At 46.9% G+C, this 1,153,433-nt stretch overlaps 3 protein-coding genes and 1 long non-coding RNA gene across 7 annotated transcripts; 2 read left to right on the plus strand and 2 right to left on the minus strand.

Moving 5' to 3' along the window:
* The first annotated feature begins 220,124 nt into the window (after nucleotides 1-220,124).
* On the plus strand, nucleotides 220,125-856,284 carry stard13b (StAR-related lipid transfer (START) domain containing 13b). 4 transcript variants are annotated; one of them, XM_038817804.1, is made up of 17 exons: nucleotides 220,125-220,259; nucleotides 287,258-288,183; nucleotides 393,425-393,595; nucleotides 496,996-497,029; nucleotides 789,838-789,909; nucleotides 794,315-794,396; nucleotides 799,440-799,503; nucleotides 810,553-811,934; nucleotides 819,532-819,711; nucleotides 823,568-823,727; nucleotides 828,493-828,691; nucleotides 830,316-830,526; nucleotides 833,474-833,588; nucleotides 835,588-835,809; nucleotides 840,794-841,011; nucleotides 843,702-843,878; nucleotides 854,704-856,284. In XM_038817804.1, exons 2-17 carry the CDS (start codon nucleotides 287,305-287,307, stop codon nucleotides 854,819-854,821), a joined length of 4,284 nt encoding a protein of 1,427 aa, XP_038673732.1. In that variant the 5' UTR covers nucleotides 220,125-220,259; nucleotides 287,258-287,304; the 3' UTR covers nucleotides 854,822-856,284. The 4 variants fall into 4 exon arrangements, with proteins under 4 accessions (XP_038673732.1, XP_038673734.1, XP_038673733.1 ...); XM_038817806.1 differs by lacking the exons at nucleotides 220,125-220,259; nucleotides 287,258-288,183; nucleotides 393,425-393,595; nucleotides 496,996-497,029 and adding an exon at nucleotides 624,820-625,281; XM_038817805.1 differs by lacking the exons at nucleotides 220,125-220,259; nucleotides 287,258-288,183; nucleotides 393,425-393,595; nucleotides 496,996-497,029 and adding an exon at nucleotides 685,084-685,425.
* On the minus strand, nucleotides 487,197-535,963 carry LOC119977155. Its single transcript, XR_005463127.1, has 3 exons — nucleotides 535,880-535,963; nucleotides 496,833-497,078; nucleotides 487,197-487,355 (listed from the first exon to the last, which is right to left on the minus strand). It is a non-coding gene; the product is annotated as an uncharacterized LOC119977155 (long non-coding RNA).
* A 3,962-nt stretch (nucleotides 856,285-860,246) lies between the features above and the next one.
* kl (klotho) lies at nucleotides 860,247-957,940 on the minus strand. Its single transcript, XM_038818570.1, has 6 exons — nucleotides 957,030-957,940; nucleotides 912,201-912,717; nucleotides 901,985-902,253; nucleotides 882,058-883,198; nucleotides 862,754-863,240; nucleotides 860,247-862,407 (listed from the first exon to the last, which is right to left on the minus strand). Exons 1-5 carry the CDS (start codon nucleotides 957,747-957,749, stop codon nucleotides 862,912-862,914), a joined length of 2,976 nt encoding a protein of 991 aa, XP_038674498.1. The 5' UTR covers nucleotides 957,750-957,940; the 3' UTR covers nucleotides 860,247-862,407; nucleotides 862,754-862,911.
* On the plus strand, nucleotides 869,840-871,471 carry LOC119977758 (hypoxanthine-guanine phosphoribosyltransferase-like). Its single transcript, XM_038818964.1, has 2 exons — nucleotides 869,840-870,174; nucleotides 871,420-871,471. Exons 1-2 carry the CDS (start codon nucleotides 869,840-869,842, stop codon nucleotides 871,469-871,471), a joined length of 387 nt encoding a protein of 128 aa, XP_038674892.1.
* Nucleotides 957,941-1,153,433: the final 195,493 nt, after the last annotated feature.

The following is a 1,153,433-nucleotide window of genomic DNA, read 5'->3' on the forward strand; positions in this document are numbered from 1 at the left end:
GGAAACCGATAGTCAAGGCTGGCAAAGGTACTGCAACAGGCAGGTCCACATTTGTTTCTTGTCATCACTGAGAATGGCTCAGCCTTGTGAAGAAACCGAAGAGCAGTGTTGAAAGTTCAACGTCCCTTTGTTTTGAATCCAACAAAAGAGTTGGTATGTAATCCCAAAACACCTGAAGAGGATACAGACCACCCATCAGAGCCAGTGATCAGAGACACATCAGCAACAATAAATATAGAACAAGCAGGAATACCAATGATAAATGAAGGTGGAACACGATCGCCTAATCAGTCTTTGCTCAGGAGATCAACCAGATTACGTCGTAAAACTGAGAGACTGAACTTGTAGTGAACTGTATACAATACATGTTTAAATTTATAATACATATCATGTTTTGTAAAGCACAGTTACATTTGTAAATGTTACCACCTCCAAAGGAATCGGGATGTGGTGATATGAATGTGCATTTCAATGTATATATCTATCAATGAATATAGTTATCAGTACTACCTCCGACCAGCAGGTAGCGATAGAGATCCACCATGTGACTCGGTGCTGCAACTTGCTCTATTGCCCAGCAGTTGTCAAAGCACATCAAACTCATTCTCCTCATCTGAGGAGGTGGTGCACTTATGTAGTCCTCTGGATTCTGCGCTACCCATCTCTGGAGAAGCAAGTTGTGTGAGTCAGGTGACAATGGTGTGTAATAGTCTTGAGGGAGCATGTTCAAAAGGCCAATGGTCTGCTTGATAGTGGCCTTTGTAGTGACATGTCAGTGTTATGTGTGTTCGCTGTCTCTGTGTTTGAGCTACATACAGGTGTCAACAGACATGTCCTCAGTGCCCTTTGACCCTCAGGATATAGGCAAAGGCCTTTGAGTGGCCTCAGGAACTGAGGCAGTTAGGACTCTCTCAGGATAAGTGCATTTTGGCAGCTTCCTGAAAACCTTACACACCTGTCGGGTCTGTTTACTGTGATCACAGATGACAAGAATGTTCACGATGGGAACACCTTCCTGTTCACAAAGGTGGCTCTGAGGGAACTTTGATTGCTACACGAATGTAGTTAAATACCCTCTGGGCCAATGAGAATGAAGCCAACTGCCCTTTCAGCCTGTCTGGCCTGATTGGTTGTAAACCTGATGGTGCATTGCATGTGGCAATGGGCCATTGACTGAAAAATGCCACATGTTCCTCCAGACAAAGAAATGACAAGCAGAAAGTGTGGTGATATGCATGTGCACAGTAGTGTATACAGTTATCTATTAATGTATATAGTTATCGATTTGACCTCCAACCAGCAGGTGGCAATAGAGATCCACAATGTGTCTCTGAGATCCGGCAGTTGTCAGTAAGTTATACTAGAGGACAGTCGTACTATAAGTAGCTCCAGGAGAATTCACTAAATTCAATTATTTGTTACCATTTGTATTGTAGTTCGTTAGATATCTTTCCACGTGTTCATTTTGTTAATAGACTATCTTCCTTGTGAAAGAGCTAGATGTTCTGTATGCATCTTTGCCACGGTGATAACACAGAGCATAACAGAAAGATTGAGTGTCACCGTCAAATTACTGCAGCAGATAATGGGTGTCCGCCGCTTCTCAATTTCCTCAACTCCTGTTCTATCTAACGTCCGCCACCACCTGTCTGGAGAGAGAGACATTCTTCTGAGACATTGGTCCTCAGCCATGTCCATGAAACTGAGCATCTGATGGCACATTCTTTCTGCTGGATAGTGACATCATTGAGGAACCAGACTGATGTGGCCACATGTCTTTTCACCAGTCCCCTTACCACCCAACCTTGGGGGAAGGAAATTCACGTTAATTTTTGTAAAACCTAGCTGGAGCTTGCATTGTATTGTGCAGAAGGAAATTACCAATTGTTATTTAATGTTTAACTAAGAAGTTAAACATGGTTAAAATATACTGAATATAGTTATAAGATATTTTATAAACATGCATAAAGAACATTTTCTTATTGACCATTATAATAAAAAAAGATAATAATTTTTATTGCCAGAAGTAGGTTACATTAACACTGCAATGAAGTTACTGTGAAAATCCCTTAGCCGCCACAAACCGGCACCTGTCCGGGTATATGGAGGGAGAATTCAGAATGTCCAAATTACCTAACAGCACACCTTTCGGGATGTGTGGGAAGAAACCGGAGCACCCGGAGGAAACCCACGCAGACATGGGAGAGCATGCAGACTCCGCAGGCAGTGACCCTGGTCAGGAATCGAACCTGGGACCCTGGTGCGGTGAAGCAACAGTGCTAACCACTGTGCTACTTGGCCACTCGGCTGTTTGCAATACTTTAAAGTCATTAGTGAATGTTTACTGTATACTTGGTGACTTCTGATCAGCTATTAATTTTCATAGTAATTCCTGAAATTAAGAATTTGGCTTTATATACCCAGCTGTTTCACATAGCGAAAATGCTTGCTGTGAAAGATGAGATCACTGCTCCAATCTGTTTGATAAAACCAGTGCTGCACTTGGGAATTTAGTGAGAGCAATTTTTTTTCTCTTTTTGAAAGGGTTTAAGTCACCGTAAAAGTATTTGTACTCACAGCACAGCTGTGCTTCAGGGAAACTCGTTCACATGGTTGCTTGATTGATAGAGTCTTCAACATCTTGTGAATATAACAATGTACAGGTTCAAACAAAACCCAGCTAGAATGCTGCTGCAACAGTTGCCAATAATCAGTGTACTGAAATTGTTTAACTATTATACAACTGAGCATTCTCATTCGAGAATATTAACTTAGACCAAAAATGCACATTTGATTTTCAATGTGTTAGTCTTTGGAATTCAATAACTTAACTAAGATTATAACAATAACTCTGCCAGGTGTTTTGTTCATTCCACAATGACATCACTTGTCTTTAGGCAGTGTTTTTTTGTCATCAAACAGGCCAGTGGATGTGAAAAGGTCACTTTATCATTGTGGTCATTGGTCATTAACAGACTTACTGCATAGAAATGTCATATGTACAAAGGTATGTAAAATTGCAATCAATATTTAGTTGCCTTCCTGTGGTAGTCACCACTAGCAGTATTATATGTATTACGGTAAGACACGTATAGTAGAGGTACATGGGTAAATCCCTGCCTGCTGGCTCCGCCCAGTAGGCGGCGTATAAATGTGTGTGCTCGCCGGTGCTGCAGCCATTCTGGTAGCAGCTACAGGAGGCACAACATCTTTGCTCAATAAAGCCTCGATTATTCCACTACTCTCGTCTTGTGGTAATTGATAGTGCATTAATTTGTTGAGCAAAGATTTTTAAAACGATGGATCTTCGCATCAAGCCTGATCGTCTGCAGCTGAGCCCTCAAGCAGCCAACGCTACGTCAGCTTTTGACCACTGGCTAGCCTGTTTCGAAAGCTACCGGCGAACATCTGCTGAGGAACCATCGGACGCGCAGAAGCTCCAAGTCCTTTATTCACGGGCGAGCCCTGACATTTTTCCTCTCATCCGGTATGTGCCCATTTACTCTGAAGTGATGGAGCTCCTGAAGGGACATTACGTTCGGCCAGTTAATCAACTATACGCCAGGCACTTCCTGTCCACGAGATAGCAACTCGATTATTCCACTACTCTCGTCTTGTGGTAATTGATAGTGCATCACTCCCTTAAACTGTTAATGTTGCCTCAGTTAAAAAAGTAAATCATAGTTTAATGTCGTTGACGTTAAGGTGTGCCATATCATCCTGATGCAGAGAAACATTGGGCTACGTTTTCCGCCACCTGCCTCCAGTAGTGGAGTTCCCGATGCAGCGGAGAATCAGCGCAGTCCAGAAAACGTGTCCGATGCTCCGGTCCCCCGTTGGCAGTGGCATCAAGGTCCATGCCCTGCACCAGTGGGAGGATGTAAATAGCTCATATTGACCTATTTGTTTCCTATTAACAGGCAGGGCACTGGATTCTCCATGCCTGCGTGAATCTCAGGAAAGGATGGACACCCTCTTCCCCAGGGGAGTCCGCAGAGTCAGGCTTGACCTCCTGAACAGCCCCCAGCGATGGTGGCAGAGGCAGTGGGTGCTGCCAGCCTCACCAGGAGGAGACAGCTTGTGATCCTGAGGGGTGGAAGTCACTGGTATGGCCCAGTTCCTCCTGAGAGGAGCAGAGAACCAGGGAGGTTTCCAAAGGCAAGGGTGCAGGTGTCCTTTGGTTGGGGTGATTTCTGCTAATCCACTATTTTCTCTGCAGTGGGGCAGCGCTTCTGAGGAGTGCCAGCACCTGGTGGACCCCTGATTGAGCTTGATCATGCCCATACCCTTGATGATATAGCTGGTGTATGAGGATTTCCAGACGAGCAGAGGCTCTCTGAACATTCACAGGACATTTCAGAGTTTTTTTAGTCCCCCACCTCCCCTCTACAGCGCCCAGGCCCCGCTTGCACTAATTTTGTGACAATAAGCGATTTTCATTTCATTTCATTCCCACCAGCAAGACTTCCGCCTAGGAGGGGCAGAGCATCATGAGCAGTGGAGCATGAAGTGTCCAAGCCACTAATGATATTAAAATCCGCGGGAGTGTTCGCGGTCTGAGCCAGGGTAGTAGAGGAGGGGGTGGCCCCGGACTCTTTGGTGGCGATATTTGGGGTTTCAGAGAAGCCGGAGCTCATGGAGAGGAGGAAGGCCGATGTCTTGGCCTTCGCCTCTCTGCTTGCACGGCGGCAAATTTTACACAGCCTGCCCAACACATCACATGGAGAGTGAAGAAAGTGATTAGTTGATGGGATGAGCTTACAAAAATGAAAAGTACTCTATTTAACATCATGTAATGAACATTTTTAAAAACCATGACTTGGCAGACATTACTCCATTATTTTTCAAATCTCTTGTTTCAATTATATTTTCAAAATGTCCTTCAACAGGACTTTGTTTTGTTGGTATTTTGATTTACCATTGTTCATATCAAATTCCGCAGTTTGAATAACACAAATACACGAATAAACAATATAGCTCAATAAATAAAAGTCATATTTCAAATCTACTTTTGTTCTTGTTAGTGACCACCAGCCGTATTTCAAATCAGAGTCCTTACAACACAGCCTGGATTAAATCTGGCATTGCACATCACTTAAAACAAAAGCTATCTCTTGCATTTAAAATAAATCTCATACCAGCTCTACCAAGTTTTCTTTTCCACTTCACAAGAGTGAATCATTGGGCTGGATTCTCCACTCTGCAATGCTGGAAGCGAGAATTGCAACTGGGCACAAAATCTTGTGAAATGGGAAAAATCCATTTTGCGCCCGGCGCTGATTCCAACACCATGCTCTAGCCCCTAGCTGGCAAATATATTGAAGATTGTGCCCTGTGTCGGAAGATCTATGCAGAACCATCATTTGCATGGATTTTAATATATTTAAAAAAAAATGTATTTCATTACAAACATGTATCAAAACAGGTTACAGAAAATAAGCACCCGGGAAGCATACTTCCCAGCAATTAACTACACAGTCTGTCCAGATTTTCTCCGTGATTGCCCAGAGGACATTCAACCACATCAAGCAGGGTATACAGACCCTTGCATTAACCGATACACAGGCCAGGTTGGCCACCTATATGGGGGAACCATTGGACATTGCTGGAACTACGATGACCCCTGTTGTTTATGGATGCCAGGAGGGGTGTTTCCCGCTTATCGTGGTGCACGGCCAGGGGCCCAGCCTGTTGGGTCGGGACTGGTTGCGCCATTTGCAGCTGCAGTGGCAGCACATTCTTCAAACAGGTTCTGGAGGGTTGACGGAGGTACTAGGATGGTACCCAGATGTATTCCAGCCCAGTTTGGGGAAGATAAAAGGGGCTTAGCCTGTAACCAGGTTGAACCAGGAGCCACGCCGCGCTATTTCCAGGTGCACCGGTGCCTTATGCCTTGCTCGAGAAGGTAGAAACGGAGCACACTTGTTTGGAGTACTTTGGTATTATCAGGCCCGTCCGTTTCGCTCACTGGGCGGCGCCAATTGTACCGGTATAGTGAATACATCTTCCTGGCTCGACCGATATCCAATGCCTACGCGAATCCAATATCCTATGCGAAGCTTGTAGGTGGACTCTCATTCATGAAATTAGATATGAGTCACGCCTACCTGCAGCTGGAGCTAGACTCTGCCTCCCGGCCATATGTAACTATTAATACACATGGGCCTGTATGAATATAGAGGGTTGCCCTTTGGAGTATCCTCTGCCTGCGCTATTTTTCAATGCGTCATGGAGGGCACATTGAGCAGTTTACCACGTGCCGCTGTTTACTTAGACAATGTTTTGATTACAGGGACGTCGGAGCAGGAACATTTAGAAAATTTGGAGGCTATCCTTAGATGCTTCTCAGAGGCTGGAGTCTGTTTACGTTGTACAAAGTGTATCTTTCAGGAGATCCTATCGGGTGGACCGCGAAAGTTTGCACCCCGTCGCAGAGAAGGTGCGCTCAATTCAACAGGCCCCCGCCCTGACTGACACTCTGCATCTTCATTCTTTTCCTGGCCTCGTAAACTATGATGGGAAGGTCCTCCTCAATCTGGCAACTATGCTGGCCCCATGGCACCTTCTGTTGAAGAAGAATCACACCTGGGTTTGGGGTCAGCCGCAAGAAACCGCTTTCCGGCGAGTGAAACAGCAATTGTCATTGTCTGGGTTACTAACACACGATGATCCTGAAAAGCCTTTGCTCATCACATATGATACATCCCCATATGGTACTGGGCCATCCTGTCCCACAAGGTGGAGAACGGTGCCGAGCGGCCGATAGCTTTCACCTCCCACACATTGACTGCAGCGGAAAAGAAGTATCCGCAGATTGAGAAGGAGGGCCTGGTCTTTGCGGTGAAACACTTCCACCAGTATGTGTATGGCCATCACTTCACTAACGTGACTAATCATAAGCCTCTGTTTGGACTATTCCGAGATATAAGCCAATTCCGCTCATTACTTCCGCACGGATCCAGCTCTGGGCTTTGTTGCTCGCTGCCTGCGAGTATTCTCTGGAGCATAAACCAGGGACTCAGATAGCGATGCCAATGCACTGAGCCGATTACCTTTGTCGACTGGCCCCATGTCGACCCTCACGATCAGTGAGGTGGTTGCAACCCTAAATTTTATGGACTCCTTGCCTGTCACTGCATTGCAGATACTTGAGTGGACCCAAACGGATCCAGTCCTGTCAAAGATTCGGCACATGGTCCTGTATGGTGGGCATCATAGACAGCTCCTAGGCGAGTTGCGGGCATTTTCCTCCAAGCTGTCAGAATTTAGCACGGAAGGCAGTATCCTCTTCTGTGGGACGCGTGTGGTTGTCCCGGGAAAAGGACAGGAGCTGATACTAAAGGACTTGCACAATGGGCATCCAGGTGTGAAATGAAAATATTGGCCCAGAGGTATGTCTGGTGGCCAGGCCTCGACACTGACCTTGAGAAGGTGGTTCAAAACTGCTCCATTTGTCAGGAGCATCTGAGGCTTCCACCGGCCACGCTCCTACATCACTGGGAATGGCCAGGTGCGCTTGCATGCAGATTTTGCCAGTCTTTTTCCAGGATCCATGTTTCTTTTATTAATTGGTGTCCAATCTAAATAGCTAAATGTAGGCATAACGTCCTGTGTAATGATCGAGAATATGCGTTTGTCTTTCAGTACGCATGGCATCCCTGTGGTGCTCGTCACGGACAACGACACTACTTTCACAAGTGAGGAGTTTGCGAGGTTCATGAAGCTGAACGGAATACACCATATCCACACCGCTCCGTACCACCCGGATCCAATAGGTTGGCGGAGCGCACAGTGCAGACGTTCAACCAGGGCCTAAAGAAACAGTCTTCCAGGTCTATGGACACTAGACTGGTTCATTTTTTGTTTTTGTTTTTGTTTTTGTATAGGACCACTCCACATGCGGTGACAGGGGTAGCTCCCGTGGAACTCTTCATGGGCCGGAGACTTCGCACCCGCCTGAGCAAGGTTTCCCCGGACATTAGCGCAAATGTACGCCGCACTCAAGAACGGCAGGGGCATAGCTTTTCTCGGCATCGGCTAATTCGGCAGTTTGCACCTGGTGACCCAGTGTTGGTTCGAAATTTTGCTGGTGGTGCCCAATGGGTCCTGCCATTATCTTTTGACGATTGGGCCTTATCTCTTACGAGGTGCAAGCCCGGGGTCATTTCCAGTGCAAGCATGTAGACCATGTTCAATCCAGAAGGCCGCTTCTTTCAAAGATTCCCGGCAACCGGAGATCACTTCTACAGCCGCAGAGACCAGACACAGTGGAGGATCATCCTCACGATCTTCCTCTGGTGCTGCACTCAAAGCCTGCGCAGGTCATTGCAGAACCGCGTGGAGGCAGGGACACTGAGATGATGGAGGCTTGGGACTCCGACTCCGAGATGGAGACACAGGACGCCTCTGAAGGGAGTCCTCGGATGTACATGGATGTACAACCATTATACCGTTCATCGCGGAAGCGCCGTTCTCCTTCTTGTTACGCCCCGCCCGATCCACTTCTCATGCAAATGGTGTCTGGCCTTTGGCAAAATGTGACCTCCTTTGCCAGGGGTTTTGGTGCATTCCTCGGATTTTGGGGGGAGGGATGTTATAACCTGCCTGATTACTACTGGCTGGGGACTAGTGGCAATCCCACAATCCTTAGTGAGTATGAGCTTCCCCAATGAGGAGGGCAGAGAAATCATTAGCAGAGTCACCTGCATAAATAGAGCTGGTCAGCGTGGAACCAGCTAGAGAGGAGTGAGCAGTGATGGAATATTACTGCTGTTTTGTGTTTGTGTTTGTGTGTGTGTGTATATATATATATATGTAATTGTAAATAAAGATATTTCTTTTGATTCTACAAACTTCTGCTGGATTCTTTGTGGCCCTCGCAAAATTCCCAGAATTCCATGTTTAAATCCCTCCAATCAGGTTTCCCACCCCCACACCCCCATTTGATTCTTATTTATCTAATTGTAACAGAGTAAGGGAGGCAGTGGCAGCGTGGTATTGTCACTGGATTAGTAAACTAGAGACCCAGAGTAATGTTTTGGGGACCCAGGTTCAAATCTCGTCACTGCAGATGGTGAAATGTAAATTCAATAAAAATCTGGAATTAAAAGTCTCATGATGACTATGAAACATTGTTGATTGTCATAAAGTTCCATCTGGTTCATTAATGTCGTTTAGGGAAGGAAACCTGTCGTTCTTACTCTGCCATGTGACTCCAGACCCACAGCAATGTGGTTGACTCTTAACTGCTCCCTCAAGGATGGGCAATAAATGCTGGCACAGCCTACGATACCCACGTACCATGAACAAATAAAAAAAAACTCTTGCAACGGCTTTTCATCCTGCTGCTGCATTGTTACCTCTGATATCCCCCAAGGATTTCTCCCTGGCTCACTCCTATTTCTCATAAAAGTCCAGCATCTGTTATCACACACCAGCTCTACCTCACCACCTCTTCTGTCAATTCCTCCCCTTTTGCTAAATTGTCAGACTGCTTATCTGACATTGAGTACTGGATCAGCAGAAATTTCCTTCAATTAAATATTGGGAAAACTGAAGCCATAATTTTTGGTCCCCATTCCAAACTCCTTACCCTTGCAAACTCCTCCGCCCATCTCCTTCATATGGGCTGAGAGTTAAAGTCTGTTTCCAATCTTGGTGTCATATTTGACAATGCGATGAGCTTCCTACAACATATTTGCTCCATCCCTAAGATTGCCTATTTGCATCTCTGTAACATTGCCCAGCCTTCCATCTGGTCAAGATTGAAACACCTAGGGGCAGAACGGTGGCCTAGTGGTTAGCAAAACCGCCTCACGGCGCTGAGGACCCAGGTTTGATCCCGGCTCTGGGTCACTGTCTGTGTGGAGTTTGCACATTCTCCCCGTGTCTGCGTGGGATTTGCCCCCACAACCCAAAAATGTGCAGAGTAGGTGGATTGGCCATGCTAAATTGCCCCTTAATTGGAAAAAATAATTGGGTAATCTAAATTTATTTAAAAAAAAGATTGAAACACCTCTATCAAATCTCTCCTTCACCTTCTCTAAGCAATCCGTCCCTTAGGATCCTGATTTGCATACCAAAATAGACCTACTGCCTTTAGACACTAACTTGTAGGCCTGTTGTGAAATAGTACCAGCTACAACATGAAGATTAACAATGCACTACAGCTACCATTCTGCTTTCAAACTTCTCCTTTAAGGCTATGCAAGTTGAAATCAATTGGCAAGTATGTATATGTGCATATTGCCAGAAACGTTTTTACTAAAGGTCAGACGTTTCTCCAAAGGGAAGAGAAAGTTGGAAAAAAAATACTCTGAGATCAGGGGGTGAAATCCTATTTCATAATTATGTCTACCTGTTTGATAAAATTTCACTACCTGTCCACAATATCTGCCTCAAGAGCGATAGATGCTCCGCCCAGGACTCCTCCCCCGGGAGCTGCTGTATAAAGATCAGTGCCACAGGGTCAGCCGGCCAGTTCACCGAAAGTTCAACAGCTAACAGGCTGGCTCTGTTGTAAGTATATTAAAACCGCTCTTCTAATCCTACAAGCACGTGTCCGTAGAATTGTTGGTTCCAACAATTTAATATACTTAGGAAACAGTTGAAGAAATCATGGAAGCAGCCCTCAAACCCGGACGCCTAGAACTTGACCCACAGGATGCAGAGGCTAAGGAAATTTTTTCCCACTGGCTGAGATGTCTTAAAGCCTACCTGGCAGAAGCCAGCACCGCCGGAACAACGGAGGAACAAAAACTCAGCCTACTGCACGCGAGGGTAAGCCACAGAATCTCCACACAGCTGAATCCGGCCGGTTCTTACACCGCATCGCTGGCAATATTTGACAAAATGTACGTCAGGCCCATTAACGAGGTTTATGCACGCCACGTGTTTACGACTCGCCGTCAGCGGCCTACAGAAATGCTTGCTGAGTTTGTAAGGGAATTGAACAATCTTTCCAATGACTGTAATTTTCAAGCCGTTACCGCGGCTGAACATAGGGAGCTTGCTGTGCGGGACGTTTTCGTAGCGGGCCTCAGGTCTAACTATGTGCGCCAAAGACTGCTAGAAAAGGGGGCCCAGGACTTAGACACTACTGTGGACGCTGCTACCACTATGGAAGTTTCCTTCTGCAGCCTCACGTCGTTTCCCGCGGACCCCGCGACCTCATCGTGGATCCCCGACCAACAGTCCCCCCAGGCCTGTGCCACACGGCCCCCCCAGCTACCGCGCTGCCAAAGCCAGTTACTCTGCTGCCCCAGCCAGCTACGCAGCTGCTCCAGCCAGCTACTCAGCTGCACCAGCCTGCCATTTCTGTGGCCAAAGCCAGCACCCGCGGCAGCACTGCCCAGCCCGATCCGCGACCTGCAGCAGCTGCGGGAAGAAAGGCCACTATGCCAGAGTGTGCCTCGCGAAAAGGGCCCCAGTTTTTAACTCCCCTGCAGAGAGAACAAATCGCTCCCAACACCAGCGGGCCCGAGGGGCCCGAAACACTGCGGCCTACGCCCCGACTCCGCCCCCTCCCGCCACGTGCGATCCATGGGGGCCGCCATCTTGGCAAACCCCCACCATGCGGCCGGCCACGTGCGACTCATGGGGGCCGCCATCTTCCTCGCCGCTCACCACGTGCGATCCACGGGCCCCATCTGGAAGCTCATCGGAAGAATACGACTTCCCCGGGCACTCACCACGCGGCCCACAACTCAACGCGGTCACCCTGGATCAATCCCGCCCCAAGCACCTACGAAGTTCGATGGCGGAGGTCAAGATCAACGGGTACAGCACGCCATGCCTCTTTGACTCCAGGAGCACCGAGAGCTTTATACATCCAGAGCTGGTAAGACGCTGTTCGCTTTCTATTTTTCCGGTGAGCCAAACTATCGCCCTCGCTTCGGGCTCCCACTCAGTCCAAATCCAAGGACGCACCGTCGCTACGCTCACAATTCGAGGCGCTAGCTATTCTAAATTTAAACTTTATGTCCTGCCCGACCTCTGCGCGCCACTCTTATTAGGCCTGGATTTCCAGTGCAACCTCAAGAGCCTCACCCTCAGCTTCGGCGGGCCCCTGCCCCCACTCACTATCTGCAGCCTAGCCACGCTGCGCATCTCCCCCCCCTCCTCTCTTCGCCAATCTCACTCCAGATTGCAAGCCAGTAGCTACTCGCAGCAGGCGATACAGCCTACAGGATAGGGTCTTTATCCGATCGGAGGTCCGACGGCTGCTCAGTGAGGGGATCATAGAGGCCAGTAATAGTACCTGGAGAGCTCAGGTGGTGGTCGTCAAGACCGGGGAAACATTTTGCATGGTCGTCGACTATAGTCAGACCATAAATCGCTTTACGCTCCTAGATGCGTATCCCCTCCCCAGAATTGTAGACATGGTTAATCAAATCGCCCAATATCGGCTATTTTCCACGATGGATCTGAAGTCTGCATACCACCAGCTCCCAATCCGCCCGGAGGACCGCCACTACACGGCGTTCGAGGCCGATGGCCGCCTCTTCCATTTCCTCCGGGTCCCTTTCGGCATCACTAACGGGGTTTCGGTGTTCCAACGAGCAATGGACCAAATGGTAGACCAGTACGGGCTGCGGGCTACTTTTCCGTATCTGGACAATGTTACCATCTGCGGCTCTGACCAGCAGGACCACGACGCCAACCTCCACCGTTTTCTCCAAACGGCACAGAAATTAAATCTCACTTATAACAAGGAGAAATGCGTTTTCCGCACAAACAGACTGGCCATCCCTCCGTCGTGGAGAACGGAGTCCTGGGCCCAGACCCGGACCGCATGCGCCCCCTCTTAGAACTCCCCCTCCCTCATTGCCCCAAGGCCCTCAAACGGTGCTTGGGGTTCTTTTCATACTACGCCCAGTGGGTCCCTCAATATGCGGACAAAGCCCGCCCACCCTTTAAGGCCACACGATTTCCCCTGTCTGCTGAGGTGCGCCAGGCCTTCAGCTGCATCAAGGAGGACATCGCCAAAGCAGCCATGCGGGCAGTGGATGAATCCACTCCCTTTCCGGTTGAGAGCGACGCCTCAGAGGTAGCTCTAGCAGCCACTTTAAATCAGGCAGGGAGGCCCGTTGCATTTTTCTCCCGTACCCCATCCGCTTCAGAACTCCGACACTCCTCAGTCGAGAAGGAAGCGCAAGCCATCGTGGAGGCTGTTCGTCACTGGAGGCACTACCTCGCAGGTAGGAGGTTCACCCTCATCACCGACCAACGATCGGTTGCCTTTATGTTTGACAACTCGCAAAGGGGCAAAACAAAAATGATAAAATCCTTCGGTGGAGGATCGAACTCTCCCCGTATAGTTACGATATTAAATATCGACCGGGGAAGCTCAACGAGCCCTCGGATGCCCTATCCCGCGGGACATGCGCCAGCGCGCAGACCAGGCATCTGAAAGCCATCCACGTGGACCTCTGCCATCCAGGGGTCACCCGGCTCGCCCACTACATCAGAGCCCGAAACCTGCCTTTCTCCAACGGGGAGGTAAAAGCGGTCACCAGGGACTGCCCGATCTGTGCGGAGTGCAAACCACATTTCTATAGACCAGACAGGGCCCACCTGGTCAAGGCTTCTAGGCCCTTTGAACGCCTTGCGATCGATTTCAAAGGGCCACTCCCCTCCACCAACAAGAACATTTATTTCCTCAACATCATCGACGAGTTCTCCCGATTCCCTTTTGCCATTCCATGCCCTGATATGACCTCCCACACAGTCATTAGGGCCCTGCATAGTGTCTTCACCCTGTTCGGTTTCCCCAGCTACGTGCACAGCGACCGGGGTTCGTCCTTTATGAGTGACGAGCTGCGTCAGTACCTGCTCGACAAGGGCATCGCCTCGAGCAGGACTACTAGCTACAACCCCAGGGGGAACGGACAGGTGGAGAGGGAGAACGCGACGGTCTGGAAGACCATCATGCTGACCCTCCGGTCTAGAAAACTCCAAGTATCCCAATGGCAAGAAATACACCCAGACGCGCTCAACGCTATCAGATCCCTCCTCTGCACAGCTACAAATCAAACCCCTCACGAGCGACTCTTCATTTTTTCTAGGGGCACTACCACGGGAGTCTCACGTCCGGCGTGGCTGAGGACACCAGGCCCAGTCCTCCTGAGGAAGCACGTCAGGGGGCACAAAACTGACCCCCTTGTTGAAAAGGTGCGCCTCCTCCATTCCAACCCCCAGTACACATTCGTGGAGTTCCCGGACGGTCGCCAGGACACAGTATCCCTTTGGGACCTGGCACCCGCTGGATCCAGCCCCCCCTTACCCCCACTGAGGAACCCCTCACCCCGTTCCCTATGCCGCCGCCCCCTCGCACCCCCGATTCCGCAAGCTCACCCCACCGGTTCCACGCGCCAGAACCAGCCCGCCCCCATCGCCCCCAGTCTCCGGTCGAGCCAGAGGTGTATAAAGTTTGGATGAGACCCGCCCCGGAGTCTGCCATCGTACCCCAGCTCTCAACACCCACCCAGCCACCGCAAGAGGCTGCAACCCCGGTGCTCTGCAGATCGAAAAGAACAATTCGTCCACCGGACAGACTAACTCTGTGAGCCACCACCCCCGCTGGACTCGGTTTTTTTCCCAGGGGGTGAATGTTTTGAATGTGATTCACACCGGATTATAATCTGTATATACATGTGTCTATATTGTAAGTGCAGTTGCACTACCTGACCTCCAGGGGGAGTAGCTCTGGGAATGCTCGAGAGTTGGACTGGGCTCCTCCCTTGGCTCCGCCCAGGACTCCTCCCCCGGGAGCTGCTGTATAAAGATCAGTGCCACAGGGTCAGCCGGCCAGTTCACCGAAAGTTCACCGGCTAACTGGCTGGCTCTGTTGTAAGTACAGTAGTCCCCCGTTATACCGCGCTCCGCAATACCGCGGTTCGCGATATACCGCGGGGGGGCTGATGGACCCCAACTGTCAGTTGTGTCAATTTCAGCGGCCGGCTCGCTTTGATCCGGAGAAGGAAGCTGCTCTCACTGAAACAATCAGCCGGCCGCTGAAATTGACACTGCCGGCTGCTCTCTCCCTCCAATCCAACTTTTAAGTTTTAATGTTTCTGATTAGAGGGAGAGAGCAGCCGGCAGTGTCAATTTCAGCGGCCAGCTGATTGTTTCAGTGAGAGAGCAGCTTCCCTCTCTGGATCAAAGTGAGCCGGCCGCTGAAATTGACACTGCCGGCTGCTCTCTCCCTCCAATCAGAAACATTAAAACTTAAAAGTTGGATTGGAGGGAGAGAGCAGCGGGCAGTGTCAATTTCAGCGGCCGGCTCACTTTGATCCAGAGAGGGAAGCTGCTCTCTCATTGAAACAATCAGCTGGCCGCTGAAATTGACACTGCCGAGGGGGGGCGGGTGTTGGGGAGGGGAGAAGAGGGGGGGCGGGTGTTTGAGGGGGGGGCGGGTGTTTGGGGGGGGGGCGGGTGTTTGGGGGGGGGGAGAAGAGGGGGGGGAGAGAAGAGGGGAGGGGAGAAGAGGGGGGAGGAAGGGGGGGGGGAGGAAGAGGGGGGAGGAAGGGGGGGGGGGGAGGAAGGGGGGGGAGGAAGGGGGGGAGGAAGGGGGGGGGAGAAGAGAGGGGGGCGGGTGTTTGGGGGGAGGAGGGGGGGAGAAGAGGGGGGGCGGGTGGTTGGGGGGAGAAGGGGGGGAGAAGAGGGGGGCGGGTGTTGGGAAGAAGAGGGGGGGCGGGTGTTGGGGGGGAGAGGAGGGGGGGCGGGTGTTGGGGGGGAGAAGAGGGGGGGGGGTGTTGGGGGGGAGAAGAGGGGGGCGGGTGTTGGGGGGGAGAGGAGGGGGGGCGGGGTGTTGGGGGGGAGAGGAGGGGGGGCGGGTGTTGGGGGGGAGAGGAGGGGGGGCGGGTGTTGGGGGGAGAGGAGGGGGGGCGGGTGTTGGGGGGGAGAGGAGGGGGGGCGGGTGTTGGGGGGGAGAGGAGGGGGGGCGGGTGTTGGGGGGGAGAGGAGGGGGGGCGGGTGTTGGGGGGGAGAGGAGGGGGGCGGGTGTTGGGGGGGAGAGGAGGGGGGGCGGGTGTTGGGGGGGAGAGGAGGGGGGGCGGGTGTTGGGGGGAGAGGAGGGGGGGCGGGTGTTGGGGGGGAGAGGAGGAAACAGAGCCCAGTGGGTGTTGGGGGAGAGGAGGAGGCAGAGCCCAGTGGGTGTTGGGGGAGAGGAGGAGACAGAGCCCAGTGGGTGTTGGGGGAGAGGAGGAGACAGAGCCCAGTGGGTGTTGGGGGAGAGGGGGCGAGCCGGAGGGTGTGGGGGGGAGAGGGGTCTAATTGGAGGATGTGGGGGGAGAGGGGGCGAACCGGAGGGTGTGGGGGGAGAGGGGGCGAGCCGGAGGGTGTTGGGGTGGAGAGGGGGCGAGTCGGAGGGTGTGCGGGGAGAGGGGTCTAGTTGGAGGATGTGGGGGTAGAGGGGGCAAGCCGGAGGAAAAAAAAAGAAATTGACACTGCCGGCTGCTCTCTCCCTCCAATCAGAAACATTAAAACTTAAAAGTTGGATTGGAGGGAGAGAGCAGCGGGCAGTGTCAATTTCAGCGGCCGGCTGATTTCAGTGAGAGCAGCTTCCCTCTCCGGATCAAAGTGAGCCGGCCGCTGAAATTTTAATTGGATCTACGATGGGGGTTTTAAATTTATTTTTAAATCTATGCTAGCGCTTCCCATTGTGAGTCTACGGGGGTCTGACCTCTCCCCCCGCCCCCCCCCCCCCCCCCCCCCCCCCTAGACTCACAATGGGAAGCGCTAGCATAGATTTTAAAATAAATTTAAAACCCCCACCATGGATATCCGCGGCTCGGTTACAACGCGGGTTGGGGTCTTGGACCCCAACACCCGCGTTATAAAGGGGGACTACTGTATATTAAAACCGCTATTCTAATCCTACAAGCACATGTCCGTAGAATTGTTGGTTCCAACACATAGTCCATTGTAGGATGCACAAAACATTGTTTTGCAAAATGCCCAATATGGCCGCACCTGGAGCAAACTTTTCCAAAGGCTGGATATTTCCGTGGGGCGTGTTGAGTGCCACATTTTTGGTACAAGGTGGCAGCGGTGGCTACTGTTGGGTGCTTGAAATGGTCACCTGCACTGAGACAACGTTTCTTCATGACGTGCATCACAGCACTAATGGCGTTGGCACCTTCTTTTGAGTTGCCGCCAAACTTTTTCGAGCAGTGTGCCAATTCTCGGCGCAGTTATCTCGCTTGCCTGGCAAACCTTCACTGCCTGTTCCAGCACCAAATCTTCTTCCCACAACAACCTCTCCCGGAGCTTACTATTAGCTATACCGAAGACAATTTGGTCATGGATCAGCGATGATTTCAGGCTGCTGAAGTTGCATGACTGGGCCTTTAGTCCAAGTCAGTGACAAAACTGTCAAAATGATTCACCGGATTTTTGGGTACGCATACGGAACATAGAACATACAGTGCAGAAAAAGGTCACTCGGCCCATCGAGTCTGCACCAACCCACTTAAGCCCTCACTTCCACCCTATCCTCGTAACCCAATAACCCCTCCTAACCTTTTGGACAATAAGGGCAATTTAGCATGGCCTCACCTGCACATCTTTGGACTGTATCGCTCAAACGTGTCATTCATTTTAGGGGAGCAATGCCTATCACAGTGCCTCACTACTTCAACATATTTCTTACAATCCTCCTCATTATTGAATGCAAACAAGTTAGATAGTTTAATTGCTTGTGGACCTGCCACCGTTAGCAGCAACACAACTTGCCTTTCATCAGGCTGGGTCTGTACGCCTCGGGCCGAAACATAGAGTTTGAACTGCTGCTTCACTAGCTGCCAGTTTTCATTTACATTGGATTGGATTGGATTTGTTATTGTCATATGTACCGAGGTACAGTGACAAGTATTTTTCTGCGTGCAGCTCAAACAGATTATTACCAGATATCTGAAGTTAGTGGGCGGCTCTCAGTCCTTCCATCTCATGCTCCAGCATCTTCTAGTGCGTTGAGTCACCTCAGGCTGCAGTTCACCAGATCAATCTGTGTGTCGAATTCCTAATTTTGTCACTACCGTCGTTACCTTCAAATCTTCAGCACTCTTGGTACCATGTTGTGTTTGGTCTTCTATGTCTTGCAAAGGAATCCACCAAACACTGCTGGTTAGCCTCCAAATGTCTCATTAATGGGCAATATCACATGAACTAAGCTTCTGCTCTTTAGAAAATCTTGATATTACATTTCCAGATTCACAACTCAGTCTGCTGTTTCAATTCTAGCCTGCAAACCTCAGAGCAGGACTCCAGGCTGACCAACAGACTGTAAAGAAGTCCAAGTCCTTGAAGTCTGTTTTCTCTGGAAGGTTCCTGCCATTGCTTCTCGAGCAGACCAAAGTTTCTGTATACAATATTCATCTCGCTGTTTAAAGGAATTCTTCAGGCTCCTGTTTCAGCTAGCTGAACCACCTAAACTGTAGCTCGTCCATGAAAAAACCCTGACTGGACTCTGACTTTTAGACCCTGGCACTTTTTTCTTTTAAGTTATTCATAGTTGTCAAAATTCCTCTTTCCTATTTTCTTATTCTGCATTTGTGTGTACGAAGTTGCAACCATTTCCCAGGTTTGAATGTGTGAATAAACCATACTCATGATTTAACCCGACATAGAGTTTGCTGTGAATCACTTTAAAAATTGACCTCACAATTAGAGGGTTTGGGGAAACATACGACAGCTTATTTCAAAAATTAAAACACCTCTGCTCATGGACAGACAGTGAGTTTTGCCTCTCTCCTCTGTAACTAATACTAGTTTGAAGTAAGGAAATTGCTATCTGGCAGTCTCCTATTCTATCTTTGGCAGGAGTCTACCATTATGCTCCCAAACTCTGAAAATCCTCCCAAACCAGCACCACATCCTTTATCCTGCCTCTGTCCCAACCAGTGTCATATTCTCAGTTTACAAAGAAATTGCAGCACTTAAATGGCAGCAGCTACTCAAATGAACTAATTCTCTGTTCTCTGGCAGGGGATCAGCTTGGGGAAATCCTGCCCCCATGCAATACTGATACAAATGGTGCATTAAATTGAAGGGTCTTTTGTTTGAAAATTCAACATGCTGTGAGGTTTGCTGAGCATCACTGGCACTGTTTACACAGGTTAAAAAATAAACGTACAAGCCAATTATTGCCATTGACCTGTCATAATAATAGATTTCTTTCACCATTGTTCTGAGACTAGGCAGTAAGCCAGTTAGACTGGTGGTTATATGGATGACTTTATGTTGAACTGGCAAATAGTCAGTTGTTAACAATGGAAGTCATGCTGAAAATAAATAATCATTTGAGAGTATTACAGCTGGAATTTTGGCAATAACGTCTCAAAGAAAAAGAAGGCAAATTCATGAGTTTGCAAAGTTATAGCAGTGAATTAAATTTATCTTACATCACTATTCTTTCTTTGATGTTAACTTTACTTTATCCAGAAACATTGATTTGAAATTTGCAGTTAACTTCAAAGTAATTCTATATTCTCTTTGTAGTCAAAGGGCAGCACAGTAGCATTGTGGTTAGCACAATTGCTTCACAGCTCCAGGGTCCCAGGTTCGAATCCCGGCTCGGGTCACTGTCTGTGCGGAATCTGCACGTTCTCCCCGTGTGTGCGTGGGTTTCCTCCGGGTGCTCCGGTTTCCTCCCACAGTCCAAAGATGTGCAGGTTAGGTGGATTGGCCATGCTAACATTGTCCTTAGTGTCCAAACTTGCCCTCAGTGTTGGGTGGGGTTACTGAGTTATGGGGATAGGGTGGAGGTGTGGACCTTGGGTAGGGTGCTCTTTCCAAGAGCCGGTGCAGACTCAATGCGCCGAATGGCCTCCTTCTGCACTGTAAATTCTATGTAAAAGAAAATAGTTAAAATGGAAAACAGTTAATTTACAGGCCCTTAACTGGTACCTTATAGATGTTTTTAATGACAGTGCATAAAACATTCCATTGATTATGATCAGAAATATGTTAATATTGTAATTCTGTACTTTTTTGAGATTAAGATTACGATTTTAACCATAAAACTATAAATTAACTAATCATCCTCAAGCCACCAATAGCTCATAGCTGATAATTTGAACCTGTTGTGCAGAGCAGGCAAGATCCATTTTTACATATTTATATTGTGTCAGGGCACCCTGACTGCAATTTTAACTCCAGCAGGCTGAGTGGGATGCCACTGTCATGTGAAGACAGTGTAAGAAAATCCATAGGCAGAAGATGCACAAACGAGTATGCTTTTTTTCCCTTCTAGGGCGAAGAGAAGCAGGAGAGCGTCTCCAAATTCTACAAGGAAAAATAGGCCTACATTAATTTGTCACAGACTTGCACCCCCATTCCTAATGTCAAGACCTATGCAGGGTGGCTGATCTCTCAGCCTCCTCCGTCTACAGGTAGAATTTTTAGTTTCTTCCCACAGACATCCCACAAAATTGACAGATTTAAATGAGACCCAAGAGTTAAAATATTCCAAGCCTCACTTAAGAGAAAGTTGAATTTCTAATTCACACAGCTGCCCACCCATCCAAAACACGCCTAAAGTTAGCAGTGAGGAAGTAAAATAAAGGTCAATATTTTACACCACCTGCAGTTCCAGGCCTATTCTGGGGCAGAGGCAGGTGTAAAATACTGATCCACGGAAGGCCCCCAAGTGACAAGGGCTGCCCTCCCTGGAAGCCCCCTGCACGGCCTGCCTGATTGGCCCCAGGAGCCCCAGCCCTACTTATCTGTGTTCAAGGCCTCCTTGATGGTTGCACCTCTGGGACATTCTGCAGGCATCGCAGTGGCCACTGCTGGGACTGAAGGGCTTCTCTTACTCTGATTGGCCAGCAGCTCTTGGAGGTGGGACATCCTGCCTTCCAGGGTGAAAGCAACAACTCCAGGCAATTGATTGCCTGCTCAATGTAATCTTGACTTATGGCTCCGAGGACCGGCAAAGGCAAGCTTGCCCCCCAACTTTCCAACCAGTGGAATAAGCCACCGCATCCATGAAAAATCCTGGCCAATGTCTACTTTCCATAGTGCGAAGCATAGAGATCCTTTGCAGCATTTTCCAAAGGATATGGGGAGTGCTGATGTTATGGAATTTTGATGTTCAAATGTGCATTCACAAATTACCGTACCATTTTGTTGTAACCTACGTGAGGCCTACAGGACCAGGCCGATTAGGCTCCTGTGAGTCTCGTGGAGTATGACTTCCCCGCTAAGACCCAGAGCTCCCTCATCAGGTGGGGAGTAAATCAGGATACAAAAACCCCGGCCCAAGAGTGGGCTGGGTGCAGGTAGTCCCTTCTGGGACCAGTGCACATAGAGTTTTTGTTCTCTTTTAATAGACCTTTTGTTTCCTTCCGCTCCTTCCTATACCGGCCTCCCCGAATAGGCACCGGAATGTGGTGATGAGGGGCTTTTCACAGTAACTTCATCAAAGCCTGCTTGTGACAATAGCGATTATTATTATTATTATTCCTGTTTGACCATTTCCTCGAAGTCAACACTGGCGTTGAGGTCAAATGGAGCTGCAGATGGCGTCATTTTCTCTGTGCTCAGCCACTTCTCCGAAGGTCTCTGGAGGTCTCAGCAATGCCGCATTTGGGGAAACTGTTTGATGCAGGTACTGAAGACTGGTCACAGTATGTAGAGTAAATGCGCTATTTTTTTCGGGCCAACAGCATTATCAGGGATGAACATCAGACCATAATCCTCATAACAGCTTGTAATGCACCCACCTTTAGCGTAATAAAAAACTTGACATACCTTGCCGCCTCAGACTCAAAGTTATTCACGGAACTGGTCGCTCTTGTGGATGAGCTCTTCAACCCAAATCCATTGGTCATAGTCCAGTGCTACCATTTTGGTACGGTTGAATGGATCCCTGGGGAGTCATGAACATTTCTGGTGCACCTCCGGAAACCCGTGGAGTTCTGCAAATATTGTGTTGCCCTCTTCAACATGTTGCTAGACAGATTGGTCTGCGGTGTCCATAACGCGACAACCTAGAGGAAGTTACTTGCTGAAACCCAGCTGGACCTCAAGCAAGCTGTAGAAATTGCCCTGTCGCGGGAATGCATGGAACAGGGCATTAAAGGATTACAGGGCAAGGAGGTCCTCAGTTTAGACCTCACCCCTCTTTGAAGAGCGGCACCCACCTCGACCAAGCAATCCCAGACATCAGCCCTGGACAGGAACCCACCAGGAATCGGGCCAATAGCTGAGGACCCTGGTGACCAGGCGAGGCAGACTCCAGAAACTGTGGGATGTGTGGTTAGCGTGGTCGCCAAGAGCGACATCCACATGATGTTCCATCTGTCCGTCGCCCCGCTAGGCCTGACCGCACCTCCCAGTCCTGCGCTTTTTTCCGTCTCTGCAGTAGGTGTTCCGGATGTGCTCGGGCGGCCTCTAAACGGTGTTGGCAAAGTACCCCGCTGCTTTTGAAACCGAATAGGCACTGTCCGTGGGGTTGTAGCAAAGATCCACATAGACCCTGAAGCACAGCCATGGTATTTCCATGCTTCCTCTGTTTCTTATGCATTGCTGCCCAAAGTAGAAGCTGAACTCGATCGCCTCAAAGGCTAAGGGATTATCCGCCCAGGAGCATTTTCGGATTGGGCAGCACCAGTTGCCCCATTATGAAACCCGACAGTACCATACGCCTTTGTGGCGACTATAAAATGACCATGAATCAGGCCTCCAAACTGGACCATTATCCCTTGCCACGGATCAAGGACCTTTTATGCCAAGTTGAGCAGAGGTCACTCGCTCACCATATTTGACATGAGCCATGCATGCCGGAGTCTTAAAAATATGTGACATGAACACAGCTGGGGTTGTTTTAATCCACCAGGGATGCGTGTGGTGCATCCACAAAAAGTGCAAAGCCCCATCCTGGGTGACCACCACAATAGGCACCCATGGTGTATCAAAAATGAAGACGCTTGCCCGTAGTTACGTGTGATGGCTGGGTTTGGACGCGGAGATAGAGAGACTTGCCCAACACTGCGGGCTATGCCAGGAACAGCAGATACTCCCGCCAGCAGTGCCGTTTCATCCCTGGGAATGGCCAGGTCGCCCATGGGTATGCCTCCACCCTGATTTTTCTGGCTCTTTTCAGGGGTCGATGTTTCTTCTCCTCATCGATGCCCGCTCAAAGTGGCTGGATGTACATTGGATGCCGTTATAGAACATAGAACATAGAACAGTACAGCACAGAACAGGCCCTTCGGCCCTCGATGTTGTGCCGAGCAATGATCACCCTACTCAAACCCACGTATCCACCCTATACCCGTAATCCAACAACCCCCCCCCCCCTTAACCTTACTTTTTAGGACACTACGGGCAATTTAACATGGCCAATCCACCTAACCCGCACATCTTTGGACTGTGGGAGGAAACCGGAGCACCCGGAGGAAACCCACGCACACACGGGGAGGACGTGCAGACTCCACACAGACAGTGACCCAGCCGGGAATCGAACCTGGGACCCTGGAGCTGTGAAGCATTTATGCTAACCACCATGCTACCATGCTGCCCCGTTGATGACTTCTTGGGAGAGGCTTCGGCTATCATTCATTATCCACGGCATTCTTGGTTTCCGATAACAGGATGCCTTATACCAGCTCGGAATTTGGAGTTTTCATGCGGACGAATGGGGTACACCTTATCACCCCTCGTCCAATAGTTTTGTCGAGCAGGTGGTCCAGACATTCAAACACAGGATGAACAAGCAGACCATGGGTCCCTCAACATGCATTTGATGCATTTTCTCTTCTGCTATCGCACCACACCACACATTGCCTTATGGGTTGTCAGCTTCAGACTCACCGCAAACTTGTACAGTCCAATGTAGGCAGGAAGATACACTACAGACAGGAGCAGCTTGAGCATGGTCCTGGCTGGCATGCCCCACCTCAGCAGTTATCACTGGGCGTCACGGTCCACGTGCAAAATTTAAGAAACCAAGTCAGGCAAGTTTGTTCAGCAAACCTGGCTGGGATCATACTAGGAGTATATGCAGGACAGGGAATCAAATAGGCACCTTGACCACCTCTGCAGCAGAAGCTCTATATTGAACAATGGGATTTTGGAGGACACGGTGCGGCCCCTGGACAGCCTGCTGCCGCCACCTTCACCTCTGATGCCGTCCCATGAGAATGTCAATGCTGAGATGCCAATGATTTGGACTCCAAGAAGGAGGTACCTCTGCCGGATGTTGCCGGGGACAAGTTCCAGATGACCAGCCACTGCGGGCAGAACCACCGAGATGCTCAACAAGGAAATGCTGGTACCCTGGCTGTTATACGCCATGTGGCCCTGCCTCGATGATGCCCGAGCGGTGAGCTAAACGGTGCAGGATTCTTCCACCATGTCCTCCTTTGATGGGCACATTTTTAGAGGGGGGGGGCGTGAGTAATTTTGCAACCTACACGAGGCTCATGGGTCCTGTTTTGTTATGCTCTTGACGTAGCATATGCTGCTTCCTTGATGTGCACTCTGACAAAGGAAGGTTCAGACTTGGAGATAACTTTAACACGTTTATTAAACTGTTAACAATTCTCCTACTTGGATTCGATTCTCCTGTTAATCCTGCTATAGCTACTCAGACTGACGAACCAGTCTGCTACAATCCAGGTGGTGGGTGTGATGTGTTTCAAATCAACCCTGTATACTCACTGAGAGTCTCCACTGGTAAGACGAAGATCATGTGTGCTGTGTCCTTTTATATGGGTTGGAGTAATGCCCTCCTGTGGTAGTGTCACCTCTTGTGTGTGTCGTGAATGCCCATTGGTCGTGTCCTATCTTACTGACCTATTGGTTGAATGTCTGTGTGTCATGTCTCTGGTGCTCCCTCTAGTGTCTATCTAGTCTATGTGTATTTACATTAACCCTTTGTGTATTTACAGTGATGCATATCACCACAGGACCCAAGCTGATTAGGCTCCCTGTGAGTCGCGGGCAGTATGAGTGGAGTTCCCTCACGTGGGGAGCAAATCAGGACATAAAAACCCTGGCCAAAGTGTGGGTTGGGTGCAGGTAGTCCCTTCTGGGACCAGTATTTAGAATTTTCGTTCTCTGTTATTAAACCTTTTGTTTCCTTACGCTCCTGTTTGGTCACTTCCTCGAACTCAACAAGTTTCTAATCGCAACAGAGCCTCCAATGGAAGAAGTCATACAGCAGTTTTTTCTCAAGAGTTAACATTACAATTAGGTTATACTCCCATCGTATGATACCTTGTGAGTAAATGTAGAGCTCTGTGATTTTAACCCCATAAAAGATGCTCAGACCATTTATGGGAGTAACTGATACCACTGATTGGAGAAAGTAGATGGGTTACCGTCAGGGGAGGGAGAGGGAACCGGCAGGCAGTGCAGGGATCCCCTGTGGTCGTTCCCCTCTATAACAAGTATACCGTTTTGGATACTGTTGCGGGGGACGACTTACCAGGGGTAAGCAATAGGGCGCAGGTCTCTGGCACAGAGTCTGTCCCTGTTGCTCAGAAGGGAAGGGAGAAGAGGAACAGAGCACTTGTCATTGGGGACTCCATAGTTAGAGGAACAGACAGGAGGTTCTGTGGGAACGAAAAAGACTCACGGTTGGTGTGTTGCCTCCCAGGTGCCAGGGTTCGTGATGTCTCTGATCGTGTTTTTGGGATCCTTAAGGGGAGGGGGAGCAGCCCCAAGTCGTGGTCCACATAGGTACCAACGACATAGGTAGGAAGAGAGATGGGGATTTGAGACAGAAATTCAGGGAGCTAGGGTGGAAGCTGAGAGCTAGAACAAACAGAGTTGTTATCTCTGGGTTGTTACCCGTGCCACGTGCTAGCGAAGTGAGAAATAAGGAGAGAGAGGAGTTGAACACGTGGCTACAGGGATGGTGCAGGAGGGAGGGTTTTGGTTTCCTGGATAATTGGGGCTCATTCTGGGGTAGGTGGGACCTCTACAAACAGGATGGTCTTCACCTGAACCAGAGGGGTACCAATATCCTGGGGGGAAGATTTGCTAGTGCTCTTCGGGGGGGTTTAAACTAATTCAGCAGGGGGATGGGAACCTAAATTGTAGTCCCAGTGTACAGGATGTTGAGAGTAGTGAGGTCAGGGATAGGGTTAAAAGTTCGAAAGAGGGCACCGGCAAGCAGGACGCTGGTTTGAAGTGTGTCTACTTCAACGCCAGGAGCATCCGGAATAAGGTGGGTGAGCTTGCAGCATGGGTTGGTACCTACCTGGGATCTCGATGTTGTGGCGATTTCGGAGACATGGGTAGAGCAGGGACAGGAATGGTTGTTGCAGGTTCCAGGATTTAGATGTTTCTGTAAGAACAGAGAAGATGGTAAAAGAGGGGGGGGGTGTGGCATTGTTAATCAAGGAAAGTATTACGGCGGTAGAAAGGACGCTTGAGGACTCGTCTACTGAGGCAGTATGGGCCGAGGTTAGGAATAGTAGAGGAGAGGTCACCCTGTTGGGAGTTGTCTATAGACCTCCGAATTGTCCCAGAGATGTAGAGGAAAGGATTGGAAAGATGATTCTTGACAGGAGCGAGAGTAACAGGGTAGTTGTTATGGGGGACTTTAACTTTCCAAATATTGACTGGAAATACTATAGTTCGAGTACTATAGATGGGTCAGTTTTTGTGCAGTGTGTGCAGGAGGGTTTTCTGACACAGTATGTAGACAGGCCAACAAGGGGCGAGGCCACATTGGATTTGGTACTGGGTAATGAACCCGGCCAGGTGTTAGATTTAGATGTAGGTGAGCACTTTGGTGATAGTGATCACAACTCGGTTATGTTTACTTTAGCAATGGGCAGGGATAGGTATATACAGCAAGGCAAGAATTATAGCTGGGGGAAAGGCAATTATGATGCTATTCGGCAAGATTTAGGAGGTATAGGATGGGGAAGGAAACTGCAGGGGATGGGTACAATCGAAATGTGGAGCTTTTTCAAGGAACAGCTACTGCGTGTCCTTGATAAGTATGTACCTGTCAGGCAGGGAGGAAGTTGTCGAGCAAGGGAGCCGTGGTTTACTAAGGAAGTTGAAGCACTTGTCAAGAGGAAGAAGAAGGCTTATGTTAGGATGAGACATGAAGGCTCAGTTAGGGCACTTGAGAGTTACAAGTTAGCCAGGAAGGACCTAAAGGGAGAGTTAAGAAGAGCGAGGAGAGGACACGAAAAGTCGTTGGCGGATAGGATCAAGGAAAACCCTAAGGCTTTCTATAGGTATATCAGGAACAAAAGAATGACTCGAGTAAGATTAGGGCCAATCAAGGATAGTAGTGGAAAGTTGTGTGTGGAATCAGAGGAGAAAGGGGAAGCATTAAATGGATATTTTTCGTCAGTGTTTACACTGGAGAAAGACAATGTTGTCGAGGAGAACACTCAGGTTCAGTCGACCAGGCTAGATGGAATTGAGGTTCAAAAGGAGGAGGTGTTAGCAATTTTAGAAAATGTCAAAATAGATAAGTCCCCTGGGCCAGATGGGATTTATCCTAGGATTCTCTGGGAAGCCAGGGAGGAGATTGCAGAGCCTTTGTCCTTGATCTTTATGTCGTCTTTGTCGACAGGAATAGTGCCGGAAGACTGGAGGATAACAAATATTGTCCCCTTGTTCAAGAAGGGGAGTAGAGACAACCCTGGTAATTATAGACCTGTGAGCCTTACTTCGGTTGTGGGTAAAATGTTGGAAAAGGTTATAAGAGATAGGGTTTATAATCATCTTGAAAAGAACAAGTTGATTAGCGATACTCAACACGGTTTTGTGAAGGGTAGGTCATGTCTCACAAACCTTATTGAGTTTTTTGAGAAGGTGACCAAACAGGTGGATCAGGGTAAAGCTGTTGATGTGGTGTAAATGGATTTCAGTAAGGCGTTTGATAAGGTTCCCCACGGTAGGCTATTGCAGAAAATAAGGAAGTATGGAATTGAAGGTGATTTAGCGGTTTGGATCAGTAATTGGCTAGCTGAAAGAAGACAGAGGGTGGTGGTTGATGGCAAATGTTCATCCTGGAGTTCAGTTACTAGTGGTGTACCGCAAGGATCTGTTTTGGGGCCACTGCTGTTTGTCATTTTTATAAATGACCTGGAAGAGGGTGTAGAAGGATGGGTTAGTAAATTTGCAGATGACACGAAGGTCGGTGGAGTTGTGGATAGTGCTGAAGGATGCTATAGGATACAGAGGGACATAGATAAGCTGCAGAGCTGGCTGAGAGGTGGCAGATGGAATTTAATGCGGAAAAGTGTGAGGTGGTTCACTTTGGAAGGAGTAACAGGAATGCAGAGTACTGGGCTAATGGCACGATTCTTGGTAGTGTAGATGAACAGAGAGATCTCGGCATCCAGGTACATAAATCCCTGAAAGTTGCCACCCAGGTTAATAAGGCTGTTAAGAAGGCATATGGTGTGCTAGCCTTTATAAGCAGGGGGATTGAGTTTCTGAACCACAAGGTCATGCTGCAGCTGTACATAACTCTGGTGCGGCCACACCTGGAGTACTGCGTGCAGTTCTGGTCACCACATTATAGGAAGGATGTGGAAGCTTTGGAAAGGGTTCAGAGGAGATTTACTAGGATGTTGCCTGGTATGGAGGGAAGGTCTTACGAGGAAAGGCTCAGGGAATTGAGGTTGTTTTCGTTAGAGAGGAGAAGGCTGAGAGGTGACTTAATAGAGACATATAAGATAGTCAGAGGGTTAGATAGGGTGGACAGTGAGAGTCTTTTTCCTCGGATGGTGATGACCAACACGAGGGGACATAGCTTTAAATTGAGGGGTGAGAGATATAGGACAGATGTCAGAGGCAGTTTCTTTACTCAGAGAGTAGTAGGGGTGTGGAACGCCCTGCCTGCAATAGTAGTAGACTCGCCAACTTTAAGGGCATTTAAGTGGTCACTGGATAGACATGTGGATGAAAATGGAATAGTGTAGGTCAGATAGGCTTCAGATGGTTTCACAGGTCGGCGCAACATCGAGGGCCGAAGGGCCCGTACTGCGCTGTAGTGTTCTATGTTCTATGTTAAAGCATCTGTAATAGCTCTGTGCCCCCCAGCAGTGTTCTAAGTAGCACTGACAGAGGCCCAGATGCCCATGTTCTCAATCAGAGGAATCAAGCAGTGAATCAAAATTGCCCTCGAAATGGATAGAAAATATAAATAACGTAAGCTCCCTTGAGCAGAAAATGTTTGATTGATAAGGTAGACCTGGGGCACTATGTCTCTATGACGACACTGCTGTATTTTTATTTTTTTAAATGTGGGGCATATTCATTTTACCACCTGATGACAAAGGATATTTTATAAGATTATATATGTGTACTGATCTCTGCTAAATGCCTTACGTTGCCAATTGTATTAACTGGTTATTAAATCTAAAGAATAATACCCTACTGTAGAATCACTGAATGAAGGGTTTATGCGAAACATTCATGGACTGCAGTCTGTACTTGCTATTTGCTCTGACTGGAGTTATTTTGTCCCTTCTCTGAAAACAAGTTCTTTGTGAATAACATATGGTCAGTAATGTAGATCTGTTCATCATTCCTGACATAGTTTTTATGCCACAACATTTGCCTGGATCTGTGTTACACATGTTGAAGTATTAAAACACAACGGTTTGCCGCTCAGATTCCTCAACTGCCATCATTATTTATCCTTGAAATATTTCTGAATATTTCAAGGGAGCATAAGAAGATACAGCTGCTAACAATATAGGATTCGGTTGGTTGGTTGAATAAATTACAGCTGTGTAACATTACCAATTCAAATGAATACAAAAGTCTGGCCACTTAATTCAAACTGGATACTAATGGGCAACCTGTGTGTGAGAAATAACTTGGGAATTGTTTTGTCTTTAAGATGGAAAACCTTTTGGCCATTTCCAAAAATGACCACATAACCCTGTTCGTCCTTCAAAGACATTAATACATCACTTCTATAATCACCCTAATTAAATTTGTAACAACTTAGTGAAAATTATGTAACTACAAAAACGATGGAGCATACAATCGTCAGGATATTGTCAACATTAATCAAGACCGGCCAATCAATTCTATGATCCGTAAATTTATGACTGTAAGAAATTAATAGCTTGGGGGCCTTAAACTTTGCAAACACTTTTGCAAACACTGTTTGTTATCGAACTACAGTACAATGTTAATGTTTATTTTGGCTTCAATATGGCAAAATTGTCAACTGTTACAATCCCTGGTAACTTTTAAAAAATAAGTATTAATTCTTCAGTGACCAATGCAGATGAATCGCACAACAAGGCTCCATGTTTTGAGACATTTACTGTAGCAAACAAACTAAAATCAACATCAACCAAACATTAATGAGTAACCTAGATAGCCAAGCTAATGCTCTGGGGACACATGTTCAGATCCCAACATGGTAACTGGTAGAATTTAAATTCAGTTGATAAATCTGGTATTAAAAGCCAGTCGAATGTTCAACATTAAACCGTTACTGATTGTCACACATACCCACCTGGATTACTAATGTTCCTTCGGAAAGAAAATCTCCTTACCTGGTCTGGCCTACTTGAGACTACAGGCCCACAGCAATGAGGTTGACACTGAAATGTCATCAGAAATGGCCTAGAAAGCCACCCAGTTGCATCAGACTGCTACAAACGTATACACCAGACTTATACACCTGGCATAAATGTAGGCACTGGAATGAATATGACACTTTCAGTCCGATTAGCCCTGCAAAATGCTCCCTACTAACATGTGGGCTTGTGCCAAAATTGGGAGAGGTGTTCCACAGACTAGTCACGCAAGAGCCTGACGTAGACATACTCATGGAATTGTACAGACAATGTCAAGGGCGCCATCATCACCAACCCTCGTTATGTTCTGTCCCAAAGGCTGCACAAACCCACCAGACTTGGTGGCACAGTAGGATGGAATTGCCTGAAAGACCTCAGCATTGATCCTGTTGCCCATAAGGTTGAATTGCATCAAATCAAACATGGGCAAAGAAACCTCCTGCTGTTTACCAGCTACCCTCTGCCTTCAATTTCTTACAGTCACAGAGCAGCTGGACATTGAGCGATTAGCAACCTTTCTTATTTTTGTATTGGAGTACCTGTTACCAGAGAACTTTGATAACCACATTAGTGCAGTTGATGACACTGTGGGGCTCTGGAAATCTCAGCAATATGCTCTGGCATCCTGGCTTGTTTGATCTCTGTCAAAGTTGACAAATTGTGGGCCTTGGCTAAAAGGGCATCTGTTTCCACATGTATGCATTTATTTGTGGATACTTGAGAGATACTGCAGAGGTCCCTAATGTAGCCCTGGAACAGGTTCGAGGTTCAGTGTGATCATGACTTACAGAGCCACTGGCAAATGATGCCCGCTGTGTTGCCAATTCCTGAGAATGTGTCAAATGTGTGTCACCTGATCCCTGGATTTGTTGAGGTATCAGTGACTTAGTCTCCCATTCATCTACAGATAAGGCATGCAAATTCTGTGCACCTTCGGTCTTAGGAACAGTCTCCGCTTAACATTTCTGTGAATCTCATTCTCTGAGTCCACAGGGGGCACTGCTGCCACGGTCCATGGTGTTAACCACTATGCCACCATGCTTCCCAAGTGCCACCATGCTGCCCTCTTTGGAATAAACATGAGAAACAATGTTTAGTTAATAAATTAGGTTATTCGCGGGGGTCCTGTGACTTCTCTTCTGTGAGCCTGTCAGCGTCACAATTCTAACATGCATCCAAAGCTGTCCAGTTGGACAGTTCCATTGGAATTCAATATCGTTCTCAGGAACTTCTACGCTGTGAGCAAGAGGTTAATAGAAGGAGATTCATTAGTGCCACTTAGTGCTGTTAGTCTGACATGATTGCGCATTGTTGCTTCACTTTCCTTATTCCCTGAATTGTCACTGAGAGCCTTCTAACCTGTATCAGCGATGCATCTCCCCTCATTGAGGACTGCACAGTTCAGTTGGGTTCCCCTTTAATCATCCCCAATGTATACACCTGTCCTCCAATCTACCCTCAGAACCCTCACCAGTGGAACTTCACTTAATTTTAATTTTGTACTGCGCTATCGCTGCAGATTAGAAGATGGTGGTGCTGAGCTCTCACTGTCAGATCAGTTTGGACCCTCCCTGAGTGAGTATGGAAACCTCCTCCCACCATCCTGGAGAAGCTTAATGTTCTGGTTTCCTTGCCTCCAATACCTCCCTCAATATTCCTTGATCCCATCGTGATTGTGGTGGATATCTGTTTGTTGGTCCCTGAACATTTTGAAGTGGATGTGCCTATGTTCCATTTGCACATCACACATCTCCATCTTGAGGCCACTTGCACAGTCAAAAATATATCCACCCCCCACATCTTCGGATATCCCTTTTACACATCTGTAGGCTGCCTATGCTTCCTCTGATTGAGTGTGCCATCTGCAGCCCAATATGATGCCAGAAACCCCACAGACTGAGGTACTTGATGTTAAGACAACTCCCTGCGCACAACAAGCTGGGCATGACTGAGGCTAGACTGACAAGCCCTCCTCTTGTTCCTGGACAGGGGCAATGGCAGTCTTTGTAAGCTCAACAATGCAAACTGAAGCACCTCTTCACTCATTCTGGCCCCAAGTGGCTTATGTCATTCTACAACATAGGGCGAAATTCCCCCATTCCCCCATTGGTGGGTTCATTACTGACGGGGGGTGGAGAATTCTGCAGGAGTCCAAAAATTGGTTTCACGCTGGCATGAATTTCCCATGGGATCTTCTGGTGCCTGCTTATGGTAAATTGGGAAACCCACTGGAAGCCAACATTAAACTGATTTACGTCCTGCTAATGGGATACAGATGAAGGCGTGACTAAAACCTTCCTACCAATCCCGATGGCCTTGCTAGAAAAGGCAGAACACAAGTTCACCCAAGAATGGAGGGGAGGGTGAGCTATGTCACTTCTCCTCATGCTGAAACATAAAAATCTAATAACAAAAATTGGAAAAACAAGGCTGTGACTCCCTCAATCAGCCTAAGGCTTGATGAGATGCTCAAACAAACAGTTCAAAGAGTTAGAACATAGAACATAGAACACTACAGCGCAGTATGGGCCCTTCGGCCCTCGATGTTGCGCCGACCTGTGAAACCATCTGAAGCCTATCTGACCTACACTATTCCATTTTCATCCATATGTCTATCCAGTGACCACTTAAATGCCCTTAAAGTTGGCGAGTCTACTACTGTTGCAGGCAGGGCGTTCCACACCCCTACTACTCTCTGAGTAAAGAAACTGCCTCTGACATCTGTCCTATATCTATCACCCCTCAATTTAAAGCTATGTCCCCTCGTGTTGGTCATCACCATCCGAGGAAAAAGACTCTCACTGTCCACCCTATCTAACCCTCTGACTATCTTATATGTCTCTATTAAGTCACCTCTCAGCCTTCTCCTCTCTAACGAAAACAACCTCAATTCCCTGAGCCTTTCCTCGTAAGACCTTCCCTCCATACCAGGCAACATCCTAGTAAATCTCCTCTGAACCCTTTCCAAAGCTTCCACATCCTTCCTATAATGTGGTGACCAGAACTGCACGCAGTACTCCAGGTGCGGCCGCACCAGAGTTATGTACAGCTGCAGCATGACCTTGTGGTTCTGAAACTCAATCCCCCTACTGATAAAGGCTAGCACACCATATGCCTTCTTAACAGCCCTATTAACCTGGGTGGCAACTTTCAGGGATTTATGTACCTGGATGCCGAGATCTCTCTGTTCATCTACACTACCAAGAATCTTGCCATTAGCCCAGTACTCTGCATTCCTGTTACTCCTTCCAAAGTGAACCACCTCACACTTTTCCGCATTAAACTCCATCTGCCACCTCTCAGCCCAGCTCTGCAGCTTATCTATGTCCCTCTGTATCCTATAACATCCTTCAGCACTATCCACAACTCCACCGACCTTTGTGTCATCTGCAAATTTACTAACCCATCCTTCTACACCCTCTTCCTGGTCATTTATAAAAATGACAAACAGCAGTGGCCCCAAAACAGATCCTTGCGGTACACCACTAGTAACTGAAATCCAGGATGAACATTTGCCATCAACCACCACCCTCTGTCTTCTTTCAGCTAGCCAATTACTGATCCAAACTGCTAAATCACCTTCAATTCCATACTTCTTTATTTTCTGCAATAGCCTACCGTGGGGAACTTTATCAAACGCCTTACTGAAATCCATATACACCACATCAACAGCTTTACCCTGATCCACCTGTTTGGTCACCTTCTCAAAAAATTCAATAAGGTTTGTGAGGCATGACCTACCCTTCACAAAACCGTGTTGACTATCGCTAATCAACTTGTTCTTTTCAAGATGATTATAAACCCTATCTCTTATAACCTTTTCCAACATTTTACCCACAACCGAAGTAAGGCTCACAGGTCTATAATTACCAGGGTTGTCTCTACTCCTCTATGACAGGAAAAGTAAACATGAGCTTGGGGAAAGAATGAAATGTTTCTTAGCAACCAGGAACCATTTTTAAGGAAAACCCTTTTTGAGTTCAAGTTTTAACTGGAAGCTAGAGTTGAAGGAGCTTAGAAGTGAGGGAAGGAGCATCTCTCACAGCTTTGCTGTGCCAGAAATCTAGTGAGCAGCTTGTTAAGGAAACCAGAGGAATGTAGAGAAATTTCCAGGAAGCATGAAGTTAATGTAACTAGAACAGAGTACTGTTCATTGAAGTCATAGGCAAAGCTAAGAAGGTGTTGGCTAGTGAGAAGCCAGAAAGATAGCTGAAGTGATTCTAAGGTTTGTAACATCTTATTATAGCCTGTGAAGCGATAATTGAAGTAATTGTGGAGCAATTGGTGTGAAAGTATTCAAGTCCGGTATTCAAGTTCGGGGCTGGTTTAGCACACTGGGCTAAATCGCCGGCTTTTAAAGCTGACCAAGGCAGGCCAGCAGCACGGTTCAATTCCCGTACCAGCCTCCCCGAACAGGCGCCGGAATGTGGCGACTAGGGGCTTTTCACAGTAACTTCATTGAAGCCTACTCGTGACAATAAGCGATTTTCATTTTCATTTCAAGTGAAACAAATACTGAAAGGAATGTTTGAAAATCTGGAGGTGGACCCTTGCTAAAACAACTGAGAGAAAGCCTGGTTTGAAAGGAATGTTGGAAAACCTGCAGGTGGATCCTTGATGAAAACAGCTGATGGAAAGCAGTGGTTGAAAGAAGATTTTAAAGTGCGTCTTTTTGAGAGTGCAATTTGGAAACACTCATGTGACAATGAGCTGAGGGGAATTTGAGAAGAAATCTACAGAAGATCTATTGAGTGGCATTTACCATTTAGTTTCAGAGTGGGGTGTTGTCTGACCACAGTCAGCCTATTGGGTTGCAGGGAGTTTGGGTGGGATTCTCTATGTCAGAGACTAAGTGCTGACACAGGGACTGAATCATGGGAACTCTTCGATGACGATGGAGGTGCGTCTACCGGAGCAATTCAGGACATGGAAATTGACCAGCCCATGCGCCACGGTGTCATATTTGCTGTAGTCGGGATTGGTACTGGAGAGCCTAATAAGCTGTAGCTGCACATAAACAAAATAGAGAAATACAAGTAAATTTTGATAGTTAGAACTTTTATTTTTAAAAGCTGCAATTTAACGAAAATTACCAGAATATATTTAGATCATTTTATGAGCAGTTACCTTAAAAAATCTGAATATTATTTACAAGATGAAGCATCATAAAATGACAGACTCAATACATTTATATTTTAATAAAACAATGGCTGGTAGATTTTAGATCAGGAACTTCAGAATCCTGCTTGGACCTCAAAGAAGACATTTTAGTAACTTTTCTTCACAGAGGCAGCACGGTGGCACAGTGGGTTAGCCCTGCTGCCTCACGGCGCCGAGGTCCCAGGTTCGATCCCGGCTCTGGGTCACTGTCCGTGTGGAGTTTGCACATTCTCCCCGTGTTTGCGTGGGTTTCGCCCCCACAACCCGAAAGATGTGCAGGGTAGGTGAATTGGCCACGCTAAATTGCCCCTTAATTGGAAAAATGAATTGGGTACTCTAAATTTAAAAAAAAAAACTTTTCTTCACAGTACAAAACAGCTATTGGAACTCAGTCAGCCTTTTTATCTGAGCTTCTTAAACTGTCTTTGGAGGCGGTTGGTGACTGTGCTTTTTTAATTGCTTCCAGATCGTCATCGCCACACACTCTCACTTCAGCCAAGAAGATGCCACCCCTGGAGAACGGCCCCGAGATTTGCAGATGCACAGCTGGGGACTTTGCTGGTGCTGTGGAGGAGAGGTGGGCACACTGTTCCTTGGGATGGGACAGAGGCTGCCACCCCGATGTTAACCAGGCCTGGGCGCAGGTGGCAGAGCCCGTGAGTGCCGTCAGCCCCACAACCAGGACCAGGCAGCAGTGCCAAAGAAGCTGCATGACAATGTCAGGCCAGCCAGGGTGAGTCACCATCACCTCTGTGCCCCTGACACCACCCCTGTCTCACATGCCGCCACCCTCACCATCCTCCAGAGGGTAACAGCTCCCCACCCACAGCAGCCCCCTCACACCCCACCCTGCACCACATGCCGCCCATACCGTCCGCCATTGCCGGGTTCCCTGCACTCACAGGCTACTTGCCTCAGACCCCCTGTGTTATCTGAGTGTCTCACATTGTGCCTGACCTATCACCGCTCAGCGACCCTCCCTCCCCCCCAAAGTACTGTGGGCCCGTGTGATGGAATGGCTAGCATGCATGCCGGGCGGACAGTGGAATGTGATACCAGGGCAGGAGTCAGACGTGTCAAACATTGCGGAGCACCAGGGCTCATTGCAGAGGTTGTCGTCAACATCCTCCACCCCATGGATCAGACCTGCTGATGCTGCCGACCCAGGGCCACCACCCTGCGGTGCAGCTAATGGGAGGCTCAGAGGGGGTATGGGGGTGCTTAGGGGGAATGGGGTGTAGGGGGAACCAAGAGTGTAGGAGCGGGGTGGAGATGTGGGGGTGAGATGGAATGTTTCAGCTGCCGGTGGCCAAGTCCCCTAGTTGGTGAATCTGGAGCCGACCAAGTTATCCTGTGCACCGTGGCCCCTGCCCCCATGTCGTGCGCCCTCTTGTGCCTGGCGAAGCCCCATGTCCTGGCCATCCTCTGCATCCTCCTCGTTGGACAAGGCATGCCATTCTTCAACCTCCTCCCCCCGCATGTCGTTCCTCCGCAGTATGATGTTGTGGGTGCCATTTTTAAATGGCGCCAAAAATCCTCGATCCCTCAACACGACCCCTCTACCCCCCCCCCCCCCCCCCAACGCCACAACGCACCTGTTGGGGGGGTCCTTGCACCCCACCTCATATGGGTAGAGCACCACAGGCCTGATCCCTGACATGAGCAAAATGCCACCTAGGCACCTTGGCACTGCCAGCCTGGCACCCTGACAGTGCCCCTGTCAGCCTGACAGTACCACCTGGGCACCATGGAAATGCCAGGACAGCACCTGGGTGGCACTGCAAGGGTGACCAGGTGGCACTGTCAGGAAGTCAGGGTGGCAGTGCCACTTTGCCCAGGTGACATAAGCAGTACCAGCATCCCACCCTGCCCAGATGCCAACCACCTGGGGTCTTCCGATTGCCTGGGAGACACCCCCGCAAGTGCGGTTCCGCCTGGTCCCCGTTTTGGGGACCAGTGAGGCTGGGGTCTCCTCGGTGAGGCCAGTAAATCATTGGAGCTGGTTAGCTCTGGCAGAACTGACTTTTAAACTCACTTAACCCTGCAAGTCTGGGTCCCACCCATTGTGGGTAGGATCCATATTGCAATGACTCATGAGATCTTGGTAGAACCCGCGAGCTTAATGACCTTCAGGAATCACGGAAGAGGCCCTCGCAGGATCTATCGGCCACGGCCCTTCCCGATTCCAGTGGGCCGTGGCCGGTAAATCTTGTCCTTTGTGTGTATTCCTGGATACCCCAAGATGTGACAGGTTGCACACACGTGTCCATCATGACTCTATTGGACCAACCAGGTGAATTTGTTAATTGTAAAGATTCCATCAATCTCCAACTTTTATGTGACCATTGTCAAAAGATCATGCAGAGGTGTGCCAACTGTCCCAGGAGTAGTCATCACTTTACATCATTAAGCACCTCCAGGTGCCATGGGTTTTCTGTTCACCAGAACCATTAGATGATAAACGTCTTGAAAACATTGCATACCAATTGAAGACAAGGATCAAGATCCCATTGAAAAATCTGTTGACAGATGCCTTGATGCATTCCAAGGGGAGCAATGCATCTAATAGGGACATCACTGAGTGGACTAGTGGTGTGATTTTGATATTTGGACCATGCATGCGCTCTGCAATATTCTCCAGCTAGCTCCTGTCTCAGTAATTGTCATGGCCTGCGAAGCCGTACACAACCTGATCCTCCAAAGAGGAGCAGTCCTGGCAAAGATGATCAAATGGACTAAACTACTTCCTCTGATGACAAATCCCATGACGAGTCTGAGGAGAAGCAGGAAGTCATTGTCTAACTGTGGAGCTGCCTGTGGTCTGAGCTCCAAAAATCTGACCAGACCAAGAGGTGGTGAGGATTCAAAGCCAAAAGAGCAATCACTCACCTCTGGAATTCAGCATTTTGTCTAAGTATTTGGGCCAAAGCTGAAATGAGGTCTGTAGCTGAGTGATGTGATGCATCTTAAAGCAGTTCAGGCAGCCCCCAATTCTGATGAAACAGGGATTCTCCGGTCGAAGAATCCAGCCCCAAGTGTTTGGTTTTTTTTGTAAAAATGGGAAATACATGCAACCTTCCCAGCTTATGACCTTTGTTATGGGCCAGGGTTTAGAGAACCTCAAAGTGTATCATGGAGTTCACCTGACCCACAACTTTTAATAGATTGTGGTATGGAGAGCACACGGCTCACTCTCCAGGTATGGTACAGCAGAAAATGGACCAGTGGGTTTTTAAAACAAAACAATGTTCATTCTGTGAACTCAAATTAACCTTTTTAAAACAAACAGTGATTATCTTAGCAACCAGTAAATCAAATATACCCCCAAAAAATGCAACACTAAGTAATTTGTATACTGTCCTTTTAACATCCGAAAGACTTAACAAACCTTCAAACAGGAGCACATTAGGGTTTACATTCAAGACGGAAAACATTTATAATCTTCTGAATTCACCAAATGATCCATAGATAGTCTTTGGATGGCAGAGATCACAGCAGTGCAGCTCACTTTTAACTTCAGATTCAGCTCATTCAAAAACACAGACATACCCAAGCTCTTTCTCAAACTGAAACTAAAAAGCAGAAGTGGAATAGAGGAAAAGGTGAATTTCCGGGGTCTCAGGGTGGGTTGCCTTCTATACCCATACGTACTCCTGAGCCTAATATTTCAGGACCCAGGTATCTTAGAAAGCACTGTCCTTCTATCCAGTTACAGAAAAGGTAGGAATAGGCAACAGCAGCAAACACAATCTGAAAATATTTTAGTTTATTGACAATATCAAAATACAAAAGACAATACAATGGGACACCCATTACTCGGCACCCAAAACCCACTCACCCCACCCTCCCCTAATCTACATCAGCGGAAAGGCCCAGCCCACCCAAAAGGCCACTCCAAAATGGGGCACAGCGGAGGAGAGAGAGAAAAAACATTCCACCCCTCCCAAAAGGGGTACAGTTCAGTCAAGAACAGGTACGGTAATTATCGACAAAACCAAATACAGAACAACCACTGAAGGAGAACACAAACCAGGCAAGAAGATAATAAAGACACCAGCCTTATACCAAGGGCAAAAATTAAAGCAAAAAACAGAGGATCAACGGCACCAGCTGCCGAGGCATCGCACCCCTCGCCCCTGCAGCCCCAGCATCAGACCTACATCGGCGGGAGGGTGCTAGGAAGCAACTCGAACCACCGACACGGGCCCAACGGAAGAATGAGAGAAAAGACACCATTCCCTCACCAGCACCGGTGACGTGCACCAAATGAAAACACAAAACAGGCAAAACAGTGACACAGCCTGGGTCACTGTCTGTGCGGAGTCTGCACGTTCTCCCGTGTTTGCGTGGATTTCCTCCGGGAGCTCCGGTTTCCTCCCACAGTCCAAAGATGTACAGGTTAGATGGATTGGCCATGCTAAATTGCCCTTAGTGTCCAAAAATGTTAGGTGGAGTTACTGGGTTACGGGGATAAGGTGAAGGCGTGGGCTTAAGTGGAGTGCTCTTTCCAAGAGCTGGTGTGGACTTGATGGGCCAAATGGCCTCCTTCTGCATTGTAAATTCTATGATTCTATAATTCACAGCACCAGGGACCCGGGTTCAATTCCTGGCTTGGGCGACATGGGGATTTTCACAGTAACTTCATTGCAATGTTAATGTACTCCTACTTGTGACACGAATAATGATTATTATGATTACTAAGTAGGAGAAAGAACACCCCACCCCTCTCCAGCACTAGAAATTGCACCCTTCGGCACCAAAGACAGCCATCACTGCGGTTGCGGGTTTCCTAAGGGAGGGAGTTGATGCCACAGCCTGTCACTGATATTTCCAGGGCATCATCATCCTCTCTGTCCACAATTCCCAACAGGGTTTGTTGTGGGGAGTGCAGCAGACCACCATAATGACCAAGACCCTTGCAGGTAACCACCTGACTGTTCCAGGCACCAGACTCAGCACCATCTAAGACTGTAATGCCCTGTTATGAAACTGGTGTGTTGTCCAATATTGCTGAAAAGGGCATCTATCACCTTGGTGCTGCACCGCTGTGCAACTACCTGTGACATGCCACAAAGTTCTGCGGTTGGTGAGGGCACAAATGTCTGTGATCATCTATGCCTAAAGATGTTGCACAATTCTTTACCACTAGATCTCGGTCATCTACAGATGCTTACACATCCTGTACTCAGGATAGTGCCGTCTTCTCCTTTATGCCCTCCAATCCTTGCCTCCAGCCTCTTGGTGCCCAGAGCTCTTCTCTTCCTGTGCAGCCTATTGCTCCTCATCTCCAATGGCCCCTGGAGAGCTCAGGTGGTGGTTGTAAAGACCGGGGAAAAGAACCGGATGGTTGTAGACCAGTGTTCTTCAAAGTCGGGGGCGCGACCCATGGGTGGGTCATGGGCGGGTGTCGGAAGGGTCACGGAGCAGTTGCCCGCGACGCTTCCGACCGCGCAAATCCTTTAAAATGGCCGCGAATATGTAACAAAAATTCAGCCACATTGTGCATGCACGCATGACCATCGACGCACATGCGCAAAACTATGATTGGGCGCGCATGCGCAGTGCGGCCGCTATTTTTTTAAACGGTCTCAGCTTAATCGCTCACTTGTGCATGCACAATTTATCATTTCACTTCATTGTTCCTTGATTACCTGGAGTAATTTTAAAAGGTGCAAAAAGGTGAAGTAAGTAGTTTATGTGTGTAATGTTCCTGTCTCTATATGAGAGGAAAAGGAATGCAAATCATGATTAGTCACACTCATTCTTGCATTACCTTTTTCACAATGGTATTTCCATGCTCACCTGTGTAATGTTTCTCTGTAACCGTTTTTTATTCATTTATTTTATTCATTTATTGTATATTTAAAACATTTTTCTTTAACAAGTTTTGGGGGGGTTTATTTATTTTATTCATTTATTTTATTCATTTAATTTTTTTTTCATTTAGTTTAGTCATTTTATTATTTTTTTTTACAAGTTCGGGGTGGGGGGGGTGGGTTATTTAATAACATTCTACGGAAGCAATGCAGAACTTTGGACTGATGGAGACTCCATACTTTCCGACACCGGAAGGCTTCACGTTCATCCAACAGGTTCCATTGGAGGAGCGCGTACGAGGGCCAAAGGGACCCAAAACCATTTCCTCCATTTTTATCAGCAGCAAACAAGGTAAGAGAAAATGGCAGGTCGCTCAGGTTGGCCGGCGTGGGTCGCGAAGTTCAGCCGGCGTGGGTCACGAAGGTCGGCTGGTTGGGTCCCAAAGGTCGGCCGGGTTGGGTCCCGAAGGTTGGCCGATTGGTAAAAATGGGTCCCCGGAAAAAAACTTTGAAGAACACTGTTGTAGACCACAGCCAAACCATAAACCGGTAGACGCACCTCAATGCGTACCCCCTTTACCGGATCGCAGACATGGTTAACCAGATCGCACACTAGCGCGTGTTCTCCACGGTGGATCTGAAGTCTGCGTACCACCAGCTCCCAATCCGCCCGGAGGACCGCCCCTACACGGCCTTTGAGGCAGATGGCCGCCTCTTCCACTTCCTCTGGGTCCCCTTCGGCGTCACAAATGGGGTCTCGGTCTTCCAAAGATATAGTATATCGTCCTGGGAAGCTCAACATGCGCCAGCATGCAAAATGACCTACTCCGGGCTATGCATGATGACCTCTGCCACCCGGGTGTCACCTGGCTTCGCCACTACATCAAGGCCCGCAACCTGCCCTACTCCACTGAGGAAGTCAGAGCCATGACCAGGGACTGCCCGATCTGCGCGGAGTGTAAGCCGCACTTCTATCGACCAGATAAGGCCCAACTGGTAAAGGCATCCCAGCCCTTTGAGCGCCTCAGTATTGATTTCAAAGTGCCCCTCCCCTCTCTCAACCACAACATGTGTTTCCTCAATGTTGTTGACAAGTTCTTCCGCTTCCCGTTTGCAATCCTCTGCCCCGACATGACCGCAGCCACCGTCATTAAAGCCCTACATAGTGTCTTCACCCTGTTTGGTGTCCCCGCATATTTCACAGGGACCGGGTCTTGTCGTTCATGAGCGACGAACTGCATCAGTACCTGCGCAGTAAGGGCATCGCCTTGAGCAGGACTACCAGTTATAACCCCCGGGGAAACGAGCATGTTGTGGTGAATGTAATATGATAATTCACACTATGTCTTTGTAAGCGCAGCAGCGTTATCCGACCGCTAGGGGGAGTAGCTCTGGGAATGCTCAGGAGATTGTACAGGGCTCCACCCTTGGCTCCGCCCATGACTCCTCCCCCTGGTGCTGCTGTATAAATACCCTTGTCCAGAGTCAGCCTGCAGTTCACTGAGAGTTCATCAACGGGTAACAGGCTGGCTCTGTAGTAAGTCGATTAAAGCCTATATTCATATCGGAAACACGTGTCTGGTGAATTGATGGTTCCATCACAGGTGGAAAGGGAGAACGCGACGGTCTGGAAGGCTGTACTCCTGGCCCTGCGGTCTAGGAATCTCCCAGTTTCCCACTGGCAGGAGGTCCTCACCAACACACTTCACTTTATTAGGTCCCTCCTTTGCACAGCCACAAACGAGTCCCCTCATGACCACCTGTTTGTTTTCCCCAGGAAATCCACCTCCGGGGTCTCGCTTCCATCCTGGCTGAAGACACCAGGGCCCGTCTTACTCCACAAACACATCAGGAGCCATACGTTCGACACCCTAGTCGAGAGGGCCCAGCTCCTTTGCACCAACCCCCAGTACGCATACATAAAACACCCAGACAGCCGACAGGATACAGTTTCCCTCCGGGACCTGGCACCCGCAGGTTCCACTACCACCGCCACCCCAACTTACCCCACCCAACCTACGCTGACCAGCGCCCCTGCCCCTACATGGCACCCGCGCCCCCTCCCGCCCTCCATTCCCCCTTCACCGACCCACAGGAACAAAGCTCCAGAAGACATGCTCCCGAAGTCTGCGTCTGTGCCCGCTCCAGCGATTTCATGACCCATGCCCGCACGGATGAATTGGACACCCGGGGATACCAGAGCTTCGGCGATCACAGCACACAATCCGGGCGCCGGACAGGCTGAACTTGTAAACCCTTCATCCCCCCCCCCTCCACCCCGCATTTCAATTTTTTTTTAACGGGGTGAATGTGGTGAACATATTGCATTAACCATTCACCATGTATGTCACTGTATCACACTGTTGCCCATGTGGGCTCCACCTATGGACCATTGTAAGATATTACCTGGAATGTATCATGTTGGTGCCTTTGTGGGCTCCGCCCCTGGCTCCTCCCCTTGAGGGGAGGTATAAAGAACAGCAGCCCTGTAGGCTGCTCTCAGTAGCAGAGCAGTCGCAGGCAGGCACTGTTCTAGTCGATTAAAGCCACAGTTTACATGTACTCTCTGTTTCGCGTGAATTGATGGTCGCATCAGAACCAAAAATTTATGGGAGAATTAAAAGTGAAAAATTGAGATACGTTTTAAGGAAGGTTCTAAAAGCTTGTAGTGATTGAAGTAGAGAAGGAATGTTGTTTGGTGAGCAGTACCATACAACTAAATGTTCTACCAATTGATGGTGGAGCAGAGAGAAAATAAAGCTGGATGAGGCAGAGGTTGGTGAAAGTTGTGAAGGATACGCCAATAAGGACACTATAGTATCGGACAGTAATCCAGTATAGATCAGAGGCGGGATTCTCCGATCCCCCACTGGGTCGGAGAATCGCCCGGGGCCAGTGTCAATCCCGCCCCCGCCGTGTCCCGAATTCTCCACCACCCGAGAATCGCCGGGGGCGGGAATCGCGCCGGTCGGCGCCCCCACCCCCCCCCCCCCCCCACCCAATGATTCTCTGGCCCGCGATGGGCCGAAGTCCCGCCGCTGACAAGCTTCTCCCGCCGACGTGGATTAAACCACCTCTCGTACCGGTGGGATTGGTGGCGCGGGTGGGCGTTGGGGTCCTGTGGGGGGGGGGGGGGGCACGGGGCCTGGCCGCGATCGGGGCCCACTGATCGGCGGGCTGGCCTGTGCTGTGGGGCACTCTTTTTCTTCCGCCTTCGCCATGGTGAAGACGTGGAAGAGACCCCATCCCCGGGATGACGTCAGCAGCTGCTGACGCTCCGGCGCATGCGCAGACCTACGCTGGCCGGCGAAGTCCTTTCGGCCCCGGCTGGCGTGGCGCCAAAGGCCATTCACGCCAGCCGGTGGAGCGGAAACCACTCCGGCACGGGCCTTGGCCCTCAATGTGAGGGCTTGGCCCCTAAAGTGCGGAGAATTCCGCACCCTTGGGGAGGCCCGACGCTGGAATGGTTGATGCCACTCCAATACGCCGGGACCCCCCCCGCCCCGCCGAATAGGGGAGAATCCCGGCCCAGAAAAATCATGAATGGTGAGCAAGGTGGACTTTGTTACGAACAAAATTTGGGTTACTAAGCTCTGAGCAAGTTACAATTTATGCTGTAAATAACTTCTCAGATTCAATTAGTTAATTTTCTTCTTCTGTTAAGTAGATCCCACGTCACCCTGTATTCTTTCGTCACTCATCTCATATCATCTGATATGATAGTGTAACGCAGCATATATAAAAATGCATTTTTCTTGGTATTTCATAATGTCTTTCTGCCATGTTTTTCTAATCTTACTCTTTAGAAATGAGGTGATCAAGAAACATTAAGCTGTTTTTTTTCTCAGACAGCAAGAGACAGGACAACAAACATAACAGGCTAACTTGATTCAGTTAATTCACCTTGGGCTGAAATCGCGTTCAGCGACAGGCCATCCCTGATGATGACAAAATCGGGGGCGGTGCCGCTTCATGATGCTCCTCCCCTGAAATGCGGTGTACTCCCACAGTCCCCGACCGGCCGAGTTCCCAATGGCATGGGACCTTCATGGTTTCACCTGTCGGGAAATCAGCGTGGCGGCTGCAGACTAAGGCCAGCGTCACCACAGTCAGGGGAGGGTCAATCTGCGGGCAGGGGGGGGGCTTTACTTGGCGCTGGAGGCACTATTGGTGGGGGGGGGGGGGGGGGGGGGTGGGTGCAGTCCGGGGTGCGCGGGACGGCCGAAGGGGGGACTTTTTTGCGGTCTGGGTCCGCAGGCTGCATCCGCCATGAAGCATGGCGCGGCCGCAGCAGGTTGGGAACTCCATGCTGCCTGGCTGCTAGGCCCCCGGAGCAGGGAATCAGTGTCCATTTTGCGCCAATTTTCCTTCCGTAAAACACTAGCGTTTTCACTCCGGCGTGAGAATCTAGCCTGATGTGTTTACAAAATAATGACATATTACACTTTCTGACATTAGCTGGTTATTTTGCTTGATTTAAACAGAATGAGGGAAAATTTGGAAAAAGCTCGAATATGGGCATAGAAATGTATGACATGTTCTCCCCGTGTGTGCATGGGTTTCCTCTGGGTGCTCCGGTTTCCTCCCACAGTCCCAAGATGTGCAGGTTAGGCTAAATTGCCCTTAGTGTTGGGTGGGGTTACTGGGTTATGGGGATAGGGTGGAGGTGTGGGCTTGGGAAGGGTGCTCTTTCAAAGAGCTGGTGCAGACTCGATGGGCCGAATGGCCTCCTTCTGCACTGTAAATTCTATGAAAATTAACTCATGCCTATTGCTTCCAATGCAGACATCACACAAACCTAGTTTGCCTGTTCATTTAAATAATTGCAGCATGAAGCTAGCACCAAGCATGTCGATGGGTAGCTAGTTGTTCGTCTGAGCAGGGGGCACAAAATCGTGAGAAGTTAGGACATGTTCAGGTAAGTTCTAGAATGGAGCAGGCAGGACAGCAGAAAGCCAACAGTCTCACGACCTAAACAATTGCCCAAACACTCACTCACTCTTCACTACTTTTACTGCTCAATGGCAAACGGAGATCTTCTCAACTGAGATTTGCCAAGTCACATACGCCTGACACATGCTCCTTATGTCTGTGCTAAAACCATTACCGAAATGGCACCCAGCACAGCCTGTACCATGGGCTGAATTTTCAATCTAAAGTCAGGAATCCAATGGCCAGACCATTTCCAGATCTTTGTCCTGTGCTGTATCAGCATTAGTGACATGATATGGTTTTAATATATAAATGCCTTAACTGGGCCAGAAGCACGTTGTAATTCAGTGGTATCAGGTGCTGTCTGGAGGTGGGAACTGGTTCTGGAGAGTGATTTTCAAAGACATACAGCAGCCATGATTGGGCTTCTCATTGCTTTGTGAAATAGAACAGGCAGGAGAGCAGAAGTCCAGCAGCATTATGGTTAAAACAAGTCCCAATCCTCTCACTCATCAGGTACTCTCCTCAACCAATGGCAACTTTCTGTCACTGCATAAGAACCTCACTTTTACTTTCCGTTTTCAAGATTTTAAATCAGGACAATCAATAATGGTTCCGACTGAACTCCGAAGAGCTGTGCACTAATAATACCCCAACTGTTTGCTCTTCCCATTCTTACCCTTGAATATCTGATTTTATTCCTCTCCATCCAGCCTATTAACTCGCTCTTCAATGAATTTAACCAACCATCCGAGAACACTGTTTTCGAAGTGCACCCACACCCAACCTCAATAAAAGGAACAGCGCATTGGGTTTTTCTCTCCAGGTCCTGCTTACTAAGAGGGAGCGTTTGTTTAGTCCATAAAGTAAAAGCACATACACGACCTGAAAGTGCAGAATTTCTTCTACTTCAAGGAGCAATCAAAGTGATGCTGAGTCTAGAGCAGCTTTCACACTTCAAAATGTATTGTGAGGCTGTACAGAACCTTTGCAGGATAATAAAGTAGAGGATATACTTGGCAAACATCAAATAAAATTGTCTTCCAAGCAGTCAAAAAAGAACCTAGACGCCAAGAAAAATAGGTCACGCAGCGGTAATTTGTTACCGCGGAGTCTGCACGTTTTCTCCGTGTCTCCGGTTTCTGCCTTCAAGTCCCGAAAGACGTGCTGTTAGGTCATTTGGACATTCTGAATTCTTCCCGTGTACCTGAACAGGTGCTGGAATGTGGCGACTAGGGGCTTTTCACAGTAACTTCATTGCAGTGTTAATGTAAGCGTACTTGTGACAATAATAAAGATTATTATTGTTAAAAATCTTGGAAACTCAGCAGGATTTCCTTAAGTTTGATTATGATGCGTTGTCATTTTTGTTTGGTATTTTTAGCTATTTATCTATCCACCTTCAATCTCTGTATTGAGCATAATTATGTGCCCAGGAGGGGCAGATATGCAGTGAAGTCACTGTGATAGACTTTGGCAATGCTACATTGTGATCATGTGTAAGAACATTCACAGCAGTGACTGGACAATAACCTCCAATTTTATTTTCTTGGGGAGTAAAATAACAGATGTGAATCCATGTCCTGCCTCATCATAACCCAAGGCAGCTCCAATTTAGTATGATGTGGAGATGCCGACATTGGACTAGGGTGAACACAGTAAGAAGTCTTACGACACCAGGTTAAAGTCCAACAGGTTTGTTTCGAATCACTGGCTTTCGGAGCACTGCTCCTTCCTCAGGTGAATGGCGAATGATGCTTAATGCTGTGTGGAGTTTTACAATCTATTTTATACATGTTTAATCAAAATCTTCAAAACGGAAAGACGTATAGGAATGTTTCATTCACCTGAGGAAGGAGCAGTCCTCCGAAAGCTAGTGATTTGAAACAAACCTGTAGGACTTTAATTTGATGTTGTAAGACTTCTTACTGTGCCAATTTAGTATGACATCTGCTTTATGCTGTTTTCTGTTCATATTTAGAAATGAATTAATCTTGCAGTGTGAATGTTTTGTTTCACTGGGATCCTGGCATATGCATATGCAACTGTACAGTTTCCACTTTTGCAATAATTAATTAGTGTTCCATCTCATTAACTCAAACAATAGTGCTATCAGCACTAATGCACCTTCTCTGGAAGAAAGACTATTTATTCTTCACAATGATTTTGTGATATTTGAAAGGCACTTGGATATACGCTATGATGGCTGAATTGGCAGGTCTTTGACAGCCAGACAAATGTTTTTCTGTGGCTTTGAGAAACACCTACCACACATCCCTGACCCAGTCTCCTAAGTGGTTGTTTCGTAGCCAAAGGTGGTACTTTCAGTATACAGTCAATACATGTGCCTTAATATTCTTGGAATTTTAAATCAAGAGAAGTGGAGAATTACTTTTAGAAAAAGAAGAATTATTCACAATTACCAGTGGGTAAAGTCTTGCTTTGAAAGAAATGTTTAAGTTTGCTTTATAATGTGACAATTGGTGTAAAACACTAACAATACAGGGTATTTTAAACTGAAAGGCATTTGTTGATGCTTAATGCTGTGTGGAGTCTTACAATCTATTTTATACATGTTTCATCAAAATCATCAAAGTAGGAATGTTTCATTTACCTCCAATTAATATTTATTGTGAATCCACAATTAATTGCACATTTTGCGTTCAGTAAATGATCACAAACTATTGTGTTTGACACAGTGAACCAGTCCTGTTGTTAGTTAATTACTGCATGAATCTTTTAGACATCTGCATGGCCAGTCAGGCTAGGTGCCAATCCTCAGGGACACTGAAAGGAGAAGAGCAATCCAGGCTATGTATTGTTTTGTCTGATCTGGCCCTGAACACTTGTGCATGCATGAAGGGATCAGCCAGAACCTGCTGCCAGGACTCCAAACATAGAGAATAAAGAAAGCTGCTAGCATCAATTGGTCATATATGCTTTAAATCTTCTTCATATATTGTTATTAATAATTACTTTGTCATCTTTAAGTTTTACAATTAGTGAATTTCTAGTACAAAAAGCAAGGATTTGTCTCTACTCATACAAAGGCCAATAATTTCATTTCACCATAGAAAAGAGAGCAAGAAATTATTCAAAATTACAAGATAAATTATATTTATTTCCAGAAAAGTTATTTTCTTTTGATTATGAAAGGATGACTACTCATGTAAACCAAGGTTCTTCCAAGTTTTTAATTAATTTTAACACCTTGTTCAATATATATATATATTTTTTCTTTAGTTTATTTTTACACAGAAGCTTGGCAGCTTTGTATGAACTTAAAAAAAATAATGCTTCAAGTTTTGGTGTTATTATGTGGTTGGATATCACATTAAATTACAAACAAGGAAGTAACTGTCTTAACACAATTTGCAAGACAACATTGCTTAAACAGCCTTGCATGTATTCCAGGATTATAGCTATATTCCTTCTCTGCCTCAAATTCACGGCCTGTGGGTGGGATTCTCCATTGGCTGCTGCTGAAATTGTGAAACGTGATTGGGTGGAGAATAGGTGCCAATGCTAAAATCAAGGCGGGCGGCAATTTGTCGCCAAATCACAATTCTCCATCAGCTAGACAGCAGTGTCAATGTGGTCTAGAACGCACATACAGTAAACAACGTTTGCATGTCATTAGCGGGCCCGACCCCCGTATTCTCCGGGGCCTCCTTGATGCTCCGCCTCCGATGGGCCGAGTTCCCGATGGCGCGGTTCACTCGTGCTTTTAAAAATCATGAGACCGGCGTTGTGGCTGCTGAGGGAGAAAAAGGGGGTACGGAAAGTGTTCAAAATCGGCATAGTTTTCTGAAAGTTGTGCTACTGTCCGGGGGCTTCTGCAACGGCCGGGGGTAGTAGTGGAGGGTGACCAGGAGGTGGCCTGTGGGGTTGGAGTGGATGGGCACAGAACACCATTGCTGCAGTTGGCAAGGCAGCCAAATAGATGCACACACCATTAACAGCCACCTGTGAACTTAGGGCCGCGGGGTCGTATAGGTGTCCCCCCAGGCCACCCCTCTTGGTGCCCTCTGGCCCCAGCCGACCCATCAGCTGTATGGACGCTCTCCAGCACAACCAGTGTCATCTTTTTTTCCGAAAAATTTAAAGTACCCAATTATTTTTTTTCCAATTAAGGGGCAATTTAGCGTGGCCAATCCACCTAACCTGTACATTTTGGGTTGTGGGGGAGAAACCCACGCAGACACGGGGAGAATGTGCAAACTCCACATGGACAGTGACCCAGAGCCGGGATCGAACCTGGGCCCTCAGCACCGTAGACAGTAGTGCTAACCACCGTGCCGCGTGCCGCCCACAACTAGTGTCATCACGTTGGCTGGAATGAATGTATGTGGGGATTGTAATGTGTATTTGTGGCTGCAGCTTGTCAGCCTCCCGAGTGCGAATCCTGCACTGTTTTTCATTGGAATCGGTTCTGTTCCACGTGGCGTCGGTGTTTGCCCCCCCCGCCCCCCCACCACAGTTGCTGAATCGATCCTGGCTCGGCGGCAGTTTTGCTGTTGTGAAAGTCCACGAATTCTGCGTCGGTATCAATACTTAGGGCTGGATTCTCCGATTTTGAGAAAAAGTCCTGACGTCGACGTGGGAACTGTGGCGTTTTACAACAGAAAAAAACTGCTCTGATTCAGCTCCTTTAAATGGGCTAGGACCATCGTCACGTGGAATGCAATCAATTCCATGCAAAACGGTGCCGGATTTGCCGAGTCCATGATTGCCGCACATGAGGCTCACATGCTGCAGCTGCACTTAAACGGTCCTTTCCCCTACACACACGTCCCAGTCAACAAGGAAGGGGAGCAGCGGCACGGTTTAGGGATGCTGAGCTGGACACCGTCCTGGACGCCGTGGAAGAGAGAAGAATGACCCTGTACCCCAGCCCAGGAGGGAGGCCACCAGGCGCCGTGCCTGGCCGCAGGTGGCAGAGATGGTCAGCGTCGTGGTTAACGCGTCCGGACTGGCATGCAGTGCTGGAAGAAACTCCAACAACCTCCTAAGGGTTGCCAGGGTGAGTTGGCTGCTCCGTGCCCCTGGCACTAACCCCGCGCCCCACACACCCGTAACCCGGCCCCTCCCCCCCAGGGGATGGCCGAACCCCCACTCTGCCCCACATGCCAGCACCCATGCCAGCCACCATGGCCAGGTGCCCTGGCCACTGAGGCCAACATCTACCCAACCCCTGGGCTGCATGCGTCGAACCGTCTAATGGTGTAATTATGTGTGTTTTCGCCCCACCCTCCAGGAGAAGGCCACACATAACTGGCGGGAGTGGGAGAAGATGAGAGGGGGACCACCAGAACTGCGGCCTTTCACCAGGCCCGAGACTCAGGACACCCTGGAGCTCCGGTCAGAGGATGACACTAACTTTCCATCACAGCTGTCTCCTACACCCTCCACCATCCCAGAGACTATCACCTCGGTTGGGCACATTAGTGAAGAGGCTCCTGGGACACTATCTGGTGCGCACCCCACGTCACATCCGGTACAGCAGGTGGAGGTAGGAGCAGCCGAGGAGCTGGATGGTCGGATGGCAGGCCGGCACCAGGGACCAGCTGCCATCCAGATGGGTCCCGGGCTCCTGGAACATCCAGTCCCAGCCACGATGCAGCCAGCCACCCAGGGACCACAAGAGGGGATGACTGAGGGCATCCAGCACCGGCAGGCGCAGGTGGAGGAGTCCATCCGCGTGCAGGAGCAGTCGGTGGTGCCGGTAACGCGTTCTCTCCCAGGGCGACACCGCACGGATGGTGTTGGTGGAGGAGGCGTTGGGTCGACGGTTTCGGCTATGGATCAGCGTGTCCACAGCCTGGGGCATCCTGTGCAGCCACCTGGACATTGCAGCAGTGCTCCTCAGCATGGCACAGACACAGCAGGTCATGGCTGGGAATATCGGCGGCATTGTCCAGACGCTGGCCGGCGTTGCACAGACACTGTGTGGGGTTGCACAATCCCAGAGGGAGGTTGCCCAGTCCAGAGGGAGGTGGCCCAGACACAGAGGGAGGTCGCCCAGTCACTGGCTGATGTGGCACAGACCCACAGGGTGGTGGCACAGTCGTTGGCTGATGTGGTGCAGTCCCAGAAGGAGATGGTCCATTCCCTGTGTTCCTTGGCCATGAGCGTGCAGACTGTGGTCGAGACCAGAGCGGGCCTCCAGGACTGGCAGTGGATGGGGCGGGGGGGGGGGGGGGGGGCTCAGGAGATGGCTCCACTCACTCCCCACCCAAAGGAGTAGCCTGGGGGCCATCGGGCATCCCGAGGGAGGAGGAGGGCTCATGCCGGTGACGTCCCCAGTCCTGTCCCTGGTGCATCAGTTGGGCAGCAGGCAGAACAGGGTGGCACCACGCTACCTGGGACACCCGAGCAGCGGCCGGGCCATCCAGACAACGGGGACCCTTTTCGCAGGGTGGGAGTCACAGCAAGCCGCTTCCACCCCTGCTGTACCGTCAGGGGAACCACGTAGGCTTGGTTTTAGGGCCTGTAAGGCCAGAAAGTTAGACACCAGTTAAGTTGGCACAGATGCAGGGCACAGACAGTGTATATATTTCCGCACAATAAACACCTGTTAACACTGTTAAAACCTGCCTCGGTGCTCTGTCTGAAGGCTGTGAGGGTTGGCTGGTCCGGACTAGCCCGGGGCGGTGTGAGGCTCGGGACCAGTGCAGGCCCTGAGGGACCGTGCTCCCCACCATGCCCCCCTGCCCCCCCCATTCCCAGCATTCCCACCTGATGGACCCATCAATTCACGAGACACGTGCTTTAAGATATGAACAGTGGTTTTAATCTACTTACTACAGAGCCAGCCTGTTACCCGTTGAACTCTCGATGAACTGCAGGCTGGCTCTGGACACGGTTATTCATACAGCATTCAAGGGGGAGGAGTTGTGGGCGGAGCCAAGGGTGGAGCCCTGTAAAAACTCCTGAGCATTCCCAGAGCTACTCCCCCTAGTGGTCGGATAACGCTACTGCGCTTACAATGGTATTGGTAAATACAGTGTGAATTACTAAGTTATATTCATCCCCTGCAAAAAAATCAAGTCCGGCGGGGGTGGTGGTCTACAAAGTAAGTCTGTCCAGTGGTCGAACTGTCCGCTGTGATCTGCGGAGCACCGGGGTTGCAGCCTCTTGCGGTGGCTGGATGGGTGTTGTGTGCTGGGGTACAATGGCGGAGCTTCATACTCTTCTGGTTTGACCGGGGACTGGGGGCGCTGGGGGCTGGCTGGCGCGGGTGCACGGAACTGGTGGAGCGAGCTCGTGGGCTCGGGAGCGCGAGGGGGTGGCAGCATGGGGTGTAAGGTGAGGGGTCCTTCTGTGGGGGTAGAGGGGGCGCTGGATCCGGTGGGTGCCAGATCCCAGAGGGCTACTGTGTCCTGGCGGCCGTCAGGGAACTTGATGAAGGCGTACTGGGGGTTGGAGTGGAGTAGGCGCACCTTCTCAACAAGGGGGTCGGTTTTGTGTGCCATGACGTGTTTCCTCAGGAGTACCGGGCCCAGTGTCCTCAGCCATGCCGGAAGTGAGACCCCCGTGGTAGTGCCCCTGGAAAAAATGAAGAGCCTCTCGTGAGGGGTCTGATAGGTCGCTGTGCAAAAGAGGGACCTAATAGCGTGGAGCGTGTCTGGGACTTCCTGCCACTGGGAGACTTGGAGCTTTCTAGACCGGAGGGTCAGTAGGACGGTCTTCCAGACCGTCGCGTTCTCCCTCTCCACCTGCCCGTTCCCCCTGGGGTTGTAGCTGGTAGTCCTGCTCGAGGCAATGCCCTTGTCGAGCAGGTACTGACGCAGCTCGTTGCTCATGAAGGACGAACCCCGGTCGCTGTGCACATAGCTGGGGAAACCAAACAGGGTGAAGATGCTATGCAGGGCCCTAATGACTGTGTGGGAGGTCATGTCGGGGCACGGGATAGCAAATGGGAAACGGGAGAACTCATCTACGACGTTTAGAAAATAAACGTTCTTGTTAGTTGAGGGAAGTGGCCCTTTGAAATCAATCGCGAGGCGTTCAAAGGGCCTAGAAGCCTTGACCAGGTGGGCCCTGTCTAGTCTATAGAAGTGCGGTTTGCACTCCGCACAGATTGGGCAGTCCCTGGTGACCGCTTTTACCTCCTCATTGGAGAAAGGCAGGTTTCGGGCTCTGATGTAGTGGGCGAGCCAGGTGACCCCTGGGTGGCAGAGGTCGTTGTGGATGACTTTCAGTCGATCAATCTGCGCGCTGGCGCATGTCCTGCGGGATAGGGCATCCGGAGGCTAATTGAACTTCCCGGGTCGATACTTAATATCGTAGTTATAGGTGGAGAGTTCGATCCTCCACCGAAGAATTTTATCATTTTTTATTTTACCCCTTTGCGAGTTATCAAACATAAAGGCAACCGATCTTTGGTCGGTGATGAGGGTGAACCTCCTACCTGCGAGGTAGTGCCTCCAGTAATGAATAGCCTCCACGATGGCTTGTGCTTCTTTCTCGACTGAGGAGTGTCGGAGTTCTGAAGCGGAGAGGGTACGGGAGAAAAATGCGACTGGTCTCCCTGCCTGATTTAGTGTGGCTGCTAGAGCTACCTCTGAGGCGTTGCTCTCAACCTGGAATGGAGTGGATTCATCCACCGCCCGCATGGCCGCTTTGGCGATGTCCTCCTTGATGCAGTTGAAGGCCTGGCGTGCCTCAGCTGACAGGGGAAATCGTGTGGCCTTAAAGAGTGGGCGGGCTTTGTCCGCATATTGAGGGACCCACTGGGCGTAGTAGGAGAAGCCCAAGCACCGTTTGAGAGACTTGGAGCAATGGGGGAGGGGGAGTTCTAAGAGGGGGCCCATGCGGTCCTGGTCTGGGCCCAGGACTCCGTTTTCCACAACTTAGCCAAGGATGGCCAGTCTGTTTGTGCGGAAAACGCATTTCTGTTTATTGATGTTTAATTTCTGTGCCGTCTGGAGAAAACGGTGGAGGTTGGCGTCGTGGTCCTGCTGGTCATAGCCGCAGATGGTGACATTGTCCAAGTACGGAAACGTGGCCCGCAGCCCGTACTGGTCCACCATTCGGTCCATTGCCCGTTGGAACACCGAGACCCCATTAGCGATGCCGAAGGGAACCCGGAGGAAATGGAAGAGGCGGCCATCGGCCTCGAATGCCATGTAGTGGCGGTCCTCCGGGCAGATTGAGAGCTGGTGGTATGCAGACTTCAGATCCACCGTGGAAAAGAGCCACTACTGGGCGATCTGATTTACCGTGTCTGCAATCCTGGGGAGGGGATACGCATCGAGGAGCGTAAATCTATTTACGGTCTGACTATAGTCGATAACCATGTGGAATTTTTCCCCGGTCTTAACGACCACCACCTGAGCTCTCCAGGGACTATTGCTGGCCTCTATAATCCCCTCACTGAGAAGCCTTCGGACCTATGCTCTGATAAATACCCTATCCTGCAGGCTGTATCACCTGCTACGAGTGGCTACGGGTTAACACTCCTTTGTGAGATTGGCGAAGAGAGGAGGGGGTGGGGGATTCGCAGCGTAGCGAGGCTGCAGATAGTGAGTGGGGGCAGGGGCCCGCCAAAGCTGAGGGTGAGGCTCTTAAGGTTACACTGAAAATCTAGGCCTAATAAGAGTGGCGCGCAGAGGTCGGGCAAAACGTAGAGTTGAAATTTTGAGTAGCTAGCGCCTCGGATTGTGATTGTCGCGGCGATGTGCCCCTGGATCTGGACAGAATGGGAGCCTGAAGCGAGCGAGATAGTTTGCCACATGGGGAAAACAGGGAGCGAACAGCGTCTTACCAGGTCTGAGTGTATGAAGCTCAGTGCTCCCGGAGTCGAAAAGACATGGCGTGTTGTACCCGTTGATTTGGACCTCTGCCATTGAATTTTGCAGATGCTTCGGGTGTGATTGATCCAGGGTGACTGCGCCGAGTTGCGGGCCGCGTGATGAGCGCCCGGGGAGGTCGTACTCTTCCGATGAGTTGTCCAAGCGTGGAGATGCAGGTCGGGTCCGTGGATCGCACGTGGCGGGCGGCAAGGATGATGGCGTCCAAGATGGCGGCCCCCATGAGTCGCACGTGGCCGGCTGCGTGGTGGAGGTTTGCCAAGATGGCGGCTCCCATGGATCGCACGTGGCATGAGGGGGCGGGGTCGGGGCATAGGCCGCAGCGTTTCGGGCCCCGCGGGCCTGCGGGTGTGGGGAGCGATTACTTCGTGCCACTGTGGAGTTGGAAGCTGGGGCCCTTTTTGCGAGGCACACTCTCGCGTAGTTGCCTTTCCGCCCGCAGCTGCTGCAGGTCGTGTTGCGGGCCGGGCAGTGCTGCCGCGGGTGCTGATTCTGGCCGCAGAAATGGCAGGCTGGAGCAGCATAGTGGCTGGCTGGGGCAGCATGGTGGCTCGGTGGGCGGCCGCGTGGCTCAGGCCTGGGGGAGTCGCTGGTCGGGGGCCCATGATTGGGTCGCGGGGTCCACGGGGAACGAGGTGAGGCTGCGGAAGGAGACCTCCATCATGGTAGCAATTTCCCCAGTTGTTTCTAAGTCTTGGGCCCCCTTTTCCAGCAGTCTTTGGCGCACATAATTAGACCTGAGGCCCGCTACAAAAACGAATGGTGGACCAGTATGGGCTGCGGGCCATGTTTCCGTACTTGGACAATGTCACCATCTGCGGCTATGACCAGTAGGACCACGACGCCAACCTCCACCGTTTTCTCCAGACGGCACAGAAATTAAACATTGCGTTCAGCAAGTTCTCTATGTTCAGCCGCGGTAACCGCTTGATAGTTACAGTCATTTGATAGATTATTGAGCTCTCTTAAAAATTCAGCGAGTGATTCTGTAGACCGCTGGCGGCGAGTCGTGAACACATGGTGTGCGTAAACTTCGTTAATGGGCCTTACATACATCTTATCTAGTATCGCTAGCGCTGCAGTATATGAACCGGCCGAGTTTAGTTGCGTAGAGATTCTGTGGCTCACCCTCGCGTACAGTAGACTTAACTTTTGTTCCTCTGTTGTTTCGGCTGTGCTCGCTTCTGCCAGGTAGGCCTTAAAGCACCGCAGCCAGTGGGAGAAGATTTCTTTTGCCTCTGTATCCTGTGTGTCAAGTTCCAGGCATCCAGGCTTGAGGGCTGATTCCATGATCGATCCTGACTGTTCTTAAGTAGATTAAATTGATGGAACCATCAATTCACGAGACACGTGCTTTAAGATATGAACAGTGGTTTTAATCTACTTACTACAGAGCCAGCCTGTTACCCGTTGAACTCTCGATGAACTGCAGGCTGGCTCTGGACACGGTTATTTATACAGCAGTCAAGGGGGAGGAGTTGTGGGCGGAGCCAAGGGTGGAGCCTGAACAAACTCCTGAGCATTCCCAGAGCTACACCCCCTAGTGGTCGGATAATGCTACTGTGCTTACAATGGTATTGGTAAATACAGTGTGAATTACTAAGTTACATTCACCACACCACCACAGGGATTCAATGGGACAGTGTGATGGACTGACCAGCTTGCATGCAGGGATCACGCAGGTGGAAGGTACTACTGTGGGCATGAATCAAACGTTGCCATACGATGTGGAGCACCAGAGCTCATTGCAGAGCGGGTTGTCATCCTCCTCCATCCCATGACCAGACCCGCTGTCATTACCAACCCAGGGCCCCCAACTCATAGCGCCACAAGTATGTATAATGGAAAGATGTACACCGGTTTGGCGGTGTGGAAAGTGAGGGGGTGTGGGTCCGGAATGCAGTATCCGTGCATCTGGCCAGCAACCCCCTCCACCCCCACCTAGTCGGTGAACCTGGAGGCGATTAGAGCATCCCATGCGCATTGACCCTGGTGATGACGTTGTGCGGACTCCCCTGCCTGCCGTGGCCCCATGTCCTACTCATTGTCCTCCCCCACATCCTCCTCATCGGAAGAGGGATGCCATCCCTCCTCATCCTCCCCCTCCAGCACATCGCCCCTCTGCTCCGCGATGTTGTGGAGGATGCAGCAGGCTGCCACAATGTGGATGACACTCTCAGCATCATACTGGAGGGGCCCAGAGTGGTCCAGGCACCTGAATGGCATCATCAGGATGCCGAAGCACCACTCGATCACACTCCTGGTCGCTGTATGGACATCATTGTTGCAGGTCTCCGCGTCGATCTGTGGCCTCCAGATAGGTGTCATCAGCCACAGTCGCAGCGGGTAGCACCGTTACCCAGAGCCAACCCCTCAGCCAGGACGGGTGCCCCTCGAACACGCCAGGAATCATCGGGTGTGCCAGGATGAAGGAGTCATGCACACTGCTTGGGTATCGGGGCAGAGCTGTATGATGTGCAGCTGATGGTCACCGACAATGACTGGAACCCGTTTCGGTTAGTGTAGAGCAGCCAGTTATCTGCAGGTGCCCATAGGATGACATGCATCCTATCTATTGCTCCCTGGACCCGGTGCAGCCCAACAATGGCAGCAAACCCCACTGCCTGGACATCCTGGTGGGCTCAGTCCACATTGAAATGGATGTAATGATCCGCCTGGCCATACAGAGCCTCCGTGACGGTGTGGATGCACCTGTGTGACGATGTCTGTGAGATCCTGTGCAGATCCCCACGTGGTGACTAGAAGGACCCCGTCGCGTAGAAGTTCACGGTGACCGTCAGCTTGACTCCCTGCTCAGCGGGAGTCTCCACCGGCATGCCCGGTATGGCAGGTCCTCGAATGATAAGCAGTGCTGGTACACACGTGGCCTCATACGGTGCCTCCTTGGCACCTCCTCCTGCTTGGGCTGTTGGGTGGCCGGCCCTCCAGCCTGTTCAGCTGCCACCTGCCCCTCTGCAGCCAGTTCCTCTGCAGCCCAGTCCTCTGCTACTCGCTCTGCTGTTGCTCGCGCTGCTACTGCCCACTCCGCTGCTGTTGTTTCCTTCCCCTCTCTGAGCAGCTCCCGCTCACGCAGTTGAAGGCCATCTTGCAGAACTGCGACCATCACCATGGTGGCTGCCATTGCTGGTTGAACTCCAAACGCCATTCTCTGCAAGGACAACATGTTAGCCTGGTGCAAACTCCAGTGCCCAACTAGGTTCGATAATCTACACGGTGGACCCAGATGGCACTGCTAGCTCCATCCACACATGTCCCTCCGCCACCCCTGCCCCATTGGTATCCGGCACCGTCGGTGCCCCCAGTCCTGGCATCCATCCCTGCTGCCTTCACTAGGGGCTGCCTTAGGTGTGGTCCTGGGGGGTCCCCTGGTGGGTGGCGGCCGGTTGGGCGGGGTGTTTGGGGCGGGGAGTGGGCACGTGGTGGTGGGGGCAGGGGCTGGGTTGCGGAGGTGGGCGCACCCATACAGCCGGTGTCACTGTGTAGAAACAAGGGGCCGAAGTGGGTAGTCAGTGGGTGCAGCAAGATGGCCACCGAAATAGCAGTTGGTGCCTGGGCACCGCCCCAGTCCTGTGGGAGGGCACCCTGGCTGTTCGGCCTGTCCCCCCCTCCCCCGACCATGGCAGTGAACCTCCCATTCCAGCCAGCACGGCCAATGTCTGGGCCGGCAGTCTACAGCCGCTCTACTCCGTGTCCTACCTCCTCTCTCACTCAGCAGCCACAATGCCAGGTTCACGAGATTTGAAACCACAAGTGAAGCACGTCGTCGGGAACTTGGTCCATCGGAGGCGGTGAATCTCGGAAGCCCCGGAGAATAGGGTGTCAGGCCCGCTAATGGTATGCCTACTGTCCTTCAACGGCACGCAGTAAGCAACATATTTATGGCATTTTCGGGGATGCTCCCGATTTGACGCCAAACTGACGACTGTCGCGATTTTGGTGTCGGAGGCGATTCTCCGCCCAATTGTGTTTTGCGATTTTGCCGTTGGCTAACAGAGAATCCCACCCCAGAACTGATTGTGAAACTGAAAGTTGAAACTTCACTGGAGAATAAAGAAAAGACAGAGACATTAAACAATCACTACGGACGGGATTCTCTGTTGGCCGATGCTGAATTGAGAACGCGATCTGGCGGAGAATCGCGCATCAGCCGTAAATTGTGGCCAGTGTCAGGTGCCAAATGGCAAGCCATGCTCCGGTCCCTCAGCAGCAGTGTGAATGTGTGGGCATGCAAATAGTACAGTGAACTCCGTTGGCATATCATTAGCGGGCCCCCCCCTCCCCAGCATTTTCCGGGCCTCCTGCGATGCTCCGCCCCCGCCAGAAGAAATTACTGACTGTGAGATTCACTTATGGTATTGATAATTGGGAAATAAGCACTGTGGTTGCTGAGGGGAGAGAGAGGGTACAAAGAGTGCCCAACATCGCTATAGTGTGCTGCCCACTTGCCAGGGTCAGGGAAAGTAGTGGGGGGGCTGCCAGGAGGTGGGCCGTGGGGTCAGGGTGGCCGGGCACGTACCACTATTGCCCCCCTTAAGGGTGCAATAAGGGTATTAAGGGTGCCCCCCCCCCCCCCCCCAGGAGGTACCCTCCGGTCCCAGCCATCCCATTAATGGGATGGGCATGCTCCAGTGCAACCAATGCTATCTTCTTAGCTGGGATGAGGGTTCGCATGAATTGGAATTGCACGAGTTCCATGTGGCACCGGTGCTGGCTCAGTAACGAATGCTAAATTGCTCCAGGACTGGTGCCGCTTTTGGGTTCGTAGAACACCACTGATTCAGTCCCAACGTCAGCACTTAGTCTCTGAAATGGAAAATCCTGCTGTTTGTACTTCACATCACAATAATAATAACCTTTTATTGTCACAAGTATGAAGTTACTGTGAAAAGCCCGTAGTCACCATATTCCAGCGCCTGTTCGGATAAGCTAGTACAGGAATTAAACCCGTGCTGCTGGCCTTGTTCTGCATCACAAACCAGCTGTCTAGCCCACTGAGCTAAACCAGCCCATATTAGAACACACAAGAAAACATTCTGGAAACAAGGGTCTGGCGAGAATGAGGAACTCAAGTGAATAGTGCTGGAGTAATTAATGGCACTATGTGTTGACAAATCCCATGGCCCTGACAACCTGCAGTCCAGGGTTTTAAAGAAGGTGGCTGCAGACAGAATAGATGCATTGGTTTTGATATTTCGGAATTCCTTAGATTCTAGAATACTTCCCAAGGATTGTAAAGGAGTAAACGTGACCATGCTATTTAAGAAAGGAGGAAGGTAGAAAACAGTGATCCATAGGCAAGTTAGGCTAATATCAAAAGTAGGCAAAATGCTAGAATCTATTATTAGGGATATGGACACTTGGAAAAGGGACAAGACAGTTAGAAACGCAGAATGTGACAAAGCAGGGTGAACATGGATATGTGAAAGGAAAATTATAGCCTGAATTTTTAGGATGATGGGTGCTTGGGGAGCTCACCACCACCAAATCCAGCTGCCACACACCAGTTTACGAAGATATCAGCACTGACTGGCAGCAGGCAGGAATTCCGCCCGTCACAATCTGATGGGCCGGCAGCTCTCCAATTGCTTCAACAACAGCGCTGCAGTGGCCAGAAGAGGAACTACATCTAGGTGCTTCCCCAGGATGCACATCTGAGGTGGAGGCAGGCAGCTGCCTACCTCCCCCCATGGCTTTCTATGCCCCTGGTGGGCGTCCTCTGGGGCCTATGAGGCCAAAGGGCCCGGCTCACTTGTTGGCGGTACATGCACAGCCGTGCCAACCTGTCTCGTGTGCTGACTTGGAGATGCGGACTCATCAGAGGGGTGGAACTAGGAGGAGCTCGTGGCCACTGTCGCCACTCCATGGCCCAGGTCTGGGTTGGCACCCAGCACCCCCTCTTCCTGCTTGGTACCCATAGGGCCCTGGGGTTCACCTTGGGATAGAGGGGCAACTAGTGCAAGCCCCAGCTTACCCCTGCACCATCTGGCTCTGCCAACCTTGGCAGTTGCCTATGGTCCGCACCATCATGTTGGTGCCCTCAGCGATGCTCCTCAGTGACTGGGACATGCTCTGCAGCACCTCGGCAATGCCCACTGATGACTGGGATAAGCTCTGCAACGCCTCGGCCATTCCCAACTGAGAGCGGGACATAGAACATAGAACATAGAACAGTACAGCACAGAACAGGCCCTTCGGCCCTCAATGTTGTGCCGAGCCATGATCACCCTACTCAAACCCACATATCCACCCTATACCCGTAACCCAACAACCCCCCCCCCCCCTTAACCTTACTTTTATTAGGACACTACGGGCAATTTAGCATGGCCAATCCACCGAACCCGCACATCTTTGGACTGTGGGAGGAAACCGGAGCACCCGGAGGAAACCCACGCACACAGGGGGAGGACGTGCAGACTCCACACAGACAGTGACCCAGCCGGGAATCGAACCTGGGACCCTGGAGCTGTGAAGTATTTATGCTAACCACCATGCTACCCTGCTGCCCCGAACATGCCCGGCAATACATCATCAAGGTCAGCCTGGTACTGGGTCACATCTCCCAGCGAGTTGCGAGACACTCAGCCATGGCCGTCACCGACTGCGCGATGTCTTGGACACCTTCACTAATTCTGCCGACGTCGTGCTCGTGCACCAGGCCTTCCATTGCAATCGCCACCCTCGCAGTGTTGGCCTTGGTGCCACGCATTGCCGGTAACATCTCCTGCACCCGTAGCCTCTGAGAATCCTCCAAGCAGCTATAGACCTGCTGGAGTGCCACTGGCATCTCTCTCTGAGTATCCTGGCTGCTCCCTATCATCTCCCAACTGGGGTTCCTGCCTCCACTTGATGTACATCAGCAGCAGTGTGGTGCTCCTAAGATTGTTCCCCTGGAGCCTGTTCACTCAAGATGTCCCAAGGAGGTGTGTGTATCTGCGCTGGTGGAGGATCGGGTGACAGCTGTGCCGTGACTATAACGGATACATCCTTGGAGCTCTCCTCCGAGATGTTCTCGTGGGAGGGAAGAGAGGGTGCCATGGATGGGCCGGCACCATCGACTGGAAGACCTGCATGAGAATGGACATGTGGTCAGTGGGAGGGATGGGTCAGTTAATAAGGCAATAACAACTCACGTTTGACAGATACCCCGGGTGAAGCCTGGTGGTTCCTCACCCAACTTTTATAAGGCCTTTCACAGCCCCCCCCCTTCACCACCCCCCATTCATTCCCACCTTACCCCCTTCATGGGCATGCCCCCCTAAGGCCATGGCCCTTGTCAGTGCCAAACTGGCACCAGAACGTTGCGAGCCTGCTAGCCTGGCACCCTGGTAGTGTCCCTGGGCACATTGGCATTGCCGGGTTGGCACTGCAAGAGTTCCTAGTTGGCATGTCAGGGTGCCCAGGTGCCAGAGGGAGTGCTAGGGTACTGCCCTTCTCAGTCCTGAGCACCTGGGTGACTTCGGGAATCCCGAGTGGCCAGCACGACTTGTCTCTGGTGACTCCCGGGCGCTGGGTGAATGTGGCTTCAAGGTGACAGCCCATATTTAAATTAGCCTAGCCTAATGACTCATTTGAATATAATTATTTGGATCACACCCAGCAAGGGAGTGATCCAGATCATGCCAGGTGCTGAGTCGGGTGACTCGCGCGAGGTTTCACGTCCGGAGTGAAACCTGATTTTGGCCTCAACCATGATTCACCCATCATACCATGCGAACAAGGTGGCAGAATGGCCCGTGATGTATTATTCATAAGTCTAATTCTCAATTGGTAACAATATAAGTTAGGAAAATATGTACAATATAACAAAGAATTGAGTTGGCGAAATACTATTCTTATCCATGCAGTTTTCACAAGAATATTTTTGCACAGGCATTTCGTTTTGAGCTGGGATATTCAGGAATGTTAATGCATAAACAGGAGGAGCCTTATCAGGGATTATCCAAACGACGTGATTAGTATTTTGTAAGAACTTTTGCAAATAAAGATAACTGGGAGAATAAGTACAGGTTTTGAAAATGTCTTGCTAAAATTCAAAAATATGTTGACTGAAAAATTACAAAATACATTTTTGAGAATGTTTGAAGAGCTCATTTGACACACAAAAGTTTGGTATGGTTAATTGAATTTTTTAAAAAGTGGATTTGTTTTTGGCCAATCAAATTAAAAAGTGATAAGATAACTATTTGAGTAAATCAATAATGTTCAACACTAAATACAAACTAACAATATAGTATGCTTTGAATTAATGCTATTCATTAAGATTTCCAAACATCTTAAAAGTATAAACTAGCATCCATTTATCAATCCTTCTCAACATTCCTTACATGCAATGCTTCACAATGTAAAGTAATGCACATTGCCAACATTGGAGTTGCATGTCTAATTTCTTTGTTGTTTATTGATTAAAATACTACTTTAATACCACTATTAAAATAAAATAGATGCTGTGTTTGCTTGGGCCGCAATCTTCCCTTCTTGAATCTAGGTTTGATAGCGGGCATGGGAGTTAGAGTAATATCGGATGAGGTGGGATTGCTGAGCATCATAGATCATTGAATTTACAGTGCAGAAAGAAGCCATTTGGCCCATCGAGTCTGCACCAGCCCCGACAAAGAGCACCCTACTCAAGCCCACATATCCACTCTATCCCCGTAACCCAATAACCCCCACTTAACATTTTTGGACACTAAGGGAAATTATGCATGACCAATCCACCTAACCCACACATCTTTGGACTGTGGGAGGAAACCAGAGCTCCCGGAGGAAACCCACGCAGACACAGGGAGAATGTGCAGACTCTGCACGGACAGTGGCCTAGCCAGGAATCGAACCTGGGACCCTGGAGCTGTGAAGCAACTGTGCTAACCACTATGCTGCCATGCATGCACGATCTTGCACTTGTTGAGCTCATTACATATGTATCTACAAGGAGCAAGCTGATTCTCACAGCGGAGGCAGGTAGGAAATCACCGATTCCACAGTTACCTCATGCGGTCGAAGTCTGGGCACCATATTTAAAGTGCATCCAGATAGACATTCACTCACTGCAGGCCAGGAACATCAGTCTGGGTTAAGGGGGAGGTTGTTGGGTTATGGGTATAGGGTGGATACGTGGGTTTGAGTAGGGTGATCATGGCTCGGCACAACATTGAGGGCCGAAGGGCCTGTTCTGTGCTGTACTGTTCTATGTTCTATGTTCTAGCTGTCATTCAGGACTCTATTGAGACCAGAATGTCACACAGAAGCCAACATGTGCCCCCAAACGTGGAGACCTGGATCAATGACATGGCGGGCTTCATTAAGCTTGAGAAGGTCAAATTCGCCCTGAGAGGATCGGTGCAAGGGTTCTTTAAACGGTGGCAACCTTTCCTCGACTTTCTGGCTCAACGATAGGGTACTGGGACAGTAGCAGCAGCAACCCAGGGGGGACGTTGATTATGTTTGCTTATTTTATTTAAATTTGATTTATTTAATTTTAATTTATGGTTAAGTTCTCTTGTTGGAGGGGGGACTGTGATACATGTGATGTTACGGTTTGGGGGGAATTGTGGGTGTTATGGGGCTGTTAGCTGCATATTACTGCTTGTTGCTATACTTGTTATATTTTTATATTTTCTGTAAAACATTCCAATAAAAATTATTTTAAAAAAAAAGAAGCCAACATGTGGACCCATGGTTCAGAGAAGCCGCCCTGCAGACTTGCCAAGAAAGGTGAGCAGTGCTGATTCTTAAAGATGGTAGCAGGACTCTCTCCCAACAGACCTTGAGGGCCTGGATGGAGGTCCTCAGGAGAACTGCCCAGCAGCAAAAGTATGAATGATCTGCTGTGCTCCATCAAGGTAAGTGGCATAGTCTATTCACTGCAAAGTAATACTCATAAGGGCATCTAAATGGCCTACTCTGGCTCCTATATTCCTATCAGGCTATGTAAGTGTGTAAGTGCACAGGGATATACTTCAGGAGTTTGCATTGCAGGGCTCAGAAGCCTGTGCACTGAATGCGTGGCAGCCACTTCATGCTCTTAATGTTTTATCATGCAGGGCATCTTGTTTGTTAATCACTTTTTGCAGAGGGCTCGAGAGCTGGCATAGGCCTGCATGTTCCTAAACTGCTCAGGTAACCAGAGACCAATCAATCTGTCTGTCTTTCTCAAGAAATATAATTCACACAACAGAAGGGAGGGTGCTAAAATCAGAGGCGGCCTGCCTGACAGATGAATAGTTGTGGAACTAGCCGTTGAAGAGCAGGACAGTGCCTGTCCTGAAGGTAAATTAGGACTCCCCAGGAAGCCAGTGAGAATGCCTCCAATCTGTGGTTGTCAGATGCACCTGCAGATGAGATATGGTTTTAATGAGAGAGTCTTCTTAGGCATTCATTAATTCTTTATTTTCTCCATTCCAGGTACAAGCAATAAAAGGGTGAGGCACACAAGGGAGACTAGCCACTGAATGAGGCCCAACCCCACCTTGAGGATGCTGCCTCAGAAATCTTGAGGATGTAGTGTGGCTGAATGTACTTGCACCCTCTACTTTCACAGAAACATTCCCTGAGGCAGATGCGTGAGTAGGTTCAGGGTCAAAATCTGGTGGGTCCATAGCTGGCGAATGAAGTAACAGCCGACGTCTCTTACACTCGGAGGATTTCTGGAGACCAGGCCCCTGCTCAGTCTCACGTAGATGATGAGCCTCTGGACTCGGCCATAAGAGACCTAATGGGAAAGCAGAGATGGACAAGGGAACATCAGGCAGAAATGTCAGAGGCCATGCGCAGACTTGAGCAAAGGTTGGACGATTATACCACGTTCTGTCTGTTGCTGTTGCTCTGAGATGCGAATGCTTAGCTACTTAGCTGACAGTGTGGCGGCCTCTTTGGAGACCCATATCCAGCAGAACACACAGTGGTTTCCAGATATGTGTTCATATCTGCACCCCAGCACTCTAGTTGTGTTTGCAGTGAAGCAGTGGCTAGGGAAGAGGGACTTTAGGCACTTTGACCTCCCTCCAGTTGCCCCTTCTCCTTAAGGAGTCAGGTAGGTGCCATTGGGCACCCACAGGTGCAAGAGCAATAAGAAGGCATTCTGGGGCTTCATCTCAGGGCATTCCAAAGGTGCCCTGCCACTCCACCTCCCCTCTGCCAGTGACCTCATCGCTTCCAGCGCATCAGGTCAAGGAGGATGCACCTGCATCTGTGCAGGAGACCCATAGCAGGCAGGGGCCCTCTAGGCCTCGGGCCACCAGACGATGCTCACCAAAATCATCACAGCCAACAGGCAGTCAGCAGTCTTCCTACACCCAGCTGTGAATAATGGGGCTGCACCTAGACGTAGTCATAGGAAAAGATAAAGAAGTTTTGAAGGCACAAAGGTAGCATGGGTGTAATTTATTAGATTAAGTTACAATTAAAAATATGGTCCCCGGAGCTAAATTTCTACTGTAAAATTAAATGCTAAATGCTAATACTAGAGGAGCAGATAGGTAGAGATATTTTGGATAGGTGCAAAAGTAACAGGGTTGTTGTGGTTGGGGATTTTAACTTTCCCTATATTGACTGGGACTCGCTTAATGCTAGGGGCTTGGATGGAACAGATTTTGTAAGGTGTATCCGGGAAGGCTTCTTGATGCAATATGTAGATAGTCCAACTAGGGAAGGGGCAGTACTGGACCTGGTATTCGGGAATGAGCCTGGGCAGGTGGTTGAGGTTTCAGTAGGGCAACATTTTGGGAGTAGTGGCCACAATCCCGTAGGTTTTAGGATACTTTTGGATAGGAATGAGGGTAAGGTGCTTAACTGGGAAAAGGCAAATTATGATAACTTTTGTGTGGGCCACAAGAATCCAGCACGAGTTTGTAGAATAGAAAGAAATAACATTTATTTACTATTACATATATATACAACAGCAGCAGCAGCAGTATTCTCTTGCAGCTCATTCATCTCTAGCTGGTTCCATACTGGCCAGCTCTGTTTATGCAGGGACCCTGCTAATGATTTCTCCTCCCCCCGCATTGGGGAAGCTCATACTCCCTAAGGATTGTGGGATTGCCATTAGTCCCCAGCCAGTGGTAAGCAGGCAGGTTATAGCAATAACATGATTGGGTGCGGATTGTAGGGTAAATCAACACCGGACATGTGGGAGTCTTTTAAGCAACAGTTCACTAGGTTTCAGGAAAGTCACATTCCTGAGAGAACAAAGGATAAGGATGGGAAGTTTAGGGAGCCTTGGATAATGAGCGATCTTGTGAACTTCATGAAAAAGATAAAGGAGGCTTTTGTATAGAGTAGAAGGGAGGAGGTAGTCAAAACCCTTGAGGAGTATAAAGAAAGTAAAACGGTACTTAAGCGGGAAATTAGGAGGGCGAGGAGAGATTATGAAAATCCTTGGCAAGTAGGATTAAGGTGAATCCCAAAGCTTTTTATTCATACGTAAAAAGCAAGAGAATCTATATGTTGAGCCAGAGGAAATGGGTGAGGTACTAAATGAGTACTTTGCATCAGTGTTTACCAAAGAAAAGGACTTTGTGGAAGATGGTTCTAGGTTAGGGTGTGTGATAGTCTGGGTCATGTTTTAAAAGGCATTAAGGTAGATAAGTCTCCTGGGCCCGATGGGATTTACCCCAGAATACTGAGGGAAGCAAGGGAGGAAATTGCTGGGGCCTTCACTGACATCTTTGTATTCTCATTGGTTACAGGTGAGGTCTCAGAGGACTGGAGAATAGCTAATATGGTACCGCTGTTTAAGAAAGGGTAGCGGTAGAAGGGTGTTTTTCCGAATGGAAGTTTGTGACTAATGGTGTTCCACAGGGATCTTGGGGCTCTGTTGTTGTAGTGTACAAAAACGATTTGGAGGAAAATATAGCTGGGCTGATTAGTAAGCTTGTGGATGACACTAAGGTTGGTGGAGTGGCAAATAGCGTTGAGAATTGTCAGAAGATGCAGCAGGACACAGGTAGGTTGGATACTTGGGCAGCGAAATGGCAAATGGAGTTTAATCCGGACATGGCACCTGAGAGATGGGTCGCATGGAGAGTGGTGGTTTTGGAGGGGAGAGGACATGCAGCAGCAAGATTCATCGGTGCATGGTATTGTCCAGCTCCAGAGGGCTCCAGAGGAAGAAAACACAGCTTGGTATGCAGAACTGTCTCGCAGTCACTGGTCAAAATTTTCCACTTTGCGCCGCCGGTAGCGGAGTTCCCGGTGAGTCGGAAGTTTCCGATGCTCCGGCCCCGCGTCAGTGGGCTGTGCACCAAATGCCCCGGGCCCTAGTGATTCTCCAGTACTCTGGGCAGGGAATCAAGTAGCTGTGAATTACTACTGCAATTGACAGGCATTGCTCTGACGTTGTGGGCCAAGGGGGCAACTCTTTAAGGAAGCTGACCCAAAAGTCTTCTCAAGGGCCACCCACCCCCCCCCACAATGCAAGACTTGCTCACCCTATCCCACCAGACTGCTCCTACCACATTCCCCCCCAAATAGACAGCCCCTAAATAAAGGGACCCCCCACAGAGACCCCCTAAATAAGGAGACCCTCACAGGGGCCCCCTAAATAAAGGAACGCACCAGAGACCCCCAGAATAAAGAGATCCCCAACAGAGAACCCAGAAAAGTGACTCTTGTCAGGAAGCTCCATAGAATAGAGGGCCCTGTCAGGAAGCACCCCCCCATCCCCCCCCCCCCCCCATCCCCCCCCCCCCCCCCCCCCCCCCCCCCGGCCCCAGAGAAGATACCCCTGTCTGGAAGCTAGAGGCAGTGTAAAGAATTGCTGCTTCAAAACTCACCTGGGGAATACACCTGCTGGCTCAGTCACAGGAATCACCATGGGTGGGATTCTCCAATGTGGTTCCGGGTCAGAGAATCGGCAAGGGGGGCGCATGAATCTCACTCCGATGCCAGCCTGCCGATTATCCCCACAGATTCTTGGGCACCCATGGGATTCCCGCCGCACTGGTTGGGGGCCATTGAAAGCGCTCCCCCAAAGTGCCCTCCGGGTTTGGATGAGTGGCTCTGGCGTAGTTCACTTATGGTCCGACCCGGCGGGACCTTGGTGTTCTGCCTGAGGGTACCGTCCTGATGGGGGGGTGGGGGGGATCTGACCCCGGGGGAACCCTCCACGGTGGCCTGGCGCACGATTGGGGCCTACCGATCGGTGGGCGGGCGCGCCGGGACCCTGTAAGGCTCTGCCATATTGCTTGGGGGCCGGTGCGGAGACGGGAACCCATGCGCATGCGCGAACTTGCGCCGGCCGTGGCGCGCATGCCCAAACTTGCGCCGGCCGTGGTGCGCCGGCTTTCAGGCACCAGAGCTGCGGAAACCACTCTGATGCCCTACTAGCCCCCGAGGAAGGGGGGAATAGCTCCAAGTTGAGGCCCGTTGCCGGAGTGGCTCGCGCCACTTTTCACACCGGCGTCAGAACTTGGCCACAGGATTGGAAAATCCCAGCCCATGTGTCAATTCCTGGAAAGAGAAAACCAGTCAGTTGTGTTTAAACTCCATCAGGGCCGGGATTCTCCAGTCCCGCGGCCAAGTTCTCAGGCCACCGTGAAAAGCAGCATGAACCACTCCAGCGTCAACGGTCTTCAATTGTCAGGTATGCTCCCCTTCCTAGGGGGCAAGTTCAGCGCCGGAGTGGTCTCTGCTGCTCCAGCCGGCGTGCCACAGCTGGTGCGTGTTCGCGCATTGGCGCCATGGTCGGCACGGGTTCGCGCATGTGCGCCACGGCCGGTGCAGGTTCACGCATGCGCATGGGTCCTGTGCAGAGGAACATAGGCTCCCATGGAACCAACTCGCCCACCGATTGGTAGACCCGATCACAGGCCAGGCCATCGTGGAGGACCCCCCACACCAGTGTCGATCCCCCCCCGTCCCCCCCCCCCCCCCCCCCCCCCGCCACAAGGCCCCCCACAAACAACTTCCATGTCCCGCCATGTGGGACCATACGTGACCCACGCTGGCGGGACTCGGCCGAACTCGGCGGGCACTCGAGGCCCGGGGAATCGCCGGGCTGGCCACTTTCAGCAGCCCCTGACCGGCGTATCAGCGATCCCACGGGCGCCCAAGAATAGGCGCCCGAGAATCGGCAAGCCGACGTCGGGGCAGCGTGGCCCAATTCTCGTGCTCCCGATCCCCCTGCCCCCCCTCGGGGATTCTCCGACTCGGCACGGGATAATCCTGGCCCAGATCCTTGAGCTGCAAGGCATAAATTAATTTCTCTTTTATATTGATTTTACCGGGCTCTCATTGACAGCATCCACACACACACACACACACACACATAAACAGCTGTCAGCATTACAACATAGAAAATACAGTGCAGAAAGAGGCCATTCGGCCTTTCGCGTCTGCACCGACCCACTGAAGCCCATACTTCCACCCTATCCCCGTAACCCAATAACCCCTCCTAACCTTTTTGGTCAATGGCCAATCCACCTAACTTGTATATCTTTGGACTGTGGGAGGAAACCGGAGCACCCGGAGGAAACCCACGCAGACATGGGGAGAACGTGCAGACTCCACACAGACAGTGACCCAGTGCAGAATCGAATCTGGGGCCCTGGCACTGTGAAGCCACAGTGCTATCCACTTGTGCTACTGTGCTGCCCGAATGAATGCTCCATTCATCTCCTTTCACAGTTGAGTAACTCAAGTGCTCTAACCGCAATACTTATGAACATCAAGCTTTGATTGACAGGTTCTGGAGCACATCGAACAGAGTTAATTGCTGTCAATTTCCAGTTGACCACTTCAAAATCATCATGGGGCAGCACGGTAGCACAGTGGTTAGCACCCTTGCTTCACAGCGCCAGGGTCCCAGGTTCGATTCCTGGCTTGGGTCACTGTCTGTGCGGAATCTGCACGTTCTCCCTATGTGTGCGTGGGTTTCTTCCCATAAGTCCCGAAAGACCTGCTGTTGTGAATTGGACATTCTGAATTCTCCCTCTGTGTACCCGAACAGGTGCCGGAATGTGGCGACTTGGAGCTTTTCACAGTAACTTGCTACTTGTGACAATAAAGATTATTTAATTAATTAATTAATTAAAGCAGGAAGGGAGATTATTGGATATCAACTTAATTCTGTTTGGCGGGCCAGGACCTATCAATAATCTGTCATAGTCATTATTAATAAAATTAATTGTGTTTAAATTTACAAACCTGGTGACTGTAGTTATTGGGCATCTAAGGGCAAAAGACTTTTGGTGTTTTTCGAATAAATATTTATTCATTTCAATTATGCTGTGAATCCGGGTCAGGTGGGGCTGGAATTTACCATGCACTAGCACAGTGGGCCATAACAACAGCAGAAACCACTTGGCTGCTTTTGATGTGGTGAGAAGCTGTCAATCATAGCAAGCGTGTTTATAAACATTGTGGTTAGCATCAAAGCAGGGTAATGGATTCAAGCATGAAGGGAAAGATAAATAAACAATCCACCACTCTGGACCAATAAAATGGTCAATCACTGGCTCATAAAGTTTATTGCTGTGTGAAATTGAATAGAAGATTTGCATTTCAAAGTCTGTATTTGAATGGTAGCCATGATGTGGAGATGCCGGCGTTGGACTGGGGTGAGCACAGTAAGAAGTCTTCCAACACCAGGTTAAAGTCCAACTGGTTTGTTTCAAATCACTAGCTTTCGGAGCACTGCTCCTTCCTCAGGTGAAGGGTATTTGAAGCCCTTTCAAAACTAGGCTTCTAACATCTGCTGCTTCTGAGGCTGCTCCTCAACTTTCAGACGGGGTAACTGATGGGGGGACTGATGGGGGGGCTGATGGGCAGATCTAATGGGGGGCTGAGGGAGTTATGGGGAGGATTGTGTCGCCCTCATGCAGCATGCTATGGGAGGATGACCCGTGATTCCCATGTGTGGGGAGGATGGCCCTCCTTGTCAGCAGGGGGCAGGATTAGTGTTGTGGGGGGAGGGGGCCTTTCACTCGACCTTGGAATCAAGCCGCCCCTCAAAATGGTGGCCCAATACTGGGATTCCAATGGAACCCGGCATGCTCTGCATATATTTGCATGGTTAAGTAGTGAGACTCGCACCTGGGTCTCGATCCCAGAGCCAGGGAGGCAAGTCCCGCTTCTCCACTGGCAGGAGCACATGGGCTCCAGAATAGAGAATCCCGGCCTAAGTGTGGGTTGATTGTGATAACCGCTTTGGTGCACCTGGTGGGATTCTCACTGGTTTTCCCGCTCAAAATGCCACTTCGTCATTTTCTGGGAGAATCACTCCCAATCACTGATGGGAAGAAGGCTAAATCTCAACATAACAGGATTCCAATATACAAATTCACGTCTTCAGTTGACCAAAACATTCACATAACCATCAAATGTAATAGCAAAAGTGCAATTTCTTTACAGTGATAACACACCCATGACCTAAAAGTGACATCAACATTTCTTAACTTTCCTAACCCTTTCACTATGCCTGGGTGCAGCCTGACATCCGCAGAAGAGGTGGAGGCAGCCTGCTGACTACCATGTCTTACAGTCTACAATGACCTTGGCGGGTGACCTCTGGTGGCTTGAGGCCAGAGGGCCCTGGTCTGATAAGGATCTTGCACTCAGGGGTAGAAGTGTCCTCGGTGGCATGAGCAGCTGGAGTGGATGGGTCATAGTCAGAGGGGAATGTGAGTGGTTGCACATCCTTGGCGTGTCCTGAGAGGAGGCCCCTGAGGTGTCCGGTTGACGATCATCTTCCCTGTTAGTGTCTGAGGGTCCCACTGTCATCTGTATGAGATGGTGCACCAAGAGGAAAGACAAGGCTTCCCCATGTCGCCCATATCTTGATGGTGCCCACCAGCTGTTAGAATTCCCATGGGTTGCAGGGCCGAGGGCAAATCCGGCAAGACCTGCTGGATCAAATTCTCCACGACTGTTGCCAAACTTTCCATGGTGACTTTGGGGCACTCGCATGTCGGAGCCACGACATCAGACAGAACATGGACAAACTGCTCTATCGTTCATTCTCGTCTACTCAGCAACTGTTGAATCTCTTTCTGATGTTCTGCCACCTGTCATTGCATCTCCAGCATTGAATTGATGGCCTTTTCCAGAGGCTCATCATCTCACTTGGACTGAGTGGGTGCCTGATCTCGAGCAGCGCTCCGAGTGCCGGAAACCTGAACTGTCTCTGCCTCTGACTGCAGCAGTGGTGTGTCAGTGAAATTTTCTCCAGGAAGTCAGACCAAGCCTATTCCAGCACTGTGCCCAGAAAGGTGTGTGTCTCTGCCTTGGTGGAGGGTGCGGGTGAGCCTTGACCTACTCGTACATGCGCTGGGGACTGCTCGGTTGCCTTGTGTGCCTTAAAGTTCTGGTGCCTAGAAAATAGAGAATAGAGTTTCAGTTGATGAGCATGTGTAACATAATACTGCATTTGACTCACTGTGAGTGTCAGGGTTTGGTGAATTGATGGAGTTATGATCTATACAAGGCTGCTGGGAGAAGCCAATCTTCCCTTTCCGACTGGAATGACCCCAGTCCTCCCTTGCCAATTTGGCTTCAGCCTCCTCAAACCCACTGAGGGGGGTGATTTTGGCTCTCTCTTACCCAGTCTGCAATTTTTTGTGTCTATTCTGTGCCAGCTTGGCCTCTGTGAAGACAAAATAAAGGCATGTGATGTGAAGGGATGGAGCAGAGGTTGTGATAAATGTCCCCTTTTTGTAGTGAGTCCTTCCCTGAAGGACCAGAGGATGGAGTGTGGGCAACATGGTAGATGGGATGGTGATGATGTGAAAGTCTCTGTCAGAGAAAGCGTATTGAAGTGCGTGCCTGACTTATGGTTGTGTAACAAAAGAGAAAATGCTGGAAAATCTCAGCAGGTCTGGCAGCATCTGTAGGGAGAGAAAAAAGCTAACGTTTCGAGTCCGATGACTCTTTGTCAAAGCTTTTGGACTCTTCTGTCAGCAGCAGAACCACAGGTAGTATAATGTAAATGGCTGCCATTTATCTGGTGGCAAGTGGCTGTGAAGACCTGTGGCGATATTTGGATATTGCTACCGATGCATTGGCTTTCAAAGTGTGTCACAGTGAATGTTTTTTTAAAATTAATATACATGATGTGGGGGTCGCTGGTTAGGCCAGCATTTATTGCCCATATCTACTTTCCTTCAGAAGGTAGTGGTGAGCTGCCTTCTTGGACTGCTGCAGTCCCTGGAGTAGGTATACCCATAGTGCTGTTAGGGAGGGTGTTCCAGGATCTTAATCCAGCGACAGTGAAGGAATGGTGATCTATTTCCAACTCAGGGTGGTGAGTGGCTTGGAGGAGACCTCCAGGTAGTGGGATTCCCAGATATCTGCTTCTTTTGTCCTTCTAGATGGTGGTGGTCATGTTAGGGAGGGTGTTCCATGGTGGCCATGCTTTTGAAAGGTGCTGCCTAAGGAACCTGGGCAAGATCCTGCAGTGCATCTTGAGGATGGTACGCCCAGTTGCCACTGTTCGTCAGTGGTGGAGGAATTGAATGTTTGTGGAAGGAGTAGCAATCAGCGGGCTGCTTTACCTGGATAGTGTTGAGCTTCTTGCGAGTTGTTGGTGCTGTGCTCATCCAGGCGAGTGGAGAGTATTCCATTACACTCCTGACTTGTGCCTTGTAGATGGTGGACAGACTTTGGGGGTTCAGGAAGTGAGTTACTTGTTGTAGGATTCCTAGCCTTTGACCTGCTCTGGTAGCCACAGAATTAAATTGGCTAGCACAATTCAGTTTCTGATCAATGGCAACCCCCAGGATATTGATTGTGCAGGATTCAGTGATAGTAATGCCATTGAATGTCAAGGGGCGATTGTTAGATCCTCTCTTGTAAGAGATGCTCATTTCCTGCACTTGTGTGGCATGAAAATAACTTGCCGTTGTCAGCCCCAGCCTGGATATTGTTCAGGTCTCGTTCATTTGGACACGGGCATCATGTTCTAGGATATTAAACTGGAGGTAAAGAACCACCACTTATCTAAAAATGTGAAAAAATAGCTCAACTTTATGCTATTTAAATGCACCAGTGCAGTTAGTTTAAAATCTTATTTTTGTCTTCAAATCCCTACTTGGGGCTGGATTCTCCGCCCCGCCGCGCCACATTTCCGTTTCACCCCTCGTCGGGATGCTCTGTTACGCTGGCTGTTCAATGGGGTTTCCCATTTTCCAGCCCATGGTCTAGCTCCACCTTCACAATTTATTCCTGAAACCTTTGATCCTCCACTTCTGTTCTTTGGTATTTCTTTCTTCCATTTGTCCCACTGTCGTGGCAGACATTTCAATTGTCCTGACTTTATTCTCTGGAACTTCCTCCCTAAACAAGCCACCTTTCCACTACTCCCTCCTGTTTTTAAAATTCTATCTTTTCAACCAAATCTACATTAATCTGCCAATTGCTCACTCGCACTGTAGCTCAGCATCTATTCCACTTTCTGTTTCTGCTTACATTTTAGTTCCTCACTAAAATGCCTCAGAGCATTTGCTGCATTGCAAAGCACTTTTCAGGTTCTTATTGTGCATTAAATGCTCATATGCCATGAAAATTCTATTAATACATTGGTTGCCTTTACTGTCAGTGTCAGGGGTGGCTACAGTAACCAGAGACTGTAGTGCCGGGCTGGATTTTATGGTTACAGCGGGGTGAGAGAAGAAAACCTGAAAGTGCCCATTCCGCCCACTCTACCATTTCTAAACGACAAATAAAGCTTGTTGTGGACGCCTGCAGTAAACTTGCCAATTAGACCTTTAGGGAGGGTTATTGGTGGGAGAGAGGTGAGCTTGTGACCTGGAAAGTTGGCCACAGCCACCCATTTAAAGGCATCTATTCGCAGCTGCATAAGAATTCATCCTTTGAAATAAGAAAATACCAACACATCCATTGACGTATAGGAGCAGCAGCAGGGAAGAGCATCTTTTTCCATTGTGGTCACCCTTGTGCCAGAAGAAAAGGACTCATATTCTACAATTTAACTTTGTTTCTTCACAGAGGAGATAACACAAAACTACAACAATTAATTTGTTCGAAGAAAACCAAACACACTACCCCCCACGCAAGTCCTCTTTTTACGTATCAGTCTCGGTCCATGAGCCTCTGTCGTACCGGCCTTCATTTACAGCCTAACGTCACCGAGAGAGCAAACCTTAGTATCCTCATGTTACATTTGCGTTACAGGGGTGTTCACTCGAGGTCCAGCGTGTTTGACTCGGGGAAACGTGCTAGTCGACATACAGCACTCACCACACTCACAATAAAATCAACAACAATCCGCAAAAGCATTTCTTCAATTTCTTCATCCAGTTGCTCATTTGGATCAATCCATTTCTTTCTCTCCCTCCTGGAGCTCCCAGCAGTAGACCCCCGAGCAATAGAAAATTGCACCAACCCAAAGTATGCCAGAAGAGAGAACAAACATCCCATCTCCATCCCAGGCACCAGGTCAGCTTACCATCCTCCCTTTCCTTACTCCAGGCTACAGAAAAGGAAGTTAAAACTGCAGCAGTCTCCAGGCATTGGCAGCTATAAGCAGCAGCAAGCAGTAAACACAACCTGCTGCCATGAAGGCACTCACAACTAACAAGGCAAATTCCTCATTAGCAATAGTCTTCAGCTGTGACGCTAGAGGCTGCTCACAGTCAAAGAAAGTTAGCGTGAAGTTCAGCATGGAACCAAGAGCAGGGCTCTGTCCTGGAAGTGTTTGATAGGACAGACAGGCTACAGCTGCTGTTGCCCCTGTTATGGGTATCCACAATATTTAAAGATAGCTTGAAGGACTCACAGACCTTCCCCAGCCTACCATGAGCCCCAACCTGAATGCTTCAGGCTCCCAACCAAGCCCAACGCCAGTGAGGGCCGCCCCTTCACGCCCCTCCCCCCCCCAAAAAAACTGCGATGGCTCCCGCTGTAATAGTGCTCGCGCTGAGCCTTGAAAACATTTTAAACAATTGTTCATAGAAAAATCATACCTAACCTACACATCTTTGGACTGTGAGAGGAAACTGGAATACCCGGAGGTAACCCATGTAGACACGGGGAGAAAGTGCAAACTCCACACAGTCACCCTCGACCAGAATTGAACCCAGGTCCCTGGCACCACCGTGCCGTCGTTCAGCCCTTGGATCGCTGGCTACAGACTTCTTCATTTCAGCATTATGAGAAATGGAAACATCAAATCCTGGCCTTTGTTGGTCTTTAAGGTTCTTCAGTCACGATTCTTCTGAATTAAATTTTTTTTTCTTTTTTGGAGAGAACTCGGTTGCTACATGTTCAGGCACCGACTTGAAAATCTGCTTTTCCTGATGACGTTTTTAAACAGCAATTTCTAACCACTGAACTATTTAAAAGTTTGTAAGAAATTGATTTATCCTGGAATTCCAAGCCTTACTAGGTCTGCTGACTCTGCACTCTGGGAATTGCAGTTTGGCTTCCAAGAGATTCCACGAGGTCTTCAGCTGCAATGAGGAACTTCAAATTTCTGCATTCAGCTTCTAAGCCTTCCTTTGGATCCATTGCCTGACAATGTTCCTCTGCTTCTTGTTCACTTCTCAATTTTTCTGTAGCCCTGCAGAGTTTTAGGGATGGATTCTCCACCTCCCTGGCTGCATGTTTCTTGGCGGCCGCCGTCGCTGGCAGTGCGATTTTCCATTCCTCCGCTGGCCAATGGGATTTTCCATTGCAGCCACCCCACGATGCGTGGAAACCTGCCAGCAGAGAATTCACCCCTTAGTTTTTCTCTGCATCTTTTTCAAGGTTTCAGGTTTTTTCATTCACTGCCACCATGCTGTAGAGTATTGGATATCATTTGGTAGGGCTTAACAAAGTTTTCATAGTCTTAAGTAGGTTAATTGTATGTATTTATTAACTACAAGGACTGTATGTTGTGGGTCATGTATTCTCTTACATCACTGTGTGGGCAGTACTGTGCTCAGTCTCACATTAACCCTAAATGTGCCAGATTCTTAGACTACAAAGTTTCTGTTACTTACCCTTGAAACTTCACAAGCATGATTCAACCAAAAAATTTCCAAGTATCATTTTGGGTGGGTTTGGCGGGGTGTTTCGCGCCAGCTTTTTGGGTGAGATCCACACTGCTATTCAACCACACTTAGTCATTTTTTGGGGCTTTGGGGAGTTTCTCCCCAGGCAAGCCGACACTGGGGAGCTGAACTCGATACCGAGACCGGCTTCTTGGCTGCGATTTTAAAAGGGTACCCCAAACTGTATGTGAACTTGTGCGTCTCCTGCACCCCCCCCCCCCCCCCCACCCCCCTCCACCCACAGGTAATGGCAATCCCCTGCACACATGGACATTACACCACAGCCCTTCAAGAGAGGACATTGCACTATGGAGACACTTAGGATCCCTCCTTTTCAGGCCTCCCCAACCTCCCTTTTGGCACCCCCCCTTCAAGACTGCCACCCATCTCCCCCCCCCCCCCAACCTTTATAACGTCCCTTCATACCTGCTCTTCACCCACCTCCCCCCCCCACCGTTCATACCCCCTTCAGCCCCTCTTTCATGGCCATGGCCCCCCTCAGGCCCAGACCCTTGGCACTGCCAAGCTGACACCCAGTCACTGCCGCCAGGCACCCTGACAATGGCCCAGCCAGCCTGGCAATGCCACAGAGGCATCTTGAAGAGCCAGGGTGGCAGTACCAATGTGTAAGCCTGGCAGTGTCAAGGTTTCCGGGTGCTAGAGGGAGTGCCAAGGTGGCCGGGTGCTTGAGGGTGAGCCATGGGGCCACACTACCCTGTTCCCGACCACTCAGGGATCTCCCCCCAAATACCATTACATCTGGCCCATGTTTGTGTGGACCAGTACTAAATGCTGCTTGGTTCTGGACTCGCTGGAGATGCTGTTAGTTCCCAGGTGCCTGGAGAATCCAGTGCAGTCATATTTAAATAAGCCTAATGGCCGATTTAAATATGTATATCTGGATCTCACCCAGTGAGGGCGAGATCCAAATCTCAGCGTCTCACAAGGTTCAAATGAATCTCGCGAGACATCTCAAGCGTCGCGAATCTCGTGAGAGACCTCTCGCATGATTCAACAGCCTTGTCGCATCACCACATCGGCAGCGGTGAGGCTGGTAGATCACGCCCCAAATCTATTTTAGAACATAGAACAGTACAGCACAGAACAGGCCCTTCGGCCCTCGATGTTGTGCCGAGCAATGATCACCCTACTTAAACCCACGTAACCCGTATACCCGTAACCCAACAATCCCCCCATTAACCTTACACTATGGGCAATTTAGCATGGCCAATCCACCTAACCCGCACATCTTTGGACTGTGGGAGGAAACCGGAGCACCCGGAGGAAACCCACGCACACACGGGGAGGACGTGCAGACTCCACACAGACAGTGACCCAGCCGGGAATCGAACCTGGGACCCTGGAGCTGTGAAGCATTGATGCTAACCACCATGCTACCGTGAGGCCCCTTTTGTCAGAGATTTCCAACGTTAATAAACTGGAAATGAGATTCAGTAGAAGTAATTATATTATTTCCACGGTGAGTAATTGGGTTATAATCATTGTCTGAGCAGCATTCCCTCAGTCCTGCACTAGTGTGTGAACCTTGATTTTTGTGCTCAGGTTCTGACTTGGAAATTAAACCACAATTTCCTAACTCAGAGGCAAGTGTCAGTGAACCACAGCTGATACGTAAACACTTGGATGGAGCGTTGGTGATTCTAAGTGATAGCCTAGCTGTTTTTTTGCTGTTTGTAATTGTCAGATATTTTGTATATTATATAGACTTGTTTTCGATTGCACTTTGTCTGATTCCTCCCCTCTGCCCATAACCACCATGGTGATCCTGCCAAGAGTTTAAGACTCCCGATGACATTTCTGTCAGAATCAATGGAACGCTAAAGCCTCTTTACCACTGCTAAGTGGCACTCCATGGATGGGTCGATTTCCTCTATGTAGATGCCTTGTGCGGAATATCTTTTGATGTGGGAATGCTGTTGCACATCAGCTGAAACATGGTCCTTGCCAGAAAATAGGTCTAGTTCCATTGGCAAGGGAACCTTGATAATTAGAGATCACCCTACTGCAGCAGGCTTCGTCCACCATCACAGCCATTGCTATGATGCAAGTATATTCCACCTGATCCACCATTGAGGACTTGTTTTGTCTGGAGAAATTCATCACCATCCTGACTTCTCCATGACAAGATGTCGGCAACAGGCTCCACCAATGGAAATAAGATAGAATCTTTGAGGTCAAGACTGAAGTCAATGGCCTCCTGTCAGTCAGCGGCCCCCCGAGCAAGTGTTCACACTGGCGCCGAATATTACTCCCTTTTGAAAAACGTGAACCTGGTGGAAGGGCTTCTGTGGGGAGCTGAGGAGGTGAGTAGCCATCTTTGCTCACAGGCAAAGAGCTCTGGGGTGCTGGGCTTGCCATCCAAGTGGTGGTGGGTGATGAGGGACCCTCGGCTGGGGATGAGGGACCCGCCACAGGGGTGGGCCATCATAAGAGGGTGGGGAGCGTGGGGTGGGCAACCGGCGGGAAACCACCATGCCAACCCCTGAACTGTGTGAACCCAGGGCAACCCTTATCCCTGCCCCAACGACCACCCATAAACCACCCCCCCCCCCCCCCCCAACCGATTGCTGAGGCCTAAGGCCTTGCGACTGAAGGCTACTGCCGATAGGGGATAGGTAATCGTGATTAAGTGAGCACTTCACACATTCCAAGTAGATCCCATTGGATGGGCGGGCAATTTAGCATGTAGGATTCATTGCCGAGCATCCCAATCACACCTTGATGCCTGGACACTGTGCCTGAACACTGCGGGACGTAAGACCACACATGCAGCAGCCAACTTCCTAACACCCAAGGGATAGGATACAGTTCTGGGGACATGTCCACAACCGGAGGGTGGGTGGGTGCCCATGGGTAAAGGGGGGATGCCTGGAGAGTTGAGCAAAGGATTTCAAGGTCATCCCACATTGCAGAAGAAAGTGGCAGAGGCATCACAATGGTTGTGCAAAAAAGTGTTTAATGTGTTTTACAATCCCCCACTCCCAATTGTGCTACCCCGCACCCCTCAAGCCACCAACCCTTGCCTCCCCCTACCTACTGTCACCGCCCTACACCCTCCTCCCTTTCCGGTGGCCTCAGTGATCCTCAAAGTGCCTTGCCTTTCTAGCTCTACCACTAGGTTTAGGTGTTTCCCGAGGTTGCACATCTGAGGTGGAGGGAGCCAGCTGCTTATCTCGTCCGTGGCCTTTGATGCACCTGGTGGGCGTCCTTTGGGGGCTCTGACGCCAGAGGGCCGCGGAAGACTGGTCAGCGGCACATGTACAGCCTTGCCGCCCTGTCCCATGTGCTAATTTTGAGATGCAGCCTCATCAGAGGGGTGGAACCCAGGGGAGCTGGTGACCACCGTCACCACTCCATGGGATGGGTCCGGGTTGGCACTCAGCATCCCCTCCTCCTGGTTCACCTTGGGATAGAGGGGCGGCTAGTTCAAGCCCTGGCCGCCCTTGCATCATCTGGCTTTGAGCCTCACCCTCGGCGATGCTCCTCAGTGAGTGGGACATGCTCTGCAGTGCCTCGGCAATGCCCACCTGCAACTGGGACAAGCTCCGAAGCGACTTGGCCATTCCCATCTGAGAGGGGGACATGTCCCGCTGAACCTCATCAAGGTCAGCCTGGTACTGGGTGACAACCCCCAGCAATTCGGACATTCTGCCGAGACCCTCAGTCATGGCCGTCACCGACTGCACAACACTTTGAACACCTTCACTTCTGGTGCCGAATTCGTCCACCAGGCCTTCCACCAGGCCATCCTAACAATCTCCTGTGCCCGTAGCCTCTGGAACTCCTCAAAGCGGCTATGAATCTGCTGGAGTGACAATGATATCTCCCCTGAATGTCTCGGCTGCACCCTATCATCTCCATCAGCTCCGAGCACCTCTGTACCACAGGCTCAGCATCAGGCTGTGACCCAGCTGGGTCCTGGGATTCAGCAGACCTCCGACTGCTGTTTTGCCTTGGGGTTCCTGCCTCCACCTGATATGTATCATCAGCAGTGTGGTGCTCACCAGATTGTGCCCTAGAAGCCTGTCCAGTAACATGTCCCACATGGTACATATATCTGCACTGGTGGAGGGTGGGGATGAGAGAATCATAGAATTATGGAATTTACAGTGCAGAAGGAGGCCATTTGGCCCATGGAGTCTGCATCGGACCTTGGAAAGAGCACCCTACTTAAGCCCACGTCTCCACCCTATCCACATAACCCAGTAATCCCACCTAACCTTTTTTGGGCACTAAGGGGCCTATATAGGCATGGCCTATCCACCTAACCTACACATCTTTGGACTGTGAGAGGAAACCGGAACTCCCGGAGGAAACCCACACAGATACGGGGAGAAAGTGCAAACAGCACACAGTCACCCGAGGCCGGAATTGAACCTGGATCCCGAGAGCTGTGAGACAGCAGTGCTAACCACTGTGCCACCATGCCTACCACTGTGCCACGGATGACATCTGTGCCACGACTTGCTCCCCTCTGAGGTGTTCTCCTCAGAGCCAGGAGGGGGTGCCGCCCAGGATTGGCCTCGCCATCGGTTGGAGGGCCTGTCAGAGAATGAACATGTGGTCAGTAGTAAGACAATAATAATTCATGTATGACAAGTCCTCCGGGTGGAGCCTGGTGGTTCCTCACCTCTGCGGCGTCTGCCAACGTCCCTATGGGTGACCGATCTGTCCTCGGCAACCCCACCCACCTCCAGGACATGCTCCTCGAAGGAGGTGAGGATTCTTAAATCCAGCACCCCTCCGCCAGTCTTGGTTCTTTCCCAATGATTATGGGAGAGCTTTTCCTGAGGAGGCACAGAGGGGGCATTGTTAGCCACACGCATGGTTCCCAGTTGTGGGGTGGGGCTGTGAAGGGAGGGTTGGAAGGGAGATGGGGTGGAGGAAGGGTTGTGGGTCGCACGGGGAGTTTGTGGGTGGATGCTCACTTGAGGGGGTAGGGTGGGGGGTGCTGCCCGGTGTAGGTCGTTGACCTTATGGCACTGGAGGCCAGTCCTCCTTATCACACTCCTGAGCAGATAGCTGTTGCCACCTAATCCCAGGCACACTGGCTATCTTGTGGCTAACTCTCCGGGATCTTCGGGGGAACATTACATACATGAAATGAAATGAAAATGAAAATCGCTTATTGTCACGAGTAGGCTTCAATGAAGTTACTGTGAAAAGCCCCTAGTCGCCACATTCCGGCGCCTGTCCGGGGAGGCTGGTACGGGAATCGAACCGTGCTGCTGGCCTGCTTGGTCTGCTTTAAAAGCCAGCGATTTAGCCTTGTGAGCTAAACCAGCCCCTGGCCTCCTGGCCTCCACTGTGTCTAGCATCCTCCCGAATCCTGGGGCTGGTCTCCTGGGCACCATTGTTGCGAGCTGGCTGGGGTTGGCTGAACAAGTGCAGCTTAAGAGCTGGTCGACCTTGTTAGCGGGGGGCTGGCGAGCGCGGTCCCGGCGAATCAGCTGGCAAGCCTTCATTTGCGGCAAGCAGCCCATGAGGCCTCGTTTAGTGGACCACTTAACGTTAAATTCCATTGCCGCTCTCGCTGGGCCGAGCGCTGGGAAGCTGGCGGCAATTCCTGCTTGCTACCACACTTAGAAATGTTTCCGGAGAATCGAACCTCAGGGCCGGGATTCTCCCCTATCAGGCGGGGCGGGGGGTCCCGGTGTGTTGGCGTGGCGTGAACCACTCCGGCGTCAGGTCGCCCCAAAGGTGCGGAAGTCTCCTAGCCCCTCAATGTCTCCGCACCTTTAGGGGCCAAGCCCTCACATTGAGGGGCTAGGCCCGAGCCGGAGTGGTTCCCGCTCTGCCGGCTGGCGTGAACAGCCTTTGACGCCACACCAGCCGGGGCCGAAAGGACTTCGCCGGCCGGCGTAAGTCTGCGCATGCGCCGGAGCGTCAACGGCTGCTGAAGCCATCCCGGCGCATGCGCAGGAGAGGGGGTCTCTTCAGCCTCCGCCATGGCAAAGACCATGGCGAAGGCGGAAGAGAAAGAGTGCCCCCACGGCACAGGCCCGCCCGCCAATCGGTGGGCCCCGATCGCGGGCCAGGTCACCGATGGGGCACTCCCCAGAGTGACTCCCGCCCCCGCCAAATCCTGGGTGGCGGAGAATTCGGGACACGGCGGGGGGGGGGATTGACGCAGGCTCCGGGCGATTCTCCGACCCGGTGGGGGTCGGAGAACCCCGCCCCTACTTGAGCTGTTGCAAGGAAGTGCAAATACTGTGCACATTCGCTGTTTTAATGTGGCAACCGGAGTTGGTGAGCACTAAAGTCATGGCAAGGCCGTGATTCAGTAGCTGTTTGTGGTGTGTTCCTCCGAGATGAAAAATGAATCAGCTGCATTGCGGACGATTCGGTGCAAAAAGCCACCATTGTGGCCAACGGGTGGCACACCGGTTTTCCCGCTCATTAACAGACTTTGTGCATTTCAGTGAAAATCCCAGTCCTCATTTTTGCTCACAAGCAACCTAAAACAGGGAAATAAGTGAGTCAAAGTGAGTATATTCTAACATTTGATGGTACAATGCCTTCAATTCCTGACTTGCCTTCTAAACGTGTCTTTTGCATCACACAAGTACTTTTTTTCCTAAATCTGTTTGACACTCAGTTACATGCAGCACACTTTGAAAGATGAACACAAGGTACCCTTTCAGTGGTTGCTCATTGTGAAATAAAGAACATTCAGAACATAGTGTTCTAAAATGAGTCATTAAATGAAAACCTTGCAAAGGTATTTCCTGAGTAAATAAATATAATTTTCAGTTATAAATCACCTGAAACTTTGGCTGTCAGTTAGCCTTGACATTCTCGTTGAATGATGGCCAAAAACACAGCAATGCTTGTAATTTATCTTAACTGTGCTCTAACGATGTGAAAATACTAACACCAGTTATAAAATGTGCCCTTGTTGCCCACTTTTATTCACTTAATAACACATTTCACATATTATGTAAGCTGCTGTATATTGCCAGCTCATAAAAGCAGTTTACTTCTTAGTCACGAATATGCTCTACTTGTAGCACAATGGGAAACATTAATTGTGGGGTTTTAAATCGGCAAGGGCTGGGGGGCCTGGGAGGGGGGGTTGCCCAGAGATGGCAAGGGGGTGTCCAGAGGGCTCTATCTGGCCGGTCGGGCCCACGCACGGCCGGTGCCATGTTGCACGACGCGACCACTGCATGTCATTGGCGTGCGCATGCACGGCCACGGGCGTGGCAATTCTCCAGGCGTTTACATCGGGAAGGCCGTGCGTTTTACGTGGCGCGGCTGCTCGCCGCCCCCCCCCCCCCCCACCGGTTGGAGGGTCAGTAGTGCTGGGGCCTCTCAGATTTTTCCCACGTAAAGCGCCATGGATCCTCCGGACATAACCGCAAAATCGGACAATCAAGCCCTATATTCTCCCGCTGGAGATGAATCGTCTCTGATTTGCGCTCACTTTGTGAACAGTGCCCAGAGGTGATTCACCATCCCTTGCCATGCAAATTTAAGCGTTTTTTCTCAGCAGAAAACACTTTACTGCTTTTGATGTGGTCAAACGCTGTCAATCATAGCTAGATGATAGAATTCGTACAGTGCAGAAGGAGGCCCATTCGGTCTATTGAGTTTGCACCGACCCTCTGAAAAAGCACTCTACTTAGGCCCACACCCCAGCTCTGTCCCCAGAACTCCATCTAAGCTGCACATCTTTGGACACTAAGGGAAAATTTAGCATGGCCAATCCACCTAACCTGCAAATCTATGGACTGTGGGAGGAAACTCCCGGAGCACACGGATGAAGCATACGCTGACAGGGGAGAAAGTGCAAACTCCACACAGTCAAAGCTTTGACAAAGAGTCATCCGGACTTCAAACGTTAGCTCCCTTCTCTCTTCACAGATATTTTCAGAGCTGTTGAGATTGTCCAATATTTTCTGTTTTTCTTTCAGATTCCAGCATCCGTAGTAATTGCTTTTATATTTGCTTATATGAGGGGGTTTAAACCTTTGCGATGTGGTGTTCGCTTTCTCGGAATTAACAGCTGCAGCTTTCTCTGCCTGAGGCAGGTGTAGGGGACAGGTGAATTTTAAAGCAGTGATTTTATTTCACTGTCCCTATCTGGACTGCTCTCTTGCTTCCAAGCAGGGGTCTCAGTTAGGGAGGGGGCTCTATTATATGTTATGGGGAGCTCTGATGGGGAGCTCTGGTGGGGTGGGCAGTATTTGCATTGTGGGTGAAAGGGCGTCCATCAATGGACTTTGGGGGCACCCACCTAAATACTTACCTCCATGGCCCACCGCGATGTCCACCGTGCTAGGGTCATTCTGACAAATACATGCACCACCCCACACCCACGTGAAACCCAGCCCAGTTGATGGAGAATCATGGAAGTGTGGAGAATCCAGTGTTCAGCCCATCAATAGGATGCAAATGGGTCAATTGAACCTATTGCACCTCCGGCAGGTGTGAAGCACGACGCAGCCACCAGCCAGGGACCGGAGAGGGGATGTCAGTTGACTCAATATTTCAGTACCAATATCTGTGGAGTCAGCATTTTCAGAGCAGGAGGAGAGAATATACAAATGAACATATATATGTATGTGAAAATTAGGAGCAAATTACTCAGCCCCTCGAGAATGGTCTGCCATAACTTCCGGTGGCAGCCATGGAGCGCACATTTGGCAGCTCCCGCTCATGGTGGTCTTTTTGTGGCTTTTATGTCGGATTGTTGCAGGAATTTTGTACTGTCATGTGAGAGTACCTTTAAGAAATGGGTATTTAAGAAATGTACCTTTAAGAAATGGGTGTTTACCAGTGATGTCAGAGTGTGGGTGGAGCTGGGCTGTCTGTCAGCTTTTTACTTTCATTTCAGGCTGTTTGCTGCAGGGTGTGTTTTAGTTTTGTTTTCTGTATTGGAGCTGAAGCCAGACAGAGCAGGTGTACTGTTGATCTCTCTGCCATGAAAAGACTATCTCTTGATAATTTGGTGAATTCAGAATTATAAATGTTCTCAGTAGTGAATGTAAACCTAATGTGCTTCTGTTAAAAGATGTTTTAAGTCTTCTGGATGTTGTTTGAGAAGTTATTAAGGATTACTTAGTGTTGTATTCTTCGGGGGTTGTATTTGAATTGATGGTTGCTAAAATGGTCACTGTATGTTTCAAAAAGGTGAACTTGAGTTCATAGAAGGAACATTGTTTTGCTTTAAAAATTACTTTTCTATTTCTGCTGTACCACACCTGTGGAGCGGGCCACGTGCTCCCCATACCACAATCGATTAAAAGTTTTGGGTTAGGTGAACTCCATGATACACTTTGGGGTTCTCTGAGCCCCGGCCCATAACAGTAAAGTAAAGGTGTAGAAGCAGGAACAGAAGGAGGGGACTCCCAGTTTATGGAGCTGCGGCCCAGAAAAAGGTCAGGAAAAGGAGAAATCAGAATTTGGTGGCGAGTGAGGGCCAGATATTGTGCATTAAATGACAAATGCGCAGGGTCCGGCCCTGCCAGCTCAGCGGTCGGCGGACCAACTGGTGAGCGTCTGAAATGAGAAGTTCACTCAACAATGTAAGAAGTGTGCAGAGGACCTGGCCCGGGCAGTGGACTCGATCAGGACGGTGGTTTACCGTGTGGAGGCGAGACTGATGACCCAGGGACAGGCGATCCAGAGGCTGGAGGAGCTTGTGGGGGAACATGAGGAGCAGTCCATCTCGATGGCAACAGATATTGGGATGCTGCAAGACCAGCAGAACTGACTGCTGGAAAAGTGGAGGACCTGGAGAACTGTCCTCGAAGGCAGAACATTCCGATCGTGGGTCTGCTCGAGGGAAAAGAAGGATCGGATGCTGGTGCGTATGTGGGCAACATGTTGGAGAAGCTGCTGGGAAAAGGTGCATTCAACAAGCCGTTGGAGGTGGACCGGGCCCACAGGGTGCTTATGCCTAAGCCCCAGGGGGGTAGATTCATCATGGTTAGTGGGAAGCTGGAGGGAATGGCTGTGGTATTGGTGAATATATATGCCCCAAACTGGTATGATGTTGAGTTCATTAGGGGGGTGCTAGGGAAGATACCGGACCTGGATTCACATCGACTGATTATGGGGGGAGACTTTAACATGGTCCTGGATCCGAGACTGGACCGGTCAAGTCCCAGGTCCGGAAAAGTATCAGCTATGGCAAAAGAGCTATGGGGGTTTATGGAGCACATGGGAGGGGTAGATCCGTGGAGATTTGGGAGGCCAAGGAGCAAGGACTTTTCATTCTACTCCCATGTGGATGAGGTGTATTCCCGGATAGATTTCTTTGTACTGGACAAAACCCTGCCAGCTGAGGTGGTGGATATTCAGCAATTGTGGTGTCAGACCATGCCCCACACTGGGTAGACATGCGAGTGAGCAAAGGAAATGCCCAGCGGCCGCAATGGAGGTTAGATATAGGGCTGCTAGTGGACGACGAGGTGTGTGAGTGGGTGAGGGAGGCCATTCGGGGATACATAAGAATCAATGATATGGGTGGGATCTCGGCAGGGGTGGTGTGGGAGGCATTGAAGGCGGTTATCAGCGCGGACCTCATTTTGATTCGGGCCCATAAGGAGAAGGCTGAACGGGCGGAATTGGTAGTGTCAAACTTTTACAGGTGGACAGGAGGTATGCGGGGTCTCCGGATGATGGGCTTCTGAAGGTGCGTCAGAAACTGCAAATGGAATTTGGGCTCCTGTCCACAGGTAAGGTGGAGGGGCAGCTGAGGAGGGTAAAGGGGGCGGTGTATGAATACGGGGGAAAAGCCAGCAGGATGTTGGCGCATCAGCTGAGGAAGCAGGAGGTGGCGAGAGAAATTGGGAAAGTAAAGGATATAGGGGGAAGGTGGTTGTGGATCCGGCGAGGGTGAATGATGAATTTTATAGTGGATCCTAGAAATCGGAACCCCCAGCCGGGGAGGAGGGTATGAAGCGATTCTTGGGGGGGGGACTGGAATTCCCGAGGATAGATGAGGAGTTGGTGGAAGGCTGGGAGGCCCAATCGGGCTTGGGGAGATTATAGACGGAGTGGTCGATGGAGCAGCTGGTGGAGTTCTTGAATAACAAGTTCTCGCAGCAGAGGAAAGCCCCCTGAAAGATCCGACCAAGGTGGTGGAGCCGTTGAGAACTGGGATTGAGGGAGTCGAGCAGAGGCTGCAGTCTGGTGATTCAGAAAGTGGAGCAAATGGTGGGGGAGCATGAGAAGCAGATGACTTCGTTGGCGGCGGAATTGGGAATGATGCAGGAAAGCCAGAGAAGGCTAAGGGAGAAGGTGGAAGACCTGGAAAACCGCCCAGGAGGCAAAATGTGAGGATTGTTGAGATGCCTGAATGCATTGAAGGTGTGGAGGCCACTGAGTATATGGTGAATATGCTGGAGAAGTTTTTAAAAATATATATTTTTATTCTCCTTTTATCACATTTTCATCATATTTACAACAACAAACAATTAACAATAACAACAAATACAATGGCAGTCCCCGAGCCAACAATCCCCTCATCCCTCCCACCCTCAAACAGCTCACAACATTTCAAGTACAAAACACCAATGAAAAAGAATCATCATTAATTTATACATTCCAAACCCCCAACATCCCCCAATGTTCAATATCATCCAATTCATGAAAATGCATGATGAACAAGTCCCATGAGTTGTAAAACCCTTCCATCCTCCCCCTCAACTTGAACTTTACTTTCTCGTGCGTTAAGAACTCCAGCAGGTCCCCCTCGCCATGCTGAGACACAGGGCAGAGAAGCCGACCTCCACCCCAACAGAGTCTGCCTTCAGGCAATCAGCGAGGCAAAGACTAAGGCATCTGCCTCTGCATCCACTTCCAACCCCAGCTGATCCGACACCCCAAATTTGGCTTCTAGGGGCTGATTTTGCACAGTGGGCTAAACAGCTGGCTTGTAAAGCAGGACAAGGCCAGCAGCGCGGGTTCAATTCCCGTACCAACCTCCCGAACAGGTGCTGGAATGTGGCGACTAGGGGTTTTTCACAGTAACTTCATTTGATGCCTACTCGTGACAATAAGCGATTTTCGTTTTTCATCGGGGACCCGGTTCGAGTTTCACGTGCACCACCTTTGAGATTACGCTAAAAACCTCCCTCCAATACCCCTCCAGTTTTGGGCAAGACCAAGAAATATAATGTGATTTGTGAGCCCCCACCCCCCCCCCCCCCCCCCCCCCCCCCCGCCCACGAACATCCTCCACCCCCTAATAAACGTCAGCTCATCTCCTTGGGAGGTGCGCCTATACACCAACTTCAACTGTATCAGCCCTAACCTCACACATGAAGTTGACGCATTCACCCTCTGTAGCATCTCACAGCACAACCCCTCCTCCATGCCTCCCCCAACTCTTCCTCCCACTTTACCTTAATCCCACCCAGTGATACCTAGAGCTGGATTCTCCGCCCCGCCGCGCAAATTTCTGTTTCTGGCCTCCCAGAAACAAATCCTTTAATGCCCTAACTCCCCTCTCCACCCATCTCTGAAAATTCCCATCCCACCTCACTGGTTCAAATCTATGATTCCGTCAAATTGGCATTTTCCTTGAGCCCGCCCACAACCCAAAGTGCTGGCGTAACTGCCTTCAGATCTTGATCGTCACAACCACCGGAATCCCTGAGTATTTCCCTGGGGCCATCAAGAGCGGCACATGGTGGAAACAAATCATATTTATGTGGCTCATGAATAAAATAGAAACTTTTCAATCTAGCGTTATGGAACAAACCCGTGTGTGTACCTTGTGCAACTACAAGACTTTACTCGGTCTCTTTTTCTGACTTCCATGTGGTGTAGCTCTTGTGACTCTGGCTGAGTGTCTTCAGATACTTGCTGTAACTGCTGAGATGTTCTAGACCAATGTCCTCTGCATTCTGGATACTAGAAGGGCCCTGCCATAGACTTCTCCACCTGTACCTATTGGCAGTAGGGACATGAGTTAGCTTTGGGATACTGGCTGAGAGGAAGCAACATTGACAAGTGTGAGCGCTTTGACTGAAGTCCCCATTTCATTGTTCCCTTTCATCATTATCCCTCTTTTTGCCCAACATCACTTCTGTGTGAGCAATAACATGAAGAGCACTTTGCTGCCCATCAGTGGGGCAATGATTGGCCAAGGTTAGAGTTTCAGCCACCTTCCCGGACCTGTTTCCGGAGTTATTTTCAGGGCCTTCTGGTGACCAGGTGGCAGGGGCGGAGCAGGCACCTGCACCACCACCTCCCGCTGGCATGGGGCCCAGGAGGAGCCGGAGGAGATCCTGTCTGTCGATGATCCCGGTGGTGGGATCAAGGCAGCCCTTGGGTTGGTTGGTGGGTCAGTGTTACCCGCTGCACTCAGTGTGGTGGAGGATTCAGGCCCAGAGGGTTACTGTCCGAAGGATGTCAGCCGCGCAGTGTCGGGAGTGCAGGGTGCACAAGACGCTCTGTAGCAGGGTGCGGGTCTCACTCGTGCCTGACACTGTGTCGCCCCTCACCTCCTCTGGAGGACTCCTGGAATCTGGCACATCATGATTGAAGGTTCTTTTGTTTTTCTGCCTCTGTAGGCATGTCCCATCCGCCCCCCCCCCCCGCCCCCCTTCACCAACACTCTGACTCCCTCTTTCCCCACCACCCTCCTTTCCCCTCTCTCCCCACCAACCCCCTTCCTTTCCCTTCTGTTGGTACAGAGGTGAGGATATCTGATCTCTCCAGCGCAAAGTTTAGCACTTGTTCCGTTTGATTTTTGTAGAAACGTGTTGTGAACTGTTTTAATAATCACAGTATTGTACATTGGTACTGAGGGGAGGGTACCCTGCTTCTCCAACACAAAATTAGTGTTTGTACCGTTTGGCCTTGTATATATTTTTTACTGTTTTAATAAAAAGATATGGAATTCAGAGTGAATAATCTTTGGTGATGCACCTATTTAATGCTGCTTTTGGTACTTTATGTAGATAGCTGCTCATTTCAAGGACAAATACATCATCACAAACAACTGTGATATTATGCCACTAATGCTTCATGTGAACTCCTCCCATCTCTCTGCAAGACTGTGACAATGCACCCCCACTTGCAGACGTCTTCCTTCGTCACTGGGGTATTTTGCTTTGGGCCCAACAGCTTTCAGCACTGCATCAAGGGAAGCTTTACTAAAGAGAAGCAAAGCATTTGAGCATGTGCACTCCATTCTGTCACTTCCTTGTATTCTGCTCTCAACTCCAGAATCCATCAAATTTCATGTTTGCAATGTCTGTTTAAATACTGGAGTTAAAGTTGTCTTGTGAGTTACTATTATAACCACTCAAATTATTTAGTCGCGAATCCAGAAATAACAGGTTAATGTAGTGGCTGAAGTGAAAAAAACAGTGACAGATGCGTTGCACTTACATCCAAGTTTCCTGGTTTAAAGCCGGACTGCGCACCCCAGCCCCTCGCCCGCACTGATTCCAGTACATTACAAAGTTAAATATCTAGACCTATGTACTAGCGCAATTAACAGAGTAGAGGAAATTATTTTAGCTTTTTTTTTACTCCTAAGCCTTATTATTTAATAAGCTCAACCTTTCCTTGAAATTCAGTGATTACTGAAATGGGCTCAACTTGAAATCCCTTCAGCAATGATTTCTAGTACATTTTTGTCAGTCAAAGCACTTTTACTGGCCTGATTTCATTGATCTAATCTGCCTCGAATTTATGTTTGGAATTTATGTTTGTTGCATGTGCTGTCATGATTGTTTTTATACTTTCAGAAATATGCCCAGCTGAGCTGCAGTATTCCTTTCCCAGCAGTATCGCTTTCCCAGAAAACTAGAGCACTAACCAATTTGGGGATTATTTCACATTTTAAAATCAACAAGTCAGCGATCTCTGTGTATACGGGCTGTAAAAAGGACAAATTTTTTTAAGCCTTGCTCCTGATGCGGAGCTTCAATTGGCAGGATTATATTTGAGAAAATTGAATGCAGTGGTCAGCAAGTTCAACTTGTGCTACACAAGAATATCCTGTGGTTTTCCACTATCATTTATTTTCACAGCCGACTTTATAAGTTTAGTATCAGTGAGAGGCAGTTTTTGTACCGCATTCTGATACTTTCCAGGAACCCATTCCAGAAACATGAGCACAAAATCTATCTGACATTCCAATGCAGCTCTGAGGGAGTGCTGTGTTGTTCGGTGCTTGTTTTCAATAAATCAATGCCCCATCTGCCTTCTCGGGTTGTTGTAACAGATCCCGTGACACTATTTTAAAGAAAAGCAGGGTAGTTATTCCCAGTGTTCTTTTCAATATCTCCCCCTCAATCAATATCACTAAAACCAGATTATATGGTCATTATTACATTGCTATTTGTTGTTTACAATGCAAATATTTGCTGCCATGTTACCTACATGACAACAGTGACTACATTTCAAAAGTACTTAATTGGTTGGAAGACCATAAGACACAGGAGCAGGATCAGGCCATTTGGCCCATCGAGTCTGCTTCGCCATTCAATCATGGCTGATATGTTTCTCATCCACATTCTCCTGCCTTCTCCCCATAATCCCTGATCCCCTTATTAATCAAGAACCTATCTGTCTTAAAGACACTCAATGATTGAAAGTGCTTGAAGCATTATATTAATGCTAGATCTTTTGTTATTCATGGAAACAAAAAGTAGTTGTGGAGTGAAACAAATTGACTATTTAGTTTCAGCTTATTACGCCCCACTAGCGCAGAACAATTCCACCCATGAAATATTTGACAGACGAGTGAAGACGTAGGAGGTTTGAAATAGTCTAATTTATTTCTGTGATTAAAAGTCCTTTGAATTTTCTTTGGCGTAAATGACATTCACTACAGTTTCTATAAGTCAAATACCACCTGTCATCCAAGTGCATTAAAAGGAAGAATATGTAATACTAGAATAAGGTGTGGCACTTTTCCTAATTAACTGTCAGAGTGTCAGAGCATTTGTTATGGGTCAGGGTTTAGAGAATCCCAAAGTGCATCATGGAGTTCACCTGACCCACAACTTTTAATAGATTGTGAAATGGGGAGCACACGGCTCACTCTCCAGGTATGGTACAGCAGACATGGACCAGTATTTTTTTTAAAAAAACAGTGTTTATTTTATGAACTCAAGTTAACCCTTTTTAAAACAAACAGTGAATATCTTAGCAACCATTAATTCAAAGATAACCCCCAAAGAATACAACACTAAGTAATCCTTTAAGCTGTCCTTTTTGCACCCAAAAGACTTACCAAACCTTTCAATAGGAGCACATTAGGTTCACATTCACTACTGTGAACATTTATAATTCTGAATTCACCAAATGATCAAGAGATAGTCTTTGGATGGCAGAGATCAACAGGACTGCTCTTTGTTTAACTTCGGCTGCAGCTCACTGGAAAACCCAGACACACACAAGCTTTTTCGCAAAGTGAAACTAAAAAGCAGAACCAGAGCTCAGCTCCACCCACACTCTGACATCACTGCAGTAACATGAGCAGCTAACCATTTCTTAAAGCGACATTCTCGTGACACATTACAGTGCAGAAGGAGACCACTTGACCTATCGACTCCATGCCAGCTCTCTGTAGAGCAATCCAGTCAGTCCCATTCCCCATTCTATTGTAACCCTGCAATGTTATTTCCCTCGCGCACCCATCCAGCTTCCTTTTGAAATCATTGGTTGCCTCCTCTACCACCATTCTAGTAGGCAACGAGATCCAGGTCCACTCAGAATAAAATGTTCTTCCTCACATCTCCCTGTATCTTTTACCCAAGACTTTCTGTGTCCCCTAGACCTTATACCATTAGCTAATGAGAACAACTGTTCTTTGTCTACCTTATCTAAACCTGTCATAATTTTGCACATCTCCCGTCAACCACAGATCCAAGAAGAACCTTAGCTTCTCCTTGTCGCTAAATTTCTTTGCTCCTGCAACCATTCTGCTAAATATCCTCTGTGTCTTGTTTTTCTTTATTCATTATCGTTGGCTGTGCCAGCATTTGTTGCCCATCCTTAATTGCCCTTAAACTGAGTGGCATACTAGACCATTTCAGTCAGGATTAGAATTCATAGAATCCCTACAGTGCAGAAGGAAGCCATTCAGCCCATTGAGTCTGCACCAATCCTTTGAATTAGCACTCTACCCATGTACACCCCACCCTAACCCCATAACCCCGAAACCTACCCTGCACATCCGTGGACAATTTAGCATGGCCAATCCACCTAACTTGTATATCTTTGGACTGTGGGAGGAAACCGGAGGACTCGGAGGAAACCCATGCAGACATGGGGAGAATGTACAAACTCCACACAGACAGCCGAGGCTGGAATTGAACCCGGGTCCCTGGCATTGTGAGGCAGCAGTGCTAACCAGGTCCCTGTCGTGTGTTAAGAGTCAACCTCATCGCTGTGTGGATTGGAAGTCACATGCATGCCAGACCGGGTAAGTACATTTGATTTCCTTCCATGAAGGACATTAGCGAAGCAGCCGAGTTGTTATGCCAATCAACAATAGATTTTGTCGTCATTGGACTTTTAATTCCAGATTTTTATTGAATTCAAATTTCACCATCTGCCGTGGTGGGATTTGAACCCAGGACCCCAGAGCATTACCCTGGGTCTTTGGGATTATTGGTCCAGTGACAACAACACTATGCGACTGCCTCCTTGAAAGTGAAAACACCACACATTCACCCCAGGCCGGAACTGAACCCTGGTCCTTGGAGCAGTGATGCAGCAATGCTAATCACTGTGCCACTGAGGGTGTTGGTGACAGCAGTGACGAGAAGTCGGTGTCATAAACTCATAGAATCTCTGCAGTGCAGAAGGAGGCCATTTGGCCCATCGAGTATGCGCTGACACTTTGAAATGCCCAATCCCCGCTCTAGTCCTGTATCCCCACTCAACCTTTGGACACTATAGGGAAATTTAGTATGGGCAATCCACCTAACCTGCACATCTTTGGAATGTGGGAGGAAACCAGAGCACCTTGGGGAATCCCACGCAGACATGGGGAGGAAGTGCAAACTTCACACAGACAGTCACAGACAGTCGGAATCAAACCCATGTCCCTGGTGTTGTGAGGCTGAAGGCTATTGCTGATGGGGAATTGGCAATCATGGTTAAGTGAGCACTTCACACATGCCAATTGGATCCCGTGGGTGGGCAAGGCATGTAGCATGTAGGAATCATTGCCTAGCATCCCAATCACACCTTGATGCCTGGACATTGTGCTTGAACACTGCAAGGGGCAACATCAGACACGGAGCTGCCAATATCTGAACACCCAGGGGATCTACGGCAGGAGGATGGGCAAGTACCATGGGGAGGGGGGTGGGGGGAATGCCTGGAGAGATGGGCAAAGGATCCGGATGTCAATAAAAAGGTATTTAATGTGTTGTCCAATCCCCACCCCGATGGTGCAGCCCCCCTCCCCACCCCCTGCCTGCCCTTTCCCCTCCCCAGTGGTGATCGTCAACGTGCTTGGCTCTCCCAGCTCTACCACTATGTCTGGCTGCTGCCCCAGGATGCACATCTGAGTTGGGGGCAGCCAGCTGCCTACCTTATCCAGTGGCCTTCAATGCCCCTAGCGGGCACCCACTGGGGCCAGAGGACCCTGGCTCACTTGTCAGCGGCACATACACAGCTGTGCTGCTCTGTTCCATGTGCTGACATCGAGTCGTGGCCTCATCAGAGGGGTGGAATTCAGGGGAGCTGGTGGCCCCGTTGACACTCCATGGGATGGGTCCAGGCTGGCACTCAGTGTCCCTCCTCCCACTCGATGCCCATAGGGCCCTGGGATTCATCTTGGGATGGTGGGGCAGCTGGTTCGAGCCCCGGCTGCCCCTGCATCATCTGGCTCTGCCAGCCCTGGCGGTTCCCCATAGAGGGCATGATGACACCCTCTGCGATTCTCCTCAGTGACTTGGAGATGCTCTGAAACATCTCGGCAAAGCCCACCTGTGACTGCGACAAGCTCCGCAGCGCCTTGGCCATGCCTATCTGAGAGCGGGTCATGTCCCGCAGAACCTCATCAAGGTTCTGGGTGACATCCCTCAGTGAGTCGGAGATTCTGCCGAGACCCTCAGCCATGGCTATCACCAACTGCATAATGCCTTAGACACCTTCACTCATGGTGCCAATATCGTGCAGCAGGCTTTCCACTGCGGTCGCTATCCTGCCAGTGTTGGCCTCGCTGCCACGCATTGCCAGCACCATCTCCTGCGCCCGTAGCCTCTGGGACTCCTCCAATCTGCTATGGATCTCCTGGAGTGATACTGACATCTCTCCCTGAATGTCCCAGCTGCACTCTATCGTCTCGATCAGCTCTGAGTACCTCTGTACCACAGGCTCAGCAGCAGGCTGGGACCCACCGGATTCCGGAATCCAGCAGCCCTCCAACTGCTGCCTCACCTGGAGGTTCCTGCCTCCACCTGATGTGCATCAGCAGCAGTGTGGTGCTCACCAGATTGTGTCCTAGAAGCCTGTCCACTAACATGTCCCACCGAGGTGTATGTATCTGCGCTGGTAGAAGGTGGGGATGACGGCTGTGCCATGACTATAACGGTGGCATCCTCAGAACTCTCCTCTGAGGTGTTCTCCTCGGAGTCAGGAGAGGGTGCCGTCCGAGATGGGCCCGTGCCATCGGCTGGAGGACCTGTGGGAGTATGGACATGTGGTCAGTGGGAGGGATGGGCCAATCAGTAAGGCAATAAAAGGTCCGCCAGCCTCTGCGTGGGTGACCGATCTGTCCTCGGTCATCCCGTTCACCTCCGGGCATGCTCCTCAAAGGAGGTAAGGATTTTTCAGTCCGGCACCCCTCCGCCAGTCTGGGCCCTATCCCGACGATTATTGGAGAGCTTTTACTGAGGAGACAGAGGGTACATCATTAGCCACACGCGTGGCTCACAATGTTGGGGGTGAAGGGAGGGTTGGGGAGATTGAAGAGGGTGGAGTAAAGGTTGGAGGCTGCATGGGGAGTTGGGGGTGTATGCTCCCTTGTGGGGGGGGGGGGGGGCAGTTGGTGCCTACTCACTCATGCTCGTGCTGTCCGATGTAGGTCGTTGACCTTCTTATGGTACTGTTGGTCAGTCCTCCTGGTCACACTCCCTGAGCTGACAGCTGCCGCCATCTCATATCAGGCTGCACTGGCTGTCTTGTGGCTGACTCTCCAGGACCCTTGGGGGAACAGGACATCCCTCCTCACCACCATGGCATTTAGGAGCCTCCCCAGGTCAGCATCCCTGAATGCTGGGGCCGGATTCCTTGGTGTCATTAATGCAAACTGGCTGGGATTGGGCGAGGAAGTGCAGTTTAAGTGCTGCTCGACCTTGTTAGCAGGGAGCTGGCAAGCACGGTCCTGGCCAATCAGCTGGCGGGCCTTCATTTGCGGCGAGAAGCCCGCGAGGCCTCGTTGTGGACCAATTAACATTGAATAGCGTTGCCGGCCTCGCTGGGCCGAGCACCGGGACACTTGCTGCAGTGATCTGTATATCTGCCGGTATGTAAAGGGTTAACAACTGTATTATAGTGCTAGGCAACCACTAGATGGCAGCACCAGATCCATGTATATAAATTGTACTCACAGGAGATTCCCTTTTCTCTTTGTATCAGGAGTGACTAAAGAGCAGTGTTAGAGATATAGCTTAGTTGGCACATGTAGTTAAACATTATTTATACTTCTTCTTATTTACTTAAATCATGAGTTATAGTTGTAGAAGAGTGAACAAACTCAGATATTTATATTCGTTCTTCAATAAATGTTATTTGCTTAATTTGAAGACTGATAGTTTTACTGAACTACAACCATCAGACCATTCTGGAAGTAAGCAGATAAGTAACAATGTATTACACTCACATAATATAACACCAGCGGCAATTCCCGCTCGCTACCACACTTTGGAATTTTCCCGGCGTTTTGGGCCCAATATCTTACCTTGATGCAACAGCTGGCACCGTCTCCTGCCATTCACGTTTCTTCTGTCTCATGACCTACATATCTTTGCTGCAATCTCTCTCTGTTTCCACCATTCACTGACCTACTCTACTCCAGCTGCTCCACTCCCTCTTCTACAGTACATAATCCATCACATTTCCCCATTTTTCAGCTGTGAAGAAGAGTCATACAGACTCAAAATGTTAACTCTATTTCCCCTCTCCACAGATGCTACTAGACATGCTGAGCATTTCAAGCATTTTCTGTTTGGGTTTCAGATTCCAGCATCCGCAGTATTTTTTTAAAATTGAACAATATTTGACAAACGCTGCCATCAGATCACTTGGAAGCTGTGTTACGAAATTGCTTCTCATCAGCACAGACATTTTTGTTCTTTGCATGTACAGTCAAAACCCCCGTCACCCATATTGAAGTGATTGTGGCATTTATGAATCAAAAACTATGCTCCTGTAATATGATACCTTTGGACCAAACTCTAATCACCCAAATGTCTTGCTAATGTTTATGTGGTTGAAGGAAACAACTACTTGCATTTATAACGCACCTTTGTAACATTGCAAAATGCTTCAAGGCAGTCAGAGGTTAAAAGAAAGATATGAAGTTGCAAAAAGAGAAGAAAGCACTTAGTTGCGGAGAATGAGGAGGGAAGGTGAAAGGGTTGAGGGAAGAAGTTGTAGAGCGAGAAATCAGATGCTGAAGATCCTTTGACTGAAGGTGATGGTGAAGGAGGGGTACACAGAAGAGAGCAGGGTCAGAAGAGTGGAGGGCATAGCTTGAGAGATTGCAGAAATGGGGAGGAACGAAGACACTGAAGGTTTTGTAGAAGATGACAAGATATGGCAGTAAAGTTGCTGAAGGTAACTCGCGCTTTGCATAATAAAGGGTTAGGAACAAGAGAGACAAGAGACACCATGGCAGAGGACAACACATCTTTTTTAGATTCAGCTAACCCATATTGGTGCTCTCACATTTGTGTTTGTTTTCCATCAGTTTTTAGGTTTTTGCATAGGTTAATTGAGCTGCACAGGAAGTTTGGATATTAAGTTCAAGTTGGCAAGAACGCTGTAGAAACAGGTGTTATTTTCGGCATAAATGAGAGTGAGGAAATTCTAGGCCAACTAAACCAAGTAGGGTAGAATCCATGTTGGTCACAGCAGGTTTTAGTGACAGTCAATTGCAGAGGGGATTATGGCACAGAGTCTAACCAAACAGCACTGAAACCTCACACAAATTCCAAGGTGTCCAATATAGAAGGAATGTGAAACAGTAATAAACCTGCTATGTTTAATATTGTTATGTTTAATATTGTTGGCAGACTCACAGCAGTATTTACAGCCTTTATTGAAAGCTTGCATGTGTGAGGAGGGAAAATGCACTTAATGCAATTACTCAATTAGTGCTTGATAATTGTCAATGCTTTCACTCTTATTTCTGAGTCAGAGGTCATAGGTTCAAGTCCTGCTGTTGTTAGAACAGAGAATGCTGGAAATGCAGGCAGTATCTACAGACAGAATGAAACAGATCTTTGGAATTTGTGAATAGTGCCTCTTAAGCCATTTTTAAGCTTCAACTTTGCATCATTCTGATTATTTTCTTCTTTGTCAACCTTCATTAAGCATTCACCACATAAAAGGTGTGTTGCTTTTGTTTTACTCCTTTTTGAATGGATGAACATTTGGAGGAAGAGAAGAAAAAGCAGCAGTAACAACAGCCCGAAAGACCTGGATAAACAGCAACCCGGCCTGTTAGTAGACACATGGGGGACAGGGGTTTGTGCTGCTCCTGGAAGTCCTTGCTCAATTCATTCGGTCTATGGGCCAAGAATCACTTCCATAAATATTTCTGGGGAGTAGTGCAGGAGGAGATATTGGTTCATTAGGCAGTCTGCTGTTGACCTGTAAATCTGTTCCAGAAAGCCTCCTGCTTCTGGAATTGAGTGGGATGGGGCAAGGGGGGTGGGGATAGATTGTTAGTGATTGTGAAAATCACCACTGCCTTCAATTCTTTTTGCAACAGAATTCTTCCAGGCTTCTACAAAATACATCATCCAAATCTCCCAGTCTGCATTCACAGCTGCCCTCAATTGGAGCATTGGCCAAGAGTCAGCATCTTGGATGTTTCTTGGGAGTGGTGGAGGATGTGCTGTTGATTCATCACACAGGCTGTTGTGATCTCTGAAGCTTGGTACAGATAACCTAATGTCTTCTGGACAAGGGGCCACACTTTGCTCATGGTTGTCATGGCACTGCCCTTCACTCCATCACTTCCTGTTCCACAGATTCCTTGCAGGCCACTACAGAGGACACCATTCACATATTCAAGTCTGCAGTGCACAGCTGCATCAAATGCCCTGCTTGTCAGAACAACCAATCACATTATCTTTGTGATGGATGCCGAGAGTCAGACTGAGTGAGCTATGGGATTTCCAGCATAGGCTGGCTTCTCCCAGGTTCATGGCATAATAAACTGCACTCATATGCTTAAGAGGTTAGCAGATGTTGAGTCGGCTATTTTTGTGAACTAATGGGGCTTCCAGTGTGTAAGGCCCATGGGGATACCCTGATTGATCTCTATTTGAGAATATGAGCTTTCCCATGAGTGGGCGGAAGCCCACTCATTTGGGGCTCATAAGAACAGAGCCAGGACAGGGATTGACATGTTGGTTGTCCCAACAGGACTTTACTCTGTATGTATATTTACTGCCATAGGCAGACTTCTTTTGACCATAAATAAACCAGCGTTCACCCTACTGTTTGGCTTTTTGGGTCTTTATACTGGTGACAAGGTAAAATAAACTTTAACTCTTAATTCTAGATGTCCCAGCCGCTCTGGGATATTGTTGTGCAGCAACGTGCCAGGTAGATTCTTGAAAATTGCTGCTTTGTGGGGAAGTTAGAGGCCTTCGATGAAGGGCTGGAAGATTGGGCCCAGTATGCAGACTGAATTAAAACATGCTACTGTGCAGAGGGACCTGGGTGTGCTAGTGCATGAGTCGCAAAAAGTTGGTTTACAGGTGCAACAGGTGATTAAGAAGACAAATGGAGTTTTGTCCTTCATTGCTAGAGGGATGGAGTTTAAGACTAGGGAGGTTATGCTGCAACTGTATAAAGTGTTAGTGAGGCCACACCTGGAGTGTTGTGTTCAGTTTTGGTCTCCTTACCTGAGAAAGGACGTACTGGTGCTGGAGGGTGTGCAGAGGAGATTCACTAAGTAAATCCCAGAGTCGAGGGGGTTGGATTACGAGCAGAGGTTGAGTAGACTGGGACTGTACTCGTTAGAATTTAGAAGGTTGCGGAGGGATCTTATAGAAACATAAAAAAAAGAAAGGGAATAGATAGGATCGATGGGGGGAGGTTCCTGTTTCCACTGGCGAGTGAAAACAGAACTAGGGGGCATAGCCTCAAAATAAGGGGAAGTAGATTTAGGACTGAGCTTAGAAGGAACATCTTCACCCAAAGGGTTGTGAATCTATGGAATTCCCTGCCCAGTGAAACAGTTGAGGCTCCTTCATTAAATGTTTTCAAGATAAAGATAGATAGTTTTTTGAAGAATAAAGGAATAAAAGATTATGGTGTTTGGGCGAGAAAGTGGAGCTGAGTCCACAAAAGATCAGCCATGATCTAATTGAATGGCGCAGCTGACTCGAAGGGCCAGATGGCCTACTCCTGCTCCTAGTTCTTATGTTCTTATGAATGAGGTACTTTTTCTATGCTAACGGCATCAGTGGAGAGGACCGACAGAAGGTAATCCTCCTGATTGCCAGTGCGGCCCCAACCTTTGGCATAATTAATAGCCCTATGTACCCTGCTGCTTCAGATTCAAAATCTTTTTACAAATTGGAGAAGTTGGTGTCTAACCATTATGACCTAAAACAGTCTGTAATGCAACGGTACCGATTCAATACTGCTATGCAGACTCTGGGGGAGTCAGTTATGGATTTCTTGATTTAACTCTGAAGACTGGCTGAGCATTGCGAGTTTGATCTATCCCTTTCAGAGATGTTGTGGGACCAGCTGCTGTGAGGAATTAATAACATGGGCATGCAGAGGAAGCTAATGGCAGAGCCTATGCTTGATTTGAAGAGAGCCATTAAATTAGTCTGTCCTGAGAGAATGCGGAGAAGGGGGTTCAGGAACTCCAAGGTTCCACGGACTGCGGCGTGCACAGTGTTGCTTGGCACCCATACTGGAATCCAACAGCTTCGAGGGCAGTGCTCAAATGGCCAATCACAGCCAAAACTGCAGTTTGTCGCATCCGGATTCAAAGATCAAGGACCACCACAGATCAACGTGGGACACCTTCCCAGAAGACGAGAGGGAGTACCGGCAGCATTTCCAAGACTGCGGGCATAGAACGTATGGCAACTAGACTAGAGAACCGGCAGAGAATTCCCGGCTTGGGTCACTGTCTGTACGGAGTCTGCACTTTCTCCCCATGTCTGCGTGGGTTTCTTCTGGATGCTCTGGTTTCCTCCCACAGTCCAAAGATGTACAGGTTAAGTGGATTGGCCATGCTAAATTATCCTTAGTATTCAAAAATGGTTAGGTGGGGTTACTCGGATAGAGTGGAGGTATGGGCTTAAGTAGGGTGCTCTTTCCAAGGGCCAGTGCAGACTCGATGTGCCAAATGGCCTCCTTCTGCACTATAAATTCTATGATCAATGAACAGGCTGCCATGGACAGACCATGAGGTTGCATCAAGACAGGGCTTTGCACGTGGCCCATTCTGAGGATGAATACATGATGCAGTTGAACTGCATTGCGGCCCCTAAAGCGGTGTTGTTTTGAGTTAAACTGCAGGTAAATTAACAGCCCCTAGTGATAGAGGTACACACAGTTGCCACCGTCTCCATCCTTCTGATGGCTTCACATGTGAATCCTGCCATTAAATCTGCATGATACTAAGGGCAGAATGGCAACATATACTGTGGAACCACTGTGTATTGGAACCAGCGTTATCCCGGTGACCTACTGTCAGGCTGCCTCTAATACTGCTGCATGGTCCAGGACCCAATTTGTTGGGTCATTTTTGGCTGCAAACACTTTGCTTTGATTGGCAGTTTCTCGGATGGGCACCAGAAACCTATACGAGGTCCTCAGGAAGTATCTGGAGGGTCTGGGAAAAAAGAAAATGAGCCAAGGCAGATATTTATGTTGACTTGGAGGCCCAGCTCAGATACTTCACAGCATGACCGAACACCTATGCCTTATTCATGAAGGTAGACACTGAGTTGCAGCATTTGGATAATTTGGGCATGATACGCCCAGTGCGCATTGCGAAGTGGGCAGCACCACGGGTCCCGAGGATGAAGCTGGAAAAGTTATCCCACCTAGACTACGAGTGGAGGATATGTACGTGAAACTGGCTGGTGCAGCCATTCATATCTTAAGTTGTAATTGGACACCGCATCGCGGAAGTATGTGACCATAAATACCCATTGAGGGCGATTTGAATACACTCGCTTTCATTTTGAGGTCTCTTCCACCTGTGTAATTTTCCATTGGTGATGGAAGGCTAACCAAAGTGGTGGTATATCTGGATGATGTAATCATCATGGAAAAAGAATACCTAGACAATCTGGAAGATGTCCTCAGGGGATATCCTCAAGTGGGCTTCTGCCTGAAGAGAGGCAAATGCATGTTTCAAGCAAAGGCTGTGACGTACTTGGGTTACTTCCCCTCTGCGTAAAAAGGTTTCCCCTCATGTCCCCTCTACACCTTCTGCCACTTTCCTTGAATCTATGCCCCTGGTTCTAGAATTCTTCACCAAGGGAAACAATTTTATCCTGTCCACTCTATCTTTTCCCCTCATAATTTCTGTACATCTCAATTAAGTTATCTTTGTTCCAAGGAAAATATCCCATCCTATCCAAATCTCTCCCAGTAGCTACACTTTCCAGCCCTGGCAACATTCTTGTAAACCGCTTCTGCACTCTCGTCAAAGCAATTGCGTCCTTCCTGTAATGTAGTAACTAGTATTGCACACAATACTCCAGTTGTGGCCTCACTAGTGGTTTATGCAATTCCAACATTATATCCTTACTTATATATTCTGCACCTCTGCCAGTGAAGGAGATCATTCCATATGCTTTCTTTACAACCTTGTCTACTTGAACTTCTGTCTTTTGGGACTTGTGTACTTATATGCCAAGATCTTCATCTTCCCGTCTTAGTATATTCCCATTTATTGGGTACTCCTGATAACTGTTTGACCTCCCTAAATGCATGACCTCACACTTCTCGGTGTTAAATCCCATCTGCCATTTTATCGCCCATCCTACCAACCCATCTATATCACTTTGGAGATTATAATAATAATAATCTTTATTAGTATCACAAGTATGCTTACATTAACACTGCAATGAATTGACTGTGAAAATCCCCTTGTCGCCACATTCCGGCGCCTGTTCGGGTACACAGAGGGAGAATTCAGAATGTGCAATTCACTTGACAAACACACCTTTTGGGACATGTGGGAGGAAACCGGAGCACCCGGAGGAAACCCACACAGACACAGGGAGAACGTGCAGACTCTGCACAGACAGTGAGCCAAGCTGGGAATCGAACCCGGGACCCTGATGCTGTGAAGCAACAGTGCTAAACACTGTGCTACTGTGCCAGCTATCCTCTATACTGTCCACCACTCGGCCAATCTTTGTGTCGTCTGCAATTTTCCCAATCATGCCCCCCCCCACATTCACATCCCAATCATTAATATATAATACAAACAGTAAAGGTTCCACCACTGAGCCAGTGGAACACCACTTGAAACATCTTTCCATTTGTAAAGGCAGCCATTGATCATTATACTTTGTTTCCTGTTACTCAGCCAACTTTTTATCCATTTTGCCATATTGCCCAGTATCCCATGGGCTTTTACTTTTTTGACCAATCTGTCATGTTGGACTTTGTCAAACGCCTTGCTAACATGCATGTACAAAACATCCACTGGACCCTTCTTGTCACTTCCTCAAAGACCTTCCTTTAACAAATCCATGCTGACTCTCCCTGACTGGTCCATGCCTTTCTATGTGCCAGTTAGTCCTATCTCTCAGAATTGATTCTACTAATTTGCCCACCACTGATGTTAGACTAACTGACTGATAATTGTTTGGCATTTTCTTTGATCCTTTTTTAAACAATAGAACCACATTTGTGGCACGGTGGCACAGTGGTTAGAATTGCAGCCTCACAGGGGCAGCGCATGGCACAGTGGTTAGAACTGCTGTCTATGGCGCTGAGGATCCGGGTTCGAATCCCGGCCCTCGGTCACTCTTTGTATGGAGTTTGCACATTCTCCTCGTGTCTGTGTGGGTTTCACCCCCACAACCCAAAGCTGTGTAGGTTAGGTGGGTTGGCCATGTTAAATTGGCCCTTAATTGCAAAAAAAATAATTGGGTACTCGAAATTTAGAAAAGACAGCAGCCGCACAGCACCAGGGCCCCGGGTTCAATTCCATCCTTGGGTGACTGTCAATGTGGAGTTTGCACTTTCTCCACGTATCTGCGTGAGTTTCTTCCGGGTGCTCTGGTTTCCTTCCAAAGATGTGCAGTTTTGGTGAATTGGCCATGCTAAATTGCGCTTAGTGTTCAGGGATGTGCGTCTATGATTTGCATTTCTCCAGTCCTCCGGTACCTCCCCTCTATCTAGTGAGGATTGGAAAATTATCCTCACAGCGCCTGCTATCTTCTCCCTGACCTCCTTCTGTAGCCTGGAAAACAATCCATCTGGCCCTGGCAATTGATCAACTTTCAAGTATCCCAGCCCTTTGAGTACTTCCTCTCTCTTTATGATTATCCCATCCAATATCTCAGTGTCCCTCCTGGACTACTGTATCTGCTTCACCCATTTCCTTTGTAAACACTGCGACAAAATATTTATTTAAGATCCTTCCCACAGCCTCTTCATCAACATACCAGTTACCTTCATCTCTGACAGGTTCCACTTTTTCCTTCATTAACATTAATATATTGGTATAACATCTTTGGGCTTTCTTTAACTTTACTTGCTAATCTTTCTTCAAGCCCTCTCTTTGATTTCCTTATTTCCTTTTTTACTTTGTCTCTGCACTTCCAATACCCGCCTGGGCTATTTGCAGTATTTAGTTCTTTGTGCCTATCGTAGGCTTTCTTTTCCTGTTTGATCTTCCCCTGTATTCCTCCGGACAACCGGGGGTTTCTAGATTTGGCAGTACCACTCACGTTTGAAGGGGACATGTCTACTTTATATACTTATTATCTTGTTTTTTACTGCTTCCCACTGGTTTTTCACTGATTTATCCTCCAGCAGTCCTCGTCAGTCCACCTCAGGCAAGCCCCTTCTCATTTCTGCAAAATTTGCCTACCCCAAGTTCAAAATGTTTACTGCTGCTTTATCTCTGTCCCTTTTCCATGGTAATGCTGAATCTAACTGAATTGTGATCACTATCCCCGATAATGAAATGAAATGAAATGATATGGTCGCCAACTGTCACTTCACCCACTTGTCCTTCTTCGTTCCCCAAGACTAGGCCCTGTTAAAAAAGAGCCAGAAGTGGGCTTGGGGAGCTCCACGAGAGGAGGCATTCACAGGGTTGAAGAAACAGCTGCTATCCTCCCAGCTGCTGGCCCACTGTGATCTTTCCCAGCCGCTCATTCTCACATGTGATGCCTCTCCATATGGCATCGGGGCAGTGCTATTCCATTGATGGGATGATGGCACGAAGTGCACCATCGCATGCACTGCCAGGACCCCGGCAGATGCGCAATGTTGCTACGCCCAAATTGAAAAAGAAGGCTTGGCTGTGATGTACACAGTAAAATAATTCCACCAATATGTCGTTGGACAGCATTTTTTCATTATCACAGATCATAAACCGCTATTGTATCTTTTAAGAAGGACAAGAAATTATGAATCCCCATAGCCTCAGCCCAGATTCAGCGTGGGGCTTTATTACTGGTGGTGTACGAATACACCTTTCAACATTGCCCCGGGGTCCAAATAGCACATGATGATGCCCTTAGCTGTCTTCTGCTGTTTGTGAGCCCTCCTCTCCACCAGTGGTGGGTGATGTCACGGCAACTTTAAATTTCATGGATACTCTGCCAGTGATGGTCGCACAGATTCACATTTAGTGGCAGAGAGATCCCGCATTGGCAAAGCTTCGCCTTATTATACTGCATGGCGGATTTCAGGGGAACTCCCAGGCAGCCCTACATTATGAAACAGCAGAAACTGAACATAGAAGATGGAATACTCCTATGGGAAATCTGTGTGGTCATCCTGCAGCTCGGCCAGGAATTGATCCTGCTGGATCTAAATAGTGGTCACCAGTGGCTTCAAAAATGAAGATGTTGGCGAGGAGCTATAGCTGGTGGGCAGGGATCAATGGTAACATCGAGCGAGTAGTAAAAAGATGCCCGGTGTGTCAAGAGCATCAGGAACTCCCTCCTTCAGCCTCTTTTCACCCCTGGGAATGGTCAGGACCGCCCCTGGGTAAAGTTGCATGCTGATTTTGCTGGACCTTTCATAGGGTCTATGGTCCTGATCCTTGTGGACGCCCATTAGTGGCTAGATGTACACATGATGATCTCCACCACCTCGAGAGCCACTGTTGAAAAATTAGTGTGCTCGATTAACACCCACGGGATACCTGAGGTGCTGGTTACTGATAATGGAACCCTTTTTATGAATAAAGAGTTCTCCACATTTGTACCGAGAAACAGGCTAAGACACATCCGGACCTCAAGGGTCATCTGGACTTGACACGTTAGCTCTTTTCTCCCCCTACAGATGCTGCCAGACCTGCTGAGATTTTCCTGCATTTTCTCTTTGGTTTCAGATTCCAGCATCCGCAGTAATTTGTTTTTAACATCAAAAGATAGTTCCATTTGACAAGGGATACCTGCTCTACACGTGATTGATGACACCCCATCACAATCCCACCATACCTGAGCAATGCTGTACAAGAGGAGCCATGGTAATGTCAGGAAGATCACAGAACATGCATCAACATTTTGAAGTAAAAATTGCAGTGCATCAGTTGTTGTGGGCTCCGTATCGTGTGGTACTGACAAAGTGGATAGCATCACCTTGTACAACCTGGCCACTGAATTTCACTAACTGTTGACTCTAAGTCCTCGGGCTAACAGTGCTTGCCTTGGTGAAATCCTCCACCTCTTATAAAGCTCACAATTTCACCTCCTTGGCCACCCAAACCTTGTGGAAAATGAATGTCCCTCTTGAACTACATCTGCTACCTTAAGACACCAACTGATTCTTCATCAAGCTCAACCTGTCTTCAGTTACATGACTGCTTTTTGCAGGCAGCATCCCAAATTGTCATTCCTCTTTTAAGTTGCACACAAGTTCCCTCCCACTATTGGATGTGTGCTCAATCCTAGGAGCTAAGCCTACCTGGCGCTCATCTCATGTTTGTGCTCTGAAACTAGAAAAATGGGTGAGTTCAGATCTTTTCCCATCAGGAATTTTCGAGAAGCTCACTGCCCAACTTGGAGAGGGGAAGGAGGAAGCCTCACTCAGGTTTGGGTGGCACAGAGCATCAGGGACCCGGGTTCAATACCGACCTTGGGTGACTGTGTGGCATTTGCACGTTCTCCCTGTGTCCACGTGGGTTTCATCCTGGTGCTTTGGTTTCCTCGCAAGTCCAAAGATGTACAGGTTGGGTGGGATTGGTGGTGCTAAATTGCCCCTTAGTGTCCCAAGGTTAGGTGAGGTTATGGGATTACGGAGATAAGGCCGAGGTCGGGACTCTTTCAGAGGATTGGTGCAGACTCAAAGGGCCAAATGACACTGCACTGTAGGGATTTTATGATTCTGTGTTTACAGACACTTTCTCTACACATAGCAACAATCTTCCATGACTTTCTAAACCTTTTCTTCTTAAGTGCAAAAATCCTCTGAGCACGAAATAGGTAACTTTCATGACAAAAGCACCCAAATGTCAAAGGTGAAGGATTAGACTATGGTCATCATACGCTTTATTTGGCCAATCTGGCAATAAATTAGTTGTTTTTTCTTGCGAAAAAAATCTATTCGATCTTTAGATTCATTCCCTCTCCTCCGCCAGCCATCAGCAAACTGAGCTGGCATTAAGCAATATAATATGACTAATAGAAATATAATGCAAACTCTTGCCATCAGATCAAAATATAAAAAGAAAACTCCATCAGATTTACTACCAGGTTAACCTGTTACAGTTTAGATGCGTGACATGAAACAGATGCTTTGATTGTAATCTGTGCCAAATTTGGACTTTGATCTTAATATTAGGTCTGTTAAACTCTTTCAGTATTGTAGTTACTTTTGCTACAAGTTAATGTAGTTAAAGGTTTCAGCTCCTGCCCCCTTAGGTGCTAAAGACTTTGAAGATTTCAGTGCCTCTAGCCCAGGATGCCCCATTGAGCAAATTGACCTTTTAATATTCGATGGTTTCAAGAGCAGCTTCAGAAAATTGTCTGTCTCATATTGTTATGCCTCTGAATTATAATTGAACAGAAAGTTACTGACCAATTTCGTCCCATTTACCACATTGTCAGTTCCAGTCCAGGTACCCGCGAATGGAAAATTACACCTCAGACTTTTATCAGTGACTAAAGTAAGACTGAATGGCTGATAATTTTGTCACTTAGCCTTATTGTCTTTTTGAAGTAGCCTGTCATGATTACCACCCAGCAGTCACCAAGGACAAGTTTTCTTTCTGGAGAGTTTTAGAAAACTGGACAGAAACTCTGCTGTTTTGCCCCCAACACTCTTCAGATCAGCAGAAGTGAACAATCAGGTTCTGGTGACTTTCCTACCTTAAGTGTGAGTAACCTGTTTATGCATATTCATTAATACTTCATTAATACTTCTGTATCCACTTTTAGTGGCTTTACAAGCCCAATTTCATTCTCCCTGCAAACACTGCATTAGTGCAGGAAATGGGGATCTCGCCTATTGTCCAGGGAACACGTTGGTCACACATGCCACCTGCTGCAGGATTTGGCGTTATGGGGAATTGGGGGGCATCCACTACCAGTGTGCGTCAAACAAACTTCCGCGCTCAATTATTATGCCAGTGGCTCCTTCCAGGGCTCTACAGGTGACCTCTGTGGGATCTCATACCTCTCCACGCATTCATCGACGGCATGGCTTAATTGGTTAAAGCGCCTGCATAGAAAACTGGAGATCCTGGGCACAATTCTAGCACCACATTGCGCCGAGGCCAAAATCAAGATTCATGCTGGCTGTGAACCATTTTAAAATTCACCCGGCCCACTCTGGATGGAGAGTCCCGGATCGCGCCCAAAAATGATGAGAAAATCATTCCGTCTAATTTGAAATAATTTCGATCTCATTAGCGCAATTAAAGTCAAATTTGGCAACCTCCCGAGGGTCATCCGACTCCCCAGCGAGAAGTCACGTGGGCTTTGTTTAGTACTCCTTTACAAAAATGGGAATCTGATATAATGGCTACCAAGAAGAAGCAAGATAGCGAGGTATCCATTTACCAGCATGCAGCTCAAGAGCCCCAATGCTCAGGGAGGGTGAGGGGCCCTTCAGGATGGTTGGGCTTGTTCAGTAGGCTGGAAGGATCCAGGTTGGGAGTTGCCCCTAGTCTAGGGGTGGGGGTGAAGGGCTTTGCGTCTGTGAGGCCTTCAAGCTATTTTTAAATATTATGTAGATCCATAACAGGTGCAACGACAGCTGCAGCCTGTTTGCCCTACCAAACTCTTCCAGGACAGAACCATGCTGCAGCTTCTCTCATGAGTCAATTTCACTCCTTTTTACTGTGAGCAGCCTCCAATTTCACAGCTGAAGGTTATTTAAAAGGAGGGATTAGCCTTCTACGTTGTGAGAGCATTCATGCTCGGTAGCATTGTGGATAGCGCAATTGCTTCACAGCTCCAGGGTCCCAGGTTCAATTCCGGCTTGGGTCACTGTCTGTGCGGAGCCTGCACATCCTCCCCGTGTGTGCGTGGGTTTCCTCCGGGTGCTCCGGTTTCCCCCCACAGTCTAAAGATGTGCAGGTTAGGTGGATTGGCCATGATAAATTGCCCTTAGTGTCCAAAATTGCCCTTTGTGTTGGGTGGGGTTACTGGCTTATGGGGATAGGGTGGAGGTGTTGACCTTGGGTAGGGTGCTCTTTCCAAGAGCCGGTGCAGACTCGATGGGCCGAATGGCCTCCTTCTGCACTGTAAATTCTATGATAATCTATGAACTCTCAAGTGCCTCCTCGAAGGCACAGTTACCATGTCGCAGAGGATGATTAGTGGACTGCTTGTCCTGTAACATTTGATGCATGAACAGTGTGCCTGTACTCTAGGAGTGTCAGCACCATAGAGGCAGCTGCCAACAATCAAACATGAAAGAGAAAGGCTTCACCATTGCTAACACTCTCGCAGCCAAAGGGCAAGTGTGAATAGCGGAGGATAGTTGAACACTTGCTCCCTAATGTTGCTGGCAGAGATCTGGGGTCTAGGGATTCTTGATCTGGCTAGGAGTGAGTGTGCAGAGCGTTGTTTCCCAGCACAACTGTGTCACTGGATGGCACTCTGAGATAAGGCAGGCCAGTCATGGTAAGGGCAGGAAAGACTTGGGGGATTTGAGGGTCCTGGGATGGAAGCCGTAGCTGATTGTTGGTCTCTCCTCCAATTCCTTCCAGTTGCTAAAATGGTTGCTGGGGTAGATCCACTGAGGCTGCCCTCGCTTTTCTTGTCTCAGCCGAGGTGGGCAGACACTGAAGATGGTAGCAAGGCCATCGCAGGCTGGAGGCAGCACCACACGTGCAGGGATCTGCAGCACACTTTGAAGTCCCGACTGCTCATCAGGCTGAGGAGGGGGCCAGAAGGGGAGGCCAGTGACGCGCACACAAAGATGTCCTTCTATGAGCTGACGCACAGCATTTGCTGCAGAAGACTGTCTCAACAGTGCGGCACCCGTGCCACGTCCTCGCGGACATGGCACCCTGTGGAGGCGGAAAACATCCACTCCCGGTGGCCGTGAAGGTCATTGCAGCACTAAAAGTTTACGCCACAGGGTCATTCGAGGGCTCCAGCGTGGTCCTCTGTGGCATTTGAAATCTTCAGCCCACAGAGGCATTTGGGAGGTGCCGGATTTTCTGTATGTCCGGGCATTCGACAATATCACCCTCAACCTTGGCCAGGCCCACCAAGATGCCCAGGTTGCTCTTTGAGCTGTATGTCAGTAAATGGAACCAGCTACTCACCTCCTCACTTTCCCTCTGTGCCCACTGCACCCGCTTCCCATTTTTGTCGAGGAGTTACTAAACAACGCCTGGGTGACTTCTCGCTGGAGAGTCGGGATGTTATCGCTGGGATGGCCCAGGTCCAGGGGGCCATCGATGCCATGCATGCCGCCCTGCGATGACCAGGGTACCAGGGAAGGAGTTTCACTCCCTGAATGTTTAGATTGTATGCAACCACCGCCTGAGTATCGTGCACGTGGGTGCATGCTATTCAGGGAGCGTGCACGTCAGCTACATCGTGGTGTACGAGGAGATCCTCACTGCCTTCGAGGACCGCCCCAGGATGACAGGTTGGCTCATGGGGGACAAGGACTACTCGTTGAGGTCATGATGGCTATAACACCAATGTGGAGGCCCGGGACCAATGCAGAGACCTGTTACAATGAGGTCCATGCTGCCACCTGTGTTGAGCAGTGCTTCGGGCTGCTCAAAATGCAGGTCCGATGTCTGGACCATTCTGACGGCACTCTACAGTACACCCTTTCGGGCGTCTCCCAACTTGTGATGTCTGTGTCTTCCTCAATCTGCCACAGTATCAGGGCGACATTCTGGAGGAGGAGGAGGGACATTTGGCCTTGTCTGTAGAGGAGGAGGAGGCAGGCCAGGAGGGCTGGAGGATGAGCCCGAGAGGACAGGTGGCAGCAAGGGTCTGACATGCCAGGTGGACCAGGAAGGCTCTCATCATCTCCAGACACTCCTGAGACAAGGCTGTGTCCATCTGCTCAATACTCCTCCTTCCCCTCCAATCACACCGTTCCTGTCCTGAACACTCTGTTCGCCCCTCCAGGGGTCTATGTAACACAATTCCAGGGCGATAGGCCGGTGTTGGCACTGTCTGCAGGTCAACATACAAGGGTGGATAATGACCACTCACGATTAAAAAAGCTCTGGTACTCCTCAGGATCTGATTAATCCTGACTCCTGTCTTGCTGCTGATAGCACGCACACACCCATCCTCATGACGGAGTCTGCATTGGGGGCTTTTGATCTTGGACTACTGTGGGTTTGCTGGGCAGTGGCAGAGGGTGGGATCGGAGAGCCAGGGGAACAGGTGTTGGGGGCGCAGGTAGGCCCGCTGTGAAGAACTAAAGTGTCAGGTGCGTCACATGTGGTGTGAAATGTTTTAATGGTGAACATTTTAATGTGACAGATTTCCATTCCCCATAGCTACGGGGAGTGACCTCACCAATGCCTGCTCAGTGCTCCTCACTCTTCTTGATCCTCTGTGCTTTAGTGCTACATCTAGGCGTATCCCCAGGATTGACATCAGTCGTGGAGGCAGACTGTAACTTTCCGTACCTGTGACCTTTGATGCCCTTGGCTGATGTCCCCTGGAAAGCCTGGAGCCGGGGGACCCAGCCGACTTACTGGTGTCACAGGCATCGCCCTGCCACCCTGTTCTGCCCGCTACCCTGGAGATGTGCCGCTGTCAGGAGGGGGCGGGGATTCAGAAGAGCTGTAGACTGTCTTAGGCTCCTTGGTGGCATGCCCCAGGGTGGGCTACAGTGCTTCCTCCTCCATGATGGTGCCTTTAAGGTTCGTGGTGACTCCATGGGACGTAGGGGCAACTGGAGTGAGCTCCACAAGCCTCTGAATCATCTGGCGCTGCCAGTCCTAGAGGATCCCCGTTGTCTGTACCATGGTATCGATGCCATCAACGATAGTCCTCAGTGACTAGACCATGCTTTGAAGTGCCTCAGCAATGTCCACCAGCATCTGGGACATATGCCGTATCGACTGGGACATGATGTTGAGGCCCGCAGCCATGGTCGTCACAGACTGAGCAATGCCTTGAACACCACCACTCAAGGTACGAACGTCGTGCTCCAGGTTTTCGACTGCAGTCGCCACCCTAGCAGTGTTAGACTCGGTGCCATGCAATGCCGGCCGTATCTCATACGTCTGAAGGTTTTGGGACTCCTCCAATCAGCCTTGCAGTCACTGGAATGTCGCTGACACCCCCTCTTGAATGCCACATCTGTGTCCTATCATTTGCATCAGCTCTCGGAGAAGCTTGTGCAGAGGCTTGACATCTGGCGGGGACCCAGCTGAGTCCTGGAATCCAGCAGACCTTCGACTGCTGTTTCCCTTGCAGATAGGGGGTTAAGGCAATCATGGCAAGCTTCCACTGCATCTGAAATAAAAATGAAAGTCACCATTGTTCCAGAGGACCATGGGCTGCTCTCTCCTTGAGGGAGAGTTGGCTGGTGGTGATTTAACACAAGAGTCACCACACCTCAGACGAAGGGCAAGGTTGTGAAGGTGAAGCCTTCAATGATAACTTCAGCTAGTACAGGAATTAAACCTGCGACGTTGGTGTCACTATGCATCACGAAGCAGCTGTACAGCCAACTGAGCTAACCGATTGTATCTAGTAGGTACTCGAAGGTGGTGTCACTGAATTTAGGGGCAGCATGTTTCTTGGCTTTGGCAGCCATCAGTTCCCAGTGACTTCCTTTTCCTTGAGGAGTGTTGGCTCTGTACAGGGGTGGTCTTTAGATATGGCACCTGGATTACTGAAGGTCAGAGGTCCTGGCGGGGCAGGCTGGACTGTACGCAGAACAATACTTTTCACTGTACATCGGTACAAGTAACAATAAACCAAAATCCAAATCAGATGCCACTCTGCCAGCAATCTGAGGTAAAACCCATGCATGTTCATTTTTTGAACCAAGTGTTGCACAATATGGCAGGAAAACTGCCACATGTGCTGGCAGGCCAAAGGCCGTTTCCCCAACCAAATAGGACATGGCTGATTTCTGGAACAAGTCTGCCCATGGACTGCAGCAGTTCAAGAAAGCAGCTCACCAACACCTTCAAGTTCAGTTAGGGATGGGCAATAAATGCTGGCCTAGCCAGTGATGCCCACACTCTGTGAAAGAATAAAAATAAGTGAAAAATTGGGCTCATAGCATTGCTATTTTCTGTTGTATAAATTGCTTGTAATCCACAGGTGAAAATAGATTGTTCCTGAAAAATTGAGTGCTTCAGTGAATATCAAGACAAATTGAGTAATATTTAGAGAATGGATTATAATTGTTACTGATCATAGATCGTCTAACATTGCAACACTGCTCCAACGTGTGCTGTAGTGTGCAGCTGGTAGATACAGTTGCCATAATTTATGTGTTTAATAATACTTGTAAACATGTAGCTATAAACTTAAAGACCGCTTTATACTGGGACATCTGCTGTGGTGTGTAAATATATCAGACAAAGTGGAATTTTTACAACAGCACATGCTGAGTGCCCCGGTCATTAAAGGAATGCAACTTTTTCATATCATGTGGTGTTCCCACCTATTTGTTTGCAAAGGGTTGGCTAACCAGACCAGAACACAGATGGTGATCTGCTGCTACACGCCTTGGGAATGAATGAGAGATCTTTGAGATTTTCCCTCAGGACAACATTCCTGGGATATGAAACTTGTCACATCCATTTGTGATGATGGAGAATGTAAATACTGAAGCCAAGTACCAGCAAAATATCAGATATCTATTTAGCTATTAGCCTCCTTTTTAACTACCCTGAAGATATCAAACATCCCCACAGATTCATGGGAGTCCCTGGCTTGTGAATGACTAAAATGGAGAAAGTTTATTAGGGAAGGTGCCGAACACAATGAAAGACTTCATCAGGAACAAACATTGGTGTCAGTGGGTAGGATTTTCTTCCCCCTCTGTGGTGTGTTCTGTAGCAGTGGAGGATGGCTCGCCAGTGGCCAGTGGTGGGATCTTCTGGTCCCGCTGCTGTCAACGGGGTTTCTTGTTGAACTCACCCCTCTCTGCCAGGAAACCCGCGGTGGGGGGTGCGCCATCGGTCAGACTGTAAGATCCCACCAGTGTGAGCAGCCAGAAAATCCCACCCTGAGCGTGTGCACAAACCTCCAACCACCTCATCTGCCCAACCTTTCAGGCACCACCTGCCCCACAGGTGTGGTCTGCAGATTGTGCATTGGACTTAATAACCATTTGAGCCAATGAAACTTTTTCCTGTGCTTGCGGTATTGATTGTCATCTGCCTTGAAAGCTGGTTTGCTTGTTTGTTGTGGGGCAGATATGAATTTGCGAGATTCATTGTCATACCATGTTACGTTTGTACCCTTGCCATTGTTTTGAACTGTGCTGTTACATTGTCCTTCATGTGCAGAGTTGCACCATGTCATACAAGTTGTTGTTTCGTTGTTGTTTTTGTTGTTTCTGTCTTTGTTGTTTCCATTGTTGTTCTTGTTGTTTTCATCATGCTTGTTGTTTCTGTTTCTGTTGTTTTCATTGTTGTTCTTGTTATTTTTGTCGTGCTTGTTGTTGCTGTTGTCTTTGTTATACTTCCTGTTGTTGTTCCTGTAGTTTTTGTTGTTGTGCTTATAGTTTTTGTTGTTGTGCTTGTTGTTTTTGTTGTTGCTGTTGTTGTTCTTGTTTCTGTTGTGTTTCTTGTGGGTTTTGTTGTTCTTGTTGCGCTCAGTGACTGTTCCGTGTGGATAATTCGAGTCATTCTCAAAGTTATTTGTGTCAGTGTGCTTTGTGGTATCTGATGTTCCATTGAGCGTTTCTTCTTGAGGATTGTGAAAATATTCTCACATACAGTGGGTAGACATTCATTGTTTTCTCGATGTTCATGTGCTCTGGATAGACTTTCATAGTCTTTTTGTTGTTCACGTAAACTTGGTAGATTTTCATAGTCTGCTTCTGGTTGCTCAGATAAAGTTGATAGATCTTCATGGTCTTGTTCATGCACGGTTGGCGCGCTGGAGTTTTTAATTGCTTCCATTCTGGAGTTTGTCAACGAGTTCTCTGTGGAGGCTTGCGTCGCTCTCTCTTTGGAGTCTTTCATCGCTCTGTGTGGAGTCGTGCAGTGTTCTCTCTTTGGAGTCGATCTGTGCTCTGTGTGGTGTTGTTTTCTTCTTGGCTGATTGACAGGGTTGCTGTCATCCAATGTTTCAACAATCTGCCATTGCATCATGGTATTGGATTCATCTGCTATGAGTAGATTTGTATTGAGCTTTTCAACCGTGTTGCTGATGCTATGATCATTATATCCGAAGAACTCAGCCATGTCTGAGTAATATTCTTCAATAAACAAACCATCTCTTTTTGTTTCGGATTCGTTATTGTGCTCTTCATGTTCAATGAACAAATCTTCTTTGGTTTCGGATTTGTCATTGTGCTCTTCACTTTGGGTGGTGCAAACTGCTTGTTCCAGGGTGCTGCAGAGGTTATTTTCAACTGCTGGTCGAAATTCAGGCATTGAGCTGTCTTTCGAGGTAACAAAATTGGGTTCTGCAGCTTTAAAACTCTTTTTTTCAATTTTCGGCCCTTTAAGTGGCCGTGGTCCAAGTCTTCTGACGTCATGACGCTCGTGATGTTATGCGTAGGAATCGATTGTGCATGCGCAATCGATTTTCCTTTACTGTGCGCTCTTTTTGCAACTGCGCATGGGCGGCTTCTCTTTTATGGAATTGCGCATGTGCGGACTGGTCAGACTACACACGTGCAAGATGGCTGCCGCTCAGAACATCCATCTTCCTCAGTTTCAACACTGCCTCTGCCTCGTGGTGAGTATTCGCACCATTTTTACGGATTTGGTTTTCGAGACAATGATCTTTGTTTGTAAAGACGCAAGGTGTTGATTTTGTTTCTGTTCATGCACTATGCACTGTTTATTCACGATTTCACGAGTTAAACCTTTCTGTTCTGAAAATTATTGTTTGAGTTTCGCATCACTCATTCCTGTGCAATTTGGTCTCCGAGCATTGAAAGTCTGAAAGCACCATTGTTACTGGTGTTACAATGATCTTTAAATTTTTTGAGTATTATTTCGAATTTGGTGTTGTCTTCACCTTCTAAGTAATTAAAGCAATTATAAATTTCTCTAGCTTCATGCTCTCCTGTTGAGAGTAGCAGCGCTATTTTCGTTGCGTCAGAGGCCGTGCTCAAATCATTAGCTGCGATAAATATTTGGAACATCTGTTCAAACATTTTCCAGTTATAACTTAAATTACCGGTTGTTTCCAGCTGCCATGGAGCTCCAACGAGTTCAATTGAATCAGTGAGTCATCGAGAATCCATTGGCTGCAAAATCTTTCACAGTCGAATATCTGGTTAGAATTTGCTCCTCTTTTTTTCTAACCTAATCTAACTACTTCTTTTAAAGCCACCAGTCCTGGTCCCATCTTTTGTTACGCTCCTGTATTATCTTTTATTACACTTCGATGTGTATTTTGATATACTACGGAGTGTAATATGTGTTACTCAAACCTTGGTTACTGATGAGGTCTTCTGAATCTTTATGAAGAAGACTCCAACTCGTCCAGTAGTAACAAAAGGTTTATTGAGTAACTATAACAATAATTGCATGAGTTCTTTACTTTAACATTGATACTAGTGATAAGGTTAACAAGATCTAACTACAGTAACTATGCGTAACTACACTAACCATCTGAGCTAATCTGATACTCCTGTCCTGGTCACAGTACATCCAAAAGAGAGAGAGAGAGAGACCCAGTGTGGTTTCTTTTATACCCCTGTTGGTCCGGCCCTCTAGTGATCATCTGGTGCTACTGATTACACATTAACCCCTTATGTACATGCACATACAGAGATCACTACACTGCTATTCCCTGGTGTTGATGTAAGAAAGGGGTGATGACCGTAAGCCTGATATTGGGTGCGATTCAGGACCACATTGCGCCTGGCACAGATTGGGGTGCATTGGTGAAAAGTGGCAAAGGCACAATTGATCTTTGTGCCGGGTTCGAACCATTTTGCAATTCACCTGGCCCGCTCCTGATGGAGAGTTCCGGAACACGCCCAAAAATATTTCAATCTCATTTGTGAGATTGAAGTCAAATGCAGTAACTCCCAGCAGGTAGTCACACTGACGTAGTTTAGTACTCTTTTGCAAAATTAGGAAGCTGGCGCAATGGTTACTGAAGGGAAGTGAGCAGATGAGTAGCCATTTCCATTTTCCGGCATGCAGATCAAGGGCACCCGAACTGCTGTCCCAATGATCGGAGGGGGGGGGGGGGGGGATGGGGATGGGGAGGTTTGGGGGAATGGAAATTCTTAGGGTGTTTGGACTTGGTCAGGTGCTCCCCTGGCCAAGGGGGTGAAAGACTTTGCATCTGTGAGGCCTTCAAGCCATCTTTAAATAATGTGGAGACCCATAACAGGGGCAACCACAGCTGCAGCCTATCTGTCCTAACTGGCTCTTCCAGGACAGAGCCCTGCTACGGCTTCTATCCTGAAATTCAATTTCACTCCCTTTGACTGCAAGCAGGCTCTAGCTTCACAGCTGAAGTCTACTTCAAAAGAGGAATTAGGCTTGTTAATCATGAAAGCACTTCATGCACCTCAACTTTCAAGTGCATCTTCAAGGGCAATGCCATGCCTCAGAGGATGATTATTGCATTGTATGTCCAATCTTTGATGCCTGAACAGTATGCTCTCAGAGCATCAGCACCATAGAGGCTCGCAGCCAAAGGGCAAGTGTGTGAATGAGCAGGGGACAGCTGAGCATAGTCTCCCTAATGTTGCTGGCAGAGGTCTGGGACTAGCGACTCCTGATCTGGATAAGGGGGAGTGCAGAGAGCAAGGGTTACCAGCATAACTGTCTCATTGGATAGCACTCAGAGAAGGCGGGAGAGTCCTGGTAAGTTTGGGGGAGGCTTGGGGATTTGAGGATCCTGGGAGAGAAGCCCTAACTGATTATAATTCTCTCTCCCCTAATTCCTTTCAGATAAAACTTTGTTTCCTGGAGTTGATCCCGCGGAGGCTGCCCTTGCATTGCTTTTGGCAGCCGAGGCGGGCAGACGCCGTACAAGGCAGCAGTGACAACGCAGGCTGGAGATGGCATACCATGTGTCGGGGGCTGTCGCACACCCTGAAGACTCAGCCGCCCATCAGGCTGAGGGGGGACCCAGAAGGGGAGGCCAGGATGGCCCAAGGTGTACAGGCATCAGTGGAAAAGCATCCCACAAAACACACCCAAATCTGGACTTTGAAATATTTGCATTGAATCGCGTCCAGTGAGTGCATTGGAAAGAAAGAAAGTGAGCATAATTTTCTCTTTTTCAGCCCCTCATGCCTATTCCCTAGGAGGGTGTGGATCAGTAGAGAGACTCCTTGTAAATTGTTGACAGGAATTTCAGGATACTTGCGCTTCATTTAATATAACTTCCTCCCTATTTGGCACTGCAGTGAGTGCTCATAAAATTTTCACTGTTGCAATAATAAGCCTCTAAATACATCATTCTTTCATTCAGCATCTATTTTTTTCTGATTATACTTTGTGAAGTATCTGGGTGTGCTTTTCTCCATTAAAGTTGCTATACTATTGCAAGCCGTTGTTGCAAAAAATCAGAAATAAATAGATCCTGAACAAAAAAAATGAGATATTTGGATGGTGAACAAAAGCTGGTCTATGAACTGGGTTTAAAGAATGGTATTAAAGCATGAGAGAGAGGGGAAGGGCATAGGAAGGGTATTCCAGAGCTGAGGGTCTACATGACTTAGTCACTTCTGTCAATTGCAGGGCACAGGAGCGGTGTAAGTGTATAAAAAGACCGAGTTTGGAAAATTGAGATTTTAGAATGTTGTATGGCTGGAGAATTTCCAAGATAGATTAAAATTAGACCATGAAATGATTTAAGAACAAGGATGGAAATTTGAAATTAAAGGTACAAAAGGAACTGGGGCCATCGCAGGTCAGTGAGCACAGTCGATAATCAATGTCAACCTTAAATGCTTTTGCAACAGTGCAGAATTATGTGCCATTCAAACTGAGCAATGTCAATATTCTATTTGTGCAGCAAATTGTTTTTTCACTAAATTTAGTAAATTAGAGGGTGTGATTTTACCAACCCATTTTACGGCCATCTAATCACAGCATCTTGCATAACTAAAGGCCAAAAAGTCTCTGCAATTATCAGCTTTAAAAAAAAAGAGCCCACCACTCCACAACCATACACCAAAATTGAATCCTAATTATAAAGCTGGTTTGTAAATTATTTTAATTAATTTGCTCATGCATGTGTCATGTTGATTATATCATTAATCTAATTTAGTATTTATCCATAAACATCAGTGTTGGAGCTATTCATCTTGACAGAGTTACTGCATAGTTCATATTTTGAACATTGTTAACAGAAAAATAATTCTGAAATATTTAATCTTTATATTTCCATTAATAATTAAAGCTGGGCTATCCTAATCAGATCATTGTTCTATGTGTCAATGCAAACTCACAAATGGACCAAAGGGGCTGCCAATTTCAAGCCCGGAAAGTGTCCAGTCCACCCCAAAAGATCCTGGAAAGGTAAAAGCAGATTAAACAAACTGTTGCACACCGTCACATTGCAGTGGTTACACAAGTAGTATTTTACACAAACAGGATGCTGTTATCAGTCCAGAAAGACCTTCTGCCTACCACACAATTGAACAACGTTGTGCATGAACCTCAGTGCCGGTGCGATGCCAGGTATGTAGCCCATAAGTACCATTGATTGGCTGATCAAATCAACTTACAAACATATGAATTAGGAGCAGGAATAGGCTACTCTGTCCCTCGAGCCTGCTCTGCCATTCAATAAGATCATGGCTGATTGCTTGTAACTTAAACAAAACATTCCTACCTACCACCTTGTTAATCAATAATCTATCTAGCTCTGCCTTAAAAATATTCAAAAACTCTTTCCACTGCTTTTTGAGGATGTTCCTCTGAGAGAAAAAGTTACTTCTCAACTCTGTCTTAAATGAACACTTGTAGCTAAAGCTATAAACAATTTATTAACATTAACTGTGTGATGGAACCATCAATTCTACGGACACGTGCTTGTAGGATTAGAATAGCAGTTTTAATATACTTACAACAGAGCCAGCCTGTTAGCCGTTGAACTTTCGGTGAACTGGCTGGCTGACTCTGTGGCACGGATCTTTATACAGCAGCTCCAGGGGGAGGAGTTCTGGGCAGAGCCAAGGGGGGGAGCCCAGTACAAACTCTCGAGTACTCCCAGAGCTACTCCCCCTGGTGGTCAGGTAGTGCAACTGCACTTATAATATCGGTACATATTGGAACAGAGTGACATTGGTAACTTATAATACCGTGTGAATCTCATTCACCACACTGTGGGTCAAATATATACAAAACAACAGACGAATAACAGTATGATCATGCACAAGCAACATCTCTCTTCCAGCTCCCTAGTCAGTCTGGGTCACCTGACTCTAACATTCACTTATATACTAATGAGACTCCGAGTAGTCAGTTGGTGAATTACAAAACAACCATGATATCACTACAGTCCGTAAGTATCCCGCCAGCACAAATAGTTTCACTATATCTATCTTGTCTGTTTCATTTAATATCTTGAAAACTCAGATCAAATTGCCTCTTAATTTTCTAGATGAGAAGGAATACAACTCTTGTTTGTAATTTAACGCTTAGAATCCAAATATCATTCTTGTAAACTTGTTCTGCATGCCCTCCAAGGCCAATATAGAGTCATAGTGCAATAGAATCATAAAGCACAGAAAAGGCCCTTTAGACTATCACATCTGTGCTGGTCAAAAACAACTACTGAACCATTCTAATCCCATTTTCCAGCACTTGACCCATAGCCTTGTATGACCTGGGATCTAAATACTTCTTAAATGTTATGAGGCTCTCTGCCTCCACCACCCTTTCAGGCAGGGAATTCCAAACTCCACTACCCTCACATCCCTTCTAACCCTCCTGCCCCTTACCTTAAATTTATGCCCCTGGTTATTGACCCCTCCATTAAGGGGAAGAGCTTGTTCCTGTCTACTCTATCTGTGCCCCTCATACTTTTATACATCATGTCCTCCCTCAGTCTCCTCTACTCAAAGGAAAACAACCAAGTCTATCCAATCTCTCTTCATGACTAAAACACTCCAGCCCAGGCAACATCCTGGTGAATCTCCTCTGCACCCTTTCAAGTGCTATCATATCACTCCTATAATGTGGATTCCAGTACTGCACACTAGCTGTGGCCTGACCAATGTTTTATTCAGTTCCAGCATAACCTCCCTGTTCTTGAACTCTATGCCTTGGCTAATAAAGGCAATTATATCATATGCTTTCTTAACCACTGTGTCCACCTGCTCTGCTAACGTAAGGGAGTGTTACATGCACACCAAGGTTCATCTGATCCTTGGTGCTCTCTGCCTATGTTAATCTCTTTAATTTTATTACAGTCTTTTTCCCTGATTTCTATACCCACACTGTCCCTCTCACCAGTGAACACTGACACAAATTATTTATTTACAACCCTCCCTACATCCTCCAGCTCCAGCCACAAATTACCATTGTGGTCCTTAATGGGCCTACTCTTTCCCTAATTATCCTTTTACTCTTAATGTACTTGGAAATCAATTTAGAAATTTCCTTTATTTTACCTGCCAGTATCCTTTCATTGTTTTGTTATATTCTTGACGTAGCATAAGCTGCTTCCTTGATGTGCACTCTGACAAAGGAAGGTTCAGACTTGGAGATAGCTTTAACACATTTATTAAACAGTTAACAATTCTCCTGCTTGGATTTGACTCTCCTCTTAATCCTGCTATAGCTACTCAGACTATCTAACCAGTCTGCTACAATCCACGTGGTGGGTGTGATGTGTTCAATCAACCCTGTGTACTCACTAAGTGTCTCCACTGGAAAGAGGGAAGAGCATGTGTGCTGTGTCCTTGTATATGGGTTGGTGTAATGCCCTCCTGTGGTAGTGTCACCTCTGTGTGTGTGTCCTGAATGCCCATTGGTCGTGTCCTATCTTACTGGCCTATTGGTTGAATGCCTGTGTGTCATGTCTCTGGTGCTCCCTCTAGTGTCTAGCTAGTCTCCGTGTATTTACATTAACTCCTTGTGTATTTACAGTGATGCATATCACCGCATCCCCCTTTTTTTGTGTTACATATTTTCTGTACAGTGTTAAAGAAAATTGAACAAAAACAGGTAGATAAGTGATGCTATGTACAAGTTATGATGACTGTGATGACTATACAATAGTATACAAGACCAAATAATAGTTGCAATGACTTTGAGGATAAGACAATACAAAATAAAAGTTATGAGTCCAATAGTTCATGAATTTATGTGGTCTGGTATAAAAGTGCCAATGGTGACATTGTCATTCCCTTGTGAACGCCGTCAGTGTCCTGGTGTTTGGTCATCAGGAGGTGTTCAAGTGTTCAAATCACTTCATTGACTGACTTGGAGTCTGTTTCTTTTTTTTTCATGCTTATGGTAGCAATTCTTGATGGCATCTGTCCTGAAAGCCAGGTTGCCTGTTGGTAGTGCAGCAAATGTGAATTGGTAAGATGCATCATCCTGCCATGGTATGTCATCGTACTGAGCTGAGCAGTAACAGTGTCGCGCATTTGCAGAGTTGTACCATGTCGTACCAGTCGTAGTTCCATTGTTGTTGTTTTTGTCATGCTTGTTGTCGACGTTGTTGCCTTTGGTACACTTCCTGTTATTGTCTTTGATGTTGCTGTTGTGTTGGTTGGTTTTGTTGTCGTGTTTGCTGCGCTCAAGGACCACACTCTGTGGATAATACGAGTTCTTCAAACAGTTACTCGTGTCAGCGTCCTTTGTGGCATCTGCTGTTTCCTTGAGCGTGCCGTCACTGAGTTTGTGGCGCTCCCTGCCTGGAGTCATGTCCGGCTTACTTAAATCAGCTTTGGCTTGTGGTTTCTCCCCGTCTGGAGTCTGGTCTGTTTCACCTGAGTTGGTTTTGGTTTGTCGATGCTCCCCCTCTGGAGCCCTTTCTGGTTCGCCTGAATCTTCTGAGGTTTCTTGATGCACCACGTCCGGAGTCAAAACGTTCAGGAATTCATTTGCTTGTGGAGAGGCTCGAGCGGATGAGGATTGAATTAACGTGGTGTTACCGGAGTCACCAGTAGTCTCACTGTGCTTGTCGAGTGCCTCTGTACACACTAGCTGAGGTCTGTCACATTGCACATCTTGTATGGGAAATGGGATGCAGTCGTCACTTGTCGCACATACAATGGGTAGACCCTCAGTGTATTTTTTTCGTTCACTTGAGCTGGGTAGACTGTCAGAGTCTTCTTCTTGTTCACTGGAGCATGGTATGTCATAGTCTTCTTGCTGTGCACATGAGCAGGCAGACTGTCATAGTCTTTCTGTTGTTCACTTGAGCATTGCAGACTTGCATCGTATGCCGCTGGTTGCTCAAAGGAGGTTGCGAGACCCTCATGGTCTTGTTCATGCAAGGACTGCGCTCTGGAGGCTTGCGTTCCTTCCATCATGGAGTCTGCCCACAAGCGCGCTGTGGAGGCTTGTGTCACTCCCTCTGTGGAGTCTTGCAGCATTCCCTGTGTGGAATCGTGCATTGGTTTTTCTGTGGAAGCTGTCATCAGTTCTTGTTCATACAAGGACTGTGCTCTGGAGTCTTACGTTGCTTCTATCGTGGAGGCTGTCCATGAGCTCGCTGTGGAGTTTTTTATCGCTTTCTGTGTGGAGGCTGGGACCCTTCGTGGTGCGTGGGCCACTCCCTGTGTGGAATCGGGGACTCTTCGCGGTACGTGGGCCACTCTCTGTGTGGCAGCAGGCCGTTCTCTGTGGGCTTGTACCGCTCTCTGTCTCTTGGCATCAGGTCGCAGCATAATCCTGCACTCACGAGTCGGGATGTCATATATGCTGGGCTGAGGATTCCCCAATCCGAAGAACTCGTCGTCGGGGTCTTCAATGTACACCTCTAGTTGCAGTTCGGATTTGGTACTTGGGTAGCCATCTCCCAAGATGAAATCTTCATCTGAGTCGTTGTCTTCCAGATCCTGTGGCCTTCAGTCGGGTGATAACACCTGTCCTCCCACACCTGCCTGATCTTCCAATTACAATTAGACCACCATCTGCCACCCTAACCATTATTGGGCATTCCTAAAGCTGTCTGGATCCTTAATCCCTTAATCAGGTCTCCCCTTGTAAACTTCAAAACCTGGGAATAGCTGCAAGAGCAAATGTTACATTTTAAAGATCTACATGGGAGTCAAGGATAATGAGGGGACAGGCAGGAGTGTGGAGTTGAGACCTTGATCAGATCAGCAATAACCTTATGAAATGGTGGAGCAGGTTTGAGGGACCAAATAGACCAATCTTGGGTGGAATTCTCCGACCCCCGCAGGGTCGGAGAATCGCCCTGGGCCGGCGTAAATCCCGCATCCGCTGTGGCCAGAATTCTCTGCCACCCGGGAATTGGCAGGGGCGGGAATCACCCCGCACCGATCGGCGTGCCCCCTGCGGCGATTCTCCGGCCCACGATGGGTTGAAGTCCCGCCGCTGACAGGCCAATCCCGCCGACGTGGTTTCAACCACCTCTGGTGGTGGCGGGATTGGCGGTGCGAGTGGGCACCCGGGGTCCTGGGGGGGGGGGGGGGGGGTTCCCGGGGGGTAACCCCATGGTGGTCTAGCCCACGATTGGAGCCCACCGATCGGCGGGCGGGCCAGTGCTGTGGGGGCACTCTTTTTCTTCTGCCGCCGCCACGGCCTCCACCATGGTGGAGGCAGAAGAGAACCTCCCTACTGCGCATGTGCCAGTGGTGACGTCAGCGGCTGCTGACGCACCAGCGCATGCGGAAACCGGCGAAGGCCTTTCGGCCAGCCATGACGGCGGGCGTCAAAGGCCGTTGGCGCCGGTTTTGGCGCCAGTCGGCGTGGCGCCAACCACTCCGGCGCGGGCCCAGCCCCTAAAGGTGCGGAGAATTCTGCACCTTTGCGGAGGACCGACGCCGGAGTGGTTGGCGCCAGTCCGCTACGCCGGGACCCCCACCCCGCCGTGTAGGGGAGAATCCCGGCCCTTACTTTTCTTTCTTAGGTCCTTATATGCTAAACATGTAAGACTACCCAACAACTGCCATGTATCAGATAGATAACACAGATATGCCTGGATCAAAGTGGTGCCTACCAAACTTTTTTACATTAATTGCAGCCAGAACCAAGCCACTGCTCAAGTTCACAACTGTTTTATGCATATTGTACCTAATTTGTCAGGGCATACATTTAAACTGCTACTCACAATTGAAGTATTTAATATAGTGACCTCTTCAAAAGATTTCATACAGCAAGAATGTACCATACAACCTTACTACAAGATGTGATGGCAAATTATTGACACCCAAAATGAGTTGCTGATTGGCAACATCAAAAGAATACTTCTTTGCTTGAACTGCAAGGTGCCATATAGTAAAAGGTGCAATACCAAACTTGGGGAGGGTTCCCACATCTTCATCTTTTAGAGGCGATCTCCCTGCTCAGCCTTACTGTCATATCTCCCTCGAGGACCACAGGGAACCTATCATTAATCTCCCCATGGGACTTATGGAGTATGAGCTCCCCAGATAGGGGGCGTGAGGCTCATTACGTACTCATATAAAAGTGACGCAAATCAGGGCCTGGAGAGTTTTTAATTCTCCCAGCAAGGACTGTTCTGGGAGTGATGTGCTGCTTTGAGCAGAACTATGTAAATAGTTAATAAATCAATGTTTGTTTATCACTGGAGTCCTCAAGTTATTAAACTGGCGGTGAGGATTAACGGAAACTCCGGACTCGCTCATAGAACTGCTTAAGTTGCTGATTGGGATGAAGCGCTATAACCATTGAAGATGCTGTTCCTTGGAAAGTTGGAAGTCATTGACGGAGGCTGGCAGATTGGAACCGATATGCGTGAGTTATTTCTTTCTGGCAAATGGGATTTTAGGGGAAGACTGACAAAAGGTCCTCTTCCTGACCATTTGTGGGGTCCAGACATTTGGGATCATAAAGAGTCTGACTTATCAGGTGGCATTGGTCTCCAAATCCTTTGATGAGCTAATCGCATTGTTTCGGAACACTGTGACCCAAGTCTGCTGTAATTATGCAGCAGTTATCATTTTTATACAGCTGTGCGTTCTCCAGGTGAACCAATTATAGACTTCGTGAACAGTTCAAGGCATCTGGCTGAACATTGTGAGTTTCAGCCATCCCTCTCTGTGGTGCTGTGATGTGCGGCGTCAGCAACACAATCACAGAGAGGTCGTTATTCGTGGAATCCATCTTGTTTTTGAAACAGGCCATTAAAGTTTCATTGGGCATGCTTGTGCCCAGCGAGGATATGTGTGGGCTGTTTAGATTGCGGGAGAGGCCCAAATCGGGAATTGCGCTTGGTGTCGAGCGGTCTGTGATCTAACCGGCCCACTCCCATTGGCAGAATCTGGATCCTGTCTAGTCACAACGCAAAGTTAATTGAGGTCAATTAAGGACAACTCCATCGCATTGGCGAGATGGAAACCTTATCTAACGGCCTCCCGTGATGTAACCAGATCCCCAGTGGGAGGTCACGCAGGCGCCGATTAGTGCTGGTCCACACAAATGTTGACCAAGCGTCACACCACCTAGGTGGTCTCCCAGGCCCTTGGGTGGTCAGGCATGGGGGTACCCTCGCTCTCTGTCTGGCAATGAGATACCTTGCACAGCCAGGCTGGCACTGCCACTGCCAGGGTTCCTGGGTGGCACTGCCAGGCTGGCAGGGACACTGCCAGGATAGCAGTGCCATGGTGCTCATGTGCCAGCATGGCACTGCCAAGGACTGGGGCCTGACTGAGGCCATGCCAATGAAAGGACGGATGAAGGAGGTATGACGGATGTGGGGTGAAGGGCGAGAATGAAGGGGCCTCTGGAAGATTTGGGGGGGGGTGAAGGGTGGGGTCCTGAATGGGAGGGCGAAAGGGGGCATGGGAGGGCTTGAAAAGGCAGCTCTTAGCAACCCAAAAGTGTGTGAACTTACTTGGGGAAGGTGTGGGGTAATGCCCATGTGTGTGGGAGGGTGGCATTCCCATGGGTGGGGGTGTGGGGACCCTCAAGCTCACTTAGAGATCGGGGCACCCCTTCAAAACGATGGCCCGATCTCTGAGGAGCCGGTCAGGCCAGCGAGTTCAGCTCCCCAGTGATGGAAAGAATTCTAAGCGTGGCCTAGCCCGGAGAGGAACTCCCCAGGGCCCACAAAATTGAATAAGTGTGATCAGATAGTGGTGGGAAACTCTCCAACAGGAAAACTCCCAGACAAACCCACCTGAAATGACATTTGGGGCACGATTGAACGGCCATGCTGCACCCGAAAAGCAGATCGCCACAGTGCAGCGTGGCTGATAGAAATCTGGAGACCCCGCTACCGACCATTGTGGGTGGGATCACTTTTAGGCAAATCTGCAGATTAAAGTGAGACAGCTAATCTCACTTTAATATGCAGTTTCCCAAGATACCCAAGGTGTTGTGATCTACCCCCTTCCCCTTGGAGGTCCCCGCAAACGGAAACCAGGTAAAATGACATTTGTGGGGGTCTCCCAAGAGATTGGAGGCCCCCAGGTACATGCCCAGGCATCCTTGTAGTGCCATCCTGGCATCCTGGCAGTGCTAAGGTGCCCAAGTGGCAGGAGCATGCCAGTGTGCCAGGTTGGCACTGCCAAGGTGCCAAGATTACATATTTTTGCGACGTGGTGATTATGTCGGGGATGCCTGGGGACCCTCCCATTGTACGTTGCGGGTCGCTTTGGGGGCTCCTGAGATCAGGACGACATTTAAAAATGGCGTCCTAATCTTTCGCTACACTGAGGAGTTCTGGCGAGCAGAGCTCTCCATGCACAAAACAGGGCAAAGTGCGTTCCCCGCTGAGGCCCCCAATCTAACCCAGGTGCTATTTTATAGCATTGTGTATCTTGGCACAGGTAGTTAAATCCTGCCCTTAAAAACCTTTCTATTATATTGCAGCCATTATATCGAGACCATGCTGAGAAAGAAGTACAGGAGCTGCAGGGGTCCATGGACTGTAGTGTCCATAGTTTGACTTGCCTTCCTTCCCAACTATCTCAGCATCATGGGATGTTGCTGGTCTAGCCAGACTTTCTCCAAAAGGGCAGGCTCAAAGGCAGTTCTGCAGCAGGGTTAGGATCTCGGATGCTACCGCTGACTGTTGGGATACCAATGGATGACAGGGACAGCCGGCCACATTGCCAATTGTGTGAGGTGAACTCGTAACAGTCAGAGCCGCCAGGTTCAACGCAGAGAATGCCATCCATGACAAATACCTAGATCGCCATGAACCAGGGCTTTGCACGTGGACACCTCAGATGAGGAGGACTGCTTAATGCAATTGAACTGTGTCGCGGCTCAATTGATTTGCATTGCGCTACAGGTTCATGATCATCCGGTAACTATGAAAATGGACACTGGTGTTGCTGTCTCCATTGTGGACCTCCGCACATTTCTGCAGCTTCGTGCAGGGATCGTGCCACCAGCACTTCGCAATACCAAGGCACGATTGACAAGCTACACTGGGGAGCCTTAAAAGATCGTGCGGAACACCATGACTCCAGTGACACATGGGCAGCAGTCGGTTTACCTTCCATTGGTTGTGGTGTAGGGACCTGGGCCAAACTCATTGGATTTTCATCCTTGGATTTGTTTATTGTCACGTGTACCAAGGTACAGAGAAAAGTTTTTTTCCGCGTGCAGCTCAAAAGATCATTTAATACATGAAAAGAAAATACATAATAGGGGAACTCAAGATGCACAGTAGAAATACCTAGACACCAGCATCGGTTGAAGCATACAGGAGCGTGGTATTAATCAGATCAGTCCATAAGACAGTTGTTTAGGAGTCTGGTAAGAACGGGGAAGAAGCTGTTTCTGCATCTGTTAGTGCGTGTTCTCAGACCTTTGTATCTCCTGCCCGATGGAAGAAGTTAGAAGAGTTAGTAAGCCAGGTGGGAGGAGTGTTTGATTATGCTGCCCGCTTTCCCAAGGCAGTGGGAGGTGTAGATAGAGTCACTGGATTGGAGGCAGGTTTGTGTGATGGACTGGGCAGTGTTCATGACTCTGTAGTTTCTTGCGGTCTTGGGCTGCGCAATTGCTATACCAGGCTGTGATGCAGCCAGATAGGATGCTTTCTATATAGTCCCCCGTTTCGACTGGCAACAGGTCTTTTGTATGGGTACAGGAAGTCTGTACGACGTGCTGGGTAAATACCCCGAGGTGTTCCAGGAGGACCTCGGTAGGATATAGGGAACTATATATATATATATATATATAGATCCAGAGGCTCAACCCAGATATTTCAGGGCGAGGCCTGTCCCTTATGTTTTACTGGCGAAAGCCGACGTGGAACTTCGACGCTGCAGGATCTGGGAGTCATACTCCCAGTTCAGTTCACAGAATAGGCCATGCCTGTGGTACCAGTAATGAAACTTGACCAAACTGGTCTGTTTCTGCGGCAATTTTAAACTCACAACAAATAGGGCCTTTCAACTGGACTGGTAGCCGATGCCCCGGGCAGAGGATTTATATGCCAGATTGGCTGGTGGATGCTCCTTCACAAAGCTGGACATGAGCCATGCATATCTGCAGGTGGAGCCGATCTGGAGTTCAAAACGTTTGCCACCATCAAAACCCATCGGGGGTTGTTTGAGTATACCCGCCTCCTGTTCAGGGTTTAATCGGCCCCGGTGGTTTTTCAGTGGGTGGTGGGGAACATCTTGCAGAGCCTACTGAAGGTGGCCGTCTATTTGAACAATGTGCTCATCACGGAATCCACAGAGCAAAAACACATGGATAGCCTACAGGAAGTACTCCGATGATTTTCCCACATAGGTGACCGGCTGAGGAGGAGCAAGTATGTGTTCCGTGCTTGGGCAGTGACGTATCTCGGTTATAGGGTGGACAGTAATGGTCCACACCTACAGGAAGGTAAGTTTTGCACCCAACACCAAAGAATACCACTGAGCTCCAGTCATTTATAGAACTAGTTAACAATTATGGGAAGTTCATTACCAACTTGGTCATCCTGTTGGCTCTGGTACATGTGCTATTGAGGAAGAAGCAGGAGTGGTGCTGGGGCCCTTTGCAGGAGAAAGCATTTGTTTCTGTTAAGGGGTGTCTGTCCTCCATGCAGCATCTTGTGCATTATGGTCTGGTGAGGCACCTAATCCTGACATGCAATGCTTCCCCCTACGGCATCGGGGTGGGGATGGCCCATGACTGGGATGACAGCACGGAAAGTCCCATCGTGTTTACTTCAGGAACTCTGGCGGACGCAGAACAACATTAGGCTCAGATAGAGAAAGAGGGCTGAAAGGTGATCTTTGGGATACAAATGTTCCACCAGTACGTTTATGGGTGACTGTGATGAATGGTATCAGTAGCTGCTGTGACGGTACCTTACCTTTAATGCATTGGCCCTTTAAGACCGGGCTTGGAACCCTGGGGGACTCCGCCTCTGGCTCCGCCCCCAGGAAACGGTATATAAGATGAGGCTCACTCGGCAGCATGTGATGAGCACACTTCTCGGCTGCTGTTCAGTTCTCAGATGATTAAAGCCTTTGAATTACCTATCTTCTCTCCTGTGTCGTAATTGAGGGTATCTCAATTTAATCATCTGACGCATCAAGATGGACAGCGCTCTAAAGCCGGAGAAACTCAACCTGGACGCTCGGTCTCCGGAAGCCCCGGAAACTTTTTAATATTGGCTCCGGTGTTTTGAGGACTATATTGACTCCTCAGCGACTGATGTCAACGGCGCTCGCAAGCTGCGTTTACTACATGCTCGGGTGGGCCACCGACTCTCCTCCGTGATCGAGAACGTGCAAATTACGAGATACTGAAGAAACGCTTTGTGAAGCCGATTAATGAGGTAGACGCCAGACATTTCCTTTCAACCTGCAGCCAGCATTCCGGGGAAACTCTGGACGAGTACGTGGAGAGACTCACTGCGCTCGCGAGGAACTGCAACCATAAAGCAGTGATGGCAGAAGCCCACGTGAACTTACATATTCGTGATGCCTTTGTGTCCGGTATCAGGTCCTCGTACATCCGGCAGCAGCTCCTAGAAGACGGGGCAAAGGATCTTCAAGGCATGGTAACGCTCGCCTCTTCCCTAGAAATGGCCCACCGTAACCTCCGTACATACTCCGTGGACCTTGCAAACCCCTCTCGATCCCCTCCAGACTCGGCCACGCTACAGGCCTGCACCGCGCAGCCTGGAGTCACAAAATGGCCACCACCGTCGGTCGCACGTGTCGGGGTTCGAAGATGGCCGCCGCCAAGATGGCCGCTCCCATGACTTGCACGAGGTTGATGACGCATTAGAGCGATCACGCTCGATCAATCGCAGCCGAAACACCTGCGGAGCTCAATGATGCGGGTGTGAATCAACGGCCACGACACTCCCTGCCTATTCGACTCCGGGAGCACGGAGAGCTTTATCCATCCAGACACGGTAAGGCGCTGCTCTCTGTGCACCCACCCCGTCTCCCAAACTATCTCCCTTGCCTCTGGGTCCCATTCGGTACAAATCACGGGGTATTGTGTCGCTGACCTTGCAATTCAAGGCGCTGAATACACCCGTTTTAAACTTTACATCTTCCCTCAACTCTGCACCCCCCTGCTGCTCGGTCTGGACTTTCAGTGCAGCCACCGGAGCCTGACACTGAAGTTCGGCAGACCCCTGCCCCCACTCACGGTATGCAGCCTGGCGACACTCAAAATTGCGCCACCCCCCCTCTTCGCGAACCTCACTCCTGACTGTAAGCCCGTCGCCACCAGGAGTCGCCGGTACAGTACCCAAGTCATGACTTTTATCAAGTCAGAGGTTCAGCGGCTACTAAAAGAGGGGGTCATAGAGGCCAGCAACAGCCCTTGGAGGGCTCAAGTATCGGTAGTCTGCTTCGAGGAAAAGCAACGAATGGTAGTGGATTATAGCCAGACCATAAACCGCTTTACGCAACTCGATGCTTACCCACTTCCCCACATAGCAGAAATTATGACTTACATCGCCCAGTATCGGGTATACTCCACGGTTGACCGAAAATCGGCCTATCATCAACTCCCTATCCGCTCAGAGGACAGCCCCTACACGGCTTTTGAAGCAGCCGGTCGGCTGTTTCACTTTCTCAGGGTCCCTTTTGATGTCACGAACGGAGTCTCTGTTTTCCAGAGGGCGATGGATCAAATGGTGGACCAGTACGGCTTACGGGCTACCTTCCCGTACTTGGACAACATCTGCGGCCATGACCAGCAGGACCACGACGCAAACCTGAGGAAGTTCCTCCAGACTGCCCGGGCCCTCAACCTCACATATAACAAAGAGAAATGCGTGTTCCACACAACCCGGCTAGCCATCCTCGGTTAGGTCGTGGAAAACGGGGTCCTAGGCCCAGACCCCGACCGCATGCGTCTCCTTAAGGAACTCCCCCTCCCCCGTAGCCTCAAGGCACTCAAACGGTGCTTGGGGCTTTTCTCCTATTACGCCCAGTGGGTCCCCAGATATGCGGACAAAGCCCGACCACTCATTAAGACCACGGTTTTTCCTCTGACGGATGAGGCCGTATCAAGGCCGGCATCATCAAGGCCACCATGCAAGCGGTGGACGAAGCCATTCCCTTCCAAGTAGAAAGCGGCGCATTAGACGTCGCCCTGGCTGCTACCCTCAACCAGACCAGTAGCGTTCTTCTCCCGAACCCTCACCGCCTCGGAAATTCGACACTCTGCAGTCGAGAAGGAGGCACAAGCCATAGTGGAGGCCGTGCCGTGATGGAGGCACTACCTAGCCGGTAGGAGGTTCACTCTCATCACCGACCAACGGTCGGTCGCCATTATGTTTAATAATGCACAACGAGGCAAAATAAAGAATGACAAAATTCTGAGGTGGAGGATAGAGCTCTCCACCTGTATGTACAATATTAAATATCGCCCGGGGAAGCTCAATGAGCCCCCAGATGCCCTGTCCCGCGGCACATGCGCCAATGCGCAAAAAGACCGCCTGAGAGCCATCCACGATGACCTCTGCCACCCGGGGGTCACCCGGCTTGCCCACTTCATCAAGTCCCGCAACCTACCCTACTCCACAGAGGAGGTCAAGGCCATGACTAAGGCATGCCAGATCTGTGCGGAATGCAAACCGCAATTCTATCGACCAGACAGGGCACGCCTGATAAAGGCCTCTGGGCCCTTTGAGCGACTGTGTGGACTTCAAAGGGCCCCTCCCGTCCACCAACTGCAACATCTATTTCCTCACCGTTATCAATGAGTTCTCCCGCTTCCCTTTTGCTGTTCCCTGCCCTGATATGACCTCGGCCTCCGTGATCAAGGCACTGCACAGCATCTTCACACTGTTTGGTTTTCCCGCTTATATCCACAGCGACCGGGGTACATCGTTCATGAGCGATGAGCTGCGTCGATACCTGCTCAGCAAGGGCATCGCCTTGAGCAGAACGACGAGCTATAACCCGCGGGGAAACGGGCAGGTGGAGAGGGAGAACGCGACAGTTTGGAAGGCTGTCCTTCTAGCCCTACGGTCAAGGAGTCTCCCAATCGCCCGCTGGCAGGAGGTCCTACCCGATGCCCTACATTCCATTAGGTCGCTCCTCTGCACGGCCACGAACGAGACCCCTCACAATCATTTGTTTGTCTTCCCCAGGAAGTCCACCTCTGGGGTCTTGCTTCCACATTGGCTAACGACTCCGGGACCAGTCCTACTCCGGAGACACGTGAGGAGCCACAAAACAGATCCATAGTCGAGAGGGTCCAACTGCTACACGTGAACCCTCAATACGCCTACGTCGAGCACCCCGACGGCAGGCAGGATACTGTCTCCCTGCGAGATCTGGCACCCGCTGGCTCGCCCACCGACCCCGACGCTTTCCCCACCGACCCCCCCCCCCCCTACCGAAGCTCCCCTCCCCGCACCGACTGCCGACCCCGACAGCGCCCCCCCCCCCCGCTCCAAGGCGGGCAAAGGCTCAGTCAACCGTGCTCCCGGATATACCACCATCAAAACCGACCGTATCCACGGCACCACCACCGGAGCGGAGAACGTCAGCATGGACGGTCAAACCACCCACAAGACTGAACTTATAACTCCACTTCACCCCTGACGGACTATGTGTTTTTTTTAAACAGGGGGTGAATGTGATGAATGGTATCAGTAGCTGCTGTAATGGTACCTTACCTTTAATACATTGCCCCTTTAAAACCGGGCTTGGAACCCTAGGGGACTCCGCCTCTGGCTCTGCCCCCAGGAAACGGTATATAAGATGAAGCTTACTCGGCAGCATGTGATGAGTACACTTCTCGGCTGCTGTTCAGTTCTCAGATGATTAAAGCCTTTGAATTATCTTCTCTCCTGTGTCGTAATTGAGGGTATCTCAGTGACATTTTGTTTTTGCAGCCAACCACAAGCTACTGCTCAGCTGTTCAGGGAGGATAAGGGAATCCCTCCAATCGCATTGGCTAGGATCCAATGTTGGGCACTCCTGTTCGCTGCATGCCAGTACTCATTCCAGCCCCACCCAGGCACACGATTGCTCAAGCTGATGCCCTCAGCCGTCTGCTGTTGCCTGTGAGCACCCCATTCCCACGTCTGGCAGCCATTGTGTGTGAGCCCTGTTACAGGACCTTCACAGTGGCTAATCCAAAATGAAAATGTTGGCCCGCAGTTATGTCTAGAGGCCTGGTTTCGATGGGGGTATTGAAAGGGTCGTGGGCAGCTGCTCGGCATGACAGGAGCATCAGAACTTTCCACCAGTGGCCTCCCTTAATTCTTGTGAATGGCCGGGGTGCCCATGGGTTCGCCTACTTGTGGATTATGCGGAACCATTTCTGAGCTCCATGTTCCTCATGTAAGAAGTATGTAAGCTGGTGTTCACATGTTCATGATAGAGAAGTCCCGTGGTACATTTTGCACCCGTGAAATCTATGAGGTCCTGATTAATGGGACACCGTTCAGTAGCAAAGAATTCACCATATTTATGAAGAGGAATGGCATTCTGCATATTCAAACCGCTCCTTGTTATCCCTCCTCTATGGTCCAGTAGAAAGGGCGGTCCAGACCTTCAAGTGGGGTTTAAAGAAGCAATCCAAGGGGTTGATAAGCACACGTTGTCAAGATGTTTGACCAGGTAGGCATCACCAAAGTGAAAAGCAGGTCTGTGCACAGCCATGCTTGTGTATTGCCTGGGAGTGAGTGGTGAGGGAGCATTTAAAACCAGCTCCCTCTTGTTAGAGGTAGGAAGTTCAGGTGTGAGTCAGGTGATTCAGATGATGAGCGAGCCAGTAATGTCAAGTATCTTGCGCGGGCTCATTTTTAGCACTAAGTGCCGCTGAATATGTGCCGCGATCTCGCCAGCCCTGCCATCGAGAAACATCTCGCGAAAGGGCAACATGGTAGCACAGTGGTTAGCATTGTTGCTTCATAGCAACAAAAATGACCCTTGAAATTTTTATGTTAAATAGTGCCCTATGTCTTTCAAAAGTTGAGCTTCCATGGGAAATGAAATGCTGGCCATACTGATGAAAGCCTCAATGAATGTCTGATATATATGGGCACAGTCCGTTATATGTTTCAACCGTGTTACTGGATTGAGATGGAGGAAGAAAAACTGAGGGTGGTAATGCTGGCTGCCAATTATACTGTTTTTCTTGTGTTGTTTTGGTTGCTTCTGGCATCCTTGCAGCAGAAGGCTCCCTGCAGATTGTTGCAGCTTATCATCTATTATTAATTAAAATCTGAGCAAGAAATGTTTCCAATCAGGAAGGGTAGAGATAAGGAAGAGCAAGGATGAGAAGATGCTGATGGAATCCCCTAAGACTAGTTTATTTTTTAAACAAGAAATTATTGGAGCTTGTAACAGTTTTGGGGACTTTGTTCACTGCAACCTATATGAAAATGGAACAGACAAAGGTGGTCTGGAAAATGAACCTGTAGAATGCTTTTGTGACAATTTTTCTTGGAGCAACATGTTATAGAACTAAATTAAGATGAAGCTATTTTAGTTCTAATATTGTGCAATGAGGCTTAATTAGCAATGTCATAATATAATAGCCATTGAGAAATAGTGAGCAGAATACAATTGAATTCCACATCAAATTTGAAAATAACATACTCCAAACACCAATAAGAACCTTAAATTTAAGCAATACCAATTAAATAGGAATGAGGGGAGGGCTAGCTCTGGATAATTGGTTAAATAGAGTAAAAAGAATGGCAGTAAAATGAACATTAGAAAACATTTAAAGAAATAATCCAAATTATTCAGCAAAAATATATTCCGTTGAAAACCAAAACCTCCTGATAGGTTGGAGAACAACCTCTCCACCCTGTGCCCTGGCGTGGCGGGGGGACCTGTTGGAATTCTTGACTCTTGAGAAGGTTAAGTTTGAACTGAGGGGAAGGATGGAGAGGTTCTAAAATTCATGGGCATTATTCATTATGCACTTTCAAGAACTGGATAACATTGAACATTAGTGGGGTGGGTGAGTGTGAGGGTTGGGGGAAGCGGGGGTGCTGTGTGTGTTAATAGCGACTGTGGGTGTTCCCTAATTCCTTTTTGTCATTTGTTTGTGTGAACATGCGGGCTAATGTTTGGGGTTTGGTGGGAGGATGGGATCATTGTTATTGATATGGGGATTGACATATTTGTTACTGATTATTGTTTATTGTTGGTGGGTGTAAATTTGGGAGAAAATGTGAAAAAGGAGGAGAATAAAAAATATTTTTTAAAAAATAAAACCAAAACCTCAGTGAGAAAGAGCTACAGTGGCTCAGGATAGTATTAGATGAAAAGAATAGACTATAATGTTGCCGATTGGGTATGTTATAAAGTGCGACCAAAATGTTAAGAAAATGGGAGAACAATAGAATATGGGAGTAAACTAGCCAGGAATATAAAACAAATTGTATACTTTTACAAGGATATAAAAAAGAAGTAAGCACGCAGGTACAGCAGGCAGTAAAGAAGGCAAATGGTATGTTAGCCTTCATAGTGAAAGGATTTGAGTACAGGAATAGGGATGTTTTACTGCAATTCTATAGGGCATTGGTGAGGCCACATCTGGAGTATTGTGTGCAGTTTTGGTGTCCTTATCTGAGGAAGGATGTTCTTGCTGAGGGAGTGCAGGGAAGGTTCACCAGGCTGATTCCTGGGATGGCGAGAATGACATATGGAGGAGAGACTAAGTTGGTTAGGATTATATTCATTGGAATTTAGAAGCGTTAGAGAGAATCTCATCGAAACTTATAAAAGTCGAACAGGATTAGACAAGGTAGATTCAGAAAGAATGTTCCTGATGGTGGAGTAGTCCAGAACTAGGGTTATAGTTTGAGGATAAGAGATAAAACTTTTTAAATTGAGCTGAGGAGAAATTTCTTCACCCAGAGAGTAGTGAATTTGTGGAATTCACTCCCACAAAAAGTAGTTGAGGCAAAAGCATTGTGTGATTTCAAGAAGAAAGTAGATATAGCTCTAGGGGTAAAGAGATCAAGGGGTATGGGGGGGAAGGCAGGATTAGGGTATTGAACTTGATGATGATCATTAATGATCATGATGAATGGCGGAGCATGCTCGAAGTCCAAACGGCCTCCTCCTGCTTCTATTTCCTATGGATGTTTCCTATGTAAGTTATCAAATGTAATACGCTGTTCAAGAAAGGAGGGAGAGAGAAACAGGGAACTACCAGGACTTGATGGTCTGAGCTTTCAGGAGAGGCTGGATAGGCTGGGATACTTTTCCCTAGAACGTAGGAGGCTTAGGGGTGATCTTATAAAGGTCTATAAAATAATAAGGGGCATAGATGAGGTAGATAGTCAATATCTTTTCCCAAAGGTAGAGGAGTCTAGAACTAGAGGGCATAGGTTTAAGGTGAGAGAGGAGAGATACAAAAGAGACCAGAGGGAAAATCTTTTCACACAAAGGGTGGTGAGCATCTGGAACGAACTGCCAGAGACAGCGTTAGAGACGGGTACAATTTTATTCTTTAAAAAACTGTTAGACAGTTACACGGTCTGCCAGGCCAAAACGGTGGCTGCGGTTCTTCTGGACACCATGCAACACTCTCCCCCCCGCCCCCGACCCCGGGCCCCGGCGCCAGACCTGCACAACTCTCCGGGCCCTCCCGGTCCCTTCCTGACCGCCGCGCGAATCCCCCCCCCGCCCCCGGGCCCCGGCGCCCGACCTGCACGCCTCTCCGGACCCTCCCGGTCCCTTCCTGACCGCCGCGCAACACTCCCTCCCCCGCCCCCAGGCCCCCGCGCCTGGCCTGCTTGTTACCCTCTCCCCTCCGGGGCCGCTCCTCCTAGCTCGCCGCCCCATGGCCCCCGCGCCTGGCCTGCGCGCCTCACCGCCCCCGCTCGCAGCCGCTCCACTCAGCTCGCCGGCACCGCTAGCCCCGCCCCCAGCAACCACGAGGGGCCCCACGGGCGCCGCCATCTTGGGGCGCCGACTCCACGTGCGGGTCCTGGGCGCCGCCATCTTGGGGCGCCGACTCCACGTGCGGGTCCTGGGCGCCGCCATCTTGGGACGCCGACTCCACGTGCGGGTCCTGGGTGCCGCCATCTTGGGGCCCCGACTACACATGCGGATCCTGGCCACCGCCTTCCGGGACTGGCACGCAAGATTCTTCCAGCATCTACTCGGACGCCGACGACGAATACGGATTTTCTCCACGGCTCGCGGCCATTCAGCTCGACCAGTCACGTCCACGCACGCTCGCCAAAAAGACAACGCTGGTCCACCTCAACGGCCACGAGACGGGCTGCCTGCTGGACTCCGGGAGCACGGAAAGCTTCATTCCCCCTGCCACGGTAAGACGCTGCGCGCTCCCTGTCCATCCGGTAAAACACAAAATCGGATTAGCCTCAGGTTCGGACTCCGTCCACATCACCGGGTGCTGCATCGCGGACCTCACGGTCCAGGGGAAGGTTTTTAAAAAAGATAAATTCCTTGTCCTCCCTGACCTTTGCGCACCGGCACTCCTAGGACTGGATTTCCAATGCAACCTGCAGAACTTGACCTTTCAATTCGGCGGCCCTATACCCCCCCCTCACTGTCTGCAGCCTCGCGACCCTCAAAGTGGACCCCCCCTCCTTGTTTGCTAATCTCACCCCCGATTGCAAACCCGTCGCGACCCGGAGCAGACGGTACAGCGCCCAGGACCGGTCCTTCATCAGGGCCGAGGTCCAGAGGCTGCTGATGGAAGGGGTCATCGAGGCCAGCAACAGTCCCTGGCGAGCCCAAGTGCTGGTGGTCCGGACTGGGGAGAAAAACCGGATGGTCATCAACTTGCCAGACCATCAACCGGTTTACGCAACTGGACGCGTATCCTCTCCCCCGTATTTCCACCATGGTAAACGATATCGCTAAATACAAGGTCTTCTCCACTGTAGACCTTAAGTCCGCTTATCACCAGCTCCCCATCTGCGCGAGTGACCGCAAATACACCGCGTTTGAGGCAGATGGGCGCCTCTACCACTTCCTTAGGGTTCCATTTGGTGTCACAAATGGGGTCTCGGTCTTCCAATGGGAGATGGACTGAATGGTCGACAAGTACGGATTACAGGCTACCTTCCCGTATCTTGATAATGTCACCATCTGCGGCCACGATCAGCAGGACCATGACGCCAACCTCCAGCAATTCCTCCAAACCGCAAAACTCCTTAACCTCACATACAATAAGGATAAGTGCGTGTTTAGCACCGACTGTCTAGCCATCCTCGGCTACGTAGTGCGTAAAGGAGTGATAGGCCCCGACCCCGAATGCATGCGCCCCCTAATGGAACTCCCTCTCCCCAGTACCCCCAAATCCCTCAAACGCTGCCTGGGGTTCTTCGCATACTACGCCCAATGGGTTCCCAACTACGCTGACAAGGCCCGTCCCCTCATTCAAACCACGACCTTCCCGCCGTCGACAGAGGCCTGCCAGGGCTTTAGCTGCATCAAAGCGGACATCGCAAAGCCACGATGCGCGCCATCGACGAGTCCCTCCCCTTCCAGGTCAAGAGCGACGCATCAGAAGTTGCTCTGGCGGCCACCCTGAACCAAGTGAGCAGACCCGTGGCCTTCTTTTCCAGAACTCTCCAGGCTTCCGAACTCCGCCACCCCTCTGTGGAAAAGGAAGCCCAGGCCATAGTCGAAGCGGTGCGTCATTGGAGGCACTATTTGGCCGGCAGGAGGTTTACCCTCCTCACAGACCAACGGTCAGTAGCCTTCATGTTTGATAATGCACAAAGGGGCAAGATCAAGAATGACAAGATCTTACGGTGGCGGATCGAGTTGTCCACGTACAACTATGAGATCTTGTATCATCCTGGGAAGCTCAATGAGCCTCCTGATGCCCTGTCCCGCGGTACCTGCGCCAGCGCGCAGATAGACCGCCTCCGCTCCCTCCACGCGGACCTCTGCCATCCAGGGGTGACCCGCCTCTACCATTTCATTAAGGCCCGCAACCTGCCTTTCTCCATCGCGGAAGTCAGGTCAGTAACCCGTGACTGCCACATCTGCGCAGAGTGCAAACCGCACTTCTACCGCCCCGAGCGCGCACACCTGATCAAAGCATCCCGCCCCTTCGAACGTCTCAGCATTGACTTCAAGGGGCCCCTTCCCTCTAACAACCGCAGCATTTACTTCCTGGCGGTAATTGACGAATTCTCCCGCTTCCCCATCGCCATTCCCTGCCCCGACATGACCACATCGACCGTCATTAAGGCACTCCTCTCCATCTTCTCCCTGTTCGGCTACCCCGCGTACATACACAGCGATCGGGGGTCCTCCTTTATGAGCGACGAGCTGCGTCAATTCCTGCTAAACAGGGGCATTGCCTCTAGCAGGACGACCAGCTATAACCCCGGGGTAACGGACAGGTCGAGCGGGAGAATGGTACCATCTGGAAGACCATAGTACTGGCCCTCCGGTCCAGAGATCTCCCTATTTCCCGATGGCAAGAGGTGATCCCCGATGCCCTACATTCAATCCGCTCACTCCTCTGTACCGCAACTAATCAGACACCTCATGAACGTCTTCTTGTTTTCCCCAGAAAGTCATCCTCCGGATCCCCTCTCCCGACGTGGCTGGTCACCCCCGGACCCATCTTGCTCCGGAAGCATGTGCGGGTGCACAAGTCCGACCCGTTAGTGGAACAAGTCCAGTTACTCCACGCTAACCCGCAGTATGCGTATGCGGAGTACCCCGACGGTCGACAGAACACGGTCTCCCTCCGGGACCTGGCACCCGCCGGCGTGCGGCCTTCCCCCCCTCCACCACAGATCCACCCCCCTGTTTTTTTCCCCCAGCGCCCCTCTCAGGTTCCCCCTTCCCCATCCATGGCATCTCCACAGCTAGCTCGGGTGACGGAGACTTTTCAAGGACCATCGCTCCCGGACTTCAGCGGAACTACCACCATTGGCCGACCTGACGTCACCTCCTCCACTGCGGCGGTCTGCCAGAACGTCACGGGCCACAAAAGACTGATCGAATCATTCTAAATTTCGACAGCTCCATAGACTTTTGTGTAATATCGCTTATTGTCTGGGCCAGTGGGAAGCCCCCAAATTCGATAAAAGAAAGGAGAGAAAATTTTTGTCCTCCCGGCTGCTACTCATATCACCAGTTCTCTCCCCACCCCCCACCCCCACCCTGGCTCTCGTTCATACCCGCCCCCCCCCCCCGGCTTCTTTCTCCGCATGGGATGAATGTGGTGATATGATTTGCATACCTGTCTGCCATTGGGGCAGAACACCGGCTTACCATTGGCCCTGGTGGGTCATGTGCCTCTCGACCGATTGGTCGAGAGGCTGAGTTAACCACGCCTCCTTGCCGAGGTATAAATAGTCAAACGTCCGGCGGTCGTCCATTTTATTGTAGACGACTGCAGGGCTAAGTTCTAGTTTATTAAAGCCTAACTTTTGTAAAGCAACTCGTCTCTCGTACAATTGATGGCACATCAATTGGGTATAGAGGGATATGGGCCAAATGCGGGAAAGTAGTAATAGCTTAGTGATAGATACTGGGCGACATGGACAAGCTGGGCAAAAGGGCCTGTTTCCAGTCTGTAAACATCTGTGACTTTAACTATTACTCTATAGGCCAGTTAGTTTGCTGTTAGCCATAAGCATGTTAAATAAGCATTGACAATGCACTTAGAAAAGCACAGTATGATTAGAACAAGTCAGCATGGTTTTAAGAAAGGGAAATCCTGTTAGACAAAGTTATTAGAGATTTTTGAGGATGTAGCTAGTAGGTTGGTAGATGAAACAGTAGATGTAGTTTCCTTGAATATCCATAAGACATTCAAGAAGGGACCACGCAGAAGGTTAATATACAAGATAAGGACTCAGAGTTGGGCGAGATATTTTCGCACAGACAAAGGATTGGTTAATGCACAGTAATGAAAGAATAGGGATGAATTTGCTTTTTCAAATTGTCAGGCTGTCACTAGTGGAGTGCAGCAAGGCTGGCTGCTGGGGATTCAGCTTTACAATCTATTTTAATGGCATTGATGAAGAGACGGAGTATAATGCATCTAAATTTGTTGATGGCACAAAGCTAGATGGGAATGCAAGCTATGAGGAGGGCCTAAAGAAACTGGGCAGCACGGTGGCCTAGTGGGTAGCCCAACTGCCTCACGGCGCTGAGGTCCCAGGTTCGATCCCGGCTCTGGGTCACTGTCCGTGTGGAGTTTGCACGTTCTCCCCGTGTCTGCGTGGGTTTCGCCCCCACAACCCAAAAATGTGCAGAGTAGGCGGATTAGCCATGCTAAATTGCCCCTTAATTGGAAAAAATAATTGGCTAATCTAAATTTATAAAAAAAAAGAAACTGCAAATAAATATAGGGTGCAAACTACCAGCCTCGTTGCACTCTCGCTTGAGCATGACACGGCTGTTAGATCGCGGGAAAGGACAAATGCGGGAACCGGGCCAGACGCCAATCGGTTTGCTATCTAACCAGCCTGCTCCTGTTGGCGAAATCAGGATCCCACCATGGCACGGTGAGAAACCAATAATCACCAATTAAAGGCAATCTCCACGCCATTAACAGGAACGATCCCCGATCTTTTTAAAAAAATAATTTAGAGTACCCAATTCATTTTTCCCAATTAAGGGGCAATTTAGCGTGTTCAATCCACCTACCCTGCACATCTTTGGGTTGTCGGGGTGAAACCCACGCAAATATGGGGAGAATGTGCAAACTCCACACAGACAGTGACCCAGAGCCGGGATCGAACCTGGGACCTCAGCGCCGTGAGGCAGCAGTACTGACCCACTGCGCCACCGTGCTGCCCCATGATCCCCTATCTAAAGGCCTCCTGTGATCTAACTGCCTCCCCATCGGTTACGCAAGCATCGATTAGTACACCTTTTTAAAAACATGAAGCTGGTGGAGTAGCTGCTGTAGGGATCGGAGAAGGTGAATAGCCATCTTCAAAGTCAGGCAACTAGCCCGGGGGCACTGGGGTTGCTGGCCCAGTGCTTGGTGGAAGGGGGGGAGTCTCTCCTGGTCTGGTGCCCCAGGGCCCAAGGGTCCACCATGCCACACCCTGGATCATCTGCACCCACAACGGGGGCAGCTCCAGCTGTTGCCTATCTGTCCCACCGATACCCATTACCCCCACTGACCATGGCGGTACTCCAGGTCATGCTCCCCGCGTAGACAGCCATTGCCACTTCCTCCCAGGCGGCACTGGCTGCCCTGTGGCTAACCCACTGAGTCCCTTGGGGGAACAGGGTATCCTGTTGCGACTCCACTGTGTAGAGATGGGCCAGGCCCACATCCCCGAATCCTAGAGCTGGTCTCCTTGGTGGCACGGCTGCATACTGTGTGGGATTACCTCTGCAGGATTGGTTGAAGTGTTGCTTGCCTTCATTTAACGGGGGCTGGCGAGTGTGGTCCCAGCGAATCTGCCGGCAGGACAGTCATTTGCGGCGTGAAGCCCGTGGGGCACGGTTAAGTGGACCAATTAATGTTTGATACTGGTGCCGACCTCATCAGGTTGACCATCGGGAAGCTTGTAACAGTTCCCGCTCGTTACCACACATTTGCGTTAAATCGCACCCACAGACAGGTTAATGGAGTGTGAAACAAGGTGGCAGATGGAGTATTATGTGGGGGAGTGTGAGGTTACTTTGGTCATAAGAATAGAAAAGCAGAATATTTTTCAAAAGGGATGAAACTTGCAAACGTTGATTTTTGAAAAAACTTGGGTCTGTTCATCCAAAGATCACAAATACGTACAATGCAGGCACAACAGGCAATTAGGAAAGCAAATGTCATGCTTTTCTCAATTGCAAGGGGATTAGAGTACGCGAATAATGAAGTTTTGCTACAACTTCGGTGAGACCACACCTGGAATATTGTGTGCAGTTTTGGTCTCGATATTTAAGGAAGGATATACTTGGATTGGAGGCAGTACATCAAAGGTTTGGTTCACTAGATTGGTGCCTGGGATGACAGAATTGTCTTATACTGAGAGGCTGAGTAAGCAGGGTTTATATTCTCTGGAATTTAGAAGAATGAGAAGTTATCTCATTTAAAAATTCAAGATTATGAAGTGGCTTGACAGGGTAGATATTGAGATGTTCTATCCTGTGGCTGAGGAATCTAGAACAAGGGAGCACCGTTTCAGGATAAGGAGCCAATCATTTAGGACTGGGATGAGGAGATATTTTTTCACTCAAAGGGTTGTGAATCTTTGGTAATTCTCTACACCAGTCGGGTGTGAATGCATTATCATTTTTTAAAAATATGTTTTTAATTTTTCTAATTATGGGGTAATTTAGCATAACCAATCCGCATACTCTGAACACCTGTGGGTGTTAGTCCCACACAGACATGGGGAGAATGTGCAGATTCCACACGGACAGTGACCCAGGATCGGAATCGAACCCGGGTCCTCAGTGCCGTGAGACAGCAGTGCTAACTACTGCGCCACCCTGAATGCACCATCATTGAATATATTCAAGGCTTAGATGACTTTTGGTCTCTCAGGGCATCGAAAGATATGGGGACCAAGCAGCAAAGTGGAGTTAAAGCTCAAGAACAGCCATGACCATATTGAATGGTGAAATAGGTTCCAGAGGCCATATTGTCTGCTCCTGCTGCTATTTCTTATGCTGTTTTGTTGAGACAAAAAAATTGCTCAGTTCCATTCCTTGCTCTGTGGGTTAATTAATATTAATCAGTGGTGTGGTATGCGGTTGTGTGTTGACCTCAGTGTCACAGGCAAGAAAGAGTTTTGAGTTTTGCATGCCCTGATGAAAATGAGTGTACCATATGAGCATAGTATCCCTTTGGTTTTGAAGATCAGTATAGATAGATAACTGAGCTGTCACATGGAGATTGACAAGTGGGGTGATTTAAATGGTGAAATTATAGCCGTGAGTCACAACCTTCAGACAAGCAGTAATAAGAGAAGAAAATTAGACAGGAGTGCACAAACACTGCTGACTCAAGCTGTTGGGTTAATTTTCGCAGAATAAATGTTCTTGTATCCATACCTAATATTTATAGTAAGAAGTCTTACAACACCAGGTTAAAGTCCAATCGGTTTGATTTGAATCACTAGCTTTCGGAGCACAGCTCCTTCCTCAGGTGAATGAAACAGGTGGGTTCCAGAAACATATATATAGACAAAGTCAAAGATGCAAGAAGATACTTGAATGCGAGTCTTTGCAGGTAATTATGTCTTTACCGGTCCAGATGGAGCAACTGGAGAGAGGGATAATCACATGTTAAAGAGGTGTGAATTGTCTCAAGCCAGGACAGTTGATAGGATTTTGCAAGCCCAGGCCAGAGTGGGGGGGGCGTAATTCTCCGCAAGGCCCGACGCCGTCGTGAAACCCGGAGAGGTTAACGACGGCGTCGGAGGCCGCTCCTGGCCCCCTATTCTCCCCCCACCGGAGGGGCTAAGAGGGCCGTGCTGTAAATCTCGGCCGCGGGGCCTTGTCGCTGTCGTCAAGGCCCAGCGCGCCGAGAATGACGCGGCCGGCGCGCCTAATGACGTCAGCCGCGCATGCGCAAGTTCGCCGGCTCCAACCCGTGCATGCGCGGCTGACGTCACGACGGCTGACGGCTCAAACCCGCGCATGCGTGGTTGCCGTCTTCCCCTCCGCTGCCCCGCAAGACGTGGCGGCTTGATCTTGCGGGGCGGCGGAGGGGAAAGAGTGCGTCCCTTTGAGACGCCGGGCCGACGATCGGTGGGCACCGATCGCGGGCCAGTCTTCTCCCGAGCACAATCGTGGTGCTCACTCCCCTCTCCGCCCCCCACAAGCCCCATACTCACCTTTGGCGCGCTGTTCACACCGGCAGCGACCAGGTGTGGTTGCCGCTGGCGTGAACCGGTCGGGAACGGCAGGCCGCTCGGCCCATCCGGGTCAGAGAATCGCGGGTCGCCGTGAAAAACGGCAGCCCGCGATTCTCCGAGTGGCGTGTCGCAAAACGCGACACGCCATTTTGGGGGGGTTGGGAGAATTGCAGGGGGTGCCAGAGCGACCCTCCCACCCAGCGTGGGAGCGGAGAATCGCGCCTGGGGTGAATGTATTGCAACATGAATCCAAGGTCCCGGTTGAGACCGTACTCATGTGTGCGGAACGTGGCTATACGTTTCTGCATTGTCGCGCATCCTGAAGGCCTGGGACCCACCTCTTCTTTCACCTGAGGAAGGAGTTGTGCTCCGAAAGCTAGTGTTTGAAACAACCCTGTTGGACTTAAACCTGGTGTTGTAAAACTTCTTGCTGTGCTCACCGCAGGCCAACGCTGGCATCTCCACATCATAATATTTATAGAACTTTGATTGACAATAATGTACGTGATTTCAATGATGGCACGTCTTTTGGTACATGTACTGGTTATTCTTATAACTTTGACTCCAAATTATTATGTGGGAACATGGGTTTGAGCATACAAGAACAAGAGTCCCACCGAATAAAGTTATTGTAACAGGTGGGGACATTTGCTGTTATTTGTTCCTTTAAGTGCAAACATGTTTGGCAACATCATTTATACCTCTATGGATTATCTCCACAAATCAGAGTTGGAGGTAATTAAGACACTGACCTTTTTAGCTTAATTCATACTTAAAGCATGATGCTTTCAATATTTGATGTTTCTTTAATAAAGGCGAAAAGGAGTCAAGACAAGTAACATTAAGAAAATATTTATTTGTAACACGTACTATGTACAAAGGGGCCCGGTCAGACTTTACCGGGTCCTCTCTGTCTGTCGGTTGGTTCCTATCTGACCGACCTTATATGCACATGGTAATAGCCCGTAGTTAGCTCAAACTCCTCAACCCACACGGGGAAAACAGTCAAGCCCGCTGCATGTGCTCTGTGCAGGTTATTACAGTTTCTTTGAGGATATTTGATAGTCTTTATTTACAAAAGTTAAAGTCAGCTGATTAGCGGAAAGTGTAGTTCTCTCAAACACACACAAATATATTCTCATGTGTACCCTGTAATGTTAGAAAATAAGATCTCAATACCTGGATCATCTAAAAATGTACACAATGTACAATAGTGAGGAGATCAAAGAGCTAAACTTGATTTGCCGTCTGAAAGTAGAATTTGTATTTTTATTGGCTTTTTAATTTCAGGTTTGTGGAAAGGAAATGCAAATGGTGATATCAGCAATTCATGCAGTTTAAAGTAAGTTTTTGCAGGGAGAAAACTTAATTTAAACCCATGAATGAACAGAAGTACACGTCACATGAAGCAGAAATCTGATTCCTTGCCATTTGGCAGATCCTATTACAGGCCCTGTGAAAGGTACAGTCCATAATTAAAAGAGGCTTGAATTTACTTGTTTGTGCTGAATACTGCGTATTTTACGAAGTAGAGCTGGAATGAAGGTTGACCACAATTTCTAATTAAAATATTTTTTCTGTTTATTTGGTTGCCAGTTCTATCTGTTATTTACATCCTGAGTGCATTTGAAGTACCTTGCCCTTTTCGCTACATTGACACAGCTATATAAATGCAAGTTCTTGTTCTAGAGGCTGATGGTTGCACAGTTATTTTTACTTAATTACTATTCACAAATAACCTCAGTTGCAGTTAGTAGTTTACAAATCTCCATGTAACCATCCCAGTCTCTCCAATGGGAATTTTCTGTTTTGTTGAAGCTGACTTGAAAAAGCTTGTTGCACTAATATGCACCATGGCCATTTTTTCCCCACAGTTGCAGTTACCAGAAGCATGGGTTATCATCTGAAGTAACCTGATCATCCACTTACTTCTCAGAATAAACATTTGTGACTGTGAAGCATTCAGCTTCTACTTTTCTGAATCTGAAAGCAGAAACTGGGCTATACACTCGATTCTCACTTCCTTTAGGAGCCTGTGGCTCAAACAAAGGAGAGAAATCTAATGAGGTACAATTAAAAACAAAATACATCGTCATAGTGCCGCCATCACCAAGTTAAAAATAGTGACAAATGAGACAAGATAAATCAAGAAGTAATTATCAAGTTAGCTTGGGTTTTAAAAACCTGAAGACTGTAAGGAGTACACACTGAGCTACGTAAGAACTTTTGTGGGTCTTTCAAAAGTGTGAATCACAGAATTCGCAATGAATCCTGATTTCAGCCAAATGATGGCAGAGGGAAATCACACTGCCCAATGTATTTGGGGCTTAGACAGAAATAAGAAGGGTTATGATGGCTAGGTCAATCTACCAGTTAACATATATTCTAATGAGAAACTTGAGAGAGGATTTAGAGATGTTTCCCTCGATACAAAGAAAGTCCCTGCATTTATATAGTGTTATTCACATCCTCAGAATTTTCCAAAACGTCAATGAATATTTTTAAAGTGCTCTGATTGTCACTTGCAGGCAAACACAACAGCCAGTTTGTACACTGGAAAGTGGCAGCAAGATTTTTTACAATGTTGGTTGAAGGCTGAATGTGAACTAGGACACCAGGGCCAGGATTCTCCCGTACCCGGCGGGGCGGGGGGGGTCCCGGCGTACCAGAGTGGCGTGAACCACTCCGGCGTCGGGCCTCCCCTCTAAATGTGTGGAATTCTCCGCACCTTTAGGGGCTAGGCCCGCGCCGGAGTGGTTGGAGCCCCGCCGACCGACTCGAATGGCCTTTGGCGCCCCGCTGACCGGCACCACGGCTGGCCAAAAGGCTTTCGCCGGTCGGCGTGAGTCTGCCCATGCGCCGGAGCATCAGCGGCCGCTGACGTCACCCCAGCGCATGCGGCGTGGAGGGGGTCTCTTCCGCCTCCACCATGGTGGAGGCCGTGGCGGCGGCGGAAGAAAAAGAGTGCCCCCACAGCACAGGCCCGCCCGACGATCGGTGGGCCCCGATCACGGGCCAGGCCACCGTGGGGGCACCCCCCTGGGGCCCCCCCCCCCCAGGACCCCGGGCCCGCTCGCGCCACCTGCTCCTGCCGGCACCACAGCTGGTTCAAACCACTTCGGCGGGAGAGGCCTGACAGCGGCGGGACTTTGGCCCATCGCGGGCCGGAGAATCGCCGTGGGGGGGCTCGCCGACCAGCGCGGGGGGCCCGCCGACCAGCGTGGCGCGACTCCCGCCCCCGCCGATTCCCGGGTGGCGGAGAATTCCGGCCACAGCGGGGGCGAGATTTACGCCGGCCCCGGGTGATTCTCTCCGACCCCCCGGGGGGTCAGAGAGTTCCGCCCCAGGTCAGTACTCCTGCTCTTCTTGGAATGGTGTCAAAGTATTAATGCAAAAATAAAGTAAATTTTACCTTGGTCAGCTAGGTGAGGGACCGCCTTCATCAGGAGCACCTTCTGAGTGTGCCACCCTCCACTTAAAGCCCAGTGACCCCTGGACCTCCATCTCCCTCATCCTGGCCTATCCCCCAAAATCCCAATCGCAGCCCCCTGCCCCTCATGACCACCCAAACATTCCCGACCCTCCCCACCCAGGAACCTCTGCCACTTATCTTTACTTTGGGTCCCAGAACTTGTACCAGGTAGTTCCCTGCAGCTCTGCACTTGATCCAATTGACCAGCAGCTCTTCAAGATGGGACTTCCTCCCGAGTGAGGGGTGGAAGTTCCACCTTATTCCAATCAATGCTCGTTAAGGCACAATATGGCATCGGGGCTGCTAGAGTCGGTGGGGATGAGTTTTGCGCTGACTGTTCGGATGGTGGAGGCCAAGCCTTCACCATCCTGAAGATTTTGGCCATGATCTTTTCAAAGATATTTGGTTTATACACTGTGTAAAACCAGGGCCTGAACTTCAAACACCCCAGCCAGTGGAATTTAGGCAGGGGTAGGAGTGTGAAATAGGATGAATGGACTTCCTGCTGGATTCTTGCCTACCCTGACTTCTCAATGATATTGCGATGGGGCAGAAGAGGCCTCGGATGGGAAGCCCACCCTTGCCCCAGTTTGTCGGCTGATGGGAGGATTTCCCAGGTGTGTGGTGTGATGTTCTCTGTCTTCTTTGTCTGGATATCTTGAATGCATAGTGTTGAACAAAGAACAGCAAGCTAAGTAAATGAACAAAGCTGATTTATTAACGCTACTTATATTAGGTTTGAACGTATTCCCAAGTATAAGGTTGCTAAAATAAACTATGCTATAACTCTAACTACAGAACACTCAAAACACAACTGCTCTTTCTCACATCTAAACATCTTCTCCTCAGATCAAGGGTCATCTCATGATATATATGTGACTGCTCTTGATCATCAACTGGTGAGAAGAAGTATTTACATGCAATTGTTAACCCTTTATCTCCCATACAATATCCATATTATCACATGTGGGAAGCTCAAAAATGATTAGGTTTATACCTCGGCAGAAAGGGTTGGAACCGCTGCCATCAGAAGCCCCTTTCTAACTGCAGGCACCTCCCACTTAAAGTCTGGTGGCTGCTGAACCTGCCTCCCCCCCCCCCCCCCCCCCCCCCCCCCCAATCACCCACAATCCACCTCTCCAGGCCTTCCTTCCCAGCCCTGTCCTGAGACCTTAAAAACTGACCTGTCAGTCCAGTGCCGGGACATAGGCTCCGTCATCTTCATGAATTTCCGCTTCTGTCTCTGGAAGGACTAGATTTGAACAGCAGCTCTCAAAGGTGGGACTTCCTCCACAGTGAGAGGCAGCAATCCTGCCAGCAGCCAATTGATGGTGATTCATGCGTGAAATTTCTGCTGGCAGGTAGAGTGGATAGGATTATGCTCCTCACCAACTCTTCAGAAGGCAGAACAAGAAACCACGTCATCTAAAATATCCTGGCCCAGGAGTTGGGTGTGAAAAAAAGTTTTAAGGGTTAATTTCACTTTGATGTCTAAGCTTTTCTTTAATTCAGCAATTAACTAAAACTACTGTCTACGTTAAGAGTTTATTCTAGACTTAATCACAGATAGCCAATCTTTCTGAGGGCAGCTGTAGCTAGTTAAATAGGGAGCTAGCTTAAACTGGTTTCTGAGCTTCAGTAGAGCTTGAATCATTTGATTTTTCAGAAAGTATAAGTAGAAGGGTTTCTCAACACTGCCTGTCTGCACTGAGTACTGCTTGAGTGCACAGAATTTTGTATTTTGAGGTCCAATCAATTCAATATACTAAAGGAAACAAACTGACGGACAAATTAAAAGAGGTTGCTCCTGGTAGGAGTTCTGCCCAAAGAACAACGGAAACTTGACAACATCAAATCATCATGTGAAAAGAGGGTTTGATAAAGAAATCTAACCCCTGCATGACCCACCCAGCAAGGAATTAGTGCACAGAATGTCAAGCTGGGAGTTTGGTGATGAGGGGAACTATCAATTAATTAAGAAAATAAATGTGATTAACACAATGAAGGTGGCAGGATGGGTGATATGTCACAGCTGCAGCATGTGGGAGTTCCTGGATGCAACTGAAATTCATGGCAGTACATCTCTAGTAAGGGAACTTGTTTGCATGGAGTCAGGAGAGATAGGAAAGGTGTTGAATGAATACTTTTCTTCAGTGGCCCCAAGGATAGGGGCCATGTTTTTGAAGATGAGAGTGTGATACAGGTGGGTAGGCTGGAGGAGGTAGATGTTCTGAGGAAGGATGTATTAGCAATTTTGAAAAACCTTCGGGTCGACAAGTCCCCTGGGCCAGATGGGATATATCCTAGGATTCTTTGGGAGGCAAGGGATGATATTGCAGAGCCTTTGGCTTTGATCTTTGGGTCCTCATTGTCCACGGGGATAGTGCCAGAGGACTGGAGAGTGGTGAATGTTGTTCCTCTGTTCAAGAAAGGGAATAGGAATGATCCTGGTAATTATAGGTCGGTTAGTCTTACTTCGGTGGTCGGTAAATTAATGGGGAAAAGGTCCTGAAGGATAGGATTTATGACGATTTGGAAAGAGGCAGCTTAATCCGGGATGGTCAACATGGAATTCTGAAGGGTAAGTCTTGCCTCACAAATTTGATTGAATTATTTGAGGAGGTAACTAAGTGTGTAGAGCAGTTGATGTCATATACATGGATTTTAGTAAGGCGTTTGATAAGGTTCCCCATGGTCGGCTCATGAAGAAAGTAAGGAGGTGTGGGATAGAGGGAAATTTGGCCAATTGGATAAGTAACTGGCTATCACATAGAAGATGGAAAATGTTCAGACTGGAGACCAGTTACCAGCGGCATACCAAAGGGATCAGTGCTGGGTCCTCTGCTGCTTCTGATTTTTATCAATGATTTGGAGGAGGGGGCTGAAGGGTGGGTCAGTAAATTTGCTGATGACACCAAGATTTGTGGAGCAGTAGATGAGGTGGCAGGCTGTTGTAGGCTGAAAAGAGACATTGATAGGATGCAGAGCTGGGCCGAAAAATGGCAGATGGAGTTTAACCCTGATAAGTGTGAGGTGATTCATTTTGGTAGGAAAAATTTGAATGCGGATTACAGGGTCAACGGCAGGGTTCTGAGGAATATGGAGGGACAGAGAGATCTGGGGTTCGTGTCCACAGATCTCTGAAGGTTGCCACTCAAGTGGATAGAGCCATGAAGAAGGCCTATAGTGTGTTAGCGTTTATTAACAGGGGGCTTGAGTTTAAGAGCCGTGGGGTTATGCTGCAACTGTACATGACCCTGGTGAGACCACATTTGGAGTATTGTGTGCAGTTCTGGTCACCTCATTATAAGAAGGATGTGGAAGCATTGGAAAGGGTGCAAAGGAGATTTACCAGGATGCTGCCTGGTTTGGAGGATAGGTCTTATAAAGAAAGGTTGAGGGAGCTCGGGCTTTTCTCTTTGGAGCGGAGGAGGATGAGAGGCGGCTTAATAGAGGTTTATAAGATGATGAGGGGGATAGATAGAGTGGATGTTCAGAGACTATTTCCTCGGGTGGATGTAGCTGTTACAAGGGGGCATAAGGTTCGGGGTGGGAGATATAGGAGGGATGCCCGAGGTAGGTTCTTTACTCAGAGAGTGGTTAGGGTGTGGAATGGACTGCCTGCTATGATAGTGGAGACAGACACTTCAGGAACTTTCAAGCGGTTATTGAATAGGCACATGGAGAACACCAGAATGCCAGGGAGTGGGATAGCTTGATCTTGGTTTCGGACAAAGCTCGGCACAATATCGAGGGCCGAAGGGCCTGTTCTGTGCTGTATTGTTCTATGTTCTATGTAATTGTCTCGGTGCTGGTTTGGCTCACTTGGCTGCTTGTGCTGTGTGAGGCCAACAGCGAGGGTTCAATTCCCGTACCTACTGAGGTTATTCATAAAGGCCCCGACGTCTCAACCTTGCTCCAAGCCTGAGGTGTGGTGATCCTCGGGTTAAATCAGCACCAGTCAGCTCTCCCGCTTAAAGGAAAAAGCAGCCTATGATCATCTGTGACTTTGGCGACTTTACCTTAAGTGTCTGCAACTTGTTGAGCTATGGCTCAGAGTTAATTAACTCATTCCATTGCGACACATCAGGATGGGTAAAGATTCTTGGACATTTTATTCCAGAACAAGAGTGAAGGTTGCCGTGTAGATGAGCTGCTGACCATGGCATCACATTACAGAAGCCATTCAAGCCAGGGTAGGGAAAATGAATGTAATGGAAGTAGGGGACAGTGTAGTCATGAGCATAGACACTGTTCTCTGCAGCTGAAAGGAAGAATCCAAAAGGCTATGTTGTCTAATCGATACCAGGGTTCGGGATGTCAGCTCAGGGCTGGAATGGAACTCACAATGGGAAGGGAAGGATCCAGTTGTTGTGGCCAATGACAAGGTAGAACTAGGAAAGATGTTCTGCACAGAGAATATGAGAAGCTAGGCACTAAATTAAAAAGCAAAATCTCTAAGTTAATAATCCTGAACCATGTGCAAACTGGCATAGGGTAATTACAATTAGATAGATTAATGCATAGTTCAATAACTGGTATAGAAGAAGTGGGTTTGGTTCATGGGGAACTGGCACCAATTTTGGAGAAAGTAGGGGCACGATCTATTGGCCTCGCCGCGCCCAATTTGGGACACGATGAGGCTGGTACATCTTGAAAGAAGCCTTGTACAATATTTACCTGCCTTGTTACATCTCACGAGATCTCAGGCGGCGCGCGATCTGGATCCCACACATTGAAGTCGGAACGCAGATTTGGATATTCAAATGAGCAGTTAGTCTCACTTGAATATGTCCATACAGGATCTACCCAGCGCCTGGGACTTAACGACCTTGCCTCAGAGACCCCGAGCGGCGACGTTTAGCAATGGTTTCCACAAACGTGGACCAGGCGGACTGGCATTTGGCGAGCGGTCTCCCTGGCAACGGGGGGCCCTTTGTGGTCAAGCTCTAGTGAGGGTGGTACCCTAGCACCTTTGATGCCACCCATGAACAATGGCACTTCCATCTGGGGAGCACCTTGGCAGTGCCAGGGTGCCCAAGTGGCATTGCCAGGCTGACAATGCTATGGTGTCCAGGTGGCATCATGCTCATGCCAGGGATTGGGCCCAGGGGTGCCCTGTCCTTACAAGATGGAATGACCCCTTTATTGGTGAGATTGGGTGTGGGATGGGGGGGGGGGGGGGTAGTGCTGGAGGCCACAGTAGAGGTCTAGAGATTGGGTCGCCATTTAAGAACGGGACTATGTGCGGCCTCGGCAGGGTGTTCCTCACCAAGGTCCCAAAATGAAGCAGAGTTCTGTTCAATAGCGGGGTTGTTCTCAATGCTGCGAATGGCAGGAAACACCCGGATAAACGTGCTCGACACAGGACTCTGTTTTATTTTTGTTAAATCGACCAAGGGTCTGTACTGTTGACATGGACTTCACCTGAACTGTGCTGGGGCCAGTGTTCTACTGAGTTGCATAATTAGGGAAGTAGAGAGGAACTTATGACTACAATTTTTTTTCTAAGTGCTGCATTAAACGACGGAGAAAGCTGTTGTTTCCATGGTGATTTCAATGCATCAATTCCCGCCCATCGTCATACTTTGTCGATGCCAGGAAAATTTTTTTTTTTTTAATTTAGAATATCCAATTATTTTTTTTCTAATTAAGGGGAAATTTAGCATGGCCAACCCACCTAGCCTGCCCAGCTTTGGGTTGTGGGGGTGAGACCCGCGCAGACTGGGGGAGAATGTGCAAAGATGGACAGTGACCCGGGGCCGGGATAGGACCCAGGTCCTCAGCGCCATAAGGCAGCAGTACTAACCACCACGTCGCCTGTCAGTGAAAATTCTGACCACAGTATAAATCAGGAAATTTAAAATATGTTTTGCATTAATCATGGGAGATTTCAAATTTCATGCAAACTGAGCAAACTTAATTTGTTTTGGAGGACACATTCTTGGAATTTATGCAAGATGGTTTTCTATAGCAGTATGTTTAGGAACTAACTAGGGAATGGCCTATTTTAGATCTAGCATTGTGCATTGAAAAAGGGCTAATTAACAATCCCATAATAAAGGAGCCTTTAGGAAATAGTGACCATAATATAATGGAATTTTACATTAAGTGATGTAATTCAATCAGTTATCAAACTGGGGCAAGGTATTACCTCTGTTCTGTTTGATATATATTAATTATCTGGACTTGGACATAACTTCAAAATTTGCAAATGACACAAAACTAAGAAATGCATAGTGGCAAACAATGGGTAGGCACATGATATTTAATGGAGAAAAGTGTGAGTAATACATTTAAATGAGGAGAGCCATTAAACTAAATTCTGCAAGTTTAAAATGAATGCATAAGCAGAGATATCTGGGGCTCTGTATGCTAATATTTGAAGCATGACAAGTTGAAAATACTGCAAACAAGCATATAGAATGATCAATTTCATAAATACAGGGGTAGAGTTCAAAAACAAAACTTTTCCAAAGCACTTGTCAGGCCCCAGCTGGAGCACTGGATTTACTTGAATCATACCAGGGATGTGAAAAGATTGTAGGAACTGGAATCATTCTCCTTAGTGCAGTGAAGAGTTAGAGGAGGTTTGATAGATGTGTTCAAAATCATGAAGGGTTCTGATGGAGTAAATAAAGCTAGCAAAAGGATCAATAACAAGAGAGATTTATTGTAATTGGCAAAAAAAGCAAAGACTAACTGAGATAAAATAAATTAAGCAGCAGGTCGTTATGATCTGAAATGCACTGTCTGCAAGGGTGGTGAAAGCAGATTCAATATCAACCTTCAAAAAGGAATTGGATAAATAGTTGAAAGGGAAACATTTGCAGAGCCACCCAGAAAGTGCAGGGATGTGGAGGTAATTGGATCGCTTTTCCAAAGAGCTGGCACAGTCTGATGAGTTGATTGGCCTTATTCTATACTGTATTACTGTATGATTCTATTACACGAGAGTGACGCTTTTCCATTTCTGACACAAACAATCCTTAAAACTGCCTCGATGGTACCACTAATTAGTTTCAATTCAGGAGTAGTTTTGTTCTTGGGCATTGGAGTGAGATTGCTTAAACCAATTTAATATAGCAGTTTTGTAGACAGCAGCTGAATACACTTTCATACCATTAGGGATTTAAGTCAGGTCTCGAATTTGAAAAGCCAATTTTTACTTGACACCTAAATAGCTTTTGAGAAGATGTGAGAAAAAGTAAGGTGAAAATGTTGATTGCTGAAAAATCACAAATAATTGGGCCTATCATAGCTATTGGGTAGATTTGCAAAGCACATGTAAATGTGTTGACTGCATTTTTGAAGGGCAACGAGCAGAAAATTATAGTAATTTAACCATTATATTGTTAAAGGTGGTAGAATTGAGGACATGCAGTGTGAGGAAAGTTTTGAGTGTTGTGTGTAATTATCAGCAAAAGAATAGATATGCTTGGATGATGAGTGGAAGAAATAGAGCACGAGCTATCAAATACAACATAGATAGCAATTTAAAAGGAAACAATACCACAACAATCGTGGGCGTTCATATGATAACCCTTCAGACGTGCACCAAGTCAGATCTTGTCAAAGCCTTTGAAGATGTTAAGATCGCGATAGATGATTGATTTAATTATTTCCATCTCCAAAGAAAAACACACCATTGGATCTTTCTTTCTCTCTGTTTCATTTACATTCTGTCTTTCTTGTCTCAATCCAAATACTTTAGCTTTTCTCTTCCACATTTCTTACTGCTTTGTTTTTATGTTTCCCTCCTCTTTCACTCAGTTACTTTTGCTTTGTGTCTCAGTGTTCAAATACCTAGGTGACAGGGTTGTGGTGGATAGGAGAAAATAGTGGAAAACCTTTGACAAAGGGAAGGTAGAGACCATGGCGTGTCATGATCCCTGCACCTCTGATGAACCATCAATCGAACGCAAGACGAGTTGCTATACAAAAGTTAGGCTTTAATAAGCTAGAAATTAGCCCTGCGGTCGACTACAGTAAATGGACGACCGCCGGGCATTCTGGGTATTTATACCTCGCTCTGGAGGCGGGGTTAACTCAGCCTCTCGACCAATCGGAGAGCCGTCACATGACTGGTCTCAACCAATCGGTCGAGAGGCACATGACCGACTAGGGTCAATGGTAAACCAGTGTTCTGCACCAATGGCAGACAGCCAAGCAAATCATACAACCACAACCCCACAGTCCACCAAGGAAAAAATGGCTGCCATGCAGTCATTTAACAGTTTCCATTAATATGCTGGAAGTGGGATTTTCACCTCAGAGAGCTGGAGACCTGGCACTCCCAGAGTGCAGTGTTGCAATCAGCTTGCAAGTCTCTAAAAAGTCTCTATACAACAGCAGCTAAACATCTAACAAATGGTAGCAGAGGATGGTTGCTGTGCATACGTGAAGGGTTAAAAGATGCAACTATCATATATCTGGCTGAACCTAGGGTAAAGATGGCCGGATATGACTGCCCCTTCTTATTTTCTGAAAGGGGATCGTACGACCAATGGAGAAGTGCAGTAGTTATGTGGACTAAAGTAACTGCCTTGAGAAAGAGAAAACAAGGTATGGCATTGGCTCTTTCTCTACCTTATGACAGTAAAATCCAAAGCAAAGTGTTTTCTGAGCTGGAATTGGAACAATTAGACTCAGAAGAAAGTCTGGAGACTCTATTACATTATATGGATAAGATTTATAAAAAGGGTGACTTGTTAAGTGCATATGAAGCATGGTCGGATTTTGATAGGTTCCGGAAAATAGAGATTTCTCCATGGAAGACTATATAATGGAATTTGGCAGACTATATAAAAGGCTGCAGAAACACAACCTGGAATTTCCACAGTCTGTGTTGGCCTTTACTGTGCTAGAGTGAGCAACTTGGTAGGCTCCTGGTTTTGACTGAGTTCAGTTTGCAGATAAGGATACCTTATTCGATCAGATGACAGAAGTTTCAAAAAGTTTCTGGGGAAACATTTGATTCCAATGGCTCTGATGATCCAAATAGGTCAGTCTGCAATAAAGCAGAATATGGAAGATACACTACTAACAGGATTGCGAAATTTCACAGCTACAAACAGGTTCCAAGACTATAGAAGGAGATTATGAAGATAGAAACCCAGTTGGAACCTACAATAGGAAAATGAACCCCAGAAATGCCCGGGGTATGATAAATCGATGTTTTTATTGTTACTCTCAATGCCATTATGCTTTCAACTATCCAACACGTTATAATAGCATATTTGAAGTGACACATGACACGGAAGAGTCAGAAGAGGAAAAAGATAGTGACCAGAAAGAAGGCACTGTCCTATTATCAAGCAGTTTTACGCTGGTAATGAGGGTGTTGGTTGCAAAATCCTTCAATTGTGCTGTATTGAACAGTGGCTGCACATCTACTGTGTGTGGGATTGACTGGTTAAAATGTTACCTGGACTCCTTGAATGCTGAAAATCGTAACAAGGTTAAGGAATTTGAAAGTTCCACAAGTTTCAGATTTGGGGATGATAATACTCTGAAGTCACTTAAAAGAGTGGTGATCCCTTGCAATATTGCCGGAGTGAATCATTTCATTAGCACGGATGTTGTATCAAGTGAGATACCTTTGCTTCTGAGCAGACCGTTGATGAAGAAAGCACACATGAAACTGGATAGGGAACAGGATAAGGCAACAGTTTTTGGAAAGACGGTGGACTTACAATTTACACAGTCGGGTCACTATCGTATTCCATTACTGACAAATAACATTTCAAGTACAGTTGTTAAGGATGTGTTCATGGCAGTTGAAAATGGAACTTTAGCTGATAAAAAACTTGTTGTATTAAAGCTGGATAGGCAATTTGTGCATCTGTCTCCTCGGAGGCTGAATTTTTTTTTAAAGGATGCAGGGGTAAGGGATGAAGACTATACTAAACTGATAGAAACTGTGAAGTTTGCAGGAAGTACAGAAGGACACCAGCATGACCGATAGTAACCCTACCTTTGGCCAGAGATTTTAACGACATTGTGACCATGGACCTTAAGATCTGGGATAAAGCCAATAATATATTTATTTTTTTAGATTTAGCAACCAGATTTAGTCAATCAACAATCGTACGAGGTAAAGAAAAGAGAGTAATTCTGGATCAAATCGTGGAAAAATGGATAGGGACAGGAATGGACCCACCGGCAAAATTCCTTGCGGAAAATGGGGGAGATTTTGCTAATGGTGAGTTTAGGGATATGTGTGAAAACGTGGATATCACAGTTATGAATACGGCTGCGGAATGCCCATTTAGTAATGGTGTGTGTGAAAGAAACCATGCGGTAATAGATGACATGCTCTGGAATATTTTGGCAGATAGACCAAACTGCAAGCTAAATTCAGCTTTAGCATGGGTGGTAGAATTCATTGCAGATGGTTGGGGGCTATAATCCCTATCAATTAGTGTTTGGTAGAAATCCTAAAATTCCGTCCATTTTAGATGACCAGTCTCCTGCTTGGTAAGGGACTATAATTAGCTCTGCCTTTGCTGAGCATTTAAATGCATTACATAGCAGTAGAGAAGCTTTTTTGGAAGCAGAAGTTTCTGAAAGAATTCACAGAGTTTTAAGACATAATGTATGGCCATCAAAACCCGTTTTTCAGCAAGGAGACATAGCATACTATAAGGGAGACAATTTTAATGAATGGAAAGGCCCAGGGTAGATCATAGGCATAGATGGCAAAATAATTATTTTGCAACATGGCAATCAAACTGTTAGGGTACATTCATCAAGGATAATGGGTACAGATTACAAATTTTCAAATTTAGTCAGAGCAGACAGACATGACGAGGAACCAGAGTCATCTGGTATGCACGTCTTACAGAACGATGAGGACCAGTTAACTGATATAGACAGGGTTTCTGTAGAGGAACACAACACTTTTGATGAATTAGAACAGGCCAATTTTCCGAAAGGACAACTGCCAAAAGTTGGTACAAAAGTGACATACTTTCCTGAAGGGTCTAGTCAATGGAAGGATGCAACTGTTATTAGTAAATCAGGGAAGGCCACTGGAAATTATAAACATTGATTGAATGTACAGCATTCAGGGGAAGGAGTCAAGACAATGGATTGGGAATACGAAGTTCAAAAATGGAAGGCACATAAATGCAGTGCCAGTTCAGATAGTACATAGATAGTGAACAGGTCCACTGGAAAAGGTTGAGAACTATTGAAAGGACATCCCACAGCAGAAGGGAAAGATCAAGCAGTAGCAGTACAGAATGAGATACCAGGCGGGAGAAGGGACGTAGTTTATCAAGATCTCGGAACATGAGTAAGACTACAAATACTAATAGGAGTAGAAGCCCACATGCACGTGAGATTTTGGTGACTTCCAGTAAATTAGATGAGAAAGTTATCAAAGATGTCAAACAGCAAGAACTGCATAGTTGGAGTGAATTTGGGGTATACACGGAGGTACCAGATAGGGGACAAAGAGCTCTATCCCACAGATGGATTTGCATGGAATAGCTTCTTCCGGATGGAACTTATAAGGCAAAGGCCAGGCTTGTGGCAAGGGGATTTGAAGAAAGCTCAGAAGATCAGGATTTAAGGGTAGATTCACCTCCGGCCACAACGGTTATTTTAAAGATCTTCTTGGCTCTATTAGCCACAAAGGCATGGGAATGCAAATCTATAGATATAAAAGCTGCCTTTTTGCAGAAGCATCAGCTGCAGAGAGACATTTTTCTACATCCTCCTAAAGAAGCAGCTAACACAGAAGGGGTACTCTGGAAGTTGAACAAATGTGTATATGGATTAAATGATGCGTCTAGAGTCCGGTACTTTTTGGTAAGGTCAGTTTTGTTAAAGTTAGGCTGTTGCCAGCTGAAAGCAGATCCGGCAATGTTTTACTGGCACTATAAAGGAATTCTATCTGGCATCTTTATGATGCATGTCGATGATTTTTTGTGGGGTGGGATTAGTGATTTAGATGCTATTGAATTCCCTGGTTTGAGGAAAGAATTCAGGGTTGGAAGTCAGGCTTCCGGTGCATTTAAATATATTGGACTGGAAATCGGACAGACTAAGTTAGGGGCAACTTTACGTCAGCAATCTTATTTGGAAAGCATCAGCCCAATAGCAATTAGTCATGGCCGGGTTTCACAAAAAGATGCAATGATTTCAATGATGGAAAAAGAGCAACTGCGAAGTTTAATTGGACAACTGAATTGGTTAGGTAGACAGACTCGACCGGACGTGAGTTTTGATGTCTTTGAGTTGAGTACAAAAATTAATGATCCCAAAGTGGAAGACGTAATAAGAGCAAATAAAGTGTTGGCCAAACTAAAAATGCAGGAGTGTGTTTTGAGGTTCCTTGTTTTATGTGATCATAGGCACTTGAAACTCATAATTTATAGTGATGCGTCCTATGCAAATTTATGTGATGGGGAACAATCGTAAATGTTGCCCTCTTGTGTGGGAAACAAAGAAAATAAGGAGAGTGGTCAAAAGCACTTTGGCTGCTGAGAAGTTAAGCTTTGTAGAGGCGGTGGATGTGACCTTTTATATATCTCAGATATTGACAGAAATTTTGGGATTAGGGGATTTGGGTAATATACCTATTGAATGCCACATTGACAATAAATCCCTGTGGGAAAATGTGCACTCTACAAAAAAGTGTCAATGAAAAAAGGTTAAGGATAGACATCGCATGTTTGAAGCAAATGTTGGACAGAGGGGAAATAGCAAAAATTAAATGGATCGACAGTAGCTATCAATTGTCAAACCATTTTACAAAAAGAGGGGCTAGCTCACAGAAACTTTTGGATATTGTTAATGAAGGACGCCTGTTTCTGTGACTTTCTTTTCTTCCAAAAAAAAGGAAAAAAAGAAGAAGGGGGTAAATTGCCTGTGTGTTTCTGAGTTTCTTGTAATTTTGTTTTCACCTAATTATCTTTTTTCTCCAAGGAAGGGGAGACTGTTAAGTAATGGGTTAAGAGACTTTCCAATTAGTTGTCTCATTTATGTTAAGTATCCAATAATTGACACTGATTATGTAAAGAGGCTTCAGGTGGCCTTTGTGTCAGGTGATACGAAGATGTAGTTTTGTGCAGAGTCTGTTAAAGTGAAATAAAGTACCCTTGACTCTTTATACAACAGCAGCTAAATGTCTAACACCACTCAGTGTTGCTCTGGCCAGTAGGAGATCAACTGAACACGGCCATTGGAAAACCCTTTGAAATGTAATTTTCCCCTTTGCAGGAATTGGATCAATTACATAGCAGTTTATATAATTCCCTACAGTCACTGGCGGGGCACAAGACAATTAATACCAGTTATGTGCATAAAGTGGTTTGGCTATATTTCCTGATTGGTAATTGCAAATTTATGTTGTTCGACTAATTTTCTATTTTTGTCCCTTAAACACACAACTGTTAGTGCAGTGAGTCCAGTTACTATTAAGTCAAATTACTCGTGTCCATTTCAACCTGAAGCAGATCAAGTGACGGGGCTCTATGTGCAAAGGTCGTGAGTAATCTGGTAACTGATGTGAAACTAATCTTGTGCTACCCTTGTAATATTTGTGATCAGCCACGATTCAGATAATGCCTGCAAACAAAGTTCATGCGGTCTCATTCTATTGACTGGGTTAATGTTGAGTATATTTTGTCAATATGATAGACAAGACATTCTGATAGCAGTAAATTAGGTCTTCCCACACAGGTATTTACAATTCTGAATATTTTAGTTGCCTAAGAGTGTTAATCTGTCATCTGCTGTTTGAACAATAATTCCAGCAGAATGGAATGTGTACGGCATCCAGGCCATGAGCTCAGTGAAACTCAGAGAAAGAGAGAGATACTCTTTGAGAAAATTAGTCCTGCTGAATCCCTGGCATGATTGCACTTGATACTGTTATTTCACCAATATAGGGAAATCTGTTCATTGATTGCTGTAGATACCAGCATGAAAATGTCTTGACTCTGTGGATGTTATTTTCTAGAAATTTAAATGTAAGAACATAAAAACATACAAATCATAATAATAAAGCAAAATAATAATAAATACTATTATTAAGGGTATGAGGAGCAGGAGGTCCCTCAAATCCCATTCAATAAGAGCATGGTTGATTTGATCATGACCATCATAGGATATAAATAGATTGGAGACTTGGGCACAGAAATGGCAGATGGAGTTTACTCCAGACAAATGCAAGGTGATGCATTTTGGAGGATCAAATCTAGCTATGAAATATACTGTAAATGATAGAACCCTTAGGAACATTAACATAGAGGGATCTGGGTGGCAGGTCCACAGTTCCTTAAAAGTGGCAACACAGGTGGCCAAAGTGATTAAGAAGGCATATGGCATGCTTGCCTTCATCAGCTGGGGCACTGAGTACAAGAGTTGGGAAATCATGCTGCAGCTATATAAAACCTTGGTTAGGCCACATTTAGAGTATTGCATGCAGTTTTGGTCACCACATTATCAGAAGGATGAAGAAGCTTTGGAGAGAGTGCAAAGTATGTTGCACCAGGATGTTTCATGGTCTCGAGGGCGTTGGCTATGAGGAGAGGTTGCGTAAACTAGGATTGTTTTCACTGGAACGAGGGAGGCTGAGGGGAGACCTGATAGAGGTCTACAAAATTATCAGAGGCATAGACAGGGTGGAGAGTCAAAAGCATTTTCCAAGCATGGAAGTGTCAATTACAAGGGAACACAGGTTCAACGTGAGAGGGGGAAAGTTTAAGGGAGATGTGTGGGGTACGTTTTTCACACAGAGAGTGGTGGGTGCCTGGATAACTCTGCCAGAGGATGTGAAGGAAGCAGGCACATGAGCAACATTTAAGAGGCATCTGGATGGTTACATGAATAGGGAGGAAGTAAGGACCGAGTAAGGGCAGAAAGTTTTTATTTTAGTTAGGGCATCATGATCGGTACAGGCTTGGGGGGCCAAAAGGCCTGTTCCTGTGCTGTACTTTTCTTTGTTCTTTGACTTCAAATGCACTTTCCTTTCTGCCCTCTAAAATCCATAACTCCCTTGTCAATCAAGCTCAGCCTTGAACGCATTCAATGACCCAGCTTCAACTGAACTCTGGTGAAGCTAATTCTAAAATTTAACAACCTTCTGAGAGAAGAAATTTCTCCTCATCTCCATCTTAAAATGGGAGACAAATATTCTGTAACTATGCCCCGTTCGAGATTTCCCAAAAAGGGAAAACAGTGGGTTGGAGTTTTGTCAAGGAGATAGATATTGGGAGTCAGGAAAGTTCCTGACCCTGAAAATTCATCTCTGTTACAGAGGCCCTTACCCACCCTATTTTCATTCCGAGGTGCTGGGGGTGAGCAGGAGATCAGCCCACCATCCCTAGATGTAAGCCTGAAGTAGCCGAAGATGGCAAGGTCAGAGGCTAGAAGGCCCAGTTGTGATATCACCCCAGTTGTAATTGTGTCTGTCAGGTCCTCAGCCCCTCACCCTTGACCCTCCAACCCACTTCACATGCCCGCTCATATCTCCCGTCCCCTCCCTGCCCCATATGTTCCATGCTTCCTTATCTCCCATGTCTTCAAACTCCTTTGCCTCCATGCCCCGTATCTCCCATGACCCTCCATACTCCCATATCTTCCATGCCCTTCCAAACCCCCATATCTCACTCGACCCTCTCATTATTCCCATGCCATTCCATGCTCCTCATGCACCTTCCATAACCACTTTCCTAATATACACATGTACAGACCCAATGAACCATTGGGATCTCTGACAGGCCTTTGAAATGATACTGAAACGACAACATAAACAGACACTTTGAAGATTTTGAAAAAACTACTCAGCTTGCAACCTCTTAAAAGTGTCAGTCAACGATGGCCATTCACAATGCAATGGTAGAAGCTTTTCCCCACTTCATAGAACATAGAACATAGAACAGTACAGCACAGAACAGGCCCTTCGGCCCTCAATGTTGTGCCGAGCCATGATCACCCTACTCAAACCCACGTATCCACCCTATACCCGTATCCCAACAACCCCCCCCTTAACCTTACTTTTTTATTAGGACACTACGGGCAATTTAGCATAGCCAGTCCACCTAACCCGCACATCTTTGGACTGTGGGAGGAAACCGGAGCACCCGGAGGAAACCCACGCACACAGGGGGAGGACGTGCAGACTCCGTACAGACAGTGACCCAGCCTCTTCACACCTCTTAATTATATATGAATAAATACACAAACAGCAGGTACTGAAAAAATAACTTATGACAAGGTATTAAAGATGTCAAACAAACCAAGCTACCCCATCCCTGCAAGCTGTCTAATAATTGGCTGAATGACAACTGTGTCAAAAGAACCAGTAAAAACAGATGACCTCACAACAAATTTTTGACTGAGCTCCAAGAATTATTACGATCCCAGACCAGGCCCCGACAGTTGCTAGGATACTGCACAGAAACTCCAATATTTTACTTTAATTTTGTAAGACTGTGAGGAAAGGATATCTCATTCCAGGAGTGATTTCATGCAAAATATGGATATGGCATATTAAAAAAAACTTTATTACTAATACAATATGAGAATATCTTTAACTTCACACAAGAAAATAGTTACAATTACCCGTTAAACAATTCTAATCATTACAGTGGCACAATAACCTTTAACTGTTACCTTTATTCCCACTCAAACAACAAAACCATCTCAGCTCTCAATCCACTTATAAATACAGTTAGCAGACCTAGGTATACTTTCTTAACAGGGGGCCAGTTTAGCTCAGTTGACTGAACAGCTGGTTCATGATGCAGAGCAAGGAAAATCTAGTCTAATATCTCTAAAATGCAACATTTCCCCAAAGCCAACAGTGCAGGTTCAATTCCCATACCGTTTGAGGTAATTCATGAAAGTCTTGCCCCTCATCTGAAACTCACCACCAGTAGCTCTATCCCTCAAAGGTGAAAGCAGCCTATAATCAATGGGACGATGACGACTTTTCTTTTTACTTTCTTAAGAGTTGTAATTTGAGACTGTTTTAAGAGATATACTTGAATCCTGTTAGAAAAATGCAGGATTTTGAGCTGAAGTCTTTAGAAACTATCTTCCTCGGGGAAAGCTGCAGCAGAGCGGGCAACAGCAGAGCGGACAGCAGCGGAATGGCTAGCAGAGAATCGGGCTGCAGAGGAGTGGGCTGCAGAGGGGCAGGTGGCGGCCGCACAGGCTAAGGAGGAGCAGGTGCCAAGGAGGCGCCGCATGAGGCCTCGTGTGTACCGGCATCGCCTGCCATTCGAGGATCTGCCGACCAGGCATGCCTGGCACCGCAGGGATAAGGGGGAGGACACCCACTCCTGGTGACCGTCAAGGTGACAGTCGCCCTGGACTTCTACGTGACGGAGACTCTGGCTCAGCAGATGGCACATCTGGCACCTACGGATAACAGGCCGCTCTACACTAACCGAAGGGGGTACCACTCAATGAACAGATGCTGGTCTGTGACCATCAGTTGTACATCGTGCACCCCTGTGCCTGATACACGGGCAGTGTGCACGACTCCTTCACCCTGGCACACTTCGTGATTGCTGATATGCTCGATGGGTGCCCCCCCTGGGCTTCAGGTGCCTGGACCACTCTGGAACAGCCCTCCAGTATGATGCTGTGAGAGTCTCCCGCATCGTGGTGGCCTGCTGCATCCTCCACAACATCATGCAGCAGAGGGGCGATGTGCTGGAGGAGGAGGGTGAGAAGCAACGGCAGGCCTTGTCCGACGAGGAGGATGCGGGGAGGGGGACGATGAGCACCATTGGACCCGGGCAGACAGGGGAGGCCGCACGACGTTGTCACCAGGGCCAATGTGCACGGGACACTCTGATCACCTCCAGGTTCACTGACTAGGAGGGAGAGGGTAGGTAGGGAGGGGGGTGGTGCTGGCCAGGGGCATGGACACCACATCCCAGACCCACACCGCCAAGCTGCCCGCTTGCACACCCCTCCATTATACATACCTGTGGCGCTCGAGCTGGGGGCCCTGGGTTGGCAGTGACAGCGGGTCAGGTCCATGGGATGGAGGATGATGACAACCTGCTCTGCGATTGAGCTTTGGTGCTCCACATCGTATGACAATGTCTGACTCATGCCGACAGCAGCATCTTCTATCTGGGTGATCTCATGCATGCAAGCTGGTCAGTCCATCACACGGTCCCGTCGAATCCCTGGGGTGGGGTTGCTGGGGACAGTCGGGGCACGGGTGTGGGAGTGGGCCGGGGGGGGGAGGGGGGAGGGGGGGGGGAGCACTTCCTCCCGCACGGCCTGCACTGATTCTCCCCCGCCACCCCATCCCCTTTCACAGGTGTTTATTATACAGAAATATATACACAGTCTGTGCCCTAGCTCCTATAACCAAGCTGTGCCCTGCACCCATGCCAACTTAACTGGTAGCCATGATGTGAAGATGCCGACATTGGACTGGGGTGGGCACAGTAAGAACTCTTACAACAGATTTGTTTCGAGTCATAAGCTTTCGGAGCGCAGGATTCACCTTAGGAAGGAGCTTCGCTTCAAAAGCTAGTGATTGCTATAACTTAACTGGTGTCTAACTTTGTGGCCTTACGGGCCCTAACACTACACCTCAGTGAAAATCGCTTGTTGTCAAAAGTAGGCTTCAAATGAAGTTACTGTGAAAAGCCCCTAGTCGACAAATTCCGGTGCCTGGTCGGGGAGGCTTGTACGGGAATTGAACCCGTGCTGCTGGCTTGCCTTGGACCGCTTTAAAAGCCAGCTAAACCAGCCCCAGACAGTCAGCAGGGTTGGAGGCGGTTGGTGCCCGTCTCCTGGGGGGCTGCTCGGGTCTCCTGAGTGTCATGGTGCCGCCCTGTTCTGCCCACCAAATGCACCAGTGACAGGAGGGGGAAGTCCGAGATGCAGCGGTGTTCCGGCACCTCCCCTGTGGAAGACACCGGCATGAGCCCCAACACCTCCTCCTCCCTCAGGGTGTCCAATGGACGCTCAATGCCCAGCGCTACTGCATTGGACACGGGTGGGAGTGGAGCCATTCCCTGAGGCCTCAATGCCACTCTATACCGTCAGTCCTGGAGGCCCGCTCTGGTCTCAACCAGTGTCTGCACGCTCGTGGCCGTGGAACAGAGGAAGTGGACCACTGCCGTCTGGGACTGCACCACATCACGCTACGACTGTGCCACATCAGCTAGTGACTGTGCCACCTCTCTCTGGGACTGAGCCACGCCGCCCTGTGTCTGCCCAACGCCAGCCAGTGCCTGGGCAATGGGTGGCTTGGTATGGCAGTGGTTAGTACTGTTGCTCCAGGGTCCCAAGTTCGATTCCCAGCTTGGGTCACTGTCTGTGCGGAGTCTGGATGTTCTCCCCGTGTGTGCGTGGGTATCCTCAGGGTGCTCCGGTTTCCTCCCACAGACCAAAGATGTACAGGTTAGGTGGGTTGGCCATGATAAATTGCCCTTAGAGTCCAAAAAAAAAGGTATAGCATGGAGTTGCAAGCTTAAGTAGGGTGCTCTTTCCAGGTGCAGACTCGATGGGCCTATTGGCCTCCTTCTGCACTGTAAATTCTATGATTCTATGAATGCCGCCAACGTTCCCAGCCATGGCCTGCTGTGACTGGGCCATGCTAAGGAGCATTGCCACTGTAATGTCCATGTGGCTCTGGCACATGGCTGCCTGTGAGAGGGCAGCCCTGTCCTGGGCCTCGGCCATAGCCTGCACGGAATGCCCCAGGCTTTGGACATGCTGGTCCATAGTCGAGACTGTCGCCCCTAATGCCGCCATCACAGATGCCACCCATACGGTGTCGGTCTGTTTGGCACACATGACCGGTACCAGCCCCTTCAACTGTGCCTGCGGGTGCTGGATGCCCTCCGTCATCCCTCCTTGTCGTCCCTGGGTCTCTGACTGCATCTGCACGGTGGCAGGGACTGGATGTTCCAGAAGCCCGGGACCCATCTGGAAGGCAGCTGGTTCCTGGTGCCGGCCAGCCCTCCGACCATCCGGCCCCTCGTCTGCTCCAACCTCCACCTGCTGTACTGGATCTGATATGCGGTGCGCACCAGACAGTGTTCCAGGAGCCTCTTCACTAATGTGCCCAACCGAGAAGATAGTCTCTGGGATGGTGGAGGGTGCAGGAGACAGGTGTGATGGAAAGTTAGTGTCATCCTCCGACCGGAGCTCCGGGGTGTCCTGTGTCTCGGGCGGAAGTCTGTTTGCCTGCTGCTCTCCCCAACCATGCTTGGCTGTCTGGGGGGCACTGGCTCTGGCACTAGCTGGGGGCAGGAGGCTCTGGATGAACCGGCCCCATCGCCGGTTGAGTAGGGTGAGGGGGATGAGGGGGATATGGGCTGAGGGGGGGGGGGGGGGGGGTGATGTGGGTGTAGGAGGGAAGGTTCCCTGAACCATGGCGCTGCTCTCCTTTTCGCCTCTTGTTGACTCGGACGGTGTGTGTGGGGGTGGGGGGTGGGAAGGACCATTTAAGTGTGGCTGCAGTGTGTGAGCCTCATGTGTATGGAAAACGGACCTGGCGAATCCGGCACCGTTTTGCATGGAATTGATTGCTTCCACATGGCGATGGTGCTAGCCCACTTAAAGTAGCTGAATTGGTGCAGCTGTGGCACCGTTATTTCTGTCGTAAACGCCACGGTTCCCACGCCGGCACTTGGTCTCAAAATCAGAGAATCCGGCCCAGTGACTCACAAACGGTGAATCCCGCACCCCCCCCCCCCCCTTATTTTTCAATTTTTAAGCACCCTTGACTTCATTAATTAGCAATGGATTGTTTATCCTTCTTGTTGAGTTTTTCTTTTCTAATAGAATATGGGTGAGATTTTCCCCTACCCGGCGGGGCGAGGGGTCCCGGCGCCGATGAGTGGCGGAATCCTCCGCACCTTCAGGGGCTAGGTCAGCATGGAGTGGTTTGCGCTGCGCCGGCCGGCGGGGAAGGGGCTTGGCACCACGCCAACCGGTGCCGAAGGGCCTATGCCGGCCGGTGCGAGTTGGCGCATGTGCGGGAGCACCAGCGTGTCCTGGCGTCCAGGGGGGGGGTTCATCTCCGTGTCGGCCATCGCGGAGGAATAGCAGCCAACACGGAGGAATAGAGTGCCCCCACGGCACAGGCCCACCCGCGGATCGGTGGGCCCCGATCACGGGCCAGGCCACCGTGGGAGCACCCCCGAGGCCAGATCACTCCCGCTGCCCCCCGAGGACTCCAGAGGCCCCTCGCGCTGCCAGGTCCCGCCGGTAAGGATCTACTATAATTTACGCCGGCGGGACTGTCAAAAAACGGGCGGCCACTCAGCCCATCGCGGACCCGAGAATTGCCGGGGGGGGGGGGTTGCCGCCCGGCGTGGCGTGATTCCTGCCCCCGCCAAATCTCCGGCGCCAGAGAATTCGGCAGCCAGCATGGATGAGATTCACGCCGTCCCCCGGCGATTCTCCAACCCGGGGGTGTTCGGAGAATCCCGTCCTATATCTTTGTTGAGAGAAATGAAATATCTCCTTAAATGTCTGCCACATAAACAATAAAATTAAAAGATGATGGAAATTCTAGTACTATATTTTTAAAAGGTGCAGAAGAAATACAGCAATGATAGGGTTAACATAATGGCATGTGAGCTTTATCTTATTGGTACTTGTATACCAGTTTTGAACTTCAAATGGAGGTGACCTTCACCTTCTGAGTCTTTGACTATCTACATTTATTAGTGACCAGCTGTTAGTTATTATGCAGTAACCCACTGTAGGTCACCCTTTAAACTAGCAAATGGATTTTGATTCAGGTTTAAATCATGGACTTTAAAAAATGACGTGCAGCGGGGACAGAGTTATAAATTGGTGTTCCTGTTTATGTGAATGCTGAAGCTGCTGTAAGTACTTATTAACGGTCTAGCTGTGCTACTGTGTTGATCTGATATAACCCTTACATTATTTTTCAGTTACATTCAGTGGCTACATTCAAAACTTGAAGTGATTTCCAAGTGGAATTTTGCGTTAAACACAATATTTGTGAGAAAGGATAGAGTACTTGCACCCTTCAAAGAGGCAACCTCGCAGAACATTCAGTGTAGATTTGTTTGCAAATGTTTGTTTCCAACATAGTGAACTACTAGTGAACGTTAATTTTTACTACAGTATTTTACAAGGAGCTTAAAATGAATTTTTGTGTGCAGTATCTGGAATGATCATAGATTTAGAATTTATGCTTTTAAGTCTGAAACCTGCTTTAACTTGGGAATTGTTGAAATAAACAAAGGTAATTGCATATATTTTGGGCTGAAAAATATGGTAGATGTGTAAGTCAGGCGGAAATGTATTTATTTAATAGGTGCACATATCTGAAATTATTCTGTTAATGGGGGGAACCGTTGGCTATGGATAGTAGTGGAATTGTGTGACCTAAGGTATTTAAACGGTGGCTATAAAAAAGGGGGAAGCAGTTTTGTAAATGACTACTGTGAGCATTGATACACAGCTGGTTCATAAAGCCTCCCTCAGGGTTACCTCTTATCATTCCCCCCATAAGTTATCAGGACTAACTGGCTTTACAATGGACCGACATAATTTGGCAGTGCTTGATCTGTGAAGTACTCCAATTGCACAAGCAGCTTGCTGATGGAACGGTACTGAGGCACAACTGTGAGAACTGGGCTGGACTTGGAGGTTTCCATTGAATAGGCAAAGAACTCTCTCTGCTCACCTTTTGTCTGATGCAATTGGTCACGTGAATACCTACCCAAAATTCCGAGACCCAAATGTCTTTAACCAGCCTTTCTATAATATAAAACAGAGTAACTATTGGTAACTATGTACTAAATCCTAAAACAGTTCAAGGGAGTGATTCCCTGAGCCAGTAGTTGTCATAATATACACACAAGTATATGATGGTGCATAGACAGACACTGACTGACACACTGAATGACCAATCAACACACAGAACACAGCAGCCAATCACCAGACAGGACACGGCCACTATAAAACCAGAGGGCACTAGTTCTCCCGCTCTCTCGGGATGCAGCCTCTGAGACAGCCAGAGTCTGTGATCAGCAACACGAACATCTACCATGTGCTAGCAGTATAGTCTGGTCAGGTTAGCCTCAGGTCTCCGGTCAACTTAATGTAGTGTCAGCCCACAGTGAAAGTATGTTTAACAGCTCATAGTTAAATAAAATAAAGTTGGTCTTCTACAAGTGTTGGTAGCCTGTCTCAATCACTGCTATGGTAAATGCAGTCCTCACAGACCCAGCATACCCAACACATCAGTAGTTGCCACTACTCAGACTAACAAGCCAGTGTAGTAATGGTGGCTGGTAGACTGACATGGGCATATGAACATCAGAGTTTTTTGTTACTCCTCAAAGGGATATGGGCTTCACTGGCCAGGCCAGCACTTCTGTACATCCCTAATTGCTCTTCAGAAGGTTGTATGAATTGTCTTCTTGATTTGTTTCAGTCCATGTGGTCCAGATACACCACAGTGCTATTATGAAGGGAATTCCAGGATTTTGACCCAGCGACAGTGAAGAAACGGCAATATATTTCCAAATCAGGATGAAGAGGGGCTCAGATGTGTCTAATTGTGACAGATTAACCTGTACAAGTGAGATGTTCTTGCACAGACTCATCCTCTTCATTGTATGATATTAGGTAGAAAATCTTAATTTGCCTTGGAAGAAGTTGGCAATCACCTGTCAAGCAGTGAAAGAGCATCTGAGAAATGAAGTTCTTTGACCAGCAGTCTCCCAAAGGCTATGTCTGGAGCTCTTCTGTACAATTAATCAAAGACTTCACAGCTTGTCAGTTCCACTGAAGATGCTTTTTCCACTGTGCACTCCCTCAGTGATGCTTACTGACAAGTCAGGAACACTGTTCCCTGGCAGGAAATCCAGGATTCCAGACCAAAGTAGCTCATTATTGGCTTGAGCCAACTACTTCTTAATTAGTTATGTGATAGATACATGGGTGTTCATCAATCTTCTTCAATGCTGCCTGATGAAAGCCAAAGACACTGAGATCATATGTTATCCCGACTCAACATCAATTTCTGGGACTTCCCCATCTCTTTCACCCACCTCTAAACTCGCCTACAAAGGTGCAGGAAACCTCTGCCCTTGGTCTCAACATGAACAGGCTATAAATCCCGAAACCAGTGTTATTGAAATTGCGCGACATTTGCTCAATGATTTCCAAAACCAATTGAGGAGTAGGCCCAGGATTTTCAAATATTCCTGACATCCATAGAGTGATAGCCATTGGCCAGGATTTTATCAGGACACAGTTTTGGAAGCTATGGCGCCAGTAAAATTGCAAGCAGTCATGTTGGACTGGCTCCCTGACGCAATCCTGCAGTCAGGGCATTTTACTAATGGTGGAACCAGCTGCCGGCCCCAATGGGCAGATTTCCATATTTAATGTCAGTTTTGCTGATGGCATGAGGGCAGTTGTGGTGGCTGTTAACTAAGTTGACGTGACCTTCCAGTGACGGCCCAGGACGTTAGGTCTCATGGCCCAACGCAGGACTTTGGGCAGGTGTAAAGTCTTAAGCAAGTGACTACTCAGAAGCGATATCTGTAGCAAACAAATTTGGTTTTATTCAGGTTATTATGCACTCCTCCTACTCCCTGAAGGGACTCCCACCCCCTGCCCTCATCTGGGCCGGAGTATTGATATCCCAGCAGTCCTTTGAACAGAGGGTTAACCCTACCCCTCATCTGGGTATATCATATTCAGATGAGGACGCAGGGACTCTGATGTTGCAGATCCCTGGGCCTCCTGCAGGATTATAACAGCAGGGAAGACATCATTTGTGGATCCGAGGACCTCCCTGGAGGGTTTCCCTTTGATACTCATCACAGAAACATATTTTACTTACCTTTACTTTATTTACCATATTTTACGAGCTGCTGAGGTCCTTTGCATTCACCGCCTCTCCAGTCACACTGTTGAGGTTTCAGAGCTGCCAATCCTGTGATTGGGGCAGGAGTATCAGGAGTTTATCTTTCTGTCATATTTACTTGGATGGTGGGCTGACAGGTGGCCAATTAGGAGGCAACTTGTGGTAAAATTGTCAAGCAGTGCCTCTGCTATCAAGTATGGGCTTGAAATATCCTCACAACAGTGCCCCAGTGCCCCTCATAAAACTCAGACCATTATTTTCTGACACAATAGTCAATTTGAGTGTGCACTAATTCATTTTTGTAGCTGGTAAAAATGTTTGTAGGTTGTCGCTCTATTCTCCTTGACTAGAATTTGCTGCGACCATCAATTCACGCGAAACAGAGAGTAGATGTAAACTGTGTCTTTAATCGACTAGAACAGAGCCTGCCTGTGACTGATCTGCTAGAGAGTGCCGCCTACAGAGCTGCTGCTCTTTATACCTCCCCTCAAGGGGCGGAGCCAGGGGCGGAGCCCACAAGGGCACCAACATGATACATTCTATGTAATATCGTACAATGGTCCACAGGTGGAGCCTACATGGGCAACAGCATGATACAGAGTAATACATGGTGAATGGTTAATACAATACGTTCACCACAGAACTTTGAAACTAGCAATGGTTAATTAATGAAACAAATTCAGTAAATTTCAGTAATTTTGGCACATGGAAGCCAAAAGACACTTTTACGCCGCAGATCAGTGCGTAGAGGGCAGGGTCAGTCCATTTTCCTCCCTATTTATATTTCGAGCCTTGTCATAATGATGGCAGCAAATCTAGAAGTAACTTATATGATCTCCAGAAATTGTAGTTCATCATTTCTACCAGAAAAAGGCATGTTAAGCAGTTTTCTGGGTGAGAAAACAGTATAATAAGTGACTTCTGTTTATAAATGCATAAATGGGAACTTTTTAAAGTGTTTTTACCCTTCCATTGTTAAGAAATCCTACTTTAATCTTCACATAAACTGAAATATTTCAAAATCTTGATCCCATGAGGGGATAAATAGTTACATAAAATCTTTTGAATCACCGATTGTATCATTTGAGAAAGTGATTGTAGAACTTCTGAAATGAGAAAAGTAGAGAGAAACGAGGAATTAAAATCCTACCCCACTCCAAAATATGTCGTCAAGTTCAAAATTCACGAATGTGTTGGCAAATTTGTCTGGTGTTAAATTGTGACCTTTTAAGTAGATCTTCTGTACATGGTAGAGGGAGGACAGAAGGCACTGTCTGTGCATATTCTATTGACTCAAAAAGATGCAATCTTTGAAATCTCAATACAAATAAAAGCAGAACAAAAGATCTTCTCTGATTCAGTGAATTTATGATTAGCCATTTATTTATCTTCTCAGACCTCGAGCCAAATTTTAGATTCCTGTTTAAGGTGGGAAGGCTCAGAAGGCAGGAGAGAGGCATATTCCTGCCTTTGGGCCATTTTTATTCCTGGTCGAGCTGGGGGTGCGACCAGCAGCGAGTAGTGTATTCGATAAAGTAAGCCTATTAAGGACACACAGCAGATGCCAACTGGAATTTCTCAGTCAGCTTGCAGGTCCCAAACTGAAGCTGAAGCACGGTCAAGTAATGGAGCTGTCATCCTAGTGCCAGACCAGTGGCACTCCATCCTGTTAGAGGACCATTCCCTGTCCCCCTCACCGGTCATGGCTACCGAGCCACAGCTGCGACCACTTGCTATCCAGTGGAGGGTTAAATTTAAAACTTTAAAATTCATCGCTCAGAGGGCGTCTCCATCGTGAGGCATCGGGCACGATTCTCTGGCCTTATTTCACTCTCGCTCAAGTGAAACAAGGCCGGTGAGATCTGTGGCAGGTGCCAAACAGTGTGCGATGCAACCGGCCATGGGCGAAATCGGGATCTCGCCGTAGCATGGCGAGAAACCAATCATCACCACTTAAGCCCCATTCCATACAATTAATGAGAGCAACCCCATATCCAATGGCCTCCCGTCATTTAGCCATCTCACAGCAAGTGGTCACACTGGCGCCGATTAGCACTCCTTTGGAAAAACATGAACCTGGCGGAAGGGCTTCTGTGGGGAGCCGAGGAGGGGAGTCGCCATCTTTGCTGACAGGCAATGAGCCCGGGTGTGCTGGGCTTGCCACCCAAGGGCTCAGTGGGGGGTGGGAGCCCTCTGCAGGGGTGGGCTGCCATGGGAGGATGGGGGGGGGGGGGGTGCTCGGGGGGTGGGGGCAACCGGAGGGGTAACCGCTTGCGGCACCACCATGCCAACCCGTGGATTGTGTTTACCAATTCGGGGGGCAACCATGTCCCTGCCTGTCTGTTCCAATGACCACTTATAACCCCCACCGACTGCTGAGACCACTGGCCACGTGGCTGAAGGCTATTGTTTTTTTTTTTTAAATGTTTTTTTATTGAGTTTTCATATTTTATATATGACAAATTACAAGTTATTAGAGAGAGAGAAAAAAAAAAGGAAAACACAAAAATTTAACATGAATATTTACAGGTAAGCATCTTCATAACAATAATTGTGGCCGCCCCCTTTAGCCAGCATACATATTTTACATTCCCCAATATGGCCGAGGCACATGTTTATAGGCATTTATTTATAGTTTGGTTTTGGGCCTTGGCTTGCCATCAAACCCCCATACCGAGCCCGTAGCCCCCCCCCCCCCCCCTCCCTCCCCCCGGCTACCTTCCCCCGATTCCCGTCCATTTTCCCCTGGTTCTTGGCCACCCGACTATTCTTCCTCCTGTACGTTGGCCACAAACAGGTCCCGGAACAGTTGCATGAATGGCTCCCACGTTCTGTGGAAGCCGTCGTCCGACCCTCGGATGGCGAATTTGATTTTCTCCATTTGGAGAGATTCCGAGAGGTCGGACAGCCAGTCTGCAGCTCTGGGTGGTGCTGCTGACCGCCAGCCAAACAGGATTCTACGGCAGGCAATCAGGGAGGCAAAGGCAAGGGCGTCCGCCCTCCTCCCCAGGAATAGATCTGGCTGGTCTGAAACCCCGAAGACCGCCACTATCGGGCATGGCTCCACCCTCACCCCCACCACTTTGGACATAGCCTCGAAGAAGGCTGTCCAGTACTCCACAAGTCTGGGGCAAGACCAGAACATGTGGGCGTGGTTGGCCGGGCCTCTCTGGCACCGCTCACATTTGTCCTCCACCTCCGGGAAGAACCTACTCATACGGTTTCTCGTTAAGTGGGCTCTATGTACCACTTTAGTTGCGTCAGGCTGAGCCTTGCGCACGTGGAGGTGGAGTTGACCCTATGCAGTGCTTCGCTCCAGAGTCCCCACCCTATCTCCATCCCCAGGTCGTCCTCCCATTTCCTTCTTGTTGCGTCCAGTACGGTGTCGTCCCTATCTACCAGTCGGTCATACATGTCACTACAGTTCCCTTTCTGTAGGATACTTGCGTCCAGTAGGTCTTCCAGTAGTGTCTGTCGTGGCGGTTGTGGGTATGTCCTTGTCTCCTTTCGTAGGAAGTTTTTGAGCTGCAGGTACCGTAGCTCGTTCCCCCCAGCTAGCTGAAATTTCTCTGTCAGTTCGTCCAGTGTTGCGATCCTGTCGTCCGTGTATAGGTCCTTGACTGTCAGTGTCCCCCCCGTCCTGCCTCCACCTTTTGAAGGTGGCGTCAGTCAGTGCTGGTGTGAACCTATGGTTGTTGCAGATGGGAGCCTTGTCCGACATTTTGTACAGGCCAAATTGCTGCCGCAGTTGGTTCCAGGATTGGAGGGTGGCCGTCACCACTGGGCTGGTGGAGTGTTTTTTGGGTGGGGATGGGAGTGCTGCCGTGGCGAGGGCCCGGAGGGAGGTTCCCATGCAGGAGGCCTCCTCCGCACGCACCCACTCGGCTTCTGGCTCCTGGATCCATCCCCTTACTCGCTCGGCTGTAGCCGCCCAGTGGTAGAATTGTAGATTCGGGAGGGCTAGCCCCCCCCTGGATTTTGTTTTTTGTATGACCTTCTTTGGGATCCTAGCATTTTTACCCCCCCATACGAACGCCATGATATGTTTGTCCAGCGCTTTGAAAAAGGCCTTGGGGATGTAGATCGGAATGGATCTAAACAGGAAAAGGAACCTGGGCAGTACGTTCATTTTGATCGTCTGGACTCTCCCCGCGAGGGAGAGCGGGAGTGTGTTCCATCTTTGTAGGTCCTTTTTTACTTCCTCCGTCAGGCTGGTGAGGTTCCATTTGTGGATCCCTTTCCAGTCATGGGCTATTTGGATCCCCAGGTAGCGGAATTTATTTCGGGCTTGTTTGAACGGCAGGCCCTTTAGTGCTGCCCCCCCCCCCCCCCCCCCCCCCCCCCCCCCTTGCGGGTGTACTGGGAAGATCTCACTTTTGCTCATGTTGAGTTTGTCACCCGAGAAGGCTCCAAACTCTTTCAGGAGCGCTATGATTCCGTCCATGCTGCTTTGTGGGTCCGAGATATAGAGGAGCAGATCATCCGCATAGAGTGAGACTCTGTGCTCTCTACCTCCCCTTCGGATCCCCCTCCAATTTTTTGCTGCCCTGAGCGCGATTGCTAGCGGTTCGATTGCTAGTGCGAACAGCAGCGGGGACAGTGGGCATCCTTGTCTGGTGCCCCTGTGCAGCTGGAAGTATTGGGAGTTGGTATTGTTGGTCCGTACACTCGCCATGGGGGCGTTGTATAGGAGCTTTACCCAAGCGGTGAACCCTGTTCCAAGCCCGAACCGCTCCAGTACCTCTATGAGGTATTTCCATTCGACTCTGTCGAAGGCCTTTTCTGCATCCAGGGAGACGATCACCTCTTGTGTTCTCTCCCCGGAGGGGGTCATTATCACGTTCAGCAGGCGCCTGATGTTCGCGGTAAGCTGTCTACCTTTGACGAAGCCCGTCTGGTCCTCTGTGACCACCTCAGGTACACAGTCTTCTAGCCTTTTGGCTAGGATTTTGGCCAGTATTTTGGCGTCTGCGTTCAGCAGAGATATGGGTCTGTATGACCCACATTCCATTGGGTCTTTGTCTTTCTTAGGTATCAGCGAGATTGAGGCCTGTGCTAACGTGGGTGGCAGTGTGCCCCTAGCTAGCGAGTCTGTGAACATCTCCCGCAGGTGCGGGGCCAGCGCTGTCGCGAATTTTTTGTAGAAGTCCGCCGGGAATCCGTCCGGTCCCGGCGCCTTCCCCGTCTGCATGGAGCTAATGCTCTCCATGATCTCTCCCAGTGCTAGTGGTGCTTCCAGATCCCGTTTTCTGCCCTCTCCCACGACTGGTATGTCCAGTCCATCAAGAAACCGGTTCATCCCAGCCACCCCCGTTGGGGGCTCCGAGGTGTATAGCTCTTGGTAGAAGGCCTTGAAGGTTTCGTTAATCCTCTCTGGTTCTGTTTCCCACGTGCCTCTGGTATCTCTGATTTGCGCAATTTCCCTGCTGGCTGCCTGCTTTCTCAGCTGGTGTGCCAACAGGCGGCTGGCTTTGTCTCCGTGTTCGTACAGGGCCCCGCGTGCCTGGCGGAGTTGGTGTACTGCTTTCCTGGTGGAGAGCAGGTCAAAGTTCCTTTGTAATTCTTTTCTCTCCGCCAGGAGCTCTACGGTCGGGGCCTCGGAGTATTTACGGTCTACCTCCAGTATGGAGTCGACCAGCTTCTGCCTAGCCACCCTTTCCTCCCTATCTCTTTGCGCTTTGTAGGCAATGATTTCCCCAAGGCTATTGTTAATAGGGAATTGGCAATCGTGGTTAAGTGAGAACGTCGCACAACCCAAGGGGATTCCCGTGGGTGGGCAGGCCATGCAGCATATGGGAGTCATTGCCTAGCATTCCAATCACACCTTGATGCCTGGACACTGTGCCTGAACACTGCGGGAGGCAACACCACACACGCAGCAACTAACATACAAACATCCAGGGGATGAGGCACAGCTCCGGGGACATGCCCATGACCGGAGGGTGGGTGGGTGCCCATGGGGAAGGGGAGATACCTGGAGAGATGGGCCAAGGATTCGGAGGTTGGCCCGCATTGTGGAAGAAAGTGGCACAGGCATACTGGTTGTGCACAAAGTTGTTTATTGTGTTTGACAATTCCCCACCCTCCCAATAACACCCCCACCCTCATCCCCAGCCCTCTCATCCATACCTACCACTCCCTCTTCCTCAGTGGTCCTCAACGTAGTTTGCCGTCCTAGCTTTACCACTACATCTAGGTGTGTCCCCAAGATGCACATCAGAGGTGGAGGCAGCCAGCTGCTTACCTCATCCCATGCCATTCAATGCCCTGGGTGGGTGTCCTCTGGGACTCTGGGATTGGAGAGCCCAGGCTCACTTGTTGGTGGCACATGCATAGCTTTGCTGCCCTGTCCCGTGTTCTGGCTGCAAGACGCGGTCTCATCACAGGTGTGGAACTCAGGGGAGCTGGTGACCACTGTCTCCACTCCATGGGACTGGTCTGGGTTGGCACCTAGCACCCCCCTCCCCTCGGTACCCTTAGGGCCCTGGGATTCACTTTGGGATGGAGGAGGAGCTGGTTCAAACCCCAGCTGCCCCTGCATCATCTGGCTCTGCCAGCCCTGGAAGCTCCCCATGGTCTGCACCATTGTGTCGACACCTCACCGATACTCCTCAGTGACTGGGATATGCTCTGAAGTGCCTCGGTAATGCCCACCTGCGACTCGGACGTGCTCTGCAGTGCCTCACCATGCCCATCTGAGAGCGGGACATGTCCTGCAGAACCTCATCAAGGTCAGCCTGGTACTGGGTGACATCCCCCAGCGAGTTGGACATTCTGCCGAGACCCTCAGCAATGGCCATCATCGACTGCACAACGTCTTGGTCATCTTCACTAATGGTGCTGACGTCATGCACCAAGCTCTCCTTTGCGGTCGCCACCCTAGCAGTGTTGGCCACATATTGTCGACGAAATCTCCTGCACCCATAACCTCCGGGACTCCTCCAAACAGCCAAGGACCTGCTGCAGTGTCGCTAACATCTCCCTCTGAATATCCCGGGTACTCGCTAACGTCTCCATCAACTCCACGTAACTTTGTTCCACAGGTTCAGAATCAGGCTGGGATCCAGCTGAATCCTGGGATCCAGCAGACCTCCGACTGTTGTCTCGCCTGGGGGTTTCTGCCTCTACCTGATGTACATCAGCAGCAATGTGGTGCTCACCATTGTGCCCCAGAAACCTGCCCACCAACATTTCCCCCTGAGGTGTGAGTATCTGTGCTGGTGGAGGGTGGAGTTGACAGTCGTGCCGTGACTATTACGGAGGCATCCTCAGAGTTGTCCTCCGAGGTGGTCTCCAGGAAAGCTGGAGAGCATGCGCTCGGGATGTGCTGGTGCCGTCGGCTGGATGACCTGCGGGAGAATGGACATGTGGTCAGTGGGAGGGATGGGTCAGTCAGTAAGGCTATCACAACTCATGTTTGATTGGTCCTCTGGGTAGAGCCTGGTGCTTCCTCACCTCTACACCTTCCACCAGCCTCTGCGTTGGTGACCACTGTGTCCTCGGGCATACCGGTCACCTTCAAGGCATGCCCTTCGAGGGTGATGAGGAATCATGGGCGCGATTCTCCCAAAGGGAGACAAAGTGCCGACGCCGGAGTGAAAACCGGAGTGTTTCACTCCGGCGTCGGAGGCCGCTCCTCGCCCCCTATTCTCAAGCACTATAACTTTAGTAATAAATGCCTTATATTACTGCTGATTTTCATCCTTTATCAAAGTAAATATTGCAATGTTAATGATTGTTGGAATAAAAGGGCTTTCAGTTTGTAGAGTGTTTTACGTGACTCACAGTATGATCTTTCTCTTTAAGAATGGGATTGTTTAAGATAATTACAATCTTAAGGCTTGTGGCTAAAGCAGCAGCGGGTAAAGCAGACTAACTTCCCTCTATTTTGAGGATGTTCTGGAAAAAGAAATAGCAAGTTAAAAGTGAGAATGCCTTTGCAGTTCACAAAAGAGTAAATAAGGAAGGACTGTTCCTATACCAGAAAGATTAGTAACCAGAAGACACAAGATAAGGCAGAAGAACCGGAGATGGACGAAATTGAAGAAAACATATTTTACACAGTGAGTTGCTTTTATCTCGAATGCACAGCTGAAAAGGGTGGTGTTAGCAGATTCAATAATAACTTTTAAAGAGGAATTGGATAAATGCTTGGAAAGGAAATATCTGTTGAGCTATGGGGAAAGAGCAGTGGAGTATGACTGATTACACAGCACTTTCCAAGAGTCAGCACATGCACAATGGGCCAAATGGGTGGTTGGGGTTGGTTGCTCTTGATGGTATTGACATTATTGACCAGGTAATATTACTTTATGGAACACAAAGTGCTGGATTTGCTCAGCAAGTCTGGCAGTATCTGTGGAGAGAGAAATAAGATTAACATATCAAGTTTAATATGACTACTTCAGAACTGAAAATGAAGTTAGAAAAGGTTTTATGCCACTGAAAGGGGAGGGAGGAAGAGCAAAAAGGAAGGTCTGATATGTGGTAGAGGGTAGGAGAGATTAAAAAACAAAGAGGCCATGGAACAAAAGACAAAGGGTGTGGTAATGGTGGCAGTAAAGAAACAAAGCATTTGTCCCATGTGAATGTAAATTGCAGAATAATGAGCAGCTCTATTCAAAAGCAAAAACATGAAAAATAAAATTCAGACTGGCACATGGGGAAAACAAAACAGAATCAAACTAGGAGACAGAATTCGCAGTCAGAAATTGCTGTAGTCAATGAAGGCTGTAAAGTGCCTATCTGGAAGATGAGGAGCGTGATTCGTTAACGCCGGAGCGTTTAATGATGGCGTCATCTGGCCGCTAGGAACAGTAATCCTACGCCGCACAGGGGGGGAAGCATGGCACTGGAGCGCTTCACGCAGTTCCAGATGTCGATAGGGGTGGCGCGTGTCCATGCATGCGCGCCACGGCCGGTGCGGGTCTACGCATGGGGTTGCCGCGCTGGTCCCGGGCAATGTGGCGGAGCCCTACAGGAGCACGGCGCGGAGGAACATAGGCCCCGCCCCAGATTTAGTCCGCCCGCCGATCGGTAGCCCCCGATCGCGAGGACGGCCCCCTCAGCCAGAACGTGAGGTTCTGCCGGGTAGGACCACACGCGAACGACGCTGGCGGGACTCACCGAACTCGGTGGGCATTTGGCCCATCGAGCGGGGAGAACCACCGGGGGGCGCCATGTCGAGCGGCCCTCGACTGGCGCTGCGGTGACCGGGCCGCACCATTGGCACCGATTCATCGGTCAGAATCGCTGGCCCGGCATTGGAGCGGCGCTACGAGATTTGCTCCCCCCCCCCCCCCCCCCCCCGGCTATTCTCCCACCCAGCGCGGGATCAGAGAATCCCGCCCAAAGTGCTGGTCCTTGAGCTTGCATTGCACTTCACTGGAACACTGCAGCAGGCCGAGTCAGTGCAAGTTGGTGAATTAGAATGGCAAACGTCTAGAAACCTGGAGTCTTCCTTGTCGGCTGAATGGAGTTGTTCTGTTAAGCGGTCAGCCAACCAGTGTTGATCTCCTCAATGTAGACGAGACTGATTTGTGAGCAGTGAATACAGTATACTGAATTGAAAGAAGCAAAGTCTCCTGGAAAAACACTTTAGGACCTTGGACAATGAGGAGGAAGGAGATGAAAGGACAAGCATTGAACATCTGGGCCACCAATTACCTGGGGGACCCCCTCCCCACCTCCCCCAAGTGCTGTTCCACCTGGTTCCCATTTGTGCTATACGGAGCTCAGGTGGGGTCTCCACGGCGAGGCCGGTAGATGCTGGATGGCCGTTTGATGTGGCATAGACATAGTTAATTGGACTTTTAAGATCACCTAACCCTGCAAGTCTGGATCCCGCCTGTTGTGGGACCCAGTTGAGCTTCCTTCGACGGCGGCCATCGCAGGTTATGCTCATGCAAATCAGTCTTCCAGAAGGCAAGAAGGTTGTTACTTATTAATGTGGAGATTGGAGGAGCACTCCCTCTGCAATAGCAATGGCTGTGATTTAGAGGCCCTACTAGCCATGGCCGCAAATCCTGCGATGACCCTTAAATCTCATGACAGGCCATAAATACGATTTGCGTTGGTCAGATTTTGGTTTGGGATTTTCACCTAGAATGGACGTGAGCCTGATTTGCAAACATTATAATATAACTAGCAGGCTTCATGCCATTACATCCGCTCTCAACGTGTCTTACCACACGTCCGGCATGATGTCATGCCAGTGCTAATCACTATTGGTTTACAAGAATGAAAATCAGTTGTGATGACCATGCCACGAGTGGACAGGTAAGTATAGGCCCTGGGTGGTGAAGGAAAAGCCCGGGCACTGCCCTGGTGTTGCCAACCTGCCAGTTCCAGGGTGGCAATGACGGGGCGAGCCTTCGTTCGGCGGAGCTCCATCAAGGGGGCTCCCCTTATTTGTGGTGGGGGGGGGAACACTCCAGTGCTTGTGGTGGGGTGCCCCGATTTCTGTTGGTGTGGGGAGTTTCCCGATGTCTGATGATATGGGGGTGCCCCGATGCCTGTTGGTGTGGAGGTGGCCCGATAACTGTGGTAAGGGGAGTGTCCCAATGCCTGATGATATGGGGGTGGCCTGATGCGTGTTGGGGTGCAGGTGGACCGATGTCTATGTGGCTGGGCCGCCACGATGCTTGTCGGGGGTCCTCCGTGTCTGTGAGCGGGTGGGGGGAGTTTAATTATTGCGCAGTTCAGGGCACCCTGTAAAGATGGCACCCCAATTAGGCCCCGCCCCGTCAGAGTGATAGTGCAAACCGCGCCCCCAGATTTTCTGTGCACAGAGTGCCATCCAGGGCTTTGGATTAAATCATTATTGTTTCACTCAACTTGGTGTGGACTCCCCCTTCTTGCAGATACAAAATGGCGATGAGGAGTAAACTTGTCCACTGTCAAAGCTGAGGCCTTGCAGCTCCGCCATCTCCTGGGGTTCGTGTTGCAAGTATGAGCCAGCATTTCATCGCTATACCACTGTACTGATGTCTGAATGCTTTTGACATGGGAGTCAAGGATTGGGCCCAGTATGCATGGCGCATGCACTATTATTTTCGCGCCAACAATATTCGCAGAAGGTGAGCACCACACAGTGATTTTGCTCACCACTTGTTAGCATTTTAGCCCACCACTGTCCGTGATCTTCCAGCGGTTTCGGTTTAACATGAAAGAGCGAACACTGGGTGAGTTGGTCACTGAGTTTGTGACCTGATTGAGGAAGCTCGCTGAATTGTGTGAATACAGGACTTCCTTATCCAAGATGATGTGCCTGGTGCAGGATCAGGGATTACCTTGACTGCAGCATCGGCGATGCAAAGGTGGCTCTTGGCCATGCCTTCTCTGATCCTGCACCAGGCACTACAGATCACCTTGTCTCGGGAGAGCGTGGAGTGTAGAGTTCAGGAACTCCAGGGCATGGAGGTAAATACCCTGTGTTGAGGACCCTCACATGGTAAACCCCCACCCGGTCGGAATGACAACGGAGACCTGGTCCATTGGCACTGGGGGGACCAATTGCGACGGCAATTTAGCTTTGTGCATGACTTGCGACCACCGGCTCTGGCGCAACCACAGACAACGAGAGTCCCAGCGGTATAGGCATCTTGGCTGGTATAGACGTCGGCCTAGAGATAAGGGGCTTGATTATCTGATCATCAACGCTGAATTTGCATTTGGTGATTGGTCGGAGAATCCCCGTTTACGCCGGAATCGGAGGCGGTGCCGTTTTTGCAATGCTCCGCCTCCTCAAAAACAGCCTTCTTGGGGAGTACGCCGCACACCGTATGGACGGCCTCAGCATATCACCTGAGGCCCTCCCCCGATGATCTGCTCCTGATGGCCATTCCTCTGGCGGGGAGGGCTTCGGCGAGAGCTGGTGGGGGTTGGTCTGGGGGTGTCGAGGCTGTTTACAGGGGGACAGTTTTTTGTCAGGCCGGGTCCGCCGCGGCCAGTGCCATGTTGTGTGGCGTAGCCTCTGCAGGATGCTGCTGTGCACATGCGTGGCCATGAATCTGCTCATTCTGCGGCACATCCACAGGTAAGGCTTTACGCTCCACACTGCAAGCCCCACACCAGACAGATGATCGGTGCGGGGGCCGCACCAACTTTCTGGCCGTAAGACCGGATAGATCCTGCGGACATTGCCGCAGGATTGGCGAATCCAGACCAGGAACTTTCATTTCGATGATTCGGGCAGGGTCTTTCCCTTGGATGAGCTGAACAAAGAGACCTCCATTGAATTGCATTACCTGACGGCTCCCCGCGTATCCCCATTCATGTACCCGTTCAGGTGATTGGCATATGCTACAAATGGAGTTGGACACGATGGCAGCAGTGACCGTCTTGGCCCAGACCACAGACCGCATCCGGTGGGAAGTCCAGACTTTGGTTTTGGTGGACACAACGGCTCATTTAGCTACATATATGGGAGAGCAACTGCACATTATAGGGATGGTGTTGGCTCCCATTGTTTATGGCCGTCAAGTGACCCGACTACCCCTTATTGTGGTTCACTGGGATGGCCCCATCTTACTAGAGCGTGACTGGTTGCGCCGCTTATGACTCGATTGGAAACGCGTTCTGCAAGTCGGGTCCGGTAGTTTGTGCGAAGTGTTCGAGAAGTTTCCAGAGGTTTTCCATTCCTGGTTGGGGACTATCTGAGGGGACGTAGCGATTAATCCGAGTAGACCTGGCGGCTCAGCTGTGCTATTTTGGGGCGTGTCCCGTTCTCTATGCCTTGTCGAACAAAATGGCCACCGCGTTCGACTGATTGGAGAGTCTGGGCATCACTCAACTGGGCAGCACCGGTGGTACCTGTCCTGAAACCGGATGGGGCGGTTCACTTTTGCGATGATTACAAGCTGATGGTCAATACCACATCGCAGCTCGACCGTTATCCCGTGCTTCGTACTGAGGACCTGTTTTCCAAGCTGGACATGAGCAACGCAAACTTACAAACAGAACTCTCGGCAATATGTCATAATAAATATGCAGCAGGACCTCTATGAACATACCTGATTGCCTTTTGGGGTCTGGTTGGCATGTGCCATTTTCAACGCATTACGGAAAATATTTTGCGCGGGTTGCCACGTGTCACGATATACCTCGATGATGTCCTAGTCACAGGAGCTACCAACCAGGAGCGCTTAATGATCCCGGCAGCAGTGCTCCAAATGTTTTTGGTGTTTGGCATCCGCTTACGTTGGTCGAAGTGCCTGTTCCATGCCAAAGAGTTTGTCTACTTAGGGTATTGTGGGGACCGCGACGGATTACATCTAGTTGCCGAGGTGGTACATACTATTCATTTGGCCCCGCTCCATTAATTTCTCAGCTTGGTGAACTATTACGGTAAGTTTGTCCCAAACCTTGCAGATGCACTGGCCCCTCTGCATCTGCTCGTAGAGAAGCACCAGGACTGGGTCTGGCGCATCAAAAGATGTTTGCCATCCTCCGGTGTATTGCCACACTACAACTCAGGCAAGCCTTTGGTCGTCACCTTTGATGCGCCCCCTTGTGGTATTGGGGCCATTAAGCCCGTCGGATGTCAGAAGGTAGAGAACGGCTGATTGCTTTTGTATCCCGCACACTGACCGTGGTCGAGTGTAAATATGCTCAGATCAAGGGTCAGGTGGTGGTGTTTGGGGTATTGGAATTCCACCAGTGCGCCACTTTAACATCATTATGGACCATATGCCTCTACCAGGCCTCTTCCGTGAGGACAGAGGGATCCGGCCCATTGCATTGGCACATATCCAGTGCTGGGCACTACTACTGGCCGTGTATGAGTACAGTTTTGAGCATCAGCCGGGGACCCACGTAGCATATGCACTGAGCTACTTGCCCCTTCTGACTGAGGCCTCGCCTCCCAGTCTGGTGGATGAGTTTGTGGTCATATTGAACTTCAAGGACTCCCTGCCAGTCCGCATCCGCGAATGGACCCAGATCAACCCCATCCTTGTCACGGTATGGCATCTAGTCTTTTAAAAAATTGTATTTATTCCAAACATATTCAAAAGTACAAAGACATAAATCAAAAAACATGATCTACACCACACAGTTCACAGTTTGTGCAAGTTTTTCCCCTTTTCACCCCCCACCCCCCGAGTCATATACACCCTATGCACCACCTTAAATTGAATCAAACTCATCCTCGCACACATGGAAGTCGAATTTACCCTGTGCATCGCCTCACTCCACACTCCCCATCCTATCTCTCCCTCCAGCTCCTCCTATTTTTCCTCACCACCTGCGTTGCCGCCTGCTCCCCAGCCACCCATATATATCCCAATCCTACACTCCCCTTCCACATCCGGGAGCAGCAACCTCTCCAACAAGGTATACTCCAGCACCTTGGGAAACCCTCTCCATTCCTTCTGCGCAAAGTCCCTCACTAGCATATACCTGAACTCGCTTTCCCTTGGCAGCTCCACCCTCTCCAGGTTCTTCCAGACCTGCAAACCTCTCCTCCAGTTATAGACCCCTCGCCCTCACCAGCCCCACCACCCTCTACTTCCTATACATGCCATCCAACTCCCCCGGCTTAAACCCATGATTCCCAAAAACAGTGTCAGCACCGACATTCCCTCCATCCTTAAGCGTTTCCCCAACTGGTTCCACACCCTAATCATGGACTGCACCACTGGGCTCACTGTGTATCTCCCCGGTGCCAGCCGAAGCGATGCTGTCACCATGGTCCTCCGGTTAGACCCTCAAGAGGACTCTTCCATCCTAACCCACTCTAACCCCTCTTCTTTCCACCACTGCCTCACCTTCCCCATATTTCCCACCCAATGGTAATGCAGCAGGTTTGGTAGTGCCAGTCCCCCTTTCTGCCTCTTCCTCTGTAACAGGACCCTCTTTACCCTAGGTCCTTTCCCTGGCCATATTAACTCCAGAATCGCTGAATCCCGTTTCCGGAAAAAGGCCTTTGAGAATATAAACAGAAATCTTGGTAAAATGTTTATTTTAATCATTTGGACCCTCCCCGTCAATGTCAGATGTAGCGTATCCAATCTCCTAAAATCCCCCGAACCTCCTCCATCAACGTTGTCAGGTTCCACTTGTGCATCGTCGACCACTCCCCTGTCACCTAGACCCCCAGATACCTGAACCAGTCCCTGGCTACCCTAAATGGCAAAGCCCCAAGATTGGCTCCCCGACCTGCGCATTCACCAGAAACACCTCACTTTTTTTCCAACATTCAACTTCTAACCCAAGCAGGCCCTGAACCTCTCTAAGATGTCCATAATTCTCTCCACGCTCTCCAATGGGTCTGACACGAACAGCAGTATGTCATCTGTGTATAACTACACCCAGTGTTCCCTACTCCCCTCACAATACCCTGCCACTCTACTGACCCCCTAAGGACCATCGCCAAGGGGTCTATCACAAGCGCGAACAACAACGGTGATAGCGTTCATTCCCCTGTGTAACCCGAAACTCTGTGAACTCAATTCTTTTGTCTGTACGCTCACCACTGGGGCCACATACAACAGACACAGCCATGCCACAAACTTCAGACAATACCCGAACCTTCCCAGAATTCCAAACAGGTACCACCACACCATCCGGTTGAAAGTCTTCTCCGCATCCATAGAGACCACCATCTCTGGTACCCGTCCCTTTGATGGGGTCATGATCATGTTTAATAGCCACCTGATGTTACTGGAAAGCTGCCTGACCTTTACAAAACCTGTTTGGTCTTCTGCGACCACTCCCGGAGCGCATCCTTCCATCCTCTCCGCCACTAACTTAGCCAACTCTGTCACATCCATGCTTAGCAGTGAAATGGGCCAAATGACCAACTCTCCCAAAGGTCGTTTCCCTTCTTCAGGATTAGCGTGATCAATGCCTGGGTCAGTGTCTCTGGTAGCTCCCCCTTCTCTAGCGCCTCACTAACCATCCCCAGCAAATGTGATGCCAACTCTATCGTGAACTCCTTACAGAACTCTGCCAGGTAGCTGTCTGGCACCGGGGCCTTCCCCAACTTCATCCCTTTTATACTATCCACCCCTCTCTCAGCCCTAGAGGTTCCTGCAGCACCTGTCTCCTCTCCTCGCCCAACCTTGGGAATTCCAGCTCATCCAAAAACCGGTCCATATTCCCTTCCTCAACACCCAGCTTGGCCCTATGTAACTTCTCGTAATACTCCCTAAATGCCTCATTAATCTTCCCCAGTTCTGACACGATCTCCCCCTTGCCTGTCCACACCCTCAGAATTTCCATGGACGCGGCCTGCCTCTGTAACTGATGGGCTAGCATAGGGCTCGCATTCTTCTCTCCATATTCATACTGCACTCCCCTCGCCCTCCATAGCTGCCCTATTGCCTTCCCCATCGTCAACCTATCAAACTGCTCCTCTAACTGCTTTCTCTCCACCAACCCTCCTTGGTGGGGACACTCGAATGCTTCCTGTCCACCTCGACTATCTCGTCCATACCCCTCCCTCCTCCTCCTGTCCATGTGCGTCTTGAATGAGATAACCTCCCCTCGAACCACCTCCTTCAACCTTCAACGCCTCCCAAAATGTAAAATGTTGCCGCCGATACCTCCCCATTCTGATTCAACTCCACATAGTCTCTGATCACCAACCGCATCTTCTCACAGAACGCCTTGTCCGCTAAAAGCCCCGAATGCAGCCTCCATCCTGGCCTCTGCTCCTGCCTTGAGCTAAGTCTAACCTCCAACCAGAGCGGCACATGGTCTGAGATCACGATTCCGCATACTCCGTCCCCACCAGCCCCACGAACATCGCTCGGCTCATTACAAAAAAGCATACCTTGTACTCGTGCAAGGAGTACTCCCTCTCCCCAGGTTCCTAAACCTCCACAGAACCACCATTTCCATCCTTTCCATAAACCCTCCCAATTCCTTCACCATTCTCAACCTTCCCATTGACTTAGGGCTCAACCTTGGTTCTAGTACGCAGTTAAAATTGCCCCCCCATAATCAACTGATGAGTGTCTCGGTTTGGAATCGTTCCCAGAAACCGCTTCACAAACCCACGTTGTCCCGATTCAGCACATAAACATTCACCAGCACCACCAGCATCACCTCCAACATCCCGCTTGTTATCACATACCTCCCACCCAGGTCCCGCACTTCCTTTGCCCATACAAACCCTAACCTTTTGCTCAGCAAGGTGGCCACCCCACGTGACTTTGAATCAAATCCGCGTGAAATACCTGACCCACCCATCCCTTTCTTAACCTGACCTGGGGCGGAATTTTCCGAACCCCCGCAGGGTCGGGGAATCGCCCGGGGCCTTCGTAAATCCCGCCCCCGACGTGGCCAGAATTCTCCGTCACCCGGGATTCAGCGGGGGCGGGAATCACGCCGCGCCGGTCGGCGGGTCCCCCACGGCGATTCCCAGGCCCGCGATGGGCCGAAGTCCCGCCGCTGTCAGGCCTCTCCTTCCGATGTGGTTTAAACTACCTCTGGTGCCGGCGGGAGCAGGCGGCGGGAGCGGGCCCCGGGGTCCTGGGGGGGCGCGGGGCGATCTGACCCCGGGGGGTGCCCCCATGGTGGCCTGGCCCGCGATCGGGGCCCACCAATCGGCGGGCGGGCCTGTGCCATGGGGGCACTCTTTTTCTTCCACCACGGCCTCCACCATGGCGGAGGCGGAAGAGACCCCCTCCACCGCGCATGCGCCGGGGTGATGTCAGCGGCCGGTCGGCGGGGTGCCAAAGGCCGTTGGCGCTGGTCGGCGGAGCGGGAGCCACTCCGGCGCGGGCCTAGACCCTAAAGGTGCGGAGAATTCCGCACCTTTGGGGAGGCCCGACGCCGGAGTGGTTCTCGCCACTCCGGTACGCCGACACCCCCGCCCCGCCGGGTAGGGGAGAATCCCGGCCCTGATCCTTCACCCAGAGGTCCTGCAGAAACACCACCCCCGCCTTCAAGCTCCCCACCTTCACCGGCCCGTTCAGTCCCCGTACTTTCAATGTTTGAGCCCTACCTGAGGCTTGCGCCTCCACTCCCCTCTACCGGGGCGGGGGTCGGAAGGCGGGCGGGGGGGGGTGGGGCATGGGGGCGGGGGCGGGCGGGGGGTCGGGGGGGGCGGGGGCGGGTGGGGGGGGGGGTGGGGGGGACAGTTGCGCCCTTACAAACTTATTGCCCCTTAACAAACAATCACAACAACAAAATCACCCCACCCGAAACAACCCCCCTGTGGTGATATGCATCACTGTAAATACACAAGGGGTTAATGTAAATACATGTTGACTAGCTAGACACTAGAGGGTGCACCAGAGAGATGACACACAGACACTCAACCAATAGATCAGTTAGATAGGACATGTCCAATGGGCATTCACGATACACACAGAGGTGACATGACCATAGGAGGGCATTACATCAACCCATATATAAAGGACACCACACACATGATCTGCCTTTTTCCAGTGGAGACAGTCAGTGAGTAGAGACACAGGGTTAATTCAATAACACTCCCACAAAGTGGATTGTAGCAGACTGGTTCGTCAGTCTGAGTAGCTATGGAAGGAAGATCAGTAGTGGCGAACCTGAGTAATAGAAGTGTAAATAGTTTAATAAACGTGTTGAAATTATCTCCACGTCTGAACCTTCCTTTGTCAAGTGCACCACAAGGAAGCCGCTTATGTTACACTTAGAGCATAACGAGACACCCCCCCACCTTTGGCCCCCACAATACCCGCATCTTCCAATCTCTTGTTCCAGCTCCTCTCCCATCAACACTCAGTTCTCCCCCAATTTATGGTCTCTGATTAAGCCAGTGGCTTCTTCTGGGGTTTCAACATAGTATTCCCAGCCTTCAAAAGTCACCCACAGTTTTGCCAGATACAGTACCCCAAACCGGATATTCCCTCGGTATAAAACCCCTTTGGCCTTGTTAAACTTGGTGCTCCTCTTTGCCAGCTTCGCTCCAATAGTTTGATAGATTCAGACCCTGTTCCCCTCCCATTCGCAGTTCCGCATCTCCCTGGCCCAGTGCAGGATCTTTTCCTTCTCCACAAACCTCACAATCAGAGTGGCTCCCCTGCTCTCGGCTTCTGCCTTCAGGACCAGTGCACCCTGTCCACCTCCGGGGTCTTGTCCAGCACATCCTCTGCCACCAGCCCCACCAGCATCCTCAAGATGTATCTCTTTGGAAGGCACTTGTACCTTCCAAACTCTCAGGCAGACCCATGATAAGCAGGTTATGCCTTCTGGATCTGTTTTCCTGCTCTTCTACTTTTGCCCTTAGCAACGTGCAAAGGTCCCCCAGGAGCCCCATCTCTGTCTCCAATGCCACGGTGATCGGATATCACCTTTTCCATCTCCCGAATCTGCTACCCCGTGCCTCCGGACACTTCTCAACTATCTCCATCAATCCTTTCAGGTCCTACCACTCCCTCAATGGCCCTTTGACTGATCCTCATGCATCTTCTTTCCCTGCTGGCAGAACTCTTCTCTAATAAACACCATCAACTGCTCCATCTGGGGTTTTCCAACTTGCAACAACACTTCGCCATCTGCCATCTTCCCAAATGCTTCTGTGCCACAGGTCTCCTCCAATTCTTTGGCCAGGTCTTTAACTTTTTTCTGCCAGATCTGGTAACCAACAGATATGTCACACATGGGGGGATGTTCTCCCTCACACCTTCAGCTATTCTTTCTTGTCAAAATTACCCCCCTTCCAGGTAAAAAGAACTCAAACCAATGCCTTTCAGCTGGAGTTGCCCTGCATCCGACCACTCACTCCATGGCTGCCACTTGAAGTCGGCATATGGCGTCTAGTCTTTATTGGAGGGCAGCTCTCAGGATGTCTGAGCTCAATGTTGAGGATGGTATCCTCCTCTGGGGCACACTGGTTGTGACCCCGGAAAAAGGCTGGTGGCTCATATTGAAGGACCCAGGGGTGTCTAAAATGAAGATATTGGCAAGGAGTTATGTTTGGTGGCTGGGGCTCAATTCTGACCTTGAGCAGGTGGCTAAGCAATGCCCCACCTGCCAGGAACACTAGAAGCTCCCTGCTGCTGTGCCTCTTCATCCCTGGGAATGACTGGGCCACCCCTGGGTCCGTGTTCATGCTGACTTTGTTGGCCCCTTCGTGGGATCCATGTTTCTTCTACTGGTGGGCGCCTATTCAAAATGGTTAGAGATCCACAGGATGATGATGATCATCTTTCGCATTACCATCGACAAACTGCGTCTCCCTTTTCCCACACATGGCATCCCCAAAGACAATGGGGTTTCTTTCACCAGCGAGTAGTTTGCGGCATTCATTAAAGCCAATGGAATTTAGCATGTAAGGATGGCTCCTTACCACCCGGCGTCTAACGGTTTGGCTGAGTGGGCTATCCTGATGTTCAAGCGGGGGCTCCGCAAGCAGACGTCAGGCTCAATGGACACGCGATTGGCTCGGTTTTTGTTTGTCTACCAGACCACGGCGCACGCAGTGATGGGAATGGCCACAGCAGAGTTGCTCATGGGCCAGCTGCTCTGTAGCCGCCTGAATTTATTGTTCCCGGATATCGGGGCAAAAGTACGCCAAACTCAGGAACAGCAGGGACATCTTCCACCCTGACGGTTTTCTCCGGGGGATGCTGTCTTCATCTGGAATTTTGCCATTGACTCCCGGGGACTGTTGTCCACCAGACTGCTCCTGTTTCCTACTGGGTTCTGGTCGGAAGCCAACAACTATGGCGCCATTTGGATCACCTTCGGTCACACAGACCACCCTCCCCCCTGACATGCACCCTGTCAGGTGGATCTGATCCCAGAGTCTGACACCCCCACTGTGGCACCCGTGCCGACTTTGCTATGCATCCGCGGGACCTATCCTTTACTGATTCCGCCATGGACATGCAGCCTTCTGTGGCCTCCAAGATGGACTCTGCTGCTCACCAGCCTCCTGCCACTGCCCAGTAGAAAGCATCATTCTCCGGCATGGTATTTGCCATCGGACCCAATGCCTCAGGCAAATGATGTTCCACTGGAGCCGAAACGAGTCCATCACCCCTCCTCTTCTTCTGTTTATCCTCCTCCCCCTTTGCATCTACGGCCAGTGGAGGGTCCTTCGGACTTTAGGGGTGAGGATGTCATAACCTCTATTCACATTATACTATTGGTGTTGTGGAGCGAGTATTCCCAGAAACCTTGAGGTAATATGTGCTCCCCACTAAAGGGACAGGGCAATTGTCCCCTTACAGGACATACAGGGCATACTTCCGCTATAAAGCTGGTCAGTCAAGGACCGACCGGCATTCACTCAGTTGGGTAGCGCCAAGTGACGTATATCCAGGGCTTTGGAATAAATTGTTACTGTTTCGCTCAACTTGGTGTGGAAACCCCCTTCTTGCAGATGCAAAACTGACAAATTTTGGAATGATTCCGCCCAATGTGCGTGTCTGTTAAATGCCCTCTGAAATTTCTTAGCAAGCCACTCAGTTCAAGGACAATTAGGGATGGGCAATAAATGCTGGCCCAGCTAGCGATGCTCATATCCTATGGATGAATTTTTTAAAAAACCCTCCACCCTCCTCAACTACCTCTCCTCAGTCTCTATTCCTCCCTGCCGGCCTTTACATATCTGAGGGCCATTGTACAATCTTCTCCAGTGGGCTCAACCCACAATAGTGCAATACCGAGCATTCCTGAGGCTTCTCAATTCCTGAGGGCTCCTTTCAAATGTAGCAGTGCCTTTGTAAATATGTTGTGGTGATGAGTAAACAGTCAGTTTTAGCATTATGTATGAGCCAAATGTCTCCTTTTGGTCTCATGTCAGTCGCACCTGAATTTGGTCAATGACTGTGGAACAGATGGTATAGTAGCTGTAAATAATGATTTCCTTCTGGGATACTTAAGAGTTCTCTGACAGTCTGAGGATGAGCATTCATGCTGCATGATGACTAATGTGTGGATGCCTCTGTGTTTCACAGATGTAAAAACTTGGCAAATTATCTATCTAGCCTAGTAACCGGTCACAAATGGTATGATAAATGTAAAAAATAGTGTCGTGAGGCAATCTCTAGGTGAGTTCTACAGATATATTTCTTTTTAAATACCTGAGGAATAGCAAGTAGATTTTAATGAAGATATATTAAAACAAATTGCGAAGAACAAGAAACATTAAACGGGATTTAGGCAGAAACAGATGGCAGATGAAATTCAGTTTGGAGAAATGCGAACTGCTTCAAAAATTCCAGAAAAGACTATTGTGTAAATGTAAAGAAAATAATATGCATGGAGAATGAAAAATATCTGGGGGATCTTGGTTGATTTTAAAAAAATGAAGGAATCACTATTATGCAGGGCCACTGTGAGTAAAACAGATCAGGTGTTGGGATGTATTGAAAGGTAATACTGCTGACAGAAACAAGTATTAAGCCCTTTACATATGTCAATGACTGACCTAATGCCTGTTTTAGGCCCTCTGGCAGAAATTGCTTTAGGATGAGCAGAGCAACATTCTTGAGCCTAAGTGGTGACTGCCAATAAAAGGTAAAGTTAGTCACTCCTGTGGAGTCAGGGCGAGCAAGGAGTCCTCCTCCAACAACACAATATTCTCTCATTGTATCCTGGATTCCTCTATTTGTGAGATAATAGAGTTGTCTTTCAAAGTATGTGCGGAATTTGTAGAGAGCAAACTGGAGCCTTTAGCGTTATCAGTGTCTGTGATTAAACAGAGCTTTGGAAAGAAAAGTGTGTAGGTTGAAGCTTAATTGGCACAAGAGAAAGGATCCTTTTTTAGGGAATGCATTAAAATATGTACGCACCAATGTATTATTGACACAAAGATGTTTGGTCACATTCCCAGAGTCATCACACTAGTCTGGGATACTTCAGTTAGCATCCAGGTTTGGATATTGGGAGCCCTCCCATGTTATGCAAATTGAAAGGTAATAGGCTAATTGTGCTCATTAAAAAGGTAATCGATTGTCAAAATGTGTGCAAAATGGAATAAAATACTTTCAGAGTGTGTTGTTCGAGGGCAGAGTTAAATCTTGGCTATTCAATGTTCTTTGGCTGCTGGCAGTTCTTTGTCAAAGACGGAGATAGGGAGGCGGTGGCATAAGAACTAGGAGCAGGAGTAGGCCATCTGGCCCCTCGAGCCTGCTCTGTCATTCAATGAGATCATGGCTGATCTTTTGTGGACTCAGCTCCACTTTCCTGCCCGAACACCATAACCCTTCATTCTTCAAAAAGCTATCTATCTTTAAACATTCAATGAAGGAGCCTCAACTGCTTCACTGGGCAGGGAATTCCATGCACTCACAACCCTTTGTGTGAAGAAGTTCCTCCTGGATTACTAGTCGCTGGACCCAGGATAATGATCTGGGGATCTGGGTTTGAATCCCACCACGCCAGGTGATGGAATTTAAACTCAAGAAAATATCTGGAATTAAAAAGTCTAATGTTGACTTTGAAACCATTGTCGATTGTCAGAAAAACCCATCTGGTTCATTAATGTCCTTTAGGGAAGGGAATCAAATCTGACATCCTTACCTGGTCCGGCTTACATGTGACTCCAGACCCACAGCAATGCGCTTGACTCTTAACTGCCCCTCAAGGGAAATTAGGGATGGACAATAAATGCTGGCACAGCCCATGAACGAATGAAAAATAAAAACTGACTTAAATTCATGATTTAAGAACCTGACACCTCATTCAGATAGGTCCATTTCTGCCTTACACTGCTGAAGATACCAGAGTGGCCCTTTAAATTATCCAGGTCACAACTAATGAGCTCCAATGTCCAATATTGAACCCTACGGCTCTAATTGGGGGGGGGGGGGGGGGGGATACTCTCAGTCTGCAGCCTGGAACCCACTCAGCTTTCTTAGTTGGCCCAATTGCCACTTTACTTGGCAGGTTTGGACAGTGAACTCGGAATGCTGGCAGTTTTCAGGTACATGCCTTGCATGCCAGACCAATGCATATTACTCAGCTCTATATCTCATTTCAACTTATCTCTGTCCTCCCCACAGCTTATCTTTCCACCTAGCCTGGTATCATCAGAAAATTTTCTCCGCCTCTTCATCTGAATCATGAATATAGGTTGTACTGATTATATTGCCCCAGCATGGATACTTGTGGCATTCTATTACTCACTGCCTGCCAAATTGAAAAAGCCCTGTTTATGCTAATTCTCTGATTTCTATCCATTAACCAACCTGTTTCCATGCTAATATATTACCCCCAAAACCGTGAATCCTTATCGTGCCTATTGACCTTTAATGCGGCACCTTACCAATGCCTTTAGGAAATCCAGGTGTACTCTACGTATTGGTTCCTCTTTATCAACCCTCCGGGTGGGTGGCATGGCAGCACATTGGTTAGCACTATTGCTTCACAGCGCCAGGGTCCCAGGTTTGATTCTCAGCTTGGGTCACTGTCTGTGCGGAGTCTGCACGTTCTCTGTCTGTCTGCGTGGGTTTCCTCCGGGTGCTCCGGTTTCCAACCACAAGTCCCGAAAGACGTCCTGTCAGGTAATTTGGACATTCTGAATTCTCCCTCTGTGTACCCGAACAAGCGCTGGAATGTGGCGACTAGGGGCTTTTCACAGTAACTTTATTGCAGTGTTAATGTAAGCCTATTTGTGATAATAAAGATTATTAAAAAAGAGTTACATCCTCAAAAAGCACGATTTCCCATGTTGACTTGTTCTAATCATACTGTGCTTTTCTAAGTGCAATGTTAAGATTTCCTTAAGATTGGCTGAAGTAGGGTGCTCTTTCCAAGGGCTGAGACAGACTTGACGGGCTGAATGGCCTCCTTTGGCCTCCAATGGCACTGTAGGGATTCTATGATTGATGGATCCCAGCACTTTCCTAGCAGCGGATAGTAGGCTAACTGGCCTGTAGTTCATTGTTTTCTCTCTTCCCCCTTTTTCAAAATTGGTGGATCATTTGCCAACTTCCAATCTAGTGGGATCACTCCCAAATCTTTGGAATTTAAAAAAATAAATCAGTGATAGCACATCCACTATTTGTGCAGCTATTTCTTTTAGAACTGTAGGATGTAGGCCATCAGGACGCAGGGATTTGTTGGATTTTAGTCCCTTAAGATTTTCCAATACTTTATCTCTGCTGAATTAATTTCCCTAATTTCCTTTTAGCCCCTAAGTTATTGTCTATTTCTGGTATGAAACATGTCTTCCACCATGAAGACAAGCATAACATATTTGTTCAATGCCTCTGCCATGTCATCATTCTCCATGATTTCTCCAGCATATGCTTCTAAGGGCCAATGTTTACGTGAGCCACACTCTTCCTTTTAAATCTTTATAAAAGCTCTTACGATCAGTTTTTATAATTCTCGATAATTTACACTCATGTTCTTTTTTTTAACCTTCTTATTTTTCGTGGTTGTCTTCTGGTTTTTAAAATACTCCAAATCCTCAGACTTGCTACCATTTTGGCAACATTTTAAGTTTCTTCTTTTACTCCAATACTATCCCTAACTTCCTGAGTGAACCAAGGGTGGCCCTTCTTGCTGGGTTTTAGCGGTGTTTGGGATGTCGCCCAGGATTGTGGGGTGTGAGGTCAGACCGGACCCTATGGTGATGATCTTTTGAGGTTTCAGAGGAGCCAAAGCTGCTGGAGGGGAAGGGGGGCCAATGTAGTGGTCTTTGCCTCTCTGATTGCCTGGTGAATCGGAGGTCGGATACTCTGCAGGGGGTGACGGCCTGGCTGGGGGACTTGTACGACTTTCTTGACTGGAGAAGATTAAGTTTGAGTTGAGGCAATTGTCCTTGACCCCCTGTCAGTGGCATAACAGGAATTCCGATGTTCAGCATCAGGATCCCCAGTGGAATAAATTAAAATCTGATTATCAGACCTCTATGTCTGATAATCCCCGTTACATTATCCATTACGACGGGTCTCCCACAGTGTGCCCTGCCAAGCAAAACCCGTCAGAAGAGTTCAGGTGAGTGCATAACTCAGGGGGGAGAGGGCCACGCCTAGTCAGTGCCAAGGGTCAGTGCCAGGGTGCAGTGCCAGAGTGCAGTGCTGGAGCATTGTCGGGGAGGGGATGGGTTACATTATGGGTGGAGGGGTGCATTGGGGCGGAGGGTTGTTTCATGAGGCGCTGTTCTATTTTTAATCAATCAGGACCCACCCCGCCAGCATGACGTTGTGGGGCCTACCCTTGCAGTTTTTTTTCCAATTAGCTGAACAATACAGTGGGGAAAGCCACCAGCCAATGCCTCTTTTCCTGCCTGGGAAATGTTGATGTACAAAAGGACCTGGGTGTCCTCGTACACCAATCACTGAAAGCAAGCATGCATGTCCAGCAACCAATTACGAAGGCAAATGGTATGTTGACCTTTCTGAGGACTGGAGTACCGGAGCAAGGATGTCTTGCTGCAGCTGTGCAGGGCATTGGTGAGACCACACCTAGAATATTGTGTGCAGTTTTGATCTCCTTACCAAAGCAAGAATGTTCTTGCCAAAGAGAGAGTGCAGTGAAGGTTTACCAGACTGATTTCTGGGATGGCAGGATTTTCATATGAAGCGAGATGGATCGACTCGGCCTGTATTTAGATCCCAGGGCTGGGATCTAAATATACAAGGATATGTGTCCTATCGAAAGAATGGGCAGATGGGCAAAGGAGGTGGGGTTGCATTGCTAGTAAGGAATGAAGTTAAATAGATAGCAAAGAGCGATATAGAATCAGGAGGCATAGAATATCTGTGGGTAGAGTTGAGGAATCACAAGGGTAAAAAGACCCTGATGGGAGTTATGTACAGGCCCCCGAGCAGTAGTCAGGATGTCGGGCAGAAAATAAATCAGGAGATAGAAAAGGCATGTAAAAAAGGCAATGTACAATAATGATGGGGGACTGGGTAGATTAGGTTGGTAGTGGAACCCAAGAAAAGGAATTTGTGGTCTATCTAAGAGATGTTTTTTTTTGGAGCAGCTTGTGACAGAGCCTACAAGGGAACAGGCAATTCTGGATTTGGTGATGTGTAATGAGGCAGATTTGATTAGCGAATTTAAGGTGAAGAAACCCTTAGGGAGCAGTGACCACAATATGATAGAATTTACCCTGCAGTTTGAGAGGGAGAAGTTGTATCAGATGTAATGGTATTACAATAAAATAAGGGTAACTACAAAGATGAGGGAGGAGCTGGCCAGAGTTGATTGGAAAAGGAGCCTAGCAGGAAAGATAGTGGAACAGCAATGGCGGGAGTTTTTGGGGGTTATTTGGGAGGCACAACAGAAATTCATCCCAAGGAGGATGAAACATGCGAAGTGGCAGACAAGGCATCCATGGCTGACGAGGGAAGTCCAGGACAATATAAAAGCAAAAGAAAAAGCATACAAAGTGGTGAAGATTAGTGGGAAGCCAGAGGATTGGGAAGCCTTTAAAAATGAGTAGAGGACAACTAAAAATGCAACAAGGGGAGAGAAGATGAAAGATGAGTGAAAGCTAGCTAGTAATATAAAACAAGACAGGAAGAGTTTTTTTCAGGTAAGAGAGAGGCAAAAATAGAATGATTACCTTTTTTGGAAAACAGTCCGCAGTTGCTCTTAGCTTCCAAAGGGGTCCCAAATCCTCATTTCACCAAGTAGTAACTTCAAGTGACCGCTCCAGGCAATTTCCTCAGCTTTCAGAGAGATTTTTAAATCCGCCAGCAGCAGTAAAGCCTGTGCTTGGATGATTCTTCTATCCCCAGTCATGCTAGGAAGAATCACCAAGAATCCTTTGATAGCTGCAAGGTACATCTCTTTGGCTAAAGATCATGGCCAGGATTCTCAAAAAAGGGGGCTAAGTGTTGACGCCAGCGTAAGCACCGGAGTGTTTCACGCTGGTTTCAACGGGCCTCTTGGCCCAGCGATTCTATAGCCCACAGGGGGCCAGCATGGTGCCTGAGTTCTCCGCGCTGCTCCAGCTGCCGTACGCGGCCCTGGACTGCTCGCCACGGGTCTGCTGAGGGGAAGATGGCCACCGCGCATGCGCGGGTTTGAGCTGTCAGGCCCGGCGGCCGAGAATAATGGAGCGCCCCAGGTGGGAGTGAATTCGGTGAGAGGAGCGGGTTCCGAGGCCATCGTGAAACTCGGCCGAGTTCACGACGGCCTTCACGATTTTTCCCGGGAGCGGAGAATCGCTCCCATTGGGTGGGATTCTCCAATAATGAGGCTATGTCCCCACGCTGGCGTGAAAAGCGATGGCAACCACTCCAGCGTCAGCGATCCCCGATAATGGGGAATGCTCCCCTTCCCAGGGGGCTAAGTCAGCACCGGAGTGGTCACCGCAGCTCCAGCCGGCGCGGAACAGCCGGCGCAAGTTGCGCATGCGCGGAATGGCTGACGTGATTCTGTGCATGCGCACTACAGCTGTTGTGATTCCACGCATCCGCACGTGGGCCCCCCCGGGGTCAGATTCCCCCCCCCCCGCCTCCCTTCCAGGATGGTCCCCACAGACACACCTTCCAGGTCCTGTCGTGCGGGACCTGAGTAACCCACGCCAGCGGGACGCTGCTGAACTCAGCAGCCACTCGGCCCGTCGAGGCCAGGAGAATTGCCGGGGGTGAACCGCCCCCGATCGCGCAGCGGGAATCCCTCACGTGCCCGAGAATCAGCAGGGGAGAATCGGGAAGTCGGCGGCGGGGTGCGATTCTCGTGTCCCCCCAGGGATTCTCCGACCTGGCGCAGGGTCAGAGAATCCTGGCCATTAACCTTGCATTCAAATAGAAATATCAATTAGCTACCCTTCAACCCAACTCTCAGCTCAGAAGTGAATGGACAATTTACCACACAACTCTTTACAACCTGGTTCCTTCAACATCTTTCAGGATCTTTGGGAGACTTAGAGTAAGTCTAAGACTGCTACCATTGTCTCCAAGTGCAAATGACTTGCACCTTCCTCTCTTCCTCTCAGTAAAACAACCTAAGCCTTTCTTTGATCACTGTAAGTCAAACAACTCAGGCTTACTAGCAGGCAGACTTTAGAATAGGTCACAAGGCCTAAATTACTTTAAATTTAAAGCTAATGGCTGTCATAATATACACCAATTTATCATGGTGCAGACACACACTGATAGACACACACAGGGACCAATCAACATGTACAAACACCGCAGCCAATCACCAGTTAGAATACACACACTATAAAGGCAGAGGGCACCACGGTTCCCGCTCATTCTGGGTGCTGCCTCTGAGTGTAACAGGAACTCACCCAGCCCAGCACAGACTTACAACACGTGCTGAGAGAATCAACTGGTTCAGACAAGGCTTAGGTCTCTAGTTTAAGTTAGCATCATTTAGACCCACAGTCATCGTGTGTTAGTTAGTTAGAAGTAGTTAATAAAATTGAGTTGAACCTTCATCAGTGTTAGAAGTGTCTGTTCATCTCACAAGTCTACACTAGCCAACACTTCAATGGCTGCAAATTTGCACCCACATCTGCTGCAATTGCGAATTGCGATGCAGGTGCAAAATCTCACAAGAATCGTACAATGAGATTCTTGCCAGAGAGACCTTGTTTTCTGATTTTCCTTGCCAGTGATTGAGCAAGGTTCATAATAGCTTAACCTCATTTCAATACATTTTAATGGGATTAGTGGGCTTCTGCGCCATATCGTTTCCCTTACCCTTGCTGTTTAAAAATATGATGCAGTCGAAGGGTATCCACCAGGGACACACAGGTAAGTGTCACCCCTGGGGTAAGGGAGGGGTGGAGTGGGGGGAGAAACTTTAAAAATGGCATCCCGCTATCAGGATTCCTGGCTGCCAGCTTTTCCGCCACTAACCCAGCAATGTAATGGCGTGAAGCGTGCCTGCAGCATTTTTATTTTCAGAGGACACAATCCACGCTGTCCCTGAAAGGCAGCTCACCACGTCAGAGCATAAGACCATAAGACCATAAGACATAGGAGTGGAAGTAAGGCCATTCGGCCCATCGAGTCCACTCCACCATTCAATCATGGTTGATTTCAACTCCATTTACCCGCTCTCTCCCCATAGCCCTTAATTCCTCGAGAAATCAAGAATTTATCAATTTCTGTCTTAAAGACACTCAATGTCCCAGCCTCCACCGCCCTCTGTGGCAATGAATTCCACAGACCTACCACTCTCTGGCTGAAGAAATTTCTCCTCATCTCTGTTCTAAAGTGACTCCCTTTTATTCTAAGGCTGTGCCCCCGCGTCCTAGTCTCCCCTGCTAATGGAAACAACTTCCCTACGTCCATCCTATCCAAGCCATTCATTATCTTGTACGTTTCTATTAGATCTCCCCTCAACCTCCTAAACTCCAATGAATATAATCCCACGATCCTCAGACGTTCATCGTATGTTAGGCCTACCATTCCTGGGATCATCCGTGTGAATCTCCGCTGGACCCGCTCCAGTGCCAGTATGTCCTTCCTGAGGTATGGGGCCCAAAATTGCTCACAGTATTCTAAATGGGGCCTAACTAGTGCTTTATAAAGCCTCAGAAGTACATCCCTGCTTTTATATTCCAAGCCTCTTGAGATAAATGACAACATTACATTTGCTTTCTTAATTACGGACTCAACCTGCAAGTTTACCTTTAGAGAATCCTGGACTAGGACTCCCAAGTCCCTTTGCACTTTAGCATTATGAATTTTGTCACCATTTAGAAAATAGTCCATGCCTCTATTCTTTTTTCCAAAGTGCAAGACCTCGCACTTGCCCACGTTGAATTTCATCAGCCACTTCTTGGACCATTCTCCTAAACTGTCTAAATCTTTCTGCAGCCTCCCCACCTCCTCAATACTACCTGCCCCTCCACCTATCTTTGTATCATCGGCAAACTTGGCCAGAATGCCCCCAGTCCTGTCATCTAGATCGTTAATATATAAAGAGAACAGCTGAGGCCCCAACACTGAACCCTGCGGGACACCACTTGTCACTGGTTGCCATTCCGAAAAAGAACCTTTTATCCCAACTCTCTGCCTTCTGTCTGACAGCCAATCGTCAATCCATGTTAGTACCTTGCCTCGAATACCATGGGCCCTTATGAAAGCATGCCCAATGAAAGCTGGGGGAACCCACTCCTGGTATCTCCCCAGCTCGCCATGCCTCGTGAGATCCAATTTGAGATGTTGCGTTGTAAATCCTGTCCATAATAGGTGCGATCACCTTTTGGCAAATCTGCATATTAAGGCGAGCCAGTTAGCCTCACTCTAATGTGCAGATTCCCGAGATAACTGAGGCTTTGGATTCAACCCCTTCACCTTGGAGACCTCAGGTGAGCGCCGGTCAGCACTGGTCCCCACAAACGGGGACCAGATGAAATAGCACTTGTGGGGGCCTCCCAAGGGATCTAAGGACCCCAGCTGCATGTCCTTTGGGCAGGGTGGTTCCCTGGCACTGTTGGTACCACTTGGGTACCCTGGCGATGCCAGCGCCACCTGGATGCCATCCTGGCACTACCATGGTGCCCAGGTGGCACTGCCCACTGGCATGGGCACTGCCAGAGTGCCAGGTTGGCACTGCCAGGGTGCCAAGCTGGAGTTTTTTTTGCACGATCGGGTCAGGGTTGCCTGACGTGGGTGATGGGGGTTTGTGGGGGACGGGAGGGGAGGGGAACCTTCCCAGAATTGCGGGGAGGTCTGAGATTATTTTGAGGGCCTTTGGGATCCTAGCATCCTGATCTCTCGTTCCAGTGAATGGAACTCCCCACTATACAAAACCGGGCACTGCAAGTGTTGGGAAACACTCGGCTAAAAACGCTCACTGGGGACATTGTTTCCTTTTGGGAGAATCGCACCCAAAGTGTTTTCAAATATAGCAAGTATGATAGCTCTCACAAGGACGATGATGGACCAGTCACTACTCTCCTCGTGAGGTTTTTGGAGTACAGGATCCCATGATAATGGGCAGAGGCTGGGACTTTGAGTCTATTAAATACCATCGCAGACCCGGTCTGGGAGCTCCTGTCAGCACTGGACTGGGACACGAGTGTTGTATGCCGCGGATGCAGCTTTACTTTTGAGTTGCAATAAATTTGGTTTCACCTTTATCTTTGTGTCTCCTGGATTACTACAGCAGGAAAAGCCGCAGTGCAGCTATACAAGGACAGCGGTAGGGGGGAGCTCTCCTGGGTGGTTCATCTCAGTAGACCACAGTGCACACAACCTCCAGATGGAGTGGCTAGAGGTTCAAATGAGACATGGGCACTTTACAGGTGATGGACTTGGGGGGTGGGGGGGAGCATGGTAGGAATGTCCACCATAACAATGGGATGGAGTATTATATGGGGGAGGCTGGAGATCAACAGGAGGAAGCTCTACCTTCATATCGTGAGGATTGAGGTCTGCACATTGAGAGAGGGAGCATCGAATTCCACCTGGAAATAAATGTAGAGAGCTACTATTTTTCTGTACCGGAGTAATGGTGTTGGGTGAAAATGAAAGTAACAGTGAATCTACTCGGGAGGATTCTGAGGCAGTATTGTAGGCGCGTAACACTGGGTTACGGGTATCACTCTCACTTGCTGCTGCAAAAGGGAACAGGATTCAGCTTAGAAAGGAGGAAGATCTCCTTAGGAAAAATGCCAATGCTTTCATTAATGCGTTAAAGGTTGCTGCATCTCAACAGTAATGGCTTCACATTAAGTTGCTGAATCTCAACAGTCATACCTAGGAATACAGACGTTATGAATGTAGGAAATAGCAAAGAAGGCAAAGCTGCATAATATTTGCCATTTCACCAATGAAGGCCAGTCATGTGTTCATCAGAATTGGCATTCATAACTGGCCGAAGGGCTTCTACTAATAGAATCCCTACATTACAGAAAGAGGACATTCAGCCCATCAAGTCTGCACCAACCCCTTGAAAGAACACCCTGCCTCGGCCCAATCCCCTGCCCTGTAACCTCACCCTAAGGGACAATTTATCATAGCCAATCTACCTAATCTGCAGGAGGAAACCGGAGCACCTGAAAGAAACCCACGCATACACGAGGAGAAAATGTAAACTCCACACAGTCACCCGTTGGGAATCGAACCCCGGTCCCGGGCACTGTGAGGCAGCAGTGCTCACCACTGCGCCACCGTGCCACCCACCTATTGGCCTTGAGTAACTGATTGACCATGAGTATGCCACATCAGAGATTGGAGTGCCCAGCTTCTTTGGGCCACTGCACAGCTCTAGCAGGAGGCCCACCTGGGGGATATGGTCAGTGGAGCTCAATCATGAGCAGGGAGACAAGGAGGAGAGACCCAAATAATGGAGGAGACTTGCCATACTTAGGATTTATTGTAGAAGATTCTCCTATTTACAAAATAGTGAGAAGCAGTGCTGGGCACGTCTGCGATTCTCCCGAGGTCTAGTACGTCACGTATGCCACATTCCTTTTGAAGACCTGACGCTACTTGGGATTGGAGGCTTCTCCCTGCCAGTGGCTTTAAGGTGACAGCATTGTTCAATTTCATTATCTCTGAATCTTTCCAGTGAGCAATAGAGGAGCTGTGCAGCATCTCTCAGTCCGCAATGCTTGATGCATAAAGGAGTCTATCGATGCCCTTCACGGGAAGGGACGTCATTATGGTTTGCTCTGGATAAAGATAGGCAGGCTTTGAGATTCACTGATTTCACTGCCATCTCAGGTTTCCCAAGAGTTCAGGGTGCAATAGACTGTACTGTTTTTCTGACTGGAAGTCTGTGTCCAATGGGGTCCCGCAGGGGTCAATGTTGGGGTCCTTGCTGTTTTTGGTTTATATAAATTATTTATACTTGAATGCAGGAGTTTGCAGATGATACAAAAACTGGCAGGGTGGTAAATAGAGAGGAGGATAGCCTTAGGTTACAGGAGGATATAGATGGGCATATAAGTGGCAAATGGAATTCAAGCGGGATAAATGTGAGGTGATGCACTTGGGCAGGACATACAAGGAAAGGGAATACATGGTAAACGGCAGAACCCGCGGAAGCACAGAGGATCAGAGGGACCTTGGTGTGTACACTGGTCCCTTAAGGTAGCAGGGCAGGTAGATAAAGTGGTTAAGAAGGCATATGGTATACTTGCCTTTTAGTTAAGGCATAGAGTTTAAGAGTAGGGAGGTTGTGATGGAACTATATAAAATGTTGGTTAGGCCATAGCGAGAGTATTGTGCGCAGTACTGAAATCCATATTATAGGAGGGATGTGAGAAAGGGTGAAGAGGAGATTTACCAGAATGTTGCCTGGGCTGGAATGTTTTAGTTATGAAGAGAGATTGGATTGGGGTTGTTTTCCTTGGAGCAGAGGAGACTGAGGGTGTTTTGCACTGAGTGCTGAATTTGGGTGCATTTGAGTGCTATAGTGAGAGTTTGGTGACTGAGGGATATTAAGGATTTATTTTTTATTTGTATCTGAAGTCTAGTCTTTCTTTTATTTAGTTAATTAACTTAAAAGTTGCTGTTTGGTTGAGAAGAAGGTGAATTTTCAATCAACTTTAAAGACAGGTTCTACTGGTAACTACTTGCAGCTGGAGCTTGTTAATTAGTTAATTGGATTAGGCCAGTTTTCAGAGGCTGGAGTCACAGTATAAATCTGAGCTAGTTACACTGCAGACTTTGCACTGAGTGCTGAATTTGGGTGCATTTGAGTGCTATAGTGAGAGTTTGGTGACTGAGGGAGTGCTGAATTTGGGTGCATTTGAGTGCTATAGTGAGAGTTTGGTGACTGAGGGAGTGCTGAATTTGGGTGCATTTGAGTGCTATAGTGAGAGTTCGGTGGCTGAGGGAGTTAGGTGAGGAGGGAGTAAGGTGCTCCTTTTCATTTCATTTCCTACATTTCCTCAAAGAGCGTGAAGGGAGCCGGGGGTTTACAGAGAGTACAGCTGACTGGGAGCAGAGTCGGAGGACAGAGTTCCAGTTGGTCCACATGCAGCTGTATTCTGTAAGGTAAGAGGGGATGGAGGCTAGGGCAGTTGCATGCTACTCCTGTAGGATGTGGGTGGTGAGGGATATCACCGGTGTCCCCGCTGACTATACCTGCGGGAAGTGCACCCAACTCCAGCTCCTCAGAGACCGTGTTAGGGAACTGGAGCTGGAGCTGGATGAACTTCAGATCATCCGGGAGGCAGAGGGAGTAATATAGAAGAGTTACAGGGAGGTAGCCACACCCAAGGTACAGGACAAGAGTACCTGGGTTACAGTCAGGGGAAAGAAAACGAATGGGCAGACAGTGCAGGGATCCCTCGTGGCTGTTCCCCTTCAAAAAAAGTATTTGGATGCTGTTGGGGGGATGACCTACTGGGGAAAGGCCCTAGCGGCCAGGTCTCTGGCACTGAGTCTGGCTCTGGGGCTCAGAAGGGAAGGGGGGAGAATAGAAAAGCAATAGTGATAGGAGACTCAATGGTTAGGGGAATAGCTAGGAGATTCTATGGTCACGAGCGAGACCCCGGAAGGTATGTTGCCTCCCGGGTGCCAGGGCCAGGGATGTCTCGGATCGTGTCTTCAGGATCCTTAAGGGGGAGGGTGAGCAGCCAGAAGTCGTGGTGCACATTGGTACCAACGACGTAGGTAGGAAAAGGGGTGTGGATGTAATAAACGAGTTTAGGGAGTTAGGCTGGAAGTTAAAAGCCAGGACAGACAGAGTTGTCATCTCTGGTTTGTTGCCGGTGCCACGTAATAGCGAGGCTAGGAATAGGGAGAGAGTGCAGTTGAACACGTGGCTGCAAGAATGGTGTAGGAGGGAGGGCTTCAGGTATTTGGATAATTGGAGTGAATTCTGGGGAAGGTGGCACCTGTACAAGCAGGACATGTTGCATCCGAACCAGAGGGGCACCAATATCTTGGGAGGGAGGTTGTCTAGTACTCTTTCGAGGGTTTAAACTAATTTGGCAGGGGAATGGAAACCGGACTTGTTGTCCAGCAACTAAGGTGGCCGATGTTCAGGACATCAAAGCGTGTAGTGAGGCAGTGGGGAAGGTAACACTGACAAAGGAGAGTGCTTGCAGGCACAGAGATGGGTTAAAGAGTGTATACTTCAATGCAAGAAACACCAGGAATAAGGTGGGTGAACTTAAGGCGTGGATCAGTACTTGGGACTACGATGTGGTGGCTATCATGGAAACTTGGATAGAAGAGGGTCAGAAATGGTTGTTGGAGGTTCATGGTTATAGATATCAATAAGATTAGGGAGGGTGGTAAAAGAGGTGGGGGTGTTGCATTATTAATTAGAGATAGTGTAACAGCTGCAGAAAGGCAGTTCGAAGAGGATCTGCCTACAGAGGTAGTATGGGTTGAAGTCAGAAATAGGAAAGGAGCAGTCACCTTGTTGGGAGTTTTCTAAAGGCCCCCCAATAGCAGCAGAGATGTGGAGGAACAGATTGGGAAACAGATTTTGGAAAGGTGCAGAAGTCACAGAGTAGTAGTCATGGGTGACTTCAACTTCCCAAATATTGAGTGGAAACACTTTAGATCAAATAGTTTGGATGGGGTGGTGTTTGTGCAGTGTCCAGGAAGCTTTTCTAACACAGTATGTAGATTGTCCGGCCAGAGGGGTGGCCATATTGGATTTGGTACTTGGTTATGAACCAGGGCAGGTGATAGATTTGTTAGCATTTTGGAGATAGTGACCACAATTCTGTGACTTCCACTTTAACAATGGAGAGGGATAGGTGCGTGCAACAGGGCAAGGTTTACAATTGGGGGAAGGGTAAATACGATGCTGTCAGACAAGAACTGAAGTGCATAAGTTGGGAACATAGGATGTCAGGGAAGGACACAATTGAAATGTGGAACTTGTTCAAGGAAGAGATACTACGTGTCCTTGATATGTATGTCCCTGTCAGGGAAGAGATGGTCGAGTGAGGGAACCATGGTTGACAAGAGAGGTTGAATGTCTTGTTAAGAGGAAGAAGGAGACTTGTGTAAGGCTGAAGAAACAAGGTTCAGACAAGGCGCTGGAGGGATACAAGATAGCCAGGAGGGAACTGAAGAAAGGGATTAGGAGAGCTAAGAGAGGGCATGAAACATTTTTGTCGGGTAGAATCAAGGAAAACCCCAAGGGCTTTTACACATATGTGAGAAATATGAGAATGACTAGAGCGAGGGTGGGTCCGATCAAGGACAGTAGCGGGAGATTGTGTATTGAGTCAGAAGAGATAGGAGAGGTATTGAATGAGTACTTTTCTTCAGTATTTATGAATGAGAGGGGCCATATTGTTGGAGAGGACTGTTTGAAACAGACTGGTAAGCTCGAGGAGATACTTGTTAGGAAGGAAGATGTGTTGGGCATTTTGAAAAACTTGAGGCTAGACAAGTCCCCTGGGCCTGACGGGATATATCCAAGGATTCTATGGGAAGCAAAAGATGAAATTGCAGAGCCATTGGCAATGATCTATTCATCTTCACTGTCAACAGGGGTGGTACCAGGGGATTGGAGAGTGGAGAATGTCGTGCCCCTGTTCAAAAAAGGGAAGAGGGATAACCCTGGGAATTACAGGCCAGTTAGTCTTACTTCGGTGGTAGGCAAAGAAATGGAAAGTGTACTGAGGGATAGGATTTCTGAGCATCTGAAAAGACACTGCTTGATTAGGGATAGTCAGCACAGATTTGTGAGGGGTAGGTCTTGCCTCACAAGTCTTATTAAATTCTTTGAGGAGGTGACCAAGCATGTGGATGAAGGTAAAGCAGTGGATGTGGTGTACATGGATTTTAGTAAGGCATTTGATAAGGTTCCCCATGGTAGGCTTATGCAGAAAGTAAGGAGGCATGGGATAGTGGGAAATTTGGCCAGTTGGATAACGAACTGGCTAACCGATAGAACAGTAAGAAGTCTTACAACACCAGGTTAAAGTCCAACATGTTTGTTTCAAACACTACCTTTCAGAGCACTGCTCCTTCCTGAGATACAGTGCTCCGAAAGCCAGTGTTTGAAACAAACATGTTGGACTTTAACCTGGTGTTGTGAGACTTCTTACTGTCCCAGTCCAACGCCGGCATCTCCACATCATGGCTAACCGATAGAAGTCAGAGAGTGGTGGTGGATGGCAAATATTCAGCCTGGAGCCCAGTTACCAGTGGCGTACTGCAGGGATCAGTTCTGGGTCCTCTGCTGTTTCTGATTTTCATTAATGACTTGGATGAGGGAGTTGAAGAGTGGGTCAGTAAATTTGCGGATGATACGAAGATTGGTGGCATTGTAGATAGTGAGGAGGGCTGTTGTCGGATGCAAAGAGACATAGATAGGATGCAGAGCTGGGCTGAGAAGTGGCAGATGGAGTTTAACCCTGACAAGTGTGAGGTTGTCCATTTTGGAAGGACAAATATGAATGTGGAATACAGGGTTAATGGTAGGGTTCTTGGCAATGTGGAGGAGCAGAGAGATCTTGGGGTCTATGTTCATAGATCTTTGAAAGTTGCCACTAAAGTGGTTAGAGCTGTGCTAGCATTCATTAGCAGAGGGATTGAATAACAGCCATGAGGTGATGATGCAGCTGTATGAAACCTTGGTAAGGCCACATTTGGAGTACTCTGTGCAGTTCTGGTCGCCTCATTTTAGGAAGGATGTGGAAGCTTTGGAATAGGTGCAAAGGAGATTTACCAGGATGTTGCCTGGAATGGAGAGTACGTCTTGCGAGGAACGGTTGAGGATGCTACGCCTTTTCTCATTAGAACGGAGAAGGATGAGGGGCGACTTGATAGAGGTTTATAAGATGATCAGGGGAATAGATAGAGTAGACAGTCGGAGACTTTTTCCCCGGGTGGAACAAACCATTACAAGGGGACATAAATTTAAGATGAATGGTGGAAGATATAGGGGGATTTCAGAGGTAGGTTCTTTACCCAGAGAGTAGTGGGGGCATGGAATGCACTGCCTGTGGAAGTAGTTGAGTCAGAAACATTAGGGACCTTCAAGTGGCTATGGATAGGTACATGGATTACGGTAGAATGATGGGGTGTAAATTAATTTGTTCTTAATCTAGGACAAAAGTTCAGCACAACATTGTGGGCCGAAGGGCCTGTTCTGTGCTGTATTTTTATATGTTCTATATCATAGAATCTACAGTGCAGAAGGAGACCATTTGTCCCATCGAGTCTGCACCAGCCCTTGGAAAGAGCACCACTTAAACCCACACTCCATCCTATCCCAGTAACCCTACTTAATATTTTTGGGCACTAAGGGGAATTTATCATGGCCAATCCACCTAACATGCAGATCTTTGGACTGTAGGAGGAAACCGGAGCACCTGAAGGAAACCCACGCAGACACTGGGAGAAGGTGCAGACTCCGCACAGACAGTGACACAAGCCGGGAATCGACCCTGGCGCTGTAAAGCAATTGTGCTAACCACTGTGCTACCGTGCTGCCCAATATGATTGAAATGTATAAAATTATGAGCGGCATAGATAGAGTAGGTAGTACATACCTTCCCCTGGTGAAGAGATCAATGTCCAGGGGGCATAGATTTAAGGTAAGGTACAGGAGGTTTAGAAGGGATGTGAGTGAGAGTTTTTTGACCCAGAGGATGGTGCGAGTCTGGAACTCACTGCCGAGGCATAGACCCTCATAGCATTTAAGTATTTAGATGCAGCGCCGGCCCTAGGGTTGCTGGCGCCCCGGGCAAGCTGAACTTCGGCGCCCTTTGGGGGGGGGCGGCCGAGGGGCGGGGCGGGGCCGAGGGGGGCGGGGCCGAGGGGGGGGGCGGGGGCGGGGGGGGCGGACCCGAGGGGGAGGGCGGCCACCGCGCATGCGCTGGTTGGCACCGGCCCAACTGCGCATGCGCGGGACCCGAGTCTCTGGCGCCCCCTAGCACATGGCGCCCCGGGCGACTGCCCGTGTTGCCGGTGCCTTGAGCCGGCCCTGTTTAGATGTGCACTTGCGATGTCAAGGCATACAAGGCTATGGGCAAGTACTGGAAAATAGGATTAGAATAGTTAGGTGGCTATTTTTGACTGGCGCAGACGTGATGGGCCAAGGGGCCTTTTGTGCGCTGTCAACCTTTTATTACCACAGCTGCACCCATATGGCTGTACAGTCTTCTTGGCAGCATGCCCTAATGTTTATAAACCAGAAAGGCTATTATTGCATAATGCACAACTGGTGTGTAAACATTGAAAGCACATACTGCATGCACAACAGGAGTTGTCATGATTCCTGCATCCTGAGATACTCCTAGATGCCAGAGATTTCTGAGGGGTCACTGAAACAATACGCTTCATTTCCTAACTGAGAGTTGGAAATAAACCACTTTGACTCTCCTTTTCCGGGCCCCTTCTTGACTACAATACTGGTGATGAGGATAAAATGGAAGTACAGTTGATGCTGCTGGCACTTCAGACGGGGACCTCACCAGGGATTAATCACCGACGGTACACCCCAGATGGTCATCACAGAAATGATGTTCCCCGAATTGCTACACGGCCTTGACCGAGCCCCGCAGCTGCCAGCAGTGCAACCATTGGCAAAGAGGAGAAGACAACCTCTTCCAGTCCCTACCTCAGAGGGACCTACGGACTTTGGGGGGGGAGGGATGTTATAACCCGCATAAGACCTACGGTGATGACCCGATTGATCTCCCCGTTGGCTCATGGAGAATGAGCTCCCCCACCAAGGGCTGGAGGCCCATCAGCGGGTTGGTTAATTCCATGAGATAAAAGCCAGCCCAGGTAGGAGCCGGGATCTCAATGGTCCTGGCTGGGACTTGGACTGTTACTTTGTAGGTACCTTTCCTAACAGAGAATTGGAAAAAAACTTTTCCAGGTTCCTCCTTGACTTCAATAAAGGCTGAACTAGTTAGATTCTTAATTAACAAATGGGTGAAAGGTCCTCAGGGTAGATAGGAATGTGGGATTGAAGTTGCAATCAGATCAGCCAAGATCTTATCAAATGGCAGAGCAGGCTCGAGGGGCTGAGTGGCTGACTCCTGCTCCTAATCCATATGTTTGTATGTAAAGTATTAGGTTTACTGGAAAACAATTGTTAAAAAGTATTGACAAACAATTAATGCCGTGCACACATTTTATATCCACTGAAGTTATTTTTATGAAGACATAAGTGTTCAGACTGAACAGTGCATTCACAATAGAAATGTCTTACTTTATGCAATTATTTGATTGCACAGTTTTAAAAAACACATACAAAATACGATACAAAGTCAGTGTGCAGCACCATCATAGGTTTGCACATGACACTTAATACGGTTAAAGTTTATAACCCAAAGGCAATCATTTGTGTAAAGTAATTGCCTCCCTTCAGAAGTTTAGTCGTTTTTTTTTCTTGAAATGAAAAAAGGAGGCGGGAGCACATTAATCAGAAATATGCAAATACAGACAAATATCCTGTTCTCTCACACTCGTAAGCTTTAACTTGTTCTGCATGCTTCTTGCTGCACATCAGATCCAAAAGGAGATATTGTTCACACATAGAAAGGCATAAGATGAAATAAAAGTCACTGGTTGAGTTGATGGACTAACGGGAAGTGTTCTCTTTTAACCGTGAGTGGCTTCTGTTATATTTCCTTTTGTTTCTGCTCTAACTAGTTTCTGCATTTGGAGTCTTTTTTTTTGTTGTCTCTCAAAATGCAGCTGGAATGTAATGTTTTGGCAGGCACAGTCAACCCGTTTTGATTAAATAAATGTGGAGTGCTGTGAAAACATATGTTTTCTTGGCTTTTAGCTCTAACTGTAGTAGCTGTGGCAGAAGAAGGATTATGGTATAGAGCGGCAAAATTAATTGAATACAACAGTGACTCATGTGTTGAAACAGATACAGAGTAACCGATATTTATGTTTGATCGGGATTATCATTTTCAATGAGTTGTATGTAGCATGATTCAGTAAAAAATGTGGTTCTTCCTTTTTGAATTAAAAAAAAAGCCAGTATCTTAAAAGATTGAGTCAGAATGTGCCCTAGAATTTTAATTTGCATTTTTCCCCCTTTTAATGTTTAATGTCATACTCAGCCTCTCATCCACACATATTGGTCATAAATCACAGCGTTGTGTTTGCCTTTGTAATACTATACACACCATTCTTATTTGAATAGGTGGTTTTATAAAATATATTGAGTAAAAGAATGCTCACTGGCATTGGTTGCTAATTTTATATTCTTCAGGGCAGCACGGTAGCATAGTGGTTAGCACTGTGGCTTCACAGCACCAGGGTGTCAGGTTTGATTCCCTGCTGCATCACTATCTGTGCGGAGCCTGTACATTCTCCCCGTGTGTGCGTGGGTTTCCTCCGGGTACTCCGGTTTCCTCCCACAGTCCAAAGACGTGTAGGTGGATTGGCCATGCTAAATTGCCCCTAGTGTCCAAAAAGGTTAGATGGGGCTATTGGGTAACAGGGATAGGGTGGAAGTGAGGGCTTAAGTGGGTCGGTGCGGACTCGATGGGCTCAATGGCCTCCTTCTGCACTGTATGTTCTATGTTCTATAACACATAAAATTACATTGAAATAATAACATAAAAAACAGACCATTTAACTCAAGCAATTTATTCCCCAGAAGGGCAGTCAATTATAAGCTCATATGCTTGCCCTGTACTTATATTCTTTATATCACTATCCTTCAATCACCCATCTCACCTATTCTTAAGGGTGGTCTTTGCTTCAACTGCAATAGTTCAATATTCAAGGAATTATGTTTCTCAGAAGGGGATCCAAACTGCATTCTGTCACACTTGATTCAGAAACGTGCCTTGTAGTTTATGAAGTTTACTCTTTCCTATTTGCATTGGAGTCCAGTGAGTTCAGCAAAGCTTCCAAAGACCAACGTACATACACCCCCCCCCCCCCCCCCCCCCCCACAGACGCACACACCCTCTTCCCCATGCAGCAATTGGTCTGCAATTTTAAGTTGCTTTTTAATTTAACAAGCACAGTTAGGATGTCATGATTCTTCATTTAGAATGAAAGTTGAACTCAAGTTAATAAATATAAACTAATACCATCAATCACCAATCATTTTTCAAAACTTGATCGAAATGTTAATTTTGATTTGGTTAAGCAGGTTATCTGTTTGATATTTCCTAAAATTATAAACTCTGAAATGCTTTTGCAAACAACCATTCATAAGTCCACTTGTAAGAAGGTTGTTTAATAAATAAAAATGTTGTAAATGGTTCCTATTTTCTTATTATTGCAACAGTTACTTGTCCCGGAACCTAACCAAATGTGGAAAGACTCCTATCAAAACCAATCGTGCTATTCAAATAAATGACTTTTAAAAAGATTAAAAATAATGGTGTCTGTAAAGATAGCTATAGATAGATGACCAAACTATCTATGGATTACTGGGATTTCAGCCTAGTTGAGATTATTGAAATACCATCTGGGCAATGTATCTGGTCAGCAATGAATAATATTGATTCTAATGTTGGACTAGTATCTGAAGCCTTTATTTGATTAAGTTTGTGAGTCAGGGAGACATTTTAAAAACTGGTATCTGCTTGTGTGCCTTAATTTCATTTTCATCAGGAATTTCAAGGAATACTTTTCTGAGACTGCTGCTGGTCGGAGCCTTGTTAGAAACCAATTGTCATCCCAAATCTCTGACACACGCTTGATGTTAGTGAGGCTCCTTGCCAACAGGAGAGCCTTTCAAAATTACTCTGTCAGGTAAAGTTAGTGACAACATAAATTGCATATAGGCTATTGGGATTAATGAACTTAATAGGACAATGTCTATTTCCTTTCAATGCTCTCACATATTTTCTCTCTCCCCTCCCTCTCCTCTTTCCCTCCCACTCTTTTCAAATAAGTTCTGCCATGTTTTGTTTGAATTCGTTTTCAGTGTTGTTCAAATTCCTTGAGATCACTTGCTGATTACGAAAGCAATCAACCTGCATTTTTTGAAAAGGTGAAATATATCCCAGGCATTGATAGATGTGAGGTGATGGAAAATATTAAATTATGTCTTGCGCTTACTGGTTTCCTAGGGGAAAAGTAAAGTAAAAGTAAAAGCACAACATAACAATTTTGTTTTGAAGTTTATATTTTATCTGCACTTTTCTGAAAAAAAATCCGTGAGAAGATGTAGATCACTTATGCCTCTTGTAAAGTGACAAAGCTGATGAGCAAGATCTTCCGCAATCATGAAATTAGCAGTGAATTCTATATCGTTCCACAAGCTTTCTTTAATCAATGTACAAAGGCTGTCACCTAGCCTGATGAATCTCTTACATGTGTTCTACTTGGTTAAAAGACAAGCCTAATTAGGTGTGCTGGGAAAACTTGGAGTTCTACAGTAAATGTTCATTTTTTAAAAAATTATTCAAACATTACTGTTTTCTTTTCTACCTCCATTATTTAAATGAGTCAGGCACTTGATTATTTATCTTTTGTGACACCTCAGAAACTCTACTGTGATTAATTAGTGTATTGAAGAAGTTGTTATCACTCAAAGAGTCAGACCGTTACTGTAAAACATGCTCTATCTGAATTACTTCAATAACTACCACAACAAAGAGTACAAGGTAGCTTTTATCATGATGCCAAAATAAACAGATTGCCACAGTGAAGGTGCAGCCATTTACTTGACCATGTCAAAATCCTGGTGAGTGACACAAAGTCTTTGGATGTCTACACTGGTTAAGAAAGGTTGCACGGCCTAAGTCAACATTTTCCATGACATGAGTGTTTTCCTTGCAGTTAACAATTATGCAGAAAAGGAAGGAAAAAGGAAGCTTGTATAATATTCATGAAAACACAAATGCTACAAGTTTTCATTAACAGCACTTAACCTGCCTTTGCCATGTCCAAAATTCATTTATCTTTACTCCTGGCAGTCAGACCATCTGGGTCTCATTTGGTTTGGCTCAGTTCCCAGCATTTTAGCTTAGCTGTTAACTTAACAATCTGAATTTTACTCTGATGAGAGGAAACACGCACTCCTATAACAAACCCTATCAAGTTGCACAGTTAGGATATTTATTAACTTCTAACAAATTTAATGCGGACGTTTCTCACTGATCTGGGATGTATTTCCATCATCGTCAGTTTTAGTGCAAACGTTGAAAATATCTCATGGGACTCCCACACTTTCATACCAGTGCACCTGAGTGAGAGAAAAGATCAAAACTTTTTTTTATTTTGAAAATGCTTATTTCATTCACATATACAGCAACCTCTACCAATAAGTGAAGAGGTGTAGCAGAGCGCAGGTTAATAAATTTTTGAATATATACACCGTAAGCAATAGGAAGGGCTTGAATATCCCAAGGGCAGTGACAATTTTATGTCAGACTCAAACCTTGTTACAATACTTGGAACACAGCCTAGGCTGATATTCAAGGTGGTTCTGAGGTACCATCTTTTTAATGAGATGCTAAATCTAGATCCCAAATGTATAGTCAAGGAAATGTTAAAGATCCAACATATGTTTTCTTGCTACTCTGACCGACAAGCGGTAACGGAAGCACAGTGGTTAGCACCGTTGTTTCACAGCACCAGGGTCCCAGGTTTCATTCCTGCTTGAGTCACTGTCTGTGCTCAATCTGCACGTTTTCCCTGTATCTGCATGATTTGCTCCCACAAGTCCCGAAAGATGGTCTGTTAGGTCATTTGGACATTCTAAATTCTCCCAGTGTACCCGAACTGGCGCTGGAATGTGGCGACTCGGAGCTTTTCACAGTAACTTCATTGCAATGTTAATGTAAGCCTACTTGTGACAATAAAGATTATTATTATTAATATTCATCACTTAACCAACAGATTAATTATACATTTATCTAGGGATTTCATCATGTGCAAACTGCCTGTGCCTTTGCCTACATAACAACGATGTTATTTCAAAATTAATCCATTATTTGGGACATGCTGAAGACTTAGGATAATTGAGAAGTAATAGCATTCTTTTGACTAGGTAATATTGATGGCATTTCACCATGGACTGTCCAACTGCAAAACAACCTCAATATAAGCGAAATGGTTATATATTTTTCAACAATAGACTGATTTCCAAAACAACAGTACCAGCAGCCAACACTGCGGCTGAACATTTTCTGATTGCCCCCCCCCCCCCCCCCCCCCCCCCCGCCCCACCCCCTGTATAATACATATGTTCAGTTAAATAAATGATTCCACCAACTCAGGTTTTTGATGTACATTTCACCACTGGAGCTGCTTACCAGTATGGAAGGAAGAAAGACATTGCTCTAGTTTCATCAACTGTGATTGGAGTACATGACTGGAATGCCAGTGCACCAAGGCCAGAGTCTTCTGACTGCGATTCATGGTGCCCTTTACATTAAAAATAATATATGATGAAGAACCCATGAGTGGGGTGTAGATGATTTAATCGATGCAACTGATCATTTTTGTCAAGTTTAGCACTGGTGCAACTATCTTAATGGGCACAACAATAAATAATTTAGCAAGATAATGGTAATCACCAAGCTGCATTGTCGTTTGGCCACCCCTCAGTTGGTAAGACCTATTTCTGAGTGGTCCTGGTGACAGCTTGAACTTAACAAGGTCCATTTCAGACCCTGACCCTAAGATTCATTTAGATTATTTGAAACATGTGATATTGGATTTGATTGGATTGGATTTGTTTATTGTGACGTGTACCAAGGTACAGTGAAAAGTATTTTTCTGTGAACAGCTCAACAGATCATTAAGCACATGGGAAGAAAAGGGAATAAAAGAAAATACATAATAGGGCAACACAAGGTATACAATGTAACTACATAAGCACCAGCATCGGATGAAGCATACAGGGTATAGTGTGACTGAAGTCAGTCCATAAGAGGGTCATTTAGGAGTCTGGTGACAGCGGGGAAGAAGCTGTTTTTGAGTCTGTTTGTGCGTGTTCTCAGATTTCTGTATCTCCTGCCCGATGGAAGAAGATATGGAAGCTCTTACAAATAATTCTGGGTGTTGAGTGACTTAATGTTAAAGAAACCATTAGGAAGACAACAAAAAGGCCAGAAGACTTTGTTTTTTGTGCCGTTCTGTTCCTCCTAGCTTTGCCAACTGCTGCCTGGCCTGCCTCCCCGTGGCCTCCACTGAAATGCTTTCCTGTTACTAAAACAAAGGTAGTATTAAGGAATATATATTTGTATTGCTAAGCAAAAGGTATAGTTTTAAGTGGGTTTAATTTAATGTTTCTTTGCCTGGAGGGGTAAAACCTATAGTTAGCTTCATGCTGGACAATGGTGTTTGTATGTGTGGGGATTGATTAAGTTCCAAATGTGTTTCTATTGTGCTTGAGAGGCTACAGTATGAAGAATAAATAGGCCTGCAAAGATATGAGGGCATTGCCTATCAACTGGGATATTGTACAGTAGTGAAGCTTTTAAAATTTATTTTAGCTAATTTGATTGCAGTTGGAGATAGGTAGCGAGAGAGAAGGAAGCTCTTGCATCTCTGTAATTGGTTTTAGAAGGCCAAAGCGGAACATCTCTCTCAGCGAGGCGAAACCCACAGACATTCACTTGAGTTCAGAGAGGAAGGTGTCTTACCACAATCATCGTCTGTGCTTAAAAGGGACTTTTTGTGTTAATGAGACCATTGTAGCTTAAGATGTACTTTGCAATCCATGTTAATCTATAAATCTGTGTTTTTTTGTTGATTTAAGGTGGGATAAAGGAGTATTATATTATAATCCAATTTTTCCATGTTTATTATATTTTTTCCCTTGTTGCTAAAACTAGTTAGTGGTCCTGTGATTCTGTTCCTCCACATTTTATTTTAAAAAGTTATGGTCTATTGAGCCAGTGTTTCATTCTCGGATCTTCTTGTTCAGTCATCATATCAACTTGGATTGTAACAATTCCCCCTTCTCAGAGTTACCTGTAGGCCTAGGGCCCAGAGAAAAATGGTGAGCTCCCCAAATGGTGAACTGAGGCGGTGTGGTAGTCGGTATTAGAGGTATTACGGTACCTCTGAATAATGCTGTGAGACCATTGGTGTGGGAGGTACCTGAGACTGTTGTTTCATTGGTTAAGCCTGCCTGCTGGTTCTGCCCAGTAAGGCGGAGTATAAGAGTCCGTGGCACCCCAGCAGCTGCCTTCTGTACCTGCGCTGCTGAGGGAAACATCTAGTGCAATAAAGCCTTCAATTATCTCCAATCTCGCTTCTGGAGTTATTGATCGTGCATCAGGCAGTGTGCCTATAACACAACTAAATTATGATGATGAGGCCTAAGAATATGATTTTTCTGCTTTGTGTCCCTCCATTCTGGTGTGATCATTGTCTGCCATTGGAATTGCGTTTGGGGCTGCCGAATATAGGCCTCAGGCCTCCAGATGATGGGAAGATAGTTCTATAATCCTAACTTGTTTGGAGACTGGTCATTCTCTTCTTGAGCCATGACAAGACTTCCCTGATACCAGCAGAAGAAAGCAGGGAATTCAAACTTGATGCTTTAACCATAGCAGGAACCCTGTGCCTATTCTAACAACATCTTTCTAACAGGAACTAATAGCAACAAAATCCAAATTATTACTGGCTTTCTGGAAGATATTTAGCACAGTATGTATTAAAATACATCCATTCAATGTAGCTTTCCAAATAAAAATAGTATTAATGGAAGTGAGCAATATATGTTATGGAAAATAATATTTAAAAATCAAGGAAAGTACATACATATTCACTCTGGATTGAAATTGATTTTAATAAGACCATCTGCCCTACAATTCCATTTGCCAGTTATTTAAGTCAATGTGTTATAACTCATGATTGTATTTAATGCAGTTGCTGTAACAATATATTGAAACAGATCTAACAAACTAGACCATTTCAGTTGATCGGTCATCAAAAACCTTGCCATGCTAAATGGCATAAAATGTGGAATCTATATTTAGATACATTGATGGCAAATTGCTGAGCGATACTGACAGTCTGAGGAAACATCAGAGCGAAATAGAGAAAATTTTAGAAATCATTTTGAGACTACAACCTTTGATGTAATAAGACGAGTGATTCAGAGATAGAATTTGGAAGAGGTAATGGACTGGATTCTCAGTCTGTTCCCCGTAGTGGGATTATCCAGTCCCACTGTAGTTAAGAGGAGATTTGGCTGAACACCAAATTCTCTGTCCTCGCTAGTGACAGTAGCGGGGCGGACTTGCAACGAGGAATCCCGGTCAATGTTTCATGTGAATGGGCTCGGGTCTGGCAGATGGAATACAATGTTGACAAATGTGAGGTTATCCATTTTGGTAGGAATAACAGCAAACGGGATTATTATTTAAACGATAAAATATTAAAGCATGCCGCTGTTCAGAGAGACTTGGGTGTGCTAGTGCATGAGTCATAGAAGGTTGGTTTACAAGTGCAACAGGTGATTAAGAAGGCAAATGGAATTTTGTCCTTCATTGCTAGAGGGATGGAGTTTAAGACTAGGGAGGCTATGTTGCAATTGTATAAGGTGTTACTGCGGCCACACCTGGAGTATTGTGTTCAGTTTTGGTCTCCTTACTTGAGAAAGGACGTACTGGTGCTGGAGGGTGTGCAGAGGAGATTCACTAGGTTAATCCCAGAGCTGAAGGGGTTGGATTATGAGGAGAGGTTGAGTAGACTGGGACTGTACTCGTTGGAATTTAGAAGGATGAGGGGGGATCTTATAGAAACATTTAAAATTATGAAGGGAATAGATAGGATAGATGCGGGCAGGTTGTTTCCACTGGCGGGTGACAGCAGAACTAGGGGACATAGCCTCAAAATAAGGGGAAGTAGATTTAGAACTGAGTTTAGGAGGAACTTCTTCACCCAAAGGGTTGTGAATCTATGGAATTCCTTGCCCAGTGAAGCAGTAGAGGCTCCTTCATTGAATGTTTTTAAGATAAAGATAGATCATTTTTGAAGAATAAAGGAATTAAGGGTTATGGTGCTTGGGCTGGAAAGTGGAGCTGAGTCCACAAAAGATCAGCCATGATCTAATTGAATGGCGGAGCAGGCTCGAGGGGCCAGATGGCCTACTCCTGCTCCTAGTTCTTATGTTCTTATGTTTCTTGATTCAACAGAGTTGTGTGGTGCGAACGTGTGGAAAGGAAAAATCACATTGGCCAGGATTTCTAAGCCCCGCCGTGGCTGGACCCACCACAGGGGTGCGACAGAACAGCCACAGGTCCATTGCATTTTGGCAGGACTGGGAGATCCTGGTGGCAGGTAGGCCTGGAAAGTCCCAGCCATTGGGCAGTACTCTCCAATGCCCCCATTGTTAGGATAAGTAGTGGGGGGAGAAGGGGGAAGAATTTAGTGGGAGATCCAAACATCAATTTCGCACCAGCTTGAAATGATAGTGGGATCTTCCGATAGTGCCCGTCATGGTGGATCATGATTCCTGCTAGATGCCAGTTTGAAACAATTTGTATCCCACTGATGGGATACAGATGAAGGCCCAATCAGAATCTTTCCCCATGACTCATTCTCCGTAGTGCTAGTGAGAAAACACACCGTCCAGAACACGTCTGGACCAACATGGTGTGCAAAAGTAGCAACTTACCTTATAAGGCTTTGGACAGCTCGTGAAGATCAGAGGAGATGATGGAAGCCTCCAGCAACCGGATCCTGGAACACCATGTACACCATAGCATGGGTGGAGCTTCATCCATGTAGATAGTCTGTGAATCATTAGACTTAACTTAGTTATCTCTATTCGCTACTCGCAGGGAACCAGGGAGAGATGGATAAGGCCATGAAAACATAGTAAAATGGTGCACACCTTCCCACATGAAGATTGCTCGAAATTCAGGATAAGATCTTGACATCATGTTCGGGCATGCACCAAAATAAATCTCCCTTATCTCCAACAACACCAGAGGCACCAATAGCACACTGTAACATCCTCCGCTTGGATATCAGACCCATCTGTACCCTTGCAGGAGCCAATCACGGATTCTTTACGACAAAAATAAAAAGTGCAAAGAAAGGTTGCGACAAAACCAGATCTAAAAGGATATTATACATATAATACAAGATGCACCAAAACCCAATCTCAGGCACAGAATACAATGATCATCATTCCACATATTTATACAGGGAGGACCAATAAATATTCATACTGTATATTCTGATTATAATCAGTGTGGTCAGCCCCTCCCACCAAACTAACCAGGATAAAAAAGGGAAACTACCAGGAGCAGAGCGTCTCAGGATAAAAAGAAGCATGACACAGCCATAAGCCTGTGTTTCTCAGGCCCACGCCCTCCACCATATGACGAGGAAGAGAGAAAGCTTCTGATTCAGATAAAGGAACAACCCAACCATAAGGGGGGGGCAACAGGATATCAATCACAGTACAGGTCCCAGCCTAGGCCCACATCCATGTGCACTTCGGAATCAGTAGACCAAGATTACTCAAACACATTAAGCCTCAGCCTCTCAGCACAACCCTAATAAGTGCCTGCAAGAAGGGACATCCTTAGCATAAGGGGTCAACAGAATACCTTCCAGAGTACTGGACCTGGACTAGTCCAACACATTCTTGCACATAGGGGTCAGTATTCCCAAGATACCCAACACATGCCAAAATGTATTACCCAGCTGTCCCGCTCATTACTAGCCACACCTGGGGCAGTGTACAGGCCCACCGACTCCAGAAAAATCATATCAACCTCAACGAAGGTGACCCCACCACTGAAGAGAAGAAGAACCGTCAAGAGACCCATTATTTGGGTGTCTTTGGGGCAGCACGCTGGTGCAGTGTATTAGCCCTGCAGCCACACGGCACTGAGGACCCAGGTTCGGTCCCGGCTCTGGGTCGCTGTCCGTGTGGAGTTTGCACATGCTCCCCGTGTTTGCATGGGTTTCGCCTCCAGAACCCAAAGATGCAGCATAGGTGGATTGTCCCTGAATTGGAAAAAATGAATTGGGTACTCTAAATTTTTTTTTTTTTAAATTAGGTGTCTCTGGAGGGGGGGCAATTCCCTCTTCCCCGATATGATAAGGGAAACCCCCCTTAATCCAACAGACCAAATCAATATCCGTAACATTGTTCTGCTCGCCCAGATAAAGAGAAGAAATCCCCTTCGAGAAGGAACACCCTAACTAACCAAGGAACATTGGACACAACCCAGTACTGTATGCCATTAAAAAGAGGATACTAGGGGACAGAATAGCACTGCCTTATCAGAGATAAAGATACTGCCTTCCTATGGAATGGCCGCTGCACTGAGGAGAGCACTCAGGAAATCACTATATAAGACCACTTGGAGTAGGGTTGCTAACTCCCCCATCAAGCCTACCTCCAAACCAAAGAAGGGCTCCAACAACACAAAGACGTAGCATACAGACTCTCACTTCAATAACTTAAGTGAAGATTAACCAACCACATCCAGGCGCACGCCATACTCATTACACCTTTCTCCAACAGCTCTGGTCCTCTCCAGGTTACCTGACCTGTCCGGATCTTCAAAAGAAATAAGCATGGATTCTCCGGATTCAAAGTAACAAAAAAGAAGCAACATAAAAACTCAATACAATTAGCTGGAACCAACAGGAGGCTTTCCTCAACCCATGTGTGGACTTATCTAACAGTACCACCCACCACCACACCAAACATTCACCCATCATCCCGCTGTGGCTCCACTCATCGTTTCTATAAACAAGGCAAAGGGCGTCCAAAATACTCTCCCTCCTCATAAATGTAAGGATTACAGCACATTAAAAAAAGAGCAAGACTGTGCTCAAACCACATATCACATTACCGACTCAATATAGTTTTTGTCAAAACAGGGTAATAGGCTACCCTCGTGCTCAAACATTGTACACCCTTGTCAGGGAAAAGACAATAACATGCAATCAGCAGCATAACCTAAATGGGATAAAGTCCAGGATTATTGATGAACCTCAGGATAATAACACCATCCATGAGACATGGAAACGCCAAAGCCATGACAGGATCGTCGAGCAACTCTCAGGATCCCTCCAAAATTCCATCAAGTGAAGTGCATTCACCTCCGCAACGGGGTCACCCCATGGCAGGCAGCAAGGAACCTAGGCCCTGGTCGGGTGTGGGGTGGGGAGAGGGATGACATGATTAGCCGCCTCCAATCCCTCTCTTGGAGTTCAAGGACAGGACAACACAAGACCAGCGGTTGGGGCCATCAAAAAATAGGATTTTCTCCTGCACTTCCATTATTTTCTGAGGATATTTTGCAGTTCACCAAGGTCAGCACCAGAAGCCTGCAGCATGGAGAGGAGATCATTGTCCAAAACATGTTTTGCAATGGCAACCATAATTCCAATGCTGACAGCACCGCTGAGGCATAGGCCCGCTCACCAGCAAAATCACCACTACAAGCTGGGGCCCAGCCCAGCCACCTCCGACCACCGCAATCACATGAAGATTTTCTCTGATTTAACTTGGCTCCTAGTTGCCAAAATCCAGCCAAGATAATCCAGGGACATAGAGCAAGATATACATCCCAAAAGTAAGTAATTATGGGACGTGCATTAGAATAAAATAAAGGATTAAAAGACAAGCAGAGCCACAGTTCATGAAAATACAGACGTTCCTGTGAAAATACAGACTTGGACGGGAACCTCCAAGTGGTGGTGTTCCCATGTATCTGCTGCCCTTGTACTTCTAGGTGGTAGTGGTTATGGGTTTGAAAGGTGCTGCCTAACTAAGGAGCCTTGGTGAGTTCCTACAGTGTATCTTGTAGGTGGTTCACACTGCTACTACTGATCGTCAATGGTGGAGGGAATGAATGTTTGTGGAATGGGTGCCAATCAAGCGGGCTGCTTTATCCTGGTAAGTGTCCATGACCTTACGAGGGGTGCCAGGGTAAGTACCCCGAGGGTTCCCCCAGGCCACACCCCCCATCCCCCCCCCCCCCCCCAACGCCCCCCCATCATGTATTGTGCCCCCCCTCTGCCTACGCAAGGGGGTGGGGGGTTGGGGATACCATGTTGTACCCGACCCACATGGGCAACACACCCCCTGAGAGCTGCAATGGCATGGTGCCAAGGGCCCCCCACCCAGTCATAATGGTGACCACATCTGTGCGACTTGATGGTGACTGCCTAACTCTGATGCTTTCTCCCCCCCGCAGGAGGAGACTGCTTACAACCTCGCCCCAGGAAACGCACGGTACCGTTGCTCCCAAGTCCCCCCTTTCAACCCACCCCGTGACACATATCCCCCTCACCCCCTAACCCCCCGATACTGCACCAACTCACAATGCCCCCACCCCCTGACCCCCCCGACACTGCACCCACTCACAATGCCTCCCACCCTCTAACCCCCCCCCCGACACTGCACCCACTCACAATGTTCCCCCCACACCCTAACCCCCCCGATATTGCACCAACTCACAATGCCCCCACCCCCGACCCCCCCCTGACACTGCACCCACTCACAATGACCCCCCCACCCCAACCCCCCCTGATACTGCACCCACTCACAATGCCCCCACCCCCTGACCCCCCTGACACTGCACCCAGTCACAATGCCTCCCACCCTCTAACCCCCCCCCGACACTGCACCCACTCATAATGTTCCCCCCACACCCTACCCCCCCGATACTGCACCAACTCACAATGCCCCCACTCCCGACCCCCCCTGACACTGCACCCACTCACAATGACCCCCCCCACCCCAACCCCCCCTGATACTGCACCCACTCACAATGCCCCCCCACACCCGACTCCAAGTGTCTCACGATACATGCCTCATTGTACATGCAGGGCCAGGAGCTGACCATCCAGGGACATCGCGGAGAAGCCCCCGCCGTCCAGATGAAAGCAAGCACATCCGCCCCCACGGACGCACAGCAGAGGGGGCAAGGAAGACTGACAGGAGGGCCCTCCCCTGAGGCCCTGGCACTGGAGGGGGACGCACAGAGGATGGACAGACACGACAGGGACAAAGAAACGACAGACATTGAGGATACTAATGGCCATGAGTTGGACGAGGAGAAGGCTGCTTGCCGGGACAGTGACGGAGAGAGGACTAGGACTGTGGACAGTGGCGCACAGAGGACAGCCAGACAGTCGACGCACATATCGGACACGGCACTAATGTGGGCCGCGGACTAGTAGCGCCAGTCCAAAGATCGACCCAGGAGCCCCCAGACCTGGGGACAGATGATGACCTTGAGTTTGCGGCACTGCTGTCACCCACAATGCCCACCATCGCAGATACACTCAGCCTCGGTTGGGCACATAAGTGATGAGGCTTCGGGCTCACTTACTGGTGCGCACCATACAGCCGAACAGGTACAGCAGATGGAGGTAGGAACAGCCGAGGGGTTGGATGGTCGGAGGGCAGGCCGGGCCCAGCACACAGCTGCCGCCCAGAAAGTTCCCGGGTTCCTGGACAAATTAGACCCACCCACAGAGCAGATGCATTTGGAAACCATGGGAGTGGACAACGGGATGACGGCCGTCTTCCAGCAACTGCAGACGCAGTTGGAGGAGTCCATCCATGTCCAGGAGCAGGGACTGGTGCCGGTGGTGGCTGCCACCCAGGCCGACACCGCACGGATGGTGTCTGCAGTGGAGGCAATGGGTGCAACGGTTTTGGCCATGGGTCAGGATCAGCAAGGCGTGGGTCTTGATGTGCACACGTCATCCGTAGCCCAGGACAGGGCTGCCCTCTCACAAGCAGCCATGCACCAGAGCCAACTGGACATTGCTACCGCGCTCTGGGGTCTGGCCCAGTCTCAGCAGGCCATCGCTGAGAGCATCGGCGGCCTTGGCCACGTACTGGGTGGCGTCGCAGAATCCCAGTGGGAGGTTGCGCAATACCTCACAGCGATTGTGCACTCCCTGAGCTCCATCGCTGGGAACGTTCAGACCCTGGTCAATTCCACAGCAGGCCTCCAGGACTGGCAGAGCCAGGTGTCGGTGGTGCCACGGTGTATGTCTCTGTGGGCACCACTGTCCCATAGTGAGGCCCGGGGGTCACCGGGCTCCCCGAGGAAGGAGGAGGTTCTGGTGGCCATCCCGGTTATCCCAGCAAGGAAGGTCCCGGAACACTCGGACTCCCCCCGTTCCATCCCTGGTGCATCTGGTGGGCTGCGGGCAGAGCAGGGTAGCACCACGCTATCCAGCATGCCCGCTGAGCAGCCTGGCCCATCCAAACCGGGTCGCCCCAGGAAACGCACACCAAAGTGGACCAACGTCGCAGTGCAGGAGTCTTAGCAGTCCGCCTCCACTCCTGCTGTACCGTCTGGGGAAACACCAAGACGGGGCTAGGGCACTTGTATGTGACTGTGATGATTAAATTCACTGTAATACCAAACCTAGGTGCCTCTGTGCTCTGTCCGGTGCCTGAGGGGCCATATGTTGGCCGTCTGAACAGACAAGGAAATGGTAGACGAACACCTTTATTTCGCCATGAGATTTGGAACCTTTATCAGAGAACATTAAACGGGGAAGACCGCACAAACAATAATGCGGAGGCAGCCCACCGTCGATTGAAATACGAACTTGGCATGCATCATCCCACCATATGGAAACTAATTGATGGCCTGCGTAAAGTACAGAAAGGTAGAGATGCATATTATGAAAGGTTACTAGCCGGCCATGAACCGCCACAAAAACTAAAAAAGTATAGAGATGCAGATAAAAGAATACATGAAACTGTTCTTAAATTTGAAAACATGGATGCTATCGAGTACTTGAGGATCCTTGCTCATAATTACCAAATGAACTAAACTAAATGAACTAATTTAAGGTTTTTAACTAAATTAACTAATTTAAGGTTTTTAATTTACAATAAAGTTAGTTTAAAAACTTTTTAAAGCTCATCTTTTAATTTACAGTTTTAAGCTTGCTTTTAAGTCCTTCCTTCGAATGATACTGAACCTTGCAACAATTTACTTGCAACAATTTACTAGCCACAAAAACGAAAAAAAATTCTGTCGTCTGCGCCCAAACGGCCGCGCCAAATTGGCTGCGCCCAATTGTCCCATGGCACCCAAATGGCTGCGTCCAAACGGCCGCGCCAAAACGGCCGCGCCCAATTGTCCCATACCGATAAAGAGCAGGATGGAGAGTATGGAGTGTGCATGGGAATATGGAGGGAATGGGGGCACAGTCTATGGAGTGGGTGGGGGTATGAACAGCGCAGGAAAGTGGGTTTCGGTGAGGGAATATTGGGTATCTGAGGGTGAGATGAGAGTGAGGGGTGAGGACAGTGGTGCCCAGCACTCATGTACAAAATTGGGCTGCTTGCAGTGAACAAAGTCAGGCCATCTGACCTGCCTGTCTTGACATCCATTCCTCTCTCAGGCATGCTTTAGGAGAGTGTTCATCAAACTGTTTTTCCGGGAACCCATCTTTACCAACCAGCCAACCTTTGGGACCCAACCCGGATGACCTATGCGGCTCACGCCGGCCGACCTTCGCGTCCCATGCCAGCCGACCTGCGCTATCCACAATTTTCTCTTACCTTGTTTGCTGCTGACAAAAATGGAGGAAATGGTTTTGGGTCCCTTTGGCCCTCGTACCCCCTCCTCCAATGGAACCTGTTGGATGAAGGTGAAGCCTTCCGATGTTGGAAAGTATGGAGTCTCCATCTGTCCAAAGTTCTGCATTTTTTTCCTGTAAAATTTTATCAAATAAAACCTCCCTGAACTTGTATAAAAAAATGAATAAAATAAATGAAAAAAATAAAAATTAAATGAATAAAATGAATGAATAAACCCCCCCCCCCCCCCCCGAACTTGTAAAACAAAAAGCATTTTACTCCATCTGTCAAATTTTTGCCACTCATTCAATCTATTTATATCCATCTGTATATATCTATCTATATAAATTGTATAATGTTCAGGTCCTAGCATAGACCCCCATGGGTGTCCACTCATTATACTCTGCCAATCAGAAGAAGTCCCATTTATGCATACTCTCTGTTTCCTGTCAGCCAACCAATCTTCTATTTGTGCTAATATGTTGTCCCCCGACATCAAGAGATTTTATTCTTCGCAATAACCTTTTATGTGACAACTAATCAAATGTCTTCTGAAAATCCAAATAACATATGTCTATAGGCTCTCCCTTAGTTTGAGTTTTTACCTTGACTTTGTCTAAGAGCCCAGCTATGATCTCCTTAATGATCAATTCTAACATCTTCCCCACAAGTTACATCAAGCTAACTGGCCTATAATTTCCTGTTTCATGCCTCCCTCCCTTCTTGAGCAGATGGGTTATATTTGCTACTTGCCAGTCTGGTGGAACCTTTTGCAGATTCTATTGAATTTTGTGAAATTAACACTAATGCATCAAATACCTCATTTGCTACTTCTTCTAAGATCCTTGTATTACAATCCCAGACCAGACCCCAGCAATGGCTAGGATACTGAACCAAAACCCCAATAATTTAGTTTATTTTGTAAGACTATGCAGGAAGAATAATTTTCTCCAGGAGTGATAGCATGAAAAAATAGGACTTTGGTATTTTACAACAAAACTTTAATGTCAATAAAATATTAAACTCTAACTTTGCAACCTAAAATAACAGCTTTCAATTATCCTTTAAACATTATTACTCAATTAAACAACAAGAAAAAAATACAGCTCTCAATCCAGTTTGAAATCAGGATGGCACAGAGTAATACTTGCTTTACAGAACAGATTTGGACTCCGGTTAGAAACCTTGCAGACTGCTTGGAAGTCTTCAAGAGGCTGTTGCAACTGGCTTGTTTCAGCTTCTTCCTTGGCCGTAGACAAGATTGCTCTACTTTAAAGTATTATTACTTTTTTTTAAACTATCCTCCTGGGAGAGAAAACTGCTTATACTTGTGGTCAAAACAAGAGTTGCCGGATCAGACTTCAACTCTTTTCCAAATATTTCTCAAAATGTCTCTCTGAATCTCTTAGCTCCACGTAGCAAATGACAAAATCTTCCCAAGCTGAAAAACAAATTAACTCTCCAGTGACTTCCCCAGTCAAATCACAGTGCATTAGCCCAGACTGAAAACACATTCTCTTAGTCAATTTTACCTTCTGATTCCTATAAGCTCCCAGGCCTTGCAACACAGAATTGATGTTTTCTTTTAAAAAGCATGACCACTGCAGTGAAACACACTCAAACCCCATGTTTTTAACCCTTATATTTCCCAATACTTAGAATCCTATTTTTCTAAAATCTTCCAGTCGTCACACTTGGATGAAATCAATCTGGAATTGGAGACTTGTCGGCCCGCATCTTCATTAGTTTACTCACTACCTCTTCCCTAGTGATTGTAATTTCATCAAATTCTTCTCTCCTTTTCACCTCCTGATCTACAACTAATACTGGATTTCTTTTGTATATTCTATAGTGAAGATGGAAGCAAAATATTTGTTTATTTCATCCGCCATTTCCTTATTTTCTGCTATTAATTCCCCATGCTCACTGTCTAGCAGACCAGCACTGACTTTAGTTACTCCTTTCCCTTTTAAATATCTGTAGAAAAACTTGCTCTCCATTCTTTCTCCTGATTAACCTTCAAGTTATTCTCTACTGTTCTTTACATTCTGACCAATCTTCTGACCTGCCACTTATATTTGCAGTTATATGCTATTTCCTTCAATTCAATGATTTCCTTAACCTCTTTAGTCAACCCATGGATTGTGGGTCCTCCCTTTAGGTATTTTTACTTTATAATAGAAATATATACTTATTCGGAGTATTATGAAATATCCCCTTAAATGTCTACCACTACTTCTCTATTGATCCATCCACTAGCCTAGTATCCCAGTTCACTTCAACTAGCTCAGCTTTCATGTTATTGCCTTTACATACATTTAAATTACTACTCTTAGACCCACTCTGCTCCCTTTCAAATTGGATGTAAAATTCAATCATGTTGTGGCCGCTGCTATCTGAGGTAATTAATTAATCCTGTCAGAGAAGGCAGAGATGGTAGATGCTCAGAGGCTACTTCCTCTGGCTGCAGCGGCTATAATGAGGGTCCATAGTATTGGGATAAGAGGATGGCCATTTTGGATTTAAGAGAAACGTATACCCAGAGAGTTAAGAAACTTGGAATTCTCTATCCCAGGGGTCTTTGGGTTCTTCGTCATTGAGTATATTCCAGGCTGAGATCAATAGAACTTTGCACTCTAAGGGAGTCATGGGGATGAATGGGAAAGCATTGTTGAGATTAAGAATTAGTTATAATCTTATTAAATGGTGGAGTAGGCTTGATGGACAGAATGGTTTATTGCTACTCCAATTTATTATGTTCTTATGAAGGGGTTGGGATGATGCACTTGTCAATATATTGGTGAATGTGGCATTACTGTCGCCGTTTCTACCCTTCTTACATTATTGAATCACTTCCTGCCATGCTCTTACTTCTGCCTTCTTTTACTACTTTCAATCATCCCTAGAATGTGCACATTAATTCAATCATTGCCACACAATAGTGATAACAACTGAGCTCACTCTTTCTACTGTTTCTCATTACATAGAACGTGAGCTCACATATAAGAATGGCCACATGAATGACGGAATTCAATTTTGTATTAAATATATAAATGATCAGAAACTACTCTGCGTACGTTGGCAGATGTGTATCAGTGTTGAATCAACTTGGAGTATATTAAATGTAAAATGTTGCTTTATGTTTATCAAATTATAGCTGTCCAATGCAGCCAATACAAAATGAGCAAATAAGTTTTCTTTGCAGTTAGGTTTTATCCTCTTTGATATAATTTTATATAAAACTTATTTAACTACTTGCATCACTGTTCTACGCGGCATCATAATAACAAATGCATCTAAATTACCAGGTGTGGCAAACCTCCTGGGGAGGCTGAGTGTTAGATCTTAGTACAGCACAATAAAGGCAGTTATAAGGACAAATGAAGGATTGTACAATTCTTTTCAGGAGTGAAAGATGAGAAAATCTGAAGGATTTTTCTGAAAAGTACTTTGGAATAAAACAAGTCGTGACATTATCATGTTACAGATAGAATAATAGATTCCTGCAAGGAGTTAATAACTATCATCCAACAAAGAATTCAAATGACGTAACAACCCGTGAGAACTTAGCTCAAGTGGTTCATCTACATAAGCTGAACCCCAAGATTGAGTTACAGTCTTCAGGTTGCTTGTGAATATCTGTTATTGTTGTAAAACCCACTTCTTGCATTGTTCAAGAGGGGAAAAACACTATTTTAAAAATATCTTGCATATCCTTAGCTTCACAAGTGGCTGAGACCTACATGAAAAGCATTGTTAGCAGAATTAAAACATTGCATGCCAAGTAGAGGGGCATTATTATTTCAGTAATGTATTGGATTATTTACTTTGAAGTATGCTCTATAGATAATAGGCATCTTGGATGTATTGCAATATATTGACTTTTCAAGAGGTTCAAATGACACAAACCGTGAGAGTGGAGCTTAAGCACCTACTGAATGTATCCAAACTAAAAGACGGGTTACTACCCAGAAAGATGCTGATTTATTTCTTACTCTCCAAGTCTTTTTCAGCTGAGAATCCAAGGTGATTGACCAGGATTGCAAGTATATATGCTGGTTGGGTTGAAAATAATGGGTGTTAAGAGTAGGTAGTTTTAAAAAAACTGGATTTATTTGTGTTTTTAAAATGCTGTGCATTGTGGGAAGAAGTGTTTATTGAGATAGGTGAGGAGTTCTTTCGTTTCATGTGACTGGAAGAATCAGAGATTGCAATTTCGATTGAACATGGTGAAGATGGAATATATGAAGGTTTTAAAACTTAGGAACCTAATAGCAGTAACACAGGAGGGTTCAAAGTCACAGTGACAATATCAGCAATGTCACTAATTAAAGTGAACCAAATAAGGTTGAAATGGAAAGAGGTATCAGAATAGGGTTAAGAGAATTGCCTATCAGGTCTGTTATTGGCCAGGGTTTAGAGAACACCAAAGTATATCATAGAGTTCACCTGATCCACAGCTTTTAATAGATTTTGGTTATGGGGAGCTAAAGGGCCCACTTTAAATGTGTGTTGCAACAGAGATCTAAAGTATATTTAAACAAAAACAATGTTTATTCTATGAATCCAGTTAACATTTTATAAACCCACAGTAAACATCTTGTCAACTACTAACACTGATAACCCGCCAAAAAGATACAATACTCTATAGATAACCCATAGTAACTTTCCTAACATCCCTAAGCCAAAACACTTTTTAACAACAGTAGGTTTGAATTCTCTACAGAGAATAGTTATCACTTTTAAATTATCAAGTGATCTAAACACCTTTTTTAACATATATATATATATATAGAGAGAGAGAGAGAGACCAGTATACATCTGCTTGGTTTGAATGCAGCTCTCCAACTGAAAGCGAAACTAAAACTCAGAGCCAAAACAGCTTCCAGCTCAAAACAAAAGTTTAAAAAAAACAGAGACAGAGCTCAGCTCCACCCACACATTAACATCACTGCAGCCACTTAAGAAGACAAACATTTCTTAAAGTGACATTCACATGACAGATCACAAAGCATTATTAAAAATGCATTGATTAGGATAATTGAAGGAAGAAAGGCTTTAGCAATTGGATTTATCAGGTCCCTCTTACTACCTCAGGATATTCCAAGGTTCTTTACAACCAAAGGATTCAGAGGTGGACTTACACTTTTGAGGGCCCGATGCACTTGATTTTTGCGGGGGCCCCATGTCACGTCCCGCCCCTGGTGATGTGGCAACCCGCCCCCAAAGACGTTGAGCCCTACCCCCAAAGACTTCAATGCCCTCCCTGCCTGCCCACTCTCAGCTCACATAATGCTAGACACTGAAACCCAAAATCACTGCTTGACCAACTGGTGTAGTGCTCTCTAACATATCACAATAAAAAGCCTGTACCAATTGATAAATTATTTGAAATGCACAATCTGCAAGGCACAGTAATCACTGTTTAACAGGCTGCTGTAGTATTCTTTAACTTATGACAACAACACGCCCATAACAATCAATAAATAGAAACCACAAGCCTTCCTATTGTCAGCATGATGATAGAGATGGTCAATATTGCAATCATTGTGTCATGAGGCGAGCAAACATGAATTGACTGACGAACAGTGGGATGGAGAAATCAGTCGATGATATAAGTGCAAGACATAGGCCAGTGCATGAAAAAAATGAGTCAGATAAAGTCTCATGCAGAAGCAAATACTCCAATGAAGTGGAATGTCCAGTCCAAGTGGCTTTTCTGGTAACCATCTAGTAGGATTCTGTTCTTTAATTGTGCAGAAGAGACTTTCTGAAAGCCAGTAAAGAATGAATGGGGGGTGGTGGTTACTCACCGGTTACAACTGTCTGCATGTGACCACCAGCCATTATATCAGGCCAGCATACGTTCCCGCTTGAAGAACAGAATTTAGACTGGAGAACATAGAACATAGAACAAAGAACATAGAAAAATACAGCACAGAACAGGCCCTTCAGCCCACGATGTTGTGCCAAACTTTTGTTCTAGATTAAGAACAAATTAATCTACACCCCATCATTCTACTGTAATCCATGTACCTATCCAATAGCTGCTTGAAGTTCCCTAATGTTTCCGACTCAATTACTTCCACAGAAGGGCAGCACGGTGGCCTAGTGGTTAGCACAACTGCCTCACGGCGCTGAGGTCCCAGGTTCGATCCCGGCTCTGGGTCACTGTCCATGGGGAGTTTGCACATTCTCCCCGTGTCTACGTGGGTTTAGCCCCCACAACCCAAAAATGTTCAGAGTAGGTGGATTGGCCACACTAAATTGCCCCTTAATTGGAAAAAATAATTGGGTAATCTAAATTTATAAACAAAAAATAAAAAAAATTAAAAAAATTACTTCCACAGGCAGTGCATTCCATTCCCCCACTACCCCCTGCGTAAGGAACCTACCTCTGACATCCCCCCTATATCTTCCACCATTCACCTTAAGTTTATGTCCCCTTGTAGTGGTTCGTTCCACCCAGGGAAAAAGTCTCTGACTGTCTACTGTATCCATTCCCCTGATCATCTTATAAACCTCTATCAAGTCTCCCCTCATCCTTCTCCGTTCTAATGAGAAAAGACCTGGCACCCTCAACCTTTCCTCGTAAGACCTACTCTCCATTCCAGGCAACATTCTGGTAAATCTCCTTTGCACCTTTTCCAAAGCTTCCACATCCTTCCTAAAATGAGGCGACCAGAACTGCACACAGTACTCCAAATATGGCCTTACCAAGGTTTTGTACAGCTCCATCATCACCTCACGGCTCTTAAATTCAATCCCTCTGCTAATGAACGCTAGAACACCATAGGCCTTCTTCACAGCTCTATCCACTTGAGTGGCAACTTTCAAAGATAAATGAACATCGACCCCAAGATTTCTCTGCTCCTCCACATTGCCAAGAACCTTACTGTTAACCCTGTATTCTGCATTCATATTTGTCCTTCCAAAATGGACAACCTCACACTTTTCAGGGTTAAACTCCATCTGCCACTTCTCAACCCAGCTCTGCATCCTATCTATGTCTCTTTGCAGCCGACAACAGCGCTCCTCACTATCCACAACTCCACCAATCTTTGTATCGTCTGCAAATTTACCTACCCACCCTTCAACTCCCTCATCCAAGTCATTAATGAAAATCACAAACAGCAGAGGACCCAGAACTGATCCCTGCGGTACACCACTGGTAACTGGGCTCCAGGCTAAATATTTGCCATCCACCGCCACTCTCTGACTTCTATCGGTTAACCAGTTCGTTATCCAACTGGCCAAATTTTCCACTATCCCATGCCTCCTTACTTTCTGCATAAGCCTGCCATCGGGAACTTTATCAAATGCCTTACTAAAATCCATGTACACTACATCCACTGCTTTACTTTCATCCACATGCTTGGTCACCTCCTCAAAGAATTCAATAACTTGTGAGACAAGACCTACCCCTCACAAATCCGTGCTGACTATCCCTAATCAAGCAGTGTCTTTCCAGATGCTCAGAAATCCTATCCCTCAGTCCCCTTTCCATTACTTTGCCTACCACCGAAGTAAGACTAACTGGCCTGTAATTCCCAGGGTTATCCCTATTCCCTTTTTTGAACAGGGGCACGACATTCGGCACTCTCCATTCCCCTGGTACCACCCCTGTTGACAGTGAGGACGAAAAGATCATCGCTAACCGCTCTGCAATTTCATCTCTTGCTTCCCATAGAATCCTAACCCTAATCCTAACCCTAACATGGTAGAGGCACCATTACTATGTCACAAATAACATTGACAATCTCAATGATGACCTTCTCTTTCCCTTTTAAAGTGATTTTATTGTTGTTAGTTTCAGCAAAAAATAACTTCCTGTGTCTTATACACTCCCCATAATCAGAGGGACATGTGTTCTTTGTTAATGTTAGTGCCTTTTCTTCCTCTGAGATAGAGTAATTTTGAACTTCCATGAAAAGAAAATCAAACTGAGGCTCACAATTGTTAACCATTCAATAAAGTTGTATCAACATTTTGCTGCGATTTGATGACATCATTAATTCCTTGAAGTAAATGCTTCCACAAATACTGCAGTTTCATACTTTTCAAACTTCTCTGCTCAGGACTTTGCTTCAGCTTTCACCTGTGGTTTCTCTGAATTTGACGAGGCTATGTCTGATAAACATTTCTTTATATTGACAAATATCAGTCCCAATGTCAGAAAGCATCTGCATGGGCGGACCACCTGGTATCACACATTTTTTTGACCATCAAATGTTTTCTATGTGCCTGCTCCAAGTGTGATTGCAGCATATTCCACCGATGTGTGGAAACCAAAAAGAAGGTATAAGTTTTGAACAAAGCCAAAACAATTTACGGCTGCTTCACATGGTCCAACTGCTGCATTTCAGGTTAAATTCAATGAGTGACCGGAACATGGGATGAATAATGCACAGGGGCTTGCATTATTCAGTCTTGCTTGTTGGCCTAAATACTTTCCTTCCATATTTGTGGCATTATCGAAGATCTGAAAGTTCTGCCCACCACAATGTTTGATGTCTAAACCTACATTTAAATGATATCCAAAACCATTTTCTATAGGCATTCAGAAGTGCAGGATTATAGTTGGACAAAACAGAGTATTAACACTCCACAACTTCACCGTTGCTGGTCACATATCTTAAAATTAGTGTTGATTGGTCCACATGACTAACATTTGGTGTTGAATCAACTATCATGGAATAGTATTTGGCATGTTTGGCATCATTAGTGAGTTGCTTTTTGAGCCGTTCTGCCATTATAGACCAGGGCCAGGATTCTCCCCTACCCGGCGGGGCGGGGGGTGATGGAGTGGCATGAACCACTCCAGCGTCGGGCCGCCCAAAAGGTGGCGAAGTCTCTGCACCTTTAGGGGCCAAGCCCTCACCTTGAGGAGCTAGGCCCACGCCGGAGTGGTTTGCGCTCCACCGGCTGGTGTAGACGGCCGAAGAAACTTCGCCGGCTGGCGTAAGTCCGCTTATGCGCCGGAGCGTCAGCGGCTGCTGACTTCATCCCCGCACATGCGCAGGGGAGGGGGTCACTTCCACCTCCACCATGGTGAAGGCGGAAGGAAAAGACTTCCCCCATGGCACAGGCCCGTCTGCCGATCGGTGGGATCCGATCGCGGGCCAGGCCACCGTGGGGGCACTCCCCGGGGCCAGATCGCCCCGCGCCCCAGGACCCCGGAGCCCGCCCGCTCCGCCTGCTCCCGCCGGTAAGGTAGGTGGTTTGATCCCGCTGGCGGGAGAGGCTTGACAGCAGCAAGTCTTCGGCCCATCACGGGTCGGAGTATCGCCGGGGGGAGGGGGGGGGGGGGCGCCGACCGGCGCGGAGCGATTCCCGCCCCCGCCGAATCTCTGGTGGGGGAGAATTTGGGACATGACAGAGGCGAGATTGACGCCGGCCCACGGTGATTCTCCAACCCGGCGGGGTTTCGGAGAATCCTGCCCCTGAATTTACCATAGCTTCGATGCATTAAAAGGTTGGCTACCTTGAGAAGATCGTAAAATTCAGTGAGATATTCAAGGCAGGCTAAAACACTTCGACTTGACCATGATGACTTATCATGTCCTCTTAGAGATAGTTCCAAGGAAAACAGCAATTTGACTGTGGCAACAACACATCTCAACACTTTCCCCCAGTAAGAACAGTCCATTTCAAACTGAGCTGATAACGTGAAAACAATTCTTCCAAACAATTTACATCTTTGAACGAATACACACATAACCTCAATGTGACATTTGGAAGTTTCATGATTAGCAATATCTCTTCCAACACTTCTTCAATTAGAGTTCCATCAACAAATTATTGTTTCCCTTTATAGGTACAAGGAATAATTTGCAAACATAACAGTAGACTACCTTAAATGTTTCTGAAAAAAATCATCCAATTTTTTCTTTCTAACATGCCAGTTCTCTTCACCCTCAGAAAATGGGCTTCATGAAGACTTCTGAACTGTTTTCTGCCTCCAACCTCAAACTTGTTTCTCAAATTTTCTATGTTACCCATGTTCTTGATTTAGTTGTTGCGGAAATATTCAATCATACCCAGTGGAACAGATTTTGGCAATAAGGTAATGTCTTCAGGGTAGACTTCTTTCCTCACTGCAGCAGCAGAAGAACAATGAGCTTGAGCAGTATCTTGTAGTTTCATTCCCATTTCAGAGTCCACATCTTGTTCAACTTTTTCAAGCAATGTTTTTAAAGTGCCTAAAAGGAAGATGAAGTGTTGTTCCTCCAATTTGCCTGGGCTTCACTGGAACATTGCAGCAGGCCAAGGTTGGAAATGTGGATATGTGAACAAGGTGGTGAATTGATATGGCAAGCAACAGGAAGGTTGCGGCTATGCTTGAGGACTGAACTAAGGTGTTCAGCAAAGCGATCACCCAGTCTGCATTTAGTCTTCTCAATGTAGAGGAGACCACATTGTGTGTTTCAAGTACAATAGACTAAATTGAAGGAGATGAAAGTGAATTGTTGCTTCACCTGAAAGGAGTGTTTGGGGCCTTGGACAATGCATAGGGAGGAGGAAAAAGGGACAGTGTTACACCTTCTGCGATTGCATGTAAAGGTGCTGTGGGAGGGGGATGATGAGTTGGGCCTGATGGAAGAATGGATCAGTGTGTCATGGAGGGAACAGTTCCAACTGGAATGCTGAAAGTGGGATGTGAGGGGAAGTATGTGTTTGGTGGTGGTATTATGTTGGAATTGTCAGAAATAGCAGAGGTTGATCCTTTGAATGTGGAGGCTGGTGGGGTGAAAGGTGAGGACAAGGAAATCACATCATGAGGGTTGAAGGAAGGGGAAGAGGTGAGGGCAGAGATGCGGATAATGCATTGAACATGATTGAGGGCCCGGTCAACCAAAGTACGGGAAGGAAACCTTGGCTGAGGACAAAGGATGACACGTGAGAACTGCCATTTTGGAAGGTAGCATCTTCAAACAGATTCCAGAGGTGGAGGAACTGGGAAAATGGGATAATGTTCCATTATCTTTGAAATGTAGTTACTGTTTTAACATAGCCAATGCAGTGACCATGGGATCTTCCTTTCAACTGAGAGGGCTGACATTTACCATTTCATTGGTTTGACGTTTCTTTTGAAATATTAGGCCAATTGGTGAATGCTCCTTCAACACTGGAGGGGAATGTTGTCTCGATCAGTGCTCTTCAAACATTTTTTCCGGGGATCCATTTTTATCAACTGGCCAACCTTCGGGACCCAACCCGGACGGCCTTCGCGACCCACGCTGGCCGACGTTTGCGACCCATGTCGGCTGACCTGTGCTACCCACCATTCTCTCTTAGCTTGTTTGCTGCTGACAAAAATGGAGGAAATAGTTTTGGGTCCCTTTGCCCTTGTACACGCTTCTCCAATGGAACCTGGTGGATGAAGGTGAAGCCTTCCGGTGGCGGAAAGTATGGAGTCTCTATCTGTCCAAAGTTCTGCATTTTTCCTGTACAATTTTATCAAATAAAACATCCCCGAACTTGTAAAACAAAATGAATAAAATAAATGAAAAAATAAAAATTAAATGAATAAAACCCCACCGAACTTGTAAAACAAAAAACTGCGACCGTTTAATAAAAGGCGGCTGCTCTGCGCATGCGTACCCAATCATTGGCGCGCATGCGCATAGTTTTGCGCATGCGCGTCGATGATCTGGCATGCATGCGCAATGCGGCCACATTTTTTTTACATGTTCGTGGCCATTTTGAAGGCTGACTGCAGCCACCGTTATTAACAACCGGCTGCTTCGGCTGTTGGGGGCAGATTTGCGCGATCGGGAGCGCCGCAACGGATGGCTCCGCATCCCTCCCGACACTCGCCCATGACCCACCCGCGGATCGTGCCCCCAAGTTTGACAATGCCTGATCCAGATTTTGCGTCAAAGTCTCTAAGGAAAATATAAAAGTGAAAGAGGAGGTAAAAACTAAAGAGGGGATAAAAGTTAAATGATAAAGACAAAGCTCTGGAACATGTGACTTAAATTTAATTAATATGCATATTTGCTTGGCTGATACCAGGAAATGCTTGGCAATCTACAATATGTTTTATACAAAGAATACCAGATAATTTTCACTAAACTGTAAAATAATAAACCAAATCAGGTATTCAAATAGTGTCAAAAAAACACGATAACGAAATCCATATGAATTGTTTTTGCAAAAATCAGAATTAATTATATTTAATATTTTAAAATCTGCATTTTGGAATTTCATTGTGTTTATTAACTGCAATAGGTTATTAACTGCCTAAAGAAATAGGTAGCTGTCCTCCTATTTGAAGTCTTGTAGAGTCTTATTTACATCTTAGAAATGTCTAGACAGCTGCTCAAAACCTGAAGGTGTCTGAATGAGCATTATTGTCCAGGAAGCTAAATATAAAGAAAAAGCTATATTATGCACCTGTACTGGAATTAATTTTAAAGAATATAATGAGAAAATCTTGGGAAGTTAACTTGATAAATCCTGTTACAGTTTTCAAATCCCTGATGAAACCTGGAATGACTACAGTAGCTACATTGTCTCATAGCTGCTTGGTGGATCAGAACTTGAGTAGTGCTAAAAAAAAGAGACATGCTGTTGGAGCTTTTCATCTTGTACTCATCATGCAGTCTGACTTGTTGTTCCTTTTGAGATTGGGTATTATTGTGATTCTGTCCTGGTGAGTTATATATTGGGTGCAATTTAATGGGACAACTTCTAAGTGCGGTGGCGGGTGAGGTTTCTCTGAGCTCCTCAACTATCACGTTGGCGAGCTTCTGGCTGTTATCGCACGGCACTTAGTCATTTTTCTGGGTCGTAGCAAGTTCCTCTCTGGGTGAACCCACACTTGAAATTATTTTCAGCATTTGGGAGCAGAGCCTGCTGGCCAGACCGGCTCCTCAGAAATCGGGCAGCCATTTCGGAAGGGTGATCTCTGAGTGAGCTTGAGGGTCTCCCACACTCCCCACCCAAAGGCAGTGCCACCCTCATACATATGGGGATTACCCAACCCCCGCCATGGGGTCACTGAGGGCCCCCATTTTCAGGCCATCCCGCACTCTGTTCGGTCTCCCCCTTTCTGGGGCCCCCACAGCACGGTAGCATTGTGGTTAGCACAATTGCTTCACATCTCCAGGGTCCCAGGTTCGATTCCCGGCTTGGGTCACTGTCTGTGCGGAGTCTGCACATCCTCCCCGTGTGTGCGTGGGTTTCCTCCGGGTGCTCCGGTTTCCTCCCACAGTCCAAGGATATGCAGGTTAGGTGGATTGGCCATGCTAAATTGCCCTTAGTGTCCAAAATTGGCCTTAGTGTTGGGTGGGGTTACTGGGTTATGGGGATAGGGTGGAGGTGTGGACCTTGGGTAGGGTGCTCCTTCAAAGAGCCGGTGCAGACTAGATGGGCTGAACAGCCTCCTTCTGCACTGTAAATTCTATATCTATATCTATACCCTGCAGCCCTGCAAAATTCCAGAGACTTCCCCTGCCCTCCATACTCCCCCTCATCCCTTTTCATCGATCCCCTCAGGCCCGGACCCTTGGCAGTGCCACCCTGGTGCCTGGGCTCCCTGGCACTGACACCCTGGCATCCTGTCAGTGCTCCTTCCAGCCCAGGAGTGCTGCCTTGGCACCTTGGCAGTGCCAAGGTGCCCGGGTGCCAGGGGAGAGCCAGGGTCACTTGTGGCACCTCTTGCTTGCGAGCCGGTTTAATCTCTGGAGGCCATTGGATTGGGTGAGCATCTCATTAATGAGATCGAGTCGGACTTCATTGGTGATTATTGTTTTCTCGCCGCAATTAGGTGAGCTCTTGAATCTGTCAATGGGAGAGAGGCTGGTTCAATCGCAAACTGCTTGGTGTCTGGTGAGATTCCCGATTTAAGCCGCTCCCACAATCAAACCGGCTCACACGGATTCTCACCAGGTACGACAAGGCCGTTAAATCGCGCCCATTACCTTACAGATGTAAGGAAAATGTGTAAAAATGATTCATTCACGGTTGGTGTGGCACGTGTAGACGCAAAGTAGGTATATGCGATTTCTTCTTCACATAATGAGCTCCTAATATGGGATGTTCAGACCACAATTGTGACTGTCAAGTGGCTTTGTTGAAGGCTGGCTAAAGTTCTTCTTATATTTCCAGTAGTTACAGACGTCTATTGGTTGGGAATTGTCATATCCTCTTGGTCAGGAAATGACACATCTGATTCTAAACACAGGCAAAGAAAACTAAAAATAGCGGAAAAATATATTGCAAGGAATTAATTCCAATACGCGGTTTAATAATCAAGGTTACAATGACATTCATGCGTTTATGTATGTGGCTGGCTTACTTGATTAACTTGAGGGCAATTGGCTTGGACTACAAACAGACCTATACAATAATTTGTTCCCACAATGGATTTAATTGGCAACATTCCCAAGTTATTTTGTTCTTTCTTTACTGCATCCCTGCCATATCGTATAGTTAAAGTTAGACAGAGCGTCCATTCTGATCCCAAAGGATACATTGTGTTTGAAGAATGCCACTGTTAAAATCAACAGAACCACTTCAGATACCATGGCAGATTCTCAGATAACCTAAATGACTTAAGAGGAGCAGGGCCGTGAGCCAAAAACAACAGATTTCCAATATCTGGACAATATGCCATTAAAATTATAATTCCACTGCAGATGTCTTTGCCAGGAACTTCCTGAGGACTTTTTCCATTCACTTCTGTAACTTTGGCAGCAGTTCAGTGGATACTCTGTTTACGCGTGCAAATGGGGTTTCCGCTATGGTTATTTCAATGTAGCCGGAAATACAAAGGGATACACTGCACAAAAATACTAGAACTGGAAATCTATGGATGGCTAAATTAGTTTATCTTCTGAGCAGCTGAACAACAAAGGCCCATGAAGGTCTTAGATTTTCTGCTTGATGAATGCTGAGTTAGTTGATTACCAGCTTGTGTTGTCAGTTCATGGATGGGAATGAAGATATTTCATATTCTATATTTGTGCAACTGAATGAATTTAAAACAGTATTATTGGCTTTCCCTCCAACCTATCCTCCTGCGAATTTGAGTACTTAATCCCAGGTGATATTCCAGTGCAACACTGTATAAGTAGTGATGCAATGTCAGAGATACCTGGTGGGATTCTGCGAGCCTCGCCAGAACGGTCGCTGTGATGCCGGTCGGCGGCCATTGAAAGCGCCCCCCCCACCCCGGCGATTCTCTGCGCTCAACGGGCCAAGTGCCCGCCGAGTCCCGCCGGCATCGTTTGCGTATGATCCTACCCAGCGGGACCTCAGCATTCTGGCTACGGGGGACATCCTGGTGGGGGAACCGACTCTGGGGGGGGGGGTCTCCACAATGGCCAGGCCCGCGATCGGGGGAACACATCGGTGGGCGCGCTCATTCCGGGGGCTATGTTCCTCTGCGTCGGGCCACTGTAGAGCTCCGCCATGTTGCTCTACGGGTCGGCGCAGAGATGGTCGTGACGCGCATGCGCGGGCACATGCCAGCCGTGGTGCACATGCGCAGACTCGTGCCAGCCATGTAGGGTCGGCTTTGGGCACCGGAGCAGCGCACAGCTCTCCGCGCATGCTAGCCCCGAGGATGGGGAGAATGACTGGGCCTGGAAGCCCGTTAACGCCGGCGTCGTTCGCTCCAGTTTTGATGCCGGTGTCAACACTTGGCCCGGATTTTGGAGAATCCCGGCCAGCGTCTTTCACGTTAAACCCAGTTCTACCTGCCGTCCTGGGTGGGTATATTCAAAGAACAAAGGGCGAAATTCTCCGCCCCCCACGACGGGTGGGAGAATAGCGGGAGGGCCTTCCCGACATTTTTGCCGCCCTCCCGCTATTCTCCCCCCCCCCCCCGCCGAAGTCCCGACCCGAATCGCTGCCGCCGTTTCTTTACGGCCGGCAGCGATTCTCAGCTGTTAGATGGGCCGAAGTCCCAGCCCTTTCCGCCGTTTTTACGAACAGCAAACACACCTGGTCTTGCCGTTCGTAAAACCGGCGTCACAAACTCGCTATTAATAACCATGGCACCGATTGGCACGGCCGTACCACGGCCGTGCCAAGGGCGCCATGGGCCCGCGATCGGTGGGCACCGATCGCGGGCAGCGGCCTCGATGCCCGCGCACTACTTGTCCTTCCGCCGCCCCGCAGTATCCATTCACGGGGCGGCTGAGGGGCAACCCGGCCCGCACATGCGCGGGTTTCGCGCAAAAACGCGATGACGTCACCCGCGCATGCGCGGGTTGGAGTCTTCCAAACTGCGCATGCGCGGCTGACGTCATATGATGCGTCAGCCGGCGCTAACTCCGGCAAGCGGGCTTAACGATTTTCGTTAAGCCCGTCTGGCCGGAGCCTACGGCGTCGGGCTGCTAGCCCCGACCGGGGACCAGAATCGGTCCCCCGTCGGGAAGGGGCGCGCTGCCGTAAAACCCGCCCGGGTTTTACGGCAGCTTTACGATTTCTCCCGTTTTGGGAGAATCTCGCCCAAAGGGTTTCCCAATATGCTGGCCAATATGTATCCTTCAATCGACTCCATAAAACCAGAACGCAGACGGTAGATCCAACAAAATGAAAATGAAAATGAAAATTGCTTGTTGTCACGAGTAGGCTTCAAATGATGTTACTGTGAAAAGCCCCTCGCCACATTCCGCTGCCTGTTCGGGAAGGCTGTTACGGGAATCGAACCGTGCTGCTGGCCTGGTTGGTCTGCTTTCAAGCCAGCGATTTAGCCCTGTGCTAAACAGGCTTCCAGGATTCCCGACAGTCGTTCCTCCCCGAGATATCTAACGAGATCACACAAGATGTCACGATCTGGATCCTGACCACAATGGGCAGGATCCAGACTTGCATAGTTAAGTGAGCTTAACAGCTCACTTAATTATGCCAATGCCGGGTCTAACCGGCACCCAGGATCTACTGGCTTTGCTGATGAGATCCCAGGCGTGCACCGTTTAATATTGGTCCCCACAAACGGGGACCAGGTGGAACGGCACTTGGTGGGGGGGGTGGGGGGGGGGGTCTCCCAGGCGACCATAGACCCCCGGGTGGTTGGCGTCTGTGCAGGTTGGCACCCTGGCATGGCAGATGCCACCCAGGTGCCTGGCACTGTCAGCCTGGCAACCTGCAGTGCCACCCAGGCACTGCTAGGGTGCCCAGGTGACACTGTCGAGGTGGCAGGGGCATTGCCAGAGTGCAAAGCTGGCAGCGCAATGGTGCCTGTGTAGCATTTTTCCCATGCTGGGAATTGGGCCTGGGGTGCCCTGTCCACATGAGCGGGGGGGGGGCCTGAGGTGTGAGGTCCACCCAAAAGGTGGGTTGGGGCATTGGGGGGATCGGTGGGGGGGTCCAGCCTCACTTCCTGGCACACACTGGGGGTAGCGCCAACCCACGCATGCGCAGTGGCGACGCGCCAACACGCACATACGCGGTGGCTTTACGGAATGCGTTGGCCCCGACGCAACATGGCACAGGGGTTCTGGGGCCGGATGCGCAACAAAGTAGACTCGTGGGGCCGGGGAGAGGCTGGCCTGCTGATTGCGGGCCAGACCCCATCGGAGGCTCCCCGCCAGGGAAAGAGCCCCCTTCTCCCCCCCCCCCCCCCCGCCCACTCCCCCACAGGCTGCTTCCCCGACCCTTTGTGCAGAGTTCCCACCGGCAGCGACCAGGTGTGGACGGCGCCGGCAGGACTCTGCTTTTCCCGGGCGGCTGCTCGGCCCATCCAGGCCGGAGAATCGGCGGTCCGGTCTCGTACAGCGGCCAGCGACCGCTGCCAAGCCAAACGCGCAGGTGCAAATGGCGCTGATTATCCGCACCACAGAGAATCGCGCGCCGGCGTCGGGGCGGCGTGGCGCGGTTGCGGCGATTCTCCGGCCCGACCCGGGGCTGGGAGAATCACGCCCAACAAATCGGTTAAAGCTCATCCGAGGCCTTTCGTAATATCAATGGCACTCGGGACGCCTTGTGATATCTAATGAGATCTTGCGAGACGTTGCAATCTGGATATGATCCCTATTGTGTGGGATCCAGATTTGCATATTTAAGTATGCAGTTAGCTTCACTTAAATATGTCTATACCGGAGTATCCCAAGACCCAGGATCAAACGCCCGTCTGGGAGACCCTACCATGGTGCTGTCTAGCACTGATTTCCACAAATGTAGACCAGGCCTAATGACATCTGCGGGGTGTCCCAGGTGATCTGAGATCTGGGTGGTCAGGATCTGGTCGGGTGATACCCTGGCACCCCTGATTTATCCTGGGCATCTTGGGACTGCCAGCCTGCCACCTTGGCACCAGCACCTGGGCATCCTGGCAGTGCGACATGGGCACTCTGGCACTTCCACCATGGCACCACCTGGGTACCAAGGTGGCATTGCCAGGGTGCCAGACTGGCACTGCCAAGGAGCGCAAGTGCCAGTCTTATCATGCTGGCGATTGGGTTCGGTGGTACCGAGCCCTTATGAGGTGGGGTGCGCAAGTCGAGGAGACACAGCTAGAGTGAGACACATCCAGAGTGGGAATTCAGTGCAGAATGGGAGAAGGTGCTTTTTCCCGACTGTTTTGTTCTCTCTCTTTCTTCTGGCCTGTAACTTTTAATCTGCAGGGAGAGAACCAGAGAGCATCTGAGAACCTGGGATTTTAATTTATTTTTATTACCTTTTCAAATTGTGTGGGGGGGAGGGGTTGAAGTGACATCACAGTAAAACTGTGACCTGATTGGCTGGTTGGGAATCTACACTAAATTTAAAAATTAAGCATTGTTAAACTAATTAAACATAATTACTTATTACTTCATTATAATTTAGAGGGGTATCTAAGCAAGAGATTGGAGAGTACTGTATTCAGCTTTCACATTTATAGTAGTAATCTAGTGCCAGGAAACATATAGACAACAGTAACTTTTTTTTTTACTTTTAAATTTAATTTACTAATTAATTGACGCAATGTCAATTAGAGGAATGCAGTGCTCTGACTGTGAGATGTGGCAGGTCCGGGAGGCTTCCAGCTTTTCCGCGTGATATTCCAGAAGAATATCAAAGCTGTACTACGGGAACACAGTGGGTCTGGTGGCCTGAAGTGAATCAGGATTCACCTGAGGAAGGAGCAGTGCTCCGAAAGTTAGTGATTCGAAACAAACCTGTTGGACTTTAACCTGGTGTTGTAAGACTTCTTCCTGTGCTCACCCCAGTCCAACGCCGGCATCTCCACATCATCTCATTTATGTCGGCAGAGGTCAAAATTAGCCCTTCACAATGGGAAAAGTAATATATTCATGAAAGAGAATCCCAATTTTGTGGGCCTTAAAAGACAAACTTGTATTTATTTAGCACCTACAAAGATGGCAAGATGTCCTGAAGCATATTACTGTGGTCTACGTTCATGTCATACTTGAAGTGTAGCCCTGTTGTAATATTATAAAACCCAAACGTTATCAAGAAGAATGTTCTGGTTGATGGATCTACTTCATTTGTCATAGTTTCCATGTTGCTGCTGGAAGGCTACATTTCAGGGTTATATATGACAACATATGATTTACACTGTAATTCTGAAGGTCACCACCCGAAACATTTCCTCCACAAGTCCTCTAAACCTTCAATATTCTTCCAAGCAAAATGTGTACATTTCTGTTCCATTTACAATCTTAATGGTTTCATTTGGACCTCATGATTAGGGCCGCACAAACATTTGGATTTCCCAACAAAAACACATAGGTAGATACAGATCTGTTTTTTTTTGCTGTGACCTCTTTACATTCAAATTAAAGGAGCATGTTGACAAATTAACGAGTCTAATCCTTGGAACAGCTTGGTCCTGTAAATAACAGCCTGTAGTAAACATTAGATGGAAGACTAATAAAAAAAAATGTAAACAGATTTTGTAATTGTTACTGAAAAGATTAAATTCAATGGGTGGGATTTTCTGGCCGATCATGCTGGTGGGATCTTACGGTGCCACTGACGGCGCACCCCTGCCGTGGGTTTTGTGGCTGCAAAGGGTACGTTGAACAGGAAACCCCATTGGGGGGGGGCAGACGACCCCACCGCGTGCCATTGGTGAGCTGCCCTCTGATCTTGGCAGCTCTCCAGTACAGGGAGCACCTTTGGAGGAGTAGTCACTCTGGTACTGCACTCGGGGCATGAGGTGGTGAGCTGCACTGGATCGGGATTTGGGAAGTGTTTGCGGGTCTTGCTGACAGGCCCCAATGAAAGGTGTGAGGGGCTGAGTTTTGAGAGGTCCTGGGAGGAGGGGGGGCAGTACCTGGACGGGCGGGTACCTGGGAGGGCGGGAGAGGTTTATCTCCCTAGGGAGACCAGTTCAGGAGGAACCCCTGTTTTCCACCAGTCTGCACAGGGAAACCTGCGAGGCTGGTTGCTTGGTGAAGGCCTGCCACCTGTAAATCCCAGAAAGAGTTGCATTTATACAATGCATTTCATGTTCTCAAGAAGGCACAAAACACTTTACAGCCAATTTATGTACTTTTGAAATCACTCTGTTAATGTAAGAAATACAACAGCCAATTTAAACGCAGAAAGCTCTCACAACCACCAATATTAATGACCAGACAATATTTTGTGTTAGTCTAGAAATCCAGAGATCTCGGTGAATCATCCAGAGAATGTGAACTGATATCTCTCATGGCAGTTTGAGAATTTAAATTCTGGTTTAATGATCGAAAAGTACAAAGCTGGTAACAGTAAAGGTGAACACAAAGCTGTTGGATTGTCATAAAAAGCGAACTGGTTCAAACTTACAAAAGGAAAACCTGCCTTCCTGATCCAGTCTGGCCTAAATGTGATGCCAGTGTTCACAAATGTGGTTGACTCTTACTTGCCCTGTGATGTGCCCGAACAATTCAATCAGTTCAAACCAAAGAAATAATTTTATTCGACTGCGGCAGTTCAGTAACAAGGCTCAATACCACCTTCTCGGGACAATTATGGATAGGTAAGTGCAGCACGGTGGGGCAAGTGGTTAGGACGGTTGCCTCACGGCGCCAAGGTCCCAGGTTCGATCCCGGCTGTGGATCACTGTCCGTGTGGAGCTTGCACATTCTACCCCTGTGGGTTTTGCCTCCACAACCCAAAAAGATGTGCAGGGTAGATGGATTGGCCATGCTAAATTGCCCCTTAATTGGAAAAAATGAATTGGATCCTCTAAATTTCTTTTAAAAAGGATAGGTAAGAAAGATCAGCAACGCAATGATGCCCACATCCTCAGAATAAATCATGGAATCTTCCCAGCATGGAAGGAGGTCATTCAGCCCATTGTGCTTTTTCTGGTTGTTTGAAAGAGTTATTTAATTGGTGTGGGGCTGGTTTGTTCAGGCAGTTGGAGTGATGCTTAATAACGCTGATGGTATGGGTTCAATCTCTGTACCAACTGAGTTAGTCCTTGGGTTCTGCCCCTCCTACTTGCTCCATGGTGATATCATAGCATAGTTGATCCAAGATAAGCAAACCGTGAACAACGAGGACACTGCATGAAGAGAGAGAGAGATCTAATTAGTAAACATAGAACACAGAACAGTACAGCACAGAAGAGGCCCTTCGGCCCTCGATGTTGTGCCGAGCTTTGTCCGAAACCAAGATCAAGCTATCCCACTCCCTGCCATTCTGGTGTGCTCCATGTGCCAATCCAATAACCAATTGAAAGTTCCTAAAGTGTCCGACTCCACTATCACAGCAGGCAGTCCATTCCACACCCTAACCACTCTCTGAGTAAAGAACCTACCTCAGACATCCCTCTCTGCTGTTTGTGATTTTTATTAATGACTTAGATGAGGGAGTTGAAGGGTGGGTCAGTAAATTTGCAGATGATAGGAAGATTGGTGGAGTTGTGGATAGTGAGGAGGGCTGTTGTCGGCTGCAAAGAGACATAGATAGGATGCAGAGCTGGGCTGAGAAGTGGCAGATGGAGTTTAACCCTGAAAAGTGTGAGGTTGTCCATTTTGGAAGGAAAAATATGAATGCGGAATACAGGGTTAACGGTAGGGCTCTTGGCAATGTGGAGGAACAGAGAGATCTTGGGGTCTATGTTCGTAGATCTTTGAAAGTTGCCACTCAAATGGATAGAGCTGTGAAGAAGGCCTATGGTGTGCTAGTGTTCATTAGCAGAGCGATTGAATTTAAGAGCCATGAGGTGATGATGCAGCTGTACAAAACCTTGGTAAGGCCACATTTGGAGTACTGTGTGCAGTTCTGGTCACCTCATTTTAGGAAGGATGTGGAAGCTTTGGAAAAGGTGCAAAGGAGATTTACCAGGATGTTGCCTGGAATGGAGAGTAGGTCGTACGGGGAAAGATTGAGGATGCTAGGCCTTTTCTCATTAGAACGGAGAAGGATGAGTGGTGACTTGATAGAGGTTTATAAGATGATCAGGGGAATAGATAGACAGTCAGAGACTTTTTCTCCGGGTGGAACAAACCATTACAAGGGGACATAAATTTAAGGTGAATGGTGGAAGATATAGGGGGGATGTCAGAGGTAGGCTCTTTACCCAGAGAGTAGTGGGGGCATGGAATGCACTGCCTGTGGAAGTAGTTGAGTCGGAAACATTAGGGACCTTCAAGCGGCTATTGGGTAGGTACATGGATTATGGTAGAATAATGGATTGTAGATTAATTTGTTCTTGAGGGCAGCACAGTGGCATTGTGGATAGCACAATTGCTTCACAGCTCCAGGGTCCCAGGTTTGATTCCGGCTTGGGTCACTGTCTGTGAGGAGTCTGCACATCCTCACCTTTTGTGCGTGGGTTTCCTCCGGGTGCTCCTGTTTCCTCCCACAGTCCAAAGATGTGCAGGTTAGGTGGATTGGCCATGATAAATTGCCCTTAGTGTCCAAAATTGCCCTTAGTGTTGGGTGGGGTTGCTGGGTTATGGGGATAGGGTGGAGGTGTTGACCTCTGGTAGGGTGCTCTTTCCAAGAGCCGGTGCAGACTCGATGGGCCGAGTGGTCTCCTTCTGCAATGTAAATTCTATGATAATCTATGATTAATCTAGGACAAAGGTTCGGCACAACATCGTGGGCCGAAGGGCCTGTTCTGTGCTGTATTTTTCTATGTTCCTATATCTCCCACCCCGAACCTTATGCCCCCTTGTAGCAGCTACATCCAACCGAGGAAATGGTCTCTGAACGTCCACTCTACCTATCCCCCTCATCATCTTATAAACCTCTATTAAGCCGTCTCTCATCCTCCTTTGCTCCAATGAGAAAAGCCCTAGCTCCCTCAACCTTTCCTCATAAGATCTACCCTCCAATCCAGGCAGCATCCTGGTAAATCTCCTTTGCTTCCACATCCTTCCTATAATGAGGTGACCAGAACTGCACACAATACTCCAAATGTGGTCTCACCAGGGTCCTGTCCAGTTGTAGCATAACCCCATGGCTCTTAAACTCAAGCCCCCCCTGTTAATAAACGCTAACATACTTCTTCACGGCACTATCCACTTGAGTGGCAACCTTCAGAGATCTGTGGACATGAACCCCAAGATCTCTCTGTTCCTCCACATTCCTGCCGTTGACCCTGTAATCCGCATTCAAATTTGTCCCACCAAAATGAATCACCTCGCACTTATCAGGGTTAAACTCCATCTGCCATTTTTCGGCCCAGCTCTGCATCCTATCAATGTCTCTTTGCAGCCTACAACAGCCCTCCACCTCATCCACTACTCCACCAATCTTGGTGTCATCAGCAAATTTACTGACCCACCCTTCAGTCCCCTCCTCCAAGTCATTTATAAAAATCACAAATAGCAGAGGACCCAGCACTGATCCCTGTGGTATGCCGCTGGTAACTGGTCTCCAGTCTAAAAAATTTCCATCCACCACCACCCTCTGTCTTCTATGTGATAGTAAGAAGTCTTACAACACCAGGTTAAAGTCCAACAGGTTTGTTTCAAACACGAGCTTTCGGAGCACGGCTCCTTCTTCAGGTGAATAACTGGCTATGTGATAGCCAGTTACTTATCTAACTGGCCAAATTTCCCTCTATCCCATACCTCCTTACTTTCTTCATGAGCCGACCATGGGGAACCTTATCAAACGCCTTACTGAAATCCATGTAGACAACATCAACTACTCCACCTTCATCTACACACTTAGTTACCTTCAATCAAATTTGTGAGGCAAGACTTACCCTTCACGAGTCCGCGTTGACTATCCCGGATTAAGCTGTATCTTTCCAAATGGTCATTAATCCTATCCCTCAGGATCCTTTCCATTAACTTACCGACCACTGAAGTAACTCTAACCGACCTATAATTACCAGGGTCATTCCTATTCCCTTTCTTGAACAGAGAAACAACATTCGCCACTTTTCAGTGGACTATTCCTGTGGACAGTGAGGACCCAAAGATCAAAGTCAAAGGCTCTGCAATCTCATCCTTTGCCTCCCAAAGAATCCTAGGATATATCCCATCTGGCCCAGGGGACTTGTCGGCCCTCAGGTTTTTCAAATTTGCTAATACATCTTCCCTCAGAACATCTACCTCCTCCAGCCTACCCGCCTGTATCACACGCTCATTCTCAAAAACATGGCCCCTCTCCTTGGTGAACAGTGAAGAAACAATCATTCAACGCCTCTCCTCTCTCTTCTGACTCCACTACTGTCCTTGACCGACCCAAACCTCAACCTGATCATTCTTTTACTTCTCATATAAGAGTAAAAAGCCTTGGGGGTTTTCCTATATCCGACCCGCCAAGGACTTCTCATCCCCCTCCTAGCCCTCCTAAGCCCTTTTTTTAGCTCGTTCCTTGCTACCTTGTAAGCCTCAAGCGACCCAACTGAACCTTGTTTTCTCATCCTTACATACGCTTCCTTTTTCCTCTGGACAAGACGTTCAACCTCTTTTGTGAACCATGGTTCCCTCACACGGCCATTTCCTCCCTGCCTGACAGGAACATACATATCAAGGACACGCAGTATTTGTTCCTTGAACAAGCTCAACTTTTCATTTGTGCCTTTCCCTGACAGTTTCTGTTCCCATCTTATGCTCCCTAATTCTTGCCTAATCGCATCATAATTACCCCTCCCCCAATTATAAACCTTGCCCTGCCGTATGGCCCTATCCCTCTCCATTGCAATAGTGAAAGACACCGAATTGTGGTCACTATCTCCAAAGTGCTCGCCCACAAACAAATCTAACACTTGGCCTGGTTCATTACCCAGTACCAAATCCAATGTGGCCCCACCTCTTGTCGGCCTATCCACAAATTGTGTCAGGAAACCCTCCTGCACACACTGTACAAAAACTGCCCCATCCAAACTGTTTGACCTATAGAGGTTCCAATCAATATTTGGAAAGTTAAAGTCACCCATGACAACTACCCTGAGACCGCCACACCTATCCATAATCTGCTTTGCAATTTCTTCCTCCAAATCTCTATTACTATTTGGGGACCTAGAGAAAACTCCTAACAATGTGACCGCTCCTTTCCTATTTCTAACTTCGGCCCATATTACCTCAGTAGGCAGATCCCCCTCAAACTGCCTTTCTGCAGCCGTTAAACTATCCTTGATTAAGAAATGGACTCCTCCACCTCTTTTACCACTTTCCCTACTTCCAACGGAAGTACTTTCCCCGGAGCTTCCAACAACCATTCCTGTCCCTGTTCTAACCATGTCACCGTAATGGCCACAACATTGTAGTCCCAGGTAGCAATCCAAGCTCCAAGTTCACCTACCATATTCTGGATGCTCCTTGCATTAAAGTAGACACACTTCAACCCACCTTCCTGCCTGCCGGTACACTCCTGCGACCTTGATACCCTCCTCAGTACCTCACTAATCTCAACACTGGCTTCTGGACTACAGCTCGTTTTCCCAATCCCCTGACAAATTAGTTTAAACCACCCCCCCCCCCCCCCCCCCCCCTTCAATGCTCCAGGTATTTTAAGAAAAGGCACAAGGTTTGAACATATTCCATTTGCTTGCAGAGTACAGGTCACTGTATATGAATAAATTTCACTTCTAACAAGTGTAAATGAGTCATAAGAACATAAGAACGAGGAGCAGGAGTAGGCCATCTAGCCACTCGAGCCTGCTCCGCCATTTAATGAGATCATGGCTGATCTTTTGTGGACTCAGCTCCACTTTCCGGCCCGAACACCATAACCCTTAATCCCTTTATTCTTCAAAAAACTATCTATCTTTACCTTAAAAACATTTAATGAAGGAGCCTCAACTGCTTCACTGGGCAAGGAATTCCATAGATTCATAGACCCCCCGCGGGGTCGGAGAATCGCTCGGGGCCGGCGTCAATCCCGCCCCCACCATGTCCCGAATTCTCCGACCCCCGAGATTCGGCAGGGACGGGAATTACGCCGTTCCGGTCACGGGCCCCCCGCGGTGATTCTCCGGCCCTCTATTGGCCAAAGTCCTACTGCTGACAGGCCTTTCCTGCCGACGTGGTTTAAACCACATCTGGTGCCGGCGGGATTGGCGGTGTGGGCGGGCTCCGGTGTCCTGGGATGATCGCGGGCCGATCTGACCCTGGGGGGTGCCCCCACGGTGGCCTGGCCTGCGATCGGGGCCCACCAATGGGCGGGCGGGCCTGTGCCGTGGGGGGCACTCTTTTTCTTCTACCCCGCCATGGGCTTCACCATGGCGGAGGCGGAAGTGATCCCCTCCCCTGTGCATGCGCCGGTTTGACGTCAGCAGGCGCTGACGCACCGGTGCATGCGTGGACTTCCGCCAGCCGGCGAAGGCCTTTTGGCCCCGGCTGCCACTCCGGCGCGGGCCTAGCCCCTCAATGTGAGGGCTTGGCCCCTAAAGGTGTGGAGAATTCCGCACCTTTGGGGTGGCCCGACGCCTGAGTGGTTCACGCCACTCCGTCCTGCTGGGACATCCCGCCCCGCCGGGTAGGGGAAAATCCCGGCCCATATAATTGATGAAGCAGTTGAAGATTCCTGGACCTAGGACTGAGGAGCTCCTGCAGTGATGTCCTGGAACTGAGATGATTGAGCTCCAATAATCACAAAGATCATCGCTTGTGCTCCTTCCAGCCAAGAGTTTGCTCCCAGATTCCCATTGACTGCAGTTTTGCTAGGGCCCTTTGATGCTTCACTCTGTCAAATGTTGCCTTGATATAAACGGCAGTCATTCTCACCTCACCTCTTGAGTGCAGCTCTTTTGCCCATGTTTGAACCAAGGCTGTAATGAGATCACAAGCTGAGTGACCCTGACACAGCCCAAACTGATTTTCAGTGAGCAGTTATTGCTGAGCAAGTGCTGCTCAATTACACTATTAATGATCCCTTCCATCACTTTGCTGAGAGATCTGTGGACAGAAACAGAGTTAACGTTTCAGGTTGAAACCTTTAATCTGAATGTGGTCAGCGGACCCAACTCCAGTTCTCCCCACCTCCCTATTAAATTGAGGTGGCTCTGACAAGTTAGGAAATCTCCTGAGTCAAGCTACCCACGTCAATTCAAGCTGCCATCTGGTAGCAAAAACCCAACCACAACAGTGTCTGGGATTCTCCGTTCTGGAGACGAAGTGCTCCCGCCAACAGAGAATCGGGACTCATCTCCACTGGCACTGGGAGTGCGTCTCTCTCCTTAACTATGCAAAAATATGCATGGGGGAGAGCTCACCGGATTTCATCGGAATCCCAGTATTGGGCTTTCTGCTGTGAAATAGAGGAAGCAAAACCACTTAGCTGCTTTTGATGTGGTGAGGAGCTGTCAATCCTAACTGATTTGCATCCTCCCGCCAGTGCAGGATGGGTAGTGCGCTCAGGCCACTGGCGGAGATGGAAGCATCGTAACACGGGTGGCAAACCTGTTTTTCGGTGGTCGCTTCATTCCCTGCCCGTTTGGAATACCCGATCACAACAGCGTGAATCATAGAATCCCGGCCACTACATTCCACTGATGATATAGAATCATTGATGAATTATAAAATCCCTACAGTACAGAAGAAAGCCATAAGGCCCATCATGTCTGCACCGACCCTTGGAAAGAGCACCCTAGCCAGCCCGATGCCCCCACCCTATCTCCATAACCCAGTAACCCACTTAACCTATTGGACGCCAAGGGGCAATTTAGCATGGCGATCTTAACCTGCACATCTTTGGACTGTGGGAGGAAACAGGAGCACCTGGAGGAAATTTACGCAGACACTGGGAGAACGTGCAAACTCTACACAGTCGCCCGAGGCCAGAATTGAACCCGGGTCCCGGGCACTGTTTGGCAGCAGTGCTAACCACTGTGCCACCGTGCTACCCTCAGGATATAGTTCGAGTAGGTTTTCAACTTTCCATCCAGATGTAGAAATACTGACATTTTGGATCGTGGCCTGTTTTCGAAGTGATCCGATTTTTATCTCCATCGGTTCCTTACTTGCTGCCAGCTTGGATGCCCACCAGGCATTGGAGTTTCATAGCCAGAAATAAACATCAGGATTGACATCTGTCAAAGGTCAGCAGGTGTGGTAAAATCTGTCCCAAGTGTAAACCAGGTGGTACCCGCCCACCACCCCCTCAATACAGTCAGTCTGGACTATTACAGAATCAATTCAAGTGGCAGTATTTCTACGATTAAAATCTTGTACTGGTTCTAAAATGCAGGACAAAACTTAGTTGTTGCTCATCTTGAACTGAATAAGGGAGCTGAGAGAGGGAACAAATGCTGCAGAGTTTCTAGTTCAAATGTCAGAATAAACAATGTTTGGAATTCATCTTTGTTGAGAAGGTTATGAGACAGTGACCAACATGAAATCTATCCAGGGGAAGCTCCAGGCCAATGAATCCTGAAGTATACTTTGTTTCCCACTGTGTGCCTGTATCAGCAATCTGTGAGCTGCCTGTTATTGACTGCATTTTTGCTACACGGTACATTGTACTCATTTTGAAATATTTTTCCACATCGTGCTCGTATTTATTTACTTTTCTGCAAATACATCCCTGTGTAAGAAATGAGAGCCTGCAGTAATTGTGACAAATGAGTTGGTGTGCTCCACGTCATAAAGTCTAATAACTGTTAGGCAAGAGAACTAATGAAAATCACATGATTACTGTAACTTTACCAAAGTATTTTCTGCGGTCAGGTAAATTCTGTACCCAGTATAAGCATTTCTTGGTCAGTGCAGTGTGCTTTTGCCCAAACATGTTTTAAAAGAACAAAGAAAAGTACAGCACAGGAGCAGGCCCTTCGGCCCTCCAAGCCTGTGCCGACCATGCTGCCCGTCTAAACTAAAATCTTCTGCAGTCCGTATCCCTCTATTCCCATCCTATTCATGTATTTGTCAAGATGCCCCTTAAATGTCACTATCATCCCTGCTTCCACCACCTCCTCCGGCAGCGAGTTCCAGGCACCCACTACCCTCTGTGTAAAAACACAGTAGGACAAGGAGATAAGATTCTTTGCCCACTGAACAGCACTGAGAATCAGTGCCAGAGAGACAGAAAGATTGTGACTTAAAGCTTCATTTCTTTTTTCCACAGTGACCGAATTTTAGAGCAAATCAGTTGGCAAAATTCACCATGGATCCATGTTTTCTTTGTGCTTCTAATTTCTCCTTAGTTACACACCGTCCATGTGATTTCACTCTCTGCTCATAACCCCTGTCCTTTCTTCGTTTTTTCTTAAACTTCCATTATGTCTTGAATTTTACACAGTGGGACTTCTCAGTTCTCGCCATCATATTACAGGATTTGACAACATATTGTAGCAATTGTATGATGCATCTTGCTTTTCTACATATCAAAAGAATTGGTGTCTTTCTAAGAGTTTGTTTTCTAAGATGTTATTTGTAAGTTGATTTGGATGGTGGTTTAGACAGGACAACATGGTCTGACGGTACAATCTTTTCCATTGTTTATTCTATGGATAACAAGTGAATGTTTATCTTTACTCCAATATACAATTTACCACAATTGGCATTCATGGTCATACCAGAGCTACACTAACTTAGAATAACCATGCATAACTGACTCATGGTTCAGGTTTTAAATGATGGTTTCTATAAGTGGCATTGTCATTGACCTACTTGCACAAGAAAGCCTGAACTGTCCCAGATATTTAAGGGAAAGCTGCATTTGCACATGAGGGTTAAAGGAATAGAAGGTTATGCTTAAAGACTTAAGTTAAGAGGGTTGGAGGAGGGTGTGGAGCACAAAAACAAGCATGACCAGTTTGGCTGAATGACCTGCTTCACATTCTATGAATCTTGTATCTAAAATTCCTCAGTGAATTTATAATGAAATCTTTAAAAAGAATACATAAATAAACTTAAAGAAAGTCAAATTAATTTTGTACCTGGGCAACTGATTCCAAGGTCAATTAACTTATAAGTTACCAATCTGTTGTCGGGCTCTGAAGAACATTTAACTCCTATTGAAGTTCTATTTTAAAGTACTGTTGGGTACTTTGCCAAAGTGCATGCTGTACTATGCCTAATGGCTGTTTAATTGGCTGCCACAGTCTCCAGATCTTCCAGTCACAAACATTTAGGATTCTTGGAATAGACAGTAGTAATGATTATTATAAAGGAGCAAAGACCAAGGTTATATTCTTATGTGCTAGTATATCCTGCAGGATCTAAGAAACATTTTTTTTGAATTTGTCTGATTAAGGGGCAGTTTAGCCAATCCACCTATCCTGCACATCTTTTAGGTTGAGGGGGTGAGACCCACACAGACACGGGGAGAATTTGCAAACTCCACACGGACAGTGACCCGGGGCCGGGATTGAACCCAGGTCCTCGCCGCCATGAGGCAGTAGTGCTAACCACTATGCCACCGACCACCTCGGATGTACGAAACTTAACATGAATGCTTCCAAGTGAATTTAATCCTGGGACAAGGAACATGGTGCCATGCAATACCTGAAAAAGCAATGCTTGATTATTGTCCAAAGAAATACCCATGTGCGTTACTGTGATCTAGATATCTACCCCATCATTCACTGAAAAATGCTCTTATCTTTGCTGACCTAATGATGCCATTCGACATCTTTTGACAGGGTTTGGGAATTGTTGTCCATTTCAAAGCCCACAGCCAATTCCACCGCCTAGGGTTGAGTAGTGCAGGGTCCTTCTGCTCCTGGCGGTTCACAAGACACCACTGTGCAATGGTTCTCAGCAGAACTCCACTTTCACAATTCAGCATTTTGACTGGAGGGGAGGGTGGGGATGACAAACACAAAGGAGGCAAAGGGGAAGGAAGGTGATGGAAGGGCCGCAAGGAGGAAAGGGGGCACCATGGAAGGCAGAGGAGCGAGGTGTTGTGGGAGGATGAGGAACATTGGAAGGCAGAGGGTATTCCGAGATATGAGGAAGCTGGAACCCGTCAAGGGTTCATGGAAGGTTGACAAACAATGGGAGGACACCTTTTTTACTGGAAAGGGATGCATGCGGACTCCAGAATGGGAGGGGGGGATGGTACATGAGGAATGGGTTATACGGAAGCTCAGAAAGTGGGGTGGAGGTGGTTTAGGAGGGCTCACTAGTCTCTAGGAGAACTCTGTGAAAGTCCAAGTCCTTGGTCTGCAACTTGCAGTCAGGTGTTATGGAGGGCTGATACTTCTATAGTGATGTTGGAAGGACTCACAGATTATAGCCAGTTGAGAGGTTATGTGGTCCTCATAGTCAAAGATAGGAGACAGTCCAGGGGTGCACAGCATGCAGCAGGAGGAATCATTGGGAGCATGGTGTATTCCAGCAGCAGGAAGGGGCAAGGGCTGTGTGTCCCATAGGTGTTGCATGGCTTTCTCTCTCTCGCCGATGGTAACTGCAGGTATCTGCAGCTTGTAGATTGGAAATATATGATAAAGCTGCCGCAGGGGTTGGGGGAGGCGGGTAGTGGGGTAGGAAGGGAGGGAACTGGGAGCAGGGGAATGTGAAACTCTCCTGGGGAGGGTTCACCTCAGTAGATGATCATCCACTCAGCTTTTAGATGGGTTGGATAGAGTTCCACCTGGAGCATGGGCACTTCACAAGTAATGGGATCGAGCAGCATAACATCAATGGGATCCAATATTATTGGCAGGGGCTGGAGAATAACGGAGAGTAGCTTTACCTTCACACAGTGAGGTTCGAGGTATATACCTGGCACACGGACATGAGAGAGGGAGCGGCGAATTGCGTCTGGAATTAAAAGTGAAACACCACCATCTTACTATACCAGAGTAATGACGCTGCTCAAAATGTGGGAGGAGCACACTGCTGGACTAAGAAACCCCTTATAGAGGTGCCCGCTATCTTCTTGGAGTCAGCTTAGTTAAGATGAAGGAAGACCTCCTTGGGAAGAAAGTCACTGAAAGCTAATGGGTGGGTTTCTCCATAGCCCGACATCGAAATCGTATTCAGCGATCGGGCGGAGTATAAGCTCCAAAATCAAAATTGGGACCGGCGCTGGTTTAATGCTGGTCTGCCATGCTCCACCCCTCCAAAATGGCGTGATTATGACGTGCGCCACGCGCCGCGTGCCACACGCCGTTTCAGCACCGTTGGTGCGTCATTTGCCGGCCCACCTGCGATGCTCTGCCCCCAATGGGCTGAGTTCCTGATGGTGCGTGACTCGTGGTCTGAGCTGGTGAGCCGGCTGCGGACTGTGTCCAGCGGTGCCATACTCAACCGTTTCGCTGGCTGTGGGGGGGGTCGACATCTGCTAGGGCTGGGGGAAAGGTGGGGGGTGGCCGGGGGGTGGGCTGTGGGGTCATGGTTTGTGCATTAGGTTACATGCACAGCCGGCACAATGTTGAATGGCATGACCTGTGCAGGTCACCAGCCGTGCACATGCACAGCTCGGGGACTCGACCATTCTCTGGCTGTTTTCGGCGCAGGAGGCGAGGGTTTCAGTCAGTACTGGTGCTAGCCCCTCAACGGTATCAGTGAAGGGGCGCCGCCAAATTTCCTGTCGTGAAAGTCGACGCATTCTACACTGGCGTCAGCACGGGTTTCTGGTGTGGCACACCGGCGGGATTCTCCGTTTGGTCGGCTGCTCAATGGGGTTTCCCATTGTGGGGCAGCCCCACGCCATTGGGAAATCCCCAGGCTGCCGGCAAAATGGAGAATCCCGATGGCGGACAATTTAGCCCTTAGTCTCCAGAACGGAGAATCCAGCCCAACGCTTTTGTTAAGGCTGTTAAACGGATAATCGAAACTCAGTGGCTTCACATCATAGTTGCTGCATCTCAAGTGTAACACTTAGGAATGTAGACTTTATGAATGCAGGCAATAGTGAAGGAGACACATATATGTCATTTCGTCAATGGAGGCCAGTCACGTGCTCATCAGAATTGGCATTCATAAATGGCCCAAAGGGCATCCACTTATTGACCATGAGTGATTTGTCATTAGTATGCCACATCAAATATTGGAGCACCAATCACTATCTCATTCACACCTATGTGTGCAGGGCTCCAGATATCACATTCCTGGGATGCCACTTTAGTATCTTCATTCTGTGTGTGCTAGCGTCTCAGGGACAAGGCTGTGCAGCCATCCTGCAAGTAGGGCGGGAAAAGTTTTGGATCGTTACATTTCCATGGGTTTCATATTCAGAGGTTCACTTTCTTGATCCTTTAATCATTCTTGTCTTCAGTGTTTCATTTCAGAGACAAGGCAAAAAGACAAATGGATCCAGGGCTCAATGATTTCTTTGTCAGAGTCCTAATGCATTGGAGGAGGTGAAAGAGGGAGGGGTGACACTGAGTGCAGCTCCAGCAGGAGACCTCTCCTAAGGGACATGGCCAAGTGGAGCGAGAGCAGGAGCAGAAAAGACAGGACGAATGACCAGACAATGTAGGTGGCTCATCAGACTGAGGATTTATCATAGAAGAATCTCCGATTTACAAATTGGTGAGAGGCAATACTTGGCACGTCTGCACTTGTCCCTTGAATCACCGGAGAATGGTCGGAAAATCCCCGGGGCAGGGCCGCATGAATCCCATCCCGCCACTCCGACACCGGCTGCCGTATTCTCCGGCACCGGTTTTCGGGCAGCGCCCCCCCCCGGCAATTCTCTGGGCCCGATGGGCCGAGGAGGCGTCAGTTCGTGGCCAGTCCTGCCGGCGTGAAATGGACGTGGTCCCACATGGCGGGACCTGGCTGGTAGGCCGGCTGGTACGGTCCTCGGGGGGAGTGGGGGGATACGGCCCCGGGGATGGGGGCCCCCACGGTAGCTTGGCCCACAGAATCGGGGCCCACCGAACTGCGAGCGGGCCTGTGCCATTGTGGCACTCCTTCCGTCCGCGCCGGCCTCTGCAGGGCTCCGCCATGGCCAGCGCGGAGAAGAACCCCCCCTGCGCATTTGCAGGAACACGCCGGCCGGTCTGCGTATGCACGGAACCACGCAGGCAGTTCTGTGCATGTGCCAACTCGCGCAGACCCCTCGCGCCGGTTGGAACGGCGCTAACCCCTCCGGCGTCAGCCTAGCCCTAGGACGTGCGGAGAATTCAGCAACTTCCGGTTGCCCTGACGTCGGAGATGTTCGTGCCATTCTTGGTGCCGGCGTCGGGCCATCCCGCCAATTGCAGGAGAATCCCGCCCAGGGGGTGGGATTCTCTCAGCTCGGGGCCGGTCCGGAGAATCCCCGCGACCGGTGCGAATCGCGCCACGCTGCCCCGACGCCGGCACACGATTTTCCGCAGAGCGGAGAATCGGGGCCATTGGCATCAGCGTGGTTGGCGCGCCGCCGGTCTGGGCCCGCTCTATGCCCCCCCCCCCCCTCCCCCCCCCACTGATTCTCGGCCTGGGGTGGGCCGAGCAGCTGTTGTGAAAACGCAGAGTCCCGCCGGCGCCATCCATACCTGCTCTCAGCCGACGGGACCTCAGCGTGGAAGGGTCGGGGACGGCTTGTGGGGTGGGGGTGGAGGGGGGTCCAAGCCCGGTGGATGGGGGGGCCTCCGATGTGGCCTGGTCCACGATGGGGCCCACCGATAGGCGGTCCGGCCTCTCTGGCTGGGGGCCTCTTTTCCTACATGCCGGACCCTGTAGTCCTGCGCCATGTTGTGTCAGGGCCGGCGTGTGGAAGGAAGCCACTGGGCATGCACAGATCCCGTGGTGCCCAGTTCATGCCGGGATCAGCAGCTGGAGCGGCATGAACCACTCCAGTGCCATGCTGGCCCCTTGTAGGGGCCAGAATTAGTCGTCAGGTCAGCCCGTTCATGCCGTTGTAAAACGCGATGGCATGGACACTCGGCCGCGGGATTAGAGAATCCCACCCAGGGCTTCTGAAGATGCGCATCAAATGCTTGAATCACGCAGGTGGCTCACCATAATACACTTCTGATAGGGTTACTCACATCATCGCTGTATTTAGCAATTCACAGAGCTGATACTCTGTCAGAAGGTGAAGTGGGGGAGGGTGATTGTCAGAAGGTGAAGGTCCATCCACTCAGGAAGCTGATGAGGGTTAGTATGAACGTGATGAAGTCATGAAGGAAGGAAGATGTGGGAGATATGCTTGTGGTACTTTAATTGTTGACAGGCTCTAGGAAGAGTAAAGTTAAGTAAGGGTATATTGGCACAACTTTAATGCCATTCCCATTTATCTCAGTGAATTTCCAACCACTAACACCGAGAACAAGTCCTGTATTCACACTTGCATATTTTGGCCTCATGAATCGCCAGGTCATTATCTCTGCTTTGGACTATGGTGCCCTGTGTACTGTGCTCACTCTGGCAACTGAAAGTCCACTGAAGAACAAGAGTGATCTAGAGAATACGGGAGGCATTTGCCGTCATCTAAAGATATGAACATTGTGGTGAATGAGAAGAACGGCAGCACGGTGGGACAGTGGTTAGCACTGCTGCCTCACAACTCCAGGGCCCCTGGTTCAATTCCAGCCAAGGGTGACTGTCTGTGTGGAGTTTTCACTTCCTCCCTGTATCTGCGTGGGTTTCCTCCTCGTACTCTGGTTTCCTCCCTCAGTCCAAAGATGTGCAGGTTAGGTGGATTGGCCCCTTAGTGCCAAAATTGCCCCTTAGTGTCAGAAAGATTAGTTGGGGATATTGGGTTGCGGGGAAAAGGTGGAGACATGGGCTTACGCATGGTGCTTTTTCCAAGGGCTGGGGTGGACTCGATGGGCCGAATGGCCTCCTTCTGTGCTGTAAATTCTATGAAGGCATATGCCTCGGGATCTCCTTCTCTCACGCACGCCTTGTTCTCTGTTGCCACCATTGAGGAGACACAATGTCACTAGAATAACAATGCTGATGAGCTGCCCTCGCTCAATGGTGTTCCTTGAGGAAGAAGGGTTAGAAATGATTACATCACACATTCAAATAAAGATTTAAACATATTTCCTGACACCACACAATGGTGCGAAGACTAAACTTTCAAATAACCATCAAATGTGTTCATAGAAATCCAATTTTTTACATTGATAGCAGATCTAGGATCCAAAGGTCACATCAAAATTTCCGAACCCTACTGGTACGTCTGGGCACAACCCTAACATTCACAGCAGATGTGGAGGCAGCCTGCTGACTGCTAGGTTCTGGTACCTGTGATGACATTTGCAGATGTCCACTGATGTCCCGAAGCCTGGAGGGCCCCAGCATGATAAGGGTCTCCTGCTCAGTGGCAGAACTGCCCCTGGTGGTCTGAGTAGCTGGAGTTGTTGGGGTCAGAGGCAGAGGGCCCATGAGCAGCTGCACACCCTTGGAGTGTCCTGAGAGGAGACCCCTGTGTGTTCAGCTGATGCTCCTCCTCCCTGTGAGTGCCTGATTCCTGCACAATGGGGTGCACCTGGAGAGTGGCTAACATGCCTCGACCCCATGTCGCCTACGTCTTGAAAATGTCTACCAGGGCTTCTGGCCATAGAGTACAGGGCCGAGTGCAAATCAGGTAAAATCTGCTGAACCAAAGTCTCCATGATGGTCGCCAACCTTCCCATGGTGACTCCGAAACACTCATTTGTCAGAACCACAATATTAGACAGAACACGCGGGCACTCCTCCATCATTTCTTCTAGTCTGCTAAGTGACTTTTAAATCTCTGCCTGATGTTCCACTCTCTGACGTTGCATCCCCGTTGAGTTGGCAGCTGCTTTCAGAGGTTCATTACCTGACTTGGACTGAGTGGGTGGCTGGTCTCCAGCAGCCCTCCGAGTGCCAGAGATCAGGGCTGTCCCTGCCTCCCACTGCTCTGGGGACATGTCAGTAAGGTGTTCTCCAGAAAGTTAGCCCGTGTCTAATCTAGAATTATGCACGACTGATGTGTGTGCTTGTGCTGATGGAGGATTCAGATGAATGCTGTGAGGGTTCTTCCAGCTCCTCCTCTTCAGGCGTGGCTTGGGGTCTCGGATTGGTGCTCTGCTTTGTCGATTCGCTGGTGCCGAGAAAATAGAGAATAGAGGCCGGAATTCTCATATCATAGCGGTTCACTTTTCCCACTGGCAGTGCAGCCCTGCCAGTGAGTTTCCCAGCGATGTGGGGTGGCTTCAATGGGAAATCCCGTTGACAAGTGGCGGGAATTTAGAATCCCGCTGAAAGCGAATGCTGCATCGCCGAGAAGCGTGTGGCTGGTAGACCAGAGAATCCCCGAGTTTCAGTCAGTCGGCATGAGCTATATATAGAACATAGAACATAGAACGATACAGCGCAGTACAGGCCCTTCGGCCCTCGATGTTGCACCGACATGGAAAAAATCTAAAGGCCATCTAACCTACACTATGCCCTTATCATCCATATGCTTATCCAATAAACTTTTAAATGCCCTCAATGTTGGCGAGTTCACTACTGTTGCAGGTAGGGCATTCCACGGCCTCACCACTCTTTGCGTAAAAAACCCACCTCTGACCTCTGTCCTATATCTATTACCCCTCAATTTAAGGCTATGTCCCCTCGTGCTAGCCACCTCCATCCTCGGGAGAAGGCTCTCGCTGTCCACCCTATCTAACCCTCTGATCATTTTGTATGCCTCTATTAAGTCACCTCTTAACCTTCTTCTCTCTAACGAAAACAACCTCAAGTCCATCAGCCTTTCCTCATAAGATTTTCCCTCCATACCAGGCAACATCCTGGTAAATCTCCTCTGCACCCGTTCCAAAGCTTCCACGTCCTTCCTATAATGAGGCGACCAGAACTGTACGCAATACTCCAAATGCGGCCGTACTAGAGTTTTGTACAACTGCAACATGACCTCATGGCTCCGGAACTCAATCCCTCTACCAATAAAGGCCAACACACCATAGGCCTTCTTCACAACCCTATCAACCTGGGTGGCAACTTTCAGGGATCTATGTACATGGACACTGAGATCCCTCTGCTCATCCGCACTACCAAGAATTTTACCATTAGCCAAATATTCCGCATTTCTGTTATTCTTTCCAAAGTGAATCACCTCACACTTCTCTACTCTATGACTGCATGTAACTCACTATGACTGTCAGGATTTGATGAAACGACGGAGCTGTGATCTGCATGAGGTTGCTAGGAGAGCCTAATCTGCCCTTCCCCACAGGAGCAACCCCTGACTTCCACAGCCAGCTCGGCTGCAGCCTTCATAAATTCAGTGAGGCCAATGAAGACACCACCCACCCAAGGTCTGCACTCTTTTGCTCCTATTGTGTGCCAGCTTAGCCTGTCTGAAGATGAAGGAAAGGCATGTTATCAGATAATCTGACTCTATGTTCCTTGGAGGATGATGCCTGAAACCGTGTTCTTACTGGTCAGGAATCCATTATTCGTATTTCACCAGGCCCTGTAAAGTTTGCAACAATTATAAGGAGGACCCAGCAATGTACCTTTTCACAATATAACTTCAAAGGGTCTTGAGGACAATTAATCATAAACTCGTTATCATAGATCATAGAACATACAGTGCAGAAGGAGGCTATTCGGCCCATCGAGTCTGCACCGACCCACTGAAGCCCTCACTTCCACCCTATCCCCGTAACCCAATAACGCCTCCTAACCTTTTTAGTCACTAAGGGCAATTTAGCATGGCCAATCCACCTATACTGCACGTCTTTGGACTGTGGGAGGAAACCGGAGCACCCGGGGGGGAACCCACGCAGACACGGGGAGAACGTGCAGACTCCGAACAGGCAGTGACCCAGTGGGGAATCGAACCGGGGACCCTGGCGCTGTGAAGCCACAGTGCTATCCACTTGTGCTGCCCACGGTATTATTTGAAAAGTTAAAAGAAAGATCAGAGTAACTTCACTGTAACTTCATTGCAGTGTTAATGTAAACCTACTTGTGACACTAATAATAAAGATTATTAGACTGGGGCTATTGGTTTGAGATTGAAAACAAGAAAATTTACATAATTTGTAAATTATGTAAAAAAGCTGACACCAGGTGCTACAGGTGATGAAGTGAACCACAGTCCCGAGGCCTAGCATAGCATGAGGAATAGCTCACAATGTATTTAAAGAAGAGATTCATGCTCTCTATGCATGACTTGGCGAGTGCTTGCAGAAGGCTGTTTTGCCCCAGGGATTCTTGCACATAGTTTTGATGACAATTTTTTAGGCAGCAAGCTGGAACATTTGGCACTGGGATGTCGGGGGGAGGGAGGATTTTATTCTAGTCTTCAGATATAGCCTCATTGTACTGTCTTGTCAGCTCGAGTTGCGAATGAATATTTTTGACCATGTTCACAATCATTTTGAATTAGGATCAGAAACGGAGCTAAGAGAATGTGGAATAATCTTATTAAACAGGTAATGTGCTTGTCACAGGGGGAGCCATAAACATTGGCTCATTTAAATATCTTCAATGAGTTTCCTTTGCAAAACTGGCTGGGTTACAAATACTATGGGTTCTATGGGAGTTAATAAGAGCATGAGATTTAATGAGGTTTCACTTTCAAGCATTGCATTAGAGATTTACCGCAAGCAAATCCCCAGTCCACATCACTATTGTTATGTTGTCATTGTAAAAAGGTGCTTTCGTGGCAAATGTTCCTAAGGTATGTTTCAGACATCTAAACATTTTGCAAAGGACGTTTCCAGCCATTTAATAATTTTTGCTCTTTAAAAAGAATAGCCTGAAGACAAAGGTTTGAGTGAGCAGGTTAAATTTTAATTATCACAGGTTTAAATGAACATTTTATGGAATAATAGTCTCCAGCTGATCTTAAAACAGTAAAAATGATATTAAAATCCAGAAGTTGTAAATCAATAACAACTTTGTATCTTTTTTTGACCATCTCTATTGTTAAATTTGAAAACAGGTTATAGTCCTAAATGTGGACAATAGAGGCATTTTTTTCAAAATTGTGTTCCATCTAATCATCTGAATGAAGTTTGAATATTATAATGATTGCTGTTTGCAATTATCCCGTATATCAAAGATAGAGAGTTAATTATTCATTGATTTATCGAAAACAAACAGTGAAATTGTTGCTATTTTCCATCTCAACTCTTCAAACTGCTGAAATGAATTGATACTGCAGTGCCCAGTTACTGAGTCCTTGGGCTGCTATCAGCAGCATTTATCTGCAAAATTGCTGCAATGCAAAATCTCTTCTCTTCTTTTTGTATAGTTCACATGAATTAAATTCTGCACGAAGCTTGCTATCCATGCTTTAATTACTCAATATGCCATTTCCTTCCAAATATATTGGATTTTCTTTTAAAGTTTATTGCAACATTCGGTTAAAAAGCTGTCCATGGCCAGAATTTTATCTGCCCTCCCACCTGGCCGGATATTACAGCCTCGCTGAAGTAAACAGCAATTTAAATAGCCCACCACATCCGCCGATGGGAAACACACCATGATAGGGCCGGGAAATCATGGCCCTATTTCTCAGATATGTCTAAATGGAATTTTGCACACTGGCAGCGGACCATTGCATGTTTTGTGTATTATCATAGAATCGTAGAATTTACAGTGCAGAAGGAGGCCATTCGGCCCATCGAGTCTGCACCGGCTCTTGGAAAGAGCACCCTACCCAAGGTCAACACCTCCACCCTATTCCCATAACCCAGTAACCCCACCCAACACTAAGGGCAATTTTGGACACTAAGGGCAATTTATCATGGCCAATCCACCTAACCTGCACATCTTTGGACTGTGGGAGGAAACCGGAGCACCCGGAGGAAACCCACGCACACACGGGGTGGATGTGCAGACTCCGCACAGACAGCGACCCAAGCCGGAATCGAACCTGGGACCCTGGAGCTGTGAAGCATTTGTGCTATCCACAATGCTGCCGTGCTGCCCACATTGCATTGCTCTCTTGCATGAAACCTGAATTTTAAGCATATAATAAGTCTAGTGGTAGCCATGTTGTGGAGATGCCAGCGTTGGACTGGGATGGGCACAGTAAGAAGTCTTACAACAACAGGTTAGAGTCCAACAAGTCCAACAGGTTTGTTTCGAATCACTACCTTTCGGAGCGCATCTCTTTCATCAGGCGACTCACCTGATGAAGGAGTTACGCTCCGAAAGCTAGTGATTCAAAATAAACCTGTTGGACTTTAACCTGGTGTTGTGAGACATCTTCATAAGTTTAGTGATATACTCTGGGTTTTAGTGACTTTTCTACAGTTCGCATTGGCTGAAAATTTTCAGCCCTCCCAATCAGCGGGATTTTCTGCTTCCGCTGATGGCGATTCCCCAAAGCAGGTGGCGGAGGTTGTGGGGCACACAAACTTAGGAACATAGGAACAGGAGAAGGCCTGTCCCGTCATTCACTAAGATCATGGCTGATATGAGGCTTAACTACATCTACTTGTCTTTGCCCATATCCCTTAATTTCTTTGCTTAACAAAAACCTATCTATCTCAGATTTAAAATTAACAACTGATCTCGCTTCAATTACAATTTGTGGGAGACAGTTCAAAACCTCTAACACCCTTTGAGTGAAGAAATTCTTCCGAACACCTCCCCTAATTTCTAGACTATGCCCCCTGGTTTTAGAATCTCCAACCAGTGGAAATAGTTTATCTTTATCTACCCTGTCTTTCCCAGTTAATATCTTGAATATTTCGATCAGATCACCCCTTAACCTTCTAAATTCTAGTGAAAACCTCTCCTCATAGCTCAACCCCTGTAATCCAGGTCTCATTTTTGAAAACCAGCTCACTACTTTCCATTTAGAAAGTCTCTACACAATCCTCTTTTGGTCCAAAATGGATAACCTCACACTTGTTTTCATTAAATTCCATCCCCCACAATTTTGCTCATTCACCTAGTCTGTCAATATCTCCTTGCAATGTTATGCTCTCATCTAGACTGTCTAAAACACCATCTAACTTTGTTTCATTCGTAAATTTGGATATATGACTTTCTACGTCACTATCTAAATCATTAATGAATAATTGAGGCCGCAACACATGTCCCTGTGGTGCACCACTAGTCACCTTCTGCCAATTAGAGTAATTAACCATTATTCCCACTATGTGTTGCCTGCCACTCAACCAATTGCCTAACCATGTCAATAATTTGCCCTCAACTCCATGGGCTTCCACCTTAATTAACAGTTCTTGTGTGTGACTTTATCAAATACCATCTGGGAGTCCATATAAATAACATTCATTGACAGTGCCCTGTCCACCACCTTAGTCACCTCTTCAAAAAATTCAATAAGTTTAGTCAGGCGTGACCTTTCCTTCATGAATCCATGCTGGCTCTCCCGGATTAACCGAAAATTTTCAAGGTTTTCAGTTACGCCATCCCTGAATATAGACTCCAGCAATTCCCCCACCACAGATGTTCGGCTAACTGGTTTGTGATTCCCTGGTTTCCCCCTTTCACCCTTCTTAAAAACTGGAGTGACATGTGCAATTTTCCAATCTAGAGGGTCTACTCCTTAATCTAAAGAATTCTGGAAGATTATAATAAGGACATTTACAGTGTGCTCCCCTACTTCCTTTAACACCCTTGGATGTAAGCTGTCAAGTCCTGGGGATTTGTCACTCTTTAGTTCCAATAATTTCCAAGTTACTGATGCTGCACTTACGATAATTGTATGAAGTCCCTGTCCCCTATCGACTATTAATTTGTTTGGGACTGCCGGAAAGTTATCCTCCCTTCCAACTGTAAATGTGAGGCAAAGTAATTGTTGAACATGTCTGTTATTTCCCCATTATCACTGACAAAATCTCCATTTTCAGCTTTTAGTGGGCCTACATTGCTCTTCACCACTAGCTTTCCCTTTATATAGTTGCTTAATTAGTTATAGTGTAATATAGTTATTTATTTTGATGTCCCTTGCAAGTTGCCTTTCATAATCCCTTTCAAGGGATAATCCCTATGCCAAGCTACCGTAAACCTCGGCAGGACCAGAATTTCCTGTTGCCGGCAAATAACCGGTCTTTGCCGCCAGAAAGTACTCTGTGGATGGATAGGGGGGGGGACCTTTCCCACTGTTTAGTCAATGCTGGGAAGAACCTCTTTTCTTTATTGATTCCATGAGACTGTGGTAATTTATGGGGGTTGGAGTGGAGAGCTTTAAACCAGCAAGAGAGTGGGGAGAGGGTGGATCTACAAGCAAGGTAAGCAACCTAAATGTAGACAGAATGGGGTAGGAGAACCTGAGAAAGAATAAAGTAAGAGAAGACATTGATGGCAAGGAAATGAAGAGTGTTATAGAATAGAACTCTAAAAAGATGGTTAATCATTAAGTAAGAGGAAATTTCATTAAAAAATAGTGAAATGACTGTGCAGCAATTAGCACAATGTCCATAATAAAAGAGGGGAGCTGAAGGCAATCATATGTTAGAAGAAATCAGACAAAGTAGGGATTACTGAGACATGGAGCCTGACTTTTGTCCTGGGCTTGGCAAACACGAGTTGGACTATATCCCAATTTGTGAAACATGAGCCCGTCATCTTTGCTCCTTACCTGCCATGTTTTTGTCTCCCAGCAATCTGAGTGGACAAGTTTCTGCCCCTCCATGTTCTCTCATGTTTCCCATGCCTTTGCATGTTCCAGATGTTCCCTCCATGCATTCCATGAATTCCTCCATTACCACTCACTCAGTATTCACTATGTATTCACAGTCTTCAAGAGCCATGTAATAGTAATGGGAATCCTTTGAAATGGACATTAAAAACGTACATCGCTAAGAATCTCATAGAGCTGGCAGTGAAAAATACAACCATTTAGATTTTTTTTTAAATCTTGACCCAATGAAAAAAATCAAAATCCCCTCGAATTGTCAATCTGTTGAAAAAAAAACCTTCTGTTCAGGTGTCAGTAAACAGAAGAGTTGCAAACAAAAGGAATGAGGATGAAGTATTTTTTATCAGATCTGGCAGATTACGGGGGTGATTGTCCAAAATGGAGATGAAGTGTTCGCGCCGTCGTGAATGCTGTCGTGTTTCACGACGGCGCGAAACGGGCACGGGGATGACCATTTCTGTCCCCCACAGGGGTCCAGCATGGCGCTGGAGTGGTTCACGCCGCTCCAGCCTCCCTTCCTGGCGCCAAATGGGCACTGCGCAAACTCGCACATGAGTAGTGCGGGGGACTTCTTCAGCGCGCTGGCCCCGACTCAACATGGCGTCGGGGTTCAGAGATCGACCGCGCAATAAAGTAGGCCCGGGGGGGGGGGGGGGGTAGAAGCCAGCCCGCCGATCGGTGGGCTCCGATCACGGGCGAGACCCCATCGGAGGCCCCCCTCAGTGAAGGAGTGCTTTTCCCCGCCCCACAGGTCACCCCGCGACCCTTCGCACAGAGTTCCCGCTAGCAGCGGCCAGGGGTGAACGGCGCCGGCGGGACTCTGTCGTATCCGCGCAGCCGCTCGGCCCATCCGGGCCGGAGAATCGGCAGCCCTACCTGTGGCAGGCGCCGATTCTCTGCACCTCGAAGAATTGCGCGCCGGCGTCGGGGCGTCACAGCGCGGTTGTGACGATTCTCTGGCCCAGGGCTCGGAGAATCCCGCCCTACAAGTTTGGAGTAGTGATAAATGAACCCCAGAAATGCTCGGGGAATTATTAACAGGTGCTTCAGATATGACTCAAAATATTATTATGCAATTGATTGCCCAGAGGGGGCGCGAGAATACCCTTGCCCATCATCTTCCCAAACATCGGCGATAGATATGGGTCCCCCACCCTTTCCGGCAATCCTACAACTCTGAGGTTCTGCCTCCCTGACCGATTTTTAGATCATAGACTGAAGCCTTCAATCTATTATTCTCCTCTGCCACCACCGCCATTTCGGCATTCAACGACGCAAGCTGCTCACCTTGCCTAGTCAGCGCTTTCTCCACAGCCTCTAGCACCTTGCCATGCTTCTTTACTGCCTCGGCGGTCTTATCAAGTTTCACCTGGATGGGGCCCAGTGCTTCCTCAATCGATTTTCATAGACTCCCCGACACCAACTTCCATTGCGTGTCAAAGTGTTTGTCAAACTCCTTTGTGAGCACACCAGAGAGCAGGTCCGCTATTATCAGGGTGGCCATCGTCGACAACGCTGCCGCTGCCATTTTCTCTGATGATGAACTGCATGAAACCTCCTAGTCTGCTGAAGAATGATCTTCCGTGGGTCTTTTGTTTCCTTTTCTTTTTGGCATGTGTTCTGTGCAGGAACCCTTTATTGCCAATCCAGAATGCTTTCCTACAAAAATATCCCGACATATCAGGCAAAAATGCCTAAAGAACACGGATCCTGGTTGGAGCTACATAGTGAATGACCACCCCTCACATGCCGCCACTGGAAATCCCGGCAGAAAAGGTACTCAAAAAAGTTTGCGCTTTGAAAGATCTCTGAGGAGCTAATATGTGCCCCAGGAACAACATAATGAGTTAAAAAGAAAATTGAATGCTACTTAAGAAAAGGCTATATTGGAGCTATCAGTAGCACCAAAGCAATGCAATGAAGTACAAAGTGAGAAGGCAAGAGTTGATCACGAAAATGAACAGTTGAAAGAACAGCTAATTGTCCTTCAAGATCAAATTCAAAAACAATGCATAACGCGACAGTAGCTTGAAGAAATGAAGGCTGCTTTGGACAACAGAATGGAAAAACAGCAGAACAAAGTTAAGGACACTCTGATGAAATACAATAAAACTAAAAAAATCAATTGGTCTTCACAAAGGAATGATCTTCACACACTCTGGTCGCAGTTTGCTCCTCTGGAAAATTACGAAGAGAAACAAAATGTTCAATGTCACTCTGAATAAACTGAAGAAACAGTTGACAGTGAAGACGTAGCAACGTTCAATATTCCAGGAGAGTAGAAGAAAGAGAATGCAGAGCTGAAAACAAATGTTTGGATATTTGGAAAGAAACATGAGAAAACATTATAGTCGGGATTCTCTGCTTCCCCAGCCGTGTGTTTCTCAGCGACAATCTGCTCGCTGGCTGCAGATCCTATCTTCCCGCTGCTTGTCAATGAGATTTCCCATTCAAACCACCCCACAATGCCGGGAGATTCATGGGAGGGGCTGCGCTGCTGGCAGGAAAAATGAATCGCAACGACCAGAGAATTCCAGCCTAAATATCCAAAGAAATATAGTAAATGAATGGAAACCAATTTTGTTAATGCTGGATCAGCATGTGGAAAAAGTGATGAAGTAAAACGCAAACGGCAAACTGCTAAATGAAAGACTGCAGAAGGAAAAGGAAAACATGAAGAATTCTTCTGTAAGTAGCAACAAAAAGTAGAAATTTGTGGCTCCAATTCCACAGTGTATGTAGAATACTTCATTGAAAGCGAAGATGAACATGGATATTGTTAGTTAGAAGAACCAGCTGAATGAAAGGAAGGAGGAATCAAAATGAAACGCTGCAGAGCTTTCCAAGCTGCGAGCGGATACTGAAGCTATGAGAAGCATGATGACAGAACTGAAACAAGTTGAGACTTCACCAGAGACAGACCTGTCCTACAATGAAACCAAAGTAAAGGACAAGGATAAAGGATGAACTTCAAGTATCAGAAGTATATGTTAAGCATTGTGAAAAATGCCTGAAACAGGAAAAGGAATTGCTGATGTATTAGAACACTTGGCTGAATGCAGAATTCTGTTGTAACTTTGGTCCGGTCTGAAGAAGTTGAAAAATGAGATGTGCAGCATGGAAGACCAAATCCAGACTTTAAAAGCAGATAAATAAAATTGTAATAATCAGATTCAGTGAATTGAGAGCATCTAAGGAGCAGTTTGTACCCATGGGAGAAAGATTCTGAGAGGAGCTGAATGCCCAGGTGAACTTGTTACATTTGTATAAGGGTTCTGCAGATAACTCTGAAATGAAGACAACTGAACTCACCAGAGTAGTTGCTGAGCTGAATAAAGAGATTAATAGGCTTGGACAATAACTGGAAAATGAAGGAATAGACAAATATTTGGGTAAAATTGTGAAGCAAGTGGTCATGAAGGTTTAATTTTTGAAATGTCAAGTTCCAGGAAGGTCATGGTGGACCCCATGGAAAAAGAAAACTATGGGTGATATGACTGAACATGCCCTCCGGAAGGAACAAGATAAGGCCATGGTATCAGATCAAAGCTGACTGATTGGCAACAAAGAAAACCATAACATAAAGAGTGCAAGACGTGAACCACATATTGAAGCTTGGGTATTTGAAACGCTAAGTACAACAATTTCAACTCAGAAAAATTTGCCTGGAACAACAGAGATTACCACTCCTCCGGATGGTAAGAAAATGATAACTGGAAGGGTCATAGAGCCTCCAGGCCATTCGAATTTGTAAAGTCAGAGACTTCAGGTGAGAAGATGTAGCTAAAAAAATATATATTGCCATTATATTTGGGTAAGGAATTGAGGAGAGATATAGTAGAAGGGTGTTTGGGTTAGTAAGGATGAATGTCGGACTAGGGAAACAGTAGCACCCACATTAGGGTGTCGAGACTCACATGATGGTGGCTCTGTGTAGAGAAAGTCTGAGAGAAGTTGGTATGAAGATAGCAGCTCGTTAAGACTATATGTTGAAGATATATATTTAGTTGCATGCTGACAATGAACAGTTTGAGCGGGATTCTCCCGAATCCCCCGATGGTCCGACGTCGGCGTAAAAAAATGGCGCGAACCACTCCGGCGTCGGGCCAACCAGACATTGCGGAATCCTCTGCACTTCCGGGGACTAGGCCAGCGCCGGAGGGGTTGGTACCATGCCAACCGGCGCTGAAGGGCTGGCAGAGTTAGCGCATGCGCAGAACCACCAGCGTGGTTCCCCGCATGCGCAGACCGGCTGGCGTATTCTTGTGCATGCACAGGGGGGTGTCTTCTCCATGTCGGCCATGGCGGAGCCCTACAAGGGCCGGTGTGGAAGGAAAAAGTGCCACCATGGCACAGGCCCCCCTGCAGACCCGTGGGTCCCAATCGCGGGCCAGGCCACAATGGCCTCCCCCCCTCCCCCGGGGCCGGATCGCCCCGCATCCCCCCAAGAATCACACCAGCCGGCCTACCAGCCAGGTGTGGACCATGCCCATTTCACGCCGGTGGGACTGGCCAGAAACCGACGGCCTCTGCCCATCGGGGCCTGGAAAATTGCCGTGGGTGCCACTGCCAACGGCTCCCGACCAGCGTGGCGTGATCCCGCCCCCGTCTGAAAACTGGTGCCAGAGAATACAGCAGCCGTCGGAGAGGTAGGGTGGGATTCACACCGCCCGCCCCCCCCCCCCCCCCCCCCCCCCCCCCGGGATTCTCTGACCCGGCGGGGTGTCGGATAATCCTGCCCCTGTATGTTCAACCACACAGCCTCCAGTCCTCTTAGAACAATCAGTGGTAAGAATAGTTGCCCCCTATTATCCTTGAGGGTTCACAACTGACACGTCACATAAACTACACAAGACTGATGGGATTCACTTAAAGATTCTGGGCGGGATTCTCAGTCCCTTGGATACCCGAAATGTATTCCCTGATCGGACGGAGAATCAGGTGTCGAGGCAAAATCGGGATCGGTACCAGGCGCCGAAACAAATGGCATGTTCTGACCGCCTGCTAGCAGCGTGAACAAGTTCCACTCCGCACACCAGTGGAAGCATGGAAATAATTGCAAATGGTCGTAATGACCCAAGTGCATTTATTTAGCTGGCCCGACATCCTATGCTCTGCCCTCCTGTGATTCTCCGGTTCCCGTGACCAGGAATCATGTGGCCGAGGTTCTCTTATGGTCTCTACAATTGTGAACCTGACTTGGTGGACCTCGCAGTGGGCCGACAGGGCAAAAGTTTCCTCCTTGGTCCACCACAAGGTCCTCCATGCCAGGGCCATGATGGTAAAGACCATCCAAACCCATCCGCCCCCCACATCACAAATCAGCCCCGAACACCCTCCACCCCCACCCCCCCTCCGCACTGTGCAGCAGCCCCCAACCCTGGATAGCCTGGGTGCCCACCACACACGCAAGTACAGAAGTGACCCAAACCAGCCCCCCCCCACCCCTCTGGGACCCCTGTAATACGGGGAAGCCCAAAGGGACCCCTGTAATAGTGATAGCCCCCTACAGGGACCCCTGTAATAGGGAGACACCCACAGGGACCCCCTGACTAAATTGACTCCCCCCCCCCCCCAGCAACCCCTGACTAAAGGGATCCTCCCAGGATCTGACTAAGGCAATCCCCCCGCAACAGACTCCCCCTCAAGAAAAGAGACCCTTTTTTGGGAGCTATAGAGCAGTCCAGACAGGGTCTGTGGGAAGTATTTTAGCTGTAATACTTGCCTTGCAGTTCCACATGTCCATTCCTTGAAGGAGAGGAGCAGTGCCTACGTCTGGTTCCCACAGACCCACTGTCTGCAATCCATTCATGGCTTTGGAGTAGTGGTTTGTGATTGAAAGCTACTAAAAACCATCTGCAGCTTTGATCCATTCATATCCCTTCACACTTCAGTTGCCTAAATGTGATACCCCAATGTTTGTAAACATTGACCACACTAAAGAGATGAAAGTGGTGAAACCTCAATGTTTGTAAACAGGGGCCACATCAAAGAGATGAAAGTACATTAAGTGCACACCAATTACTCAAGCGTCTGATCTCTCTGCACTTAGCTCTATTTGATGTGGGGTGTGCCCCGATTACAGGGGTCCCTGTGGGGTTCCTCCTATTACAGGGGTCCATGGGGGTGCCCCTATTACAGGGGTCCCAGGGTCACCCTTTTAGAGGGGGTCATTGGGCACTAGGGCAGCTTGGCACTGCCAGTCTGGCACCCTGGCTGTGCCACCTGGACAACCTGCCGGATCAACCATAATTATTGTTCTATTCTTTTTACATGCTCCTATTATTTGTTGATTTATACCCTTTTCTACAATGTGGCTACTGTTTGGGGGTCTATATACAACACCTACCAATGTCTTCTTTCCCTTTCTGTTTTTTTACTTTCACCCAAATGGACTCTACATTATCTGAGTCTAGATCAAAACTGTCATTTAATCTATTATTAACAGTGCTACCCCAACACCTTTTCCTTTCCTCTGATTCTTCCGAAAGGTCAAGTATCCTGAATATTAATTTCCCAGTTTTGATCTCCTTGTAACCATCTATCTGTATAATCCTTTGTAAAGTAATTGCTGACCTGAGAAAACTGCTGATTGGGCAACTGGCTTCTTCCCAAGATAAGCACTCAAGGGTACACCAATTGGAGTTGTTTTAACCTTTTAACATTAAAGCTTAAGAAGATGGTTCTGCCAATGCCATTTATACTAACGGCTGTGAAGCTGAAGCATCAGTGACTACCTTGACTTCATGATGCCACATATAACAAAATGTTTAACTGAAAGCTCTTGATGTCCACACTGGGGATAATTTCCTCTTTGCACATTAGCTTTCCCTGCGTTATAATGCCCGTTTACTTTGTTACTAATAATAACCAGAGGAAAATATACCCACTTCAACCTGCAACAGCTTATCTGCATTTAACTGCAGTGTTCTGTAACATTCACTCTTCTCTGGTCAGCACAGTTTGATTACTCATCTTCTCTCCCTTTACAAAACATAAAATGTGAGTTGGTCCATAATTGCAAGTAATTCTAAAGGAATTATATCAATTTTAAAATGAAGCATTTCATTTTGGCAAGTCACAGTTACATGTTTACTATTTAGTTCTGTTATCTTAATCTAACTGAATTTATTATTTTGTTTACTGAAAGCATTAATATACCCAACACCCATAACAACCCGAAATGACATTGTTAAGTTAAAGAAAATGCCAATTTGATGATATTCTATTGTGGGTAGATGAATGACTTTCCCCGTAAATTAGAAGTAAACCCATTTTAGACAGCCCCCTCTATTAAAAATATTTCAGTGAAATTAATGCTATATTTTTTCATCTTCTTGTGTAGGTGTATGGCTGATGTGTTGACATTTGGGCTAAGACCATTGACTCTTAATGGTTTGTGCATCAACAAGACTCTTAGCAACACGGAAAGGTCAAGCAGAAAGCCCTTGGTTTAATATAAAATGCAATGCTGCTCATGGTTCCTGCACACTTGTGGATGCTTCTAATAAAGAAACTGGAATGGAATCAACATACAGTGCAAATCATCAGAAGTTACCAATTTCTGCAGCAGTCATGTGTTTGGAGGAGTTGACATATGACCCAGAAGATGAGCATTTGATTGGTTGTGAACAAGAATGGCCATACAAGATGAACAAAACTGAAAGTAATGATCCCACAGGAGATGGTGTTAAAAGTTTAGAGAATAAGAGTCCCCTCACTCTGGTCTCTGTCGAGGAACCTTTGGAATTGTGCAGGGTGTCCGAACAGCCCATTAGGAATAGAGAGCTTGATGGAGGTTGTCGATATGGAGTCTTGTTGCACCCAGCAGAATGGAATTTGGAAAGTGATGGTGAGGAGTTAGATTATGCCTCAATTCCTGAGGTAGCATCTTCCAATTCTTCTCCATATAAAAATGCAAACAATGCAGTAAGTTCACCAAGTCAGCTAAAAGTCAAAAAACTCAGATCGATTACTGCATTTCCTGACTATGGGTCTCAAACTGAACATACGCCTAACAAGATCACTGAACTCTATATCTGTGAAGCATCAGATGAGTTATATGGACCTATGCCTTCTGAAGATAATGTCACAGTGTTACCCCACAGCATGGCATATTTGATGAGAAAAAGAAAGCGTGCTGCCTGTGGAAATCAGAATAGCAGCCTTTCTAGTGAGAATACACCCTTCTGCCAACTTGGGAAACATATAGAAAAGCTTGCGATCCCTGAAAAAGACCATCCGCAGAAGCAAGAAGAAACAGAAAAAGAGGTGCGAATTACAATAAGTGCTATTGTACTTTGTTTTAAATTGTGAGCAATATCATTAATGTTGATGAATTAGAGTGTGTTTTAAAAATTATGTAAGTTGAAACGCATTAGCATGTGTCATTCTATAGAAAGGGGTGCATGGGCACAAAGCTATGCCTGAGTGAGGAGTTCAGAATTTGGTTCAGGTGCTAATTCAGGGCAGAGGGGCAGAGAGCTGCTCCTATTTCTACTTTATTTCAGCCTCCAGTGGTTGGTGAATTTCCTTCCTTGTCTTCAAACTAGGTGAGTGCAAATTCCTGTTAATTTATCTGTGTAAATGATGAACTAATTGACTAATTAAATAAATCATGTCGGACAGATATGCAGAGCTGGTGATGTACCGTGACTGCAGCATGTTGGAATCTGTGGCATGCACTGCAATCCGGGACAAATATCTGCAGAAAGTGTCTGCAGCTTATGCAACTTAGGCTCCAAGTCTGAGTTATGGACATTGTGGGTATCAGGGGAGAGTTACCGAGACATCTTTTTTCAGGAGGAGGTCACTCCCCTTAGAGTCCCCTTAGGCAGAACCTTAGAGTTGATCAATGGTCAGGGAGAGGAAGGCATGACTGCAAGTCAGGCAAGTAAGGGGAACCAGCATGGACTGATGGAGGAGCCTCAGCCTCTGCCTTTTTCCAGGAGGTATGAAGTGCTTGCTACCGCTGTCGGTTCCCGACTGCCCTGATCTCACAGTGATTTTAATCTGAGGCAGGCAAGGCATCAGACAGGCCAGCCACCATTGCCCCAATAGTGGCCCGTAATTGACTACTTAATGGGCTGGATTCTCCGGTCCCCTAGCAGTATGTTTCTTGGCGGCGCACCATTCGGGATTCACTAGTCCCGCTACTTGTCAATGGGATTTCCCATTGAAGCCACTTCACATCGCCGGGAGACCTGCGGGCAGTGGGAACAAAGAATCCCAATGACTGGAGAATTCCGGCCAATATGTTGGCCCCAAAACATAGCTGGTCAGAATAGTTGCTATGTAACCTGTGTTTTAGCCAATCAATCATGTTCTTTCCTTATTGGGTCTAGTGATTAGCTGGAGAGTAAAAAGTGAGCCCAAGCAAGAGATGCCGTGATTTGTGGTACGGTTGCCAGGACTTTGAAATTCATGGACTGAGAATAATGTGTGTTACTAGATGTCAGGTGTTGGCCACAGCTGTAGCTAACTGTAAAGCTTGTCCAGCTCTGGGGATTTAATTAGTAGTCAGAATGTGGTTTAATGAATCCCACAGCACAGATCCACAGCATGCTGATGGTACATTGTGCTTGCTCTCTCTTCCAAATTGTGTTGACCCCCAAACCACCAAATGCAATTCTTAGTGTGGAGTGTGAATTTTCACAGGACGCTGTTTCAAAAGGCACCTTCAAATTTATACGGTGGTATTTTAAAAAGTAATAAGGATAAAAGTTGAGCATGTGCTTCGGTGAACCAGTTTTATTCTTATTGCAAAGAATTAAAATGTATCAGCTATGGAATTTGTTCCACATAATCTTAATTAGTTCAATGATTTTATAAGGCTAAGATGCAATGGTTGAAAAATTCTAAGTTATAAATAACTGGGAAAAGGATATGTGACTCTGAGATGGTGTCACTGTGGATGCAATCTCAAGCATTCAGTTAGATTCATTCTCCGGATGGTGTTGTTGGAGTGTTGTCATTTCACATCACTTAAGAAATAACAATCCTCTAATCTGGATCTGTTACACATGCCAGTAATAAAGAAAACTCACAAATACTGAAGGAATTTTGTCCTTCAGATGAAAATAAATTGAAAATCTATTTAAAAGAAGGCAATAGTGATTTTCTTTTGAATGTCCAACCCACTGCAGCAAGACATATGTAAGTTATTTTCACATTGCAGCAAAAACAACTAGATATGCGCCTGCTCATGGAATGTTGTGTGGTCACTCCACCTTATGCCGTTAATTTGATGAATACAGTCAAAGGCAGTTGGATAGAGTTAATGGTCTCGGCTACATTTTTCATGATTCACTATTATAAATAGAGGAGGAAGAACTGATAAACTTATTTGTTTCATAAATGAAATTTTGCCTCAATGCAGATTGAGTCAAATCCTGCCCAAAAGTTTTCATAAAATTTAATTAGGGGCTGCCTTCTCTTAATAGTTTGCGGTTTCATTATGTTGAGGTCTGAAACTATTCGACTGCGTTATCATTATTCAGTCAACCTGAGACTTGACTTCTCCACACACGTTGGCATTCCTCTGACTGCATAACTACTCTATCCTGACCGTCACTGAGACTGTTCAGAGCATGGCTGCGAGGGAATTCTTTCTTCATACTGATGTTTAGTTAAACAAATGTGGCTGGCACAAATTATTATTTTTAGTGCACTGCATTTTCCACAACAGTTGTTTCAGTATCTTCACAGGTTTAAAATAGAAGCAAATTAACGTGCTCCAAATGCTGAGAGAATCAGAATGCTGTGTGTTGTTAGCACAAATTAGTACTTGTTCAGTTGCAGTGCATTCAGCGATGAAACATTTCCAGATCCATTGTTCATAGTGCCGTAATATACCTTCACACTGCTACACTGCTTCAGTGGTGGCTTGTTCGATTCTGTGAGTTCAAAGGAAACTTATTGAACCAAATTTAATTCAAATCACCAGAAATATTTAACAGATTGGGCCAGTAAACATATTTGGTCAGATATTTCCCAATAAATGCTGGCTTCGAAAAGAAGCAAAAGGTGGCTAGTTGTTTGAAAAGGACTGAGTCATGGAACGGTTACAGCACAGAAGAAGACCCGTTGTGTCTGTGTCATTCTCTGCAAGAGCAAATCACCGAACCCACCTTTTCCCAGTAACCCTGCAATCATTCCTTTTTGGGGAATTATCCAATACCCTTTTGAAAGCCACAATTGAATCTGCTCCCACTGCTCACTGGATCACAGTGCGATTCAGATCCTAATCACTCGCTGCATACAAAGGTTTTCCTCATGCTATCTTTGGTTCTTTTGCCATTCGCCTTAAATCAATGCCCCCCAGTTTGCTACCCTTCCACCAATAGGAACAGTTTCTCTCTGCCCACTCTATCCAGGCCCCTCATGATACTGAACACCTCTACCCAATCTCCTCTCAACCGCCTCATTTCTGGGGGAAAAGCCCCAGCTTCCTGAATCTATCCTTACAGCTGAAATCATTCATCCCTGGAACCATTTTTGTAAATCTTTCCATACTTTCTCGAATGCTTTTGCATCATTCATGAAGTCTGATGCCCAGAATTGGACGTAATTCAGATGAAGCTGAATCGGTGTTTTATAAAGGTATATGACTTGGAGGGGAATCTACAGGTGGTTAAATCCCCATATGTCTGCTTCCCTTGTTCTTCTGAGTGGTAGAGGTCATGGGTTTAGAAGAACATACATATATGAACATACAAATTGGGAACAGGAGTAGGTAACTCGACCACTCAAACCTGCTCCTAACCCTATAACCTTTCACCCTCCTGCTTACCAAGAATCTATCTATCTTTGCCTTAAAAATATTTAAAAACTCTGCTTCTACTGTCTTTTGAGGAAGAGAGTTCCAAAGACTCAGGATCCTATGAGAGAAAAAAATCCCCGTCATCTCAGTCAGGGAGAGATAGAAAAGCAGATATGTCGGCAAATCTCAAAGAAGTATAAGAACAATAGGGTAATGATAGTAGGGGATTTCAACTTCCCCAATATTATTGGGGTAGGTAGAGTGTGAAAGGCTTAGAGGGGTGGAATTTCTAAGTGCATCCAGAAGACTTTTAGAGCAGGCATGTAGAAAGTCCTACAAGAGAGACAGTAGTACTTGACCACCCAATTTTAGGGAATGAAGCCAGGAAGGCGGTAGAAGTGTCAGTGGAGGAGCATTTTGATGAAAGTGACAATAACTCAGTAAAATTTATGGTTGTATAGAAAAGGACAAAGGTACTTAATTGGGTAATATAGGGTAAGGCAAGGTCTGACCAAAGTGGACTGGGAGGAAGAAAATCCATGCTAGAGCAGTGGAAATCATTCAAAAAGGAAATAGAGAGAGTACAATGCCAACATGTTCACGTTGAGGGAAAGTGTGGGGCCAGAAGGTCCAGAGAACCTTGATGTCAAGGAAATACAGGATTATGTCATGTGAGAGTATCTTTACGAAATGGGTGTTTATCAAATAGCTGTAGTGTATGTACCTTCAAGAAATGGGTGTTTAGCAAATAGCTGCAGTGATGTTAATGTGTAAGTGGAGCTGAGCTGTGACTCTGATTTTACTTCTGTTTTGAGCAAAAAGCTGGTGTGTGTCTGTGTGTTTTAGTTTCATTTTCAGAGTGGAGAGCTGCAGTGAAAGCAAGCAGATGTGTATTGATATCTCTACAAGCTAAATAATGTTCATTTAATAATAATAATCACTTATTGTCAAACATGGGCTTCAATGAACTTACTGTGAAAAGCCCCTAGTCGCCATATCTTGGTGCCTGTTCGGGGAGGCCATTATGGGAATTGAACCGTGCTGCTGCCTTAGAACATAGAACAGTACAGCACAGAACAGGCCCTTCGGCCCTCAATGTTGTGCTGAGCCATGATCACCCTACTCAAACCCACGTATCCACCCTATACCCACAACCCAACAACCCCCCCCCTTAACCTTACTTTTATTAGGACACTACGGGCAATTTAGCATGGCCAATCCACCTAACCCGCACATCTTTGGACTGTGGGAGGAAACCGGAGCACCCGGAGGAAACTCACGCACACAGGGGGAGGACGTGCAGACTCCACACAGACAGTGACCCAGCCGGGAATCGAACCTGGGACCCTGGAGCTGTGAAGCATTTATGCTAACCACCATGCTACCCTGCTGCCCCTTGTTCTGCAATACAAATCAGCTATTTAGCCCACTGTGCTAAACCGGCCCACTTTGATTTCAAAGTAATACCTGTATCTGTAGATAATTTAAACCTGCTGTCATTCTGTAAAAAGGGTCTTTTGGAGGTATGGATGTTGTTAGGAAAGTTATGAAGGGTTACTTGTAGAATATTGTATCTTTGGGGATTATTGGTGTTGTTAAGATGTTTACTGTGTGTTTATAAAGTGTTAACTGGATTCATAAATAAACATGGTTTGCTTTTAAAGTACTTTAGATCTCTGTTGCATCACACCTGTAAAGTGGGCCCTTGTGCTCTCCATGACCACAATCTATTAAAAGTCGTGGGTCAGGTGAACTCCATGATATACTTTGGAGTTTTCTAAACCCTGGCCCATGACAAATAGATGAAGAAAAAAAGGGAAGCTTATGACAGATACAGGGGGCTGAAAACCTGTGGAGGCCCGAGAGGAATATAGAATGTCCAGGGGGTACTTCAAAAGAAATCAGGAGAGTGAAGGGGGCATTAAAAATTACTAGCAGGCAAAATAAAGGAAAATCGCAGGCGGCACAGTGGTTACCACTGCTGACTACAGCGCTGAGGACCCAGGTTCGATCTCAACCCCGGATCACTGTCTGTGTGGAGTTTTCATATTCTCCCCGTGTCTGCGTGGGTTTCAACCCCACAACCCAACGATGTGCAGGTTAGGTGGATTGGCCATTGTAAATTGCCCCTTAATTGGAAAAGAAATTATTGGGTACTCTAAATTTATTTTTTTTAAAAGCAAAAGAAAGGAAAATCCTAACGTATTTTATAAGTATATTAAGGGCAAGAGAGTAATCAGGGAAAGAGTACGGCCATTTAGGGACCAAAATGACAACTGATGTGTAGAGCTGAAAGATGTGGATTAAGTATTAACATTAATCTTTTACATTTCTGTTCACTACGGAGACGGACAATGCAGGATGGAGGGCTGTGATATAATTGAACAGATTATTATTGAGAGGGTGGAGGTGTTAGCAGTTTTATCAGGCCTACAAGTGGATAAATCCCCAGGCCTAGATGAGAGTTATCTTGCGCTGCTATGTGAGACAAGGGAGTAGATTTCAGGGTTAATTTTCAAATCTTCTCTGATCAGATGCCGGAGGACTGGAGGACAACTAAGATGGTACCATGTTATAGACATAGAAGGGCAATAGGGCAAATCCAGTTAATTCCAGACCACTGATTCGAACATCAGTGGTAGGTAACTTTTGGAAAAGATTCTGAGTGACTGAATTAATCTCCACTTGGAGAGGCAAGGATTAATCAAGAATAGTCAGCATGGCTTTATCAAGGGGAGATAATGTCGAATAAATTTGATTGAATTTTTTGAGAAGGTGTTGAGGTGTGTAGATGAGGGTAGTGCAGTTTATGTAGTCTACATGGACTTCAGTAAAGCTTTTGACAAGGTCCCACGTGGGAGACTGATCAAGAAGATAAAAAGTCCATGGGATCCAGGGCAATTTGGCAGGTTGGATCCAAAATTGGCTCAGTGGCAGGAGGTTCACGGTTGTTTATGTGACTAAACCTGTGTCCAGTGGTGTACTGCAGGGATCAGTGCTGGGTCCCTTGCTGTTTGTAGAGTACATTCTTGATCTAGATGTGAATGTGTGGTGTATCATCAATAAATTTGCAGATTACACAAACATTGGTGATGTGGTATATTGTGAGAAAGAAATCCTTAGATTACAGGGTGATATGTGGATTTAGATTTATTGTCACATGTACCGAGGGACAGTGAAAAGTATTGTTCTGCGGACAGTCCAGGCAAGTTGCTCCATACTGGCCACACATGAAAAACATAGGACAATAGATAAATACACTATGCAAATACATAGGCATCAGCTGAAGCATACGGAATTTAGTGCTGTAGAGAAGATGTGTAAAGATCAGTTCAGTCCATATGAGGGCCATTGAGGAGTCTGGTAACAGTGGGGAAGAAGCTGTTTTTGAATCTGTTGGTGCATCTTCTCAAATTTTTGTATCTTCTGCCCAATGGAAGATGCTGGAAGAGAGAATAATCCAGGTGGGAGGGGTTTTTGGGTGTGTTGCCTGCTTTCCTGAGACAGCGGGAGGTGTAGACAGTGTAGACAGAGTCAATGGATGGGAGATGGGTCCACGTGATGGACTGGTCTGTGTTCACGATTCTCTGCAGTTTCTTACGGTCTTGGGCCAAGCAGTTGCCATGCCAGGCTGTGATGCTGCCAGGTAGGATGCTTTCTATGGTGCATCTATAAAAATTGGTAAGAGTCATTGTGGATATGCCAAATTTCCTTAATTTCCTGAGGAAGTGTAGGCGTTGTTGTGCTTTCCTGGCCGTAGCGTCAATGTGGGTGGAACAGGACAGATGGTTGGTGATGTTTACACCTAGGAATTTGAAGCTGTCAACCATTTCCACCACGGCACCATTGATGCAGACAGTGGTGTGCATGATGGTTTGCTTCCTAAAATTGATGACCAGCTCCTTAGCAATGACAACAATGTCTCCCTCAATGTCAGCAAACCATTAAGAAATGGGTGTTTATCAAATAACTGCAGTGATATCAGTGTGTAAGTGGAGCTGAGCTATGACTCTGCTTTTACTTTCGTTTTGAGCAAAAAGCTGGTGTGTATCTGTGTGTTTTAGTTTTGGTTTCAGAGTGGAGAGCTGCAGTGAAAGCAAGCAGATGTGTATGGATATCTCAACAAGCTAAAGAATGTTCATTTAATAATAATAATCACTTATTGTCAAACGTAGGCTTCAATGAAGTTACTGTGAAAAGCCCCTAGTCGCCACATTCTGGCTCCTGTTCGGGAATTGAACCTGTACTGCTGGCATTGTTCGGCATTACAAGCCAGCTGTTTAGCCCACTGTGCTAATGAGCCATGTCTCTGTGAAACACAACACACAGCGGTCTCTCACTTCCCTCTGAGAGGTAAGTTTAGCGTTAAGCTCATCCAGTTTGTTTTTGATCGCTTGGACATTTTCCAGGAGTTCACTGAGGAGAGGAGACTTGAAACCATGTTGCTGTAGTCTCACCTGAAGATCGCGCATTTCCCTCGCTTCCTAGGTTGGCAGCTACTTATAGGTGGTCCTGGGATCCAATGAGAGAAGTCTAACCTTGTGGAAAGTAAATGGTTGGGTCTGGAGGGGTCTTGGGCTCTGGTTGTGATTTCAGGGTCAATGGGGGCAGGGGAGCGCGGGGGGGGTGGGGGGGTTTCTGTGAGGACGAGCCTCCCTTTTGCCATGTTCGGGTCCTTGCATGGGGTCTCTGCTGTTTTTGGCGTGTTTAAGCCATGTTTGGATCACTGGCAGGGTCTTTCTGGGTTGGGTTGGGCCGGGTCACGTAGTCGGATCGGGCGCCAGTGGTCGGGTCAGGCACTCCTGAAATCGGGCCTCATTCTACGCCTGGTCGGGCCTACTCGTCGATCCTCTTCTTTTCCTCCTTCAGGTGAGTTGGCATTCTGGGTGGGCCTCTCTGGGTTGGGCTGGGCCACATGGCTGACGGCGGGGTCGGGCACTTCGGAAGCCAGGTCAGGCGCTTCGGGAGCAGAGTCAGGAGCTTTGGAAGCCGGGTCGGATGCTATGGATGCTAGGTTGAGTTACAGCCAAGGTCAGGGTCGGCCCTCTTTGTCGGGCCTCTTCCGCTTCCAGGTCGAAGTTGGGGTCGGGTCGCTGGACGAGTCCTGCCAGGTTGGGTCGTGTCGGGAAGTCAGAGGATCTCCAGATCTGTACGTAAACGTAAAACAACATGGCTAGAGATAACGGGCGGGATTCTCCCGAATCCCCCGATGGCCTGACGCCGGCGTAAAGAAATGGCGCGAACCATTCCGGCGTCGTGCTAACCGGAAGTTGTGGAATCCTCCACACTTCCAGGGGCTAGGCCGGCACTGGAGGGGTTGGCTCCGCGCCAACCGGCGCCGAAGGGCTGGTGTGAGCTAGCGCATGCGCAGAACCGCGGGCGTGGTTCCGCGCATGCACAGACCGGCTGGCGTATTCTTGCGCATGAGCAGGTGTGTGTCTTCTCTGCGCCGGCCATGGCGGAGTCCTACAGAGACCGGCACGAAAGGAATGGGTGCCCCCACGGTACAGGCCTGCCTGCAGATCGGTGGACCCCGATCCCAGGCCAGGCCGCCGCAAGGACCCGCGAGGACCGCACCAATCGGCCTACCAGCCAGGTCCTGCCATGTGGGACCATATCCATTTCACGCCGGCGGAACTGGCCACTCGGCGCATCGGGGCTTGGAGAATTGCCGGGGGGGGGGGGGGGGGGGGCGCTACCAACGGCCCCCGACCAGCGTGGCATGATCCACGCCCCCACCTGAAAACCAGCGCCGGAGAATACAGCAGTCGGCGTCGGAGCAGAGGGGCGGGATTCACACCGCCCGCGGGATTCTCCGACCCGGCGGGGGGTCGGAGAATCCCGCTCTATATTTGTGTTTGAAATAAGATTTAAAAGGTTAGAATGGTTCTAAGTGATACAGAAAGAGGGTCTGTGCGGGAGAGTTTGCAGAGTGTTGCCACGCTCTAGTGCATCTTGAAATTTTTGTTAAAATAGTTTGTTAAAACCGGAGAATCGCGGGAGCGGCGTCCATCGGATTCCGGTGGCAATGTCCATTCTCCACCCCCACGCCAATCGCGATTTTGGCGCGGAGGCTCGGAGAATCTCCCCCAGGGTTCCTGCCAGTGGTGGGGTAGGGGGAACCGACAAAGCTGGAACAAAATTCCCCAAACCAAGTGTGAAAGCATTAAAGCTAATGGGCGGGATTCTCCGCCGGCGGGATGCTCCGCTTTGCCGGTGCCTGGGGGTTTCCCGACGGTGTGGGGCGTCCCCACAATGGGGAACTCCATTGACTGGCCGGTGTAACGGAGAATCCCGCTGCCGTGGTGAGGCAGAAATGTGGCGTGCCGGAACAGAGCATCCTACCCCCTGTCTCTGGTTGCCTAACTTCATTTTTGCATCACACTTATCTAAGTTCAGAAATCCGAGGTGGAGGTTCAAGATTCAAGCCTTTGAGAACCCAAATAAGAATTGGAGTACTGTTTCACCACCTAAAAGTATGTACATTATTAGCACAGAGCAATGGCAAACTTCCCATTGCTTGTCATTCAAAATCCATTAAGCTTTGATTTGAAGGGCTCTGGCTTGTAAGGGTATTTGGAGCTGAGTGAGAAGAATGCCTCCCTCCACCCCACCCCAATCCCCCCAATCCATCCCTGCAGTGACAGGTCTACCCTTCCACATACTACTAATGACCTAGGCTGTCTAGATAATCACAGTGGAGTGCTGCAAACCTGTCTTCCTCAATTAGTTTGACCTCTTTCCAATCATGGGATAAATTATTTCAATTAGTTTGCTGAATTACGGTTATGAGCAAATGAATTGTGTTTTTGCTGCAGGGGGGAGATATGAAATTGCATTCAGCAACAGCACAAGAGACAGACACAACATAAAAAGGGGTATGGTACTTGTTCTCAACACTTCCTTCTTCCTATGTATATATTTTAACAAAAATAACTTCAGTGTTTACCTATTTAAATTTTCTTGGCCCTCTTCTAGTTTTATTGGCAGGAGAATTCAAAACAAAATGTGATTTGGAGAAGGTAAAGAACTGTACAGAATTGATGTGCTGCTGATGAGTACTTTCACGTCATCAATTCAATTACAGGAACATTGGCTGCAAAAGCAAAAATGAAGTGATGAAGCTGTGTTAATTGGCAACAGTGTACATGCCTGTTTTGTACAAACAAATATTGCAGGGCTTTGAAGCTTTTATCAAAGCTTTACTAAAGTATTTTGCTGATGAATACATCCAAGAAAAATGTTAATGTTAATGAAACTTTTCATTAGGTGAACATTGATATGAATTTATTTAATCCGACTCTATTATTTTTGACTAGACACTAGACACAAACATATTTAATCACATATTTTGTTCTTTGTTTCTAAGAAGAGTACAGTTGGGGTCCATTTCAAAAATGGCACATATAAAGTTCTGAATTGTGGGCTAAACCTGAATTTAGCTACAATGTTTCCAGGGCTTGAAAAGATTTAATCCCACACACAACGTTCATGTCACAATGCCTTACTGAACTTTATGGGAGTGTACTATTCTGCTAACTGAGCAATATCCTGTCACCATTTAGAATACTGTCATGGTCACGGTACATGTGCAACGTCACACATTGTTATAATATAGGTGCTGTTTGATGCCACCGTATATTGTGTAATGGGTTCTTTAGATGTCTCAATGAGGAGAGCTTGAGATTTGTATGTTTAAACATGAACTGTTTATTGCTCGTAGTCTTTTACCATGTGTCTCTGTACATCATGCCTATTCTCCAGTCCCACGTTAGCCCAGATTCTGATGAACCCCCTGAGGCTGACAGATTTAGATCCAGTGCTCCTCTGATCAAAGATGGAACACCAATGGGAAATCAGTCAATTGGTTTGGCATCAAGATACCTCTGAGGAGGGAACACTGCTGAGTGATTAATGTGTGGGGAGTGGGAATTTTCTTTTAACAAGTCCCCTTGAGGAGAAGCACATGTCGGTAACATATCACTGCAATTTGATTGTCCCAAACGCAAATCCCTTGATTTGAGAAACCTGAATCACATGGTCCGCAGTTTGGATATGGAACTTCAGAGGTGCCAAAGGATCCTTGTGAAGGGAATAACAATGTTCTTGAAATCTATAAATGACGTACTTGGTGAAAATCAACATAATGCTCTGTTCACCAATGTCAACTTTGAGCTGAAATCAGCTCTGAAAAGACCTAATAAGCCTGATCTCAGCAAGAGATACACATACCTGTGGAAAATGTGTGTAAAGGCAACACAGTAGTTGTTCAGAGATGTCCAGCAGGCTGTGAAAGAAAAGGACAGGGGAGACTGTGGAGCAGTGGTAACGTCACTGGATTGATAATCTAGAGGCCAAGATAATGCTCTGGAGACATGTGTTCAAACCCCACCATGGCAGCTGGTGGAATTTAATATTTGGGGTGGCATGGTGGCACAGTGGATAGCACTGCTGCCCTACAGTACCAGGTACCCGGGTTTAATTCCAGCCTTCGGTGACTGTGTAGAGTTTGCAGGTTCTCCCCCGTGTCTGTGTGGATTTCCTCCCATTGTCCAAAGATGTGCAGTTTAGGTGGATTGACCATGCCAAATTGCCCTTCAGTGTCCAGGAATGTACAGTTTAAGTTACGGGTTTACGGGGATAGGCGGGGATGTGGACCTGGGTAGTGGGCTCTTTTAGAGGGTCGGAGCAGAATTGATGGGCTGAATGGCCTTCTTCTGCATTGTAGGGATTCTATGATTCTAAAAGAAAGCAGGTGTGATGAGAAACTGCACTCAGTTTAGAGAAAGCTACAATCAATATGTCCTATGACAGGCAGTGAAAGTAGGCTTTTTCCTCATCAGAAATACCAGGATACTGTCTAGTTGCCATCCAAAGGGAAAGTACCTCAGTCTTTTTTGGGAATCAAGTACCACCTCAACCACCCATAGTACCTGCAGAACAGGCACGGATCGGGACAAGACTCTCAATGCATAAGTAGGGGAAACTGCTCGTCACCCATCAGCTGTCAGACAGATGTCATTGAGCCAGATTAGGAAACATTTCAGCCTCAACACCCTGTACTGATGCATCACAAGTAAGTGAAAGTGTGCAGGCTTTTTTTACTACTGCAACTGAAATTGAGCATATCGGAGGTCAATTGAGCAGCAATAAAGGTGTTAAGGAAGCTTAACATCGGTTCAAACCATCTTGAACATTGTTTCTGGTTAGGGATTGGAATTTGAATTTAATTCCCCAACTAGGCAATTTTTATACCTCAGTCATACTCAATTGAGCAGTGACGAGATTAAAGCCGCTGACGAGTATTTTTCAGACTAAGTGTGATTGAAAAGACAATGCCCAAGCATAGAGACTCTAGTTGAGATTTTCCAGCCGTTCAAGCCGGCGGGATCTTCTGGTGCCTCAGACAGCCACCCACCCCGGTCTCGGGGTTCCCAGTGGCAAAGGGTGCTTTCAACGAGAAACCCCATTGACAATGGCGAGACCAGAAGACTCTGCCGGTGGCCAATGGCTTGGTGAATCCCACCCAATGTCTCAAATATTAACAGAAGTAGGATGATGGCTATCACATGGTTCTAGCTCTAGCAAATCTCAAATGGGCACTTTTGACATTGCTGTACAATCTTCATCAAGTCCTGTATTATGGACTCAATCAACATCAAAGATGCACACTAAATGCTACCAGTTGGCAGACAACATAGCGAAACCTAAAATTCAGGTTTGACAGTGTAGAGCGTTACCAAATGGGTTGAGCTCAGGACTGGGTGTTTTCACAAAATTGTTGAAACCACCATTTGCAACCATAGGACCGATGGTCATATTGTTGTGGTATATATAGATGATACCTCACAAAACAGGGAACAAAATTGAAGCCAGAGAAACTGCCTAAATATATCTGACCAAGGTTTTGTTTCATATGCGCACAAATAGGGGCGGGATTCTCCGCTAGCCGACGCCGAAATCGGGAAATGTGATTGGGCGGAGAATAGCTTCCGGCACTAAAATCGCGGCAGGCGGCGATTTGATGCCAAATCGCGATTCTTCACCATCTCGAAAACGGAGTCAATGTGTTTCATTCCGCACGTACAATAGACAGAGTTTGCACAGAGTATTCTCCAGGGCCTCCATGATTCTCCGCCTCCGATAGGGCCGATTCCCGACAGCGCGGTTCACTTGTGCTTTTAAAAATCGTGAAGCCGGCGTGTCGGCTGCTGAGGGAGAGAGAAGGAGTACGGTAGGTGTCCAACCTCGCCATAGTTTGCTGACAGTTGTACCGCTGGCCAGGGGGCTCCTGCCAGGACTGCGGGGAGTAGAGGGGTGCTGCCAGGAGGTGGGCTGTGGGGTCAGGGTGGATGGGCACAGAGAACCATTGCTACAGCCGGCAAGGCAGCAATGCAGCTGCGCACGACACTAACAGCCCACTTGGAATCTGGTTCCACAGGTCATAAAGGTGACCCCCAGGGCACCCCCCTGGGTGCCCTCTGGCCCCAGACGACCCATCAGTTATATGGGTGCACACCAGCACAATCAGAACCATTTTTTTGGCTGGGCTAAGTGTAATGTGTATGTACGGCTGCAGCTTGTCAACCTCCCGAGTGTCAATAACGGACCCGGCGAATCCCACAGTGTTTTCCATTAGAATTGATTGTGTTCCACGCGGCATTGGTGCTAGCCCCTTAATACTAGCAGAATCGGTGCACGGCGGTGCCGATTTTTATGTTGTGGAAGTCCACAGTTTCTCTATTGGCGTCAACACTTAGAAACGGAGAATCCAGCCCAGGGAATTTAACCCAGTACACAAAATTACCTTTCTGTGATTTATACTGAACTGCTCCACAATGCAAGTCGGTCTCGCTGAAGCAAAATCAATGTAATTATGTTTTCTCTGCACATATTTGTTGGCCTCTTCATCGCCATCAATATGATCTGTTTCCTCTGTGATTGGTAATTTAGTGGCTGCTTTCTCTGTAAAATAAGGGCTATTGCATTACAGCAAGATTGGAAATGAAAAAGCATGGGCTTTGAAAGGAAACAAAAGGCAAATGATTTTTTCACCTGCAACTCACAATGATGTAACTTGGTGGCTTGACAATGTGTCAGCTGCAGTCAGTAACATTGATAAGGGGATACCAACAAGCGATGCCTCAGGCTTACAATGGGCTGCATCCAATGGTACTGCACACATTGCAGGAAAGTGGAATGCTGAAAGCTGCTTTCTTTGCCCTGCAAGCATTTTGTACACTTAACAGCCAAGTATATATTGCTGTATGCAACTAAACAGCGCAACTACAGTGGCATAAATAAACATTATGGGAAGAAGAAAATCATAGGCATGTAATGAACAAGTCAAGACTTTCTGGAAATGGTGTCTGTCTAGAGACATTCAAGTCACCACAAAACATTTGCCTGGTGTCTTGAATCAAATGGCTCATGATAAATCAAGGAAATTCAATGACTAGCTTGAATAGAAGTTAGATGGGAATGTTTTCCAACAGCTGTGTAATTTGTATGGAAAGCCAGATGTGATTTTTTTCATCATGTTTAAATGCACAGGTCGAATGCTATGTTACTTGGTTACCAGAACGTGGTGCCATGGCAACAGATACCTTTACAATCACATGGTAAAGCTATTTTTTCAATGCATTTTCCCCGTTCAGCCTGATAAGTGGATGCTTACAGAAGATTGAAAGGGAGGCAGCTGATGGTTTCATGATTGCACCGAGATAGCCAACACTGCGTAGTTTACAAGGTTGTTAAATTCACCAGGACAAGAACCAATGATACTCCCAACAATGAAGCATTTGATTTCTCAACCTACTTCACCAGTATGCCTTCTGCTTTATGAATTTCTTAACCTTATGCCCCACAAGTTATCAGGAAAACCTACAAGGTGAGCACTTTTCAGCAGAAACTGCCAACATCATCCTATCTGCCTTGAGGCCATTGACGAGGAAGCAGTACAGGACTTATATCAAACAAGAATGTTTTTTTGCAGCAGATGACAAATTAATCCACTGCAAACATCTGTGAAAAATGTTTTGGAATTTTTAACCTCATTATTTCACAAACTGGGCTATAGGGCTATGAACATAACAACATCAGCTTTTTCTGTCTTTGTTGTGTTGCCAGATGGGCACACATTGGGCTCACATCCACGAGCCGTTTATTTTATGCGAGGTGTATAGAATCAGAAAGTTCATGGCCCATTGCGTCTCTGCACTTCAGGTGCATATCAAGACATCTTTTAAATGAATAGAGGGGTTCTGCCTGTACTACCCTTTCAGGCAGTGAGTTTCAGACCCCTACCACCAACTGGGTGAAAATAAATGTCTCCATCTCCCCTCTGATCCTTCATCCAATTACTTTAAATCTATGTCTCCTCATCACTGACCTCTCTGCTCAAGTAAATAGGCCCTTAACGTCCACTCTCGGCAAGCCTCTGACAATTTTGTACATTTCAATCAATTTAACTCTTAGCTCCTCTGTTCCAAAGTAAACATTCCCAGCCTATCTACTCTTTCTTCATAGCTGTAATTTCCCAGTCCTGGCAACATCCTCATAACCTCAAACCACTCGTGCCAAGATTTTGTTTTCCCATTCATTCATGGAATGTGGGTGTCACTGGCTAGGCTAGTATTTATTGCCATTCCAAATTGCCCTTGGGAAGGTGGTGGTGAGCTGCCTTTTTGAACCGCTGCTGTCCATGTGGTGTAGGTACACCCACAGTCCCATGTGTCTGCTGTCCTTGGCCTTCTAGATGATAGTGATCATAGGTTTGGAAGGTACTGCTGTTACTGCTGAAGGAAGCTTTGCGAGTTCCTGCAGTGCATCTTGTAGCTGGTACACATTGCTGCAACTGTATATCAGCGGTGGCATGAGTGAGTGGATGGGGTGCCAATCAAGCGTGTTGTTTTGTGCTGTGTGGTGTTGAGCTTCTCGAGTGTTATATGGCTAGCTCGGTTCAGTTTCTGGCCAATGTTAACCCCCAGGATGCTGGAAGATTCAGCGATGGCAATGCCATTGAATTTGGATTGGATTTGTTTATTGTCATGTGTACCGAGGTACAGTGAAAAGTATTTTTCTGTGAGCAGCTCAACAGATCATTAAGTACATGGGAAGAAAAGGGAATTTAAAAAAATACATAATAGGGCAACACAAGATATTCAATGTAACTACATAAGCACTGGCATCGGATGAAGCATACAGGGGTGTAGTGTTAATGAGGTCAGTCCATAAGAGTGTTATTTAGGAGTCTGGTAGCAGCGGGGAAGAAGCTGTTTTTGAGTCTGTTCGTGCGTGTTCTCAGACTTCTGTATCTCCTGCCCGATGGAAGAATGTCAACGGGCAATGGTTAGATTCTCTCTTGTTGGAGATGGTTATTGCATGGCACCTAGGTTACTTGCCACTTGCCAGCCCAAGCCTGGATATTGTTCAGGTCTTGCTGCATTTGGGCATGGACTGCTTCAGTATCAGAGGAGTTGTGAATGATGCTGAACGGTACAATTATCAGCAAACATCCACTCTTCTGATTTTATGATGGAAGGAAGATCATTGGTGAAGCCGCTTGTAGTAATCCACGGGAGGCAGGAGTTCCGTCACCACACCAATATTTATTTACAATAACGATATTACAGGAGCAGCTACAAACAGTGCTGCTAGCAGTCCAGTCAACTTAAGACTGGCTCACAAAGTCTACACAGGTGCTTATATGGGCCCCCTCAATGAGCTATCATTGCGGGAGCTCATACTCCAATTGGCCAACCAATAAAGCCAATTGGCGTTCATTACACCGCTGAAGATGATTGGACACTACCCTAAGGAACTCCTGCGTGATGTCCTGGAGCTGAGATGATGGAACTCCAACAAACCACAATCATCATCCTTTTCTGCTGGGTATGACTCCAACCAGGGGTGAGTTTCCCCCCTGATTCCCAGTGACTTCAGTTTCACCAGCACTACCTGATGCCATACTCAGTCAAATTCTGCCTTGGTGTTAAGGCAGTGACCCTCACTTCACCTCTGGAGTTTCGCTCATTTATCCGTGTTTGAAGGAAGGCTGTAATGAGGTCAGGAGCTGCATGACCCTGGTGGACACAAACAGAGCACCAGTGAACAGGTTATTGCTAAGAAGTACCGCTTGATTACAGTGTTGATGACCACTTCCATCACTTTATTTATGAACAAGAGTAAACTGATGGGGCAGTAATTTGGCGGTTGGATTTGTCTGGCTTTTTGTGTGCAAAACATTCCTGGAAATTTTCCACATTGCCAGGTAGATGCCAATGTTGTAGCTATACTGGAACAACTTGGCCAGGGGTGAGGCAAGTCCTGGAGCACAAGTCTATTGTCAGGGCCCATAGCCCACAGCAAAGAAAGTATCTAGTGCCTTCAGCGGCATGGTGGCACAATCTTTAGCGCTGCTACCTTACAGCATCAGGAACCTGGGTTCAATTCCAGCCTTGGGTGACTGTCAGTGTGAAGTTTGCACTTTCTCTCTGCGTCTGTGTGTATTGTCTCCAGGTGCTCCGGTTTCCTCCCACAGTCCAAAGATGTGCAGGTTAGATGGATTGGTCATGCTAAATTGCCCCTCAGTATCCAAAGGTTAAGTGGGGTTACGGGGATAAGGCAGGGGAGTGGGCCTGGGCACTGTCAGGGTGCCAGCCTGGCATCGAGATGGCAATGCCAGAAATGCAGCTGGTAGATCAAGCCCAAAGTGAGGGTTGTCGTGTCTGACCTCAAAGATGAAAGCATCTTTCTCAAACCGCTTCTATATGCTCCAAAGCATTTGCAAAGGATGCCACTCTATTTGCAGAGGTATCATTTAGAACTGAACTACAAGTAAGGAAATCAGATACATGGCTGGCATGCTGCTGAGAGCTGCATTCTCTTTGAAGGAAGTTGATGGTGCTTATACCCAGTACAAAATCTTCCAGATTCAATGAGAACAGTGTGATATCCTGTAGAAGCGGTCGCGCCGTACAACATTGCGCCGACCACACACGGACCTTGCCTGCCAGATAGTGCCCCCCTGTAACCTCCCTCTCCACCCCCGGAACACCCCATACCAGTTCCCCCAACCCCACCGAATCCCCCCCCCCCCCCCGCCTTCCCAGCCAGCGCAACGGCTCCCCCCCATGCCCCAACTGTGGCGGTGCTGGACACATTCCGCAGCCGCCATGCAAGGTTGGCGAAAACTCAGAGCACAAGTGATCCATGCCGTCGGGACGTTGGTCCATCGGGGGCGGAGCATCGGGGGAGGACCTTCAGGTGACGTCCTGAGGTCGTCCCAACAGCATGCATCTTAATCAGTAATGACGCCATTTTGGAGGAGGCGGAGCATCTGAAAAACGGCGCCGCCCCTGCTTCCAGTGTCAAATGGGATTCTCCAGCCAATCGCCGAATGCAATTTCGGCGTTGGTAATCAAAGAATCCCGCCCATTGAATCTGACAGACAAGCATCTTGATCAGATCAATCAAACTACATGATGAGATGCAACTCTTCAAATGTTATAGGAAGTTGTGACAAAAGGATGGCCAGAATCCAGCAATGATGTATCTATTGCTATAAAAGAGTATTGGGCAAACAGAGATGAAGTGAGGAAATCTGAGGAAGGCAAGAGAAGTCCTCTAACTGGCCACACAAGACAAATAGGATTAAGGGCCACATGAGCTAGTGCTATGCTTGTAATGAGCATCAAACTAAGCAAGTGGAAGGGCCACTTATGAGTCATGACATGCCAGACAGACCATGGTTGAAGCTTGGTAGTAGACCTCTTCACTCTCACTGGTATTTGCTTCTCACAGTTGACCACTATTCAGACTATATGGAGTTGACGTGAAGTACATTTCAGTCATCTTGGCATTCCCGACACTGTAATGAGCGACAATGGCCCTCAATTGATGAGTGAAAAATTCAGGCACTTCATGAAGGATTTGGAAATTCAACATTACACGTCATTTTCACACTACCCTCAATCAAACAGAAGTACTGAGGCTATGGTGAAAATTGCCAAAGAGATCACCACAAAATCATTAGATCCAGTTCAGTGTGTAGAAGGAAATCTTAGGGTGGAGAAACACACCTACTGAAGGCATAGAAAGTATTGCTAAAAAAAGACATGCTGTTGTAGCTTGTCATTTTACACACATCAGGACAGACACAAGAATGACAAATTTCAAAAGGAACAACAACTTATAGTGCATGAGAAAAGGGTGCTGATTGTTTGGCAAGCCTGCTCTGATTGGTCAAAGTATTGCCTTGACAAATACACAAGGGAGCTATTTCCCCATGCTTTAGTTTAAGTCAAAAGAGAAGCAATGTCTGGTGATACTCCTTTTGCCTGCAGAGAGGTCCCTGCATATGCATTTATGCAGCTATGGCAAGCATAAGTGAGCTACATTGGAAACCCGTTAATTTGATTGTTAGTGTAATTCTTGGAATCACTTGAGATTGTTCAGCAAGTGTTACTTAATCACAGAATCAAATCTTGAGTTTTGCAGTTGAGTCAGTTGAGTACAATCAGAAGCACTGGTTACAGAGTTCTGTAAACTCTCACAGCATGATCAATAGCCAGTCGCCAAGGCCACACAGCAGTGCCTGTTGCAGTGAAACTCACTGCTGCCCCAAGTCAACTTCTTATACTTTGGCTCACATGTACAAACATACGAAATAGGAGCTAAAGTAGGCCATTCAACCCATTAAACCTGCTCCATCATTCAATCATATCATGGCTGATCTATTTCTGTTTCAAATTCAACATTCCATTTTCCCCCAATGACCTTTGATTCCCTTGTCTAATAAAAACCTTTCTACCTCCACCTTAAAAATATGAAATGGTCCGTCTCTACCGCCTTCTGGGTGAGGGAGTTCCAAGTCGCACAACGCTCCGAGAGAAAAAAATGTTCTCGTCTCTGTCCGAAAAGACAACACCTAATTTTAAAGCAATGCCTCCTCATTCTCAAGTCACCTATAAGAGGAAACATCCTTTCCACGTCCACCTTGTCAAGACCATGCAGTATCTTAGATACTTCAATCTTATAAATTCCAGTGGAAACAAGCCCAGTCGGTCTAACCTTTCCTCATAAAACAGTCCACTCATTCACTCCTCATGCACTCTCAGTGCTCATCTTGTCCATAAGACCACCTCCTGCTCCATTCACCCTATTCTGACCAAACTGCTGATCAGCCAACTTTACCATGTTCAGTGATATTGTTAGCAGTTCTCTCTTCAAGTACGTCTATCCCTCAGATCAGCATTCATTATACCCCACTCAAATACTAAACTTTGACCTGATTACCCTTGCAAAATACAGCCCACTCCTTCCTGGTAAAAATCTAATAAACCTCCTAACAGGATAAACCGGGGATATCTGTAACATCAGTTCATCTGAATTACGTGCATGCATTAAACAGGCAACTGATGCATGTTTGCCAGAGAAAGAACTTTTATCACTTACTCTGTGGGTAATTGAAATTTGCAAGATAAGGCTGTGGATTTACACAGATTGCAGTCTGTCAGCCCACTGTACAGTCAGAAGTCCCTGGTATCGTGACACAATTGGAAAATAAATCAGAGTGTAAAATGTTCTGTTGATTCATTGTCACCTTTCTCTTGTGATTTTCTAACAGATATATCATCCCCTGATCTACCCTGCCTCACCCCCCATTGTCACCAAGCTGCTTTTAATGCATAAATATTTGTAGTATACTGAGCATAGGGTTACCAACTCTGGGTCGACATATTGCAGGAGATGTTGGTGGAAGTGACGTCACGGAAAGCTCCCACACGGAAAGCTCTTTAAAGTTCTATCATGCTCCAATGCAGTTTCCTTGAAATTTTTCTGATAATTCAATGCAGCCATTGCTACCTTACCCACCCCCCCCCCCCCCCCCCCCCCCCCCAGCCCCATTTCCACCCACCCAGGATCTGTGTCACATCACTCCAGGTTGCTGGGACTGTGTCGGCACTGTCAGTGGGTCACTGTCGAGGGCAGGGGGGTGATGATAAGTTACAGAGAGTGAGCGCCGATGCTCCTCAATCTATGCCATAGTCTGACACCTGCTTGTCTGCTAAGTGCTCGCTCACACCCATCACCTGCATGCAGTGTGTCTGGGAGGGAGAGATGCTTGCAGAGATGAGCCAAGGATTCGGAGGTCAGGCCATATTGCAGAAGAAAGTGACAGAGGCGTTATACTGCTTGTGGTCAAGGGTTTCTAATATGTTACAAATGTCTAACAATTCCCCACTCTCCTGATGGAGCCGCCCCACTCTACACACCATGCCCTCACCCACCCCTCACCCCCACATCCTCGCGCCCCGTTTCCCAGTGCCCTCAATGATCCTCAGCATGCTTAACCTTCCTTGCTCTACCGCTACGCCTAGGTGTATCCCCAGGATGCACATCTGAGGTGGAGGTATCCAGATGCTTTCACGTCCCGTGGCAGGTGTCCTGTGGGGCTATGGGGCTGGAAAGCCCTGGCGCTCTTGTCGATGGCACATGCACAGCCATGCCAGCCTGTTCCATATGCTGACTTCAAGATGTGGCCTCATCGAGGGGTGGAACCCAGGAGAGCTGGTGGCCACCATCCCCACTCCATGGGACGGGTCCAGGTTGACACCCTGCACCCTCTCCTCTTGCCCGGTGCTTATAGGGCCCAGGGGTTTACCTCGGGACAGAGGGGAAGCTAGTTCAAGCCCTGCTACCCCTGCATCATCTGGGTCTGGCGGCACCCCAATGTCTGCACCATCGTGTCAATGCCCTCGGTGATGCACCTCAATGATTGGGCCATGCTCTGCAGTGTCTCGGTGACTGGGACAAGCCCACAGCATCTCGGCTACTCCCATTTGAGAGCAGGACAAGTCCTGTAGCACCTCATCAAGGTCAGCCTGGTACTGGGCCACGTCACCTAGCGAATCAGACATTCTCCCGAGGCCCTCAACCATGGCCACCATCGACTGTGCCACGCCTTGGAAACCTCCATTAATGGCTCTCCACTGCGGTCGCCATCCTAGCAGAGTTGGACTCAGTGCCACGCATTGCTGGCAACATCTCAAATGCCATAGCCTCTGGGACTCCTCCAATAGGCTATGGACCTGCTGGAGTGTCGCTGACATCTCCCTCTGAATGTCCTGGCAGCTCGCTAATGTCTCCATCTGTTCCGGGTATACCTGTTACATAGGCTCAGCATCAAGCTGGGACCTAGCTGGATCCTGGGATTCAGCAGACCTCTGACTGCTGTCTCACCTGGCCGTTCCTGCCTCAATCTGATGTGCAGCAGGAACTCTGTGGTGCTCACCAGATTGTACCCCAGAAGCCTCTCCACTAACATTTCTCATCGAGTGAATGTATCTGTGCTGGTGGAGAGTGGGGGCGACTGCTGTAACTCACTGACTGTGGCATCCTCCGAGCACTCCTCCGAGGTGATCTCATGGGAGACGGGGAGGGGGCCACCACGGATGGGCCCATGCCGCAGGCTGGAGGTCCTGCGGGAGAATGAACATGTGGTCAGTGGGAGGGATGGGTCAGGATGAATGGCAATAGCAACTCACGTTTGATAAGTGTTCCGCCTGTGGCCCAATGGATCCTCACCTCTGCGACGTGCGTCAATCTACACATTGGAGTCCGCTCTGTCCTCGGCCACCCCAGTCACCTCCAGGGCCCATTTCTAGAAGGTGGTGAGGATTTGTATGCCCGACACCCCTCCATCAGCCTGGGCCCTCCCTCGGCGATTGTGGGAGAGCTTCTCCTGCGGAGACACAGAAGGGGCATTGTTAGCTGCATGCGTGGTTCACAATGGTGGGAGGGGGTTGTGGAGGGAGGGCTGGGAGCCACATTCAGGATTGGGCAGGGGGGGCTCATATGGGGATGGAAAGGACTTGGGTAGGTGGGGTGGTGTTTGTCTGCTCACTCTTGTTGCCCACTGTAGGTCATTGACCTTCTTGCGACACCGTAGACCAGTCCTCCTGGTCCCACTTCCCGAGCTCACGGCTGCAGCCACTTTGTCCCAGGCGGCACTGGCTTCCCTGTGGCTCACCTTCCAGGACTCTCAGGAGAACAGGATATCCCTCCTGGCTTCCACCACATCTATGAGCCTCTCCAGGTCCACGTCTCCAAATCTTGGGGACAGTCCGCTTGGCGCCATGGCTGCGGGCTGAGTGGGGTTGGCTGTGCAGGAGCTGTTTAAATGCTGCTCTACCTTTTTAGTGGGGGGGCTGCCAAGCGCGGTCCCAACAAATTGACTGGCGAGCCTTCATTTTCAGCGAGAAACCTGTGGGGCTTCGTTAAGTGGACCAATTAACGTTGAATAGTGTTCCTGGCCTCATCGGGAAGCTTACGGCAGTTCCCACTTGCTACCACACTTCAATATCTTTCCGGAGAATCGTGCCTGAAGTTTCAACACTGTGGATTGTGTCTGGAAGGTCACATAAGGTGCAATTAAATGAATATGCTCTATACTGGGGGAAAGATATTCCTCTCAAACTTGTGAGTTCCTACCTTACACTCGAGTGTGGAGATCTTCCACACTCTTTTGAACCGGTGTCGTACCCTTAGTTGTAAGCTTTTTTCCCCCTGGCACCATGCAAGTCAAGAAGCACACAGGCCTGCTCATGTGAATATGCAATGTCAGCTACCTGCAGTAAAGATGCACAGACAAAACAAACACAGTAAAGATATGCTCCTGCTTGCTCTACTCCCTGTACCGCTGATGTCGATAGTATCATAGAATCCCCACAATGCAGAAGGACGTCATTCGGCCCATTGAGTCTGCTCCAACCCATTGAAAGGTTACCCATCCAATCCTGCCCATAACCTAGCCTGCACATCCCTGGACACAAAGGAGCAATTTATCACAGCCAATCCACCTAACCCCCACATCTTTGGACAGTGGGATGAAACCGTAGCACACAGAGGGAAACCCACGCAGTCACGGGGAGAAAATGCAAACTCCACACAGACAGTCACCCAAGGTCAGAATTGAACCCAGTCCCTGGTGCTGTGAGGCAGCAGTGCTAACCACCGTGCCACCCATGTTGTGGTGGATGATAACATTGTTCACACGCACAGGCTGGAGACTGGCAGACAAGGAAGCAGGCACATTCCAATCTCCCAGAATGCTTTCTTTGCTTTCGGGAAATTGATGCCGAATCCAGCACTCCCAGCCATTCCAGGAGGGTTAGCAACCCTAACTGAGCAACATAGTTTAATAAGTGTTTGTACATAGATCATCATGTTTTTCTTCAGACAGTTCACAAAAGGTATTCATAAAAATAATAAATTAACCTAATGTGTATAAATGCTGCATTCATACCTTATTGAATTTGTCTAGGCTAGACTCATCTTGTGGCCCTAGAAAATGCCAGGGGCTATGAATGTGTAATGAGGATGGCATTTTCGCTTTACCTCCTGTGTCTTAGCATGGCTTTGTTTAGAAGGGAATCCATAAGAGAAAGTATTAATTGAACCATTGAACGTAGTCAGCAAGACTGCAAAAAACAAAGCATAATTGGAGGTAACAGTCTAGAAATGCAGACTGAAAGTGAAGAGCAAAGCCACAATTGGATTCAGAATCAGACAGACTGAGCTGAACAACAGAAACGTTCAGCTTATTCTCAACTCTTTTCAGAACAAAGAAATAAAAGGCTGCTTGAACGCTTTGCCATACAAATGCAGCTTCCAGAAAGTTGGGTGCGTGGCACAAAGCAAAACTTTGTAAAGCCTGATATTAATATAAGGTTAGGGATTTTAACAAAAGTGTTAAAACCTGACAGGAGGTCAAGGGATCTGCAACCTGAGTATGATCTCCCTAGAGGAGAGGGGAAGAGCCACCCCTTAAGTTAGGAGCCTCTGGGATATAAATACCCCGGCCCAAGTGTGGGTCGGGCGCGGGTGATAGGTACAAGAAATTGGAGTTTTCTTACAATCATCACTTCCAAGTGGTCGCTTACTTGCGACTTTATACCTATATTATACCTTCACTTTATACCTACAGTTGTGGACAGGGCCCTCAACAGTGTGCGGTCCATCTCCCGCGCCACTACCCTCGCCCCCTCCACTCCCTCCCAGAACAAGGATAGAGTCCTCCTCGTTCTCACATTTCATCCCACCAGCCTCCGTATGCAAAGCACAATCCTCTGCCATTTTCGCCAACTCCAGGGCGATGCCACCACCAAACACATCTTCCCTTCACTCCCTCTGTCAGCATTCCGCAGAGACCATTCCCTCCGAGACAATCTAGTCCACTCCTCCACCATACCCAGTACCTCTCCCATCACCCATGGCACCTTCCCATGCAATCGCAGAAGGTGTAACACCTACCCCTTTACCTCCTCCATGCTTAACATTCCAGGCCCAAAACCCTCATTCCAGGTTAAGCAGCGTTTCACTTGCACCTCTTTCAATCTGGTCTATTGCATTCGCTGCTCCCAATGTGGTCTCCTCTAATCGGAGAGACCAAATGCAGACTGGGTGATCACTTTGCTGAGCATCTTCAGTCTGTGCGCATTCAGGATCCTGACCTTCCTGTTGCTTGCCATTTTAACAAAAGACCCTGCTCCCATGCCCACATGTCTGTTCTTGGCCTGCTGCAATGTTCCAGTGAAGCGCAACGCAAACTGGAGGAACAGCATCTCATCTTCCGGTTAGGCACGCTACAGCCTTCCGACCTGAACATCGAATTCAACAACTTCAGATGATCAGCCCTACCTTGACCCATTTGTTTTCATTTCATTTAAACTGTCTTTTACCATTTATTTCTTTCCTGCACCTTTCCTGCACCTTTCTCCTCTTTGCTTCCCCCTTACCCTCCCCCCACACCTACAGTTCATCCTCTGCTGTTAGTTTCCCTGCTGTTTGACCTTTCACATCCTTTGTCCTCTCTGGGGACTGCTATTAGCACTCTTTACCCTTGGTATCTGTGGCCATTAGCACCCGGTTCCCCTGGGTTTCTGTGGCTATGAATCATCTTTCATTCTCACTCCACAGTATAAATATTTCCCACTCTCTCTGTCTGTTAGCTTTGACAAAGAGTCATTGGACTCGAAATGTTAGCTCTTTTCTCTCCCTACAGATGCTGCCAGACTTGCTGATATTTTCCAGCATTTTCCCTTTCGTTTCAGATTCCAGCATCCGCAGTAATTTGCTTTGATGACTTTATACTGGCAATGAGGATGAGATTGGCTGGGCCGACCATAGTCCCACATCTATGTAGATTTTGCGTGGCCTTTTCAAGGAGCAATGTATCCAATTATTGTGGATGTGCATTCAAAATGGATGGACATCCGCCGTATGACCACAATGACATCGTGAGCCACCACTGAGCGGTTCAGACAAACCTTTAGTGTTCACAGACTTCTCGTGGTGTTGGTATCAGACAACGGCACCGCTTTTCTGAGTACAGAATTCGCCGACTTTCTAAAGCAAAATGGGGTTCATCCCGTATGGACTTCACCCTACCACCCATCATCCAGTGGTTTGGCAGAACAGACAGTTCGGCACACGGAAACAGATCTCTGGTTCCCCAGAGACCTACCTCGACAGTTTCCTGTTCTACTACAGGACCACACGCCACCACCGGAGTGGAGCCCTCGGAACTATTAATGGGATATTGGCTGTGCACGCAGTTAAGCCTCGTCTTGCCAGACATCGGGGAAAAGATCCGCAACCAGCAGGAACACTTCAAGACGTGACAAACCAGATCCGTCAGGGAATTTGTAGCGGATGACGCTGTCTACATCCGAATTTCGCTGACAGGGAATTGTGGATCTGGGATAGTGCTAAAGTAATCAGGGCCGGTCTCATCTTCCGTGTAGGTACAAGGTAAAAAAAATCGATCAAGCATGTGGACCAGCTCCACAGCCGAGCCTTATAGGTCCTCGAAGACAGATCAAAGCCCTCACAACCAGTGGTATCCCTTCCTCCTGTGCAGCCACTTGTGATGCCTGGTGAGGCGGATGAGCCCCTCAATTCGGAGATGCAGGTAGTCAACTCATCAAACCCAGAGTCCGGTGTGGAGACTTTGTCGACAGCAGTTGAAATGGGTCCAGTAGTGACCACTGGCCAAGCACAGTGGAACCACCCAGATGTTGAGCCTGCAAACGGTGCTCTCTGCTTTGTTGTACCCCTCTGGACCAAGAACAATGGGCATTCGAGAGAAAGCCTTGAGTGAATCAGGCAAAGGATCTCCCCCCTCCTGCCATCGAGATGGAAGATGTATCAGATTTGGGGGAGGGGTTGGGGGGGGGGGGGGGGCGGTGGTGTTATAACCCGACAGGAGACCAAGATCTGTAACCTCAATGTCTCTGTGGCCTCACCTGAGTACGATCGTCCTAGATGAGGGGGCAGAGCCACCTCCTTATGCCAGGGGCCTCTGGGGCATGAATACCCTGGCCCAAGTGTGGGCTGGCTATGGGAGGCCCTTCGGGGAGTAGGGGTGTGATACAGTAGGTGTAATAAATTGGAGTTTTCTTGCAGCCATTGCTTCCAAGTGGTCGCTTGTCTGGGACTTTAAAAAAAAAGCAAACTCAACCTGTTTTCCTTAATGTTGCAGCAACCTCTGGGGAAGTGATCTTGTTGGAACACCTGCTGCAGCAAAATCTGTTCTCAGAAAGGATGACAGCGACTTTGCGAAGCAATCTGTTCCTGGCCAGTTCATGGCCTGATCCATTACTCAAATTCTCCTAAAATACATCAGAATATCGAATAAACGGGTCTCACTGTAATACATACACAATTTTCAGTTCAAGCAATGAACATGTGGTCTACAAATAACATTAAGCATAGATTTTAAATATGATAAATCTGCTGTTGTGAGCCCATAGCAAGTATATACTTATGAGGGGTGTATATAGAACAAGTCATTTGTTATGATATATTTCGATTATTGAGGGAATCATAGATAACAGATTGTATGTCATAGAGACCGTAATATAATAAACACTATTCCAAAGATGGATGTTTATGTAGGATGTCAGTAAATCACAATAATGGAGTGAAATTGAATTTTCCAGTGAGTGAATTCCTATATATTTGCTCAAACTTAACTGCATCTTTTCTGCTCTTTCAGAAGTGCAATATTAGCAACATGAAATTCCCTTGTCTGTAAAACTATGGTACCAAATTTCTGCAGCTATCTTGGTATTAAATAACATAGAGAATTAATAATAACAATGATCATTATTATTGTCCCAAGTAGGCTTACATTAACACTGAAATGAAGTTACTGTGAAAAGCCCCTAGTTCCCACACTCCAGCGCCTGTTCGGGTACACAGAGGGAGAATTCAGAATGTCCAATTCGGAGGTAGGATTCTCCGATATTGGGGCTATGTCCCCCATGCCGGTGTGGGAACGGTGGGGTTTTACGCCAGAAAAACAGGCACACAACGGCCACCGATTCCCCGTTTTGTTAGGGGCTAGCAGGATGGCAGCATGGAGCACCTGGCTCTAGCTACCGATACGCCCCGGAAAATTGCCAGGTCCGTGGCCACTCATGCGCACGGCGGCGGCCTGCAGCGGCCATACCGTGCTCCATCGCGGACGCAGCCCGCGGACCCGGCCCACAAAATAGTGCCCTCCCTTTGGCCGGCTTGACCCCCCCCCCCACATTGTACCCAGCCCCGAATAATGTCCCTCCTGCCCACGGACCGTCCCTCCCCCGACGCAGCCGCCACGCTGAGTTCCCGACGGATGAGACCATGAGAGAACCACGTCATCAGGAACACGGCCGGCCGGGGGCGGAGCATCGGGGGGCAGGCCTCAGGCAATGTCGATACGTGGCGTGGCGTACTCAGAGAGTATGTCGCTTTGATGGGGGCGGAGCATCGCAAAAGCAACGCTGCCCCCGATTTGGTCGGAAACCTGGACTCTTCGGCCGTTTGACGAACGCGATTTCGGCGTCGGCGACCGGAGAATCCAGCCCACGTCTTTCGGGTCTTGTGGAAGGAAACTGGAGCACCTGGAGGAAATCCATTGTATATGAGTCCATTATTTATAACAAGTTGTTCTTCGGTCATCTGATGGAAATGTGGAATTAAACTCACCTTCTCATGTATCTTCCCATCTCTTCAATGTAATTAATTATTTTGCCACTACTAGCAAAAAAGTTTGCAGGACCAATAACAGCAAGGACTCTAGCATGAAGATAAAAGCAAATGAAATCAACAAGCTGTTGTATAAGATACACTAAGAGATTATAATTAAAAGTAGTTTAAATTGAACATCATAATCCACTGAGCAAAATTCATGTTCATACCATTTCTGATGTCTTGAGGGCCTGATTTAGCTTGCTGAAATTGAAAAAACAGAGGATGCATTTCTGCTTTTCCAACATTAGATGTCAGTGTGATTTGTAAATGTACCAATTAAAAAGCAGCAAGACTTTGGAACAGAAAGGTTAAAATAATGAGAATTTGGGACAGAGAGGTTAAAACAACAAGACTTCACGACAGAGAGGTTAAAATAGCAAGATTCTGGGGCAGAGAGGTTAAAATTGTGAGACTAGGATTGAGGGATTAAAGCTGCAAAAACTTTAGTTAGCGAGGTTAAAACAGCATGACTTCAGGAGAGTAAGGTTAAAGCAGCGAAACCACAGGACAAAGATGTTAAATCAGCAAGACCTTCGGACAGAGAGGTTCAAACAGCGAAACTTTGGGACAGGGGTTAAAACAGCACAATCTTGAGACAGAGGGTTAAAAACCATGAAAAAGCAGGACAGAGGGATCCAGTTAGTGTGTTCCACTTCGGTACCGAAGACATAGATAAGACTAGAAAAGAGGATCTGCCGAGGGAACATGAGAAACTAATGGCTAAATTAAGGTAGAGAACATCAAGGGTAATAATTTCTAGATTTTTACCCCAGCCACAAGCAAATTGGTAGCTCCCCACGACATCAAAGAAGCTGAATGGTTTCTACTGCGAAAAAGAGGAAGTGAAACCACTTAACTGCTTTTAATGTGGTGAGGAGCGGTCAATCAGAGCAAGAGTTTATAAATATTGTGGTTAGCATCAAAGCAGCATAATGGAGATGCATTCAAGTGTCAATGGAAAGATGAATAAACAATCCACCAAACACCTGTGTCTGGACAATAACACTGTCAATCATTGGCTAGTGAAATTTATTGTTATGTGAAATTGAACAGAAGATTTGCATTTCAAAGGCTGTCAGGGATTTGAAGTCTTTTCAAGTGTACTTGGCTTTCAAGAGGAAGCCTCTGACACTTGTAACAGCTGCAGCTTTAAAGACTTTTGTCTGAGGCAACAGATGTCAGAAAAGGTGAAATGTTTCTGCAGTGATTTGTCATTGCACTGCCTGGACTGCTCTTCAGCTTGTAGGGAGGGGTGACTGATGGGGATTTGATGGGAGTCTCTGATGGGGGATCTGATTAAGGTAACTGATGGGGGTCTTTGATGGGGGTGACTGAAATGAAATGAAATGAAAATCGCTTATTGTCACGAGTAGGCTTCGATGAAGTTACTGTGAAAAGCCCCTAGTCGCCACATTCCGGCGCCTGTCCGGGGAGGCTGGTACGGGAATCGAACCGTGCTGTTGGTCTGCTTTATAAGCCAGCGATTTAGCCTTGTGAGCTAAACCAGCCCCTAGAGACTGATCTCTAATGGGGGTCTCTGAAGGGAGGTATGATGGACCCAACACCCCGGACCCTTGGAAGACCCTCCCCGCAGCAGCTGGGCAGTGGTAGATGGGCACTTCATCAGTGCCCTGACCGCCTTGACCCCCCCCCCCCCCCTTGAGCACCACCGCACCAGGCTTGGCCAACATCACATGAAAACCAGCCTGGTGGAGTTCCTGATGAGGGGGTTGAAACATCAAGGGCAGGGGTGGAGACTCAGGCATCAAGGGCAGGGGCGGAGACTCGGGCATCAAGGACAGGGGCGGCGACTCGGGCATCAAGCCCATTAATTGTTGGCATATGCATGCTTTACTTGAATTTACGTATTCACACTGGTGTGGGCAGGTCGTGTTCTGCTGCTGTTGGTGGGGGTTCAGAGCATAGAAACAGGTTTGGTGCCTGTCACCCAATCCCGTTTTTCAGCTGACCCACTATTCCCCATTTGGAATCTCAATACCGGCGTTGGGCAATGGAGAATTCACCCCAATTTCTAAAAAGATAATTAGGAGGCAGAAAGCAAAGTACGGGAGAAAGTTGCTAGTATAATGAAAACAGATAGTAAGTGATTCGACAAGAATTTGAATGGGAAAAGAGTAACTATAAATGTTGGTCCTCTAGAGAATGGGTCCAAGGAATTGAAAATGGAAAATAAAGAAATGGTAGAGGTATTGAACAGGTATTTTGTGTCTGTCTTCATGGCAGAAGATTAAAAAACTTCCCAAAGGTAATTGAAGATCATGAGGTGATAAGGAGGACTGAACTCACGATCGGCAGGGAAAAGGTGCTGGGAAAGCTATTAGATGTAAAAGCTGACAAGTCCCCTGGATCAGATGGGCTGCGTTCTCGGGTCTTAAAGGAAATTATGGAACAGGTGCAGTCCGTTTGGATTTCTGAAAGACATTTGATAAGGTGCCACATTAAAGTTACTACCCAAGATCAGATCACATGATGACAGGAGTAGGGATAAATTGGTCTTTTTCAGGTTGGCAATCTGTACCTAGTGGAGTGCCACAGAGATTGCTGGGTCCTCAATTATTTACAATCCAAATCAATGATTTGGATGAAGGAATCAAGTGTATGGTTGCTAAGTTTGCCAATGACACCAAAATAGGTAGGAAGGAAAGCTGTGAAGAGGAGGTACAGAGTCTGCAAAACAAAATAGATAGGTTAAATGGGTGGGCAGACAGGGTATAACGTGGGTAAATGTGAACTTGTCCATTTTGGCAAGAGGAATAGAAAAGCAGTACAATATTTAAATGAAGGGAGATTACAGAACTCTGAGGTACAGAGTGACCTGGGTGTCACAGTTCATGAAGCACAACAGGTTAGCATGCAGGTACAGCAAATGATTAAGAGAACAAATAGAATGTTGGTGTTTATTGCAAGGGGAATGAAATATAAAAGTAGGGACGTTTTACTACATAGCCTTGGTTAGATCACATCTGGAGTACCGTGTACAGTTTTGATATCCTTATTTGTAAAAGTATATAATTACTTTAGAAGCAATTCAAAGAAGTTTCACTGACTCGCTCCTGTGATGAAGGTCTTATCTTTGAAGAAAGGTTGAACAGGTTGGGCCTATACCCACTCGAGAGTAGAAGAATGAGAGAGAATCTAATTAAAACATACAAGATCTTGAGGGGACTTGATAGGATGAATACTGGGAGGATGTTTCCTCTAACGGGGGAGACCATAGCTAGGGCCACAGTTTAAGAATACGAGATGGAGATTAGGTGAAATGTTTTTCTCTCAGCGGGTTGTTAACCTGCTGAATTATTTTCCCCAGAAAGCAATGGAGGCTGGATCATTTAATTTATTCAAGGTTGAGTTTGATTTTTGTCAGACAAATGAATCAAAGATTATGGGGGCAGACAGGAAAGTGGAGTTGAGACACAACCAGGTCAGCCATTATCTTATTGAATGGTGGAACAGGCTTGAAGTACCGAATTGCCTACTCCAGCTCCTGAGTCCAACGTTCTGATACTCCTATGTTCACTCCCTCCCTCCAGAGCATAGAGGTGCAGCAACTCACCAAATCTCCTTCAACAGCATCTTGCAAACCTGTCACCAATACCACCAGAAAGACAAAACCGCAAACACCTGGAATATCATTACCTGCAGATGATAACTCGAGATAACACACCATTCTGACTGAGAATTATATCATCATTCTTCCATCATTGCCAGATCACAAATCTGGATCTCCTTTCCTAACAGCACTGTGGACACACGTACACCAGATTGTCTGCTGTTCAAGAAGGCGGATCACCACCACATTCTTAGGGAGGAATGGAGAACTTGCCTTGTCACCCACATTCAATTCCCAGGAAAGAATTATAAAAAAAAACAATCCCAGGAAAGAATTATTAAAAAAACATTTTCTTAACCTATTTTAATAACACTCACCTGCTGGTTTAATTATGAGGATCTGATTACTGGAATGATTACATTTCAACCTGGGAATTCTAGAGTACACTGTGGGATTGAGTCGCTGTTTACAGTAATTTTCTGGTATTCTTAGTGACTCAGGAACTAATATTAGTTGTCACCAATGTTCTTTCTGAGCTGCCCAGTATCTATCCAAAAATTCTTGCATAGAACATGTGCACGTTGTCCCCATTAAATTATCATGTATGTGGCTGTGCAAAAAGACTTAAAGGACACTGAAATGAATCGACAGTACAATCCAAAATAAGTAGATTATAATTTGGTTATCACTATCTATTCTTCTATGGGAAACCAAAACAGAGGATAATGTTTTTCAAGGATGCCAATGATCCTATGTATGCCATCTACATCAAAAAGCATCATGCATTCATGCTCTTCCTGCAGATATCAAACTTTATTTCAACTCCTGGAACATAATTTCCTTGCTCATATTTTCATTGTACTATTTCTATCACACCTTAACAATACATACCCACACAACTTGTCTGTTTACTGTCGATTGCATTATCTCAGCCACTGGCTCCAAGAGAAGTAGCCCAATGACATTTCTTTCACGCTTGCGTGACTTTAAAGTAGTCAGCTGTGAAACTAACAGAAAGCACTTAACCCCCCTTGATGTGGTCCAGGAGCTGGCAATCAAAGTTTGATGTTTATACACATTGTGGTTAGATTGTGTGTCACAAATCAGATGCAATTCAGCTCCAGTGGGAGAACATAGTCTCCTAAATGGAGAACCACACCCATCATTTTAACTATGGCTGCCTGAATGGACTGGTTAAGAGTCTAAACCACATTAGTGCATTGTTCTTAGGTCATGAAAGTGCTGGATCACAACTTTTGCTGAGATTTTGTAATCTCAGTCGTGATTAGTTATTAATTAATTATTTTGCCTTTATATTCCTTGGGTGACAAGGCAAGCTAGACCTACTTGTGCTCAAGTGCTGACTTGGCAATTTAGTTTCTTGGACTGCGACTTAAATGGCAATAAGTATTTAGTTTTCCGGACTTGTGTTATTCAGGAATATTACATCTTTAGCTCACCCCTACTCTGTCTTCTGACTCTGCACACTCTTGGAGGGTAATCTTCCAGCCACGTTGCATGTGGCACAAATCCTGCTATGTCGAGAGAATAGCGGCAGAGGCCTGAAACAGGTTCTGTGCCGGATGCTTAACAGTTCATGATGCTCCTGGCTCACTGCAATTGACTCCAATGTAGACAGAGCCAGCCAGTGGAGACTGGGGGTGGTCTTGAACGCAGGCAACATAGGTCTCATCTGCCATGGGAGAGAAGCTCATGAGCATCCTTTGGGAAAGGCCTATCTCTCTCAGCGGGCTTTTCTCAGAACCAAGATACTTTGCTCCCCCCCCCCCCCCCAATCCCAGGGTCTGCTGGCTAATCAGAGGCTGGCTGCTGCCTATTGGATCCCAGATTGGGATCTGTTGTTGAGTGGCAAGGGGTTTGGCAGCAAGGAGGCAGATAGATGGCTTTCAGCAGGCCTCCTGATGCCAAGTCCCTTGATGAGCCACAACATGCCTTTGGTCAAGGGACTACCTCTGGGTGCCTGCAAGCAACCACGGCAAGATTCGCTTTTCAGGCTTTCAGCATGGCAAGCACCCTACCTGCTGCTGGCTGAATACCAGCCGCAGCAGGATGAAGCCCTTAAGGGAGCATTAATTATTAACACAAGGGCCTCAATTGGCGGAAGGGTGAGAAGGCTATGCACAAGTTTTCCTGGCCCAGATTTAACCAGGTTAGAAGAGAGGAAGACACAGGGTCCCAAATGCCACCTTTCTGCCAATTAAATGTCTCCACACTGAGGGCAGGGCATTAAATTCCACTCTGTCGCTCTGGATCCAAATTATATGCTGACACCTAGCAGCTTCATCATATGGGTTGAGCAAGGGCATGAAACTCTCCTACGATCTAAGACTCCCTGCGCATTGGCTGGTATAAACATGTCTATAGCTCATCCCGTGGCTGTCAGTGCTAACTACCCTGAAAAACCTTATACTGCTTCAGGCTATACTCCAAGAAGAGTGTGATGTTGTGAAAAACAAACCAAAAGGTCATAAAAGTTGCAAATATAGCAACAGAACTACCTAAAGCAGTCACACACACTTGGTGGGGACCTGTATTTTTTTAATGCAAACAGTTCTTATGAGTTACTTAAATATTGTCGGTTCACTGCCTATTTTTGAGCAAACTTCGGACAAATCACTTCTTAAATGTTGTGCGATGGAAGGAATTGCATCTTCTTCTTCCCATTTCCCGACAGGAGCACCTTGTCTTCCACGTTCTATGTGCTTCCTCCTACCATCTTCTGTGCTCCAACCCCTACCCTTACATCCTTGCCCCCTGACTTGTTTCACCATTCCTTCCTCTCCATTCATGACAATCACCCCATGTCTTTCCCCATCTGTGAAAACCTCTGTTGCTGCGCTATTCTCAACAGCAGGCTGTGTTCCTTTCACACTAAGATCATTCTTCCAGTAATTCCAAACCCAGGAACCCTCTCACAGTTCAGTACCACTATCCCCAACGTTCCATATCTGAAGACCAACCCACAGCATTACCTAAATATACAACCCTCACAACGCCAAAGTACTGTCAGACACAGTAATGACTATCTGTCTGCTGGAGCGTTTTAAAAAAAGATGAGATAGGATTATTGACATCTTTAGAGCTGTATATAGTAGGAATAAAAATGACATATATGAACATAATAATGGAATTTAATCAAAATACACCATTAAAACTTACAAAATATTGTGTAATAAAAATGCAATCTAAATTTTTCAATTACTATAATCAGTGGCCCTGATAATGTTCTGTACATTGCATGGGATAAAGGTGTCTATTTTTTTGATTCCCTGAGAAAAACACTTTGGAGATACACGTGTACTCTATTAAAAAGAACAGGGACTGGAATTTTCCAGTCGGTGGGATTCTCTTTTTCTGCCGGCAGTGCAGCCCCGCCCACGGGATTCTCAGCGGTGTGGGATGGCTTCAATGGGAAATCCCATTGACAAGCGGCAGGAAGATAGAATTCCGCTGCCAGAGAATGGCGTGCCGCTGGGAAACACGCAGCTGGGAACTGGAGAATCCAGCCCTATATATAAAACAAATGCTGTTATATGTTTTCTATAACAATGCCAATAATGCTTCTCAGCATGACTTGTTTACAGCCTGAGTTCTTGTAATTTAGCCATATATTTTCCAGGGAAATTTCTTGTACCTGCCTGGCTCATTCATCTCATGTCTTTGACTCCTAGACTCAACTGTCATTTTCTTAGCACTTTCTTCAGAACATCCCAGAATAAGCATAACATCAGTTCAATAACAAAAATTAAGGAGCAGTTCAGTTTATTGCAACTTTATTTCTTGTCAGTCCTCAGTGATATAGTTCTACTGTAGAAGAACTTTCACCGGGTCAGTTTCTCTTCATCTTGCTGTTAAAAATATTACTTATGCCGGTTTGACTGATGAATGCTTTTCATTTATAACATTTATCCCAATCTGTACAAACTCCAACTCATCCAAAATTCAATTTTCTTCAACTGATGCCAAAGATTCTTTCCTCATTGACCTTCATTGATTCCCAAACCCTTATCATTAGAACTTCAAAATCACCATCATTGTATGCAGATCCATCAAATTAAAGCCTTTCTCTGATGCCTGTTCAATTCTGCAGAGCACTCTGCTTTCCTGTCCCAGGTTTATTGTTCCATCACAGGTGAAAGAAGGAATTTGCAGTTATGTAAGATCTTATTGCCTCTCTCTTAAACACTCCAAAACATTTCAGCCACTTGTTTTTTTTTCGATTAATGTGGTAGGCATTTTGCACTTTCTGAAGTATAACAAGCAGAACTTCAAATAAATAACCAATTAAGTTGTTGGTGTTTAATCAGATGTTTAAGGGAAAAATATTGGACAGGATATTGGCAGGATTCTCTGCTCTTCTTCAAATAGTGATGTACGATCTTAACATTTCCTTGCACCACTTGGAGAAACATTTACATCTCTTGGTGGTAACTCTGAACTGAACTGCACTGAACTATTGGCCTAGCTTATGTGTTCAAACACTGGAATGGGATTTAAAACCAAAACTTCTGACTTGGAAGCAAGAGTACTACCAGATGAGCCAAGTTGGCAGAGTGGCAGGGCCTTCAACCACTAGAGCCATCGAAAGTTGGTAAAAATTACATAAACATCATTTATATTTTTCTGTTTTTCCAGCTGTTTTTCCACAGTTAGTGAATAATTAGGAGAACCTATACAGAAATTCATCCCCAATGTTCTTCGCTCTTAAATTCCATTCCTTGTCACAACTCTTCCTATTTTCAGAACCTACCTCTTCAAGCAAGTCCACATTCAACTACCTTAACTCTTCCTAACTTACCATTCAGTGTTTGATCTATCATTGGCAGGTTACTGGGTTAAAGGTACTATTTAGCCCAAATTGTTGTTGTGCCATCAGAAGTGCGAAGCAGAACTTGAAAAAAGAAAAAAGTCACACAGGAAAAGATTTTCACCTGTTAGGGTCAAGGGTCATTCAGTTCTACAAACATTAGCATATCTAATTATGCTGTAAACATGAATATTGTGTCAGCTCAGCCAGTTTATGGTCTGGGAGCTACATGAAGAACTCACTGTTGTTATGTTCTGCTGTTTTACACCTGAATGAATAATTGAGATTGCCTATTCATACAGTTCCACATACATAACCAATGTACAATGATGTGATGAAATGCATATGCTCTTTCTCCATTACCATCAAAACGTTCTGCTCGGATAAAAAGAAAGGGAGAAAATAGAAATTAATATTGAAATTCTGGCTATACTTATTCATCCATTTCTATTTATCTGTGTTGAACCCTATCTTTCAAAAGTCTAATATTTCTTGACAATTTGATGGTGTTAAAATAGGTTTGAGACCTTTTTTGTCACATAGCAAATCGCATTGATTGTAAAATATGTGCTTGCTAGTCCTGGCCAGTAATGATGTCTTGAGAATGTTGCCATGATAAACACAACATAACTTTCAACAAATAATATGATATGCACATTATGATGCCCTCAAGAAGAGAACCTTGAAAGGAATTATGACTGTGGTGAGAAAGAAAGGATTATATAAAGGTTATCAGATCTCTCTGATTTATGCTGGTTGTGCAGTAATTCTAGATTTGAAAACTTAGAAGCAGTGCAATAAGTGAACCTTTCTATTGGATACCCCCAAGGTATTATGAAGCAAGAAATTACCTGTGAGAAGACTGTTGTATTGTGAACCGATCTTCCCTTCAAATTAAATACGGCTTCTGTGAAATATTAGCAATCTAGATTTCATTCAGTCACAAATCTCACAGTAGAAAGTAACAGCAGGCAGATATGAACTGAAACAAATTGGGTAAATTGAGTGAAGTGAGCAAAAATAAAATATCAAAACTCCTAACAATGTCATTCTTTAGCTCACACGGATATCAAACAAATGCTTCTATCAATGCCAATGCACTGTGCTGCTAATGATGAGCTATTAACTCGCTCTGTTTAAAATAGAAGTCATATGATGGAATTTTAGAATTGTTTCTACATTGCCCAATGGAAACATTGGCATGATACCAATAATCCTCTTGTAAGTATTGCCAAATATTTGCAAACTTTCAAAAAAATGTTTTCATGGGTTAACAGAGTTCAATTCAAGTAATATTTAATGTCTTCTGACTCCTGAATACCTCCCACTGCTCTTGTGCTCCTCACACATATCAAAGAAGTATTGAAAAAAATTATGAACTCATTTTTAAAATATTTGAACTTGAGCTTTGCACTGGAAACTAATATTATTTATTAAATTAAAAACGATTGGAATGCAGTAGTACTGAAGGGTCCATGCTACCATGTCACCCAAATTACCACCAACAGATTGTTCATTGTCCTTTAAAAAATCGCAGGACTAGAAGACACCCCAAAAACCAGACGGTTGTATTTGAACAAACCCCTGTGGGTTACTGTTGTAAGTCCTCCTCTAACAAGAGCTGTTGGTAGACTTGACTCATGTTGACACGGTAGCACAGTGGTTAGCACTGTTGCTTCACAGGGCCAGGAGCCCGGGTTTGATTCCCGGCTTCCGTCACTGTCTGTGTGGAGTCTGTACGTTCTCCCCATGACTGCGAGGATTTCCTCCGGGTGCTCCAGTTTCTTCCCACAAGTCCCAAAATCGTGCTGTTAGGTGAATTGGACATTCTGAATTCTGCCTCTGTGTACCCGATTAGGCGCCAGAATGTGGCGACTAGGGGATTTTCACAGTAGCCTCATTGCAGTGTTAACGTAAGCCTACTTGTGACAATAATAAAGATTATTATGTCAAAATGAAGAATGTCTTGCCTCCTGCCAGAGTTGAAAACAGATCTTCAACCTCAGTAAAGGGTAGGCGTCCAGCTTGGAACGTGATTAATGTTAAGTTTGTAATCCCCACATATACGCATAGTTCCATCACTTTTAAGAACCGGTACAATTGGAGCTGCCTAATGAGAAAACTAAATAAACTCGATAATTCCCAGCCTTTGCAGCCACTCCAATTCCACCTCCACTTTATCTTTTATGGTGCATGGCACTGTCCTGGGCTTGAAAAAGAGAGGGGTAGCCTGAGGATTAGGATAAGGTGGACCACTAAGACCCCGTCGGTCATTGTCCAAAGATACCGCTTCAATATGGCCAAGAAAAGCCCAGGGCAGTCCGTTACTGAGTTTCATGCACGCTTACACAAACTGGCTGGGCACTGCAATTACAGGCCATCCCTTCTTTTAATTTTGAGGCCCAAGCAGGAGTCCAGGAGTTCCAGGTGGATAGTGCAGGACTCCCCCCCCCCCCCCCCCCCCCCCCCCGCCCCATTCAGGCAAGCGGCACTTCCTAGGAACAAAGCCTCTGAGACCCAGATCTTGCCCAAGCAATGTTGGCGCCAGACCTGTTGGCTGAGGGCCGCTGCAGCCAGGTGAAATGTCCCCCTTGAACCACTGGAGGAGGACTCACCGAGGTGCTGCTCCTGTGGTTGGAGGAACCGCAGGGACCAGGAAGGCCATATTAGCCAACAAGATGTTACTTCGGCTGAGGAATGCACCCGCCTAGAACCAGGGCCTTGCACCTTTTTAAAATAATCTTTATTGTCAAAAGTATGGTTGCAATAACACTGCAATGAAGTTACTGTGAAAAGCCCCGAGTCGCCACATTCCGGCGCCTGTTCGGGTACACAGAGGGAGAATTCAGAATGCCCAAATTACCTAATAGCACATCTTTCGGGACTTGTGGGAGGAAACCGGAGCATCCGGAGGAAACCCATGCAGACACAAGGAGGATGTGCAGTCTCCGCACAGACAGTGACCCAAGCCGGGAATCGAACCTGGGACTCTGGTGCTGTGAAGTAACAGTGCTAACCACTGTGCTACCGTGCGCACCCTGACGAAGACGAGTGTATGCAGTTAAGCTGCATCGCTGCGCCATGGATTGCCCCATCAAAGTCACCATCCAGGTGAATGGTCGCCCACTTGTAATGGAGCTAGACACAGGGGCTACGGTCTCAGGGATATGGCAGCAGACCTACCAGAAGGTCAGGATGGGAATCCAGCACTTGAACTTGAGGAATACTAAGGCATGTTTGGCAACGTACACAGGAGAACTGTTAGCCATCATGGGCGGACAATGACCCCAGTTGCCTACGGACAGCAGTGTGTCCGGTTGCCCTTGATAGTAGCATGGGGACCCCACCCTAGTCTGCTGGGCTGTAATTGACTGAAGAGGCTCCATTTGGACTGGCAGCGGATTTTCAGGATTGGCACTGGGGGATTATGCGAGGTCCTGGAGAATAACCCAGAAGTCTTTCAGGATAGCCTGGGTAAGATCAAAGGTGCCATGGCCAAGATTCACCCTGGTCCACGATGCATTGGCTATCGGCCTTTCTCTTCCTCCTGTCCTCTTTGACCCTGAGGCCCAACTGAGGTACTTTAAGGCCCGCCCAGTTCCCTACACATAGCTGACAAATCTGAAGGAAGAGCTCATCAGTTTGGAAAGCCTGGGAATCATTCGGCCGGTACAATTTGTGGAGTGGACAACACTCAGGTCCCTGTGCTGAAACTGGATAAAATGTCAGCCTGTATGGACATTGTCATAATATACACCAGTATATCATGGTGCAGACACACACACTGATGGACATGCAATAGGACCAATCAACATGCACAAACACCGCAGCCAATCACCAGTTAGCGCACACTCACTATAAAGACAGAGGGCATCACTTTTCCCGCTCATTCGGGATGCAGCCTTTCAGAAGTACAGAGCTTATAGCTTACAGCACAGATTCTAACCATGTGCTGAGTGATCAGACTGGTTAGTACAGGCACAGGTCTTTAGTTAATCTAACATTGTGGTCTTTAGTTAATCTAACATCATGTTAATCCACAGTAAGAGTATGTTCAACAGTTTATAGTTTAATAAAATAGTGTTGTACTATTTTAAGTGTTGGTGGCCTGTATGTGTTTCACGGATCCAGAGCACCCAGCACATCATGGTACCAGTAGTTGAGGGATCTTAGACCTACGTGCAAGTGACCTGCCTCCCACCAGTCTACAGCCATCCTGCAACATGGACAGTGTCCGCCCGCCGCCGCCGCTCCGCATCACCGGCAATCTGGGGTCCAACTGGAAGATCTTCAAACAACGCTTCCAGCTATACCTTGAGGCCACAGACCTGGAAGCTGCTTCCGACGCCAGGAAGATTGCTCTCTTCCTCTCCACAGCTGGGGACCACGACATCCACATCTTCAATTCTCTCACTTTCGCCGATGGTGAAGATAAATCTAAATTCAAGACAGTCCTCCTCAAGTTTGACAGTCACTGCAATGTTGAGGTGAATGAAAGCTTCGAGCTTACAGGGTAAGGACGAACCTTTCCAGTCCTTTATCACCCACCTCCATATCCTTGCGCAGTCCTGCAACTACGGGTCCACCTCCGACTCCATGATACGCGACCAGATCGTTTTTGGTGTTCAGTCGGACCCCCTTCGCCAGCAGCTCCTTAAGGTATAGCAGCTCACCCTAGCAATTGCCATTGAGACCTGCGTGCTCCACGAACACACCACTAGTCGGTATTCCCACATCCAGGCGGCTGAAATGGCGTGGCAAGCTCCCAATGAGGCAGAACGGGTCCAAGTCATCAAACCACTCCAGGGCCTCAGCCTGGATGAGGGCGGCCATTTCGCGTGCTTTTCGCTGACTCCTGCGCTTGGGTGCACCGAACGAGGGGACAGCGACGTCAACAAACGTAATGCGCAGGCGCGCATACGCGGTGGCGCAGTGAAAGCACTGACACAACAGCGTGCGGCCATTGTGGCTCCGCCCATTTAAAGCGGCAGTGTCCTGCCAAATCCCGACGATGCTTGCAATGTGGCAAACTTGGCCACTATGCTGCTTTATGCAGATCAACTCAACCTACTAGCTTTCGTCGCTCCAGCCAGCCTCGCAGGGATGTCCGGGCCATTCAACCCACAGTCACCAAGCCTGATCCAGACCTGCCCCCTGATTTTGACAGCGACAATCCGAAGGCGCCTTTTCAAGTCGGCATCATAACAAAGAACAGGATGTCTCCAAAGCACCGCACCAAGCCCATTCCAATACACAGCATCGATCCGGATGATGAGTGGTGTGCCACTCTTACAGTCAACCGGTCCCAAATATGATTCCGCCTGGACACCGGTGCCTCCACCAATCTCATTGCACGATCTGACCTCCAAAGCCTTTGTGTCAAACCAGCCAAACTGCCACCTGCATGCCAATTACTAGATTACAATGGAAATGCTATTGCTGCCAGCGGCTCATGCCAACTGGAAGTGACGCATCGTTCACACAAAGCCATCTTGCCGTTTGAAATCGTAGGTTCCTCGAAAGCCTCCTTGCTTGGGGCGCAGGCATGCAAGCTGTTCAACCTAGTGCAGAGGGTTCACTCTCTCTCTCCTGTTGATGCATCTGCCTTTCCAGACACCGACTTCAGGGCGCAACTCAACGCCATTGTCAACCAGTACCACGATGTCTTCGAGGGAATGGGCACGCTCCCGTATACCTACAAGATTCTATTAATGCCGAGTGCCACGCCTGTGGTACACGCACCTCGCAGGGTCCCAGCGCTCCTTAAGGACCGCTTCAAGCAACAGCTCCAAGACGTCCAGGACCAAGGAGTGATCTCCAGGGTCACGGAACCAACCGACTGGGTCAGTTCCATGGTATGTGTAAAGAAGCCTTCCGGCGAATTGAGAATTTGTATCGATCCCAAGGATCTTAATCGCAATATCATGAGGGAGAAGAACTCACATGTGAAGTGACTCACGCCAAGCTCTTTACCAAGTTCGATGCCTCAAAAGGATTCTGGCAAATCCAGCTAGATTAATTTAGCAGAAAGCTATGCAGGTTCAATACCCCCTTTGGAAGATATTGCTACAACAGAATGCCGTTTGGGATCATCTCGGCGTCCGAGGTGTTTCATGAGATCATGGAACAAATGATGGAAGAAATTGAAGGTGTTCGCGTCTATGTCGATGACATAATCATCTGGTCCACCACCCCGCAGGAGCACATTAATCGTCTCCAGCGCGTTTTCAGACGTATACACGAACATGGCCTCCGCCTCAACAGAGCCAAATGCTCTTTCGGTCAACCAGAATTCGTCGCCCACCTCAGAGACTGAATTTATGAACTTTACAAATTTATGGACTCTCTGAGTTGTTTCCCTGCCTTGTTTGATCGTTTTCTTGGTTTCTATATAGTATTGTTCTCGTTTATTTTGTTGCATACTAGTTCTCTGCACCAGGCACCTTCCCTTGTATATAGCTTAGTTTTCCTGTACATTGTCCTGTAAATACGTCTTCACACCATACACATAGTTAGGAACATTATCCACACACACACACACTATTTATTGACACATACATACAAATGAATACCCAATGCCATGGATGGAGGAACTCTCTGCAAAGCTGACGGGGGGCACTCTTTTTCTAAACTTGATATGAGTCATGCATACCTCCAATTGGAGCTAGATGCAGCATCTAGAAGATTAGTGATCACTAATACTGACAGGGGTCTCGACGAATACACAAGATTGCCATTCAGGATGTAATTGACGTGTGCTATTTTTCAGCGAGTCATGGAGAGCATCCTCCAAGGACTTCCATGGGTGGAAGATTACTTGATGATTGCCTGATCACCGGAGCCACCGAAAAGGAGCACCTGAGTAATTTAGAGGAAGTCCTTCGTCGGTTTTCTGAGGCAGGCATCTGCCTTAAGAGGGGCAAATATGTTTTTAGCGAAAGAGATCACGTACTTTGGGTATCGGGTCAACAGAGACAGCTTTCACCCGATGGAGAAGAAGGTGCAGGCAATCAAACAAGGCCGCATGCCTGATAACGCGACTGAATTGCGGCCGTTCTTGGGACTCATGAATTATTACAGGAAATTCATCCCTAACTTGGTGACCATCCTTGCACAGCTGCATGCGCTACTGAAAGAGCACCAGGATTGGATGTGGGCAGTGCTGCAAGAATACGTTTTGCCAAGGTGAGGCAGTGACTGCCTTGTTGAATCACTACGACCCCTCAAGTCTTTTTTTATCCACTTGTGATGCCTCCCCATACGTGATTGGGGCAGTGTAATTCTGCCCTATGGACAACGGAACAGAGAGGCCAATAGACTACGCATCGTGGACTTTGGCAAATATGGAGTGCAGTTAAGCTCAGATCGAGAAAGAAGGGCAGGTCGTCGTTCTTGTAGTGAAGAAATTCCATCAATACCTTTATGTCGTTTTACAATTGGAGCAGACCACAAGCCATTGCTCGGGTTGTTTAAAGAACACAAGGCAATTCCACCGAAAGCAGGTGCCCGGATACACAAACCTCCTGTTAGTGGTGTATGAATACATGTTCGAGAATAGCCTGGGCATGCAGATTGCAAACACGGATACTTTGAGCTGACTCCCGTTGCCAACATACCCCCAATCTCTGCCAGTGACAAAAAAGTTTGTGTCAATGGCAGCACGGTGGCGCAAGTGGTTAGCACAGTTGCCTCACGGCACCGAGGTCCCAGGTTTGATCCCGTCTCTGGGTCACTGTCCATGTGGAGTTTACATATTCTCCCCATGTTTGTATGGGTTTCGCCCCCCACAACCCAAAAGATGTGCCGAGTAGGTAGATTGGCTGTGCTAAATTGCCCCTTAATTGGAAAAAATTAATTGGATACACTAAATTTTAAAAAAAGAAAATGTCGTATCAGCCTTAAATTTTATGGACACTTTGCTGGTCACCACTGTACATGTTCGCAGCTGGACGCAGAAGGATCCGGTCTTGGCCAAGTCACGCCATGTCGTCTTGCACGGGATTGGCAAGGGAAACTGCCTGGAAAACTGTGGCTTTTCGAGCCCAAGCAGCAAGAGCTAAGCATGGAAGATGGCATCCACTTGTGGGGAGCCAGTGTCCTGATTCTGAGACAGGACAAGATGTCTATACTTCAAGACCTACATAATGGGCACCTGTGGGTGTTGAAGATGAAAATGCTCGCCAGGAGCCATGTACGGTGGCCAGGTTTGGATGGTGACATCGAGCGGTTGGCCCAGCAGTGCACCACATGCCAGGAACGTCAGAAGCTCCCACCAATCACGCCCCTCCAGCCATAGGAATGGTCATAGGAATGGCCGGGTCGACCTTGGGTCTGCCTGCATGTGGACTTAGCTGGACCCTTTCAAGTCTCAATGTTTTTGCTTCTAGTGGATGCCCATTCCAAACAGTTAGACGTCCATCAAATGCCATCCACCACTCTGAAGGCGGCCACCCAATTTCAGCCAGTCACGCCGGCGCGAAATAGACATGGTCCATCCCGGCGGGACCTTGCTTGGAGGGCGTCTCATGGGGTCCTCAGGGGGGGCACGGGGGGATCCGGCCCCGGCGGGGGCCCCCATGGAGGCCTGGCCCGCGATCGGGGCCCACCAATCTGCGGGCGGGCCTGTGCCGTGGGGGCACTCTTTCCCTCCGCGCCCTGTAAGGCTCTGCCATGGCCGGCATGGAGATGCGCCATGGCCGGCGCCAGAACACGCTGGTCCGCGGCGGCCCTTCGGAATGGAACTACAGGTGGCGCTGCTGGACATCCAGATCGTGGCAGCATCTCACCACAGGGGAGCAAAGTTAGCACTGCTTCAAAAATACCTTTTCGGGACTCCTCACTGATTACCATAAATATTCTGCATCAGGACTACGTGATTAGCAAACTGACCAAGACAGGAAAAATATAGCATTGATCTGGTGCTGCTCTGATTTTTTACTGATTCCTGATGCAGTAAAATAATATGAAAAATCATTTCTCATGGATACAAAATGTTCTGTTGGGTTTGGTGTTGTGATAGCTCCAACTCACCACTGGTATTGTCGAGGCAAGGGTTCTTGCGCACTTCGGACTGTTGGCACAACTTTTAAATGGTAACGATAGGCAGGGGAAGATTAAAATCCATACCCTCTATAAAAAGGCTGAAGAAATCAAGAAAAGGACATCAGAAATAAATTTCTACTCTGAAAAATTTCACTCAAGAAGCAAGAATTTGAGAAAACTCACCTGAAGAGCTCCAAAGACAGAGGCTGCAAAATGGCCGCAGGTCGAGTCTCGGAGCGGGAGGGTAAAATCTCACAGGCTGGGAGGCCGAAAGGTTTGTGAGGCACCCAGGTTTGCATTTCAATGGAGGTTTCTGCATGTTCAATTTTTTTTCTTCTTTTATTTTGTTACGTGGAGAGGCTGCGAGTGAAAGGTTGGGTGAACAATGAACGTGCGAGTGAGTTTCCTGCCTGATGCAATTTTTAAACAAATAGTTCACAGGACTGGCTTCCCTGGAACTTTGTTAAGATTGTATCTCACCTAGTGGCTGTTAGCTCTTCTTTGTTGAAATTGCTTTCACAGGGACTTCCGATGGCGGCCATGGAGGAGTAGGTCGCACATTTGATAGCTCCCGCCTGTGACGGACTTTTGGACCTTTTGCTCCCGGTTTTTCCCAGATTTTATTGGATGAATCGGTGGAGAGTGAGACGGTGAGGAGAAATCCCCCTCCAGCGTATGGAGAATTGGACCAGAAGTGGCCGTGTAAGAAGACAAAGTTCTACAAGAAAGACGCGAGCAGAGCTGGCAACGCGAGAAAGCGTGACGGAGAAGCAGGGCCACGGGGAGATGGCACAGTGGTCGACGGAGCAGCTGGTGAAGATTTTTGAAGATTGCTTCGCCAAGCTTAAAAGGACACGCTGGATCTGGTCAAGGCTTCGATTGACCAGGTTGTGCAGAATCAAGAAATCCACGGACGTGCGATCTAGGAGGTGAAGAAAAAGGTATCCGAGCACGAGGAATACATAACCGTGCTGGAGACCAAGGTGGAGATGATGAATGACCACCAGAAAAGAATGCAGGAGAAGCTGGAGGACCTGGAGAACAGCTCCAGGAGGCAGAAACTGAGAATTGTCGGCCTCCCGAGGGCAGTGAGGGATCGGATGGGAGGGCCTATGTGACGAACATGCTGGAGAAGTTAATGGGGGCTGAGGCATTCCCTCTGCCCCTGGAAGCGGATAGATCGCACAGAGCCCTCGGGAAGAAGCGCTGAGCGTACGAGCTGCCGAGGGCGATGGTGGTACGTTCGCACCAATTCCTGGACAAGGAACACGTTCTGCGGTGGGCTAAGAAAGAGTGGAGCAGCAGGTGGGAGAATTGTGAGCTGCGTATTTATCAAGACCTGGGCGCAGATTTGGCCAAGAGGCGAGCTGGGTTTAATCGGGCAAAATGGGCCCTCTTTAAGAAGGGGGTGAAATTCGGGATGTTGTACCCAGCCCATCTGTGGGTCACATTTGAGGACCGGGAATTTTACTTTGAAACACCAGACAATGCATTGACTTTCATCAGGGAAAAAAATCTGGATGTGAACTAAAAACACTGAATCCCTGGAGAGTACTGTCGTGGCGATATGTTGACAATCACTTTTGTGCTGGTTTGAATAAGTAATGTTATGTGCAATAAGGGGCTCTTTTGATGGCTAAAGTTAATTTTGACTTATTGGGAGGTTGTTTTTTCTGTGGTTGTTTTTTCACTGTTTTTTCTACTGTTTGTTTACTGGGGAATGTGATGCTTTGAATATGTTTGTCCAAGTGGGGGGAGAGGTGAGAGAACAATAGGGAGACAGTCTGTTTGGTGCCATGGGTGAGAGCTAGTGGGTCAGCTAGGTCAGCTGACTCATGGAAACACAGTGGAGGGCGAGCAGGTGATAAGCTTGAGCTTGATATGGGAGGTTGGGTTTCTTGTGCTGTTACTAGGGGGGAGGGAGTAGGGGGAGCTGCTTTACTGACAGGGGAGGAACTGTTACTAGGTGACAAATGGGAGGTCGGGGACGGAGGATGCCCGAGGGGGGGGCTCGAGGAGGCCGGGGACGCGAGCTGGAGGCTGGCCTAAAAAGGGTGATGGCTAGTCGGCAGAGGGGTAGCGGGAAGTCCCCATACCAGGTTGATTACAATGAACGTTAGAGGGCTGAACGGGGCCTGGCAAGAGGGCTTGCGTGTTCGCACATTTGAGGGGGCTGAAGGCGGATATGGCAATGTTACAAGAGACACACCTAAAGGTTACCGACCAGACTAGATTGAGAAAGGGGTTTGTTGGCCAAGTATTCCACTCAGGGCTGGACTCAAAGACCAGGGGTGTAGCGATTTTGATTAATAAACGGGTGGCATTCAAGGCAGGGAGGATCGTGTCAGACACGGGGGGTAGGTACATAATGGTGAGTGGGAAGTTGGAGGGGATGCGGGTGGTACTCGTGAACGTATATGCTCCAAACTGGGATGATGTGGAATTTATGAGGCAGGTGTAGGTAAGATCCCAGAGTCACATAACTTGATCTTGCGGGGAGATTTTAACACAGTCATTGATCCGGAATTGGACCGGTGGAATTACCACCCACCAGGTACGCTGTACTCGTGCGACTCGGCCAACGTTGTCTACCTCATACGCTGCAGGAAAGGATGTCCCGAAGCGTGGTACATTGGCGAGACCATGCAGACGCTGCGATAACGAATGAACGGACATCGTGCGACAATCACCAGGCAGGAATGTTCCCTTCCAGTCGGGGAACACTTCAGCAGTCAAGGGCATTCAGCCGCTGATCTCCGGGTAAGCATTCTCCAAGGCGGCCTTCAGGACGTGCGACAACGCAGAATCGCCAAGCAGAAACTCATAGCCAAGTTCCGCACACATGAGTGCGGCCTCAACCGGGACCTGGGATTCATGTCGCATTACATTCAGCCCCCACCATCTGGCCTGGGCTTGCGAAATCCTACCAACTGTCCTGGCTTGAGACAATTCACACCTCTTTAACCTGGGGTTACCCCTATCTCTGGATCTGTAAAGACTGAATTACCTGCAAATGCTTGCATTCTAAGCATTGTCTGGCATCTTTGAATTTGTCTATATATATGTTTCTGGAACATACCTCTTCATTCACCTGAGGAAGGAGCAGTGCTCCGAAAACCAATTATTTGGGCAGTTAAGGGCCTTGATAGCCCTCAGGGCAGGGGGCCGACTGGGTGCTTTCTCAGCTTCCTGCCCTCCTACCCCCTGACCAAACCCTATCCTTCTTATGGGGAATCTTGGAGTGGGAGGAAAGAAGGTGGGCTGGGCAACCAAAATATTTTATGTGCCACCCACCCCACCGAAAACACACCTTAAAATCCAGCCCACGTCTGCATTTTCTTTTTCTCTGAGATTCCCTTCCCATCCCTGCCTTTGAGTTCCCTTCTGCCCTGTCTGTAACTTCAATAAGGAAGATGTTTCCTGTTTCCTTAAGTCTTCTATCATCTTTGCCACTCGGCATATAAGTGCGGACTAGTCCTACTCTAGATCCTGTGGTGAAAAACACATGCAGGATTCCTAAATTTTATTCCACAGTACTTTGTTCCAATCCACAGCATGATAAGAAGCAATAGTGGAGTAGTCACTTCTGTGGTAGCAGGAAATAAAAGTAAAGAAGGATTGAGAGAAAACTCCCACTGATGTTGGAGTTAAGGGGTGGGAACAATAAGAGAGAGGTTAGGGTCACACATCAAGTGTTTAGGAAAGATCACAATTAAATAGAGAGTGGAGAATTTATATGTAGTTATCATTGTAACTATTTAGGGTGCATTTACAACCGAAAAAGGTCAGCCTGAGAAGGCATTGTATTTATTGTGGGTAATTGTGTCAAAGACACTGCATGAATTATTCCATACACCTTTCTTCCTAGCTGATGGAATGTAAAGAATTTTGCTCTGATATATAATTTTGCCTTGAAATAATAATCAGTAGAAACAGATCATTGTTTTCTTGCTGTTGAATGTATACGGCTTATTGAATAAGTTCTGCAAATTATGAAACCTCTCATTTTCTTCAATATATATTCAATTTATTGATTCTTGTTTTGCAACTTTCAGTTCCAGCCAAATAATAGATGCTCTTAAATTTCCTGTTAATTTACACCATTTTGTTTGAACTAGTCTGATTTGCAAAGGTAGAACAGCATCAACTCCTCTGTACCACATGGTGGAACTATAGCTACACTGTGGCTGGGACAGCATTTGGGTTATTGAGTGCTGAACAGCCAATAGTTTGCTGTTTTTCCATGAGAAAGCTTAGCTAAGTATATAGAATGAGGTCATGTTTATGGACACCCTAAAGCTTCAATATTCTGTTGCAAGGTACTGCAATTCAAGGATGGATTTGATCTTGTTATAAAATCTTAAGAAATAAAGGGGGAAAAGGTATCCTCCTAAAGTCATTTTATACATTATTTGACATTTCCTTTGTCCCAGTTCTTCAGTGTCAGGCAAGAGTGACAAACACAAGATTGAGCATATTTATTATGTCTGTTGTTCAGCTATGTGATATTAGGGTGACAGACTCATACTGAAGATGGACAGGAATATAAAGCATGTTCAGCTTGTCTTAAAAAGCTCCGTCTTGGTAGGCAGTAGGGGCCTGACTTTGCTTGTAATTAATCTTTGAATTTGGCAGAGTATTAGCTGCAGAATCAAAATAATGACCAAAACCTCCAAGCTCTAATTCTACTTTGAACCATTGATAAGACTATATAAAATTCAGAAATCCTTTATACACATATATAGAGGTGAGTTTAAAGAAAGCTATCTGCACATACTGTCAAAAAACAAACTAGTCCTTAACGTGATTAAACCATAGTGCATAATAATAGATTTCAGATGCAGTTCTTAGGAGACAATAGATTGGCAGAAATGAACAACTATTTCTTTAGAACCGTTCCTTTTCTGCTGGAATGAAGCCTAGCTTTAGAGGATAGAACATTCTGTCTTATGGGGATTCTGCCATTACCCATACTCCAGGTATGATGTTGCTTTTCTCAAATGCATCACATAGTTCTCTTAAACAGCATGTGACACACCTGTATATATTTCCACTGAATGGCTCTATGTAAGGGGAGGACATACACGAGGTGGCTCCCGCTAGGGTACTGTACTTTTAGCCATTTTCGCCCAGTTTCTGGGGGTATTTATGTATAAAAACCCACTTGATCAATGGAATAAGGTGCCCACATAGGGGAAATACCCAGAAGGAACTTGAAAGCAGAGGTTTGTCGACAGAATCAAAGGCTTCTCTGGGCTTGGTGGTGGAGAAAATGCAGAGCAGCTTCTGCAACTCCGGTCACTCCACTAACAGCCGGCATGCTCACAGGCATCTTGGTGGCAGCATTTGAGAAGCAATGGACGGGTTGTGTCGGAGCCCTCCACAAGTCGATGGAAGTGGCCCTGGCTCACATTCGGTTGACATTGGAGAAGAGAAACGAGATGATAAAAGTGCATAGCACTGCGATACAAGGTGAGGAGGGGCTCTCTCTCTCTCTCTCTCGAAATAGCAACCAGATTGCCTCTCTAGAGGCAGAGATATTTCTGGTCGATGTGAATAACGCACTGATGGCCAAAGTGGATGATTTGGAATATCGTTCCAAGAGGCAGCATATTCGAGGCCTGGGGTTGCCAGAGGTAATGGAAATCCCAAATCTCACAGTATACTTTTCAAAGTTTTTGAGAGGATGGTGGTGGAGGGTGGATCCACGTTTTCTCCCGAGCTGGATGGAGCCTACCAGGCACTCCGACAGACGCCCTGTCCTAACGAGCCGCAACAAGGAATTATTGTGAAGTTCCATAGCATCCAGGAAAAAGAACGGGCCCAGAGATGGGCAAAGGAGCATCCTGACTATAAGTTGGAAGGCTTTATCAAGACGTTAGTATGGAGCTGACAAAGAAGCGGGCTGTGTTTAACAAGGCCAAAGCCATCTTGTATAAAAGTGGAGTCCTGATTTGGTGGTGTACCTGGTGAGGTTCAGAGTGACGTTTGATGGGAAAGCATATTTTCTCGATGCGTTGGATGAGGCGGATTCGTTTGTAAAACGCATGCGTTGGGTACAGGTTGATAGATGTTTTAGGATGTTGGGGTTGGGCATAGAATTTACAGTGCAGAAGGAGGCCATTCGGCCCATCGAGTCTGCACCAGCTCTTGGAAAGAGCACACTACCCAAGGTCAACACCTCCCCCTATCCCAATAACCCAGTAACCCCACCCAACACTACGGGCAATTTTGGACACTAAGGGCAATTTATCATGGCCAATCCACCTAACCTGCACATCTTTGGACTGTGGGAGGAAACCGGAGCACCCGGAGGAAACCCACGCACACACGGGGAGGATGTGCAGACTCCGCACAGACAGTGACCCAAGCCGGAATCGAACCTGGGACCCTGGAGCTGTGAAGCCATTGTGCTATTCACAATGCTACCGTGCTGCCCTGTGGATATGGGAGTTGTTGATGTACCTTGTTCATGTTTTTCTTTGTTCTTGTGCGGGTTGCGGGTTTCAAAAGTTGGATTTGGGTGGAGGGGGAGTTAAAGGTTATGGGGGTTTTGCTCTAAGTGCTCTAAATATTATGAGAAATATATAGCTCCCTGTTGGAGTTCCAATGCTTTAAGGGTTATTTTACACTTTGTGTCTTTTTTCTGTTAGCATTTATCTTCATTCTGGGCAGAAACTGTCCTGCTAGCTGAAGAGTTAGCTAATGGGAGCAGAGCGGTGAGGGTGACTGTGGCCCATTATATTAGTTTTGCTTTAGATAATGTGCTTAGTGTTTTTGTATTGTTTGCGGTTAGGTTTAGTGAAAGGAGGTTTTACTGTTTTTTGTTCGCCTTACTGTTCTTTACATGTATGTTTGGGAGTGGTATTTTCTGAGGATGGGGACATGGGGGGGGGGGGGGGGAGGTGTAGGGGGTAGGGGTAGTTTGCTGATGGTGACTACAGATTTTTTTCTTTGTCTTGCTAGTGGTGGCCACCTTGGGTGGGCCTGGTGCTTGTACTCTCAAAGTAATTGTTGGTTAACCCCTATTGGTGTAAATGGCTGACTCCGGATTGGGGTGTGAGGCCGCCAGTTCCTTTGGTGACCTAGAATAAAAGGGGATTGCAGTCCTTCCTGAGGCTATCAGCTCCGGTGTTGCAAGACAAGAACACAAGCTGTTATTGGAGGATATGATAGGGGAGGGGAGGGTGTCAGATATTTTTAAGGAATTAATGGAGAGGGAGGGCACCCTGGTGGTGGATACTAACCACAAGTGGGAGGAGGAGCTGGGTGGGGTGATATGGGCTGGGATGTGGGTGAAGGCCTTGTGGAGGGTGAACGCATCCTCGTTGTGTGTGAGGTTGAGCCTCATCCAGTTTAAAGTGGTACATTTGACCCACATGACAGTGGTGAGGATGAGCAGGTTCTTTGCGGGGGTGGAGGATAAGACCAAAAGACCATAAGACCATAAGACATTGGAGCAGAATTAGGCCACTCGACCGATCGAGTCAGACAAGTTCCTCATTCCAGGGATTATTCTTGTGAACCTCCTCTAGACCCTTTCCAAGGCCAGCACATCCTTCCTTAGATACAAGTCGCAAAACTGCTCACAATGCTCCAAATGGTGTCTGACAGCCTTATACAGTCTTATACAGCCTCAGAAGTACGTCCCTGGTCTTGTATTCTAGCCGTCTTGACATGAATGCGAACGTTGCATTTGCCTTCTTAACTACTGACTGAACCTGCACATCAATTATTTGCATTCATCACAATGTGCATTCAGATACCTAGCCTTTATGTTGTCTTTTACATTATTTTGTAACTTCTAGCTTTATCTTCTGGTGGACTCTTAGGTTTGTACACTTTGTTTCCTGTATGAAATTATGCAGCTTGGAAGTGAAAATCCAACTCTACTTCTATTTATAAAGCCCAGGATCCATTATACCTCCTAGATAACTTTCTCAATCTGCCCTATTACTCCCAATGGCATGTGTACATGTACTTGTGGGTCTCTGTTCCTGAACTCCTTTTATAACTGCACCCTTTGTTTTATATTACTTACCCTCATTCTTTCCACCAAAATGTATCACTTCACTCTTCTGTGCATTAAATTTCATCAGTCTCTCCCTTCTACCAGCCTGTTTATGTCCTCTTGAAGTTTATCTTCCTCACAGCTCACAATTCTTCCAAGTTTTGTGTCATCTGCAAATTTTGAAATTGTGCACTATACATCCAAAGTCATTGGGCAGGATTCTCCGACCACCCGCCGCGTCGGAGAAACGACGGGGGGTGGCGGCATTAATCCCGCCCCCCCCCTGCCGAATTCTCCGGCGCCGGAGATTTGGCGGGGTGGGATCACACCGCGCCGGTAGGCGGGCTCCCCCCGGCGATTCTCCGACCCGCGATGGGCCGAAGTCCTGCCCGTTCTATGCAGGTCCCGCTGGCATAAATTGGACTAGGTCCCTTACTGGCGGGACATGGCGGCGCGGGTGGGCTCCGGGGTCCTAGGGGGGTGCGGGCCGATCTCGCCCCGGGGGGTGCCCCCACAGTGGCCTGGCCTGCGATCGGGGCCCACCGCTCCACGGGCGGGTCTGGGCCGTGGGGACACTCTTTTCCTTCCCGCCGGCCATGTAGATCTCCACGATGTACGGCGCAAAGGTGAACCCCACCCCCCGCATGCGCGGGGATGACGTCAGCAGCCACTGACGCTCCCGCGCATGCGCACACCCGCGCCGGCCGGCGGAGTCCCTTCGGCCCCGACTGGTGCTGCGCCAAAGGCCTTCCACACCGGCCGGTGGGGCGCAAACCACTCCGGCGCCAGCCTAGCCCCTGAAGGTGCGGAGGATTCCGCACCCTTGGGGCGGCTCGACGCCAGAGTGGTTCACGCCACTCCATCCCGCCGGGACCCCCTGCCCCGTGGGTACAGGAGAATCCCGCCCATTATTATTGCATTGAGATGAACAAATATTTCATGTAATTAATAACCTGTGAATGGCTATTGATCTAATATGATTATCTGAAATGCATGTGTGTCTATTACCTTCAGCTTCATATAACTTCAATTGCTTGAATCATATTTTTGGGAGAAGTACCTTTTTGTCTGGCTGTTTGTTGCACCTTTCCAGTGAGCTGTGTTTAAGCTTGTGACAACTGACAGAGAAAGCTGAGTTACTGTGAGGCTGTGTCATGTTCTAAAACTACTATTTTATAAATCTAAAAGCATATTTGTTATTTTATGAATTGAGGAATAATGTATGTTTCTCTATTTGGCCTTTATTTGTTAGAGTAACACAGATTGCAGAATGATATGATAGACTTCTTAAAATTCTGAATGGACGGAACAGATAGCTGGAAGTCTACTGTTTTTAATAGTTGAAGGGTCAAGAATAAGAGGCTATAGATACACGAGTAAATTCACGATATTTAGAATGAGGGGTAAGAGAAACTTCTTCACATGAAGAATCTAAGGCTGTGGAATTCCCTTGCAATAGGTGGGTTAGTGGTTGTGGTAAGGACATTTCCTTGGAGTTACTGTTACTCAGGGCTGGAAATGTGGACATGCATCAATGGGTTTACATTGCACTTGGATTGGATTTGTTTTATTGTCACGTGTACGGAGGTACAGTGGAAAGTATTGTTCTGCATTTAGTCCACATAGATCATTCCATACATGAAAAAAAAACATAGGACATGCATAAATACACAATGTAAATACATAGACATGGGCAACTGGTGAGCATACAGAGTGCAGTACTACTCAGTAGAGAAGATGTGTAAAAAGACCAGATCAGTCTATAAGAGAGTCATTCAGGAGCCTGGTAAGAGCGGGGAAGAAGCCGTTTTTGAACCTATTTGTTCTCAGACTTTTGTATCTCCTGCCCGATGGAAGAAGTTTGAAGAGTGAATAGCCCGGATGGGAGGGATCTTTGATTATGCTGCCCACTTTCCCAAGGCAGCGGAAAGTGTAGACAGAATCAATGGATGGGAGATGGGTTTGCGTGATGGACTTGGCTGTATTCACGACTCTCTGCAGTTCCTTGCGGTCCTGGGCTGAGCAGTTGCCATACCAGGCTGTAAAGCAGCCAGATAGGGTGCTTTCTATAGTGCATCTGTAAAACTTGTTAAGAGTTAATGTGGACCTGCCGAGTTCCCTTAGTTTCCTGAGGAAGTATAGACCCTTTTGTGCTTTATTGGTCGTAGTATCGACGTGGGTGGACCAGGAGAGATTGTTGGTATTTGAAGCTGTCAACCATCTCCACCTCAGCACCATTGATGCAGACAGGGGTGTTTACAATACATTGCTTCCTGAAGTCAATGACCAGCTCTTTAATTTTGCTGACATTGAGGGAGATATTGTTGTCGTTACACCACTCCACCAGGTTCTCTATCTCCCTCCTGTACTCTGACTCATCGTTGTTCGAGATCCGACCCACTATGGTCGTGTCATCAGCAAACATGTAGATGGAGTTGGAGCCAGATTTTGAGACACAGTTGTGTCTGTATAGGGAGTATAGTAGGGGGCTAAGTACGCAGCCTTGCAGGGCTCTGGTTTTAAGGACTATTGTGGAGGAGGTGTTGTTGTTTATCCTTACTGATTGTGAAAAAAGCTAAGCAGTGGAGTGCGAAGAACTCCAAGTAAAGCCTGTTTTATAGTTTTAAAATGGATGTAATGTGGCCCAATTTTGGGGACAATGTCTCCTCAGCCATGTCCAACAAACATCCAAACTAAAACTGGATTGGGTCATGTTTCAGGCACCCCTGGTGGCTAGATAAAACTGGCATTAAGTTATTTACAGATGTAAACAAGGGGCCTAAGGCCTGTTGTATCCAAAGCCCCGCCCTCCACAGAATTGGGCAGCTTTGGTTATGCTCAAAACATGTGAATATGGTTCACGGGCCTCCCGTACACTGCCGACACCCATCCATCACCCCCTCAAAAAAACCTGCTCATACTGGACACCATCATGTGCGCCCAATGAACTACCTTAAACTGGATAAGGCTGAGCCTTACACATGATGAGGACACATTTACCCTCCTCAGAGCCTCCTCCCACAACCCGGCTCCATTCACACCCCTGAAGTTCCTCCTGCCATTTCCGTTTGACTTACTCTATCGGGGCTGAGTTTCTTTCAATACATAAGAAACAAACGACAGGCCAAAGTAGACATTGGGCCAATTCAAACTGATTCCGGAAGGCTAGCGATGGGAGACGAGGAAATGGCTGGAGAACTTAATAAGTACTTTGCGTCTGTCTTCACAGTGGAAGACATGAGTAATATCCCAAAAATTATAGAGGGTCAGGGGGCTGAGTTGAGTATGGTTGCCATTACAAAAGAGATGGTGCTAAAAAAGCTAAAAGGTCTTAAAATTGACAAATCTCCTGGCCCCGATGGGCTACACCCTAGAGTTCTGAGGGAGGTGGCTGAAGAAATAGCGGAAGCGTTGGTTGAGATCTTTCAAAAATCACTGGAGTCAGGGAAAGTCCCGAACGATTGGAAGATCGCTGTTGTAACCCCCTTGTTCAAGAAAGGATCAAGACAAAAGATGGAAAATTATAGGCCAATTAGCCTAACCTCGGTTGTTGGTAAAATTCTAGAATCGATCGTTAAGGATGAGATTTCTAAATTTTTGGAAGAGCAGGGTCGGATTAGAACAAGTCAACATGGATTTAGTAAGGGGAGGTCGTGCCTGACGAACCTGTTAGAATTCTTTGAGGAGGTGACAAGTAGGTTAGACCAGGGAAACCCAGTGGATGTGGTCTATCTGGATTTCCAAAAGGCCTTTGATAAGGTGCCACATAGGAGGCTGCTGAGTAAGGTGAGGGCCCATGGTGTTCGAGGTGAGCTACTGGCATGGGTTGAGGATTGGCTGTCTGACAGAAGGCAGAGAGTTGGGATAAAAGGTTCTTTTTCGGAATGGCAGCCGGTGACCAGCGGTGTCCCACAGGGTTCAGTGTTGGGGCCGCAGCTGTTCACCATATATATTAATGATCTGGATGAAGGGACTGGGGGCATTCTAGCGAAGTTTGCCGATGATACAAAGTTAGGTGGTCAGGCAGGTAGTGCTGAGGAAGTGGGGAGGCTGCAGAAGGATCTAGACAGTTTGGGAGAGTGGTGCAGGAAATGGCTGATGCAATTCAACGTGAGAAAATGTGAGGTCTTGCACTTTGGAAAAAAGAATCCAAGCATAGACTACTTTCTAAACGTTTCATAATGCCAAAGTACAAAGGGATCTGGGAGTGCTAGTCGAGGATTCCCTAAAGGTAAACATGCAGGTTGAATCTGTGATTAAGAAAGCGAATGCAATGTTGTCATTTATCTCAAGAGGGTTGGAATATAAAAGAAGCGATGTGCTACTGAGCCTTTATAAGGCTCTGGTTAGGCCCCATTTGGAGTACTGTGTCCAGTTTTGGGCCCCACATCTCAGGAAGGACATACTGGCACTGGAGCGTGTCCAGCGGAGATTCACACGGATGATCCCTGGAATGGCGGGTCTAACATATGATGAACGGCTGAGGATCCTGGGATTGTATTCATTGGAGTTTAGAAGGTTAAGGGGAGATCTAATAGAAACTTACAAGATAATACATGGCTTAGAAAGGGTGGACGCAAAGAAACTGTTTCCGTTAGGCGAGGAGACGAGGACCCGTGGGCACAGCCTTAGAATTAGAGGGGGTAAATTCAGAACAGAAATGCGGAGACATTTCTTCAGCCAGAGAGTGGTGGGCCTGTGGAATTCATTGCCGCGGAGTGCAGTGGAGGCCGGGACGCTAAATGGCTTTAAGGCAGAGATAGATAAATTCTTGATGTCGCGAGGAATTAAGGGCTACGGGGAGAATGCTGGTAGGTGGAGTTGAAATGCCCATCAGCCATGATTGAATGGCGGAGTGGACTCGATGGGCCGAATGGCCTTACTTCCACTCCTATGTCTTATGGTCTTATGGCTCCCTCCCAGTCCATTAGCTCCAGATAAATCTCGGACACCTTGCCCACCCTCATTCCTTCCCTCGATAGCAGTTTATCCTGTAATCCCAAGGGTAGCAAACTGGGATAGGATGACACCTACTGCCCCACAAAATCTCGAACATTTATGTATCTGAACCCATTCCCACTGGGCAGCTCATATTCCTCCTCCAAGTCCTCTAAGCTTGCAGAACTGCCCCCCACAGACAGGTCCCCAAACTGCTTGATCCCTGTCTATCGCCACCCCCTAAACCTTACATCCAACCCCCCCCCCCACCACCCCTGCCCCCTCCCCGGACCCCCCACCCCCGCACCCTCCCCGGTCCAAACCTGTAATTGTCACAAATTGGTGCCCACACAACCTCAAGTGCTATGGCCACTGCCCCCATACCTGCAGGGCCGCCACTACTACTGGGCTTGTGGAGTACTTGGCAGAGATTGTGTTAATCCTTGTGTCTGAATAAAGCTCGTAGTCTTGCAGTTGAAGTAGATTCTTTATTTGTATGAGTTCATTCTCTCTCCAGCACTTATACTATGTTACATCTGAGCTGCCTGTCTGTGTCCTGCTCACCAGCTGCCGTTCCTGTGAAGATCCTCTGACTTCCTGGGCGGTATTCTTCGGAAAACGATGGAGCGGGCAACTCCAGCGTGAAGGAGTGGCGTGAACCACTCCGGCGCCTCCGGAATGCTCCGCACCTTCAGGGGCTAGTCCAGCACCAGACTGGTTTGCGCCGTGCCGGCCGGCTCGGAAGGGCCTCCGCCGGCCGGCGCGAGTTGGCGCATGCGTGGGAGTGCCAGCGTGTACTGGCGCCATCCCAGTGCATGTGCAGGGGGGATTCATCGCCACGCCGGCCATCGCGGACCGTTACACCGAGGAATAGAGTGCTCCCATGGCACAGGCCAGCCCGCAGATCGGTGGGCTCCGATTGTGGGCCAGACCACCATGGGGGCACCCCCCCGAGGACCCCGAGGCCGCCCGCGGGGCCAGGTCCCGTCGGTAAGTACCTGTCGTACTATACGCCGGAGGGACCCGCCTAAAACGGGCGGCCACTCAGCCCATCGCGGGCCGGAGAATTGCCAGGGGGGCACTGCCAATAGCCCCTGACCAGCACGGCGTGATTCCCACCCCCGTCAAATCCCCGGCGCCGGAGAATTTGGCAGCTGGCGGGGGCGGGATTCACGCCGCCCCCCGGCGATTCTCCGACCGGGGGGGGGTCGGAGATTTCTGCCCCCTGTCTGTCTGTATTTATACATCTCCCATGCTCCCTCTAGTGATTGCTTAGTTGTAGTGCATCTACATTGACCCCTTGTATACACAGATATGCAGATCACCACAGAGGTGCTGTCAAGAAAGATTTTGGGACGAAGATCGGGAGGTTCTGAAAGACCAATAAGATCTGAGACAGCACCGTCATTTTCACTGTCTGCACCCGCTCCATCAGCGATATCTCACCTCTTAAAATTCCCCTTCATCTGTGTACCAACCACGCCAGATTCAACTTGTGCAGCTGCTCCCATCCCTGCGTTACCTGGATATCGAAGTATCTAAAGCCCGCCCCCACCATCTTGGACGGGAGCTCTCCCAATCTCCTATTCTGGCCCCCTGGCCTCAATCAGGAACACCTCATTCTTCCCCATGTTTAACTTGTATCCGGAAAACCAGCTAAACTCCTCCAGTTGCTTGACACTCTTAAGTGCCATTGCCAGTGGCTCTATTGCCAAGGCAAAAAGCAACAGAGAGTGGGAAAACCTGCCCTGTCCCATGCTGATGCCCGAAGTATCCCTGGCTCACCCGATTCATCGCTACCGGTGCCTCATACAACAATCAGATCCAGTCCACAAACCCCTGCCCAAACTCAAACACTTCCCACAGAAATGGCAGCCCCCACCTGCTCACACACCTTCTCATTCACTAACAACTCTACGTCCAGCCTCCACTGAGGACACCTCCCTGATCCATTTGCAAGTCCATCCAGTGCGGCAGGTGGTCTGAAACCACGATCGCCGAGTACCCGAGTTGACAAACCCTGCCAGCAGCGACTTGCCCACCACAAGAAAATCAATTCGAGAGTACACTCTGTGCACATGGGAGAAGTACGAAAACTCCTTTGCTCTGGGCCTCTCAAACCTCCATGGGTCCAGCCAGCCATACGCTTGATGAACCCCTTCAGCTCCTTCGCTAACGCTGACACGCACCCCGACCTCATGCTCGACCGGTCCAGGCCTAGTTTAATGACCGTGTTAAAGCATTCACCCCCCCCCCCCCCCCCCCCCCCCCCCATAATCATTAGTGTGTGTCCAGGCCTAGGATCTTACCCAGTACCTGCCTCATAAACTTCATTGTCCCAGTTTGGGGTTTGGGGAATAAACATTAACCCAGACCACAGGCATCCCCTCCAGCTTCCCACTCACCATCATGAATGTCCCTCCCAAATCTGCCACAATGTTCCCCACCACAAATGCCATCCGTTTATTTACCAACACTGCTACCCCCGTCGTCTTCATGTCCAACCGCAAATGAAATACTTGCCCTACCCACCCATTCCTTAACCTTGTTTCATCCCCGATCGTCAAGTGAGTTTCTTACAAAATGGCCACATCCGCCTTCAAGCTCCTCAAGTGCGCGAACACACCCGATCGCTTGTCTGGCCCATTCAGCCCTCTCATATTCCATGTGACCAACCTGGTCGGGGGCACCTGCCCCCCTCCCCTGCTGATCTACCAAATCCTTTCTTGGGCCAACCCCTGGCCCGTGTCATGTGACCCTTCAGGCCCACCTTCGGATGCCTACCGTCATCACTCCTTGTCTTGCAATGCCGCAGCAGCCACACCTTTATCAGCAGCCCCCCTCCCCCCCTCCTCTGAACAAAGCAACAAACCCATCCCCCTCTACCGTACTAACCACCTGGTCACCCCTCACTGTGCTCCTGTTAACGAGCCCGCCCAATTAGCCTGGTAATTAGCCTGGTAATCCCCTCCCAAGGCGCCTGAGCAAAGCTAGGTTTTATTATGAAAAATTTTGCAAAGCTTTTCCACGGATCCAGGAGGGGAAGGAATGTTCCCTGAGTCCACAATCGTTGGGATCTGCAACCTCACCTAACTCTTTTGCGATAAATAAGGCACTGCAATATATTCCAGCTCATGTGGCATGCTTTTCCTATCAGAACTGCATGATACAAAAAGTGGGCGGGATTCTCTGTTCTGCCAGCCACGTGTTTCTTGGTGGTGTGCCATTTGCTGGCAAGGGGATTCTCTATTCCCGCTGCCTGTCAATGAGATGCCCCTTTGAAACCACCCCAAGCCGCCAGGAAACCCTTTAGGCAGGGGTGGACTGTCAATAGGAGAAAAGAATCCCAATGGCTGGAGAATTCCTGCATTTACTTGTAAATTCCTAAGAGGCAACCCTAACAGTGTCCTGACTGGGGGCAATTTTCTGATTGGCTCAGTAAGCTTGATAGCCAATGATATACAGTATAACTACATCTAAAGGAAAAAGGCTGACTTGCATTTATATAGTGCCGTTCATGAAGTTTGGAAATCTCAAAATGCTTTAGTCAATGAAGCTCTTTTTGAAGGGTATTCACAATTGGAGAAAATATGGCAGCCCGCATCAAGCTCCCTCAAACAGAAATCTGATAATCACCAGATGATCTGATTTAATAATGTTGATTGAAGGATAAATATTGGTTATAGCACTGTGTGAATTTCCCCTACTCATCATTGAAATAGCGCAATGGGATTTTTACAGCCACCTTACAGTGTAAACAGGGCCTCGGTTTAACTTTTACTTTTAAGGGAGTGCACTCTGACAGTGCAACACTCTTTCAGTACTTGACTGGAGTGTCAGCCTAGTTTTTTTGTGCTCAAGTCTCTAGACTGGGACTTGAATCCACAAGACTTTACCAACTGAACCACAAAAGACATGCATTCCCATATTTTGATGCACATCCTCATAATAATCTTTATAGTAATCTTGATTGTCACAAGTTGGCCTACATTAACGCTGCAATGAAGTTACTGTGAAAATCTCCCAGTCGCCACACTCCAACACCTGTTCGGGAACACAGAGGGAGAATTCAGAATGTCCAATTCACCTAACAAGCATGTCTATCAGGACTTGTGGGAAGAAACCGGAGCACCCATAGGAAACCCACGCAGACATGGGGAGACCATGCAGACAGTGACCCAAGCGGGAATCGAACTTGGGGACCCTGGCGCTGTGAAGCAACAGTGCTAACCACTGTGCTACCGTGCCATCCATGGAATGATTGTGATAGAACATAGAACATAGAACAGTACAGCACAGAACAGGCCCTTCGGCCCTCGATGTTGTGCCGAACAATGCTCCCCCTACTTAACCCACGTAACCCGTATACCCGTAACCCAACAATCCCCCCCCTTAACCTTACACTACGGACAATTTAGCATGGCCAATCCACCTAACCCGCACATCTTTGGACTGTGGGAGGAAACCGGAGCACCCGGAGGAAACCCACGCACACACGGGGAGGACGTGCAGACTCCACACAGACAGTGACCCAGCCGGGAATCGAACCTGGGACCCTGGAGCTGTGAAGCATTGATGCTAACCACCATGCTACCGTGAGGCCCCAAATGGATGATGGATTGGAATTTAAAAAAAAACAATTTTGAGGTTCTGTTGCTATTCTGTGCAGGGAAAACAAGTTGTGAGTCTTATTCTGTCCTAGATTAATTAGACTAGAGACAGCTTGTCTGTGAGAATTCAGAGATAAAGTACTGGCACCTTTATACATTTGTAATGAGTGATTATGGTGCGTTTGAATTACAAGTAAATAAGTTGAATCTAATATTTGCATTATAAGACAAGTGGAGACTTGGCTTTTCAGCTGTTGAATTTCAAAGGGGAATTCTGAGGTGACGCAGAACATTTACGACATACAAACGTTTGACAAGTAAACAAGGGAAAGTATTTAAATTTTAGTGACCGCAAGCAGAGACAAAATAGGAAAATCTGAAATATTTTTATATTTGGAGAATTGGATTCAAAGAGGTGTTTGAGAACAGTGGAATCTAAGACGAAAGGAAAAAAGGATATTGCAGGGAAAGGTGAGCTGTTTGTGACTGTGGGTGAAATATCCTGAAGACCAGGGGCTGGATTCTCCTATTCTGAGGCTATGTTTCACGCCAAAACAATTGTGTAAAATGGCCTCCGATCCTCCGTTTGGCTGGAGGGCTAGCATGCCGGCAGCGTAGAGCACCTGGCTCTAGCTGCCGATACGGCCCGGAGAATTGTCGGGTCCTTGGCCTCGCATGCACACGGCGGCGTCCTGCAGCGGCTGTTCACGGACCCGGCCTGCAAAATAGTGCCCCCCTTTGGCCGGCTCGCATGCCCTGGACCACCATCCCACAGTGCCCCCAGCCCCTGATTAAGTCCCTCCTGCCCGCGTTCGGCCCTCCCTCGACTGTGGCGGTGCTGGACAGAGTCCACAGCCCCACGCCGAGTTCCCGACGGATAAGACCACATGTGACCGGTGGCGTCGGGAATTCGGTTGGTCAGGGTCGGTGCATTTGGAGGCGGGCCTCAGGCAATGGCCTGAGGCAATCGATACATGACGCAGTGTGCTCTTGGAGGTGGCGAAACATTGCGAAAGCGGCACCGTCCCCGATTCGATCGAGAACTTTGATTCTCCGGCCGATCGCCGAACGCGAGTTTGGCATCGCAACCGGAGAATTCAGCCCCAGATCTACGTGGTGAGAAGGTGTAAAAGTTTTTAATTTGAAGCAGTTACTTAGTTTTAAGCCAGAAAAGTATTTGCATTACAGAAAGCTGTTTGGTTCTGAACCTTCTTTTTGGATTTCCACATCTGAGTGGAAATGTTTGAAGAGTCATGTGATTTATCTTTACTGGGTAATATTACTGCATTATTATGGTTAAAACTCTTTGCATGAACAATCTGCTTAGCTTGAGTCCGACGTCCTCTCCCTCTTCATCTTCTTCAGTGTTCTCAGGGAAGAACCAATTCTAGTATATTCATATTGAAATATGTTGGGCGGGATTCTCTGTCCCACCCCGCCAGATTTCTGGTTCAGCACGCCGTCGGGATTCTCCGTTTTGCCGGCTGGTAAATGGGGTTTCCCATTGTGGGGCAGCCCCACACCATCGGGAAACCTCAGGATAGAACATAGAACATAGAACATTACAGCGCAGTACAGGCCCTTCGGCCCTCGATGTTGCGCCGTCCTGTGAAACCCCTCAAAAGTCCCTCTACGCTATTCCCTTATCGTCCATATGTCTATCCAATGACCATTTGAATGCGTTTAGTGTTGGCGAGTCCACTACTGTTGCAGGCAGGGCATTCCATGCCCTTACTACTCTCTGAGTAAAGAACCTGGCTCTGACATCTGTCCTATATCTATCTCCCCTCAATTTAAAGCTATGTCCCCTCGTGCCGGACATCACCATCCGAGGAAAAAGGCTCTCAATGTCCACCCTATTCAATCCTTTGATCATCTTGTATGCCTCAATTAACTCACCTCTTAACCTTCTTCTCTCTAACAAAAACAGCCTCAAGTCCTTCAGCCTTTCCTCATATGATCTTCCCTCCATACCAGGCAACATCCTTGTAAATATCCTCTGTACCCTTTCCAATGCTTCCACATCCTTCCTATAATGTGGCAACCAGAACTGCACGCAATACTCCAAATGCGGCCGCACCAGAGTTTTGTACAACTGCAACATGACCTCATGGCTCCGAAACTCAATTCCTCTACCAATAAAAGCTAACACACCGTACGCCTTCGTAACAACCCTCTCAACCTGGGTGGCAACTTTCAGGGATCTATGGACATGGACACCGAGATCGCTTGGTCGTCCACACTACTAAGAATCTTACCATTAGCCCAGTACTCTGTCTTCCTGTTATTCCTTCCAAAATGAATCACCTCACATTTTTCTGCATTAAACTCCATTTGCCACCTGTCAGCATAGCTCTGCAGTTTATTTATGTCCCTCTGTAACTTGTAACGTCCTTCTGCACTGTCCACAACTCCACCGACTTTAGTGTCATCTGCACATTTACTCACCCATCCTTCTACGCCCTCCTCCAGGTCATTTATAAAAATGACAAACAGCAGCGGCCCCAAAACAGATCCTTGTGGTACACCACTAGTAACTGGACACCAGTCAGAACATTTCCCATCAACCACCACCCTTTGTCTTCTATCAGCTAGCCAATTTCTGATCCAAACTGCTAAATCATCCTGAATCCCATGCCTCTGTATTTTCTGCAATAGCCTACCATGGGGAACCTTATCAAACGCTTTACTGAAATCCATATACACCACATCAACTGCTTTACCCTCATCCACCTGTTTGGTCACCTTCTCGAAGAACTCAATGAGGTTTGTGAGGCACGACCTACCCTTCACAAAACCATGTTGACTATCTCTAATCAAATTATTCCTTTCCAGATGATTATACATCCTATCTCTTATAAACCTTTCCAAGACTTTTCCCACAACAGAAGTAAGGCTCACTGGTCTATAGTTACTGGGGTTATCTCTACTCCCCTTCTTGAACAAGGGGGACAACATTTGCTATCCTCCAGTCTTCTGGCACTATTCCTGTAGACAAAGATGACTTAAAGATCAAAGCCAAAATCTCCCCGTGTCTGTGTGGGTTTCACCCCCACAACCCAAAGATGTGCAGGGTAGGTGGATTGGCCACACTAAATTGCCCCTTAATTGGAAAAAATAATTGGCAACTCTAAATTTAAAAAAAAAATCAAAGCCAAAGGCTCAGCAATCTCCTCCCTAGTTTCCCAGAGAATCCTAGGATAGATCCCTTCCGGCCCAGGGGATTTATCTATTTTCACACTTTCCAGAAGCGCTAACATCTCCTCCTTATGAACCTCAAGCCCTTCTAGTCTAGTAGCCTGTATCTCAATATTCTCCTCGACAACTTTGTCTTTTTCCTGTGTGAATACAGACAAAAAATACTCATTTAGCACCTCTCCTATCTCCTCGGACTCCACGCACAACTTCCCACTACTGTCCTTGACTGGCCCTACTCTTACCTTAGTCATTCTTTTATTCCTGACATATCTATACAAAGCTTTAGGGTTATCCTTGATCCTACCTGCCAAAGACTTCTCATGTCTTCCCTAGCTAACTTGTAACTCTCAAGCGCCCTAACTGAACCTTCATGTCTCATCTTTACATAAGCCTCCTTCTTCCTCTTGACAAGTGTTTCAACTGCTTTAGTAACCCACGGTTCCCTCGCTCGACCACTTCCTTCCTAACAGGTATATACTTATCAAGGACACGCAGTAGCTGTTCCTTGAACATGCTCCACATTTCCACTGTGCCCATCCCCTGCAGTTTTCCTCTCCAGCCGATGCATACTAAGTCTTGTCTCATCGCATCATAATTGCCTTTCCCCCAGCTATAACTCTTGCCCTGCGGTATATACCTATCCCTTTCCATCGCTAAAGTAAACGTAATCTAATTGTGGTCACTATCACCAAAGTGCTCACCTACCTCCAAATCTAACACCTGTCCTGGTTCATTACCCAGTACCAAATCTAATACGGCCTCGCCTCTCGTTGGCCTATCTACATACTGCATCAGGAAACCCTCCTGCACACATTGGACAAAAACGGACCCATCTAAAGTACTCGAACTATAGCGTTTCCAGTCAATATTTGGAAAGTTAAAGTCCCCCATCACAACTACCCTGTTACGTTCGCTCCTATCCAGAATCATCTTTGCAATCCTTTCCTCTACATCTCTGGAACTTTTCGGAGGTCTATAGAAAACTCCTAACAGGGTGACCTCTCCTTTCCTGTTTCTAATCTCAGCCCATACTACCTCAGTATTCGAGTCCTCCTCAAATGTCCTCACAGCCACCGTAATACTGTCCTTAACTAACAATGCCACCCCTCCCCCTCTCTTACCACCTTCCCTGAACTTACTGAAATATCTAAACCCCGGCACCTGCAACAACCATTCCTCGCCCTGCTCTATCCATGTCTCCGAAATGGCCACAACATCGAAGTCCCAGGTACTAACCCATGCCTCAAGCTCACCCACCTTATTCCGGATGCTCCTGGCATTGACGTAGACGCACTTTAAACCACCTTCCTTCCTGCCGGTACACTCCTGCAACTTTGAAACCTTACTCATGACCTCACTACTCTAAGCTTATTGTGTACTGGAGCTACAATTCAGGTTCCCAATCCCCTGCTGAACTAGTTTAAACCCTCCCGAAGAGCATTAGCAAACCTCCCCCCCAGGATATTAGTACCCTTCTGACCCAGGTGTAGGCCATCCCGTTTGTAGAGGTCCCACCTACCCCAGAATGAGCCCCAATTGTCCAGGAATCTGAAACCTTCCCTCCTGCACCATCCCTGCAGCCACGTGTTCAACTGCTCTCTCTCCCTATTCCTCGACTCGCTAGCACGTGGCACGGGTAACAACCCAGAGATAATAACTCTGTTTCTCCTGGATCTAAGTTTCCACCCTAGCTCCCTGAATTCCTGCCTTACATCCCCATCCCTTTTCCTACCTATGTCGTTGGTACCTATGTGGACCACGACTTGGGGCTGCTCCCCCTCCTCCTTAAGGATCCCGAAAACACGATCTGAGACATCGCGGACCCTGGCACCTGGGAGGCAACACACCAACCGCGTGTTTCTCTCGTTCCCACAGAATCTCCTGTCTATCCCCCTAACTATGGAGTCTCCAATGACTAATGTTCTTCTCCTCTCCCACCTTCCCTTCTGAGCAACAGGGACAGACTCTGTGCCAGAGACCTGTACCCCATGGCTGACCCCTGGTAAGTCCCGTCCCCCCCCCCCCCCCCCCCCCCCCCCCCCCAACAGTATCCAAAGTGGTATACCTGTTACTAAGGGGAATGACCACAGGGGATCCCTGTACTGACTGCTTCCCCCCAGCCCCTCTCACCGTCACCCATCTATCTTTATTCTTTGGCGTATCTACCTCCCTGAAGCTTCTTTCTATGACCACCTCTGCCTCCCGAATGATCCGGGATGCCGGCAAAACGGAGAATCCCGACGGCAGAGAATTCAGCTCGTTATTTCTGTGGAGATGAAATGATTAGTTGAAGAAATAAAAGCAGGCCCTTGAGCTAATACTGGAGAACTGTGTCGTGTACTAAATGGAAATTGTTTGGAATCTTGTATTTCCATTCAAGGTAGGCCCCAGGGCTGCATGTTCCCTGCCATGATAACTACCAGCTCAGCACAAGACATTCAATTGTATCCCTCAAAATACAAACTAATAAATGCTACGTTTGTGGAATTCTGTTGGCTTTCATTCTAATAAGTAGAAAGATTTGATTTCTCTGTCAGGATAATGAATGGTTGATAGCTTATATCCTCACACATTAAAATTTTGAAGACGGATATTGATGATATTGGTGTTTCAGGAACATTTCAAAGAAACTTCTAGACTTCTGAACCCACACAACCCAGCTGTTGGCATTGGTCCTCGAAATGAAAAATGAAGGAATAACCATTTCTTTGTACTTTATTCACTGAGATATTGCAAGCAGCTTCTGGTCTTTTCTTCTGGGAATTTGGCAGAGATTAGAGAACATCCTCCTTTTAACTCTAACAGCGGCAACTTTTTTCATTTTTTTAACCACCATCTGCAAGTTAAGAAACAATATCCCTTTTTGTTTTGGCTCTTCTGAAGAAATAAGAAAATTGTTACCGTTCCCACCATCATAGCTGATCTCAGAGAGGATTCTTCCAGCTTTTTGGTGAATATAAGATAAATAGTAAAAATTTATATCAGTCAGGTTTACTGAAATGCAGTCTGTTAATATCATTACAAAAATTAATTAGAAAAATATGTGAAAAGAGGATTGTTGCTGGATGAACCTATTCGCTCAGTTATTTCTGGCATATATTTCATCACCTGTAAAAAGTGTACATTTTATATCAAATAAGTAGGCCAATTAAGTAGTGTGAATTAATAATCAGGGTGGGGTGGGTTGCTAGGCACAGACAATGAAGGAGACTAGACATAAGTAGATTAATAATTGAAGCTACTTAATGTAGGCTACATGTACATCAAACATTAATAAACAGAGCAACATATGCAGATTAATAATAGAGAAAGATTACTAGGGAATCTAATGAAGCTAAAGACTGACACTTCCCCTGGACCTGACGACCTGCATCCCAGGGTCTTAAAAGAAGTGGCTACAGAGATAATGGACACATTGTGAAAATTTGGGCCTGTTAGTCTCTGTAGTCCCAGAAAGGTGTTGAGAATGTCAGGTTATAAATAGTTGTCCTTTCAACTGTCCATTTAGTTCCAAAATGAAAGAGAGTTAGACTCTCAAGGATAGTTAATTAGCATTTCTACCTTGATACATGTTGCCATGGGGAAGGACGCAGAGGAAACATTGATTTGCTAGAAAATCACTGAATATCACAAACAGATTTTTTAGTGTGCCTGGATCTGGGAGAGAGGGTGCAGCGAGAGGACCAAAAGTCTGGAATGTTTGTCATGCAGAAATGCAGGTGAAAGATTGCACTTGGATTGAAAATACTAAATTTATGCAGGGTTTCAAGAGTTTGGAAGAGTTGCCTAGCTTGGGCTAGAGGCAGAGTCTTGGCAAAAGAAAACTTAACTGTGAAAAACACTTGTCAGATTGCAAATTACCTGGCAATGCCCGCTGCTGGTTAATTGTGGTGGGGGCAGGGCCAGGCAAACAGGTAGCAGGAATGCGGCCTGCTGGATTTAACAAGTCTACCCACCCCCAACTCCCACCTTTAAATTTGTCGGTGGGAGATGTAAAACCAATTCATTAATTCTCACTTTAAACACAAGGGCCGGGATTCTCCCCTACCTGGGGCAGGGCGGTGGGGCCCCGGCGTGTTGGAGTGGCGTGAACCACTCTGGCGTCGGGCCGCCCCAAATGTGTGGAAGTCTCCGCACCTTTAGGGGCCAAGCCCTCACATTGAGGAGCTAGGCCCGCGCCGGAGTGGTTCCCGCTCCATCGGCTGGTGTGAACGGCTTTTGGAGCCACGCCAGCCGGGGCCGAAAGGACTTCACCGGCCGGCGTAAGTCCGCGCATGCGCCGGAGCGTCAGCGGCTGCTGACGTCATACCGGCGCATGCGCAGAGGAGGGGGTCTCCGATCGCGGGCCAGGCCACAGTGGGGGCACCCCCTGGGGTCAGATCGCCCCATGTCCCCCCCAGGACCCCGGCGCCCGCCCGCGCCGCCAATCCCGCCGGTAAGGTAGGTGGTTTAATCCATGCCAGCGGGAGAGGCTTGTCAGCGGCGGGACTTCGGCCCATCGCAGGCCGGAGAATCGCTGCGGGGGGCCCGCCGACTGGCGCAACGCGATTCCTGACCCCACCAAACCTCGGGTGGCAGAGAATTCGGGACACGGCAGAGGTGGGATCGACGCCGGCCCCGGGCAATACCCGACCCGGCGGGGGGTCGGAGAATCCCGCCCATGGTGATGCTGGAATTTTCATAGGGTTTTGCCATTCTTGCAGAACCTGATGTAGGAGGAGAGTGCAACACTGTGGAAAGTCAGCAAGCTGCAAATCTCACAGCTTTTCATACCCAAGAAAATAAAACATCTTAAAACAAATCTTTTCCAGATCATTTGGGGGGATTCTCCATGGTAAAATATTAAAACAACATAATGACAGTAGTTCTTTGAGGTTTTTTCTTGCAAATATGTGCTTTTGCAAATTTTATCACAAGTCAATCAATTGCAGAGGCCCCCAACATGGCATAATATAAATTTTCACACTTACACAGTGCAGGAAAGTAAAGAGCCAAAATGATTGCTCTGTAGGTTGTAAATGATCTGGTTTCTCGGCAATGTTTTTGAATGCCCACCTAAATTTCCACATTACAAAAGGAGTTTCTATAATCATTTCATTGGTACATATTATTGAAGTAAGAAGTCTTACAACACCAGGTTAAAGTCCAACAGGATGTTTTTAATCACTAGCTCTCGGTGCACAGCTCCTTCCTCAGGTGAATGAAGAGGTACTAGGCTTGGCTATAAGTATCTGCTCGGCGATTCTGCATTGTCGCGCATCCTGAAGGCCGCCTTGGGGAACGCTTACCCGAAGATCAGAGGCTGAATGCCCTTGACTGCTGAAGTGTTCCCCGACTGGAAAGGAACATTCCTGCCTGGCGATTGTCGCGCGATGTCCGTTCATCCGTTGTCGCAGCATATTATTAAACACTTTGACCTCTTCTGCCGAATAGGAACTGGAACTCGGTTCTCACCCTGTCCACCTGCACATGCACTGTTTCAACCACCATTGGTGTCACTGTAGTGTGTTCACTGCCGACCATCTACTTTTCGAAACCGCCCATTCCCTTCACCTCTCCCACCTGCTAACCATTTCCTGCTGTCTGTTTTGTTTCTTCCCACTCCTTGCCACTGGTTCCTCGCTGTCTGTTCTGCCAGTTTCCATTCCTTTTTTTAAAAATTTAGAGTACCCAATTATTTTTTCCAATTAAGGGGCAATTTAACGTAGCCAATCCACCTAACCTGCACATCTTTGGGTTGTGGGGGCGAAACCCACACAGACACGGGGAGAATGTGCAAACTCCTCACAGACAGTGACCCAGGGCCGGGATTCGAACCCAGGTCCTCAGCACCGTAGGCAGCAATGCTAACCACTGTGCCACCGTGCTGCCCTCATTCCTTCTGACTTCTCACTTCCTACTCCCCACTGTCTTTTTCATCACTCCCTCCCACTTCCCACTCCCCATGGTCCATTGCATCACTCCCCACTCCCTTCCAATGCATGCTCCCCACTATTCTGCTGTTTCGTGCTCTCTCCCACGCCCCTCCATTTATTCTGCCACATCCCGCTCCATCAATTCACGCTCTCTCCCACCATCCGCTCCTGGGGCGAGATTCTCTCAGCCTTGCGTCGGGCTGTAGAATCCCCGCGAACGGGCTATGCCACCCCAATGCCGGCACACAATTCTCCGCAGTGTGGCGAATCGGCGCCAGTGGCGCCAGCGTGGTTGGTGTGGCGCCGGTCATGGGCTGCTCTACGTGGCTGACCGGCCGATTCTCCAGCCCGGATGGGCCGAGTGGCCGTTGGATAAGAACCGAGTCTGGCCAGTGCCGTTCTAACCTGCTCTGGGCTGGCGGGACCTCGGCTTGTAAGATTCGGGTGGCGGGGGGGGGGGGGGGGGCCTCCGATGTGGCCTGGCCCGCGATCGGGACCCACCGATCAGCGGGCTGGCCTCTGTTGCTGGCGGCCTCCTTTCCTATGCGCCAGCCCCTTTAGTCCTACGCCATGTTGCGCGGGACCAGCACGTTGAAGGAGACCACTGCGCATGTCCTCATTGGCGCTGGCACAACTGTGCATGTGCGGTGTGAACCGCTCCAGCGCCGTGATGGCCCCCTGTGGGAGCCAGAATTAGAAGCGAGAGCGGCCCGTTCACGCCGTCGTAAAACACGGCAGCGTTTACGACGGCGTAGACACTCTACCGCGGGATTGGAGAATCCCGCCCCTGATGTCCATTATGCTGCTCACTCCTTTTTCTTGTTCCCTCCTGCTCCATTTGTTAATCCCTTTAAGCACAGCGGCAAAGGGAATGGCAAAAAAAGGAGTTTGGGAGGCCGATCAACCAGGTGGAAAGAAGCGGTAAAGAGAACGGGGGAAGTCAGGGTTGTGGGAGGGAGGGGGGGGGGGGGAGAGGAAGTGCTGAAGAGAGTAGGGTAAGTGGGTGTTATAACCTGCCTGTTTACCATTGGCTGGGGACTAATGACAATCCCACAATCCTATGGGATATGAGCTTCCCCAATGAGGGGGGCGGAGAAATCATTAGCAGACTCCCTGCATAAAAAGAGCTGGCCAGTTTGGAACCAGCAGAGCGGAGGGAGCAGCCAGGGAAGTTGCTGCTGCTGCTGTATATATATGTTATTGTAAATAAATGTTATTTCTTTGTGTCCTGAAAACTCGTGCTGGATTCTTCGTGACCCTCACAAAACTGGCGACGAGGATGGGATAGTCAGGGCGCATTTGCATGCAGATTTTGCCAGCCCTTTTCAAGGATCCATGTTCCTGCTATTAATCGACGCCCAGTCTAAATGGCTAGAGGTGCATAAGATGGGAGGCACAACGTCCTACGCAACAATCAAGAAGATGCGTTTGTCTTTCAGTACGCATGGCCTCCCCAAGGCGCTGGTCACGGACAACGGCACTCCGTTCACAAGTGAAGAGTTTGCGAGGTACATGAAAATGAACGGCATACGCCATATCCGCACTGCCCTTTACCACCCAGCTTCAAATGGGTTGGCAGAGCGCGCAGTGCAGACATTCAAACGAGGCCTAAAGAAGCAGTCTTCCAGGTCGATGGACACGAGACTGGCTCGGTTTTTGTTTTCATATAGGACCACCCCCCATGCGGTGACTGGGGTAGCTCCCGCAGAACTCCTAATGGGCTGGAGACTTCGCGCCCGCCTTAGCATGGTTTTCCCGGACATTGGCGCAAAAGTACGCTGCACACAAAAACGGCAGGGACATGGTTTTTCTCGGCATCGGCCGATTCGGCAGTTTACGCCCGGTGACCCAGTGTTCGTTCGGAATTTTGCTGGTGGTGCCCAGTGGGTCCCTGGCGTAATCTTTTGCCAAACGGGCCCTATCTCTTACCAGGTGCAAGCCCAGGGTCGTCTCCAGCGCAAACATGTAGACCATGTTCGGTCCAGAAGACTATCCCTTCCAAAGATTTCCCGCCTCAGGAGCACATTTCTATAGCCACAGAGACCAGACAGAATGGAAAGTATTCCTCACAATCTTCCTCTGGTGCCTCACTCAAAGCCTGCGCAGGTCGTGACAGAAAGACGCCGAGATGACGGAGGCAGCAGACTCTGACTCCGAGATGGAGACACAAGACACCTCAGAGGGGGAATCCTCGGGCCCACGGGCCGTGGATGTACACGGCCGTACAACCATTGCGCCGTTCATCACGGAAGCGCGGTCTCCATCTCGTTACACGCCGCCCGATCCAGCGCTTTGTGCAAATGGTGTCCGGCCTGCGGCAAAACGAGTCCGACGCCCTCCTTCGCCAGGGTCTTTGGTGGATTCCTTGGATTTTGGGGGGGAGGGATGTTATAATCTGCCTGTTTACCATTGGCTGGGGACTAATGACAATCCCATAATCCTATGGGAGTATGAGCTTCCCCAATGAGGGGGGGCGGAGAAATCATTAGCAGACTCCCTGCATAAAAAGAGCTGGCCAGTTTGGAACCAGCAGAGAGAGAGGAGTGAGCAGCCAGGGAAGTTGCTGCTGCTGCTGCTGCTGCTGCTGCTGCTGCTGCTGCTGCTGCTGCTGCTGCTGCTGCTGCTGCTGCTGCTGCTGCTGTATATATATATGTTATTGTAAATAAATGTTATTTCTTTGTATCCTGAAAACTCGTGCTGGATTCTTCGTGGCCCTCACAAAAGTGGGGAAAAGAGCAGTGGAAAAAGAGAGGGGGGAAGCAGCAGAAAAACAGGCTAAAGCAACGAAGAGAGTGGAAGGAAGCAGCAGAGGAAAGGCGAAGGGATCAGGGGAAGCGGTAAAGGGAATGCGAGAAACAGCAAGGAATACAGCGGGAAGCAGGAGGCGGTAGGAGTTGGGAGGGAGCAGCAAAGAAAGCAGGTGAAGCAGAAGGGAGAGGGAAACAGGAGAGAGTTAGAACAGGCTGTGTGTTCTTTTCTTTTTTTTTAGGTCTCCGCCAACTTTGAGGCACTGATGCTACATGTGTGGGAACTGCACCCTCTGTACTTGCTGCATCAGCAAATGCAACCATTGTTGAATTTACCAGACTGGCTTCAGGTATTGCAGCTTCTGGCAACATTTCTTGCATTGGTGGAATATTGACTATTTGGGCCCAAACATTAATGTCATGGAATTCCGTGTTGATTATATTTACAAACACTTGACAACCACTTCACCATCTGATGAAAGAATTAAAGGAAGAGCTGTCTAAATGAGAACAAAAAGCACCTGAATGTTTAAAATAGCTGTTAGAGTTTTAACTGTGTACTTAATTTGTATCAAAGAATTAGCTAAAATCTGACCTTTATGTTGACTTTTAAGAGAATCAACCTTACAGTAATTAAAAAACAGTCAGCTAAGGCAGATAACTGTTATGACCTGGAATGCACAGGCTGAGAGAATGGTGGAAACAGATTTGACAGTAACTTTTAAACAGGCATTGGGTAAATACTTGAAATGGGACTAATTGAATAGCACTTTCAAAGAGCTGGCACAGGCACGATGGGCTGAATAGTTTCCTTTGCAGTGAAATTCTTTGAGTGGTATTTGATGGAGATGATGGAGGTCTTGCATCGAGGCTTTCCTCGTTTAGGGAGTGCCACATTAGGCCCTTACTGAATGATGGCAGTCCATCCCCAGATCAAAGACCTCAGTGAAGAAGTCCCGTCCACCGAGCGTTGCCAGCCAATCAGACACTGGCAGCTCTATTGCACGATAGCTCCACTGGGGAAGTAGTGACTGCTGCCGGTGCAACATCCATCTGAGGCCGAGGAACATTGTTGGACCAGGCCGCAAAAGAGGGGCCACAAGATCATGGGGTGGAGGCATCAGCAGCAAGGACAGGATGGTGGATCTCAGTGGACTCCTCCTCCCCTTCCTGATGCTGAGTTCATCAATCAGGCTTTGGTGCCTTTGAACGAGAGACTCCTCCCGGGAGTTCATAAGCAATCACACATGGATTTACTCATACAGCTCTCCACATGGCAAGTCCTTGCCACAAGGTTAATATCAGTTGGGGTGTGATGAGCCCTGACTAAATACCCCTGGACTAAATGTCCCCGCCACTAAACTCGTCATGGGGGAAGGCATTAAATTCAACCCTGTGATTCCATGATTTTACATGCACAAACTGTCCTTGAGTATTTTTCTGCAGAGTGTTTCCAAATTGATAGTGGAGGTGGAGCAGAGAGGCAGGGCAATTTACCCTGAAGTAGGACCTGAATATTAGCATTTTGACAGTATTATACAATAAACATGTTATGATGCAAACACCTAAGTATCTCTTAAGAAGTTGTTTTGTCATTGTTGTAATTCATGTATGATTGGCTTTTATTGAATAACTTTAGGTGGGACAATTCCAACAAAAACCTATGGCAGCACGGTAGCATGGTGGTTAGCATAAATGCTTCACAGCTCCAGGATCCCAGGTTCGATTCCCGGTTGGGTCACTGTCTGTGCGGAGTCTGCACGTCCTCCCCGTGTGTGTGTGGGTTTCCTCCGGGTGCTCCGGTTTCCTCCCACAGTCCAAAGATGTGCGGGTTAGGTGGATTGGCCATGCTAAATTGCCCGTAGTGTCCTAAAAAGTAAGGTTAAGGGGGGAGTTGTTGGGTTACGGGTATAGGGTGGATACGTGGGTTTGAGTAGGGTGATCATGGCTCGGCACAACATCGAGGGCCGAAGGGCCTGTTCTGTGCTGTACTGTTCTATGTTCTATGTTCTATTACATTTCAAATATTTTACAGATATATTGAAAACTACAATAGCATTTTGCTGACCCCCTTCCCTGAAGATATATTCGACCAATTAAGGATATTTTTTGTTTAAAAAATCAACCCTATGTGACGTCACCAATATTTTATTGCATGCAAAATGCAAAATCACACAAAAATGAAATTCCAACAAAGAAAGTCTGATGTTTTTTATATTTTATAAAGATGGTTGAATATAGTTTCCTCCATTTGCTCTTAATCATAGATCATTGCAAGTATAAAACAAGTTTCTATGTTATTTCCTGATTCTGACAGTTTCACTAAGATTAGTGAACGGGAGAAAAACCCGCAGGAATATCTATTTTTGCACAAAATGTAACCTTTCGGGTCATTATGTATTTCATTTTTGTTAATCTTTCTGAACAAGAATGGCCAAAACCTAATGTTTTTTGATTTTTCCCATATGCCTCAAAAATGCGATCACAAATCAGCAGAAGTTCTATATTTGGATCATTTGAGAGCTACCAGGAGCTTCAGCCTTGACCTGAATCATGGATCTCTTCATCTATATCACATTCCAGAATTCTCAGAAAATATTACTGATGACTCCAACACTCCGCATCAAGCCCCACAATAAATGTACAAGTGAATTTAGGGACAAAGAATTATTATTGTAGCTGGCATTTTTCAAAAGGTTTGTTGCAGGGGAAATCAGTTAGAACTTGGATATGAGGTAAATGGCTGTGCCTCCAGACATAAGTGATCATGCAACATATCTGTCTGGGAGTGTATTTACTCAATCTCTTGCTGGAATTGAACACAAGGAAATTCTCTGCTTGTTTTTAGTCTCTTTATTCAAGCTATATTGACAGCTGTGCATTCTCTTTCCAAACCCCATTGCTTGAACCTTTGCTTTAAGCAGTTTTTTTTTCTTGTGTGGCTTCTCAGTCAATACCCTTGGTTTATACAGCTGGAACGCATCTTTGGATTGCTTGTTTAGACTGAATTATGGTACTGTTATCATCAGTAAAATATTCTTATTTATATCTATACTTCAGCTGTCATGAGAAAGATACCAAACTATGGGGTCCATTAGTTTAAGCAAGGCGGAACATTAATCTACAAAGTAGTGTAAAGTTCAAGTTTTGACCGCAACTGTTAATTGAACTCATCTGCTTTTACTCAGTATCAGTGTGTATTTGGTGTGCACATCTGGGCTGCCGTGATGTTTTGTCTCAACTTGGCTGTATTGTGTAGTGTCTTTTATTTCTAAAACTAGAGGATGTTATCATGAGCATGACTACAAATTCTGGCTATGAAAGGATATCGTCTGCTGTTTGGTTGTTGGTTGTTTGGGTAAAGTCTATTCTGTACCAATCACCTTAGGAGAAGATTTTCTCTCTTTGTTAGTTATGGCAAAATTGCAAGTGTCAGCTTATATATTGGTGCCAATTTTAACTCTCATTACCTGCCAGAAACTAGACCCTAGCGGGTAGTTAAATGGGTAAGACCATAAGACATGGCAGCAGAATTAGACCACTCGATGCATTGAGTCTGCTCCTCCATTCAATCATGGCTGATATTTTTCTCATCTTCATTCTCCTAACTTCTCTCCATAACCCCTGATCTCTTATTAATCAAGAACCTATCTATCTCTGTCTTAAAGACATTCAGTGATTTGGCCTCCACAGCCTTCTGCAGCAAAGAGTTCCACAGATTCACCACCCTCCGGCTGAAGAAATTCCTCCTCATCTCAGTTTTTAAAGGATCGTCCCTTTAGTCTGAGATTGTGTCTTCTGGTAGCTAAAATTAAATCAGTCATTTACCCTACTTCTCCCCCATAAATTCTCTACCTTCCTGCCATTGTGTTGTTAACCTGTTCTTTCAGCAGAAGAATGGGACACCCACAGGAAGGCAATGACGTCCTTCTTTAAATATGCATATTGGTTCTGATTATAGTATATCATCGGAATCTCGCCTGAAATTTTAATTGGAGTACTGGGCGTGAAGAGTAATGATGGCTTTTCCATTAGGCAACAACAGCCCAGAGGGGATTGCAATTCAGAGGAGGTACAGCAGGTAAGTTTTAAAAATGTTAATTTTAGAAGACTTGGGGCTGTCTTGCACCAAGCTCCCTCCCCTACCCATTATGGCCTTCAGTGCCCCTGCTCCAGATCACATCTACATTCCCACCATCTAGATGATCTTTAGAGCTCTTCCCACATCAGCTAACAGCAGGGAAAGCAACCAGGTTTTGGTTATGAGGACAGTGATTGTAAGGGTTGTGGGAACTATTGGTGTATCGGGGAGAGGAGAGATAATTCAGCTGAAACACTCTTGATTTTGCTGTTTAAGTGCTCTGGCAGTTGGATGGACCGTGGTTGATGCTGTACTCATTCTCTCTAGCTGCTCACCCTGCTACTCTTCTATGCATTTCTGTCCAGGTGGGTGCCAGGGCTGGTCCTGCTATGTAATAAAATTGAGCATCATACAATAAGAAATGTGGAAGCCTGTTCAGGGCTGTCTGGTAGAACATTCCAGGCAGCAGAAACATTGTTGGAGCACATTGATGGTGTGTTCAATGAGAATTCCTGTGACAGCATAGCTTTCAGTATAGGGACTCTGCATCTATGTGTGGGTACTTAATAGGGGGTCACGAGTTATGTCTGGATCATCACCAAGCAGCCAGCTTTGACCTGATGGTCTGGATAAAAAGGAGGTTGCTCAGAGGACTGGCTGAGGATTTTTGTCTTTATTCTTTCATGGGATTGTGAGCATCACCGGCAAGGCCCACATTTGTTGCCCATCCCTAATTAAGGGCAGCACGGTAGCATGGTGGTTAGCATAAATGCTTCACAGCTCCAGGGTCCCAGGTTCGGTTCCCGGCTGGGTCACTGTCTGTGCGGAGTCTGCACGTCCTCCCCGTGTGTGCGTGGGTTTCCTCCGGGTGCTCCGGTTTCCTCCCACAGTCCAAAGATGTGCGGGTTAGGTGGATTGGCCATGCTAAATTGCCCGTAGTGTCCTAAAAAAGTAAGGTTGGGGGGGGGGGGGGGGGGGGGGGGTTGTTGGGTTACGGGTTTAGGGTGGATACGTGGGTTTGAGTAGGGTGATCATTGCTCGGCACAATCAAGGGCTGAAGGGCCTGTTCTGTGCTGTACTGTTCTATGTTCTATGTTCTACCCTACAGTTAAGTGGTTCGCTGGACCATTTCGGAGGGCAGTTAAGAGTCAACTACATTGTTGTGGATAAGGGGTCACATGTAAGTCAGACTGGGTAAGGGTGGCAGATTTTCTTCTCTAAATGACATTCGTGAACCAAATGGGTTTTTAGAACAATCAATCATAGTTTCATGGTCACCATTTCTGAGACTAGCTTTATACTCCAGACTTATTAATTATAGTTACATTCTCCCAGCTGGTGGTATTTGAACTCATGTTGCCAGACCATTAGACTAGACCTTTGGATTACGTGTCCAGCGAAATTGCTACTACAACAATGTCTTGCTTGGATCAAGGAATCATGGCTGCAACCAGGCTATTGGGCAGGAATGGTATGATGAGATTGAAAACCAGCCGCACACTGAGGGTGTGGTATCCCTTTCTGCTGAGAAGAACGCCAGGTTGGGCAATGTGAATGCAGAATATGATCACTTACCCAGCAGGGAAGCCAGTTTACTGTTCTCTCATCCTAATTTGCTTGATCCATGGAACGGCAGACGTGGGTGTTCCTTCTGAAGTAGAGGCTATAGCTCATGATAGAGACTATAGTTCACACAGAGTAAACAGCAAACAGTCAAATGCCATTGCTGCGTGGAACAATGCAGTGGCATGAAATCTCAGGGCCATGGTGACCTTGGCAGCAATAAGCAATCCAGTCTGTGTCCTGGTTTGGAGCTCCAGCTGCAGCCATGGCAGGTGACCAAGTTCCTCGGTGAAGCACCTGACACATTGTTATTTGGCCAGGTTGAGTTATGAAAATGTTCCATGAAAGCCAGTTCCATGCAGTTCCTTCTTCCGCCCTCTTCGATGGACTGCCACGACTCACTGCTAAATGTTGTCCCTTCTCCAGCCATATTTGTATTGCAGATAGACAGTCCAGCACCAGTGCAAAATTGCTCCCAGAATTCTCAAAGTAATGGAATGGCGAAAAAAAACAAAAAGCTCCAGGACAAACCAACAACAATCTGTAATCAGGAGATTAGACCATTAAATAGTGTTCCTGCAAAAGCTTTGCTGATGGCACCATGGGTTTCTGGGAAGATTTAGCATGTGATAGGTCAGGTGATGGAGCAATCCAATTTCATGAAACAGTTACTGCCTCCATAGAACTTTAAAATAATATAATAATATAATGGTTTTTTTGCATCTTGGCTGTCTGATTCAATATGGCAGACTAGCACTTCTCGTGTGGAAGGAGCACGCATGTGCTGCCGACCATATTGAACCCTATGGTGCCTGTTTCACATCTGAGATTTATTGAGATGGTTAGATAGGTTAATAATGTTGGTCACGCATCAATGAAAATGCTATTTCATTTTGTATATGTCTGCTGGCTTGAGATATGAAAATTTATAGGCAATGTGTGATAAAGTGACTATCCCATATTGTATGAGGAAAGGGTTTTGAAAACAAATCACACCACTATATTACTGATTAAATAATAAAGTAGATGTTATAAGGTTGATATAATATAATCCATATTCCACAACTTGGCTAAGTTGATAACTCAGAAACAACAGGATTACAATTGAATTATGGTCAGTGAAATAACTGAGTAATGGACAATAGATCACTGGCTTGGTGGGCAAGATGAATTGGGGGTGGGGAGCTGCATGATACAACACAGGTGCCTGAATGGTTTCTCTTAATCTTAGTGACAGTTTTTCTTCCGGAGGTGAGGGTGGAAAGTTGAGGAGACAGTTGGTAGAAGAGTAAAGAAGTTGGACTGGTCTTGATAAAGCAAAGTAAGGCCCAGTGGTGTTCAATATGGAACAACTGCTCAGGTGGTTGCTGGCCAAAGAGGTTGAGTGCCAATTCTCCCACGGCTTTGAGAAAGTGAAGATGGAGACCATACCAGGCTTTGAGAAGTGAAGATGGAGACCATACCAGAGCGAATAAACAAGTTGGGAGAAAGTGAGGGTTTTTATTGTGTTGAAGGGCAGGATAGACAAAAGTCAGGTTGTGACTTTCCAGCTGGGCAGGTACAAAAATATGGTGACGAATGGAAGGCCAAAGCAGTTGGGAGGTTGAAAATTCAGCTGAAAGTGACTTGGAGGAGTTTTTGTTTTGAGACCGAATCAGAAAGAAATGAATTTTAAGAGGGAAGGAGGATGTGGGTGGAAAGGGATACAAATGATAAGAGATGGCCAATTGAGACATTGGGCATGGTGAGGGCACCTTAGGTAACAAGACCAAAGAGGTGGTCATGGCTATGGGTAAGTCACTGAAAAGATCCTTGCAAACATGACACCTTGTTGAATGAAGTGCATTTAGATTTTAACAACTGACTGAGAATATACTTGTGTTAAGCATCTTTGCTAGCACTGAAAACATCATTTTATATTTGTGGAATGTCAGATTTCTAATTCTGAAAAAATCCTCTGATTTCTAAAGTCTTTTTTAAGGTTTGTGATATTTTGGCTTCTTTCTAAATCCAATCATAATTTATTTCCCTATCTAAAATTTAAAGTTAAAAGTGAAGGATAATGTAGCAGATTTGCTGCTTGCTGGATGCTTTGAGGTTCCCTTGACTTGGTGCTGGATTCAAACTGCCATCAGGAAAGAGGAAATCCACATCACAGTGATGGCTAGATCTTTGAAGTCAATGCAATTGTCCGCAATAAGGCAGTGGATGGTAAGGGCCTTGTTTGCAAGTGAATGGATCTTCTGGAAGGAAATTAGAATGGGACAGAGGTTGTAAATTTGCTCATAGAATCTAAGGGGGCAGCAATGAATGAAGCTAGTTGGAAGGGAAGAATTTGGCATGATCAGCCTCTAGCATCTGTGCTAGGCGGGATGGTCATCAAGATGATGGATGGTCAGTTGAGATTCCTGAATATAAAGAGGCAAAGATAGGTGGTTCAATAGGCTTTTGTTGAATGTTAAGAGGGACACAAAGGGTAAGCCGTGGGCAAATGCAAGGTATGTTCAAGCCCAGGGCACTGGAAGGAGAGGAGGCGGCAAAGGAAAAATTACGGATAAATGTAAGCATTGTGCAGGGCAAAGTACATGACTGAGCGACAAAGAGGGAAGGAGACATGGAGGAAGGGTTCAAAAGGTGGAAATTGAAGCAAAACAAAAAGGTAAAAATAACCGGTTTGGATCAGAAACAGCAGCCAAAAATTCTGCACACAAATTAACAGGGAGAATTCAGGTTCAACGGCGAAGATTAGAATAAACATATCCTAGTTGTAAACAGAGGATAGGAAGGAGAGAATGTGGAATTGCCCAAAGTTAAAATCAGCGGTCTTATGTGTTATGAGGTTATTTTATAGATGGGAACAAATCAGCTTGAAAAACAAAACGGTGTCCAGGTTCAGAGACGATCGTGGAGGCTGAGTGAGTCTGATGGGTGTTTGAGGTGCAGATTGATAATGGGAACAATGCTGGAGGTTGTCCATTGAAAAATGACAATGTAAAGAGATATGGAGAACTGATTGTGGGCCAGCATTGATCAGTTCAGGGGGTCCAAATGAGGTGAGAAATGGCCTTAGGGATGTTTCAGAGCAGCTTGATGGATTAATACGTAACTTGGCACTTACATCCCATCTGTCAGACTGGAGCTGGCACAGAGTTACTCCCCATCTGTCAGACTGGAGCTGGTACAGAGTTATTCCCCATCTGTCAGACTGGAGCTGGCACAGAGTTACTCCCCATCTGTCAGACTGGAGCTGGCATGGAGTTACTCCCCATCTGTCTGACTGGAGCTGGCACAGAGTTACTCCCCTGCATTTAGGCTGGGTCTGGCATTGCACTATTCTTCAGCTGTCAGACTAGGGGTGGCACTGTACTACTTGCCAGCTGATTGATGAGTCTGAATGAAGTTGATGAATCGCAACCAAAGTGAACTTTGTTTATTATACACTGCGATTTACGCTGTGTGTGATTGTAAATATGTCTCAAAATTATAATATGACGAAATATGGTTTGGGTTAGTATTTCACTGAACTTATTAGCAGCAGAGTCAACACACACACCTTTCATATTTTTGTGGCCCTATTAAAAGCCGAGTTTATATTTTAGCAGTGTTCTTTGGTGACTATGTTGTGGGATACTCAATGGCACAAAACTGATGATCACATTGGAAAGATTGACTGATTAATTTTTGCTTTGCTGGGACAATATTGTGAGAGAATGTACTGTACTCGCTGTGCTCCATCTCAAACTAGAGGTTTCATTGTGAATGATTAGTGCCTGAGATGGTACAAGGAGGGATGGTCACATTAGAAACCACAGCTAATCTAAAAAGAATTGCAAAGTCTTCATGGGCCATCTGTTTTCTCAGGGCGTGTGAAATAATATACATTGTAATGGCAAAATTGAACATGAGAAACAAGAACAAGAGCCTGGTCTGTCTGCACAAACAGTAAAATGACTCATTTCCAGTAAGTCACTGGTGTGAATCCCAGGGCGGCCAATCCATGTGCCCATCTCTACTATTGTGTTAGATCTCACTTGTTTTCTGTACTATTTACCTGACTGATTTATTAATACATTTTTAACTGTGCTGTGATGAATGGATTATTTGCTAAAAGCGAGCATTAAACAGTTTAGAATTATTCAACAGGATTTGATCAAAGTTGACAACATACCAAACTTGATCATTAACTCAACAGCCAAAAACTAATTTGAAAATAAGCTTGCAGGTTGCATGCTATTGTTATGATCCCCTGGGCTAGTGCGCAGTCAATTTCAGTCCCACTTGACCCAGAGTCGCAACATACTTTAAATTAATAAATATTTCTTCGAAAAACACCCAAGGTCTTTGGCCCTGAGCTGTCCAATAACTACAGTCACCAGGTTTGCAAATTTGAATACAATTAAGCTTAATATACAGCAAAAACAACAGGTTAACTATTATTCAATTCCTAGCCCCCCCTCCCCCACCCCCATTTAAACTCATCCCACCTTCTATACACACACACACACACACACACACAAGACAGACAAACACAGAGGGGAGGAGAGGGATGTCAAATTATAAGTAAAAGGGATAAAAGTCTTTGGCCGCGATTCTCTTGTCCGGCACCAGAGTGCCAGCGCCGGCTCTAAAACCGGAGTACTTTACTCCGGCACCGGCGCCGGTTCCGAGACCTGATTCTCGGTTCCTGGGGGAGCCAGCATGTCACTGGAGCGGCCCACATCGCTCCAGCTGCCGGTTCTGGCGTTGACCCGGCGCCGTGGGGTCCGCACATGCGCAGTTGGGCCGGCGCCAACGAGCACATGCGACTGGCCGTCATCCCCGCGCCTGCTCCGACGCCAAATGGTGCATGTATCCAGGAGCTGGCATGGAGGAAAAGAGGTCCGCATGCCAGAGAGGTCGGCCTGCTGATCAGTGGGCCCCAGTTGCGGGCCAGGCCACTACGGAGGGCCTCCCTGGGGTTGGACCCCCCTCTCCCCTACTGGCCCAGGGCATGTTAGAACGGCGCCGGCGGGACTCGGATTTTTTCGGATGGCCGCTCGGTCCATCCGTACCAGAGAATCGCGGCGTTGCCAAAGGATCGCCGCTACGGCCGTTTGCAGCGATTCTCCGCGTGGCCTGGTGCCATGTGCGCCTGCCCGTTTTTTCACGGGCGGGAGAATGGCGTGCCGGCGTCGGGGCGGCGTGGTGCGATTCGCGCGGCCCCCCACCGATTCTGCGGCATGACAGGGTTCGGAGAATCGCGCCCACTGTTCCAGCTGTTTGACTTACAGCACACGTTCCTTCAATTTAGGAATTCAGTTCAAGGTTTTCACTATAGATTCATTCAGATTCTGTGTACAGTTATGCAGCTTTTCTGGGGAAAACATGAGGGAGAGAAAGCAGCTTCTTTTCTCTGCGTGTCCAGGACTCCAACTGTTCTTCCCCGGCTCTCTGAAAATCATCCCACTCAGATAGGACCCAATCATCACCTGTCACTGGGCAAAATACGGATTTTTGGCCAATTCATTGACAACCAGTCAAACAATTGAACCAAGTCCCACTGATCTCTCAAGTGCCATAAAGTCTGAGTTCTGCTGTCCAAAAGCTAGCACGGTGTCCTCTTTTCTAATTTTTGAATTCCTCACTTCCCCTGCGCGACTTAAAGATGTATGTCCATTAAGCACCCATGGATGAAAATGATAATAGCTAAAATAAAGAAAGGAAGAAAAAGGAATCAACAGGAAGGGTCCTTACACTATCGACAATTTCACCTGAGGAAGGAGCAGTGCTCTGAAAGCTAGTGATTTGAAACAAACCTGTTGGACTTTTACCTGGTGTTGTAAGACTTCTTACTGTATCGACAATTGATTCCAAGCTTCTTTCTATTCCCAAGGATTTCTGTAGTTCCTCCAAGGAAATACAGGAGTGAAAAAATAAACACAAAACCCCTACTGAACAGAGAACCTGACTAAAGTCAGAATTCTATTCTGTTCTTTGGTCACCAATAGGCCTATTCATACACAATATTTGCTGGTTTATTAAAAGTGTAAGTGTTCCAAGTCACATGATTGTGAGCACAATCAGTTCATTTGCTTTAAAACCATCTTTTACAAGGTGAAGGCATAGCTAACTAATGCAAGAGATCAAAGTTTCATTTCTTTACCAGTAGTGCCTCTCAAGCTTTATGCCTCTGGTGATAGGCTAGTGATTTGTTCCGGGTAAAAACTTGTTGTGGGAACAGATGAAAGTCTGCTTTATGCACCACTAAGTGTGGGAAGGGAAACAGCATCTCAGGTCTACGGAAAAGAAAAGTAGATCAGTTAAGTCAAACCTGCCTCAAAATTTGTTTCGACCATACTTAGAGCACTGTGTACACTTCTGATTATAAAATCTGGAGAGATTGCAAGAAAGGTTTCTAGCTGATGCCAGAAATACAGGAGAACAGCATGAACAGTCTGGGTCTCTCTTTTCTGGGAAAGAGTTGGTTGAGGGGGTGACCAAATGGAGGTTTTTAAAATTATGAAAGGTTTTGATAGGGTAGACAGAGAGTCTACTTGTAGGGAAAAGAGTAAAACTAGAGGCCATCAATATAAGATAGTCCAAAATAGAAATTCAGCAGAAAATTATATACCCAAGGTGCGACTGGGGAATTTATCACTTCAGGGAGTAGCTGTGGCAAATACTACAAACGCACTTAGGGGGAGCTAGATATGGATATTAGGGTGAAAGGTTAAAAGAAGGCAAATAGGAGGAGGCTCATGTAGAACATCAATACTTTCATATACTAGTTGATCCAGCTGACTTGTTTCTGTGCTGTATATTCTATATAATGTTATAGGGTGAATTTTACCTTGGGAAATCGGGTGTGCAACCCCACTGTAGTACTGTAGTTACAAAACTTCCAGGAAGTCAGACAGGCGCCAAAACTGCAGCCCTCCCGCCCGCTATTTTCTTACAAAATTAATGAATAAGCTATTAAGCAGTAGTTAGCACTGCTGCCTCACGACGCTGAGGACCCGGGTTCTATCTCAGCCCCGGGTCACTGTCCATGTGGTGTTTGCACATTGTCCCCGTGTCTACATGGGTCTCACCCCCACAACCCAAGGATGTGCAGGGTAGGTGGATTGAGCATGCTAAATTGACCCTTAATTGGAAAAAAAATTTTATTAAAAAGAAAATAATCGTTTGCAATTTTGCCTATTGAGTTTTTTGGCGGTCAAATATAATGAGGTTTGGGAATCTTTTATGCCAGCTAAAACGAGGTAGCACAAGGGCAGCGGACAAGGCGTTCCACAAGAACCATGGTTGAATGTACCAGCAGATTCTGCTGGGGAAAGTAGCAGCATCTGTATGTTCTTTAGTTACATTTCTTCAATAATGTTTTTGCATCTTCAAAATGATTAATAAAGACTGATTCTGAGACCAGGATGACTTTCCAATTATAGCCATGACTACGGTATTACTCTTCTGCCATGCCAACCTGCAGCGCTGATTCTCCGAACCAAGATGTTATTTATATTACAATGTGAATATGGTTGCAACAAGAATTTCAACATTTTATTTTATTATATTGACTCAAGTGACAAGAGCTTACTATGTATGGTCTGGTATTTAGAAAAGAACAATCATGAGAAACTGGCTCTGGTAATAACTGCAAAATTGGAAGGGGGAAATGAGAATGGTTTATGGTCAGGGAGCAAGCTTCCAGTACAGATATAATTGCCCAGCTTCCCATCACTGTCAGGAAGCAGAGGTAGTTTTAAGAGATCCATGGTTGTATTGTTGGATATTGGAACTAAGGTATAGAATTAAATGAGTTCAATTTTGTTATTTGGGTAAGAAAGGGTAAACTCATGTTAAACAAAGGTGTTTGAATGTATGGGGATTTTTGGTTTCAAGTTCAAACTGTGTCTGCATTGCGCTTAGAGAGTTTACGATGTGAAAAGTAAACATGAGCTTGGAAAATGAATGAGTTGTTGCTTAGACCAGGGACACCTTTAAGGTAGGAAGGCTTTTTGAGTTTAGTTTTAATTGAATTCATAGAAGTTAGAGATTAGTAGTGAGAGAAATGATAGCTTTCTCAGCCCTGCTAGAAGCAGGAAAACTAAAGGACTGTTAGTAAAGGTAAAGTCAAAACTGAAAAGTGCACACCGAGTGCAGTAGCTAGTGAAATTTCAATGATATCTGAAGCATTCCTCAGGTTGGTGATAGCTTTCTATAATCTGTGAAATAAAAGGTTGAAGGAATTGGTGGCTGGATCCCTTGGAGACTGTGTGAATGTTTGAAAGCTCCTAGCTATTCAAGACAAAGGAATGTTGAAAGGAGTGTTAGACAACCTGGAAGCAGATCCTTGCTGAAAACAGCTGAGGGAAAGCATTATTTGAAAGAAGATTCTAAGGCATGTCTGTTCAAGAGTGGAGGTTGAAAACAGTCAGGTGAAAGCCGGATTCCAGTGAGATAGGTTAGCTCACAGTGTAACAGTCATCTGCGGAGATTTGAGGAGAAATCCAAAGAAGATCAATTGAGTGGCATCTGACACTTGGTTTCAGAGTGATGTGATGTCTGACCACAGCTGACCTGTTGGGTTCCAGTCACTGTGTGTTTATTTAAAACATTATAGCATAAGATATGTTTTAGAACCTGTGTTTTAAGATACTGATGAAATTACTGCCCTGTGGTGACTCTGAGGTGTTTGCCAGCCATTAAGTTTCCAGCTGATAGATGGAGTTTATACATTAGTGCTCCTGATATGGAACCTTCTAGAAGGGAGCATCAAATATGTAGATCGGCATGTCTGATTCATAGTGCTTCTGATTTTTACACTGATTACAGCTAGATCATGAGATAATAAGAAACAGGAGAAGGAGTAGGAGTATGACAGCTGTTTTTCATGCATCGGTGCAGAAAGGCTGAAGGGCCTCTTCTGCACTGTATTATTCTGTGATTCTGACCAGCAAACCGCTCCGCCATTTAATAAGATCATGGCCGATCATTCCCTTTTCCTGCCTGTTGCCCATAACCTCTAACTCTCTTTTCAATCAAAAATCTGTCTAACTCAGCCTTGAATATATTCAGTGAGAGATCCTCAACTCTCTCTGAGGCAGAGAATTCCAAAGATTAATGATTATCTGAGAGATAGAATTCCTTCTCATCTCTGTTAATACTAAACTGTGCCCCTAGTTCGAGACTCCCACATGAGAGGAAACATCCTCTCAGCTCTACCGTGCTAAGGGTCATCAGAATCTTATATGTTTAAACAAGATTACCTCACCCTTCTAAATGCCAATGCGTATACGCCCAACCTGCTCAACCTTTCCTCACGATTCAACCCTCTTCATTCTAGGGAGCAATCTCGGGTCTCTGAAATGCTTTGAATGCTTGTATATTCCTAGTTAAGTAAGGATATCAAAACAGTACACAGTGGCCTCACGACTACCCTGTGCAACTGCAGCAAGACTTCCCTATTTTTGTAGTCTAACCCCTTGCAAGAAAAACAATTCTGTCTTCATACCCTTGTAATTGCCTTTCTTAAGTTTAAGAAGTTTGTTTCAGACCCAAATTTTGCACCCTCAAATGGAATGTGAAATTCTATCATGTTATGATCACTCTTATCAAGAGGATTCTTTACTATGAGGTGATTAATTAATCCTGTCTCATTACATATTACCAGGTCTCAAATGATTGTTCTGAGCAACTGTCCCAAATGTCCACAAACTCATGTTCCAGGCTATTTTTCCCAATTTAACTCTGCCAGTCTCTCTGAAGGTGAAAATCTCTCACAGTTATTGCAGTTGCTTTCATACAAAAAATGACTCATTTTCTTTATCATTTCTTATCTTCACTCAAACTGATTCGACATTTTGATCCTCTGAATGAAGACCTTTTCTCACCACTGTCCTGATTTCAACCTTTATTAATACAGCCACACCATCTTCTTTCCCTTTTTCAAGATCCTTGAATATTCAGGTCCTAGCAACCATGTAAAGGCCTCTGTAAAGGCTATCATATCATACTCATTTATTTCTATTTTCCTTATCAATTCATCCATCTTTTAATGAATGCTGTGTGTATTCAGGTAAAGAGTCTTTAATTGTGTCTTTTTACCATTTGCTCCTACCTTGACCTTATTTGCTGGTGCATTCTTATGTTTGTTCATTGTGTCTCTTCCTGTCATACTCTTCCCATCATTACCCTCAGTTCTACCATGCCTTTTCTCTTTAATTTTCCAAATCTCCCCTCACGTGAACTCTCCTCATACCCCATAATATTTAGTTTAAAGCCTTCTCTCCAGTCCTAATTATGTGATTCACCGAATTCTGGCATGGTGGCACAGTGGTTAGCACTGCTGCCTCACAGTGCTAGGGACCCGGGTTCAATACCGACCTTTGGTGACTTTCTGTGTGGAGTTTGCACCTTCCTCCCAGGTCTGTGTGGGTTTCCTACGGGTGCTCTGATTTCCTCCCACAGTCCAAAGATGTGCAGGTTAGGTGGATTGGCCATGCTAAATTGCCCATGAGTGCCAAAGGTTAGGTGGGGTTACAGTGATAGGGCAGAGGAGTGAGCCTAGGTTAGGGTGTTCTTTCGGCGGGTCGGTGCAGACCCAATGGGTTGAATTGTCTCCTATTGCATTGTAGGCTTTCTATGATTCTATAATTCTAGTCCCGGCGTAGTTCAACCGAAGGCTATCCAAACTATACAACTCAGTAAATATGCCAGCCATAAATCACAACCCATTTCTCCAACACCAATGTGCCAGCCATGAATCACAACCCATTACTCCCACACCAATCTTTAAGACACACATTTTACTCTCTAATATTATTTACCCTACGCTAAGCTGCTCATGGCTCAGATATTGACCCAGAGATGCAGTTATCCAGTTAATCAGCAGAAAACTGGGACCTTTGTAATTTGTTGTGATAATCTTGATTGGATCCTTTGATTCTTACAAGTGATATTTGTCAACAGGATTCAGCGACAGGAAAATGACCCTATCCTGTTGTGATAGTGATGGTGAAGTAGGATTGACAATTCTCCTTGAGTGTAATCCCCGAAGTACCCTGTATGACATGACCTCCCCATGTCAAACCACACCATACCCATTCTCCCATCATTAGGCTCCTTGGCGTACTGTTGTTAAACATCAATTGGAAAGGGATTAGACTCAATTTGGTTATCCTTGACCATTAGTGAAGTAGCCTTTTTCTCCCAATTTACATTCTTTTTATAACTAATAAATGAAAAAGAAAAACATGAGAAAATTCAATTTCATTTAATTCTCGCATGCTTTGCTCCTGGATTGCTTAGAGCTGTGTCTTGGTGGTTTAATCCAGGACAAATCTCGAGGATTGGGGAATTTTAAAAATATTTTCTGAGGTTTTTCATTTTCACTGGGTAGAAACTATAATATTTGCCTTCATTTGTCAGTAAAATTAAACCCAGAGGAATTCCTGGCTGGTAAACACAACACTATATCGTTTCAGAAAATTGGTTGTGTCAACTTGGGTTGCCTTTACACATATCCTAGTGGGCAGGTACAAAACAACACTGAAAACAAAGGGGTAGATGATCTGCCTATCTTCAGAAGCAGGGAATAGCGTGTGATTTGCAGAGATCGAAAAAGGACAAACATATTACATGGTAAAACACATTATTTTAAAGTTCAAATACAGGAACAAAGTGCATTAGAAATACTCTTTATAGATAGCTTTGTTAAATCATAACTTTGTAACTTGTGTTTCAATCATCTCTAATAATTGCTAATTGGTCCATGTAAATCATGAATCAAGGTCAGATGAAGCAGCCTTATTAAAATGTTAATATTTGCCTGGTTTTAAAAATTTCTACTTCTTTTTTTAGTCCTCTATTTAAAAAAAGATTTTTTTTTAGCTTCTTCATCTTTTTTTCTCCCTTGCAACCAGGTCCTGGCCCACAGAGACTTGCTGCTTTCCCCAAACAAAATCTCCCTTTTCCTCTCTTAACACATGCATGCCAAGGTTCTAGCCCACTGTCCAAAGCTTCTCTCAACTTGACTGCATCACTCTGCCCACCCAATGTGAAGCCGTACTGACCACTGAAATAGATAATGCCAACAGAAGTATGATTGCCTGTCCGACTTACTGGTAAGCGAGTGTTAAACCTTCCCAGATTTAGTTTTCTCATAAAATTCTCCCTGCATGATCAAAAAGATATTAACCATTGAAATCAATATTGATGACATCTCTGATATCTATATATATGTCAGCAATTCAAATGTGGGTGGATCGAAGAATATTTTCTGACTGCAACAATTGTGAATGTGTGAAACTGACATAGATTTTCAGTCTCGTGGGGCAGTGCATTTGCACTGCACATTGATATATCTGAACACAGTACATGATGAGCTTTCTGACTGCAATCCTCCAAATTCTGCTCAGTGTTAGCTGTATTAACAGGGAAAAGCAATGACTTTAATGCAGGAAGTGAAGGAAGAAAAGACAACCTGGAAACTAATTCCCCCATTTTAACTCCGCGCCACTTTTTGGCAGTTGGGCACCCAAGTGAGTTAGAAACTTCTGAGCCCCATTTTAAACTTGCAGGCCGACATCCCACTGGAAGCAGTCTGCTGGTTGTTGGTATGTAGTGGGATTGGCTGCCAGCACAGTTCAATAGGGGTTTTGCGATTGCGTTTGGTTATGTCCAAGTTAAGGGCAATCTCAACTTTCCTGTGGGACCTGAAAACAGAACACCCGTTCCTTTTGGTGCCATAAAGAATATTTTTAAAAGTGTGTCAGCTTCTTCTCCCCTTGTCTTCAACTGCTGCTTGTTCAAAAGATCAAGATAAAATTGTAGCTGGGTCTTGGTGGTGTTAGATGCAGATATATCTGGCTTTGGTAGGTGACCTTGTCCCTGCTCTTCCAAGCAGGTTGAAATCAGAAACTATAAGGTTCTGGAAAGTCCAAGTCAGAAACTAAACTGAGTTTTTTAATGAACAAGGTAGGTTGAAATTCATCAATTAAATGGTATTGACAGATCATAGGGCTGGACTTTTGCCTCGATATGGGGAGTGGAATTTCCTGACTCCAGCCACTATGCTACTTTCCCACCATGGATATAAATTTTGGCCATTTTCATGGATGCTGGATGAGGCAAAGAATGATACCTGCCTGCAAGCAATGGCTAACCTGGTAAATCAGTTAAATCAGTTTAATCAGAGGATGACTGGAATTTCCTCTGAGGGGTAGGGAGTATGGATGATGTCAGGAGGTGGCCTGGCGGAGTGAGGGACCTGCACTACAGGATCACTTTATTCTGGAGGGGATTCCCTTACACGAGGGTGTTCCAGCAGCTGTGGCAATGTTCAATTTCAAATATGTTAAAAGTACTGAGAGATATTGGACTCAATTCTCTGGCCTTGTTATGCCCTTGCTCAAGTGAAACGAGGCCGGTGAATAGTGGGAGAGGCCAAAAATGAGAATCGTGCCAGGCGCCAAACAGTTTGCGATGCAACCGGCCCGGTACTGTGGGCAAAATCAGGATCTCGCCATAGCGTGGCAATAAACCAATTATCACCACTTAAGCCCTATTTCCGTACAATTAACGAGAGCCACCCCATATCCAACGGCCTCCCATCGTTCAGCGGCCTCTCTAGCAAGTGGTCACACTGGCGCTGATTAGTACTCCTTTTGAAAAAATGAAGGCTACTACTAATAAGGAATTGGCAATTATGGTTAAGTGGACACTTCACACATCCCAAATGGATTCGCATGGGTGGGCAGGCCATGTAGCATGTGGGAGTCATTGCCTATCATCCCAATCGCACATTGATGCCTGGACACTGTGCCTGAACACTGCGAGAGGCAACACCACACACGCACCATCCAACACAGGGATTGGGATACAACTCCAGGGACATGTTCACAGCACTAGGGTGGCTGTCACGAGGAGGGGGAGATGCCTGGAGAGATGGGCCAAGGGTTTGGAGGTTTGGAGGTCAGCCTGCATTGCGGAAGAAAGTGACAGAGGCATGATACTGGTTGTACACAAAGGTGTTTAATGTGTAATACAAGTCCCCATTCTCCCAATGGTGCACATGCACAGCCCTGTCCCATGTGCTGACTTTGAGACACGGCCTCCAGGAGGGGTGGGACTCAGGAGAGCTGGTGACCTCCGTCCCCACTCCATGGGATGGGTCCAGGATGGTACTCAGCCAAGTTTGCCCCAAGGGTCCGAAGATTCACATTTGGATGGAGAGGCAGCTGGTTCAAGCCCTGGCTGCCCCTGAACCACCTGGTTCTGCCAACCCCGGTGGTTCCCCATGGCCAGCACCATCGTGGCAATGCCCTCAGCAATGCTTCTCAGTGACTGGGCCATGTTCTGCGATGTACCCACCTGCGATAGGGACAAGCTACATAGAGCCTCAGCCATTCTCATCTGAGAGCGGGACATGTCCCACAGAACATCATCAAAGTCAGCCTGGTACTGGGTGACATCCCCCCAGAGAGGCAGACGTTCTGCCGAGACCCTCGGCCATGGCCCTCACTGACTGCGCAGCGCCTTGGACATTTTCATTAATGGTGCCGCGTCGTGCACCAGGCGCTCCACTGCATCACCACCATAGAAGTGATGACCTTGGTGCCATGCATTGCCAGCAACATCATCTGCGCCTGTAGCCTCTGGGACTCCTCCAAGTGGCTATGGATCTGTTGGAGTGACGCTGACATCCCTCTGTGAATGTCCCGGCTGCTCCCGTTTGACAGGTCCCCCAGGTCGAGCTTCGTAGTTCCTCACCTCTGCAGCGTCCGCCAGCTCTGGGTAACTCTCTTCCACAGGCTCAGTGTCAGGCTGGGATCCAGCTCGGTCCTAGGATCCAGCAGAGCTCCGACTGCTGTCTCGCCAGTGGGTCCCTGCCTTCACCTGATGTACATCACCAGCAGTGTCGTGATCACCATATTGTGTCCCTGAAGCCTGACCACTAATATGTCCCACTGAGGTGCGTGTATCTGTGTTGGTGGAGGGTGGGGATAACAGCTGTGACACAACTATAACGGTTGCACCCTCAGAGATCTCCTCCAAGGTGGTCTCCTGGGAGGCAAGAGAGGGTGCCGCCTGGGATAGACTGCCACTGATGGCTGGAGGACCTGCGGGAGAATGGACATGTGGTCAGTGGGAGGGATGGATCAGTCAGTAAGCCAAGAACATCTCATATTTGAAAGGTCCCCCAGGTTGAATCTAGTGGTTCCCCACCTCTGCAGCATCTGCCAGCCTCCGCTTGGGTGACCGACCTATCCTTGGCCAACCCAGTCACTTCCAGGGCACACTCCTCACCTTGAAGGAGGTGAAGATTTGTAGATCCTGCACCCCTCCGCCAATCTGGGCCCTCTCCCGATGAAAATGGGAGCGCTATTCCTGAGGAGGCACAGAGGGGGCACTGATAGCCACACACATGGTTCACAGTGGTGGGAAAGGGAGTGTCAAGGGAGGATTGGGGAGTGTGGTTGAAGGGGAGGTGGGTCGAGGGAGGGTTGGGGGTTGCATGCAGATTTTGTGGGGGGTGAATGCTCCATTGTGGGGGTGGGGGTGGCGGCATTGGTCACTGCTCTGCCGTGCTGCCCGGTGTAGGTCGTTGACCTTTTTTTTCAACACTGGAGGCCAACCCTCCTGGTCACACTCCCCGAACTCACAGCTGATGCCACCTCATCCCAGACAGCAGTGGCTGCCCTATGGTCACCCTCCTGGACCCTCGGGGGAAGAGTTCATCCCTCCTGGCCTCCACTGCATCTAGGAGCCTTCCCAGTACAGCGTCTACCCCCCCCCCCCCCCCCCCTCATCTTGGGCTGCTCTCCTCAGCTCCATATTGCGAGCTGGCTGGGATTGGCTGAGCAAGCGCAGCTTAAGTGCCGCTCAACCTTGTTAGCGGGGGGACTAGCGAGCGTGGTCCCGGCGAATCAGCTGGCGAGCCTGCACTTGCGGTGAGAAGCCCATGAGGCCTCGTTAAGTGGACCAATTAACATTGAATAGAATTGCCGGCTTTGCTAGGCTGAGCGCCGGGAAGCTCGCAGCAATTCCCGCTTGCTACCTCACTTAGAAAGTTTTCAGGAGAATTGCGGCCAACTCTTTTTCCATCAATTGCAATGGCAGACTGTAGCCTGCTGCGCCTGTTGGGCCTCCACCTTCGAAAGTCTTCTCGCTATCCGTAATTGAAGCCTAGAAATGTTATAGCACAGCAGTCAGAGGCAATTCAGCCCATTGCATCTGCGCTAGGCAAAAAAGAGAAAGTAAAGAAACTAGCCTCATTTTAATCCCACTTTCTGTGGTTCCAATGGATGGTGAATGTGTCCTTTGGTCCCTTTCTTGCACCACTTGGTTTCCCTCTTAATATACAGCATTGGGGATTCTTGCTGCCAACTAGTTCTTAGTTCGTTCAGAATGACGTTAAATTTATTATGCTTCACTTTATAATTTTCTAGAGGAACGAATTGTGACCTGAGGGATCCTTGTAGTGTGTGAAAGCCTTTCAATGGATTTTCCTTTTCCTTACGAAGTTCAATTGCTTCATCTTCAGTTTTCTTGTAACCCAACAGTCTCCTCGACTTTGCTCTGGTGTTCTTCTGTTCTGTTGTTCAAGACAGTCTTCATTTCTTCATGTTGCTGAAGGGTGATGCACTTCTTTTGTATTTGATCTTTAAAGATAATCAACTGTTCTTTCAACTATTTATTTTCTTGTCAACCTCTTGCCAACTCACAGTGCAATTCAGTGCATTACTTTGATACCACTGATAATTCCAGCACATCCCACAGTGTTGTGCCTCCTGCTGAGGTGTACAGTTAATCAACAGTAAGTTTAACACTGGATACATGCAATGATTGCTTAAATGTTTTCAAACTGACTCTATCAGAAGCAACAGAAACAGGCTAGTTGCCATCCTGCACTCTTTTTCAGGTCTTATCGAATTTCACTGCCAGGAAATTTACAAAATAGGGAAAGAAAATGAAATGAGTTTTGAATGCTTGCAAATAATGAGTGGAATTAAATGTTCCCAATGTGGATCCTGCCCACTATTTGGAGATGCAATGTGAAACTCACATTGCAGCAGCTGACCTCGAGAACAGCTGCCCTCAAAAGTTTAGTGCCTTTAGATCCGAGTTTGCAAACATTTTCACTCTAAGGCTCATTCTTGCGTTATAAAAATCCTGCAGATCATCATTAATGCAACACAAATATTCCTTTCTGTACAAAAATTAGTTACACAATGAAACATGTATTTATTATTTTTATTTTTTTCTTGATTAATGTTAAACGTGTTGCTGGTGATGTGCGCCTATTCTGTAAAGAGGTGGAGGTATCTTCGAAAGGACATAGGCATGTCATGGTCAATGTTCATACTGGTTCAGTACGTTTTTCTCATTAATGGCATTGCTGAAAATCCAGCTTCGCATAAGTAGGTTGTGCTAAATGGGACAAACCCTTTCACTGCTGTAGAATTCATACCGAAACGTCTTCAGCAATATTTCACTGAATTTGGAGGAAAATGTCAATTACTTCTTTGGATAGCTTTCATGGGGGAAAATGGGCAGCATTTTATCTTCAATATTTTCACCATAACAGCTTATAATGCATGGGTATGTACCAGCTTGTTGTGTCAAAATTGAATTTGTTGCGTAGATAAGGGAAAGGAGGAGCATAGGAGCAGTAATAGGCCATTTGGCCCCTCATCCTTAGTGCAGCTGTGGCTTGACCAAGTCAAAAGTCAATGGGCTGAATTTCTATGGCCCTGTGGAGGTGGATTTAGAGACAGAGAACCTGGAAAAGTAGGGAAACCAGGAAACCCTGTGGTCTGTCATGCCTCCAGGTGGCGTTCCCAGTTCCAGCTGCCATGGGAATAAGCAGGCCACTGCACAGAGAAAGGCAGCTAATAAAATCAATTAAGGCCCTAATCAAGGACAATTTCCCCAAAGCACTGCAACTTTCCTGGCATTACACAAGTCTACTGCTGTGTTGAGAGGCCAGCAAAGCTGTAGAGGCAATCTCTCACCAGATGGTTGGTAGGTTCTGGGTGGCTGAACTAATTGACAGTATCAGGGAGCCACAATGCTAACAGGAGCCCAGGAGTGACTGCGGGCAATCTTCAGGAGGCATCAACCCTCCTTTCTGAGGCCCCTCAAAGTGCTTTTTCACTTTTCCACCACTGAAGAGGGAGACTTTCGTGAACTGCTCCATTTTAAACCACACAAAAAAATCACCCTCTTCCCCAGCAGTACTCACCTGTCCTGGCAGAGTAGACATTGCCGACGGCCCTCCTTTTAAGGCTTATATATTCTTGGTTTGTCTGCTGACCTCAATTGGAAGCTAACATGGAACTGCCAATTAGGAGGCTGACTCACATAAAGTTGCTCAGGTGAGCACAAGCTCAGAATCTTACAGTCATGTTGGAATTATTGGTGCAAGTTTCTTTTGCAGGGACAAACAAATGTTCTGAGTAAACTTACCCAACTTTGCCTCCTTCCCAGTTCAGTGACAATTTCACTAGGTGTCTTTAATTTGAAGAGTAATCTGAATGTTAAGTCTTTCATACTGACATGGGCAATAATCTTTATCTGTGGAACTTTCCTTCTTACATAGATTCCAATATAAATTAGTAACAGTGGGTGGAATTTTCCCACAATTTGGCTAAGTGTCAGTTTTGGCGTGAAAACTGGTGCATACCCCACTGGTCCTGGCAGTGCAATCCAGACATCAATATTTATATCCTCTGGAAAAAAAGGTTTCCCCGCATGAAAGACACCATGCCTGTGATTCGACTGTCCCAGGGGTATTCTGAGCACTTCAGTCAAAGGGGCTCTGCATTTAAATGGCTCCACAGCATATTCTCACAGTCAAGCCAGGAGGATCGCAGCCAAGAAGCCAGTTCCACGATTCACCACGGGGGTCCTCATAAGAATGTTGGTTGCCATAATGGGAAACTATCTACCCTCAAGCTGGCAGGACATCCCACAGCAAGATCACAAATCCCACCTGGGAAACGGTGGCCGCACTGGTGAGTGCCAGCACCCTCCACAGGAGGACAGGGAGGACAGGTGTGCAGTGCCATGAAGAAATGAATGACCTACTCCAGTCTGCCAGGCTAAGTTCTTCTTGTCTCCTCTCATCACTCTCCCTTTCAGTCACTGCTCCCAGAACTACTTGGACCCTACATGCTGCCACCTAGCACAGCCCCTCCACCTGACCTCCCACAAGCTTCCTCATACCCTCTGGTACTCCCTTCCTCTCAGTTCCTCCTGCTTACTCGCTGTGCCCACACATGATCTAAGGAGCCCTGCCTCACCAGAGTTACAGTGTATACCATGCCTACTCACTTTTTTTGGCAAAGAGACTCAAAATTCCATGGGAAATCCCACTGACAGTCGCATCGTTTTTCTCACCGGAACTGACACTTTGCCATTTTTTTGTTAAGGTTCTGCCTGAAATTTCATATCATAATTTTGAGACATCAAAGGAACAGGAGGTAATTTAGGTCAACAAGGATGAGAATAATGGGCGAGAGAAACTATTTCTTCACTTACAGGATGTGGGCATTGCTGGTTAGGCCAGCATTTATTGTCCATCCTAATTGCCCTTCAAAAGGTGGAGGTGAGCTGCTTTCTTGAACTGCTGCAGTCCAGAGGTGTAGTCAGAGTGGCATTTTCCCATCCACCTGCTTGCGGGTTCAATGATGGGTGGGGGTGCGGAAGGGGTGCTTTTTGCAGGAATCCAAAAATCATTTTGATTTGATTTATTGTCGCATGTACTGAAGTACAGTCAAAAGTATTTTTCTGCGGCTGAGGGAATGTACACAGTACGTACGTAGTAGACAAAAAGAATAATCAACAGATTACATTGACAAATGGTACATCGACAAACAGTGATTGGTTACAGTGCGGAACAAGGGTCCAAACAAAGTAAGTACATGAGCAAGAACAGCAAAGGGCACTGTGAATAGTGTTCTTACAGGGAACATATCAGTCCGAGGGGGAGTCGTTGAGGATTCTTGTAGCTGTGGGGAAGAAGCTGTTCCTATGTCTGGATGTGCAAGTCTTCAGACTTCTGTACCTTCTGCCTGATGGAAGGGCCTGGAAGAAGGCAATCCCTGGTTGGAAGGGGTCTCTGATAATGCTGTCTGCCTTCCTGAGGCAGCAGGAGGTGCATACAGAATCAATGCGAGGGTGGCAAGCTTGTGTGACGCGTTGGGCTGAGTTCACCACACTTTGTAGTTTCTTGTGACCTTGGGCTGAGCAGTTTTGATACCAAGCTGTGATGCATCCAGATAGGATGCACTCAACGGCTCATCTGTAGAGGTTTGTGAGAGTCGATGCAGACATGCCAAATTTCTTTAGCTTCCTTAGGGAGTAGAGACGTTGTTGGGCTTTCTTGTCTGTTGCATCAACGTGAGTGGACCAGGACAGACTGTTGGTGATGGTGACCCCCAGGAACTTAAAACTATCGACCACCTGCACTTCAGAGCCATTGATGCAGGCGGGGGCGGGGTGGGGGGGTGCCGTGCTATACTTCCTGAAGTCGATGATCAGTTCCTGGGTCTTTCCGACATTTAGAGAGACGTTGTTTTTGGTACACCATGCATCCAAGTGATTTATTACCCTACTGTAGTCTGATTCGTCGTTATTTGAGATACGACCCACCACAGTTCTCTGTGATGTCACAATGCATCTGGAACACACTGTGGCAGTGCAGAAGTCGGGTTTACCTGAACAATGCCTGGGACTGCCTCCAGAGTTGCTATGGAGGAACTCTTGCTATGATTGACAGCTCCTCACCACATCAAAAGCAGCTACGTGCTTTCACATTTTCGCAGAAGAGAGCACTTAGCTGCTTTTGATGTGGTGAGGGGTTATCATTTATAGCAAGAGTGCTTCAGTCCTGAACTCCAGAGGCAGCCTCAAGTATTGTTCAGGTAAGTCTGACTTCTGAATGCCATGCTGTTCCAGATGTATTTTAAACATTTTGGATACCATGAAACCAAGTGTTATGGGCCAGAGTTTAGAAAACTCCAAAGTATATCATGGAATTCACCTGACAGACAACTGTTTATTGATTTTGGTTACGGTGTGCACAAGAGCCTGCCTTTCAGGTGTTATTCAAAAGAGGTGTTAGGCGCTTTTAATCAAAAAACAAACTTTATTCAACGAATTTAGTTAACATTTTTATAAACACACGCAGTAAGCATTTTTATCAACTACAAACATAAAGACCCCACACAGCTCCTGTAATCTATGAATAACCTTTAATGAATTCCCCCCTTTACTGTTCCAATTTAATAACAAGATCCTAGTAAAAACCAGTACCCCCTTTTCAAAGGTGTGGTCCAGCACACGCCACTCAAGACTTGGTATTGAAACTCGTGTTTCCTTTCCAAACATCAGGTTTAAATTCCTTCCAGAAAGCTATTTTCTCTTTTCCGTTATCAAGCAGTCTGGAAACAGCTTTTAAAATGAAGATAGGGAAACCTTTCTTTTCAACCTATGCAGTACAAACCAATTCAACCTCAAAGCGAAAGTAAAAACTCAGAGCCCAGCCAGCTCCCAACCCAAAACAGAAGTAATAACTCACAGAGCTACAGCCCAGCTCCACCCACACAATGACATCGCTGAAGCCATGTGATAAGACAAAAACATTTCTTAAAGGGACACTCCCATGACACAAGATAATGGAGATGCATTCAAACGTGAAGGGAAAGATAGATCAACAATCCACCAAACAGTTTTCTATGGAGTAACAAAACTGTCAATAACTGGCTAACACTATATTGTTGTGTGAAATCTAATGGAAGATTTGCATTTCAAAGTCTGTCAGGGGATCTCAAGCCCATTGAAGCGTACTTGACATTCAAGGAAGCCTCTGATACTTGTAATAAACATTTTTGGCTGGAGCAGCAGATCTTAGGAAAAGATAAGTGAAAATGTGGTGATTTTTCACCCTATTGCCTTGACCTCTCTTCATCTTTCAGGCAGGGGTCTCTATTAGGGTGTCTCTGATGGGGATCTCTTATGGCTGTCTTTGCTGGTGGTCTGATGTGGGGGGGGGTCTCTGTTGGGGTCTGATGGGGGTCAGACGTGAGTTTTATGGGGGATTCTGATGCGGGGTTCATAGAATTATACAGCACAGAAAAGGCACTTCGGCACATTGTGTTAGATAGGGGTCTATGTTGTTGGTCTGATGGTGGGCTCCCTGGGGATCTGATAGGTGTCTGGTGGGGAGGTCTTTCTAGGGGATCTGATGGTGGGTTCTGTATGGGTCTGATGGGTGTCTGGTGGGGGGGGGTCTTGTAGGGGGTCTGATGGTGGGTCCTCTGGGTGTCTGATGGATGTCTGGTGGGGTGTCTTTGTTGGGGGTCTGATGGTGGGGTCTCTGTTGGGAGTCTGATGAGGGGTCTGATGGGGGTTCTCTGTTGGGCATCTGATGGGGGTTCTGATGGGGGCTCGGGGTCAGTCGGGCAGGGAAGCAGGATTTGCGTTGTGACGTTAAAGGGCCTTCCGATGAACTTTCCGATGCACCTCTGTTATGCACTGACCCACTTGATCCATCTCAGGGTCCACCGTATCAGGCTCACGTTTGTAAATACCTGCACCAATTCATGAACATAGAACATAGAACATTACAGCGCAGTACGGGCCCTTCGGCCCTCGATATTGTGCCAACCTGTGAAACCATCTGAAGCCTATCTGACCTACACTATTCCATGCCCATATGAATCCCAGTTGAGAGGCCTGGAGCATCAGGGGGGACTGGAGAATCAAGCTTCTAGCCTTTAATTGGGTGTAAATGTGTGCAAATGACCCATTTGTATCTCCCCGCTGCTGGGGGACCGGAGCATTGGATTGGGTAGCCAATCCCATTTTCAGGCCACACTCGATTATCCACCGAATCAGGAAACCTGCTACCAGCGGCGGGCAGTGGAGAACCAACACTAACTGTTGACCTTGCCAATGTGGCCCACGTTCCAGAACTGAATTTTCAGAGAACATTTACCATATCTAATATAGTGAAGAAAAAGTAGAACTGGAACAGAGGAGAATTACATTACTGCTGTCAGTAGAAATCATGTATTGAATATTTTTTACTTCAATTGTCTTTCAATACATCTGCTACATATTTCACTACTGTTGCTACAATACCACTAATTTCATGATTCTTCAATTGATGATTCTTACAGAAACTGCAGTATGGAGATGTCTTCCAGTGGACAGACTCCATGACTTCACTGATGAGGAAACTCGACCAGCTGAACTTGGACATTGAGGATGCACTTAGTGCCAGTCCCTCTCCTGCCAGCACCCCTGCCACCAAGAGGCATGAAGGTTCTCAACAACCAGTAAGTGATCCAGTAAGTGAACAGCAGAAAAGGGTAGCATTGGGAAACGTCTGGTCCAATGTGCTTTAAAACAAAAATTAAATGGATGCAAATGTTGGAAATCTTAAATGAAAAGAATTAAATTCTGGGAACAAATGCCAAATCAGATACAGTTCTGATGAAGGGCTATGCCTGCAACATTAACTTGTCCATGGATCTATAGATTTTTTGCTTGACTTTGTTCAGACTATTTATTTGCCATGAATGTTTCACCTTATTTTATTGAGCTACTCCTCGGTGCATTTTATTGCTGTCTTGACTCTATCAATGACAGATGGTAAGTAATCTGCTCAGTGGACTCAGTGTTATACTAAAAATAAAATAATACTTTCTCATTAATTCTCAGCTATTAATATGCACTCAACTATATTGAATCATAAGTGCTTTGGCCCATCTTAACTCCAGGTGGGTTTTGGGAAGTTGGGTCATGAGATGTGGTGTAAAGTGGCATTTGATCAACCCTCTGAATCTCTTCTTTTTTTGGCTCAATATGCATTTTGCTTATGTCTATGTTAACTAAATTTTTTGAAATAAAAGATATTAGGGCTGAATTTTCTGTGCACCCCATGGCGTCTTTCTCAGTGGTGGGACCAGAAGAACGCACTGGCGAGAATGGCTGGAAAATGACCAGGCACACATGCAAAATTCTCATTTTTGTTGCTGACATTGCCTGATGGTGTAGGCTGAAGTGCTGGAATTGACTGGATATTTCAGGATGTTGGATGGAGGCTATTCAGTGGCACACAAATATCGCCTGGTGGTTAATTGAGCTTTCCAAAAGCAATACTCCATCTTAACCACTGGATACTGACACAAAGCTGCCAACTCCGAAGACTGGTTTCAAACAGTGGCACTGGAAAGTCACTGACCTGGTAAATAAATTCATAAACTTTGCCGACAGCGAACACCCGTTACCGGGTTCCTGGCAGCGTGGGGTGCATAGAAAGGAATGACCAATGGCGGCCGCCAATCACGTCGAGTCGCGTGCGGAAAATCCCACCCATAGTCTGTCATGAAGATCTCTGATGAAGTTGTGACATAGGAAAGGGCGTTTGAGGCTGATTAGTGAGCCAATTTAAAATGACTGTAGATTAGAATTATAAGTTCAATAACATTAATGGACTTCATATACAGTGATTTATAAATTAAGGATGAAATAACTCCCAACTCAACTTTTAGCCTTGCCTTTCCAGCCAAGCTGTAAAGGTGCTTGCATTTTGCCAAATAGAAGAGTAGCTGAGTAATTCAACCAAGAGTAAAGGCCAACTTCATCAATCTTGCATCTTAACTTCAATTTAATAACCCAGATTCATTATTCAAGTACATCAAACATTTATGCTTATTTTGAAACATAAATAATACACTCAGTATTTTTGAATGCTGTATACTTCCTCAATGAAATATCACTATTGTTGATAAATTTTGGCACAATTATGTATAAATGATCTGCAACATACTTTAGGTCCAATATTAGGCTAGCTAACTGGCACTTCTATCTGTTCTCTTAGGATATTTTGTTATTTTTTCATTGAACTTGAGCATCACTGCCAATGCTAGCAAATGTTTACACATTCCTAAATGCACTTGAAAAGGTAGTGGTGAACCACTACCGTGATCTGTTGCAGTTTATGTGATGTAGATACACCCATGATAATGTTAGGAAAGGAGTTCCAGAATTTGACTGAACAATAATGAAGGAGCAATGATATAGTTCCCAGACAAGCTAATGTGTGACTTGGAGGACTTGCAGATGATGATGTTCCCATACATCTGCTACCCGTGTTCTGCTGTTGTGGCAGGTAGAGGTTGCTGGTTTGGAAGGTGCTATCGAAGGAAGCTGTGAGTTGGGAAAGAGGAAATGAATGAGAAGATGGGATGTCAATCAAACAGGTTACTTTTCCCCAAATGGCATTCATCAGTCTTACTGATCCAGGCAAGTGGAGAGCATTTCATCACACTCCTGACATGTGTTACGTACATGGGTAGCTTTGGGAAGTCAGGAAGTGATTTATTCGCTTCAGAATTCCTATCTTCTGACCTGCTCTTGTAGTCATGGTATTTATGGGGCTGGTCCAGTTATGTTGCTGGTCAATGGCAACTTCCAGGTTATTGATGGTGGGGGATTCAATGATGGTGATGCCATTGAGCATCAAGGGGAGATGGTGAGAATATCTCTTGATGAGGATGGTCATTACCTGGTGTTTGTGTGCCACTTATCAGCCCAAGTCTAGCTGCATATGAACATGGACTGCTACAGTATCTGATGAGTTGTGAATGGTGCTGAACATTGTGCAATCATCAGCAAACATCTCCACTTCTGACCTTAAGATGGAGAAAGGTCATTGATGAAGCGGCTGAAGATAGTTGGCTCTATGATGGCACCTGAAGAGTTCCTGTAGGTTTGAGCTGGGGCCCACAATACAGCTCAATATTCCTTTTGCTCCCAAAGTGATTTTCTTAATGAGTTAAGCATTTTTAGTGATTTTCCATTTGTTTTCAAAGCGGCTGCCATAATAATTTGCTACTTTTCGCTCAATATTTCTTTTGCTCTCAAATTGATTTTCTCAATGAGTTAAGCATTTTTAGTGATTTACCAGTTGTTTTCAAAGTGGCTGCCATAACAATTTTCTATATTTTGCTCAATAGTGTGTTAGATAGGACTTCCAACAAGTGTAAGGTTTTCTCTTGTTTTGCATTGACTTTAATTATACTTGGGCTCCTTGATGTCACACTAGATCAAATGTGGTCTCAATGTCAAGGACAATCACTCTCTCTTCACCTTCTGAATTCAACTGTTTTGTCCATGTTTGTACCAAGGTTATGTGAGGTCAGGAGCCAAGTGGCCCTGGCTGAACCCGAACTGAGCCTTGGTGAGCAGATCATTGGTGAGTAAGTGCCACCTGATAGCACTTTTGACAACACCTCCTCTCATTTTGTTGGTGATTGAGAGTAAGCTGTTTTGGCAGTATTTGATCTCATTAGATTTGTCCTGCTTTTTTGCATAAGTCATTCCTGAGCAATCTTCCATATTGTTGGTAGATACCAGTGTTATGCAAGTATGGGAACAGTTTGGCTAAGAGCACAGCTCGCTCTGGAATGCAAGTCTTTACTGCTGGGCTGTTGTCTGGGCTGTTGTCTGGACCCATAACCTTTGCTGTATCGAGGGAATTCAACGATTTATTGACATGAAGTGAAGTGAATCGAATGGGCTGAAAACTGGCACCTGTGACACTAACAACCTCAGGAGGAGGCTGAATTTGATTATCCAGTTGGCACCTTTGGCTACAAATGGCTGCAAGTGCTTGAGCATGTCTTACTGATGTGCCGAGCTTCCTCTCATAGAGGATGGGGTTGTTTGTGGAGCCTTCTCCTTTGATTAGTTGTTTAATTGCCCACCAACATTCGCAACGGGATACACAGAGCTTTGATCTAATCCATTGGTCATGGGAGCACTTAGCCCTGTCTATCACAAGCTGTTTCCATTGGTTAGTATAGGTGTGGCTCTGTGTTATAGCTTCGCCATGTTGGCATCTCATTTTTATGTATGCTGGTGCTGCTCCAGGCATGCTGTCTTGTAATACTCATTGAACAAGGGTTAATACACTGGTTTGATAGTAATAGTGAGGAATATACTGGGCCATGAGGTTACAGATTGTGGTTGAATATAATTATGCTGCTGTTGGTGGCCCTCATAATGCCCAGCTTTTAGCAGGTAGATCTATTATGAACCTATCCCATTTAGCACAATAGTAGTGCCACACAACACAGTGGAGATATCCTCAGTGTGAAGCCTGAACCTCAACTCCACAAATACCGTGAGCTTGTCACGCCTACCAATATGTTCCTGGGCATATATATCTGTGACAGATATATTGGTGAGGGCAGGGTTAACTGGACTTTTCCCACTTATTGGTTCTCTCACCACCTGTACATAGGGTGGCATGGTAGCACAGTGGTTAGCACTGTTGCTTCACAGCACCAGGGGCCCGGCTTCGATTCCCGGCTTACGTCCCTATCTGTGTGGAGTCTGCACATTCTCCCTGTGTTTGCGTGGGTTTCCTACGGATGCTCCGATTTCCTCCCATAAGTCCCGAAAGATGTGCTTGTTAGGTGAATTGGACATTCTGAATTCTCCCTCAGTGCACCCAAACAGGTGCCGGAGAATGACAACTAGGGAGTTTTCACAGTAACATCATTACAGCGTTAATGGAAGCCTACTGGTGACACTAATAAGGATTATTATTATACCCAGGTGCTCCTAAGCCATGCCTGGTGATGGACACTGGCGCCTCCCACCTAAAAAAACATCCGTTAATTTGTAGTTGTAGTTTTTCCTTACTGTAACTCACAGTTAAACTGGTGGCAGAGTTTGGATTATTTTTTCAGATTGTTGGTGCAGTGTGTGTGATGAATGTAGAAATTGTCATATATTCTTTTTATATTTTTGGCAGTAATGTTATTAAAAGCCTTGGTTAATGTATCTAGAATGTGTGTGCCTGCCAAAGCTGTAATTAAGAAGTCGTAAAAGATGAGGTCATGATTGTTTCTAACTCGTTAACTGTTTACATATGGAGGACTAATGGGATATTGTTATGATTGCTGGAGATATCCTGAGAGTAGACAATTTATGAGGGGTGTATTTAGTCCTAGCTAAGCCGATCACGTGACATATTAATGGGATATAGATGTTCCAATTAATGGGAGGAGCCAGGTATGCTTTGCAGTTTGCCATATGATTTGAGTCTGACTAGACAGAAGGATTTTAGGTTGAACAGCAGTTTTGCCAAATGCTGCAAGGTTGAACATAAGTGTACTGGTCCTGCTCCTCAAAGGGTCTCTCTCTCCAAAGGTCTCTACATAACTAAACAAGTAATGTGTTAGCTAGTGGCATTTGAATTGTATTATGTTGCATAATTTGGGTTAGTGGCAGGTATAGATAGTAAGTTTAGTTTTTTCCTTGTATTTAAGAACTGTTAAACTGATAATTGTAAATCTATTCTCTTTGATGTTAATGTGGTTAATTTTGTGTTTGCATTAAATTGTGTTTTTAGCATAAAATATACATATTGATCAGAGTCATCACTCATGTGGTGACGTATCCTTCCCTCATAGTTTTACAAATTTAAAAAAGTTGGTTTGGGATTCTTGGTTGGTATCCTAACAAATGTTGGAGTCTGGTCTGGTGTCCTAAATATGGACAGCAACAACACTGCATAATGCAGGACTTTGTTCAGTGAAAATGGAAGACAGTCTCTATCTAGAAAAGCTCACAAGAAAAGATCAATATTGAAAGAAAAACGAAAAACTGATTAAATGAAATGGAGACATTATGAAATTACCTTCATTTACCTTTCAATTATACACCAACCTTTCGAAGGGTTTTTAATTTCATTGACACGTGTCTCAATATTTTAGAGTTGAATCAATGCTGAATAGTTCTCATATGCTGTGACATCACCCCGATGTGCAAGGTTTGTGTAGTCAGCTGTAACATAAGAGTAAAGGTGTGCAGATTTGTAAAGGATGGTATATGGGAAGCCCGTCAAAAGTGATTGAAAACTAAGGGTGCGCTTACCGAGACCAGTAGCTGCAGTTTGGGTTCAAACTAGGCAGAGCCATTTATGTTGCCAAGATTCCTGCCAAGGTAGAACTCTGAGTGCCGTTCCTGGAAACAAATATGGGCAAAGTTCTCTCACGACAGTTAAAAATATAAATGTTTAGAAAGTAGGAAAGAGAAAATCCCATCTTTCTAAATATTTATATTGAGATCAGATAGATATATATAGTGCCCGGTAGATTTATATAGTGCACATTAAGTGCGCATTAAATCCAGCAGTCCTCTTGAATGCTTTTTCTGCTGGGTTTAATACTGCAATAGATTTCCAATCCATGTTGTGTTAACCCAACATCTTAGGCCTACGTTTCCAAGCCGACGTCAGGGGAGCAGAGAAGGGAAAATGCCTGGCTCCGCAAATCTGGGGCAGAATTCTCCGACCCCCCGGGGGGTCGGAGAATCGCCCAGGGCCGGCGTCAATCCTGCCCCAGCCGTGTCCTGAATTCTCCACCCCCCCAGATTCGGCGGGGGCGGGAATTGCGCCGCGCCGGTCGGCGGGCCCCCCCGCAGCAATTCTCCGGCCCACGATGGGCCGAAGTCCCGCCGCTGTCAGGCCTTTCCCGCCAGCATGGTTTAAACCACCTCTGGTACCGGCGGGATTGGCGGCGCGGGTGAGCTCCGGGGTCCTGGGGGGGGCGCGGGGAGATCTGACCCCAGGGAGTGCCTCCACGGTGGCCTGGCCCGCGATAAGGGCCCACCAATCGGCGGGCGGGCCTGTGCCGTGGGGGCACTCTTTTTCTTCCACCCCTGCCATGGTCTTCACCATGGCGGGGGCAGAAGAGACCCCCTCCCCTGCGCATGTGCCGGTATGACATCAGCAGCCGTTGACACTCCGGCGCATGCACGGACTTACGCCAGCTGGCCAAGTCCTTTCCGGCCCTGGCTGGCGTGGCGCCATAGGCCGTTCACGCCATCCGGCGGAGTGGAAACCACTCCGGCGTGGGCCTAGCCCCTAAAGGTGCGGAGAATTCTTGAATGCTTTTTCTGCTCGGTTTAATACTGCACTAGATTTCCAATCCATGTTGTGTTAACCCAACATCTTAGGCCTACATTTCCAAGCCCAGGTCAGGGGAGCAGAGAAGGGAAAATTTGTGGCTCCGCAAATTCCAAAGAATTCCGCACCTTTGGGGCGGCCCAACACCGGAGTGGTTCACGCCACTCCGACACGCCGGAACCTCCCGCCCCGCCAGGGAAGGGAGAATCCTGGCCCTGATCTTTATAAATGGCTGCCTGGATATTGTGTTTTAGGTTGGGGTGGTGGAGGGGATGTTGGTTATAATAGTAGTCAGGTGGTGACATGGTAAGAAATCAGGATACAACTGAGTGTGGAGGTGGTCTGGCCTGCCTAGGGGCTCTGGCTCCTTTTCAAAAAATAAAAAGATAAAGATTAAAACATGAAACATCCTTCCAGGCCTCATGCCTTACTCTACAAGCACCCCATCCATTCCAGCCCAAGTACCTCATGCCCTTAACCCACTCCCATGGCCCTTTATAGCCCCTCCACACCCGACACCCGTGGCCTGTCTTACGCAGCATGCCAACCTATTCCCTTGTATCCATCCTATGTCTCCCATAGCCCCAATGCCAACTTAGTACTAATTCATACCAGCTTATGCCCCCCACCACCATCCTTTGCCTCTACATCTACCATGCCAACTCACCCAGTATCCATTGTGGGCAGATCTCATGTCCCATGCAGAGATCAAATTGAATAAAGTTCTACCAAATAAAGCACCAGGTGTTTATCGCAGTGTTTGCTATATTGGAAAAGAAATCTCATTCATAAAACCCATTTACTACATTTACATTCCTAAAACTTATTAAAGCATCCTAACATGACTGCATCAAAGAGACTTACGTGCTTACCATTCATTTCTCCAGTGACTTTGAAGTAGTCAGTAGTTAATCTGAAAAAAAACATTTAATTCTCTTTGATGTGGTGCAGGAGCTGTCAATCAAAGCTTAATGTGCATAAACATTGTCTTTAGTTTCACAGCTGACTACTTGAAAGTCACTCAAGCATGAAGGGAGATGAATGGAACAATGCTGACAGTTGGATGTGTGTGGAAGTTGTCAATCACATAACAACATAAGTACATAAGAACTAGAAGCAGGCCATTTGGCCCCACCAGCCTGCTCCGCCATTCCTTAAGATCATGGTTGATCTTTTTGTGGACTCAGCTCCACTTACCCTCCCTCCCATTCCACTACTGTTCAAAAATCTATCTACCTATGCCTTAAAAACATTTAATGAGGTATCCTCACCTGCTTCACTGGACAGGGAATTCCACAGATTCAGATCCCTTTGGGTGAAGAAGTTCCTCCTTAATTCAGTCCTAAATCTGCTCCCCATTATTTTGAGGCTATTCCACCTAGTTCTAGTGTCACCCGCCAGTGGAAACAACTTCCCTGCTTCTATTCTATCTATTCCCTTCGTAATTTTATATGTTTCTATAAAATTTCCCCTCATTCTTCTAAATTCCAATGAGTATAGACCCAGTCTACTTAGTCTCTCCTCATAAGATAATCCTCTCAACTCCGGAATCAACCGAGTGAATCTCTTCTGCACACCCTCCAGTGCCATACATGCTTTCTCAAGTAAGGAGGCTAAAACTGTACGTAGTGCTCCAGGTGTGGCCTCACCAGCACCCTATACAGCTGCAACATAACCTCCCTGCTTTTAAACTCCATCCCTCTCGCAAAGAAGGACAAATTTCCATTTGCCTTCTTAATTCCTTGCTGCACCTGCAACCCAACTTTTTGCGAATCATGCACAAGGACACCCAGGTCCCTCTGCACAGCAGCATGCTGCAATTTTTTACCATTTAATGATGGTCCATTTTGCTGTTATTGCTGCCAAGATGTATGACCTCATATTTATCAACATTGAACTCCATATGCCAGACCCTTGCCCATTCACTTCAAATATCTATATCCCTCTGCAGACCTTTCAATGTCCACTTGGTTCTACCACTCATTTTAGTGCAAACTAAAAACTTTGGCACATTACACTTGGTCCCCAACTCTCGATCATCTATGTAAATTGTGAACAATTGCGAACCCAACACTGATCCCTGAGGCACACCACTAGCCACTGATCGCCAACCAGAAAAACACCCATTTATCCCCACTCTTTCTGTCAATTAACCAATCATCTATCCATGCTAATACATTACCCGTAACACCATGCACCTTTATCTTATGCAGCAGCCTTTTGTGCAGCACTTTGTGATGTGCCTTCTGGTAAAGAGAAATTAACTAATGGCTTGCAGATCACAGATCAGAGGGGGTTTACACCCAGCTTACTGTTTTCCTCTTTCCAGAAATTATCAGGTGCTGCTTCCTCTGCCTGAGCCAGTTCTCTAGCTTCCAGACAGGCGTCTCTCTTTTGGGGTGTCTCCTGATGGGGGTCTCTCTTCAGGCGGGGCTTCCAGATAGGGATCTCTCTTCTGGGGTGCCTCCTGATGGGAGTCTCTCTTCTGGGGGGTTTCCAGATGGCTACCTCTCTTCTGGGAGTGTCCCTAAGGGGGTCTCTTTACTTAGGGTTCTCTGGAAGGGTCTCATTAATCAAGGGTCCTCTTTAATTAGGGTATCTTTGAGGGTCGGTCTCTTTAATTAGGGCATCTCTGATGGTCTCTTTAATTAGAGGGTATATGAGGGGCCTCTTTAATTAAGTGGTCTCTGGTGGGCGAGCAGTGACGTGGGTGTCTGGTGTGAATGGGGTGGGCAGGTTTTGCATTGTGGGGGGAAGGTGGCCCTCTGATGGACTTTGGGGACAACTCCTTAAAGAGTTATCCCCTTAACCCACCCGAGGTCAATCGCACCAGGTACAGGCTTGTCAAGACCTGTACCAATTCTCGCCCATATGATTCCCGGCCCAGTGGACCGGAGAATCACGAGAGCCCAGATAAAATGGTGCCCAGTCTGTTAATAGGATGCATAGGAATCTTAATGACCCATTTACATCCTCCCGCTGGCGTAGGGCACGAACCTCGATCTCGATGCCTGCGGGGGACTGGGTCAGAAATGGCTCGACGCCTGTTGTTTCCACAATGCTGGATTCTTCATTGCATCGGGAACTTTGCTACTGGCGGTGGGTGGCAGAGAATCCAGCCCATAGTGTCATTTTAGTAATGGTGCAAAGTTACAGTTGCTCCTAATATCCATAAAATATTCTGAAGTTGCTTTTTGAATATGCTTTCAGCATTTACACAACAAACTGTTGTGATCTGTTACAGAAGGAATAACTTTCAAAGAAGAAGTTGGATTAATGTATTAAAAAGGCTATGGGGTAGGAGCAGGAGAATAGGACTAATTGGATAGCTCTTTCAAAGAGCCAACAAAGGCACAGTGGACCAGGTGGCCACCTCCTGTGCTGTATGGTTCTATGATTCATTAGATGACATTGGACTAATGTGTAACAGCAGTGCATGCATGTATCATTTGTTAATGTTGCGGTATCTTAAAGCTAATATTGGTTTACTTCCTACACGCATTAGCTTTTTAAAAAGAAAATACATTTGCAGTGTGATTAACTTTACAGGTATTGCCTGTGCTCTGCTTTGCAAACTTACATTGTTCACTCTCCAATGGCTCTAGACTTGGCAGTAACCAGAGGAGGGAAGCAATGGAAAATGGTCCACACTATACGTATACACATGCCCCTGCTTCTAACTTTCAACAGTTCTTAAAACAGTTGGCAAATCAAATATCTTGAAAATGAATCACATTTGAAATATGATTGTTTTACAGACAAATTCCTAAGAGAGAAAAGTATCTAATTCTGAAGACCGCAAGTTTGGGTTGTTCATTACCATAGCGAAAAGAAGTAAATCATTATCTGGCTCTGTTCTACACAGAATGAACGAGAAATTATTATTAAGCTTTTTTTTCCCCATTTGTAAATGTACTTATTTCTCCATTGATCTGGGGAAGAAGGGAGCTTAGTAATGACAGAAAGTCGATGAAACTAGGTTGGGTTGCTCCTGACAGGCATTATCAATCTTTCAGAGTAATTTCTTGTTCAGAATGCTCTGCAGAGTCATTTCATCAATTCTTCTGTTGCATTATTAAAGATTAGAATTTTTAATGGAATATTTTCATTACATGCAAATAATAGGTTCTCATCTTAGATAGTAAATACGGAACATATTTAATTGTATTTACACTGTAATTGGCTAGATGGAGCACTTGGTTTAATGTGGTACTGTGTCATTAATCTGAGTGCACTCAAGTGACAATCATGGAAATGCACTTTCTATATGGCAGCAATGAATTAGATAGAAACTTGTGACCATTCTCAAATGGAAAGATGCATATTAGTCTCTTATAATCTGCTAAAGGAATATATTTGAGCAGTAATTTTAATGGATTTATTCATGACGAGCAATAATACATTTACTACAAAATGATAGTTGACATGAATCCAGCCTGAGTTATAAATTCACAGTGAAGCAGAATAAGGAAGAACAATAAGGAATAAGCAAGAAAGAAAAAGGAGTTGAGGTAGCTCTGTCATCCCACCAGATTGTATCCCCTCTCCTGTCCCTGCCACCCACCGCCTTCCAGCCCACTCCCAGGATGGGTGTAAAGTTCCATCCAGACTCACTCTGGTAATGTTGGAAATGTGGCGGCCAGGCTGCGCACAGCAAAGGGATAATGACCGGATAATCTGAGTATCTGAGAATGATTGGTTATTAACTATTCTTCTGTGCAGATAGAGCTGTTGGTACAAAAATAGCCATTGTTTTTACATGTTGAAATGAAAAATGAAAATTGCTTTATTGTCACGAGTAGGCTTCAATGAAGTTACTGTGAAAAGCCCCTAGTCGCCACATTCCAGCGCCTGTCCGGGGAGGCTGGTACGTGTTAAACTTCCTTGCAAATACCTGACAATTACACACTGTTGCACAGCCTTTAAAGCAACACCTTCAAAGCAGATTCATTGAAAGAGAACATTCAGGTTCTGGAACTTTGTGATGGAACCATCTATTCACCAGACATGTGTTTCCGATATGAATCTAGGCTTTAATCGACTTACTTCAGAGCCAGCCTGTTACCCGTCGATGAACTCTTAGTGAACTCAGGCTGACTCTGGACAAGGGTATTTATACAGCTGCACTAGGGAGAGGAGTCGTGGGCGGAGCCAAGGGTGGAGCCCAGTACAAGTTCCTGAGTGCTCCCAGCGCTACTCCCCCTAGTGGTAGGATAGCGCTACTGCGCTTACAAAGACAGTGTGAATTAACATATATACATCTATATTACATTCACCACATTCACCACCTGCAAAAAAATAAAGTCCAGCGGGGGTGGTGGTCTATAAAGTCAGTCTGTCCGGTGGTCGAATTGTCCGCTGTGATCTGCGGAGCACTGGGGTTGCAGCCTCTTGCGGTGGCTGGATGGGTGTTGTGTGCTGGGGTACGATGGTGGACTCCAGGGAGGGTTGTATCCGAGCTTCATACTCTCCTGGTTCGACCGGGGACTGGGGGCGCTGGGGGCCGGCCGGCGTGGGGGCGCGGAACTGTTGGAGCGAGCTCGTGGGCTCGGGAGCGCAAGGGGGCTGCAGCATGGGGTGTAGGGTGAGAGGTCCTTGTGTGGGGGTAGAGGGGGCGCTGGATCCGGCAGGTGCCAGATCCCGGAGGGATACTGTGTCCTGACGGCCGTCAGGGAACTCGACGAATGCGTACTGGGGGTTGGAGTGGAGCAGGCGCACCTTTTCAACAAGTGGGTCGGTTTTGTGCGCCCTGACGTGTTTCCTCAGAAGTACGGGGCCCGGCGTCCTCAGCCATGCCGGAAGTGAGACCCCTGTGGTAGTGCCCCTGGGAAAAATGAAGAGCCTCTCGTGAGGGGTCTGGTTGGTCGCCGTACACAAAAGGGACCTAATAGTGTGGAGCGCATCTGGGAGGACTTCCTGCCACTGGGAAACTTGGAGCTTTCTGGACCGGAGGGTCAGTAGGACGGTCTTCCAGACCGTTGCATTCTCCCTTTCCACCTGCCCGTTCCCCCTGGGGTTGTAGCTGGTAGTCCTGCTCGAGGCAATGCCCTTGTCGAGCAGGTACTGACGCAGCTCGACGCTCATGAAAGACGAACCCCGGTCGCTGTGTACGTAGCTGGGGAAACCAAACAGGGTGAAGATGCTATGCAGGGCCCTAATGACTGTGTGGGAGGTCATGTCGGGGCACGGGATAGCGAATGGGAAACGGGAGAACTCGTCTACGACGTTTAAGAAGTAAACGTTCTTGTTAGTTGAGGGGAGTGGCCCTTTGAAATCAATCGCGAGGCGTTCAAAGGGCCTAGAAGCCTTGACCAGGTGGGCCCTGTCTGGTCTATAGAAGTGCGGTTTGCACTCCGCACAGATTGGGCAGTCCCTGGTGACCACTTTTACCTCCTCGTTGGAGAAAGACAGGTTTCGGGCCCTAATGTAGTGGGCGAGCCGGGTGACCCCCGGGTGGCAGAGGTCATTGTGGATGACTTTTAATCGGTCGATCTGCGCGCTGGTGCATATCCTGCGGGATAGGGCATCTGGAGGCTCGTTGAGCTTCCCGGGTCGATATTTGATATTGTAATTATAGGTGGAGAATTCGATCCTCCACCTCAGAATTGTGTCGTTTTTTATTTTGCCCCTTTGCGAGTTGTCAAACATGAAGGCAACTGATCTTTGGTCGGTGATGAGGGTGAACCTCCTACCTGTGAGGTAGTGCCTCCAGTGACGGATAGCCTCCACAATGGCTTGTGCTTCTTTCTCGACTGAGGAGTGTCGGAGTTCTGAAGCGGAGAGGGTACGGGAGAAAAATGCAACTGGTCTCCCTGCCTGATTTAACGTGGCTGCAAGAGCTACCTCTGAGGCGTCGCTCTCTACCTGAAATGGGGTGGATTCATCCACCGCCCGCATGGCCGCTTTGGCGATGTCCTCCTTGATGCCATCGAAGGCCTGGCGTGCCTCGGCTGACAGGTGGAATTGTGTGGTCCTAAAAAGTGGGCGGGCTTTGTCCACATATTGAGGAACCCACTGGGCGTAGTAGGAAAAAAATCCCAAGCACCGTTTGAGGGCCTTGGGACAATGAGGGGGAGGGAGTTCTAAGAGGGGGCGCATACGGTCCGGGTCGGGGCCCAGGACTCCATTTTCCACGACATAGCCGAGGCTGGCTAGTGGAAAACGCATTTCTCCTTGTTGTATGTGAGGTTCAGTTTCTGTGCCGTCTGGAGGAAACGGTGGAGGTTGGCATCATGGTCCTGCTGGTCATAGCCGCAGATGGTGACATTATCCAAGTACGGAAACGTGGCCCGCAGCCAGTACTGGTCCACCATTCGGTCCATTGCTCGTTGGAACACCGAGACCTCATTAGTAACGCCGAAAGGGACCCGGAGGAAATGGAACAGGCGGCCATCGGCCTCGAATGCCGTGTAGTGGCGGTCCTCCGGGCGGATTGGGAGCTGGTGGTATGCAGACTTTAGATCCACCGTGGAAAAGAGCCAATACTGGGCGATCTGGTTTACCATGTCTGCAATCCTGGGGAGGGGATACGCGTCGAGGAGCGTAAATCTATTTATGGTCTGACTATAGTCGACAACCATGCAGAATTTATCCCCGGTCTTAACGACCACCACCTGAGCTCTCCAGGGACTATTGCTGGCCTCTATAACCCCCTCACTGAGAAGCCTTCGGAACTCTGCTCTGAAAAATACCCTATCCTGCAGGCTATTCTCCCTGCTACGAGTGGCTACGGGTTTACAGTCCTTAGTGAGATTGGCAAAGAGAGGAGGGGGGGATTCGCAGCGTAGCGAGGCTGCAGATCGTGAGTGGGTGCAGGGGCCCTCCAAAGCTGAGGGCGAGGCTCTTGAGGTTGCATTGGAAGTCTAGGCCTAATAAGAGTGGCGCGCAGAGTTTGGGCAAAACGTAGAGTTTAAATTTTGAGTAGCTAGCGCCTCGGATTGTGAGTGTCGCGGCGGTGCGCCCCTGGATATGGACCGAATGGGAGCCTGAAGCGAGCGTGATAGTTTGCTGCACGGGGAAAACGGGGAGCGAACAGTGTCTTACCAGGTCTGGGTATATGAAGCTCTCCGTGTTCCCAGAGTCGAAGAGGAATGCCGTTTTGTACCCGTTGATATGGACCTCTGCCATCGAGTTTCGTAGATTCTTTGGTCGTGACTGGTCCAGGGTGACCGCGCTAAGTTGCGGGTAGTCGGCGGCTCGATCAGCTGTGCTGGAGTGGCCCCGTGATGACTGCCCTCTGAGTTCATAGTCGAATTTGAATTCTTCTGCAGAGTTGTCCGAGCGCGGAGATGCCGACCGGGCCCGTGGATCGCACGTGGCGGGTGACGAGGAAGATGGCGTCCAAGATGGCGGCCCCCATGAGTCGCACGTGGCCGGCCGCGTGGTGGAGGTTTTCCAAGATTGCAGCCCCCATGGCTCGCACATGGCTGGAGGGGGCGGAGTTGGGGCATAGGCCGCAGCGTTTCGGGCCCCGCGGGCCTGCGAGTGAGGGGAGCGATTACTGTGAGTCGCTAGGGAGTTGGAAGCTGGGGCCCTTTTAGCGAGGCACACTCTTGTGTAATTGCCTTTTCGCCCACAGCTGCTGCAGGTCACGTTGCGGGCCGGGCAGTGCTGCCGCGGGTGCTGGTTCTGGCCGCAGAAATGGCAGGCTGGAGTAGCATAGTGGCTGGCTGGAGCAGCATAGTGGCTGGCTGGGGCAGCATGGTGGCTGGGCGGCCGCGTAGCACAGGCCTGGGGGATTTGCTGGTCGGGGGCCCATGATTGGTTCGCGGGGACCGCGGGGAACGAGTTAAGGCTGCGGAAGGAGACCTCCAACGTGGTAGCAGCTTCCACAGTCGTTTCTAAGTCCTGGGCCCCCTTTTCCAGCAGTTGTTGGCGCATATAGTTAGACCTGAGGCCCGCTACAAAAACATCGCGTACCGCCAATTCCCTGTGTTCTGCCGCGGTAACCGCTTGGTAATTACAGTCATTGGACAAATTATTGAGTTCCCTTAGAAATTCAGCGAGTGATTCTGTAGGCCGCTGGCGGCGAGTCGTGAACACATGGCGAGCGTAAACTTCATTAATGGACCTTACATAAATTTTATCGAGAACTTCTAGCACCACAGTATATGAACTGGCCGAGTTTAGTTGCGTAGAGATTCTATGGCTCACCCTTGCGTGCAGTAGACTTAGCTTCTGATCCTCTGTCGTTTCGGCTGTGCTCGCTTCGGCCAGGTAGGCCTTGAAGCACCGGATCCAGTGGGAGAAGATTTCTTTAGCCTCTGCATCCTCCGGGTCGCGTTCCAGGCGTCCAGGCTCGAGGGCCGATTCCATAATCGATCTTTACTGTTCTTAAGTCGATTAAATTGATGGAACCATCAATTCACCAGACACGTGTTTCCGATATGAATCTAGGCTTTAATCGACTTACTTCAGAGCCAGCCTGTTACCCGTCGAGGAACTCTTAGTGAACTCAGGCTGACTCTGGACAAGGGTATTTATACAGCTGCACTAGGGGGAGGAGTCGGGGCGGAGCCAAGGGTGGAGCCCAGTACAAGTTCCTGAGTGCTCCCAGCGCTAATCACCCTCGTGGTAGGATGGCGCTACTGCGCTTACAAAGGCAGTGTGAATTAACATATATACATCTATATATTATATTCACCACACTTTGCATCAGTAATTTTTCTCTCGGACAGGTTTAAGGGAAATCAGCAGTCCTTTGAGAGGTGCTGCTCCCTTACCTTGCCCACTTATTTTTCTACAATTCCAGTATGTTCTATATCAGAATGTCATACAAGCCACATATAGGTGAGCTGATTCATGGTCAACTCACATGTGCAGTGCTCAGTCCTGGTGTTACTGCCCTGAACAGCATAATTATTCATTTCTCATTTGGAAAACCTTCCTTCATAAGGACAAGTAAATGTTGAATTACAAGAATTAATCTGGAACCTAGCCCTCTTGCAGAGTTGAACTAAATACCAGTTGATACCAATTAAGAATATCATTGAGGTCTTTAGAACGTGAAGAAGTTTAGATGATATAGATTTAGTATTTGATTATCAACAGGGAGCCAGACTCCTCCAGTTTAACATTAAAGAATGTTCGGATGGGAAGAAATGAATTATCGGGGGAGTTATTACCAAGGCCTGGATTTTCACTGTTATGATGGATGGCACGAGTCGTGAAATTTCCCGGCTTGCCAAATCCCGCCTCAGGAGAAATTGCCCTGCATAGCGGTATCTTTGCTCTGAGGGGTGCAGGATAGAGTTGGGTCCAACATCCTGAGGTGCAGAGTGGCAGCAGCCACAAGGATGGCCGATTGCCAAGGCGGGCTAGTTAAAAGACCCACCTTGGTTCTCTGGGATTTCGCCCCAGTTATTTCATTGTATTTTAAGCCCTCTAGATCTCATCCACCACACTCCATCATACCCAACCAATCCCCATGCCACATCCACCACACTCCATCATACCCAACCAATCCCCATGCCACATCCACCACACTCCATCATACCCAACCAATCCCCACGCTACATCCACCACACTCCATCATACCCAACCAACCCCCACGCCACATCCACCACACTCCATCATACCCAACCAATCCCCACGCTACATCCACCACACTCCATCATACCCAACCAATCCCCATGCCACATCCACCACACTCCATCATACCCAACCAATCCCCATGCCACATCCACCACACTCCATCATACCCAACCAATCCCCACGCTACATCCACCACACTCCATCATACCCAACCAATCCCCATGCCACATCCACCACACTCCATCATACCCAACCAATCCCCACGCCACATCCACCACACTCCATCATACCCAACCAATCCCCATGCCACATCCACCACACTCCATCATACCCAACCAATCCCCATGCCACATCCACCACACTCCATCATACCCAACCAATCCCCATGCCACATCCACCACACTCCATCATACCCAACCAATCCCCATGCCACATCCACCACACTCCATCATACCCAACCAATCCCCATGCCACATCCACCACACTCCATCATACCCAACCAATCCCCATGCCACATCCACCACACTGCATCATACCCAACCAATCCCCATGCCACATCCACCACACTCCATCATACCCAACCAATTCCCATGCCACATCCACCACACTCCATCATACCCAACCAATCCCCATGCCACATCCACCACACTCCATCATACCCAACCAATCCCCATGCCACATCCACCACACTGCATCATACCCAACCAATCCCCATGCCACATCCACCACACTCCATCATACCCAACCAATCCCCATGCCACATCCACCACACTCCATCATACCCAACCAATTCCCATGTCATATCCACCACACTCCATCATACCCAACCAATCCCCATGCCACATCCACCACACTCCATCATACCCAACCAATCCCCATGCCACATCCATCCCTGTATGCCAAATAATGCTAACTCATTCCAGCCCGTCCCTCATCTTCAGCCCTTAAGCCCTTCATGAAAACTCACCAGGTCACCATGTGCAACCTTACATGTTGAAGTTAAATATGATAAAGGTCTAAATAGTATTACAACGTTCAATTTATTTTAAAAAACAGTTTGATTCATGAAAGTCCATTCAGAATATACAAGTACTTAATCCACTATAAAACAAACAAACTTATTTTTATAGCTCCATATCAAAGAAAGCTAATTCTTTAACCAAGAATTCATAATTATGAAGATAGCTCTTGGGGAAATGTTTAAAACAGCTGTTGTAACTGCTAAAACAGAGTTATCCAATTGCCACTGACAAAAGCAGTGTGTTTTTTTCATTTTTAAAGAGCCGATTTAAATAACTTCACATCTTGACAGTTCTACATATATTATATGCCCTTTGAGAACATTTACGTTGACTCGAAAAGATTGTGGGCTGGATTCTCCATTCTGGAGACCAAGTGCTGCTGACAATGGCGACTCGCTGCTGGTCTCCAGTGGTGCTGGGAGCGACATCCAGGTGCAATGCACATTCCTTCACGCTGCAAATTTATGCATGGAGGAGAGCTTGCTGGATTCAGACAGAATCCTGACATCGGGCCGCCATTTTGAGCGGGTGGTCTGATACTGAACTCCGGCTGTGGCCCCCATCCCCCCTACAATGCAAACTCAGCCCCCTCTCTGTTGGCAAGTAGGGGTATCCTCCTCCCACTACAGGAATAACGGTTCACCTTTCCCCCGACAGCACACAAGCATGAGGGTGACCCAACCCCCAAGGTGACCCAATCCCCAACAGAGACACCCCCAACAGAAACCCCGAACTGAGACCCCCATCAGAGAACCCACATTAGAGACCCCCCCAATCAGATGCCTCATTAGAGATGCCCCATCAGAGACCCCATCACAGGCCCCCCCACTCGAAACTTCCATCAGAACCCCCATCAGAGTCTCGCTATAAATAAAAAAAAATAATAATCACTTACTGTCACAAGTAGGCTTCAATGAAGTTACTGTGAAAAGCCCCCTAGTTGCCACATTCCAGCGCCTGTTTGGGGAGACTGGTATGGGAATTGAACCTGCGCTGCTGGCCTTGTTCTGCATTACAAGCCAGCTGTTTAGTCCACTGTGCTAAACCAGCCCCTGCTACCGAGACCCGATCAGACACCCCCAGATAATTCCGGGCAACAGAGTGAAAAATCATTGCATTTTAACTCACCCTTCCCTGCTGCCTCAAACAAAAGTGTTTAAAGCAGCAGCTTTTACAAATGTCAAAGGCTTCTTCAAAAGCCAAGTACACTTCAAAGGCCTTGAAATCCCATGACAGTCTTTTAATGCAAATCTTCCATTCAATTTCACACAGCAATACATTGCATTAGCTAATGATTGATAGTTTTATTACAGAGACAGGTCCTTGGTGGATTGTTGATCTATCTTTTCCTTCACGCTTGACTGCATCTCAAGTACCCTGCTTTGATGCTAACCACAATGTTTATAACCACTCTTGCTATGATTGACCATACCATATCATAAGCAACTAAATGCTTCCACTTCCTTTTTTCCATATCAGAAAGGACTGAACTGCTTTTGACGTGGTGAGGAACTGTCTATTGTAGCAAAGGATCTGATGGGGTGCGCTGGGGGTGTCTGGTGGGAGGGCAGGATTTGCATTCGTGTGGAGGAGGGGGACAGCTCAGTTATACACTGATTACTTTGACCCATCGCATTAGGGAAAGGAGCAGGGCGGAGACTTTGGCGCTGCGGAAAGTTGGAGGCCTCAGACATGATCAGAGTCTGGTGCACATATGGGGCGGAATTCTCCGACCCCCCGCACGGTCGGAGAATTGCTTGGGACCGGCGTAAATCCCGCCCCCACCGTGGCCGGAATTCTCCGCCACCCGGGAATTGGCGGGAGTGGGAATTGCGCCGCGCCGATCAGCGTTCCCCCCGCAGTGATTCTCCGGCTCACGATGGGCCAAAGTCCTGCCGCTGACAGGCCTCTCCCGCCGACGTGGTTTCAACCACCTCTGGTGGCAGCGGGATTGTCGGCGCGAGTGGGCATCCGAGGTCCTGGGGGGGGGGGGGGGCGGGGTGATCTGACCCCGGGGGGTGTCCCCACGGTGGCCTGGTGCATGATCGGGACTCACCGATTGGCGGGTGGGCCAGTGCCGTGGGGGCACTCTTTTTCTTCCGCCGCCGCCATGGCCTCCACCATGGCAGAGACGGAAGAGACCCCCCTACCGCGCATGCGCCGGTGGTGATGTCAGCGGCTGCTGACGCACCGGGGCATGCGCGAACCGGCGAAGGCCTTTCGGCCAGCCCCGATGCCAGGTGGCGGGCGCCAAAGGCCATTGCCGCTGGTTTTGGCACCAGTCGGCGTGGCGCCAACCACTCCGCCGCGGGCCAAGCCCCTAAAGGTGTGGAGAATTCCGCACCTTTTGGGGAGGCCCGACGCCGGAGTGGTTGGCACCACTCCGCTACGCTGGGACCCCCCGCCCCGCCGGGTAGGGGATAATCCCGGCCATGATCTGAGCCTGAGGGAAAATTGAAGCCCACGGGTGTATTGGGAGGCAGGTCGGGGGTGGAATGTGGCTGAATATCAAAGGCCTCTAGTGGTGTTTAGGGGGGATGTTGGTGACCACATGAGGAAAGTCAGTGTGGGGTGAATGATTGAGGGGATTGCCGAGCCAGGTAGTTTTAAAGGTCTCTCAGATTCAGCAGACTTTGCTCGAATGTAGCTATCGGGTCCCTAGGCTTAGGAAACCTGTGGGCGGCAATGTAGCATAGGGGTTCGCACTGTTGCTTCAAAGTGCCAGGGACCCAGGTTAGATTTATGGCTTGGGTCACTGTCTGTGCTGATTCTCCACTTGTCTGCGTGAGTTTTCTCCGGGCACTCCGGTTTCCTCCAACAACTCCCAAAAGAAGTCTTGTTCGATGAATTGGCCATTCTGAATTCTCCCTCTGTACACGAACAGGCGCCGGAGTGTAGCGACTCAAGGATTTTTACAGTAACTTCATTGCAGTGTTAATGTAAGCCTACTTGTGACAATAATAAAGATTATTATTATCATAATTAATTTTTAAAGCTGAATAACAATGACGCTCAGAGCACAATAACTTTTTTAATGCCCATTCCCCACCTTGTAGTAGGTAGGCCAGTTGTCCACCTTCCTGCTTCAGTTAATGCCAGAAGTGAGTGGATTGGAGATGCATTTTGGGTCAAATTCTGATTTTCAATAACCCAGCCCATCCAACACAAGCAGTGTCTCTCAAGACGAGTCCTATGGACTCGAAACATTAATTCTGGGGTGGATTCTCCGTTGCCTGCCACTGGTCGCAATGTTCCCAATGCGGCAAAAATCAAGCATCAAGCTTAAAACGGGGGATCATGTATAAACATCTAGCTATGATTGACAGGTCCTCACCACACCAAAAGCAATTAAGTGCTTTTTTTTAGGTGGATTGGCCACGCTAAATTGCCCCCTAGTGTTGAGGGATGTGTATGTAAAAGGGTTATTGGGGTAGGATGGGGACGAGGGCTTGGGTGGAGTGCTCTTATCAGAGGGTCGATGGGCCGAATGGCCTCCTTCTGCTCTGTAGGGATTCTGTAATTCTGTGAAGCCCTCTCAGAGCTCAGTTGTCCAAGAGATCCATCTCCCGTGATCCTATTCCGACTAAACTTCCCCTCCTGGCCTCCATGTCACATATTCCCATCTTTCCTGGAACTCCATGCTTGAATCACAAATCACAAACTATATCCCATGTGACTATGACAGAAGTACACTTTCTCACTTCTTGCTTCTCCACCATTTTGTCATATGAGGACTGGTTCAGGATTCTAGGTCTGTACTTGTTGAAGTTTAGAAGGATGAGGGGAATCTTATTGAAATTTACAGGATATTGAGCGCCTAGATAGAATGGAAGTGGAGATGATGTTTCCACTTGTAGAAAAACTAAATCCCGAGGACACAGCCTCAGACTGAAGGGACAATCCTTTAAAACTGGGGTGATGAATCTGTGGAACTCTGCTGCAGGAGGCTGTGGAGGCTAAATCACTGAGTGTCTTTAAGATAGAGATAGATAGGTTCTTGATTAATAAGGCAATCAGTGGTTATGAGGAGAAGGCAGGAGATGAGAAACATATCAGCCATAATTTTTTTTTAAAATTTAGATTACCCAATTATTTTTTCCAATTAAGGGGCAATTTAGCATGGCCAATCCACCTACTCTGCACATTTTTGGTTTGTGGGGGCGAAACCCACACAGACACGGGGAGAATGTGCAAACTCCACACAGACAGTGACCCAGAGCCGGGATCGAACCTGGGACCTCAGCGCCATGAGGCGGTTGTGCTAACCACTTTGCCACCGTGCTGCCCTCATATCAGCCATAATTGAATGGCAGGGCAGACTTAATGAGCCGAAGGACCTAATTCTGCTCGTATGTCTTATGGTCTTATCTGCAGCTTTTGACATGATTGATCACATCATCCACCAGCGGGTGGTACTGATCTCACATAGAACGTAGAACAGAACAGCGCATTACATGCCCTTCGGCCCTCGATGTTGCACTGACCTGTGAAACCAATCTAAAGCCCATCTACACTATTCCATTATCATCCATATGTTTATCCAATGACCATTTAAATGCCCTAATGTTGGTTTCATTCCTCCCTTATGTTGTTGAAAACTCACCACTATTCTTAGAAGTCCCCTATACCAAAAAGGGCCGACATTCTAAATGGTGAACAGGGATTCTCACTCCCCAACTCCGATGCAGGCTTCGGTGGGTGCTATTCAGGTCAAACTATATTTTCAAGTTATCCCCGGTATAACCCATACCTTCCCCGAAGAATTTTACCTACTTACCCCTTAGTAGCATTGATAACCTGGGTCCTGCGTTGCTATGTAAGTAAAGTAGGCTAATAACCACTGTTTCAGATTAAAACATTTAAGTTATTTTATTATTATATATTTTTTCTTTTAAAAGATGCAATCACTGTCTTTACAGAAAAGTAAAAAGATCTTGCTTCTGGATCCTTCTGGTTGGTTGAAGTGACCTTCAGGCCCAACTTGACAATTAATCTTCTTTTTAAAATTTGGTCTTCTTTAGATGTATTCTCTGTTCCGCTTGGTTGCTATGTCTTGTCGATCCCACGTAATGAGCTATGAGAGCTGGCTCTGCTGGCTATGTCTGAGCTGACTCTGAGCTGACTCTGCCTCCTCTTTAAATTCTAGTCTTCCTTAGATGTATTAGCCATTTTAGCTCGGCTGCTATGTCTTATCTTTACTATGACCGAGCTGCCTGTAAGCTGACTCTGCTTGCTTCTCTTGTTCCTTCTCTGCTTCTCTCCTCTCTCTGAGTTCTGGTACTTCCTGCTCTGGTCTCTGGATTTATATTCTCTTTCTAACAGTTATTAAGTTTTTATGACTTTATTGTAAAGTAACTTTTATTTCACTTTGATTGTAAAAAGTATCTTTGATCTAAACATTCTAATACAACTAAGTAATTATTTTCACATGACCACACCTCTCAGGTCTCTGATTACATTGTTTCTTTGTGATGTTCAAAGTTCCTTTGTGATATTCATAAATGCGTTGGTTTCAATAGAGGTATGAATTTTGGTTTGCTTCCTGTCATTTCTATAGTTTTATTTTCCAATTGTTTCCCCAGCTCATAATTTTGACTTTGATTTTAGCTTTAAATTATGTTTCTCGTAGACTGATAGTCTCCAATTTTCTTTAATTTACTTGGTGTTAGCAGAAATTCACACCTAGAATTGTCACAAAATTCAACTGAACCTCATCCTTTCCTTTCCAGCTGCTTACTAAGATAGCTAATTTCAATGAAGGTGTGAAACATTGCTTTTAGCTGTATGCTAAAATCCATTTGGTTCTAACTTGAAAGGTTTACATTTATCACCCAGCTCAACTGAAACCCTCATCCATGCTTTTCCAGATGCTTACTAAGATAGTTACTTTCAATTAAGGTGTGAACCATTGTTTTTAGCTTCATACAAGAATTCTGTGTGTTTGCTAAGCCTGCTTGGCAGAAATAATCTGCATTTTATAATCCTGCTCTTTGAAGCTGCTATTAACCCTTTGTGGGATCTTTCCCTGTATCATCTCATGTTTCTCTCAGACCAGATATTGCCAGACTTCCATGTGTCAAATGACACATCTTTCCACATTTTCAATAACACTTAGCATCATCATCCGAAGGCACAGCATTAGTTTTCACATGAATGCTGCGACATTCACCTCTATTTTACCAGCACATCTCCTAATTCCACCATTGTTGCTAAATTATCAGACTGTTTATCCAACATCCAGTACTGGATAAGCAGGCATTTCCTCCAATTAAATATTGATAAGACTGAAGCCATTTTTTTAAATCCCCATTCCTTAGATACCAACTCCATGCCTGCCTCTGGCAACATTCTGAAATAAAGACTCCAGAGTTAATTCTTCCAACGCCCTTTTGGATGGTCTCCAAAATTCTATCCTCCTTAAACTTGAGGTCATCCAAAATGCTGCTGACCATGCCTTAATTCACATCAAGTGCCATTCCCAAATCACCCCTACGCTCACTGATCTGCATTGGCTTCTTGTCGAGAAACATCCTGACTTTCAAATTTTCAACCTTGTCTTCAAATCCCTCCATGGCCATGCCTCTCCCTATCTCTGTACTCTCCTCCAACCCCATAACCCTCCAAGAAATCTAATTCTGTTCTCTTGAGCATACCCAATTATAATTACTCCACTGTTGGGTGCCATATCTTCAGTACCTAGGGCACCAAGCTCTGGAATTACCTCTCTACAATGCTGTGCCGCTATACCTCATTTTCTTCTTTCAGATCCTCTTCAAAACCTACCTCCTTGAACAAGCCTTTGGTCACTTCACCTAAATAGTGCGATTGAACTGAAAAAAGTCTATGTCCAATTTTGGGCACGTTTAGAGGGGTGTTTCTCAGCAGCCGCAGTGTCCTCTTTACCCGCCAACCACGGAGAGGTTCCCGTGAACAACCCCTCCACCTGATAAGGCCCTCCCCCAGGCCTGATACCCGGCAGTGCTAACCTGGCACCCTGCACCCTGGCAAGGTGGCACTGCCAGGGTGCCAGGCTGGCAGTACGAAGATGCCCAGATGCCAGATGTAGTGCCAGAGCGCTACCCTGCCCTACCCCATACATCATGGGTCTCTAATGGCCTGGGAGACCCCTCCCCCCCCCCCCCCCCCCCCACCAGAGGTGCGATTCAAGTGGGGATCGACAAGGCTGCTGAATCGCACTCAATATCTCCTTATGTAGCTCAGTAACACCCTCTACCTTAAGTATGGCACTGAAAAGAGATAAACACATTTACTGATAAACACCACCCATGACTGGTCTATTATTATTAGCATCGGCATGGTTTCTGGAGTCAAGTAATATTATTAAAATGAAATCAAAACAACCTCTGCTCTAATTCATTGATCTGTAAATGACATTAGCAGCCCAAAACAACTGGTACAAAGAAAACTCAAGTATACCTAGTAAGCAGTATTGTATCTACCCCAAGTTTAATATGCCAGTTTAGCACACAATATTTGGGATCACTTCAACTGTTTGTTATCTGATAATAGAAACATCTGAACAAAGAACAAAGAAAAGTACAGCACAGGAACAGGCCCTACGGCCCTCCAAGCCTGTGCCGACCATGCTGCCCATCTAAACTAAAATCTTCAACAATTCCTGGGTCCGTACCCCTCTATTCCCATCCTATTCATATATTTGTCAAGATGCCCCTTAAATGTCACTATCGTAAAGATAACTTTTGTCTGCTTTAGTTGGAAGTATTGTAATTGTTACCAATGTCAATCTATTATAATTGACAATTTGAAGTGTGTAGAACATAAGTATTAAAGTTAAGAGATAGGACAAAATATGATTAAAATTTAAAATAATGCTCAGGAAACCTTGGGCGGAATTCTCCGCCCCCGGGAAAAATCAGGAGGGCCGTCGTGAACTCAGCAGAGTTTCACGACGGCCTCGGAGGCCGCTCCTCGCCCCCTATTCTCCCCTCCCGGCGGGACTAGGAGCGGCGCTCCGTAAATCTCGGCCGCGGGGGCGTCGCACCGAGAATGACGCGGCCGGCGCGCCTAATGACGCCAGCCGCGCTTGCACAGATTGGCCGGCTCCAACCCGCGCATGCGCGGCTGACGTCATGAAGCTGACGGCATGAACCCGCGCATGCGCGGTGGCCGATTTCCCCTCAGCCACCCCGAAAGACGTGGTGGCTTGATCTTGCGGGGCGGGGGAGGGGAAATAGTGCATCCGATTGAGACGCCGGCCCAACGATTGGTGGGCACCGATCGCGGGCCTGTCCCCTCCCGAGCACAGTCGTGGTGCTCTTTCCTTTCTAGGCCACCTTCAAGCCCCAAACGGGCTTCTCACTCTCGTTTCACGACGGCAGCGACCAGATGTGGTTGCCGCCGTCGTGAAACGGTCGCGAACGGCAGGCCGCTCGGCCCATCCGGGTCGGAGAATCGCCGGTCGCCGTGAAAAACGGTGAGCGGCGATTCTTCCGAGCCGGGGGGGGGGGGGGGAGAGAATCGCAGGGGGCGCGACGGGGGTGTGAATTTTGTCGAGGGGCCCTCCCACGATTCTCCCACGCCGCGTGGGGAGCGGAGAATCGCGCCCCTGATCTCCACTAACAGGGGCGATTCTCCGTGCCCCGCGCCGGGCCGGAGAATCGCCGCAACCGCGCCCCGACACCAACGTGCAATGCTCCGAAGTGCGGAGAATCGGCGCCATTTGAGCTGGTGCAGTTGGCGCGGCACCGGCTGCGGGCCGCTGGAATCGGCAGGGCCGCCGATTCTCCAGCCCGGATGGGCCGAACAGCTGCACGTATACAACAGGGTCCCGCTGGCACCGTTCACCCCTGGTCGCTGCTGGCGGGAACTCTGCGCAAACGGTCGAGGGGCGGCCTGTAGTGGGGGGGGGGGGGGGTGGCTACTTTCCTGCGTGACTGACCCCTGAACACTGACACCGAGTCGGGGCAGGCGTGCTAAAGAAGTCCACCACGCATGCGCAGGTTGTAGGTCGTATCCGGGCCTGGTTCATGCCATCGTGAAACGCGACGGTGTTCAAGGTGGCGTGAACACCTGGGCTCCATTTGGGAGAATCGCCCCCAACATGTATTGACCTTTAATTGCATTTATTTTCTGTATTCATTTATGTTGCTGTGTTAGTACCATTTCTGCACAACAACCTCTTTGAGTGCGATCCAATGGTCACATTGCACTGGAAAGCAAGTCACCGTGGCGCAATGTGGGTGGTAAAATCTGCGATACCCTGCTCCCGGGATCTACCCGGCTTGCAACGTCTCACGAGTTGCAACGCGATCTTGTGAGACGTTGCAATGTAAATCATGCACATTGTGGGCAGGATCGCTTTCTGGCAAATCTGCATATCAGAGCGAGACAGAAGTCTATTATGCAGATTCCTGACCTACCTGAGGCTTTGGGATTCGTCCCCTTCGCCTCAGTGACCTCGGGTGAGCGCCATTCAGCAATGGTCCCCACAAACATGGACCAGACAGAACGACACTTGTGGGGGTTTCCCAGGGGAAAGGAGGCCCCCAGCTGCATGCCCTTTGGGTAGGGTAGTGTCCTGGCACTGCCAAGGTGCCAAGCTGGCATTTTGTGCTTGCAGACCAGGGGTGCCCTGCGTGGGTGTTGGGGGGTGCAGGGGGGGGGGGGGGGCTGAGTGGATGCCAGGGATCCTCCCATAGTCTGCTTAGGCTGGGGGGAGGTTGGAGATTGTTTTGGGGGCCTTGGAGATCGGGATGCCATTTAACAATGGCGTCCCGATGTCTCGCTACACTGAAATGAAAATTGCTTATTGTCACGAGTAGGCTTCAATGAAATTACTGTGAAAAGCCCCCGGGGAGGCTGGTATGTGAATCGAACCATGCTGCTGGCCTGCTTGGTCTGCTTTAAAAGCCAGCGATTTAGCCGAGTGAGCTACTGGGGAGTTTTGGCGAGCAGAGCTCCCACTGCACAAAACTGGGCTATTTGTGGCCTCCGCTGTGCGATCACTGTTGAGGCTGCTTATACAATGTGAGTTGCATTGAATAGCCATGTGTTTCTCGGCACTGCAAGCACCAGGAAACATGCAGCTGAACGCGCTTACTCGGGGGACTTCGTTTCCATTTGGTTGAATCGAACCTTTTATTTCAAGTGGCACGGTGGCACAGTGGTTAGCACTGCTGCCTTACAGCTCCAGGGACCCAGGAGACAGATAGTCACCCAAGGATCTGCATACAAGATCCTTGGGCGACTGTCTGTGTGGAGTTTGTCGGTTCTCTGGGTGTTCAAGTTTCCTCCCACAGTCCAAAGATGTGCAGATTAGGTGGGTTGGCCATGATAAATTGTCTCTTAGTGTCCAAAAGGTTAGTGGGTTACAAGGATAGGGTGGAGGTGTGGATTAAAGAAGAGTGCTCTGTCCAAGGTCCAGTGTAGACTCGATCTGCCGAATGGACTCCTTCTGCACTGTAGGGATTCTATGATTTCAAGAAGACTTTCTCCCAATATTGTTGGTTACTGCTGGAATTAAACAAATTGTTGAGAACAGGATTTCCTTTAAGGGGGCCTCCATTGTATTTTATGGTTCAAAGATCAAAATAAACTATTCAGAGGACACAGAATCCGGAGGTGCTGATACCCGAGGCATTTATAGACCCAATATTCCTAATTGGGCAGGACAGAGGATGTCAGAGTTTAGCAGCTCAATTTCCCTTGAAAGATCATCAAGCTGTATTATCTATCCTTGCTTGATGTGAAAAAAAACCCTTCTGGTTTTCACAATTTTAAATTAATGCACGTTGTGTGGAACTTAATATTCTCGGGAAGAGCAAATGTTAACAGGATTAGGGAGTGATAGAGAAAGAGAACACGGAGGAGGAAAGGAAGGAAACAGAATTGCAGCCAGAAAAATTGGCATGTGGACATTCACTGAAAACTGATTTCAGCAATTTTCAGTTCTAGTTCCATTGTACAACAATTGCAGATGGATAAAACCACATATAGTGTGGCAAAAATTCCTCAAAAGCTGTCATTGAATCCCCCCAACACCCACAAAGTAGTCATGCTGGATCTCCATTATTTCCTGGAGCTTCTAACAACGGAATTAGCATGAATGATTCCATTGTTATCACAGGATTTTGTCCCAAGAAATTTGTGGACCAGTATTACCAGTAAAATGATGCTCTAATTTTTCCTTTTTGTTGCCATCTTATTATCAGTTAATATATTAACATAATCCTTCTCAACATGAGAACAGCACAAAGCGTGTGACATTTACTGATGATATTTAAATAGAGGAATCATTCAATGGTGTGAGAGCGCTGTCGGCAAAAAAGAGATTCACGCCGATGGAGAATCCAGCCCATAATGTTTAACATTAGCTTACTAAAGTTTTAACCATTTCTTGCACAGAAACACAAAATTAAACTTACAGCTACACCTTGTTTCTAATACCCACAAACTGCCTCTGTTTCTTGACATCAGGGCACCACAGAAAGAAGTACCAGGATCAAGGGCCAGGATTCTTCAATCCTGCGGCCAAGTTCTGACGCCGGCGTGAAAAGTGGCGTGAGCCACTCCAGCGTCAACGGGCCTCACCTGGCAGCTATCCACCCCTTTGTAGGGGGCTAGTACGGCGCAGGAGTGGTATCCGCAGCTCCAGCGAGCGAAAGCCGGCACGCCACGGCCGGCGCGAGTTCGTGCATGCGCAGCGCGGCCGGCACATGTTTGCACATGCACGCCATGGCCGGCATGCGAGTTTGCGCGTGCGCATGGGTTCCTGTCTCCGCGCCGGCCCCCAGGCAATATGGTAGAGCCCGACAGAGGCCCACCGCAGAGGAACATAGGCCCCACGGAAATAGCCCGCCCGCCGATTGGTAGGCCCCGATCGCGGGCCAGACCACCTTTGAGGCCCCCCCCTCCCCAGGGTCAGAAACCCCCGTCCCCCCCACCAGGACGGCCCCCGCAGATGGAGGTCCGAGGTCCCGCTGTGTGGGACCATACGTAACCCATGCCGGCGGGAATCGGCAGTACTCGGCGGGCACTCGGCCCGTCGAGGCCCGGAGAATCGGCGGGGGGGGGGGTGGTGCGCTATCAACGGCCCCCGACCGGCGCGGCGGCAATCCCACGGCTGCCTGAAAATCTGCACCAGAGAATAGGCAAGCCGGCGTCAGGGCAGCATGGTGCGATTCTCGCGCCCTCCCGGGGATTCTCTGACCAGGTGCGGGGATCGGAGAATCACGTCCAAGGTATTTTGATATTTAGGAATATACTTACCCACATGAAGGGCCAGTAATGAAGTATGTGCAAAACTATAACCTTTATCAATTTTAATTCAATGTGGCCTTAGTAAATAATGTCAGATTTATTGAAACATATAAAAGCTTCAAAAACAGCATTTCTCCTTTAATTTATGGAATTAATTCAGTACAAAACTACAGACTGTATGGTTTAGCAAATATTTCATGTGGCATGTACACATGAATTAATCAAAATATGAAGATTGTGGCTGTTAATGTCGGCATTGCACTGCATCGAACATTTTGTCCCACCTGTGAATGTTGTTTTATCTGTACAAAGAAATTAGGATATGATGAAAAATATTTTATTTTCCAAGAAGTTAGATTTTTGTAATATAAATAATTTGAAAAAGTTACATTTTATTTCTGCGGTGACACTGCGCTTTGCAATACAAGCTACTTTCTCTTGCATTTGCCAAAGCATATTTCATTTGTACTGCCAAGAAATCAGTTGAGATTGTATAAACGTGGCATTTTGAGGTATTGCCAATAATACTTTTCAGTAGTAGTTTTGTATGCTGTAACTTGAAGCTAAATGTGTCAATTCAATATTATGCTCAAAGACCTCAGACTACATCTCACATAACAAAAACATTTTTTTAATGCAATTGTTAAGTGGTTGTTTGCTTATTTGTTAGAAACATTAGGCAAGGCCCATAATCAGACAAGGGAATGGTGATTACCCTCAACCATTGCTTTCCAATACAACCAGCACTAACAGTGTTCTTGAGTGGCTGCCGTACTTGAATAGAAGCTGAAAACCCATGTGAGCCAACCAGAAATTAAAACAAGCCTGTACTTCTCAAAGCCATCCTTTAGTTTCTAAAGGTGAGGAATATTGCTGTACATCATTCTAAAAGTGATATTGACTTACATAGAACATAGAACAGTACAGCACAGAACAGGCCCTTCGGCCCTCGATGTTGTGCCGAGCAATGATCACCCTACTTAAACCCACGTAACCACCCTATACCCGTAACCCAACAATCCCCCCATTAACCTTACACTATGGGCAATTTAGCATGGCCAATCCACCTAACCCGCACATCTTTGGACTGTGGGAGGAAACCAGAGCACCCGGAGGAAACCCACACACACACGGAGAGGACGTGCAGACTCCGCACAGACAGTGACCCAGCCGGGAATCGAACCTGGGACCCTGGAGCTGCGAAGCATTGATGCTAACCACCATGCTACCGTGAGGCTTAGCAAACACTTAATCATGACAAAAACTGCGAGGCCTGGATAGAGTGGACTTGGAGAGGATGTTTCCACTTGTAGGAAACACTAGAAACAGAGGACACAATTTCAGACGAAAGGACAATCTTTTAAAACAGAGATGAGGAGGAATTTCTTCAGCCAGAGGGTGGTGAATCTGGAATTCTTTGCCGCAGAAGAGTGTGGAGGCCGAATCAGTGAGTGTCTTTAAGACAGAGATAGATAGGTTTTTGATCAATAAAGGGATCAGGGGTTATGGGGAGAAGGTAGGATAATGGGGATGAGAAAAATATCAGCCATGGTTGAATGGCGGAGCAGACTCGATGGGCCAAGTGGCCTAATTATGCTCCTATGTTTTATGGTCTTAAAACAGGTGAGTATGGGCTCCATGATTTTCAGACCCTGCATTTTAGGCCTTGGTGCAGAAGCGGACAGGAGAAATATGTCATTTTTCCACAGATCATAAGGAGGCTTTCTGGAGAAACCTTGCAAAGGCAGTGGGACCACATAACCTTGGCGGACAATGCTGCTGACAACCCTCATCTCTTCCTCATACTCCCGCTTCCAGTAGCTTAACCCTGTTCTGAGTCATCTCTGCTCATTCTCCCAATCATCTTGTAGTCCAATGGGATGCATACTACTGCGCTCATGTTAGGGAGCAAGTGCTTTGTGCAGAATTCTTGCAGTCAGGACTAAGTTCTTCAGCACGTACCACACCATTCTGTGTCAACTTATTAAGAACTATCAAATTGATCGTCAACTAACCTCAATGTAGAGGAAGATACCTTGAAATAGCAGCGTTGTGGGGGATTGGGGGGGTGGGTGGGGGGAGGTCGGTTGATCTTTCCCACTGTTGAACATGTATTCAGCATTGTGTGATTAAGAGAAATCATTAGGTGGAGTTTTGAGCTCTAAAATGGCAGCACTGGCATCAAATCAGTGTTGTATCTTGATGTCATGATCTGCCTGCTGTGTGTCCTAACTCCTTCACCAAAATGGATTCTAGTGCGACTTAACCAGAAGTGTCCATGCACATGTTTTAGATTTCAAAAGCTATGCATAGAGCCCAATAAACTGGCACCATGCATCCAAATTTTGCAATTGTTACCACTATCTCTCTACGACATCATGTTTCTAAGTGAGGTAGCAAGCAAAAATTGCTGATTGCTTCCCGACGGCCGATCCAGTGAGACCACCAATGGTATCTAACGCCAATTAGGGTGAGTAATGATGCCCCACGGGCTTCACATCGGAAATGACCAGCTGATTCACCCTAACAAGGGGGAGCAGCTCTTAAACAAAACCTGCAGAGCAAACCCCAGACAGAATGCAGTCATGCCACCACACAGACCAGCCCCACGTTTCGCAGGTGCCAACCTGGCCAGACTGTTGACCCAGCTGGGTGCTGGGATGCAGCAGAACTCTGACTGCTGCCTCCCTGGATGTTCCTGCCTCCACCTGATTTGTTTCAGCAACTGTGTGGTGCTCACCAGATTGTGTTCCAGAAGCCAGTCCTCTTTCACCCACCGAGGTGTGTGCCTTGCGCTGGAGGAGGGTGGGGTGATAGCTGTGACATCTCGATACCAGCATCCTTGCAGCTCTTCTCTAAGGTGATCTCATTGGTGGCCCCGATAGCCCTATGGGCACCGACTGGGAGGAGGGAGCGCTGGAGGCAGACCCAAAGCCTCCCTACAGTGAGACGATGACAGTCACCAGTTCTCCCAAGTTCCCCCCTCCTGACAACAGCGCGTCTCAGGGTCAGCAGGCGGAACAGGGTGGTACGGTGAGGCATGTGCTACCAGCAAGGTGGCCGGGGTCCTCTGGCCCCTGGCCCTCCAGAGGACACCCACTAGGGGCATCAGGGTCACAGGGCGTGGTAGGGGTTGCACCTTGTATCGGTTGCCGCTGGCCCATGGTGCAATGCCAGCCTGGAAGTGCCAAACTGTGTAGGGACAGTACCTGCAGTAGGTACTCTTGAGGTGCACCATTGTGGGGGATTGCCTTTTATGTGTACTCGGAGAGGCTGGCTGGTGCTTGCTAGGTGGGAGAGTGCCCCGGATAATTCTGTGGTGGTGGGGGGGGGGGGGGGGGGGGGGGTGGAGAAGAAGGTTCCCAATACAGCTGTGATGGTTGAGGGGGCGAGGGGGTGGATGAGGGGGAATGCCACTTCTACAGCCATGACCAGGGGGTTGTGGGGGGGAAGGGGGAGGGGTTGGAGCCCCAATTTCTGCGGACACAATGTGGTGAGATAACCACTGTAGTTATGTGTACTGCAGTAGGGGGATGTATGCCTGTACCTGTAATACAGGTTCCTCCGGTAAGCCCCTGCCGGCTAGCTCCGCCCACAGGGAGCACCAGCCTTGCCGGTTCAATCAGTTCTCGCCCCACCAGGGTGATGGTGCAACTGAGTGTCAGAAAGTCTGGTCTGAAAACTTGGCTGTGTATCCGGAGAGATACAGGCTGGTTTTCAATCACAGCCTAACACTCTGACAAATTTTGGTTAAATTCCACTCTACATGGTTGATTCTCAGTATCCTTTGGGTAACCAGGGATCAGTAGTAAATATTATTTTGCTAGTATTTGCCAAAATTTGAAAACAAATATAAAATAATAATTGGCAGCGGTCCTTTCAGCTGTCTAAAGGCACAATTCTCTTGAATTTCTTTTCTGAACCTCTCCTCAGTTAAGATATTTCTGAAGACAAGGGCCGTGATTCAACGGGAAAAATTCTATGTCTGGTTTTGGGCGCGTTTTCTGCTGAGGAACACCCCGCTCTTCAGTGGCGGCACTTTGCTCGAAGTTCCTCTCAGCCAAGACCGGACGAGTCATTTCCTGTTGGCGAGCCTACAAGAAAGGCTCCTTGCAGATTAGGGCGACATTTTGATTTTGGAAGGCTGCCCCAATATTCCCCCCCCCCCCACTTTCAGCACCTCCCACCCCCAACTTCGGTGAGGTCCCCAGGAACAACCCCTCACCCCCTGAGCACAATCGCTGATAGTGCCAACCTAGCACCCAGGCACCCTGGCACTGCCACCCTGACACTCAGAGTGAATAGGTGGCGGTGCCAGGGTGGCAGTACCAATGTGCCCAGGTGCCAGAGGGAGTGCCAGGGTGCCACTCTACCCCCGACCCCCCTTGACCTGGGAAAGCTCCCCAGGTGCCATTACGACTGGTCCACTTTTGTGGAATCCAGTACTAAACGGCATCCTGGCGATGTCTCACAGGTGCAGCCGTTAGGTCCCGGGTACAGGAAGAATCCCGTGAGCACATACTTAAATGAGCCTAATGGTAAACATGTGGCACAGTGCTTAGCACTGTTGCCTCACAACACCAGGGACCTGGGTTCGATTCTGACTTCGGGTGATTGTCTTCGTGGAGACTACATATTCTTCTGATGTCTGCGTGGGTTTCCTCCAGGTGCTCCGGTTTCCTCTCATAGTCCAAAGATATGCAGGTTCGGTGAATTATGCTAAATTGTCCCTTCAGTATCCAAAGTTTAAGTGGGATTATGGCGATAGGAGAGGGGGATTGGATATTGATAGGATAGTCTTTCAGAGGGTCGATGCAGACTCAATGGGCCGAATGGCGTCCTTATGAACTTTAGGATTCTATGATTCTAAATATGCAAATCTGGATTACGCCCAGTGAGGTCAAGATCCAGATCACGACATCTCGCGAGGTTTCGTTAAATCAGGCACACAAAGCCACTGAATCACGCCGAACGACATCTAACACTTTCCTCTTTAGCTCTGCATCCATTTTTCATGCTGTCAAGTGCCTTTTGACATTTTCCTACATTTTTGGGTTTTTCACTAAATGCAAGTTGTGAGTATTTTGTTGTTATTTTGCTTTGCACTTCAGCAGCTGTTCTTCAAGTTATTATAATTAAACCCTTAAACCTGCAGTATCTGATTTATCTTTTTTGGATTCTCAGATTATCCGATTACTTTTGTCCTTCAGCATTATCCTAAAGTTTAGCTTTCCTCATTCTCTGTTATTATATTTTAGCTAAAATCTGTGTCAGTTGATAAGACCTCCAGCCTCATATTGCAAAGATTTTTTAACGTCTCCCGCACTGATTAGGAGGATGTATATTTTGTGTTAATTCAGCTTCAGTAACATACAGAAAGATATGTTGTTCAATGATGTAAATCTCAGAACAAACGTTGATCAGGGTTGGCAGTGATGTACCATTTGGACTTTGTGTGCCATGACTGGCTGTTAAGTTAGCTATTCAATGGACAGCGCTTGAACTGATTTTAATGATAACTGCAGCAAGTGGCGGTCTTCCTGAGGAAATGATCGGCTTGGCTTCCTTACAAAACATTGTAATACTAACATTGAACACATCTGTCTTGACTTGATAAGGCAACTGAAAGAAATTGTACAGCTGTTAATATGAATCTGCGGGAATTTAGAAAGAGCAAAACATGCCCCAGTCACAGATAAGCTTTGGTGGAGGACAGAAAATGTTGCGGTGGAATTTTCCAGCCCACCCGCTGGTAGAATCTTTTGATGCCGCCAAAGTCAATGGACATTTGGGTGGTTCGCTGCATCTGTCATTATAGGGCCTGCCCGCCACATGAAGGTTGGAAAAACCCAGCCTTGGTGTTTATAATCTGTTCTGTTTTCCTATCTCTTCCTCTGTCCTTCTTCAGATAAGAGAGATGTCTGACAGCATACTATCACAGTTCAATCTGGGCATTTTGGTCAGTAGGATAAGTGGCAGAGAAGTCTTATGATATTTACCCTTCCATTTTCCATTTCACTTCAGTGGGCTGGATTTAATGGGGGGGAGGGGGAAATCAATTGTTCACCCCACCCAACTGTTTGAAAAGTTGATTGGTGCTGCAAGTGGCTTTAACAAATTCAGCAAAGGAATTCCTTCCCTCAATGGGTTGGAAATCCTGCTCGCAAGAGCTGCCAACAGCTCTTGTAGCCCTGGCAGTGCTCAGCATCAGTAGTGGGTACGGCTGGGACTACAACCAGGCTGATGAAGAAGACAGCATTGATTCTGGACTCAGCTAAGCCCAAACTTTTAGCAAGGTACTCTATAGATATGGGGGTTGAGGGGTTGTGTTGATAGCTGGTGGGAGGCACATCTTGTGTGGGGTGACTTTGATGCACACATAACGCACCCAAAAGAGATACTCTCTTTCATCCCTCTTTTTCACCAGTAGTGCAAACTGCATTGTGGCATGAGCAGCATAGTATTTGGGTCAATTGGTTTGTTAACCAGCTCAGTTGTTAGTTAATGAGTTTTTGTAAAACTATAAATTGGCAGCCTGCCTGATTATATTATTATAGGCTGTGATGAGTGTAGGAATTTTTTATATATATATTGTTTTATATATCAGTTACAGTAATATTTCTTAAAATCCTGGTTTAACTTACAGACAGATGTGATGTGACTGCTAGGGCATTAATCAAGAGGTTGGAAAAGGTGAGGTCATGATTGATTCCAACCATTCATTTGTTTACCTGTAGAGGGCCTAATGCAACATGATTCCCAGGAGAATAAATAATGAAGGGGTTGTGTTTAGCCTTAGTTAAGATGACAATGAGACAGTTAGTGGGATAGAGATGATGTCATTAATTGGAGGAGCCATGTCTGCGGCAAACAGTTTGACTGTAGGATTGTTTAGTTTGACAAAGACAGAAGGACTTCCAGATTGTGCCTGAAAAAGTCTCTTTCAATTTCTGAAAGGAAATCTCCACACAATAGTACAGCAAATATCCCTGGGTTTGATAACTTTATTTACCAGTGGCTTTTGACCCCTAATGAACTTTGCTTAATTGGAGATAGAGAAGTTACAAGTTATTACTTAAATGTTTTCTTTTATTTTAAAAATTATAGATTATAGAACAGTACAGCACAGAACAGGCCCTTCGGCCCTCGATGTTGTGCCGAGCAATGATCACCATACTCAAACCCACGATCACCCTATACCCGTAACCCAACAACCCCCCCTTAACCTTACTTTTTAGGACACTACGGGCAATTTAGCATGGCCAATCCACCTAACCCGCACATCTTTGGACTGTGGGAGGAAACCGGAGCACCCGGAGGAAACCCACGCACACACGGGGAGGATGTGCAGACTCAGCACAGACAGTGACCCAGCCGGGAATCGAACCTGGGATCCTGGAGCTGTGAAGCATTTATGCTAACCACCATGCTACTGTGCTGCCCTAAATTGTTCAACTGTTAATTATAAAGCTATTTTCTCTGACGTTAATGTGTTTAATTCAGTATTAATAATAAAGTTTGTTTTAATATAAAAGATCCCCATTTGTCAGTGGCATCACTCCTCAGTTTTACAAATAAAAATTGTTTGGGGTGGGAGTCTTCCAGTACCGACATGTAAGTGGAGGTCGCATGTTGGGTGGCTCCTGCTGGAGCTTTTGTCTTTTGACCTTTCGCACTCAGTTTTTGGGGAGAATTTTGTATGATTATTTGTTGGAAAATCTAAGGCAACCAAAGGATGTCAAAAACCCAAAAAAGAATCCGGGGAAAAGGGGAGCAAGTGAAAGTCTGTTGGTAACTTTGGTGGGAAGTTCAGCGGGAGGAAAGATGATGGGAGCAAGCTTTCCGAGTGGGGCCACGCCTGTTACAATGGATAAGCTGGTCGAGGTGATGATGGGGGTGTTTGAACAACTGCTTTCCGTGCGGCATAGGAAGGAGATTATGGCCTCAATCAAGGAGTGGGTGGATGAGTATCTTGCCCCAATAAAAGAAACTCTGGGAAAGATGGTGGTGTGGGAGCAGGGAAAGGGGTTGGAGGAGACATTGCCGCAGCACACTGACCAGTTCACCTCTATGGGTGAAAAGCTGTGGAGGGTGATGGAGAGTAACAAAGGGTTGAGGGCAAAGTGGAGGATCTTGAGAACAGGTTACAAAGGCAGAATTTAAGGATCTTGGGACTCCCTGAGGGGCTCGAGGACCAAAGTTTGACAGAGTACTTTGCAGAGATGTTCGTGAAGTTGTTGGGGGGAGGGGGAGGACTCCTCCTCCTATGAGCTGGACAGGGTTCACCAGTCGCTCTGCCGAAACCAAAGGCCAATGAGCCACCAAGAGCTGTGATAGTCTGTTTCCATAGCTGTCAGGTGAAGGAAAAGGTGCTGAGATGGGTGAAGCTGAACCGAGAGGTGAGGCGGGAAGGCAACAGTATTTGTATATACCAGGATCTCACGTTGGAGCTGGTGGGAAGGTGAGTAGCCTTTGGTTGGGCGAAGGTGAAGGTGTGAGCTTTGCGGTGGTCTACCCGGTAAAGCTGAGGGTCATACATAACTCTACGTCGGAGGAGGTGGAGGCGATTGTAAAGGCTGAAGGACTGGGACTGAAATGAGTTTGGAATTTGGTTGTGTTAATCCTCTTTTCTTTCTTTTATTCTCTTTTTATTTTCTTTCTTCTGACAGGTTGTGTTTGGGAAGGGATGGTTTTGGGATTTGCAGGGATTTGTTGGTATTTGTTTCATTCTGGTTTGAGGGATTGCTGTGTTAGGAGTTTGGAAAGTCTGAGTGAAGGGGCCCTTTGGGTTAGTTTTCTCTGTGTGGGGGAGGGGGCTCTGGCAGGGGCCACTTCGCGAGCAAAGGTAAATTCCGAACTCCAGAAGCAGCCCCTGGTATTTTTCAAGTGAGTCCCAACATCTGCACACCACTTTGTTCCAGATGTGATTCACACCAGAATGTCTTCCCACAGGCGCCATGAAGTATTGGACATGGGTTGTCGGGCCATCATCGACATCCCATTAGCAGGACACAAATCAGTTTCACACTGGATTCCAGTGGGTTTACTTATCCATCGCGTTGGGCACCAGCAGAGAATCCTGCAGAAAATTCATGCTGGGTAAAACCAATTTCTGTGCCTCCCGTTGAATTCTCCCGCCTGCCATTGAACCTGCCAGCGAGAGCACAGAGAATTCTGCCCTGTTGATTGGTTCTTGCAGCTGTTGAAGGTGTTCATGTTTCTGTCTTCTTTGCTCCTTCAGGCTACAGAGTTCTTACTGCAACAGTACTATCTCGATGTATCTTTCAATTGCAATGTTGAATAGAATACAACAGGCCAATCAGAACTTAGGATAGAATTTCCTCTTCAAAGTCAATCAGATTGGCCGACAGCTCTTTAACCTGGCCAAACAGATTGCTACAGTGGCCAGAAGCGGTACTGCTGGGCTCTGTCTGGAACTAAGTACTGGGGCCTTTGAACAGATTAATCCAGGGGATCCCGAATACATGAAAGTTGGAGTTCTATGACGCATGAAACACAAAATCACAGAAGTCCTGTCCAGTGATAAAATTGTCATTAAAAGCTAACTATAGGGATACTAATCTCAAAGCAGTTAGTTTAGAGAGTCTGTGGGTCATTTAGATTGGCAGAAAAGTTTCTAGGTTCCAGGTCACTCCTTCCTCATTTCATGTCTTACACATCCTTGGCAAGTTCCATCTTCTCATTATAGATACTGATGTACCATCAATTGAACGCGAGACGAGTTGCTGAACAAAAGTATGGCTTTAATCTGCTAGATGTTAGCCCTGTGGTCGATTACAGTAGAAGGACGACTGCCGGGAGTACTGGGTATTTATACCCCGCCCTGGAGGCGGGGTTAGCTCAGCCTCTCGACCAATCAGGGAGCCGTCACATGACTGGTCTCAACCAGCCAGTCGAGAGGCACATGACCGACCAGGGCCAATGGTAAGCTGGTGTTCTGCACCAATGGCAGGCAGCTATGCTAATCATACCACCACAGATACTATTATTGCCAGTTTGATTGCATGGTGGAGGAAGAGGAGCAGCAGCACACTCAACGATCTGTGCCAGCAGAAGCCATGCCCATTAGAGGTCAGCAGGTCAGGGTATTCACAGGATACCATACCCAGTGTACAGTTCGTGCAGAGCACAAGAATCACATTACTGAATCCATCTGAAGAGTGGAGCAATGCATTGGGAAGCAGCCTTTTACAGACCTCTGCAGATCATCTACCAGAATTAATTTCTCTATCTCAGTGATCCCTTCCACTGCTTCAGACTAAGGGCAGCTTTCAGAATAATTCCAGGTTCGATTCCCCGCTGGGTCACTGTCTGTGCGGAGTCTGCACGTTCTCCCCGTGTCTGCGTGGGTTTCCTCTGGGTACTCCGGTTTCCTCCCACAGTCCAAAGAAGTGCGTGTTAGGTGGATTGGCCATGCTAAATTGCCCTTAGTGTCCAAAAAAGGTTAGATGGGGTTATTGGATTACGGGGATAGGGTGGAAGTGAGGGCTTAAATGGGCCAGTGCAGACTCGATGGGCCGAATGGTCTCTTTCTGCACTGTGTGTTCTATGTTCTATAAACAAGCCAAAGATTCTAAGGGCAGAATTTTACGATTCCCCCAAGGCGGATTACAAGCAGAGTAGTAAAGTGTAGAATTGAGTGGAGGGGATTCTTCTTGGAACCTGCCTGCCCAAACCCAGATGCAATTTCACACTTGGGCAGGTAGGACCTTGGGTGGGAAATCCATCCACCTATTAAGGTCCATAAGTGCCCACCAAAGGGCCTTTCCCCACCCGGCCTCATTTTTTCAGGTGGGAGGGTGGGTGGGAAAATGCCATTTGCACTTTTCCCCCTCTCAGGCTGGAAGTTAGGGGTGCTTCACCCTGAAAGCCCCCTCAAAGTTGGGACACCCTCCCCTCTGGGACATTGGAGCCCCCCACCCCAGCCTACCCCCCCATCCCAGACGCCACGATTGCCCCACTCCCACCCCTTAGGCGTCTCCTATCCTCCAAGGCATATTGTGGGAAGGAGTGACCTGGAACCTAGAAAATTTACTGCCAATCCAAATTGCACACCAATCCTCTCATCCAATTGCTTGGAGGTGAGTATCCCTTTCGATAGCTTTTAAGGACAGTTTTATCCCTAGACATGACTTCTGTGATTTTTGTGTTTCAATGTGTCATAGAACCCCAATTTGCATGTATTTGTGAGACCCTCCCCCGTACACCCCACTTGGCTGTAGTGAGCACCTCAACTGGTTTTTAAAGCTGTGAAATTAAAATGCCAGTGAATGGGAACTGAGTGGAAAGTGCTCTTCAACTTCAATCTGTTCCCTGTCGGTAGGCAGGGTTAAAATTAACCCTATAATTTGCCTTGTGACGAGGTAATGTTATATCTAGCTACAAGCTTAAGGACGGAAAGATAGTCAAAAGGACCCATACTCATTCATATTTATTTGCATATAACATTTATAATCTTCAGTGCACCAGTTTATGACCTGTTGAGCCAAATGCAGAAAACACCTCACTATGGCATTACTGTGCAGGAAATGACAAAATACGTATGAGAAATTGTTTTACAACCTATTAAGCTGAATGTGATCTGATTTGCAAAGCTCGTGCTTGACTTGAACATACTTTATAAATATTCAATTGGTATATCAAACACAGAAATAGAGTTGAAAATACTGGGAGTGTAATGGAGTTGAAAATACTGGTGGTGTAAGTAACTGGAAATATCGAACCGGAAGTCCAAATCAATGGTCCAAACTAATTTAGAACATAGAACATAGAACACTACAGCGCAGTACGGGCCCTTCGGCCCTCGATGTTGCGCCGACCTGTGAAACCATCTGAAGCCTATCTGACTTACACTATTCCATTTTCATCCATATGTCTATCCAGTGACCACTTAAATGCCCTTAAAGTTGGCGAGTCTACTACTGTTGCAGGCAGGGCATTCCACACCCCTACTACTCTCTGAGTAAAGAAACTGCCTCTGACATCTGTCCTATATCTATCGCCCCTCAATTTAAAGCTATGTCCCTTCGTGTTGGTCATCACCATCCAAGGAAAAAGACTCTCACTGTCCACCCTATCTAACCCTCTGACTATCTTATATGTCTCTATTAAGTCACCTCTCAGCCTTCTCCTCTCTAACGAAAACAACCTCAATTCCCTGAGCCTTTCCTCGTAAGACCTTCCCTCCATAACAGGCAACATCCTAGTAAATCTCCTCTGAACCCTTTCCAAAGCTTCCACATCCTTCCTATAATGTGGTGACCAGAACTGCACGCAGTACTCCAGCTGCGGCCGCACCAGAGTTATGTACAGCTGCAGCATGACCTTGTGGTTCCGAAACTCAATCCCCCTGCTTATAAAGGCTAGCACACCATATGCCTTCTTAACAGCCCTATTAACCTGGGTGGCAACTTTCAGGGATTTATGTACCTGGATGCCGAGATCTCTCTGTTCATCTACACTACCAAGAATCTTGCCATTAGCCCAGTACTCTGCATTCCTGTTACTCCTTCCAAAGTGAACCACCTCACACTTTTCCGCATTAAACTCCATCTGCCACCTCTCAGTCCAGCTCTGCAGCTTATCTATGTCCCTCTGTATCCTATAACATCCTTCAGCACTATCCACAACTCCACCGACCTTCGTGTCATCTGCAAATTTACTAACCCATCCTTCTACACCCTCTTCCAGGTCATTTATAAAAATGACAAACAGCAGTGGCCCCAAAACAGATCCTTGCGGTACACCACTAGTAACTGAACTCCAGGATGAACATTTCCCATCAACCACCACCCTCTGTCTTCTTTCAGCTAGCCAATTACTGATCCAAACCGCTAAATCACCTTCAATCCCATACTTCCTTATTTTCTGCAATAGCCTACCGTGGGGAACCTTATCAAACGCCTTACTGAAATCCATATACACCACATCAACAGCTTTACCCTGATCCACCTGTTTGGTCACCTTCTCAAAAAACTCAATAAGGTTTGTGAGGCATGACCTACCCTTCACAAAACCGTGTTGACTATCGCTAATCAACTTGTTCTTTTCAAGATGATTATAAACCCTATCTCTTATAACCTTTTCCAACATTTTACCCACAACCGAAGTAAGGCTCACAGGTCTATAATTACCAGGGTTGTCTCTACTCCCCTTCTTGAACAAGGGGACAACATTTGCTATCCTCCAGTCTTCCGGCACTATTCCTGTCGACAAAGACGACATAAAGATCAAGGACAAAGGCTCTGCAATCTCCTCCCTGGCTTCCCAGAGAATCCTAGGATAAATCCCATCTGGCCCAGGGGACTTATCTATTTTGACATTTTCCAAAATTGCTAACACCTCCTCCTTTTGAACCTCAATTCCATCCAACCTGGTCGACTGAACCTGAGTATTTTCCTCGACAACATTGTCTTTCTCCAGTGTAAACACTGACGAAAAATATCCATTTAACGCTTCCCCTATCTCCTCTGATTCCACACACAACTTTCCACTACTATCCTTGATTGGCCCTAATCTTACTCTAGTCATTCTTTTGTTCCTGATATACCTATAGAAAGCGTTAGGGTTTTCCTTGATCCTATCCGCCAACGACTTTTCATGTCCTCTCCTCGCTCTTCTTAACTCTCCCTTTAGGTCCTTCCTGGCTAACTTGTAACTCTCAAGTGCCCTAACTGAGCCTTCATGTCTCATCCTAACATAAGCCTTCTTCTTCCTCTTGACAAGTGCTTCAACTTCCTTAGTAAACCACGGTTCCCTTGCACAACAACTTCCTCCCTGCCTGACAGGTACATACTTATCAAGGACACGCAGTAGCTGTTCCTTGAAAAAGCTCCACATTTCGATTGTACCCATCCCCTGCAGTTTCCTTCCCCATCCTATACATCCTAAATCTTGCCGAATAGCATCATAATTGCCTTTCCCCCAGCTATAATTCTTGCCATGCGGTATATACCTATCCCTGCCCATTGCTAAAGTAAACATAACCGAGTTGTGATCACTATCACCAAAGTGCTCACCTACATCTAAATCTAACACCTGGCCCGGTTCATTACCCAGTACCAAATCCAATGTGGCCTCGCCCCTTGTTGGCCTGTCTACATACTGTGTCAGAAAACCCTCCTGCACACACTGCACAAAAACTGACCCATCTATAGTACTCGAACTATAGTATTTCCAGTCAATATTTGGAAAGTTAAAGTCCCCCATAACAACTACCCTGTTACTCTCGTTCCTGTCGAGAATCATCTTTGCAATCCTTTCCTCTACATCTCTGGAACTATTCGGAGGTCTATAGACAACTCCCAACAGGGTGACCTCTCCTCTACTGTTCCTAACCTCGGCCCATACTACCTCAGTAGACGAGTCCTCAAGCGTCCTTTCTACCGCCGTAATACTTTCCTTGATTAACAATGCCACCCCCCCCCCCCCCCCCCCCCCCCCCCTCTTTTACCATCTTCCCTGTTCTTACAGAAACATCTAAATTCTGGAACCTGCAACAACCATTCCTGTCCCTGCTCTACCCATGTCTCCGAAATCACCGCAACATCGAGATCCCAGGTACCAACCCATGCTGCAAGCTCACCCACCTTATTCCGGATGCTCCTGGCGTTGAAGTAGACACACTTCAAACCAGTGTCTTGCTTGCCGGTGCCCTCTTTCGAACTTTTAACCCTATCCCTGACCTCACTACTCTCAACATCCTGTACACTGGGACTACAATTTAGGTTCCCATCCCCCTGCTGAATCTGGGACCTTTGAGCCCCAAAAGAGTCAATTTTAGTATTCACATGTATTGACATTGTTTATTTCCACATGACACACACTTTTTGGTATTTGTTTAATATACGAAAATTGGATTTGATAAGAGTTCATCAAAATTCAAACTCCGTTTCAGTTACTATCAGCATCCTTCTAGCATTTAGTGAGCAGACTAAGTGAAAATTCTTTGTGAAGAATGACATATAATTAGTTTAAGAAAGATTGTATCTATAGCTTCCCTCCTGATATGCCTTGATTAAGTGGAGGAACTTTACTATATTACATTGAGAACCAAAGACTTTGTTGAATTCTGGATGAGGATCGAGAATGATCACATTTGCTGAATATTTTGTTCTGCTCTGTATTGATAAAAAAAAATCTCCAGGACTTGTTGCAGTAAAATCACATTTATAGAAACACAAGAGAGGAAATTGGAACCAAAAGGTTGGAGAGATTATGAAATCTTTTCATGATACTCAACAACAACTTATATTTACTTGACGTTTTTAACATAATGAAATGTCCCAAGGCACTTCACAGGAATAATGACTGGAATTTTCTAAACCCCACTGCAGGCTTCCCCAGCAGGACCGGCAAAATCTCCGTTCCTATCAGCGGGTCCGGAAGATCTCACTGGCACGACGGTCTGGAAAATTCCGGCCATTTGTCAAATAAAGCATGTTACCAAGTCCTTAAGATCTTTGGTCAGATTACCTAAAGCTTGGGCAAACGAATTAAGGATGGAAAGCAAGATAGAGGGGCAGGGAGATGTAGGGAAGGTATTCCAGAGTTTGGGGCCTAGGCAATTGAAGGCACAGCCACCAATGGTGGAACAATTAGAATTGGAGATGCACAAGGCAGCCAGAATTAAAGAAGCAATGACAGATCAGAGTATGGAGATTACCGGCATAGGATGGGCAAGACGATGGAGGGGTGCTTCACTAGGTACCTTTTATTGAAACATTTAAATCAAACTCCTGACTTATTCTTCACTTTTCTATGTGCAATCTTGTTTACATGAACTTGATGTACAGAAAGTGCAAGTGAAATTTCCTCAATAGTCAAATGGATAATGCATCATTTTGTGTGTTGTACTGTGTCAACCAGACCAAAGGTTTCCAGGTTTCATTCCTACTCTGCTGTATTAGCTGATCCTAATTCAGTAATGGCAGTATTTGAGGTGTTCTTGGAACCAGCCAGGGCCCTGCTTCAGAGTCCAGTGCCACCTAATTAAAAATGCTTGCATGTAAATGTCACTGACAACAGGATGAAGTTTGGTTGAGGTGGAGTTCAATATCCAATAATCAACCAACATAGGTGTGGTGGTATGATTAGCATAGCTGCCTGCCATTGGTGCAGAACACCGGCTTACCATTGGCCCTGGTCGGTCATGTGCCTCCGTCCGCATCACCGGGTGCTGCATCGCAGACCTCACGGTCATGGGGAAGGTTTTAAAAAATTATAAACTCCTTATCCTCCCCGACCTTTGCGCACCGGCACTCCTAGGACTGGACTTCCAGTGCAACCTGCAGAGCTTGACCTTCCAATTCGGCGGCCCTATACCCCCCTCACTGTCTGCAGCCTCGCGTCCCTCAAAGTGGACGCCCCCTCCTTGTTTGCTAATCTCACCCCCAATTGCAAACCCGTCGCGACCCGGAGCAGACGGTACAGTGCCCAGGACCGGACCTTCATCAGGTCCGAGGTCCATAGGTTGCTGAAGGAAGGGGTCATCGAGGCCAGCAACAGTCCCTGGCGAGCCCAAGTGCTGGTGGTCCGGACTGGGGAGAAAAACCAGATGGTCATCGACTACAGCCAGACCATCAACTGGACGCGTATCCTCTCCCCCGTATTTCCGCCATGGTAAACGAGATTGCGAAATACAAAGTCTTCTCCACGGTGGACCTCAAGTCCGCTTATCGCCAGCTCCCCATCCGCGCGAGTGACCACAAGTACACCGCGTTCGAGGCAGATGGACGCCTCTACCACTTCCTCAGGGTTCCATTCCGTGTCACAAATGGGGTCTCGGTCTTCCAACGGGAGATGGACCGAATGGTCGACAAGTACGGATTACGGGCTACCTTCCCGTATCTCGATAATGTCACCATCTGCGGCCACGACCAGCAGGACCATGACACCAACCTCTGAAAATTCCTCCAAACCGCAAAACTCCTTAACCTAACTTACAATAAGGATAAGTGCGTGTTTAGCACCGACCGTCTAGCCATCCTCGGCTACGTAGTGCGTAACGGAGCGATAGGCCCCGACCCCGAACGCATGCGCCCCCTGATGGAACTCCCTCTCCCCAATACCCTCAAATCCAGTAAACGCTGCCTGGGTTTCTTCGCTTACTACCCCCAATGGGTTCCCAATTACGGCGACAAGGCCCATCCCCTCATTCAGTCCACGACCTTCCCGCCGTCGACAGAGGCCTACCAGGCCTTTAGCCGCATCAAAGCGGACATCGCAAAGGCCATGATGCGCGCCATCGACGAGTCCCTCCCCTTCCAGGTCGAGAGCGACGCATCAGAAGTAGCTCTGGCGGCCACCCTGAACCAAGTGGGCAGACGCGTGGCCTTCTTCTCCAGAACCCTCCAGGCTTCCGAACTCCGCCACCCATCTGTGGAAAAGGAAGCCCAGGCCATAGTCGAAGCTGTGCGACACTGGAAGCACTATTTGGCCGGCAGGAAGTTTACCCTCCTCACAGACCAATGCGGTGGCGGATCGAGTTGTCCACGTACAACTACGATATCTTGTATCGTCCTGGGAAGCTCAATGAGCCTCCTGATTCCCTGTCCCGCGGTACCTGCACCAGCGCGCAGATAGACCGCCTCCGCTCCCTCCACGCGGACCTCTGCCATCCAGGGGTGACCCTTTTCTATCATTTCATCAGAGTGCCAAGAAGACAATTCAAAGCAGTCAAATAAGGTTACGTGTCTTTGTAGTGATACGTTTCTATTGGTATGGCTCAATGTTTCTGTCATACTGGTATAACATTGCTTGATATGTGGTAACAGATTGAATGGTACAATAGGTTGATATAAACCTTCCACTTTGGAGGGCATTGTTTGAATTCTGCCAGCCTCCTCTCTTTGAGTTCCATTTGAAGTGACCTTCAGCAGTATGAAGCAAGTCCCAGTGAATATAAACTGCCTCGGCAGGATTCTCCTTTCCTGGGTGTTGATGCCAGGGCAGGATTCGTGGGCTTCTATGACAGCAAGACTGACGCCGCACCTGGATCGATTCAATGACTTTTAGGGGGCTTGCACCACCGCCAGATAGAACACAATCGATTCCAATGAGACGTGGTGCTGAATTCGCCGGATTCATGATTGACACTCGGGAGGCTGACAAGCTGCAACTGCATGTATACACTTCGCCCCCTGCACACACCATCCCAGCTAACAAGATGGCAGCAAGGAGAGCGGCACCGACATTTATGGATGACGATCTTGAGTCCCTTCTGGATGCCGTGAAAGAAAGGCAGGTCACCCTGTACCCGGCCAAGGAAGGAGACTGCCAGCCTCCACCATTCGCCGTGCCTAGGCGCAGGTGGCAGTGGCCGTCAGCGCTACCATCAACATCATCTGGACCAGCCAGCTAACCTGTCAAAAAACTGAAAGACCTCCTCCTCAGGCCAGCCAGGGTGAGTAGGCAGCACTTTGTCCCTAGCACCAATCCCGTCCCACACACACAAAGCCCAGAACTCCCACCAGGAGTGCAGTAGTACCCCCCACCCTCACCCACATACTGGCACCTATACCAGCCCCATGGCCAGGTGCCCTGGTCACTGAAGCCACCAGCTACCCACTCCCTGTGATGCATGCGTCGGCCTGTCTAACACTGTGTTTTGTGATCTCTTCTCCTCCCACCCCCCCCCCTCGACCCCCGCGAGGAGAAGGTTTCTCATAACCGCAAGGAGCGGGCAAATGCTGGAGGGGGGCCGACAGACCTGCGCCACTCACCGTGGCAGAGCCCTGGATATGGTCGGTAGGCCGGAGGAAAAGGCAGTCGGCCTCAGGCATGGAAGTGAGACTCCGCTAGTTGCGGTTCCCGTGACACATGTATCAACCATCCCCCGGCAACACCACCCTCACGCCCACACCATCCTCATCGCCACATCACATTACACTCCCCCCCCCAACCCCCGGCCCGTGGTCTAATCATGCGTCTTGTCTTGTCATGCTGGAGCTGCTGGTAATGGGGCGGTCCATCTTGTGAATCCCACCCCCAGCCAATTTCACTGCCTGAGCCACCCCCACAGTGTGCTGAGCAGCGATGATGACTTCGACACGAGGGATCCATGTGCCTGAGACCTAGGACACCCCAGAGCTCAAATCTGTTGACAGTGATTTTCCATCACAGCTGTCTCCAAAACCCTCTATCATCCCAGAGACACTCACCTCGGTTGGCCATTTTAGTGAAGAGGCTCCTGGGATGGTCTCTGCTGCTTATCAGCCAGATGCTCCGGTACATTAGGGGGAGATAGGAACTCCCGTGGGGGTGGACGACGAACGACTGAAATGCGGGCCGACCGACCCCAGGGACTAGCTGCCGTCCAGACGGGTTTCGAGCTTCTGGAATGGACAGTCCCATTTATAGTGGAGATGCAGTCGGAGAGCCAGAGACTACATGAGGGATTTTCGGCAAGCATCCAGTACTGCAGGCGCAGATAGAGGAGTCCAGCCGCATGCAGGAGCAAGAGGTGGTGCCAATCATGCGTGCCACCCAGGCTAACACCACGTGGGTGGCATCCATGGTGGAGGCCTTGGAGGCGAGGGTTTTAGCTAATGATCAGCATGTTGAAGGCCTGGGCAATCTGTGCAGGAAGTGGCCTAGGCCTAGGGGCGGGGCTGCCCTCTCACAAGCAATCATGTGCCAGATCTACCTCGACATTGCAGCACCGCTCCTGAGCATGGCCCAGTCACAGCGGGCCATGGTTGGCAGTGCTGGTGGCATTGCCCAGGCGCTGGCCGATGTGGCACAGATGCAGAGGGAGATGGCTCAGTCACAGTTGCAATGTGATGTGATGCAGTCCCAGACAGGTGGTTCACTCCCTGTGCTCCATGGCCGCGAGCATGCAGACCCTGGTCGAGACCAGAGCAGGCCTCCAGGACTGGCAGTGGCAGGTGCTAGGGGAGCCTCAGGGGATAGCTCTGCTCATACCCCTGCCCCATGGAGTAGCCAGAGTGGTCTGGGCACCTGAACCACATCTTCAAGATGCCAAAGCACCGCTCCATTACACCCTGGTTGTTGAATGGGTGTCATTGCAGCGGGTCTCACGTCGGTCTGTGGCCTCCAGATAGCCATCATCAGACACAACAACAGTGGTTAACCCCTTGTCACCCAGGAGCCACCCCCCCCCCCCCCCCCCCCCAAAACCGGGGTGTACCGCGAAGAGACCGGGAATCATCGGGTGTGCCAGGATGAAGGTATCGGGCACATTTCCCGGGTATTGGGCGCAGACGTGCATGTTGCACATCGGATGGTCACGTATCAGCTGCGCGTTTGATTAGAACCACTTTCATTTTGCGCAGATAGGCCTGTCATCTGCAGGTGCCTACTGGGGTGATGAGCACACCGTCAATCACCCCCTGGGCCCGGGGCATCGCATCTATTCCAGCGAACGCCACTGCCCGAGCATCCTGGTGGGTTCGGTCCAGATTGAAATGGATACATTGTGCTGATTGGGCATTCTGTGACAGCGCCTCTGCACCTGTACACAGGGGTCTGTGAGATCACAGACAGGTCCCCACTCAGTGCCTGGAAGGACCCTGTGACGTAAAAATTCAGGGCGACCGTCACCTTCATTGCTACTGGGAGGGGGTGTCTTCGGCCATCGCTTAATGGTGACAGGTGCACCATGATGTGGCAGATATGTCGCACTGTCGCCCTGCTGAGCCTCAGTCTTCGACGGCATGCCCGGTCGGGCAGGTCCTTGAATGACAGTTGCCGACAGTACACACGAGGTCTCATGTGGCACCTCGGTTGCTGCTCCTGTTCCTCTGGGGTACACTCCGCTGCTGTAACTTCCTCTTCCTCGTCGAGCAGCTCCAGCTCATACAGAGGCAGGGCATCCCCCAGAGCTCTAACGACCAGGAGGAAGTCCACCATTGCTGGTTGTATTTGAATATCCTTTGTCTGCAGGGGATGAAATGCAAACATGTTAGCATGGTGCGTACCCCCGTGCCCAAGCAGGTCCAATGCCCCCCCCCCCCCCCCCCCCCCGCCACCCCGCCGCTGGATGGCACGGTTTTGCCCCCATGTGTTTTATCCCCCCCCCCCTCTCTGCATTCCGGGCCCCATCAGTGGCCAGAACCGTGGAGGCCTCTGGCCCTGGAGCCCATCCCTGCTCCCAGGGGTAACGTTGACTGGTGTTGCTCTTGCTAGCGGTACGCTCCGTGGCCCCCGTCCAACACCCCTGAAGGGGCTACAATGGGCATTGCCCTGGGTGGGCTGCTGATGCCCCGCTGGTTGGGGAGGGTGGTATGGCAGAGGATGGGGTGCGGGATGAGGGTGGGTGGGGTGTGGGGGTGGTGGATGGATTCCGGTGTTGGCCAACAAAGAATCCCGCCCCCTTCTTTGACATTATTTGACATGGCATGATTGGAAAATTGGAATATTACTTTTGTGCACAAGACAGCTTTAGCTTGCAAATAAACTACTTCATATTATTCCTGACGTGGGAGTGATCAATGCAAACATGTAGTATAAGAAATGGAAAATGCTATTTTTCTGGAGCTGACATCCTTCACATTGATGAGCTGCTCTGAAGTGTTGTTTCCAAAATAACTACATATTTTCTGAACAGCTGCCAGCTCCTTCGAACCCAACAGACCTCATAAAATTAGTACTGTCATGGTCCCCTTGACATATTCATTTCTTTGGAATGCAAATAATTATAAGCAGAAGCTCAAACATAAAAAAATAATTTCTAACAAAACCTAATGCCCTCATTACAGTGCAAGCTACAGGATATTAATCTGTTCTAATAAAATTGTAATATATAGCACTGACATAGCACCAAAATCTAGCATATAATAAGCCACATCAGAGTGAGATTCAAAGTTCAATAATTCATGTCTCCGTTTATTAAGCTACAGCAAATGATTGGTGCAGAATTCTCTTTTATTTCTGTCACTTGGGGGATTTTTATGATTAAAGCTGTACATTTTTCACTGACTTTTTTTTTCTTGGAGTCCCCGAGGTGCATAAAGATTTGACAATTTGGAAACAAATCTCTGAAACTTGAAGTAAAAATTGTTAAGCTATCATGACCTCAAAATGGGTTTGTGTCGATACAAATGAACTCGTGCCGCAAAAAATACAAGCTGGAATCACCCGTTCTGGAGCCTACATTCGGTGGCAGATGTGAAAGTGATTCCCACAGGAGCGGGGGTGGGATGGCTGGTGGAGAATGGTATATGCTGTTCACTCATTATTCATGCATCTGCCACGAGTTCATTGAATCTCATGGTGGGGGCGGCAGGAAGTTACCATCCCTGCTGCTTCCTCACAGGATTAAAGGTCCAGACGCTATATTTATGTGGCGCCTAGTCATTCACTCACTGTAGGCCAAGAGTTCCATTTTCTACATCAATCAGAATGTTACGGAGCGGAAAACAATGCGTTGCCCCACAGTTCAACGGAGGTCCCCTGCAGCTTCTCCTCCAGGACGTCCAGGAAAGGTGAGAGCTCCTATTTTTCCTGAGATGACAGCAGGAGAACAACTCCTGTCTGCCACTGGTGGCCTTGGAGGAGATCACAACTGAGGTTAGCACCAGTGGGGTCCACCAAAGAACCACCCAGCAGTGCAGGAAAAGGATGAATAATCTACTGCATTCTGCCAGGGTAAGTGGCACCATCTACTCATTGCAAACTGACACTCATTAGGACATCAAGTAATCTAGGTGTTCTAGTCAGAGGGGTTTGGGTTGCAGGACTCAGACGATGGGACATGGTCACTATGTTTGATTTGATTTAGATTTATTGTCACGTGTACTGAGGTACACTGAAAAGAATTGTTCTGTGTACAGCACATGCAGATCATTCCACACATGAAAAACATAGGACTTATGATAAATACACACTGTAAATGCATAGACATTGGATGGAGCATACGGAGTGTGGTGCTGTAACAGTAAATAAGATGCGTAGAGAGATCAGTTCAATCCATAGGAGGGCCATTCAGGAGTCTGGTAGCAGCGGGGAAGAAGTTGTTTTGGAATCTGTTTGCGCATGTTCTCAGACTTTTGTATCTTCTACCCTATATGGAAGAGGTTGGAAGAGAGAATAACTAGGGTAGGAGGGGTCTTTGCTTAAGATGCCCGCTTTCCCAAGGCAGCAGGAGGTATAGACAGTCGACAGATGGGAGGCGGGTTCGTGTGATGGCAGTGTTCATGACTCTCTGTAGTTTCTTACGGTCTTGGGCCGAGTAGTTGACGTACCAGGCTGTGAGGCAGCCAGATAGGGTTCTTTCTATAATAATATTCTTTATTATTGTCAGAAGTAGGCTTACATTAACACTGCAATGAAGTTATTGTTAAAATCCCCCAGTCGCCACACACCGGCCCTATTCGGGTACACTGAGGGAGAATTCAGAATGTCCAATTCACCTAAAAGCATGTGTTTGGGACTTGTGTGAGGAAACGGGAGCACCAGAGAAAACCCATGCAGACATGGGGAGAACGTGCGGACTTCGCACAGACAGTGACCCAGGCCGGGAGTCGAACCTGGGACCCTGGCTTTGTCAAATACAAACCTGAAATTAAATGTAGGATCTTCTAATCTACCTGGTTTAATCTACATCAAAAGTGTCTTTTATGTAGTAGACAAGTGGAAAGATATTAAGAGTGATACTCAGCTTGAAATGATTACCTATAGTGGTTTTAGGCATCTGTTCGCTTAATCTCCAACCCAATGCCCTAAATAAACCTTGTTCACTAGTGCTTTCTATGGTGCATCTGTAAAAATGTAAAAATTAAGAGTCAATGTGGGCATGCTGAATTTCCTTAGTTTCCTTAGAAAGTATAGGCGCTGTTGTGCAGTCAGAGCGTTGACGTGGGTGGACACGGACTGATTGTTGGTGATGTGTACACCCAAAAATTTGAAGCTGTTAACCATCCCCACCTCGGCACCAGTAATGCAGCCAGAGGCATGTACATTTTGTTTCCTGAAGTAGGTCACCAACTCCTTAGTTTTGCTGACATTGAGGGAGAGATTGTTGTTGTTGCATCATGCCACAAAGTTCTCTAGCTCACTCTTGTACTCTGACTCATTGTTGTTCGAGATCCGACCCACTACGGTTGTGTCATCAGCAAACGTGTAGATGGAGTTGGAGCCGAATGTTGCCACACAGTTGTGTGTGTTAATGGATATAGTAAGGGGCTAGGTTCACAGCCTTGCCACGCTGCGGTATTGAGGACTGTCATGGAGGAGGATTTGTTGCTTATCAGTCATCTCATACTCTCAATCTTCTATCAGTTGCAGGGGAACCTGCTCCTTAATTAAATTTGGTGGAGGGCTCAGCAGCTGCCATAGTCATGCATGTGCCTGAACTGCTCATGCAACCACTGGGATGACACTCCGTTCTTTCTGACTGCAGAATAAGAACGGCAACAATAAAAGGAAGCATTGCGGTTCCCAATCACGCCAGCTCAAGAAGATCCTCCTTCGGGCTAACAGGGAGGCAAAGGCCACTAAATCAGCCTCTCTCCCCACCTGTATTCCCGGGTTTCCAACACTCCAGATATTGCCACCCATGTGCTCAGTGCTACCCCCATTCCCAGAATCTTTGATAGTATTTCCGCAACGCCTTCCAGATGCTCTCCAACCTCGGACATGCTCAGGACATGTAGGTACGGTTCGCTGGTCCCCGGGTACACCTCCCACATCTATCCTTCACCCCTGGAAAAAACGACTCATCCTGGGCATTGTGATAAGTGCCCTGTGCACTACCTTAAACTGGAACAGGCTTAATCTTGCATCCAAAGTGGATGTATTGATCCTGTGCAGGGCCTCACTCCAAACCCCACCTTGCATCACCCCTCCCTGCTCCTCTTCCCACTTTCACCTAATTTCATCAACTGGGGCTTCCTCACTTTTACTCAGCTGCGCATATGCATCCAAGATCTCGCCCTCCCCAATCTCATTCTCTGATAAAAGCCTGTCCTGCAGCCCCTGAGGCAGCAGGATCGGAAACAAGCCCATTTCATTTCTCAAGAAACCTCTGATCTGTAAGCACCTGAACCCGTTCCCTTTTGGCAGCTGATATGTCTTTTCTAGTTCTGATAAGTTGCCAAATATCCCCTCAACGATCAGGTCTCTAAAACACTTAATCCCTAACCGGGCCCACCTCTGGAACCTCGCATCGAGCCTCACCGCGGCAAATCTGTGGTTGCCACAAATTGGTGACCCTAAAGACATATCTTCCATCCCATCATGCTGCCAGCACTGGTTCCATACCATCAATGCCAAAGTCACAACCTGACTCGAGGAATATCTAGTCGGCGAGAATAGCAAAGGCGTGACACCAATTCACTGGTTCTTTTACAGCAGGCCCATCTCCAGTTCTACCACCCACTTTCGGACCATGGCAATATTTGCCATCCAATAGTAGTTCTACAGGTTTGGTGGTGCTGGGCCCCCTCCCTGTTTATCTCTCTCCAGGAAGACCTTTCTGGTTGGGGGGAGGGGGAGTCCTCCTCACCCAAGCAAAGCTCAGAATCAGCGTGTTCAATTTCCTAAAAAGTGACCTGCGCAAAAATATAGTGAGATTTTGAAACACGAAAGGAACTTTAGCAAGACAGCCATTTCCACTGCCTGAACCCTTCCCGTCAGCGACAATGGCAATACATCCCATCACCTGAAGTCCTCCCTCATTTCTTCCATAAGTCCCATCAAGTTTAACTTGTGCAGCTGAGCCCAGCCTCGCGCTGAGTGTATCCTCAGGTAGTGGAAACCCATCCCTTCTGATTAAAACTACACATCTTTGGTTTGTGGGGATGAGACCTATGCAAACAAGGGATGATAGTGCAAACTCCACACAGACAGTGACCCGGTTGTGGATATTTAATTGATAAAATATTAAAACATGCTGCTGTACAGAGAGACCCGGGTGTGCTAGTGCATGAGTCACAGAAAGTTGGTTTACAGGTGCAACAGGTGATTAAGAAGGCAAATGGAGTTTTGTCCTTCATTGCTAGAGGGATGGAGTTTAAGACTAGGGAGGTTATGCTGCAATTGTATAAGGTGTTAGTGAGGCCACACCTGGAGTATTGTGTACAGTTTTGGTCTCCTTACCTGAGAAAGGACGTACTGGCACTGGAGGGTGTGCAGAGGAGATTCACTAGGTTAATCCCAGACTTGAGGAGGTTTGATTACGAGGAGAGGGTGAGTAAACTGGGACTGTACTCGTTGGAATTTTGAAGGATGCGGGGAGGGATCTTACAGAAATATATAAAATTATGAAGGGAATAGATAGGATAAATGCGGGAAGGTTGTTTCCACTGGCGGGTGAAAGCAGAACCGGGGGCTAGCCTCAAAAGAAGGGGAAGTAGATTTAGGATTGAATTTAGGAGGAACTTTTTCACCTAAAGGGTTGTGAATCTGTGGAATTCCCTGCCCAGTGAAGCAGTTGAGGCTCCTTCATTAAATGTTTTCAAGATAAAGACAGATCGGTTATTTTTGAAGAATAAAGGGATTAAGGGTTATGGTGTTCAGGCGGGAAAGTGGAACTCAGTCCACAAAAGATCAGCCATGATTTAATTGAATGGCGGAGCAGGCTCGAAGGGTCAGATGGCCTACTCCTGCTCCTAGTTCTTATTCTTATAAACACCAGTACAGACAAATTGAGCCATGAGCCAGAGTTTCCACCAATGTAAAATTTGGAAGTGAGAAAAAAGTTACCTTAAGTAGCATGGTAGCATTGTGGATAGCACAATTGCTTCATGGCTCCATGGTCCCAGGTTCGATTCCGACTTGGGTCACTGTCTATGTGGAGTCTGCACATCCTCCCCGTGTGTGCGTGGGAGGATGCCTCCGGGTGCTCAGGTTTCCTCCCACAGTCCAAAGATGTGCAGGTTAGGTGGATCGGCCATGATAAATTGCCCTTAGTGTCCAAAATTGCCCTTAGTGTTGGGTGGGGTTACTGGGTTATGGGGATAGGGTGGAGGGTTGACCTTGGGTAGGGTGCTCTTTCCAAGAGCCGGTGCAGACTTGATGGGCCAAATGGCCTCCTTCTGCACTGTAAATTCTATGATTCTATGATTCTTTATCATGTACTTCTCAGAGGCTTATCATCTAAGCGTAGTCACTATTCATTGTATAGACAAATAATATATCCAATTTCTGGACAGCAAAGTCCAACAACAGCAAATCAAATGAGTGACTAATCTCTTTTGATGGTGCTGCCCAAGGGGAAAGTTGACCAGGATATCCAAAAGCTCCCTTCATTCAGCAGTGACATGGATCTTTTTGTTTCTAACCAACAGTGCAGTGCCTCTTTTCAAAATCTCATTTGAATCATGACATAATTATAATTTTGCATGTGCTCAATGATTCTCTCATGTTGGGTGTTAAAGATCACTCCTGTAAGTGAACCCACGCTCTCTACAAATTGGAGTTTGACTTTATTTCCACAATATCTGACATTATAGAAAGTCCATGTGTTGAATGGAAACCCTGTTACTGTAGTTAGCTTACTGAACATGACACAATCGTCTCATGATTTCCCAGTCTTTTGAAGGATGCGGGGGGGGGGGGGGGGGGGGGGGGGGGGGGGATTCCCAGAGAAGAATAAAACTCTAATAGACAATGACATAAGCTAAAAGCAACAAAACAGGTTTTATTAACAAGAACCAGATAAGCAGTAACCACAGAAAGTGCAGTAAATTACAAATTGTATTTGTGCATCCTCAATTCAGAGGCAACAAATAACCTTTGGATGATTCTTTGAGGAATACTTGACCCAGATCAGAATACAAATTATGTAGTGTTTTGTCAGATCTAGGGATCTTATCTTAATGGCTTCAGAGGAATTCTTGAATTGGAGCAAGACTGTCCAAGATATACTTTCCATCCCATTCCATTCTTTCAAAGGATATGGGCGTCGCTCGCCAGGCCAGTATTTGTTGTCTACCCTTAATTGTCCTTGAGAAAGTGGCAGTGAGCTGCCTTTGTGAACTGTTCTGGTCCTTGTGGTGTCGATACATCCACAGCCCTATTAGGGAGGGAGGGAGAGAATTTTGACAATGAAGCAACAGTGCTATAGTACAAAGTCAGGATGTTGTGTAACCTGATGAGGAACTTGAATGTGGTGGTGTTCCCATGCACCTGCTGCCCTTGTTCCTCAAAGTGATAGTGTTTGTGATTTGGAAAATGCTGTGGAAGGAGCCTTGGTGACAAACCTCCAAAGAGCTTAAGTTATTTATTCCAAGTACACCTTGCCAGAATGATTTGGGCACTTGGAAGGGCCATATCAGACACAGAATTGAACACAATGGAGGAATAGACTTTTGTTGAAGTAATGTTATTTAAAAACCCTGGTTTAAGATATAGGCAGTATGTCTGCTAAAGGTGTGATGAAGAGGCCATAAAAGTGAGACGATCATTGGTTTTAACCATTTACTTGTTTACAAACAGATGGATAATGGAACATTGTTTTGATTTTGGAGGTTCCCTGGAGGGTAGATACTTTATGAGGGATGGTGCTGACCCTAGGATAACCAGGTCATAGAACATCTTAGTGTGAGGAAATTGAAGAATGCCTTATAATGCAATTAATGGTGCAGCCAGGTCTCTCTGTCATTTTGCAGTTTGCCATAGGATTTTAGTCTGACGGGTACTTACGGTGGCGCTCTGTGGGGGGAAGACGTGCACGGGGCAGCTCCCGCTAAAGAACGGAACTATTGGCAGGGTTTTTTCTTGTCTAGTCCCGGGGCTATTCTTTTTCTCTTTAAAAAAAGAGAGAACCCACACATTAAAGCAGTGCTCCCCCGAAGGTACGAGCAGGAAGAAAGAAGCCGTAAGGGATCAGTCCAAGGGTAAGCTGAGGCCCGGGGGAGGGGGGGGGGGGGGGGGGGGGGGAGTGCGCGAGAGGAGCCAGAGAAAATAAAAAAAAGACAAATTGCGGAAGGGGCCGGAGACTCAGAAGCGGCTGAGGAACCAGAGTTCCAAAAGTGCAGGAAAAGCCAGAGTTTTAAAAACGGCTGAGACTTAAAAAGTGCGGGAGGAGTCGGAGATTCAAAAACTGTTGAGGGCCCTGCCGGTGCGACCACGAGGCGAGCGGCCGTACAAAGGAGGACTCCCGGCCCGACCCCCCTGACCCGGAGAAAAGAATATTTGGGTCTTTTCTTTGAGGGGAAAAAAAAAGAAAAACTATTTTAAAAAAATGTTTTAAATATTTTTTTAAAAGAAAGGATTTTTTAAAGGAGAGGAAAGGGACGAAAAAAAAGGAAAGGGGGGAACCAAAGTAGAGGCAGACAGGACACCAGGGGCAGAAGGGGCCAGGGGTGAACCCAGTCAGACGAACCAACTGACCCTCAAGGCGACAGAGCGGAAGTTTCGCCACAACAAAAGAACAGGACAAACAGGAGCAATTCCCCCCTGTGCCGGGGGGAACTGGAAGGCGTCCTTTGTCGAGGCGTTGAGGGAACACCAACAAGAATCAAGGCGGAGGTTAGAGCAGACATAGAGGCCGCGGTGAAGGCATAAGTGGCCAAGGCCCTGACGGAGATGCAGCTCGGCCTGGGCAGAGCAGAGAAGAATCTGGAAGCCCAAGAGGCGACCATTAAGGAGCTGGAAAAGGCTGCGGCCAACAACAGCAACCGGATTACGGCACTGGAGAAGGAGGTGGTGAAGCTGGTCACATCACAGGGAAGCCTGAAGGGCAGGGTGGACAATCAGGAGAACCGCTCGAGAAGGCAAAATGTAAGGATTGTGGGCCTACCGGAGGGGATCGAGGGAAGAGACCCCATGACATACATGGCCAAGATGCTGGGAAACTTAGTGGGGTGGAAAACTTTCCCCAACTCGCCAGAAATGGACAGAGCACACCGGTCTCCGTGCCCGAAGCCCAAGGCCAGGGATCAAATGAGGGCAGTTATAGTTAAACTGCACCAATACCAAGACAGGGAAGCAATTCTGCGCTGTGCCAGACAAAACAGAAACTGCCAATGGGAAGGGCACATCATTAGGGTTTACGAAGACCATGGGCAGACCTAGCCAGGAGACGGGCCCCATTTAATAAAGCGAAAGCAGCCCTTCACAAGAACGACATACGTTTTTCTATGCTGTACCCAGCGAAACTCTGGGTCACATACCAGGACAAAGAACACTTCTTCACAGCCCCCGCCGAAGCAAACAAGTTTGTCACGGAACACGGGCTGGAAAACCGACAGCAAAGGTAGAAATAAGGGGCCCCTGGCAAGGGGCAACGACATGCCGACGAGGGGAAAGGGGTGAGGGGGCAGGTGTTGCCTCACTCCTCCTTAACCGCCCCCCCCCCCCCCCATGGAGAGCGCATACTGAACAAAAAGCAAACCCCTACCCGAGGGACCGCTTCAGGTGGGAGACCATGGCCAGCACGAGGGAACAAGAGTAGCGGAGAAGGGAGAGCAAGCGAGTGGAGCGCAGGGTAGGATGGGTGAAGAGCGGGCAGAAAACCATAGAGATCGGGTGAGGGAGAAGCGAGACAGTAACTCTCGGGAGGGGGGGTCACCGCGCTAGCAGGAAAGCTAGCGCCAGAGGCATGCGACAAAGCAGGGCCACGGGGCGCCCCCAACAGCTGGGACGGTGCCACGCAGGGGAGGGGGAGGAATGCCACTCGACAGAGGCAGGCGAGCAAACAGGGATTGGAACGGGGGAAAGAGGGACAAAAAAGGGGTATACAGGAGAGGGGGGATAAGGGAGGGGATGGGGGGGGGGAATAAGGGGGGAAGGGAGGGATCGGGGGGGAACACAGTGAAGGAGAGACAAACAAGGCAAGAAAGAGAACAGCAATAAGGCTACAAAGTGCCACAACCAAGGGCTAAGAATAAGGAATCACTGCAAGCAACCAGCCAGTACGGTCTCTGGGCAAAGGGAAAGCCCAGAATTCAGGAGACTACCCAAATGGCGGACACACAGTGGGCAGCCATGATGGGTGCCCCCTGGACAAAGGGAGACCTTGGAGCGCAGGGCCGGATCCACGTGGCGGACGCATAGTTGGCGGCCATGTTTGGTGCCCCCTGGGCAGGGGGAAATCCCGGAGCGCAGGGACCCGACCACATGGGGACAGCAGTGACAGTGGCTATCTTGGACGGACCCCTAACAAAGCGAAACCCCCGGAGTACAGGGGCACGTACAAAAGGTAAGTATGGTTAATCCCACAGGAATGGGGGAATGAAGCCCCCCACCAGGATAGTCACCTGAACTTAAGGGGACTCAACGGCCCAGTGAAAAGATCCAGAGTCCCCATCCACCTGAGAAACATAAAAGCCGACATAGTCTTCCTCCAAGAGACACACCTGAGAGAATAGGACCGACAGCGGGTAAGAAAGGGCTGGGTGGGACAGACTTACCATTCTTGCTACGGGACGAGAGCTAGGGGAGGTAGCAATACTGTTCAGCAAGATGACGATGTTTAGGACAACAAAGACGGTGACGGGCCCAGGGGGACGGTACGTCATAGTCAGCGGGGCCCTGGACAGGGCACCAGCAGTACTGGTTAACGTGTACATGCCCAACTAGGATGACACGAACTTCATCAAGAAGTCCGTGACAGAAATCCCCGACATAGCGACGCACCGACTAATCATGGGGCGGGTGGGCGGGGGGGGGGACTTCAACTGTGTACAGGACCCAATGACTGACAGATCAATCCCCAAAACAGGGAAAACCTCAAACATGGCAAAGGAACTCGGTCGCTTTATGGAATAGATGGGAGCGATGGACCCCTGGAGGTTTATCCACCCAGGGGAAAAGGAGTTCTCCTTCTTTTCCCCAGTACACAATGTATACATCAGAATTGACTTCTTTGTGGTGGGGAAAATGGTGCATCCGGGGCTGGTCAAAGCGGAATGCTCCTCAATTGTGACATCTAACCACGCTCCACATTACATGGACGTGAGGTTGGAGATGGGCAGGGCCCAACGTCCCACGTGGAGGTTGGACACTGCCTTACTAGCTGACAAGGCCTTCAACGAAAAGATATCGCAGGCCATAGCAGAGTACACGAAGAACAAACAAAACGGGGAGGTCTCATCCTCCACGCTCTGGGAAGAGCTAAAGGCCGTAATAAGAGGGGAAATTATCGTTTTCAACCGCAAAGAGACAGTGAGGAAAGGGTGGCAAGGCAGCAGCTGGTCGACTCCATACTGGAGGTAGATCGCAAGTACTCCGAGGCCCCGACCGTAGAGCTCCTGGCGGAGAAGAAAGAGCTACAAAGGAACTTCGACCTGCTCTCCACTAGGAAATCAGTTCACCAACTCTGCCAGGCACGGGGGATCCTATATGAACACAGAGACAAAGCCAGCCGCCTGTTGGCACACCAGCTGAGAAGGCAGGCAGCCACCAGAGAAATTGAACAAATCAATTGGCCCCGCATCTGCGGGAGATGTTCACTGGCTAGGGGCACACTGCCATCTACACTAGCATAGCCCTCAATCTCACTGATACCTAAGAAAGATAAAGACCCAACGGAATGTGGATCATACAGACCCATCCCACTGCTAAACGCAGATGCCAAAATACTGGCCACAATCCTAGCCAAAAGGCTAGGTACCAGAGGTGGTTGCAGAGGACCAGACAGGCTTTGTCAAAGGTAGACAGCTAACCTTGAACATCAGGCGCCTGCTGAATGTGATAATGACCCCATCCGGGGAGAGACCAGAGGTGGTCGTCTCCCTAGACACAGAAAAGGCCTTCGACAGGGTCGAATGGAAGTACCTCGTAGAGTTACTGGAGCGGTTTGGGCTTGGAACAGATTTATCTCCTGGGTAAAGCTCCTATACAACGCTCCCATGGCGAGCGTAAGGACCAACAACAGCAACTCCCGATACTTCCAGCTGCACAGGGGCACCAGACAATGATGCCCACTGTCCCCGCTGCTGTTCGTTCTAGCGATCGAACCATTAGCAATCGCTCTCAGAGCAGCAAAAAGCTGGATGGGGAATTCGAAGAGGAGGCAGAGAGCACAAAGTCTCACTCTATGCAGAATTACCTATTCCTCTATATTTCGGACCCACAAAGCAGCATGAACGGGATCATCACACTCCTGAAAGAGTTTGGTGCCTTCTCGGGCTACAAACTCAACATGAGCAAAAGCGAGATCTTCCCGGTGCACCCACAAGGAGTGGGGGCAGCACTGATGGGACTGCCGTTTAAACAAGCCCAACACAAATTCTGCTACCTGAGGATCCAAATAACACATGACTGGAAAGGGATCGACAAATGGAACCTCCCCAATCTGACAAACAAAGTCAAAACGTACCTGCAAAGATGGAACACACTCCCACTCTCCCTTGCGGGGAGAGTCCAGACGATCAAAATGAACATACTGCCCAAGTACCTCTTCCTACTAGATCTATCACGATGGACTTTTTCAAAGCACTGGACAAACTTAATCATGGCATTCGTATGGGAGGCGGGGGGGGGGGAAGAATGCTAGGATTCCAAAGAAGGTCCTACAAAAAACAAAATCCAGGGGGGGACTAGCCCTCCCAAATGTACAATTCTACCACGGCGGCGACAGCCAAGCGAATAAGGGGATAGATCAAGGAGCCAGAAGCCGAGTGGGTGCGTGCAGAGGAGGCCTCCTGCAAGGAGACCTCCCTCCAGGCCCTTGCCAAGGCGGCACTCCCATCCCCACCCAAAAAACATTCCAGCAGCCCAGTGGTGATAGCCACCCTCCAGTCCTGGAACCAACTACGGCAGCAATTTGGCCTGACCAAAATGTCGAATAAAGTTCCCATATGCAACAACCATAGGTTCACCCCAGCGTTGACTGACGTCATCTTTAAAAGGTGGGGACAGGACGGAGGGACACTGAGAGACAGGGACCTAGACACGGACGGCAGGATCACAACACTGGATGAACTGACAGAGAAATTCCAGCTAGCCAGGGGGAACGAGCTACGGTACCTGCAACTCCCAAACTTCCTACGAAAGGAGACAAGGACGTACCCACAATCGCCACAACAGATATTACTGGAAGAGGTACTGAACGCAAGCGTCCTAGATAAAGTGAACTGTAGCGACATGTATGACCGACTGGTAGAAGGGGCCAACACCGAACTGGACGCAACAAGAAAGAAATGGGAGGAAGACCTGGGGATTAAAATAGGTTGGGGACTCTGGAGCGAAGCACTGCATAGGGTCAACTCCACCTCCACATGCCCAAGGTATTATTGTAGTCGAGGGAGTAAGTTGAAGTGGTTTTCCTTTTAGTTGAGAACTGTTTGAATTAGTAACTGTAAAGCAGTGATCTATTTTGTGTTTAAATTAAAATTAGATCTAACATAAAAGATACTTATTGATCACTGCTATCACTTAAATCTACAGAACTGCTGGTGATTTAGCCAGAACTCAGATTTATTAATGTAGACGTGGTAAGGTAACGATCAGATACAAACCAAGTGATCGTTAGACTCTCCTGAAACTACTCTTATGTGCGACTGCTCTTATGCATGCCTTCCAACCTTCTGTCGCGAGCCGGATGTCACCTGGCTTATATCCGATGCCACCTGCTGGTGGGAGGGCACACTACCGATACATGTAATATTATCTACAGGCATATCATCACAATGGTCATTGCCTGACACTTGAGTGGTGCCAATGTTACTTGCCACTTATTAATCCAAGACTGAAGGTTACTCAGATCTTGTTGCATATGAACACAGGCTTCTTCAGTAACTGTGGTGTCATGAATGATACCCAACATTGTGCAATCATCAGCGGACATCTCAACTTCTGACCTTATGTTGGAGAGAAAGTCATTGATGAAGTTGGCCAGGCCTAGCCTACTATCCTGAGAAACTACTGAAGTGATGCCCTGGAACTGAGATGTTTGTTAGGGGAGGGGAGGGATAGTCACTTGACTCGTAATCCACAGGCCCAGGCTAATGTTCTTAAACCAGGAAAACATTTCTTCAGACTATCAAACGTCAGTAGAATAGGAAATGCTTGCCAGAAGATATATAGCCTTTTGATTCTTTGATGGAAATTAATAGAATATAAAAATAAAAGTTGCCTTTCAGAATGGCAACATGTTTATAAGCTTAGCAGGTCGTAGAAAGGCCCCTGGGTGGTCAGGGACAGGGCAGGGTCGCCCCCTGGTCCCCCTCATTGAACACAACCACCATGGCACTGCCAAGGTGCCTGGGTGGGACTGCAAAGCCGACAAGAACGCTGTCAGGGTGTCATGGTGATAGTGCCAGGGTGGCACTGCCAATGAGGGGAGCCCTGGCCATTAAAGTAGGGTGGAGGGGATATGAACGGTGGGGGGTGCAGAGGGGGTATGAAGGGACCTCCAGAAGGTTGAAGAGGGTGAAGCGTGGTGGTCCTGGAAGGGGGTGGGTAGGTCTGAAAAGGGGAACCATCAGCGATCCCATTAGCGGGTGTCATCATTTGGGTGGAGTGTGTGGCCCATGTGTGTAGGGGGTGGCATTGCCCATGGGTGAGGGGACAAGTCCACTTGGAGATCGGGACACCCTTTCAAAATGGTGGCCTGATCTCTGAGGAGCTGGCTTGGCAGTGAGCTCAGCGTCCCAGTGATGGGCATTCCAAGTGTGGGCTAGACCGGGGAGAAATCCCCAGGACATAAACATGTTACTCAGGGTGCGATGCTCCGGAAAGATTTCTACGTGAGGTAGCAAGCAGGAACTGCCGCAAGCTTCCCAGAGCTCAGCCCAGTGAGGCCAGCAATGCCATTCAACATTGATTGGTCCACTTGATGAGGCTCCACGGGCTTCTAGCAGCAAATGAAGGCGCACCAGCTGATTCGCCAGCACTGCACTCGGTAGCCCCCCACTAACAAGGTAGAGCAGCACTCGCTCAGCCAAATCCAATCAGACCACAACAATGGCGCCCAAGAGACTGGCGCCAAGATTCAGGGATGCAGACCTGGGGTGGCTCCTAGATGCTGAGGATGCCAGAAGAGGTCCTCTTTCCCCAAAGGGCCCCTTAGGGTCAGTCAGCCATAGGGCAGCCAGTGCTGCCTGGGATGAGGCGGCAGCGTCTGTGAGCTCCGGGGGTATGACCAAGAGGACTGGACTTCAGTGCCGAAAAAAGGTCAATGGCCTACACTGGGCAGCACGAGTGAGTAGACACCAATGCACACTTCCACACTCCCGAGACCTCTCCGCTCACATGCAACCAACCACCCCCCCAACTATCCGTGTGACCATCAACCCTCCATTGGGCAGCACGGTAACATAGTGGTTAGCACAAATGCTTCACAGCTCCAGGGCCCCGGGTTCGATTCCCAGCTTGGGTCACTGTCTGTGTGAAGTCTGCACGTTCTCCCCGTGTGTGCGTGGGTTTCCTCCGGGTGCTCCGGGTTCCTCCCACAGTCCAAAGATGTGCAGGTTAGGTAAATTGGCCAGGCTAAATTGCCCTCAGGGTCCAAATTGCCCTTAGTGTTAGGTGGGGTTACTGGGTTATGGGGATAGGGTGGAGGTATGGGCTTGGGTAGGGTGCTCTTTCCAAGAGCCGGTGCAGACTCGATGGGCCAAATGGCCTCCTTCTGCTCTGTAAATTCTATGAAAAAAAAAAATTCAACCCCCCTCCCGCCCTCCCACTACTATGAACCACGCATGCAACTAACGATGTGTCTCCTCAGGAAAATCTCTACCACAATTGCCGGGACAGGGCCTAGGCTGGTGGAGGGGTGCCGGACTTAAGATTCCTCACCTCATTCAAGGAGCTAGCCCTGGAGGTGATCGGTGTGTCCGAGGACAGATCTGTCACCCACGCGGAGGTTGGCGGATGCTGCAGAGGTGAGAAACCACCAGGCTCCACCCAGAGGACCTGTCAATGTGAGTTCTTATTGCCTTGTATGGAAATAGGTCTTAAGTGGTGATAATTGGTTTCTCACCACGCTATGGCGAGATCTCAATTCACCTATGGGAGCGAACTTATTGCATGCAAACTGTTTGGCGTTTGGCACGGCTCTCGTTTTCTGCCTCTCCTGCTATTCAACAGCCTCATTTCGCTCTAGCGAGAGCACAACGCGGCCTGAGAATCACGCCATAAGTATGGTTAGATAGCAGTGGAGAACTTGGCAACAGAGCCAGGGAGAAACTCCCACCACAAATGGCACTTAGAAATTTTACCGTTAGATCACGCCCATGATCTTAATTTAGCAGACGTCAGGAATTTCTTTTCTATAGTCCTTTCTATTTGTTTTGTCGTGTAAATGTGTATTGTATCCCTGACCATATTATTCTCAAAGGAAAACAGGCTAAAATTAGCCAAAATTAAATGTGTATCATATCTTGGGGATCATTCTTATAAACACAGCAGGGTTGATTTTTGCGGATACTTTAGGTGAAAAACACTCTCCAAGTTGGCCACGCTGGTGTCTTGGTAAAGGAGATTAAGTTAGTGTTTGGAACAATACCCTACAAGCCAAAGCCAAAGAGAGAAATCACAGAACCTGGGGTGGAATTCTCTCAGCCCACGCCGGGCCGGGCGCGAATCGCGCATCGCCGCCCGACGCAGGTCCGCCGATTCTCCGTAACACAGATAAACTGCTCAAGAATTTTTTCCAATCTGTAAAACTGGAAGTATTTGGCTTGCCTGGATGCGTGAGATTATTCATATAATTATTTCATACAATGGGCCGCCTGGTAGCGTAGTGGTTAGCACTTCTGCCTCACAGCGCTGAGGTCCCAGGTTCGATCCCGGCTCTGGGTCACTGTCCGTGTGGAGTTTGCACATTCTCCCCGTGTTTGCGTGAGTTTCGCCCCCACAACCCAAAGATGTGCAGGGTAGGTGGATTGGCCACGCTAAATTACCCCTTAATTGGAAAAAGTGAATTGGGTACTCTAAATTTGCAAAAAAGAAAACAAAATTAAATTATTATTTTATACAAGGAATGTCATTGGATTCTATTTCATCAATAATCTCATAGGGTAGGAAGAAACAAAACCCCTGCCATCATTCCACCCTTTGTCCACAAGATAGATTATAGCCCAGCTCATTTTATCCATAAATGACACACAAACATACATATTAAGAGCAGAAGTCAGTCACTCGGTCCCTCAGGCCTACCCTGCCATTTGATAACATTGCCTACAATAAACAACTCAAAAGTACTGAATTGGCTGTAAAGCAATTTGGGACAGTGTGAAAGGGACTGTATAAATGTAAATTTTTGTCTTTCTTCATTACATCTGTATACAATAGGCAGAATGACTGTCGCAATTGTGAAATTGGAGGCCTAATGCTGAGGATAAGGATAATAAGAATAAGGAGGCCTAATGCTAAGGATAATTAATCACAGGGCAATTAGCTGATATTAGGAAAGTGGCCACTGTGTTTACAAGACAATGCACCCCTGTAGCCAATATAACCATACCATTCTGATTTATCAAGCACCAACCCACAAGATATCATAATTGGCATCAATCCCCTTTACACTAATGACATTATTCCCAGAATTTTTCAATAAGACATGTAGTGGCAGCTCAGGGAAATGTAGATTGAATTGTTGATCAGAAATTTTCAGAGAAGAATGATACATGGTGCTAAAAATTAGTTTAGCCTTAACTCAAGAGCTAAATTGTTTACCCTTCTCCCAAAATCTGTCATACAAATTGTGTACTAGACTGTGAACCCATGATAGAGTTCATCCACTGATTTTGCAACATTGATAAAACAAGCAATTGTGAGTCCACAAGACCATAAGACATAGGAGCAGAATTAGGCCGCTCGGCCCAACGAGTCTGCTCCGCCATTCAATCATGGCTGATATTTTTCTCATCCTCATTCTCCTCCCTTCTCCCCATAATCCCTGATCCCCTTATTAATCGAGAAGATTAATAAATGGATCAGATTAATAAGGGAACCAAGAAGAGTCAACATCCTGTTTTGCATCACTCTTGATTTTAAGCTTCTTACACTTAGTTTAATGATATTCTCAAGCCTCTGGTACATCAACACAGCATGTCATCAGATAAAAGCAAATTACAAATTCCAGCAGATGCTGGAATCTGAAACAAAAACAGAAAATACTGGATAGTTTCAACGGGTCTGACAGCCTCTGTGGAGAGAGATGTTGGCTCCCTTCTCTCTCCTCAGATGCTGTGAGACCTGCTGAGATTGTCCAGTATTTTCTGATTTTGTTGCAGTATAACATCAGAATTGTGCCGAGCTACTTTAGGCCACAATGACAATTTCGACTGCTATTTATATGCTGATATAAATTTGGAAGAGAATTTTGGGATGGGCACAGTATGTGATTTTGTGGTACTAAACCTTAATAGTGATACTCCCTGATTCCCACCACCCCAAACTTCACCACCACAACCACCTTCCCACCATCACCCCCTTAAATTCCACCAGCCCCCCCACACACCATCACCCGACTTCACCACGTTTCACCCCCTTACCATCCTCTCACCTCACCCCAGCTTCCAATTAGCTTCAGAATAATTCCAGAGATTTCACTTAGCATTTTTCAAGCAGATCATAGAATACCTACAGTGCAGAAGGAGGCCACCCGGCCCATCGAGTCTGGACCAACCCTCTGAAAGAGCACTCCACCCATACCCACTTCACCCCCCCCCCCCCCCCACCCCCCCCACCCCCCCCCCCCCCCCACCACCCACCCCCGTAACTGATACCAAGGGGGAATTTAGCATGGCAACTCCACCCAACAGGCACATCTTTGAATTGTGGGAGGAAACCGGAGCACCTGACAGAAGCCCACGCAGATACGGGAGAATGTGCATTTGCACAGATAGTCACCCAAGGTTGGAATCGAACCCGGGACCCTACCGCTGTGGGACAACAGTGCTAATCTCTGCGCCACCATGCCGCTTTCAAGTGAGAACATTCTCCTGCCAATAGCTGTCAAGAGCTGACCTTCAAGCAGCTTATGGTTTTCTGGCAAGCTTTTCAAAAACAAAATCAGAACCATGAAGTTGCTGAAGGTCAGAAACAGCAGTGCAACAACTCAGTAAAACTGACTTGACAGACCAGCTTTAAAAAAAATTGGAAAGGTCAGAATGGTTCAGGCTGATGGTTCAGAATATTTCAAAAGCTGTTTTTCAGGTCTTTATTTCTGGCTGCAGAGTCTGGACAACGAAGCTCCACTTAAAACGCTGATCTAGGGCTGTCCTAACCCCTAGGCTCGGTGTTTGGCACTTCCTGCATCCCCTTCTCTTGGGCCCTGCTGCAGGCTGATTAAACTGCTGATTGCCACTTAAAATGCATGCTAGTGCTCATTAAAAAGGCCGTACAGTATTTTGGAAGCCAGCATTTGAACTAATACCCTCTCATAACAGTGACAGGATGAACAGGAGTAAACAGGCGTTGATGTTGATTTCCAGTGCTACTTAAAGAGAAATTCACGATTCTATGTTCATTGCTATTGGAACTGTGAAGAGTATCTCTAAAATACGGCAGGAGACTTTCTGGAACAACTTGTCATTACTTCACCAACACTCGAGTAACTATTATATTGGAAACTCTCTGACTACTTTGCCGAAGATAATCCATTTTATTGGACATCTTATTAGAATCAGTAGGAGAAAGGGAGTGAATAGTGGAATATTGCAGGACGGTTTCATGACCAAGGAAATTGATGTAGAGTTTCTCGGATGTGGCATGGGATGGAGATGTTGATGAAGAGCGAGGGATGTAAGGTATCTACAGCAAGTGTGGCAAGAGCGGAAAAGTTGCCATCTCGTCTTCTCGTTCCTACCCCTGCAGCAGCTGATGTCTGTTTCTAGGAATGCCTCTTCCTGGACAAGGAATGGGAGGAGGACTTAAGGTCAAGGAGTGCAATGTAGATTCACCACAATGATACCTGGACCTCATGGGTTTAATGATAAAGAAAAGTTACACAAATGTGGGTTGTATTTCCTAGTATTTAGAACATTAAAGGGTGATTTTAAAAAGTTTTCAAAATTTGAAGGGAAACCGGTAGGGTAGATGGATATAAACTATTTCTGCTGGTTGGGGAGTCTGAGGTTAAGGAATCAGAGCATAAAAATTGGAGCCAGACCTTTACACAAAGTGTAGTACAAATTTGGAATTCTCTGCAACAGCAATTGATGCCAGATCAATTGTAAATTTTAAATCTGAGATTGGTAGATATTAACAAAAGATATTAAGGGATACGGGGCAAAGTTGGGTTCATGGAATTAGGTTGCTGATTGGTCATGATGTCATTGAATGGTAGAACAGACGCAAAAATATAAAGGAGTGGCAACCCTCAAGCTACAAGTTGACAAAAACTGTTTCTCTCTAATGGATAAAGGTCCTTTGGGACTATGGCTAGATGATGATGATGATCCATTATCAAGAGCACTCTCATTCAATTTTGTAACATCACCTGTCCTCACCCTACCCTGTCTACTGCACCTCTTGACTGCACAGGCCGGATTCTCTATCCCGCCAGCCCCGTTTTCTGGGGTGGCACCCCACTGCTGGCAGTGGGACCCTCTGCTCCGGTAGCCGGCCAATGGGTTTCCCATCGTGGCCATCCCACGTCGTCGGGAAACCCGGGTGTGGGGGGGGGTGAAGCAGAGGTCCCGCCAATGGAGAACCTGCAGCTCATTTCAAACACCCTTCTTGTTGTCTCTCACCAAAATTCCTACTCACACAAAATATTCTGAATATGTTTAGTTACACACTATCCCTATCCATGCTGATCGACGGTGATTTCCTTTTCTATCTACAAACTCATGGCTGCATCCTACCCTCCCTTTTTCTCCAGCAATTTCCCATTAATTGTCTGATTCAGGCCTCGTGCATTTATTCTCTCTTTCTGCTGAACCATTGGTGGCAGAGCAACCTGTTATCTGAATCGTACCCGATGAAACTCCCTCTCTAAACCTCTCCATTATACTCAATCTCTTGTCTTTACCAGTCTCATTAAAACTTATCTATTCAAACAAACTTTGTGTTATTTCCCTAAATTCAAAAGAAAGCTCTGCATTTGTGTCCTCCTTGCTCTGTGAGGGGCTTGACACATTTTTCTACTTTAAAAGTGTTACGTGTTTGTGAGTACTTGCTTGCTAATTTTATTCACTAATACGTTCTCTAGCATCAGTATCAAATACTGCTCTGGAGGATTCTTACCTCCTTCCAATGTGATTTCACAAACATCACCAAAAAGCATGTTAAAAAAATCAATTTTTGCATTTATTTTAGTCGTTGTTTTTATGTTGTATTCAGCAGTTGCGTATCAAGTGAAAATGAAGGCTAACCAATAACACTTAGATAGCATGAGCAGCTTCAAACATCTCCTTTGTGTTGTTTCCTGGCACCCCACCAATTTCTCCCCGCTAGAGTAGAGAATATAATTTTTCTCCAGAGTAGCTCTACCACTAATGGTTCAGTAGAGAGAGGATAATGCCCAGAAGGCCAGAATCCAAGAACCTAAATCAATGGAAATTTAAATCAACTATTTCGATAATGAGAGGCTGAAAGGCAACACCAGTTTTAATTCCTGGCAATATCCCAAGAAATTTGTGTATTGACTTACAGTACAGTGGTATACAAATATATAAGATAATATACATTCTCATGTACCATGAGTTTTGTTACAATTAAAATATTTCAATTTCCTCATTTTGTAGCTTTTGTTACTGCTGTTGATATCCCAGTCTCTTCATCTGAGCTCGTGTTAATAAATGTGTTCTGATTTCAAACTACCAATTAATGATGTGGAAGTTTAACTCTACCTGCCAGGTGAAAACCTTCTTATTAAGTGCACGGCAGGAAAGGTTGAGGATGGCTTTGTACTTAAGAGCCTCTCTTTGCCACTGGAATTCAGCCAGCAGCAGGTAGGACCATACCTTGTAGGTACAATGGCAGGCATTCCTGCTGTCTGGAAAGGTGCGATGGGGGAGGGGGGCTCTTTCTCGGGGATCCTGTGTTCAACAGAGGGACCCACCAGTAAAAAGGGAGGGATCCTCACATGCCACTCTCCTGATCTTCATAATGATCCCCATAGCTAATTCTTCACAGGGCCTCCCTGATTTGTCCCAGCAATTCTGCCTGACTAAGTCTTTATCTGCAGACTTCAGCAATGATTTAATCATTATGCCTCTTGCTGTTCCTTGTGGCATTGCCAGTATTGGAGGGCTGCTGGCCTCTGATTGGCTGACAGCTGTCAGAGGTGGGATGTCTGCCCAATGCCAGAACGTCTGCTGGGAAATTGCCCCAGGTTGAGCCAGAAGACTGACAGCAGCCAGCAGGCTGTCTAATTGGGGCTTAATATCAACAGAGCTCCAAAAATGGCCCTGATTGGGTTGCCAACATCTCTCCAGCCGGTGGACAGACTCGCCACTGTGATTATTAAATTCCACCCATTCCTTCTGTTAAAACAATTGCACTCCGTAAAAGAAAAGAAAGAAGTTGCATTGAAATAGTGCCTTTCACAACTTCAAAAAGTCCCATTGCACTTTGCAACCAATAAAATATTCTGTTAAGGTATCGTCACTATTTTAGTGATGTTGGTTGAAGGATATATATCGGTCAGGATACTAGGAAACGTTTCCTGGTTTTCTTCAAGTTAATTTTCTTCATTTCATGTCGTTCTGCGAGGGCAGACAGGCCTTGGTTTAACACCTCGCCCACAAAAATGGCAGCATCTACAGTGCAACTCTCCTTCAATCTTTCACTGAACTGTCGGCTGAGATTTTGAGCTCAAGTCAAAAGTGACTTGCAATGTCTCTTCAGGTAACATTATCTATAATAAAGATATGTTTAGATATTCTTGGGGGATTCTGCATACTCAGATTTTGATTGTGCAGAGTATCTAACGTTAAGGAGTTCAGTAGTCCTTTAATTAATAAAAGATTTGTTTTTTATTTCTGACCTTTTGCCCTGGCCAATTATCCTTCCAAAGAGAATCTTGAAAATGCCATTAGCTACTGGTAGGGTGGACAGCTTCTATTTCTGTGCAATTTCTTCTTGCCTGTTGCCCAACAGGTGGCTTTGTTAACAGAAAACTGGTTTTAAAGAAGAAAGGCTCAACAGGATTAAAACAGATTACAACCTAAAACCAAACTCAAGAAAAAAGAATTTGTTCTGCTTCAGGAGACGTTAATCCATAGTTGTCCATTAAGTGTGACATGTCACTTGCACAACACTCTTAGCTGTGTTTTTGATATTCAAAAGAAGGAGCTCTTCAAAAATGCAATGGTTATCGCTGGCATTGCCTTGGCTCTGCTACAGAACAGCTTGTCAGTACTACAGTTTATAAAGGAAATTATATTTCTCTCATTTCCAAAGGCAGTGACTCACTCTGTGGCATACTTTTAAAGGCACCTGGTGCCTTACTTGAGCAACCATACTTCCTCTGTAAGTCTGGACAGTGCACTATTTCCTTACACACCTTTAGGGCTCCACCCCACGCTCAAATTCATCTTTGAAATCGAGCAGTCAAATTTCCTCAACGTGTTAGTTGACAAATCTTTTAAAAATTAATTTAGGGATGTGGGCGAGACCATCATTTATTACCCATCTGCCAATCTACTACTGTCTACTGTAAGCCAACTTTTACTGGTCAATATCCGCATTCGGATTCCTATAATTCCATGCTGTATAGGATTGACCTTATCGACAACCTTTTAAATATGGCCCGAGCCATGAGCTCACCATGCAGACTTGATGCCAAAATAAGGCGCATAAAAGCTGTCCTGTAGGATAATGGCTATCATAATCACCATTGCTCACTGTACGTCAGGCAAACTCATGAATTGGCCTAGGCAAACGTTCAGACCTGAAAAGTGCCTCGTCTCAAACATGAGCAACAGGTGAAGCTAGCCGTTTCACACTGCTACTATGCATTAGCAACACGACTGACATTCTTCACCAACAGGATGATGTCATCAAGCCTTCCAAACAAATGAGTCATGTGGTATATGCATTTCTGTGCCAGATATGTATGCTGTGTGCAACAACGACTGAGTTATCATATCAAACAGGATATTCCTTTGGCTGTTCACACAAGAAAAGTACTGACCCTACCCAACCAGCCATTTGCAAAACTCAGAACATAGTGCCCAGCATCAGATGTGATTCTGCAATTGGATAACATTTGTTAAATAATCTTAACTGTGCTAAGAATGACACTGACAACAAATTTATCAGTCGGGCTTGCAGCATGGCTCACCTAAGCACGCTAGAAGCTTCATATATTCAAATACAGGACCCTGTTCTTCAAAAACAGAAAGAACATGTCTTTTTCAATTAAACCGCAGTTTAGGGGACAGCCATTCCCTTGTTCATTCCTCTTGGCAGTGCTGTCTGGTTTGAATTTAAACAAAAGCCTGGCATATCATCGGGATCCTCCCATTTCGCCGGCTGGTTAGTGGGGTTTCCCATTGTGGAGCAGCACCACGCCGTCGGGAAACCCCAGGCCACCGGCAAAACGGAGAATCTCAACAGTGGAGAATTCAGCTTTATGCAGCAATAACCTTTCTTCAATATAAACAAACGATAAATAGCCAGGATTGTCCAAGTTACATAGTAAAGAATGACTGATTCCATTTTTGCTTCTGTGTGGCAAATCTGTACAGAAGAATAAAATGGATGGACTGCTGTGGGAGCTGGAAACGAGAGAGTACAATGAGGAGACTCTGTGACACCGCTGTCTGACAGATGACCGATTGACTATGGGCGAAATTCTCCGACCCCCAGCAGGGTTGGAGAATCGCCTGGGGCCGCCTAAAATCCCGCCCCCGCCGTGGCAGAGATTCTCCGCCACCCGGGAAGTGGCGGTGGCGGGAATCTCGCCACCCCGATCAGCGAGGCCCCTGCGGTGATTCTCTGGCCCAGATGAGCCGAAGTCCCGCCGCTGGGAGGCCTCTCCCGCCGGATTGAACCACCTCTGTAACGGCGGAATCAGTGGCGCGAGCGGGCCCCCAGGGTCCTGGGGGGGGGCGATCGGACCCCGGGGGGTGTCCCCACGGTGGCCAGGCCCGCGATCGGGGCCCCCCGCTCAGACTCCGGGACAGTGCCCTGGGTGCACTATGTCTCTTCCACGGCCTCCGCCATGGCAGAAGCGGAAGAGAAACCCACATCGCGCATGCGCCGGTGGTGACGTCAGCGGCAGCTGGCCGCTGACGTCACCGCCGGCGCATGCGCCGACCGGCGAAAGCCTTTTGGCCAGCCCCGCTGCCGGGGGCTCCGGGTTTTGCGCCAGTCTTCTGGTGCAAACTGCTCCGGCGCGGGGCTGGCCCCCAAAGGTGGGGAGAATTCCCCACCTTTGGGGAGGCCTGACCCCTGAGTGGTTGGCGCTACTCACCTACGCCGGCACCCTCCGTCACGCCGGGTAGGGGAGAATCCAGCCCTATATCTCACTCCACTGAGCAATCTTCCCATGTAATTTGTGAAGGAATTCACATTTTTAATTCCTGTCTATTTTTAATCTCCTTCCAGAAAAAAAAAATCTCAATTGATGAATCTATGAAATTAAGGTCATTTCTTTAACAAATGTGAGAAGCAATTAATTACGATTTAATTGCTTTCCTGTCCACTAATTTTGTACAATTGCTGACCTTATTCTTAAGATACACAGTGAAAAAAATCAAGAACACCAACTCAAGTACCTGTCAGTGTCAAGGAAATGCTGATTAATAGACCAATCATATTACACTTTCTGATCAATGTCAGCTTTGTCATTTCACCAATCCACAAAATGCAGCATAAATACAAAAGTAAATATTGTGAGGAGGCTGGAGTCACCTGATGAGAATTGGGTGTGATGGAATTGATCCTATAGAGTTATAGCCCTTTCCTTCAACTGCACTTTCATATAGTGAGGCATCACATGCTGGGGACTCACAAACTTAACTTAATTAACATTTTCTGGTGCAACCAATTTCATATTATTCCTTCAAATTAGTAATTTTCAAGCATTCATTTGGCTGGTTCAAGTTAAAGCTAAACTTTGAGAAGGAAGCTGCTGGAAACTTGTGTTTTTGCACCAGTTGCATTTGGATATGCAAACTTTACCTTTCAATGTTGTACTGCTATGGGGAATTTCACCAGTAATTATGCACATTGGGAAATTGTTCATGTTCTATCCATGATTTTCCTTGCATTTAAATGAATGATGGAAAATTTTGGACAGTACATCTTTTTATGGGTCTATTTCATGGGTTCAACTCCCCATTGATGGTGTGAACCATGGGAATAATAGCCTCAGTAAAGAATAGGACAGAGCAATACATTCAACAGCATTCATAATCAAGCAAATGGAGCAGTGATAATTTGCTTAAGTGTTTAATCACAGAACTCTGATTTCCTCGAGTACAAAGTGATTGAAAAATGTAATATAAATGAATTTTGCCAGTTGCATCAGTGAAACAGCTACTAGATTGAAAAATGTAGCTTAAATGCCTGTTTTTTAAACCAATGTAAAGCTGTATTTCCGAGTAAACATTACCACTAAATAAATTTTATGTCATCGTTGGAAGCTCTTTAGGTTGTAAACCTGTAAATATGTTTATAACACTGTTTTTAATATGTTTTTGAACAAGGTCAATCAAGGCCAATTAGAGATGATCAATAAATGCTGGCCTAACCAGTGATACCCACATCCCGTGTAAGAATAAATCATTTTAAACATTAAGAATCCGAATTTTAAAAATGATAAGTTGAGTACTGCAAGTGTGTTTTTCCTGCACAATGATATTGTTGTTGTTGGATTTAGTCCTGATTGTGGAGAGACTGTGGGTAACAGGATTTTCATTTTTCCCAGTCTCTTTGAGGAGGTTGTGGTGAAGGCAAAGAGGAACTGAGGGTCAGAAATCTGCCTTTGGAATGTTCATTCCAGACATATAAAAAAAACCACTGAGTGGGTGTTTGAAAACAACTGCCAGAACAATTCTCAGGGATAAAATGCAGTCCTACAATACAGCACAATATTAAATGTACAAGGGGCCATGGCAAAATTGTGACTGGTATGTACACAGCATTCCTGAAATCATATAGAGCATCTAGCTGCTATCGGAACAAACCCTGCTTTGTTCAGTTTCTGTTTAGACTTCAGAATAGCAAATATTTTACAAATGGCATCAAGAACCAAAGAAATACCATCTCTTTTATTCCTATCCGATTTAATGTACCATCTAATTAACATCTTATGCAGAAACCTGTGAATCGCCCTCATGCAAGATAAGTTCTACTACATGCATTGGGAAAAATTCTGTGTACAATATTTGGAGGATAGAAGACGATTATGGGGAAAATGCGAGTCAAAATTGAATGGAGAGACATAAATAAGAAAGATTTTAGGTTCTAGGAATTGGAAATGAAGCACAAAATGCTGAAAGTACATGAAGGATTGGCACCTGATTGAGAAAGGAAAATTAATAGTTTGGTTATGGTTTTTCATCAGTTGTAGGATCCCATTTGAAAAATGAATCTGTCTTCTGATTGGACTATTTATTCCTTATATATTACATTTTCCTTGTTTTCAGTTGTCTCTGTTATGTCTCTGTTTTTCCTTTTGGTTCACATGAGTAAATAAAATAAATTGGAAAAACAAATGGTTAGGGTGTTACAGTGAACCAAATGGTGCAGCTCCAAAGCGATCTGCCATTGGGTGACAAGATTTGTGCTCATACCCAGCTTTCAATGCGCAGTAACAACAATATAAACAACTTGGGCAGGATTCTGCATTGGCGATTGGGCAGAAAATCAGCTCCGACACCGAAATCGCAGTGGACGTCGATTTCACGCTAAAGCGCAATTCTGTCACCTCAACTGCGGCGTCAATGGGTTCCAGAACGCACGTACAGTAAACACCCTTGCTATATCATCAGCGGGCTTGACCCAGTATTCTCCAGGGCCTCCTTGATTTTCCACCTCTAATGGGCCGAATTCCCGATGGCCAGATTCACTGGTGCTTTTAAAAATCGTGAAACAGGCGCGTGGCTAATCAGGGAGAGAGAGGGGTATGGAAGGTGTCCAACCTCGCCATAGTTTGCTGACAGTTGTGCCGTTGGCCGGGAGGCTTCTGCCAGGGCCGGGAGGAGTAGCGGGGGGTTGCCAGGCTGTGGGGTGGATGGGCACGGAACACCATTCCTGAAGCTGGCAAGGCAGCCGGGCACACCGCTGACTGCCCTCTGTGAACTTAGGGCCATGGGCCGTATGGGTCCCCCCAGTTCACCCCCCCCCCCCCCCCCCCCCTCGATGACCTCTGACCCCAGCCGATCCATCTGCTGTGAGGGTACGTTCCAGCACAACCAGTGCCATCTTGTTGGCTGGGATGGTGTGTATGGGGAGTGAAGTGTGTATATGCGGCTGAAGCTTGTCAGCCTCCTGAGTGTCAATCGTGAAATTAGCACCATTTCTCATTGGAATCAATTATGTTCCACAGGGCGCCAATGCTCCCCCTCAACGGTCACTGAATTAGTCCAGGTTTGGTACCAGTTTTGGTGTCGTAGAAGTCCACGAATCGTGCCTCGGCATCAACACTTAGTCTCAGGAATGGAGAATCCCACTGCTTATATTTATGGAGCATATATATTTAACTAAATGAAATGTGCCAAGAACCTCACACTGCTTCATCAATGACCTTTCCTCCATCAAAATATCAAAAGTGGGGATGTTAACTGATGATTTCAGATAAAATCATTTCAGCACCATCTGCGACTTTGATACTGAAGCAGTATGCGCCCATATGCAGCACGATCTGGACAACAGCCTGGTTAGGACCAGCAAGTGGCAATCAACATTCGAGTCACATAAGTGCCAGGCAATGACCATCTCCAGCAATTGAAAATCTAACCATCTCCCCTTCACCTTCAATAGTGTCACCATCACTGAATCCCCCACCATCAACATCCGTGGGATTAGCATTGACCAGAAATTGAATTAGACCAGCCATATAAATATTTTGTCGACTGTGAGCACGTCAGAGGTGGAAATTTTGCAGAGAGTAACTCACCTCCTGACTCCCTAAAGCTTGGCCATCGTCTGCAAGGCACAGGTCAGGAGCGTGATGGAATTCTCTCTGCTTACCTGGATGAGTGCAACTCCAACAACACTCAAGAGGCTTGACACCAACCAGAACAAAGCAGCCTGGTTGATCAGCATTTCTTTCACCCCAGCACCTCCCTCTGCCACTGAAACACAGTAGGAGCAGTGTGTACCATCCGTAGGATGCACTCCGGCAACTTGCCAAGCACCCGTGACAGTACCTTCAAAACAGGTGTCCTCTATGATGAGCCATCAATTGCACGAGAGACGAGTTGCTATACAAAAGTTAGGCTTTAATAAGCTAGAACTTAGCCCTGCGGTTGTCTACAATAAAATGGACAACCACCGGGCGCTTCGACTATTTATACTTCGGTAAGGAGGCGTGGTTAACTCAGCCTCTCGACCAATCGGAGAGCAGTCACATGACTGGTCTCAACCAATCGGTCGGGAGGCACATGACCGACCAGGGCCAATGGTAAGCCGGTGTTCTGCACCAATGGCAGACAGCTATGCAAATCATATCACCACTCTACAGCACTGTTCTTCAAACTTTTTTTCCAGGGACCCATTTTTACCAACCAGCCAACCTTCGGGACCCAACCCGGCCGACCTTCGCGACCCACACTGGCCAACCTGAGTAACCCACCATTTTTTCTTACCTTGTTTGCTGCTGATAAAAATGGAGGAAATGGTTTGGGGTCCCTTTGGCCCTCGTACACGATCCTCCAATGGAACCTGTTGGATGAAGGTGAAGCCTTCCTGTGTCGGAAAGTATGGAGTCTCTATCTGTCCAAAGTTTGCATTTTTTTCCTGTAAAATTTTATCAAATAAACAATCCCCCCCCCCACCGAACTTGTAAAAATAAATAAATAAACAAATGAATAAAATAAGTGAAAAAAATAAAAATTAAATGAACAAAATAAATGAATAAAACCCCCCCGAACTTGTAAAAAAAAACATGAATAAAATAAATGAAAAAAATAAAAATTAAATGAATAAAATAAATGAATAAAAACCCCTTGAACTTGAAACAAAAAACTGCAAACGTTTAAAAAAAATAGCTGCAGCACTGCACATGCGCGCCAATGATCGTGCTGCAGCCAAATTTTATTTACATGTTCGCAGCCATTTTAAAGGCCGTTTGCAGCAGGTGTTATTAAAACTGGCTGCTGCGCGGGGATTTGCGCGATTGGGAGCACTGTGAAGGACGGCTCCGTGACCCTCCCGACACCCGTCCGTGACCCACCCGCAGTTCGTACCCCCAAGTTTGAAGAACACTGCTCTACAGGTCAAGGACCTAGACTCTGGGCACAGAGGCATATTTCTTTTAGCTGTTAATATTTCCTAATATTATCCTGATTATGAATTTGACTGCAGAGTAAAATCTTTTGCCCTCTATATTATTGTTTTGATCCTTTGATTTTTCTTCTCCTTTTTGGAACCACAGGAGGAATTATGACCCTGAAATTATACTGTTTAATAGCTGAGTACAAATGTCTGTTATTTGTCAGGGGTGAAAACCTTTTAAATGAGATGTGCATCCACTAAAATAGCAGAAAGATGAATTTTAGATAGTTGTATAATCAAAAATCTGGAATGATGACCATGAAACCATTGTCGATTGTTGCTAAAACCCACCTGGTTCACTAATGTCCTCAGGGAAGGAAATCTGCTGTCCATACATGGTCTGGCCGACATGTGACTCTGGATCCAAAGCAATGGGGTTGACTCTTAACTGACCCCCTGAGCCACAAGGGGTAACTCGGGATGAGCAATAAATACTAGCCCAGCCAGCAATGCCAATCCTGAGCCATTGTAACAGAGGCGTATGCATTAATTACAAATTTAAGCATGCCATTGATAGTTTCTTGTGTTCAGGGGCTATCAGTCAATCCTGCAAGTGCATCTCATGCCTCTTATCTGACAAACTGCTCAATGTACACTTTCAGAGTGTAGTCATGGTACTCTTTTGAGATCTGAACTGGATAATCATGTCCTTCAAATGTATCCTCGTGATTCTATAAAATTTTGAAGATAGAACAAAAATTACATGTAGGGTCAGATAAGAGCCTTTACATTGTTATATTTTGCAACAAATGGACATGCAGAGGAAGAATTATGATTGAACTCACTTAGTAGATGGTGACATGTGGTCCTGGTTGAATTAAGACATAAACGGGGCAGAATTTTATCTGTTTCACACTGTTAATGATGGCAGAGTAAACCAGAGTACTCTGGGTGCCAGGTTCGAATCCCTCCACTGCAGATGGTGAAATTTTAATTCAATAAAAATCTGGAATTAAAGGTCTAATAAAATACCATTGTCGATTGTCGTAAAAACCCATCTGGTTCACTAATGTCCTTTAGGGAAGGACATTAGTGAATGTGACTGCATGTGACTCCAGACCCACAGCAATGTGGTTGACTGTTAATTGCCCCCTCAAGGGCAATTAGGGATGGGCAATAAATGCTGGCACAGCCAGCGATGCTCACATCTCATGAACAAATAAAAAAATAAAATTCCCACTTTTGCAGACTCCATAACATCCCCCCAATTCCACATACAGTGATTAACATGCATAACTTCAACAAAATAATTACAAACTAGTTCCTGCATTCTGCTTCTGATCCTGGCAAAATCTTACCTTGACAGCTTTCTGATTACAAACCTTTGAGTGGGTGATCCTGGCCTGAGAGGAAGGTACACATCCGGCAATGTCTGCTGATCACACATGGACCTCCCAACATAAAATGAATGAAGGGTAGAATTTTCCGGAAAAATGGCAAAGTCAGGTTCTGACTGAGAACTGAAGTGATTATCCCCAGAAACACAGTCAGGTTTTCTGCCCAGATCTTTGTCAGAAACAGATCGGTGGACATGTTTTGCGACATCACTCTGGAAGGATGGCTCAAGTTTTTTTCTATATATAAAAGGTAAGAGAGAGGCAGTAATAGACATTGGATGGCTGGAAAATTAGGCTGGAGAAGTAGTAATACGAAACAAAAAAATGGCAGAGGAACTGAATAGTTTCTTTGCATCAGTCTTCACAGCGGAAGACACCAGTGGGATACCAGAACTGCAGGACAATCAGGGAGCAGAGGTGAGTGCAGTGGCCATAACTAAGGGGAAGGTTCTGGGGAAAGTGAAAGGTCTGAAGGTGGATAAATCACCTGGACCAGATGGACTAGGAGTTTGAGGAGGCATTGGTGGTGATCTTTCAGGAATCACTGGAGGCAGGCAGGGTCTCAGAGGACTGGAAAGTGGCTAATGTAACACCCCTGTTTAAGAAGGGAGGGAGGCAGAAGGCAATAAATTATAGACCAGTTAGCCTAGGTTCGGTCATTGGTCAGATTTTAGAATCCATTAAAGATGAGATTACAGAGTACTTAGAAGAGCATGACAAAATAGGACTGAGTCAGCACAGCGTCATCAAGGGGAGGTCATGCCTGACAAATCTGTTCTTTGAGAAGGTAACCAGGAAGTTAGACAAAGGAGAACCAGTGGACATGATCTATTTAGATTTCCAGAAGGCCGTTGACAAGATGCCATATAGAAGGTTGTTAAATAAGTTAAGACCTCATGGTGTTAAGGGTAAGATACTGGCATGGATAGAGGATTGGCTGACTAGCAGAAGGCAGAGAGTGGGGATAAAGGGTTTTTTTTCAGGATGTGCCTCATGGGTCGGTGTTAGGACCACAGGTTTTCACAATATATATTAACCATCTGGAAGAAGGAACTGAGGGCACTGTTGCTAAGTTTGCAGGTGATACAAAGATATGCAGAAGGACAAGTAGTATTAATGAAGCAGGGGAGCTGCAGAAGGACTTGGACAGGTTAGGAGAGTGGGCAATGAAGTGGCAGATGGAATACAATGTGGAAAAGTGTGAAGTTATGCACTTTGGTAGGAAGAATGGAGGCATAGACTATTTTCTAAATGGGAAAGGGCTGAGGAAATCAGAAGCACAAAGGGACTTGGGAGTCCTAGTTCAAGATTCTCTTAAGGGTAAAGTGCAGGTTCAGTCGGCAGTTAGGAAGACAAATGCAATGCTAGCATTCACGTCGAGAGGGCTAGAATACAAGAGCAGGGATGTACTTCTGAGGCTGTATAAGGCTCTTGTCAGACCCCATTTGGAGTATTGTGAGCAGTTTTGGGCCCCGTATGTAAGGAAGGATTTTCTGGCCTTGGAAAGGATCCAGAAGAGGTTCACAAGAATGATCCCTGGAATGAAGAGCTTCTTGTATGAGGAGTGGTTAAGGACCCTGGGTCTGTACTTGTTGGAGTTTAGAAGGATGAGGGGGGTTCTTACTGAAACTGTACTGAGAGATCAGTCTGCTCAAGATGAGGTTCTGCTGCCTAGACCAATGTGAAGGAGAACTGAAATATCATTCAGAGCATGTCTTGTTTTTTGTTGTGTTGCTGCGTTGTGCGCGACAAAACCCAAACCACTAAAGATAACTTTGAAGGAAAAGAAAGAAAATGCGTTTTTGCTACTAACCTTGCAAGCTAATGGCACCCGATGCTCAATGAGCGGTAAAACTTCAAAGGCTGGGATGGAAGGCATTCAGGCACCTCAACAGTTTTGGATTACCAGTAATGTATACAAGAATTGGAGGGTGTTTAAACAACAGTTTAAACTCTATGTTGCAACCCTTGGTCTGCAGGCACAGCCCGATGAGAGGTCTATCGCGTTGCTGCTCATTGTAGCAGCTCCCCAAGCTATTGAAATTTTCAACACTTTTGATTTGAAATGGAGGTTGACAGCAAAAGCTTCGACAAAGTTCTTAAACAATTCAATCGGCATTGCTCCCCTAAAAAAAATGAAACCTTTGAGCGCTATATATTCCAGACACGCACCCAAAACGCGGGAGACGCATTCAATGACTTGGGATTGAAGGCGCAGTCGTGCAACTTCAGCACACTCCAGTCGTCAATGATACATGATCAAATAGTTTTCGGGATCTCCAATGATAAGTGCGCAAGCAGCTTCTGCGAGATACAGACCTGCAACTCGTAAGTGCAATCCAAAGATGTCAAGCTAGTGAGCTAGCAGCAAAACAGATCAACACATTGAATCTCCGGCATTTTGGCGATAAGACAGAAGAGGCGGCAGATGCCATTAGCGTGGTGACATAAGAAGTCATAGTGTGATGACGAATAAGAAAGGTGCTCCCAGTGCGGGCAGCCATTTGAGAGGCCGGCCTGATCCTGTATCTTATGTCTGTGATGTGGCAAACGGCATTTGCCACGGCAATGCCCTGCTTATGAAAGAACAGAGCAGAAGTCATTTTGCAAGCCATGTTATTCCAGGAGAAGGCCTGAACAAACAAAGAATATCAATGCTATTGATGAAGTGTACCTCTAGGACACATTCTTTGTAGACATAGGGTAGGATTCTCCGTTGCCTGACACCGATATCGTAAACGTCGATGGAGCGGAGAATCCATGTTTATGACCGAAACGGGGACAGCGCCTGTTTCAGATGCTCCGCCCCCTCCAAAACGGCATCATTGAGGAGTATGCTGCACGACGTTGGCACGGCCTCAGGACATTACCTGAAGGCCCTCCCCCGATGCTCCCCCCTCCCTGATGGGCCAGGTTCCCGATGGCGCGGGACATGTGTGCTCTCTGTTTCCGTGAATCCGGCATGGTGACTGGGTACTGTGTCCAGCGCCGCCACAGTCGGGGGTTGCTGGCCAGGGGGGCTTCGGCAAGGGTTGGGCGGACTGATGGGGGGTGGCCCAGGGTTGGTGAGGGGGTGTCCATTGGGGAAGTATCTGGCAGGTCAGGTCTGCGCACGGCTGCGTCATGTTGTACGGTGCAACAGCTGCAGGTCATCGCCGCGTTCATGCACGGCCACGGACTAGGCAATTCTCCAGGTGTTTTTACCGGGAAGGCCATGCGTTTTATGTGGCGCGGCTGCTAGCCCCTCCCCAGTCGGAGGATCGGTGCTGGGGCCTCGCCGATATTTTTCGGCGTAAAACCAGACATTTTCTCCGGAAATAGCCTCAAAATCAGAGAATCCAGCTCATGATCTCCAGCGAAGACAAGGAGACTCAAGTCATACCAATTTGTGCCAATCTTCAGCAATTGTGAACTGAAGGCGATAATCATAAGGATAAATGGACAATGCCATTAAAGATAAATGGCTCATTGATAACAGACACCAGTATAAGTATAACCTCACCAACCTGACCGATGTAAAAAAGCTGTGAATTGAACCAAAAATAGTTAACAGAACGGTATTGTTAAGAGATTACAATGACAACAAAATCTCATCGTTAGGAGCTTATGAGCTTGATGTTGATGTAAAAAACAAAATTCACAAATTGAAATTTTCCGTGGTGGCAGTGGACTGCGAGTCTTTAATTGGAGTTGAGGTGTGTGAGGAGCTGCAGTCCGATGAGTCTGTAGTGTAGACAGTACTGCAACAGGCCTCTCATCCCTCAGGAAGCTCCATACTGAATGATTTCCCTGAAATTTTCTAAGGTTTTGGCACGTTGCCAAACACGTACAAGATTCAATTAAAGGAAGATGTGAAGTCTGTGATTCATATGCCGAGTCGTGTACCAGCATCATTAAGGGATAAACTAAAGGCAGAGCTAGAGAGAATAACTGCCTTGGGTGTCATTAAACATATTGAAGTGCCTACAGACTGGGTTAATTCCATGGTAATATGTAAATAAGCGTAATGAAGAACCTCCACACTGGATGACCTGTATCGATGGTGTCAAACTAAGAGAAGAAAGCAAGAAGGACCCAGTGTTGCAGAAGGTGAGCAGATTTCTTCCCTTTTATGGCTCAAAGAATCCTGCTCCAATTTCTACAATGTGAGAGCAGAGTTGAGTGTTGCAAATGGAGTCTTGCTGCGAAAAACAGCAAATAGTAATTCCATAATCTTTAAGATCGGTGGTTCTGAGCAAACTCCGAGAAGAGCACACTGGAAGGAAAAAATGTAAAAAGAGAGCTGAAGACACGGTCTATTGGCCAGATATCCTCTGGGATATCGATACAATGGTACGGAACTGCACACAGTGCAGGAGAGTGAACGTCTGTACACAGTGCGGGAAGCAAACAAAAGACACACGATGCAATCTGCTACAGTTCCAAGTGTTGGAGAAATCTGCTCATCCAGAAGCAGAGGGGCAATCACTCCATCAAGAAAGGAGGCAAGGGAGAGATTTCAAGCCAAATCCACAAAGACGTTTGATGATGAGTCTCAAACCATTATGATGCAACCACCAGAAGAAGCATGCAATAGTCCTAAAACATCTGAAGAACATACGGAACAAATACAACAAGAGGATGACACAATACATGTAGAACATCAAACACAAACAACAAACACTGAAGAACTTGAAGAACATTTGCAAGTTCAGCAGACACTGAGAATGTCTACAAGGATAAGGTGCAAGCCAGAAAGACTAAACTTGTGACAAACTGTAAAAATTCTAAACATGTAAATAGTTATTCATATCATGGTGAAATGTAAAAATAATCTAATGTATGTAAATAATTTCATTTTCCAAAAGAAAGAGTGCATGATGATATGCATTAGCAATTCTGTACATAATGTTATACACAAGCTCCGACCACTGGGTGGCAGTGTAAACCCATCATGTGACCCTGTGGCTGGGGAGTTGGCAGTTGGTTGTGTTGGAGGATAGACGTATTTTGCAGCAGCTCTACAATAGTTAATTAGTGTTAGTAGTTTATAATTTTATTTATCCTAGTTATCTTTATCACGCAGTTGTTTCATAATAAATTATTTAAACTAGATGTTCTGTAGTTCACCATTCACTTTGGCCAGTCTACAGAACATGACAAGGCATGGCTTGACAGTGAGGGAAAGGGTGACGGCTCCTTATGAACGTTGCTGATGAAGCCATCCTGGGACATATGACAATTAACTAATTCTTAAATAAAGTTTGCAGCCCTTCCATACCAAACACTATGAGAAACATAAAGCACATTCAGGCCATGAAACATAATAACATGGCGGTCATGTTTACACAATTTGAACATTGAACACGTATGAACTGAGGTTATATCACCCATGATATGGGCAGCACGGTAGCATTGTGGATAGCACAATGGCTTCACAGCACCAGGGTCCCAGGTTCGATTCCGGCTTGGGTCACTGTCTGTGCGGAGTCTGCACACCCTCACTGTGTGTGCGTGGGTTTCCTCCGGAAGCTCCGGTTTCCTCCCACAGTCCAAAGATGTGCAGGTTAGGTGGATTGGCCATGATAAATTGCCCTTAGTGTCCAAAATTGCCCTTAGTGTTGGGTGGGGTTACTGGGATAGGAGGAGGTGTTGACCTTGGGTAGGGTGCTCTTTCCAAGAGCCGGTGCAGACTCGATGGGTCGAATGGCCTCCTTCTGCACTGTAAATTCTATGACAGTCTATGACTATGACAACCCCTCTTTGTGTCTTTGTGTTTAGAGTGTTTATAGTGCGAGTGCATGTCTCAGTGCACCAACACCCCCCCCCCCCCCCCCCCGCAACTTGTCAGGAAACTTCCTGCATTCTTATAAATGCCCCTCCAGGTCACCATAGGACTCTGCACCTACCAAGCTCCCATCCCTGCTTGCAGCATTGAGCCAATGCTCGAAGATGTCACATAGGTGAAATTGCGTCTGGGTTACGATCATGCGCAGGAGGGATAACGCATCTGCTACTGCCCCGCCTATCACAGGTGCATGAGGTGTGTAGAATTCAAGCCAATGCCTGAGGTGCCACATCACTATCTTTCAAATGCTTTGGTAATATCGTCCAAACCTTTTCATTTTTATTTCCCAGAAATATGATTTATGGTTTAAAAATTATCGCGTTTAAATTGGACAGCCCCCAAAATGGGCAGAGAGATCACGAGGCACTGTTACCCTGTTCAATGTAATACAGGAAGCACACACCTTTGTGTTGACTGCTTATTAGCATAATTCTTCACAATAGCCAGTAGTGACAGTGTTGTTGATTGCCAGCATGCACCAACAGGGGGTCAAAATTGATGTTTGCGAACACTATCTAAAACTGGCCTGCTTAAAGCTAGCCTGCACCTCTTAAAGGAGACTTGCATTGTGGTTTTGGGAAATGCTGGGACTGTTTTGTGAACGGAATCTAACCTGGGGACGGGAGAAGAATAGCTGAACGTGGGAGAGTGCGGACAGTCAGGCTCTCCAAGATTGCAGGAGGTAATGGTGGGGGAAGTAACCTGCCGGGGATGAGAAATCCTCCAAACACATACAGTAGGACCAGATGGCTGTGGAGGCCAGTGCCAGGAGTGCCCCCCCCCCCCTCCCAGACGCCCCAAGTCTCTTTTTTCAGCATTAAAAATGGCCATTCAATGACCAGAAAGCTGACTGTAATAGAAACATTTACAGAACTTCAGCACCAATAAAAAGAAGTCCTTAAACAAAGTTGAAGTAATTATTGAAGTAATTCTTACAATACAAAACGTTCACATCCGATCAGGAGCTGCCAAGGCATCTTAGTGCAAGCTTCAACATGCCCTGACAAGCCAAATTTAAATGAACAAGGATGGTTGATTTTAATGGATGTAAGTTACTGCCCTGTCCTGAAGTGCAGTTTCATGTGCCAAGGCCATCATGCAGGAGATACTTGCTATAAACCCATTGCCTGGTTGGAGTCAGTCTGAGTCCTGAACCATTTTCATAATTGGCACTTATTTGCGTAATCTTGGTGAATTTCCAGAGATGAATCAGTGTTGGCAGGCAACTTGTGAGAAGAAGATTCAGCAGCTCTTCTGCAATGCTAAGCCTGTGATGGAGCCTTAAAGGAGGTAAAAGCGATCCCAGAAAGTGACACAGAAAGATAGGCATCAGGTCGGAAGAAACAAAGGAAAAACAAATTTAAAAGTCTTCCTTACTGATTTTTTTGAGTGGCCTGCAGCAGTCCCTTTAAGAACCACTGGTTAGGCCACTGTATTCTTAAATTCCAACAAGTGACATGTGAACAGTGTGTGATCATTTCTTTGGTTCCTGATAATTGCATCGCAAATTGTATGTATGCTGTAAAACCCCAATTTCCATACCTTAAGGAATCACACACATGGAACAAGCAGGTGTTCTGGTCATCAGTAAAGGGACCCAATAGAATAGCAGAAGGGGTACTAACATGAGAAAGGGGCAGCAAATAGTATGCTGCAATATTCTCCATGTTACCCTCCCATTCCCGAAAAAGGGATGGAAATCCACCCCGTTCTTTCTAACAAACACCTTTCTTCCACGCTTCCTAGTTTTTTTTCCTGCCACTTTGTTCCTCTTGTACTGGCTTTGGAAAGGTTGAAAAATGAATGCAGCCTTTGGCATAGACCAAATACCTTAGACTCCACAAGCAACCACTTGTCTTCATTGTGATTTAATTGTGGCTCGCAACCTTTAAGTGCTGATGAAACATGCAATGTTCTTTCTCTATCCATGGTGGCAAGCAGCCATAGGCAGACACAATCTAAGAAAGAAGCTCACCATGCCTAAGTAATTAAGGTCAGCTCTGAAATATCCTTCAGTACTGGAAAATATACCCCAGTATCCTCATGCAATGTTCGCTCCACAAGCCCCTTTAACATATTTTCACAAAAGACAAAACCATTTGCCATGGCCATGCCCACATTTTTGAAAATACAAGCACTGTAACTAAAAAAGGCATTTTGGTCACTAATTCTATACCAATATCCTAACAACGAATTTTGATGTAAGGTAAATTCTGCATAAGGAAATGAAATTGAAGCTTTCTGAATGGCTATCATTGTTAAGTAGTAGTCAATAAAATCAGAAAGGCAAATTGTCACCAATGAGGAAATTAGGAGTTATTCAGTTGTTTATTTTCTTAATATCCAACAGCTGTTTGAACTTCTGTTGTATTTTGTCCATGTGTGTTCATTTAGCTCATTGTTTGCAACGGGAAAGCTTTATGTAATTTATTCAAAGTTTTCTACTGCCTATGTCAACTTTGTTATTTGGGCACCATCTAATGGGAAAAGAACGGAGTCCTGATTTTGGCACGTTTAGCTGGGTGTTTCTCGACTCCAGCGCTCATTTATTTGGACCTTGGTGAGGAAAGCCCTGCGAGGCCACACTTGCATTCTTTTCCATGAACAAATTGGGATGCCATTTTTCACTGCTGCCCCAATCTCTCAACCCCCCCCCCCCCTCCCCCCCCCCACCCACTGCAGCTTCCGGAACCCCCCCAATGCCCCAGCTTACCAATTAAGGGGTCCTCGAGCCTCCCTCATCCCACCTCATAAGGGCACCCCCGGGCCTGATCCCTGGCAACCTGCCACGTGGGCACCTTTGTACTGCCAGCCTGGTACTCTAGCAGTGCCCCTGTCAGCCTGGTAGTGCCACTTGTGCAGTATCAGGGTGGCACTGCCAGAGTGCCCAGATGACACTGCCATGGTGTCCGGGTGGCACTGTCAAGGTGTAGTGTTAAGGTGCCCGGGCAGCATCGAGAATACCAGGGTACCACCCTGCCCAGAGTCTGACCACCAAGGGCCTCCGATCTCCTGGGCAATCTCCCGAAGCCCATTTCGGCTGGTCCATGTTTGTGTGGACAAGTACTAAACGGCACTAAGGTGTAGTCCCCCAGGTGCAGCCGTTCAATCCTGGGCCTTGGGAGACTCTGGTGTGAACATATTTAAATGCATCCTTAAATATGCAAATCTGGATACCGCCCATTGAGGGCAACTCTTCAAATATATTTTACTGGGAGATAACAGAAGAGAATGTGACTTGTTTTTGTCCAGTGTTTCAGCTGAAAAAACTGCATGTAACTGAGGCAACAGGCCCAAAGATGCCCCAGATACGATCCCAAGTCAATGTTGAGGCAGCTAATCTCCATCAGGATAGCAACTGGTATCTGTACTGGAGTTTCAAAGCCCCCAGTGTTATCCTGAAGTCTCTGGGAATTGAAGATTAAACTGCTGAGCAGTTCTGTGAGCAACCCACAAGAAAAATAAATGGGGCATTAAAAATAGAGATTTATTTTTAATTTTTTTGAACATTTCCATTGATTAGTTAGAAACATATTGGAGTTGAGAAAAGATTATTTTATCAGGTTGGTGGTTAGAGACCGGAGATATGTGATGAAACCTTCAGCAATACATCCAACCAGAATTAGTAATACTAATCAGCATGCCTCCAAAGCAACAGTTGCTGGAAGCGCATGGCCCAGATTTTCATCACAACAGTAAAAACAGTGGAAGTGCCCAAAAATTGTAAGTCCCATTCCCTGAATGTGGCACTTCCGATTTTCACAGAAATGGGAATGGGGGCAGGGCACGTTTCGCACATGTGAGTTTTACAAAGGCAACTGTCCATTTAAATCATCAGCTGCGTCAGCTCAAATCGGATTTTGGAAGCCTATGGGTGAAAACGAAGCTTGCAAAGTGGTAGGAGTGGTCGGAACTTGTGTATTTGTTTCGACAGCCAGGTTACCCCTTTTAAAGAGGTAGGTTATTGATGTGGAATTACCGATAAACTTTAATTCAGGGATTTTCGAACTCAGGGTCGTGACCTGTGGGTGGGTCATGGACAGGTTTTGGAAGGGTCACGCCGCTTGATCGCGGCGTTCCCAATCGCAGGAGGAACGCCTGATACAGTGACCGGCTTTTAAAAATGCAGGCTGGGACAGACTTTACAGATTGCAGGCCTTCCTGCGCATGCATGCCGGATCATGCAGTGCGCAGACCCAGAGCCCAGCAGGGTGGACCACCTCCTCCTGACGTCAGCGCACTGTCCAATGCCAGCTTTTTTCAGCAAATAAAGGAGCACTCCCACCGGAAACAGTGGCAGAGAGCAGGTCACGCTCCCCGTACATTGACGTCACGTGTCCTGGGCATGAGAGAGATTCCTCCATTTTGCAGCTGACAGCAGTACTGGTGTGAATTCCGGGGCCTCTGGTGAATAAGCCATGAAGAAGAAGCTGAAAACAGCAACTAAAAGCAGCATAAAGATGATTACTTGAGGTACAGGTTTATTAATTGTGCCACTGCAAATCAGGATTCAAAGTTCATGTCTGTTATATGCAGAGAAGCAATGGCAAATGAAAGTTTAAAAGCCTCAATTCTTCAAAGACATTTGAAAACTAAGTGTGGTGAGTTTGAGGACAAATCTCTTTATTTTTCCAATGGTACATTGAGATCTTAAATCATCAGCTGAAGTCATTATCAGAAATGTAATATTGAATGACAAAGCAAGTAAGATCTTGAGGACCAATCAGGCTCACCTGTCACATTAAAGGTAAGTGAAAATGGTAGGTCTCGAAGGTCGGCCGGCGTGGGTCACAAAGGTCAGGTGGTGTGGGTCGCAAAGCTCGGCCAGCATGGGTTGCAAAGGTTGACCGGCGTGGGTTGCGCAGATCGGCCAGGTGGGTCCCAAAGGATGGCCTGTTGATAAAAGTGGGTCCCGAGTAAAAAAGTTTGATAAACACTACTTTAATTCACTGTCTCAGAAGACAACTGTCTTCCCTTAACCAAGGGCATAGGAACGTGGGGCTGGTGGACTCACAGGGCAATTTATTTTTCCCCTACTGACTCGTGCACCAGATGCCAGGAAGACCTCTATGCTAGCGAAGGTTACATAGTGCTTCCTGCAGAGCAAGGCACCTCTGCACATAAGAAGCCATAGAAGCCATCACTATGATCTGCCAGAGGTCAGGAGGAAGAAGCTGCTACACATGCAATTGGAAAGAGGAGGAGTGGTAGAACAATCAGATATTACTCTGTGGAAAGGGTGTACAGATCTTGGATATCATAACTCAATATGACAAGGAACCAATGTTGAAGGCAACTGAGGATCCATCGAGCCCCAAGCCCGATCAGTGGATGTGATGGTAGCCAACACTCTCAACATCTATGCCTCAATTTAACATGCAGACACCTTTGTTAACCAGAAGTCCTTTGACTCAATCAATGCACAGGTGCTTTGAAACGATCACAAGGTCTTCATTCATGAGTGCTCAAGGGTCCCTGACAGCTGCCAAGACTCCTTTGTACCAAGGAGTCCCAACACCACCAGTCTATTTCAGCCACCAACGCAGATCCATGGTTGGCTTCTAGAAAACAAGAGCTATCCTTAAAAAAATGGAATAATGACTCCCTTTAAGATACCACAGATGGAGGCAGAGCACCACTGATGTGTTGGGTGCTCTGGATCCATGAAACACATACAGGCCACCAACACTTAAAATAGTACAACACTATTTTATTAAACTATAAACTGTTGAACATACTCTTACTGTGGGTTAACACGATGTTGGATTAACTAAAGACCTGTGCCTGTCCTAACCAGTCTGATCACTCAGCACATGGTTAGAATCTGTGCTGTAAACTATAAGCTCTTGTACTTCTGAAAGGCTGCATCCCGAATGAGCGGGAAAACTGATGCCCTCTGTCTTTATAGTGAGTGTGCTCTAACTGGTGATTGGCTGCGGTGTTTGTGCATGTTGATTGGTCCTATTGCATGTCCATCAGTGTGTGTGTCTGCACCATGATATACTGGTGTATATTATGACAACCACTACAACAGCAGCACATCGTCAACAGGAGAACCATCGTACAGGCCATTGACATTTTGCTGAGATTAACACAACCTAAGACTTGCGTGTATATAGAACATACAGTGCAGAAGGAGGCCATTCGGTCCATCGAGTCTGCACCAACCCACTTAAGCCCTCGTTTCCACCCTATCCTCGTAACCCAATAACCCCTCTTAACCTTTTTGGTCACTAAGGGCAATTTATCATGGCCAATCCACCTAACCCGCACGCCTTTGGACTGTGGGAGGAAACCGGAGCACCTGGAGGAAACCCACGCAGGCACGGGGAGAACGTGCAGACTCCACACAGACAGTGACCCAGCGGGGAATCGAACCTGGGACCCTGGCACTGTGAAGCCACAGTACTAGCCACTTGTGCTACTGTGCTGCCCATATATGGTTTTATATTTTAGCATTCATGCAGAGAAGACATCTTGCGCATGATAAGCCCATTACTGTCTAACAACAGCTGTTTGAAAGAACTTGTGCACCATTCCTTTAGCCGTTGGTCCTGCATCTGACTTGGACACCTCAAGCAACATTCTTGGCACCCATATACGTCTGCTCACTGCACAAAAAATATCCTATGACACTTGGAATGCAAATGCAGCCAAAGTAGTGAGCACAGTAGATGGCTACTATAACCTGGATTGCACATGGTGCCATACCTAGGGGTGCCATGGACCAATGTGTAGTACGAATGAATGCCTTGCATTCAGCACTCCTGCTTGACATGCACAGCATCTCCTTGAGGACTCTGATTAAGCCCCCACCCAAGTCCCCGGACCAAAAACCATAGTTTATGCAGCCATTATAAAGGCTGCATTTACAGAGCCGGGAATTCTCCCACCTCTGCAGCCGTGACTTACCAGACAAAAATTCAGCACAAGTACTTGGATAGAATGGTGGGGGTGCTCCAGGCTTTCCTGTGATTCCCTATGGGCACGATTCTCCCAAAAGGAAACAAAGTCCCCTTGCGAGAGCGTTGAATAAGGGGTCTGAACGGGGAACTTGCAGCCGAGGCCACACATAGCCCCATTTTGGAAAGTGGGGAGCTCTGCTTGCCAGAACTCCCCATTGTAGCAAAAGATTGGGATGAAATTTTTAAATGACGTCCCGACATCTGAGGCTCCCGGAACAATCACCAATCTGTTCTAACGAGATCCGGTTCTCGGTGAAGCTGGCACCAGTTCTATCAGGCCAGCGTAATACTGGAAACCATGACCCCAGATTTTCAGTGTACAGAGTATCAGAGAATCTGCAGAGAAAACTCGGCTGTGCAACTGGGGGGGCTACATACTGGTTTTCTCGCCTTCAACCACAAAATGTCACCTCTTACCTCCAGTGTTTACCAGCACATTTCTTTTTTTTCCCCCTTTTTTAAAAGAAATTTAGAATACTCAATTAATTTTTTCCAATTAAGGGGCAATTTAGCATGGCCAATCCACCTACCCTGCACATCTTTTGGGTTGTGGGGGTGAAACCCACCCAGACACAGGGAGAATGTGCAAACTCCACACGGACAGTGACCCAGAGCCGGGATCGAACCTGAGACCTTGGCGCCGTGAGGCAGCTGTGCTAACCACAGCGCCGCCGTGCTGCCCTTACCAGTATATTTCTGAATGGCTTCACTAGTGTAGAGAAAAACATATTGGCAGTGATCTCAACAAATAAGCACCGGTCGGATTTGTACAGACTAAACACATTGCAGTCAAACCAACAAAACCAGGTTTTGAACTCTGAAGCTCTTGTGACTCATTTTCCCTGCATGGGTTTGACGCATTTGTTAAGACTGCACATTGGCTAGAATTTGAGCACTGGGGAGACGGGAAATGCTAAATTCAGCAACATTGTAAAATTTAGGAAGGCATTTGGCAAAAGGAAGGGAGGTAGGGGTTAAGAACAATGTATTACAATTGGAACTCATTGAACTCATTTTGAGCTCTTTTTATTTGGATGGTTCTTTATATATATATATATATATATAGTTGAATGAGTATTATTTCAGTTTGTTGATTTTCCTATTTGTGACTGGTGAACTATCTCTACTTGTTTCTATCTTTTTTATTTATGTTTGAAGTTATCCATGCTTTTGTGCTTCAGCTGATTTGGAGTACTAATGGTTCAAAATCAGTTCCATCAGGTAATCTTGCTGTTGTTGAAATGTTCACCTTCAAAATCATAATGCAAAAAATGTCATTGTGTGGATTCCTCAAATGTAGACTAAATCAAACCAGAATATCCTGAGTTTCTACTGGGCGACACCCAACAGGTTTACTTGTGTCCAATGGGGTGGCTGGCTGATCGTAAAGGGTAAATAGGGCTCTTAAGGTGTGGTCCAGGAGAAGATGTTCCAAAGATAAAAACTGTGAGGAATCAATGGAACCGTGAGGAATCAGCTGCTCTAATATGTAGCTGAAGAACTCATATTTGAAACTTGATTGAGAATCTGCTCTGAGGTAGAACACAACAGACAGACTCTGAACTTCATTACGCATAGCTGCTTGCAACATCTTAGATCATTGCTGAAAGTCCAGCATTGGCAATCCTGATATTAGATGCACAAGAAACAGAATCCATATGATAGTCGCTAAGCATAGCAAACACCAAGAGATAAACAAGAAAGTAACAGAGTTACTTTGAAGGAATACTATCAGTGTCTCGTACTAGTCAGAGTAAAAATAGTAGTATATATTGGATGAATACATGGAATGATGGTGCAAGAGGCAGGGTTTCAGGGGCGCAATTCTCCCATCGGGAGACTAAGTCCCGACGCGGAGTGAAAACCGGTGTTTCATTCCGGCGTTGGAGGCCGCTCCCAGCCCCCTATTCTCCCGCCCCCGGGGGGCTAGGAGTGGCGCCGCATCATTTACACGTGCCGGACCTTGACGCCGAGTAAAAGCGGTGCCGCGTAAATGACATCACCCGCGCATGCGCAGGTTGGCCGGTGCCAACCCACGCATGCGCAGTTGCAGTCCTCCCCGCGGCTGCCCTGCAAGAATATGTCGGATGGATCTTGTGGGGAGGCGGAAGAAAGGAGGTCCTCCTTCAGAGAGGCCGGCCCGCCGATCGGTGGGGACCAATCGCGGGCCAGACCCCTTTTGAGGCCCCCCCAGTGCAAGAACCCCCCTCCCCCCCCCCCCCCCCCCCCCCCCCACAGGCCGCCTCCCTCAGCGTTCCCGCGCTGTTCCTACCGGCAGCAACTAGGTGTAGACGGCGCCGGCGGGAACCTGTCGTGTTGGGCAGGCCACTCGGCCCATCAAGACCGGAGAATCACCGCTCGCCTTTCCAAACAGTGAGCGGTGATTCTCCCAGCGGCCAGCCGTGAATCTCGCCGCGCCAGTTTGGGGGGGGGGGAGGGGTGGGAGAATCACGTGCTGGGGCGGCATAGCGGGACTCGCTCGGCGCCCCGGCGATTTTCCCACCCGGCGTGGGGGGGGGGAGAATTCCGCCCCAGATTCCTGGAACATTGCGAGCAGTTCTAGTGGAACTAGCACGAGTAAAAACTAGATGGGTTGCACCTGGGCAGGATCGGGACTAATGTCCTAGGGCGAATATTTGCTAGTGTGATTGGGGAGGGTTTAAATTAGAATGGCAGGGAGATGGGAACCTAAGCAGGGTGACAAGGGAAAGAGAAACAAGGACAGTAATGAAAGAAAGAACAGTAAACACAAAAACGGTAGGCAAGATAATCAAGGGTGAGAGGCAAATATGACCACAGTACAAAGAAAAGTTAAGATGATTAAAAATGGCAAAAAGGCAAGCCTAAAGGGTTTGTATCTTAATGCATGAAGCACTCAGAATAAGATAGATGTACTGACAGCGTAACTTGAGATAAATGTTAATGATCTCATAGCCATTACGGAAACATGGTAACAAGGAGATTGAAACTGGGAACTTAATGTTGAAGGATATCTGACCATCTGGAAGGATAGGCCGGATGTTGATGGGGTGGCATTGTTAAGAGATGAAATGAGGACAGTTGTGAGAGATGATCTAGACTCAGATGACGTAGAGTCCATTTTGGATAAGGTAAAAAAACAACAAAAGAAAGAAGATATTAATAGGCGTAGTGTCCCAACCCCCAAGCAGTAGGCACACTGTAAGAAAGGGTGTAAATCAACAAATAATTGGAGCAGGTAAAAATAATAGAAAAGAATGGGTGAATTTAATCTTCATGTTGATTTGGTTAATCAAGTTTGAAAGGGCAGCTATGATACCAGATTCATAGAGTGCATTAAGGATAGTTTCCTAGAGCAATGTTTCATGGAGCCAACCTGCAAACAGGCTATATTGGATCCAGTAATAGGTAATGAGACAGGTTTCAGAAATTACCTCAGAGTAAAAGATCTAGGAAGTAGAGATCATAAGATGATAGAATTTAAGAAACTTGGGTCAGAAACAACTGTAACTGGGGGGGTAGATTAGCTGGAAAGACAGTTAACCAGCAGTAGTAGACATTTAAGGAGGTAATGCATGATTCCTAGCAAAAATATATCTCAGTAAGGTGGAAAGATTCAAAGAATTGGATAAACCAACCAAAAATAGCCAAGGAAGTTAAGGAGAGTATTAAGTTGAAAGAAAAAGCATGAAAGGAGGCAAAAGTTAATGATAGTCTCGACGATTGGGATAAATTCAGAATCTAGCAAAGGAAGACTAAAAAGATAATAAAGAGAGAGAAAATAAACTATGAGGGCATACTGGCGAGGAACATAAAAAGCTTCTTTAAATACATAAAAAGCAAGAGAGAGGCCAAAGTGAACATAGATCCCTTAGAAAATGAATTTGGGGAGTTAGTTATAGAGAACAAAGAAATAGCAGCGGGGTTAAACAGAATTTTGCATCAGTCTTTATGGTGGAAGATACTTCAAACATCCCATTAATACTAAAGTATAAGGGGGAAGAATTAAATACCACCACCATCACTAGAGAAGTAGTTTTGGACAAAGTAATGAGGCTAAAAACAGATAAGCATTGATTGCTTGCATCCTAAAATCCTAACAGAAGTTGCTACAGAGATAATGGATACATTAGTTATAATTTTCCAAAAAATCTGGATTCTGGAGAAGTGCAAGAGGATTGGAAAACTGCCAATGTAACACCCCTATCCAAAAAGGAAGGGAGGCAAAAAGTGGATGACTATAGGCCGATTAGTCTTTCATCTATTGGTGAATAAAAGTTGGAATCAATTATTAAGGAAGTCATAGCAGTACATTTGGAAAATCATAATCTAATCAAGCAGAGTCAGTGTGGCTTCATCAAAGGGACATCACGTCTGACTAATTTATTAGAGTTTTCCTAGGAAATCTCAGCCAGAGTGGATAGAGGGGAACTAGTACATGTATTTTTTTTTAATTTAGAGTACACAATTACTTTTATTTTTCCACTTAAGGGGCAATTTAGCATGGCCAATCCACCTAACCTGCACATCTTTGAGTTGTGGGGGTGAAACCTGTCATAATATACACACAAGATTATGATGGTGCACAGACAGACATTGATTGACACACAGGATGACCAATGAACACACAGAATACAGCAGCCAATCACCAGACAGGACACGGCCACTATAAAGCCAGAGGGCATTAGTTTTCCCGCTCTCTTGGGATGCAGCCTCTGAGACAGTCAGAGCCTGTGAGCAACAACTAGAACATCCACCATGTGGTAGTAAGATAGTCTGGTCAGGTTAGCCTCAGGTCTCCAGTCAACTCAGCATAGTGTCAACCCACAGTTAAAGTATATTTAATAGTTAAGAGTTCAATAAAATTGAGTTGCATTTCTTCAAGTGTTGGAAGCCTGTCTCTCTCACTGCTACAGTAAACGCAGTCCTTGCAGACCCAGCATACCCAACACATCAAACCCAAGCAGACATGAGGAGAATGTGCAAACTCCACACGGACAGTGACCCAGGGCCGGGATTCGAACCCGGGTCCTCAGTGTCGCAGTCCCAGTGCTATTCACTGCGGCACATGCCTCCCGCAGTATATGTATTATATTTGGACATCAAGAAGATATTGGTCAGGCGGCATTTGGCGCTGTGGTTCTCACTGCGACTGCGGAGCTGAGGACTCGGGTTCGAATCCTGGCCCTGGGTCACTGTCCGTTTGGAGTTTGCATATTCTCCCCATGTCTACATTGGTTTCACCCCCACAACCCAAAGATGTGCTGGTTAGGTGGATTGGCCATGCTAAATTGCCCCTTAATTGGAAAAGAAAAATAATTGGCTACTCTAAATTTAATTTAAAACAAGATGTTGGTCAAGGTACCTCACAAAAGATTAAGCCAGAACACAAGAGCCCATGATGTTGGAGATTGTACATTGGCATGGATAGAGGATTGGTTAAAGGGCAGGAAATAGCAAGTGGGGATAGGAGATGTTTTTTCAGATTGGCAACATGTAATCAGTACAGTCCTACAGGGATCAGTGCTGGGACCGCAACTGTTTACAATATATATTAATAACTTGGAAAAAGGAAGCAAGTGTACTTTAGCCAAATTTGCAGATGACACAAAAATAGGTGGAAACGCAAGTTGCGAGAGGGATACAAACAGTTTACAAAGAGATATTGATAGGTTAAGTAAGTGGGCAAAAAGTTGGTAAATGGAATATAATGTGGGAAAATGTGAAGTTGTTCATTTTGCAGGGGAGAACAGAAGATCACAGCATTATTTAAATGGAGAAAAAATGCAGAAAGCTGCAGTACAACGGGACTTGGGGTATTTGTGCACAAAACTCAGAAAACTAGCACATAGGTGCAGCAGGTCATCAGGGAGGCTAACAAAATGTTGGCCCTTATTTCAGGGGGATTGGAGTATAAGTGAAGTCTTGCTGCAAAATACTGCTGAGACCACATCTGGAGTAATGTGAGCAGTTTTGGTCCCCTTCCTTAAAGAAAGATATTATTTCATTGGAAGCAGTTCAGAGAAGGTTCACCAGAATGATCCCCGTTATGTGGTGATTGTCTTATGAGCAAAGGTTAAACAGGTTAGGACTCTACTCATTAGAATTTAAAAGAATGAGAGGTAATCTCATTGAAACATATTGGGCGCAATTCTCCGCACTCACGAAAATTCGGAGAATAGCGGGCGGCGTAAATTTTTATGGACACGCTGGTCCGACGCCCTCCCGCTATTCTCCCCCCCCCCCCACGCCCGCCTCCTGACACGAATCGCTGCCCGCTGTTTTTATACGGCGAGCAGCTATTCACCCCTGGCCGATGGGCCAATTTCCAAGGTCTTTACGGCCGTTTTTATGAACGTAAAACACACCTGGTCTGACCATTCGTAAAAACGGCCGTAAAGTCCCGATCTGGGGAACCATGGAACCGATTGGCATGGCATTACCACGGCCGTGCCAAGGGTGCTATGGGCCGTGGTAATGCCGGTGGGCACCGATCGCGGGCAGCGGGTACTTACCCCGCGCACCCTTTCTCCCTCCGCCGCCCCGATGGATCCATCCGCGGGGCTTCTGCGGGGCATAACGGCCCGCGCATGCGCGGGTTTCACGCACAAGCGCAATGACATCATCCGCGCATACGCGGGTTGGAGTCATCCAATCCGCGCATGTGCGGCTGACATCATCTGACACGTCAGTCGTCGCTAACTCTGGCTAGCGGGCTTAACGAAAATCGTTAAACCCGCGATGCCGGAGTTCACGGCCGCGCGATGCTAGCCATGACCGGGGAGCTGAATCGGTTCCCTGTCGGGGGGGGGCGGAGGCTGGCGTCAAACGCGCCCGTTTTTGACGCCAGCTTCCCGAGTTTTCGTGACTCGGGAGAATCGCGCCCATTGGATTAGGTTTCTTGAGGGGCTTGACAGGGTAAATGCTGAGAGGATGTTTCTCCTCATGGGAGAGTCTAGGACCAGAGGACATAGTCTCAAAATAAAGAGGTGTCAATTCAAGACTGAGAGGAAGAGGAGTTTCTTCTCACAGCAGTTTGTGAGTCTTTGGAATTCCTTGCCACAGTGAGCTGTGGGGGCAGAGTCCTTGTGTATATTTAAGGCTGAGATAGATAGATTCTTGACCAATAAGGGAATCGAGGGTTACGGGACGAGGGCAGGAAAGTGAACATGAGTAATGTTGAATCAGCCATGAATTTATTGAATGGAGGAGCATGTGGAGGGGTTGAATAGCCTATTCCTGTTCCCATTTCTTTTGGTCTTATGGGGGCAATGGAGTTAAAACATCTGGTAACTGCTTCAGTTTCTTGCCTTGCCAGATATTCTCTCTGATGCCTTTGTCATAGCCCTGAGCTGTCCATATTTAATGATTTGAGCACCTTACATTGATTACTTTGGATTTTGTGTTGGATTTGAACTTGTGTTACCTGGATAATTTCCCTTCTGCCCAATTCCACAGCGTTTAGTGCGTCACGAGCACTGTCACCAACAATTTCAAACATTGTTACCTGGCTGTCTTCTGATGTGTTAGCTTTTAAGCTCAGCTGGACCATGACTAAGTTGAATTGAAAATTACATTTTATTTTTTAGGTGTTGCCACTGAAATTGAGCCAGGAGACAGCTGGTGAGTTTGATTTCTTTATGAATCTTGCCGTCTTCGCTCATTTTCTTACCTGCAAAACATTTAATAGATTATGCATGCGACAAGAAAAGTGCAGCCATTTGCCATGCTGTGTATATATGCTGTGTATTTTTTCCAATCAGCAGTAAATATTCCAACAGCTGAAATGTCCTTTTTCATTTACTTTTTTACAAGTTGTCAAAGATTTCACAACTGGGCGGAAGAATAATGCTTTTCTGGCATAGCTTTGTTGTGTTATTCTTATCGGAATTTGAAATTCAATACATTTTCTACCTTTTCTGAAGGAAATATTAATTACTGCAACACAAACTTAATTTTTGAACATGTTTAGTTATAAGATGGCAAGCATCTTTGTGAAGAAGTATTATCTATTTCAAGTCACAGACAGAACATCATAATTTGGAGAAAAATATAGCTGGAATTCTCCAGCTGTTGTGATTCACTTTTCCCACCGGCAGCCCACTCCCGCCCATGGGTTTCCCGGCGGCATGGGGTGGCTTCAATGGAAATCCCAATGACGAGCGAAAAGAAAACCGAATCCCGTCGCCAGTGAATGCCGTGCTGCCGAGAAACACCCAGCTGGGCGACCGGAATCCGCCTTATGTCTCTGTTTTAAATGATGTCTAACTACTTCTAAATCAAAGTCTACAGTAGTTTACAGCTTAATAGAAATAAGAGTATGACTTATGAAGTGTCATTTTGACAGAATTATCTTGTTCTTTCCTTTTTCCTACTTTTTCATCAGAGCTCAAACTATTTTTTTTTTTGAAATAATTTTTATTGAAAAATTTTGAATTTATACAACAATAACGCACCATAGTAAAATACCAAAAATAACAATAATATTAGCAATCATAAACATTCACCCCACCTCCATGAACAACACAGCATTTATTTGTTTATCTGCACCTTCACAATTAATGCTGTTATAACCTGAAACTGCACCTGCTGAACACATTTCTGAGAACAGCTGCTTGTTTAGATGATGGGTGGAATTTTCTCAGAATTTGTCAGAGTGTCAGGCTCTGACTAAAAACCGGCTTGTATCTCTCCAGATGCACTGCCAAGTTTTCAGACCAGATCTTGAGCAACTCAGACTGATTGCATAAACCACTTCCCCTCTTTCTTTTTGTCAGTCAGGGCAGGGCCTGCTGGAGCTGGGAAGTCCAGCTCCAGAGATCGGGCACCAACTTGAAACTGTGCCTGGATCAGCACTGAGGTTAAACTCCCTCCAGCACCCCCACCTGACCACAGTGGTATTGGGGGCTTTGCCCCCATCACCACATCATTATAGGGGGTTGACCCCAACACCCTCCTCCCCCCCACACAATCACTATAGCAGTACCACCGGCACTCCCCCTCTCACTGCCATGTTCCACCTTACTACCAGCTCCCTCCGTCACTACCAAGTCCCCCCGCTTCAAAGGCCTTGATGCTGCCCCTGCCCACCATGCATAATGGTAACCTGTCTGACCCTAGCACATGTCAGTACAGGCTGACCCTGCTCGGTTAGCACAGGCTAGCACTGCCAGGTTGGCGGCCTAGCTGTACCAACCTGTGCCAGGGACAGTGCCAAGGCATTGCCTGGGCATGTGCCTCCCCCACCGTGGCTTTATTTACCTTGGCGCCCTCAGTGGAATTCCCTTGACTGTTTCCTACCTTTAAAAAGCTGTTGTGAACCTCACGTCAGCAAGTTTGAATGTTCAGTGAGGAGGGAATCACGTGGCTGCTAGGCCCTTAAATAATATGCTAATTCATTGAAATAGATTAAAACAAGATTTTTGTTCCTTCTGGGTGGGAACCTCGTTATGTGGTCAACGAGGGGCAGGGAAACAAGATCTTGCCAGCAGAAATGTTGTTTCCTGACTCAAGCGAGGTTTTGCATCCGTGTTTACGCTCACGGTGAACTTAGGCTTATAATCGCCTCTGTTGTGTTTTGTTGTTACCTAAAAATGTTGTAGAGTGAGTTGCTTAAAGGAGAACAAGGTACAGCCATTGGCTTGACTTGACCTTCATATGCAGCAGCAACATAACAACACCTTTGACTATATTTGATTCTTGGCCGCTTTAAGTTGGTTTGTACCCCATTTATCTTTTAGCTTTACCTTCAGAGGCAATGCTGAAATATACATCAGACTTTACCTGCATAGGCTTTGAACACTACATTGTGAGGTGAATTTTGTTCCCCGCTCCAAGGGGCAATATGCCACTGGTGCCATTTGCTGTCAAAGTCCCCATGTATTTCTGACAATGATTGGATTGAGTTCTCTGTCCAGCAGTAGTGTTCAGCCAAATTGGTTTCACAATGTTGCCGTGAACCTCAAATATGTCTTGACATGACCAGAAGTGCAGAATTACAATATTTGAACAACTGAATTAATTGTTGTGATAACATTGCTGCTTTCAATTCATCTATCCACATAAATGGGAATTTTCAAACATTAACTATGACCTGCTTCAGCGACCCTATTGCCCCCGGCACAGAGCCCCAAATCGGGCTCCATAACGGGAGCCTGGCCGATCTGGAGTCAATGGCCATGCTTGTGAGACCACGCCAGGGCACGGTTTAGTGCTGGCCCACACAAATGCGGACCAGGTGTAATGGCACCTGGGGGTCTTGCAGGCCATTTGAGACCCCTGGGCGGTTGTCGGGGACAGGGTAGGGTGGCACTTCCGCTGGACCTAGGCACCTTGGCCTGGGTGGCACTGCCAGTGCTAAGGTGGCCGAATGGCAAGTTGACACTGCCGGTGGTGGGGTGGTGGGGGGGGGGGGGGGGGGGGGGGGGGGGCCTGGTGGGGGAGGCTTGCCAATTAGAGGCTAGGTGTGTTCCCAGGGGACATGCCAAGGTTGGGGGGGGGGAGGGAGTCGATAAAGCAGAGGGGCTTGAAAGGGGAGTGGGGGTGATCAGAGCAGATGATCAAAATGGCACCACTATGTACAAACAGCTATTCCTTCTGGCGAGATCAGATTGCCAGCAGGAAGTCCTTCTAAATGCGGCGGGAGAAACTCCCCAAGGCGAAGAAAAATGGCAATGTGCTGTCCAGGGTGATTCTTGGTGCTGCAGCTGCTGAGAAACACCCTGTTAAATATGCCTAACAACGGATTTAGTTTTAAGTCCAGTGAATCACGCCCTATGTCACCATATTTCCACTGAGAGCAGTGTACATGTGGTATAAATTTCACTGCCTAGCCCAGTTCCTTTACTATATATCAGGAAATCTGCTCCATCAAGTCCAACTGGCAATAAAATAGATTGTTACAGGCAATCTGATCAGTATTACATGAATGATAAACAGATATGTTCACTTATGCTTCGGAGAGAACTGGATGATACAGCATCTTAGACATTTCTATGTTCAAGGTTTAAATCCAGCACATTAACATGGTTGGATGTCTGCTCTGTCTGCTGACTAAGGATTATAATATGAAAGGAGTTGGGTTAGTGTCAATCCACTCTTCTTAATCCCATTCCTGCTTTACACAGTGGTTTGGGCCTACAGCAGAAAATTAATCAGGTATTTTAGGATTGCCAACCCTCCAGGATTAACCTGGTGGCTACAGAAACTCAAGATCAATCACCAGGACACTGCTATGTGCAACCCTGGAGAAATATGGAGAGACATTAAAAAAGATTGTTTTTCTTTTCAGTTTGTTTGAACATTGCTCTTTACCAGATCTAAAAGTGTTAAAAATGGGGGGAAAAGACGCATTGGTTAACAGTTAGGCATCATCCAATTGGGTGATCATTTATTTTGCTTTCCAATTGGTTTGGGAAGGCACAGGGATGGATGTGTTGACTGGAACATGGCTAAGTATGGGTATCAATATTTCATTAGTTTGTCAATATTTCATGATTCACAATTGCCATCTCTAACATTCAAAGAGGTCAGAGGAATGTTGTAAAAGCTTAAAACAATGTCATAATATTGCATTCGGGATGTCATTCTGAGATTAGTCAGAGTTGAGGGATCTCTGGCTGTACCACAGCATATCTGGGAATGCTTGACACTGACACAGTACATGAAAGGGGAGGAGTTCCATTTACCAGCCCTGATTGAAAGACTGATCCGGTAAAAGTTCAAAGCAAATTAACATTGCTGCCTAACACAATTTAATTTATCCCTCCATTACTACTTTGCTGTCCTGTATTTTACTGTACCCTTTTTGGCCTTTTATAGATATCATTTATCAGCCTGTCTGCTTCTCCGGTCCTACTAAGAATATATATTTATTTTCTTTCTCCAATTTTCTCATCTTATTCTTCAGTTGTAAGATTCGCATTCTGCTTCCTGTTTGTCAGATTGCAGAAAGAATTGAGCAGAAACTAATCTCCTTCTAAGGCATCCCACGCCTTACTGTGTCTTACATGATTTCTACTGGCATTGAAGAAGTTAATGATTGGGAAAGTGTCCTAAGTGATCTCCCATTGTCACACCACAACAATGCTGGATCCAAGCAACCCAAGCATTATAATAACATCCAGGATTGCGACAGTGTGCAAACATAAACATGGCCAGATGGGTCTGGGGGATATCTGACCTCAGTGAGAGACATCACAATGAAGTCAATTTCTCGCCCTAGAGCATTTAAATCAGAGTAAAAACAGGGACCAATACAGCCTGAAGCACCTGCCCTACTAGGTCTAATCCAGCAGAAACAAGCAATTGAACCTGGGAAGTACCTGGGCATGTATGGCTCAGTGCAACATCACACAGTGGATTTGCCCAATGAGCTGTCCCTTATTACCTTTTATAATTCATTTCCTCATCTTTACCTTTCAGTAACTATTGTTGACAAGTGACAGCTTAACTCTAGTCTAGGCAAAGCAACATCCTATTGGCACACTAGCGAGAAATCTTTCACAGTTCCCAGTTGAATGGATTTTAAACTTACATTTAATATTTTGCAACAAAATTCTGGAAATTTATCTTCCCAGCTAGTCAATATTTCACCCTTTGCTTCAGCTTCACCACTACAATGCAAATAAAAGAAAAATTATCAATGAAATTAGATATTAAAAATTAATTCAAACAGAATTCATTTACAATTCTGGATTAATTGATTTGTAACCTAATAAGTCTACAATTTACAGAGTCACACTGTGAAGCACACAGTTACAATTTACCTGGGATATTAATCACTATGACCTCTTGCTGTGTCTCAGACCCATCAGTAAATGCCTGGTGCTACAATCTGCATTTTAATGGAGCAAATGAAGAGTGAGGCAAGTAGCTATAGATTAATGTGGTTCATTCATTCCATTGTGTACACTAAGCATTCATAAAAATGTCAACACTTCAATGCCTCTCATGCCACCTCCGCTTTGAATAGAAGTTTATAGATTTAGTAATCATAATCATTATGTTGTTTAGAAACACATTTGAATGCTGAAGGATGACAACCAGGTAACTCCAGAACTTTTAAGGTTTTGCCTGTACCAAGAGGTGGCACAGTGGTTAACACTGCTGCCTCACAGCACCAGGAGCCTGGTTTGATTCTGACCATGGGTGACTGTCTATGTGGAGTTTGCACATTCTCCCCGTGTCTGCGTGGGTTTCCTCTGAGTGCTCTAGGTTCCTCCCACAGTCCAAAGATGTGCAGGTAAGGTGGATTGGCCTTGCTAAATTGCCCCTTAGAGTCCAAAGGTTAGGTGGGGTTCTGGGGATAGGGCGAGGGAGTGGGCCTAGGTAGAGTGCTCTTTTGGAGGGTTGGTGCAGCATCAGTGGGCCGAATGGCCTCCTTCTGCACTGTAGGGATACTATGGTTCTAAGAAGGCTCTCAATTACAATCCCAGGACTGCCTGATATTCACACTCAGTTTTAAATGAGTTTGAGAATTTTATCAGGATTTGTTTTGATAATTTTTCCACAGGAAGGTTCTAGAGGCGAGTTACATTCAAACATCGAGTTTATAAAGCAAAGAGTACTTCTAAAAGTATTTTAAAAAGCATCGAGATGAAAAGTAGTATGAATGCTAATGCACTGGCATTGTTGTAGTTTTCCCAAAGACCAAAAAGAATAAGCAATGTTCTCGACTGTCTAAGCAATCAATAAGCACTTTGTTCTAATTGTGTTCTGAGGTCCCTGGTCCATGATCATTCAACAGCAGTTATCAGGCTGTTCCCTCAGGTTGGGAATATGGGGAGGGAACAAAGGACAAAAATTGATTGACAGAGAGATTATCAAGTGGAAATCTACAAGGTCAAGGTTTCACTGGTTTTAGAAGAATGTAGCAGGGAGTTAAATGTTACTTTGTTTCAGTCAAGAATGATGACCTACTCATGTGTATTCATTATTTGTATTAAAACTCCAAACAAGTGCAGGTTAAATTAAGTGAGACAATTCCTATTACTATTACTCTAGTTCAACATTCAAAAACCTTGTAGGTGCACATCTTGGGGCACCTTTAAAAGACCTGGCATCCAGTTTGTACTATTACAGTCTTGAGTTTCATTATTGCATTGTTACATGTTAGGCTGTATAAGTATAATGCTTATGGTAATAACTGGCCTGAGGAAATTGCCACAGCAATATGCTAATATATAATAATATAATATTTCACATCCAGGCAGTTCAGAGTCAAGGAAAGGAAGAAAATTATAATGTTTATTGTGGTTCACTTGAATCATGCCTTCTGCTGGTGAAAGATCCTAAACGGGTCATGCTTAATTTGTAATGCACCAACAGTGACTTGAAATATTTGAATCTTGTTCTATGTGATTTGCAATCGAGTGAGGAGCTTGTGAATGGAAGCACCAGTGTTTCTCAGGAGGAAGAAACAGAAACTTCAGAGAGCCTTGAACACCGCCCAGTCCATCACACAAACCCACTGCCCATCCATTGACTCTATCTACACCTCTCGCAGCATAATCAAAGACCCCTCCCACCCAGCTTACTCACATTTCCAACTTCTTCCACCGGCAGGAGATACAAAAGTCTGAGAACACGCACAAACAGATTCAAAAACAGCTTCTTCCCCACTGTTGCCAGACTCCTAAATAACCCTCTTATGGACTGACCTGATTAACACAACACCCCTGTATGCTTCACCCGATGCCTGTGACTATGTATTTACATTGTGTACCTGGGGATGGTTTAGCACACTGGGCTAAATCGCTGGCTTTTAAAGCAGACCAAGGCAGGCCAGCAGCACGGTTCAATTCCCGTACCAGCCTCCCCGAACAGGCGCCGGAATGTGGTGACTAGGGGCTTTTCACAGTAACTTCATTGAAGCCTACTTGTAACAATAAGCGATTTTCGCTTTCACTTTCACCTTGTGTTACCCTATTACGTATTTTCTTTTCATGCATTAAATGATCTGTTTGAGCTGCTCGCAGAAAAATACTTTTCACTGTACCTTGGTACACGTGACAATAAACAAATCCAATCCAATCCAATCCAAAATGACTTTACTTTGCCAATAATGAGAACTTTGATCCAATGTGGAATTGCATAAGATTTGAGTTCTATAAAAGTTGAGCTCTATAAAAGTGCAACATTTGCGAAGTTTGCCTGAACTCTGCTTATGCATTGTATCACAATTTCCAGTCTTGAATTAAGAATGATTTATTATTAAAATTGATTGGGATAGTTTTGACTATGTGTAAAACAGCTGATAGTGAATTAGCAAATTAATTTTCTTTAAAATAGGCTAATGACTTAGTCTCACCTTTATCCACAAAGTCAAAATAATGTACATCAAATTCGTTATTTTTTCTGATAGTCTGGAGATTATTTATCCAATCTATCCATTTCCCAGCACAAATAAAACTGTGATTACCTGAAATAGGTAAAACTGGAAAATATTAATTGCACAATGCTCAGCACCATTTGCCACTCCTCAGATTATTAAGCAGTTTGTGCCCATATGCAGTAAGATCTGGACAAGAAGCCTGGACTGATAAGTGGCAAGTAACATTCATGCCACAAGTGCCTGGAAATGACCATCTCCAAAAGGCGAAAATCTAACCAACTCGCCTCCTAACTCCCCAAAGCCTGCCCGCCAACTACAAGGCACAAGTCGCAAGTGTGCTGGAATACTCTACACTTGCCCAGATGAGTGCATCTCCAACACTCAAGAAAGCTTGACAACATCCAGGACAAAGCAGCCTGCTTGATTGGCTCCCCATCTACTACCTTCTAAGTCCACTCCCTCCACTACCCACACACAGTAGCAACAGTGTGTACCATCTACAAGGTGCACTGCAGCAAGTCACTAAGGTTCCTTTGACCGCACCTTATGCAACCTCTACCATCTGGGTAAGTAATGGCAGCAGATGTATGGGAATATCATCACCTGCAAGTTCACGTCCAAGCCATACACCATCCTGACTTGGAACTATATTGCCATCCCTTCACTATCACTAGGTCAATATACTGGAACTCTTTCTCTAACAGCACCGTATGTGTACCTACATCACGCTTTCCTGGTGATCTGGCATAGTGAACCCATTTTGTGAGAATTCAGGGAGACGTTTCCCTAGTTCAAGCCCTTCAAAGGTATTATCATCATTTCATGTGAAAGCATCAATAACTGCCAGGCAAGGGGCAGAACATTCCATTGGAGAGAGTCTCTACTGCTGGCTCGAGAGTTAGCGAGAGACCCACGCTGCTTTTTTATTGGAAGGCCCACTGGATCTGATACAATCAGGCAGATCTGAGGACACCAGCAAGCCTTCCTCCAGAATGAAGCTCCCAGAGCGTAAGTTCTGCCCACTAAGAGCTGCTGCCCAATCAGAGGCTGGCATCTCTTGTGATTGACCAGTTCCATCAGAGAGTCTATGGCTGCTGTCGGAACAGCAATCCTCCCTCGTCCACAAGGACCCATGAGAAAGGTAAGTAATGGGAGGTTTCTCATGGTGGCAGTCAGGGGAGAGGGGTGCAGGTGGGTCGCAAGCAAGGGCAGGAATCTGGTTCTTAGCGGTGTCCCCCGACCTAATGCCTATGCCTTTGATCAAATACTGAGTGCCTTTGGCAAAGGGAAATAGCAAATGCGCACGTGGTGATTTACCAAAATTCACTGGACTCTGGGGCAGTTCCGGCAGATTGGAAAACAGCAACTGTGATGCGACTGTTAAAAAAAGGAGGTAAACAAAAGGTGGGTAACTGAAGGCCGGTTAACTTAACTTCTGTAGTGGGGAAAATACTTGAATCTATAGCCCAAGAAGAAATAATGGGACATCTGGATAGAAATTGTCCCATTGGGTAGACATAGCATAAGTTCATGAAAGGCTGGTCATGTTTAACTAATTTATTGGAACTCTTTGAGGACATTATGAGTGCAGTGGACAATGGGGAACCAGTGGATGTGGTGTATCTGGATTTCCAGAAGGCATTTGACAATGTGCCGCACAAAAGGCTTTTGCATAAGATAAGGGTACACAGCGTTATGGGCAATGTATTAGCATAGACAGAGGATTGGTTAACGCACAGAAAGGAGAGTATGGATAAATGGGCATTTTTTCTGATAGTAGATCAATGGCTAGTGGTGTGCCTCAGGGATCAGTTTTGGGACCACAATTGTTTACAACTTACATAGATGATTTGGAGTTGGGGACCAAATGTAATATGTCAAAGTTTGCAGATGACACCGAGGTGAGTGGTAAAGTAAAATGTGCAGACGATACTGGAAGTCTGCAGAGGGATATTGCGGTGAATGAAATTCACACGGTATTATAATCTGTATATATATGTATCAATATTGTAAGTGCAGTTGCACTACCTGACCACGGGGGGAGTAGCTCTGGGAGTACTCGAGAGTTTGTATTGGGCTCCTCCCTTGGCTCCGCCCAGGACTCCTCCCCATGGAGCTGCTGTATAAAGATCCGTGCCACAGGGTCAGCCAGCCAGTTCACCAAAAGTTCAATGGCTAACAGGCTGGCTCTGTTGTAAGTATATTAAAACCGCTATTCTAACCCTACAAGCACGTGTCCGTAGAATTGTTGGTTCCAACAGATATAGATAGTTTAAGTGAGTGGGCAAGGGTCTGGCAGATGGAGTACTATGTTGGTAAATGTGAGATCATCCATTTTGGTAAGAATGGACTATTAATTTAAATAATAGTCCAAAATGGACTATTGTTTAAATGGTAAAACATTGCAGAATGCTGCTGCACAGAGGGACCTGGGTGTCCTTTTGCATGAATCGCAAAAAGTTGGTTTAGAGGTACAGCAGGTAATTAAGAAGGCAAATGGAATGTTGTCCTTCTTTACTAGAGGGATGGAGTTTAAAAACAAGGATGTTATGTTGCAACTGTATAGGGTGCTGGTGAGGCCACATCTGGAGTACTGTACAGTTTTGGTCTCCCTACTTGAGAAAGGTTGTACTGACACTGGAGGGGGTGCAGAGGAGATTCACCACGCTGATTCCGGAGTTGAGAGCATTGTCTTATGAGGAGAGACTGAGTAGATTGGGACTATATTCATTGGAATTTAGAAGAATGAGGGGGATTCTGACATGAACATATTAAATTATGAAGGGAACAGTTAAGATAGAAGCAGCGAGGTTGTTTCCACTGGCGGGTGAAACTAGAACTAGTGAGCATAGCCTTAAAATAAGGGGGAGCATGTTTAGGACTGAGTTGAGGGGGAACTTCTTCACCCAAACGGTTGTAAATCTATGGAATTCTCTGCCCAGTGAAGCAGTTGAGGCTACCTTGTTGAATGTTTTTAAGGCAAAGATAGATTTTTGAACAGTAAGGGAATAAAGGGTTATGGTGAGCAGGCGGTAAGTGGAGCTGAGTCCACAAAAAGATCAGCCATGTGATGGCACATCATGTGATGGCAAGCTCATGATTATGTGTGACTGGTTTTACTGTTGGATAATGCAATGTGGACAATGAGGGCGACTCTGACAGTGAGAGACCCACATCACCTGATCCCATGCAGAAGAAGGTGCTATATTTAATTTGCTGAAAGCCCGGTTTAAAAGCTGAAATTCTGCATGCAGTTTTCTTGAGGGAGGAATCATAGAATTATAGAAACCCTACAGTGCAGAAGGAGGCCATTCGGCCCATTGAGTCTGCACTGGCCCTCTGAAAGAGCACCCTACCTAGGCCCAAACCCACACTATCCCCGTATTCCCACCTAGGGCCAATTTAGCATAACCAATCCACCTAACATGCAGACATTTGGATTGCAATTGATTTGGCCAGTATTGTCAAAAGTCTGAATATCGCAACAGAAAGCTTTCGAGGATCCAGATAGAAGAAATCATTATCGTTGTAAAAGTTCACTTGCTGTATAAATGGATTCAGCTGTGTTCAGAGATGTCACAATCCAGCCAATGCATCGCTCAGTGGGTGCCCGCTACGTGACCCCCTTAAGGCCATTCAGAAATAGAGTAAAGTTCTATTTACAGCTGAGGTCACAATAACCATCACAAATAACCAAGGCAGCCTGGAAAGAGATCGCTGTGAAGGTAAGAAATCTTGGACTCCATCCAAGGGTCTAGTGCCGATAAAGGATGAATGACCCCCTCGGCACTACAAAGGTGAGTTTGAGTCTCATGCTGTTAAGAAGTGTATGAAAGGGTCGTGGGAAAAATAAGGGCACTGAATGATGCATGGGTAGGTTAGGGTTGAAGTGGAAAGTGTTCCCTTCACCAACTTTGATTGTTGCAAAGGCTGCATGTGTGTACATCACCATAATCTGCATCCTCCTCTACATCTTACCCAGATTTCATGAGGGCATAAGGATTTGAAGAACAACTGGGCAACTTGACACCTCATGGAACCAGGGGGAATTCCCTGGTATTCTCTTCAGGATCACTGGAACCCTCACATTTTCTCCCGTTATACTTGCAGGACAAATAGGCCCACAACACCAGGGAGAGATCCAAACCCTTCTCAACTTAAATTCACCCCTTGATATGTGGCCTTGACGCAGACAAGAGTGGCACCTGTGAGTGTTGAAGCATATAAGGCATCATGGCTGCTGCCGGGCGAGCAAGCACAAACCTACATGTTTCCTGTGATCACAAATTAACTATGCATTGAGAAAGTAGCATCCTCTTCTAGAAAATCCCCCAGAAGGAAACAAAATGGTAACACATGGGAAATGACTGGTATCGGTCCAAACTGGAGTTCCAGTTCCCTGTGCCAGTCATTTTCCATGTTTTATTGTTTTTCATTACTTAACATGGCTGGATGTTCATTTGGTGCCTTGATGCCAACATGACTTTAGTCTATTACACCTTGAACACATAGAAAGCTGGCAATGACTGTGAATCCCATTGCTCTATCCGCCCGGCTGTCATTGTCTATTCAGAATCTTATTAATTCTCCAGTCCTCTTGTACAGTGCATTTATCACCCTTTCATGCAGCGGTGAGTGGCTTCTTGGGAGATGTCACTGGTGTCTGTGATTGATCCCAGGATGGAATCAGCCACATGGAGGTTAAGAGTGTGGTAGTCACCACTATTGTATTATATTGTATATACTGCACTGCATATGAGGGTATTACGGTAAGACCCCTGTACTACAGGTACGGGGGTACATCCCTGCCTGCTGGCTCCACCCAGTAGGCGGAGTATAAATGTGTGTGCTGTCTGAACTGCAGCCATTTCGGCAGCAGCTATAGGAACCCACACATCTCTGTGTAATAAAGCCTCGATTACATTCTACTTTTGTCTCGTCGTAATTGATAGTGCATCAATTTATTACACAGAGATTTTGCAGAGATGGATCTCCGCATCAAGCTGGATCGCCTGCAGCTGCATCCTCAAGCAGACAATGCTAAAAAGGACTTTGCACATTGGCTAGCTTGCTTTGAAGCATACATCGGGTCTGCGCCAGACCCAATCCCAGAAGCACAGAAGCTCCAGATTCTGTACACGCGGCTGAGCTCCGATGTCTTTCCCGTCATCCAGGATGCGCCTACCTACGCAGAGGCCATGGCGCTACTGAAGGAGAACTACGCTCAGCAGACCAATAAGATCTACGCCAGGGACTTCCTGTCCAAGCGGCATCAACTTCCCGGTGAGTCTGTGGAAGATTTCTGGTGAGCCCTGCTCGCCATGGTGAGAGACTATGATTGCCAGGCCGCTTCGGCCGCTGAACATTCTAACCTGCTAATGAGAGATGTGTTCGCTACTGGCATAGGGTCGACCTACATCCACCTGCGCCTCTTAGAAGGGGATACGCTTGACCTTGCGGCGACCAAGAAACTAGTGCACTCACTCACAGTTGCCTCACGCAACATACAGGCGTATGCCCCCGACCGCACGGCCCACCCCTCCTGGGCATCGTGGACCCCGCCAGCGGCCACCCCATCGTGGACCCCATCAGCGACCGCCCCCAGCCAACCTCACGCCTGCGCCGCGCGGCAGCCAACTAACTCCGGAGGACCCAAGTGCTACTTCTGCGGGCAGACAAAACACCCCCGCCAGTGCTGCCCGGCCCGGAGCGCGCTCTGCAAGGCCTGTGGCAAGAAAGGACATTTCGCTGCAGTGTGCCAGGCCCGCTCAATCGCAGCCATTGTCCCTGCACCCCCAGTGTGTGGTCAGGGGGCGCCGCCATCTTCCTCGCCTCACAACCAATGGCCGCCACCTTGCCTGCCTCAGGACACGTGCGGCCCGTGGGCGCCGCCATCTTCCCTGCCTCAGGACCCCTGCCCGTCAGGCACCTTATCGGGCCACTCATCGCCTGCAACTGCCGCTGACCAGCCACGTCTCGCCTCCGTCACGATCGACCAGTCCCGACTGCACAACCTCATGACCGCGTTGACAAAGGTGAAGGTCGACAGGCATGAGATATCCTGCCTTCTGGACTCCGGGAGCACTGAGAGCTTCATCCACCCCTATATGGTAAGGCCCTGCTCCCTCACAGTACACCCCATTAACCAGAAAATCTCCCTGGCCTCCGGATCCAACTCCATGGCGATCCGGGGGTACTGCATCGCCACCCTCACCATCCAGGGCGTAGAGTTCAGCGGCTTCCGGCTCTACGTCCTCCCCAACCTCTGCGGGGCCTTGCTACTCGGCCTGGACTTCCAGTGCAACCCCCAGAGCCTAACCCTGAAATTTGGCGGGCCCTTACCACCCCTTACTGTATGTGGCCTCGCGACTCTTAAGATCGACCCGCCTTCTCTGTTCGCAAACCTCAGCCCGGATTGCAAACCCATCGCCACCAGGAGCAGACGGTACAGCGCCCAGGACCGGACCTTCATCAGGTCTGAGGTCCAGCGGCTGCTGCGGGAAAGTATCATCGAGGCCAGCAACAGCCCCTGGAGAACCCAAGTGGAGGAGAAAAACAGGATGGTCGATGACTACAGTCAGACCATCAATCGGTACACGCAGCTCGATGCGTACCCCCTCCCTCGAATATCTGATATGGTCAATCAGATTTCACAGTCCCGGGTCTTCTCGACAGTGGACCTGAAATCTGCCTACCACCCAGCTCCTTAGTCCAGATGATGTCCAAATGCAGTCAGTAGTGCAAAGGATGTGGGAGTGGGGTTGTTGGTAAGTTTCAGAAGTGGATGGTGAACAGTGTTGGGGATATGGGAGGGGAATGGGCAGAGTCAGAGAGAGTGCGAAAGGCCTAGAGGGTGAGCAGTGTTGGAGATGCAGGAAATTGAGCAGTGCCTGGGATATAGGGAGTGTGTGGAGGGAGGGAGGTGCGGTTGTGTGAGAATAGACAAATAGAAATTAGAAACAGGAGGAGGCTATTTGGCTCTTCAAGCCTGCTCTGCCATTCATTACGATCATGGCTAATCATCCAACTCAATAGCCTGATCCGCCTTCCCCCCATATTCTTTGATCTCCTTCACCCCAAGTGGTATTTCTAACTGCTTCTTGACAACATGCAGGGCGGGATTCTCCATTGGCCGCCGCCGAAATCGGGAGACGCGATTGGGCGGAGAATAGGTTCCGACACCAAAATTGCTCCGGGCGCCGATTTGACAGCATATCACATTTCTCCGTCACCTCGACAGCAGCGTCAATTCGTTCCGGAACGCACATACAGTAAACACCATTTGCACATCATTAGCAGACCCGACACGGTATTCTCCAAGGCTTCCGCGATTCTCCTCCTCCGATGGGCCAAGTTCCCAATGGTGCGGTTCATTTCTGCTTTTAAAAATCGTGAAACCGGTGTCGTAGCTGATGAGGGAGAGAGAGGGGGTAAGACACAGAGAAGAGCAACTGGGGGCTGCCGGGCCAGACACTGGCTGGGCTGGCTGGGATGGGGAGACCCCTGCCAGAGGAGGGGGGTGATGGGAGAACAGGCCAGGTGGCCGGGGTGACGCCCCCACGGGACACTGCCAGGGGTGCAGGGTTGGGGCGGGACATGTGGGGCCAGAGTCTGCAGTGCCAACTGGGGCCACCATGTAGCCCAGTGAACCTGGTTGAGAATTGGGGGGGCTACGCACACTGCTAACATGTCGGCCTTTTAACCCTTGCAGACAATGGATATTGGAATTCAACCTGCAATGGTGGCCTTCCTCCTAGTAGCTGCAGCCCTGGGGGATGCCCTGTGGCTGTACTAGCTGGAGGTGCTCGAGGAGGAGGAAGCTGCAGCAGCGGAGCATGTCCCTGGGGAACAGGAGGCAGCGTCCCAGGATGGAGAGCCGGCCAGCCAACAGGCCAAGAAGGAGGAGGTGCCAAGGAGGCGCTGCATGAGGCCCTGTGTGTACCGGCACTGCCTGTCCTTTGAAGACCTGTCCGGCCAGGCATGGATCGAAGACTCCAGTTGAGCAAGGAGACAGTGCAACATACCTGCCAGATGATGGCCAGTGCGGGTATGGGGGAGGACACTCGCTCCTGATGGCTGTCAAGGTGAAGGTTGCGCTGAACTTTTACGCCACTGGCTCCTTCCAGGCGCTGAGTGGGGACCTGTCCGAGATTTCGCAGACATCGGTGCACAGATGCATCTGCGCCATCATGGAGGCCTTGTATGCCCAGGTGGCTCAATGCATCCATTTCAATGTGGACCAAGCCCACCAGGATGCCCAGAAGTGGGCCTCGCCACCATCAACGGGATGCTCCGGGTACAGCGTGTGATCAATGGGATTCATGTCCCCCTGTAAGCACCTGCAGATGATAGGCCGCACTACACCAACTGAAAGGGGTACCACTCGATGAATGTGTAGCTGATATGTGACGATCAGCTGAGCATCATTTACCTCTGCGCCCGATATCCGGGCAGTGTGCACGACAACTTCATCCTGGCACACTCGACATTCCTGACATGTTCGGGACACCCCCTGGCTGGGAGGTTGGCTCCTGGGTGACAAGGGTTATCCACTGTGTTCGTGGCTGATGACACCTATCCGGAGGCCACAGACTGACGTGGAGACCCGCTACAATGACACCCATACAGCAACCAAGAGCATGATTGAGAGGTGGGTTGGCCTCCTGAAGCTGCGGTTCAGGTGCCTGGACCTCACTGGTGGGGAGAGGAATATCTGGACCATTTTGTTCAAGACATTATTGCTTGGAACAAAGGCTGAAATAAAAACAAAAAATGCTGGAAATACTTAGCAAGTCGGACAATATCTGTGAAAAGAAATAGAGTTCCGATGAAAGATCATTCCAATCTAAAACTTTGGGTGGAATTCTCTCATCTGGGACTAAGCCCCCTGGCGGGGATGGGATCAGGAACAGGGAGTATTTCCCATTGTGGAGGCCAGCGGGAAACCACACCATGACCTGGTTTCACTGCCGGCGGGATTCTCTGTTTTGCCGGAAGCCCGGGGTTTCCTGGCGGTGTGAGGCTGTCCCACAATGGGAAACTCCATTGACCAGCCGGTGAAACGGAGAATCCCGACAGAGTGCTAGACCAGAAACGTGGCGCAGCGGGACGGAGAATCTAGCACCATATCTTCCGATCCCAACCTAATGAAGTATGCACCCAGGGGTTTAGTGCCATGGTGGGTGAGGCATGATGCCGTGAGTCCCGTCATCATGACGATAGTCATGGCATCATGCCTTGGTGCCATATTGAAAAGGCGCACAACACTATGGATCCACTGATGAAGAAAGAAGATGGACCTCCTGAAAAAGGAGATTTACCTCCTGAACCTAACAGAAAGCACTTAACTCTCTTTGATGTGCTCCATGAGCTGTCAATCTAAGTTTGATGTTAATTAACATTGCAGTTAGCTTCACAGCTGACTCCTTCAAAGTCACTCAGGCGTGTAGGGGGATAAATGAAAGAATGCAGGTTATGTGTGCAAGTTGTTATTCACAGCCTAATAAAATCAATATCAATGAGAAATGAATGAAGGGTTTGCAGATCAAAGATCTGAGGGGATTTAAACCCAGCTGACTGGTTTTGTCACAGTCATAGAATTTACAGTGCAGAAGGAGGCCATTCGGCCCATCGAGTCTGCACCGGCTCTTGGAAAGAGCATCCTACCCAAGGTCCACACCTCAACCCTATCCCCATAACCCAGTAACCCCACCCAACACTAAGGACAATTTTGGACACTAAGGGCAATTTAGCATGGTCAATCCACCTAACCTGCACATCTTTGGACTGTGGGAGGAAACCGGAGCACCCGGAGGAAACCCACGCACACACGGTGAGGATGTGCAGACTCCACACAAACAGTGACTCAAGCCGGAACTGAACCTGGGACCCTGGAGCTGTGAAGCAATTGTGTTATCCACAATTCTACCGTGCTGCCCCGAGTGGGATTCTCTTTCCAGTAACTTACAGGTGCTGCTTCCTGTGCCTGACCAGCAGGTGTATTGCCCAGGTGAGTTTAAAGTAGAGATTTATTTTCACTGCTTCTGTCTGGACTGCTCTCTAGCTTCCAGGTGGAGGACTCTCTTCTGGGAAGTCTCTGGTGGGTGTCTCTTTAATTAGCGGGTCTCTGATGGGGGTCTTTTTAATTAAGGGATCTCTGTTGGGGGTCATTAAGACCCATTTGCATCCACCCACTGGTATGGGATGCGAACCTTATTCCCGATGCCAGCGTGGGACCTGAGCTTCAGAACAGGCGGCGATCTCTTTTTCTGCCCCACGCTGGATTATCCGCTGCTCACCACCGATAGCGCCATTTCCAATGCGGCAGAGTATCCAGCCGCTGATTTCCCATATGCGTAGTATTTTGCTTTTTACTGGAACAGGTTCTTTTGGACTTCCTAACTAAAATATGCATTCCCCTGTATATGGTTGCAGGATTAGATACCTGATAGATACCTGCCAGTCTATCTGTTTGGATTCAGCTGACCTTTCCAACAAAGTCAGTTTCTCACACAAACACCAGGTGGAATTTTGAGTCTGCGTTAGCCGTCAGTGTAAATGGCGACGTGGGCCCAAATTCTCACTAGTCAGGAAATGAGATTGTTGCCGGCGAGGTATCGTTTCCCGATTTTCCAAACCTCTCACCCATGACATAATAAGGATCCTCCCCAGGAAGGTCAGGAACCTCATTTTGATACATTATAATATCATTAGCGAGCTCATTAAATATTTAATCGCCGACGTGGTTTACAACATCTCGATAAAAACATGAACCTGGAGAAACTGAGTGGGACATCAGAGGTAAATTCGCAGGTTGCAATTACGCACCAGAGAGTCCAATGGGGAGGGGGCACCAGGGAGGACGCAAGGGAACCAGCTCAGTCATTCTCGGGGACAGGGGGGGGGGAGGTTGAGTCCCAGCAGTTGTGGCGGGGTGGGGAGGGTTTGATGCTGCCAAGCCTTTGGGGGCCTCTTTTATTGTGGAGCTCTTGGTCTCAAAGGGACCTGGCACTTGATGGTGGTGGTGGTGGGGGAGTGGGGTGGATGGGGGGGGGGGATACCTTAGCGTGGGGTTTACACATGTGAGGTCACTCTTGCTGAGGTTTAAGCGATGATTCCTCGGAGAGATTGCTTTTCTCGAGTGGCAGCTACAAGTGGATGGTAGCAGGAGAAACCACAGGGTCAGCACAGGGGGTAACTGCGAAGTCCCAAAGTGGGGTTTGGTGAAATGCCATGTCGGATGGGAAATACAGGGGACTATGGCAAAGGGTAATGAGTAGCTCCTTGAGGGCAATAGGACACAGAGGGGACAACAATACCAGGCACATTTATCCCCCCCCCTCCTCCTCCTCCTCCTCCTCAGGCAGCAAGGGACAGCTGTGGGGCCTGAGCAGTGTGGATTGGCAATGCCAACGATCCTGGAGCTGGGTTGAAAAGAAAAAAGGCTCGTATGATCCACTATCCATGATGCATTTTGGGGTTAATCAACTATCCACTGGGGAATGCAGGTTAAAATTAAGAATCAAGTTGAGTGTAATTTGGGGTCTTGAAATAAATCAGGTGAGCCTCACCTGCCACAGGAGGAAGCTACTTCCCTAATAACATCCCTGATCCTTCCTTGATGAGTCAATTTTGCCCATTAAATCAGTATTGTAATACATGATTCTGCCACTGAGTGGCACCCACTGGTTAACCCTTAAAGAGCTGAGCTCCCAAGCATTGAACTCCAAGGTTATGACTCACCCCTCTATGAGAGAGAGGTGACACAGGCTAAGCCTGCAATTTAAGGGGCAAAGTTAACAGAGCACAGCAGAAAGCCCGAAAATGACAAAGGTTGTGGCAGCATTTTAGTCCTGCAGGAAGTCAGCACACAGATCAAACAAATGTAGGCATGTGCCCTCAGTACTCCCCCTTGGGAGGATCTGAGGGCCACTAATGCTATCCAAGGTGCCCATCTTTCATTCAGAGTTGGGAGAGGCTCATGTGGGGACAAGGCCATTGTGTGAGAGAGTAAGGGAGTTAAGCTTATTGGAAAGGTGCACACATAGGGGAATTTTCATGGCTGGATGTTCCATGTCTTGATAGGGCTATAGGTCAAGGCATCGACACGACTCCTCATTGCTCACAGATCTGTTTCCTCCCTTCAGTTCATGGAGTGTGAGGATGATGCAGCACTGGAGTTGCCTGTGCTATTGATTGCAGTCGAACAGGAGAGATTAAGTCAATGTGCGGCTGCAAGTCAACAGAACCAGTGCGCTGCAGAGGAGGGGGTGGCAGGGTCCATTGACTGTCTGGGATCAGGGCCACATATTGAGGTGTCTTGGAGGATACTCCACCAGGCATGCTGCAATTAAATAAAAGCAGCAGGGCACTTTAAGACTGCATAACGTGACTTTTAATACATGAAATTATGCTAACATTGGTGATTAATATCCACTTCTGCCTAAACTCACCCATGCCCCCACTGTGACTCCTCACCGTTCCGCTATGTCGAGGTGTCTGCTCAATATCCACAGCTGAGGATGAGGCCTCCTGACGTCCATGTTCTGTTACCTGAGATGACCTGAACGGGCGTCCCCTGGAGGGCCTGGACCTTGATGGACCAGATCTGCTTTTGGGCAGCAGAGGTGTTGTAGTGCTACCCTTCTCAGTGTGCAGGGTTGGAGGCATGTCGGTCACAGGAAAGAGGGAGTCAGATTGGTTAGACACCCCAAGTTCTCCTGGGTGGAAAGCCCTGGGCTGTGCACCAGATGATTCTTTTCCCTGTGGATGCATGGGGGCCCCTGGGCTCCTTTATGGGATGGAGGTCAGCATGATTCAGAACCACACCACTAACACTTATAAACTCCCACAAGTGCCTGCACTATGCAGTTGATGTCCTGCACCATGAAGCTCACACCCTCAGAAATGGAGTGCATGACTTGAACCATATAGTGGACATTCAACCATGGAGTGCACATCCTGCACCCAGGTCTCACAGCAGATGCCACCTTCACAATGTTGGCCTTGTTGCCTCGGATTGACAGCACCATCTCCTTGGATAGAATGCAGTAGGACTTCCCAGTCGACCTTTCAGTCTAAGAAAGGATTCTGACATCCCTTCCTGATATTCCTGATTCTGCCTTTGTAGCTCCAGCAACTGGGGGCAACCAAGCCCAGGGGCATGTCATCTGACCAGTGCTCAGCAGAGTCCTGGGTTCTGACATTCCTCCAAATGCTGAATCTCTAGGAGGTTTCTGCCTCCACTTGCTGTGGATCGTCAACTGTGAGGTGCTCACCAGTGAGTGACCCAGAAGCCTGACTACGAAGGATTCCCAATGAGGTGTGGGTATTTGCGCTGGTGGAGGGTGTGGGTTCACAGCTGTGACACCTCTTCAATGCTATTCTCCAAGATATTTCCCTTGGAGCTGCTAAGATCCGTGGTTTGCAGAGAGTGAGAGGATAGTCCAGGCTGGTCGCCTGATTGACGTACAAGGGAAGCGAGATGGCATTAGTGCGTGATGGGCATAAGGATAGCAGAAACAAACCTCACGAGAGGACGGCTCTATGGCTGGATTCTCTTGGGGTTCTAACCTTTGTCACTTTCTGCCACCTCACCTTCAGCACATGTGCAGTCCTGCACTTCTCTGGCCTGCTCAAGGGTTCTTTCCTCAAATGGAGTAAGGGTCCTTAACTCAGGCATCACTCTGGAAGGCTGTGCCAGCTCAGGTTTGTCCTGCAGTGAGACAGATGAGGAGAGTGCAAGCAGGACCTGTGCCAGGTCAGATGGTAAGGGTGTCTGGCATGCATGGTAGATGAGTTGGGGTAGGGATGTGAGGAGGGGAGGATCCACTGGGGGAATGGGCGGGGGGCAGCAGAACGCGTGTGTTTAGGAGTGAGATCACTGTGGAAGTGTGATGGGTGTGTTAAGGTTTCCGGGTGGACACATGAGAAGGGTAACTTACCCTGGCTGCACCAAGAAGGTAATTCATCTTCTGGATCCCTGTCCTCTTATGAAGCGAGCTGGTGCTCACTATCACTGCCACTGCCTCCCGTGTGGGGTTGGTAACCTTGCTGGCAGGCTGTCTGCCTATAGGAGGGTAGAGGCTGTCATGCCTCTGCTCCACCCCATCCAGCATCTTGTTCAGGGCTCCCTCAGAGAATTGTGGGGCTGTCTTCCTGGCTGCCATTCCCCCAATTGATTGGACTTGGAACAAGTGCTGGGAAACATTTAAAATGTGCGCCTACCTTATTTCTGAGATCAAGTAATGTTGGGGTAAGTGAATCACAGGGCAGCCACCACGAGCACAACGTGAAACTCGTGAAATTCTTTAAAAAGTGCTAAATAGGGCAATTTTGTTTTTTGCCTGCAATGCTGATGGGATTCTCTCCGGTATTCTCGCTGAAAACGACACTTTGGAAAAAGTATCGGAACATTCCACCCATCAGATCAGGTATGTGTAGATTGAGGGGAGATGATTATAAGATTATTTCTAGGTTTACATGGGAAATTAAACAGTCGCTAAACCATTCATCACAAAATATTTGCTCTCAAGCAGAAAAGTAAATCTCTGTCAAAAGTTTCATATTTCAAGGAGGATATTTATATTAATATTTTTTCCTGATCAGTGAAGTTGGAAAGCTGATGAGAAGATCTGTTCTTTGACTGTAGAATTCTGGTGAAGTTGTGAGAGAATTTAAGGTATACCAATTAAAGCTGTCAAGAAAACCCAATTCTGGGGAGTCCAAAGCTTCTTTGGTTCACCCTACTTACATAGTATAGGAACAAAACATGCGTATGTTCCTAAACTGAGCTGTGAATTGCAACATAAGTGTTCCTGATAACACTTTTGCTGGCTGAGAGTAAACATAGGCCTGTATTTTCAGGATAGGAACGCTCGACTCCTGTCATCCTGAGAATTGGTAGGGAATGCATCCCCGTCAATTCCAACAGGTCCTCTGCCACTTCACGCTCAATTGAGCCCTGATGGGCAGCAGGTGGGACCTCTGTCTGCACTTGGATAGAAGTTCTATTATTTAAATTATCCCATTCCATTATCGGGCTTTGGAGGAAGATCGGGGTCGGGATTCCCTAATAATGGGGCTATGTCCCCACGCCGGCGTGAAAAGAGGCACCAACCACTCCAGTGTCAACGGCCCCCGATAATAGGGAATGCTCCCCTTCCCAGGGGGCTAGGTCGGCACCGGAGTGGTCCCCACAGCTCCAGCCGGCGCGGAACGGCCAGCGCGAGTTCACGCATGTGCGAAACGGCTGGCGTGATTCCGTGCATGCGCGCTACGGCCGGCGTGATTCCGTGCATGCGCGCTACGGCTGCCGTGATTCCGTGCATGTGCGCTACGGCCGGCGTGATTCCGTGCATGCGCGCTACGGCTGGCGTGATTCCGTGCATGCGCGCTACGGCTGGCGTGATTCCGTGCATGCGCGCTACGGCCGGCATGATTCCGTGCATGCGCGGGGGTTCCCTTCTCCGCGTCAGCCCCCGGGCAACATGACAGAGCATGACAGGGGCCCAGCGCGGAGGAACATAGGCCCACTTGGAACGAGCCCACCCGCCGATCAGTAGGCCCCGATCGCGGGCCAATCCACGGTGGGGTCCCCCCGGGGTCGGATCCCCCCCCCCCCCCCTCCCCTCCAGGACGGCCCTGCAGACACACCTTCCAGGTCCCGCCGTGTGGGACCTGAGTAACCCGCGTCGGCGGGACTCGGCCGAATCTGACGGCCACTCAACCCGTCGGGGCCAGGAGAATTGCCGGGGGGGAGGGGGGGGGGGGGCGCTTTCAACGGCCCCCGACCGGTGCGGCTGGAATCCCGCGGGCGCCCAAGAATCGACGGGGGGGAATCAGGAAGCAGGCATCGGGGCGACCAGGGATTCTCCGACCCGGCACAGGACCGGAGAAACCCAGCCCTGATCTGGCAAACTCTGGTTGATCAATGGATTTGCAAGATTTTTAGTTTTAAATTTTTTTTGGGCTGGACTGCAAACCCTTTTTTACAGTTGCATTCTCAAAGTGCTTTTAAACAATCTTTTTGTAAGGAACTTCTAGCTTTTCAGATTGTGGAAAAAAAAATCAAAAATACTGCAGTTATAATACTTGCTTCCAACGTCCTCTTGGATGTTGAAAACCCTGGAGACGATATTTTCCAATATTGGAATAATTTACATCAGAATGACAGTTCACAAGTCTTAGATGAATTGGAATGGAACAGTTCTGCTTGAAACTAGTTTCGAGTACAACTTAAAAGTATAGATTTGGACAACTAGAGGAACTAAACTAGCAATGGGAATGGAAAATTGGTTACAAATGAAATTAAAAGGCATGTTGGAATTAAAGGAGAGTGTCACAAACGTGTTATTAAATGGCTGAAAGACTTTAGATAGTCTCAAAGGAAGCCAACTGAGGTATTTGCCAAGGCTGAAGGAGCAGGAGAAATAAAACAATGGAAAGGAAACCGAAGGTGCAAGTTTGAGTCAGCATGTAGCTTGGGACCTGACCCCCATCTGTCTGAATTCTCCCTGAAGTGGAGATATCGATGCAGGATGTGGTGTGCAAAGAGTAAGAATGAACAGGTCTTTTTCCAAATAGCAGGAAGTGAATTGTGGGGTATCACAGGGATCAGTGTTGGGACCCCAGCTATTCACAATATATATCTTAGTGATTTAGATGAAGGAATGAAATGTAATATCTCCAAATTTTCAGATGACACAAAGTTGGGTGGAAAGGTGATCTGTGAAGAGGATGCAGAAATCCTTTAGTGTGGGATGGACAAGTTGAGTAGGTGGGCAAATGAATGGCAGGTGCAGTATAATTTAGATAAATGCGAGGTTATCCAATTTGGTAGCGAAACAGGAAGGCAGACTATTATCTGAATGGCCATAAATGTTCTTTTTAAATTAATTTATGAGATGTGGCAGTCGCTGGTTAGGCCAGCGTTTATTATGAGGAGAGGGGAATGAGAAAAAATACCTGGGTGTCCTCGTACACCTGTCACTGAAGGTAAGCTTGCAGTTACCGCAGGTGGTAAAGAAGGCAAATGGTAAGTTGGCTTTCATAGCGAGAGGGTTTGAGTACAGGAACAGGGATGTCTTGTTGCAATCATGTAGGGTCTTGGTCTTGAGGCTACACCTGGAATATTGTGTGCAGTTTTGGTCTCCTTATTTGAGGAAGGATGGTCTTGCTCTGGATGGAGTGCAGCAAAGATTTACCAGACTGATTCCTGAGATGGCAGAACGCACGTATGTGGAGAGATTGAGACGGGATTGTATTCGCTGGAGTTCAGAATAATGAGGGGAGATGTCCTAAAAACCCATAAAATTCTTACAGGACTAGACGGGGTAGATGCAAGAAGGATGTTCCCAATGTCGGGGGCATCCAGAACCAGGGTCACAGTATAAGGATATGGGGTAGATCATTTAGGACAGAGATGAGGAGAAATCACTTCACCCGGAGAGTGGTGAGTCTGTGGGATTCATTGCGACAGAAAGTAATTGAGGCCAAACCATTGTATGTTTTCAAGTAGCCGTTAGATAAAGCACTTGGGTGAAGGGGATCAAAGGATATGGGCGGATGGCGAGAATAGGCCATTGAGTCCCAAAAGTGTTATTAAATGTCTGAAAGATCAAACATGATCATAATGAATGGTGGAACAGACTCGATGGGCAGAATCATCTGCTCCTGCTCCTATTTACTATGTTTCTATGTGTGGATGCTTCACTCTGTGTCACCCAACAGTACCAATCCCATTGGCTGGTTTTATCTGCAAGTAGGTACAGGCAGCTTTGAGACTGATTGCACCAACCCTATGTTAAATGGAAGCTGTAAACGTTCTTTGATCTGTTTGTATGGATTTCATTTGACCAATCAGTTCTCCATAGTCCTCACTCTGTGATGTTTCAGGTGCGGCAGATGCCTGGATTCAATGATTGTTGATTATGCAGCAATGACAGTGTTGAGGGGATTTTAATGTGGGTGAGTGCATGGGTCTGTGTTTCTCTTTACAGGAAATGCAGTTCTGAATGCTTATGCTCCTACCAATGCAGAAAATAATTATCTTTTTTTGTACCAACAGTAAGAAAAAATGCTATGCATGTTATATAATAAATTTGTTGTCGTGTGCTCAAAATGCAATTTATTTCTGTTTAAAATTATGATATAGCAACTGTGGAAACTGCCCAAGAATTTTGGAAGAATGTGAATACTTTGGGAAGCAAGCTCTAAACTCGGGTTTCCTCCGGGTGCTCCGGTTTCCTCCCACAGTCCAAAGATGTGCAGGTTAGGTGGATTGGCCAAGTTAAATTGCCCTTAGTGTCCAAAAAAGGTTAGGTTGGGTTACTGGCCTATGGGGATAGGGTGCAGGTGTGGGCTTAATTAGGGTACCCTTTTCAAGTGCCGATGCAGACTCGAAAGGCTGAATGGCCTCCTTCTGCATTGTAAATTCTGTGATTGGATTAGATTGGATTGGATTTGTTTATTGTCACGTGTACCGAGGTACAGTGAAAAGTATTTTTCTGCAAGCAGCTCAACAGATCATTCAGTACATGGAAGAAAAGGGAATTAAACAAAATTCAAGAAAATACATGAGAATACATAATAGACAACACAAGATATACAATGTAACTACATAAGCATTGGCATCGGTTGAAGCATACAGGGTGTAGTGTTAATGAGGTCAGTCAATAAGAGGGTCATTTAGGAGTCTGGTGACAGTGGGGAAGAAGCTGCTTTTGAGTCTGTTCGTCGTGTTCTCAGACTTCTGAATCTCCTGCCCGATGGAAGAAGTTGGAAAAGTGAGTAAGCCGGGTGGGAGGGATCCTTGATTATGCTGCCCACTTTCCCCCGGCAGCGGGAGGTGTAGATGGAGTCCATGGATGGGAGGCAGGTTTGTGTGATGGACTGGGCGGTATTCACGACTCTCTGAAGTTCCTTGCGGTCCTGGGCCGAGCAGTTGCCATATCAGGCTGTGATGCAGCCCGATAGGATGCTTTCTATAGTGCATCTGTAAAAGTTGGTAAGGGTTAATGTGGACATGCCGAATTTCCTTAGTTTCCTGAGGAAGTATAGGCGCTGTTGTGCTTTCTTGGTGATAGCGTCGACGTGAGTGGACCAGGACAGATTTTTGCACCCCTAGGAATTTGAAACTGCTATCCATCTCCACCTCGGCCCCGTTGATGCTGACAGGGGTGTGTACAATACTTTGCTTCCTGAAGTCGATAACTAGCTCTTTAGTTTTGCTGGCATTGAGGGAGAGATTGTTGTTGTTACTACTCCACTAGGTTCTCTATCTCCATCCTGTATTCGGACTCATCGTTATTCGAGATCCGGCCCACTATGGTCGTATCGTCAGCAAACTTGTAGATGGAGTTGGAGCCAAGTTTTGCCATGCAGTCGTGTGTGTACAGGGAGTAGAGTAGGGGGCTAAGTATGTAGCCTTACGGGGCACCGGTATTGAGGACTATTGTGGAGGAGGTGTTGGTGTTCATTCTTACTGATTGTGGTCTGTTGGTCAGAAAGTCAAGGATCCAGAGTGGAGAGCCAAGTCCTAGGTTTTGGAGCTTTGATATCAGTTTGGCTGGGATTATGGTGTTGAAGGCGGAGCTGTAGTCAATAAATAGGAGTCTGATGTAGGAGTCCTTGTTTTCGAGATGCTCTAGGATGAGTGTAGGGCCAGGGAAATGGCGTCTGATGTGGACCGGTTGCGACGGTATGCGAATTGAAGTGGGTCAAGGCGTTCCGGGAGTATGGAGGTGATGCGCTTCATGATCAGCCTCTCGAAATGATTGTATGATTCCAAACCATCTGCATTACCTCAGTTTGTTAGGCTGCATGCTCAGGGGAGGCGAGGAGTCATTTTCGGTATGTGTAATTGTGCAATTGAAGCAAAATTGACATGTGTTTTGCAACTTAATTTTGGTTTCACAGGCTTTCCTGGCTTCCTGAAACTCCCTAGTGTTGAAACCCAATCAGGATGCCACCTTAAACAGGATGAATGATACCCATTCAATCTGATGATGGTGGCATTTGTAGAATGCAAGTCATTGAGGGCCTGCAAGCGCTCATTTGATTGCTGTATTTGGTACTTCATGCAGATGCCCACACTTTCCATGGATGAAAACATCATGCCAGTAAAGTTTAAGATAAACTCTTCCAATATTATTGCAAACATGCACCATCCAAATAGAATGTCTGTCATTATATTGCAAATTCTTTATTGCTGCTCTAGAAGTACCATGCTCATTGTGATGGCTTATTGATGAAAGGCAAAGCAAGTTAGATAACAGGCACAACACTCTATACAAGTCTTTATACACTTACACTGCCCAAGGTCCTGCTCCCAGGGCCCCATGCAAACTCTACATTAGACGGGGTTCACGCGATTGGCCTCAGCCAGTCAGGTGGTGAATGGAGTCGCCCTCTTAAAGTGGCACACTATCACAGTCATCAATGCTCCCAAGCAGAGCTTGGACTGCCCAGTGGCCTCTGATAAGGACTCTTGGTTGATAACCCTGTCTTCACCATTTGCTCTTACTCACTTGTGATCTGTGAGTTACCGGTGCAAACCAACTATCTGGCATTCCAGAGGGCTTTAAGAGTTGACCGTGCAATGTGAACGAGAGTCTGCATCACTTGTTCTGTTCATGAAGGATATTAATCAGCAGTTGGATTTTTAGAACAATCTGGTTGTCTTTGTGACCATTTATTTTGTAGTCCCAGCTCAAAAATCACCAGATACATGGCATTCAGTTTTGCAATTTGTCATGCTCAGATTCAAGCTTGAGTTTGGGGGTTTTTTTAATTTAAAAAAAAGTTATTCCATTCTTTAAAATTACATGGCCAATGCGCTGTGTTGACATCTCATCGTTTACTCCAAAAAACAATTCAAATTCACATTGAATCCAATTCATGGTCTCCACAAGAGAGATACACAAGATCCAAGCTGACAACAAAAGGCATTGCACCTCATCTTGGGCCTGATCTGAAGCTTGATTTTGACAGAATTTGAACCCAAATCAAGCCATTGTGCACAAATGAGACATCCCCTATATGCAGCAGTTATCTTCAAAATTGTAAATTACTTTACTGAATGTACTTAAAGGTTCATGAGACAACAATTACTGTATTAGAACCTTTTTCGATAAATCTATATTCTTGTAAAGGAACATTGCAGAGCTATGGATAGAAAAAAAACAAAGGAGTGGGAGTAATTGTACAGACACAATGGACTAAAATACCTGCTTCTGTGGTGCATGATTCTGCAAATCTCTGAATTCTTATTAGTGCATGGTAATACTACCTAATGGTGGTAAGATTGCCTCACTATAAGGCAGCATTCGAGGAACAGAGTTTTGGCACTGAAATCAAGTGGTTAAGTGTCACTGGCTCTTGCCATTTGTATAAATTCTCAACACGGTATGAGAGTTCAGTTGCACAGCACTAATGAACAGCTCAGGTCAACAGGCCAGAAAAACTGAAATTCTGTGACTTTGAAACGAAACTTACTGTCTTGTCAGCAGCCTCGGCCCTGCTGGTGAGCAGGGAACATTTAGCACTGCCATTGGGCCATGATGAAGCAAGAACATGCCAAATTGCAGATAACATTGAAATAAATGATAAAGCATAATATAAAGCTTTGACTGCAAATGCCTTTGTTTCAAGCGTCACAAGAATGGGACAAAAAGCTGTACTTAAAGTACTGTGAACATTAAATATTGTAATAAAATCTCATACTGTACTGCTTTGTTCACATTAATCATTGGAACAGAAATCAGTAGAGGAGCATTGCATCATCACATGGGCAGGACAGAATAATTGCTCCACGTTATCTGTAATTTAGCACATTTGCCATTGTCAGATTTAATGCTGGGAAGAAACCTCTTGATAGTTAAAGAATACAGGGCGAGATTCTCCCAAAACGGGAGAAATCGTAAAGCTGCCGTAAAACCCGGGCGGGTTTTACGGCAGCGCGCCCCTTCCCGACGGGGGACCGATTCTGGTCCCCGGTCGGGGCTAGCAGCCCGACGCCGTAGGCTCCGGCAAGACGGGCTTAACGAAAATCGTTAAGCCCGCTTACCGGAGTTAGCGCCGGCTGACGCGTCATATGACGTCAGCCGCGCATGCGCAGTTTGGAAGACTCCAACCCGCGCATGCGCGGGTGACGTCATCGCGTTTTTGCGCGAAACCCGCGCATGCGCGGGCCGGGTTGCCCCTCAGCCGCCCCGCGAATGGATACTGCGGGGCGGCGGAAGGACAAGTAGTGCGCGGGCATCGGGCCCGCTGCCCGCGATCGGTGCCCACCGATCGCGGGTCCATGGCACCCTTGGCACGGCCGTGGTACTGCCGTGCCAATCGGTGCCATGGTTATAAAAAGCGAGTTGGTGACGCCGTTTTTACGAACGGCAAGACCAGGTGTGTTTGCCGTTCGTGAAAACGGCGGAAAGGGCTGGGACTTCGGCCCATCTAACAGCTGTGAATCGCTGCCGGCCGTAAAAAAACGGCGGCAGCGATTCGGGTCGGGACTTCGGCGGGGGGGTGGGAGAATAGCGGGAGGGCGGGAAAAATGTCGGGAAGGCCCTCCCGCTATTCTCCCACCCGTCGTGGGGGGCGGAGAATTTCGCCCCTGGTGTGTTTGCCGTTCGTGAAAACGGCGGAAAGGGCTGGGACTTCGGCCCATCTAACAGCTGTGAATCGCTGCCGGCCGTAAAAAAACGGCGGCAGCGATTCGGGTCGGGACTTCGGCGGGGGGGTGGGAGAATAGCGGGAGGGCGGGAAAAATGTCGGGAAGGCCCTCCCGCTATTCTCCCACCCGTCGTGGGGGGGCGGAGAATTTCGCCCACAATTCTTCCAAAGTATGAAGGAATTATATTTTGTGTACAAAGTTGTTTGAAATATCATTGCAGGTGACTTCCGGTTGCGGCTATGACCAGCTAAGTCGCACGTTTGGCTGCTCCTGCTACAAAGGTGTTTTCGGGCCGATTGGAGGGCCCCAACGGCGCTGTAAGGACAAATCCCGGTGGGGGAAGGCTCCCTGAAGAGAACCAGACCAACTTTATGGTCGGTACCCGGAGTGGGGTGGTAAAGAAAGCAACAGCAGCTCCCAAAAAAAAGCGGGGGAAGAAGACCAAAATGGCGGCCGGTGGCGCACCCGAGGAATGGAGGAAATGGGCGGAGGAGCAGCAGGCCGCTCTCCTGCGCTTCTTTACGGAGCTGAAAATGGAGCTCTTGGAGTCAATGAATGCGACGACCACCAGGCTGATGGGAGCCCAGGCGACCCAAGAGGCGTCGATTCGGGAGCTGCAACAGGAGATGACTGTGAGGGAGGAGGAGGCCACGGTCCTCGTGGGAAAGGTAGAGGTGCACGAGGCACTCCACCTGAAATGGCAGAGCCGTTTTGAGGAGCTGGATACCCGAATGAGGCGGAAGAACCTGAGGATCTTGGGCCTGGCAGAAGGCCTGGAGGGGTCAGACCTCCCGGGATATGTAGCAGAAATGCTGAGCTCCCTGATGGGGGCAGGGGCCGTCCCTTCGCCCCTGGAGCTGGAAGAGGCCTACAGGGTCATGGCTAGGAGGCCAAGAGCAAATGAGCCCCCGAGGGCGGTGCTGGTGCGGTTCCAGCGACTCAGCGACCGTGAGAGAGTGCTGGAGTGGGCCAAGAGGGAAAGGAGCAGCAAGTGGGAGAATTCGACGGTGAGGGTCTACCAGGACTGGAGTGCGGAGGTGGCAAAGCGGCGGGCCCGGTACAACCGGACGAAGGCGGTGCTACATGCAAAACGGATCAGGTTCGGAATGCTGCAGCCAGCGCGCTTGTGGGTCACCTACAGGAACCAACACCACTATTTTGAGTCCCCAGAGGAGGCGTGGGCCTTTGTACAGGAAGAGAAACTGGACTCGAATTAGACCCAGGGGATACTTGGCGGCCGTAGCCGCTCGGGTACTTTCTGCTGAATTCTTTGTTTGGATTTTGAACTCTTGCTGTGGTTTTTCTTCTGATGTTTTTTCCCCCTTTGCCAACTTCCCTTAGTTATTGTTATTGTGGTTATTCATGGTTATTTATGGTTATTTATGCTGTTTGGTAGAGGGCGACTGTTAAGTACATTGTTATTTGTTATTTATCTGTTATTTATAATGTTAAGTTGGGGAGGTGGGACGGGGGGGAGAGCAGATCGGGGATATGGGTTCCTAGGGGGGGTTCTTTTACAGGCATGGACGGGGACGGGGGTGGAACTGAAGATGGCGGGGTGGGGTGTGGCAGGGCGAAAGCGCGGGCTTTCCTCTGTTTTCCCGCGCGCGGGGCAGAGGAGGGGGGAGGGGAGGGGTGCGGGGCGTGGCTAGCAATGGCGACCTTTCCCGCGCTGGAGCGGGGCCAGGGAGGAGTGGCAAGGGGGGGGAGGCCCCCCCCCCGAGCCGGGGGGAGTCGGAGTGTGGCAGGAGCAGCCGGGTCAGCGTGAACCAGCTGACTTACGGGAGTACGATGGAGGGTACATCGCGGCTAGGAGGGGTCCTAGCCTGGGGGTGGGGGGGGAGGGGGGTTAGGGAGGGATACCGGGTTGCTGCTGAAAAGACCAGAAACGGGAAGTGGAGGGCTGGAGAGGTGGGGGGAGGGGGACATCGCCATGGGGAGCGGGTCAGAAGGGAAGGGTCGACCCGGGGCGAGCAGGGAACAGGACATGGCTAATCGGCAGGGGAAGGGGGCGGGTCGTCCCGCGACCCGGCTGATCACTTGGAACGTGAGGGGGTTGAATGGGCCGGTCAAGAGATCAAGGGTATTCTTACACCTGAAGGGACTGAAGGCTGATGTAGCAATGTTACAGGAGACCCATTTGAAGGTAGTGGACCAGGTTCGCCTGAGAAGGGGGTGGGTGGGACAGGTGTTCCACTCTGGATTGGACGCAAAGAACCGGGGGGTGGCGATTCTGGTGGGAAAGAGGGTGTCGTTCGTGGCGGAGGAGGTGGTGGCGGATAAGGAGGGTAGGTATGTGATGGTGAAGGGTAAGCTGCAGGGGGAGAAAGTGGTGATGGTCAACGTATATGCCCCGAACTGGGATGACGCGGGTTTTATGAGGCGCCTATTGGGCCTCATTCCGGGACTGGAGGCAGGGGGCTTGATCATGGGGGGGGACTTTAACACAGTGCTGGACCCCGGGCTAGACAGATCGAGCTCAAGGACCAATAGGAGGCCGGCAGCGGCAGAAGTGCTGAGGGGGTACATGGAGCAGATGGGAGGAGTAGACCCATGGAGGTTTGGTAGGCCGAGGGCGAGGGGGTATTCCTTTTTCTCCCACGTCCATAGAGTGTACTCCAGAATCGATTTCTTCGTGTTGAGCAGGGGGCTGATCCCGAGGGTACGGGAAGCTGAGTACTCGGCCATTGCGATCTCTGATCATGCACCGCATTGGGTGGATGTGGAAATGGGGGAGGCGCGGGACCAGCGCCCGCTGTGGCGGCTGGATGTGGGGCTGTTAGCGGACGACGAGGTGTGTAAAAGGGTCCGGAAGAGCATTGAAAGCTATCTGGACTTGAATGACACGGGTGAGGTGCAGGTGGGGATGGTCTGGGAGGCCCTGAAGGCAGTGATCAGGGGAGAGCTGATCTCCATAAGGGCGCACAGAGAAAGAAAGGAGAGGCAGGAGAGGGAGAGGCTGGTGGGGGAGCTATTGGAAGTGGATAGGAGATATGCGGAGGCACCAGAGGAGGGGCTGCTGGGAGAACGGCGCAGCCTGCAGGTCAAGTTCGACCTGCTGACCACCAGGAAGGCAGAGACGCAGTGGAGAAGGGCACAGGGCGCGGTCTATGAGTATGGGGAAAAGGCGAGCAGGATGCTGGCACACCAGCTTCGCAAACGAGATGCGGCTAGGGAGATTGGGGGAGTGAAGGAGAGGGGCGGGAAGGTAGTGCAGAAGGGGCAAGAAGTGAACGGGGTCTTCAGGGATTTTTACAAGGAGTTGTATCGGTCTGAGCCGCCGACGAGGAGAGGGGGAATGGAGGACTTCCTAAACAAATTGAGGTTCCCAAGGGTCCAGGAGGGGCTGGTAGAAGGGCTGGGGGCGCCAATAGGGCTAGAGGAGCTAGTCAAGGGAATAGGTCAGATGCAAGCGGGGAAGGCGCCGGGGCCAGATGGGTTCCCGGTGGAATTCTATAAGAAAAATGTGGACTTGGTGGGACCGGTACTGGTACGAGCCTTTAATGAGGCGCGAGAGGGGGGGGTTCTGCCCCCGACAATGTCGCAGGCTCTGATCTCCCTGATATTGAAGCGGGATAAAGACCCCGTGCAGTGCGGGTCCTACAGGCCTATCTCGCTTCTGAACGTGGATGCCAAGTTGCTGGCAAAGATCCTGGCAGCTAGAATAGAGGATTGTGTGCCAGGGGTAATCCATGAGGACCAGACGGGGTTCGTGAAGGGGCGGCAGCTCAACACGAACGTGCGGAGATTGCTGAATGTAATTATGATGCCGGCAGTGGAGGGGGAGGCTGAGATAGTGGTAGCGCTGGACGCGGAGAAGGCATTCGATAGGGTGGAGTGGGAGTACCTGTGGGAGACGTTGGAACGGTTTGGGTTTGGGGAAGGGTTTATTAAGTGGGTGAAGTTGCACTACTCGGCCCCGACAGCGAGTGTAGTGACAAACGGGAGGAGGTCGGAGTATTTCGGGCTCCACCGAGGGACCAGGCAGGGATGTCCCCTATCCCCCCTACTTTTCGCACTGGCGATTGAACCGTTGGCGATGGCACTGAGGGGTTCAGGGGGGTGGAGAGGACTGACTAGGGGGGGGGAGGAACATCGAGTATCGCTGTATGCGGATGATCTACTGCTGTACGTGGCAGACCCAGAAGGGGGAATGCCGGAGATAATGGAACTATTAGCAGAGTTTGGGGACTTCTCGGGGTACAAACTAAATTTGGGCAAAAGCGAGGTTTTCGTGATACACCCGGGGGACCAGGGAGAGGGTATTGGGAGACTCCCCTTCAAGCGAGCAGGAAAGAGCTTTAGGTACTTAGGGGTGCAGGTGGCAAGGAACTGGGGGACCCTCCACAAGTTGAACTTTTCCAGGCTGGTGGAACAGATGGAGGAGGAATTTAAGAGGTGGGACATGGTACCGTTGTCGCTGGCGGGGAGGGTGCAGTCAATCAAAATGACGGTCCTCCCAAGGTTCTTGTTTTTATTTCAGTGCTTGCCCATCTTCCTCCCTAGGGCCTTCTTCAAAAAGGTGACGAGTAGCATCATGAGCTACGTGTGGGCGCATGGCACCCCAAGGGTGAGGAGGGTCTTTTTGGAGCGGAGTAGGGACAGTGGGGGGCTGGCACTGCCCAATCTCTCGGGGTACTACTGGGCGGCAAATGTGTCAATGGTGCGCAAGTGGATGATGGAAGGGGAGGGGGCAGCTTGGAAACGATTGGAGAGGGCGTCCTGTGGCAACACAAGCCTGGGGGCCCTAGTAACGGCACCATGGCCGCTCCCCCCCACGAGGTACACCACGAGCCCGGTGGTGGCGGCCACCCTCAAGATATGGGGGCAGTGGAGGCGACATAGGGGGGAAATGGGAGGTCTGTTGGCGGCGCCAATAAGAGGGAACCATAGATTCATCCCGGGGAACATCGACGGGGGATTTCAGAGCTGGTACAGGGTGGGCATACGGCAGCTGAAGGACCTGTTTATAGAGGGGAGGTTTGCGAGCCTGGGAGGGCTGGAGGAGAAGTTTGAGCTCCCCCCGGGAAACATGTTCAGATATCTACAAGTGAAGGCATTTGCTAGGCGGCAGGTGGAGGGGTTTCCCCTGCTCCCCAGTAAGGGGGCGAGTGATAGGGTGCTCTCGGGGGTCTGGGTCGGAGGGGGGAAGATATCAGACATCTACAAGATAATGCAGGAGGCGGAAGCAGCATCAGGGGAGGAACTGAAAGCCAAGTGGGAAGGGGAGCTGGGAGAGCAGATAGAAGACGGGACGTGGGCGGATGCACTGGAGAAGGTCAACTCTTCCTCCTCGTGTGCGAGACTGAGCCTCATTCAATTTAAGGTGCTGCATAGAGCTCACATGACGGGGACAAGGATGAGCCGGTTCTTTGGGGGTGAGGACAGGTGTGTCAGATGTCTGGGAAGCCCAGCGAACCATGTGCATATGTTCTGGGCATGTCCGGTGCTGGAAGGGTTCTGGAAGGGGGTGGCAAGGACGGTGTCGAAGGTGGTGGGGTCCAGGGTCAAACCAGGATGGGGGCTTGCGATCTTTGGGGTTGGGGTAGAACCGGGGGTACAGGAGGCTAGGGAGGCCGGAATACTGGCCTTTGCGTCCCTAGTGGCTCGACGAAGGATATTAATTCAATGGAAGGACGCGAGGCCTCCAAGCGTTGAAACTTGGATTAATGATATGGCTAGCTATATTCAGCTAGAAAGGATCAAATTTGCCCTGAGAGGGTCGGTACAGGGATTCGCCAGGCGGTGGCAACCTTTCCTTGACTTTTTAGATCAGAGATAGACGTTCGGGGTCGTGGCAGCAGCAACCCGGGGGGGGGGGGGGGGGGAGGAGGGAGGGGGGGGGAGGGGAGGGGGGGGCAGCAAGGGCCGTGGGGGGACATGCACGACTGTAACGCGGGCAAGTCTGCTCGCTGCTCATGTCTGAAACTGTAGGCTGCCTTGTTTGTTAAGGTTGCCTGGGGGGGGGGGGGGGGGGGGGGAGGACTGGTGCGCGCGAGAGGGCGGGCGAGGGAGGGACATTTGCCTAGAGGGATTGTGTTGTAAATAATTTAAAAATTAGTAGGGGTAAATGTTTGTATGGAAAAACTCTTTCAATAAAAATTATTTAAAAAAAAGAAATATCATTGCAGGTCTAACAGTGTAGATGGAAAAATGCAGTAGTAGTCACCACTAAGTAGTATTACATGTATTATGTAGAGTATAGTAGCCTGTATAGTAGAGGTACATGGGTAATTCCCTGCCTGCTGGCTCCGCCCAGTAGACGGCGTATAAATGTGTGTGCTCGCCGGTGCTGCAGCCATTCTGGTTCCAGCTACAGGAGGCACAACATCTTTGCTCAATAAAGCCTCAATTATTCCACTACTCTCGTCTTGTGGTAATTGATAGTGCATCAAATGCTAGGTCTCATGCTATCACTAATCAGTGCAGTCTTTATAACACTGCGAAGACAAGGACCTGGGGGAGCCGGTATAACTCACTTGGCTAGACAGCTAGCTTGTGATGCAAAACAAGACCAGCAACGCGGGATCCCCCAGCTGAGGTTATCCATGAAGACCCCACCTTCTCAACCTTGCCCCTCACCTGAGGTGTGGCGATCCTCAGGTTAAATCACCACCAGTCAGATCGCCCCCTCAAAAGACAAAGCGGCCTGTGGTCATTTGGGAATATTGCAACTTTACCTTTTACCTACCTAAGGCAAGGTGTGCAGGATCTTCAATTAGAGGATACGACTGGGAGGGTTGAACCAGATGGGCGGCACGGTAGCACAGTGGTTAGCACTGTTGCTTCACAGCGCCAGTGTCCAAGGTTTGATTCCCAGCTTGGGTCACTGTCTGTGCGGTGTCTGCATGTTCTCCGTGTGACTGCGTGGGTTCCCTCAAGGTGCTTCGGTGCCCTCCCACAAGTCCAAAAGACGTGCTTGTTAGATGAATTGGACATTCTGAATTCTCCTTCAGTGTACCCAAAAAGGCGCTGCAGTATGGCGACTAGAGGATTTTCATTGTAACTTTGTTGCAGTGTTAATGGAAGCTTACTTGTGACACTAATAAAGATTATTATTATTAGATTCTAAGAACCACGCCCACATGTTCTGGTCTTGCCCCAGACGTGCGGGATACTGGATAGCCTTCTTCGAGGCAATGTCCAAAGTGGTGGGGATGAGGGTGGAGCCATGCCCAAAAGTGACGGTCTTCGGGGTTTCAACCAGCCAGATCAATCCTGGGGAGGAGGGCAGACCCCCTTGCCTTTGCCTCCCTGATCGTCCGCCATAGAATCCTGTTCGGCTGGCGGTCAGCAGCACCACCCAAAGCTGCAGACTGGCTGTCTGACCTCTCGCGGAATCTCTCCAAATGGAGAAAATCAAATTCGCCATCCGCGGGTCAGATGACGGCTTCCACAGAACGTGGGAGCCATTCACCCAATTGTTCCAGGACCTGTTTGTGGCTAACAAACAAGCAGAAGAATAACCAGGTAGCCAAGATCAGGGGAAAGTAGCCAAAGGAGAGGGAGAGATAGACCGGGAGGGAGGGGGGGGGGGGGGGGGGGGGGGGGGGACAGCTAAACCTAAGAGGAAAGAAAGGCGAACCACAGGAGGGGGGGGGAGGCGAACCACAGGAGGGGGTGGGGGGAGGGAAGGGACAAGGAAGAAGAGAGGAGAACCAGGGAGGTGGGGTGAGGCAGGGAAATGACAGTCGGAAGGAGGGCACGGGATACGATAACAAACTTAGCATCTCCAAGAACAGAGAACAAGGAGAATACAGGCGAAAGACGGGAGGAACGGCTGAAGCGGAGGTGAGCGCAAGACGACAGAGAAATCAGTCCGGGAGAAGCAGATGACAACACCAACACCAAACCCATTTGAATGTTGCCCACTGTAATTGTTTCTCCGGCACCCAAATGTATATTTACCTCCCCAGTCTCCACCCCCCTCCATCCCTCCCACAAACAGTCGCCTACTTATACGTCGTAAATAATTTTGCCTGTTGTACAGAGTTGCTGCTGTTGAGCTGGCGCACAATACCCTACCAGTTATTCTATTTTATTTTTTATTATTACTTTTTTTGGTATGTTTGAGTGTGCCCTTCTCTTCTTATTTTTATATATATATTTCTTATTCTGTATACATAATGGTAAATATACTTTGTTCAAAAACCCAATAAAAACATCTATTAAAAAAATTATTAGATGCTAAAATATGGTAATTTCTTCCTTTTCTGGAAATGAAGTGCAGAATGCCTCTGTTGTTACAAATGCAGAACAGAATTAACCTTTTTTGTGCCAACAGTAAAATAAAATGCAAAGCATGTTGTCCAATTAAATTTATGTGGTGTCGCCAAAGTGTAAGTTATTTTTGCTTAAAATTATAATACAGCATTTGTGGAAACTGCACAAAAATTGAGAGATTCTGCAAAAACGTCTCATAACTAAGAATTATAAATAAAAATTACAATTGAAATAAATAGCTTACTGGAAATATATTCAAGCATTTGGTATGTTCACCATTTTTTCGCAGTCTGTACAAAGAGCTGGAAACATCTCCACACTGACTAGAACAGAATACTAATATAAACGTGATGCAGGTTTCTAATGGACGTGAGTTTGGTCAATAAGACTGCAAGCAGCTGCTGAGTGTTGCTGCATTGCAGCAGAGAATAGTAGTCCTTGAACGTCCTTGCTGATCTGTGAATGTAGTGAAAGAGGAACTGTGTGGAATTGAAAATCCACGGTTCTGGAACATAGCATGTCCCTTAATAAGACTTCCTGAAACATAAAAATATTTTATTTACTTCAAAAAACATTGGTAATAAGATAAAAAAATAGAAGAAAGGAATTCTGTCAACAATATGTTTATTTTTCAATAAATATCTATTGACGTAAGGGATTGGGGTGGAAGCTTCCGGTAGCGCCAGCAGCGGGTTTTGTGGCGGGTAGGAACAGAAAATGTGGAGACAGGTCAAAAGTCAGAATCCCGCCGGCAGGAAAACAGGCCAGAATATTCCCCTCTCCACTTGCATGGTGGGTTGAGTGCAGGTTTGATTTCCTGCTGACCCATGATAAGAAGCCCACCTGCATGTATTAGCGTATGTCATAATTACTCAACTCGCCAGAATCACGTTCCCCCTGCTAATTACATACCACGACAGCAGGAAATTAGACGTCACATTCACAACTGGATATACTTGGTGAGCAGCTATCCACCCTCACGTTTCTCACGGCTTCGAGGTGAATGCAACATTTGGAGCCTACCTGCAACAGCGCTGCTCAGGGTCAACAGCAGTGCCAGTGTTAGCACGCACTGGGCACTGGTGTCGTTTTATGTTTGGGCTGCTCACAGTGGGTGCTCACAGTGGGTGTTGAGATGAGCCGCTCATGGTTAGTGCCGTGGGTGTGGAGCTGCGCTGCTCACGGTTAATGCCGTGGGTGCCGAGCTAGGCTGCTCATGGTTAATGCCGTGGGTGCCGAGCTGGGCTGCTCACGGTTAATGCCATGGGTATTGAGCTGGGTTGCTCACGGTTAATGCCGTGGGTGCCGAGCTGGGCTGCTCATGGTTAATGCTGTGGGTATTGAGCTGGGCTGCTCACGGTTAATGCTGTGGGTATTGAGCTGGGCTGCTCACGGTTAATGCTGTGGGTATTGAGCTGGGCTGCTCACGGTTAATGCCGTGGGTGCTGAGCTGGGCTGCTCATGGTTAATGCTGTGGGTATTGAGCTGGGCTGCTCACGGTTAATGCCATGGGTGTGGAGCTGGGCTGCTCATGGTTAATGCCGTGGGTATTGAGCTGGGCTGCTCACGGTTAATGCTGTGGGTATTGAGCTGGGCTGCTCATGGTTAATGCCGTGGGTATTGAGCTGGGCTGCTCACGGTTAATGCCATGGGTATTGAGCTGGGCTGCTCACGGTTAATGCCGTGGGTGTTGAGCTGGGCTGCTCATGGTTAATGCCGTGGGTATTGAGCTGGGCTGCTCACGGTTAATGCCATGGGTATTGAGCTGGGCTGCTCACGGTTAATGCCGTGGGTATTGAGCTGGGCTGCTCACGGTTAATGCCATGGGTATTGAGCTGGGCTGCTCACGGTTAATGCCGTGGGTGTTGAGCTGGGCTGCTCATGGTTAATGCCGTGGGTGTGGAGCTGCGCTGCTCACGGTTAATGCCGTGGGTGTCGAGCTGGGCTGCTCACGGTTAATGCTGTGGGTATTGAGCTGGGCTGCTCACGGTTAATGCCATGGGTGTGGAGCTGGGCTGCTCATGGTTAATGCCGTCGGTGCTGAGCTGGGCTGCTCATGGTTAATGCCGTGGGTGCTGAGATGATCCACTCACAATTAATGCTGTGGGTGTTGAGCTGGGCTGCTCACGGTTATTTCTGCGGGTGCTGAGCTGGGCCACTCATGGTTAGTGTCTCGGGTGTTGAGCGAGGCAAGTCACGGTTATTTCTGCGGGTACTGAGCTGGGCCACTCATGGTTAATGCCGCTGGTGTTGAGCTGGGCCACTCACGGTTAGTGCCGCTGGTGTTGAGCTGGGCCACTCACGGTTAGTGCCGTTGGTGTTGAGATGCTCACGGTTAGTGCCCTGTTCCGTACTAATCTCCCTTCCATTGCAGGGCAACCAGCAGATCAGCTCGGACCACCTTCGCGGCCCTGGAGACCATTGACCCGAGTAGCTCTGAGGGAGACATCTCGAAGACCAGCATTGAAGAGGTGTCACATCTGTCATCCACACCCTCAACCAGCACAGATACTCACATCTCGGGAGGAAGAAGGTGTAGGCAGGCTTCTGGGTCACTCAATAGTGAGCAGGTGGATGCAGGGATGTCCCAGGGATCTGGCACTGGGAGGGATACTGGAGCCCAGGACTTTGCTGTGCCCCTGGCCGATAACGTGCCCCTGGGTATGGTCATCCAAGCGCTGCTAGAGCTACAAAGGCAGAGTTATGATCATCCAGAAGGGATGACAGCATCCCTCCTGAACTCCAAGGCTGACTGGATGAGTCCCACTGCCTTCTATCCGAGGAGATGGTGCGATCACTCCAATGAAACAAGGCCAACACTGTAAGGTTGGTGTCTGAAGTGGAGACCTTGATGCAGGACTTGCACTCAATGGTGGGGAGAAATGTCCACTCCATGGTTCAGTTCATGATCTCCATGGCTGAGGCATGAGCTCCAGGCTGGAGGGCTTCAACTGCATGGTGCTGGCACTGGTGGGAATCAACGAGTCAGCACCAGAGGATGTTGTGGCTTCTTGATCTCACTTTGGATGTCTTTCTATCCCATGGAGGAGCCCAGGGGCCCCTAAGCACCTGAAGGAGCGCAGCCCTGGGCCCTGGGGGTGTCCAGCCCATCGGAAATCCCCCTCCTTGTGAGTAACACACCTCCGGTCCCACATATATAGGAACATACATGGGAAGATAGCATTGCAACACCTGTGCAGCCTGAAAGCAGGCCCAGATCCTCAAGGTGACGGCCCTCCAAGTGATGCCCACCAAGGTCATTTCAATTAAGAGGGCGTGTAAGTCAGCAGGCCGCCTCAACCTCCGCCATGGATCCTGGGAATACACCTAGATGCAGCGGGAGCGTGAGGAAGAGTAGGAAATAATGGGCACCTAGCTGCATGCTGAACATAATAATAATCTTTATTGTCACAAGTAGGCTTACTAAACACTGCAATGAAGTTACTGTGAAAATCCCCTAGTCGCCACATTCCGTCGCCTGTTCGGGTACACAGAGGGGAATTCAGAATGTCCAATTCACCTAACAGCACGTCTTTTGGGACTTGTGGCTGGAAACCGGAGCACCAGGAGGGAACGTGCACAGGGAGAATGTGCAGACTCTGGACACAAAGTGACCCAAGCTGGGAATCAAATGCCGGGTCCCTGGCGGTGTGAAGAAACTGTGCTAACCATTGTGCTACCATGCTGACATGGTCACAAACTCCCTGAACATTGGGAAATGTGGATCCATGTGGGCGCAGTCAATGATGTCCTGCACCTGGGGCAAGCCAGCTATGCGTGTGAAGCCCAAGGTTCTGGCATCCTGGCTCACCTTGTCCTGGTCAAAATTGATGCACAGATGATGAACCCACGCAAATAAATATCAGGACCAAGATTCTCCCACCACGTCACTCCGACACGGGGACGTGATTCTCCGGCGACTGGAGAATCGGCGCCAGTCGCACCCACGCGATTGACATGGCACCGGTTGGGGGCCATTGAAAGAGGCCCCTGCAGCGATTCTCTGCAGTCGACTGGCCAAATTCCCGCCGGCGTGGTTCCAACCTGGCACCACCCACCGGGAGCTCGGACCCGCGGCCTGGTGGGAGTCCGGGGGGATCAGACTCGGGTGGGGGGGGGGGGGCTCCACGACGTCCAGGCCCGCAATCAGGGGCAACTGATCGGTGTACGCCCAAAATCTGGAGGGGGCCTATCTCCTTCCGCGTGGGCCCTCTATAGGCACTGCCGCGGAAACGGCTACCTCACGCATGCGCCAGCACAGAGACGGCCGTCGCGCACATGCGCGGACCCGCGCCGGCAGTGCAGGGCTGCGTATCGGTGCTGGAGCTGCGTGCAGCACTCTGACGTCGAGCTGGCCCTCTGAGGCCCGCTGAATCGCTGGGACAAGAGACACATTGACGCCGGCGTGCAACACTCCAGTGTTTACGCCGGCGTCAACACTTGGCCGGGGTTTTGGAGAATCCCGGCCCACATCTCCCTTATGCATTTGCGAGCGGCAGACAGGGATATGTGGCACAGGTCACTCATGCAACCCTGAAACAAGCCACTGACATTGAAGCTCAGAGTAACAATTTCTTTCAGGGCCACAGGCAAAGGGTGACCTTTGTGTTGTTTCAGGATTGGCGGTCATTTGCAAAGTGTCGTTTGTGAATGTGGTGCCAACTCTTTCAGCACCTGGCACAGGTGGTCCCCCAGGAAAGACTCAGCCTTCTCCGACACTGGACCTCTGCCATCGTGAGGGGGAAGTTCTCCGGCAATAGACCTGTGGCCAGAAGTGTCTCCTTAAGGCTCCACCATATGGCCCTGCTCTCTGGAAATCAGCAGGCCCAGCCTCCCACTCCTCTGCAAGACACTGGTTCTGGTCCTGGCCACGTTCAGCGACATGGCAATGACACTGCTGCTGCTGCACAGCTATCGAGAGAACTACCGACTCAACTACCATTCACACGGATGATCCCTGGAATGGCGGGTCTAACATATGATGAACGGCTGAGGATCCTGGGATTGTATTCATTGGAGTTTTGAAGGTTAAGGGAGATCTAATAGAAACTTACAAGATAATACATGGCTTAGAAAGGGTGGACGCAAAGAAACTGTTTCCGTTAGGCGAGGAGACGAGGACCCGTGGGCACAGCCTTAGAATTAGAGGGGGTAAATTCAGAACAGAAATGCGGAGACATTTCTTCAGCCAGAGAGTGGTGGGCCTGTGGAATTCATTGCCGCGGAGTGCAGTGGAGGCCGGGACGCTAAATGGCTTCGAGGCAGAGATAGATAAATTCTTGATGTCGCGAGGAATTAAGGGCTACGGGGAGAATGCTGGTAGGTGGAGTTGAAATGCCCATCAGCCATGATTGAATGGCGGAGTGGACTCGATGGGCCGAATGGCCTTACTTCCACTCCTATGTCTTATGGTCTTATGGTCTAACTGGTTCCAGTCTCAAATCAATAACTGAAAGGAAGAGAATATAAAAATGAGTGATGAGGAGTCCTGACAATGCCCTCACCCACATCCCTCTCAGGATCTGGGACATCGCCCCGTGTGCATCCCCCTATGCAAATGCCTTTGCAATGAGTATAACTCCCTCCCATCTCACACAGTGGGCAATTGCCCATAGTTGGCCCTCTCAATTCCACCTGACAGAAGTGCCTTGACCCTTCAGAGCATCAGAGGGCCACTGACATCTCCCTCCTCCTCCCGCCAAAAGCCACCCCATGGATGAGGACTGAGGCATTGACTGCATTCTATCGACCTGCATTCCAACCTCATGTGGGAACGAAATACTGCCACCCGTTATGTCCTGAATGGGGTGACAGATGAGGGCCTCTACTCTCCCACCTTGCTTCGGGGCACCATGTGTGACACCTCTTTGTCATGGAGAGGTCGGTGTAAGCCTTGGTGTTCAATGCTTGGGGCTCAGCTCCCACAGGGTTAACCATCAGGCACCAACCAGTTGTGCACTCGAGCATTATAGGACTGACTAAATTGCCACAATTGACTCATAATGGAAAGGTCAAGGAGCTGATCAAACAACTGGCTTCCCCATGTGGCAGGTGAGGCACACCTGATTCATGTTGAGAGAACAATTTGCAGTCACCTTCATCCCTAGAAGGCACCCCCATTCCTCAGCTCTCATTGTCTTCTGATTAAACGAGCCTCCCACTTTAAACAGCCAGACACCCTGACTTTATTCCCTGATGGCCTTGCGTCCATAACCAATGGCTTTTCCTTTCCAGACAGCTCAGGTCCTGAGGTTGTACTTTGAGGGTTGGGGGTTTATTGTACTCATCCTCCCTCCCGTATGAGGATCTTCTGCCCTCATGTAGCATCCCTTGTCAGAGTTCCCCACTCTGAACTTGCAGCCTGGCATTTCACGGGATCCCACCCAGGAACCCCCTGTCACCCCTGTGCTGACCCAGTGATTGCACCTGCCCCCACCCTCCTCCAGCTCCCATTCTAAAAGGGCAATCCTGCCCAGAGAAATGGGCACAAATCCAGCAAGGATCATATTGAATGGTAGTGCAGGCTTGAATGGCCTACTTCTGCACCTATTTTCTATGTTTCTAATCTGTAGTTATTACCCATCTCCTCAGAAAAAGCTTTGACACCTCTCTGACTTTGCAAACTACCGCCAATCCCCAAACTTCCTTTCATCTTCAACATTCTTGAATATGTTGTTACCTCCTAAATCCATGCCCAGCATTCTCAGTACTCCATGTTTGAGTTCCTCCAAATCAAATTTCCGCTGCTGCCACAGTACCAAAATGGCTCTCCTCATCATTATAAATGACATCTCATGTGACTGAGACCAAGGTAAACTCTGCCTCCTTGCTCTGTCAGCAGTCTTTGACATGGTTGACACCGTCATCCTCGTCCAACGCCTCTCCATTTTCCTCCAGCTGGCTAAGCCTGGATTTGTCTGGTTCCATTTTTATCAATCTAATTGTAGCCAGAGAATCACCTGCAGTAATATATTTTCCAGCTCCAATACCTCTGGTGTCCCCCAAGGAATTATACATGGCCTCTCCTATTTCTCTGCTACATGGTGCCCTTCAATAACATTGTCTAGAAATGGTGTCAGTGTTCACATATATGTTGATGACATCCCAAGTCTATGTCACCTCCACTGACTCAATGTGTCAGACGTTTTACCTCCTTCAAGTAATCCTCCAGCTTTGGACAGGACCAAAACATATGAACGTGATTAGCGCCCCCCACCCCAAAACGTTCACACATATCTTCTACTCCTTCAAAGAATCGACTCATCCTCGCCCTCATGAGGTGCACTCTGTATACCGCCTTCAGCTGTATCAGCCCCAACCTCGCGCACGAGGTGGAGGCGTTCACTCTCTGGTGCACTTCACACCAGAGCCACTCCTCCGTAACCTCTCCCAACTCTTCCTCCCACTTTGTTTTGATCCCTTCCAGTGGTGTCTTCTCCTCTTCCAAAATAGCTCCGTAAACCGCCGACGCTACCCCCTTCTCCAGTCCCCTTGTTGTCAGCACCTCCTCCAGCAATGTGGAGGCTGGTTCCTCCGGGAAGCTCTGTATCTCCTTTCTGGCAAAATCTCGAACCTGCATGTATCGAAACATTTCCCCCTGCTCCAGCCCATACTTCGCTTCCAGCTCCTTCAATCCTGCAATCCGATCCCTAAGAAACAAATCTTTTAGTGTCTTAATCCCCTTCTCCTCCCATTTCCGAAAATTTCCATCCCACTTACCTGGCTCAAATCTGTGGTTCCCCCGAATCGGCATTTCCCTTGACCCTGCCCGCAACCCAAAGTGTTGGTGAAACTGCCTCCAAATTTTCAATGAAGCTATTATTATCGGACTCCCTGAATATTTCCCCAGGGCCATCGGGAGCGGCGCTGTTGCTAGTGCTTTCAATCCCGACCCCCCCCCATTCCCGAGCAACCTGCACCCCCATGTATCTAAATGAGTCCCTGCCCTACGGAATGGCAGACCCCCCCCCCCCCCCACCCCTGCCCCCACCCCCGGCCGAGACACCACAAAATACTCACTCTTGTCTAGATTTAGTTTGTACCCCGAGAAAGACCCAAACACCCGAAGCAGCTCCAATATTCCCCCTATTGACACACTCGGTTCCGACACGTATCACAGCAAGTCATCGGCATATAAGGACACCCTATGCTCTGTTTCCACACCCCCCCCCCCCCCCCGCACTAGTATTTTCCATACCCCCGAACTTCTTAATACATGGCCAACTGCTCAATTGCGAGTGCAAACAGCAGGGGGGACATAGGACATCCCTGCCTAGTCCCATGGTGGAGAGAAAAATATCTCGAGCTGATGTTATTTGTGCGGACCCTCGCCCTCGGCTCCTTATATAGTAACTTTACCCAGTCCACAGTTCTTGGTCCAATCCCAAACCGCTCCAGAACTGCCATCAAGTACCCCCATTCTACTGGTCAAACGCCTTCTCCTCTCTGTTTCCTTCCCCTCCGCCGGTGCCATAACCATATTCAATACCTTTCTAACATTTGAAAAGAGCTGCCTCCCTCTCACGAACCCCATCTGATCTTCTTTTTCTTCCTTTAATACACTCCTTAAAATCAAGATCTTTGATCAAACTTTTTGTCAAGTCTATCACCCTCTGTAATATGTCCTTATGTGACTTAGTGTCAAATATTGTTTGCTAATGCAAACCTCAGGTTGCATTATTATGTTCGAGGTACTATCTAAATACAAGTTGTTGTTGTTATCGGGCAAAAGAGTGGGACATTCAACAATCAGAAGTCCCTTCTTTATTTTTGAGAAACACTGACCTATAATGGTAGATTTAATTAGTGAAGTACACATTTCACATATAGATATATGTTAGCTGTTGCTCAGCCGGTGGCAATCTCTACTTTGAGTCAAAATATTGTAGGTTAAAATCATACTTCAGAGACTTGGGGCAGAATTTTACAGGGCTTGTAAAATTCCCTAGTAACCCACCAACCGTCCTCTTGCCTGCCCCCAATCTGCCGCACTTCTACTGGGCAAAGTGAGGCTTAGGGCAGCTCGCCACCATTGCCCCAATTGAGGTCCTCAAGTAGCCAATTTTTGACCCCTCATGGGCTATTTTCCCACTCAGCAGGAGGGGTTCAGGGATGAGGGGGAACCTAGCAGGTCACCCGGCACAGGCCTTTTGCGGGAAGAGACTGGTTGCCTATTTCAAGGGGCACCTTTCCATAACAGATGTCCCACCCAAGATCTGCCCCCCTAAGGCTGCTTTCAAACCACCCGGACTCTTCATCCAAACCCCAATACCCTTCCCACCTCCCACCCTCATTAAACAGACCACAACCTCCTTCCTGTTTTGAGATCCCTGCACTTATCTGGTCTTGGTCTTTGGAATCTGGACACTGCTGCCGTTGGCACTGCTTGAACTGCAGAGCTGTGGGCCAATCTGATTCACCCACAGCTATATGAAGTAGGCTTTCCAGACAAGTGAGGAGTGGAAGTTCCATCTCCAGACAATTAACACTTCTTGGAGTGTTACCTGGCCATGATCAGTGAGGACACATTCCTCACCATTCTTCTGGTACGGGCCGGAAACACCACCATCTGAAAAATCTTTCCCTTGAACACAAAAATCTGGGTTGACACTCCAGTGTACTATTGAGTAAGTGCTGCACATACTCAGTCTTTTAGATGGTACATTGAAGCAAGGCCTTGCCTTTCCTTTCAAGTGGCTGCTGAGTTTCCTCCATTACAGCAATGATGATTTCAGAAGTAAACAGTCGTTTAGTAGTGCAGAATTTGAATATTACTGAAAAGAGACATGTTGCATCTTAACCAATAACCAATTTAGGATAATCAATTGAAGTGATATACATTGATGTGCAGGGATGCATTCTCTGCAAAAAAAAGGAATACGTTCAAGCCTTGTGTCTTTTTTGAATTACCAGGGAACTTGGAAAGCCAATATTCCTGTTTCTTTCTCCATGGCGATGCCTCAGAAAATCAGAGGCGACTTGCCAACTAATCAATGCACCTTACCTCCTGTGGCATAAATTGTTGTGTTCATTTGAAACTTGAAATTCTTACATTTATCCTGATGAGTTTCTCTTCTCAGCAATAATCCAGAAATACCATTGGTGGAAGGTTAGAGAACCAGAGGACACTTATTTAAGGTGACTGCCAAAATAAACATTAGGAATTGCTTTTTTCAGGATCTGTAATGCAGAGCCTGGGGAAGATAATTCAGTTGCAGTTTTCAAAATTCGATCAGCAACTTGAAGAGAAAACAATTTGCTGGGCTATAGGTAAGGAGTGGGGAATGATCCTCTGAGTTGCTCTTGCAGAGAGCTAACATGGTGTTATGATCTGTATTGACACCGATGATGTTTAAAAAGAAATTCAAGGGGCAGCACGGTGGCGCAGTGGGTTAGCCCTGATGCCTCATGGCGCCGAGGTCCCAGGTTCGATCCCAACTCTGGGTCACTGTCCGTGTGAAATTTGCACATTCTCCCCACGCTTGCGTGGGTTTCACCCCCACAACCCAAAGATGTGCAGAGTAGATGGATTGGCCACACTAAATTGCCCCTTAATTGGAAAAAATTGGGTACTCTAAATTTTTTTTTAAAGAAATTCAATCTCCAGTTAGTAGCTGAAAGAATGACATGTCACGATTTCACATTTTAAAACCTTCATTGTAACAAATGACTTAAAGCAGTATTGACAAAACATTATTTTCCGTGTGTAAGCAACTTATACTTAAAAAACTATTTATCACCCATCACATTCTTCATGGAATTACAGTTCTTTTAGAAAATAGTCTACAGCTGCTCCCAGCTTCCAGTGGGTTCCTGTATCCACTTGCGCTGAGTAGTAACTTTGAGTAAGCATCCTCAGGTGCTTTTCTCAGTTTTTGGAGAGTTTTTAAAATCCACGTCCAGTAGTAAACGTGTTCTGATGATTCTTCTTTCTTGTCGCAACATGAAACACACGCTTGTATCTGAGTATAAATGCTAATTCGCTATCTTTGACCTCAACTCATTTTCATCTGAGGAAAATATAGATAGTTTATAGTGCTTCCAGCCCAAAACCTACAACACCTTTCTGGGACTTTGGGAGACTCATAGTCTACTTGTGGTAAATTCAGAGCTTGTTACCATTGTCTCCAAGCATAAATACCTTGCATATTTATTTCAGTAGAACAATCTATACATTCCTTTGCTATCAAACAATCAAACCACCCAGTCTTACTTGCAGACAGGGTCACATGATTCCAGTCCATTTACTCTCAATTTAAAGCTATAACCCCAAATTAAAATTCATATAAATCTGAATATTGTAACAATGGGGAAAAAAGGGACATGGTGGGCCAAATAGGTTACTTCCATGCTGTAACCATTCTACGATTGACTACTTTGGGAGCCCTAAGATCATGAAAGGCAAATCTGAATATAAAAATAAAACAAGTCAGTCTTCCTTTCTAATGAAAACTTGAGACAGGGAGTTGAAATATCCCGCAATAAATTCCAAGCAGCACTGAAGACAATAAATAGAAAACACAAGTGACTATGTATAACCTTCAGAGGAAGAATCAAAAATGTATTATCTCTTTGTGGAAGCAGGCAAGTTAACAAATGGTAATTTTCTAGTATTTTAATATTTATTTCAGTGTATAATTTAAATGTTTACTTTCTGGATTAATATCTTAGGTCATAGTTATGTCATTGGCTCTGCAATTCTGGTCCTGAGCTATTTTTAAAGCATCGTGCAAATGTAGCAGAGTCAGCCCATCTCCAAACACCAGGTGACACCCATGCTGTTGTTCTATTAGTGTGTGCTGCACAATGCACCACATGACATCCAAGCTGTTGTAATATGTGCTGCACAATGCACTGTGATGTAGGTTTATATAAATGTCTGTTGTGTGTGTAATATATAGATCATATATAGATCATATATGTAATATATAGATAAAATATATATTTTTATACGGAATACAAATATACAATATGGAAGTCAGGAAAACCGAAGTAATGGAATAGGACTCCAGCTTCAATTAACATTGACAACCTCATTCTAGAGTTTGTCGACAGCTTCACATACCTTGGATCACAACTACCAGCAATTTTGATGCTGCAATCAGCACCAAGATTGCCAAGGCTGCAACTGTCATATGAAAGTGTCAAACAGCAAACTAACCTAAAATACCAAGCTCCATGTGTAGAAGGCTTATGTTCTTAGCAGCCTCCTTTACAGTACTGAGGCATGGACAACTTATGCAAGCCAAGAAAAGCAGCTGAACCACCCTCCTGCCTCAGATGAATATTGACCATCTCCTGGCAAGACTAAGTGCCATTTATGGAAATGCACCAGGGTATGGGGATCCTATGCAAGTTTGCCCTCTTGAGACAGCAGCAACTCCATTAGTTAGGTCTTGTGAACCAAATGGATGATGGCCACATCCCCAAAGACATACTCATTGGTGAGCTTTTTATCAGCATGAGACCAACAAGTTGCCCTGTCTGCGATACGAGGATGTTTGCAAGTGAGACTTCAAGTTGACTGGAATCAGAGCCGGTACATGGGAAGACCTTGTTGTTGACCAAAGTGTCTGGAGACGAGCAGTCAGAAAGGGCGAGGAAAAAGTAGAGGACAAAATAAGTGACTGCTGAATGGAAAAACGAGCTGGAAGGAAAAAAAAATCAGTCAACCTCAGGCTAATGCCATTTGTCTGTGCCAGCTGCAGAAGGATCTGCTATAAATTGGCCTCCTCAGCCAGAACAGACGATGTTCATTACAGAAGTGACATACGCCCAGGATGCATTATATGTATATAAAATCACACTAACAGCAGTTTTAGTGCAGTATTGACATGCTGGTTGTAATCACTTCACTGGTGATATTTAAATGAGGCCAGAAGCCGAATTTGGCTTGTGCACAGCAGTCACTCCACCAGCTCCACTGTTTTGGGGACTGGTTGAATTGCTCCCACCATATGCTTGCATAGAGGATAAAATGTACATTAGTCTTGCTTTGAGTTCAGTCTACAATTGGAACCTTTAGGTAAAGCTGGGCTAGAGAGTTTGGCTATTAATGTTCTAAAAGAAAATTGCCAAGATCAGTTGAAAGTCGACACTGAATAATAACTTTCTCAGCAATTCTAGCCATACAGATTAATTGATGGAGGTTAATAAACCCGCCTTGTTGTAGAAATCTGCAGCTTAGTCCTCAGATCTGTGGAATACCTAAGAGAAGAAAGGTGATTTGCGTAGTGACATCGAGCGCAGTTTTAGAACTGATTTTTAAAGCTCCATGATTCACCGAAATTGGAAATTTTCAGGCAAATTCAGTTCTGCCCCAAAGACCATATGAGCATACGAATGAGGAGGAGTAGGCCACTCAGTCGCACATTCCTGCCTACCTCCAATAACCTTTCACCCCTTATTAATTAAGAATCTAATCAAAGAACTCACAGGCTGTAAGTCAGTTATGTTTGCACGTTAACACTGCAGCAAGTGCCATATCTAAAAGACGCAGGAAGTTCAAGGGGGCAATTCTCCGAGCCCCGCGCCGGGCCGGAGAATCGAGCAACCGCGCCACGATGCCCCAACGCCGGCGCGCGATTCTCCGAGGTGCGGAGAATCGGCGGCATTTGCGGTAGCGCGTTTGGCGCGGCGCCGGCCACTGGCCGCTGGAATCGGCGGAGCGATTCTCCAGCCCAGATGGGCCAAGCGACCGCTCCAACACGACAGTCCCACCGGAGCCATTCACCCCTGGTCGCTGCCGGCGGGAACTCTGTGGGAACGCTCGGGGGGCGGCCTGTGGGGGAGGAAGGGGGGCTCCTCCACCAGGGGGGGCTTCCGATGGTGCCTGGCCTACGATCGGGGCCCACCGATCGGCGGGCCGGCCTCTCCCCCTCCGGGCTCACTTCCTGGTGCGGCCAGCCCCTGAACACCGACCCCATGTTGGCGCGCGGAAGAAGTCCCCCGCGCATGCGCAGGTTGGCGCGGCGCAACTGCACATGCGCGGGTTGGCGTGGTGCCCATTCGGCACCGCGTAAGGAGGCTGGAGCGGCGTGACCCTGTTCGCGCCGTTGTGAAACGCGACGGCATTCACGACGATCCAAACACTTGGCCTCCATATCGGAGAATCGCCCCCCTAGTTTTTCGGGTGATCCCTTGACTTTTGCTTGTCCATAGCTCTATGAAGATGCATTCATCATGGAAACAAACCTGGTAGCATCCAAAGCTGCAGAACTGGCATCCCGGCCAATTATATTTCTCCTGCTTCGGATGCTGTCATTTCTACTTCACAATAAATGTATTTTAAAGTATTGTGAACCAGTACATTCAAGAATTCACTAAAAGTACCTGCCATTCCTAAGGCAAAGTGAAAAGGAAGTAAAAGTATCAAACCGTGCCGGGCTCCTATCAACTCTATAGTATAAGTGATACTAAAGGGTTAACATGGGGCTGAGTACAGTACTGCCCTGATATAACCTGCCTGTATCCTATTGGCTGGGGACAATGGTTACCCCATGATCCTTGGGGAATATGAGCTCCCCCAATGAGGGGGTGTGGGGGTTGCGGGCAGGCAATCATTAGCAGTGCAACTGTATAAATCGAGCTGGCCGGTGTGGTACCAACTAGAGAGGGAACCAGTAGTGAACTGCTGGTACTTTTTACATATTGTTGTAAATAAAGTTACTTTCTGTTTGACTCTAAAAACCCGTGTTAGATTCTTCGTGGCCCTCACACAATGCCCACACAGTGATGTAAGAGAACACATGAGACACACCTGGGGTTCAGTGTAGTGTTGGACAGAGCCGTGTGTAGAAGCAAGGATGAAGGCAGGTTGGACGTTTCCAGTACCTATGAATATAGTTTCTAGTAGTTCATAAATACTTACTGTTGAACCACTTCTAGGAATATCTTTACAATACCTACCAAACTACACCCAACACCTTACAACATGGTGGTAGGGAATGGAACAGCTCCAAACCTCGCAGAGACTGCAGAAGAAAATTAAAATCTTGGAAAACTGAAGGAAAAACCAAGAAGCATTCCGATCTGAAGAAAAGCTCTGAAGCGAGGCTTGAACAAGGAAAGCAGAAATTCAATTCCTCACTGCAGCAGAATCATAGTCCCATAGAATCCCTAAAGTGTAGAAAGAGGCCATTCAGCCCTTCGCATCTGCACTGACCTTCCGAAAGGGCACCTTCCTAGGTCCACTCCTCTGCCCAACCTGCCCTATCCCCGTAACCTAACCTGCACCACTCTGGACACTAAGGGGCAATTTAGCTTGGCCAATCCATCTAACCTGCACAACTTTGGATGCCATTGAATCCCATGGAAATCCAGCTTCATCACCAAGATATGCAGAATTAGCAGACCTAGCAGGTAAAAGTTTTAAATTTCTGGACAGCACAAGTCCTGAAAAAGTTAAACACTGCAGTAACCAGATATTGCTGTTTAAATTACAGTCTGAGAAACCAGATTCCAGAGTGAATGCCTGAATATGTGCCTGCCAAACAAAGAAATTATAATAATTAATAATTAAACTGAATGGCAACTGACTGGGCAGCTTTGAAAAACCAGCAAAAGCCAGGATTCAATGCTTCCAGGAGTTGGGAACATTGTGTTAAAGCCATGAAGGTTCTAACTAGCCAAGCCATTCAGCCATTGTTAAAATATTACATGCTGAGATTGCAAAAGCCATTTCTGTGGAAACCCGCCAAAACTGAAAAATGCAAGAAAGCCCTTTGTGAAGAAGCGAACAGCAGCACAATCTTGGATTTTTGGAAACCTCTTAGAACTGAACTTTCAATTTTAACATTTTACCCATGGATCAGAAATCCTCTCGTCCAGGTCAGTCTGGACTAATCAAAGAATTGCTAGACAAAGTGATTCTTTAGATACATGATTGCTTCAGGTCTGGATAAAAAGACAGTGGGCGTGATTTAATGGCCACATTGCGCTTAAGCGAGAGCGCACGAGGCCGTTAGATCACGGGAGAGGCCAAAAACGAGAACCGCACCAGGCGTCAATCGGTTTGCGATCTAACCGACCTGCTTTGGTGAGATCAGGAACCCACCGTAGCATGGCGAGAAACCAATAATCATCACTTAAGGCCAATCTTCATACAATTAATAGGAGTGACCCACTATCTAACAGCCTCCCATAATACATTGACGACAGCACAGCACACAGCCACACAAAGATGAGCTTATTATCATGTTCACCCTCTTAACAGGAAGAGCCATCTTCCATCACGGCGAGCCATACAAAGGAAGAAGAGAAACAAAACCAAAGAGACAAGCCCAGAGTTCATCTTCGTCCTCATCAGGAATGGGATAAACCAACTGCCATTTATCACTACATTTGGGGAATTGACAAAGAGGAATTCAATGCTCTAGAATGGTAAAAAAGGATGAAGGGTTATTAGGCCTCCAGCCCACTTGAACCTATGAACTCAGAGACTTGATTAGGGTAATGGAGTAGTAGTAATTACATAAATACATAGGGTAAACTAGGATACTTGTGTATACATTGGATAAAGATTTGAGGGAGGTGTATAAGAATGGAGGATATAAAGGGTTAATGTGCGACTGAGTACAATACCGCTCACACAGTGATGTAAGACCACACTTAGGGATCAGTGTGGCATTGAACAGAGCTGTGTGTAGAAACAAGCATGGAGACAGCACCTAGTTTGGACTTTTACTGTACATATGTATGTAGTTTCTAGTAGTTAATAAGTACTCACTGTTGAATTCTCTAAGACTATGAATACCTTAATAAGACGGACCAAACTGTATGCTCCACCTTACAACAAATTCCTTTGTCAAAGTTGATTCCATGATTTGCACATTGGAATGCACTGATTGCAGCATTATGTATGTTTTGTTACTCTTCTATAGTATGTTTTGATATACTACTGAATGTAATATATGTTACTCAATGCTGTTGCTGATGAGGTTTTCTGAATCTTGATGAAAAAGACTCAAAGTCATCCAGTAGTAACAAAAGATTTATTGAGTAACTAAAACAATAATTTTATGATTTATTTACTTTAATATTAATGCTATCAGTAAGGTTAACAAAATCTAAATACAGTAACTATGTTTAACTACACTAATCACTCTGAGCTAATAATCTATACTCCTGCTCTCGTTACAGTACACCCAAAAAGAGAGAGAGAGGCACAATGCGGTTGCTTTTATACCCCTGTTGATACTGCCCTCTAGTAATCATCTGATGCTACTGATTACACATTAACCCCTTATGTACATGCACATACAGAAATCACTACAATGTATGCTTCATAACAAAACTCGACAATCAAACAGCTAATGTTGTCACAGGTTCTTTTCATCCTGATGAAAACTTAAACTGAAACATTTTTAATCTGTTCAGGTGACATTAGAGACCCCAAGGCACTATTCAAAGACAAGCAAAGGAGTTCTCCAGTTGTCCTGGCCTACTTAGCTGTTTCTGCAGCAAAACACAGCAAATAGTAAAAGGAGGCAGTCACAATGCCTGCAACAGAAAATATAAAAGCATATCTCAAAAAGGAAGGATAAACATATTAAAAGCATTCATTTTAGTTGCTTTGGCATTTTACAGAAAATGACTTTATAAATCAGTTGATTGGACTGTTGCTAACTCTTTTACAACAGTGGGATCCAGTTGAAGCATTTACCAGTCTGTATAATGCATTTTGGAAACTGGAAAATATTTATGACTGATCCAAAAGCAACAAGTGGACAGTGATTAATCCATGGACATATATATGGGGCAGAGGTTTACAGTACCCAGCAGCTGGTTTGCAGGTGGGGATTGCCGCCTTTGGGTTAAGTGACCCTTCCACAGCCCTGCAGCCCGCACTATCTGTCCCAGCCTCAATGTTCCATACCGAGTGCCCCTCTCTAGGTCTACCCACTGTGGCCGCACCCTCACTCTCCCCCCCCCCCCCCCCCCTCCCCCAACCCTCCCCGCCAACCTCCACCTCCGACAAGAACCAAACCTCCCTCTACCACCTCTCTGGACGTCCCGTCCCATCCCCACTTGAGACCCCTCGCACTTACCTGGTCCTCGACTACAAGACTTGGAAGCTGGGGGGCTGCTTGTACTCCCAGTCCTTGTCACTGCTGTTGCTGGCGCTGCTGGGAATACAGTCTCTGGCCAATCAAATTGATTGGCAACTCTAATGAACCTGGACTTGCACCTCAGTGAGGGGCACAAGTGTCATCTCCACCCAATTAACACTCGCCATGGTGGGATCCCCATTATACCCAAATATCCTGCCTGTTGTGCAGACACTTACGTGCACTTTTATTTACGAATAGTGTTACCAGAAATGAGCTCTGATATACCTCTCAGTGCTTTGGGAATACTCTAGTTGCAATTGAGGTTATTTTTTGCAAGGTTGGAAATTGCAATTTCACAAAGCTATCATGAGAATTCCCACTGACAGTATTGATTGCTCCTGCTCCAATTTCCTACTAAGAATTAATGATGAAAAAGCTGAATATGCCAATTAAGGAATTAACTCTGCTTTGAGATTTTGACTCTTGATGATCAGATTATCTTGTTTACTGTCAACGCCCTCTTGTAACTCTAAGACAGTGACACTCTCAGTATTTCATATTTCATATTTCATATTCCACAATATTTTTCAAGGTAACTATGAAATCCACTTCCAGCCAGAAACTAGTGTTAAAACACTTAAGAAAAAAGCTGATTTTCAGAAACAGTACAAATGCAATCATGTGTAGTGCTTACAAATGCGGCATTTTTGTTGTATCCAATTGAATATTGTGTATCACACTACGTTAAAATATTTTGTTTTGTCCTTTCCCTTATCAGACTAGGCTCACAGTTAGATAGATCTCCATGTTAATAACCAGAGATTGAAGAATCGGAGAAGTTCGTGGAGTACCTCAATAAATGATTCTATTTAACAAATTGAGAATTCAGGGGTATAAACGATATTCTGTAAAAGTTTCCAATAAGCAAAATATAACCTAATGTTCCCCGTCAACCGTTATTGAATGGAGTGTCACAGAAAAACAGCGTGGTAAGATTTCTTTCAAGAACAATACAATGCTGACTCACTACTGTCATAAGAGACCAATTAATGTAGCAGAGACTTTCTTAAGTCATCGGTGATTTCATAAACCCAAGTGACTGGTTACAAGTGGAGGCTTCCAGTGAAATAGTTGAAATTGAAGGTCAACTGGTCTCTGTGCAGCTCAGCAATTTTATTTCAGTGCCATTAATTTGGAATGCAGCCTGTACTGTGAATTGTTCCAATTGGACATATTCCTTCTCTCAAATACATTGGCAAGAGTTATAAAATAATCTCATTGTCACCCACGCATTGCGATGTGTTGTAAAGAGCAACTGACTTTGGATGTAATGGAAGTCCACAGAATTTGTGTGAGGCAGGGAAAGCTAAGGCAAGAAGTTCTGCAATTTTCCATGATATTTACAATCAGAATTGCTTGTGATTTTTCCTCTTTCTGGTTTATCCGTGTACTTAATAGTCATCGTTCAGCAGTCAGGATAAACAAACCTCAGCAGTTTTATTCAGTCCTTAAATATATGGCCACAGTTCGGAGTATGTGGCTGCAGGAAAGCTGTGTCAGTTCCTTGATTGATCACTGCTAATGCAATGAGTCATTTACTTTAAACTGTAGAGAAGAAAAGGGGGAAACTGAACGAATTGAGGTGCAGAAAGGACAGTAAGAGAGCCACCATGTCATTCAGCCATGGCACTTGCAATTTGCTGATCATGGAACAGCATTGACAGCAGTAAAGGGGAAGTCAGCATACCAGACATCTTGGATTGGATTGGATTGGATTTGTTTATTGACACGTGTACCGAGGTACAGTGAAAAGTATTTTTCTGCAAGCAGCTCAACAGATCATTCAGTACATGGGAAGAAAAGGGAATTAAACAGAATTCAAGAAAATACATGAGAATACATAATAGGGCAACACAATATATACAATGTACTACATAAGCATTGGCATCGGATGAAGCAGACATGGGTGTAGTGTTAATGAGGTCAGTCCATAAGAGGGTCATTTAGGAGTCTGGTGACGGTGGGGAAGAAGCTGTTTTTGAGTCTGTTCGTCCGTGTTCTCAGACTTCTGAATCTCCTGCCCGATGGAAGAAGTTGGAAAAGTGAGTAAGCCGGGTGGGAGGGATCCTTGATTATGCTGCCTGCTTTCCCCCGGCAGCGGGAGGTGTAGATGGAATCAATGGATGGGAGGCAGGTTCGTGTGATGGACTGGGCGGTATTCACGACTCTCTGAAGTTCCTTGCGGTCCTGGGCCGAACAGTTGCCATACCAGGCTGTGATGCAGCCCGATAGGATGCTCTCTATAGTGCATCTGTAAAAGTTGGTAAGGGTTAATGGGGACATGCAGAATTTCCTTAGTTTCCTGAGGAAGTAAAGGCGCTGTTGTGCTTTCTTGGTGATAGCGTCGACATGAGTGGACCAGGATAGATTTTTGGTGATGTGCACCCCTAGGAATTTGAAACTGCTCACCATCTCTACCTCGGCTCCGTTGATGCTGACAGGGGTGTGTACAGTACTTTGCTTCCTGAAGTCGATGACCAGCTCTTTAGTTTTGCTGGCATTAAGGGAGAGATTGTTGTCGCTGCACCACTCCACTAGGTTCTCTATCTCCCTCCTGTATTCGGACTCGTCGTTATTCGAGATCCGTCCCACTATGGTCGTATCGTCAGCAAACTTGTAGATGGAGTTGGAACCAAGTTTTGCCATGCAGTCGTGTGTGTACAGGGAGTAGAGTAGGGGGCTAAGTACGCAGCCTTGCGGGGCACCGGTATTGAGGACTATTGTGGAGGAGGTGTTAGTGTTCATTCTTACTGACTGTACTTACTGACCTTCTCAGCTGAAGGAAGCTGCAATTCTCGAGAATTGAGACTGGGGGATCAAAATGACATTTCTTAATTGCCACAATGTATCCACTGTGATCTTCCACCTCTGACCCCAGAGTCCAGGAGAGTCTTCCTGCTTCCATTTTTATGGTGAATGGCGTTACACATCTCAGGAACCCTCAGCTGAAACAAAACAAGTATGTAAATCACAAAGCCAGCACCACTAGATCAGACAATACAGGGATGAGTCCCCATCAACACCCTGAGGACATTTTTCAAAATACCAGAACTTGCACCAAATCCCGTTGAGAGGATTTCACTCTGTGAGGGTCGGTGCATAACAGGGGAGTTGGAAATTCGGGCTTCCAGCCCATCAATCAGCTGCAAATGGGTGCAAATCACTGATTTGCATCCTCCTGCCGGCACAGGGTGGGTAGCTCGCTGCCGCCGCTGGGGATGGGGGGGTACCATGGGGGACCGGAGCAACAGAATAGGATTGATGCCCAGAACTTATCAGTTTTTCGGCCGACGCTCCATTCTCCGTCAGTAAATTCGCTACTGGCACCAGGAAATGGAGAAATCACCCCCTGATCTGATGTAACACTTTATAAAGAAAATACAAGTCAAGGATCGGAAAAGTCCATTTGTTTCTTGTTGTACATTTATTTTCCGGTTCTTCTGTTGGGAGAGAGAGCTTTAAAATTACGAAGAGGTTCAGTAATGTAGCTGTCGATATATTTCCACGTGTGGGAGAGTCCAAAACCAGGAATCATAAATATAATATAGGGCGCGATGGTCCGGTAAGGCTGCACCGGAAAGAAGCTCGCCATGCCGAAGCATGGCTGGTGAAAGCCGGGAGACCCCGCTCCCGGGATCCACCCGGCTCACAATGCCTCGCGAGATTCAACGCAATCTCGCGAGATGGTGCAAGGGGAATCCTGCCGGCAATGGGGGTGATCGGATTTTGGTAAATCTGCACATTAGAGCGAGGCAGTAAGCCTTATTCCAATGTGCAGATTCCCAAGGTACCATAAGACCATAAGACCATAAGACATAGGAGTGGAAGTAAGGCCATTCGGCCCATCGAGTCCACTCCGCCATTCAATCATGGCTGATGGGCATTTCAACTCCACCTACCAGCATTCTCCCCGTAGCCCTTAATTCCTCGCGACATCAAGAATTTATCTATCTCTGCCTTGAAGCCATTTAGCGTCCCGGCCTCCACTGCACTCCGCGGCAATGAATTCCACAGGCCCACCACTCTCTGGCTGAAGAAATATCTCCGCATTTTTGTTCTGAATTTACCCCCTCTAATTCTAAGGCTGTGCCCACGGGTCCTCGTCTCCTCGCCTAACGGAAACAGTTTCTTTGCGTCCACCCTTTCTAAGCCATGTATTATCTTGTAAGTTTCTATTAGGTCTCCCCTTAACCTTCTAAACTCCAATGAATACAATCCCAGGATCCTCAGCCGTTCCTCATATGTTAGACCCGCCATTCCAGGGATCATCCGTGTGAATCTCCGCTGGACACGCTCCAGTGCCAGTATGTCCTTCCTGAGATGTGGGGCCCAAAACTGGACACAGTACTCCAAATGGGGCCTAACCAGAGCCTTATAAAGGCTCAGTAGCACATCGCTGCTTTTATATTCCAACCCTCTTGAGATAAATGACAACATTGCATTCGCTTTCTTAATCACGGATTCAACCTGCATGTTTACCTTTAGGGAATCCTCGACTAGCACTCCCAGATCCCTTTGTACTTTGGCATTATGAATTTTCTCACCGTTTAGAAAGTAGTCTATGCTTGGATTCTTTTTTCCAAAGTGCAAGACCTCACATTTTCTCACGTTGAATTGCATCAGTCATTTCCTGCACCACTCTCCCAAACTGTCTAGATCCTTCTGCAGCCTCCCCACTTCCTCAGCACTACCTGCCTGACCACCTAACTTCGTATCATCGGCAAACTTCGCTAGAATGCCCCCAGTCCCTTCATCCAGATCATTAATATATATGGTGAACAGCTGTGGCCCCAACACTGAACCCTGTGGGACACCGCTGGTCACCGGCTGCCATTCCGAAAAAGAACCTTTTATCCCTGAGACTTTGGGATTCAGTCCCTTCACCTCGGGGACCTCGGGCGAGCGCTGTTTGGTACTGGTCCCCGCAAATGGGGACCAGAGTGGATGGCACACGTTGGAGTCTCCAGGGGGATCTGACACCCCCAGCTACATGCCCTTTGGATATGTACCACTTGAGTACTCTGGCAGTGCCAGCCTGACACTGGGGGGGGCGGGGGAACGATCTCTCGCTACAACAGGGAGTTCGGCGAGTGGTGCTCCCCGTTGTAAGAGACAGGGCTATGTGCGGTCACGGTCCCGCGTTCCTCGTTTAGGCCCCTAATTCAACGCGAATTGGGTCAAATAGTCATGTATTACTCCGCACTGCGAATACCGGGAAACAAGCGGTTAAACATGCTCATTCAGGGACTTTGATCCCTTTTGGGAAGATCACGCCCATAATTACTAATAGATCCAAAAAGAAAATCAGGAATTTCGAATAGCGATTCTTTATCCAGAGAGTGTTTCAAACGTGGAACTTCCAATGCCTGGAATAGTTAAGGCGAAAAGCATAAATGCATTTTAGGGGATACTAGGTTAGCTTGAGGAAGAAAATAACAGGAGGATATGCTGATAGGGTAGATGAAGTAGGGCAGGAGGAAGTACATATCAAGCACATCCACAGCACATATCAACTGGATTGAATAGCCTGTTTCTGCATTCTAAATGCATGTAATAACATGCCTCTGTTATAGCACTTGTTTAGTTATTAATTGGTTTGTACTTTTGTATAGACACAACACTCCTTGCATAAAAATTCTTTTATTAGTGAAATTCTTTGAACATACTCACATGGAGGTATTAGTTTCACAACTTTTTACTGTCAGGACTAGTTGACCAGTGTACTGATTCCTCGATGTGATGTCCTGTTCAACTTTTCCCTGTGTTGATATGATTGCCCTGTTCAGCTCCTGTTCTTGGGTGTGAGATTCCTGTCATCATTTCCTAAGTTTAAACTGCACTTCAGTCCAGATCACAAAGTGTGGTGTGTCTTTCATCATTTCCAGAACTCGGAGGACAACAAACAGTTCAGCTCTCCAAATATAAAGTGCCAAGCCCTTGAGCTCACCAATAGCTAGTCAGAAATCAGACTCCCTAATGTGACTGCTACCTTTTCCCACAGCTATTAGTTGGACAACAGCATGGTTATCTGGGTGCGGCGTCACTGACATCTTTTCAGTGATGGTTCTCTGATACATTCCTGTCAACAGTTTTTTTTCGACTGTTAGTTATCCACAGTCACTTGAGCCTTAATTAATAGAACGTAGGCACCTCACTGACATGTCAGATAAGGTTCAGTGACAGAGGTACGCTATTGGTATTCACAACAATGCCTAAAGCAGAGGCCAGTCTCAGACTCTTAACATTCCAGAGTACTTGCCATATGTATCTGACTGAGGTTTTATTAATTTTTAAGGCGCAACATTTTAAAGCTTATTTTAAACAAGTTGTACCCCAGCAAGAAAGATACGTATCAGCTAAAAAACAGTTCTCCTGAATGCATTTTAAGAATTCTGTGTCCTCTATACCATTTATACTGATATTAGGGTAATTGAAATCCCTGAGTATTGCTGCCCCATTTTTTTCTGCACTTCACCTACCTATTTGTTCATCGATCTACCTTGTGTGCCAGAAGCATGCAGGGTTGGCTGATCACAAATTCAGTCAGCATCTAATTTGATGCCCAGACTGCCATTTTGCATCCTGTAGGTCATTCTGATGCCCTTTTTTAATCACAGCAGAGAATATGTTTAGCAGCATGAGAGGGGCTGGTTTAGCTCACTGGGCTAAATCACTGGCTTTTAAAGCAGACCAAGCAGGCCAGCAGCACGGTTCGATTCCCATACCAGCCTCCCCAGACAGGCGGCGGAATGTGGCGACTAGGGGCTTTTCACAGTAACTTCATTGAAGCCTACTCGTGACAATAAGCGATTTTCATTTCATTTTTTTTCAATTTGGTCCACACACACCCTCCACCAGCGCTACCTAAACGGATCAGCAAAAAACTTTCAGGTGAGATTCTTTTCACTTGAAATTGCTGCTGCAGAGCCAGTGGGAGTACTGTCTAGTGTATTGCTAGAGAGTGCACAAGTCAGAAAGAATGGTGCTGTACTTTGCAAGGTGTTTTGAGTGGTTTTTGAAAGGAGTCTTAGCAGAATGCCTGTTATCATATATGGAGGCTATAGCTTCAGTCCCATTTGGGCTGTAGCACGACAGGGAGCTGGTTCAAGGGTGAAGCTTGATGTGTTGGGTATGCTGGGTCTGTGAGGACTGCGTTTACCATAGCAGTGATTGAGACAGGCTACCAACACTTGTAGAAGTACAACTCTATTTAATTTAACTATGAGCTGTTAAACATACTTGCACTGTGGGTTGACACTATGTTAAGTTGACTGGAGACCTGAGGCTAACCTGACCAGACTATACTGCTAGAACATGGTAGATGTTCGTGTTGCTGATCACGGGCTCTGGATGTCTCAGAGGCTGCATCACAAGAGAGCGGGAAAACTAGTGCCCTCTGGCTTTATAGTGGCCATGTCCTGTCTGGTGATTGGCTGCTGTGTTCTGTGTGTTGATTGGTCATTCAGTGTGTCAGTCAGTGTCTGTCTATGCACCATCATATACTTGTGTGTATATTATGACAAAGCTTGGCAGAGAAGGAGGAGCAGGGGGTTTCTCTAACTAAGGCCATACCAGCCTAAAGTACTTAGAGGGCACCCTTCCTTCCTCAACTTCAGCCTGGAGCATTGTAGAGGTAGTCACTAACTGTGACTACCTGCTACCTGCAGCAACAGGGCAGGGAGAATGGCTCTGCCACTGGCTGCTAAGGCCCCTGTAGTCTCAAATTGTAGGTCTCAGGATCCTTCCAGGCTGCACCTGGAGCTATCACCAACCTGTCTCTCTCCTGAAGTTAGCTACATCAGACGTCCAACTTATTGATAGGCATTCTTTTGTTAACAAGAGTTTTAACCTCTTTAAGCAGGCATGCAGAACCACAACCTTTCTCAACCTTTGCTGTGCCCCGCTGCATCAGGGAGGTCATCAAGGCCCTTTGCATGAGGTTTAGGATTTCAGAGTCTTCATAGTCTCCCCTTTAGCCAGAGATAAGCTGGAAGAGGGAGCACATGGCTTTGCCAGAGTAATAGGATTCCCAATGTTGCTGGGAGCACCCGGACATTGCCTTGTGAGCACCACAGTTATACCATATCCTCAAAGAGTTCTACTCCCATGATGTTTAGATAATACGTAACCATGCGCAGAGAAATATGTTGGTGAATGGCCTTTGTTTTGGCAAGAGGCACAATGCTTTTATCCAACACCAGTCAGCTGTCCTTACCAATTCAAACTACTGTGATCAACCAAAGGGTGGCTGCTTGGCAACAATGGCAACCTGCTGTACTCATGGTCAATGCACATACAATGAGAACCATGCCACAACCAGAAATTTCATAAAGTCCTATCAACATTTCCAAATAATAGTTCCTTTGTGTGGACAACTCACAGGGATGCCTTCAATATTTTCTGGATCCTGTCTCCAAATTCTTTGTGGTCTGTTGATCATAGTAAATCTATTTTTTTTTAAGAATCTGCAAACTCAAATATTTACTAAAGAATGAGGCCACAAGGTTCAAGGTTTAATCAGGAGTGTTTCACTACTCAAAAATCAAAGAATAGAAATACTGATAGCTACACTCTATCTTAAATAGTTACTTACACTAAAGGTATTAAAAGTACAATGAACATAGTTGCTTATTCTCTAAACACAACTATTAAATACAAATTTATTTCTTCACCCATTTGACCTCCACCCCCAAAGCTCAAGTGAGATACTAAACCGAAATTGGAAAATGAATCACTTGGTCAGGCTACTGCTTCAAAGATTTGTATGAGGGTCAAGATTTTTTGAGGCTTCCACTTAATTCTGGCCATATTGTCCCTTCAAAGCTCCTCCAGCTGCACCACAGTTGTAGACTCCCAGTTTAATACAGGTGTCATTGATGTCATGAGCATGGCCACCTAACAGTAGGTTTCTCCTGATTCTAACCTTTCACTCTGGAGTTTTGTATCACTTGCTCGTGCTCTCTTTCTCCCTCTCTGTCTCTCTCCTGAAGTTAGCTACATCAGACGTCCAACTCATTGATAGGCATTCTTTTGTTAACAAGAGTTTTAACCTCTTTAAGCAGGCAAGCAGAATTTAAACTGAATTCTGCTGGGAAGAGATGTTCCCTGTTCTGCAACCAGATTCTCGTAAACTAAAACCTAAACTGCTTGAACACTGAACCACACCCACTGACCTACTCAACCCTATAATTAACTTCTTGTTGACCCTTTGCTGTTCTTTTTTTTAATAACTCTTTTCATTGGCTTTTCTCATATTTCTAAACAGTTGCTGTGTATATACATTACATTACTATGTATATTTTGTTGGCCTCTGGATTGGTCTATGATTCCCCCCTCCCCCGCCATTGGCTTCAGCAACCTTCCTCTTCTCTTGTGGTTTCCCCACCTTCCTTTCCCCCGCCCACCTCGGGTTCGGGATGCGCAGTCCTTTGGTTCCCCATCGATCTTTTTTTTTAACCCCTTAGCTTACTCCTCGCTGGCCTCAAACAGGTTTTGGAACAGGCTGACGAACTGCCCCCAAGTATCCAGGAAGCCTTCCTCTGACCCTTGGATGGCGTACTTAATCTTCTCCAGGTGGAGAAATTCCGAGAGATCAGCGAGCCAGTATGCAGCTTTGGGTGGTGCTAGCGATCGCCAGCCTAGCAGGATTCTCCGGTGTGCGATTAGGGATGCGAAAGCGTTGGATTGGAAAGTGAAAGGATTGGCCCCCTTCCCCATGCGCAACTCAGGCTGCTCCAATACCCCGAAGATTGTCACTATTGGGCATGGCTTCAACATCACCCCCACAACCGTAGACATTGCCTCGGAGAAGGATGCCCAGAACCCAGCAAGCTTGGGGCAAGCCCAAAACATGTGGGGGTGGGTGGCCAGGCCCCTCTGGCACCGCTCACATTTATCCTCCACCTCCGGGAAGAACCTGCTCATTCGCGTTCTGGTCAGGTGCACTTTGTGCACCACTTTGAGCTGCATTAGGCTTAGCCTTGCACAGGAGGAGGTGGAGTTCGCCCTGCTCAGTGCTTCGGTCCAGAGTCCCCATCCCACCTCTGTCCCTAGTTCATCCTCCCATTTTTGTCTGGTCTCGTCCAGTAGTGTTCGAGCTCTGTCCAGCCGCTGTCCGTATATTTTCCCACATAGCCCCCCCCCCCCCCCCACCCCTTCTCGCTGCTTGTGCCTATCAGGTCCTCTAGTAGTGTGGTTTCTGGGCCCTGGGGTACCCTACTGTCACTTTGCGGAGGAAGTGTTTTATTTGGAGGTGTCTCAATTCCTGTTCTTTTGCTAGTTTCTACTTCCTCATCAGTTCATCCAGTGTCACCAGTCTGCGCCCTTTGTAGAAGTCGCCAATGTATCCCTGTCCCGCCTCCATCTTTTGAAAGTGGTATCTAGCATAGCTGGGGAGAATCTGTGATTGCCGCAGATGGGGGCCATAAGGGACATTTTGGTTATCCCGAAGTGCTATCTCAACTGGGTCCACGTTCTCAGCGTGGCCGCTACCACTGGGCTTGTTGTGTATCTTGTTGAGGAGGATGGGAGTGCTGTTGTAGCCAGTGCCTGGTGGTTCCTTTACAGGATGCCGCCTCCATTTGTACCCAATCTGTGTCGGGTTCATGTACCCATCCCCCCGCTCTTTCTGCCGTTGCTGTCCAGAAAAGGACCTACCTAAAAGGACAATATTCCCAATGTAAAATAGAATTTTCTTCCCACCAAAAGGGGTAGCATGGTCACATAGTGTATAGCACAGTTGCTTCACAGTTCCAGGGTCCCAGGTTCGATTCCCGGCTTGGGTCACTGTCTGTGTGGAGTCTGCACGTTCTCCCCGTGTCTGCGTGGGTTTCCTCCGGGTGCTCCGGTTTCCTCCCACAGTCCAAAGATGTGCAGGTTAGGTGGATTGGACATGATAAATTGCCCTCAGTGTCCAAAATTGCCCTGAGTGTTGGGTGGGGTTACTGGGTTATGGGGATAGGGTGGAGGTGTTAACCTTGGGTAGGGTGCTCTTTCCAAGAGCCGGTGCAGACCCGATGGGCCGAATGGCCTCCTTCTGCACTGTAAATTCTATTCTATTCTATGAAATAGCACAGGTAAAGGATAACAGAGGCAGACTGATAACTGAACCAAAGGAGGTCAATTGGGCATTTGAGACCTTCTATCATGGACTGTACACCTGCAAGCCCCCCAACGGGGACATGAGGGTGAAACAGTTCCTAGACAGACTTGAACTGCCAATTGTGGGGCAAGACAGACGGGGAGAGCTGGGAGCACCAATAGATCTGGGCAAAATCATGGCGAGCATCAGCTCCATGCAGGCAGGGAAGGCACCGGGACCTGACGGGTTCCCGGCGGACTTCTACAAAAGCTTTGCACCAATCCTGGCCCCACACCTAAGGGATATGTTCGCGGATTTACTGGCAAGGAGCAATCTGCCCCCCATGCTCGCACAGGCCACAATTTCACTTATACACAAAAAAGATAAAGACCCGATGGAATGTGGATCATACAGACCCATTTCACTGCAGAATGTGGACGTGAAAATACTCGCAAAAGGCTGGGGGGCTGCGTCCCGGACTCGGTCGCAGAGGACCAAACGGGCTTTGTCAAGGGTAGGCAGCTCACAGCAAACACCAGGCAGCTGCTGAAAGTAATAATGAGCCCCCCCCGCCTCCGAGAGTGAACACGGAGGTAATCGTCTTCCTGCAGAATAGGCCTTCGACAGAGTTGAATGGAACTGCCTCCTCGAGGAACTGGAACGGTTTGGGCTAGGAGCAGGATTCACTGCTTGGGGAGGCTCCTGTACAACGCTCCCAAAGCGAGTGTCTGAACTAACACCACCAGCTCTGAATACTTCCAGCTACAGAGAGGAACAAGACAGGGCTGCCCCTTGTCCCCACTCTTGTTCGTGCTAGTGATCAAACCCCTGGCGATAGCTCTGCGGGATGCGAAAAGCTGGAAGGGAATCCGGAGAGGGGACAGAGAGCACAGAGTCTCACTCTATGCAGATGACCTGTTCCTCTATGTCTCAAAGCCACAGGAGGGACTGAAGGCAATACTGCAAATACTGAAAGAGTTTGGAACCTTTTTGGGCTACAAAATTAACCTGAGCAAAAAGAGGCATTCCCAGTGAACCCAAAAAGGGGAGGGGCAGAGCTGGAGAGGCTCCCACTTAAAACAGTGCAGAACAGATTCCGCTACCTGGGGATCCAGATAGCCAGACACTGGACACAGATCCACAAGTGGAACCTGACCAGCCTGGTGGAGGAAGTAAAAAAAAGAACCTACAAAGATGGAGCCCACTCCCACTCTCCCTGGCGGGGAGACTGCAGATGATCAGGATGAATGTACTGCCGAGGTTCTTCTTCTGTTTAGATCCATACCGATCTTCATCCCCAAGGGCTTTTTCCAAAACCTAAACAGTCTAATCATGGCGTTTGTGTGGTGGGGGGGGGGGGGGGGGAAGAACTTGAGAATTCCCAAACCGACATGGCAAAGAAGGAAAATCGAAGGGGGCTTGGCCTTACCAAACCTACAATACTACCACTGGGCAGCAACGGCAGAAAGAGTGAGGGGACCGGTACAAGAACCCGACACAGATTGGGTACAAATGGAGGAGGCCGTTGGAACCAACAATTCTACGGACACGTGCTTGTAGGATTAGAATAGCGGTTTTAATATACTCACAACAGAGCCAGCCTATTAGCCATTGAACTTGCGGTGAACTGGCCAGCTGACCATGTGGCACTGATCTTTATACAGCAGCTTCCGGGGGAGGAGTCCTGGGCAGAGCCAAGGGAGAAGCCCCGTACAACTCGAGCATTCCCAGAGCTACTCCCCCTGGAGGACAGGTAGTGCAACTGCACTTACAATATAGACACATGTATATACAGATTATAATCCGGTGTGAATCACATTCACCACAGTCACCCCCAGCGGGGGTGGTGGCTCATAGAGTTAGTCTGTCCGGTGGATGAATTGTTCTTTTCGATCTGCGGAGCACCGGGGTTGCAGCCTCTTGCAGTGGCTGGGTGGGTGTTGAGAGCTGGGGTACGATGGCAGACTCCGGGGCGGGTCTCGTCCGAACTTTATACACCTCTGGCTCGACCGGAGACTGGGGGCGCTGGGGGCGGGCTGGCTCTGGTGCGTGGAACCGGTGGGGTGAGCTTGCAGAATCGGGGGCGCGAGGGGGCGGCAGCAAAGGGAACGGGGTAAGGGGTTCCTCAGCGGGGGTAGGGGGGGGCTGGATCCAGCGGGTGCCAGGTCCCGAAGGGATACTGTGTCCTGGCGACCGTCCGGGAGCTCCACGAATGCATACTGGGGGTTGGAATGGAGGAGGCGCACCTTTTCAACAAGGGGGTCAGTTTTGTGCCCCCTGACGTGCTTCCTCAGGAGGACCGGGCCTGGTGTCCTCAGCCACGCCGGAAGTGAGACTCCCGTGGTAGTGCCCCTAGAAAAAATGAAGAGTCGCTCGTGAGGGGTTTGATTTGTAGCTGTACAGAGGAGGGATCTGATTGCGTGGAGCGCGTCTGGGAGGACTTCTTGCCATTGGGAGACTTGGAGTTTTCTAGACCGGAGGGTCAGTAGGATGGTCTTCCAGACCGTTGCGTTCTCCCTCTCCACCTGCCCGTTCCCCCTGGGGTTGTAACTGGTAGTCCTGCTCGAGGCGATGCCCTTGTCGAGTAGGTACTGACGCAGCTCGTCACTCATAAAGGACGAACCCCGGTCGCTGTGCACGTAGCTGGGGAAATCAAACAGGGTGAAGACACTATGCAGGGCCCTAATGACTGTGTGGGAGGTCATATCAGGACATGAAATGGCAAAAGGGAATCGGGAGAACTCGTTGATGATGTTGAGGAAATAAAGCAGGAACAGAGAACCCAAACTGTCGGCGAATTCTAGCCATGCCGTCTCTCCTCCTTGCTGCCTCCTGGTCTGAGGCTTCCAGTGCTATATCGGATAACATATGAATCCTCTCTCTGGCCTGTTGTTTCATTGTTCCTCTTGTGAGAAAAGCTTACAGTCATCCAGCATACAACTCTTTCTTTAAAAAGTACACGTTGGCTTTAAGAACTGCAGCAGAGCTTTAACTTGCACTAATTTTGCATGAACCCGGATCCTTTGCTGAGCAGGTAGCCAGATAGTGGAAGGCTGCACACCTCAATTATGGTGATGAGCAGGCAGCACAAAAATGCCTGTGGCACCTCAACCAGGTTTGGACTAATCCTGCATCGTGATTCCTGTGCCTGCATTTGACCAGATCTAATGTTTAAGCCAGGATCTTTGGTCATTGAGTAGTTCATTCTCATAGTCGTTTGTAACACCAGGTCAAATGAAAGGAACATTTTGTGTGGATAGAAAGTGTGAATTTAAAAGAAAGAATGGATATTTATATTGAATTTTAAACAGATGCTTATATCAAAGCAATTTATAAACGATGAGTTTGTTTTACTTTTCAGTCATTAAAAAAATTTTGAGTACCTAATTAATTTTTTCCAGTTAAGGGGCAATTTAACGTGGCCAAACGACCTAGCCTGCACATCGTTGGGTTATGGGGATGAAACCCACGCAAACATGGGGAGAATGTGCAAACTCCATACGGACAGTGACCCAGAGCCAGGATCGAACCTGGGACCTCAGCGCCGTGAGGCAGCAATGCTAACCACAGCACCACCCTGCTGCTCCACCTTTCAGTCATGATATAAAACAATAAATAAAACTTTTTATATGAGGCACAATATAAGTACATCTGACTATCCCAAGGTGCATTGTAACCAATGTGGTAATTTTGAAGTGTAACCAGCATGTTATGGTTCGGAAATTGACAAAATCTCAGATTTGCAAAAAAGGGGTGATAAAGTGTCCAAATGATGATGACTGAATATTTGGCACAGGACAGCCATGTATCTCAATGCAACTCAAATGCAAACAGCTGCAAAATCACTGACAGACCAATACGGTGACATTCAGGCACAATGCCATCTTGCAGCAGCCTAGGGGTTAAAGTGCTGACTTGGAGGAAGAAAAATTATTGTAAATATTGGACGACTAAGTCTGAGGAAAAAAAAACATTTTTGCATCTAATATCTCCTTTCCGATAATGTAAATGTATTCCTCAGCCATGGCTGTTTACTTGCACGGTGAAATAGGATCTTCCACTTTGTTTATTTTCAGAAGAGTAGTCAGCATTCACCATGTTCGTAAATATTAACAAATATTCACTTTTCTAACGGTAATAAAAGCTCAGCCAGATTTTTTTTCACACTGACACAGTTTCAATTTGAGTTCTGCACTGGAATCTGACACAGATGGCTGTGCAGCTGCTTTTGATTGAATCAGGTATTTACAAGATTAGAAAACCTGCTTTTGGTTAAGTCGCCCCACCAATTATGCACAAATCATGTTATTTTCTGTGATTGGATATATATTTTAATTAACAGTGTTGTCAACAACTGCTGGTTCTAAATACAATTTTTTAAAAACCTTAATTTTTAACCCTTTAAAATCAGAATTGTGTTTAGAAGTTTTCAAGCAAAAGTTCCCTTTTATTCTAGAACATCTGTACGTAGTAATGGCCAGGATTCAATGGAGCCTGCCGGAGAGAGCGTACGCCTGTAAGAATCAGGCGGGAGTACCTGCTTCTGATTCCCCGAGTCAGGAAAACAGTTCCCAATTTACTGGAGGTTGGGAAGGGGCTCATTAAGCAAATTATTCCTGAGCCCATCAGAATTTAATGGTGGCTCAGAGATCTACGAGCACTCGCACGCGTATCCCGTGGCTCCCAAAGGCCACCCAGTAAATCCTGTTGAGTTTGCCTGCCAGCTCTGAGAGGGGGTCTCCCATTGACGGTGCCTGATCGAGGAACCTGGGGCGGGATTCTCCAATAATGGGGCTTTGTCCCCATGCCTGCAAAAAAACGCGCACAAATCACTCTGGACTTACCTGGATAAAGTCCAGAGTGATTCTCCTACTGGGGGGGGGGGGGGGGGGGGGGGGGGGCTAGCAGCGCCATGGAGTGTTCCTCGCAGCTCAAACTACCGATACGCGGCCCTGCACTTCCGGTCTGGGATTCAAGCATGTGCACGGCAGCGGCCTCCGTCAGCCACCCCGCGCAATATGGCCAACCCAAGCTGCGGACCGGCCCCAAGAAGATAGGCCCCCCCCCAGATTGCATGCGCCTGTGAATCGGTGGCCCCCGATCGATGGCCTGGCCGCCCCTGAGGCCCTCCCCGGTGAATGATCCCCCGCCCCCCACCAGAGCGGCTGCGGACTGAGTCCGCAGCTGCCACGCCGAGTGCCCTCCGGGTGGAACTATGAGAGAACCACGCCGGCGGGAACTCGGCCAGTTACACTTGGAGAATCGCCGCGGGGGTCTCTTTCAATGGCTCCCAACCGGCGCCGCGTCGACCACGCATGCCTGACGTCGGACCCAATCTCAGGCTTGGCGCCCAGACTCCACCCCCGCACCGAGCGTGAATTTGGTGAATGCAGCCCCTGACATCAGAAAATGGGGGCAAGGAGGAGAACGGGTGTGGTGGCGGTTGGTGCTGAAAGCCACTTCTCCCCTCCCCCTCAATCCCCTTTTCCTCAAATCCCCTCTAAATCTCCTATTTCTTACCTTAAATCTATGCCCCTAGGTTATTGACCCCCCTATTTAGGGGGAAAATTCCATCCTACCTAAGCTATCTATGTTCCTCATAATATTATACACCTTGATCAGGTTCCCCCTCAGCCTTTCCTGTTCGAAGAAAATAACAAGTGGTTAGCACTGCTGCCTCACAGTACCAGGGATCTGGGTTCGATTCTGGCCTTAGGTGACTGTGTGGGTTTCCTCTTGGTTCTCCGGTTTACTCCCACAGCCCAAAGATCTGCAGGTTAGGTGGATTGGCCATGATCAATGTGTGGAGTTACAGGGATAGAGCCTCGGTGGGTTGGTGCAGACTCGATGGGTCAAATGGCCTCCTTCTGCACTGTAGGGATTCTGTGGATTCCATGAATAAACCTCATCCTAACCAGCCTCTCTTCATAGCTGAAAGTCTCCAGCATAGGCAACGTCCTGATGAATCTCCTCTGCATCCTCTCTAGTGCAATCACATCCTTCCTATGGTGTGGCAACCAGAACAGCACACAATGTCCTAATGAGCATTTTATATAACTCCATCATAAGCTCCCTGCTCTTATATTCTATGCCTCATAAGAAGTCTTATAACACCAGGTTAAAGTCCAACAGGTTGGTTTCCAATCACTTGCTTTCGGAGCACAGCTCCTTCATCAGGTAAGTGAAGAGATTGGTTCCACAACCACATAGACAAAGTCAATGATGCAAGATGATACTTTGAATGCGAGTCTTTGCAGGTAATTAAGTCTTTACAGATCCAGACGGAGCGACTGGAGAGAGGGATAATCCCAGATTAAAGAGGTGTGAATTGTCTCAAGCCAGGACAGTTGGTAGGATTTCCCAAACCTAAGCCAGATGGTTGGCGGTGAATGTAATGAGACATGAATCCAAAGTCCCGTTTGAGGTCTACTCATGTGTGCGGAACTTGGTTATCAGTTTCTGGTCGCCGATTCTGCATTCTCGCACAACCTGAAGGTTGCCTTGGAGAATGCTTACCGAAGATCAGAGGCTGAATGCCCTTGACTGCTGAAGTGTTCCCCGACTGGAAGGGAATATTTCTGCCTGGCCTGGCAATTGTCGCGCGATGTCCATTCATCCGTTGTCGCAGCACCTGCATGATCTCGCCTATTTACAATGCCTTAGGACATCCTTTCCTGCAGCGTATGAGATGGACAACGATGGCCGAGTTGCACGAGTATGTACTGCGTACCTGGTGGGTGGTGTTCTCACATGCAATGGTGGTACCCATGTTGATGATCTGGCACGTCTTGCAGAGGTTGCCATGGCAGGTTTGTGTGGTCGTGATCGCTGTTCTCCTGAAGGCTCGGTAGTTTGCACCCTGGTGTGCCAGACTGGCAGTGGCAGATGACAGTGGTGCGTCATTGTACCATCCTTCCCTGCCCCTGACCACCCGGTGGTCTCCAATGAGCTGGGGTGCTGTTATGCCTTGTCCATTTTCCTGTGGACCAGTACTTAACGGCACATTGACAGGGTTTCCCAGGCATGGCTGTTGAATACCAGGTGCCGGGTGAATCCAGCAGCCACGTATTTAAATGAGTCGTTAGGCTAATTTAAATATTCAGATATGGATTTCGCCAGCAAGGGAGAGATCCTGATCGCTGCGGATGGAGTGAGTCAGGTGACTCCCGATCAGGCCGGCGCCCAACGCTGAGCCTGATTTGGGGCTCTCGTGCGATTCACCCGTTGCCCTGGCTCCACGCACGGCACAATGGCTTCGCTGAATTGCACCCTACCTTTCCTATGGATCCTGGGACTTCTAGGGTTTCTAATTTTCTTGGTTTCTTGAACCTGGGGCGGGATTCTCCGATCCCCTGCCGGGTCGGAGAATCGTCGGGGGGGAGGCATGAATCCCGCCCCGCCGCTCCGGTGCTGGCTGCCGAATTCTCTGGCGCTGGTTTTCGGGCGGGGATCACGTCGCGCCGGTCGGGGGTCGTTGGCAGCGCCCCCTGCCCGGCGATTTTCCAGGCCCTGATGGGCTGAGCGGCCGCCCGTTTTCAGCCAGTCCCGCCGGCGTGGATTAGACAATGCCCATACCGGCAGGACCTGGCTTTGAGGGCGGCTTGCGGAGTCCTCAGGGGGGGGCGTGGTGGATCCGGCCCCGGGAGTGGCCTGGCCCGCGATCGGGGCCCATCGACCTATGGACGGGCCTGTGTCATCTTTCCTTCTTTCCCTCCGCATGGGCCTGTGCAAGGCCCCGTGATGGCCGGCACGGAGAAGAAACCCACTGCGCATGCGCAGGAATCACGTCAGCAGTTCTGCGCATGCGCCAATCACGCCGGCCGGCAGAGGCCCTTCGGCCAACTACTCCAGCACCAGCCTAGCCCCCAGAAGTGAGGAGGATTCCGCACCTTCCGGGCCGCCCGACGTCAGAGTGGTTCACGCCACTCTTTGGCGCCGGTACGGCCCGCCCTGCCGATTGCAGGAGAATCCCACCCCAACTCACACCATTCTTCATGATTTTTACTTAGTCAACTTAAATCTAACATACATGCAAAACCCCTTTTGCAGCCTTAAGACTTTGACTAATTTCCTCATCTACCTTAACTGTTGTCACTGCATATTTCACAGGTACTTGTTAAATGTTTTTTTCTCTCGCCCTCAAGCTGATAGGAGCTTCTTGACAAAGACTGTTCACTCTTTCTTTAGCCCGAATACTAGATTCTAATAATGACCTGAATTCTAAAGGCAACCCCAACCTGGTGATAATTGCATTAGTTACTTCTGGATTCTTATGGCATCTCCAGCCAATGACAATTACCTTTTCACTGGCAATATCTTACACAGTTGCCAACATCCTAGCAAGTGCCCTGAAACTAACTTCTAACTTTCTCTCCTGGCAAGAGGTCCTTAGCAAGTGTTCTCTGACAAATGCTATCCTCTGGGAAATGCAAAGCCCCTTGGCGAGTGTCCTCTTTTTATATTCTTTTTGCAGGTAGCTCTTTCAACATTTAGCCTAAGTTGTAGGCCTGTGTCAACACAGCTAATAACTTCTACCCAAGTGTCTGCAATTCTTGACCAATGGGAAGAGTGCCTCTAGCTTCCCTACAACAAACTAACCTTAATTTATACCCATTAGTAACAATTCTAGCCAATCAGCATCCCAGCTTTGGCTTCTGTTTACTGCTAATGCTCGACTGACTGGAGCCCAAATGTGCAAATTTGGGAATCTCCACATGTTCTTTCTTAAAGCTACATTACAGCATTTTGGCCAACTGGAAGACTTCTTAACAATGTTCCAATAACGCATACAAATTAAAGCTTTTCATCACTAAGCTTATGTACAATGTAGTGATGGAACCATCAATTCACCAGACACGTGTTTCCGATGTGAATCTAGGCTTTAATCGACTTACTTCAGAGCCAGCCTGTTACCTGTCGATGAACTCGTAGTGACCCAGGCTGACTCTGGACACAGGTACTTATACAGCTGCACTAGGGGGAGGAGTCGTGGGCGGAACCAAGGGTGGAGCCCAGTACAAGTTCCTAAGTGCTCCCAGCGCTACTCCCCCTAGTGGTAGGACTGCGCTACTGCGCTTACAACAACAGTGTGAATTAACATATATATTAACATATATTACATTTACCACATGTCGGTTGATAACTTTAGCCTTGTTAATTTCACAAATGAGTCAATGAAGTGAAGTCTAACATTGCTAACTTGATTTATTTTCAAGCTGTCGAGACCAATACAGACCGATAAATTGAAGATATTGATATGGAACCTGCAAAAGACCAAAGCAGGTTCAACACAGAATTAATAAAGTAATTCTGTCCAGTGTCTGGATTCTTGCTATGGAGGGAGTGCAGGGAAGGTTTACCAGGCTGATTCCCATGATGGCGGGACTGTCATATGAGGAGAGACTAAATAGGTTAGGATTATATTCATTGGAGATTAGAAGAGTGAGAGGGGATCTCACAGAAACTTATAAAATTCTAACAGGATTAGACAGGGTAGATTCAAAAAGAATGTTCCCGATGGAGGGGGAGTCCAGAACTAGGGGTCATAGTTTGAGGATCATGGGTAAACCTTTTAGGATTGAGGTGAGGAGAAATGTTTTCACCCAGACAGTGGTGAATTTGTGGAATTCACTACCACAGAAAGTAGTTGAAGCCAAAACGTTGTGTCATTTCAAGAAGGAATTAGTTATAGGTCTTGGGGCTACAGGGATCCAGAGATATTGAGAGAAGGCAGGATCAGGCTATTGAACTTAATGATCAGCTATGATCATAATGAATGGCGGAGCAGGCTCGAAGGGCCGAATGGCTTCCTCTTGCTTCTATTTTCTATGTTTCTATATTTCTATTACTGAATGGATAAGAATTAATTTCGTGATATTTCAGGTTGATCAAAGTAGTTGAAACTATTGATTTATGAAGCCATTCAAATCAAAAATTAATGGATTCAAGACAAAAATGAATGACTTTCATTTATAGAACGTATTTCGTGACCACAGTTTCAAGGCACTTTGCAACTGATTAAATACTTTTGAGACGTAGTCACTGTTGTAATGTAAGAAATGAGTCAGCCAATTTGGACACAACACATTCCCAGAAACAGCAATGTGATAATGACTAGATAATCTGTGTTTGCGACATTAATTGAGGGATAATTGTTGACCAGGACACCAGGGATAATTCCGGCCTTTCTTCAAGATAGTTCCATGGAATATTTTACATCCATCCAAGCAGGAAGACAATGCCTCTGTTTAATGTCTGATTCAAAAGACAGGACCTCCAACAATGCAACACTTCTCAGCACCGCATTGGATTGACGCTTGTGTTCAACCCTGGACTGGAACTTGTATTTAGAACCATGTGACTCACAGGCAAGAATTCTAACAACGTAACCACAGCTGACGCAACAAAGAGGAGGTGACGCAGTGATATATTTGAGCCTTGGATTTCTACAGGTATTCACATGGTCTCTCACTGTAAATGCAGCAAGTGTTTGGTAGGACACCCAAGAAGATGGTTTGAATGGCTGCCTTCAGCTGTTTGTGTTGTTTGCTTGGGATTTATGGCAAGACACCAGTTGACCCCCTGGAATTTCAGGGCTTTGACATTTTAAAAAATAAATTTATTGTACCCAATTAAATGTTTCCAATTAAGGGCAATTTAGCGTGACCAATTTTCCTCGCCTGCATATCTTTGGGTTGTGGGGGCGAAACCCATGCAAACACGGGGAGAATGTGCAAACTCCACACGGATAGTGACCCAGAGCCGGGATCAAACCTGAGACCTCGGCGAGGTGAGGCTGCAGGGCTAACCCACTGCTCCACCGTGCTTCCAGGTCTTTGACATTTTTACCTTGAGACATTTAGAGCTGAGAAGGAAAATTATAAAGTATTGTCTGCATTTCAACCTCAACTTTTATTAATTTTTGGTCAATTTCACAAAACCCCCATAAATATATAAACAATTTCCCTTCCAATAAAATACAAACACACACATTGCAAACCAGAACAATGTCATAGATTGGAAAGAAGGTGATATATTTTAGGGATAACTAAACAAAGGCGAATTGAATCAATATTCCCTCCCAATTATCAATTTATTTAGTTCTCTCAGCTAAAATTGTTTTGCCGGTGCTATCAGAATTCATTTTAGTTGCTTTAGCCATATACTTGTAAAATCAACGTTGCTGAGGCTGCTGTGCTCCATAAAATACGTTTGCCTGGATCAGCTGTAATCTATTATTGATTGTTCATCTCTTCACATGATTGCGTATTTTGGCCATTTTCTGATATTAATCAGCTGGATGACAAACTGCCAAGCAGACTACAGATTTTCTATTACCTGTTTAGTGTTACTGTCCAAGGTTAATTTCACCCCCATGAAAATTCCAAATGCCATAACATTATTAAAGTTCATGCGAAATGTTACATTTATTTAGAAACATTTACAGATGCAAAAATGCACGCATGATCTAGTTTCTGGATTATTTCCAACAACCTCAAGGGTGTGGCACAGGATATTTTTTGCCATTAATTTCCATGGGGCTTCTCTCAATCATCTATCATAATTTCTGTGGCTCTTGCACGAGAGCTGAGGCAGTTGACTGGGAGATGCTCAGTGATAATCCAACTCTCTAATTCCCATGTGGTCTCTTTAAAATTTTATGAAACTGTAAAGGCTTGAGAAATTCACTTGTCGTGTTTTTCCTGGAATTGATCAAGGGAGGTGAATTTCCAACCACCAATGAATCAGAAATAGATGGTATACTTTATCAATTCTAAACTAACCAACAAATGGAATCACTGCCAACTCTTGGAGCAAAATTGTACCATTGTGCTCAGTAGAGTTGAAGGTAATTCACAATGTAGATGGACTGTAGATATTTGGGAAGATCCATGTGATAACTCCACGGGGACTAGAGGAGATCACTAACATTTCTGCTTGGGGCTCACAGACGGGTTTCCATGGTAGCAGGCAGAGGCCCACCCAGCTGTGACTCATTAACTGAGCCCTTTAAATGCCGGCCCTAACCTGGCCCAGCAGTGCTGGTAGTCCTGGGTTGGGACTCTGTTGCTGTACATTGCGGTAGCGGCTTTACATTTGTACTGTAAATAAACTACTTTAGCCTTCCTGCTCATGTTTCCTGGATGACCACACTGGCGACAAGGAGCAAGAAAAAGATTCTGGACAACCTTTCCATGCTCAAATGATTCCGGTAAGAAAAAGACAAAGAGGATATGAAAATGAAACTAGTTTGTAACATCGAGTCATATGGTGTGGGTGTGGAAGGCGAAGACTGACAGAATTCTCCTGACCACTTGCAGAGCTCCAATGTTCGACATCATTATAAGCCAGGCCAACCTGGCAGCCCCAGACTCAAAATCCTTTAAATGAATGATGGACCTCATGGTGAACCACTGTGACCCTAAACTTTAAAAATGGCATCCAGAGCCCAGATCTAAAATTCCTGCTCCCATATTTGGTGTCAGCAATTTTTATTGGCAAGAGAAAAAGGGTGAAGCAGGAACCCATACACACTATCCCAATATTGCCAGCACCAATGTGGAAGAAGGCACTTTGGAACTTCTGCAATTTTGGTCACTCCAACACAGTGCTGTTGTGAATCTTTGGTTAACCATGGTTTGGAGATAAGAACCATATAGTGAATATTGAGTGACTGGGTTGGAGAGGGGGGTAGAAGTTGTTGAGTGGAGTAATGAGGATTGGAAGTTGAAACAGGTATGGAGAGTGAAGTTGAGGGGGTAAATGGGGGTTGTGGAGTCATGGGAGTTTGTGGGGAGTAAGGATTAGGGGATAAGGTTTAGGGAGGCCCATCACATCAGAACCGGGCCAGTATTTCAATAAACAGAAGTGGGCCTTTTAGCCTGCCTGCCATTTTATTGGCCGGCTTCCATCACTGTAGGCGGCAAGGCTGATTGCATGCCATTCATGCCTCTGCCTGATTAAAATAACGCCCGCCGGCACAGCTTAGTAGGGAGAAGGATCACAATGTCAGTTAATTTCCTGATTCCCAATTTCTGGCTCAAACATGAAAATCCGCCCCTTAGAGTACAAAAGCAAGGACATTAGTATGAACATTTTTAAAACACTATTTTGCCCTCAACTGGAGAATTGTATTTAATTCTGGGTATCACACTTTAAAAAGAATTCAGAGGAGGGAGAAAAAAGATTTACAACATTGGTTCCTGGGTTGAGGGACTTCAGTGACATGGATAGACTGGAGAAGTGGGGCAATGCCCTTAGTGATTAGGATCAGAAAAGCACTACCTGAGAGTATGGTAGAGGCAGATACACTGAGGAATTAAAAAAGATAATTGGGTAAGCACCTGAAAAAGAGACCATTTGCAAGGATCCACGGTAAAGAGTGGGGTAGAGGGTAACATAGAGAGGGTTTGAAGAACTATGGGGTTGAGTCTGTGGATTCAGAGCACTCTAAAGAAACTTGAAGTATTTTTTTTTATAAATTTAGAATACCCAATTCAATTTCTCCAATTAAAGGGCAATTTAATGTGGCCAATTGACCTACCCTGCACATCTTTCGGTTGTGGGGCGTAACCCACGCAGACACGGGGAGAATGTGCAAACTCCACATGGACAGTGACCCAGAGCCGGGATCGAACCTGGGACCTCGGCGCCGTGAGACAGCAGGGCTAACCCACTGCGCCACCGTGCTGCCCTGAGAAATTTGAAGTATGACATAACAGGAAAAAGTTAAATGATTGATTGGTTGGTGAGTATTTTCTCTGTTGGAATCACAGAATCATAAAATCTACAGTGCTGAAGGAGTCCATTCAGCCCATCGAGTCTGCACCTGCCGCACCCTACCCAAGCCCATGCCTTCACCCTATCCCTATAATGCAGTAACACTACCTAACCTTTTGGACACCAAGGGGCAATTTAGCATGACCAATCCACCTAACCTGCACTTCTTTGGACAATGAGAGGAAACCGGAGCTCCCGGAGGAAACCCACGCAGATATGGGGAGAAACTCCACAGTCACCCAAGGCTGGAATTGAACCTGGGGCCCTGAAGCTTTGAAGCAGCAGTGCTAACCACCGTGCCACCATATCGCCCATGTTACTCATATTTAAACATAGAATTTTTATTAGAAGTATAATAATGATTGAAATAATAAGAATAATAAAGGTATAAGAGCAAGCAGTATCAGAGGCATTCATTAAAATTTAATTAAGAGCATAATTCAAACACTAAGGATGGCGAGACAGGTGATGTGTTGTAGATGCAGTATGTGGGAGCTGGTGGACACTAGTGTGATCCACGATAGCCATACCTGCACTTTATGTCTGCGACATGAGGACTCCGGCCGAGAGTTTCATGAGCTGGAGGCCAGGTTGTGGACATTTTAATGCATCAGGAAGAGGGCAAGGCATCTGGGTACTTTATTCCAGAATGAAGTCACACCCCTTAGGCTAAGATCTTCTGATTTAGTCTGTGGTCAGGGACAGGAGTGTGTGACTGTGACTGAGGGATGTTTGGGGATCGGAAAGGCATAAGGGGAGGACTCTCAGCCTTTTCGATGGTTTAACAGATTTGAGCGTCTTGCAGCTTTATCGTTTCAAAAAAGCAACACACGCAAACAGGTATAATAATATCGACCATTTTTTTTTCGTTCTTCTTCCTCCAACTGAAATCGTTCTTGATTGACAGTCTCTTTGAACAAGAAGGTCCTTGCATGATCCGTCCATTTCTCTACGCTTCGGTATTTCTCTTTAAAGTCAGAAACTTTAGTTTAATCTGATCGCAGAGTCCCTTGCAGTACTCCAACACAGGACATTGGTTATCCCAGCTTTCAGGCAGTCAAATGCCTGTTGAAAGTCCGCTGTCCACTTAAATTTTCAACGTTTCTTCAGCAAGTCCGTTAGTGGAGCCACCACGCCACAAAAATTTTGCTCAAATGTTCGATCAAATCCACTCATGCCAAGAAATCTCATTATTTCCCTTTGACTCGAGGAAAGTGACTTGGGCTTTTCCACATTCACTTTTGGCTAGGTTTACCACCAAACCCACCTCCTGAAGTTGATCAAATAACTCCATCAGATGTTTTACATGTTCTTTCCATGTCTGGCTGAAACTTACCAGATCGTCGATGTATACCGCACAATTGGGTAATCCTGAAACAACTTTGTTAGTTAACTATTGCAATGTGGCTGGGGCATTTTTATGCCAAATGGCATAACTTTGAATGGGTATGTACCATCTGGAGTCACAAAAGCTGAAATCTCCTTCGCCCTTTCGGATAAAGGTACCTGCCAGTAACCTTTAAGTAAATCCAATTTGGAAATAAAAGCTGATTGTCCCACAATCTCAATGCAATCCTCCAAACATGGGATAGGATAAGAGTCCGTTCTCGTAACTGCATTAACCTTTCTATAGTCCATCTGGTTTAGGTACCATCACTATGGGTGAGCTCCATTGGCTGCAACCCACTTCAATTATGCCATTTTTAAGCATACTCTCAATCTCATTGTTAACCTGTGCCAATTTTAAAGGGTTAAGTCTGTATGGATGTTGTTTGATTGGAACAGAATTTCCCATTTCTACACCATGTATAGCCATTTTAGTACTTCCCAATTTATCTCTACAAACTTGCCCATATGATATCAATAACTCTTTCAGGTCAGTTCACTGTTCCTCTGCAAGGTAACTCAACAATTTATCCCAATTTTTAAGAACATCCTCATTTTCCAATTTAATTTGAGATATGTCAAATTCACAGTCATTTGGATTTGGTTCGTCACTTTGAGTTAGAATCATTAAAACCTCCTCCTTTTTCTCTCCTTCCCTTTCAAAGTACCTTTTAAGCATATTCACATGACACACTCGGTGAGTCTTCCTTCTATCTGGTGTTTTTACCACATAATTCACCTTACTTAATTTCCTTTCAATCTGAAAAGGTCCACAAAACCGAACTTTTAAAGGCTCACCCACCACTGGTAACAACACTAAAACGTTATCTCCACTGGCAAAACTACGAACTTTGGATTTCTTGTCCGCGACCAGTTTCATCACATTTTGTGAAACTTTTAAATGTTGTCTAGCCAATTCACTTGCTCTATTTAATCATTCCCTGAAATTTGACACATAACCCAATCATGTAATTTCCGATTTCTCACTCGCCAATTTTTCCTGAATCAATTTAAGTGGTGCTCTTACCTCATGACCAAAAATTAATTCAAAAGGACTAAATTTGGTTGACTCATTAGAAGCATCCCTAATTGCAAACAGTACGATGGAATTCCTTTATCCCAATCCTCTGGATAATCGTAACAATAAGCCCTCAACATTGTCTTTAATGTCTGATGCCACCTTTCTAATGCTCCCTGCCATTCTGGATGGTACGCAGTTGATTTAAATTGTTTTATTCCAAAGCTTTTTATTCCTTTTTATTTTTGACCAAGACAGATTGTTGGCGGTGTGCGCACCTAGGAATTTGAAGCTGTCAATCATCTCCACCTTGGCGCCATTGATGCAGACAGGGATGTGTACAGTACTTTGCTTCCTGAAGTCAATGACCAGCTCTTTCGTTTTGCTGACATTGAGGGGTGAGGGAGAGATTTGTGTTGTTATACCACTCCACTATTCCCTGGATGCTGCCTGACACCATAACTGTTGGACCAACATACAACTCGCCTTCTCCCCATACACATACTGCAACCCCTCGCCCTCCGCAGTTACCTCACCGCCTTGCCCATTGTCAACCGATCAAACTGCCCTGCAACCTCTTTGTGTCTACCAACAGCTCCCTCCTGGGGGCCTCCGAGTATCTCCTGTCCACCTCAACTATCTCACCCAAGAACTGCCAATGTTCCTCCCTCCTCACCCTATCCCTGAGGGCCTTGAATGAAATAATTTTCCCAGACCACTGCCTTCAAGGCCTCCCAAATGTAGCTGCTGATACCTCTCCATTCTGGTTGAGCTCCACATAATTCTTAATTGCCACTCTCATTATTGGCCAAAAGTCCTGAATCCAAACTCCACCCCGGCCTCTGAACCTGTCCTGAACAAAACCTCATATCTATCCAGTGCAGCACATGGTCTGAGATCACAATCTCTGCATATTCCGCTCTTACCATCGCCATCAACACCACCCGGCTCACCATGAAAAAATCAATCCTAGAGTGAACCTTATACACGTGTGAGAAGGAGTACTCCCTTTACCCTGGGTTCCCAAACCTCCACAGATTTACTATCCCCATCCTTTCCGTGAACCCTCCCAGCTCTTTCACCATCCTCGACCTTCCCATTGACTTAGGGATCGACGTATCCAACCTTGGCTCCATTACATAATTAAAATCCCCATCCCCCATGATCAACTGGTGAGAGCCCAGATCCCGAATCACCTCCAGTAACCTCTTTACAAAACCAAATGTGTGTATACATGATTACCAACAGCACCGGTGTTCCCTCTAACACGCCAATCACTATCACATACCTTCTCCACCCTCCACCCCCCAACCCCCGCGGTCCCACACTTCCCTGGTGCCGTAAACGCTCTTCTCTTGCTCAATAAAATGGCCACCCTCTTTGACTTCGAATCACACCCCGAGTGAAACACTTGTTCCATCGATCCCTTGCTCAGCCTCATGTAATCTTTCACCCAGAGATGCGTCTCCTGCAAGAAAGTCACTTCCGCTGTCCAGCTCTTCAAGTGTACAAACGCCTGGGACCCCTTGACCGGCCCATTCAGCCCATGGACATTCCAGGCAACAATTCTCCCTGGAGTCTTATGCCTCCACTCCCCTCTAGTGTCTGCCATCCCCCCCTTTAGGCTCCGCTTTGCCCATTCCCATTCTCAATCGAGCCCATCCTAGGTGCCCACCCCCCCATAACCACACTTATCCTCCCTACCCTGCCACGTTGCATTCCCTCACCCAACCCTCCCTCCTCCCACCTCCACCCCTCCTCTCCCCCCCAACGCCACTGCCACACTGGCCTACCATTGCAGCCTCCACTGCATTCCCATTAACTAGCATTGCTCGCTAGTATGGCGACTCCTGCCCAAAGGCCCCCACCAACACCACCCCATTCTCTCCCCACACAGCCCCAGAAAGCCCCAACACCATAACCCTTACAAAAACAAAAATGACAAAAAAACACAAAAGACCTCCGGAAAAAAGTAAGAGAGGAGGAGCAAACCCCTCCTACAAGTTAACAACTTCTTAATTTCCCCCCACACTGGCAAACAAGAACAATAACAAAAACCCAACTCTCGTGGACACAACTCCTCCCTTCCAAGGCACCATTCAGTTCTCCTCCAGTTTATGTTCCCTGATAAAGTCATTACCTCCTCCGGCGTCCCAAAGTAATATTTCCAATCATCATAGGTTGCCCAAAGTCCGGCTGGGTACAACATCCCAAATTAGATCTGTCACTGGTTGAGCACTGCCTTGACCTTGTTGAACCCCACTCGCATACTGGCCAACTCTGCTCCAATCTCCTGATAAATCCAGACACGATTTCCCTCCCATTCACAAACCCGTTTCGCCTTGACCCACCTCAGAATTTTTGCCTTGTCCAGAAACCTGTGCTTCCGCACAATTACTGCCCGCAGTGGCTCCCCCGCATTCGGCTTCTGCCTCAAGGACCTATGGGCGCAGTCCACCTCTGAGGCCATGCCCAACTAATCTGCCCACTCACGGGAGAACCTTTTCCCCTACTTTCTCCGCTCCAGCTTTTCCGCCAAATCTACCCCAAAACAGGTGAAAAGTGCCAAAACCTTCACCTTCAGACAGGAGCTGCCTGTGTGTCACCATTCACCCCATGGCCGCCACCGGAAGTCTCAGAATTTTCCAAAATTTGAGGAACTTCTGTTTCCTTCAAGAAAAGTCCTTAAAATGTAGTAACGGCTGAATTCCTGTTCTGTAATCAGGTTGGTTTGCTTCTGGTTACAAAAGTAAATAATAATCCTGTTCACCCAAGAATGTGTAGTAAGATATTAACAGATTCTTGACTGACTGACACTTGACCCGAATATAACTGAATGATTTCCTGCAGCTTAAACTATTTCCTTTGTTGCTTTGGAACTTCAATTACTCGCTGTTCAATAGATGCTGCGAGGCACACTTAGAAACCTTTTCTTTTTAGTTAAAATATGGTTTCCTCTACTCTCTACTCACATGTTCTTGTGCTTGAAATTATGCCATGCAGTATTCATATGTGAATCTTTGGTTTAATATTCCTCTCTTCATTATTTTAAAAGAAAGTGCTTAATTTTTCTGCTAAAATAGCAGAAAGAGACATTTCAAATGAACATGTTCATGATCATTCACGAGCATTTACAGCATCCTGGGGGTCACCATTGACCAGAAACTGAACTGGACCAGCCATTTAAACACTGTGGCTACAAGAGCAGATAAGAGGCTCAAAGTTGTACAATGAATAACTCATTTCCTGACACTCCAAAGCCTATCCAGCACCTATAGGGCACAATTCAGGAGTTTGATGGAATACTCTCAACTGGCCTAGATGAGTGCAGCTCCAACAACAGTCAAGAAGCTTGACACCATGCAGGACAAAGCAGCCCGCTTGATTGGCACGACATCCACCACCTTAAATATTCACTCACTCCACCATCGACACACAATGGCAACAGTGTGCACCATCTGCAAGATGCACTGCAGCAACTCACAGTATCTTCAGCAGTACCTTCAAAGTCCACGACCTCTATCACCTAGAAAACCAAGGGCAGCAGTTGCACAGGACACAGCCACATGCAGGTGCCTGTCCAAGCCATACACCATTCTAACTTAAAACATTCCTTTGCTGTTGTTGGATCAAAATCCAGGAACTCCCTTCCCAACAGCACTGTGGGCATACCTACACCACATGGACTGTAGTGGTTCAAGAAGGAAGCTCACCATCACCTTCTAATGGGCAGTTTGGGTTGGACAATGAATGCTGGCCTAGTGACATCCACATATGGTGAAAGGATAAATTAAATTAAATAATAATTTAAACATTTTTGTGCTTTAGTTAAGTTTGTGCATTGTCCTTAATCAGTAGTTTTCAAATTCTCGGGTTATATAATCTATATTATTGTCACAAGTAGATTTACATTACATTAACACTGCAATGAATTTACTGTGAAAATCCCCTAGTCGCCACACTCCTATTCGGGTACACAGAGAGAGAATTCAGAATGTCCAATTCATCTAACAAGCACGTCTTTCGGGACTTGTGGGAGGAAAGCAGAGCACCCAGAGGAAACCCACGCAGACACGGGGAGAACGTGCAGACTCTGCACAGACAGTGACCCAAGCTGGAATCGAACCTGGGACACTGGCGCTGTGAAGCAATAGTGCGAACCTCTGTGCTATCGTGCCGCCCTCAATAAGATTCAGAGTAACAAGGGGTGCAATTTAATGGCCTTGTTGCACCTGACCTGGTGTCGGGAGAAGGCCGTTGAAAATCACGATAGGCGTTTTGCAAGATTTGCGATGCTTGAAACGCTTCGTGAGATTTAATGGCTTCTCACGAGATGTCTAGATCAGTAAACGTAAATGAGTCATTAGGCTTCAAGGATTAAAATCAAAATAGAAGAGTTAGTATCATTGATAACTACAAAAGGGTATATGAAGTGTGACAAAAATTTGTCTTGGGTTTGGACAAGACTGCGAACCTAATATTTCTGGTTATATGTGCAAATAATGGGCCTCCAAGCTACTTTAGGGCCCCTTGCAGAAACAGGATTGAGATGAATGAGGTCAGTGCTGGGCTAATTCTGTCCAGGATTCCACAGTGGCTACTGCAGCATAAACAGCAGCTGCCCACAACAGGCAAATTTCAAATGTTATTGTGGAGCGAAGATAGCCCCTCCATTCAACAAACACTCAAGATCAGCCACTCTACCTACCTTTGTCCACCTCCCCTCTTCCCAGCCACTGTCACATTTATTTGACTTTTTTTAAATCTTTGAACATAACTGATTCCAAGGTGCCAGAATTTCCTGAAATATGAGGAATGTCTGTTTCATAAGAACATAAGAACTAGGAGCAGGAGTAGGCCATCTGGCCCCTCGAGCCTGCTCCGCCATTCAATGAGCTCATGGCTGATCTTTTGTGGATCTTTTGTGGACTCAGCTCCACTTTCCGGCCCAAACACCATAACCCTTAATCCCTTTATTCTTCAAAAAACTATCTATCTTTACCTTAAAAACATTTAATGAAGGAGCCTCAACTGCTTCACTGGGCAAAGAATTCCATAGATTCAGAAACCCTTTGGGTGAAGAAGTTCCTCCTAAACTCAGTCCTAAATCTACTTCCCCTTATTTTGAGGCTATGTTCCCTAATTCTGCTTTCACCCGCCACTGGAAACAACCTGCCCGCATCTATCTATCTATTCCCTTCCTTTATGAATAGTCTCTAAAACATAGTGATGGTTGAATTCCTGTTCTCTAATCAGATTGGTTTACTTCTGGTGAGAAAAGTAAATAATAATCTCTTTTCTCGAAGAATGTGCAGGAAGATATTTACTGATTCTTGACAGACTGACATTTGACTCTAATATAATTGAATGGTTTCCTGCACTTTAACGTACCTTAGGGCCATTGACAGCTAGGCAGCAAACTTTCAATCATCTATTTAAAATAGGCAAGTCATCTATGAGGGCATGGCATGTTCTTTTAGCTCACCTAAGTGATATAAATGAGATTCAAGGCTCAATTTCAAACCAGCTATAAACCTCCCATTTAAAACTACAGGCATGGGATGGATTGTACAAACAGAAGCTGAATCTACCAAAATTGTAAAAGAAATATATATATACATGATTATTCAGTTATTAGATGAGCCATATATACCAAATAAATTCTAGATTTGATCCCCAATCTGAGCTGAGTTACCTCATCCCAGCCAGAGCACAGTAGAGGAAGATGCTGTTTGACCTTGATGCCCTTGGTGAGGGAGAGGCTTCCACTCCTGATTGCTATCAAATGTCTGCATATCACTTTGGTTTTGAGGAATTTAATTGTGCTATGTTCTGAGGTGTTCGCCAAACTTTAATTTCTTTACTTAATGCTGAAAGTGATCAGTTACTAATTTGGCTTCACAAGGACAATTAAGGATTAGGCAATAAAAGTTGGCATTGCCAGAAACACCTACATCCTACATTGAATGAATTTTTCAAAATTGGTGAAATTCTAAGGTATTGGATTGTTTTCCTCTTTATAGTAGTACTGTCATTTTTATTTTCAAAGTTGTATTTGAATTTACCCCATTAAGCTAAGGCAGATTTTAGTTTCGGGGATGTCAGGAAAATGCTGTCTTACTACGCAGTAATGTTAATCAAACACAGACATCAATCTAAATGTTGCATTCTGTCAAAGCTAATGCAAATCAGTTGGTGGCCACGCATACTTGGAAGAATAGTTTCCTTTCGTGCATGGCCTACAGGATGCAATGTGATCATAATGTGATCTTTATCATTTCTTCAAACCCTGTAAATAAATTCAAAGCTCAATGTAAATGACTTTGTGGTGGTAGAGGAATTTTCACTTGTCTTTTTGTGTGTACATGCTCACCAAGTTTGGGGTTTTCCAGTGCGGTTGGATCGAATATTGCGTTAGTTTTTGTATCCACCTTCAACACCACACATCTGCAGTACACTAGATATGAATTAAATACAGATAAGACGGAGAGGAGAATTTGTTCACACAGCACCACTTCAAAGTGACATTACGCAGACCAAGTCAATTTCCTGTGTGCAGACAGCGCTGTGGGTCACTACCTGCTGAGGGCACACAGCTTTCTTTGTGATATTGTTGCCAAGTGCTGCCCAAGTAGCAACTTGCAGGATTACCTGCTCCTGGGAAATCAGGTGGCACGGTGGCACAGTGGTTAGCACTGCTGCCTCACAGCGCCAGGGACCCAGTTTCAATTCTCGCCTTGGATGACTGCGTGGGGTTTGCACGTTCTCCCAGTGCCTGTGTAGTTTTCCTCTGGGTGTTCCGGTTACCTCTCACATCCAAAGATGTGCAGGTTAGGTGGATTGGCCAGGCTAAATTGCCCGTTAGTGTTCTAAAGGTTAGGTGGGGCTACGGGGATAGGGATGGGGCTGGTTCTAGGTAGGGTACTCTTTCCAAGGTCAGTGCTCAATGGTCTGAATGGCCTCATTCGGCACATAGAGATTCTATGATTCTTTTATTTGTATCTTCACTCCCTGCATGGTAGCACAGTGATTATCCCTGTTGCTTCACAGCGCCAGGGTCCAGGTTCGATTCGCGGCTTGGGTAACTGTGCGGAGTTTGCACATTCTCCCCGTGTCTGTGTGGGTTTCCTCTGGGTGCTCCGGTTTCCTCCCACAAGACCCAAAAGACGTGCTGTTAGGTAATTTGGACGTTCTGAATTCCCCTTTTTGTACCCGAACAGGTGCCGGAATGTGGCGACTAGGGGCTTTTCACAGTAACTTCATTGTAGTGTTAATGTAAGCCTACTTGTGACAATAAAGATTATTTTTATTGTGTTCCATATTTGCCTCAATAGGTCCATCATTTTCTCAGTATTACCTTATTAATTTGCTCTAGTCAACTTTTCTAGCATCCTTTGAAGATCATTCTTCCACTATTTCCCCAAAGTAACATAGGCCTTTGTCCTTACTGAGTACCTGATTATGTTTTTCTTCTCTTGACCCAGGAGTTGACTCTGGATCCCCAAACTGCTTTCCATTCTTGCATTCATAAATTGATTTAATATTAGTTTCAAGATTAACTGAGATTTGTTCTTATAGTCAGTGTGGTTAGGGATTCCTTCAGAGTGATTAGTGCATGGATTGTAATCTAAAAATAGACAGCTAACTATTTCAGGATTTTCATCTGTACGATTAGATGAGTAGTTCCTTACACCATTGTAAACAAGGTCAGTAGTTTCCACTGATGAAGAATAATTTCACCCTTTACAGAGAAGTCGATAATATATACATTTTGTAATGCAGTTTGTGGTGAATGTAATTCACACTGTAATATATATGATACCATATTATTGTAAGTGCAGTTGTGTTGCCCGACCACTCGGGGGAGTAGCACTGGGAATGCATAGGAGTTTGTACAGGGCTCCACCCTTTGCTCCGCCCACGGCTCCTCCCCCTAGACTGCTGTATAAAGATCGATGCCCAGAGCCAGCCGACCAGTTCATCCAGGGTTCATCGTGTTACAGGCTGGCTCTGTTGTAAGTAGATTAAAACCACTGTTCATATCTTAAAGCACGTGTCTCGTGGATTGATGGTCTTATCACAGCTGAAATCTATGTAGGATTTGAATTTGAGAAGAAAATGCACTTTTAGATGAGAAGGTAATGATCTTTATTTTCTGCCATAATTATTTATAGATACACAGATCTCTGGAAGATGTTCGAAAGACAAATATGATTGACAAAAAGGGTAATGCAGCTGTTATTCCCAGTAGTGTTGTATTTCCTTTCACTGCCAATAACTGCTGTTCTTGCTCACATTTCAGAGATTTTCTCGAAATGCCCTGAAAAGAAATAAGCAAATATTAAAAAATCTGTTGAAAAGACTTCTTCAATGATATTCCAATTGTTTAGGCACAGAATCCTGCGTCTAATTCTAATTCTTGTCCAAATCTAAAAGGGTATGAATTTTCTCCATGTCATAGTGACTTTAACTTCAAAAACATTTTTTTTTTTAAAATTTAGATTACCCAATTATTTTTTCCAATTAAGGGGCAATTTAGTGTGGCAAATCCACCTACTCTGCACATTTTTGGGTTGTGGGGGCGAAACCCATGCAGGCACGGGGAGAATGTGCAAACTCCACACAGACAGTGACCCAGAGCCGGGGTCGAACCTGGGACCTCAGCGCCATGAGGCAGCTGTGCTAACCACTAGGCCACCGTGCTGCCCTTTAACTTCAAAAACATAATTGATTTTTATAGCTTGTTTAAGGATGAACTTGGTGCACTTTTGTAATTTGGGGATAGGAAATGATGGTGTGTATTAGTGTTCTCGGAAAGATAGTGAAGGCTACACTGAGTTCTGTGGTAACATAATGAGGTTTCCATTCCATGGTCAGTGATACTGATCGGGAAGGGAAGGAGGGGAAGATTTTAGTTCAGTGGCAGCAGATGGAAGTATAACTCTATTCTGAATGATTATCTTTGCTAGATTTAGGATTTGGGTCCTGTGATGACTGGAAGATTTTAGGATTATTGGATTCTAAATATTGGACAATTTAAGGGTTAAAAGCCCGGGGTTATCGTGTGTTTGCCTGCAGTGGTCATACTTGTTTAAAAATAATTCTGTTTTCAGGGCCTGGCTGCTTTTAGCAGCCAGAAGGTGAAATTCACAAAGGAATGTGGTTTTTGTCTGGGCTAATGGACTTTGGTTTGACTGGGAAAGTCTCTGGGGAGTTAATGTGCTTTGCAGCCGGCAGAGATATTTTTTTTTAGCTTGGGAGTTGAGGTCATTGCTGGCTGGAGCCAAGGAATGCAGAGAAATATTTTGAAAAGCTTTGGAGAGGCAGTTTTCAGAGAAATCTTTGGAGAGAGGAGTTGAATTCTGATCTGCCTGATGCTAAGTCAGTTCACAGTTCTCCTACAGTAAGATAGATTGAGAGCTGTATGTTTTGTTTCTTGTTGTTTAATGGGAAATTGAGTAGTAGTGTTTAAGGGGTAATAATAAGCTGTTCTTTTTGGGTGTAAAGTAAAAAAAGTTATTCTTGTATTCCAAATAAAGTTTTCTTTTTAAAAATACCAAAGCCGTATTTATTCAAGCAATCACTCCTGGAGTGAACCATTCTTTCCGCACAGTCTTACAAATAAACTAAAATATTAGGGTTTTGGTCTGGTATCCTACCCACTGTGGGGGTCTGGTCTGGAGTCATAATAGTCCTTGGGCTGGATTCTCTGCTGTAGGGATTCTCCGTTGCACCGGCAGTGCACCCACGTCCGGGGATTTCCCGATGGCGTGGGGCTGCCCACAATGGGAAACCTCATTGGTTGGCTGGCGAGATCGAGAGTCCCGCCGCTGGCGGGGGCGCGCAGCACCAGAAAACTGGTGTGGCAGGATGGAGAATCCTGCCCCCTGAATTTCATGTAATTGAAATTCTAAATCCAAAAGCGAAGTTCAGGCGTTGGTCGGCTGGCGAGATGGAGAGTCCCGCCGCTGGCGGGGGCGTGCAGCACCAGAAAACTGGGCCGGGATTCTCCCCTACCCGGCGGGGCGGGGGGTCCCAGCGGGATGGAATGGCGTGAACCACTCCGGCGTCGGGCAGTGTTATCGAAGTTTGCACCTCGCGCAGGTGGATCCATGCAAAACCGTCATTTACACAGATTTAAATATTATGAGTGGCTTAGACATTTCATGCTCCACCCCTCTGCGATGCCCTGCCATTTTTAGGCAGACGTCTAATGGTGCGAATTAGTGCAAGTACTTACAAATAGGGACTGGGCGCCATGGCTGTTGAGGGGAAGCAAGAGGCTAAAGAAACTCTCAAAAAGCCACAAAAATTGTTGGGCTTGCTGAATGGGGTGGCAGCCCAGGCTAGGGAGTAGCGAGGAACGACTCGGTGCTAAGTCCATGGACTCAGGTGTTCGCCTCAGGATTTGTTGTCCTGGCTCAGAGCGCCATTGCCGCAGTATGTTATTTAAACACACCCCTCCAGTATTACTTACAGGCTTCTGGCTGCTCACACTGCTGACTGCTCACTATGTCCTGCGAATTTTCAGAGAGCTTGAGAAGCTGTATCCTTCTATTGAGACTGACTACCTCTGCAACCACCTCCCAGGTGCTGTTCAGGAGGGCAGGCTTGAGTCATGGTCCCCCCTGCGGAAGAGGGTGTCCCTCTGCTCATCACTGGCATGGAACTGTGGGTCCACCTCGGACTCTCAAACTCGGGGGCAGGTCTTCTCTGAGCCATGTTTGTGGCTGCAGTGAGTGTGTGGCGAGTGGAGCACTTAAAAACAGCTCCAGCTGTCAGACTCTTTAGTGCTAGTTCCGGCCCCAGTGGTTACACTGCCCGCTGGGCGGGCAATTGCTTTCAATTCATGACGGCAGAGTGCTGGCCCATATGCATGTCCTGAATTTCGGAATGGATTGCGTCCCAACAGAAATGCGAATTGCACACTATTCCGTCCCAAAGGGAGCATTAGTCTCCCCAATGAAGGCCTCTCCCAGATTAATCAACTTCCTAGAATTTCTTCTATGGGTTCTATTTATCATTCTCACTGATGCACTTATGTTGATTTCTACTATACACAATTTTAATAATGTATTTAAATATAAAATATGAAATTACTGCTCATGTGAATTTGTTATGAACATGTTGGCTGGTATGCGGAAAATGGTAGGAATAATTGGTAACAGTGGGGAAGAAGCTGTTTTTGAATCTTGTGGTGCATGTTCTCAGACTTTTGTACCTTCTGCTCAATGGAAGAGATTAGAAGAGAGAATAACCCGGGTGGGTGGGTGATGTACCGTCAATTACCACGAGACGAGAATGGTGAAACAATCGAGGCTTTATTGCACAAGGTGTTGTGCCTCCTGCAGCTGGAACCAGAATGGGAGCAGCGCAGGAGAGCATACACTTTTATACGCCGCCTGCTGGGTGGAGCCAGCAGGCTCGGATTTACCGTGGTACCTGTAATACAGTGGCAGTACCGTAATAAATGCAATATGTTACCAGTGGGGTATTTCAATATAAGCAGTGGGAGATGTAGACAAAGTCAGTGGATTGGAGGTGGGTTCGCATGATGGACTGGGCTGTGTTCATGATTTTGGTAGTTTCTTACGGTCTTGGTGTATGACACTTTGCTTCCTGAAGTTGATGACCAGCTCCTTAGCTTTACTGACATTGAGGGAGAGATTGTTGTCATTGCACCATGCCACTAGGTTCTCTATCTCCCTCCTGTACTCTGACTCATCATTGTTTGAGATCTGACAAACCACCGTCGTGTCATCAAAAAACTTGTAGATGGAATTGGAGCTGAATTTTGACACACGGTCGTGTGTGCATAGGGAGTGTAGTAAGGGGCTAAGTAAGCCATGCGGGTCCCTGGTATTGTGGACTATCGTGGAGGAGGTGTCGTTGTTTATCTTTACTGATTGTGGTCTATGGGACAGGAAGATAGGAATTCAATTGCAGAGGAAGGAGCCAAGTCCTAGGTTTTGGAGTTTGGATATGCACTTGGAGGAGTTTCAGGAGGGAATACTAATATGCGGGGTCTAAGCAGTTGATGCTTCCTGGTTTTTGATGTTCTTTGAACGTTTTTTTAGCAGTCAATCTGTATAAGATTTCAGTGTAAGATTTCAAACTGCAAGGTATCTGCATAATATGTAGCCATATCAATACTATGAAAATCACATATCAAATCGTTCAAGATATTCTATCATATCTGTTCATAAGAAGCGACTGGCCATTGTGAATTATCTCAATTCAAAGAAAATCTTTTGGCACACACAAAAATTCAAGGTCTACTGCTGGGGGTGAATTTCCTGGGGGCTTCTCCTGCTCAACTGCCGAAACTTTGTCAGACTCCTGGCAACAAAGCCTTTCCATGGACATATTGGTTATCTTTATGAGTCTCTGAGGAAACTTGATTCTTCTGTTTGAAATTAAAACAGAAATAGAGCCTCTGTTGCAAAAGTATTTAAAAATGAGTGAAAAATCATCCCGAGTTTTCAAGGTCTACCCGAATGGGAACAGAGTCCTGTAGCGAGTGCATTTAGCCGGGTGTTTCCTGGAGCTTGGAGTGTCGAGAGACGCCCTGCTATTCAACACCCATTCGTGCAGATACAGGACCCCAGCAGGGAATGCCCTGATGAGGCCACACTTAATCCTGTTTTTTGCACTGACGAGCACCGCTCACCGGAACTCCTCAGTGCAGGAGATTGGACTTCCGTTGTTAAATGGTGTCCCAATCTCTCCACCCCCCCCCCCCCCCCCCCCCCTCACCTGACCCCTGAACAACCCAAAGCCTCAACTCACCTATAGAGACCCGTGAAGGGTACGCCTGGGTCTGCTCCACAGCATGGAAAAAATGCCATTGACAACTTGGCAGTGCCAGCCAGGCACCCTGGCAGTGCCCCTACCAGTGCCACATGGTCACCTTGACAGTCCCAGGCTGGAACCCAGGTGGCACTACCAGGGTGCCAGTCTGGCAGTGCCAAGCTGTCAATGTCGCACTAGAAGTGCCAGGATGCTACTCTGCCAAGAAATCAAGCACCTTAGGGCCTCTGAACCACTGGGAGATCTCCACAAGTGCCATTCTGTCTAGTCCCTGTTTGTGGAGACCAGCATTTAATGGCGCTCGCCTGTGATCTCCAAGGTGAAGGGGATAGATCCTGTCAGCTTGGGTAGATCGTGGGAGTGCATATTAGAGTGGGTCAAGCTCTCTCACTTTAATATGCAGGTTTGCCAAAAAGTGATCCGCCCACAATGGATAGGATTCACATTGCGACGTCCCGCAAGGCGCAGTGAGCTAGGTAGATCCCAGAAGAGGGATCTCCCTGCATCTACCGGTTGTGTTGCACCACGCTGCCTTTCGGGCATAACATAGCCAATATATTGCACATTATTTTCACGTTATTTTCACCACATGGCTAAAAATCAATCCCTTTTATTTATTTATTCACCGCATGTGGGTAATATTGGCAATGGTACTTTTATTGTCCATCATTAGTTGCACTCTGATGAGGCGGTGGGCTTCCAACTTAAATCATTGGCTCCCAAATTCCACAAGCCATTTTTTTTCTGCTGTAACCCACAACTTAATAGTTAGTGAGTTCAATTTCACAACTTAAAATGGTAAAATTCTAAACTTGTAACTTTTGTGTTGCTATTCCTGCTTTAACCAACTTTCTATTATTGAAGAGCGAAAGTGCTGATTTCCAGCACAAGCACAGGTCTTAAAGCTATTGGCTCCCAAGAAGCATTGGGACAATATGACTGCCAGAAACAATGATATAAATTCAGAAGGCAACAATTGGTAACCAACATTAGATAAAAATAGATAGATATTAAAACCAACTAATCTTTTCTTGCATCAATGAATGGTTATGTTTCTGGTCATGTTTCCAGGGGAAACAACCTGGTTTATGTTAATCTACATTGTTACGTCAGTCTTGTTAATTTGCATTGCATCACATTGAATACTCATGATACATATTTTTATATATAATTAGATACAAGTCAAATGGCAACTGCATACAAAATGAATGGTGCAATCATCGCCAGTATGTAGACAAAAGAAAGAAATTATAAAGAAAGGAAAAGATGGGTGGAATTTTCTGGCCATTCACGCAGGCGGGATCTTATGGTCCCGCCAACGGTGCACTCCCGCCACAGGTTTCGCAGTGGGGAGGGCATTCAATGGGAAATCCAGTTGACAAGAAGGGAGATCACCGCTGCAGTACGCACCACAGAGGGTGAGGTAAATCTCACCTGTGATGTGAGAAAAACCTTTTTCACACAAGTGGCTCAGGTCTGGAATGCATTGCCTAGAGGTTTGGTGGAGGCAGGTTCAATCGAGGTATTCAAGAAGGAATTAGATGATTCAAGTGATTAGATGATTCAAGTAATGTGCAGTAGTACGGGGAAATAAAAGCTGGGGAATGGCACAAAGCCATAATGCCCCTTTGGAGAGCAGGTGTAGGCATGACAGGCCGAACGGCCTCCTTCTGCACTGTAACAATTCTTTTATTCTGTGATGTATAAATATATAGCACTGCTCTAGACCAGTCATGTGGTTGAATAGTTGAAGCAGTGTTTGTAATGTTCTCTATGTTCACGGATGGTGATGTCTTTGGGGTTGAATCAAATAGAGAACATACGGCTTTGTTAAAGAACAAAACTATTAACTAACTAAACACTATAAAGGTTTCTACAATGTGAATGATAAGTACAGTTGGATACTATGGCTAAATATAAATAATTATGATTAACTTAGTATTAATTACTATTGGTTAAGGAGCTACTCGATATGCGACTGGACTCTCTACTGCTATCCGCATTCTGTTGCACACCTCGTGTGTTTCAGTAAAAGTCCCCTGTCGTCATGCCACCTAGTGGTTGGATGCTAGAATCTCGGTCGATGCAAATAGCACCTATCTTACAGTTCGGTTGTTAAATTATACACAAATGATATTTTACATATCATTACACCAGCAATACCTAAAGCACCTGGAAGCCCAATCTTGAACAGGTTATATTTATATCTCGAATTATTAATCTTACTTATAAATAACTAACTGATTTTGATTGTGATGCAAAATAGCCAAAATATATGTAATACACTGAGTGATGCACTCAGGAAATTTGCTTCTTCAGTTTGAAATTAAAACAGAAATAGTTCCTCTGTTGCAAAAGTGTTTAAAAATATGGGTGAAAAAATGTTTTCTGCAAATGCATAAAACAATTCATACAGCAGTCAGGAATTGTTTTGAGTTAAAAAATAGTAGTATAATAAGTAAGGCAACTTGGAATTTATTGGCTAGCAAGGATCTTCAAATGCTGTTGAGGAAAGGACAATGCAACTAATATGTTTTGTGTGAATCTGTCCACTAAATGAGCTTCGCTCTCACAAACTCCTTGGTGTTGAATATTTTCATTGATTTGGAATCCCTACAATGCAGAAGGAGGCCATTCGGCCCATTGCCTCTGCATCAACCCTCTGAAAGAGCATTCTGCCTAGGCCCACTCCCCCGCCCTATTCCCGTAACCCCACCCAACCTCTTTGAACACTAAGGGGCAATTTAACAATCCACCTAACCTGCACATCTTTGGACTGTGCCTGGAAACCGGAGCACCAGGATGAAACCCACGGAGACATGGAGAGAAAGTGCAAACTCCACACAGACAGTCACCCAAGGCTGAAGATGAACCCAGGTCCTTGGTGCTGTGAGGCAGCAGAGATAACCATTGTGCCACCATGCTGCCCATTTATCATGCACCGTGTTTGGAAAACACCCACAATTTGTACAATTGTTGCTTGCTATAAAGCCCTTTGCATTAGCATTGCCATGTTTTTATTTTCAATCTGCTGGGATCGCAGTGTATCGTATAGTGAAGGCAAGACTCATTGATGCAGAATACCATTTTTCTATTCTGTTTAACACAACAAAGTTCAGGGGCTGGATTCTGCGCCGGTGGGATGCTCCGTTTTGCCGGCAGCCCGGGGGTTTCCCGGCGGCTTGAGGTTGCCCCACAATGGGAAACCCCATTGACCATCCGGCAAAACGGAGCATCTCACCGCGTTCTGAACCAGAAATCTGGCGCGGCGGGACGGAGAATACAGCCCCTTATTTAGAATACAGCAGCAAGTAGAAATGGAAGTTTCCTCATTCTGTTCATAGAAACGGGAGAAGTGCTTACATACAATATTGTACAACATATTGAAAAAAAAGGATCCATCCTATTTGGCGAAGGGATTACAATATGGTATGAAATTGATTCCAGGTTATTGCAGTGAAACAACCTGTGCCCAATACATAGAGTAAACTTAATCTTTATAATGATTTTTCAAGAACAATTCTCATTACAAATGTCTAATGTTATTGGTCATTTTGAGTTGTGTTTAATAACCCTATCAAAGCCTTATAATGTTACATAGAACAATGAACATGGAGATTATGGTTCTGAGCAGTTAAGTATCTGAATCAAACTTGAGCAATTTAAGCATTTAGTTAAGGGCATAGGAGTCATTAACCTTAAATTCTTGGCACGCCTTTCCTTGCCACTCCAAATGCCATGGATTAAGGTAATTCCACTGGAGCATGAGTGAATCGAAAAGTTGTTGTTAGATAAGCAGTCTGAAGTAACATAGTTTAGAGTTATTTCTTTCTTAATCTTAAATTATTGCAAGTGACACTTTTATTGGCTATTTGGGAACTTGGCCTTTCATGCTTTACTTTCATTGCCTGCTCCCCAAGATAACTTACACATAGACTATCCTTATTTCTCAGAATACATTACTAAAATGTTTATGGAAGAACCTCTCTTGTATTTTTACACTGCTCTTCAACCAAGTAAGGGACAGCCTTTATAATATTTTTGTATGCCCATGGCTATTGCAATTTTAAACTTTCTGAAATAAATCACCATGTGTTTCTGAAGGATTTCTTGAATCTTGAATGTACAAACCTTTCAGCATTATAAATCTTTCTATCCAAAATAAAATAGCAATAGCGCAACGTCTAAACTCACAGGAGAGGTTATTTCTTTCAGCAACAAATATTAAACAATACTGTTGGAGGCGGTTTACATATATTTTTCACTTCCTATGATGTAAGATTAGTTTAGTATATGCTTCATTATTCTGAGTACAAATAATATATAAAATATGTTCTTTTATTGGTTGAAGAGAGGACAATTAGCATGAAAATGCCACTAAAAGGTCCAGCTGCAGACCACACAGAGCATAATAGACTGATGAGACGGGTGGTTAGGGATGGAATCCAAACAGTTTGCTGCCCCTGTAGACTACATCCAGTTTAAGTTCAGTACTATATAACTAAACACTATCACGAGAATGTGGAGCCAAAAAAAGTTCCACTGGATGGCTCTGAGAAACAAAACTATTTAACAGCTCTGTGTACAGTGTGGAGCCATTGTTGGACCTTATGGTTAGGATGAAGTTGTTTTGTTTATCTAAGAAGAAAATTTGCACACTTTAGAAACAAAATCTTATTTAAAACATAATCAAACAATTCCAGGTTATGACTGACAACCAACCATCATTTCAGATATACTTTAGGATAGGTAGCACAATACCTTCATGCTGTGCTGGCACAAAGAAAACTGATGGGTGGGGATTCTCCATTTGGGAGACTATGTGCTGGATTATTCTGCGGCTAAGTCCTCAGGATCCGTCTGGTTTTACAACCAAATATTTGGTGGTGCCCCCTCACCAATGCTCCCCTCGGTGGGGGCTAGCAGCCATGCCACGTAAAGCCCCTGGCTTCACCTGCCGATACGGATGCAGAATGGCCGGGTCCATGGCCACGCATGCGCACGCCTGCGGCCAGCGGCCTGCGGCGGCCACGCTCTACATCATGGCGCCAACCGCGCGCGAACCCAACCTGCCAAAAACTGCAGCCCGGTAACCCCCCTTGCCACCTCCAGAACACCTCCCACCAGGCCCCCCAGCCCACGTCGAAGCCCACCCTGCCAGTGGAATGGTTCCCCCCCCCCCCCCGACTGTGGCATCACTGGACACAGTTCGCAGCCACCACGCAAGATGCCCGAATGTTGAGAGGACACGCATCAGGCTGTAGGGGATTGGCCCATCGCGGGAGGGTCTCAGGTGGTGTCCTAAGGCTGTCCCAATGACATGCGGCATTTTTGAGGGGGCAGAGCATCGGAAAAATAGCACAGCCCCCGATTCTGACATAAAAAGGGATTCCCCGGCCAATCGCTGAACGCGGGTATGGCTTCGGCGATCAGAGAAACCAGCCCTATGTTCTCCCACTGGAGCTGAATTGCAACCAGTTTGCGATGCCCCTGGGTGCGCAAACTGGTAAGCAATTCAGTGTTCCGCGCCATGCAAATTCCCAGAGAGTCCCACTATCAGGCTGCCATTTTGGGAAACCGTTGCCTCTTTGGTCCTCCGTGAGGTCCATCGCGCCAGGGCCATGCTGATAGAGACTACAAGTGATCCACGGCCAGATGATTCCTGGCCGCGAGGATCGGAGAATCACGGGAGGCCGGATCATAGGGTGCCAAGCCCACTAAATGGATGCAGATGGGTCATTAAGACCAAATTGCATTTATTTACATGCTCCCACTTGCATGCAGGTGGGCCTCGTACACGCCGACAGCGGTGGGTCGGAACATCGCAATCGGGTCGGTGCCTGGCATCAATCCCGATTTTGCCCCAATGCCCGATTCTCCATCCAATTGGGAATGCGATCCAGCCGTCCCAGGATGGAGAATCCTGCCCAATGTTTTTATATGTGTCTACAGACACAAACTTTTTTTTTAAAACGGTGGATTCTTGTTCCTTCACTTGCATTTTGACAAGGGAATCACAAGAATTTGTATGCATATTATATAGATATATGTCCCTTTCTTTCTCGAGGAAATAATTTTCTGAAAATTTCTCAAGTTATCATACAATAGCTATAAAGCACTAATAGAACAAAAAGAACAAAGAAAATTACAGCACAAGAACAGGCCCTTTGGCCCTCCCATCCTGCGTCGATCCAGATCCTTTATCTAAACCTGTCGCCTATTTTCCAAGGATCTACTTCCCTCTGTTCCCCACCCGTTCATATATCTGTCCAGATGCATCTTAAATGATGGTATCATGCCCGCCTCTACCACCTCCGCTGGCAAAGCATTACAGGCTCTCACCACCCTCTGCGTAAAAAACTTTCCATGCACATCTCCCTTAAACTTTCCCCCTCTCACCTTGAAATCTCGAATCCTTGTAATTGACACCCCCACTCTTGGAAAAAGCTGGTTGCTATCCACCCTGTCCATACCTCTCATAATTTTGTAGACCTCAATCAGGTCCCCCCTCAACCTCCGCCTTTCCAACGAAAACAATCCGAATCTACTCAACCTTTCTTCATAGCTAGCACCCTCCATACTAGGCAACATCCTGGTGAACCTCCTCTGCACCCTCTCTAAAGCATCCACATCCTTCTGGTAATGTGACGATCAGAACTGCATGCAGTATTCCAAATGTGGCCTAACCAAAGTCATATACAACTGCAACATGGCCTGCCGACTCTTGTACTCAATACTCCGTCTCCAATGAAGGCAAGCATGCTGTATGCCTTCTCGACCACTCTATCGACCTGCGTTACCACCTTCAGGGTACAATGGACCTGAACTCCCAGATCTCTCTGTACATCAATTTTCCCCAGGACTGTTCCATTGGGACCGTATAGTCCGCTCTTGAATTAGATCTTCCAAAATGCATCACCTCGCATTTGCCTGGATTGAACTCTATCTGCCATTTCTCTGCCCAACTCTCCAATCTATGTATATTTTGCTGTATTCTCTGACAGTCCTCCTCGCTATCTGCAACTCCACCAGTCTTAGTATCATCTGCAAACTTGCTAATCAGACCACTTGTACCTTCCTCCAGATCATTTATGTATATCACAAACAACAGTGGTCCAAGCACGGATCCCTGTGGAACACCACTAGTCACCTTTCTCCATTTTGAGACACTCCCTTCCACCACTACTCTCTGTCTCCTGTTGCCCAGCCAGTTCTTTATCCATCTAGTTAGTACACCCTGAACCCCATACGACGTCACTTTTTCCATCAATCTGCCATGGGAAACTTTATCAAACGCCTTACTGAAGTCCATGTATATGACATCTACAGCCCTTCCCTCATCAATTAACTTTGTCACTTCTTCAAAGAATTCTATTAGATTTGTAAGACATGACCTTCCCTGCACAAAACCATGCTGCCTATCACTGATAAGTCTATTTTCTTCCAAATGTGAATAGATCCTATCCCTCAGTATCTTCTCCAACAGTTTGCCTACCACTGACGCCAAGCTCACATGTCTATAATTCCCTGGATTATCCCTGCTACCCTTCTTAAATAAAGGGACAACATTAGCAATTCTCCAGTCCTCCGGTACCTCACCCGTGCTCAAGGATGCTGCAAAGATATCTTTTAAGGCCCCAGCTATTTCATCCCTCGCTTCCCTCAGTAACCTGGGATAGATCCCATCCGGACCTGGAGACTTGTCCACCTTAATGCCTTTTAGAATACCCAAAACTTCCACCTTCCTTATGCCGACTTGACCTAGAGTATTTAAACATCCATCCCTAGCCTGAACATCCGTCATGTCCCTCTCCTTGGTGAATACCGATGCAAAGTACTCATTAAGAATCTCACCCATTTCCTCTGACTCCACGCATAAATTCCCTCTTTTGTCTTTGAGTGGGCCAATCCTTTCTCTAGTTACCCTCTTGCTCCTTATATACGAATAAAAGGATTTGGGATTTTCCTTAACCCTGTTAGCCAAAGATATTTCATGACCCCTTTTAGCCCTCTTTATTGCGCGTTTGAGATTTGTCCTACTTTCCCGATATTATCCAAAGCTTCATCAGTTTTAAGTCGCCTAGATCTTATGTATGCTTCCTTTTTCAGCTTAGCTAGTCTCACAATTCCACCCGTCATCCATTGTTCCCTAATCTTGCCATTTCTATCCCTCATTTTCACAGGGACATGTCTGTCCTGCACTCTAATCAACCTTTCCTTAAAAGACTCCCACATTTCAAATGTGAATTTACCCTTGAACAGCTGCTCCCAATCCACATTCCCTAGCTCCTGCCGAATTTTGTTATACTTGGCCTTTGCCCAATTTAGCACTCTTCCTTTAGGACCACTCTCGTCTTTGTCCATGAGTATTCTAAAACTTACGGAATTGTGATCGCTATTCCCAAAGTAATCACCGACTGAAACTTCAACCACCTGGCCGGGATCATTCCCCAATACCAGGTCCAGTATGGCCCCTTCCCAGGTTGGACTATTTACATACGGCTCTAAAAAAACTCTCCTGGATGCTCCTTACAAATTCTACTCCATCTACACCTCCAACACTACATGAGTCCCATTCAATGGTGGGAAGCTAAAATCTCCCATCACGACCACCCTATTGCTCCTACAGTTTTCTATAATATGTCTACATATTTGAACCTCTACTTCATGCTCCCTTTTGGGAGGCCTGTAGTAAAGTCCCAACAATGTTACTGCACCCTTCCTATTTCTTAGCTCTACCCATATTGCCTCAGTGCTCGAATCCTCCATCGTGCCACAGCTGTGATATCATCTCTGACCAGTAATGCAACTCCTCCACCCCTTTTACCTCCCTCTCTATCCCTCCTGAAGCATCTATACCCTGGGATATTTAGTTGTCAGTCTTGTCCTTTCCTCAACCAAGTCTCAGTAATACCAATAGCATCATATTCCCAGGTACTAATCCAAGCCCTAAATTGATCTGCCTTACCTGCTGCATTTCTCACATTAAAACAAATGCACCTCAGACCATCTGTCCACCATCTGTACTTAAGCAACAAATGGGGAACTCAACTTCCAGGCCAGCATTTAAATCATTCAACCTGTCTTCAATTTCCCTACTATAGTAAACACACTCATGAGTTATTGCTTAAATGAACGTCCTAAAGGAGTGATGATAAAACAGAGCATTGATGCATTATGTATTGGAGTGGTAGAAAGTAAGGCAGCAAAGCATTTCAAGTAACACTTTATCACATCTCTCTGAAATGTCCCAAATTACGTCAAGAGGAATCAATTACATTATGCACTTACTGTAGCTATGTGTCAGCCATTTTACTCATTGCAAAGTTTCATAAATAAGTATAAACAGGAAAATACAGGCTTGGTCTAACATGTGACCTGAAGAAATTTACCTCTGACAATGCAGCACTCTTTCAATACTATACTAAGAGCATGGAAATATACACACGCCAAGGCAAATGTTCTACCGAGTCACACTGAGATTCAAAGCAGTGTATTGCCTCCCCACTTGAATCACACATTCTGCTTCTGAATCGTGAAGTGATCTTGGTCGGCAATTACTGTGGGAAGCTCAATTTGAGCCTTCCCACCCTCCCAGATGAAGCAGAATAACTAGATGGAGAAATATGTAAAAAGCTTTGTCATTTTTTCCAACTACATGGAAATGATTCTGAGGTTAATTACTTGGATCAAACTTGTTAAAAAGGTACGGCCTGGTCCCAATGGGAGAAGTGGGGGCTAGGGTTGCCAGGAAATTAAACTTGTTAAAGGCGTCTGTGAGGGGTAATGTGAAACAAATTCAGGACAACCTGAACTGCCAGAAAAAATATGTTCAGCAAGTTGAAGGTGACTGTATCATACAAATGCACTTGTTTCAAGGTAAAGTATTTCTCTACTAGGTAGTTAAATGAAGAAGAACAAATAGATTGGTCTAATTGAGAAGTCCAGCAATATTTAAATTACAAGTGACGTTGATATTCATAAAACAAAGTATGTAGACTGGCACTGCAAGCAGGTTTGTTCAGAAAGAGTATACAATTGATTATTGGAAAGTTGTGTCCAGTACGTTTAATTACCAATCTCAACAAGGTTATTATCCTTTGACAAGCATTTGGTTTGACTTTTGACCCTTTTACCAGTTTTCAATGTGTCTGTTTTCCATTCTGCAGCACAGAAAGGAAGAATTTTCTGTAAAGTTTATTGACCAAGTGTCAGAAGGAAGCCAAGAAGTCTTGTGTCTACAATCTTAGTGTTGTCCCGAATGAGTACTGATGAAACCTGTAACCTTGACCTCTGAACTGTGAGGCACCAAGAAGAATGCAGTCAAATTCCCAAACTTCTTTCTTTCCTCTGCCTTTTCAGCATATTTTTGAGCCTGGCAGTGGGGTGGAAGGGTCATTTTATCTTTAACTCTTGGCAATAGTGTAAATTGAATGATATTGGATCGGTTGCTAATTTTGAATCTCTCTCAGTGGACAGTCAAGTCGAAAGAAGTGTATAATGTAAAGCCAAACAAATATCTCGTTTCACTCAAAATAATAGTTAAGATAATCCCCACTGAGTTTATTTGAATGATTTTATCAGTCAATCCTTAATTCTGAGCCTAAATAAATTATATCTGGTCCATGAGAGGTGTCACCATGACTAGCACGTTAGGGTATTTAGACTCACTTGAAACAGTTATAAATGCCACGATTTAAAATTATAATCCACGAGATTTATCCCTACGTGCCTTTGTCCCTCCTTATTACTGTAGCTCCAACCATTCAATTCCTCCTCTTCCAGAACTCTGCATTTCTGTGATTCCGGCTCTTGTGCATTTCCACTCCCTTTGTGTCATGATTAGCTGCTCTGCCTTCAGTTGTTTGGTGTCTATACTTTGGAATACTCTGCTAAATCCTTGTTATCTCCCTTCCCCTTCTTTAACATCTTCTTTAAAACCAGTGTCTTTCATTTACGTTTTCTTCAGTCCTCCTACCATTCACAAGAATAGTTCTGAGATGAGACTTCTGCTGATAACCTCCATCCTTATTCGTAGCTGGGATTCTCCAGTCTCGCTGAAAGGGAATGGAGTATTAGCTGGAACACCAAATTCTCCGTTCTCACTCGCAGCGGGGAAACAACGGGCAATATCGGAGAATCCCGCCTGTCATTTACGGAGATAGTTTTGAGAAGCTGTTTTCCTCAGAGAAGAGAGTTGGGAGGAGATTTTGTAGAGCTATTCAAAATAACATGGTGTCCGGACAGAGTAGATAGAGGGAAACTGTTCCCATTCGTGGAAGGATTGAGAATCAGAAGACACCAATTTATGGTGACTGGCAAAAGAATCAAAACCAACATGAGGAAAGGCTTTTGTACGTAGCGAGGGATTATGATCTGGAATGCACTGGCTGAGAGTGTGGTGCAGGTAGACTTAATAGTCGATTTCAGAAATTTAAATAATTGAAAACATTGGCATGGCTGAGGGTAGAAGGCAGGTGTGAGGAACTAGCTCAGTTATTCTTGCGAAGAGTAGACATGGACATGATGGTCTGAATGACCGTCTTCTGTGCTGTAACCATTCTATGATTCTAATATAGAAAGAGGCCAGCCCGCACCAGCTCTTTCAAAGGATAGTCCTGTTAGTCCCACCCTCCCATTATTTTCTCATTACTGCAATTTCTTTTCTCTTTCAAGTAATTTTGCAGTTCCCTCTGGAAGGCTGTAAGTAGATGGCCACTTGTTTTATGCTGGACAGTCCAGTTTTTATGTGGTCTGTCCACTGTTTAGTACTGGATGCTTTTATGTCCATTATATTTATTTTGGTATCACTCAATGCCAACGGTAACTGCAGGATAATCCCTATGCATTACACTTACTGCTCTGCCACAGTTAAACACCAGCAGGGGTATGGGCTTGTTCCTCTCTTTGTTCTTTTGCATGCTGCTCATTATCATCTAGTTGTAAGCTTGTGGGTGGGAAGCCGATGGTGACATCATCTCTGTGTATGGTGAGGCAGCAATGTCATCTCCCCCACCCACCCCTAGCACCACAGCGGTATCCAATATCCTTGGCCTGACAGTAGCCACTCTAGCTACTATTGCATCGATACTCACCATCCTATCAGGCAGAACATTCCAAATCCTAACCACCCATTGCGCATAAAAAGTTGCTCATCTTGTCACCTTTAGTTCTTTATTCATCATAAATTTGCGGCAACTGCTTATTGACTCATCAGCCATTGGAAAAAGCTTTCCATTGCTTACTCTTACTATTACTGTTCATGATTTCAACACTTGTATCAAAATTCCTCTAAATCTTCCATGCGTTAAGGAGAACAATTCCACCTTTTCCAGTCTATCCACCTAACTAATCCCTCATCCCAAGGACCATTCTAATAAATCTCTTCTGCATCCTTTCCAAAGCCTTTCAGCTCTTCCTAAAATGTGGCGTCCAGAACTGGACACAATACACCCACCAGCTTGGGCCTCATCCAATGTTTTATGAAGGTTTAGCATATTTCTCTGCTGCATTACAAAAATATCTTATTTTTTCTTGCCTTTAAATATTTTTGAAGGAAAGACTGAGCGCTAGAGACACATGACTTATTTGCTCACGGAATCTAGTAGCTTGCCTCATAGAAATAATTGATTTATGATTCACTATTAACTGTATTTTAGAACTTTTTTATGGCTACATAAATATCTTGATGCTTATTTCCTGTAACATAGGATTTTAACCCATTCCTGTCCTACATGACTACCATCTCTTTAATCTCAGCTATTTCATCTCTCTTGTCCAGTGTTATTTTTGAGTGCTCCTGAGTCATCCTGAGATCCTGATGTACATGTGTTTACCTTACATAGATCTACATGGCTGTACCAAACAAAGTATAGTAGTGGTGAGAATGAGAAACAATTGCCTAAGCAAGATTGAATGAATTTGCACTAGCTGCACTTTGCTGTGAAGTACAAAGTGGAGATCAGCAGTAGTCTACAATCTACAATGTAACCAATAACGGGCAATGATTCAATCTCAACAGAACAACAGTGAAAAGTCAGCTGGATTTTTTGCAAAGGCTCATTCAGTTTTTCAATTCAAAATTTTCCAGGGATCTAAACATTTTTTGCCTGTCAAGTTTTGAAAACAATTTGCAGTGCTGCCATTTGACTACCTTGTATGCATTGGTGTTTCAACTGCTCATCTTGTTGCGTATTCATGTTTGTTCCTTGTTGAAACAAGGTCATTTTAAGTCTGATCACACAATGTATTCATGATGTCATCAGCCATTTGCATGGGCAAACATGCAGTCTACATTTACATCCTGTTGAGTAAACACCTTTTCCATAAAGCCCTTGTTTGTTTGTGCCTTCACGATCTGCAAGCCTGAACTTTAAAAATACAACAAAGAGGGTAGCACGGTGGTGCAGTGGGTTAGCCCTGCTGGCTCACGGCACCGAGGTCCCAGGTTCGATCCCGGCTCTGGGTCACTGTCCGTGTGGAATTTGCACATTCTCCCGTGCTTGCGTGGGTTTCACGCCCACAACCCAAAGATGTGCAGGTTAAGTGGATTGACCATGCTAAATTGCCCGTTAATTGAAAAAAATGAATTGGGTACTCTAGATGTTTTTTTTTAATTACCACAAAGAAAACTGGCGGCGAGAGGGTCGGAACCACATTGGCAACCTCTGGGAGAGAAAAAGTAGAAAAACCGTTAATCCGTGCGCTGACATCCAAAAAGCATTAAGTAGATAGAAACTTTGCTACATCAAAACTGGCAACGGAGTGGTGCCAAATATCGGTACCGGCCATCAAAGGAACCAAAATTTAAACATAGATTTTGGAGAAAACAATATTGAAAAGAAGTTTGCCACTTGCTCTGCCAGGAAAGATATGGAACAGTACAGGCAGCACTATGAATAGGAAGTACTCTAAAAAAATTAGTTTAGTGTGGGGGTGTTCCAAAATCCAGAAGGAAGGAGGGGTACCTTGTTTGAAAAAAAGCAAGGTAACTCTAATACACTTATGGCACATTGTGCTTACACAAGTCCTTTCCATAGTAAAAATGACGGGAATGTTTGGCATTGTGGGACTGTATGTTGAGAACACTAAGTGGTGCAGCTCATATACTGAAAGATTCGATTATTTTGTCCAAGCGACCAAAATTGTGGCAGATATTGTAGTCCCAACGTTTATGAATAGAATGGGGGAAATAATATTCAACCTCCTGCGAAGTCTGGTGTAGCCATAAAAACCAGGATCGAAAACCGATGATGCAATTGAGGAGATATTGCAGGGACACCTCTCACCTAAACCTTTGGTCATTGATTTGGTGAATAAATCACACAATTCAGAGCTACTTTGAAGAAATTAGCTGAATACCGTGAATTTGGAGATGTCTTGAACAACTCCATTTGAGACAGTCTAATGTGTGATTTAAGAAGTAAAATAATTCAGAAAAGACTGTTAACAGAAAGCAACTTAAACCTAAAGAACGCTTTAGAAGTCGATATCTCTGTGGAATTAACAGCTAAGGAAGCCCAACAATTAAGGGTGGGATTCTCCGGCTGCGTTCGCCCAGGTTTCGGAGAGTCCCGCCCGAGGTCAATGGAGTTCTCCATTGTAAATGGCTCGCCCATGGCATTCTTGCGGTGGGCGGGGCGGGGGAATCTAGCCCTAAGTTTGAGCAATAAAATTCATAAAATGTCGGCAGGCACACGAACATAGACACAGGTTTGGAATTTTTTTTTAATTCATTTACGGGATGTGGGCATCGCTGTTTAGAGCATTTATTGCCCATCCCTAGTTTTGCTTCAGAAAGTGATGGTAAGACCTTCAAAGGTGGGGCTCACTCCCACTCTCCCTGGCGGGGAGAGTGCAGACGATCAAGATGAATGTACTGCCAAGGTTCCTCTTCTTGTTTACATCCATACCATTCTTCATCCCCAAGGCCTTTTCCAAAACATGGACAGTCTAATCATGGCACTTGTGTGTGTGTGTGTGTGTGGGGGGGGGGGGGGGGGGGGGGGACCCGAGAATTCCCAAAAAGACACTGCAAAGAAGGAAAATCAAAGGGGGCTTGGCCTTACAAAACCTACAATACTACCACTGGGCAGCAACGGCAGAAGGAGTGGGGGGATTGGTACAAGGACCCAACACAGATTGGGTACAAATGGAGGAGGCCTCCTGTAAAGGAACGACCCGCTGGGCCCTGGCCACAGCAACACTTCCATCCTCTTCAACAAGATACACAACGAGCCCAGTGGTAGCGGTCACGCTGAGAACGTGGACCCAGCTGAGACAACACTTTGAGATAATCAAAATGTTCCCCATGGCCTCCATATGCGGCAATCACCGATTCCCCCCAGCCATGCTGGATACCACCTTCAAAAGATGGAGGCGGGACGGGGGCACACTGACAGTCGGGGACTTCTACGTAGGGCGCAGCCTGGCGACACTGGACGAACTGACGAGGAACTGGAAACTAGCAAAAGGACAGGAAATGAGACACCTCCAAATAAAACACTTTCTCTGTAAAGAGACAGTAGGGTATCGCGGGGCCCCAGAAACCACACTCCTAGAGGACCTGATAGGCACAAGCAACGAGAAGTGGGGGGGGGGCTAGGTTGGAAAATATATGGGCAGCTACTCGACAGAGCTCGAACACCAGTGGACGAGACCAGACAAAAATGGGAGAACGAACTGGGGACAGAGATAGGCTGGGGACTCTGGAGCGAAGCACTGAGCAGGGCTAACTCCACCTCCTCCAGCGCAAGGCTAAGCCTAATGCACCTGACCAGAACCCGAATGAGCAGGTTCTTCCCGGAGGTGGAGGACAAATGTGAACGGTGCCAGAGGGGCCCGGCCAACCACACCCACATGTTTTGGGCTTGTCCCAAACTTGCTGGGTTCTGGGCAGCCTTTTCCGAGGCAATGTCCAAGGTTGTGGGGGTGAAGGTGAAGCCATGCCTGAGAGTGGCAATCTTTGGGATATCGGAGCAGCCAGAGTTACACATGGGGAAGAGAGCTAACACCCTCGCTTTCGCTTCCCTAATCGCACGCCGGAGAATCCTGCTCAGCTGGCGATTGGCAGCACCACCCATGGCTACAGACTGGTTCGCTGACCTTTCGGAATTTCTCCACCTGAAGAAGATTAAGTACACCATCCGAGGGTCGGAGGAAGGCTTCTGAACACTTGGGGGCAGTTTGTAGGCCTGTTCCAAAACCTGTTTGAGGCTAGCAATGAGGAGTAGGTTGATAAGAATTTTTTTTTAAAACACCAAGAGAGATGAGGAACCAAAGGACTGCGCAACCTGGGGGGGGGGGGGGGGGGGGGGGGCAGAAGGAAGGTGGGGAAACCACATGAGATGTAGCCCCCCTTTTTGCCATTATTTCCGGACAACAAAAGAAAAAACAGCCGGTTTGCGGGGGAGGGGGGGGGGGGGGGGGGGGGGAACAACAACAGAGAAGGGGGAGGAACTATAGACCGATCCAGAGGGCAGCGAAATGTACATAGGATCAGTTAAATGAAGGACAAAATAAACCTCTCTGTATAATAAAGGAAATTAGCACGGGTAAGAAGAATGTGATGTATATATACACCTGTTTAAAAATATGAGAAATGTCAATAAAAAGATTTTTAAAAAAGAAAGTGATGGTGAGTTGCTTTCACAAATGGCTGGCAAGACCATCTTCTGGTAAGTTGCTTCTTTAAACCGCTGTAGTCCCTGAGGTATATGTATACCCATAATGCTGTTATGAAGGAAGTTCCAGGATTTTGACCCAGTGACAGTGAAGGAATGGTGATATATTTCCAAATCGGTGTGGTGAGTGACTTGGAGTGGAACCTCCAGGTAGTGGAGTTCCCAGATATCTGCTGCTCTTGTCTTTCTTGAAGGGAGTAGTCGTGGGTTTGTAAGGCGCTGCCTAAGGAACCTGCAGTGCATCTTGTAGATGGTACACGCGGCTGCCATTGTTTGTCGGTGGTGGAGGGATGTGTTTGTAGAAGAGGCAGCAGTCAACAGGCTGCTTTGCCCTGGATGGTGTCGAGCTTCTTGAGTGTTGTTGGAGCTGCAGTCATCCAGGCAAGTGGAGAGTATCCCATTACACTCCTCAATTGTGCCTTGTAGATGGTGGATAGGATTTGGGGGGGTCAGGAGGTAAGTTACTCGCCATAGGACTCCTAGCCTTTAACCTGCTCTGGTAGCCACAGTATTTATATGACGAGTCCAGTTCAGTTTCTGATCAATGGTAACCCCCAGAATGTTGATTGTGGGGGATTCAGCGATGGTAATGCCATTGAAGTCAAGGGGCAATGGTTAGATCCTCTTGTGTAGAAAATTATCTTTCCTGGCATTTGTGTGGCACAAATGTAACTTGCTACTTGTCAGCCCAAGCCTGGATATTGTCCAGGTCTTGCTGCATTAAACATGGACTGCTTCACTATCTGAGGAGTCATGAATGGTGCTGAACATTCTGCAGGAACCTGTGAACATCCTCACTTCTGACCATATGATGGAAGGGAGGTCATTCAGGAAGCAGCTGATGATGATTGAGCCGAGGAAACTACCCTGAGGAACTCCTGCAGTGATGACCTGGAGCTGAGATGATTGACCTTCAACCACCACAACCTTTGTGCCAGGTATGACTCCAACCAGCGGAGAGTTTTCCCCCGATTCCCATTGACTCCAGTTTAGCTAGGGCTCCTTCATGCCAAACTCAATCAAATGCTGCATGATATCAAGGGCAGTCACTCTCACCTCACCTCTGGCATTCAGCTCCTTTGACCATGTTTGAACCAAGGCTGTAATGATGTCAGGAACGCAGTTACCCTGGTGGAACCCAAACTGTGCTTCCGTGAGCAAGTTATTGCTGAGTAAGTGCTGCTTGATAGCACTGTTAATGACTCCTTCTATTCACTTTGCTGATGATGGAGAGTAGACTGAGAGGGCGGTAATTGGCTGTGTTGTATTTGTCCTGTTTCTTGTGTACAAGACACACCTGGGCAATTTTTCACATTGCCGGATAAATGCTGGTGTTGTCCTGTACTGGAACACCTTGGCTAGGGGTGGGCAAGTCTGGAACACAAATCTTCAGTACTATTGCTGGAATATTGTCAGGGCCCATAGCCTTTGTAGTACCATGTGTCACAGACGGTATAGTCATAGAACATAGAGTGCAGAAGGAGGCCATTCGGCCTATCGAGTCTGCACCGACCCACTTACGCCCTCACTTCCACCCTATCCCCATAACCCAATAACCCCTCCTATCCTTTTTGGTCACTAAGAGCAATTTAACATGGCCAATCCGTCTAACCTGCACATCTTTGGACTGTGGGAGGAAACCAGAGCACCCGGAGGAAACCCACGCACACACGGGGAGAACGTGCAGACTCCGTACAGACAGTGACCCAGCAGGGAATCGAACCTGGAACCCTGGCGCTGTGAAGCCACAGTGCTATCCACCCACTACTGCGCTGCCCGTAAATGTGCCTTCAGCCATTTCTTGATATCACATGGAGTGAATCGTATTGGCTGAAAACTGACATCTGTGATGCTGGGGACCTCCGGAGGAGACCAAGATGGATCATCCACTTGGCACTTCTGGCTGAAGATTGTTGCAAATGTTTACACAGATGTATTGGGCTCCTCCATCATTGAGGATGGGGCTATTTGTAGAGCCTCCTCTTCCAGTGACTTGTTTAATTGTCCACCACCATTCTTGTCTGGATGGGCCAGGACTGCAGAGCTTAGATCTGATGCATTCTTTGTGGGATCGCTTAGCTCTGTCTATTACTTGCTGCTTATGCTGTTTGGCGCACAAGTAGTTCTGTGTTGTAGCTTCACCAGGTTGACATCTCATTTTTATGTATGCCTGGTGATGCTCCTGGCGTGCCCTCCTGTGCTCTTCATTGAACCAGTTTTGATCTCTTGTTTGATGGTAATGGTAGAGTGGGGGATATGCCAGACCATGTTATATATTGTGGTTGGGTACAATTCTGATGTTGCTGATAGCCCACACACCTCATGAATGCCCAGTCTTGAGTTGCTAGATCTATTCAAAGTCTATCCCATTTAACACATGGTAGTGCCACACAGCAGGATGGAGGGTCTCCTCAATGTGAAGACGGGACTTCGTCTCCGCAAGGACTGTGTGGCGGTCACTTCTACTGATACTGTCATGGACAGATGGATCTGTAGCAGGCAGGTTGGTGAGGATAAGATCAAGTGTGTTTTTTCCCTCTTGTTGATTCCCGCAACACCCGCAATCTTAGTCCCAGTCTAGCAGTTATGTCTTTAGGACCCAGCCAGCTTGGTCTGTAGTGGTACTACCGAGCCATCTTGGTGATGGACATTGAAGTCCCCCACCCAGAGTATATTCTGCATTCTTGCCACCCTCAGTGCTTCCTCCAGTGGTGTTCAACATGGAGGAGTATTGATTCATCAGCTGATGGTGGACGGTATGTGGTAATCAACAGGAGGTTTCCTTGCCCATCTTTAACCTGAAGCCATGAGACTTCATGGGCTCCAGAGTTAATGTTGAGGACTCCCAGGGCAACTTCCTTTTGACTGTCACCACTGTGATGGGTCTGTACTGCCGGTAGTAGTGTCTGGGACAATGTCTGTAAGATATAATTCTGTGAGTATGCCTATGTCAGGCTATTGCTTGACTAGTCTGTGAGACAGCTCTCCCAACTTTGGCACAAAACCCCAGATGCCAGTTAGGAAGGCTTTGCAGGATCAACAGGGCTGGGTTTGTTCAAGTTGTTTAAGTCGTTTCCAGTGCCCGGGTTGATGACGGTGGTCCGGTTTCATTCCTTTTTCATGTTTTTGTCACGGTTGAATATAACTGAATGCCTTGCTGGGCCATTTCAGAGGACATTTAATAGTCAACCACATTGCTGTGGGTGAGGAGTCACATGTAGGCAAGACCAGGTAAGGATGGCAATTTCCCTCCCTAAAGGGCATGAGTAAACAATGGTGTCATGGTCATCATTAGACTTTTAATTCCAGATATTTTATTGAGTTTAAATTCCACCACCTGCCATGGTGGGATTCGAACCCGCATCCCCAGATTATTAGGCCAACAAAAATACCACTACGCCACCACTTTCCAATGCACCAATGTACAAAAACTCGGCATGCAGCAGCAGACTGCTGGTGCAAAGATGCAATGAATTATGGTAAAATGGGCACATTAAACTTGTACGTTGGAGAAAGAAACAAATTCCAAACAAGAACTAGAAAATGCAAGGACCGAGTGTATCGAGTTAAAAAACCAAAGGAAGGGAAAAAGATCCACCTGATACTATTCATAAGTAATAACAGCACGGGGAGGCATTGGCGTAGTGGTATTGTCACTGGATTAGTAAACCAGAGACTCAGTGTAATGCTTTGGAGACCCAGATTTGAATCCCACCACTGCAGATGGTGGAATTCAAATTCAATAAAAATCTGGAATTAAAAGTCTGATTGTCGTAAAAATCTATCTGGTTCACTAATGTTCTGCTGTCCTTACCTAGTCTGGCCTACATGTGACTCCAGACTCACAGCAATGTGGTTGACTCTCAAATGCCCCCTCAAGGACAATTAGGGTGGTCAATAAATGCTGGCACAGGCGGCGACACCCACATCACATGAACAAAAAAAAATTGGAAATCTTAATCTAATCATGGCTTCATGTTTGGGAAATCCTGTCTGACTAATTTATTAGCATTTTTTGAGGAAGGCTCAGCCAGAGTGGACAGAAGGGAACCAGTAGTTGTGAGGATTTGGACTTCCAGAAGGCATTCAACAAGGTATCTCACAAAGGTTAAGGCAGAAGATAAGAGACCATGGTGTTGGAGGAAGTATATTGGCATGGCTGGAGAATTGGCTAATGGGCAAGAAACAGCGAGTGGGGATAAGGGGTTCTTTTTCCGGTTGGGGGGACCACTACTGTTTCCAATATATATTAATGATTTGGGGGGAGGTTTGTGGTAGTTAGTGGTAAACTGGAGGGGATTCTGGTGGTCCTGGTAAATGTTTTTGCCCCAAACTGGGACGATGTGGAGTTTATGAGGCGGGTGCTGGGGAAGATTCCTGACCTGGACTCGCATCGGTTAATCATGGTGGGGGCGGATTTTAACACGGTCATTGAGCCAAATGTGGACCAGTTGAGCATGAGGTCGGGGAAGGTGTTGGCAGTGGCGAAGGAGCTGAAGGGGTTTATGGAATGTAGGGGGGGTTGGATCCGTGGAGTTTTGGGGTACAATATACGAGTATGGGGAGAAGGGTGCAGGATGTTGGCCCACCAGCTGAGGAAACAGGAGGCGGCGAGGGAGATTGGTGGAGTGAAAGACTGTACATCAAGGGTGGTGCTGGACCTGGTGGGGGTGAATGGGGTGTTTGAGGAATTTTATAGGAGGTTATGTGAGTCGGAGACCGAGGCCAGGGAGGGAGTGAATGCAGAGGTTCCTGGATGGTTTGGAGTTTCCCAGGATAGACGAGGAGTTGGTGTAAGGTTTGGGGGCCCCCATTCGGTTGAGGGAGGTGATGGAGAGCATGGGGGCGATGCAGGCAGGGGAGGCACTGGGTTCCGATGGGTTCCCGATGGTGTTTTATAGAGGTTTGTGGGGGGACCTGGGGCTGCTGGTGCTGGTGATGGCATATAATGAAGTTAGGGAGATGGAGGAACTGCCCCTTGCACTATCGCAAGCATCCATCCCCCGATACTGAAAAAAGATAAGGATCTTTAGCACTGTGGATCGTACCATCTGATATCGTTGCTGACTGTGGATGCGAGGTTGCTGGCGAAGGTATTGACTTCGCGAATTGGGGACAGTGTCCCAGGGGTGATAGGCGAGGACCAAACGGGGTTTGTGAAAGAGAGACAGTTGTCGATAAATGTGAGGAGGTTGCTGAGCGTGATTATGATGCCCCCGGGGGGGGGGCAGGAAGTGGAAGTGGCAATAGACGCAGAGAAGGCTTTCAACCGGGTGGAGTGGGAGCATCTGTGGGACGTGTTGGGGCGGTTTGCGTTTGGGCAGGGGTTTGTGGACTGGATCCGGTTACTATACAATGCGCTGGTCGCAAGTGTGCGGACGAACTAGGTGAGCCTGAGGTATGTTGGGTTGCACCGTAGGACAAGGTAGGGGTGCCCACCCTCCCCTTTTCTTTTTGCCTTGGCTATGGAGCTATTGGCAGTATAGCTCAGAGCATTGAGAGATTGGAAAGGGATTGTGCGGGGGAAAGGGGGGGGGGGTCGATCACAAGAGTTTTGTTGTATGTGTACGACCTGCTGTTATATATCTTGGATGCATGGGGGGCGGGCATTGGCAGTATTATGGGGATTTTGGAGGACTTTGGTCGGTTCTCCGGGTACAAGCTGAACATGGGAAAGAGTGAGGTTTTCTCAATTGAGACCCGAGGCCAGGAGAGAAGGTTGGGGGATCTCCCGTTTAAGGTGGTGGGAGCGAGTTTCAGGTACTTGGGCATTCAGGTGACACGGGGTTGGGCGCAGCTGCATAAGTTAAATTTGACTCGGTTGGTGGAACAGATGAAGGGGGATTTTAAGAGGTGGGATGTGCTGCCTCTCTCATTGGTGGGATGGGTGCAGACAGTGAAGGTGACGGTGCTGCCAAGGTTCCTGTTCATACTTCAGAACCTCCCGATCTTTGTCCAAAGTCATTCTTTAAAAAGATCAACGGGTTGATCTCAGGTTTGTGTGGGCAGGGAAGACCCCACAGATAAAAAGGGCTTTTTTGGAGCAAGGGCGAGAAGGGGGAGGGGTGTTGACATTGCCGAATATAATTAATTACTACAGGGCAGCTAACATTGCTATGGTCAAGAAATGGGTGGGGGGGGGAGGGGAAGGGGGGGTCGGTATGGGGGTGGATAGAGATGGCATAGAACATAGAACATAGAACAGTACAGCACAGAACAGGCCCTTCGGCCCTCGATGTTGTGCCGAACAATGATCACCCCACTTAAACCCACGTAACCCGTATACCCGTAACCCAACAATCCCCCCATTAACCTTACACTACGGGCAATTTAACATGGCCAATCCACCTAACCCGCACATCTTTGGACTGTGGGAGGAAACCGGAGCACCCGGAGGAAACCCACGCACACACGGGGAGGACGTGCAGACTCCACACAGACAGTGACCCAGCCGGGAATCGAACCTGGGACCATGGAGCTGTGAAGCATTGATGCTAACCACTATGCTACCGTGAGGCATCTTGTAGGAGAACGAGCTTAGGGGCATTGACCGCCTCTGCCGCTCTCGCCGGCTAGGTACTCCGTGAGCCCAGTGGTGGTGTCAGCCTTGAGGACATGGGGGCAGTGGAGGCAGCATTTGAGGATGGAGGGTGCCTCGGTGTGGGGACCGATCGGTGATAACCACAGGAGGTTTTGGCCTTCCTTTCCTGGGTTGCCACCCTTGGGGCTGAAAAATAAGGTGTTGGTAAGGGAAGGGGTAGGGGAAGGTGTCCGAGGTCGATAAGGAGCTGATGGACTGGGAGGCAGCCCCGATGGGAGACATTTAACGGAAGTGGAAGGAAGAGCTGGGGGGATGGGGGAGGTGGAGGCCTTGATGTGGGAGGTGGCCCTGCGGAGAGTGAATGCATCTTCGTCGTATGCAAGGCTCAGTCTTATCCAGTTTACAGGTCTTACATGACGGTGGCTAGGATGAGTAGGTTCTTTCAGGGAGTAGAGGACAGATGTAGGCAGTGCGCAAGGAGGCCTACGAACCATGTCCACGTGTTCTGGGCAAGTCCGAAACTGAAGGAGTTCTGGCAGGGGTTTGTGGACGTAATGTCTGAGGTATTGGGGGTGAAGGTGGCCCCAAGTCCAAAGGTAGTGATATTTGAGGTGTTGGAAGACCTGGAGGTCCAGGGGGCGAGAGAGGATAATGAATTGGACTTTGCCTCCCTGATAGCCCGGAGACAACTTTTGCTTGGGTGGAGGGACCCAGAGCTGCTGAAAACAGGGGTGTGGGTGAGTGACATGGCGGAATTCCTGAGGTTGGAGAGGATCAAGTCCGTCTTGAGGAGATCGGTCAATGGGCCTGGAAGTGGAAGCCATTCATTAACTTCTTTAATGAGGATTGAGGTGTCAGAAGAGGGGAATGGGGAGGAGGGTGGAAATAAGGGGGTTAAAATGGGGAAGGCAGGACAGGAGGAGGGGCAGGGTGGGGGGGGGAGAGGAGTGTGTGTTGATTATTTTATGTTGTACAATCTTATGGCAGGGGGGTAGGTACCAGAGCAATAGGTCAGAAGGTGGAAAAATTGAGGGAGAACTAGGAAATAGGGCCAGTATAGCTCTGAGGAAGAGCAGACAGGGAGATGTTGCTGAAAACAGCGGGACTGGTGGCCTGAAGTGCATATGTTTTAATGCAAGAAGTATAACAGGTAACGTAGATGAACTTAGAGTTTGGATTAGTACTTGGAACTATGATGTTATTGCCATTACAGAGACCCAGTTGAGGGAAGGAGGATTGGCAGCTAAACGTTCCAGAATTTAGATGTTTCAGGCGGGATAGAGGGGGTGTAAAAGGGGTGGAGGAGTTGAGCTACTGGTTGGGGAGAATATCACAGCTGTACTGCGGGAGGACACCTCAGAGGGCAGCGAGGCTACATGGGTAGAGATCAGGAATAAGGGTGCAGTCACAATGTTGGAGGTTTACTACAGGCCTCCCAACAGCCAACGGGAGATCGAGGAACAGGTAGGTAGACAGATTTTGGAAAGGAGTAAAAGCAACAGGGTTGTTGTGATGGGAGACTTTAACTTCCCCAATATTGACTGGGACTCACTTAGTGCTAGAGGCTTACATGGGGCAGAGTTTGTAAGGAGCATCCAGGAGGGCTTCTTAAAACAATATGTAGGTTGTCCAAGTAGGGAAGGGGCTGTACTGGACCTGGTATTGGGGAATGAGCCTGGCCAGGCGGTAAAAATTTCAGTTGGGAAGCATTTCAGCAAGTGACCACAATTCAGTAAGTTTTAAAGTGCTGGTGAACAAGGATAAGAGTGGTCCTAGGGTAAATGTGCTAAATTGAGGGAAGGCTAATTATAACAATATTAGGCGGGAACTGAAGAACCTAGATTGAGGGTGGATGTTTGGGGGTAAATCAACATCTGGCATGTGGGAGGCTTTCAAATGTCAGTAGAAAGGAAGTCAGGACCGGCATGTTCCTGTGAGGAAGAAGGATAAATATGGGAACCTTGGATAATAAGAGATATTGTAGGCCTCGTCAAAAGGAAAAAGGAGGCATTTGTCAGGGCTAGAAGACTGAGAACAGACGAAGCCTGTGCGGAATATAAGGAAAGTAGGAAGGAACCTATGCAAGGAGTCAGGAGGGCTAAAAGGGATCATGAAAAGTCATTGGCAGATAGGGTTAAGGAAAATCCCAAGGCTTTTTACACGTACATAAAAAGAAAGAGGTAGCCAGGGAAAGGGTTGGCCCACTGAAGGACAGGGGAGGGAATCTATGTGTGGAGCCAGTGGAAATGGGTGAGGTACTAAATTAATACTTTGCATCAGTATTCACAAAGGAGAAGGAGTCTGGAGAAGGGTGTGCCGATAGTCTGGGTCACATTGAGATCCAAACAGACGAGGTGTTGGGAGTCTTGAAAAATATTAAGGTGGATAAGTCCTCAGGACCTGATGGGATCTACCCCAGAATACTGAAGAAGTCAAGAGAGGAAATTGCTGAGGCCTTGACAGAAATCTTTGGATCCTCACTGTCTTCAGGTGATGTCCGGAGGACTGGAGAATAGCCAATGTTGTCCCTTTGTTTAAGAAGGGTAGCAAAGATAATCCAGGGAACTAGAGGCCGGTGAGTCTTTCATCAGTGGTAGGGAAATTACTGGAGAGAATTCTTCGAGACAGGATCTACTCCTATTTGGAAGCAAGTGGACATATTAGTGAGAGGCAGCACGATTTTGCTGTGAAGGGGAGGTTGTGTCTCACTAACTTGATAGAGTTTTTCGAGGAGGTCACAAAAATGATTGGTGCAGGTAGGGCAGTGGATGTTGTCTATATGGACTTCAGTAAGGTCTTTGACAAGGTTCCCCATGGCAGACTTGTATAAAAGGTGAAGTCACACGGGATCAGAGGTGAGCTAGCAAGATGGATACAGAACTGGCTAGGTCATAGAAGGCAGAGAGTAGCAATGGAAGGGTGCTTTTCTGATTGGAGGGCTGTTACTAGTGGTGTTCCGCAGGCTTCAGTGCTAGGACCTTCGCAGTTCGTAGTATATATAAATGTTTTGGAGGAAAATGTAACTGGTCTGATTAGTAAGTTTGCGGACGACACAAAGGTTGGTGAAATTGCGGATAGCGATGAGGACTGTCAGAGGATACAGCAGGATTTAGATCGTTTGGAGACTTGGGCAGAGAGGTGGCAGATGGAGTTTAATCCGGACAAATGTGAGGTAATGCTTTTCGGAAGGTCTAATACAGGTAGGGAATATAAAGTGAATGGTAGAACCCTCAAGAGTATTGATAGTCAGAGAGATCTGGGTATACAGGTCCACAGGTCACTGAAAGGGACAACACAGGTGGAGGAGGTAGTCAAGAAGGCATACAGCATGCTTGCCTTCATTGGCCAGGACATTGGGTATAAAAATTGGCAAGTTATGTTGCAGCTGTATAGAACCGCATATATAGCATAGTGGTTATCACAGTTGCTTCACAGCTCCAGTGTCCTAGGTTCAATTCCCGGCTTTGGTCACTGTCTGTGCGGAGTCTGCACGTTCTCCCCGTGTGTGCGTGGGTTTCCTCCGGGTGCTCCGGTTTCCTCCCACAGTCCAAAGATGTGCGAGTTAGGTGGATTGGCCATGCTAAATTGCCCTTAGTGTCCAAAAAGGTTAATTGGGGTTACTGAGTTAAAAGGATGGGGTGGTGGAGTAGGTGTTTGCTTGAGTGCGGCGCTCTTTCTAAGGGCTGGTGCAGACTTGACGGGCCGAATGGCCTCCTTCTGCACTGTAAATTGTATGATTCTATAACCTTAGTTAGGCTACACTTGGAGTATAGTGTTCAATTCTGGTTGCCGCACTACCAGAAGGATGTGAAGGCTTTAGAGAGGACGCAGAAGAGATTTACCGGGATATTGTCTGGTATGGAGGGCATTAGCTATCATAGATAATCGTAGAATTTACAGTGCAGAAGGAGGCCATTCGGCCCATAAAGTCTGCACGGGCTCTTGGAAAGAGCACCCTACCCAAGGTCCAACACCTCCACCCTATCCCCATAACCCAGTAACTCCACCCAACACTAAGGGCAATTTATCATGGCCAATCCACCTAACCTGCGCATCCTTGGACTGTGGGAGGAAACCGGAGCACCTGGCGGAAACCCATGCACACACGGGGAGGATGTGCAGACTCCGCACAGACAGTGACCCAAGCTAGAATCAAACCTGGGACCCTGGAGCTGTGAAGCAATTGTGCTATCCACAATGCTACCATGCTGCCTATGATGAGAGGTTGAATAAACTTGGTTTGTCCTCACTGGAATGAAGGAGCTTGAGGGGCAACCTGATAGAGGTCTACAAAATTATGAAGGGCATAGACAGAATTGATAGTCAAAGTCAAAGGACAAGTATTGTTGGAGACACGCACGTTAAATGGCATGAAGTTTCCATGAATCATAATAATAATGTTTATTATTTAGTACGCTTACATTAACACGGCAATGAAGTTACTGTGAAAATCATTTTGAAGACTATGTCCTTGGACAGAACAGTAGAAAGGCTGGGTGACACTGAACAACTTGTTAGTGACAATGGGCAGCAGTTCATTTTGCAAGAATTCACAAATTATCTAAAGGAGAATAAAATCCAACACATCTGATGCACGCCTTATCATTCTGCCATAAATGGGCTGGCTGAAAAGTTTGTTCAGTCAATGAAGCATTCATTGAAGGTAATTCGTGAGCAGGGATCATTGTCAAAAGGACAAAGCCAGTTGCTGACGATGTACAGCAAAACAACACATTTGACAAACCAAACTCCGGCATTATTTATGGCAAAACATCAGTTATGTTGAGTGATTGATCTGCTGAAGTCACCTGAGACAAGAGAAATTATTGAGAGGAAAAAGCAAAGTTGGGTTTTGCAATGTGAGAACAGGGCTAAACGCTGTGTTTTTCAGAAAGGTCAGGAATATTGGCAAAGAACTACACTTCCAGTGAGAAGTGGATACCTTAGCACGGACAGGATTGGTCTCCCAGCACTGTTCAAACTTGGGATGATGTAGTGTGGAGAAGACACACTGATCAACTTTTAGCAGCACTAGTTTACCAGACAGAGTCACCGAGTGTTTGCAACAAACTGTGCCAAGAGGAGACCTAGACATTCCTGAGAACCTGACAATATTAGAAACAACTGTGAGGACACTTCAACACTGAGTCAACCTGCGAACACAACGTTGAATCTGGTTGAGACAACTAAGGACAACGTCCAAACTAAACCAAAAACATCAGAGGTCGCAGTCAACACGAAAACGTAGAAGCCTGAGGTTTTTCGACAACCACACAGAAATCAACATCTTCTGAAAAGTTTAACTTATTGACTGTTGTCTTTATTAATTATTCATATTGTAAATTTTGATCGTTACGATTATATTGTCTTTTATATCAGGAATCACTAATGTAAAGGAGGAAAGTGTGTATTCAAGTGTGTTCCTAGTTGGAACAAAATCATTTTAAGAGTCTGATCATGTGATGTATTGATGACATCATCAGCCATTTCCTCAGGCAAATGGGCAGTCTATCTTCACAGACTGTTGAGTAAACACCTTTCCAATAAAGCTCTTGTTTGTTTGTACGTTCATGATCATAAAAATACCACAAAATGCTTCATTTGACATTTTTTGCCTGCTGTTGCAGCCCACCCAGATCCATGCCCCAAAATTTCAGAACCATAACAGCCCTCATCCAAATATTACAAATACAACTATCAAACTGCCCTATATAAACCATATGATTTGGGAACTATTGAATCACAGAATGTTTACAATGTGGAAGGATGCCATTCAGCCCATCTGAACGAGCGTTCCACATGGTCCCATTCCCCAGCCTTATCTCCGTGACCTTGCAAATCTTTTGTTACCTTTGAGCACCTCAGTGCAACCTGCCTCCATTACCCTCTCAGGAAGTTCATTCCAGACTCCAGCAATCCTCTGGGTGAAAAAAATTTCTTCACATCACTTTTACTGCTTTTCCCAATTATTTTGAATCTATGAATCTTCATGAGTCATCATTTCTGTTTAAACATGCGCATATTGAAAGCATGCGAGACATTTTTACAAGTATAATTGCATTTCAGGTTGAAGTCTACTTGACTTGCAACTTTTGTATATGTAGACTGTATCCTATATTAACTCCCATGTATATGAATATATATAGCTCAGTTGGCTGGATGGCTGTTCGTGATGTGGCAAGATGCCAACAGTGTGGGTTTGACTTCCATACTGTCTGAGGTTATTCATGAAGGCCCCACCTTCTCAATCTTTCCCCTGGCCTGAGGTGTGGTGACCCTCAGGTTAAATTACCATCTGAGGTTTGGTGACCCTCGGGTTAAATTGCCACCAGCCAACTTTCATCCTGTGGTACTCTGCGACTGTGGCACAGTTTACATTTTCATCAGTTCAGTGGCATGCCCTTACATCACCACTTTGCTTCTCGTATTAAAAGAGCAGCATGGATGCTTCATTGGGAATTATTTACTGAATTCTTGGCAAAGTCTGGAACATCCAGCTCCAAAAATTCGGTTGTAAAAAGTGATGTAACATTTTATTTGTATCAGCAAAGTTTAGGATTGTTTTTTCAATTTGAAAAATGTAGTGATAGGTGTCACTGATGATTTGATTTAATGCATTGAATCATGGGTGGCACAGTGACAAAGTGGTTAGCACTGCTGCCTCTCAGCACCAGGGACCTGGGTTCGAATCCCAGCTTGGATCACTGTCTATGTGGTTTGCATGTTCCCTCCGTTTGTACATGGGTTTCTTCTGGGTGCTCTGGTTTCCTCCCACAGTCAAAAGACGTGCAGGTTAGGTGAATTGACCATGCTAAATTACCCTTAAGTGTCCAAAGGTTAGGTGGGGTTATGGGGATAGGGCAGGGGAGTGGGCCTCGATAGGGTGTTCTTTCACAGGGTTGATGTGGACTCAATGGGTCGATGCGCAGCAGGGACTCTACAAAATTCTATTCTTCTATGAACGTTTTAAAAAATTCTTTTGGAGGTTGGCCACCCAGACTGTACAAAAAGATGGATGACCTTGAGATGAGAGTTCTGCTCACTTTGAAATACTGAAAAATATTCTCATAAGGAGGAATTTTTTCTCTTGAGTGTAGTGAATCTGTGGAATTTTTTACTACAGAGAGCTGGAGCGAGGCTGGGTCCTTAAGTATGTTGAAGGCTGAGATGACATTTTTTTAATCGGTAAGGGAACCAAGGGTTATGGGGATAAGGCGGGAAAGTGGAGTTGAGGATGATCATGTCAGGTCAGTCATCGTCTCTCTGAATGGCGGAGCAGATTCGACGGGCCGAACGCCCGCTTCTGGCCCCACCTCTCATGGTCTTCCACACGACTGCAGTCTAATATAACATCAAACAAAAGTAAAGGAAAAATACATAATCAAGTTGCTTAGAGTAAGATAATGTACTGTTCTGAACAGTAATTTTGAATTCATCTGAATTCGGTACAAATTTTGATTTATGTCATGTCACGAAATTATCTTTTACCGGGCTCACATGGGACTGGACCATGATATTCTGAAGAGAAGTGACCTTAGCTTGACGATGAAGTGACAAAAAATATATATTTTTGCCGGCGCACTGGGTAACGCGTGCCCGGTTGCCGCTGCGCTGGCAGAGAGGAGTGGGCGAGGGCGGCCGTTGGCGGGACAGGCGGTGCTGCAGAGGAGCCGAGCCCCCTCCCTCCCTCCCAGCAACGGCTGGAATCGCGCGCGCCAGAGAGCGCGCGCGGCGGGCGGGCGCGTGTCAGTGGCAAAGTCAAATCAGAGCACATCTGGTACCGTCCTGAGCGGGGGAGGAGGAGGAGGGAAGCTCGGGGTCCTGCCAAGGGGAACACTAGCCAGCCCGCCCAGCTCTCGGACGGGCGGCCAGCGAAGCCGCTCTCGCAGTCGGCATCGTGCGAGCGCCATGCCCGCAAAGCCGCCGGCAGCTGGGCATCTGGCCGGCCACCGCGACCGAGCTGCGCCTCACAGGCTCCATCGGCGTTGCGAGTGAGTGACCCACCCACCCAGGTGGCCCGAGCGCCTGGAAAGTTTCAGGATTGGGCGGCGGGCGCAGGAAATTCCATGGAGCAGCTGCCATTTGGGGACCGAGAGCGTTAAGTCCCGGGAATCAAGGGATGGCCCATCGGAAATCCGCGAGGCACCAGCTGAGGAGGTCTTTCAGCGAGCATCTGAAGGACTCCACCGCCAAAGCTTGGGATTTATTGTGGAAAAATGTCAGGGAACGCCGCTTGGCAGGTCAGTGCCCCTCTCCCAAAAAAACTCGAAACTTGGAGTTTCAGGGGGAGGGTGGAGGGTAATATTTATCTAACTTGCTGCATCTTCCAGGTTTCTAAATGAATTATTTCATTCCACAGTCGGGTTCCTCCCGCAGGAGCTGGCAGAATGGGGAGCTTGCAGATAAAAGGAGAGTGTTCGGAAGTTTGAATGAGAGTAGAGCTGGAGAAGATGAGTTGTTGCAACATGCGATGTGCAAACACTCGGCAGCTCCCACGGCTGTCACATTCCTGGAAACGGGAATGCAATCGATTATTTTACGCAACAAGTTTGCCAAATGATGCTCGGAATGGACAGGATATACCATGGGGGGGGGGGGGGGGGGGTCGAGGAGATCTTGCAGATGTTTTGGCTCTGCCATCATAATTGACATTTCTTTTCCTAACGGTAGAATTGGATGTTTTTTTTATTGTTGGACAGCCGGTCCTCTGGTAAACTGGTCTCCAGCTGTGAATCAATACTTACAATGTCCTGTGCTTTAAACAACAATGTTAAGACAGCGCTGTATAATTGGTGCTCGGTCTTTCACAGAGAGGATGTGTAAACACAGCTTCTCCGTGTTCAGTGTGTTGGCCCCAGCACCCCCTCCCACACTAACCTGAAGATTTTGTTCCCGAGATTGCTGCTTCAGACTTGAGCAGAAAAAAATGGAGCAATTAGCAGCAGCCAGTCGCTGTGACAGTGACTCAGCTGGTATTTCCTCGTGGAACTGCTTCTGCATCCTGCGCGCTGAGTCCAGATGCTTATTTCAATATCATCTCATTACTGGTTTGTGCAAAAGCAAATACTAGGATGACAACCAGTGCAAATCCATAGATTTTAATAATAGCCAGCTGTCATCTAAACTTGTGGAGTCTGTGTTGTGAAAAATTTCAAAGCTGGACTGGGCTGCTTGCCATTAGTGTCTAGCCATCTTACTGTAAAGACTTCACTAGGTCAGATCACGCTGGATAATCTAGGAGTGACTTTGGACCAGCAACTGTTTACTTTTATTTACAAAGAAAATCCCACGGACCATGAGAATTCTCTGTAACTGCAGTGTTTCCCAGGCATGTATGGAGCCAGTTAATTACAGCATTATAAAAAGCAATTATTTGACTTATTATTTATTTATATAAATTATATTATATGTTTGTGTTCCATTTTCATCCAGTTTAATTATTTATATACATGCAACATTTTTAAAATCTTGCTGCTATCTTGGATGATGTTTCGAAAGAGAAGACATTGCACCAATTTTGAACCTACAGATGTAAATTCCTAAACCTCCCTAATTGCGCTATAAAATATCTGCAGTGAGTAACTGAACCATAGACACCAAGAAGCTCTGATCACTGAGTTCATTTGTGTCACGGAGTCATAGCTCGGAACTTTCTGGCCATTCATGCCAGCGGGGTCTTCCGGTCCCGCTGGCAGCGCACCCCTGCCTTGGGTTTCATAATAGCGAGGAGTGCATTCAACAGAAATCCCATTGACAACATTGGGTCCAGAAGATCCTGCCGCTGACCCATGGTGGGCTGCCTCTTCCATGGTGGGTTACGTGAAAAATCCCAACCAAAAGTTTTAGAGTACAGAAAGAGGTCCTTTGGCCCATTATGTCTGCGCTGGCCACCAAGCACCTATCTATTCTTATCCCATTTTCCAGCACTTGGTCCATAGTCTTGTATACTGTGCATTTCAAGTGTTCAGCTAAGCGCTTCTTAAATGTTGTAAGGACTTCTGCCTCAACCAGCCTTTCAGCCAGTGAGTTCCAGATTCCCACCATCCTCTGGATGAAAACTCTTTTCCTCAAATCACCTCTAAATCTCCTGCCTGTGATTTTAAATCTATTCCCACTAGTTATTAACCTCTACTAAGGGGCAAAGTTCCTTCCTATCTACTCTATCTATGTCCCTCATAATTCTGTACAACTCAATCAGAAACCCTCAGCCTTCTCTGCTCTAAGGAAACAATCCCAGCCTCTCTTCACACCTGAAATGCTCCAACCCAGGCAACATCCTGGTGAATCTCCTCTGCACTCCTTCTAGTGTAATCATATCCTTCCTATAGTGTGGCAACAAGAACTGCACACTACTCTAGCTATGGCCTAACAAGTGTTTTATTCAGTACCATGATAGCCTCCCTGCTCTTGTATTCTATGCTTTGACTGATAACAGCAAGTATTTCATATGCCTTCTTAACCACCTTTTCTACAGCAGCTCAAGAAGGCAACTCGCCACCACTAGGGATGGGCAATAACTGCTGGCCTAACCAGTGATGTCCACATCCTGTAAATTAGTTTTTTAAAAACTTGTCCTTCTGCCTCCAGAGATCTTTGAGCATGCACCCTGTGGTCCTCTGTACTTCCTAGCACCTGAGTGTTCATTGTGTATTCTCTTGGATTGGACTGGATTTGTTTCTTGTCACGTGCACCGAGCACAGTGAAAAGTATTTTTCTGATTTCAACAGGTCATTAAGTACATGGGAAGAAAAAGGAATAAAAGAAAATACATAATAGGGCAACACAAGATATACAATGTAACTACATAAGCACTGGCATTGGATGAAGCATACAGGGTGTAGTGTTAATGAGGTCAGTTCATAAGAGGGTCATTTAGGAGTCTGGTGACAGTGAGGAAGAAGCTGTTTTTGAGTCTGTTCGTGCGTGTTCTCAGACTTCTGTATCTCCTGCCTGATGGAAGAAGTTGGAAGAGTGAGTAAGCCGGGTGGGAGGGATCTTTGATTATGCTGCCCGCTTTCCCCAGGCAGCGGGAGGTGTAGATGGAATCAATGGATGGGAGGCAGGTTTGTGTGATGGACTGGGCGGTATTCCTTGTTGGTGCTCCCAACCATCTTCAGCTGCTTCACCAATGAACTCCCTTCCATCATAAGGTCAAGAGTGGGGGATGTTTGCGGATGGCTGCACAATGTTCAGCACCATTCGCACTCCTCAGGTTATGAAGCAGTCCCTGTCCAAATGCAGCAAGACCTGGGCAATATAACAATAATAATCTTTAATGTCAAAAGTAGGCTTACATTAACACTACCAAGGAATTAACTGTGAAAAGTCCCTAGTCGCCACATTCCAGCGCATATTCGGGTATACAGAGAGAGAATTTATAATGTCCAAATTACCGGACAGCATGTCTTTCGGGACTTGTGGGAGGAAACCAGAACATCCGGAGGAAACCCACACAGACACGGTGAGAACGTGCAAACTCTGCACAGACAGTGACCCAAGCCGGGAATCGTACCGGGGACCCTGGAACTGTGAAGCATCAGGACTACCCACTGTGCTACCATGCTGCCCTATATCCATGCTTGGGCTGACAAGTGGCAAGTTACATTCACGCCACACAAGTGCCAAACAATGACCATCTCCTACAAGAGAAGATCTAACCACCACCCCTTGACATTCAATGGCATTACCATTGCTGAATCCCCCACAATCAACATCCTGGGGGTTACCATTGATCAGAAACTGAACTGCATTAGCCATATTAATACTATGGCTACCAGGGCAGGTCAAAGGCTAGGAATCCTACAGCGAGTAATTCACCTCCAGCCAGTCCAGCATTAACAAAGCAGCTCCAATACACTCAAGAAACTCAACACTATCCAGGACAAAGCAGCCCGCTTGATTGCTCCCCCTTCCACAAACATTCAAACCCTCCACCACCAACGAACAGTGGCAGCGATGTGTACATCTACAAGATGCACTGCAGTAACTCACCAAGGTTCCTCAGACAGCACCTTCCAAACCCACGTCCACAACCAACTAGAAGGACAAGAGCAGCAGATACCTGGGAACCCAACCACCTGGAGGCTCCCCTCCAAGTCACTCACCACCCTGATTTGGAAATATATCTCCGTTCCTTCACTGTCGCCGGGACAAAATCAACTCCCTCCCTAACAGCACAGTGGGGGTACCGACACCTCAAAGACTGCAGCAGTTCAAGAAGACAACTCACCACCACCTTCTGAAGGCAACTATGGATGGGCAGTAAATGCTGGCCTCACCAGCGATGCCCACATCCCGTAAAAACAAATTTTTAAAAATGCATCGCTGTTACACTTTTCAGAGTGTTCAATTTAATTTGCCACTGTCCTGTCCATCTGACCAGCCCGTTTATATCTCCCTGTAATCAGAGGCTTTCCTCACTATTTACCACACCACCAATTTTCATGTATTTGTGAAATATTGATCATAACACACCCCCCCCCCCCCCCCCCCCCCCCCCCCCATATTCATGTCTAGATCATTAATGTACACTGCAAACAGCAAGGGACCCAGCACCAATCCTTTGCGGTACACCCATCGACACAGGCTTTCAGTCACAATAATAATAATCTTTATTAGTGTCACAAGTCAGCTTACATTAACACTGCAATGAAGTTACTGTGAAAATTACCTTTGACCATCACGCTCAGTCTCCTGCCACAAGCTAATTTTGGATCAAATTTGCCAAATTGCCCTGGATCCCATGGACTCTTTCCCACCTTGATCAGTCTCCCATGCAGGACCTTGACAAAAGCTTTACTGAAGGCCATGTAGACGACATGAACTGCACTACCCTTACCCTCATACCTCATCACGTCCCCAAAAAATCAATCAAATTTGTTAGACATGATCTCCCCCTGACCAAGTCACACTGATGATCCTTGATTAATGCTTGCATCTTCAAGTAGAGATTAATTCTGTACCTGAGAGTTTTTTCCTATAATTACCCTACCACTGATGTCAACCAGGGAAGAAGAAGCATGATCAATTCAATTACATGACTATTCCCACATCAGTCCGTTCATGCACTAAAGTATTCATATGCCAACACTGCTTTCCCTAGAATTGATGCAACAACAATTTGCAGTTATATAATGCATTGAATGTAGGTCTTGAGGAGCATCTTAAAGGAGGAGAAGGTAGAAAGGCCAGAGTTTTAGAGAGGAAATTCTAGAGCTTAGGGTCAAGACATTGAAGGCATGACCACCAGTGATCAAGGTTAGGGAAACCAGGGTGTCCAAGATCAGAAATGGAGGAACGCCAAAATTGTTAGGCTCCAGGAAATTGCAGAGATGGGTAGGGGCAAGTTCATCAAGAGATTTGAACATGAGAATTTTAAAACTAAGACAGAGCTGAACTGGGAGTCAATGAGCAGAGGGATGATGGCTTAGTAGATTTGATGTGAGAGCAGTGCAACGTCATCAGTATAACTGGTTTCAGCCAACTCCAATTGTTACAGTGCATGGTCCAATGGCAAGCCACTGTTCACAGTATAAAGGACTACATTCTGCTTAAAGGTTCTATTCATAACAAAGTTTCCTGTGTTTATAGATGGTAATGATATTGCTCCTTCCCCCTCCCAATACACCAAAGAAAGCAAGGCAGATGACTACTGTGCTGTTTCAAGTAACTCTCTACAAGATTGTTAGTGTGAGAAGATATTTTACAAACAGAAAGCAATGTGAAATAAATTTTTGCTGTATGTGTGTGTGTAATGAATCTTAAAAAGTGTGGGAACAGCTTGTGTGGAATGAAATGCTCTTCTTTAAGAAGTTTCTTTGTCCTTATTCCAAATTGTCGTCACAACCATCTCATTGGAGCAGTTAGCTGCTATAGTTGTTATTCAAGCATGGATTGAGTGATGCAAATCTTTTAAATGGCAAACAGGTTTATTTACGGTCAGCGTATGAGCAGTATCAGTGACAAGAATCGGAACAGGGAAGCATTGAAGTAGCATGTAAATGACAAATTTCAGACATTTTGGAATAGCTTGTGTGGAATGAAATGCTCATCTTTAAGAAGTTACATGTTTCTTTGTCCTTATTCCAAATTGTCATCACAACCATCTCATTGGAGCGGCCGTAACAAAAAACCCGAGTCCCGCCGGCGCAGTCCATGTGTGGGCTTTCTGTGGTGAATGTGTAACCACTATAATTCACACTGTACATTACTGTGTCCCTGTGGGCTCCATCTGCGAGCCGTTGCACGGCTCTACCCACAGGGGGAGATGAGGAGCATGTACAGAGCTCCTCCCTCGGCTCCACCCCCTTCTGGAAGTATAAGTGCTGCGGTCCTGCGAGTCCGCCTTCAGTTCAGCATAGTTGCAGGCAGGCTCAGTTGTAAGCCGATTAAAGCCACAGTTTACTTCAGCTCATGTCTCTGAATGAATTGATGGTCGCATCACTTACCCTGCGGGACTTCGGCGTGGAAGGGTCCGGAAGCGGCCTGTGGGGGAGGAGGCGGGGTCTGACCCCGCTGGCGGGGGGGGGGGGGGGCTCACCTGTGGCCTGGCCCGCGATCGGGGCCCACCAATTGGCGGGCCGGCCTCTTGGGCTGGGGGCCTCCTTTCTTCCACGCCGGTCCCTGTAGCCCCACACCATGTTGCGTCGGGGAAGGCGCGGAGAAGGGAGCCACTGCGTATGGTGCCGGTGCCACTGCGCATGCGTGGACCCTACGGTGCTCAGTTGACGCCAGGATCGGCAACTGGAACTGCGTGGGTCACTCCAGTGCCATGCTAGCCCCCTGTAGGGGCCAGAATTGCTGATCCTGAGGCCATGTTGATGCCGTCGGGAAACAATGGCGTTTACGACGACGTCAACACTTAGCCTCAGGATCAGAGAATCCCGCCCTTAATCTTTCCTACATTTTAAAAATTAGGCAGTTTGGTAGCTTAGTTAGCTGGATGGCTGGTTCATGATGTAGAATAATGCCAACAGAGTGGGTTCAATTCTAGTACTGACTCATGTTATTCCTGAAGGACCCGCCTTCTTCACCTTGCTCCTCGCCTGAGATATGGTGACCCTTGGATTAAATCAATACCAGTCAGTACTCTCTCTGAAAAGGGAGAGCAGCCTATAGTCCTCTTGGGACTGTGGCAACATTTGCATTTTAAAAATAAGGAGCAACTTTAGTTTTCTAAAATCAGAGGAGTCCATGGGACTTAAAATGTGAAAGAACTAATTAGCCCAATTTCCCACTCCCTTGAGCACAAGCACAAAAATGGACCACAAGGCCTGATAACATTGAAATGCGATTCAAGATCACAGACAAAAACTAATGTAAAAATTGGCCTCTTCCCCACCTAAGAGCTATCACATTGTTACAATGTAGCATGCTCCTCTAGTAAATCACTATTAGTCACATCTATACCTTATAAAATAATCTGTATTTTCCAAACTATCCTCATTTACCTTTTTCAAGCATTAAAACAATGTGATTTGGGTCACCCCTTGTTGATTATAACAGACTAACACAAAGATGTTTATGTCTATGGACAGCACAGTGGTTAGCACAGTTGCTTCACAACGCCAGGGTCCCAGGTTCAATTCCCGGCTTGGGTCACTGTCTGTGCCGAGTCTGCACGTTCTCCCTGTGTCTGCCTGGGTTTTCTCAGGGTGCTCCGGTTTCCTCCCACAAGTCCCAAAAGACGTGATGTTGGGTGAATTGGACATTCTGAATTCTCCCTCAACGCACCCAACGCCGGAATGTGGCGACTAGGGGCTTTTCACAGTAACGTCTTTGCAGTGTTCATGTAAGCCTACTTGTGACAATAATAAAGATTAATGAATGTCCAAGATTTAATTATCATTCTTTGGCGATTTGGGCAACACGGTAGCACAAGTGGATAACACTGTGGCTTCACAACGCCAGGGTCCCAGGTTCGATTCCCCGCAGGGTCACTGTCTGTGTGGAGTCTGCACATTCTCCCCGTGTCTGCATGGGTTTCCTCCGAGTGCTCCGGTTTCCTCCCACAGTCCAAAGACATGCAGGTTAGGTGGATTGGCCATGATAAATTGCCCTTAGTGACCAAAAAGGTTAGGAGGAGTTATTAAGTTACAGGGATAGGGTGGAAGTGAGGGCTTAAGTGGGTCGGTACAGACTCGATGGGCCGAATGACCTCCTTCTGTACTGTTTGTTCTATGCTCTTAACTGATGTCAGAATCAGACACTGCATGTGCCTCAGTGTACCTGGGACTAGGGAGGGGGGAAATCCACCCCTGAAAATATAGGTGTATTAGAAGAAGATTTGGAACAATTTATACAGACAACAGTAGAAAAAGAATTAGCCATGAACTAGAAGAAGTCAAGGTGGAAAATTCTTCAGGCCAAGATGGCATGCACTCTTGGCTATTGAAAACCTCCTTGAATCCATAACCCAAGATAACATTAGTAAACATGTATGCGTCAAAAACAGCCAGATGGAATTGTTCCAGGAAAGTAGCACATTACACATTTAACAAATTGTTTTTGAAGAGGTGACCATTTGGAATTCTATATGGAATGCTGTAGGTAGAGTGCCTGTGGATTCCAATGTTGTTTGATCAGATGTCTCACAGGAGGCCTGTTAGGTGTACGTACAAAAGAAAATGCAGAAGCATGAATACAAAGTTAGTTGACAGATAAGAAAGAAATAAATACTTGCATTTATATGGTGCTTTTCACAACCATTTGATTGCAACCACTGACGTACTTTTTGAAACTTGATCACTGTTGTCATGTAGGAAGGAAACACGGCAGCCAATTTGCAATCAGCAACTGAAAGTGACCAGATAATCTATTTTTTATGACTGCAGGATTAACATTGGCCAGGACACCAGCGATAATCTCCCCTCCTCTTCTTCAAAATAGTGCCAGGGATCTTTTGCATCCAGCCAAGCAGATAGACAGGGCCTCAGTTTAACATCTTGGTAAATGAGTGTTGCTTGGACTGGCAAGTGCCTCAGAGGTTGATACTGGGTCCACTTTGTTTTTGTATATAGATAACTTTGAATTGGGTTTTATGTATACAATCTTGAAATGTACCAAAGACACAAAAGTAAAAAGTTTGGCAAAAAGAGAGGAGGACTGGATAAGTTTCAGGACTGTCCTCAGATTAGTGCAATGCGTACACGAGGGCCGGGATTCTCCCCTACCCGGCGGGGAGGGGGTTCCGGCGTGTCGGAGTGGCGTGAACCACTCTCGGGCCTCCCCAAAGGTGCGGAATTCTCTGCACCTTTAGGGGCCAAGCCCTCACATTGAGGGGCTGGGCCCGCACCAGAGTGGTTCCTACTCCGCCGGCTGGCGTGAACGGCCTTTGGCGCCACGCCAGCCGGGGCCAAAAGGACTTAGCCGGCCGGCGTAAGTCCACTCATGCGCCGGAGCATCAGCGGCTGCTGACGTCATACCGGCGCATGCGCAGGGGAGGGGGTCTCTTCCGCCTCCGCCATGGTGAAGACCATGGCGAAGGCGGAAGAAAAAGAGTGTCCCCACAGCACCGGCCCGCCTGCCGATCGGTGGGCCCCGATCGCGGGCCAGGCCACCGTGGGGGCACCCCCTGGGGTCAGATGAACTTATATATAACAATGGTTAAGGTACAGTTAGAATAGTTTGTATTGTTTTAGGTACCCCTTCATAGAGAGGACATTAAATCAAAAAGGCGATACCTTATAAAAATTATAAAGATGAGTTTTGAGATGCAGGGCCCATTTTGTGCAATAGAGAAGGCGAAGAGCAGATTTAAAATTATGAAATGCTCTGACAGAGTGGGGTAGACTATTTCAACTGCGTACGGAATTCGTGACTCGGTTTAAAATTATCCCTTTTTTTAAAAAAGGAAGAGAGATTTCTTTATACAGAGTGTTGTGGGAGAATTAGACTGTTTTGCTACAGGGAATTGGTTGATGCATACTATTGTCTTTAAGGAAAAACTAGATAAGTATTTGAAGCTGAGAAAGATATGAGGCTTTGGAGAGAGTTCAGAGCAATGTGAAAAACAAAGAAGCAGCGCTTGCCATGATGGACATGAAAAAGCAATACAGAACCAGCATGTAAGGTGCTTTTCTCCTTGGTGGGTCTGGATTTTTGAAGGCTCCATGACCCTTTAAATGTGGTAGGTGGGACCTGGATGCCTGTAGGGGAAATGGGACAATATGTAAGATCATTAGAATATAAGAAATAGGAGCAGGAGTAGGCCATTTGACGTCGAGGAAACTCAGTCTTTAATAAAATCATGGCTGATCCAATTGTAGCCATGATTCCATTTTCCTGTTTGCTCCCATAACACTTGCCTCCCATGTCAACCAGAAATCTGTCTAACTCAGACATGAATATATTCAATGACCCAGCCTCCAGAACTCGTGGGAAGGAGAATTTAAAACACAGAGAAGAATATCCTCCTCATCGGCATCTTAAATGGCAGATGCCTAATCTTTAATGGGTGTCCCATTGTTCCAGATTGTCCCACAAGAGTATCTCTGAGCATCTACCCTGTCAAGTGCCCTCAGATCTTTTACATTTCATAATAACATTTTTTAAACTCCAGTGAGCACAGACCCAACCTGCTCAACCTTTCCTCAGAAGACAAACCTTTCATCTGAGGAAATAGCCCAGTGAACCTTCTCTGTACTGCTTCTATTGCAAGAATGTCGGGCGCAATTCTCCGCACTCACGACGGTGCGGAGAATAGCGGGGGTCGTAAATTCTTACGGCCACGCTAGTCCGACGCCCTCCCGCTATTCTTCCCCCACCCCCCCACGCCCGACTTCCGACACGAATCACTGCCGCCGTTTTTTTACGGCGAGCAGCGATTCTCAGCTGGCCGATGGGCCGAAGTCCAAGCCCTTTACGGCTGTTTTTACGAACGGCAAACACACCTGGTCTGGCCGTTCGTAAAAACGGCCGTAAAGTCCCGATCTTGGCAACCATGGCACCGATTGGCACGGCAGTACCACGGCCGTGCCAAGGGTGCCATGGGCCCGCGATCGGTGGGCACCGATCGCGGGCAGCGGGTCCGATTCCCGCGCACTCTTTGTCCTTCCGCCGCCCCGCTGTATCAATTCGCGGGGCGGCTGAGGGGCATCCCGGCCCGCGCATGCGCGGGTTTCGCGCAAATGCGCGATGACGTCATCCGTGCATGCGCGGGTTGGAGTCTTCCAATCCGCGCATGCGCGGCTGACGTCATGCGACGCGTCAGCCGTCGCAAACTCTGGCAAGCGGGCTTAACGAAATTCATTAAGCCCGCGATGCCGGAGTTCATGGCCGCGGCATACTAGCCCCGACCGGGGACCCGAATCGGTTCCCGGTCGGGGAGGGGGAGGCTGGCGTCAAACCCGCCTGGTTTTGACGCCAGCCTTACGATTTCTCCCTGTCTGGGAGAATCGCGCCCGTCCTTCCTTAAGTAAGATGATCAAAACTGCACACAGTCTTTGGTGTACCAGGAAGTGTGGTGGATTCAAGAGTGAGCCTGCAGGCCTTGGAGGTTCAACCAAAACGTAGAGCTTTCTTTAGAAGATGTTGACACTGCAAGCTGTGTAGTTAACCTGCCCATTTACTCACACAAATGGCCGTTGCAATCATTCTCAGGAAGTGCCCTTGTTCAATTACATAGAACATAGAACAGTACAGCACAGAACAGGCCCACCTACAGAACAGGCGGAGTAGGAACCACTCTGGTGCGGGCCTAGCCCCTCAATGTGAGGGCTTGGCTCCTAAAGGTGCAGAGAATTCCGCACCTTTGGGGAGGCCCGAGAGTGAACAATTACAAGGCTGCTTGTGAGAAAATACTAAAAACACTATGAATATGCAACATTTCCTCCCCCTTTAAACCAAAGGTCCCTGACACACAAAAATAGTATAACATTAACAATCAATTAGCCACATGAACAATCGATCACCAGCAACAGTCAATGTGTCAGACATTCTGGAGGTCGTTGCTCTGTGTGGTTGTTGTCGAACCTCTGCCGTCTGCTTTTTAGTACTTGCTGCAACCTCTGGTGTCTTTGGTTTGATGTAAACGTCGTCAGTGGTTACCTTAACCAGGGGCGATGTAGTGATCTGAGGTTGATATGTTTTATTCGCAATTAAGGTGCTGTTTTCCCCAATTGGTCCAGTTAGTGTCAGGTTCTGTCTCTAGCTGATTAGATCTTGTCACCAAAAGGTGTCTGCATGCCTTCTCCATATTACATCATCTCGGGTTTTTACGATGTGGGAGTCCGGCCCTGTGTGCGTTCAGATGATGGTAGGAATCGACTTTTCACTTGTCTGAAAGTTTTGACCCTAGCAAAATTTTTCACCTTGTTCTTCTGCCACATGACCTGATCCTGTTGCTTTTTCTCAACAACTTCTTTTGTCTTCGGTGGTTTCAGCAAATCGAATGATGTGCATAATTGACGTTTAACCACTAGCAACGCCGGAGAAACTTGGGTTGTTGAGTGCGAAGTATTCTTGTACATGAGCAGGAATTGACTCAAACATTTAGACAATGAACTTTGTTCTCTGGTTACCTTTACTCATCTGTGCAAAATTTTCTGCCAACCCATTTGTGGCAGGGCGACAAGGAGTGAACTGGATGTGTTGAATGCCGTTCTCCTTCAAGTAGTTTATGAGCTGTTGAGATATGAACTGAGGCCCATCATCACTCACCAGTTGTTCAGGGTAACCGATTCTGTTGAATATTTCACCCAAATTCTCAATTGTTTTCTCCGATGGCAACTTGATGGCAATTTGAGGCCATTTCGAATGAGTATTGACTAGAATGAGAAACATGTGCCTTACCAACAGCACGGTGTAACCAACATGTACCCATTTCCAAACTCTTCTGGACATTACCATGGCTGCAAGGGGGCTAATGGTGGTAGGTTCACGGTAGCACAGTGGTTAACACGGTTGCTTCACAGTGCCAGGGTTCCAGGTTCGATTCCCGGCTTGGGTCACTGTCTGCGGAGTCTGCACAATCTCCTTGTGTCTGTGTGGGTTTCCTCTGGGTCCTCTGGTTCTCTTCCACAAGTCCCGAAAGACATGCTGTTAGGTAATTTGGACATTCTGAATTCTCCCTCTGTGTACCCGAACAGGTGCCGGAGTGTGGCGACTCGGTGCTTTTCACAGTAACTTCATTGCAGTGTTAATGTAAGCCTAGTTGTGACAATAATAATTATTATTATTAACAGCCATCTGGGATGAACAAAATGTACCCCGAAAGTGTTTTGAGTGGGAGATCTGTAACATTCCTCTTCAAAATTCAGACTAGCTTCATGTTAGCCCCCATACAATTTACAATCTATCTGACAATGGCTATTGACTTTATCAAAGATCAACTGCCCTCTGATGTGGCCGCTGAAATAGGCTCCTGCGGCGATTCTCTCCGGGCGACCAGCTGAACCCCCGCCTGCGTGGTTCCAATCTGGTACCATCTGGCGGGAGGTCGGATGACCTGGTGGGGGTGTTCTTACTCCAGCGGGGGGGGGGGGGGGGCTCCACGCCCGCGATCGGGGGCTTCCGATAGGCCGGCGGCCGCGATCCTAAGGGTGCCTACCTCCTTCTGCGCGCCCCGCTGTAAAGTCCCCGACATGTTTATCCACGCCGCGCAGAGACGGCCGTCGCACGCATGCATGGACCCATGCCGGCCGTGCAGGGCCTCCTTTCGGCGCCGGACCAGTGCACAGCACTCCACCGCCATGCTAGCCCCTGAACACCAGTGATTTGCTGCGTCAGGAGGCCTGGTGACGCCGGCATACACCACTCTGGTGTTTATGCTGGCGTCAACACTTGGTTGGGATTTCTGAGAATCCCGGCCATGATCTTCAGTTTTCGAATGCTACAGTATTGTTGCTCATTCTTCAACAGATTTTCAAGCCACTCTTGATCGCTTCAGTTATACATAGAAGAAACTCGGCCTGTCCTTGAATGTTGCCAAAACAAAACTCATATCAACCCTGACAGCATCAGAGGGCAGCACGGTAGCACAGTGGTTGTCACAGTTGCTTCACAGCTCCAGGGTCCCAGGTTCGATTCCCGGCTTGGGTCACTGTCTGTGCAGAGTCTGCACGTTCTCCCCATTGAGACAATGCGGCAGCAGGGAAGGAAAGAAAAGGAAGCAAATCTGTCACTCCAGATCCCTCTACTTGGTGGGATGGCCTGTCTCATGTGCCCAAAGAAAATCGGCCTGTTAAGTCACATGAAACCTGTGGCAAAAATTTACAACCCTCAGCAAGCGTCGTCCTTGAATTGATGAGCAGCCAATAACGGCTCTGGATGTGGTTCCACCAGTGCTCTCTACAACTGTAACAAGTCTTCCCTACATCCCTCTTGTAATAAAGGCAAACATCCCATTTGCCTTTCTTGCTGCCTGCTTTACCTGTATGCTGACCTTTTGTGATTCATGTACAGGGTCACCTAGATCCCTATGTACTGAAGCATTATGTCTTCTCTCACCATTTAAATAATTAACTTTTTTATTTTTCTTGCCAAAGTGGACAACTTTACATTTTCCCATAATATACTCCATCTGCTAAATGTTTGACCATTGACTTGACCTATCTATATTTCTTTGCAGCCTGTTTGTATCCTCCTCACAACTTGGTTTCCTACCTTTTTTGTATCATCAACAAATTTGACTAATAAACAGTATTTTCATCAAACTCTACAAAATATAGATTGTAAATAGTTGAGGTGCCAGTACTGATCCCTGTGACAATGCACAGTTTGCCATCCTGAAGATGACCCATTTAATCACACTCTACTGTTAATTAGCCAATCCTCTATCCATGCTAATACATTACTTCAACTGTACTGATCTTAACTTACATAGTAACCTTTTATGAGGCACCTTATCAAATGATTTTGGAAATCTAAATGAACTACATATACTGATTCCCCTTTATCCATCCTGCGTGTTACTTAATAAATTTCACAAAACTATAGTTTCTTGCTTTCTGTCCAGAGAATTTTTGAAAAATACAACCACTGCATTCTTAAGACCTAAGGGTGCAGACCACCAGATCTAGGTGACTTGTTCCATTAGTTCTCCTATTGTTTTTTTTTCTTTAGTGATAGCAGTTATTTTCAGTGCCTCCCTCCCTTTTGCCTCTTGATTTTCCATTATTCTCGGGGTGCTTTTTGTGTTGTCTACTGTGAAGATGAATACAAAATACTTGTTCAAAACCTCTGCTAAGTCCTCCTTTCCCATTATTAATTCCCCAGTCTCACCCTGGGACCAATGCTGACTTTGGCTGCTCTTTTCCTTTTTATTTGTTTGGAGTAGCTTTTACTGGCAGCTTTTATATTTCTTGCTGGTTTTCTCATAGTCCAATTTCTCCCACTCTATTTTTCTTTAGTCATCCTTAGCTGACTTCTAAAACTTTCTTAATCTTCTGACCTATCACGAATCGTTCACAGTTAGATGCCCTTTTTTTCACTGGAATGCCATCCTGAACTTCCTTAGTTAGCCACAGATGTAGAGTCTTTCTTCCTCAGTGGAGTATATCTTTGTTAAAAGTTATGAAATTTTTCCTTAAATATCTGCCACAGCTTCTCCACCATCTTCCCTTTTAACTTATTTACCCTGTCCAATTCAACCAACTGTGTTTATTCCCTTGTAATTTAATTACCTTTATTTAAGTTTACAACACTAGCTATGAGCTCACATTTCTCACTCAAACTAAATGTGAAAGTTTATCATGTTATGATCAATGTTGCTTAGAGGATCCTTTGCTATGTGATATTTAATTAATCCTAACTAATTACCTTGGTGTTTCCAGAATGCATTATTCTCAAGAAACTGCCCTGAATAATTGGCCATCTAAGGGCCTGAATGGCAACAGGGCGTGAAGGTCAACCATGGTCTTTCCAGCCCAGAATTCAGTTCTGGTGAAGGGAGATGGGTGGCAGACTTCAGGTGTACCACCAACCTGCCTAAGTAAATCCTCTTCCCGCCTCCAGAAAGAGCAGGAGAGTCCACCCATAATCTATGGATATTTAAAATCCAAAAAATTCCATTGCTCACTATGCACTCCATTTTTAGATACGCTGCTGAGTTGCACCAAATTTATACATAAAGAGTCCATGAACATTTTGAAAATTAGGCCCAGTTTATAATGACTGCTTTTATAAATGCAATACAAAAATAAGAAACTGTCAGAAGAAACTCTTATTTTGCTGGTCGCTAAGGATTCATCTTTTATTTTGTAAAATATTTTTATTCTCCATTTCACATTTTCTTCAGAATTTACATCCCACCAAAAAGCAGTAAACGGTAACTAATACAAAGTCAATCCCCTTATCAACAACAACAATCCCATCCTCCCACCACCCCAAACAACGGCTCACCTGACAATATAAGCATCAAATAAAACAAACCCTCCCACGGTGGGAAAAACAAAGGAAAAAAAAAGAAAATAGAATCAGGAATTGCCTATGGTCACCATTGACCTGTAGAGTCCACTCCCCCTCCTCCCCCCTAACATTCAATGCCATCCAATCCCTGAAGGAGTACCATAAATGGCACCCATGAATTGTGAAACCACCCCCCCCCCCCCCGACTCCTCCCCTCCACTTCCTCTTACAAAACTCCTCCCCCCAACCTCTGTTCCTTCCCCCCAACTTTCCAACCCGGTTAGACTCATCGGAACCTATTCTTCACGGCTCTGATGGCCGCAGCCCCTCCCCCCATCTCACTCCCGTTCACTGGCCGGTTTAAACCGGTCAGCGTGGAGGCCCCCGCCCGGGTCTCTTTCCCCCTTGCCCGGTCCCAGGAAAATCAAGAAATCCCCTCTAGCACACAAACCCCACATACACACCCAAGCCCCAAAGAACCATCATTGCAAGTGAAAGTCCCATCTCTTCCCTTGTCCAAATATATACAACGTTGGTTCATTTAGCACATACACCAGCACGCAGTGAAAAAATACAGTTACATGAGGCTACATTGGTACATGACCATTTCTCAATTCAGTCACAGTCCTTCTGCCTTCGCAAACTCCTCCGCTGTTTCCGCGTCCTGAAATAAAAGTCCTTGGATTTGTAGGTCACCCTCAACTTAGCTGGGTATACTATGCCGCACTGCACCTTACTGATGTACAGCACCTTCTTCACCTGGCTGAAGGCAGCCCGCCTCCTCGCCAGCTCCACCATAAAGTCCTGATATTTGGGTATATATAATACCCGCTTCTGCTTTGCCCAGCACAGGACCTTCTCCTTCACACTGTACCTACGAAAACACAGAGTCACTACTCTTGGCGGCTCACTCTCCTTTGGTACAGGCCTCTACGACCGATTAGCCCGATCCAGTTCATATCGGGAGGGATCATCCCCCTCCCACAATAGCTTTGCCTACATCGTGGCAGAATACTCAGTCGGCCTTGGGCCTTCCACTCCTTTGGACAGACCCACAATCCTCCGATTCTGTCGCCTGGATCTGTTTTCCAAGTCGTCCTTTTGGCTCGCAAACCCTTGTTGATCTCTATCACTTTCCTCATCTCCTTCCCCATCGAGGTAAGTTGATCACTGTGCTGCAATAATGTCTCTTCCACTTCCTTTAGCGCCTCACCTTGCTCCCGCACCTCCGCCACTGCGCTAATACCGCCGCCCTCACCGGGGCAATCGCCTCCTCCACCAGTATTTTCAATACCGGCCCCATCTCCTTCCTCATCGCCTCCATGTGGTTTGTGAACTGCCTTTCGAGTTCCGCGGCCATCACCTTAGTCATTTCTTCAACCGTGGGCAATGCGGCCTCCCCTGGTGCCCCAACCTTCACTTTACTTGCCGTCCCCGCGGTGACCTTTCCACTCCCCAACGGACTTTCAGCCGCTTTTTCCACAACCGTTTTTTTAAACTTATTTTCAACATTTCCCTTCACTGTGCCTTCTCCCTACTTTTGCCGCCTCTGTTGCCCCTGGGACTGGGCGTTAAACCCCGAAAATGCCGTTCCCGAATGGGAGCCCTCCAATATGCGGCTGCCTCCCGCCCGCCATCATCGGAAGTTAACTAAGGATTCATCTTAATGAGAGCTTAGGGAGAAAGTTATATGAATGGCTTACAGCTATTCACAACAGGTGGAAACAAATGGCTACAAAAACAGCATTTGTTTGACATCAGAAAAATGGTGAGCTCCCTTGTACAAGATGGCCCAACATTTTGCATTTGTAATTTTTATAATGCTGGCGTTGGACTGGGTGAGCACAGTACGAAGTCTTACAACACCAGGTTAAAGTCCAACAGATCTGTTTTGAATCACAAGCTTTCGGATCAAAGCTCCTTCCTCGGGTGAGTCACTTGAGGAAGGAGCTGTGTTCCGAAAGCTAGTGATTTGAAACAAACCTGTTGAACTTTAACCTGGTGTTGCAAGACATCTTACTGTAATTTTTATAAGGCCACGAAGGAGTCCACACTGAGTACTTTAAAGAAACTTAGTTTATTTACAATAACTTTTATATACACCGCACAGTAGACCCCAACTGGGTCTGCCTTGCCAATGTCTAACTGGCCTGCTTTATATACCCTACAGCTGTACATTGTTTAGAGTACCCTCACCCCCTTAACGGGGGAGTTTGTATTCTGCAAGGTTCACGGGGAAGTTAACTGTTCCCACCCAGTAAGATACTTGCGGGTTATTACAGTAATGTAGGCAAGTCAGTGCTTACTGCTTATCATTATAACAATTGTGAACCCGATAGCAGTTTCTGACACCCACACATGTGTAGTTCCCCATAGAAATCCAGACATAGCTGGCACTGATTCTCTGTTCTTCTACAGGCTGTTCTGTTGCAGTCCTCAAAAGATGGAAATCTTCTGAAATCATTTGAATTGAACGATAGTGCTTATGTTATTGGACATTTAATTCAGAGGGCTGGATCTGCAGACATGGATTCAAATCCCACCATGGTAACAATATGGAAAATTGTTCACAAAAGACAGGACACATCTAACCCATCCAATTACTGTCTTGTTTGACTACTTTCAATTATTGGCAAACTGCTGAAAAGTGTCATCAATAGTACTATCAAGCGGCTTTGACTGTTTACCTGTTTATCAATGCTCAGTTTGGATTCCACAAGGACCACTCAGCCTTGCTTTGAACATGGACAAAGCAACTGAGGTCCATAGGTGAAATGACTCTCTATGACATCTAAGTAGCATTTGACTGAACGTGTAATCAAGTAACCTCTGTAAAATGGTGTCAGTGGAAAACATGGAGAAATTCTCTATTAGTCAAGTTATGTCTGGCACAAAGAAAGATGATTGTGGTTGTCGGAAGCTAATCATCTCACCCACAGGACATTGTTCCAGCAGTTCCTCAGGGCAGTGTCCGAGGCCCAACAATCTTCCCTCCTGCATAAGATCATAAATGGGGATGCTCGTGAATGATTACACAGTGTTTAGCTCCATTTGCAACTCCTCAAATAATTCATACACCAGCCTCACTTGGAAATATATTTCTGCTCCCTCATTGTCGCTGGGTCAGAATCCTAGAACACCCTCCCTCACCCTACTGTGGGAGTGCCTTTTATACACAACCTGCAGAGGTTCAAGAATTCGCTTCACCACCACCTCCGATGGGCAGTAAGGGATGAGCTATTCGTGCTTACCATCTTATTAACTAAAGTAATTGGCATGGCCTTCTACTGCAAAAATCATTGAAAAAGTTACACCTTGTAAGTAGATTTTTAACAATGTACGAAGTTTCTCATTACCACAGAACAACTTATTTGGCTCTGACGATACAAAGCAAGGTGGATTGAGACTGCAAAGAGACATAAATAACTTGGGCTGGATTTAATGGCTGTGGTGGTAGCCCAGAAAGCCTGGAGCACACCCTACCATGGCCATTTTTGGAAGTCCCGACAAAATCTAATGGCAGTCGGGTAGTTAATTTCCTACCATCAGGGCTTCCATCCCTTTAAGGATGGAAGTCCTGCCTCCAAGAGCTGTGGGCAAATCAAAAGGCCAGCTTGTCTTCAGTTCCAGTAACACCACTAAAAATGGCAGCCACTGCTGAGACTGCAGTAGGCCCAGACCAGCTAGCATGGAGGAGGCCCTGGAATCAAGATGAACTTGTAGAGCATGCCGGGGCCTATGAGACACGCCTATGAGCAGGTTGTGGTGGGGGGGTTGGCAGTCAGTCCATCTTGAGGCAAGCAGTTTTGCCTGTTAAGTGAGTGGGCAACAGATGTGAGGAATTGTGAAGTTATTCCCTTCGGAATAGAGAGGTTGAATATTTTTTTAAAGGCGTGAGACTTTTATATGCTGCTGCTCGGACATACTGGGTTTTACTTGTCCAAGGAAGACAAAAGATAACACTCAGTTACAGCAAGTAATTAGGAAAACAAGTAACATGTTACCATTTATCACAAAGGGGCTAGAGTAGAAGAATAAAGAAGTCTTGTTACAATTGTATAGGGCTTTAGTGAGACCACACCTGAAGTACTGTGTACAATTTTGGTCTCAATATATAAAGAAGGATATACGTGGCTCATAGTGAAGGTTCACGTGAATGGTCCTGGGATGAGAGGGTTGTCCTATGATGAGAGACTGAATAAATTGGGCCTAAACTATCGTGTTTAGAAGAATCAAAGGTAATCTCTTTGAAACATATAAATTCTTAAAGGGTTTGACAGGACAGTCACTGAGAAGTTTCAGCCCCTGGTTGGGGAATCTAGAACACATGGACAAAGCCTTTGGATACGAGATCAATCATTTAGGACTGAGATGACGATAAATTTCTTCACTCAGAGGATTGTGAATCTTGGAGTTCTTCACTAGATGTTTGTGGATGCTGTACCATTGAATATATTTAAGGCTAAGATAGACAGATGTTTGACCTCTCAGGCAGTCAAGGGATAAGGGGAGTGGGCAGGAAAGCGAACTTGAAACAGGAGATCAGCACTGATTAGATTGAATCATGGTGCAGGCTTGACAGGCCATATCATTTACTCCTGCTCATCTTTCTTGTGTTATTATGAAAAACTAGTTGCAAATTTGTCGAATGTGAAATGTCTCCATTATGTTAAAAAAATCCCAGAATTTTAAAAAGAATTCCTTCTCAAATCTGTTTATCTTAATCCCATGTGTACATCTTTATTTTGTTGTCTAAAATGATTAAACAGTGAAAGGATGATCAGTGTTTTTTGATTTCCTCTTTTGCTGTCTGTGAGAATGTTTCAAAGTGATTCATTGTTTAGGCAGCTTGATCAGATAACTGTTGCTGAAATTCCCCTTCAGCTGACACTGGAATCAAAGTAACATCGAAAAGGGGAAACCCCCAGTACAAAGAATGCTGTATGTCTATGGACAACCTTGTTAGGGATCACCAGCGGGCATCGTAATTTTGTTGCTTACTGTGAAATCCTGGCCATTGGAACACAAAATGCTTCTGAAGTGACTATAGCCTTCAAGTTCAGATAACAAGCACGCCGACTGACCTCTATTCTCAGGACCTATTTCATAAATGTCTTTCTGTTTAATTAAAATTCTCATAATTGTGCATAATAATTAGACAATGGACTTTTTACCTGCAGAAGCTGAATGTTATGAAGCTGTTGTGTTTAGTTACTGGAGTTGTCCTCAACCTAATAGTAGTATTCTTTTTTAAAATAAATTTAGAGGACCCAATTTCTGTTCCAATTAAGGGCCGATTTAGTGTGGCCAATCCACCTACCCTGCACATCTTTGGGTTGTGGGGGCAAAACCCACACAAACATGGTGAGAATGTGCAAACTCCACATGGACAATGACCCAGAGCTGGGATCGAACCTGGGACCTCAGCGCGTGAGGCAGCAGTTCTACCCACTGCATCACTGTGCTGCCCCCAACGAGTAGTATTCTGAGTGAATGTTTCTGCTTTGAATAAATGGGAACTGTTTTCGATTGTACAAAATCTTGCTCAAAACTGTACACATTTAATGCTGAATATTATGAGAAGACTCAGTTAAAAGTGTCTCAATGCTTTTCTTCTTTAACAGTCTTTTTCTTCTTTAACTGTCTTCTGCAAAGTAATATCCTGTTTAAGCTTTTGTTCAGTGAGTATGGTGCAGCTGCAGTCCTTAAAGAGTTTATGTCAACAGAACATTATCAGATATGGGGCAGTCTGGTAAAAGGGATCATGTTGAGCTACTGTGTTACATTTAATAGGCCAACAGCCTGCACATGCTGGCACAATATGGCTCAGTATATTGTTTAATACTCAGCTGTTCAAGAATATGTCAAAATGTTAACTCATCTAATCTGACTCCTGTAGCTGCTATTATCATGTAACCATAAACCAAGCTTCAGCTGTTGAAGGGCATCAGCTGTTAAGAGTTATTTTTGTACATGACCATAATGGTCACAATTTCAATTATGTTCTCATTTTCTTTACTATTGTTTCAAATTGACATCGCCCAATGTCTTTCTGCTTTATTTACCTGTCGCCATTCTGTGGACTTTGCTGGTGTCACTGCCACAGCACCAAATAGCTCAAAGTCATAAATGACAGGCACAATGGAAACATTTTGAAGTTCATTTGTGGTGGGTTTTTCAGGGAGTTTCCCGTCAACTCTGCCGGCGAGTTCCCTGTTGCTGTCCAATAACACCTAGTCACTTTTCTGGGCCTTGGGGAGTTTCTCACTGGTTTAGCAAACACTTTTTTTAGCACTGGGGAGCTGAACTCAGTGATTGGGCCACCATTTTGAAAGGATGCCCCGATCTCAAAGTGAGCTTGTGGATCCCCACATGCCCCACCCATGGGTAATGTCATCCCTCACACACATGGGCACTGCCCCACAACCCCCCAGTAATGACACCCCACTATGGGGTCCCTAGGGATTCATTCAAAGGCACTGAACTCTTGATTGAGGGACCCCTATCAGGGAGTGGGGGGAGTCTGCAAAGTGTCATGTGAGAGTCCCTTTAAGAAATGAGTGTTTAAGAAATGTATCTTTAAGAAATGGGTGTTTATCAGTGATGCCAGAGTATGGGTGGAGCTGGGCTGTCTGTCAGCGTTTTACTTTTGTTTTAGGCTGTTTGCTGCAGAGTGTGTTTTAGTTTAGATTTCAGAGCTGGACAGCTACAGTCACAGCCAGAAGGTGTATGAGTCTTTCTCTCTGTATTCTAAAGACTAAATCGATCCTTTGGTGATTCAAAACTAATAATGGCACTCGGTAGTGACGTTAACCTGATGTGCTTCTGTTTAAAGGTTTTTTATGTCTTCTGGATGTTAAAAGGACAGCTTAAGGATTATGTAGTGGGGGTTGTATTTGAATTAATGGTTGCTAAGATGTCCACTGTATGTTTTTAAAGAAGGTTAACTTGCGTTGATAGAATAAACATTATTTTGCTTTAAAAAATACTTTTCCAGTTCTGCTGTACCACACCTGTAGAGTGGGCCGTGTGCTCCCCATACCACAATCTATTAAAAGTTGTGGGTCAGGTGAACTCCACGATACACTTTGGGGTTCTCTAAACCCTGGGCCAAAGCAAATTGGGGGCTCGTCCGGGATAAAGAATTGGCTTAGTGAATTTAAAGACAGTGAGGGGTGCGCATATTGTGGTTGCTTTTCAGGTGTGGTATTCTAGCTTAAGTAGGGAGTGTGTTGTGGACAATGGCTCTTTCAGAGGCTCAGAAGTTTTTGGGGGTGGAGACAGTCACACACAGTACCTTACAGAGAGTAAAAACAGACTGTTAGATTTGGCAAAAACATTGTAGTCAACATTACCTGACAAAATACAAAAATATGAGGTATTTATGGCGGTGGCTAAACATTTAAAGTTGCCTGAGATATAGTTTGACTCATTGGAAATGGCAAAATTTCAGTTACAAATTAAACAAATGGAACATGAGAAAGAATTAAAGCAGTTTGAATATGAAAGAGATAGAGAGGAAAAAGAAAGAGAAAGGGAGATACAGATCAGGGAAAAAGATAAAGGGAGAGAGAGTTTGAACTTCAGAAAATGGCCATGAAACATGATAGTTAAAATTGGCAGGCATAAAGGGAAATGTACAGTTGGATGACAGTGATGAGGTTGGTGAGAAAGAGCGTCATATTCGAAGGCTTGGTGGGGATCTATTTAAATATGTCCAAGCATTGCCAAGGTTTGATGAGAAGGAGGTAGAAGCCTTTTTCATTTCATTTGAGAAGGTAGCTAAACAAATGAAATGGCCACAGGACATGTGGGTATTACTGATTCAAACAAAGTTGGTCGGTAGGGCTGGTGAAGTGTTTGCATCACTATCAGAGGAGGTATCTGAGTTGTATGAGGAGGTGAAAAAATCCATCTTAGGTGCATATGAACTAGTGCCTGAAGCCTACAGACAAAGGTTTAGAAATTTAAGTAAAGAACCTGGTCAAACCTACATGGAGTCTGAAAGGATCAAACAGAGTAATTTTGATAGGTGGATAAGGGCTTTGAAAATAGACCAAACGTATGACGTTCTCAGAGAAATTATACTTTTGGAGGAGTTTAAAAATTAATTCCTGATGTAGTGAGAACTCATGTGGAAGTCAGAGGGTTAAAACTGTGAGATTAGCAGCAGAAATGGCTACAAGAAGCATCCCAGAAACAACAAGCATGACAAGAAAAAGAACAAGAATAAAAGTGAAAACAACGAAAACAGAATCAACAAGCGCGACAAAAAGAACAACAAGAACGCCAACGAAAACAACCAAGACAGAAACGACAAAAACAGCAACAAGAACGACAACGAAAACAACAAAGACAGAAACAACAACAATGAAACAACGACCTGTACAACACGGTACAACTCAGCATGTGAAGGACAATGCCACAGCACACTGCGAAACAATGACAAGACTACAAACATGCCATGGCAGGATAAAGAATCTCACAAATTCACATCTGCTCCAGAACAAACAAGCAAAACAGCTTTCACGAACGATGACATACAGAATCAATACCACAAACACAGGAAAAAGTCAAGGTCAGACAACGGTGCAACACAGAATCGCTACCCGCAATCAAATGGAACAGGGGAAAAAGGTGTCCACATTATTAAACGACTCATCAGCAAAGCAGCCGAGTCACGTTCCGACATCAACCTAGCTCTGTTATTGTACCGAGCAACCCTATTGAGCTCAGGACTGTCGCCAGTACAAATGCTCTTCGGCAGAGACATCCGGACAACCCTACCGGCAAAGCAATTCCGAGACCCCGCAACGCACCGGTTCTCGACGACATGCCGGCACTATGCTCCAAACAAAAACTATACTATGATCAACATGCGATCCCACTCAAGCCACTGACAATAGGTGACACCATCAGAATCAGGGACCCAGAAGGCAGTTGGTCTGAGTCAGCCACGGTGATCAGGCAGGAGGCACCACGGTCCTACATTGTCAAATTGTCTGCGGGAGTACTTTTTCGCCGTAACCGCCGGGATCTATTAGCGATTCGACCTACAACGCTAGTATTTCACACACTGGACTTGACCGAATCCATTTTGTCCACAGGACGTTCCTCGTCACACAACACCAGACAGTAGTCTTGATGACATCAAACCATCATCCCTACCACCACCGTTAAGATGCTCCAGCAGGAACCGTAAAGCACCCGACCGGCTAGATTTGTAACGACACTTCAACACATGCACAAGACGAATATGGACATTTCTTACGATGGACTCACAACACAGTTAATTGTTTCTGTATTACTTTTATCATTTTCACAGTGTGCAGATTTCCATATTCTCACCACTTGTTATGTACAGTTTTCTTGAGGCCAGTCTAGAAAACATGTCCAATAAAAGGATGTAGTGATCTGTACATCTGTACATACATCTGCACATACACCAGGGACTACAGACAGATGTAACAGCCACAGCATCACTAAATGGCAGCATGAGAGATGGGTATAAAGTGTCCAGCCCAAGGGAGGATCCGCTTCTTTCAGAAACACAGGGCTAGTGAGCAGCAGCAGACAGAGACAGCTCAGCATCGGCAGTTTACCTGAACTTCACTGGGCATACCTCTTGACTGTATTATATCTAGTTAAGCTGTGGAAACAGAATGAACCCATTGAATAAAGTATTCATGTTAACTGGAAGTCTACAATCTTTATTCAGACTTAGAGAATAACATACCTATGTCTACGTGGGGTTTCCTCCGGATGCTCCGGTTTCCTCCCACAAGTCCCAAAAGACACGCTGTTCGGTAATTTGGACATTCTGAATTCTCCCTCCCTGTACCCGAACAGGCGCCAGAATATGGTGACTCTGGGGCTTTTCACAGTAACTTCATTGCAGTGTAATGTAAGCCTACTTGTGACAATAAAGATCATTAAAAAAATTATTGAAGGCCACCACAAAACAGGCGACCCTCCGGGAGGTGTACTGGAGAGCACACCGGAGCGGTCAAGGTATCGGACCCACATCTTGAGGAGTCCGATCCACAGCTCGATCGCAGCCAGGTGGCCAAATGGATCTTGTTGTACCAGGTCTCCGCTTCGGTTATCGGCCTCTGTACTGGCGTCATTAGCCAGGTCCCTGGCACAGTTTCCATTTTATTGAATTTATACTTATAAATTATATATAATTTCTATAAACGGATGGAAGGGGGTTAGGAAAAGGCTGCAATTTAACTTGGATGAGATACACAAACTATCCGGATTTCATTCAAATTGTTTATCTCAATGATATTTTGAATGGAATTGGTGCCATATTTCTCAGACCCAACATGCAGAACTCAATAAAATCTCATTCTGCTTATAGAGCAGTGCCTGCTAAACTATGAAAAGAATATTGCAACTCTCAGGGACGATTTTGAGCATGTGTTGGCTGTCAGTACGATCAGCGATGTGGACAAAAAATTCAGTGAGAATCAGAAAAAGCGATTCTCTCTGACGAGACTGTGATTTCCAAGGCCTCTTGCCGGCAGCGTAATGGGAACCAACTGGACCCAGGGGCACATTGACTAGGGGCTCAGTTGAGTCCTGAGCTCCAGCATCCCTCCGAGTGCCGGTTCCCTGGAATGTTCCTTCCTCCACCTGCTGTGGATCTTCAGTTGTGAGTTGCTCACCAGTCAGTGGCCCACAACTGCCTATCTGCACTGGTGGAGGGTGCGGGTGACAACTGTAATGCCTCCTCAATGCTTTTCTCTGAGATGTCGCCCTTATAGCCGCTTGCGTCTGTGGTTTCCAGAGGGCACAAGGCTGGTCAATTGATTGACCTGCAAGGGAAGCAAGGTGGCATTAATGCATCACGGAGATAGATTTTGGGAGACAGTTAACTCACATGAGGTTTGCACCACATGTCTTGACGGTTCTCACTTTTATCTGCTACCCTAATCTCGCCCTCTGCACAGGTACGGTCCTGCTCCTCGCCGGCCAGCTGAAGGGTTCCCTCCTCAAAGGGTGTTAGGTACCTCAGCTCGGATATGACTTCAGCAGGTTGTGCCCACTCCCACCGGTTGTGCTCGAGTTTGTCCGACAATAAGGCTGATGGGGAGAGTGTAGGTGAGAGTCCTGCCAGGTAGACTGTGATGAAGTCTGGCATGCATAGGACGTGAGTGGGAGTGGGGACGTGAAGAGCAGATTATCTGGGGTAACATGGGGAGTGGGGATGGTGAAGGAGGGTGCTATGAGAAGTGTTGGCAATATGTGAGGTGGCTGGGTGAGAGATCATTGTGGACGTGGGAAGGGTGTGTGAAGAGGTGCGTGCAATGGCATACATCAGAAGGCAGACTTACCCTGGCTGCGGGAAGAAGATCATCATCTTCTTCTGCTCTGTTGCCCCGTACTCTTATGCAGTAAGCTAGAACTCATTATAGTGGCCACTGCCTTCCAGACGGGAAGGTGACCTTGGTTGATGAGCCTTTGCGCAATCGCAGGTAGAGGATGTCACGCCTCTGCTCCACACCATGAGGGCTCCCTCCGAATGTCTTGGTGCTGATTTCCTGGCAGCCATCCACTGACTGGACTTGGGACAAATGCAGGGAAGTGCTGAATTTCCCCGGGTGACCGAATCGGAGGCCACAACATGGCATGAATCACATGGAAAAAGAAAATTAATTAAAGAGGCTGAATATTTGGTGAGTAGTCCCACCGGCATGATTTACACCGGTTTTCTCACTGAAACTGACAGTTTGAAAAAAATATTATCAGATTCTGCCCAATATGTGAGAATGCAGAGCTTCATGAGATTACACTGTAATGTTTTCTTTGGCCACAAGGGGGACAGCAGACCCAAGATGCTCTTCTATATTCCATTAACAATATCATTCAGCTTGTTATCAGATTAGATATGAAACAAATTTACCAAGAAAAGTATTATTTGTATAATATACAACTGACTTAAAGCAATTCATAGTTTCTGGTTCACAGTATCAATGCATCTGTCCCAGAACATTAGTGTAATAACCAGAGATTCACTTGTTTGAACACCAGCTGAAGGGACTTACCCACAATATAGCATTGATGGATTGTGAAACAGCTAAACATTCCAAATTCTCTAGCACACCTGAGGAGTTGCAGTTGATCACAGTCTTGGGGCAGAATCGTCCTGGCCCCTTGGAAGAGTCTACAGAGGCAGGGTAACTATGACAGAATCAGAAAAACCTGTCCCAGTGTCTCCTCATCACCGCCCAGCATCTGGGCAAGTTTTGCTCCTACCATGATAAACATATTTTCATTCGGGAATGTAATAAGAATACATTATCATCTTTTTAAACTTTCCTTCTTAGTTTTGCTCAATTTTAAAATGTAACTTAAATTTTAATTCATTAGCTAATTACAGAGGTAGACAGCAAGATCTCTGGTCTCAAGAGCACATTGTATTGGGGGTAACATGCTTGCATGTATTGGAAATTGATTAACAGAGGGTAGGCGTAAATGAGTCATTCACAGGTTGGCAGACTAGTGGGGTACTTCAAGGATTAGTGATTGGGCTCGGGATATTCTATAGCAATTAGATGTGGGGACCAAATATTGGGCAAGATTCTTTGGCCTTCCTGCGTGTGTTTTTCGACGATGAGATCTTCTGGATCTGCCCTGTCAATGGAATTTCCCATTGAATCCATCTGATGCCATCGGGAAACCTGCAGCAGGGGTATGTCATCAGCGGGACCAGAAGACCCCGCCAGCGCTAACAGCCGGAAGGTCTCGCCTGTAATATTTCTAAGTTTGCTGATTACAAAAATGATGTGGGACTGAATTGTGAGGATGATACAAAAAGGCTTCCAAGGGATTTCAGTCAGGCAAACTGAGTTGGCAAGGACATGGTAGACAGAACATAATGTGGGAAAAATGTGACGTTATCCATTTTGGTAGAAAAGAACAGAAATTCAAAGTATTTCTTAAATGGTGAGAGATTGGGAAGTGTTGATGCCCAAAAGAACTTGGGTGATCCTTGTACATAAATCACTGAAAGCCAACATGAAGCTGCAGTAAGCAATTGGGAAAGCAAATGGTCTGTTGGCCTTTAATAATATTGCAAGAGGATTTGAGCACAGAATTAGCCTTGCTGCAATTGTTTAATGCTTGGTGAGACGACAGTGCACAGTTTTGGTCTTCTTGCCAAAAATATAGTTGCCAAAAAAGGAGTGCAATGAAGTTTCACCAGACTGACCCCCGAGATGGCGGAATTGTTTTATGAGGAGAGATTGAGGATATTGGGCTTATATTCTCTAGAGTTTAGAAGAATGAGAGGTGACCTCATTGAAATATATATAAATGAATTCTTACAGGGCTCAACAAGGTAAATGTCGGAAGATTACCCTGGCTGGAGAGGTGGCAGGGTTGGGGGGAGATGGTGATGGTTATGCTGGAATCAAGGGACACAGTCTCAGAATAATCAGGGGGGCACAGTGGTTAGCACTGCTGCTTCACAGCTCTAGCGATCCGGGTTCACTCCAGCCTCGGGTAACTAGCTGTGTGGAGTTTGCATATTCTCTCTGTGTCTACACAGGTTTCCTCCAGGTGCTCCGGTTTCCTCCCACAGTCCAAAGATGTGCAGGGTAGGTGGATTGGCCATGCTAAATTACCCCTTAGTGTCCAAAAGATTAGGTGGAATTACGGGGATGGAATGGGGGCGTGGGCCTAGGTAGAGTGCTCTTTTGGAAAGTTGGTGCAGCCTCGATGAGTTGAATGGCCTCTTACTGCACTGTAGTGATTCTATAATATGAGGTAGGCCATTTAGGACTGAGATGATGAGGAATTTCTTCACTGAGAGTCATGAATCTTTGGAACTCTACCTCAGAGGGTTGTGGAGACTTAGTCATTGAATTTATTCAAGACAAAGATCAGCAGGTTTCTAGATATTAAAGATATCAAGGGAGGTGGGAGCAGTTCAGAAAAATGCTGTTGAGTTTCAAGATCAGCCATGATTTAGGTGAATGGCAGAACAGGCTTGAGGGGCCAAATAATCTACCCCTGCTCCTGTTTCCTATATTCATGTGATGGTGAAATGAAACCTTAAACTGATCTTATTGGAGTTTTGTTTTAATTGTGGTTTCAGGTCACTGGTGCTGGTGCTTCATATAATCCATTCCTGAAATAGGTCAGAGGAATTATAATTTTAAAAATGATCTTGTGTGCAGTTTACATAGTTGCAGTTACAATGTGTAGCAGGTTTTTTTTGAGACAAGGCGTTAGGCTGGATTCCTTCAAATGAAAGTGTCTGAACTGGTAGTTTCCAAATGACCTCCTAATTTAAAATGCTGACCTGAAATATGTTTTAATTTGCAGCTCATATTCTATGCATAGGTTATTGAAGTGACATTTACAAAGGTTTTGAGACAAATTCTCTGCTTTGGTGGTGGGTCTTTTCTCAATTTGAATGTCCATGGGGGTGACAAGGGTGGGAGATTTTTCCCAAGCGAGGGAGGCAGGTTTCTCTGCAAGGGGGAAGTTAAATTCCTTAAAATTTACTTCAGATCGGGATCTGGACAAAGTGCCCCAATTCTGAGGCCTTCAAATTATGGCGCCATCACCAAACATCTTTGTATATCTAAGGACCTCATGAGGTGAAAAGGGCGTTTCTCACCCAAGGCCCTGCCCGCCCAAGCACAAAGTTGCATCTGGATTGGGCAGGTTGGTTCCTGGCCGGGGGGGGGGGGGGGACGGGGGACTTCTGTCCATTCAATTTTAGACCCCCCCCCCTCCTCCAGCAGCGTTAGAACCTGTTTGGGAGGGGGGGGGGGGTGGAGAAAGTAAAATTATGACCTTTTATGTTTCTTGTCAGCATTTCAAAGTAAGTTTATTCAGTGTTAGAATCCGTAAAATATCTACAGTGTTTGCGCTGGTTTAGCTCACTTGGCCGGACAGCTGGTTCATGATGCAGTGCAAAGCGAGGGTTCAATTCCCGTACTGGCTGAGGTTATTCTTGAAGGTCCCGACTTCTCAACCTTGCCCTTCGCCTGAGGTATGATGATCCTCAGGTTAAGTCACCACTAGTCAGCTCTCCCCCTCAAAGAGGAAAGCAGCCTATGGTCATCTGGGACTATGGCAATTTTATCTTACAATGCAGAGGAAGACCATTCGGCCCATCGAGTCTGCACTGACTCTGGAAAAAAAAACCCACCTAGGCCCACTCCCCCTCTCTATTCCCATATCAATGCCTAACATAGAACATAGAACAGCACAGAACAGGCCCTTCAGCCCTCGATGTTGTGCCGAGCCTAGTCCAAAACCAAGATCAAGCTACCCCACTCCCTGTCATTCTGGTGTGCTCCATGTGCCTATCCAATAACCACTTGAAAGTTCCTAAAGTGTCCGACTCCACTATCACAGCAGGCAGTCCATTCCACACCTAACCACTCTCGGAGTAAAGAACCTACCTCGGACATCCCTCCTATATTTCCCACCCTGAACCTTATAATTATACCCCCTTGTAACAGCTATAGGACATGCCTGCCTGGTCCCTCGGTGCAGAGCAAAATTCCCTGAATTATTACTATTCGTGCGGACACTTGCCCTCAGCTCCCTATACAGCAGTCTTACCCACCCCACAAATCACAGCCCAATCCCAAACTGCTGCAAAACAAAACTGCTTGAGCAACAAGGAGATCGATGCCTGCCCCAAAGCCTGTGGTAACACCCCCTTCCCTATCACCTCCACAAACATCCCCAAGCAGTGCCAACTTATCCCTAAATTTCTTATTGTACACCTCCGGAAACCCATCCGGCCCTGCTACCTTCCTCGACTGCATCCTCCCAATCGCATCCTTTATTTCCTGCTCCCCTATCGCCCCCTCCAATGTGGCCCTATCCTCCCCCCGCAACCTCTGGTATTCCAAACCATCCAGGAATTCCTGCATCTCCCGAACCTCCCCTGGTGGCTCCGACCTCTACAATCTCTCATAAAACTCCTCAAACACCCTATTAATCTGATCTGGAGCCACCACCAACTTCTCTACCCTATCCCGTATCTGAACAATTTCCTTTGCCGCTGCCTCCCTCTGAAGCTGAGCTGCCAGCATGCGTCCTGCCTTCTCTCGATATTCGTAGACCGCTGTCCTCGCCACCTCAACTGGTGCACCGCCTTCCTTGTGGACAACTGATCAAAACTTGCCTGCAACTCCTTCCTCTTTTCGAACAGTGTTGGATCCAACGCTGCATAACTCCTGTCCACTTCCAACATCTCGTCTATTAACCTTTGCCATTCCACCCTCGCCTCCTTATCCACTTTTGCCTTAAACAAGATCACCTCCCCCCTCACCACCACCTTTAGAGCTTTCCACTGCCTGCAAAACCTCCTCCATACAATTAAACCCCATGTACTCCCCAATTACTTTCCAAATCTTATCGCAGAATTCTCGGACTCCCAACAGCCCACATCCAATCTCCACCCCGCCTCTGCACTATTCCCTTCTTCGACACCATATCAACCCAGTGTGGCGCATGATCCGATATTGCAATTGCCGAATATTCCGACCCCTTGACCCCGGCCACAAAAAAATCCATCTGCGAATAGGCCTTATGAACTATTGGTGTCTCAGAAAGTGCACGAATAGGCCTTATGAACTGAAGAGAAAAATGAATACTGCTACACCGGATGCAAAAAACCTCCAAGGGTCCACTCCATTAGTCCAGCCAACGCCTTCACCTCCCCCCGACGGGACAAGTGAGCGTGGCCGTGACCTGTCAAATCTTGGCTCCTGCACCAAGTTCCTGTCTCCACCCACTATCAATTCATGTGAATCCAAGTCGGCGATGGCCCCACACACCTTCTTTTCAAACCTACAAATCCCAGTTGGGACCATACACGCTTACCAATGCCACCTACCTCCCTTCCAATGTCCCTGTCACGATCACATATCCCCCTCCTTGGTCCGCAACCTTCTCCATCTGGAACCTCACTCTTTTACTAAACCCCCCCCCCCCCCCCCCGTGCTCTGCTATTAAAACCTGAGTGAAACACCTGACTAACCCAGCCCTTTCTAACCCTCCCCTTATCCTTCACCCTCGTGAGTCTCCTGCAGCATCGCCACATCAGCCTTCAATCTTTTCGGATGCACAAGCACCCTCGACCTCTTCACTGGGGCACCCAACCCCCTAACGTTCCACATAACTATACTAACAGGGGGTCTCTCACCCTCCAACCCCCCCCCCCCCCCCCGCCTTCCTTCCTATCCACCATCAGCTTAACTCCGAGCCCCGCCCACTGGGCCTGACCCACCCCTATCCATTGTTAACATCGAACCCCATCACCCATCCCAGAATACACCCTCCACTTCCTCTTGAAAAAGCCTCACCCAGTATTGATTCCCCCCCCCCCCTTTCTCATCTCCTAGGCCCATTGAAACCTGCTCGCCAGTTTCCAATGTCCGCAGCCCCTCCCCCCACCACACCTCCGTTCACTAACCGATTTAAGGTTGCTAATGCGGGGGCACATACTCAGGCCTTTCCTCCTCTCCCGCCCAGGAAAATAAGCGATTTTCATTTCATTTCATTTCAAAAACAATCAAACATACACACCTCAGAAAAAACTGTTGCTACAAAGAACAACAATAAAAACCTTAACCTCGATAACAGCATGAAGCAAAAACATAAGTCAATACTGCATATATGCACTTTCCCAACTCCCCTTTCACAGTCCACAATCCTTCTTCAGTCCCATTCTCCACTTCTGCCCCAAGCCTTCTGCCTGCACAAACGCCTACCGGCTCAAAATAGAAGTCTCTGGAGTTGTAGGTCACCCTCAGCTTCGCTGGGTACATCATTCCAAACCGCACCCCACTGTTGTACAAGGCCAACTTCGCTCAGCCGAAAACCGCTCGCCGCTTTGCTAGCTCCACCGTCAAGACCTGATGAATGTGAAAACCAGCACCAGCCCACTGCACCTCCCGCTTCTGCTCTGCCCAGTTCAAAACCTTCTCCTTCACATGGTACCTGAGAAAACAGATGATCACTACCTTGGTGTCTCGTTCAACTTCGGCTTAGGCCTCAGCGGCTGATGAGCCCAGTCCAGTTCATACTGAGAGGCTTCCTCTCCCTCACACATCAGTTCCGCCAATATCTTGGCCCAGCCATCAAGGTGCCCATTCCCAATTGGTCAGGATCGATCAGCGTGATCGAGACCCTAACCTACACATCTTTGTACACTAAGGGACAATTTAGCATGGCTATCCACGTAGCCCACAGACTTTGCCTGTGGGAGGAAACCGGAATACCTGGAGGAAACCCATGCAGCCACAGGGAGAACTTGCAAACGGCACAGTCACCCAAGGCCGGAAATGAACCTAGATCCCTGCCTTGTGAGGCAGCAGTGCTAACCACCATGTTTGTGATTTTTAACAAACTGTGCAGTGAACATTAAGACTGTGGTCAGGCCTTGTTCAAACAGTATGAGTAGCTTTGTGACATTGTGTATTGGGCACTGATCTGTCACCCAGACATTTGAATCCATCCTAGAATAAGGGTTTACATAGCTTTAATCCTTATCTCAGTCCCCAAAGGTACTTCAGAAAACTGCTTCTAATTTGACACTACACAGGAAATCTTGCTTCAAGAAGCCATTAGCAAAATATCACTAGTGAGAAATGGAAAGTTCACACTAATGCAATAGGCAGTACCTTTCTGAATTTATGATTTAGACACATTTTTGAGCTGTAGAAATAGTAAAATTTGAAGTTTATAACCCGACGCTGGCCTTGTGCAGCCGCATTAAGAAGAAAATGTTCTATTTTGCAACTCAAAGTTGTACATGTATTTCAACACTAATATGCTTCATGTTTATGAGCAGACCATTTTACCTGAAAGGTTCCTTTGGTTCTTTACTTGCTGTCTGCCTTCTTGCATTGAGAGTATGAAATTTAGCCATAATGAAATTGTACATTTAAACATACTGGTCTGCAAGCATTTGGAAGAACCGCCTCTACTCCCAAAAAACCAAAGTCTGATTTCCAAATTTTTACGGTTATTAAAGCTTTGGAGAGGGTTCAGAGGGGATTTGCTAGAATGATGCCAGAGATGCAGGATCTTTGAGTGCAGAAGCGAGAGAAATTGGGTTTGTTCTTCTTGGAGGCAAGATTTGATAGAGGTGTCCAGAATCATGAAGAATTTGATAGATTAAGTAAGGATAAATTGTTTCCAGTGTTTGATAAACATAAATAGCAGGTTTAAAGAATTGCCAATGATGAGTCCATAGAAGGCTTCTACTCCACCCTGGACACCATACTCTCCAAAAATCTGAAGGAAGATAAGCTCATCCCCCATGGGGACTTCAACATCAGAGTTGGAAAAGACTCCCAACTGTGGAAAGGAACCATTGGAAATGAAGGAGTTGGGAATTGCAACACCAACGGGGTTCTCTTGCTCACCAAATGCTGAAACACCAGTTTATCATCACTAACACACCTTTCCGCCAAAAATATAAGTTAAACACTTCCTGGAAATATCAACAATCACAGCATTGACACATGATCAACTTCGTCATCATCCGATCCCGAGACCAATAGGATGCTCTCATCACCAATGCTATGACTAGTGCAAATGACTGCTGGACAGACCACCGACTCATCCCGCTCCTCTACATCCACCAGACGCAACTCAGAAAAAAGTGCAACTTTGAGCAGCTTCAAGAACCAAACATGCAAATGAACTTCGGACAATGTCTTCTCCTATGTGTGCATTCTAATGGAGTGGAGGAAAACTGGAAAGAACTGACGACAACCATCATCTCAAACTGTGACTAGGCTCAGATCACCATTGCTGCTGTATGTGTTTTAAATGCACCCCTCTGGTGCTACAAGCTCCATGCTGCTCACGCTGCTGCCTGTGTGTATGTGTGCTCAGAGAGCCTCTGGTCATATGGGAGCCCATCCAGGCCGCTCCTCTGGACACGCTCATACCCCAGTTGTATCATCAAGGGGATGGGCATGGCTAATTCAGTCAGGGGCCCCACCAGGTGTTGGCACTCCTCAGAAGTGCTGACCTAATGCAGAGGAAGCAGGGGATCAGCAGAGCACATCCTAACCAAAGGACACCTGCACCATGGCTTTAGAACTCTCACTGATTCTCTGCCTCTCTCAAGGCAAAGGCCCCACCAGTGACCTCTACCCCTCAGGATCACCAGCTGTCTCCTGGTGAGGCTGGCAGCGCTGACTGCCTCTGCCTTGACCTCCTAGGTGCAGTTTAGAGGCTGGGCTTGAGTCTGTAGCCCACCCTGGGGAAGAAGATGTCCCAGCTCCACACTGGCATGGAGCTGTGAATCCACCTCGGGCTCCCGAACTCGGGGAGCAGGTCTCCTGTGAGCCATCTTCGTGGCTGCAGTGAGTGTGTTGTAAATGGAGCGCTTAAAAATAGCTCCAGCTGTCAGGCTCATTGGTGCAAATTTTGACCCAAGCAGTTAGAACGCCCGCTGGGCCAGGAATTATTCTCAATTGCGCGGCCGAGTGATAGACCATTTGTATGTCCCGACCCGCTTACCAAATAGCGCCCCCAAAGGAAGTGCGAATCGCACACTATTTGGTCTCGATAGGGACACTTATAGGGTGCTATCTTCTCAAAAGGGAACAAAGTCTCCTGGAGAGCATGATTAGCCATTTGTTTCCCGGCACTCGCAGTGCTGAGAAACCAGTGACTATTCAACGTGCCCGCTTTGAATAAGGGGCACCTTGGTAGTGCCAATCTGTCACCCTGGCAGTGCCCATGCCAGTTGGCAGTACCAGCTTGTCATCTTGTTAATGCCAGGCTGGCACTGCCAGGATACCCAAGTGATACCAGCAGTGCCAGGGCACCACCTTGCTCATAGGGCATGCAGCTGGGAACCTCTTATCCCCTGGGTACTGAACAGGCACCATAGTGTGGCGACTCGATTTTACACTATCCTCATTGCAGTGTTAATGTAAACTTACTTATATTAGAAAGACACTAATAAAAAGATTATTATTTTAGAAATTATTATAAAGAGTGCCATTCCGTCTGGTCCCCGTTTGTGGGCATCAAGGTCTCTGAGGTGATGAGGTTGAATCCCAAAGCCTCGGGTACTTCGGGATTCTGCACATTAGAATGAAGCTTACTGCCTCGTTCTAATATGCAGATTTGCCAAAAAATGATCACGCCCATTGTGTGCATGATTCACCTCGCAACGCCTCATGAGGGAGTTCATCAATTCCCACCTCCGGGAAACACCTCCCAAGCAGTCGAAGATGCAGCTCTAGAATCAGGCTCATTGGCCATGCAAGGACCCACAGAACCCATGACCAGTAATACAGAGTTTCTTAGGTGGGCATACATACTCGTTAGTGAGTGATCGCTGCAGTAGAGTATCATTGTACGATTCTGTGCTTTACAAGGCTAAGAGAAGGGCAGTACATGCTGATATTTAACAATGTTTGAATCAGCAAGATGAACTCAAACATTTCACAATCTGTGAGCAAACTAGTTAATAAACAACTTTCCAGTTGCTTAGCTCTCACATTTAGCTCAAGTTTTTTCCCCACCAAATGAAGCACAAATAACCCAAAACGCCAATGGCCCTGTTACTAATATGAATTATAACACATAGCAGTTTCTCAACTTTTTTCCCTAAAAGTACTTAGATCTGTGCTTCATGGGTGCGTCAAATAAATTTCTGCCTTTAACCTGTACTATTGACATTGAGGTGAGACTGTACTGGTTTAATATTCAGAAAAATGTACAACGATGTAGTATTTTGTGCTAAAGGAAGATTATCATAATTGCAGCGATTGTTAAAAGTTCCAGTAGAGCAGTGTTTTTCAAACTTTTGTTCCAGGGACCCACATTTACCAACCTTCGCGACCCACGCCGGCCGACCTATGCGACCCACGCCCACCAACCTTCACGACCCACTCCGGCCAACATTCGCGACCCACACCGGCCCACATTGGCACAATTAATAAATCCATACCTTAAAAAATCGTCTTTATAATGCTTTATGCCTGATTTCAGTTTCTTCTTAATGGGCTGATCACCAGAGGCTCTGGAGCTCACACCAGCACTGCTTTGTAGTGTTGTGGACCTTCCTGAACAGTTCACACCAGCACTGCTTTGTCATGTTGTGGGCCCTCTTCAACAGCTCACACCAGCTTTGTAGTGTTATGGACCCTCCTGAACAGCTCACACCAGCACTGCTTTGTGCTGTTGTGGACCCTCCTGAACAGCTCATACCACCACTGCTTTGTCTGCTGTGGATTCTCCAGCAGGTTTAGTTGTGAGATCCTGGCCTGTTTCTGTCCCTAGCCCTCTTCCTTATAACAAAACGATCCATTTTAAATTTTACTTGTTTGCTGCTGACAAAATGGAGGCATCGCAATCACTCACAAATCGCATGATGTCAGCATTCGGGCCGCATGACCTGCCCTCTGCCTCACTTCAGGCAGGAAGATAACATTAAATTTAAAAAGAAATCTTCTCCTGCGTCAGCATGCTGACGTCAGGAGGAGGTGACGCTTCTCGTTCGGTGCCTTATGAATTCGCGCATGGATTCACGTGATCAGGGACGCCGCAATGAACGGCTCCGCGACCCTCCCAACACTAGCCCGCGACCCACTCGCGGGCCGCGACCTCCACTTTGAAAATGCCTACAGGAGAGTGAAGAATGTATGTAAGTGTTACATACAGCCAATTACTAGCACATGGATAAAACAAAAATACAGAATCAAGCCTCCAGATTTCACTTTTTTTTCTATTGAAGGAGGTGTCATAGACAGCTAGAATAATGTAACTCATAAACATAAGATACATTTTGATGATGTTCAGGGATTGTGGCAGGTCTTGCGGAGAGAGTTTGAAACTCAAAATAAAGTCGAGCCAATATACTGAATGTTCCCAGGTTGGCCCATGTTATCTAGTGATGTTGAGCTTCCAACAGATAATTCGCCAATAACAGGCAGTTTTCTGATTCTGTGGAGAATTATCCTTATTGCAGTCGATGTGATGGAGAAGTTTTTGTACCGTGTCTATGTCTGACCATTATAATCAAAGAATGGTAGTGAAGACAGTGTCTAGGTTTACATAGGTAACAGTTGAAAGAAGTGGGTAACATAAAAGGTGGCACTGTTTTGCATTCCAGGACACTCTTTCAAATCGAATCAGATCGAATACCTGGCAGGAGGTGACACAACATATTAGGATAGTCTGCATAACTCAGAGGGGGTAGCATCCAATTCAGAAGAAATCATTAGACTTGATGAAATCACCAAGTTAAATCTTACCACAAGTGCCTCTGATACACATTTAGGCATACTATGTATGTGTTCCACACACCGTGGGCGCAATTCTCCATAATAATTTCGAAGTGCGGGAATTGCGGCTGGCAATGCAATTCAATGTTAATTGGTCCACTTAACGAGCCTCACGGGCATCTTGTTGCAAGCGAAGGCTCGCCAGCTGATTCGCCAGGACCATGCCCGCTAGCCCCCCACTAACAAGGTCGAACAGCACATAAGCTGCACTGGCTCAGCCAACTCGTAACAATGGTACTGAAGAGACCGGTCCCTCGATTCGGGGATGCTGACCTGGGGAGGCTGCCAGATGCCGTGGAGGCGTGTCCTGTTCCTCCGAGCGTCCAGGAGAGTCAGCCAAAAGGCAGCAATGCTGCCTGGGATGAGCCGGCGGCAGTTGTGAGATCGAGGAATGTGACCAGGAGGACTGGCCTTCAGTGCTGGATAAAGGTAAACGACCTACACCGGGCATCACGAGTGAGTAAACACCAACGACCCCCTCTCCCTAAACTCACACACAAAGCAGCATCCACCCCCCAACTCTACATGCTCCACCCAAAGGAGCTGTCTAACGTGAGTTGTTATTGCCTTACTGACTAACCCATCCTTCCCACTGACCACATGTTCATTCTCCCGCAGGTCCTTCAGCCAACGGCACTGGCACATCCCAAGTAGCACCCTTTCCTGATTCTGAGGAGAACACCTCGGAGGGGAGCTCTGAGAATGCAAATGTTACAGTCGCGGCACAGCTGTCATCCCCACCCTGCACCACCGCAGATACACACACCTCGGTGGGATATGTTAGTGGACTGGATTTGGGAGCACAATCTGGTGAGCTCCACACCGCTGATGATGCACATCAGGTGGAGGCAGGAACCCCTAGGTGAGACAGAGGTCGAAGGGCTGCTGGATCCCAGGACCTAGCTGGGTCCCAGCCTTATGCTGGGCTTGTGGTACATAATTACCCGGAGCTGAAGGAGATGATAGGGACCAACCAGGACCTTCAGAGAGAGATACCAGCATCACTCCAGCCATTTTGAGGAGTCCCAGAGGCTAGGGGCGCAGGAGATGGCGCCAGCAATGAATGGCACCAAGGCGACCACAGTGGAAACCCTGGTGCACAACGCCGGCACCACGAGTGGAGAAGTCCAAGATGTCGCACAAACACAAACAAAACACAAAGGGTCTCGACAAAATGTCCCACCCAGTACCAGGCTGACTTTGATGAGGTTCTGAGGGACATGTCCCACTCTCAGATGGACATGGCTGAGGCGCTGCAGAGCTTGTCCCAGTCGCAGGTGGGCATTGCCAAGGCACTGCAGAGTATGTCCCAGTCACTGAGGAGCATGACTGAGGGCGTCGACACTATGGTGCGGACCATGGGGAAATGCCATGGGTGGCAGAGCCAGTTGATGCGTGGGGACCGGGGTTTGAATCAGCTGCCGCTCTGTCGCAAGGTGAACCCTAGGGCCCCATGGGCACTGACTGGGAGGGGGGTGCTGAGTGCCAATCCAGGCCCGTCCCATGGAGTGACGACGGTGGCCACCAGCTGCCCCGTATCCACCCATCTGATGAGGCTGCATCTCGGGGTCAGCACACAGGGCAGGGCAGCCGGCAAGTGAGCCAGGGCCCTCTGGCCCCAGACGACGCCTGCCAGGGGCAACAAAAGCCCTGGATCGAGGAAGGCAGCTGGCAGCCTCCACCTCAGATGTGCATCCTGGGGAAACACCTAGACTTAGTAGTAGAGCTAGCAGGGCAAAGCATGTTGAGGATCACTGAGGGCACCAGGGGTTTGTTGTGGGGGGGCACCATCAGGAGTGGGGTTTGTACAACACATTAAACACCTTTTCGCACAATCATTATGATGCGTCTGTCACTTCCTTTCAGCAATGCGGGCTGACTTCCGGACCTTTTGCCCATATCATCAGGCATCCCTCCCTCCCCGTGTCGCTCACCCACCCTCCGGCCGTGGACATGGTCCCAGAGCTATGTCCCATCTCCTGGGTGCTTGGGTGTTGGCTGTTGCTTGTGTAGTGTTGCCTCCTGTAGTGTTCAGGCACAGCGTCCAAGTATCAAGATGTGACTGGGATGCATGCTCCCATGCTATATGGACCGCCCACCCATGGAAATCCACTTGGCATCTGTGAAGTGCTCACTTAACTACGATTGCTAATTCCCTATTAGCAATAGCCTTCAGCCGCGCAGCCAGAGGCCTCTGCAGACAGTGGGGGTTACGGGTGGTCGTTGGGGCAGACGGGCAGACACTATCCAGGAATTGGCATGATGGTGCACTGAGCAGTTGCCCCTCAGTTTCACCCTGGTGCACTCCCCCACCCACCTATGGCAGCCCACCCCTGTGGAGGGTCCCCCACTCCCAGCTGAGGGCCGCGCCCCCCCCCCCCACGCCCCCGAGCACTGGGGTGCCAAGCCCAGCAATCCGAGCTCATTGCCTGTCAGCAAAGATGGCTACTCACCTCCTCGGCTCCCCACAGAAGCCCTTCCGCCAGGTTCACGTTTTTCAAAAGGAGTACTAATCAGCGCCTGTGTGAGGACCTGCTGGGGAGGCTACTGAATGACAGGCGGCTGTTGGATATGGGGTGGCTCTCGTTAATTGTATGGAAATGGGGCTTAAGTGGTGATAATTGGTTTCTCACCACACAACGATGCGATCCCGATTTTGCCTGTTGGAGTGGGCCGGTTGCATCACAGACTGCTTGGTGCCTGGCACTTGAGCAAGAGTGTAATAAGGCCGGAGAATCGCGCCAAATGTTACATGTTGCTTGCTGCCTCAGAGCCTTTGAATGCTTGCATGCATGCCTGTGGTGGTATGAATGTGAGCACTGCCATTGGTGCAGAGCATGGGTTTCCCATTGGCTCTGGCTGGTCATGTGCCTCTCATCCGATTGGCTGGGACTAGTCATGTGACTGCTCACCAATTGGTCGAGAGGCAAGTAGACCCCGCCTCCGAGGTGGGGTATAAGTACCCAGAGTTCCCGGTGGTCGGCCTTACTCTGTAGTCGACCACCGGGCTAACAACTAGCTGATTAAAGCCTCAGTTTGGATCCTAATCGTGTCTTGAGTCCAATTGATGGTACATCAATTTAATCAGCTAGAATTTTGGAATGGAGCTATGCATCAAGCCTGACTGCCTCCGTACCAGCCCGCATGCTTCAAATGCGTCTGCAATTTTTAAACACTGGCAGGCGTGTTTTAATAGTTACCTGACGACTGCAGCCGGCACGCCCACCAAGGAGCAGAAACTCCACATCCTCCACTCATGCGTGGGCACAGCGATGTACTCAATGATTGAGGACGAAAGCGATTATGATGCGGCCATGGAGATTCTCAAAGGACACTTTCTCCGGACGGCTAGACAACAGTTCCCTGGTGAGTCACTCGACGAGTTTTACCAGGCCCTCGCAGCTCTAGGGAGAACGTGCGCGTGTCTCCAAGTTTCGGCGACTGAGTACATGGAACTTCTAATCAGAGACGCTTATGTTGCTGGCATGCAGTCCCCTTCTATCCGCCAACGATTGCTGGAGAAGAACACCCTCAGCCTAGCTGAGGCACGACGCCCGCGCTTACGCCCCAGGCCGCGCAGCAACGCTCTGGACTTCATGGCACGCGCCACCCCCGTCCTCTGTGGACCCCGACCCCCCCCCCCCCCCCCCCCCCCCCCCAAGCCTGCGCTGCGGGTCGCTCCGACAAACTAGCGGGGCCCTGTTGCTATTTTCGTGGTCTCTCCAAGCACCCCCGCCCGCGCTGCCCGGCCTGCTCCGCTCTGTACAAGAGCTGCGGGAAGAAGGGCCACTACGCGGTAGTCTGCCAGACCAAGTCGGTCGCCGCTGTTCCGCACAGTGACCGCGGATCGCCTCCCGGGCTCCCTTAGGGCCCAGCGCTGCGCACCAACCTCTCCGGCCCGCCTCCCGGCCCCTGCAACGGCCCCACGGTCCTCCCGACCCTCGCTCCCAGCTGCCCCGACTGGGCCGCAGACGCCACTGACACTGCCCCAGCTGCCACGAGGTTCCCACAGGCGCCACCATCTTGGGCCCCGTACGCCATGTGCGGGCTATGGGCGCCGCCATCTTAGGGCCCCGGCTCCACGTGCGGGTCCTGGGCGCCGCCATCTTGGGTCCCCGACTCCACGTGCGGGTCCTGGGCGCCGTCATCTTCGGCCAACACGGAAGGCCCGGCAAGCGATTACTCTGCCACTGAGGATGACCTGGAACTCTCACTACGACTTGTTTCCATCAAACTCGACCAGTCGCGACCACGCACGCTCGCCAAGACTACGACAACGGTCCAGCTCAACGGACACAAGACGAGATGCCTGCTGGACTCCGGGAGCACGGAAAGTTTCGTCCATCCCGACACTGTAAGACGCTGCGCGCTCCCCATCCATCCAGTTAAGCATAAGATTGAATTGGCCTCGGGTTCGCACTCCATCCAAATCACCGGGTGCTGCATAGCGGACCTCACGGTCCAGGGGAGGGACTTCAAAAACTTCAAACCCCTCATCCTCCCCCGTCTATGCACTCCGGCACTCTTGGGCCTGGATTTCCAGTGCAACCTGCAGAGCTTGACCTTTCAATTCGGCGGCCCTATTCCCCCTCTTACTGTTTGCAGCCTCGCGTCCCTCAAAGTGGACTCCCCTTCCTTGTTTGCTAATCTCACCCCAGATTGTAAACCTATCGCCACTAGGAGCAGACGATACAGTGCCCAGGACCGGACTTTCATCGGGTCCGAGGTCCAGAGGCTCCTTAAGGAAGGAGTTATCGAGGCCAGCAACAGTCCTTGGCGAGCCCAAGTGCTGGTAGTTCGGACTGGGGAGAAAAACCGGATGGTCATCGACTACAGTCAGACATCAACAGGTTTACGCAGCTGGACGCGTATCCTCTCCCCCGTATTTCTGACCTGGTTAACAGGATCGCGAAATACAAAGTCTTCTCCATGGTGGACCTTAAGTCCGCCTACCACCAGCTCCCCATCCGCGCGAGTGACCGAATGTACACCACGTTTGAGGCAGATGGGTGCCTCTACCACTTCCTCAGGGTTCCATTCGGTGTCACAAATGGAGTCTCGGTGTTCCAGCGGCAGATGGACTGAATGGTCGACAAGCACGGTTTACAGGCCACCTTCCCGTATCTCGTTAACGTCACCATCTGCGGCCACGACCAGCCAGGACCACGACATCAACCTCCAAAAATTCCTCCGAACCGCAAAACTCCTTAATTTAACTTACAATAAGGATAAGTGCGTGTTTAGCACCGACCGTCTAGCCATCCTTGGCTACGTAGTGTGTAACGGAGTGATAGGCCCCGATCCCGAACGCATGCGCCCCCTGATGGAACTCCCCCTCCCCAACTCCCTCAAATCCCTCAAACACTGCCTGGGCTTCTTCTCATATTATGCCCAGTGGGCCCCCAACTACGCCGACAAAGCCCGCCCCCTCATCCAGTCCACCTCCTTTCTCCTGTCGATGGAGGCCCGCCAGGCCTTTAGCCGCATCAAAGCGGATATCGCAAAGGCCATGATGGATGCTATCGACGAGTCCCTCCCATTCCAGGTCGAGAGCGACGCGTCTGACGTAGCTCTGGCGGCCACCCTGAACCAAGCGGGCAGACCCGTGGCCTTCTTTTCACGAACCCTCCACGCTTCCGAAATCCGCCATTCCTCGGTGGAAAAGGAGGCACAGGCCATAGTCGAAGCTGCGACATTGGAGGCACTATCTGACCATCAGGAGGTTTACCCTCCTCACAGACCAACGGTCAGTAGCTTTCATGTTCGACAATGCACAGAGGGGCAAGATCAAGAACGACAAGATCTTGCGGTGACGGATCGAGTTGTCCACGTACAACTACGATATCCTGTATCATCCTGGGAAGCTCAACGAGCCTTCCGATGCCCTATCCCGCGGTACCTGCGCCAGCGCGCAGATCGACCACCTCCGCTCCCTCCACACGGACCTCTGCCATCCAGGGGTCACCCGTTTTTACCATTTTATTAAGACCCACAACCTGCCCTACTCCGTTGAGGAAGTCAGAACCGTCACCAGGGACTGCCACGTCTGCGCCGAGTGCAAACCGCACTTCTACCGCCCCGAACGAGCGCATCTGATCAAGGCATCCCGCCCCTTTGAACGTCTCAGTATAGACTTCAAGGGTCCCCTCCCCTCCAACAACCGTAACACATATTTCTTGAGTGTTATCGACGAATACTCCCGCTTCCCTTTCGCCATTCCCTGTCCCGACATGACCACAACAACCGTCATAAAGGTCCTCCTATCCATCTTCTCCCTGTTCGGTTACCCCGCGTACATCCACAGCGACCGGGGGTCCTCCTTTATGAGTGACGAACTGCGTCAGTTCCTGCTCAGCAGGGGCATGGCCTCTAGCAGGACGACCAGTTATAACCCCCGGGGTAATGGTCAGGTCGAGCGGGAGAATGGCACCATTTGGAAGACCATCCTGCTGGCCCTACAGTCCAGAGATCTCCCCATTCCCCGTTGGCAAGAAGTCATCCCCGATGCCCTGCATTCAATCCGGTCTCTCCTCTGTACTACTACTAATCAAACACCTCATGAACGTCTTCTTGTTTTCCCCAGGAAGTCGTCCTCGGGGTCCCCTCTCCCGACCTGGCTGGCCACCCCCGGGCCCATCTTGCTCTGGAAGCATGTGCGGGTGCACAAGTCCGACCCGTTGGTTGAGCGAGTCCAATTACTCCACGCCAACCCGCAGTATGCGTACGTGGGGTATCCCGACGGTCGGCAGGATACGGTCTTGCTTCGGGACCTGGCACCTGCCGGCGTGCGGCCTTCTCCCCCTACATAAACACCCCCCCCCCCAACCCCAATTCCCCCCACGCCCCCACGACCCAGCACACATGCCCCCTCTCCCCCGATTACAGCGTCTCCACCACCGGCCCGGGGTACGGAGACACATCTACGACAGACGCTCCCGGAGGCAAGGACGACCATCGGCCCGACGTCACCGGCTCCACTGCGACGGTCCTCTAGAACACCACGGGCACCCGACAGGCTGATCGTGTCCATCTGATGCGGCCATGGGACATTTTGGACTTAGTTGTTATTCTGTTGCACCTTAAGTAGTAGTAGTATTGGTTTTTTTTGCCACGAGCCAGTGGGCAGCCCACCTTTCTCAATTTTTGCTGCTCATACCACCAGTCCTCGGACCCCCCATCTCTCTCTTCCACTTACACCCCCCCCCCCCACCTTCTTTCTCCACAAGGGGTGAATGTGATGGTATGAATGTGAGCACTGCCATTGGTGCAGAGCATGGGTTTCCCATTGGCTCTGGCTGGTCATGTGCCTCGCGTCCGATTGGCTGGGACTAGTCATGTGACTGCTTACCAATTGGTCGAGAGGCAAGTAGATCCCGCCTCCGAGGTGGGGTACAAGTACCCAGAGTTCCCGGCGGTCGGCCTTACTCTGTAGTCGATCACTGGGCTAACAACTAACTGATTAAAGCCACAGTTCGGATCCTAATTGTGTCTTGAGTCCAATTGATGGTACATCAATGCCCCTACTTTAATATGGTATCAATCACATCTGCAGCTTATCACTGAAATTTTTAACATCTTGACTTAAATAACCAAATCCTTCAAACAGAATCTCGCTGCTTATTAAAGGATCCACAAATAATAGGCTGAGGTATGGCATTTTACGTGCTCCTGACACTTTCAAGGTATAAATATTCTTCTTGAGCAGTCCCTTAGAGTCGAGATGAAACAAAAATTGAATTCTCAGGTGGTTGAGGATTCCAGTGTGCAATCCAGTGTTTGTCACAGGCGGGGCAAATGGTGATTGTGAGAGCGGGTGGATGTGGTGCCTGGTCGCCACCCGCTCCTTTCGCCGTCAACACTTGGCTTCAGCTGTCTCTCGGCGATGAAACGCAAGTGCTCAGCTCCACTGAAGTATCTGGAAGCATATTGATCATGTCACTGAACTGATGCAGGGGCCTGGACTAATCACAGAACCACTACAGTGTAGAAGGAGGCCTTTCAAAGAACAAAGAACAGTACAGCACAGGAACAGGCCCTTCCGCCCTCCAAGCCTACGCCGACCATGGTACCTGTCTAAACTAAAACAGTCTGCACTTACAGAGTCCGTATCCTTCCATTCCCACTCTATTCATACATCTGTCTGGATGTCCCTTAAATGTCACTATCGTACCTGCTCCCACCACCTCCCCAGGCAGCGCGTTCGATATATTTACCACCGTGGTTTACCAAAGTAGTGGAATCTCTTGTTAAGAGGAAGAAGGAGGCCTATGTGAAGATGAGGCGTGAAGTTTCAGTTGGGGCGCTTGATAGTTACAAGGAAGCGAGGAAGGATCTAAAGAGAGAGCTAAGACGAGCAAGGAGGGGACATGAGAGGTCTTTGGCAGGTAGGATCAAGGAAAACCCAAAAGCTTTCTATAGGTATGTCAGGAATAAAAGAATGACTAGTGTAAGAGTCGGGCCAGTCAAGGACAGTGGTGGGAAGTTGTGTGTGGAGGCTGAGGAGATAAGCGAGATACTAAATGAATACTTTTCGTCAGTATTCACTCAGGAAAAAGATAATGTTGTGGAGGAGAATGCTGAGACCCAGGCTATTAGAATAGATGGCATTGAGGTGCATAGGGAAGAAGTGTTGGCAATTCTGGACAAGGTGAAAATAGATAAGTCCCTGGGGCCTGATGGGATTTATCCTAGGATTCTCTGGGAAGCCAGGGAAGAGATTGCTGAGCCTTTGGCTTTGATTTTTATGTCATCATTGGCTACAGGAATAGTGCCAGAGGACTGGAGGATAGCAAATGTGGTCCCTTTGTTCAAGAAGGGGAGATAACCCCGGTAACTATAGGCCGGTGAGCCTCACGTCTGTTGTGGGTAAAGTCTTGGAGAGGATTATAAGAGATACGATTTATAATCATCTAGATAGGAATAATATGATTAGGGATAGTCAGCATGGTTTTGTGAAGGGTAGGTCATGCCTCACAAACCTTATCGCGTTCTTTGAGAAGGTGACTGAACAGGTAGACGAGGGTAGAGCAGTTGATGTGGTGTATATGGATTTCAGTAAAGCGTTTGATAAGGTTCCCCACGGTCGTCTATTGCAGAAAATACGGAGGCTGGGGATTGAGGGCGATTTAGAGATGTGGATCAGAAATTGGCTAGTTGAAAGAAGACAGAGGGTGGTGGTTGATGGCAAATGTTCAGAATGGAGTTCAGTTACGAGTGGCGTACCACAAGGATCTGTTCTGGGGCCGTTGCTGTTTGTCATTTTTATAAATGACCTAGAGGAGGGCACAGAAGGTTGGGTGAGTAAATTTGCAGACGACACTAAAGTCGGTGGAGTTGTAGACAGTGTGGAAGGATGTTGCAGGTTACAGAGGGACATAGATAAGCTGCAGACCTGGGCTGAGAGGTGGCAAATGGAGTTTAATGTAGAGAAGTGTGAGGTGATTCACTTTGGAAAGAATAACAGGAATGCGGAATATTTGGCTAATAGTAAAATTCTTAGCAGTGTGGATGAGCAGAGGGATCTCGGTGTCCATGTACATAGATCCCTGAAAGTTGCCACGCAGGTTGATAGGGTTGTGAAGAAGGCCTATGGTGTGTTGGCCTTTATTGGTAGAGGGATTGAGTTCTGGAGCCATGAGGTCATGTTGCAGCTGTACAAAACTCTGGTACGGCCGCATTTGGAGTATTGCGTACAGTTCTGGTCGCCTCATTATAGGAAGGACGTGGAAGCTTTGGAACGGGTGCAGAGGAGATTTACCAGGATGTAGAACATAGAACATAGAACACTACAGCGCAGTACGGGCCCTTCGGCCCTCGATGTTGCGCCGACCTGTGAAACCATCTGAAGCCTATCTGACCTACACTATCACTATTCCATTTTCATCCATATGTCTATCCAGTGACCACTTAAATGCCCTTAAAGTTGGCGAGTCTACTACTGTTGCAGGCAGGGCGTTCCACACCCCTACTACTCTCTGAGTAAAGAAACTGACATCTGTCCTATATCTATCACCCCTCAATTTAAAGCTATGTCCCCTCGTGTTGGTCATCACCATCCGAGGAAAAAGACTCTCACTGTCCACCCTATCTAACCCTCTGACTATCTTATATGTCTCTATTAAGTCACCTCTCAGCCTTCTCCTCTCTAACGAAAACAACCTCAAGTCCCTGAGCCTTTCCTCGTAAGACCTTCCCTCCATACCAGGCAACATCCTAGTAAATCTCCTCTGAACCCTTTCCAAAGCTTTCACATCCTTCCTATAATGTGGTGACCAGAACTGCACGCAGTACTCCAGGTGCGGCCGCACCAGAGTTATGTACAGCTGCAGCATGACCTTGTGGCTCCGAAACTCAATCCCCCTGCTGATAAAGGCTAGCACACCATATGCCTTCTTAACAGCCCTATTAACCTGGGTGGCAAATTTCAGGGATTTATGTACCTGGATGCCGAGATCTCTCTGTTCATCTACACTACCAAGAATCTTGCCATTAGCTCAGTACTGTGCATTCCTGTTACTCCTTCCAAAGTGAACCACCTCACACTTTTCCACATTAAACTCCATCTGCCACCTCTCAGCCCAGCTCTGCAGCTTATCTATGTCCCTCTGTATCCTATAACATCCTTCAGCACTATCCACAAGTCCACCGACCTTCGTGTCATCTGCAAATTTACTAACCCATCCTTCTACACCCTCTTCCAGGTCATTTATAAAAATGACAAACAGCAGTGGCCCCAAAACAGATCCTTGCGGTACACCACTAGTAACTGAACTCCAGGATGAACATTTGCCATCAACCACCACCCTCTGTCTTCTTTCAGCTAGCCAATTACTGATCCAAACCGCTAAATCACCTTAAATCCCATACTTCCTTATTTTCTGCAATAGCCTACCGTGGGGAACCTTATCAAACGCCTTACTGAAATCCATATACACCACATCAACAGCTTTACCCTGATCCACCTGTTTGGTCACCTTCTCAAAAAACTCAATAAGGTTTGTGAGGCATGACCTACCCTTCACAAAACCGTGTTGACTATCGCTAATCAACTTGTTCTTTTCAAGATGATTATAAACCCTATCTCTTATAACCTTTTCCAACATTTTACCCACAACCGAAGTAAGGCTCACAGGTCTATAATTACCAGGGTTGTCTCTACTCCCCTTCTTGAACAAGGGGACAACATTTGCTATCCTCCAGTCTTCCGGCACTATTCCTGTCGACAAAGACGACATAAAGATCAAGGACAAAGGCTCTGCAATCTCCTCCCTGGCTTCCCAGAGAATCCTAGGATAAATCCCATCTGGCCCAGGGGACTTATCTATTTTGACATTTTCCAAAATTGCTAACACCTCCTCCTTTTGAACCTCAATTCCATCTAGCCTGGTCGACTGAACCTGAGTGTTCTCCTCGACAACATTGTCTTTCTCCAGTGTAAACACTGACGAAAAATATCCATTTAACGCTTCCCCTATCTCCTCTGATTCCACACACAACTTTCCACTACTATCCTTGATTGGCCCTAATCTTACTCGAGTCATTCTTTTGTTCCTGATATACCTATAGAAAGCCTTAGGGTTTTCCTTGATCCTATCCGCCAACGACTTTTCGTGTCCTCTCCTCGCTCTTCTTAACTCTCCCTTTAGGTCCTTCCTGGCTAACTTGTAACTCTCAAGTGCCCTAACTGAGCCTTCATGTCTCATCCTAACATAAGCCTTCTTCTTCCTCTTGACAAGTGCTTCAACTTCCTTAGTAAACCACGGTTCCCTTGCTCGACAACTTCCTCCTTGCCTGACAGGTACATACTTATCAAGGACATGCAGTAGCTGTTCCTTGAAAAAGCTCCACATTTCGATTGTACCCATCCCCTGCAGTTTCCTTCCCCATCCTATACATCCTAAATCTTGCCGAATAGCATCATAATTGCCTTTCCCCCAGCTATAATTCTTGCCTTGCGGTATATACCTATCCCTGCCCATTGCTAAAGTAAACATAACCGAGTTGTGATCACTATCACCAAAGTGCTCACCTACATCTAAATCTAACACCTGGCCGGGTTCATTACCCAGTACCAAATCCAATGTGGCCTCGCCCCTTGTTGGCCTATCTACATACTGTGTCAGAAAACCCTCCTGCACACACTGTACAAAAACTGACCCATCTATAGTACTCGAACTATAGTATTTCCAGTCAATATTTGGAAAGTTAAAGTCCCCCATAACAACTACCCTGTTACTCTCGCTCCTGTCGAGAATCATCTTTGCAATCCTTTCCTCTACATCTCTGGAACTATTCGGAGGTCTATAGACAACTCCCAACAAGGTGACCTCTCCTCTCCTGTTCCTAACCTCGGCCCATACTACCTCAGTAGGCGAGTCCTCGAGCGTCCTTTCTACCGCCGTAATACTTTCCTTGATTAACAATGCCACACCCCCCCCCCTCTTTTACCATCTTCTCTGTTCTTACAGAAACATCTAAATCCTGGAACCTGCAACAACCATTCCTGTCCCTGCTCTACCCATGTCTCCGAAATCGCCACAACATCGAGATCCCAGGTACCAACCCATGCTGCAAGCTCACCCACCTTATTCCGGATGCTCCTGGCGTTGAAGTAGACACACTTCAAACCAGCGTCCTGCTTGCCGGTGCCCTCTTTCGAACTTTTAACCCTATCCCTGACCTCACTACTCTCAACATCCTGTACACTGGGACTACAATTTAGGTTCCCATCCCCCTGCTGAATTAGTTTAAACCCCCCCGAAGAGCACTAGCAAATCTCCCCCCCAGGATATTGGTACCCCTCTGGTTCAGGTGAAGACCATCCTGTTTGTAGAGGTCCCACCTACCCCAGAATGAGCCCCAATTATCCAGGAAACCAAAACCCTCCCTCCCTCCTGCACCATCCCTGTAGCCACGTGTTGCCTGGTATGGAGGGAAAATCTTATGAGGAAAGGCTGATGGATTTGAGGTTGTTTTCGTTAGAGAGAAGAAGGTTAAGAGGTGACTTACTAGAGGCATACAAAATGATCAGAGGGTTAGATAGGGTGGACAGTGAGAGCCTTCTCCCGTGGATGGAGGTGGCTAGCACGAGGGGACATAGCCTTAAATTGAGGGGTAATAGATATAGGACAGACGTCAGAGGTAGGTTTTGTACGCAAAGAGTGGTGAGGCCGTGGAATGCCCTACCTGCAACATTGAGGGCATTTAAAAGTTTATTGGATAAGCATATGGATGATAATGGCATAGTGTAGGTTAGATGGCCTTTAGTTTTTGACTTCCCATGTCGGTGCAACATCGTGGGCCGAAGGGCCTGTACTGTGCTGTATCGTCCTATGTTCTATGTTCTGTCAAAAATACTTGCCTCGCACATCTGTTCTAAACTTTTCCCCACACACTTTAAACACCTATGTCCCCTAGTACTTGACTCTCCTACCCTAGGAAAGAGCTCCTGACTATCCATTCTGTCCATGCCACTCATAATCTTGTAGACCTTTTTTAGGTCGCCTCTCAACTGCCGTCATTCCTGTGAGAACAGACCGAGTTTATCTAACCTCTCCTCGTAGCTAATGCCCTCCATACAAGGCAACATCCTAGTAAACTGCTTCTGTACCCTCTCCAAAGCATCCACATCCTTCTGGTGATGTGGCGACCAGACCAGACCAGAATTGTACATAATATTCCAAATGAGGCCTAACTAAGGTCCCATACAGCTACAACATGACTTGCCAATTTTTATATTCAATGTCCCGACCCATGAAGGCCAGCATGCCATATGCCTTCTTGACCACCTTATCCACATGCGTTGCCACTCTCAGTGATCGGTGGACATGCACGTCCAGATCTCTCTGCCTATCAGTACTCGCAAGAGTTCTACTATTTATTGTGTAATTCCTTCATGCATTGGACCTTCCAAAGTGCATTACCTCACACTTGTCCGGATTAAACTCCATCTGCCATTTCTCCGCCCAAGACTCCAACCTGTTGTATCCTCTCACAATACTCTTCACTATCCGCAATTCCACCAATTTTTGTGTCATCTGCGAACTTACTAATCAGACCAGCTATATTTTCTTCCAAATCATTTATATACACCACTAACAAAAAAGGCCCCAGAACTGATCCCTGTGGAACACCGCTCGTCACAGCCTTCCATTCAGAAAAACACCCTTCTACTGCTAACCTCTGCCTTCTGTGCCCAAACCAGTTCTGAATCCAACTTGCCAGCTCTCCTCTGATCCCATGTGACTTCACCTTTTGTACCAGTCTACCATGTAGTACCTTGTCAAAGGCTTTACTGAAGTCCATGTATACAACATCTACTGCCTTTCCCTCATCTATCATCTTTGTCACTTCCTCGAAAAACTCGATCAAATTAGTGAGGCATGACCTCCCCTTCATAAAGTCATGCTGTCCATCACTAATAAGTCAATTTGTTTCCAAATGTGAGTAAATCCTATCTCTAAGAATCTTTTCCAATAGTTTCCCTGCCACTGACGTAAGGCTCACCGACCTAAAATTTCCAGGATTATCCCTGCTGGCTTTCTTAAACAATGGAACAACATTGGCTACTTGCCAGTCCTCTAGAACTTCACCTGTAGCCAATGAGGATACAAAGATTACTGTCAAAGCCCCAGCAATTTCCTCCCTTCCCACAGTATTCTGGGGTAGATCCCATCAGGACCTGGTGAATGCTTTTTAAGATGCCCAACACCTCCTGTTTATTAATATCAACATGACTCAGAACATCTACACACTCTACCCTATACTCCTCATCCACCAAGTCCTTCTCTTTGGTGAATAGTGAGGCAAAGTGTTCATTTAGTATCTCTCCCATTTCCTCTGGTTCCATACATAGATTCCCTCCAATATCCTTGAATGGACCAACCCTTTCTCTGGCTACCCTCTTGCTCTTTATATATGTATAAAATGCCTTAGGAATTTCCTTAATCCTGTTTGCCAATGACATTTCATGACTCCTGTTAGCTTTCCTAACTCCTACCTTAAGTTCCTTCCTACTTGCTGTATATTCTTTAAAGGCTTCATCTGTCCTAAGCCTTTTAGACCTTACGCATGCTTCCTTGTTCTTTTTGACCAGATTCATAATATCCCTCGTTACCCAGGGTTCCCTACACTTGCCACCCTTATCTTTCGTCCTCACAGGTACATGCCAGTCCTGAATTCTAATCAACTGACCTTTGAAAGCCTCCCACATGCCGGATGTTGATTTTCCCTCAAACAGCTTCACCCAGTCAACACTTCCAGGTCCTTTCTAATGCTGTTGTAATTAACCTTCACCTGAGTATCACTCTTGTCCTTTTCCATAATCATCTTAAAACTTAAGAATTACGATCACTGTTTCCGACATTATCTACTGAAACTTCGATCACCTGGCCGGGCTCATTTCCCAGCACCAGGTCTAATACGACCCCTTCCCGAGTTGGGCTATTTACAAATTGTTTCAAGAAACCCTCCTAGACGCTCCTTACAAATTCTGCTCCATTCATGCTTCTAGCAGTAAGTGTCCCACAGCCAATATATGGAAAGTTAAAATCACACACCACGACAACCCTATTGTTTATGCATCTTTCCAAGATCTGTCTGCATATCTGCTCCTCTATCTCCCGCTGGCTGTTAGGAGGTCTGTAGTAAACCGCCAACATTGTGACAGCACCCTTCCTATTCCTGAGCTCTACCCAAATTACCTCACTGCCTGAACCCTCAAAGGTGTCCTCCCTCAGCATCAGCACAATGATATTCTCCTTAACCAATAATGCAACTCCCCCATCCCTTTTGCATCCCCCTCTATCCTGCCTGAAGCATCTAAATCCTGGAATGTTTAGTTTCCAATCCTGTCCCTCTTTCATCCAAGTTTCTGTAATGACAATAATATTATAATTCCACATAATAATCCAACCTCTAAATTCATCTGTCTTACCTGAAATACCCCTCTCATTGAAACTAATGCACTTCAGCACACCTGCCCCGCTGCTTTGGCCAACCACTCCCTGCCTGCTTTTCCGCTTAATCTTACTGGCCTTAGTCTGTAGCTCTCCCTCAGTTATTTCTCCCGCTGACCTACTGCTCTGGTTCCCACCCACCCCTGCCATACTCGGCAGTTCAGTCTGTTTCTCTGCCTTCCACGTTTCTCCTTACTAGCTTTTGTTTCTGTCCCCTCTTTACTACCCTCTGACATCCTGCATTGGTTCCCATCCCCCTGCCATATTCATTTAAACCCTCCCCAACAGCACTAGCAAACAACCCCCCCCCCCCCCCCCCCCCCCCCCCCCCCCTCAAGAACATTGGTTCCAGTCCTGCCCAGGTGTAGACCGTCCGATTTGTAATGGTCCCATCTCTTCCAGATTCGGTTCCAATGTCCCAAAAATCTGAATCCCTCCCGGAATTCACCCCATCATGTCTGCTGCAGCTCTCCAAATAAGCATTATAACTTACTGCTATTCTCCTCCCTGTCTACTCTTGTCTAACACCCTCATGATTTTGAACACCTCTATCAAATTTCCTTTGATCCTTCTGTTCTCCAAGGAGAACAATCCCAACTTCTCCAATCTATCTTTATAACTGCACATTTACCCCAAGTCCCTCTGCTCCTGAACACCCTTCAGAGTTGTACCCCTTATTTTATATTGTCTCTACATGTTCCTCCTCCCAAAATTAATTACCTCACACTTCTCTGCATTGAATTTCATCTGCCACCTATCTACCCACTCCATCAATTTGTCTATGAACTTTTGAAATTCTACACTGTCCTCCTCACAGTTTACAAGTTTTGTAACATCCGCAAACTTTGAAATTGGGCCCTGCACACCAAGATTGAGATCATTAATATATATCAGGAAAAGCGAAGGGCTCAATACCAATCAATCCTTGGGGAACTCCACTACAAACCTTCCTCTAGCCCGAGAAATATCCATTAACCATTATTCACTGTTTCCTATTACCCAGTCAATTTTGTATCATTGTTACTGTTCCTTTTATTCCATGAGTGATAACTTTTCTCACAAGTCTATTGGAAGTCCACGTGCAGCATATCAACAACACACTCTCGTCAAACATCTCTGTTACATCTTCAAAAAACTCCAGCACGATTGCACTGTGATTAGCACTGCTGTCTCACAGCACCCGGAATCCAGGTTCAATTCTAGATTTGGGTGACTGCATGGAGTTTGTACATTCTCCCCCTGTCTGCATTGGTTTCCTCCAGGTGCTCTGATTTCTTCCCACAGTCCAAAAATGTGCAGGTTAGGTGGATTGGCCAAGTTCAGATTGTCCCTTAGTGCCCAAAAGGTTAGATGGATTACTGAGTTACAAGGATAGGGTGGGGCGTGGGCCTAGATAGGGTGCTCTTTCAGAGGGTTGGTGCAGACTCAATTGATTGAATAGCCCCCTTCTGCACTGTAGGGATTTGATTATTTTGTTAGCTAAAACTAAGATTAACTGGATCAGCCATATAAATAATGTGGCTACAAGTGCACATCCATGGCTGGGAATTCTGCAGCAAGTAACATCTCCTGATTCCCGAAAGCCTGTCCGCCATTTCCAAGGCACAAATTAGGATTGTGATGGAATAGTCTCCACTTGCTTGAATGGATACAGTTACACCATCACCCTGAGAAGCTCAGCATCATCCAGTACAAAACAACCCATTTGATTGGCATCACATTTACCACCATCACCAGTTTTAAGTGGCAGCGGAGTGAAATCATCTACAAGATTCAAGGCAGTAACTTGCCAAAGCTCCTTTGACAGCACCTTCCAGGCCATCAACCGTTGTTGGATATCCAGGAAACAAGGGTAGCAGCTGCCCACCATCAAGGAACACCACCACCACCACCTCTAAGTTTCCATCCAAGATATTCACCATCCTGATTTGCAACTATAGCACTGCTCCTACATTGTAGCTGGATCAAAATCCTGGGAGTACCTCTAGTCGCTCTGTAATACAGACCTTGACCAGTACTGAAAAGAGTGATATGTTGCTGAGGCTTCCGTTTTGCACTCATCAGGACAATTGCAAGAATGTCAAATTTAAACAATCACTACCGGAGCAAAGGTTACTGAAGTTGGCAAGTTAACTCTGATTGGCTGAGATGCTACCATACAGGGAGCACTCCAAGCCTCTGGGTAATTTATAAAGCTCATTGGGCTTGAACATATTACTTTTTTTGCAGACAATGAGATCCATGCATATGTTGCAAGCATAAATGAGCCAGATTATGCGCTCAACTGACTATCTTAAATTGGGCGTTGGTGTAGCTATTAACGCACTGAAGATTCTTTAGCAGTTGCTGCTCAATTTAGAAATCACATTTAGGGTTTTGCAAGCAAGGGCTGGCAGGTTATGGTCTGTAATCTTCCGATTACAAACAACCAAAGGAACGTGCTGATCGATCTGATAAGTCAGTTGTTCAGAAGTATGGCCTATGTACCTGGCATCGCACCAGCACTGAAATTCATATATGACATTGCTCAATTATTTGGTAGCAAAGCTGTCTTTTTGGACTGAGATGACAAAATCTTGTTGGTGGAAAAGACCACTTGCATAGCCACTGATAATTAATCTTTCCATAAACAATATAAATAATATATATTGTTTTAAATTTAGAGTGTCCAATTCATTTTTTCCAATTAGGGGGCAATTTTAGCGTGGCCAATCCATCTACCTGCACATCTTTGCGTTGTGGGGGAGAAACCCACGCAAACACGGGGAGAATGTGCAAACACACGGACAGTGACCCAGAGCCAGGATTGAACCTGGGACCTCAGCGCCGTGAGGCAGCTGTGCTAACCACTAGGCCACCCTACTGCCCTCATAAATAATATATTAATCAGAATATTATCATAAATGATTTGAACAACATATTTACAATTGTTTTCATGCTGCACACCATGGTAATTATTGCCAAAATGGTATCACAAGTCTGTTGTGCAGCACTTTATCAACTGCCTTTTGGAAGTCCATGTGCAACATATCACCAGCATACCCTCGTCGACCGTCTCTTTTACAGCTTCAAAAAACTCCAGCACGATAGCAAAAAGATGCCTATTTTTTTTTAGCCCATGTTTTTTCCACATTACACTGAAAAATACACAGGAAGATGTTTAAAGGTTTCATTTTATCTTGAGAAAACTGGGTGTTTGAGGCAAGCCTTGAGGTTTAGTGATGATCGTGGGTGGAGACTGAACATGCATTCTGTTGATGGGAAAAAAAGTAAACAAAGATGTAAACAAAGACATGTATTTTCTATGTACATTTTTCAGTAGCTCAGTGCCTCAAAAATAACAGTAAGAAGTCTTACAACACCAGGTTAAAGTCCAACAGGTTTGTTTCAAACTTTGATTCACCTGAAGAAGGAGCCGTGCTCCGAAAGCTCGTGTTTGAAACAAACCTGTTGGACTTTAACCTGGTGTTGTAAGACTTCTTACTGTGCTCACCCCAGTCCAACGCCGGCATCTCCACATCAAAAATAACAAACATCTGTTCCTCATCTAATCCTCCAATCCAATTAAAGAGGGGGAAAAAAAGAAAATTAGAGTCTGGGAGGAGGGTAAATTCTTTCTTCTGCGGTAGGAGCTCTGACGTGGCTTATTTTGCCACTTATTTCCCTGCGGTCAGTCATTCGCAGACCTTGTTTTGTCAAAATAGATGGGTGTGGAGATGCCTAAGAGAAAATATAAAATGAGCCAGCCTGAATTCCTTTGCAGGCCTGTTGTTACCTATCACTGCTTTAACCCTCCAGCACTATGCTGATTGTGATTAAGTACACTCACGCATTCCCCTAGTAGGTGAGATCCAATAAACAAGCTGGAGGTTTGCTGAAAGAATGTCATTATTATATGAATTCCTGCATGTATTATTCATCTTTATGCTGGGTGCCCCAAATTATTCTTCCTTTAGTTATGTGTGAGTAACACGAAATATGATACTCCATTTGTCTGTCTATTATTGTGCTATCAAGCTGCGACAAAGTATTACTGTTTGAAAATAACATTCCCTCTGCACCCCCTAAAAATAGAGCTGTACAAATGTTAAAATATTTTATAGAATTCTACAAAATGAATTTCTCACACACCAAATAGCAAATATATAATAAGTGAAGGTGGGTTGTGTACCGATTTAAGATTGAAGCAAAGTCCTTCAATTCGTGCCTTTGTGCTATACTTAATGAAGCATTTTTTTGCAATATTAAAACTTTTCTTGGGATGGCCTAATCCAATCAGAATGCTCTCAAATCTCTATACAGTTTCTAAGTACTTAGCCACTACTAAGGTATATAATTGGTAGTTTAATTTCTGATGACAAACACCTACAAACACAATGATTTCAATTTGCTATCACATGCTGCTTTCTCATCCACTCAGTTCACTGGTTCCTCCCAGTCATGTGACATCTGAGTTGGAATTCTGACTTGTGGCTACTCCCCTTTTCTAAAGTCTGCTTCAAAGTTTCACAGTTCAGCAGTGTGCATTGTCGGTTCTCTTCACCACTGGTTCAGCCTGATTACCCTGTCACTTGTGAGGTCAGGAGAGCTTGGACTCTGGTCAGTGCTGTTGCAGATATATTCATGGAGTTACCTTTATCACCAAGCTCAAGTCGTGTCTATCTGAGTTCCCTGTCACCTCAGGGCCAGGATATATACCTGAGGCTGGATCAGTCACAACGACGGTCACCATACAGGATGAGTAGGATGATTGCAAGGCAGCAGCTGCTGACTAAACTTCAGCACGGTAGGTCTACTATATCAAATATAACTCAGTAGTCAGATCTTAAATATAGACAGCCAACTATTTAAAAAAAATTAATGTTGCTCAAGATTTTTTTAAAGAGGCAAATATTTCAGGTGATATAAAATCTGTAAGAAATACCTTAATTTTTAAAATCTTCAACAGATGTGTTGTTTTCCACCTAGTGCCATAGTAAGAAATTAATTTGTTGTATTGCAATAGCTATAATTTTGCAGAGGCAAATTCACCTTATACTGTAACAGGTGTGAATTGGTAAGCAAGCAGATGTATTCCTGATAGTGATGCAGCCACTTGTGAAAGCAAATGTACTGTGATATTTTGTACAAGTCTAAACTGGAATTGTTTAAAATCTCATCCTTTACCTTTCAGTGCTCCTTGATATGATCAGTTTAAGAAAGTTGTTTGTTTTGAAATGTAAAGCACTTGTTTGGCAACTCTTATTTTGTGAGCTTGAAATTGACAACTCAGTAACTAAGTATTCTTAAAACGCCCAGATATCCCTTGAATACAACATCATTGTGACAAAAATAATACACTGCTGTCCTGTATCCTCACTGCCCAAACAAAAATAGTTTCATGAAGGTACTGCCCCTTTTTGAATAAAGTATCTAAATAATTAGAGTCCTTCATTAACTGAAGTTCTTTCAAAATAGAACATTAACTAGTTGTGAGTCATCAGTTGTGTACCTTTGAGCTGGATTGCTTAGCAACAGGGTTTAATCTTTTACTGCAGCGCTCATACCAACAATTTTCGGCATTCTCATTGACATTGCAAGGAAATTGACTGTTCAGTGAGCATTCCAGCCAGTCTCATCTGTGTAATCATCCATTTCATTTTGTCATTCAACCCTAATGATCTATGTGCTTTATTTTAATTTAAATAAAACTTATTTTGTGAAACGTTTGGACATCTTGCCAACCCGTGCTCCTTTTTAATTGATGTAAGATCTTTTCAAAAGAGCATGTCACTCTTTTTGGGGGATGTTTTATGCCACCACCCTCTCCTTCTCCTCTTGAAAGTTTCTGTTGCCGTATACTGCAGTGTGAACTTGTACAATTCCAATTTTAGCAGAATGTAAATAGAAACAAAATTTAAACACTGGATCCTTATTACCACAGGCATCATCAGTCACCTCATGTTAAATGTCTTTGCAAACATCCATTAAAATAATGCTGCTGTTTTGATGGTTGATGGGGAAGCTTTGAAATCTCATTCTCAAACAAAATGTATTCCTAGAATTATTTCCCTGGTCCTGAGAAGTGGAAAGTTAGTTACTCAAATTTATCAGAAATTTCAATGGTATGACTTAATCTGTGGGACTGCGTTCACAAAGCAAAATCACATCAGTATATCGGAGATCGTATATCGGGAGATGCATTTGATCGGCATCAGAGAAATCTTAACATTACAGGGAAAGCACAGGCTGTGGAGTGTACGTGCATGCTTATCTCCAGAACATTCCGAACACATCAGTTTTGGCAGGGATCCCCTGAATTGTTTTTACCATCATCATCAGCTTCAGAATATTAGTTGCACTTTCCCTACTCAAGTTCATGGCCAATTAAAACAAAAGTTGCCTTGTCTGCCTGATCTTGGTTAAGTACTCTTTCATGTAATGTCCCTCTGAAAAGCACCTGTTTTATGTCATTGGGCCTGTTTTAGAATGTCCAAGGACAAAGTTCTTCACAAACAGCTACAAAACATTGGTGTGCTACTTTGACTGAATATTTGTCTTTTTTTACCTAAAATTATTTTTTTTTTACACTGGCAAGTGTAAAGTATCTTGTTGACTTTGCAATTACTGCTGTGTGAGCCCAATTGGTGTCAACATAGATTAGACAATAAGGAGACTTTGCACGCACACACACACCCAAGGTGAAGAGTTTTCTACAGCTGATGCCACTTTATCAGGCGATTGTTAATTTAGGCATTTATGTTAGGGAAAGCCACACTTCCTTAGCCACCATTGACACTTGTAGAGACTTGAAATCAGTTCTGACAGATTTTCTGAATTGAAATAACATGATGATTGGGTTAATTTCAGTTCCATTTGCTCTGTTCCAAATAACAGTAATCTGTGTACAAATATATACAGATTATTTGTATTTAATTGAGACACAATTGAGTGTAGTATTTAAGCAGATGGGGAATAGCATTGATTCCAAAGTACATTAGGACTGTTTTGCATTTTGCCGTGAACAAGTATAGCTCAAGATGCAACCAGTTGACGAATAGCATTGATTTATGTTGAATTTGTTCTCCAAAGTACGAGGAATGTTTTGCATTTTGCCGTGAACAAATATAACTCAAGTGCAACCAGTTGACTATTTCCACATACACCTTATCTCCAGTCTGAACCATGTCCTGGATGAGAATCTGATAAATGTTCCTTATTTGCTAAATGTCTTTTTCCTGATTCTATACACTATTAGTAATTTGATATGCTGTGTAAAAATAAATTACTAACTACCTATCATTCTTCGTATAGTTTAGTGAAAAGGCGACAATTTCCTGATTTGGTATTTCCAATGGGGAGCATCTCCTACTGTCACTATTGATTGGAAATTCTTGTGCGCTGTGCATAATTTTCAAACAATTGGTTCTTAATTGGAGAATTGTGCATAGGGTGTCCTTAAATTTCCATATGTATGGATGTTCGATGTATTCTCCTCGTGGGGAACCTCAATGTCAGAAAATTCACATCCTTTCTGCAGAAGAAGTCATTTGGCCCATTGTCTGTGCTGGCTCTTTGAAAGAGCTAACAAATCAATTCCAGCTCTTACCTATAGCTCTGCAAACATTTTCATTTTGTTGTATTTATGCAGTTTCCTTTCCTGACATGGACAGACTTTTAATCAGTAAGGGAATCTAGGATTATAGGGATAAGGTGGGAAAGTAGAGTTGAGGATTATCATGTCCGATCAGTCATGGTCTCACTGAATTGATGGAGCAGACTCAATGGGCTGAATGGCCTGCTTCTGGTTCTGTTTTATGAAACTTCTAATTGAATCTGCTTCCACAACCCTTGCTGGCATACGTTTCAGATCATCATAACATGCCCTGGGTTTTACCTTACTGATGTGAGCAAAATCCTACAATGGCAGTAATAATCTTCATTAGTGTCACAAGTAAGCTTACATTAACACTGCAATGAAGTTACTGTGAAAATCCCCTAGTCGCCACATTCCGGCGCCTGTTTGGGTACACTGAGGGAGAATTCAGAATGTCCAATTCACCTATAAAGCATGTCCTTCAGGACTTGTCGAAGAAAGCCCACACAGACACGGGGAGAATGTGCATTCTCCGCACAGTGACTGAAGCCGGGAATCGAACCCAGTTCCCTGGCGCTGTGAAGCAACAGTGATAACTGCTACTGTGTCGCCCATAAGAAAATGTTAACAGGAGCTCTTCCATTTCATCACTGCTCTAAATCCTTGTCACATAGTAACTTGTGTTTACCTGTTTGCAATTCTCCATGACTGATGAATGGCAAGGGAATTTTTGCTTAGCTCGCATTCAGACATGTATTCGAGTGGCAGCTTGCTGTTTTTCATGTGGCATTGCGCGAGCCTTGCAATACTGCTTTTATTACGCTTGAATGGAGTGCCTCAAATGTGTCTGCTGTTTTCCCATATATAGAGACATGAAACCTTTTTTTAAAGTTTCAAATGTTTAATTTAATTTGGTTCCTGCAATGGATCCTGTAAAAAGATAGATTCAATTTCACTGTTGCCAGAGTGATCCAATGTAAAAACAGCATTGATGGTTTGAAGAACCCCACCACTTAAGAACAAATCTCTCGGCAAATTTGACAGAAATTACTTGGATACTTTGTGTATTGTTCCTTGTGTCTTAATAAAGCTCGTAGTCTTAAAGTTGAAGTAGATGCAAGTTCATATACAATCACCACACTTTTTGTGCTGCAATAACAAAATGAACAAACATCAAGCTCTTCTAGTTACTAAATGAATTTCCAGATGGCGCAGTGTACTACACACCAGCACTTTGAATGCAGCATCTATTTTGATGATGGAGGGGAAAATCCTGTAACACCCTACAGGAAAAGCAGTTCATAGATGTTTATAGGTATATCCTACAACAGCCTTGACAATTACAATGGTTTTAGTGTTAGTCAAATTAACTTTTGAATGTACCTCACAGAATAATTAGTAAGGCATGCAAGATGCTCAGTATGGTAGTGCAAAATTCCTTTGTTGCAAATACATTTTGACATCCTGCTTTAACTTGAAATAAATCAGCACAAGGCTCCGTTCTTGCAGCTGTTGGGGATGTACCATATGTTCTAGTGCATGACCTAGTAGCCATTACAATGTGGGAGTGTGTTTAGAGCACAGGATGTTCCTGACTTATTTGGAGGAGTGTTGGTCGTTTACAGCATAAGTTTATTTCTGGCATTTTACAGCACTTGGCTTTCAATTTGGGAGGGTGATGTTTACAGCATAGGTTATTTCCATGCATTATAGGGAGTGGTTTTTACAGCACAGTTTACTTGTGGTTATTTGAGGAATGGTATTTAAAAGCACAGGTTATTCTGGCAGTGTTTACAGTAAAGTTATTCATTTTTGCAGGGAATGGCGATTATGACGTAAATGCTTGTTTGTCCTGGTATTTGAACCCACCTGATCATTTGCTAGTACTTGAAATGGCTGAAATGATAAACATTAATGACCCTTCTATCCTATTAAAAGTTCTAAAGAAGTTAATTTGCCTTTTTATAACATGGGTTTCTGTAAGATGTTGTTATTTAGTAACCATCAAATAGCATGGTAGCACAGTGATTAACACTAATGCTTCACAGTGCCAGGGTCCCGGGTTTGATTCCCGGCATGGGTCACTGTCTGTGTGGAGTCTGCACGTTCTCCCCGTGTCTGCGTGGGTTTCCTCCGGGTTCTCTGGTTTCCCCCCACAAGTCCCGAAAGATGTGCTGTTAGGTAATTTGGACATTCTGAATTCTCCGTCCGTGTACCTGAACAGGTGCCAGAATGTAGCAGCTAGGGGCTTTTTAGTTACTTGATTGCAGTGTTAATGTCAGCCTACTTGACAATAAAGATTATTATTATTATTATTATTTTTATTTAATAATTTTTTTTTTAATTTAATTTTTTTATTTTTTTTTTTATTTATTATCATTTTATTTATTATCCACTAATCCTACAAGTTAAATGGTTCTTTACGGTGAGCGGTATTTAATGGAGGTGGTGAGGTCTTATCCTGAGAGCCCCACTTCACCTCCTTTTGGGAAAGCCTGTCAAATTTAGTTCCCAGTCATGGACCTTGAACCCAGGGGGGCAGAGGTCCTGCCCGCTGAGAGCTGTTGGCCAATTGGAGGCTGGCAGCTCTTCATTACTCGGCAGTGGCTGCTGTCGGTAACCCACCTGTCTGTGGCTCGGGATCACCAAAGGACTCAGGCTACAAATAATAGTGTGGTAGAGTGGGGGTGCCTCTGGACCGGACTTCGTCTTCCCGGTGCCAGATCCCTCACTCAGTGCCCTTGAACAAAGAACTCCCCCTGCACCCCAGAAGCCACCAGCAACCCCACACAAGTTTGTTTTTTTCAGGCTTTCTGCATGGTGCGTCACCCCTTGTCATTGATTGAACACCACTGGTGCTAGGATTTGGCCCTTAAATTGGCTTTACTTGCCCGGCCTCAATTGGTGGCAGGTTAAGAGGACCATCCATGCGCCTTTCAACCTCTAACCTAATCAGGGCAAAGGTGAAAAGGTGGCATGGTCTCTTTCCACCCCTCCAGATTAAATGCCTCTACCACCTAACTCTCCATGTGGGAGGGCATTAAATTCCACCCAGTGCTCTGCTCTAATACAATCCTGTGTTGACTTTGCAATACCGCTGATATTTTGACTTGTCATGTTATGTGCCAATTGTCCCTGAATCTGTCCGTGGTGTATAGCACAGGTTTATTTGATTCTAGTCACACTCGCTGCTGGTATTAGTGGAAGTGCTGGTAATTTTCTGGTAATGTGGATGAAATTCCACAAACATCCATTACAATTGAGACTCTGAATTACTGGAAGGTAAAGGATCAGAAAATAAACCACTTGAACTCCAATTGTTCAAGCTGTTTTTGGTGATGTGAAACACGTGCCCCGCTTATTTGTATACCATAGCATTTTGAAAAATTTGAGACCATGTCCTTGAGTCTTTATTTTTTGATGTAAATGTATCCAGTTTCCTTAGATTTTCTCTGTATTTCGGGTTCCTAATCTCCAGTATCAATTTAGTTGCACTTATTTTTACACTCTCGGAAGGTCAGAATTTCCCCACCGTAACCATGGAGTAGACTCGGTAGAGTACTTCTGTGGAACTGAACCGGTGAAGGCTTAATTGTCGCAACTGATGGGATTGAGTGATGGGCGAGGGATGTGAAGAAGGTGGAGGGGAGGCACAGAAGGCCAGAGTCAGGACTGAAAAACAGGAGAATCATGAAGCAAGTCAGTAAAAGCAGGACTTGTGTGCATCAGGATACAAGTGACAGTTTTGCACCACTTGGAGATTGATAGGTGGAAGGGCTGGAAAAATCGAGTTTACTATTGCAAATGTTTTGAGTCAGTGATATTGTTTGGTGCTTTTTTTACACTGACCATTTGAACTGTTTCTGCAAATATTTGTTGGCTCTTTTTGTTCCCTAATAATTTAATATCTTTTACTTTCTCCTCTTCCACAGTCTCTTCACCCTGCACTTGTCAATGTTATCCAACACTTTGTTTGCACTGATCCCCAATTTATCCAGATCACTCCATCTTCAGGTGTTGTTTCCTATTATGATCAACTGTAAACTTTGTCTCAGTTTTCACTTGTATATGATGTAAAAACAATACTCTGCAGCTCGCTGTCCCAATATTGGAGGAACATTTCCCCTCTTGCCTCAAAATTTAAAAAGTTTGCGATTTTAACAGTGAACAGCTAAAACCATCCCTGTCCTGTAGCCTCAAAAGTTGCACCCAATGTAATTCATGCCAAATTTCAACATCAACCATTCTAATTACCTGCCTAATGTTTAAATTTAAGTTAGTTTGTCTGCTATGTTACAGACATGAGGGGGATTAATTTAAACAGCCATGCAACCGGGGGGCGTGCAGCAGGAAAGGGCCACTTCGTTTCTGTTTGCCAGGCCTGGTCGGTTGCTGCTGTTTCCAGGCCTCGCATTGCTGCACCCCCACGTGTGATCCAGGGGCGCCGCCATCTTCTCCACTACAAGCCACATGTGGCCGCCGCCATCTTCGGTGCCATTTTGGACTATGCCTCAGGACCCCTGGTCTCTGGCCGTTCGCCACCCACTGATACCTCCGCCACCACTGATCAGCCCGGGACCTCCCAACATCTTCCGCAGCTCGCCTCCTTCACCCTGATCAGTCTTGGCCTTGCGACGATGATAAAGATCAATGGGCACGAGAGGACCTGTCTCTTTGACTCCGGGAGAACAGAGTTTCATCCACCCTGCTACGGTAAGGCGCTGCTCCCTCCCAGTATTCCCCGTCACTCAGAAAATCTCCCTGGTCTCCGCATCCCATTCCTTGCAAATCCGGGGGTACTGTGTCATGACCCTCACCGTTCAGGGTGTAGAGTACAGCAACTTCAGGCTCTACATCCTCCCCATCTCTGTGCTGCCCTGTTACTAGGCCTTCATTTTTCAATGCCACCGCCAAAGCCTTTCTTTGAAATTCGGTGGCCCCCCCCCCCCGGACCCTTACTGTAAGCCCGTTGCCACGAGGAGCAGATGGTACAGCGCCCAGGACAGGACCTTCATCAGTTGGAGGTCCAACGGTTTCTGCGGGAGAGGATCATTGAGGGCAGCAACAGCCCCTGGAAAGTTCAACTGGTGGTAGTGAAGACTGGGGAGAAGCACAAGATGGTCATTGACTACAGCCAGACCATCACTGGTACACGCAGCTTGACGCGTACCCCCTCCCACGCATATCTGACATGGTCAATCAGATTGTGCAGTATCGAGTCTTCTCCACAGTAGACTTGAAGTCTGCCTACCACCAGATCAAAGAAAAATTACAGCACAGGAACAGGTCCTTCGGCCCTCCAAGCCTGCGCCGATCCAGATCCTCTATCTAAAACTGTCACCTATTTTCTAAGGATCTGTATCCCTCTGCTCCTTGTCCATTCATGTATCTGTCTAGATACATCTTAAATGACGCTATCGTGCCTGAATCTACCACCTTCGGTAATGTGTTCTAGGCACCCACCACCCTCTGTGTAAAGAACTTTCTACATATATCTCCCTGAAATTTTTCCCCCCTCGCCTTGAACTCGTGACCCCTAGAAATTGAGTCCCCCACTCTGGGGGTGGAAAAAGCTTCTTGCTATCCACCCTGTCCGTACTTCTCATGATTTTGTAGACCTCAATGAGGTCCCCTCCCTCAATCTCAGTCTTTCCGATGAAGATAATCCTAATCTACTCAACCTCTCTTCATAGCTAGCACCCTCTATACCAGGCAACATCCTGGTGAACCTTCTCTGCACTTTCTCCAAAGCATCCACATCCTTTTGGTAATGTGGCGACCAGAACTGTACGCAGTATTCCAAATGTGGCCGAACCAAAGTCTTATACAACTGTAACATGACCTGCCATCTCTTGTAGTCAATACCCCTTCCGATGAAGGAAAGCATGCCATATCCCTTCTTGACCACTCTATTGACCTGCGCAGCCATCTTCAGCGTACAATCGACCTGAACACACACACCTCTCTGTACATCAATCTTCCCAGGGCTTTTTCACTTACCGTTCTTGAATTGGATCTTCCAAAATGCATCACCTTGCATTTGCCTGGATTGAACTCCATCATTTCTCTGCCCAACTCCCCAATCTTTCTATATTCTGCTGTATTCTCTGACGGTCCCCTTCACTATCTGCTACTCCACCAAACTTAGTGTCATTTGTAAACTTGCTAATCAGACCACCTATACCTTCCTCCAGATCATTTATGTTCATCACAAACAACAGTGGTTCCCTGTGGAACACCACTGGTCACAGTTCTCCATTTTGAGAAACTCCCTTCCACTACTACTCTGTCTCCTATTGCCTAGCTAGTACACCCTGGACTCCATGAGACTTAATTTTCTCCATCAGCCTACCATGGGGAACCTTATCAAATGCCTTACTGAAGTCCATGTATATGACATCTACAGCCCTTCCCTCATCAATCAACTTTGTCACTTCCTCAAAGAATTCTATTAAGTTGGTAAGACATGACTACCCTGCACAAAACCATGTTGCTTATCACTGATAAGCCAATTTTCTTCCAAATGGGAACAGATCCTATCCCTCAGTATCTTCTCCAGCAGCTTCCCTACCATTGATGTCAGCTCCCCATCCGCCCGGAGGACAGCCAATACACTGTGTTCGAAGCAGATGGCCACCTCTATTATTTCCTTGTTCGGCATCACCAATGAGGTCTCAGTCTTCCAGCGAGAGAGAGACAGAATGGATGACCAGTACGGGCCACCTTCCCGTAGCTAGATAATGTCACTATCTGTGGCCACTATCAGCAGGACCACGACGCAAACCTCAAAATTCCTCCATACCGCCAAACTCCTTGGTGAAATGAGTGTTCTGCACCAACCGCTTAGCCATCCTTGGCTACCTAGTGGAAAATGGAGTCCTGGGGCCCGACCCCGACTGCATGTGCCCCCACCTGGAACTCCCTCTCCCCCAAGGCCCTGAAACGATGCCTGGGGTTTTTCTCATTACGCCCAGTGGGTCCCTAATTATGTGGACAAGGCCCGCCCGGTCATCAAGTCCACAGTTTTTCCACTGATGGCTGAGGCCCGCCTGGCCTTCAACCACATCAAAGCGGACATCGCCAAGGCCACGATGCATGCAGTCGACGAGACCCTCCCCTTTCAGGTGGAGAGCGATGCATCAGATGTAGCTCTGGCTGCCACCCTCAACCAGACCGGCCGACCCGTGGCTTTCTTTTCCTGCACCCTCCATGCACTCCTCTGTCAAAAAGGAGACCCAAGCCATTGTGGAAGCTGTGCGACATTGGTGGCATTACCTGGCCGGCAGGAGATTCACTCTCCTCACTGACCAATGGTTGGTTGCCTTCGTGTTTAACAACACGCAGCGGGGCAAGATCAAGAACAACAAGATCTTGAGGTGGAGGATCGAGCTCTCCACCTATAACTGAGATCTTGTATTGCCCGGGGAAGCTCAACGAGCCCCCAGATGCCCTGTCCTATGGTGCATGTGCCAGCGCACAAGTGGACCGACTCCGGGCTCTCCAGAATGACCTCTGCCTCCTGGGGGTAACCCGGTTCTTCTATTTTGTCAAGGCCCGCAACCTGCCCTACTCTATTGAGAGGTCAGGACCGTAACCAGAGACTGCCAAATCTGCGCAGAGTACAAGCCGCACTTCTACCAGCCAGGTAGAGCGCATCTGGTGAAGGCCTCCTGCCCTTTGAGTGCCTCAGCATGGACTAAAAAGGGCCCCTCGCCTCCACCGACCGCAAAGTGTACTTCCTCAACGTAATTGATGAGTATTCCTGGTTCCCTTTCGCCATCCCATGCCCCGAAATGACTTCTGCCATGGTCATCAAGGGCCTGCACAGCATCTTCATCCTGTTCAGTTTCCCCACCCACATCCACAGTGATCGGGGATCCTCCTTCATGAGTGGTGAGTTGTCAGTTCCTGCTCAGCAAGGGCAATCGCCTCGAGCAGGACGACCAGCTACAACCCCTGGGGGAACAGGACGGTCTGGAAGGCCATCCTGCTGGCCCTTCGGTCTACAAATCTCCTGGTCACCCACTGGCAGGAGGTCATCCCTGACGCGCTCCACTCCATCCGGTCGCTCCTATGCACCGCTACTAATGAGACCCCTCACGAACGTGTGTTTGCCTTCCCTAGGAAGTCCACCTCCAGGGTCTTGCTCCCAACATGGCTGACAGTTCCTGGACCCATCATCCTCCAGAAGCACGAGCCATAAATCGGATCCCTTGGTTGAAAACGTCCACCTCCTCCATGCCAACCCACTGTGTGCCTACATGGCACACCCCGATAAGCGATAGGACACTGTCTCCCTCCGGGACCTGGCACCTGCTGGGTCATGCCCCCCCGGTTGCCTCGTTCACCCCTGCGCCACCCACCTTCCCACCAGCGAACCTCACCGCAGCCTCCACCCCAGCAGAATCTGTCCCCCCCCATTGGATCCGTTAACGGGTGACGAAGGAGAGGACATCGGCACCCACATCAGCACCAGGACTGAGGCGATCGCAGCGGAGGGTCAAATCCCCCGTCAGACTCTATCTGTAATGTTTTCTTCACCCCGCCGGACTTTTTTTAAACAGTGGGTGAATGTGGTAAACACCACTGGTAACACATTGCATGTATTACAGTACTGCTGCTGTATTACAGGTACCACAGTAAATCCCAGCCTGCTGATTCCTCCCAGCAGGTGGCATATGAATGTGTATGCTCTCCTGCGCTGCTCCAATTCTGGTTCCAACTGCAGGAGGCACAACATCTTGTGCAATAAAGCCTCAATTGTTTCACCATTCTCGTCTCGTGGTAATTGACGGTACATCTTCCCCCAGAGCCCCCTCCTCCCAACTGGTGGCAATAGGATCCTGGGGTTCACCTTGGGACGGTGGGGGAATTGGATTGAGCCCTGGCTGCCCCTGCATCATCTGGCTCTGCCAGCCCTTGTGGCTTTCCAATGTCTGCACCATGGTGTCAACTCCCTCGGCGATGCTCCTGACTGAATGGGCCATGCTCTGCAGTGACTCAGCAATACCCATCTGCAAATGGGACAAACTCCGCAGCACCTCGGCACCTCCCGTCTGAGACGGGGACTTGTCCCACATCTCCTCATCAAGGTCAGCCTGATACTGGGTCACGTTCTCCATCGACGTCGGTCAGCCCACCGAGGCCCTCCACCATGGCTGTCATCAACTGCGCAATGCCTTGGACACCTTCTCACGTGCTGCTGCCGTCGTGCACCAGGCTCTAGTAGCGCTGGCCTCGGTGCCATGCATTGCCAGTGACATCATCTGTGCCCAAAGCCTCTGGGACTCCTCCAATCGGCTATTGACATGCAGGAGTTTCGCTGACATATTGCTCTTGATTCCCTGCTGTTCCCTAATGTCTCCATTGGCTTTGGGTAAACCTGTTCCAGACGCTCAGCATCTGGCTGAGACTCAGCTGGGTCCTGGTATCCAGCAGCCCCCTGACTACTGTCTCGCCTGGGCATTACTGCCTCCACCTGATGCGCATCAGCGACTGTGTGATGCTCACCAGATTGTGCCCAGAAGCCTGTCCACTGACTTTCCCACCGAGGTGTATGTACCTTCACTGGTGGAGGGTGGGGATGACACCTAATTAATGGTTGTATCTGCGGAGCTCTCCTCCGAGGTGGTTTCATGGAAGGTAGAGAAAGGGCCAGGCGCCGTCGGCTGGAGGTCCTGTGGGAGAATGAACACATGGGATGGATGGGTTAGTCTGTATGGCACTAACTTTTTTATAATTTAGAATACCCAATTATTTTTTTTTTCCAATTGAGGGGCAATTTTAGTGTGACCAATCCACCCAGCCTATCTTTGGGGTGATGGGGTGAGACCCATGTAAACACTGGGAGAATGTGCAAGCTCCACATAGACAATGACACAGGGCCGGGATCAAACCCGGGTGCTCAGTGCCGTGTGCATGGCAACAACAACTCGCGTGTGACAATTCATCTGGGTGGGGCTTGGTGGATCTTCACCTCTGCGGCGTAGGCCAACCTCTCATTGGTGACTGCTCGGCCCTCAGCCACCCTAGTAACCTCCCAGGGCACTTTACTCTAAGGTCGTGAGGATTCTTATGTCCGGCATACCTCTGCCGGTCTGGGCCCCATTCTGACTATTGTGGGAGAGCTTCTCCTTCGGAGACACAGGGCATAGTTAGCAACATGTGCGGATCACGCTGCTTTGGGTGGGGGTGGGGGGGGAGCTGCTGGCGGGTCTTCATTTGCAGCGTGAGGCCTCGTAAAGTGGATCAATTAACGTTGAATAGTGTTGCCAGCCTCGCCGTGCTGAGAAGCTCACAGCTGTTCTTGCTTGCTACCACACTTGGAAATCATTTTGGAGAATCGTGATCTTTGATTTTCCCCCTTCATATATGTGGTGTATTTTCCCCAACCTTTCAGTTTGGAATGATCAATCCTCTATTTAACAACTTCGCAGCAAATTCGAGATGGTAAAATAAAGGGTTGGTTTATTTTACACGCACAAAATGCGGGAAGGGATTTCATAACATCCAACCCTTTTGCACTCGTACGATACAAGGGGGATATGGGAAAGAAAGGAATGCAGGGCAAGATCACAATTAAAAATAAGTTTATGGTTTCAAGTGTGCCCAGAATCAAATGGCCAATGGTGTATTCCTTCAGAGATTAACAGGCTGAAACAGTTGCAGGGTCCATCTTTCCAGAATCTTCCCCAATGGAAGAAAGTGGGCAGAGATGCATTGGTTGCAGGCACCAGTACAGGAGTTCATGTTCCAATAGTACAGTGTAGATGAGGGCCAAGCGATTAACCTAGCTTGAGCTCTTTCTGTTGTTACCTATTGGGTGGTAAAATGGTTGATTTGCCTGGGTTCAGTTCCACATGGCAATATTACAGATTCTAGCAACTTGTACGACGTCATGTGATATACCTCCCACTTCTGGGTTTTGGGCAAAGGATGTATTTTTCCACGTTTGGAATCTTGAGTCGGGGTCCCTATCTCCCATACCATAGGGCAACCATACCATCTCCCTTGGCTAGAGCTTTGTCTTAGAAATGTGAAGGGTGTTGGTGCATTTCTTTGGAATTGTTTTTTTTTGCAGTCACAGTCATCTCTTTAAAGCTAACAAGGTCCCTGCTCATTTTTTAGAAATTCCTCTGGTATGAGTCATAGCTAGTCAGGGAATCATAGAATTTACAGTGCAGAAGAAGGCCATTCGGCCCATCAAGTCTGCACCAGCCCTTGGAAAGAGCACCCCACTTAATCCTATGCCTCCACCCTATCCCGTGATCCAGTAACCCCACCTAACGTTTTTGGACACTGAGGGGATATTGATCATGGCCGATCCACCTAACCTGCACATCTTTGGACTGAGGGAGGAAACCGGAGCACCCGGAGGAAACCCACGCAGACACTGGGAGAACGTGCAGACTCCGCACGCGCAGTACGCCAAGCCAGTAATCGAACCTGGGACCCTGGAGCTGTGAAGCAACTATGCTAACCACTGCCATCTTGCTGCAAAGGCCTTTGTCCATTGTTAAAATAAAACAATTTTATGTACTAGTCAGGTTAACTAGATGTATTTTCCCTTTCGGTCACGAGCGCTAAATCAACAATGTTTGATGTAATTGGAGAGTGATGCTTTACCCTGTGTCGGTTGAGCCTTCTCACATGGGGATGTTTAAGGTTGACAAAAAGAAGAACATTTTGTTACATCAGTCGAGGCCACGATAGGACTGCAACTCTCGTTTCCCAGAATATTCATGGAATATTTAATTCCCACAGCATCTGGTTTTAGAATATCCTTTTATATCTAATAATGTTATTGGTAAAGACAATGGTCTGAAGTAATCTTTTCTGGTCCTATATGTTCTTGATTGTATTATAAGGGCCATTTGAATCCGGTTCACCATTCAATGAGATTTTGGCTGATCTGTACCTTGTTTAAGATCATGATTGGACAATTAACTGCCATAAAAGATGCATTTTCTGGAATGCAATCCGAGCCAAACAGCTCCTAAAGGGCTGTTTATCTTTATCTCTAACCCAAAGCCCCTGAGGGTAGCTACTGGTGAAGTCCCAACAAATCGCTCAACTGATGCTTTTTCCTCCTGAAATATTACCCTCCTGAAATATTACCCTCATGAGTCGGGGAGAAGATTGTCAAGCAAGTCACAAAATTATTATTATTTTTTTTTTAAATTTAGAGTACCCAATTATTTTTTCCAATTAAGGGGCAATTTAGCGTCACCAATCCACCTAACCTGCACATCTTTGGGTTGTGGGGGTGAAACCCACGCAGGCACGAAGAGAATGTGCAAACTCCACACAGACAGTGACCCAGGGCTGGGATTCGAACCCGGGTCCTCCGCGCCGTAGGCAGCAATGCTAACCACTGTGCCACCGTGCTGTCCCAAGTCTCTCAATTATAATACATGGTAGATGGTTGCAGAGCAACATTGCTTGAAGCCTGGGCACAGTCAATACCTAGCACTTTGTTGGAATACAAATAAAGTACATGATAGATTAGCTAGTACTTTTGCTTCCAGATAATCAATGATTGTACAGTAGAATTTAGAAATTTTATCATGGCAAAAAGTTTGGTATTTTTACAATTAATATCCTGAATTAGGGTATCTTGATAATTTGGTGTGCTTTTCAGTTTTATGTCTTGTGCCTCAGTCCCTGTCCTTGCATCATATGTTGATTTTAAACTCCTTTAATTTACTTATGTAATCATAACCAATCCATGCCCATTGAACTTGGGTAAGGGTCGTTTTTATCAGCAAACATCAAAAATGATGCAAGTATTGCAGATTAACACCATAGCCCTTCAATGGGGAAGAAAAGCTAAATCCACTTCACCTTTGGAGACAAATTCCACCATAAATTCTTCTGCTTTAAATTTAGCAGAGCATATTGTTTGCAACACAAGAATCGGAATAGACCATTCAGCACTTTAAAGCCTGTCCCACCATTCAGTTAATACCTGGCTAACATGTTGGTTTGATCCAATCAAAAAAGCTATTTCAAATTCATGGGCATTTTCGCACCAGATTTATGAAAAAAAACAACGTGGATTAATTTTTCTGGTGGTTATTTCGGTGAGAACTGGGACATTAGTTCCATTGTATGTGCACTAAGTAGGAATAATGTTTTGCTGCAGACTAGCTGAAAGCATATGGCAGATATACATCCCCTCATGCCTGAGAGAATGAGTGCTTAGGGAACCTCTCCCTTTAACAGCCATGCTCTAATTAGACATTAAAACTGTGCTTAATGAGGAATGTAAAAGTGCCTACATATTCTGTTGGTACTGTCTGGATCTCTTCGTCAGATTGTGCTCATTAGCTTTCCTGAAACTGGCACACAAATAAGTATTGCTTGTGTAGTTATGGGACGGGCCTTTCAGAAGCTTATTCCCCAGTCACTTGCCGGGATAGAATTGAAAACAGCAATGCATTCTGGGTGTGCATCCTCGGACCTCTATTCCCCAGTTTCCTATCCCATCCCTGTCGTCTTTGAGATGATTTTGGCAAGGTTTGAAACAACTAAACATGACAGAAAACATACGCATCAATGTAACTAATGACAAAGGACGGAAGGTCTGGAGGCAAAAAATTAGGCAGACTAAAACTGGTGATGAAAGCACAATCCGACATTTTCCACCTGGAATCGTCACCATCTGTCACTACAAGGCACTATAAACATTGGTATAACCATTTAATAATAATCTTTATTGGTGTCACAAGTAGGCTTACATTGACAGTGCAATGAAGCTACTGTGAACATCCCCTAGTTACCCCACTCTGCGCCTGTTCGGGTACACTGAGGGAGAATTCAGAATATCAAGTTCATCTAAAAAGCACGTCTTTTGCAACTGTGGACTGAAATCAGAGGCAATCTGCTCCGACATGGGGAGATCGTGCAGACTGCGCAGGCAGTGACGCAAGCTGGGAATCATACCTGGGTCCTTGGAGCTGTGTAGCAATGGTGCTAACCACTGGGCTATCATGTCACCCATTTGAGAAGGATTTAAAAATGCAAATACTACAGATTTTTAAAAAGTTGCTAAGCCTGGCTGAGAAAGTGATATGACAAAATCATAATGCATGCTTTATTTAAATAGGAAATTAAAGATTGAAATATGGCCTAACCCCTTTTAAACTATATTGATTCATTTTTTTTTTTAACCAAGACACTTTTCTCTCGCAAATCTGCATGATCCCAGAATGAGATTTTTTTTTTTAATGAATTTTTACGAGATGTGGGCTTTTCTGTTTCAACCAGGATTTGTTACCCATCCCTAATTGCTCTTGAGAAGGTGATCATGAGCTGCCTTCTTGAACCGCTGCAGTCCATTTGTCTAGGTACACCCACTGTATTAGAGATGGAATTCCAGAATTTTGATCCAGCGACAGTAAAGGAATGGTGATATATTTCCAAATCAGGATGGTGAGTGACGTGGAGTGTGGTGGTGTATCTGCTGCCCTTGTCCTTCTAGATGACGAGAGGTTTGAGAGTTTGAAAGGTGCTGCCTTAGGAGCCTTGGTCCTGCAGTGCATATAGATGGCACATACTGCTGCAACTGTGCATTGGTGGAGGGGGTTGAAAGTGCCAGTCAAGCAGGCTGCTTTGTCCTGGCTGGGGTTGAGCTTCTGAGTTTTGCTGGATATGGCAGGAATGCAGAGCTTAGATCTGATCCATTGGTTGGCCACTGAGCTTTGTGCCTGCTGACCTGTCTGATGCAGCACTTGGCATTTGTGCTGTCTGACACTCGTGCATTGGTACTGTCACCACCCTGATGTGAGAAGTGCTTTACACCCAACCATGATCTTAGAAAATGGAAATCTTATAGGATCTGCACTGAACTGCAATAAATCCCAAAATGTGTTGGCAATTTTTAGGTCCTGCCTCTGGAAGATTGAACGTTGCATAAAAATAATAGTCCTAATGCCAGCAGTTCCTTTTATTACATGGCAATAGAGCCTGCCCCATTCACATTGCCTTGTAGCTTATCTTGTGTTGAGTTAGCAAGTAAGGTCTTCCTGCAATAACTGCTCCTGTGTTCTGGATTTTTAAATATTTTTGTAGTGTCGATCATTCTATTTCTAAGTTAACACATTCTACTCAATGACTTATCAAGCTTAATTTGCAGGAAACTCTGGAAAGCAAGCAAGATGAGGGTTTTGATTTAGCTAAGTATTTTGCTATTACCATGTGCCGAATGACATTTTGACCAGATTGATATGTGTACCATTCCCATAACTGTTAGTTGTAAAGCTCATTGATGCTTATTTTCCTTAGCATTTAGTTTCATTCCCACAGAATTGAACTCCATGTAATCTAATTCCTATTATCACACTATTAAATATTGGCTGCTGTCCATTTATAAAATCTTCTGCAGTTTAAAAGCTTCCTGACAAAGTTAATACTAAATTATATCATAGAATTCACAAAATCTACAGTGCAGAAGAATTATCCATGTGCTACCAATATGCTTGGGCACTTTTCTGAGTGATGCATATGATGCTATTTACTTTTGTTTAAAAATTAGATTAACCAAAAAATATTTCCTTCATGGCCTCTGAGATAACATGAATTAAAGAAAGGAAACCAAACGGCCTGTGTGTATGGAGAGAAAAGGGACAAATTATAGTGACTCCTACTGGTTGAAAGATTAATTTTAAGATTGAATTGATGGTATGCATTAGTTTGTTGATGATCAGTAATTATGTTCACACAAAGAATAATTACTGAGATGAAGTACTGGAGGGTGATCGGTATCCATATAAGTTTACTTTGCCTTCAAGGAATGGGGTAAATGCCTGGGGATATAAGAAAAACATTTGCATATTATGCAGATCACTAATGTTAATAAGATTGAAGCTGTACATGTATTAGAAATTTTATCAACACTGGGCAACATTTCACTCATTTGATAAAACCTCAATTTGGTTACAGTCACATTTGTATTTACTAAAATTAATTGATGCTTTTGTCATATTTTAGTGTAAATGGATGATTCGAGGGTTTATTAATGAGTTAATTCTTTCTTCCAATACAGTCAGTCTTTAATCAAATTTTCAAGGTCACCATATCGGCTAATGCAAGCTAAGTGAAGCATCAAAAAGGGTCATGTATTTATAGCAGCATTAAGCATTTGACCTTCTGAAAATTCCTGCAGAGCTTAATAACCATATTATGGTGGCAGCTTTCCATCTCTTTAAGATAATGGTTTGTACCCTGGTAGTCAACTTGCTAAGGATCACTTGGTGTGGCTCAGGGACCCCACTCTGGCATGGCGGTCTCTGTTGTATTTGCTGCAGAGGAAGAAAATGGGGCAAGAAGCTATGCGAATAACTGGTCTATTTTTTTTCTGGGGCCTCATTTTGGCCAGTGGTGCTTTTAGTTTCTACTCTCATATTTCAATGCCTCTCAAAATGACCAGCCTCCAGAGGTTATGACTGTCTCCTGTTTGGCATTGTCAATGACCACCATGCTTACAGTTGTCCTGGTAGCAGAGGTGGGTGCCCTGGTAGCAGAGGTATGGGCATCTAGCAGGCTGTGACCCAATGGCCAATTCACTGCACTGAAGGTCTTTAGGTGTGTGGCCACCTGGCCATATTTGGACATTGTTGGCTTAATGATAAATATATGCTAATGGAATTGGTAACCTCCAGGATCTCAGAGTAAATGCCATTGTCCTGCCAAGAGATACTGAGGATTTGTCTGAGACAGAAAAGGTTGACACTGCCTTTTCTCCTGCCTGGTATATATTGTCCATGTTTCACTAACTAACTGTAGAGGAATGCACTGAGGATGAAGGCTTGGTAGACTCCCAGTTTGTTGTTTTTCTATGCTCTCCTTACTCAGCTTGAACATAATAACAGCAGTTTTTGTGGTGCGTGTGTTGACTTCAACATCAAGTGACAGATTGATGGCGATGGTGGCGCCTAGATATATGAAGCTAAGCAACATCTTCCAATGTCACATTGTCGTTACTGATTCATAGGTATGTCTTCCTGATGCAGACAGTCAAACCAAACTCTTTACAAGCATCAGAGGCATCAGCGAGTCTGTTCATTTCCTGCTGCAGGTGTTCCTCATGCTAGTGTGGCATCATTAGCATGGGCATCTCTGAAGAATTGGCACACCTATGTCATTGAAATCAGACGGACAAGACTGAACAGCTTCAGTTCTAATATCCTCCACCTATGGATGACCTGAAGGCATTTTTTCTAAACATTCTTTCATGGGATGTGGGCATTGCTGGCTAGGCAAACATTTATTGCCCATCCCTAATTGCCTGCGACAGCAGCAAAGAAAAGAAAACGCCAAAGAATGTTGGTGCCAGAACACAATTTATTTGACTCCATTATGGATGTTGCCCCGTCGGACCCGATCTTATCCATCCATCATCTTGTCATGGACAGGGGTGATTGCATTGTGTAGCTTTGGTGAGCAGCCAATCTTTTCCAGCAGCACAAATAGACTGCCTCTGCTCACATGATTTGAATGTCTTGATGAGATCAATAAAGATAATGTATAATGGTCTCCTTTGTTCACAAAATTTCTCTTGCAGCTGTCAGGCTCAGATCATAGCAATTGTCGATCTTTCAGTTCCAAAACCACAGTAGGATTCGGGGCAGATACATTCAGCCAGGAACTTAATCTGTCGAGGGCAAATACTTTTCTCGTGATGCTCAGTAAGGAGGTATCTCTAAAGTTGTTATTGCCACAGTCACCCTTGTTATTATACTAGGTCACAATCTCTCAATAGCAAAGAGTTTGGTTTGACTGTCTGCATCAGGAAGACATATCCAGGTGCAGCTACCGCTCTGCTGAATGTGGTACCAATCACTCCATGGTGCGCACCAGGGTTTGGATGCAATCTTTGAAATGTTTTAATTTGAAGCGAAATCACATAATCATTCTGTCAACCCAGCTGAAAGCCAACTGTTCCTTGACTTTATTGAACTGGCGCTCTCTGACATTCCCATGCGAGTGCAGAAGCAAAACGGAAAGTATTTCTTAGCACCATCTGCAATACCGCACTCAACATAAGAGTGGAAAAATGCTGATTTGTTTGAGGCTTACAACACTATGGAACCTGTCATTGAGGCCAAGCAATCCATACTTTTTTATTACAAGAGATCCAAACAAGAAGACTGCATTCAGATCTGGTAAAAGTAAAGTCCAACATACTACTAGGCAGTGTGCCAATGACTATTGGTTTCAACTTTGCCAGAATATCCAGGTCCCTCGGTAAAGAAACTGAGCCTTTGATAACAAAGGCAATGGAGTCACTGACTGCAATAAACAGCCAGAGATTGGTGGAACATTAACCTTGCACCGTACTCCAGGGGGAATACTGTTATGAGGAAGCTCTCGATGCCAAAGAAATCATGTCTGCTGTGGCATGGTGGATATGGGACCCATAGTGGAGAAGATTAGTAAACCTATTGACTGTCTTCTCATGGGCAAAGCTTAAGCTGCTGATGCTATACAGTCTGAACTGCTCCAGCATCAATGTGAACTTCTCTGTCTCTGCTGGAAGGAGGGGCAATGTCCCAGGATATGTGAGATACAATAAAATGTGCATTTAAAAAGGGTGTCACGTTGCACCTTGGTTAGCACTGCTGACTACAGCTTCGAGGACCCAGGTTTGAATCCTGGCCCTGCGTCACTGTTCGTGTGGAGTTTGCACATTCTCTGTGCCTGCATGGGTTTACCCCCACAACCCAAAGATATGCAGGTTAAGTGGATTGGCCACACTAAATTGCCCCATAATTGGGGGGAAAAAAATAATCGGGTACTCTAAATTTATTTTTTTAAATGTACATTTAACTCTTGTACTTCAATGGGGGAGACAGTTGTGATATCATATGGATTAGTAATCCAGAGGCCCAAGCGAATGATCTGGGTTCATACAACCATACAAACATATGAAATGGGCGTATAGTTCGGCCATATGGCCCTTCAAAACTGCTCCACCATTCAAAACCGTCATGGCTGATCTGTGTTCAAATTCCGGATTCTCACCTACCCTAACCTTTGATTTCCTTGCCTACCAAGAATAATCTACCTCTGCCTTTAAAAATTCAATGACCGTGCCTCTACTGCCTTCTGAGGCAGAGAATTCCAAAAGTTGCACAGCCTCAGAAAACATTCTCATCTCTGTCCTATAAGTATGACTCTTAATTTTAAAATGGTTGGGCAGCACGGTGGCACAGTGGTTAGCATTGCTGCCTACGTTGCTGAGGACCCGGGTTCGAATCCCGGCCCTGAGTCACTGCCTGTGTGGAGTTTGCACATTCTCCCCTTGTCTGCGTGGGTTTCACCCCACAACCCAAAGATGTGCAGGGTAGGTAGATTGACCACTCTAAATTGCCCCTTAATTGGAAAAAATAATTGGGTACTCTAAATTTAAAAAATGTTTTAAATTCAAAATGGTGTCTCTGGTTCTGGGCTTACCCTCTTTTCCATGTCCACTTTTGTAAATACCATTCAGGATCTTCTATACTTCAATCAAGTCACCCCTCCCTCTTCTCGGTTCTAGTGGAAACTAGCCCAATCTGTCCAACTATTCCAGGTATCAATCTAATCAAACGTCTAAACTGCCTCCAACACTTGTTATCCATCCTTAAATAAGGAAACCAAAACTGCACAAAGTATTCGAGATGTGGCCTTGCCAGTAACTTTTATGTTCAATTCCTCTCTTAATAAAGGATAAAATTCTATCGGCCTCCTTGATGCTGTACCCGGATAGCTCAGTCTGTAGTCTGCACCTCTGAATTCTGTCTTCATTTCAGCAATACTTTGCATTTTTTATTCTTCCTGCCAAAGTGAACAATTTTGCGTTGCCCCACATTATACTCCCATCTGCAGATTTTCCCCCATTCACTCGACCTACTGTTTCCATCTGCAGACTCCTTTATGCCTTCATCACAACATACCTTCCTACATTTAATCATCTGCAAATGTAGCTACCATGCCTTCACTCCTCATGTAAGTCCCTGCAGGACTCATCCTGCCAATCAGACAAACAACCTATTTATGCACAATGTCAGCCAGCCAATCTTCTATCCAGGCTAATATGTTACCCCCTACACCATGAGCAACATTTCAATATAGATCCTTACAAAATGCCTTCTAGAAATACAAACTTCCTTCGTGATTGATTCTAACACCTTCCCCATGGTAGACATCAATCTAATTGCCCTATAGTTTCTTGCTTTCTGCCTCCCTTCTGATGAAACCTTTCCAGAATCTATCCAATATCTACCTCCATTTGTCATCTCTTCTAAGACCCAAACATGGTCCATCTGGACCTGGAGACCTGTCCGCCCACAGCTCCATCAGGTTGCTGCTAACTACCACAAATCTGTGTGCAACAGCCGCAGCAACTGGCTTTTAATAATGCCGGCTGCAAGCGGCCTTCAAAATGGCCAGGGAGAGAGATTTTTTTTTTAAATTCAGCAGAACTATGGTCGCAGCCTTCTTTTTAAGTTCGGGGAGCCAAAGGGTCCCAAAACCATTTCCTCCATTTTTGTCAGCAACAAACAAGGTAAGAAAATGGTGGATAGCGCAAGTTGGCCAGCGTGGGTTGGCTGAAGATTGTACGGTTGGTAAAAATGGGTCTCTGGAAAAAATGTTTGCCAAACACTGCTCTATGGTGAAGACCGAAGCAATATATTTGTTCATTTTACCTGCCATTTCCTTTCCTTATCTACTAGTATCCTCTATTGTCACTGAGGACCAACATTCCCTAGATTTTTCTTCATAAATATCTGTTTTTTTTTTGAAGTCTTGCTATCCATGATTACATTTCTAGCTAACTTCTTGTAACTCTAATTTCTTCCTCCTGATTCTGAGCAATAATCTTCTCACATTTTGGACAGCACTGTTACTCATGTGGATAGGACTGTGGCTTCACAGCACCACGGTGCCAGGTTTGATTCCCCACTAGGTTACTGTCTGTGCGGAGTCTGCACATTCTCCCAGTGTCTGCATGGGTTTCCTCCAGGTGCTTTGGTTTCCTCCCACAGTTCAAAGATGTGCAGGTTAGGTGGATTGGCCATGATAAATTGCCCTTGAGTGTCCAAAAAGTTTGGGAGGGGTTATTGGGTTACGGGGATCGGGTGGAAGTGAGGGCTTAAGTGGGTTGGTGCAGACTCGATGGGCTGAATGGCCTCCTGCACTGTGTTCTATGTTCTATGCAAATCCCACTCTGTCAGTTGGTGGAATTTTAATTCAATTCGGTAATAAATCTGGAATATAAAGCTAGTCTCAGCAATGGTGAAACTATACTGATTATTGTAAAATTCCATCTGGTTCACTAATGTTCTTTTGGGAAGAAAATCTGATGTCCCCACAGAACTGCAGTTGATTGCTAACTGTCCTCTAAAATGGCTGAGAAAGTCACCATTCAAGTGCTATTGGGGATGGGCAACTGATGCTGGACTTTCCTGCGATGTCCACATCCTGTGAAAGGAAATAAAACCTGTTCAGCAACCATGGGAATCCTGGCCCAGTGGCTCGTTGGTGGACTACTCCAGCATCTAACTTTTCACATGTGAGTGGAAAGAGCTGCTTAAATAATAGGGATGGTCTTCGCCTGGATTTCTCCTCCAACCAAAACCATACACTGTTGAGAGACTGGGGGATTAATTTTGAGTACAGATTTCTGGCTCTAGAAGTTAGTGCAATACATTTTAGATATTTGTCACTTCCCATAGTCACAAACCAACCGTTATTAAGAACCAAGAACAATACAGCACAGGAATAGGCCCTTCAGCCCTCCAAGCCTGTACCGGTCATGATACCAAACCTCCTTGTACCGTATCCCTCTATACCCCCCGTCGTATCGATGTGTTTGTCAAGATAGCTTTTGAACGCTGTTAATGTATCTGCTTCCACAACCTCCACTGGCAAAACATTCCAGGCACTCGCCACCCTCTGTTATTTTATTTTTTTTAAACCTGCCTCACACATCTCTAAACTTTGCCCCACGGACCTTGAACCTATGCCCCCTGGTGACTGACCCCTCCACCCTGGGAAAGAGTGCCTGCCCATCCACTCTATCCATGCCCCATATAATCTTGCAAACCTCTATTAGGTCACCACTCAACCTCTGTCGTTCTAATGAAAACAGTCCGAGTCTATTCAGCCTCTCCACATAGGTAACACCCTTCAGACCAGGCAACATCCTGGTAAACCTACCCTGCACCCTTTTCCAGCCTCCACATCCTTCTGGTAGTGTGGCGACCAGAATTGTGCGCAATATTCCAAGTGCGGCCGTACCAAGGTTCTGTACAACTGTAGCATGACTTGCCAGTTTTTAATACTCGTGCCACGTCCAATAAAGGCGAGCATTCCGTATGCTTTCTTGACTACCTTGTCCATTTGTATTGCCACCTTCAAAGGTTGTTTATGATTTAACCACTGACTGTAGCAAACACTTTTTTTTTCTTAAACATTCATTTTCGGCTGAACTAAATATGATGTACAGTTTATGTCAATGATTTGGATGAATTTGACTGAATGTATGGTTGTTAAATTTGGTGATGACACAAAGGTAGGGGAATAAGTTGTAAAGAGGATGGGTAGGGGAAGTTGTGAAGAGGATTTAAGGAGTCTGAAAAGGCACATAGACAGGTTAAATGGTACTTCCTGAGCAAGGTCTACCAGCAAACATTTTTGGATGAAGGAATGGGAAACTTGAAGTCATAAACCAGCTTCTTGTGACAACTCATCTGAACCACCATGATGAGAATGGTCCTTGTTAAACCGGTTCAGGACAGGCCAACCTCCACGTCTGGGACCTTGGTACAAACTCTGCACTTAAACAGTGCTGATGTTACCGAGGAGTACCTTTACAGACTTGAGTGGTGAACTAATCACTTGACTGTGGGGATTTGCAATTACTAAATAAATATTATTTAAATCGAGAGAGATTGTAGTACTCGTGGAGAGAGATTGTACAACCCAGTGATGTGGAGGGATTTGGGTGTCCTTGGTTGATGAATTGCTGAACATTAGTACGCAGATGCAAGTGATTAGGAAGGCAAATGGACTGTTATTGCTTATTGCAAAATAGGGAATTTGCTGCAAAAATCGCTTGTGTAGGGTGCTGGTAAGACTACATCAAGCATATTATGCATAGTTTAAGAAATTACATCAGAAGCAATGCAGAGAGGATTTGCTTCACTGATTTCCTGAGATGAGGGCTGGTATTATGAAGGAAGGTTGGGCCTGTATCCATTGGAGTTCGAGAGGTGAGTTTATTGAAAAGTACAAGTTCTTGAGGGGACTTGACAGTGTGGATGATGTGCCCCCTTGTGGGAAAGACTAGAACTAGGGGACACAGTTTAAAAATAAGGGGTTTCCTATTAAAAACCAAGATTAGGAGAGTTAGGTTCTGGAGTTTATCAAATTCTTTTCCACAGAGCACAACGGAAGCAGGGTCATTAAATATTTTTTAAGACTGAGTTGGATGGATTCTTGACAGACCGGGAAGTCGAAGGATACACAGTCAGTCCAGCCATGATCTTATTGGACGGTGGAGTGGGTTTATGGAGCCGAATGGCTTAATCATGCTCCCAATTCATATGTTTATCCTTGTGATGAGAATGCAGTTGCGCTTTAGGTTTAATTCCTGAAAGAAATATCTAAAATGTTTCTTCATCTGAACCTTCTCATGTTCACAGAACTTTAAATAGGAGGTTACCTTAATCATGTTTACCTATAATATTCAGCCATTTAACACAGCATTCCTCCCAGGATGGGTCTCGGATGCTACCATTGCTATGCTTTTCGGAACAAATCTCGAGCAAAGTTCAGCTTAGTCAGTCTTCGCATGTTAACTGTCAGGCTTGTGACAGAATGTAAAGGAAAATAATTTACCTTTTCACCTTCTACCAACTAGTTCAAACAGGAATGATGTTGGTGTGAGTGCAGTACAACATTCCACTGGGCCTTCAGCAGGGACGAGAATAACACAATAAATGTCAGTTTAATTCACTGCTGCTAAAGTGGTGGTGCATTCTGCTGCACCTCTGTTTGGAAAATAGCAAGAAATTATGGCATACTGTGCTATACTTGTTGCATTTTTGTGTATTTTTAGCACAGGAAAGAATGACTTCATCCCTCTTTTTACAACAAGCCTTTGTCTTAGTTGTACCAGGTGAACCAGAGTAAGTTAAACAGCTCCCAAGGGTGCAGTTAAGGGTTCTTTTTATTGTTAGGCTGTTAAATGCCTTGGATGTTGCTGAAGTATATATTCATCAAAATGTTTATGCAACTTGTAAGCCTGAAGAACAGATTAGGTATTGCCGCCAATATGGAATTTTTCAATTTTTAACACATTTCTAAATTAATTCGAGAAATGGAACAAATAACAGATTCAACTGATCTTGAAGAAATGCAGCATGGAATCAGAGAGGGAGCTATATTCATTTCATGTTCTTTAAACGTCTACATTTAAAAAAAATAGTGGGGCTTGAGTAGCTAATTCATTTTCAATTATTAGTTGATTGGAACTACTTTGCACTGATTTAATATCGCAGACTGTCGTTAACATTACCTCAGACTTTGGGATGGCAGGTGCCTGATCATGAAAGATCCTAACTATGTGATGCAATAGAAATTAAACTTTTGACTTTTGATTGTTATTGTAAATTATTTCAATGTTGGATAAATTTTAAACATTTCAATATATTCTCTGCATCTGTCTGCACCTAACCTGGCACACATTTCCCTGGTTTCTCTACCTGGCTGCAAACCTGTGCTCAATCTTTTAGTATATTCAGGTTCATTCCTCCAGATTAGCTCTGTTCACTGTCAAACTTCCCCTACCTGCACCTTATTTAATATTAACATATTTTGGGATGCATTTTGCATTGATCGTGGTGAGGCACATTGCTCTCAGTGAATCAACACTTCTGCTTTGGCAAACAGCATTAAGCCCTCCCAGAATTAGAGACATGCGTTAATAATGTACTTCTAATGTAGCTTCAGAAAAGCACTTTCTATTGCACTAATTATTCATATTTCCCTCGAGGTATCCTTGTGGGCCCTCTGAGTGCAATTACCAATTTAGTGACAGTTGGAGGTAATTGCAGCCGGCTTCATATTGGGAATTCTGCCCGCTTATTAGTATTCGGACAGTCCACATTGACCTTGTGCTTTCTCATGAGAGAAGATTTTGTTCGGGTTGGTTTAAAACCCGGGCCCAGAACATATGAGGATTCTGCGCTGATCCGACTCTCTGTTTTGGCTGTTTTAATATAACCAAACAGCAAGGTTTACTCGCTACAAGACAAACATGGAAGATTTATCCTCTTTATTTAAAAATTTCTTAACAGATTGCAAAAGCTGGAACATTTCCTCTTTAATTTTAACCCCTACTGAAGCTCAATATGCAACACGGCTTGAATTTAGACAGCGACTTTAAGGTTGAAATATATCTCGGTAGATGCTTCGCAGATCCATAATTAGAAGTAAATGGATGCTGAGCCAAAGAAGATATTTGGAGTACCCCTGATCAGAGAGATGATGTGTTTCTTAAAAGTGAGAGAGAGATGTGGAGCAATGGGCATGGGTGACTGAAAGCTTGGCCACCAATTTTGGAGCAAAGGGAATGTGGAGGAATGCACAAAAGATCAGTCTTTATATGAACAGCCCTTGGAGAGCATGGGGATGGCTTCCAAAACAAAACAGACTACAATAACCTCCAATTGTCACTAAATTAGCAATCTCACTCGGGCCACAAGGATGTCTCGAGGGAAATAGGAATAATTAGTGCAATAGAAAGTGCCTAGTACAATATTAACATGTGTCTCTAACTGATATAGCTTTTGGTGGCAGAGGCTACAGTGAAAAGGGGAAGAATTTTCCCAAGCCCTCACCTTAATGGCAGACTAGTGGGGAGGAAACAATTTGGCGGGAGGCACAAAAAAATCGATTTTTGCACTGTGAATTTACATCGGAATCTTCCTCTGGTACCCACATTAGTGGATCAGGAAACTGCTAAAGACCAGCGTGAAACTCATTTTCATCCTGCTAAAGGGATGCTCATGAAGGTCTGGCCACCCGTGCTCAATTCTTCATGGCACCAGTGGGAAAGCACACTGGACACCAATGTGGTATGCAGATGTTGGGATTCACCTGAACAATGGGCTGCATCCAGTGTTCAGGATGGAGGTCACTGGCAACCCTGGATCCCTGAATACCACAAAAGTGGGCGAGAGGAACATCTATAAGTGAACTTTCCAGATTTGCTGTCCTTGGGGAGGGGGGGGGGCTCGATCTTTCAGCCTCATTGTTCCTTGCGATCCACCACTTTTTCTCAGGAGGTCCATCTTCCGGCCTCCATTTTCTTCCCGGTGATCAATCTTCATTTTCAAGAGGTTCACCTTCTTTCTCAATAGTGGGTCAGTGATGTTGGGTGCGTTTTCAATATGGTGCCTGGACAGGACTATGGACTACACACGTCAGGGCTGCCTTGCCACTGAATATGGCCCAAAACTCCCAGATAAGGCATAGGGACAGAAGTAAACCACTCGCCCATTGAGGCTGCTCCGCCATTCAACGAGATCTTGGCCAATCTGATGTAAATCGTAACTTGTTTTCCTGCCTTATCCCATAACGATTGATTCCCTTGCTGATTTAAAAATCTGTCTATCTCAGCCTTGAACATACTTAACGACCCAGCCTATGAAACTTTCAACAGTAAAGAATTCCACAGATTCACTGTTCTCTTGAGAGAAGAAATTCCTCCTCGTCTCCGTCTTAAATGGGTGACCCCTTACTCTGAGATTATGCCCTCTGCTCCCAGACTCTCCCATAAGGGGAAGCAACCTCTCGGCATCTACCTTGTCAAGCCTGCTGAGAACCTTGCATGTCTCATCTAAGGTCACCCCTCATTCTTCTGAACTCCAGTACAGGCCCAACCTAATGAGCACCCCACCTCCCAAAAAAAAATAACCGTGGATCAACCCAGTGAACCTTCTCTGGTACTGCCAAAAGGCAGAACATTTTTTCTTGGGTAAGGGGACCTTTCTCAGTATTCGAGGTGTGGTTTATACTACCTCGTGCCTGGTAGAGTTTTAGCAGGATTTCCTTACTTTTATACTCCATTCTCTTTGAAATAAACGCCAACATTCCATTTGCCTTCCCAATTAGCTGCTGAACTTGCAAGCTGTGATTTATCCATGAGGACCCTCAAAATTCCTCTGCTACAGTTTTCTGCAGTCTTTCTCAAGACCGAGTTTCACGATGGCCTCGGAGGTCGCTCCTCTCACCTTATTCACCCCCACCCGGGGGGCTAGGAGCGGCCCTCCGTAACTCTCGGCTGCCGGGCCTTGACGCTTGCGTCAAGGCGGCGCGCCGAGAATGACGCGGCCGGCGCGCCTAAGTGACGTCAGCTGCGCATGCTCAGGTTGGCCGGCTCCAACCCGCGCATGCGCAGCTGACGTCACGACGGCTGACGGCTCAAACCCGCGCATGTGCGGTTGCCGTCTTCCCCTCCACTGCCCCGCAAGACGTGGCGGCTTGATCTTGCAGGGCGGCGGAGGGGAAAGAGTACGTCCCTTTTGAGACGCCGGCCCGACAATCGGTGGGCACCGATCGCGGGCCAGGCCCCTCCCGAGCACGGCCGTGGTGCTCACTCCCCTCTCCACCCCCCGCAAGCTTTAAACCAGCTTTTGCCGCCATGTTCACGACGGCAGTGACCAGGTATGGTTGCCGCCGTCGTGAACCGGTCACAAATGGCAGGCCGCTCGGCCCATCCGGGTCGGAGAATCGGCGGTCGCCGTGAGAAACGGCGAGCACCGACTGTTCCGAGCGGGGGGGTGGGAGAATCACGGGGGGCGTGCCGTCAGTCGCCCAACCCTCCCGCGATTCTCCCACCCGGTGTGGGGAGCAGAGAATTGCGCCCAGAATTCAGCTCTTTCACTACTTTTGCTATATATTTCATCTGCCAGGTTTTTTTCCCACTCACATAATCTATCTATATTTCTCTGTAGACTTGTGTCATCCTCACCACTTGCCTTCCTACCTATTTTTGTGTCATCTGCAAACTTGGTAGTAGTTGCATAATTAATAAGGTTGGGGGCCTCCACTGCAGGAAATACTCAGCCATGGGACTTGCTGTCCCTGATAGGACAATTCTGCCCAAGGAAGTGCCGAGGCCAAAAAGGCAATTAATTATAAGTGAGAATTTGAAATTGGACATGTTGGTGAATCAGGAACCATACCAAGGACAGTAAGAACGGGGACGATGGGTGAGTGGGACTTGATGCAGAATAGGATATGGTGACCGTGTTTTGGATGAGCCACAATTGATGAAGGGTAGAAGATATGAATCCAGCCAGGAGAGAATTGGAATGTAGGTCTGGGGCAGCATGGCGTAGTGGTTAACACTACTGCTTAAGGTGTTGAGGACCTGGAAATATTTGTAGAATAAATAACCTCCAGTTAATGCCTCCATTAAAATCTGATAAAGGATTTAATTTAACTTGAATTTTGTAACAGCTAGCAAGAAAAATGGTGAATGGGGGTCAAAATGTCTGTCAGTTTGTTTGCAGGCCAAAAATTGGCAGCACACCGAAAACATGTGTTGGAAGTTTATGAAGGCCTGATGTGCACCTGAAATTAGACCCTCTGATATGAACATATTACTGGTGAGATCTGGATCTCCGTTGGGGATCCAGGGGCAGCTTCTTGGTTCCACAGGGTAAAGTTAAACTAGCTGCCTCCCTAGAATGGCCATCGTGCAGATGCTGGAAGGGAGGAGACAGCTGAAATGCAGGGGTTGGCGGGCTGGACAGTGTATTCTGCTCATGTAAAGATAAGGGGGATGATCTAACCAAACAAAAGTCTAATCGGGGTGGGTTTAGAGGGGGTCATCCCGACGCCCTAATGGCACTTTTTTTTTTCTTGTGCCATTTTCGGGCCTCAATGGCGAACGCCCCTCCTTGGCCAAACTCAGCTGGATTTCTTGTACTGAGGAGCTCCGATGAGTGGGGCTCCTCAGTGCAGGAAGAGACCAGGGCGCCATTTTAAAATGGCATCTCAATCTCTAGGCCCCCGGTGTGAGCCCTGGACACGCCCACCCCGCCCCATACCCTAACTCACATGGGTAGGGCATCCCTGGACCAGATTCCTGACATGGGCAAAATGCCACCTGGGCACCTGGCATCGTCATGATGGCACCAAGGTAGCAGTGCCTGGGTGACACATCAGTGCCAGGGCCCCCGATCGCCTGGGAGACCCCACCCCTGCAAAATGTGGGGACCAGTGCTGAATGGTGCCTCGGTGGGTTCAGCTTGGTGACGCCGGTACATCCCAGGAGCCGGTCCAATTGTCGGATCTTGCAAGGCGTAACGACTGTCGGCAATCCCAGGCATCTCTATTCTGGCGGGACACGGCATGTAAATTGCACCTAATATTTTAAAGTGTGATTCTTGAGGCTGCATGTGATACCAAAACGCTGAGCAGTTTTACTGAAACATCCTTAAACTTTTAACATGTGAACACATTCTAGACGTCTCATTCCCATTTAAGGGTTGTGACTGCCCTGTATGCCTTTAAAATCATCCCAAAGTAATATGGCCGATATTTGAAAGCATTAAAACATGTATCCAAACAAGGATGTGAGAAATATCTCTTTATAAAAAAACTAGTAGCACAAATTTAAAATTGGTGTCATGTTTCGAAAAAGCTGTAACACAATAAATTCAGAGAGGGGAAGTAGAATACAGAAGAGCAACTGAGCCTGTAAATAAGCCTTCCAATCATCAGCATTCCATTTTAGCCGCACTTTTTTTCTTTTGTACATTTAGAGTCACCAATTTATTTTTTCTAATGAAGGACAATTTAGCATGGTCAATCCACCTAACCTGCGCATCTTTGAGTTGTGGGGGTGAAACCCATGCAGACATGAGGAGAATGTGTAAACTCCACACGGACAGTGACCAGAGCCAGGATTCGAACCCGGGTCCTCAGCACTGCAGTCCCAGCGCTAACCACTGCACCATATGCTGCCCCAATTTTAGCCATACTTATTATGACGTTAGATGGACTTTGGGCGCTCTTGGGTACAAGAATAGCGTTCCAAAATTGGTCATTATTGTAACCAAAGAGAAAATGCTGGAAAATCTCGGCAGGTCTGGCAGCATCTGTCGGGAAAGAAGAGCTAGCATTTCAAGTCCAGATGATCCTTTGTCAAAGCTGTCAAAACACGAGCTTTGACAAAGGGTCATCTGGACTCGAAACATTAGCTCTTTTCTCTCCCTACAGATGTTGCCAGACCTGCTTGAGATTTTCCAGCATTTCCTGTTTGGTTTCAGATTTCACCATCCGCAGTAATTTTCTTTTATCCTTGGTCATTATTGTCCCATTTTCTGTCTTGAAAGCATGTACAGTGCGGACCAATATCTACCCAAGTGTAAATCTAGATAATATGACAAAAAGGTCATTATCTCTTGTTTGGCAATACTGAGTTGGGCAGAATGACAGAACACTGCTGTTCTTTTGCCTGTAGTATATTCTGGTGACGATCCCATGAGTTCCCAAAAATGGCCACTCAAATGGGGTGGGTGTATTTAATTGGATCTTGTGATTGTTTGTTTGGTGAGACCACATACCATATTTCTTGTCATTATTGCCTCAGTAACATGATGTAGAGTCCCGAGTTCTTGTGGAGATGATGCAAAATATGGAAAATGTATAAAAAGTGACAAGTGGGCACATTAAAGGAGAGAAGGGCAATCAATTTTAATACCTACTGTGGTGATATAGACATAGACATAGAACAGTACAGCACAGAACAGGCCCTTCGGCCCTCGATGTTGTGCCGAGCAATGATCACCCTACTCAAACCCACGTATCCACCCTATACCCGTAACCCAACAACCCTCCCCCCCCCCCCCCCCCCCCCCCCCCCTTAACCATACTTTATTTTAAGGACACTACGGGCAATTTAGCATGGCCAATCCACCTAACCCGCACATCTTTGGACTGTAGGAGAAAACCGGAGCACCCGGAGGAAACCCACGGGGAGGACATGCAGACTCCACACAGACAGTGACCCAGCCGGGAACCGAACCTGGGACCCTGGAGCTGTGAAGCATTTATGCTAACTACAGTGCTTCCCTCATATGCATCACTGTAGATACACATGGGGTAATATTAGTACACGTAGACTAGCTAGACACTAGAGGGAGCACCAGAGACATGACACACACCCTCAACCAATAGGTCAGTAAGATGGGGCACGGCCAATGGGCATTCACGATCCACACAGAGGTGACACTACCACAGGGGGGCATTACACCACCCCATATATAAAGGACACAGCACACATGATCTTCCTCTTTCCAGTGGAGACACTCAGTGAGTACAGACACAAGGTTGATTCAACATCACACCCACCACATGGATTGTAGCAGACTGGTTCGTCAGTCTGAGTAGCTGTAGAAGGATTAACAGGAGAGTCAAATCCAAGTAGGAGAATTGTAAATAGTTTAATAAACGTGTTGAAGTTATCTCCACGTCTGAACCTTCCTTTGTCAGAGTGCACATCAAGGAAGCAGCTTATGCTACGCCAAGAGCATAACAAGACACCTACAGTACATGAATGTAACTAGATTAATTAGTGAAATTAATGGTAAACAGCAATAATGATCTAGTTAAATAACGGAAAAGGCTTGAGGGGCTAAATGGCCTTCCCTGTTCCTATGCTGCCTTCCCTTTAAACTGCTGTCAGAATTGGATTCCTGCATCCATAGCCATTTCACATTTCTTTCACCTCAGCAGTAAACTCCAAGACACAGGCAGAAATACATCTACCAATAATATATAAACTCAGCAGATCCCAGAAAAAAATTGGCAATGTCAGCGTATTGCATGGGTGCCAATCCTTCCACATTTCTCCCCACCCCCCGCCATGATTCTTGGCCTCTGTATTTAGGAGAACATTAAAATAAATTGCTCCTCTGGATTGATGGTTTTTAAACCAATATAAATTAGCCTATAATTTATTCAGTATGAAATTCCCATTTATCACTATTTTTTCCAATCAGAACACACCTTCCCTCCCCCTCATCTAGTGTTAACAATTTGTTGCAAGAAAAGCAAAGTGATGGATTGATCTGTTGGGGACATTGAAAGTGTCACATGAAAATAATTACCTCTTGAGTGGTGGGATGTCCGAGTGCAGTTCTTCACCTCTGAATTATTGGCAGAGTTCATGTAACTTCAAAGGCAAACTACATGTGTGAGCCAGATTCCCCGGTACTCCAAACCCTGCCCCCAGCTGTTTGAACGGCTCACATTGCTGACTTCATCAGGGAAAGAATTCCAGTGATGAGCTAACAAGCACAACTCAAACCAAGCAAATGCTTTTGGCTGTTGCTCTGATAACACTGCCGCCTCTGTTCAGGAATGAATGTGCCATTCACAGGCTTTTAATGCTCTTCCTTAGTAATTTCCTGTGATATTTGTAAAACAAATCTGTAATTCATGACTTATCTGCAGCTTTTGCTCTGTGTTGAAGCTTGTCCAGTAATGTTGAGTATCAAGTGATATGGATTCAGAACTGAGTAGGACAAGTTTCTTTTGACAATCTCAAATTCTACGCTTCAAAGACACAGTGACGCCATTATTAACAGATTTATGGAATTTAAAATTGTATTCAAACAGGGATCTCTTTGTCTCAATGTACTGCTTCTCAAAAATGGCTTTTGGGTTCAATTTGAATATTAGCACCAAGAATGGTTTGCAGCTTCCAATGTCCAGAGCCATGAGGCAATATTTGAAACCAGGATATCCGACAGGCACATATAAACAAACACTTCGTCCAAAGTGAGCAGATATCATGCCTGTGTTTTTGTTGTGCAAAAAAATCTGTTTATAAAAAAGCATGAATTTGATTTAAAATTTGCCATGTTTTTAAGCAATAAATTCAGAGAGGGGAAGTAGAATACAAAGCGCGACTGAGCCTGTAAATAAGTCTTCCAATCATGAGCATTCAATTTTAGCCATACTATGTATGGAGCTTTTAAACCTATTTTATCACAGGAACTTTTAATATTTGGTTACAAGAATACATCCTAGAAAACTAAAATTCTCTTGAGCATGTTCAACTCTACAGTTGTGTGACTCCAATTGAGTGCTACTTAACGTTCAATTTAATCAGGGGTGCAATCTACCGGCCGCATTGCACCAAAAGGCATTGCAGCTGGTAGATCCCTCCTCCGCGATCTACCTGGCTCGCCATGCCTGGTGAGATCTAATGTGATCTTGCAAGATGTCAGGTGTTGTGATCTAATCCCCTCACCTCGGAGACCTCACGCGAGTGTCGTTTAGTGCTGGTCTCCATAAACGGGGACCAGACAGAACAGAACTCTGAACAGCACGGTATCACAAGTGGATAGCACTGTGGTTTCACAGCGCCAGGGTCCCAGGTTCAATTCCCCGCTGGTCAGTCTGTGCGGAGTCTGCACGTTCTCCCTGTGTCTGCGTGGTTTTCTTCCGGGTGCTCCGGTTTCCTCCCCACAGTCCAAAGATATGCAGGTTAGGTGGATTGGCCATGCTAAATTGCCCTTGGTGACCAAAAAGGTTAGGAGGGGTTATTGGGTTACGGGCTAGGGTGGAAGTGAGGGCTTAAGTGGGTTGGTGCAGGCCCAATGGGCTGAATGGCCTCCTTATGCTCTATGTTCTCTCATGGGGGTCCTCTCAGTGAATCAGAGTCCCCCGGTGCTTGCCCTCTGGGAAGGGTGGCATCCTGGCACTTCTGGTGCCACCCTGGTGTAATGTTCTGTCTTGTGGCCGTGGTAAAGATGTGCACACAACATCTAGTCCTTTTGACGAGTAAGATAGTTTATCGACAAAATGAACACATGGAAAGATAACTAACGAACTACGATACAAACCGTAACGAATAGTGAATTCGGTGAATTCTCCTGGAGCTACTTCTAATGCGATTGTCCTACTACCAACTGCCGGATCACCTGGAGACACACTGTGGATCTCTATCACCACCTGCTGGTTGGAGGTCGTACATCCAACTATATGCATTGCTAGCCATATCACCACACCTGGCATCCTTGTACTGCCATGGTTGCCAGCCTGGCACTTTACCATGCTGGGGATTGGGCCAGGGGGTGCCTGGCATGGGTGCAGGGTGGCTCAAGGACCCCCTTCTAGGTGAGTTTGGGGAGGGGGGGGGGTGTTGGGGGTTGCCTCGGAGGTCAAAGGATCGGGATGCCTTTTTTTAAAAAAAAAACTATTTCCGCGAGCAGAGCTCTTCCGTGCATGAAACGGGACTCTGAGCGTCCTCATCGGTGAGCTCCCCACTAAGGCCCCAAATCGAACCAGAGTCCCAGTAGATGGCATGGTGTTTCTTGACAGAGTGCCGGGAGACACCCAGCTAAACGCACTCATCCTGGAACTCTGTTCTGATTCGGTTAGATCACGCCTGAATGTTCATTCTCTTTTTTTGATAGAACTAGATCTTCAAAGCAGGTAAAAGAATTGGAAGAGGGGAGAAGTGTTGAGAATTAGATCCAGCATCAGCATTTTGATGTACATGTTGAGCATCTCTTATCCAAATTCTGAAATCCACACATTGTTTTGACACTGACGTGATGTCACGAGTGGGAAATCCCACATGGCTCTGAAAAGGTTCCTGGGTGACGCAAATGTCTCAACGTGGTGCATTATTACCTATTCCAAAACCCGAAACATGCTCGGCACTAAGCATTTTGCATAAGGGATGCTCAACCTGTCACTAACCTCCTACGTATAGAGTTAGTTCATTTGGTTCTGTCTGCGTATGTTTTTCTTCAGAACCCACATTAATTATATGTATTTATTCAATGCTTCTCGTTTTTGACACAGTAAGAAGTCTTACAACACCAGGTTAAAGTCCAACAGGTTTGTTTCAAACACGAGCTTTCGGAGCACGGCTCCTTCTTCATTCACCTGAAGAAGGAGCCGTGCTCCGAAAGCTCGTGTTTGAAACAAACCTGTTGGACTTTAACCTGGTGTTGTAAGACTTCTTACTGTGCTCACCCCAGTCCAACGCTGGCATCTCCACATCATGTCTCGTTTTTGAAGCACTGATGTTTCAAATTTTTGTTTCCATAGAGTCCTCCAGCCAGTACAGCACTGTTATTGACCTTACATAGTCACAATTTATTTTTCATCTGAATGTTTGTTGAGCTTTTTTAATAATTTCCATCCGGATTGGTTTCAGATTTTTGAACATCTGAATATTTCTTGGAAAACAGTACTATTTCCAAATTAAAGAATGCGTCAATCATTTAGCGAAGCCTGTGTGAGACAGGAGTAGAATCATGGGTTTATTGATATTGAGCAGTAAGGAACCACAGCTGAAATAAGACAACAGTCAGATAGGGTGGATGAGGTGGATAATGATGGGGGAAGGAAGAAAGAAAGAGGAATCCTTGCTGGAAATAGAGGGAGAAAGCTCAGAGAGGGAGCCAGAAACGGGAGCCACTGCTTGCAATAAAAAGTGAGAAGTCCACGATGCGCACTAGAATTAAAAATGGGAGGAAAGAAAAACGAGAGAAACTTCCAGCTGGAAGTGGACAGGATAGTGAAATAAAATTCAACATGAGCAATGGCACAAAATGAGCTGTAGCGGATTAGCCACCTGTTGCACATCTTCCTTTCCATTGATTTGGACAGCTGACCCGTTGTCTTTTCGCACCCAGATTTCGCAATCAGAGGAGAGGAACAACTTAAACTGAGAAAGTAAGAGATCAGAGGGAACTGCAGCTGGATGCCATTGGTTTTCTTTCAGACTATCAAAAAAATTGTAATTTTGAAGCAGTTTATTCACCCTAATTTCATGCACTTGCCCTGATTCTATCTCCCATTTCCAATAACTGCCTGTCTAAACCTATTCATAGGGATGCGATCAATCCGCCTCGTCACACCCAACTTGAGACATGGCGAGGCTGGATCTTGCGAGGTGTCGCGCTGTGCCAGGGATTGGTCCCGGTGATGCCCTGCCCTTGTGAGATGGGTGAAGGGGGGCTCGATTACCCCCTAATTGGTGATTTGGGGAGGTGGGTCTGGAGGCCGCGGTTGGGGGAGTCTATCGGGTCATTTAAAAAGAAATAAAAAAATGTTTAATATAAATTTAGAGTACCCAATTTTTTTTTTTCTAATTAAGGGGCAATTTACCATGGCCAATCCACCTAACGTGCACATATTTGGGTTGTGGGGGTGAAATCTACGCAGACAAGGGGAGAATGTGCAAACTCCACACGGACAGTGACCCAGGGCCGGGATTCGAAGCCGGGCCCTCAGCACCGTAGGCAGCAGTGCTAACACTGTGCCACGTGTCGCCCTGGGGGTAATTTTTAAATGGCTACCTGATCTCTTACTGGCGAGTAGAGCTCGTTCGTGCAGGAAGTGAGCCTACGTGCAGCCTCAGCAGGCCGTTTCTCGCCACGGCCTAAAAATGAACTAGTCACATTTAATGGGGAGTTGTTTTTTTTTCTTAAAATTTTGAGTTTTTTTCCAATCAAGAGGCAATTTAGCGTGTCCAATTCACCTACCTGCACATTTTTTTAGGTTGTGGGGGTAACCCCCACACACACCAGGAAAATGTGCAATAGCGGGATTGTTCTTAGCGTTGCCAATTAAACTACTGGCTAAACACGCCCAACGCTGAACACTGTTTCCTTTCCATTAAATCACGTGCAAAATATCATATGATCTCTGCTTCAATAACTAACTCCAGTGGTGCAATTCACAGCCTCAATCCTCAGGAGTTTGTCGATGTTGTACTACTATGCGAGGGGGCACATGACAACTCCTGAATTAAGTATCTGGAAAGACCAAGGAACTGATTGTCGACTTCAGGAAGCAACGAACACTATACACGACACCCTATGCCTTGCTACGGATGTAACCAATCACTATTTGTTGATGCACCACTGTCAATGCACTATTCTTTTGTCTACTATATTCGTACTGTGTACACTCGCATGGCCACAGAAAAATACATTTCACTGTACTTTGGTACATGTGACAATAAATATCTATCAGTCAATCATCAAATTAATCAGTTGCTGCTGCTCTCCAACATGGAAGGGAAGATGGTGAGTTGGAGGAAAGTGGGTTATTAAAATTGCAAAAACTGCAACTTAATGACTACTTCAGAGTTTAACGTCAGGCACCTTTTGGATGCCCTGTACATAACCTCACTTAGGTAGGTTAATACTGTAATATTTCAAATGTCATTGTTGTGCAAGTGAAAAAGAAGCAAATACCCCTTATTTCCATAAGTGAAAACATATCTGCTCTAAGAGCTGCCAATGCACCCTGTTTTATTTAAGATTAAAGTTTGATTGGTGCATCAAAATAACATTTTTTTCAAAACTCCATGCTGGCGAGCAGATGAGCCCCATAAGATGTCTGTCTAAAATGAGGAGGGTCTATGGAAACACCCTTAAGCCATTGGTCACTTTGAAAGTGTTATTGTCAGGAAGTGTAACTTCCTTCAAATCTCCTATGTCTGCTAAAATAGCAGAGGGGTATTGTCTTTTAAGTGTTTGCCTTCTCCCTCTGTACCTCCCAAGATATGCAACATTATTACCTCCACCTCCTTTTCTGCATTCTGCAGTGCCCCATCTGGCGAGCAGCACTGAGATCAGTCGTTCACTCTGGAGAATGTGTTCTATAATTTTATGGCACTATGGGCGCAATTCTCCAATCTTGGGACAGAGTGTCCGCGTCATCGTGAACGCATGGGGCCAGCATGGCGCTGGAGCGGTTCACACCGCTCCTGCCTCACTTCCTGGCGCGCACTAGGGGCGGCGCTGACCTGCGCATGCGCAGTGGCGACATGCCAACACAAGCTGTGCGGTGGCCTTACCGAACGCTCCGGCCCCGACGCAACATGGTGCGGGGGTTCAGGGACCGGACACACAACAAAGTAGGCCTGGGGAGGGGGGGGGGAAGAGAGGCCGGCCTGCCGATCAGTGGGCCCCGATCGCAGGCCAGACCCCATCAGAGCCCCCCCCCCCCCCCCCCGACCCTTGGTGCAGAGTTCCTGCTGGCAGTGACCAGGTGTGGATGGCGCCGGCGGGACTCTGCTTATTTGCTTGGTCCATCCGGGCCGGAGACTCGGTGGCCCCGCCGTGTATAACGGCCCACGACCGGCGCCGCGCCAAACGTGGCGCCGCGCCAAATGTGCTGCCGCAAATGGCGCTGATTCTCCGTACCTCGGAGAATCGCGCGCCGGCAGCGTGGCACTGTTGCAGCGATTCTCGGGCCCGGCGCAGGGCTGGGAGAATCGCGCCCAATATGTTGGGAGTATCAACCGACTGCACTGCCTCACAAGGGTCATATTTAAAGTTGTTTAGTTTTGGATTGGCATGCAGATGGACTTTGCACACACAACTACCTTTGGTGTCACCAGTGATATATTGAAAAATTATTCAGTGCAAGCTTTTAATGGAATGTATGGTAGCTGAATTGATTTTGGCTCTAGTTTCAGTTCATTCTGGAAAAGCCCTGGTGTAGCATTATATCAGCAGAATAGTTGAGTATCTGTAAAATAACTTTAAATTACTTTCAGAGCAACTGGGAGAAAATGAAGCTGTTCACTGTTGAGCATATGAAATGGAGTCTGGCAGATGGTATTAGATGTGTAGCATGACCAAGCTTGTGCAGGCGGGAGTGTAAAGCTCAACCTACCAATGTTTGATCTTGAAATGGATTGTGATCTTCAAATGGATTATAGGTGCATTGCATGTATTAGTTACTTTATCTGCCACAGTACACAATGATAAATTAGGTTCCTTAGACGTATGGAATTCTTACAATATTTATATTTTGCTTTTGCTGAGGGCTAGTGTTCTTTTATTAACCTGCGAACGCTGCTTCTCTCTCTTTTCCATTCCCCAACCACTGGTGAACTCCCTGACCCAGGTGGCAATCCAAATAAACCTGGCCTCCGAATAATTCCTGGTTAATTAAGTGAAAATTCTAAGATAAAAATAATGTAAAAGAATATGCTATTTCAGTCATGGCGTAAACACACTGGGCTAGATTCTCCGGCATTGGGATGCTCCGTTTTGCCAGCAGCCCAGGGGTTTCCAAACTGGGCTGCCCCACGCCAGCTTCCGAAATGGAGCATCCCGCCAGCGTGCTGAACCAGAAATCTGGCTTGGCGGGACAGAAAATCCAGCCCTGTGACTTGGCCGCATTGCATTTGACAGCTGATGTTTGAGCCTTTTACCAACAAATAGCTGTCTGAGCATAACCGCATTGGGTGGGGGGGACAGGGGGTGGGTAGCTTTGCCTTATCCAGCTTTAACCTTTAAAGCTACATGTATTGTATGCCAGATAACTCTTGTTTGCTGTTGAGAACTGAATGGATTTCTTCTCCAGCATAAGAAAAGTCAGTGATCCTGAATAAACAACTGCACGAGCAATAAATCCTAAAGGCAGCAATCTTAAAATCCCAAAATCCTGGTCTGATATTGCAGTAATCCAACCACTATACTGCCAGAATAAGATGTAAATGGGTTTTAGTGATCCCTTGCCTTTTCTTTGAAAAGTCATATTTCTGTCAAAAGTAATAGAGGAGGGTCTGATACAAGAAATTAACCGTCTAGGTTATCTCTGATTCTTAAAAACATCGGAGCAGCAGGAGGCCAGTCAGTCCCTTGATCTTTCTCAGTTACTCAAATCAGGATTAATATGCATCTTAACTCGGTTTGTTTGCCGTTGCTCCATATCCCTTGATGTCCTTACCTCAAATCTATCTCCTACTTGAAAATTGAAGTTGGAGTGATAGAGGCCCAACTTGTCTGTGCCGCCCAGTCTTTACCACCAAGCTAGTCCCAATTGTCCGCATTTGCCCCATAACCCTCTGTACCCAGCTTTCCCATATAACTGTCGAAAATTGTACCCACCTCTATTACTGCCTCTGGTAGCTCGTTCCAGACACTCAACACCCTCTGGGGGGGGGGGGGGGGGGGGGGGGGGGTGTCCTCTGGACACTTTTGTGTATCTCACCTCAAACCTATGCCCTCTAGTTTTAGACTCCTCTACCTTTGGGGAAAGATGTTGACTATTTTACCTTATCTATGCCCCTAATTATTTTATAGATGTCCATAAGATCACCCCGAGCCTTCTACGCTCCAGGAAAAAAAGTCCCAGTCTACCAGCTTCTCCTCGTAACTCAAACCATCAAGTCTCAGTAGCATTGTAGTAAATCTTTTCTGCACTCTCTCTAGTTTAATAATATTTCTAGTTTAATAATATGCTTTCTATAATGGGGTGAATCCCAATAAGAAATTGTTTAATTTTTACAAGGTTTGTAGGATATTTGGTGTTGTGCTTGCAAAACCTCATTATTCAACATTGCAACTGCTGGAAATGACTTTCTGGGAGCAGTGTTGGAAGGTTTGACAGGTGTTTAGAAAAGTATTTCAAGAAGCTAATAGATCAATGTAATTTCATATCTTCAACATCCAGAATTTGGTTGGTGTGTTCTCTTGCCTCTAAACTGGATGCTGTAAGGATTGAGAAAATCTCAACTATGGTATAAAATTATTCAATCTTCCAATAGCACATTTGATGTCCAAATATTGACATTACATCGAGTTATATCTTCAAATGATGCCGCAGACCTGGGTGGAGTGAGCTGTGAGGAGGATGCAGAGATCCTGCAGTGTGATTTGACAAATGCGTGACAGATGCAGTATAATATGGATAAATGAGATTTTCCACTTTGGTAGCAAAAACAGGAAGGCAGATTGCTGTCTGAATGTCTATAGATTGAGTGAGGGGAATGTGCAACAACACGGTGCTTTGTACACCAAGTGCAGCAGGCAGTGCTACTGCCATTGGCGGGCCAAATAATCTTCAGCTGCTTCAACAGTAATATTCCTCCAACATGCAAGATGTTTGCTGATGACTGCATTACCAGCTCACTTACTGAAGTAGTCCGTACCTACATACATACAGCAAGAACTGGGGAAAATTCAAACGTGGATTGCTAGAAACATAGAAAATAGGAGCAGGCCCTCGAGTCTGCTTTGCCATTCATTATGATCATAGCTGATCATCCAACTCTGTAACCTGTTCCTGCTTTTCCCATATTCTTGATCCCTTTGGCCCCATGTGCTATATCTAACTCCTTGAAAATTACATTTTTGGCCTCAACTGTTTTCTATGGTAGTGAATTCCACAGGCTCAACACTGTTCTTGGTGAGGAAATTTCACCACCTCTGTGTTAGATGGTTAACCCCATATCCTTAGACTGTGACCCCTGTTTCTGGACTCCCCAGTCATCGGAAACATTCTTTCTGCATCTATGCTGTCTAGACCTGTTAGATTTTGTAGGTTCATATGAGATCGCCTCCTCATTCTCAACTCCAGTGAATATAATCCTAATTGACCCAATCTCTCTTCATACATCATTCCACCATCCCAAGAACATCGTCCCTCCTATAAGGAGATCAAAACTGCACGCACACTTCCAGGTGAGATCTCACCCAAGGCCCTGTACAATTGCAGCAAGACAGTCCTGCTCCTGTACTCAAATCCTTCTGCTATGCAGGCCAACATTCTATTTGCCTTCTCTGCTGCACCTGGGTGTTTGCGTCCAGTGACTGGTGTACAAGGGCAACCAGGTCTCGTTTCACATTCCCTCGCTCAATTTATAGCCATTCAGATAATCTACCTTCCTGTTTTTGCTACCAAGTGGATAACCTCATAACTTTTATCCACATTTTACTGCATCTTCCCACTCACACAACTTGTCCAAATCACACTGAAGCATCTCTGCATCCTCCTCCCAGCACACCCCACAAGTCACTACCTGCTATTTGGAAAAGGACCTGTTTTTTCTTGCTGTTTCATATCTGCCAACCAATTTTCTATCTATTTCAATACACTACCCCCAATCCCATGCGCTTTAATTTTATATGCTGAACACTTATGTGAGACTGTCAAAAGCCGTCAAAGTCCAAATAAGCCACATCCACAGGCAGCCCCTCATCAACTCTTACTAGTTACATACTCTAAGAATTCCACTAGATTTCCTGTTGTAAATCCATGCTGACTCTGTCCCATCCTGCCACTGTTTTCCAAGAGTTCTTCTGTTTAATTCTTTGTAATGGACTCCAGCATTTTCCCCACCGCTGATGTCGGGCTGACTGGTTTACAATTCCCTGTTTTCTCTACCTCCCTTTTTAATAGTGGGGTTACATTAGCTATAGCAATAACATTGTCTGGCACAACCAGTGATAATCTCTAACCAGAGAGAATCTAACCATCTTTCCTTGATATTTAATTCCATTAACATTATTTAATCTTCTTCCATTAACATCCTGGGAGCTACCTCTGAGCAGAAACTTATCTGGATCAGCCATGTAAATACTGTGGTTACAATGGAGGGTCAGAGACTGGAGATTCTTTGAAATGTCACTCAATTCCTGACTCCCCAAAGCCTGCCCACTACCTAGAAGACTTGCATCAGGAGTGTGATGGAATATTCTCCACTTGGCTGGGTGAGTGCAGCTCCAGCAATACAAGAAAATCAACATCCAGGACAAAACTGCTTGCTTGATTGGCAAGCTATTCACCACCTTTAAACATTGACAGCTTTCACCTCTGACACAGTGACAGCAGTATGCCATCTACAAGATCCACCACAGCAACTCACTAAGGCTCCTTTGACAGAACTTTCCAAACCGGTGACCGGATGTTGGCTGTTGCATGTGTGGTGTTGCCTCCCACAGTGCAAGTGTCCAGGCATCAAGGTGTGATTAGGGTATTGGACAACGACTCTCACTTGCAACATGGCCTGCCCACCAATGGAATCCACTTGGCTTGTGTGACCCACGATTGGCAATTCCCTATGAGCAATAGCCATGAGCTGCGCGGCCAGTGGCCTCTGCAGACTGTGGGGGGTTATTGGTGGTCGGTGGGGCAGACTGCCGGCGCCCCCGGACTCTGCCTCTCTGCCTGTGAGCAAAGATGGCTACTCGCCTCCTCTGCTCCTCACAGAAACCCTTCCGCCAGGTTCTGTTAGGAGTATTAATCAGCGCCAGCATGATCAGTTGTTGGGTAGGCCGCTGAATGACCCAAGGCCATTGGATGCGGGGTGGCTCCTGTTAATTATATGGAAATGGGGCTTAACTGGTGATTGGTTTCTCGCCACGCTACGGCGCAATCCCGATGTATCCTACGGGAGCTGGCCTGTGCATCGCAAACTGTTCTGTCTGGCGCAGTTCTCTTTTTCTGCCTCTCCCGCTATTCACCAACCTTGTTGTCATGAGCGGGAGTGTGATTGTAGGCCACAATCGCGTCCACTGTATAAGATGCAAGTTGCAACTAGTACAGGTTGGCCGTATTAAATTGCACCTTAGTATAGTGTCCAAAAAGTTAGGTGGTGTTACGGGTAGGGTGGAAACGTGGGCTTAAGTAGGGTGCTCTTTCCAAGGGCCGAGCAGACTTTATGGGCTGATTGGTCTCCTTTTGCATTGTAAATTCTATGATTCTAAGACCAAATCTAACAACGGCTTTATTCCAAGAAGATACAGCCACCATCTTTGAAGTGTTTTTTTAATTATCAGTCTGACTTGCACAGCATTTGCAGAATGTCTTCAGAATCTTTTGTGCTCTTACACGCCCACATAATCCCTCAAGGCAAATGTTTCTGGTGCTAATGGATGAGTCAGTCAACCTACGATTCATCAAGGACTACATGTTTCTCTTTTGCTGCATTTATTTAACTTACACAGCTCTACTTTGGCAAATCCTCAATAATTACAAAGCCATCGGCAATGTTTCATTCTGACAATGAAAAGAGTTGTCTAGAGATGGGCAACAAATTGGATCAGACAGCAAAGTTAACATCTGAGTTTACTTGAAGCATTTCACAAAATCTTTCTGGACTGGCACAGGTTAATAACAAGTATGAGCTATTATTGTACCTTGCCTACATTTGCAAAAGTTGGTGTTGCTGAAAACAGCATTTTCTTGTGCCAAAACAGCAAGCTATTCTAGCTTGGGTATCCATTATGACACCTGTCGTGCCTTTCACTTGCCCTGACCAAGGTGAGGAAATGAAGCTCTTCTATCAGTGGATGGCTTTAGAGACATTTAAATCCTCATGTTAAATTACTTTTATCTGCTTTTCATATCTTTCAAAATGTTAATAGATGATGGAGTCTTTCATTGCACAGAGATGTTTTACTGTGATCCTTAGTTAAATCCAAGTTCAGAGTACTGCATAACTTTCTGTAAGAGTGGATCACATAGTTAATTTTGCATGTCTAAAGTCTTTTCCAAATTCTTAAAATTGGATTTAACCGGTATTGCACCACTAAAACCGTAGCAGACTACTTGCACAAATTTCTGACATAGTTTATCATCTTGGGAGTGTCAAACCTGGTGCAAAAACTAAATGAGACCTAACAATCTAACCATGAAGTTAATGCAACTGGGCTCTCTTCTATCTAGTTTGAATTTTGTGGGGTTGCAGGTTTGTAAAGTGTTGTTAGCACTATCACCTCATTGATCAGTAAATTGTAAATCAACCACCGCTTAGAATATATTTTGACACATGCCGAACGTAACGGCATGAGCAGAGTATTCCTCTATTTAAGATTTGTGGCTTTACATGTGTGAATTTTAAGCTTTATAATCAAGCTCGGGTCTCGCTTTTCTGCCATGGCTCTGGTGAATGTTTGTCAGAAACCCAAGTGTAAATAGAATATGCAAGTAAGGCAGCAGAGCAGTAAAAGCAACAAGTCAAGCCCCAGGGTGAGCATCTAAATGGCACATGAAGACAAAAATCTCAAACAACCCCGCACGAAGCTTTATGTATGTGCATCTTTGATGCTGTCATTCTTCAGTCACCTGATGACTCGTGATTGAAAGAGATTGTGTGATGATGTGCAGTGCAAACTTTAGACAGAGAAGGATAATTTTGCTTCTGTGTAACTTTTTTTTCTCTTCTCTAATGAAGATTGGGATTCGTGGTGGTTTGTAGTCCCACATGCAGCAGCCATTTTGCAGGAAATTGTGTATCAGTTCTGTTCTATCCACACCTGGAGCATTGTGTTCGGTTTTGGTATCCTTACCTGAGAAAGGACTTACTGGTGGTGGAGGTTGTGCAGAGGAGATTCACAACCTAATCCCAGAGTTGAGGACTTGGATTACGAGGAGAGGTTGAGTAGACTGGGACTGTACTCATTGGAATTTTGAAGGATGTGGGGGGGAACTTGTAGAAACATATAAAATTCTGAAGATAATAGATAGGATAGATGCAGGGAGGTTGTCACTAGTGGGTGAAAGCAGAACTAGGGGGCATAGCCTCAAAATAGGGGGAAGTAGATTTCGGACTGAGTTTAGGAAGAACTTCTTCACCCAAAGGGTTGTAAATCTATGAAATTCCCTGCCCAGTGAAGCAGTTGAGGCTCCTTCATTAAATGTTTTCAAAATAAAGATTGTTTTTTTTAAGAATAAAAGGATATGGTGTTCGGGCAGGAAAGCGGAGCCGAGTCCACAAAATATCAGCCATGATCTCATTGAATGGCAGAGAAGGCTCAAGGGGCCTACCCCTGCTCCTAGTTCTTATGTTCTTGTGTTTTTCTGTATCTAAAAACCTGGAAAATGACAGGTCAACCATGGAATGTATTGCAATTGAACCTGATGCTTTCCTCATCCAACTTCTGTCCCGGCACTTGCCAGCAGGAGTAGAACATAGAACATAGAACAGTACAGCACAGAACAGGCACTTCGGCCCTCAATGTTGTGCCGAGCCATGATCACCCTACTCAAACCCACATATCCACCCTATACCTGTAACCCAACAACCCCCCCCTTAACCTTACTTTTATTAGGACACTACGGGCAATTTTAGCATGGCCAATCCACCTAACCCGCACATCTTTGGACTGTGGGAGGAAACCGGAGCACCCGGAGGAAACCCACGCACACAGGGGGAGGACGTGCCAACTCCACACAGACAGTGACCCAGCTGGGAATCGAACCTGGGACCCCTGGAGCTGTGAAGCATTTATGCTAACCACCATGCTACCCTGCTGTGTAGTACAAGGATGTCAATCCGTAGTTGGATCTTCAGTTAACTTTTCCCCTGGATGGATTTGGGACAATCTTAATGCCTCACTGCAGCTCCAATTGAGATGGACTAAATCATTGCTGATCAGAGATGAGCCTTATACTGGGTTGGAGGGGCATAATACCATATTTGCACAATGTGCTGTGGGAGTGAGTGAAAAGAATATTAACAAATATGCAGTAAAAATGCATAGCCAGGCATGGTTTTCCCCTGCTGAAAGGATGGTATGCGCTTAATCATATTTGTTTATTCAAGAATTCTTCTAGAATGCAGAATGTTACACATGCATCAGGATTGAAAAAGAAATTTCTTCTGTCCTGACAATCATTGTTACTTAACTGTGTTTATGAATGTAATAGTGAGAGTAGAATTGAGAATTGTCAGAGTTGTGTGGAAAATCAAGGTAGACCACACCAGGAGGTAAATAGGCATACATTAGCACTGTAATGAAGTTACTGTGAAGAGCCCCTAGTCGCCACATTCTGGCGCATGTTCGGATACATTGAGAATTCAGAATGTCCAATTCACCTCACAGCACGCCTTTCGAGACTTGTGGAAGGAAACCCACGCAGACACAGGGGGAATGTACAGACTCTGCACAAGACAGTGACCCAAGCCGGGAGTCTAACCTGGGTCCCTGAAGCTGTGAAGCAACAGGGCTAATTCACACTGCAGCTTGAAAATCTGTTTGACTGCATTGACGACATGAACTGTTAACGCACATGTTCAACGGTAACACACTAAGCAGTAAAAGATTGTGTAACAGTACAAGCAACTGTGCATCCCCTTAAGTAATCAAATTATTCTTGATGATTTGCAAGGAATCTGAATGGAGAGTGGCACAATGGTCAGCGTTACTGCCTCAAAGTGCCAGCGACACGGGTTCAATTCTGATCTTTGGTGAATGTCCGTGTGGAGTTTGCACATTACGGGATAGGGCAGTGGATTGGGCTTGGGTGGGGTGCTCTTTTGGGGGTCGGTGCATACATTTTTTTTAAATTTAGAGTAACCAATTCATTTTCTCCAATTAAGGGGCAATTTTGCATGGCCAATCCACCTAGTGGGGGGGTGAAACCCACGCAAACACTGGGAGAATGTGCAAACTCCACAGTGACCCAGAGCCGGGATTGAACCTGGGACCTCGGCTGGTGAGGCTGCAGGGCTAACCCACTGTGCCACCGTGCTGCTAGTCAGTGCATACTTAATGGGCCGAATGGCCACCTCCTGCACTGCAGGGATTCTATGATTTAGAAAGTGAAATACGAGACTGGATTTTCTTATTTGGGTCATGATCCTGATATTGGCATCTATTCTGGGTCAAGAACGCAATCTTCCTGAAGGGGACAAATTAAGCAATTATCAATTACTGACACTGAGTTGGCCATGCAAGTCTGATGTCTAATCAGGTGGGCTGCTGTGATGTCTGGCAGGCAGCCAAGAGAGGTCGGTGCTCCTGCAACAGACAGGAAGGAATCTGGAAATGTCTCCAGGTGGCTTGTGGTTATGGCTACAGCCATCATATCCCAGCATGTCTGAGGAGGCTTACCCCCAGAAAGCTGGCTGTAGTTCAATTCCAGACACCGGCCTTTGTGGGAGTATATCTGCCATTGGTAACAACCTCGTGGCGCAATCACCTTCACTAATTGACCCATTTATGGGCCTAATTGGCTCTCTGCCTTTGTCCTGCCACAGTGACCCTGCCTCTGACAAGATCACAGAGGGAAGGAAGTGCCAGATAGCCAACCTGCCACATTATATTCTGACATTTTTTCTCCTGGACCCACCTCTTAAATTGCTACAGTGGGACTGAAAAAATGAGTCCAAAGTGAGGGAAAGAATGATCCGAGAGCATTAAGAGATATAAAAATAAAGTTTTTTTTTTGGTAACATTTTTTAACGAAAATAATAATTAAATGCAGGAGGGATATGCCACACTGGTACAATGTTATGTTCCCGTGCAAAGAGGTTGTTCGGCACTAATTGATCAGACTTCTCATAGTATTAACATTTACCTACATTAGAATGAAAAACCCGAGGCATGTTTATTTGCATGTATTAGTAAATGAAGCAAATTCCTGCTGCTGCATTTCTCAGTGAAATATTGGTATAGAGTACTGGTTCTGGAAACAGGGCTTCTCGGACAGTAACATCCAGATTTCTGTATTTAACTGTGTATTTACCATCAGTGGAAGTTGTCATTACTCTACACAAAGGTACAGCATTGATCTGCACAAGGAGAACTGGGCATGGGAGGGTGTTATTGAAGTGATTGGGAAATGTAGTGGGTAATTGAATTTAGTATGCTATCAATTTGATTTTCTTTTAAGTATAAAGTTTGAGCATGTGTACTGCCCCTGATATATTTTGGCTGCCATGTGATTGGGTGAATCTTTTGAATGTGTTGAAAATTTTAATTTATGAATAAAGGTTAATTGAAAATAATCAAAAATAAGGAATATGGAAGAGTTAATTAGTTCACAAAGAAGGAGAAAATTGACCATGAAACTACTGGGAAAATCCTGATTTTGACCCCAAGCATTTTGAAAGGAAAGGGACTCAGCTTGCCAAACCAGTGTTAAGTAGAACCCTTCCTGAAGTCTGCTATAGAGATAGTAAATTTTCTCCATTTATACTAATTCTGTTTACATACATACATCCTAAATGACCCTCTTATGGACTGACCTCATTAACACTACACCCATGTCTGCTTCATCCGATGCCAATTCTTATGTAGTACATTGTATATATTGTGGTTCCCTATTATGTATTCTCATGTATTTTCTTAAATTCTGTTTAATTCCCTTTTCTTCCCATGTACTGAATGATCTGTTGAGCTGCTTGCAGAAAAATACTTTTCACTGTATCTCGGTACACGTGACAATAAACCAATCCAATCCAATCCAAACATGCAAACATATGGCCATCAAGGTAAAAAAACTCAGACCTTTATTACAGGATTGATGTCATGCTATCTAGGTTAGCTTCCTCGCTGAAATTGCACCAGCATATCATAGTTTTCCTGATGGAACTATTTTATGTGCTAATAACCAATGAATTTCTGTCGTTAAACCAGTGTTGAATTCTTCCAGCCAAATTTTGTTTCAGCAGTTCTGTTCTGCAAATGCTATCTACATTCCAACAAGGTGTAACTTTCTACAAATTCATTGAAAGGAACTTCAGATCTGTTCCCAAGCAACTGAAGCAACACACCAGTCACTATAAACATTCGAGCACCACTGTTGATCTTTTGATTCTTCCTGTCAGTTATCACACCACCTATGCTCTGCCATTTAAAATGAAAGGATTATGAGAGCAGTGCACATTTTGTGCATTAGATGTTCTTTTTAAAAATAAGCTTCATTTTAGATCATTAATCACCATATTTTGTATCTGTAAATGATGTCTTCAAATTGCCCCCAGAGATTAGAATAATGTAAGGCTGTAGATCTGGATTTATATCAGCCTGGCAATCGCAAATGAGGGTGGAGCATAGTCAGCTTGCATGTCCTTCAAACAGGTCCTTAACCAACCAACTTCATTTAGCAATGTTAAACGGGCATGAATTTGGATTTTCTTTAGCAAGCACTAATCAAATCCTTGGGGAATAGTTTAGGAAAACTACAGGTGAAAACCAAAATGAAAATGTATGGCAAGTGTTGGGTATTCTTTCAAATTGATGACTACAGAAAGACCAAGGAAACATTGGACTCCAGAAGATAGTGTCAACTTTTAGAAAACATTTCTGTTTTTTTTATGAAGAAGTATGCAATCCTCTATCTTCGGTGAAAGATATTTGCTTGTTTATCATTGAAGCAAAAATGCTGTGTGGGGTAATATTTTCAGGTTGTCATCAGCAGGAGCTGTCAACAGAGGCAATGTTAATATTGGGCACAATCTACCTGTTGTGTTGTACCCAAAAGATAGGGCAGCATGGTAGCACAAGTGGGTAGCACTGTGGCTTCACAGTGCCAGGGTCCCAGGTTTGATTCCCTGCTAGGTCACTGTCTGTGCGCAGTCTGCACGTTCTCCCTGTGTCTGCATGGGTTTCCTCCCACAGTCCAAAGACATGAAAGTTAGGTGGATTGGCCATGGTAAATTGCCCTTAGTGACAAAAAAAGGTTAGAAGGGGTTATTGGGTTACGGGGATAGGGTGGAAGTGAGGGCTTAAGTGGGTTTGGGCACACTCGTTGGGCCGAATGGCCTCCTGCACTCTGTTCTATGCATGCCTAGAGATCCCTCTTCTGGGATCTGCCCAGTTCGCCACACCTCAAGATCTAATGCAAATCTGCATATTGAGACACCTAGTCTCACTCTAATGCACTCCCACATCTACCCAAGCCATGGGATCTAACCCCTTTGCTTTGGAGATCTCGGGCAAATCCCATTCAGTACTGGTCTCCACAAACTGGGGCCAGGCGTAACAGCACTCGTGGGGATCTCCAGAGGATCGGAGGTCCCCAGATGCTTGCCCTCTGGGCAGGATTGCACCTTGACGGTGTCAGGTGGCATTTCCAGCTGGCAGCGGCACTGCTAGCTGGCATTTTCCCTTGGGGATCGGCCTCTGGGTGCCCTGTGTGGGTGCATACAGGGAGGTGTGGGGGATGTCTGAGGAGACCCCCTTATGGGTGGGTTCGGGGTTGTGTCGGTGGGGGGGGGGGGGGGGGGGCGCAACGGCAACGAGATATCTCCTTCTGCACTGAGGAGTTCCGGCGAGTGAAGCACCTCGGCGTGGAAAATGGGACTGTGGCCTCATTGGGGAGTTCCCTGCTGAGGCCCTTTGTCTACCCAAAGGGACATATCTCGTCGCTCTGGGCGCCGGGGAACACACTGCTAAATACATTGCTACGGACACTGTTCCCATTTGAGTAGATCACATCCATCGTCTCCTGACCGGACTAATGTTTGAAGTGCAGTTTGAAGACTGGCCAGTTGTGACAACTTTCTCCTCATCTTGAAGGAATATTCTTCCAAGAAGTAACGCTGGTATCTCCCAAGATCAGAAACTTGTCATGTCGGATTCTCCAAACACGATCTGTCAAATATGCATCAAGGGTGAGAAATCAAAAGTGTTGCACAATCTTTTGTAGGATTTGGTTAGAAAATAGAGATGAAGCTGCAAGTATCTTCTCGATGGAAATGAGTGGTGGGTCATCTCTAAACTGAATGTTTAAAGTGCGACATGTAGGCTCCAAGTTCTAGCTGTTTGAGGCAACCTTTAGCGGTACAAAAGGGAGCTTTTTACTGACATTTAGTTTTACTGAATTAAGTTACTGAAATGGGCATCAATAGCAATTGTACAAAATACTGCTGTGAACATTGCTATATTGGGTAGCACAGTAAGTGTTTGCTGCTTTCCAGGTACTACAGATGCAGTTAGCAATACAGAAAATTTGGCAATACACGAGTCATCAGTTTAATTTGCTGCTTGTCTTCACCAGTCATCTTTGAAATTTGTAGACATTGCTAGTCTGTCACTGTCTCCCTGGTTGTCCCCAGAGTTCATAGGTGAGTCTGCTTTACAAGTTTCTGGTATGTGGTTTCATGGTGTGTCCCAGTTTGCTGGCTGCAGACCTCTCCGTATATTTCTACAGTTTTATACAAAATCTTGACTGAAGTGACAACAAACAAGCTTGCACCCAGACATGTTTGTGCCTGTTTGCTATCTGTTTTGAATCAACTTGTAAACTGCAAACGCTGTAATTGCGATCAGCCCTGATTTTAACACAGTCCACCCAGCTGGGTGGGGGTTTAAAAAGACAGCCAGGTAGAAACTACTGCATTCCTATATCTCTCATTGTGTTTTCAGTGGGAAGGAGACTATCGCATAAGGCAAATGGGGGGCTTATAAATATTGAAATGTTCAGGACTGAATTGCATGATCCAGGCCCCGACAAAATTTTAACCAAGATTCTCTTAATTGTGCACAGTGTCCAAGCCAGCAGAAAAACTAGAATGGATCAGAAGGGGCCTGGTAAAGATTGCATTTTAATATTAGAAGGGTACGAGAGCAGCATGGTGGTGCAGTGGGTTAGCACTGTGGCCTCACGGCGCCGAGGTCCCATGTTCGATCCCGGCTCTGGGTCACTGTCCATGTGGAGTTTGCACATTCTCCCCGTGTTTGCGTGGGTTTCGCCCCCACAACCCAAAAATGTGCAGGGTAGGTGGATTGGCCATGCTAAATTGCCCCTTAATTGGGAAAAAATGAATTGGGTACTCTAAATTTTAAATAAATATTAGAAGGGTACCTTAAGGCCCACGAGGGATAGATATTTTTGACTTCCCCTGCCCCAGAATATATTTCTAAATGGTAGATGGAAGTATCTGACTGTTCAGGTGCCTGTTTTGGTCATCGGTGTGTGTGTCCGTGTGTGTCCGTCCGTCCGTCCGTCCTCACGGCATCCCTCACCTGCAGGTACCTAACGCCATTCCCTTTGGGCACTCGGAAGCGTCCTTGAACCCCTCCAGACCACCACCGGGCTCACTGAGGACCAGACCAGCGAGACTCCTCTTTCACTGCCCATTTCCTCACCATTGCAGTGTTCATAAAACTCTGCCAATGCTAGCGCTGCCCCCCACCCAACGGCCCCCTCTCAAAATCACCCGTAGTGTCTTCCCGCCCAAACAATCCCCAAAATGATCCCATTTACCTTCCTAACAAAAGACTTGGGGACAAGATTTGGAGGTTCTGGAGAACCTTGGTAGCACTGTCGATTTACCTCTCCCTCTAGCATTAATCGGGAACACCTCACTCTTCCCCATCTCACTTCTTGCTCTTACCCAATTGTTCAATTTATACCCAGAAAACCATCCAAATTCCCTCAATCTCCAAAATGTCCATAATCCTATCAAAGCTGCCAACCGGGTCCGAGATATATAACAAAAGATCGTCTACATACAGCAAGACTGTGTTCAGCCCCACGTCTCCCGTCCCCTATCCCCTTCCAATTCCTTGACGCCCTCTATCACCAAAGCAAGCGAAGAGCGGTCACCCTGCATCGTCCCACAATGCAGGCCAAAGGAGCCCTGTACAGCAGCCGAACCCACTCCAGAAACCTCGACCAAACCTGAACCGACTCAATACCTCCCAACAAATAACTCCCACTCCACCTGATCAACTTCTACGCATCCATTACCACTACTACTGCCACTCCCGAAGGCATCATGATGCACAATTTCACCAACAACTGCAGTCCCTTCACAAATCCCGTCTAGTCCTCCCCTATGACCCCGGCACACAATCCTGTATCACATACTCGCTGACAACTGTGCGTCAACATTAAGCAACGATATCAGATAGAATGACGCACACTGCTCCAGGTCCTTATCTTCAAAATCCAGGAAATGGACGCCGACGACAATGTTGGTGGGAGCTCTCCCACCCCCACCCTTTGGCTCACTGGATTGTATGCAGAATAATACTTTTCACTGTACCTCGGTTCACATGACCAAATTAAATTCAGTTGTACATTCTCACTAATGGGAAACCCAACTCCGCACTGAACCTCCTTTGTAAAACTCCACTGTGAACCATCCAGCCCTGGGCCTTCTCTCCTTACATCTCACCAACCCGCTGCCATGTGGCGCGTGATACAAAAACGCGATCGCCGAATACTGTAGTCTGCTACCCCCGCCAGCAGTGCCTTATCCATCACAAAAAAACAATCTGGGAGTACACCCGGTGCACATACGAGCAGTATGAAAACTCCTTCGCCCTCGGCCTCCCAAGTCTCCACGGACGTTTCGCCTCATTGAGACGTTGTCTCAAAGCATATCCGAAACATGGCGACAATAAGTGCTCTGTACGATAGAGCTTCTGTTAACTTGCAGCGGCTTTTGTTGTCAAACACTCACTTCATTGTTTGTAGACGGTTGAGTTGACATAACTGATCTGGGTTTTTGATCTAGTCAATTGTGGGCTTTTAAGAGGATGTTGCTACGGTATAAAAAGTGATGGAGGGTGTGAATGGGGTGCCAATAGAACCTGTCAGTAATTTCCCCGCTATGGTCAAGAGGGAAATACCTTGACTGTTTCTATAGCATTATTTCCCTTCTTGACGATTGTTATTGTTTTCACTTGTCCCAGTGTTTTGTATACAATTTACCTAAACTATGCAGTAATTAGTAAATTGTAGATTTTAGGCTTCAAACTTTGTTTTCTTTCCATGATGCTTTTGCTGTGTTACACCTTTTTTAATTAGCACGCAAATTAATCCCATCAAAGAATTAAGAACAGTGGTGCCTGTGGAACTGTTTACAATGATCTGAGTGCAAAGGTATGAACCACTGTCGATGGTATTGCAGGCATTCTCACTGTCTGGAATTCTGTCGTCATTGGGGAGAAATTGTTTAACGTATGACTTTCAAAAGAGAACATGGTTTCAAAGACTGCAGTCTTATAATTTAGCACTGGTGGTGGCTGGGAAACTGGCACAGTTTTATGGTGCAAGTTTAGCTCAGAATGGATTCATGGTTACGGCCAAGAGACTCTGAAGAAAACCTGCTTGTTTTGCCTGATAGTGTGCACTCTCTCCTGATGAGGACAAACCCTGTTTATCAGAGTGTTGAAACCATATGTTCAGTTTGGTGAGTCTCTAGGTTTAGTAATCCCAAGCATGTACAGAGATACTCATGAAGCTTCACCAGTTAATCACTCGGCTTTTCCGGCTTAGAGCAGGGGTGACATTCTCCCACTGGTATCTGGCATCGAGGGGGGAAAAAATGCTGCTTCAGGCAAAGCATCAGGTCACACTAACAATTGATTGATTAACCATCCTGTGGAGCTCCGATATTGGATTGCTTTGGAGTGTCCCAACGCCATGGAGTTCCCAATTGCTTGTGTTATTTGTTTAGCAGCCTGACCATAGTCACCATGTGGCTAATTGTTAACTATTTCTTCCACGTTTTCAAACTACATTAATTTAGTAAATGTTTCACTAAATAAAAATGGCACTTCAGTGTATCTGGGCAAACATTTCAGCCTTTATAAGAAAATGTTATCCAATGTCTGGCCCAATTAATCTTTTAGGCTAGTCTATTTTTAAAAAAAAAAAAGACTGGTTCAATATCTTGCAGAAGTTTTTGAAGATTAATGTAGTTTATTGTTTAGCTATGGAGAGGCTTACTGTCCTGATCTCCATCTTTTGGAATAATACTTGTAAGACATTGTGCATTATTAAAATCTGAGATAGATTTAATCTGTGGGTGCTTTGTGAGAGGAAGCAATTCAGAATGCATCTGAATAACGCCATTTGGTTATTCAGCTACAGGTTTACCGGCACGGATTAGCACTGTTGCTTTACAGCGCCCAGTTTTGATTCCCAGCTTGAGTCACTGTGTATGGAATCAGCACATTCTCCCCGTGTCTGCATGGGTTTTCTCCAGGTGCTCCGGTTTCCTTCCACAAGATCCAAAAAATGTGCTTGTTAAGTGAATTAGACATTATGAATTCTCCCTCTGTGTACCCAAACAGGTGTCGGAGTGTGGCAACTAGGGGATTTTCACAGTGAATTCATTGCACTGTTAATGTAAGCCTACTTGTGACACTAAAAGATTATTGTTATTTTCATTAGAACTGCCCTTCAACATACATTCAGAATTGGAGTGTTTGCTAATGTGCAATACTCGGCACCATTTGCCACTCCTCAGATATGAGTCCATATGCAGAAAGACCCGGATAACATCCCGGCTTGGGCTGATAAGTGGCAAATAACATTCATGCCACAAGTCATCTCCAACAAGAGAACCAATCGTCTCCCCATGACATTCAATGGTATTGCCTGAAACCTGAATATCAAGATCCTGGGGTTACCATTTGACCAGCAACTGAACTGGACCAGCTGTACAAAATACTATGGCTACAAGAGCAGAATAGAGGCTGGGAATTCTGGTGTGTAACACACCACCTGACTTCCCAAAGCATGTTCACCATCTTTTTTAAAACATTTAGATTACCCAATTATTTTTTCCAATTAAGGGGCAATTTAGTGTGGCCAATTCACCTACTCGCACATTTTTGGGTTGTGGGGGCGAAACCCACGCAGACATGGGGAGAATGTGCAAACTCCACACGGACAGTGACCCAAAGCCGGGATCGAACCTGGGACCTCCGTGCCGTGAGGCAGCTGTGCTAACCACTAGGCAACCGTGCTGTCCTATCTTCACCATGTTCACCATCTTCAAGACACAAATCCGAAACATTATGGAATATTCTCAGCTGCATGGATGAATGCAGCTCCAAACATATCTTATGCTTGACACCATCGAGGACAAAGCAAGGGCAGCACGGTGGCGCAGTGATAAGCCTGTGATCAGCAACACATGTGCTAGCATTATAGTCTGGTCAGGTTAGCCTCAGGTTTCCAGTCAACCTAACAGTGCCAACCCATAGTGCACGTGTGTTTAACAGCTCTTAGTTAAATAAAATAGAGTTTTACTTCAAGTGTTGGTAGCCTGTCTCTCTCACTGCTATGGTAAACGCAGTCCTCACAGACCCAGCATACCCAACACATCAATGACTGATTGGAGGCCCTCTTTTTTCCTTGCTGTAACATAGTCCAGGTAGCGCACCAGGAGTACTGGAGCCTCGATTGCAACATTTTCTCTGCTAGATTGAATCAGAACTATATAGTTTTGTTTGATTTTTGCTCTTCATGTGGAAGCCCCTGGTATCTTCACCACCAACAACGGCAAATTAGTTTGTAAATCTTACCTGTCACATTGAATTGTAGCAGAGCAGGACAGAAGAAGGCCATGTGATCCATCATTTCCGAAGGATCAGCTCACCTTGAGCCACCCTCCTGCCTTTACCCTGTAATCCTGCACATTCTTCCTTTTTTTGAGCTAATCCAATTCCCTCTTGAACATTTTGATTGAATCTGCCTCCACCGCACTCTTGGGCAGTATATTCAAAATCCTAACCACTCTCATTGTGGAAATGTTTTTCCTCGTGTCGTTGTTGCTTCTTTTGCCAATTATCTTAAATCCGTGCTCTCTGGTTCTCCATCCTTTCAGCAATGAGAACTGTTTCTCCTAATCGACATGATTTTGGCCAGGTACAAACGGGATGCTTGCTTAATAGTTTAATATTAGTAAATGGCAATCAGCAAAACAACAAATATTATACACTTGGAAAAGCTGCTGGCGAAGTTTGTGGTGGCTAATTTTGAAAATGTTGTGAGTGCCAAGAGCTTTGCTCATAGTTGATAAATTTGGGAAGCAACCCATTAATCAGGGGCCTTTCCCTCCGGGGAAAATTAGGTGTCCCATGAATTTGTTGCGTGACATTAAATGACTTTTTCTGGTCAACAACGGCGGCCAATGAGGCCATTTTTCATTACCATGGCTTTCTGCAGTCAGGGCTACTGTCTCAGTCCAAACACACTGCTGAATCTGATTGAGGATTAAAGGGCGTCTGAAATGCTAAAATGTGAATAATGTGGGCATTTTCCTGTGCAGTAACTTTCCCAAGTTAATTTACTTCAGACTGGGAATTGCTGCTGAGTGGAGCCGAAGTAACATCCAAGCTGGCATTTATCACTTTCTTGATTTTGACAGAAAAGGGGGTGGTTATGATGCAGGCAATCTAAAGTTAAATTATGTGCTTTTACTTTTTTTTTACATCTTGATGTTTGAATTTTGTTCCCCCTATCCTATTAATAGTGATATATCACACAGGGAAGCCAATGCTGTTCTTCTCTCAAGCTGAAGAGGTGCAACAGAGCAAATTGATTGTATTACCTTCTGCTTCTTTATTCAGCCTTCTGGCGTACTCAGCTCCATGCCACGAAGACCTAACTGAGATTACCTAAAGACCATAAGACATAGGAGCAGAATTGGGCCAATGGTCTATCGAGTCTGCTCCGCCATTCAATCATGGCTGATATTTTTCTCATTCCCATCCACCTCTTATTTCTGTATTAAAGACGGTCAGTGATTTGGCCTTCACAGTGTAGTACCCTCAACGACACGAGAGTGTGGAATGGAAACGAAGGCTTTAATAAGCAGAGAACTAGCCAGCTGCAGAGACGTGTGCTTAGAGTGCCGCCTACAGGGCGACACCTTATATACGGCTCACTGGTGGGCGGAGCTGGAGGTGGAGTCCCCCAGGGTTCCAAACCCAGTCTTAAAGGGGCATCACCTACATGGTGTTATGGGTACAGTAACCGTTCATCACATCCACCCCCTGTTTTTAAAAAAAAAAAAAAAATAATTTTTAATGCAAAGTCCGTTCGGGGTGAAGTGGAATCACAGGTCTATTCTTTTCGGCGGCCTGATTGTCCTCGTCGACCTTCTCAGCTCGGGCGGTGGTGCGGCGGACACTGACGTCTTTGGTGAGGGTACAACCGGGAGCACTGTGGTCGGAGCTTTCATCTGGGATGGGGTAGGGGGTCGGGTGGCAGCTGGAATAGCTGGGGCTGGGGGTATCGGTGCCGGCGCTGGCGGGGAGTTTGGTTGGGGGGGGGGGGGGGCGCGGTCAGTGTCTACCGGGGGGTGGCATCAGTGGGGGAACCAGGGGGTGCCAGATCCCGGAGGGAAACAGTGTCTTGCCTTCTATTGAGGTGCGCGACGTAGGCATATCGGGGGTAGCAGTTGGACCTTCTTGACCAGGGGGTCCGTCTTATGGCTCCTTGCGTGCCTCCGGAGAAGAACAGGTCCCGGAGTAGTCAACCAAGGTGGAAGCAAGACCCCAGAGGTGGACTTCCTGGGGAAGGCAAACAAGCGATTGTGTGGGGTCTCCTTCGTGTCCATGCAGAGGAGCGACCTAATGGAGTGGAGGGCACGGGTAGAGCCTCCTGCCAACGGGTGGTTGGGAGATTTCTCGACCATAGGGATAGGGCCAGAAGAACAGCCTTCCAAACTGTTGCATTCTCCCCCTCCACCTACCCGTTTCCCCGTGGGTTATAACTGGCCGTTCTACTCGAGGCGATGCCCTTTCTGAACAGATACTGACGCAGCTCACCGCTCATGAACGATGTACCCCGGTCGCTGTGGATATAAGCGGGGAAACCAAACAGGGTGAAGATGCTGTGAAGTGCCATTATCACGGTGGCCGAGGTCATGCTGGAACAGGGAACGGCGAATGGGAAGTGGGAGAATTTGTCTGACGGTTAGGAAGTAGATATTGCGGTTGGTGGACGGGAGGGGGCCTTTGAAGTCCATACTTAGTCGCTCAAAGGGCCCCGAGGCCTTTGAGGTGAGCCTCGTCTGGCCGGTAGAAGTTCGGTTTGCACTCCGCGCAGATCTGGCAAGCCCTGATCGTGGCCTTGACCTCCTTGGTGGAGTAAGGTAGGTTGCGGGACTTGATAAAGTGGACGAGCCGGGTAACCCCCGGGTGACAGAAGTCATCGTGGATAGCCCGCAGGCTCCCCGGACGATACTTAATATCATACGCGTAGGTGGAGAGTTCGATCCTCCACCACCAACGCACAGGAGGATCGGTGAGCTTTTCCACGTACTCGTCCAGCATTTCCCCTGAGCGCTGCTGGCAGGTCGAGAGCAGGTGACGTGCATGTACCTCATTTATGGGTTTGACGAAACGCTTTCGCAGGATCTCGATCGCCTCGTCCTAAGTGGTCGCCTTCTCGATCATGGCGGAGATTCTATGGCTCACCCGGGTGTGGAGTAGGCGCTGCTGGCAAGACCCTTCGGGAGCTGCCGAGGATTCCAGGTAGGCCTAGAAGCAGCGGAGCCAGTGCTTAAAAATGTCTTTGGCTTCCGGTGTCCGTGCTTCCAGGTTGAGCCTTTCTGGCTTGAGACCGGCGTCCATCCTAACGTTCTCTGCTTATTAAATTGTAGTACCCTCAATAACGACACGAGAGTGTGGAATGGTAAATGAAGGCTTTAATAAGCAGAGAACTAGCCAGCTACAGAGACGTGCTTGCTGAGTGCCGCCTACAGGGCGCCACCTTATAATGGCTTCCTGGTGGGTGGAGCCAGAGGCGGAGTCCCCCAGGGTTCTAAACCCGGTCTTAAAGGGACATCACCTACATGATGTTAAGGGTACAGTAACGGGGGCGGCACAGTGGTTAGCATTGCTGCCTACGGCGCTGAGGACCCGGGTTCGAATCCCGGCCCTGGGTCACTGTCCGTGTGGAGTTTGCACGTTCGCCCCATGCCTGCGTGGGTTTCACCCCCACAACCCAAAGATGTGCAGGTTAGGTGGATTGGCCACGCTGAATTGCCCCTTAATTGGAAAAAATAATTGGATACGCTAAATTTATTTTTTTTAAAGGGTACAGTAACCATTCATTGCACACAGCCTTGTGCGCAAACAGTTCGACAGATCTGAAGAAATTCCTCCTCATCACTTTAAAGGAATCTTGGATCAAATTCTACAGTCAGTTTTCCAGTCCATAGTAACATTGGGCTATACTTCTGTTTTGCACTTCTATGTTGCTTTTTTTTTACTTAAACAGAAAATATTTGCTTGAAAATAAATATCGGTTGAAAGCTGTTTTATTTCCTATTTAAATGTAGTAAGAAAAATTTATAAGTTAAAAGATGCTTTTGCTAGTTTAGGTGTACAAACCTGGGTTGTTTCCACACTTTTTTTTAAATCCAAGAATCACATTTAAAATTAAATTTATTGATAAGATAATTAGCACGTCAATTTTAGGGCTGCTGTAAATATCAGCAGCTTAAGTGTAAGAGATGAATACATATTGCTATGATTTTAATAGCCCCTTTCGTTGTTCAAGGTTCTAAATATGAACAAGGGGAAACCGCCACAGGACTAAGATAGGCATGTCAGTTAGTTTCCCAGTAAAGAGCTAAAACTCAGAAGAATTTCCACATCACTGAGTCTTTTTCCCCCAAGAGAAAGATGAATCATTTGAATCTCACCACAATAAATGAAACCAGGAATCCACACAGGAAATTAATAAAAAATTATACATAGCTGTCTAATTTTTTCCAGTATTTGTGTGTTTTGTAACACAGCGTTCTTATCCTAAAATGAGATTTAAGCTGTACTCACGAACATTTATTGTCTTTCCATAATTTGTATTGAAATAAACATGTAGGATATACATCTGATAACGTTACTCTACTCACATTTACAGATTTACAGAGATGGAATGGATATAAACAGAGTCAATCTGAATCTCTGAACGAACACAGGACATCCTGAAGGGGGAGGGTGAACAGCCAGAGTTCGTAGTACACATGGGTACTAATTCGAGGCAGGAAGAGTGATGAGGTCCTGCAGAAGGAGTTCAGAGAGTTGGGCAGTAAGCTAAAAAGCAAGACCTCCTGGGTTATAATCTCAGGATTACTCCCTGTGCCACATGCCAGTGAGACTAGAAATAGGAGGATAGTGCAGCTGAACTAGTGACTAAAGCAGTGGTGTAAGAGGGAGGGTTTCAGATTCCTGGACCATTGGGATCTCTTCCGGGGAGGTGCGACCTGTACAAGAAGGACGGGTTGCATCTAAACTTGAGGGGCGCCAATATCCTAGCTGGGAGGTTTGCTAGTGTCATTTGGGATGATTTAAACTAATTTGGCAGGTGGGTGAGAACCAGAGCGTTGGCTTTAGAAGGCGTCATAACTGAAGGGGAAATAGAGAACTAAAATAAAAGAACAACATCACCCTCGGGCAGAGCAAAAAGGTGACAAGTGTGAGAGGGGAGGTGGTCAATGCAGGACTGAGGGTATTGTACCTTAATGCACACAGTATACGGAACCAGGTAAATGAGCTTCTTGCGCACATTGAAATTGGCCGGTGCGGCTGCAAGGGGAATCAGGGCTGGGATCTAAATTTACAAGAATGCGTCCTATCAAAAGGACAGGCAGATGGGCAAAGGGGGCGGGGTTGCATTGTTATTTCGGAATGAAGTTAAATCGATAGCAAGGAGCGATATAGAATCGGAAGGCATAGAATCTCTGTGGGTAGAGTTGAGGAATCACAAAGGTAAAAAGACCCTGATGGGAGTTATGTGCAGGCCCCTGAGCAGTAGTCCGGATGCGGGGCAGAAAATAAATTAGGAGATGGAGAAAGCATGTAAAAACGGAAATATCAGGGCAGCACGGTGATGCAGTGGGCTAGCACTGCAGCCTCACGGTGCCGAGGTCCCAGGTTTGATCCTGGCTCTGGGTCACTGTCTGTGTGGAGCTTTGCACATTCGCCCTGTGTTTGCGTGGGTTTTGCACCTTCGTGCAAGCTAGGTGGATTGGCCACACTAAAATTGCCCCTTAATTGGAAAAAATGAATTGTGTACTCTAAATTTTTTTTTAAAAGGCAATATCACGATAATCATGAGGGACTTCAATATGCACATGGACTGGGAAAATCAGGTTGGTAGTGGATCCCAAGAAAAGGAATTTGTGGAATGTTTAAGTGATGGTTTCTTGGAGCAGCTTGTGGTAGAGCCCACGAGGGAACAGGGAATTCTAGATTTGGTGAGGTGTAATGATGCAAACTTGATTGTGGATCTTGAGGTGAAGGAACCCTTGGGGAACAGTGGCCACAATATGATAGAATTTACCCTGCAGTTTGAGAGGGAGAAGCTGCAATCAGATGTAACGGTAATCCAATTAAATAAGGGTAACCACAAAGAGATGAGGGAGGAGCTGGCCAGAGTTGATTGGAAACGGAGACTAGCAGGGAAGACAGTGGAACAGCAATGGTGGGAGTTTTTGGGGGTTATTTGGGAGGCACAGCTGAAATTCATCCCAAGGAGGAGGAAACAGGCGAAGGGGAGGACAAGGCATCCATGGTTGACGAGGGAAGTCAAGGACCGCATAAAAGCAAAAGAAAAAGCATATAAAGTGGCAAGGGTTAGTGGGAAGCCAGAGGATTGGAAATCATTTAAAAGTGAGCAATGGACAACAAAAAAGCAATAAGGGGAGAGAAGATGAAATATGAGTGCAAGCTAGCTAGTTACATAAAAGAAGATAATAGGAAGAGTTTCTTTCAATATATAAAATGTAAGAGAGAGGCAAAAATAGACATTGGACCTCTGGGAAAACATGGCTGGAGAAGTAATAATAGGAAACCAAGAAATAGCAGACGAACTGAATAGTTACTTTGCATCAATCTTCATGGTGGAAGACGCCAGTGGGATGCCAGAGCTCCAGGAGAATCGGGGGGCAGAAGTGAATGCAGTGGCCATCACTAAGGAGAAGGTTCTGGGGAAACAAAGGTCTGAAGGTGAAGTCACCTAGACCAGATGGACGACACCCCAGGGTCCAAAAAGAGCTAGCTGAGGAGATTGTGGAGGCCTTGGTGGTGATCTTTCAGGAATCACTGGAGGCAGGAAGGGTCCCAGAGTACTGGAAAGTGGCTAATGTAACACCCCTGTTTAAGAAGGGAGGGAGGCAGAAGACGGAAAATTATAGACCGGTTAGCCTGACTTTGGTCATTGGTAAGATTTTAGAGTCTTATTAAAGATGAGATTGTGGAGTACTTGGAAGTGCATGGTAAAATAGGATTGAGTCAGCACGGCTTTGTCAAAGGCAGGTCATGTCTGACAAATCTGTTAGAGTTCTTTAAGGAGGTAACAAGGAACCAGTGGACGTGATTTATTTAGATTTCCAAAAGGCCTTTGACAAGGTGCCGCATAAGAGATTGTTAAATTAAGAACCCATGGTGTTAAGGGTAAGATCCTGGCATGGATAGAGGATTGGCTGACTGGCAGAAGATGACGAGTGGGGATAAAGGGGTCTTTTTCAGGATGGCAGCTGGTGACTAGTGGTGAACCTCGGGTCTATGCTGGGATCACAACTTTTCACAATATACATGATCTGGAGGAAGGAACTGAAGGCACTGTTACAAGTTTGCAGATGATACAAATCTGTCAAGGGACAGGTAGTCTTGAGGAAGCAAGGGGGCGGCAGAAGGATTTGGACAGGCTGAAAGAGTGGGCAATGAAGTGGCAAATGAAATACAATGTGGAAAAGTGTGATGTTACGCACTTGGAAGGAGAAATTTAGACATAAACTATTTTCTAAATGGGGAAATGCTTAGGAAATCCGAAGCACAAAGGGACTTGGGAAGTCCTAGTTCATGATTCACTTTAGGTTAACGTGCAGGTTCAGTCAGCAGTTAAGGTGGCAAATGCAATGTTAGCCTTCATGTCAAGAGGGCTAGAATACAAGACCAGGGATGTACTTCTGAGGCTGAATAAAGCTCTGGTCAGAACCCATTTGAAGTATTGTGAGCAGTTTTGGGCCCTGTATTTAAGGAAGGATGTGCTGGCCTTGGAGAGGGTCCAGAGGAGGTTCACAAGAATGATCCCTGGAATAAACATCTTGTCATATGAGAAACGGTTGAGTACTCGGTCTGTACTAGTTGGAGTTTAGAAGGATGAGGGGGAATCTTATTGAAACTTACAGGATACTGCGAGGCCTGGATAGAATCGACGTGGAGAGGATATTTCCACTTGTGGGAAAAGCTAGAACCAGAGGATACCATCTCAGACTAAAGGGACGATCCTTTAAAACAGATGAGGTGGAAGAGGAATTTCTTCAGCCAGAGGGTGGTGAATCTGTGGAACTCTTTACCGCAGAAGGCACTGGAGGCCAAATCATTGAGTATCTTTAAGACCGAGATAGATAGGTTCTTGATCAATAAGAGGATCGGGGATATGGGGAGAAAGCAGGAGAATGGAGATGAGAAAAATGTAAGCCATGATTGAATGGCGGAGCAGACTCGATGGGCCAAGTGGTCTAATTCTGCTCCTATGTCTTATTGTCTAACCCCCCACACCTCTTTAAAAACTAAGTTGATCCACCTTTTGGTTTCTTGCGTATGCTAGACTCTCTGCTCCATTAATGTGCTTGCAGTTGTCTACCTCTCAGTCCTTCTTCAACCTCCTGCCTCTCCATCTCCCTCTTCACCTTTTAAGATCCTCCTCAAATCCACATCTTTGAGCAAGTATTTAGTCACATACCACCTAGCTTTGACTCAATCTTGAACACATGGGCAGCACGGTAGCACGAGTGGATAGCACTGTGGCTTCACAGCACTAGGCTCCCAGGTTCGATTCCCCGCTGGGTACAGTCTGTGCAGAGTCTGCACATTTCTCCCCATGTCTGCGTGGGTTTTGTCCAGGTGCTCTGGTTTCCTCCCACAGTCCAAAGACGTATAGTTTAGGTGGATTGGCCATGCTAAATTGCCCTTAGTGACCAAAAAGGTTAGGAGGGGTTATTGGGTTACGGGGATAGGGCTTAAGTGGGTCGGTGCAGACTCGATGGGCCAAATGGCCTCCTCCTGCACTGCATGTCCGATGTCTTATAACTCCGATTTCTACTTCTGTGAACTGCCGTTAAATGTTGTGGACTGTAAAATAGCTACGAGAGGGAAAAATGCTGGAAAATCTCAGCAAGTCTGGCAGCATCTGTACGGAGTAAAATAGCTATGTTGCAGCAATTGAAGCCATGTGGAATTCTTGCTTTGTTGCTGCTGCATTATATTCATGGAGGAATCCAAAGCCCATAGAATGTTATCAAGGAATGTGAGCACACTGCCAAGAATTAAAGTGCCAATTCTTTCCTGCTGTCCCTGCAACCCCCCCCCCCCCCCCCCAATACCATCCCCTAGGGTCAATGTGGCAAAGCTGTGGAGTTGGAATAGAGTTGGGCAAAGGAAAAAGTTCAATCTTAACTTTTAACTGTTTATAAATTCTGAGAATAGAAGTGTGGGTGGGCCAAGGTTGATTCAAGTATGAGAAAATTTAAAAACTCTTGCTTATGGGCCAGATTAATGTTTTTTTCTCTGACCCGAACCTTTGTAGTGCTCCACAGAATAGAAATCCTTTGCCACTGCTGAGAGAGGATAGAAAATTGAAGTGCCAAATATGTGGTGTGAATAAATTTAACTGTGTTATGGTGAATGTACTGTATAGCAACAAATAATATAATTCCTATGTTACATTGTGCTAACAATATGTAAAATAATGTGGGTTTGCGGTGTCTGCAGACTTTATTAACATCTGGTGAAATACTGCACAAAAGGAATAGTCTATGGAATACGATCCTTAAATTTCTTCCTCTCCTCACTACTATAGTTTGGTTGCCAGGATATTCTTTGAAGTTCTTAAGTATTTTAAGTCTCCTGGCACTTCAAATGAAAACTTGGTTGCAAAAGCCTGAATAGCTATGAGAATTCAGTGAGAACAACCTCGAATTATTTTCCATGGTACCTGGTGGGCAACGCGAAGGAATTTTATTGTAACCTGCATTTATTCTGTCTGAAGTCACTACATTGTCAGAAGTACAAAGATATGGTTTAATTTCCTGTCCAGAGTATCTATTAATGGAATTTAGAATTGCTGAAATAAATGGACTTAAAGATTCTTAAAAGAAAGTTTTAAAAGGTAGAAAACCAGTGGGTGGTTTCGTGGGTTCAACAGAATTGAAATTGGATTGGATTTGTTTATTGTCACGTGTACCGAGGTACAGTGAAAAGTATTTTTCTGCAAGCAGCTCAACAGATCATTCAGTACATGGGAAGAAAAGGGAATTAAACAGAATTCAAGAAAATACATAATAGGGAACCACAATATATGCAATGTACTACATAAGCATTGGCATCGGATGAAGCAGACACGGGTGTAGTGTTAATGAGGTCAGTCCATAAGAGGGTCATTTAGGAGTCTGGTGACAGTGGGGAAGAAGCTGTTTTTGAGTCTGTTCGTCCGTGTTCTCAGACTTCTGAATCTCCTGCCCGATGGAAGAAGTTGGAAAAGTGAGTAAGCCGGGTGGGAGGGATCCTTGATTATGCTGCCTGCTTTCCCCCGGCAGCGGGAGGTGTAGATGGAATCAATGCATGGGATGTTACATAACATACTTTTAATGTCGATTTGAAGCAGTTTTATGAAAATATCATTGACGTATGCTCCTAGGTTTTTACATAATGTTGCAAAAATCATATACCCTGGGGGTCACATCATGTGAGCGCAGGAATGGTTGCGTTTATACGAGCTCTGGCTCCACTCGTCTTTCAATCTTTTATTTTATCTTCATGCACATTCCATAATTTTTTGAGGGGGGAATATATGTCTTGTGCTATGTCCCTCGATGATCCATGATCCTGGTCAGAGTTTTATGTGAAGAATCAAGCTGAATACGAGAGAATTGTCGCTTGATTGGGGTGGTTGGAGATGGCTGCGGTGGGGCCCAGCTGGCAGTGACTGTTCTGCTGGTGAGCAGGCCCATGCCTTGACGGTCCTGTTTGCATCGGGATGATGACCCCCATTACTAAGAATTATGTTCTGGATATCTGCTCCGTGGTGCAGGTTTCTGGTGCTCACTTTGATGAACTGAAGTATCCTTGAGAGAAGGTTTGATGAAGCACATTTGTATCCGGTCCTTGAGGCCTGGCATTGGGTGTAGGCATCAACCATTGGTCTTTCGCTGTCTGCGGTGCTTGTCGTGAGGGGTTGGATGAGGTCATGTGGGTTATTCCTTCCCCCACCGAGGTGAAGACGCTTTGTTCGCTAAAACTCTTGATATAACTTTAGTTTTGTTCAACAGGGCAGCACGGTGGCCTAGTGGTTAGCACAACCGCCTCACGGCGGTGAGGTCCCAGGTTCGATCCCGGCTCTGGGTCACTGTCCGTGTGGAGTTTGCATATTCTCCCCGTGTCTGCGTGGGTTTCGCCCCCACAACCCAAAAATGTGCAGAGTAGGTGGATTGGCCACGCTAAATTGCCCCTTAATTGGAAAAAATAATTGGGTAATCTAAATTTATAAAAAAAAAGAAAGTTTTGTTCAACGAACCAATCCTGTTCAAGCGACATTAGATGGTTATTATCCTGCAGTTCATCAATAATACTGGACTTATTCCCTTCTGACCCTGCTGCTGTTGATTTCATGTTGCTGTCTTTTCTCCTGACAGGGATGTACGCTGTTTGAGCAAGAGAGGAAAGGTAGTTTGTTATACTGTTTTAGCAAAAAATCATATTGAATCAGTAAAATTATGTGGTTTGTGCACACATTCTTTTTATTGTGCTGTAACCCTTCCATCCATGGGAAGGATGTGCATTTCAGACACTCTTTTAAGAACCTGATTGAATTCTGCAGGGGTACAGATGATTTTGACATCCGGTAGGAGGAAGTTAGTGTGTCACTTGGTGCCTGTGGTGTTGCTGGAGTTGAGGGAGAATTGTACTGGTGCGTGCCTGAACACTTGAGTTCTCCTGAATTCTTGTGAAAGCTACAAGCAGTCACTGCATTGGGGGGTGTGCACCATTTCACCATGTTTTCACGGCTTTGTCCTTCTCTCCCTTGTTCTCGTGCATAAAGAGGCACCAGGTTGAGTCTAATGATTGTACTGAGCCAGTTATATTATTGTTCCCCAAAAGAGTTCCATGTGTTTTTTTGGGGGGTAGCACGATAGCACAGTGGTTAACACAGTTGCTTCACAGCTCCAGGGTCCCAAGTTCTATTCCCGGCTTGGGTCACTGTCTGTGTGGAGTCTGCACATTCTCCCTGTGTGTGCGTGGGTTTCCTCCGGGTGCTCGGGTTTCCTCCCACAGTCCAAAGATGTGTGGGTTAGGTGGACTGGCTATGCCCTTAGTGTCCAAAAAGGTTAATCGGGGTTACTGGGTTAAGGGGGATGGGATGGAGGAGGTGTGTGCTTGAGTGGGGTGCTCTTTCCAAGGGCCGGTGCAGACTCGATGGGCCGAATGGCCTCCTACACTGTAAAGTGTTGAGACTTTTTTCTGTGTGCTGCGCTGTATCATTCCTGTGGTTTTGTATTATTTGTTAAAATGAGAACTTCAATAATTCTCTTAAAAAAAAATCATAACCTAGTAAGTAATGTTTAAATTAATTCTTGGGAATTAAAATTATTACTGCTGTTAATGGTTTGCAGCTTCCTAGTAATCGGACAATTATGTTCAGTTTATATTTAACATTTTAGGACTTAGTATGTGTAAGAACAGTTGAAATTGCTATACTTGAGAAAGGGAGATAACTTGGAAGCAAGTTTGCTCTTAACTTTCCTTGCAGAATTTTGTTAAGCTGTGCATTTGTTCAGCATGTTTTAATGAGACGATAAACATAACTGTGGAAGTATATTTACCCCATTGCTTATGTTTTATTTTGGTGCTTTGAACACTCCGTTGAGAAGGCGAGCAAATAAGTGCAACTATTTTTGTAGCCTCTTCCAATGCTGAGCCAACCCAACATGAATGCCTTGCAGATTTTAATCGCCTTGGCAAACACTAATTGTGTAAATGTGTATATAAGAAACATATTTACAATGTCACCATAAATAGCCAACAGAGGAAATCTTGTCCCCCACCCTGTCTCCATATGGTGTTGTACTTGATGACCCACCAGCTCATTAACTGGTCAAACAGTGGAATTCCAATTGTGTATCCAGTCTGGAGGTTTGGAATCCAACGTAACCTTCCATTATCTGAAGGTATAGCCTAATCCACTAAGCCATCTAACTGCCATGAATTTGTCTTTCTTGCGTCAGCTGGAATTCTCTTCATCTTGTAGAACCCTCTGAAATTTCTATGGTCCTCCAATTCAGGTAAAATAAAAATTCACAATTTTTATCATTCTTCCATTGACAGCCAGAAATTCAGTTCCTGATCCATAAGCTCTAGAATTCTCTCCCTAAATATCTCTTCCCATAGAAACATTACTGTGCAGAAGGAGGCCAATCATCCCATTGTGTCTGTGCCAGTCAAAACCTTTAATTTTAATCCCACTTTTGAGCATTGTAGGTTACAGCACGTCGGATGCAGATCCAGGTACCTTTTTTAAATGAGTTGAGCGTTTCTGCCTCAATCACCAAGTTAGGGAGTGAATTCCAGACAGCTGCCACCCTCTGGGTGAAAATATTTTCCCTCGTCTCCTCTAATTCTTCTATTGCCCCTGGCAATTGACCCCTCAGCTAGGGGAAACCCTGTCTACTCTCTCTAGGCCCTTCATAATTCTTTGCCCCTCAATTAGGTTACCGATGAGCTCCCTCTTCGAAGGAAAACAACCCTAGCCTATCCAATCTCTCCATAGCTGCAATTTTCAAGCCCTGTCAACATTCTTGTAAATCTCCTCTGCACTCTCTTTCCAAATCAATTGTGTCCTTCCTGTGATGTGGTAACCAGAAAATTCCAATTCTGGCCTAACCAGTGTTTTATACAGTTCCATCATTACATCCCTGCTTTTGTATTCAATACCTCACTCGATAAAGGAAAGCACAACTCTAAGCTGTGCCAGGGTAGGTGGATTGGCCACACTAAATTGCCCTTAATTGGAAATAAAAAGAATTCGGCTCTTTAAATTTAAAAAAAAAAAGATCAGCCTTGATCATATTGAATAATGAGGCATGCTCCAGGGCCGAATGGCTACTCTAGGTTCTAAGCTTCTATGTTTCTAGTATCCTTCACTTTTTCATTTTCTGACAAAATTAATGAAAATTAAAAATGGAGCTGAAGTTATGAAAGCTAATGATTGGCTTTTAACGGAGATGGCATTAACAGTTAACTACGTAAAATCTGACTGAGTTTGTCATTTAAATTTGATTTGAGGGGAAGGGGAAAAAGTATATTTCCAAAGTATTTTATTAATAGTAAGAAGCACCATTTGTTTCCTTTACAGTTCAGTTATAATTGTGCTTCAGTTCCAGGAAACTTGGAGGAAGGAGCTAGGGTTATTATCAGTTTAGAACCTTAACACTTACTGTATAAAGTAGGACTTTGTGATTTCTTTTAATATTGAAGAGCCAATTTTTCTCTTGCGTGTAGCTATAAATCCGATGTTAAACTATTAATACACAAGCCTGGATTTTCTGGTATGGACATGGCTCAGACCTGTGAGGTTTTTGGTGGATTGTACTGGATAGCCCCAAATCCTGCCTTGCCATCCCGAATGTTGCTGCATCCAAAGTGACAAAAATATTGGGGTATTTTCATCCAACTAAATCAAAATTGTATCCAGATTTTTATGCAGATGAAAATTTGCACACGGATGATGGGCACAATTTAACGGCAAATAAAGTCCTGGTTTGGGTATGTATAATGGGGCGTTTCTCGCCGCCTGCAGCACTGAGAACAACTCTGCTATCAAACGGCACTCTTTTTTTTTTATTTTGGCCTTAGCAAGGAACTCCTCGCCAAGACCACACTTACTCCTACACTGATGAGATCCTCGATGCAGGAAGGGATCGAATGCTGCCCCAACCCCTTGATTTCTTCCCCCCCCCCCCCCCCCCCCCCCCCCCCGGTGTCCCAACTTGCCACTTAAGGGCCCTCTAGGGCTCTCCCCCCCCCCCCCCCCCCTCCCCCTTCATCTCCAGGACAGGGCATCTCCATGCCTGATCCCTGCCCAGGTGGCAAGTGTCAGGGTACCATCCTGCCCAGAGCTCAAACACCCCGGAGCCTCCAATGGCCTGGGAGATCTGCTAGGACCCATTGTGCCTGGTCCATGCTTATGTGGACCTGTGCTAAACTGCCATGGTGAGGTTCTCGGGCGCATCAGACTCCGGCACATTTTAAATGACTTAATGGCTCACTTAAAGATGCAAGTCTGGATTTCACCCAGCAATGAAGAGATGCAGATCACGATGTGTCATAGAATCATAGAATTTACAGTGCAGAAGGAGGCCATTCGACCCATCGTGTATGCACCAGCCATTCGAAAGAGTACCCTACCTAAACCCAAACCTCCAACCTGTCCCCATAACCCAGTAACCCCACCCAAGCATTTTGGACACTAGGGGCAATTTATCATGGCTAATCCACCTAACCTGCATGTTTTTGGACTGTGGGAGGAAACCGGAGCACCCGGAGGAAACCCATGCAGACACGGGGAGACGGTGTAAACTCTGCACAGACAGTGACCCAAGCTGGGAATCAAACCTGGGACCCTGGAGCTATGAAGCAGCTGTGCTACCGTGCATGTCTCCCCCCCCCCCCCCCCCCCCCCGCCATGTTGCTAGATCTTGCGAGATGTTCCGAGCGTCGCAATACTCGAAAGGCCTCTTGACTGCCTCGCTTGACTAATTCGGTCGCAAAGAGGTGATTCAATCGCGCCCAACATTGGGAACCAAATTAGTATTTTTAGGATTGGAACAACAGTGGACAGGTGGGTCCGTGGTTCACAATTTTGCAACAAATGTTGAGTAATGAAATAAATTCTTGGTTACTGTTCACACATCTGTTCCTTATTTCTCAAAAGTTGTGGTGAAAAGTTGTGGTTTGAGTGTAAGATGTGCAACAGAATTTTCTGAAGATTAGATTAATAATATGGAAACCCAAGGCCACTCTTTGCTTAAAATAGAATTTTCCAAAGCTAATTATGACTGGGACCCAAGCTAGGGCTAAATTTAAATCTACTTCCAACACAGAAGCAAAACTGCCTTCTACCTCACCAAAATTGCACTAGTTCTTCTCGTTAATTGGAATATTGTGTTTCCTGTTAACAGCCAAGACTGAGCCTGTCTGGATCCAACACCTAGATAATGTGTACTTCCTGCTGGAGTCATGGAACCCTGGCCAATCATTTCTGAGAATTCTGTATTTTTACATATTAAAATAGCTTTAGTATTGATGGTAATTGTGAGCTATAGAAATTAAATTCTGATCAGTAACACACATGCAGAATCCCTTCTCCCACTCTTTTTCTCCACCCCTACCTTGCCCCCTTCCTTTGCCGATGCATTCAATTCTGGTTCTCATTTGACAACTAACGCTGAGTCCCAGCCCTTCAGTATTTCAAAGAAGGCTGTAAATGGTCTAGGGAGGACTAGAGGAGATGACAAGGTAAACTGTGCCGCTGAACTAATTGGTACCCGATTTTAGACAGTAGTAGACTTGAGAGGATTACAGTGATGCTGTTAAATGAACCTTTTGAATACACTGCAGTGTTTATTATTTAATGCAAGATTTGACCCTTTTGTGTGTCAGCTTTATTTAAATCTAAGTTCACTTTTTTGCTATTTACTGAAAGATTGATGACAGCTGTCACAATCACTGCAAAAGAAACAATTACCACTTGGTTGCATGGAAATAATATTGGCAGTGTATAATAATTAAACGGATGAGTTGATGTCATTGTTTTCCAAGTAGAAGAGCCCTATGGGTAATTCAGCAGGGGAATTACAAGTTGGTTAAAATTATCCTTTCTAGAACAGACATCTATTTTCTTGCCAAAATAAACTAATAAGATAGTAACAAGAAGACAGACAAATACGCATTTTTATACTGGTTGAGGAATAGATCTTTGTGCTGATTGCTTGAAGGAAAATATTGGAATCTTATTGGATTTTGCTGCGTAGGTTCCCAGCTAACTTATTTAGTCATCATCCAAGGTATCCTGGATAGGGGGTTTGATTTGTTCCTCATCCATAGTAAAACTCTTGATTATTAATTATATTTAACTATTGTCGGGAGGATTTAAACTCTTATGTTTAAGGGGGTGGAAGCCAGAGCACCAGCTTCAAAGGTGTAATAACTGAAGGGGGAAATGGAGAACAAAAACAAGAGAACAACATCACTGTCTCTTGAGGGTCAAAGGGCCTGTTCTGTGCTGTACTGTTCTATATTCTATGCTTAAATGCAGTGGTTGGAAGTGTATTTGTTTCAATGTCAGAAGTATAGCGGATCAGGCAGATGAACTTGGAGCACTTATTAGTACTTGGAATTATGATGTCCTGGCGCTCACAGAAACTTGGTTAAAGGAAGGGTAGGATTGGCAGCTGAACGTTGGAGGATATGGTGCTTCAGAAAAGATAGAGGACACCTCTCTATCTCAGGAGGACACCTCGGAGGGCTGATGACAATTGAGGCAATCTGGGTAGAGCTCAGGAACAAGAATTGGGAAAACACAAATGTTGGGGTTTATTACAGCCCCCCCCCCCCCCCCCCCCCCCCACTGCCAGCGAGAGATAGAGGAGCAGATAGGTAGAGATTTTGGATAGGTACAAAAATAACAGAGTTGTTGTGGTAGGGGATTTTAAATTTTCCTGTATTGATTGGGACTAGCTTAGTGCTAGGGGCTTGGATGAGGGAGGGTTTGAAAGGTGTATCCAGGAAGGCTTCTTGATGCAATATGTAGTCCAACTAGGGAAGGGGCAGTACTGGACCTGGTATTCTGGAATGAGCCTGGGCAGGTGGTTGAGGTTTCAGTAGGGGAACATTTTGGGAGTAGTGACCATATTCTGTAAGTTTTAGGGTACTTTTGGATAGGGATGAGGGTAAATCTTGCGTTAAGGTGCTGAACTTGGGAAAGGCAAATTACGATAACATTAGAGAGGAACTAAAGAATTTGGATTGGGTGCAGATGTTGGATGGTAAATCAACATCAGACATGTGGGAGTCTTTCAAGCGACAGTTGATTAGGATTCGGGAAAGTCACGTTCCTGAGACAATGAAGGATAAGTATGGGAAGTTTAGGGAGCCGTAGATAACGAGGGATATTGTGAACCTCATCAAAAAGAAAAAGGAGGCTTTTGTACGGTTCAGAAGGGTGGGGACAGTTGAAATCCTTGAGTATAAAGAAAATAGGAAGGTACTGAAGCGGGAAATTAGAAGGACTAGGAGGGGTCATGAAAAGACCTTGGCAAGTAGGATTAAGGTGAATCCCAAAGCATTTTATTCATTTGTAAAAAGCAAGAGAAAGGATTGGACCACTTAGATTCTCCCCAGTTTCCTTGTGTGTTGAACCAGAGGAAATGGGTGAGGTACTTTAGCACAGTGGGCTAAATAGCTGGCTTGCAGTGCAGAACAATGCCAGCAGCATGGGTTCAATTCCCGTACCGACATCACCGAAATAAGTGCCGGAATGTGGTGACTAGGGGCTTTTCACAGTAACTTTATTGAAGCCTACTTGTGACAAGTTGTTGTTGTTATTGTTATTATTATTCTACTGCTACTACTAAATGAGTACTTTGCATCAGTGTTCACCAAAGAAAGGGACTTTGTGGAAGATGATTCTTGGGTAGGGTGTGTGGACAGTCTGGATCAGGTTAACATCAAAAAGGAGGAGGAATTGGGTCTTTTTTTAGTATTTTTATTAAGGTTTTGCAGAATTTTTCATAAAACAGTAGTAACCATAATAACAATACAAACTAGAATGAACATCAACATAGTGCAAAAAGAGAATGTACAATAACAATTAAATAGACATTACCCCACGCGACCCAGTCTTCCCACACCATCCCAATGAAGCACTCAAACCACCCCCCCCCCCCCGCCCACGGATTGCTGCTGCTGCTGACATTTTAATTTTCCCCGAGAAAGTCGACGAATGGCTGCCACCTCCGAGAGAACCCTAGCGTAGACCCTCTGAAGGCAAACTTTATTTTCTCGAGGCTGAGAAACCCAGCCATGTCGTTAACCCAAGTCTCTACACTCGTGGGCTTCGAGTCCCTCCACATTAATAAAATCTGTCTCCGGGTTACTCGGGAGGCAAATGCCAAGACATCGGCCTCTTTCGCCCCCTGAACTCCTGGGTCTTCTGACACTCCAAAGATCGCTATCTCTGGACTCGGCACCACCCGTGCGTTAAGCACCTTGGACATTGCCCTCGCGAACCCTTGCCAGAACACTCTAAGCTTCAGGCATGCCCAAAACATGTGGACATGGTTTGCAGGGCTGCCCTTGCACCTCATACAACTGTCTTCTACCCCAAAAAACTTGCTCATTCTCGGTGATCAGTGGATCACCTTAAATTGAATTAGACTGAGCCTGGCACATGATGAGGAGGAATTAACCCTGCCCAGGACCTCTGCCCACAGACCCGCCTCCAACTCCTCAACTAGCTCCTCCTCCCACTTGCCCTTGAGCTCCTCCACCGGGGTTTCCTCCGCCTCCTGTAGTTCCTGGTAGATATATGACACCCTCTCCTCCCCCACCCAGGAGACCACCCTGTCCTGGATCCTCAGTGGCGGAAAGGCCACTGCCTGTTTTTTCAGGAAGGCTCGTACTTGCAGATATTTAAAGGCGTTTCCTGGCGGCAGATTAAATTTATCCTTGTTGCACGTTTTACTATGGGCGTAAAACGCGTTTATTGGAGTGTATTAACACGCCTCCGAGTTCGACGTGTGCTTAACACTGCTAGGCTCTGTTCTATGTAATTATTTAGCTCTGGAGTCGCCAGTTGCCGTATAGGCAACGTCACAAGTATTCCAAGGTCAAGTTCAAAGTAATAAAGACGATACACCGATTAGTAAAGTTCAAACGATCAATATTTATTATACAGTTATAATAAATACTCATGCACACTAAGAAACTAAGCTATAACTAAACTTAAGCAAACAGAATACTTATCTAACAGGAACAGGCAAGGTCAGAGAACGAGGCCTTCGTCCTGGTCTGGCACTGCAGCCTTCAGCAAGCGTTCTGGTACTTGGGAGTCTAGTGGGCTTGGATCGCGTAGCGAGCGTTGAACTTACGGTTTCGGCGGCTGGTGCTCAACGGCTGGAGTCAGGATGCAAGATGTCAATCAGAGCCGGAGCACGGGTTTAACAGACCGGGGCTCTGTGGGGGATTTGCTTTTATACCCCTCTCTCATGTCCTTGCCCCCTTCTAGGCGGGCTCTACCTTTCGGTACCGATTGGAACGTTTCCAAACGGCTACCTTCGAAATCCTCCAATGCGGGCTTTCCTCGATGTTGGGGGGTGGTTTCGATATTTGTTACTCTGGTGCCATCCTGTCTACTCCACCAATTAAGTGCTACATTGAGATGGAAATGTTGCCATTGTTTGTGCCTGGATCTGGGCCGCCTCATCAGGATGTTAAGCGCTTTGCCATTAACACCTTTGCTTGGAGATCTGCACCTGGCCAGAAAACTGGTTTGCTGCTTGCAAAATGCTAATTAGTTGAGAGCAGGCTGTCTGTCCTCAGTAAACAGGCTTTCCCTGCTGCCTTCCATTTTAGTTTGGCTCAGTGTCCATTTTGCGTGGCCAGCATGGCTACATTCCCTCCTTGTGATCCTCACAATCATACTATTGTGAAGGATCACCTATGTACTTTGCCTCCTTGTGCTCTGACCTCTTGCCAGTTCCTGTTCTACTCTGTTCTAAACTATGGGAAGAAGAGAAAAAATTTTTTTAACTAACATCTCTACTTGGCCCTATGTCAAAAGGGACATGCATTACTACAACTGGGAACCTCTACCTATCACTATTAACCTTAACCTTAACTTAACATTTCATCACTCTAAAATCTTAACCATTCACACCACAACATCACACTTCCCAACTCGGCAGTCGAGTATGGAACAATATAATACATGGCTGAATTTTTATTTACAGAGTGTTGTAATCAGTGAGGGGTTGAGGGGTTTGGTGGAATCCGAAGATGGGGGATTGAACTCTATAGATGGGTGAGGTGCTGGAACGAGAGGCTCTCCTCTTCCATTTCCTCAACCTGAGGGTCTGCACTAGGATGATGAGGATCGCGATCACCAACAGTGATTCGATTATATAGGACATGGAGTACCACGTCATGAATTTAGTACACCAGGTCTGAACCTCGCTGATCAGAGCTGAGCACTGGGGGTTTGCTGTAATTGAAGCATTTACGGTGGGGGTTGTGGGGGAAACGTGTCTTGTTTCCACACATATACATATGACATTAAACAGTAATAAGTGGGCTTCCATCATCTTTTGTTCTTCTTCTTCTTTCTCTTCCTTCTTCCTCCGGTATTGACAATCCTGGCTTCGACCTCTGTCTCGTCCTTTGAAACCTTTGGGATCAAGCACAGTATCTGTCAATACATAGTTTAAGACCTTTACTTGTTAGTGCATCTGTCTTTCAAAACCCAATTGACCCTTTAAAATGACTGGCTAAGTCACACCCTGTGACTCCCCTCATTTTTTTTTCAAAAAGCGAATTTAAAGACCAGCATACACCTAACAATCCTTCCTTCTGCGAGCCGTCTCGCAGGCTTTGCTGATTTACCATCCGAATGTTCCCGGATGTAAATAGCATGTGGGATGGCGGCCGAAGGGCTACCTAACGTAAAATGAAAACAAACTTTGAAATAAACATCCGAATGAGTTGCGTATGGGCCGCTACGGGTACGAGTTGGATGGAATCCCCGGGTAGGGCGTGCTGTGCCATACCCGAGCTTGGCTGACCAAGGGTTGGTTCTCAGACAGGGCGGGTCCTCAGTGCCGTTTGTCCACTGCCTGAGTAACCTGGAAAGAAACGGGTACGAATGTGTTGACCATGACTTGCAGCCTCTATTTCGCCGAATAGAGGGGCACCTAAAAACAATGGAGCCAAGATGCTCCGTTCTGAAAACAGGGAACAAGTCGTGAACCGTGTCGGTTCACCAGAGGATACAACTGAAGTTCTCAGAAGTATCTGCGGACAAACTATTTGGCGTGTGGCCTTACAACTTTGGAAAGGATCTCCAATCAAACCGAAGTTCTCAAAAGTTTCGGCAGACAAACTAACGTGTATGTGAGGTGGTCACAATCTTTTCAGCTGAAAAGAAGATGTCCATCCTCCAGCTGAACAATGTACAATCCTGAGACAAACAAACATAAAACGAAGACAAACATACGTGCAGGTTCCATCAGAAAGGACATCGTTTCCCTCAAACGATTCCTATCTTACATCATCTGGACACCTCATTTTGATTCTGCCTCTGTGAACAGGGTCACAAAGGGGTTGCCGTGTCGGGATTCAGACAACGTGTCGTCCTGCTCTCCCGGATCCCACACCCTTGTGTGGATCAGGCATGCTATTTTGGAGTTGTGTGACCGGGGGTCACTCTCGTCATTGCGGACAAGTCTGTAGGAATTGTCCCTGTGCCATTGTGTAGTGTCGAGTGTGTTGTCGGGGTAGTCGGGGTCGGGTGGTGGTTCTGGATATTTGAGGTAGGTGACTTCCATGGGGTCACTGGGGTCGGGGTCGTAGTTGGTGCAGTGTGGGCTGTATGGCTGTGTGCTGTCGCTGTCTTCAGAGTCAGTGTCAGTCCTGCTGTCTCTGCTGTGGCAGCTTGTGGGCGTGTCGGGGCGTGGTCTGTAGTGGTCTGTGGGCGGAGTCGTGGGCGAGTCCGTGGATGAACTGGTCTGTGAGGGGGATGGTGGAAAAGTGTCTCTGGTGGGCGGGGTGAAGTGTTCTGCTGCATCCAGCAGGACATGGTGAGCATGGTTGGCCTGTGTTCCATATGCCTTTAACTGGTTTATATGGAACCACGCGGTCTTCCCATTGGGATACTTTATTCTGTAAACGGAGGGGCTAATTTTGTCCGAAATTGAGTAGGGACCGGAATATTTTGGAGCCAAAAAACTGCTGGGGTTATAAACAGATAACATTACCTGTTGCCCAACCTGGAATTCTGTGGTGTGGACGGTCTTATTGAAACAGGCAGTACGTTGCTGTCGGCGTTTCCCTAGCTGGACTGCGGCTGCGAGCTGTGCAGACCTCACAGTCTCAACTAGATCTTTAACTGCCTTTTCATGTGTGAGGGCCGTCACTTCGGGGCTTGTCATGTCCAGTCCTAAAAGGAATTCTGTACCTTTCATAGGGCGTCCGGTCATGAGTGTATGTGGGGTGTATCCTGTAGATGTGGAGACAGTGTTCCTTATGAACATAAGTGCAAAGGGGAGCACTGAATCCCATGTGGAATTATTCTCTTGAACCATTTTCCTAAGGGTAGTTTTTAGGGTCCGATTCATGCGCTCCACAATCCCGCTGGACTGTGGATGATACGCAATATGGAAGTTCTGTTTGATTCCGAATATTGTCAGGACGTTCCTCATGACCCGTCCTGTAAAGTGAGATCCCTGGTCCGAATCGATACTTCGGGGTAAACCCCATCTCGTGAAGATGTGGTGGGTCAGGATCTTTGCAGCTGTCTTAGCTGTGTTTGTTCGTGAGGGAAATGCCTCTACCCATTTGGTAAAGGTGTCGATGACCACCAGAACGTATTTATAGCCATTCCTACAAGGGGGCAATGGACCTATAAAGTCGATCTGGAGGTTTGTCCAAGGGCCGTTAACTGGGCGAGTATGCCGAAGTTGTGCTTTCTTAGAATACCGCTCCGGGTTATTCTGAGCACAAATCAGGCAATTCTCAATGTAGTGCGTTACATCATTCCTAAGATTAGGCCACCAACAGAGTTGCCTGAGGTGCCTCGTTGTTGCATCAATTCCCTGATGCCCGTGTCCGTCATGGAACAAGGCAATCATCTGATTCCTGTCCTGCTTCGGGACCACATAAAGTTGGTCCTTAATGATCACACCCTCATGTGTGGTCAGTGTGTGTTTAAAGTGCTCGTAAGCAGGCACAAAGTTTCCCTTGAAAACCTCCCTGAGGTCTCCGTCCTGTTTCTGTGCTGCCACGAGATCTTTAACCTCTGTTTGTGAGACTTGTACTGCGCTCACAGGGGCGCTAGCTGGTGCGCTAGCTGGGGGGGTCCATAAGTGTCCTCTCCTGGAACCTGCCTTAGCCAATGCGTCGGCTTTTACATTCCCAGGGGGTGATGACTTATGGTGGCTGCGAACTTTTATTATGCCGAAGGTCCTGTCCTTCGCTTTCTCTAGGATATGCTGGAGTAAGGGGGCTGATGGAAGGGGTTTTCCGTCTGCGGAGACAAAACCTCGTGTCCTCCACAGGGGCAGAAAATCTGTTAGGCTATTGCATACATATAAGCTGTCTGAATATATGTCTGCTGGGCTGGGGAAAGAATCGGGGTGGTCCACTATGTACGCTATGGCTGCTAGCTCTGCTGCCTGCGCGCCTAAGTGACCTGGTAACTTAAGAGCTATCTCTTCGAGAGCGCGCCCCTGCGCGTCCTCTACATAGATGCCGCATCCTGTGATACGCTCACCATTTAGAACTGTGGAGGAACCGTCTACATAAATCCTCAAGGGTCCACACGTGTCTGTGGGCTGGGGGCTTTGTTTCGGGTTCCCTATCTTCCTGGGGGGTGTTTTTGCTAAAAAGGGTCCTGTGTTATGCAGGGGAGCTACAATTTCACAGTCATGGGGCTGTCCGGGGTATTGGAGGTTGTCTGCTAAGTATGTGTGTGTGCGTGTCCGTTTCACTGTAATGTCCCGTCCTTGTAAAAGTAGGGTCCACCTAGCTGCCCTAATCTGGCTAACTGAACCGTCCTTCAGTCGACCGTCTAGTAGTAGCTGTGTGGGTGTGTGTTCGGTTAGAATGGTGATGGGGTTTAGTCCGGTTATGTATGAAAAATACTGTACTGCCCAGAAGACAGCAAGGAGGTGCCTCTCACAGGCTGAAAATCCTTGTTCTACCGGGTCTAACAGTCGGGAGACATAAGCCACTGGTCTTAGCTGCTCGTGCCGTTCCTGAAGCAACACGGCCGAGAGGGTCAGATCGGTGCTCGCTACCTCGATTGCGTACGGGGAAAGTTGGTCGGGGACTAGCAGCGCGGGTGCTGCACTAAGGGCTCGTTTTAACTCTTCCACAGCGCCTGTATGCTGCGGAAGCCATTCCCAGGGGGCTCCTTTCTTAAGGAGGTCTGAAAGTGGGGCGGCTTTTGTCGCGAATCCGTCTATGTGGTTCCGACAATAGCCAACCAGTCCTAAAAACGACCGGAGGGCTGATACATTTTGGGGAAGGGGCAATTTGACGATCGAATCAATTCTTTTGAATTCGATCTCGCGTTTGCCGTGCGTGATGACTGTTCCCAAATACATCACTTTACTTTCCAATATTTGGGCCTTTTTCGGGTTAACTTTACAGCCAATTTCAGTTAAGAGTTCCAGGAGTTCGGCCAGAAGCGAAATGTGCTCTGCCTTTGTGTCTGTCTGCAGTAGTAGGTCGTCTACATACTGTACCAGACATTCGGGTCGGGAAAATTTTTCTAATCCACTTGCCAGCTGTCGGTGGAAAATGGAGGGGGAATTGTGGAATCCTTGTGGGAGGCATGTCCACGTGCACTGCTGAGTTTTGAAAGTGAATGCGAATTTGTATTGGCACGCTTTTGCCAATGGTATTGACCAGAATCCATTACTGATGTCCAATACCGTGAAGTACTTGGCGTTGAGACCCTGCTTGAGCATGGTCTCGGGACTAGTAGCTACCGTTGGGGCTACTGCGGGGGTTACTTTGTTGAGTTCCCGATAATCGATGGTCAGACGCCATGATCCATCGGGCTTCCTCACTGGCCAAATAGGGGCATTGTTGGTGGAGGCTACCGTTCTCAGTACACCTTGGTCCAACAAGCTACCTATAACCTTTTCTATTTCCACCTCTGCCTCGAGGGGAAATCTGTATTGCTTTTGCGGTCGGGAGTCCTGTCCGGTAACATGAACTTGTCCAGTCATTCTACCACAGTCATGACGGTGACTTGCAAATGCTGTCCTGTGTTTGTTTAGTAGGGCCTTAATTTGTCTGTCGGTGTGGAGTGTAGTCAGGTCGAATGAGTACTCTCCCACTGCGCTAATCCGATTAGCGTAGTCTCCTACTGTGAGGGTGGCTGGGGCTCTGTCTGATCTCGCCATGCGCCAGACACACTGGTTCACTGGGTCGAACGATAAGCTGTGTGTGTTCATAAAATCTATCCCCAGGATGTGTTCTGCTGTCCTGGGAAGGTTTACTAGAACTACGGGGTGCCTTGTGCTAATGTTCCCTAGCTGAATTGCTATGGGTGCTGTAATGTGTCCCTGCTGCGAGTGTCCGGTGAACCCGCTAAGTGTGATGGTGGAGGTGGTCGGCCACGTGTCTGAGTGTGCCGTGGTTGTGGAGTTAATGGTGGTGCGGGATCCTCCTGTGTCCCACAGTAACTCTATGGGCTTCCCTTTGACTTTCGCCGTGACTACGGGCCTCCCTGATGAGTCCCATAGTGTGTCACAGACCCAAGTGGGGGAGCCCGAACACCGTCAGTTCGTCTCGTCCACATTGGTGGGTCCTGACTGTACTGCTACATTGTGGATGGGTTTTGCTTTGTTGCGGTTCAGAGTGCCTGTCTGCTGGCCTCTCTGAGATCGCTGGGGTGCATTACACTCTTTTGCCCAATGCCCTAACTGTCCACAGTTATAGCATTCCTGTCCTTTCTGTTGAGGGCTGCTCTTGCCTTCATTTACCCATGCGGGCTTCTGGTGCTCTCTGACTGCTTGGATATCTGCAGCAGCCTGAGCCTCTTCTGGGGATCTAACTTTTCCTTTTGCCTGAAGCGATTGCTCCCAAGCGCGGGACAATCTTTTCAGGACCCATTTTTCGTTATGGGCCTCTTCTGAGGGGTCGTAACTATTGCAAGCGCTCTGTCCTGCTTCTGTTGCGTGTGAGATAATTGTGCGCGTCCACTTAACCATGTTTTCGCGGGTTAAATGCGCTCTATCTAGCTGTCCGAAAACTGCGCTGAAATGAATCCACAGCCTTCCTGCGAATGCTGTGGGGTGTTCGGATCTCTTCTGCCTGCACTTATTCAATCCTTCTACGGGGTCACCTCTATTGTACCCGATGGCATCTAAAATGGCAGTGTGCATCTCCTCTAGGCTGCCTCCTGCCACGTTCTGTGGGTCGGGGAGGGCTGCTACTACGCTCTGGTCTAAGCTCAGCACGGTGAGCTTAACCTGCTCTCTCTCATCCAGGCCGTACATGGTAGCCTGCTGTTTTACTTTTGCGAAAAATTGGTGGGGGTCTGCGGTGGGGAGGAACGGAGTGATCTTTTCACAAGCGTCCCTTAGCTGGGTTACTGTTAAAGGGGTGGTGTAAGTTATGTCTGGGGCGCCTTCTGATTCGGCTTTTCTCTGCGTGGTTACGGGATTCATGGGTGCGGTTATGGTCTGAGCTGTGGGGGGTTGGGGTGCCTGTCGTTTCTGCTGAGCTGCGGGCGCACATGTTCCCTGAACATAACGCTGCGCTGTCTCGCTTAATTCCTGCCAATCTGGGGCATTTTCCCCATCTAACTGAGCTCCAAAGGTGCTTTGGAAGCCATTCTGCACCGAAAGCAGAGATTGCAGTTCCGCAATCTGTTTCCTGCATTTCGCGTGGTCAACTGTGCTTTGTCTTTGTTCGGTCGTTGCAGCATGGAGTGCTCTCAAAGCTGCTTTGAGATCCGAACATTGCCTCTGCAATGCCTCCACCTGCTTTTCCGATTCCTGTCTTATCAGAACGGCACGTTGCACGTCCTGATAGGCTTTCTCATACTGGGTCTGGGAACTGTTCAGATGAGCTAGACAAGACTGGTGAGCCCTCTTGGCATCATCCACCTCTCTATCCTTCTCTGCCAACTTCCCTTTTAATTCCAGGTTTTCTTTCTCGACGTCCCTGACATCGACCTTACTCATCCTATTCCTCTCTTCTAAATCTGTCCGGAGCGTCCTGATGACCTCCTCTGCGCCTCGCAACTGTGCCAAGCAGGACACAATCGCCATCGGCTTGCGTGCTTTACCTAAACTCTTTTTGTGTATTTGAGAGAGGTTCTCCCACCAAGTATGACCTATACTCCCGGGACCTGTCTCCTCATTTGCACAAAACTCTTTCCAAAGGGGCCATCCCTTTCCTTGTAAATATTTGCGGAGTTCCAGCTCCCACGTGGGACACTGGCCTACTCTGCTACTGCTGCTGGTCGCTGCGACCACAAACTTTGCTGGATCCATCAGACGTTCCATTGCCTGCATGGCCATTTCCTCTGACTCTCTTTTTATAATTTGGAACAGGGGGTTGCTGGGGTGGTGTTTCGAGAAACGGGTACGGCTTACGCTATTTTCCGATCACAAAACTACCGAAAGTTTGTCGCAACAAAAAGCTTTCAGTTTTACCTTACAGCCCTGTTAGTACGCATGCACTAAACACACTTCCGAATTTCGCTTATTATTTTGAACACCTTGAATACTTGTGATCTCTTTCTTTCTCTGCAATTTGGAGTTCTAATTCAAATTTCAGGGTCCTGGACACTGTGGTGTTTCCACTTACAACAGGGTCCCGGCGGATGTCGCCACTAAATGTTGCACGTTTTACTATGGGCGTAAAACGCGTTTATTGGAGTGTATTAACACGCCTCCGAGTTCGACGTGTGCTTAACACTGCTAGGCTCTGTTCTATGTAATTATTTAGCTCTGGAGTCGCCAGTTGCCGTATAGGCAACGTCACAAGTATTCCAAGGTCAAGTTCAAAGTAATAAAGACGATACACCGATTAGTAAAGTTCAAACGATCAATATTTATTATACAGTTATAATAAATACTCATGCACACTAAGAAACTAAGCTATAACTAAACTTAAGCAAACAGAATACTTATCTAACAGGAACAGGCAAGGTCAGAGAACGAGGCCTTCGTCCTGGTCTGGCACTGCAGCCTTCAGCAAGCGTTCTGGTACTTGGGAGTCTAGTGGGCTTGGATCGCGTAGCGAGCGTTGAACTTACGGTTTCGGCGGCTGGTGCTCAACGGCTGGAGTCAGGATGCAAGATGTCAATCAGAGCCGGAGCACGGGTTTAACAGACCGGGGCTCTGTGGGGGATTTGCTTTTATACCCCTCTCTCATGTCCTTGCCCCCTTCTAGGCGGGCTCTACCTTTCGGTACCGATTGGAACGTTTCCAAACGGCTACCTTCGAAATCCTCCAATGCGGGCTTTCCTCGATGTTGGGGGGTGGTTTCGATATTTGTTACTCTGGTGCCATCCTGTCTACTCCACCAATTAAGTGCTACATTGAGATGGAAATGTTGCCATTGTTTGTGCCTGGATCTGGGCCGCCTCATCAGGATGTTAAGCGCTTTGCCATTAACACCTTTGCTTGGAGATCTGCACCTGGCCAGAAAACTGGTTTGCTGCTTGCAAAATGCTAATTAGTTGAGAGCAGGCTGTCTGTCCTCAGTAAACAGGCTTTCCCTGCTGCCTTCCATTTTAGTTTGGCTCAGTGTCCATTTTGCGTGGCCAGCATGGCTACATTCTCTAGCGCCTTCAAACTGGGAAAGCTTCCATCTATGAACAGATCTCCCATCCTTCTGATGCCTGCCCTCTGCCAGCTCTGGAACCCACCATCCATCCTACCCGGGAAAAACCTGTGATTGTTGTACATCGGGGTCCAGACCGACGCTCCCTCCACCTTCTTGTACCTCCTCCTTTACATGCCGCCGCCAGCTGCTCCCACGCCGCCCCCCCCCCCCACCCCCAATCACCCACTTCCTAATCATAGCTATATTGGCCGCCCAGTAGTAGGTGTGCCAACCCCCCCCCCCCCCCCCCAACCACCGACTGCGCTCCAACAGCGATCTTCTTACTCGTGAGGTCTTACTCGCTAGGTACTGTTATCCAGCCTCACTGCCGCATTCCACCAAAGCTTAACTGTCCTTTAATTAGAGTCCAGCTTTTCTTGTTTGACGAATGACCACGCCTCATCCGGCGCCTCAAAATAGCGATGCCGTTCCTTGTACGTGACCCATAGCCTCGCTGGATGTAGCATCCCAAATTTCACGCCCTTGCTGAAGAGAGTCGCCTTCACCCGGTTGAATCCAGCACGCCTTTTGGCAGCTCCACACCCAGGTCCTAGTAGATGCGTATCACGCTGTTCTCCCACCTGCTGCTCCGTTCTTTTTTTGCCCACCGCAAGACAAGTTCCATGTCCGAGAAGCGATGAAATCTCACCACCGTGGCCCTCGGCGGTTCATTCGCCTTGGGCTTCCTTGCGAGGGCTCTGTGCGCCCAGTCCAGCTCCAAGGGTCGAGGGAATACCCCCGTCCCTATCACCGTCTCCAGCATCTTGGACACAAATGCTCCCGCATCCGACCCCTCCACACCTTCAGGGAGGCCCACAATTCTCAAGTTCTGTCTCCTAGACCTGTTTTCTAGGTCCTCCAGCCTCTCCTGCCACTTCTTGTTGAAATCATCCTGCGCCTTCACCTTACGGGCCAATAGAACCAACTCATCCTCGTGGTCGGATAGCTTTTTCTCCATCTCCTTAATCGCTTTCCCTTGTGTTGCCTGAGTTGCGATCATTTGGTCTATTGATGCCTTCATCGGGGCCAGCATGTCCTTTTAAGATCAGCAAAGCAGCCCCAAAGGAACTCCTGTGCCCACTGCGCCCATGGACCCTGGTCTATACCGGCTGCCAGGCCATGCCTCGGCACCTGCTCCGCACGCTTCTGTCTGCTGGGACTTAAACGCTTCACCCGGCCACTCCTGGCCCAGCTATCCATGCAACAGAGAGGGAATCCTTTTGGCAGTGTTCGCTTCACCAATCTACCCCACAAAGTCCGTGGAAACTCCTGAAAAAGGTCCGGGAGTCCGTTCCAGACGGGAGCTGCCAAATGCGCGACCTACTCCTCCATGGCTGCCACCGGAAGTCTCGTCACCGCTTCTTCAATGGCCTTGGCAAGATCTCTTCACGGTTGTTCCTTCTGCTGCTAGAATTCAGCTTTAATAAAGGCTCCCAAGTCAGTTTGAAGCCTTTAAGCTCTCCCTTTCCCCGCCTGCATGCTGGAAGAGGCTTTTGTCTTTACTGCTGCTGCAGCCAAATCTTTCACTGTTTCTGCCGGGTCTGGTAACCAAGAGACATACCATTCCGCTGGGAAAGTACTCCTCCAACATTCACCTACATCTTTTCATCAAAATTCCACCCCGTATTGATTTTTAAAAAGAGCTATTTTCTGTAACCTTGGGGGCAGGAGCTGCCTTGTGTGTGACCACTTACTTCATGGTCCACACCGGAAGTCGTATTTTAAGGTAGATAAGTCTCCTGGGCCGGATGAGATTTACCCCAGAATACAGAGGGAAGCAAGGAAGGAAATTGTTGGGGCCTTGACTGACATCTTTGTATCCTCATTGGTACAGGTGAGATCCCAGAGGACTGGAGAATAGTTAATGTGGTACCGCTGTTTATAGCAGGGATAATCCAGGAAACATAAATTGGAGAACGTCACCTCCGTAGTAGGTAAATTGAGAGAATTCTCAGGGACAGGATTTATTCCCATTTGTGAACAAATGGACTCATTAGTGATAGACAGCCTGATTTTATGAAGGGGAGGTCGTGCCTCACTGACTTGAGTTTTTGAGGAGGTGACAAAGATGATTGAGGGGAGGGCGGTAGATGTTGTTGTTTACATGGACTTTGACAAGGTGCAGTAAAGTCTTTGACAAGGCGCATCATGGCAAACTAGTACCAAAAGTGGAATCACTGGATCAGAGGGGAGGTGGTAAGATGGATACAGAATTAGCTCGGTCACAGAAGGCAAAGAGTAACAGTAGAAGGGTGTTTTTAGGGTGAATGGAAGGTTGTAAATAGTGGTGTTCCACAGGGATCGGGATCTGTTGTTTGTAATATACACTAACTATTTGGAGGAAAATGTAGCTGGTCTGATTAAGTTCGCGGATGACACCAAGGTTGATGGAATGACAGATAGTGTAGAGGATACAGCAGGACATTGGTTGGAGACTTGGGCAGAGAAATGGCAAATGGAGTTTAATCTGGACAAATGTGAGGTAATGCATTTACATCTAACATAGAGGGGAAATATGCATAAATGGCAAAACTCTTGAATATAGAAAGTCAGATCTTTGAAGTTGGCAACACAAGTGGACAAGGTAGTTTAGAAAGCATACAGAATGCTTGCTGTCATTGGAAGGGGCATCAAGTATAAAAACTGGCAAGTCATGCTGCAGTTGTATAGAACCTTGGTAAGATCGCACTTGGAATATTGCGCACAATTCTGGTCACCACGGATGTGGATGCTTTGCAGATGGTGCAGAAGATGTTTACCAGGATGTTGGTCTGGAGGGTATTAGCTATGTGGAGAGGCTAAATAGACTCACTGTTTTCATTAGAAAGACTGAGGTTGAGGGGTGACCTGATAGAGGTCTACAAGATTGAGGGGCGTGGATGGGCCGGCACTCTTCCCAGGGTGGAGGAGCCAGTCACCAGGGGGCATAGGTTTAAGGTCAGTGTGGCAAAGTCAAGATGACCACTTATTTTAATTTTGGTTTCAATTAATATTCAATGGAATAATCTATTAATAACACAATGGTTTGTCAGGTAGCTGGGATAGATTTTGGTACATTTCATGCACCAATACAGAAACAAACCAATTCTCTTGTAGATTGCCGATGTGAATGATGAGTGATAGTGATATTCATGGTAATACAGGTATTCTATATTATTAGATGACTTGCATTTAGGGAACCTGGGTCACATTTTCTGCCAAATGTACTGAACCTTGTTGAATGCATAGCCCATACTTACAAATTGACACTGGCTGTCTGATCAGCTGAGAATTTTCAAGATGTTGGATTAATTGGTTTATAATTCCCTGGTTTCTCTCTCACCTTTCTTAAATAGCAGAGTAGCACATGCAATTTTCCAAATTAAAGGAGCATAATTAGGATATAATGAATACAGATTCGGGCATCTGCAATGTTCTCTCCTTCTTTCCTTAAAACCCTGTGAAAATCATCTGGATTCTGGGAAATTGTCACTTTTTATTGTGCCATCATTTTCTTCATGACTCTGTACCCTAGGAAGTATGTATTGGCTTGAATTAGATCTACCAGAATATCTGGACTCCAAGGGTTACATTAAGAGGACAGACTAAGATTGCTTGCAATTTTGAAGATTAAGTGGTGATTTGTTCAAGTTTTCAAGGTGTTAAGGGAGGGAGAAAGTAGAGAACCAGGGAGCATAGTCTAAAAATTAGGAAACACTTCTATAAATAAAGGGTGATGACATCTATATATGTATCTACTTTTTAGTTTGCCAAAATTTATTTTTCTTCATCTTCTTCACACCAACTTGCACTAGGCACTAAAACACTGGACCTTTTTTTTTATTAAACCAATGCCTGAAGCTAACATGAACCACGTAGTGGCAGGGAAAAAACATCAACTTCTTCCTCCATCACATAATTCTCACTCAACAAGTTCCGAACTTTTACACTCCATTTATAATGCACTTTGCTGTTACCCTTCTAGTTGAGTCACACCCAAGTTACAAGTGCTCACTAAACATCCTATTCCAATAATTAGTCTTTGTTCAGGCAATCACTTACAGCACACAGTTAAATGCCATTGACAAGCAGTTTATTTAGTTTAACGATTTGAATTTAACTTAGAACTTTAAACTAAATTTAAGGTCTGATCACTCATCTTTTACCAGAGAATTTCCACCCTCACCAATTTCCCAACTTTTACACACTTTCCATGACCACCATCTTTGAAGGTGGCGGGCAGCACAGTGGGTTCGCCCTGCTGCCTCGTGGCGCCAAGGTCCCAGGTTCGATCCTGGCTCTGGGTCACTGCCCGTGTGGAGTTTGCACATTCTCCCCATGTTTACGTGGGTTTTGCCCCCACAACCCAAAGATGTGCACGGTAGGTGGATTGGCCAAACTAAATTGCCCCTTAATTGGAAAAAATTAATTGGGTACTCTAAATTTATATATTTTTTTAATCTTTGAAGGTGGCAACACAAGTGGACAAGGTAGTCAAGAAAGCATACGGAATGCTCGCCTTCATTGGATGGGGCATGAGCATAAAAACTGGCTAGTCATGCTACAGTTGTATAAAACCTTGGTACGGCCACACTTGGAATATTGCGCACAATTCTGGTCGCCAACTACCAAAAGGATGTGGAGGCTTTGGAGAGGGTGCAGAGGAGATTTACCAGTTGCCTGGTCTGGAGGATGGTAGCCATGCGGAGAGGCTGAATAGACTCTGACTGTTTTCATTACAAAGATGGAGGTTGAGGGGTGACCTGATAGAGGTCTACAAGATTGAGGGGCATGGATGGGCCGGCACTCTTCACAGGGTGGAGGAGCCAGTCACCAGGGGGCATAGGTTTAAGGTCAGTGTGGCAAAGTTGAGAGGAGATGTACGAGTTAGGTTTTTTTATGCAGAGGGTGGCGAGTGCCTGGAACATGTTGCCAGGGGAGGTTGTGGAAGCAGATACATTAAAGGCATTCAAAAGGCATGTTGACAAACTCCTGGATAGGATGGATATGGAGGAATACTGCACAAGGTGCAGAGGGTTTTGGCAAAGGTCGGTATCATGACTGACTTGGAGGGCTGTAGGACCTGTTCCTGTGTTGTATTATTCTTTGTAAACAAACTATAAAGGTAACCAGATGTAATGTAAATAATTCTGGAAGGGTTTAGACTAGAAATGTCGCCATTTGCCAGAATCAAGCAGGAAGCCCAGTTATGCTGTTAACTCCAGAATCTCCCATCTCTCCCCAATTTATATTAATCCATCTGTTAAATATGACAAATTGGTTTATTGACTGTCACTGAATTTATCTGCACACTACTCATTTCATCAAAAGAATTCCAGACTTTATACATTGAATTAACCAAAAATAATTAATTTCACAATTGCAGGTCTGTCCTTCAGGTGAAATAAACTTACGAATATATAACCCCTCATCTATTTGAAAAGAATAAGGAGGTCATGCATCCCTTAGGAAATAGAATCAAAATGGGTAGAGGAACAGCGATATAGAACATAGAACATTACAGGCCCTTCGGCCCTCGATGTTGCGCCGTCTGGTGAAACCCCTCTAAAGTCCCTCTACACTATTCCCTTATCATCCATATGTCTATCCAATGACCATTTTGAATGCGTTTAGTGTTGGCGAGTCCACTACTGTTGCAGGCAGGGCATTCCACGCCCTTACTACTCTCTCTGAGTAAAGAACCTACCTCTGACATCTGTCCTATATCTATCTCCCCTCAATTTAAAGCTACGTCCCCTCGTGCTGGACATCACCATCCGAGGAAAAAGGCTCTCAATGTCCACCCTATCTAATCCTCTGATCATCTTGTAACGAAAACAGCCTCAAGTCCTTCAGCCTTTCCTCATATGATCTTCCCTCCATACCAGGCAACATCCTTGTAAATCTCCTCTGTACCCTTTCCAATGCTTCCACATCCTTCCTATAATGTGGCGACCAGAACTGCACGCAATACTCCAAATGCGGCCGCACCAGAGTTTTGTACAACTGAATGTAGAGAAGACTTGCTGGAAAGACTAGAACGAGGGACCGTAGAGAGCAAATTACTTCAGTGTTTTTGTACCTTAAGTCTATGCAATCTTGGTCTTTCCAACAGGAAGTTGAGCAGTTGGGGCTCGTGCTTCTACCAGCATTCTAACAGTACGCTAGCTGCTCATACCAGTCAATTCACCAATTATCCATTTCTGGATTTTGCAAGATTGATTTGTAGATTAGGAGCAAAGCATTCAATTGTTGAGCTTCTGAATGTTGATATTGAAAAGCAGAGTAAATTTGAATCAAGTTTTAAATGCAGTTTATGTTGTCTGTGCACATTTGTATTTAGATGAACTTTTGGTTAGTTTTTTTATTGTACTTGTAAAACCTTTACATTTGCGTTTTTCCATGAGGAAGGATGATTAAGCGAAGGTGGTAATGCAGTGGTATTGTCACTGGACTAGTAATCCAGAAACCCAGGGTAATGCTCTGGGGGACCAGGTTTGAATCCCACCACGGCAGATGGATGGAGTTTTAATTCAATAAAAAAGTAATCTGGAATTAAAAGTCTAAAGGTGACCATGAAACCATTGTTGTTTTAAAAAAAAAAACCCCATCTGGTCCACTAATGCCCTCTAGAGAAGGAAATCTGCCATACTTTCCTGGTCTAGCCTACATATAACTCCAGACCCACGGGAATGGTTAACTTTCAAAAGCCCTCCAACTCATCAATTTAAAATGCCCCATGACATGTGCTGTTCAGTTGGTTAAAAAATGTGGGCGAGCAGCAAACCCAAGCGTAGTGGCTTTGATTCGGGTGGCAAGTGGTGCAGTGGTTAGTACTGGGACTACGGTGCCAAGGACCCAGGTTCGAATCCTGGCCCTGGGTCACCGTCCGTGTGGAGTTTGCACATTCTCCCTGTGTCTGCGTGGGTTTCGCCCCCCCACAACTCGGCTGTGCAGGTTAGGTACATTGGCTAAGCTAAATTGACCCTTAATTGGGGGGGGAAAAAATTGGGTACTCTAAATTTATTTTTAAAAAAGTAATGGCTTTGATTCCTAGTGGAGCCTGCATTCTGCAATCGGCTTTCTCGCACCAACACTGGCCAATTAAGATAATACATCATCACCAACAACAACTTAAACTCTTATGCAGGAGTGCCTTAACTTTCCCCTAGTATTTACTTTGTTCATGGGATGTGGGCATTGCTGTCTAGGCCAGCATTTGCCCAGCCCCAATTGCCCTTAAATGGAGTGGCTAGCATTTGGGAGTCAACCACATTGTTGGGTCCAGAATCTGATTCATATGTAGGCCATTTCAGGTTATGATGGCAAATTTTCTTCCCTAAAAGACAATCCTAAACCAGATTTCTACAATAATCAACTCATGGCCATCTTTTAATTCCAGTTTTTATTGAATTCAAATTGCATTACTCTGGGTCTCTGGATTCCTCGTCCAGTGACAATATTGTCACCCTGTTGAAAATTAAATCCCAAGGTGCATCAGGAGACCTAAAGAAAATATTGGGAATCCATGATGCAAACTAAATGGCAATGTTTCATTGTTAAATGTGTTTTAGATGAGTAGTGAGTTAACTATCTGGCCATCTAGTTTCTTGAACAGAGGGGGGGATTGTGGCATATTGATAATGTTCTAGACAGCACCAGTAATCCAGAGGTGCAGGCTAGTACTCTGGGAACCGGGGTTCAAATCCCACCACGGCAGCTAGTGGAATTTAACTTCAATTAATGAAGTGGGGAATTTAAGCTAGCCTCCGTAATGGTGAAGTGGGGAATTTAAGCTAGCCTCCGTAATGGTGGTAACTATCATTGATTATTGTTAAAAAAAAAAATACTTTCACTTTAGGGAAGGAAATCTGCCATCTTTACCGGTCTCACATATTTATCTGACTCCAAACCTACAGCAAACCTACAGCAATATAGTTAACACTTAACTACTCTCTCGGCCAATTTGAGGTGGAACAAATACTGGCCGTGCCAGTGGCATCCACTCCCCATTTAAGTAATTTAAAAACAGAAAACTGCCACATCCTCCTTTTGTAAGCTTACAAAGAAAGAATTAGCTGGTCTTAATAGTCATCTGCAGCTGTTCCAAGAACAATTTGGGGGCAGAAAACAGGAAGAAATACCGAAAAGGTAAAACAACTTGGCAGATTCCGTTTATCTTCCAATTCATCTGCCATCCCCTTTTGTTCCCACCTGACCCACTTCCCGAATCCTTGACACAGCACCTGTCAACCTAAATGACTGAAACAATCATTCATTCAGTAGACTGAGGGCTAACATTCTCTCAGGAGAACATCAAATCCACTTTGTCCTGAAGTGCGCTTGTTCACTTCAGCATCAGTCAGATTTCCATTGAAATTGATAGGTCATATTCAAATTGACCCTCACTCTGTTGTGGAGTTAGCAATTTAATCTCTAAAGCTGTTTGACAGCTCAAACTTTTAAATGCCGTTCAACTGAGAAATGTCTTCATTCTTCTGTCTGTTAAAGACAATGAATTGGAAAAACAGCTGTGATTATGGGCAAGGAGCTATTAGAAAGTGACTTCACTGCTCACAACCCCTTAATTAGTCAGCAGCTGCTTTAACTTTTTCTGTTCGTTTTAACTACACTGTAACGTTGCTCTGCTGTGTCATCTGTCAGGAAATCGTGACTCTTAATCATGGGAGTTCTCTTAATTTTTGTACTTTAGTAAATGTAAAGTTGGCCATTTGTAGTGTGGATGAGCCGGAGACCTGTTCTCCAGAGAGCCTCTTATTTTGCATAAGTGAACCTAAACACCGATGTTTCCATATCATTCGTTCTGGAATAGTACAACACAAATGAGGCTATTAGCCCTTGGAGTTGAAGGAAGAAGTATGATACACCTTGCACCATTCTGCTTTGTCAGTCAGCAGATCAGCCAACTGAGAATTGCCTCATTTTGAATGCCATTTAATTTTATTTTTGACTGTGGGGCGAAGACTAGTTATGGCACTTTTGCTTTGATGCAAATCAGTTTCAGGTGTTCAGCAAAGTGCAACCAAGTGGCAGGCCATTGATCTGATTTGACGCTTTATTGGTTTGCGAGTCAGAATTTCATGTCTATGAACAGAACAGGCCTTCTGGCTAAGATATTTCAGTGGCAGTTTTGGATTGCTTGCTTGTTGATAGCACCGGATAACACGTCATGTATAGTTTCACGGGGATGAGAACCATACAAGTCTGTTGCAATTTTCAATGTAAGCTTGCGTTTTTAAATTGAAAAACAAAATATGAAACCTTATCATTGTCTCCTATTCCTAAAACCGTTTGCCATTTTTAGTGGTTTACTGTACAACCCTCGTATGTCACTCAATAATCGCAATAAACTAGATTATTATAGCCAGCTGGATAGCCTGAAGTGAACATTTGCACTCCTGTAAATTCCTGCCTTCCCATTGATACTGCGAGAGTAATGTTCAGTACATGCAAAGTGAAAAAGAAAAGTAGGCGCAGCACAAAGTCACCGAAGAATTAAACGACAATCTCCAGTCATCTTGCAAAATTCCAAAGACGGGTTTCTCGGCCTGTTTTTTTTAAAACTGATGCAGCCTTCAGCATTTTTTCATTCTGTGCTAACTTGTAGCAGTAATGCCTGGGAAGCCCCACCCAATTCAAACTGATTCCAAGGATTAGCCCTATCCAATTTAGGGGTTGGATTTCCTGGTATGTGGATATTTTCAGTCTGGTTGCAAAAGGATGTAGCGAGAGACTGTGCTGTTCGGCTGCTGGGGAGAAACTTTTTCACTGATGGATCGTGAGGCTGATTTGAATGTTAATTTCGGAAGATAGCGCCTCAATCTGGATTGTTGAGGAGGGGTGACATAGACAGGTGACAGTCAATTGTCCGGAGAGACTCGGCTGTCAGGACCAAGTGAATACCGGACATTGGAACCAAACTTTGTAAAGCTGGCCTAATAAGACCATTTAATGCCGAAGGAACCTGGCTCCATCATGATTCTACCAAGTAAGTACTTCTCTGCTCTCCATAAGTTAAAAGTCAAGTAAAGTGTTTTTTTTTTACCGTGGCGCCTTTCGTGCCTAAATGTATTCTATTTTTTTTAAATGAAGCTTTCCAATAATCTGCCTGTATGTTCGGTGCTGCCTCACTCAACCCTTCAATGCAGCGCCCGCGGGAGTGGTTTAGTGGATGGCTTGGTCAACTGGAACTGTCAGGAGAGAATGCAGGAGAATGGTTGTGTGTGGGGCGGAGAGACATTACAAACTGTAACCTTAGCAAATAACAATATTTCAGTTTTGCTCGGTAACCATTTAAGAGGTGTGTGCAGTAGCTGATGAAATGATTCTTTTATACAGTTCCGAATGACGTAGCTTTTCCATCTTTGTTTGACTTTTTGTATTGACTTATTTTATAATGCGCCGTTAGCTGGTCGCAGCCAATTCAATGTTTAACAAAAAGAAATCAATCAATGCAGGAATGCAAAAGCGTGCGGTTAGATGACCATGTCGCTCCCATATGTTCTGTTGTGAGCTACATGCCAGATGCTGCAGTTGTAGGAGGAAGGTGAGATATTATCTGACATACCTCCCGATCTTCAGTAAAACCTGCAATCAATATTTTCATTGACTGAAGGAGCACACCAGCTTTTCGTTTCCTCGGTCACTGCCTTTGCTCCTGTCAGACCACCTTGGCAGATACCAACTGCTGCAGTCCACTGAGCTCCAGATGATTCATTACAGGCACACGATCGTCAGCAGCAATTGGCCTTCTCCCTACTGAGACTTGAGAGATGCTAAATGTGCACTTTGTGCCATAAGCTTATCAGAATCCATTATCATACAGCAAAATAAAATGCATATTGTTCAGAACCTTTACATGATTGAAATGTCAGGAGATTGATTGATTTCAGAACTATATGGTCGAGCACTTTGATCTACTGTGTGGCTCCTGTCATCGCCTGACATCTTCAAACATTGGAGTAGAAGCGGACTTCAATTCAGAGCAGGGATCAATAGACTTCAGGAGGTGTTTAAATACCAGACAGGTGGTGCACTGTATTAATCATCACTTTAAACAGCCTGTGTTTCTCCTTGCAACTTCATGAAGCAATTTCTGAAATCTCAAATTTTTCTGCCACTTTCACTTTTAAGAGGCCACAAACTTCAGAAAAATGAGTGTGTCACATTCTCAATTTTCCAGATTAAGTTTAAACAAAAAAAACACTCTGCTAGCTTTGTGAGTGTTCATGTCAAAAAATGCTTTGAAACTGCTGCTTGAGAGTTGGCAAACTTTAGGTCAGAAAATTTGTACTGCTAAAAGTATGATGGCTGTGGTAATATGAAGAGCTGAACTGTGATTTACTGATGTCCTGTGCCCCCGTTTTCTCTGAAACTAATTTGTAGCTGGTACTTAACCTCAGGACAATACTAGTTTCTTCTCACACCCTTATTTATGAACCAGCAGCCCTACACATTGCGGATTACCAAGTGGGAGGCTGGTGCGCACCCTCCAACCTTGATAAAGTACTGCTGGGACATTGACATATTTGAGGGAAACTTCAGAACAGTTGGTGTCAAAACACTACCTATTACATCCTGGATTCCTAGGATAGAATCCAGAATTCATTTGTCTTTGTTGTGAGCACAAGTAGCAACACCTCTTGTCACTGTAAAAGTTCTCTTTTGGATGATATAGTATAATTTTGGTGGGCCCTATTCCAAGATGTGTGTCTGTCTGAATGTGCAACTGCACGTATGTCTGCAGGCATATTCCCACACTTGTGTGAATGCTTGTCTGTTTTCTTTTTTTAGCTTTGCAGTGACTTTGACAGCTTAGTCAATTAACTGCACCAAAATCAATTGTGGTGTTTGTGTCATGAATTTGCTCATCGTGATTCATTTTAGCTGGGGTGGCAGTGGTTAGCACTGCTACCTCATAGCACCAAGGACTCGGGTTCAATTCCGGCCTTGGGTAACTGTCTGTGTAGAGTTTGCACTTTCTCCCCCCTGTCTGCGTGGGTTTCCTCCGGGTGCTCTGATTTCCTCCCATAATCCAAAGGTGTGCAGGTCTTTGGGGAGAGGGTGGGGTTAGGGTGAGGGTGGGGGAGTGGGACTAGGTAGAGTGCCCTTTTGGAGGGTCGGGGCAGACTCGATGGGCCGAGTGGGCACCTCCTGTACTGTAGGGATTCTATGATTTTGGACACCACTTTAATGATCTGATGTTTAGCGTTTAGGCAGTCCAATGTCCTTCCTGATGGCGATTGCATTACCAACCTAAGAAATGCCATACAATAACAGCAGATAGTAGTTGACTCAGATCAAGTATTGCTGTAAAAAAAAAAAGCCTGCTGTTGAAGCTTTTCGTGAATATTATGTAGCTTCTATTATGTATAAGTTAGTCACACTGAAATCCGGCAATACATATATTCACACTCTGGGTCCTATCCTTTGCAAACAGAAAGAACATGTCCATGCACTGCCCATTTTTCAACTAAATAAAAGTTTGGGACAGCTGTTCACTGATTTATTCGCATGGCGATTTCTTGACCAATCAGTCGACTTGTCCTGGCCTAAATTTAAACAAAGCAGTTAACTGTTCCCTGGTGCATTCTGCATGGCAATGCTTCTGCCAATCAGTCTGCTTGCCAGTCAATCAACACCCTGTTCTCATGCAATGTGAATTATTGTTCGCCCTGAGATTTGGCTCGTGCAGTATTGTTTGCATTGACATTTTGCCGCCTTGCATCTGTCCTGATAAAAGTGCAAGAAGAAAATCTTCGACAGCATGTCTCCATTATTTCAGCAGTACCCAAAATGTGCATTTGGGGTTATCAAATGGGTGCAAGTGGACTCCTTGATTTATTGACAACAAATTACATAATGTACATTCCCGTGTTGTCTTCAGGTCAAATATCTCCCCAGTTGAATCCCATTCCTCAAGAATGGGACCTAGATGCAAACCTCCTTTAGCCCTGACAGACCTCCTGAGGAGAGTAGGCACATGAAGGGAGAATTTTTACAATGGCTAACTGCACTATCATTATAACTTCCTCTTCCTGATGCTACAAAATGACGGCCATTTCCTCAAGATTGGCTGGAGCTTGGAAAATTTTCCAGCAGACAAGATGATTTTTTTTCTCCCTTTTAATACACCCATCAGACATGAATGAGTTTATTTTTGGAAGACACATCAACGTCTCCAGCGCTGTGTGTGGTTGAGGTGGACTCATGCCAAGGATTTCATTCATTGGATTCTAATATTCCTCTTGCATCATTTTGTTGTGATTGCTGTTCATGTCACAATTTTATTATATTTGTCAAAGAAACAAGTTGTAGAGTTCTATTGAATTAAATTATTCTTTTTATCCATTATTAACCATAAAGTTCTATTCTTTTTTGAAAATTTAGAGTGCCCAATTCATTTTTTTCAAATTAAGAGGCAATTTAGGGTGGCCAATCCACCTAGCCTGCACATCTTTTGGGTTGTGGGTGCGGAACCCACGCAGACATGGGGAAAATGTGCAAACTCCACACGGACAGTGACCCAGAGCCGGGATCGAACCTGGGACCTCGGCGCCGTGAGGTAACAGGGCTAACTCACTGCGCCACCGTGCTGCCCGCAGTTCCATTCATAAAGCAACTAATAGTCTTTACTATCAGAAGTAGGTTTGCATTAACACCGCAATGACGTTACTGTGAAAATCCCCTCGTCACCACATTCCGGTGTTTTTCGGGTACACGGAGGGAGAATTCAGAATGTCCAACTCGCCTAACAGCACATCTTTGAGGACTTGTGGGAGGAAACTGGAGTACCTGGGGTAAACTCATGCAAACATGGGGAGAACGTGCAGTCTCCACATAGACAGTAACCCAAGCCTGGCACTGTGAAGCAACAGTGCTAACCACTGTGCTACCATGCTGCCCATATTTCTGTAGTTGCTACATTAATCACAGTTTAGAATTATTTTAATAGCTTCTGAGATGTTATCATAAATAAAAGGTGATTGAAAAGTTTACCTTCCAGTTTTTTTCTGCTTTAAAAGATTTTGTTATAATGTGAAATTCTTATTTGGGGGTGGCGTACTGTAAGATGTAGCAAGGTGTGCTCCAGGTAACTTTAGGAATGCTGTGCAGATTTGCTTTCTGTTCAAATTCTGTCAGGCAATTTGGAGTTGGACTGTTGTTAAATGACCTGGTTGATGTAACTGATACTATTTGAAATCCAGGAATAGCTTCTTAACATCTGTTATGTCAGCGCCAGGAAATCTTTCAGTAATATGGTCCTTGACCATTTTTTCCTTCTCTTCCCTCTGATACCCCTAGGATATAATTAAGATGAATTAAAATGTGTGAAGATAGACACCATTACTGAGGCAATTGTGCAAGTCATTATGTGCACCTAGTGTCTTAACAGGCAAGATAAGTATTTTTATTCAGAAGACCGGTACATATACAAGAGGTTGTGCGTTCCCATAGAATATAAAAAATGTCCAGTCTGCCCATCTTGGCATCTAACTTCAATTTAATTGACACCGAATTATTGTCTCCACAACCATACAAATTGCTCTTTGTGAAGAAGTGCTTACCTTCTATCAGTCCCATGCCTGCATTACGTTTTAAAAGGCAAGTTCAGGAAGATGACAGTACTCCTTTTTAAATTATTTCCTCTTCTGTCATCTTCGCAGATCTTCAGAGAAATATTTACCAACTTTATGAATTATAATATTCAGCTTTGTGCATCATGTCCATATGATCATTTGGAGTAACGCTACTGCAGCAAATATCATAATTAGAGTGATGGTGCAAGTATGTTTAAGACAGGCCGCTGCATCACAATCACTTAAAGGAACTGGGAGTAAGTGTGACAGAGAACTTCTTCTCACCTAGGTTGACTGAGGTTGTGCTAACTTGCAATGAACAGAGATCTGAGAATGGGGTGGGGAAAATATTCCAGTGGTTTAGGAATAGCCTTTTCCATAAACAAGAATCAAATTCTAAGACTAACACTGCGTATGGCTGTGGTTTTTGTGCATCTCAAAATATTGTCAGTTATAATCAACCACGTTAAAACATTAAAAAAGATTGACAATATTTTCCTCTGGACAGGTAAATTAGCTGTTGAAGCAGTACTCACCATATCAACTGCTATTGATCTTTATGCTGTGTAATCTCCTCTCTGTAAGCAACAGGAACTGGTACACAATTCAATTTTGCCCTTCATCTAAATAGAGTACACCAATTTGAAATGCTTGAATCTCATTAGACTCTGTCTGGTTATTGGTGCTGTGACCATTTTTTTAATCCACAATTCTACACTGTATTGTAGAGTTCATTTTGGGTTTGCAGAATGGCTGGGATGTCGGAACAATTGAAGAGGAAATTGGCAAAGAAAGTACACTTTCTATCCTCCATCTGTTGTTCAGAATTTCACAAGCTTACTTGTACATTTTGTGCCAGCATCCCCTCAGCCAAATAGTACAAAACTATTGAAGAGTTCTTCTCACCAAATTTGGCATTTGATTCACATTGTTCTGCTAATCCATTGAAGGAGCTTTATTCATGGAGAGCCACCTTGTTTAGCTGCCAGTGGAGTCTGATGCATATTTCTTTGAGGAAAGAAAGAATGAAGTGCAGTGCCTGTGTCTGACTGTTGAACAGTTTTTAATGTGCCTTTCATATCTTTTTCTTTCAGAGATCGAAGCCAAAGAAGCATGTGACTGGTTGCGAGCTGCTGGATTCCCTCAGTATGCACAATTGTACGAAGGTAGGTTTTGGATATGACCTTCACAAGTAACGACTCCCCATATGCATGCAAACACATGTTTGTAAGGAAATTTTACCCCTCCACACAAAAATCCAGAGCAGATCTTGTTTGCCTTGTTCTCTTGATCTTGGACACTTTAATAGCAAAAGCAATTTCAACTTAGTCACACAAGTGACTATTTCAGCAAACAAAGTGAGGTATTAATCCAACATGTTCGGGAAATGAGTTTTTAAAAATGACAATGTATTGGCTTTCCAATGGTGCAATACTGGGATGCACCACATGAGGTGATATTGCGCCAAGAAGCAAGTAAATATAGATTTGATCTCTGGTTTGTGCTAAAATCAGTTGCTCTCCAGTGTAGCAATCGATCTCCGAATGTCCAGGGCAGGTGAAGGAAAATTTTAGGAAGGGGTCGTGCTACTGATTATAATCAGAGCTAGCTCCTGGAAAGTTTGACTACAGCTGGAGTCGTCGTCTACTTGGGCTGTCCCTCAGCGTCATGGATGACTTGCTTCCAGTCCTGGAAGGTGGATTCTGCAATGGCTGAAAACTCCAACCTTGGATCCGCAGTCTCTGCCACAGGTTTGGCAGGTGGTGTGTGATGTGGGAGGGATACTCTGGATTCTGCATGCTCCTTCCACCGTTTATGCTTGGTCTCGGTGTGGTCCATCCTAGACACTCTAGATGATTGGCATCTTTGTATGCTTTTTCTCCAGCTTGTGCGTTCTAAGGCGAGCAATTCCCACATGTTGGTGGGGATGTTGCATTTATTTACCTTACTGTGTGCAGTTTTTGTCCCTTTACCCCAGAAAGGATACAATTGTCATTTGAGGGAGTGTAACAAAGGTTCACCAGACTTGTTCCGGGGGTGGTGGGACAGTCTTATGCAAAGAGAGATTGGGCAAACATTCTCCTTTATTATTTTGAGTTTCTGAGAACAAGAGGTGAACACATTGAAACCTATAAAACACTTGAGGACTAGATGAGGTAGAGGCAGACGTTTCCCTTGGTTGGGGGGTCTAGAATCGAGGACCGAGATGAGAAATTTCTTTACACAAGTGAGTTGTGAATTTTTTGGAATTCCCTATCCCAAAGGGCTGTGGAAGCTCGGTCATCGAGTATGTTCAAAGCAAAGATTAATACATTTCTGATTAACAATAACAAAGGGTTATGGAGATAGTGGGTAGAAAAAGCATTGAAGTGTCCGATTAGCCATGATTGTATTAAATGGAGGAGCAGGCTCGATAGGCTCAATTCATTTAAATGTAGCTTTTTACACAATTTTTCTTATTGCATCGTGAACATGAAACAAAAATGCCTCCAATCTCTGGACTTTTGCAGTACTGACACATAATCAGGCTTAGTTTGACAGTCCCTCTCTTTATCCTGGTTGCAGTGCTAGTTAATATAAACTTAGAATCATGCAATTCTACAGTGCAGAAGCAGGCTATTCGGCCCATTGAGTCTGCCCCCCCCCCACCTTACTTTTTTATTAGGACACTACGGGTAATTTAGCATGGCCGATCCACCTAACCCGCACATCTTTGGACTGTGGGAGGAAACCGGAGCACCCGGAGGAAACCCACGCACACAGGGGGAGGACGTGCAGACTCCACACAGACAGTGACCCAGCCGGGAATCGAACCTGGGACCCTGGAGCTGTGAAGCATTTATGCTAACCACCATGCTACCCAGGCTGCCTCTACCGCGAGGAAACCCGCCATGGGGAGGCTGGGGAATTCTGCCCTGGTCTTAACAGGAATTTTAAGAAATCTGCCTCTGTTACCTTGGGGATGGTATTTTAAGATGATCACTTGCCACTCCAATTTTCTATGTTGTGGCACACAGTGAATATGTTTTGGAATTCCTGCAGCTGCTTTTTAAAAAAATGTTCACTGTAACTTATAACATTTTAAAAATAAATCTTTTTCAGGCTGGTTCTTTCTATTGATTTTTCTCCATGTGAGAAATGAGTTTAATATTAGACTACTGCCATTGTTAGTTTGACTTCCATTTATCAGATGACTGTCCAAATTAAATTCCTGGGTCCCTGGTCTCGGAGTGGAGAGTTAGCAGCAATAATCTCCAAATGTAGCTGCTTTAAGCTGCAGTATAACACTGATTTTCCTTAAATATACCCCCTGTACACTCTATAAAATCATGCAAATGTATGGTTTTACACTCTACTCATTTCAGTCTGTGGGAAAGGTCAACATGATCTACTATGAAGCAAGTATAAAGTTCTTTGGGATCACCTCTGATAACCTACTTCATACATCATGGACTGGTCAAAGGTTATAAATAAAAACAGGAAATACTCCTACACCAGTGGTGCAGACGACCCTGCCAGATGTGAGACAGTGTGTTCCCCATTTCAAATACCGAGAGAGAAAATAGGAGAATTGTTTAAAGTCGAGGGGAGTTGTGTTTTCCTTCCCCCTGCCATTCTGAACTATTATTTTGTTTTAACTACTCTCTCTTCCTCTGGATAGCACTTATGTATTTTATTTATCTTCACGCATCTCCTTTTGTCTCTTGCTGTTATCCCTTCTGTCATTGGATCATCTCCTGTTCTCCATTTAATCACTTTAGACTCGTGCTGTTTGTGTTTGGATTACACAAGCCAGCTCCCAGTGTTTGTACTGTGAAATCTGACTTCTCTTCTGACAATGTATCATGGGTCAATGATTCTTGGTGGCAGGATAAACACCAATATAAAAACAATAGATCTGTTAATGCATGGTACAACTGGCCCAGCAATTTGCAACTCCTAATTAGATCATTCTTAATGAACCGTTAAGTAGGCTGTCTAAATTGCATGCATAATAATAGGCTAAAATATGTGTTGATATACAACGCCCATTTCAATTGCATTTTACTTTTGTTCTATATATGCATTATTTTGCACTTTCAGGAGATGAGGGCAAGCGAGCCAAATGATTCCTTCCTGGACATCTTTAGTCCCACTTCTTACTCTAGCTACTGAGTGAAGAATTCATCCCAGGGGAATTTTGCTTGTTTCCCACTGCATAGATTACCTGCGTCAACAAAGTATAGGCCCCCAAGATTAGAGGTCATTGCTCCAATACCATTACCGTTAGCCCACCAACTTATTTCAACGTACGTTCTGCAATAACAACTTAAAAGCCGTTTCACTAGTTTAATAAGGACACTGGGTGTCCACACTGAACAATATCTACACTGTCTAGTAGATCCCTACTGGGCTCCTGTTCTGGCCGGTGCCTTACTGGCCACCTTTTTACACAAACGTCAATCGAAATCCACTGCCCCTGGAGGGAAATTCATACTCTGAGGACCGTGGGGCTGATAATCATTCCCACCCCATAGGTCCCATGTGGGCTATTACAGCTAAAAAGGCTGTCGGCTATGAAACAAAAATGAATGCATGTATGTATTAAATGATAGAAAAAGGATTGAATCCTTGAAGATGAAGATTGTCCATCTTTTATCCTTTAGTGTAGCAGCATAGTGTAGCAGAATAGTGTGCATATACCTCCAGTTTCCTTCCGAAGACCCAACTCAAAATATTTAAAACATTAACTTCCTGTTTGCATACCCTGTATTCTTGTTTACCAAACGCTCAGCTGTTTATCCATTATGGCTCTTGATTTAGTAGGCCGTTCGACATTATCTCAAGTTGATCATTTTACTGGTGAATTGAAATCTGTGACAGTGGGGCATTTTAAAGGAAATACTATGGAGAAGTGTAAACAAAAAGGGTACGTAGGAATATTGTGAAGAAGTTGCAGTTGATCATGTGTGACAGAAGAACTCTGCAGCTAAGTACATCTGACATCGTATCTTCAGCTACACGATGGCGAGAGATTTTTGACGTATCTATCTGTTAAATAAACTAAACCTTTCCTCTAGTCTCTGATTTCATAGTCTCATTAATTGCAAATAGATGTGGAAAACGTGTAACAAAAAGGCAGTTATCAAATTCCTTTATTGACTTGAGCTTCCCGTATTCTCACAGACCAAGTTATATTTGTAGCTCTCCTCTGCTTTCCAATAGAACAAGGCTCTGAAAATGATGTCGGCCACCGAGTGAAGTGTTCTCCAACTTTCCTAATGACACTAAAGCTTTTAATTATCTTTTAAGTGATTGCAGTTTAAAGATCATGATGAATTGATGGAGGTCTGAAAAAGAAACCAAAATGTTAAAAATAAACAGGTTATTAAAAACTGAAAATATATGTTTGGGGAAAAAGTGACAGGTTGGAAAACAGCAATGTATTTACTCTTTTCAAATGTTGGTGGACCTGCTGGGTATTTCTGCCATTTCCCGTTTTAATTTTATGTAAACCGCATGTTGTTCATTACCCTGAAGAAAGCTCACATGTAATACTGTACTGATATAAGATATTTTGATTTATTTCAGATTCCCAATTCCCAATTGATATTGCTTCTGTAAAAAAAGATCATGATTTTCTTGACAAAGATTTCATAGAACCACTTTGTAGGTAAGGAATGAAAAACAAAAATGGTCTTTAACTGTGATAATATTGTTTCCTATTTTGGATAAAATGACAATTTTGCAATCCCATGTCAGATGCTAATGTACTGTTGTATGCACAGACATGCAGTTTCTGATGAATTAGCCACAAAAATCTGTTATCCATGAATTCCTATATGGATGTGTCATGTCAGTATATGATTGATGTTGCCTTTGAGTAGGGAACATCCTTTATTCATGCCAGTATGTCTTCTGTGACTATATTTCCATTAAAACCTCAATATTGTATATTCTGAAACAGCTGAAATATTTATGAACTTAAAGCGCATTTTACTACTTCCTGTCCCTATTTTAAAAAAAAACTCAAATGTCTTGCTTGGCCTATTTGTGCAAAATGTTAATAGATCTCCAGAGATTAATGTGACTAAAAATACTGCCGTGGTTGTTTTTTAAGACCATAGTATTGCAAAAATGACGGTGTTTTTTTATAATCAATCTCTACGATACATTATAATGCCTTTTGTCACTAGGAGAGATTTACGTTCAACATCGAGTTTTATTAGTCTTATACAGCAGAGCGATTAGTTGAGGCACAGTTATAAACAGCACAGCCTTGTGTGTGAATGAAAAATCCTAATCGCAGCAACATTTCTGCGATGAGCACCTCCGATACCAACAAACCTCCGGCTGTTGAATGGGAAAGCTTTTAGAAGTGCACCAGGCACCAAGCTGCTCATTAAATATCCACCACTGTAGTAAACCTGAAGAAAACAAACGGATCATTATCCATGGAAATGATGAGGGTTCTTCGACTAATACCGTACACATGTCGCCTTTAAGAAAATTCCTTTTGTAGACTTGCTTGTCGTAGCTGTAGACGTCACTCTAGCTTCCATGCTCTGAAGATGTCAGTATTTGTGATTTTTTTCCTCTTCTGTATATTGCAGTCATGAACTCGCACCCTAGAGAAATGAAGGATGATAATTAGTCTGAAAACACAATCTTCCCACATACTATTTCAAACCTTATTAATGTAATTGCTTTTGCAGTTGCTGTTGCCAGGACAACTAGGCTTGTGCAATACATGCAGCCTTCCCAGTATCAGGCTATGAATAAAATAAATGGAAAGTATATTGAGATGATTAGTAACAGCTGTGTGATGCTATGTACTTGCTGGCTTCCTCTTGTTCCATGATCACAGAATCCATCATGGAGTAAAAGAGGTTACAATACTTTGAAGAAATTAACCTGAAAATGCAAGTAAGCTAGAACAGAATTTTCATGTTGGTCCCTTCCCTTTGTTTCAGATGGCTCCTGTCGTTGAGTGTGACCAGCTGTCAGCCTAGGAAGAGATAACTATAAATCTATACTGCTAACAAGCCAACGTAGTTATTTAAAATCAAAATATTTTGAATGCTGGAATTGGAGATAAACTTAGAAAATACTGGAAACATTCAGCAGTTGAGGCACCACCTGTGCTGAGAGAAACGGTTACTATTTCAGTTTGTGAGCTTGCATCACAACATAGCTGCATTCTCCATTGCAGTCAGTTTTTCTTGGATAGACAAAAATGTACAAGAACTAATGGGAGGCCATTTTCAACTTCTGTCACTTCAGTAGTAACCAGTGATGGTCTGCCTCTTGGAACTTGAGTGGGTACTACAATTTATTTTAAAATTTAGAGTACCCAATTCATTTTTTCCAATTAAGGGGCAATTTATCGAGGCCAATCCACCTACTCTGCACATCTTTGGGTTGTGGGGGCGAAACCCACGCAGACGCGGGGAGAATGTGCTGGGTACTACAACTGGTGTGTCATTCACTCTGCCAAGTAACTGCAACTTCTTCCAAATCTGAGCTCAAAAGTGGATGCCATGAAGTTAAACGTTTGCAGCGTAGTTGCGCGAAAGGAACAGCATTATTGGTTTGGATGCTCAATAAGCATCAATGGTGACCACCTGAAACAAGACGGGCATCATTAAAATATGTTAATATTTTAATGATGCTGGGCTGGAATCGGGTCGTCTTCGAGAAGTTGGTGTCTGTGCACTTGAGCCGTTTTGGCGGCGATTTTGGGCCCGTGTTAGTCGTCAGCATAAATGGTGACCTGAAGCCAGAGGCTCGCAAGTGTCAGAAAGCGACAATCTCGCCAGTGAGATTTTCCACACCTCTCACCAGTAACCTAAATGAGGAAACCTAATTTCAATAAACTTAAATATAATTGAATGACTTTCTACAATGTTTCTCCTCACTGAAATAATATCATTGGATTCCGTCCATCATTTGCAGAAACCAGCCAGCAATTCGTGGCTCAAGTCAGGAAGCCGCCTTCGCAAGAACTACTTGAATTTGTTAGTTTTAGGATGTTTTGGGGTCACTATTGTTTTGGCTGACTGGTTGATTGGCCTTGCTTGTAAAATACTTTCAAAAGGAAGAGTTGGTGACGGTCAAGATTTATCGGGGAGTGTTGCTGGGCTTAATTTCATGGCTCCCAAATCAGGGGGACAGCACTCCAGTGGTTGCAAGGTGAAGGTGGGAGGTGTATGGAAGACCATACAGCATGTGGAACGTCAGGAAATTCAGAGGCGCAGCATGTAAGGTGGCTGCGCTTCAGCAGAAAGGCAGGCTAAGATAGACTGGTCTCTCGGGGAATTAAGGGAAATGACAACGGGTGAGAAAGTGAAGCTTAGCTATGGCTGCATTGAATGGCAGAGTAGGTTTGGCGGTCTGTGTCCTATTTTTTTCAGTTCTTTAATCAGTTATTTGTGCCATCAATTGGAGCCCACCAACAGTGCAGGTATGTTCAAAATGGCTGTAAACTTCTAGGCCTCTCCTACCTTCCAAACTTAATGATAATATTAACAGCATCACCTAGCTTGCTGTGAAATTGGCAACCAGGTGACAACCAATTGTTGAAATGAAAGTCTTGTATTTATATAATGCCTTTTGCAACCTCCGACATTTCAAAACTTATTTATTTATTTTATTTTTTATAAATTTAGAGTACCCAATTATTTTTTTCCAATTAAGGGGCAATTTAGAGTGGCCAATCTACCTATCCTGCACATCTCTGGGTTGTGGGGGTGAAACCCACGCAGACACAGGGAGAATGTGCAAACTCTACACGGTTAGTGACCCAGGGCCGGGATTCGAAGCCGGGTCTTCAGCGCCTTAGGCAGCAATGCTAACCACTGTGCCACCATGCTGCCCCCAAAACATATTTATAGGCAATCAATTACATTTTGAAGTGTAAGCACTATTGCAATTTAGATAAACATGACAGCTAATTGGTGCACAGCACAGTCTTGCAGATCGGAGCAGCAGATCTGACCATCTGGTTTAAGTGATGTTGGTTGAGGGATGAATGTCCAGAGTCAAACATCTTGTTCTCTTTTTAGTAGTGCCATGAGATTTCTGGGTCCACCAGAAAGAGCAGAACATCTGATCCAAAAGACAACAATGTAAAACTCTTGTCAGTTAATATAATGGAGAGGCAGCCTGAACTCTCGGAGTGGAGTGGCACTTAAATTCAAAATCTTCTAACTCGGTGATGTGAGTGCTACCACTGTCCATGAGAGCTGGCGACCGAAAGAAACAATTTATCCATATTGCCGGATTCCAAAAGAACCCTACATGACCCCCAATTCGACCAAGAGCTTTTCTCAAGAGGAATAGGCTTCTATGTTGAACTTGTTTGTAACCACTAGCAGAAAGTGATATATGACTATGTCCTTGACTATTAGGTGGTAGGAAAGCTGCTGGGGCGAAGTGGGTATTCACTCGCCAACTGGTTCACGGTCTTGCCAATATAATCATCGGCATAGAGCAACAAAGGTTCTGACTGACCAATTTGTGGGATCAGCTCCCCACCATCTATACTTGCCCTGGTGGCTTTGCATCTGTCGTATCATATTGCACAAATTTATATGCCAATGTGCAGCCCTGTTGTAATCCAGGTAAGGTTTATAGCAGCAATTGCAATAGGATTCAATGATGAGTAAGTTACATTAATCATTGATGCAGTGGCTTCGACCACGGAGATGAGCAGCTAATCATTTTGTCCTTTTTCTTAAAATGAACAGATCCATTTGCACTTGGAACCAAAACTGGCAGTACACCAAATTACACTGAACCATCTAAATTCAAATTACTTTTATGAAACACATTTTAGGGGCAGCACTGTGGCGCAGTGGTTAGCACTGCTGCCTCACGGCGCGAGGTCCCAGGTTCGATCCCGGCTCTGGGTCATTCTGGGTCCGTGTGGAGTTTGCATATTCTCCCAGTGTTTGCCTGGGTTTCGCCCCCACAACCCAAAGATGTGCAGGGTAGGTGGATTGGCCACGCTAAATTGCTCCATAATTGGAAAAAGTGAATTGGGTACTCCAAATTAAATTTTTTTTTAAATGAAACATATTTCAAATGCAACTATAAAAGTCTTTTTCTCAGGGTGTGGTTTCATGGAACAGCAATGTTTAGTTAAACTCAGTAACCGACTTTAGTGGGCAGAAATTTCCAATTGTATTGGGTGTTAAGAATCCCCTGATGACATCAGTATGTGTGAGAAACCTGAAAAGGTGTTCATCACTTATTATGTTTATCACACAGTATAAAACACTGTTGTCACTCAGTAAATAATCCAGTAAATTGACTGGGCAGACCCAAGTAGGCAAACGACATTTAGCAGTTCCACTTGAAATAAAGGGACCTGCTGACCTATACTGATGAGGTAGGCTGGAGGAACCAGACCGACTCTCACAGTGCTGCTGTTTAAGTGAATGAACCTGAACAGAAGGTCAAATGGGATGTATTGTCACTGTTTATACTGACTGGTTTATAATGCAGACCTACGACATGGGCTCTAGCAGTAGTCTAAAATGTTACTGTGTAGGTGAACATTTTTCCCCAGAACGTTCAACATGCATCTTTTAGTTTAAAAGTAGCAATTAATTGCCTAAAAATGTAAGTCCCATCATTGGATTGCCATTAGCCGAGGACAGTTGTAAGTCAAATTAGGTTTTGATTTCTGTATTGGATTTTGATTTATTTCCAGGCGACTCAATACTCTGAACAAGTGCACCTCTATGAAAATCGACATCAACCTTCCCAGGAAAAAGGTAAGGGCATATCTCTTGTCTAATTTTTGACTTGCATTTGTAGCTTCTGGCAATGTCTGGTGTCTTTCAAATCAATGTCTAAACTTAAAATATACAATTTGTGTACCAGTGTTAGAAGTGGCTCAGTGGGTTTATAAACAATGTCAGCAGTTATTTTGTAATGACTAGGTAGCAGCATTTACAATTATTACATAAAACGGTACGTTATTTTCTCACAGGTTATCAAACTGTTCCTACAATTGTCAGCCAAACTCTGGTCAGGCATCCATTTTACACCTTGCCTGGGTTATTGGAGTGTAAAATCAGCCGGGGAGTAAAATTGAGGTCTAACCCACACCTGTTCCATTCCCAGTGGTCAGGATGGGTTAAGATCGCAGTTGAGGCAGCATAGTGGCGCAGTGGGTTACCCCTGCTGCCTCACGGCGCCGAGATCCCAGGTTCGATCCCGGCTCTGGGTCACTGTCAGTGTGGAGTTTGCACATTCTCCCTGTGTTTGCGTGGGTTTCACCCCCACAACCCAACGATGTGCAGGTGGATTAACCACGCTAAATTGCCCCTTAATTGGAAAAAAATTAATTAGGTACCAAAGATCGCAATTGATTTGCCTTGAGGAACAGAAAAGAATGACAAAGTTTAGAAACAAAAGACTTTGGGCGCGATCTTCGGCCGCGAGACCCCGTTCCCGGGATGTACCAGGCTCTCAATGCATCACGAGATTCAACACAATCTCACGAGACATTGCAGGGATCACTTTTTGGCAAATCGGCATATTTAGAGCAAAGCAGTAAGCCTTACTGTGCAGATTCCTAATGTACCTGAGGCTTTGGGATTCAATCCTTTTGCCTCTAGGACAGCAGGCGTGCCTTTTTGGTACTGGTCCCCACAAACGAGGACCAGACGGAACGGCACTCATGGGGGGGGGGGTCTCCAAAGGGATCAGAGGTCCCCAGCTGCATGCCCTTTGGGAAGGTTGGTGCCCTGGCACTGCTGGTGCCATCTGGGTACCCTGGTAGTGTCAGCCTAGCACCTTTTCAGTGCCACCAAGGTGCCAAACTGGTATTCTATGTGTGCGATTGGGCCAGGGTTGTTGAGGGGGGGGCAGGGTTGTTTGGGGGGGGCGGGGGGAACGGACCAGGGGACCCTTCCATGTGGCGTTCAGGCTGGAGGGAGGTTGAGGATTATTTTTTTTGCGGGCCTCTTGAGATCGGGTTGCTACAACGGAAAGTTCTGGTGAGCAGTGCTCCTCATTGTAAAAAAAAAAAAATGAGGATGTATGGCCTCGGCCACGCGTTCCCCCTTTAGGCCCTTTATTCAACGCGAGTAGCATTGGAACTCAGTGTTTCTCCCTATTGTGAGTGCCGGAAAACACAGCTAAATGTGCTCGCTAGGGGACTTTGTTCCCTTTTGGGAAGATCGCACCCTTTGTGGCCTTTGTATTTGTTCCTTTCCATTTTAACAATGGAGACTCCATTCAGTACCGTGCAATTGTCTCCCCTTTATATAATATGATTTACACAGAAAAACAAGGGGACACACCCACCTGCCCCTCGACAGCTCCAGAAAGGTGTTTTTTTTTAAACCAGGAGCTCGGAGAAGGAAAAATGTTCCTCTTGGCTCCACATTAATTTCATTGACCACTGCAGGTACCAATTCGCACCCTTTCCCAGGTCTTTCCACTCCCCAAATGTTGCTTGCAGCCGAGGCCAACGTCTGGGCTCTTTCCAGGCTATCAGGCTGCCTCTAGGTCAATGACTGGCACCCGCAACTTGGCAATAGTAAATAAATAGGCCTACAGTCCATAGTCATGTCAGTGTCATATTTGCAGTGCAGCTGCACTGAGATCTTGCCTGTATTTCAACAGCTTTTAGGCCGTGGCCTCGAGAGTTATCACTCCCAGAGCCACTTCACCTTTGAGTCTTTCAAACTGCAGTCAGATTGATCTCTTATCGTTGCTTGCTAATAACATAAATCAATTTCTGTGCATCTGTACTCTTGTACCACCATCATTGACGATTGCATCCAAAGATGTGCTTGTTAGGTGGATTGCCCTTGGTGTCGAAAGACGTGTGAAGTTACGGAGGTGCAGAGATGGGATGGGGGAGTGGGCCTGGGTGGAGTTCTCTTTCAGAGGGTTGGTGCAAACGTGATGGGCCGAATGACTTCTGTATGTAGGGATTCTAAGATTCATATACTTAAGGATACAAAAATATGGTGTAAGCTCTATCAGTTCCCATTTCTCATCTTGGACAGTGCACCAAATAATTGCAGGTATATAGAATGATTGATTGTTCATGCACACTGAAGCAAATCTCATGCATTCAGGATCAATTGAATTTTATTGTGAGAGCTAGTATTCTGCTGACTAAAGGAATAGCAGAAGATTTTAGTATAAATCTGGAAGAGTGGATCATAGATGTTGCAGGTCTTCTCTAGTCTAGATTGCTGTTTAGCCCCAAGCCCATGTTGTGAGATGAAGGACAGGATCCTCTGGCCTCCCAGCTGTGTATTTCTCGGCGGAGGGAGGGGACACATCGTTCACTGGTGGGGGGATTCTTTACTCCCGCTGCTGTGAATGGGAATTTACATTGAAGCTACCGCACGCTGCTGGCGAGCCGTGGGCAGTGGTGCACCGGACAATCCTGCCACAAGCGAATGAAAATGAAGTGAAAATCGCTTATTGTCACAAGTAGGCTTCAAATGAAGTTATTGTGAAAAGCTCCTAGTCGCCACAGTCCGGCGCCTGCTCAGGGAGGTTGGTATGGGAATTGAACCCACGCTGCTGGCCTTGGTCTGCTTTAAAAACCAGCTATTTAGCACTGTGCTGAACCAGCCTCTGGTGGGATATGGCGGGATAATTCCAGTCAAAACTCCTTTTGATTATCCAAACTAATTTGTGTGAAATGCTGAGTGTCCAGACAGAACCTTCCAATCCATTCATCTCGACCGGATTTCATCTAGTGAACACCCATGATCCAGCTTTTTTAATCTTGATTTTCGTTTGTAGATTTATCGAAAATTGCCAATATGTGCCTGTAATAAATGGGCATTCCGGAAGATTGTGCTACATTGACGAATGTAATGAAAAAACTGGACAATCGTATTGGTAGAACCTTTATCTCCCAGCGTTAGATACCAAGTCCTAAGGAATTAGTTCAATTTATATCTCTCGAGGCAGAATGCCAACAGCAGCAAGGATAAGTGGTTCCTCCACACCGCCTCCACATTCAAAGGATGATCCTCCCCCTCCTCCAGCTTGATGCCATCACTCGCCCTGTCCGCATTCCGAAGATCCATTCACTATTCTTCGATTACCCCCAACACCTCATCCCCCTCCCATAACGCCTCCCCATACAATTGCAGGAGATGTCTTTATTGTCCAAAACTTCCAGATGAAGCAGCGATATGCTTGTACTACTTTAAGTTTAGAATACGGAATTTGCTGGTTTATTCTTCACAGCTGACCAATTGGGTGACCACTTTGCAGAACGCTTCCACTCCATCTGCAAACTGAACTTTCATATGCTTGCCATTTTGATTAACCATCTTGATTGATCTCGCACTCCTATTTCTGTTCTTTGCCTGTTGCATTATTTGAAATCCAACACAAGCTGGAGGAACCCCACCTCTTTTGATTAGGCACTTTCCAGCCTTCTGGCTACGACATTTGAGGTCAACTTCAGGCCATGAACTCTGACCATGTTTTGATTCTGTTTTTCAGCCATGTGCTAGTTTTAGTCTGTTTTTTCAAGTTTTGCTTTTGGACAGAGTTGATCATTATTTAGACATTTACACTCACTTTGGACATGTGCTTTGTCAGTTTACTAGAACCTTTGCCACTCTCTTTGCCTTTTGATCGAAGTTGTCTTTGTCATTCAATCTCTCTTGCTTCTCAGACCTTCCCTTTGTTTTTCCTCCCCTCTGCCCTTTCAATAGCATAAACCCATCACCTTTCTAGCTTCCTTCAGTTCTGAAGAAGAGACCAGACACAATTTATGAGACTAGATAGACCTTAACTGCAGTATTGCACTCCATTCTATGTGTCAGGCTATAGAAAGGATTTGAGTGCATTGGAGAGTGCAGCGGAGATTTACAAGAATGGTTCCAGGGATGAGAAACTTGTGATAGTATGGCTAGAGAGATCATATTACCTTAGAACCAAGCTGCCATTGGTACAGCAGCCTCGCTGCCCATTGGCCCATGCAAGTCATGTGCCTCTCTGCCAATTGGTTGTGGCTGGTCATGTGACTCCCCACCGATTGGCTGAAGTTGGTAGCTCTGCCTACAAGGCGGGGTATAAGAGCTCGTACCGGCTGGCAGTCGGCCTTTCTCTGTACGACCACTGCCGGGCTGACAGCTAGCGTATTAAAGCCTGTTGTTTGGAACTTCACTACGACTCGAGTCCAATTGATGGTGCATCAATTTAATACACTAGACTTTGAAAAAGGAACTACGGATCAAGCCAGAATGCCTCCAAATCAGCCCGCATGCTGCAAACGCGTCAGCAACTTTTAAACATTGGCTGGCGTGCTATAAAAGTTACCTCACTACTGCAGAAAATCGCCCAACGAAGGAGCAGAAACTCCACATCCTCCACTCGTGCGTGGGCACCGCCGTTTACTCTATGATAAGAGGACGAACTGGACTATGATGTCGCTATGGATCTACTAAAAGGACACCATCAGGCCAGTAAACCAGGTCTAACCGCGGCATCTCCTGGCAACAAGGCAACATTTCCCCGGTGAGTCTCTCGACTAATTCTGTCGGGCCCTCATTGTCCTAGGGAGAAATTGCGCCTGCCTGCAGGTCACTGCTGCGGAGCACACTGAATTCTTGATCAGGGAAGCCTTCGTGGCAGGCATGCAGTCACCCCAAATACGCCTGAGACCTTTAGAAAAGGACACTCTCAGCCTCACTGAGGCATGGACCCTTGCATCCTCTTTGGAGGTCGCTGACCGCAACGTGCGCGCGTATGCCCCCGGCCGCGCGGCAGCCCCTTGGGCAACGTGGCACCCCCCCCCCGCCGACTCGGACTCCCAGACCTGCGCTGCAGGATGCCCCGATAAGGCCACGGGCCCCCGCTGCTATTTCTGTGGGCAGGCCAAGCACCCCGGCCCGCACCGCAGTCTGCAAGAGCTGCGGCAAAAAGGGCCATTTTGCGGCCATCTGCCTCTCCAAGTCCGGGACGGGTCCCCCCCCTTGCACTCCTAGGGCTCCGTGCGGCCCGTGGACCTCGCTGCCTCCACCCCCCCCACTGCCGCGAGTGATTCCCAATCGCTGCCATCTCGGGCCCCCGATGCCACGTGCGGCCCGCGGGCGCAGCCATTTTGGGCCCCCGACTCCACGTGCGACCCCCGGGTGCCGCCATCTTGTTCATCCCCCACCACGTGCAGCCGAAGGGTGCCACCATCTTGGATCGACACAGAGGACCCCGCAAGCGATTACTCCGTATTGGATGACGACTCAGAGTTCCTGCCGCGACTCGCCTCGGTGACGCTGGATCAATCACGGCCCCGCACGCTTTCCACGGCGACCACACAGATCCACCTCAACGGTCGCGAGATGAGCTGCCTACTGGACTCCGGGAGCACAGAGAGTTTCGCCCACCCCGACACGGTAAGACGCTGCGCGCTCCCCGTTCACCCAGTAAAGCACAAAATCGCTCTGGCATCTGGTTCACACTCAGTCCAAATCACCGGGTGCTGCCCCCCCCCCCCTTCTGTCTGCAGCCTCGCGTCCCTCAAGGTCGACCCCCCCCCCCCCCCCCCTTCCCTGTTTGCAAACCTCACCCCGGATTGCAAACCCGTCGCCACCAGGACCAGACGGTACAGTGCCCAGGACCGGACCTTCATCAGGTCAGAGGTCCAAAGGCTGCTGAAGGAAGAGGTCATAGAGGCTAGCAACAGTCCCTGGCGAGCACAAGTGCTGGTGGTTAAGACTGGGGGGAAAAACCGAATGGTCATCGATTACAGTCAGACCATCAACAGGTTTACGCAGCTGGACGCGTATCCTCTCCCCCGTATCTCCGACCTGGTTAACAGGATCGCGCATACAAAGTCTTTTCCAAGGTGGACCTCATGTCCGCCTACCACCAGCTCCCCATCCGCGCGAGTGACCGAAAGTACACTGCGCTTGAAGCGGATGGGCGACTCTACCACTTTTAAGGGTTCCATTTGGTGTCACGAATGGGGTCTCGGTCTTCCAGAGGGAGATGGACCGAATGGTTGACCAACACTGTTTACGAGCCACCTTCCCGTATCTCGACAATGTTACCATCTGCGGCCATGACCAGCAGGACCATGACACCAACCTCCGAAAATTCCTCTGTACCGGAAAACCCCTTAACCTCACTTACAATAAGGATAAGTGCATGTTTAGCACCGACCGACTAGCCATCCTCGGCTACGTAGTGCGTAACGGAGTGATAGGCCCCAACCCCGAACGCATGCGCCCCCTAATGGAACTCTCCCCTTCCCAACTCCTTCAAAGCCCTCAAACGCTGTCTGGCGTTTTTTTCAGCCATTGTCGGCTTTAAATGACTGTTTGTATAAATCCTTTTCTGACTAAGTGAGACGCATGATGGCTCATTTTGATGCAGGAATTTGATTGAAATCGAACATTGCATTTGTGCTGCCTCTACAATTACTGTGCAAATAAACTTTGAGATGGAGCTCTTTTATGAACATTGGTTTTCCTCCTGAGGAATTTATCAAATTAACTGGAGTGTCAGTTTTGAGATCTGCAGGGACACTGCTGATTTGAATGACCTGTATCTGCACTTTATTTTTTGATATGGCTCCAGGCAACATCAAATGAGGCTACATTATGTAACCGCAGAGATCAGGACATATTTAGGAATGGGAACCAGTTAATGAAATGGAATAGAGGTTTGACAGGAAGGTCCAGAGGAAGTGTTATTCATGGATATCATTCCAGGCTGATTGTGTTTATACTATGACTCAAATGAAAGCAAATACAGGGTAATACTCTCCAGGGCTGCTTTCCCACTCCTGTGGGGGAGGAGATCAGATCAAGAAATTTCTTGACTCATTAGAAAGTGTCGTCTTCTGAGGACCCAGATTTGAGTCCCAGCCCTGGGTCACTGTCCTTGTGGAGTTTGCACGTTCTCCCCATGTCTGTGTGGATTTCAACCCCACAACCTGAAGATGTGCAGGATAGGTTGATTGGCCACACTAAATTGCCCCTTAATTGGGAAAAAAAATTGGGTGCTCTAAATTTATTTTAAAACAGTGCCGTCTTATCCAATGCTTGCTCCAGGCGTACGGGATAGAATCAGGCCCATCAACATTCCTGGATGCAGATTAGAGGCAGCCACAGAGCTGGTCACCTAATTGTTTGACCTTCCTGCCCTCACCCTATAATTTCTCCCTACCCGCTCTCCATGCCTACCCTGCCAACTTGTCCCTCACTTCCCCCTGTGGCCCATTGTAGTTCCAATGCCAAATCATGCCAACCCATCCTCCACCATTGACCCTTAAACCCTCCATTCCAACTCGACAAGTAAATCTACCATGGACAGATGAACATAGAATTATGTGGAAAGCAGCCATAATGATGGCCCTTGGGGAAATTTCAACAAACATCTATGTAACTGTTGGAACAGAAATTTTAAGCTCCCAATGATACGGGCAGTTTTTTATTTTTAAAGGGCTGGGATTTAATTAACTTCCACAGCACAACAATTCTACAGACCATATCCACCCTTCAGATCATTTGTGTCTCCTCTTAAAAATTCATAACGCCCACACTGTGGGTTGAGTTCCTTACCACAATGAAAATGAGGTCTGTTTGAATTCTCTGCTGGGATGGGTAGCTCTGGAAATTTGACAACTTGCTGGACCTGCTCCGTACAAGTGTGCTAACACAATTGTTGCTGCGGGTTGGGATGTTGGCAAGTGCGGGATGGAGTCGGGCCTGCCAATCCCAGAAACACAACAGCACTGGCTACGTGGATGGGCAATAGCTGGGGTGGATGAAGGTGAAACATCAGTTCAACAGAGTGTTGTTTTGACAATTTAAGTGAGTTGTTGACTTTGTTTTAAAGTGGTTATAATACGTTGTTTCAGTGGTCTCTTTGTCCGTGTGAAGTGTTTGGAGCTTCTGTTATTGATACTTTAATGACCTTCTCTGACATGTTTGTAGGAACAGGAGTCTTTCCAAATGATTTTTGAATGGGTATTTTTTTTTTCGTTTACCCCTCAGCAGCTCCATCTCAGTAATTTCCCTTGTTAGTATGTGGCTCATTGGTGATACTGGGTGAATGGATATGGGAGGAGAATGAGTTGACATGAACAATGTGAGGGACCATGGGGAGTGACTGGGGATCATGGGGATGACTGGGGATATCCGTTAGCATGGAAGACGTTCTGAATGTGCCTCTGAAAAACTTTCTGAATTCAAACTGTTGTCCATGACTCCTATCAGGGTCCGTAAAACATCAGCCATGGAGAATTTAGACGATTGGGTCGGTAGTGCAGGGTGTGGGCTCGATACCCACACCTTTGGTCCAAACAAGTGACAGTGGGGACAGGGATGTCAGAATTTGAACCCTCCTACCATTTTAAATGGCTCGAGTCGTTCTGGCCTGGCACAAATCCTGGTCATAATTTCAAGAGAGGAATATTTCTAGAACAATGGTCTGTTGCAGGGAGAAAGAGAAAATAGAACTGCAGAATCTGTTGTGAACACGGCAGATTAAATATTCAATCCAATGGATTAAAATTCGCTTTCCAATAAACCTGTCACACATTATCAGCTGCAGTGCTTGTTAATTCTCAATTACTAGTGAAATATCTGCACAACTACCAACTTGTTGAAGTCCTTCACTTTGGGAATTTGCTTTTATTTTGTGCATGAGAAATTTGCAGCTTGATCTAGCTGCTAGCTCACAAATAATTGGATAAGATAGTGGTACTGAAGGGTTCATGATACAATCTTTCTACTGTTTCCTGTTATGAGAAGTTGTTTGCGTGTTCTGTGCATCTGCGTGTTCTGTGCATCTGCGTGTTCTGTGCATCTGCGTGTCCTGTGCATCTGCGTGTCCTGTGCATCCATACCTTGCAAGGCAGCATATTATTTTTAATGATGGTGTGAATTATAGAACATAGAACAGCACAGCACAGGCCCTTCCGGCCCTCAATGTGCCGAGCTTTGTCTGAAACCAAGATCAAGCTATCCCACTCCGTCATTCTGGTGTGCTCCATGTGCCTCTCCAATAACCGCTTGGTCCGAAACCCCTTAAAATCTGCACCTTGTTTAATTAGGTGTAACTGGTGATGTCATTTAAAATTAGACAAACAGCAGGACTGGGCCCGAAATAGCAGTCTGATTAACTAGTTTGATTTTCAAACTGAATTTTTTTACAACAGAATATTTTAGCTTTCATCTCCATCTTGTGTGCACGTCCCCATCTTCAATTTGGCCCATGTAACGGTGATTTTATTTTGAGGCTTTTAGTTTCCTGTTTGTGTCTGAAAACCTTTTTTTTAATGTGCCTAGCTGTTTGGACAGCCTGATGGCAATACTCCTGGGATGCCCAATAAAGAACGCAGCAATCAGTGATGTATCATGCATTTGTTTATTTATTTATTCAAGGGATGTGGGCATTGCTGGCTAAGCCAGCATTTATTGCCCATCCCCAAGTGTCCTTAAGAAGGTGGTAATGAATCACAGCAGTCCCTGTGGTGCCAGTATATCCACAATACTGTTAGGTAGGGAATTCCAGGATCTTGACTCAAGTAACAGTGAAAAAATGGTGATGTACTTCCCAGTCAAGATGGTGAGTGGCTTGGAGGGAAACACAGGTGGTGGTGTTCCCATGCACCTGCTGCCCCTGTCCTTCGAGGTAGTAGAGGTTTGAGAGTTTGGGAGGCACTGTCAAAGGAGCCATGTTGAGCTGCTGCAGGGCATCCTGGTCCGCACTAATGTCTCTGGCATCGGTAAGGAAGAAGTGAATGCTGGTGTGCCAGCCACACTACTTGTCCTGGATGGTGTCAAGCTTCTTGTGTTGGAACTGCAGTCATCCAGGCAAATTAGGGTCTTCCGTCACATTCCTAATGTGAGCATTGTAGATAGCGGGCAGGCTTTGAGGAGTCAAGAGGTAAGTTCCTCATCTCAGGATTCCTAGCCTCTGACCTGTTGCCACCGCAGTATTTATATGGCTGGTTCAGTTCAGTTTCTGGTCAATGAGATGCTGATATTGGGGGATTCAGTGATGAGAATGTCATGGGGAGATGGTTAGATTCTTTCTTGTTGGAGAATATTTATGTAGTAGAAAGGTGGCCCAAAACCCGACACAGGAGTATGAACAGACACGTTGCCGAACTACATTAGGAAATATTGGGACAAATGACCAAATGCTTGGTTAAGAGGATAGGTTTGAAAGAGTGTTTTAAAGGAGGAGAGAGAAGTAAAGATGCAGTGAGGTTGAAGGAACAATTCTAGAGCTCAAGGCCTAGGTAGCTGAAGGCATAACGGTCAGTAGTAGAGCGGATTCACAAGAGACCAGTTAGAAAATGACTTGCAAAAGTCTTGTTTACACTATTGATTTTCCACTGAAGTACAAGCAGTGAACTGAACAGTGCAGCCAAGAGTTAGACGCCCCGATCTGCTTGAGAGGGGGAAGCAGTGACAGAGTGTAGGCGTGGTATTGTCGGAGGTGGCAGAGAAGTGAGGCGATGGCAGTTTTCTGCATCGTTGCATTGTTTGAAATCCCTGGACTTACATTTGAACTGAGGGTCTGTAGACTTACTGCTGTTTCCTAAATGGAATGGTTTTAAGAATTGTTAGATCCACTGAGGCCAAACTCCTTCACGCATGTTTTTTCATCACTTTGTTATTTCACAAGGCACATTTCTTAATCGCAGCTTCCTGTGTGCAGAGTGACTGATGAAACCTCAAAGAGCATTCTTATCTTGCTAAATCTTACAGCATAGCAAAATAGGAGAATGAAATGTAATGCATAATTTCTGTAACGTATTTATTCTTCCATGTGAAATATGAAAAATTAACACATTTGCATTGATCTTTCAGAGTGAAGACTCTGATGAAGATGATTTGTGCGCAATTAGCGACAAGTGGACCTTTCAAAGGAGCAGTAAGAGGTGGTCACGACTGGATGACATTGACGTGCTATTTCCCAGGCAACATAGTCATCTTTCTGCAGGTGGCATGAAACTAAAAAATACAACTAGCAGTGAGAGCGTACTCACAGACCTCAGTGAACCAGAGGTTTCCTCCATTCACAGTGAAAGCAGCGGAGGAAGTGATAGCAGGAGCTTGGCTGGTAGAACTGTCGAAACAAACTGCGCAACCACAGAACACCCAGAAAGCTATCTGCGGAACTGTGCTGAAACCACAGCAATGCCAGACTCCACATCGCTGAATAGTTTGTTGCCACAGACTCCAAAAGAATTTACAAACTACAGTTTTGGTCTTAAACCTGAAAACAATGCAAAAACGAAGGCTAAGAATTTACTAAAGTGTATGGAAACATTAAGACCAAGGGCTTCTCATAAATTAAAGGGAAGTCTGCGATCTGGAGCCCTGGTTATTAGCTCACCTGTGCTGCAAATGGAGCCCGAGTCACTGAAGACCATGCAATGTATAGAGATAGCAAATGGAAACCTGGATGAAAAAGACGAAAGCAAGAGCGGATTTTCGTCATCAACTCAGTCCAGCAGTGATAGTCACTCCGAAACCAGCAGTAGCGCTGTAAGTACACCGTGCTTAAAATCCCGAAAGAGAAGGTTTGACAGCAAGCGGAGTGGCATGTACCTTGAGGATGTTGATATCATGTCAGGAACAACGAAGCAGGTGGCAGATCAGAATCGTAGAAATGAATTTCGTTCCCAGGAAAACCTTGTTGTTCACATTCCGAAGGATCACAAACCAGGTACCTTTCCAAAGGCACTTTCCATTGAAAGTCTTTCCCCGACTGATAACTACAGTCCTGTAAACTGGCGGACTGGAAGTATCTCTCTGGGAAAACAGAAGTGCAGCATTAACAAACCCAAGAATTGTTACCCAAAAGGGAGTAGAATCAGCATCTATGACAATGTACCTGGATCCCATTTATATGCCAGCACTGGTGATTTGATTGACCTGGAAAAAGAGGATATTTTTCCTCACTTGGATGATATCTTACAGCATGTAAATGGACTTCAGCAGATTGTTGACCATTGGTCAAGAAATGTGTTACCTGAAATACAGGATGATGAACTCTCAGTTTGTGAACAGCAATTCCACTCGTCCAATCAAATAATGCTGGACTTTGAAGGGCATTCAATGTCAGATGGTCAAACTACTCCCAGTGACTTTGATCGTGATGGTCAATCCCTTAATGAATCTGAAGCCGTAGGATTACGAGATCGCAGGGACTCTGGAGTGGGTGCATCTTTAACCAGACCTAGCAGGTTGGTAACCAAAATATGATTTGTTCATTCGGGCATGGAAGGTCAACAATACTAATGCAAATGAAAAGTAAGCTTAATGAAGTTTACGCATCATTTAATCTATTGACAATTTGACAATGTCAACCAATATAAAGCAATCCATAGCTGAAATGTCAATAAGGCAATCGACTCTTTTTTTTTAAATCATTCTCTTGCCATCTGCTTTCTGCGAGTAATTTAGACACCTTCAACTGAAGTTTATCAATGTGAACATGATTGCTAGGTACATCAGGGAGTATTTTCTGAAGCAGCTAATGATTCTCAATATATTGAAATCAGTACTGATATTCATGAAGGAAAAGGAATCCAAAGTAAAAGATTAAAGCTTTATTTTCAATTCTATAATAAACCAGAGACCTGCAGGAAATAATAGTCCTGTGGCTTTAGTTAGGCATTCAATTAAACCTGCAATAATTCTAGCAATTAATAATTTCATCCACCTGGAACCTCCATTTGTGATGTTAATCAGAAACGTAATACCATAATAAGATAGACAGAAAAAGCCTGGTTCGTTTTAACTTGGTTTGACAGGTGGAAAATCTACAGGATCAGGTGGGCAGACAGTAGGTAGCACTACTGCCTGAGCACCAGGTATTTGATTCCAGCTTTGTGACTGTGTGGAGTTTGCACTTTCTCCTCATGTGTGGATTCCTCCAGGTGCCCCAATTTTCCCCCATAGTAATCCGTCATGTTTAAAAAAAAAAGAAAAATGCCCCTTAGTGTTCAGGGGCGTGCAGGTTAGGTTATGGGGGCAGGGTGGGGTGGGTGGGAAAGTGGACCTGGGTTGAGTGCTCTTTCAGAGACTCGGTGCAGACTCAATGGGCCAAATGGTGTCTCTCTGCACTGTACAGATTCTATGATCTACTTCATAGATGAGGTAGGGATTCTGTTAGTTTTGGACTCTGCTCAATATCACACTCCATTGGTTGAATGTAGGCTTGGATGGGGTGTAAAATCAACATTGTATCTGATCCCATCAAGCGGTTTTGGTTAAATTGCCCTCATAGTTTATATTGGAGTAATGTAAAAATATGTAGAAGTCATAATTAAACAACAACTGTCCCATCCTGAGGGACTGGACCATTTCCGTCAAACATTCTCAAACCTGTAAGTTACACGTTTTGATTGCTTAAGATGCCCAGATAATTGAAATTTGGGGACCACCAGTGATTTTGGGCAGCTTTACTTCAAAACTGAAGAACACTGGTTCAGACATAAAAGTACCAAATCTGAAGGATACAAGGTGAGTCAAGTTTTTCCCAGTGGAACCCTTAACAGTGATTTTGATAAGTTGTCAACGTTTATAAACCATCCCTTAATTTTTTCCAATAGTCTCCTCTTTGATTCCTGAAAGTCTACATACGTCACATCTACTATACTTTCTGACTCCACCCTGACCTCAGCCACAATATATTTGTCATTTCCTGAAATTCTGTCAGGTTTGTCGATGAACCTTTTTCTTTTCTGAAATCCTAGTTGGCTGCCTCTAATTATAATCTACTCTATTGGTATAACATGATGTTCTAATTAAATTCAATTGGAGTTAAGGCCCCAGCCAGATTAGCCACTATCTTATTGAATAGTGGAGGAGACTTGATGGGCAAAGTGGTCGACTGGTCCTTTTACTTATGATTTTATGATTTTTGTGAGTATTGTGACAAGGCCACTTGCAAAAACAATTGGCAAAAACAATATGTCAGGTTAATTATTGTAGTCGCGTGAAAAGCTTGATGGCATAGGAAAGGAAGGAGATGCAGTGATATCACAAATTCCAGGTTTCTAGTTCAGAGCTTTTAAAGAATTAGCTCAAAGCAGTTACTTCTGGGGGTAAAAATCAGCTTTAGTATTGCAGTCTTTAATCCTCTGATCAAGAGAGAAGAATTAACATTGATGGTTATGGCAGCAAAGCTGTTTTAGCAGTTACCTAAGGCCAGTCACTTTGGTTCTTCAAATCCTTCTCCATTCTGGTCCAAGTAATTAATTTCTTTGTAATTCATCCAATACTCTTGAGAGGTCCTGTGTGCTTAACCGGTCAATGGTCTGATATCCTGTAAGGTTCTGTACCATTTTGTATCATTAACGTTCTATGAGTTTGCATGGAAACATGTGTCACTGATCTGTTACTGCAAGAGGCTCCATGGTTTGATAAATGGATGAGACTCTGCCATTTTGTATCACTGGTTTTACTCACAATGTCCCATGTGTTTTTGCATCACTGGTCTGATCTCTTGTAAGGTTCCATGTTATTTTGTTTCATGAGCCGAGTTATGAATCGATAGGCAAAGGTTAATAAATATTAAAGCAACTGGCTGTTTGTAGAGAATTACAGGCAGAATAGAACCAATGCGCAGGGTATGAGGGGGTAAAAGGGCGAAGAATGGCACTTTGGCTATGAGGAGAGGCTGAATGAACTAGGATTGTTTTCACTGGAAAGACGGAGGCTTCGGGGAGTCCTGATAGAGGTCAACAAAATTGAGGCATAGACAGGGTGGATAATGATGTTTTTTCCAAGGGTGAAAGTGTCAATTACAAGGGGCACAGGTTCAAGGTAAGAGGGGGAAAGTTTTTTTTTAATAAATTTAGAGTACCCAATTCATTTTTTTTCGAATTAAGGGGCAATTTAGCGTGGCCAATCCACCCAGCTTGCACATCTTTTTGGGTTGTGGGGGCGAAACCCATGCAAACACGGGGAGAATGTGCAAACTCCACACTGACAGTGACCCAGAGCCGGGATCGAACCTGGGACCTCGGCGCCGTGAGGCTGCAGTGCTAACCCACTGCGCCACCGTGATGCCCAAAAGGGGGAAAGTTTAAGGGAGATGTGTGGGTAAGTTTTTCATGGGGAGAGTGGTGGGTGCCTGGAACGTGCTGCCAGAGGATGTGGTGGAAGTAGGCACATTAGCAACATTTAAGAGGCATCTGGATATGGGTATATGAATAGGGAGGAAATAGAGGGATATGGACCGAGTAAGGGCAGAAGAGTTTTTTCAGTAGGGCATCATGATTGGCACATGTTTGGAGGGTCTGTTTCTGTGCTATACTGTTCTTCTTTAAGTCGTACTGTTCATTCGACTAGCTGGTGCAGACACGATGGGCTGAATGGCCTGCTTCTAAAGCGTAAGTGATTATTGGATTTCACCTATATCACGAATAACCATAAGACATAGGAGCAGAATTAGGCCATTTGGACCACCGAGTCTCTTCTATCTTCCATCATTCTATCATAGCTGATGTCTTTATATTCCCTTTTCCCCTGTCTGCTCTAATCTTGGTAATGCTGCTGAATTTTTTAGTTGAACTGAATTTGTTTCTTAAAGAAAATTGGTACCCTATTTTAGTTTTATTCCCCACAATGAAGTAGATTATCATAATTACTTTATAGGTTTATTGCAAATTAAGTGATTACTTGTGCTTATCCAACTGCTGCTGCTGTTCTCTAAATTTTTGTAATTTTCAAGTTGATCAGGATAATTTGCCTTCAGATTGGTTGGTGTTGCTGGTATCGAACCTCTCTTTCCCTACTCAAGCATGGGAATAAAATTCAAGATGGACTCCTCACTATGGCTCTGTTTACCTCGTAACGGGACCAGAATACTCAGCCAAACCAATATGCCAGCCACTACAAAGGTCATGATCAGATCTGTAACATGTTGTTTTGTTTTAACAAGGCAGGGAATTTAGTTGAATGTTTTTGGCAATTCCGCTACCAATGTGATTGTTATGACATAGTTATTTAATCAGCGTAATGTTCTGCTTTGCAATACATAGTTAATGATTTTTAAATTTCACAGGGTTCTGCTCCATTTTACACCGTAAGACACAGGAGCTGAATTAGGCCACTCGTCCCATCAAGTCTGCTCCACCATTCAATCATGGCTGATATTTTTCTCATCCCCATTCTCCTGCTTTCTGCCCGTAACCCCGACCCCCCCCTTATTAATCAAGAACTTATCTATCTCTGCCTTCAAGACACTCAGTGACTTGGCCTCCACAGCCTTCTGCCGCAAAGTGTTCCGTAGATTCACCACCCTCTGGCTGAAGAAATGCCTCCTCACCTCTGTTTTAAAGGATCAGATTGAGGTTGTGCCCTCTAGTTCTAGTTTTTGGTTCTAGTTTTTCCTTCTAGTGGAAACATCCTCTTCACGTCCACTCTATCCCGGCGTCGCAGTATCCTGTCAATTTCAATAAGATCTCCCCTCATCCTTCTCAAGTCCAACGAGTACACACCGAGTCCTCAACCGCTCCACATATGACAAGCTCTTCATTGCAGGAATCATTCTTGTGACCCTCCTCTGGACCCTTTCCAAGGCCAGCACGTCCTTCCTTAGATACGAGGCCCATTACTGCTCACAATACTCCAAATGGGATCTAACCAGAGCCTTATACAGCCTCAGAAGTACATCCCTGGTCTTGTATTCTAGCCCCCTCGACATGAATGCTAACATTGCATTTGCCTTCCGAACTGCCGACTGAACCTGCACGTTAGCCTGAAAAGAATCTTGAATGAGGACCCATAAGTTCCTTTGTGCTTTTGATTTCCTAAGCATTTCCCCATTTAGAAACTAGTCTATGCCTCCATTCCTCCTTCAAAAGAGCATAACCTCACACTTTTCCACATTGTAATCCATCTGCCACTTCTTTACCCACTCTCATAGCCTGTCTGCACCCCGTGCTTCCTCAATACTACCTGTCCCTCTGCATATCTTTTGCATCATCTGTAAACTTGGCAACAGTGCCCTCAGTTTCTTCTTCCAGATCGTTAATGTATATTGAAAAGACCCCTGAGGTATACCACTAGTCACCGGCTGCCATCCTGAAAAAGACCCCTTTTTCCAATCCTCTATCCATGCTATAATCTTAACACCATGGGCTCTTAACTTATTTAACAGTCTTCTATGTGGCACTGTGTCAAAGGCCTTCTGAAAATCTAAATAAATCACATCCACTGGCTCGCCTTTGCCCAAGTTCCTTGTTACCACCTCAAAAAACTCTAACAGATTTGTCAGACATTACCTTCCCTTGGCAAAGCTGATTCAATCCTATTTTCTTATGCACGTTCAAGTACTTTGCCATCTCGTCTTTAATAATGGACTCTAAAATCTAACCAATGACTGAAGTCAGGCTAACCGGCCTAAAATTTCCCGTCTGCCTCATTCCCTTCCTTTTTTTAAAATTTAGAGTACCCAATTCATTTTTTTTCCAATTAAGGGGCAATTTAGCGTGGCCAATCCACCTATCCTGCACATGTTTTGGGGGTGAAACACACATAAACATGAGAATGTGCAAACTCCACACAGACAGTGACCTAGAGCCGAGATCGAACCTGGGACCTCGGCGCCGTGAGGCTGCAGTGCTAACCCATTGCCCCACCGTGCTGCCCCGACCTCTCTTAAACAGGGGTGTTACATTAGCCATTTTCCAGCCTCTGGAACACACTCTGCCTCGAGTGATTCCTGAAAGATCACCGCAAATGCCTCCTCAATCTCCTCCGCTATCTACTTTAGAACCCTGGGGTATAGTCCATCTGATTCAGATGATTTATCCACCTTCAGACCTTTCAGTTTCCCCAGAAGCTTCTCCTTCGTGATGGCCAGTACACTCACCACTACTCCTGGATTTCTCTCATCTCACTGGTGTCTTCCACCGTGAAGACTGATGCAAAGTAACTATTCAGTTCCTCTGCCATTTCTTTGTTTCTTACTACTTCTCCAGCCTCATTCTCCAGTGGTCCAATGTCTATTCTTGCCACTCTCTTGCCTTTTATATATTGAAAAAAAACTCTTGTCTTTTATATTGCCAGCTGGCTTACGCTCACATTTCAATCTCTCCCCCCCCCCCCCTTCTCTGATTTCCCATTAATCCTCACCTCTTATGCTTTTTCTTTTGCTTTTGTGCTGTCCTTGACTTCCCTCATCAGCAATGGATGCCTCGTCCTCTCCTTAGCATGTTTCCTCCTTCTTGGGATGAATTTCTGTTGTGCCTCCAGAAAACCCCCAAAAGCCCCTGCCATGGCTGTTCCACTGTCTTCCCTGCTACCCAATCCATTCTGGCCAGCTCCTCTCATTTCTTTACCTTTATTTAATTGTAATACCATTACATCTGATTCCAGCTTCCCTTCAAACAGCTTCTTCCCCTCAAACAGCAGGGTAAATTCTATCATATTGTAGTCACTGTCCCCTCCGGATTCCTTCACCTTGTTTCCTAATCAAGTCTGCCTCATTATACAGTACCAAACCCAGAATTGCCTGTTCCCTAGTAGGCTCTGTCACAAGTTGCTCCAAAAAAAATCTCTTCGACATTCCACAAATTCCTTTAATTGGGATCCACTAGCAACCTGATTTTCCCAGCCCACCTGCATATTGAAGTCCCCACCTGCATATTGAAGTCCCCAATGATTATTGGAATATTGCCTTCCGTGTATTCTTTTTCTATCTCCTGATTTATTTTCTGCCCCACATCCTGACTACTGCTCCGAGGTTGTACATAACCCCCATCAGGGTCTTTTTACTGTTGCGATTCCTCAACTCTACCCACACAGATTCTTTGCCTTCTTATCCTATATTGCATCTTGCTATCAATTTAACTTCATTCCTTACTAACAATACAACCCTTCCCCATTTGCCCATCTACCTGTCCTTTCGATAGGATATTCAGATCCCAGCCCTGATCCCCTTGCAATCACGTTTCTGTGATGCCCGCAACATCATACCGGCCAATTTCAATGCGCGCAACAAGCACATTTGCCTTGTTGCGTATTGTGGGTGAATTTGGGTACAACACCCTCAGTCCTGCATTGACCACCTCCCTTCTCATATTTGTCACCTTTTTTGCTCTGCCTGAAGTTGGATTCCTGCCACCTCTTTACTGTCTGTTCTATAATGTGGTCTGGAAACTTTACTTAACTCTCTTGAGCCCTTGGCTCCTTTAACTAGTTTAAAGTCCTTCTCATTAACCAGCACTTCTACTGTCTTTAACTTTGATTTTCTAATTCTCCATACAAATAAACCCATCTTTCTTAAACCCCCCCCCCCCCCCCCCCCCCCATGATTCAGATGAAGACTGTCCCATCTTCCCCAGTACTGGTGCCAATGTCCCGTGACTTCACTGCCCATTTCTCCCACACCAATCTTTGAGCCATACATTTACCTCCTTCATCTTATTGATCCTGTGCCAATTAGCTCGTGGCTTGGGTAATCCAGGGATTATTACCTTTTTTGGTTCTGCTTTTTAGCTCCTAACTGTTCATACTCCCTTAGCAGAACATCTGTCTCTGTTCTACCTATGCCGTTGGTACCTACATGAACTACGGCAACTGGATCTTTACCCTCCTACTCTAAATTCCACTGCAGCCCAGATGAGATATCCCGAGCACCAGGCAGGCAACAGTACCTTGGGGATTCTCAATCCTGATCACAGAAGTGTCAATGCCCCTAACTATACTATCCCCAATTACGACTACAAGTCTTTTTCCCTACCCCACTTGAACGGCTCATTGTACCACCGTGCTATGGTCAGTTTCTTAAAATCCTGTTTTGATATTTTTTCACCTTGCTTCTAGGCGTCAGAGGTTACGGTGGCACAGTTTCCAGATTTCGCATCGTCTGAGCCTCACTTTAGCTTCACTACAGATCAGCAACCAGTCAGCAGCTCAGCTCAACCTGCTGCAAAAGTTTTCCCTTCTTCGTCTCACAGCTATAATGGAGAAATACTCACTTTCAAACAAACATGGCTGGACCTGGTGAGTTGCAGTTACATTGAGCATAGAACAAAAGAAAACAATGAAGCTTGAAACAGGTCAATAGTTCTCTTTTTATAAAACTGCAAAATTGGGTCTTCGTCATCAGAAATGGATAAAGCTCTTTTTAAATTAGCATTTTGACTTTCCATATTATAATAATAATTGCTTATTGTCACAAGTCGGCTTCAATGAAGTTACTATGAAAAGCCCCTAGTCGGCACATTCCGGCTAAATAGGAACTAAATAGGTTAAAGAAGAACTATTAGGGCCTATTTGCTAGGCACTTTGCAATCCTAGGGTTGGAAAATTGTGTGTAGGAAATGGACACATGTTTCTGAACAGTGGCTTATTGCCCTCTAGTTCATGTCTGAAGAAGGCATTCAGTCTTATGCTTATCTCCCTGCTGCAATTTTGGTTTGCTCGGAGATGGTTGTAAGGAAAAACAACCTCCAGGTTGTCTGCGATGAGGTCAGCATCTGAGGGTCCTCTGACCTCAAATTTGTTTGCAGGGAATTACACTGAACCGGTCCTGAATTTAGCTCCCCAATTATTTAGTGCTAGATTAGGGCCATGCTCGAGAGGTCCAGATCCAGGGTTGAGATGAACAAAACTTGCTTTGCAGAGCGCATTTACAGTACAGAGAATATTTTCATACTACTAAGGGGAAAAATAATATAATTACATGTCATCGCCATAAAACAGAAACTACTTGGCAATCGCACCTGGGTTATGAAGTCAGACCTTGAGACTTCGGGTGCGATTTAACGGAAATGAAATGGAGTCCCATGTAAAATGTGTTTAGCCGGGTGTTTCCTGGCATTGGCGCCGTCAAGAATGACCCCACCATCAAACAGGATTTTACTTCATTACTGGGCCTTGGGAGGAACGCCCCGCCACGGCTGCACTTAATCCCATTTTCTGCACTAACCAGCTTCACTCGCCAGTGCAGGAAGAGAACAAATGGTGCCCCGATCTCTAGATCCACCGCGGCCTCTGGACTCCACCAGCTCACCAATGAGGAGGTCATCAGGCCCCTCCCGCACCCCACCTCTTGGGGAAGTGCACCCCCAGGCCAGATCTCTGGCACAGGCATTATATCACCTTGGCACTGCCAGCCTGGCAGTGCCCCTGCCTGCCTGATAGTGCCACCCTGGCCCTTCTAAGGTGGCCAGGTGACACTGCCAGGGTGCCTGGGTCCCAGGTCGAGGGCAGCGAGCCTGATAGATGCGTTCATAAAGACAAGTTTTCTGATTCCTCACACCATCCAGCTTCCTTAGCTATGGCTCCACTTGACTAGGGAAAGAGAACAGTTGTAAGATAAAGCTATTTTACAGTTGCTATCATATTAGTTATTGATCTTGCAAAGCAACAGTTGAACTCAATTCATGTTTAACTGCAAAAATAACTTTTTAGTCCTGGAAGTACTCAGCAGGTCTGGCAGTATCAATGGAGAGAGAAACCGAGGTAACGTTTATACCGGGCATTTATTCTGTTTCTCTGCCACAGATGCTGTCAGACCTGCTGAGGTTTACCACCATTTTCTGTTTTTCAGATTTCCAGCATTCAGAGTTTTGCTTTGCTTTTTAAGAAAACGCTGGAGTCCCTTGATCCACTAAAGGAAAGATTACTTTGTTTTTCAGTATTCACTATGGATTAAACCAGTGTTTAAAGTTAAAACAACACCCACCGAGCATTAGTGCTTAATTGCATCTGCAAAAGTTGAAGTGAAAACAAAATGTTTTGGGAGCCCAGAGTATGTCTAGGAAATGCTTTGTTCTGGCAAGTACATTGTGCTTTGACCTGTAAAAAGGTGGAAGTTTGTCTCCACTTTTCACATCCTGTTGAACTAAATCAGAAAAAAATCACATGCCTGTCTTAAAGAACAGTTGGTGTTTATGCTTAGTCTCTTTGACCAAGTAATGAGTGATGTTAAATTAAATTAGTGGCCTGAAAGAGACTGCTGTCCTTCACCGTTGGAAGCTAGTTGGATTGATTGGGTGAATATATCTGGTCTAATGGGAATGAAGAGACCCAAGTAAAATTAGTTTATGGGACGTTCCTCCATTTGTCACCAAATATTTTAACCAATGAAAATAACCCAACATTGATATTTAGGGCCATTTATTTTCCTATGTGTATGTGCACTACTCAAATTCTTTTCCTTATCCCTGATTTTAGTCATTCAACCATTGGTGGTCGTGCCTTCAGTTACCAATGATGGCACCTTGGCTCTGGACTGTCTCCCTACTATACCTCTCCCTTTCTCCTTTTAATAGACTCTTTACAAGCATTTCTACCAAGCATTTGGTTTTCTGCCCTAACATCTCCTTATTTGGCTTAGTGTCTAATTGTGTATGGTAACCCTCTTGTGAAGAGTCTTGAAATGTTCTATTGCATTAGAAATATTATAAATACAAATTATTGTTGAAATCATTGTAAACAACCCTTGCCTAAAAATCTCTTTGAATGTTACATGCTTGTCCAATGTGCAAACTTATAGTTGGCACATATGACATGATTTGACTGTTCAGCCACTGTAGGGTAATTTTCACTAAATACTGACACCGTTTCTGAGTTTGTATGCACAAAGCTAATATCTCTGCATCTGAAGTAAAGTAGACTTTAGTTCAGCCACCTATTGGGATGAATATTTAAAGGAACAAGCTGTCTGCAACTCTTCAAGGAACACACACAACCATTTTGAGATCTGCAAAAGCACAGATGGATTCAGCAGAGTTATCCAAATTGTTCAGAGAGATTGAATGGCAACTTTCTTTTAGCACTACATGGTAGGTTTTAAACTTCTGGGACAGATGGGAAGGTATAAATTTTAAATTCCTGAACCTGATCCTCCTAACCCATCACCATTCACCCACTTTAATAGAGGTTTATTGGTTTTAATGCAGGCAAATCATGGGGAGACAGGCGGCCAACCCATGCTACCTGGGATGTAGGAGCGCCTCTAAGATCGTGCCTTGCTTTTATGTTTTTTTAATTCTGGCATGTAAAAGCAAGTGAGTAGGACTGGTTCCATAAGTCAGGGGCAGCACGGTAGCATTGTGGATAGCACAATCGCTTCACAGCTCCAGGGTCCCAGGTTCGATTCCGGCTTGGGTCACTGTCTGTGCGGAGTCTGCACATCCTCCCCATGTGTGCGTGGGTTTCCTCCGGGTGCTCCGGTTTCCTCCCACAGTCCAAAGATGTGCGGGTTAGGTGAATTGACCATGATAAATTGCCCTTAGTGTCCAAACTTGCACTTAGTGTTGGGTGGGGTTACTGAGTTATGGGGATAGGGTGGAGGTGTTGACCTTGGGTAGGGTGCTCTTTCCAAGAGCCGGTGCAGGCTCGATGGGCCGAATGGCCTCCTTCTGCACTGTAAATTCTATATCTATCTATGTATTGCACTGCATGTGGGCAGTGTTTCCTCTAGGCCCAACAAGCTTAACTTCCCCACGATCGGATCCCCATGATGTGGCAGATCCCAATCCCTTTTAATTCTTTTAACAGGTAACTATTGATGTAACACAGTCAGAATCATCCAAGGTTTGCGATTTAACTGACATTTTCGGATGATTCTCAGCGCAGACGATTGTCCATGAGAAGTTTGCTCTTCCTAGACAACTGCTGTGCAAACCTTACCTGGGAACTTCCAGGGTGGTGGCATTCCCCAGCACATCTATGGAGTACCCCTCCAAATCCAACACACTGAATCTAGTCATTTACAATCCATTCATTTAAACAATAATTAGGGATGCACTGTAATGTTTTGAATGAGCGCTTCGGCCAAGAGAGTGTCATGCTGATATTAAGTCAGTCATGTCTCCTTCAGCAAGTAATGTGATATGGTTTCTTATAGGTCGGTACCAAAATTCATGAAGAGGATGAAAGCCCCTGACTACAAAGACAAGAATGTTTTTGGTGTGCCTTTGATAGTTCATGTACAGAGGACAGGACAACCCCTCCCTCAGAGCATTCAGCAAGCCATGCGGTATCTGAGAAGCCATTGTCTGGATCAGGTACCAGAATGAATACATTGAAACAGACTAGATCTTTAATTATTTTAATTGATTGTCACATTTATTTCCTAGTATTAAAATTGATATTTGATCTAATAGCTTCATTGGAATGTCAGTTTTCATATGATTCAAAACAGCCAATTTGTCAAGAATTTCATGACCTAACAGGCTAAGTTTATTAGAGTGAGAAACATTTATTGTCAAATTTCTTATTTAAATAGGTAATTATTAAACTTTGTTGACTGACAACATAGACAAGGAGACATGGGTATTGTTTTTTCTAACTGAGGATGTGACATTGAGTAGCTAAACAATTTGGATGCAGACTGAGGAATGAGAAGTGCGTCCATTGATACCAATCCAGTCATCGACAAATAAATATGCCTGCTACTCATGATGATTAAATACAGTTTTCACTACAAATAGGCCAGTTTAGAGGCAATGTCGGTGCTGTAAAGTAAATCTCAACAAGTGGACCAAATGTTGTCTGGGCTAGAAAAACCCAATCTGTGCACTTTGTGGCATGCAAAATGTACACCCGACCACTGTGACTTTAAGAAGGATTTGTCTTTTGGGGTCAGTTCAGGGTGCGCAGTGCATTTTGTGAGGTACAATGGTGTATATAAGGAGTATGTGTGCAGAGATAGGATGATTAGAAGGCCCAGCTTGGTTTCCTATACAACAACCCAGATCACAAATGCCTGCTAAACCTCACCCGATCCTTTCCTTTCGCCCCCCCCCCCCCCCCCCCGCCCCTTAACATTTGCCATGCCACTTCTATGCTCCCCATGTATCCCCCATAGTCACACCCAGTATGCACTTTTTCACTGTGTCTGCGTAAGTGTCCTCCGGATGATCTATGTTCCCCCTGCAGTCCAAAGATGTGCAGGTTAGGTGGATTGGCCATACTAAATTGACCCTTGGGTGTCCAAAAGGTTAGGTTAGTTAACAGGGTTAGGGTGGAGGCACATGCCTAGATAGGATGTGAGGGCCTCCTTCTGCACTGTAATGATTCTTTCTATCATTTAGAGGGGGCAGGTTTAGCACAGTTGGCTCGTTGCAGCGTGGGTTTAATGACCGGCTGAGGTTATTCATGAAGGCCTGCCTTCCCACCCATGCCCTTCACCTGAGGTGTGGTGATCCTTCGGTTAAATCACCAGTAGTCAGCTTCAACACCCCCCCCACTTGGTGACTCTACCTTATCTTACTTTAATGATTCGATGTGCAGTTCTTGGGTAACATGCAATAGCAGTGGGAATTATTTTAAAATCATTAGAAAAATCTAAGAAAACCCTGAATTCAAACGGATAGTGAACCAAAAACCCATGGAAGAAAAAAGTTGCAATCTTGTAAATAGATTGCTAGAACATAGAATATAAGCCAATAATAAGAAACTGCATATTCTGCTTTTAAAGGCTTGTAAAAACTTCAGTCATTTTCGATCAATAAGACCAGCTGCTGAGCTGAAGTTTTTAAAACGCAGCTAAGTATTTCTAATGGAACGGTTGTCGTAACATAATTTTCCATTTCCCTGTCTGAACAGATGGCAGAACAGGCTCAAGGAGCCGAATGGCCTACTCCTATGTTCCCAGATAACCATTTCCATTTCAAAACCAAATGCCTATAAATTATCGGAAGGGAGCAGATATAGAGCATTTTTGCCACCTTCAGAAGCAGGGATTTTTGTTAACACAGCCAGATCTTAGAACTTAGAACAGTACAGCACAGAACAGGCCCTTCGGCCCTCAATGTTGTGCCGAGCAATGATCACCCTACTCAAAGCCACGTATCCACCCTATACCCGTAACCCAACACCCCCCCCCCCCCCCCCCCCCCCCCCCCCCCCCCCCCCCCCCCCCCTCCCCCTTAACCTTACTTATTAGGACACTACGGGCAATTTAGCATGGCCAATCCACCTAACCCGCACATCTTTGGACTGTGGGAGGAAACCGGAGCACCCGGAGGAAACCCATGCACACACTGGGAGGACGTGCAGACTCCGCACAAACAGTGACCCAGCCGGGAATCGAACCTGGGACCCTGGAGCTGTGAAGCATTTATGCTAACCACCATGCTGCCGCATCTGCCAGTCCAATTAAGTCAGAGCACACAAACATGATGGCAGAGAACATTGTTTTTACATTTTTGAATTCATTGTGGAACCTTCTCTATTTAGAAAAGTATTGTAATGGATGTGAACAATTACACAATGTTGGTCAATGTAATGATCAACACATGACGAATCATTGCATTAAAATGCATTTACAATACAGTATCTCTAATAGTGACATTTGAAGGTTTCAAACATTTTGCACTTGACTTTTAGAATGTCCCTGATTCTTCACACCAGTGCATATTTTCCAACTAGGGGAATAAATAGTGTGGGGCCAGCAATGTAGAGGGAAATTGGATTTCTGCCAAAAAAAAACAATTTATGTGGCCATTAACACACTGAAACGTGCCTCCGCACCATGATGAAAATTCAATCCAGTGTTCACTTGGATCAAGTGGCAAATACATTCGTGCCACACAAGTGCCAGGCAATGCCCATCTCCAACAAGAATTGATCTAAACCTCGTCCCTTGACATTCAATGGTATTGCCATTGCTGAATCCACCACTATCAACAATGTGAGGGTTACCATTGACCAGATACTGAACTGGCCTCTACAAGGCATAAGTCAGGAATGTAATGGAATACACTCCACTTGCCTGGATGAGTGCAGCTCCAACGACACTCGAGCTTGACACCATCCAGGACAAAGCAGCCTGCTTGATTGCTACCCTTTCAGGGTGTACTAGCTAGATGGATAAAGAACTGGCTGGGCAACAGGAGACAGAGTAGTGGTGGAAGGGAGTGTCTCAAAATGGCGAAAGGTGACTAGTGGTGTTCCACAGGGATCTGTGCTCGGACCACTGTTGTTTGTGATATACATAAATGATCTGGACGAAGGTATAAGTCGTCTGATGAGCAAGTTTGCAGATGATACTAAGATTGGTTGAGTTGCAGATAGCGAGGCGGACTGTCGGAGAATACAGCAAAATATAGATAGATTGGAGAGTTGGGCAGAGAAATGGCAGATGGAGTTCAATCCAGGCAAATGCAAGGTGATGCATTTTGTAAGATCTAACTCAAGAGCAGACTATATATGGTTTAGAGAGGGTGCAGAGGAGGTTCACCAGGATGTTACCTGGTATGGAGGGTGCTAGCTATGAAGAAAGGTTGAGTAGATTCGGATTGTTTTCGTTGGAAAGACGGAGGTTGAGGGGAGACCTGATTGACGTCTACAAAATTGACAGGTATGGACAGGGTGAATAGCAACAAGCTTTTTCCAAGAGTGGGGGTGTCAGTTACAAGGGGTCACGATTTCAAGGTTAGAGGTGAAAAGTTTAAGGGAGATGTGCTTGGAAAGTTTTTTACGCAGAGGGTGGTGGGTGCCTAGAATGCTTTGCCAGCGGAGGTAGTAGAGGCGGGTACGATAGCATCATTTAAGATGCATCTGGACAGATATATGAACGGGTGGGGAACAGAGAGAAGTAGAACTTGGTAAATAGGCAACAGGTTTAGATAAAGGATCTGGATCGGTGCAGGCTGGGAGGGCCGAAGGGCCTGTTCCTGTGCTGTAATTTTCTTTGTTCTTTGTTCTTTCCACAAACATTAAATCCCTCCACTACTAACAGTAGCAGCCATATGTACCATCTACAAGATGCACTGCAATAACTCACCAAGGTTCCCTAGGCAGCATATTCCAAACCCACGACCACTGCCATCTAGAAAGACAAGAGCAGCAGATACTTGGGAACACCACTGTCTGGAGATTGCCCTCCAAATCACTGGCCATCCTAACTTGGGAATATATCGTCACCATTCCTTCACTATCACTGGCTCAAAACTCTGGAATTCACTCCCTAACAGCACTCGGGCTGCAGAAGTTCAAGAAGGCAGCTCACAACCACCTTCCCGAAGGGCATCTAGGGATGGGCAATAATGCTGGCCTAGCCAACAATGTCCACACCCCATAAAATACATTTTTAAAAATCTAAAATTATGAAGTTTGCAACAATTCAACCTGCATTGCACATTGTAGAATTCTCCTATGGCTGTGGCCGGTTTAGCTCAGTTGGCTGGACAGCTGGTTCGTGATGCAGAGTGAGTCCAACAGTGCAGATTCTATTCCCATGCCAGCTGAGATTATTCATGAAGGCCTGCCTTTTCAACTTCTCCCCTCGCCTGAGGTGTGGTGAGCCTCGGATTAAATCACCTTCAGTCAGCTCTCCCCTTCAGAAGGGAAAGCAGACTGATGACTTTACTTTTACTTGCCTCCTGGCGTATCTTGTATTCCTTTAAAGACCAAAATCTGCCAAGTTTCGACTAGCTGCTGGACCGAATTACTTTGAAATAAATGTTTCATATTAATCGCCGTGACTTTTTCGAACCTCTATTTTCTTCAGGAAGAGGTTGAGCACAAGATAATCTGTTCCTTTTATAAAAAATACATTTTTGTGCTGAAAACTAAAGGAGCATCTGAGTACAAATTGTGAGATTTTCATGAATTTACAATGTAATTCTAATGAACAGATGGTTGAGATGGAGAACGTGAGGTTCAATAATTTGTCATGTGACATAAAATTAATCCTGTGGTTACAGATGCTTAAGTATTATTTTAGAACCAACAGTTCTATCCTGGCAGTTAATCTAATAAACTCTCAACACACCAGCTGTGCTAATGGATTGTTTTACATTCCTACATTTCACGTTCTTCTAGGTGGGTCTGTTTAGGAAGTCTGGAGCTAAATCCCGAATTCAAGCTCTTCGACAGATGAACGAGGCTTCTCCAGATAATGTCAGCTATGAAGATCAATGCGCGTATGATGTAGCTGATATGCTGAAACAGTTCTTTAGAGATCTCCCTGATCCTCTCCTGAGCAGCAAGCTAGGGGAAACTTTCCTTCATATCTATCAATGTAAGCATTACATTATTCATTGCAAAGTTTGATTTATAGACATTTTGGAGATTTCCTATTTTAGAACATAGAACAGCACAGAACAGGCCCTTCAGCCCTCGATGTTGTGCCGAGCAATGATCACCCTACTCAAACCCACATATCCACCCTATACCCGTAACCCAACAACCCCCCCTTAACCTTACTTTTTAGGACACTACGGGCAATTTAGCATGGCCAATTCACCTAACCCGCACATCTTTGGACTGTGGGAGGAAACCGGAGCACCCGGAGGAAACCCACGCACACACGGGGAGGACGTGCAGACTCCACACAGACAGTGACCCAGCCGGGAATCGAACCTGGGACCCTGGAGCTGTGAAGCATTTATGCTAACCACCATGCTACCATGCTGCCCTAAATTTTGTCCTGTGACTAATGCTCAATCCTTAATCATACATTGGAATCAAATGAAATCGCTAAATCTTGTACAAAATATAGAAGAACTAAAAAGCATGAAGCGCTAAACTATAATTTTTTTAATGGTTATCATGCACAAGCTGATGTACAAACTCTAACTTTTAACTAAGTAATATATTAAATTAATTTGTAACATCTTCTGTTTTGATTCAAATAAAGAATCAAAGTCTAGACTGAAATAAACCCGGTAAGGATTCATTACAGACCTGTTGAGTAAGAGTTTATGTCAATTCATCATTTCGGGTATTGATGTGCCAGATATCCCATAACGTAGGTTATGATTTTGAACTTCTAAATTTTAAAAAATTAATTGTATTACATAGTATGCACAGCATTAGACCATTCAGAGCCATTGGCCTTTGCTGATGTTCATCACTCTCCCACTCCTATTATTTTACGTACTTAGCTAGCTTCACCCTCCTTGGCTCATTGTTAGAACAATTGGTCATAAATAGTTACGAATTTCTATTGTAAATTATTTCTATTGTGAGGAGAAACCAGAAGTAAAAGGATTCTCGGTGACTAGAATAGGCAAATAATGGTTCAATATATATATTTAGATTGAAGAAATTAAAAAGATGCAAACAGAAAGGAAGCAGTGAATGAAGTGAGTCTTGGGATCATACTGGTGCACACTGCTGTGTAGCATGAGTTATTCATTATTATTGACAGAAATAGGATGCGCCCATTGAAGAAGGTAAACTGGTAGAAAATCAAAATTAAGCAATAGGTTGAGTGATGGAAACAATAACCACTAACGTTTCACCCTGCTGCATTTTGTAACTTAGTCTACATTTTATTCCTAGTCTTACAGGTCTGCACACTTGCGCGTCAGTAGCAAGGGTCTGCCATTTCCACCCAGGGAAATTCATTCATTCTCCTAATTTCTGATCAGATAGAGATTTCTAAACTGGACCCCTTCCTGAGCTATGATCTCCAAAATTGAAGAAGATCCATTATTAATGGTAGGAAAGCTAGAGGAGAGAATGTGTATATGGCCATTACTAGAGATAGTAGTTGATGTGTAATCAACAAAGCATAGATTACTTCTGTCTGCACTGATGTAGTCAAATTCAGATATAGGCGGGGACTGTCTACTAATTTTGAAAAACTTTTTTTATTTCTTGATTTGTTTTCTAATTGTCTGTTCCACGCTGATACGCAGATGTTCCCAAAGAGCAGCGCCTGCAGGCAGTACAGGCAGCCAGCATGCTGATGTCGGATGAAAACCGGGAAGTTCTGCAAACCCTCCTTTGTTTCCTTAGTGATGTGACTTCCGTAACAGAAAATCAAATGAGTCCCATGAACCTTGCTGTGTGCTTGGCACCTTCCCTCTTCCACCTGAACTTACTTAAGAAAGGGACCTCCTCACCAAGGTAGGCCTCTTGTTTTTGCAGTAGTATTAGTATAATCCGAGTTTAGGCATTTTGACAATTACAGATTGTAGAAGTTCAGAATAGTTTAACAACGTTGGCTATTAGGAAATGTTTGAATCCTAAACTAAAGCCTTCTAAAATCATACTCCATTCAAATTCATAATCTAAGAAAGGAAGCACTGTGCCACATTCAGTATCAGTATTGATAGCTGATTGTCATAATACTGAGTCAATACTTTTTAAATATCTGAATTTATAAATGTTTCAGATCAGAAAACCAAGCTTTATCTGATTAGAATTGCTAATATTTGCAGTAACAAGGAGGCCATTTGACCTATTGTCTGTTTCGACACTCTGCTGGAGTGAACAAGGCTAATCCTGTTGCCTTGATCTTGTTATTTCTGTTAAAAATACTTACCTAAATTGCCTTTAACAGTTGAAATGAATTCTTATCTAAATTACACCTTGCAGCAAAGTATTCTCCAGTAACCTTGTATATGAAGAAATTGCTCTTATCTTTATTCTTAGAATCAGTTATAAATTGGTAGCCCCTCATTTCTGAATCCTTGACTATGTAGTCCATCAAAATGCTTTTTTAAAAATTCAGTATTTTAACATTCTCCTCACAGCAATAGGCAATATCCTGGTGAATCCACATCCTGGTGAATCCGCACTATGTACTCTACAGTCTTGATTCCCTTTTATGATAGGATGCAAACTTATTCTAACTTTGGCCTAAGAAAAACGTGGCATTTAATCTCTGTGCACCTATTTACAAACCCAAAAATGATAACTGTTTGTATTCTTGCTTACAGGGAATGTTGTATATAAACCCCTGGGTTTCTCTGTTCATCCATATCCTTCCATTAAGTGTAATACCACCTTTCCTCCTTTTTCTTCCAGTGGATTGTCTCCTACTTTTCATGTTAAATTCCATTCTGTCAGTTATCTGCTTATCAAACTAACCTACCTATGCCTCAAGAAAAAGTCATTCTCGCTGTTTGCCAAAGTTTGCTTTTTGCACCATCAGCAAATTTATAAATGTTGTTCTTTATGCTAAAGTGTGAATCATCTGTATATACAGAGAACAAAAATAAAACCAGCACTGAGCTCTGGGGTATACCACTTTACTGTTCACTATGATGCTAAATTTCATTTTGTAAAATAACACTTGAATTTTTCCCACAAAGCTCATGAGACTTCCAGTTCGGTAACTGCAGAAAATCCACATACAACATATCTGCTGCATTCTATCCTTTATCCATTCTGAAAATAATTCTTGGCCTTGCTAAAGGCTGGTTGTGACAAAACTATGCTCTGTCCTCATTTTTTGAAACAAAAACGTTTTCTGAATGATTTTTTAAAATATTTTTTTATTCTCCTCGTTTTCCACATTTTCACCAAATACACAACAAAAGCTAACCAACTATAACAAATACAGTATCAATCCCACAACCAGCATCCTGTTCAACATACAAACCCGAACATCACACCTTCATTCCAAATACAAAACAAAAGGACCAAAAGAAAATCAACAGTCATTCCATACACAATAACAATGTACCCAAGCCTCTTCTCTCCCCCCCAATGTCCGATGGCACCTAATTGTTGAAAGTGCAGAATAAACAATGCCATGAATTGTAGAATCCTTCCATCCTCCCCCTCGGCTCAAGCTTCAGCTCCCCTCACCGCCGCCGCCAAGCCAAAGCACAGGGCAGAGAAGCTGATCTCCACCCCAGCAGGACCCACCTCCAGGCAATCAGCGAGGCGAAGGCTAAAACATCTGTAGCCCGGGCTGGTCCGACACCCCGGAAGTGGCTTCTAGGGACCCTGATTCCAAACTCACATGTACCACCACCAAGAGGACCTTAAAAGCCTCCCTCCAACTTCAGGCAGGACCAAAACATGTGAACATGAGTTTCTGAATGATTAGAGTTATTTTCAATCTAATCAGCATTGATAAGGGCGGGAAGACCATGGCATATTAGAATGCATAATGTTTCCAAATGTGAATGAGAAATGCTGGAGCTGGTCTTATTGAAGCTCAACACAAATTAATTAGCAGTGCTATAGAGATAATTTTGCCAATGTCAAACAACTGGCTTTAACAAAATTATCTTTCAGTTTGCAAAAATCATTAATTTTTTTCTTTTAAAGAACCTGATATGCCTTTGATTAATGTGAACCTAAGGCTAACTATTTTATTTCTTGATGTTTGCTTCTGTATGCGAGTGCGATTTAATATTTCTTTGTAACCGAGCACGGCTAGATTTGACTGAAGTTTTCATTTCCTCTTCAGTGATTACATTGTTTAATGAGCTTAAGTATATTTGTTCTCTGGGTAAAACAGAAAATGTATGTAGACACATGCACCTAATCTGTGATAGCAAATTCATATCCTGGCATTTTCACTCAATTAACTTTTGGAGGTCAGAGGTAAATTTCGCATGTTTAATTTTCCAGGCAGTTGTACTCCGTTTTTCCCCAATAAGCAAGCTGGGTAAATTAGCCCGTTGGATGTAGTATCCCCTGAATGTGTCAAGAGGACTTTTCAAATTATTTTAGGAACATCTCTGTAGCCCAAGATTTAAAGCAGTACTGTCCTCTTTGACAAAATTTAAAACCATAGCAGTGTATGACACTATGAATTGTTCTCCAGTTAGCAGGTGGGAAAACCAAGAGTGGAGTCTTCAGTAACAAAAGCAGAAAATGCTAGAAATCTTCAGCAGATCAGACAACATCCTCGAGTTAATGTTTCAGATCAATTACTTTTTCAGGGCTGTCTAAGAAATTCACCTAGCAGACAACAGGACAAAGGGCAACACTTAAATGTAATTGGGAAATGTAAAACGCAGCTTCCTCTTTTACCATGAGGCCATGCTTGTGTGTGCCTAATCTTTATAGTTTACTAACTATTAACCAGCCATTTTCTGTTTAATTGTAAAAGGGTAATGCATCGTAAATATGCAACAGGAAAACCTGATCAGAAAGATTTGAATGAGAACCTGGCAGCAACACAGGGACTGGCCCAGATGATCATAGAATGCAACAAAGTTTTCCAGGTGAGCTGCTGTTGAGTGCCTAAATTGAAAAACTTAAAATTTTTGGTGATTCAGCGAGCATATTTAGATAATTGCTGTATCACTATTGCATGACCATCAGAATCCATATAAAAATGATAAAGTACAGTATGTGATCAAATATTCATTACGATAGTGCTCTGATTTCTCCCCTCTACCTGTCCGGAAAGAGGTTTTTTGATTTCCTCCTTTTTAAATAGCGGTGTAGGCTGCAATTAAATGGAAAAATAACAGGGGTGTTTTCCTGGTACGAGCAGCGCTGAAAACGGTCCCGCTATTAAACGGGACTCTACTTTTTCGGGCCTCGGTGAGGAACGCTTTGCTGAGGCAACACTTAGACCATCCTGCACTAACAAGCTAAATGCGCCATGCAGAATGGCGTTCTGGCCTCTTGACCCCCAAAGTACCAATCAGGACCCCCCACCTCATAAGGGCAGGGCACCCTTGGGCCTGATTACGAGCGCTGTCAGTATGCCACCTGAGTATGTTGGCACTGCCAGCCAGGCACCCTGGCAGTGCCCCTGCCAGCCTAGCAGTGCCACCATGGCACCCTGACAGTGTACAGCAAACTCAAATGCACCCAGTGGCGCTGCCAGGGTATCTGGGTGGCACTGCCAGTGTGGCATTCAGGGGTACCAAGGTACCACCTTGCCCAGAGTCCGACCACCGAGGACTGCCGATCGCCTAATTAAAAGTATTCAGACAACTTAAGTCTCGGTTATATAACACTAGTTTTGGATTAAGCGAAGACCCGGGTTGAAAGCCATTGTGTGTGTTGGAACAGGCGATGCTCAAGTCATTAGCACCAAATTGAAGACTTGTAGTTCCACTGTCTTTTTATACAGTGGAATGGGGCAGACAGCTCGTCTGCTAATCTTTTGTGTTGGCTTGGCTGGAATGTTTATAGGATGCATGGGGTGTTATATTGTGTTGGTCTTTTATTTGCTTTCAAACTGTCTCAAACTTCCAGAAGCCAGCATGTGACATCTGAAACCATCTTGGCCTGGATAATAATTTATTTACTGAAGGCCAAAAGAGCTGCTTCATGTTGACGCTCTTGCGGTCCTTAACCTGCCTATCTCTGGGCCTGCCGAGGCTCCAGATCATCTGCTGTGATTAGGGCTGGATAGGACCATGAATGCAATAGGAGCCAATTAAGAGACTGCCTCTCAGAAGATTGCTGAGTCTGCCTTGCTGCCGGCAAGTTCAGCTCAGGAGCTTTATTTAATTCTGAGTCAGAATCCTGACTTGTGCAGGAAAATCCAGCCCTTTGTTCACTTGGTTTATCAATAATTTAGCTTACTTGGGTTAAGTTTGCAGACAATATATTTTATTATTATTATTATTATTAGTCACAAATCAGCTTACATTAAAATTGCAATGAAGTTACTGTGAAATCCCCTTGTTGCCACACTCCGACGCCTGTTCAGGTACACTGAGGGAGAATTCAGAATGTCCAAATTACCTAACAGTAGGTCTTCCGGACTTGTGGGAGGAAACGCACGCAGATACGGGGAGAACGTGCAGACAGTGACCCAAGCTGGGAATTGAACCTGGGACCCTGGTCCTGTGAAGCAACCATGCTAACCACTGTGCTACTGTGCCACCCTATTAAGAGGAGTAAATAATCCTTGAGAAACAAGGAAGCTGCTGTGACATAGCCAATTAATGTATTTTATTACTAAAGGTTACAGATTTAAATGTGATGTAGAGATGCTGCTGTTGGACTGGAGTGGGCAGAGTAAGAAGTCTTACAACACCAGTTGCAAGACTGATTTAAATGTGAGAGAGCGCATTATTTGTTTTCTTTTAAGTTACCTAAAAGTTGAAAACTGGAACTACTTTTAGAGACTAGGGGCACCGCTGGATCATGGTAATGTGCTGGACTGTTGGAGTGAAGCCATTATGACATCCTGATGGATACACAAGAACATTGTCTGTGACTTGCAGCTTAACCCAATCATCAATCTGCTTCAAACAGATCCCTCAAGATATGATGATGCAGTCCCGGAATTCTTACATTGAATCTGATGCCCATCCACTGACACTGGAGGAACTTGGAAAGCAACTGGAAGATGAGGGGGCAAATTATCAAACTTACCTGCAGAACCTGATCCAGAATCTCCAGAAAGAAGCCAGGGAGAAATTTAAGGGCTGGGTATCATGTCCCTGCCCTGATAACACTGAACTTTCTTACAAAAAGGTACATTTTTACATAAGTACTTGCGTAACATTTTAATATTTTGATGATTGGGGAAAAAAAACACACCATCTACTCCTTTGGGGCAATATTACTTAAATACTAAACAATGCAAAACTAGTTTAAAATGTATCTAACTATTCATCGTAGGTTATTGTCTTATTTTGTGCACATGATTCTATTTTGCACTGCCAATTGGAATAACATTTCATCAAAGAATTTGCATATGAAATTTTCCGCAACAAAACAAAATGCAAAAATGCCCAAATAATGCTTTGGTGGCGTAAATCAAATTAGAATTAGAATTAGAATTGTACAGCACAGAACAAATTGTCACTTAATAGACTGGTAATATGTGGACTCCACTGTCCAGTCCAATGATTCTCCGCCGGAGACTCCATTTCTGTCGGGCAATCCAAGCAAGGAGTGGTGTGAAGTGGAAGAAGCCACTTCTGTTGAGAAGAGAAGGCTGCAACAAAGCTGTATTGTTCTTGAGCATCCCATAACAGCCAAATAAAAAGGCCTGCAAGCCTGCCCTGAACATCAATCAATGGATATCTAACACGATAGCAGCATAGTAACTTAGAAAATTTAGAGATGCTGTACAAATAGTTTTCAACTACGATCTGCCCATTTACACCCAAAAAAACCTAACTAATGAAGATAAGCCAATACAGAAAACGTTGGAAACAAACAGTAAGTCAGTATTTATGTAGAGAACAGAAAGCAATGGTTTGCATGCAAACCCTTCTTCGAAACTAAGAGGCAGAATGGTTTCTTACTAATTCTGGTGGAATGCAGACATTCTGTTATACTTTCAATTGACCAGTGCTCGGTCGTCAATTGTTCATTTTGCTTGAAATTGCCGTTGTTTACTGCCCGAGTGAGCAGTCTTCTATTTATATTGCATGACAACCAAGTTCAGATCTTGTATATATTTTGAAATAACAATTAAGAAATTCTGTCTCGAGAGCTTCCTCCTGACATCCTAAAACATATTAATCATTGTCAACTTTTTATCAAAAAGAGGAATAGAAATTACTGGAAATATACAACAGATCAATTAGCATCTGTAAAAGGAAAGGACTGGCATAATGTTTGGGTGTGTTCCCTTCAGTGGTGCAAATGTCACAATGTGTTTTCTTTTCACAGAAGTCCACTTATCTTTCATGTATTTTGACCATTTTCTGTTTTTATTTCACCACTAGTGAGGTGTTCTTGTTTTTTGATTTTATGTTTTGTTGAGATACAGAATCAATACAAATATTGCTGACAGATTCATGGTGAAACCATGATTAATATTTTCTCTTGAAAGCACTTGCATTTATATAGCTACACAATCTTAAACCGTTTATAAGCTACTGAATTACTTTTGAATTGTCATGATGTATGAAATGCAGTAACCAAATGATTCCCATGAACAGCAATCTGATAAGAAACAGTGGCCTTTTGGCCCTTCAAACCTATTCAATCATTGACTCAAACGCTGATCTTGTACCTCAACATCACCACCTTTCACTTATCCCGAGACTCCTTTAATATCCAAAAATATATTAAGACGTCTTACAACATCAGGTTCAAGTCCAACAGGTTTGTTTCAGATCACTAGCTTTCGGAGCACTGCTCCTTCTTCCTTTGAGGCATCTCCACATCAAAAATATATTGACCTCTGTCTTGAATGTACTTGAGCTTTCGCAGTTCTCTGATTACAAACTTCCAAAGATTCACCAACCTTTGAATGAAGAAATGTCTCTTTATCTCTGTTCCAAATAGACAACCCTTCCTCTGAGTGTGACCCTCTGGTTATACACTTCCTTCTGGCATCCATCCTGTCAATCCGCTTAAGAATATTCTGTTCAAATAATATCTTTGCCCAATTTTCTAAATTCCAAGGAATTATATGCCTAGTCTATTTGATTTTTCCTCTGACGCCAGGGATTAGTTGTCTTTACTCTTGTGCTCCAGTGCCTCTGTAATGAATGCTAACATTGTATTTGCCTTCCTAATCACTTGCTGCAACTGCATGTTAACTTTGTGATTTGTGTCCAAGTGCACCCAGGTCCCTCTGATTATCAATATTTCCCTGTCTCACCATTTAAAAAAAAAAAATTAAAAAAATTCTGCATTCTACTTTTCCTACCAAAAGTATATAACTTCACAATTCTTCATTGCTATATTGAAAATACAATATAAACATGCTTCTTTATGTACCTTTTACGGCCTCTTTGCATCCTCCTTTCTGCTTTATCAGCAAAGTTGGATACATTACATTCAACAGTTCTATCATCTGTGTCATTGATCCTTTTCCCTCTGGCTGAGACTAGCTTTCTGTATTTGGGGGTCCAGGTGGCTTGAGATATGGACGGCTCTGTAAATTGAATTATACCAGCCCAGCAAGTAGGGTCGAGGTTGACCTGCAACGTTGGGGACAGCCTTAGATTGTTCTCGGCGGGCCGGGTTCAGTCAATCAAGACTAACGTCTTGCCGAGGTTCCTGTTCCTATTTCAGTGTTCTCTGGTATTTATACCCAAGTCATTTTTTCAGGCGGTTGAGCGGCTTGTGTCAGACTTCATCTGGGCGAGGAAAACCCCGAGGATTCCGAGGGCTTTCCTGCAGAGGGATAGACAGTCGGAGGGATCTTGTGCTGCCAAATCTGATATTTTATTACTCTGCTGCCAACGCGGAGAAAATTTTGGGGGAGTGTGGAGACCCAGGGTCTACCTGAGTGCGAATGGAGTCTGGGTCGTGTAGAGGGTCCAGCTTGGGGGCACTGCTGATGGCGTCTCTGCCATTTGCTCCGGCAAAGTACTCTTCAAACCCGGTTGTTGTCTCCACTTTAAAAATATGGAGGCAACTCAGTCAGCATTTCAAGATGGGTTAATGTCAAGGCTGGTTCCAATTGTGTGAACCACTTGTTCAAGCCAGCAAAGTTGGATGCGACCGGGGGGGGGGGGGGGGGGGGTGCGTTTCAGTGCCTCCGGGTACAGAAGTTTGTTTGACTGATGTCTCCGACACTTGGGGGTGGCTCCGCCATCATCCTTGCTGGGGAGAATAAGTTCCTGTTCAAGGTTGGAAGAGGGTAATACGTCCAGCATATATGGACGGACTCTACATAGAAACATACATTGAAAGTAGAAGCAGGAGTAGGCCATTCAGCCTTTTTCGTGCCTGCCCCACCATTCATTCTGATCGTAACTCATCATCAAGCTCAATATCCTGATTTCCCCCTCCCCAAATATCCCTTGATTCCTTTAGCTCCAAACGCTATTTCGAACTCCTTCTTGAAATCGCACACTGTTTTGGCCTCAACTACTTTTTGTGGTCGTGAATTCCACAGATTCACCACTCTCTGGGTGACAAAATTTCTCCTTGCCTCAGTCCTAAAAGGTTTACCCCTCATCCTCAAACTGTGACCCCTAGTTCTGGAACATTCTTTCTGAATCTACTCTGTTGAATCCTGTTAGAATTTTATAAGTTTCTATGAGATCCCCTCTCTCTCTTCTAAACTCCAATGAATATAATCCTAAACTCATTTGTTTCACCTGCTTTGTCTCCCCTGCCAGTCCAGGAAGCAGCCTGGTAAACCTTTGCTGCACTCCCTCCATAGCAGGAACATCCTTCCTCCTAAAGGGCACCAAAACTACACATAATATGTAGATGTGGCCTCACCAATGCCCTATGCACTGCACTGTAAATTCTATGATCTATGCAGTTACATCCCTACTCCTATACTCAAATCCTCTCGCTGTGAAGACCATATTGGGGGAACATCTAATCTCGGCGGAAGGGGTGAAAGCAAAATGGAGGACGAGCTGGGCCTATTGGAGGTAGTGTGGAATGAGGCCCTTCGTTATCATATGCGAAGCTGAGCCTGATTATTGTTTAGGGCGCATCTTACGAAAGCTAGAATGTGTTGTTTCTTTGCGGGCTTTGAGGATAGGTATGAATGCTGTTTGAGGTGGCCCGCTAATCACACCTACATGTTCTGATCCTGCCCCAAGATTGTGGGTTTTTGGGGGTCTCTTTTTTTTTTCCAGCACCATGTCGGCCATCCTGAACAGAGTTGGAGCCATGTCCTTTAGTGGCTATATTTGGGGTTTTGGGCTTGCCGGAGCTGTGGACGGGTGCAGGACAGATGTCTTTGCCTCGCTCGTTGCTCAAAGATGTGTCTTGTTGAGCTGGAGGTGGGTGATGCCACCTAGTGCCTCGGTGTGGCATGTTGACTTAATGGAGTTTTTACACCTCAAGAAAGTCAAATACACCGTGACTGGGTCAATTGAAGGGTTCTACTGGGGATGGCAACCGTATTTCAAGGAAATGGTCACTTGGGGGGTGTTGTGCAGACTACATCTAGTTGACTGTTGTGTTTTTGTATAAAATGACAAAAGCTTACTAAAAATATATATTTTTAAAATCATTTATATAGCATGTAATTAACTAGAGCCCAAGCCCTGAACCATCTCCTTAATTACAGCCTGACAAACCAATTTCTACACTCCGTTCTGCCCATTAACCAATGTTCAGTCCAGGCTAACATACTTTCCCTCCTTCGAAAAGCCTGCTGTGTGAATGATTTTTGAAAAACAATATAGCTATTGTTTCTCCTCTACCTACATCTCTAGTTGCAATATGACCAGATAATATGTTTTAATGGTACCTGCTGAGGGATTAACATGAGCTGGGCATCAGGAGAACTCCCCACACTCTTCAAAAAGTGCCATGGATCTTTGCCTCGACTGAAAGTTGGCACCCCTAACACTGCAACCCTCTTCGGTACTGTACGTCAGACTAGATTTTGTGCTCCAGCCTCTGGAATGGGGTGTGAACGCAACCTTTTGACTAAAGGGGGAGTGCGAACCACAAATCCACAATTAACACCTGATACTTGCAGATTATGAACCCTTCCACTCCTCTTCATAAATGATGTATCCTGCTGCTTCCATGTCATGTTTCTAATGATGAATGAAAGCCATTGCTTTTTTTGTAGGTTGGTGATGGTCACCCTCTTCGACTGTGGAAGGTGTCCGTTGAAGTAGAGGCACCGCCTTCTGTTGTTCTAAATAGAGTACTAAGAGAGCGCCACCTGTGGGACGATGACCTACTCCAGTGGAAAATCATAGAATCACTGGATAAGCAGACTGAAATTTTCCAATATGTCTTGAACAGCATGGCTCCTCACCCCAGCAGGGACTTTGTCACATTGAGGTGAGTTGTAAATGTAGAATACACCATAAGGGTGACGCAGTGATGAGCACTGCTGCCTCACAGCACCAGGAATATGAGCCTTGGATGGCTGTCTATATGGAGTTTGCACATTCTCCCTGTATCTGTGTGGGTTTCCTCCCAAAGATGTGCAGGTTAGGTGGATTGGCATGCTAAATTGCCCCTCAGTGTCCAAAGATGTGCTTTTTAAATGGAGATACAGGAGTAGGGTGGGGGAGTGGCCTAGGTAGGGTGCACTGGCAGAGGGTCGGTGCAGACTCAATAGGTCGAATGGCCTCCTTCTGCACTGTGGGGAATTTTATGGAATACATCAGACAAATAGTGTTTGAGAATGACATGAGTAGAATACAGCACAGGAAAAGGTCCTTCGGCCCTCCAAGCCTGTACTGGTCATGATAACCCCTTTGCCAAAACCCTCAGCATTTCCTTGTGCCGTATCCCTCTATACCCATTCTATCCATGTGTTTATCAAGATGCCTTTTGAACGCCGTTAATGTAGCTGCTTCCACAAACTCCCCTGACAATGCATTCCAGGCACTCACCACCCTGGAATAAAAACCTGCCTCGCACATCTCCTCTAAACTTTGCCCCATGGACCTTAAACCTATGCCCCCTGGTGGCTGGCCCCTACATCCTGGGAAAGAGTACCTGCCCACCCAGTCTGTCCAAGCCCATCATAATCTTGTAGACCTCTATCAGGTCACCCCTCAACCTCCATCTTTGTAATGAAAACAGTCAGAGTCTATTCAGCCTCTCCGCATGGCTACCATCCTCCAGACCAGGCAACTGGTAAATATCCTCTGCACCCTCTCCAAAGCCTCCACATCCTTTTGGTAGTTGGCGACCAGAATTGTGCGCAATATTCCAAGTGTGGCCTTACCAAGGTTTTATACAGCTGTAGCATGACTTGCCAGTTTTTATACTCATGCCCCATCCAATGAAGGTGAGCATTCCGTATGCTTTCTTGACTACCTTGTCCACTTGTGTTGCCACCTTCAAAGATTAAAAAAATATATAAATTTGGAGTACCCAATTAATTTTTTCCAATTAAGGGGCAATTTAGTTTGGCCAATCCACCTACCGTGCACATCTTTGGGTTGTGGGGGCGAAATCCACGTAAACATGGGGAGAATGTGCAAACTCCACACGGGCAGTGACCCAGAGCCAGGATCGAACCTGGGACCTTGGTGCCATGAGGCAGCAGGGCTAACCCACTGTGCCACTGTGCTGCCCGCCACCTTCAAAGATGGTGGTCATGGAAAGTGTGTAAAAGTTGGGAAATTGGTGAGGGTGGAAATTCTCTGGTAAAAGATGAGTGATCAGACCTTAAATTTAGTTTAAAGTTCTAAGTTAAATTCAAATCGTTAAACTAAATAAACTGCTTGTCAATGGCATTTAACTGTGTGCTGTAAGTGATTGCCTGAACAAAGACTAATTATTGGAATAGGATGTTTAGTGAGCACTTGTAACTTGGGTGTGACTCAACTAGAAGGGTAACAGCAAAGTGCATTGTAAATGGAGTGTAAAAGTTCGGAACTTGTTGAGTGAGAATTATGTGATGGAGGAAGAAGTTGATGTTTTTTCCCTGCCACTACGTGGTTCATGTTAGCTTCAGGCATTGGTTTTTTAAAAAAGGTCCAGTGTTTTAGTGCCTAGTGCAAGTTGGTGTGAAGAAGATGAAGAAAAATAAATTTTGGCAAACTAAAAAGTAGATACATATATAGATGTCATCACCCTTTATTTATAGAAGTGTTTCCTAATTTTTAGACTATGCTCCCTGGTTCTCTACTTTCTCCCTCCCTTAACACCTTGAAAACTTGAACAAATCACCACTTAATCTTCAAAATTGCAAGCAATCTTAGTCTGTCCTCTTAATGTAACCCTTGGAGTCCAGATATTCTGGTAGATCTAATTCAAGCCAATACATACTTCCTAGGGTACAGAGTCATGAAGAAAATGATGGCACAATAAAGTGACAATTTCCCAGAATCCAGATGATTTTCACAGGGTTTTAAGGAAAGAAGGAGAGAACATTGCAGATGCCTGAATCTGTATTCATTATAATATCCTAATTATGCTCCTTTAATTTGGAAAATTGCATGTGCTACTCTGCTATTTAAGAAAGGTGAGAGAGAAACCAGGGAATTATAAACCAATTAATCCAACACCTTGAAAATTCTCAGCTGATCAGACAACCAGTGTCAATTTGTAAGTATGGGCTATGCTTTCAACAAGGTTCAGTATATTTGGCAGAAAATGTGACCCAGGTTCCCTAAATGCAAGTCATCTAATAATATAGAATACCTGTATTACCATGAATATCACTATCACTCATCATTCACATCGGCAATCTACAAGAGAATTGGTTTGTTTCTGTATTGGTGCATGAAATGTACCAAAATCTATCCCAACTACCTGACAAACCATTGTGTTATTAATAGATAATTCCATTGAATATTGATTGAAACCAAAATTAAAATAATTGGTCATCTTGAGTTTTGTGTTCACTTAGTTCAAGTTTACTTAATTGATTAAATGTGTTCCTCTGACATCACCATGAGCTTCAGTGATGCTCATGAAGTTCTGTGCCTATTGGACACTGCTATGAATATTCTGTTTCCACTTTTCTCTTGTAAACTTGAGATAAAATAACTGCTGCCTGTCTTTTTCAGAACCTGGAGGACCGATTTACCAAAGGGAACATGTGCACTAGCGGCCATTTCCATAGAACACGATGATGCACCTTTGGTGGGTGGAGTCCGAGCCATGCTCATTGACAGTCAGTGTCTGATTGAGCCATGTGGCTCTGGGAAATCCCGAATGACCCACATCAGCAGAGCTGATCTGAGGTAAATGAGTTATTGTACTATTAATCAGTTTTTTAAATTTTAAAATCTGCTTCTAGAAACAAAAGGTATGAAGTCTTGGAGGACACCTTTGTTCTTAGAGCCCCAATCTCTTTGGCAGAAAAAGATTAAAATTAAGTATTTGAATCCTGCTGAAAAGAAAGACCTGGTTGCCAAGTTTTGCATCTTGCTCTTACCAGGACAAATACCAAATTTCAACAATCATTACAGTTTATACGAAAGGAGAAAAAGGGTGCTGATTGGTTGGAAGCTAATTAGCTGAGGCATTGGCATGGAGAAAGTGGTGGGGAACAATAGGCTCCTCATGCTTTCAAGTCATTCAGTGGTAAGGCTTGTACATTTTCTTCTGTTGAGAACAGATCTCTGTGTATGAAGGTTGCTTCTAGCAAGTGTAGAATGACTCGTGTTAAAAGCTCAACTAATTATCTTAAATTAGTTAGTGTACCTGTTAGCTCACTCAAGATTGTTCAGCAAGTACTGCCCAATCATAGAATTTTGTCTAACAGTCAATGTTTTGCTTGGGGTTTTACAAACACTAGCTATGATCTGTATTCTGGCTATTACAAACAGATGGAGGATCATGTTATTTGATTTGATCAGCCAATCAGTGGCATGTATGGCCTCCATATCTGGCATTACAACTTCATTGAAATTGTGTGGTAAGCAGGCATCTTTTTGCATTGGCGGCAGTATCTTAACCGTGAAAAATACCACTTGTCTCACCACTGCATTGTAGCATTATGAAACTTGTTTTCTGAACCTGTTGTTCAATACTGCCTTTCTAGAGTAATTTGTTCAAGCCTTGCGTCTTTATTGAATCACCTGGAAGCAATCAGTGACAGCTTGCCAACCAAGGAGTATCCCTTTTCTCCTGTAGTCTAAATTTAGCATTAGTGTGTTTATTCTGATGATGCAGGACAAAAAGCTTCATTTTCCTCTGAAAAGCCCTCTACTACCAAGTCTCCCGAGGCTTTGCTATTGGGAAAAAGTCAAGCAAAGTATTTTTGTCTGCAAGTTCTTATTCTATGACCTTTATTTCTGATTGCTTGGTGAGCACGTGTGTAAGAAGTGTCTCCAGCAATATCAAGGAGGATGAGTGTTTCCTGGATCATGCATTCCAGGAGGTCGTCACCCACAGGCAATGAGAGTTCAGAATAGTTAAGATATGGGAAATGCAGGTGTCTTCAGGATTGTGCCACTCTCAAACAGCTACTCCATTTTGGACTGCTGGGACTGACAATACCCTAAAGGAGTGCTGTTCAGACCATGGCACCGATGGCCAAGTGACTGGGCAGGTAGGAACAGCAAAATAGAGAAATGTGATTGTTATGGAGATTCCATAGTCAGCAGGACAGTTATTTCTGCAACCATCATTGAGTCCTGCATGGTATGTTGCCTCCCTCGTGCCACAGTAAAGGACTTCATAGAAAGAATGCAGAATAATTTTAGGGAAAAGTGAATGAGCCAGAAGTTGTGGTACATATTGCTTCTGACAACATAGGGAGGGAGGCATCGAGGTCCTAAAGTCAGATTTTCAGAAGCTAGGGAGGAGGTTTGAAAAGATAATCTCTGGATTACTCCCAGGATCACGCACTAGTGAGAATAGAAATGGAGAAATAACAAGGGCCTAACCCTAATTTGGGCAGCACAGTAGCAAGGTGGTTAGCATAAATGCTTCACAGCTCCAGGGTCCCAGGTTCAATTCCCGGCTGGGTCACTGTCTGTGCGGAGTCTGCACGTCCTCCCCATGTGTGCGTGGGTTTCCTCCGGGTGTTCCGGTTTCCTCCCACAGTCCAAAGATGTGCGGGTTAGGTGGATTGGCCATGCTAAATTGCCCGTAGTGCCCTAATAAGTAAGGTTAAGGGGGGGTTGTTGGGTTACGGGTATAGGGTGGATACGTGGGTTTGAGTAGGGTGATCATTGCTCGGCACAACATCGAGGGCCGAAGGGCCTGTTCTGTGCTGTACTGTTCTATGTTCTATGATACAGGAGGGAGGGAATCAGGTTCTTGGGGCATTGGAAGCACTGCTGAGGCAAAAGGCTCTTCTTCAAAAAGGTTGGATTGCACCTCAACACGGTTGACAATGTCCTCATGGCGTCACTGGAGTGGTTAGGAAGGGTTTAAGTTACATTGGCAGGGAGATGGATACCTGCATATAGAAGGAGAAAGAGGAATAATGTGAGTAAAGTTAGAATGCTAGGCAGTGCTAGAGAAGCAAGTAGTTTCATAGGAGCATACTCTTTGTAAGTCATTAGGTGGATTTAGAGTGCGGGAGAAAGTAGTAAAAATCTAATTTAGGACTACTGTGCATGTATGTGAATGCATATGGTAAATAAGATTGAGTTGCAGGTACAGATTGGCATGCGAAAATATGTTGTAACTATCAAAGACCTGGCTAAAAGAAGGGCGAGCCTGAGTATTAGATATTCTCTGAGAGAAAAGATAGGAAAGGGGAAGGGTTGTCGGTATTGATTAAGGAGAAAATTGCAGTGCTGGAGAGGGAGTATGTCCCTGTCCCAGACGAGTCAATTGCAAGGAAATCACAGAAGGTGCAAGAATTAATGAGTAGTTATAATGGGGGGCTTTAATTACTTAAATATAGACGTGGATAGTAAAGCAAAGGGTTCTAGAGTGTAGTTCATGAAAATGTTCTACTATAATATGCTTCCCGTCCATCAAAAAAGGAGGCACTGCTAGATCAGTTCCAAGAATGGGATGAGCCAAGTATATCCAGTGTCATTGGTGGAACATTTAGAGGAATAGTGATCATGTGTCATAAGAATTAGGTTGGTTATGGAAAAGGCCAAATAATTATTAACTGGGAGAAAGCCAACTTCTATGGGGTGAGAATGGATCTGGCACAGATAATTGGAGCAAAATGGTATCTGAACAATGGACTGTCTTTAGAGATGAGAAGGTTCAGGCACAGATGAAGTATATTTCAATGAAAGGGGAAAAGCAGGATAAACAAATCCAGAGTCCCTGGATCACAAAAGAGGTAAAGATTAAGAAGAAGAAAACACACCGATGTCAGGTGGACAATACAACCATGAAGCAGGCTGAATAAAAGGATCAGAAGAAAAGCGAAAAAGCAAATGAGAAACAAAGAGAGCATGTAAAGAGACTAGCAGCCATAATGTAAAAGAGGAATCCAAAAGTCTTCCATAAGCAAATAAGTAAAAAGAGTGGGGCTGATTAGGAACCAAAAAGGGGAATTACACATGAAAGCCGAGAGCACAGCCGAGGTTGCATCTGTCTTTACCAAGCAACGCCTCAAGGGTTTAAAATTGACGAGGAGGTGATATTTGATAGGCTGTCTGTACTTAAAGCTGATAAGGCACCAGGACCAGATGGAATGCAACCCAGCAACAACAGGCCAGTTAGTTTGAACTCTGGAGGTGAAGCTTCCAGAAACAATAATTCAAGACAACATTGATAGATACTTAACATCTGTGTTGGCTTTCCTTATTTACCTGCATTTTGCCCAAGAGCAAACATATTTAACTAACTTGCTAGAGTTTTTTGATGAGGTAGCAGAGGGTTGGTATGGGTAAAGCTGCTGATATTGTGCACATGGACTATCAAATGGTATTTGATAGAGTGCCGCACAATAGACTTGAGCCATAGTAGTTGGCTTTCCCCCAGTTAATTATTCTTTGTCCTTTTCCATAACCATCCTAATTCTTATGGCACTATTTCTCTAAATGTTCCACCGTTGGCCAAGAAGTTTGCAGTTGTACTCGGACAATGTAATAACAAAGGGTACAATTCTAAAAGGGTTGCAGGATCAGAGGGATCTGGATGCATATGTGCACAAGTAATTGAGAGTGAAGGGAGAGTTTGAGAGAACATGTAACCAAGCATTCAGTCTCCTAGGCTTTATTAATAGGGGCATTGAGTGCAAGAACAAGGAAGTTATGTTGAACTTGTATAGATCACTGGCTTTGGCCTTAATTGGAGTATCACATCCAACTCTGGGTGCTGAGTTTCAGGAAGGTGAATAGGCATAAGAGTGCAGAAAAGATTCACAAGAGGCAGCACGGTGGCGCAGTGGTTAACATTGTTCCCTCACGGCGCCAAGGTTCCAGGTTCGATTTCGGCTCTGGGTAGCTGTCTGTGTGGAGTTTGCACATTCTCCCAGTGTTTGCATGGGTTTCGCCCCCACAACCCAAAGATGTGCAGGATAGGTAGATTGGCCTTGCTAAATTGCCCTTAACTGGAAAAAATGAATTGGGTACTCTTAAATTTTTTTTTTTTAAAGATTCATGAGAATGGCTCCGGGGATGAGGAACCTCAGTAATTAGATGATTTGGAGAAGTCGGGACTTTTTTTTCTTGGAGAAGGTTGTGAGGTGATTTGACGTAGGTATTCAAAACCATGGAGTGGTTGATGGGGAGAAACTGTTCCCACTCGTGGCATTTTCAAGAACAGAGGGCCACATTTAAGTTATTGCGAAAAGAAACAATGGTGTCATCGGAATCCCTGGGTATGTCCCATTCCACCAGAAGAATCCACTCAGCAGAGGTGGTGGCACAGTGGTTATACAGTTGGGAGAGAGTTGCTCTGGGAATCCTCAATATTGACCCTGGACCCCATGAAGTCTCAGATCAAATATGGGCAAGGAACCTTCCTATTGATTGCCACATAACACACCACCCCGTCCCACCCATCTCTCAGCTGATGCCAGTTCTCCTCCATGTTGAACACCACATGGAGGAAGCACTGAGGATGTCAAGGACACAGAATGTACTTTGGGTGGGGAACTTCAATGTCATTCACCCAAGAGTGGCTCGGTAGCACCACTACTGACCCAGTCCTAAAGGACATAGATGTTAGACTGGGTCTGTGACAAGTGGTGTGGGAAAGACATACTTGCCTTCTCGTCAACAGTATATCTTCTTTTAAAGTTTAAAATATATTGGAAAAAATATTTATGGGCCTTCTAATCAGGTACCCTGTGGCCCAAAGAGGCTCTTATTCAAATTAGTGCCCCGAGATCTTTTACATCCACTTAAGAGACTTTGAAAGATGTACCCAGAGCAGTGCGGCATTTCTTCAGTACAGTACTTGTATGTTAACCTAGGTGCGACTTGAATCCACAATCTTCTCAGTCAGAGGTGAGAGTGCAACCAACTGAACCATAACTGACACTATAATTTTTATTTTTTTATTTTTTTTATTTTCCAATTAAGGGGCAATTTAGCGTGGCCAATCCACCTAGCCTGCACATCTTTGGGTTGTGGGGGCGAAACCCACGCAGACACTGGGAGAATGTGCAAACTCCACACAGACAGTAACCCAGGGCCGGGATTCGAACCCGGGTCCTCAGCGCCATAGGCAGCAGTGCTAACCACTGTGCCACCGTGCTGCCCCAACTGACACTATAATAAAGAAAATAAAAAGTGTGATGTATATGTGTGTCTTATATATGAGATCTCATCACCATCACAAACCTGCTGAGGTTGTTCATTACATCAGGCTAAGAAATTTCATAAAATACAATGCAAAGAAAGATATTGGGTAGTGAGTTTCGAAGCACTAATTCAGTTTTGAAATTCTGCCGATATGTATAAACCGCTCAACTGATTAATGATGTAGTTGTACGGACTTCCGGTGGCGGCAATGCGGAGCTAAGCCGCACGTTCGGCAGCTCCCGCTTCTATAGGACTTGTGGGCTCTTTTAAGGGCCCCAAACGGTGCTGATTCGACGATTCTCGGTGTGTAAAGGGGTCTGGAGCAATACCCCCCGGGATTTATGGTGCGGACCCGGAGTGGGCCGAGGAAAAAAGCGGCAGCAGCTCCCCGAGAAAAGCGGGGAACGGTGGACAAAATGGCGGCCGGTGGAGCCCCCGAGGAGTGGGGGCAGTGGGCGGAGGAGCAGCAGGCGGCCCTTCTGCGCTACTTTACGGAGATGAAAGTGGAGTTGCTGGACCCTCTGAAGGTTACGACAAGTAAGCTGCTGGAGACCCAGACAACCCAGGGTGCAGCGATTCTTGAGTTGCAGCAGCAGGCCTCTGAGCGCGAGGATGAGTCGTCGGCCCTCGTGGGGAAGGTGGAGATGCATGAGGCGCTCCACAAAAAGTGGCAGGATCGCTTTGAGGAGATGGAGTTTCGGTCAAGGAGGAAGAACTTGCGGATCCTGGGCCTCGCAGAGGGGCTGGAAGAGTCGGACCTGCCGGCTTATGAGGCCGTGATGCTGAACTCGTTGGTGGGGGCAGGATCTTTTCATCTGCCCCTGGAGCTGGAGGGGGCCCACAGAGTACTGGCCAGGAGGCCTAAGGCGAATGAACCCCCGCGGGCGGTGCTGGTGCGGTTCCATCGGTTCAGTGACCGGGAGTGTGTGCTGCGATGGGCCAAGAAGGTGAGGAGCAGCAAGTGGGAGAATTCGGTAGTGTGTATCTACCAGGACTGGAGTGCGGAGGTGGCCAAGCGGAGGGCCGGGTTTAACCGGACGAAAGCGGTGCTCCACAGCAGGCAGGTGAAATTCGCCATGCTGCCGCCTGCGCGCTTGTGGGTCACCTACAAGGACCAGCATCACTATTTTGAGTCCCCGGAGGAAGCGTAGGCCTTTGTGCAGGCTGAAACGTTGGACTCAAACTAGGGATTGGGGACTGTGGGGTGTTTTTTTGTATCACTGTTTATGCTGTTGCTGGCTATTCTGTTTTGTTTTTTTTCCCGCTTTCGGATGATGTTGGTTATGGCTTTGTGTTTTAAGGGGGGTGTTGGGGTCTGTGGTTGTTCTGTTTTTGTTTGTACGGGGGTGGTGGATGGGTTGGGACTGCTATTTGGGAGCTGCGTTGAGGGGGTGGGGTGGGGCAGTGGGAAAGCGCGGGCTTTCCTCTGGTTTCCCGCGCTGCAGGACGAGGGGGATGGAGTTGGAGGCGAGGGGCGTGGATATCAGTTTAGTTTTCTCGCGCTGGAGCGGTGCCAAGGAGCTGCTGCAGGGGGGGAGGGGTGACCCCATATCGGGAGGGGTCGAAGTTAGGGTGGGAGCTGCCGGGGTCAGCAGAAGTCAGCTGGCTCACGGGCGTACTATGGAGGGAGCGTCACGGCTAGGAGGGGTCCTAGCCTGGGGGGGGATACCGGGTTGCTGCTGGATTGGCCAGGGAGGAGCTGGTGCGGGTCGGGGGGGGGGGGTCGGGGTGAGGTTCTATCGCTGTGGGAAACTGGCCGAGTGGGGGGTGCTGGCCAGGGGTGAGCAGTCGATGGGCTATGGCTAGTCGACGGGGAGGGGGGTGGGGTGCCCCCTGATCCGGCTGATCACGTGGAACGTGCGGGGGTTGAATGGGCCGGTGAAGCAGGCCTGGGTGTTTTCGCATCTGAAGGGGCTGAAGGCGGATGTGGCCATGCTCCAGGCGACTCACCTGAAGGTGGCGGACCAGGTTCGTCTGAGGAAGGGGTGGGTGGGGCAAGTTTTCCATTCAGGGCTCGACGCGAAGAACCGGGGGGTGGGGAAGAGGGTGGCATTTGAGGCGTCTGAGGTGGTGGCTGATAGTGGCGGCAGATATGTGATGGTGAGCGGTAAGCTGCAGGGGGAGAGGGTGGTGTTGGTAAATGTGTATGCCCCAAATTGGGATGATGCTGGTTTCATGAGGCGTATGTTGGGCCGCATTCCTGACCTGGGGGCGGGGGGGCCTGATCATGGGGGGGGACTTCAATATGGTGCTGGATCCCCCACTGGATCATTCTAGTTCTAGGCCAGGCAGGAGGCCGGCGGCGGCCAAGGTGTTGAGGGGGTTTATGGACCAGATGGGAGGGCTGGATCCCTGGATGTTTGGGAGGCCGAGGGCTCGGGAGTATTCTTTTTTTTTCTCCCACGTGCACAGGGTTTATTCCCGCATTTATTTTTTTGTCCTGAGTAGGGGGCTGGTCCTGAGGGTGGAGGATGCCGAATATTTGGCTATAGCAATTTCGGACCATGCTCCGCATTGGGTGGATCTGGAGATGGGGGAGGTGCAGGACCAGCGCCCGCTTTGGCGTCTGAACGTGGGGTTGTTGGCTGATGAGAAGGTGTGCAGGAGGGTCCGGGGATGTATTGAGAGGTACCTGGAGGCCAATGATACTGGGGAGGTCCGGGTGGGGATGGTGTGGGAGGCTCTGAAAGCAGTGATTAGGGGGGATCTGATCTCCATCCGAGCCCATTGGGAGAGGGGGGAGAGGAGGGAGAGACTGGTGGGGGAGCTGCTGAGTGTAGATGGGAGGTATGCGGAGGCCCCGGAGGAGGGACTGCTGGGGGAGCGGCGTAGCCTGCAGGCCAAGTTTGATTTATTGACCACCAGAAAGGCGGAGACACAGTGGAGGAAGGCGCAGGGAGCGGTCTATGAATATGGAGAGAAGGCGAGCAGGATGCTGGCGCATCAGCTTCGTAAGCGGGACGCGGCTAGGGAGATTGGTGGAGTGAAGGATAGAGGTGGGAATGTGGTGCGGCAGGAGGCAGAGGTCAATGGGGTCTTTAGGGACTTCTACAGGGAACTGTACCGATCGGAGCTGCCGGTGGTGGGGAATGGAGAGCTTTTTGAACAGGCTGCGATTTCCAAGGGTGCAGGAGGAGCAGGTGGAGGGACTGGGGGCGCCGATCGAGTTGGAGGAGCTGGTTAGAGGGATTGGCCACATGCAGTCGGGGAAGGCGCCGGGACCGGATGGGTTCCCGGTTGAATTTTATAAAAAATACGCGGACCTGTTGGGCCCCCTGTTGCTTTGGACTTTTAACGAGGCATGGGAGGGGGGAGTTTTGCCCCCGACGATGTCACGGGCGCTGATTTCCCTGATCCTGAAGCGAGATAAGGACCCCTTGCAGTGTGAATCATATAGGTCAATTTCACTGCTGAATGTGGATGCCAAGTTGCTGGCAAAGATCTTGGCCACTAGAATAGAGGACTGTGTGCCAGGGGTGATACATGAGGATCAGACGGGTTTTGTGAAGGGGAGGCAGCTGAACACTAACGTGCGAAGGAAGCTAAATGTGATAATGATCCCTGGCGGCAGAAGGAGAGGCGGAGATTGTGGTGGCATTGGATGCGGAGAAGGCCTTCGATAGGGTTGAGGTGGGGCTACTTGTGGGAGGTGTTAGAGAGATTGTTGAGATTGCTGTACGAGGCCCCGATGGCGAGTGTAGCGACAAATGGGAGGAGGTCCGAGTACTTCAGGCTCTACCGTGGGACGAGGCAGCGGTGCCCCCTGTCCCCCTTGCTTTTTGTGCTGGCAATTGAGCCTCTGGCCATGGCACTCAGGGAGTCGGGGAGGTGGAGGGGTCTGGTGCGGGGTGGGGAGGAGCACCGAGTGTCGCTTTATGCAGATGACTTGCTGCTGTATGTAGCAGACCCGGTGGGGGGAATGCAGGAGGTGATGGAGATTCTTGCTGAGTTTGGGAGTTTCTCGGGCTATAAGTTGAACCTGGGCAAGAGTGAGCTGTTTGTTGTACACCCGGGAGATCAGGAGGAGGGGATTGGTAGGCTCCCGCTAAAGAGGGCAGTGAGGAGTTTTAGGTACCTGGGAGTTCAGGTGGCTAGGAGTTGGGGGACTCTGCATAAGCTTAATTTTACTAGGTTGGTGGAGCAGATGGAGGAGGAGTTTAAAAGGTGGGACATGCTGTCATTGGCGTGTAGAGTACAGTCCGTTAAAATGACGGTGCTCCCGAGGTTTTTGTTTTTGTTTCAGTGCCGCCTCCATTTTCATTCCGAGGGCCTTTTTTAGGAGGGTGAACAGCAGCATCATGGGATTTGTTTGGGCGCACGGGACTCAGAGGGTGAGGAGGGTCTTTTTGGAGCGGGGCAGGGATAGAGGGGGACTGGCGCTGCCCAACCTCTCTGGGTACTATTGGGCGGCTAATGTCTCGATGGTACGCAAGTGGGTAATGGATGAGGAGGGGGCAGCATGAAAACGGATGGAGATGGCGTCCTGTGGAGGCACGAGCCTGAAGGCACTGGTAACGGCGCCGTTGCCGCTTCCTCCAACGAGGTACACTACGAGCCCGGTGGTGGCGGCTACCCTCAAGATTTGGGGGCAGTGGAGGTGACACAGGGGGGAAGTGGGGGGCTCGGTGGAGGCCCCGCTGCGGGGGAACCACCGGTTTGTCCCAGGGAACATTGATGGCGGGTTCCTGGGGTGGCACAGGGCTTCAGGGGGGCATTGTTTATGTTAATTTAATTTATTAATTTATTTTGTTGTTTATTGGGTTTGGGGGGGTGGGGGGATTCGTTATATGCATTGTTATGGGTGCCGGGGGGTGTTTATTATTGTTATTATTATTGTTCTGTTATACATTTTTCAAAAATCTCAAATTATTTTTTTTTTAAATGATGTCGTTGTACTGCACAATTGAATTACTGCTTTGGAACTGTCAACCATCTATTATCAAATAAGTCAACTAGAAACTGAGATTTCTGGAAACGTAGAGCTAAAGAATCAGCAATTGTTGAAGAAAATAGGTCAGGTCTTTAGAGCTTAGTGGTAAAATATACCCCGATGTTCTTTATTATGTACCGACGGATTTGTGCATTTTCAGCATTTTCTTTATTCGGTGTCATATTAAACAGCACAGATACTATTGTTTTCTTTTTTTTTTAAAAGGTGCAAATCTTTTTCAGAAAATTAAAGTTTTGATTTCTCTTAAGCTAATGGTGGTATACTGGTATGGAATCTGTATTAGTTATTTGTGGTCTATCAACATGGCTGGGTGTGGATGTTGTTAATTCAGAAAGTAACTGCAGACTGACACTGTTTTATTCTCAGATATTTGCAGGTGTTTGTCTGAGTCTGTGGGAATGCATCACACTAATATCCAAATTTTTGTGTTCCTGTCTTCAGGGCTCGTACTCCAGAATGGTACAACAAAGCCTTTGGGTACCTCTGTGCTGCGGATGCTGGGAGAATCAGAAATTCATTTCAACCTATAAACGCAGAGGGTCCTGAAACCAAAATCTAAAGCTAAGAGCTTGGAAGGGGTGCATTTATACAAGGAATGGGAAGTTGATTCCTCGAGGCAGAAATATAAACTGGCAAATGATTCAAAGCAATGGTGAATAGCTTGTTTGCTAACAAAGGAAATTCTTGTATTGGGTGATATCTCTGCCAAGGCCTGACCACACTAATGTGTTCCTCTAGGTTGCAGATACAGTGGTGCTGACTAGCATCATCTACAGCTTTGATAATATTGTGATCCCTTCCTGTGTGCCCTGATTCAATCTTTCAGCAATTCCCGTGTCCATTGCTGGAACAACTTGCATTAGATCATGCATCTAGAGCTGTTCAGAAAGTCACTGTTTCAACATTTGTTATGTTTAATTTATCCACGTATACTCGGTGAACTCCAAGCCTCAAGTCCAGTAATTATGCTGGGCCACATATACAAAAATTGCGATCCATTAATCTACAGAGAATTTTAACCTGTGCTTTGCACAGTCCAAGGAATAAATGCTTCTGAGAAGCATCTGCATTCTTTTTTTTTTTATATATATATGTGTAGATAATAAAGACATATAAATATATATATATATATATTCTGTATCTATATTTTAAGCCTTTGACATTCAGCTGTAATGCCTGGCTGATATTCCTGGCTCTTGGATCCCAAATCTTGCCACAGAAATTTAGGTCTATTTTGCTATTGTGAGCTGGGTGTTTGCACAGCCAATTTTACAATGACCTTTTGTTGAGGTCAGATTTGCTTTGACACAGTTGTAGCTTGGCTATACCCGTAATGGAAATAGTTAAGAAAATCAACAGAGCTAAAAATAATGTGCATGTATAGATAGAGCAGATTGTCTCACCAAGTCTTTGGCCCTCCCTCCCTCCTGCCAACATGCAAATATGTATTTAAAAAGTAATTATGCATTTCAGTAATTTATTGCTCAAAATTAGCAAAAAACAGGAATTTTTACTGGAAACTTATTAGGACTTTTCTGCAGATAATACAGTCTTCATTGTACTCAACTATTATACTGGGCGGGCATGTTTAAAGCACATTATAATTTTCACAGTATTATTTTCATATGCAACGCAAGAGTTGCAATTACTTGTAAACAATAGTGAAAAAGTACGTCAGTGCCACATACTTAGTCGCCAGTTATATCCTTGATGAGTATAGTCACTTTATGTGCATGAGTCAAATGGTTATACTTGGACCATATTTTCAACATAGTATTATGCCTCTGATTGGGATTCAGTATGACCAGGAAGTTTATTTAAGGATGTAACTATTTATACCTCATATTTTTACCTCTTATTTGTTGGATTTTTGTTGTCTGTAAATATGTTTATCTAATATTTAGTGTGAAATTCTGATACATTTAAAATATTTGTGGTTAAAATTTTCATTATTTCTTGTACAAAAGGTTTATTTCCTCATTATAAAATGCACTAATAAAGAATACATCGTGTAAGTAAGAATTTCTCTATTGCCAATGTTCACATGGTCGATTTTCTCGGTGTTACACAAATGTTACCTGAGCTTTTATGCACAATTCTTTACTGTACATGAGACATAAATGCTGTGTGCAAATTATAAGTTTCATATTTTGATAAATCTAACATCAGCTGGATAACAAGATGAGAACACTGAAAAGGAGTAGAGGGAGGGTGAGGGGTGATAAAGGCGTTGGGTAGCCCGTACCAGCCTCCCCGGACAGGTGCCGGAATGTGGCGACTAGGGGCTTTTCACAGTAACTTCATTGAAGCCTACTCGTGACAATAAGCGATTTTTCATTTCATTTAAAAGAAGTCAGTGCAGGGCAGCACGGTGGCGCAGTGGGTTAGCACGGCGCCGAGCTCCCAGGTTCGATCCCAGCTCTGGGTCACTGTCCATGTGGAGTTTGCACATTCTCCCTGTGTATGCGTGGGTTTCACCCCCACAACCCAAAAATGTGCAAGCTAGGTGGATTGGCCATGCTAAATTGCCCCTTAATTGGAAACAAATAATTGGATACTCTAAAATAAATTTAAAAATGAAAGTGTGATATGGAGGAGAGGGAAAAGACAAATGATTCGGAGAGGAGCTGGGAAATGGATCATTGGTCGTATCTTTCTTGCAACAACTACCCAATTACAGTCAGCCAGCAGTGGCTCCTGTTCCTATCATATTACTCACCGCTACCTTCTGAAAGAAGAAAAGGGCAAAAACTAAAGAGACTGAAGGGCAGAAACTTCAAGATGAACATAAACAAGACTGCATTGATATGGCATGTTTCACAACCTCACCTCGAGACATCCCAAAGTGCTTTCCAATCAATAACACTTTTGAATTGTAGTTGCTGCTATAATGTAGGAAATGTGACGAGCAATTTACACACAGCAAGAGGCCACAAACAGCAATGAAATAAATGACCTGACTATCCACTTTGGGGATAGATATTGTCCTGGCCAGTCAACCTTCCTGCTCGTTCCTACAAAGGGCCATGGGATCTTTCACACACTTGCGAAAGGATAGGTGAACTTGGTTTAACATCTCATCCAGATACAGCAGCACTTGCTCTCACTCCTGCAAGAAGTGTCAATCTAGATTATGTACTCGAGGCTCTGAACCCAAAACCTTCTGACGCAGCCAAGAGAGCTACCATTGATGCTAAGCAGCAACAGTTACAAGAGCAACCACATCCTTCAACTAACTTTGGTATAGGTTGAACTTGCCAGTTGAATATGTAGAAAATTTCACATCCACTTTCCCAGCTTGAACAAGAAAGGTGTGCAGCAGTCTATTGGCAATTCTCCACTCCTCATTGGAAGTGTGGGCTCCAAGTACACTTGCCCAGTAATGAGAAGAACTGACATTTAGAATTCTACCCCATTTAATCACTTCTAGGAAAAGAGGAAAATTAAGAACATATTCTTATTCCTGTAATGACCTCATATATGTTCTAATCAGGAGTATTTTTTTAAAGTTACCCCCTCAAGGCTCCAAATCAATTTCTAAATGGATTCCAGAGTGCAGTAATCTTGCTCTTCACATTGTTAGATGAAAATTCTCACCACAAAATATTTTTGAAACTATGCTTATGAATTATTTTAAAATGTGATGGGGAGCAAGCAGAAAATGGAGATTAGACTAGGTGTCTCCCAGTAAGAAAAATACCAATACAAACTTGATGGTTGGGGAAACCTCTCTGTGCTCCTGTTTTCCTCCTCTTTCCCCCCCCCCCCCCCCCCCACCTCTTTCACGTTCACCCTGAGGTATTTTCAACTCTGCTCTCTAAAATAGTACTTTAATCACCTTTGTCTACCTGCAGTGTTGATGTAAAAGTGAATATAATTAGCATTTGTCATTTTACACAACCAAAATAACTTGCCCATTCTTGCACCATACCTTAATTGTTGGAGGTGGGGGGGGGGGGGGGGGGGGGGGGGGGGGGCGCGCAGGGCGCGGAGGTGCAATTTCAGCACCAGATGACCCATGGTACTAACTGATCAAAATGATTCAGCCTTAAAGTCATTAATGTGATTTTACAGCACTCCCAGCCTATCATTGAGCCTGCCTGTAATAGGGTTGGAGGGTTGGTTATGTCAATTTTAAAGCCTGTTGCAGCATGGTAGCATAGTTGTTAGCACTATGGCCTCACAGAGCCAGGATCCCGGGTTCGATTCCCAGCATGGGTCACTGTCTGTGCGGAGTCTGCATGTTCTCCCCATGTCTCTTTCCTCCAGGTGCTCTGGTTTCCTCCCACAAGTCCCCTCCCTCTCAGAACAAGGATAGAGTCCCCCCTTGTTCTCCTCCCATTTCATCCCACTAGCCACCGTATGCAAAGCATAATCCTCCGCCATTTTCGCCAACTCCAACTTGATGCTGCCACCAAACACATCTTCCCTTCACTCCCTCTGTCAGCATTCCACAGAGACCGTTCCCTCCAAGATAATCTAGTCCGCTCCTCCACCATACCCAGTACCTCTCCCATCACCCATGGCACCTTCCCATGCAATCGCAGAAGGTGTAACACCTGCCCCTTTACCTCTTCCATGCTTAACATCCCAGGTCCAAAACCCTCATTCCAGGTTAAGCAGCGTTTCACTTGCACCTTTTCAATCTGGTCGATTGCATTGCATTCGCTGCTCCCAATGTGGTCTCCTCTATCTCAGAGAGACCAAACGCAGACAGGGTGATCGTTTTGCTGAGCACCTTTGGTCTGTGCACATTCAGGACCCTGACCTTCCCATTGCTTGCCATTTTAACAAAAGACCCTGCTCCCATGCTCACATACCTGTCCTTGGTCTGCTGCAATGGTCCAGTGATGCTCAATGCAAACTGGAGGAACAGCATTTCATCTTCCAGTTAGGCATGCTACAGCCTTCTGGTCTCAACATCGAATTCAACAACTTCAGATGATCAGCTCTACCCCACCTCGATCCATTTGTTTTCATCCCATTTCATTTTAACTGTCTTTTACCATTTTCTTTCTTTCTTTCTTTCTTGTCTTTCTTTATATATATATATTTAACCCCCCCCCCCCATCTTATCCACCTTTCCTTCCCCTTTCTCCCCTTTGCTTCACTCTTCCCCTACTCCTTCCCCCCCCCCCCCCCCCCCCCCCACATCTACATCTGTCACAGTATACCCTCTCATGGTAGTTTCTCTGCTGTTTGGCCTCTCACACCTTTTGTTCTCTCTGGGGGACTGCCATTAGCACTCTTTCCCCTTTGTTTCTGTGGCTATTAGCACCCTGTTTCCCTGGGTTTCTGTGGCTATGACTCATCTTTCATTCTCACGCCACAGTATAAATATTTCCCACTTTCTCGGTGTTAGCTTTGACAAAGAGTCATTGGACTCGAAACGTTAGCTCTTTTCTCTCCCTACAGATGCTGCCAGACTTGCTGAGATTTTCTCGCATTTTCTTTCGTTCCTGAAAGACATGCTCTTAGGTAATTTGGGCATTCAGAATTCTCCCTCTGTGTACCCAAACAGGCGCCGGAATGTGGCAAAGATGTGCAGGTTAGGTGGATTGGTCCTTAGTGTCCAAAAATGTTAGGTGGGGTTACTCTGTTAAGGGGATAGGGTGGAGGTTCGGGCTTCGGTCAGGTGCTCCTTCCAAGGGCAGCTGCAGATCGATGGGCCGATTGGCCTCCTTGTGCACTGTAAATTCTATGATGAGTAGGAGCTTTTCACAGTAACTTAATTGCAGTGTGAATGTAAGCGTACTTGTGACAATAAAGATTATTATTATAACAATATCCAGTGATGCTGGTGGTAATCAACATTAAAAATAAACAAATTGAACTGAGTTTTAAATGAACCTATGATAATCCATAGCTATCTGAATATTTGAGACATTTAGCAACTTAATACCTAATTCAAACAATGTCTATGTTGCTACAATTTTTAAAAATTAATGAGCACTTTCCAGTAATTAAATGTTTTCATATGCACCTTTTACGAAGATAAATTTTCTGCATGCTTTATTTATAAATAGCATACTCCTTGTTACACATAACCATAACTAAACTGTATATTAACACTTAAAAATATGCACATCTAAAAATATATTTTAAACACTTTCATTTCCATTTAGAATGATACACAGCTGTGACAGAATCTTTAAACTTTGCATGATGTCCAGACTTTGTTGTGAGCTGCTTGTGTCTTAAGATTTCTACCTCTTCAAATGATAGATACTTTTCTTGCTAGTGTGCATTTATCTGGAATATACATTTAATGGAGTTGCTAAAGTACAAACATCAGTTTGTTTCTATAACAGGACAATGCAGTGTCTAAACGCCCTGGAATAAAAATCTTAATTACTTCACTTGTGGATCCTGAAAATGAGATGATTGGCAAACTCAAACTTTACAAAAGCAAGACTTGCTTTTGTAAAGATAGGGACAGTTAAAATAAAAAATACTATTGTTATCAACATTGCTATAAACAAACCAATGGGTGCAAACCAAATAAATATTTTGCGTAAAGCTAGAAGATTGAGCGCTTTTGAGTAAGAGCTTCCAAATGGCAATGGCTTTTCAAATGACAATATATTTGCCAGAAAATTTTTGATACCTGCTTTATGTCTTGACACTCTGTCTGACACTACACTGGTACTGCATATCATCCTCCAGCACCAGACAACAAACAATTGAACTACTTCAGAGCTGCCCAAACCACCAGAATGCACCTATGTGCAAACAAGATTGACTCCCATTCTTTTCAGTTTCCAATCCATTAATTCTTGCCCTTGGCAGCCTACCCAATATAGCAACTGATGAGCTGAGAAACTGCAGAAAGAAGGTCTTATTTCATCAACCCACATCATCTCTCGGGTCAACATGGTCATGCATTGATGCACTCTATGAACGGTGGTCTTTCTGCATATTTTGTGATGGTTAATGTCATAAAGGACCAGAGAATCACAGTCCTTTGCTGCCCTTATGTCCATAATGCTACAATTTTTTCTTCAAAATTTACAATTCCCTTTGAATGCCATCATAGAATCTGCTTCTTCCGCACTGAGGCGGTGCAGTCCAGATCCTAACTACATACCGTGTAAAACGGATTTTCTTCACGTTGTCTTTGGCATTCACCTTAAATCTGTATCTTCTGGTTCTCAAACCTTCCACCAATGTCAAAACATCCTATCTGCACCATCCAGAGCTCGCATGTCCAAAGATCAGGGCAAATTTTGCTAAGCCGATACAGGGTGCTGGCAGCCTGCCCCATGTATGATTAGGGCACCAGTCCCCTAATTTGGACGGGGATCTGTAGTAAGCTTAATAAGAAGTCAGGAGATCTGCTCCTCCACACGTTTGCAGAGTGGGCCTCCCTGGATTTCTCAGCTCATTGTTTTCTTGGAATAAACTAAAAGACACATTATTGTCTTTGGTGCTCCTGGCTTGGAGCTTCGCTCACTGGGAATGTATATTGGAAATCTGGGAGCACCCCTGATTTGCAGACCACCATATCTCATATATTGAAATGAATAGAAGTCAAGAGAAAAGTGAAGCCGTGAATTAGATGTACTCCTAGATTTCAGATATCTATTCCATGCGGAGAACTACAGATGAAAGTTACTTTAAAGTTGTAATGCTGTCACCTTTTGACAGTGATGCTCCTGCTCTGCTCAAAGTGGTTTCATACTATGATCATAATATTCTTCAAATATGATCTAAACTTTGTAACTCAATGGAAGAATGGTTTTTCAGTGGATTGCTGTTTAAATTCATTGCCATATGCAGCACGAGGCCATGCAGATTAGGCTGTCTTGAGTTAGCTGGTTTAACTCGGGTTGTTCGTTTGGATGCTACAGTTGGCCTTGTACAAGGGAGGAGTCATACTGCTCCTGACTGCTATGTGGTGCTGAGGAGTGAATGGGGACATTTTGGCTTGAATGAACACTGTAAAACTGTTATCAGCAAGTCAAGTTAAGTCTTTCCCAATTTTTATTGGTTTCAATAGAAGTACATATTGGGGAAGAGGCAAAATGAGCTGCCGGTTCGCAAAGTTAAAATGATCCCCTGATATGTGTGACTGGTGGGTGAAGACAAGATTGGGACTGATATTCCTCAGCAGTCAAAATGCACTCACTGTCCAGACTCCGTTATGTTAACGGAGCCTCACGGTAGCATGGTGGTTAGCATCAATGCTTCACAGCTCCAGTGGTCCCAGGTTCGATTCCCGGCTGGGTCACTGTCTGTGTGGAGTCTGCACGTCCTCCCCGTGTGTGCGTGGGTTTCCTCCGGGTGCTCCGGTTTCCTCCCACAGTCCTAAGATGTGCGGGTTAGGTGGATTGGCCATGCTAAATTGCCCGTAGTGTAAGGTTAATGGGGGGATTGTTGGGTTACGGGTATACGGGTTATGTGGGTTTAAGTAGGGTGACCATTGCTCGGCACAACATCGAGGTCCGAAGGGCCTGTTCTGTGCTGTACTGTTCTATGTTCTATGTTCTATGTTAAGTATTGAATGGGTGAGAATTTCAGAAAGAAAGGAAAAATTAGAACCAAAAGCTGAAACCGGGATGTTGACCAGACAGAACATTACACATCACTCATGTTACACTATAAATTATTATCTTCCTCACAACAATGTCTTTCTTTATATAGAATGCTTTACTTATATTTTCTGCATTGTTTTGTAGAATAATAAATAATTATAAACATAGTTGCTGTAAAAACACTTGATGTACATAATGCAAAAATCAGTAACTGTTTTCTTAAGTACAAAGGATTACATTCTGCAGAAGAATATAAGTCTTGGTAACATTTTGTGCTGGTGATTTTTGATGTAGGAAATCCGCCATTGTCCACAATTCTCTTGTAATATTCAACAGAGAGTTTAGCTGCTCGATTAGAAGTGTAGAAGCCATAGTTTGGTTCGCTGATATCTCTTAAGGCCCAAGCAAAATATCCACGAATATTTACTCCATCCAGTTTTATAGCTGGAAAACAAATTGTACAAATGTCAGGATAACTGTTATGATGTCCACAACTATAACTTGTAAAGATGCTCGTTAATTTAAATACTGCCTTGTTGCAGCTTTGGGACATCTCAATTTTGACAAGGGTACGAACCAGGCAGCTGCCTATAACATCATGCTTGAATTCTCGCCGATAGTTTCAATCAGGTATAATAACGACAGGTGATCCACTGACACCCACACTGAAGTTCAATGTTATGTCCCTCTCAATTCCAGTCAAATACATTTAGCCAGCAGTCAGACTATTTGTTGTAGAGATAAATTTGGTAGTCTGTTCAACATCCACAGTGGGCAGATAAGGTACACAATGAGAGGTAATATGTTAATTTTAATAAAGTTGGTTGAGCAATGAGTGCTTGATAGGTAAATGGAAGAAGTTGCTGCTCTTTTTTGAATCAGCTGTTGGATCTTTTACATCCACCTCAATGGGCAGCCTGACAAGTCACACTTCAAACAATGCTGATGGAATCTGAGACAGAACAAGCTTCGGCTGTGATTCCACCTGATTACACGCAGCCATTTCCCAGTTGTCAAACTTTCTACTCTCTATCTCTCCCTTCCTACACATCCAAGAGGTCAAGTCTACTACTACCTTTATGTCCTCCTTGGAACTCACGTCAACTTAGAAATCTCAAGAGGTGGTGCAGTGGTTAGCACTGCTGCCTCATAGTGCTGAGGACCCGGGTTTCATCCCAGCCCCAGGTCACTGTCCATGTGGAGTTTTCACAATCTCCCTGTATTTGCATAGGTATCACCCTCACAACCCAAAGATGTGCAGGGTAGGTGAATTGGCCATGCTAAATTGCCACTTAATTGAATCATAGAATCATGTTCGTGATCCAGATACAGGGGCAGGGTGGGACATGTTCCCGCTCACGCTGACGGGGAGGGTCCAGACGGTAAAGATGACGGTCCTTCCAAGATTGCTCTTTTTTCAATGTCTCCCGATTTTTGTACCAAAGGCTTTTTTCAGGAAAATGAACGCGGTGATATCGGGTTTTGTGTGGGCGGATACAACTCCAAGAGTAAAGAAGGCTCTCCTGGAACGGGGCCGCGGAGAGGGGGGCTTGGCCCTCCCGAGCTTTATTAACTATTACTGGGCAGCCAACATATCAATGGTCAGGAAGTGGGGGAGGCATCGGTTTGGGAGTGAGTGCAAGCAGCATTCTGCAAGAGTACAAGCTTGGAGGCTTTATTAACAGCGTCGCTGCCGTTCCCGCCAGCTTGGTACTCTACAAGCTCTGTGGTGATGGCACCCTAAGGGTGTGGGTGCAATGGAGGTAGCACATAGGACTGGAGGGGGCGTGGTCACCGATCTGTGACAATCACCGTTTTGCCCCGGGGGGGCTGGATGGCAGCTTTAAGAGATGACAATGACAGGGATTGAGAGATTTGGGGACCTATTCATCCAGGAGGGCTTTCCGACCTAGGAGGCATTAGAGGAGGAGTTTGAATTGCCGGGTGGGAACGTGTTTCGGTACCTTCAGGTGCGGGACTTTGTACGGAGGCAGGTTCCAAGCTTTCCTCGCCTCCCCCTGAGCTGACTACAGGATAAGTTGATGTCAAAAACAGGGGTTGGAGAGGGGAGGGTTTCGGAGATATACAAGGAGTTGATGGAGTGGGAAGGGGCCCCGATCAGGGAGGTGAAGAGGAAGTGGGAAAAGGAGCTGGGAGGAGAGCTGGAAATGGAACTGTGGCAAAAAGCCTTGAAGAGAGTCAATTCATCCTCATCGTGTGCCAGACTGAGCTTGATCCAGTTCAAGGTGGTCCACAGGGCCCATATGACGGTACTGGAACAACCAACGAATCTATTTACAAATCACTGAATAACGAATGCAACAATAAAGGATATAGGGGAAAAAAAAACATTTCAGAGAGTCCACATGTGTACAGAGTTCATAAGTTCAGTCTCTGAGGTGGGCGACGAACTCTGGTTGACCGTAAGGGTGGCACACCACTCATCATCCTGGCTGACGTGTGGATGTGGACGGGTTCAGTGCCACGCTTGGGGGACGTCCTGTTCGTAGTAACGATGCCAATTTGGAACGGGACTTGTGGGTCATTGAAGGCACAGTCGGAATCAAGGTCAAGAGTAGGTTCATTGATGGCAGGCTGGATAGCCCTGACGTCTCTGTGGGGCTGGGTGGACCTCCTAAAAACAGCAGGCATGGAAGATCTGCACATTGCAGTGTAGTGGCCTCGTTTGCCACACTGCAGGCAGCGTCGGGACTTTGCGGGACATTCCCGCTTTAAGTGGGCGGAGCAGCAGTTGCCGCATGCCGGAGCATTGGGACGTTCGCCGCGCCACCACGCATGCGTGGGGCGATCCAGCGTAAGCGCACCTGCGCGAACGGTCCATGACGTCAGCACGCTCGCTGCGTGTAAGCGCGGGACTCCGCGAAAAGCACGCAAAATGGCCGCCATCGTTCAGATCCAGAGCCTGAAAAGATTTAATAATTTCGACCCGTTCTGCCTCGTAAGGGGCTTGCCGCGCCGGTTCAGCAGCCTGGATGCAGAAGTAGTGCGTGGAGGCATGTTCATGAAGTACACAGGTCTCAATGGCCATGGAGAGAGTGAGCTGCTTTACTTTTAGTAGCTGCTGGCGCAGGGGCTCAGATTGAACACCAAAAACAATCTGGTCACGGAGCATGGAGTCAGAGGTGGATCTGTAGTTGCAGGACTGCGCAAAGACGCTGAGGTGGGTAATGAAGGACTGGAAAGGCTCGTCCTTACCCTGAATTCGCTGCTGAAACATATATCTCTCGAAGCTCTCGTTGATCTCGACCGCGCAGTGGCTGTCGAACTTCAGAATTATGGTCTTGAACTTCGATTTGTCCTCCCCCTCATCGAAGGTGAGCGAGTTGTAAATGTGCAGAGCGTGGTCACCGGCTGTGAAGAGGAAGAGAGCAATCTTCCGTGTGCCCGAGGCAGCTTCCAGGTCCCTGGCTTCGAGGTACAGTTGGAAGCACTGTTTGAAAAGTTTCCAGTTCGAGCCCCGATTCCCTGCAATGCGGAGAGGCAGCGGCGGGCGAACAGAGTCCATTCTGTAGGATGGCGCGAGACTGGTGGAAGGCAGATCACTGAAAGGTAGGTCTCAGAAGTGCGAGCATCCCTCAACTTCTGGTACCATGAAGTGTTGGCTAGTGTAGACTTGAGAGATGAACAGACACTTCCAACACTGATGAAGGTTCAACTCAATTTTATTAATTACTTCTAACTAACTAACGCACGATGACTGTGGGTCTAAATGATGCTAACTTAAACTAGAGACCTAAGCCTTGTCTGAACCAGTTGATTCTCTCAGCACGTGTTGTAAGTCTGTGCTGGGCTGGATGAGTTCTTGTTACACTGGGAGGCAGCACCCAGAATGAGCTGGAACCGTGGTGCCCTCTGCCTTTATAGTGTGTGTATTCTAACTGGTGACTGGCTGCGGTGTTTGTACATGTTGATTGGTCCCTGTGTGTGTCCATCAGTGTGTGTCTGCACCATGATATACTGGTGTATATTATGACAGTAAGGGCGGGGGAGGGGAAAAGGGCAGGGGAGGAAAACAGGAGGCATAGCAATGTTAGATAATGATGTGGAGATGCCGGTGTTGGACTGGGGGGAGCACAGTAGGAAGTCTGGTTTAAGACTTCTTAATGTTAGAGATGGACGGGGAACTTGGTATACAGGTAATTAGGGGCTAGGGTGGGGGTAGTCGGGGCCATTGTTTTACTGTTTTTTGTTTTTAAGGTCTTTTGCGTGTGCCGGCCCATGCGGCTGTTTAAGAAATGTTAATGTGTTAAACTGTGAAAATTACAAATGCTTCAATAAAATATTTTCTTTAAAAAAAAATGAATCATAGAATCATAGAATTTGAAGTGTAGAAGGAGGCCCATCAAGTCTGCACCGGCCCTCGGAAAGAGCACCCTAGTTAAGCCCAACACCTCCACCCTATCCCAGTAACCCCACCTAACGTTTTAGACACAAAGTGTCAATGTAGCATGGTCAACCCACCTAACCTGCACATCTTTGGACTGTGGGAGGAAACCGGAGCACCCGAGGAAACCCACATAGACACGGGGAGGAAGTAAAAATTTCACACAGTCACCCGAGGTTGGAATTGAACCTAGGTCCCTGGAGCTGTGAGGCAGCAGTGATAGCCACTGTGCCGTGGGAAAAAAAAGAAATGGGTACTTTTAAATTTTAAAAAAAAACTGAGAAATCTCAAGAGTCCCACCGACAGCTGTATAAAAGTCTCTAAACCTAAAACCCTGAAGGAAAGGTCATCAATCCTGGAGCAGTTACCGCTCCCCCCAGGAGTGTTTTGTCTTTTCATGGGAAAGACAAAGGAGTTATAGAAATAAATGGAATCAGGGTTTATTTGTAATTTTTTTGGATTTCAGAACAAGGAAAGAAGCAGGTAAACAAAGTACAATACAGTACCATAATGCAACTCCCCCCCCCCCCCGATAATAAACAGACAAACAAAAACTATGCAAAAATAATCAGTAAAATTAACAGATTCAGTAATTAACTTTAAAATAAGACAAATGGTTGCCATCTAAAGAAACTTGGAGGTAGTTGATAAAAGGATGGACAGTGCGAGCGAACAAAACCACAGGCTTGAAAACAGTAGTAAAGACTTGATTCAAGTAAATTAAATTTGGCTGAAAGCTCGCAAAGGTCCTGTTTTCAATCAGGTCGATAAGACGTTTGAGTCTATTCTTCCTCCGTAAGGCAAACCGCTGAGTCCAGCATGCAAGGCAAAACATTTTTTTAAAATATTTTTATTCTCTTTTTTCACATTTTCTCCCAAATTTACACCCAGCAATCATCAGTAACGAATGTAATGTCAATCCCCATATCAATAACAATGATCCCATCTCCCACCAAACCCCAAACATTGGCCCGCATGTTAACAGAAACAAATAACAAAAAGGAATCACCCATAGCCACCATTAACACATAAAGTCCCTCTCCCCCCAACCCCCCCCCCCCCCCCCCCCCCCCCCCCCCCCCGCCGCCTAATGCGCGATGGAATCCAATTCTCAAAAGTGCATAATGAATAACGCCATGAATTGTAGAACCCCTCCAACCTTCCCCTCAGTTCAAATTTGACCTATTCAAGGGTCAGAAATTCCCAGCAGGTCCCCCCACCATGCCAGGGTACAGGGTGGAGAGGTTGATATCTACCCTAACAGGATCCACCTTTGGGCAATCAACGAGGCGAAGGCTACAACATTTGCCTCCTCGCCCGTTTCCAACTCTAGCTGGTTCGACTCCCCGAATATGGCCTCCCGAGGGCCCGGGTCCAGTTTCAGGTGCACCACTGCAGAGATTACCCTAAAAACCTCCTCCAGTATTCCTCCAGTTTTGGACAGTACGAAAACATGTGAATGTGGTTTGCGGGCCCCCCCCCCCCCCCCCCCCCCCCCGGCAACATTCACACACATCTTCCACCCCCTCAAAGAGCCGGCTCATCCTCGCCCTTGTGAGGTGTGCTCTTTATACCACCTTCCGCTGTATCAGCCCCAACCTCTCACACGAGGTGGAGGCATTCACTCTCCGGAGCACTTCACACCAGAACCCCTCCTCCATACCCTCTCCCAACTCTTCTCCTCCTCCAAAATAGCTTCGTAAAATGCCAATAATACACCCTTCATGCAGGGCATGAGTAATGGTTTTTACAAATAGGATCTAATAGCCAGGGAGTGGAAAGTTTAAAATGTTGATAAAATTGTTTCCACACTTTTAAAGTAGAAACCAGAAGGGGGTTTGATGCGTATTTGAGGGGAAACAGATAGGGGAATTCATGAAGCAAATTTTGAATCAAATCTAAATTTATCCAAAATTACAAACAGACAATCCCACTCCAGCCGGTCAAAAGCCCTTTCCGCATCCAGAGAGGCAACAACTTCAGGGACGGTCGAGGCAGTTGGGGAAAGTATAATATCAAGAAAACTATATACATTTGATGATAATTAGCGTGCCTTTACAAAGCCAGTTTGGTCAGGGAGACATGGCTCCAAGCAGCACATTAGTACCTTAGCTCACAGCTTTACGTCTGCGTTAAAAGGAGAGATAGACCGAAATGAGCCGCATCCTTCAGGGTCCCTGTCTTTTTTGAGTATCAGAGAAATGGGAGCTTGAGTCAATGTTGGGGGTAAAGAACCATGAAACAATGAGTCATTAAATATATCTAGCAATAAGGGCGCAAGTTAAGTGGAAACGTTTATAAAAGTCAATAGGGCAGCTGTCAGGGCCTGGCGTCTTGCCACTTTACAGCAACTTAATACAGTTTGTTATCCAGGCGCAAAGGGTCGTCTAAATCAGGCATTTTCAAAATGGGGGTCGCGACCCATGGGTGGGTGTCGGGAGGGTCGCGAGCCGATCATTGCGGCGTTCCCGATCGTGGAAATTCACACGCAACAGCCGCAGCAGCTGGCTTTTAACAATGCTGGCTGCGGGCGGCTTGAAAAATGCCCGTTGCGTCCAGCTAACAAAAATGCGGGCACACTGCGCATGCGGCCCGGGAGTGTTGGGACCTGAACCTGGGGTCAAAGTACCATAGCGGCATGGCGGTGGCTGACTGCATGGTGATCACTGATGATGAACAAGGCTTTGACCTCGATCTGTTTTGCATCCCCAAACATTACTGTAGTGATCTGGAAAGAATACATATTCCACATGGTTTCATCATGGACAGAACTGAACGTTTGGCAAGGGATATAACGAAAGCCATGGGAAATCATCACATTGTCGCCCTATATGTACTTCAGGGTGGCTATAGGTTTTTTGCTGACCTTTTAGACTACATTAAAGCATTGAAACGAAACAGTGACCTGTCAATCCCAATGACGGTGGACTTCATCCGCTTGAAGAGCTACGGTAATGATCAGTCAACAGGGGAGCTGCTCCGAGTTTACGAACTGAGGTACAAAATCCACGCTTTCCTCCTTGAGAAATTGTCCTTTCTGGTTGATTCGTTTGCTGATGAAAGTTGGATGCTAACTATGTCTTACCTCTCCTCCTGTGAACCTGATTGGCATGGGATCGCGAGGACCAAGTAAGCTCACCTCTCACATTAAGGTAAGAGAAAATGGTGGGCCGCGAAGGCCGGCCGGCATGGGTCCCGAAGGTTGGCTGGTTGGTAAAGATGGATCCCCAGAAAAAAAGTTTGTAAAACACTGGTCCAAATCTCTGCTGCTGTCCACACCCCAAGCTGGGACGTCCAAATTATTCAGAAAGTCAACTATTGCCATGCTATCCGACAGGGGATCAGATTTATCGAGGTTATGATAAAAGGAAGCAAAGGTCAAATTAAGATTCTGTGAGAAGTCACTGATTTGGGAGATAAACCCAGAAGCAGACTGGCATCTGAGCTGGGAGTAAGCAATCGGCTTTGTCCCCATAGTCATAAAAAGTCCCGCTTGAATGTTGAAAAATGTGCACAGCTTCATTTGTGGAAAGTAAGTCAAATTGAGTCTGGAACTTTAGCCTGCCTGCATATAGCTCAGGAGTGGGGGTAATTGAATATTGATGGTCTATTTCTAAAATCGAATCCACCAATTCTTGTTGTTTTAATTTTCTTTGTATGATAATGCATCCATTGTAAAAAATTATATTTGCATGGAGATGTGCCATGAGGGTCTCCCATAATATTGATGTGATGGTGGAACCAGATCTTTATTTGTTTTAAAGAAACATCTTTACTGATGGATATAGATTTGCAAAAATCATTGTCAGATAGCAGGATTGTATCAAACCTCCAACCATTAACTTTAGATGTAAGCCAGGTCAATGGAGTGGGTGCGGTGCGGGATCTCATATACCAATGGCGGAATACTCAGCAAAATACTGTGGGGAGAAATGCCAGAGAGGGTGAAAGTCTTTGGACTTGACTGATCCAGCTTTGAATCTATAACACAGTTTAGATCCCCTCCGAAAATACGATGGTTGGTGTCTAGGCTACGAAGGCAAGATCGGAGCGATGTGATAAATTTTCTATCAGCCCAGTTAGAGACATAGACGTTCACCAAAACTACAGGGGTTTGAAAAGGTGTGCCACTTCCTATCATGTAACATTCACCAGGGTCTGAGATTATATTTAAGGGGGAGAACTGTATTCTTTTGATAAGCAAAATTTCTGTCATAGCTCTGGCATTAAAGTTGGAGTGAAACAGCTGGCCAACTTGTGTTTTATGTAATTACCAGAAGGATGTGGATGCTTTAGAGAGGGTGCAGAGGAGGTTCACCAGGATGTTGCCTGGTATGGAGAGTGCTGGCTATGAAGAAAGGTTGAGTAGATTCAGATTGTTTTCGTTGGAAAGACGGAGGTTGAGGGGGAGACCTGATTGAGGTCTACAAAATTATGAGAGGTATGGACAGAGTGGATAGCAACAAGCTTTTCCCAAGAGCGGGGGTGTCAATTACAAGGGGTCACGATTTCAAGGTGAGAGGAGGAAAGTTTAAGGGAGATGTGCGTGGAAGGTTTTCTACACAGAGGGTGGTGGGTGCCTGGAATGCTTTGCCAGTGGAGGTGGTAGAGGTGGGCACGATAGCATCATTTAAGATGCATCTAGACAGATATATGAACGGGCGGGGAACAGAGGGAAGTAGATCCTTAGAAAATAGGCGACAAGTTTAGATAAAAGATCTCAATCGGCGCAGGCTGGGAGGGCCAAAGGGCCTGTTCCTGTGCTGTAATTTTCTTTGTTCTTTGTTCTTTGGTATGATCTCTAACACGGAAATGCGTTTCTCAAAGGAATGCAACATCAGTATTAAGGCTCTTGAGATGTGAAAACATTTTGGAATGTTTTACTGGGCCATTTAACCCTCTAAAATTCCATATGACTAATCTGATCAAGAGCCCTGTACCATCCTTACCGTCTGAGCTAGTCATACATATCAGAAGACTTTATGAAAGGGTCAGTAAATTGAATGGAAAAGTAAGCTGCCAAGAGGACCCATTACATAATGGAAATGGCTAAATACAAAAAGGTCTTTGATTGTTGTCAACGCAGGAAATCCATCCCCCCCCCCCCCCCCCCCCCAACTCCAACTCCATTTCCATGGAGACATCACACTCCCAAACCACGAGAACAAAAAACAATCAGCATGATAATAAACCTTAGCAGTCATGGAGGGCTCCAGAAAGCAGTCAAAGGGGATTCGCCGTCGGCAGACGCCGGAATCCGGAAACGTGATTGGGCAGAGAATCCGTTCCGAAGCCCAAATCGTGGCAGGTGCTGGTTTCACGCCAAATTGCAATTTTCCGTCGCCTCGACAGTGGAGTCAATGCATTCCACTCCATCTGTGCAGTAAACGCTGTTGCCGTATCATTAGCGGGCTTGACCCGGTATTCTCTGGGGCCTCTACAATTCTCCGCCTGCACTGGGGCGAATTCCCGACAGCGAGGTTCAAGTGCTTTTAAAAATTGTGAAACTGGTATCAAGGCTGATGAGGGAGAGAGAGAAGGTAGGACACGGAGAGGAGCGACTATGGGCTGCTGGGCCAGACACTAACCGGGCTGGCTGAGATTGGGGGACGGGGGCTGATGGGAAAACGGGCTGTGTGGCCAGGGCAACCCCCACAGGACTGGGCAGTATGCAGGCACAGACTGCCATTGCCGCAGCCTGCAAGGCAGCCACCTTGCTGAACACCCACTGGCCACCTATGTTGGCCTCGGTTCTGTAGAGTGACACCGGCCTTAGGGGTGTCCCCACCCCTACGCTCCCTGCACCCCACCCTCCGCCATACCCCGCACCCCGCCAGTCGGCCTGGCCGCCGCCCATGGACAGAGCATCAGGCGGCCCACAAAAGGACTTGCCCAATGGCACCACAAAGGTGCCGCAGAGCATACTGCTAGCAAAGGCAGCAACAGCCAACGGTACCTTTGGCAGCAGGGATGGATGCCAGGGCCAGAGGCCCCCACGGTGCTGGGCACTGACGGGGCCAGGGGTGCGGGGATGGGGACATGCAGGGACAGAATCTGCAGTGCCAACTAAAGGCAACATGTAGCGTATTGGACCAGGTTGGGCATAGGGGATATGCACCATGCTAACAGGTCAGCCTGCAGACAATGGATACAGGAATCAAACAAGCAATGGTGGCCTTCCTTCTAGTCACCGCAGCCCTGGGGGATGCCGTGCAGCTATACGGGCGGGCGCTGCTCAAGGGGGAAGAACCTGCAGCAGTGGAATGGGGAGCAGCGGAAAGGTGTCAGTCACTGGGGAAGGAGAGCCAGCGGCCTATCAGGCTGAGGAGGAGGAGTTACAAAGGAGGTGCCGCATGCGGCCACATATATATCGGTAGTGCCTGTCATTCAAAGACCTACCGGACCGGGTGTGCATAGTGTGGGGTTGAGGGTGGAGGTGAGGGTGAGGGTGAGGGGGTAAGGGTTAATGTGTTTGGGGTGGTGTTGGGGGTGGTTTGACATGTGTCATGGGAAACCGCAACTAAGCAAGGTCTCACATCCTCGCCCGCTGCCAAACTCCACCCCGGCGACTTCCCTTTCCTCCGGGCCTTCGACCATGTTCAGCGCCCGCTGACCTCCAGTTTTCTCTTACTCCCGGCGGTTATGGGCTGTCTTCTCCTGGCGGGGGGGTGGGGGGGGGGGGGGGTGCGGAATCAGAAAACGACAGTGTTAAACAGTCCGACACATGCTGTCCAGGGTGTGGGTAGCTGGTGGCCTCAGTGGCCAGGGCTCCCGGCCATGGCGGCCAGTATGTGTGCCGGCATGTGGTGCAGGGTGGGGGTCCGACCTCCCTCCTGGTGGGGGTCACAGGTATGTAGGACAGGGGTTTGTGCTAGGGCCACAGGACTACCTGCTCACACTGGCCACCTGAGGAGGTCATGCATTTTTTTCCTGCACTGCGCGCCGGTCCGGATGGTGTTTTTGGTGGCATTTACCGCCTCTGCCACCTGTGCCCAGTGAACGACGGTGGCTGGCAGCCTCCTTCCCGGGCTGGGGTACAGGATGGCACACATCTCCTCCATGCCATCCAGGAGGTCTCTGTGTTGCTGCTTTCCTCGCTGCCATCTTGTTGGCTGGGATGGTGGGAAATGAAGTGTGTATATGTAGCTGCAGCTTGCCAGCCTCCTGACTGTCAATCGTAAATCAGGCAATGTTTCTCATTGGAATCGATTGTGTTCACGCAGCGTCGATACCTCAAAAGTCGCTGAATCAGTCCAGATGCGCTGCCAGTTTTGCTGTCGTAGAGCTCCACGAATCCTGCCTAGCCGTCAACACTTAGGCTCAGTAACGGAGAATCCAGCCGAAGATTTATTTACTAGAAGAACATATTTACAAGTACCAGTCCCGTCCCAGTCGAGATTACTCTGCAGATCGATGTGGTGATATCATGGTTGAGTTGTAATTCAGCGACTGACAACTAGGAGTCTCTTTAGTATATGAGTGAATGTCAGAGTCAGGTGACCTCTCAGACTGGCTGGAGGGAGCTGGGCAGAGAGGTTGCTTGTGCATGATCATACTGTTATTCATCTGTTGTTTTGTATATAATTTACCCACAGTTAATGTTAATAAATCGTTTATAGACTTCCGGTGGCGGCGATGTTCGAGTGAGCCGCACATTCGGCGGGCTCTTACTCTGGCGGGGCTTAGCAGCTGATTCCCCGCGATAGCGGGACCACGGGGGCAGCAAAAAGGCTGCCGTGAAAGAAGAGGAGAGCGGGCTGCAGCGGATGGAATCGTGGGAGGCCAGCAGGTAGAGGAAGAAAGAGAGAGAGAGACGGAGGCAAGGAGGAAACTGACCTGAAGGGTAAGGTGGCAGACCCACGGACCTTCCTTCCTCCAGGACAAGGAAAAAAAGTTTGGAGCTGCTTAGGAGGGACAGCTTGGACCCACTTCAGATGCCCAGGAGGTAAAATTTAAGGAGCTGGGCGAAGGAAAGCGGCAGCGAAGGCGCTGAGGAGCGGGCTGCGGCACATGGAACAGCGGGATTCCAGAGGGCAGAAGAAGAAGGAGAAAAAGGGACAGAGACAAGGACCTGAAGAAAATTACCTGGGACCTAAGATGGCGGACACACGGACCCCGGATTCAGCAATCCAGCAGGCGCTGGATAACATGCTCCAGGTAATGAAGTCCAGTTTTGAAGCACTGAAGCGGGACAGCTTGGACCCAATCCAGAAAGCGGTGGATCAGCTGAACCAGAGGCTGGACGCCCAGCATGTTAAAGTTAAGGAGCTGGGAGAGGCTGTGGAGGAGCAGGCGGATGCGCAAACGGTTGCAGCGATAGAAGTTGACGGCCTGAAAGAGCGGCAGAGAAGACTGCTGGACAGAGTGGAGGAGCTGGAGTCCGCAGGAACAATCTGAGGATGGTCGGCCTCCCGGAGGGGGCTGAGGGAGCTGATGCTGCAGCGTTTGTAGCAGACCTGCTGAAGCAGCTGATGGGGGCCGAAGCCTTTCCGCGACCGCTGGAGCTGGAGGGCGCACACAGAGTGCAGGCAAGGCAGGGGCGGCCGGGCGGACCCCCCCCCCCCCGCCCGATGGTGATTAGGTTCCACAGGTTCGTGGACAAGGAGCGGGTGCTGCAGTGGGCAAAGAGCGCCAGGAGCAGCACGTGGAACAACAATGTTCTCCGCATTTATCAGGACCTAAGCCAGGAGGTGGCTCGGCGGCGAGCAGCCTTTAAGAATGTCAAGGAGGTGCTGTTCAAGAAGCACGTGAAGTTTGGTCTGCTGTTCCCAGCTCGGCTATGGGTCACGCACCGGGTTCAACACCACTACTTCTCCGAGCCCGAAGAAGCGATGGATTTTGTGAGGGACCTGGGGCTGGTCCCGAAAGGAGGCCCAAGGACGCGAGTTAGGGCCCGAGGATTCCTGTGGGAAGGAACGCCGAATGTGCCTGGACTGCTGCGCAAAGGTTTGCTGGGCCAAAGGGGCCAAGCGGAACATTTGAGACCCTTTCCTTTGTTCATGGACATTAATGTGCTTTTTCTCTTTTTTCTGTGTTTTTTTTTCCTGTTTGGGCTGGTTTGTGCTTTTTGTGCAGCTCGCGGAAGACACTGGAGCCGGCTTGCCCCAGTGGGTGGGGAGGAGGACGGGGAAACAATGGGAATGAGACAGGAAGGCGCCGCAGTGTTGAGTCACTGGGCTAGCAGATTGGCTAGTCAAGGGAGTCAGATGGGGGGGGGGGGGAGTTACAGCCAGTAGATGGCAGGGGTGGGGGTATCGGGGGATGGGGTTAGGGGAGGGGGGGGGTTGTTCTGCTGACGGGAGAGGGACTTGAAATAGGCACTGGAAAGGAGGTCGAGGGTGGAGGCAGCCAAAGGGCGGGCCAGGAAAGGCGCGACGCATGGGCCAGGGGCCGGCCCGAGAAAGGCTATGGCTGACCGGCGGGGTGGGGGGGTGGGATGTGCCCCCCGACCAGGCTGATCACCTGGAACGTCAAGGGACTGAATGGGCCGGTTAAGAGGGCGCGGGTGTTCGCGCACTTGCGGGCCCTGAGGGCGGACGTAATTATGTTGCAGGAGACACATCTGAAAGTGTCTGACCAGACCAGGCTAAGGAAGGGCTGGATTAGCCAGGTCTTCCACTCGGACTTGGACTCGAAGTCCAGAGGGGTGGTAATCATGATCAACAAGCGCGTGCAATTTGAGGCAGAGGGCATATCCGCAGACAGGGGGGGCAGATACCTGATGGTACGGGGCAGACTGGAGGGGAGAAGAGTGGTGCTGGTGAATATATATGCCCCGAACTGGGATGACGTGGACTTCATTAAAAGAGTGCTGGGGAAGATCCCGGACTTGGATTCTCGCAGGCTAATAATGGGAGGAGACTTTAACATGGTCCTTGACCCGACTTTGGATCGGTCGTGTCCCAGAACGGGTAGACTCTCAGCAATGGCAAGGGAGCTGAAAGGGTTTATGGAGCAAATGGGGGCAGTGGACCCCTGGAGAGATAGACAGCCAACAGGAAGGGGCTACTCGTTTTACTCGCACGTCCACAAAGTATATTCCAGGATAGATTTCTTTGTGCTAAGCAGGGACTGTATGGGGGAGGTAAAGAACACGAATACTCAGCAATTACCATTTCAGACCATGCCCCGCATTGGGTGGACCTGCAGTTCGGGGGAGCGAGCTATCAACGCCCGCAATGGAGGCTAGATGTGGAACTGCTGTCGGAGGAGGGGATCTGTGAGAGGCTTCGGAAATGTATAAAAAATTACCTGCAGGTGAATGACACGGGGGAGGTCTCAGCGGCGACCCTGTGGGAGGCGCTAAAGGCAGTAGTGCGGGGGGAGCTGATTTCAATTGGGGCCCACAGAGCCAAGGCAGACCGGGCCGAGATGGATAAATTGGTCAGGGAAATGGGTCGGATAGATGAAGAGCACGCGGAGTCCCCGGGGGAGGTTTTACTCAGGGAGAGGGAGAGACTACAGGCGGAACTGGGGCACTATCCACGAGCAGGGCTGTGGAACAGCTTAGGAAGGCGAGGGGAGTGGTGTATGAGCATGGGGAAAAGGCTAGCAGACTGTTAGCGCAGCAACTCAGGAGGAGGGAGGCGGCCAGGGAAATAGGTAGAGTGAGGGACGAGAGGGGGCGCAAAGTGGAGGACCCGGCAGAATTGAATAGGGTATTCCGAGACTTCTATCGTAAGCTGTATACTTCGGAGCCGCTGGAAGAACCGGAGGGGATGAAAAGGTTTCTGGACGGGTTAACATTCCCAACAGTTGGTGGGGGGCGAGTGGAAGAGCTGGGGGCCCCGATTAGAGTGGAGGAGGTACTGGGGGGCCTTAAGGCTATGCAGTCGGGGAAGTCCCCGGGGCCAGATGGATACCCAGTAGAGTTTTATAGGAAGTTCTCTGAGCTGGTGGGCCCGGTCTTGGCGAGGGTTTTTAATGAGGCAAGGGACAAAGGGACCCTGCCGCCGACAATGTCACAAGCCACCATATCTCTGATATTGAAGCGGGGTAAAGACCCGGAGGCGTGCGGGTCCTACAGGCCAATCTCCCTGATTAATGTAGACGCCAAGCTCCTGGCAAAGGTACTGGCGGGTAGAATGGAGGACTGTGTACCGGAGGTGATTGGGGAGGATCAAACGGGGTTCGTGAAAGGTAGGCAGCTGGCGACCAATCTGAGGAGATTGCTCAATGTGATAATGATGCCCCCGGCGGGTAGAGAGGTGGAGGTAGTGGTGGCAATGGACGCCGAGAAGGCCTTTGACCGGGTGGAGTGGGACTATCTATGGGAGGTGCTCGGACGGTTTGGGTTCGGGGAGGGATTGGTGGATTGGATCAAATTATTATATCAGGCCCCGAGGGCCAGCATCAGGACCAACAGAGAAGTGTCGGAGTACTTTAGGTTGTACCGAGGGACCAGACAGGGCTGCCCGCTCTCCCCGCTGCTGTTTGCGCTGGCCATAGAGCCGCTGGCGATTGCGCTGAGAGCCGCAGAGGGTTGGAAGGGGATGGTGAGGGGCGGGGTTGAACACAGGGTTTCTCTTTATGCAGACGACCTGCTCCTGTACGTGTCGGACCCAGTGGCCGGGATGGGAACTATACTGGGAATGCTGAGGAAGTTCGGCCAGTTCTCAGGATACAAATTAAATACGGTCAAGAGTGAAATGTTTGTGGTCCAGGCAAGGGGCCAGGAGAACAGATTGAGAGGGCTACCGTTTAGGCTAGTTGAGGAAAATTTCCGGTATTTGGGAATCCAGGTGGCACGAGACTGGGGCAGGCTGCATAAGTTAAATTTGGCCAGGGTGGTGGAGCAAATGAAGGGAGAGTTTCGGAGATGGGATGCACTCCCGCTGTCGCTGGCAGGGAGGGTGCAGACTGTAAAGATGACAATCCTCCCTCGATTTTTGTTTATTTTTCAGTGCCTCCCGATCTTTATCCCACAGTCCTTCTTCAAAAGAGTTAACGGGCTGATCATGAGCTTTGTCTGGGCGGGAAAATCCCCGCGGGTGAAGAAGGCGATGTTGGAGAGGAATCGCAGCGAGGGAGGGCTGGCTTTGCCGAGTCTGGTCAATTATTACTGGGCGGCCAACATCGCTATGATAAGGAAGTGGATGGTGGGTACGGGGTCTATTTGGGAGCGGGTGGAGGCGGCTTCGTGCAGGGGCTCCAGCTTGGAAGCCCTGGTCACGGCTCCTCTACCGCTGCCGCCGGCCAAGTACACCACCAGCCCGGTATTGGTGGCGACCCTGCGGATATGGGGCCAGTGGAGGAGGCATATGGGGGAGATGGGGGCGTCTGTCTGGGCGCCAATCTACGACAACCATCGGTTTGCCCCCGAGTATGGCGGCGAGCAGGGGCGGGAAGGGTGGGTAATATGTTCCTGGAAGGGAGATTCGTGAGTTTGAGGAGCTTGGAGGAGAAATTTGGGCTGGTAAGGGGAAATGATTTTAGGTACCTACAGTTGCGGGACTTTGTTCGTAGACAGGTCCCATCTTTCCCGCGCCTCCCGCCAATGGGGATCCTCGACAGAATAGTCTCTAGGAGGGAAGAAGGGGAGGGCAGAGTCTCGGGTATATATAAGGTGCTCATGAGGGAGGAAGGGTCCCAGACAGAGGAACTGCAGCACGGTAGCATAGTGGTTAGCATCAATGCTTCACAGCTCCAGGGTCCCAGGTTCGGTTCCCGGCTGGGTCACTGTCTGTGCGGAGTCTGCACGTCCTCCCCGTGTGTGCGTGGGTTTCCTCCGGGTGCTCCGGTTTCCTCCCACAGTTCAAAGATGTGCGGGTTAGGTGGATTGGCCATGCTAAATTGCCCGTAGTGTCCTAAAAAGTAAGGTTAAGGGGGAGTTGTTGGGTTACGGGTATAGGGTGGATATGTGAGTTTGAGTAGGGTGATCATTGCTCGGCACAACATCGAGGGTCGAAGGGCCTGTTCTGTGCTGTACTGTTCTAAACTGAAACTTAAATGGGAGGAGGAGCTAGGTGGGGAAATGGAGGACGGGCTGTGGGCAGAGGCCCTGAGTAGGGTAAATTCGACCGCGACATGTGCTAGGCTCAGGCTGATCCAATTTAAGGTCGTTCACCGGGCCCATATGACGGTGGCTCGGATGAGCAAATTTTTCGGGATAGAGGACAAATGCGTTAGGTGCGCGGGAGGACCAGCGAACCATGTTCACATGTTTTGGGCATGCCCTAAGCTGAGGGGGTACTGGGAGGGATTTGTGGGGGTCATGTCCCAGGTGCTAAAAACAAGGGTGGTGATGAGTCCAGGGGTGGCAATTTTTGGGGTTTCGGAAGACCCGGGCATCCAGGGGGAGAAAGAGGCCGATGTGTTGGCCTTTGCTTCCCTGATAGCCCAGCGACGAATATTATTGGCGTGGAGGGACTCAAAGCCCCCGAAGACTGAGTGGTGGCTTGCGGACATGTCGAGTTTCCTGGGGATGGAAAAAATTAAGTTCGCCTTGAGGGGATCTGTGCAGGGGTTCACCCAGAGGTGGCAACCATTTATTGACTTCTTTGCGGGAGAGTGAGCGTCAGCAGGGGGGTGGGGGGTAAGAGTAGAGTAGGAGGGAAAATATGGCGGGTAGTACCGGTGGGAGAGGAGCGGGCTTGTGCAATATGTTACGATGGAAGTATTGAAAGTACGTGGATGTTTGTACATTTTTGCCTTTTTTGCTTTCTTTCTGATGATGTCTGTAACTGTTTATAAAGCCAAAAACTACCTCAATAAAATTGTTTATTAAAAAAAAAAAATCGTTTATAGCTTTAGCTACAAATGTTCTTGGAATATAAATCAGGCCATCCGACAAGAACATTACACTCAGTTCCTCCCTGTGACAGCTTTTATGATACTGAGTTAACAAGCCCGTTAATGGGCCTCCGCCCCTCAGTGCGGAGCTGGTACTCCACGAGGCTCACACATCACTTCCAGCACCCAAGCCCTTCTGGCTTCTCTCCTGCCAATGTATCCATTTCAAGGCGCTTGTTCTCATTTACAAATCCTTCCAGACCTTGATCTACATTACTTCCTCCAGCTGATGCCCCAGCTCTTACATTCTGCACCCTCTACTCCATCAGTGGTGCTAATTGTTATTATTATAATTACAGTGCCTGATTTAAACAGACTCAAAACCCAATCACTTGAAAAGAGCTAAAATAGGGCTAAAATCTTCTGGTTGATCCTCTCTTTTGAACTTTCTAAAACCACTTTGCTTTTGCGCCTTTGAACTCCCCAGAAAAGCCCCCTTAAAGCATATGATGGTACAGTATGTTGATGCCTTTACCCTGCTTTCCCCTTTGCTCTGAGATGTTCCTCTGCTGTATCAATGCAAGTTGCTGTTGTTGTAAAGGCAGATCAAATGAGAAATTGAGAAAGCTACAATCCCAAGATTAACACATGATAAGGGGGGGCCAATCGATAACTTTAATTCACTCACCCAGATGCAAGAGAGTATCGAGGACCAATGAGGAAAACAAGATAGAAAATCAAACAAAAAGCAGGAAAACCAGCAGCCATGACTGCTGGTGAAGAATAGAGGAAAAAGAAATTTGCATCTAGAGTATCAGGAACCTTTGACACTCTTGGCATGAATTTCACAGCATATGAATAGCAAATAACAAAAAAATACATCTAATATAGTCATGGGTAGAAGCTCATTGAGAACAATATGAAAACAACGGCATGTTTAATGTTTCTCCCCACTCCTGCAGATAGAAAATACCCCAGAAAATACAAGGAAAATGTGGAATGTACAGGAAAAGTCTGACAATGATGTGGGATCACTGATGAAGACCAAGTAGTAGGCAGCACAGACACTAAACATCCATAAAAACTTGCACATTTATTAAGTACAGGGGAAGAAGAATGGCTTACCTTTCAAGACTTCATTAATGTAACTCTGAATGTAATAAACTCGTAACGTGTCTTTAGAGGGTGAATCATCATCAATTCCATTCGATGTGATGTAGATTGGAACATTACCATATTTTGATTTTATCCACCGCAAGAGTTTGCGTAAACCCCCTGGCACAACTGCTTTCCCATCTGGTGATGCCAGCCAGGTAGTGTCTTTCAGGTGCTGCACTTTGAATTCATAACCAGCCTGGGCTTCAGCTTGGCCTTCTAGGTGAACAAGATGAGTTGTGTAGTGGTTCAGTGCAACAAAATCACTGGAGCCATGTATCAGCTCCTTCTCTTCATTGGTAAAGTAGGGCAAATACGAATTGTGCCAGCCAACGATTTGCCTTTGGCTCTGCCAGTCTCGCATGATGAAGGGGTAGTCCCCATGACCAAAGATAGGCTCTGCAAACCAACCAATATCAAACTCCAAGGTCCTGGCAGCTGCCTCTATGTCATTCCTGGAGAAAGGGTCAGCAGGGTCCACCCAATCAGCATGAAGGGAAACCGAGACCTGTCCATGTTGTGTCTTGCGAAACTCATTATTGTAAAGGTGCCAGACTAAAGCATGTGCTTTGATTAAATTGTGGCCTATGATTGTAAAGTTTGTTTTATATCCCAATAAGTGCTTTACGCCATTCGGCTCACTCATGGTTATCCAGAATTTCACTTTGCTTCCCAGCTGTCTGAAACATAATCTGGCATATTCCACAAAGGCCTGAATAGTTGCCGGGTTCATCCAACCCCCATTGTCTTCTAACACTGAAGGCAGACGCTGATCCTCAAGAGTGGGGTGATACAACACGACAACAGGAGTGACATTCACATGGAGAAGCTCACTGATGTAGCATTTGTAATAGCGCAGGTTTGCCCAGATCACCTGTGTTGTGTTGCCTGTCGGAAGGATTAGTGACCAGTTGAGGGAGAACTGGAAGTGAGTGGCATGTGTATTTTGCAAGAGGTAAATTTCTTGCCTGATGGTATTGTAGTCAGTGCACTGACCTCCACGAGCCTGACCGATTACTCCTTTGACCTTCAACAGCTTTCCAGTGCCATTAATATCCCACTTGTAAATATTGTGATCAACAAATTGGGGAGTTGTAGGAGTCGTTTCTACCTGAGAATTAAACGAAGACAAAAGTACAATGCAATACCATTGAACAATACAATATGATTTTAGTCTCTGAATACAACTTGAATTCCTTCTTAATTATTTAAAACCTAAAACACAAATGTAGAAACAGATTTTTATATCAGAGGAAGAAGGGAAAGGTATATCTATTTATTACAGTCCTGATTTTATGAAGGTTCAGTGGCTATCTTATGCCCTATGTTTCCAATTGTACTACCAGGGCCATTATTCACTGCCCAGTCAATCATTTCTGGGCATATCATGTCAGATGTGTCTTCGGTCCACTTCATAGAGGAGGCTGCCAATAGGCCAACTGGTCAAGGCTAACAACTGGGGCAAGTTTTATTTGAAACTGAAAGAATTAGAAGACCACGGAGATAGGATTTGATGGCGCAGCAACATTTTCTTGTCCTTGACATCCCACATGTTCTTATAATGTCGGGTAGAAATATTGAGAATGGTACCAAAGGTGGCATGGTTTCTGAGTAATTTACTAAACTACAGTTAAGTGAGCCTCACTTACAAAGTCTTATGATTCATAAAAACTAATTCTGGTTTCTTGTTCGAAACAACAATCGAATTGGATTGAATTACTCCATTCAAACATCTGTTTGACTGAGTGTTAGTATTCACTTCCGGGTCAGAGGATCATGGGTTGGTTTTCCAGGGCAGAAGCGCAGAATCCAGTTATCACTTCAGTGCAGTACTGAAGGAGCTCAGTACAGTATGAAGTGAAATGTTAAATAGATTAATCAGGGGCATGTAATATATGCCATGGGTATATCCATAAAAGAGTAGGGAGTAGGGGCTGGAGAAACTCTTCCAATGGGAGAGTCAGCATTCAACTTTCAACTATAAGCCTCATAGCAGATTGGTTGTTTATTTATCCAATTTGGTATGTGTGGGTCCTGATATGTACAAATTGTCTATTGTATTTGCCCACTAAGAAATAGTGACTACAGATAGAGTTCTGCAGAGTCAGCAGGGTTCCTGCTCCCGGGGCTGAAAGTCAGGATTTTGGCAGGTGTTGGGACATGCGCCACATTTAGCTACCATCCTATTAAGGCTTGCACGCACCCGCCCCCCCCCCCCACCCCAAAGAGCTGCCAGCCCATACAGAGGGCCAGTAACCTCAGGGCCCCCACCTCTAGGGGTGGCAGCTGAAGGGTGAGACTACATCGATTATTGTGCATCTCAAAGCCAGGTCAGTGGGGTCTGGTGGCATTGTTGCCAGTGGGGGTGGCCTTTGTTGCTAAGGAACCCATCCAAGGCAATGCAGTCTCCAAAAGGGAGGACCCCACCTGGAGCACACTGAGAGACTGACAGGATTTACCTGCTGATGCTGGGGACAGGAAGGCATTGGGTTCCTTCCCAAACCCTGCCCGTGCTAATTTGCCAGCATTTCCAACTCCCAGCCCATTCCATGGGGCGAGTTATATTCAGCCCTGTATTTCCAAAGTAATTCATTGGCTGTGAAGTGCTTGAAGATGTCCTGAGGAAAAATAACTTTCTTACTGATTTACTAAAAGATATTGCAAATCGCTTTTTGATAAATATGTTTCCCCATTAATAAGACTCGACAGACAATCACAGACAGAAAGTGCAGGAAGTTCTGACGTGCACAAATGCTGTTCTGTTATTGCCTGATTGTTGACATGAAAACACTCTCGCTCAATCAAAACAAAGTCGGTGAATAGCGGGAGAGGCAGAAAACGAGATCCGCTCCAGACATCAAACAGTTCGCGATGCAACCGGCCCACTCCTATAGGCAAAATCGGGATCTCGCTGTAGCGTGGCGAGAAACCAATGATCACCACTTAAGACCTATTTCCATACAATTAAGGACAGCGACCCCATATCCAAAGACCTCCCGAGTCAGTGGCCTCCCCAGCAAATGCTCATGCTGGGGCCGATTGGTACTCCTTTTGGTGGAAGGGCCTTTGTGGGGAGCCAAGGAGGTGAATAACCATCTTTGCTCACAGGCAAAGAGCCTGGGGGTGCTGGACTTGCCACCCAGTGCTCAGTGGGGGGTGGGGGAATTCCGGCTGGGGGACCCACCAAAGGAGTGGGCCATCGTGGGAGGGTGGGAGGGAGGCGGTGGGGGGGGGGGGCGACAATCGGGGGGGCAACCATGCGCAGCACCAGCATGCCAACCCCTGAATCATGTGTACCCATTCCTGGGACAACTCTTGTCCCTGCCGGTCTGCCCCACCGAGCACCCATAACCCCCATCGACCACCGAGGCCTCTGGCCATGCGGCTGAAGGCTATGGCTAATAGGGAATTGGCAATCAGCGTTTAGTGAGCACTTCACACAAACCCAAATGGATTCCCTTGGGTGGGTGGGCCATGGAGCATGTGGGAATCATTGCCTAGCATCCCAATCACACCTTGATGCCTGGACACTGTGCTTGAACACTGCGGGAGGCAACGCCACACATACAACAGCAACATCTGAGGAATGGAACTCGGTGCAGCTGGTGGCCACTGTCGCCACTCCATGCGGCACATCCAGGCCACCGTGGGGGCACTCCTCGGGGTCAGATCGCACCGCACCCCCCCCCCCCCCCCCCCCAGGACCCCGGCGCCCGCCCGCGCCGCCTGTTTCCGCCAGCAAGGTAGGTGGTTTAATCCACGCTGGCAGGAGAGGCTTGTCAGCGGCGGGACTTCGACCCATCGCGGGCCGGAGAATCGCCGCGGGGGGCCCGCTGACTGGCGCGGCGCGATTCCCGCCCCTGCTGAATCTCAGGTGGCGGAGAATTTGGGACACGGCGGGGACGGGATTGACGCCGACCCCGGGTGATTCTCTTGCAGAAAGGAAGGTGGGTGTGATGGTTGAAGGTCAATCATCTCAGTTCTGGGACATCACTCCAAGAGTTCCTCAGGGTGGTGAGATAAGCCCACCCCACCCATCTTTAGTTGCTTCATCAATGGCCTCCCTCCCATCATAAGGTCAGAGCTGGGGATGTTTGCGGATGACTGCACAATGTTCAGCACCATTCACGACTTCTCAGATAATATAGCTCATGTTCAAATGCAGCAAGACCTGGAGAACATTCAGGCTTGGTGCTGACAAGTGGCAAGTTACATTTGCATCACACAAGTGCAAGGCAATGACCATCTCCTCTAAGAAAGGATCTAACCATCGGCCCTTGACATTCAATGGCATTACTATCACTGAATCCCCCACAATCAACATCCTGGGGGTTACCATTGATCAGGAACTGAACTGAACTAGCCACAGTAATGCTGTGGCTACCAAAGCAGGTCAAAGGCTAGGAATCCTACGGCATTTAACTGACCCTCTGACCCACAAAAGCCTGTCCACCATCTACAAGACAGGAGTGTAATGGAATGCTCTCCACTTGCCTGGATAAGTGCAGCTCCAACAATACTCAAGAAGCTCGCCACCATTCAGGACAAAGCAGCCCACTTGATTGCTACCCTTCCACAAAATTCAATCCCTCTACCACTGACGAACATTGGCAGCCATGTGTACCATCTGAAAGATGCACTGCAGTAACTCACCAAGGTTTCTTAGGCAGCACTTTCCAAGCTCATGACCACTACCATCCAGAAGGATAAGAGCAGCAGATACCTGGGAACCCCACCACCTGGAGGTTCCCCTCCAAGTCACTCACCACCCTGACTTGGAAATATATCATCGCTCCTTCACTGTCGCTGGATCAAAATCCTGGAACTCCCTCCATAACAGCACAGTGGGTGTACCGATACCACCTTACCACCACCTTCTGAAGGGCAACAAGGCATGGGCAATAATACTGGCCTATCCAGCAATGCCAACATCCCATAACATTAATTTTAAAAAGCAGTGACGGTTGTTGGCATAGAGTGTTATGATTATGCATCTTCTTATTTAAATGCATTACTCAATAATAAGTGCTGTGATGTCATTAGTTGTTGTTGTTACTTGTGTTTAATTAACTGTCGATAGTTCTAATTATTTTCCGCTACTGTTATTTCGATATTTAGCTAGCTGCTCCCGCTTTTGAGTCCATACTGTATTTTAAACTTGGTTATTTTTACATATTAAAGAAGGTTAACTTTATTTATTAACTTTATGAACAACTCGTTTTGACTACCTTTTTGTGGCCAAGTTACCACATTAATGTTATCAGATCCACAGTGTGAGTTCAAATCCCAGATTAGAGGTTTGAAAATCTGAACTCAGTTTGACAAATCTGAAAATAAACAAAAACTGGCATCAGTATATGTGGTCATAAATATGATCGATTTTGAGAAGACATTTGGGAAAGGAAATTGCCGTCCTTATCCGGGAGCCTGGCCTTTCTATGGCTCCAGTCCCATAGTATTATGGCTTACTCTTAACTCCTCTCTGGAATGGTCTAACAACCCACTGAGTTTCATCAAACCACGACAGAGAATACCACATGGACTCCACCACTTGGTGGAGGCCCACCACCACATTCTCAGGGCAATTTTTGATGGGCAATAAATGTCGGCCTGTTCAGCAACACCAACATCCTAACAATGATTTTTTTTTTTACAAAAGGGAAATAGTAAGCAAAGTTTTGGACTGAATGAAGAAAATCAATAACAAATTTAACAACTTCTGGAAAGAAAATTAAATCCAAGGGGGTGGTTGAAGAAAGAATTCAACAATAGGAAGGCAGCTGATCCAGAGGAATTCCTTCGTGTATAGACAGTGGCAGGTCTACCTGATGTATTCTTTACAAAGAAGTGGCTTTCTGGTTGACTGGACTTCATTCCTGGTAAGAGACACAAAATAGAAGTTGGTGTCAGTAAGGTAAAAGGACCAGCCGTACAAACTAGGGCTACCACTGTTCCCTGTCCAAAATCAGTGAGGAGGCAGGGATACGGTGAGGCAACATTTAATCTAAAAGAAGAAAGGTTTACAATTCTATGAATCCTGTTGTAAAAGTCAATTTCTCTTAGAATCCATTGGCGAACCATTGCTGAATAAATGGGGATTAACCTTTGATGTTCACTAATCTGGCAAGCATGTGCGTCTTAAAACAAAAACTCTAATGGATTCCGAGTCTCCAGCAAAGCTTTGTCGAAGGTTCAACCTTTGAAAATCTGGTAGGATTCAAATTGCTGGCAGTGTCAGGTTGAAGACAGACCGACGCGGCTATTGAAACAAATCACCTCGTCCAAACTGGAAAGTATCTGTACCTGTTTGGATCAAGACCTCACAGTCAGATTGATGTCGTGAGACTAGCACTTGTACCAAAAACATGCACTTCGGTCTTTCACGACAGGAGGTAGTTGTGCAACATGTCCTTCAGCAAGATGCTATTTACGTTTCAAGCTCTGAAGAACTCTGAGGAATGCCAAATGGAGCCGATCAGGAGATTCAGATATGTGATACTGTTCAGACAAGGAAGGTGTCTATAGATTAGTAATCTTCAGAAAGCAGCAATTTAAAATAGCCTAAAATAGGCTAAGAATCAAGCTCATCTAATAGTTAAGCCTCGAAACACAGAGGTGTTAGTGCAGAATAGACAAGGAAGGAAATCAAGATCTTTATCCCTGTGCTAGATCTGTACCCGTGCTGGGTTTTGTAATGAGTCTGCACCAGGGCAGTAGACAATCACACTGCACCATGTTTAACCCTGTTTTAAAGCACTGGAGAGCTCCATCGGTGCATCTGTCTTCTCAGGAAATGTGGTTCATTCACTCATTAAAGCAAACCCAACTGAGTCAGCACCCAGCAACAGGAAATGCTGCCCTGTACCTCCAAACCTTGCATTGCCCTCAAACTGCTGAATACAAATATATTTTTGATTCTTTATACTGTGGTTTCATTCTGTGAGATTGATTTAACATTTTCTGCAGGGCTTTTTCAGTTACTGTTACGTTTCTACTGGGCCCCTGCTCATCAAAGTCACTTCATTGTAATCTGAACCAGCTTCTGCTGATAGGATGGGTCTTCATTTAGAATTCCTCTTGAACGCTGGGAGTTGGACGACAAGGTAGATTTCCAGAGGATTTATCATAATGATGTTTCTGGCTGAGAACAGGTGGCATTGATCCTCCATTGCCAGAGCAAACCAGGACTTTGTGCAAGCTCAGTTTAGGGAGGTTGTGTTATATTTTGAAGTGAGCCCACAAGTGGTATTTGGATGTCACAGAGATTGTAGATTAAGAGCGTACGCACACTGACCCAGTGTGAACACAACTTGCAAGCCAACCCGGGCGTCAGTAAATGATCTTTGCAATGAATTTTTTTCTAATGAGGCATTAGGACCTTGAAAGATGTGTGTGGAAAAATTTAGACTTGTAAATTGCATCTTGTGCGTGTTGCATCCATGCCAAGAATAAGCATTAAGGTTGCTGGAGCTTGGAATGAGTGTGAGAAGCAACACATGGTAAGAAAACCTTGGATAAAATATATAGTCAGGTAATGGTTCCTTTCCCAAATTTGATTATGTCTAAGCGTCTTCTCCTTCTGATCATAGTTCTGTGTCTATGTGGAGTCAGTACGTGCTCTGTGTGGGTTTCCTCCAGGTGCTCCAGTTTCCTCCCACAAGTCCCGAAAGATGTGCTGTTAGGTGAATTGGACATTCTGAATTCTCCCTCTGTCTACCCGAAGAGGCACTGGAATGTGTCGATGAGGGGATTTTTATAGTAACTCCATTGCAGTGTAAATGGAAGCCTACTTGTGACAATAATAAAGATTATTATTATTAACTGTCGCTATAAATGGTGCTGTGGTGCCCTCTGGGATGGGGGTGCCATTGAACAGCCCTCCTCACATACAGCTGCGTGTCCATTCGGCCTCCTCCAACGAAAGGAGGCCAGTTGCTTTCCCACATATTCATCTGCTCACATAATCAATATTGCATCACCGCACTGTGATTTCATTCACTTTAATCCTGAACTGCCTCTCATATGCTGATAGCTGCCATGAGATGTGGAGAAAATCTACAATCAAGGAAACTGGCAACTATAAAATTAGCCGTCAAATTTGAAATGATAGACCGACATGGTCTATTTGAGTAACTCCCTAAAAGCGCTGATGTAAGTTCTGCCAATTAGACTCTTTCCTGGCTTGAAGAGGAGTCAATGTCACTCCAGGGTTTTGTTTGAGACATCAAATTCTTGAGATTAAATGGCAATCAATGCTATTCTAACTGCTCTCAATAGTAGAACTGAGAAGTCGGAGATTGAGAAGAATTAGTTAATGAGAAGTGTCTATTTTAATCATTCTCAAAGAAGGTCCAAGATGTAAAGACCCAGTGGAATGCAGTTATATTGATCTTGTTGTCCTACGTTATTTCATCACCACCAGTAAAATCTTAATCTGATCGCCAGTGAATGCGAATTAATGGATAGCTTGCGAATAATGTCAGTGAGGAGGCAAGAGATTGAGGTCAAAGTGTGGTAGGTGTTGCCCTCTGGAAAGTGGATCTGTTTCTAACTAACACTTGTATCAGCAGATAAGAGATGTCACTCCAGAGCCTGGACAGCCAGATGGAACATGTGGGAAAATCAATTGTCCTCTCTCGGGTTAGGGTGAAAGTACTTTACATGGTAATGCACAGCATCCGAAAGACTCCTGTTTCAGATTAGCATGACTACATCCTGCAGCCAATGGATTATCCACAACATCTTCCACTTTTCTTTTACTAACTCTTGCTCTCACTTTTTTTTGTTATTTCATTGCATGTGGTTGTCATTGGCAAGGACTACATTTGCTGTCCATCCCTAATTTCCCTTAAGAAGGAGTCGGTCTCATGACGGAGAAGCTTCTTTCTGAGGTGAAATCCTTCGTACCCAGCCAAAACTTACTGAATAACATTCCTGGATTGAAGAATGCAGCATACTTTCAACCTTATCTGTAATCCTGGTGGATAAATGGACCTTAGTGTAGAATATGTGTAGATATGATCAGTCTTGGCTGTCGGTGATAGCCCTGATTCCCAAGAATCCACGCAAGATCTGTCGTCCTGTGGTAAAAATGCTGGCATAGTGAAGCTCTTTCAAAGAAAGCACCATGGCAGCTCTTTGGCCGGTGAGCATTTGCTTGTATGATGCTATGCTGCCGGTCGACAGCAAGCTGTACATTGAGAGGCTGCAATATTTTCCTATTAATGTGCATGGATCCAGCTTGTAATGTGAAAAAATGGATGGCATCAATGATTATTCAGATCTTGATAATATTGCAATGCCCTGAAGCATTGCCGCTGATTGTCCATGAAAACTGCTGGCTCTGGAAGATAAATAATCCGTAGCTTGCTTGATACTTGTGCACATCTTTGTGGATGTTCCTAGTGCAATCTAGAATTACTCCAGAATTGAGGTTTCCTTTTGACAACATCGGAAAAGCAATATTTATTTCCTAATTCTAATTACCCTGAGGACATTAAGAGTCAACCATATAATGCAGGGCAGGAGTCATATATAGACCAGACCGGGCAAAGGGGCAATGACTTGTCCTGAAGAACATTAGTGAACAATTAAAACAAATTACAACAACCTGGGAAGTTTTATGATCATATTTGCTTGAGCACTGGCCCAAAAATCACCAGGTTTCTTAAAGTCCAATTTCACAATTTATCATGGTGGAATTTTAAATCATGAGCTGCAGATTACCAGTTCAGTGCCATAACCATTACACGATCACGGTAACTTTAATCACCACTGACTCAATGACATCAATAAGGAAAGCAGCTCTGCTTGGGATACGACTCTGTGACAGCTTGCTTTGCAAAGCACGGTCATGGTCCCTCAGCTGAATGCAGATCAGAGTTTATCTGCCTGTATACTCTGGTATAAGGGCACTTGCCCTCCTCTTTCAAGAAGTAAAGATAGAAGAGAATCCTCACTGGAAATGCCATTGTACCCTGTCTCAAAAGGGGAGGGGGTAAATGACAGCCCCCTCAGCAAATGGCACAAAATGTAGACATCAGGAACAGGCACATACGCATATAAATACTACACCAGCAGGATTTCATCAGCACATGTGAAAATGTAAGCTCGCAACTTTAAACTGTAGAACTGACATGATTAAGAGACAGCAGGAGTGAGGCAGACAAGATAGGAATAGGACTTACCAAGCCTCAGTATAATTACTGTCTCGTTTACATACACCATCCAACAATGGGTGACAGGCTGTCAGAAATGATTGTGGGAAATGGGGTCACACAAAAGTGGACAGAAATTTGTTAATCCCCATTCCAATTCCTGACAATCACCCTTTCGAATAGAATCACAAAACCGGGCAGATTGTTAGGAAACTTCAGGGTTGGGGGGATTTTCCTCTACAATGGTCTATAATATGCCAGATCTGGAAACCGAAGGGTCAGGTATTTTCTCCGCCCTACTCCTGCAACGCCAGCATCACTTGGCTGTTAGTACAATTAAACTTCCCACTATACTCTGTGAAAACATGTCCTGCTCTCCGACAGCGATGCCCACCCATTTTGATAAGCACTAGACTCACCTAAAACCAAATATCAAAATGAAAAGAGGATTTTTTTAAAAATCAGTCAATGCACAAATTCAGGACATTATTTTTGGATGACAGAATCTTAACATTGAATAATTTGTTTACCATCAAGTATTTATACTTATTTCTTGAGTGTATGTTGAACAATACTAATATTTTGCTGAATCTACTTGCTTCATTTCTCAAAATATTTTGTCCAAAAACGCCATTATCTGTAGCTGTCACGAAGATAGCTTTCTTTGCTGAGTTAAGTTTCTCTGCAAATAAAGCAATGAGGTCATTCTTGTGTGCTAATGAATGTGGCCACTGGAGGGAGCTGAACAGCAGGGATGTGTGCTGCACTGAAGAGAAGGTATCACCAGACCGGTAAATAACGAATGTAACTCCTCTATTCAAGATAGAAGAGAGACAGAAATAGGAAACTACAAGTCAGTTAGCTTCTTACATCTTCAATAGGGAAAATGCTACAATCTATTATTAAGGAGGTTAAAGTTGGGCACTTAAAAAATCCCAAGTAATTAGGCAGAGTCAGCATGGCTTTGTGAAAGGGAAATCGTGTTTGACTAATTTATTACTGGATCACAGAATCTTGCAGAAGGAGGCCATTCGACCTATTGAGTCTGTCTTGAATACACTTATAAAATGAACATTCACAGTTCCTGGGTTACAGAATCCCAAATATAACTTCCGGGTGAAGAAATTTCTCCTCATCACATTCCTAAATAGTCGCCTTCTTAATTTGAGATTGTGACCCTGTTTTATATATTGCCCAGCCAGGGGAAATATCTTGCCAACATCTACCATGTCAAAGTCTTAGAAATGTTATATATTTCAATTAGATCGCCTCCCATTCTTCTGAACTCTGGGTCTACTCAACTCCCTCTCATAGATCAATCCTCTCACCCCAGGGACCAGCTCAGTGAACCTCTAGGACAAGCATGTCCTTCCTTAGTCAAGGAGAACAAAACCACACACAGTATTCCAGGTGGGGCCTCACCAATGCCTCGTATGTTGGAATAAGAATTAGTTTGATCGTGCAGAAATTGAGCATCGCTGAAAAAAGATAAATGTCAAAGTTTTTTACCCTGCACTCATCTGGACATTCACAAGAGTGACAAATGTAAAGGGTACAATAATTTATGCTTCATGAGAAGAGAGAGCTGATTGGTTGTCAAGTGGATTCTGACTGGCAGAGGCGTTGCCACGGAGAATGCACCAGTTAACTGATGGCTGACAGTTAACTGCCAAGCTTTGTTTAACTTTGTTGCATATGCCACACTCAGTCTCTTTAAATCAGACATCGATGTAGACTGTGAAGAGCTGAGAGCCAAGTACTCATGCTTGCAGTACCCCACCAGCCACAGCCTGCCAACCCAAAAGTGTCTTCTTTATTCTGACTTTGTCCATTAACCAATCCTCAATCCATGAAAATATATTACCCCCAATCCCACGAGTCTATCTAACCTCTGTGTGTCACCTTACCAAATGTTTTTTGAAAATCCAAATGCATTGCATCCACTGGTTCCCCATTATCCATCCTATTGGTTATGACATCAAAAACCCATTGGTCAGCTCATGCAAATTTACAGGGGAGTCAAAGGTTATGGAGGACAGCCAGTAAAGTCAGACCACAGTCAGATCAGCCATGATCCTATTGAATGGTGGAGCAGGCCCGAGGGGCCAAATAGCCTACTCCTGTTCCTATTTCTTATGGTCTTATGTCGGGGGTGGGATTCTCCGTCGGCTGACGCCGGAATCAGAAAACGCTTTTGGGCGACTTCACTTGTGCTTTTAAAAATCCTGAAACAGCTGCCGTGGCTGCTGAGGGAGAGAGAGGGGGATGCGGAACGTGTCCAACATCGCCATAGTTTGTTGACAGTTGTGCCGCTGGCCGGGGGAGGCCTCTGCCACGGCTGGGGGATTAGTGGAAGTTGGCCAGGAGGTGGGCTGTGGGGTGGGGTGGATGGGCACGGAACACCATTGCTGCGGCCTGCAAGGCAGCCGTACAACTGTGCACGCCGTTGAGTGCCCACTGTGAACTCAGGGGTATGGGTAGTATGGGCATCGGGTGCCTACCAGGTCAACCCCCTAGGTGCCCTCTGGCCCCAGCCGACCCATCAGCGGGATGGGCGGCTCCAGCACAAGCAGCGCCATCTTGTTGGCTGGGATGAGGGTGTGTGGGGAGTAAAGTGCATATATCCAGCTGCAGCATGTCAGCCTCCGGAGTGTAAGTCACAAATCCGGCGAATCCTGCACCATTTGGAATCGAAAGTGTTCCACGTGGCGCCGGTTCTAGCCCATCAACGGCCGCTGAATTGGCCCAGGTGCAATGTCAATTTTGTTGTCGTAGAAGTCCACAAACTCTGCCCCAGCCTCAACAATTAGTCTCAGGAACAGAGAATCCCGCCCAGGATCTCCAGTGCAAGGCGGTTGGTAAGTTGTTAGAAGGGCTGATTAGAAATACGTTCAGCAAGAAGTCTTACAACACCAGGTTAAAGTCCAACATGTTTGTTTCAAACACTAGCTTTCGGAGCACTGCTCCTTCCTCAGGTGGAACGTAGAAATACGTTGTATCACCTCCTTGTCAGAGAAAGGAGTTTTTGGAAACACTGCATGACTTTTGGAAAAGATTTCTCACCAACCTGGCTCAATTGTCAAGGAAGGTTACTGGGCTGGAAGTAGCTTTATTCGGCACTTTTGTTTTTCAGTGCCACAGTCTGGTTAGATCTCGGGAGACGTAATGGCCATTGGGAATCTCGGGGGAGGCCTCTCCTGGGATCTACTGCCTGCATCTCGCGGCAGTTCCAGCAGGACACGGTTGGTAGATTCTGCCCATTGAAAATTAAGGTGTGATTTACCTGATGCATTTAAGATGGGTAAAGGAGTTGACAGGACAGATAGATAGATAGGAGACATAACCACAAAATTAGACAAGGCCATTAAAGGGTGATGCCAGGAAGCAATTCTTCACCCAAAGGACAGTGGAACACTGGGAGATATTTTCTCCCCCAAAAAACTGTTGATATTAGATCAGTTGATATCTTTTTGCTAATCACAGGGTATTAAGTGTAAATGGACAGATAGATGGAGTTAATGTACAGATCAACCATGCTGTAATTGAATGGTGTTGTATGTTTGAAGGGCTGAATGGCCTACTCCTGCTCCTATGAATATCAAGAAGTCCTTAACGTGCTTCTGTGACATATAGTCCTGATTAAAGGTTAGAAATTGATTTTGGGTTGGATATAAATTGTTTGCATTCTTTGGACAAAATGTTATCACTAACAGCAGTGGTACTGGCTGAGATTATTCATGAAGGTCCTGCCTTTTCAACCTTGCCCCTCGCCTGAGGTGTGGTGACCCTCGGGTTAAATCACCACCGGTCAGCTCTCTCTCTCTCTCTCGAAGGGGAGAGCAGCCTGTGGTCCTCTGGGACTGTGACAACATTTCATTTAATTTCTGGCTGTGTGTGGGGGGATGCATTACCAGTGGAGTCCTGCAGGGATCAGTATTGGGACTGCTGTGCTGTACCAGCAACGATCTCAATGAAGGCACCAGTGGTTCTAAAGATGTGTGTGTATTTTATGACCTTAGATGAGAAAAATATATCACTTGGATGTGATGGGAGAATAGACCAAAATCTGGATCATTTAATGCAGCTAGGCCACATTATACGTTTTCAGCGCTGTGAATTTAAAGTTATTCAGCAGGAATGAATGAAATGTTACAGGACATGATCATCTGAAAATTCAAAGGACATTTTGTAAGGTTAACATACAAGTAAATAGAATTCCAGGATGTATTGCCAAAATACAAAACAAAAAATGTTATACTGTCCTTGGTTAGGCCTTACTTAGAAAGGTACACCAAACACATCTACAATCATGATGGGAGCCAGTAGAAATCAATCAGATTTAACCTAAAAGTAATTGTCGATAGCGGCGTTTGGTGGAATGTTTCCTGCTGCTGGTATTCAGCCATGTGTAGTTAAGAGAGAGCGTTAGCTGGCACGTTGAACTCCAAAACGACAGTGCTGGTATCAAATCAGAGTTCAACTCGATCTGTGCACTAATCTATCCTCTTATACCCAGCTCAACCCACACTAGATTATGTGCACACACTCCTCTGGGGGCATTTTGGACCATTAAGGCTGCTCGAAGCACCCACAAACCTGGCTCAAGGGATCAAATTCTGTACAGATCAATATTGCAGAACTTAAAAAAACCCAGCAGATTAAATTTGGACGTCATTAAAACGCAGAAAGGACAGGTATAAAAATGTGTTCCAATTTTCTGGTCGACAGAAGGAGAATATGGAAGTTGCAACATGGACAGAAACAAAAGTGTTTTTTGGAAGGCTCTGTGTCATCTGACCATGATTAGGATATATGAATCTTCCCTGTAGCAAGTTGGTACCAGGATCGAGGTTTAGTGGAAAATGTGACCTGGTGGAAACGTGACAGCAAGTCAACGTTTCTATTCTGTGTGCTTGGCACCGAGCAATAGGACCCACCAACCTCCCCTGTGTTTTCGAAAGGGTTGCACTTGTTTGGAACTCAGGTAATATTGTACATAATCATTATTCATACAGAAAACTCTTTTATTTATCATGCTGGTGTTGTTGGTCTGCAGAAAACCACTTCTGGTACTTTGGAATTGTTTTGCATTGAAATCTCAGTTGTCAGTTGTACCGATTATGAGTTCAAAATCTCTGTAGGGGCCCGGAAAATTGGTGTGCAATAGCATTGCAAGCTAGTCTTCAAATACTGGGGATGTGAGGGTTAAGAACGAAAAAAGGAATGCTAATGCACACTTCATATCCTTCTACTGCTCAAACTGTCTGTCTGAGACTGCAAGATCTAAATGATTATTATAGGCTCCTTGAGCTAGAATCATTAATATGAATTTCTTAGTGGCGACCGACCTCACAGTACTGTGGCCGAACGCAGGAGATGACCCCATGTTGACTGATAGCAGGATCCTGGGTTGGCATTTTGCCAGCGGTGGCAATTAACAGGGGCCCAATCACAGGTGCAGCGGCTCAGCTGCCTTAATACTGCCACCTCTAGCAGGAGCCACCATTGAGGTTGCAGCCCGTGGCAGTCAGTGCTGTGGTCATGTTTATTAGTGGAAGTCAGGGCCAGACAGGCAGGCCCCTGTGATTGGTAAAGGTATGGTTTTGGCGCACCAACATCGAGTTAAGCGTGGTGATGGCCACTGCTGCCGGTCGACCTTCTCCCCCGTCCCGGGGACCTGCTGGGATGCCACCACGGTTCACCTGAAAGTCTCCCCGTATAGCAACGGACCTCCCAACATGGGCAAATTGCCAGCAGAAGTGTGAGGTGGCTCTTAATTAGATCACTAAGTGACTCAATTGGCTACCAGCAGGCAACTGTGTCACTAAGTTCCCACTGCTAGCAATATGTCATGGCAGTGGAAAGACATCGGACTCTTCCATCGACACCTTCCCCTGCCATACTGCCAGCCCGTCTACTAAAGACCATCTCCAATGGTCAGGGAACATTCACCCCATAGAATCATAGAACAGTTGCAGCACAGGAGGAGGCCAAATGGTCACTGTGTGCGTGTCACCTCTCTGTCAAATCCTAAAACCACTGCCTTTTCCCTTTAGCCCTAAAAACCTATTCTCTTCAGATTATTACCCAATTCCCCTTTGAATTGAATCAACCTCCATAACATTCTCGGACAGTTTTTTCCAGATCCTGACCACTGCTGACATTAAAACATATTCCCTTCTGTCACTTCTGCTTCGTTTGCCAATTATCGCAAATGGGTGTCCTCTGGTTCTTGACTATTCCACCAATGTGAACAATTTCACCTGGCCTCTAAGTTCAAACCCATCAAGATTTTAAACACCTCAATCGAATCTCCTCTCTGAACAGAGTAGTTTCATCAACCTAGCCAAATAAATCTTATCCCTCAACCATTCTTGTAAATATTTTCTGCACCCTTCAATTAGGAGGCCCCAAATGAATATTTTGCTTCAGTATTCAGTCGTGAGAGTCACCTTGTTGCCCATGAGAACCGTGTGAACCAGGTTAATCGACTCGAACAGGTTGATATTAAGAAGGAAGATGTGCTGGAAATTTAGAAAAACATCAGGATTGAGAAGTCCCCTGGGCCTGATGGGGTACACCCAAGGTTACCACAGGAAGCGAGGGATGAGATTGCTGCGCCGTTGGCGATGATCTTTGCATCCTCAATCTCCACTGGAGTAGTATTGGATGATTGGAGGGAGGCAAATATTGTTCCCCTGTTCAGGAAAGGGAATAGGGAAATCACTGGGAATTACAGACCAGTCAGTCTTACATCTGTGGTGATCAAAATATTGGAAAGGATTCTGAGAGAGGGGCCGAGATTCTCCGAGCCCGTGCTGGGTCGGAGGATCGCTGGGAGGGGGGGGTCGTGAATCCCGCCAGACCACTCCGATGCCTGGCTGCCGATTCTCTGCCAACCGGAGAATCGGCGCCAATCGCGCCGGCATGGTCGCCGTGGCGCCGGTCGGGGGCCGTTGAAAGCTGCCCAAGCGACAATTCTGCGCGCTCGACGGGCCGAGCACCGCTGCTGTCGTTTGTGTATGGTCCGACCCGGTGGGACCTCGGCGTTCTGGCTGCGGGGACATTCCTGGTAGGGGGGCTGGGGGGAGCCGACTCCGGGGAGGCCTCCATGGTGGCCAGGCCTGCGATCGGGGGCAACAGATTGGTGGGCGCGCTCATTCCGGGTGGGGGCCTATGTTCCAATGCGCCGAGCTCATGTATGGCTCTGCTATGTTGACAGCAGGCCGGCGCAGAGATGCCCATGGCATGCATGAGAGGACCTGTGCCGGCCGTGGCATGCATGCGCGGACCCGTGCCGGCCGTGGCACGCATGCGCGGACCCGTGCCGGCCGTGGCACGCATGCGCGGACCCACATGCAGCACTCCGGCACTGTTCTAGCCCCCGAGGACTGGGCCTGGAGGCCCATTGACGCCGGTATCGCTCACTCGGAGAATCCCAGCCAGGATTTATGGTTATTTAAAAAACATAGTTTGATTAAACATAGTCAGCATGGCTTTGTGAGGGGCAGGTCATGCCTCACAAGCCTCAGTGAATTCTTTGAGGATGTGACAAGACACATTGATGAAGGTCGGGCAGTGGATGTGGTCTATATGGATTTCAGTAAGTCATTTGATAAGGTTCCCCATGGTAGGCTCATTCAGCAAGTTAGGGGGCATGGGATACAGGGAAATTTGGCTGCCTGGATACAGAATTGGCTGGCCGAAAGAAGACAGCGAGTGGTAGTGGATGGAAAGTATTCCGCCTGGAGGTTGGTGACCAGTGGTATCCTGCAGGGATCTGTTCTGGGACCTCTGCTCTTTGTGGTTTTTATAAATGACTTGGATGAGGAAGTGGAAGGGTGGGTTAGTAAGTTTGCTGATGACAATGTTGGTGGAGTTGTAGATAGTGTTGAGGGCTGTTGCAGGTGACAACAGGACATTGACAAGATGCAGAGCTGGGCTGAGAATTGGCAGATGTAGTTCAATCTAAATAAATGTGAAGTGATTCATTTTGAAAGGTCGAATTTGAATGCTGAATACAGGGTTAAAGGCAGAATTCTTGTAAGTGTGGTGAAACAGAGGGATCTTGGAGTCCACATACATAGATCTCTCTAAGTTGCCACCCAGGTTGATAGGGTTGTTAAGAAGACGTGAGGTGTGTTGGCTTTCATTAACAGGGGGATTGAGTTTAAAAGCCGCGAGGTTTTGCTGCAGCTTTATAAAACCCTGGTTTGACCACACTTTGAATATTGTGTCCAGTTCTGGCCGCCTCATTACAGGAAGGATGTGGATGCTTTGGAGAGGGTGCAGAGGAGATTTGCCAGGATGCTGCCTGGACTGGAGGGCATGTCTTATGAAGAAGGGTTAAGGGAGCTAGGGCTTTTCTTACTGGAGTGAAGAAGGAAGAGAGGTGACTTGATAGAGGTGTACAAGGCGATGAGAGGCATGGATAGAGTGGATAGCCAGGGACTTTTCCCCAGGGCGGAAATGGCTGTCACAAGGGGACATAATTTTTTGAGGGGACATGATTGGAAGAAGGTACAGGGGAGATGCCAGAGGTAGGTTTGTTACACAGAGAGTGGTGGGTGTGTGGGATGCACTGCCAGCAGAGGTGGTGGAGTCAGAGCCATTAGGGACATTTAAGCGACTCTTGGACAGGCACATGGACAGCAGTAAATTGAAGGGGTGTCGGTTAGGTTGATCTTAGATTAGGATAAATGGTTGGCACAACATCGTGGGCCGAAGGGCCTGTACTGTGTTATACTGTTCTATGTTTTAATTCCTTTCTAAAGTATGGTGTCCAGAATTGGAAGCAATATTCCAGTTGAGGCTGAACCAATGTTTCATATCGGTGCGCCATAACCTCCTTGCTTTTGTACTCTGTGCTGCTATTTATAAAGCCTACATGTTTTATTGACTGCTTTTTCAACTTGTCCTGTGACCTCCAGGTCCTTTTGCTTTTACACCCTCTTTAGAATTATCCTTTACCTTATATTATTGTCCTTGTTCTTCCTACCAAAGTATTTCAGTTCACGTTTCTCTGCATTAAATTTTATCGACCATGTGGCCATCCGTTCCACTAGCCTCTCCTTGACCTCTTGAAGTCTATCACTATTCTCCCCATGGTTCACATTACTTCGAAGTTCTGTGTCATCTGCAAATTTTCAAATTGTGCTTTGCATATTCAAGTCTAGATGATTCATATAGGTCAGGAAAAGCTGTGGTCCTCATTCCGGCCCTTAGGAACCCCATTATATACCAGCCTCCAGTCTGAAAATAAGCCCAGGAAACGGGCTGCACTGCATAGATCTTGCCCACCCGAGTTGAATTTCCAGTTACTTTCCAGCCCCTTTCGAGCGGAGTGGTAATCCAGCCCAATTTTCACTCCATCGAAAGTTATGGTCAAACGTCTTTTTATACCAGTGAAAAGTCTGAACAAACCTAAATCATTTAATGTTAGCAGTGTATGCGCGCATTAAACTTATAAAATGATTTTTGAAGTTAGGACTATGCACGTGATGCATAAAAATGGAAACATATACAGAGAATCCAATGGCATGGTAACTTCTGTCGTGTAGAATTGCTGGAAAATGTCAAAATTCAAGGAAGGATTGTAAACAAAGGAAACTCATCATACATGGGGGGGGGGGGGAGACTGATTTAAATATTATAATCACGGCTAATTGTTTTGTTGACAAACTCATATATTGTGTTTACCAAATAATGGCTTTAATTTTTCAACAAGTTTAAAAAAATACCTGTACAACATCTTCAGAAATGCCCCATACAAAACTGGAGGGGAAGGATCCTGTAATGGGTTTATTTTCTGGTACAGGTGGGAATCCATTGTCCTCTATCACTTGCCGATAGAAAAAAGCAGATGATTTTGGCATCACTTCTTTCTCTTCGCTTTGAAAGTCAATGTAAAACAATCCTCGCCGGGTGCTATAACCAACATCCCATTCAAAGCCATCTACCAGGGACCATGCTGTGTATCCGATGACATCAACTCCATCATACTTAATTGCTGTGAAAGTACAAATGCCAAAAATGTTAATGTTGAAGTGTTATATTGACATAATGTGTGAAATGTGCATATTTTACAAGGAAACATTTATCTTCACGATTGGTCTGCGACATCAAATTGCATTGCAAAATCAGGCAGCTTGTTTATGACTACCAAGTTGTCCCAAAGCACTTTAACGCCATGAAGTATCTTTTGAAGTGTAATCACTGTCTATGAATGCACCAAAACCATCAAATAGCTAACAGATTTACTTTATTTTGCATAAAACTGCAGAATTAAATAGAAGCAATTGGACACTCTTCTCTTATAATGTAAAGGTATCAATTATTTTGCCACATACACACTTCATTCATATTTTTTTTCATTTTGTTTTCTTTTTTAAAAATAAATTTAGAGTACCAAATTAATTTTTTCCAATTAAGGGGCAACGTAGTAGGCCAATCCACCTACACTGCACATCTTTGGGTTGTGGGGGCGAAACCCATGCAAACACGGGGAGAACGTGTAAGCTCCACACGGACGCAGAGTGACCCAGAGCCGGGATCGAACCTGGGACCTTGGCACCATGAGGCAGCAGTGCTAACCACCATTGATCAATAGGGAAATTAGTTCACTTGATTTTTAGTCCAATTTCGTTCACTATAATGTAAAATTGGTCCAAATTAATTCAGGAAATGCAGCAGCCAAATTGCAATAGTATGACCCCACAGGGTAATTCCCCTGCTCGTCGAAAAGCTCCAAAACCAAGGACTTGGCTTCTCCCTCTGCAACTGAATCCTCACCTTTCTGACCCATAGACCACAATGAGTAAGAATAAACAACAACACCTCCACCACAATAGTCCTCAATACCGGGGCCCCGCAAAGCTGCGTACTTAACCCCTACTATGCTCCCTTCACACACACAACTATGTGGCAAAATTTGGCTTCAACTCCATCTACAAGTTTGCTCATGATATGATCATAGTGGGTCGGATCTTGAACAACGACGAGCCAGAATACAGGAGGGAGATAGAGAACCGATGGAATGGTGTAACAACAAAAATCTCTCCCTCAGTGCCAGCAAAACTAAAAAGCTGGTCATTGACTTCAGAAAGCAAAGTTCTGTACACACCCCTGTCTGCATCAACGGGGCCGAGATGGAGATGGTTGACAGCTTCAAATTCCTAGGTGTGAACATCACCAAAAATCTGCCCTGGTACACCCTTGTCGACGTCACCGCAAGAAAGCACAGCAGTGCCTATACTTCCTCAGGAAACTAAGGAAATTCATCATGTCCATACAGACACTTACCAACCTTTACAGATGCACTATAGAAAGCATTCTATCTGGCTCCGTCACAGCCTAGTATGTCAACTGCTTGGCCCAAAACCACAAGAAACGTCAGACAGTTGTGAACACCACCCAGTCCATCACACGAACGTGCCTCCCATCCATTGACTCCATCTACACCTCCCGCTGCCTGGGGAAAGCGGGCAGCATAATCAAAGATCCCTCCCACCCGGCTTACTCACTCTTCCAACTTCTTCCAACGGGCAGAAGATACAAAAGACTGAGAATATGCACAAACAGATTCAAAAATAGCTTCTTCCCCACTGTTACCAGACTCCTAAGTGGCCGTCTTATGGACTGACCTGATTAACACTACACTCCTGTATGCTTCACCCAATGCCATTGTGTACCTTGTGTTGCCCTATTACGTAGTTTCTTTTCATGCCCTTAATAGTCTGTTTCAGCTGCATGCAGAAAAATACTTTTCCTGTACCTCGTGACAATAAACAAATCCAATCCAATCCAATCCAAATAGTGGTATGGGATATTTATCATCTACCCAAGAGGGAAGGCAAGGCCTTAGTTAATTATGTCATCCAAAAGACAGTACCTCCAAACGTGCAGCCTCCCCTAGAGTGTCACTTCAGATTTTATGCTCCAGCACCGGAGCGAGACTTGATCACACAACTTTTCAACTTGGAGACGTAAGTGCTACCAATTGAGCCACAGCAACACTTATCATTGGGATCAACTAGAAAACTACCATAAATATAGAGATAGTTCTCCAAACCTCCCGCCGGGTCGGAGAATCCCCGGGGGGGTGGCGCGAATCCCGCCACGCTGCCCCGACGCCGGCTGCCGTATTCTCTGGTGCCATTTTTCGGGCGGGGGCGGGATTCACGCCACGCCGGTCGGGGGCCTTTGGCAGCGCCCCCCCCCCCCCCCCCCCCCCAACAATTCTCCGGGCCCCGATGGGCCAGTACCACCAGCGTGGGTTACGCATGGTCCCACACTATAGGACCTGGCAGGTAAGTCGGCGGTGGCGGTCGGGTGATCCGACCCTGGGGGGAGGCCCCCACGGTGGCCTGGCCCGCGATGGGGGCCCACCAATCTACAGGCAGGCCTGTTCCGGGCGGCACTTCTTCCTTCCGCGCTGGCCCCCATAGGGTTCCGCCATGGCCGGCGTGGAGAAGAGAACCCCCCGCTCATGTGCCAAATTACGCCAGCCGGTCTGCGAGATCTCATGTGCGAGATCATGCCAGCCCTTTGGCGCATGCTAAAACTCACACCGTCCATTCGGTACCGGCTGGAGCGGCGCCCACCCATCCGGCATCAACCCCGAAAGTGTGGAGAATTCACTCCGGAGTGGTTGGCACCGATTTTCCCGCCAACGTGGGGACTTAGTCCCCAGAAGGGAGAATCCCGTTAATAATATTTGATGCACACAAAAATGTATGGCCTAGATAATACAAGCAAAATCTAACCCTGAAGAGAAATTTGATTGGTTACAAATTTCAGCTATGGTTGGGATTCAAAGCCATGTTGTCACAATGTTAATGCTGATAAGTTGAGTTAAGTGCTTTTAAAAAGTCAGGTTCTTCAACTAGAAGTCAATGTGTGGCATTCACTCAAAACATTTCAATGGGCGTGATTCTCTGGCCTCGTTTCGCTGGAGCAAGGGCGCAATGACTGGTGAATAGTGATGGAGGCCAAAAACAAGAACCGTGATAGGTGCCAAACCATTTGCGATGCAACCAGCCCACTCCCGTAGGCGAAATCAGGATCCCGAAGTAGCGCAGAGTTCGGGGGCAAATGGAGGGTTTGGATGCTGGTCATGTGGGGGTGGGAAGGTTTCGGGGGGGCGGTCAACTCACGCATGCGGCCTGGTATAGGTCATTGTCCTTCTTACGGCAATGGAGGCCTGTCCTCCTGGTCACGCTTCCCAAGCTTACGGCCGCTGCCACTTCATCCCAGGCATCACTGGCTTCCCTGTGGCTCACCCTCCGGACCCTTGGAGGAACAGGAGGTTCCTCCTGGCCTTGGCCACATATAGGAGCCTCCCCAGGTTCCTAAGCTGAATGGGGTTGGCTGTGTGCAACTTTTTGACCTTGTGAGCGGGGAAAGACAAACGCAATCCCGGCTGGCGAGCCTTCATTTGCAGCCTGAAGTCCATGGGGCCTCGTTAAGTGGACCAATTGACGTTGAATTGCATTTCTGGCCTCGCTGGGCCGGCAAGCTAGTACCACACTTAGAATTCTGTCCGGAGAATGGCGTCCAAAGTGTCATTTTGGGGGGGTTTGGCAGGATGATTCATAGAATCATAGAATTTTACAGCACAGGAAGAGGCCATTTGGCCCAACCTATTTGGCACAGTCTCCAGAAAAAGCTACCTAGCAAGTCCCATTCTCCAACCCTATCTCCGTAGCCCTCTAAATTCATCACTTTCAAATATATATCCAGCTTTGATTTTCAACGTCCTCTGGAATCAACCTCCATCACTCTCCCAGGTATTCCAAACCCTAACAACTCATCTCAGTCCTAGCTCTCAGGAAACTGTGACTCCTAGTCACTGACTGACCGGCTTTTGGGTGAGATCCACACCGTAATTCACCCACACAAAGTCATTTTTTTGGGCCCTCCCCGGTCCAGCACATTTGGAAATCTTTTAAGCAATGGGAAGCTGAACTCACCAGCAAAACTGACTCCTCAGAGACCGGGCCGCCACCTTGAAAGGGTGTCCCGATCTCTAAGTGAGCTTGAGGGTCCATCCCATCCATGGACAATGTCAACCCCCGCACACATAATATTCAACACCAAGAGATGGATGGATCAAAAATCTAATCTGGCTGTCACCACACCCTTCCAAGTGAGGACATGCCGCTATGGGGTCGCTGAGGACCCCCCCCCCCCCCCCTTTAAAGGCCTTCCCACACACCCTTTTTACCCCCACCTTTTCAGGACCCCAACCCGTCACCCCTACCAACCTTTATGAGGCCTCTTCATATCGGCCTTCATTCCCCCCACCCATCATACTATCCCTCATTCCTCTTTCATGGCCCTCCTCAGGTCCTCACTCTTGACAGTGCCATCCTGGCACTGCCACATGGGACCCCGCAGTGCTCCTGTGGCAGTGCTACCTGGGCACCATGACAGTGCCAGGGTCATCAGTGCCAGGATGCAAGCTTGGCGGTCTCAAGGTGCTCCTGTGCCAGGGGGAGTGCCAGAGTGCCACTGTGCCCTATCCCCGCCTACCCCAGGGGTCTCCAAATGGCCTGGGGACCCCCCCAGGTGCCACTACACCTGGTCCACGTTTGTGTGGACCGAACTAAATGGCTCCCAGTTGAGGCTCCCAGACGAGACGGTTAGCTTCCAGGCACTGGGAGAATCGTGCATGCATGTTTAACTGAACCTAATGGATCTTTTAAATATGCTGCAAAGATGATTCTGGACAGGAGCGAAAGTAACAGGGTAGTTGTTATGGGGGACTTCAACTTTCCAAATATTGACTGGAAACGCTATAGATCGAGTACTTTAGATGGGTCCGTTTTTGTCCAATGTGTGCTGGAGGGTTTCCTGATGCAGTATGTAGATAGGCCAACAAGAGGCGAGGCCACATTGGATTTGGTACTGGGTAATGAACCAGGACAGGTGCTAGATTTGGAGGTAGGTGAGCACTTTGGTGATAGTGACCACAATTCAGTTACGTTTACTTTAGCGATGGAAAGGGATAGGTATATACCGCAGGGTAAGAGTTATAGCTGGGGGAAATACAATTATGATGCGATGAGGCAAGACTTAGGATGCATAGGATGGGGAAGGAAACTGCAGGGGATGGGCACAATTGAAATGTGGAGCTCGTTCAAGGAACAGCTGCTGCGTGTCCTTGATAAGTATGTACCTGTCAGGCAGGGAGGAAGTGGTCGAGCGAGGGAACCGTGGTTTACTAAAGGAGTTGAATCATTTGTCAAGAGGAAGAAGGGCTTATGTAAAGATGGGACATGAAGATTCAGTTAGGGCCCTCGAGAGTTACAAGTTAGCTAGGAAGGACCTAAAGAGTGAGCTAAGAAGAGCCAGGAGGGGACATGAGAAGTCTTTGGCAGGTAGGATCAAGGATAACGCTAAAGATTTCTATATGTATGTCAGGAATAAAAAAATGACTAGGGTAAGAGTAGGGCCCAGTAGTGGGAAGTTGTGCGTGGAGCCCGAGGAGATAGGAGAGGTGCTAAATGAATATTTTTTGTCAGTATTCACGCAGGAAAAAGACAATGTTGTCGAGGAGAATACTGAGATAAAAGAAAATTACAGCCGATGCTGGAATCTGAAACGAAAGGGAAAATGCTGGAAAATCTCAGCAAGTCTGGCAGCATCTGTAGGGAGAGAAAAGAGCTAACGTTTCGAGTCCGATGACTCTTTGTCAAAGCTGATACTGAGATACAGGCTACTAGACTAGAAGGGCTTGAGGTTCAGAAGGAGGAGGTGTTAGCAATTCTGGAAAGTGTGAAAATAGATAAGTCACCTGGGCCGGATGAGATTTATCCTAGGATTCTCTGGGAAGCTAGGGAGGAGATTGCTGAGCCTTTGGCTTTGATCTTGATGATGTCATTGTCTACAGGAATAGTGCCAGAAGACTGGAGGATACCAAATGTTGTCCCCTTGTTCAAGAAGGGGAATAGAGACAACCCCGGTAACTATAGACCAGTGAGCTTTCCTTCTGTTGTGGGCAAAGTCTTGGAAATGTTTATAAGAGATAGGATTTATAATCCTCCAGAAAGGAATAATTTGATTCGGGATAGTCAACACGGTTTTGTGAAGGGTAGGTCGTGCCTCACAAACCTTATTGGGTTCTTTGAGAAGGTGACCAAACAGGTGGACGAGGGTAAAGCAGTTGATGTGGTGTATATGGATTTCAGTATAGCGTTCGATAAGGTTCCCCACGGTAGGCTATTCCAGAAAATACGGAGGCACGGGATTCAGGGTGATTTAGCAGTTTGCATCAGAAATTGGCTCGCTGTAAGAAGACAGAGGGTGGTGGTTGTTGGGAAATGTTCAGCCTGGAGTTCAGTTACTAGTAGTGTACCACAAGGATCTGTTTTGGGGGTCACTGCTGTTTGTTATTTTTGTAAATGACCTGGAGGAGGACGTAGAAGGATGGGTGAGTAAATTTGCAGATGACACTAAAGTCGGTGGAGTTGTGAACAGTGCGGAAGGATGTTGCAGGTTATAGAGGGACATAGATAAGCTGCAGAGCTGGGCTGAGAGTTTAATGCAGAAAAGTGTGAGGTGATTCATTTTGGAAGGAGTAACAGGAAGTCAGAGTACTGGGCTAATGGTAAGATTCTTGGTAGTGTGGATGAGCAGAGAGATCTCGGTGTCCATGTACATAGATCCCTGAAAGTTGCCATCCAGGTTGAGAGGGTTGTTAAGAAGGCGTACGGTGTGTTAGCTTTTATTGGTAGAGGGATTGCGTTTTGTACAACTGTACAAAACTCTGGTGTGGCCGCATTTGGAATATTTCGTGCAGTTCTGGTCGCCACATTATAGGAAGGATGTGGAAGCATTGGAAAGGGTGCAGAGGAGATTTACCAGGATGTTGCCTGGTATGGAGAGAAGATCTTATGAGGAAAGGCTGAGGGACTTAAGGCTGTTTTCGTTAGAGAGAAGGTTAAGAGGTGACTTAATTGAGGCATGCAAGATGATCAGAGGATTAGATAGGGTGGACAGTGAGAGCCATTTCCCTCAGATGGTGATGGCTAGCATGAGGGCACATAGCTTTAAATTGAGGGGAGATAGATATAGGACAGATGTCAGAAGTAGGTTCTTTACTCAGAGAGTAGTAAGGGCATGGAATGCCCTGCCTGCAACAGTAGTGGACTCGCCAACATTAAGGGCATTTAAATGGTCATTGGATAAACATATGGATGATAAGGGAATAGTGTAGATGGGCTTTAGAGTGGTTTCACAGGTCGGCGCAACATCGAGGGTCGAAGGGCTTGTACTGCGCTGTAATGTTCTATGTTCTAGCCCATTTGGCCCATCAAGTCTGCTCTGTCATTCGATCATGGCTGATATGTTTCTCATTCCCATTCTCTGGTCTTCTCCCAGTAACCTTGATCCCCTTATTAATCAAGAACCTATCTGTCTCTAAGAACCTATCTATCTCTGTCTCAAAGACACTCAGTGATTTGGCCTCCACAGACTTCTGCAGCAAAGAGTTCCACAGATTCACCACCCTCTGGCTGAAGATATTCCTCCTCATCTCAGTTTTAAAGGATCGTTCCTTTAGTCTGAGGCAGCACCCTTGGGTTCTAGTTTTTCCTATCAGTGGAAACATCCTCTCCACGTCCCCTCTATCCAGGCCTCTCAGTATTCTGTACATTTCAATCAGATCCCCCCTCATCCGGGCAGGACGGTGGCTCAGTGGGTTAGCACTGCAGTCTCACGGCGCTGAGGTCCCAGGTTCGATCCCGGCTCTGGGTCACTGTCCGTGTGGAATTTGCACATTCTCCCCGTGTTTGCGTGGGTTTCACCCCCACAACCCAAAGATGTGCAGGCTAGGTGGATTGAACATGCTAAATTGCCCCTTAATTGGAAAAAATTAATTGGGTACTCTAAATTTATTTTTAAAAAAAAAAGATCCCCCCTCATCCTTCTAAATTCCATCCTATACAGACCCAGAGTTCATAATAGCTCCTCATACGACAAGCCCTTCACTCCTGGGATTATTTTTGTGAACCACGGCCCCCTCCAAGGCCAAAACATCCTTCCTTAGATACGGGGCCAAAAACGGCTCACAATATGTGAAAGGATAAACAAAATAGAAGTACAAATAACTGGTTATAAATTCACAGGAAATAGCAAAGCAGCTAAGTTTGAAATTTTGATGGCTTTGTTATAAACAATAATTCCACATCAACATTATCAATTCTACATCAACCAATCATCACTATAAATAGGAGTTTGTTTCGAGCTTTGTTAGAAATTTCCAATCTCTTTAGACTACGGAGCACCAAGATGTTACTCACCTATCTTTTTCTTTCCAAATGGTGGTTCAAGTTCCTTACTGCAGAATCCTTTCACAGGGTCAGGTTTACAGGAAATGTGGTTGACTGTGTTAATGCACAACAACCTCTCCTATAATGTAACCTGGAAGGGGTGTAATATGCAGTAAGTAAGTAAAGTCACCATAGTCCCCTTTCCCCTTTGAAGGGGAGAGCTGACTGGTGGTGATTAAACCTGAGCGTCACCACACCTCAGGTGAGGGGCAAGGTTGAGAAGGTGGGGCCTTCATGAATAACCTCAGCCGGTACGGGGATTTGGGATAGACAGCTGCTTTGTGATGCAGAACAAGGCCAGCAGCGCGGGTTCAATTCCCGTACCAGCTTACCCGAACAGGCGCCAGAATGTGGCGACTTGGGGCTTTTCACAGTCACTTCATACTTGAGACAATAAAAGATGATTATTATTATTATTGAAGTCACGTTGTTAGCATCGCTCTGCATCACAAACCAGCTGTCCAGTCAGCTAAGATAAACCAGCCCCCATTAAGCAGCATGCAATCAATTGGCCTGCCATTCCTATGCTTTGGCTCAAGTTGCACATCTCCTTCCAATCTCCATTGGACAGCTTGTTATGGACTTGCATCACTGTAATTAACATAACATCATGGAAACCAATCATTTCAATTTGGATATCAGTCTATACGAAGAATGAAAAGATTAGGAACATTTAGGGGTCAACCATGGCTTAGGTGGTAGCAGTTCAGTCATGAGTTGCTGGGTTTGAGTCCCATTGCAGGCCTTGAGCATAGATTACATTCCAGGTCAGAGTCAGTGCGCTTAGTGATCAAAATTCTTGCATGAGCTGTTGTAAGATTTTCTTTGTGAAAGAATAAATGTTTTTTTTTTCAGTCCTTTCTCTTGTTATAACCAGAAATGGGGTGTTCAACACCAGGTGCCTGCTATGGCCAATGATAATTGATTGTGGTTGTGGCATAACTCTGAAAATTATCCCCCATCAAATCAGCGAAAAAAAGGGGGGAGAAAAGAGAACTAGAATCATCGAATATTACAACACAGAGACAAAAGGCAGACTATTATGGGCTGCCGATGTCGGGTTTTAAGGCCTGTAAAATACCCCTGACCTGTCCACAATTTTACAGGTGATAGGTGAGGTGTGGCGCACTTTCACATATACCTACATAAGAACATAAGAACTAGGAGCAGGAGTAGGCCATATGGTCCCTCGAGCCTGCTCCGCCATTCAATGAGATCACGGCTGATCTTTTGTGGACTCAGCTCCACTTTCCGGTCCGAGCACCATAACCCTTCATCCCTTTATTCTTCAAAAAACTATCTATCTTTTTCTTATCTTTATCATCCTGTTGGATGAAACATCAAACAGATATTTAACAGTTAAAAGAATCTTACTTCATGGATGGAAAGAGATCGCACAGGGCGATCTGATGAAGAAGAGAACAGTTTTCTCTGGTGTCCTGGCCAATATTCATCACTCAGACAACATTTCAAATACGTCATTGTTGACTGGCTGCCATATTTCTTACATTACAGCAGGGGCGACACTTCAAACTTACTTTATTTGGCTGCAGAGTACTTTGGGACATTCTGAGGTTGTGAAAGATTCTATATAAAATATCACAAAACGGGGAAGAAATATTACCTTTCAACACATCCATGAGAAAGCCCTTTAAATAATACATATTATAAACATCCTCAGTCTTCGTATTGCTTCTGCTGTAATCCCAGCCATTTTCTGCAATCAATATTTTTGAGTTGTTGTATTCGGTGTGAATCCAATAGAGAAGCTGCCTCAGAAAGTATTTTTTGGATTGGTTAAATAACAGATTTGCATCCAAAAGTCGAAAACTCAGTGGCCCAAATGAAAGTGCAAAAAAGTCAGCCGTTCTCTTTATTTCCGATTTCTCCCCATCGCTAAAAACCGGGAGCAGGGATTTGAGGTTGTCCTTCATGCATGTTGGGTAGTCGCCATCTAGGAATATCGGTTTAGCAAACCAACCTAACACAGAGTTCATGGAGCACTGGCAAAGTTGCACAGCTTCAGGATTAATGTCACCATTCTTTGGCCCAACCCAATGTGAAGCCAAAGCAATTGATACTTGACCTTGCTGTGAATCGCGGAAACGGTCATTGTAGATATGCCAAGTCTTGGAGTGTGCCTGGTAATCAACATATTAAACACAAGGTTAATTATGTCATAATAACTTCAGCATAATCACGGTAAAGGAAACATTCAATTTGCTACACAGCACACAGCTTTAATGCTAAAATCTTAATAATTCCATTGGTTGCATTTTTTTGTATTTGTGTTTATTCCTGTTTTATCGGGATATTCCAGATCTTCCCAGATGTGGAATAGAGGGAAACCAATTAATCCCATATGCTGAAGAAGTGAGAATCAGGAGCTGGCTCAGATCTTTCTTCCGTGTTCAGATCCAGCACTGTGTTCAGTGTTTCTCGTGGATGACATAAAATGCTAACTATGTCACCAATTAGCGGTGTGCAAATACAGGTTCAGCTACACTGTGCCACAGTCTGTTGTGTTACTATCCAGCTAAGGACCAGTAATTTTTTGTTTGAAATAGACAAAGTTTGACACACTAGGAGATCAAAACCACAAGAATCTCCATTTTCAACAAACAATATAAACTTTACTATACAAAGACAGAAAATAAAAACTATTTACTCTAAACATTCAGAATTAACACGTAGTAAATATAAATTAACAGGCAAACTGTTGTTGAACATATCATACTGCACATTAAATAGCAGATGTGACCAAGACAGCTCCCATGGATTTCTCAGCATGCCACCCAGATGTCAGTGACCACTGTGAGTCACAGAATCTTGTTAAAACTCTGTGTCCCTTATGAGATATATCAATTCTTCACTTTCAAGGACCTAGCCCCTGAATTCCCTGAAGCAGTCCAGACCCGGCTGTCTCAATGACTGCTCGCCACCTGATGGTTCAATTTCTCCTCCTGAGACTGTGCTTCATGGCATTTACAAAGTTGCACTCCCACCTCTCATAACCTACACAATTCCTACTCTTTTTCAAACCATTAGTTTCTGCCCCAGGTTTTTCCAGACTCCCAGCTACACTGAACTAGAAATGATTCCCAGGAATTCTCCGAGCCCTAACCGCCTGGCACAGAATCAATGACTTTCTGCCACCTTCTCAGCTCCCAAGGACTTATCTGTGAGCTACAAACCACACAAGGTCTGAATTGCAGTCAAATGCTGCACCATGGCTCCCAGAGCTTCGTCATCCTTAACTGCCAAGAGCCTGGTAACAGCGGCACCCTTTTAATTTATTCTCTTCCTCTGCTGATGAACACTGTAATAAATTGAAACCAAAGAACCTTCTTAAGCTCCATTCATTTCCATGACAATGTGTTCACTGAATTGTTTTAAACTAATTTAATTTTAACTCCTAAAACAAGGCATTTCACTGGACTGGACATCTTTGTAAGGAGTGTAGACATCACAGGCTGGATTCACCGATTTTGAGGCTATGTCCGGAGGAAGTGTCTAGTTTTATGATGAAAAGATCAACGAGGCCCCAGCACCAACCCTCCAACCAGTGAGGGGCTAGCAGCGCGCCACATAGAGCAAACGGCCTTCACAAAATAAACAGACGGAAAATTGCCGGGTCGGTGGCCGCACATGCGCACCGCCACGTGCCACCGGCCGTGCGTGGACCCGACCTGCCAGACAGTGCCCCCCAGGACACCCCTCGCCAACCCCCCACCAGTCCCCACAGGCCTCGCCGAAACCCCACCCCCCCCCAGCCAGCAGCACAGCTCCCCCCCCCCCCGTCTGTGGCGGCGTTGGACACAGCCCGCAGCTGCCACGCAGGTTCACAAAAACTAAGATCACACATGTCCAACGCCGTCGTGAACTCGGCCCATCGGGGGCAGAGCATTGGGGGAGGGCCTTCAGGTAACATCCTAATATGAGGCAGCAGTGCTAACCACTGTGTTGCGTGCCGCATGGCTGTCATTCACATTAATGAGAAATTGCTTGTACCAGTTTTTGATTGACAGCTTCCACACAGCCCTGCCGCTTGAATGGACCTCAAGTACCCTGCTGTGAAACTACCCACAATGTTCTCGCTATGATTGTCAGCTCTTGACTACATCAAAAGCAGTAAAGTGTTTTCTGTAGAGGGGGAGTCTCTTTTATGGGGATCTCTGGTAGGGGGCACGTGCATCCAACACACTGGAACACTGCCCGGGCACACCGATCCAAAACACTGGAACACTGCCCGGGCACCCTGATCCCAAACGCTGGAACACTGTCCTGGCACACCGATCCCAAACGCTGGAACACTGCCCGGGCATACCGATCCCAAACACTGGAACACTGCCCGGGCACACCGATCCCAAACGCTGGAACACTGTCCTTGCACACCGATCCCAAACACTGGAACACTGCCCGGGCACACCGATCCCAAACGCTGGAACACTGTCCTTGCACACCGATCCCTAATGCTGGAACACTGCCCGGGCACACCGATCCAAAACACTGGAACACTGCCCGGGCATACCGATCCAAAACACTGGAACACTGCTCGGGCACACCGATCCCAAACGCTGGAACACTGTCCTTGCACACCGATCCCAAATGCTGGAACACTGCCCGGGCACACCGATCCAAAACACTGGAACACTGCCCGGGCATACCGATCCAAAACACTGGAACACTGCCCGGGCACCCTGATCCCAAACGCTGGAATACTGTCCTGGCACACCGATCCCAAACGCTGGAACACTGTCCTGGCACACCGATCCCAAACGCTGGAACACTGCCCGGGCATACCGATCCCAAACACTGGAACACTGCTCGGGCACACCGATCCCAAACACTGGAACACTGTCCTTGCACACCGATCCCAAATGCTGGAACACTGCCCGGGCACACCGATCCCAAACGCTGGAACACTGTCCTGGCACACCGATCCCAAACGCTGGAACACTGCCCGGGCATACCGATCCCAAACACTGGAACACTGCCCGGGCACACCGATCCCAAACGCTGGAACACTGTCCTGGCACACCGATCCCAAACGCTGGAACACTGTCCTTGCACACCGATCCCAAATGCTGGAACACTGCCTGGGCACACGGACCCCTCATGCTGGATCACTGCCGGGCCACGTGCACCCGACATGCTGGAACACTGCCCGGGAACGTGTCTCCCACACGCTGGAACACTGCTCGGGCACGCGGATCCCACATGCTGGAACAGGCCCAGGCACACAGATCCCACGCACTGGTACACTGCCCAGCCACGCGGATCCCACACTTTGGAACACTGCCCAGCCAAGCGGATCCCACACTTTGGAATACTGCCCAGCCATGCGGATCCCACACTTTGGAACACTGCCCAGCCACGCGGATCCCACACTTTGGAACACTGCCCAGCCACGCGGATCCCACACTTTGGAATACTGCCCAGCCACGCGGATCCAACACTTTGGAACACTGCCCAGCCACGCAGATCCCACACTTTGGAACACTGCCCAGCCACGCGGATCCCACACTTTGGAACACTGCCCAGCCACGCGGATCCCACACTTTGGAACACTGCCCAGCCACGCGGATCCCACACTTTGGAACACTGCCCAGCCATGCGGATCCCACACTTTGGAACACTGCCCAGCCACGTGGATCCCACACTTTGGAACACTGCCCAGCCATGCGGATCCCACACTTTGGAACACTGCCCAGCCACACGGATCCCACACTTTGGAACACTGCCCAGCCACGCGGATCCCACACGCTGGAACACTGCCCAGCCACGCGGATCCCACACTTTGGAACACTGCCCAGCCACGCGGATCCCACACGCTGGAACACTGCCCAGCCACGCGGATCCCACACTTTGGAACACTGCCCAGCCACGCGGATCCCACACTTTGGAACACTGCCCAGCCACGCGGATCCCACACTTTGGAACACTGCCCAGCCACGCGGATCCCACACTTTGGAACACTGCCCAGCCATGCGGATCCCACACTTTGGAACACTGCCCAGCCATGCGGATCCCACACGCTGGAACACTGCCCAGCCACGCGGATCCCACACTTTGGAACACTGCCCAGCCATGCGGATCCCACACGCTGGAACACTGCCCAGCCACGCGGATCCCACACTTTGGAACACTGCCCAGCCACGCGGATCCCACACTTTGGAACACTGCCCAGCCATGCGGATCCCACACGCTGGAACACTGCCCAGCCATGCGGATCCCACACGCTGGAACACTGCCCAGCCATGCGGATCCCACACGCTGGAACACTGCCCAGCCATGCGGATCCCACACGCTGGAACACTGCCCAGCCACGCGGATCCCACACGCTGGAACACTGCCCAGCCACGCGGATCCCACACTTTGGAACACTGCCCAGCCACGCGGATCCCACACGCTGGAACACTGCCCAGCCATGCGGATGCCACACTTTGGAACACTGCCCAGCCATGCGGATCCCACACTTTGGAACACTGCCCAGCCACGTGGATCCCACACTTTGGAACACTGCCCAGCCACGTGGATCCCACACTTTGGAACACTGCCCAGCCACGTGGATCCCACATGCTGGAACACTGCCCAGCCATGCGGATCCCACACTTTGGAACACTGCCCAGCCACGCGGATCCCACACGCTGGAACACTGCCCGGGCATGTGCATTCCACTCACTGGAACATTTCCCGGGCATGTGCATTCCACACACTGGAACGCTGCCTGGCCACATGGATATCATACACTGGAAAAATGCCTGAGCACATGCAACAAACACGCTGGAACACTGCCCGGGCACGCGGATCCCACATGCTGGAACACTGCCCGGGCACTCGGATCCCACATGCTGGAACGCTGCCCGGGCATGTGCATCCCACACATTGGAACACTGCCCGGCCACGCGGATCCCACATGCTGGATCAAGCCCAGGCACACGGATCGCACACATTGGAACTGGCCCAGGCACACGGATCCCACATGCTCTGAGAGCATGCTGCTCGTATAGTTCATGTAAATTGGAAGCAGTAGTGGTCCCAATGAAGATCCCTGAGGCACTTCATTCAGCATTCAGCCTTTTCACAAGTCTTCCTATCCTTCAGACAGCTTCTTGTTAATTCCTAGATCTAATGATGACATTTCCACAGCCTTACGCTTAATATCATCTTCGTTAATGTTTGCACTTTTTTTCAATCTACCTTCTCTACAGGTTCAAATGGTTGCTTTCAGTTATTTTCACCTTGGATACATTTGGAAGGATAAACAGGTACAATTAATGTGCTGGTGTCTTTAAGGCAAAGGTTGTGTAATTATTCACATAAATAAAGATATGAGTTTACCTCAACACAATCAGATACACAATTCCAAATGGCTTTTGACAGTGTTACTTTTTTAATTAGTTCAATAAAACCCCAAATTAAACCAATTGAAATAGTTCATGCTGGGCGGCACGGTGGTGCAGTGGTTAGCTCTGCTTCCTCACAGTGCCAAGGACCCGGGTTTGATCCCGGCCCCGGGTCACTGACCGCGTGGAGTTTTCACATTCTCTCCGTGTCTGCATGGGTCTCAACCCAAAGATGTGCAGGTAGGTGGATTGACCACACTAAATTGCCCCGTAATTGGAAAAAAATAATTGGGCACTCTAAATTTTTTTTAAAAGAACAAAAAAAAGAAAAAAATCAATAGTTCATGCTGTGGAAAACATATTGGTTGTAATGTGGTTACTGGTACTTTGAGAATCACTGACCACCTGCCTACAATCTCCTGACTCAGACGATAACATCATTAAAAAACTTAACCAATTAATCGGTGTTAAGGTACATGGATTTTATGCAACATTGTTCTATCACGATCGTCAATGGGTACGCCGTCTTTATTGTAAGTGCTATGTAGCTTCAATGCGCAATAAAGGTGTTTACATAGCATTACGTGGCTGAAGCCAAATTTCCTGTGTAGTGTCAGCTCTACATCTATTGGGCAAAGCATTAAAGTTCTGTATCTCATTATATTGCAGGAATATTATTTATATTTAACTTGTTGCATCATTTCCTCTTGTAGATGGGAAGTTCTAGCTTGGCCATTACAATGAAGATTATTATTGACTCACTCATTCATTCATTAGCAAAAACAAATTGAATATAATTATTTAAAACATTTTACAGCTGGCTTCTTCCAGAATAAACAGGTCTTTACTAGGATGTCGGTAGTAATAGACAAGGCTTCCTACCAATGACCTCATTGTTCAAAAACACCCCTTTTCCCTGCCCTACCTAATATTTGGATTAATACATATTCTATTGTGTAATAATGACAGACTTTACTATTATTCCAACTGGGGACAGTTCGTCATTAATTTTTACTGCTTATGCCTTTTAGTTACATTTCAATACTGAAACCTGATTTCCTTGGATTTCCAAATCAATTATATTTTGTATGTTCCAAAGTTTCTGGAACATAGAACATACAGTGCAGAAGGAGGCCATTCGGCCCATCGAGTCTGCACCGACCCACTTAAGCCCTCACTTCACCCTATCCCCGTAACCCAATAACCCCTCCTAACATTTTTGGACACTAAGGGCAATTTAGCCTGGCCGATCCACGTAATCTGCACGTCTTTGGACTGTGGGAGGAAAACGGAGCACCCGGAGGAAACCCATGCAGACACGGGGAGAACGTGCAGACCCCGCACAGACCGTGACCCAGTGGGGAATCAAACCTGGGACCCTGGCGCTGTGAAGCCACAGTGCTAGCCACTTGTGCTACCGTGCTGCCCTGTAACACTTCGACTCAAAATGTTAACTCTGGCCAGGATTTTTTGGCCTTTCTCCCTGGGTTGGGTTACCCAGTGAGACGGCCGGTGAGCAACGTGAAATGGCCATTGACTTTGGGGGAACCAGAAGATCCTGCCGGTGGCCAATGGCATGTCACCGCCCCCTGCAAATATGCCATGGGTGGGCTGGAAAACCCCAACCCCTGTTTCTCTCTCCACATATGCTGCCTGACCTGCTGAGTTTTTCCAGCACCTTTTGTTTTTCTATCAGATCAGCACCATTTGCAGTAGTTTGCTTTTACTTTGGTGTTTAATTCACTGCCACCCTTCTTCCGGGAATGCCTAGCTTGAAGAAGTTCTGTTCTTCTCTGCGACAGGATTCCCATTTTTCTCACCTTGTTCACCTTCATTGCATTCCATTTCCTGGTGTTTGTCTCTGTCCTCAGTTACTGCCTTTGGCTCCAACTACCCCATGTGGATCACACCTGAAGTTCCATCCTTCTTGCAAATGCACCCAAGGTTACAGGTATCTCCAAGACACTCAACATTCCTCGGACTGCTGTTCTCACCACATTCGGAGATCCACACAGTGCCATGCGCTGCCATGTGTACACACTTGACCTCTCTCTCCAGCGGCACTGATTTACCCTATCTGAAAGCTGTCCATGTCCTCAGCTTCATTTTATTCTTCATCACTAAGAGTGGCATGGTGGTGCAGGGGTTAGCACTGCTGCCTCACAGTGCCAGGGACCCAGGTTCAATTAGGTAACTGTGTGTGTGGAGTTTGCACTTTCTTCCCTAATCTGCATGGGTTTCCTCCGAATGCCCCGGTTTCCTCCTATAGTCCAAAGATGTGCAGGTTAGGTGGATTGGCCATGATAAAATTGCCTCTTAGTGTCCGGTGGATAAGGTGGGGGCCTAGATAGCATGCTCTTTCAGAGGTGCAAACGTGATGGGCCGTGTAGCCTCCTTCTGCACTGTAGAGATTGTATGACTCATCCAACTTCTTCACAAGAAAATGTCTCTTTATTTCATGTCTGAAGATATGCAAGCTCCAACAACTTACTGGTACTTTTGCCCCTCCCCTTCCCATCCCTCTGACCCCATTTCTTCTTTTAATTCCACCTCTTGCTCTGTATTCACTATACCCTCTGACCTTCCTTCCTCGAACACTAAACATTCTGTGCTCGGCAAATGATTCAGTTTTATTTCCTAATGCCCCCACCTCAATTAATTTTGGTTTCAGCAAGGTGTTAAAACCGTCTTCCATCACCTTTGCCTCCAAAGTCACTATTCTGGACACAAATCTTCCCCCCCATTCCACGGATCCTTTCATCCACCTCCAGTATTCTCCCTCTACCTGGACCCTCCCTCTGGCCTCTTACCTGCTCTTGATCTTTTCATTGAGTACTGTTGGGATGACATAGGCTGTCTTCATTTCTCTGCTCCCCTCATCCACTCGAACCCGCTTCCTTCTGGACTTGCTGCACTCCGTTCTCTCAGGTTCATCCCTGACTTTATTGTTAAACGTTGCGAGGAAGAGTCACACAGACCCAAAACGTTAACGCTGTTTCTCGCTCCACAGATGCTGCCAGACCTGCTGAGATTTTTCCAGCATTTTCTAATTTTATTTCAGACATCCACAATCCATAGTATTTTTCTTTTATATTTTGCATGGACTGGGCATGTTTCTGGCATAGCCCTTACAACCTTACAATGAACTGCTAACCATTGGCATTGGGCCTCTGCCTGCTGTTAGAGGGCAACCACCTGAAGCTAAACTCAAAGAACCAAAGGGACAATTGGTTGAAATGCAGCCTAAACGTCCAGGGATTTTATGTTATTTGATCTGCCAGCTGCTCTCAGAACCTCACTATCCAGTCTACCTATGACCACTGTGGAGTCTCAATTCCAAGAACAGTATTTAATGTTCCCCTGAAAATTCCTCAGATGGCCTTCCCACCAGGCACCTGCCCACCCTCTGCTATTTTGTGGTGCGACAGGCAAGACCTAGGCTGTCTGGCTCACTCTTGTCCCAATTAAGTTGAGACCCTTAATTGATCAATTAGTGACCAATTAAGGGACATTTCCTGTTCAGCCTCAATTTTCAGATGAGCAGGAGAAGTTCAGGTGCAGGAAAGAAGGTGGCCTTCTCAAACCTTGGAGGGAAAGGGGAGGGGAACCTCCATGAATAGCCTCCTTGCAACATCAGATGCCCCACCACAAGGTCTGGCCCCTGCAGGTGCTCCATCGTCACCAGGCCTTTCCATCAACACCCCCACCCACCAACCCTGGGGCCTCACCTATCCTCCCCGCCCTGAAACCCCCACACTCACCTGGTCCTGGACTTCCCGGACTTTGACTCTGAGGGCAGCTCAGCCCTGTCCATTGGTGCTGCCAATCAATCTGATTTCCCAGCAGCTCTCTGAGGAATTTCTTCGTCCAAAATGTGGAGTGGAAGACCAGCCTCCAGCCAATTAATGCTTCTTGGAATGTTAAATGGCTGCGGGGAAGCTAGTGTCAGCAGCAGCGCATTGGCCACTGAGTCTTCCGATGGTGGGTGGAAACCATACCATCCATAAAATCCTGCCCCAGGTTTCATAGGATACCCTTCCACATGTGAAAACATTCACCCCATGACCAAATGCCGAGGAAAATTAGGTATAAGGCTTGGAAGACCAACCTCTTGTTTATATATCAAGCGGTCTTTTCCACTTGTGGGACCACTCATTCTTCTTATTGATGGCATATCATAGGCTGGCAGCGGCAGATGTGGACCACCCGATCCGCCATGTCTAAGTATAGGATGATGGTGTAATCTCTTCAAGATTTCCCCATTATTCTTGGTTTTTTTCATATTAATTTATGGGATGTGGGCAGTATTTATTGCCCATGCCTAGTTGCCCTTTAGAAGGTGGTGATGAGTGGGACCCTTGAACCGTTTCAGTCCTCAAGGTGCAGGTACACCCACAGTGCTATTAGGGAAGGAGTTCCAGGATTTTTCCCCAGCGACAGTGAAGGAACGGCGATATATTGCCAGGTCAGGGTGGTGAGTGACTTGAAGGAGAGTCTCCAAGTGTGGTGTTCCCAAGGATTGCTGCTCTTGTCCTTCTGGATGGTAGTGGTCATGGGTTTGGTAGGTGCTGTCTAAGGAACCGGGTGAATTACTGCATTGCATCCTGTGGATGCCACATGGCTACCACTGTTTGTCGGTGGTGGAGGGTTTGAATGTTTGTGGAAGGGGGAGGAATCAAGTGCCTGCTTTCTCTTGGTATGACTCCAACCAATGGAGAGTTCCCCCTCTAATTCCTTTAAGTATATTTCAAAATAAGAAAAGAAAACCAAATGATCTGTCATTTTCTTCCAGTTCTTTAATGAATAAAATCTTAAAAACACCGAGGGCCAATTGGGAGCATATTTCTCCCTTTATCTATTTCTGTAGAATCAGAAAAAAGACCAAACATGGCTGGAGAGCCTTCTTTCGTGTGCAAAATTATGAATGTGTGTGTGTCAGGAAGCATAAACAAAGGGGGAATCTTTCTTCCTGATTTAAACACCAGTAGCACTATGCTGTTGCTACAGAACTTTTAAATTGCAAATGAAACTCAAGAAACATCTGAACAGAAGATAATTGTGAAGGACAGGAGGTAGTGTTTCATATATTCTGACTGAAAGGGAGAACCTTTAATACAAACATCCATCGAATTGTCTTATCTTCTCTACCCTGACAGATGGGATGGCCACTCTCTTCTCATATCTTCCTGGAAAAGGCTCTGACTAGATCTTGACTCGCCTGAGCTTTTCTGTGCTCCCTAAATACTTCCAAATTTCTGAGTTATAGTTTCTCTCTGAGACTGTCAAACATGTCAATGCTTCCCAACTCAATGCTCAACTCTTCAAATCCCTACAGTCTGGATTACAATTCTGAGAGGACTGAAACCAGCCATCAAATCATGGATCACATCTTCTGTGACTGCGGTGATTTATCTCTGTATGTCCTCCTCAATATCTGTGCAATGGTTGATATAGTCGACCATGATATCCTGCTCCATTTCCTTTCCTTCATGGTCCAGCTCAGTAAGATTGCCTCTGCACATATACACTCATACCTTTGGGAATATAGCCAGTCCATTACTGGTAATGCTTCTCTTCCTCTCTATTTAGTGACTATTTAAGGTAGGGTCCCAACCAAGTGGCCTGCTTTGTCCTGGACAGTGTGAAACCTCTTGAATGTTGTTGGAGCAAGTGGAAAATATTCCATCAAACTCCCGACATGCACCTTGTAGATCAGGACAAGCTTTGGAGAGGAAGGAGATGAGTTCCGAGAACAGAATTCCTAGCTTGTGATTGCTCCAGGTAGATTTCTGGTTAATGGTAAATCTCCAGGACGCTGATGGTGAGGTAATCAATGATGACTGTGCCAAGGAGAGATGGTTAGACTCTCTCTTGTAATTAAAATATACTGTACACAATAAATCATGTTCTTCTTCTTGAAAGGTATGCATGTAAAGATTATTTTGACTTTTGTTTGCATTATTTGCAAATGACAAGGTAAAAAAAATCCCTATTTCATAAAGTTGCCTTTTTAGATACACTAAAATGGGATGGTAGAAAGTTAATGGCACAGAAGGAGGCCACTTGGCCCACCATGTCTTCTCGGCCTGCAAAAATGACCCACCAACCACATCCCACGTTACAGCATTTAGTCTGGAGTCCTGCAGGTTCAGCACATACAAGCACATCCAATGAGTTTCAGGTTCTGATGCCTCTGTCCCTTTGGTCAATGCATTGCTTTAAATCAAAACAATCTATCCTTTCAGGCAATGAGATCCAGACCCCTCTGGGTGAAAAAACATTTCCTCATCTCCCCTCTAATCCTTCTACTGATCACTTTAAATCTCTGTCTCATCACTGTCCTCTCTACTAAAGTAAATAGGCCTTTGCCATCCACTCTATCCAAGCCCCTAACAATTTTGAACACCAATCAAATCTCTCCTCAGCCTCTTCTGCTCTAAGGAGAAAAACCCCACCCAATCCAATCTTTCCTCATAGCTGCAACTTTCCTGCCCTGGCAACATCCTTGCAAATCTTCTCTGTACCCTCTATGGTGCAATTACATTTTTTCTGTAATGAGGTGACCAGAACTACATAGTACTCAAGTTGTGGCATAACTACAGTTTTATATAGTTCCAGCTTAACCTCCCTGCTCTTATATTAAATGCCTCAGCTAATAAAGCTTTCCAAATGCCTTCTTGAGCACCTTAATGTCCTGTCCTGCATTATGATCTGGCAGCTGGTAATTGCCACATAAACCAAATCCCAAATGGAAACTTGGCCTACATATCATAACTCTTTTATTAAAATATTCTTACCATGAAAAGATACATTTACTGAGTTCAGAAGCCACAGATTCCAGTGACATCCATGGGATTTTAAACATTAAATTCAAAGGTTTATTAACAAAAGAAAAGAAAATGTAAATGCACAAGATTACATCTACGCTGTTAAAATTAGTCTTACAAAATATTACTTCCAAAATAGTTCCTACTTAGTCAAACTTACGAGTAAATACACGTTAGGCAACAACCACTTATAAATGTTTAACGATACAAATCCAGTAATATTACAACCAAGGCAAAGCTACTGTCACTTTAGTGAGGCATACAGCTTGATCCCCACTCCTCACCCCCACTCTGCTGCTGAAATTCAAAACACTTTAAAAAAACTGTTTTCTGAAAAACGGAAACTTCTCTGGCTTGCTTGAAATGGCTGCTTCAGCTCTTTTCCCAACACAGAGTGGCAGCCCAGGAGGTCTTACATGGCCACTCCCAAAAATATCTCTCAACATCTCTCTTTAAGTACTTTCTTCTCTCATCTTTGATTCCATTGTCCTTAGCCCCTCTTTGAAACTTAATTTTTCCAGGATATAAATGTTTTCCCTATCACCCCCACTTTTAGGTCAAATAAAATGTAATAACTTTGCCTTATTTATTTAAGAAATCTTTGCAAGTTGTAGACATTTTTACCCCCCTTTGATATTTAACAGCTAAAAATCTAAACCCTAACTTACCGACTAACACAGATTTCCACCCACTGCTTATTTACTTATAAAAAATTAATTTGCCAACCTCACTTCAAATGCATGCATTTAACACCTACCTTCCTTTGATGTCCTAATTCTTGTAAACAATTTATCCCCAGCTTAATCAAATTATGTTCACACACACGCAGGCACACAAGCCTGATTCACAGCATAACCCAATAAGCCACCAAAATATTAAAAATAATACCATCTCTTGAAACACCTGCTATATTTAGAGATCTGTGGACATTCACTCCAAGGTCCCTCATTTCCTCGCCACGTCCCAGTATCCTCCCATTTATTGTGTCTTCCTTTGTCTGGTTTGACCTTCTCAAATGTATCACCTCACATTTCTCTGGGTTGATTTCTATTTGTCACTTTACTGCCCGTCTGACCAGTATGCTGTTAGCTTCCAGCAGTCTACAGCAATCCTCCTCATTACCTATGGTGCAGCTAATTCTTGCGTCATCTGCAAACTGTAGATCGTTCTTCCTACATTTATATTCAACTCATTAATTAATTAACTCATTAAAAGCAGTGAACCTAATACTGAGTCCTGAAGAACCCACTGGAAACAGCTCACCAATCACATGTCAACAATTACTCTTTGCTGCTGCCACCGAGCCAATTTTGTATCCAGATTGTTACATTCCCCTGGATCCCATGGGACTTTTTTTTTGCAGCCAGTGTGCCATGCTGGACCTTGTCAAAAACGTTGCAAAATTCATGTAGGCCACATAAACTGCACTATGCTCATCAATCATCCTTGTTACCTCGGAAATTCATCAAGTTAGTCAAACACTGTCTCCCCATAAGAAATCCATACTGACAATTCTTGATTAATTCATGCCTTTCTAAGTGACAGTTCGCTCTGCCTCTGAGAATTGTTTCCAATAGTTTGTTCACTACCGAGGTTAGATAGTGAGATTTTGGGACAGAGAGGTTAAAACAGAAAGACTTCTGGAGTGAGAGGTTAAAACAACAAGACTTCGCCACAGAGTGGTTAAACCGAAAGATTCAAGAGAGAGAAGTTAAAACAGCGAGACGTTTGGACATAGAAGTTAAAACAGCGAGACTTCTAGAGAGAGGTAAAACCAGCAGACTTTGGGACAAGGAAGTCAAAACAGCAAGACTCTTGCTGTCGTTACCGGAGATCTATTAGTCTAAAAGTCATAGAATTCGCTGTAAATGAAAGAGGCAACACAGTCCTTTGCACTCATACTCTCAGCTGCAGAGAACAAATGCCACAAATATACTATCCCCTACTGGTACTAGATTCTCAATTGCTCCTTCCACCACCACGGTACCCTGGTCAGTTAAATCAGGGGCTAAATGAGAAAGCAGAACCACAGGATAATAATGATTACCTGAGCCACGAGCAAATTGGCCTAAATTAACCAAAACTGGAGAGATTAATATGTAGCTCAAAGACTGGTGTGTGAGAAATTGGTTTCAATTCAAGGGGCACTGGCACCAGTCAGGATCTGGGAGAGAAATCCTGGGTCCTGGTCCTTCTCCAGTTTCCAGGGTCCTTGGCCGGGATTCTCCTCTACCCAGTGGGGCGGGGGGTCCCGGCGTGATGGAGTGGCGCAAACCACTCTGGCGTTGGGCCGCCCCAAAGGTGCGGAAGTCTTGGTGCGCCGGAGTGGTTGGCGCTCCGCCAGCTGGCGGGAATGGCCTTTGGCGCTACGCCAGCCGGGGCCGAAGGGACTTCGCTGGCCGGCGGAAGTCTGCGCCTGCACCAGAGCGTCAGCAGCTGCTGACGTCATCCCCACGCATGCGCAGGGGAGGGGGTCACTTCCGCCTCTGCCATCGTGAAGACCATGGCGAAGGCGGAAGGAAAAGAGTGCCCCCACGGCACAGGCCCGCCCGCTGATCGGTGGGCCCCGATCGCGGGCCAGGCCACGTGGGGACACCCCCCGGGGCCAGATCAGCCCGTGCCCCCCCACCCCAGGACCCCGATGCCCGCTCGAGCCGCCTGGTCCTGCCGTTAAGGTAGGTGGTTTGATTCACGCCGGTGGCACCAGCATGACAGCGGCGGGACTTCGGCCCATCGCGGGCCGGAGAATCGCCGGGGGGAGGGGGGCCCGCCGACCGGCACGGCGCGATTCCCGCCCCCGCCGAATCTCCGGTGCCGGAGACTTCGGGACACGGCGGGGGCGGGATTGACGCCGGCCCCCGGCGATTCTCCGACCTGGCGGGGGGTCGGAGAATCCCGCCCCTTATTCTCCATTCCCAACTTAAATACCTTTCAATCATGCATGGTATCTTTCCCCTTTCAAGATTTACCAACCAATTCACCGATCACAGGAAGGTCCTAGTAATGCCCCTTGTTGGCATCTGGTTATAAATATTGTCCAATATATATGCAGAATGGGCCATTAATTTAAAGAGCAGCAACAATATAATGCAGTATTGTTTTATGTGCAGCCTATAGGTGATCCCACTGCGACTATTAAACAAACCAGAGAGTACAAATTTTACTTCAACAGCATTGTGTAATATTGGTAATTTGACAGGAAAATATCCTGTTTGTTATTTATAACACTGTGCAGATGATAGCTCAGATTTCAGCCCTGATTAACATGTTCTGCACATTGTACCATGTCAAAATGGTGACAATAACCCCATATTTGGGGACAGATTTAAACTTGCAACCCAGATAAACTGCGCAATATCTTTTCTATTCTGTAGAAGTAGAAGAAGACTTTTTCCTGCCTGTGTGCATGATATTATTCAAATAAATATTCCATACAGGAGGTGTAATTGGATTCTATTTTATTAGTAATCTCACAGAGTGGAGCTGAGGCCACAACCAGATCAGCATTATGAACCCTGCTGATGTTCAATGTGGGGGCATCCCGAATCCTGGGAGGGAAACCTGGAACATTTGTTAACTGTTTATTTTTTGCGATTTGGAACAAAAATGTGAGAAAAGAGATGAAACCCATTGGGGAAAGGGTTCAGTATTATTGTAAGTTATTCAAAAAATAAAACATTTATTAAACTTGAAAACACACAACAAGAAAGGCAACAGTAAAGAATAACATTTACCATTAACTATATGCTTAAATTACCCCCAATCCAAATCGATCTACTTTCCTAAACTCCGAGAATACACTTCCTCCAAAACAACATCCATAGGTTTTAACGCCATGAACCAAATCCAGAAAATAATTACCACACAGGATCTGTCGTTTTATTTTGGGAACCCTTCTTCTACTTTTGAGTAGAATTTCTGGGGCCCAAAACAAATAGCTTCTTCTGCTTTCTGCCCACCAGCTTGATTCTCTCTGAGAGAAAAGAAACCTCTGTTTGCAAACTGCGTGTGGTTATGATGTAGGTCACTAGACTGCGAGACTCCATTTTGCTTAACAAAATATCTGCTTTACCCTGCCACTAGTCTAATTTGCATCTCACAAGCCCTTAGTGCAGCTAAATGCCTATCAGTATCTTCTTGTTCCAATTCTTTACTTTTCATTTAATTCCAACTTCTTAACATCAGTCATGATCTTACTGAGTGATGCAACAGACTCGAAGGGCTGAATGCCCAACTCCTGCTCCGGGTTCTTATGTTCTTAGGCTGATTGGACTGCATTATTTGGTCTATCCTTCACTTCCTTTTTAAACAAAGGAGCAAATCCTCTGGCACCACACCTGCATCCACTGAAGATAGCAAAGTCAGACCTTCGGCTATTTCCCCCTGGTGACTTTTAAGACAAAAATATATTTCATCCGGCCATGGTGATTTATCCACTTTCAAGGATGCTAATCCCCTAAAACTTTCTCTCTCCCTATGTTTATCTCATCCAACAATTTTCACTCCTCTCCTTAACTGCAATGCCTGCACCACCCCCCTCTAAACATAAAGTCTTCATTAAAAACCATTCACACATCATTTGTCTCTGTCAGAGATGTACTTTTAGATTTTACCCTTCTAGCATGGTAGCACAGTGGGTAGCATTGTTGCTTCACAGCTCCTGGGTCCCAGGTTCGATTCCCGGCTTGGGTCACTGTCTGTGCGGAGTCTGCCCATTCTCCCTGTGTTTGCGTGGGCATCCTCCGGGTGCTCCGGCTTCCTGCCACAGTCCAAAGATGTGCAGGTTAGGTGGATTGGCCATGATAAATTGCCCTTAGTGTCCAAAATTGCCCTTAGTGTTGGGTGAGGTTACTGGGTTATGGGGATAGGGTGGACTTGGGTAGGGTGCTCTTTCAAAGAGCCGGTGCACACTCGATGGGCCAAATGGCCTCCTTCTGCACTGTCAATTCTATGATTCTATGATCACTCCTCTTGTCGTCTACAGTATTAAGTTCTTGATGTCTAATATATGTTTTCCTTTTCTGCTTTCTCTTCCCCTGGAAGCTCCTTGACATCAGGGGGCTCTCTATTTGGCCGGACCATCCTTTTTCCATGTTTACTATGAACCCCTGAAATCTCCACTTTAAATGCCTTCTGCTCCTCTAACACTGTTATATCTTAAAGCAGCTGTTTTCAGACCATTTTTTCTCAGTTTAGCAAATTTGGCCTTACCCCAATTTAGAATTTTAACTATTGTTCGAGCTTTGTCTTTTTCCAGAATTATGTTAAAACAAACTGAATTATGATCACTGCCATCAAAATACTCCTCGTTGCCATTCCTTCCACCTGCTCAGCTTCATTACTTTAAACTATGCCCTCTAATGTCGGATTTGCTACATTGGGACCAGGAAGGTTCTCCTGAATGCTCTTTAAGAATTGTGTTTCTTCCATTGCTTCCACACGAAAACTATCCCAGCTAATATTGGGGAAGTTAAAATTCCCTATTACTACCCTATTGTTTTTACACTTCTGAGAGATTATCCTCCACATTTGTTCTTCTATCTCCCTCTGACTGTTTGTGGGTCTGTAGTACATGCCCAGGAGTGTGACTGCCCCTTTGTTTTCCTAAGTTCAATCCATATGGTCACAACCAATGACCTTTTTAACATATCGTCCCTCCTCACAGCCATAATTGCTCTCAAACCAATATTGCCACCCCTCCCCTTTTATGCCCCTCTCTATCTTGTCTGATAACGTTGTAATCAGGAACATTGAGCTGCCGTTCGTGTCCCTCTTTTGGCCATATTTCTGCATTAGCTATGATATTATACTGCCACATTTTTCTCTCGGCCATCAGCTCATCTGCCTTATTTGCTATATCGGACAGATCATCCGGCATTAACACAGGCACCCGAAACGACGATGGCAAACCCAGCCCTGCGACCCTGCAAAGTCCTCCTTACTAACATTTGGGGACTTATGCCAAAGTTGGGAGAGCTGTCTCACAGACTAGTTAAGCAACAGCCTGACAAAATCATATTCACAGAATCATACCTTTCAGACTATATCCCTCACCGGCAGGTCTGACTCAGCAGGGGTGGCAGCACAGTGGTATACAGTTGGGGGAGAATTGTCCTGGGAGTCCTCAACATCAACACTGGACCACATGAAATCTCATGGCTTCAGATTAAACATGGGCAAGGAAACGTCCTACTGATTGCCACGCACTGGTCACCATCGGCTGGTGAATCAGTTCTCCTCCATGTTGAACACTACTTGGAGGAAGCACTGAGGGTGGCAAGGGTGCAGAATATACTCTGGGTGGGGGGCCAAGAGTGGTTTGGTAGTTTGACTGGCCCATTCAGCGCCACACGTTCCACATGATCAGCCTGGTCGGGGGTGGGCTATGCACCCCCCTCCCGTGCCAATCAGCCATACCCATTTTTGAACCAGCCCCCAGCCCATGCCACACGACTTTCGAGGCCCATCCTCAGATGCCCACCACCCTCGATCCTCTTCCTGCGCCACATAAATTTCCTCCCTAAATCTTGCCACCTCCCTTACTCTCGTTCGTCCATTTAAACTGTGCCTTCAAACCTGCCTTTTTGACCAAGTTTTTTTTCCCACATGTCCTAATATCTCCTCACGTGTTTTGGTATCACATTGTATTGGATGATGCTCCTGAGAAGCAGCTTGATATATTTCACTGCGTTGAAGTGCTACATAGACACTGATTGTGGTTGTTGTATTAACCAACCTAAATAAAATCATGCAGGATTTATGATACTTTAATTTCATGATGCCTTGCTGTAGTCCGAAGAGAATGACACACGTCCTGACGTCAATGCTGGCGTCATTGTGATTAAGACTCTATGTCCTAGCTAAATATCTAATTCTCCATTAGGATTCAATGAACCTTTGTAACATCCCTGAAGGAAATGTCTGTGAAATTCAATCAAGTGAAGGTAATTTTTATCTATTTGGCAGCACAAAATGTTTACACTTTTAGTTACAGTAAATCCCTGTCAAATGCAACAAGTAAGGGAAAATGAGACAAGCCTACAGGTGTCTAAAGTTGCCAACAAGATGATTGATTTTACTGCTGCTAAACAAGGCTTCAGTTAATTAATTTATAATTGTGTTAATTATTGTACATACATAAGAAAACTTATGAAAATAAGTAAAAAGAAAGAACATTCATAGTGAATAATATACAGTATAAAGAAAGAAATTAAATACCTTTTAACAAACAACGGCTTATAAATCAGAACACTTCTGCTCCTCCTGGCTCCTCAACACAGCAACAGCCTGACTGTCCTGATAATGGTCATCCTCATAATCTCCATCCGATTGCCATCTTACGATCCAGTCTTATAGATCTTACCCTCACTTAACTATAAATCTTAATGTCAACATCACGTTCAGGACAAAAAGCTTTACTCCAACAGCCCAGCTCTTACGTATATAGGGAGGAATTCTCCGCTCCCGCTCGGCATCGGGAAGCCCGTCGTGAACTCGGCCGAGTTCACCCCTCCCCCAAGGGGCTAGGAGCAGCGCTCCGTAAATCTCGGCCGCCGAGAATGACGCGACGGCGGCGCCTAAGTGACGTCAGCCGCGCATGCAAAGGTTGGCCGGCTCATACCCACGAATGCGCGGCTGACGTCACAACGGCTGCCGGCTCCAACCCGCGCATGCGTGGTTGCCGTCTTCCCCTCTGCTGCCCCGCAAGACGTGGCGGCTTGATCTTGCGGGGCGGCGGAGGGGAAAGAGTGCGTCTCTTGGAGACGCCGGCCCGACGATTGGTGGGCACCGATCGCGGGCCAGTCCCCTCCCGAGCACGGCCGTGGTGCTCACTCCCCTCTCCACCCCCTCACAAGCCACAAACAAAACTTTGGCGCCATGTTCACGACGGCAGCGACCAGGTGTGGTTGCCGCCGTCGTGAATCAGTCGGGAACGTCAAGCCACTCGGCCCATCCGGGCCGGAGAATAGCCGGTCGCCGTGAAAAACAGCGAGCACCGATTCATCCCAGCGGGGGGGGGTGGGAGAATCGTGGGGGGTGCCAGGGCAACGTGTCGTGAGTTGCCCGGCCCTCCCGCGATTCTCCCACCCGGCGTGGGGAGCGGAGAATCGCGCCCATAATGTTTAACTTACCGCATTAAAATTCACCCTTGGAGAAACCCCAAGAGCATGTCTTCACTTGTTTCCCTATCCTAGTGTTCTTATGAAGTTTATCCCCAGTTGCTTTTTCTTGACATGTGGAAGGCTGCTGAGATTCTTTTGAGGATACTTCAGACAGGTGTCGTGGGCAACCAGCCTCTATAGGCCCATTTGCAGACGACACCACCTTGGTCTGGGCTGAGGCAGTGTGGGCCAGCCGGCTGTGTGGTACTGACAAGGTGACTGGTAGAGCAAGAATGCCATCTTCCTGAGAGAGGACAGCAGGCATTGCTCATGGAACCAATGCCACATTCGTAGGATAAAATGAGAAAATTCTGTGAAGGTGCCAGACCTGCGGCCAGATTTTCCCTTTCTGAGACTAAGTGTTGATGTCGGGGCAGGATTTGTGGAGTTCTACGAGAGCAAAACTGGCAATGCAACTGGACTGATTCAACAACCGATAAGGGTCTAGCACCGGCACCGCGTGGAACACAATCAATTCCAAAGGAAAACAATACCGGATTCACCGGGTCCAGGATTGGCACACAGGAGGCTGACAAGGTGCAGCCGCATATACACACTTTGATTTGATTTGATTTGATTTATTATTGTCACATGATATTAGTATACAGTGAAAATTATTGTTTCTTGCATGCTGTACAAACAATGCATACCGTACACAGGGAAGGAAGGAGAGACTGCAAAATATAATGTTACAGTTATAGCAAGGTGTAGAGAAAAGATCAACTTAATACGAGGTAGGTCCATTCAAAAGTCTGATGGCAGTAGGGAAGAAACTGTTCTTGAGTCGGTTGGTACGTGACCTCAAACTTTGGTATCTTTTTCCTGACGGAAGAAGGTGGAAGAGAGCATGTCTGGGGTGCGTGGGGTCCTTAATTATGCTGGTTGCCTTTCTGAGGCAGTGGGAATTATAGACAGAGTTAATGTATGGGAGGCTGGTTTGCATGATGGACTAGGCTACATTCACAACCTTTTGTAGTTTCCTGCGGTCTTGGGCAGAGCAGGAACCATACCAAGCTGTGATACAACCAGAAAGAATGCTTTCTATGGTGCACCTGTAAAAGTTGGTGAGAGTCATAGCTGACATGCCATATTTCCTCAGTCTTCTGAGAAAGTAGAGTCGTTGGTGGGCTTTCTTAACTATAGTTAACTATCGGCATGGGGAGATAAGGACAGGCTGTTGGTGATCTGTACACCTAAAAACTTGAAGCTCTCGACCCTTTCTACTTCATTCCCATTGATGTAGACAGGGGCATGTTCTCCACTACGCTTCCTGAAGTCGATGATAATCTCCTTTGTTTTGTTGACATTGAGGGAGAGATTATTGTCATCGCACCAGTTCACCAGATTCTCTATCTCATTCCTATACTCTGTCGCGTCATTGTTTGAAATTCGACCCACTACGGTAGTGTCATCAGCAAATTTGAAAATCGAGTTGGAGGGGAATTTGGCCACACAGTCATAGGTGTACAAGGAGTATAGTAGGGGGCTGAGGACACAGCCTTGTGGGGCACCGGTGTTGAGGATGATCGTGGAGGAGGTGTTGTTGCCTATCTTTACTAATTGTAGCCTGTGGGTTAGAAAGTTCAGGATCCAGTCGCAGAGGGAGGAGCCGAGGCCAAGGCCACGGAGTTTGGAGATGAGTTTCGTAGGAATGATGGTGTTGAAGGCTGAGCTGTAGTACGATAAATAGGAGTCTGACATAGGTGTCTTTGTTATCTAGGTGTTCCAGAGTAGAGTGCAGGGCCATGGAGATGGCATCTGCTGTGGATCTGTTGCAGCGGTAGGCGAACTGTAGTGGATCAAGGCAATCCGGGAGGCTGGAGTTGATTCGTGCCATGACTAACCTTTCGAAGCACTTCATGATGACGGATGATGGACTTCACTTCTCACACATGTTCTTCCCAACCAAGAAGATGGCAGCAAGATGCCCCAAGAGTCACCGACATGGAATTGGAGACCCTGCAGGATGCCATGGAGGAGAGGCAGGCGATACTTTATCCTGAGACGGGCCAGGAGGCAGGTGGTAGAGGTGGTCAGCACAGTCCGGACCAGCCAGCAGTGTCGGAAAAAACCTCCTCAGGACAGACAGGGTGAGCATGCAGCATTGTACCCCTGGCGCTAACCCCCGTCCCACACATCTGTACCCCTACCCAAACGCCTCACCCAGAATGCCACCGAACCCTAACCCTGCACCACATGCCAGTGCCCATACCGGCCACCATGGCTGGGTGCCCTGGCCACTGAAGCCACCAGCTACCCAACTCCTGAGTTGCATGTGTATGACTGTCCAACACTGTTGACGCCCCCCACCGCCCCCACCCCCAGGAGAAGGTTGCGCACAAGCGGCAGGAGCGGGAGAAGACTGGAGGGGGACCACCGAACATTCGGCCCCTCACCACAGCAGAGTAGAAGGCACTGGATGTATCGGTGGACCCAGAGAAAGGTCAGTCGTCGATGCAGAGGTCGGCATCGGGCGAGGAAGTGAGATCCCGCTGAGTTGCGGTTCCTCGTGGCACGTGTGTCACCCCCCCCCCCCACCACCACCACCACCACCACCACCATCACCTCCACACCCACACCCACCACCACCTATACCCACACCAACCCTTGCAGGAGCTGCTGGTGATGGGATGGGCCCTTCTTGTTTTCCCTGCCCCCAGCCACAGCCAGAACTCCAGGTGGCGACCAGTGATGAGAAGAAACTGATACGGACAGGAGCCATTGACCCGCCTCCCGGGACACCCAGAGCTCGAGTCCGGGGATGACAATGACTTCCCATCACAGCTGTCTCCAACACCCTCCACTATCCTAGAGACATTCACCTCAGCTGGGCACTTTAGTGAAGAGGCTCCTGCGACACGATCTGCTGCGCAACACACACATGCACCAGTACAACAGGTGGCGATAGGAACTCCCGAGGGGCGGACAGTCGGAGGGCGGCTCGACCCCAAGAACTAGCTGCCGTCCAGGTGGGTTATGGGCTTCTGGATTAGACGGTCCCACCAATTGTGGAGATGCAGTCGCTGTCCAGGGGTTACATGCGGGGTTGTCGGCAAGCATCCAGCACCTGCAGGTGCAGGTTGGAGAAATCCAACCACTTTCAGGAACTTGAGGTGATGCCAACCATGCATGCCACCCAGACCAACACAGCGCATGTGGCTTCCACAGTGGAGACATTGTGGGTGAAGGTTTCGGCCATGAGTCAACATGCCAAGGCCTGGGGCAATCTGTGCAGGTGATGGCCGAGGCCCAGATCAGAGCTGCCTTCTCACAGGCAGCCATGTGCCAGAGCCAACTGGACATTTCAGCATCTCTCCTGAACGTGGCCCAGTCACAGTGGGCCATGGCTGATAGCATGGGTGGCATTGCTCAGGCGCTGGCTGACATGGCGCAGACACAAAGGGAAGTGGCCCAGTCCCAGAGGGAGATGGCACTATCACTGTCTGATGTGGCACAGACCCTAGAAGGTGGTGGCACAGTCACAGGCAGAGGTGGTCCACTACCTGTGCTCCAAGGCCGCAAGTATGTAAACCCTGGTCAAGACCAGAACGGCAGCGGCAGGTGGCGGGGGAGCCTGAGGGATAGCTCGCTCGCACTCCTGTGCCATGGAGTAGCCCAGGAGCCACTAGGCATCCTGAGGGAGGCGGAGGTGATGGGTCCTGTGCCAGTGACCCCCGCAGGGAGGTGCCAGTACACCGCAGCATCTCGGATTCTAACCGCCCCCCCCCCCCTCCCCCCCCCCCCCCCCCCCCCCCCCCCCCGCCCCCTCCTGTCCCTGGTGCAATTGGTGGCCAGCGGGCCGAACAGGGGTAGCACCAAGCCACCTGGGACACCTGAGGATCAGCCGTGCTCATCCAGGCCTGGTCGCCCCAGAGGACGGCTGCCAAAGGGGACCCAGGTCACAGGGCGGGAATTGCACAAGCTGCCTCCACTCCTGGTGTACCATAGTGTTAGGTCCCTTAAGACCAGCAAGGTAGACACCAGTTAAGTTGCCATGGGTGCAGAGCACAGTATAGCTTTAGGGGCTGACTTGTATGTATTTGTTCACATTAATCACCTGTGCATACTGTTACAACCTGCCTTGATGCTCTGTCAGAAGGGCCTGAGGGGTGGGCTGGTCTGAGCTGACTACAGAGGCAGCGGAGAGGGGGGTGAATCGCAGACATTGGGGGTGTGCTTAGTCCAGGGACCGCGGTTCAGCCAGCACTCATGGCTCCGATGTCCCAATCACCCTTTCCCGTCCACCGTCCCCACTACTGTCACCCCAGGGATTCGATGGGACCATGTGATGGAATGGACAGCTCGCATGCAGGGATCACCCAGGTGAATGGTGGAAAGTGTTACCTTGGGCAGGAATCAGGCGTTGTCAAAAGGTGCAGAGTAACAGAGCCCATCGCGAGTGGGGTGACATCACCCTCCAACCCATGGGCCAGACCTGTTGTTACTGCCAATCCAGAGCCTACACTGCATAGTGAGGCAGGTAAGTATCAAGTATGCAGGCAGGAGTGGCCGAGAAGGTCAGGGGGTTGGGGTTGTGTAAAGGTTGAATGCGGTGTCCATGACTCTGGCCAGAACCCCCCCCCCCCCCCACCCACGTCGGTGAACCTGGAAGCAATTAGAGCGTACCGCGCGCTTCGACCCTGGCGTACATGTTGTGCGACCTCCAGTGCCTGCCCGGGCCCCCATGTGCTGCCATCCCTACATTCCCTCGGCATCCTCCTCATCGGATGAGGACTGGCGCTCATTGCCCTCGTCCAGCATGCACCCCTCTGCTGCCCAATGTTGTGGAGGATGCAGCAGGCCACCACAATGTGGGCTGCCTTCCCAGCGCTATACTGGAGGGCTCCTCCAAAGCAGTCCAGGCACCTGGACAGCATCTTCAGGAAGCTGAAGCACTGCTCGACCACTCCCCTGGTTGCTGTATGGGCGTCATTGTCTCCACAATCGGGTCTCCACATCAGTCTGTGGCCTCCGGATAGGTGTCATCAGCAACGACCCCAGTGGATAACCTCTGTCACCCAGGAGCCAAACCCCAGCCAGGTGGGCACCTCGGACAGGCCGGGAATTGTCGAGTGTGCCAGGATGAAGGCATCGTGCACACTGCCCAGGAATCGGGCACAGACGTGCATGATGCGCATCTGATGGTCACACATCAGCTACACGTTCGTCAAATGGTACACCTTTCAGTTTGTGAAGATCGGCCTGTCATCTGCAGGCGCTCGTAGGGCGACATGCATCCTGTCCATTACCCCCTGGATCAGGGGCACTTGGCAATGGCGGTGAACCACAGTGCCCGGGCATCTTGGTGGGCTTGGTCTACATTGAAATGGATGTATTGTGCTGACTGGGCATATAGGGCCTATGTGATCCCAGACAGGTTCCCCACTTGGCACCTGGAAAGACCTCGTGGCATATAAGTTCAGCGCGATTATCACCCTGACAGCCACCGGGAGTGGGTGGCCTCCCCAATCCTCCGCAGTGGCAGGTGTGGCATGATCTGGCAAATATGTCGCACTGTCCCCCTGTTCGGCCAGAGTCCTTGACGGCATGCCCTTTCCAGCAGGTCCTCGAATGACAGGCATGGCTGGGACACGCGAGGCCTCATGCGGCGTCTCCTTTGCACCTCCTCCTCCTCGGCCTGTTGGGCAGCCGGCTCTCCATCTCAGTGGCTGCCACCTGTTCATCCTCTGTGTCTGTCGCCTGTTCCTTAGGGGTAGGCTCCGCTGCTGCATGGTCCTCCTCCTCAAGCCTCCCAGCTCTTACAGCCCCAATGCATCCCCCAAGATTGCAGCAAGTAGGAAGAAGGCCACCATTACTGGTTGAATTGCCTGCAGGGGGTGAAAGGCTGACATATTAGCATGGAACGTACCCATGTACCCAACCAGGTTCACCGGGCTGCATGGTGGCCCCAGCTGGTACTGCAGGCTCTGCACCCTCATGTCCCCTTCCACGCCCCCAATATTAAGAATATGAAAAGAACATTGCAGGATCCTTTGTCCTAGCAGATTGGTAGACTATAGTTGGTGAGACCCCCACCCTGCACCTCTGGCCCCATCGGTGCCAGGCACCATTGAGGCCTCTGGCCCTGGTGCCCGTCCCTGCTGCCAGGGAAACAATCAGCTGGTGCTGCCCTTGCTAGCAGTATGCTCTGTGGCCCCTGTCCTGCACCCCCCCTATAGGGGTACTGTGGGCATTGCCCTTGGGTAGGCTGCGTGATGCCCCGCTGGCAGGTGGTGGCCTGTTGGGGGGGGGGGGGGGGGGCGGTATGGCAAAAGGTGGAGTGCGGGGTTTGGGGCTGGGATGCAGGGGTGGAGGGTGGGGGCAGTGTTGCCCTGCTCATGTCATACTTCATCTAATAACTCAAACCCAAACTTTTCTAGGGCAAACAGCATGCAAAATGTATTTATACCACTTAAAATGTGATTCCAACCATGTGGATCCAAATGGTTTCTTCCAGTCCCATGCATTTCTATATGGTTTGCTTTGATTCTAGAATGAGTTTGGCAATCAATTTGCAGGCCTATAGCATTTAAGAAGCAGACGATTTGTAAAGCACACCACTGCCTCAATGAATGTATAATGATAAACAGAGACACAATCGGTATTGTGGTATCCAGTATGTGGCATTAATACTGAAAGGAAACTAATTATTTTAGCTTTTAAAATGTTTTAACTGGTTTAAATTGTCTTCCTTAAGGCCATTTTTTGTTTAGGTGGAAGTCACGAAAGGTAGATAGAGACTAAATGACCTTTTGTGTTCCATGGTCCCTTAAGACCTTGGGCGCGATTCTCTGATCGCGGGTCAGAGTGTCCGTGCCATTGTGAACGCCGTCGCGGTTCATGACAGTGCGAAACAGGCGCAGGCACTACCGATTCTGGCCCCCATAAGGGGCCAGCACGATGCTGGAGCGGTTCACGCTGCTCCAGCCTCACCTCCTGGTGCAGGGCGGCGCCAGCCCGCGCATGCGCAGTGGCGATGCACCATTCCGCGCGTGCGCGGTGGCCTTACGGAACGCACTGGCCCCAATGCAACATGGCGCGGGGGTTCAGGGGCCGGTCGCGCACTAAAGTAGGCCTGGGGGGGGTGGAGATGCCGGCCCGCCGATCGGTGGGCTCCGATCGCGGGCCAGACCCCATCGGAGGCCCCCCCCCAGGGACGTGTCAGGGCGGCGTGGCGCGGTTGTGGCGATTCTCCGGTCCGGCGCGGGGCTGGGAGAATCGCGCCCTTATACCTTTGTTTTGGGCTGTATCATTAGCTTCAGTTGACCTGTAATTTGAAGCTCTATTTTCCACTGTTTGCTTATTTAGATCTTTTTAGACTTGCCTTTTAAAGCAGTATAATGGAGTCTGGACCATGAAAAACAAACAATATTGTATTGTACATATCAACCTTGACATTATTAACAGGCTCTTATCACAAACTGGCTGATTTGAGACTAACTGAGCCATTGAGTAAGAATTTTAAGTAGCGTAAGTGGATCCAATGTTCCTTGTTCTGTATTTGATTATTGGCATTACTTAGAATCCAATTTAAGAGGGAAATATACAAAGGCAATCTGCATTTCAGAACTCTGGCTAGCCAACTATATATAGTCTACCAGTCTGCTGGAAGAAAGGACCCTGCAACCTTGTTTTCACATTCTTAATGTTGGAACATTACAATCTGAGGAATGCAGGCAAAGGGCTTTGCACCCTTTTTCAAAGCCAAAGTAGAGAATTGGGAGTCATGTGGCATGACACCCCCAATCTCCCAGCTGGTGGAACCTGCAACTTTTCCTTATGGAACTGTCAACCTCAGTCTGTCCTCTTCTATCTACCAAGTGGCAACACTGTCCAGATTTCACTGCCTGGCCCATCTCCTGGAACTTCTATACCATTGCCTACAAGGAACACACAATTGGACTTTGATTGTGGACTCATAGTTTTTTATCCTGTGGTCTTTTGCCTGTAAATCTTTATCTCTCTAACCCCGTCTTTTATTGTATGAGTTAAAAGGAGGCAACATTGCTCCCCTGCTCCCGCATTTGAGTCTGTACAAAATAAACAAATTCAACCTGAGTCGTGCTTGCTGCAGGGTTATTAATAGAAATTAGATCATATCTAAACCAAGGGATTGGGAAATACGGCACCTCTTTTAAAGGAAGAAATCAAAATTCCTTTCTGTTCATGGATGAGTTGTGAGAGCAGAAATCAGGGCTGTTTATATTAAATCCCCTCCAATCTGTCACATCGTACTGCATCAGAGTTTCATCTTAGGCTTTGTAACTTACCCACAGCTTTGTAATTTAGAGGTGAGAGTGCTACTACTGAGCTGTGACTGACACCTTTTTGGCAAACGCAGAAGGCATATTGCACACGCAATGTTCGACACTCAGATAAATGAGCCATGAACCTATTTTTCAAATTGTTGATAAAGAGATAATTATTGGAAAGGGCCTCTGCCCATTTTGCATAGTTTATGGGTTTTTTACAGCCACCTGAACAGACAGACAGGGACTTAGTTAAGTGTGTCGTCCAAAAGGCAGCATCTTTGACAATACAGCACCCTTTCAGTGTTGGCACAGAGTGTCGGCCTGGATGATTTAGCCGAATCCTGGAATTAGGTTTTGAATATACAACTCTCTTAATCAGAGATGACAATGATACCTCTGAGCCAACCGTCCGTCTTCGACATGCAAGTGCTATCGCTGAGCCAATGTCGACACTTGATTGCTTCATGCTTACTGCATTTAATAAAACATTATTTATCCAGAAATAAACCAACACCTTCAATATTCTAATGTTAAGAAATTTGAAAGTGAAGCCAATTGGAGACTGAAAATGCTAGACATCAAATGGAAAACATGACTTGCATTGTTCTGAAGATTTCAGGTCACAAGGAATTAGAGTATCTTAGAATCATAGAATCACAACAGTGCAGAAGGAGGCCATTCAAGTCTGCACCGACCCTTCGAAAGAACACCCTACCTAGGTCCATTCTCCCGCCCTATACCCATCCATTGATTGTGGCTAATACTGATAACCTGCTCATCTTTGGACACTCAGGGGCAATTTAGCATGGCCAATCCACCGAACTTGCACATCTTTGGAGTGTGGGAGGAAACTGGAGCACACGGAGGAAACTCACGCAGACACGGGGAGAACGTGCAAACTGCACACAGACAGGTCGGAATCAAACCCGGGTCCCTGGCGGTGTGAGGCAGCAGTGCTAAACACTATGCCACAGACCTGCCGTGCAGCAATTCAAGAACTTTGGGACATTGTGTAAAGTTTAGCCCTATCTTATCATAGCTTGTGACTTTACTGTGTTTTTATGTACTTCTAAACCTAAACCACGCATGAAGCAAAGTTACTGCAGTGTACTCTGAAGCCGCTGCTCCATCATGCCAATGAGACTGGCACAAAACTGTTTGTTACCCCAGGTAGCTTCAAAGCAGTAACAGTCTGCAAGATGTCAATTGATGAGTCGTTGCTTTCAATTCAAAGTACTAATTATTTCTCAGACTGAGTACATAAAGACCAAGGAAAAAGTAACCAACATTAAATGAAAGGTAAATAGTAAAAGTGAATTACTACCTTTTTTGTGCAACAGATGAAATAAAGAATCAATAGCAAATCATGGAAAATAAACAGTCTTTATTATGTGGTGTCATATTATATACAGACACCACACTGCAACACAAGTGGAGTTTACGAGTGATTGGTTTATTTATTTAAGTTCCTTGAGGGGATAATTGAGCCTTCAAACAAATGATCATGTGATTATTACCGTAAACATTGGATAAAAAGGTATTGCTTCATTTTACGAATGTGTGGATCAAAAGCTAAATATGTAAGTTGGAGATTTCTATCCAGGCAAGGGTACAACATAAAGAAATCTTTGCGTTTTACAACTTGGAATATTAGAACACTCATGGATAATCTCAAGAGTGCCTGTCTGAATGGAAGATCTGCAATCGTACCACGTGAGCTATCAAGACTACTAATTGACATCGCTGCCCTCAGTTGGACCCGCCTTCCTGGGATAGGGCAGCTAAAAGAAGAAGCATGGAAATGCACCTTCTACTGGGAAAGAAAGGCAAATATCAACCCTCATGACAAGAGTCGGTTTTACCATCTGGAATGGGCTCTTTGATGCCCTGCCAGATCTACCCAACTGGATGAGTGAAAGGATTATGACACTTCACCTGCAGCTCAGCCAGCGTCAGCGCTTCTTCCCCAACCCTTGTCTCCAATAAAGCTGTTGAGAAAAAGTTCTATTCTGGCCTTCATGACATCCTCATTGTGATCCCGAAAGAGTAAAAGATCACCCTTCTGGCAGACTTTAATAATAGTAATCTTTATTGTCACAAGTAGGCTTACATTAACACTGCAATGAAGTTACTGTGAAAATCCCCTAGTCGCCACACTCAGGCGCCCGTTCAGGTATACTGAGGGAGAATTCAGAATGCCGAATTCACCTATCAGGGTTGACCATGATTCCAATGTCTGGAGAGCAACCAATGGGAGAATGGTTTTGTCAGCATTATGGACAGAAGGGGTGTCCATTCAAGCAGCACTAATTTTTCCTCAGACCTCCCATCCTTAAGCAGAAAAATGTTTTGACTTGTTTCCTTTTTAATAAATGGTGGCGTCCATCCCAACCACTCAGTTTCTGTTTGATATAATTCCTGCTAATAACTCCACGGCAAACCCGAAGTAGGAAGTACTCAAAAGGTTAGTTTGTTGCACACATTCAAAAGATGTGCAACGTTCCTCTCTGCACGCATACAGTAAAGAGAGGGATAGAGAAAAGAAGGTTTTACAGTCGAGAGAGAAAAGTAAGTATTGATTCAGGTGAGGCTGAGAGCCCAAAATCAAAGTGCCGTGAGGAATTCCTTCACCGAGGGTGGGCTGAAAATGGATGGTGTAAAATTTGCTTTTTCTGGTCGTAGCTACTTTGGCACGCAGAGACAAATCATAGAATTCATAGAATTTACAGTGAAGTAGGAGGCCATTCAGCCCATCGAGTCTGCATTGGCCCTAACAAAGAGCACCCTACTAAAGACGACGTATCTACCCTATCCCCGAAACCCAGTAACCCCCACTTAACATTTTTAGACACTAAGGGCAATTTAGCATGGCCAATCCACCTAACCCGCACATCTTTGGACTGTGGGAGGCAACCGGAGCACCCGGAGGAAACCCACGCAGACACGGGGAGAATGTGCAGACTCCGCACAGGCAGTGACCCAAGCCGGGATTCGAACCTGGGACCCTGGCGCAGTGAGCCAACTGTGCTAACCACTATGCTATCGTGCTGCCCTAGTGTGTAGGTGATGGGGTACAGAACCTTCAGCAGAGGCAGGGTAGATGGATCCAGCTGTTCAGTCTGAGCAGAACTCCTTCAATGTGGGCTGTTAGTCAGATGCTAAAGCAGCAGACTGGATTTGCAGCTTAGGAAGGCAACATTAACTTGTTCAACAAGCCAGAGTCTTAAGTCATGTGACTTTACCTCGATACAAGATCGCCAACAAAGGATGTTTATCCAGTGTTTGGAATTCGCTTTGGTCTTCAAGACTGCTAATGTCCCCGCCATTATGGGTTAGAAGCAATGTTTGAGAGGTCATTGTTATAGTAGACTCTCTGGCTCCACTGGAAAGCCTCGTATATCAATTATAAATGGCCTCTATGGAGCTCTCTTTGAGGCTGGACGGTGCAACCCAAATTGTCTGTTCATAGATTCTCAGAAATAACGAGGTATGACATTTCCAAAACTGCAATATGGCATCTTTTCTTCTGGTGAGGCATAGCTGTTAACTCACAGACATAGGGTTAGCCCTCCTAATATTCTTTGGCAGCTGAAAGGGCGGGATTCCGGGATTCTCCGGTCGCTGATCCCCAAAATCGTTTTCGGCGATTGGCTGGAGAATCCTCATTCGCGCCAAAATTGGGGGTAGTGCCGCCTTTGCGATGCTCCGCCCCCTGAAAAACGGTGTACTCATATGCTGCACGCCGTCGGGACGGCCTCAGGGCATCACCTGAGACCCTCCCCCGATGCTCCGCCCTCGATGGGCCGAGTTCCCAAAGGCATGGAACACTTTTTTCTTTTCTTTTGTGGGCCGCTGCCATAGTTTGGGGGGGGGGGGGGGGGGGGGGGGAGAGCCGTTCCGCTGGCAGGAGGGCCTTCGCGGGTGCTGGGGGATTGATGGGGGGGTGATCAGGGGGTGGCAAAGCTGGCTACGGGGGGGGCAGTTCTTAGCAGGCTGGGTCCTGCCGGCCGCCAGCATGCGCATACATGGCCACGGACCCAGCAACTCCCCGGGTCCCAGCTGTGCGGCTGCTAGCCCCCCACCTGACAGAGGATCGTGCAGCTTTTGCGCCATTTTTTCTGGCGGAAAATGCGACTATTCCCACGCCTGCATCAGCACTTAGTCTGCAAATCAGAGAATCAAGCCCCCAGTTTAAAATTAAGTAATAGCAATGAGGATACATTTTTAAAAATATTTTAAAAATATGCAGTTTTAGGTTCTGTTCCGTAATATCACTGTAATTACTGGCAGGCCAAACATGGTGACCTTTCGTCCATTTGTGAGTTTGCAGAATACACAGTGAACAATGATCCGATCAAGATAGCCATTGTCTTGCAAGATAACTTTGATGCTCATTATATCTGTGTCAAACCTGCAAAGTGAGCAAATGGCTAGGGCCCAATTTACAAGATTGTTAATAAGGCTAATCTTATAGTGCATGGATCTACACAGATCTCAATGTATATATTGACCAGTGAAGGTAGGTTTGTGGTAGACAGTAATGGAGAGCCCATTAGCGAATGCCTCAACTAACATGTCAAGGAAAGTTAGGCAGCTCCATCTCAAAAGTAAATGGGAGAGCGAAATGGAGCTAAGCAAGGTGTGTAATGGAATCCGTGCATACTCTGAAGAGTTGAATATAGAAATCCTATCATTAATGTATTGGAAACATGCATGCTCATTCCATCAAACATATATTTCTTGATGAAACCAGCGAAAATACCAACCTCGAGAGGATCCTATGACTACACCATCTTTTTTGGGCATACATGATGTCATTAAAATGGACTTTAACTGTGCGAGTTGCTCAGTTTATAAGTTCAGTGAATACAGATTCAGAAAATGGTGCCATGTCTTAACTGTCGGAATAGCAATGCAACTCAAATGTCAATGCCTTTCTTTAGCGTCACATTCGTAAAACAAACAATGTGGAATGAGCACAAAGACAACTAATAGATGTCACCATTGCACGGGTCTTGTCTTCACATTGAGGGTACCCTCCACCGTGTCGTGTAGCCCTACCATCTTGCTAAATGGGATTTTGAACAGGTCTAGCAACTAAAGACTGGGCAACCATGAGGTGCAGTGGGCCATCAAAAGCAGCAGATTTTATTCAACTACAATCTATAACGTCATTGGGCTGCCATATTCCCCATCCTACTATAAAATAGGGGGATCAACTCTCGTCAATGAAGAGTGCAGGAGGAGGACCAGGCATACCTAAAAATAATTCACCTGAGGAAGGAGCAGTGCTCCGAAAGATGGTGTTTGAAATAAACATGTTGGACTTTAACCTGGTGTTGTAAGACTTCTTACTAAAAATAAAATGTCAACCTGGTGATGTGATAACACAGGACTGCTTGTGTATCAAACAGTGGAGGCAGCGTGTGATATAGGCAGAGATTAAGTGATCCCACAACCCACTGATCAGTTCTAAGCTCTGCTGTCCTGCCACATCCAGCATGAATGGCAGTGGACAATTAAACAATTCGTGGCCAAAAGAGAAAATGCTGGAAAATTTCAGCAGATCTGGCAGCATCTTTAGGGAGAGAAAAGAGCTAATGCTTCGAGTCCAGGTGACCCTTTGCTTTGTTCCCCTTACTTGGGGAAAGATGTCAATTCATTAGAGGTATTTCAGAGAAGTTCACTAGATTGATTCCAGGGATAAAGAACTTGTCATATGACGAGACATTGAGCATTTTGGGCCTATACTCACTGAATAGGCGTGGGGATCTAATTGAGGTATAAGATGCTAAAGGGGATTGACAGGGTCGACATGGAGCGGATGCCCCTTTCTGGACATTCTAGAATGAGAGGCCATAGGGTTAGGCTTAGGGGTGGCAGATTTAAAACAGGATTGAGGAGGAATTACTTCACTCAAAGGGTTATCAATCTGTGGAATTCTTTACCCCAGAGTGCAGTGGACACAGGAATACTAAACAAATTTAAGGAGGAGATAGGGTGACACAGTGGCGCTGTGGTTAGCACTGCTGCCTCATAGCACCGCGGAACCTGGGTTCAATTCTGGCCTTGGGTGACTGTCTATGTGGAGTTTACACTTTCTCCCCGTGTCTGCGTGGGTTTCCTCTGGGTTCTCTGGTTTCCCTCCATAGTTTAAAGCAGTGCAGGTTAGGTGGATTGGTCATCCTAAATTGCCCCTTAATGTCCAGGGATATGCAGGTTAGGTGGGGTAATGAGAATACCAGAAATGTTGGGGGAGTGCAGCGTTCAGTGAGAGGGAGGAACTGAATTGATCAATGTTAGTAGAAAAATGGTATTGGGGAAATTGATGGGATTGAAGGCTGATAAATCCCCAGGGCCTGATAATCTACATCCCAGAGTACTTAAGGAAGTGGCTCCAGAAATAGTGGATGCATTGGTGGTCACCTTTCAGGCTTCTATAGACTCTGGAGCAGTCCCTGCAGGATAGATGCAGGAAGGATGTTCCCGATGGTGTGCATGTCCAGAACCGGGTAGACCATTTAGGACTCAGGCGAGGAGAAATTTCTTCACCCCCAGAGAGTGGTGAGCCTGTGGAATTCATCACCATAGGAAGTAGTTGAGGGCAAAATATTTTCTGTGGGTTTCTCCGTCGGCGGGATCCTCCATCCCACACCCGCACATTGCCCGACGGCGTGAGGTAGCCCACAATGGGAAACCCCATTGGCCAGCCGCAGGACCGGAGAATCCCGCTGCCGGCAAGGGCGCGCCACTCCAGAAAACAGGGCTGGCAGCACGGAGAATCCCACCCTTAATGTTTTCAAGAAGCAGTTAGATATAGCACTTAGGGCAAAGGGGATCAAAGGAAATGAAGGGAAAGCAGGAGTAGCCGGTGGAGTTGGAGGATTGGCCATAATCATAATGAATGGCGGAGCAGGCTTGGAGGCCTCCTCGTGCTCCTATTTTCTATGTCTCTATGTAATAGGGTTAGGGTGGGGGAGTGGGCCTAGTAAGGGTTTCAGAGGGTCCTTGCAGAATTGTTGGGCCAAGTGGCCTCCTTCTGCACTGTAGGAATTCTATGGACAAGATAGGTTTTAATTAGAATCAGGATGATGGGTCATGGCAAAGGGTTAGGAAGGTGGAGATTTGGCCGAGATGAGATCAACCATGATCATATTGCATGGTGGAGTAGTCTCAAATTGCCTACTCCCGCTCCGAGTTCTTTGGCTGGATTCTCCATTTCTGAGACTAAGTGTTGATGCCGGCACAGAATTCATGGAGATCCATGACATCAAAACTGGCGCCGCACCTGGACAGATTCTGCTACTGTTGAGGGGCTAACATTGACGCCATGTGGAACACAATCTATTCCATGAGAAACGGTGCGGGATTTGCTGGTTTCGCGATTGACACTCTGGAGGCCGATAAGCTGCAGCCGCATATACATACTTCATTCCCCACACACACCACCCCAGCCAACAAGATGGCAGCAAGGAGAGCAGCTCCATGCTTCACAACGCCAAGCTGGACACCCTCCTGGACGCAGTGGGGGAGAGGTGGATGACCTTGTAACCCGGCCTGAGAAAGAGGGTGCCAGCCCCCTCCGTTTGCCGTGCTTGGGCGCAGGTGGCAGAGGCAGAGTTCGCTGTGGGTAATACTGTCCAGACAGGCCAGCAGTTCCAAAAAAAACTGCATGACCTCCTCAAGGCAGCCAGGGTGAGAAGGCAGCACTGTGCCCATGGCACCAACCCTCGTCCCACAATCCCATAACCCTATCCCCCCCCAACCCAGAAGGTGGCTGAACCCCCACCATGCACCACATGCCGGTACCGATACTGGCCCCCATGGCCGGATGCCCTGGCCATTGAGGCCACCAGCTACCAATCCCTTGGGCTGCATGCGTCAGACTGTCTAACAGTGTCATTTTCTGTTTGCCCTGGGTCCTCTGCTCTACCATGGAGAGGGGCAAAGACCCTGCTGAATTGCGATTCCCCATGACACGTGTGTCAACACCCCCCAACACCACCCCCACCCCCACCCACCCACACCCTCACCCTACACCAACCTCAGTTGTTCAGCGGTAGCAGTAACCAGGAGTCTGTCAAGAAGGTAAGTTTCCCGCTTTAAAAACTTACCTTTCAGGAGAAGCGGCCTTCAGTTGTTTAGCGGTAGCAGCGGTAGCAGTAACCAGGGGGCTGTCGGGAAGGTAAGTTTCCCGCTTTAAAAACTTACCTTGCAGGAGAAGCGACCTTTGTTTTTCAACTAACTTTTTTTTTTCAGAGTTGTTTTTTTTTTGTTTCAGAGCAGCAGGAAACTGGAAGTCGGCCGTGGGGATTTCTGGGAAGATTGTTATGGGGGACTTTAACTTTCTAAATATTGACTGGAAACGCTATAGATCGAGTACTTTAGATGGGTCCGTCTTTGTCCAATGTGTGCAGGAGGGTTTCCTGACACAGTATGTAGATAGGCCAACAAGAGGCGAGGCCACATTGGATTTGGTACTGGGTAATAAGAACATAAGAACGAGGAGCAGGAGTAGGCCATCTGGCCCCCCGAGCCTGCTCTGCCATTCAATGAGATCATGGCTGATCTTTTGTGGACTCAGCTCCACTTTCCGGCCTGAACACCATAACCCTTAATCCCTTTATTCTTCAAAATACTATCTATCTTTATCTTAAAAACATTTAATGAAGGATCCTCAACTGCTTCACTGGGCAAGGAATTCCATCGATTCACAACCCTTTGGGTAAACTCAATCCTAAATCTACTTCCCCTTATTTTGAGGCTATGCCCCCTAGTTCTGCTTTCACCCGCCAGTGGAAACAACCTGCCCGCATCCATCCTATCTATTCCCTTCATAATTTTATATGTTTCTATAAGATCCCCCTCATCCTTCTAAATTCCAACGAGTGCAGTCCCAGTCTACACAACCTCTCCTCATAATCCAACCCCTTCAATTCTGGGATTAACCTAGTGAATCTCCTCTGCACACCCTCCAGTGCCAGTACGTCCTTTCTCAGGTAAGGAGACCAAAACTGAACACAATACTCCAGATGTGGCCTCACTAACACCTTATACAATTGCAGCATAACCTCCCTAGTCTTAAACTCCATCCCTCTAGCAATGAAGGACAAAATTCCATTCGCTTTCTTAATCACCTATTGCACCTGTAAACCAACTTTTTGCAACTCATGCACGAGCACACCCCTGTCTCTGCACAGCAGCATGTTTTAATATTTTATCATTTAAATAATAAGCCCTTTTGCTGTTATTCCTACCAAAATGGATAACCTCACATTTGTCAACATTGTATTCCATCTGCCAGACCCGAGCCCATTCACTTAACCTATCCAAATCCCTCTGCAGACTTCCAGTATCCTCTGCACATTTTGCTTTACCACTCATCTTAGTGTCATCTACAAACTTGGACACCTTGCACTTGGTCCCCAACTCCAAATCATCTATGTAAATTGTGAACAATTGTGGGCCCAACACTGATCCCTGAGGGACACCACTCGCTACTGATTGCCAACCAGAGAAACACCCATTAATCCCCACTCTTTGCTTTCTTTTAATTAACCAATCCTCTATCCATGCTATTACTTTACTCTTAATGCCAGGCATCTTTATCATATGCAGCAACCTTTTGTGTGGCACATTGTCAAAGGCTTTCTGGAAATTCCGATATACCACATCCATTGGCTCCTCGTTATCTACCGCTCTGGTAATGTCCTCAAAAAATTCCACTAAATTTGTTAGGCACGACCTGCCCTTTATGAACCCTGGATAAAGAGTCATCGGACTCGAAGCGTTAGCTCTTTTCTCTCCCTCCAGGTGCTGCCATACTTGCTGAGATTTTCCAGCATTTTCCCTTTCGCTTTATGAACCCATGCTGCATCTGCCCAATGGGACAATTTCCATCCAGATGCCTCGCTATTTCTTCTTTGATGATAGATTCCAGCATCTTCCCTACTATCAAAGTTAAGCTCACTGGCCTATAATTAGCTACCTCCTTTTTAAACAGTAGTGTCACGTTTGCTAATTTCCAATCTGCCGGGGCCACACCAGAGTCTAGTGAATTTTGGTAAATTATCACTAGTGCATTTGCAATTTCTCTAGCCATCTCTTTTAGCACTCTGGGATGCATTCCTGGTAATGAACCAGGACAGGTGCTAGATTTGGAGGTAGGTGAGCACTTTGGTGATAGTGACCACAATTCAGTTACGTTTACTTTAGCGATGGAAATGGATAGGTATATACCGCAGGGCAAGAGTTATAGCTGGGGGAAAGGCAATTATGATGCGATGAGGTAAGACTTAGGATGCATAGGATGGGGAAGGAAACTGCAGGGGATGTGCACAATTGAAAAGTGAAGCTCGTTCAAGTAACAGTTACTGCGTGTCCTTGATAAGTATGTACCTGTCAGGCAGGGAGGAAGTGGTCGAGCGATGGAACCTTGGTTTACCAAAGTATTTGAATCACTTGTCAAGAGGAAGAAGGAGGCTTATGTAAAGATGAGACGTGAATGTTCAGTTAGGGTGCTCAAGAGTTACAGGTTAGCTAGGAAGGACCTAAAGAGAGAGCTAAGAAGAGCCAGGAGGGGGCATGAAAAGTCTTTGGAAGGTAGGATCAAGGATAACCCTAAAGCTTTCTAGAGGTATGTCAGGAATAAAAGAATGACTAGGGTAAGAGTAGGGCCAGTCAAGGACAGTAGTGGAGATAGGAGAGGTGCTAAATGAATATTTACGCAGTATTCACGCAGGAAAAAAACAATGTTGTCGAGGAGAATACTGAGTTACAGGCTACTAGACTAGAAGGGCTTGAGGTTCATAAGGAGGAGGTGTTAGCAATTCTGGAAAGTGTAAAAATAGATAAGTCCCCTGGGCCGGATGGGATTTATCCTATGGGAAGCTAGGGAGGAGATTGCTGAGCCGTTAGCTTTGATCTTTATGTCGTCATTGTCTACAGGAATAGTGCCAGAAGACTGGAGGATAGCAAATGTTGTCCCCTTGTTCAAGAAGGGGAGTACAGACAACTCCGGTAACTATAGACCAGTGAGCCTTACTTCTGTTGTGGGCATGGTCTTGGAAATGTTTATAAGAGATAGGATTTATAATAATCTCGAAAGGAATAATTTAATTAGGGATAGTCAACACGGTTTTGTGAAGGGTAGGTCGTGCCTCACAAACCTTATTGAGTTCTTTGAGAAGGTGACCAAACAGGTGGACGAGGGTAAAGCAGTTGATGTGGTGTATATGGATTTCAGTAAAGCGTTTGTTAAGGTTCCCCACGGTAGGCTATTGCAGAAAATACGGAGGCATGGGATTCAGAGTGATTTAGCAGTTTGCATCAGAAATTGGCTCGCTGTAAGAAGACAGAGGGTGGTGTTGATGGGAAATGTTCAGCCTGGGGTTCAGTTACTAGTGGTGTACCACAAGGATCTGTTTTGGGGTCACTGCTGTTTGTCATTTTTATAAATGGCCTGGAGGAGGGCGTAGAAGGATGGGTGAGTAAATTTGCAGATTACACTAAAGTCGGTGGAGTTGTGGACAGTGCGGAAGGATGTTGCAGGTTACAGAGGGACATAGATAAGCTGCAGAGCTGGACTGAGAGGTGGGAAATGGAGTTTAATGCAGAAAAGTGTGAGGTGATTCATTTTGGAAGGAGTAACAGGAAGACAGAGTACTGGGCTAATGGTAAGATTCTTGGTAGTGTGGATGAGCAGAGAGATCTCGGTGTCCATGTACATAGATCCCTGAAGGTTGCCACCCAGTTTGATAGGGTTAAGAACGCGTACGGTGTGTTCTCTTATATTGGTAGAGGGATTGAGTTTCGGAGCCATGAGGTCATGTTGCAGCTGTACAAAACTCTGGTGCGGCCGCATTTGGAGTATTGTGTGCAGTTCTGGTCGCCGCATTATAGGAAGGATGTGGAAGCATTGGAAAGGGTGCAGAGGAGATTTACCAGGATGTTGCCTGGTATGGAGGGAAGATCTTATGAGGAAAGGCTGAGGGACTTAAGGCTGTTTTCGTTAGAGAGAAGAAGGTTAAGAGGTGACTTAATTGAGGCATACAAGATGATCAGACGATTAGATAGGGTGGACAGTGAGAGCCTTTTTCCTCGGATGGTGATGGCTAGCACGAGGGGACATAGCTTTAAATTGAGGGGAGATAGATATAGGACAGATGTCAGAGGTAGATTCTTTACTCAGAGAGTAATAAGGGCATGGAATAACCTGCCTGCAACAGTAGTGGACTCGCCAACATTAAGGGCATTTAAATGGTCATTGGATAAACACATGGATGACAAGGAATAGTGTCGATGGGCTTTAGAGTGGTTTCACAGTTCGGCACAACATCGAGGGCCGAAGGGCCTGTACTACGCTGTAATGCTCTATGTTCTATGTTCACCCTCACACACTCATCCCCACCATCACCCTGACGGTCTAATCATGCGTCTTATCTTGTGTCCTGCAGGACCTGCAGGAGATGGGGATGACCCATCTGGCATCTGCCGCCCCTAGCCAGTGCCACCACCGGAGCCCTCCTGTGAGCCGAGCACTGACAATGAGAGCAGGTCAAACGTTAGCCCTCCACACGAGATGCAGGACACCCCGGAGCTCGAGTCTGAGGATGACACTGACTTTCCATCACAGCTGTTTCCAACACCCACCACCATCCCAGAGACACTCACCTCGGTTGGGCACTTTAGTGAAGAGGCCCCTGGGACATTCTCTGGTGCGCATCACATAGCTGATCTGGTACAGCAGGTGGAACAAAGAACAATACAGCACGGACGCTCCAAGCCTGTACTTGTCATGATACCAACCTTGGCCAAAGCCCTCAGTACGTCCTTGTGCCAGAGCCATTTATACCCATCCCATCCAAGTATTTGTCAAGATGCATTTTGAACATCATTAATGTATGTATCTGCTGCTACACTCTCCCCTGGCACACACCATCCTCTGTGTAAAAACCTGCCTTGAACATCTCCTCTAAACTTTGCCCCATGGACCTTAAACCTATTCCCCCTGGTGATTGACCCTTCCACCCTGTAAAACAGTGCCTGCCCATCCACTCTATCCATGCCCCTCATAATCTTGTAGATCTCTATCAGGTCACCCCTCAACCTCCGTCGAACTAATGAAAACAGTCTGAATCTATTCATAGCTAACACCCTCCAGACCAGGCAACATCCTGGTAAACCTCCTCTGCACCCTCTCCAAAGCCTTTGGTAGTGTGGCAACCAGAATTGCAGACATGTATGATGTGCAGCAGATGGTCACATATCAGCTGCACGTTCAGCAAATGGAATCACTTTTGGTTTGTGTAGTGCGGCCTGTCATCTGCAGGTGCCTGTAGGGCGACATGCATCCCGTCGAGCACCCCTTGGACCCGGGACATCCCATCGATGGCAGCGAACCTCGCTGCTCGGGCATCCTGGTGGGCTTTGTTTACATTGTTGTGGATGTATCGAGCCACCTGGAAATATAGAGCCTCCGTGATGGAACGGATGCACCGGTACACAGAGGACCCCGCATATTCTCCCCTCATCATGCAGTTCTGGCATTGTTGGTGGCTGGGACCATGGGGACCTCTGGCCCTGTCGCCTGACGCTGATCCCAGGGATATCATCAGCTAGCGTGCCCTTGCCAGCGGACGCCCACCGCCCCATAGTGGATGTCGCCCTTGGGTGAGCTGCCTGGTGCCCTACTGGCGGGTGGCGGCTGGGTGGGGGGATGTCGCGGAGGGTGGGGTGCGGGGTTGGGGGCACCCATACGGCCGGTGTCACTCTGCAGGATCAGGGGCCAAGGTGGATGGTAAGTGGGTTGCACAGCAATATGATTGCCTTGCAGGCCGCAGCAATCGCCGTCCATGCCTGGACATCGCCCCAGTCCCGTGGGGGTTCACCCTGGCTACTCGGCCTGACCCCCTTCACAGCCCCTCCCCGGCCCTGGCAGAGCCCATCCTCCACCCCAGCCAGCCCGACCAGTGTCCGGCCTGGCATCCCACATTGGTGCCTCTCTGTGTCCTACCTCTTCTCTCTCCCTCATCAGACACGATGGCGGATTTTAAAAGCACAAGTGAACTGCACCATTGGGAATTCGGCCCATTGGAGGTGGTGAATTGCGGAGGCCCCAGAGAATTACATGTAAACGGTGTTTACTATAGGTGCGAACCGGACCGCATTGACACCGATGTTGAGGTGACAGAGAATTGCAATTTGGTGTCAAATCGGCGCCCACCGCGATTTTGCCGTCGGAACATTTTCTCCACCCAATCGCATTTCATGATTTTAGCGTCAGCAAACGGAGAATCTTACCATTATGAATGCACAATGCTCAGCACCATTCTCGACTTCTCAGATACAGAAGCAGTCCATGTCCAAATTCAGTTAGACCTGGATAACATTCAGGCCTGGGCCGATAAATGGCAAGTAATATTCACGCCATGCAAGTGCCAGACAAAGACCATCTCCAGCAAGAGAGAATCAAACCTTCTCCCTTTGACATTCAATGGCATTATCATTGACCAGAAACTGAACTGGACCAGCCATATAAATACTATGGTTACAAGAGCAGATCAGAGGCTGGGAATTCTAGGATAAGTAACTCACATCCTGACTCCCAAAACTTGTCCACCATCGAGAAGGCACAATTCAGGAGTGCGATAGGATGTTCTCCACTTTCCTGAATAAATGAAGTTCCATAAACACTCAAGAAGTTCACATCTACCCAAGAAAAAGCAGCCCGCTTGATTGGTACCTCATCCACCACCTCCAATATCCACTCTCTCACACTGATGCACAGTGGCAGCAGTGTGTACCATCTACTAGATGCACTGCCGCCACTCACCAAGGCTCCTCTGGCAGCATCTTCCAAACTATTAGATTTTACCACAAGGGCAGCAGATGCATGGGAACACCATCAACTGCACGGTTCCTTCGAAGCCAGACACCATCTTGACTTTGCTGTGGCTGGGTCAAAATCTTCGAACTCACTCCCTAACAGCACTGTGGGTGCACCTCCAGCACTGTGGGTGCACCTCCAGCACTGCGGGCAGCAACCGTTTAAGAAGATGACTCATCATTACATTCTCAAAGGAAATTAGTGATGGGCTTTAAAAATGGTGATCCAGCCAGTGACACCCATGTCCCATGAAAGAATAAAACAAACCTTTTCTCCAGTAGTGTAGTGCCATGATTGTCTAAAATAAGGCATTCTTGTTTGTCCTGATGAGTGTAAGATGAAAACTTCCGCAACGTGTCTCTTTTTTCAGCAATTTTCGAGTTGTGCGTGACTGTTTGATAATTGAATGGCTCCCTTCTGTGCTGTAACCACTCATTTTATCATCTCCTTTTCACTGATCTATTCCACATTCCCAGCTTATTTTCGGGAAAGTATTTTTTTAAACTTGTAAGGAGATAAGCAAAGTTAAGTCTTAAGTTCGGGCTATCCATTGCCGTCCTTTAGTTTAACTTTGAGCGCGGGGGGGGGGGGGGGGGTGACGCTAAGTTTGAGTAACAGTTTACAAAGCATTTAACAGCTCGATCACATGGGATTTATGCAATAAATCAAATGTCAGATTCAAATCTTCCCGAGTTGAACCTGTCTGAAATGTCAACATTTTTTAATGACCAAACAAAAGTGACAAAATACATGACTCGATTTGTCCAAATAATTAGTTGCTCGGCACCGTGCGCTGTTTCTTTTATAACTATTAGCATAACAAATTGTTTTAACTCCGAGAAAAAGTTGCCTTCCTTTTGTAATCAACTTTTCTTCAATTCAGACCTGGATTTGATATTCCCAGTTAAACATGCTGCTTTTAGGGATATATCTCAACACAGTCCAAGGCACCATTCCGTTTTCTGGAGCATCTTACCTTAATCAGATTATGTGCCACTGTGTACGGTACATTTGGGGCTCCTCGGATGCCAGGAGCAAGCTTGCCCGTGCCATACCCGTGCCAAGCCAGGGCGTAAGGGTTGTCCATGGTGATCCAGTACTTCACTCGGTCCCCGAAAGCCTTGAAGCAGAACTCTGCATATTCACTGAAGCGATACACCAACGTCTCATTGACCCAGCCTCCATACCTGTCCTGCAGAGCCTGGGGGAGATCCCAGTGATACAGGGTCACTATGGGCTCAACGCCGACATCTCGGAGTCTTTGGAGTAAGTGCGAGTAATACCTCAGCCCAGCTTCATTGCGGCTTGAGACTATCCCATCTGGAAAGATCCTGGACCAGGCGATGGAGAATCGGTAGTGAGTGACTCCCAAAGTCTGGATGGCAGAGATATCCCTCTCGATGTTATTGTAACTCCCACTGGCCACGTCCCCGTTGGCACTGAGCTGCTTGTGGGTGAAGGTATCCCAGACAGACGCCCCTCTCCCACTCTGCTGCCAAGCACCTTCGGTCTGGTAGGCTGATGTCCCCACAGACCACAGGAAGCCCTCGGGGAAAGTGTCGTGCAGGAACAGGTTGTCCTCCGGGTAGGGCAGGCTGGCGAACCTGGCCCAGGTCCTCTCTCCTGCGCCAGGGTGCCCGTCCAGAGACACCAACCACGGGCAGAGGATGAGGAGAGCGAGCGCTGCTGGCTTCATACTGTTGCCCGCTGTGTGGTAGACATGGATTGGGCTTTTCCTTTTGGGCTGTGGTCTGAGTGGGGGGTGATCTGCCGGGGAGAGGGACGCCCTGTGCGCTCTGCTATGACACACACATTACATGCCCCACATCAACACTCGCCAGGTCTGTCGGCGAGCTCATCAGGACCTCGGCGCCCTCCATCCAGGGACATCTATTAATAATTACCCACTGACTGTTCCTAACCAACAGCCTGGGGGCAGGGAGAAAGCGAGAGAGAGCGAGAGAGAGAGCAGCTAATAATACTGCCAAGTGATAACTGGTCACTGAACACCCTGCAGAGTTTTTGCTCATTCAACAGACACGGCGACGAGCGAAGAGCGTCTCGAGTTTGTCCAGCTCTCAAGTGCACATTAGGACATGGTGCAATCACTCATTTCTTATTTCGTGCTCAACGAAGGAAGTGTCACCGAGAGTCCCGTCAGCTTGCTGGCGTGGGCTGCGCGGTCGCTGGAACTTTCCAGTTTATCTCATTCTGTGAGGAAGTGGCGGCAAATCCCACTTTGGTGCAGATTTCGGTCAGATCTGTTGCCAGGCTGCTGAACGGGGGAGCTGAGGGGAAAACACCGTGCCAGATCCCCGGGGGTCACTCCCGGGGGGAGATCTGTGTTGTGTGTCCCACCCAGGCTCTGTCCTTCCTGGTGCCCCACTGCAGCTCGGCCAGGTTCTCCCGCCGGGAGGGACTGACAACTTTCCCCTCACTTTGGCGCGCGCGCGCGGGGAGGCGGCGGCTGACTGTCCCCCCCCGGGGACAGGGCTGGGACAGGCTCCGCTCCTTCACCAGGGAGCCGGCTCCACTCTGTCACCGTGAATGATAACTCTGATCAGGGCCTGGCTGACACTGCAACACTCCGCGTCTCTTCACCACTTACATTGAAACACTGCTACCCCGATTGTAGCAGCAGGCACAGCATGGACCCAGGCGCAAAACTGGATCATACATGTAAAAAAATATAGATAGGAAGGTAAAACATTTACAGAAATACAATGCAGTCTGCTTCATCTAAGAAGTTTTACAACACTAGGTTAAAGTCCAACATGTTTGTTTCAAAGACTAGCTTTTGGAGCACTGCTCCTTCCTTAGGAAGGAGCAGAAAGCTAGGGCGGGATTCTCCCCTACCCGGCGTGCCGGGGGTCCCGGCGTAGGGGAGTGGCGCCAACCACTCCGGGGTCGGGCCTCCCCAAAGGTGGGGAATTCTCTGCACCTTTGGGGGCTAGCCCCGCGCCGAAGCGGTTGGCACCAGAAGACTGGCGCCAAAAAAACGGCGCCCTGGGGAGACCAGCGGGGCTAGTCGAAAGGCTTTCGCCGGTCGGCGCATGCGCTGGCGGTGACGTTAGCGGCCAGCTGCCGCTGACGTCACCACCGGCGCATGCGCGATGTGGGTTTCTCTTCCACTTCCGCCATGGCGGAGGCCGTGGCGGCTGCAGAAGAGAAAGAGTGCACCCAGGGCACTGGCCTGGAGCCTGAGCGGGGGGTCCCGATCGCGGGCCTGGCCACCGTGAGGGCACCCCCCCCAGGGTCTGATCACCCCCCCCCCCCAGGACCCCGGGGGCCCGCTCGCGCCACCGATCCCGCCGCCACCAGAGGTGGTTCAAACCTCGGCGGCGGGAGAGGCCTCCCAGCGGCAGGACTTCGGCCCATCGCGGGCTGGAGAATCGCCGCAGGGGCCTCTCCGATCGGAGTGGCGTGATTCCCGCCGCCGCCACTTCCCGGGTGGCGGAGAATCTCTGCCACGGCGGAGGCGGGATTTTCGGCGGCCCCAGGCGATTCTCCGATCCTGCTGGGGGTCGGAGAATTTCGCCCCTAGTGTTTGAAACAAACATGTTGGACTTTAACCTGGTGTTGTAAGACTTCTTACTGTGTTCACCCCAGTCCAACGCCGGCATCTCTGCTTCATCTAAGATAAAGAAAATTAATGAGAAAATAAATACCTTAACTCAAAGTGCCCTGTGAAATTTGCAGCTGTCAACTTTTGATCCTTCGAATGTGCACTGGGTTCAGCTCTTTCTATTTAATTGAAAGTTTTAAAATATATGTTCCTGGGCTGCAGGTATTGTTGGCTAGTTGGGCGTTTAATGCCCTTCTCTACCCTTGCAAGGTGGTGGCGAGCTGCCTTCTTGAACCTTGGCAGTCCATGTAGTGTAGGTACATCCACTGCCCTGTTCGACGATTTTGGCCAAGAACAGTGAAGGAACGGCAAGATAGTTCTGAGTCAGGATAGTGTATGGCTTGGAGAGGAATTTGTTATTTTTTAAAAATAATTTTTATTAAGATTTTCACAAAATATAAACAACAAAACAATATTAACAAAACAACCATGGTAAAAACCCAAGAACAACACCCACCCAACTACAAAAGCAACTACAAAAACAAAAACAAAAAAGCAAACAACAAAAAGGAAAGAGATAACACCCGCCACATCCAACAAACCCATGTACACAATTCTCCCTCCCACCGAACCAAAACACCCCCCCCCCCCCCCCCCCCCGGGTTTCTGCTGCTGCCGGCCTATTTCCCTACCGTCCTGCCAGGAAGTCCAGGAAAGGCTGCCACCGCCTAAAGAACCCCTGTACTGATCCCCTCAGGGCAAATTTCACCTTCTCCAATTTAATGAACCCCGTCATATCATTGATCCAGGCCTCCACGCTTGGGGGCCTCGCATCCTTCCACTGAAGAAGAATCCTCCGCCGGGCTACTAGGAATGCAAAGGCCAGGACACCAGCCTCTTTCGCCTCCTGCGCTCCCGGCTCCACTGCAACCCCAAAAATTGCGAGTCCCCAGCCTGGCTTGACCCTGGATCCCACCACCCTCGACACCGTCCTTGCTACCCCCTTCGAAAACTCTCCCAGCGCTGGGCATGCCCAAAACACATGGGCGTGGTTCGCTGGGCTCCCCGAGCACCTAGCACACCTGTCTCCGCCCCCGAAAAACCTACTCATCCTCGTCCCAGTTATGTGGGCCTTATGCAGCACCTTGAACTGTATGAGGCTAAGCCTAGCACAAGAAGAGGAGGAATTCATTCTTTCCAGGGCATCCGCCCACGTCCCCTCCTCAATCTCCTCACCCAGCTCCTCTTCCCATTTGCCCTTCAGTTCCTCCACCGAGGCCTCGTCTGCCTCCTGCATTACCCAGTATATGTCCGAAATCCTTCCTCCTCTAACCCACACTCCCGAGAGCACCTTGTCCCATACCCCACGTGGGGGCAACAAGGGGAACCCCTTGGAGAGGAATTTGTAATGGACCTGCTGCTCTTTACCTTCTAGGTGGCAGAGGTTGTGGGTTTGGAAGGTGTTGTGGAAGGAGGCTTGGCGCGATGCTGCAATGCACCATGTAGATTGTACACACTGCTGGTCACTGTGTCTGTGGTGGAGGGAGTGAATGTTTGTGGATGGGGTGCCAATCCAAGTGGCTGCTTTGTCCTGGATGGTGTCGAGCTTCTTGAGTTTTCTTGGAGCTGCACTCATCCAGGTAAGTGGGGAGTAGTCCATTACACATCTGACTTGTAGATGTTGAACAGAAAATGAATTACTTGCTGCGGAATTCTGTCAACTGCTCTTTCCACCACAGTATTTATTTGGTTGGTCCGGTTCAGTATCTGGTCAACAGTAACCCTCAGAATGTTGATGATGTGGTATTCAGTGATAGTAATGCCATCGAATGTCAAGGAGCCATATGTTCTCTCTTGCAGATGGCTACTGCCTGGTGCCTGTGTGACACAAAGGTTGCTTGCCACTTATGAGACCAAACTTGAATGTCGTCCCGGTCTTGCTGCATACAAGTACAGACTGCCTCAGTATCTGGGAAGCACTGGCCCTCAGATGCTTAAGTTGCCCCTCAGGCTCTGCAGTTCTGTTCCTCTGAGCTACCTCTCAGCTTGGTGATGGCCTTCTTTCTGCAGGTTTCCACTCCAGCAAAAGTAAACTCTACAATGGTTGACCTTCCCCTCAGAGTCTGAGCCATCACCTGGGTAACACCACATTTGAATGGTTAGGCGCTGAAGACCCATAACATCTGTGCGTGGAACATGTACTTTATCAGGTAACATTCAATTCCATTCAGAGGCATGGAAATAGATTGATATATTGAGTTTTAATGTGGAGTACCACAGGGCTCCATTACATTTTATATGTATTAGTGGCTTAGTAAATGCTCCTTCTGTCCAACATTACATTCCCTTTGCTGATGGCATCAGTATATTCTATCCACGTTCCTTTTCATTTATTTATTTTTTAAATTTAGAGTACCCAATAATTTTTTCCAATTGAGGAGCAATGTAGTGTGGCCAATCCACCTACCCGGCACATCTTTGGGTTGTGGGGGTGAGGCCCATGCAGACACGGGGAGAATGTGCATAGAACATAGAACATACAGTGCAGAAAGAGGCCATTCGGCCCATCGAGTCTGCACCGACCCACTTAAGCCCTCACTTTCACCCTATCCCCGTAACCCAATAACCCCTCCTAACCTTTTTTGTTGGTCACTAAGGCCAATTTAGCATGGCCAATCCACCTAACCTGCACATCTTTGGACTGTGGGAGGAAACCGGAGCACCCGGAGGAAACCCACGCAGACACGAGGAGAGCATGCAGACTCCGCACAGATAGTGACCCAGCGGGGAATCGAACCTGGGACCCTGGCACTGCGAAGCCACAGTGCTAGCCACTTGTGCTACCGTGTTGCCCATCACATTCCTGCCTCGAGGATCTTTTCTACATTTTAAATTATTAACTGCCAAAATTTTTCACATGATTTCATCGTAACAGTTTATCCATAGATTTACAAAAGGCAAATTTTATTTGCTTCATTATTCTGAATGATTCTCAATTTGGATTGAAGATAGATGGAATAGATGTTGAGAAAAAGAAGAATACAACATTTCAAGATTTTGGGATTCATGAGATTTTAAATTTGAATGAACAAATAGCAAAAAAGTGTCACAATATGGGACTTCCGGTGGCGGCGATGATGTAGGAAGCCGCACATTTGGGAGCTCCCGATTCAAACGGACTTTTCGGCTCTTTTTAGAGCCCAAAAGGGAATCTTGTCGACGTCTCCCAGTGGGAGAAGGTGTGCTGATCGGCTTTCTCCGCATTTCATGACTCGAACTCGGAGTGGAAAGGGGGAAAAAACGGCAGCAGCTCCCCAGAAAAAACGGGGGAAGGAATCCAAGATGGCGGCCAGCGGAGCACCAGAGGAGTGGAGGCTGTGGGCGCAGGAGCAGCAAGCTGCTCTCCTGCGCTGTTTTGCAGACTTTAAGGCTGAGGTGCTGAGCTCTCTGCAGGAAACGAATAAAAAGCTCTCGGAGATTCAGACGACCCAAGGTGCTGCCATTCAGGCGTTGCAAGCGCAGGCCACTGAACGAGAGGAGGAGGCAGTGGTCCTCGTGAGTAAGGTGGAGGGGCACGAGGCACTCCACAAGAAGTGGCAAGACCGCTTCGAGGAGCTTGATCACCGCATGAGGCGGAAGAATTTGAGGATCTTGGGCCTTGCGGAGGGGCTGGAGGGGTCGGATCTGACAACCTACGTGGCCACGATGCTGAACTCGTTAGTGGGGGAAGGATCTTTCCATCTGCCCCTGGAGCTGGAGGGAGCCCACAGAGTACTGGCCAGGAGGCCTAAGGAGAATGAACCCCCGCGTGCTGTGCTGGTGAGGTTCCCCCGGTTCAGTGATCGGGAGTGTGTGCTGCACTGGGCCAAGAAGGTGAAGAGCAGCAATTGGGAGAATGGGGTAGTACGGATCTACCAGGATTGGAGTGCGGAGGTGGCTAAGCGGCGGTCCGGGTTTAATCAGACGAAGGAGGTACTCTACAAGAAGAAGATAAAGTTTGGAATGTTGCAGCCTGCGCGCTTGTGGGTAACTTATTTGGATCGGCATTATTATTTGATTCCCCAGAGGAGGAGTGGGCCTTCGTGCGGACGGAGAAGCTGGACTCGAACTAGGGGTTGGGGGTTGCGGGATCAGTTGTAATGCTTTATTGCTGGTTTCTGCTGTTGCTGTGTTTTTTTTCTGTACTTTTGTAATTTTGATATGGTTATTTATTGGGGTGTTGTTCTGTTTTTTGTTGGGGGGCATTGTTTGGGTTTTGTATCTTGCGGGGGGGCGGTTGGGGTGGTTTATAGTATTCTGTATAGGGTTCGGGGTATGGAGTGGGGCTGGTATTTGGGAGCTGCGTCAGAAGGGTGTGGTGGGGCAATGCGAAAGCGCGGGCTTTCCTCTGGTTTCCCGCGTTGCGGGGCGGAGATGAAGATGGGGGGGCGGGGCCTTAACTGGTTCCTCCCCGCGCTGGAGCGGTGCCTTGAGGAGGGACAGGATGGGGGATGATCCCACTTTGGGAGGGGTCGGGTTTTTGGCGGGAGTTTCCGGGGTCAGCAGAAGTTAGCTGACCCACGGAAGTAAAATGGAGGACGGTTCGCGGCTAGGAGGGTTCTTAGCCTGGGGGGGAGGGAGGGGGGGGAAAGGGGAATACCGGGTTGCTGCTGGCAGGGTCAGGAAGGAGCTGGTGTGGGCCGGGGTGACAGAGGTGAGGTGTTGTCGCTGTGGAGTCTGGGTCGGGCGGGGGGGTGCTGGCCTGGGGCGGGCAGTCGACGGGTTATGGCTAGTCGACGGGGGAGGGGGGCGGGATGCCCTCTGATCCAGTTGGTCACCTGGAATGCGAGAGGATTGAATGAGCCGGTGAAGCGGTCTAGGGTACTTGCTCATCTGAGGGGGCTAAACGCAGATGTGGCAATGCTTCAGGAGACCCACCTGAAGGTGGCGGACCAGGTCTGTCTGAGGAAGGGGTGGGTGGGGGCAGGTTTTCCACTCCGGGTTGGATATGAAGAACCGGGGAGTGGCGATTCTGGTGGGGAAAAATGTGTCGTTTGAGGCATCGGAGGTAGTGGCGGATAAAGGGGGTAGGTATGTTATGGTTAGGGGCAGGCCACAGGGAGAGAAGGTGGTACTTGCTAGTGTGTATGCCCCAAATTGGGATGATGCGGGCTTTATGAGGCGTATGCTGGGACGGGTCCCGGATCTAGAGGCGGGAGGTCTGATTATGGGGGGGGACTTCAATACGGTGTTGGATCCTTCACTGGATCGGTCCAGTTCAAGGATGGGTAGGAGGCCGGCGGCGGCCAAGGTACTGAGAGGGTTTATAGACCAGATGGGAGGGGTGGACCCATGGAGGTTTGTGAGGCCGAGGGCACGGGAGTACTCTTTCTTCTCCCATGTACATAGGGTCTATTCTCGGATAGACTTCTTCGTGGTGAGTAGGGGACTAATTCCGAGAGTGGAGGAGGCCGAATATTCGGCCATTGCAATCTCCGACCACACTCCGCTATGGATGGAGTTGGAGATGGGGGAGGTGCGGGACCAGCGACCGTTGTGGCGGTTGGATGTGGGGTTGTTGGCGGAGGAGGAGGTGTGCAGGAGGGTCCGGGCAAGTATTGAGGGGTACCTTGAGGTGAATGATGCGGGGGAGGTCCGGGTGGGGATGGTCTGGGAAGCCTTGAAGGCAGTGATTCGTGGGGAGCTGATATCCATCCGGGCACACAGGGAGAGGAGCGAGAGGAGTGAGAGGGATAGACTGGTGGGGAAGATGCTGGAGGTAGATAGGAGGTACGCGGAGGCACCAGAGGAGGGATTGTTGGGGGAGAGGCCCAGCCTACAGGCTAAATTTGATTTGCTGACCACTAGAAAGGCAGAGGCACAGTGGAGGAAGGCACAAGGGGCAGTGTATGAACATGGTGAAAAGGCGAGTAGGATGCTGGCTCATCAGCTCCGCAAGCGGGATGCGGCTAGGGAAATTGCTGGAGTGAGAGATAAGAGTGGGAATGTGGTGCGGAAGGGGGTAGAGGTGAATGAGGTCTTCAAGGACTTTTACGGGGAACTGTACCGGTCGGAGCCAACGGTGGAGAGGAGGGGAATGGAGAGGTTTCTCGATGGGCTATCTTTCCCGAAGGTGCAGGAGGAGCAGGTGGAGGGGTTGGGGGCGCCGATTGAGCTGGAGGAGCTGGTAAAGGGGATCGGGCAGATGCAGTCAGGGAAGGCGCCATGGGTTCCCGGTGGAGTTTTATAAAAAGTTTGTGGACCTAGTGGGCCCCTTGCTGTTGCGGACACTTAATGAGGCGTGGGAAAGGGGGACTTTGCCCCTGACGATGTCGCGGGCGTTGATTTCTTTAATCTTAAAGAGGGACAAGGACCCCCAGCAGTGTGGTTCATACAGGCCCATATCTCTCCTTAATGTGGATGCCAAGGTGCTGGCAAAGATCCTGCCCACCAGGATAGAGGACTGTGTGCCAGGGGTTGTACACGAGGACCAGACAGGTTTTGTTAAGGGAAGGCAGCTGAACACGAATGTGCGGAGGTTGTTGAATGTCATCATGATGCCGGCGATTGAGGGGGAGGCTGAGATAGTGGTGGTGCTGGATGCGGAGAAGGCCTTCGATAGAGTGGAGTGGGGGTACTTATGGGAGGTGTTGGGGAGGTTTGGATTTGGTGAAGGGTTTATTAGATGGGTGAGGCTGCTATATGAGGCCCTGATGGCATGCGTGGCCACGAATGGGAGGAGGTCGGAGTACTTCCGGCTTTACCAAGAGACCAGGCAGGGTTGCCCCCTGTCCCTCTTGTTGCTTGCATTGGCAATCGAGCCGTTGGCGATGGCGTTGAGGGATTCAGGGAGGTGGAAGGGTTTGGTGCGGGGTGGGGAGGAGCATAGGGTGTTGTTGAATGCCGATGACCTGCTACTGTATGTGGCGGACCCGGTGGGAGGGATGCCGGGAGTGATGGAGTTACTAGCTGAGTTTGGGACCTTTTCAGGCTATAAACTAAATCTAGGCAAGAGTGAGGTGTTTGTGGTGCACCCTGGGGACCAGGAGGAAGGAATTGGTAGGCTCCCGCTTAGGAGGGCAGGGGAGAGTTTTAGGTACCTGGAGGTGCAGGTGGCCAGGGACTGGGGGACTCTTCACAAGCATAATTGCACCAGGCTTGTGGATCAGATGGAAGAGGAGTTCAAGAGGTGGGACATCTCCTTCTTTAGGAGGGTGACTAGCAGTATTTTGAGCTTTGTGTGGGCACATGGGACTCCGAGAGTGAAGAGGGTTTTCCTGGAGCGAGGGAGGGATGGAGGCGGGCTGGCGCTGCCCAACCTTTTGGGGTACTATTGGGCGGCCAATATGTCAATGGTGCGTAAATGGGTGATGGGGGGGGGGGGGGGGTGCGGCATGGAAAAGAATGGAGATGGCGTCTTGCAGAGATATGAGCCTGGGTGCCATGGTAACGGCACCGTTGCCGCTCTCTCCTAAGAGGTATACCACGAGCCCGGTGGTGGCGGCGACCCTAAGAATCTGGGGACAGTGGAGACGGCATAGGGGGGATACAGGGGGCTCGATGGAGGCTCCATTAGGTGGAAATCATTGGTTCTTCCCGGGGAACAAGGATGGGGGATTTAGGGGGTGGCATAGGGTGGGCATCAGTAAACTGAGGGACCTGTTTATTGGCAGGAGGTTTGCGGGCCTGGGGGAACTGGAAGATTAATTTGGGCTCCCCCAAGGGAACATGTTCAGATACTTGCAGGTAAAGGCGTTTGCTAGGCGACAGGTAGAGGAATTTCCTTTGCTGCCCTTGCGGGGGGCGATGGACAGAGTGCTTTCGGGGGTGTGGGTCGGAGAGGGGAAGGTGTCTGACATTTATAAGGTAATGCAGGAGGTGGAGGAGTCGTCAGTGGAGGAGCTGAAGGCTAAATGGGAGGGGGAACTAGGAGAGCAGATAGAGGACGGGACTTGTGTGGATGCACTGGAGAGAGTCAACTCTTCCTCTTCATGTGCGAGGCTTAGTCTCATCCAATTCAAGGTGCTGCACCGGGCCCACATGTCCGGGACTAGGATGAGTAGGTTCTTTGGGGGTGAGGACAGGTGCACCAGATGTTCGGGGAGTCCAGCGAATCATTGCCATATGTTTTGGTCATGCCCGGCACTGGAAGGATTCTGGAAGGGGGTGGCGGGGACGGTGTCAAGGGTGGTTGGATACAGGGTCAAACCAGGGTGGGGACTCGCGACTTTTGGAGTTGCGGTAGAGCCGGGAGTGCAGGAGGCGAAAGAGGCCGGTGTCCTGGCCTTTGCATCCCTAGTAGCCCGGCGGAGGATCTTGATGCAGTGGAAAGATGCGAGGCCCCCAAGTGTGGAGATCTGGATCAGTGACATGGCGGGATTTATAAAATTGGAGAGGGTCAAATTTGCCCTGAGAGGATCAATACAAGGGTTCTATAAACGGTGGCAGCCTTTTCTGCACTTCCTGGCTCAAAGGTAGGTATCTTGGTCAATAGCAGCATCAACCCGGGGGGGGGGGGGGGTTATTATTGTTTCTATTTTTTTCTATGGTTATGTAACTTAACATTGTGTTAATTTAAGTTGTTGTTAATATGTTTTATTATTCATTGAGGATGGGCGAATGTTTATGACGGCTATCATTATTGTTATTGTTGGTATTTTATTGCGGTTTGTTGTTGTTGTGTAAATACAAAATTTTTCAATAAAAATTATTTTTTTAAAGTGTCACACTATGTTTCTTTTTGCATAGAAATATTGTGTAAATTCTGTTGTTTTGCCACATAGAAACCACTGTACAATATACAGAAAGCTGCAGTAAAAGTGAACTATTTTGACAACACAAACATATTTATTTGTTTTAATACTTTCAAAATTGAAGGTAAACATTTTTTATTTAAAAATTCTGTTCTTATATTTCAATTTCATTTCAATAAGTTACTACCTTTGTTCAACAAAATGCTTGAATTGAATTCTGCCAATCGCACCCCAATCAGAAATTCCTGTCATGCACATCTGATTTGGATTTGGATTGTGTTTATTGTCACGTGTACCAAGGTAAAGTGAAAAAAAAATTTCTGCGAGCAGCTCAACAGATCATTAAGTGCATGAAAAGAAAATAAAAGAAAATACATAATAGGGCAACACAAGGTACACAATGTAACTACATAAACACTGGCATCGGGTGACGCATACAGGGGTGCAGTGTTAATGAGGTCAGTCCATAAGAGGGTTGTTTCGGAGTCTGGTAACAGTGGGGAAGAAGCTGTTTTTGAATCTGTTCGTGCGTGTTCTCAGATTTTGTATCTCCTACCCGATGGAAGAAGTTGGAAGAGTGAGTAAACCAGGTGGGAGGGGTCTTTGATTATGCTGCCCACTTTCCTCAGGCAGCGGGAGGTGAAGATGGAGTAAATGGATGGGAGGCGGGTTCATGCGATGGACAGGGCTGTGTTTACGACTCTCTGAAATTTCTTGCGGTCCTGGGCCGAGCAGTTGCCATACCAGGCAGTGATGCAGCCAGATCGGATGCTTTCTATGGTGCATCTAGAAAAGTTGGTAAGAGTTAATCAATATGACATACTGGCCCAGGTGTATGGATTCAGTACCCCTGTACATACAAAATTTTAGTTCAAATCTAAAGTGATAGATAGTCTTGGTGATAACATTCTAGAAAATATCTGATCATTGGGTCTCTTCTGCCATTCACAATTTTTTCTGCTCCTGCCAGAAGTTTTCCAACATCTGCTCCTACTGGATGGCTGCCTAGTGACATCTCGGAAGTTGGTGGAAGGCTGCTGTTGGCCTTTTCAGGATCTTTAAGCTGGTCATTGCCAATAACCTCTGGGTGTTTGAGCTTGTGAGGGTCTGGCGATAAACTGCTGCGCTTTGAGTACTTGACAGAGCAGTTTGACATTGAGACCTTGATGGGCATTGGTTTATGGGATGCTAAAATAATGTATATACTGAACCTCGAGAGATGGCAACACATACTGCTCCTATTCTGAGTTCCACGCGGCTAGTGCTTATAACTTCCTTGGGAGAGAACATTGCAGAAGATAAATTACTTCTTGAAAACCCTAACCAGATAGTCGACCAGTCCCTCCAAGGTGGAACCCCGAGCTTGCAGGCTGTTGTTTGACCTTCCACCAGGTCTGCGGAGTCTGGTGACATTGAACTCACTTTGTGAAGACAGAGCTACAGCTTCCCTGGAGGTGGTCACAAAGTGCTGATGCCACGAGCAAAGATGCCACTTTGGTCACAAGCAGACCCCTCCACTTTTCCTGCCACAGTATTGAAATTCCTTGGCACATCTTCCAACACCTGGTATAATTGCTTGTGATGAGAAAAATAGTCTTCCTGGTTGGGCTCCTTGTAATCTTCACTTTTGTGCTCCTCAGTTAAACTGCAAGGGAATCGAACTCTCTGACAATCTCGGTCCTTGGCTATGCCCAGTGGCTGCCCACTGGTGCTTGGTACTTCACTCAGACCCCTTTAGCTCATTCCCTAACCTGTATTTTCTGCCCATCCTACCCACCATTTGCATCTTGAGTTAAAATTTGCATTATACTTGCTGGCCTGACTAAAGAATGAACAATATCCACACTGAATGTTTTTGTAGTGAATTATCCCTTCTCTTTGTCCTCAATCCCTTCCAGAATGCCTTACCATTGTTGACTACTCCATCTTCCATCCTGTCGTCCAGAAACATTCAAATTATTTTGTTTCTTTCTATTCAAATCTGCATTATCGTCATTGATCTAAAATTGCTCCCTTGCACTGTCAACTTCCGAGATTTAAAAGGATCTATTCTTAGCCTTCTCCTCTTCCTCAGCAATAAGCCACTTCAACATTTGGGCGAAGTCATTTAAGAATGAAAACAAGAAGCATATTTTTCACACAAAGCGAACTTGGCGGCATGGTAGCGCAGTGGTTAGCACTGTTGCTTCATGGCACCAGAGACCCAGGTTTGATTCCTGGCTTGGGCTACTATCTGTGCGGAGTCTGCACGTTCTTCCCGTGTCTGCGTGAGTTTCCTCTGGGCGTTCCGGTTTCCTCCCACAAGTCCCAACAGACATGCTTGTTAGGTGAATTGGTCATTCTGAATCTTCCCTCAGTGTACCCGGACAGGCGCCAGAGTGTGGCGACTAGGGGATTATCACAGTAACTTCATTGTAATGTTAATGTAAGCCTACTTGTGACAATAATAAAGATTATTATTAATCTGGAACTCTTTCCCCCAAAAGGTTGTGAATGCAGAGTGAACTGAAAATTTCAAGAATGAGATCAACTTTTTTTAGGGAGCAGGTTTGCTGCAGGACCAGGAACAGAAATATCTCCCTCATGTATGGATTGAGCACCTTTCTGAACCACTCACCTAGCTATCTAACTTCCAGCCTTGGATGAGTCATCACTGCCACCAGCTCGACAGTGGGAAACTGAACCATCATTTCCTTTTTTTTAATAAACATTTTTTTGAGGTATTTTTGGTATTATAACAACAACACGATAAACATTGTACATGAAACTATAAACATAGTGCAAAAGCCGTCTTGCTCCCTTACAGGTCCCACCTTTATGAACCCCCTACTCTAAGCTAAACAAACCCCCCCGCTTCTGCTGACAATTACTTTTTCGCAAAGAAGTCGACGAACAATTGCTACCTCTGGGCGAACCCTAACAGTGACCCTCTCAAGGCGAACTTGATTTTCTCCAAACCGAGAAAGCTAGCCATGTCCAGTGGCCAGGTCTCCGACTTCGGGGCTTTGAGTCCCTCCAAGCTAATAGTATCCGTCTCTGGGCTACCAGGGAAGCAAAGGCCAGAACGTCTGCCTTGTTCTCTTCCTGGATTCCCGGGTATTCTGACACCCCAAAAATCGCCACCTCTGGACTCAGCGCCAACCTTGTTTTTAACACGGTGGACATGACACCTGCAAACCCCTGCCAAAATCCCCTCAGCTTCGGACATGCCCAGAACATGTGGGCATGGTTTGCTGGTCCTCCCGCACATTTTGCACACCTGTCTTCCACCCCAAATAATCTGCTTATCCGGGCCGCTGTCATGTGAACCCGGTGAACGACCTTGAATTGTATCAGGCTGAGCCTGGTACCTGTTGTGGACGCATTGACTCCACTCAACGGGTCCGCCCATAGACCATCCTCAGTCTCACCTCCCAGCTCCTCCTCCCACTTGTGCATCAGTTCCTCGGTCAGTCTCCTCTGACCCCATAAGTTCCTTGTAAATGTTCTAGATGCTCCCTTCTCCTACCTACCCTCTGAAAACTACCATGTCCTGAATCCCCCTCAGCGGTAGGAGCGGGAAGGTTGACACCTGTTTACGTAGGAAGTCCCGCACCTGCAGATACCTGAATTTGTTTTCCTCTCGCCAATCCAAACTTCTCCAGCGCCCTCATACTCGGAAAGCTCCCCTCTATAAACATATCCCCCATCCTCTCAATCCCTGCTCTCCGCCATATCCGGAACCTCCCATCCATACTTCCCGGGGCAAACCAGTGATTAATACAGACTGGGGACCAAACCGATGCTCCCTCTGCTCCCACGTGTCTCCTCCATTGCCCCCAGACTCTCAGGGCCGCCACCACCACATGGCTGGTGGAGTAACGTGCCGGCGGGAACGGCAGAGGTGCAGTTACCAACGCCCCCAGACTGGTGCCCTTGTATGAAACCGCCTCCATACGCTCCCATGCCGACCCCTCCCCCACCACCCACTTTCTGATCATGGCTATATACGCCGCCCAGTTTGAACCATCATTTTCAACCACTATCTCAAATTGCACCTTCTTTCTAATTATTCCCTAGTCCCTGCACAGTGACTGGCTAAATTTAATCCAGCCTGATTACAGTCTCAGAATCCGATTGAACTGGGATTCTCTCGAGCACAAAACAGCTTAGTTTCACCTTGACGTGGAGATGCCGGCGTTGGACTGGGGTGAGCACAGTAAGAAGTCTTACAACACCAGGTTAAAGTCCAACAGGTTTGATTCAAACACGAGCTTTCGGAGCGCAGCTCCTTCCTCAGGAGAATGGCGAGGTATGTTCCAGAAACATTCATATAGACAAAGTCAGAGATGCTGGACAATGCTTGGAATGCAGGCATTTGCAGGTAATAAAATCATTACAGATCCAGGGAGAGGGATAATCACAGGTTAAAGAGGTGTGAATTGTCTCAAGCCAGAACAGTTGGTAGGATTTTGCAAGTCCAGGCCAGATGGTGGGGGGTGGATGTAATGCGACATGAATCCAAGATCCCTGTTGAGGCCGCACTCATGCGTGCGGAATTTAGCTATAAGTTTTTGCTTGGCAATTCTGCGTTGTCGCGTGTCCTGAAGACCGCCTTGGAGAACGCTTACCCGGAGATCAGAGGCTGAATGCCCTTGACTGCTGAAGTGTTCCCCGACTGGAAGGGAACATTCCTGCCTGGTGATTGTCGCACAATGCCCGTTCATTCGTTGTCGCAGTGTCTGCATGGTCTCGCCAATGTACCACGCTTCGGGACATCCTTTCCTGCAGTGTTTGAGGTAGACTACATTGGTCGAGTCGCACGAGTATGTGCCGCGTACCTGGTGGGTGGTGTTACCACGTGTAATGATAGTATCCAAGTCGATGATCTGGCATGTCTTGCAGAGATTGCCCTGGCAGGGAATAGAAATCTCTATTCCTTTCGCTCTCGGCTTTTTAGTAACCTCATCAGTTCTTTGCCTATTGCCGACTTTTAGTTGTCCAGATCTGAGAGTTTTTGTAAACCCTGAGAAAGTTTTGGGTGGAGGGAAGACAGGGAAGGAGGGGGATGAAAGGGGTGTTGTCAGTCTTGTTGGGAAAAGTGGAGAGATAAAACGTGTTCGCCCCCTTGTGGGATCTTTGAATCTTTATGAGTTCTTTGAATTGCTTCCTGAAAAGCCCTGGGGCAATTTTAATGTCAAGGGAGCTACATTAATATACTATTATGGAAAACATTCCCTGTAATCCATAAAGTGATTTATGGGAATATAATTAGTCACTGAGCACATCTGATTCATGCAAGATTTTAATTGTGATTACCAACTACAAGTGCATGGATGTGCTATTGTATCTGTTGATTAGGTTCAGCAAAGCAGAATAACAAGATGAGTCACAAACTATGGAAGATGAGGTTAGTGCGTTTCTGAAATTATAATGCCAGGGTAAGGCCAACCTGTGTTGAAAATCCTAGAGAACTGCTCCTATTCTTCAATAACAATGAGAAAAAGCATTGTGCAAAGAATGCTGAATTTGTGTGCAAAAGCATTAATGTTTTGTAACACTTGCTGTTTGATGATTGCTGACCTGTTTTCCTGCCTGTGCCAACATAGATGTTGAATTATTTCATGTGCTTTTGTACCTCTTATGGCTTTTGACCAATGGCATTATTTTTTCATGTGCTTTTGTACCTCTTATGGCTTTTGACAAAGGGAGGGCAAAGAAATCCAGAGCTCCCGAGATGAAAAAGGTGATAGAAATTAACATAAGATATGCTTATGATAGATGTCAGGTAGAAAATACAGTTGAGAATGAAGAGGCTCAGAGGGTAGATGTAAAAGCACATTAGAGAAGTGAAGATTGTTCATGAGACAAGACTGGCAGCCAACATGATGATGAATCTTCCAAAGGCATAGTAAAATGGTAGTAAAAGGAGAAGTGGGGCTGGTTAGGGACTTAAAAAAACATTTCCACATAGGAGGCTGGTTCCTGGGATGGCCAGATTGTTGTATAAGGAGAGATTGGGTCAACAAGACTTATATTCTCTGGAGGTACGAAGATTGGGAGGAGATCTCATTGAAATGTATAGACTGGATGCAGGGATGACATTCCTCTGGCTGGAGGTGGGGGATTGTCTCGGGGGGATGGTGGAGGGGGCGGGGTGGGGGGGGGGCGTGTTGCCGAGAACAAGGCGTCACAGTCTCAGGATACGGGGTCAACCATTTAAGATTGAGGTAAGGAGAAACGTCTTCACTCAGAAGAGGGTGGTGAATCCGTGGATTTTTCTAACTCCGAAGACTGTGGAGCATGGCTATGGTATTAAATGAACACTTTGCACATGTCTTTACCAAGGAGGTAAATGCTATCCAGGCCTTGATGACAGAAGAGGAATCTCTGTCACTAGAAAGGTTCAAAATTGATAAGGAGGAAGTGTTGAATAAACTGTTGGCACTTAAAGTTGGCAAGGCACTGGGACCGAATGAGAAGCATCCAAAGATATTGAAGGAAGTGAGAGTGGAAATTGCAGGGGCACTGGTCATAATCTTTCTGTCTTCCCTAGACTCAGAGTTCTGGTGAATTGCAGACATTGGGCGGAATTCTCCGACCCCCTGCAGGGTCGGGGAATCGCCCGGGGCCTTCGTAAATCCCGCCCCGCCGTGGCTGGAATTCTCCGCCACCCGGTAATCGGCGGGGGTGGGAATCACAGTGCACCGGTCGGCGGGCCCCCCACAGCGATTCTCCGGCCCGCGATGGGCCGAAGTCCCACCGCTGTCAGGCCTCTCACCCGCCGACGTGGTTTAAACCACCTCTGGTGCTGGCGGGAGCAGGTGGCGGGAGCGGGCCCCGGGGTCCGGGGCGGGGCTATCTGACCCTGGGGGGTGCCCCCACGGTGGCCTGGCCCGCGGTCGGGCCCCACCGATCGGTGGGCGGGGCTGTGCCGTGGGGGCACCCTTTTTCTTCCGCCGCCGCCACGGCCTCACCATGGCGGAGGTGGAAGAAGAGACCCCCTCCACCATGTATGCGCCGGGGTGACGTCAGCGGCCACTGACGCTCCGGCGCATGCGTGTACTCATGCTGACCGGCAAAGGCCTTTCGGCCAGCCCTGACGCCTGTCAGCGGGACACCAAACGCCGTTGCCGCCGGTCGGCGGAGCGGGAGCCACTCCGGCGCGGACCTAGCCCCTAAAGATGCGGAGAATTCCGCACCTTTGGGGAGGCCCGACGCTGGAGTGGTTCTCGCCACTCCGGTATGCCGGGACACCCTGCCCCGCCGGGTAGGGGAGAATCCCTGCCATTATACCCTCGTTCAGGAAAGATTGGAAGAACAATCACTGGTATGCAATAGTAGCAAGCAGTTAAGAAGGTAAATGGCCTTAATTGAAAGAGGACCTGACTCCAGGAACAAGGATGTCTTGCTGCAACTGGGCCTTGGTGAAATCACACCTGGGGTATTGTGTGTAGTTTTGATCTCTTTAGCTCAGAAAGGATATTCCTGTCACAGAGGGAGTGCAGCAAATATTCACCAGGTTGATTCCTGGGATGGCCAGATTGTTGTATAAGGAGAGATTGGGTCAACAAGACCTATTTTCTCTGGAGTTAAGAAGATTGGGAGGAGATCTCATTGAAATGTATAGACTGGATGCAGAGATGACATTCCTCTGGCTGGAGGTGGGGGATTGTCTCGGGGGATGGTGGTGGGGTGTGGCCGGGGGGGGGGGGGGGGGGGGGGGGGGGCTGTTGCCTAGAACAAGGTGTCACAGTCTCAGAATATGGGGTCAACCATTTAAGATTGAGGTAAGGAGAAACGTCTTCACTCAGAAGAGGGTGGTGAATCTGTGCATTTTTCTGACACCGAAGGCTGTCGAGGCCAAGTCACTGAATATATATATTTTTTAAAAATAATATATATCAACAAAACAATACAATAATACCAATAACAGTAATAATAATAAACACCTCCCGGCACCCGTAACAACGCATATAACAAACCCCCCAACCCCAATAAACAACAGAATAAATTAACAATAAGAAAATTAACTTAAACACTATCCCCCTAACCCCCCCCCGGGTTGCTGCTGCTGCTGACCTAGTACCTTATCATTGAGCCAGAAAGCCAAGGAAAGGCTGCCACCTCCTAAAGAACCCTTGTATCGACCCCCTCAGGGTGAACTTGGCCCTTTCCAATTTAATGAATCCCGCCATGTCATTAATCCAGGTCTCCACACTCAGAGGTCTCGCATCTTTCCACTGCAGCAAGATCCTCTGCCGGGCTACTAGGGACGCAAAGGCCAAGACATCGGCCTCTTTCGCCTCCAGCACTCCCGGCTCCACCCCAACCCCAAATATCGCGAGTCCTCAACCTGGCTTGACCCTGGATCCCACCACCCTTGACACCGTCCTCGCCACCCTCTTCCAGAACTCCTCCAGTGCCAGGTGTGCCTAGAACATATGGGCATGGTTCGCTGGACTCCCCGAACACCTGACGCACCTGTCTTCGCCCCCAAAGAACCTACTCATCCTAGATCCGGACATGTGGGCCCGGTGCAGCACCTTGAACTGGATGAGACTAAGCCTCGCACATGAAGAGGAGGAGTTCACCCTCTCCAGGGCGTCCGCCCATGCCCCCTCCTCAATCTGCTCCCCCAGCTCCACCTCCCACTTAGCCTTCAGCTCCTCTACCGATGCCTCACCCACCTCCTGCATTACCTGATAGATGTCAGGCACCTTCCCATCCCCAACCCACACCCCCGAAAGCACCCTATCCCTTACCCCCCGCGGGGGCAAAGGGAACCCCTCCACCTGTCGCCTAGCAAACGCCTTGACCTGAAGGTACCTGAACATATTCCCCTGGAGGAGCTCAAACTTCTCCTCCCGTTCACCAAGGCTCGCGAACCTCCTGTCAATAAACAGGTCTCCCAACTTCCTAATGCCCGCCCTCTGCCACCCCAGGAACCAGCCATCCATGTTCCCTGGGACAAACCGGTGGTTCCCCCGCAGCGGGGCCTCCACCGAGCCCCCCACTTCCCCCCTGTGTCGCCTCCACTGCCCCCAAATTTTGAGGGTGGCCGCCACCACTGAGCTCGTGGTGTGCTTCGTTGGAGGGAGCGGCAACGGAGCCGTTACCAGTGCCTTCAGGCTCGTGCCTCCGCAGGACGCCATCTCCATCCTTTTCCATGCTGCCCCCTCCCCCTCCATTACCCACTTGTGTACCATCAAGACATTAGCCGCCCAATAGTACCCAGACAGGTTGGGCAGCGCCAGCCCCCCTCTATCCCTGCCCCGCTCCAAAAAGACCCTCCTTACCCTCGGAATCCCATGCACCCAAACAAATCCCAGAATGCTGCTGTTCACCCTCCTAAAAAAGGCCCTCGGAACGAAAATGGGGAGGCACTGAAACAAAAACAAAAACCTCGGGAGCACCGTCATTTTAACGGACTGTACTCTACCCGCCAACGACAACGGCAGCATGTCCCACCTTTTAAATTCCTCCTCCATCTGCTCCACCAACCTAGTAAAATTGAGCTTGTGCAGAGTCCCCGAGCTCCTAGCCACCTGAACCCCCAGGTACCTAAAACTCCTCACTGCCCTTTTTAGCGGGAGCCTACCAATCCCCTCCTCCTGATCTCCTGGGTGCACAACAAACAGCTCACTCTTGCCCAGGTTCAATTTATATCCCGAGAAACACCCGAACTCAGCAAGAATCTCCATCACCTCCGGCATTCCCCCCACCGGGTCTGCTACATACAACAGCAAGTCGTCCGCATACAGCGACACTCGGCGCTCCTCCCCCCCTCGCACCAAACCCCTCCACCTCCTCGACTCCCTGAGAGCCATGGCAAGAGGCTCTATTGCCAGCGCAAAAAGCAAGGGGGACAGGGGGCATCCCTGCCTCGTCCCACGGTGGAGCCTGAAGTACTCGGACCTCCTCCCATTTGTCGCTACACTCGCCATCGGGGCCTCGTACAGCAACCATTTAATAAACCCCTCCCCAAACCCGAACCTTTCCAACACCTCCCACAAGTACCCCCACTCAACCCTGTCAAAGGCCTTCTCCGCATCCAACGCCATCACAATCTCCGCCTCTCCTTCTGCTGCCAGCATCATTATCACATTTAGCAGCCTTCGCACGTTAGTGTTCAGCTGCCTCCCCTTCACAAAACCCGTCTGAACTTTATGTATCACCCCCGGCACACAGTCCTCTATTCTAGTGGCCAAGATCTTCGGCAGCAACTTGGCGTCTACATTCAGCAGTGAAATCGGCCTGTATGAACCGCACTGCAAGGGGTCCTTATCACGCTTCAGGATCAGGGAGATTAGTGCCCGAGACATCGTCGTGGGCAGAACACCCCCCTCCCATGCCTCGTTAAAGGTCCTGACCAACAGGGGGCCCAGCAGGTCCGCATATTTATTATAAAATTAAACCGGGAACCCATCCAGTCCCGGCGCCTTCCCCGACTGCACGTGGCCAATCCCACTGACCAGCTCCTCCAACTCGATCGGCGCCCCCAGTCCCTCCACCTGCTCCTCCTGCACCCTTGGAAATCAGAGCCGGCCCAAACAATTCTCCATTGCGCCTCCCACCGCCGGCAGCTCCGACCGGTACAGTTCCCTATAGAAGTCCCTAAAGACCTCATTGACCTCTGCCCCTTGCCGCACCACATTCCCATCTCTATCCTTCACTCCACCAATCTCTCTAGCCGCGTCCCGCTTACGCAGCTGGTGCGCCAGCATCCTGCTCGCCTTCTCTCCATACTCAGAGACCGCTCCCTGCGCCTTCCTCCACTGTGTCTCTGCCTTTCTGGTTGTCAATAAATCAAACCTGGCCTGCAAGCTACGCCGTTCTCCCAGCAATCCCTCCTCCGGGGCCTCCGCGTACCTCCTATCCACACTCAACAGCCCTTCCACCAGTCTCTCCCTCTCCCTCCTCTCCCCCCTCTCCCTATGGGCTCAGATGGAGATAAGTTCCCCCTAATCACTGCCTTCAGAGCCTCCCACACCATCCCCACCTGGACCTCCCCAGTATCATTGACCTCGAGGTACCTCTCGATACACCCCCGAACTCTTCTACACACCTCCTCATCAGCCAACAACCCCACGTCCAGACGCCAAAGCGGGCGCTGGTCCCGCGCCTTCCCCATCTCCAGATCCACCCAATGCGGAGCATGGTCCGAAATCGCGATAGCCAAATATTCGGCCTCTTCCACCCTCGGGACCAGTCCCCCGCTCAGAAAAAAGAAATCAATGCGGGAATAAGCCCTGTGCACATGGGAGAAAAAGGAGTACTCCCGAGCCCTCGGACTCCCGAACCTCCAGGGATCCACTCCTCCCATCTGGTCCATAAACCCCCTCAATACCTTAGCCGCCGCTGGCCTCCTACCTGTCCTTGAACTAGAACGATCCAGTAGGGGATCCAGCACCGTATTGAAGACCCCCCCCCATGATCAAGCCCCCCACCTCCAGGCCAGGAATGCGGCCCAACATACGCCTCATGAATTCAGCATCATCCCAATTTGGGGCGTACACATTAACCAACACCACCCTCTCCCCCTGCAGCTTACCGCTCACCATCACATATCTGCCGCCACTATCAGCCACAACCTCAGACGTCTCAAACGCCACCCTCTTCCCCACCAGGATCGCCACCCCCCGGTTCTTTGAGTCGAGCTCTGAGTGGAAAACCTGCCCCACCCACCCCTTCCTCAGACGGACCTGGTCCGCCACCTTCAGGTGGGTCTCCTGGAGCATGGCCACGTCCGCCTTCAGCCCCTTCAGATGCGAAAACACCCGAGCCCACTTAACCGGCCCATTCAACCCCCTCACGTTCCACGTAATCAGCCGGATCAGGGGGCACCCCGCCCCCCTTCCCCGTCGACTAGCCATAACCCATCGACTGCTCGCCCCTGGCCATCACCCATTCAGCCCGTTTCCCACGTCGATAGAACCTCACCCCGACCCCCCCCCGAATTCCTCCCTAGCCAATCCAGCAGCCACCCGGTTTCCACCCCCCCCGACCCCCATCCCCCCCCCCCCACCCCCACCCCCCCCCCCCCCCCCCCCAGGCTAGGACCCCTCCTAGCCGCGACTCTCCCTCCACTGTACTCCCGTGAGCCAGCTGACTTCTGCCGACCCCGGCAGCTCCCGCCCTAACTCCGACCCCTCCCGATATGAGGTCCCGCCTCCTTCCCTGCATCAGCTCCTGGGCACCGCTTCAGGGCGGGAAACCCGGTCTAATAGCCATGCCCTTCGCCACCAGCTCCACCCCCTCGTCCCGCAGCGTGGAAAACCAGAGAAAAGCCCGCACTTTCACACTGCCCCACCCCACCAACGCAGCCCCCAAACCGCAGTCCCAACCCAACCACCAACTCCATACAAACAAAGATATAGATGAACCACAAACCCCAGTACCCCTCTTAGAACACAAAACCATAACCCGCATCGTCCGAAAGCGAGAGAAAAAACAAAAACAAATAGAATAACCCGCTACAGCATAAACAATGATACATGAATAGAATAGAAAAACTCCCACAGCCCCCAATCTCTAGTTCAAGTCCAGCTTTTCAGCCTGCACAAAGGCCCACGCTTCCTCCGGGGACTCAAAGTAGTGATGCCGGTCCTTGTAGGTGACCCACAGGCGCACAGGCGGCAACATGCTGAACTTCACCTGCTTTCCATGGAGCACCGCCTTCGTCTGGTTAAACCCGGCTCTCCGCTTGGCCAACTCCGCACTCCAGTCCTGGTAGATACGCACTACCGAATTCTCCCACTTACTGCTCCTCACCTTCTTGGCCCATCGGAGAACACACTCCCGGTCACTGAACCGATGGAACCGCACCAGCACCGCCCGCGGGGGTTCATTCGCCTTAGGCCGCCTGGCCAGCACTCTATGGGCCCCCTCCAGCTCCAGGGGCAGATGGAAGGATCCTGCCCCCACCAGCAAGTTCAACATCACGGCCACATAGGCCGGCAGGTCCGCCCCCTCCAGCCCCTCCTCGAGGCCCAGGATCCGTAGGTTCTTCCTCCGTGACCGAAGCTCCATCTCCTCGAACCGATCTTGCCACTTTTTATGAAGTGCCTCATGTATCTCCGCCTTCCCCACGAGGGCCGAAACCTCCTCCTCGCGCTCAGAGGCCTGCTGCTGCAACTCGAGTATCGCTGCACCCTGGGTTGTCTGGGTCTCCAGCACCTTACTCGTCATCACCTTCAGGGATTCCAACAACTCCCATTTCAGCTCCGTGAAATAGCGCAGGAGGTCCGCCTGCTGATCCTCAGCCCACTCCCTCCACTCCTCAGGGGCTCCACCGGCCGCCATTTTGCCCACCTTCCCCCGCTTTTCCAGGGGATCTGCCGCCGTTTTTCTCCTCGCCCCACTTCGAGTCCGAACCATAAATCCCGGGGGGTTTTGCTCCAGACTCCTTTATCCACCGGGAGTCGTCGAATCAGCGCCGTTTGGGGCCCTTAAAAGAGCCCACAAGTCCTCTTAAAGCGGGAGCTGCCGAACGTGCAGCTTAGCTCCGCCGTCACTGAATATATTTAAGAAGGAAATTGATTTCTGGACTCTAAAGATGCCAAAGCTTATGGGGAGAGTGTGGCATTCAGATAGAGGATCAGTCTGGATCATGGCTCGAAAGGTTGAATAACCTACTCATGCTCCTATTTTCTAGATTCAGCAATTACAAAACAGTCAGTTTAACATCAGTGATGGGGAAGCCTCGCAAAATAACTTTTAGGTCATAATTAATAGTCACATGGAAAATTGTGGGTTGATTAGGAAGAGTCAGCATGGATTTCTAAAGGGGAAATCGTGTTTTACTAACTTGCTGGAGTTTGAGGGTAATGTTGTTGATGTGGTGTACATGGACTTTCCAAAGGCATTTGATACAATGCCACACAACAGACTTGTGAGACAAGTTATGGGTCATAGAATAAAAGGGACAATAGCAACGTAGATACAAAATTGGTTGAGTAATAGGAAACAGAGAGAATTGCTTAATGGATATTTTTCAGGCTGGAGGAAGGTTTGTAGTGGAGTGCCCCAAAGGTCAGTATCGGAACCCTTGCCTTTCCTGATATATTTTAATGATCTAATTCTTGGTGTGCAGGGTACAATTTCAAAGTTTTCAGGTGATGTGAAAACTGGAAAGATTGTAAATGGAGGAGGACAGTGTAGGATTTTAAAAGGACATTGACAGGTGGAGTGTGCAGATAGGTGGCAGATGAAGTTCAATGCAGAGAAGTGTGAAGTGGTACATTTTGGTAGGAAGAACATGGGCAGGCAATCTAAGCTAGAGACCGCGCTGTTTTTGTGCATAGATCATTGAAGGTAGCAAGACAGGTGGAGAGAGCAGTTAACAAAGCAGTTAGTATTCTGGGTTTTACTAATAGGGGTATGGAGTACAAGAGCAAGAAGGATATGTTAAACTTACACAATACACTAGTTAGACCTCAGCTGCAATATTATGCTCAGTTCTGGGTAACAGACTATCGGAAGCATGTAAATGAATTGGAAAGAATCCAGAAGAGGTTTACAAGAACGGTTCCAGGGATGATAAGCTTCTGTTATGAGGGTAGATTGAAGAGGTTGGGACTGTTCTCCTCAGAGAGAAGAAGGCCAAGAGGATATTTGATAGAGATGTTCAAAATCATGAGCGAGTTGTACAGAGCAGATAGGGAGAAATTGTTCCCACTCATAAAAAGATCAAAAGCAAGAGGGCACAGATTTAAAATGGTTTGCAAAAGCAGCAAATGTGATGTTAAAAAATGGTTTTCACACATCAAATGCTTCAGGTCTGGAAGTGTGATGGAGGCAGGTTCAATAGAGATACTCAAGAGGGCATGAGATGACTATTTGAATAGAAACAATGTGCAGGGACAAAGAGAAAAGGCAGAGGAATAGCACTAAGTCATAATGCTAATTTGTAGAGCCGGTGCCGATGCGATGACCTAAATGACCTCCTCCTGTGGTAAAACGATTCTGTGATTTTGTGCACCACGTCTCTCCATGATCGCTCCTCTATAGGTCACCTTCATGAAGATAAGATTCTCATCTGGCCTTTCCAAAATCTATGACACGTCTTGTTAGCGTTACTGTTCGCTATCTCTCGCTAGCGACGGTGATTGTCTTCTATAAGTCCGAAGATGGTTGTTGAGGCTGATTCGGAATCTGCCGACATTTTGGTATGTAGGGAATATGTGGGATGTCTGGCTGTGTGTCATGAGTTCCAGTCTTGCTCTTCCCGCTGCTTTCACTTTTCCTCTTTATTTCGTCGCTGTTGAGGCTGTGATCATCAGATATCAGCTTTGTTGGCCATATAGTTTGAATGGTAGATTGAAGGCCCACAAAACAGGGCACATCTTGTAGGAAAGAGCAGGACCAGAAAAGACAATGCCAACCAAGTAGTCGGGCACAAAAACTAGTATTTCGCAATTATTCACAGAACACTGGATTGATGTCTTGACGAGAGTAATCGTTAATATTCACCAGATGAATCTTTAATTTCTTAAGCCAAACTCGTTATCAAGGGACCAACTCGAGTTTAAAGCAGAAAATGCTGGAAAAACCCAGCAGATCTGGGAGCATCTGTGGACAGAGAAGTAGAGTCCACGATTTGAGTCTAATGTGACTCTTCCACATCTGTTCCAAAGAAGAGTCATATTTGACTCAAAACACTAACTGTTTCTTTCTCTGCTGAGATTTTCCTGCATTTTCAGTTTTGATTTCCGATTTCCAGCATCTGCAGTATTTTGCTTCTCACACTACCATGAAATTCTATGCCTAAGAGTTAACAATGCCAAAACTTTACTGACATCAAGTAATTTGGGTTCCATGAGCATTTATACCAACGATCTTTCATCTGCACCCACTGAGTGAATGAATATACTTGGAGGGTATGGTAAGGGTAGTTCTCACTGAAACATGGTTGCAAATTGGTCAGAACCTGAACCAAATAACCAGGTTACAAGGTCTGCAGGAAAGATAAGGAAATTGAATTAAGGAGGAAATCACTTCAGTGGCACAAGATAATGATGGTGAGAGGTAAGCAGACATTGGAGACTTTGTGGGGAGAATCAAGAACCAGGAAAGAATTTAAGGCTACAATGGGAGTTCAGAATCACAGAATTGTTACGGAAACAGAAAGAGGCCACTTGGCCCATCATGTATGCTCCAGCTCCATGTAGGACCAATTTACCTAGTGCCACTTATCCAATCCAATTCCCTCTTGAATGCCTCAATTGAATCAGACAATGCATTTCAGATCCTAACCAGTCTTTTTTTTCATGGAATGTGGGATTCGCTAGCTGGGCCAGCATTTATTGCTCATCCTTGAGGGTATTTAAGAGTCAACCACATTGCTGAGGATCTGGAGTCACATGTAGGCCAGACCAGGTAGGTATGACAGATTTCATTCCCAAAAGGCCATGAGTGAACCAGATGGGTTTTTACGATAATCGACAATGGTTGCATGATCATCATTAGACCTTTTAATTCCAGAATTTTATTGAACCCAAATTTCACCATCTGCCATGTGGCATTTGAACCCATGTCCCTGCAGTCTTACCCTGGGTTCCTGGATTACTAGTCCAGTGGCAATACCACTAGACCACTGTCCCCCCCCCCCCCCGAGAAAAACTTTCCTGCCTCGCTGTGTGAACCCACTTCCATCACACTCTCACAGTGCATTCCAGATCCTAACCACTCGCTGTGTGAACCCACTTCCATCACACTCTCACAGTGCATTCCAGATCCTAACCACTCGCTGTGTGAACCCACCTCCATCACTCTCTCAGACAGTGTATTCCAGATCCTAACCACTCACTGTGTGAACCTGCCTCCATCACACTCTCACAGTGCATTCCAGATCCTAACCACTCGCTGTGTGAACCTGCCTCCATCACACTCTCACAGTGCATTCCAGATCCTAACCACTCGCTGTGTGAACCCACCTCCATCACACTCTCACAGTGCATTCCAGATCCTAACCACTCACTGTGTGAACCTGCCTCCATCACACTCTCACAGTGCATTCCAGATCCTAACCACTCGCTGTGTGAACCCACCTCCATCACACTCTCACAGTGCATTCCAGATCCTAACCACTCGCTGTGTGAACCCACCTCCATCACACTCTCACAGTGCATTCCAGATCCTAACCACTTGCTGTGTGAACCCACCTCCATCACACTCTCACAGTGCATTCCAGATCCTAACCACTCACTGTGTGAACCCACCTCCATCACACTCTCACAGTGCATTCCAGATCCTAACCACTCGCTGTGTGAACCTACCTCCATCACACTCTCAGACAGTGCATTCCAGATCCTAACCACTCGCTGTGTGAACCTGCCTCCATCACACTCTCACAGTGCATTCCAGATCCTAACCACTCGCTGTGTGAACCTGCCTCCATCACACTCTCACAGTGCATTCCAGATCCTAACCACTCGCTGTGTGAACCCACCTCCATCACACTCTCACAGTGCATTCCAGATCCTAACCACTCGCTGTGTGAACCCACCTCCATCACACTCTCACAGTGCATTCCAGATCCTAACCACTCGCTGTGTGAACCTACCTCCATCACACTCTCACAGTGCATTCCAGATCCTAACCACTCGCTGTGTGAACCTGCCTCCATCACACTCTCACAGTGCATTCCAGATCCTAACCACTCGCTGTGTGAACCCACCTCCATCACACTCTCACAGTGCATTCCAGATCCTAACCACTCGCTGTGTGAACCTACCTCCATCACACTCTCACAGTGCATTCCAGATCCTAACCACTCGCTGTGTGAACCCACCTCCATCACACTCTCACAGTGCATTCCAGATCCTAACCACTCACTGTGTGAACCCACCTCCATCACACTCTCACAGTGCATTCCAGATCCTAACCACTCGCTGTGTGAACCCACCTCCATCACACTCTCACAGTGCATTCCAGATCCTAACCACTCGCTGTGTGAACCCACCTCCATCACACTCTCACAGTGCATTCCAGATCCTAACCATTCACTGTGTGAACCTACCTCCATCACACTCTCACAGTGCATTCCAGACCCTAACCACTCGCTGTGTGAACCTGCCTCCATCACACTCTCACAGTGCATTCCAGATCCTAACCACTCGCTGTGTGAACCCACCTCCATCACACTCTCACAGTGCATTCCAGATCCTAACCACTCACTGTGTGAACCCACCTCCATCACACTCTCACAGTGCATTCCAGATCCTAACCACTCGCTGTGTGAACCCACCTCCATCACCCTCTCAGACAGTGCGTTCCAGATCCTAACCACTCACTGTGTGAACCTGCCTCCATCACACTCTCACAGTGCATTCCAGATCCTAACCACTCGCTGTGTGAACCCACCTCCATCACCCTCTCAGACAGTGCATTCCAGATCCTAACCACTCGCTGTGTGAACCTGCCTCCATGACTCTCTCAGACAGTGCATTCCAGATCCTAACCACTCGCTGTGTGAACCTGCCTCCATCACACTCTCAGACAGTGCATTCCAGATCCTAACCACTCACTGTGTGAACCTGCCTCCATCACACTCTCACAGTGCATTCCAGATCCTAACCACTCGCTGTGTAAACCCACCTCCATCACACTCTCACAGTGCATTCCAGATCCTAACCACTCGCTGTGTGAACCCACCTCCATCACACTCTCACAGTGCATTCCAGATCCTAACCACTCGCTGTGTGAACCTGCCTCCATCACACTCTCACAGTGCATTCCGGATCCTAACCACTCGCTGTGTGAACCTGCCTCCATCACACTCTCACAGTGCATTCCAGATCCTAACCACTCGCTGTGTAAACCCACCTCCATCACACTCTCACAGTGCATTCCAGATCCTAACCACTCGCTGTGTGAACCTGCCTCCATCACACTCTCACAGTGCATTCCGGATCCTAACCACTCGCTGTGTGAACCTGCCTCCATCACACTCTCACAGTGCATTCCAGATCCTAACCACTCGCTGTGTAAACCCACCTCCATCACACTCTCACAGTGCATTCCAGATCCTAACCACTCGCTGTGTGAACCTGCCTCCATCACTCTCTCAGAAAGTGCGTTCCAGATCCTAACCACTCACTGTGTGAACCTGCCTCCATCAACCCCTCAGACAGTGCATTCCAGATCCTAACCACTCGCTGTGTGAAAATGTTTCTCCTTATGTCTCCATTGCTTCTTTTGACAATTATCTGAAATTAATGCCCTCTTAATCTCGATCCTTCCACCAATGGGAAGTTTTTCCCTGGCAACTCTACCAAGACCCCTCATAATTTTGAATACCTTTATCAAACCTTCTCTTCTCTGAGAAAAATAGTCTAAACTTCTCCAAACTGTCTACCAAATTGAAGTCCCTCAATCCTGAAACCATTCTCATCAATCTTTTCTGCACTCTTTCTAATGACTTGACATCTTTCCTAAAGTGTGGCACCCAGAACTGGACACAATATTCCAGATGAGGCCAAACCATTGGCCAGGGCTTTCTGCTCCCGATCTTCTCAGGGAGGTTTGGTCATGGGAGTGGAAAATCTCGTGAGAGGCTCAAATGGTTCTACGTTACAGAATGTCTTGTCCCCACCCCTCGCCAGTGACATAATTGGAATCCAGACGGGGATATTTGTGAGTCCTCCTCTATAATAATAATAATCTTTATTGTCACAAGTAGGCTTAGATTAACACTGCAATTAAGTTACTGTGAAAAGCCCTCGTCGCCACATTACGGCGCCTGTTTGGGTACACAGAGGGAGAATTCAGAATGTCCAAATTACATAACAGCATGTCTTTCGGGACTTGTGGGAGGAAACCGGAGCACCCGGAGGAAACCCACGCAGACACAGGGAGAACGTGCAGACTCCACACAGACAGTGACAATTGCTGACCACCATTCACACCACCATTCACGGCTGCATGTGGCAGGACTGCAGAATTTAAAACATAGAATTTACAGTGTAGAAGGAGTCCAGTCGGCCCATCGAGTCTGCACGGCCCTTGGAAAGAGCACCCTACTTAAGCCCTACACCTCCACACTATCCCCGTAACCCAGTAATCCCACCTGACCTTTTTACTTACTAAGGGCAATTTAGCATGGTCAATCCACCTAACCTGCACATCTTTGGACTGTGGGAGGAAACCGGAGCACCCGGAGGAAACCCATGCAGACACAAGGAGACAGTGACCAAAGCCGGGAATTGAACCTGGGGCCCTGGCGCTGTGAAGCAATCGTGTTAACCACTGTACTGCCGCGCTGCCCATACTGTGCTATCGTGCTGCCAACTTAGATCTGATCCGCTGGTTGTGGAGTTGCTTTGCAAGGTCTGTTGCATGTAACTTATGCCGTTTGGTATGCAAATAATTTTTTATTGTAGCTTCACCAAGTTGACTCCTCATTTTTAGGCACATTATAATGAATTTAAATTTCATTATCCGGCCTCTATGCACGATCATTTCTGTTGAACAAAATATTGCATGGGGTGCGAGGAAGTCGGGATATGTAGCCAATGCCTCTCGCATGACCTTCACACTTCTGGGTCAGCCGCACACCCAAACTTAGGAGGCGCAGAGTGAAAAGAGTGGTTTATTTTAAACTGAAAATAAAGCTGATATCGTGGCACACCAAAACTAAAGTCCCATCCTTGTACTATCGGGAACTGCCATTCCGCGTCTGGAGCTACCCTGGGAGCTCACCACGGGAACCTGTACTCTATGAAACACACGGGGAGCTCAATAAGCGATTTAAAGAATTACAACTGTCAACTAAGCTCCTTGTCCTAACTTGGGACATTCATTGGCTGCTATTTCCCAGTCCGTTAACATAGCTTTCATACAGTTCTTTCCAAGCAAGCTGGTAAAGCTGACTGCTTTCTGCCACAAAGCTAAGTGCCTTTCAGTATGAAGACATCTATAGATTTCTTCCTCTAGCCTCAAGCTAGGCAAATCTTCCAGCTTCATTTCCCCTCACAAGAACACCAACTCTCGAAACTGAGCTCAAGCCCCCACTCAGATTGTGAAGTTAATATTTTCTCTGCAGGTACAGGCCTGATTAACATTTGTCTAATTTTGCTCCCCAGCTCAGTGAGCTACAGACTACATAACTACCTTCTGTGTGAAACAAAGGAACCCTCTAACACCAGTAGCCCATCTTCATGACAATGTGGCATGTTTTGGGATGATTCAAACAGAAATTCAAACTAATTATTTTTATCATCAACATAACTCTGTTCTTGTAACACAAATTAACAATTAATATTTCTAATGGCGTTTTATAAACCTTTCTCCAGACTGGCTGTCCCTGTCAAGACATTTTTCTTGTTTGCCAATTGATTCTAGTTTATTTTTCTCTGGGACCTACATGTGATAAGTGTAGATCTTCTGGCTCTATCAAAAGCTCAATGATAGGTTGTCCACTGTTTAAATTTTTCAGTTCTAACTCAACCTTATTAGACAGAGATAGGCTATGTAACCTATGAGGGGAGCCTGAATTCAATAGAAATTTCGGATTAAAAGTTTAATGATGACCATGGAACCACTGTTGATTGTTGTAAAAACCTATCTGCTTCCCTAATGTCCTTTAGGGAAGGAAATCTGTCATTCTTACCTGGTCTGGTCTGCCCCATATGTGACTCCAGATCCACAGCAATGTCATTGATTCTTAATTGGATGGATTGGATTTGTTTATTGTCCCGTGTACCGAGGTACAGTGAAAAGTATTTTTCTGCAAGCAGCTCAACAGATCATTCAGTACATGGGAAGAAAAGGGAATTGAACAGAATTCAAGAAAATACATGAGAATACATGATAGGGCAACACAAGATATACAATGTAACTACATAAGCATTGGCATCGGATGAAGCAGACAGGGTGTAGTGTTAATGAGGACAGTCCATAAAAGGGTCATTTAGGAGTCTAGTGACAGTGGGGAAGAAGCTGTTTTTGAGTCTGTTCGTCCGTGTTCTCAGACTTCTGAATCTCCTGCCCGATGGAAGAAGTTGGAAAAGTGAGTAAGCCGGGTGGGAGGGATCCTTGATTATGCTGCCTGCTTTCCCCCGGCAGCGGGAGGTGTAGATGGAATCAATGGATGGGAGGCAGGTTCGTGTGATGGACTGGGCGGTATTCACGACTCTCTGAAGTTCCTTGCGGTCCTGGGCCGAGCAGTTGCCATACCAGGCTGTGATGCAGCCCGAGAGGATGCTCTCTATAGTGCATCTGTAAAGTTGGTAAGGGTTAATGTGGACATGCCAAATTTCCTTAGTTTCCTGAGGAAGTAAAGGCGCTGTTGTGCTTTCTTGGTGATAGCGTCGACATGATTGGACCAGGATAGATTTTTGGTGATGTGCACCCCTAGGAATTTGAAACTGCTCACCATCTCTACCTCGGCTCCGTTGATGCTGACAGGGGTGTGTACAGTACTATGCTTCCTGAAGTCGATGACCAGCTCTTTAGTTTTGCTGGCATTAAGGGAGAGATTGTTGTCGTTGCACCACTCCACTAAGTTCTCTATCTCCCTCCTGTATTCAGACTCGTCGTTGTTCGAGATCCGGCCCACTATGGTCGTATCGTGAGCAAACTTGTAGATGGAGTTGGAACCAAGTTTTGCCACGCAGTCGTGTGTGTACAGGGAGTAGAGTAGGGGGCTAAGTACGCAGCCTTGCGGGGCACCGGTGTTGAGGACTATTGTGGAGGAGGTGTTGGTGTTCATTCTTACTGACTGTGGTCTGTTGGTCAGAAAGTCAAGGATCCAGTTGCAGAGTGGAGAGCCAAGTCCTAGGTTTTGGAGCTTTGATATGAGCTTGGCTGGGATTATGGTGTTGAAGGCGGAGCTGTAGTCAATAAATAAGAGTCTGATGTAGGAGTCCTTGTTTTCAAGATGCTCTAGGGATGAGTGTAGGGCCAGGGAAATGGCGTCTGATGTGGACCGGTTGCGACGGTATGCGTATTGAAGTGGGTCAAGGTGTTCCGGGAGTATGGAAGTGATGCGCTTCATGATCAGCCTCTCAAAGCACTTCATTACAACTGACGTCAGGGCCACCGGGCGGTAGTCATTGAGGCACGTTGCCTGGTTCTTCTTTGGTACCGGTATGATGGTGGTCTTCTTGAAGCAGGTGGGGACCTCGGAGTGGAGTAGGGATAGGTTAAAGATGTCTGTGAAAACCTCTGCCAGCTGGTCCGCGCAGGTTCTGAGTGCACGACCAGGGATCCCGTCCGGGCCCATCGCCTTCTGTGGGTTCACTTTCAGGAAGGCCGATCTGACTTTGGAAACTGTGATGGTGGGTATGGGTGAATTATGGGTTGCTGGGGCACTCGATAGCGGGTTGTTGGTTACCTGCTCAAACCGAGCATAGAATGCGTTAAGTTCATCGGGGAGGGGTGCACTGCTGCCAGAGATACTGCTCGGCTTCGCTTTGTAGCCCGTTATGTTGCTTAGTCCTTGCCACAACCGCCGAGAGTCTGTCTGTGACTCTAGCTTAGTTTGATATTCTCTCTTGGCATCTCGGATGGCTTTGCGGAGGTCGTACCTGGATTTCTTGTATAGGACAGGGTCGTCTGCCTTGAACGCCTCAGATCTGTCCTTCAGTAGGGAGTCAATCTCGCGGTTGAGCCATGGTTTCCGGTTGGGGAACGTACGTACTGCCTTCTTTGGCACGCAGTCGTCCACACATTTGCTGATGAAGTCTGTGACGGTGGTGACATACTCATTTAAGTTAGTCGCTGAGTTCTTAAATATGGACCAGTCCACTGTCTCCAAGCAGTCACGTAAGAGCTCTTCTGTCTCCTCAGACCAGCACTGCACAACCTTCTTAGCTGGATTCTCCCGCTTGAGTTTCTGCTTGTAAGCCGGGAGAAGGAGCACAGTCTTATGGTCTGATTTCCCAAAGTGCGGTCGGGGGATGGAACGGTAGGCGCCCTTGATTTTTGAGTAGCAGTGGTCAAGAGTGTTGTCGCCCCGGGTGGTAGAGGAGATGTGCTGGTGGAATTTTGGCAGTACACTCTTGAGGTTGGCTTTGTTGAAGTCTCCGGCCACAATGAACAGGGCCTCCGGGTGTTCTGTTTCATGGTTGTTTATGACTGTGTACAGTTCATCCAGCGCCTTCCTCACTTCTGCCTGGGGTGGGATGTAGACCGCTGTGATAATGGCTGAAGTGAACTCACGTGGAAGATAGTATGGGCGGCACTTTACGGTCAGGTATTCCAGGTCTGGGGAGCAGTAGGTCGCCAGGGTCACCACATCCAAGCACCAGGAGGAGTTGATGAGGAGGCAAACCCCTCCACCCTTCGCTTTGCCTGAAGATGCCGTGCGGTCTGCCCGGTGAATAGAGAAGCCTTCAGGTTGTATGGCACAGTCCAGTGAGGCGGGGGTGAGCCATGTCTCTGTGAAACAGAGCACACAGCAGTCTCTTACTTCCCTCTGAGAGGTAAGTCTGGCGTTAAGTTCATCCAGCTTGTTTTCAATCGCTTGGACGTTTGCTAGGAGTATGCTGGGGAGAGGGGTCTTGAAACCGCGTTCCTTCAGTCTAACCTGCACACCACTGCGTTTCCCTCGCTTTCTCGGTCGGCGGCTGCTGCTGGATGATCCTGGGATCCGATGAGAGACGTCAGCCCTTGTGGAAGGTAGGTGGTTGCGTCTGGCAGGGTCCAGGGCGCTGGCGGGATCCAGGGCGCTAGCGAGGTCCAGGGCGCTGTTTACATTTCCGGGGTCGCGTCTGGCAGGGCCCCGGGCGCTGGTTGAGGTAGAGGGGTTGCTGGGGGGGTGAGTCTGCGATCCGGATGGGTCCCGGCGTTCTGCGGGCGCGGGAATACCTTGCAGCGTGTTCGGGTCCTCGCGCGCAGTCTCCGTTGTTTTTGGGGTCCTGGGTCGTGGGCAGGGGCTTCCTGGGGCAGATTGGGCTAGGTCCCATGGTCTGTTCCCTTCCTGGGCGCTCCTGCGGTCGGATCTTGAAGTCGGCACGGTGGGGCCTCCATGTGGATTTTTCTTTCTTCCATCACCAGGTAGGTCGGGTCGCTGGGCGGGTCTCTCGGGGTCGCGTTGAGCCGTGTCTTGCCGTCGGGGGTCGGGTCGGGAGCTCCGGGGACAAGGCCGGGCGATCCGGGGGCTTGCGTCGGTTGTTAGGCCGGGTTTGGAGCTCCGAAGCCCGGGTCGGCTCCAAATCGAGGTCGGGGCTTCACTTCTGGTTTGGGCCCGATCTTCTTCCAGGTCACGGAGGTCAGGTCGGGTCGGGTCACAAGGTCTCCAAGGGACTCGGAGGATCTTCAGGCCTGCAAGACAGGATAAAAGACAGAGGTTAGTAATAATGTTAGCTTTAGAATTAATTTTTAAAAGGTTAGAACAAGTATAAATAAAGTTAAAAGTGGATCTGTTGGGGAGAGCCTGCAGAGAGTCGCCTCGCTCCGGCGCCATCATCTGGGAGGGATTGCCCTCAGGGATGGGCAATAGATGCTGGCCCATCCCATGAACAAATTTTTAAAAAGTTTTTCCATTTATCTTATATCTAACACGAACCCTCTAAAGCAATTATAGAATCAGGCAATCACAACAACGGATAGCGGTAAATTAAGTGATGTGCTAAAACAATGGCAAATGGATTTCAACCTAGGCAAATGTGAGCTGCTCCACTTTGAGCTAAAAGGATAAAACAGGATACATTCTCTCTTTTTTTTAATTTTAAGGGGCAATTTTAGTGTGGCCAGTCCAGTACCTTGCACATCTTTGGGTTGTGGGGGTGAAACCCATGCAGACACGGGGAGAATGTGCAAACTCCACACAGACAGTGACCCAGAGCCGGGATCAAACCTGGGTCGTCGGCGGCATGAGGCAGCAGTGCTAACCACTGCACCACTGTGCCGTCCTTGGAAACATTCTCAATGGTGTAAAGTGAGAAACAGTGAGGGTCCAAAGGGTATACATATATAGATCTTGAAATATTATGAACAGGTACAGAAAATAATGTAAAAGGCTAGTGGAATGCTGACCTGTGCATCTAAAGAACAAGAATGCAAGGGGGTAAAATTTATGTTTTGCCTATTCAAAACCCGAGTTAAACCACACCAGGAGTATTGTGAGCACCACACCATATATATTATACTGGCCTTAAAGGAAATGCGGCATACATTTACCAGAATGATACCTGAACTCCAAGGGTTAAACTACGAGGAGAGTACACAAACTATGATTGTATTGCCTGCAATTCAGAAATGAGTGATTTGATCAAAGTTTTTAAAATGTAACAGGGAATAGACAGGGTAGATGGAGAGGAACTATTTCCACTAGTTGGGGAGTTTAGTACTAAGGGGCATAGACTAAAAATTAGAGCCAGATCTTAAAGGAGTAAAATTAGGAAATACTTGAACACACAAAGGACGGAGTTTTCTGGCGGTTCCCGTCTGCTGGCTCTTCTGGTTACACCGATGGTAAATCCCCACCTCGGGTTTCCCAGTGGCATGGTTGCATACAATGAGAAACCCCATTGACAATGGCGGGACCGGAAGATCCCGCCACCGGCCAATGGCGGGCCACATTTGTCACTATGCAACACTGCGGGAGTGCGTGGAAAATTCCTCGGTGTTTCAGAATTCAATTTCAGAAAAGATACTTGTTGCTGGAATAGTGCAAACTTTGAAATCTGAGATTGATAAATTTATGTTATCCGATCGCTTTAAGGGACATGGGTCAAAGCTGGGACTAAGGGGCTCGGTCGCAAAACAGCTGTGATCTCATTGACAGTCTCAAGCAGTTAAATGGCCTTCTCCTGCTCTCATGCTCCTAATCCTGTCTTGGTGGTTATAATAGATGAATTCAGACAACATAATAATCAATTGACAATTGTTTATGAACTTGAGAATCATGGTGCACAATGCTTAAATGTAAATATTGTGTTTGCAGTTAATTAGTAGATACTGGATTAGTAGATAGTAGTTAAATGACAAAATAATTAAGAATGATTGCCGTTACATTACAATTATTAAGCATTAACTGCTTGCTGTCTATAAATTAGTTGCAATCAGAGACTGAGATGGAAATAATTTAGTGTGGTTAATTTAGAATAAGACTCCTGAAATAACTCTTATGTTAACATCATTAAATGCCAGTCTATTTAATACATTAAAGGTACATGCTCATGGTTAGCAATGCTACAGAATCTTATAAGACCCTAGGTGGAACTTCCCCATATTTTTCAAAGTGTCGGTCTTGGTGAGAAAACCAGGGAGAATCCTGCTGATGTCAGCAGCGGGGAAACCTGCCTTATATTCAGCCTCTGTAACAAATTGTTTTTTCCACATGTTTCATGCTGCACGTGTGGTGGCTTGCCTGTGGATTTGTTCACCCTGGGAAAACTCCGTCTCTGTAATCAGTGGGACGCTTCCGTTAAACGCCTCCCCTGCACTTGTCCCAAGTCCAATTGGGGGAGGGCTGCCAGGAAGACAGCACCACGGGGAACCCTCATGGGGATGGTGTGGAGCAGAGGTGTGACACCCTCTATCCACAATCGCCTAGTCTTCCAACAAGCAAGAGCACCAACTCCACCTGGAAGGTTGAGGCCACGATAGTGAGGGCCAGCTCGCTCCATAACAGGACGAGGCCATTGAAAGAAGATGAATGACTTTCTTCGTGCAGCCAGGATAAGTCTGCCTCCTCAAGCCTCCTGTTGCACCTCTTAACACACTCATCAGACCTCCACGATGACCACTCTCCCAGACACCTCATTGGGTCCCAACACCTTTCAGACCGCCCTCCCGAACACCTGTCTCCCCTCTCCCCATGGTCCCCTTCAGTAGATAATCTACTCCTCACATCCCCGATCCTACTCATGTCCCATAGATGCCAGACTTCATTTCCATCTGACCCGACAGGACTCTCACCTACACTCTACCTATCTGTCTCATTGCAGGACACATTTGAGCACAGCCGGTGTGAATGGGAGTCTCCTCAAGCTGAAAACCTTAAATGCCTTCGAGGAGAGGACCCTTGAGCTGGCCAGTGTGGTGCATGACCGCACCTGTGCAAAGGGCGAGGTGGGGCAGACAGAAGTGAGAATCCTCAACACATGCAGCCGTGGTGCAAGCTTTGCATGAGTTAACTTTCTCCTACCAGTTTGCCCCTGTGGTGCCATTTTGCTTTCCTTGCAGGCCAGTCAGTCGACCAGCCCGGACCATCATTGCACCCTCGGGACACCACAGAACCGAGCAGTTCTGAGGGAGACGTCTCAGAGACAAGCATCAAGAAGCCATCACATCTTTCACCCTCCACCTGCGCTGAGACTCACACTTTGGTAGGAATAAATGGTAGACAGGCTTCTGGGTCACTCACTGGTGAGCATCTTACAGCTGAAGATCCACAGCAAGTGGAGGAAGGAACATCCTAGGGATCTTGCACTGGGAGGGATGCTGGAGACCAGGACTCTGCTGAACCTCTGGCTGATGACGTGCCCATGGGTATGGTCATCTGGGAGTTCCTGGAGTTACAAAAGCAGAGTCACGAGCATCAGGAAGCGATGACAGCATCCCTCCTCGGACTGCAAGGCCGACTGGAGGAGCCCCATCGCCTTCTGTCCGAGTAGATGGTGCCATTGCTTCAACACAACAAAGCCAACACTGTGATGGTGGCGTACGAAGTGGAGACCTTGTCGCAGGACATGCACTCCATGGCGAGGGAGGTCAGCTCCATGGTTCAGGCATTAGTGGGAATCCATGACTGTCAGCACCAGATGGCAGCGGGGCTTCTGGATCTCACCCCAGCTACCCTTATATCCCATGGAGGAGTCTAAGGAAAGAGGATCAGCAGGAGCACAGCCCCCAGCCTTCGACCCAGGAGACCCTGAAGATGTCCAGTCCATCAGACACCCCATCCTTGTGAGCGACATACCCCAGCCCCACACACTGAGGAAGGGGTCCAGCCAAAACTATAGAATCATAGAATCCCTACAGTGCAGAAAGAGGCCATTCAGCCCATCACGTCTGCACCGGTCGTTGCTCCGCTAGAGCACCCTGCCTATACCCCCACTCCTATCACCGTAACTCCATCTAACCTTGGGCAATATTAGTACGTCCAATTCACCTAACCTGCACATCTTTGGACTGTGGGAGAAACCAGAGCACCCGGAGGAAACACACGCACACACGGGGAGAAAGTGCAAACTCCGCACAGACAGTCATCCGAGGTCGGAATCGAGCCTGGATCCCTCGTGCTGCAAAGCAGCAGTGCTAACCACTGTGCCGCCCTATAGTCATAGAGGCCCATAGCGCAGAAAAGACTCTTCAACCCATCACGTCTGCACCAACCAGAAACAACCACCCAAGTATTCAAATCTCATTTTCCAGCACTTGGCCCATCGCTTTACATGCCCTGACATCACAAGCGCACATCTAAATACTTCTTACATGTTATGAGGGTCTCTGCCTCCACCAACCTTTAAGGCAGTGAGTGCCAGACTCCCACCACCCTCTGGATGAAAAGGTTTTTCCTCACATCCCCTCTAAACCTCCATGCCCCTGGACATGGATCCCACCACCACGGGGAAAGGTTTCTTCCTGTCTCTTCCATCTATGCCCCTCAAGGCCCAGACCCTCAAGGTCCAGGCTCCCCAGGGGTGCCCGTCAAGGTAATTACAGGCAACATGGTGTAGAAGTCAGCAGGCCACCTCAACCTCAGCTGTGGATCCTAGAGATACACCTAGATGTAGCTGGAAGGAGAGGAGGAATAAGAAACAATGGGCACCTGGTGGGCACCGGTGAATATAGAGTAGAGAGTTCTCGTGGAGATGTTACAATTGTAATAGCCTATTTCTCTTCAAATTCACTTTTTTCACCTATACGGATCCTCCACGATGTCCTGTCATGGAACGATGCTCTGCAAACTCCCACACAAACTCAGTGCATCATCCCTATGCAGTGCGAGAATGGTAGAGGTACGTTTCTCCAACCTCCCACCTCTCACACTGATGACGCAGTGAAGCCTCTCTGCTCCTGGTGCAGGTGCCCTCCAGCTCTACCCCCCACCCCCCCCCCCAACCCACCATCCATGGAACATTCGCCCCCATGCAACGCCCCCCCCCCCCCCTTCCCTACCCACCGGCCCTGTAACAGCGCTCAAACCTCTCACATCTGTCAGTATTCTTCCGTTATGAGGATACCAAAAGCTGAAAATGTGTTGAGAGTCTGTCCACCTCGTCAGTAGGGGGAGAAACACCTCGGAGGAGGCAGTTGCAGTTGAGATGTATCATTCATCTTCTTTAGGCCCCTATATCACCCTGTTCAGTGGCAAGATACGTTCAGCTCTCCGTCAGGCAGGAGTCAGAGATATCACAGAAGATGCGAGGAGCATCACTCTGTCCTCACTGCAAGTCATCATCATTCTCCTGCAGCGTCCGGCCAATCGCTTTAGTGCCCTGCCCATGAATGTAGCCACCATCACCATGACCTCCCCAGGCACCACAGCAGTGAGAGGATGTCAGATCCCATGGTGGGAGAGGTCTTCCCATCCTAGTCCTGGTCATCTCCAAACCAAGAGGGCGTCCCCAGCTATGTGCGCCATATATGCCCTGGCCATCGCTAAGGTACTTCCTCCTCTTCCGTGGGTTTCTCCTCGGCAGCTTCCCCAACATCCTCCTCATCCGAGGAGATGTGGTGTTCCTCCATTCCTGGCCCAGCTTCTCACTCTGCATCATTGCCAGGTTGTGCCGAGCACAGCAGACCACTATGATGCATCACACCCTCTGGGGGCTGGATTGGGGGGCTCCCCTGGCCGGTCCTGGCACCGGAAACACATCTTATGCAGGCCAATCACCTGCTCCACATGATGATGCATGAGCTTCATTGCAGTGAGTCTCAGCGGGTGTTTGGGGCCTCAGCTCTGATGTCATCAGCCACCTCCTGAGAGATTACCCTTTGTCCCCGAGGATCGATCCCTTCAGCCGCTGCTCAAAAACGGTTGGCATCTGCGAGCACGCAAAGTTGTTACTATCATGGACAATTGGCACACTCTTGTACAATTTGCAGACCATCTGGATATTGAGGGAGTGATATCCTGAATGGTTCAGAAATGGCACCCCATGCTGCCCATGAACCTGGCATCCTGGCAAGCCTGGTCCTGGCCCAGGTTGATGTACAACTATAGTGCATCAAATATAGTGCATCTGTGACCTCCCTTATTCACCCGCGTGCAGCAGACTGGGAGATGCTGCACAGGTCACCGTGCAGCCCTGAAATTAATCGCTGGCATAGACATTCAGAGCGGCAACAATGTTCAGGGCACTGAGTGACCTCCCAGTCCATGTGGTGTCAACTCTTGCATTACATGGCACAAGTGGTCCACCATCTCCCAGGACTGTCGCAGCCTATGAGGAATGGTTGAGGACTCTGGGTCCGTACTCTTTGGAGCTTAGAAGGATGAGGGTGATCTTATTGAAACCTACAGGATACTGTGAGGCCTGGATAGAATGGATGTGGAGAGGATGTTTCCACTTGTAGGAAAAATTGGAACCTGAGGACACCATCTCAGGGCTAAAGAGACGATCCTTTAAAACAGAGATGAGGAGGATTTTCTTCAGCCAGAGGACGGCGAATCTGTGGAACTTTTTGCCGCAGAAGGTTGTGGAGGCCAAAGCACTGAGTGTCTTTAAGACAGAGATAAGGGGATTAATAAGGGGATCAGGGGTTATGGGGAGAAGGCAGGAGAATGAGGATGAGAAAATATCAGCCATGATTGAATGGCAGAGCAGAACGTTGGGCCGAGCGGCCTAATTCTGCTCCTATTTCTTATGGTCTTCCTCTGACATCTGGAGGTAGAAAGTTCTCCCCGTGGCCGGTAGTTTCCTCTGAGTCTCCGCCATCTGTGGCACTGCGCCCAGATGATCAACGGGCCCCACCCAGCCACCCCCTCCCCTACAGGCAGCTGGTCCTGGCGCCTGCAGCGGCACCTCGATGGCACCTTTGCTGCTCAGCAGCAATCAGAAGAATTGCTCCATGGTTCTTCCAAATCAAAAGCTGAATGGAAGAGAACAACAAAATGAGTGATGAGGAATTGCAACAATGCCGTGACCCACAGCCCTCTGAGGATCTGGGACATCCACCCAGGATCATCCCTCTATGTGAGCGCCTTTCCTCTAAGCCTTGTCACACAATAACCACTTTCACACAGTTTTCCTATCAACTCCACCTGAATAAAATACGTCAGCCCTTGAGAGTTTCAGTGGGCTGTGTTACTCCCCAAGGATGAGGAACGAGAGCAGTTGAGTGCATTCAATGGAGTTGCGTTCTAACTTCACTGGGGAACAAAACACAGCCCCCCATCATCTCTTGAACGAGCACCTTCATCATGACACCTTACATTGGGGGCCCCTTCTGTGCTACCTTTCTGTTATGGAGATGTGAGTATTAGCCTTAGATTTCAATGCTTGGGGGCTAGGCTTACAACTATGCAGTGCGAAAAGGCATGGAGGGCATTACCACGTGGTGGTTTGAGCTGTAGGGCTCCGTCTCCCGAGGTGGAGGGGTGGGGGTGGGGGGGTTCGGGCCTTGGGGCCTTTGATGATATGCGTAAGGAATCATGTATATAAATGTGTAAATGACCTCCGACTAGCAGGTGGCAGTTTAAGTCTACCATGTGACTCTGTACCTCGAGGGGTTGGGAGATAGTCGTGTTAGTGGATAGTCATACTTGCAGTAGCACTAGGATAATTTATCAGTATTAGTAGTTTGTAATATATTTCTTACCGTTATCTTTACCATGCATTTTTTAAATAATAAAATACTTTAACTAGTCAAATACTAGGTGTTCTACTGTCCATCATTCCTACTGGCCAAACACCAGAACATAGTCCCAGGACTGAACGTCTACTAAGAAATCAAGATTCTTTAAAGATCCAAACAACTAACGATAACGCCGAAGAAGAAGAAGGTAAAAAAAGGACATTTTTTCCACTAACCTCAGGAACTAGTACTCAACGCACTACGAAACTTTGAAGTCCAAGATGGAAGGTCTGAAGGAAGCACGCTAGCTTCGAGTCACTGGTAATGTAGATGAGAATTGGCATGTGTTCAAACAGCAATTCACACTGTGTGTTGCAGCCCTTGGTCTGCAGGCACAGCCTGATGAGAGGCGTATAGCATTGCTACTCACTGTAGCAGGTCCGCAAATATTAGAAATATTTAATCTGTTTGTTTCGATGGCAAGGCAGAAAGCAAGAACTTCGAGGAAGTTGGAAAGCAATTTGATTGGCATTGCACTCCAGGCAAAAATTAGATGCCACAGCGTTACACATTTCGCACGCGCACCGGAAGTCAGGTGAATCGTTTGATAGTTTTCTGACCGATTTGCAATTGAAGGCGCAGTCATGTAATTTTGATATCCTACAAGCGTCGATGATCCACGACCAGATCGTGTTCGGGATTTGTAATGACAAACACGCAAGAGGCCTTTAAGGGGAAATGAGCTTCAGCTTGATGATGCTATCAAAATTTGTCATGTCAGCGAGCTAGCTAATAATAATAATCGTTATGATTGTCACAAGTAGGCTTACGTTAACACTGCAATGAAGTTGCTGTGAAAACCCCCTAGTCGTCACACTTCAGGTACTCCTGTTCGGGTACATGGAGGGAGAATTCAGAATGTCCAATTCACCTAACAGTACGTCTTTCAGACTTGTGGTTGGAAACCGGAGAACCCGGAGGAAACCCATGCAGACACGGGCAGAAAGTGCAGACTCCGCACAGACAGTGACCCAAGCCGGGAATCGAACCTGAGACCCTGGTGCTGTGAAGCAACTGTGCTAACCACTATGCACAGCAGATTAGCACTTCAAATCTCAAACATTTTGGCACGAAAACAGGAGAGGCAACCAAAGCCATTAGTGTAGTGACAGACTCGAATATAAAATGTGGTTCTAGCACCAGCGGCCATTTTAAGTGACCAACTGAATCCTCCATTTCATGCAAGCGATGCGACAATCGACATTTGCCATGACAATGTCCAGTGTTTGGGAAGATATGCTCCAAATGTAAAGGCAAAAATCATTTTGCTGACCAATGCTTTAAAAAACAGAACAAGCAAAATCAATCAACATGGTGGATGAAGTATGCCTCAGAACCACGTTTTTGTTGACATGATTTTACTGAGGACTAGGATAGTCACAGCATGCAAAATGACAACGCTTTCATGATGATTTACAGTAATAGTGAAGTAAATGCAAATACCCCAAAAGACAAATGGACAGTTCTAGTAATGATTAATGACACATTAATTAACTTCAAACTCAACACGGGAGCGAGGGTCAACCTTATCAGTTTGTCAGATTTAAAAGAGCTGAGAATTAAACCGCAAGTGTTAAATAAAGCAGTACTACTGAAAGACTACAACTGAAATGAAATTACCCTGTTCGGCTGGCGGTCAGCAGCACCACCCAAAGCTGCAGACTGGCTGTCTGACCGCTCAGAATCTCTCCAAATGGAGAAAATCAAATTCGCCATCCGAGGGGCAGACAATGGCTTCCACAGAACGTGGGAGCCATTCACCCAATTGTTCTGGCACCTGTTTGTGGCCAACGAACAAGCAGAAGAATAGCCAGGCAGCCAAGAATCAGGAGAAAGTTACCAAGGCATGAGAGGGAGGGATAGACCGGGGGGAGGGGAATCTAAACCTAAGAGATAAGAAGGGCGAACAACAGAAGAAGGGGAGGGGGAAGGGGCAGAAGGCAGGGGAGGGGGAAGAGGGAGGAGGGAGGAGACAGGAACAATAGAGGGAAACCAGAGAGCTGGGGGGGAGGCAAGGGAATGATTGCCGGAAGGAGGGCACGGGAAACAAAAACAAACTTGGCATCTACAGGAACAGAGAGCAAGGAAAGTACGGGTGAAAGACGGGACGAACAGCCGAAGCGGAGGTGAACGCGAGACGACAACAGCAGCGAAAACTGTCCGGGAGAAGCAAGTAACAACACCAACACCAGATCCTTTCTCGTATTGCCCTCTCTGTATTGGGCATCACTAATGTAAGGGTTTCTCTGGCACCCAAATGTATATGCACCTCCCCAGTTTCCCTCCCCCCACCCCCCCCCCTGCCCCACAAACAGTGATTATGATTTTGATTATGTGTTAAAAATAATATTGCTAACTGTAGAGAGTTGCTGTTGTTGAGCGAGTTGAGAATGTTTTTTGTGTTTTCTTCTCTTCTATATATATATTTTATTCTGTGTACATAACTGTAAATATACTTTGTTGAAAAACCCAATAAAAACATTTATTTAAAAAAAGGAAATGAAATTAGTACGTTAGGAGCATGCGAGCTCGATGTAACTGTGAAGAACAGAGTTCACACAGTAACATTTTCCATTGTAGAGGCAGAACGTGAATCTCTATTAGGAGTGGAAGCACTTGAGCTGGTCACGCAAGTTTACAGTGCAGACTGCACGGTAACCAGACAAAATGAATCAGTAGATTCCATACTGAAGGAATTTCCTGGGATATTTGAAGACTTTGCACTTTGCCTTTCACGTATCGAATCCAGTTAAAAGAGAATGCGCAACCAGTAATAAACGCATCAAGACGTGTACCAGCTCCATTGAAAGACAGATTGAAGGATGATCTAGAAAGGATGACAGCTTTAGGAGTAATCAAATGCATAGAAGAACGGACAGATTGGGCAAACTCTATGTTCTTCTTCAAGAAGAGAAATAACGACCTAAGAATCTGTATGGACCCCAAAGATTGAACAACCTCAACATTAAAAGAGAACATTATCCCATTCCGAAGAGGGAAGAAATCACAAGTGTGATGTCAGGAGCAGCATGTTTTAGTAAGCTAGACACTTCACAAGGTTTCTGGCAGCTCAAGTTGGACAAGGAAAGCACAAAGCTGTGTATTTTCAACACTCCATTCGGGCGTATTGTTTTTTTAAGGATGCCATTTCTGGTATAATTTCTGCATCAGAAATTTTCCATCGGGCAATGGAACACAGTATTGAAGGAATTCGAGGAGTCAGAGTTTATGTTGACGACATAATCGTCTTGGGATCAACACAAGAATAACATGACAAAAGGCTCCTCAAGGTGCAGAAGAACATTAAAAAGATTGGCTTAATGTTGAATTGTGCCAAATGTCAATTTGGTGTTGACAATATCACATTCCTGGGAGATAAGCTTTCTGCAAAGGGTATACAACCTGATCAAGAAAAAATAAAGGCAATATTGAATATGCCACGTCCCAATGACAAAAAAAGTGCACTTAGAATGTTAGGAATGATCAATCTCGTTGGAAAACGTAGTCCTAATCTGCAGCAAAAAATTCACACCTCAGAGAAACAATCAAGAAAGACACGATATTCCAATGATCTACTAGACATGAACAGGAATGGCAAGCATTACAAGAAGCATTGACAACAGCGCCAGTGCTGACATTTTTTGACCCTACAAAGAAAAAATAGACAGATGCAACAAAAGAGGTGTTGGGAGCGGTGTATTGCAATAAGACAATGATTAAAATTGGCTTCTATGCTTCAAGGTCAAGGTCAGATATGGAATGCAGGTGTGCGCAAATTGAAAAAGAAAGCTTAGGTTTCATGAATGACCTTACTAAGTTCCATGACTATGTCTATGGTCATAAAAAAACCTGAACAAGATGTTCCCAGGATCTAACAGATGATGATGAAGCCATCAAGATATGATTTTGACCTAATCTAAACACCAGGCAAGCATCTCATCGTAGCCGATGCACTATCTCGAGCCTCAGGCATGGAAGAGATACACCAGATGGATGAGGATGTTCAAGTCCATGTGAATCTTGTCATTGAGTTCCTTCCAGTATCTGGTGATAAATCAAGAATAATAAAGGAAGAAACGACCAAACTTACAAAAGGTGATAAAATAACTTCACTGAGGATGGCCTAAAGGTTCCTGCTCCAGCTATTATAATGTTAAGGCAGAATTAAATGATGCAAATGAGTTTTTGCTTTGACACAAAGGATTGTAATTCCACAATCATTGCGGTCGATGATTCTTAAACAAATTCATGAAGGGCACTTGGGAATAGAAAAGTGCAAGCGAAGAGCCAAGGATACAGTTTATTGGCCAGGCATCAACCGCAATACTCAAGCAGTGGTGAAAAACTGCACACACTGTAGGAAGCTTCACTTAAAAAAAAACTGCACACAGTATAGGAAGCTTCAGTTCAAACTGCCAAAAGAACCAGTTAATCGAAGATTAAAGAGGAAACTGAATTTTCAAGAAAGAAGACAAAAAAGATTTTGCGACAAATCCACAAGAAGGTTCCAACCATTGCAAAACGATGACACAGTCAGGCTGGAAGATCCAGCTGGGAATGATGGTTAAAGTACGCTAAGGTACTGCAACAGGCAGGTCCTCATTCGTATCTGATCATCATTGATGACGGAACAGTTTTAAGGAAAGGCAGAAGACCTTGCTGAAGGTTGAGCAACCTTTTGTTATGGGACCACAAGAAGAGATTGTGAGCAAACCTAAGACAGTTGAAAAAGATACAATTCAACATACAGAGCCAGAAAAAAGTGAAAATGCACAAAGTCGAGAAGAACAACAAGAAACAACTGCAACAACAAATGAAAATGAAACACGGTCACTAGTTCAACCACTGCTCAGAAGATCAACAAGACAGATGTAAACCTGAGACACTAAATTTGTGATGGACTGTAAATAGTTAAATGTTCCAAAGAATTATGCATATCATATTGTATTGTAAAACAAAGTCATGAATGTAAATAGTTACATTTCCAAAGGAAAGGGGATGTGATGATATACATAAACAATCATGTATATAATGATGTAAACGATCTCTGACCAGCAGGTGGCCGTGTAAACCTACCATGTGACTTTGTACTTCAAGGAGTTGGGAGATAGTTGTGTTAGTGGACAGTCATACTTGCAGTAGCTCTAGGATAATTTATCAGCATTAATAGTTTGGAATATATTCCTTATCGTTATCTTTACCACGCATTTCTTTTATAATAAAATACTTTAACTAGTCAAAAACTAGATTTCAGTATCTGCAGTAATTTTCTTTTATCTCGAATATTATGTGCAGTTTTGGTCTCCTTATTTAAGGAAGGATGTAAAGGCAGTTTGGAGGAGGTTTACTAGATTGTTACTTGGAATGAGCGGGTTGCCTTATGAGGAAAGATTGGACAGACTGGGCTTGTTTCCACTGGAGTTTAGAAGAGTGATTTGGTTGAATCATATAAGATCCTGAATGGTCCTGACAAGATGAATTTGGAAAGGATGCTTCCTCTTCATTCTAAAGTCATTAATTAATCTTGTCGCACAATACAGTGTTTGATATAACCTGCTCTTGGGTTGCATGAGAGGCAGTTCAGAGGAGGTTCACTAGATTGATTCCAGAGACGAAGGGTTTGTCGTATGAAGAGAGAATGAACAGTTTAGGCCTATACTTTCTAGAGTTTGAGAAGAATGAGAGGAGATCAAATTGAGGTATATAGGATGATAAAAGGTATTGACAAAATAGACGTAGAGTGGATGCTTCCTCTTGTGGGACAATTTAGAATGAGAGGTCATAGTTTTAGGGTAAGGGGTAGCAGATTTAAAACAGAGATGAGGAGAAATTACTTCTCTCAAAGGGTCATGAATCTGTGGAATTCACTACCCCAGAGTGCGGTGGATGCCAGGTCATTGAGTAAACTTGAGGAGATAGACAGATTTTTAATCGGTAATGTGTTCAAGGGTTATGGATAACGGGCAGGAAAGTGGAGTTGAGGCCAAGAAAGGAGCCATGATCGTATTGAATGGTGGAGTGGGCTCAAGGAGCTGAATTGTTGATTCCTGCTCCAAGTTCTTATAAGACCTTTAAAAGAGTGTTACACCAAGAGCCTACTTACGATAGTTTAAATATGCATGTTAATAGTTACAAATGAAACTTAGTATATAAATAGAAAACAGTCCTCACCCACATTCTTCCAATGGTAGGATGGCAGAATAAATGCAGTGACCGCTTCCCCCTCATCTCACCAGAGCACCTAGAGTTAGGCATAGTCAACTAATTTAAATGCTAGCAGGGAAATGTCCATGCTTCATTCGGCAGGGGGAGAGGTATGTAGGGAGGAGATTGGTGGGGAAATATCACTTATGGACTCCTTTGCCAACAGTTGGCATCATCAGTACAACTATTCATGCCCCTTTATCTTATGAAGGAGGCCACTACTTTGAATGGACACCCAAGCCAGGTCTGATGCCTGGACTCTCCCAACATCCTATGCCCCCCCATCGACTCCTAAGTAATCCTTTTCTGCTGGGTGAATTTCTACCTCCAAGTCCCTTGGCATTAAGGAAGTCAAGGCTCCAAGCATGAAGAATCTCCTCACATGGTAATTCCCTCACTCTTAACCCACTTGTGTGAAAACAAATGTATTCATTTACGAGATGAGGGCGTCGCTAGTTATCCAGCATGTATTGCTCTTCCCTAGTTGTCTTTCAGAAGGTGGTGGAGAGCTGCCCTCTTGAACTGCTGCAGTCCCTGAGGTGTAGGTACACCCACTGTGCTGTTAGAGAGGGAGTTCCAGGATTTTGAAACAGCGACAGTGAAGGAACAGCGGTGTATTTCCAAGTCAGGATGGTGGGTGACTTGGAGGGGTACCTCCAGGTGGTGAGGTTCCCAGGTATCTGCTGATCTAGTCCTTCTAGATGGTAGGGGGTTTGGAAGGTGCTGTCTAAGGAACCTTGATGAGTTACTGCAGTGCCTCTTGTAGATGGTACACACGGCTGCCACTGTTCGTCGGCGGATCATGAATCATGACAGGCCATGATTTGGAGTGACCGCCCCATTGAAATAAATTGCATGCCTCAGAATTGCTGGATTTATGCCGTGACTGTGAATTAAGCTCAAGCAGCCTTTCTAGGGCTGGGAATTCAGGTTGTGGAGATTCTGATAATGAAATGATTCATTGTCCTGACATGACATGCAACACTGGAGGTCGAAAAAGGCATCAATGAATCTGTCGAGTGTTATTTCCAGCAGGTAAGTTCCTAGAGGATGTTTTTAAAACATTGTCTCTCTCTTGGTAGTTTCTTCCTGCTGGTCCTGCAAGCTGTACTCCTGTTATTTTTGGAAGGCTATCAGCTGGATTCTCCGTCGGCATGATCCTCCGGTTCACCGGCAGCGCACACACGTCCACGGATTCCCCGATGCCGTGGGAGCGCCCACAATGGGAAACCCCTTTGGCCAGCTGCTGGGGTGGAGAATCCCGCTGCCGGCGGGGATGCGCTACACCAGGAAACGGGTGCGGCGGGACAGAGGATCCCGTCCAATATCTCTCAGGATGAAAAGCTGTTCCGGCACTTCGCAACGCAAATTACGGTAACTAGATTTCATTCAAACAATAATTTGGGGAAACGTACATAAATAATTTGAAATGTCACATGGTAAATGTCGCATTCCTTGGAGGAGATAGGTGACATCGGACCTAAGGTCCCCAAAGCTTTGGCCACTTGGGTTTCCCTCACCTCGGGCGCGATTCTCCGGACTCACGACGGTTCGGAGAATAGCGGGCGTCGGAAATTTTTACGGCGACGCTGTTCCGACGCCCTCCCGCTATTCTCCGAACCCCGCAAAATGTCGGAGTCGCCATTCCCGACAAACGCCTCCTTCCCGCCCCTGACACGACCAGAATCGCCACTGATAGCCCCCCCCCGCTATTCACCGGCCCGGATGGGCCGAAGTCCCGACGTCATGGCGCCCTGTTTGCACGTCGTAAAACACACCTGCTTTTTAAATTCGTCAACCAGTCGGCCTGGCTGACGACAGCTTGGAGGAGGTCAGGGCACCACTCTGCGCACCGCTCAGCGCACCGCTCAGCGCACCGCTCAGCGCACCGCTCAGCGCACCGCTCGAGTCTGGCCACAACGGTGAAGGCATCCCTGAGAACGGGAGGGGGTCCAGAGCGGGGGGAGTGGGGGCGACGGGGGTGGCAGTGGGGGCGACGGGGGAGGCAGTGGGGGAGACGGGGGAGGCAGTGGGGGAGACGGGGGAGGCAGTGGGGGAGACGGGGGAGGCAGTGGGGGGCGACGGGGGAGGCAGTGGGGGGAGACGGGGGAGGCAGTGGGGGGCGACGGAGGGGGTGGTTAGGTAGAGAGTGAGCGAGTGAGCCGTCCAACTCCGTAACAAAATGTCTGCCAGCATGCCATGGTGTGCAGGTGACGAGGACACGGCCGCTGGTTCCCCTGTGGCTTCTGGACACAGGCCACTGACGCACCCGTGAGGAGGCCATAGTTTACTGGCCGTTGGATGCAGAAAGTGACCAGGGGTTAGGCTGCCCGCGTGTCAGCAGCGCGACCAGGCCACCGGGACACACTGGTATCCCATGGCTGGCGGCTGCCGAGGTGTCGACTAACCTCCGACTAACATGTCCCGTTTCTCTGCCCCCCACCACCCTTCTGTAGGTTAGCACAAATGTATGTGAACAGAACGGCTATGTTCTGCGCAGTGGTTGGGGCCGCTCTACTGGATTTGGAGATGCAGCAGCATCCACAGCCACAACCTGCAGTGGATGCAGGGCCAGCTGCAGCAGCAGAGGGAAGGGCCGAGGAGTTGCCAGTCGTCGAGCAGCATGGGGCGGAGGAGGAGGAGGAAGAGGAAGAGGAGAGAGTGAGGGTGCAGCCACGGCGCCAGAGGCGACGACCAAAGCCGAGGGTGTACCGTGTCCGGGTCTCTTTCCTAACAATGACGGACATCACCTGCAGGAGGAGACTCTGGCTGAGTAAGCAGACGGTGATACATATCTGCCAACTCCTGTCGCACCTCGCCCCACGTGGAACGGGGGGAGGACACGCGATCCCGGTTGCCATCAAGGTGACGGTCGCTCTGAACTTCTATGCTACCGGCTCCTTCCAGTCTCCGAGCGGGGACATCTCTGGGATCTCCCAGTCATCGGTGCACAGGTGCATCCGGGATGTGACCGACGCCCTCTATGCCATCGCGGACCGCTACATCACCTTTCCCGAGGACCAAGCAAGTCAAGACTCACGAGCTCGTGGATTTGCCAGTGTGGCCGGGATACCGAGGGTTCAGGGGTCAATCGAATGTGTTCACGTCCCCATGCGCCCGCCTGCAGGGGACAAGGAAGTGTTCACAAACAGAAGGGGGACATACTCCATTAATGTCCAGGTGGTATGCGACCCCCACATGAGGATCATGAACGTCTGTGCAAGGTTCCCAGGGAGTGTGCATAACTCCTACATACTGGCGCAGTCGTTCATCCCAGCGATGTTTGAGGGACGTCCCCCCCGGCTGAGGGGCTGGTTGCTAGGCGACAGGGGTTATCCGCTGAGGTCTTGGCTGATGACGGAGGCCTCAGACCAATGCGGAAACACGATACAACGAGGCCCATGCAGCAACCAGGGGTGTGGTGGAGCGCTGCCTTGGCCTCCTGAAGATGAGATTCAGGTGCCTGGACCGCTCCGGAGGGGCCCTGCAGTACCAGGCCGACAGGGTCGCTCGCATTGTATTGGTATGCTGTGCGCTGCACAACATCGCGATGCAGAGGGGAGATGACCTGCTGCAGGAGGCGGAGGGAGAAGCTAGTGGCAGTGGTGCCAGCACAGAGGAGGAGGAGGAGGAGGAGGAGGAGGCGAGGGAGGAGGAGGAGGAGGAGGAGGCTGGTGGAGTGGCGGGCGCAGAACGCAGACACGACCCAGGTGCTGGTGATGTCCAGGAGGCGGCACGACGGACCCGGCAAGGACGGCGGGCACACGACGCCCTGGTGGCAGCACGGTTCACGCATCGCATGTGACGTCCCCGATGAATACCAAACCACCACCTGCATCGCTAGTCATGCAGAGGGTCACCACACAACTGCCACCACCACAGCCTCCCCCACCCCCTCTCAGTGTACACTGCTCCACTTCGACATCACGCTTATCACTGGGTCCAGACGGTATGGCACAACATTGATGGCTGTGTCAGCGGGTGTGATCAGTGCCATGTGGAATGATGACAGGCCGCTCTGCGAAGAGCTGTGAGCTCAGAATCGTTAGAGAGAGTCTGACCCATGGCAATAGCTGAACCATCCACCTTGGTGGCCGCTGAGATCGTCACTGACACTCCATCACGTGCCTGCGTGGGCTAGCTGTGGGAGGGGGTAGGGGCAGGGACTGCACACCCGGCACCGAGGTTTCACCACCCGTCAACCCCAGCGACACTCGGTCACCATCACGATTCCTGTGGCTGTGGAACAATTACACGGTATTACAAGTAAGGTGGAACAGTGCGTTTAATGTTAACAATTATTTACAGGTGCCCTAGCCCCTACAACTAAACTGTGCCCTTCACCCGTGCCAACTTACTCAGTGTCTATCTTAGTTGCCTTACGGGCCCTACCACTACGTCTAAGTGACTCCCCAGATGATACAGCAGGAGTGGAGGAGGATTGTTGTGAATCGCCCCCCTCGACTCATTTCTCCTTGGCTAAGCGTTTCCTGGGGCGACCCGGCCTTGATGGGCCAGGCTGCTCTGCGGGCGTCTCGGGTGACATTGTGCCACCCTGCTCTGCCTGCTGCCCACCCGATGCACCAGGGATGGGACGGGGGGAGGCCGAGAATTCCGGGACGTCCCGTGATGGCCTTAATTGGACGGACCCCGAAACCTCCTCCTCCCTCGGGGAGCCCGGTGGCCCCCGGGCCTCACTTTGGGACAGAGGTGCGAGCGGGGAGGTGCCCCGTCGCACCACCGACACCTGGCGCTGCCAGTCCTGGAGGCCTGAAACGGTATCCACCAGGATCCGAAGGTTTGCAGAGACGGAGTCCAGGGAGTTAGACATTCCCACCAGGGACTGTGCGACCTCAACCTGTGTGTGCACGACGCCATCCAGCACATGTGTCAGGCGGTTGATGGTCTCCGCGACCGACTGCTGGGACTGTGCTATCGACTGCTGGAACTGTGCCATGGCGTGCTGCGACTGGGCCATGACCTGCTGAGACTCGGCCATGGCCCGCAGGGCGCCGGCAATGTCGTTTTGGCTCTGGCACATTGCTGCCTGTGAGAGGGCAACCCTGTCAAGGGCCGAGGATGACGCGTGCACATTAACCCCAACGTCTTGCATAACCTGACCCATTGCCTCCACCGCGGATGCCACCCGTGCGGTGTCGGACTGGGTCTCTGCCATGAGCGGCACCACTCCCTGCTCTTGGACGTGGTTCGACTCCTCTAACAGCGTCTGCAGAGCCAGGAAGGCAGCCCTCCTCCCGTCATTGTTTCCCTGGGTTTCTTGAGGCATCGGCTGTGCGGGTGGGTTGATAAACTCCAGGAACTCAGAAAACGTCTGGGAGCCAGCTGCATCCTGGGCCTGGTCTGTTCTCCGCGAGTCCGGGCCCTCTGTTGCTCCGACCTCCACCTGCTGTACCTGCTCAGCTGTGATGTGCCAACCAGACTGTGCCCCAGGAGACTCATCACTAAATAGGCCCGCCGGGGTGTGTGTCTCTGGGATGATGGATGTGGTGGGAGAAAGCAGTGCCGCAAGCCCGATGCTCTCAATGTTTAGGGCCTCCTCCAGGATGTTGGGCTGCTCAGCGTCAGGAGGGTTGTCCCTGGCCATTTCTGGTGGTTGTGGACTTCGAACCCTCTGTGCGTCCTGGTCCGCAGATTAGGTTGGGGCGGATGGGGCTGCCCGCTGATCGGGCACCCTCTGTTGTGAGGCCCCGGGTAAGGTGGCGGCAGATTCCTGTCTCCGTCTGGAGGCAGACGGCCCTGGTCGTTCGGCATCACGTCCTAGGCAAGAGAATGAGACGGGTTATTTATATTTGCTCGGCAGGCCACTGGACGGTCCCAGTGGGCAGGGTGTGTGAAGGGACAGAGGATGGGGGAGGTGTCCCAGTGGGCAGGGTGTGTGAAGGGACAGAGGATGGGGGCGGTGTCCCAGTGGGCAGGGTGTGTGAAGGGACAGAGGATGGGGGAGGGGTGAGTGTTTGTCAGGGAGGGTTGTCTCACTTGCTGCAGTACTGCCAACCTCGCATAGCGCGATATCGCGGGTGGCAGACCCCCCAACAAGGTCCAGGGCCCTCTGTTCAAAGGTGCTGAGGGGGTGCAGGTTGGGCGAACCCCCTCCAGTCTTGTGCCACTCACGGTGGTTGTGAGCAGACTTGGCCTGTTGGGGGAGGGAACATAGGTAGATCATTACAAAACGGAAGGTATCAGCAGTCCGTTCAGATACTGGCACAGTTTGGGGGGGTCAAGTTGTCATAAGACGATTGCATCTGTCCTCGGGGCCAGAGCGCTGGGTCTGCGAGAACTTTGTGAACCATCCTCAAATAACTCTGCCCCAATCCCCCTCCCCCCCCTCCCGTGCCGGGGGGGGGGTGCTTAAGTTAAGGGGGAGGGATGGTTGTGACTAGGGGGCACCCTCATGGCACTTACCCTGGCAGACCTGGTGAGGTTGTGTAGCTTCTTCCTACATTGCTCAGTTGAGCGAGGGGTCTGCCCCACAGCACTGACGGCAGCAGCCACGTCACGCCAGGCCTGGCGTACCGCGCTGGCAGGTTGGCGATGCCCTCTCCGCGGGCGGATGATGCCCCTCCTCTGCTCCACGGCATCGAGCAGCGCCTCGACGTCCGCATCAACAAAGCGAGGAGCAGCTCTCCTCGGCTCCGACATCCTGACCGACAGATTCTGTGGTCGCCCGCGCCTTTTTACGGCGTCGGGCGGCGTCACGTGGGCGTGATCGTGTCGTCGCCGCGTTCCGTCGTCATCACGCACGTAATTGACGCGGCCGCGCTACTAGCCCATTTCCCGGAAGTGAATCCGTCGGGAAATGAAGCCTTCGCGACCGTCGTAAAACGCTCCCGATTTTTACGACGGTTTTACGATTTTCCGCAGGTGCGGAGAATCGCGCCCCTCATGTCTGGGTTTGTTGTAGTCTAATTCTTGGAGACTGCTATGATTCGTCATCCATTAGGTTGGGAGAATAAGATGTTCTTTTAGCCACATTCTGTGTCGTTGCTGTGACTACATACTTCCACCTCCATAACTTCACTTGTCTCTGCTCCAACCTCAGCTCAACCGCTGCTGAAACTCCCATTCATACTTTTGTTACATCAAAATTTGGTTACTCAAATGTATCCCCGGCCGGAACATCCATTTTCTACCCTCCATAATCAAAAATCCCAAATTATCCTGCTCATGTCCTATCTTGCCTATGATCACATGATATCATCTTCACAGGTGATAGGCTCAGCTGGAGTGCTAAGAATGTCCATCACAACAATAAAGTGATCCAGTATTATTGGAGGAGGCTGTACCTTCATGTCGTGAGGCTTGAGCTACATTTGAGGCACATGGACAGTGAGGGAGGGAGCATCGAATTCAGTCCTGTAGTATAAGTGGAGAAGCGTCTTTTTGCTGTCCCACAGTCATGGTGATCACTGAAAATGAAAGTCCAGGAGGTGTACGAGGCAATGTGGGAGGATTGGTATGCTGGGGGCTATGGGTCCACTTCTTGGGACGCATTCTCACTTGTTGGTGCAACAAGAGTGAACCAGAGAGAAAGACCTCCTTGACAAGAAAGCAGCTGAAAGCTAATGCTTTCCTTTGAGCTATTAAAGGGATACACATAACTCACTGGCTTCACATCGCAGTCACATCATCGAATGAGTATTACGTAGGACTTAGTGGATGCAGCAATAGTGAAGGCGACACAGCTGTATTATATATGACATTTCACCAATGAAGACCAGTCATGTGTTCATTATAAATACCATTTATAACTAACCAAAGGGCTTCAACTCACGAGCAACTGATAGGTCATTAGCACGCCACTTCAGAGATTGGAGCACAGTGCTACTTTGGTTCTCATCTCATGTGCACCTTATCGTCCCACACAGGGCTCTCCAGATGTCAGATTCCTGGGATGCCATCCTGGTCACCTCAATGTGTGTGCCAGCATCTTGGCAAAAATGTTGCATAAGCACAGTGGTAGCCTGGCCCCTTTAAGGGGCGAGCCCTCGCGGTCCACATGACTGGCTCGGGGCCTATCATGCAAGAGCACGCGAACACCGACCAAAGAGAAAAAAGCATGGGGCCCTGGGAGCAGGGGCTCAGAAATGGGATCTGGGAGCAGAGAATGAAGGCCTGTTTAGTGACTCTGTGCCTGTGTATAGTTAACCCTTTTTCTTGTTATCAATAAACCATTGTTTGGTGTCATAAAAAGCCTCCACAGTATTACCTCAAGACACCACATTGTCGACAAGTGTAAATTGGAACAATCGCAAGTCCTCATTAGCTCATTCGGGGGGAAAGGAGAAGCCTTCATCCTTCATAAAGAACAGAAATCAAAAAGCACTGAAGTCTTCATAAAACAGTGAGGGAAAAATGTCCATAATTGGGAAGCTCAATCCATTTGACCAGGGGGCCGAAGACTGCAGCCAGTATATTGAGCAGCTTTTATTACTGTAAACAAAATCACAGGGGAAGATAAACAAAAGGTTATTCTGTTAATGACTTGTGGGCTCCAGGCCTACAACCTGAGAAGGAATTTGACGTTCCCGGAGGATCCCAACACAAAGTCGTTTGACCAGTTGGTGACACTTGTGAAGGAACATTTCAACCCCAGATCCTCTGTCATTCTGCAGTGTTACAAGTTTAATTCAGCTGCCAGGGACCCAGGGGAGACAACCTCTGCCTTTGTTGCGAGGCTCCGCCAAATGACCGAGCATTGTGAGTTCGGCACAGCGCTGAGCGACATGCTGCGTGACTGCTTAGCATTCCATATTGACAACATAAACGTACAGAAGAAGCTCCTGGCTGAGACGAGGATTTCCCTAGACAAGGCGATCGAAATAGCCCAGGCAACCGAATGTGCTGACAGGGGTGCATCAGAACCTCAAAACGCGCAAAAGGACGAGGTGAACCAACTGTGGAGCGGTATGGCTACAAGGCATGCAGCCAGGTTGACAGGCACAGACGAAGATCAGGCACAATCCCAGGACATAGTCAGTGGTCAGGGAGGAAAATGTACTATCAACCCAAAAGTTATGATGCTTACTACCGATATGGGGGAAACCACCCCCAGGAGGTGTATCACTGAAGATAATCGGTGCATTAGGAAAGGCCACATTGAAGCAGGTTGCCGCACGAGGCAGAGCAGGCAAATCAATAAAACGTAAGGACTCCAGTGAATAAAGTGGAGAAGAATCCTGATTAAATAGATTAAATATGTTGAACATGAGTAAAATAGCACCAGTTGAGATAGTCCTCATGGTAAATGGAAAGCCACTAAAGATATAGGTCGACACCGCAGTGTTGGCCACAGTTTTGAGCGAACAAACATTCAATTATCTCCCAGAAGGTGTTCAGTCTTTGAACCTAAGCAGCACAATGGTCAAATAGGTGACATATATAGGGGAAACCTTGAAACGTTTGGGGGAAACCACAATGCCAGTGTTGTATCCGCAACAGGATGCCCGGCTATCTCTGAGCATTGTTGAGGACATCAGCCAGGCCTCATGGGACGGGTTGAATTGGTTCAAGATCTTTAAGATATTGGAAGTGTTTGTCAGGAAGTCTTATACAAATATAAAGACATATTTCACAAAGATTTTGGTTGAATACAAGGAGTAAATGCCAAGATTTACATCAACCCTGATTCCACACTGAAGCTCTTCAGGGCGAGATCCATCCCTTACGCCCTACGCCAAAATGTGGAAGCCGAATTTAAATGCCTGTAAGAATTGGGAATCATTAAGCCCGTGCAGTTTTCTGAATGGGTGCCCCCCTTCCTCCCTGTGCTCAATTAGAACATGCAGGGATTACAAGCAGCCCAAGTGGACAAATACCCAATTCCGTAAATTGAAGACCTTTATGAGAAGTTGGTAGGGGGCCTCACATACACCAAGCTTGACCTCAGTCATGTGTATTTGCAATTAGAACTCAGTGAGGATTCCCAGAAGTATGCGACTATGAACATGTCTAAAGTCTATTTCAATGCCCAGATTACCCATCAGCCTGCGAGATATTCCAGCGCACAATGGAGAATCTACTTCAGAACATCCCGAAGATTGTGGCCTACCTTGTGGATATCATTCTAGTGACAGGAACATCACATGAAGAGAACCTAGCAAGCTTAGGGGAGGTGCTGAGGAGACTTAGAGCTGCTGGATTGTGAAGTGCGAGAGTGCACTTTCCAAGCTCGTGAAGTCACTTACCTCGGGTTCAAATAGACTCAAAAGACCTGCGTCCACTCGAGAACAAGGTGAGAACCACAAGAGAAGTCCCAGCACCTAAGAATGTGGCAGAACTAAAGTCCTTCCTGGAGATGGTAAACTACTATAGTCGGTTTATCCCCAACCTAGAAACGACATTGGAGCCAATACACTTGCTCTTAAAGAAGCACCAACGCTGGCATTAGAAGGAACCACGGGAGCAGGTCCCCCATCATGTCAAATAGGCCTTACAGTTGTTGGTCTTTGATATTTATTAATAATAACCACAAGACACGAGTATGTTCCGTGTATTGGACAAATGACCACACAACCAGTATATTAGTTCAATTATTGTTTACTATTAAACACAGGCTCAGTTCTATGCGTAATTGTCTACGCGCGGCTACACATTAAACTATACTTAACAGCTTAAATTACCTTTACTTAACTTTCAAGTGACCAGCTCTGTGCAGGTTAGACAAGGCCTTTGTCTGAATCCGGTGAGCTTGGGGTACTTCAAGCTACACCGTGGGACAAGGCAGGCGTGCCCACCTTCCCCATTGTTTTTTGCCTTGACAATAGAGCCACTGGCAATTGCGCTTAGAGCGTCAAGGAGCTGAGAGGGATAATGGGGGGGGGGGGGGGGGGGGGGGGGCTGAAGCACAGGGTCTCACTATATGCAGACAAACAATTGCTTTATATCTCGGATCCACTGGGAGGCATTGGGGGAATTATGAGTATTTTAGAGAAGTTTGGCCAGTTTTCCGGATATAAGCTAAACGTGGGGAAGAGTGAAGTCTCCCAATCGAGGCCAGAGGGCGGGAGAAGAGGTTGGGTGAGCTGCCATTTAAGGTGGCGAGTTTCAGATATTTGGGCATCCAGGTGGCGTGGGGATGGGAACAATTACACAAATTGAATCTGGCAGAGTTGGTGGAACAGAGGAGGGGGGATTTCAAGAGGTGAGATGTGCTGCCGTTATCGATGGTGGGGCGGGTGCAGACAGTGAAAATGACGGTGCTGCTGAGGCTTTTATTTGTTTTTTAGAACCTCCCGATCTTCGTCCCCAAATCATTCTTTAGGAATGTTAATGCTTTGATTTCAGGGTTTGTGAGGGTGAGGAAAACCACACTGGTAAAGAAGGTGCTGTTGGGGGCAGCAAGATGGCGCAGTAGTTAGCACTGCTGCCTCACGGCGCCGAGGTTCCAGGTTCGATCCCAGCTCTGGGTCACTGTCCGTGTGGAGTTTGCACGTTCTCCCCGTGTTTGCGCAGGTTTCGGAACCACTGTAGTGGAGGAGGATCAGCGTGGGAGGGGCGGGGGAATGGAGGCAACTTCTTGCAGGGATACGAGTTTTGGGCCATAGTTGATAGCGCCTCTGCCATTCTCGCCAGCCAAGTACTCCACAAACCCAGTGGTGGTGGCAGCCCTGCGGGTGTAGGGACAGTGGCGGCAGCATCTGAGGTTGGAAGGTAGCTGGGGCGGGGGGTGGGGGCACCGATTTACGGTAATTAGATTTGCACCGGGGGTTTGGGAGGGTGTGTGGATGCGGGGTTTCAGGGGTGGCGACAGGCGGGGATCGAGCCAGTTGGAGACCTAGTTATGAGAGCCAGCTTTCCGAGTTTAGAGGAATTGGAAAAGGAATATGAGCTGCCCAGTGGGAATAGGTTCCGATGCTTAGGTGCCGTCCTGTCCCGATCTGCCGCCCCCAAGATTACATTATAAGGTGTTGTCAAAGGAAGGAGTGAGGGGGGGGGGGGGGGGGGGGGGGGGGCAAGGTGTCCAAGCTTTACAAGGAGTTAATGGACTGGGAGGGAGCCCTGATAGGAAAGGCCAAGCGGAAATGGGAGGAGGAATTGGGGAGAAATGGAGGCTGGGTTGTGAGAGGAGGCTCTGAGGATGGTGAATGCATCCAACTTGTACCTTAGCCAGTTTGAGGTAGTTCAAAGGGCGCCGGGATGAGTAGGTTCTTCGAGGGGGTGGAGGACAGGTGTGGGTAGTGCGCGGGGAGGCCCACGAACCATATCCACATATTTTGGGCATGTCCGAAGCTGAGGGGGTTCTGGCAGGGGTTCGCAGACATAATGACAAAAGTGCTGAGGGTGAAGGTGGCCACGAGTCCAGAAATGGTGATATTTGGTGTGTCAGAAGACCTGGGAGTCCAGGGGGCAAGAGAGGTCGGCATTTTGGCCTTTGCCTCCCTGGTAGCCCGGAGACAGATATTGCTGGAGTGGAGGGACTCGGAGCTACCGAAGCCGTGGCTGTGGGTGAGTGACCTGGCGGAGATCCTAAGGCTGGAGAAAATTAAGTTTGCCTTGAGAGGGTCAGTTGGTGGGTTTGCTCGGAGATGGAAGCCGTTCATTGACTTGTTCAAGGAAAATTGAGGTGGTAGCAGGGGTTGGGCGGGGGGGGGGGGGGGGGGGGGGAGGTGGGGGGGGGGGGATGGGGAGGATAAAGGGGTTAAAATGGGGAAGTCAGGGCGGGAGATGGGAACAGCAGGGAGCTTGGGGCATTCGGGTATTTTTTTATTATGATGTTTCTGTTTGTTCATACTCTTGTGATGGTTTGTGTTTAATGTTTATACAAGAAACAAAACAGCACAGGAACAAGCCCCTCGGCCCTCCAAGCCTGTGCTGATCATGATGCCCGAATTTTAAAAAAACCTTCTGCCCTTCCTTGGTCTGTTTCCCTCTATTTCCTCCCTATTCATGTATCCATCCAGATGCCTCTTAAATGTTGCTAATGTGACGGCTTCCACCACATCTTCTGGCAGCATATTCCAGGCACCCACCACTCTCTGTGTGAAAAACTTACCCCGCACATCTCCCTTAAACTTTCCCCCTCTCACCTTGTACCTGTGCCCCCTTGTAATTGACACTTCCACCCTTGGAAAAAGCCTCTAACGATCCACCCTGTCTATGCCTCCCTTTCCTCGATCTCAAAATGCCTTAATAAAAATATTTTTTAAAAAAGAAATTCTAAGAGTGTTGCACAATGTTCAGCACCATTTGTGACTCGTCAGATATGTGAAGCAGTCCATCTCCAAATGCAGCAAGACCTGGACAATATCCAGGCTTGGGCTGACAGGTGGCAAGTTAAATTCGCACCACACAGGTGCCAGGCAATGACCATCTCCTACGTGGCTACCAGAGCAGGTCAAAGGCTAAGAATCCTACAGCGAGTGACTCACCTCCTGACCCCCCCCAAATTCTGTCCACCATCTACACGGCACAAGTCACGGGTGTAAGGAAATACTCTCCACTTACCTGGATGAATGCAGCTCCAACAACACTCAAAACTCAAGAGGCTCAGCACCATCCAGGGCAAAGCAGCCCGATTGATTGTTACCCCTTCCATAAACATTCAATCCTTCCACCATAGACAAACAGTGGCAGCCTTGTGTACCACCGACAAGATGCACTGTGGTAACTCATCAAGGTTACTTGGGCAGCAAACCCAGATCACCTACCATCTAGAAGGACAAAAGCAGCAGATACCTTGGAACCCCACCACCTCCAAGTCACTCACCACCCCAACTTGGAAATTTATTGCTATTCCTTCATTGTCCATGGGTCAAAATACAGGATCACTCTCCCTAAAACACTGTGGGTGTACCTACACCTCAAGGACTGCAACGGTTCAAGAAGGAATCACCACCATCTTCTGACGGTCAAATAGGGATGGGCAATAAATGATGGCCTAACCAGCGACGCCCACATCCCGTAAATTAATGTTTTAAAAAGATGGGGACAACAACCTTGGTGGTCACAATAGAGGCCCTGTGGCAGGTCTTTGCTGCCCTTGGCCATCTCAAAGTAACCGTGTCTGCAAACAGAACTGCGTTCACCAGGGAGGAGTTTGAAAACTTTGTCTAAACAAATGGCACCTGACATACTGGAACACCCCCTATCACCCAGCCTGAAATGGGTTAGTGGAGACAGCTGTGAAGAAAAAATCCTACAGACCATTACGCCTCAGGTTAGCCAATTTTCTTTAATCTTATAACACTACCCAATGTGCCATAACGGGCATCATGCCGGCGGAGTTACTCATGGGCCGTCGCCTCCGGACCCAATTGGACATGGTTCTCCCTAATTTGATAGGAAGGGTGGAGGCACAGCAGATCAAGTGGTTGACCTGGTCCTCGTCAGAAACTTTGCCTCAGGCCCACTCTGACTACCCGGCAGAATTGTATCGAGGTCCGCCTGTGTAGTGCCGGAGCAGTGTCCAAGCTGTACCAGGCATGAACCTGACCCACCAACTGCTGATAATTTGATGGGGGGAGGATGACTTCACCATACATTACATGGTAATGTATTCAAATGAGGTTCCTGACATTGAACAATGGTAAATGCACATGGTTATTGAGGCGGGAGGGTATAATTGCGTCAAGCATTCACACAGATGTACAATGCGACTTTTCACTTCTCGTGTTATTTTCCATTCCCGTTGCCGAACCCGCCTGTCGCAAACAGGAGCAGAAAGCCTTGGGCTCATAAATGGAAAATGCCCGGCATTCCTATGATCGTAAAGGTGAGAGCATACCAAATTTTTCAGCTGTCGATATAGCTTTAAGTCTATTGGTTAAATATTGGTTAAATAAAAAGGGGCAGCACGGTAGCATTGTGGATAGCACAATCGCTTCACAGCTCCGGGGTCCCAGGTTCGATTCCGGCTTGGGTCACTGTCTGTGTGGAATCTGCACATCCTCCCCGTGTGTGCGTGGGTTTCCTCCGGGTGCTCTGGTTTCCTCCCACAGTCCAAAGATGTGCAGGTTAGGTGGATTGGCCATGATAAATTGCCCTCAGTGCCCAAAATTGCCCTTAGTGTTGGGTGGGGTTACTGGGTTATGGGGATAGGGTGAAGGTGTTAACCTTGGGTAGGGTGCTCTTACCAAGAGCCGGGGCAGACTCGATGGGCCGAATGGCCTCCTTCTGCACTGTAAATTCTATGATATTGATGTGGAGATGCCGGCGTTGGACTGGGGTGAGAACAGTAAGAAGTCTTACAACACCAGGTTAAAGTCCAACAGGTTTGTTTCAAACACGAGCTTTCGGAGCACTGCTCCTTCCTCAGGTTAAATATTGGTTAAACAAAAAATTGAACTGAAAGGTGAAGAGCACTAACTCCACAGTAACCATTTACCCGGTGCTTTTTTCCCATATTAATTGTTTTCTGCATGTGTTTGATCCTTCTACTGCTGGACAAATTGGCACCCCGGGCTACGAGGAGCCTTTCTTACTGGTGAGCTTCAGCGTGCGCCGTCAGGGGACAAAATTCCACAAGGCCAAAGGAACATGGCAAAATGCCATTCAATTGCGGGGTGTTTCTCGGCGCTGCGGCTGGCAAGAAACACCACTCTAAACGTGCCTCTCAGCGGATTTTAACCTGAGTCCGCTGAATCGCACCCGACATCTTTAATCTGAGACCTAACTCTAAATATTCTCCTTTGTCCCCTAACTCTTAAAATTTTTTTAAATAAACTTAAAGTGGCCAATTCTTTTTTTTCCAATTAAGGGGCAATTTAGGGTGGCCAATCCACCTACCCTGCAAATCTTTGAGTTGTGGGGGTAAGACCCACACAGACATGGAGAGAATGTGAAAACTCCACACGGACAGTGACGCGGGGCCCTGGAGACCTCCCCAGGTGCCATTATGCCTGGTTAATAGTTGTGTTGATCAGTATTAAACTGCATCCTGGTGAGGTCTCGCGGGCACAGCCATTGAGTACTGGGTGCCAGGAGAATCCAGCGAACGTACAGCTCATTTAAATATGTTGATCTGGGTCATGCCCAGTGAGGGAGAGATCCAGAACTCGACGTCTCACTAGATTCCGTTGGATCGCACAAGGTGTTTCATGCGTTGCAAATCTCGCTCGATTCAATGGCCTCGTCCTGACACCAAGTCGGGTGCGACAAGGCTGCTGAATTAAGCCCAAGGGCTTTATTTACTTACAAAATCTATATTGGCCGTCATTCAAAAAATTAACCTGTTCAACTACATATAGTAACTGGATTTTGCCTGTCCAACTGTGTAATAGACATTCAGCTTTTCAAATTCCCTAAAAATCAATGTGTTACATTTCTCCCAGTTAACAGTCCAAATGTATTGCACTCTATCATACCAAAAAAAAGCTGAAATCAAATTTAGATTTCTCAACTATTACATACAGTTGACATATTTTGTTCTGATTTGTGTTCTGGCTCAAGCACCACCATATGTTTTGCATAATCTGCAGTCGAGTTGCCATTCAAGAAATAAAACTGATCAATACCACTGTGGAGCTGTGAAGACAAGATATCAATCAAATAATAGGGTATTAGTCTTTATTTTGTATGTTCTTTCCTGAGCACAAGTCAATTTCTAGTGCCTTGAAACCCGTTAACAACTTACATCTGGTGCAACATTGTATCTGGACAACAAATAGACAAATTAAAGACATTGTTTGGTGTAGAGGACATCCAGTGCCGATGGCTCTTACATATGCCAATGATCTGAGAAGTCTCAAGGCCATTGATTAGCAATTTCTGCTGAGTGATTACCAACGTGTGTGCTAATTTGATAAATGTGGGTAATTTTAAGAGTGCGGAAAATAATGGGCAGTGTGTGTCTGAATTTCTGATTTGCGCTGCAAGCGATCAAAAATCCCCATCGACATAGAAAATCACCTCCAATATTCTCGTACATGTGAAAGAACAGCATTTTCCCCACTGTTCTGAATTATTGACCATCGATGTTAGTGGCCTGACAACACAGTGGATGTCAAGCTCCACACTGACCAACCGACTGACCACAGGGCTGGAGGCATCCTGATAACATTGCCGTTACTGCAGAAATATTGCGCAAACGTTGCAACTTTTTTCAGAAATTATGTTACTTTTAAATATAAAAATATGTTTTCGTTTCCCTCGGAAAATATGCTGAGAACAGCGAAGTTGTTAATTTGTTGAAAGCACTAACTAGAAATAAGTACGTTTACTGAAAATTACAAACTGTGAGAGCTGTATTAAAATGATATGAAGCATATCTGTTTCTGTATTAGTGTTAATTAATGGGCACTTTATGGCCCTCAGCAGTCTCGAAATAGAGATTTCCGTTTCATGCGACTGATTTTAATTCAATTCTACTTTAATTCTACTCCCGCCCTTTCTTCCGCATGACCTCCAAACTCTGGAATTATATAGCTCACTCAATCCTCCTTTCAATCTGAAGGCTTTTACAGATCTTGTTTGGTGTCATCTAATCACTCTTTTGATTTACTTCAACATTTCTGGTGTTTATGGCCCTTGCCCTGAGTCTCTCAGTTTAAGAAAAAAAAACCACCAAGGTGAAGGACAATGAGACAAACGTTTCACTTGCATTGGGGAGGCGGAGGCATGGTGGTACTGTCACTGGACTAGTAATCCAGAGACCCTGGATAATGATCTGGGGACCTGGGTTTGAATCCCACCACGGCAAATGATGGCATTTAAACTCAATAAAATATCTGGAATTAAAAGTCTAATGATGACCATGAAGCCATTGTCGATTGTCGTAAAAACCCATCTGGTCACTAATGTCCTTTAGGGAAGGAAATCTGCCATCCTTACCTGGTCTGGCCTACATGTGACTCCAGACCCACATGTGGTTGACTCTGAAATGTTCTCAGCAAGCCACTCAGTTGTATGCAACCGCTACGAAAACACAAAACACAAATGAAACCAGACGGACCACCCAGCATCGAAACCGGCACCGGAAATGTCAATGGCAAACCAGCCCTGAAAACCCTGCAAAGTCCTCCTTACTAACATCTGGAAGCTTGTGCCAAAGTTGGGAGAGCTGTCTCTCAGACTAGTTAAGCAACAGCCTGACATAGTCATACTTACAAAGTCATATCTTACAGACAATGTCCCAGACACCACTATCATCATTCCTGGGTATGTCCTGTCTCACTGGCAGGACAGATGCAGCAGAGGTGGCGGCACAGTGGTATACTGTCAGGATGGAGTTGCGCTGGGAGTCCTCAACATTGACTCTGGACCCAGTAAGTCTCATGGCTTTAGGTTAAACTTGGGAAAGGAAACCTCCTGCTGATTACCACGCACCATCAGTCCTCCTCCATATTGAACACCACTCGGAGGAAGCACTGAGGGTAGCAAGGGAGCAGAATACACTCTGGGTGGGGGACTTCAATATCCATCACCAAACGTGACTCAGTAGTACCACCACAGACACAGCTGGCCGGACCCTAAAGGAAATAGCTGCTAGACTGGGACTGCAGCCGGTGGTGAGGGAACAAACATGAGGGAAAAAATATGCTTTACCTCATCCTCACCAATCTGCCTGCTGCAGATGCACCTGTCCATGACAATATCGGTAGAAGTGACCACCGCACAGTCCTTGCGGAGACGAAGTCCATCTTCAGATTGAAGATACCTCCATCGTGTTGTGTGGCACTACCACCGTGCTAAATGAGTTAAATTTGAACAGATCTAGCAACTCAAGACTGGCATCCATGAGGCGCTGTGGGCCATCAGCAGCAGCAGAATTGTATTCAACCACAATCTGAAACCTCGTGGTCTGGCATAGCCCCCACTCTAACACCAAGCCAGAGGATCAACCCTGGTTCAATGAAGAGTCCTGGAGAGCATGCCAGAAGCAACATCAGGCATACCGAAAAATGAGGTGTCAACCTGGTGAAGCTATAACGCAGACTACTTGTGTGCAAAACAGCAAGTAATAGACAGAGCTAAGCGATTCGACAACCAACATATCAGATCCAAACTCTGTAGTCCTGGCTCATCCAGCCCTGAATGGTGGTGGACAATTAAACAACTCACTGAAGGCGGAGGCTCCACAATTATCCTTATCCTCAATGATGGAGGAGCCCAGCACATATATGCAAAAGATATTCCCAGCAATCATCAGCCAGACGTGCTGATTGGATGATCCATCTCAGTCTCCTCCGGAGGTGCTCATCATCACCAATGTCAGTCTTCAGCCAATACGATTCATTCCAAGTGATCTCAAGAAGCAGCTGAAGGCACTGGATACTGCAAAGGTTATGGGCCCTGACAATATTCCAGCAATAGTACTGAAGACTTGTGCTCCAGAACTTGCCACACCCCTAACCAAGCTTTTCCAGTACAGCTATAACACTGGCATTTACCGGACAATGTGGAAAATTTCACAGCTGCGTCCTGTACACAAGAAACAGGACAAATCCAACCCAGCCAATTACTGTCCTTTCAGTCTACTCTCCATCATCAGCAAAGTGATGTAAGGAGTCGTCAACAGTGCTATTAAGCGGCACATACTCAGCAATAACCTGCTCACGGAAGCTCAGTTTGGGTTCCGCCAGGGTCACTCAACTCCTGACCTCATTACAGCCTTGGTTCAAGCATGGATAAAATAACTCAATGCCAGAGGTGAGGTGAGAGTGACTTCCCTTACATCAAGGCAGCATTTGACTGAGTATGGCATCAAGGAGCTGGAGTCTATGGGAATCGAGGGAAAACTCTCCGCTGAGTGGAGTCATGCCTGGCACAAAGGTAGATGGTTGTGGTGGCTGGAGGTCAATCATCTCAGCTTCAGGACATCACTGTAGGAGTTCCTCAGGGTAGGGTCCTAGGCCCAATCATCTTCAGCTGCTTCATCAATGACCTCACTTCCATCATAAGGTCAGAAGTGGGAATGTTCTCAGATGACTGCACAATGTTTAGCACCATTCGCGACTCCTCAGATAATGAGCAGTACAAGTCCAACTGCAGCAAGATCTGGACAATATCCAGGCTTGGGCTGACAAGTGGCAAGTTACATTCTCACCAGGTCATGACCGTCTCCTACAAGAGAGGGTCTAACCACCACAACTTGACATTCAATGGCATTACTATCGCTGAATCTCCCACAATCAACATCCTGGGGTTACCATTGCTCAGAAACTGAACTGGACTAGCCATATTAATACTGTGGCTACCAGGGCAGGACAAAGGCTTGGAATCCTACGGCAAATAACTCACCTCCTGACATGCCCCCCCCCCCCCCCCCCCCCCAAAAGCCTGTCCACCATTTACAAGGCACAAGTCAGGAGTGTAATGGAATACTCATCACTTGTCTGGATGAGTGCAGCTCCAACAACACTCAAGAAGCTCAACACCATCCAGGACAAAGCAGCCGGTTGATTGCTTCCCCTTCCACAAACATTTAAACCCTCCACCACTCACGAACAGTGGCTGCCGTGTGTACCATCCACAAGATGCACTGCAGTAACTCACCAAAGAAAATGCTGGAAAATCTCAGCAAGTCTGGCAGCATCTGGAGGGAGAGAAAAGAGCTAACATTTCGAGTCCGATGACTCTTTGTCAAAGCTAACAGACATAGAGAGTGGAAAATATTTATACTGTGGAGTGAGAATGAAAGATGAGTCATAGCCACAGAAACCCAGGGAAATTTGGTGCTAATGGCCACAGAAACCAAGGGTAAAGAGTGCTAATGCCAGTCCCCAGAGAGGACAAAAGATGTGAAAGGTCAAACAGCAGGGAAACTAACATCAGAGGATGAACTGTAGGTGTGGGGGGAGGGGAAGGGGAAGCAAAGAGGAGAAAGGTGCAGGAAAGAAAGAAATGGTAAAAGACAGTTAAAATGAAATGAAAATAAATGGGTCGAGGTGGGGCTGATCATCTGAAGTTGTTGAATTCGATGTTCAGGCCGGAAGGCTGTAGCGTGCCTAACCGGAAGATGAGGTGTTGTTCCTCCAGTTTGCATTGCGCTTCACTGGAACATTGCAGCAGGCCAAGAACAGACATGTGGGCATGGGAGCAGGGTCTTTTGTTAAAATGGCAAGCAACAGGAAGGTCAGGATGCTGACTGAGTAACTCACCAAGATTCCTCAGAGAGCACCTTCCAAACAACTGCCATCTAGAAGGACAACAGCAGAAGATATCTGGAAACCCCACCACCTGGAGGTTCTCCTCTTAGTCACTCACCACCCTGACTTGGAAATATATTGTCGTTTCTTCACAGTCGCTGGGGCAACATTCTGGAATTCTTTCCCTAACAGCACAGTGGGTGTACACACGCCAAGGACTGCAGCGGTTCAAGAAGGCAACTCACCATCACCTTCTGAAGGGCAACTAGGGATGGGCAATTTGTGCTGGTCTAACTAGCAATGGCCACATCTCATAAATAAACTTTTAAAAACATTTTAAATTGTAAAATTCACAGAAGTAAAATCAGAAGAGAAATTGGGGGCGGGAGAGGTGGGAGGGATAAGGTGAATGTTTTGGAATTCATTTTCAACTCTCCAAGCACAAGCCAACAGCAATTTGCATTTATAGACTACTCCAAATGTCAACAAATATCCGAAGGTGCTTCAAAGGGGCATTAGCAAAAACAGCTGCAAAGACAAAATAAATGGAATCATCAAGAGGGACAGTCATGAGCATGCTAACAGCAGCAGCTTTTTAAAGAGATTTTTAAAGAGGAATTGGCAACTAATAAGGTGGAAGGAATACCACGACAGTAACCTAAGACACTAAAACATGGGTTCCACCAACAATGGGGCAAGAAAAGAATTGATGCTCCGGGTTAGAGTCAGAAGAATGGAGAGTTTAATGAACTGCAAGGCCTCAAACTGGAGGGTCAGGCCTGAAGAAATGGGGCAACCTAAATACAAACATTTGAAATATGCGGCGTTAGGCATCGGGACCCGATTAAGGTCATCAAGGATAAAAATGATGGAAAGTAGAGTATAATATGATGAGCAATGTTTAGGATGAGCTGAAGTTTAACAATAGTGTAAATCCACCAGGAGAGCATTGCAATTGTTGAGTCTGGAAGGCTTCAATAATAGTTGGGGTGAGGTAGAGGTAAAGGTGGATGACATTTAGGATTAAAATGGCGGGGGGCGGGTGGGGTGGGGGGGGGGGGGGGCGGGTGGGGGGGGGCGGTGTTGGTGATGGAAAGTATAGGAGATGAGAAATATAACTTAATATAAAGTTAAATGAGGGGGGGGGTTGATTTTGAGCCCACATTAGCCTCTGTGACAACGCCGACATGAGAGCTAAACCAAGAGGTAATCAGAAAATGCAATTTTCCCCTGCGAGATCGCAATTTCTGAGTTTCATCCCTCCTCACCGGGGGAGTAATGCAAAACATGCCATGGGAGCCCAGGAACCTGGTTTTAATACATTAGCATGGCATGGGCGATCACTCACTCCGGGACTTCGAGGCCCGGGCTGGGATTCAGCCTCTAAACCTCAGCGGGAGGGGTCACTCATAGGCCTTACTAACCTTCATGTCAGGTCGCCCCTTGCTTTAAGTGGGTCTGATGGCTGGCATACAAGCATCGCTCAACGTGTCCTCCATGCTGGGCTTGTGCGCAAATCGAAGCTGAGGGAGTGCCAGTCCTCAGTGAGAGCTGCAAAGTGTGTGGGGCCACTGGGAGCGACTGTGCGGTCCTTGGTTAGGGATCCATGAGAGGCCAGACTGTAATGGCAGAGTGGGACAATCAGGAATGGGTTGCATTCCTGTCCCATGAGGCATGAAAAGCCTCTCATTTGGGGGAGGATGACTGCAGTGTGAGTAAACCCCACACTCTGGCAGCACTGTGAGAACTAAGGGGTTAAGCTGTGCGCAAGTTTCAATCCATTGTCAGAGAAGTGTGACTGTCAGGAATCAGTGTTGGGCTGGATGACTGATAAAAGACTTGTCAACTCTGCAGCCCTTGTGACCTGGGAGAATGAGGGTGTGCTCTGGGGATGTGCCAGTCATGCTTATTACAGGCTTTGCTCTAATCAGCTGTGCCTCATCTGTCACAAGAGCAGTCATTTTCCTGATATGCAACCTCACCCTTCCTTGGCTAGTCAATTGTGCCAATTAAATCTGTAGAGATAAACATCAGTGCCACTGATCAGATCCAAGCTCTTAATCCTTTGGAAGCATTGGCCCCAAGCTTTGAATGCCAATGCTTATACAAACGTTAACATTACACAGATGACATTGATGTGTACTCATACGCAAGGCATAAGGTCTGTTATCACTCACCCCATTCAAAGTCATGATGGGGGGCATCTTTGAAGTACCCCGTGAGGATGCAGAAGCTGATCTCATGCATCCACTCGACTGCCCTTTCACCTAATGCCAGGGTTTGGGGGATTGAGGAATGGTTGGGAGTAGGTTGCCCTCTCGAGAGCCCACGCGCCTCATCCTGGTGGAGTTGAGAGAGACAACTGTGGGGATATGGCAGAGTGAGAGGGGAGGGTGTGAAGCTTAGTGGAGAGATCCTCACTAAGGGGGGAATGCATGGGAGGGTGTCCCAGAGGCGTGAAGGGCAGAGGGCCAGGGCTCTGTCAGGAATCCTCATCAATCACTTTGGTGTTCTCTTCTTTTCAGCGCATGGTTCTGGCCAGGACCAGTGTCCTGCAGAGGAAGGGGGAGGCTCAGCCCGTAGCTGTTCAGTACAATTTCTAATTAAATTCTCAGTTAGATCATTAAATTATAGAATAATAAGCAATTGCTCCATTTGAGTATATTAATGATTGTGAAGTCATGTAAATTCACCATTGCCCCAGATAACCATAGGCTGCTTTCCCCTTTGAGGGAGAGCGCTGACTGGTGGTGATATAAGCTGAGGATCACAACAAGTTGTAACCTCAACCGATACAGGAATTGAACCCGCGCTATTAGCCTCGCTCAGCATCACAAACCAGCTGGCCAGCCAACTGAGCTAAACCACCCCATAACTACTAACTACCGGCACTAACCATTGATGATATTACTGACATTACCACCAAAGGAAAATGTTGTCCAAAGTTTAGTGCACTGTATCACGATACCCACCAGAAGGGAAGAGATTTTCATCCTAGCTCTTTAAGCTAGCATTACGTCACAGAACCTACCCTATGAGTTGGCATTGAAAATTCAGAGTTTTGGTTGACAGGAGTGAATATTGAGAATTTGTATGTGGAGGTCAATGCACCCTATTATGGATAGAAAATTGCGCACTGACCTCTCGTGTGTTCCTGCCATTGCAAAGCTCTGCATTTGAAAGCTTATTTGTAAAATATAGCCAGAGTTCAAAGAAAGGTTAAATGTTATGAATTACAATGATGCTATTGTACGAAGCAGGAGGAGTAACGGAAAGGTTATTCCGAGCCACTGCTTCAGCAATTGCCAGAAGGACCTCTCTTTTTAAATTTCATTATCATAACTGCTTGAGCATTGCTCGATATTGTTGAATTTACTCAAGAAATAATATTTTGGGGCAGTGTGATATAGGATATAGGTTCACGCTGCCAGTTTCCCCACATGCTGAGTATCTTGGCTTTGTCTTTAAGGAAATGGGTCAAGCAGATGTTGGGCTCTTTCGCACAGCCAGTCTGAGAAACTTTCTGTAATCTGACTTCAAATCACCATATAGCAACCAGATGAGATTAGTATGCTGTCTGCCTACCCTTCCAGCTGGTGGATAATATGTGGCCTTGGGAGGCCTAGAGTAGTGATATTGAAAAAGGCAGCCAAAAACACAAGGGTTGAAATATACTTTAGAGTCAAGAGGCATCTGTGTGTAAATGTGCACAAATGGAGGTGGCCCTGCTGGGATGATTTCTCCCATTGGGAATCCATCCAGTTCCACCCTGTTGATTCACCGCTATTTACAACTACATGACCCAGGTGTACAAACATGGTACAGGATTTGATCCTGGTAGCAGTGAAAGCCATTATCATTTCAAAGGCTATCTTTCAAATGGCAATTGTTCACAGAGCAACTGATTTAGTTAGCAAATTTAAGTCAGAGTTTGGAGATTTTATTTTAAAGATATTCCACTTCTCCATCCAGCCCACTTACAACATGTATCTCCCTTCAAACCATGCCAATGTTCTGACCCTTGGATTTGGCACAGGATCAACGGCATAGCCCTGGGTAGATGCAAGTTCTGCCCTGTTCAAGGTGTGCCCTCAAGAGGAATTTCAGGGTTAAAATGCCTGACTAATAGTCATCAGCAAAATCATAATGACCTGGATATGGTAGGAGTAATGATGGTCAAATTGTCAGCGCTTGGCATGGTGACTGCTCTGAAAGTGACAGAAAAGTCCAGAGTTCACGTATGTATGGTTAAATGCAAAAATGCTTTTAATGATTCTGTTTTTAGAAGGTGAACTGTTGAGGACGCCAATACGGCTAACAATTATAAATCATTAAACTGATGAGAACTTCCACTCTTGCAAACCCTTGAAAAACCTGCATCTGGCTGCTGGCATTTGTGGAGTGTTGAGAAATTGACAAATGTTATGTTAAAATCTGGTGGAGTCTCGCCGCCTGCAAATTTCTCCTCTAAGCTACCCTCCAAAGAACGAGCAGTATCAGAATTTGAGCTGGTGGCTGCGAGTATCAGAATGACTGACGGTCTTTCTTCATCACCGCTCTCTTTTCCCTCTGTCACTTCATGCTCCTGCACCACTGCCCTAGCTAGGTTGCCATTCTTGGGTAGCTGAAAGGTGAAAGGCACAAGGCTGAGGTGGTGAGAGTGACTGCCCTTGGCATCAAGCAAGAATTTAACCAAGTGTAGCATCAAGGAGCCTTAGCAAAACTGAAGTAAATAGAAATCAGGACTGGGGAAACTCTTCACTGATTGGAGTCACAGCTAACTCAAAGGAAAATAGTTGTGGTTGCCACTGGCCAACAATTTCAACCCCAAGACATCACTGCAGGAGTTTCTCAAGGTCCAACCATCTTCAGATACTTAATCAGTGATCTTCCCTCCATCTGAAGGTCAAGAATGAAGATGTTTGCTGTTGATAGTACAGTGTTTAGCACCATTAGCAACTCATCAGATGCTAAAATAGTCCATGCCCTCATGCAGCTCGACTTGGACAATATTCAATCTTGGTCTGAAAAGTGGAAAGGAACAATCTTGCTAGACAAGTGCAAGGCAATGACCATCTGCAGTAAGAAAGAATCTAACCATTTCCCTTTGATGTTCAATGACATTTCAACTACTTAATCCCTCAATAAATGATCCAAGGGTTAAACAGACACTTAAATGCACCAACCCAATAAATACTACCAGAGCAAGTCAGAGGCTGGAAACACTGTCACGAGTAATGGATCTCCTGACTCCCCAAATTCTGTCCTCCATTTACAAGGCACAAGTCAGGAGTGTAATGGAATACTCTCCACTTGCCTGGATAAATGCACCTTCAATAACATTCAAGAAGCTCAACACCATCCAAAATGAAGCAGCACATTGATCAACACCCCACCCATCACCTTAAACCATCACTCATTGGCACTCAGTAGCAGCAGTGTAAACAATCCCTCTACAAGATGCACAGCAGCAACTCGCCAAAGCTGCTTTAATACCACCTTCCAAACCATGACCTCTACCATTGGGCGTAACAAGGACAGTAGGCACTTGGGAACTTCACCACCTGCCAATTTCCCCTCCAAGTCGCACACCATCCTGATATGAAATTATATTGCTGTTCCTTCCCTGTAGCTGGGTCAGAAACCTGGAAGACCCTTCCTCACAGCACTTGCACCACATGGACTGCAGCACTTTACGAATGCAGCTCACATCAGCTTCTCAAGGGCAATTGGCAATAAATGCTGGCCTTGCCAACGATGCTCACAACAAATGAAATAATTTTTTAAAAGGTGAGAAGGAAAGGTAACGTGAGGTTCATGGATAAACCATCGGCAGTTTGTAAGTTAGAAATGGCTGTGGGGGAAATGGGTTGCAAGGAGAGGATTAAGTATGAGCAATGGATCCTCCTGTCGCCCCAAATTCTGTCTACCATAGAACCATAGAATTCCTTTGTGTAGAAGGAGGCCACTTGGCCCATTGAGACTGCACTGACACTCACTAAGAGCACCTTATCTAGCACCACTCCTCCCACCCCCATCCACGTGACCCCACCCAATTTACACTTCCTTGGACACTGGGGCAATTTAGCATGACTAATCCAACTAACCTGCACATCTTTGGACCATCTTCAATGGTTTCTACCGAGAATCTAGTCATATCTCAGAGTAGCTACTCCAATGACAGTGAACTCTATCTCCTCCTTGGGTGTCAAGACATGCATCTGGGTGGTGGTTGATGGGAAATGTTCAGACTGGAGTCCTGTTACTAGTGGTGTACCACAAGGATCTGTTTTGGGGCCACTGTTGTTTGTCATTTTTATAAATGACATGGAGGAGGGTGTAGAAGGATGGGTGAGTAAATTTGCAGATGACACTAAAGTAGGTGTAGACAGTGCGGAAGGATGTTACAAGTTACAGAGGGACATAGATAAGCTGCAGAGCTGGGCTGAGAGGTGGCAAATGGAGTTTAATGCAGAAAAGTGTGAGGTGATTCATTTTGGAAGGAGTAATAGGAAGACAGAGTACTGGGCTAATGGTAAGATTCTTGGTAGTGTGGATGAGCAGAGAAATCTCGGTGTCCATGTACATAGATCCCTGAAAGTTGCCACCCAGGTTGATAGGGTTAAGAAGGCGTACGGTGTGTTCTCTTATATTGGTGGGAAGTTTCCAGCAGTGCCACGTGCATGAGTGTGAGATGAAGCGTTAAGTGTGAGGAATGAGTTATGATTGATGAGATTGTACAGTAGGTGAGCAAAGATGTTGGGGTGGTGAATTGATCAATGTGTCTCAGTTTTTGGTTCAGGTTGTAAGGATATGACATTTGAAGATCTCTTTTTAAAATAAATTTAGAGTATCCAATTATTTTGTTTTCCAATTAAGGGACAATTTAGCATGGCCAATCCACCTACCCTGCACATATTTTGGGTGGTGGGGGTGACACCCATGCAGACACGGGAAGAATGTGCAAACTCCACATGGTCTGTGACCCAGGGCTGGGACCGAACCCGGGACCCCGGTGCCGTGAGACAGCAGTGCTAACCACTGCACTCTCTCACCTTGACCACTTGTGTAACATCTTTAAACTTTTTGTGGCACTGCATTCAAGTCCTTGGGGCTATCTGCATACCTTTTTTTCTGACAGTATGTCTGGCAAACTAACTGGTCCCCTGTATAGAGGGCCTTTTTTTTCCTCCTATTCACCTCCTGCACCTGAAAACCTTGGAGCACACACTATGACATGTCCCATCACTGGATAGTGCTCTTCCTGCTCAGAATGTCTTCCCCATCTACTTCCAGTAGCCGCTCCAGCCAAGCAACCTCTCTCCAGCTTCCTCCAGCCAGTCTTAGGGGTCACCTGACTCTAACATTCGCTTATACACTCTTTAAGAGATGCAGGTCTGGCGTAGGTGCAGCTTAGATTTAAATGCTGCCGGTATTGCATGACCCTGGATCCCCTGCAGAGGTGTGCCGGTGCCCAACAACTCATTTAACATTAGGCTGTGCATAGCTACGATGCATAAAGCAAGCATCATGAGTTTGCATTGCTGCTAACATTGAATGAAGCAAGCATGGGTTAATCACACACTGTGGATTTTTGGCTGTCCAATTGTGCCCCTGTGGTCTTTTTATGTAGAAGATTGATTGATATAAAAATCCCTTTGTAATGTTCTTGTCGGATGGCCTGATTTATATTACAAGAACATTTGTAGCTAAAGCTATAAATGATTTATTAACATTAACTGTGGGTCAACTATATACAAAACAGAAAACAGTAAGATCAAGCACAAGCATCCTCTCTCCAGCTTCCTCCAGCCAGTCTTAGGGGTCACCTGACTCTAACATTCGCTTATATACTAGTGAGACTCCTCGTGGCCAGTCGGTGAATTACAACACAACAATGATATCACTACATCCCCTTTCCTTTGAAGGATTAAAATAATACATTATCATCAGTAATTTACAAATGATAGCATGAGCTGTGAGTCTTCACAGTATTATTATTTTTTAATTTTTAAAATTGGTTTAACAAATATATACAGACACAAGAACAGCAAGAATAATATGTACAATTGGTCCAAATTTACAAATTGATCAGGTTTTCCTCTGACTCTGGTTGATTTTCTCAAAGTTTGACCTTGCTGCTCAGAACTTGTAGATTCAATTTTCTCCATGACATTCTCATGCTCAGGAATTGCTGGATTATCTGACACTGCACCTGACGTTGATTCTGATGGAGATTTGTCATCCATCACATTGTTGTGAAAGCCTTCTCTGGTTTTCAACAGCGTGTAACGATTTCTTCTTAAAACCAACCCACCCTCTGTCTGTACATTGTAGGAACGAGGTGCTACTTCTTCAAGTACAATGGCTTTTCTCAACCAATTGCCTGAATCTTCAACTCCCACAATGTCATCACTACTCAGAGATGGTAAAGTTGTAGACACTCTATCATGTAGCTACTTTTATTTTGCTTTGATGTGTCGCATTTCCTGCACTACCACTGCATTATCCTCTTTCATTTCCAAGTATGGAAGTGTGGTACAGAACCTTCTACTATGTGATAATGCTGATGCTCTGCAACTCAATAATGCGAGGTATGGATCAGATTGGCTGTCCATTGCTTTCTTCAACACTTGCTTCACAATATGTACACCGTTTGCGGCTTTTCCACTGGCTTAAGGGTACAACAGACTCGATGTGATGTGAGTGAAATCATACGTGACTGCGAAGTGTTACAGCTAAAACAAGGACCATTGTAACTCACGACAACTTGCGGAATTCCATATATAGCAAAGAGTGACTTGGTGTGCAGTATTACACTGCTTGACAGCAGAACCATTTTGGGATAGTTTGAAAACTAGTCTATGATCATCAAATAATTGAAGATGTTGATCCTTCCTGGTCCCTTCTTGAATCTCATGTAGTTTCGTATCTGATACTGGTAGTAGTGTGGAAATACGATTGACATACTGATTTACATCTTCAGCAATTTCACTACTAATACTTTGTATCGGCACTCTCAATAATGCATCTGCTAAGAACAAACATTTGCCTGCCGTGTAGATGAGATTGAAGTTGTAGCTTTGTAACTTCATCATCAACCTGGGCAGCACGGTAGCATTGTGGATAGCACAATTGCTTCTCAGCTCCAGGGTCCCAGGTTCAATTCCGGCTTGGGTCACTGTCTGTGCGGAGTCTGCACATCCTCCCCGTGTGTGCGTAGGTTTCCTCCGGGTGTTCCGGTTTCCTCCCATAGTCCAAAGATGTGCAGGTTAGGTGGATTGGCCGTGGTAAATTGCCCTTAGTGTCCAAAATTTCCCTTAGTGTTGGGTGGGATTTCTGGGTTATGGGGATAGGGTGGAGGTGTTGACCTTGGGTATGGTGCTCTTTCCAAGAGCCGGTGCCGACTCGATGGGCTGAATGGCCTCCTTCTGCACTGTAAATTCTATGAACCTCTGAATGCGCGGAGACATCTGGTTGAGATTTTTCTTGATGATGTTAACCAAAGGATGATGATCTGTCTCAACTGTGAAAGTTGGAAGCCCATAGACATAGTCATAGAATTTCTCCAAGCCTACAACTAAACCCAGGCATTCGTTTTCGATTTGAGCGAACTTCTGCTCTTTTGTCATCATAGATCGTGATGCATATGTAACTGGTTTCTATTTGTCATGCTCGAGTTGCATAAGAACTGCTCCCAGATAACTTTGGACACGTCTGTTGACACTTTCATCTACTTAGATGAGTCAAAAAATGGAAGAACTGGCGTGGTGGTTCATGAAGTCTTGAACTTTTTCCACTCTTGCTCATGTTGCTCGGTCCAAGTGAAATCTGTTGTCTTGTGCAGGTGATCACGTAGATGTGTTGTTTCGCTGACAGGCTTGGAATGAATTTCCCTATAAAATTTAGCATACCCATTACTCTTATGATGGCTTTCTTGTCGTGTGATTTTGGCATGTTGAGAATTGCTTGGATGTTGTCCTTGTCAGGTTCAATGCCATGCGATGAGAGATTGTCACCTAGGAATGTGACCTCAGTTACTCCAGATTGGCACTTTTGCTTGTTGAACTTCAGCCCACTTCTCCTGACACTCGTTATGGTTCGCTCTTCTATGCTTGAGCCCCAAACGATGATACCATCCATGTACACATGTACACCTTTGATGCCTTCGATTATGTGCTCCATGGCACGGTGTAAATTTTCTGATGCCGAAATTATGCCTGACGGAATGCCTCAGAAAGCAGTACCATCCAAATGACGTATTAAAAATGCAGTATTTAGTATTTGGCTCATCTAACTTTAGTTGCCAGAAAGCCTGAGATGTGTCAGGGTTCATAAAGAATTATGCACCAGCCATCTCAGAGGTGATTTCCTCACGCTTTGGTACTTGGTAACGTTCTCTTTGATATTCATGTTACGATCTTTAGGATCCATGCATATGCAAATATCGCCATTCTTTTTCTTTACACAAACCATGGATTTTACCCAGTCAGTAGGTTCTTCTATCTTTCTGATTACTTTTAACTTTGCCATCCTGTCTAGCTCCTTTTTGAGGCGAACCCGAAGAGGTGCAGTTTCTCTTCTTAGTGCCTGCATCACAGGTTTTGCACTCTATTTGAGTTGTATCTTGTAGGTGAATGGCAGCGTACCAAAACCTGTGAACACATCACTGAATTTGCTGATAATGTTCTCAGAATCATTGGAGTGTTGATCCAATCCATTGTGGATGCTATATACCAACTGCACTAGACCTAATTCTTCACAGGACTGATCACCTAATAATGAATCCAAACCCTAGGATACAATATAGAATGGGACAGCATAAACTGTATTCATCACCATCACACTCAAGTCACAAGCACCATAACATTTAATGCTTGAACCATTATAATCTCTCAGAGTTATTTTCTAATTTTTTTGAATCAGTTGAATTTCTAGAGTTTTAAAAATCAGTCATACTGATTAAATTGACTTTGGCACCAGTGTCTAACTTTAATTGGATCACTGTACCTTGCACTTAAAGTGGTAGCAGCCATTTGTCCTCATTAATCGTATTTATTTAAAATGGAGTATCAGTTAGCATTTTAAAAAAAAAATAATTTTTATTGAGATTTTCAAAAACGTATCAAAAACAGAAAATAACAACAAGAAAACAATATTACCAACAACAAAAAGAAAAACACACTAACCCCCAAACCAAACCCCCCCCCCCCCCCCAGTAACTACAAAAAGAAGAAATAGATAAACACCCAGCATATTCAATAAACACATATACACATTTCTCCCTTCCCCCAAAACAAACCCCCCCTCCCCTCCCCTCCTCTCCTCCCTCCCTCCACCCCCCCCCCCCCCCCGGGATGCTGCTGCTGCCGGCCTATTTTCCTACCGTTCTGCCAGGAAGTCTAGGAAAGGCTGCCACCGCCTAAAGAACCCCTGTACTGATCCCCTCAGGGCAAATTTCACCTTCTCCAATTTGATGAACCCCGCCATATCATTGATCAGTTTGCATTTTTTTAAGTGCTGGAGAATTCTTTGATGTTTCCAAAAAAAGTATTCTTCTCTGTTATTACTCCAACAAACAATGATGTTTCATCACTGGAGACTTGGTCTTCCACTAAACTGACTGATCTGGGGTTGAGCTTAGAGTAACAATTCTGAGAAAAGTGATTTTTTTTCTTTTGCATCTGGAACAAAACTTTCCAAGTGCGGGACACTGCCTTAATTTGTGCCTTTCACCATATCTTTTACACAGAAATACTTTGTTCTGATCTTTAACCTGTTTGCTGGTGTATGAGGAGCTGCAGGAACGTTCCCTCCTTGTTTGGAGGTTTCCCGCCATTTTGGAAAAAGGGTGGCGTTCGGAGTGCTTTCCTCCAAGAAGACACTGCCATTACTGAGAAATATTTTAGAATGCTGTGTTGCTAGCTCGTGAGCTTGATAAATCTTAACTGTCTGTTCCAACGACAGCTCCGATTCCCTCAGCAACCATTCCCTCAGCTTATTTTCATTCACACCAAACATAATTTGGTCCCCAATCATGGAAGATTCCATCACAGAAAAATTACAGGTTTTAGTTTTGAGCTTTAAATCAGTGATGACATGATCTATGGACTCCCCTGTCGTCTGTAAACATGATCTCAACACATAGCGTTCATAAATGTCATTCTTTCTGGCACTGCAATATGCATCAAATCTTCAAATTGCTTCATTCAAATTTTCACCACCTTCATCATTTGCAAATTTAAATGTATTAAACACAGCGATTGCTTCAGGCCCTGCTGCTGCAAGGAGCATTGCTACCTTACGCAAATCTGTAGTAAGAAACGGATACAATTGTTGTTTAAACACATGCCAGTTGCTATCCACATTACCATGAAATCTGAGACTCATCGGTGGCTTCAAGGACTCCATTTATGCAGGCTGCAAAATCTTCAAATCTCTGTGCACCTCGTGGCAGGCTTGTTTTTTTTTCTCAGTGTTCAATGCAATCCAACCCTGGCACCATATAATGTTATTGTCGGATGGCCTGATTTATATTACAGCAGCAGGGTAGCATGGTGGTTAGCATAAATGCTTCACAGCTCCAGGGTCCCAGGTTCGATTCCCGGCTGGGTCACTGTCTGTGTGGAGTCTGCACGTCCTCCCCCTGTGTGCGTGGGTTTCCTCCGGGTGCTCCGGTTTCCTCCCACAGTCCAAAGATGTGCGGGTTAGGTGAATTGGCCATGCTAAATTGCCCGTAGTGTCCTAATAAAAGTAAGGTTAAGGGGGGGGTTGTTGGGTTACGGGTATAGGGTGGATACGTGGGTTTGAGTAGGGTGATCATGGCTCGGCACAACATTGAGGGCCGAAGGGCCTGTTCTGTGCTGTACTGTTCTATGTTCTATGTTCTATTACAATAACACTTGTAGCTATAGCTATAAACAGTTAATTAACAATAACTGTGGGTCAACTATATACAAAACAACAGATGAATAACAGTAAGATCAAGCACAAGCAACCTCTCTCTTCAGCTTCTTCCAGCCAGTCCAAGGCGTGACCCGACTCTAACATTCACTGATATACTAGTGACACACCAGGTGATCAGTCGGTGAATTACAACACAATCATGATATCACTACACCCTTGTTTCTTTTTGCACTGATTTTATTCAGTGAATCAGAGAAGACAGGCCAAGGCCAATAGCACACCAATAACAAACAGAAATATAGGGTGGAATCTTACTAGATAGGTTGTCAGGCTCAGATTGAAAACTGGTGTGCAGCTCTCCAGCTGGACACCAGTTGTCCCTCCAGATACTGAGCCTCTATAAAGGAAAACTGAGTAGGCGTGGTTTACGGCGTCATTGTGGTGGGCGGTGACTGATAGAGTGGGCACCTGGTTCCACAGGGATCGGGACGCATTTACGTAGGGTGCACCAATCAGAAGTAGAACTCTCCCCCTCCCCGACCCACTCCCGGCATCACCACGGCGGTATTGGGGGCTCCCCCCCACCACAACCATGGAAGTATTGTCAGCGCTCCCCCCCCCCCCCCCCCCCCAGCCATGGCTGCAAGTGTCCCTTCACTGCCCACACCCACAACACATACCTGGAGCACCAGGCACTGCCCCACGAGGGCCCACCCTGGCACTGACCCTTGGCATGGTTGGCACTGCCATGTTGGCAGTGTTCCAACCTGATAGCATCAGTATTTGCTGAGGAACTGCCAGGGGCCATTACCACAGCACTTCCTGGGCATGCTCCTTCTCTCCCCTGGGGCTAAAAGTACCTTTGCGCCCCCGGAGGGAACCCCTCGACTGAAAAGGTGGTTTGAATATTCAGCGAGGGGCAATCATATGGCAGGAGTCAGGGGGGGGGGGGCCTGGGGGTCGAGGTAATCATATTAAAATTTATTCAAATAAATTAAAATGAGGTTCTCCTGCTTTGTGGGTGTCAACCCCGTGATGTTGCCGGCATGGTAGGGGTGTGGCGGGGAATATCTCTCCGGAGAGAACCGCGTTTCCCGATTCTGTCTGGACTTTCCGCCCGCGTTGCCGTTCTCCCGGACTGCCGACATGGGCCTGAAAATCACTCCACAGTCTTTTTCACAGTGATACCCTCCACAAATGCAATTATAGTAAGGTCATAATCAATAGAGTCATTACAACACAGAAGGAGGCCACTCAGCCCACTAAGGCCATGAGGGTCAAAGTCAATCTGTATTTTTAATGGTCAAGTGCAAAAAAATGTACATATTAACATTGAAGAGTTCAGCTTTTCCGACAAATATCTCGAAACTGTTCTTGGCAATGGAGTAATTTTGTTGTCAAGGATTCAATTACAAATGTACTTGATAAGAATCTTGGCAAAGGCAGAGTTCCATTCCTCGGACATCATTCATTTCATCAACGATAATAAACAGCAGCTGGGAACCTTGGGAAAACTGGTACCATCCTTGGACTGTGTGGCATGCTTCGAGCCTTATTTCACAAGAAAGCAAACATAACCTTTAAAGTTTAAATTTCTGAATCACTTGTCTGTAACTAACGCTCAGGCCGCCCGTGAGTTCTAATACATCTTTATTAAAAGCTAAGATAACAAATTGCATCTTATTTTGAACTTCAATGTGCCTTCATTTCCTGAGTTGCTGTTGCTTCATTTCTTATGGAGCACTATTAAATTTCCAAATGAATCAGCCGATAAAGACTTTGACACCTGACACCCATCTACGTTGAATCTCCAGTTTAATTAGACTGAGTATCAAGTGATCCTGCTCTTGGCTTAGTACCATCATCTTCTATTTGTATATAAGAGGACATCTGAGGAATTATAAGGCCTTTTATTTCTGAGCAGCCTTGATTAACAAAGAATGACAGCATTTTCATGGTAATAAATTCAAAATTTAACTGCAAAATCTATTCAAGAAAGCGTGATTCTCCACAGTATTCTGTTGTCAGCTCAATAAAATTAAGGCTCTTGCAGTAGAAAGAAATAACTTGTGTTTATTCAGCTCTATCAAATCTTTAGGATGACTCAGTATCTTATAATCAAGGGTCACTTACGAAATGTTCCCTATTATGGTGCATGCAAATGTAGCAGCCAATTTGTGCCACACAAGACTCCAAGAACAGCAAATAAATCAGTGATGAGATTAGTTGTTTTGTAATGGATCACTCCTGAAAAGGGGGAGGGGGGAGCAGGAATCACAATGTACAATTAAACCAAGCCTATTGATTGGAATGGAGGCAGGTCACCAGTACATGATCATGAATTCTGGAACAAGCGCTGTTCATTGGCTGCAGACATCACAGGATGCCCAATATCACGATGGCCTGGCAGCTTAACAGTACTTAAAACTACCTTGCACCTTTCAAAAGGCATTGTGGCTGCAGGAGGAGTCAACATTATTGGGAATAGTCTGCTGTGCAGCAGTCAACAGCGACTAACGCCAGGAAAGAAGGACTTGAAGGTCCCTCCCTCCGGGCCCTCGCCACGGCGGCACTCCCATCCCCACCCAAAAAACACTCCAGCAGCCCGGTGGTGATAGCCACATTCCAGTCCTGGAACCAGCTACAGCAGCAATTTGGCCTGACCAAAATGTCAGACAAAGCTCAACGAGCTAAGGTACCTGTAGCTCAGAAACTTCCTACGAAAGGAGACAAGGACTTACCCACAACCGCCATGACAGACATTACTGGAAGAGATACTGGACACAAGCATATTAGAGAGAGGAAACTTGCACGACTGACTGGTAGAAGGGGCCAACACCGTACTGGACGCAACAAGAAAGGAATGGGAGGAGGACCTGGGACTCTGGAGCGAAGCAAGCTTAGGGTCTGTGTTGTTCCTTGTGTCTTAATAAAGCTCGTAGTCTCAAAGTTGGAGTAGATGCTTTATTGTGAGTTTGTTCTGTCTTCAGTGCTTAACTTACAGCTACCTCAATGCTGCCTGCCTGTGTGTCTTGCTACCTGTTCTCCCTTCTGTGAAGTGTGCCCTCACTTCTTGTTCCTCTGTATTTATAGCTCTCCCGTGCTCCCTCTAGTGCTTGCTCAGTTGTATTGCATATACACAGATCTACAATCACCACAGGGTCAACTCCACCTCCACCTGCACAAGGCTCAGCCTGACGCAACTAAAAGTGACACATAGAGCCACTTAACAAGAACCCGTATGAGTAGGTTCTTCCCGGAGATGGAGGACAGATGTGAACGGTGCCAAGGACGCCCGGCCAACTACGCCCCATTTTCTGGTCCTACCCCAGACTTGTGGAGTACTGGACAGCCTTCTTCGAGGCAATGTCCAAAGTGGTGGGGGTGAGGGTGGAGCCATGCCTGAAAGTGGCGGTCTTCGGGGTTTCAGACCAGCCAGATCTATTCCTGGGGAGGAGGGCAGATGCCCTTGCCTTTGCCTCCCTGATCGCCCGCCGTAGAATCCTGTTCGGCTGGGGGTCAGCAGCACCACCCAAAGCTGCAGACTGGCTGTCCGACCTCTCGGAATCTCTCCAAATGGAGAAAACTAAATTCACCAACCGCGGGTCAGACGACGGCTTCCACAGAACGTGGGAGCCATTCACCCAATTGTTCCAGGATTTGTTTGTGGTCAACAAACAAGAAGAATAGCCAGGTAGCCAGGAACCAAGGGAAAGCAGCCAAAGCATGAGAGGGGGAGATAGAACGGGGTGGGGGGGGGGGAACGACGACAACCCATTCTAAGAGAAAGATAAGGCGAACTACAGGGGGGGGGGGGGAGAGACAGGGAACAATAGAGGAGAGCCAGGGAGGTGGGGGAAGGCAGGGAAACATTAACCAACCTGACATCCACAGGAACAGAGAAAAAAGAGAACACAGGCGGAGGACAGGAGGGGCGGGTGAAGCGGCAGCACGCACAAGAAGACAACGGCGGCGAAATCCAACCGGGAGAAGCGAGGGGCAACATCGGCACCAGACCCACTCGAGGATTGCCCTCCGGAAGTGCCTCGCCAACACGAATTGATGCCTACTTACATATATATAGATATGTCATATCCTGTGTAAATAACGGCAAAATATACTCTGTGCAAAAATCCAATAACAAACATTTTTAAAAAATAAGGAAAGAAGGACTTTCCATTGCTCTCCTATTGTGGTGGTATGTCTGTGAATCAGATTGTATGCAGATAGCAATGCGACCTCCAACCAGCTGGTGGCATCAGACCTTGGTCACGTGATGTGGCAGACTCACCAGTTGGTCGTAAAACGTACACACGGACAGTTCCAAATCGGGTAGTTTCAGAGCAACCTAGTCTGTACGGCATTTTGCACGTTATCCTTCCACATGTTAAATAATAAATTATCATTCTAAGTAACTTATCAACAGTTCTGTGAGTATCCTTCCTACAGCAAGGCCACAGAACATAACACCTATGATCTTGTTTGAAAAGGTAAAATGGAGGAGAGATATCTTGTATCCTTAGGGGAAGTAGGAGGCCCCCAAGATACACTGCTCAGAAGGCAGTGGCAAGAAGTAGCTGTGTTTGTTAATGGCAGGAGTAATGCTCCAAGAATGTGGGTACAATTTAAGGATCTCAGTAGTCAAGGATGGGCAACTTCAATGCCAAATTCTACCAACTACACCACTAGCCTCAAGCCACTGCTTAATTCTCCACACCCCATCGCTCAATCTCCATCAATCATACTTAATATTCATGTTCCTCACCTCTCCTTCGTAGCACTGTTGGAAACCTCAAATCCTTATCTCACAGGATGTACACACTGCCACATCACCCAAACGGATTACATGTCGTTCACTAACATTCTTCCTCTCACTTGTAAGAGAACATGGTTCACAATCAAAGGCAGCTGAAACTAACTGGAGGGGGACGGCAAGGCTGCATATTCTAATCCCCCTGGAGGAGGCACTGCTGGCCATGATGGAGAGGGCCATTGTTGAGGCTGAAGCTGAGGGGATCAGCATTTGTAATCTTCCTTCTCTTATCTCATTTTTTGCCTCGTCCCTCAATCTCTCCTGATTTACGAGCTGCAGATGATTGAACTGAGACTGTCCTGGAAAAACCTGCTTTGCAGGCAAGCCACAAAGGCCAAAAAACTAAGGGTAGTGCAGCCATGTAAAATGGCCACCTGCAAAGGACCATGGGAATTGTGGTCAGTTTGGGACACAGACAGGTACACAGCCTCTGTGTATTGTGCAAAGAAACCAGACTTGGCTGAAACTTGTATCCATTAAGAGTCGATCACCCTTTCCCACCGGACAATAGAGTTTGAATCAAGGAGTTACAACAGAAGCAGACTAACCGGCACCCACTCGCCCCCCCCCCCCCAACACCCCCTATTTGGAAAGGCCTATGTGCCTGGGACAATGATAGCTCGGACCCGCCCAACCATAGAGGTATCTGCCCCCAAGTGGCTGAGATCGATGAGGGTAATTGAAAACCCTATCGATCCATTGGACATGGAGTAAGGACCGTCCAAAAGGGCGCGAAAGAGATGAAGGATAAAAAGCCCTGCACGCCATAGATCTGTCTCTTTTGGGACCGGCCTGTGTGTGACCAACTGCAGCAGAACAACCAAGTTCAAGGACCCGCGTCCATTCCTGAAGGATGAGCGCAGCTGAGACGAACCCAACAACTTCCAAACCGACCACGTGGACCCGGATAAAGGCCTTATCTTGCACAATGCCGGTCACTCAAAGTTAAGTAAAGGCCATCTTAGTCGTTCGGTGTAGTTTAGTACGGAGCCTCATGTGTTATTCCATAGAGATACAAGTTTTGTGTTATTAATAAACTGTGTTTTTGAGCTAGCATACTGGTTCTGTAGTCATTTGGTCGATATAAGAGACAGCTTGTGGTTCACCCCAAAGTAAAGAAGGCAACAGTAAGATTCTCGGGTCCCCTAGCCGCATGTTTCTCGCCGGCAGCGTCGTTCGCTGCCAGCGAGATTCTCTATTCCTGCGGCTTGTCAATGGGTTTTTCCATTGAAGCTACCCAACGTCACCAGGAAACCTGCATACTGGGCTGGGCTGCCAGCGGGAAAATACAATCCCAATGACTGGAGAATTCCGGCTTAATCCATCAACAGACAGACCACATCCTGCAGATGATTAAATCTTTGAATAAGTATAGAAAACCATCCAAAAATACTTAAAATGTCAACAGCAGCCAGAAAAATAATCAATCAATCAACTTGTAAGAAGTTGGGGATCCCTTTAGATAGCGCTGGTTGGTGTGGAGGGTGTATCCTAAATGTTATTGTGAAAGATTGAGAGGGCATAGGCTGGAATAGGGAGCTCCAAAATAGTAACACTGACATAAATGATGTAATAATCTAGCTACTCTGCTTCTGACAATCATTCGGTGTGCTCACACTAACCCTCTTACAAATATGGCAATCGATGCATTTCATGTTGGAAGTGCGCATGCATCATGGATGACAACTTGATAGTTTCAGAAGGAAGCAGATGCCAGAGGGTCAAAGTTTGCTCCCCAAACCACCCCCCCCCCCCCCCCCCCCCCCATCTGACCTTGGTACTGTTGTTTGACAGAGGAATGGTGAACAAGAAATAAGAATTCTGACAAGAGATCTTTAAAATTATGAAGTGCTTCTCAGGGCTATATATAGCAAAGATGTTCCCACTTGTGGAGAAGCCCAAAAACTAGAGGCCAAATATCGCACCTCTACCTCCACAAAACTGGCATCTGTTGATGGTTCAAATCACAACGGAGCCTGGATTTTACATGTGTGTTTGGCAGCAGGCGCAGTGTGACATTTCGTCTCCAGGGAAAGCGGTATGCCAGTTGAGGCGGGCGAAAGGTGTGGCATACTACGAGTACGGTGAGAAGACCAATCACTTGCTGGCAGGGCATCTCCGCTGGCAGATAGCTTCGTGAGAGATTGTTCAGGTCCAGGATGGGGTGAAAGGGCTGGTAAACAGGCCAATTGAGGAGTTTTGTAAGAGATTGCATAGGTTGGAGCCTCCCGGGGATGAGTTGGATCTGAGAGAGTTCTTGGAGGGGCTGAAGTCTCCTAAAGGAGGAGAGGAAGGGACGGCAGAGTTGGAGGAGCCAGTGGGGATTGAGAAGGTTTGGACGGCAGTAGGGAAGATGCAAATTGGTAAAGCACCGGGGCCGGATGATTCCCGGTGGAATTCTATTAGATGTTTTCCTTTAGTTTGGCGCTGCTGTTGGTGGAGATGTTTGACGATGCAGTGGCTTAGGGGATGCTCCCGGAGATGATTGTACAGGCATCAATTTCTCTGTTGTCAAAAAAAGAATAAGAGCCCAGTGGAGTGTGGATCACATCGGCAATATCCCTGTTAAATGTAGATGCCAAGATTCTTTGCCAAAGTGTTGGTTCTTCGGTTGGAGGACTGCCTTCCGCAGGTGATTGGGGAGGATCAGACAGGGTTTGTAAAGGGTAGGCAGTTGTCCTTGAATGTGCGGCGCTTATTAAACATAGCGCTCTCCCCATCAGAAGGAGGGAGCTGGAGGCGGTGGTGGCACTGGATGCAGAGAAGGCATTTGATCGAGTGGAGTAGAGTTATTTGTTTGCGGTGCTGGAACGTTTTGGGTTGGGCCTAGGTTTGTGGCGTGGCTCAAATTGTCATATAAGGAACCGAAGACGAGTGTGCGTGAAAATGAGGTGAACCCGGGGTATTTTCAGCTGCATAGGGGAATGGGGCAGGGGTGTCCCTTTAGTTTGCACTGGTGATAGAGCCCTTGGCCATTGCGCTGAGGTGCTCGGATAAGTGGAGGGGGATAATGAGGGAGGCGGTGGACCATAGTTGTCCCTGTATGATGACGATCTTTTGTTGTATATTTCTAACCCAGGTCCCACAATGGGGGATATAATGGGGCTCTTCAGGCGATTTGAGGCTTTTTCGGGATGCAAATTGAATTCGGAGAAGGGAGAGTGCATTTTGATTTCCCCGTCGGGGATGGGAGCTGGCTTTGGGGAGATTATCGTTGCGTGTGGCGATGATTCACTTCAGGTACCTGGGGTGCCAGTGGCTTAGGACTGGGCCCGACTCCGTAAACTGAATTTTATGAGCCTGGTGGGCAGGGTCAAGGTGGATTTATTGAGGTGGGATAGCCTCCCCCTGTCACTGGCAGGCCGCGTGCAGGCGGTAAAGATGGGGTTATATAGTTAAAGCTTTTTATTTTTATTCCAGTGCTTACCGGCCCTTTTGCTGAAGGCACTTTTTATGGAGGTGGAAGGTTGATTTTGTTGTTTATATGGGTGGTTAAGGTGGCAAGGATTCAGAAGGCGGGTGCTTCAGAGAGGGCAAGAGTCGGAGGAGGGTTTGGCTTTTCCAAATCTGATGTATTACTACTGGGCGGCGAACGCTGAGCAGGTGTTGTCAGCGGTGGGGTTGGATGGGGGGGGGGGTCATCTCATGGGATTTATGGGAAGGTTTTGATGAAGGATATGGTGTCACTGGAGGGGATTAAGGCCAAGTGGGGGGAGAAGTTGGGGGTGGCATTGGAGGTGGGGTTGTGGTGTGAGGTGTTGCGGAGGGTGAATGCCTCAATCTCATGTGCGAGGCTGGGGTTATACAGTTAAAGGTGGCGCGCAGGACGCACCTGACAAGCTTAAGGATGAGCCGGTTGTTTGAGGGGGTGAAGGGCACTTGGGAGTGGTGTTGGAGAGGTCCGGTCAACTATGTTTTGAACCTGCCCAAAGTTGGAGAAATTTTGGGATCGCTTTTCAGCACCATGTCAGTGATCTTGCACTTCGATTTGTAGCCCAGTCCCTTGGGGCCATATATTGGGTGTCGGATTTACTGGAGCTGCAGACGGAAGCGAGGGCAGGAGTTTTAACCTTCGCCTTGCTGATTGCTCACAGACGGGTCCTGTTGGTGTGGAGATCAGCCTCTCCACCCAGTGCTTCAGCATGGCTTAGGTACCTGACAGAGTTCCTGTATTTGGAGAAGGTTATGTTTACCTTGAGGTAGATGATTGAGGAGTTCCACAAAAGATGGGGGCTGGATTTTCTGTACCCTGAAGCCAAAACCGCGTTTGGCGACGGGGCAGAGTATCTAGTTTTCCGCACAAAATTGTGACTGGCGCCGGCTCCGCGATTCTCCGCCCCCAAAAAAGCTCAGGTAGTACACGGCGCTGATTATCTATTGCCTCAGGCCATTGCCTGAGGCCTGCCCAGCTATTCTCCGTCCCCGACCGGCCGAATTCCCAATGGCGTGGACCACTCATGATCTCACCATCTGTGATACCCGCGTGGTGGCTGCGGACTCAGTCCGGGGCCGCCACAGTCAGGGGAGGGCCGATCGGAGGGCAGGGGGGCCTCATTCGGGATGGGGTTTTATTGTGCGGACGGTCCGGGTGGGGCGAGCAGCCAATCGGAGGCACTATTTCCGCAGTCCAGGTCCGCACGCTAAGTCCGCCATGGAGCACGGTGTGGCTGCTGGAGGCCACCATCATGTGTATGCGGGTCTTTGACCCGTACGTGCGGGGGGCTGTATCGGCAGCTGGAGCTACAAGGTCCAAGACAGCTGCCTGCTAGCCCCCTGGAAGGCTGTGAATCTGTGGTCTTTTGACGCCAGTTTTGCTGGCATAAAAGACCACAAATTTCACGATAGCGTGGGGACATAGTCCCAGAAATGGAGAATCCAACCCGGGGTCTGTTACTTCTTCACTTCAAGAGTTGGTTTCCGGCAGCTGCTGAAGGGTGGGGGGTAGTGAAGTAGGGATAGGGTGGCTAGTTTCTGAGTTATTTGGGTGTTGATTGGTAGACAGTGGAGTGGGGGGGGGGGGGGGGGGGGTTCTGCTGCTCTTGGTGTTCTGCATTGTTTTGTTTTATGTATAAAATGTTGAAATGGTAAAAACCGAATAAAAATATTTTTTTAAAAGAGATCCATTCTCATTTTGGTTTTGTTACCAAAATCCATGTTTGAATTCTTCAATATCAATGATGCAGCAGACGAAACAGAGAGGTTGTTCCTGGGAAACAACAGTTATTATAATGACGTGGGGCTGTGTCATTTTCTACTCCCGCATCATAACAAAAAAATGATACCACAGCACAGCAATCTTCTCGCCTGAAAACCATTTCAAATCATGATCAATGCTGTGCACCATTGAAAATACAACGTACAAGGTCACAGAAAGTACATTGTGTGCTGATTGGTATGTGAGAGGCAGTGACAGTGTTCCGTGGATGAGTGTACTCTCGTTTTATGGATTGATGAGATATTCCACCTCTCTATTTGTTCCCATCAAATAGAATTCCACTAACCCTATGAGTACTGGATGTTCTCTTTGCTTTCCAAATAATCCCATTTTGTTATTTTACCCATTCATGAACAAAAAGCTATATTTATCTTTGAACATACTGCCTGCCAAATGCCATTAACCACGGTTGATGTTTACATAGTTGTTTTATCTGATTAAATACTAGTATTTTGCAATGGGGGGGTCATTTTATGACCGCAATGCATAATGGTACATCAGTCAAATTAAACTAAATAGAGCTTTCACATTTAAATCCTTTTGAAGATGATACTTCTCCAATGGCTGGGATTTATTAACAAACAAAGATGCTTAGTTGCCATGATAGCATCTCAAGGATTATTTTATGTCAATAATAGATTCTTGCTAAAAGGAATTTGTAAAAGGGCACAGTCAAACTCAAATTGCAGAGATTAGATTGTGTGCGGTCTTATTTTTTTGAGAGCTGTGTATTCTCTTCATGGAAGCATTGGGAGAATATACAGTGACAGTGTGCGTGGGTTTCCTCCGGGTGCTCCGGTTTCCTCCCACAGTCCAAAGATGTGCGGGTTAGGTGGATTGGCTATGCTAAATTGCCCGTAGTGTCCTAAAAAGTAAAAGGTTGGGGGGGGGGGGGGGGGGGGTTGTTGGGTTACGGGTATAGGGTGTATACGTGGGTTTGAGTAGGGTGATCATTGTTCGGCACAACATTGAGGGCCGAAGGGCCTGTTCTGTGCTGTACTGTTCTATTCTATTCTAAAGATGCACTGGTCTTTAATTATTAGATGATTTTGAATTGCTATGAGAAACAAGTGCTCTGAAGGATAGCAAGCTTGTTTGTTCTCAAGAGAACCATAAAGAATGCTGTATACCTTTCACAGATTGCCCAGTAGTAATATTGGACTCGATTCTCCGGAAAGAATTCTAAGTGTTGTAGCGAGCGGGAATTGCCGCGAGCTTCCCAGCGCTCAGCCCAGTGAGGCTGGCAAAGCGATTCAACAATAATTGGTCAACTTAACGAGGCCCCGTGGGCTTCTCGCTGCAAATGAAGCCTCGCCAGCTGATTTGCCAGCACCGTGCTCGCCAGCTCCCCGCAAACAAGGTTGAGCAGCACTTAAGCTGCACTTGCTTAGCCAACCCCAGTCAGCTCGCAATATTGACACCCAGGAGACCAGCCCCAAGAATCGGGGACGCTGATCTGAGTAGACAGCTAGATGGCTGTGGAGGGCAGGAGGGATTTCCTATTCCCCTGAGGGTCCAGGAGGGTTAGCCAAAGGGCAACCAGGATGAGGTGGCGGTGGCCATGAGCGCCTGGAGTGTGACCAGGAGGACTGGCTTCCAGTGCCGGAAAATGGTCAACGACCTACACTGGGCAGCACGAGTGAGTAGACACCAATGCCACCACCGCCCGAGACCTTTCTGTCCTCACAGGAGCATCTACCCCCTAACTCTGCATGTGACTACCAACCTTCCCTCCACCCCTTCCCCCCTTCAGCTTCCCCAAACTTTTCTCCACCCCTCCCTTTAAACCCCCACCCAACTCTTCCTTCAAACCCCCACCTCCCACCACTGCGAACCATGCATGTAGCTGATGGTCCCCCCTCTGTGTCTCCTCAGGTAAAGCTCTACCACAATCGCCAGGAGAGGGCCCAGACTGGCGGTGGTGTGTTGGACATCAGAATCCTCACTACCTTTGAGGAGCGTGCCCTGGATGCGACTGGTATGGCCGAGGACAGAACGGTCACCAACGCGGAGGCTGGCAGACACCGCAGAGGCGAGGACCCACCAGGCTCCACCTGTAGGACCTGTCAAATGAGAATTGTTATTGCCATACTGACTGACACATCCCTCCCACTGACCACATGTCCATTCTCCCGCAGGTCCTCCAGCCGACAGTGTCCGGACCATCCCGAATGGACACCTTTCCAGTCTCCTATGAGACCACCTCTGAGGAGAGCACTGAGAATGCCACCGTAATAGCCGCATCACAGCTGTCATCCCCACCCTCCACCAGGGCAGATACATACACCTCGGTGGGACATGTTAGTGGGCAGGCTTCTGGGACACAATCTTGTGAGCACCACATTGCTGCTGATGTACATCTGGTGGAGGCAGGAACCCCCAGGTGAGACAGCAGTCGGAGGTCTGCTGGATCCCAGGATTCAGCTGGATCCCAGCCTGTGCTAAGCCTGTGGAAGAGGTCACCCCTGAGCTGATGGAGACATCAGGATGCAGCCGAGACATTCAGAGTGAGCTGTGTTATGGGCAGGGTTTAGAGAACCCCAAAGTGTATCATGGAGTTCGTCTGACATACAGCTTTTTAGATTGTGGTCATGGGGAAACACACGGGCCTACCTTACAGGTGTGATGCACCAGAAATGTACAGTACTTTAAAATTAAAACAATGTTTATTTATGAAACCAGTTAACACTTTATAAACCCACAATAAACATCTTAACAACTATCAACACCAATCCTCCCCATAGATACAATATTCTGTAAATAAACCTTAATCTTTTCTTAATAACATTCATAAGACAAAAGACCCTTTTTAACACAGAGATCAGGTTTAAATTCACTACTGAGAGCAGTTATCACTGTTAAATTAGCAAGTGACCTGAAGACATTCCTTTCATACAGAATGAAACCATAATCACACCTTGTCTTGCTGGAGGCAGCTCCAAGTCTAAAAACAAAACCAAACACACCCTTTAGCAAACAGCCTAAAGCGAAAGTAAAGCAGACAGACAGCCCAGCTCCACCCACACTCTGACATCACTGATAAACACCCATTTCTTAAAGGTGAATCCACTACAAATATTTTTATAAACACCCATTTCTTAAACACCCATTTCTTAAAGGTAATCTCACATGACAGATGTCAGAATCACCCCAGCAGATCCATAGCCGCTTGGAGGAGTCCCAGAGGCTATGGTCGTTAGAGCTGTCGCTGGCAATGCGTGACACCGAGGCCAACATTGCTAAGGTGGTGCCCACAGTGGAGAGCCTGGTGCACGACGTCGGCACCATTAGTGAAGGTGTCCCAGGTGTCACGCAGTCGGTCGCAGCCATGGCTGAGGGTCTAGGTAGAATGTCGCCTCACTGGGGGATGTCACCCAGAACTAGGCTGACCTTCATGAGGTTCTGCGGGACATGGCCCACTCTCAAATGGGAATGGTCGAGGCGCTGTGGAGCTTGTTCCCATCCCAAGTGGGCATTGCCGAGGCTGTAAAGAGCATGGCCCAATCATGGAGGAGCATCGCCGAGAGCGTTGACACGGTGGTGCAGACATTCGGGAACCACCAGGGCTGGAGAGCCAGATGATGCAGGGGCAGCCATGGCTCACTCGAGCTGCCCCCCATCCTAAAGTGAGCCCCAGGGCCCTATGGGCATCAAACGAGAGGAAGGCACGCTGGGTGGCAACCAGGATCCGTCCCATGGAGGGGCGACAGTGGCCACCAGCTCCCCGTGTTCCACCGCTCTGATGAGGCCATGTCTCACAGTCAGTACACGGGACAGAGCGGTACAGCTGTGCATGCGCCAGTGACAAGTGAGCCGAGGACCTCCAGCCTCAGCTTCCCCAGAGGATGCCCTTCAGGGACATCGAAGGACAGGTAGGCAGCTGGCTGCCTCCATCTCAGATGTGCATTCTGGGGACACATCTAGATGTAGTAGTAGAGCTAGGAGGGCCAAGCACATCGAGGAACACTGAGAGCATGGGGGGCGGGGGGGAGTAGGTCGGGGGTGAGGGGTCTCGGGGTGGGGGAGTGAGCAGCAGCATCGGGAGGGGGGAATTGTAAAACACATTAAACACCTTTGTGCACAACCAGTATGATGCTTTTGTCATTTTCTTCCTCAATGCAGCCGACCTCCAAACTCTTGACCCATCTCTCCAGGCATCCCCCTCTCCCCGTTGCACTTACCCACCCTCTGGCTGTGGATACGTTGCCGGAGCTATGTCCCATCCCCTGGGTGTTCGGATGTTGGCTGCTGTGTGTGTGGTGTTGCCTCCCGCAGTGTTCAAACACAATGCCCAGGCATCAAGGTGTGATTGGGCTGCTAGGGTCATGTGAGAGTACCTTTAAGAAATGGATGGTTAAGCTATGTACCTTTAAGAAATGAAGCAGCTCATATGACTGAAGTGATGTCAGAGGGTGGGGGTAGCTGAGTTGAGCTCACTTCTGCTTTTTGGGGCTTTTGGTTTCAGTTTGAGAGAGCAGCTGAAAAGTGCCTGGCTGGTTTGCTGTTTAAAAGGAGAAAGCCAGTTGTGAGGAAAAGACCGTGGGTGTGTCTGTGTTTGCAATGAGCTCGATCCGCTGTGATCTCTGCCAGGACAGACTATCTCTGAATCATTTGGGTGATTTAAACTCATAATAGTAATGTCTTTAACCTGATGTGTTTCTGTTTAAAGGTGTTAAGTCTTTTGGAGGTTTGAAGGAACATTTTGAGGGATTATTTAGTGTTGTATTATTTTCGGGGTTATCTTTGAAGTAAGGGGTGTTAAAAGGTTAAGTTGAATTCATGGAATAAACATTTTTTGTGTTTAAAAACCGACATGTCCATAATTGTAATACCATACCTGGAAACCAAACTGTGTGCTTCAAAAGCAACAATCCATTAAAGGGAGAGGTTCGTTGAACTCCATGATACATTTTGGGGTTCTGAAAACACCGCTCCCATAACAACTGGGGGCTCGAGGGTAATAAAAGTCTATCTATTGGATTGGCTTTTGTGAACTTAAAGACATTGAGAGATTGTTGCTTTTCCGGTGTGGTATTTTAGTTAAGTGGGGAGAGTGTTGTGAACAATGGCTGTTTCAGAGGCTCAGAAGTTTTTGGGGTGGAGAATGTCACACGCAGTACCTTACGGTCAGAGATGAAAAGCAGACAGTTAGATTTGGCAAATACATTGCAGTTAACATTACCTGACAAAATGCAAAAAGATGAGGTAATTATGGTGGTGATTAAACATTTAAAGTTGCCTGAGCTGGAGTCTGACTCATTCGAAATGGCAAAAATTCAGTTGCAAATTAAACAAATGGAACATGAGAAAGAATTAAAGCGGCTTGAATACGAGAGAGAGAGAGAGAGGGAAAAGAAAGAAAGAGAGAGCGAGTGGAAAAAGAAGGAGAGAGAGAGAGAGAGGAAAAAGAATGGGAGAGAGAAGAAAGGAGAAAATAAAGAATAGCCATAGCAGAACAAAAAGAAAAAGAAAGGGATATACAGATCAGGGAAAAAGATAAAGAGAGGGAGTTTGAACTTCAGAAAATGGCCATGAAACATGACAGTCAGTTAAAATTGGCAGACATAAAGGGAAACGTACAGTTGGATGATAGTGATGAGGATAGTGAGAAAGAGCGTCATAGTCGAAAGCTTGGTGGGAATCTATTTAAATGTGTCCAAGCATTGCCAAAGTTTGACGAGAAGGAAGTGGAAGCCTTTTTCATTTCATTTGAGAAGGTAGCTAAACAAATGAAATGGCCACAGGACATGTGGTTATTACTGATTCAAACAAAGCTGGTAGGTAGAGCTTCTGAAGTGTTTGCATCACTATCGGAGGAGGTATCTGGAACTTATGAGGAGGTGAAGAAATCTATCTTAAGTGCATATGAGCTAGTGCCTGAAGCTTACAGACAAAGGTTTAGAAATTTAAGGAAAGAATTTGGTCAAACATCCATGGAGTTTGAAAGGCTCAAACAGAGTAATTTTGATAGGTGGATAAGGGCTTTGAAAATAGACTAAACGTATGAAGCTCTCAGAGAAATTATACTTTTGGAGGAGTTTAAAAATTCAATTCCTGATGTAGTAAAAACTCATGTGGAAGAGCAGAGGGTTAAAACTTCGTGATTAGCAGCAGAAATGGCAGATGATTATGAATTAGTTCATAAATCAACGAATGGTTTCCGACAGCAGTTTCAGCCGATGAGGGATAGAAACTGGGGGCATGAGAAATACTCAAGTGGTAAAGGTTACGATGATCTGATGGGAGACAATAAAGAGAGTGTACCTCAGATTAAAAAAGAAATCCAGGAGGCTGGAAGAGAAATTAAAAGTTTCAAATGTTTTCACTGTAATAAACTAGGCCATGTAAAGTCACAGTGTTGGTGGTTGAAGAAAAGCACTGGAAAGGCTGATGTTGTAAAACAGGATAAGACAGTAGGATTTGTTAGAGTGGTCAGGGAAATCCCAAGGGAAGCGAAGGAGGTGCAAACGATTGTACAGCATGTTCAAGAAGTAATTGTTAAGAAGGTGCCAGATGTCTTTAAAGAATTTACTTGTGTGGGTAAAGTTTAGTTATGTGTATCAGGAGGAGCAGGTAAAGAAGTCGCAATTTTAAGAGATACAGGGGCTAGTCAATCTTTAATGGTAAGAGATGATAAATTATGTAGTTTGGGAAGAATATTCCCAGAAAAGGTGGTAATATGTGGAATTCAGGGTGAGAGGAGTAGATTTCCATTATATAAGGTAAGGTTGGAAAATCCAGTGAAGAGTGGTGAAGTGGTAGTAGGAGTAATAGAGAAACTATCTTGTCCAGGAATACAGTTTATCTTGGGTAATGATATAGCTGGATCGCAGGTGGGAGTGATGCCTACTGTGGTTGATAAGCCAGTGGAAAATCAGACAACTGAAATGTTGAAGGATGAATATCCTGGGATTTTTCAGGATTGTGTAGTAACAAGGTCGCAAAGTCACAGGTTAAGACAAGAGGAGAAATCAAGGAGTGAAGATGAAGTTGAAGTGTTATTATCAGAAACAATTGTTGATCAGATGGTTGAAAAAGAACAAGAACAGGTGGAGGATGAGGCGAATATTTTTAGTTCAGGAAAATTGGCGGAGTTACAACAGAAAGATGTAGAAATAAAACGGATATATCAGAAAGCATATACGGAAGAGGAATCTGAGAGTATACCAGAGTGTTATTACCGTAAAAGTGATGTCTTGATGAGAAAATGGAGACCTGTACATATGCAGGCGGATGAAAAGTGGGCAGACGTTCATCAAGTAGTATTGCCGGTAGGGTATAGAAAGAAGGTGTTGCGAGTTGCACATGAGGTACCAGTGGGAGGTCATTTGGGGATAAAGAAAACTCAAGCTAAAATCCAGAAATTCTTTTATTGGCCTGGACTACATAAAGATGTAGTTAAATTTTGTCAATCATGTCACACATGTCAAGTGATAGGGAAACCTCAAGCAGTGATAAAACCAGCACCCTTAGTACCCATTCCACCATTTGAAGAACCTTTTACAAGGGTCCTAATCGATTGTGTAGGACCGCTTCCTAAAACAAAAAGTGGGAATCAATATCTTTTGACTATAATGGATGTGTCTACTAGGTTTCCAGAGGCTATTCCAGTACATAATATTACAGCCAAACGGATTGTGGAGGAGTTACTTCAATTCTTTACTAGATATGGACTACCCACAGAAAATCAATCGGATCAAGGATCGAATTTTACTTCAAAGTTATTCAAAGAAGTTATGGATAGTTTAGGAATAAAACAATTGAAGTCAACTGCGTATCATCCAGAATCGCAGGGAGCGTTAGAAAGGTGGCTTCAGATATTAAAGACAATGTTGAGGGCTTATTGTCAAGATTATCCAGAGGATTGGGATAAAGGAATTCCATTCGTATTGTTTGCAATTAGGGATGCACCTAATGAGTCTACCAAATTTAGTCCTTTTGAACTAATTTTTGGTCATGAGGTAAGAGGACCACTTAAATTGATTAAGGAAAAATTGGTGGGTGAGAAATCGGAAATTACACTATTGGATTACGTGCAAAATTTTAGGGAACGATTAAATAGAGCAGGTGAATTGGCTAGACAACATTTGAAAGTTCCACAAAATGTGATGAAACGGGTAGCGGACAAGAAATCCAAAGTTCGTAGTTTTGTCAGTGGGGTTAAATTTTAGTGTTGTTACCAGTGGTAGGTGAGTCTTTAAAAGCTAGGTTTTGTGGACTGCATCAGATTGAAAGAAATTAAGTGAGGTGAATTATGTGGTAAAAACACCAGATAGAAGGAAGACTCACTGAGTGTGTCATGTGAATATGCTTAAAAGGTATTTTGAAAGGGAAGGAGACAAAAAGGAAGTTTTAATGATTCTAACTCAAAGTGACAAACCAAATCTAGATGACTGTGAATTTGACATACCTCAAATTAAATTGGAAAATGAGGATGTTCTTAAAAATTGGGATGAATTGTTAAGTTACCTTCCAGAGGAAAAACTAACTGACCTGAAAGAGTTATTGATATCACATGGGCAAGTTTGTAGTTCAATTAGGAAGTACTAAAATGGCTATACATGTTGGAAATGCTGTTCCTATCAAACAACATCCATATAGACTTAATCCTTTAAAATTGGCACAGGTTAACAGGGAGATTGAGAGTATGCTGAAAAATGGCATAATTGAAGTGGTTTGCAGCCAATGGAGCTCACCCATAGTGATGGTACCTAAACCAGACGGTACCCAATGGTTGTGTGTGGACTATCGAAAGGTGAATGCAGTTACAAGAACGGACTCTTACCCTATCCCACGTTTGAAGGATTGCATTGAGAAGGTGGGACAATCTGCTTTTATTTCCAACTTCCAGACATGGAAAGAACATTTAAAACATCATATGGAGTTCTTCGATCGACTTCAGGAGGCGGGTTTGGTGATGAACCTAGCCAAAAGTGAATTTGGAGAAGCCCGAATCACTTTCCTTGAGGAGTTTCTGATACCCTCAAGACGAAGGGAAATCATGCGATTTCTTAGCATGAATGAATTTGATCAAACCTTTGTGCAAAATATTTGTAGCGTGATTACTCCACTGATGGACTTGCTAAAGAAACATCAAAAAATTCAATGGACAGCGGACTTTCAACAGGCTTGTGACTGCCTGAAAGCTGTGATAACTGATGCTCCTGTATTGGAGAATTGCAAGGGACTCTGTGATCAGATTGAACTGAAGTATCTAACTTTAAAGAGAATTGCTGAGGCCTAGAGGAATGGATGGATCGTGCACTGACTTTCTTGCTCAAAGAGACTGTCAATCGAGAAGGATTTCGGTTGGAGGAAGAAGAACGGGAAAAATGGACTATATTATTATACCTGTTTGCATGTGTTGGTTTTTTTTTATAACAAAAAGGTATATTTACTGTGTACATTTCTTAGTGGATGGTGCAAAAGTGATAAATGAAACCATCTTGAAGTTGATGCTTTATTTTTTTTTCTTGGGGGGAGGTGTCATGTCAGAGTACCTTTAAGAAATGGATGTTTAAGCAATGTACCTTTAAGAAATGGAGCAGCTCATATGCCTGAAGTGATGTCAGAGGGTGGGGTTAGCTGAGTTGAGCTCACTTCTGATTTTTGGGGCTTTTGGTTTCAGTTTGAGAGAGCAGCTGAAAAGTGCCTGGCTGGTTTGCTGTGTGCTGTTTAAAAGGAGAAAGCCAGTTTTGAGGAAAAGAGCTTGGGTGTGTCTGTGTTTGCAGTAAGCTGAATCTGCTGTGATCTCTGCCAGGAAAGACTATCTCTGAATCATTTGGGTGATTTAAACTCATAATAGTAATGTATTTAACCTGATGTGTTTCTGTTTAAAGGTGTTAAGTCTTTTGGAGGTTTGAAGGAACATTTTGAGGTATTATTTAGTGTTGTATTATTTTCGGGGTTATCTTTGAAGTAAGGGGTGTTAAAAGGTTAAGTTGAATTCATGGAATAAACATTGCTTTGTGTTTAAAAATCCACTTGTCCATAATTGTAATACCACATCTGGAGACCAAGCTGTGTGCTTCAAATGCAACAATCCATGAAAGGGAGAGGTTGGTTGAACTCCATGATACATTTTGGGGTTCTGAAAACACCGCTCCCATAACACTAGGCAATGACTCCCACATGCTACATGGCCCATCCTCTCATTAATTTGCCAATTGGGGTGTGTGAAGTGCTCACTTAACCACAAATGCTAATTCACAATTAGCAATAGCCTCTGTGCGGAGACCGCACCAATCACCTCCCCCAGAACCGGTTCCAATGTCCCAGGAATTTCAATCCCTCCCTCTTGCACCATCTCTCAAGCCATATATTCATCTTATCTATCCTGACATTCCTACTCTGACTAGCACATGACACTGGTTGCAATCCTGAGATTACCACCTTTGAGATCCTACTTTTTAGTTTAACTCCTAACTTCCTAAATTCAGCAGGTCGGATCTCTATCATGTTTTTTACCTATATCGTTGGTGCCTATGTGCAGCATGACATCTGACTTCTCACCCTCCCCCTCCAGAATGCCCTGCAGACGCTCCGAGACATCCCTGATTCTTGCATCAGGGAGCCAACATACCATCCTGGAGTCTCGTTTGCATTTGCAGAAACGCGTGTCTATTCGCCTTACCATTGAGTCCCCTAACACTATAGCTCTGCCACTCTTTTTCCTGCCCTCCTGCACAGCAGAACCAGCCATGGTGCCACGAAACTGGCTGCTGCCATCTTCCCTGGTGAGCCAACTCCCTCAACAATATCCAAAACGGTATATCTGTTTTGCAGGGAGATGACCGCAGGGGACCTGCACTTACTTCCTACTCTTGCTCTATCTGGTAGTCACCCATTTCCCACCTCCCTCAGTCATTTTTAACTGTGGTGTGACCAACTCACTGAACGTGCTATCCACGACTTCCTCAGCATCGTAGATTTTCCAAAGTGAATCCATCTGCATCTCCAGAACCGTCAAATGGTATAACAGGAGCTCCAGTTGAACACATTTCTTGCATGTGAAGGGTCCCTAAAATCCACAAGAGGAGCATGACACGAGTCTGGGATCTCCTGCAAAGACTTAACACTGAAGTTAACTTAAAACAACTACAGTGCCAAGAGAAAAAGAGAAAAAAGAAAAGAAAAACTACCTACCAGTCACCAGCCAATCACATACCGGCTGGTCGATGTGACTGAGTTGACTTCCTCTGAATCCTCTTCTGCCTCCTCTACTTGTATATTATTTCTTAAGTCTGAATAAAGCTCTTAGTCTTCCAGTTGAAGTAAATGCTTTATTGAGTAAGTTTTTTCTCTCTCCAGAGTTTATGCTAGATGTTACATCAGCAGGGGGGCTGGTTTAGCTCACTCAGCTAAATCGCTGGCTTTTAAAGCAGACCAAGCAGGTCCAGCAGCACGGTTCGATTCCCGTACCAGCCTCCCCGGACAGGTGCCGGAATGTGGCGACTAGGGGCTTTTCACAGTAACTTCATTGAAGCCTACTCGTGACAATAAGCGATTTTCATTTTCATTCATTTTCTGTGTCCTGCTCATTAGCTGCCATTCCTGTGAAGAGTCCCTTCCTGGATCCCGATAATCTATTTTATACCTCTCTAGTGCTCCTTCTGGCGATCACTTAGTTGTAGTGTATTTACATTAACCCCTTGTATACATGCAGATGTGCAGATCACTACATCCCCATTTTTTTCTTTTTACATATTTTCTGTAGTGTTACGGAAAATTGTACAAAACAGGTAGATGAATGATGATATGTACAAGTTGTGATGATATTGATAATTATACAAATATTTATGAGTCCAATTATTATAAATACAATTTATGAGTCCAAACTTTATACATTCATTCGGTTCAGTTTCTTTCTTCTTCTGTTGTTGAGGCGGTGATTTTGATATTATAATTTCTTTGTGAACGTCTTCATTGTTCTTGTGTTTAAATAACCAACAAGTCATCATGAGGTGTTCAAATGGTCAAATCACTTTTATTGTCTGACCTGGGCTTTTTCATGTGCTTGCAGTATTGATTCTGTATGTCATCTGCCTTGTCTGACCATGACTTTTTCCTGTGCCTGCAGCATTGATTCCGTATGTCATCTGCCTTGTCTGACCTGGATTTTTTCCTGTACTTGCAGTATTGATTCTGTATGGCATCTGCTTTGAATACTGGTTTGCTTATTTGTTGTGGAGCAGATATGAATTTGTGAGATTCGTTGTCATGCCATGTTATGTTTGTACTCTTGCCATTGTTTTGGACTGTGCTGATACATTGTCCTTCATGTGCAGAGTTGTACCATGTTGTACAGGTTGTTGTTTCGTTGCTGTTTCTGTCGTTTCTGTCTTTGTTGTTTCCGTTGTTGTTCTTGTTGTTGATTTGTCATGCTTGTTCTTTCTATTTTTGTTGTTCTTATTGTTTTTGTCGTGGTTGTTGTGTCTGTTGTTGTATTAGTTATGCTTCTTGTTCTTGTTTTTGTTGTTGTTCTTGTTGTTTTTGTCGTGCTTGTTGTGTCTGTTGTTGTCTTTGTTATGCTTCTTGTTCTTGTTTTTGTTGTTGTTCTTGTTGTTTCTGTTGTTGTCTTTGTTAAGCTTCTTGTTGTTTTTGTTGTTGGTCTTGTGGTTTCTGTTGTTTTCTTGTTGCGCACAATGACTGTTCTATGTGGATGATTTGAGTCATTCTCAAAGTTGTTGGTATCAGTGTCCTTTGTGGTATCTGATGTTTCATAGAGCGTTTTGACTTGCGAATTGTGAGAATGATCTGATGTTGCATCAATCCTGGCGACATCAGTCAGTTGTAGTTGATGTGATTCCTCTTTGACTCCTTGGTCCCTCTCTTCTGGAGTCATTTTTGCTTGGTTTGCTTCATCGTGGACTTCTTGGTGCTCCTATTCTGTAGTCAACGTCGTCAAGATTTCAGTTTCTTGTGGGTTGTCAAGAGTAGATGAGGTTTTAATTGATGCGGTCTCACTGGACTCAAGAGTAGTTTCACTTTGATTGTTGAGTGCTTCTGTACAGATGAGCTAGGATCTGTCAGTCTCGCTGTGATCTTACACATCATGTATGCTGATTGTGATTACTGTGTCACTATTTGTACATACAGTGGTTGGACATGCATTGCCTTGTTATTCATGTGCGCTGGGTAGACTTTCATAGTCTTTTTGTTGTTCACGTGAGCTTGGTAGACTTTCATCGTCTGCTTCTGGTTGCTCAGATAAGGTGGATAGACCTTTATAGTCTTCTTCATGCATGGTTGTCGCTCTGGAGACTTTAATTGCTTCCATTCTGGAGTCTGTCCATGAGCTCTCTGTGGAGTCTTTAATCGCTCTCTCAACGGAGTCAGTCAGTAGTCTCTGCGTGTCGTCGTTTTCAACGATCTGCCATTGCATCATGGTATTGGATTCATCTACCATGAGTAGAGTCATGTTGAGCTTTTCAACCGTGTTGCTGATGCTTTTATGATCATATCCGAACAACTCAGCTATGTCTGAGTAGTATTCTTTGATAAACAAATCATCTTCTGTTGTTTCGGATTTGTTATTGATCTCTTCATTGTTAATTAACACAGCATCTTCTTTGGCTTCGGATCTGTTAATTTGCTCCTCACTTTTTCTGCTGCAAATTGCGAGTTCCATAGTGCTGCGAAAGTTATTTTCAACTTTTTGTTGAAATTCATGCATTGTTGTATCCTTTGAGGTAAAAATTTTGGATTTTGTAGCTTTAAACTTCTTAGTTTTTATTTTCGGGCATTTCCCTTTTAAGTGGGCATGGTCGGAGTCATGCGGACTAATCGAGCGTGCATGTGCAAATTGATTATCGGGCTTGCGCATGCGCAGATCCATCTTTGAACCGTGTTTGATCTTTTTCTCACTGCACATGCATGGCTTGCGCATGCATGGCTTGCGCATGTGCAGAACGATCTGCGCACAAAACGGCTGTTTTCAACTGCGCACGCGTGCCTTCAGTTTCCTGCACAGAACCAGATTTGTGTTATTTGTTCCCCGGGCAGTTTAAAATGTGTTCATACGCCATTTTGACTTCCCTAGACCCGTGGAGACCTTTCCAGCACCCTGTCTCTGTGAAATTTTAAGGTACTGACTGTTATTTTTTTCTTGTGATATGTACTTTTCAATCGCAATCTCTATTGTTAAATCTTTCTGTTTTAATGGTGATTCCATGAGTCCCTGATCATGGATCCCTTGTACAATCTGGTCTCTGAACATTGAATGTCTTAAAGCAGCATTGTTACTGGTGTTACAGTGATCTTCAAACTTTTTGAGTATTGCTTCTAATTTGGTGTTGTCTTCACCTTTCAAGTACTTAAAGCAGTTATAGATTTCTCTAGCTTCATGTACTGGTAGTAGCAGTGCTATTTTTGTTTCTTCAGAGGCCGTGCTCAAATCATTAGCTACGATATATATTTCGAACATTTGTTTTAAAATTTTCCAGCTATAACTTAAATTAACGGTTGTTTCCAGCTGCAGTGGAGTTCCATCAAGTTCCATTGAATCACGAAGTCTCCCCACATCAAATATCTGGTACAAGTTTTCTTCTCTTTTCGATCTTTCTTTGTCTGCATCTTTTGCAATCTGTCTAGTAAGCATTCTGAAGTCAGTCCTGGTACCATATATTATTTCTTATGTCTGAATAAAGCTCGTAGTCTTCCAGTTGAAGTAAATACTTTATTGAGTACGTTTGTTCTCCCTTCAGAGCTTATACTAGATGTTACATGAGACCTGTCTGTCTGTGTCCTGCTCACTAGCTGCCATTCCTGTGAAGAGTCCCTTCCTGGATCCCGTCCGTCTATTTTATACCTATCTAGTGCTTCCTCTAGTGATCACTTAGTTGTAGTGTATTTACATTAACCCCTTGGAAACATGCAGATGTGCAGATCACTACAACTTGAACAATGATTTTCCTCCTGTTTGTCTATGGAGGGTTCTTCGGCTGCCCATAGTACAGTCAAACTGACTGTGTTGATCAAACTCTTACCTCCCCAAAGTATTTCTTTCATCAAGGAGCATGATGCCTGGATGAGCACAGCTCCAATAATGCTCAACTTCATCCAGGACAAAGCAGCCGCTTGACCAGCACCTTAAACACCTCCACCACTGATGCACAGTGAGAGAAGCGGATGCCATACAGAATGCACTGCAGAAACCTGCCAAGTCACCTTAGACAGCATCTTGTAGACCCACAACCTCTTCTCTCTCAGGGCAGAGAGTCATGGGCCGCCACCACTACAAGTTCTTCTCCAAGCCACACATTATAGCACTGTTACTTCACTGTCACTGGATCAAATGCTGGAACTCCCTCCTTAACAGCACTGAGGGTGTACCTACATCAGATGGACTGCAGCAGTTCAAAAAGGTGACTCACCACCACATTCTGAAGGACAATCAGGGATAGGTAACAAATGCTGCCTATATTTCACAAAATAATGAAAAACGTTCATAATTCTCTCTGCGCAGAGGTACATGTAGAGAAAGTAGAAAACAGAAACCTATAAATAGACCTGAGGCACTATGGTGCTAGCACTAGTAAGAAGGTGCAGTTACAGAATGACAAGTTTCATTATGATCATGAATTGGAAAACATTAACTCAAAAACGTGATAATAGGAATTGATGTTCTCTAAGCAGGAAGTGCATAATTTTTATTCAAAACTGAAAGGAGCAAATATTGTTCAATGTGTTAATGTTTTATCAGAACATTAGCGCTATATAATTTTTATTGTTTAATATTGACCATGCTGGGATTATATTTTCCCAATTACTATTTCTAAAATTTATGGATGATTCTAATCCAATCAAAACATTTCTTTCGATTAGTTTTAAAGGTTTAATGACTCAGAGGAGGCTGACAGTAAGCAAACATAGATTTATTTGCACTATTTATAAAGGTCTGCATAATGCAGCACATCGCTTCCAGTACAATCCTAGCTGGGAGGATTAACCACACCAGGTTCTGTTTTGGGCCTGCTTTTATATTAGCTCATAACGAGTCCCAGGTGGTTGGCCTCCGCCCCCTAGTTGGGAAGCTCGTACTCCACGAATTTCACGAGGAGATAAATAATGTCTTCCCTGTGGGGGTCAGGGCCGGCTCAAGGTACCGGCAACTCGGGCAGTCGCCCGGGGCGCCATGTGCTAGGGGGCGCCAGAGACTCGGGTCCCGCGCATGCGCAGTTGGGCCGGTGCCAACCAGCGCATGCGCGGTGGCCGCCCTCCCCCAGGGCGCCCCCCCTCGGTCCGCCCCCCGCTCGGTCCGCTCCCCGCTCGGTCCGCCCCCCGCTCGGTCCGCCCCCCGCTCGGTCCGCACCCCGCTCGGTCCGCCCCCCGCTCGGTCCGCCCCCCGCTCGGTCCGCCCCCCGCTCGGTCCGCTCCCCGCTCGGTCCGCCCCCCGCCCGGTCCGCCCCCCGCCCGGTCCGCCCCCCGCTCGGTCCGCCCCCCGCCCGGTCTGCCCCCGCTCGGTCCGCTCCCCCCTCGGGTCCCCGCCCCCCCCCTCGGGTCCCCGCCCCCCCCTCGGGTCCCCGCCCCCCCCTCTCGTCCCCCCCCCTCGGGTCCCCGCCCCCCCCTCTCGCCCCCCCCTCTCGGCCCCCCCCCTCTCGGCCCCCCCCCTCTTTGGCCCCCCCCTCTCGGCCCCCCCCTCTCGGTCCCCCCTCTCAGCCACCCCCTCTCGGCCCCCCCCCTCTCGGCCCCCCCCCCTCGGCCCCCCCCCTCGGCCCCTCCCCTCTCGGCCCCCCCCTCTCGGCCCCCCCCCCTTATCGGCCCCCCCCCTCTCGGCCCCGCCCCCCCAAGGGCGCCGAAGTTCAGCTTGCCCGGGGCGCCAGCAACCCTAGGGCCGGCGCTGGTGGGGGTTATGACACTCTTCCCCTCCCCAAAGTCCCCCTTCAGCTGATAACGATGGAGGCCTTTTGCTCCACTTCACCCACGGCTGTGTTTCCGCCGGTGGCGGCTCTGGGTCAGGTGAAGTGTGTCGATTAGCCGATCGTCATTTCCTGGTTGATCGCCAAGGAGTTATACATGCCATCGCCCATGAGCACAGACTCCTCTCGTCCACCTCAGATCCAGAATCATCTTCCTCTTGTTACCAGGCATGGCAACCCAGACAGCTGGGCCCCCAGACCGAGAGGCGGTTCCTGGTGTGGCAAAGGTATTACCAGAGCCGTCTGGGTGTCCTGAAGGGCAGGTTCATACTTCACCATGTGGTCCAGGTGCTTTCTCTGGTTCCGTCCCTGAATCAGGACCTTATATGAAACCGGACCCATAAGTTCCAGAATCACACCTGGGAAGCAAAATGCTCCTTTATCAAAATAGCTTGGATGACGCCCCGGCCTGCAATGCCGTCCCCAGCACCCTCAGGCCATGGTGCCCCCTCTGCATCTCCTGTTGCATCTCTACTTTGCTGCCGAGGCTCAGAAAAGTCAGACTCAGCCGAGTCCTAAGCCTTCGGTACATCAATAGTTCCACAGAGGTGATTCCCGTCGTCACATGTGGCATTGTGCGAGAACTAAAAAGGATCTGTGCCAACCACGTGTCTATGGGCCATGTTGATTGGTTCTTCAAGACCCTTTTGAAGCTCTGAACTGCTCTTTCTGCTAGTCCATTGGAGGAGGGACGCTACGGGGCGTTTTGAATACGCCAAATGCGTTTCCGCCGCATAAACACGGAATATTCCTCATTAGTGAACGGCTTCCCATTATCCTTCACTCGGATCTCCAGTATCCCACAGGTGCTAAAAGCCCCCCGGAGTTTTTCAATCATGGCTCTGGATGTTGTGGATGTCAACATGCATACCTCCAACCTCTTTGATTGGGCAGCCACGATCACAAGGAACATAGATCCCATGAATGGTTCCATGAAAGGCTGCAGGGTCACCAGAAGGGCCTCCTTTTTCCTGCTACTCAACAGCGTGAGACGTTGCTTCGCCAATCCCGGGTACCGTTGTGTCCTCACACACACACTCGAGAAGCTGTCACCAGCAATATGTCCCTGATGTTTGGTGTCGGAGTCACCTCACCCGCAACCTGGTGGAAACGGGGGGGGGGGGTATTCTCTTACCCCGGGCCAGGCCAGAGGATCGCAAGGATTCTCGCCATGCCACCCCGATGCCGGTCCGCCAATTCTCCGGAGAGCGGAGAATCAGCGCCATTGGCGCCGGTGCGGTGCACTTGGTGTCGGTCAGGGGCCGCTCTACGCCTCCCCCCCCCCCCCCAAGTGATTCTCAGCCCGGGTTGGGCCGAGCGGTCAGGCTAAAAAAGCCGGTCCCGCCGGCACCATCCACACCTGCTCTTACCCGGCGGGACCTCGGCATGGATGCATCTGGGGGCGGCCTGGTGGAGGGGGAGGGGTGTCCGACCCCGGGGGGGGGGGGGGGGGGGGGGTGGTGCTCCGCAGTGGCTGGCCAACGATCGGGGTCTACCGATCGGGGGGCTGGCCTCTCAGGCTGGGGGCCTCTTTTGTTCCGCGCCGGACCCTGTAACCCTACGCCATGTTGCGTCGGAGCCGGTGAGGAGAAGGGAGCCACTTCACATGTGCGAATTGGCGCCAGCCCCACTGCACATGCGCAGGCTCGCAGTGCCTATCTGACGCCAGGCATCAGCAGCTGGAGCGGCGTGAGTCGCTCCATTGCCATGCTGGCCCCATGCAGGGGTCAGAATTGCTGCTCCTGAGGCCACATTGACACCGCCGAGAAACACAACGGCATTTACGACGGCGTCAACACTTACCCTCAGGATCCGAGAATCCCGCCCAGGATGTCCACATTGGCAATCTTCACACCCTGACAGTGCTGGAAGCAATATTCGTATGCAGCGAGCAGGAGCGCCCAATGCTGGATCCTAGCCGATGCCATCAGCGGGATGTCTTTCACCTCTCTGCAGAGGCCAAGCAGCGGCTTGTGGTCTGTTATAATAAAAAAATTTTGCCCATAAACCTATTGATGAAACTTCTTTAATCACAGCCAAGACCCCCTCCTCTATTTGTGCATACTCTGCGCACCCCCCCCCCCCCCCGGGTCCTCGAAGAAAACGCAATGGGGCATTGTGAGTCGTCATCCCAACCATGGACCAGCATAGTCCTGTGACGTAGAGGGAGTTCTAAAGGATGAACAGCCCAAACTCGGGACACCATAGTACATGGAATCTTTAAGCTCCTGCATTTGTTTCTCCTCATGTTCATAAGAGAGGGAAAGATCAATGGCCCACTTCAAATCTGGAGTGGTTTCCACCAACAGCTTTCTCTGCATGGCCGCATTATTAATAACACACACGAGCCGGTCCCTCAATATGGGGCAGCAGGGTAGCATGGTGGTTAGCATAAATGCTTCACAGCTCCAGGGTCCCAGGTTCGATTCCCGGCTGGGTCACTGTCTGTGTGGAGTCTGCACGTCCTCCCCCTGTGTGCGTGGGTTTCCTCCGGGTGCTCCGGTTTCCTCCCACAGTCCAAAGATGTGCGGGTTAGGTGGATTGGCCATGCTAAATTGCCCGTAGTGTCCTAATAAAAGTAAGGTTAAGGGAGGGGGGTTGTTGGGTTACGGGTATAGGGTGGATACGTGGGTTTGAGTAGGGTGATCATGGCTCGGCACAACATTGAGGGCCGAAGGGCCTGTTCTGTGTTGTACTGTTCTATGTTCTATCTTGGAGAAGGACGGTCCGAACTGGCAGTGTTCAGCCAGGCGCCTCAGGTGAGTCAAGACAGATTCACCATGGGAGCGCGCCGCCGTATTAAAACGACACTGCTCCATGAAAATGGAAGGCTGTGTTTCAAAACCAAAGCGGCCGACTATTCAAAAGACTGGAAGTCCGGTGTAGCCGGGTAGGCCAAACTCTTTATGATCTCAAACGTCTGGGCTCCACAGTCGGTCGGGAGGAGAACTTTCTGTTGGTCTTCCCCAAAAATCCCATTCACCTGGAAAAGGTAGCCCATGCACTCCGCATATTAGTTCCAATATTCCAACTTTCCGAATAACAGCATATTAACCAGTACGACGTGACATCCACAAACAGCGAAGCTCCAGTGGCTGGGCAAATCTCTGAGCACGTCTGGAGTTTCCTTTAATCTTCATCAGCAGTTTAATGACTCAGAAGAGACTGGTGGTAAACGAACATAGATTTATTTACACTATTTACAAAGGTCTGCCTAACACAGGACATGGGAGGACTAATCATACCAGGCTCTGTTTTGGGCCTGCTTTTATGTCAGCTCTTAACGAGCTCCAGGTGGATGGCCTCCACCTCCTACCTGGGAAGCTCGTACTCCACGATTCCAACGGTGAGATCAATGATGTTGCCTCCCCTCTGCCCCCGCGGTGGTTATGACCAAGGTTGTCATGTGAAATTAATTTTGTGCAACCTTCATCAAGTAGACAAATTGGTCTTACAAGGGAGCACAAAAGGGAGTGAAATCGTCTCGGCGTGCGGCAGAAGAACGAAATTTCAGGAGCAAACAGAGGAGGAGGAGGAATCTAAATGCCACTGGGAAAAGAAAAGAGATTTCTGAATCAAGGAGGAAGGGATGAATGTGGAGAAGGAAGAAAACAGCAACGAGTATCATTAGAGAAAGAAATGGATCATCATTTTTTTGTCTCCCAATCTCAATCCTGTTCCCATCTTATTCAATCTAACAGCAGCAACCCCTGCTGTCATTCTAACTGAGATCAGTCGAGACAGGGGATCAGATACAGCCATTTAGGTTTACCCATCAAAGTAAAATTGAAATTTTGAGGGGGTCTAAGATGACAGCCTGCATTTACTGAGTGAAAAACAGGAAAATGAAGGAAGGGACAAATTGTCAGTCTTTTTAAAGAAATTATGCTGGAATGGATCTTGAACTTGTAACTGAGGGATGGTAGATTGCGTCATCACCACTACCACCTTAAACACTAGGGAGGCCCATATTGTATCCGTGATACACCTACAATATGAATCAAAGGAAGCTTTGTTATGTTTATGGTGGTGAATGCTAAAATACATTTACAGGAAAAACAAGATGAGTGATTTAAAGAAAAAAGCAGCAAGTAAGAAAACAAAATTAAACATATATACATAAATAAAGGAGGAGAAATATAAGGGAGTGGGGAAAATTGATCTTGGAGAATAAAGCAGTACTGCACTATAAGTTTTAAATTATATATTTGTACTTGTAAATCATGTAAACAACCTCAGAACACAATGGTCCCTATACATGTATAGCAGATAAGGAACTATTTATGAACACCAATCCGTACAGCCACCTGAGTATGAATTTAATCGACAGCAAGCTGGATTTGCACCAGTTCTAATTGAGGTTTGTACCTTTCTTCTGTGTGCTTGCTTTCCTCCCTGTAACTTCAAAAAACAGCATTTTGCTTCAACACCGTACTGCAACCTCATCTGTTCCCTATTGTTCTGTTAGTTAAAACCATTGGAAGAGATCGAAGAGGCACCATTGCATTTATAAAAACTCATTAGAAAGAGTAATCATGCCAAATGACTGATGGACAGCTAATATGATTGCTATTCCCTATAAAAGGGGAGATCAAAGAAGACCAGGTAATTATCGCAGAATCACAGAATTTTTACGGTGTAGGAGGAGACTGATCAACCAATCTAGTCTGAACTGGTTCTCTGAAAAAACGTTTGGCCTGGTCCAACTTTCTTGCCTTATCCCCATAACCCTGCACATTATTTCTTTTCAGATAGTAATCCAATTCCCTTTTCAGTATCTCAAGCGAACCTGCCTCCCCACCCTCAGGAAGCTTGTTCCAGACTCCAACCACCCTTCAGGTGAAAAAAACCTTTACTCACATCACTTCTATTCCTTTTGCTAATTATTGTGAATCTCTGCCCTCTAGTTCTCGATGCTATCTTGAGTGGCAACAATTTCTCACTATTTACCCAGTTCATACCCCTCAAGATACTGAATATCTCTATCAAGTCTCCTCTCAGCATTTTATCTCCAAGGAAAACAACAGGCGCAATTCTCCCATCGGGAGACTAAGGACGCGATTCTCCGCTCCCACGCCAGGTGGGAGAATCGCGGGGGGGCCGCTGGCACCCCCCGCAATTCTCCCACCCCCCCAAAATGGCGTCTTGCAAAACGCGACACGCCGCTCGGAGAATCGCGGGTCGCCGTTTTTCACAGCGACCCACGATTCTCCAGCTTGGATGGGCCGAGTGGCCTGCCGTTCCCGACCGGTTCATGCCGGCGGCAACCACACCTGGTCGCTGCCGGCGTGAACATGGCACCAAAGGCTCATTTGGAGCCTGTGGGGGGCGGAGAGGGGAGTGAGCACCATGGCCGTGGTCGGGAGGGGACTGGCCCGCGATCGGTGTCCACCGATCGTCGGGCCGGCATCTCAAAGGGACGCACTGTTTCCCCTCCGCCGCCCCGCAAGATCAAGCCGCCACATCGTGTGGGGCAATGGAGGGGAAGACGGCAACTGCGCATGCGCGGGTTGGCGCTGGCCAACCTGCGCATGCGCGGCTGACGTCATTAGGCGCCGACGCCGCGTCATTCTCGGCGGCCGAGATTTACATCACAGCCCTCCTAGCCCCCGGGGGGGGGGGAGAATAGGAGGCGAGGAGCAGCCTCCGACGCCGTCGTGAACCACTCTGGGTTTGCGAAGTATTCCGCCCTAAGTCCCGACGCCGGAGTGAAAACCGGAGTGTTTCACTCCGGCGCCGGAGGCCGCTCCCAGCCCCCTATTCTCCCGCCCCTGAGGGGCTAGCGGCGTCGCGTCATTTACGCGCGCGGGCCTTGGCGCAGCGTAAATTACGTGCCCTACCATATTCAATGACTTATGTGCATATACACCGAGGTGCCTCTGTTCCTGCACTTCCTTCAGAATTGCTCTCTTTATTTTACACTGTCTCTCCACATCCTTCCTGCAAAAATCAATCACCTCAGAATTCTCTGCTTTTAGTCTCCCCAATCCACCAACATGTCTATGTCCTTTGGAAGATCAAAACTAGCTTCATCACAGTTGACAATGTTTCCAATATTCATTTCATCTGCAAATTTCAAAATCATCGCCCTGGACATCACAGTCTAGGTCATTAATATATATCAGGAAGAGTAAGAGTCCCAACATTGACCCCTGGGAACTCCACCACGTACCTTCCTTCAATCTGAAAAAACAACCATTTATCACCAGTCCCTGTTTCCTGTATACTTGCAGACTGGGCTTGTCCAACATGAAACCTATGGGCCGGATTGTGGCCCCTGAAGCTATTCTATGTGGTTGCTAGAGTCACTGTTCCAAATGCTGGTAAGATACATGAGTGAAGTTGAAGATTCTGCAATGGGTTGCTCCTCCGATTACAGACCGTTCCTCCCCCATCTTTATTGTTGATAGGCTCACTGGTGAGCCCATCAGCAGCAAATGTGGGAGAGAAACAGACTGTGATTGGAGGAACAGTGAACACCAATGGCGCTAAATATGCTGGGAACAACAGAGGTTTTCGGGGGGATGGGGAAAGAAAGGCTGCTGAAGGCAAGGTAGAAGGAGAGGATAGAGGGCCATAGGGAAGAACAGACTGAAGGGCCATGGTAGAAGGAGAGGATGCAGGTCCACAGGGGAAGAAGAGGCTGAAGGGCCATGGCGGAAGGAAAGGCTGAAGGGCCATGGCGGAAGGAGAGGATGCAGGGGCAAGAGGGCAAGAAGAGACTGAAGGGCCATGGTGGAAGGAGAGGATGGAGGGTCACAGGGGAAGAACAGACTGAAGGGCCATGGTGAAGGAGAGGATACAGGGTCACAGGGAAGAAGAGACTGAAGGGCCATGGTGAAGGAGAGGATACAGGGTCACAGGGGAAGGACAGACTGAAGGGCCATGGTGAAGGAGAGGATGTAGGGTCACAGAGGAAGGACAGACTGAAGGGCCATGGTGAAGGAGAGGATACAGGGTCACAGGGGAAGGACAGACTGAAGGGCCATGGTGAAGGAGAGGATACAGGGTCACAGGGGAAGGAGAGGCTGAAGGGCCATGGTGAAGGAGAGGATACAGGGTCACAGGGGAAGGAGAGGCTGAAGGGCCATGATGAAGGAGAGGATGCAGGGCCACAGGGGAAGGACAGACTGAAGGGCCATGGCGGAAGGAGAGGATACAGGGTCACAGGGGAAGGAGAGGCTGAAGGGCCATGGTGAAGGGGAGGATGCAGGGTCACAGGGGAAGGAGAGGCTGAAGGGCCATGGCGGAAGGAGAGGATGCAGGTCCACAGGGAAGGAGAGGCTGAAGGGCCATGGTGAAGGAGAGGATGCAGAGCGACAGGGGAAGGAGAGGATGCAGGGCCATGGTGAAGGAGAGGATACAGGGTCACAGGGGAAGGAGAGGCTGAAGGGCCATGGTGAAGGAGAGGATGGAGGGGCGAGAGGGCAAGAAGAGACTGTGGATCCATGGCAGAGGAGACAGAGAGAAGCTGCAGTTCCGCAGGTGAAGGCGAGGCTTTCAGGTTCTAGGGGCAAGGAGAGGCTGCTGGGGACCATGGGGGAAGGAGAAAGAAGGAGATGCTGTGGGGCCACTGGGGTAGGAGAGGATGTGCGTCATGGTGGAAGGAGAGTCCGGGGCCACACGGCCAATGTGCAGATTATTAAGTACAGACTATTGCATGTGAGTGAGAATAAAAATGTGTGACAGGATCTGTAAATGAGAGAGAGAGAGTGTGTGTTTGTGCGTGTGTCTGATTCACTCCCAGTCTCAGAGTTCTGAGTTTCATAGAATTTACAGTGCAGAAGGAGGCCATTCGGCCCATCGAGTCTGCACCGGCTCTTGGAAAGAGCACCCTACCCAAGGTCAACACCTCCACCTTATCCCCATAACCCTGTAACCCCACCCAACACTAAGGGCAATTTATCCTGGCCAATCCACCTAACCTGCACATCTTTGGACTGTGGGAGGAAACCGGAGCACCCGGAGGAAACCCATGCACACACGGGGAGGATGTACAGACTCCACACAGACAGTGACCAAAGCCGGAATCGAACCTGGGACCCTGGAGCTGTGAAGCCATTGTGCTATCCACAATGCTACCGTGCTGCCCTTCTCTCTCACCCTCATCCTGACACACCAACAGATACCCACACAGTGGGTGAGGGTGAGTGAGTGAGCACCCTTAGACTGGAAGTGAGCTGGACACATACACACTCTGACCCCCTCACACCCTAATAGTCATCTTTATTAAATATTCTTTTTTAAATGATCAATTTATTGCATTGACATTGCTTTATTCTTGCTCAGCAAGTTATTTCATTTCTTCATACTCAACTTTTTTGAAATTCATGTATCGTTTTGAAATTTTCTCATCGGCTCCATAAGTGAGAAAAAGATGGAAATGTGGCCCCAATGCAAAAGGGTGGTCAGGCCTGCTATAGACCAAGAAGTTTAATGTTGGCAGTAAGGAACATAATGGCATCCTTACTCAACGTTGTGATGGAAAAAAATCTAGAATTGTAAAACATAATAAAGACTATTCAACATGGATCCCCAATGTGATTATCATGCTTGTCTCGTCTTTATAAATTCTATGAAGGAGTAACAGAGAGGGTAGATAAGGGTAATATAGTAGATGTGATATAAGTAAGGGTTAGAGGTTTCATGGTGGAGTGGGTAAAGAATCACACCCAAAAGCTTCATGTTCAAGTGTCATGGTCAAACTGAAATATCCAAAAGGTGCTTTGCTATTCTACCATAGTGAAAGACCTTCAACTGCCACATTATTGAAATGCATTAAATAGGATGAGGTTTCTGTATTTATTTTAGATCTGCACGAATCTCATTGTAGAAAGATACGTTTTGTCCATTGAAGTTTAAGTACTCTTTTAATGATGTGATAGTGGACACGATTTAGCGGACATAAATCTATGTCCGCTTTCGGTCGCGTTTGGGATGGTGTTTCTCAGAGGCAGCAGCTCCGGGATTCACCCCACTGTTCACCAACAGTTTGCTGTTTTTTGGGCATTGGGGAGTTTTCTCTCAGTGAGGCCACACTTTAGTAGATTTCCTGCACTGGCAACTTGAGCTCACCAGTAGGTCCGGCTCCTCGAAGATTGGGGCACCATTTTGACTGGCTGCCCAGATCTCGACACCATGCCACCCCAGCCCCCCCCCCCCCCCCCTCGAAGGCCTGACCCAGGGCAGTTTTAACCTAGCACCAGGCACCTTTGCTCTGTCAGCCTGGCACCTTTTCTGTGCCTCGGCACCCTGGGTGGTACACATGGCCGGAGCCACCTCCTGCTCCTGAACGCTGTCGGACCCCTCCACCTGTGCCTGCCAGTGTTGGGTGCTCGCTGACAACCCCTCATGTAGGCCCTGGCTCTGTGACTGCATTTCCACAATCGATGGGACTGTCCGTTCCAGAAGTCCGAAACTCATCTAGACAGCAGCTTGTCCCTGGGCTGCGTGCATCAGGCTGTCTAACACTGTGCATATTCTGTTCTCCCCCCCCCCCCCCCCCCCCCCCAGGAGAAGGCTGCCCATAACTCCGCCATGGCGCTCAGAAGTATCTCACGCTTGCCGTCTGTGAATCTTGGGGCCGCACTCTTGCTGCCACCTTGTTAGCTGGAATGGTGTGTGTGGGGAGTGAAGTGTGTATATGCGGCTGCAGCTTGTCAGCCTCCTGAGTGTCAATCACAAAACCAGTGAAACCCACACCGTTCCTCAACCGGAACGATCATGTTCCATGTGGCACCGGTGCTAGCCCCTTAACGGTTGATGAATTGATCGAGGTGTGGTGTCCATTTTGCTGTCGTAGAACTCCACGAATCCTGCCCCAGCTTCATCACTGAATCTCAGGAATGGAGAATCCGGCCCCTGGCATTTTTCTTTCATTTTATTTTTTTATTGCCTGGTACCTACGCTGTGGGCCAATTTCTTCATGTAATACAGTAAATATTCTGTACTGCTACAGTGAGATAACCTGATGAACATCTGAACAGTATTAATAATAACATTGGAAGTGGTAATTTAGGTTACCTGCTACTAGTAGGGTTGAGCTGTGAAAGAAAGAAGGTTGCCTTGCTTCAAATTGCAAGGTTGTGGTATTATATATTTCTTGCTTTATTCTTTAAGTATACAGTAGGCAAATTACTTTTTTCTGAAGTAAACAGTATTCAAATGCTAGAAGGAAAAGAAAAAAAATAAAAGATTGCATAATCAATTGTTGAGCAATCTCAATCAGAGAGCCTGGAGGAATACATTTGAAGGTAAACGAGACAAGGCAGTGCAGCAAAGTAGCCAGAGAGGGTAAACAGTGAGGCACTGGGAGGCAACCTCAAATGGAGAGCCTGGAGGAAATGAATATGGGTCTCAAGAAGCTCGGAGGTGAAGCAGAGAAGTGGTCAAATCCCAGAGGGAGAACGAGTGTCAGGAAGCAAGGTAAAAATGAGAAAGTGATGCAAGTACATGGTTAGACATTGATTGGTGAGTAAATGGTGAGCTTTTTAATATATCTTTGGCAAGGTTTTTTTCTGTTACACTTAGTCACTCTAGTAACTGGAAGCATGATCCAAATAAATGCACATCCTGAGCCATGTGGGAATCTTATAAAACCTCTGGATTCTCCGCCATCGTGATGCTCTATTTTTCTGGCTGCTCGGGGGTTTCCCGATGGCGTAGAGCTGTCCCCACAACGGGAAACTCATTGACCAGCCGGCGAAACGGAGAATGTGGGATATTCGGCGGGGGCGGGAATCGCGCCGCGCCGGTCGGCGGGCTCCCCCCGCCGATTCTCCAGCCCGGGATGGGCCGAAGTCCAGCTGCTGTAATGCCTGTCCTGCCGGCGTGAATCAAACCACCTACTTTGCTCTGGGCTCCTTGGGGGAGGGGGGGGTGCAATCTGGCCCCGGGAGGTGCCCCCACGGTGGCCTGGCCCGCGATCAGGGCCCACAGATCCGCAGGTGGGCCTGTGCCATGGGGGAACTCTTTTCCTTCCGTGTTGGCCATAGCCTTCGCAATGGCCGACGCAGAAGTGACTCCATCCCCTGCGCATGCGCGGGGATGACATCAGCAGCTGCTGTTGCTCCGGCACATTCGCGGACTTTCTTCGGCCGACAAAGTCCCTTTGGCCCCAGCTGGCGTGGCGCCAAAGGCCTTCCACACCAGCCGGCGGGACGGAAACCACTTTGGCGTGGGCCTAGCCCCTCAAGGAGAAATCCGCGCCTTTGGGGCGGCCCGACGCCGGAGTGGTTCACGCCACTTCACCCCAGGGGAGAATCCAGCCCCTGATATCTTGTGTTTCAATGCTTCGGGTGGCTTTTTGATCATTTACATGAACCAGGGTTGGCACCTTTTCTTGGGTCTTTTTTTTCTGACATGGCAAAAATGTGCATAACTAGCCAACAAAAGAATTCAAAGATTTTTTTTAAATGCAATTTTTTATTGTCCATGAATTTTCTCCTGAGTTGCTCATCCGAGCATACGAATGAGGAGCAGGGGTAGGTCATTTGCCCTCCTGAGTCTGTGCCATCATTTGATAAGATTATGGTTATTCTGATTGTGGCTTCAACTCTACATTCCTTTTCACTTTCTTGTCCATCAAGAACGTGTCTCAGTCAGCCTTATAAATATTCAATTACCTTGCCTCCACTGCTCTCTGACGAAGAGAATTCCTCGGATCATAGCAGTGTCTTGAGACTCCAGGGAATTCGGAGAGGGTTGGAAAGATCAAGAGCACGAATCGCCCTCCCTGCCCATTTTGTGTTATAAGACCATAAGGCATAGGAGTATCAGTAGGCCACTCGGCCCATTGAGTCTGCACCACCATTCAATGAGATCATGGCTGATCTGATCTGATCTGATAGGGAAGCACGGTAGCACAGTGGATAGCATTGTGGCTTCACAGGGTCCCAGGTTCGATTCCCCGCTGGGTCACTGTCTGTGCAGAGTCTGCACGTTCTCCCCCGTGTCTGCGTGAGTTTCCTCCGGGTTCCCCGGTTTCCTCCCACAGTCCAAAGACGTGCAGGTTAGGTGGTTTGGCCATGATAAATTGCCCTTAAAATCTAAAACGTTTAGATGGGGTTATTGGGTTATGGGGATAGGGTGGAAACGAGGGCTGAAGTGGTTCGGTGCAGACTCGATGGGCCGAATGGCCTCCTTCTGCACTGTATGTTCTATGTAATTCTATGTAATCCTCAACACCACTTTCCTGCCTTATCCCTATAACCCTTGATTCCCTTTCTGATTAAATATCTGTCTAACTCAGCCTTGAACATACATAATGTCGCAGCCTGTACAGCTGTCTGTGGTAAAGAATTCCACACGTTCACTATCCTCTGAGTGAAGAAATTCTTCCTCATCTCTGTTTTAAATGGGCAACTCCTCACTCTGAGATTATGCCCTCCGGTCCTAGACTCTCCCGCAAGAGGAAACATCCCCTCAGCATCTAAAATGGTTATGGTTGAATAAAGAGAAAGATGTGGTTGGATATTATAAGATCTCATAAACAAAGGAATTCATTGAGACATAAGAAAAAGTTTGTTCCTTGCAAAATATATAACAAAGTGGCAGTTCCAATTGTAAAGAATGAATTTATTATTCACTAAACATTGAGGAAATCTTGCCTGGTAATGACTTCATATGTTCCAGTTACATGCTGCCGATCTGTATTAGTTTCTATCACTAAGCTAGTCCCACATGCCTGCATTTGGCCCATATTCCTCTATACCCACCCTGCCCATGTAACTGTCTAACTGCTTTTTAAAGGACAAAATTGTACCCGCCTGTACTACTGCCTCTGGCAGCCTGTTCCAGCTGCTCACCACCCTCTGTTTTACATTTACTTTCTTTTGCGTCCTTGAGGTTTACTTCGCACAGCCGATGGTAGTGATAGTGTCGCTATTTTATGGTCTTCTGCAGTACGGCCTGACATATCCACCTTTTTCTTTGCAACCTTTAAACCCATTGCTCTGGCAATGTCCAAAATTCTATTTGAAAAAATTAAAATCGCTTATTGTCACGAGTAGGTTTCAATGAAGTTACTGTGAAAAGCCCCTAGTCGCCCCTGTCCGGGGAGGCTGGAACGGGAATCGAACCGTGCTGCTGGCCTGCTTTAAAAGCCAGCGATTTAGCCTGGTGAGCTAAACCAGCCCCTGATGTTTAAATCCAGCTGTAGAAATGTGAGGTCAGTTTGAAAGCGGTTGATATGTAAAGCCAATGCAATAATGTATGACCCTATCTTCGCTTTCATGGAGGTTGGCAATAAATTTTTTATATGTGCATTGTTGTAAGTCAAGAATGTGAAATTTCTCATCAAATGGTTTTTTACGACTTCCGCAACCTTACCTCCAAGGGAACCTTTGTGCTTGAAGAAATTTCCCCTCTGGTCTCATTTGTATCTCTCCCCTCTCAGCTCAGACCTATCCCTCTAATTCTAGACTCCACTACCTTTGGGAGAAGATGTAGACTATCTACCTTATCTATGCTCCTCATTATTTTATAGACCTCTATAAGATTTCCCCTAAGCCTCCTACACTCCAGGGAAAAAAGTTCCAGCCTATCCAGCCTCTCCTGATAACTCAGACCATCAAGTCCTGGTAGCTTCCTCATAAATCTCTTCTGCACTCTTTCTAGTTTAACAATATCCTTCTTATAATAGGGTGACCAGAACTGAACACAGTGTTCCATGTGTGGTCTTACCAAAGTCTTGCACAACTTCAACAAGACGTCCCAATTCCTGTATTCAATATTCTGACCAATAAAACCTAGCATGCTGAATGCCTTCTTCACCACCCTGTCCACCTGCGACTCCACCATCAAGGAGCTATGAACCGGTACCCCTAGATCTCTTTGTTCTGTAACTCTCACCAACTCCCTACAATTAACTGAATAGGTCCTGCCCTGATTTGATCTACCAAAATATATCACCTCACATTTATCCAAATGAAATACCATCTGCCATTCTTTGGCCCACTGGCCCAATTGGTCAAGATCCTGTTGCAATCCTATATAACATTCTTCACTGTCAACTATGCCACCAATCTTGGTGTCATCTGCAAACTTACTAACCATGCCTCCAACATTCTCATCTAAATCATCTATAAATATATATATATATAAAACAAATAACAGTGGACTCAGCACTGATCTCTGAGGCACACCGCTGGTCACAGGCCTCCAGTTGAAAAACAACTCCCCACAACCAACCTTTGGCTTCGGTCACCAAGCCAATTTTGTATCCAATTGCCTATCTCACCCTGGATTCCGTGAGATTTAACCTTTTGCAACAACCTACCATGCAGTTCGAGCAGAAGAAGTCCACTTGCATCTGCAGAAGCAATTGTTGCTCATGCAATTTCACTTCTAGTGTCTCAGGCTGTTTCATGTCCCAAAAACTTCACACTGGCAGTGAGAATGATGACAAATTACAAACATTCCTTTTAGGTATGAACCTTTTTGAAGAACCCTGAAGAAACTCATAAGCGAGAACCAAATTAGTGGAGGATTTCGGAGGATTTTGCCTCCCTTCTACTGAGACGGCAGAAGGTACTTAAGTTGCAGGCAGCATTTTGAGCTGCAGACTTAGAGACACATCTAGATTGTGTTAAGTGGACACAAGCATAGACCTAATAAGCAGGGAAGATTTTACAGTGAAGATTCATCACTGTTGCTGATAATATTGCATTGTTTATGCCCAATCTATTACCCGTTGAAGTGCATTTTGAGCTATCATCTGTTTTCCCACATTAGCAAAAGCGCCTTTGGCGTTTTGAAGGTGGAATGGAAGGTTTGCAATCACAGATGATAAAGGCATTACTTCTATGACAGTGAAGAATTGGAAGACATTTTTGAAATACGCCTGAGCAAAATAATGACAACTCAGTTACAGATACACAACATCCTATTTCCCATCCAAGAAAAATGCAGTACACAAAACAATCATTTTCTGATGCATGAAGCAAATGAGACAATTGACCAATATTGCACACGGTTGAGGCAATAATAGCAACCGAATGTGAGTTTGGTGATGTTGAATATGTTGAAAAGGAAATCAAAACACAGATGATCGAAGGATGTCTTTCTAGCCAACTGTATTGAAAAGCACTTGAGAAAGACTGAAAGCTGTCGGAGCTGTTGGAATTAACAATGTCACTATTGCTTTCGGAGTCCAGAGCTACTGAAGTTGAGGCTGTTATGAGTAACTGCCTCGCCCCCAAGTTCAATTCCTTGTAAGCATTAATCAATTTCATTGCAGTGTTAATGTAAGCCTACTTGTGACAATAATAAAGATTATTATTATTATTGTTCACATGCCAGAAAACTACCTGCAAAGTAACAACTGCAGTCTCAACAAACAGAGTTGTGACATGCTCAAATAATGTTTGCACTGTGGTGACGCTTCCCCACAGAGTGACCTGTTACTGACAAACTTGGCAAAGCTTGTGGAAAACTGAAACATTTGCCTGTGTTTGTCATTCATCAACAAAATCAGCTGCTAAGAATAATGCTGTTGTTAGCGTATCTTCACACACATATACTGTTTGTTTTTACCCTGCGTAGAATAGTGGGGGAAGTGGTGGAAGGATTTCTGAGCTGATTATCATCCCGTTGAATGCTCCTGCCATGGCCAATGAGTCCTGGCATTGTATTCAAATCCTGAGCTTCTGGTCCAGGGGTAGGGGCATTACCACTGCGCCACAAGGTCTCCTACTAAGACCAGTACCATCAGATGTGTGCCACAAATGAGTATCACAGAAAAATGAGAGAATGTAGCCAATAAAAGCAGATGATCTTGAATATATTTTTTGTGTTCTCTCTCAGACACAGCAAACATGCGACAGTGACTATTGGCTGCTTAGGCGTAGATGCTCTTACAGATCCAGGAGCATCTGTCAATGTCATAGGAGAAAAACATTCAAGAAACTTCAGCATTGCCTTTTTGTCTGCAAAAAGGGAAAATGAAAATTTCTCTTGCAACAGTGACAAACAACTGAAAATTCTCAGGCCATTTGAAATGCCAATCTCATTCAGGCACCAGGACAAAAGTTGTATTCTGTGTCATATCTGGAGAATGTGATACACTTATCAGTTCTCCCAGAGCAACAGATTGCGGTCACAGTCACGATTCTAAGCATTCGTGACCAACATCCATGAATTGATGTTGACCGCTTCACTGGCATCAGCAAATTGAAAGGTGTTACATGCAAATTACATGTAGAGCCCAATGCGCTCCCTGCCCCGCATCAACGGCCGTGAATACCATTGCATGTCAGGAAACAGGCTGAGAAGGAACACAGCATATACCTGACCTTGACATTATTGAGAAAGTTGGGGATAACCCTAACCCCTGGGTGCCACCCATATGAGTCGTCAATAAACTCAAGAGCGAGAACCGAATTAGGATTTGTGTTGCTATGCGGTCACCAAACCAAGCCATACAATGACAAAGATACTTGACATTGACAATAGATGACATCTTAGAGAAAATGCATGGTGGCAAGGTGCCAAACACTTTGCCAAACTTGGCCTCAGTGCAGGATGCCTTCAAATGGAACTTGCAGAAGAACTGAGATATCTTCCAGTACTCTCCACGCACATTGGATTTTTTCAATACAAGAGGCTCAACTATGGAGTCAATTCAGCAGCAGAGGTGTTTAGGCACACGATTCAGTCTGCACTTCAAGGACTTGAAGGCACGTTGAACATCAGTGATGACACTCTCATCTATGATCACATTGAAAGTGAACTTGAGACATGCCTACATGCATGCTTATGATGCCTTAGAGAATGTAACCTCACCTTCAACAAAGCTGGATGCCTTTTCAATGAAAGCAGAAACAGATTCTTCAGCCATGTGTTCAGTGGTGAATGAGTATCACAGAAAGTTGAAGCCATTGCAAATGCTGTGGGTCCACTAAGTGTGCAGGAAGTCTGGAGTCTGTCCGTTTAACACACTGGGCTAAATCGCTGGCTTATAAAGCAGACCAAGGCAGGCCAGCAGCACGGTTCAATTCCCGTACCAGCCTCCCCGAACAGGCGCCGGAATGTGGCGACTAGGGGCTTTTCACAGTAACTTCATTGAAGCCTACTCATGACAATAAGTGATTTTCATTTCATTTCATTTCGGAATCATCACATACTATAGTTGCTTCATTTCTGACCTTGCTCCTCTACCTGCCGCCCCACCTGATCTGACAAAAGAGAACACCAAGAGGGAATTGTCTTTTTCACACAAACAGACTATGTACCAGTTCAAACAACAGTTTGAGGGTAGCCCGGTGGCACAGTGGTTAGCACTGCTGCCTCACAGCACCAAGGATTCAGGTTCGAATCCTACTGTCTTTGTGGAGTTTGCACATTCTCCCCATGTCTGCATGGGTTTCCTCCATGGTTTCCTCCCACAGTCCAAAGATGTATAGGCTAGGTGGATTGGCCATGCTAAATTATCCCCAAGTGTCCAAAGGTTGAGTGGGGTTACAGCGAGAGGATGGGGGATTTGGCTTGCGTAATTGGTTCTTTTGAGGGGTCGGTGCAGACTCAGCGGGCTGAATGGCCTCCTTCTGCACTATCGGGATTCTATGAACAGTTGTCAGCAAGTTTCACAAATGCCTATTTTGACCCTGAGAAAACCACCCAGCTCATCGCGGATATAGGTGCAGCTCTCAAGCAAAAAGGCAGGGAACCCATCAATTATTGCAATAGCAAGCTGATTACTAACACCCATTGAGCAATATTACTCACAGAGAGGTGCTCTCAATACATTTTCATCTCTGTTCACATGGAAGTGAGTTTGAATTCACAGCCAATCATAGACCACCATTAAGCCTATTCAATAATCCACACAGCAAACCACCTATTTAAATAGAGCATTAGATACTCAAACTACAAGAGTAATAGTAATCTTTATTAGTGTCACAAGTAGGCGTACATTAACACTGCAATGAAGTTACTGTGAAAATCCCCTAGTCACCACGGTCCGGCGTCTGTTCGGGTACACTGAGGGAGAATTCAGAATGTCCAATTCACCTAACAAGAACATCTTTCGAGACTTGTGGGAGGAAACCGGAGCACCCGGAGGAAACCCACGCAGACACTGGGAGAACATGCAGACTACGCACAGACAGTGACCCGAGCTGGGAATCGAACCCAGGTCCCTGGAACTGTGAAGCAACAGTGCTAACCACTGTGGTACCATACCATATGAGTTTCACGTTGAGTATCAGCTACGCAAGCTCAACCCAGCAGACTATCTTTCATGACATCAGCTACCATCAGTTACTAGTCCTGCTGAGGAAAAGGCTGCTGACCACACTCTAACTGTGTAAGCTGAAATGTGGTACCAAAGTCTACAAACAAAATTGCTCACATACTACAAGGTCCTCACAGTTCTCAAAATGCGATCGCTGTTACAATCACATGTAATCTTGTGTTAAGCAAAGCTGCATTATCATCCCACACCCATTGAGGGAATGTTTTGTCGATATAATACAAAATTGTCAAAACCGAACTGCTCCTCAAGGAAAAGGTATGATTCCCAGGAATTGACCACACGGAGAGCACAAAATCAAACAATGTTTTAAAATGTTAAGCAACGATGATGTCAAATCTTTGTGAGGCTGCCAAGATGTCTCCACTACCTCTTGGTAGATTGAGGGTAGCGTTGATTTTTCAGTCTTGCACACTGGTGAACATTTGCTGCTGACGCCTGGAACAGATTCCCAGTCGTGGAAATCGTTCCATTTACTTCAATGAAGGCACTCATCCCAAAGCTTGTCCAGATTTTTGCCTTGTTTGGAATCCCTCAAATGGTGAGAAGTGACAATGGACCCCCATTCAACAGTGAGTTCAGTAAATTTGCAAGCAATCTATGTTTCCCTAATTGAAAGATCGCATCCCGTTGGCCAAGAGCGAAGGCAGAGGTTGAGAACTTGATGCGTTCCTTTATACGTACAGCTGCAACTGTGAGAAAGTCATGGAAACAAGAGGTGTATCACTTCCTTCGCTATTACAGAACAACTCGTCACTCAACCACTGGAAAGCTTCCAGCTACATTCATTATTGCTCAGCCTATTCGTCCACGTCTTCCTGAACTACCCCATGAAGATAATGATTGACATGTTTGTGAATGTAATTGAGAACAGAAGGATCGAATGAGAGTAAATGCAGAGAGAAACATAAAATTCAGAGCTACATCCAGGAGATAAAGATCTTGTGAAATGCGATGATCAAGTTGGAAAGCAAACAACCTTTTATAACATCCAACCATTTGTTGTGACCAACACAAAAGAGTCAATGATCACTTCTAAGCACAATTCACATATCATCACAAGAAAGCATTGAAAATGCCATTTATAAGCATTGAATCTGTCATAATATACACACAGGTATATTATGGTGCACAGGCAGGCAGTGATTGACACACAGGATGACCAGTGAACACACAGAACACAGCAGCCAATCACCAGACAGGACACAACCGCTATAAAGCCAGAGGGCACTAGTTTTCCCGCTCTCTCGGGATCCAGCCAGAGACAGTCAGAGCCCGTGAGCAGCAACTAGAACATACACCATGTGGTAGTCAGATAGTCTGGTCAGGTTAGCCTCAGGTCTCCAGTCAAGTGAGCATAGTGTCAACCCACAGTTAAAGTATGTATGATAGTTATGAGTTCAATAAAATCGAGTTGCATTTCTTCAAGTGTTGGAAGCCTGTCTCTCTCACTACTGCAGTAAACACAGTCCTCGCAGACCCAGCTTATCCAACACATCAGAATCCAGTTCTGATATTGATGTTTCGAAGAAGAATATGAGTTAAATGAGACCACACCTGAGGTTAGACAATATCCTCCTTCCTCTTGAGAGAAAGCATCCACCATATTTAAGTGATTATGTTACGAAGTGGACTATTTTCAGTTGGTGAACAAATCTTTCATCTCATTGTTAAGTTAATGCAAATGTTAGAATATGTAATAAGCTGAATGTTTAACTTATGCTTAAGTTTATTGTTCAGACTTTGTACGCGAATCTATGCAAAATGTTATGGGTAGGACCCAGGGCTCGTTTAGCACAGTGGGCTAAACAGCTAGCTTAGAATCATAGAATTTACAGCGCAGAAGGAGGCCATTCAACCCGTCGAGTCTGCACCGGCCCTTGGAAAGAGCACTCTACCTAAGCCCATACCTCCACCCTATCCCTACAGCTCCACCCTATCCCCGTAACCCCAACTAACCTTTTTGGACATGAAGGGCAATTTATCATGACCAATTCACCTAACCCGCACATCTTTGGACTGTGGGAGGAAACCCACGCAAACACGGGGAGAACGTGCAGACTCCGCACAGACAGTGACCCAAGCCGGGAATCGAACCTGGGACTCTGGAGCGGTGAAGCAACTGTGCTAATCACTATGCAACCATGCTGCCCATGGTAGCACGGCTTGTAATTCAGAACAATGCAGAACAATGCCAGCAGCAAGGTTCAATTCCTGTACCGGCCTCCCCAAACAGGCACTGGAATGTGGCGACTAGGGGCTTTTCACAGTAACTTCATTGAAGCCTACTTGTGACAATAAGCGATTATTATTATTCTGGCCATTGCTGCTGGTGGGATTTTCTGGTCCCTCTGACAAAGACCCCCTGGCATGGCTTCCCAGTCGGCGGAGGGTGTGAAAAATGGGAAACCCCGTTCACAGTGGTGGGACCATAGATCCCATGCGGTCCAATGTGCGTGGCTTCCACCCACTGCAAAATTCTGCCCCATGTCTCTCATTAACTAAGAAGGGGAAGGATGTACTGTATTGGTGTTTTGAAAAGTGCAATGTTAATTTTGTGCACCTGAAGCTATCTAATACACTTTATGCAAGCTGAGGGAGTCCGCTCGAGACTGCAGAAGCAGATTAAAGAAAGAAAGTCATTGTTGCTCCTTATATTTTAATACTGGTGTCTTCGGTTGTTTCATGTCCCAAGAACTTCACACACTGTCCAAAAAAACCAGAGAAGGCAAAGTGCTCTGATCAGTTATACCACTGTCCAGAAACAGTCTGCATTGAAGAAATGGGAAGTTTTAAACCCAGAGATGTGGAAGAGCTCCTTCTTGTCTCCTCAGCAACCTTGAGGTTGGGGCGGCCAGTGATCAGTCGTCATGGATAAAATGCCACCAACAAAGGGAAGAGGCCTTTAATTGGCCACTTAAGGGCCTCAGTAGGCTCACTGCTGGCCTTCTCCACTCCTGGTAAAATTGCAACGAGAACGGACGAGTGGGTAGGGGTCAGGAATGGCACCGCTGGCATGTCACCCAATTTTATAGTCGCGCCGCCACCCCCCAACCCCCACATCCGCAATTCCAGTTGTATTCCAGTCAGTGACCTGCATAATGACATAATTCTGTCCTTTAATTTGTACTAATGGTTCAATCAATACACACCAATATCCTGCTAGTTTCAGCTGTGTTTTATTTACACCAACATTAACATGTAACACATACATTATTTCACACACTCTGTGTGTTGGTGCTGACTCTGAAAGGCAGATAGCCCTGACATTAAATTCAGAATTGTCGAATATATCACTGCTATAGCCAGTACATACAAATAGATTGATGGTGTTAAAAGGATGGAATGCATTTTCGACAGCACCTACTTTTCACCAATAACATAGATCCTTCCAAAGCCATTAAAAAGATAATGCCTTTAAGTTATTCTGATAATTCTACTGCCAATGAAAATAAATTAAGGATAATATTTCTTCTGGAGTTTCTCAAGGAATCTCTCCCTCTTGTTATTAGCAACAATTTATGTTTTCATTTTCTTCTCACAAAGATTTTGTTGTAAGTTATAAATTGAAGGGGTTTTTTTCAGGCAAGTTCTGGCAGTACCTAAAACATCCTTTATAATTTTTGGCCTGATGTTTTTCAAATCAATCGAAAGCAAAGGGATTTGCATTGTAAACTATCTAATTTAACAAAATGCACAAGATAAATTTGATGCTTGGCCACAGTCATGCTTTTTCAGTGACTGAGAAGCTATTGTAATTGGAAATGAAACACTGAGTCATGAATGCTGGTATAATGGCGCTTCAGTCTTCTAAGTGTTGTACTAATTCCAGGTAATGTACGGAAATTGACTCCATCTGCACCTGGTCTCAGATTTTGGGTGGGGACTTATGTTCTTAGCACACAAGTGTGAGTCAGGCCCTTTCCTGACTGTCAGGGTGCCCATTCAGGGGGTCTTACTGGAGGTAGCCAATTAAGAGGCCCTCTCCGGATCTGTCCAATAAGAATGGTGGGCAGGTTCCTGGCAGGTGGAATTCAAACATCAGTCAGCTCTAGGAGGACACAGAGGTGGGCGATGCAAACTGAGAGGACACCCCCATCATGGGGCATCTGCTGCAGAGATATTTACTTAAATAAATGAATGGTACTGCTGTCAGGCAACACCCCCCCCCCCCCCCACCCCCGCCACAACTGTAGCCATTGATCAAAGCTGCTGTAGTGTAGGGGGTGGAGTGGAGTGTAGGAGGCTTCAGGGGCATCCACGGGCCAGCCACTGGCAAGCTGACCCCATCCAGCTTTCCAACTTGGCCCAGAGTGGGGCACCTGCATAGCACTGGGAAGATCCTGATTGCGTCCACAATTAGTCCACAAATAGGCAGATTGGTAACCCACCCGGCATTGGTGGTGACCTGACTCAGGAAAGCTCTCTTGGAGGAGGCTATGGGTCAGCCCACTGACCTGTCAATTATATCTCTGGCATTTCTCCTGGTCCAAACTTCAGTTCTGCCCCTGTGGGATTGGGTTGATTCCCTGCTTTGTGTGCATCTGGGCGGCAAGTGTTGAGCATGTTAAAAAAAAAGTGCAATATTGTCCGCTGTCAGAGCTGGGCACTTTTTGGATGAGACATTAAACTAAGACCCTCACATATATGTGAACAATTCCATGACATATTTAAAGAGGAGCAAGACAATTCTTCCAGGAACCTCAACAAACGCCAGAAAAAAATGACTCACTGGCCTATTGCTGTTCATGGAACCATCCTGTGTGCATTTTGGCTGTCATGTTTCCCCAATTTATAATAATGAGTGTCCTTTCAAAATGTACTTCATTGGCTGTGAAAGATTATGGGGTGTCCAGAGCCTGTGAAAGGCAGCAAAGAAATGATTCTTATTACTTTTGTTATGGGCCAGAAACTCCTAAGTATGTTATGAAGTCCACCTGACCTACATTTTGTTGAATTTGGCTAGGATGAGCCCAAGAGCTTTTGCTTCAGGTGTGATTCAACAGTCTTCCTGGACTCTTTAATCAAAATAAGCTTTATTCTAAGAACTGAGTTAACATATATAGGTAAACACACAGCAAGAATTTTTATCAATTACAAACATAAAGACACCCCACAGGTACAGTAATCAATGTATTACACTTAATGAATTCCCCCTTAACTGTTCCAATTCAAGAACAAAATTCCATAAACCAAAACCCCTTTTCAAAGGCGTGGTACAGCACTCTGCATTCTCACTTGAATAAGACTGGCTTTCCCGGACATTCTTCCCCCGTCTCACCAGCAGGTTTAAACCCTCCTGGAAGGCAAACCGTATATTTTAAGTTACCAAAGCAGGTGGCTATAATCAATGGTTTTTTTACTGGAACAAATATTTAAAATGAAAATAGAGAAAGACAGACCAAAACACTTATTTTCTCTGTCTTTATCCACAGCAGTCAAACCTGAAAGTGAAAGTAAAACAAACCTCACAGTCACAGTCCAGCTCCACCCACAAAATGACATCACTGAAGCCATGTGATATGACAGCCACCTTTCTTAAAGGGCCACTCCCGTGACACTTTGTATCTTTATGTTTTTATTCTCCAAATTTTGGACTGGATTTATGCAAACTTGACGTTAGCCACAGGATAATGAGAGTGCTATTCTACTACTCATGTAATCTCTTTGCTTTATCCCTCTGATAAAATGCCCTCAAATTAAGCTGCTTCAAAAACACAAATAAAAATACAATCGTAGGAAAGATCTTAGGCATGTTTGAATGAGTGTAACTCAGTCACAGGGGACAGCAATTCAATTGCATTTAAGCGAGGGTAGAATGCGCCTGGGCGAACAGAGAGAAATTAACCTGGCTTTAAACAGGAAGTGAGAGAGAGGTTGAGAAAGATTAACAAGTGTTAATCACAGAGACACAGAGAAAGTATTGTTAAGGTCAATGAAGTGCTTCTGCAGCATAATGCCATGTTTATGGCTGCAGGACAGGAAGGTGAGCCAACAACAGATCAACTAGCGTGTGCAAACTTCAAATTGCCGCTGCATCCTTGTTTATATAGGATTACTCAGACTTCACTTCACAGTGATGTCTAAGAAATGATTGCAAATCTCAATGTATTTTTCCTATTAAAGGTTGAGTATGTGAAGGTTATTTATGGTGCGGTGATCCATGTGCTGGAAAAAGGCAATGTTTTATTTTGTTTGAAGTCACTTTCAAAAATGTGTCTTTTGAAAGAGTCATCGAGTCATAGATGTTTACAGCATGGAAACAGATTAATCAGTCCAGCTTGTCCATGCCGCTGAGTTTCTATCACTGAGCTGTTCCCACTTGCCACATTTGGCCCGTATCCCTCTATACCCACCCTGTCCATGTAACTATCTAACTGCTTTTCAAAGGACAAAATTGTACCCGCCTTTACCACTGTCTCTGGCAGCCCGTTCCAGATGCTCACCGCTCTGTGTAAAGAAATTTGCCCTCTGGTCTCTTTTATATCTCTCTCCTCTTACCTCAAACCTATGCCCTCTATTTCTAGACTCCTCTATGTTTGGGAAAAGATGTCGACTATCTACCTTATCGTTGCTCCTCATTATTTTATAGACCTCTATAAGATCACCCCTAAGCCTCCTACGCTTCAGAGAAAAAAGTCCCAGCCTGTCCAGCCCCTTCTTATAACTCAGATCATCAAGTCCTGGTAGCATCCTTGTAAATCTCTTCTGCACTCTTTCTAGTTTAACAATATCCTTCCTATAATGGGTGACCAAAACAAAACACAGTATTCCACGTGTGGTCTTACCGAAGTCTTGTACAACTCTTGTACAACTAGTGGGGCTGGTTTAGCACACTGGGCTAAATCGCTGGCTTTTAAAGCAGACTAAGGCTGGCCAGCAGCATGGTTCAATTCCCGTACCTGCCTCCCTGAACAGGCGCCGGAATGTGGCGACTAGGGACTTTTCACAGTAACTTCATTGAAGCCTACCCGTGACAATAAACGATTTTCATTTTCATTCAACAAGACGTCCCAACTCCTGTATTCAATATTCTGATCAATAAAACCAAGCATGCTGAATGCCTTCTTCACCACCCTGTTCACCTGCGACTCCACTTTCAAGGAGCTATGAACCTGTATTCCTAGATCACTTTGTTAAGAGGGTTAATTGATTTCCTGCTTCTGGCACCATTTGGCTTCAAGAAATGCCTATGTGACCTTGGGTTGCCATGAACAGCTAAGAAGCAACGGGTAAATGGAAAGTTAAATGCAGTGGGCGGGGTCAGCCAGGTTTTTCTGTTTGGCAGCTCAGAAGACTGAGCATTGATGCAAAAAGAAACCATGCAAGGCTTTCTCTGGGCATAACAGTTTTCTGTTTAACAGCCTTTTAACAGACCCTGATATTTAAGCAGGAATTTGAGAATACAGCAGAGATTGTGTTACTGTGTGTGTTCCATTCCATTCCATGAGTGCTGTCCCCAAAGGCAGGTCCATGGCTCCTTGTCTGCTCATGCTTCACCCTGAGCAGTTTTTCTTGACAACCTTGACAGTTGTGGTCAGGTTTCTGTCAGGGGTGCACATGACCCTCACCTCTCAGACCATCAAAGCTTGCAGCATCAAGGAATATCCTTTGTTTTTCTTGCCAGGGGCAGCCAGCCATCCCACTAAAGGTGCACACTATAGGAAACAGGCAGTGCAGTTGCAAGGTCAATGGCCCAGATGAATTTCCACCTAGTTGACTGCTTGCAAAATGTTGTCAGCAGCTGAAGCAAGAGAAAAAAAGCATAGTGTGTAGCTCACCTCATATAAGGATTAACACATACTGCAGGTGCTACCATTTCAATTCCAGGAAATTCAGAGCTGTGAAAATCAATTTTTCCATGGCTCATTAAGCCGGGGGAAAGCAGTATAGGAAAATAAGATGTGAAGAAGCTACATGTTTTGCGCGAAAAGTGCAAGATATGACGAAAATAAACTTGAGTTTATTATGAGTCAGGAACTGCATGAAGCAGCAGGACTAGATAACTCCCTCGGAGCATCCATTATGAGTCAGGAACTGCAAGAAGCAGGAGGACTAGATAACTCATCCCCTTCCCTTCTCATTCCCTTCGCAAATAAATACTTCATCCCACTTTAATTTGAATCTTTCCTTCGCAGTGACTGCTCAAGCGTAATACTTCAAAACTCATCTCCTGTTTCCTCTGTGCTAATTTTGAATACAGCTCTCCAGACGTGGACAATAAGGCAGATGAACAACATAGGAGATGTTCAGCTTTGCAGCTAAATTTAACCACTTAACAAGTCGATGAAAACAAATCCAATGTTCTCTGGTGTTTGTTGGTGTAAATGAAGGCGCAACTCCGATTCATACATTGGTATATCAGATTTTGCACATCAAAGTGTGGAAATTGGCATGATTCAGTCAATGTGACTCATCGTGTTAATAAGCTGAAAATGCAAGCCTGCCCAGATAGGCTCTGAGCTTTCCTCATTGTTATTCCTCCATATTAAGGGCACAGTTGTATGGAGGCCACATGTTCCTTTGTTTTTTGGAGAAAGTACAGCCGATAGAAATCAAAACGGTGACTTGAGGATGTTTTTCCTACCAGAGCTTTCATGAGGCCTTAATATTGCCAGCAAAAAATCACAGAAAACGGGCCTTTGCTCAGGGCCATTACTTTATGATGACTGAATCAGTCAAAGTCTATTTTTATTGCCTCGGACCCAAGGGTTTTTGACAGCGTGGAATGGGGAGAGTTGCATACTATGAATTCATAATTTTATCATTAGGATCATTAGTCATCAGAGTTATGTCATTATACAAGCCACTTCGTTAAGTCAACCTCCATTTTTATTTTGTGGGATATTACAAGATTTTTGTCCAGTATGTTGAGCATCACAATTTTCAATTCCAATCATTTCCAGGGGAGAAGTATTAATGATATTGATCAGTGCAGAATCTTCTTCTTCTTTCAACTTTTCCCATTTTATATGTTCAAAAGCAATAGAAGCAGAATTAGGCCATTTGGCCAATTGAGTCTGCTCCGCCATTCGATCATGGCTGATCTCAACCTGGCCTTAACTCCACCGTCTTGCTCCTTCTCCATACCTTTCAACCCATTACCAATAAAAATTCTGTCTAACTCCTCCTTGAATTTATTGATTGTCCTTGCATCCATTGCACTCTGGGGTAGCGAATTCCTTAGATTCACCACCTTTAAGGAGAAGTAGTTTCTTCTCAACTCTCTTTTAAATTTGCTACCTCTCATCCTAAGACTATGATCTCTCATTCTGGAATGCCCACAAGAGGAAGCATCTACTCCGCATCCACCTTATCCGTACCTTTTATCATCTTGTATCAATTTGATCTCCCCTCATTCTTCTCAATTCTAGAGAGTTAGGCCTAAACTGTTGAATCTCTCTTCATACAACAAACCCCTCATCTCCAGATTAAATCTAGTGAACCTCTTCTGAACTGCCACCAATGCCACTACATCTGTCCTCAAATAAGGGGACCAAAACTGCGCACAATACTCCAGGTGTGGTCTTACCAATGCCTTGTATCATTGCAAAAACACTTCCTTACCTTTATACTCAATTCCTTTAGTTATAAATGCCAACATTCCATTTGCTTTCTTTATTATCTGCTGTTCCTGCAGCTATTTTCTGTGACTCATGAACGAGGACCCCCAGATCCCTCTGCAATTGAGCAGCTCGAAGTCTCACCCTATTTAGATAATAAGTTGCCTTCCCATTTTTCTGACTGAAATGCATGACTCGTGGTCAGCACAATGCTGGTTGATCACCCTTCTCCATCTCTCCTGTCAGTCACCAATTCCTCTTCCAATCTTGCCCAGTTTTTAGCCCAATGCGATAGGGGTGGGGCCAGAAAATGTGATGAGTCATTCAAACGTCCATTGACTTCGGCAGGAGGGAAAGATCCCTCCGGCGGGGGGGGGGGGGGGGGGGGGGGGGGGGGGCATAAAATTCCAGCCTAACTCTCTCACTGCCCCATCTTTCCATCTGGTCTTAGGCTTTCTCCTTCCCTTTCCTCCATCGCTAGCACTCCCCTCATCACATTTCCTCTCTTCGCATTAGATGACTATTTCAATCTCTTCTCGGCTACTTTCCTCACTGTTCCCACAATCTTCACTGACCCACTGATGTGCTGGTTCCTGATTTTGTCCTTTCTCATTATCTGCATCTCATTAGTCTTCAGTCATTGTTCCTCTCTTCTTGCCCACATTTAAGCACTACGTAACACGGCCGGTCTCACAACTGTCTTGTAGATTGTTTCTCTCGGAAACTATCACATAACACTCCACTCATAGAGTTGTACAGTGCAGAAAAGGCCCTTCAGTCCATCGAGTCTGTACTAACAATGACTACTCCTAATCTTGCCCTGTTCCCAGTTACCAGCACTTGTCCTATATCCTTGAATGTGATGGTGTTTCAAGTGCTCATCTAAGTGGTTTTTAGAGTTGTACGGTTTCCATCCTCCACCACCTTTCCAGGCAGTGCATTCCAGATTCTCACAACTCTCTGAGTGAATTTTTCTTTCCCCTCAGAATCACCAGCCCCTCACCCTAAAACTATTGCCCCTTGTGATTGACCCCTCAACCAAGCTGAACAGCTGCTTCCTATTTACCCTATCCAAACCCTTCATAATTGTATACACCTCAATCATATCCCCCCTTAGCCTTCTCAGCTCTAAAGAGAACAATCTCAGCCTATCCAGACTCTCCTTATAGCTCAGATGTTCCAACCCAGGCAACATCCTAGTGAATCTCCTCTGCACCCCCTCCACTGCAATCATCTTCTTCCTATAATGAGGTGACCAGGAATGCACACAGTACTCCAGCTGTGACCCAACTAATGTTCTGTACAGCTCCAACATAACCTCTTATATTCTTATGCCATGACAGATAAAGGGAAGTGTCCCATATGCTTTCTTAACTACCCTATTCACTTGCTCTGCCGCCTTCAGGGATCTCTGAACAAGTACCTCAAGATCCATCTGTTCCTCTGAGCCTCCTAGTGTCCTACCATTCATTGCATACTCCCTTGTCCTGCTTCTTCTTCCAAAATACATCACCTCACACTTTACTAACCCACAGGTGGGTTAAATGCCACCTGCCACTGCTCTGCCCATCTGACCAACCCATCTATATCTCCCGGGAACATACAACCCTCTTCTTCACTGCTAACCACCCTACCAATCTTGGCGTCAACTGCAAACTTACTTAGCATTCCACCCCACGTTCACATCTGTATCATTTATAATGATAATAATCCTTATTGCCACAAGTAGGCTTACATTAACACTGCAATGAAGTTACTGTGAAAAGCCCCTAGTCGCCACATTCCAGCACTTGTTCGGGTACACAGAGGGAGAAATCAGAATGTCGAGATTACCTAAGAGTGCGCCTTTTGGGACATGTGGGAGGAAACCGGAGCATCCGGTGGAAACCCACGGAGACATAGGGAGCACGTCCTCCAGTACTCAAATAGTCTTCTACCACCACCCCTTGTGTCCTATTACTAAGCCAGTTTCGGATCCATCTCATCATGTTTCCTTGAATTCCATGTCTTTCAACCTTTTCAATCAATCTCCTTTGTGGGACCTTGTCAAAGCCTTTGCTAAAATCCAGAGAAACGACATCAACTGCGCTTCTTGCTTCCACACGGTCACTTTCTCAAAAAATTCAATTTTATTTGCTAGGCATGACCTCCTTCTGACAAAGCCATGCTGACCATCCCTAATCAATCCGTGCCTTTCCAACTGGAGATTAATTATCTCCTTCAGAATTTTCTTAAATAGCTGCCTACCATTGAAGTGAAATGTGAGGTTGTCCACTTTGTGAAGAATAGAAGTGCAGAATCTTATTTAAATGGAAGGAGACTGCAGAATACTGCTGTACAAAGGGATCTGGTGTTCTTTTACAAGAATCAGAAAAAGTTAGATGCAGGAACATCAAGTAGTTCGGGGGGGTGGGGGGGGGGGGGTACATGCAATGCTGCATTTATTTCAAGGTGAATGTTGTGTAACATGCGGATGTCTTGTTACAATTGGACAGAGTATTGATGGGATCACACCTGGAGTACTGCATACAGTTATGCTGGTCTTTATTTAGGGTGGGGTGTACATGTGTGGAAGCTGTTCAGAGAAAGTTTACTTGGCCTATTCCTGGGATGAGGGGTTTGTATTATGAAGAAAGGTTGAGAAGTTTGAGAAGGAATTGCGGATAGCGATGAGGACTGGCAGAGGATACAGCAGGATTTAGATTGTTTGGAGACTTGGACGAGAGATGGCAGTTGGAGTTTAACCCGGACAAATGTGAGGTCATGCATTTTTGAACATTTAGGGAATATACAGTGAGTGGTAGAACCCTCAAGAGTATTGACAGTCAGAGAGATCTAGGTGTACAGGTCTACAGGTCACTGAAAGGGGCAACACAGGTGGAGAAGGTAGTCAAGAAGGCATACGGCATGCTTGCCTTCATTGGCAGGGCATTTATAAAACTTGGCAAGTCATGTTGCAGCTGCATAGAACCTTAGTTAGGCCACACCTGGAGTATATTGTTCAATTCTATTTGCACAGTACCAGAAGGATGTGGGGGCTTTACAGAGGGTGCAGAAGAGATTTACCAGGATGTTGCCTGGTATGGAGGGCATTAGCTATGAGGAGAGATTGAATAAACATGGTTTGTTCTCACTGGAACGAAGGAGGTTGAGGGGAGACCTGATAGAGGTCTACTAAATTATGAGGGGCATAGACAGAGTGGATAGTCAGAGACTTTTCCCAGGGTTTAGGGGTCAATTACTAGGGGGCATAGGTTTAAAGTGCGAGGGGCAAGGTTTCGAGGAGATGTGCGAGGCAAGTTTTTTACACAAAGAGTAGTGCGTGCCTGGATCTCGCTGCCGGAGGAGGTGGTGGAAGCAGGGACGATAGTGACATTTAAGGGGCATCTTGACAAATACACAAATAGGATGGGAATAGAGGGATACGGACCGTGGAAGTGTAAAAGATTTTAGTTTAGACGGGCAGCATGGTCGGCGCAGGCTTGGAGGGCCGAAGGGCCTTTTCCTGTGCTATACTTTTTTTTTTTCTTTGTTCTTTGGGCCTATTGGAGTTTAGAAGAATGAGAGTAGGTATTATTGAAACCGACAAGATCTTGCAGTACCGTTGCAGGGTAGGTGCCAAGAGATTGTTGTTTTCCTCTTGTAGGAATCTAAAGAGGGCAAAGTTTCAAAATGAGGGGTCTCCCATTTAGGACTGGGAAAAGAGAATTTCTTCGGAGGGTCTATAATTTTTGGAATTCCCTTCTCCGAGAGCAGAGGAGGCTAGGTCATTATATTCATAGCTGAGTTCGACAGACTTTTGACCTGCAAAGGGAGTCTACAATTATGGGGGTGAGGCAGAAAAGTGGAATTAAGGCTGTAAACAAATCAGCCATGACTTAATGAATGGCAGTGCATGTTCACGGGGACAAGTCACCTGCACCTATTTCGTATATGCTGAATACTCGCAGTTAGATTCTCGCCTCAGCAAGTATGGCAAAGGACTTGTTTTTTTCGAAAGGGAGAATTATAAAGGTATTGATGAATTAATTTAATACCTTTCGGTGTTCAGAAGTGATGGTTAGTTGTTCCAGGGGTCATGGGATACAGGGAATTCTGGCTGCCTGGATACAGAATTGGCTGGTCGAAGGAAGACAGCGAGTGATGGTGGATGGAAAGTATTCCGCCTGGAGGTTGGTGACCAGTGGTGTCCCACAGGGATCTGTTCTGGGACCTCTGCTCTTTGTGGATTTTATAAATTACTTGGATGAGGAAGTGGAAGGGTGGGTTAGTAAGTTTGCTGATGATACGAAGGTTGGGGGAGTTGTAGATAGTCTCGCGGGCTGTTGCAGGTTACAACAGGACATTGACAGGATGCAGAGCTGGGCTGAGAAGTGGCAGATGGAGTTCAACCTCGATAAATGTGAAGTGATTTGAATGCTGCATACAGAGTAAAAGGCAGGATTCTTGGAAGTGTGGAGGAACAGAGGGATCTTGGGGTCCACATACATTGATCCCTCAAAGTTGCCACCCAGGTTGATAGGGTTGTTAAAAAGGCGTATGGTGTGTTGGCTTTCATTAACAGGGGGATTGAGTTAAAGAGCCGTGAGGCTTTGCTGCAGTTTATAAAACCCTGCTTCGACCTTGCTTGGAATATTGTGTCCTGTTTAGCACAGTGCTAAATCGCTGGCTTTGAAAGCAGACCAAGCAGGCCAGCAGCACGGTTCGATTCCCGTAACAGCCTCCCCGAACAGGCACCGGAATGTGGTGACTAGGGGCTTTTCACAGTAACTTCATTGAAGCCTACTCGTGACAATAAGCGATTTTCATTTTCATTTTCAGTTCTGGTTGCCTCACTATGGGAAGGATGTGGATGCTATGGAGAGGGTGCAGAGATTTGCAAGGATACTGCCTGGACTGGAGGGCATGTTTTATGAAGAAAGTTTGAGGGAGCTGGGCTTTTCTCAGTGGAGCGAAGAAGGCAGAGAGGTGATTTGATAGAGGTGTACAAGGTGATGAGAGGCAAGGATAGAGTGGATAGCCAGAGATTTTTCCTCAGGGCAGAAATGGCTGTCACGAGGAAACATAATTTTAAGGTGATTGGAGGAAAGTATAGGGGAGATGTCAGAGGTTGGTTCTTTACGCAGAGAGTGGTGGATGCGTGGAATGTACTGCCAGCGGAGGTGTTGGAGTCAGAGTCATTAGGGGCATTTAAGCGACTCTTGGACAGGCACATGAACAGCAGTTAATTGAAGGGGTGTAGGTCAGGTTAATCTTAGATTAGGATAAATGGTCGGCACAACATCATGGGCCAAAGGGCCTATACTGTGCAGTTCTATCTATGTTCTATGTGGGTATCGCTAGTAAGGCCAGCTTTAAGTACCCATCCCTAGTTGCCGATCAGAAGGTGGTGATGAGTTGCCTTCTTGAACTGTTATCGTGCGGGTTGCTGAGTGAGTGCTTGCTAAGGGGAGTAAATTTTTGAAAACCTTACTGTTGGCGGTTTCCAGCTGAATCCGGTCGGAGTGAGGACAAAGTGACTGCTGGGTAAGGAGTAAAGATTTAAATTATTTGCGCGGGCCCAAAGCAGCTGATTGCTGTTATCGTGCGGGGCGCAGTGGTTGCTGGTTAAGTGTTTTATTTTTACCTGTATTTAAGTTGAGCGGTTCCTAAACCCGAGACACTACACTTGTAGTGTCCCCCACCCTCCCACCTCCTCTAACCTAAGGGGTTGAGTGAATATCAGGTAAGCTCTTTCTTTCTTTCTTTCTTTTTCTTATTTTTATCCGCAAGTTATCTAGAGGGAATGGCAGGGAAGGCAGTGCAATGTTCCTCCTGCAGAATGTTTGAGGTGAGGGACGCCGTCAGTGTCTCTGCTGATTTCACCTGTGGGAAGTGCACCCATCTCCAGCTCCTCAGAAACCGCGTTAGGGAACTGGAGCTGGAGCTGAATGAACTTCGGATCATTTGGAAGGCAGAGGTGGTCATAGATCGTAGCGTCAGGGATGTGGTTACTCCGAAGAATCACGATTGGTGGGTGACGATGAGAGGGGCTGGGATGAAGCAGTGAGTGCAGGGATCCTCTGTGGTTGTTCCCCTCAGTAACAAGTATACCGCTTTGGGTACAGGTGAGGGGGACGACCTACCAGGGGTAAGCCATGATGAACGGATCTCCAGCACTGAATCTGTCCCTGTGGCTCAGAAGGGAAGGAGGGAGAGCAGGAGAGCAATAGTTATTGAGGACTTGATAGTTAGAGGGGCTGATAAGCGGTTCTGTGGCAACGAAAGAGACTCACGGATGGTATGTTGCCTCCCGGGTGCCAGGGTCCGTGACATCTCGGACTGTGTTTTCGGAATCCTTAATGGAGAGGGGAAACAGTCACAAGTCATAGTACACATCGGTACCAACAACATAGGTAAGAGAAGGGACGGGGATTTAAAACAGGAATTTAGGGAGTTAAGGTGGAAGCTGAGAGCCAGGACAAACCATGTTGTCATCTCTGGTTTGTTGCCGGTGCCACGTGCTAGCGAGTTGAGGAACAGGGAGAGAGTGCAGATAAACACGTGGCTGCAGGGATGGTGTAGGAGGGAGGGTTTCAGTTACGTGGATAATTGGAGCACATTCTGGGGAAGGTGGGACCTGTACAGACAGGTCGGTTTGCACCTGAACCAGGGGGCACCAGTATCCTGGGAGGGAAATTTGCTACGGCTCTTCCGGGGGGGGGGGGGGGGGGGGGGGGGGGGGGTTAAACTAATTTGTCAGGGAGCTGGGAAAACGAGCTGTAGTCCAGAAGCCAGTGTTGAGAGTAGTGAGGTACTGAGGAGGGTATCAAGGTCGAACGCGTGTACCGGTAGACAGAAAGGTGGGTTGAAGTGTGTCAACTTCAATGCAGCCATGATGTGGAGATGCCGGCGTTGGACTGGGGTGAGCACAGTAAGAAGTCTTACAACACCAGGTTAAAGTCCAACAGGTTTGTTTCAAACACGAGCTTTCGGAGCACGGCTCCTTCTTCAGGTGAATGGAGAGGCTTGTTCCAGAAATGTTTATATAGACACAGTCAGAGATGCCCGGAATGCGAGCACCTGCAGGCAATCAAATCATCAAAGATGCAGAGAGAGAGGTAACTCCAGGTTAAAGAGGTGTGAATTGTCCCAAGCCAGTTCAGTCGGTAGGCCTCTGCAAGTCCAGGCTTGTTGGTGGGGGCCGAATGTAATGCGACATGAATCCCAGATCCCGGTTGAGTCCGCATTCATGCGTGCGGAACTTAGCTATAAGTTTTTGCTCAGCAATTTTGCGTTGTCGCGTCTCCTGAAGCCCTCCTTGTAGAATGCTGACCCGGAGATCAGAGGCTGAATGTCCTTGACTGCTGAAGTGTTCCCCAACTGGAAGGGAACAGTCCTGCCTGTTGATAGTCGCACGATGCCCGTTTATTCGTTGTCGCAGTGTCTGCATGGTCTCGCCAATGTACCACGCTTCGGGACATCCTTTCCTGCAGCGTATGAGGTAGACTACATTGGTCGAGTCGCACGAGTATGCGCCGCGTACCTGGTGGGTGGTGTTTCCACGTGTAATGGTGGTGTCCATGTCGATGATCTGGCATGTCTTGCAGCGATTACCCTGGCAGGGTTTTGTGGTGTTGTGGTTGCTGTTCTGAAGGCTGGGTAATTTGCTGCAAACAATGGTTTGTTTGAGGTTGCGCGGTTGTTTGAAGGCCAGTAGTGGGGGTGTGGGGATGACCTTGGCAAGATGTCCATCCTCGCTGATGATGTGTTGGAGGCTGCGAAGAAGATGTCGTAGTTTCTCCGCCCCAGGAAAGTACTGGACGACGAAGGGTACTCTGTCAGTGGTGTCCCGTGTTTGTCTTCTGAGGAGGTCGGTGCGGTTTTTTGCTGTGGCGCGGTGGAACTGTCGATCAATGAGTCGAGCGCCATATCCCGTTCGTACGAGGGCATCTTTCAGCATCTGTAGGTGTCTGTTGCGCTCCTCCTTGTCTGAGCAGATCCTGTGTATACGGAAAATACACAAGGCCAACACACCAGGCCGTCCTATCGTTTCAGGCAATGGGACCCTGTGTGAGAACCTCTCTGGCCACATCGAGGGCATCTTGAAACCCATCGTACAAGGTACACCCAGCTTCTGTCGCGACAAGGAGGAGCGCAACAGACACCTACAGATGCTGAAAGATGCCCTCGTACGAACGGGATATGGCGCTCGACTCATTGATCGACAGTTCCACCGCGCCACAGCAAAAAACCGCACCGACCTCCTCAGAAGACAAACACGGGACACCACTGACAGAGTACCCTTCGTCGTCCAGTACTTTCCTGGGGCGGAGAAACTACGACATCTTCTTCGCAGCCTCCAACACATCATCAGCGAGGATGGACATCTTGCCAAGGTCATCCCCACACCCCCACTACTGGCCTTCAAACAACCGCGCAACCTCAAACAAACCATTGTTTGCAGCAAATTACCCAGCCTTCAGAACAGCAACCACAACACCACAAAACCCTGCCAGGGTAATCGCTGCAAGACATGCCAGATCATCGACATGGACACCACCATTACACGTGGAAACACCACCCACCAGGTACGCGGCGCATACTCGTGCGACTCGACCAATGTAGTCTACCTCATACGCTGCAGGAAAGGATGTCCCGAAGCGTGGTACATTGGCGAGACCATGCAGACACTGCGACAACGAATAAACGGGCATCGTGCGACTATCAACAGGCAGGACTGTTCCCTTCCAGTTGGGGAACACTTCAGCAGTCAAGGACATTCAGCCTCTGATCTCCGGGTCAGCATTCTACAAGGAGGGCTTCAGGAGACGCGACAACGCAAAATTGCTGAGCAAAAACTTATAGCTAAGTTCCGCACGCATGAATGCGGACTCAACCGGGATCTGGGATTCATGTCGCATTACATTCGGCCCCCACCAACAAGCCTGGACTTGCAGAGGCCTACCGACTGAACTGGCTTGGGACAATTCACACCTCTTTAACCTGGAGTTACCTCTCTCTCTGCATCTTTGATGATTTGATTGCCTGCAGGTGCTCGCATTCCGGGCATCTCTGACTGTGTCTATATAAACATTTCTGGAACAAGCCTCTCCATTCACCTGAAGAAGGAGCCGTGCTCCGAAAGCTCGTGTTTGAAACAAACCTGTTGGACTTTAACCTGGTGTTGTAAGACTTCTTACTGAACTTCAATGCAATGAGCATCCGGAATAAGGTAGGTGAACTTGGAGCATGGATTGGTACCTGGGACTACGATGTTGTGGGCATTATGGAGACATGGTTAGAACAGGGACAGGAATGGTTGTTGGAAGTTCAGGGCTATAGATGTTTCAGTAAGAGCAGGGAAAGTGGTAAAAGAGGTGGAGGAGTAGCATTGTTAATCAAGGATAGTTTAACGGCTGCAGAAAGGCAGTTTGAGGGGGATCTACCTACTGAGGTAATATGGGCTGAAGTTAGAAATAGGAAAGGAGCGATCACGTTGTTAGGAGTTTTCTATAGGCCCCTCAAATAGTAATAGAGATGTGGAGGAAGAAATTGCAAAACAGATTATGGATAGGTGTGGAGGTCACAGGGTAGTTGGCATGGGTGGCTTTAACTTTCCAAATATTGATTGGAACCTCTATAGGTCGAACAGTTCGGATGGGGCAGTTTTTGTACAGTGTGTGCAGGAGAGTTTCCTGACACAATTTGTGGATAGGCCGACAAGAGGTGGGGCCACATTGGATTTGGTACTGGGTAATGAACCAGGCCAAGTGTTAGATTTGTTTGTGGGAGAGCACTTTGGAGATAGTGACCACAATTCAGTGTCTTTCACTATTGCAATGGAGAGGGATAGGGCCATCTGGCACGGCAACGTTTATAATTAGAGGAGGGGTAATTATGATGTGATTAGGCAAGAATTAGGGAGCATAAGATGGGAACAGAAACTGTCAGGGAAAGGCACAAATGAAAAGTGGAGCTTGTTCAAGGAATAAATACTGCGTGTCCTTGATAGGTATGTCCGTGTCAGTCAGGGGGGAAATGGCCATGTGAGGGAACCATGGTTCACAAAAGAGGTTGAATGTCTTGTCCAGAGGAAAAAGGAAGCATATGTAAGGATGAGAAAACAAGGTTCAGTTGGGTCGCTTGAGGTTTACAAGGTAGCAAGGAATGAGCTAAAAAAAAAGGGCTTAGGAGAGCTAGGAGGGGGCATGAGAAGTCCTTGGCGGGTTGGATCAAGGAAAACCCCAAGGCTTTTTACTCTCATGTGAGAAATAAAAGAATGACCAGGGTGAGATTAAGGCTGGTCAAGGACAGTAGTGGGAACTTGTGCATGGAGTCAGAAGAGATAGGAGAGGCACTGAATGACTACTTTTCTACAGTGTTCACCAAGGAGAGGGGCCATGTTTTTGGGGATGAGAGTGTGATACAGGCGGGTAGGCTGGAGGAGGTAGATGTTCTGAGGAAGGATATATTAGCAATTTTGAAAAACCTTAGGGTAGACAAGTCCCCTGGGCAAGATACGATATATCCTAGGATTCTTTGGGAGGCAAGGGATGAAATTGCAGAGCCTTTGGCTTTGATCTTTGGGTCCTCATTGTCCACGGGAATAGTGTCAGAGGACTGGAGAGTGGTGACTGTTGTTCCTCTGTTCAAGAAAGGGAATAGGAATGACCCTGGTAATTATAGGCCTGTTAGTCTTACTTCAGTGGTTGGTAAGTTAATGGAAAAGGTCCTGAAGGATAGGATTTATGACCATTTGGAAAGATGCAGCTTAATCCGGGATAGTCAACATGGATGCGTGAAGGGTAAGTCTTGCCTCACAAATTTGATTGAATTCTTTGAGGAGGTTACTAGGTGTGTACATGAAGGTAGAGCAGTTGATGTCATATACATGGATTTTAGTAAGGCGTTTGATAAGGTTCCACATGGTCGGCTCATGAAGAAGGTAAGGAGGTGTGGGATAGAGGGAAATTTGACCAATTGGATAAGTAACTGGCTATCACATAGAAGACAGAGAGTGATGGTGGATGGAAAATTTTCAGGCTGGAGACCAGTTACCAGCGGTGTACCACAGGGATCAGTGCTGGGTCCTCTGCTATTTGTGATTTTTATCAATGCCTTGAAGGAGGGGGCTGAAGGGTGGATCAGTAAATTTGCTGATGTCACAAAGATTGGTGGAGTACTGGCTGAGGTGGAGGGCTGTTGTAGGCTGCAAAGAGACATTGATAGGATGCAGAGTTGGGCCGAAAAATGGCAGATGGAGTTTAACCTGATAAGTGCGAGGTGATTCATTTTGGTAGGAAAAATTTGAGTGCGGATTACAAGGTCAATGGCACAGTAGTGAGGAATGTGGAGGAACAGAGAGATCTTGTGGGTTCATGTCCACAGATTTCTGAAGGTTGCCACTCAAGTGGACAGAGCCGTGAAGAAGGCCTATAGTGTGTTGACGTTTATTAACAGGGGGCTTGAGTTTAAGAGCCGTGGGGTTACGCTGCAACTGTACATGACTCTGGTGAGACCATATTTGGAGTATTGTGTGCAGTTCTGGTCGCCTCACTATAGGAAGGATGTGGAAGCATTGGAAAGGGTGCAAAGGAGATTTACCAAGATGCTGCCTGGTTTGCAGGATAGGTCTTATGAAGAAAGGTTGAGGGAGCTAGGGCTTTTCTCTTTGGAGCGGAGGAGGATGAGAGGTGACTTGATAGAGGTTTATAAGATGATGAGGGGGATAGATAGAGAGGATGTTCAGAGACTATTTCCTCGGGTGGATGTAGCTGTTACAAGAGGGCGTAACTATAAGGTTCAGGGTGGGAGATATAGGAGGGATGTCCGAGGTAGGTTCTTTACTCAGAGAGTGGTTAGGGTGTGGAATGGACTGCCTGCTGTGATAGTGGAGTCGGACACTTTAGGAACTTTCAAGCGGTTATTGGATAGGCACATGGAGCACACCAGAATGACAGGGAGTGGGATCACTTGATCTTGGTTTTGAACAAGGCTCGGCACAACATCGAGGGCCGAAGAGCCTGTTCTGTGCTGTACTGTTCTATGTTCTATGAACCGCTGCACTCCTTGAGGTGCTTTTTGTGGATATGAATCCAAACTTTCCTTCATAGGTTTCCACTTTTTTTCTCAGTCTCTGATCCACAACTCTTTCCCATACCTGTAAGGTGTGTGGCAGGTGTTTAATTTCTGGGTAGATTTTGCAGTCTTCACTGTCTCCATTTTCTTTGAATATCGGTACCAAAACGGTTGCCTCCTAAGGTTACGGTCCAGTATCCTAGCTACTGTTAGGGTCTGGTATGGGACCATAATACTGAACTTTCTATGTTTTCATTCCACCACAGAATTTCTTTTCCAGCCTTTCTCTCCCTGAATGTTCTTTCATACACTTCATCACCAGTTTTCCTGATCTGGTCTGCCACCGAGTTCCACCATAAAGTCTGTCGTAACTTCTTTTATTTCTCTTGGCTACCTTTCCATCTGCTTTTTGAATTATTTCTTCACTTGTGAAGCTTTGAGTATGGTGAATCACAGTAGCGTAATTCACACTGTATTACTATGTCTCTGTAAGCTCGGCACACGAGCAGTTGCGCTGCTCTGCCACTAGGGGGAGATGCACTGGGAGTGTACGGGAGTTTGTACTGGGCTCCACCCTTGGCTCCACCCACGTCTCCTCCCCCCTAACCGGAAGTATAAAGGTTGATGCTGAGAGCCTGCCTGCAGTTCATCTGGAGTTCATCGTGCCACAGGCAGGCTCTGTTGTAAGACGATTAAAACCACTGTTCACTTCTAACCACATGTCGCGTGAATTGATGGTCTCATCATTGAGCTTCTGCTGTTCTGTCTGCCTCTTGCTTGCTGTCATTGTTTTTGCGATGAACTGTGCATTCTATGTTCAGTGGTCAGTTCCTCGGTTGGGAAGACTCTGAAGTTATTTAAGTCCTTTGCATGTTCTTTTCTAACAATGGTGAAGTCCGGCTGTGTTTTTCTACCATCACTCTTGTAGGTTATAAGGTGGTTTCTATATTCTTTGTACCAGCTGTTTCATATTATCAGTTGGTATGACATGGCAAACTCCAGGATCTTGGCTCCTTCTTCATTTAATTAGTGCAGAACAACATTTAATGACTGCAACAAAAAAAAAGAGAATTTTGACATATTGTCATGATGATGTGACTTCTGCAGTATACTCTAATTTCTTTGGCTGATCAAACATTTTTGAACTGTTTAAAAAAGGACTTTTAAAAAACAAGAAAAGGCACTGACTTAAGATGCATGCCACAAGTCACCTGACATACAGTGCCACAAATTGACCAGTTTTCTGGGAGGTTTCAATGTGGAATACAATTAAGATATGCCCAGATATCCTCTATTGGAATTTCACTCCTGGTGATGTCACAAACTACCTCAAAAGATTTACTGAAACTGTATTGGACCTTACATTTGCAATTTATAAGGCTATCTCTCAAGCAAGGATAGAATGCCTACCAGGACAGTACCTATATGGAAAGATGTTCTTCCTATCTAATCATGATGGATAAAGGATCTTTCAGAGGTTAATGGCTGAGACATTACAGAATCTAATCATCTCAGCCTTGAAACAATAGCCACAGTCTGTCCAAACAGGAGCTGAGTTCTGAAATCATTATGGGGAGAGAGGTCATGTGACTAGGTGAACCTTTTTGAAATCTTTTGTATTACAGAATTCAAGCTGTGAAACAGTAGTCTGGAAGAAACCAGTCAAAGGGGCAGTAATAGTCCTGTCCTCCCACTTTCTCCCAAATTAAGACCCAATTTTTGTTACAGTTTAAAAATCCAGCATAGGGGTAGAAAATTTCTATCCAAAGGAAACTCAGGCACTAAACCTGACCTTTGAAAAAGACAGATTGGATTTTCCGTTTCTGAGTCTAAGTGCTGACGCCAATGGAAAATTACTGAAGTTTCATATCAGAAAAATCAGCCCCACACCTGCATTGATTCGCTACCGGTGTGTGGAACACCAGCAAAACCCACATAAAACAGTGCAGAAACCGCCCGGTCCATGATGGACACTTGCAGGGCTGACAAGCTGCAGCAGCGCTTAACCTATACACCCTACGCACACACACTAATCCTGGCCGAAAAGATGGGACAGGTTGTGCTGGAGCACCCATACAGCTGATGGATCGGCTGGGGCCAGAGGACACTGGGGGGGGGGGGGGGGGGGGGGGGTCACCTATTCAAGCCAGGGCACCATGTTTACAGCAGGCTGTCAGTGGCATGCGCAGCCGCATGGCTGCCTTGCCAGCTGCGGTAATGGTGTTGGGTACCCGTCCACCCCAACTCCACAGCCCACCTCCTGGCTACCCCCCCTTACTCGCCCCCGGCAGAAGACCACTGGCCAGCGGAATGGCTACAGGTGAAGTTTGGTGGTGTTGGACACTGTCGGTAGACCCTCTCTCTCTCAGCAGCCACCACTCCAGGTTCCCAAGAGCACACGTGGACCGTGCCATCGGGAACTCGGCCATTGGAAGTGGAGCCTCGCGGGTGGGCCCACGAATGAGATGCGAACGGTTTTTCAACTATGTGTTACGTGAGTCGCATTGACGCCGTTTCCGAGGAAGCGGAGCATCGCAGTTCGGCGTCAAACCGGTATTCTCCACGATTTTGCCATCGGGAGATATTCTCCACCCAATCACACTCCCCGATTTCAGCGATGGCCAATGGAGAATCCCACCCAATAAAAAGAGAATGTCTCCAGAAATTGCAATCTACTTGGACTTCAACTCCACTGACTTTTCAAGGCCACTGTGGAAAAATTCTGTTGCGGCCACAGATACCCACAAAGGACTCATAAACAGTGAGCTCACTATTTTTTGTTTGCATTAAACTTTAATTTGACAAAGAAAGGAACTACCTACTGCATAACATGTAATTGTTCATGCTTGTGAGTGTGTGAGTGCATGTGTTGTGAAGGTTAAGATGTGTGGGTTCACCCTTTTAAATATTTTTACATCTTTACCTGGTGGGTTTTTAACTGAATAAAAACGAAACCTTTTTGTTTTAAAATCAAGAGAACTTACCAGACTAGTTTCTATGCAAACAACACGTAAATGGTTAATCACAGGCTAAATACACAAAATAACCCTATTATGGTAAGACATGGAATGGTGCCATAACGCAAGTAATTTGCAGCCCTCCTCATGTGGCTGTAACAATATGGATATGGCCCCTTTACCAGTAAGAGTTTCTGTATTGTATCCTGAATTGGAAATGAGCTATACACTATGATTTTCGTGTATATCTCCAGCAGGCTTTAGTTAGCATAAACAATCTTCAACACTAGCGTAGCGGTATATCAATATTAAAAAATAATTTTCAAAATACGCAACAGTATATTTCTCCATTAATTTATGTTGGAACTCATATTTTTATGTTAATTTGACTGACTTATTCCCTTCATACTCCAGAACAATTGTTTAGGTGACAAAAGCTGAACCTGTTTAAAGGTGGAAAGGAGAATTGATGACGAAAGGAGGTGAACAAAAGAGATGTCATGAGGAGAAAAGCAGAATGAATGGCAGTGAAAGACATAGAAACTACGGGGGATTGATAGCAATAGAAGGGAAGAGAAACCTGGCGGTGATTAAGGGGATAAGGCTGTAACTGAAGGTTTTTCTTTTCCTTTGGAAGGGAGAAGTTAAAAAGGGTGAGAGCAGCACATTGGCATTTGTGAGAGAAGGGGAAAAGACAGCATTGATCAAGGCAGAGTCAGGAGGAAAAGTACAAGAATAAAATGGAAAAAAAAGAAAGAATGGAAGCTAGAAAATGCTAGAGGTTGGAAGAGCCAAGAGTATTGTCTTCACTTTGGGAACTGAAAGAGGATGACCTGATCAGGATGGGAACAGAAGAGTGCCAGGTTGAAAGTACAATGTAGCAAGAGAAACATACCAACATTAATTGTGATGGAGAGAGGACAGAATTAATGGGAGATGGATCAATTGGATTTGTGTCCACGCCAAATAAGGTCTTCTGCATTAGAGGAGGCTTGGTCAATGGTAAAGGACTCCTACAATGTGTGTACTGGTTCCTTTTTTCATCCTTGCACAGGATATGGGCCCTGTTGGCTAGGCCCGCATTTGTTGCCATCCCCAATTGGCATTCGGAAGGTAGTGGTGAGCCACCTTCTTGAACAGCAGCAGTCCATGTGGTGTAGGTACACCCATAGCACAGTTAGGGAGGGTGTTACAGGATATTGACCCAGCGACAGTGAAGGAACAGCAATATAGTTCCAAGTCCCAAGGGGGCAGCACGATAGCATAGTGGTTAGCACTATTGCTTCACAGCTCCAGGGTTCCAGGTTCGGTTCACGGCTTGGGTCACTGTCTGTGCAGAGTCTGCACGTTCTCCCCGTGTGTGCGTGGGTTTCCTCCCACAGTCCAAAGATGTGCAGGTTAGGTGGATTGGCCATGCTAAATTGCCCTCAGCGTCCAAAAATTTCCCTTAGAGTTGAGTGGCGTTACTGGGTTATGGCAATGGGGTGGAGGTGTGGGCCTGGGTAAGGTGCTCTTTCCAAGATCCGGTGCAGACTCGATGGGCCGAATGGCCTTCTTCTGCACTGTAAATTCTATAAGTTAGAAAGCATCCCCACTTCTAACCTGATGAAGCAGCTGAAGCTGTGAGGGCCTAGGACAATAGCCTGAGGAACTCCTGCCGTAATGCCTTGGAACTGCGATTATTGACCTCCAACAACTACAATCACCTTTCTTAATGCCAGGTATGACTCCGAACAGAGGAGAATTCTCCCCATGATTCTTGTTGACATTGACTTCAGTCTTGCTAGAGCTCCTTGATTTCACATTCAATCAAATGCTGTCTTGATGTCAAGAGAAGTCACTCTCACATCACCTCTTGAGTTCAGCCAGCTCAATTTCTCCATGTTTGGAGCAAGACTGGAGTCAAAAGGCCCAGGTGGAACCCAAACCGAGCATCGTTGGGCAGGTTCTTGCTGCATAAATGCCACTTGATATCACATCCCAAAATATTGGTGATGATTGAGAGTAGACTGATTGGGCAGTAATTGGCGGGATTGGATGTGTCCTGCATTTTTATGGACAGGACATACATACTTGGGAAATTTTCCACATTGCTGGGTAGATGCCAGGAACAATGCAGCAAGAGAAATATACCAATATTAATTGTGATGGAGTGAGGACAGAATGAATGGGAGATGGATCAGTTGCATTTGATTAGGCTTGGACAATGGTAAAGGACTCTTAGAATGTGAGTGTTGTAGCTGTACTGAAACAGCTTGCAAACATGGCTAGCTCTGGAGGACAAATCTTCAGTATCATTGTCAGATATTGTCAGGCCGCATTGTTATGCAGTGCATTCAGCCATTTCTTGATATTATTTGAAGTGAATCAAATTGGCTGCAGACTGGCATCTGTGATGCTGGGGAATTCAGGAGGACAAGATGGATCCAGTTGGCACTTCTGGATGAAGATTGTTGCAAATGCTTCCGCTTTGTCCTTTACACTGATGTGCTGGGCTCCCCCATCATTGAGGATGGGGATATTTGTGGAGCCGACTCCTCCATTTATGACTGGGTGTGGCAGGACTGCAGAGCTTAGATCTGACACAGTGGCGTGCAGGGGGGGGGGGGGGGGGGGGGGCGACGGTGCATTGGCCCCGGGCATCCATTGGATGGGGGCATCCAATCAGAGAAGGAAAAATTTTTTTTTTTTTTTTTTAAATTGTTTTTAAAATTTAGGTTACCCAATTATTTTTTTCAATTAAGGGGCAATTTAGCATGGCCAATCCACCTACTCTGCACATTTTTTGGGTTGTGGGGGCGAAACCCACACAGACACGGGGAGAATGTGCAAACTCCACACGGACAGTGATCCAGAGCCGGGATCGAACCTGGGACCTCAGTTCCGTGAGGCAGTTGTGCTAACCACTAGGCCACCGGGCTGCCCCAGAGAAGGAAATAAGATAGTAATTTTTAAATTTCAGCGGTGATAAATCAATTTTTGGAGTCTCACCACACTGCAGAGGCAGTTGTTAGCCCTTTATTCCTTTAACATGGTGTACCCTTTCTGTCTAGAGAAAATGGTGCTTCTCCCCATCCCCCCACACGCATGCGCATGATGTACGTGGTGCAACCATCAAAAGCAACAAGCAGACATAGAACATAGAACATAGAATAGTACAGCACAGAACAGGCCCTTCCGTGGCTGTTCGTTCCTGCGTTTCCTCGAGTCATAACTCGTCTTTTCTTCAGCTTTTTGTGCATCTAGATTAGTTCTTTTACCTACTCAGGTCAGTGAATAGCTCTAGAACAGGTGCAACTACATTTTTTTATAGGTTTTTTGGTGATATTTAATGAAATATTTACGTGGGATGTAGTAAGAGTGAAGCCTGGATGATCAGAGGACTGCTATGGCATTTAATCTCGGAATAGGAGACATTTATTCCTTAACATGCTAATATTCGAATACAGATACCACTAATTTGCAAGTCTATGATATAAATTGCACAAAATTATCAGTGGAGAATCAGTGTGAAATAATTTGATACGAAGGAACAAAGAAATGAAATATGGTTTATCCGTCTGCAACTGACCGATTGTTTACCATTTTCTTCCCATTTTCTCATGCGTCTTACGGTTTTTGAGATAGAAAATGAAATGTTACGAGTATTTTGTGTACAACCGAGTGGAGCACAGAACAGGAAAAAAAAAGAGGGCCAGAGTCGAAGAAGAGTCCCATCAAAGAGGGGCATTAGATGCATGGATAAAAAGAAGTAAAGAAGAAGTAGGAGAACCTGGAGAAGTAAAAGATGATGTGGGTGCAGAGAAGGATTTTTCTGATACGTATTCAGCTCGGTCAGAACATAATACTCTCTCTCCTCAGTCTCGTTGTCAGGATGATGATCCATGTGAAGAAAATAAAGAAGATTTTAGCATATTTTTGCAAAGAAGCGATTTTGGCTGTTTGAAGAAACCGATTCCAGATCATTTGAAGATGACAATATTACGACATGGCCCTGAAAGATATCAGAATAAAAGTGGTCCATTTGCTGAGAAGGATGGGAGATCATTTTCCAAACAGTGGTTTGATAAAGTTTCCACAAACTGAGAAATTGTGGAGAGAAAATGGTTGTTATACTCTCCATATCGGAAAGCATGCTACTGTTTTGTTTGCTTTTTGTTTTCAAAGGAGCATTTGTCGTCTGTGTCAAACTCTGGAAAGGAAGACAGTTTCTCCACTTGGAGAAAATTAAATCCAACAATACTTGACCATGAGAAAAGCCCTTCTCATAGAGCTCACATGAGGGAATACCTGAACCTCGTAGTTCGACGCCATCATTCAACTACGATAGATGCTGAACTTCAACAGCAAATGTCTGCTGAAAAGAAAAGATGGAAAGCTATAACCGAACGGATTGTCGAGGTTATATCCTTTCTGGCAAAACAGAATCTGGCCTATCGTGGACATCAAGGAGAAGGAATATCTGGGTTATCAGAGCCAGGGGAGACAGTCAGTGAAAATACAGGAAACTTTCTAGCAACAATCAGACTTTTGGCCAAATATGATGACATCTTAGCAAAACACTTGCAGAGAAGGAAGAGAAACCAAAAAGTGTCACCTACTTGTCCAACAGAATTCAAAACGAAATAATCAATCTTCTTGGTGAAACTGTCAAGAAAAATATAATTTCCGAAATTAAGGACGCAAAATATTTTAGCATAATGCTGGATTCAACTCCAGATATTGCCCATGAAGATCAGGTTTCTGAAATTCTGCGTTACGTTCATATTGATGAAAACAGAAAAGTAGAAATAAAGGAGACATTTCTGGGATTTTTTCAAGTCAACAAGAAAGATGCAGTCAGCCTGGTAAATAAAATTCAGGAAAAATTGGAAGAAGACAAAATTTCCATGAATGACTGTCGTGGTCAAGCATATGATAACGCAGCAGTTATGGCTGGAGTGAGAGGAGGTGTTCAACAAAAAATTCTTGAAGTTAACCCAAAAGCTGTGTTTGTGAACTGCGAGAACCACAGCCTTAATTTGGCCTGTGTCCATGCAAGTGAGGTGCAACCTGTTGTTGTTACATTGTTTGGCATTCTAGAAAAACTCTTTACTTTTTTTTCTTCATCTACTTCTCGTTGGGAAGTGTTAAAATCATTTGTCACTCGGACTGTGAAAAGACACAAGATGGAGTTCCAGCCATGGTGCTGTGCAAGTAATCCATGAAGAGTGTGACAACGTTATTGCAAGCCTTCAACACCTGCTGGAAGGAGAATTTTCAAGGGAAACTAAATCTGATGCAGGATCGCTACTGAACTCTATTCAACAGTTCCCGTTTATAGCTTTATTCAATTTTTGGTACTCAGTTTTATCATCAGTGGAGAAAGTCTCAAAACGTTTGCAGGATCCGAAAATGGGGTTCCATGAAGCTTCTTGTGATCTGAGAGAACTTATTCATATCTTGAATTTGAAGAATGACGAAATTATCCACAATGCAATAGATTTAGCCAATGAATATTGTGAAAATTGGGGAATACCAATTGCACGAACAAGGAGAAGAAGAATAATGCCTGGAGAGTCAGCAAGAGATAGTGGACTGACGGCACAAGAAGAAATGAATAGAGTAATGGTAGAGATTGTGAACAGATTAAAAACTGAAATTGAAGACCGCAGTGTCCGTCTTCAAAGACTCAGTGACCGATTTTCTTTTCTTCTGAACTTAAATTCAGTAGTGATTGAAGATTGAAGATGAACAAGAAAGAGAGAAATTTAAAAAGGAATGTTCAGACTTTGCAAATTATTATGACAATGATGTGGTTGCAATTCAGTTATATGACAAAATTATTGATTTTGTGATGCTCCTTCGAGCTGGAGGGAATAGAGTTCCCCCTGATCCTAAATATGCTCTGGAGTCTTTACTGCAGTATGGGAGGGATGTCTTTCCGACGCTGTGTGCTTCATACAGATTACTGCTTACAATCGCATTTTCAGTCGCAAGCTGTGAAAGGTCATTTTCAAAACTGAAATTAATAAAAACATATCTGAGGTCTTCTATGTCACAGGAGTGACTGACCAACCTGGCTTTAATAAGCATTGAAAAAGAATTTCTCACAGCTGATGTAAAAAGTGAAGTAGTTCAGGTGTTTTGTGACAGGAGGTATCATTTGGGGAAAATAACTTAATAAATTTCATTGATTTATATTAAAATCGAATAAAGCGTTTATTTCATGTTTCATCTGTGTTTATATATTCAAAATGTTTTCCTTTCTCATAATATTTCTCAGTATATTAGGCCTTACACTTGAGTCTTTGGGGCATACACTCAAGATTTGCCCCGGGCATCACCAGACCTCTGCACGCCACTGATCTGACATGTTGATTATGGGATCACTTGGCTCTGTTCTTGCACGCAGCTTCCTGCTTATTGGTACGTCGGTAGTCCTGTATTGTAGCTTCACCAGATTGGCACCTCTTTTTTAGCTATACCCGGTGATGCTCCTGGTATGCCCTCCTGCACTCGTCATTCAACGATGGCTTATCCCCTGGCTTGGTAGTTGTGGTAACTTTAGACCACAAAGAAAGTAGTCAAATGTGTTGTTTAAAAGAATGAACTTCTTCATTTAAATAGATAACAAAGTTTAACAATAACAGTAACTCAGCAGAACAACAGTCACAGTAATAACTATGAAAACAGAAGCTCTACTAAAACAGATCTTGCTTACCGGTCACCTCTTGCAGACTGCAAAAGTCAGCCCAAAGCTGCACATGCTCAGAACCATTAACAGACACCAGTAAAACAATTACATAGGAGAAAGGCTTATAAGACCACTCTATACATAGATAGATAGATACATAGAAGATAGAAGCAGGAGGAGGCATTTTGACCCTTCAAGCCTGCCATTCATCACAATCATGGATGATCATCCAACTCAAAAGCCTAATCCTGCTTTCTCCCAATAAACTTTGATCCCATTCACCCCAAGTGCTATATGTAGCTGCCTCTAGAATATATTTAATATTTTAGCATCAACTACTTCCTGTGGTAATGAATTCCACAGGCTCACCACTCTTTGGGTAAAGAAATGTCTCCTCATCTCTGTCTGAAATGGTTTACCCTGAATTCTCAGACTGTAACCCCTGGTTCTGGACACACCCACCCACCATCGGGAACATCATCCCTGCATCTATCCTGTCTAGTCCTGTTGGAATTTTATGAGTCTCGATGAGAACCCCCCTCATTCCTCTGAACTCCAGCGAGAACAATCCTAACCTAATCAATCTCTGCTCATATGACAGTCCCGCCATCCCTGCAATCAGTCTGGTCAGCATTCGCTGCACTCCCTCGAAAGCAAGAATATCCTTCCTCAGAAAAGGAAAGCAAAACTGCACACAATATTCTAGGCAGCAACATTCTGGGCAACAAGGTAGCACAATGGGTTGCACTGTTGCTTCACAGCGCCAAGGTCCCAGGTTCGATTCCCGGCTTGGGTTACTGCCTGTGTGGAGTCTGCATGTTCTCCCTTGTCCGCATGGTTTTCCTCCGGGTACTCAGGTTTCCTCCCCCAAATCCCGAAAGACACGCCGTTAGGTAATTTCGACATTCTGAATTCGCCCTCTGTGTACCCATGCAGGATTTGGAATGTGGCGACTGGGCTTTATAATTGCAGCAACACATCCTGCTCCTGTACTCGAATCCTCTCGCAATAAAGGTCAACATACCATTAGCCTTCTTTACCGCCTGCTGCACCTGCATGCTTACCTTCAGAGACTGGTGGACAAGGACACCCAGGTCCCACTGCACACTCCCCTCTCCCAATTTGCACCCATTCAGGTAGTAATTTGTCTTGCTGAGTTTGCTTACAAAATAACCTTACACTTATCCAAATTATACTGCATCTGCCATTGATTTGCCCATTCGCCCAACCTGTCCTGATCATGCTGTAGGGTCCCTGTATCCTCATCACAGTTCACCCTCCCACCCAACTTGGTATCATCTGAAAACTTTGAGATGTTACATTTTGCTCCCATTTCCAAATTATTAATATATATTGTGAATAGCTGGGGTCCCAGCACCGATCCCTGTGGAACCCCAAGAGTTACTGCCTGCCAATTTGAAAAGGACCCATTAATTCCTACTCTTTATTTCCTGTCTGCCAACCAGTTTTCTATCCACCTCAATACACTTCCCCCAATCCCATGTGCTTTAATTTTGCACAATAATCTCTTATGCGGGATTTTGCCAAACGCCTTCTGAACGTCCAAATATACCACATCGACTGGCTTCCCCTTGTCAACTGTGCTAGTTACATCTTCAAAGAATTCCAACAGATTTGTCAAGCATGATTTCCCCTTCATAAATCCATGCTGACTCTGACTGACCCTGCCACTGCTTTCCAAATGTTCCGCTATAAAGTCTTTGATAATGGATTCAGGAATTTTCTCCACTACCGATGTTAGGCTTAATGTCTATATTTCTCTTTTTTCTCTCTACCTCCCTTTTTGAATATTGGAGTGACATTAGCTACCCTCCAATCTGCAGGGACTGTTCCAGAGTTTATAGAATCCCGGAACATGACCACCAATGCATCCATTATTTTCAGAGCCACCTCCTTAAGCACTCTGGGATGCAGATTATCAGGCCCTGGGGATTTATCTGCCTTCAATCCCATCAATTTTCCCAGCACCATTTCTCTACTAATATTGATCTCAAAGTGATAGTCCGTAACACTTCTCCTCCCTTAATTTTCAATACTCCATTAGGACATAAATACAACAAAAGTAATGCCTTAACTATATAAAGGTTTGTCAGGAGCTCTGCGCTTACGTTGCAACCTATACAGTACCACTGGTGAATTTTGTAATGGTTTGTCAGGAATCAGGGGCGGAATTCTCCGACACCCGGGGGGTCGGAGAATCACCCAAGGCCGGCGTCAATCCCGCACCCACCGTGACCCGAATTCTCCGCCACCCGGGAGTCGACGGGGGTGGGAATCGCGCCGGTCAGCGGGCCCCCCGCGGCGATTCTCCGGCCCGCGATGGGCCGAAGTCCCGCCGCTGACAGGCCGTTCCCACCGGCGGGAATCAAAGCACGTCTGGTGCCGGCGGGATTAGCGGCGCGGGTGGGCAATTTGGCCCCGGGGGGTGCCCCATGGTGGCCTGGTCCGCGATCAGGGCCCACCGATTGGCGGGCGGGCCTGTGCCATGAGGACACTCTTTTGCTTCCGCCCCGCCATGGCCTTCACCATGGCGGAGGCGGAAGAGACCCCCTCCCCTGCGCATGCGCCGGTATGCCGTCAGCAGCCGCTGACGCACCGGCGCATGCGCGGACTTCCGCCGGCCGGCGAAGGCCTTTCGGCCCCAGCTGGCAGGGCGCCAAAGGCCGTTCGCACCGGCCGGCGGAGCGGGAGCCACTCCGTTGCGGGCCTAGCCCCTAAAGGAGCGGAGAATTCCGCACCTTTCGGAAGGCCCGACGCCGGAGTGGTTCACGCCACACCGTCCCGCCGGGACCCCCTGCCCCGCCGAGTAGGGGAGAATCCCGGCCCAGAGGTGAAGAGGTAGATTGGGAATGTAAACATGAACATTCCTCTTTCACTCCCCCGGCAGAGCCAACTGGCAAACCTGGAAGCACTGGAACCACTTCCTGGTGAACACCCACAGCAGCATTACCTTCTGCCATGTTACCTGTAACGGTTCCTGACCCTGAAACTTTTCCTGACTGAGTCATGACATAATTGAATATGGTCTTGGTGCCTGTGCACAATGTTCTATGTTGAAGACTAATGACCCAAGATGCTAGGCCACTTTGGTTTTAAATGATTCCTGGTCACCACCTCTGGTTATTGCCAAAGGTACTAATGTAAACCTGATCATCCGGTTTGAACTGTTTCTCTTCGGCGTGGTAGTCATGTCCCTCCTTCTGCTTTTCTTGCCTCCTGGTCATGTTTGCTCTGAGATCTGGGTGAAACAAATCTAGATGGGATTTTGGCCTGCGCCTGATAACAATTCTGCTGGACAGAGTCCAGTGTGGATTTTGGCACAATAAAGCACTGGAATCAAAATCTTGAGAGCTTTGTAGTCAAAGAATCATCTGCCAGTCTCTTCAATCCCTCCTTCAGAATTTGAACAGCTTGCTCCACCAAACCATTCAAAGTTGGATGAAATGGGGCAGTACGCATGTGGCGTATACCATTCTTTTGGGTGAATTCTTGAAATAATTCACTTGTAAATGTAGTGCCATTATCTGACACAAGCCAATCTGGTAGCCGTTAGTTGAAAACATTTATAATGATAATCGTTATTAGTGTCACAAGTAGGCTTACATTAACACTGCAATGAAGTTACTGTGAAAAGCCCCTTCTCGACACATTCCGGCACCTGTTCGGGTACACTGAGGGAGAATTCAGAATGTCCAATTCACCTAACAAGCGCGTCTTCCGGGACTTGTGGGAGGAAACTGGAGCACCAGGAGGAAACCCACACAGACACGGGGAGAACGTGCAGACTCCGCACAGACAGTGACCCATGCGGGAATCGAACCTGGGACCCTGGCGCTGTGAAGCAACTGTGCTAACCACTGTGCTACCGTGCCACCCAATTGTAGCTTCCCAATTGTCCCTCTAGTAATATTACTCATATGTTTCCAATCATTTCAAATATGCATTTATAACAAGCAACAACATGTGCTTCATGAAAGGTCCCACAAAGTCCACATGTAGTCTGGACCTCGGTCTATCAGGCCACTCCCAAGGATGGACTGGTGTTGGTGATTCCATCTTCTGCTTCATCTGACATGCCAAACAAGATTTAACCTTGTTCTCCAGGTCTAGGTCCATATTTGGTCAGCAAACATATGACGTGACTGGACCTTTCATTCTAGAAACACCTATTAATAACTAAAAACCAGTTGGATTTTTAAAATAAACTAATTAAATAAAATAGAGATGCAGGGCCAGGTGATGTGTTGTACTTGCATGATTGGGAGCTGATGGACCCCATTGTGCTTCCTAGTGAACACATCTGTAGCAAGTGTTGGTTGCTTGAGGAACTTCGGCTCAGAGTTGAGCTCGAGCCTGAGCTTCAGATGTTGCAACACATCAGGAAAGGGGAGAGTTGCCTGGACACTGGCTATCAGGAGGCAGGCAAACCCCTGAGACTAACTACCTTGAATTTGGCCAGTGGTCAGGGACAGGGGAGTGTGACTATGAGTGAGGTAGGTAGAGGGAACCAAGAAGGAGGGTTACAGGAGTCTCGGCCCTTGTTCTTGTCCAACAGGTTACAGATTCCTGTTCCCTTTGCGGATGAGAGTGGAGACTTTAGGGAGGATGAGCAAGCTCACCACAACACCTTTATTAAAATTAATTCATGGTTGTGGGTGGCCAGCATTTATTGCCCATCCCTAATTACTATGGAGGGGGCAGTTAAGAGTCAACCACGTTGCTGTGGATGTGAGGTCACAGGTAGGTCAGATCAGGTAAGGATGGCATACTTCCTTCCCTAAAGGGCATTGGTGAACCAGCTGGGATTTAATGACAATAGACAATGGTTTCATGGTCATAATTAAACGTTTAATTCCAGATTTTTATTGAATTCCAATTTTACCATATGCAGTGAGTCCCCAGAGAATTATTCTGGGTCTCGGATTTACTATTCCTGTGATAATACCACTATGCCACTATCTGGCATGGATATCAAGACATGGAATGGGTAGAAATAAGAAATAGCAAAGGAGATAAGTTCCTGGTGGGAGTAACCGACAGATCCCCAATCAGTAGCTCTGCAGTGGGGCACAGTGTAAACCAAGAAATATTTGGGGCTTATAAGAAAGGTACGGCAATAATCATGGGTGATTTTAATATGCATATAGACAGGATTCATCACATTGACAAGGGTAGCCTCGAAGGAGAGTTCATTGAATGTATTACAAATTGTTTCTTGAGACAATATATTGTGGATACAACCAGGAAGAAGGTTATTCTGGATTTGGTATTGTGTAATGCAGAGGGATTCATTAGTTACCTCATAGTTAAGGATCTTCTTGGGAAGTGCAATCATAGCATAATAGAATTTCAAATTCAGTTTGAGGGCGAGAAACTGGAGTCCACACTAGCGTTCTGGAGTTAAACAATGATAATTATGAAGGCAGTACACATTTGGCCCTAATGGATTGGGCAGGAAGACTAAAAGGCAGGACAGTTGATGAACAGTGGCAGTTGTTTAAGGAGATACTCAATTCCCTCCAACTAAAATATATTCCATAGAGGAAGAAAAATTGTAAGGGGAGGGGGAGAACATCCATGGTGAAGCAAGGAAGTTAAAGATAACCATAAAGCCAAAAACTAAGGCATACCCTATTGCCAAGTTTGGATTTGGATTTGGGTTTATTGTCACGTGTACCGAGGTACAGTGACAAGTATTGTTCTGCGTACAGTCCAGACAGATCGTTCCATACATGAAAAACATAGGACATATGATAGATACACAATGTAAATACATAAACATAGACATCGGGTGAAGCATGCGGAGTGTAGTACTCAGTAGAGAAGATCGCGGAGAGATTAGTTCAGTCCATAAGAGGGTCATTTGAGAGTCTGGTAACGGCGGGGAAGAAGCTGTTTTTGAATCTGTTAGTGCGTGTTCTTAGACTTTTATATCTCCTGCCCGATGGAAGAGTTTGGAAGAGAGAATAACCGGGGTGGCAGGGGTATTTGATTATGCTGCCCACTTTCCCAAGGCAGCGGGGAATGGGGGTTGGGAGATGGGTTTGCGTGATGGACTGGGCTGTGTTGATGACTTTCTGTAGTTGTGACAGGCTGGAAGATTAGGAAACTTTTAAAGATCCGCAAAGGGTTACTAAAAATGTATTAAAAAAGCAAAGGCAAATTATGAAAGAAAACCAGCACAAAATTTAAAAAAGGATAGCAAAAGCTTCTATAAGTATACAAAAGGGAAGAGAGTAGCTAAAGTAAATGTTGGTCTCTTGGAGGACAAGACTGTGGAGTTAATAATGGGGAACACAGAAATGGCGGAGACGCTAAATCAATATTTTGCCTCATATTTCATGTTGGAGGACACAAGTACCATTCCAACAGTGATAGATAATGCAGAGTTAATAGAAAGGGAGGCATTTAAATTCATCATCATCAATAAGGAAAATGTACTAAACAAACTATTGCGATTGAAAGCCCCAGAGCCTGATAGCCTACATCCTATGGTCTTAAAGAAAGTGGCAGTGGAGAAGTGGAGATAGTGGATCCATTGGTTATAATATTCCAAAATTCCCTGGATGTAGGAAAGATTCCAGTAGATTGGTAAAAATGCTAATGCCCTTATTCAAAAGAGAGGGAGGCAGAAAGTAGGAAACTATAGACCAGTTAGTTCAACACCTGTCTTTGGGAAATTGTTAGAATCCATTATTAAGGAATTAATAACAGGACATTTGGAAAATCAAACGCAATCCATCAGAGTCAGCATGATTTTACGAAGGGTAAATCATGTTCGACTAAATTGCTACAGTTCTTCGAAGATGTAAGCAGCCAAGTGGAATGGGGATCCTCTATCTCTAGTATATCTGGACTTCCATAAGGCATTCCATTAACAAAAGGTTAATACATAAAGGGATCACATGGAGTGAGGGATAACTTATTAGCTTGGTTAGAAGACTGGCTAACCAACAGAAGGCAGAGAGTTGGGATAAATGGGTATTTTTCTGGTTGACAAGATATAACTGGTGGTGTGCCACAAGGTCCAGTCCTTGGGCCCCGACTATTTACAATATATATATTAATGACTTGGATTCAGAGGTAGAATGCGCAATAGCCAAATTTGCAGATGACACTAAAATATGTGGGATAGTAAGTTGCAATGAGGAAATAAGAAATTTACAAATGGATATAGATAGGTTAGAATTAGGTGAGTGGACCAAAATTTGGCAGATGGAGTTTAACGTGAATAAGTCCGAGGTTATCCATTTTGGTCGGAAAAATGGAAAGTGATTTTATTATCTAAATGGGGAGAAACGTCAGAGTGCTTCGGTGCAGAGGGATCTGGGTGTCCTTGTGCATGAATCACAGAAAACTAATCTGCAGGTACAGCAGGTAATAAGGAAGGCAAATGGAATTTTGGCATCCATAGCTAAAGGAATAGAGTATAAAAGTAGGGAAGCATTGCTACAACTGTACAAGGCATTGGTGAGACCTGACCTGAAATACAGTATACAGTGTTGGTCCCTTTTTTAAAGAGGGATGTAGTTTCTTCAGAGCCAATTCAGAGGAAGTTCACTAGATTGATTCCAGAAATGAGGGGTTTGTCTTTTGAAGCGCTATTGAGCAGTGTAGATGAATTAGGGGAGATCTAATTTAGGTATATAAGATGATCAATGGTACTGATACAGTAGATGTAGAGAAGATATTTCCTCTTGTGGGGCAATCTAGAATAAGAGGACATAGTTTTAAGATAAGGGGTAGCAAATTTAAACAGATGCGGAGAAATTACTCCTCTCAAAGGGTCGTGAATCTGTGGAATTCACTACCCCAGAGTGCGGTGGATGCTGGGACATTGAGTAAATTTAAGAAGGACACAGACAGATTTTCAATTAGTAACGGGTTGATGTGTTATGGAAAACAGGCAGGAGAGTGGAGTTGAGGCCAAGAGGAGATCAGCCATGATCGCATTGAATGGCAGAGCGGGCTCGAGGGGCTGAATGGCCGACTCCTGCTCCTCGTTCATGGGCTGGATTCTCCGGTCGTCGACGCTGAAATTGTGTTCGGCGAGCGGCCGGAGAATCAAAGATCCCTACCAAATCGGGGACGCGCCCCCTCCAAATGCTCCCCCCCCTCCAAAGCGGCATGCTCTCTGAGTAAACCGTGCGACGTACCAACGGCCTCAGGTCATTGGCTGAAGCCCGCCCCCCGATGCTCCGCTCTTGACTGGCCGAGTTCCCTAGTTCGCGGATCGGCCCTCCCCTGACTTTGGCGCCGCTGGACTGAGTCTGCAGCCGCCATGTGGAGTTCCCATCGGTTGCGTGTGGTCTCATCTGTCTGTAACTCGGCATGACGGCTGTGGACTCAGTCCAGCGGCGCTAAGGTCAGGGGAGGGCCAACCCGCGGGCAGGGGGACTTTATCAGGGGCTGGGGGAACTGTGGGGGGGTGGTTCTGGGATGCGCGAGCCGGCCAAAGGGGGGGGGCACTATTTCACGGGCTGGTCGGCAAGCGGCCTCTGCCATGTAGTGTGCGCCACTGAAGGCCGCCACCGAGCGCATGCGCGGCCACAGACCCGGCAATTCTCTGGGCCGTATTGGCAGCTAGAGCCGGGTGCTCTACGCTGCCGGCATGATAGTCCCCAGCCAAACAGAGAATCGGTGGCCGTTTTATGCCACCGTTCCCATGTGGGGACATAGCCTCAAAATCGGGGAATCCAGCCCCGTATCTTTATTTGGACGGGCCTCATAAATTTCATCCAAGGTTTGCGCTGACCATGGGGCAGAATGACCACTCTCAACCCCCACAGTATGCGACATTCCTGCACGCTTAGTTCATCACTGCGTAAAACATAAGGTTTCAACTCATGACTACGGTAGCACAAGGGGATAGCTTCACAGCGCCAGGGTCCCAGGTTCGATTCCCCGCTGGGTCACTGTCTGTACAGAGTCTGCACGTTCTCCCCGTGTCTGCGTGGGTTTCCTCCGGGTGCTCCGGTTTCCTCCCACACTCCAAAGACGTGCAGGTTAGGTGGATTGACCATGATAAATTGCCCTTAGTGACCAAAAAGAGTAGGAGGGGTTATTGGGTTGCGGGGATAGGGTGGATGTGTCGGCTTAAGTGGGTCGGTGCAGATTCGATGGGCTGAATGGCCTCCTTCTGCACTGTATGTTCTATGTACCTTCTATGATAGTTGGCCATTCTTGAATCAGAAATCTTTTTGACTTGTGACAGAATATGCCCACTGCTTAATCTGCTTCTCGCTTACTGGAGAATATGGCAGTCCCTCGAGTAGGTTAAATTGTCTTGGAAAGATCACTACCTTGGATGGCAAATCCAGTAAAGGGAGACGACTCAACATGTCCACATTTGAGTTGTCTTTCCCTGCTTTGTACACGATATTGTTGATAAGCTGACAATGTAAGCGCCTGGTGCTGTATTCTTGCTGGGGCCATGGGAGGGATATATTTGGACTCACTGAAAAGACTCATCAAAGGCTTATGGTCGGTACACATGGTGAACGAATGATCATAGAGGTACTCATGGAATATTTTCACCGCAAAATTGATAGCTAGACCATCTTTGTCCAACTGTGAATGTTGCTTTTCCGTCTTTGTAGGTGTCCTAGATACAAAACCAATAGGTGTTTCTGAACCGTCCTCCATTAAATGAGAAAGTACCACCCCCACACCACAGGGTGAGACATCGCATGACAGGATAATTTCCCTGTCTAGATCAAAATGGACTAGCCCATTAGCTGATTGCTTGAGCGATTTCACATCTTTGGAAGCCTTCTGTGCAGACTCCCACTTCCATTTGTTTTTTTTTGTGAGAAGGAGATACAATGGAGCCAATACTGTTGACCGATAATGGTTTACCAAGCTCGAAACTGACCTGAGCTCTGTCACATTCCTAGGCACCAGAGCTTGCTTAATCTTTGAACTTTAGCTTCCACAAGAGAGAAGTCTTGTGCAATGATTCTGTGCCCTGGATACTCTACGCTTTGTGCTTGGAAATTGCATTTGCTCCACTTCAGATGCAGATGCACCTCTGAAAAACTTGATCCAGCTTGTGAGATGCTGCCCTCAGTCGTCCCCATAATTAGGATGTCATTCAATTAGACTGCCACCTAAGGACTTCCTTGCAACAGGTTGTCCATCGTCCTTTGAAAGATCGCCTGACTGGAGGTTACGGCAAAAAACAAATGATTACACATGAATAACCCTTTATGTATGTTGATGGTCACGCACTGCTTCGAACCTTCCACGAGCAAGCGTTGTTGACAGCCTTGGATCATGTCCAATTTTGAAAAAGCCTTGCCTCCCTCAAGAGTTAAAAAGAAACCTTCCACCCTAGATAATGGCTATCCATCTAAATTGGAAACCTGGTTAAATGTGAGCTTGTAGTCACCACATATGTGCACCATACCATCATTTGTAAGGATATGACCGATTGGAGCTGCCCAATGTGAAAACTGAATGGTCTCAATGATCCTAAGCCATTCTATCCATTCCAACTCCTCCTCCACTTGCATTCTCATGGCACAGAGCTGTGTCCTGGGCTTTAAAAAGCGAGGAGTAGCCTGAGGAGCAATGTACAACTTCACTGAAGGAGCACAGAATGTACTCAGTTCATCCGTGAACACATCCGGATACATATTGGCAACATCCTCGGTCACCCTCATCAGCTTTATCTCACCCCACTTCAATCGAATTTTGCTGAACCGGTCACACCCTAGCAAAACCCGGCTCCGTCCCTTTGAAAGGAGGCGCGCCCTCGATTCTTGAGTATTATACACAATATGGGCTTTGAATGCTTCTAGCAGAGGTATGGGGCGGGATTCTCCGACCCCACCACCGGGTTGGTGAATCCCCAGGGGGCAGCACGAATCCCACCCCATCACCCCGACACCGGCTGCCGTCTTCTCCAGCGCTGTTTTTCAGACGGGGGTGGGATTCACGCCACGCCGGTCGGGGGCCGTTGGCAGCGCCCCCCCCCCTCCCCCCCCCGGCAATCTTTCGGGCCCCGATGTGCCGAGCGGCCGTCCATTTTTGGCCAGTCCCGCCGGTGTGAATCACTCACCTCACGTACCGGCGGGAGCTGGCAGGTAATTCGGTAGGGCGGTCCTCGGGGGGGCATGGGGGTATCCGACCCCGGGGGGGGGGGGGGGGGGGGGGGGGGGGGAGGCCCCTCAGTGGTCTGGCCCACAATCAGGGCCCACCGATCTGCGGGCAGGCCTGTTCCATGGGGGCACTTCTGCCTTCCGCGTCAGCCCCTGTAGGGCTCCGCCATGGCCGGCGCGGAGAAGAGAACCCCCCACCCATGCGCCAAAATACGGCAGGCAGTCTGCGCATGCGTGGAACCACGCCGATGGTTCCGCGCATGTGAGCGATCACGCCGGCCCTTCGCCGCATGCATGAACTCGTGCAGTCCCTTCGCCACCAGCTGGTGCGGCGCCAACTCCTCCGACATCCACCTAGCCCCCGAAAGTGCAGAGAATTACGCATTTTCGGGGGCTGTTGACGCCGGAGCGGTTGCGCCGGTTATCCCGCCAGCGTGGGGACTTAGTCCCCAGAAGGGAGAATCCCGCTGATGGACTCTCCGATATATGTCCAAAGATAGATCTCTGCTGGCGTAAGGACTGACGTTCCGTTAGAGTCCCATGCCGACTTGTAGGCTCCTATGTCCACCTCCATCTTGATTTGCTTATCATTGACCACCCTTGCAGTAAAATAGCTCCTGACTCATGCCTCATTCATGTTAAACATGTTGGAAGCACGCTCCACTGCTTGCTCCGAGCTTTCCACATGGCGCGCGCAGCTGCTCGAGTCTTCCTCAAATTTTAATTTTCTTGCTCAACCTTCATCTTGCATTTCACCCCTTGCATTTCATTGCTAAATGCCCCTTATGCCCCTTCTTGTTGCATTGCCAACAGTGTCCAGAAACTTGCAATGATTCACATGGTGTAGCACTCCACACATAATTCACTCCACTGCTTTCACCTTTTTTCTTGCAGCTTCTTTTCTTTGCAGTGCACCTGCCTGGACACCATTGCTGGCAACCATTTCCGTGCCCTAAGAAATTCCCAGAGTCTTGTTAAAAATCATTGTGGCTTTACCCAATAACCGATGCTGAATGCTGACCTCATTAACACTGCAGACCAGCCGATCTATAAGCATATACTCTAATACAGTTCCAAAATCATTGTTCTGAAAGCTGCTGTACAGCTGCCACAAAGTCAGCAGCCGAGTGAGCTGAAAATTATTCTGAAATTTCAATCTTTTAACAATTACCAAGAACTTCAGGTTATGGTGATTCTGGACCAGAGCAACTATAACTGCAAATTAAATCCCCCCTATCTTCCGACACTTGGCCAAATTCCTCATCAACTTCTACATCTTCACCCCTCCACACATTCAGGAGAATTAAATGCTGTTTTGCCTCAGCTCTAATCCCTTTATTAAAGTGAAATGCTGCAACCTATCTACATATTCAGCCCAGTCCCCGCTTCTTTCATCTAACTCATCGACCACCCCAAACATAGCTCCAGGGTCCCAGGTTTGATTCCCAACTTAGGGTCACTGTCTGTGTGGAGTTTGCACGTTCTCCCCCTGCCTGCGTGGGTTTCCTCCGGGTGCTCCGGTTTCCTCCCACAGTCTAAAGATGTGCAGGTTAGGTGGATTGGCCATGCTAAAGTGCCCTTAGTGTCCAAAAAGATTAGGTGGGGCTATTGGGATAGGGTGGAGATGTGGGCTTAAGTGGGGCGCTCTTTCCAAGGGCTGGTACAGACTCGATGGGCTGAATGGCCTCCATCTGCACTGTAAATTCTATAATTCCATGATAGCCATTCTGCTGCGAACTTGAAATTCTGTCGAATAAACCCATGATGATAACTAGTCTGACTAATGCAATCATTAGCAGCACAGCGGTATAAAAAGAGCTGGCCAGCTTAGTACTGGCTCATGAAAGAACCAGTAGTGAACTACTGGCCCTGTGTACATATTCTTGTAAATAAAGTTATTTTCTGCTTGATTCTATAAACTCGTGATGGGTTCTTCGTGCCCCTCACAAAAGGTAGTAATGGTGAGTCAGGCATATGTCGGGTCATGAAGTTACAGATTGTGGTTTAATACAATTCTGCTGCCCCTGCTGGCCCACAGTGCCTCCAAACCTGTTCAAAATCTATCCCATTTAACCCGGTGGTAGTGCCACACAACACAATTGAGGGTATCTTCGATGTGAAAATGGTATTTAATTTCCACAAGGACTCTACAGTGGTCACTCCTACCAATACAGTGATGGACATATGCATCTGCGACAAGCAGGTTGGTTAAGATGAGGTCAAGTACGGTTCTCCCTCTTGTCCCCAGTCCAGCAGCTATGTCCTTTAGGGCTGAGACAGTGGTGATGCCACCGAGCCACTCTTGGTAATAGGCATTGAAGCCCCCACCCAGAATGTATGCTGTGCCCTTGCCACCGTCAATGCTTCATCCAAGTGGTGTTCAAGATGAGGAATACTGATTGATAAGCTGAGGTGGGGCAGAAGAAGGTGGTAATCAGCAGCAGGTTTCCTTGCCCAAGTTTGACCTGATGCCATGAGAATTCATGGGGTCCAGATTCAATGTTATTTGTCTAGTCTGTGGGTCATTTCTCCTAATTTTGGCACAAGCCCCAAGATATTAATACGAAGGACTTTGTACAGTGGTCAGTGCTGTTTCATTCCTTTTATACTTCAAGACAGTTTGAGACAACCAAGCGGCTTGCTAGGCCAATTCCAAGTTAAGGGTCAACCACTTGCTGTCGGCCTGGAGATATATGTCGGCCAGAGATAAGTAAGGACGGCAGATTTCCTTCAAGAAAGGACATTAATGAACCAGATAGGTTTTCACTACAATGGGGGGGGGGGATTTTTTCACACCCTTCGCAACGTTTTCTCAGCGGCAGGAGGCAGCCCATTGTTGGCCAGTGGTGAGATCTTCTGGTCCTGCCGCTATCAATGGGATTTCCCATTGGATCTACCCCCTGTCGCCTGGAAAACCCGCAACAGTGGTCCTGCGTCAATGGAAATTCCCGCTGGTGAGAATGGCCGGAAAATACCCCTCTGACTTTCTAATTCCAGATTTAATCATTGAATCTATGTTCCAACAGCTGCCATGGTGGAATTTGGACACATGTCCCCAGAGCACTAACCTAGGCCTCTGGATTACTACTCCAGTGATATTACTGCCCTGCATAGGTCTTTGAAAGTAGCAGGACATATTGAAGGGGTAGTTAGCAAGACATATGGGATCCTAGGCTTCATTAAATTGAGATATTCAGTTATAAAGCAGGGAAAGTATGCTGACCCACTGAAAAGCTCTGCTTGGATCACACCTGGAGAGTTTTGTTTAGTTCGCGTCCCCATACTTTAGGGAGGGTGTGAAGGTCCTTAAGAGGATCCTGAATAGATTTACCAGATTGGTTCCAGAGATAAAAGAAGCCAGCTAATAGGTTAGGTTAGAGGAGCTGAGTTGTTTTGGAAAGCAGGAGGTTGAGGGGAGATTTGTTAGCGGCGTATAAGATTGTCAGCGTTAAATAAGATCGACAAAGAAAACTTGTTCCCATTAATTGCTGTTACAAGGGCTAGAGGGTCTAGATTTAAGGATTTCAATAACAGATACGGGGGATGTGAGGACAAACATTATTATGCAGTGAGTGGTATTGAGCTAGATCTTGCTGCCTACTAGAATGGTGAAAGTACAGATAATGTTTGCTTTCAAAAGGAAATTGGATAGGGAATTGAGGAAAATAGACTTTCAAGGCTATCAGGATAGAGCAAGGAATGGGCCAGACAGGATTACCCTTCAGAGAGCCGGCACTGCCTCAGTAGGCCAAATAGCCTCCTCTGTGTCTAAATTACTCTGTGAGAGGAATTTAATGCTCTCTCCCTTTGGCCCTGGATGGCCCTCCCATCCTGCTGCTGTCACTTGAGGTCCTTAGTTGGGTAACTAACGCCTACTTAAGGTCCTCATGCCACCGCTACTGGTATTTACACAGCAGTGGGCAGAGAATTTTCCACGCAGGAGGCCCAAAAAGAAAACTCTGTCAGGGTAGTTTGCAGGTTCCCTGGGGTTGGGGGTAGGGAATGGGTGGGGGATGGTGGCAGGGGGACAGAGAAAGGGGATAATAATTATCTCTTTATTAGTGTCACAAGTAGGCTTACATTAACACTGCAATGAAGTTAATGGGAAAATTCCCCAGTCGCCACAGTATGGTGCCTGTTCGAGTACACTAAGGAAGAACTCAGAATGTCCAATTCACCTAACAAGCACGTCTTTCGGGACTTGTTGGAAACCGGAACACCCAGAGGAAACCCACGCAGACATGGGAAAAACATGCAGACTCCATACAGACCTGGCGCAGAGAAGCAATAGTGCTACCGTGCCACCCATGGTCCTGGTTCAAAGGAGCTTAGCGCCTGATCAAGGGACCCAGTATCAGAAATGGCCCCTGTCAAGAGCAACATCTCTGCCCTTGCTGCCAACCCTGCCCTTGGTGACCCCAAACCCAGAACCCCCTCCCGCCATTACTCACCTGTGCCTGTATCCACTGGCGATTTCAGGCCTCATTTGGGTGGGTGTTACCAGCAGCAGCCACCAGCTCGCCATTGGCACCGTCCTCTGATTTTCAGGCAACTCTTGGCAGGCCAGACTTCCCAAGCTCCTTGACCCTGGGGAAGCTGCCTCTGCCCAGTCAAGTGCTTGATTGGCAGTTCATTCGGCAGACCTTCCTCAAAAAGGCAATCTCCCCGTGCCTGCATGGGTTTCCTCCGGGTTTCCCCGCATAGTCCAAAAATGTGGGTGAGGTGGATTGGACATGCTAAATTGCCCCTTAGTGTCCAAAAGGTAGGTTGGGTTACTGGGTTACAGGGATAGGGTGGAGGTGTGGGCTTAATTAGGGTGCTCTTTCCAAGGGCCAGGGCAGACTCGATGGGCCGAATGGCCTCCTTCTGCACAGTAAATTCTGCTATGATCACTAGCTCACCAGCCGGCAGAAGAGACCCCTTTCACCTTCATTAAATATCACCCTATAATTGTATGAGGCGTTCTAGAGTCCCACAGGTATATATTATTTTGGCCACCAGAAAGGAGAGTCACCTGAGGGGTATGGGCCTGGGTGATAGCTGGAATCCCAAAAGCAAATACTGCCATCATTGGGGAATTCACAGCCTTTACAGATGGTTCACAGTCTCCAGCCAAATGGCTGTTTGGAGACTTTGAACTGTGATTTCACTCTGTCATAATTCCTGCCCCTGTCCCCCACTGTAGCGGCAATGAGCCTAGAAAGGGGTGGCTTCCTAACTGGAATATTTGACATACGGGAATGTCCCCTTGCCTCTGCATATTCTGGCTGGCTCAGTGGTGAAGGTCTCTGCCAAGCGGATCACAGCACTCACGGTAAGATTGACAGGCAACAGATGTTTAGGCCATTATTCTTCTCACATTTCAATTAGTGTTGAGTCGTGGAGTTTTTTTCATGGGTTTGCATCAACATTTCTGAATCTGTTGATCAACATTTACTCGATTTCTGGGTTGGCGCGTATGATTTCGAAGGAGTGAGTTGCAGTAAATGATAGAGCAAATTATACATGCATTACGGCAGGAGTGGGAACGCTGGCTTTTTCTTACTCCGTGCTTTCACTAACTCCAAACTTTTGATGTCAAAGTAAAGATGCCTATCAAAGAAATATGCAAGAATGGCTGCCCACTTATTGCACGATGCAATCAATGATCTTGAGGATGTTAAGATAGCCAACTGCAGAATATGAGGAATGAGACCAGTAAAGCTTATCTAAAGCAAACATGAAAGAATGCTATCAGGATCTGCATTTAGCAGTTGTGTTGGCAAAAGAAACTGTGCTCGGTTATTATTTATAGCTCACAGAATGTAGGAAATATGATGCAGGAGGGGAACCCTCCAGAGTAATGCAGCAGAAACTTGAGGAAGATCTTTGAATATTGCTGACTGACTGAAGCTCACAGCTGCTCCATCTGGATCTTTAACAACAGCGGTAACCTAGAAGACAAATCTTTTCATTGGCACTTGGAGCTCTGGCATTCTGAATCCAATTGAACAGCACGCACCAGGCATAGAGCATCTGTTTATCTAAATCCCTGAGGTAGTAGGTGTTGGACAAGTCAGCGAAAATTATCTGCTATCCGTGTATCTCTGAGGAGTGTATTTCTGTCTGAAAAGCAATCATAAGACTACCACGTCAAACCGGTTTGAAATTTGCACTTGAGCTCATTAAATCACCATGAATGCTGCACTGCAGTTCCTTGATGCTGCTCCTGCTGTGACTGTAGCATTCTCAAAAGTGAGGTCAAAACACGCTCCGTGGAAATCCCATACTTATTTTCAAGTTTTATTCAAAGGTGTGGCCCATATGAGTTCGCCATTTCTCAGGACAGCGTCACATGCAATGCTTCTATTTTACTCTCTTGCATCCCATTTCACTTCAGTATTTACTAGGGAGATAGACATGACACATAAAAATGAGATGTGTTCATTTAAAATGGGAAAAAAATTGATGTATTAAATAATCTAGTCCAACTGAAAAAGGATTTTTAAAATCCCTGGATAGGATGGATTCCAGGGAAAGAGATAGCAGAAGCATTACGACACTTAAAAAAAATAATTTGTTAAGAAAGGATGCAGTGCAAGAGGAATGGTGGATAACTAAAGTGACACCTATGTTTACGAAAGGGGGTATAGAATGTGTCCAAGGAATTATGGACCACTCAGTTATCATTGATTGTAGGAAAATAATGTAATTGTTATGATCCCAGTTGGCGTTACTGCTGCATGGATCAGAAGACGAGCGTTTTATCTTTTTTTAAATTTTTAAATTTTTTTTTATAAATTTAGATTACCCAATTATTTTTTCCAATTAATGGGCAATTTAGCGTGGCCAATCCACCTACTCTGCACATTTTTGGGTTGTGGGGGCGAAACCCACGCAGACACGGGGAGAATATGCAAACTCCACACAGACAGTGACCCAGAGCCGGGATCGAACCTGGGACCTCAGCGCCGTGAGGCGGTTGTGCTAACCACTAGGCCACCGTGCTGCCCTGTTTTATCTTTTTTAAGAAAACATGGAAGAACAGAGTCACAAGACTGCTCGTTAGTATTAACAAGAAAAAACATTTATTAATTATGAAAAGTTTGATTTTGGCATAATGCTGCTTTATTCCTCTCTTAGATCCCCAAATGTATATCATTTTCAAAGATAACACCCCACACTGAAACCAAATGGCCAAGACAACTCAAAAAATCCTCCATGGGATTTCTTCTCACAATCCCCCCAGGAGGTTGTCACATGAATGTTTCCAAACTCCACTCCCAAAAAGTCACAATTTAAAATCTTCTTTCAAACAATGCTTTCCATCAGCTGTTTTGAATAAGAATCTGCTCCAGGTTTTCCAACTACCCTGTCAAACAAACTTACGCTCCATTGTTTGATAAGGAATCCTTTCAAGCTTCCTTTGTCTTAAATGCTTTTACACACATTTTGAGATCCACCCACTGATTACCACAATTATTTCAATTCACATTCCATAGACTGTAGTAAAATCTCATAAGCCTTAAAATCACTTCAGGAAACTTTCTGGCTTCTCACTAGTCAATTTCTTCTCAGCTCTGTATGTCTTTGCTGAACTGTGCTCTGTTCTAATGCCTCTTTCCTCTGTCCCTTTAACCTTAGATGACTTGGAACCATCTCTTCAATTCTCTTGTTTCCTTAACTAGCTGTTCTTTCAGTTCCCTGCACTTGTTTTCTAAACCATTACGCCTTGTGATGTCTTATTTTCTAGCAAAGCTGGGAGAGTTGCTCTCTCTCTAGCATTTTATAACCAGCTGCTAGATTCAACTTAAACTACACTCAAAAAGCCTTTCTACCCTAAAGGTAATCCTGGTTACTGAGCAACAATTTTATATTTCTCCCAGCTTGATTACTTTCATGCTGCCACAACACCCTGGGTAGTGCATGGTTAATTTCAACCCCACTTGACCCAGGGTCGAAACATGATGGAAATTAATTTTTATTTTAGAATACCAGAGGTTTTGGGCTGCCCAATAACTGGTTTGTAAATTTAAACACAATTAACTTTTTATTATTAACAATAACTATAATTAAATAGACAACAAATACAACCGATTAACTTTATCTAATCACTAAACCCCCCCTTAACTCATCTCACCCTCTACACACAGACAAACAAACACAAAGGGGAAGGAGGGGTGTAAAATAATGATGACAGCAAAGAATTAGAGGCTTTTGGTACAATTTAGCGGACATGAGTTAAACTCCACTGAATGGCACATTTAGTAGGGTGTTTCTTGGCGCCTGCATTTTTTTGGCCTGTGTGAGACTCTCCGCTGAGGCTGTGCATAGAGGCCTTTCCTGTTGGCAAACTGAGGCTCCCAGGAGGAAAGGCTCCTCGCAGGTTAGGGTTCCATTTTGGAAGGCTGCCCCAATATTCCCATCCCCAATTTCAGGCCCACCCTCCCCTGTTTTTGACTCCTCCCTCACCCGCCCAACCTTGAGAAGGTCCCAGGAACCTCCCATCACCTCCCCAACTACCTGGCAAGACCAGCCCGTGCCCGATCCCTGGCAGTGCCAACCTGGCACCTGGGCACCCTGCTACTGACAGCCTGGCACACTGACAGTGCCGCTGCCAACCTGGCAGTGTCACTTGGGCACCCTGGCAACACCAGGGTGACACTGCCATGGTGCCAGGCTGGCAGTGCCAAGGCATTCACATACTGAACAGAGAGCCAGGGGACCACCATGCCCTGTCCCCGACCACCTGGGAGACCCCACAGGTGCTATTACGCTTGGTCCACTTTTGTGTCAATCAGTACTAAACGGCAGTCTGGCAACGCCACCCAAGCATGGCCGTAGAGTCCCGGTGCCAGGTGAATCCGGTGGATGTATATTTACATGAGCCATACAGTTCATTGAAATATGCTGATCTAGATCACACCCAGTGAGGAAAAGATCCAGATCATGACGTCTCGCGGGATTCCGTTGAATCTCGTAAGATGTTTTGCGCATCTTGAATCTCGCGAGAAACCTCTCCCAAGATTCAATGGCCTCGTCCCAACACCAATCCGGGCGCAACGAGGTCGCTAAATCGTGCCTGTTTCAGATGGACGTCTTCCATTTAGTATTCTTTCTGGGCTTTCAGACAGATGCTATCTTTTCTTTCAGCTTGTAATGGTTTTCACTATAGACTCACAGAAATAACAGGTAGTCAGCATTCGAGAGACAGAGCTTCTCTCAGACAGTAGGCAGCAGAACAGAGAGAGATATGCCTCTACATTGAGGGTCCAGCAGATATAATATTTGGCAGATATAATAGAGAAGTCACCTATTAGCTGGAAGGTGTAAGTCCAGCAGGGGTAGAGGAACAAAGGGCTCTCCAAGTGCAATCACATCAATCACTAAAGGTAACACAACAAAAACAGAAAATGCTGTAAAAACCTAACAGGTCTGGCAGCATCTGTGGAGAGAGAAAACAGAGTTAGCATTTTGAGGCGTACAGCTTCTTCTGAACAGGCTCAAAACAGAACAGTCATACAGGCTCAAAACGTAAACTTTATTTTCTCTCTCCATAGATGCTGCCAGATCTGTTGAGTTTTTCCAGCATTCACAGTATTTTGCTTTTAGTTTATTAAAAGTCGCTCCACAGGTTAGCAAGTCTATTACAAAACAAACAGAGGACTAGGCTTTATTCCTCAAGGGATATAATTGAAAAGTAGGGAAGTTGTGCTTAGCATATGCTAAACCTTAGTTAGACAGTACTGTGTGCAGTTCTGATCACCATATTCTAAAAACGATACAGAGGCACCAGAGATGAGGCAGAGAAGATTTTCAGGAATAATACCAGAAATCCGAGGATATATATACAGAGGAGGATAGCAATCTATGTCCTGCTCTCTCCTTACAGGTTCCTTTCCCTGAATCCAAAAAGTTAATCAAACTAATTAGACCAAGACCCCATTTAATATCATTACCTGTGATTCCGTTTAGCCTTTCTCAACATCAGACCCCACATTGGACGCCAATTTGTAAGGTTTAGGGTTTGAGGTTTAAAACCAATCTAATTAAAACAAATTCTAAGGCATAATTTTTTTAATTTCCAATACAAGGGTGCTCAGTTGTACTTGACCCAGAAGGTAAAAATGACTATGACGCTTAGAGACAGTGGATTGGTCCATATTTAAGAACTCAGCGACTAACTTAAATGAGTATGCCACCACCGTCACAGACTTCATCAGCAAATGTGTGGACGACTGTGTGCCAAAGAAAGCAGTACGTACATTCCCGAACCGGAAACCATGGCTCAACCGCGAGATTGACTCCCTGCTGAAGGACAGATCTGAGGCGTTCAAGGCAGATGACCCTGTCCTACACAAGAAATCCAGGTACGACCTCCGCAAAGCCATCCGAGATGCCAAGAGAGACTATCAAACTAAGCTAGAGTCACAAACACACTCTCGGCGGTTGTGGCAAGGACTAAACAAGATAACGAGCTACAAAGCGAAGCCGAGCAGTATCTCTGGCAGCAGCGCACCCCTCCCATATGAACTTAATGCATTCTATGCTCGGTTTGAGCAGGTAACCAACAATCCGCTGTCGAGGGCCCCAGAAGCCCATAATTCACCCATACCCACCATCACAGTTTCCGAAGTCAGATCGGCCTTCCTGAAAGTGAACCCACGGAAGGCGATGGGCCCGGACGGGATCCCTGGTCGTGCACTCAGAGCCTGCGCATACCAGCTGGCAGAGGTATTCACAGACATCTTTAACCTATCCCTACTCCACTCCGAGGTCCCCACCTGCTTCAAGAAGACCACCATCATACCGGTACCAAAGAAGAACCAGGCAACATGCCTCAATGACTACCGCCCGGTGGCCCTGACGTCAGTTGTAATGAAGTGCTTCGAGAGGCTGATCATGAAGCGCATCACCTCCATACTCCCGGAACGCCTTGACCCACTTCAATTCGCATACCGTCGCAACCGGTCCACATCAGACGCCATTTCCCTGGCCCTACACTCATCCCTAGAGCATCTCGAAAAGAAGGGCTCCTACATCAGACTCCTATTTATTGACTACAGCTCCACCTTCAACACCATAATCCCAGCCAAGCTCATATCAAAGCTCCAAAACCTAGGACTTGGCTCTCCACTCTGCAACTGGATCCTTGACTTTCTGACCAACAGACCACAGTCAGTAAGAATGAAAACCAACACCTCCTCCACAATAGTCCTCAATACCGGTGCCCCGCAAGGCTGCGTACTTAGCCCCCTACTCTACTCCCTGTACACACACGACTGCATGGCAAAACTTGGTTCCAACTCCATCTACAAGTTTGCTGACGATACGACCATAGTGGGCCGGATCTCGAATAACGACGAGTCCAAATACAGGAGGGAGATAGAGAACCTAGTGGAGTGGTGTAACGACAACAATCTCTCCCTCAATGCCAGCAAAACTAAAGAGTTGGTCATCGACTTCAGGAAGCAAAGTACTGTACACACCCCTGTCAGCATTAACGGGGCCGAGGTGGAGATGGTGAGCAGTTTCAAATTCCTAGGGGTGCACATCACCAAAAATCTGTCCTGGTCCACTCACGTCGACGCTATCACCAAAAACGCACAACAGCGCCTATACTTCCTCAGGAAACTAAGGAAATTCGGCATGTCCACATTAACCCTGACCAACTTTTACAGATGCACTATAGAAAGAATCCTATCGGGCTGCATCACAGCCTGGTATGGCAACTGCTCGGCCCAGGACCGCAAGAAACAACAGAGTTGTGAACACCGCCCAGTCCATCACACGAACCTGCCTCCCATCCATGGACTCCATCTACACCTCCCACTGCCGGGGGAAAGCGGGCAGCATAATCAAGGATCCCTCCCACCCGGCTTACTCACTTTTCCAACTTCGGGCAGGAGATTCAGAAGTCTGAGAACACGCACGAACAGACTCAAAAACAGCTTCTTCCCCACTGTCACCAGGCTCCTAAATGACCCTCTTATTGACTGACCTCATTAACACTACACCCTGTATGCTTCAACCGATGCCAATGCTTATGTAGTTACATTGTATATCTTGTGTTGCCCTATTATGTATTCTCATGTATTTTCTTGAATTTTGTTTAATTCCCTTTTCTTCCATGTACTGAATGATCTGTTGAGCTGCTTGCAGAAAAATACTTTTCACTGTACCTCGGTACACGTGACAATAAACAAATCCAATCCAAATCCAATCCAATCCAATCCAATATTTATGAATCAAGTTTATGTTATTAAGCAAGGCTTTGCATGTACATAACAAGAAGCGGTGAAGACAATGGCTGGAGTTCTGCGGTGGTTACGATTCACTTATCCCGCCAGCAACGCACTCCCGCCCACAGGTTTCCTGGCAGTGTGGCATGGTTACAATGGGAAATCCCATTGACAAGTAGCGGGAAGATAGAATCCAGCCGCCAGCGAACCGCAGAGAAACCCATGGCTGTGGGACAGGCAAATCCAGTCCAATATCTCTCAAGGTCCCGGGAAACCTTGGTGTTGTCAGCACAGCTGAGGTCTCTGTTCTTTGTCTTTGAACTGATGTTGAACTGTGTCCAGAAGAGTCACACCCCAGGGGTCATGGTAACACTGTGCCAACAAAAGGAACAATTTCTCAACTTTTCCTCAGTCTCCCATTCCTTCATCCTTTTTTGTGGATTGTCCAAATTTACCCCTCCTATTCGCTATAGGATGCAATTCATCTCATGCCACCCCACCTTTGCAAGAGCCCCTGCTTTATAGGTCATAGAACTTTACATTCCATCACAAACAAATGCACATTTCCTGCCAGATTCAGAGAAGCCATAAATAATCACATTCTCTTGTCAATGTATCTTAACCCAAGGTCTCACCAAGGCTATTAAAATCAACAGTTAAGACCACTTCTTATAATATCAGAGAACAAAGGTTTTCTCTCTGGTTCAGTTCCATTAAAGTAATGCACGGTTTGTTTGACATAAGTTGGATTCTCCAGTCCCCCAGCCGCGCGGTTCTCAGCACCATTCACTGGTGGCGGGATTGTCTACTCCCTCCGTTTGTCAATGGTATTTCCCACTGAAGCTACCCCACGCCACCGGGAAACCCGCAGGCAGGGGTGTGTTGCCGGCAGCAACAGAGAAACCCAACAGCCGGAGAATTCCGGCCAAGGTGTCATCCGAAGTTCACACTATTTTAGCCATTCCTTCAAACGGATTTAAAAACAAATATCTAATCATACTTTAACATTAAGACAGCTTCAGTTCAATTCAAATGAGCTGCGTCATGCAACAATAAAACAATTTTTTTTTTCTTCCCAAGTATCTGTTTTTCCTGTTTACAACCACTCAATTTAAACTGGGGTTACAGAATAAAATCCATAGATATTACAGAGTCTAAAAACTAGTAGCATTCTCAAAATCGTACACGTGCAGAGGGCTAAAGTGGTGCCTCTTTCCCATCTTTTCTCAGCCTCTCAGCCCAATGTGTGATGTAACAGCAAAGAAGTTAAGTGATTGGTTGGTTGGTGAGCATTTTCTTTTTTTCATTTGTCTAAATTGTGGTATTTGAATCGGGGTAAGTATAACATTCATTGAATACAAGCGCAAGCATTAATTAAATTTTAATAAGAAAATACTTAATTAGTTATTAAAACATAGTAAGGATTGAAGGGTAGGTGTTGAGTTGCAGCTGTAGTATGAGAGCGAGCGTGATCCACGGGAACCACAGTATGTGTCTGTGGCTTGAGGAACTCTGGTTCATAGTTCATGAGCTGAAGGCTGAACTTCGGGCACTGTGATGCATTAGGGAGGGGTAATGTCACCTGTGGACTGTGTTCCAGGAGGCAGTCACACCCCTTGGGCTAAGGTCTTTTGATTTGGTCTGTGGTCAGGGAGGGTGTGACTGAGAGTGAGGCAGATATCAGGATCGAGAAGGTCGAACTGGAGGGGCCTCAGTCCCTCCAATTGTGCAACAGGTTCATAAGACCATAAGACATAGGAGCAATTAGGCCATTTGGCCCATCGAGTCTGTTCCACCATTCAATCATGGCTGATATTTTCTCATCCCCATTCTCCTGCCTTCTCCCCATAACCCCTGATCCCCTTATTAATCAAGAACCTATCTATCCCTGTCTTAAATACACTCAGTGATTTGGCCACCACAGCCTTCTGCGGTAAAGAGTTTCACAGATTCTCTATCCTCTGCCTGAAGAAATTCCTCCTCATCCCAGTTTTAAAGGATTGTCCCTTTAATCTGAGAAGGTGTCCTGTGGTTCTAGTTTTTCCTACAAGTGGAAACATCCTCTCCACGTCCACTCCATCCAGGCCTCGCAGTATCCTGTAAGTTTCAATAAGATCCCCCCTCATCTTTCTAAACTCCAACGAGTACGGACCCAGAGTCCTAAACCATTCCACATATGACAAGGTTCTTACAACTTGCATGGATCAGAGTGGAAGCTGCAAATTGGCATAGGGTAAATAAGATCAGAGCATTGAATGTGTGGCTCAAAAATTGGTTTGCGACAAATGGGTTTCGATTCATGGGGCACTGGCACAAGTACTGGGTGTTATATTTTAAATAATGACTTATCTAATATATATATATTACTCTTGATCCACCAGGATGATAAAATGACCAATAGTCTTCTTGTTGAAAGATTAACTATTTAATGAGTAATAAAATAATAAACTGTGAGCCCTTTTACTCAATACTAAACTAACAATAAAGAATTAAAGTACAATACAGCAAACTATATAACTAAAACTATTATATCAAACTAGCTCTAACTTCTCTCACTCCAGCCATTCTATATCTTCACTGTTCTGAATCATATCATCGTGCCATCTGACTTAAAAAAGGTGGGAAACCAGTTCTTATAGTATCTGACTGTGAGCCACCTATTGTTGAAATGACTGTACTACATTTACATACATTGATCATGTATATTGATATCTGAATATCACTACATCCCCTTTCCTTTTCAATATTTTCTTTGAAATATTTGAAAAGAAAATTTACATAAGATCTTTCTGATCAATTGACGTAGAGCAGTTGTTCTCGTGGATAGATTTGAAATGAACTTTCCTAGAAAGTTGACAAATCCGAGAAAGTGTAAGACAGCTTTCTTATCTTTGAGAGTTTGCATTGCCTTGATAGCTTGCACTTTGTCTTAATCTGGTTTAATGCCTTCAGCCGTTATGTTGTCACCTGGGAATATTAAAGATGAGGTTGCAAACATGCACTTGGCCTTGTTTGACTTTAAACCATAGTTGTCAATTCTCTGGAAAACCTCCTGAAGATGCTTGATATGCTCTTCAGTGTTGTTGACCAGACGATTATGTCGTCAACATAAACCCAAACTCTTTCTATGTTCTCGGTCATTTGTTCCATTGTTCTGTGAAAAATTTCAGAAGCAGATATGATACCAACAGGCATCCTATTGAAACAGTACCTTCCAAAAGGTGTATTAAAAGTACAAAGAAGTTTGCTGGAGTCTTCTAACTGCATCTGCCAAAATCCTTGAGACGCATCAAGCTTGGTAAATATTTTAGCATTTGCCATCTCTCTTGATACTTTTATTGAGACCTTTTGGGTCCATACAGATTCTAATTTTACCTGTAGGTTTCTTTACACAGACTAGGGAGCTTACCCAGCCAGTAGGATGAGTAACCTTAGAGATTATTCCTTGTGTTTGAAGTCTTGACAATTCAGCTTTCAGTCAATCTTTAAGTGGAGCAGGAACACGTCTAGGTGGATGGATCACCGATTTGGCATCCTTTCTCAGTTGGATTTTGTACTGAAAAGGTAACGTGCTCATACCTTGAAAAACATTTGGATATTGCTGTAAGAGTTGCTGAATATCATCATTGAGTGCACTTGATTGACAGGTATTCATGAAGATTCTCTGTATGAGTTGCAAATCTTTGCATGCTTGTGCTCCAAGTAATAATGAACGAGTATCATTGACAATCTCGAACGTTATTTGTTGTTGAATGTCTCTGTTTATGACACTTAGGTAGCAGGATCCATGTGGAAAAATAGGGTTGCCATTGTAATCATGCAATGAGCATTCTGGAGGAATCATTTCATAATGACTCTTGATCTTGGACAAGTCCTTGGAATTCAAAAGATTCGCCGAGGCGCCGGTGTCCAATTTAAAGGTGATTGGAATTGTGTTAACATGCACAGTAGTCATCCACTCGTTGCTTACTATGTTGACTTTTTGTTCTTCCGTTGCTTGAAGATTTTTCTCATACTCTCGATGAGGTAACTTCATTGTTTTAAGATGATCCTTGCTTACTTGTAGATCTTGCTTGATGGACGAATCAACTACACCAACAAAGAAAGTATTTTCTGCTGAGAAAATATCGTCATCTTCCGTGAAATCTTCTTGATTGTTGATTTCTTCTGTTTTGTCCACAGCTCGTACTTTGTCATACTTTTTGTGTGTAGGAGAAATGTATTTAGCAGTTGATTGACACTGTGAAGCATAATGATTGAGTTTCTGACATTTTAAACATCGTTGACCAAAGTCTGGACAATTCCCCTTTAAGTAGGCATTACCACATCTGTGACACATAATTACGTTGTCGTCATGACATAATTGTGATGTACACGCATGCGCAGACTTCTTCTTGAACATCTCACATTTTGGTGCCTAGTGTTCGAAAATGCTTGCAGAGGATAGCTTCCTTTCTTTACAGATTTCTGCTTTGCTTGCGACACCATTTTAATTTTCTCTGCCTCGTGGTAGAGATTTGTGATTTTTTTCTTTGGATAAAATGCTAGATACTCGCTTCTGGTCTGTTCTGCTGTTATACATTTGTCATTCACGATTTATAGAGTTAAATCATTTTGACGAATTAACCCTTCTCTGACATTATCATCAAGTATACCATATACTATTTGGTCTCTGACAAGTGAATCATGCAGATTTTCATAGTTACACGTTTCAGCTAAGAGCTTGAGATCTGTGGTAAAAGTATTCATGGTTCACCAGGTTTTTGAATTCTCCAATGAAATTTCAGTCGTTCTAAAATCTCATATGTCTGCATTTTACAATGTTCATCAAACTTCGCTGTCACTTGATCAAATTTAGTTTTATCTTCACCAGCACTAAAATGAAATGAGTTGAATATTTCGATTGCTTGCTAGGGATAGAAATAACGCGATCCTTCTAGCTTCTGGTGCTGCACTTAAATCACCAGCTTCTAGGTAAATTAGTGAAAATCAGGGGCAGGATTCTCCGCTCACCGATACCGAGTGATTGGGCGGAGAGTAGTTTCCGACGCCAAAATTGGTGTAGGCACCAGTTTACGCTAAATCAGGATGCTTCGGCTCCCCGGAAATGGCGTAAATGCGTCGCTCAACGCGCAGGGTAAAAGTACAGTAGGCAAATCATTAGCGGGCCTGACACCCTATTCTCTGGGGCCTCTGAGATTCATCGCCTCCGATGGGCCGAGTTCCCAATGGTGTGGCTCACTTGTGGTTTCAAAGGTCGTGAACCTGGTGTCATGCTGCTGGGGGAGAGAGGGAGGAGATAGGATATGGCGTGGAGTGACTGCAGGCTGCCGGCCTAGACACCGGCCTTGCTGGCTGGGATGGGGGGGCCACCTGCCAGGGCTGGGGGAGGGGAATAGAAGGGAGAGGGGGGGGGACACGCCGCAGTAAATGTGGGGGTGGAGGAGGGACATGCGTGGGCGGAGCCCGCAGTGCAACCAGGGCCACCGTGTCACCAATGGAACCTGGCTGGGCATGGAAATATACCTACCATCCCTTGCAGACAATGGCGCTTGCCGTTCAACCAAGCCGCCATGGTGATGGTGGCAGCTCTGCGAGATCCTCTGCAGCCGCAAGAGTGGGAGCCGCTCGGAGAGAAGGGGGAAGCTGCAGCAGCAGAACGAGCTGCAGAGGACCGGGCTGCAGTGGACTGGGCTGCAGAGGACCGGGCTGCAGTGGAACGGGCTGCAGAGAGGCAGGTGGAGGCCGCACACGCTGGAGAGCCAGCTACCCAACAAGGCGAGGAGCAGGAGGTGCCAAGGAGGCAAAGCATGAGGCCTCGTGTGTACCAGCATCGCCTGTCATTCGAGAACCTGCAGGACTGGACATGCCGTCGGAGACTCCAGCTGAGCAGGGAGACAGTGCGACACATCTGCCAGATGATGGTACATCTGGCACCACAGTGTTATGGGGGAGGATACCCTCTCTCGGTGATGGTCGCCCTGAACTTCTACATGATGGGTTGCTTCCAGTCGCCAAGTGGGCTTCACAGACCTCCGCGGACAGGTGCATCCGCGCCATCACAGAGACCCTATATGCCCAGGTTGATCATTACATCCATTTCCATGTGGACCGAGCCCACCAGGATACCCTGGCAGCAGGTTTCGCTGTCATCCACAGGATGTCCGGAGTCCAGGGGGAGATAGACAGGGTACATGTCATCCTACAGCACCTGCAAATAACAGGCCGCTCTACAGGTACACTCCATGAACATCCAGCTGGTCAGTGACCATCAGCTATGCATCATGTATCTCTGCACCCAACATGGGTCACCCACTGTGGCCGGGGCTGATGACACCTACCTGGAGGCCACAGACCGACGTGGAGTCGCGCTACTATGACACCCATACAGCCTCCAGGAGTGTGATCAAGTGGTGCTTTGGCATCCTGAAGATGCGGTTCAGGTGCCTGGGCCACTCTGGATCAGCCCTCCAGTATGATGCTGAGAGTGTCACCAGCATCGTGGCAGCCTGCTGCATCCTCCACAACATCGTGCAGCAGAGGGGCGATGTGCTGGAGGAGGAGGATGAGGAGAAAGGGCAGGTCTCGTCCGACGAAGAGGATGCGGAGGATAGAACATAGAACATAGAACACTACAGCGCAGTACGGGCCCTTCGGCCCTCGATGTTGCGCCGACCTGTGAAACCATCTGAAGCCTATCTGACCTACACTATTCCATTTTCATCCATATGTCTATCCAGTGACCACTTAAATGCCCTTAAAGTTGGCGAGTCTACTACTGTTGCAGGCAGGGCGTTCCACACCCCTACTACTCTCTGAGTAAAGAAACTGCCTCTGACATCTGTCCTATATCTATCACCCTTCAATTTAAAGCTATGTCCCCTCGTGTTGGTCATCACCATCCGAGGAAAAAGACTCTCACTGTCCACCCTATCTAACCCTCTGACTATCTTATATGTCTCTATTAAGTCACCTCTCAGCCTTCTCCTCTCTAACGAAAACAACCTCAAGTCCCTGAGCCTTTCCTCGTAAGACCTTCCCTCCATACCAGGCAACATCCTAGTAAATCTCCTCTGAACCCTTTCCAAAGCTTCCACATCCTTCCTATAATGTGGTGACCAGAACTGCACGCAGTACTCCAGGTGCGGCCGCACCAGAGTTATGTACAGCTGCAGCATGACCTTGTGGCTCCGAAACTCAATCCCCCTGCTGATAAAGGCTAGCACACCATATGCCTTCTTAACAGCCCTATTAACCTGGGTGGCAACTTTCAGGGATTTATGTACCTGGATGCCGAGATCTCTCTGTTCATCTACACTACCAAGAATCTTACCATTAGCCCAGTACTCTGCATTCCTGTTACTCCTTCCAAAGTGAACCACCTCACACTTTTCCGCATTAAACTCCATCTGCCATCTCTCAGCCCAGCTCTGCAGCTTATCTATGTCCCTCTGTATCCTATAACATCCTTCAGCACTATCCACAACTCCACCGACCTTCGTGTCATCTGCAAATTTACTAACCCATCCTTCTACACCCTCTTCCAGGTCATTTATAAAAATGACAAACAGCAGTGGCCCCAAAACAGATCCTTGCGGTACACCACTAGTAACTGAACTCCAGGATGAACATTTGCCATCAACCACCACCCTCTGTCTTCTTTCAGCTAGCCAATTACTGATCCAAACCGCTAAATCACCTTCAATCCCATACTTCCTTATTTTCTGCAATAGCCTACCGTGGGGATCCTTATCAAACGCCTTACTGAAATCCATAACACCACATCAATCGCTTTACCCTGATCCACCTGTTTGGTCACCTTCTCAAAAAACTCAATAAGGTTTGTGAGGCATGACCTACCCTTCACAAAACCGTGTTGACTATCGCTAATCAACTTGTTCTTTTCAAGATGATTATAAACCCTATCTCTTATAACCTTTTCCAACATTTTACCCACAACCGAAGTAAGGCTCACAGGTCTATAATTACCAGGGTTGTCTCTACTCCCCTTCTTGAACAAGGGGACAACATTTGCTATCCTCCAGTCTTCCGGCACTATTCCTGTCGACAAAGACGACATAAAGATCAAGGACAAAGACTCTGCAATCTCCTCCCTGGCTTCCCAGAGAATCCTAGGATAAATCCCATCTGGCCCAGGGGACTTATCTATTTTGACATTTTCCAAAATTGCTAACACCTCCTCCTTTTGAACCTCAATTCCATCTAGCCTGGTCGACTGAACCTGAGTGTTCTCCTCGAAAACATTGTCTTTCTCCAGTGTAAACACTGACGAAAAATATCCATTTAACGCTTCCCCTATCTCCTCTGATTCCACACACAACTTTCCACTACTATCCTTGACTGGCCCTAATCTTACTCTAGTCATTCTTTTGTTCCTGATATACCTATAGAAAGCCTTAGGGTTTTCCTTTATCCTATCCGCCAACGACTTTTCATGTCCTCTCCTCGCTCTTCTTAACTCTCCCTTTAGGTCCTTCCTGGCTAACTTGTAACTCTCAAGTGCCCTAACTGAGCCTTCATGTCTCATCCTAACATAAGCCTTCTTCTTCCTCTTGACAAGTGCTTCAACTTCCTTAGTAAACCACGGTTCCCTTGCTCGACAACTTCCTCCCTGCCTGACAGGTACATACTTATCAAGGAGACGCAGTAGCTGTTCCTTGAAAAAGCTCCACATTTCGATTGTACCCATCCCCTGCAGTTTCCTTCCCCATCCTATACATCCTAAATCTTGCCGAATAGCATCATAATTGCCTTTCCCCCAGCTATAATTCTTGCCTTGCGGTATATACCTATCCCTGCCCATTGCTAAAGTAAACATAACCGAGTTGTGATCACTATCACCAAAGTGCTCACCTACATCTAAATCTAACACCTGGCCGGGTTCATTACCCAGTACCAAATCCAATGTGGCCTCGCCCCTTGTTGGCCTGTCTACATACTGTGTCAGAAAACCCTCCTGCACACACTGTACAAAAATTGACCCATCTATAGTACTCGAACTATAGTATTTCCAGTCAATATTTGGAAAGTTAAAGTCCCCCATAACAACTACCCTGTTACTCTCGCTCCTGTCGAGAATCATCTTTGCAATCCTTTCCTCTACATGGGGTAGCATGGTTGTTAGCATAAATGCTTCACAGCTCCAGGGTCCCAGGTTCGATTCCCGGCTGGGTCACTGTCTGTGTGGAGTCTGCACGTCCTCCCCCTGTGTGCGTGGGTTTCCTCCGGGTGCTCCGGTTTCCTCCCACAGTCCAAAGATGTGCGGGTTAGGTGGATTGGCCATGCTAAATTGCCCGTAGTGTCCTAATAAAAAAGTAAGGTTAAGGGGGGGTTGTTGGGTTACAGGTATAGGGTGGATACGTGGGTTTGAGTAGGGTGATCATGGCTCGGCACAACATTGAGGGCCGAAGGGCCTGTTCTGTGCTGTACTGTTCTATGTTCTATGTTCTATCTCTGGAACTATTCGGAGGTCTATAGACAACTCCCAACAGGGTGACCTCTCCTCTCCTGTTCCTAACCTCGGCCCATACTACCTCAGTAGACGAGTCCTCAAACGTCCTTTCTACCGCCGTAATACTTTCCTTGATTAACAATGCCACCCCCCCCCCCCCCTCTTTTACCATCTTCTCTGTTCTTACAGAAACATCTAAATCCTGGAACCTGCAACAACCATTCCTGTCCCTGCTCTACCCATGTCTCCGAAATCGCCACAACATCGAGATCCCAGGTACCAACCCATGCTGCAAGCTCACCCACCTTATTCCGGATGCTCCTGGCGTTGAAGTAGACACACTTCAAACCAGCGTCTTGCTTGCCGGTGCCCTCTTTCGAACTCTTAACCCTATCCCTGACCTCACTACTCTCAACATCCTGTACACTGGGACTACAATTTAGGTTCCCATCCCCCTGCTGAATTAGTTTAAACCTCCCCGAAGAGCACTAGCACTAGCAAGGATGGGGACAATGAGCAGGACATAGGGCACGGGCAGACAGGGGAGGCCGCATGGTGTCCATAAGACCATAAGACATAGGAGCGGAAGTAAGGCCATTCGGCCCATCGAGTCCACTCCACCATTCAATCATGGTTGATTTCAACTCCATTTACCCGCTCTCTCCCCATAGCCCTTAATTCCTCGAGAAATCAAGAATTTATCAATTTCTGTCTTAAAGACACTCAATGTCCCGGCCTCCACCGCCCTCTGTGGCAATGAATTCCACAGACCTACCACTCTCTGGCTGAAGAAAAATTTCTCCTCATCTCTGTTCTAAAGTGACTCCCTTTTATTCTAAGGCTGTGCCCCCGCGTCCTAGTCTCCCCTGCTAATGGAAACAACTTCCCTACGTCCATCCTATCCAAGCCATTCATTATCTTGTAAGTTTCTATTAGATCTCCCCTCAACCTCCTAAACTCCAATGAATATAATCCCACAATCCTCAGACGTTCATCGTATGTTAGGCCTACCATTCCTGGGATCATCCGTGTAAATCTCCGCTGGACCCGCTCCAGTGCCAGTATGTCCTTCCTGAGGTGTGGGGCCCAAAATTGCTCACAGTATTCTAAATGGGGCCTAACTAGTGCTTTATAAAGCCTCAGAAGTACATCCCTGCTTTTATATTCCAAGCCTCTTGAGATAAATGACAACATTACATTTGCTTTCTTAATTACGGACTCAACCTGCAAGTTTACCTTTAGAGAATCCTGGACTAGGACTCCCAAGTCCCTTTGCACTTTAGCATTATGAATTTTGTCACCGTTTAGAAAATAGTCCATGCCTCTATTCTTTTTTCCAAAGTGCAAGACCTCGCACTTGCCCACGTTGAATTTCATCAGCCACTTCTTGGACCATTCTCCTAAACTGTCTAAATCTTTCTGCAGCCTCCCCACCTCCTCAATACTACCTGCCCCTCCACCTATCTTTGTATCATCGGCAAACTTGGCCAGAATGCCCCCAATCCCGTCATCTAGATCGTTAATATATAAAGAGAACAGCTGTGGCCCCAACACTGAACCCTGCGGGACACCACTTGTCACCGGTTGCCATTCCGAAAAAGAACCCTTTATCCCAACTCTCTGCCTTCTGTCTGACAGCCAATCGTCAATCCATGTTAGTACCTTGCCTCAAATACCATGGGCCCTTATTTTACTCAGCAGTCTCCCGTGAGGCACCTTGTCAAAGGCCTTTTGGAAGTCAAGATAGATAACATCCATTGGCTCTCTTTGGTCTAACCTATTTGTTATCTCTTCAAAGAACTCTAACAGGTTTGTCAGGCACGACCTCCCCTTACTAAATCCATGCTGACTTGTCCTAATCCGACCCTGCACTTCCAAGAATTTAGAAATCTCATCCTTAACGATGGATTCTAGAATTTTGCCAACAACCGAGGTTAGGCTAATTGGCCTATAATTTTCCATCTTTTTTCATCACCAGGGCTAACACCTTCAGATTCACCGACTAGGGAGAGGAGGTGATGATGGGGGGCAGGGGAGGGTTTCTGGCCAGGGGTACGGACACCACACCTCCTCACCTCCCACACCGCCAAACCACCCGCTTGCCTACCCCGCTGTTATACATAACTGCGGTGCTACGAGTTGAGTTGGCAGTGACAGCGGGTCTGGTCCATGGGATGACCCACTCTGAGATGAGCTTTGGTGCTCCACATTCAATGACAATGTCTGCCTCATGTCTACAGTAGCACCTTCAACCTAGGTGATCCCTGCATGCGAGCTGGCCAATCCATCACACAGTCCCATCGAATTCCTGGCATTGGGGTGCTCGGGATGGCCGGGACACGGGGGGGGGGGCGGTCCTCCCACCGAGGGGTGGGGGGGGGGGGGCATGGTCCTCCCACAGGGCCAACCCCGTCCCCTCCGGCCAGCCTGGACCAGCACACCCCCACACCCATCAGACAGAGCACCGAGGCAGGTTTTAACCGTGTTAACAGGTGTTCATTGTGCGGAAATATATACACTGTCTGTGTCCTAGCCCCTATAACTAATTTGTGCTCTGCACCCGTGCCAACGTAACTGGTGACTAACTTTCTGGCCTTATGGGCCCTAACTCTACGCCTAGGGTGGTTCCCCAAACAGTACAGAAGGATGGAGGCAGCCTGCTGTGACTCCTGCCCTGTGACAAAGGTACCCGTTGGCACACATTTCCTGGGGCAACCCAGCCTGGATGAGCCCAGCTGCTGCTCGGGTGTCCTGGGTGCCGTGGTGCTGCCCTGTTCTGCCCGCTGCCTACCAGATGTACCATGGACAGGAGGGGGGGTAAGGCCGAGGTACTGTGGTGTTCCGGCACCTCCCTGCGGGAGTCACTGGCATGGGCCCCAGCACCTCCTCCTGCCTCGGTGTGCCCTTTGGCCCCCGGGCTACTC

Source organism: Scyliorhinus canicula, chromosome 14, assembly GCF_902713615.1.
Source record: "Scyliorhinus canicula chromosome 14, sScyCan1.1, whole genome shotgun sequence".
Lineage (NCBI taxonomy): Eukaryota > Metazoa > Chordata > Chondrichthyes > Carcharhiniformes > Scyliorhinidae > Scyliorhinus > Scyliorhinus canicula.

Excerpts from the sequence above, each read along its gene's own strand:
- stard13b (XM_038817804.1), top strand. The coding sequence starts at position 287,305 with ATGGTTTGTGCATCAACAAGACTCTTAGCAACACGGAAAGGTCAAGCA. Across the intron at positions 833,589-835,587 it reads AATGCAACAAAGTTTTCCAG|ATCCCTCAAGATATGATGAT; the intron begins GTGAGCTGCTGT and ends TGCTTCAAACAG. Across the intron at positions 841,012-843,701 it reads AGGGACTTTGTCACATTGAG|AACCTGGAGGACCGATTTAC; the intron begins GTGAGTTGTAAA and ends TGTCTTTTTCAG.
- LOC119977758 (XM_038818964.1), top strand. The coding sequence starts at position 869,840 with ATGGCGGTGGCTGACTGCATGGTGATCACTGATGATGAACAAGGCTTT. Across the intron at positions 870,175-871,419 it reads AATGATCAGTCAACAGGGGA|CTCTGGCATTAAAGTTGGAG; the intron begins GCTGCTCCGAGT and ends TTTCTGTCATAG.
- kl (XM_038818570.1), bottom strand. The coding sequence starts at position 957,749 with ATGAAGCCAGCAGCGCTCGCTCTCCTCATCCTCTGCCCGTGGTTGGTG. Across the intron at positions 912,718-957,029 it reads TGGCACATAATCTGATTAAG|GCACACTCCAAGACTTGGCA; the intron begins GTAAGATGCTCC and ends GTTGATTACCAG. Across the intron at positions 863,241-882,057 it reads CATTAATGAAGTCTTGAAAG|CTATAAAACTGGATGGAGTA; the intron begins GTAAGCCATTCT and ends TTTGTTTTCCAG.